Here is a 919,405-nt window from a genome sequence, read left to right as displayed (position 1 = left end):
TCATTCTGTTAATGTAACGTACCACATTGATTGATTTGTGCACATTAAACCAGTCTTGCCTGTCAGAAATAGACCCTACTTGGTTATGACATGTAGTCTTTTTTGTGTGTTCTTGATTTTGGCTTGCTTATATTTTATTAGGATTTTTACATCGATGTTCATTATAGAGATTGGCCTGTAGCTTCATTTTTTTGTGTGGTATCTTTGTCTGGCTTAGGTATTAAGGTGATTCTGGCCTCATAACAAGTGTTTGGAAATATTTCCTCTAGCTCTATTTTTTTGGTAGAGTTTAAGAAGAACTGATAATAATTCTTCGAATGGCTGGCCGAATTCAGCTATGAAGCCATCTGGTCCTAGGCTTTTCTTGGTTGGAAGATTTTAAATTACTTTTTTGATACAGTTTGGATGTTGTCCCCACCCAAATCTCATATTGAAATGTAATCCCCAGTGTTGGAGGTGTGGCCCGGTGGGAGGTGATGGGATCATGAGGGCGGATTTCTCATGAATGGCTTAGTACCATCCCCTTGGTGCTGCCCTCACCATAGTGAGTGAGCTCTCCTGAGATCTTATCATTTTAAACTCTGTGGCACCTCCCCCTCTCTCTCTTGCTCCCGCTCCCACCATGTGAGAGGCCTGGCTCCCCCTTCACCTTCCGCATAATTGTAAGTTTCCTGAGGCCTCCCCAGAAGCAGATGCCAATATTATGCTTCCTGTATGGCCTGCAGAACCATGAGCCAACGGAACCTCTTTTCTTACAAATTACCCAGTCTCAGATATTTCTTCACAGCAATGTGAAAATGGCTTAATACACTTGTTCAATCCCTTTGTTATTAGTGTGTTCAAGCATTCTATTTCCTCCAATTCAATCTTGGTAGGTTACATTTTTCTAGGAATTTATCCGTTTCCTCTAGGTTATCCAAAATGTCCATACCCAAAGCAATGTACAGGTTTAATGCAATGTCTATCATAATTCCAATGGCATTTTCACAGAAATAGAAGAAACAATTTTAAAATTCAGGTGGAACCACAAAAAAACCCTGAATAGACAAAGAAATACTGAGAAAGAAACATAAAGAGACATCGTACTTCCTGATTTTTTTTTTTTTTTTTGAGATGGAGTTTTGCTCTTGTTTGTTGCCCAGGCTGGAGTGCAGTAGCACAATCTTGGCTCACTGCAACCTCTGCCTCCCAGGTTCAAGAGATTCTCCTGCTTCAGCCTCCTGAGTAGCTGGGACTACGGGTGCGCACCACCACGACCAGCTAATTTTTTGTATTTTTAGTAGACAAGGTTTCACCATGTTGGCCAGGCTGGTCTCTAACTCCTGACCTCAGGTGATCCACCCACCTCGGCCTTCCAAAGTGCTGGGATTACAGGTGTGGGCCACTGTACCTGGCCTGATTTAAATTATATTACAAAGTTACAATGATTAAAACAGTATGTTACTAACATAAAAACAGAAACATAGACTGATGGAACAAAACAGAGAGCCCAGAAATAAATCCAAACATATATGGTCAATCAATTATTGATAAGAGCACCAAGAGGACACAATGGGGAACAGATAGTCTCTTCAGTAAATGGAAATCCAAATGGAAATTTGGATTTCCATATGCAAAAGAATGAAATTGGACCCTTATCTTATACCATATGCAAACATCAATCCAAAATGGATCAAAGACCTAAATGTAAGACCTAAAACCATAAAGCTCCCAGACTCTCCTAGACTCTTCCTGAAACCATAAAGTCTCCTAGACACAGGGGAAAAGTTCCTCAGCACTGGCCTTGGCAATAATTTTTTGGACATCACACAAAAATCTCAGGCTATAAGAACAAAAATAAGTAAATAAGACTACATTAAAAAAAACTTCTGCACAACAAAGGAAGCAATCAACAAAATGAAAAGACAACTAATGGATGGGGAAAAAATCATTGTCAACCACATATGTGATAAGGGATTGACATCCAAAACTTATAAAGAACTCTTACCACTCAATAGGAGAAAAACAAATAATCCAATTTTAAAATTGGGCAAATGACCTGAACAGATATTTCTCCAAAGAAGATATAAAAATGGCCAATAGGTATATGAAAAGGTGCTCAAAATCATTATCATAAGGAAACGCAAATTAAAATTACCATGAGATAGCACCTATAGTAAGGATAGCTGTTATCGCAAAGACAAGTGACAGCAAATGTTAGAGTGTGGAAAAAAGGGAACCCCAGTACAATGTTTGTGGAAATATAGATTAGCACAGCCACTATGGAGAACAGTGTGGAGGTTCCTAAAGAAATAAAAAATAGAACTACCACGGGACCAAGCAATCCCTCTTCTGGGTATATACCCAAAGGAGATTGTATTAGTCCATTTTTGCATTGCAATAAAGAAATACCTGAGACTGGGTAATTTATAAGGAAAAGAGGTGTCATTGGATCACAATTCTGTAGTCTGTACAGGAAGCATGGTGGCATCTGCTCCTGGGGAGGCTTAGGGAACTTTTACTCATGGTGGAGGGACAAAGCCAGAGCTGGCATCTTACATGGCAGGAGCAGGAGGAAGAGAGAAAGAGAGAGAGGGAGGAGGTGCCGCACACTTTTAAACAACCAGATCTCGTGAGAACTCACTCACTATACAGTACGAAGGGTGCTAAGCCATTCATGAGAACTCTGCCCCCGTGATCCAATCACCTCCCACCAGGCCCTTCCTCCAACACTGGGGATTACAGTTCGACATGAGATTTAGGTGGGGACACAGATCCAAACCATATCAGAGATGAAGTCACCTTGGAAAGACGTCTGCACTCCCATGTTCATTGCCACATTATTCACAATAGCCAAGATATGGAGACAATCTCAATGCCCATTGATAGATGAATGGATAAAGAAAATGTGATATATATGTACAATGGAATATAATTCAGCTTTAAAAAAGGAGATTCTGTCATTTGCCACAACACGAAGGGACCTGCAGGACGTTACGCAGGTGAAATAAGCCAGACACAGGAGGAAAAATGTTGCATGATCTCGCTGATATGTGGAACATTTTTTCAAAAGATTCTCTGTCTCAATACACAGAGAATGAAGCAGTGGTTACAGGGGTTGGGTGGGAGGAGGAAATGGGGAGATGTGGGTCAAAAGGATACAAAATAGCAGGTATAAAGGATGAAGGAGCCAAGGGATCTAACATGGGCTGTGAAGACTAAAGTTCATAAAATTGTATTGTATTGGGGATTTCCGTTAAACAAGCAGATTTTAGCTGTTCTCATCATGCATTTTAAAGAAGTAACTGTGAGATAATAGGTATGTTCATCTGCCTCGCTGCAGTAACCACTGGACTCTCTCTCTCTATAGCATCATGTTGTCAGCATCACATATACACAGTAAAAATTATGTTTTAAAAAACCAACAGGCTGGCCATGGTGGCTCACACCTGTAATCCCAGCCCTTTGGGAGGCCGAGGTGGGTAGATCACCTAAGATCAGGAGTTCGAGACCAGCCTGACCAATATGGTGAAACGCTGTCTGTACTAAAAAATACAAAAATTAGCCAGGTGTGGCGGCCGGTGCCTGTAATCCCAGCTACTTGGGAAGCTGAGGCAAGAGAATCACTTGAACCTGGGAGGTGGAGTTTGCAGTGAGCCGAGATCGCGCCGCTGCTCTCCAGCCTGGGCCATAGAGCAAGACTCCTTCTCAAAAAGAAAAAAAAAGAAAAGAAAGGAAGAAAAACCAACAGTCTTGACCTGAGACATAGCAGGGGTGGCCCCTGTGATCAGATTTGCCAGGGCTGCCCCACCAGAAACCTCTGAGTCACCCTGGCTCTGTCTCCCACTTCCCTACTTCCCTGATGCCTCCTTCCGCAAGTCCACAGGTTTTGTCCTCACCCATCTCTCCATCTGCCTTCTTTGCAGCCCCCGAGGCCACTGCCCCAGTCCAGGCCTCTCCCCTTTCTCTTGGCCCCTGCTCAGCCTCCTCTCTGTCATCCTGTCCCTAGCCTCAGCTCCTGCAGAGGGGCCTGGCTCACTCATGTGTTCAGCAAATGTAAAAGCAACCCTGCCCAATGCCAGGCCTGCTCCTTGCTGGAACAACATAGTCCATTGGGAAGCCAATGGGTCAGGTCATTAAGAGCAAAACCCACATTCTCACTGTAGCCCACAGGCTCTTCCCAGCCTGGCCAGTCTCTCCAGACTCACTTTCCTGGGAATCCCTGCTTTCCAGCCCCACTGGCTGCCTCCTGCTGCCTCAGGCCCTTGACACATGCTGTGCCCTCTGCCTGAACAGCTCTTCCTGAGACTGGCTCCTTCTCATGCTTCAGGTCCAATTCAGAGAGCCAGCTCTGATTCCTCCTCCAATATCTATATCTATACCTAGATCTAGATAGATTTTTTTTTTTTTGAGATGGAGTCTCGGTCTGTCACCCAGGCTGGAGTGCAATGGCATGATCTGGGCTCACTAAAACCTCTGCCTCCAGGGTTCAAGTGATTCTCCTGCCTCAGCTTCCTGAGTAGCTGGGATTACAGGCACACATCACCAAACCCAGCTAATTTTTTATATTTCTGGTAGAGACGGGGGTTTCACCATGTTGGCCAGGCTGGTCTTGAACTGACCTCAGGTGAACTGCCTGCCTCAGCCTCCAAAAGTGCTGGGATTACAGGCGTGAGCCACTACACCTGGCCTCCTCCTCCAATCTAATGCAAGTCTCCTTTCTTCTACATCTTGGCACCATGTTTATTTCCCTTAGAGAACTTACCATATTTTGTAGTCATTTTTGTTTCTTGACCTGATTTTTGTCTGCCACTAACATCAGACTATAATCTCCATGAGTACAGGGGCCTTGACCGTTTTGTTCACCACCGAATCTCCTGTACCTAGGACAGGGTCTGTGGTGATAAAGAATGAATGAGTGAATGAACAAACGACTGAGGCTCCGCAGCCAGGAGTGGGATGGGGCCGAGAGCAATCCTTGAAGCCTCCAGCTTTAGCTCTGCCCCTGGACACACATAAGCCTCCTCTTGTGATGAAACTGCCCACAAGGGCGACAGCCTTCGTCAGCGTTCTGTGGGTCCCTTTAGTGTCTCTTTGTGCAGCTTATTCATTCCAGAACACAGGAGCTTTGTGCGAGCAAAAGGCCGTCAGTGTGTGTGCAACTGCCCCCTTTCCCAGGACGAGGCTGAGAACTGTTGACCACTTGGAAAGAAGGGTAGAATTTTAAAATTACTGGGGTTGGCTCTTAAAGCTCCTTTTACTTACGTATGTGTGTATGTGGATACACTTTGCTTTTGTTATGAGGGTGGGATGATAATTAAAAATAACCAAGCAATAATAATTACTTATTTTTATTTATTTATTTTTGAGACAGAGTGTCGCTCTTTTTTTTTTTTTGCCCAGGTTGGAGTACATTGGCGTGATCTCAGTTCACTGCAACCTCTGCCTCCCTGGTTCAAGTGATTCTCCTGCCTCAGCCTCCTGAATAGCTGGGATTACAGGCATGTGCCACCACACCCAGCTAATTTTATATTTTTAGTAGAGATGGGGTTTCACCATGTTGGCCAGGCTGGTCTCAAACTCCTGACCGCAGGTGATCCACCTGCCTCGGCCTCCCAAAGTGCTGGGATTACAGGTATGAGCCACCTCGCCCGGCCTCAGCAATTACTTATTAAGTATTAATTCATTTTAATTAAACATTAATTATGAATACAACTATAGTTGACCCTTGAACAAGATGGATTTTGAGCTGTGTGGGTCCCCTTATATGTGGATTCTTTTCTTTTCTCTTTTTTCTTTCTTTTTTTTTTTTTTTTCTGAGACGGAGTCTCGCTCTGTCACCCAGGCTGGAGTGCAGTGGTGCAATCTCGGCTCACTGCCAGCTCCGCCTCCCGGGTTCATGCCATTCTCCTGCCTCAGCCTCCCGAGTAGCTGGGACTACAGGCGCCCATCACCACCCCCGGCTAATTTTTTGTATTTTTAGTAGAGACGGAGTTTCACCGTACTAGCCAGGATGGTCTCGATCTCCTGGCCTCGTGATTTGCCTGCCTTGGCCTCCCAAAGTGTTGGGATTACAGGCGTGAGCCACCGCGCCTGGCCTTTTTTTTTTTTTCTGAGACAGAGTCTCACTCTGTCACCCAGGCTGGAGTGCAGTGGTACGAGATCTGAGCTCACTGCAACCTCTGCCTCCCAGGCTCAAGTGATCCTCCCACTTCAGCCTCCCTAGTAGCTGGGACTACAGGTGTGTGCCTTCATGCCTGGCTAATTTTTTTGGTAATTTTTTGTAGAGATGGGGTTTCACCATGTTGCCCAGGCTGATCTCAACCTCCTGGGCTCAAGCAATCCCCTTACCTTGGCCTCCAAAAGTGCTGGGATTACAGGCATGAGCCACTGTGCCCTGCCAATACGTGAATTTTTTCAAATAAAAGTTACACCAAGTTTACCTGCTCTCCCGCCTCCCCTTCTGCCTCCCCCACCTTTTCCATTTCTTTCACCCAAGTCAGCAAGACCAACCCCTCCTCCTCCTCCCCAGCCTACTCAGCGTGAAGATGATAAGGATGAAGGCCTTTATGATGATCCACTTCGACTTAATGAATAGTACATATATATTCTCTGCTTTATGGTTTCCCTAATAACATTTTCTTTTCTCAAGCTTACTTTATTGTAAGAATTCGGTCTATAACACATAACGTAAAAGATATGCGCTAATCAACTGTTATCAGTAAGGCTTCTGGTCAACAGTAGGCTATCAGTAGTTAAGTTTGAGGACAGTCAAAAGGTATACATGGATTTTCAAGTACGCAGGGGATTAGTGTCCCTAATTCCTGCATTGTTCAGGGGCCAACTGTGTTAAAATAATGGGTAAAATAATCAATAAGCCAATAGTCATACTGTAAAAAGAGAAAGCAAGGTCTCTGGGTGCCAGGCAGTCTGGCTGGGTGGCCCAGAAGGACAGAGAGAGGTAGTATGCACATGTGGCTAGAGCATGGAGAGGCCATGAGAAAAAGGGGTCCCCTGGGTGACATCCACGCCAGAGGTGCAGCTTGACAGTAAGAGCTGGGGAGGTGCCCTAAGAGGTGGGCAGAGGCCAGAAGTGCCCATCTCAAAGATGGTTTCTGAGCTACTTGGGCTGAGGAGGTCTATGGTTGTTCCTTCTGCTAGTCTTCCAGCAGACCAGGCTCTGGGGAAGGCTCATGGTCTTGTCCTTTACCTGCTGTCTGGTGGGTGGGATTGGGGGCCAATGTAACTGGATTCTATCTGAAGGAGAGAAGCCTGGTCATGCTGGGTCCAGAGTAGAGCTGTCAAAGCCCAAGGGGTCTGAACGAGTGTTGGATCTGCAGTCAGAGTGGAACCCAGTGGAGTGCTGGTAGACCAGCTCTTCAACAGCAAGGCCCTAATTTGTAGCATTTGCCAGTTTCCATGGTGTAAATATTCACACGATGGCTGATTTCAAGCCACCAATGGGTTGTCACTGAAAGCAGAGTTGGGAAAACAGCCAGCTCCAGGACAGCCAGCCAGGGCAATGGGGATGGGGAGCTGATCACAATGGCTACACTGGCAGGTGGCCTGGAGGGCCCTGAGGAATGAGGCCACAGCCCCAAAGGATCACTAGAGGGATTGGCACAGGTAGGCAGCTCTCACCAAAGGGACCAGAAGAGACAGCAGGTTTCTTGGCTGCTCATGGGACTGTGTTTATGTCCCTAGCACTATCCCCATGGGTGTGTGGCGGGTGACTACTGTAGTGAGGCCCCAGCCTGGGGAATCAGAGAATGGCCCATTGCTCAGGACTCTGGCCTATGAGCAGAGCTAGAGGAGCAGCAAAGGCTGGGGGGATTCACTCGTTCACTCACTCATTCAACAAAGACTGAATAAGCTCTGACTGTGTCCTAGGAGCAGTGCTAGGGATCAGGGATACAAGTGAACAGGAAAGACATGGCCCTTCCTTTCAGGGAAATTAGAGTCTAGCAGAGGCTATGGGCATGAAAGCAAGTAATCAAAATGCATTGCGTGTGAAAAGTTCTGGGCCCCGCTCGGTGGCTCACACCTGTAATCCCAGCACTTTGAGAGGCTGAGGTGGGCGGATCACTTGAGGTGAGGAGTTCGAGACCAGCCTGGCCAACATGGTGAAACCTTGTCTCTACTAAAAATACAAAAAATTAGCGGAGCGTGGTGGTGTGCACCTGTAATCCTAGCTACTTGGGAGGCTGAGGCAGGAGAATCACTTGAACCTGGGAGGCAGAGGTTGCAGTGAGCCGAGATCATGCCACTGCACTCCAGCAACAGAGTGAAACCCTGTCTCAAAAATAAGAAAATGAAAATAGAAAAGTTCTGGATGGGGATCCCCAGGGCCCAGGGGAGCTCAGGGTACAACCAGCCCCAAGTGGGAAGGGGTGTCAGGGAAGGCTGTCCAGGGGAAGGGCTGTGGGAAGCTTGGAAGTCAGCCCTGTGGGGGATGGAGGGTGTGGATGGGGGAAGGGAGAGTGTTCCAAGCAGGGGAACAGCCTGTGCAAAGACCCCAGAGGAAAGCACCGCAGGACCCTCACTCTAGTTGGAGGGTGGGGTGCAAGAGGAGGGAGTGGTAGGGAGGAACGAGTCAGCAGGGGCTGCAGGGAGGAAGCCATTGGAGGTGTTCACTGAGGAATGCTGAGATCCGACCCCCTCCTCCCCCATTCCCACCAAGGGCCATTCTGGCTGCTCTGGAGGCAAGAGGAGGCAGGGGAACCAGTTGCAAGTGCCCTAGCAAGAGACAAGGAGGGCTTGAGCTGCAGAGGAAGGGGACAGAGTCAAAATGTATTTCAGAGGTTGACGGATACATGTGGAGTTGAGCAAACAGTGATCAAGGATTGTTGGCTTGAAAAGCAGAATATTGGGGGTGCCATTTGCCAAAAAGGGGTAAGCCTGGAAGAGGAATAAGTTGGGGTGGGGGGAGCTCATGGTGGGCATGTTGTGCCCTTTTTTGACTCCAAGCTTCTTTGCTCCTTCAGGGAGCTCCCCACTCCTGGGAGTCTTGTTAGAGCAGAGGTCGGGACAAGCAACATCATTTGCAGGGCAAATTATGCAAATTGCAAATGCAAATCCCAAGCAAAATGGAAATGCACAGCCCCTTGTTCAAAAATACTTGCAAATTTCAAGACGGTGACCACAGAGCATGGAACCAAATGAGGGGCTGCACAGGCCACCTGTCCCTGAAGTCGACCCTGACACAGGTACTTATTTTCCCAACACTACTCATGGCTCAGGAGCCACAAAATGACACTGAAATAGATGGTATCTAAAACCATGGAATCAGGTGAGGACACCCAAGGATGGAACATGACAGCAAAGAAGAGGACCCAACACCGACCTTGGGCATTCAAGCATTTACAGGTCAATAGAGGAGAAGAATCAAGGAAAAAATTGCAAAGGAGCCAGAAATGTATAAAACCAGAAGGGTGTGGTGTCCTGAAAGCCAAGAGAGGAACGTGATCGAAAAATTGCTCGACGCTGGGCACGGTAGCTGATGCCTGTAATCCCAGCACTTTGGGAGGCCGAGGCAGGTGGATCACGAGGTCAGGAGATGGAGACCATCCTGGCTAACATGGTGAAACCTTGTCTCTACTAAAATTACAAAGAAATTAGCTGGGCATGGTGGTACGCGCCTATAATCCCAGCTACTCGGGAGGCTGAGGCAGGAGAATTGCTTGAACCTGGGAGGCCGAGGTTGCAGTGAGCTGAGATCGTGCCACTGCACTCCAGCATGGGCAACAGAGCAAGACTCCGTCTCAAAAAAAAAAAAAAAAAAAAGAGAAAAGAAAAGAAAAGGAAAGAAAAGAGAAAAGAAGAAAAGAGAAAAGAAAAGAAAAACTGCTCGACATGGAGAGCTGCTGAGGCTGAGGAACACAACCACTGGGCATGGGCGGGGGAGGTGGGCTGGGGGTGGGTGATGAGGTGCCCGGGGCAGTGCTGCTAAGATGTTGTTATAATAATTATTATTATTTGGAAGAGTATCCCTCTGTTGCCCAGGCTGGAGTGCAGTGGCGGGATCACAGCTCACTGCAGCCTCGACCTCCTGGGTTCAAGCAATCCTCCTGCCTCAGCCTCCTGAGTAGCTGCAACTACAGGCATGTGCCACCATGCCTGGCTAATTTTATTTTTATTTTTGTAGATATGGGGCCTCCCTATGTTGCCCAGGCTGGCCTCAAACTCCTAGGCTCAAGCAATCCTCCCACCTCAGCTTCCCGAGTAGCTGGGACTACAGGTGCGCACCACCAACCTCTGGCTATTTTTTTTTTCTTGTAGAGACAGGCTTTCACCACGATGCCCCGGGCTCAAGAAATCCACCCACTTTGGCATCACAAAGTGCTGGGATTACAGGCTTGAGCCACCACATTCGGCCATTGCTCAGATTTTAATGTGCACAAAATCACCTAGGGGTCTTGCGAAACTGCAAATTCTAATTCCTCAGGTCCAAGGAGGAGCCTGAGACTATACATTTCTAACAAGCTCCCAGGTGCTGCTGCTGTGGCTGGTGGGAGGACCACACCTTGAGTAGTGAGCTCCAAGGCCATGGGTTTCAAATTTGGCTGCACAGAGGAAACACCTAGAGAACATGACTAGCATGGACCATATCCCAGACTAATTAACTCAGAATCCCAAGGGGTGGGAACAAAGACACTGGGAATTTCTTAAGTTCCACAGGTAATTCCAATGTGTAGCCAAGGTCAAGGACTATTACTAAGGTGTTCAGAGCTTAAATTAGTGTGTGTTTGTTGCTGCAGATAGCTCTTCCTGTTTAATCCTTACATGGATATTACTATTATGATCTATTTCTATTATGCATTTTATTCTGATCATTATTGTAATGTAATATGATGTTCTTAGAGTTTACAATTTATTGCAATGCATTGAGCTGCGCACTTTATACTCATTATCATCATTACTATCGTTGTTATTTTAAAAATAGGAAGAGCTCTTGGAGGGATGGATAGGTAGAGCACAGAGGATTTTTAGGGCAGTAGAAACACTCTGTATGATACCATAATGGTGGATAAATGTCATTATACATTTGTCCAGAGCCATAGAATGTACAACCCCAAGAATGAACCCTGAGCTAAACTATGGACTCTGAGTGATAATGATGTCTCAATACAGGTTCGTCAGTTGTAACAAATGGACCACTCTTGTGGGGATGTGGCTGATGGGAGAGGCTGTGCCCATGTGGGGGCAGAGGGCATATGGGAACTCTTTATACTTTCTGCTCATTTTTTCTGTTAACCTGAAGCAGCTCTTAAAAAATAAGATCTTTTAAAAAATAGAAAGAGCTCATGTTTATGGAAGGCTTGCCTTGTACCAGACACTGTGCTATGTGCTTTGTGTGCATTATCTTATTCCACAAATGAAGAAACTGAGAATCACAGAGATTTTTAAAACTGTCCCATGATTACATAGCTAATATGTGGTGGAGACAGTTTGCAATTTCACATCTATTTCAAAGCCCATTTGCCTATCCACTATTCTCTAAAACCATGTTTTTCAAACGTTTCTAATGATAAAGATGATCTGCCAGGGCACGGTGGCTCACACCTTGTAATCCTAGCAGTTTGGGAGACTGAGGTGGGTGGATCACCTGAGGTCAGGAGTTTGAGACCAGCCTGGCCAACATGGTGAAACTCTGTCTCTACTAAAAACACAAAAATTAGCTGGGCAGGTGGTGGGTTCCTGCAATCCTAGCTATTTGGCTGAGGTGGGAGAATCACTTGAAACTGGGAGGCAGCAGAGAGACTCTGTCTCAAGAAAAAAAAAAAAAGATAATCAGATACTTGTTAAAATATACAGATTCCTAGGACCCTTCCCTGGGGAACCTGACTTAGCAGCTCTGAGGTGAGACTCAGTCTCTATATTTTTCCTCCTCCCTCCCCCTGAGATCCTTATCATCAGGCAAGCTTGGGAAACACTGTTATAATACCTAATGATAGGGTTGTGGTATATGGTTTTATTGTTGACAATAAAATTCATTCTCTTCTTTGTAAGAGGATTATCCAGCCCCAGTCTTGCCCTGCCTCCTGGTAGGCAGGAGTACAGCTCTCTGCACCTTTGCAGTGAGTTCCTCTGACCATTGGGAAGGGAGCGACATGACCTGTGCATGTCTAGCACAAGCTTTAATTGCAGTTGCATGGTCCAGCTTGCTCTCCTGCACTTCTGCTCTCTGTCCTGAGAGTGACGTGTCCCGGAGTGGGGCTGTGCCTTCAGCCTGGGTCCCAGAACAATAAAACACATGGGACGGAGCTAACCTATAGTCCTTGTGAGAAATAAAGTTTTGTTGCTATAAGCCATTGAGATTTGGTGGGGGAGATGTTGTTTGTTACACAGCACAGCTGACTAATACAACATTTAGTTATAATATTATTAACAATGGTAACATCTCTTGAGTACTTATGTATGAAGCACTTTATACATATATATGTATGAAGCACTTTATACATATATATGTATAAAGTCTCTAATCTTAGCAAAAATAAACTGCAAGCTTGGGATTATTATTGCCATTTTGGAGATGAGGAAACTGAGGCTCAAAGAGAGCTTGCCCAAAGTTACCCTGCCAGGAATTGCACAGCCACCGTCTGATCCCAAAGCTCTTAATCTCACAACTGAGCTTTCCTGTCCCCTCCTTCCCTCTTTTTCCCACCTCTCCCCTCCGTTTTCTGCTAGTATCAGTCTCAAGTGCAACCTGTTGGCAGAAACAGACATATGCAATATTTAATTCACTTTAATTAAAATATATTTTAGTGGATTTTTTTTCTGGGACATAACTCATTTTGATGGGAACCCATTGGATTTTAATGGGAAACTTATTAGAGGAACATATTGTGATCTTTAATGAAGCTGGGCTGCGTGGAGAACCACCTACAGGTAATTAGAAGCCCTCCAGGCCCTTGGGGAATAAGGTGAAATGAACTTCGGTTTGTTTAAGACAATTAGTGCAGACAATGATCTAGGAACGAATTAAATGGTCCTTGATTAGGAGCAGCTGTGCAGGTGGCGTCCTCAGGAAAATGGGATGCACAAGTGGGGCTCTTAAGAAAGAGTGATTATTAGTGCTTATCTGTTTATATTGGCAGCCAGCACTTCTGCAGGCTGGAGGTTTGATCAGGTGGCTCCTCCCCGCCTCACCCCTCCCTGCTGCCCTTCCTCATTGATACAGGCTCCTTCTGGGTCTGCCAGGTGTCTCAAGGGGCCTTCTGGGTTCTGATAGCAGATGGGTGTATCTATAATGGCAGAGCTGGAAGCGTCTATACTCCCACTAGTACATGGCTCCATATTGATGGACACTTCTATGCTGGTGGGATTGGCAACCTCTATGTTCTTAAGGATGCGTGGTGTTTTTTTTTTTTTTTTTTTTTCAGACAGTGTTTCACACTTGTTGCCCAGGCTGGAGTGCAATGGCATGGTCTCGGCTCACTGCAACCTCCACCTCCCAAGTTCAAGTGATTCTCCTGCCTCAGCCTCCCAAGTAGCTGGGATTACTGGCGCCCTCCACCACACCCAGCTATTTTTTTGTATTTTTAGCAGAGACGAGGTTTCACCATGTTGGCCAGGCTGGTCTTGAACTCCTGACCTCAGGTGATCTGCCTGCCTTGGCCTCCCAAAGTGCTGGGATTACAGGTGTGAGCCACTGTGCCTGGCCAAGTATGGGTGTTTCTATACTAGTTAAAATGACTACTTCTATGCTTACACATATGCATGTGCTTAGGTTTGCTGCTCTAGGAGCCACTGTACTCCTAAAAGACGCATTGCCCCCATTCTGGCATGGGCTTATTCTATTCGTGCTGGACCACTGGGCGCATTCACACCAGGAGGAATACTAAATAGTGCACCAACCATGCCAGGCGCTTCTATACTGTAGAGATAAGAGTGCTTCTCCTTTGCCCTGAATGAGTCTCTGCATATGCAGGGAATAGGAATCTTCCCCAGAAGATGGGAAGACTGCCTGGGAGAAGGGACATCTAGAGAGAATCCTGGTGGGAGTTAGCAAGGGGGCACTCCTAGAGTGATAGAAATAGACCTCACACGTGTGGCTGCTTCTATACTGATGGGAACAAAGGAATCTACAGTGGTTGAGCTGGGAGTGTCCACAGGGACAGGAATGATTCTTCTGAAGGAACTGGTGAGTCTACACTGGCAGGGAAGTGTGCTCTACGCAGATAGAGATGGGCACTTTTCCACACTCGCATAAATGGAAATCCTGGCATTTGCTAGAATGAGTGTTTCTGTAGATGGGCATGTCCACGTTGGCAAGGATGGGCATATCTATACTGCCAGGGGTAAGTCCTAGAAAAATATGGAGCTTTTGCACCGAAAGGGATGGGCATTCCCTCATCGGTGAAGATGTGTGCTTCCACACCAGTCTCTTTTACTAAGTCTTTTTTTTTTTTTCTTTTTTTTGAGACAGAGTCTTACTGTGTTGCCCAGGCTGGAGTGCAGTGGCATGATCTTGGCTCACTGCAACCTCTGCCTCCTGGGTTCAAGCAATTCTCGTGCCTCAGCCTCCCAAGTAGCTGGGATTACAGGCGTGTGCCACCACGCCTGGCTAATTTTGTATTTTTAGTAGAGACAGTTTTTCACCATGTTGGCCAGGCTGGTCTCAAACTCCTGACCTCAGGTGATCCGCCCGCCTTGGCCTCCCAAAGTGCTGGGATTACAGGCGTGAACCACCGTGCCTGGCACATTTCCTAACTCTTGACCAGTAAACCAGAGTGATCCCACTGACGTGTCCTCTGTTTCAGACCATTCCCTGTGCTCAGGGATGCTTGGCTCAGAGCACAGAGCCATCCTGCCTGTGGATGGAAAAGGCAGCTACTCTGTGGGTGGCGTGGGGGCGGGGAGAGACAATGATGAAAGAAGCAGGACCCCTGGTGACTATACCTGCCCAGGAGGGGACTATACGGGAAGCCCCGATTCTGGGGAGAGCCCAGAGGAACTCAGCTCAGCCCAGAGCCCAGAGTGGATTCCAGGCAAACTTTCTGGTACCTAGAACCAGGGAGGCCAGGGAGGGAGGCATCTGGGACCCCCCATCACCACCCAGCAGCCCAGAGTCCCTTCCCTAATCCCCTCTCAGCTCCAGTTCCTGGCAGGGGCTGCTGCGAGATTCCCCGTGCAACCCTGACACGGGGCTGTAGCTAAAACATTGGTCTGGCAGTTTTCCCTCTTTAAGTTGAAGTGTGATGTTGGCAGGCAGCAAGCTGTGGTGGCAGGCTGCCAGGGGGAGCATGTGTTGGAAATCCTTGTTCCATGTTGCAGCAATCTGGGGCTCCCCCACCCGCAAACTGCTCCAGAGCCAGCCAGCCCTGGGGACCAGAGCCTCACGCTGATGGGGAGCAGCCACCGAGATGAGGAGCCTGATGAGGCAGAGGGACTCAGAGGACCAGGAAGAGGGAGAGAAGCGTGAGTAGAGATCATCAGAACTGAGATGGAGCCACAGAGAGACATGGAAATAGAACAGCCAGAGACAGAGACCCAGAGAGACACACACAGAAAGAGAGAAACCGAGAGACCCACGGTCAGAGACATCCAATGAAGACTGAATTTAAGGAAGATAAGGGCCGAGCACAGTGGCTCACGCCTGTAATCCAAGCATTTTGGGAGGCTGAGGCGGGTGGATCGCTTAAGGTCAGGATTCGAGACCAGCCTGGTGAAACCCCGTCTCTACTAAAAATACAAAACTTAGCTGGGCATGGTGGCACACGCCTGCAATCCCAGATACTCAGGAGGCTGAGGCAGAAGAATCACTTGAACTCGGGAAGCGGAGGTTGCAGTGAGCCGAGATCGCACCACTGCACTCCAGCCTGGGTGACAAGTGCAAGACACTGTCTCAAATAAATAAATAAAATAAGGAAGATAAGAAGCACAGAAGAGTGAGCAAAAGGGACAGAATGGGCATACAGTTCTGTCTCCAAATCTCCTGTTGTCAGAAAAATACATATATATTCAAATAAATGTATACTATCTATAACAGTTGTAGAAAACAAGAAAGAGAATCCTCAGTGGACCGTAACTTTGGAGTTCCTGAAAGATGGAAAGTAGATAGGCTTGGATTGACAGAGGGACTCACAGTGTCTCTGCCACAGGAGGAGAGATCCACTGTGCAAGTCAGGGCTGGCTCCAGGAGTGCTCCAAGCTCAGTCAACAGAACCCAGGAATACTCAGACCAGCGAGACAGCCTGGGGCGGTCATGAGAGTTAGCAGTTGAGGGGTTTAGAGCAGCCAAGCTGGCCAGCCCCTCACTGCCCAACTGCCCCCAGCACCCCCACCCCACCCATCACTCATGCTGAACACCCAGCAGCAGTGGAGTTTGCCCACAAGCCAGAGGTGTGCGAGGGAATATTTAGGTCTCAGAGTCAGAACATGCCCTAAAGCAGCCACCCCGAATCTTTTTGACACCAGGGACCGGTTTCATGGAAGACAGCTTTTCCACGGAGCGGGTCGGGGGACGGAATGGTTTTGGGGTGAAACTGTTCCACCTCAGATTATCAGGCATTAGATTCTCATAAGGAGCATGCAACCTACATCCTTGCATGCTCAGTTCACAATAGGGTTTGTGCTCTTATGGGAATCTAATGCCACCGCTGACCTAACAGGAGGTGGAGCTCAGGTGGTAATGCTTGCTCGCCCGCCACTCACCTCCCGCTGTGCGGGCCAGGTAGGACAGGCCACAAACCAGTACGGGTCCCTTGGCCTGGGGGTTGGGGACCACTGCCCTAGAGTATCTAGTCGCACCCTAGGAAATGGGAAAAACGTCAACTTCCGTGACAGACCACTAGTAGCATGCCTTCATGGTGAGTATCAGAGGAAAACCCTTGTGGTCAACACCGTCCTTCAGAGGCAGGCAGATCAGAATTCCCAAAGCAAAGGTGAGCAGAAAACCAAGAATGCCCAAGTATTTGAGCAAAGTCGACCCCGGAAGAGAGCATCAGACTTAACAAAGAGAAGACCTGAGACCCGAGGGAAAAGACTTCAAGAGCAAACACAAACCAAAGAAGACCTTTTTTTTTTTTTTTGAGACGGAGTCTCGCTCTGTTGCCCAGGCTGGAGTGCAGTGGCGCGATCTCGGCTCACTACAAGCTCCGCCTCCCGGGTTCATGCCATTCTCCTGCCTCAGCCTCCCGAGTAGCTGGGACTACAGGCACCTGCCACCACACCTGGCTAATTTTTTTTGTATTTTTAGTAGAGACGGGGTTTCCCCATGTTAGCCAGGATGGTCTCGATCTCCTGACCTCGTGATCCGCCCGCCTCAGCCTCCCAAAGTGCTGGGATTACAGGCGTGGGCCACCGCGCCCCGCGAAGACCTTAAAGTGTGCAGTTACTATCCCGAGGGAGATGGGAGAAGATAACATATTCATGAATTGAGGACAGGCTGTTACTAAAATAAATCACTAAAAGATCTTGGAAATTTAAAATAATTGTTCAAATTTAAAACTCAGTAGGATGGCTGAATAGTAGCATAAATACAGCTAAAGAGAAAATTGGAATCAATTTAAAGATATGCAGCCCCTATGCCTCTTCTAGGTGTTTGCTTAGAGAAGCTCTTATGTGTATACGGAAATATGTATAAAAGTGTTCACTGCAGAACTGTTTGAAATAGCAAAAAATTGGAAGCAACCTATCATTCAACAGAGAACGGATAAATAAATCATGTTTTGATGCCATTACAGAATCCTATACAACAGGTAAAATGAATTACCTAGAGCAACATGTATCCACAGGGATACATTTTTAAAATATGATGCCTAGTGGAGGAAAATAGGCAATTGCAGAATGACAGATTTTACTTTTTTTTTTTTTTTGGAGACAGAGTCTTGCTCTGTTTTCTGTTGCCCAGGCTGGAGTGCAGTGGCATGCTTTTGGCTCACTGCAACCTCTGCCTCCTGAGTTCAAGCAATTCTCCTGCCTCAGCCTTCTGAGTAGCTGGGACTACAGGCACATGCCACCACACCCGGCTGACTTTTGTATTTTTAATAGAGATGGGGTTTCACCATGTTGGCCAGCCTGGTCTCGAACTCCTGACCTCAGGTGATCTGTCTGCCTTGGGCTCCCAAAATGCTGGGATCACAGGCGTGAGCCACCATGCCCAGCCCACTATATACCTTTTTTGATGCAGTCAGTATAACTTGGATGATTATACTTCAATTAAATTTACATTAAAAAACATATATGGAGCCAGGAGCAGTGATGCACCTCTAGTCCCAGCTACTCAGGAGGCTGAGGCAGGAGGATCACTTAAGGCCAGAAATTCAAAACCAGCCTGGCAACATAGCAAGACCTGTCTCAAAACAAAAGCAAAGGTCGGGCGTGGTGGCTCACGCCTGTAATCCCAGCCCTTTGGTAGGCCAAGGCGGGTGGATCACCTGAGGTCAGGAGTTTGAGACCAGCCTGGCCAATGTGTCGAAACCCCATCTCTACTAAAATACAAAAATTAGCTGGGCGCGATGATGTGCTCCTGTAATCTCAGCTACTTGGGAGGCTGAAGTGGGAGAATTGCTTGAACCTGGGAGGTGGAGGTTGCAGTGAAGATTGTACCACTGCACTCCAGCCTGGGTGATAAAGCAAGATTGCATCTCAAAAACAAAAACAAAAGCATATATGGAGAGTGCATACCCAAAATATATAAAGAATCTTTACAATGTGGTAAGACAAAGATGGGCAAAAGATTTGAACAGAAATTTCACAAAAGAAGATACATGAATGACAATAATTACATGAAAAGATACTTAGAGAAATGAAATTAAAATAATAACGAAGTACCACTACACACTAAACTTAAAAATACTGGCAATACCAAGTGTTGGCAAGGATATGGAGCAACTGGAACTCTCATAGATTGCTGGTGGAAATGCAAAATGGCACAGCCACTTTGGAAAAGAGTATGCTATCATCTTATAAAGTTAAACATAAACTTACCCTGTAACACAGCAATTCTACTTCCAAGTATTTACCCAAGAGAAATTAAAATATATGTCCACACAAAGATTAATACGCAGATATTTGGCCAGGCATGGTGGCTCACGCCTGTTATCCCAGCACTTTGGGAGGCCAAAGCGGGCAGATCACTTGAGGTCAGGAGTTTAAGACCAGCCTGGCCAACATGGCAAAAACCCATCTCTACTAAAAATACAAAAAAATTAGCCAGGTGTGGTGGTGTGAGCCTGTAATCCCAGCTGCTTGGGAGGCTGAGGCAGGGGAATTGCTTGAGCCCAGGAGGCAGAGGTTGTAGTGAGCCGAGATCACACCACTGCACTCCAGCCTGAGTGATAGAGTAAGACTCCATCTCAAAAAAAAAAACAAAAAACAAAAAACAGATATTCATAATTGTATTATTCAGAATAGCCCCAAACTGGAAGCGACTCAAATGTTTGTCAACTAGTACCTGGATAAATTAATCGTATTATCCATGCTTGGGAATACTACTCAGCAATAAAAAGTATGAACCATTCATAACACATGCAAAAACATGGTTGAATCTCAGAAGTATTATGCCAAGTGAAAGAAATCAAACATAAAAGACTGTGCTGCTTGATTCCATTTACAGAAAATGCCAGAAAAGGCAAAACTATAGTGACAGAAAGCAGTTGTTGTCTAAGGCCAGGAAAGGAGCAGGGGATCAACTGCAAAGGGGCAGGAGGAAACTTTTTTGGGTGGCAGAATTGTTTTATATTTTGATTGTGCTGATGGTTACAGAATTTCACACAATGACCATAGTCATCATATGGTACACTTAAAAAATAAGTGAATTCTATCATATACAAATAATACTTAATTTGTAATAAGTGCGTCCTATCCTATACAATGATAGACTCACTTATTTTAAGTGTACCATATGATAAAAAAGGTAATTAGAAATCACAAAGACCAGGTCGGGCATGGTGGCTCACGCCTGTAATCCCAGCACTTTGGGAGGCTGAGGCAGGCAGAACACTTGAGGTCAGGAGTTCAAGACCAGCCTGGCCAACATGGTGAAACCCCGTCTCTAATAAAAAATACAAAAATTGGCCGGGCATGGTGGCATGTGCCTGTAGTCCCAGCTACTCGGGAGGCTGAGGCAGGAGAATCACTTTAACCTAATAGGTTGAGGTTGTAGTGAGCCAAGATTGCACCACTGCACTCCAGCCTGGTGACAGAGCGAGACTCTGTCTCAAAACACACACACAGACACACACACACACTACACACAAAATAAAATAAAATAAAGATAGGAATCAAATATGGGGAAATGTTACAATCTGACAAGGTTGGGTGGTTGGGTGATATGTACTAGTCTGTTTATTATATTACTTATTCTTTATATTTTTCTGAATTGTGGACATATTTCAAAACAGCTCTTGAAAGAATGAATTAATTTAAAATAAGCTGAGGGTTTCTCTCAGACTGTAGTGCAAAAACCCCACACAATTAAATGGCATAGAGACTACACACAGAAGTTTCAATATTTATCTAGTACTTAGTAGAAGTTCCCATAAGGAGAAAATGGAGAAAAGATAATCAATCAGTAGAGGACATTTCCTCAAAGTGAACAAATACAAGAATCTGTAGATTGAGAGGATCAATCAGGTGCTAAGTAAGAGAATTTTGGGGGGCAGGGGTCAGAGGTACAGGGATTCCTAGACATGGGGAAAATTTCAGTGAGAAAATTCTTGAGAGAGAAAGAGCGCGAGATTAGTTATTCTCAGAGAAATAAGAATTAGATGGGCAAGTGACTTCTCTTTAACAACATTGGAAGGCAATGGAAAAAGAGATTCAAATTCTCTAGGAAATGATTTTGATCCTAAGATCATATACCTATCCTAACTAGACTTCAAAAGTGAGAGGAGGCCCCGCACAGTGGCTTACACCTGTAATCCCAGCATTTTGGGAGGCCGAGGCGGGCAGATCACCCGAGGTCAGGAGTTCGAGACCAGCCTCGTCAACATGGCAAAATCCTGTCTCTATTAAAAATACAAAAAAATTAGCCAGGCATGGTGGCGTGCACCTGTAGTCCCAGCTACTGGTGAGGCTGAGGCATGAGAATCGCTTGAACCCGGGTGGCGGAGGCTGCATTGAGCTGAGATGGTGCCACTGCACTCCAGCCTGGGCGACAGAGCCAGACTGTCTCAATTTAAAAAAAAAAAAAAAAGTGAGATGAAAATGAAGATGTTTTGGACAGATTCTCTCTAAACAAATTTATTACTCACAGACTCTAAAGGAACTGCTCGAGAATGTATTCAAGAAAAAGAAAGTGAATACAAGGCCAAAAAAGACATAGAGTACAGGAAACAGTGATTTTAAAAAAAGTAAAACTTTGTAGCTAAGTCTAATATTTGCATAACATAATAGCAGCAACAGCTAGCGCAGCAATAGCAATGATGACAATAGCAATGTAGGAAAAAAACCCCACATGATTTCAATGCGGAATGTATTCAGGAGTAAGGATGGGAAGTGAAAGTGTCACTAACTTCTTCAAGGAGAGGACAGAAACACGGAGGAACTCTAGACATACATAGAAAAATGCAAGTTTAAATAGTCTTAAACATTTATTGGAAGGAGATTTCTGTTTCTCGGTAGGATATGGTAGGTTATGGCTGGCCAATCCTCTCACTTCATTAATTAGGTAAAAAGGAAGTAAATTGCAAAGTCATTAGAGGCATCACTGAGCTATGGTAAGGAGGTCAAGATGAACTAAAATCCAGAGAGGGAAGAATTCTCCCTAGGTAAGTTGGGGATCATGATGAGACCGCCTTTGCAAAATTATGACTGAGAAAGTGAAAGAGATCTAACTTAATCGACTCCCTGTTGCTTCTAACCTCCAAGCTGTCCTTTTTTATTCCTGGGCCTAGGCTGAACTAACTTTGGGAGAAACTTAGTTTAAACTTTATAGTTTAAAACAAAGTTTAAAGTTTAAAACAGCCCTTTCCCAAAGAAGACCTCCTTCTTGCCTGGGGACTAGATTGACCTTGTAGGACTAACATCGGCCACAAGATTAGAAATTATGGTTGAGGAGTCACGCAGCTGGAGGCTTCAAGATTCTGACCCTCCCTAAACTGCCCCTAAGATCAGTGTTTGAGATATTTTGCAGACCCTGCACTTGATGGATCAGCTGGCACCATTCGGATCAATAAACTGGCTCATCTGATCTTTTGACCCCCACCCAGGAACCCACTCAGCACAAGAAGGCAGCTTCTACTTCCGGTGATTTCATCGCTGACCAATCAGCACTCCCGGCTCACTGGCTTCCCCCCACCCACCAAGTTGTCCTTAAAAACCCTGCTCCCCAAATGCTCAGGGAGGCTAATTTAAGTAGTAATAAAAATCCAATCTCCTGCACAGCCGGCTGTGCGTGAATTACTCTCTATTGCAATTCCCCTGTCTTGCTAAATCTGCTCTGTCTAGGCAGCAGGCAAGGTGAGCCCCTTGGGGGGTTACGGTAGCTGTTTTCCTCTCTGGTAGCGTTTCCCACTTCTAGGCTTGGACTGCAGATCTCGCTTGACTCAGGCTGAGAGGCTGTGCTGAAGGAAAGAGAAGCCAAAAAAGCTTTTGGTGGCTTTCTTACAATGCCCACGTGATGGGTGAAAACTAAAGGAACTCCCAATGTGCGGCTGGTGTTCCTCGCAGAGCACTATTTGAGTTTTGGGTCTGCGTGGAGGCTGAGTGGCTGGGCCAAAAACTTCTGGAAAGTGGAGTGAAATCTCCTGTGGTTTCACTGTGCTGAATCCCAACAGAGGGAGGGGACTGCCACCGACACAGGGGATCCCTCCCATCAAGAGACTAAAGAACTAAGCTCAAACCTGCAAAGGGAGGATCTGAATCTCTCACCGTCATTTAGAGTGGACAAGATAGAGATCTTCCAACCTCTCAATCAGAAGCCCAGGAGAACCAGACCCAAAGAACAGGAGTGAATCAGAGATAGTCTGAGACTTACTAAAAGTGCAACTAGGTCTTGATCCACCTCGATTCCTGATTGTACTGAGGTGAGCAGCTTCCCCATCCTATCTGCTTAACAGAGGAATGGGGAAATCTGGAGCCTCTATGATTCTTTTATGCACAATGTGTGGCATAATTTTTTAAATTGTTAGATATGTACAGTGACAGGAAAATGTGACCAAATAATCAATAGAAGAAAAAAACAATAGAAGCAAAGCCATAGATAAACTAGATAAAGGAGTTACTAGACAAGGGCTTTAAAATAACTACAATTAGTGTGTTAAATAAAATTGTGGAAAAGATGGACAAAATGAATGCAAAGATGGAGAATATTAACAGATATTTGAAATGTACAAGCATAATCAAGTGAAAATAAGAATATCAAAACTAAAAAACTCATTAAATGAGCTTAACAGTAGTTTAGATACAGCTGAAAAGGTAATTAGTGAAGAGGGAAATAGGTCCAAAGAAAATATTTAGATAGGTCAGAAACATGGAAGAAGGCAAATGAATGGAAAATATAGAACGAAGACATAGGTGACACAGTGAAAAAAAAAAAAGCCTTCCTCTCTTTCCTCTATTATCACTGTATAATTATAGTTCCAGGAATAGAGAAGAAAGAAAATGGAGTAGAAAAACATTTGAAGAGATAATGACTGAGAATTTTTCAAAACTGCAAAATGGGAGTAAACTGCAAAAAATACAGGAAGTTCAGCAAACCCAGGAGGTTAAAAATAAGGAAAACCACATGAAAGGGCATTATAGATAAATTGTTGAAAACAAAAGATAGAGATTATTTTAAAATAGAAAGAGACACAGGGAGGAAAAAGACACATTACCCATCTTCAAAGACAGTAAGATGTAAAGCTAACTTTTCAGTGGAAATCACAGAAGACAGAACACAGCATAACGAAATTGTTAAAGTATAGAAGGGAAAATTCTGGCAACTTAGAATGCTACACACAACAAAATACTCTTCAAAACTGAAGGTGATGTCTTCTTAATGTTTCTCCAAAAATTTGAAAAAAAATACTGAAGGTGAAACAATAATATTTCAAATAAACAAAGGTTGAAAAATTTATTGCCGGAAGCTTCACAGAGTAAAGAAGTCTTCTTCAGATTAGGAAACTGAGTCCAGAGAGATGTACAGAACTTCAGGAAAGAATGAAGAAAAATAGACAAATACCAGGGCAAATATTTTTAAACTGTTTCTAACAATGATACAAATGTGTTGTGAAGCTTATACATAGATGAAAGTAAAATATATGATAACAATATCATAAAGATCACAAGGAGGTAAATGGAGTTAAATTATTTACTTCAGGAAACTGCATCATCTAGGAAGTGGTAAAAGGACTAAGTTAATACCTACAGATGTGGGACAATGTCAAACGGTCTAATATGCCTATAATTGGAATCCCAGAAGTAGAAGAGAGAGAGAGGAAACAGGTCAGAAGAAATATTTAAAGAGATAATGGCTGAGAATTTCCCTAAAATTAATGAAAGACAACAAATAACAAATCACAGATCCAGGAAGCTCAGAGAATGCCAAGGAGGATAATTTTTTAAAGAGAGAATTACATCATATTCAAACCCCTGAAAATTTATGAGAAAACCTTGAATCTTACAGGCAGCCAGAAATAAAAGGCACATTACATTCAAAAGTACGAGGATGGGAACTACAGCAGATCTCTCAGCAGAAACTACACAAGTTCAGAAGTTCTTAGAGTAACATCATTAAAGTATTGAAAGATAACATACCTGTCAATCTAAAATTTTCTACCTAGTAAGAATATCTTTCAAAAAACTTAGGAGAAATGAGAACTTTTTAGACAAAGACTGAGAACATTTATTACTGGCAGATCTTCACTGAACACATGTTAAAAGAACTTTTTTAGGTAGAAGGAGTAAGATATCTGAGACGGTTTGGATGTTTCTTCCGTCCAGATCTCATGTTGAGATGTAATCCTCAGTGTTGGAGGTGGGCCTGCTGGGAGGTGTTTGGATCATGGGGGAGGATTCCTAATGAATGGCTTAGCACTATCCCCTTGGTGATGAGTGAGTTCTCACTCTGACAGTTCACGTGAGGTCTGGTTGTTTAAAAATGTGGCACCTCGGCCAGGTGTGGTGGCTTACGCCTGTAATCCCAGCACTTTGGGAGGCGGAGGCGGGCAGATCATGAGTTCAGGAGATCAAGACCATCCTGGCTAACATGATGAAACCCCATCTGCACTAAAAAAATACAAAAAATTAGTCAGGCGTGGTGGCACGCACCTGTAATCCCAGCTACTTGGGAGGCTGAGGCAGGAGAATCGCTTGAACCCAGAAGGCGGAGGTTGCAGTGGGCCAAGATGGCACCACTGCACTCCAGTCTGGGCAACAGAGCAAGACTCCATCTCAAAAAAAAAAAAAAAAGGAAAAGTGGCACCTCCCTCTTCTCTCTCTTGCTCCCTCTCTCATCACATGATTTGCCTGCTCCCTCTTTGCCTTCTGCCATGATTGTAAGCTTGCCGAGGGCCTCCCCAGAAGCAGATGCTGGCACTATGCCTCCTGTACAGCCTGCAGCACTGTGAGCCAATTAAATCTCTTTTCTTTATACATTATCCAGTCTCAGATATTCCTTTACAGCAATGCAAAACGGACTAACACAATACCAGATAGCAGCTTGGATCTGTACTAAGAAATGAAGTGATGGAAATAGCCTAAATTAAATTAAATATAAAATTCAATGTATTATGGGTTTATAGTATATGTAAAAGTAAAATGTATGTTAAAATAGCACAAAGGATAGGAGAGAGAAATCAAAAGTATACCATTGTATGTTCCTTACACTACACATGAAACAGTATAATATTATTTGAAAGTAGATTGATATCAATAATATATGTGTATTATAAACCATAGGGCAACTACCAACATATTTTTAAAGCTGTATAAATAATAAGCCACTAGTGAGCATCATAAAAAAAATCAACCCAAAAGAAGGGGGAAAAAAGAAACAGAACAGATGGAACAAATAAAAAACAGCAAGCAAAATGCTATATTTTACTTTGGCCATTTCAATGATTTTATTAAGGCACAGAGTCTAAATACACCAAATAAAGAAAAATATTGTCAGGTTGGATTTAAAAAAATAGCAAGACCCAACTATATTCTGTCTACAAGAAACCCACTTTAAATATAAAAGCATAGACAGGGTAAAAATAAGAGTTAGAAAAGATAGACCTTCCAAACACTAATTAAAAGAAAATTAGAGTGGCTATATTAATATCAGACACAATAGACATCAGAACAAGGAGTATTGCTGTGGATAAAGAAGGAAATTACATAACAGTAAAGAAGTCAATTCACCAAGAAGACATAACAACACGTAACAACAGAGGTTCAAAAATACATGAAGCAAAATTTGATAGAATTGAGAGGAGAAATGGACAAGTCCACAATTATACATGGAGATTTCAACATTTTCCTCTAGTAATAAAAATAATAAGTAGGCAAAAACCAGAAAAATTATAGACAAAATGTCGTGAAACTTCACCTAATTCAATTTTAAAGAATACCCTGCCCAGCAACAGAAGAATATATATTCTGTTCAGGTGCACATGAAACATTAATCAAGATAGACCATATTCTGGGCCAAAAAATAAAAACAAATTTAAAATAATTGAATTTACCCAAAATATGTTATCATACATAATGGAATCGAACTGAAGATCAATAATAGGCTACAAAAAAATAAAATAAAATACAAAAAAGAAAAGATCAGTAACAGAAAGATAATTGGAAAATGGTTGGAAATGAAACCATACATTTATAGATGACCCCTGGGTCAAAGTATAAGTCACAAGGGCAATAAGAAAATATTTTAAAGTGAATAAAAATGAAAATACAATATATCAAAATTTATTGGATACAGCTAAAGCAGTATTTAGAGAAAATGTATAGCATCAAATATTTATATCAGAAAAGAATAAAGTTTCAAATCAATTATCTAAGTTCCTAAGTCAATAAACCAGAAAGACAATCAAATTAAACACAAATCAAATAGAAGAAAAGAAATGATAAAGATATGAGCAGAAATCAATGAAATTGAGAGTAGAAAAGTAATCAAATGAAACTATTAGCTTGTCATTGAAAACATTACCAGCATTCATAGATCTCTAATCAACCTGGCCAAGAATAAAGGGAGAGAAAATATAGGTTACAAATATTAGAAATGAAAGCTAGGATATGACTTTAGATGCTACAGACATTAAAGAAATAAGATAATTTGACAAAAAATTATATCTTCATAAATTTAACCACTTAGATAAAATGGACAAATTCCTTGAAAGGAAAGGTATCAACTATCAAAGCTCACTAAAGAAGAAATAAATAACCTGATTAGTCCGATATCTATTAAGAAAATCGAATTCATAGTTACAATGTTAAAACTTACAGCAAAGATAACTTCAAGCCCAGTTGGCTTTATTGGAGAATTATATCTAATATTTAAGGAAGAACTAACACCAATTATATGCAAACTTTTCCGTAATATATAAGAATATGGGCCTAGGCAATACCATCTTGGACATAGAAAGAGACAAAGATTTCATGACAAAGATGCCAAAAGCAATCGCAACAAAAGCAAAAACTGACAAATGGGATCCAATTAAATGTAAAAGCTTCTGCACATCAAAATAAACTATCAACAGAGTAAACAGACAGTGTACAGAATAGGAGAAAATATTTGCAAACTAAGCATCTGACAAAGTTCTAATATCCAGCATCTGTAAGGAACTTAAACAAATTTACAAGAAAAAGAAAACATTAAAAAGTGGGCAAAGAACATGAATAGACACCTTTCTAAAGAAGACATACATGTAGTCAACAAGAATATGAAAAAAGCTAAATATCACTGATCATTAGAGAAATGCAAATCAAAACAACAGTGAGACACCATCTCACACCAGTCAGAGTGACTATTATTAAAAAGTCAAAAAATAACATGCTGGTGAGGTTGTGGAGAAAAGGGAACGCTTATACACTGTTGGTGGGAGTGTAAATTAGTTCAACCATTGTGGAAAGCAGTGTGGCAATTCCTCAAAGACCTAAAAACAGAACTACCATTCAACCGAGCAATCACATTACTGGGTATATACCCAGAGATATAAGTCATTCTACCATAAAGACACGCACATGAATGTTCATTGCAACACCGTTCACAATAGCAAAGGCATGAAATCAACCTAAATGCCCATCAATGACAGACTGGAGAAAGAAAATGTGGTACATAGGCAACATGGAATACTATGCAGCCATTAAAAAATAACAGGATCTGTCTTTTGTGGGAATATGGATGGAGTTGGAGACCATGATCCTTAGCAAACTAACACAGGAACAGAAAACCAATACAGCGTGTTCTCACTTATAAGTGGGAGCTAAATGACGAGAACTCATGAACACAAGGGAACAACACACACTGCGGTCTACTTAAGGGTGGAGGGTAGGAGGAGGGAGAGGAGCAGAAAAAATAACTACCGGGTACTAGGCTTAGTATCTGGGTGACAAATAATCTGTACAACAAACCCCCTGTGACACCTATATAACATGTACCCCTAAACCTAAAATAAAAGTTAAAAAAAAAAAAAAGGAATAGGGACCAGTTTCCAACTCATTTTGTGAAGACAGCAAGGAAAACTTCAAACTAATATCGTTCATGAACATAGCTGCAAAAATCTTCCATGAAATACTAGAAAATCAAATCCAACAATATATAAACAGAAGTGTGGCTTAGTGGGATTTCTCATGGAAACACAAGGTCAGTTTAACATTTATAAAGCAATCAATTTAATTTACTAAATTAAAAGACAAAGGAAGAAAAAAACACGATGATTTCATTATATGAATAAATGTTTTAAAATAAAATTCAGCATCTATTTAGGATTAAAAAATCTCTCAGCAAACTAACAGAAGTTCCTCAACCTGGCAAACGGCATCAACAAGGCTCTTACAAGTAACATTGTATTTAATGGCGAAAGACTGAATACTTCCAGGCTAAGGTGAAGAACAAGGCAAGGATGTCAACCACTGCCCCCCTACAAGGCAAGGATGTCAACTACTGCTGCTCCTATTCAATGTTGTTTGTGAAGTCCCAGACGGTGCAATGAGGCAAGAAAGAGAAATAAAAGACACACAGTTTGGAAAGTAAGAAATACAACTCCATTCAGAGAGGACATGATTGTCTAGCAGAAAAATCTCAAAGAATCTAACAAAAGATACAAGAACTAAAGTGAATGAAGTTATGAAGTTTTCAGGATACAATGTAATACATTAAAATCAATTGTGTTTCAGTATAATAGCAATGAACAATTGTAAATCAAAATAAAATGTACCAATTACAATGGTATCGGCAAACGTAAAATGCTTTGGTATAAATCTAACAAAATATGTGCAAGATATGTGTTCTGAAAACTACAGAACACTGATGAAAGAAATCAAAGAAAACGTGTATAAATGGAGAGGTATACATTATTCATATATTGAAAAATTCAATATATTTAAGATGTCAATTCTCCTTAAACTGATCTATAGACTCAACACTATTCTAACTGAAATCTCAACAGAATGAGCTGATTGAAAATGTTAAGTGGAAAGGCAACAGAACTTGGATACCCAAAGTAATTTTGGAAAAAAAAGTAAAATTGAAAGACTCATATTACCTGGTTTCAAGACTTGGGATCAGTCATATCCCAAACCTCAGCATCATGCAATATATTCGGGTAACAAACTAACACAAGTACCCCTGAATCTAAAATAAAAGTTGAAATTATTTTTTAAAAAAGATTCATTATAAAACTCCGGTAGTCAAAACAGTTGGTGTTAGAGGAATGATAGATACAAAGAGCAATGGAACAGAGTAGAGTTCTGAAATAGACCTACCTATACATGGTCAGTTGATTTTCAACAAATATGCAAGGCAGTTAAACTCAGAAAGGATAGTCTTTTCAATAAACAGTACTGAAACAATTGCATATCCATATGGAAAAAAATGAACCTCCATCCATACTGTTCACCATACTCAAAATGAATCATAGGTGTAAGTGTAAAACCTAATACTATAAAACTTCTAGAAGAAAACTATGCAGAAATCTTTGTTACCTTGGATGAGCAAAGTTCTCTCAGCTATGACACCAAAAGCATGATCCATGAGAGAAACAAAAAACGAAAAATTGAACTTCACCAAAATTAAGAACTCCTCCTTTTTTAAAGACACTATTGGTTTGTTTGTTTGTTTGTTTGTTTGTTGTTTTTTGAGGCAGGGTCTCACTCTGTAGCCCAGGCTGGAGTGCAGTAGCAAGATCTCGGCTCACTGCGACCTCTGCCTCCCAGGTTCAAGCAGCCCTCCTGCCTCAGCCTCCCTAGTAGCTGGGACTACAGGTGTGTGCCACCACGCCTGGCTAATTTTTGTAGTTTTAGTAGAGACAGGATTTCCACATGTTGGCCAGGCTTGTCTTGAACTCCTGACCTCAGGTAATCCACCCACCTTGGCCTCCCAAAGTGTTGGGATTACAGGCTTGAGCCACCATGCCTGGCCTAAAGACACTATTGAAAGAATGAAAAGACAACCACAGACTGAGAAAAAATATTTTCAGCTTGTATATCTTACAAAGGATTTGTATCCAGGATAAGAAGGAACTCCCAAAGTTTAATAATGAGAAAACACACAACCTAATAAAAATATGGTCTCAAGATTTGAATAAATGGGAGATAATATACCAAACAAATTGTTTCAGCTCTTTATTGCTGAGTACCAAATAACTCCCAAACACGTAGTAGTGGAAAACAGTAACGATTTCTTATTTCTCAGTACTGTATGGGTCAAGATTTCTGTCAGGGCTGGGCTGGGCTGGGCTGTCCTTCTGCTCCATGTGGACTCATCTGGTGACCCTCACATGGTTGTATTCAGTATGTGGCTGGGCTGGAAGGTCCAAGAAGCTTTACTTACATTTGGCACCTGCTCCAATATGAAGGCTCTCTCCACACCATGTCCCATCACTCAGTCTTGCGTGAATGTCTGTACTTCGTGGCAGTAGTGTTGCCAAAGCACGATGTTGAAAACTCCTGGAACTGCTTAAGGGCTAGGCAAGGAATTGGCACCGTGTCACTTCTGCTACATTCTGTAAGCCAAAGCAAGTCACGAGGCCAGCCTGGATTTCAGGTCAAGGGAATTAGACTCCACTTCTGCAGGCAGATGCACTTATAGGGACAAGAAGAATTGTTGGCAACCATATTTGGAAACTCTACCACACAAATGATAACAATCAGAAGGTAGTATTTGTACAAACGTAGAAAAATTAATTTGGGTAAAACTTATTAAAGGAGAAAATATGACAAACCACCAGAAAAATAAAACAACTGAATTATGTAATTTTACCATGACTTAAAAATACACAAAGCAAATACTGATTGAAAAGAAATGAGAAATAAATAAATCCCCAAAATGATGGTATGTTTTAGTATCCACCTCTCTCAGAAATGACATAAAAAATAAATAAATTGAAAATAAGTAAATAAGGATACAGGGAGTTGAATGGCACACTAAACAAGTTTAATTTATAAGACAGATGATAGATGTAATTTTCTACCCATGAAACAGAAAATAGATACTCTTTTCAACCATCCATGAAACAAAATGCTGACTGTATTATCCCTTAAAATAAATCTTAACACATATCATAAATTATATAGGTCACTTCCTCTGAGTTTGATGAGATGGAAGTAGAAATAAACAACATCAAAATTAACTCTTAGTCCAGAAATTTTTTTAAACTGAAACTGTTGAGAAAATAGCAATATTTAGAAATGAGTGGTAGCATTCCACATCCAGCAAAGTCTGAATAGCTTGTTTTGGATCAGCCCTCCCACTGAGAAAAAACAACCAGAAAATCTGGATTAAAAACTACGTTTGAAGGCATTGGAGAGCTACCAAGATAGTGTAAGTTTAGGGCCAAGATCTGGAGTGGGAGAAAATATAAGATAGGTGAGCCCAGTATTTGGCAGCAAATTTCCACTCAAGGGACTTGCTAATTTAAAAATTGAAGTAACAGTTTGGAGGCCAAGAAGCTGAGCAGAAATTTCAGCAGTCTCAGAGGCTAGGGGACAAAAATTGGAGTTGAGGATCTGTGAAAGATGGGGAACCAGGTAAACATTCCCAGCTTCCTTTGAATGAACCCTGGAAATAGATCAGCCCTCACAAGGATGAAGTCCAACTTTGAATCATCTCAATTCCTCCCCAATTGGAATAAGATGAGCTGCCTCTAGCTTATCCGTCTGCCAAAAGCAAAAGAACATCCTCTCTGGAGAAAGATCACATCATCCACAGCTTCAAATTATTTCTATAATTTTTTCATACACAATGCCCAGCACTCAATCAATAAAAACCAGGTCCACAAAAGACAAGCTTTGATTGAAAACCAAGAGAATAAAAAGCAGGTAAAAATAGGTTCGACTTTTGCCAAGAGCTGAGTAGTTTGAATCTCTATCAAACCAATCCTGCCTCAGATGACAACCATAGACTCTTGCAAAATATAGTAAACAAATATCTGAAAGCCACAGAGAGCAACCAACAAGCAGGCAGAAACTGAAGGGAAAAGACATTTGAAAGAAGGGAGAGGCACCGGGTGATCTGCATATTTCAACAGCTCTTTGCACAAAAGAAAAGAAAAGCATAATCTGCCCTCTGTGGAGTTACTAAAACTTGGATAGAAAATCCAGTCTTGGCCGGTTACAGTGGCTCATGCCTGTAATCCCAGCACTTTGGGAGGCCAAGGTGGGCAGATCACTTGAGGTTAGGAGTTCGAGACCAGCCTGGCCAACATGGTGAAACCCTGTCACTAATAAAAATACAAAAATTTAGCCAGGCATGGTGGCACACGCCTGTAATCCCAGCTACTCAGAAGGCTGAGGCAGGAGAACTGCTTGAACCCAGGAGGCAGAGGTTGCAGTAAGCTGAGATCGTGCCATTGTACTCCAGCCTGGGCAACAGAGTAAGACTCCATCTCAAAAAAAAATAAAAAGAAAGAAAAAAAGAAAAAAGAAAATCCAGTCTTATTCACATAAGAATCAAAAGACAGAGTTTCCACTGTAGCTGGAAATTGAGGGAGTAACTCCCAGAAAGGAGAGAACTAGGTAAGGGGAGCCCCAAATTCTATGTGTAAACTATGCCCAAGTCTCTGGATGCCTCCTGAACCAGCATCCACTGGGCAGGTTCCAAACAATGCATCCAAGACTAAAATAACTGAGCTGACATTTCAGCTGCCACCCACCACAGAGGAGACAGAATTTACAGTTTGGGTTCAGCCAAGGCAATTGTTTATTTAAAAAAATACAAAACAACAAAAACAGCACTTTTAAGAGACACATACTAGAATCCAAAGTTTCTACAGCTTATCACTCACAAAGTCCAGGATATAATCCCAAGCTACTTGGTACATAAGAAAAAAGAAAACATGACCCATTCTAGAAGAAAAAATAATTCATGGAGAATGCCCTTAAGATGACCCAGATGTTGGAATCAGCAGAAAAGTGTTTTAAGACAGCTATTTTAACTATGCTCCATATCATAAAGGAAAATACACTTATAATGAATAAAATGTAGGAAATAGGCTGGGTGCAGTGGCTCATGCCTCTAATCCCAACACTTTGGGAGTCCATGGCAGGTGGATGACTTGAGACCAGGGGCTCAAGACCAGCCTTCCAACATGGTGAAACCCCATCTCTACTAAAAATACAAAAATTAGCTGAGTGCGATGGTGCACACCGGTAGCACAGCTACTTGGGAGGCTGAAGCATGAGAATCGCTTGAACCTGGGAGGCAGAGGTTGCAGTGAGCCGAGATCACACCACTGCACTCCACACTCCAGCCTGGGTGATAGAGCAAAACTCAAAAAAAAAAAAAAGAAAAAGAAAAGAAAAAAAGAACGAAATAGAAGTTGTATAACTGAAAAATACAATATCTGAAGTAAAAAATGTACTGGGAACTTATTGAAGATGAGCGAAAAGGAGAAAAGTCAGTGAATTTGAAGATAAATCAATGGGAATTATCCAGGCTGAAGAACAGAGCCTCAGGTACCCAAGACATCATATCAGAAAGATTAACATCCATGTAAATGGAATACCAGAAGGAGAGGGGTAGGATGAGAGCAGAAAACATATGTGAAGAAATAATGGTTCCAGGTGTGGTGGTTCATGCCAATAAGCCCAGCACTTTGGGAGGTCAAGAAAGGAGGATCACTTGAGCCCAGGAATTCAAGACCAGCCTGGGCAACATGGCAAGACCCCATCACCATCAATCAACCAATAAATAAAAATTAGCTGGATGTGGTTGTGCATGCCTGTGGTCCCAGCTACTCAGGAGGCTGAGGCAGGAGGATTGCTTGAGCTCAGGAGGTCAAGGTTGTAATGAGCCTTGTTTGCACCACTGCATTCCATCCTGGGCAACCGAGCAAGACCCTGTCTCAAACAAAAAAAGAAAGAAAGAATGGTTTAAAGTGTACCAAATTTTTTTGAAAAACAAATTTACAGATTCAAGGACCTCAGTAAATACCAAGCAAAATGAATACAATAAACTACTCTCAAGCACATCATTATCAACCTCTTGAGAACCAAAAGTAAAGAGAAAATCTTAAAAGGAGCAAGAAAAACTAATATATTACATATAAGGGAACAATTATTTTAATGACCACTGAATTTTTTTTTTTTTTTTGAGGCGGAGTCTTGCTCTGTCACCCAGGCTGGAGTGCAGTGGTGCAATCTCGGCTCACTGCAAGCTCCGCCTCCCGGGTTCACTCCATTCTCCTGCCTCAGCCTCCCGAGTAGCTGGGATTATAGGCGCCCACCACCACGCCCGGCCAGTTTTTTGTTTGTTTGTTTGTTTTTTGGTATTTTTAGTAGAGACGGGGTTTCACCGTGTTGGCCAGACTGGTCTCAGACTCTTGACCTCATGATCTGCCTGCCTCGACCTCCCAAAGTGCTGGGATTACAGCTGTGAGCCACTGCACCTGGCCACTGAATTCTTATTAAAGACTATGGAGGTCAAAAATGCTTTAAAAATTTGCTTAAAGAAAAAATGTTTTAGGCTGGGCACAGTGGCTCACACCTGTAATCCAAACACTTTGGGGGGCTGAGGTGGGCGGTTCACTTGAGGCTAGGAGTTCGAGACCAGCCTGGCCAACATGGTGAAACCCAGTCTCTACTCGAAATACAAAAATTAGCTGGGCTTGGCAGCGGGCACCTGTAATCCCAGCTACTTGGGAGGCTGAGGCAGAAGAATCACTTGAACCTGGGAGGCAGAGGTTTCAGTGAGCCGAGATCACACCACTTCACTCCAGCCTGGGTGAGAGAGGGAGACTCTGTCTCAAAAAACAAACAAACAAACAAACAAAAAAAGCTTTAAAAAATCCTAGCAACCTAGGATATTATATGTAGTGAAAATATCCTTTGATAATAAAGGCAAAATAAAGGTGTGTTCATATTTTTTTCAAAGGGGAGAAAATATCACAAATAGGTTATGTACTGCATGAAATGTTAAAGGAAACTCCTCAAAAAGAAAAAAAAATCAAGGCATAAAATGCTATCCCCAAGTCTAACTGTATCAATATTTACATTAATGTGAATGCACTAAACACTATAATTAAAAGTCATATTGCCCTAATGAATAAAAAACAAAACCCATAATATGCCATCTGCAAAAGACCCACTTTAAATATAGGTTGAAAGTAAATACAAAAAAAAAAAAGTTATACGTTGTGAAAAGTAAGTATAAGAAAGCTGGTGTGGTTATATTAATATCAAATAGACTTCAAGAAAAAGAATATTTCCAGAGATAAAGGAAGCATTTCATTATTATAGGGGGGTAAAAATCATAAATGTGTATGTTCCTAAGAATAGAGGTCTGAAGTACATCAAGCAAAAATTCATAAAATTAAAGGAAAAAGGAGACAATTTCATAATCATAGTTGAAGATTTTTACACCCCTCTTTCAGCACTTAATAGAACAATCAGACCAAAAATAAACCAATAAAAATGCAGTATATATGCACTATATCTAACAATTGCAGAATAGACATAGAACTTTTCAAACGGCCATAGCATATTCACTAGTACATATCATATGCTAGACCGTGAAGCAAGACTCAATGCATTTTAAAGAAGTGAAGTTACACAGAATATGTTTTCTGACCACAATAGAAATTTTATTGAGAATCAATAAAAATAAGATATCCAGCAATTAAATAATGTACTTCTTTCTCTCTCTCTCTTTTTTTTTTTTTTTTTTTTGAGAAGGAGTTTTGCTCTTGTTGCCCAGGCTGGAGTGCAATGGAGCGATCTTGGCTGACTGCAACCTCTGTCTCCCAAGTTCAAGTGATTCTCCTGCTTCAGCCTCCTGAGTAGCTGGGATTACAGACACCTGCCACCATGCCCAGCTAATTTTTGTATTTTTAGTAGAGATGGGGTTTCACCATGTTGGCCAGGCTGATCTCGAACTCCTGACCTCAGAAGTGGTTGATCCACCCATCTCGGCCTCCCAAAGTGCTGGGATTACAGTCGTGAGCCACTGCCACCGCACCCGGCCCAAACAGTATACTTCTAAATAGTCCACGAGTCAAATAATAAAACCCAAAATAAATTATGTAATATTTTGTATTGAATGATAATAAAAATGTAACATATAAAGATCTGTGAGATGCAGCTAAAGCAGTCATTGGGGGAAAATTATAGTTTAAATACTTATATTAGAAAAGAAGAAAGTTTAAATGTTTGTATTAGAAAAAAAGAAAGATTTAAAATTAATTACTTAAAATCTAAGAGGCTGGGCACAGTAGCTCACGCCTGTAATCCCAGCACTTTGGGAGGCCGAGGCGGGCAGATCACCTGAGGTCAGGAGTTCAAGACCAGCCTGGCCAACATGGTGAAACCCCATCTCTACTAAACATACAAAAATTAGCCAGGCGTGGTGGTGGGCACCTGTAATTCCAGCTACTTGGGAGGCTGAGGCACGAGAATCACTTGAACCCAGATGGAGGTTGCAGTGAGCTGAGATCGCACCACTACACTCCAGACTCCAGCCTCGGTGACAGAGTGAGACTCTGTCTCAAAAACAAACAAACAAACAAACAAGAAAAGTAAACCAAATTAGAGGAAGAAAATAATAAAACTAAAAGTAGAAATCAATGCTACAGAAAACAGACAAACAACAGAGAAAATTAACAAAGTGAAGAGTTAAATCTTTTAAACGATTTTATGTTTTAGAGATAGTGTCTTGCTGTCATTTGGGCTGGAGTGCAATGGTGCAATCATAACAAACTGCAGCCTCAAATTCCTGGGCTCAAGTAACCCTCCTGCCTCAGCCTCCTGAGTAGCTAGGACTATAAGTCCACATCACCACACCTGACTAATTTTTAAATTTTCGTAGCAATGGGATCTCCTTATGTTGTGCAGGCTGGTCTCAAACTCCTGGGCTCAAACTATCCCCCTTGATTGGCTTCCTGCAGTGCTGGAATTACGGGTGTGAGCCATCGTGCTGGCCTTAAAAGATTTTTAAAAATTGATAAACCCCTACTCAGATATCAAGAAAAAAGAAGAAAAACCCCACAAATTATCAAATATCAGGAATGAAAGAGGAGTTAGCATTACAAATGTCACAAACATTGAAAAATAAAGTGATAATATTATGAATAACTTTGTCAATAAATTCAACAATTTAAATAAAATGTATGAATTCCTTGAAAGACTAATAATCAAAAATGACCCGAAGTGAGATAGAAAATATAAATATCCATAAATATTAAAGAAATTGAATTTGTTATTGAAAACCTTTCCACAAGGAAAGTTCCAGGCCCAAATAATTTCATGAGCGAGTCCTAGCTTTCTTTAAGAAAGAAAGAAGAGCAACCTCATGCAACTCTTACAGAAAACAAAGGGGGTAAGAAAACTTTCCAAATTATTTTATGAGCCCATCACAATCCAATTACCAAAACCTGACAAACCCATTATGGAAAAAAAGAGAAAATTACAGAGCCACATCTCCCATGAACATAGACCAAAAAAATAACGAAACATTAGCAAATAAAATTCAATGACATATTTAAAAAGAGTAATGCATCATGACCAATTGTGATTTATCTCAAGAATACAAGGTTGGTTTAGCATTCAAAAATCAGTCAATGTAATTCACTGATTAACAGACTAGAAAGGAAAAAAAAAAACCCATATGATCACTTTCAGTAGATGCAGAAAAAGCATTTGACAAAATCCAGCACCCATTCAGGATTTTTAAAAAGAACACTCAAGCCAGGCATAGTGGCTCATGCCTGTAATCCCAGCACTTTGGGTGGCTGAGGCGGAAGGATTGCTTGAGGCCAAGAGTTCAAGACCAGCCTGGGCAAAATGGCGAGACCCTGTCTCAATTAAAAAAAAAAAAAAAATCAAAATAAAGGAGCACCCTGCAAACTAGGAATAGAAGTAAACTTTCTTAACCTTTAAAGGGCATCTGAGAAAATCATGGAGCTAACATAATACTTAGTGAGGAAAATTAAACACTTTCCCCCTAACGTCAGAAACAAGGCAAGGATGCGGCTATGAACTGAATGTGAATCCTCAACATTCTATGTTGAAGACTAATGCCCAGTACGATGGTATTTAGAGATGGGGCCTTCAGGAGGTAAATAGATCATAAGGGTAGAGCCCTCATGAATGAGATTAGTGCGTTTTTAAGGAAAAACACGACAGAACTTGCTTTCTTTCTCCTCCATAAGAATATAAGGACATATGAAGATATCCAGAGGCCAGGTGCAGTGGCTTATGCCTGCAATCCCAGCACTTTGGGAGGCTGAGGCAGGAGGATTGCTTGAGCCCAGCAGTCTGAGACCAGCCTGGGCTACATAGTAAAACCTTGTCTCTACAAAAAATTAAAAAAAAAAAATTAGCCTGACATTGTGGCACATTCCTGTAGTCCCAGTTGCTCAGGATGCTGAGGTGGGAGGTTCACCTGAGGCTGGGAGATTGAGGCTGCAGTGAGCAATGATCCTGCCTCTATGCTCCAGCTGGGCAAACACAGTGAGGCCCCGTCTTAGAAAAAAGAAGGGCTGGGTGCGATGGCTCACACCTGTAATCCCAGCACTTTGGGAGCCCAGGTGGGTGGATCACCGGAGGTCAGGAGTTCGAGACTAGCCTGACCAACATGGTGAAACCCTGTCTCTACTAAAAATACAAAAAAATTAGCTCGGCATGGTGGTAGGCACCTGTAATCCCAGCTACTTGGGAGGTGAGACAGGAGAATCGCCTGAACCTTTGAGGCAGAGGTTGCAGTGAGCCAAGATCTCGCCATTGCACTCCAGCCCTGGGCGACAGAGCAAAACTCCATCTCAAAATAATAATAATAATAATAGTAATAAATAAAAAAGAAAGAAGAGAAAGAAGAGGAGAAGGAGGAAGAAGAAGAAGAAAGAAGAAGATGAAGAAGAAGAGGAGGAGGAGGAGGAGGGGGAGGAAGTGGGTCCCTCACCACACACTGGATCTGCTGGCACCTGATCTTGGGCTTACCTGCCTTCAGAATTGTGAGAAATAAATGCTTGTTATTTGAGCCACCCAGTCTATGGTATATTTGATATTTAGTCCAAACTGACCAAGATAAGTGCACACTCACCCAATTCTAATCAATAGGGTCCCAAAGATCCTAAGCATTGCAATAAGGCAATAAAAAGAAATACAATCTTCTCTATTTGCAGATGGCATAACATAATTGTTTAGGCAGAAAATCTCAGGGAAGCTATAAAACAACTACTAGAACTAACACCTGAATTTAGTGAGGTCACATACAGAAGGGTAATATACAAAAATTAATTAGATATTTATATACTGTATGAAACAATTGGAAAATAAAGTCTAAAAAACAAGTTGACTTACAAAAGGATTAAAATACATATAATCATAAGAATAAATTTAACAAAAATTACGTGAGATATCTATACTGAAAAGTATAATACATTTCTGAATGAAATTGAAGAAGACCTAAATAAATGGAAATATATAAGATGTTCATGAATTGAAAGACACAAAAATATTAACATATCAATTCTCCCCAAACTGATCTATAAATTTAACTTAATCTCAGTTATAATCCCACAAAGATTATTTGGTAGCAATATGTCAACTAATTCAAAAGTTATTTGGAAATGCAAATGACTTAGAATAGGCAAAGCAGTCCAGAAGATAAATTTGGAAGGCTTTCCTACCTAACCTCAAGTAATTAAGATTATGGTACTGCTACAAGGACTCTATAAGATTTATAAGGACTATAAGGGCAACAATGTATCAATGGAACAAAATAGAGAGCTCTAATACTTAATTTTAAATAAGAGCACCAAAGTAATCCAATGGGGAAAGGTAAGTCTTGTCAACAGATGGAACTGGGACAACTGGATATCCATATGGAAAAATAAACCTTTACCCATTTCACATCATACACAAAAATTGACCTGAAATATATATGTTTTAAAACCTAAGCATAGCTGGGTACAGTGGCTCATACCTGCAATCCCAGCTACTCAGAAGGCTGAAATGGGAAGATTGCTTGAACCCAGGCACTGGAGACTGCAGTGAGCTATAGTGGTGTCACTGCACTCCAGCCTGGGCAACAGAGCAAGATCCCATCTCTAAAACAAAAACAAAAAACCCTAAACATGAAAGTTAAAACTATAAAACTTGCAGAGGAAAACATGCAGAGCAACTGAAATTCTCATATATTGTTGGTAGTAGTGTTAAATATCAAATCAGTTTAGACTTATGGAGGCAGTAAAAAGATCAGAGAGGTGGGAAGGGGAATTTCCCAAGACCCTCAGGAGGAAAAGAGTATTCTTTCTCTCTCTTTTCTTTCTTTTTTTATTGAGACGGAGTCTTGCTCTGTCTTGCCCAGGCTGGAGTGCAGTGGTGCGATCTCGGTTCACTTCAGCAGCCTCGGCCTCCTAGGTTCAAGCGATTCCCCTGGCTCTGCCTCCAGAGTAGCTGGGACTACAGGCATGCATCACCACACGCGGCTAATTTTGTATTTTTAGTTGAGACAGGGGTTTCACCATGTTGGCCAGGCTGGTCTCAAACTCCTGACCTCATGTGATCCACCCGCCTGGGCCTCCGAAAGTGCTGGGATTACAGGCTTGAGCCACTGTGACTGGCAAATGCCTTTTATTCTTTCTCTTGCCTTATTGCTCTAGCTAGGACTTCCAGTACTGTGTTGAGTGGGAGTAGTGAAAATGGGCATCTTTGTCTTATTCCACTTCTTAAGGGGAATGCTTTTAACTTTTTCCCATTCAGTATGACATTGGCTATGGGTTTATCATATGTGGCTTTTACTATTTTGAGGTATATTTACTCTATGCCTACTTTGTTGAGGATTTTTATCGTGAAGTGATGCAGAATTTTATTGAATGCCTTTTCTGCATCTATTGAGATGATCATATGCTTTTTGTTTTTAATTCTATTTATGTGGTGAATCACATTTATTGATTTGCGTATGTTGAACCATCCTTGCATCCTGGAATAAAACCTGCTTGATCTTAGTTTATTATCTTTTTGATGTACTATTGAATTGAGGTCGCTAGTATTTTGCTGAGGATTTTTGCATCTGTGTTCATCAGGGATATTGGCTTGTGGTTTCCTTTTTTGTTATTGTGTTCTTGCCTAGCGTTGTTAGGGTGATACTGGCTTTGTAGAATGAGTTAGGGAAGACTCCCTCCTCCTTGATCTTTTGGAACAGTTTCAGTAGGGTTGGTACCAGTTCTTTGTACATCTGGTAGAATTTGTCTGTGAAAATGGCTGTCATGAGCTTTTTTTTGGTTGGGAAATGTTTTTATTACTGATTTATGATTCTAAAGTTTTTGCAAGAGGAAATGTATAAGAATAGCCAAGAAACTTTAAAAAGAGAACAATAATGAAGACTTTCACTACAAGATACCAAAGTACAACATTACAGTTATTAACACTCTATGGTATTGATGAGAGAAGATATGAATGGACCAATGAAACATATGGAATTTTAAAAATAAATATAAAAATTTAAGAAGAAAAAGTAGAAGAATATTTTTAAAATCTCTTGGCAGAAAAACTTCCGTGAAGAATATTTCATGGCAGGAAAGTCTCCATTAAAAAGACAAGCTTATGTGAAAAAGATGGACAGATATGACAATACATATAAAATTTCTGTATAATGAAATATCACATAAATAATATTAAGAGAAAACCAACAGAATGAGAGAAATATTTGTAATGTATATAACAGATAAAAGATCAATACTCGGACAGGCGCAGTGCTCACGCCTGTAACCCCAGCACTTTGGAAGGCAGAAGCGGGCGGATCACAAGGTCAGGAGATCAAGACCATCCTGGCTAACACTGTGAAACCCTGTCTCTACTAAAAATGCAAAAAGTTAGCCAGGCGTGGTGGTGGGCGCCTGTAGTCCCAGCTACTTGGGAGGCTGAGGCAGGAGAATGGCATGAACCCGGGAGGCGGAGCTTGCAGTGAGCTGAGATTGTGCCACTGCACTCCAGCCTGGGAGACAGAGCAAGACTCCATCTCAAAAAAAAAAAAAAGATCAATACTCAGTATACATGAAGAACTACTACAAATCTGTAGGAAACAACTCAACAAGAAATGCGCAAAAAAACTGAACAGTAAATTCAAAAAGAAGAAATACAAATAATTATGAATAAATGTAAAATTCGCCTAAACTTTAAATAATTATAGAAATTAGAAATTAATATAATATTCAATGACATTTTACCTCCAAATTAATAAACTATAAAATAGTAATATCCAGTGATGGAGATAATGTGAAAAAAACAAGTCCTTTTGTATATGGTTGGCAGATCTGTAAATTTATAAAGCATTTTTGGATGAAAATTTGGCAGTATCTATCCAAAATTTAAATGTACATACTCTTTGAGCAAACTTTTTTCAAGAATCTATTCTGCAGAATCATTGCACAAGGAGTCTGCACTTAAATTTTTATCAGTGGAGGAGTAGTTAAATAAATCGTAATATAAACTGATGAAATGCCAGATGTCAGTTTAAAAGACTAGGAGAGAACTATATATTGTGATATTGAAAAAATTCTCAAGGTAAACTGAAGGCGAAAAAATGAAGTTGAAAATCTATAAATATGATATAATCACATTTATGTAAAAATAAAAAATATACATTGTGACAGAAAGATGTAATTATTTAGCTAGTGTCATTTTCCTTTCTTCCTTAGTAATAGAAGTACAACATAACTAGCTAAATGACCACAGATCCCAGCCTCCCTTGTAGGTAGGGATAGTTGTATGACTAAGTTCTGTCCAATAATATATAAACAGAAGTTATTAGGACAGTCTTCTGGGAAGGCTCTTTAAAAGGAAAACTGACAGCCAAGGCACTCTCTCTTTGTCATTCCATTTTTCCTTCTCCCTCCTTTCTTTTTTTCCTTGAGATAGGGTCTCACTCTGTTGCCCAACCTGGAGGGCAGTGGTATAATCATGGCTCATTGCAGCCTTGAATTCCTGGGCTCAAGCAATCCTCCTGCTTCAGCCTCCCAAGTAGATAGGACTACAGGTGCACACCACCATGCCCAGCTAATTTTTTTTTGGTGGGGGTAGAAATGGGTTCTCTCTATGTTTGTCTTGAACTGGTCTTGAACTCCTGGGCTCAAGCAATCCTCTTGTCTCAGCCTTCCAAAGTGCTGGATTACAGGCAGGAGGCACCACACCTGGCCCTTCCTTCTGTCTTGAATAAGGACATGGTGGCTGGAACCCCCACAAACCTTCTGGACCATGGGGTCATAGAAGCCAAAGCCAAGAACAGAAGAGCAGAAAGTTCAGAGGAGTCCAGGTCCCTTACAACCATGAAGCTGCTGTGGTACCTACCTTCAGAATGCTTTTCCAGGAGAAGACAATACGCTTTTCTGCTTCTGTTTCTACTTCCATCAGTCTCTTTCAAGAGGCTAAACATAATTTCCAACTAATACATAAACATGTAAAACTTAAGTACCCAGAATATATACAACACAAAAGATTGCAGTGGTTACCTCTAAGAAGGAGTTGAAGTTGGAGGAGTATAAAGGGAACACTTCAATTTTACTGTCTGTATTTCTATCGTTGAAATATTTGACAACCAAGATGGGATCGTTTATTGTTGTATTAATAAACAAATTTGAAATCATTCTGTTAAAAAAAAGAAAAAAAGGAAAGAGACTGGAAGAATATGGCAGGTGGTAATAGTGGATGCCTCTGAATGACGGAATTTTCAGTTATTGGTGTTTTACTGTATTTTCCAAATAAAAAGATCACTTTAAAATAAAAACAAGATTAATTAAAAGTTATTTTCAAGGAAGAAAAGCAGAGGGAACAGAGGGAGGAGTAAGAAAAGGAGAAAGGGAAGACACGAAGCCTGGAGTTCTGAGAGAGACAGAAAAAAGATAAAGAGCAAAAGACTGTGGAAGTTGAACCTACAGGCGACAGCCCAGCTCTGTGCTCAGATGCTCCCTCAAGATCCTGCTGATCATTGTACCCAGATTCCCACAGGGCCCAAGTCTCTCCATTCTGACCAACATCCCAGCCTGCCTGTTATAATAGTTATAAACTAAGATAATGTCAGAGTGTCTGATTATATATGAAGGGAATATGATTCCAAGATGGGCAGGAGATCCCAGAGACCCATTTCAGCATGCTCTGTTCCTCCTTTCTATAGGGAAGCATCCCTGGTCTTTGACCCTTGAGAGTCTCTCAGCGAATGGAACTCAGAAGGCTGTGGGGGAGTCCTGAGCATAGATACCCAGAGGGAACAAGAAATGGTGTTGAGACTCATGAGATCAATGTCTTGTTGTGCCAGGCACAGAGGTCTATATTTGTGTTTGCAGTCTGAGCATCCTGCCAGGAGTCCAGATAGGAGATAGGTGAGATGGTGGTCAGGGGTTGGAGCATGCTCTGAATGTAGCCTCTTCTAAACTGGAGCTCCTCAGTATTCAAGGAAAACAGAGAAGATGCAGGAGGATGCTGGCATTCAGCATGGTCAGGACTGGAAAGACAAATGGAAAAGTAAAGCAGGAGGAAAAGAGATCAAATCAAAGAGCCTAAAGGTGCCTAGGTGCTTGCTCCTGGCCTGGGATGGAATTGATATTCCTAGGGTTGATCCCTTGATTAACATAAACAGAGGCATGCAAAGAGGTGTTGCAGTTCTGACTGGGAGAAAAGTCCATCTAGATTGAAATAAGACCACTCTTAGGACACAGACTGTCATAGATAATGGCAGACACCTGGGAGGATATCAAAGCCAAAATGGAAGTCCAAGGTCTCAGCTTGGTGGATTAGGGTTCAGGGAGCCAAAATATTGAACAGAAAAAGCAAGGCAGACGCTCAGTCATCTACTGGAAGATAATAGAGAAAACTGTCAATAAGTGAAGCACAAGTTCAAGCCTGCAGCAAGATATTTGCCAAATAACAAATATGAAGAATTAGTTAGGATTGTTGAAGGATAGGATTGAATTATTCAGCTAAGAATCATGATATTCTAAGGGTTAGACTAGCATTGGCAAATGCCTAGCAACCATTTCATGGCTCACTCATTTTCCACCTATGGAAATTAATTAATTAGTCGTTAATCAATCTTGGAATAATTTCCTGTTAAACATACACAAGATTTCATTTTTCTCCCCAAGAGAGCTCTTTGGGAAGCCACTAGCAGTCACTTATAGTTAACATAGGAAGATGAAATCATTTGATACCCTAGGGATATAGTACACAATTCTTCCCTGTGGATGTGACCTACAGGGTATTTATGAGCTCCCCAGGGTAAAAGGATTCTGTCATGAGGAGATCATCCCAGAGACAGCTTCCTCAGAACTCTCCTTGGTGCTGAAAATTGGTCTGCATTTCCCTACAGAGCCTGCCACTTCCCACCCTGCCACCGTTGTTGACATGGATCAAACTTCCCATAGTAGGTAGAGATACACCTTGTAAATAAAGAGAACCCAGACTTCTGAGGGATGAAAAGGATTTGGCAGTAAATAATTCTGAAAGGGATATGTTGGGAGTTGTTAGGAGGTAGGCTCTAACAAGGTCAGCACCCGGGTAACCGTGGGAGTCCATATCAGAGAAGCAATGGATGAGCACTAGAACATCCTTCAAATCATGAGTGAAGTTGAGAAGAAAATTCAAGGTTAACAACCTATAGTACCACTAGAAGACAGTGAAGATGGGGCAGGTCTCAGAGATAGGAAATCAGAACCAAATTCAGGCACTAGGAAAGGCAAGTGAGACAGAATCACATGGCGCCAAAGACTTAATGTTTGTGTCCCCCAAAATTCATACCTTGAAATTGTAATCCCCAATGTGATGGCATTAAGAGGTGGGGCCCGGCCGGGCACAGTGGCTCACACCTGTAATCCCAGCACTTTGGGAGGCCGAAGTGGGCAGATCATGAGGTCAGGAGATCGAGACCATCCTGGCTAACACGGTGAAACCCCGTCTCTACTAAAAATGCAAAAAATTAGCTGCGCGTGGTGGCGGGCGCCCGTAGTCCCAGCTGCTTGGGAGGCTGAGGCGGGAGAATGGCGTGAACCCAGGGGGTGGAGCTTGCAGTGAGCAGAGATGGTGCCGCTGCACTCCAGCCTGGGCGACAGAGCAAGACTCCGTCTCAAAGAAAAAAAAAAAAAAGAGGTGGGGTCCTTGGTAGATGATTAAGTCATAAGGATGGAGCCTCATGAATGGGATTAATGCTTCTATAAAAAGAAGACTCTAGAGAGCCCCCTCGCCCCTTCCACCATGTGAGGAAACAGCTAGAAGATGCCATCTATGGAACAGTAGGCATGTCCTCACTAGACACCAACTCTGCTGGTGCCTTGATCTTGGACTTCCTAGACCCCAGAACTGTGAGAAATAAATTTCTGTCATTCATAAGCCACCAAGTCTATGGTATTCTTTTATAGCAGCCCAAAGGGACTAAGACACATGGACATTGATGAAATTCTACTGGACAGATTTTTCTTGGTTCATGGATACTTATTTCTTCAAAGATACTTTTTAACGGGACATTTTGTCTTATTTTTAAAAATAATATATAGTTATTGTAGGAACATTGGGAAGAAAACAAAAGTAGAAATAAGGGGAAAGATATTGCCCACAATCCAGAGGCAATCACTGTTGTTATTTTGGCATATTTCATTCGTCTTTTTTCTTTGAATATTGACATACTTGAGATGATACTTTTACATCCCAGTTTTTCATTTAACATTATGTTATTAGCATCTTCTCATATTTAAAGATCTATATAAAAATCATTTGTGGCCAGGTGCAGTGATTTGCCCCTGTAATCCCAGCACATAGGGAGGTCAATATGGGAGGAACGTTTGAGCCCAGGAGTTTGAGACCAGCCTGGACAACATAAAAAGACCCCATCTTTAAACAAATATATATTTAAAAATTATTGGGGAGTGGTTGGTCATGCATGCTTGTAGTTCTAGTTAGTTGGAAGGCTGAGGCAGGAGGATGGCTTGAGACCAGGGATTCATGGTTATGGTGAGCTATGATGGTGCCATTGCATGCCAGCCTGAGCAAGAGTGAAATCTTGTCCCTAAAATAAATGAATAAATGGCCAGGCATGGTGGCTCATGCCTGTAATGCCAGCACTTTGGGAGGCTGAGACAGACGGATCACCTGAGGTCAGGAGTTCGATACCACCCTGGCCAATATGATGAAACCCCATCTCTACTAAAAATACAAGTTAGTCACGTGTGGTGGCATGTGCCTGTAATCCCAGCTACTCAGGAGGCTGAGGCAGGAGAATTGCTTGAACCCAGGAGGCAGAGGTTGCAGTGAGCTGAGATCATACCACTTCACTCCAGCCTGGGTGACAGAGCAAGACTCTGTCTCCAAATAAATAAAGTAAAATAAAATAAAATAAAATAAAAAATAAGAACCATTTGTACTGGTTGTATCACATAGCATCATGTATGGATGAACCATAACCTATTTTTTTTTTTTTGAGACGGAGTCTCACCCTGTCACCTAGGCTGGAGTGCAGTGGCACAATCTCTGCTCACTGCAACCTCTGCTTCCCAGGCTCAAGTGATTCTCGTGCCTTAGTCTCTTGAGTAGCTGGGATTACAGATGTGTGCCACCACGTCTGGCTAATTTTTTTTGGATTTTTTTTTTTTTTGGCAGAGACAGGTTTTGCCATGTTGGCCAGGCTGGACCATAATCTATTAATTGTTCTTTTATTATTGTATGTATTTTAAGGTTGCTTCTATTCCTGATTTTTTTATGAAAATCACATCAATGGTATGTAATTGAATATACTTGTGCCAATATTTCTATTTTCTTAAACTCCAAGAAATAGAATCATGAACTACAGGATCTAAACTTTTAAAGCTCCTGATATATCATGTTCGATTGTGTTTGAGAGATAGTGTACCCATTTACCCTCTCTCCAATGTAGCAGACAGCCTGGATTATCATGTCCATACCAACGACATCAGTTAGGATACAGGCTAAACTGCCATAGCAAAAAGATCAGAAAACACAGTTACTCAAGCAAGCTGGACATTTCTTTCTTTTTCACATAAGAATCTAAAGCTAAGAAGCCCCAAGCTGAGGAGGCATTTCTCACTGAAAACATTCTGGGACTGTAGTTCCTTCATCTTCATCTGCCATCCCCTGGGGGACTGTCTCCAACTCTGTGATCAAAGGCCCTCCAGGTCCTCATTTGATTTTATTCTGCAAGAAAGGAGAGGGAAAGGCGGTAGAGAGAAGATGATTTTGTTTGGGGCAAGTGAACTGGATATTAGCCTCTCCAGATCCATGCTCTGTTCTGCTCTGTGCCTTGGAGCTGACCTCTATAGATTTCCTTGTCCTTTGGCTTCCAGTTTAGTTCAGCCAATGGAAGACATCAGTAAGAGATCAGAGGATGGAGTCAAGAGATCAGGGCACCAAGTGCTCTGGCTCACTCCTTGCTGGGAGTTGCCTGTGTCCCTTTACTGAAAGCCATAGCTCCTGGCCAGACACAGTGGCTCACGCCTGTAATCCTAACACTTTGGGAGACCGAGGTGGGTGAATCACCTGAGGTCAGGAGTTCGAGACCAGCCTGGACAACATGGCGAAACCCTGTCTTTACTAAAAACACAAAAATTAGCCAGTTGTGGTGGCAGGCACCTGTAGTCTCAGCTACTCAGGAGGCTGAGGTAAGAGAATCTCTTGAACCCGGTGGGTGGAGGTTGCAGTGAGCCAAGATCGCACCACTTCACTCCAGCCTGGGTGAAAAAGCGAAACTGTCTCAAAAAAAAAAAAAAAAAAAGAAAAGAAAAGAAAAGAAAAAGCCACAGCTCCTGTCGGATGGTCTGCTCCATGTCATCCTCTCTGAGCTTCTATTTGCTCCTTTCTCCAGTCTCTAAGGCCTGGAGAAGGTAAGAGCTCCCCGTTGATGCTCACCCGGGGGTACTGCATCACCTCCTGTTACTTTTCCTAAACCCTCTGCCTGCAGTGACTTCTGACACCAGCGGCTCATAGTCTGGCCAAATTTCGCAAGGGAAAGAGCACAGTCCTCTAGAAGACTCAGACATCAGCTGCAAGTTTGGGGTTTCCTAGACTACCCCCACTTCTAACCAGCTGACTACAAATCCAGGGATCCTCACTACTCCCTCAGGTTCAAACATTCTAGAATAATGTAACTGTGCAAGGGGTTCACCTTCCCCCTGCCTAGACAGAGCTGATTTCTCAAGACATGGGAATTGTAATAGAGAAAGAATAATTCACACAGAGCCGGCTGTGTAGGAAACTGGAGTTTTCTTATTACTCAAATCAGTCTCCCCGGGCATTTGGGGAGCAGAGTTTTTAAGGACAACTTGGTGGGTGGGGGGAAGCCAGTGAGCCAGGAGTGCTGATTGGTCAGGGAGGAAATTACAGAAAGTCAAAGCTGCCTTATTGTGCTGAGTCAGTTCCTGGGTAGGGATCATAAGATCAGATGAGCCAGTTTATTGTTCTGGGTGATGCCAGCTGATCCATCAAGTGCAGGGTCTGAAAAATATCTCAGCACTGACCTTAGGAGCAGTCTAGGGAGGGTGAGAATCTTGTAACCTCCAGCTGCGTGACTCCTAAACCATAATTTCTAATGTTGTGGCTAATGTTAGTCCTACAAAGGCAATCTAGTCCCCAAGCAAGAAGGTCTGCTTTGGGAAAGGGCTGTTAATGTCTTCGTTTTAAACTATAAACTATAAACTGGGTTTCTCTCAAAGATAGTTCAGCCTACACCCAGGAATGAACAAGGACAGTTTGGAGGTTAGAAGCAAGATGGGGTGCCAGGTGCAGTGGCTCACGCCTGTAATCCCAGCACTTTGGGAGGCCAAGGCAGGTGGATCACCTGAGGTCAGGAGTTCAAGATCAGCCTGGACAACATGGTGAAACCCCGTCTGTACTAAAAATACAAAAAATTAGCCAGGCATGGTGGTGCGCGCCTGTAGTCCCAGCTACTCGGGATGCTGAGGCAGGAGAATCTCTTGAACCTGGGAGGCGGAGGTTGCAGTGAGCCGAGATCGCGCCATTGCACTCCAGCCTGGTGCCAAAGAGATTCTGTCTCAAAAAAAGAAAAAAAGAAAAAAGAAAAAAGAAAAAAAAGAAAAAGAAAAAGAAAGAAACAAGATGGAGTTGGTTAAATTAGGTCTCTTTCACTGTCTCAGTCATAATTTTGCAAAGGCAGTTTCAATAACTCATAGAATTCAGGATAGCATGATACATATGATTAGCAAGAAGATACAAACCAGAATCAGCCAAAGAAAAAGATGCATAGGGCAAGGTCTGGAAGGGTCCCAAACATCAAGCTTCCATCATCCTCGGGGAGCCGTTACCCTCCCAGCACATCAATATGCATAGTATGGACAACCAGGGAAGCTCACTTAAATGACAGTGTCCAGACTTTCTATTGGGGCTTTATTTCATAGGCTGATTAAATCATGGCCATGAGGTTGAACTCAACCTTTACTCCCCTAGCTGTCCCCAGAGGTAGGGCTGATATCAGGTGACTCAAAGCCCCAGCCGTCTTATCAAACGGTTGGACTTTCTGGCATTGTCAGTCTCCACCCTGACCCTACCTTGTCTTCTGATTAGCATAAACTTCCTAGGAAGCATTAGTCACCTAAACCATCACGTGTGGCCCATGGGAGCCATCATGAATATCAAAGATACTTTTTTTACTCAGGAAGTTCCAGGGATTTGAAGATTACCTCCCAGGAACCAGGAGCCGAGGCCAGCAAATTCTTTTTGTTTGTTTTGAGAAAGGATCGAGTGAGGTGACTCATGCCTGTAATCCCAGCACTTTGGGAGGCTGAGGCAGGCAGATCACTTGAAGCCAGGAGTTCGAGACCAGCCTGGCCAACATGGTGAAGCCCATCTCTACTAAAAATACAAAAATTTGGCCGGGTGCAGTGGCTCACGCCTGTGATCCCAGCACTTTGGGAGGCCGAGGTGGGCGGATCACAAGGCCAGGAGATCAAGACCATCCTGGCTAACACAGTGAAACGCCGTCTCTACTAAAAATACAAAAAATTAGCCAGGCGTGGTGGCAGGCGCCTGTGGTCCCAGCTACTCGGGAGGCTGAGGCAGGAGAATGGCGTGATCCTGGGAGGCGGAGCTTGCAGTGAGCCGAGATTGCGCCACTGCACTCCAGCCTGGGCGACAGAGCCAGATTCCGTCTCAAAAAAAAAAAAAAAAAAAAAAGAAAGAAAAAAATATATACAAAAATTTGCCCGGCATGGTGGCACATGCCTGTAATCCCAGCTACTCAGGAGGCTGAGGCAGGAGAATCGCTTCAACCCAGGAGGCAGAGGCTGCAGTGAGCCGAGATCGAGCCACTGCACTCCAGCCTGGGTGACAGAGTGAGACTCAGTCTCAAAAAAAAAAAAAAAAAAAAGAAGAGAGAGAGAGGGAGAAAGGTTCTTGCTTTGTCACTCAGGCTGGAGTACAGTGGTGCAATCATGACTCACTGCAGCCTTGACCTCCTGGGCCAACAAATTATTTATTATATACTGTCCACACTGTCTCATGCGTCCGTGTGAAGAGACCACCGAACGGGCTTTGTGTGAGCAACAAGGCTGTTTATTTCACCTGGGTACAGGCGGTCTGAGTCCAAAAAAAGGAGTCAGCAAAGGTGGTGGGATTATCATTAGTTCTTACAGGTTTTGGGATAGGCGGTGGAGTTAGGAGCAATGTTTTGCGGGCAGGGGTTGGATCTCACAAAGTACATTCTCAAGGGTGGGGAGAATTACAAAGAACCTTCTTAAGGGTGGGGGAGATTACAAAGTACATTGATCAGTTAGGGTGGGGCAGAAACAAATCACAATGGTGGAATGTCATCAGTTAAGGCTATTTTCACTTGTTTTGTGGATCTTCAGTTGCTTCAGGCCGTCTGGATGTCTACATGCAGTTCACAGGGGATATGATGGCTTAGCTTGGGCTCAGAGGCCTGACACACACCTTTGTAAATTTTCCTTTTTTTTTAACTCTCCTCAAATTACTCAGTTTGAGGGTACCATCCCTTTCCTGCTGGGACCCCAACTAGCACAAATGAAACTAAAATGAAACACATCAATGTCTCACGTGTCCGTGTGAAGAGACCACCAAACAGGCTTTGTGTGAGCAACAAGGCTATTTATTTCACCTGGGTGCAGGCGGGCTGAGTCCGAAAAGAGAGTCAGCAAAGTGTGGTGGGATTATCATTAGTTCTTACAGGTTTTGGGATAGGCGGTGGAGTTAGGAGCAATGTTTTGTGGGCAGGGGGTGGATCTCACAAAGTACATTCTCAAGGGTGGGGAGAATCACAAAGAACCTTCTAAAGGGTGGGGGAGATTACAAAGTACATTGATCAGTTAGGTTGGGGCAGAAAGAAATCACAATGGCAGAATGTCATCAGTTAAGGCTGTTTTCACTTGTTTTGTGGATCTTCAGTTGCTTCAGGCCATCTGGATGTCTACGTGCAGGTCACAGGGGATATGATGGCTTAGCTTGGGCTCAGAGGCCTGACAATCACTCCCAGCACATTCCATTGATGAGAGCTTAGTCATATGACCATATCTGCTACAGAGTAGTTTAGGAAATACAGTCTGTATCTGAGCATTCTTATGCCACCAAAATTCTGTTACTACGGAAGATAGAATGTATTTTGAGGGAATAAACAGCAGTGTGAACTGGGTGCTGTGGCACATGCCTGTAGTCCCAGCTACTCAGGAGACTGAGGTGGGAGGACTACTTGAGCCCAGAGTCTAACCTGGGCAATATAGCTAGATCCCATCTCTTAAAACAATAATGATGTTAATAGTAATAGCAATCTGTCACATTGTGCTAGGCACTAACATTTTAAAATCATTGCCAGTTTGATAGGCAAAAGACAGTATTTTGACATATCAATTTGCCTTTTTTTTTTTTTTTTGAGACGGAGTCTCACTCTGTCACCCAGGCTGGAGTGCAGTGGCACCATCTTGGCTCACTGCAACCTCCACCTCCCGGGTTCAAGCAATTCTCCGGCCTCAGCCTCCCGAGTAGCTAGGATTACAGGCAGCTGCCACCACGCCCAGCTAATTCCTGTATTTTTAATAGAGTCAGGGTTTCACCATGTTGGCCAAGTTGGTCTCAAACTCCTGACCTCAGAAGATCCACCTTCCTCAGCCTCCCAAAGTGGTGGGATTACAGGCATGAGCCACCGTACCCGGCCTACTTTGCCTTTTTTGCCTACTAGAAATAATTAAACATCCTTTTGTTACTGGAAAGGGGTTCTAATCTAGACCCCAAGAGAAGGTTTTTGAAACTTGCACAAGAAAGAATTTGGGGTCCATAAAGTGAAAGCAAGTTTATTAAGAAAGTAAAGGAAAGGCCGGATGTGGTGGCTCACACCCATAATCCCAGCACTTTGGGAGGCCGAGATGGGCGGATCACCTGGGGTCAGAAGTTCGAGACCAGCCTTGCCAACATGGCGAAACCCCGTCTCTACTAAAAGTGCAAAAATTAGCTGGGCATGGTGGCAAGTGCCTGTAATCCCAGCTACTCTGGAGGCTGAGGCTGGAAAATCGCTTGAATCCAGGAGGTAGAGGTTGCAGTGAGCCGAAATGGTGCCATTGCACTCCAGCCTGGGCGACAAGAGCAAAACTCCGTCTCAAAAAAAAAAAAGGGCCGGACACCGCGTGGCTCACACCTGTAATTCCAGCACTTTGGGAGGCCAAGGCGGGTAGATCACCTGAGGTATGGAGTTCGAGACCAGCCTGGCCAACATGGGGAAACCTCATCTCTACTAAAAATACAAATATCAGCTGGGTGTGGTCACGGGAGCCTGTAATCCCGGCTACTTGGGAGGCTGAGTAACGAGAATCGCTTGAACCCGGGAGGCAGACGTTGTAGTGAGCCGAGAACGCACCATTGCACTCCTGCCTGGGCGACAAGAGTGAGATTCCATCTCAAAAAAAAAAAAAAAAAGAAAGAAAAGAAAGTAAAGGAATAAAAGGATGGCTATTCCATTGGCAGAGCAGCAGCATGGGCTGCTCAACTGTGTATACTTATAGTTATTTCTTGATTATATGCTAAATAAGGGGTGGATTATTCATGAGTTTTCCAGGAAAGGGGCAGGCAATTCACGGAACTGAGTGTTCCTCCCCCTTTTAGACCATATAGGGTAACTTCCTGATGTCGCCTTGGCATCTGTAAACTGTCATGGCATTGGTGGGAATCTCTCTTAGTTTGCTAATGCATTATAATTAGTGTATAATGAGCGGTGAGGACAACCAGAGGTCATTTTCGTTGCCATCTTTGTTTTAGTGGGTTTTGGCCGGCTTCTTTACCACAACCTGTTTTATCAGCAAGCGCTTTATGACCTTGTGCCAGCTAACTAACCTCCTGGGAATGCAGTCCAGGAGGTCTCAACCTTATTTTACCCAGCCCCTATTCAAGATGGAGTCACTCTGGTTTGAATGCCTTTGACATTTTCATTTTTTTCTCTTGGTCATTTGTCTTTATTTTACTGTGATTTTTTTTTTTTCAGGTTTTTGGTTCACTTTTCCATTAGCTTTCTAAAATGTTTTATTGATCCAATGATCTCTTCTAGGTTTAAAGATAACAAGTGTTTTCTGTCAAAGCAACATTAAAAAAAGAAAAAAAAAAGGCCAGGCGCGGTGGTTCACGCCTGTAATCCCAGCACTTTGGGAGGCCGAGGCGGGCGGATGACCTGAGGCCAGGAGTTCAAGACCAGCTTGGCCAACATGACGAAACCTCGTCTCTACTAAAAATACAAAAAATTAGCCGGGTGTGGTGGTGGACGCCTGTAATCTCAGCTACTTGGGAAGCTGAGGCAGGAGAATTGCTTGAACCTGGGAGGCAGAGGCTGCAGTGAGCCGAGATTGCGCCATTACACTCTATCCTGGGCAGCAAGAGAAAAACTCCATCTCAAAAAAAATAAAATAAAATAAATAGAAAAAAAAAAGGCTCATGCCTGTAATCCCAGCACTTTGGGAGGCTGAGGTGGGTGGATCACTTGAGGCCAGGAGTTTGAGACCAGTCTGGGCAACAGAGTGAAAACACATCCCTACAAAAAACACGTAAATTAGCTGGGCATGGTGGCACACACCTGTAAGTCCCAGCTACTTGGGAGGCTGAGGCCGGAGAATGGCGTGGACCCGGGAGGTGGAGCTTGCAGTGAGCCGAGATCCCGCCACTGCACTCCAGCCTGGGCGACAGAGCGAGACTCCGTCTCAAAAACAAAACAAAACAAAACAAAACACATGGCTGAGTGCGGTGGCTCACGCCTGTAATCCCGGCACTTTGGGAGGCCAAGGCAGACAGATCACTTGAGGTCAGGAGTTCGAGACCAGCCTGGCAAACATGGTGAAACCTGGTCTCTACTAAAAATACAAAAAGCAGTTGGGTTTGGTGGCAGGCACCTCTAATCCGAGCTATTCAGGAGACTGAGGCAGGAGAATTGCTTGAACCCAGGAGGTGGAGGTTTTGTTTTGTTTTGTTTTTTGAGATAGTGTCTCCCTCTATCGCCCAGGCTGGAGTGCAATGGTGCGATCTCAGCTCACTGCAACCTCCGCCTCCTGGGTTCAAGCGATTCTACTGCCTCAGCCTCCTGAGTAGCTGGGATTGCAGGCACGCATCACAACGCCGGGCTAATTTTGGTATTTTTAGTAGAGACACGGCTTCACCATGTTGGTCAGGTTGGTCTCAAACTCCTGACCTCGTGATCCTCCAGCCTTGGCCTCCCTAAGTGCTAGGATTACAGGCGTGAGCCACCGTGCCCAGCCTAACCCGAGGGCAGAGGTTGCAGTGAGCCAAGATTGTATCACTGCACTCCAGCCTGGGCGACAAGAGTGAGACTCCATCTCAAAAACAGAAAAACACAAACAACAAAAACAAACAAACAAACAAACTAGTTCAAAAATGAAACACAAAAACTAAAAAAAAAAAAAAGCACTTAAAAAGACCAACTTCCCTGAGCCTCATGTTGTCAGGCCACTCTCCTCTGCCCACTTACTACAGGTGGACTCACAGGTGATGTTCCTCGGTCTCTTTCCTCTAGTTCTAGGTCTCCCCCAGGCAACTTTATGTGCCATCATCTGGGAGCAGTTAAAGTAAGTATACTTCTATGGTCCCTGACAAATGACAAGTCCCCTTTCTCAGGTTCAAATCCTGTGTTCAGGGGGCAGGAGATGGGCACCTCACTGGCAGCCTATTTTCCAAGAACAGATTCTCCTGACCCTAGATGTCTGGTGAGTTTCGGCCCTTTCTGTTGCAATTTGTCAGCTGCCCACTTCTGGAGGATTCTGGTTAGCTTAGTCAGTAGGCTGTGACTTCACTAGATACCACCCTTCATGTCTTAGTTTGAGCTTTCTCCAAAACAGAGCCTGAGACAAGGACTTGGGGACTGGGAGTTTAGTAACACCAGGAAACTGGAGCAAGGGAGAAGGAGGAATGAGCCAGGGGAGGAGCAGTGCCAGGAAAGGGTGTGTTATTGGACTGGGCAAATGAGGGTTGACCTTAGCTGGGGACTCCCCAAGGAACTTTATTTCATTTTTTTGTCTTTTTTTTTTTTCCTTTTTGTGGAGAATGGGGTCTCACTATATTGCCCAGGCAGGTCTCGAACTCCTGGGCTCAAGCCATCCTCCTACTTCTGCCTCCCTACGAGCTGGGATTACAGGCATGGGCCACCGCACCCAGCCCAAGGAACTTTATAGAATGCACTGAGAACTGTGTCTTGCTAGGATCAGAAAACAAGAGCCCAAAATGAAGGCCTCAGAAGCAAAAGTTTTTCTTTTTTTCTTTTTCTTTTTCTCTTTTTTTTTTTTTTTGAGACAGAGTCTTACTTTATCTCCCAGGCTGGTGTGCAGTGGCGCCATCTTGGCGACTCACTACAACCTCCACCTCCTGGGTTCAAGCAATTCTCGTGCCTCAGCCTCCTGAGTTGCTGGGATTACAGATGTCACCACTACGCCTGGTTATTTTTTGTATTTTTAGTAGAGACGGGGTTTCACCATGTTGGCCAGGCTGGTCTTGAGCTCCTGACCTGAGGTGATCCGCCTGCCTTGGCCTCCCAAAGTGCTGGGATTACAGGCCTAAGCCACCGAGGCAAAATTTTTTTCGCTGGCTTTCTCCTGCCCTTCTGTCTCTAAGTCCCATTGTCCCCCAAGGCTAGCCATAGAAACTAGAATCCTTCTTCCCTAAGGTGGTTCCTAGAAACCAGAACCCCTTTTCCCCGAAGCCAACCATAAAACCTTAAAAATATTACTCCAACTTTCCCTCTGCTTTCTATGTAAAAACTGGCCATAAAGAAATTATCTGACTTACTTTGTTTGGCTTGTAGGTCATAAGATCCCCATTCCAGAGGAGGTCCTGTCCCATACTCAGAAGGAAGGAGCGCTGTTCAGAAAGGGCAAGAAGAATCTAGACAGACAGGCCCTGCTGGCTTTCCCCACTCCATCTGTTAGCATTAGATCATTCCCTTTTTGTCCACTCGTATTTCCACATGACTGTCCATACTTGGTTGAATTTAAACTTAAAAATGGACAATTTCCCCTGTAGACTTGGGTCTTCATTCTGAAGCCTCCATGTACCTGTGAATAATATTTGTGTGCCTTTTCTCCAATTAATCTGACTTTCTGAATTGATTTTTCAGTGAACCTTCAAGGCGGGAAGGGGAAATCTTCCCTTGGTCTCCACGGTCTCTAAAGGACGGCTGACAGAGAGAGACATTTGTCCACTGGTTCCCCAACAACCTCCCAACACCTTTGTTGGCTGAAAGTTGACCCCAAGACAGTCAACTCTCCGGACTTTCCAGCTGCCTTGGAAAAACCCTAAATGTCCGCCCCAGCTGCAGTCGAAATTAGAGGTGGGTTAAGCAGATCTGGTGTGTGCCAGAAATAGCATTGGTTGCATTGTGTTTTTTTAAATATGTAAATACCTCAACCACATACTAACAAAAACATACATGTTGTATTTTGGGTAGATTCATGCCCAAAGCAGTCTGGGACCTCAGAAATACGGTGTGTGGGGAAGGAAGGACTAGAAGCTGGCCCACACGGGAAGAAGTCTCCAGGGGGCAAGAGTGTGTCAGACTCAGATGGGGGTGGGACACAGAGTGTGAGGAAATGGAGTGACTTGGCAGGCAGCGGCCCTGGCTGCGAGGCAGCTGAGGATGCTGACCTAGCTTTAAAGTGCTGGGCAGGCTGACCTGAAGGGGAGACAGCGGTGTTCCCAACCCAGGGGGATCAGGGAAGGGGAGGGCGATGGGCCCCATGAGAACAAGGCGTCCACAAACATACAAAAAATATACACAAGGATGTTCATCTTAGTGGTAACTATTCTAGCGATTCAGAACTGTAAGCTGGGCAATTGTAAGGCACTGGTTACAAATCACGGTGTGACCATTAAAAAGAGTCATTTGCAGGAATTACAGAGGGCATATGGAACTGCACTGGGTGAAATCCAGGCTGTGGGAAATTCTACCGTCAAGTGGCATTGACCAGTGATCCCCTACAGGCTGCCTTTTTTTTTTTTTTGAGACTGTTTCTCACTCTGTTGCCCAGGTTGGAGTGCAATGGCGTGATCTCAGCTCACTGCAACTTCTGCCTCCCGGGTTCAAGCAATTCTCCTGCCTCAGTCTCTTGAGTAGCTGGAATTACAGGCTCCCGCCATCACGCCTGGCTAATTTTTGTATTTTTAGTAGAGATGGGGTTTTACCATTTTGACCAGGCTGGTCTTGAACTCCTGACCTCAGGTGATCCACCCGCCTCGGCCTCCCAAAGTGTTGGGATTACAGGAGTGAGCCACCATGCCTGGCTACAGGCTGCTTTTAAGGAAAAGAACAAGATGGAGGGAGAAACTGTAGACTAAAACAATATAAAAGACACCCCAATTTTTAAAAATGGCCAGAACTAAACTATAGTGTCTAAGTATGTCCACTTGATTGATAAAGCTACAAAGAAATGCCAGGAAGCAATTGCCACAGATGTCAGGATAGTGGGTTATTTTTTGCGGAGTGAGTGGGGAGCCTTGGTGACTAGGCAGGAAACAGGGAAGTCTTCAGGAGGCTGTGGAAGTTCTCAATCTTGAACCAGGTAGTGGTTACAAGGGTGTTTGTTTATTACAGTTCATAAAGCTATACATTTATTTTAGGAGATGAAATAAAAATAGGGAAAGATGTTATAGAAGCATGTTAAATAACATGAAAAATGCTTGCCCATGTCATTATGGGAAAAGGCAGATTGAAAATCATTAAGTATACTATGATGCCACTTTGTGGGTGGATGGATGGATGGATGGATGGATGGATGGATGAACAGACAGACAGGTAGGTAGGTAGATGGATGGATGGATGGATGGATGGATGGATAGTCAGGAAGGTAGGTAGATAAATGGATAGATGAATGGATGAATGGATGAATGGACGGATAGATGGATGGATGGGTAGATGGATGGACAGATAGCCAGGTAGGTAGGTAGGTAGATGGATGGATGAATGGATGATCAAAAGGATGGATGGATAGATGATAAATAGATATAGAGATAGATAGATAGATACAGACAGACAGATAGAAATAGAGAAAGATGATAGATAGATAGATAGATAGATAGATAGATAGATAGATAGATAGATAGATAGATGTAAAAAATAATTATGGAGGAAAATACACCAAGGTGTTACTAGTAATGTTTGGAAGTAGGCTTTTTCTGACTTTTGTTTTCTTTTACCATTCTGTGCCATGTGAATCTTGCACAGTGAATATTTTTGTTTCTCATGAATCACTTAAATAAATGTTACTTTTATTTATTTTAATCTTTAAAAAATGGCATTTGGGGCTGGGCACGGCAGCTCACACCTGTAATCCCAGCACTTTGGGAGGCCAAGGGGGTGGATCACCTGAGGCTAGGAATTTGAGACCAGCCTGGCCAACATGGTGAAACCCATCTCTACGAAAAATACAAAATTAGCCAGGCATTGTGGCACATGCCTGCAATCCGAGCTACTCTATCTGTCCATCTGTCCTGGAGGCTGAGGCAGGAGGATTGCAAGCTCCGTCAAGAGGTTGCAGTGAGCCAAGATCGCCCCACTGTGCTCCAGCCTGGGCGACAGAGTGAGACTCAGTGTCAAAGAAAAAAGAAAAGAAAGAAAGAAAGGAAGGAAGGAAGGAAGGAAAGAAGGAAGGAAGGAAGGAAGGAAAAAAGAAAAGAAAGAAAAAGACACTTGGAGCACTCGGAAGAAAGCAGCAGGTGCACGGCCTTCTTCACTCTTATAGCCATTCTTCCCTAACACACTGAAAAGGCTTTCACACCCCCTAATAATCCCAGAATTATGAACTAAGAGTAGACCCCTCATTTTTAAAAGGTCTGGCTTTTTTGGTAGTGGTATTAATATTGATTCAGGAGAGAACATTGAAATAAATCACGCATGGAAAATACCATGGTACTCTAAGCGTTCCCCTCCCTGGCAGGGTCCAAGGCGAATTCAGCACGGGTTGATGCCAGAATCCAGCAGGCGCCTGGGAATATCCCTGAGGCTGGATCGAGAACCTGGCTGGGTGTGGTGAGACTGCGTCCACCCTTTGACTCTGCCAGGCACACAGGACTCCTTGGGGACTCTGGTCAGAGGAGGCCTTTGCTGGTCAGAGTAGGGGAGGAAGTGGGTGGGTTTCTTCCCTGGCTGAGAAGAGATAGAGATGGGGTGGGGGGGGGAGGGGGGGCGTTGCCTCAGGAGCCACAGCCTTATCACCCCCAGGGCAGCCCACCTGCCTGCCCTGCACCTACCTGCTCATCCTCTGAGGCCCCCGGGCTGAGTGAACAGCATTGCCAGCCCAGGACCCCAGGCCAGAGTTGGGACACATCCTTGACTTGTCCCTCCCCTCTCTTTCTCAGCATCCCATCCATGCCACTCCCATCTCTCAGGGTCTCCCATTTGTCTCCATCCCAAGCTGCTTGTTGTTGTTGTTGTTTGTTTGTTTTTGAGACAGGGTCTCGCTCTGTCACCCAGGCTGGAGTGCAGTGCAGTGATCTCGGCTCATTGAATCCTCTGCCTCCTGGGCTCAAGTGATCCTCCTGTCTTAGCCTCCTGAGTAGCTGGGACCACAGCATGAGCCACCATATCTGGCTAAATTTTTTTTTTTTTTTTGACGGAGTCTCACGTTGTCACCCAGGCTAGAATGCAGTGGCGTGATCTCGGCTCACTGCAAGCTCCGCCTCCCGGGTTCACACCATTCTCCTGCCTCAGCTTCCTGAGTAGCTGGGACTACAGGCACCTGCCACCACGCCCGGCTAATTTTTTGTATTTTTAGTAGACACGGGGTTTCACCATGTTGGCCAGGATGGGCTCAATCTCCTGGACTCGTGATCTGCCCACCTCGGCCTCCCAAAGTGCTAGGATTATAAGCGTGAGCCACCTCACCCGGCCTTTGATTTTTTTTTTTTTTTTTTTTTTGTAGAGATGGGGTCCCACTGTGTTGCCCAGGCTGGTCTCGAACTCCTGGCCTCAGGCAATCCTCCAGCCTCAGCCTCCCAAAGTGCTGAGATTACAGGCATGAACCACTGCACCCAGCCTCCAAGCTACTTTTCCTGTCTAGCTTTCAGCCCTCCGGCCGATGCTGACTGCTGTGGCTGCTCCACAATGGACAATGCATGCCCCCTAGGGATCCTGACAGAATGCATGCTCACCGCCTCCAGGCACAGTGCTGAGCACTTTGCCCATATCAACGCCTTTCATTCTCACAACCACATGAGGTGGATGCTATTAGGACCCCATTTTCCAGAGGAAGACCTTAAGGACCAGGGCTCACCTGTCAATTGCCGGATGTCACAGTGACATTAGTGATGAAGACAGGACTCAAACACAGGCAGCCTGGATCCAGAGCCCAAAGGCTCCACCCCAGGCTTGGAGACAGAAAATGAGAGATCTGGAATCAGACAGATCTCTCACAGCAGCCGTCTGCGAGCTGCATGGCCTTAGGAAATTCACCCCATCTCTCGCTCTCTTCTTTTTTTTTGAGACTGAGTCTCACTCTGTCCCCTAGGCTGGAGTGCAGTGGTGTGATCTCGGCTCACTGCAACCTCTGTCACTCTGGTCCCAGCGATTCTCGTGCCTCAGCCTTTCCAGTAGCTGGGATTACAGTTGTGTGCCTCCATGCCTGGCTAATTTTTGTATTTTTAGTGGAGATGGGGTTTTACCATGTTGGCCAGGCTGGGCTCGAACTCCTAACCTCAAGTGATCCACCTACCTTGGCCTCCCAAAGTGCTGGGATTACAGGCGCGCACCACCATGCTTGGCCTCACTCCATCTCTTGAGTCTCAGTTTCTTCATCTGCATGGTGTGGGTGCTGATCTTGTCTCGGCCTGTGGAGAAGGGAAGAGGAAACTATGCACATAAAGGGCTTCCATCCTGCTTGGCACAGCATGGTACTCAGTGAATGTGAGCTACTATCTCATCGCTGACTGACCCTTCCGCCTCCATCTCCACTCCCATGTACCACCCAGCAGGCTGAGTCATCTTCCTAAAATCCCTTAATTATTCCCTGATAAAAACCTTCCACATCTCTCCAAGGCGCCTCATTGCTTTCAAGATAAAATGCTCTCTCTTGACCCCGGGATTCCGAGCCTTCCTGACATGACCAGCTCATTCCCCACCCTCTCCTTTCATGCCTTACCCCCTCCCCTCCTGCTCCTGGTCCTCACTTGCCTTTCTCTGATGAGCCAGGCCCCTCAACACCCTTGTCTCTGCACATGCTGTTCCCATGCCCCGGGAAGAAATCCTCTACCATGCCCAGTAGGCTATCTCCAGCTCATACCTCCTCAAGTTCAAGGTCACCACCTTTGTGGCTTCTCTTCTCTCCCCGCAGGCGGATCAGCCAACGCGCTCCCCTCCACTCCTGCCTTGTAATGTCTTTACTATTCTTCTTGCCATGTCAGCTGGAGTTGGGGTTTCTATGTCCCCTATTAGAATATAAGCTTCTTGGCCAGGCGTGGTGGCTCACACCTGTAATCCCAGCACTTTGCAGGGCCGAGGCAGGTGGATCACTTGAGGCCAGGAGTTCGAGACCAGCCTGGCCAACATGGTGAAACCCATCTCTACTAAAAATACAAAAATTAGGCCAGGCACGGTGGTGCATGCTTGTAATCCCAGCTACTTGGGAGGCTGAGGTAGGAGAATTGCTTGAACCCGGGAGGTGGAGGTTGCAATGAGCTGAGATCACACCACTGCACTCCAGCCTGGGCAACAGAACAAGACTCTGTCTCAAAAAAAAAAAAAAAAAAAAAAAAGAGAATATAAGCTCTTTGAGGATGAGACCATATGGAAATGAGGCTGGAAGTCCCAAGTAGCTCTAATCCCAGAGTCCCTAGATGCTCTCTAGCATTTCTGTTTGCCTGGAATGCCTGGGGACAGAAAAGCACATGCTCAGGGAGGAAGCTGTGATACCGAGGTTGGGAATGTCCTTCATTGGAAGACACCTCTGAGCAGCATCCATCTAGCTCACAAGGCCCCTTACTCTCAAAACTGCTTTCCCACCCAGATGCAAACTATCTCCCCTGGACACAGCTGATGAGACTATAGCTGGTAGCCCCAAATGACCTGGTCTCAGCATAGAATCACAAAAACACAAAACCCAGCCATTACACAGTAATTTTAAAAGAGTCTCAGGGCAGGTGTGGTGGCTTATGCCCGTAATCTCAGCACTTTGGTAGGCCAAGGCGGGTGGATCACTTGAGGTCAGGGATTTGAGACCAGCCTGGCCAACATGGTGAAACCCTGTCTCCACTAAAAACAAAAAACAAAAAACAAAAAAAATTATCTGGGCATGACAGAGCGTGCCTGGAATCCCAGCTACTCGGGAGGCTGAGATAGGGGAATTGCTTGAACCCAGGGGCGGAGGTTGCAGTGAGCCGAGATCACACCACTGCACTCCAGCCTGGGCGACAGACTGAAACTCTGTCTCAAACAAAACAAAACAAAACAAAACAAAACTGAACTGAACTGAACTAAACTAAACTAAACTAAACTAAACTAAACTAAACTAAACTAAACTAAACTAAACTAAACTCAGCCTTTACTTGAATTTCAAGATCGTTAACAAGGGTCCAGGTTAGAACTCACCACAGTACCTTCCCCCGCTCCCCTCTGCTTCCCCATCTCTCACCCCACACTTGGACTTGGGCCTCTAGAGCCAGGCGGCCACTCCAGAATCTTGATCTGGGCTTTGGGGGTGGGGATTCACACACGGAATCCCCACGTTCCCCGTTTCCCTTATTGTTTTTCTCTTCCTTCTTCTTCCTTTATCTCAGTTCTTCATCGCATTGATCTTAGCCTCTCTCCTCTTGCCCTCCCCTTCCCTCCCTCTCTGGGCTCCTGCCTCTCTATGCCTTTCTTCCAGTTCATCCTAACTCAGGAGGTGGGAGCCCGGGTGGCAAAGGGCGGATGGAGTGGGGGGCGGGGTAGGGAATGTACATGACATTGGCACAAGAATAAATATGGCGCCCAACCTGCACATAGGGGACTGGTCCAGGAGCACCCAGCACTGCCTTCTATTACTCTTATTCCTAAGCCTCACATACAATTTGCATATCATTATCATATTTATCCTCAGCTCTTGCAGCAATCCTGTGTCACCTACATAGACTCCAGCATGCAGAATGACCCCAGAGGTGCGTGTACACACGAGCACATGCACCCAGGCACACGTGTCCACATGGACAGCGTCCGGCAGCACACAGGCGTGAGCCCCATGAGAAAAGCTTCACTAGTGCAGACAAGGGAAAGGAGCACCGCCCTGCAGCTCCCCAATGTGGTCCTCCATGACCCCTGGCCTCCCCTACCCTCCTGCACCACAGCCTGCCCCTGCTGGAGCCCCTTCACCCTCTCCCTCCCGTATATTTTTTCTTTGTGCCCTTTCCTGAACTCAGCTCTGCCACCAGGCTCTGCAGGAACCTTATTTTTACAGCTTCAGGGAGGAAACTCTCGGAGAGAAGGGATGGCTTTGCTAAGAGGGTAGGTGCGTAATGCCCTGAGCCACTGCCAGCCCAGTTCCCAAGGGGCAAGGTTTCCCCGCCTCAGCTGTGATGGTGGCTCTAGTCAGCCAGGACCAGCCCGGGGACTGCCCGAGGGACCTTCCTGGCAAGCTGGCTCAGTGCCACTGCCCAGTCTCCCCTCACGGACGGGAACACCCTGGGCAGGCTCTGGGCTCTGAACCCAGAAAGGTCCACAGACCAGCACCCAGGGGGAGGGATTCTGCATCAGCGATGGGGGCAGATCCCGAAATTCTCCTTGTTTGACATCTCCCTTTAGGGCAGGCAGCTCCAGGGCTTTGTTCATCTGTAAGGATCAGAGGACTTGCAGGGTGGGCTATGGGACCAAGGGGTCTACCCAGGAGGCTGGAGGGAGAGGGACTAGTCCTGGAGCTCTTGGCACCAGAGAGAGGGAGGGAGAGGGAAGACGTGGGGCTTGGGAAACAAAGGAGAGAAGCAGAGCATGTCTTATGATGGTTGAGTTGCCTGTCAGGTGCAGAGGCCAGGGAAGATCACCTCCTAGACCCACGTTCATCTTGCCCTCTTTTTTTTTTTTTTTTTTTTTTTTGAGACAGGGTCTCACTCTGTCTCCCAGGCTGGAGTGCAGTGGCATGATCTCAACGCTCTGCAACCTCTGCCTCCCGGGTTCAAGCGATTCTCCTCCATCGGCCTCCCCAGTAGCTGGGATTACAGGTGCGTGCCACCATGCCCGGCTAATTTTTTCTATTTGTAATAGAGATGGGGTTTCACCATGTTGGCCAGGCTGGTCTCAAACTCCTGACCTCAAGTGATCTGCCTGCTTCGGCCTCCTAAAGTGCTGGGATTACAGGCTTGAGCCACTGCGCCTGGCCCATCTTGCCCTGTTGTTCCTTCCTCCATCATCTCTCACCTATAAACTTGCCAAGAGAGCCAAAGGGTTCCTCCAACGCTTCCCACTAACTTCCATCCACTCAATGCTCTTCCTGGCTGTCTGACATCTGGCTGGAAAGACCCAATGTGACATCAGATGCTCCCCCTCCGGGGTCCCTTTCTTGCTCCCTCACCTCACAGCCTCCTGGGCCCCTGGGCCTCTGCCAAGAGTTGTTGACAAGATTGGGCACCTTGGAGTCCTTGTCTGTGCCAGGAGTGTCTCCTGGGAAAGCCAGGGGGCACCTTTTCTGGCACAGGGCCTGGGGAGCGGCCTCCGAGGGCTCCCCCAACACACCCACCCTCTTTCTGCTGCAGAGCAGGAATGTTGATTTCAGTGCAAATAACTCATTATTTTGCTTCCCAGACCAGAAAGCCCCACATGTGGAGTTAATTCCCCATTCTGACTTAAGGCTAGTGCCAGTCAGAACTGGGAGTTTTGCTTAATACCCACTAGGCACCATTGTTTCCATCACAGGGTTAATTAGTCCCCAAGAGCCTTGAGCCGAGGGAGGCTGCTCTGGGTGGAGAGTCCAGAGACCCAGATTTTGAATCTGCATTTGCCAACGACCATCTGCTTGAGCTTCACTAGACAAGGCCCTTTCTCTCTCCGGACCTCAGTTTTCCCATCTGCAAAATGAGCAGGTGAACCTGGATGATCACCAAAGTCCTTTCCGGCTGTCTCAAAGTTTCCGTGACATTCTGTGGTGCTGACATTCTGTAACACCCGACAACGGTCTAGCATGATGATGTTCTAAGTCATTCCATGACATTTACAGCTATCTGCAGCACTGTCTGATGACGTTGTCTTCGGAAGGTGGTCCTTGACATTCCATGACATTTACAATGATCTGCAGCATTCTATGACATCCGTTGACATTTACAAGAATTCAGAATACCCCGTGACATTCTTTGACATTCCAGAGCATTTTACGACATTCCTGGACATTCTATAGCACTCTGTGGCATTCTAGTCATGATATTCTGTGGCATTCTGTGACATTCTAAGTTTATACTATGTAGATTCATCTCTCTTCCAAGGGTCCTCCCTGGCATCACTGGAGAAGTCACATTCCCACCCAAGGACTTTTCACCCTAAAGCTCCTCCTGCCCATGCTGTGTGACCCCTCTGTGGTCAGAAGTTCTTGAACTTGGGCCTCTAGAGTCAGGCAGCCACTCCAGGATCTTGATCTGGGCTTTGGGGGTGGGGTGGAGGGAATAGCAGTCTCCCCAGGGTGTTTTGCACCTAAAGAAATAGGTTTTCCCCTCCCCCACTGCCACCAGAGTATTCTAGTAAATGGCTCTTACCTTCAGGATAAGGGTTTCCCTTGGCATAGTGTTGAGTTTAAGCATACCAGATATTTGAAAAATTTCGACCTACAGGAACAGCAATTTTATTTTATTTTATTTTTTACTTTTTTTTGAGATGGAGTCTCACTCTGTCACCCAGGCTGGAGTGCAGTGGGGTGGTCTCAGCTCACTGCAGCCTCCCCCTCCCCAGGTTCAAGCGATTCTCCTGCCTCAGCCTCCCAAGTAGCTGGGATTACAGGCACGTGCCACCACGCCTGGCTAATTTTTAGTAGAGCCAGGGTTTCACCATGTTGGCCAGGCTGGTCTTGAACTCCTGACCTCAAGTGATCCACCTGCCTTGGTCTCCCAAAGTGCTGGGATTACAGGCTTGAGCCACCATGCCTGGCCATGGGAACAGCAATTTTATGCAGTTCAACCTAATACAGCAGAAAGAATGTGGGAATTTCTTTCTGCTGTATTAGGTTGAACCATATACAATTTGGGAATCAGATGGCCCTGGGGCAAATACTGGTACTGTTATTTGTTAGCTGTGAAACTTGGGGCAACCTCACCCGGCCTCACTTTCCTCATCCATCAATGGAGATAATCATGGGTTGTTTTTCAAGGGTTTGTAGAGGACTCAGGGAAATGCCGAGGGTGAAGAGGAACGCCTAGGGTCTGGAACAGAATAAGAAGGCTCAGGATCTTTCTTCCTCCTTTTTCCCTTTTCCCTTCCCTTTTTCCCCTTCTCTTCCCTCCTTTTTCCCCATTCTCCCTTTCCCTAGAACAACAGTGAAACAATCCATGAGCAAAATGGCGCCAGCTGAAAAAGAGAGCCTGGGCATGGGTCTTGGCTGCTTCCTCCTTGCTGTTCAGCCTGGAGGATGCAGTTCTGTTCTGTGGGCCTCAGTGTTCCCATCTGTAGAATGGGCTGGAAGACCATGAGATCAACTAGGAAGACCCTTCCGGCTCTGATGGTCTGGGCTTCCCCAGCTGGGGGAACAGAAGGATGACAGAACAAGGAATCTTGAAGTCTGGTCGGGCAAGAATTGGGGAGCAAGGGGGTCACCATAGATAGTCTTTGAGGACAGGGCACTAGAAAGTGGCTTAAAGTCAGTGGAGGAGGCGAGACCTGAAGAAGTGCTTCTTTCTAAGCTTTGAGGGATGATGACTTGGTTGTAATGCTGCTGCTCCATAGAGTTTTAGAACGACCCCGTAGATCTCCGCTAACGAGGGTGGGCAGGTGCCCCACCGGGTGGGCCGCATCCTCTCCAGCCCTCCAGGCCCCCGCGGGAAGGACCCAGGCTGCTGTGGAAACCTTAAGAGACTGCGCCCCCTGGTGTCAGAACGCTGTCATTGCAGCATGGGACTTCCAGCCTGGGGAGGCAGCTTCTCACCTGCAGACGAGGGCTCCACCCTAGCCAGCAAGTTTCTTTCCAAGAGGAGGCTGGGGAGCAGCGCTTGGGAAGAAAGTGGCTTAAGTTGGGTCAAGCCTGTAGGGCTGAAGGCTGGTAAGGACCCTTCATTAACCTCTTGAGCAAATATTTATTGAGAACCTACTATGTGCCCGGCAGTGCGTTGGGCCCTTGGATCCAGCTTTGAACAAGACAAAGCCCTTGCTTGGCAAGGAGCCCACACAATCCAGGGCTCTCGGACTGGCTGAGGACCTGCTATGTGCCCAGGTCTTATCCCCCAGACTCTTCAAAGCAACTGTGGAGGCGAGAATTATCATCTCCATTTTATTTATTTATATTATTTTATTTTTTGAGACTGAGTCTCACTCTATTGCCCAGGCTGGAGAGCAGTGGTGCGATCTTGGCTCACTGCAACCTCTCTCTCCCAGGTTCAAGCAATTCTCCTGCCTTAGCCTCCTGAGTAGCTGGGATTACAGGTGCGCGCCACCATGCCCAGATAATTTTCGTATTTTTAGTAGAGACGGGGTTTCACCATGTTACCCAGGCTGATCTCAAACTCCTGACCTCAGTTGATCCGCCCACCTCGGCCTCCCAAAGTGCTGGGATTACAGGTGTGAGCCACCGTGACTGGCCTCATCTCCATTTTACAGGTGGGGGAACTGAGGCCTGAGGCCACACAAGTGTAAGGGGCAGAGCTGGGATCTGGACCATCAGACTTGGATCTGGGCCATCCAGAGTATCCCATCACACAAGGTTCATGTAGCAGAAATCACCTGCCCCTCCAAGCAAGTCACTTGCCTCCTCTGGGACACGGAGCCAGTGAGGTGCCTGGAGGATTACACAAGGTAGGGGGTGTCCTGATGCCCTTGCCCTGTGTCCAGGGAGACCTCCTTCCAAAGAGTGGGGGTTGCTCTCTGGAAGTGGGCATCCTGGGGCTCCGGGCATTGTTCTCATTGTCTGGCCCTCCTCTTTGTCTCTGGAGTATCCTGGGCTCGCTTCTCCCCCGGCAGAGCCAAGGGCCAGCTGCCTGGAGAGCAGGACCTGCCGGCCGCAGGCTCATTAGAGCCCTCGCAGACGCCCCTCTACCGGGACTCCCCACCCAGGGTCTGAGGGGGAGTTTGACACGAGTCTAAAAATAGCTGCTGTTTTGTTCCTTTGTTGGAGGGGAGGGGCTGGCAGAGGGATTCGGGCTCCTCTTAATGACCGACCCACCAAGAACAAAGGCTTTTCTTTGCGTTGGCTCTGCTTCCAGCAGCAGCAGGCCCCCGGCTCCAGTATCATCCTTGGGGCTCAAGTGGAACCCAAGCTGCTCCTGAAGAGCCAGCTTGAGGGCAAAGGCAGGCCCAGGCCTCTGACCAGGGCAGCCCCAGCCCAGGCTGACCGGCGGGCACATGGTGGGCAGTGGGGTCTGTGGGCAGGGCTCTGCAGGGGAGGGGTCTGCCTGTGACACTGTTTGTGATGTCAGACCCCCTGGCAAGGCTGGGGGCGGCAAGCATGGGACGGCAAATGACTGTGCGTGGCTGGTTGCAGGCAGGTGACTCTGTGGGATTGTGTGTGACTGTGCCTGGGACACTGCGTGGCTGTGTGCAGGCAACACCATGAGGGACTGTGTGGACGCTGCTGTGGAAATTGCATGACTGTGCCTGTGACACTGCGATGGGACTGGGCGTGAGCAGGTGAGGTCGTGAGTGACTGCGTGGCTGTGCAGGTGACAGCATGAGTGAGTGTTGGCTGTGCATAGTGAGACTCGCTAATGGGCAGGTGACGTTGTATGTGTTGGATTGACATGGGGTGATGGGGCTGATGGTACAGGGAACATTCTATGTGACTCTGTGACTGTATTGGTGACACTGGGAGGTGGGGCTAACTGTGCAGGTGACATTGCAAGTGGCCCTGGGACTGTGTGCAGGTGATCATGACTAAACCATTGTCAGGAAACTGGCAGATCTCAGAGCCCATCAGGCGCCTGGAACAGCTTCCGGCCCTCTTCTCACCTCCCCTTCTGTGGGGCAGCTCATGGGGCCCTCCCTTGGATGGCTCCTCCTGCCTCGCCTGCTGCTCACCTGCCACCTGTGTCTCTAGGCGTCCCTCTCTGCATCATCGGGTTCAGGGTATAAGGCCTCCAACCACCCAGCACGGGAGCTGCACTTGGGAGAATGACTGGAGCAAAAGCAAATGCATGACACTCCTGCTGGGACCTGCCCAGGAGAAAGGAGGCCAGAGGGGAGCCCGGGGGTGGCTGGGAGGGCTGCAGCTTGATCTGTAATGTTTGGTTCATTTTTAAAAGGGAGAACACATGCCTGTATATTTGCTGTGAATCTAGGTGGAATGATTATGTGTGATTATTATACTATTCTCTTGATTTTTCTGAATTTCTAATCTTTCAAAATAATGAACAAAAGCAAAACATGCTGATGATAGGATTTGTTATACACAAAAGTTAACATTGACTTCGTGTCAGGTGCTGATCTGAATGCTTTACATGGGTTATTTCACTGAATATTTACCGTTGTCCTAGGAAGGAGGTCCTATTGCCATCCCCCATTGTATAGATGGGGAAACTGAGGCTCAGAGGGATTTATTAACTTGCCCTCCAACACACAGCAGGTAAGTTGTGGATCCAGGATTCCTAACCCAGACCTGCCTACCCAACGATCATTTTCAGACGTATTCCTCCACCACCTGATACTTTCTTCTTCTCTCTCCCCCTTCAATGCTTTTAGCAAAAAAAGAGAGATAAATACATTTTTAAAAATAAAAACAAAACCAATAGAGTAAAAAATCTCTCTCTAGGAGTAATCACTGTTATCAATTGATCATAGATCCTTTCAGATGTTTTCTATTTACATGTGCATGTGTTTGTGTGTGTGTGTGTGTGTGTGTGTGTGTAGCTCGCAAGATCACAAATGTTATTCACATTACAACTTGGAAATGTGGATAAATGTTGTTTCTTTATTTTGTCTTCTTGAGCCCCACAACCATTGGCCAGTGGGAACAATAGGACACTTTCCCCTATGTGTGGATTCCATTTGTCCAGTCCAATCATCTAAACTGGTCCTTCTTGTAGTTCCTGATCTCCCCAGATAGCTCCCTTGTCTCGCTTCTCTCCAGTGGTTGTGCCTGGATGCTTAAGGGGAAGTGTGGCTTAGGTGGCTGTATTAGTCCATTCTTATGCTGCTATGAAGAAATACCCAAGACTGGGTAATTTATAAAGAAAAGAGATTTAATTGACTCACAGTTCTACATGGCTGGGAGGCCTCAGGAAACTTACAATCATGGTGGAAGACACCTCTTCACAGGGTGGCAGGAGAGAGAATGAGAGCTGAGTGAAGAGAGTAAAAGCCATTTATAAACCATCACCACCATGATTCCATTACTTTCCACCGGCTCCCTCCCATGACACTTGGGGATTATGAGAACTATAATTCAAGATGAGATTTGAGTAGGGACACAGCCAAAACATATCAGTGGCCTTGTGTGGGGGAGGGAGAGTTGGGGCCATAGGCTCAGAGTCACCATCTGCCTTCTCTGGCCTCTGGGACTGTGTCCCTCTCCCTGGTTGCCATGTGCCCTACAAGTGTTCAGACTGAAGGCTGAGGCTACTGTAATTTCTCATCCTCCATCCAGGCCATAGCCCAAAAGCCCCACCCAGATTCCCTCTGGCCTGAAGTCACCCTCTCTTGCCTCACAGTGGCCCTGGCTCTTACCACTGCCTCTACACGACACAGGAAAGCTTCAAGTCTCCCAAAGTGCTGGGATTATGGGTGTGAGCCACTGTGACTGGCCTACTTCATTTTTTTTTAATAGTGCTACAGTATACCAGAGTATAGATATACCAAAATTTAGTCATCCATATTTCCTCTGAACAACACAGGAAAGCTTCGAGTCTCCCTCTGCTGGCTGCCACTGCTACTAGGGGGGTGCTGAGCCAAGAGTCCCATGTGTTAATAATCAACCCTCATAATAAATCAACCCAAAATGTAATGGCTTCAAACAGCAGTCATCATGTAATATCTCTCCTGATTCCTCTGAGTTGGGAATTTGGTGAGGGGGAATTGGCTGGGCAGTTCTGGCGGAGTTGCTCCTGAGATTTTAGTAAGATGTCAGCAGGGCTGCAAATGATCTGCAGGTTGGACTGGGCTGGAGGATCCATTTTAAGTTGGCTCCTCATATTTCCGGCAAGCTAGCATGGGCTATCATCTCCTCTCTATGGGGGCCTCTCCATAGAGCAACTTGAGCTTCCTCACAGCATGGTATCTGGGATCCAAGAGTGAGCATCCTAAGAGAACCAGACAGAAGCTACGTTATCCTGATGACATAGTCTTGAGGTTACATAACATCACTTCTGCCATATTCTGGCCACAAGGGTGAACCCTGACTCAGTGCAACAGAGGACTGTCAAGCACTGTCTAGGGTGTGAGATTTTACCCTACTTGCAAGCTAACAAGTTAGCCTGCCACAGCTTCATGGATGCTGGTAGAAGACATGAGGCTCCAGGGTCTGACACAAAGGACAGGTCATGACTCACAGCAATAGCAGCAGCCAGAGTATCAGCATTTTCTCATTGGTTTCCAAGCCTAAATTCCCACATATCAACATGAAGAGCCCCAGAAATCCTGGGAACACACAGTGGACTGTGTCACAGGAGAGGAACCCCGAGTTTAGGAAGCCCAAGCCCTCTCTAATGGGCAGTGAGCATGCCTGCTTTTGGCTCTAGAGGGAGAGACTCTGCCTGTCTTCCAAGGCTGTTTGCATCAGAAAGAAATTATCCAAAGATGCCACAAAACATGGGCTGTGGTAGCCAGACTTCAAGATGGCCATTATTGGTCACCTTCTTGGGTAGTCCCTGTTGCAACACAATTCCCCATGAAGCTTGCTATAGATTTAATTATGTCCCTCCAAATTCATATGTTGGAGTCCTAACCCCCAGTGTGACTGTATTTGAAGGCAGGGCTTTCTGGAGGTAATTAAGGTTAAATGAGATCAGAAGGATGGGGCCCTAATCCAACCAGATTGGCGGCCTTATGAGAAGAAGAAGCAATCTCTCTCTCATTCTCTCTTCCCACCATGTGAGGACACAGTGAGAAGGTGGCCATCTGCAAGCCAGGAAGAGAGCCCTCACCAGCAACCAAATTGTCTGGCACCTTGACCTTGAACTGACAGCCTCCAGCATTGTGAGAAATAAAGTTCTGTTGTTTATGCCCCCCAGTCTATGGCACTTTGCTATGGCAGCTTGAACAGACTAAGAGCTCTCACGTTCTGGCATGACTTGTGAGCAAGGCATGACTGCCCTTTGCTCTGGACTATCTTTTCAAGGCAGATGGCTGGTTCCCTGACCCATTATTGCATACTCAGAAAATATTTTTATAACCACATTAATACTTTTCAAAATATTAAGCCCATTCACACACAGTTTTTTTTTTTTTTTTTCAGAAACAAATATGGGGTTGTCTAACACATTGCTTTCTCTTTTCTTTTCTTTCTTTTTTTTTTTTTTTTTTGAGACAGAGTCTCGCTCTGTTGCCCAAGCTGGAGTGTCTTGGTGTGATCTCAGCTCACTGCAACATCTGCCTCCTGGGTTCAAGCGATTCTCCTGCCTCAGTCTCCCAAGTAGCTGGGATTATAGGCACCCACCACCGCTCCCAGCTAATTGTTGTATTTTTAGTAGAGACGAGGTTTCACCATGTTGGCCAGGCTGGTCTCGAACTCCTGACCTCAGGTGATCCACCTGCCTCGGCCTCCCAAATTGCTGGGATTACAGGCATGAGCCATCATTTGTTTGCATGAGCAAACAAAAGAGTCGGCCTCTTTTGTTTTTTTTTTTAACCTGTTATCTTAAACTATTAAGGGTTAATAATACATTGTTTTCAATTTTTCTTTTTATATTAGAAAAGGTATTATGAATTTTATAGATTCTGTGTCCATACTACAGATCTACTTCATTCTTTTTCTTTTTTCTTTTCTTTTCTTTTTTTTTTTTTTTTTTGAGACAGAGTCTCACTCTGTCACCCAGGCTGGAGAGCAGTGGCACAATCTTGTCCCACTGCAACCTCTGCCTCCCGGGTTCAAGCAATTCTCTTGCCTCAGCCTCCCAAGTAGCTGGGATTGCAGTTATCTGCCACCATGCCCAGCTAATTTTTCTATTTTTAGTAGAGATGGGGTTTCGCCATGTTGGCCAGGCTAGTCACGAACTCCTGACCTCAGGCAATCTACCTGCCTCAGCCTCCCAAAGTGCTGGGATTACAGGCGTGAGCACCACGCCTGGCCTACTTCACTTTTTAAAATAGTGCTATAGTATTCCAGAGTATAGATATACCAACATTTAGTCACCCATATTTCCTCTAAACAACATTTAAGTTGTTTATAAATATTATGTTGGTGCAAAAGTAATTGCGGTTTTTGCCATTACTTTTGCACCAATGTAATACATTTTTTACACTACTGATTCTTTAAGGAATAACCTTACAGACATATCTTTGCATGCATGTGCTAGTGATTGTGCAACACAGATTTTTGCAAGTGAAATTGCTTGGGTATAGGATGTGCACTGTAATCCCCAAATCTATCAATTTTGACAGATACTATTAAATTGTCCCCTCCCCTCCAATATCAATTTATATCCCCTCCCACAGCACGTGAGTGTGCTCAGTTCCCCACACCCCCTTTGTCATTGAATATTACATTTTTTAGTTTAGTAAACCTGTTGGGCAAAAAGTGATTTTATCACACATTTTAATTTTCATTGTTACTCGACAGTTTAAGCTTTCTTCATCTATTTACTGGCTTTTGGTAATATTTCTTTTTGAAATACTTGACAATATGTCAGCCCATTTACTATCAGGTTGTTATTATTTTCTTATTTGTTTGCAGGAACTCTTTGCATGTCATAGATATTACTCTTAGTCTATAATATAAATTATAGATAATTATTTCTAGTAAATTTGTGTGTCTTTTAAATTTATTTGATTCCTTTTGCTGCACAGAAATCTTTCATTTTTATAGAGTTGGTTTATAGAGTTTGAGTTGGATTTTCTTTCTTTTTCTTTTTTTTTGAGACAGACTCTCGCTCTGTCGTCTAGGCTGGAGTACAGTGGCATGATCTCAGCTCACTGCAACCTCTGCCTCTTGGGTTCAAGCGATTCTCCCACCTTAGCCTCCTGAGTAACTGGGATTACAGGTGTGCACCACTGTGCCCAACTACTATTTTGTATTCTTAGTAGAAACGGGGTTTTGCCATGTTGTCCAGTCTGGTCTTGAGCTTCTGTCCTCAAACAATCCACCCCCCTCAGCCTCCCAAAGAGCTGGGATTACAGGCATGAACCACCGTGCCTGGCCGAGTTGGATTTTCTTGATAACTTCTGAGTTCTTGCAAAAGCCTGTTATGGAGCAAAGATAATAACCCTTTCAGTAAAGGTGGGTCTTGCTCTCTGAGCATCATCTGAAGCTGCAAGTGGTTTGAGGTCCTGAGACTGCAGCCGAAGGAGGCTACCTGGCATGGGGAGGGGAGCGCCTCAGAGGGTAATGATGGAGGCAGCAGGGGCCCCAGTGATATTTTTTGAACAAAACAAGCTGAACTCCTGGGAACAGTTCCCTTTGGAGGGGCAAAGCTTCTTAAGAGGCCCCATGGGGGAACCTGAGAGGAGCTGCCCTGTGATACTTGGCTGTCTGGGAGCCTGTAGGAGAAGCCGCCTGTACCTGCAACTATCAGTCTCTGCCCTTATTCTGGCTTTGGCAGCATACACTCATAGCCACGTGCAGCCATTCCCACCCAAAAGCATGCACATGTGAAACACACGAGACAATGCACACACCCACATGGGCATACATGCATACACATGTGCCCATATTCTCAAATGGTTACATAGGCACATTTAAGGATGCCCACATGGACAAAGCACGTGCAGATGTGTGCACAAATACACTCAGATATGTGTGCAGACCCATTCAAGCGATGCACTTTGAACACTTGCACACATACCCACATGTATGCACGGGCTGTCTCAGCCAGGACCCCAGCAGGGAACAATCAGCACAAACAAGGTGAGGAAAATTTTATCAAGGGGCCATTTACAAGGGTGAGGGCAGGGCTAAGGGAGACCCCAAAGCCACAGCGAAGCACCTGGGGGCTGGCCATAGCGGAGAGTGCTAGGCCTGAAGGGTCCAGGGGAGTGAACAATTGCAGGAGCTGGTAAGAGCTGTGGCTTTGGAGAGGATTGTCCAGTGGAAATTGTGGCTGTGGGAGAGAGACAGCACCCGAGCCACAGCCCCATGGGGAAGGAGCCAACCTGTCCCATCCCTCCCTGCCCTCTGATCTCCTGGCCAAGCCTCCCCCTGGTTGAACCCAGACAACAAGGAACCTGGCTGATGTGCTGCACAGCGTCAGCCTCCTTGGGGCACAGAGCAGGGAAGAGGGTAGATTTGGAGGGGCAGACAGAGAAGATACCGCTGCATGTATGGCGATCCCCATCAGTGCACAGTGACGCAGGCACCCCGAGAGAGATGCCCGATGCACACATACCCACGAGTGCACTGAATCGCCTACATGCAATTGAAAGCTGTGTGCACACAACCTCAAAAGCCCAGAGGCCCACGTATACTTAAGACGAAGGCTGAAATCAACACCCTTCACTGGCGGCGGCTGGGCCTGAGATGAGCCCCCTCTCCCTGGCCACCTCCTCCCATGCCCCCCAACACCCCCAGAGCCCTTTGTTAATCTTGGCAAAGACCACATCCCAAAGAAACAACGGGCTGGCCAGGCCTGCACAAATCACTGGCTGTTTGGGGACATTTCAGAGGCCTGCCTGAGTGACAGCTGAATTGAATCCAGATTGGGCGGGGCAGGCACTCCTGGAGGCAGAGCTGGGAGGTCTCCATCTCTGACTGACTCCCACCCCACGCAGGCCCCTCCTGATCCCACTGACTCCCCTAAAGGGGCATCCAGCTTAAGCCAGAGCAGCTGAGTCCCCTTCACTCCATTCAAAGCCTTGCCCCCCACCCCCATCTAGTGCATCCCCAAATTCTATCCATTGTACTTTCTAAGCCCACTGCTGCCAACATCCCAGTCTGGGTCTCCTCTTCTTTGGCCTGGAGGCCTGCGGGAGTTGCAGGGAGCTGCCACTCTCAGCCAGAGGGATCTTTCTGAAATGTAAATCAAATCATTTTCTTCTGCCTAAGAGCTTTCAATGGCTTTCCAAACACTCCTCCAGATAAAGTCCCAGCTTAGCCCCCAGAATCTCGCACCATCTGGTCCCTGACCCCATCCTCAGCCTCCCTGTTCACCAGCCACCCTCTCCATTCCAAGCTCTCAGTCCTCTAGGTGCCCCTAGACATTTGCAAGTGTTGCTGTCTTTGCTGATAAGCCTTTTCCCCAATGCTTCATCTACTGACTCTTTGCAAACTAGAGCTCCTAAAACTTACTGTAGGGTAGGACCAGGTTGCTTTTTAATTCTGATCCATTGTGGATCTATGTTTTTGTAGAACAGCAATAAAAATGAAGTACTAAAAAAAGAAATTAAAAAACAAAATGATATAATCTTGGATAATAGCTGAGCAGTTTCTTATAAAGTTAAATGTTTATTATAAATGTTTCTTATAAAGTTAAACATTCACTTACCATATGACCCGGCAAGAGAAATGAGAACACATGTCCATGCAAAAGCCTGTATGTGAATGTTTTCAGTGGTTTTATTTATAATTGCCAACAACTCAACTGTCCTTCAATGGCAAATGGAGAAGCAAACTGTGGTACATCCATACAAGGGAATACTATTCAGCAATGAAAAGGAAAGAATTATTGATATATGCAACATGGATGGCTCTCGGACACGTTATGCTAGGTGAAGGCAGCGCGACTCAAGAGATTATATTCTGTAGGATGACATTTTGCGAAAAAGAAAAACAAAAAACAATTGGGACAGAAAACAGATCAGTGGTTGCTAGGGGCTAATTTGAGGGGAGGGGGGAAATGATGGCAAAGCAGCATGAGGAACTTTGAGAAGCATGGCGCTGTTCTGTGTCTTGGTTGTGCTGGGGGGGTCACGTGACTGTACAAGGTTGTCAACATTAATAGAACTACACACTCCAAAGGGTGAATTTTACTGCATGTAAATTATATGCCAATAAACCTGGCTTTAAAAAATACAGATGAAATCCCCTTTTTAACTGTGGTAGTATACGCAAACATAAATTTTCCATTTTTTTTAACTTTTATTTTAGGCTCAGGGGTACATGTAAAGATTTATTACATAGGTAAACTCTTGTCACGGAGGTTTGTTGTTCAGATTATTTCATCACCCAGGTATTAAGCTCAGTATCCAATAGTTATCTTTTCTGTTCCTCTCGCTCCTCCCACCCTCCCGCCCAGAGTAGACCCCAGTGCCTGTTGTTCCCTTCTATGTATTCATGTGTTCTCATCATTTAGCTCCCATTTACAAGTGTGAACATGTGGTATTTGGTTTTCTGTTCCTGCGTTAGTTTGCTAAAGATAATGGCCTCCAGCTCCATCCATGTTCTGGTAAAATACATGATCTCATCCTTTTCTATGGCTGCATAGTGTTCCATGGTGTATATGTACCACATTTTCTTTCTCCCATCTGTAGCTGATGGGCATTTAGGCTGACTCCATGTCTTTGCTATTGTGAACAGCGCTTCAGTGAACATATGCATGCATGTGTCTTTATGGTAGAACAATTTATATTCCTCTGGTTATATACCCAGTAATGAGATTCCTGGGCCGAGTGGTAGTTCTACTTTTAGCTCTTTGAGGAATCACCACACTGCTTTCCACGATGGTCTCCTGGGTTCAAGTGATTCTCTTGCCTCAGCCTCCCAAGTAGTTGGGACTACAGGCACGCGCCACCATGCCCAGCTAATTTTTTGTATTTTTAGTAGAGAAGGGGTTTCACCATGTTGGTCAGGCTGGTCTCAAACTCCTGACCTCGTGATCCACCTGCCTGGGCCTCCCAAAGTGTTGGGATTACAGGCGTGAGCCATCGCGCCCGGCCCAACCCCTTTTAAGTGTACAATTCAGTGGCCTTAAGTACATTCACATTGCTGTGCAACCATCACCCATCCTTTTCCATCATCCTAAACTGAAACTCTGTCCCTATTAAACACTAATTCCCCATTGCCCTCTCCCTCCAGCCCCTGATAACCACCCTCTACTTTCTGTCTCCATGGATTTGACTGTTCTAGGTACTTGTAACCATATAGTATGCCCTTTCGTGACTGGCTTCTTTCACTTAGCATCATGTTTTCAAGGTCCATCCCTGTTGTAGCATGTGACAACACTTTGTTCTTTTCTAAGGCTGAATAATATTCCATTGTACACATATGCCACATTTGGTTTATGCATTCACCTGTCAAGGGACATTTGAGTTGTTTCTGCCAGTTGGCTATTGTGAATAATACTGCTATGAATACTGGTGTATGAATGCAGGCCCCATATTTTAAAAATTATTAGATTCAACAAACATAAGATCACCTTGTCAATTTGCTAAGCACTTACTCTTAATTTTGCTGTCCATCTCCCTGGTCTGACTTTTGAGTAACAGCTAGCCCGGTCCCTGGGCTGGCCAGAATCTATCTTTCCTGAGCCCACAGACTGGATTTACTCCCCTCTCCCATCTCACCCTACACTTCCCTGGGCTGCGCCACACCCTGCTGTGTGGCCTGCTTGGAATCTGGAGCTCCCAAGGGTTGGCCTAGCTCAGAGTCTCCTCTGTTTGCAGCCTTGGGGTTGGGATCAGGCCCAGGTAAGGGGCTTAGAGAACATGCAACCAAGTGCAATCCTCCTGTGTCCAAAGGGACAGTCAAGGAGGAGGGCTTGAGCCCACATCTGTGTGACTCCAAATCCCTGCAACCAAGTGCAATCCTCTTGCATCCAATGGGACAGCTGGGGAGGAGGGCTGGAACCCACAACTGGGTGACTCCAAATCCCTGCTCCTTGCTGGAAAGTACGTGCAGTAGCCATAGCCCCCTTGTCACTGGCTTCTGAGCTAGAGGCAGGATGCAGGACCTGCCCCTCTCTAGCCGTCATGCTTGGGATTCTTGCAGAAACTTCCACCTGTTTCCAAGATCAAGATACAGTCACCCAGTCAAGAAGAACTAAGTGTTGCTCACCTTGCGTTGGCTCCTGGGCTGAAGACTGGGGATACACAAGTGAGCCATGGATGATCATGGGTGCCAACATGTGTGTTCACATGTATGTGCATGCATGTGCACCATATATGTTACCTGGGTGGGTGGGGGGCAGTTGGGGTGCGTGTGTCTGTGTTCCAGGTAAGTCCAAATTTGATTTTTTTTAAGAGAATAATTGTCTGTTTTCAAAGACCAAGAATCAGCAGAGGAGGTTTTAAATAGTGTTGGGAGCTTCAATCTCATTTGTCATGGCTGCCCAGGACCCTGAGCTTTCAGAGGATCATGAAAAGTTAAAAAAAAAAAAAGCTGAAATAAAGACATATGCCCATGCTGACACACATGTGCTTATGCATAAATGCACCAGACTATGCACTTAACCCCAGACTGGCTCATAAACACATCTTAGATAGGCATATAAATCCATAGACAACCACATATCCACATACCACAAACACACACAAAACAAATCATAAATGCGGTATTTATTGTTTCTGATAGACCAGCCACTGTGTTAAGTATTCTAAAAACAGTACATTGCTCTATTTAATCCTTTTACAAAAATCAATCAGGATGGGCATTATAATTTTCATTCCCATTTTACAGATGAGGAAAATAAGGCTCAGCGAAGTGAAGTGACTTGCCCAAGGCCAAAGAGCTGGGAAGTAGCTGAGCTGGGATTTGAACCCCAGTGGGTGTAAGTAGAAGGCCAGAGTGCATACACTATTTGTTAACACACAATTGCATACATCACATGCCTGTGAATTTACACAGCAATCACATGTACTGACACATTGATATACACGTGTAGGCACATGGATGCACAGGGACACCCCTGATGGCATACTTGTGCACAGAGACATAAAGACACACATATACACATAAACACATAGTCTGATATTACCAGACTCAGAGACACATGTAGTAATGTAGACCACATGCAGTTGCATACACTGGGTTTACTGATACGAATGTGCAGAGCTAGGTCCTAGACTTAGATCTGAGACTTGGCACAGACTTCCCTCCCCTCTCTGCCTGCCCTGTCCCCTCTTAGCAGGTAAGAGCTTGGGGTTGGGCAGTGCTGTGTTGATCCCTGCCAGCTGATGGCTCAGATCCTCCAGGGACAGGCTGCTGCCTCCTGCTCCCATGCAGCAGTTATGCAGAGCCACCCTCGGGGCTGGCATCACAAAGCGCCACACCTGGGCCCCTTCCAGCAGAGGCTGAGCTCAGGAAACCTCCAGGTGGCCAGCACAGTGGTGCTCCCCAGCCCTGGTTCATGCCTCTTGCTGCTCCTAGCTCCCTCTGCAGCCACAGGTGTGGATTATGGAGGTGGTGCCCCCCACCCCCACCTCTCCTGCCTCATGTTCCTTTTATCCCTCCCCCAAGACATCCCGCACGGCAATGCACGTGGAGCACAGAGCAGCAATCCCTACTTCTCCAGCCTGGGGGTCAAGGAAGGCTTCCTGAGGGTAGGGGTGTCTCCACTGGGCTCTTAACCTAAAGGTTGAACAGGAATTGTTCAGGCAATTCAGACAAGAAGAGAGCTGTAGCCAGAGGGCAGCATGTACAAATTCCCAGAAGTGAGAGACAATAACATCTTCAGGGACTTGCAATTGATTAATTTGGATGGAAGGGGAACAAAAAGGATTGTAGTGATCAAAACTCTTGATTAGGGGCTGCTTTGTGCTCTGCAAGACTGGGCCTTTCTAGGGGGGTAGGGGTGAGCTCAGAACTACAAAGGCCCAGGGCAGCTGCCACAGCAGCCCCCAGAACATGAAGCACAGCCACTGATGCTGTCTCAGACCTCAAGACACTGGCTCACTACTCTGGGGCCCCTGGCAGCCCAGGGCTTGTTTGGCCAACTCACTGGCCATGCTTGCCCTCATGAACCAGGTCAATGGCACTGCTGGGTGGATATTCCTAATCCCATTCTTCAAATGAGGAAATCAAGATTTGCAGAGGTGATTTTTTTTTTTTTTTTTTTTTTTTTTTTTTTTTTTTTTTTTTGATACTGAGTCTCGCTCTGTCGCCCAGGCTGGAGTACAGTGGCGCGATCTCAGCTCACTGCAAGCTCCACCTTTCAGGTTCATGCCATTCTCCTGCCTCAGCCTCCCGAGTAGCTGGGACTACAGGCACTCGCCACCACGCCCGGCTCATTTTTTGTATTTTTAGTAGGGACGGGGTTTCACTGTGTTAGCCAGGATGGTCTCGATCTCCTGACCTCATAATCCACCCGCCTCAGCCTCCCAAAGTGCTGCGATTATAGGTGTGAGCCGCCGTGCTTGGCCTTGCAGAGGTGACTTTTTAAAGCAAGGATATGACTTGTCCAGAGCTGGCCACAAAAAAAGTTCCTCTGGGAGTAACTGGAAAAGTAGCTTGGCAGGATGGTCCCAGGACCTGGGAGAGGCACGGAGAACTAGAGAGACTGAGGGGCCTGGGAAAGGGAGACTCAAAAACTTTGAGGCCAGATTCCCTTCGGTGGGAGTGAATCTCTGCTCCTCTGATCTCCATGGCACTATTGACTTTGCTTCATGCCACTCTCAGCTCCAGCCCCCTTCCTGAGAGTCCAGAGTCTCCCACATCTGTGTAGACAGCTCCAGATAAATCTCAGAATCCCAGAAAATGCCACTGAGTTTTTTAAGTCCCAGATAATTTCTCTGTGAGGCAGGTTTATGGCTGCGAGCATGGTGACTCCACCCTTAATGAAACAGAAGGAACTCCCTGCCGGGCTTCTGCCCAGCCTGCAGCTCAGGCCTTCACCTGAGCCCTAGATCCTTGGCCCTCCAAGGGGCGACAGACTTCTGGTCAGGAGAGAATGAGTGCAGGATCAGGGATTATACAGACCATATTTTCATCCTAGCTCTGCCCCGTTACCAGCTCCGTGGCCTTGGTTAAGTCCTTTCCCCTATCTGGGTCTTCACATGTCAGAATGGGATGATGTAACCACCTCAAGGCAGTAATAAGGTTGTAATAAAGACTAAATGAGAAAATGGGTGGAAATGGCCAAGCACCATGCTTGGCTCTTAGTAAAGGTTCTAAAAATGGATAGTGATTTTTTAGGTAGTTCCATATTTTCTGTGGGAAAAAATATAAATTCTTTAGTTTACAATTCAAGGATCTTCTAAATGGGGCCTCAGCCCCACTCTTCAGATCCATCTTGCCCACAGCAGGGGGTGGGCTCGGCAGTGAGCCCAGGGAGCAGGTGCTGTTAGACATCAATTGGGCTGCTCCCCTGGAGGAGGGGGATGGAGGCCACTGATGCCCCATAACCTGTACTGCTCCGAAAGGGCTCCAGGATGGGTGACCAGAGCCTATGGGTGGAGACCTCTCTGGCTCCATCTTAGGTGGCCTGTGTGACACCTCCTCCTCTTTCTCAGCTAGGGCTGCCACCATCTCCCCCAACCAAAGTCTTGGCCATGCTTTGAAGGCAGGCATGTGGCTGGAAGTGAACAAGACACTCAATTTTCCAGTTTCCCACTCCCAGTACTGACAGAGGCCTACAAATCAGCCCATCACTGGACTTGGCTCAATATCACTTGTGTTTGATTATTGTCCTAGAGTGATCCTGGGTGGATTCCTCACCCTGCTGAGAATGTGAGGTGGGACGACTTTGAAGATGTGTGGAGACAGCATGGAAGAAGAGCTAGATCACTAGCCAGATAATTCCAGATTCAAGTTCCAGCTCTACTGCCACGTGCACTTGGACAAGATGCTCTGTATCACCGATCTTCAGTCTCTGAATCTGCAAAATGGGTGGATTAGTCCACTTTCATGCTGCTAATAAAGACATACCAGATACTGGGTAATTTATAAAAGAAAGCGGTTTAATGGACTCACAGTTCCACATGGGTGCGGAGGCCTCACAATTATGGCGGAAGGCAAGAGAGAGCAAAGCGACGTCTTACGTGGTGGCAGGCAAAGAGAGAGAGCTTGTATAGGGGAACTCCCCTTTATAAAACCGTCAGATCTCGTGAGACTCATTCGCTATCATGAGAACAGCACGAGAAAGACCTGCCACCATGATTCAATTACCTCCCATTGGGTCCCTCCCATGACACATGGGAATTATGGGAGCTACAATTCAAGATGAGATTTGAGTGGGGACACAGCCAAACCATATCAATGGGGTAAAGGATGCCTATGTTGCAAATTCATTGGGCACACTAAATGATATGATATATGCACAGCATTGGAATGGTGCCTGGCATACAGCAGACAAGCTTGATCAGTGTCTGCCTCTACCAGCAGTTAGCACTAGCACCCAGGACAGCTCCCCGGTCCCTGCCTGGATGCTGTCCGCGGTGCTGATAAAGGATTACAATCTCTACCATTCTTCCCCGTGTCTCCAAGTTCATCGGCCTCTGTGACGTTCTCAGACGTCTCCGAGATCAAGGGGGGTGGTGTGCATGCTACTTTCACAATTTTCTCTTAGACATTTGTCAATAAGCTCAAAATACAGTTGTAGAATGAAGGCTATCCTTCCTGTGGTGGTAGATTTGTTCATTTTCCTCCTGTATATTTCATTGAATGCCCTTTGTGTTGGGTCCAAGAGACTGAGCTCAGTAAGTATAGTTATATTAAAAACAAGGACAAAACACAGTGATATTTATTGACCACTGATTGTTAACCAAGCCCTCCCATCACTCCAGTCTCATAAACCATTGTCCAGAAATCTAAGTATTGTCAACAGCACATGAAACATTCTTGCTGCCTCTTCTTCCTCTTCATTTCTGGTAATCTGTAGCAGGAAGGGATGGGATAAGCAGCAGGGTTCCTACATCTCTCAGCTCCTACCCATTACTCCAGGCAGGGAGGTGGTTAGAGCTGCCGTGATTCTCAGCACATCTTCCAGCAGGATGAGTCAGGACGCACACAGAAGAAAACGAGCATGGAACTTAGAGTTGGATTTGAATCCCAGTTGGACTTGAATTCCTGCATTTGTATCCCAGCTCTGTCACTCACTAGTTCAGTGACTTCAGCAACTTCTTTTGAGACAGAGTCTTGCTGTGTCACGCAGGCTGGAGTGCAATGGTGCGATCTCGGCTCACTGCAACCTCCGCCTCCTGGGTTCAAGCAATTCTCCTGCCTCAGCCTCCCAAGTAACTGGGATTACAGGTGCATGCCACCATGCCCAGCTAATTTTCTTGTATTTTAGTAGAGACAGGGTTTCACCGTGTTTCCCAGGCTGGTTTCAAACTCCTGAGCTCAGGCAATCCACCTGCCTCGTCCTCCCGAAATGCTAGGATCACAGGTGTGAGACATCGCGCCTGGCCAAGCCTCAGTTTTCTCACCTACACAGTGAGGTTAATAACTGTACCTCATCTATAGGGCTATCAGGAGAACCAAAGGAGGGGTTGCTCCTACAGTGTCAACAATATCCCAGTAAATCCTTCATAAAGTGGTAGCTATTATCATGTCAAGCATCTGAGCCTCTCAAAAGGGAGACACCAACTATTTTGTGTCTTCCTATGAAGTCAGCTGCAGGCTCCTTAATGCTGGGGGCTCTCCCATGAGGCCTGGCTTCTCTCCCACTCCCATGGACTGCTGTACCTCAGCAACTCCGGTTTGATTTGAGGCCAGCTCTTCTGAATCTCAAACAGTTTGGGTTTGAATGCTGGATCAGTGCTGACTCGTTGCTGCTCTTTCAGCATGTTATTGAACCTGTCTAGCCTCAGTTTTCTCATCAGTAAAATGATGATGATAGTATCCCCATCCTTGTGATGCTGTTGCAAGGAGAAAGGTCTTAGCACAGATGCAATGGCAAATGTCCATCACTGATTAGCCATTATTGTTGTTCTCAGTTTCCTGGTTTTTATTTCCACTGTCCTTTCCTGATTTTTATTTCTGCTGTCCTTTTCTAGGGATGCTCTGCCTCCTCTCTGACAAGCTGGAGATTAGAGGGTCATACCTCAAGCTACTGTCCCCTCTTTGGAAGCAGAGTAAACACCTGCATTTGGAGCCCACCTAGTGTACCTCATGTATAGGGGGAAGACATACAGGGAGCATGTCCTGTTGTTGCTGAGGCCAGGTCTCTGGGAATCTTTATCTCATATCTTAGGTTGGGATTCTCAGTGGAATGTTCAGCCTCTGTGGTTGTCCTTACGTTGTGGGTGTATGTGTGTGTGTGTATGTGTGCGTGTGTATGTGTGCATGCGTAAGATTGTGTGCATGTATTCCTGTGAGTGTGGGAATAGGTGTGTCACATGACTGTGACTTTCATGAAAGTGAACATGTAACTGGGTATGCAACAATTTGTGCAAATGAGAAATGGCGGTGTGTGTACGACTGTGTATGTGTGTGGCGGGGGTGCAGCTGTTGGACAGGATGTCAACTCTTCAGCCATCTGCAGGCGTGGGGCTCCTGGGCAATTCAAGAGGTTGCTGACTGCTAGCACCTGCCACTCTGAGCCGCACCCCCCGCCTGTTGTTTTAGGAATAACCATGCTTCAGTGATTCCAAATCCTGCTTGCTCAGAATTTCCCACAATCTGACTCAGGTGAGGGATTATGGAAAGTTTGGCCAAGCACACCAATAATACTGAAAAGATGATTAGCTTTTAAAAGAAAAAGTTTTCCAGGATTTTAAAAACCACTTGGTTTGAACCCCTTGTTTACAGCGAGTGCCCAGAGTGCCCAATCACCAACGATTCTCTCTCTCTCTCTCTTTTTTTTTTTTTTTGAGATGAGGTTTTGCTCTCATTGCCCAGGCTGGAGTGCAATGGCACAATCTCGGCTCACCGCAACTTCTGCCTCCGGGATTCAAGCGATTCTCCTGCCTCAGCCTCCCGAGTAGCTGGGATTACAGGCATGTGCCACCATGGCCGGCTAATTTTGTATTTTTAGTAGAGACGGGGTTTCTCCATGTTGGTCAGGCAGGTCTCGAACTCCCAACCTCAGGTGATCTGCCCCACTCGGCCTCCCAAAGTGCTGGGATTACAAACGTGAGCCACTGCGCCCGGCCACCAGTGATTCTTATCTGTTCATTAAAGCAACCCTCCTAAGGGACTGTGTCTCAACAATACAGGGCTAGTCATTATTTTGCATTAATTTGAAAGCAATAAAATTTTTGCAATGTCCCATAATTCTGACTTATCACTAATTCACAAACCCCACCCCCCATACCAATCAGGCAAGTTCTATTATTTAGCAGCAATATGTACTATACTCAAGGGAAATAATTTCTATGTCACCATTTAGAATTCTGTAACAATAACATAACATAACATAACATAACATCATATACTCCCTTCGTTAGAACAGAGCAGAGTTTTTTCAAAGCACGTAGCCGCTCATTGTTTTATCTGGTTCCCATAACAGGGCAGGGGCCATGATGTCCATTTGCCTTAGGGAAATGAATGCTTATAGTGAAGCGAGCTGCAAACCAGGCTCACAAAGCCAGCTGGCCAAGGTGGCCAGAATGAACTCCAATGGGTCTCCGTGGCCTGTGTTTCCCAAGACACAGTGAGTTGCCTCTAGAAAAAGCCAGAAGGGTCCAGGCACAGTGGCTCATGCCTGTAATCCTAGTACTTTGGGAGGCCGAGGTGGGTGGATTGCCTGAATTCAGGAGTTCGAGACCAGCCTGGGCAACATGGTGAAACACCATCTCTACTAAAATACAAAAAAAATTAGCCAGGTTTGGTGGCACATGTCTATAGTCCCAACTACTTGGGAGGCTGAGGCAGGAGAATCGCTTGGACCCAGGAGGCGGAGGTTGCAGTGAGCCAAGATCACTCCACTGCACTCCAGTACAAGACTCTGTCAAAAAGAAAGAAAGAAGAAAGAAAGAAAGAAAGAAAGAAAGAAAGAAAGAAAGAAAGAAAGAAAGAAAGAAAGAAAGGGAGAGAGAGAGAAAGGAAGGAAGGAAGGAAGGAAGGAGAAGAAAAGAAAAGAAAAGAAAAAGCCAGAAGGAACTCTCACCCTTGGCTGTGGAGCAGGAAAGATTTCACAGTTCTGGGCAGTTTGTCATTTAATCCACCCCAGGGTGTTGTTTCAGAAGATAGTAAGAGGCAGAGAGGCTTTGGCAACAGGAAGAAATTCATCACCAACCTGTCTCTTCCCTGCCTCCTTTTAGTTCTTTCGCCTCTCCTCAGACATGTCTTAAATGCCTACTGTGTGCCAGGCCTGTGCTGGGCGCACAGAGAGATCCAGGGTGGGTCTGAACTCAAAAACCTCACACTCTAATGAAGGAAGTGGAAACATAAAAAACAGCCCTTCAAACCCAGCTTGACCACTGAGGCAGGGAGGGCGGTGCAGGGGACTGTCAGAGGCCAGGAAAGGTGGCTAGTGCAGCCCCTTCTCTACTAAAAATACAAAAAGTAGCCAGGTGTGGTGACATGTGCCTGTCATCCCAGCTACTCTGGAGGCTGAGGCACAAGAATCATTTGAGCTTGAGAGGTGGACATTGTGGTGAGCCCAGATCGCACCACTGCACTCCAGCCTGGGCAACAGAGTAAGCGAAGCGAAGCAAAGAGGGAGGAGAGGAGAGGTGAGGGGAGGGGAGGGGAGGGGAGGGGAGGAGAGAGGAGAGGAGAGGAGAGGAGGAAAATGTAGGGATCCAAACACGGTGGGCTATGCACGCCAGGCTGAAGATTCTAGATTTTTCCTAAAGGCATCCATGCAGTACCATAAAAAATTTCAAGCAAGAGAGCAACAGGTCTCTAACTACAGGTACCCAAAAGAAAAAACATGCTAACAACATCACATGCAAATCTTAGGGGTGGCTCCCTGTGGCCTCCAGCACATGGAAATGGCTCCAGAGAAGGCCATGCAGCAGAGAGGTACACAGAAGCTGTGCAGTCAAACAGATCTGGGTTTGAATTTTAGCTCCATTATTTTATTCATGCATTCATTGATTCTGTCAGCTAACAAATATTTCCTGAACACCTACTATGTGCCATGTACTGCTCGGGGCACTGGGAATACATCAGTGACCAAAATGTGAAGCCCTTGCTCCCCTAGAGCTTGCATCCTGCCATACCCAGTGAACAAGCTCATAAACGTGTAACATGCCAGACAGTGCTGAGTGCCATGGAGGGAAATAGAGCAGAGAAGGGGACACAGAGGGAAGGAGGGATGCTTTTTTAGACCAGGTGGTCAAGGATTTCTTGAGGTCAGGAGTTTGAGAACAGCCCGGCCACATTTCAGTCACTGATGTATTCCTGGTGCCCTGAAGTGAAGCAGAAACGTGGAGGCAGTGAGGAACTGACCTGTGGCAATGTCCTTGGCAATGGGAACAGCAAGGGCCAAGGCTTGGAGGCATCATGAGCTTGTCATTGCTTGAGGAGTGGATGGAGGCCAGCCAGCCAGAGAGCAAGGGAGGGAGGGTGACAGCAGATGAGGCAGACAGGGGCTGTGTCACAGTGGGCCTTGCCAGCTATGTTGGCGGCAGTGGTGGACAGGCTCAGAGCTGATTTCCAGCCCCTTCCAGAGGGCTGGGGCCAAAGAACCAGAAGCCACAGTTCCCAGACATTGCTGGTGACTTGGACCTAGAATGCCCACAGGAGTGGTGGGGATGAAGGCCTGACCGGGGCAGGCTGAGGAGGAAAGGGGAGAGGAGGAGAAGAAACAGCAATTCCTCGAATTCTTTCAGGAATGTTTGCTGAGGCCAGGCGCGGTGGCTTACACTTGTAATCCCAGCACTTTGGGAGGCTGAGGTGGGTGGATTTCTTGAGGTCAGGAGTTCGAGACCAGCCTGGCCAACATGATGAAACATAATCTCTACTAAAAATAAAAAAAAAAAATTAGCCGAGTGTGGTGGCACATGCCTGTAATTCCACCTACTCAGGAGGCTGAGGAAAGAGAATTGCTTGAACCCCGGGTGGTGGAGGTTGCAGTGAGCCGAGATCATGCCACTGCACTCCAGCCTGGGAGACAGAGCAAGACTCTGTTTGAAAAAAAAAAAAAAAAAAAGGAGAAGAATTTTTGCTGAAAAGGAGATCAAATAAATAGGTGGCCCCTGGAGGGGGATGTGGGGTCACGGGAAGGCTTTCTTCCAGAGGACATCATGGCATGTTTGTATGATGATGGGAGGCATCTAGTGGAGGGAGAAAGTGATGGTTCAGGAAGGAGAGGAGATCATTGCAGACAGCAAATTCTTGCTGGATAAGAGGAGAGTTTTGGGGCATTCCCACGCCTTGAGCAGGAAAGGTAGTGAACAGGTGGATCCACTGATGCAGAAAGGCTTGAGGGCCCAATGGTGTGCACGGGCTGTCTCAGAAGAGCAAATGGCAGCCAGGCACAGTGGCTCATGCCTATAATCCCAGCACTTTGGGAGGCCGAGGCGGGTGGATCATCTGAGGTCAGGAGTTCAAGACCAGCCTGGCCAACATGGTGAAACCGTGTCTCTACTAAAAACACAAAATTAGCTGGGTGCAGTGGCACATGCCTGTAATCCCAGCTACTCAGGAGGCTGAGACAGGAGAATGGCTTGGACCCAGGAAGCGGAAGTTGCAGTGAGCCGAGATCACAACACTGCATTCCAGCCTGGGTCAGACAGAGTGAGACTCCATTTAAAAAAAAAAAAAAAAAAAAAAGAAAGAAAGAAAGAAAGGAAAACAAATGGCCAAATTTTCAGGACTTATGTTAGCTAGTAATGAAACCATTGGCAGCTTGAGTCAGGCTATGGTGGGAACATTTACACCATGGAAAGTGGCAAATGCTACAGATCAGGGCCTTTTAATCCAGTGAGCCTGTTGTTTTGTTTGTTTGTTTGTTTGAGACAGGGTCTCCCTCTGTCACCCAGGCTGGAATGCAGTGGCATGATCATGGCTTACTGCAGCCTTGCCTCCCCAGGCTCAATCAATCCTCCCAATCCACACACTACAGGTGTGTGCCACTATGCCCAGCTAATTTTTGTATTTTTTGTAGAGATGGGGTTTTGCCATGTTGCCTGGGCTGGTCTTAATTTAAACTCCTGGGCTCAAGCGATCCTCCCACCTTGGCCTCCTAAAGTGCTGGGATTGCAGGCGTGAGTCACTGTGCCCAGCCTCAACCAGTTGTTAAACATTTATGTTCTCAGTGAAGTAAGATGAGGCCAGGTGCAGTGGCTCAGGCCTGTAATTCCAGCACTTTGGAAGGCTGAGGCAGGAGAATTGCCTGAGCCCAGGAGGGTGAGACCAGCCTGAGCAACATAGGGAGATCCTGTCTCTACAAAAAAATTTTAAAAAGTAACTGGGCATGGTGGTGTGTGCTTGTAGTCCCAGTTACTCCAGAGGCCAAGGCGGGAGAATAGCTCGAGCCCAAGAGGTCGAGGCTGCAGTGAGCTATGATTGTGTCACCGGACTTCAGCCTGGGTGACAGCATGAGACTCTGCCTCAAAAAAAAAAAAAAAAAAAAAAAGATAAGATTACCACCTGAGCATGAGGAGGAGAAGAGAGAGACATCTGAAGAGAAAAATAAAGGTATACAATAGTCATCTGGGAGTCACAGAAGAGTCATCTTGGCCAGGAAGCTTTCTGAGTAGCTGGGTGGGGTTGAGAACCCACTTCCTAGCCAAAGTACCCTGGGCAAATTTCTTGGCCACTTTGAGCCTCAGTTTGCACATCTGTAAACTTGGAGTCCTAATTCCTATGTTGCGAGTTTATTGGGAGCATAGGGTAGGGCACCTAAAGCACCTGCCCAGTGAAGGAAGCAGGGGCTGGCTCAGCTGTATTCTGGGCCTCTGGGATTTGTGCAGGAAGGAAAACCCCAGGATGGCTCTTGCTTTTGGCCACTGGGGAGCTTGGCTGGGCCCCACCCTTCCCCCAGCCATCCTCCTCTGTGAACTGGAATGAGGGGAGCCCAGCTTCAAGTCCAGGACACATCCTCCCAACTTCCCCCATCTACATATTTATCACAATACAGCAACTGCATAATTTAAAGCAGTGTTAAAAAATATTCCAATGTGTTATGTGATTTTGCATTCCTGGTTGAAGAAAAATTGCTTCAAGAAGGTGGTTAATTATTTCAAAAGACAAATTCCATGAAATAAAATAAAAATAGACTCCTTGTCCAGAGAGAAAGTGAGAAAAAAAGGAGGGGGAGAAATGAGGCATGTTCCCCTTGGAATAGAATGTGGCTGCTTCTTCAAGTGGTGAGTGAGGCAGACCTCCCTGAGCCCCTGTCACCTGCCAGGAGAGCAGGGGACAAGGGGCAGGGATGCAGGAAGCAAGGGGAACAGTGGGGAGGCTGTGTCTGCCTGGAAGCTGGCAGCACCCGGACAAGAGAAGGAGTGTGGCAATGAGGGAAGTGGTTAAAGCTGAGAACAGAGGTGAGGTGGCACTGCCAGGCATTGGTAAACGTGGGCATGGAGGGGAGGGAGGAGGCAAGAGGTCTTATTGAAGGGAAGGGTGGATGGCGGGGCCTTTTGTTGGTGTCCTTGAGAAACTCCAAGAAAAATCACTCTCTTGCCCCTCTGAGTCCTGATCAATTTAAGAAACAAAACCAAGACTTATGAAAGCCAATGTCACCTTAGTTCTTGATCCAGGCCAGGGGTAGGACACAGGTTTGGATGAGAGGCAAGTGGGCCCATTGCTGAACCCCAGCAGGGGACACATGTACCCCCCTGGGATCCTGCCCAGGAAACTCCCATGGCGTAAAGGAGCAAAGGGGAATTCCCTCTCCCCGTGGGCAGTGCCGAGCTCAGTGTATTCTTCCCAAATTCACCAATCAGAGAGTCACTCAGGCATGACCTCCACAACACGTTTTGTGGAAATGGAAGACCCGCAGGACAAGCAGATTTGGGGACGCTGATTAATTCAAAGTTGGCTGTGGGAGGCTGCGGTGCTGTGGCACCAAGGCAGGAAAGGTTCACTTTGCCTTTAGACACATCAGCCTGGAACTTGCAAGCGACCCGGAGACATTTGTGCCAAAGCTTGAGTTTCCCTCCCACTTGTCCTTTCTTGCCCTTTCTGTGATTTCTTTTTCTTTCTTTCTTGTTTCTTTCTTTCTTTCTCTTTCTTTCCTTCTTTCTTCTTCGCCTTCCTTCATTCCTTCCTTCCTCTTTCTTTCTTTTCTTTCTTCCCTTCTTTCTCTCTCTCTCTTTCTTTATTCCTTTCCCTTCCTTCCTTTCTTCCTTTCTCTCTCTCCCTCTCTTCCTTCCTTCCTTCCTTTCTCTCTCTCTCTCCCCCACCTTCCCTTCCCTTCCCTTCCATTCCCTTCCCTTCCCTTCCCTTCCCTTCCCTTCCCTTCCCTTCCCTTCCCTTCCCTTCCTTCTTAGGCAAGGGTCTGGCCCTGTTGCCTGGGCTGGAGTGCAGTAGCATGATCACAGCTCACTGCAGCCTTGAACTGGGCTCAAGCGATTCTCCCTCCTTGGCCCCCTGAGTGGCTAGGACCACACCCTTCCTGGCTTCTATGTGATTTCTTGAGCGGAGCAGGAAGAAAGGCTTTAAGGCAGTGCCAGGCACTTTGCATAAATCTTCTGGATGAACTGTTACTCCCTGCACAGCCTACATGCCTCCCCTGGGGAGCCTTCCTGGCTTTTTCCTCTGTATACATCTGGTGCCCACACCCCCTTCTCTCTCCATCACTGCATGACTCTCACTATGTTATAATGGCCGTGTGTCACTTGCCCACTGGCTCCCTGCTTTGATTCTTCTCTGTCCCCTTTTCCTGGCACAGAGGAGGAGTCTCTGAGAGTTTGTTGAACAAGTGAATGGAGTTGATCATCGGAGGAGATCATCGGAGGAGAGGGAGAGAAGAGCCCTTCTCTTTATGACAGCAGCCGTGATGTAATTGTCAGCATTAATTTTCCTTCTGTAATCAGATGGGTCTCTCACTGGGCGCAGACTTGTTTGCCCTTCCTGTGGGTAGGGGTGTGGGTTCACATCCCAGTTTCTCCCCCACCTCACAGGGATGGCCTCAGGCAGGTGACCTTGATCAGCATTCCTTAACTACATCGTGATCAGTGTGTGGCATGTGGCAGGCCATTTGTAATAATGTAATGAGAGAGGGGAAAGTACCTCTAGGAGAGAAGGCCGCAGCTGGGAGCTGGCTGGCCTGGGAGGGTGCAGACACCCTTCCTGGGGAAACACTGCATCTTTATCAAGGAAAACTCCCCCATGGGCCTGTTTGGTCAGGCAGTGCCTCTGGGCAGGACCGGGAGGAGTTCAGACAGCTAAGAGTCAAATGGCCCTACCCATAATGGGAATTTAGAGCTGCTCATGGGCACTGTGGAAGAGGAGAAAGACCCAGAGGGAGACCCACTGCAGCCAAGGAGGCTACGTAGAGGCAGTGGGTGAGTGCTCCATGGTGAGAGGGTCTGATGTGTGTTCCGGAGGGACCGGGGCTGACTTCCATGCAGAGTTGCTCCCTGCTCGGCTCAGGGGTTCCTCACTGTTTCCTTCTTCGCCTGTTACACTCAGCAGCCTTGAGCGAGTTGTTTAATGGGGCATGAAGGAAGAGAGATGGCCATGCAGGGTGCCAGGCTGTGCCCAGCAGCCTGGGGAGTGGTGGCTTGGGAGGGAGCTGGGTAGTAAGACTTGAAGCCATGGGAGAAATGGGTGCAATTTGGGCTCGAGGCAACCCCCTTCTCTAAATAGAGCGAAGTAAAGTGAGAAGGTGACCTCGAGGGGCAGGGCCAATGTCGGGGCAGAAGCAGAAGGGAGGCTAGGTCCTGCTGTTCATGGGCCAGGGGTGCAGTGTCTTTAGATATTGAGGGTAATGGTGACCCCCAAATCATGAAGGCCTTGAGGGCCTATGGGCAGTACTAATAATGTCACATGCCAGATGATTTAGGGTCACCTCTGTGATGACATCATTACTTACTTGCTATCTGTTTGGTTTCTTGAGTAGAAGAGGAAAAGGGGTGACATTTCAGCCAGGGCCTGCATACGCCAGGTCCCTGTGTCATGCCATGGGTCACGTATGTGACAGTGGAAAAAATGTCCTATCTCACAGGTGTGGACATAGACAATAGACTGGACTGGTGTGGACGATGGACAGGGTTCTGCCGTCTCCTGGGGCCCTGAGAGGCACCTACTCATCCAGCCCTTGCAGACCAGCAGGTGTGAGAGTGACAAAATCTTACTCACTGTGGGTATTGGTGCTGTACACCCCGAGACCACAAAGAAGTAAACTCCCTGCCCTCAGGCGGTGGCTGGCATGGTGTGCAGGTCTGAGAGGTGTAAAGATGGGGGATATGAAGACCTGCGGGGAGTGCAGGTCTGTGTGTGGGTGTGCATTTCTGTGGGGGGTATAGACAGATCTGTGTTGTGAGAAAGGTAAGACTGCCAGCCTGAGAGGGGTTCTGTGATTGCTATTGTGTGTGGGCACCCACGCAACACCATGTTTGTGGTTAGTGAGAGTGCTGGGTGTGTATTGTGAGGTTGTTCAAGGGGGGATGTGATGTGTTTATGGGAGGGTGAGTGGGCCAGGTGTGCTTACACGTGGGTGGTGGATACACCTATGTGCTTGAGGTCACTCATTTGCAGGTGTCATTTTGCGTGTGTGTAGGCTATACTTGGAGGGTGCGGGAGTATACAAGTCTCTGTGTGTGTGTGTGTGTTAGTGCACCTGTGACTATGCATTACTAACTGTGAGACCTTGGACAAGTTACTTAACTCCTCTGTGCCTCAGTTTCCTCATTGGTAAAAGGGGGATCGTGAGTACCCACCTCAGAGAGTGTTGCAAGCATTCAATGCGATGGTGGGTGTGTGTAGAGCACTTGGAACAGTGCCTGACATGGGGTAAGCGCTCCATGAGTATTTGCCATTGTCGTTACTGATGTGTGAGCCTGCATAGATGAGCATGTGTGTGTCGAACCCCCTTGCAGGAGTGCGAGTGCCCAGTCTCAGGGTGGTGATTCCTGGGACAGGGAAGTCAGACACAGAAGGGTGGAAGACCTGAGCCCTGTGGTGAGCATGAAGCCAAAGCCGGAGCAGCTGAGGCTAGACCCAGGCCCAGCAACTCTCCACTGCTTCCCAGGGACACCAAAGTCCATCCTGGTTCCAGGGGCCATCCTGCCTCCTGCCCCTGCCACCTACCCAAAGATCCAACAGGAGGTGGGGGCTCGAGACAGACAAGCCGAGAGACCCATCCCTCCCCCTCTGCAACCTGACAGCTGTGGCCCAATTAAAACCAACAGTTCACAGGTGTTCCTGGTAATGACTCACGCACAAAAAGCTCCACTCCCTTTAGGGCTCTTTAAAAAAAATTTAGAGCTCTTTAAATTTTATTCACCCACAACATCAAACCCAGGGAGGAAGTCATAAAAGAGGATGGGGGAGTAGGGGCACTGCACACACGTGTGTGTGCACACACTTGCTCATGCATAGACGTGTACACTGTACATGTGTCAATAATCGGCACACCCATTCGCACCCCTTGGCCACTCCAACACACACTATCACACACACACATTCCCAAACATCCACACACCCAGACACGTGCTCAAACACACAAACACATTCAGGCACATGCCATCTAAATCCACACCCACTGACATATAACCCCCAGGGTGACCACACACCTAGCACAAGCCCACATATGCCCCGACTGTATTGGCTTCCTATTGCTACATCTCAAATTACCACAACCTTGGTGGCTTCCCATAACACATATTTCTCATCTCGCGGTTTTTGCCGGTCAGGAGTCTGGGTGTGACTAAGTTGAGTCCTCTCCTGGGGGTCTGGTTGGCTGCATTCAAGGAGATGGGTGGGCTGCATTTCATCTGGAGGCTCTACTGGGGAAAACTCCCCTTGCAAACTCACTCAGGCTGTTGGCAGAATTCATCTCTTTGTGGCTGCATGGCTCAGGGCCACAGTTTTTTTTGCTGGCTGGTGGCTGAAAGCTACCTGAATTTCCTGACTCTGTGGGCTTTTTTAATGTGCCCAGTAGCTTCTTCAGTGAGGAGAATTTCTCTAGTTCATGCCAGCAAGACAGTGTCATGTATATACATGTATGTGTGTCTGTACATGGGTATGTGTGCCTGTGTGTGTGTGTGGTATCCTAGTCACCTTTGCCATCTTTTCTTGGTTAGAAGTCAGAGGTCCTTCACACACTCAAAGGCAAGAGTTGATGCAGGTGTGAATCCCGGTGCCACCGTTGGTCTGTCTGCAACACCAGCTTCCATGCTTGGATCACACCTCGGATGCACACGCTTGAAGATCATGTGCCACAGAAGCTCATTTGCCAACCCTTTCACCAACTCTGGTCCATGCACTCGGCAGCCTTCAGGCCACCCTTGAAGGTTCCACAGAGCCTCCACAGACAGGGGAGTCCCTGAAAGTAAAAATACCTCATGGACCAGACACCCCCCAAAACAAAGCAAAGCCACTGCCTCGAGTCCTCTGCCCCTGTTACCACCGCTTGCAGCCTTTTCTGGCTTCCACCTCCAGGTCCGTCCTCATCCCCACCTCTCCTCCACCTTCTGCTCACAGTCCCGGCATCCACTTGGGCTTTGTCCCTCGACTCCACCCCTGTCCTAGACTGAATCTGATGTCCACTCCCACTCCCAGCCCCGGCCCCACAGAGTCCCTGCTGGGTCTCATCACAGCCTGGACGCGACCTAGTGGGACTGGCTATTCCTGTTAAAGTAAAATTCACAACACTTTGTGAATTTCCAGCACTTGCACTATCCCCCATAGCTTCAGCACAGATCAGTGTTTTCCTGTCTTTGACAAGTTTATTCGATTGTTTGAAAATGTTGATTAACAATGTAGGATCAAGGCCGGGCGCGGTGGCTCACACCTGTAATCCCAGCACTTTGAGAGGCCCAGGCGGGCAGATCATGAGGTCAGGAGATCAAGACTATCCTGGCTAACACGGTGAAACCCCATCTCTACTAAAAATACAAAAAATTAGCTGGGCGCAGTGGCGGGCGCCTGTAGTCCCAGCTACTTGGAAGGCTGAGGCAGGAGAATGGCGTGAACCTGGGAGGCAGAGATTGCAGAGCTTGCAGTGAGCCGAAATCGTGCCACTGCACTCCAGCCCAGGCAACAGAGCAAGACTCCGTCTCAAAAAAAAACAAAAAAAGACAAAAAAAAAAAAACAGTGCGGGATCAGTAGGGCATGGTGGCTCACCCTTGTAATCTCAGCACATGCTTTGGGAGGCCAAGGCAGGAGGATCCCTTGAGCCCAGGAGTTCAAGACCAGGCTGGGAAACATACTGAAACCCTGTCTCTACAAAAATATACAAAAATGAGCCAGGTGTGGTGGTGTGTGTTTGTAGTCCCAGCTAGTGGGGATGGAGGATGTTGAGAGGGGAGGACTGCTTGAGCCCGGAGGTTGATGCTGCAGTGAGCTGAGATCACACCACTGCACTCCAGCCTGAACGGCAGAGCAAGACCTTGTCTCAAAACAAAAACAAAAATGAAAAAACAGTGCAGAATCCTGTGGCACATCCCTAGAGACTGCTCCAAAGGCTGATCTCACGGGAGGAAATGGCAGAGGTTTTGGAGCCCCGGGAAGTGGAGTGTTGTTGGGCAAGTCCTTTCCCTTCTCTGAGGCTCGGTCCCCTGGTTTATAAAATGTGAATAAGAATTATGTTTAATCAGTATCAATAAAGCTAAACACAAACATACATCTATCCTGTGACCTGACAGCTTCACTTCCAAGTATCATCACCACAGAAATGCACACATGTGTCCATCAAAGCACAGTTCTAGAATGTTCATGGCAGGACTATTCATAACAGTACCAAATGGAAAACAAAACGCATGCCATCCGAAAAGAACGGAGACACACGTTGTGGAACATTCACTCCATCCAGCAACAACAAAAACACGGACATCCCTGTGCGTCAACATGGGTGATCTCATCATGCTGAGGGTAAAAGTCCTCATACAAAAGGGAACACACACTGTGATTCCATACAGAGGGCGTTCAAAAATAGGCAATGCCAAGCTATGGTGTTAGAAGTCAGGGTGAGGAGCCAGGCACAGTGGCTCACGCCTGTAATCCCAGCACATTGGGAGGCTGAGGCAGGCAGATTGCTAGAGCCCAGGGATTTTAGACCAGCCTGGGCAATATGGCGAAACCCCATCTCTACAAGAAAATAAAAAAATTAGCCAGGCATAGTGGCACACCTGTGGTCCCAGCTACTTGGGAGGCTAAGGTGGGAGGATCACTTGAGCCTGGGATGTTGAGGCTGCAGTGAGCTATTATCACACCACTGCACTCCAGCCTGGATGACAGAATGAGGCCCTGTCTTAAAAAAAAAAAGTCAGGGTAGCAGCCACCCTTGGGGAGATGGTGACTGGGAAGGGGACATACGGATTCAGGTTACAGAGTGTGTTCAGTTCGAGAAAAGCTATTGAGCTATGCACCCAGGATTTGTGCACTTTTCTGTACCTGTGTTTTACTTCAATTAAAAAAAAAAAAAAACCGGCTGGGCACGGTGGCTCATGCCTGCAATCCCAGCACTTTGGGAGGCTGAGGCAGGTGGATCACGAGGTCAAGAGATCAAGACCATCCTGGCTAACACGGTGAAACCCCGTCTCTACTAAAAAAATTAGCCGGGTGTGGTGGCGGGCCCCTGTAGTCCCAGCTATTCAGGAGGATGAGGCAGGAGAATGGCATGAACCCAGGAGGCAGAGCTTGCAGTGAGCCGAGATCGTGCCGCTGCACTCCAGCCTGGGCAACAGAGAGAGACTCTGTCTCAAAAAAAAAAAAAACTCCAAAATACCAAAAGAACGCCTCACGCCTGATTTGCACCTGGTACATCCTAGCCACTCTGTTAAGCCTAGCTTTTTTCTTCTCCTTTCTGAAGAATGTTCTACTTCACGAGGGGGTTGAAAGGAAACCAGAATGTTCCGTCTAGTGTTAGCATTGGCCTTGCACCAAGCAGTGGTCCCCAGGCTGTCTCTCTCCCCAGACATACTGTGAAGCATCTTTGGCTTGGTTCTAAACATTTTCCACAAGTTTTGCCTTTTCTCCGGCCTTTAAACCTTCAAACCCACATTCCAACCCTCCCCTGCTCCTTGGGAATCCTTCCTAATTATGCTCCTCTGTCCGCCGAAAGCTCTGGGCATTCACAGTCTCCGGCTGTCCCTCCTGTCCTCGTCCGTCCGTCACAGTTGGATTGTCAGAATTTCCTCTCTGAGATTCTGCTATCTCATGCATCCTGCAACTTCATCATCAGCCTCCGCTTTCCTGTGGATTCTCTGACATCCACTCTTCCAAAAACTGTGAGAGCAGGCAGACCTGAGCACTGCCGGAGATGAGGGGACACCCAGACACCTGTGTGTCAGTGGGCTCACCAGGCCTCAGGGAATAAAACCCAGTAATGACTTTGGAGCTGACCAGTGGGCCTGATAAATCAGGATTCACACATTTGAATTAAAAGTGGAGATGACGCCGGGCGCAGTGGCTCATGCCTGTAGTCCCAGCATTTTGGGAGGCCAAGGCGGGTGGATCACCTGAGGTGAGGAGTTCAAGTCCAGCCTGGCCAACATGGTGAAACCCTATCTCTACTAAAAATACAAAAATTAGCTGGGCGTGGTGGTGAGCACCTGTAATCCCAGCTACTCGGGAGGCTGAGCCAGGAAAATCACGAGGTGGAGGTTGCAGTGAGCTGAGACTACACTACTGCACTCCAGCTTGGGTCACAGAGCGAGACTCCATCTCAAAAAAAAAAAAAAAAAAAAGGAGATGAAAGCTGTCGGAGTTCCACCTGGTGGAAGAAGAGATTTGCAGTCCCTCAGCTCTGGAGCCAGGTGACAGTGACAACAGGAGCAAAGCTGGGATAAGTTGATGTGGAACAGGGGTTGGCAAATTTTTCTCTGTGAAAGAGCAGATGGTAAATATTTTGGGCTTTGCTAACAAAACAATCTTTACACGAATGGTTGAGGTTGTGTTCTAATAAAACTACAGTGCCATTATTGACAAGACAGGCTTGGTTTGCCGGCCTCTGACATGGAAGATAGCCCAGGCTTTGAGAAGCTCCTTGGGCCTCTTGGTGCTATGAAAACAGCAGGCCCAGAATCCTTTTGTGAGATTAACAAAATCATACCACCTGCTTCCTCCTGGCAATGAGAATTCATCTCAGACTCCCTTCCCTGTTCAGCCACCCTGGCAATGAAGGGATTCAGGTGGACTCCAAATGTGAAAGGTTGGCCTTCTCCAGGGGTCATTCCCATGACCATACAGAGTGATGACTCCAAAAAAATGAATGGGCCCCACACCACCAAGACCACAGATGGAATTCACATGGACTCCTTCCGATCTCTCATGCTGGTCAGTTTCCTGCATCCCTCGCTTCTTCTGCAGCTTCATGATCCTAATGCACGTCCTCATCACTCCTTTCCTGGACAACTGCAGTGGCCGACGCTGGTTCTTCCTGTCACCTCCATTCTTCCTCTATGTCACCACTGGAATAATCTTCCCTAAATCCAGCCATGCCATACCTCCAAAACCTTCCATGGCTCCCCATGGCCTATTTGTAAAGCCCATACTCCTTGGCTTAGTGTAGCAGACCTTACTACTTGGCCACCCAGTCTCCTTCCATTTCTGGGACTCCTGTCCTCCTTCTAGAAGCTTCTCCTTAATCTCCTACTCCCAACACACACACACACACACACACACACACACACAGACACAAACACACACATATACTCACACCCATCATTCCACCCAAGATGGTGGCATGAGCAACCTTGATGGTCAATAGAACCCCATCCTAAGCCACTGTTAATTGGCCCAGGGCTGGACAAGGGCTCAAGCCAGAACAGTCAGAGGCCTTCCCTGGAGCTTTGGATCTGGAACTGAAATGAGAGACCAGGCTCTCTGGATAGCTGGCTCTTAGGACATGACAACTTGAGTGGCCTTGTGGGCCATGTTCTGCCATGTGGACCCAGGAGAAGAAAAAGCCAGGTGTCAGAGAGGAAGGGGAGCAGAGCAGGAGCCCGGAGAGAAGCAGAGCATGGGATAGAGTCCATCAGCTCCAGCACCAGGCATTTCCTCAGTGAGCCAGCTGGGTCCTTCGCCGCACCTCCACTTGGACTGGAGCTTCCCGCAGGTGGTTCCTATGACTTCTGGTAGCAGCCAGGGGTGAGATGTCCAATGTTTAACAGTTGGGCCTGTGGCCCTGATCATCAGTGTCATTGGCCCTGGGTAAGGTCCCAAAGGTCTCCTCATGGTCAGGTCATTAACACTTTAGTTGCTGGAGAGCAGAGAGGTCCAGACATCCCAGGGGAAAGCCACAGTGGCCTGGTGTCAGGGGTGGCAGTGGTGGGCTCTCCAGGGACTTGTGCCAGCAACTTATGTACCAACTGAACTGAAGTGTTATAATATCTTAAGAAGATGCCAACTGAAATGATCCCTGATTGCCAGCAGAACTGACCTATGCAGCCCAGCCCATCACCCTCTCACTCCTCCTGTAGTGGTCTGCTTGGGCTGTCGTAACAAAATACCATAGGCTGAGGGGCTTAAACAACAGAACTTCATTTATCCCTGTTCCGCAGGCTGGGAAGTCCAAACTCAATGTGACAGTCAATTTCGTTCCTGGTGAGGGCTCTCTTCCTGGCTTGCAGACTGTCTCCTTCTTGCTGTGTTCTCACATGGTATATATAAGGAGAAAGACTTTCAATAAGGGCATTAATCCCATCATGAGGGCCCCACCCTCGTGACCTCGTTGAACCCTATTATCTTCCAAAGGCTCCATCTCCATATATCATCATATTGGGGATTAGAACTTCCACATACGAATTTGGGGGGACACAAACATTCAGTCCATAGCATCATCCTACCTTCAACATTCACTCAACAAACATCTATGAGTACCAATTCTGTGCCAGGTGCTGGGGCATCAATGGTGTTGATGACAGCACTGGCCTCTGCCTTCTGCCTCCTTCATGCAGCAGTGCTGGTCTGGTCACCATTTTCTCAGTATGCCCCCAAGTGAGGCCATTCCCTCTGGGATGTCCTTTCCTTTCTTCTCTGACCAGTTAAAGTCACCAGGCCCCAGGCTGGGCACAATGACTCACGCCTGTAATCTCAGCACTTTGGGAGGCTGAGGTGGGTGGATCACTTGAGGACAGGAGTTCCAAACCAGCCTGGCCAACATGGCAAAATCTTATCTCTACTAAAAATGCCAAAAATTAGCCAGGCGTGGTGGCGGGCACCTGTAATCCCAGCTATTGGGGAGGCTGAGGCAGGAGAATCACTTGAACCCAGGAGGAAGAGGTTGCAGTGAACTGAGATCGCACCATCGTACTCCAGCCTGGGTGACAGAGCGAGCTTCTGTCTCAAAAAACAAAACAAAACAACACAGCAACAACGAAAAGACACCAGGCCCCAAAACTCCTCCTCCCATCAGAAACCTCAGACCCCCCCAGTTCATGTGGACCCTCCCTCTGCCACTTTTATTCCTACTGCCACACCCAGATCTTGCTGTCCCAGGATCTACCATGCACCCACAGAACTGTACTGCCAACAGATCTGTGTGTCTGCCTCCCCACTTGAGCACTGCACATAGTAGAGGCTTTAACGGCCCTTCTTATGGGTTGCTAGTGATTCAGTTGTATTCTGCAGGTGTGCTTTGCTGATGGCAGCTTGGTGAGCAGAAGGGATAAATAGAATGATTGGTAATCCTACAAGGCAAAGCTGATTGCATCTCTCCCCCTTTAAACTTTTCACTACTTTTCCCATCCATTTACCCTGAGATAAAGGTCAAGGTCAAGCCCCATAACCTTAAGGGTCAATCAGCTGCTTCCTGACCTGTGCCCTTCCTGCAGTTCCAGCTTCACCTGGAAACTCCAACTACCCCGAATTACCAGCCCTGGCTCCCATCCCTTGCCTCTGAGCCTCTGCACATGCTATTCCTTCTGCCGGCATCATTTCCCCAGCACCCTCCCCTTTCTTCTGGCTAACACTCAGCTTCCTACAGGAAGTTTGTCCTGATTCCCTCCCACCTGCACTCCCAAAGGCAGGTCCATAGGGCCATGCAATTCTCTTGTCAAACATTGATCATTGTCATCATCTGTTTAACTGTCTGCAGTCCTCATAAAGTCTATGTAGGCAGCAACTGCCTCTGGTCAGCCTAACTGGGTACCAGCAGGTCCTACTAGAGTGCCTAGAAGTGGCCTGCGGACCACCAGCCCTAGCAGCATCACAAATGCATCTCCTGGGCCAGGGATGGTGGCTCACGCCTGTAATCCCAGCACTTTGAGAGGCCAAGGCGGGCACATCACGTGAGGTCAGGAGTTCAAGACCAGCCTGACCAACACGGCGAAACCCCGCCTCTACTAAAATTACAAAGTTAGCCGGGCGTGGTGGCGCATGCCTGTAATCCCAGCTACTCGGGAGGCTGAGGCAGGAGAATTGCTGGAACCTGGGACGCGGAGGTTGCAGTGAGCCAAGATCGCACCATTGCACTTCAGCCTGGGCAACAAGAGCGAAACTCCTTCTCAGGAAAGAAAGAAAGAAAGAAACAAAGAAGGAAGGAAGGAAGGAAAGAAAGAAAGAGAGAAAGAGAGAGAGAAAGAAAGAGAGAGAAGGAAGAAAGGAAGGAAGGAGGGAAGGAGAAAGAAAGAAAGGGAAAGCAAGAAAACGAAAGAAGGAAAGAAAGAAAGAAAGGAAGGAAGGGAGGAAGGGAAAGAAAGGGAAAGAATGAATGAAAGATAGAAGAAAGAAAGAGAAACAAAGAAAGAAAGGAAGAAAAGAAAGAAAGAAGGAAAGAAAGAAAGAAAAAGAAAGAAAAAGAAAGAAAAAGAAAGAAAGAAAGAAAGAAAGAAAGGAAGAAAGAAAGAAAGAAAGAAAGAAAGAGAAAGGCAGCTTCTGGCCGGGCGTGGTGACTCACGCCTGTAATCCTGGCACTTTGGGAGGCCAAGGCGGGCAGATCACTTGAGGTCAGGAGTTAAAGACCAGCCTGGCCAACATGACGAAACCCCAACTCTAGTATAAATACCAAAATTAGCTGGGTGTGGTGGTGCGTGCCTGTAATCCCAACTACTCAGGAGGCTGGGGTAGGAGAATCACTTGAACCAGGGAGGTGGAGGTTGCAGTGAGCCAAGATTTTACCATTGCACTCCAGCCTGGGGGACAAAGTGAAACTGTCTCAAAAAAAAAAAAAAAAAAAAGAAAAGAAATGCAGCTCCTAGCAACCCAGCACCCCCTCCCACCTACTCCACTATAAGCTGTTATTTAACAAATCCCAGGGGACTTGTGTACACGTAAATCTGAGAAGCACTTATCTAGGTCAGTGGTTCTCAAACTTGTTTGCACATTGAAATCACCTGGGGAATTTTAAAAACTACTGATGCCTGGGTCCCACCCCTAGAGATTCTGATATATGTGACTTGGGGAAGGGCCTGCATGTCTGGATTATTTTAAAGCTCGCCATGTGATCCTAATGCACAGGAGGGCTTAAAACACACACACACACACACACACACACACACACACACACACACACACACACACCACTACCACCACCTAGTCTTGTGCTTGGTAAATACCCATTGAATAAATGAGCCTATATGTCTTGAGCATTTCATATAATCCCAACCACCACCCTCTGAGTGTGAATTAGTATCATCCCCATTTCACAGACGTGGGAAGGTAAGGCTCGGGTGGAGGAAGAATTGCAGAAAGTAAGCAGCAGAGCGCAAAGCCCGTGTCCTTTGTCCTGCTCTGAGCTGCCTCCCTGGGCAAGGACAGAGTCCCCAGGAATGAGACACAGCTCCATCCTGGCTCCTCCTCCCTGAACAGGCAGAAGCCCCTGTAGGCGCCTGGGAAAACAAGCCCCTTGGGGCACCGGGAGGCAAAACACACATAAATAAAACTTGAACCCCAGTGCCCGCTGTGAAGATTAGGCATATATTTATAAAAATCACCAGAGCTACCGTTCCTCGGTTTCGTGTTTCATTTACGGCGAACACAAATAGCTTTAACACGAATATCTGGAATCAAAACAGAGCCGCAGGTTCCGGAGCATCTGTGCCATAGGAGGTGCAGCGTGCACTGGGATAATTTTAGCCGAATGTGTTATAAACAAGATCTGCAGAACCGCGCGGCGGGCTGAGTTTTGAAAACTTAGGATTCTAAATGTATAAATTGTTTGGAACATTTAACATCTAGTCATTAAGCAGTCACCCCCTTGCCCTCCGTTTTCAGGGAGAAGCTTGCAGCACGGCAGCCTCCAGCTGACACCCCCTTCCCAAGTATTAAATAGGGACCACTAGGCTGTGATACACACACACGCACACGCACACACACACGCAGGCACACACCAGCTGGTCCGGATCGTTCCTTGGAAGGCAGGAGCAGCACCGAGGCAAAACATCCGTTCACCGCTGTGCTGCAGAGAACGTTTCTCGGGGACTGAGGCCTTTTTTTTCCTATCAAATTTTTTAAGCCAGTCTTACACCTCAGGTTCCAAACACCCCCGAGAATGGAGGGAGGGTGGTAGAAAGGCAGGGAGGGAAGAAGGGAGGCACTGGGATGCTTATATATTATCATGTCATCTGTACCGAAACCTACATGGGTAGATACTGTCCCCCTTTTCACAGGGGATAAAATTGAGGCTGAAAAAAGTGACATGCCCAAATCAAAGAGCTGTCAGAAGGCACAGATGAGGCCAGGCAGTGGCTCACACCTGTCGTCCTAGCACTTTGGGAGGCCAAGGTGGGCAGATTACTTGAGGCCAGGAGTTCGAGACCAGCCTGGTCAACATGACAGCCATATGGCAGACAGGGCATCTTGATACTCACCTGAGGTGTTTCTTTGGGATACCTAGAATCCTTCTTTTTCCTGTTAAATAACATCTTTGGGGTCATAGCACTACATGTACATAGTAACAACTCAAATAGTACCCAAAAGGTTGTGATCAAAACACATTGTTCTCATCCTGCCCCACCCTATGCCCATTCAACCTGGAAAAAGCAACTTAAAAAAGAAAAAAGCCAGGCACAGGGGCTCACGACTGTAATCCCAGCACTTTGGGAAGCTGACGCAGGAGGATCACTTGAGTCTGGGAGTTGAAGACCAGCCTGGACAACATGGTGAAACCCCGTATCTACAAAAAAAAAAATATATATATATATATATATATATATATATATAGAAAAATTAGCCGTGTGTGGTGGTGTGCACTTGTGGTCCCAGCTTCTTAGGAGGCTGTGCGGGGCGGATCAACTGAGCCTGGGAGACTGAGGCTGCAGTGACCCATGATCATGCCACTGCACTCCAGCCTGGGCGACAGAGCGAGACTCCGTCTCAAAAAAAAAAAAAAAAAAAAAAAAACAAGGAAAAAAAAAACCACTGCTATTTGCCTGTCTCTCTGGTGGGTAACTATGGCACTAGTTAATTTGCTGTTCTGGTAGGTAACTATTTCTAGTTTATTTGCTGTTCTTATGTAATATCAACCCCATGATCTGAAAGATGGGAATATAGCCAGTCTACCTTTCTTGTTTTCCTCCCAATGTTTGAAATTTAAAAGTTATTTTTATTTATTTATTTATTTATTTATTTATTTATTTATTCATTCATTCATTCATTTTTTGAGGCAGGATCTCACTCTGTTGCCCAGGGTGGAGTGCAGGTGGCATGATCTTGGTTCACCACAGCCTCGACCTCCCGGGCTCAAGCAGTCCTCCCACCTCAGCCTCCTGAGTAAAAAATTATTTTTAAACCTTCTATTTGTTACTTTCGAAATTTTAAGTGATATGTAAATGATTTACTTAAACCATTGTTTCTTGTTCACAACTCCTGAAACCTGGGAGGCAGAAGTTGCAGTGAGCTGAGGTCACACCATTGCATTCCAGCCTGGGCAACAAGAGCAAAACTCCATCTCAAAAAAAAAAAAAAAAAACTTGACTCCTCATTTTGAAAGTGAGGATTTTTGCACCCCTACCCTTTGGTCTTCCTGTCAACTGCATTTATTTTTGCATTGTGCAGGTCACTAGTACTTATGTTCTGATCATCAGCCACAACCAACACCTCTATGCTTTGTCCATAGTTTGACTCCAAAAGTTTATGCTATTATGACTGTTTAAATATTACCATTGCTGAGTCAAGTAATACCTTAGGATTCTATTCCTTCTCTTAAAATCAAATGTCAGGACCCCTGAGTGACTGAAAAGAAACTCTTCCTAGCATTGTGGTCAAATTGAACCTCTTTTCTTATGCTTTATCAAACACTCAAAACATTGCCACACTTTAGTTTGCTTTGTATTTGGACCATGTATTTGGACTTTCTTATACACTTTCGTTTTTCCTGGAGTTTCCAATTGCCTTTCTTTTCCTTCTTACGCTGTTTTATTTTGGAGACTGAGTCTCGCTTGCTCTGTCACCCAGGCTGGAGTGCAGTGGTGTGATCTCGGCTCACCACAACCTCTGCCTCCCAGGTTCAAGCAGTTCTGCCTTAGCCTCCCAAGTAGCTGGGATTACAGGTGTGCACCACCACACCTGGCTAATTTTGATATTTTTTAGTAGAGATGGGATTTCACCATGTTGCCTGGTCTCGAACACCTGACCTCAAGTGATCTGCCTACTTCAGCCTTCCAAAATGCTGGGATTACAGGTGTGAGCCACTGTGCCTGGCCATCTTTTCTTTCTTACACTTTATTGTGTCTTCAAATGTTTCAAATTTTCTGTGACTCTACTACTTAATCATGTCTCCCATTTCCTTGGACACTTCCCTTTCTGACCCATCCATTCTCTTACTCCCTCCTGGACAGGCTGTTTTCTAACCCTGCAATCTCACTGTCATCCTGGGACTTTCCCTCATTGTGGTCTTGGGTTGGACCCAGTATTTCTGAATCCTGTGTCTTCCTCTTTCTTGGTTTATTGCTTTATTTTGCTAGAATACAACTTCAGATAAGCCATTAAAAGGGGGTCATGAAAAGTAAATTTTCTATATCATTGCATGTTTGAAAATATTCTCTCCCTCACCTTTGACTGATGGTGACGGGTAAAGAATCTAAGTTGAAAATCATTTTCCTTAAGAATGTTACAAGTATTCATTCTCCATCTTTTAGAACACAGTGTTGCTGGGATAGCTAGAGCTAGTCTGACTCAATTCCTTCGTTGGTTGATTTCTTTTCTCTTTGAACATTTTTAGAATTTCCTCTTTACCCTGATATTTCATGAAGATGTGTCCAGGTGAAGATGTATTCTCATCCATTGTGCTGGGTACCTGGTGGGTCCTTTCTATGTAAAGACTGTCTTTCAGCTCTGGGGGATTCTCTTGCTGGTTCTTTGACTATTTCCTCCTCTCCATTTTCTGCTTACTCTTTCTAGGGCTCAAGATGGTCCATGTAGAGCTCATCTTTGACATTGTGACCGATATTCTGGAAGACATCTTCAACTTTGTTTCAGGCTTTCCAGCTTTTTTTCCCCACAATCATAGTTTTAATCCTTCAGAATTATCTCTTGTCTTCTGATCACTTTTCATGAAAACCTGTCTTTGTTTTATGGCCATAACATTTTCTAATATAATCTTCTGCTCTCTGAATTAGTTCTATTTCCTCCCAGGTCAATTTTTCTGCTGAGCTTGATCTTTCTCTTTCATGATGTGGATTCCCTTCATATACCTGCAGCTCCTTGAGTGTCTGTTCATATTTACAACAGAACTGGGCATCTGGTGTGGGTTTCTTCTGTTTTGTAAGCAGGGTTAGTTTTCTGCTAGGCCTCTCACCAACTGAAGATTTTGACTGTGTGGTCTGTGTCGGGTGGGATGAGCAGTGCAACTGACAGGCTTCATTTAAGGTAAGTATGCCAAAAGCCAGCTGTATATCAGGTCCCCCAAATGCCAGAAAGAGGAGACCTTCATTTTGAGTCATGAAAATGCATACCAGGAGTCTTAGCTTTCCCAGGCAACTTGCTCAGTCTCTTTAGAGAAGAGCTTTCTGCTTTTTAGCCCTGGGGTAAAAGCTGCAGGATGCTTTCAACACACGGTAATGGATGGGGCTAGAGAGACAGTCCTAACCCCATGTACAGACCTGCAGGTAATGCCCTGTCCTCAGCCCCTCCTTCTCTTCTGCATTCCACCAAAGCTGGCAGTTCTAGGGCAGAATCTCCCCATGGGCCTCTACTCCCACCTCCCCTGTGACCCTCCTGGAGTGAATTCTAGGCTGGGCCCATTCCATCAGCAGCCCACTCCCATCTGTTTTCTACCTTTCACACATTTGCTGAAATCTCTTGTTTCAAGAGAAAGATGGTGAAACCACCATCCCCCACATTTGTTCCTGGGGAATTATTCCTTTTTTAACTTCTCCACTTTTATTTTGGTGGTGCATCAGGAGCAATGGGAGACAAAGGCTGGGCCTGCTGGTCTATCTTGACCTGGGAGTGCTGAATGCCTGGATTCCAATAGCAGTGACTGGTGGGCACCTCATTTCACAGATTTTAAATAGTAATGAGTTTACATGAAAATAAAGTAGTTTTGTATAAGGTAACTTAAAATCATGCAATTTACACAAAGCAAAATGGTACTGCCTTTACAGAATTTAAATAGATTTAAAGTAGGTTCTAAATTCTAATGGCTGCTGGGAACTACATTTAAAAGATGGCTTTGAATTCCTTACCACGGCCACATCTCACAATGACCCAATGAGTCATTGCCGACTCTTTGCAGATGAGAAAACGGAAGATGAGAGAGATCGAATGACTTGTTCAAGGACACACAGTCGGGAAGTAGCATCTCCCAGGTAAGTTGCCAGGATTTAGCAGGGCTGAGGTCAGGGTGGAATCTGGAAGACAAACTTCAATTTAAAAGGGCCTGAACCTATAAACGAGAGAAAATATTTGTAAATCGTATATTTCATAAGAAATTTGTATCCAAAATATATAAAAATCTCTACAACTCAATAGTAAAAACACAAATAACTCAATGAAAAACTGGGCAAAGGGCCAGGTGCAGTGGCTCTCGCCTGTAATCCCAGCAGTTTGGGAGACCAATGCTGGCAGACTGCTTGAGCCCAGGAGTCAAAGACCAGCCTGGGAAACACAGAAAAACCCCACCTCTACAAAAAACATAAAAATTAGTCAGGCAGGGTGGCACGAACGTATAGTCCCAGCTACTCAGGAGGCTGAGGTGAGAGGATCACTTGAGCCTGGGAGGTCGAGGCTGCAGTGAGCCGAGATGGAGCCACTGCACTCCAGCCTGGACAACAGAGTGAGACCCTGTCTCAAAAAAGAAAAAAGAAAAAAACTGGACAAAGGATCCGGATAGACATTTCTTCAAAGAAGGTATACAATGGCCAGTATGTGAATTCTATCTCAATAAAACTGGTTTTTAAAAGAAAAGAAAGAGGAAAGCTAGTTGGGAATAAAAAGAGGTCATGAAACTAGAATATCTTGGTCGTGGTTCAGTGATGGGATGGATGGAGAGGGGAGAACCAGGGCCAGCTGAAGTAGGGGTGGGGACAAGAGAGTCCTTATCAGGAGTAGGGAGGTGGGTGCACAGGAGGAGACAGGACCAAGAGGACAAGTCAGTGAGTCATTTTAACAGTTACCCCTATCCTTTGGGTGGCCATACCTGACTTAGAGTGGCAGTAATCCTTGCTTTATGGTGGCTGCGCCCACCTTCCCCCACGCTGGGGCAGGATGTGGTCCTCTCCTGGGAAAGCTCCTCCCACCCTCACCCACCCCTACCTCCCAAGAACAGGCTCCACTTTTTTTTTGTTGTTGTTGAGATGGAGTCTTGCTCTGTCACGCAGGCTGGAGTGGCATGGTCTCAGATCACTGCAACCTCCATCTCCCAGGTTCAAGTGGTTCTCCTGCCTCAGCCTCCCGAATAGCTGGGATTACATTACAGATGTGAGCCACCATGCCTGGCTAATTTTTGTATTTTTAGTAGAGACGGGGTTTCACCATGCTGGCCAGGCTGGTCTCAAACTCCTGACCTCAAGTGATCTGCTTGCCTCAGCCTCCCAAAGTGATGGAATTATAGGCATGAGCCACTGCACCCAGCCAGGCTCCTCTTGGAATAACAGTTAACATTCATGGCAGGCACTGGGATAAACCCTTACCAAATTGTGTTTGCTTTTGAGACAGGATCTCGTCTGTCATCCAGCCTGGAGTGCAGTGGTGCAATCACAGCTCACTGCAGCCTTGACCTCCTGGGCTCAAGCAATCCTCTCACCTCAGCCTCCCAATTAGGACCAGAGGCATGCACCACCATGCTTGGCTAATTTTTTATTTTTGTGTTTTGTAGAGACGGGGTTTCTTTATGTTGCCCAGACTGGTCTCAGACTCCTGGCCTCAAGGGCTCCTCCCACCCCAGCCTCCCAAAGTTCTGGGATTACAGGTGTGAGCCACTGCGCTAGGCCAATATATATTTTTTATTATAGAACACTTTAAACACCCACAAAAGTAGACAGGATGGTCTAATGACCGCACCATGTACCTATGCCAGCTTCAACTGCTATCAATGTTTTCCTAGTCTTGTTTCATGTATGCAATCCATACCACCACATGCTCAACTCTGTGCTTACCTACGTGATCTTGTGGAATCCTTAGAACAAGCCCATGAAGTAAGTGCTCCACTTAACCCCATTTTTCAGACGAGGACACTGAGGCTCAAAGAGATAATGGTCACTTTCCTAAAGAGGCAGCAATGCTGGAATTCAAACCCAGGACCCTTTGATTCCGGATCCTGAGTGTTGTTGTTGTTTGAGATAGCCTTGCTGTGTCGCCCAGACAGGAGTGCAGTGGTACAGTCTCAGCTCACCACAACCTCCACCTCCCAGGTTCAAGCGATTCTCATGCCTCAGCCTCCCGAGTAGCTGGGATTACATATGCACACCACCACGCCTGGTTAATTTTCGTTTTTTTTTTTTTTTTTTTTTAGTAGAGACAAGATTTCACCATATTGGCCAGGCTGGTCTCGAATTCCTGACCTCAAGTGATCTGCCTGCCTCAACCTCCCAAAGTGCTGGGATTACAGGTGTGAGCCACCATGCCTGGCCCAGATTCTGTGTTTTTATACCATCCTCAGCTGCTTGCCAAAGAAGGATAAAGAAGGATGCTCCCATGTTCCCACCAGCAAACCCCAATCCCAACACTATGCCTCTTGCCATCCTCCTTCGCCAGTAAGTGGGCTGGTTGACTCATCTTGGAATGAGTGTTGAACCAGGGAGGCTAAGAGCTGCCTGTGCCAGGATGGAGAGCCTGAAGCAGGTGTTCTGCTACAGCTGACTGTGACCTTAGGCAGGTCGATGTCTCTCTCTTCAGATTTCTCCTCTGTCAAGTGGGAATAAGACTAACTCATCGAATCATTGTTGGGTTCCAAGAATACAAAAAATGAAAAATGCCTGGCCCATGGTAGGTGCTCTGTAAATGGTAGCCATTACTTCTTTTTTTAACAACAGGAAAGTCATATTGGCTTTTTGGATGAATCTGCAGGCAAATCTAAGTGCAGCAGTTAGGGTGGGGTAGGGGGTAGGCAGAGTAGGGAGAGCCAAACCCATCTGGGAGGAGCTTGTTTGGTTGGGGTGGAGCTCTTTAGAAGTCCAGAGACCTTGTCCTTTTTTTTTTTTTAGACGGAGTATCGCTCTGTCACCCAGGCTGGAGTGCAGTGGTGCAATCTCAGCTCACTGCAACCTCTGCCTCCTGGGTTCAAGTGAATCTCCTGCCTCAGCCTTCCAAGTAGCTGGTATTACAGGCCTATGCCACCACACCAGGCTAATTTTTGCACTTTTAGTAGAGACGGGGTTTCACCATGTTGCCCAGGCTGGTCTCAAACTCCTGACCTTGGCCTCCCAAAGTGCTGGCATTACAGGCGTGAGCCACCGCACCTGGCCTCATATCTTATCCATTCTTTAGTGTCTCAGTGACTGTAAACCCCCAGCACTGGGAATTCAGGATGTCCCTGGTCCAGACTCCATTACAGCGCTGGCTCTGCAGTAATAATGACTATGAATAATGACTGCCATAATCTAGGCCTTCACTACGTGCCTGACCCTGGGGCTTACTCTGACTAATAGAATGCACTGGAAGTGACATTTTGTGATTCCCATGCTAAATCTTAAGAGATCTGCAGCTTCCACCTTCACTTCTTGAAATGCCCCTCCTTGGAATCCCGCCACCATGCTGTGAGGAAGCTCAGGCAGCCATGTGGAGAGGTCCATGTGGAAGAAAACAGAGGTCCCTGGCCTATAGCTCAGGTAAAGATTCCAGGTGCATCAACTGTCAGCTCTGTAAGGGAGGCGATTTTGGATAGCCCACGCCTCCCAGGACCTCAGCTTACACTACTTGGAGCAGGATTATTACCTGGCCAACCCATAGTATAATGAGAAATAGAAAATAGCTGTTTTTTTAAAGCATAAATTTGGGGGCTGGTTGTTATGCAGCAATAGGTATCCAAAACATCCCATTTTAATGATGTGGAAACAGAGGCTCAGAGTGATAAATAACACGCCCAGCGTCATAGCTAGGATTTATGGAATCTGGATTCAATTCAAAGTCTGCCTAACTTCTTTTCCTTTTCCTTTGTTTTTGCTACTGGCAGGATCAACCAGGTAAGGCCTACCTAACTTCAAGACCTGGGGTTGGCTGGGCAAGGTGGCTCATGCCTGTAATCCCAGCACTTCGAGAGGCCAAGGTGGGAGAATTGCTTGAGCCTAGGAGTTTGAGACCAGCCTGGGCAATATAGTGAGACCCCTGTCTCTACCCCACCAAAAAAAAAAATCTGAAAATTAGCCGAACTTGGTGGTGCACACGTGTAGTCCCAGTTACTTGGGAGGCTGAGGTGGGAGGATTGCTTGAGCCCGGAGGCAGAGGTTGCAGTGAGCCAAGATTGTGGCACTGCACTCCATCCTGGGAGACAGAGCAAGACCCTGTCTCAATAAAAATTAAAAAATAAAATTTTTAAAAACCTACTGTCTTCTGAGAGCAAGATATTGCCTCTACTGTTTAGTCTTTGGAACAGCCTAGGGCTGGATGACACAACACCCATTTCAGAGAAGAAACAGACCCAGGGAGAAAGAAGAAAGATCCGATTCTATGCATGGGGTCCCGAAGCTTGTCCTCCACCCCAATAGCTGCACCCCTACCTGAATGCATATGTGACATGCAGCTGTCTGTCTATGTCTCTCTAGGTGTCTGTGTATCTGTGAGCATGTGGTGTATGTGTGCGCTGTCATGGTGGTGTGTATTGATATGTACCTGTGGTGCGATTGTGTGCGGGGGAGGGGGGAGCCTGTATAGCATGTGGCACGTGTTCATCTGTGTTTTCGTGCGTGTGCGAGAGGGTGTGGTATATATGGAGGCCCGTCTGTGTGAGTGGTGTGGGTGTGTGAGCATGTGTGCGTGGAATGTGTGTGAGATGGGTGGCGTATGGCGCAGTGTGTGTTCCAGAAGAGGAGACCCAGTGCCTGGTCTTGGTCCTGTTTTCCCTCCTCAAGCATCCCAGCATCTTGCTGACACTGATCTGGGTCTGGGAACATCTTTCCTGAATAAACATGATGTCATTTCCATTCCATTCAGCCTGCGCCGGGACAGCTGCTGTCAGCATCACTGAGGGAAATGCCACCTCGGCCCTGACAGCTGCCACTTGGCACACTTTGTAGAGAGCTTCTCCGGGAAGGAAAAAACCAGCCAGTCATGCAGATGCTATTTAAAGTATGTTGCATCTTGATGAGAAATGTAGAGGAAGCTAGAGTGTGCTGGGGGTGGGGAGAGTAGCTCAGGACCCTGGGCTGGGTGTAGGGAAGGCTCGGGTGACCAAGATACAGGCTCCATGTATCTCAAGCTAAATCTCTTCCTACCTTCCATTTTACAGATGAGGAAACTGAGGCCAAGACAGGGGCAGGGGCTGGCCCAAGATCACAGAGCAAGTCAGAATTGCAGAATATGAGAGCAGGACATCATGATCAAAATCTTCAAATCTAACACCCATATTGTACCAATGGAGAAACTTCGGCCCAGAAAGGAGAAGCAATTTGCCCACGTCCATGCAGAAAATCAGTGGCAGAGCTGGGATCTGAGCCCAGGTTTGAGGCATGGGTATTTGATCTTTGGCTTGAACACACTGACAACCTCTGTCTTGCATACAGTAGGAGCGAAACAAATATTTGTTAAATGACTCACATTGTTTTGGATAACTTAGAAGTGCACTGAATTGTTCCATCCTTTTCCCTTCCTTTCAGATCCAGGAGCACCATGTGCCTGCCCTATACAGCTGCTCTGGGGGCTTCCCCCATGCTGGAATTGGTTTCTACTCCACCAGGAAGTATGTAAGTTGCTTCTGGTCAGAGAAGGGGACTTCTCACTCTTTCAAGTTGGCGCCTTGAGAGTTCAGCAAACCTAGGCCCAAGTTTGACCCCTGCTCTCTAGCTGATCTCTCTACCCTGTCCAAACTCCAAACAGTGTCATTTAAGGCTGTTCATCATTCTGCCTCTTTATACCTTTTCTTGCTCGTCCCCCATCTTGTTCCATTAACCGCTGATCCTGTAATGTCTCATTCTCCCTGAGTAAGCTATATTCTTTCATACCTCCATATACTTTTGCATGTGCTTTTGCCTAGAAGGACATTTCTCTGCCTGTCAAACTCCTATTCATCCTTCAAGACCCCACTCTGATATCAGTCCCTCTCAGAAACAGAGTCACTAATCTGGGGCTCACAGGCTCTCTTGGACATCCCTTGATCTAGTAAGTTAAAATTAATGATATGATTCTCTTTACAAGTTCAAGAGCTCACTAGTGGCAGGAACAGAGGCTGAGCAATGTCTGTTTTCCCAGCATCCAACTCAGAACCTGAAACAGAACAGGTTCTGAAGGAATGTTTAGTGAATGAATGCCCTGCACGGTGACTCACTAATGGGCCCTGGCCCAGAAGGCCAGGCTGTCCCCAGAGAAGCAAAAGGAAAGAATGACACCAGCATGGCATTGAGTTCCAGGCCTAATTAGAAGCCAACCTCTAGTAATTCATAAAATTCAGCCAAGTTTGTCTTCAAGATCTTACCTCCATCCTTTCTGGGCCACCTCACCTTCCCACTATCACACCCAGTCCTGCTGCCTCTCTGATGCATAAATCACCCACCAGGCTCTCTCTCTCTCTCGGGGGCCCAAGGCTTCAAAATAACTTATTTCTCCCTTAACCTCCAGAGAAATTCTTTTACTCTAATTGAGACCAATTGTCTTGGATGTTGGAAAAGCAACCTGATTAAACATGTTCATAATGACACATGAAGGACTTGTATGCCATCCAACTTTCTTAGAGATGTTGGCAAAAAAGGAAGGAGGAGGGAAGGAAGGAGTTGGGAAATATTGTTAACAATGAGATTTAACAATAAAGCAGAATTGGAAGTAAACTCAGACAAGAAGCACTTTCCTAATGTTTACAAAAGCTTTGAGGCTGGGTGCGGTGGCTCACGCCTGTAACCCCAGTGCTTTGGGAGGCTGAGGTGGGCAGATCACTTGAGGTCATGGGTTCGAGACCAGCCTGGCCAACATGGTGAAACCCTGTCTGTACTAAAAATACAAAAATTCATCGGGTGTGGTGGTGAGCACTGTAATCCCAGCTGCTTGGGAGGCTGAGGGAGGAGAATCACTTGAACCCAGCAGGCAGAGGTTGCAGTGAGCTGTGATCACCCCATTGCACTCCAGCCGGGGCAACAGAGGGAGACTCTGTCTCAAAAAAAAAAAAAAAAAAAAGCTTTGAATGGCCCAAAATATGCATAATGGATTCCCTGTGGTTCCGTTACTCTCTGTCATTCTGTCTGACTTCTTTAGCATATTCCTGCTATTTGATAATCACTCTGATAGAAACCAGCTTTGTGGATATGTAAAATTCAGATGCTTATGTTTAACTTATTAAAAACATACATCGTATTTATTTTACTTTTGATGTATTGAAAGCATAGCATAGGCAAGGCTGGGCACGTTGGCTCACACCTGTAATCCTAGCACTTTGGGAGGCTGAGATGGGTGGATCACCTGAGGTCAGGAGTTCGAGACCAGCCTGGCCAACATGGTGAAACCTTGTCTTTACTAAAAATACAAAAATTAGCCAGGCATGATGGTGCATGCCTGTAATTCCAGCTGCTCGGGAAGCTGAAGCAGGAGAATCACTTGAACTGGGGAGGTGGAGCTTGCAGTGAGCCAAGTTCATGCCATTGCACTCCAGCCTGGTGACAGGGCAGGACTCCATCTCAAAAAAAAAAAAGAAAAAGAAAAAAAAGAAGAAAAAGAAAAAAATTATTTGCTTTTTTCGAAGTCTGACATGTACACTGCTGGTGCACAAACAATGGTAGTTACACAGATCCAGGCAGTGGCACCAAACTGCACTAACAATCATTGCATCCTTCACCACCACACACTTTTAACACTGTGGTTTTTAAAAAATGCCCTGATGAATCGATAAATATTATGACTATTATTAAACCCTAGACACTTCTTTTTACTACACTGTGTGAAAAAATGGGAAGTAGCATATAAAGCCCTTCTGTTGCAAATTTCAATACAATGGTTGTCTCAATAAAAAGCACTTGTATGATTATGTGAATTACAGCTGAACCACCCACTTCTTTCCTACAACAACACTTGTACTTGAAAGCATGATTAAGAGATAAATTTGGGTTAATCAGACTTGGGTGTTTGGCAGACATTTTCTCAAAAGTCAAAGAAGTGAGCCTGTCACTTTAAGGAAATCAACTATTAGTATTCATTGCCAACAATAAAATTTGAAGTTTCAAGAGAAAACTGAGTTTAATAGCTTCTTTATACTTAAAGACTGATGAGATATTGTCAAGTGTGATTTTTTAAATATTGTCTATTGGGATGTGTCAATATTTGGAAAATCTGCATAATTCAGTAAACCAGTATTTTCCAAATGACAATTCATGGTGTTACAAAATCATGCATAAGTAAAAGATTCATTCAGAATGCAAGGTGGATTTCATGGAACATCATGAAAAGTTTATTGATAGGATTCAAAGTCTACATTGCAACTAACGTTGAAAAGGCTACTACTTGTCAAGTTTTGGTGTACTATCAAAGCATAATATCCATAATTTGTCTTAAAAAGCTAGGAAAATACTCCTCCCTTTTCCAACTACATGTTTGCATGAGACCAGATTTTTTTCCATATACTTCAATCCAAACAACACATCACGACAGACTGAACACCACAGCAAATACAAGAATCGAGTTTTCTTCTATTAAGCAAAACATTAGAGAGATTTGCAAAAATGTAAAACAATGCCACGCTTCTCACTAAACTATTGTTTTGGAAAATGTTGTTTTTCATAAGAATTGGGCTTTTTATGTTAGCAGGTAATGGATTGTTCTTTTTCAATGAATAAATACTTTTTTTTCTTTTTTTTGAGACAGAGTCTTGCTCTGTCACCCAGGCTGGAGTGCGGTGGTGAAATCTTGGCTCACTGCAACTCCACTTCCCCGGTTCAAGCAATTCTACTGCCTCAGCCTCCTGAGTAGCTGGGACTACAGGCGCCACCACACCTGGCTAATTTTTGTATTTTTAGTAGAGATGGGGTTTCACCATGTTGGCCAGTCTGGTCTCGAACTGCTGACCTCTAGTGATCCACCCACCTCGGCCTCCTAAATTGTTGAGATTACAGGGGTGAGTCACCACACCCAGTCAATAAATACATATTTTAAAGTTTTTAGTTTTAATTGTTAATATGGTAAATATCAATAAATATATACAACATGAATAAAAACTCTTTGACCTATAATAAATTTTATAAGTATAAAGGGGTTCAGAGACCAAATGTTTGAGATCCACTGAATAGGGTAATTATCTCCATTTTATAAACCGAGAAGCTGAGGTTCAGGGAGGCAAAGTGACTTCTCATCAGCCACCCAACCAGTGGATGGCAAACCCTGATTCCAAAGCCCATGTTCTTCCCCACTGCTCTCTGCTTTTTGGTTTGACTTTCAAGAATCATTGCAACAATTGCAGGAATCCTGCTTTGCAGCTTTCAAAAGGCTTTCACTTCCATTATCTGCTCTGATTATCACAACAGCCTGGAGAGGTTGAAATTATTTACATTCTTTCTGAATAGACAGGGATACTGAGGCTCAGAGAGGTGTAATGTCTTTACCCAAGGCCCCACTGGGAGGAGCAAAACTGGGATTCGAGCCAGGCTGATCTGACTATAGAATTTGCCTTCTCCAGGACATTCTGTGGTGACCCAATGGATGTACCATCTGCACAGGTCTTCATGCAATCACTTGTTGAAAACACTTTGCTTCAAGTCACCCTGTGTTATTTATTTGAAACGTGTTTAGTAATTGGAGTCAGGTTGTGCTTAATAATTGGAGTCAGGTCGGTTTAGAAATCTTATATACAGGGAAATTCTAGTGCGTTTAGAGAGTGTGGAGAGATTACAAATGTCAGGTTAAAACATCATAACTGCCAGGCACGGTGGCTCACGCCTGTAATCCCAGCACTTTGGGAGTCTGAGGTGGGCAGATCACCTGAGGTCAGGAGTTCGAGACCAGCCTCAACATGGAGAAACCCTGTCTGTACTAAAAATACAAAAAATTAGCCGGGTGTGGTGGTGCATGCCTGTAATCCCAGCTACTCGGGAGGCTGAGGCAAGAGAATTGCTTGAACCTGGGAGCCTGAGGTTGCGGTGAGCCGAGATCGTGCCATTGCACTCCAGCCTGGGCGACAAGAGCGAAACTCCATCTCAAAAAAAAAAAAAAAAAAAAAAACCATCATAACTACTTTTTCTCCTAGAACCATGGGTTGATTCTTAACCACTCAAACAAATAAACTTTCCTACATTGAGTGATTCATGTGCTAAAAAACATAACGTTCATGTCATTTGTCTTAGTTTGGACTCCTCAAGAGAGTGATTTGGGTTCAAATGATTTATTTGGGAGATGGTGCCAGGAAGCATGGTGAGAAAGAGAAGTGAGACCGGGAAAGGAACAAAGTTGACAAAGGATATGGTGATTCAGGGTGACCACTGTGGATAACTAGGGCTTAAGACCACTGAGGATCTGCAAGAGACTGCATAGAACATGCCTCGAAAGTGTCCAGCTGACGAGCAAGGCAGCTGGGGTATTTATTCACCAGTTCCTGTTCTTTTTGAGACAGGGTCTCACTTTGTTGCCCAGCAAGTGCAGCGGCACGATCACTGCTCACTGCAGCCTCAACCTCCTGGGCTCAAGCAATCCTCCCACCTCAGCCTCCCAAGTAGCTGGGACTACAGGCACAGGTCACCACACCCAGAATATTTATTTATTTATTTATTTACTTACTTATTTATTGTAGAGATGAGGGTCTCTCTATGTTGCCCAGGCTGGTCTTGAATTTCTGGCCTCAAGTGATCCTACTGCCTTGGCCTCCCAAAGTGCTGGAATTACAAGCATGAGCCACTGCCTCTGGCCTCATCCTTCATTTTTGAGGACTGTTCAGGGGAAATAACCCTCCAGCACTCCCAACTCCTCAAAGGTGGGCCAGCATCCCCAGAGAGCTCCCACAGGTGGGGAGATACAGGAAGCGCTGCTTGCAGGGAAATGTCTACAGGTGATCTCGGGGTTAGCCTAAAGAGAGAAGCAGGGTGCCCACCGCATGTGCTGAAGCCCCATGGCCACACTTTTCACATTCAACAAATCCTTGTAGGAGTCCCTCTGTGCCAGGCCCTGTCTTGGGCACTGAAGCTGCAGAGACAAGAGACCAACACAAGCCTGGCCCTCGTGACATTACACTTGGGCTGACCCCTCTTTCTGCACCCCATTGAGAAAGAAGAACGGATCATGATGTTCTCACAATGGCAACCCATGTTGGTTGAGTGAAGTGACATGAAGCATTTGGAAGCTGAAAGACTCATTTTTTTTTTAGATGAGACTAACATGGACCTATGCCTGGCATTTTATTTAACAGATATGTGTATAAGGTTAAAGGTTCAATTAAAAAAAAAAGATGAAGAAGAGAAGAGGGGCTCCCGGAAAAGGGCAGAAGGAACACAGTAGATGCATAGAAGGCATGCATCATGATAGGAAGTGCAGCTTTTTTTTTTCTTCTTTGCAGACATTGCAAGATTTTGCAAATTGTAAGGAAAGCTGGTGACAACGGTGTTGATAAAAGCAATAGCTACCAGGCGCTTTGAACACATGATGTCATTTGATTCACATGACAACCCTGATGGTTGGGAACTGTTAACTCCATTTTACAGACAGGGAAACTGGGACTCAGAGAGGTGCAGTGACTTGATCAAAGACATGGCTGGCTTAAAGTTCAAGTCTTTCTAAATCCGAAGTCTTGAATCTTTTCACCAAGTCAAATAGTGAAGAAGAGTGAAAAAAGGAAGAGGAGATGGCTAGGAGCAGGAGACAGAGGAAGATGAAGGGAATGAGAGGAATAAGGGCAGAAAGGGAGAAGCTGTAGGGAGGGAGCCACCTATTACCTAACGAGTGTCTTCACCCCATCTAGGAAAAAGCACCCCTCTGGACCCTGGAAGCCCCCTAAGCTCGGCCACAGTTGAATCGTGGATGTAAAGGAAAGGACACTCCTCCCTGGTGATGGCTGAAGCTCTTAGCAGGGTGAGCAGCTTGGCAAGACGAGTGACAGCTGGCTTTCAGGTGTTCTTTCCCTCCTCACTTGGCAACATTGAGAAGGGATGTGAATCAGAAGAGAAAAAAAAAGCACGGTTTGAAGGTTCAACAGGAAGCAGGAGAGTTCCTCATAGGGTCTGTTTTTGGAGCTCCCACAAGCAGAATCATGAAGTCTCTCAGTGTCTGGAAGTGACAGGAGAGCATTTTTGGCGCAAGAATTTGGCAGAGAGGAACCAGACAGCCTCTTACCATTCACACTTCTATCTTCCATCCTTCTTATTCATCTACCCTTCCATCCACCCACTCATTCATGCTTCCCTCTCCTACCACCCATCCAGGCATGTATCCAGTCCATTCATTTATTCAATTACTCAAAATAGTCTTGGAACCCAGTCTGTGCAAGACACTGTTGGATTCTGGAGACCCAGAGGTGACTCAGTTAAGATCCCTGTCCTCTAAGAGCTGACAGTCTGGTGGGGGAGAGAGACATAGTCAAGAATGACTCCAAGAGAAAATGCAAATCATGAGGACCTTCAAAGAGATGCAAACCATAGACAGTAGAAGCAAAGGAGAGGAGTAAGGCGGAGGAGAAAGAAGAGGAGGAGGAGAAAGGGAGGAAGAAAAAGAACAAGGAGAAGGGAGGAAGAAGGAGAAGGAGGGGGAGGAAAGGGAGGAAGAGGAGGAAGAGGGGAGGAAGAAGGAGAAAGAGAGGAAGAAGGAGAATGATCACACATATATATCACACTCTTAGAGGAATCATATGAGGGCAGGAAGATATGGGAGAACTATATGAAGGAGGTAACGTCTGGACTGGGCTTTGAAGAATAAGTAGGATTTATTAGGGAAATTCAAATCAAAACTACAATGGGGCCTGGGTGCGGTGGCTCATGCTTGTAATCCCAACACTTTGGGAGGCCGAGGTGGGCGGATCACTTGAGGTCAGGAGTTCAAGACCAGCCTGTTAAACATAGTGAAACCCTGTCTCTACTAAAAATACAAAAATTAGCCGGGCATGGTGGTAGGCACCAGTAATCCCCGCTACTCAGGAGGCTGAGACAGGAGAATCACTTGAACCCAGGAGGCAGAGGTTGCAGTGAACCGAGGCTGCACCATTGCACTCCAGCCTGGGTGACAAGAGTGAAACTCTGTCAAAACAAAACAAAATAAAACAAAAACCCACAACGACCCACTAGGATGGCTCACACCCATTAGAATGGCTACTATCAAAAAAAAAAAAAAAAACTCAAAATGAAACAAAACAGAAAATAACAAGTGTTGGCAAGGATGTGGCACACTGGTGCACTATTGGTGGGAATGTGAAATGGTGTAGCCATCATGGAAAAGAGTACAGCAGTTCCTCAGAAAACTAATAATAGAATATCATAGGATCCAGCAACTCCACTTCTTGCTATGTACCCAAAAGAATTGAAAGCAGGGTCTCAAAAAGATATCTGTATACTCATGTTCACAGCAGTATTATTCACAAAACGAAAATATGAAAACAACCCAAGCATCCATCAACAGTTGAATGGCTAAACAAAATGTAGCATATACATACAATGGTATATTCTTCAGCCTTAAAAATGAAGGGAGCCAGGCACGGTGCTTCATGCCTGTAGTCCTAGCACTTTGGGAGGCCAAAGTGGTTGGATTGTTTAAGCCCAGGAGTTTGAGACCAGCCTGGCCAACATGGTGAAACCCTTTCTCTAGGAATAATGCAAAAACTAGCCAGGCATGAAGGTGCACACCTGTAGTCCCAGCTACTTGGGAGGCTGAGGTGGGAGGATCACTGGAGCCTAAGATGTCAAGGCTGCAGTGAGCTGTGATCACACCACTGCACTCCAGCTTCGGTGAGACTGAGACCTTGTCTCAAAAAATAACAATAAAAATAAAAATGAAGGAACCCCTGACCCATGCTACAACATGGGTGAACTTGGAGGATATTCTGCTATGGGAAACAGCCAGTCGCAAAAAAACAAATACAGTATGATCCTACTTACATGAGGTTCCTAGAGTACTCGAATTTATAGGGACAGAAAGTAAAATGGCGGCTGCCAGGGACTACGGGAGAGGAGAATGGGGAATTGTTTAGTGTTGACAGAGGGATCACTTTTGCAAAATGAAAACAGGTTCAGTTTTGCAAGACATCGGTTGCACCACAATGTGAACGTACTTAACGCTACTGAACTATACACTTAAAAAATGGTTAAGATGGTAAATTTTATGTTATGTATATTTTACCAAAATAAAAAAAAGAATGGGCAGGATTTAGACATATGGAGATGAGGAAGAAGTAAATTCCAGGCAGAGAGAACGTGTTGAGAAAGTCATGGAGGTGAGCAAGATAAAACCAAGAGGCGGGGAGAGAAAGGCTCCATTTGCCTGCAGCATAGAAAAGAAGAAAGAGGCTTGGATAAGACACAGCTTCCTTAACGACCTGGTGGGCGACAGAAAGAGAACTCAGATGGAATTGAGGAGAATGCATGTATAGGATGGATGACTTAATGAAGAAGACATAGCATCCACCACTTCTCAGAGACCCAGCAAGGCACCACCTGGAGCCCTGATCAAGTCATCTCTATTTTCTAATGTGCAAGATGGAGATGATGAGACCTGCCTTGTGAGGCTATTTGTGAACATCAATGGTGATTATGGCTGGGAAAGGGCTTTTTTTTTTTTTTTTTTTCAGACGGAGTCTTGCTCTGATGCCCAGGCTAGAGTGCAGTGGCGTGATCTCGGCTCACTGCAAGCTCCGCCTCCTGGGTTCACACCATTCTCCTGCCTCAGCCTCCTGAGTAGCTGGGACTACAGGCGCCCGCCACCACGCACGGCTAATTTTTAGTATTTTTAGTAGAGACAGGGTTTCACCGTGTTAGCCAGGATGGTCTCGATCTCGTGACCTCGTGATCCACCTGCCTCGGCCTCCCAAAATGCTGGGATTACAGACGTGAGCCACCGCGCCCGGCCAGGAAAGGGCTTTTTATGCCAGAAAGTCCTCAAGAAGAATAGCCATTGCTATTACTGTGTAGAACAGCTGAGCCCAAAGCAGAAATTAGAATCTGGTTGGTTGTGGAACTGCTAAGCTGGTCATCTTTAGCATGAGTTAGAAATTGTGGAAGTTTTAGTATTGGGTTCATGATTGTCGAAAAGAAGTTATTTTGTTTGTTTTTGGTTTTGTTTTTGTTTTTTGAGACAGTCTTGCTCTGTCACCCAGGCTGGAGAGCAGTGGCGCGATCTTGGCTCACTGGAAACTTCACCTCCCAGGTTCAAGCAATTCTGCCTCAACCTCCCAGGTAGCTGTGATTACAGGCACCCACCACCATGCCTGGTTAATTTTTTGTATTTTTAGTAGAGACGGGGTTTCGCCATATTGACCAGGCTGGTCGCAAACTCCTGACTTCAGGTGATCCACCCACCTCAGTCTCCCAAAGTGCTGGCATTACAGGTGTGAGCCACCATGCCTGGCCAGATGAAGTTATTTTGGATGTAGAAGAGCCTAGAGAAGGGAGTGTGGTGGTACAAAGACCTCATGGTGAAAGCGATGGTTTTGAGTCATGCATTAGTCAGCTATTGACTGCATAACAAACAGTTCCCAAACTCAATGGCAAATAAGAAGTACTTGCTTTTTACTCATGAGCCTGTGGCTGTGCTATGGGATTTTCTGGGGTTGGCTGGGTTTGGCTCCAGGCTTCAGGTCAGGTTCAAGTCAGCTCCACATGACTCTCATTTTGGGGGCAGCAGCTACCCTGAGCATGCTCTTTTCATGACCACTGTAAGATGCCCAAGAGGCCAAGCAAACGACACAAGTACTTTTAAAGCTCTGGGTGCATCATGACTGCTAACCTTTCCTTGGCTGAAGCAGGTCACAGGGCCAAATCCTAAATCAGGTGGCGATGGACACTGCCTGCTCTACTGGGAGGCACTGCAAAGTCATGTGGCAAAGGGTGTGATTGTGTAATCCGATTACACACAGAGGGAGTGAAGAGTTAGGAGCAACCATCCTGTTTTCTACAGATGTCTATGGGAGAGAGATAGGCCCAGAGGCTGAAGGAACTGGAATTGGATAGATCCAGGCCCAAGAGGCTGAAGGAACTGGAATTGGATAGATCCAGGCCCAAGAGGCTGAAGGAACTGGGATTCAGATAGATCCAACGAGGCCCTAGGCCCAGGTAGTGCTGCTTCTGGGCCCATCAGACAAAGAGTAACCCAGGCCCGGGAGTGGTCGCTCACGCCTGTAATCCCAGCACTTTGGGAGGCCAAGGCAGGAGGATCACAAGGTCAGGAGTTCAAGACCAGCCTGACCAACATAGTGAAACCCCGTCTCTACTAAAAATACAAAAGATTAGCCAGGCATGGTGATGGGTACCTGTAATCTCAGCTACTCAGGAGGCTGAGGAAGGAGAATCACTTCAATGTGCGAGGCAGAGGTTGCAGTGAACCGAGACCGCACCACTGCACTCCAGCCTGGGCGACAGTGTGAGACTCTGTCTCAAAAAAAAAAAAAAAAGAGATGGGGAAGGGGGAATCTTACCCCCCTACCTCTGGCTCCCATTTCTCCCCTACAGATTAGAGGGCATTTTGGACATCTTCAGGGGACAGCCAAGGACAATCTTGCTGTGCCTGGCAGCTGAGTGGGCATGACGAGGACCTCTATATTCTGTAATCTCTTGTTTCACCGTCTCGTTTAACCGTCATTATTCCCTGAGATAAATATCATTACTTCCACTTTGCAGAAGAGGAAATGGAGACAGGCAATTATCAAATGGCTTGCCAAAGTCACTGTGCTAGTTAGTGGCACTACAAGGGTACCAGGCAAACTCAATTAGTTGAATCAATCCCCTGTTTCGACCCTCAGCAGGGTTAGGCAAGTCTCTTAAGCTCTCTGTATCTCAGATTCACCGTCCATAAAATAAGGATTAATTTAACTCCCTTACTATAAGTACTTATTAATACAACTACCTTCTAAGCTGTAGCACCTGACATAGGGTAAGTACCCAACATATATTGACTAGTATATGGTCCATGTCGTGTCAGCATTTTTATTATAAATATGCACTTTATCTTTCGAAACGACTTTTTGGGGATATATTTTACATATCATAAAATTCGCACACTTCTAATATGCAATCCAATGGCTTTAGTAACTTTACCTAGCAGTATAACCATCATCATAAATCAGTTTTAGAACATTTTTATCCCTCCTTAAGTTCCCTCTGGCCTGTTGGCTGTTAATCTCCATTCCCACCACCTCCAGCTATGCATGACCACTAATCTGCGTCCGGTCTCTATGGATTTGCCAATTCCGGACATTTCCTAGAAATGGAATCACACAATATGTGGCCTGTTGTATCTGGCATCTTTCTAAAGGCTTGTGCCTGCCATAGCATGAGTCAGTGGTTTGTTCCCATTAATTGCTGAGTAATATTCCATTGTGCGGATATAACAAGTTTTGTCTATCCCCATTCACCAGTTGATGGGCGATTTAGATTGTTTCTGGTTCGGGGCTATTATGAGCAATGCTGCTAAGAATGTTCATGAGTTAGTCTTTTTGTGAACATGTCTTCACTCCTCTTGGGTAGAAGCCACGCCTCAGAGAGGACTTGGTGGGTTGTATGGTAGTTTTATGTTTTTTGAGAAACTGCCAACTTGCTTTCCAAAGTGGCTGCTTCAGTTTATACATTCCCCCGAGTAATGCACAAGGGTCCCTGCCTCTCCACAACCTCCCTAATATTGTGGGTCTTATTTGTTTTTGTTTTTGTTTTTTTTTGAGACGGAGTTTCAATCTTGTCGCCCAGACTGGAGTGCAATGGCACGATCTCGGCTCACTGCAAGCTCTGCCTCCCAGGTTCAAGCGATTCTACTTCCTCAGCCTCCCAAGTAGCTGGGATTACAGGCGCTCGCCACCAGACCCACCTAAATTTTGTATTTTTAGTAGAGACAAGGTTTCACCGTGTTGGCAAGGCTGGTCTCAAACTCCTGACCTCAAGTGATCCGCCTGCCTCGACCTCCCAAAGTGCTGGGATTGCAGGCTTGAGCTACCATGCCTGTTTTATTTATTATACCATTCTAGTGGGTGTGCAATATCTCACAGTGGTTTTTTTGTTGCCGTTGTTTTGTTTTTTGAGACAGAGTCTCGCTCTATTGCCCAGGCCAGAGTGCAGTGGCACGACTCTCGGCTCACTGTAGCCTCCACCCTCTGGGTTCAAGCAATTCTCCTGCCTCAACCTACTGAGTAGCTGGGATTACAGGTGCTCGGCACCATGCCCAACTAATTTTTGTATTTTTAATAGAGAGGGGGTTTCACCATGTTGGCTAGGCTGGTCTCGAATTCCTGGCCTCAAGTGATCTGCCCACCTCAACATCCCAAATTGTTGGGATTACAGGCGTGAGCCACCACGCCCAGCCTCTCATGGTGGTTTTAATTTGCATTTCTCTAATGACAAATGATGTTGAGCATCTTCTCATATACTTAGCAGTTGCATTTTACTTTTATAATGAGGAAAATATACATACATAAAATAAGAGGTCAAATGAGTAACCATCCCTCTCTAATGAGTGACAGCTCTCCTTGCCCTTTCCCCGCCTCCTCCTCCCTACCTCACCGCAAATGGGCAAACACCCCCATCCGTCTGGGGCAGGAGGAGGGAACAATACCAGCACCTGTTCCACAGCAAAGGGACCCTGGAGGCTGGGGCTGCTGAATATAATGGGACCCTCTGCCCTGCCCCAGACCATCTCTTCCTGCTGGGCATCTGCCCAGGGTCACCCAGAGGGGGCCTGGGGCATGTCAACTTGGAAGGTCACAGAAAGGCATGAACCCCAGGGACCACTGTGGGGTGCCAGATGGAGGGTCTGGCCCACCTGCCTCCCTCCCTCCATTCAGGGCTGGCACATGAGGTTGGCTCAGCCCACAGCTGCCTGAACTCCACCTGGGCTGCAGGCCCCAGCATGCAGGCACTCACAGGAGAACTGAATATGGGATGGTGAAGGCAGGGTCTTTCCCCGGTCTCCAAAAGGATGCCTGGCATTGGCCAGTGCCTCACCCCTCCCCTACCTGTGCAGGTGTGTGCAGCCCATGGTGTGTGGTAAAGTACCAGACTCCACAGCAGACCCCAGCACTTGACCCTGAGGACACAGAGAGGAAGGACACCCCATCTCTGTCCTCAAGAAGCCCTCGGCCAGGCACGGTGGTTCATGCCTGTAATCCCAGCACTTTGGGAAGCCAAGGCGGGCAGATCACAAGGTCGGGAGATCGAGACCATCATAGCTAACATGGTGAAACCCCATCTCTACTAAAAATACAAAAAATTAGCCAGGCGTGGTGGTGGTCGCCTGTAGTCCCAGCTACTCAGGAGGCTGAGGCAGGAGAATGGCGTGAACCCGGGAGGCAGAGCTTGCAGTGAGCCGAGATCGCGCCACTGCACTCCAGCCTGGGTGACAGAGCGAGAATCTGTCTCAGAAAAAAAAAAAAACACACACACACACACACACAGAAAAAGAAACCCTCACAGGCCGGAGCGACAAGTGCTATGACAAGATGTGCAAGGGGCCTGGGATGCCTGGCAGTAGCCTGAGCGGCAGGTCATTGCAGGCCCTCACATGCTGGGTGAGAGACCTAAATTGTTTCTGATCCTCCCAGTAGCCTTGTGAGGTGGGTCCGGCAGGTGTTATCTTAACCAGCCTGCACTTAACCAACTCGCTGGACCAATGGCTGCCCTCCATCCCCCTGCCAAGGCACACGGATGCTGCCCAGAAATGCTGATGGCTTAAGCTTCTAGAGCATTCTCGACCCTGCCCAAGCTCTCCTCCCACTGACTCAGCTGTCAGCTGCCAGAATCAGGAAAGTCTGTACTCAAAAAGCTTTGGCTAATTTGTGTCTATTGTCGTAATTATAGTTAGCTAAACAAACAAAAAGTAATGAAATCTGACTGCAAAAGAAAGTAATGTTTTGAGAAAAACTAAATCTAATGCTTTGGAAATATGCAATAAAGACGCATTGCTAAAAATAAATCTGTTGATTTAGTTTTGGGAGAGATTTGGGGTGGGAGGGGGATAATAACAATGTAGAATTCCAGATTCAAACTGCTTTGCCAGTGTCCTCGCATTCCACTTACAAATCATTTTAAAAAGGACTGAAAATCGTCAGCAAGGCCAATGGGTACAGTCAAAACAAACAAGGCAGAACTCCAGCCAGAAGACCTGAACTCAAAGCAGCAGCTTTGGCCTACACAGATTGTTTCATGTTATATCAAACAGTTAAGGTATTTGTGAATCTATTTTTAAGATTCTCTCTTTTTTTTTTTTTTTTTTTGAGATGGACTCTTGCTCTGTCGCCCAGGCTGGAGTGCAGTGGTGCGATCTCTGCTCACTGCAACCTCTGCCTCCTGGGTTCAAGCGATTCTCCCACCTCAGCCTCCCGGGTAGCTAGGATTACAGGCATCTGCCACCAGGCCGGGCTAATTTTTGTATTTTTAGTAGAGATGGGGTTTCACCATGTTGGCCAGGCTGGTCTTGAACTCCTGACCTCAAGTGATCCTCTCACCTCAGCCTCCCAAAGTGATGGGATTACAGGCGTGAGCCATGCACCCTGCTACCTTTTCTGCCAACCTTTTGATTACCTGACCAAGGACTTGGAACCAATCAGGTTCGCTGAGAGGTTTCTAGTGGGTCATTACGCCCTATTTATTTACTTATTTATTTATTTATTTATTTATTCATTTACTTATTTATTTTGATATGGAGTCTCATTCTGTCTCCAAGGCTGGAGTGCAGTGTCACAATCTTGGCTCATTGCAACCTCTGCCTTCCAGATTCAAGTGATTCTCCTGCCTCAGCCTCCTGAGTAGCTGGGATTACAGGCATGGGCCACCACACCCAGCTAATTTTTTTTGTAATTTTTAGTAGAGATGGGGTCATTTCAGCCCAGAAATGACCCCACCTCACCTGCCCTCCTGGCCCAGGAGGGCAAGAGGTGGTCACCCCTGCCAGATCCTAAGGAGGGGCCCATGTTGGCCAGGATGGTCTCAAACTCCTGACCTCAGATGACAGCCACCTTGGCCTCCCAAAGTGCTGGGATTACAGGCGTGAGCCACTGTGCCGGGCCTCATTATTCCCATTTTACAGATGAGAATAAGGCTGAGAGAGACCAAGTGTCTTGGCCAAGGTCACATAGCTGAGAAGTCCTGGTGTCGAACCCCGGCCTGGGTGGCTCCTGAGCCAGGGTCTTCCTGCCCCAGTAGTGGCCACTAATAGTGCATTTATGAGTGTGAGCCTGAGACTGAGTGTGAGGGTGTGCCAGTCATGTGGTGACTGAGAGTGTCTGCGGTGACTGCATGAGAGTATGTATGAGTTTGGGGGTTGGGGGTTGCGTATGAGGCTCCGAAGCCAGTCCTGGTCCCTCCAGCATGGCCGCCATCCCCATGGCCCTATGGCATCTGCTCTGTGTAGAGACAGGTCTAAATAACCCTGTGGGAGGAGCTGCAGAGATCTGGGGTCCAAGGAGGAGGCTTGTGCGTAGACAAGCAGGGGCAGGAAGACCCTGGCTCAGGAGCCACCGAGGCCGGGTTTCAACACCAGGACTTCTTAGCTATGTGATCTTGGACAAGACACTTGGTCTCTCTCAAGTGTGCATAGACAAATAGGGCACAGCCCAGAAATGACCCCACGTCACCTGCCCTCCTGGCCCAAGACAGTAAGAGGTGGTCAGCCTGCCTAAGAGGGGCCCAGCCACATTGGCAATCTCAGACCCTGTTCCCTCCTCAGCCCCCAAAAGGCTGTCCACGTGGGCCCCCCAGACATTTCCATCCTTCCAGGTGGCAGCCTCACCCTTTCCCAGAGGGCAGTGGGTCTGTATTGTGTCTAAGATTCCTGCAATTTGGGGCCCCTGAGTCCTGCAATTCTTCCCTAGAACATGAAGGACCCAGGGCAAATTTGGATGGTGCTTGGGGAAAGGCAGGCAGGCTTGAACTCACCACCGCCCACTTGTGGCCTGGGAGACATGGGCGCTTGTCCTCTCCAAGGCTCAGCCTCCCCATCTGTGAAATGGGAGTGGCAACACTGGCCTTATGAAAGGCAGGAAAGGCTCACACTCAGGGCTACCTGGGTTCAAACCTTCATTCTGACATTTGCTAGCTGTGTGAACTTGTGCAAGTGGCTCACCCTCTCTGTGCTTTAGTTTTTCTCATCCACAAAATGGGGAACTAATAGTATCTACTTCTTAAGGTGCCTATGAGGGTTAAATGAGTTCATATATGTGAAATCCTTAGGAGATGCATGCCCATAGGAGGTGGAAGTGCTCTGTGTGTTTATTACTCTTTCCTTATTATTATTATTTTTTACCTTGCAGGGTTCGAGTGAGCATGACACGGAATGGAATCATCAGTGTCTGATGGAGCCCAGGACATCTTGGCTGCCCCTTCCAGCCTAGGGGAGAAGGGAGGGAAGACACAGTAAGGACAGACCCAGGAACCTCCCAGTCACTGTGCCAGCCTCTACACATGCGTCCCTCCCGCAGGCTCGGTGTCATCGGCTGAGTGTGTGTTTTGCATCTCGTGTCTCCTTTAGTCTAACAGCAGCGTGGGAAGGCAAAGAGGAGCCTCATCCCCATCTTCCAGATGAGGTAACTGAGGGCTTCCAGGGTCTTTCTGCCCCCAGGAGGTTGAAGTGAAAAAGCATTCAAGTCAGAAAGACCCTGAGCGCTCCTCGCTTTGCAGCCCGGGAAGGTTTCCCTCTTCCTTGAGACCGTGGGGTGGGTCTCTGAGCCCTGCTGGAGAAGGGCTTGGAGACTGCATGGAACCTCAGACAGAAAACGTGCTGTGATTGCTGAGCGATGCCTTCCACGGATGCAGGAGCGTGACGTGGCAATGTGTGACTTTGGTCAACCTGTTTCCAGTCATCTGCCTGACCAAGTGCGTGGCTTAGAGACGGGAGCCACTTGCTTATGGTCCCAAAGGAGACAGTGTTCGGCAAGGGAAGACCCTGCCCGGCCCAGCTCTCTCCCCGCCTGACCCTGCATCGTTTCTGCTTTCTTAACTCGGTGCCTCTGCCATCGATGGTCCTGGCTGCTAGGAAGCCAGTCATTCAGAGGGGACTGAGGAGTTGGTCAAGAGGCAGCCCCTGGCCTTGCCTCTGCCCCCATGGCCTCTCACTGTAATATTTGTGTTATCCAGGAAACTCAAGAGCTGCACCAGGAAGAGGTAGGAAGAAAGCAGGCCTTTGGTACACCATCTAGCTGCACTCCTCACCCACGGTCTCCGGGTGCAGACCCAACAAGGCTGCTCCCACCTCGCCCGGGGCAGCACGTGAGTTCATACAGCAGACACCAGCAAGACCGCCAGAGCCAGCAGGAACACGGGAAACACACACAGATGCACACACCCATTGAGCAAATATTGGAAATTCACTTTTGTACACAGATACCTATATGGTCACAGATACATATAGTAACAGAGAATCCAGAGAATAGAGTGTAACAAATGTCCATGCACCCACCACTCGAGTCAATACATGTTAACAATTTGTTAGTTGTGTTTTAGACATTTTTAAATAAAAGAAACAGATGTTGAAGATTTTTTTTTCCTTGAGACAGAACCCCCCGCTGCTGCCCAGGCTGGAGGCTGGCGTGCCATGGTGCAGTCTCAGCTCACTGTAACCTCTGCCTCCCAGGTTCAAGTGATTCTCCTGCCTCAGCCTCCTGAATAGCTGGGACTACAGGCGCACGCCACCACACCTGGCTAATTTTTGTATTTTTAGTAGAGATGGGGTTTCACCATGTTGGCCAGGCTGGTCTCGAACTCCTGACCTCAGGTGATCCGCCCTCCTCAGCCTCCCAAAGTGCTGGAATTACAGACGTGAGCCACCTTGCCCGGCTGAAGATATTTTAATTGAAATCCTTTTCATCCCCCTCCGTTTCATTTCCCTTCTCTACACAGAGGCAGAGCCAGAGGCTGGAGTGCCATAATGCGATCATGGCTCACTGCAGCCTCAATCTCCTGGGCTCAAGAGATCCTTCTGCCTCAGCTTCCCAAATGCTGGGACCACAGGCACATACCACAATGCCTGCTAATTTTTTAATTTTTTGTAGAGACAGGAGTCTCGCTATGTTGCCCAGGCTAAACTTGAACTCCTGGGCTCAAGCAATCCTCCCACCTTCGCCATCCAAAGTGCTGGGATTACAGGCGTGAGCCACTGCACTCAGCCTCTAAGTTCATTAAAACCATAAACAATATATAGTACTGCTATTTGTATGCTTTAAAATTTTAAATAAATAGTGTCTGATATGGTTAGGTTTTGTGTCCTCACCCAAATCTCGGTTTGAAGTGTAATTCCCATAATCCCCACATGTCCAGGGAAAGACCAGGTGGAGATAATTGAATCGTGGGAGTGTTTCCCCCATGTTGTTCTCATGATAGTGAATGAGTGATCATGAGATCCAATGGCTTTATAAGGGGCTCTTCCTGCATCACTCGACACTTCTCCTTCCTGCTGCCTTGTGAAGAAGGTGCCTTGCTTCTCCTGTGCCTTCCGCCATGACTGTAAGTTCCCTGAGGCCTCCCCCAGACATGTGGAACTGTGAGCCAATTAAACCTCTTTCCTTTATAAGTTGCCCAGTCTTGAGTATTTCCTTACAGCAATATGAGAACAGTCAAATACAGTGTCATATTATAACCTTTCAACTTACTTTTGTATTTGTTTCTTAGGGATGCTGTAACAGGTATCACAAACCATGTGGCTTCAAATAACAGAAATTTATCCTGCCCCAGTTCTAGGAGCTAGAAGTCTGAAGGCAAGGTGTCACCAGGGCCATGTGCTCTCTGAGACTCTGGGTAAAATCCTTCCTTGCCTCTTCTGACTTCTGTTGATGGCCAACAATCCTCGTCGTCCCTCGGTCCCTCGGCTTGGAGTTGTGTCACTCCAATTCTTGCCTTTGCCATCACATAGCATTCTCCTCTCTGTGTGTGTCCATGTCTAAACATCTCTCTTCTTATGAGGATATCAGTCATATTGGATTAGGGTCTAATCCAATGACCTCCTCTTCACTTGAATACATCTGACAAGACCCTCTTTCCACATAAGGCCACATTCCTAGGTACCTGGAATTAGGACTTTAACATGCCTTTATAGAGGACACAATTCAACCCATAACACTTTTAAAAATCAAAATTATACTTTTAAATAATTAACCAGATTTCAAATAGGTAACTCAATTACAAAACTCAATATGTAGCTCAATTTAGTTTACTGTATGGTGTTCTACTTTATAAATAGATAACACAAGCCAGGGGCGGTGGCTTACGCCTGTAATCCCAGCACTTTGGGAGGCCAAGGCAAGTGGTTCACCTGAGGTCAGCCTGGCCAACATGGTGAAACCTCCTGTCTACTAAAAATATACAAAAATTAGTTGGGTGTGGTGGTGCATGCCTGTAATCCCAGCTACTTGCGATGCTGAGGCAGGAGAATCACTTGAACCTGGGAGGCAGAGGTTGCTGTGAGCTGAGATGACGCCACTGCACCCTAGCCTGGGCTACAGAGTAAAACTCCATCCCAAAAAAAAAGTAAAAATAAAAATAAATAAATAAATAGGTAACAGATTTATTTAATTCCTCTGCCGACAGACATGTGAGTTATTCCAAGTTTAACGTCCACAATGCTTCCTTGACCAATGTGCTAGGGTTTTAGAGTTCATTCTTAGCAGCAGAACTACTAGTCACATGGTGTGCGTATTTCTGACTTTCATAGGTATCGTCAAATTGTAGTATCTTCGAATGTAGTAGTTCAGCTTTCCCAGCATCTTCACCAACTTAATAGTGTCAAACCTTCCAACTTGTGTGAATCTGAGGGGTATAAAATGGAATCTCTTTGTCGTTTTGTGGGGATTTTTTGTTTGTTTTTTTGAGACAGGGTGTCACTCTATTATCTGGGCTAGAGTGCAGTGGCACGGTCTCGGCTCAGTACAGCCTAAACCTCCTGGGCTCAAGTGATCCTCCCACCTCAGACTCCCAAGCAGCTGAAACTACAGGCATCCACCACCATGTCTGGTTAAAATTTAAAATTTTTTTTTTAATTTTTTTGGAGACAGGGTCTCACTATGTTGCCCAGGCTGGTCTCAAACTCCTGGGCTCAAGTGGTCCTTCCACTTCGGCCTCCCAAAGTGTTGGGCCACCTCGCCTGGCCTCTCTTTGTTGTTTAATCATCAACAAAGAGAGGTTAAGCATCTTTGATTCTTATGCTTATTCACTCTCCCTGTTTCCTTTTTTGTGTTCAGGTCTTCTGCCCATTTTTCTATTGGGTTGTTTGTCTTTTTCTTATCGATTTATAGGCGTTCTTTGTATCTTTTGGATGTTAACCCTATATCTGTAATATATGCTGCAAATGCCTTCCCACAGACTATTGTTGGAATTTTAACTTTGCAGGTAGTTTATCTGTTATACAGAAATATTTGATGCGGCTGAGCTTAAACTTCATATTTTCCTTTATGACGCCTAGCTTTTGTGACTTAAGGGCTCCTTCCCTATCCCAAGACATAGGGAAATTTTCCAACTTTTCTTCTGTAAGCTGTTTTTCACATTTAGGTCATTAATTCATCTCAAGTTTATTTTTGTGTGTGATGTGAGACAGGATCTAAGGTTAATTTTTACATAGGGATAGCTACTTTTCTAAACCCCATTTTTGAATAGTCCATGCTTCCCCTCCACAGATTTGTAATGCCTTTTGATCATACACCAAGGTCCCATATAACTTGGATCAATTTCTGGGTTCCCTTTTCTGTTCCATTATTTGTCTATCGCTGTGTTAACAACCAGGATGTGTTTATTATCAAAGCTTTATCATAAATTAGAACATTGGCTGGGCGTGGTGGTTCATGCCTGTAATCCCCAGCACTTTGGGAGGCTGAGGCGGGTAGATCACCTGAGGTCAGGAGTTCGCAACCAGCCTGGCCAACATGATGAAACCCCCCTCTCTACTAAAAATACAAAAAATTAGCTGGTCTTGGTGGCAGGTGCCTGTAATCCCAGCTACCTGGGAGGCCGAGGCATGAGAATCGCTTGAACCCAGGAGGCGGAGGTTGCAGTGAGCCGGGATCGTGCCATTACACTCCAGCCTGGGCAACAAGAGTGAAAATCTGTCTCAATAAATAAATAAATAAATAACTAAGGATATTGGTTTGGGCAAGACCCCTACCTCATTCTATCTCAGATTGGCCTTCACTATTCTTGCCCTTTTATCCTTCTGTGTTAATTTTAGAATCAGCTTAACAAGTTTGATGACAAATCTTATTGGAATTTTAGTTAATTGCACTGATTTTATGAATCAATCGGGAAAAATTAAAGTACATTTGATGATATTGAGTCTTGTTTTCCATGAATATGATACATACCTTCATTTATTCTTGAGTGTGTGTGTTCTTCAATAATACTTTGTATTTTATCCATAGAGTTGTTACACACATTTTGTTAGTTGATTACTGGGCCCTTACACTTTTCATATCATCTTTCTTTCTGTTACATTTACATTTTCTTTTCTTTTTTTGAGACGGAGTCTTGCTCAGTCGCCCAGGCTGGAGTGCAGTGGCTTGATCTCGGCTCACTGCAACCTCCGCCTCCCAGGCTCACGCCATTCTCTTACCTCAGCCTCCCGAGTAGCTGGGACTACAGGCGCCGGCCACCATGCCTGGCTCCTTTTTTTTTTTTTTTTTTTGTATTTTAGTAGAGACGAGGTTTCACCATGTTAGCCAGGATGGTCTCGATCTCCTGACCTCGTGATCCACCCGCCTCTGCCTCCCAAAGTGCTGGGATTACAGCTGTGAGCCACCGCCCCCAGCTACATTTTCTAATTGGTCATTGCTTGTAGCACACTGTGGATTTTCTAGGTTGATTTCATATCCAGCAACCCTAATTTCTTCACTTTATAGTTCCAGACAGAAGGAGAGGGAGTTTTGAATTTGATGAGTTTGCAGCGTCCCAAGGCAGAATGCAGTGTAGACAAGGGATTTAGAGCATGGACGTTGCCATCTGACAGGTAAACCTGGGTTTGAATCCTGGATCTACCACTTACTAGGTGGATAAGTTACTTAACCTCTCTGAATTAATAAGCATTCCCACCCCCAGGCTATTGTGAGGAGTCAGGGAGACAAAATGCATTCTAGTGCCTAGCATGGTGCATCACACAAAGAAAGTTTAATTGATGCTTGTTCCTGTAATTGCTACTAACTGGCTTCTCCTGCATAGCTGGGGAGATCATTATCCATAGTAAAAGAAATCAATGCCTACTTCTACTCATCATTAAGAAGCTATCTGGAGTTGCCAGTAATCAGCAGCTTGATCATGAATTAACACCCATATTGTCTGCCCATTTGGAGCTCACGTTTAAAACCCATTTGTTTTCTTTGTCTATGCCATTTTAATATACACGGCCTCACAATCAACAAATAAATAGCCTGTCATCAGCCATCGATTTGAGAAACCCTGGAAGACCCCTGCCCATCTATTTGGCCCACTCCCCCTATATCCTGAGCCACCAAGTCAGATCAAACCAAACATACCCTTCAAGTAATTCCTCCAGCTATTTGCTCATGATGTGGAACCAGACAAATGGGCAGACAGAAACTTAACTGTATTTATATTGTCAGTAGATTCACTACACCTTCTAGTGTGTTCTAATCACCTGTTTTCACAGGGCCCAAATCCAATATCTCTGAAGCCCAGTATCCAGAAGAGAACTTGACGGTGGGTGAGGTTGAGAAGGGAGAATGGGAAGGCAGGAGGAATGAATCTGGGCTTTCTAAACCACAGCCAATGGAGGACCAGAGAGAACACTGTAGAAGGATTCTGAGCTGGGCACAGTGGCTCACGCCTGTAATCCCTGCACCTTGGGAGGCCGAGGCAGGCGGATCACCTGAGGTCGGGAGTTCGAGACCAGCCTGGCCAACACGGCAAAACCCCGTCTCTACTAAAAATACAAAAATTAGCTAGGCGTGGTGGCAGTTGCCTGTAATCCCAGCTACTTGGGAGGCTGAGGCAGGGAGAATTACTCGAACCTGTGAGGCGGAGGTTACAGTGAGCCAAGATCACGCCATTGCACTCCAGCCTGGGTGACAGAGCGAGACTCCGTCTCAAAAAAATAAATTAATTAAATAAATAAAAGAATTCTGAAGGCTCACATAATGTTTCAAGCCATGACTAAAGCTCATGCATTTTGTTCATAGAAACTGTCCCTGCCCAAAGCTCCGCCTCCCAGGACTGCCTCCCCAAGGGCCAGAGTAATTGCAACAATAGGATCTGGCTTACAGCAGGCCCTCGGTAAATATTGCTGAAAGCCCACTGCATGCCAACCACTACGAGAAGCCCTTTCTAGACATTAGCGCATTGACTTATCCCAACAAACCACAAAGAGGGTGGACATCCCTACAAGGAAACCACAGCAAAGAAGGGCCAGGGCCAAGATAAGGACTCAGAACCATTCTGTGGTTATTGGTTTAGTTTTTGGGGTTTGTTTTTCCCCCAGATGAATGAATGCTACTGTAGACTGATAAGCATTACTCTAGTTTCAGTGAGTAACTTCACTGGCCCTCTGAGCACTGCCGCTGGGTGGCTGAGTCATTTAAACACACTGCTGAGTGTTTTCACCAGACTGAGAAGTATTTGATTGGGCTGCTAAGTGCTTCTGCTCAGCTGCTAGGCATGGGGGCAAGCCCTGAGCTCATTGGGGGTGATTGGATCACCCGGCTGTGCTCAGGACCCTGGCACTGGTATTTCCCTTGGGGAACCCCACTGGCAGAACAACAGCTTCCCAAACTCTGGGCAGCAGCTGCTCCGGCTTCATGAAAAAAACTGAGCCTGGCTCCCCTTGTCTCCCCCCAGCTCCCAGAGAGCCTGAGGCACAGCTGGGGCAAGGCTGGGGGTGGGAGGAGGCCTCTGGGGCCCTGATCCACAGGGTTCACCCTGGCAGAAGCTTTGGGGCTCAGGGACCATCCCCCCATCCTTAAAACCTTCCAGAGTCGGTATTGCCACAGACCGTAATGTAGGGGCTGAAAGAGGAGGCTCCCAAGCAGATGCCCAAAGACATCAGAGGCTCAGAAGCCACTGAGTCCACCATGCACTAGCCCATTGCACAGGTGGTGAGAGTGAGGTCCCCAGTCAGACTCTTTATAGGAGCACCTATCAGATCTGCCCCTTATGATAGCATCCTGGCAGACCTTACCCTCCCTTCCCTGGGAGGGGCCTGAAAGGGCCCAGGTATAGCCCATTCCCTCCCTGCTCCATGCCCAACTTGACCTTCCCCTCAGGAATCCAAGCCACACACTCCAGAAGCTGCCACTGGGGCCCCAGAGAACTCTGGGCTCACCTCCCAAACAACTTTTTGTATGTACTCCTTTTAAAGTTATAAAAAATCTCTCGTTGATTTTTCCAAGTTTCTCTTATAACAAAAGTACTAAGTACAGGCTTTGTTAAATATACACCTCAGCTATGACCCAGCAATTCCACTCCTGGGTATACACCCAAGATGTGAGTGCCACCAAAAGGCCTGACACACATGTTCATAGCAGACTTGTTCATAATGGCCCAAACTGGCAAACTGGAAACAACCCAAATGCCCATCAATAGGAGACCGGATCAATGTTTCGTGACACATTTCTACAATGGAGAACTACACAGCAGTAAAAAAGGAACAAACCACTGATACGTGCAACACCATGGGTGAATCACACCATTATAATGATGCTATCTTTCTGCTCCTTAGCTCAGCTAGGTCCAGGGTCTTGTCTCATGACCAGGAAGAATTAAGCATGCAGACACCAGAGAGTGAGTGGGGTAGAATTTATTAAGTGAAAGGAAAGCTCTCAGCAAAAAGAGGTGACATGAGGGATGGTTCTCCTACCCGAAGGTGGAAAAGTACCCAGTATGGCTGAGCCCAGGGCTTTTTATGGGATCATAACAGGGAATGCATGCTGACTGGTTTTTGAGTATGCAAAAAAGGTTAAAGCAAAGACACCACTCAAAGGTGGGCATGACATTGTAGAAAACCAATTAGGAAAGGGTAGGTAAAATAGGTGAAGGATTAGGATCAATCAGAGGAAAGCATGCCAAATGGAAGGTGGGTTTTCAATCCGGTCTGAGGATTTACCCAGGACTGTCTGTGGCTGGAAGGTCAGGTGTCACTGGAGACCCACCCCTATCTGCCTAGGCATTTGGCTGCCTCCTGTCACTATCAATAACACGAAGTCAAAACTCCAGGCACAAAAGAGCATTTTACTGTATTATTCCATGTCCACGAAGTTCAAGAACAGGCAAAACTATTTCAAGATGATAAAAGACAGGACCATAGTTACCTCTGAGGGCAGATATAGACCAGGAAAAGGTAAAAAGGGACTTCCTGGGGCACTGGAAATGTCTATACTTTGATGTGGGTGTGATTACATGGGTGTACATACACATGTAAAAAATCATCAAACTATACACTCATAAGTACACTTTGCTGTATGCATGTTATATGCCACTTTCAAACATAATTTTGTAAAGTATATATCAGCCAAAACAAAACAAAACGAAATACAAGCTCGCTGTTAGTCAACAAGTACAGAGGCCTTTAAATAAATTCCAGCTCTCCCCACCCCGAACACCAGCCATTTCTCTCTCTTATTCCTGTGTGTCTATCCCCAGCTGCAACCTGGAGAAACTTCAGGCCCTGAGGAGACACCCTGCTGGGGACCTGCTCCCCCCATCAGCCCTCCCCTGCAAGACTTGCCTATCCTGCTGCTGTGACCCCGCCAGGAGAGTTCCAGGGCCTGTGCCGGGGGCTCTGCTGAGCTTAAAGTCCACTCCGGGTCCTGGGAGATGGACCAGGTGGGTTTTCCTGCCTGGAAGTGGCATCACTCAATTGATGGAGGTGGGTGACTCAAGCTCCTGCTCCCCCGCCCACCCCATCTCCTCATTCACCCCTCTGAGTCCCACTTTTCTGTCCCCCTTTCCTGGGTGGTTTCCTCAGGAGGGCTATTAGGAGGAGGAGCTCCTGGGCTTGGCAGGAGGTTCACGTGACACACGTTGTCAATTCTGCCCATTTACACACCTCCTAGGCCATCCAGAGGAGCATTCAGCCATCAAACAGTGAGCAACTGGGCCTTCAGCCTGTCTCAGTCCTTTCCAGGAACCCTCCAGCTTGGGACAAAGCAGAACCATTCTGGGAGCCCACACCCCAAGTTAAGATCACCCAAGAATCCCAAAGAGATGAGGGGAAAATATGAAAGTGAAAGTGTCCCCTGTCCTGTTTTTATACCTCGCATGACAGGGAGCTCACTCTCTGCTAGGGCTGCCTCCCCGCTCCCTAGTTAGTCCTGACCATGAGAATCCTTTGCTCACACAGAGAGGAAATCCAGAGCTTATGGCTGCACCTCTCGCGTGACCACCTCAGCCAGGTTTGGCCAGGGCTTTTCTGACTTTAGCACTAGAAAGTCCAGTATTCCAGGAAAACCCTCAGTCCTGAGCCAACCAGATCAGGTAGTTCCATTATCCCACCCCTGCACCCACACCTAGCTCCACCCTCTGGGTCACTTAAGAAACATCACCTCGGCCGGGAGCGGTGGCTCACGCCTGTAATCCCAGTGCTTTGGGACGCCGATGCAGGTGGATCACCTGAGGTCAAGAGTTCGAGACCAGCCTGGCAAACATGGTGAAACCCCATCTCTACTAAAATACAAAAATAACCCGGGCATGGTGGCGTGTGCCTGTAGTCCCAGCTACTCAGGAAGGTAAGGCAGGAGAATAGCTTGAACCAGGGAGGCGGAGGCTGCAGTGAGCCGAGATCGCACCACCATCCTCCAGCCTGGCAACAAAACAAGACTCTGTCTAAAAAAAAAAAAAAATCATCATCTCGTCAGGGTTTCGTACACAGCAGAGCAGCTCCCTCGCTGCAATCTATTGAAAGTCAGCCCTTGACACAAGGGTTTGTATTTACCAAAAAAAGAAAAAACATAAAGGAATCACCATCTCAGGGCTCCTCTCCATGGCACTTGGACAGGTGCCATGTCCAAGCCTAGCACCACTTCACTCTCCCAGGCCTCACTGTGTACCATTTGTTCATTCATACATTTACTGTATTTATTTGTTCATTCATACATGTACTGTATTAATGGCTATAAAAGCTAACATTTATAGCCATTCAGAATGGCCTAGAGACTTAAAGTCTCAGCCCTGGAGTCAAACCAACCTGGATTCACTTCCTGGCTGTGTGACCTTGCATATGTTACTTAACCTCTCTGAGATTTCACTTGCTCATCTCAAGTTGGAAACAATACACCTCTACCTCATGGGGGTGTTGTATTAAATGAGACAGTGAGTGGGAAGTGCTTACCCTGGGGCCTGGCACTTACTGAGTACTTGGTAAATGTTAGCTTTTATTTAGTATTCATTCATCCAAAACCACATTGATCATGTATTTACTCTATCGGGGCCCTAGTCCAAGCACACAGAAGTAACCCAGACGTGTCACCCCCATGCCCACACACACACACCAGGATGCTCACAGGCTGGTGTGGAGAGCGGAGGTGAACGCAGGCAATTATATATATATCATCATGAGAAGGGCTTGGAGGAGACAAGGTCAAGGGCAGAACTGCCTGGGAAGCTTCCCAGAGTAGATGCTATTTATCTGGGCCTTGCCTGAGAGAAGCTTGGGGGAAGGGTATTCCATGAAGAGGGACTAGCAAGGGGCAATGGCTAGAATGCCTTATACAACATGGCGCACTCAGGAGGTGAGTGACTAACTCAGTACTGCAGGGTCTGGGTTGCACGTAGAGGAGGCCAGAGAAGGAGATGGCCTAGAAAGTTTAGAAAGAGCTTTTCTTTCTTAATAAAATAGGAAAATGTTTAAACACGATAAAATACTGATTTCAACCCAAAAGCCAGCATCATGCTTAAAGACGAAACACTGAAAGCATTCCCATTATGATCAAGAGTAAGAAAGTGTGTCTGTATTTTTTGTTTTGTTTTGTGGTTGGTTTGTTTGTCTGAGACGGAGTCTCGCTGTCATCGGCCTGAGCTGGAGTGCAATGGCGCGATCTTGGCTCACTGCAAACTCCGCCTCTCGGGTTCCAGCAATTCTCCTGCCTCAGCTTCCCGAGTAGCTGGGATTGCAGGCGCCCACCATCACAACCGGCTAATTTTTGTATTTTTTAGTAGAGATGGGGTTTCACCATGTTGGCCAGGCTGGCCTTGAACTCAAGACCTCAGGTGATCCACCCACCTCGGCCTCCTAAAGTGCTGGGATTACAGGCGTGAGCCACCTTGCCTGGCCATCTGTTATTAACACTATTACTTAACATTGTTCTGACAAAGTACCAGCCTACACAATTAGACAAGGAAAAGAAATGAGAAGTATAAGAATTAGAAAGGAGGGGAAAAATGGGTTATTATTTACAGAATCAACTGAAAAGCCATTATACATAATATAAGAGGCCCGGTATGGTAGCTCATGCCTGTAATCCCGGCACTTTGGGAGGCCAAGATGGAAGGATTGCTTAAGGCCTGGAGTTCAAGACCAGCCTGGGTAGCCGGGTGCAGTGGCTCACACCTGTAATCCCAACACTTTGGGAGGCCAAGGTGGGCGGATCACAAGGAGGATCGAGACCATCCTGGCTAACACAGTGAAACCCCATCTCTACTAAAAATACAAAAAAATTAGCTGGGCGTGGTGGCAGCCGCCTGTAGTCCCAGCTGCTGGGGAGGCTGAGGCAGGAGAATGGCATGAACCCAGGAGGCAGAGCTTGCGGTGAGCCGAGATCACACCACTGAACTCCAGCCTGGGCGACAGAGCGAGACTCCGTCTCAAAAAAAAAAAAAAAAAAAAAAAAGACCAGCCTGGGCAATATAGCAAGACCCTATCTCCACAAACAATTAAAAAATTAGCCAGGCATGGTGGTGTATGCCCGTAGTCCCAGCTACTCAGGAGGCTGAGGCAGGAGGATTGCTTGAGCCCATGAGTTCATGGCTGCGGGGATGACCATGAACATTGCACTGCAGCCTGGGCAACAGAGTGAGACCCTGTCTCAAAATACATAATAATACATAATAATAATACAAAAACTCAGTATGGTGGTTGATTGCAAAATTAATATATTGTAATTAATAGTCCTCATCAAGGTAAAGAACCAGTTAGAAGAGATAGTGAAAGAGAAGTTCCTGTTTATGATAGCAGCCAAAAAGGTAAAATATTTAGAAATCAATGTAACAAAAATAAAATGTATGAGATTTACTGGAAGTGAACATTAATAAATTGCTGAGGGGCACAAATGAAAACTTGAGCATGTAAAATGGTATGCGTGTGTTCTGATAAAAACACCAATCAGATTTTTAAAAATAAGCAAGCCGATAAGTTGATTCTAAACTCCATATAAACAACGAATATGATATAAACAAGGAAAATATAAACAAGAAAATTTTGAAAGAAAAGAGTAATGAGTGGGTACTAGTCTAACACATATTAGAACATAAGATCAATCTATGATATTTTAAACACTGGTATTGGTGCATTTTACACAGATGGATCAATAGAACAGAATAGAAAAACTGAAAGTGGCCAGGTGCAGTGGCTCACTTCTGTAATCCCAGCACTTTGGGAGGCCGAGGCGGGCAGACCACCTGAGGCTGGAAGTTGGAGACCAGCCTGGCCAACATGGTGAAACACTATCTCTGCTAAAAATACAAAAATTAGCCAGACGTGGTAGAGCATGCCTGTAATCCCAGCCACTCAGGAGGCTGAGGCAGGAGAATTGCTTGAACCCAGGAGGCGGAGGTTGCAGTGAGCAGAGACACTGCACTCCAGCCTGGGTGACAGAGTGCGACTCCATCTCAAAAGGAAAAAAAAAAAAAAAAAGAATGCATAGTTGTAATGGGTAGAATTGTGCCCCTCTAATAAAAGATACATTGAAGTCCTAACCCCTGGTACTGCAAACATGCCCTTAACTAGAAACAGTGTCATTGTAGATGTAATTAAATCATGATGAGGCTATACTGGATGAAGGACATATTGGATTAGACCCTAATCCAAAGGTTGGTGTCCTCACAAAATGAGTGAAATTTGGACACAGACATAAACACAGAGAGAAGGCCATGTGAAGACAGAGGCAGAGATTAGAGTGAAGCTGCCACAACCTCAGGAATGCCCGCAACCACCGGCTGCTAGGAGAAATGCGTGGCATGGTCTGTTCACCAGCAACACCAGAAGAAACGTGGCCCTGCGGACACCTTAATTTAAATTTACAGCCTCCTGAACTTTGAGAGAATGAATTTCTGTTGTTTTCAGCTAGCCAGTTTGTGGGAATGTGTTAGGATAGCCCAGGGAAACTGCTAAAGCACTCAAATGCTACATATATTACAGGAATTTAGTATATGATAAAAGTGGCATTGCTAATCAATGACAAAAAGATAGATTATTCAATCAATAGTGTTGGGACAACCAGAGTCACCCAGAGAGAAAGAGCAGAATCCCTACCTCACATCTTCCACAAAAACAAATTCTAGAATGAAGAAAACCTGGGGGTACTTTACATTCATACAGTAAAGAAGGCCTTTTAAAGTATGGATTTTAAAAAACTGAATCCAGCAATAAAATAGCCACAAAAAATTATTTTTAATTCTGCATACAAATAATATAAATAAAGTCAAAAGACACATATAGTATAGACATATCATATGTTATCAACAAAGGGCTGATATTAAGAGCTCCTACATATCAGGAAGAAAAAAAAACCAACCTAATTAAAAGATAGGCGAAGGATATAAACAAACAGTTCCCAGGAAAGGAAATGTAAATGATTCTTAGTCATATGAAAACATGGTCAACCTCTCTTGTAGTAGGAGAAATGAGATTACAGCTACGAGATATTATTTTATATCTAACAGATTGACAAAGATAAAAAGGTTCGATAACACGCTGTGTTGGCAAGAGTGTGGGAAACAGACATTCTCATTCATTGTGAGTGGGAGGGCAGATTGGTGCAACCTCCCTGAAGAGCGATTTGGCAATATCTAAGTAAATTCAAAATCCGCATACCCTTTAACCCAGCATTTCCACTTCTAGGAATTTACCATACAAATACACTCGCGCACATGCAAATTGATGTATGAGTGTGGATATGTGTTGCAGTTTTGCTTATAATAACAATAGATGGGAAACGGCCTAATTTCCTGTCCATAGGGGATGGTGAAATCAATTCTGGAACATCTGTTCAGTGGAACACTATGCACTGGTTTAAAAGAAGGGAGCATTTTATATTTCCAGTATGGAGAAGTCTCTGTTACATGATAGTTAAGGGGCAGGGAGCAGGAAGCAAAGTGCAGAAAAATGTGTCCAATGCAATATCATTTTGTAAGGTTGGCTACAGTGGCTCACACTTGTAATCTCAGCACTTTGTGAGGCTGAGGCAGGAGGATTGCTTGAGCCAAGGAGTTCAAGACCAGCCTGACAAGTATGGCGAAACCCCATTTCTACAAAAAATAGAAAAATTAGCCAGGCATGGTGGTGCACTTTCTGGTCCCAGCTACTAGGGAGGCTGAGGTGGGAGGATCGCTTGGATCCTGGAAGGTGGAGGCTGCAGGGAGCCATGATCGTGTCACTGTACGCCAGCCTGGGAGTACAGTGAGAGACTCTGTCTCAAAACAACAACAACAAAACACACACACACACACACACACACACACACACACAAATACCATTTTGTAAAATATGTTTTATGAACATGTCTTCACAGGCATAGAATGTCTCTGGAAAGATGGGCAAGAAACAGGTAACAGAGCCTGCTTTTAAGTAAGGAACTAGGATGTCGGGCTAGGGAAACTGCATATTTTACACATGCTATGTGTATGTGGTAACCGCTCAGAAAAAAAAAGAGAGAGGGAGAAGGAAATGTATATAACTCAGAAAAATCACCAAGCAAAAGAGTAAAAGTTTTCATCTGAGATCTGAGATTAAATGCCAGCTTCGATACTTTCTTGGACAAGTTATCTCCGCTATCTAAACCTTAGTTTCCCCACCTGTAAAATGGGGATAAAAATATTGTCCACCTCAAGGATATACATGGGGAGGGGATGGGGAGAGACAGCAAGCGTGCAAAAGTGTCAGAAGGTTGACACTTGGTGAATCTAGGAAGGGCACGTACGAGTTCATTGTACTATCGCGCATTTCTGGAATTTTGAAAAAAATTCAAAACAAAAAGTTTCCGCCGTCTCCCCCTCCTCCCTCCTCCCCTGATTCCTGGACCCATTTTTCCAAGCACATTGTACTCCGAGCACCACCAGCCTAGCATAAAGCTGGGGTTGGAAGCCAGGTGACCCTGGTGACGAGGCCACCCCAGCGTCACTACAGGCCCCTTACCCCTCTCTGTGCGCGCGGGTGAAGAGGGTCCTTTTCCTGCCGGACCCCTGCAGGTCGGAGGTTGAGGACCACTGCCCCTGGTTATGTCTTGCAGGGAGAGGACCCAGCTGTCCCCTCTGGGACTGGGAGGACAGACGCCCCCCCGGGGGTGCCATTCCCCGCCCCCCGCCCACCGCGCGGGCTCTCTCCGCGGGGCCTGTGCCGGGACACGCAGGGAACCCCGGCCCTGGCACAGCCCCTATCAGATAAGGCCGCCTCCCCCGCGCTGGCAGCCCAGAGCCGGCGAGGAGTTTACGTAAGCCCGGTTGTTGATGGAAAAACAAAAGCAGCAACAGGCGTTTCCCGGCCTGCTCGCGGGGAGCCGCGGGCCCCAGACGCTGGCTCACCCCAGAGAGGACCCGTCCCGACAGCTCCCCGGGGGCTCGGGCTGAACTCCGGGGGTCCCATGTGTTGGAAGACCAGCTCTCAGGGGGCCACCCAAAGGCTCCCCGCACCCTAAGCCCAGGCCACCCTGCACGTGGGCCCAGCAAGCGGGAGGCAGTTAATGAGTGCTTGTTCTTAACCCTTCTCCTGCCAGCCCCAGCCGCACCGCCTGCGCACCCCCAACCCGCACCCCCTGCGCCCCTCCCCTCCGCGCCCTCCCAACCCCTCCGGGGCCCGGCTCTGGCCCCACCCCCGCCCCGGGCTCAGAGCCCAGGGGACCCGGTCCAGGCATCCATCAGCAGCACTCCATGAATGCCTGCTGCGTGCCCGGCCCTGCTCACGGGCGGCGGTGAGGGAGGGATGGGAACCAGGAAGGAACGGCGGACTGGGCCTGTGCTGAGAGAAAATTAGGGGAGAACTCCTCTATATACGGAGCCTGCTTTCCTCATTTAAAATTGAGGAAAGCTAGCTACTCAGGAGGCTGAGGTGGGAGGATCGCTTGAATCCGGGAGGCGGAGGCTGTAGTGAGCCGAGATCGCGCCTCTGCCCTCCAGCCTGGGAGACAAAGTGAGACTGTTTCAAAAAAAAGAAAAAAAGAAAAAAGAAAAGGAGAGCTAAGGCAGACCTTCACAGAACTGTGGGACGAATGAAAGTGGACAAGTGAGGGTGTGTCTCACCCCCACCCACATCCATCTTTGCCTGGAGGGAGGCGGAGGGCCGGGGTTCAAATCCCAACTCTGCCAGTTGCATAACCTCCACCTTATACCTAAATCTCTTTATCTGTAAAAGGAGACTAATACTTGTACCAACCTCAAGTTTTGAGAATTAAGTACCAACCTCAAGTTTTGAGAATTAAGTGAGACATTTCGAGGATTAAAAGAGATAAATACTACACCCTTAAAATCATAACTCGTGTCTGGCACAAAATATCCCACAGGACCACGTCACCGTGGAATGTAAATATGTCACAGCCACCTGCCCTTTCTGTCTCAGCACAGACATGTGTCTTTCAGGGTGGCCTCATGACCTCCCATCCTGAGTCCACTGGTCCAGTGGTCCAGTTATATTCCCTCACCAGTTCCCATCAACCCCCTCTTTTCTTCTTTTTCCTTTTTAGAGACAGGGCCTCAATCTGCCACCAGGCTAGAGTGCGGTGGTGTAATCACAGCTCCCTGTAGCCTCGAAGATCCTCCTGCCTTGACCTCCTAAAACTCTGGGATTGCAGGTGTGAGCCACCACACCCAGCCTCCCATCAACCCACTTCTCTTGATAACCTCTCTTGCCTGTGGAACCATGTATTCCCTGCCAGCCTGGGCACCTACTTTGTGCCAGGCCCAGTGCTGGCCCTGGGCACTCCATGATAAATCACATTTTGGTCCGGTCCTCTGGGGGTCCAAGTTCAGAGGGGTGGAGATACATGTATACACAGAGCCAGGACCAGTGAAGAAACCCAGTAGAATTTGGAATGACTAGAGGATGTTATAAGAATCACAAAGGATCGGCCGGGCACGGTGGCTCACGCCTGTAATTCCAGCACTTTGGGAGGCCGAGGCGGGCGGATCATGAGGTCAGGAGATAGAGACCATCCTGGCTAACACGGTGAAACCCCGTCTCTAGTGAAAATACAAAAAAAAAAAAATTAGCCGGGCATCATGGTGGGGGGCGCCTGTAGTCCCAGCTACTCGGGAGTCTGAGGCAGGAGAATCGCCTGAAGTAGGGAGATGGAGGTTGCAGTGAGCCAAGATCACACCACTGCAATCCAGCCTGGGCAACAGAGTGAGACTCTATCTCCAAAAAAAAAAAAAAAAAAAAAAAAGAATCACAAAGGATCATGTGGGCACAGCGTTAGCAAGCAAAGGATCATGTGGGCACAGCGTTAGCAAGCAGCCCGACACACAGTAGCACAGGAGGCATACCCCCAAACCATAATTGCCTACAATCATGCTGTTTATTAATAGAGAGACCTAGAATGCTGACTCTGCCATTTACTTGCTGTGTAACCTTGGAAAAAGCACTGTCTCTTTCTGGGCCTCAATTTTCCCCATTCATCCAAGGGAGATGCTAATATTAAATACTCATCTTAAGACTCTGATGAGAGTTGCCGGGCGCAGTGGCTCACGCCTGTAATCCCAGCACTTTGGGAGGCTGAGGTGGGCAGATCACCTGAGGTTGGGAGCTCGAGACCAGCCTGACCAACACGGAGAAACCCGTCTTTGCTAAAAATACAAAAATTAGCCGGGCGTGGGGGCACATGCCTGTAATCCCAGCTACTCGGGAGGCTGAGGCAGGAGAATCACTTGAACCTGGGAGGCAGAGGTTGGGGTGAGCCGAGATTGAGCCACTGCACTCCAGCCTGGGCAACAAGAGAGAAACTCCACCTCAAAAAAAAAAAAAAAAAAAAGACTGATGAGAGTCAAAGAGTCAAAGTCAATGCACATGGAAGCACTTTCTGGACTCTTAGAGGGTTAACACTATCAGCAATGACCTAACCTATCAATGTCAGTGGGAGAATACAGCCTGGGATACAGGACCTGGCATCAGAATCCAGCCCAGACACCCCTTGTTTTGTGACCTATAGCAAATGGCTCAGCCTCAGTTTTCTTGTCTGTAGAGTGGGAATAACAATACCTACCTCCTAGGTCACCACAGGGAGCCAAAAAGATCGCAAAAATAAGGGCAAATACTTGCTGCACGTATTCAATGGCAGGATGGGTTTTAAAGTATATGTGTGTGTGTGTGTGTGTGTGTATATATATATATATATATGTTCACCTCCTGTCATTTTACAGTGGGGAAATTGAAGCAGAGACTTTAAGCAACTTGCCCGAGGTAACACAGCTGGACAACATTGCTGGGAAATAATCCTGGCTCTGGTGAGGTCCAAGGTCCTCACCAGCCTGCATCACTGCCCCCCCAGAACTTAGCAACAGCACATAGTCAGGCCTCAGCAAACAGTAGCAATCATTCTGTTTCTTTTAATATGTTGTGTTGATATCATCATGATCTTAATTACTCATCAATCCCTTCCCAGAGCAGGGCAAGCTGGAGCGCTTTGAGAGCTGGCGCCAGGATCCTAAAATGCAGCCAGAGCTTTGTTTCCTCATCACACCCAACCCGAGCCAGCCCATGGAACGGCGCGGGGGGCAGGTGGGTCCAGTGCTGGGGCTGGGTGCCCTCGTGAGCATGAGTATCACATGCCCCTCTTTGCCCAGTCTGGCATTGGACACCCACCCGGCTCCTGGAGCAGGGCAGGGCCAGGAGGGGGAGGCAGGGGCAGACACTGGGCCTTTTGTGTCCTGCTCCCCACACAGCCCAGCCCAGAAAGTCGTCCTCACCCCAGCCTCGGGCTGGGCGAAGGGTGCACAGGGCCCTCCTGGGAGAAGCAAGAATTAGGCTGGAGTTGGGATTCCAGCCAAGACCCTGGCTCCACTGCTTTCTGGCCGAGTGTTCCTGGGCCAGTGCCCCAGCACTTCAGCCTGGCTTTCTTGTCTCTAAAATGAGGCATAAAGAGCTGGCCTTTGGTGCAGGTGGGGGTCAGGGGAGACAGGAAAGGAAAATATTGGTCCTGATGGGGCTGAGGGAAGCAGACAGGACAGGGGGGCCGCCACCCTTCTGTTAGGTGGAAATTGATTAGGGCTTTCGCTCCCTCCTCAGGCAGGCTCAGCTCACCCCTCAGCCCCAACACACACCCCAACCTGCATCACACGAGCAGAAGCCACCCTGAACAGCTGTGTACACCTGAACAGTCATCACACGGACTCACACAAACCTCTGAACACAGACACACACATCTGAGTACACACACATCTGATTACACACACACACACCGCTGATCACAGACGCACTCACAGTCGGACATACTTGTACACATCCCCCTAAAAATAAACAAAAACACACACGTCTCAACACATACAGACGCTCCCACACTAACACCACGGCACAGCCACACTCAGATTCCCTGACAGCAGCACACATCACAGACCTCCACCCAGCCCCACCGCAGCCCCACCCCCACTCATCACACGCCATACACAGGGTCCAGTCCTGGGAGTGGGGGGCCCGCAGGGAGAGTGAGCCCTGGGGGCACCCAGGATGGCGGTCTGGAGCTGCACAACCCTCACCCCTTCCATACCGGAGGACCCTCTCAGGCTTGAGCCCAACACCCCTGCCCAGAAGCCCGAGGAATGAGGCTAAGGGAGAAGAGGACCCTGGGGGACCCACCGCGTGCCAATGCCTGTGCCGTGAGCTGCCATCTGCCTAATGCAGTACGCGGCACACGTGAGGGCTCAAAAGCGTCACTCCCAGTTTTGGAGCCCAGGAAAGCGTCCGGAGCCCGAAACAGCTCTCCGGAGTCCCCGACACCCCTCCCTGAGGGGAATTTCCTCCGCGAAGACCCCACCCAGCCTGCTGAGGAAGTGAGAGACCCGGGGCGATGCCGCGGTGCCCCGCCAGGGGGCGCCCTCGTCCGGCCCCTGCGGCGGCTCTGCAGCCCCAGACCCGGCGTCCCAGCTCCGATGGCCGCGGTGCCCGGGCCGGCTCCCCCGGGACCGTGCCTCGGTCCGGGCTGGGGGCGCCCCCGCAGGATGTCTGCTCTGCCCACCTCGCCGGATCCGACCTCGGCTCCGGCTTCCGCCCCCCTCTCCCCAGTCCCCAGGGACCTCCTCTTACAGCTCCAGGCCCGCGGCCACCCCCATGCCCGGAACCGCCCCAAGCCCACCCCCACCCCAAGCTCTGAAAACCACTGCGGCCGTCCCAGAGTGGGAGCCCTCCCTCTCCTCTTTTCAAGGGGCAAGCACGCTAGAGGTGCCTGAATGGAAAGACGGAGCTGAATAAATAGCAACAGCTCCCAGGAACTGAGCACTGCGATGAGCCAGGCACTCTGCTAAACGCTATGGCTGCGTGAGTTACACCATTCAACGTTCACGAAACCCTAAGAAGTAGGTGTCATCACTACCCCCGTTATACAGACGACAAATCCTGGAAGCTCAGAGAGGTTCAGTACTTTGCCCAGGATCCCACAGCAGTAAGCGGCAGGACAGAATCCAGCACCGAACCCCTAAGGACTAGACTCTCAACCATAGTGAACGCTTATGCTAACATTTACCCTCTCCAGGACTTAGGAACTATTTAGGAGGGACTCATCCGGGCCAGGAGTAATATGAAGATGGAGAGGCTGAGTCATGGAGCTTACACTAGCAGGAAAGAGAGAGTATAACATACTTTCAAAACAAGAACCCACAGATTCATACTGAACCGGGCAGTCACAGGCCAGCCCCACGTGGCCCTGTTGGCGTTGGGGTAGGGATGCGGGGAGAACAGACAACTACAGTTGGTTTATTCCCTCTTCCTCCACCTAGCCAGATGTCCCATTACCTGGTGGCTTTAGGAGCCCCCTCACATCCACCCCTGCCCCCTCCAGCCCTGCATGGTGAGAAGGGTGGAAGTGACAGCAGAGAAGGTTCCAGAGAGGAGGGGACATTTGAGCAGGAGTTTTTGAGAAGACCCTCAGGCAGAGAGCCCACCCAGTGTGCAAAGCACTGGTGAGTTTGGTGCACCTGGCTGGCTTTAAGCCCAAAGATGGGTAGGTAGGTCCCAAGTCCTGCACCAGAGAAGTGGGCAGGGACTAACTTGTGACCAAGCCTCAAATGCCAGCTTGAGGACACTCTTACTCAGGATAGCTGGGAAATTCAAAGAAGAGAAGCACTGGGTAAGTGTCCCAGGTCCCTTTCATGCCTCCTCCTTCTGACTGGGAGCCCCTTGAGGGGAAAGACCAGGCCAGCACTTGGATGTCTCAAAGCCATCAAAAACTCAGCAAATCTAAACCACAAATCCCCGAGCATCTTCCCCCTTCCTCTTCCTGATGACTTTCCTCATTGCAGTGAAGGGCCACAGCATCCACCTGGTTATGATCCTGATCCCTCCTGGCTCTCCCTCCCCCCATAGCTGGTCCATTCCCTCTGCCTCCACCTAGCCAGATGTCCCATTACCTGGCAGCTTTAAGAGGCCCCTCACATCCACCCCCTGCCTCCTCCTCCCCTGCCTTCATTTCTAGCTTCCTGGTGCTCTTGGAATTGAGGCCCAGACATGCTGCCTGGAAAGCCCCTGGCTGTGTCCTCAGCCCCACCTCCCACCACCTTGGCCCTTGCTCTGAGAGCTCCGGCCACACTGGCCACCTTTTAGTGCTGTGGACCTCTGAGCCTCAGGGCCTTTGCACATTCTATTACTCCTTTCTCCCCTCCTCCCACTTGCGAGTTAATTTCCATACACTTAGCTGGTCTCTTACTGATGATTTTCTCCAAGAAGCTCTCCTTTTCCTTGCCCGTGTATACACTCTCATGGTCTCACATAGGCCTCATCACAAACATCAGTAAGTACTTTTGAGGTTGTTTGGCATTTGTCTCCCTTGGTAGATTCTGAGCTCCATGAAGACAGGGACCATCATATTCGCTCATGACCCCACTGCCCAGCAGAGGGCCTGGCACTCACTAAGTGTCCCTCAGCCAGACAACCCCCTCTCTGCTGCATCCCGGCTAGGTGCCCACATGTAAGCCCCTTCCCCTCTTTGAGCTTACCCTGATCATCCCTAAGATGAAGGATGTGCCTGTCCGAATCCCTGAGGGACTTTTAAAAAATGCACAGGTCATTGTCATCAATCATCATCATCAAGTTGGAACCAGGGAGTGGGTGGAGTATAGAGGTTACAAGAGTGAGTGGATGTTGGCCAGGCACGGTGGCTTACGCCTGTAATCCCAGGACTTTGGGAGGCTGAGGTGGGCGGATCACAAGGTCAGGAGTTTGAGACCAGCCTGGCCAACACAGTGAAACCCTGTCTCTACTAAAAATACAAAAAAAAAATAGCCAGGCATGGTGGCAGGCACCTGTAACCCCAGCTACTCGGGAGGCTGAGGCAGGAAAATCGCTTGAACCCGGGAGGCAGAGCTTGCAGTGAGCCAAGATCGCACCACTGCACTCCAGCCTGGGTGACAGAGCTAGACTAAGTCTCAAAAAAAAAAAGACTGAGTGAATGTTGATAACTGGAAGCTGAGCAGGGAGTACATGGAGGTTCATTGTACCCTTCTGTTTACTTTGTATATGTTTGAAATTTTCCATGATAACAAGTTTTTTATAAGACACACCAGCCTGGGCTCCTCCCCAGGAAGTGGTGGCGAGCCAGTAGGGGAATGTGGAAACGCCGCTGGAGTGGTTCTGACGAGCAGCTCCGGCCAGAGGCTCTTCTAGGCTGCTTCCAGCTCCAAAGAATTAGCAGTGATTCTCTTTCTCCTGTCCACATGGGTGCTGTTCACTAGCGGAAAAATACCACACCCTGAGCATGTGCTTCTGCCCTCTCCCCAAGTCCCTCCCCCCTACTCAAACACTTCTAGGTCAATTGCCTGCTCTTCCAACTCAGAAAGTACCCCCAACCACCAGTCTGTATTGGCAGCCTCTTCTGGACTCCTTGCCTTCTTGAATGCCTAGTCCCAGCTGCCTTCGCACCTGGTCTGCATCTGCCAGCCCCTAGCAAGGATCGCAATTTCCTAGGTACCCCTAGCCACCATGCCTGGCGCCAGGGACGAATTGACTCATGCTGGCTGAATTCAATTGAATTGCCATGGAAATGTCTCTGTGGCCCCTGAACTGTGTGATCCTGGGCAAGTGGCTTCTCCTTGGCTTCCTTCTGTGTGAAACGAAGTGCTCATCCCTGCCTCCTAGAGGCAAGGATTCAATGAGATAATAACTGTAAGAACGCATCACCAGTTGCAGAGTGTTACACAGGACTTTCACCACTTGCAGAATGAGACTCTCCCACCTTGGGCTCCCATAATTCCCAGGCTTCCTTCCTGCTGGACAGTAGCTGGCTATTGTACCTGTCTCCCAGAGAGGCTGGGAGCCAGAGGGAAGGGCTGTTGGCCAAATCATCTCCACATCACCAGTCTCGGGTGCCCAGCACTGGGTTGAGGAGAGAGGGAGGGACAAAGAGTAAAAAGGAAGGTATAAAGGGCCTGCTGGCAGGCTGGGTGCAGTGGCTCAAGCCTGTGATCCCAACATTTTGGGAGGCCGAGGCAGGCAGATCACTTGAGGTCAGGAGTTTGAGACCAGCCCAGCCAAAATGGTGGAACTGCATCTCTACTAAAAATACAGAAATTAGCCAGGTGTGGTGGTACACGCCTGTAATCCCAGCTACTGGGGAGGCTGAGACAGGAGAATTACTTGAACCTGGGAGGAGGAGGTTGCAGTGAGCCGAGGTCACACCACACAGAGTCCCCAGGAGCCAAAGAGCCCACAATGTCCCTCCCTGGGGCAGCGGCTGGCAGGTGTAGCCTGGAGTTGTCCATCCTTGCCAGCAGGTCATGCAGCCCACAGCAACAAACACTGCTCTCCAGGAAGCCAGTGCTGCCACGTGGGACTCCAGCATAACTACAAGGAGGAGAGGGGTCCTGTCACCCAAGGAAGAGCAGGGGAGTCCTGCTGCACCTCCAGGCCCCTGGCCTCATCACGTTCCCCAGCCTTAGATAAGGCCCCCTGTGAGCTGAGTTTCACCAGCCTCTCCAGGACATCCCCACCCGGGAAACTGCCCTCCACTCATGAGCCTGCGGCACATCCTCTTGCCTGTGACCTGGGCTGCTCCTCAGTCAGGAATCCTCCCTGGCTCCCTTCTCCATCTGATCACCTTCTGTTCATTCAAGAGCCCAACCCAACCCATCTCCTCTTTCAACTTTGAGACAATTCCTCACACCATCACTGTGGCCCCCTGGGAGTTAGTCACACCATGAATAAAGCAGGTACATAGACTTTCACTGAATCCCCACAGCACCCTGCAAGTGAACACCATTGGTCCCATTTTACAGATTATGAGACTGAGATTCAGAGTGGCTTAGTATCTTGCCAAAACTTTCAGAGCAGAGAAGAGTGCGAAGGTCTCTTCCCTGTGCTCCAGACCTGCCCACCTTGGAGGAAGGGAGACTTGGCAGGGTGGGGTAGGGCTAGGGTGGAGACCCCAGCCCCTGAAGACCACCTAATGCCAGGCCTGGGTGTGGGTCTCAAGAACAAGGTGTCTCTCCATATTCATAGAGGGTTGGGTGGCCCCCGATCCCCACTGCAGTCAGCATGCGGGGAGGTTTGGATAGGTCCCCAGAGCTGCAGGTGGCTGTGGCGATGGTACTGTCTCCCTCCCTCCCATCATGGTGGACAGAGCTGGCCTACCAGCCTCAGCACCTGCCTCCCCTCACCTGCTGTCACTCAGTCTGAATTGCCGCTGATTTACCTGTCTGGCTTTTATTTATTTATTTTTTTTGAGACCTACTCTTGCTCTGTCACCAGGCCGGAGTGCAGTGGCGCGATCTCGGCTGACTGCAACCTCTGCCTCCTGGGTTCAAGCGATTCTCCTGCCTCAGCCTCCCGAGTAGCTGAGACTACAGGCACATGTCACCACGCCCAGCTAATTTTTGTATTTTTAGTAGAGATGGGGTTTCACCATGTTGGCCAGGATGGTCTCTATCTCTTGACCTCGTGATCCACCCACCTCGGCCTCCCAAAGCGCTGGGATTACAGGCGTGAGCCACCGTGCTCCGCCTCTGTCTGGCTTTTGAGCTCACCTCTCCCTCTCCCTCAGTGTCTCTCCTTACCAGCCTCACAGGAGCCATCTCTGTTTCTTCTGCTGTCTCTCAGTCTTGGTCTCTCTCAGCCTCTGAGTCTGTCCCAGGGTCTCCCTTTACCAAGTCTTCCTTCTCAATCTCAATCTTTCTGTGTCTCACCATCTCTCCCGTGTCTCTGTCTCCATCCCTGTGGGTCTCTGCCTCATCACTCTCTGTGTTGCTGTTTTATTCCCTTCCTCTCTCTCCCTGTCTACTGCCTTTCTGCCTCTCTCTCTGCCTATGTCTCTCTCTCTCTCTCTCTCTGCCTCTGTATCTCTGTCTCTGTCCCTGTCTCTGTTCCTATCTTCCCAAGTCTGTGTGTGTCTTAGTCTCTGAGCCTGGGGAGAGCAACGCCCCATCCAAGGTGTCCCCACCCCTGGCCCAACAGCAGCCCTGGCTCCTCAACGTGCTCTTATGCAGGGGTGGGGGACCCCCGGGCATCATTCCAGGGCCCTCTCCAACTGGGTGCCAGTGCTGACAGACAAGATAGGAATCAGACTCAGCTTTGTTGGTGCCTGAGCAAGGGGCACAGCGGGCTACGCGGGGGCGTCTGGGTGCCTGTGAGCATCTGCATGTGTGCACACCCGGGTTTATGAGCGGGTCTCCCTGTGTGGGGTGGTCTGGGTGTCTGTCTAGGTGGATTGATGAGCATCTGGGCCTGTTTACGTCTGTCTGCGAGCATCTGTGTGTGTGTGTGACGTTGTGTGGTGCTGTCTGGGTGTGAGGACCTTAGCCTGTGGGTCTATCTATCCATGAATGCCTCAAGAACGTGCATGCGTGCATGTGTGTCTGTGGGCACCCGTATGAGTTGCTGGGGGTAACTGGCGTCATGGTGTCTGTCTGTCTGCAGTCCAGGCCCTCTGATTGCATTCCCTCACAGAGTCATCAATGGGAGACAGATTCCATGACCCCATTGGGCAGGTAGAAAAGTTGAGGTTCTTAACCCTCTTGCTTGCGTGGGTAACTATGAACATGTGTCTGCTTGAGGGTAAGAGCCTTGGATCTGAGGGCATAGACCTGGCTCAAAGCTTGGCTCTTCCATCACTAGCTGTAAGTAGGCTAATCTTGCTAAGCCTCCTGAATTCATTCAGCAAAAAATGTATCGATCAAAAACAGATTTTTTTAAATAGGAGCTATCTTGGGAGGGATTGAAGGAAGGGGCCTTAAGGGAGACTTCTGGGTGCTGAAAGTGTCCTATACCTTGATTTGAGTGGTAGTTAAATGGGTGTGTTCATTTGAAAGACATTAATCAGGCTGTTTATTACAGACTTGTGTACACTGTATATGTAATATAAAAGTTTACAAAAATTTTATTGGGCTCCTACTGTTTGCCAGACATTATAGCAATAACAATAGTGTTTTTTTGTTTGTTTGTGTGTGTGTGTGTGTGTGTGCGCGCGCGCGCACGCAATGTGCTTGGGGTTTTCAAAAAACATTTCAGAAAGTGAGTGAGTCTGGGCTTGAAGCACACTCAGCCCGTTCCTGCCCCACTCACTCCCTCCACCCTATCCCAACAATGATGGCAGAGGGAGGAGGAGAGAGAGACCCCAGTCCTGGGCTGGATGGTTCCTCTGCCCACTCTTGCCTGGCTATTTCCTCCTCCAGGTGGCCATGATTTTCCATCTGGATGATCAAGTTGGTGGGCCATTGCAGGGGCATTTGGGTTGGTAACTGCTGACATCCAATGAAACTGGTAGCAGAGTACTCCGAAGCAGGGCTCAGAGTGAGAAATGAGGGGTGTCAGAAGTCTGGGGGACAGACACCACACCTGCTTGGTGCATTCAGCAATGCCAGAGGGTGCCTGGATACACACATTCCTGCTCTCCACCCACAGAGTCCTCACATCACCTGTCTGTCATTCACTACAATGCATCGAGCCCTACTCTGTGTCAGGCCTTCTGCTGGGCTCTTCAACACATCTTACCTTTTGCCCCCACTACAACTGCCATGCAAGGGCCATTCATTATCTTCAGCTCATAGCTGAGGAAACTGACGCCCAATGAAGTGAAATGACTTCCTTCAGCTCACCCTGCTCAACAGTAGGAATTCCAACTTCATTCTGCCTGGCTCCAACCCTCCCTCCTCTCTGGGTGTGTCTTTTCTCTGGGTTTCTGAGGTTCCCTGAAACTTTAGGAAAGGAACAGAATTCATTTGCTTTTGCCCTCTCTAGCGATCTTGAAATTTTGTGTCATTAGGAAAACTGGAGCTTAAGCTGCCCTTTGTTAACTGCGTTCACTCCTCGTAGGGAAAAGCTGCAGGTTTTTCAGGAGGCCTCCCTCATCGCCTGACATGCCTTCTTTCCAGCCCAGCCAGGAGCAGAAAAGGGCCTCTGACCTCTGCATCACAAGCATCTGGCAGGGTGTGCTCATTAAATATTTGAAAGAATGAATGAATGAATAATGAATGAATGAATGAATGGGATGTTGCATATCCTCCACTTGAGCACATATCACACCCTGTTAAGATATCTTTTGTCTGTCCCGTGTCACCATTCTGATTCCTTGAGAGCAGGAATTGGATCTTTGTCTCGGCATCTCTGTAATCCGTCCAAAGCCTGGCACAAGACAGGAGCCCCAGGAATATCTGATGAATATGTGAAGACCTAGAATTGATCTCTGGGCCTCAGTAAAACTCTTAGGTCCTGTCAATTTCACACCCAACCAAATGGCAGCAGCCCCAAGTAGTTTCAATAAGTGGTTTTATTACTGGTTAGATTTTACAAATTCTGATATTCGAACAGACTTCCACCTTAAAATTCTAAAACAACAAAGCGACCGTTGGAGGGGGTTTGATTTTTCCTTTTTTTTTTTTCTTTTTTTCTTTTTAGGACTATTCAAAGTAACAAACTTTTTTTGTTGTTTTTTTTGTTTTTTACATTTTTGCTCTGGTCATAAATATACAGAGAAAAAGAGGGAGAGAAAAATGAACAAGTCATCCAAAGTATGGAGATAAAACAGTATTCCTAAGGCACGTGGCAGTCTTTGAAAATACAGAAGCTCTAGCCAACTTAAATTATTTGTTGTTTTTCCTCGCTCAGTCCACAAAACTGTACAGTGACACAAATGTTGTGTTGCAGGTAGATCTTCCAAGTTGTTCCTCGGTCCACACCGCTGCATTAGCCGGGCGCACACTTCTTTTTTTTACCTCTGTTTCCAGGCGAGATCCTAAAATGTGGTTAGTTAGTTGCTCAAAGCCTCTATTTTAAAATACACTTGGAATTCAACTAAAGATAATTTCTTTTTTAAAGAAATTGTGGGGTGAGGGGTTGCGAGTCATTAGAAAAGGTTGGTAAGAGTCGTTTGTGAGGGGCTGTGAGGCTCATGGCCCTCCAGGTTGCCAGGCACAGAAGTTAAGACGGACGTCACAGTTGGCAGGGTGGGGCTAGTCAAGTCTGTCAGGGTGGTGGGCGTGCTGGAGGGGCTGAGCGAGGCGTTGGAGAGCTCCGAGGCCGGGCCCGATGGCGTCCCTGTCTGCAGCGCCGCGTCTGTCGACTTGTCCACGCCCGTGTTTTCCTGCCGTAAGAGGTTGCGCCTGAACTTGGCTCGGGCGTTCTGGAACCAGACCTGCGGGGGACGACAGGGAAGGGCTGGTGAGCGGAAGGCAGGCAGAGCATCCCCCCGACTGCTTCACTCAGAGCTCTGCTGCCTCTGGGGACGCTGATCTGTGTTTTGCCAAGAGGATCCAAAAAGTCAGGTTGGCAATATTTTGCTTTTTTGGTTTTTTTGTTTTTGTTTTTGTTTGCAGACAGGGTCTGGCTTGGTCCCCCAGGCTGAAGTGCAGTGACACAATCTCGACTCACTGCAGCTTCTAACTCCTGGGATCAAGCGATCCTCCCGCCTCAGCCTCCTGGGTAGCTGGGGCTATAGATAGGTGAGCACCACCGGCCCCGCTAACTTTTTAAGTTATTTTTTGTAGAGACGGGGTCTTGCAATGTTGACCAGGCTGGTCTCAAACTCCAGGCTTCAAGTGATCCCTCCTGCCTCAGCCTCCTAAAGCGTTGGGATTACAGATGTGAGCCACTGCACCTGGCCAATATTTTGCTCTTAATAAAATAAAACAAAAATTTCACTCTATCTAATGGGCTACGGCTGGGCTTCTCTTTCTGATAGGTGGTTCCAGAGCTGAGCTGTACTCCCGAATATCACAGCCACGAGCCACGTATGGCTGCTGAGCACTTAAAATGGCATTAGCCCAAATTCAACCAGTCTGCAGGTGAAAACACACAACCTATCTGAAGGCTGAATATGAAAAAAAAAGCAGGTAGAATATCTCAATAATTTTTATATTGATTACATGTCGAAATGATTAATAGTTTGGCTATACTGAGTTAAGCAAAATACATTATTAAAATTAATTTTACTTTTACTTGTCTCTCTTCATTTCTTCAAGGAGGCTACTAGGACATTTAAAACTTAAAATTAAATGTGTGCCTCATGTTGCATTTCTATCAGACACACCAAACACACACACCAGACAAATCTTGATCCTTTTCCTAATGGTTCTTTGAGACATTCCTTTTTTTTTTTTCTTTTTCCTTTTTTGGCAGTTGCCTTTCAGCAGACAATAAACCCCACAAGTTCTTGTTGGTAAAATGTTTTAAATGTTTTGTGGTCAGTAAGTCTGGGAATGCGATAAAGAACACATGAGAATCAGGCAATAATAATGAGTTACTAAGAGGAAGTGAAAGACACGGAACCTATCCCCATCATCGGTTGGGGGAGCCACCAGGTACCCTGGGCCACTGGGTGTCAGGTCTCAGGGTGGAGGTGGGTGGAGGTAGGCAGCGTGGGAACGGCAGCCAAATTAAAGTGAGGCCAGGGAAGTTGAAACCCGCAGAGTCTCTCTCCCGACCTGCTGCATCCCGTATCGACTTATGAGGGACGTGCGGCGGGGCGCAGAGCTGGGGCTGAGCTCTGTCTGAAAAGAATGTCAGTGAGAGAACATGGGTTTACTTTCATTTTTCCTTGGGCACAGACACACACGCGTCCACTCCCATATCTTTGCACACACGCCTGTAAGCATTCAGGAAGACACACAGAAATTCATCTAAGGACGGGCACAGTGGCTCAAGCCCGTAATCCCAGCACTTTGGGAGGCCGAGGCAGGTGGATCACTTGAGGTCAGCAGTTCGAGACCAGCCTGTCCAACATGGTGAAACCCCATCTCTACTAAAAATATAAAAAATTAGCTGGGTGTGATGGTGCGCTCCTGTAACCTCAGCTACTCGGGAGGCTGAGACAGAAGAACTGCTTGAACCCGGGAGGCGGAGGATACAGTGAGCCAAGATCCCACCACTGCACTCCAGCCTGGGCCACAGAGCAAGACTCCATCTCAAAAAAAAAAAAAAAAAAAAAAGAAAAGAAAAATGAAATTCATCTACACAGCCAGCACCTAAGTACCACCACCCATCTAACAGCACAAACACAGGGACCCGCTGTACCCAGAGGTCCACGAAGTACTTTGGGAGGGGCTTAGGAAATCCAGGCCACTCTGGGGGGGTTGAACCTTCCAAGGAAAAAGTCCTGAAAGGCAGGGCCCCTTCACTTCCCTTTGCGTGAGGAAAACACCCGCCAGAAGCCTCCCCATAAAACAAAGGGCCTCAGGGCACTCTGCAGATTCTGGGGTGTCCAGTTGCGCATTTCCAGATGTCCTGCATCTGCCTGTCTTCCCAGTGTCTCTGGCAGGAGAGGGAGGGCTGACTCCTGGCCCCACGCACCCCTTGGGACCACCCCGGCTGCAGGGGCCTGTGGCCTCAAACCCCCGTTTCTGGTGGCGTAACACAATTTGGGCTCAATTAAAAGCAAATCCACAAGAATCTTGGAGTAAAGTGGGAGATCCAGACCCTGTGAAGTGGAGAAACCAAGCTCCCTCCTCAGTGCTGGATCTTCCCAGGAAGAAGGCACATTTTCCCTGGCTCTCCGCCCAAAGAAAGCCCATCACCCCTTCTGGGGGCTGGCAAATAAGTACAGTGCTTCTCAGACCACCCTTGACATGCTTTCCCTGGGGTGGGGGGGTCCTTCCCTTTCCCGGCCAGCAGAAATCTGTAGGGGAGAGACTGTGTCCTGGTGGCCTAAAGAAAATGGATGGGGAAGCCCCCAGAGGCCCTCAGAGAGAGGAAGTGACTTCCCCAAAGTCATGCAGATTGGGGTGGAGAAGGCCGGAGCCTTGGTGCCGCTGCCTTGCCACTGTCCTGGCCTGTGTGCGTGTGACCCCTGAGCAGCCTGTGCTCTGTGCGTCTGACTCTCAGAGCAGTAGCTGGAGCGGGGAGCCTGGGTCGAGGGTTTGAGGGTGCTTTGCCGGGTGCTCATTTGCTCATCCATCCGGGGCTCCAAGACCTCGGGCAGGGCTGGACCCGGTTAGTTGCCGGCTGTTTGCTATTTCTCAGGCTGTTGCCCCTAACAGTGGGCTTGTAAACAATGACACCATCGTCCACAACTACCTTCTCTGCTTTCCAGAGCTGAGGCACTGGGAATCTGGTAGATGAAAATTCAACAACTTCATTAAAAGCCCGGCTGCTCTGGGGTTGTGTGGGGTTTGTTCTTCATGTTGTCAGGGCTTCACTAGAATTCTCTCCCAGGTATTTCAAAAAGTCCACTCCTGAGAGTTTGATGGGAGCAGGGACCCTTTCTATGCTATCTTCATGTCCCCCGGTGCATGGCAGAGACTGGCAGAGATTAAGAATCAGTAATATGTATTCATAGGAATGGCTGACATGTATGTACCTTTTACTATGTGCCAGGCTCCATGCCACCCTCCAGCATGCACTGCCACAGGTTATTCCCATGAAAAGCCAAGTAGGTGGATTCGACTATTATTATTCCCATTTTATAGATTTATTTATTGACTATTATTATTATTATTATTATTTTTTGAGACAGAGTCTTGCTCTGTCACCCAGGCTGGAGTGCAGTGGCACGATCTCAGCTCATTTCAACCTCTGCCTCCCAGGTTCAAGTGATTCTCTCCTGCCTCAATCTCCTGAGTGGCTGGGATTACAGGCACCCGCCACCATGCCTGGCTAATTTTTTTGTATTTTTAGTACAGACGGAGTTTCACCATGTTGGCCAGGCTGGTCTTGAACTCCTGACCTCAGGTGATCCGCCCACCTTGGCCTCCCAAAGTTCTGGGATTATAGGCATGAGCCACCGTGCCTGCCCTCACTGTATAGATTTAAAAACCAGAGAGGGTCAGAGTGGTAAAACCACTTGCCAAAGGTCACACAGAGGGCAACCTGAGACTGGAATCCAGGACCACTTGCCCTAAAAGAGTCCATGCTCTCCCTGCCACATGGTCCTGAGGGAGGTAGCAAGTCCATGAATGAGTGAATAAATGGATGAAGAAACAGAGAAGCAACTATAGTGCAGTGGAAAGAGCAGCTTCCAGTCCTGGGACTACCACGTGACCTCGGGTTTGTCCCTCACCTCTGGACCGGCCTCAGTTTCTTCACTTGTACAACAAGAGGGTTAGACCACATCATACGATCTCTATGGCTCTCAGGGTTCTGACAGGCTGGGATTCTTAGGCAGCTGCAAGCAACAAGGTGCAGTCTGCCCCACCCACCCATCTTCTGAAACTGACAGGCCTTCTCTTTTCACATGCCTCAAGTTCTCTGGACTGTGTGTCTGGGACAAGAAGGCGAAGTTCAGACAGAGAATCATCAGGACACAACTAACACCAGGCCGGGGTGCCCCAGCCTGGTGCGCGGTAGATCTCCAATAAGCCCTGGGTAGATGAAGAAGCACACGTTGCTTCTTGCCCCTTCCCAGGCACTACCTGACCATGCAAGTTGTGTTTTGCCTCACAAACCTCCTTCCCCAGAATTCTTTCATCAAGAAAGCCAGGAGGGCCAGTGGGAAACCCACTTTGCCCCCAGCAAATCCCCACCTGGGATGCTAAGGAAATCAGCCAAAAGATGAAAGCTTCATGCCCATCATGGCATTTTTAATAACATCAAACTAATGGCTGCATCCAAAGTGTCCACTCAGATGCGGCAAGTGGGAGTCATGACACAGCCACTCCACGATGCCACAGGGGAAATGTCTTGTGATGGCTGTTAGGTGAAAAAAAGGATAAAAAAAAACTATGCCTTCTGGTATTGTACCTTCATAAAGCAAATAATAATGATGAATACTATTCCTCATGAAGTGCCAGGCATCTTTTTTTTTGAGATGAAGTCTCGCTCTGTTGCCCAGGCTGGAGTACAGTAGTGCGATCTCAGCTCACTGCAACCTCTGCCTCCCGGGTTCAAGCAATTCTCCTGCCTCAGCCTCCCAAGTAGCTGGGAATACAAGCATGTGGCACCATGCCCGGCTAATTTTTTATATTTTTTAGTAGAGATGGGTTTCACTGTATTAGCCAGGATGGTCTCCACCTCCTGACCTTGTGATCTGCCCACCTCGGCCTCCCAAAGTGCTGGGATTACAGGCAGGAGACACCACACCCAGCCAGTGCCAGGCATTTTATAAGCAAAGTCCTAAGCACTTTACACATTAACTCATTTGGTCCTTATAATAACCCTATGCGGTAGATGTGAATATTATTGCCAATTTGCAGGAGTAGAAACTGTGTGCCTCTTACTGCACAAACAGAATTGAGATGTGACTTCCAACAGACTGGTTCTATGCCCTTAACCACTACTTAACCTCTAAATCACACACTTTAATTATTGGATTCCTGTGCTCTTAGAAGGGTACGGTTTTTTTTGTTTGTTTTGCTGTTGTTGTTTTCTGTTTTTCCTATTTTTCTAAACTGTTGGTATGGCAGTTCTAGTATTTTGTAAACTTTTAAAGAAGTTTTCTTTAAAGAACCAAAAGTAATAAGCACTGAACTGGAAATCAGAAACCCTTGGTTCTAGCCCCAGGCCTAGAACCACTTTGCTGTGGTTCTTGGGAAAGTCACTCCACCTCTCTGAGTCTTGATTTCCTTTCCTTTGAACTGAGAGGTTTAGGCCAAATTGTCTGTGAAACTCCATACAGCTTAGGCCATCTAGGACTAGATTGGACACTTATCACCCACCTGGGTGGTAGACAGGCAGGAAAAAGACCACTTTACAGGTAGGGAAATGGAGGTTCAAAGTAATGAAGTGACTTGCCCTGATATAAACCACACCTCCTCCTCAGGGAAGCCTTCCCTGACTACCTCCTTCAGCAGGTCAGGTCTCTGTGCTCTAATTGTACCCTTGCATTTTTCCTACCTAGCACGTCTACCATTTTATTTCTTTACAAGAGTTAAATAAGAATTATATGGCCAAATAAAATTTGGGAAATGTTAGATTAGACAAAGTTGAGTCTCTTCCAGATTTCTCAGTGCCTGTATTAATGCTAACATGCTCTGATCTCCAAGAGAAAGACACAGTCAACCTTGAGCCTTTCCCAAACCTATTTGAGCTTAGAATCATTTAAAAGAAAAACACAGAGATTAATCTTGGCACCTTGTCAATTGTTTATCCCACACCTTGCTCCACATGCCCTCTGGGTGGATGTTCCAGTGGGGTCTTGTTCAATGTCTTTTTTTTTTTTTTTTGAGACAGAGTCTTGCTCTGTCACCCTGGCTGGAGTACAGTGGTGCAACCTTGGCTCACTGCAACCTCCACCTCCTGGGCTCAAGCGATCCTCCTCCTGCCTCAGCCTCCCAAGTAGCTGGGATTACAGGCACATGCCACCATGCCCAGCTAATTTTTGTGTTTTTAGTAGAGACGGGTTTCACCATGTTGGTGAGGCTGGTCTTGAACTCCTGACCTCAGGTGATCCACCCGCCTCCGCCTCCCAAAGTGCTGGAATTACAGGCGTGAGCCACCACGCCCAGCCAGTCTTGTTCATTGTCTTGTTCCCCACTGAATCCTCAGTGCCTCCAGCCCTGCCCGGCACATGGCAGGTCAATATATCTGTCAAACAAGTGAGTGGCCAGAGGAAAGCTAGAGTACTCAACTCCTAAATTCTCACACAGGTTAGTAATAACTAACTAGTCACCTGAAAGATGCTATTTATTTATTTATTTTGGAGACAGAGTCTTGCTCTGTTGCCCAGGCTGGAGTGCAGTGGCACAATCTCAGCTCACTGCAACCTCCACCTCCTGGGTTCAAGTGATTCTCCTGCCTCAGCCTCCCGAGTACCTGGGACTACAGGTGTGCGCCACCATGCCTGGCTAATTTTTGTATTTTTAGTAGGGAACGGGTTTTCACCATGTTGGCCAGGCTGGTCTCAAATGCCTGGCCTCAAGTGATCTGCCCACTTCAGCCTCCCAAAGTACTGGGATTATAAGTGTGAGCCACCACACCCAGACTGAAAGATGGTTTTTAAGCTGTTGGTGGTTAAAATGTGTTTTCTTCCAAAGTCACACCAGGGAACCCCTATGGAGACCTTCACCCACCCAAATCAATCAGCTCATCACTCACTTCCCCAAGCTTAGGGCATCTTAATATGCTGCTTCCCTGGCCCTTCCACAGGAAGGAAGGAAAGCAACTCAGAGAGACTTCTATGTGGTGAGAAATGGTCTCCATGCATTTGTAAGGCTTAAAGTCTTTTTTTTTTTTTTTTTTTTTTTGAGACAGAGTCTCACTCTGTCGCCCAGGCTGGAGTGCAGTGGCGCAATCTTGGCTCACTGCAAGCTCCGCCTCCCGGGTTCACGCCATTCTCCTGCCTCAGCCTCCCCAGCAGCTGGGACTACAGGCACATGCCACCACGCCCGGCTAATTTTTGTATTTTTAGTAGAGATGGGGTTTCTCTGTGTTAGCCAGGATGGTTTCGATCTCCTGACCTTGTAATCCGCCCGCCTCGGCCTGCCTCCCAAAGTGCTGGGATTACAGGCGTGAGCCACAGTGCCCGGCCAAGGCTTAAAGTCTTAAAGGACCTCCGTCTAAGGGGCCATTCTGTCTCCTAGTCACCTTGCCCACTGATAGTGAGTATTGTAGTTGCCATGCTGCTGCTGATGGCAAATGTGAGCACCTTTTATGTGACGAGCACTTTACTAGAGGTTTCTGCTTCCCTACCAAGACATGGCATCTGTGACCCACACCTTCCCTCCTCTCCCACTGTACTGCTGCACTCTGCAGCCAGATCCAAGGGAAAAAAGTCAAAATCCCTTCGTGTGCAATATTGGAAAGAGCTTTGGAAATTTCAGACCAATCTGAACTCGACTCCTGGCTTCATCACTTACTAGCTGTGAGACTCAGGGCCAGGGTTCTAGACTCTCAGAATCTCAGTTTCATCATCTGCAAAATGAAGATAATCACATTTTTAAAATGTGTGCAAAGAGGGTTGCAGAATGAACTGTACTGTGTAAATGACTGCAGGAGACTGAACTGTACTGTGTAAATGAGTGCATGAGATCAGCATGCCTGGGTCCTGACTCTACACTCTGTAAATTATACTGTATGTCATCTTATTTACTCCGTGCAACCACCAGTAAGGTATCCTTCTCATCCCCATTTCATAGATAAGGCATCAGGCTCAGAGAGGAGAAATTAAAACATCCAAATCTCACTGCTGGTAAGTCAGACAGGATTAAAACCAGTCTGTTACCTTTCAAAGGCATACTACCAACTGCCTCAAACTGTTCCCATCCCATGTCTGCCAGATTCCCCATCAGCATTCAGGGCACCTGGGGGCAAGCCCCACCCTGCCAATGCCTGGCTCCTGTATCCAGCAGCAAATCACCTCATCTTACTAGGTCTTAAGCTTCTCATCTGTAAAATGGGCAGAAAAATCTTAAGGTAAGGTAGATACGTGGCTGGAAAGATAATGCTTTGTAAACTGCTGCATCACCATGTGCAATAGGAATATTTGGGATTTGTGCAAATGTGGTCTGGGAAAAAGGGAGAACAGTGCTACACGTATGCCCCACCCCCAGTATACAGACCCTAAATGAAACTCACACCCAGACAGTCATTGCCAGATTGGCTCAAAGAAGAAAGAACTATGTCCATTGATCAGGCAGGCCTGGATTTGGATCCAGCTCTGCAGGTAACTATAAAGTGTGATTTGGGGCAAGTGGAGATCATTTGGGCCTCTGCCTTCTCATCTGGATGGTGGGGGAAGAGGGATCATGCTGCCTGGTACACAGCATGGTTGGTCCTTCCTCTGGGCTCCCTCAGTAGGTGCCCCAACGGATCACACCATGAGGAAACTGTACATGGGTCTGTGTCTATACCTAACAGGTGAATTTCCTCAGGGCCAGGACCATGGTTTGTTCATCTCTGTGTCCCCAAGGCCTGGTGCCAATATATGTTTCATCAGATGAAAGAATAAGAGGTAACTCTCCTGGAAATCTGATTTGTTCCTAAGTCAGGTGACCAAGCCTTCTGCCTCCCCAAGGCCAACAGAGACTGGCTCCTCACTGGAAATTCTGATTCAACTATGGGTACTTACTCTTCATTTCATTTAATCTGGATAACTGAGAGAGGTTTGTGCCCTAATGGTGCCCTTTCTACAGATGAGAAATCTATGGCTCAGAGAGGGTAACTAATTTGTCCAAGACACACAGCCAGTGAACCCAGCCCAGGTCTTCCTGAACCCGGTTCCATCCCCAGCTAAAGCATTAATTCATAGAACTGCCCTCCCTCCCCTGACCCCACTCCATAGAGCAAGCCTGTCTATGCCCAGGAGGGCTTTGAATGTGGCCTAACACAAATTCGTAAACTGTCTTAAAACATTATTATTATTATTATTATTTTAGCTCAACAACTATCGTTCGTGTTAGTGTATTTTATGTGTAACCCAAAACAATTCTTCTTCTTCCAATGTGGCCCAGGGAAGCCAAAAGATTGGACATCCCTGCCACAGAGCAACTGGGTTGGGGAAGGACGAAGGGTCCTACTAAGCAGAGAAAAGGCAGCCCAACCCCAAGTCCTCAGTCCGAACTCACCCACGGCTGAAGGGAGGGGACGCCAAAGAGGGTCCTTGACCTAACCCCAAGAAGGCAAACAACGAAGGAAACAGACGAGAGGGACCTGCTACCCCAGCCAGTGTAGTCACGTTCTCCATCCACCAGGAGCTCAGGCCACTGGGACTCCAAAGCAAAACAGACCATGAGGGAGGGGCGGGCCCAGAGGGGCGCATCGGCATCCCATTGGCCGACGCTCCCTCCCTCGGCTACGTCACCCAGTCCTCCCTCTCCCGCAGCCCCTCGCCCGCTCCCCGTGGGCAGCGCTGCTCAAGGGGGCGCCTCGGGAGCCTAGGGGCCCCAACTCCCGGCTCCCCCCGCAGCTGCAGCTGCAGTTGCGCCGCGTCACAGCCTCCACCCGCCCCACAGAGGGCATTTTTTTGTTTGTTTTTTGTTTCTGACAAACTCACAAGAACTTTCTCAGGGCAGCTGCGCAGCCCTCCGTCTCCGTCATCCCTCTGTGTCACCTCCCAGCCCTCAATCCCAGAGACCTGGGGCTGGAGGGTGGGTCAGACTGGCCTGGACTCGAATCCCACCACCTCCCCTCCTGTTGTGAGGCTGTCCGGTTACTTCATCCCTCGGTTTTCTTCCCTCAAAATGTGTGTCGCTGGCACTGTAACCACACGTTCTGAAGAATAAATTGGTTAAACTTGCTATCAAGGGAGGCATTGTCTTGCCTTCTCTTTGTACGAATGGGGAAACTGATGTCCACTACCAGAATAATTGCTCATACTAGTGAATCATGCCAGCTAATGAATCTAGTTAATGCTGTTATTGGCTACCATCCACTGAGCAACGAAGTGTCAGGTCGCACCACAGGCACGTCATTTCAGTGGCTCCTTGGATAACCCGGCAGCATAATTTATTGTATCCATTTCTTGTATGAGGAAACAGGCTACAAAAAGTCAAGTGACTTGCCTAAGACCCTAAAATGAGTAAAAGGAGGAGCTGACCGTTTGAGATGTGGCCCACGACTCTGCCACAACTTTGGGTCATGCAGGAGCCTGGGACCTGCTTCTGTGCCTCCAGACTAGGGTTCTTAACATCTCTAGGGGTGTGAAAATTTGGTGAAAGTTCTGGATCTTCTCTATTAAGAAGTTACTCGCACATGTAAGTGCAGTTCTGCTGAGTTTCACAGGCACCCAGCCGCTCCCCCACCCCACCATGTCCTCTGGGCAGTCCCGCCCCCACCTGCCCACCCAGGGAATCTGCCCACACACATCCCCACCACCAAACCTTGCTTCCAGGAGAGTCTGGGAGGCAGAAGATAAATCTAGAGAGATGCCTGAAGGAAGAGAGAGGGGGGAGTGAGACAGAGGCAGACAGCAAGAGAAGAGAAACTAGAGTGGGTAAGAAGCAAGAAGCAGGAGCTAATGATAGTCACCTTGGGTGTACGTCCTGGGATGGGGTGGGGCGGCCTCTAGATTTATCTGAAATGTTTGAACCTTTTATGATGTGAATGTGTGTAAAATGAGTGTCACTTGAATAATAAACAGAAACTAAGAATTGTTTAGAAGAAAGAAAAGAGACCGAGTGTGGAGACAATGAGGATGGAGCGATACGCAAACAGAAAAACAGAGAGGCAAAAACTGAAAAAGAGAAAAGACAAAGTAAGAAAAAAAAGACTGAAATACAGATGGGGACAGGCTGGAGAGGTGAAGAAAGAGAATGAGAAAGATTAAACACACAGAGAAGCAGACACAGGGTGGAAGGTCCTTCCAAGGCCCACGGCGAGGGGTGCAGGGTTCCACCCCAGTCCCTGGTGGTCGCAGATGCCCTCACCCCTGGCCCTGGCTGACCTGGAGGACCCGCTTGGTGAGGCCCGTCTTTTGCGCGAGCTGCTTCAAGTCCTTGGCGTCGGGGTTGTGGTTAATGGCAAAGTAAGACTTCATGGTCCGAAGCTGGTGGTGCTTGAAGGACGTGCGCATGCGCTTGGTCTTCTGGCTGCTCGGGTATGGCTGGTCACGGTCCAGGTGCTCTGCGTCGTTTTCGTTGCAGCTTAGCGCTAGGGAGGAGACACAGAGCCGGTGGGTGAACTTCCTGACCCGCCCCCCATGCCAAATCCACACTCGCCCCACCCACTGCCAAACATTTCAATCCTTAACCCTGCTGCATGTCTGCGCCACAATGAAAGGGGGACATCATCCCCATTTTATAGATGGAAACACTGAGGCTCAGAGACAGCGATCCACCCAGGATCACACTGCTAAGAACTGCAGCACTGAATCCCGGCTCTGGGAGAATCCAAAAATCATTCTGAGCCATTATGTTACAATAAGAACAATAGTAGCAGCAGCAGCAGCAGCAGCAACAACAGCTACGACTTGTTGATGGCCGATTGAACTCCAGGTGATGTGTTAAAGGGCTTTCCAGGCACATTTTCTTTAGGTACTTAAAACAATCCTAGGAGCACCAGGTATTATTTTTCCCGTTTTTACAGATGTTGAAACTGAGGCTCAGCAAGGGAAGTCACTTGACTTTGGACACAGCAGGACAGGGTCTCTGGGCCTGCCCTCCTCCTGTTTTCCAAGGCACTCTAAGGAGGAGTGCTTTCTGCCGTCTCCCCCTACCGTGTCTGGGACCGGCACCTAGAAACTGCTGAAACAGAGATTCATGTTCATTTTGCCACACCCAAAAGTACTGAGGGACCCCTGGGCCTTGGGCACTGGGCCAAAGGTTGGAAACTGCATTTTGCAGTTTAATCCTCATCGCTACCCTGTAAGATGATTGTTTCTCCGTGAACAAGTGGAGCAAATTAGGCTCGGGGAAGTTCAGAGATCTGCGGCAGTCCACAGAGAGCGGCAGAGTGGACGGGGAAGGAAGTCCGAGGCAGAAATAAACATGTAGTAGACACCTATGGTGTGTGTTTGGCTTTACAAATGTCACTGTACATCATTACCTCTCAGAGAGGTGGCTATGACTATTCCCATTTTAGAGATGTGGAAACTAACGCTAAGGGAAATGAAGCCACTTGCACACTGCCACACCACCGGTAACCAGCTAGATTGATCTTGATCTGTTGAGCCTAGATTTAGCACTGGAGTACTCCTTGTTTTCTTCCACTACACCACGAAGGGAGGAGGGAGCCTGTCCCTAACCACAAGGAGCCTCATGGGGGCCACGCTGCCAATGCCTGGCTGGCATTGGGGGTGGGGAATATGGGTGAAAACCTGGGCCTCAGAAAATTGCTCAGCCACCTGGAAGCTGATGGGGACCTGCAGGACCCCTCCCAAGGTCGCCTCCTCATGGCACCTCCCGAGCCATGCCACACTTAAGGTCTTGCCTTGGGGTAAGCCTCATAAGGGGTGTACATTCGGTCCGCCTAAAGTGAGAACTGAGAAGGTATCTTGTGCCCTCATCACATACCCGTAACAGAGCTCTAGATTTAGCAAATGAAAATACAGGTTGCCCAGTTAAATATAAATTTCAGAAAAATAATAAGTAATTTTTTAGTATAAGCATGTCCTAAATATTGCATGGGACATACCTATACTAAAAATGTATTTGTTGTTTACCTGAAATTCAAATACTACAGGTGACACAGCTATGCTAAAAAATTGTCATTTATCTAAAATTCAAATATTACACGGGACACTTATACTACAAATTTCAAATTTATTCGTTATTTTTCCAAAATGCAAATATTGCCGGGGACACTTACACTAAAAATGTATTTGTTACGTACCCAAAATTCCAATTTAACTGGGGATGCTGCATTTTGCCTGGCCACACTACCTCCAAAGGACTTTTACTCTGCTGGTGACCTCCCCCTTCCCCTGCCCAGATGGGGAAGAGCCCCTTGCAGAGAGAATTTGCAAGATACAAGTCTTGCCCCTGCCTTTGGAGCTGTTAGCTAGGGGCTACACCTCCTAGGGGCCTCTTTCCACCGGCACTCAGGTCCCCTCACCCCCGGGGCTGCATTCCCACAGAGAGCACGCCCAGAGTGAAGAGCGCGGGTCCGGCAATTTAAAGGGGATCAGAGGATGCCTCTGAACCTGATCCACCAGAACTGCTTGGAACCCGCTGAGGTGAGCAACCCTTTTCTTTCCCCCAGTCCCCAGCTCCACTGGGGGTGGGGCAGCCTCCCTACGGGGTATCTTTGGGCCCATCCCTCCACCGAGCCCCCGCCTGGGCCTGGCTGCTGTTAATGAGCTCCGTGGGGACCCCGGCGCCCCCATGGGCCCAAGGGACCTGCCCTGAGTGCCGCCTAGGTGGGGTAGTAGTGCGGGGGAGGGGGACAGAAAGGGCAGAGAAAGGAGAGAAAAAGACAAACACAGAAAGGCAGAATGGAGGGAGAGAAAGAGAGAGGGGGTAGGGACGGAAGATGGACAGAGCCAGGAAAAAGAGAGGACAGACAGAGGAAAAGAAAGCGAAGGAGCCAGGAGAACCACAGAGAGACAGCTACAAAGACAGCAAGAAATAGGGAGAGCGGAGGGGAAAGCGAGTCCCGGAAACAGGCGCAGCTTGTGGCGAGGGTCCGGTGGCCGAGCTGAATCCCGGGGCTCCGGGAGACCCGGTCCCTGCGGGGGAGGCCTTTTCCGAAGCCGTTATTGGCGGGGGAGTAGAGAAAAGGGGAAAGAAGGGGAGTGGAGAAAAAGGGAAAGGAGCCGGCCCTAAGTAGCGAGGCCGAGGCCGGCCAGAGGCAAGGGCAGGGGGCGGCGGCGGGGGAGGCAGCCGTGGGGCCCAGGTTTGGCCGGCGCCCCGAACCCCCTCACTCCCGCCCCCAGTGCCCGGGGGCGGGTCGAGATTCCCCAGGATCGGATCCGGGGAGGAGCGAGGGGCCGAGGGGAGGGGGAGGACCCGGGCTTTCTCTCTCCTTTTTTTTTTTTTTCCTCTCAATTAGGCCGATTCAATGGAGCTAAAGAGCTCGTAAAATCATGAATAATTTACTCGTGATCTGTTATTAACCCATCGGGTTTCGAGCTCTTGTCGCTGGGACTGAACCTGTAATCAAATCTGACTTCGCCTCATTTTACTAAAGACGAGATTGTAGGTTCAATTGTCTAAATAATGGATTGGAATCAAATCAGTAATTACGCCGCCAGGCACACACACACAAAAAGCTGGGGCTGGGGGAGGCCGGGCGTCCGGCCGGTCCGCGCGGGACTCCCGCGGCCGCGGCGCGCAAACCCAGGCGCAAAGTGCGCGGCCCGGGCCCCTCGCCCGCTCCTGCCGCCGTTTTCGCACCCCCAGCCCGCTGGCAGCCCCTCCCGGGGTAGGGGGAGGTTTCCGTTCCACCGGGGCCCGGGCCCGAGGGGCTGCGGGAAGAGGCCGCTGCGGCCCCGCCCCGGAAGGACTTTCCGACCCCGCGGCCCGCGGCTCTGCTGTAAGCCCAGCGCCCGGCGCCCCGACGGCGCCCCCTCCCCACTCGGCCCCCAGCTCGCCGCCCTTCAGTAAGGTGCCGCCGCGCCTCGGAGGGACTGTCCCCAGAGCAAGAGGCTTTGCAAGGGGTCGTCGTGGCTGGGCCACAGGATGTGGGACACTGCCACAAACAAGCTCGTGTCCCCGTGGTCGGAACCCTGCACGCACACGCACACGACCCGCGCCCGCACACCCCGTCCGCGATCGCACCCTCCAGGGTCCCCGCTTTCCAGTCCTAGCTGCCCCGCGGCCCACACTGCGGCCATTTCTCTCCTGCCAGTGCGGGAGGGGAGGGAAGGGCGGACGCCAGATCTAGGAAGACTGGGCTGGGCCCCGAGAGGCCGGGGAGATGCCCTCTTTCCCCAACCTAGTCCCGGGAGCCCCGAAAGAGCCAGCCGCATAGCCACCGCCGGCGCACCGAACGCCGTTTCTCTCAGGACTAGGAGCCCCGGCCAAGGTCGGAGAGGAGGGCACGGGAACAAACACGACACACACAGAGACAGAGATAGAGAGAAAGGACGGAGAGAACGGAAAGGAAAAAAAGAGAGAGGGAGGCCAGAGAGAAAGTGAGATGGCTGAATGGAGGGTGTCTCTTGTAGAGGTTAAACAAGGCTTGAAATTCAGCCTCCAGCCCACCTCGCTGGGGCAAACGGCGGCTGAACAGCAAAAAGCAGAAATAAATCTCTGTACCTTCTACTCTCTTTTTGCACAATCCTAAAACCGGCGCCGAACCTCCGTGCCCAGGAAAACAATACAGCTCCCCAGCCACCAGGTGCCCTGGAGCCGAGCCCCGCGAGGTGCTTCCGAGTGGAAGTTGACCCACTTGATAAATAGAAGCGGCTTGGTGTTGGGGGAGCCGGTCTGAACTCGGTTTTGTCTTTTTTTGGGGGGTGGTAGGAGAGGAGGGATGGAAGTTCCAGAGAGCTACATCTGTGGTAGTGCCTTCAGCAAATCTTAAATCCGCGCCACCGACCGGCCTACCGCTGCTTCACCATTTACCAAACTGGGGGCTGCGTTTTCCTCCCAGTTCCGCACACAGGGACACACGCCCCATGATCCTCCAAGCGATTTCGTTGGAGCGAACACCCGCCCCTCATTTCCCTCTCTATTCAACTCAGATTCTTTAAGATGAAAATAACTGACTTCTTCCCGCCGTAGCACCCTCTGCACAGTCTTGGGTTTGTTTTTGTTTTTGCTTTTTTCTGCTTGTGCATTAGACTAAAGGGAAAAGGAAGAAGAACACAAAATCTCCAAATCTAATTCTGTTGCAAACGAAAGAAAGAAAATAATTGCACATAAACTCTAGTTCGGAAGCCCGGAGAGTCATAAACCTTTCCGGGCCTTGCAGACTTCGGGCAGATGTTGACGGCTCATTTGCCGGAACTCAGAACCTCTGCAGCTGTCCTGAGCAGGGAGGGGCGCGGGAGGGGGCAGAGCTTCTCCGGGAATGGCCTGGGGTTCAAAGATGCCGGAAATCCGAACCAAGCCCCCCACCTCACCCCACCCCACCCCACCCCGGCGCGAGGCCAGGCCTGCTCCGGTCTCGTCCCCGCCCGGGGGGCTCGCTTCCGAGGGTCACGGCCCTCACCCCAGCAGGCGCCAGGAAACTCGGAGGAAAAAGTCCGGGAAAACTGAGACCTGTCTTTAAAGGAGGATCGGGCCGAGCAAAAGGAACCGCAGCCTTTGCTTTCCTGAGTTCCCCAAGCCCGAGTTCCCCAAGCCTGCCGCCCTTGGGACATTTCACGAGGTCAGGCCGCACTCCAGGCCGAGCTCGGCGCCCCGGGCCACAGCCAGCCCTTTCTCTTGGGACCCTCGCCGCCCTGCCTCGTTCCTTCGCTGCCCCAGTTCCCGGCCCTCAGCCGCGCCAACCCAAAACCTGTTTGGCGTCAGCGCCGCCTTGCTTTCTCCATCCCTGCCACTTCCTGCCTAGCAAAGTGGGGCAAAGGCCCAAACCAAAAAGCCATCTCCAAAAAAACAATTTATCAGAGACAAGGCCCTGCACCCGGAGCAGCAAGGGACCACTGCACCCTCTCCTCCCGCTCCAGCCGAGGACGCACAGTCTGGAAGCCCAGGGGGCTAATGTCCCTTCTGCGAGGCCGTCCGGTGCTTAAGGCTCGCTATTTGCCCAGCACACAGAGATTCAATCCAGCTCCCGGCCGTCGAGGCCGCACACTTTCCCCCAACCCTATGGGGGCGCTTCGTGCGCCGCGCACTCACCAGCGTTGTAGGCCGCCAGATCCGCACCGGGGCCCGGGCTCTTACGTTTCCTCGGCCGCCCCTTCTGCACAGTGCCCACGCCATTGTAGTAGGGAAGACCCAGAGGGTTGGCCCCTGCTGCGCCCAGCCCCGCGCTCTTGGCCGCCGCGGCTGCAGCGGCCGCCGCTGCCACGTCGGCATGGTTGAAGTGTGCGGGGTACTCGCCCTGCAGCAGCGCCTCGAAGTGCAAGCGGCAGTAGACCAGGCTGTCCTTCATGCCGAAGTGGTCGCCCGTGGTCAGCATCTTGTTACACGTGGTGCACGTGAAGCAGTTGAGGTGATAAACCAAGTCCCGAGCGCGCATCACCATCTCCGAGGCCGAGATGCCCAGGTGGCAGCGGGCGCAGCGCTGCACAGAGAAGCGCCTGTAGGGACCATGGAGGGAGGGGCTGTGGGAACACACGGTTGGGTACCCCCCTTTTCCTCCTCCAGGTGCCGCTGCTGCTGCGGGGGGCAATCCCCTCCTCAAGACGAACAACCCGGCCTTTATTTGGAGGATGGGGGGGAGAGAGAACTAGATTTTGACCCAGGCCTGGTCCTGTCCTAAAATAGTTTCCCTTAACACACTTATGCCTACAGAGACTTCTACTTCACCCAGAGTCTCCGCAAGCCCTAGGAAAGCCTTTACCTGGGAGTGGAGGGAGACACTTACCACTTACCCCCTCCTCAACCTTTACTCCTCCCTCCAAACCAGCGCCTGGGAATCCTACTGACTTTTATAATTTGGAAGAAACACAGAGACAGGGAAAGAGAGAGAGACACAGACGTAGAGACAGAGACAGAGAGAATATACATAGACCCTAATCCTAAAACTGGGGAGAAGGAGAAACAGAGAACTTGGAGTCTACTAGTGATTCTGGTTCTTTGATCTTGGCCACCTTTCATTCCCATTTTCTCAAAAGACCTGGAAATGCACCCACTCCCACAGCTCTCTTTCCAGCTGTGTTTCACTCCAGCTTGGGCTGCCTAGGTTTGGGGGTGCCTGTTTCTATAACCTCGGATTAACTCAAGAAACTTCAAAGAGAGAGGGGAGCAAGGATCCCAACTCAAGCTTTTTTGTGGTCTAAGCTCCGAGCAGGAGGGCAGCTTCTGCTTTTTTTCTGGTTCTCCTACTTCGTAGACCTTTCCAAGAGCTCCCCAAATTGCTGCTTTAAAAGGTTATCACCCAACTTGTGGTGGCTTGGAGAACTTGGGGGGGGAGCGGGGGAGTCCTGAGTAGTGAACCCTCTCCTGGGACTAAACGGAAAGGAGAGGGCCAAACTGTAAGACTGTGCCTGAGATTGGGGGGAGGGGTCCTGAGGGGCAGTTGGGTGGGGGGGCTACCTGTAGTAGTCTTCCTTGCAGTAGATGCTACCGTCCTTGCTGAAACAGGTGAGCTCCGACTCCAGGTTGAGCTTGCACTCGCAGCACTTGAGGCAGCGCATGTGCCACTGCTTGTCCACCGCCAGCAGGTAGTAGCGGTCCGAGATCTTGCCCCCGCAGCCGGCGCACAGCGCGGCGCGGTCACTGCTGATGGACGGCATGGTCTGCGAAGGGAGGGAGGCGGAAGACAGCAGCGCCTGCGTCAGCCAGCGGCCCCTCCGCCGCCGGGAAACCGGCACCCACAACTCCCTCTGTGGCCTTGGCTACCCTGAACGCGGAGGGGGCTGCCAGGACATGCGGCGCGCTTCCCCCCACCCCAAAAGGCCCATTTCCATTTCTGGGCGGTTCAGAACCCAGGCCTGCCTGCGCAGCCCTCGCCAGCCACGGGCCCAGGCCGGGCTCCTGGCCTAAATGGCTCTGGTGCTTACCTCTCTTCCTTCCAGTCCTCCCTGTCCTTTCCCCCAAAATGCTCGGGCTGTGTTTAGGGACCAGGACAGCTACTCCAGTCAAGCCCTCCAAGAGCTTTCCCTAAACTGCTTCTTAAATGAGCCACCCGGGGGATAAGGTGACCATTAAGTCACCCTCCACACAGAATCCTCTTTGGAGAGACAGCGGAGTTCCTGGGCCCCAGCTCCAGTGATCCCTGGATCCTTAGACCAGAGGTTAAGGCCAGGACAAGTCAGCCAACTTCTGGCTCCTCTGCCACACGGGCTGGGGCCCTCTTGGGTCCGGGGATGAGGTAAGTGGGGTGCAGGGACACCCTCAAAGTCCGTGGGTGAAGGACAGGTTCAACCCAAATACTTCCCTATCCAAACTGACCAGCAGAGAAGGTCTAACCGAAGAAGCGCTCAGAGGCCGGGAGGACACTGGCGCCGCTGCTCCTGCTCCCGGAGCAGAGAAGCTTCTCCCGTGCTCCCCACCTCCGCGGCCTCCTAAAGGTCACTTCTGGGCCCGCTGGTCGGGCAGTGTCTGCTCGTCTGGCCCCCAGGGAGGCCTGAGGCGAGGAACTGGCTATTTGGGGCTGGGCCCGCGGAGCCAGGTGTAGAGATCCAAATGGAGTCTCCTTCGGCGAGGGCCAGGCCGGAGCCTGAACTCCCAGCCCTGGCCTGGCTAAGTCTGACCAGTCAAGGGTCTGGGGACGCGATCAACGACAAATGTTGGCCCCGAAGACTTCGGCCTCTGAAACTGCGCTGGGGGTTGAGGAGGATCCCCGATTGCCGGAAAGCTGGGAGCGGCCCAAGCCGGCTGGAGCCCCAATGCTCCCAGCTGGTTCGCCCTTCCCTGGCGCCGCTCGCGGCGCCGCCAGCAACCGGAGCCGAGAGGTGGAGGAGAGCGCGGGGCTGTCGACCCCGGCACCGGGCAAGGTGAGAAGGGAGCCGCCCCGGGCCGCGGATGGGACTTCGCTTCCAGTTCGGAAGAAACGCTCTCCTCTACCCCCAGGGCCGAGATTTCGGTTTCAACCTTGTTTCCCTTCTGCGTCCCAGCAGCCGGGTTTCCCCCGAACCGGGAGCCACCGGCCTTGCATTCTGACCGAGGATCCCCAGCACCCAGTCCCGTGCGGCACGAAGGACGCTCCCCAAACTTCGGGGAGCAGAGGCGCTGACTGGCCCGGCCCCATCCCAGCTCTCAGCCCCGACCCCACAGCCGCGCGCCTACCGTCTCGGTGTCGCCGCGGTCGATGGCGGAGCTGATGGCGGGAGCCTCGCTCTTGGCCCTGCGGTCCATCTCGTCGATGACCCCGTGCACCTCGGGGCCCGACAGACTGTGGAACAGCATCGCGGCGGGACCGGCGGGGCCGGGGGCGCGGCTCCTCCGAGGGAGGGCTTGCCCCCCGCCTCAGCTGCCTGGCGCTCCTGGCGCTAACGGGCCCGGTGCATCGCCACCGCGGCCCCGGCCCCGCCCGAGCTCGGCTGAGCCCCCAGGCCGGGCTCCGGGCCCCGGGCGCTCGCGGGGCAGGACGCCTCCCGCCGAGGCGCAGGGGCAGCTACATTGCGGGGCGCCTGGGCGACGGCGCCAAAGCCAGGGTCACAAGGGCACGGGACAAGCGGGGCGGGGGGAGCAGGAGACTAGGACAGAGGTCGGCGCCCGCCGCGGGCGCTTTCACGCCGCGGGCATCGCCCGCCCGGCTTCAGCGCCCGGGGCGCAAAGCAAGGGCGCAAACTCTGCCCGAGGCGGCGACGGCTGCGGTCGGGGTTCACCCTGAAGCCGCTAGGTGTCCGCGGCGGCCCAGCTGCCTGGACCCCTCCCCTCCCTGGGGTGCGCCCCCAGCCCAAGGCGACCCTCTTGGGCGCTGAGTCGGCGACTGGAGTAGGGGTTTCTCCGAAGCCTGCGAGCCGAGTCGAGCCACCGGGAGAATTGAAGAGGAGGAGGAAGAGGAGGAGGAGGAGGCGGAGGAGGAGGTGGAGGAGGAGAAAAAAGAGGAGGAGCAGAGTGGGAGGAGGAGCCGCCGGCCGCGGGCCCAGCCGCGCGCAATGCTCTCCAAGCGCGCGCCTAGCCCAGCCCCGGCTCTGCAGTCCGCGCCAGCGCAAGCCTCCGCGCCTTTTCTACAGCCGCGCCTGACATCACGTCCTGCCGCCGTGCCATTGGCCGCTCGGCGCCCCAGGCCCTGGCAGCGCGTGCTCCGGGAAGGCGGGAGACCCAAGAGGGAGGGGAGAGGCAAGAGGAGCAGAGGAGAGTCGAGATGGTGGGAGCTGGTGGGCGAGGCTGGAGGGCGGGGGTGGGGGGGAGGCAGGGAGGAGGGAGAGCGCGGGGTTTGGAGTTTTTAAGATACGAACAGCTTCCTGCGATATCTTCAGAAAGGAAAATTAAACCCTCTATCCTAAGAAGGCGCAGCAAGGGGATGCTCGTCTCACTGCGGTCTCCCCTCGGCCTGGAGCCGCGGCCTCAGGCACCCGCCTGGGAGGCCCGGGAAGGCAGGCCTGTGGCAGAGTTGCAAGAGCCTTCGGCCGGCCGTTTCCCATCGAGCTCCGCCTTCGGCCCGGGCTCTGCACAGCGGGCTGCAGGCGGCCGTGCAAGCCTCCTGGGTACCCGGCAGAGCCTGAGTGGCGAGACCGGCGAGAGCTGTGACTCCCGGGGAGGGGGGCCAGCCAGCATATCCACGCTCCAAGCCCGCTAGGGCCCAATCTGCAGCCCAGCGTGTAGCTTCTCGCTCTTCCCGGTCTCTCCCCAGCCTGGAAGAGTGGGGGCGAGCATGGCTTTAGGAACTCAGAAAGGCCAGGGTTCGAATCCTAGCTCTGCCATTTACATGCACTGTAACCTTAGGCAGTGACTTATCCTCCCTTAGCCTGTTTCTGACCTTTATAATGGGCGACAAGAAGCTCTCCTCCGCATGGACGTGTTGATTGAAAGAGACTGTGGATGTAAAATGCCTGGAACATAGTAGGCACTTAGCAAATTATTTCATTACTCTCTCTTGCTCCTTTTCCATTAAAAACTTTCTCACTCCAAGACACATTCGATATCAGTGAGGTTCTTAAAAACCACAGGCCTATTCTCTGCCCACTGGGCACACCATGTCTCAGACCCCGCTGATGGCGCGAGTCCTCCTTACCCGCCTGGCTGCACCACCTCCCCAGGGGCCAACAAAGTAGCGTGCTGGGTAAATCCCAACTGCTACCCCCAGCCTCCAGGTTTCAGGCTCACCCTAGAGTCTCCTGGGGACTGGAGGGAAATACCCAGGTGTCTGGTGGGGGAGGGATTTAGGAAATAAAATGATTGTAGACAAAAACTGAATAAGCACTTCGGTTACAGAGTCCCATCTGGGTCTGCTTCGGAGGCAGGTTTGGCTCCGTCTAATAGGGACAAGGCGGGTGTCAGTCTGAAATGACTTGTTTGCCAGGACAGGTAAGGGGATAGTCAGGACCTGCGGTTTACCTCACAGGGTACAGAGTTGAGGCATGAAATCATGTTTTTCACGTGTGTAAGTAACTTTCACACACAAATATATGTGTGCACAAATATATGTATGCGTGTAATGCCCAAGCACATGAACTTGTGTTCATGTGTGCAAATACACATGTTCATCTCTGTTGGCAATAACACAGCCAGCACGAATTTTATCTCTGTTGGCAAAATCACAGCCAGCACCACTGAAGAGCTAGGGTCTTACACATGCGCATCAGGTGTAAGTGTCTAGAGCTGGGAAGAAGGATGCAACTGCAAAATGGTAAATTGCACGTTATACCTGCACTTGCGTGCTCAGGCGATTCTACTTAAATCACTGCAAGTGCTCCTACGAGGTCGTTTTGCATAATTGAAAAAACTTGAAGTTACAATCATATGTGTATATTCTGCATGTGTACAGATGCCCCAACGCGAGGGAAGGACCACTAAACCCAAAGACGCGCGTGCCCGTGTGTTCACACAGACGTGTGCTTCGGCGCCTGCACACGGCCGGCGCGCAGGCATGCGGACGCCTACACGAATACATAGGCATGTTTTATTGACGCATCTGGGGCACTTTCTTTCAAAGAAAGTAAGGAATGAAAATCCAATCTGAGAGTCACCAGGGTTCATCTGGAGGTCGCCCAAGGGGCAGAAAAAATTTGTAATGACGCTAGAGTGTTTGTCCTTGGTGCAACTCCACTCTCGGGAGGGCTGGATACAATACGTTTGGAAAGCTCGAGGGGCTGCCTTAGGATCTGGGGGCGGGGGGTGGGGTACTCAGCAACTCTTGCCGCGGGCTGCTCAAGAAACGTGGAAACACACCCTGCGACTTTCCACTCCCCCATACATATAGGCACGCGATTCCGTCGCCACCTCTCGGACCAGCAGCCCACGTCCAACGCTGGGCCGACCCCAGATACACAGGCAGTCGGGATTCCCGCCCGGTGCGCTTGTCTATTCATCCCTCTGCGTCAGGCTGGGACGCGCTCCGTCTGTAAAAGGCTCAAACGCATCTCCCGCCGCGGGGCGGGATCTAGGGGCCCAGGCCCCGGGGTCCAGAGGCGGGTAACTTTGCTAATCTCCCCCAGCGGCGGGGAACGTCGCGCAACCGCTGAGCCCTGTCCGCCGAGACTAAACAAGCAGAGGAACAGGCTGTAAACACACATCCTGACACGTGAGTGACATTTACGCGGTGCGAGAAGCTGCAGCCAAGGGAAAGGCAAGGGGTGGGGGGAGCGGGCACCGACAGGTACGGAACCTTCGCAGGCGCCGGAAACGGCGGCCCCTCGACCTCCCCCTCCCCCAGAAAGTGGCAACGAATGCCTAAGTCCCCCGAACCTGCCTTTTGTGGGAGGTGACAGGTGAACGGAATTCAGGTCTGGCCACTCTCGCCGCTGCCTACCTCCCCACCATCTGCTTCCTCGCAGACAAGCAGACCCGGCGCATAATGAGGTAGCAGCCTCCAGCCGGCCACCGTGACTAACTCAGAACAAAAGCGCTCCCTCCACGCCTCCTCCAACAAAGGGGCCACCAGCCCCGGCGCTCCCCGAAGGCTGCGGGGCTCCCGGCTGCCGGCTGCGGAGCTGCCGCGCGCAAACTTCCCGGGGCTCCCGGGGCTGCCGGCGCCACGGAGCCGGGGCCGCGGAGGGAGGAAGCGCAAGCCGCCCGGAGAAAGTGAGGCCAGACCCGGCGGGGGAGAGGGGAGGGAGCCGGGCGGCCGCGGAAGGAGGGTGATTGATCAGTGCGCGGTGCCCGGCGCTCTGTCCCGTTATTAGAGGCGGCCAAAGCAGGGCCACGCAATAACCTCAGAATCGCCAACTAATTGACGCTGCAGGCAACTACTTCATTGTGCGCGCTGGTTTTATGTCTTCATAGCCGGTGATTGACAAGGTGTAATTAGTCATCTCACTCGGTGATAAACATGGGCACCCTCCTCCCGCGGCATCAGGCCGTGTGTACCAGCAGAGGAAGCGATAGTTGACGCTGATATACCATTAAATCAAAATGAAGACGTTCAGAAGTGTGTGTTTGCTGTGACGCTGTGATGGTTTATTTCTCAAATACGGCACCAACAGATTTACTTGATTTGCAAGTTAACTACAACATTAACTGGTTTTATTTATTTTGCCTCTTCCTTCCTCTTCCTAGGCAGGGATGTTGCTCTTGGAGAATGTGAAGACAGTTTGCTTCTTGACAAGCGAGCGAACGGGCGCCCAGATTTTTGCAGCCTTTCCGAGTCTCCCCCGAGGGAGAGGCGGCAGAGAAAACGCCGGATTTGGGAGCCACCAGGGAAGGATCCGCGCAGGGGAGCCGCCCTCCTTGGCCCCAGACCCGCCTGCCTGGGGCCCCCTTTGCTCACTGTCAATGTATGGTCTGAAGCTCTGAGGATGGTGCTGGGGACTGGGGTCGGGGGAAGCCTCTTGAATAATAACTGCAAAGAAGAAAGAGGCGAGAACGTCTCCCTAACCTTGAAGCAGAAAGGACTGTGTTCTTAAAGCTGTTGGCTGCAGTCACAGGGCCAGTTGCCCGCCTCTGTTCCCTGAGTAAAGTGTAACATCTTCTGTCCTCCTGGCTTGCTTGCACCATTCAGCAAATTATACTCCTTCCTTACCAAAGTGGGAATGCTCAGGGAAGTGTGTGTGTGTGTGTGTGTGTGTGTGTGTCCCCTCTGCACTGAGGCTGCTGTTAGAGATGTTACCAATTTAAACCTTCCAGAATCCTGGAGGTTTACATTTTGTAAAGGGAGGGGACACTCCTGGACTGTCACAATCCCAATTCTGGTTAGAGTGGCAGGGACTGAACAAAGCCACCAACATGCAAAAGTCCATCTCCAGAGTAGCATGCATGCCCCCAGGAAACCCCCAGTGGGATATGCTTCCTGCACTTTCCCCTTCTCTCTAACCTCTGTCTCCTGTTTGTAAGGCAGAGGAAGGGTGATTCCTTGCCACTGCACAGGAATGCAGGGTTAGGGTTATCTCCAAGAAAGGGTGGGGTGAGGCTGAGTCACAGGGAGAGCAGAAAAGCTCTGTATCTTCAATGAGGACCCACACACACACACCTTTCCCAGGCTTGTGGGCCTCATTCAGCAAAGCAGGGAGTGTTTTATATTGATGCGAGAGGCTGTCAGTCAGCAGTAAATCAGTTCAGGCATAGCTATCTCTTTCTTTACGAAATCAGCTCATTGCCTTGGTCACACTACACAGAAAATCTGCTTATCACCGCTATCGACAATAAAAATTAGTGGAGCCTTAGTTGTTTCCGAAGAGGAACCCCGTGTCTGTGACATTAGAATAGATAAGTGGCTTGGCCTGTTGCAGGCAGAGAGAAGCCCAATTCCTCCTCCTCTTCTCCCTGCAGCGATCTGAACAATTCTGAAACCGCCTCCCTGGGCGTCAGCTGAGCAGGTTGGGGAACTAACCAGGGCTCTCTCTCTAGGGCCCTGTTAAATGCACTGAACTTAAAATGAAACACGAAGTGTGAATTTCAGGTTTGAACATGATGCATCAGGAAACGTGGAGGTTGGCAGCCCTTTTCCTCCCTCCTGCTTTTCAGTAGCAGGTATTAATATTGTATTAAATGTTATGAGAAAGTAAAGGCTGCGGAGAGGAATGTGCTCAGATGCAATTTTGTCAAGGTTTTTATCTGTGATTATGATTCCAGATGTAGAAACTCCCGGAGGAGGGAAATGAGGGGCTGCTGGCATGTGACATGTGTTTTAAGGTGTTTGGCAGTGTTTCTCAAAGTGGTGACAAAATGTTCAATTTTATTACAGGGAATTGGTAAAAGAAATATGAATACTAGGTCAGAGATTGTTCACCTCAGCAAAAGGATTTACCATTATTGATTAGGGTGCAGAAAGTATGTATCTAGGTCCTGCTTAAATCACATTGTCAACAATATAAATCTGTCAGATCAGATTTTTCTGAAAGAACAATTATAACAAAATACACTATAGCTAATTGCATCCCCTCACGGCTAATTTCCATGCAATGATGTAAATTTCCCTGGAAGCAAAACCAAAAAAGGTAAATGTTGCAAAAAGATGCCATTTTTTCCCCAACTGGTATAACTACAGTCATTTATTGACAATCATTTCTTTTTAATCTAGCCCAGAATGATATCCAGTACTAGTAGGGCCATTTTGCTAACCTGGTTGCTCTGCCAGCCTTTCAGGTTGAAGCACAAGAAAAACTAGCAACAAATTTCCTCACATAGGAAACCACATTTTGCTTAGAGGAGAATCCAAAAGATTTTGTATGGAAAAAGTGGGGACGGGGGAAGAGGAGGAAGCAGATGAACCCTTGACTGTCTGACAACTCATATTTCCATGCACTTGAGACTAAAAATTTTTCCTATCACAGCCTTCTTCATTCAAAGGCATCTCTGCCATCCTTCTCTGACAGCAGGACACCTCTAAACTCCATTTCTAAGCACAGGTTTCCCCATAAAGCTTTTATGAGCTTCCCATACGCTAACACCAATCGACTGGAGTGCCCAGCCAGCACTGACTGGAGTTGGGTTTGGTAAACATTTCTACATAACAAAAAAGGAGTTTTTAGCTAAAGATGCTGGACTTGGCTCCTCCTTGGGTTCTCAATCAGAGGACGAGGGTCTCTACCCACTTGCTGGAGCCACGCTTTACAGATCACCCCATGTCTAGCACACCCATTCAGCCCCAGCCTCTCTTTAGTCCAGGCTAAAGAATGTTGATTTGAGCTTCCCAGCCACTGGCACTATTTTACCATCACAAAGCATGCTAGGCTCCCAGCACAAAGTGCAACTTCCTAGGAAGTAAGACAATTCCTCTCCTAGAAGATGATGTAGGATGTGTTAGTTTTCCAAGGGGAACACTGAGGTTGCAGGGGAGGAAAAATGCCCAGTGTGACCACCATATCTCCCCCTACACTTTCAACAGGACCCCTCCCACACCCAAGTCCAACTTTCCACTGGTTTGATTAGCAAATCTCTCCTGCTTTTGGGAAGTTGGCATTGTCTCTTTAGGTGAGGAATGAGTCATTTCCCACACATGCTTCAGCTGAAGCCCAGTCCCTTGGCACCCCTCCCCAACATTTTTATTCTTCCATTAATTAAAACAACTAATGTCCCATTGATTATCTTTGCATGAATGAAAATCACTACAAGCCCTTGCAGGTATATGAGAAATTCTGTTTGCTTAAGTATTCACACTTTGATTTCCTATAGGCTAATTTTCTCAAGCATAAAGAAATTCAAACAAAACAAAACAAAAACAAAAACAAAATCTCCTGGCACTTTGCAATAAAATACAAATGCTAGTTGTAAAGAGCTTGTGCCGATCTCTTGCAGGAAGAAATGTTCAGATGGCCCTGTTTTAGTGCTGAGTTTTACTATCTGGTAATGGATTCTAGACAGTGAAGGCAAACATTGATAGGTCATCAGACTCAGGTTTTGAATTTCTGTTTGTGTTGAGTGAGATGAGCTCACCCAAATTTACTTTTAAGCTACCATGTCAGCCCTCGAAAGTAAAAAGGCAGGGGACAATCGACACTATTTAGAATTTCCCAGCTACTTGGCCATTTCAGCTTGCATCTCCATTTCTGGGGGCTGCCATAATTAGAGCGATCTATTTTGCATTTACTTCTCTTTGCAAGCACTACATTATTCACTCTTTCCTGTGCTTATTAAACAGTGCCACCTGCACCAAATTCAACAAAGCTCTTCCATCAGTCGGGCCCAGCGAAGGATCCCAGACCATATATTATCATTAATTGAAGCTCAGTTGAATTGTTGACGATAGAGTCAACAGCAAAAGCAACACATTTTCTAGGAGCTGTTTATAAAAATATTTTAAACAAAAAAAAATGCATTCTCCAAATCGTCATCTTTTACAAACTCATTTCATTCCTTCTGTACAGTAATTCAAGCAGCAATTAGCAAGTCTTTTAATTAATGAACTATTCCCTGTATGTCACCAAGGTGCCTGCAGCACAAATGTCCTCCTTCATAGGTACCAGCAGATGCAGTCGATAGTTTGTCCCCCAAAGCCTTAGAAGCTGACTACCTCGACAGCCCTAACACTAAAAAAAGGATGTGAAGAGCCAAAGGCAAGGCTGGAAAGCAGAGAACAATTTTCAGGAAAGTAGCCATGGAGAGTATGAATCCAGAGAAAGGGAAAGACAGGAGAAAGGGAACCAGCAGCAGAGGGGAGAGGCAGAATATGAATGTCTAAAGACATCCATGGCTAAAGAAAGGCACAGAAAGTTTCTGGCAAAGGTGGGATCATCTCTGAGCTTCAGCTACGTTATAAAGGTACCTTACATCCTAATGCTGATGATTTACACATTTTTAAGAGCCTCAAACCTCACTGTGGCTTGTTCTTTTAAAAGCTTCCTGCTTTGTTCAAAATACTGCTTATCTTTGGTATTGTCAACAGCTCTGCTCTGGGAGAGATTAATTAAGTGATAGGTCAGACACAATGAGGTGAAAGGGCATGTCCACCCAATCAGGACTGATTCATCCGTTTCTAGGTGGATCAACTTTTTTGAGGGATGCCAATTTTGGTTCAATTTCCAGGGGGTTTTATCAATAGGGATGCCTCAGCTCCTCTGGTGAGGGGCACTTAGCTGGTAAAGACTGGTCTGCAGATAGAAAAATCAAAAATCTTCACTTTGTTTTTTTAAGATGTGGAAACAAAACATAACTATCAATTGTCTGTATGCTTAAGTTTTACCGATCTGGGAGAAGGCTGATTTATTGAATCCTTTTACAAAATACAAAATAGCTAATTGGGTGGTTATAATTAAGATTGCTACGCACCACAAAAAAAAAAATAAAAAGTTCGCTTTCTCTCCTCCCCCCACTGTTTTTCATTGCCCTTTTCTTTCAAGTCCACTTTTAATTTCTAGAAGGTAATATCAGAGAAAAATAGAAAAGAGAGAGAGAATGAAAAAGAAACAGAGATTTTCAAGATGTCATCTCTTGATGGTGGAGAGACAGAGAATGAAAAAGAAACAGAGAGATTTTCAAGGTGTCATCAGCTTAATTTTTCCAGACCAATTAGAGGTTACCTTTAAATCTCCATCCTTCACCCCCTCCACACCTTTCTAAATAGATCTTTAGACTAGTGAGAAATTAGTTCATTGGGAAGGGTCATGTGGTTGGCTTACCAGGTTCCTAACCAGAAGGGTTTTAGGGACCTTAGACCCACTCCTAGAAATGGCACCCTCCCCATCTCTCTGGCAGTCTGGATCAAAATTGTGGTTGCAAAATTGTGTGTGTGTGTGTGTGAGAGAGAGAGAGAGAGAGAAAGAGAGAGAAGAAAACTCCCAGCCTGTGAATAAGGCCAGGCTCAGGTAAGGTGACTATTATTGGCAGACCCCAAACAAAACATCTGGAATATTTTTACTCTATTTTTGAACACTCTTGAAAATGAGCCTCACATTTTCCAAGGTATTTTGGGGGCAGGGAGGAAGTATGGGGGTGAACAATGGTTTGGGTTTATGCAACTGACCAGCCATTTCCCCTTCTCCAAAGAAATGTAGAAGGCTAGTTTCTTAACTATCTAGTTGTTTAAATCATCTGGGATCCATCTATATTTATAAAACTGAACAGAAATACTTAACAGCCTGATCAATAGCCATTGACCGTCGGTGCACCTCGCACCCTAACATGCACAGCTTGATCATGTATATTTGATCATTGAAAAATTCAAAGCATCTTGCAGCAGTGTATCAAGCTTCCCATAAAATAGTCTGCCTCTTTCTGTGGTCTTAAAAGAGTGTGTTTTTCTCTCTCCTGCATTTATCTATCTATCCACCTATTTATCTACACACACACACACACACACACATTTCCCTTCCTGGAGAATTTATTGCTCATATATTTGATGAAGAACAAGGTAATTAACTGCCTGCGAGGCTGTACATCTGGGCGGCACTTCATATCCATTGCAATAATAAAACACTTTTTTCACATTTTAGCAAAAGAAAGGCTAGTCCTGCCCACAGATTCAGAGGACCCCAGAGTCTCTGCCTGCAAAGTCTCCTTGTTATAAATCCTGCCTCCCTCTTAAGTGATGGCAAGCACAATTGCACCAAGGGGCACTAAGTTTATCTGTGCAAAAGCATCACTGGAAAAGCTTGTCCCTTCTCAGAGCTTCAGCATCAGCTTGTGGGGGTTTGAAACAGACACAGCTGGCTCCTCCATCCCCAGCCTGCTTGGCAGCAAACCGGGGCAAGAGTCCAAAGGACTGATCCTGTGAGGGGCCACAGGTAGAAGAGATATATTTTGGGATCCCAAGGGTTGTTGTCTTGAGCATGTGTCGCTAAGAACTAATTACTCCCAAAGGACCCGATCCTGCAGATTTTTCTGATATTCTGGGGTCAAAAAATGGATTCCAAGTTTCTCCAGAAGGTATCCCAGATCCATCCAAACTACTCCAAGATCCTGGGCAGAGGAATACAAGCTGGCACAAGCGTGCTCCAAGCCCCCAGCACAGTTCTTATAACTCCAACCTCAGAGACCACCCCTACCCCCCCTACCCCCAGCCAGCAAAACAAATTACCTGCAGAACCTCCCATCTCGGGAGTCCCCTGCTCTGTATTCCCGACCGTGCCCCGCACAAATTATTCGGGGCCCTTCCTTTTAAAAGCAGCAGCATCTGGGCTGAGGCTCCCTCCTTTAAAGGGTGGGGGGAGACTTCATATGATAATATGTGTAATATGATATGGAATGACAGAATGCATGACAGTTGCCCATAATACAGAGAAGTCAGTCAAAGGACAGAGGGGACATTTGGATAATTACCATCTATTGGCTAGTCAATCACGCGAACAGAGAGAAACTGCACAAAACCCACAATGGAGTTGGGAAACAAAAGAGACCCGAGCCAGACTCAGGATTAACCGGTCTAAAGCGATCTAAATGCTTTTGTATCTGAAGAACTGAGGCTCCCGGGTTGCCCCCCCCACACACACACCAACAATCCCAGGGAACTAATTGCGGGGATCAGAGTTAAAGCTCTCTCCCTCCTTTCCCATTTCTCTTTGTAGACTGCTCACCACGCAGAAAAAAAAAAATGATTTCTCTCTCTGTGTTCATTAAACTATTTTAAAGTTAAAGAGGTGGGGGAGGGGGATAGATGTAGCCCCTCAGTCCAGAAGCTGGGATTCCTCTGCCGTCGAAGAGGCTGGGACAGTCTCGGTTGGTCTCAATTCTTTGTTTCAGGGTAAAGTCTTCCTTGCTTGCCCCGTGGAAACAAATGCCCCTTGCACCTGGGCTGCGGCTGGGCAGCTGCCCCTTTCCTGCGGGCTACTACGGATTGCTGGTGCCCTGCTTTGGGTGAGGAGTCCCCACAGCTGGCCCCTGCACTAGAAAAACACAAGGTAGATCCCTCCAGCTGAAGACAAATTGATCTGCACAGCCAGGATTATGGGGGTGAAGGGCAGCATAGGAATGGGTCTAGCCTTGGAAATGGGAAAGTGAGCCACAGAAGGTGGTTCCAAATTGTGGGGAGAGAGAATTTCCTTTTAAACTGGGGAGTGAGAAAGAGGAAGAAAATCCTTCTAAATTGGAGGAGGGAGGGGATGTGCTTAATTGGGGAAGAGGAATGGGAAAAGACTCCTGCTTGAGAAGAAGGGTGGCAAAGAGGTGATTCCTCAAAAGAGACACTGGAAAATAATGTCTATAAAATTTTAGGGATTCGGAGAGGATAGTGACAGAGGAAGAGAATTCCTTAAAAGAGAAAAAGATCTGGACAGAAGATCTCTGTACCTGAGCGTGAGACTCCCCCACGCTCCAGACAGAGCGGCAACTGCCAGCCACTTGCCACCAGGTCCTCCCTTTGACAAGCCCAACTCGCCCAAAGCCCTCCCGGCCCGACGGGGCCCTCCCGTGCTCCCGGCTCAGTGGCAGCGGCGGTTCCCGGTCCGGGTCCGCGGGTGCCTGCCGTGGCCCTCCCCGCACCACGCGCAGCCCTCCAGGCCCCCGGGGCGCGCCGAGGCGCTTCCTTACCTTGGTGAGTCCTCCGCAGCGGGTGTGGCCGGCTCTGCGGGCGGCCCCGGGCCAGGGCCGGGGGGCGGGGGGCGGGGGTGCCGGGCTAGGGGGGAGCGGCAGGGTGAGGGCTGGGGGCGCGGGCACGGTGCCCAGCGGGGGTGAGGGGGCCGTTGGCAGCCCCAGGGCCCTCGGGCGGGCCGGGCCGAGCCGGAGGAGGTGCGCGGCGCGCGGGGCCGGGGAGGGGCGCCGGGGCCCGGGCCGGAGGGCGGAGGGCTCCCTCCTGAGGCGGGCGGGGTGCTCCAGCCTGCGGGGCCGGCCCGGAGCCGGGCTAGGCGCGCGGGAGGGAGGCCCGGCGCCCGGGGAGCCGAGGACTGGGCGCGCGGATCAGAGGGGCCGTTTTTCTTGCCTCGGCTGACAAATCAATCAGGGCCAGCCGGGCGCCGGGAGCGGCCACCCGGGCTGCGGCGCGCGGCTCCCCGCTCGCCCCGCGTTGCCAGCTGCCGGCCGCCTGGAGTGGGCGCGGGCCGCGGCGCGGGCTGGCTGCGGTCATTAGGCTGCGGGCGCGTGCGGCCGGGGGCGGGGGCGGGGGCGGCGGCGAGCGCCGGGAGGGGGCGGCGCGGCGTCCCCCGCGTCCCCCGCGTCCCCGGCCTCCCCACCCCGCCCGCCGCCGTCCCGCGCCCGCTAGCGCTCGGCGTCCCCCGCCCCCCGCTCCGTGGCTGTCACCGGCCGGTCCCCCCGGCCGTCCCCGCCCGCCTCCCCCTGTCTCTTTCCATCTCCCGGTCTCCGCGGCGTTTCTCTGCCTCCTTCCTCGCCTCTCCCGGCCTCTCTGGCTGTCCCCGGCTCTCTTCCTCACTGCCTCTCTCTTTTTCTCTTACCCCTCTCTCCTCGGCTGCTCTCACCACTTCCTCCCTCCCTCTCCGGCTTCCTTCTACCTCCCCTCACTCTCCCCCCTTTCTCGCCTTGCTCAGGGGGACTCGCTATCTCTTTCTCTGTCTCTCCTTGGAACAGCGGCCCCCAAAATGCAACTGAAGCCATTTCCCTGCTCTGAGACCTCGGACAAGTCACTCCCCGCCAGGGCTGCAGTTTCCTGTCTCTAAAAGGAGTTGATGAGCAGCTCTAGGTGGGGTGGCGATGGGGGACGCAGGAGGTGCCCCGTGCCTGTGGTCCCCTGTTGAAGTTCACGCCTCCTCAAATGCAGCGGCCACCCAGCGCTCGCTGGGTGCCATGTGTGCCCCACAAAACACCTTTCCTCAGCCTCGAGGACAAGTACCAGAGGCCAGTTCCGCGGGAAAAGTTAATGGTGGTTTCCTCCAGGGTCCCTAAAGCCCCTCCTGAAAAGTGACTGTGGTTCCCCTCCCCCTGTCCTCAGGTTTTGAGTGGGCACAACCTAAGCTGGATCTGATAGGCCCTGTCACCTGCTGGTTCCTCCCTGGTTGACACCAAGCAGAGGGGCAATGCTCTCTCGCTGTCCTTAGACCCAAGCAGGAGAAAAATCTACCCTCCCTCCTTCCCTCCCCATTCCCCATCACACCATGATTGGCTTTTAAGCTTCAGGGATGTTTCCCGGACCGAGTGTGGCTTCAGAGTCAGAGAGATGTGAGTTCAAGACCACTTGCTTAGGTAAGTCACACTGCTCCAAGTTTCAGTTTCTTCATCTGTGAAATGGGAGCAATAACCACCTCTTTTTCAGGATTGCCATTGAGATCATTCGTGGAATCCATAAAGTGCCCAGCCCACAGGTTATTTATTCTGTCCAGCTTTTATTCAAGCTTTTTGCTTAGCACTGAGGAAACAGCAATTCACGAGGCAGGCATGGTCTCTGCCTTCATGCAACTTGCATTCTAGGAGGCAGACAGACTGTGGACAGCAATTACAGAATTTCATGACAGTTATACAAGTGCCATGGAACATATAGAGTACGATAAGACCAGATATCCAGGGAAACTGACCTGGTCTGGGGCTCAGGAAGGCCTTTCCCAAAGTGTGATGACATCGAAGCTGAGACCTGAAGTCAATTGGGGCACCAGGATTGCAGTTGGTAGGAAGTGGGCAGGGGGTGCTAAAAGAGGTGGTGGAGGGAGAGCGTTCCTGGCACGAGGGAGCAAGGCCAGCGCGAAAGCCGGAGTGGCCGGTGTGGGGTGGGGAGCGGGATGAGGCTGCAGAGGTGGGCGGGGCCAGGCGTGGGCAGGCAGTGTCTTGTAGGCTGTGCTGGGAAGTCCCGGCCTCAGCGCACAGAAACTGCTCTCATGAACCCTCAACCACATGAGTCCCGATTTCCCCTTTTCTGAGCTGGAAGGAAGAAGCCAGGCCAGCATGCAGACTCATTCTTTGCCTTTGGTTATTCCTGGGGGCTGCCATCTCTTGTCCTCTCCTTTGCTATGTCCCAGCACTGTGCACCCAAAGATGTCATTGCCTACTATGACAGCCATGCCCCCACCCGAGGGCCTCCCTGGCAGCACACACTCAGGCTTGGTTTCTGTTTGTGCCCTTAAAGTCAGGCCCACAGGAGGCATCGTCCTTGGCCACTGATCCCCTGTTGTGTGCCAGGCCCTGTGCTGGGCATGGCCCCTGTCCTCACAAAGCACTCCTTTTTCTGGGAAGACACTTTTGAGCACACAGGGATGCAATGACCATGATGAAGGAGTCTCATGGGGGACCTGAGGCATGGGGCTGGAAGCTCTTTGAGGGCAGGTCCATCGTGTGTTTTCTCACCTCGCATCATCATCAGGGTGTGGCACTGTGCCTGGCACCAAGGCAGACACTCAGAAACACGTATTTGGAGGATGAAAAAGAAAAGTGGAGTTTAAACATAGAAGGATGAAGGCTCAGTAGGAGCTCAGAGAGCCACAAGAAAGGGGGAGGAGACCTGCCTCTGAAGCTCTGTAAGGAGGAGGCAAAGGGCTCTGTAGTGGGAGGGAGCTGATGCTTCTGGGGCTCCTCCTCCTGGGGCCAGGCAGGTGCTGGGCACTTTTGTGCAGTTCCCTGGGCCAACCTCCACAGCGCCCCGCCTCGAGGGCACCATTGGCCCCACTTTTCTGTTAAAGCGCTAGGGTCCAGAGGGGTTGCGTCACAGGCTTGAGGTCACACAGCCAGTAAGAGCCTGCGCCCGGATTTGAACCCTGGTCCGCCTGCTCCTCTTTACTAAAAGGAGGAAGCAAAAGAGGAGGAGAAGGCAGAGGAAGGCGACGACTGAGAACAAAAGAAGAGCAGTGGCAAAGGAGTGAGCTCCATGAGTAATTTTTCAACTTAAAAACAATTCCCATTTCCCAGCCCTGCGGAGGCAGGCGCAGCGGATCTGAGGCGAGGCCGGCCCTCTGACTCGCAGGAGCCTGCCAAGGGGCCCCGGCAAGCTGCTTCAAAGTCGGCCTCTTCAGCACAGGCGCTTTTAAACTTCACACGGGAAACTTTCCAGGGCTGACTTTTTGCACTTTGTTTCCAAATCAAGAGATGGGGAAGTCCCTCTCAGCCCAGCGGGGAGGCGATCACACTGCGAGACTTGCCCTAGGGTTTTTGGCTTGGCACTGAGCTCCTCAATAGGGCAAATGGGCTGATCCCCAGATGTAGGGGTGTGGGGCCCTGTCCCCTGCCCGAAATGGGTTCCCAGGAAGAATTCAGGGTGTGGGCTTGGCAGCCAGTGCCCCCCTACCCCCCCTCCGTCCCCAGGGTCCCCAGGGGGGATAAGGCCTCTCTTCCTGTATCCTCCCAAGTCTGTTTCTACCTGGGTTCCAGGTGGCTTTTGTGGACAAGATGCGACCACCTCATGAGGATCAAGATGTACTCCTTGCTCTTCTCTGCACAGCAGTCTCAAAACTAGGCTACACCGTCTGTCTCCTCTGGTCACCATTTTGAGAGGCAGCAAGGGTCTTCCTAACCCTCAGCTCCCTCTGATTTTTGGAATTCAGATTTGGATTTTGGATGTACATCAAGAGGCTGGCTCCACGCATTTTAATTAAGTTGTCTTTTTTCATTTATTACTAATACACTCCTCTTAACTATGATTTATTGGTTAAACAAAGCACCATAAGCCGTCACTTATTCATCTTAATTTCAACAAAATTAAAGTAGTCGCTGTTAGATTGCACCTAATTGCACTTGCAATGAAAAGAACGGAGATGTTAATCAAAATAAATTGAAGATAAACAATAAAATCATTACATCTTTGCGGTGGTAAGTGTAACTAATCAGTTTTGACTCGAAGTGACCGAGCAGGAATAATGAATGTGTCACCGAAGGCACGCTCATTAAGGGAGGCTGCCGGGACCTGGTCCTCAGGGCAGCAAACAGCCACCCTGCCCATGTGGCTCTGAGGGTTCCTGCCTCCTGGGCTGGGCAGAGGGACCCCAAGGAGTAAAGTGATTCAGGAGGAGGCTCAGAGAATGGAAGCGAGTCATGGATGGGGGTCTCTGAGGCTGCCCTGCTACAAAGGGGTCCTCTCACTCTGATGGGAAAGAGGTCCCAGGCTCGTTACTGGACAGCCCAGGAAACCAAGGATGGGGTGAAGGCAGCTGGAAGACAGACAGACAGCCCGATATCCAGGGAATATAAACAGGCAGATGCACTGCAGGGTCACAGTAGAGAAGAGTCAAGCATTAAGAGACAAGGAGAGCTGGGTGCGGTGGCTCACGCCTGTAATCCCAGCACTTAGGGAGGCTGAGGCTGGTAGATAACCTGAGGTCAGGAGTTCAAGACCAGCCTGGCTAACATGGTGAAACGCTGTCTTTATTAAAAATACAAAAGAATTAGGCAGGCATGGTGGCGCACACCTGTAGTCCCAGCTACTCAGGAGGCTGAGGCAGGAGAATTGCTTGAACCTAGGAGACAGAGGTTGCAATGAGCCGAGATTGGTACCACTGCACTCTAGCCTGGGCAACAAAGTGAGACTCCATCTCAAAAAAAAAAAAAGAGAGAGAGAAGGAGAGTTGGGCACAGTGGCTCATGCCTATAATCCCAGCACTTTGGGAGGCCAAGGCAGGTGGATCACTTGAGGTTAGGAGTTTGAGAACAGCCTGGCCAACATGGCTAAACCCTGTGTCTACTAAAAATACAAAATTAGCTGGGCATGGTGGTGCACACCTGTAATCCCAGCTACTCGGGAGGCTGAGGCAGGAGAATTGCTTGAACCTGGGAGTCAGAGGTTGCAGTGAGCCAAGATTGTGCCATTGCACTCCAGCCTGGGTGACAGAGCGAGACTCTGTCTCAAAATAGAAAGAAAGGAAAGAAAGAAAAGAAAAAGAAAGAAAGAAAGAAAAGGAAAAGAAAAGAAAAGAAAGGAGAAAGAGACAGGCAGAAGAGCAGTGAGGGAAAGGAGTCTGGCCAAGGCCAGAGATGGACAATCAGACAGGGACAGACAGAGAAAGGAGCTGCAGAGGGAGGGAAAGCGAGGCAGCTCTGACAGTGATGGAGGAGGGACGGGGAACCAGCTGAGTGAGGAGAGGGAGGCAGAAGAGAGAACCAGGCCGATCTGCAGAGGTGGAGGCTGTGGGTCATCATTCAATCATCGCTCCTGTGAGGACTATACATGCACATTTTCATTTGGAGCCAGTTAAAGCTCGGGAGCTTTCAGGTTAGGATTCTGGGGACACAGCAGTCCTCAGCAGTCTGGGCAGGTAAACGACTGTCAGGATGGAATCCCTGGACTGGGATCAGGAACACAGGGGGAGTGATCATGAGTACTGAGGCAGAGGGCCACCTGGAGGACTCCTGGGCTCATCCTCCCACCACAGGGCTTTCATAGCCCTTAAAGGGTCCAGATGGGGCTCCTTCCTCATGTCACAGGCCTCTGTGCCAGCCTTTGGGTTGCTGGCCTGGACACCAGATGCTGTGCAGAGTTGCTCTGGCTGAGGCTGCCTTAGCAACACCCTCTTTCCAGTCTGGGAAGATCCAGAATGTGGGCAACTTCGGGAAATGGGAAAATCAGAAGATACATCCTGGTAGGACTGGGGGCAGAGACCAGGAGAGACAATCTGAAAGATAAGTATTTTTTGAATACCTACCAGGTGCTTAGCCCTGGGCTGGACCTGGGAAATACAAAGATGACCCTCTAGTCCCAGCTACTGGGGAGGCTGAGGCGAGAGGATCACTCAAGCCCAGGAGTTTGAGGTTACAGTGAGTTGTGATCACACCACTGCGCTCCACTCGAGCCTAGGTGACAGAGCAAGAGACTCTGTCAAAAAAATAAAAAACAAATACACAGATAAATCAGATATGACCTTTCTCTACCTCAGTTTCCCCATCTTTAAAAGTAGGGTTAATAACAGAACCTACTTCACATATTTATGATGAGGATTAAATGAGTTAATGCTTGTCAAGAGCTTAAATGGTGGTTGACCCTTGGAAAGGGCTTTATGTGTTTGTTAAAAATAAAAATAAAGTAAGTCTCTGCCCTTATGAAGTGCAGAGTTCAGTCAAGGAGACAGACTCGTTAGCAGTCAAGTTCTGTCGAAGGGGTGAAGGATGCTCTGGGGCCCAAAGTGGAGCGAAAGCCTCCAGCGAAGCAGGAGGAGTAAAAACTAGTCAGATCAGGGCTCGGGGAGGGGAAAAGAGTGGTCCAGGCAAAGGGGACCATGCAAAGGCACATAGGCAGGAAAAGACAGGATATGCCCGGGGCTGTCAAGCAACTTGGAGTTGAGGCTGAAGACCAGGGACTTAGATCTTGATAAGCCTTGGCAGGGACGATGGAAGAGCATTTGGAGGGACATGCTGGGGTTTTTTTCCTGGCTGCTCTGCATGCCTTTACTATATTTAGGGTGGGACTTTGGGGATTGCGTCCTACTCCTTTCCTCCCCTTCTTTCCTCCCAGTCCAGTGGTTCTGGTAGAAGCAGTTCCACCAGGACTCCAGGGGAAGCGGCATGTGACCCAAACCTAAGCCAATCCGTGCATTCCACTGCTGTGGCCACAGTGATTGGCTGAGGGACTGGCAATCCGGCCCAATGGCAGCCCATCCTGGGCTTTGGCTTGAGGACCTGGGAGAGGTCTTTGATCCCTTCTGCTGGTCTCTAATCTGACAGGATGTAGGGGCTGGGGCCGCTGTCACGACCTCAAAACCATGGGGCTTCTGAGACCGAAGCCAACACAGCAGAAGGCAGCAGCACGGTGGAGCGAAATGAGTTCCAGTGACGTCGTTTGAGCCCCAAATCCAGCCGAGATGAAGCCAGCCCTAGTCCCTGGCCTTTTTGAGTTTATGATCCAATAAATTCCTTTTTGTTTAAGCCAGTTTAGGTTGGGTTTTCTGTTACTTGGAACAGAAAGCGTTCTAGCTGATACAGGTTTCAAACAGGAATGCAACGCCGTCATGTGTTTTAGTAATGTCACTCCGGCAGCCGCGGTGCAGCAGAGGGACTGGAGGGAGTGAGGTTGGAGGCAGCCACGCCAGTGGGGAGGCCGACGTGGTCATCCCAAAGAAGGCTCGTGACCAAGAGGAAGCAGAACTAGCAGCTCTGGTCTCCGCCGCTGGATTCGCTTCCTGAGGATGCCGTAACAAATCGCCATGAATTGGGTGGCTGAAAACAAGAGAAATTTATTTTCTCATGGTTCTGGAGGCCAGGAGTCCAAAATCACGGTGTCAGTAGAGACTTCCTTCTGAAGGCTGTGAAGGATAATTCTTTTTTTTTTTTTTTTCTTTCTGAGACAGAGCCTTACTCTTATTGCCCAGGCTGAAGTGCTGAAGTGCAGTGGTGTGATCTCGGCTCACTGCAACCTCCACCTCCCGGGTTCACGTGATTCTCCTGCCTCAGCCTCCTGAGTAGCTGGGATTATAGGCACCCACCACCACACCCGGATAATTTTTATTTTTATTTTTGTACTTTGAGTAGAGATGTAGTTTTACCATGTTGCCAAGGCTGGTCTCGAACTCCTGAGCTCAGATGATCCTCCCTCCTTGGCCTCCCAAAGTGCTGGGATTACAGGCATGAGCCACCACACCTGGCCTTTTAAGAGAGAATTCTCAACAAAGAATTCTTCCTCCAGCTTCTGGTGGCTCCATGTGTTCACTGGCTTGTAGCTGCAGCCCTCCAATTTCTGCTTCCATCTTCATGTGGCTTTCTTCTCCTCTGTGTCTGTGTCTTCTCCTTGTCTGTCTCTTATAAGACCACTTGTTATTGGATTTTGGGCCTGCCTGTGTAATCTAGGAGGATCTCATCTCAAGATCCTTAATTACTTCTGCAAAGACTCTTTTTTCCAAATGAAGTTACATTCACAGATTCCAGAACACAGACATATCTTTTTGGGGGTCACCATTCAACCCACCACAACTAGCAAGGAAAATGACCACCAGACCAAAAGACTAGAGTGAATATTATGAAAGGGAACAGGAGGCCAGGGGAGGTGAGGCAATGCTCAGAGGGCACTGGGAGGCACAGAAATGGAAACCTCTGGGCTGGGAGGAGTCCATTTTAGGACATCAAAAGAACTTGTGCACAGGATTTCCTAGGGAACCTAGGAGAACCAGAGAGAGCAAGAGCCTAAGGAATGGACAAGGGTGCTTTGCATTTTCAAAATCTGGAAGCCAAGATATTCTGCAAATACATGGGGTTGTGAGCTTAACATCACTCTGGGCAAGGTTCCAGAAAACTCAGGGCTTGGAGAGCACCTAGGAAGGAAAGTAATTCCCAGGACCCCACACTGATTCCTTAAGAACAAGTCATGCCAGATCAGCCTCATTTCTTTCTTTGTTAGGTTCACTGGATGGGTAGACTTAGGGATGGTGTGATGAGTGATCAGAATGAGGCCAGCTTGTGGTGGTCTTCTTGTAAACAGGACAGAGAAAACGTGTGATGGATTCAAAGACGATTAGGAAATTGACTGCCCATAAGGGAAGGGAATTAACCGATAGGTCTCTGTCTCCTGTAGTGAGGTGCCTGAGGTCCTCTGCTAGGTCCTGTTCTGCCCATCCAAGTTACATGAGACAATGGTAAACAGTGGGAGGCCCACTTGTCCAATTGGCAGATGGTTTGAGGGAGGAAGAAGCACACATTATGTTGGGAAATAGAGCTCCTTTTTCTTTGAGCGCCTACTTTGCCAGGCACCGAGTTTGGCTCAGGCAGAATAATGGTGAATAAGACAGAGAGAGAGAGAGGTATAGCTACTCTCATGGAACTTACTGTTCTGTAGGGGACTCAGGCAAGCACATTTAGTGCGATAAGCATCCCAAATGACTGTGGCAGGATGGGTTTCCAAGATGAGAGGAGACATGGAAAAATAGAAACACCTGTCCCTGGTTCTAAAAAACCAGGGAAGCACACTGAAATTACTGCTTCTTATTGACGAGCAGACATGTTACTTAATTTTCTTAGGTAGATGATGTAAGCAAACTTCATTTCTCTGCAGGAAGAGCCAAGAGCAAAATTATTTCTCCTCTTCCAACAATTCCATATGATGCTTCCAGGTCTGGCAAAAGCATTCCCTCTGTTTAGAACCCACCGAGTATTTGCTTTCCAAGAGAATTCTAATGTCGCAGTTCATTTAATCAGCAAACACTCCTATCAGAAAGAGATCATTATGTCTCTCCTACAGGTGAGAAAACAGGCCCACGGACCTACCCAGATCACCAGCCAGAGAATGGCAGAGCTGGGATTAGGCCCACCCCTTCCCAGCGTTGAAGTTCACACTCCATTCACTGCTGGCCTCCAAGAACCCCCTCCGTTCCCTAATTACTGTGATTCTTTCCCGTTTGAGAGTCTAGCCCCTGGTGGAAGAAACTTTGTCTTCAAGAAGGAAGATCTGGCTCTTTGAACAGCCTTGATTCCAGATGGCTGAAGAGTCTCAAAAATAATCAGCATCAGTTTTTCCCCCCAAGTCTGTACTTTTTTCCTTCTCACTAAGGTAATGCATGTCTATTTTTAACAATTCAAACATTATTTGAATGTTGTTAAAATGAGAGTCACAGGTATTTACCTCCCCCAAAATAGCAGCTGTTGACAATATGAGACATATTCTTCCAGTCTTCTCCCATGCAAATATTAATAACACACATAAAAATCATAATAATTGTTAGAATTACTAAATCAAATATGCTATACACCTTTCTAAAAATTTAACACTGGTCAGGCACAGTGGCTCACACCTGTAATCCCAACACTTTGGGAGGCCAAGGAGGGTGGATCGCTTGAACCCAGGAGTTTGAGACCAGCCTGGCCAATATGGTGAAACCCTGCCTCTACAAAAAATGAGGAGGACTTGTTGGTGCATGCCTGTAGTCCTAGCTACTCTGGAGTCTCAGGTAGGGGGATTGCTTGAGCCTGGAAAGTCAAGGCTGCCATGAGCTGTGATTACACCACTGCACTCCAGCCTGGGTGACAGGGCAAGACCCTGTCTCAAAAACAAATACAGATGCAAATAAAAATTTAACACCATACTTAGGATATCTTTCACTGTTGATTCATATAACCTTCCTTCTTTTTTTTCCTCTTCTTCTTCTTTTGAGACAGGATCTCCCTCTGTCACCTAGGCTGGAGTGCAGTGGTGCGAGTTTGGCTCACTGCAACCTCCGCCTCCCAGGCTCAAGCCATCCTCTGACTTCAGCCTCTCAGGTAGCTGGGACTACAGGCACATGCCACCACACCTGGCTACTTTTTTTTTCTTTGAGACGGAGTATCGCTCTGTGGCCCAGGCTGGAGTACAGTGGCGCGATCTCAGTTCACTGCAAGCTCTGTCTCCCGGGTTCACGCCATTCTCCTGCCTCAGCCTCCCGAGTAGCTGGGATTACAGGTGCCTGCCACCACGCCCAGCTAATTTTTTTGTATTTTTAGTAAAGACGGGGTTTCACCATGTTAGCCAGGATGTTTAGCCAGGATGGTCTCGATCTCCTGACCTCGTGATCCGCCTGCCTCTGCCTCCCAAAGTGCTGGGATTACAGGCTTGAGCCACAGCGCCCAGCCACCTGGCTAATTTTTGTATTTTTTTGTAGAGATGGGGTTTTGCCATGTTGCCCAGGCTGGTCTCGAACTCCTGAGCTCGAACAATCTGCCTGCCTCGGCCTCCCAAAGTGCTGAGATTACAGGTGTGAGCCACTGTGCCTGACCTGCCTTCTTTTAAATAAATACATGGTAAATCAAAGTATGGATGCACCACAGTTATCCTTGCTACTCTCCTGGGGATGGATATTTGGGCTGCTGCCTTTTATTCACTTGCAAAAAACATTGCTAGAAGAATTTGTGACCCCTGTCCCACCATACCATGTGCTCCTCACTTGAAGTACTTTGAGTAATTTCAACTAAGGATTTCCGTTAATGCCCATTCAATGTCTCTCTCCTCTGTGAAGTTCTGTCATTTCTAAGGGAACCCAAGGAATCACGTCTGTGTGTCCAGGGAAATATCTCAGGACCTGGTTCAGTCCCTGGCACTCGGAAGATCTCAAGAGATCATTTTGCATGAGCAACTGAAAGAACCAGTTACTGAATGGATGTGTGTGTGCTCATGTTCGTGTCTGCAGGGCATGTGCGTATAATGAGAAACACCGGGCTGAAAGGTATGCATAATTGGAAGTGTTTTTTCCAGCCTGCAAAGTTGCCTCCTGAAAAGAGCGAAGCAACGTGAGGGAATGAGAGGGCAAGGAAGACACTTTTAGGGGACGTGAGAGCACAGAGTCATATTCCATTTGGTGTCATCAAGGTTCTGGGGACCCAGTGGGAAATCTTCCCACCCTGGCCTTGAGGAGCTCTCACTTGCTACAGGAGAAAAGAGAAAAAGGAGAGATGAACTTGCTTTGCCCCAGCAGGGGAGACAGCTCCACCCCAATCCCAGTAGGTGCTGCCTGTTCCCCTCTGGGCCCCACCCTACCTCCAGGCCCTTGGCTTCCCAGCTGCCAGTCTTCTCCCATGCAAGTGTTAATAACGCACATAAAAATCATAATAATTGTTAGAATTACTAAATCGAATATGCTATACACCTTTCCAAAAATTTAACACTGGCCAGGCGCAGCAGCTCACACCTGTAATCCCAACACTTTGGGAGGCCAAGGCGGGTGGATCGCTTGAACCCAGGAGTTTGAGACCAGCCTGGCCAATATGGTGAAACCCTGCCTCTACAAAACATTTTGTAACAGCAAAACAGCAGTCAAAGACAAAGCCTTTGAAGTCTGTGGCTGCCCTGCCAGCCTTCGGATGGCCACTGCATGCCCTCTCCTCAAAGGCAGAACAGAAGCAACACCCAGGCCAGCTTTTAAAACTGGTGATTACACCACAGCTGCCCGGGGCTGGAAGCTCGGGCATTGAACAGGGTTTAGATGCCTGGAGCCAGCAGTCAGCTGAGCAAAGAGATGGCCCTGTAGGTCCCCTCTGCTCTCATAGCGAGTGCTGTCTTCTGACCTAAGGGACGGCTCCGTGTGGTTCCACATGCATGTGTGCACTGAGAACAGGAGTGTCCTAGAGGTACAGCTTTCTCACACCCTGCTCTACAGATGTCCACCCCCAACCTTTAGAGAAGCCATGAGAAGGGCAAGAAGCTTGAGACCTATGGCTTGGTCAGTGGACAGGAAATAGCTGAATCTCCCCTCATTTAGGCTGTACTCCTCTTAGGTGAGAGTCACATCTTACCTTTCACTCATTCATTCAACAGCTATGCACTGAGCATCTGCTATGTGCCAGGGTCGCAGCAGGACAGGTGGGGTCTGTGTATGAAGCTCTCGTGAACTTTACATTTTAGAAGAGGCAGACTATCGGCACATAAGCAAATACATGAGTTAAGTAACGTCAGATGGAAAGTACTTTGAAGAGAATCAGACTGTGCAATAAAGAGGGCAGTACAGAGTTCCTTTTGACTGGAAGGCCTCCCCAAGGAGGTAGCATTTGAGCTGGGGCTAGAATGAGGAGAGGCAGCCAGCCCAGGGATGAACTGGAAACAGAATGTTCCAGGAGGAGGGCATGACAGGTGCAAAGGCCCTGACGCAAGAATGAACTTAGTGCCTTTGATAACTGAACGATGGTCAGAACTGGGACATGGTGGGTAGGGGCCAGATCAGGCAGGGCCATGTAGACTGTGGGAAAGAGTTTGGACTTTTTTTTTTTTTTTTTTTTTTTGAGACAGAGTCTTGCTCTGTCGCATAGGCTGGAGTACAGTGGCACAATCTCGGCTCACTGCAAACTCCGCCTGCCGGGTTCAAGAGATTCTCATGCCTCAGCCTCCCAAGTAGCTGGGATGGCAGGCACGCACCACCATGCCCGGCTAATTTTTTGTACTTTTAGTAGAGACAGGGTTTTGCCATGTTGCTCAGGCTGGTCTCGAACTCCTGACCTCAGGCAATCTGCCTGCCTCGGCCTCTCAAAGTGCTGGGATTACAGGCGTGAGCCACCAGGCCTGACCAAGAGTTTGGACTTTGAAGTACAGCAGGAGACCATTGGCTACACTGTGTGCCAGTTATTGTGAGACATCCATTCATTTATTTGCTCACTCAGTCACTCAGTCAATCAGTCAGCCCATCAGTTAACGATCCTTTTCTGAGCACAAGTGCAGGGACTGGAGACATAGAGATGAATGAGACACAGTCCCCAGCCCTCAAAAGGCTCATAGTCTAGTGGCCAAAGTTAGTGTGGACACACACACTTAAAACCCAAAGTGACAAGCAGAGGGACATCCAAGGTGCTGGGAATCAGAGCAGGGAGCGTTTGTTTCTAAGTGGGAGGACCAGAGAAGGTCTTCAAGAATACGTGATATTTGTGCTGGATCTTGAAACCCCAAGCACTGTGCTGGCACGTCGAGGTGCTTTGTAAATATTTGTTAAATGAAATAAGTAAGAGAGGGAGGAAGAGAAGGAAGAAGGAAAGATGGGAATTTGCCAAGTGCTGAAGAGTTTTGATGACATGAGACAGTGTGGAGAAGGAGTTACTGATCCTGTCCAGAGGCACAGGAGGCTTCTCAGAGGTGGCATGTGAGCAGAACACATCCCACCTCCTGCTCTGGAACTCCTACTATGCGAGGCACATAGTAGCTGCACAGTAAATGTCGACAGGTGTGGTGGTATTTAATGCTATTTGCTCAACGTTTTCACCTCTCTGATTTCCAGGCACTTGCCAGGATTGCACTTCCTCTGCCACCTGTAAAGTTAGGTGTAGTCACACGACTTGCCTTGGCCAGTGACATATGAGCAAAAGTGACATGGGTCACCTCTGAACATGTTTCGAGAGCTAGTGAGCAATTTATCGTGTCCCCTTTGGAGGCTAATATAGAGAAGAGGTCCCCTGCCAGTCTTCAGTGGGCATACAGTAGGAGCCACTGACATTCTGGTGTGGTTGTTACTGCAGTGGAATCTGTCCTATCCTGACTTATGGAACGAATGAGTCAGTGGATCCCAGGGAGGATTTTTGAGTTAAGGCAGGGGCATGAGGCCCCTTTGGAAGTCACAGGTGTGGTGAGGCTGCAAAGGAATGAATCATCCTGAAGCCCACTAAAAACATTTCTTGAGAAAAGAATCTTGGGGCCCCAGTCTTTGTTCAGCCAAAGGGAGCTGGAGTGTGCCTCCAGAATGCTAACCTTTCCCACAGCCCCTCGCCCTCTTCTTTCCTAGGGGCAGCATTTTGAGCCTCCTGTTATCACGTCTGTAACCCTTGTTCATTCCACTGGGTCATTCATTCATTCCCAAACATTTCTCGTAACCTGCTCTGTGCTGGACCTTGTGCTTGGGGCTGGGGAGACCAAGGTGGATGAAACTGGGCACCAAGTCTCAGGAAGCTCAGAGCCTAGACAACAACACAGACATAGAAACAAATGCACTGCAATACAAATGGGTGGACGCATGCACACAGACACGTGCACACACACACACAGAGGTGCCCCAAGTAGGAGAGATTGAGTTGGCTTGTCTGATACTTGAGCTAGCTGCTGAAGAATGGCTGGAGTTCATCAAGTGGGAAAGACAGGAAGGATGTTCCAGGAAGCTGTGTAGGGTTATGAAAGAGAAGTGGGGCCGGGTGCGGTGGCTCAGGCCTGCAATCCCAGCACTTTGGGAGGCCGAGGTGGGTGGATCACTTGAGGGCAGAAGCTTGAGACCAGCCTGGGCAACATGGTGAAACCCCATCTCTACCAAAAAATACAAAAATTAGCCAGGTGTGGTGGCATGCATCTGTAATTCCAGCTACTTGGGAGGCAGAGATTTCAGTGAGCCAAGATTGTACCACTGCACCCCAGCCTGGGTGACAGAGTGAGACCTTGTCTCAAAAAAAATAGAGAAGTGATTCTCTCAGGTAGACTTAGCGGCAAGGGTAGAGCTAGGGGATTAGGTGCAGAGATCTCGTGAAGGACCTAGGGTGCCAGGCTGAGGGATCTGGACTTTGTCCTAATGTCAACAGGGAGCCAGCAAATGTCTTTGGGTAGAGGACGGCCTGGGTGAGAGCTGAGTTTTTGGCTGTGGGAAATACCAGGCTGCCAGTCTCCAGCTGGGTGACTTGGCAAGTGATGTAACTTCTGTGTGCCTCAGTTTCTTCATCTGTAAAGTGAGAATGACAATTGTATATATCTCATAATGTAGGAAAGGGGAATATTCTAAGGAAAGCTTTTGGCAAGGTGCCTAGCACAGCGTAAGGGTCAGCAAATGGTGGCTGTGATTATTACTGGCAAAATGTAACATCATGGGGAACAAGAGTGGTGTTGAAGGGCACTGGGAAGGAGGGGATGTCACATTTATCCAGCCACCTTGCAAACTCTTTGGGCCCTTACAGCTTGCATCCTATATGCCTTGCATCTTCACAAAAGCCAGCATCTCCCTGTGTCCTGGAGGATGGACTAGCCAGGCGGATGGAAGGTTTGCAGCAGGCACATCTCCATGAGCACAAGGTCATAGGTCTGTGTCACTGTGGTGATAAACCCTGGGACCAGGGATGGGCAGCTTTGATGTGCAGCTACAAAGGCCCAGCTGCCCCTGTGGAGATGCCAGGTCTTCACAGGTGATGACACCCCACCCATTTTGAAGCATGTCTTTAATAAGGGCTGTTGGAGAGGCCAGGCTGTGCTCTGGAAGGTCCCAAAGGCCGCTTCTGGAATAGGTCTGGTTAATACGGGCACAGAACAGAGAGAGCACTACTCACACCCAAATCCTTCAGATAATTGGGATAAATTTTCCTTTAGGCCCAAAGAGGAAGGATGTCAGCTTTGGTTGTGTGCCTACTATGTGCTGGGACTTGCGCGTCTAGAATCTCACCAAATCCTCCCAGCTCCCTTGCAAGTTGGTCTTACTGTCCCTGACCTGCAGATGAGCACTCGAGGCTTTGAAGGGCCAGCCACTTGTCACACGGTCAAAGGAGAGGACCCAGGTGGGAAGAAAGTTCTACCTGACCCTGAAACCCAATGACTCTTGTTTCTATGGACTTAGGGGGAAAATGTGTTGTGTGTTTTTTTTTCCTTTATGTTTTCATTAAGAGGCAGCATCTCACTCTGTCCTGCAGGATTCTCCCCTCCACCCAAATCTCTGCCTGGGAAACGCTTACTTTTCTTGCTTGACAGAGCTCAAGCATCACCTGTCTGAGAAGCCACCCTCGGGTCTCCCCACCATTGCCCTGGCCAGTCTCTGTTATGGCCTATTTGGCGCCTTTCTCTCCCATTGGACTGTAAAGTCCTTGAAGACAAAAGTGCTTCTGGGCCTCAAACTTCTAGTTCAGGAGACTCACAGATTTCCTAAGCAGATACTCATCTCTGCACATGGTATTTTCCTCAGTAGGAGGGGCTTGAGGGGTAAGGTCAGGGCACGTGCTTCCAGGCAGTAATAGGACCTGACTAAGGCCCACTAAAGTCCCCATCATGACCCAGGTGCAGTGCCTGGCACGTGACATAGACTCTCTCATGCACTCCAAATACCTTGTGAGGAAGGTTCTTTTTTGATACCCACTTTGCCCAGGAGAAATCTGAGTCCTGGGGAGCCCAAGACCTTTCCAGCTGCTTAATGGCAAATCTCTGATTGCTAACTGAATCTGAATGTATTTTTACAGATTTATTCAATCAATCAACATGTCCTTAGGGTCTGCCCTGTGCCAGGTTCTGTTTTAGGCACTGGGGACACAGCCATGAATAGTAGGTGAGGCCTGTGTGAGCGTGTGGGTGTGAGTGTGTGTGAGTGTGTGTGTGTGAGTGTGGTAGAGGGGGCCGGAGGTGAACAGGCTGAGGATCAGGAAAGGCTTCCAGGAGAAGAAATGAGTTGGGGTTAGGTCAGCAAAGTTGGGCGGGGTTAGAAAGGCCAGAGGAGGGGAGCAGCAGAGACCAAGGCCTGAGTGGGAGTGAGCACAGGGGCTGGGAAGAGTTGGAGGAGGGGATTGGGCAGAGGATGGCAAGAGATGGGGCTGGAGAGGGAGACGCACTCAGATCAGATCCTGAGGGGCTTCCTGAGAAGAGTCACCTACACAGGTTGTTAATGACCCAGCAATCCAGTGCCCTTCGGGGCAGGAAAAAAAGGTTTTCTGCATATTTTATATCATGGAGATTTCCTGTGCCCACACCCCTGCCAAGTGTATCTCCATGAGAAGACAGAGAAGGGGTCCCCCAAGGCAGGGAGGGAGGCGATCCCGGCTCTCAGAGAGCTCTGCAGTGGAGTATCTGCTGGGTCCTCAGCCAGAAGCCAGACACCCTCGGGTTTTTTAGACCTTGGGTGCCAACCTGCTGTGTGGGCCTGGGCAAGCTGCTTTGCCTCTCTGAGCCAAAGATAATTCTGTGTGAAACGAAGAGACAAATCCCTATGTAAGTGTCGTAGAAAAACCTGCCCCTTCATTTCCTCCTGGAAAAAGGAGCTTATTTTGCCCAAGAGGGCCAGCTCAGGGTAGAATAAAACATTTATTGGATATGCTCGGATTCCTTGCAACTCCCAGCAGGCAGTTAAATGCAGGGCGGAGAAGCTGTCCCAGGAACTTTCTAAGATGAAAGGGTGTCCTCTGTAAGGACAGCTCCCCACTGGCCCTCTTTGCCAGCCTCCAGGATGCCTCTCCACTCTGCGTAGAGGTCAAGCATGCCAAGGGCTTTGTTTTTTTCCCACTTCTTCACTCTGCCTCTGTGCCAAGGAGAGTCTAACAAGCCCGATGCTGCCTGCCCATCTCTAGATGTACGTTTCTGAGCCAGTCTCATCCCCGGCTGAGCACAGCGGTTAAGGGCGTGGATTCAAGCTACTTCCTAGCTGTAAGGCTTGCGGGGAGTAGCTGTGAGACTCAGTTTCCTCATCTGGAAAAGGGAGAAATAATGACCACTGTGACTGTTGCAAAAGACTAAACAGATGACAAATGGAACGTGTTCAGTAAGTTGCCTGACACATGGGGAGCACACAAATAAAGATTAAAAAAATAAAGATTAAAAAATGTAGCATGGTTTTTTGTTTTTGTTTTTTTAGTCTAGGAAGAATTTTTATTAGAAGTAGGAAGAAATGTCAGGTTCTTTTATTGTGGGGGAAACACACATAATATGGAACTAACTGGCTTAACCATTTTTTAAATGTACATTTCAGGGACGTTAAGTACATTCATATGTGCAACCATCACCACCATCCATCTCTAAAACTTTTTCATCTTCCCTACTGAACCTCTAAACCCAATAAACAATAACTTCTTGCTCCTCCCTTTCCTCTAGTCTATGTCAACCACCATTCTTTCTTCTGTTTCTATGAATTTGGCTATTCTAGGTATCTCACATAAGTGAAATCATACAGTATCTGCCTTCTTGTGACTAGCTTATTTTACTTAGTGTGATGTCCTCAGGGTTCACCCATGATGTAGCATCTGTCAGAATTTCCTTCCTTTGTATGGCCAAATAATATTCCCTTGTATGTATAGACCACATCATGTTTCTCCATTCATCCATCAATGAATTCCACTTTTGGGCTACTGTGAATAATGCTGCTAAGAACATAAGTGTGCAAATATCTGTTTGAGCCCCTGCTTTCTGTCCTTTTGGATAAATGTCTAAGACTGAAATTGCTGGTTCATATGGTGAATCTGGGTTTAATTTTTATATTACTCATATAGTAAGTTTTAAAGCCTCCATTTCTTCAGCTTAAACAGGGGCCCATGGCAAATGGGGACTTCTCCTCCATCCCTCCCCCCTTGCCCAGCACAGAGTCAATACAGGCTCTGCCCACCTCTAGACTGTGGTGCCTAACCCGAGGCTCCTCTGAGCTATGCTGGCCTCCATGGTGATGAGTGTAGTTGGTGTGTTCCTGGCCCGGTGCAGACACACAGCATCCAGCCATCCCTAGTGGAGCAGCTCCTGCCTCTGTTTCTCCTTCAAAAAAGAATCCAGGTACCACCTCCTGTTTCATGGAGCTGTCTGGATGAAGCATCACTTCCAGGGAGCACTGCTACCTTGGAGTAGCACCACATGGAAGAATTACCTCTGCCTGCTGTCAGCCCGGGGACCCCAGCCCTAGGGCACCATTGTCTTCATGGCCTCACTGGCCCTTCACAGTCTGCACCCAGGCAGGTTGGTGTCCTGGTTACAAGGACTTTGGGATCAGATAGATCCAGGCTTGAGACCAGGCTCTGGCAGTTGCCAGCTCTGTGAGTTTGAGAAAGACACATCTCTCCTCTTTGCCTGTTCCTAATCTACAGAAGGGGATAATAGCTGACTCTGTTAACAGGAAAATTAAGTGAATGCGTGGAAATCCCTGAGCCCTCTGTCTGGCACAGAGCAAACAGTCAGTGATTAGAGTTTTCAAGACCATGTCATTACCTGGTTAGGCACAAGAGTGAAGGAGGCAGAGCTTCCAGGACTGAGGGTGGAGAGGAGGTGAGATAGTGAGGTACTTCTGAGCAGGGTTTTAAGGGTTCTAGCTGAGGACACTTGGGAGAAGATTCTGGGTCAGCCAAGCCAAACCCTTCCCCCCGCCATGGCTCTACCTTCATTGAAATTTCCTTTCCTTACTATGAGTTGAAGGTAGGGAAGGAAGCACACATTTGTGAAATATCATTGTGTGCCTTATGGTGTCTTATGGAAAAAAATGTCAGCCATTACAGCTTAGTTAATCCTTTCATAATTGAACAGAAGAATGTTTATGAGAAAATTCTTTTCTCATAATGTTTTTTTGCCACTAAACTATTACTAAAGGGCATTTCCAGGAAGCAGTAATATGGAGGTTGCTTCTTATATCTTCCTTTAAATCCTTGTATTTGAACAGGGCTTTAATGCTCACACAATTTTTTCACATGGTGCATTGATCATCTTGACCCATTTACAGATGGGGGAACTGAGCCTCTGGGAAGTCAGAAGGGTGCCATAGAAAACTGGAGTTGGAAAAAGCTCTTTCTCTTTTAGGCAGTCCTCACTGAGCACTGGTCATGTGCCAGGCCCTGAGCTAGGGACAGGGTCTGAGAGATGGTGATGATGTGGGCTCACCGTTTTCCTCCTTCCTATGTGATATGGTTTGGCTGTGTGTCCCCACCCAAATCTCATCTTGAATTGTAATAATCCCCATGTGTCGAGGGCAGGACCAGGTGGAGATACCTGAATCATGGGGGCAGTTTCCTCCATGACGTTCTCGTGATAGTGACTGAGTTCTCACGAGAGCTGATGGTTTTATAAGGGGCTTTCCCCCTTTACTCGGCACTTTTCCTTCCTGCCGCCATGTAAAGAAAGACATGTTTACTTCCCCTTCTGCCATGATTGTAAGTTTCCTGAGCCCTCCCCAGCCATGAGGAACTGTGAGTCTTTATAAAACTCTTTCCTTTATAAACTACCCAGTCTCGGGCAGTTCTTTGTGGCAGCATGAGAATGGGCTAATACACTATGCTTGTAGGATTTCTTCTGTCCTTGGCCTAGGAGTAGATAAATTTCCCAGCAAGGTCAGCTGCGCTGCATCCCATACACTCTCTACCTCACGTGCTGCTCTAGAGTGATTCCTAGGGCTCCTAAGTCACAGTCAGCTGCAACTTGGCCTGGGGCGAGGCTGGTAGGCACTTTACTGCCTCCCTCAGAGCCATCCCCTCTGCAACCTTTGGCTTTCTGGTTGTCACCTTGTAAAACAGGATGATTCCAAAACTCTTTCTATTTCTGCCTCTAATTGTCCCTAGCATTGTCATCACCTGCTACCGCACTATCGAATCCTCCCCTTTGCTGCTCTGTATGGCTGAAAGGCTACATGTGAAATTCGAGTGTAGATCAGCTCTCCAAACTTGGCAGGGCCCATGTCCCCTCACACATCGCTGCCCTCTCCACTTCACTCCAACCACTACTGACCCAGGGCTTCCTTCTCCTGAGGTGACACTGTTGGTTTTTTAGAACCAGGGACAGGTGTTTCTATTTTTCCATGTCTCCTCTCATCTTGGAAACCCATCCTGCCACAGTCATTTGGGATGCTTATCGCACTAAATGTGCTTGCCTGAGTCCCCTACAGAACAGTAAGTTCCATGAGAGTAGCTATACCTCTCTCTCTCTCTGTCTTATTCACCATTATTCTGCCTGAGCCAAACTCGGTGCCTGGCAAAGTAGGCGCTCAAAGAAAAAGGAGCTCTATTTCCCAACATAATGTGTGCTTCTTCCTCCCTCAAACCATCTGCCAATTGGACAAGTGGGCCTCCCACTGTTTACCATTGTCTCATGTAACTTGGATGGGCAGAACAGGACCTAGCAGAGGACCTCAGGCACCTCACTACAGGAGACAGAGACCTATCGGTTAATTCCCTTCCCTTATGGGCAGTCAATTTCCTAATCGTCTTTGAATCCATCACACGTTTTCTCTGTCCTGTTTACAAGAAGACCACCACAAGCTGGCCTCATTCTGATCACTCATCACACCATCCCTAAGTCTACCCATCCAGTGAACCTAACAAAGAAAGAAATGAGGCTGATCTGGCATGACTTGTTCTTAAGGAATCAGTGTGGGGTCCTGGGAATTACTTTCCTTCCTAGGTGCTCTCCAAGCCCTGAGTTTTCTGGAACCTTGCCCAGAGTGATGTTAAGCTCACAACCCCATGTATTTGCAGAATATCTTGGCTTCCAGATTTTGAAAATGCAAAGCACCCTTGTCCATTCCTTAGGCTCTTGCTCTCTCTGGTTCTCCTAGGTTCCCTAGGAAATCCTGTGCACAAGTTCTTTTGATGTCCTAAAATGGACTCCTCCCAGCCCAGAGGTTTCCATTTCTGTGCCTCCCAGTGCCCTCTGAGCATTGCCTCACCTCCCCTGGCCTCCTGTTCCCTTTCATAATATTCACTCTAGTCTTTTGGTCTGGTGGTCATTTTCCTTGCTAGTTGTGGTGGGTTGAATGGTGACCCCCAAAAAGATATGTCTGTGTTCTGGAATCTGTGAATGTAACTTCATTTGGAAAAAAGAGTCTTTGCAGAAGTAATTAAGGATCTTGAGATGAGATCCTCCTAGATTACACAGGCAGGCCCAAAATCCAATAACAAGTGGTCTTATAAGAGACAGACAAGGAGAAGACACAGACACAGAGGAGAAGAAAGCCACATGAAGATGGAAGCAGAAATTGGAGGGCTGCAGCTACAAGCCAGTGAACACATGGAGCCACCAGAAGCTGGAGGAAGAATTCTTTGTTGAGAATTCTCTCTTAAAAGGCCAGGTGTGGTGGCTCATGCCTGTAATCCCAGCACTTTGGGAGGCCAAGGAGGGAGGATCATCTGAGCTCAGGAGTTCGAGACCAGCCTTGGCAACATGGTAAAACTACATCTCTACTCAAAGTACAAAAATAAAAATAAAAATTATCCGGGTGTGGTGGTGGGTGCCTATAATCCCAGCTACTCAGGAGGCTGAGGCAGGAGAATCACGTGAACCCGGGAGGTGGAGGTTGCAGTGAGCCGAGATCACACCACTGCACTTCAGCACTTCAGCCTGGGCAATAAGAGTAAGGCTCTGTCTCAGAAAGAAAAAAAAAAAAAAAAGAATTATCCTTCACAGCCTTCAGAAGGAAGTCTCTACTGACACCGTGATTTTGGACTCCTGGCCTCCAGAACCATGAGAAAATAAATTTCTCTTGTTTTCAGCCACCCAATTCATGGCGATTTGTTACGGCATCCTCAGGAAGCGAATCCAGCGGCGGAGACCAGAGCTGCTAGTTCTGCTTCCTCTTGGTCACGAGCCTTCTTTGGGATGACCACGTAGGCCTCCCCACTGGCGTGGCTGCCTCCAACCTCACTCCCTCCAGTCCCTCTGCTGCACCGCGGCTGCCGGAGTGACATTACTAAAACACATGACGGCGTTGCATTCCTGTTTGAAACCTGTATCAGCTAGAACGCTTTCTGTTCCAAGTAACAGAAAACCCAACCTAAACTGGCTTAAACAAAAAGGAATTTATTGGATCATAAACTCAAAAAGGCCAGGGACTAGGGCTGGCTTCATCTCGGCTGGATTTGGGGCTCAAACGACGTCACTGGAACTCATTTCGCTCCACCGTGCTGCTGCCTTCTGCTGTGTTGGCTTCGGTCTCAGAAGCCCCATGGTTTTGAGGTCGTGACAGCGGCCCCAGTCCCTACATCCTGTCAGATTAGAGACCAGCAGAAGGGATCAAAGACCTCTCCCAGGTCCTCAAGCCAAAGCCCAGGATGGGCTGCCATTGGGCCGGATTGCCAGTCCCTCAGCCAATCACTGTGGCCACAGCAGTGGAATGCACGGATTGGCTTAGGTTTGGGTCACATGCCGCTTCCCCTGGAGTCCTGGTGGAACTGCTTCTACCAGAACCACTGGACTGGGAGGAAAGAAGGGGAGGAAAGGAGTAGGACGCAATCCCCAAAGTCCCACCCTAAATATAGTAAAGGCATGCAGAGCAGCCAGGAAAAAAACCCCAGCATGTCCCTCCAAATGCTCTTCCATCGTCCCTGCCAAGGCTTATCAAGATCTAAGTCCCTGGTCTTCAGCCTCAACTCCAAGTTGCTTGACAGCCCCGGGCATATCCTGTCTTTTCCTGCCTATGTGCCTTTGCATGGTCCCCTTTGCCTGGACCACTCTTTTCCCCTCCCCGAGCCCTGATCTGACTAGTTTTTACTCCTCCTCGGCATCCCCCTCCGGCACGGAGAAGGTATCAGAGTTTGGCAACTGAATAAATGAACGGCCTATTCCTACCAAGAAGTGGCTTATGGCTGTCACCAGGTGTGAAGCTCAGCTGAACAATTCACGGAACAAAATCCACATCTCACTTCCCAAATCATCTCGGTATAATTGACTGTGAAATCCACCAGGCACACTTCCCCATCTCATGTCTTGTGGTAAGGGAAAAGGCAGTGAGGCTGGCTTAAGCTATGGACCAGTTAAAACCACTTGAGATAATGTCCAGGGCTCTGGCTTGAAGAAAAGGGTGGGAAGTGAAAGCTGGAGAAAGCCCTGGCCTTGAGGTGCAGAAAGGGAAAAATTCAGTGGGCACAGCTGACCTCATTCCTCAGACACTTTCCAAGACTTTCCAAGACACACTGAGGGTTTGGGTCAAGCCATGCTGGGATCTCAGCCAGGATAGTGGGAAGGCAAGAGGGCTCCCCAGCCCTCCGAGGAGGTATCCTGAGTACCAGTGCCCAGTGCCCAGAGCTGTGTGCTGAATTTCAGCTTGGTTCAAGCTGTCATCAATTTTTGGGAGAGGAAGGGGCAGCAGCATTCATTGAAGTTGGCCAGCAATGGAAGCAGGAAACGACGCGGCCAGTTTATCCATAGCAGAGCCTCAGCTAATCTGTAAAGCTCAGGATCAGTACACAGTAAGTCTTCAACCCATAGTTGCTAGCTTTTTTTTTTTTTTTGCAAGACAGGGTCTCCCTCTGTTGCCCAGGCTGGAGTGCAGGAGCACTACCACAGCTCACTGCAGCCTTGACCTCCCAGGCTCAAGTGATCCTCCCACCTCAGCCTCCTGAGTAGCTGGGACTACAGGCGTGTGCCGCCAGGCCTGGCTAATTTTTTGTAGAGATGGGGTTTTGCCATGTTGCTTGGGCTCATCTCGAGCTCCTGAGCTCAAGCGATCCTCCCACCTCGGCCTCCCAAAGTGCTGGGATTACATGAACCACCACACCTGGCATTTACTAGCACTTTGTATCACTAAAATTGTTGCATTATATGGAGGCTGGGGGTTTCGTGGGCCTAAACTGATTCTCAGGGCACTATTTACGGGGTTCTGGCTTGCGTGGTGAACTCCAAATCAGAGAAAAAACAATTCTTGTGAGAAACTCAAGAATCTATGATTGTGTGTTTACTATAAATCAGGCACTGTTGTAAGCCCTTTACCTGAATTAACTCACAATTCCCCACAATACATGCTGGTGTTATGGTCATTTTACAAGTGAAGAAACTGAGTCCCACTGAGGGTAACTTACCCAAGGTCACACAACTTGTAAGGACTCCAACCAGGGCCACCAGAGAATATGAGGATGACAGTCACAGCCCCATTCACTTAGTGCCCACAGGTGACTGGCTTTGTGCAAAATGCTTAAGTCCTCTCCTGTGAACCTCCCAAGTCTTCAAGGTAAACACTAGAATCTCATTTTACAGAGAAGAAAAGCGGCCCAGAGGTGCAGTGGTTTCCCTAAGCCCACGCCGGAGAGGTTGACGGTGTAAGACAGGAGTCAGGTCCTGCTGTCCGTCTGAATCCTCCCAAGCTCAGTCTCAGCCAGCAGCTCAAGAGTTGAGCACAGCAGGGACCTGGGGCGCTAAAGCTTCCCGCAGACAGGCGGGTACCAGATAGGTGACTGCAAGACTTTCTGGGCCCCACCTGCCGGAGGGGTGGGGCCGCTGCTCATTTCCTGCGCCGCCCACCCTGATCAGGACAGGCCCAGAAACCTAGCAGGTGGAGGCTGCAGTTAGGGGCCAGGAAAGCCCAGCTTGGGGCTACCCCTCTGGGCTTGCTCTGATGGTCTTCAAGGAGAAGGTACCCAGTAATTAGCTGGCCCCGGGCACATCAAGCCTGAGGGCAGGTAGAGGCTGATGGGAGGGGCTCCCATGGTCCCCACTGGAGAGGGCAGGGAGGTTAGAGAGAGACAGGGACTCCTTTCTGGTCCCCTGCCGCTCACCCCTCCCCTTCCCATTCCTCTTTTACCCTGAAGTCATGGGCTTTTTCTGAACACGAATCTGACTCTATCACTCTGGTTAATGGCCTTTAATAGCTCCTCATCACCTTCAGGGATAAAGTCCTGGCTATTTAGCCAGCATTCAAGGTCCTGAGTGTCACCTGGCCCTTGGCTTCCTCTCTGGCCTCATTTCCTATCATATCCTCCACCCCTACTCCAAACACACACTTACACCCACACAACCACACACACTCAACGCACTCATGCATTCACACACTCACACACACATGCACTGGCACTCACACACTCACTTGCACTCACACTCACACACATTGGGGGGTCACACACTCACATGAACTCACATTCACTCGCACTCAGACACACATTCTCACACACTAACACACACTGACACATTCACATTCACACACAGACATGCACTTGCACTCATACACACATACACTCACATTCTTTCACACTCATATTCTCTCACACATTCTCACACACTCACATTCTCACTCAATGCACACTTATATTCTCACACACATTCACACACACATTCTCTCAGACACACTCACTCACATTTTTCTCACACGCACTCACACATTCTTTCATTTGCACTCACACTCACATTCTCTCACACGCACTCACACTCACATTCTCTCACACACTCACATTCTCTCAAACGCACTCACACACATTCACTCACACGGAAGTCACACACTCAAATTCTCTCACACGCACTCACACACATTCTTTCAAACGCACTCACACATTCACTCACGTGCACTCACAATTCACATTCACTCACATGCACTCCCACATTCACTCACACGCACTCACACTCACATTCACTCACACGCACTCACACTCAGTCTCTCAAACACACACATTCTCTCACACGCACTCACACACTCACATTCTCTCAAACGCACTCGCGCATTCTTTCACACGCACTCACACACGCATTCTCTCACATGCACTGACACGCTCACATCACACTCATTCTCTCACTGACATTCACTCACACACATTCTCTCACTCACACACTAACACATTCTCTCAAACGCACTCCCACACATTCTCACACGCACACACTCACATTCTCAAATGCACTCACACACATTCTCTCACACACACTCATTCTCACACACATTCTCTCAAACGCACTCACACAATTTTCTCACATGCACTCACGTTCTCCAATGCACTCACACACATTCTCTCACATGCACTCACACTCATACTCACATTCACACGCACTGACAGACTCACATTATCACACTCATTCTCTCACTGACATTCACTCACACACTCACATTCTCACACGCACTCACATTCTCTCACGCACTCACACACTCACATCTCACTCACACACATTCTCTCAAACGCACTCACATTCTTGCACTCACACACACATTCACTCACACGCACTCACACACTCACATTCACTCACACGCACTCACACACATTCTCTCAAACGCACTCACATTCTCACACACACACTCACATTCTCTCACACACACATTCTCTCAAACGCACTCACACACATTTTCTCACATGCACTCACACACTCACATTCTCCAATGCACTCACACACATTCTCTCACATGCACTCACAGACTCATACTCACATTCTCTCTCACACACTGACACACTCACATTATCACACTCATTCTCTCACTGACATTCACTCACACACTCATTCTCTCACTCGCACTCACACACTCACATTCAAACGCACACACATTCTCACACGCACACACTCACATCTCTCACACATACTCTCAAACGCACTCACATTCTTGCACTCACACACATTCACTCACACGCACTCACACACACATTCTCTCACACACACCTACACAGTCACATTCTCGCACTCACATTCTCTCACACACACATTCTCTCACTCACATGCACTCACACACATTCACTCACAATACTCACATTCACTCACACGCACTCACACACTCACATTCTCTCACATGCACTCAGACTCATTCACTCACATGCACTCACACTCACATTCAAACGCACACATTCACACACACTCACATTCTCTCACACACGCACTCACATTCTCTCACATGCACTCACACACTTACATTCTCTCAAACGCACTCACACACTCATACTCACATTGTCTCACACAGACACACACTCACATTATCACACTCACATTCTCTCACATTCACTCACACACTCACATTCTCTCTCACACACTCATTCTCACACTCACACACTCTCACATTCTCTCACACGCACTCACACACTCACATTCACTCCCACACACTCACACTCACATTCTCACACATGCACTCACATTCTCTCACACACATGCATTCACTCACATGCACTCATGCTCACATATTCTCTCACTCAAATGCACTCACACTCACATTCTCACAGGCAGTCACACGCTCACATTTTCTCACACGCACTCACACACACACTCACATTCTTTCACTTGCACTCACACATTCTCTCACACACACTCACACTCACATTCTCTCACACACATGCAGTTGCACTCACACACTCATATGCATACACACTGCCACAGCCACTTGAATGCGGTGTCCTGGCTACAACAAGCTCTCTTAAGAGTCTTTCCACCTGCTGCTCCCTTTGCCTAGAATGTTCTGGCCCCCTGCTTTGCCCACCTAGCTCCTACCTGACCTTCATGTTTACTTCACAGCTCAGCTCTGGCAACACTTCCTAGCCAAGCCTTGCCTGCCCTGATGCTGGACTAGGTGCCCTCCTTGGTATTCCAGCTCCACCTCCTCCCTCCATCGCTGCTCTATCAGGCTGGATTGGAACTGTGTTGCTGTGCGTCTCCCTCGCTGGACTGTGAGCTTCTCCTCTCAGGCCGACCAAGCCTGCCTCACCTCTACCTCCCCTGCACCCATCCCAGCCCTGTGGAAGACAGGTAAGGGCGCAGTCAATGGTGACTGAGTGACTGGATGAACAAACAATGGGACCCCAAAGCCTCTCCCTTACTCTTCTCCTCCCATCTCTTCCTTCAGGACTGTGCAGCTGGCAGCAAGAGGGTTAAAGCGTTGAGATGCTCCAACATGTTAGCAGCATGAGGACCAGGTGGAAACGAATGGTTACCAGGCTGCCACGCCACATCCGCCTGGCTCCTGCTTATTCCTGGCACCACATATGGTCTGCACGTCCCCCTGACTGCCTGGGAGAGGGACTGAGCCGAGAGGGCTCTGGGGGCTTCAGGACTCAAAGGGTGTGTATAAGTATGTTAGTTACAGGTTCACGGGCATGTGTGTGCATGCATCCGGTGGGGCAGAAAGGGAGGAGAATAGAGGGAAAAGAAGAGAGATGAATGAGGGAGGAAAGAAGGAAGGTGAAAGAGGGGGAGGGAGAATGAAAGAGAGAGGAGTCACGAGAAGAACGTGAGATGGGGATGGAGAGGGAGGGGAGAGGAGTAGAGGGGAAGGGAGGGAAGGGGAGGGGAGGAGAGGAGGTACCATTCATCCAGAGGAGGAATGGAAATGAGGCTGTGACTTTATGCAGCACAGCTATAAGCTAGAAAGCCGATAGACTGAGAATTCAGCCAGACAGTGGGACTTGCAGGTAACACAGAACCTACAGGAAGGAGAGCAGGAGAAGGAGATGAGACAGGAAACTGGAGTGTGAGGCTTGATCAGGGAAGGCCTCGCAGAGCACCCTGATACCCTGATCACACCCTGGGACGACCATAGCCAGAACCACCCTTAGACCCTGCTCCTCAGTGGAGCCCCATGCTTTGGAGTGCCTGGAAATTTCCTAAGCCCCCTCCCATGGCTGGGACTGGCCAGGCTGCCTGTGCCATCTAGGTGGGGCACCCTGAACTCAGGCTTGATCTTCGTGGACTTTAGCATCCATTTATCCCCTTAACCAAATGCCCTGAGGAGCTTCAAGACTTGCATCTATGTGGGCCCTGCACACCCTAGGAGGAGCCCTGACCACTCCCTTGGATAAGCCATGTTGGAGTGGGGATGGGGTGTGCCTTTGAGGAACACCAGCCTTGGGCTCTCCCTTGAGAGGATCCCAGCCCCGAATGGGCTGCACGTGCAGCCAGTACCTCCCCGCTCACTTTGCCTACAATCCTGAGTTCTGAGAGGAAGATGGACTTTCCTCCTCACCAGCTGCACAACATAAGGAAGAAAGGTGATGGGCATCGCAGTGCTTTGCATATGAGAAAGAGTGGGGCTGGGCTCAGGGGGTGTCAGCAAATTCACAGGGGAAGATAATTTACTCAGATCTAGAAGATAAAACAGTGAAACATTGGGCCGGGCATAGTGTCTCACACTTGTAATCCCAGCACTTTGGGAGGCCGAGGTTGGTGGATAACCTGAGGTCAGTTCAAGACCAGCCTGGCCAACATGGGGAAACCCCGTCTCTACTAAAAATACATTGGCACATTTTTCTGTAGGTAAGTGACACTTCAATGAAAAGTTTAGTCAGAAAAGAAAAAAATAACCAAATTGAGAAATGTCAAAGGACTTGAATAGACAATTCTCCAACAAGAAATACAAATGGCCAAGAAGCACAGGAGAAGATGCTCAATGTCACTAGTCATTAGGGAAATATAAATCAAAACCACAATGAAATACCACCTCACACCCATTAGGATCAGTACTTTCAGAAAAACAGAAAATAACAAGTGTTGGTGAGGATGTGGAGAAATTGGAACCCTTGTGCCCTGCTCTTAAGAATGTAAAATGGTGCAGCTGCCATGGAAAATAGTATGGCAGTTCCTCAAAAAATTAATTATAGAATTACCATATGCTCCAGCAATTCCACTTTTGAGTACACCATTTATCCAAAAGAGTTGAAAGCAGGGTCTTGAAAAGACATTTGGGCCAGGAGCGATGGCTCATGCCTGTAATACCAGCACTTTGGGAGGCCGAGGTGGGTAGATCACTTGAGGCCAGGAGTTCAAGACCAACCTGGCCAACATGATGAAACCCCATCTCTACTAAAAATACAAAAACTAGTCAGGCATGGTGGCGTGCATCTGTAGTCCCAGCTACTCAGGAGGCTGAGGCACAAGAATTGCTTGAACCTGGGAGGCGGAGGTTACAATGAGCCAAGATCACACCACTGCACTCCAGCCTGGGCAACAGAGTGAGACTGTCACAAAAAGAAAGAAAGAGAGAAAGAGGAAGGAAGGAAAGGAGGGAGGCAGGAAGGAAGGAAGGAAGGAAAGAAAGAAAGAAAGGAGGGAGGGAGGGAAGAGACTGGCCGCAGTGGCTCAAGTCTGTAATCCCAGCACTTTGGAAGGCCGAGGCTGGCGGATCACCTGAGGTCAGGAGTTCGAGACCAGCCTGGTTAACATGGTAAAACCCCATCTCTACTGAAAATACAAAACTTAGCGGGCATGGTGGCACACACCTGTAATCCCAGCTACTTGGGAGGCTAAGGCAGGAGAATGGCTTGAACCTGGGAGGCAGAGGTTGCAGTGAGCTGAGATTGCGCCACTGCACTCCAGCCTGGGTGACGGAGCAAGACTCCATCTCAAAAAATACATAAATAAAATAAAATAAAGAAAGAGCTATTTGTACACCCACATTTATAACAGCATTATTCACAATAGCCAAAAGGTAGAAATAAACCAAGTGTCCATAGAGTGACGAATGGATAAACAAAATGTGGTCTATACACACAATGGAATATTATTCAGCCCTAAAAAGGAAGGCAATTCTGACAGATGCCTCAACAGCAACAACCCTTGAGGGCATTATGCTAAATGAAATAAGCCAGGCAGAAAAAGACAAATATTGTATTCAAATGCATGAGGTCCCTGGAGTAGTCAAATCCATAGAGAGAAAGCAGAATGGTAGTTGCCAGGAGCTAGAGGGAGGGGGGAATGGGGAGTTATTGTTTAATGGGGACAGAGTTTTAGTTTTGCAAGATGAAAAGAATTCTAGAGAGTCCTGGTTATACAACAATGTGAATGTACTTAATGCCATTGAACTGTACACTTAAAAATTGTTAAACTAGCAAATTTTATGTTATGTGTATTTTATCACAATTTTTTTTAGACAGAGTCTTGCTCTGTCGCCCAGGCTGGAGTGCAGTGGTGTGATCTTGGCTCACTGCAACCGCTACCTCCCGGGTTCAAGCGATTCTCCTGCTTCAGCCTCCTGAGTAGCTGGGACTACAGGCATGCGCCACCATGCCCGACTAATTTTTGTAGTTTTGGTAGAGACGGGGTTTTCACCATGTTAGCAAGCTGATCTCGAACTCCTGACCTCAAGTGATCTGCCCACCTCAACCTCCCAAAGTGCTGGGATTACAAGACATGAGTCACCGCACCTGTCCTTATCACAATTTTTTTAAAAAGGGGGTCTCAACTTTCTTGGACCTTTCCAGTTCCTTATAAACTTTAGAATCACTTTGCCAAGTTCAGCAACAACTTAAACTATTATATTTGTATCATGATTCTATTGAGTCGATAGATGATTAATTTGGAGAAAATTGATATAATATTGAATCTTCTAATCCATACACTTGTTATATTTCTCCAAAAAAGAAAAAAAACCTAACCTCATTGCCAGGGGCTCACAGTGACCCTTATGCCCACTGAGAGTTGATTCTGTCTGTGCCTGACACCCTTCCTACATCAGCTCAGTTAGTCCTCCCAATTGGCCCAAGGAAGGAATTTGGGCCTCAAGGAGCTCTGCATAGTTCTTTAGTCTCTGTTGTTTCCTCCTCCCCTGCTTCTGCCATGTGCATAGTTGGGACTAGCCCACTGGAGGAGAAACCTGTGGAGGACTGCTGAGTTGTCCAGCCAAGGCCATCCTAGACCAGCCAGCCCCAGCCCATCCATGAACTGACCATGGATGCCTGAGTGAACCCAGGAAAGATCAGCCAAGCCTGGCCTGGGTCAGCAGAACTGCCTAGCTAACCTGGAGATTCAGGAGTTAAAGAACTTGTTATTTTAAGCCACTACATGTTGGGATGGTATTCTACAGCAAGAACAAATGCCTGTATCTAGGAAACCTTCTGTGATCCCCTGAAGGATTGGCTCACTTCTCTTCAGTTTCCAAGCATTATGTAGCTAGTTCTTTTGCTTACCTTAGCCTCATGTTACTGTGGTATGGAGATGTCTACTATCTCTCCTCCTAGACCGTAGACCCCTTGAGGACAGGGAATCTGGCTTGATTTCTCTGCCTGCCTTTAGGGTGCTTAGCAGGCAGCTGTGCAATTAATGTTGGTGCATGAACATGTGTTGGTATCAGTCTACTCATTAACACGTGATGCACGGCCGTGACAGTCCTCTTAACCATGCAACGATTCACCATCCTGTGCAAGTGAACTTCATTGATTCATTCACAGGTAGAGATGGATCAGCTCGGGTCCCCACAGTTGAGGAGCTCACCACCAAGTTGGGGAGACAAACTCATAAAGAATGAATCACAGCCAAAGGAGATAAGTGCCCGGATGTATAAAGCGCAGTGAGGGACTGCAGTATAGGGTTGTGGCTACAAGTGTGGACTTTGGCATCAGAAAAGCTGTGAGTTTAAGTCCCATGTCTCCCACTTACTTCGGCAGGTTATCGCTTTGCACCTCACGATGGCATAAGAATGAGATCAGAGGCCGGGTGCGGTGCCTCACGCCTGTAATCCCAGCACTTTGGGAGTCCACGATGGGCATATCTCTTGAGCCCAGGAGTTTGAGACCAGCCTGGGCAACATGGTGAAACCAGCTCTATAGAAAATACAAAAGTTAGTCAGATGTGGTGGGGTGCACCTGTAGTCCCAGCTACTCCGGAGGGCTGAGGCAGGAGCATTGCTTGAGCCCAGGAGGTCGAGGCTACAGTGAGCCATGATCATCCGCTCCACTGCACTCCAGTCTGGGTGACAGAGCAAGATCCTGTCTTAAAAAAAAAAAAGAAAAAGAAAGGATGAGATCATTCATGTCAATTGCTTTGCATAACGCTTAGTGAATGTTAAGTGCTTGCATTAGTCCTAAGAATTATTTTTACATTAGTAGAACAAAGGATGGACTTAATAATATTAATACTATGGGCCCACAATTCCAAAATTCTAAATGCCCTGGAAAACAACACCAACATTTTCTTTCACAAATTCAGTGGCAAACCCCTCCCTGACCTGACTGAAACTATTTATAGTCTTCATCTAGTGTGCGACTGTTCATGCATTTCCTGCAGGAGCGTTAATGAGCTTTGTTATGGAGACGTGCTCCATAGTCTGCTCAAGCTCTTTCACAATATATGGTATATGAACTTTCTATCTTTTATAAAATCTGAAAAATTCTGACTTTCAAGCCACATCTAACCCCAAGCTACTGTCCTAAGCACTTTGCATGTCATAACTTATTCAGTCCATGTGTCAGTTCTTCCTGATTGGGTGGGGCAGAAGAAGGGGAAAGATCTGGGAAGTTTCATGGGGAGGTGACAGTTCAGCTGAGTCTGGAAGCTGAGTAAAGATTAACTGTGGGACCAAGGCAAGGAAGGGCATTCTGGCTGGCAGTGGCAGCCTATGCAGAACTCAGAGGAATAAAAATGGGGACTGTAGGGCTGGGTGTCGTGGTAATCCCAGCACTTTGGGAGGCCAAAGTGGGCAGATCACGAGGTCAGGAGATTGAGACCATCCTGGCCAACGTGGTGAAACCCCGTCTCTACTAAAAATACAAAAATTAGCTGGGGTGGTGGCGCGTGCCTGTAGTCCCAGCTGCTCGGGAGGCTGAGTCAGGAGAATCGGAGAATCACTTGAACCAGGGGGTCGGAGGTTGCAGTGAGCCGAGATTGCGCCGCTGCACTCCAGCCTGGCAACAGATCGAGACTCTGTCTCAAAAAAAAAAAAATAGGGACTGTATTGTGGGTCTGCAGTGGTTCTGCCTAGTTGGCGGAGAGAGGCTGCTGGGAGAGCACCAGGGTGGGGAGCTGGGAGGTTTGGCAGAGACCAAGTACACTGAGGGTCTTGCGTGCACAGCTGAGGAGTTCCCAGTTATCTGGCAGGCAAGATGAAGCTGTTGGTTTTAGCAAGGGGAGGACCAGGTCAGATTCGTGTTTTAGGGAGACCTTAAACAAGAGATGCTCCTGTAAGTGCCTTGCTGAAATCCAGCATTGCTCTGCCTACAGCCTCCCCCAATCCACCCAGACCACACATGGAAATGAGGCTGCTTTGGCATAGTTTGCCTGGCACAACTCAACTTCTAGAAAAATGTATCTGTAATCGATCATGTCATGGCAGGAAACCAACAAAGAAGCAGGCAAGTGTGGCTTTGAGAAGTCGGGAAGCAAGGTTCTGTGGGCAACCTCCAACCACGATTTCCACCACTGCCTTGCGGCCTCTAAGGCATCGTGGCTGACCTGGTCCACGAGGCAGGCCAGGCCACGGAAGGGCTCACAGCTCAGCTGCTCCCGGTCTCTGCTCCACGACGTCTGTCATGCACACTTGACAGCACCCACGTGCAGCCCAAACAGACACTGTTCACTTCTCAAGTTGGTTTCAAATTTTGCTCTTTTTGTTCCTGTTTTTCGTTTAGATTTTTTGGCTGGTTCAAGTTCGACAGGCAATTTCAACACTGAGATTGAAGGGAGAGAATGTAGCCTGTAAAAGAGCAAAGGATGTGTGTGCTTTGTGTTGTTATTAGTTTTAGAGGGGCCCTGGGAAGGCGCATACACGAATTGAGTCCGCCAGCCAGGTTCGTGGCGCCTCACTGTCTTCATCTAGCATGAGCCCCCCATCCCCGCACCAAATTAATGGTCTCCTGCTCTTAATTCATAACCCTGTCTCTACTCACAAGCCATCTACTTTTATGTACCTAATGTGTGGCCTTGCAATCCATCTTCTTATTTTTTTTTTTTTTTTTGAGACAGAGTTTCGCTCCTGTTGCCCAGGCTGCAGTGCAGTGGCGTAATCTCAGCTCACTTCAACCTCTGCCTCCCAGGTTCAAGCAATTCTCTGGCCTCAGCCTCCCAAGTAGCTGGGATTACAGGCATGTGCCACCATGCCTAGCTAATTTTGTAGTTTTAGTAGAGACAGGGTTTCTGTATGTTGGTCAGGCTGGTCTCGAACTCCTGACCTCAGGTGATCTGCCCGCCTTGGCCTCCCAAAGTTCTGGGATTACAGGTGAGAGCCACCGCATCCAGCTCAATCCATCTTCTATATCCTTATATATGTAATTTTTTTTTTTTTTCAAGATGGAGTCTCGCTCTTTCACCCAGGCTGGAGTGCAGTGGCATGATCTTGGCTCACTACAACCTCTGCCTCCCAGATTCAAGCTATTCTCCTGCCTCAGACTCCTGAATAACTGGGATTACAAGCGTGTGCCACCACACCAGACTAATTTTTTGTATTTTCCAAAGAGATGGGGCTTCACCATGATGGTCAGGCTAGTCTTGAACTCCTGATCTCAAGTGATCCACCTGCCTCAGCCTCCCAAAGTGCTGGGATTACAGGCATGAGCCACCATGCCTGGCCAAATATCATTATATATGTAAGTATATAGCATCACTTTGAGTATGCATTTTAAAATCTGTGGAAGTAAGACCATGTTATTCATCTAATTCCACTTTTGGCCTTTGGCATTATCTCTCAGTAGATGTAAGTCATTCCCTTTGACTGGTACAATATTTCATCTCATGCCTTTCCCACGTTTCATTTATCCATGTCCCTACCAATGGATACACTTGGTCATTTTAAATAATATTGCAGTGAACATCTTTTTACTTGGCTAGAACACAAACTTCACAATCAACTGAACCTGGAATTGAGTTCAGCTTCCATCACCTGCTCACTGTGTGACCTTAAACCTCTGTTCTGTCATCTGTTAAAAGAAAGGGGAGACCAGGCACGGTGGCTCACGCCTGTAATCCCAGAATTTTGGGAGACTGAGGCGGGCGGATCACGAGGTCAGGAGATCGAGACCATCCTGGCTAACACGGTGAAACCCCGTCTCTACTAAAAAAATACAAAAAAAATTAGCTGGGCGTGGTGGTGGGCGCCTGTAGTCCCAGCTACTCGGGAGGCTGAGGCAGGAGAATGGCATGAACCCAGGAGGCGGAGCTTGCAGTGAGCAGAGATCACGCCATTGCGCTCCAGCCTGGGTGACACAGAGAGACTCTGTCTCAAAAAAAAAAAAAAAAAAAGAAAGAAACAAAGGGGCGGGGGGTGGGCAGGGAATAAGGACCCTATCTTACAGGTGGAGGCTTCTCACACTAGACTGCATGGCTCACACCTGTAAACCCACCATTTTGCGAGGCCAAGGCAGGCGGATCACTTGAAGTCAGGAGTTCAAAACCAGCCTGGCCAACATGGTGAAACTCTGTCTCTACTAAAAATACAAAAATTAGCCTGGCATAGTGGTGTACGCCTGTAATCCCAGCTACTCAGGAGGCTGAGGCATGAGAATTGCTTGAACCCGAGAGGCAGAGGTTGCAGTGAGCCAAGATTGTGCCACTGCACTCCAGCCTGGATGACAGAGAGAAACTGTGTCTCAAAAATTAAACCAACCAACAAACAAAATATATATGTACATAAAGAGAGAGAGAATAAAATGACTATTGCAAAGAATTACCACACGTAAAAGGGCCTTGAAAATCTAAATATGTGTATGTAAATATGAGTTATTATTAATAGTTATTTAAATAAACTTAATTCATAATTCCAGTAAAATCAAATGCATTAAGTGGCACTAACACCAGGCTTTCTTTACATTTTGCGTGCGTTCCCAGTTCTGCCTCTTCCCCTTCCTACCCATCTTCTTTCACATCAGGAAACATCTATAGAGATTGAGTGGAATTGGGCAATGCAGGAATGGGCCTGCCAGGCTGAGGTGGGGTGGCCTAATCGTTCCTCTTGAGGCTGGTATCCACGAGTCACTCACTGTCCAAAGGCCTCCCCTGGGCCACCTGGGCCTATAAAACCCAGGTAATGATATGCACCCAGCTCACTAAGGTGTTGTGAAGATTAATGATGGCTTGTAGAGGGCTTTGAAGATGAAACATGCTTGTTATGGAAATAAATGGCTTGAGACGCGAAGTCTTTTCTGCCTTCGTGTCTTCTCTCTGGATGTTCTTGTCTTCCAAGGGCCCCAGATGAGTTCAGAGGTGAGGGTGACCTCACCACAACTCTTATGGGAAGCAAAGATTTAGTGCAGACTTCGTCTAACACCACAGAGATGGACTCCTCATTGCTAGTTTTAAAATTTAAACACTAGCTCCATTTCCTAACTCACGGAGCTAAGCTGGTTTAAAACACATTAAACAGATTCAGCAACGGCATGGTGAATGTACTTCCGGTACTGAGCTTTTTGCTGCCAAATTTAATTATTCAAATTGGTTTAAAAAATTGGGTTTCTTCCCCCCATATCTTCTCAGATTTAGAGATATTCAAAGTGGAAGAAGTATGAGCTAAGTGTGTTTAATGGAGAAAGTATTAGCGTTAGTGTCAGACGGACCTGAATTCAGATGCCAGCTGAGCCGCTCTCTGGCTATAGGCAAGTTATGTAACTTCTTTGAGCCTCAGTTTCCCAATCTGTCAACCAAGGATAATCATAACCCCTGTCAGGGTTACTGTCAGGATTAGTTGAGTGGATGCAGGAAATGCCCATTAAAAGTACTCAATAAATGTTAGCTATCAATAATAACACGACCAAACCCAGTGAAAGAGGTGGTATCATTGTCACTTGACAAAGGAGTCCAAGCCTCAGAGGGCTGGCGTGTCCTGCCATGATCTTTCAGAAGGAAAGTAGTGTGCCAGGATTCAAACCTGGATCTGCCTGCCCCCAAATCCCTGGTCACCCACATGTGGCATCCCCCCTGGATAGAAGCTTGTTTTCTTTTTCTTTTTATTTTTCTTTCTTTTTTTTTTTGAGACTGAGTCTCGCTCTATCACCCAGGCTGGAGTGCAGAGTGGTGCAATCTTGGCTCACTGCAAGTCCTGCCTCCTGGGTTCAAGAAATTCTCCTGCCTCAGCCTTCCGAGTATCTAGGATTACAGGTATGCGACACCGACACCATGCCCAGCTGGTCTCGAACTCCTGACCTCAAATGATCCGCCTGCCTCAGCCTCCCAAAGTTCTGGGATTACAGGCGTGAGCCATCACGCCCGACCAGAAGCTTGTTTTCTAAAACCAGAAGTTGCAGTCATACTCAACCTAAGCAGAGAAAGAGGGAGCTCCTTCTAACAGGAGCTGGAAGGTGGAGCTCTCACGCCATGGAGTTGTTTAACCCTACATTTCTGCATGACATTGGCATCTTCTATGTTTGCTTCTCATTTCCTGGTGATGTTAACACTTGCTTGCCCAAATGGGGAATGCTGTCTACAGTGTGTTTTCTTACACATTAGGTGGGGCCGAAAACATCCTGGAAGCTTCAGGTACCCCTGAAACCTGAGTTGTACTTCAACAGTTGGAGAGGCTCAAGGCTGCAGAGCCTTTGGGTCTACGCCCAGGGGCCTCACCTTGGCTCATTTCAAGGTCAGCTTGGCCAGATCCCTCAATGGAAGCCAAGACTTTTGCTCATTCATTTGCAACCTTCCATTTTTTCCTTCACAAACATTCATAGAGCTCCTACTATGTCCTCAAACATAGATTAATTACAATGGCCCTATTTGATGTTCACCACCCATCAGAAACTACACTTCCATGCATCATCTCATTTGAACTTTATAGCAGTGCTTTAAGTAAATATTAACATTGTCACCATTTTGCAGTTGAAGGAAAAAGACTCAGGGCAAGAGCAGTGCTAGAGTAAGAAATGGAACCCAGGTTTTTCCGACTCCACCACCTGTACTCTTAACGATGACAACACACTGCCTCCTTGAGGACATGCACAGAATCTCATTCATTTCTTATCTTTAGCCCCCCCAGTACAACATACAGGAGGTGCTCAATAAATGTTTGCTGTTGAATAAATAAGTAATGTGCTAGATAATCCCCAACCCATGTACGGTGCTCCACAGAAATTGCAAAATGCTTTTCACCGATGCCCATCTTTCACGTTAGACATGGGAGGTAGGTTTTATGAACCCACTTCACAGACAAAGTTTGCAGAGGTGATTAATTTATCTGGGGCCATGGAAAGAGTAAGAGGCTTTGGATAAAATAAACTCACAGTGAAGACACAACACCCAGTGGAGCTGCAGGGCGGAGAAGCATCTGCCTGGTTGAAAAAACAAGGATATTACAAAGCACCCGAGTTTAAACTGAAATCATATGTCCAGCACATGTTTTCTGAAAACATTCACATCACTTCCATGGTCGGTGTGAGGTTTCAGATATTAAAATTATGAAAGAGCAATGCAAGATGTGAGAGGCAGAGATGGAAAGAGAACAAAGTAAAGTTCAACCTTGTCATCACCTCTCTTTACCACAGTTCCCTTCCCAGAAATCTCTCAAGGGTCCAAGTTTCCAACCTACTTCATCTTGAATGGTACAGCTTGTGGCAAGAAACTCTGCTATAAATAGGCAGATTTGAAGAACTGAAGCCAGGTTGAAGTCCAGACCCAGTTTCTTTCCAGCTGTGTGACCTTGGACAAGTGTCTTTGACGTCATGTCTGCATTTGTAAAACGGAGATGAACCACAGGCTTGTTGAGATGATAAAACGTGTTACTTTCTTACCTCCTTTTTAGAGTTCTAGGAAGTAAAAACGATAGTAGTTATTAAATATAACTGTTATATGGGTCAGCATAAGCAAGGTTTTGCTCTAACAATAAGCAACCTATAACTTCAGTGGCTTAACACATAAAAATGTTGACTTCTCACTCCTGTTCCAGGTCCATCACGAGTTAATGAAGAGATGCTTTTCACTGTGGTCATGCAGGCGCCCAGACTGAGGGAACAGCCACCATCTTGTTTCTGATCACTGTGTCCAGTGGGAAAGAGGAATTTGGATGGCTTCCCAGTGATAATTATGTGCTCTGGCTTGGAAGTGATACATGTCACTTTTTGCTTACAATTCATGGGCCAGAACATGACACATGACTCCTCCCAACCACCTGGGGGCCAAGAAGGACACCCTACTGTGAGCCTAGGAGGAGGGAGATTCAGAAATAGGTGTGGTGTCAAATGGTGTCTGCCATTCACTGAGCACTTAGCAGTACAGTGTCAGGGATTGTACGGAGGGCTTTTCAGATAGATTCCTTAATGCCCTCAACAATCCTCTGAAGCAGGGACTTTTATCTTCAGTTTATATTTGAGCAATCCGGCACTCAGAGATGTGAAGCCACTTGCCCAAGGCTGTGAGTAAGTGGCAGGGTCTGATAGCCAGGTGAGAACCCCTCTTCATTTCCCTGAGCTGTGCAAATGAGGTGATCAAATACACTGCTGGAACAGGAACTAGTATTAACTGAGATCCTTCTGTGTATCGGCCCCTTTTCTACCATCTCAGTTATACCTAAGAGTTGATTTCTATGTTGATGATGATGAAGGATCTGGGGCTCAGAGAGGTTAGAGAACTTGCCCACGATTCACAGCAGAGGTAGCTCTTGAACCCAGGTCTTTCTGGGTCTAAACTCTATTTGTTTCAAACCCTGCTGCCCCTCTCCCCCTCATGACTTATCCTCGTTTATTATAATGATAGCACTGCAGAGTGGAAGGCAGAGGGATAACAGCATGGCTGGCAGAACTAGATTGTAGCTGGGTTTGAATCTGGGAGCTGCCACTTCCTAGCTGTGTGAGCTTGGGTAAGCATTTCACCTCTCTGTGCTTCCATTTCTAAATCTGCAACGTAGAGCCTACTTCATAGGGTTGTTTTGAGGAATAAGTGAGATAATCATCACCATGATAATAACTCACATTTTTTAAGAATATACTTGGTCCACATATTGAGCTAAGCTCAGAACTTTAAATGCATCCTTGTCCCCCCAGCCTCTTTCTTTCTTTTTGAGACAGGGTCTCACTTTGTCACCCAGGCTGGAATGCAGTGGCACCATCACAGCTCACTGCAATCTCTGCCTCCCAGATTCAAGCAATCCTCCCACCTCAGCCTCCTGAGTAGCTGTGGCTACAGGTGCACACCACCGCACCCAGCTAATTTTTGTTTGTTTGGTTGGTTGGGTTCTTTTTGTAGAGAAGGGATCTTGCTATGTTGCCCAAGTTGGTCTCGTACTCCTGAGCTCAAACAATTTGCCTGCCTGTGCCTCCCAAAATGCTGGGACTTCAGGCGTGAGCCACCATACCCGGCCTAATTTCATTTTTACTTTTCATTTTGAAATAATTTTAGATCTACAAAAAAATTGGAAAAATAGCACAGAGAGCTCTTGTATAGCTTCCAGCCAGCTTCCCCTAAGGTTAACATCTGGCATAAGCAAAGTACATTGGTCAAAACTAAGAAATTAATATTGGTATGATACTAGTAACTAAACTACAGACTTCATTCATATTTCGTCCCTTTTCTCATCAATGTCCTTTTTCTTTTCCATGATTCACTCCAGGTTGCAGCATTGCATTTAGTCATCGTGTCTCCTTAGCATCTGTTGATCTTTACACCCACTCTTTCATCTTCATTTTCTGTTGAGGAAACTAGGCTAACATGATTAAGGTCACACAGCCAGTAGGTGGTAGAGTTAGAATTCAACTCCAGGTCTATCTGACCCAAAGCCCAAGTCTTCACCCTTCATAAAGCAATCATCAGAAAGAAATCCAGTGTTCTGAATCAGATCAGCATGCAGAGAATAAGGAACTCGGGGGAGAAACGACTAAAGCATGGAGAAGTGGCTTTACAGCTGCAGAATACTAACTCAGAATGATCCACTCGAACCATCGTCAAAGTCCAGGCAATCAGTTCCATGAGGAAGAGAGTCAGGCTGCTGAGCCTGCACCTTGGGAGTCTCGTGAAGGGATCAAGCTAAGCTCTGGCTTAGACGCTGGCAGAGGGGATTCTCCACATGGTCAGACTAGAGTGCCTGCTCCCTGGCAGCAAAGCCCATGGCAGAGCATCCTAAGAGAGGTGGGGAGTCAGCAGGATGGCGGCCAAAGACAGGACCACAGAACTCACCTAACAGGTGTTTCTTGGTGGCTTCCTCTGGCCAGAGAACACAGTGAGGTAGCTGCAACCAAAGCAATCACTCAAATGACTCACCACACACATCATCTCTGCTTGCCTAGCATTTTATGTGTCCAAGCTCCAGGGATGGAGAAACAAGTAGGGGGATCCTGGTGTTCTGTTTCTTTGGGGAAAAAGAAAGGATCTAGATGGATCAGCCAGTTCAGTACATGCAAAACTTAAAGAGGGCCCCTGATCCTGCCTAGATCCTCAAACTCTGGGTGTCAAGTTCAGGTATGGCTGATGCAGCCCACGGCCAGCCACAGAGCAGGCGCTGGTGACTATATGTTGAGTGTGTGACCAAGTGAATTAATGAATTTAACTAATTTGCATGTACTCCAGTAAGAAATTAATTAATTTGGCTTGGCATGGTGGCTCACGCCTATAATCCCAGCACTTTGGAAGGCCGAGGCAGGTGGATCACTTGAGGTCAGGAGTTCGAGACCAGCCTGGGCAACATGGCAGAACCCCATCTCTACTAAAAATACAAAAATTAGCCAGGTGTGGTGGCACACGCCTGTAGTCCCAGCTTCTCAGGAGGCTGAGGCAGGAGAATAGCTTGAACCCAGGAGGCAGAGGTTGCACTGAGCCGAGATCGGTGGCATTGCACTCTAGCCTGGGCGACAAAGTGAGACTCCGTCTAAAAAAAAAAAAGAGAGAGAGAGAGAGACAAGGAGAGTTGGGTGTGGTAGCTCATGCCTGGAATCCCAGCACTTTGGGAGGCCGAGGCGGGTGGATCACATGAGGTCAGGAGTTTGAGACCAGCCTGGTCAACATGGCGAAACACCGTCTCTACTGAAAATAACAAAAATTAGCCAGGCGTGGTGGTGCATGCCGGTAATCCCAGCTACTCGGGAGGCTGAGGCAGGAGAGTCACTTGAACCCGGGAGGTGGAGGTTGCAGTGAGCCAAGGTTGTGCCACTGCACTCTAGCCTGGGTGACAGAGCAAGACCCTGTCTCAAAAATAAATAAAATATTTTAAAAGAAATTATTTATTTATTTATTTAGAGACAGGGTCTCACTCTGTCACCCAGGCTGGAGTGCAGTGGCATGATCATAGCTCACTGCAGCCTTGACCTCGTGAGCTCAAGTGTTCCTCCCACTTCAGCTTCCCGAGTAGCTGAGACTACAGGTATGTGCCACCATGCCTGTCTAATTTTTTTTTTTTGTAGAAACGGGGTCTCCCTATGTTGCCCAGGCTGGTCTCAAACTCCTGAGGCCTCAAGCAATCCTCCTGTTCTGGCCTCCCAGAGTGTTGGGATTACACACTTGAGACACCATGCCTGGCCAGAAATTAATCAATTTATTTAGATCTGGGCCAACATGGAGGACTCTGGCACTTGGAAGCTCTCTAAATGTTTGTTGACCCAACAGACGGGCCATGAGTAGATTCTCTACGGAAAGATTTCTAGTCTGTGGGTTGCAATCTATCAGCAGAGAATCAGTGCACCATAGTGGCTGACAGAACAGAACCTGGGCTGGGGTTCTTAAGTTATATAGTCAAAACTCTGCCACCTACTGACTGTATGACCTTGAGCAGGTCACTTAACTTCCTCTGTAAAATGGGGCTGGAGATGATGATAATTTCTTTCTCTTTTTTTTTTTTTTGAGATGGAGTCTTGCTCAGTCGCCCAGGCTGGAGTGCAGTGGCGCTATATCAGCTCACTGCAAGCTCCACCTCCCGGGTTCACACCATTCTCCTGCCTCAGACTCCCGAGTAGCTGGGACTACAGGCACCTGCCACCATGCCTGGCTAATTTTTTTGTATTTTTAGTAGAGACAGGATTTCACCATGTTAGCCAGGATGGTCTCGATCTCCTGACCTCGTGATCCACCTGCCTTGGCCTCTCAAAGTGCTGGGATTACAGGCGTGAGCCACCGCGCCCAGCCTATAATGATAATTTCTATCTCAGAGAGTTGGTGTGAGGAATAAATGAATCAAATGCACAAATGCATGTGCGTGCGTGTGTGTGCGTGTATCTATTGATCTGGAACTTAGCTTGACTTTATAACTGAGCCCAACTCACAGTGAGCATCTCACAGGGTTAGTTATTACAAGAAATCTTCCCTGCCTCCTTGCTCCCCCAGCCCCAATTCTGATTTAAATGCCTCTCTAAATCTGACTGAGATGCACCCTGTGTGTCATCTATCCCAGAATTTAAGTTAGCCAATCTCACCGAGTTGCGCAATCAATATTTTTAAAGCTAAATAACACAGACAGTCTTAGAGTGTATCTCAGAGACAGGAAAAGTCCTGTTTTATGTTTCCGTTATAACACATAGGCATGTGTGTGTTCAGGGTCGTGATGTAAATCATGTTTCTTCCCGGGGGTTCACAGTAAAGACGTTGAGAGCCACTGCCTCAAGAGACAAATGCTAAACAGTCTTCCTCAGCAGAAGGCTGGCTGGCCCCCAGATGAACTGTGCTGTCCACTTCTTCCCTCAGGCTTCTGTTGCCAAATCACCTCCTCTAAGAAGACCTCTTCTCCCTGAGCCCGGTGGGCTCCTACTGTGCCCTGTAGGTCTGTGGTTTCTAGAGAAAACGTACTGAGCAGAACCCAGGCAGGTGCTGCCTCTGGGCCTTTTACTCACCTTAGCACACAGAGTCCTCCCCATCAGCCTATGAGAGTGGTTCTCGAAGTGTGATCCTCCCACCAGCATCAGCATCTTCTGGGAGCTTGTTTGAAATGCAAATTCTCAGGCCTCAACTCAGACCTACTGAATCCCAGACACTGTTGCTCAGCAACCTGTGTTTTCACAAAGACCTCCAGGTGCTTCTAATGTAATGTAAAGTTTACAAACTATTGCTGTGTGAGGAGACTGATTTTGCTTTGGGGAAACTGAGGCACCAGGAAAGAAGTTGACATCCTCAAGGTCACCCAGGGAGGGAATGACTGAGTTAGAATTCTTTTTTTTTTTTTTTGAGACGGAGTCTCGCTCTGTTGCCTAGTCTGTAGTGCAATGGCATGATCTCGGCTCACTGCAGCCTCCCCTGCCTGGGTTCACGTGATTCTCCTGCCTCAGCCTCCTGAGTAGCTGGGATTACAGCACCTGTCACCACGCCCAGCTAATTTTTGTATTTTTAGTAGAGACAGGGTTTCACTATGTTGGCCAGGCTGGTCTCAAACTCCTGACTTCAGGTGATCCACCCGCCTCGGCCTCCCAAAGTGCTGGGATTACAGGCATAAGCCACCGCACTCAGCCAACTGAGTTAGGATTTCTAATCGCATAGCACTGCAATTGTTTTTGTGCCTGTCCCTCCTACTAGATAGTGAGTCCTTCTCAGCAGGGACTAAGACTGATGCATTTCTATTGTTCAGACTTTAGTATCGAGCCTGACATGCAACAAATGCTCTGTGACCTCTGCTGGCTAAATATAGACCATAAACATCAATTAAAAATGAGCCCAGTGAATACTCTCATCAAATGGGCATTACCACCCCAAGCTGGAAGAGGAGATGCATGCAGTGAGGCAGAGGACTCACTTCTTGCTCAGTAAAACTCCCTAGAGCCCCTGATGTAAGTTGCAGACTACAGCCAAGTCATGCTCAACTTTGATTCTAGTCCGGAAAGTTTTTCAGTTCCACGTGGGTGTGAGGGGGAGGAGCTAGGAAATGGTTAACAGTTTGATAAAGTTAAACAAATCCTTTACTGGTTGTGAGACTTTCCAATAATGAGAAGTCAACACAATTAGACAAGGCACTAAATTTTTGTGCAGAGTGCCAGCTGTCACTCTTCTTGACTAGCTAAGATCAAAGAAACGTATTTTCTCTCTTAAGTTATTAGACATGACAGGACCATTAAATGGAGATATTGTCATAAGAAATATGTTGCTTGCTTTGAAAATAAAAATCTCACCTTTGCTTCTTTTTTCTCTTTGAAAAGCTGAGAGAAATCAAACTATTTAACTTGGGCCTTTCCAACTTGATAGTATTCTGTCATCTTGTCCCCAGTCAGATGTGGGATTTTAGCTGCAGTCATTCTAGCCTTTCCTCTTGCACAGAATGTCTGTGCAAGTTGGAACTGGAGGACCGAGAAACCAGGCTGAGATGTCTGTGAGCTGTGCTCCAGCCCTGCTTTCCCCAGTCATAACAAAATTCACCATCATTCCAAAGCCTTGCTTGCTTTGAAAGGAGCTCATCCTCAGATGTCTTTCCAAGTGCTTATTCTTAGCCTTTCTTCATCTCTAACCTGCTTCCAAAAGCACTCACTCTTCACTTCTGCTAGTAGCAAGGCGGCTTGTCTGGACTGAAAATAGGGCTTGAGTTGATGAGTTGTTTGCTTACAGTCACTGATTGCACAGGAGCTGAGGGGCACCTGGGAACAAACCTTTGTATCAATCAGGGTCCGGGGAAGAGAGACGGAACACGTTCCAAAGAAGACACTTAAAGAGTTTCATGAAGCACAATTTCCAAGAGTGGGCAGGGTTAAGGGATGGCGAAGCACCCCAGAATGAGTAACAGCAGGCAACCGTTACTATTCTTAGATGTGAAAAGGCAAGGAGAGGGGGAGGATACTGGAATTTGATGAGAGTCGTAGCTGAGAACAGGTGCCACCAATGGGGGCTGTGGCCACAGGGAGAAGACAGCCTCTGCCAAGCCACAGTGGGCAGGGATTTATGTCCCCTCTCCCCCACTAACAGCCCTCTGGTCTTCTGGTGGTCCTGTGCGTTGACTGCACTCAGCCAGCAGTCAGGGATCCTGACCCCCTGGGAGTAAATGGGGAACATCCATCTGACACTGAAGCCTGGCCACCACTGAGGTCTGGACACACCCCAGCAAGATAGGCATGGGGGGTGGAGACCCTGCAAGAGCTGCACTGCAGGTTTAAGGAGAAAGGCCCTGAAAGAATTTACCATCAAGTTACTGGCATCATGAGGGAGACTTGACAAGGAGGGTGAGCTGTGGGGGGATCCATGGTTTTAGATCCCACAATGAAGTGCTAGTGAAATTCATCCTGGGACCCCAACACCGTTGCGGGGGGGTGGGTTGTGTGTCCCGGGGAGCAAAGTGCTCTGAAAGAACCTAAGTAGGCCAGGCACGGTGGCTCGTGCCTGTAATCCCAGCACTTTGGGAGGCCAAGGCAGGTGGATCACTTGAGGTCAGGAGTTCCAGACCAGCCTGGACAATATGGTGAAACCTCATCTTTACTAAAAATCCAAAAAAATTAGCCGGGTATGGTGGTGCGCACCTGTAGTCCCAGCTACTCGGGAGGCTGAGGCAGGAGAATTGCTGGAACCCAGGAGGCGGAGGTTGCAGTGAGCTGAGATTGTGCCACTGCACTCCAGCCTGGGCAACAGAAAGAGACTGTCTCAAAAAAATAAAACAACAATGACCAAAAGGAACAACATAAGTACATCACTGAATTATGTGAAATTCAGGGCACAAACTGCCTTGTTGTGGGGACCCATCCCCACCAACCCAGCATAGCACAGGAGAAGTATTTCCACCTCACAAGGGTGACAAGGGGGGCTTCCAGCTTTCCAGGTCCCCTGACGCCTGGACCCCTGGCCCCTAGATGGTGGCCCAAGCTGCAGGCCCAGGGGCCCACCTGAAGTGCCTCTCTATGCAGATGTGGGGCCCTACCTAGCCTGTCCAGAGGAGTCAGCAATGTCCAGGTCTGTGATGGGGACACATGCAAGCACCCCCTGAGAACCCCAGAATTGCTCAGGACTGTGAAAGTCTGGGCTTTTGGAATCAAGAAAGAGAAGACTCAAACCCACCAGATTTTGGGTAGCAATGCACTTGTTCTCACAGGAGGTGAAGTCTGGGAACTTTTCTTATCCTTGCAGCTGACCTTCAAGGTGGAGAGTCTGGTACCATTTTTACAAATGGGGATTCTGTTTAGAGAAGGCGTCCCAGGTGGGCTAGAAGCACTTCCCCCTTCCAGGGCCCCCCTCATTCCCTCTGCTCCCACCACCGTGGCTCCAGCTTCTTTGCTTAGCTAGAACTTGCCAAACTCATCCTTGTGCCAGCACCTTTGTGCCTGCTCTTCCCCCTGCCTGGAACATTCTCCCCACTAGATATCTGCATCATTCCATTTCTCTCCTCATTCAGATCTTTGTTAAATGCCACCTCTTCAGAGAGCCCTCCCCGGAGCACCCAGCCTTTTCTAGTTCCTTACCCTGTGTTATCCTCATCACAAGCTGAAATTATCTTTTTTTTTTTTTATTGTTTGTTTACTTACTTACTGACTGCCTGCCCAGGCTCCATGGAGGCAGAGATTTTGTCTCGCTCTCAGAACATATTCCTAGCACATGGAAATTTTTTACAAACTGAGAAGAGATTCACCTAACGTAAAATTAACCATCTTAAAGTGTACGATGCAGTGACATTTAGTACATTCTCAGTGTTTTTCAATTATCATCTCTATCTGGTTCCAAAACATTTTCATCACCCAAAAGGAAACCCTGTCCCCATTAAGTAGTCACTCCCCATTCCCTCCTCCCTCAACCCCTGGTCATCACCAATGTGCTTTCTCCCTCTATGGATTTACCTTTTCCGGACGTTCCCTATGAATGGAAGCATACACTATGTGAATTTTTGTGTCTGGCTTCTTTCACTTAGCATGCTTTCGGGCTCATCCACTTTGGACCATAGATCGGTACTTCATTCCTTTTTATGGCTGGATAATTTTTTTACGCATCTGTACCACATTTTGTTTATCCATTCATCTGTTTTGTTGTTGTTTTTGTTTTGAGGCAGGGTCTCACTCCGTCGCCCAGGCTGGAGGGCAGTGGTGCCATCTCGGCTCACTGCAGCCTCGACCTCCCAAGCTCAAGTGATCCTCCCACCTCAGCCTCCCAAGTAGCTGGGACTACAGTTGCACACTACCACACCCAGTGAATTTTTGTGTTTTGTGTAGAGATGGGGTTTGTGCCATATTGCCCAGGCTGATCTCCAACTCCTGAGCTCAAGCAATCCACCTGCCTCAGCCCTCCAAAGTACTGGAATTATAGGTGTGAGCCATCGAGCCTAGCCCATTCATCTGTTGATGGATATGATATTTCCACTTTTTGGCTATTATAAATAATGCTGATATGAACATACGTGTATAAGTATTTGGGCCTTTTCCTCTAGAAAGTCCCCTCTCTCTCACTAGAGAGATAACTGTTTTCCTTTCTTTTTCCTTCTCTCTTCTTCTGCCTATTAAACCTCTGCTCCTAAATTAAAAAAAAAAGTGTATAAATATTTGTTTGAATACCTGTTTTGAATTACTTTGGGTATATATCTAGGAGTAGACTTGTGAGGTCATACGGTGATTCTATGTCTACATATAGAACATAGAATAGAACAAATAATGTAATAGTAAAACTTTTTTTTTGAGAACACTTGTTTTATTATTATTATTTTTTGACAGGCAGGTTCTTGCTGTGTCATCCAGGCTGGAATGCAGTGGCACAATCATGGCTCACTGCAACCTTGAATCCTGGGCTCAATCTATTCTCCTGCCTCAGCCTCATGAGTAGCTGGAACTACAGTTGTACAACACCATGTCCAGCTAATTTTTTATTTTTGCAAGGTCTCACTATGTCACCCAGGCTGGTCTCAAGGATTCCTGACCTCAAGGATCCTTCTGCCTCAGCTTCCCAAAGTGTTGGGATTACAGGCATGAGCCATGTTGCCTGACCAATATAGGGGCTTTTAATAAATATTTGTGGAGGTCAGGCACGGTGGCTCACGCCTGTAATTCCAGCATTTTGGGAGGCTGAGGCTGGTGGATCACCTGAGGTCAAGAGTTCAAGACCAGCCTGCCCAAAATGGCAAAACCCTGTCTCTACTAAAAATACAAAAAATTAACCTGGCGTGGTGGTGCATGCCGGTAATTCCAGCTATTCGGGAGGCTGAGGCAGGAGAATTGCTTGAACCCGGGAGGCAAAGGTTACAGTGAGTCGAGATCGTGCCACTGCACTCCAGCCTGGGTGACAAGAGCAAAACTCCATCTCAAAAAAAATAATAATAATTAATTTAAAAAAAATTTGCAAAATAAATGAACAGTGAGTGAGTAAAAGAAAGAATAAATGAATTTAAACATCCAGGTGTTTTCCACTGTTAGGCTTCTTTTATCCTGCCATATCACTTCCCCAAGTAAGAAAAGGAATTGAACAGCCCTGGGCATGCTAAGGCCTAAACTATCTCAGGACAGTACCATGGACCACTGGCTGGCACACAGTAGGTGTTCAAGAAAAAATTGTCATATATAAGTAATGCTGCAGTGGCCATCTCTGTGCATTTATTTTGTTCACATTGTTGATTGTTAACGTCAGACAGATTCTGGAGGGAAAACGGCTATGTCAAAGAGCGTGCACTTTTTAAAGGCTTTTGACACATGTAATAATATATTGCTTTCTGAAAAGGCTGCAAAACGTTTATCATCAGACTTGAGAATGTTTGGGCTTACTTAGCTTGTTCTAACTGGTGGCTGACTGCTTCCTGTTTGAGGAAACTTTCTTCTCAAAATACCTCTGCCATCATCTCTAGCTAGGTAAGGTGTCTCTAGCTAGGTAGTTGGGATGATGATATTGTTGCTTAGTTTTCCTCATCTCTGGGTCTCAGTTTCCCCACCTGTTATGATATGTTCCAGCCAATGCATGCTTCTTGGAGTTGAGGGTCTCCTTTCTCTTGGACATTGACCCCCACTTGAGTCCAGGATAAACCCCAGCCAGTCTGCCCCTCTGTGCTTATAGGCCTCAGGAATGCAGCCTACTGGAAATGAGGCTAAATTAGTTTCTTCTGAAGAAAATACCCATTTGGAAAACGACTTCCCATGTCTGTGCAGCCACAGGCTTGCCTTTCTAGGGAGACATGTCAGAATATGTCATGCTTGGCGGCAAATGAAGGCTGTATAGTTTATTACTGCTATTAGTGATTATTTGTACAAGGCCATAGGTGTACACAGCCCTTTACAATGTCAGGAGATGGCTGGAACAGAGGGCAACGTTTCTGCCTTCCAGGGACATCCTGCATTGACTGCTGGTGGAAATTAGTGCCCATCAAAACCACAAAGACTCACTCACACAAACCAAGAAGGTCTGACTAGCTGGAAAGAATGAGTTGGGAAATGGGAGAGAAGGAGGATTTTCAAAGTGCCTCCATGTGCCCACTATTATACAGACATGATCTCATTTAATCTGCAAAATAATCCTATGATTTTTTTTTTGTAGCAGAGTCTTGCTCTATCACCCAGGCTGGAGTGCAGTGGTGCAATCTCAGCTCACTGTAACCTCCACCTCCCAGGTTCAAGCAATCCTCCCAACTCAGCCTCCCGAGCAGCTAGGATTATAGGCATGCACCACCCCCAGCTAATTGTTTTGTATTTTTAGTACAGACAGGGTTTCACCATGTTGGCCAGGCTGGTCTCAAACTCCTGACCTCAAGCGATCTGCCTGCCTCAGCCTCCCGAAGTGCCGGGATATAGGCATGAGCCACTGTGCCCGGCCTAACCCTGGGATTTGGAGATTTTTATCTCCTTTTTCTAGTGAGGGGATTGAGGCTAGGCTGAATGCTCTTTTGTCCAATTTTCTTAGCTTTTCCAAGCTGTATGGAGGGTGATAATACAACTATAGATATAATATATATGCATATATACCTGGGTAAGGATTGCAAGAGATAGCGGAATGGGCAAATGGGAGGCAAGAAAGAAGGAGCTGGCAATTTTGTTTTCCTGAATTCTGTGTTCTTTGCACTAGAATTTTGTCTGACTTGGCAGCCGGGGTGAGCACATGAGCTTTGGAATCAAGTAGACCTGGGTTCAAAATCTTCTCTAACCCAGAAGCCTGGGATGAGCCACTTCTTTCTCTGAGCCTCAATTTTCTCCTCTGTAAAATGGGTATAAGAACCACTTCCCACCTGGTGCTCCATGTGAGGATTAAGTGAAACAATGTGTATACAGTGCCGGTGCATAGAAGGTAATAACCAGAAAGAATTGAGGAGGGTCAAGAGTGAAAGAGGTTTGATGGGTACTATTGTCCACTAGTCACCTAATATGTTGGTGCCTCAGTTTCCTCATCTGTAAAGGGGAGATGATCAAGTGTCTTCCTCATGGGCTGGGTGTGAAGATTAAATGAGTTAATAAAATCTGACAACTGGGCTGGGTGAGATGGCTCACACCTGTAATCCCAGCACTTTTAGAGGCCAAGGCAGGCGGATCACCTGAGGTCAGGAGTTCAAGACCAGCTTGGCCAACATGGTGAAACCCTGTCTCTACTAAAAAAACAAAAAAATTACACGGGCATGGTGGTGTGTGCCTGTAATCCCAGCTAGTCTGGAGGCTGAGGCACGAGAATCGCTTGAACCTGAGAGACAGAGGTTGCAGTGAGCCAAGATCATGCCACTGCACTCCAGCCTGGGTGACAGAGTGAGACTCCATCTCAAAAAAAAAAAAAAAAAAAAAATCTCACGACTGGCATCACTTATTCTTTTTTTTTTTTTTTTCCCTGATACAGTCTCTCTGTCCCTCAGGCTGGAGTGCAGTGGCACAATCACAGCTCACTGCAGCCTCAACCTCCCTGGGCTCAGGTGATCCTCCCACCTCAGCCTCCTGAGCTACGGGGACTACATGTGTGTGCCATTACACTAGGCTAATTTTTTTTGTATTTTTTGTAGAGACAGGGTTTTTCCATGTTGCTCAGACTGGTCTGGAACTCCTGGCCTCAAGCAGTCCGCCTGCCCTGGCCTCCCAAAGTGCTGGGATTACAGGCATGAGGGACCTTGCCCGGCTCATTCTTGAGATAAGAGCTGTGTTAAGAACCTGGCCTGCCAGGGTAGGGAGTGGGACATGAGCACATTGTGAATTAACATCATGGAACAGCTGAAGAATTCAGAATTTAGTTCTTCCTAGCTGTGAGTCTGAACTCTGAAGAAAAGTATATATGTGTGTGTGTTTGTGTGTGTGTGTGTGTGTGTATTTTATATGTGTGTGTGTGTGTGTGTGTGTGTGTGTGTGTGCAGAGAGAGAGAGAGAACCATTGTAGGTACACGTTAAATAGTATCATTTGTTGGTTGATTGTTAATGTTCAGGCACAGAGGAGGGGAGGGGTGGGTGTGTATTTCATTTTTGCATATGCTGTTCTCTCCATGGAATCCCCACCCCGACTCCTGCTCTTTTCGTTTTCAATGAACAAGTATGTTTATATGTTGAGCATTTACTACACACCGGGCACGTGGTGGTGGCTGGGTCCCTGCCTCCTGGAGAAAACAACAAGGTAGGTGCTATTTTCCAGGTTCCATACAAGCTGCCTCCCAGACAGAGGGACAGACTTTCTCTGATGTCTTTATGAAATTTGAAACCAAACACGTGGATCCATTTTCCTTTGCCGCTCTTCAGCTAGAAAACTTCTCTTCATTAGGGTGTCAGCATAAACCTCACCTTTTCTAGAAGACACTGATGGGGTTTCAGGACACACTACCCCAAACCTTGGCATTTGAGAAAACAGCAAAAGCAGGAAGATCGCTCTGCCCTTCCCCTCGCCCTTTTCCCTGAAGCAGGCCATAAAAACCTCATCCAAGAGTGCCCTCCCTGCAGCGGGAAGAAAGGAACGTGTTTATCTCTAAAGACACAGAGATGCCAAGAAGAATCTGAACAAACAGGCCTTGCTCAGATTCCTCCAGTGACTACCATGAGATCATATGCTTGTTCCCCAACTGTGCTTCTTCTCAAAACTAAGTGTATGGATACTCTGTCGCCAGGCTGGAATGCAGTGGCGCAATCTCCGCTCACTGCAACCTCCGCCTCTCGGGTTCAAGCAATTCTCCTTCCTCAGCCTCCCGAGTAGCTGATATTACAGGCACCCGCCACCACGCCCAGCTAATTTTTTATTATTTATTTATTTATTTATTTATTTTTGAGACGGAGTCTTGCTCTTTCACCCAGGCTGGAGTGCAGTGGCGTGATCTCGGCTCACCGCAAGCTCTGCCTCCCGGGTTCACACCATTCTCCTGCCTCAGCCTCCCAAGTAGCTAGGACTACAGGTGTCTGCCACCATGCCCGGCTGATTGTTTGTATTTTTAGTAGAGACGAGGTTTCACCACGTTAGCCAGGATGGTCTGGATCTCCTGACCTCGTGATCCACCCGCCTGGGCCTCCTAAAGTGCTGACATTACAGGCATGAGCCACCTCGCCCGGCCCACATAAAACATATTAAATACATTTGTGTGCTTTTCTGTAGTTAATCTGTCTTTTGTTATAGATACCTCAGCCATGAACTCGGCAATGGGAAGGAAAGATATTTCTTTTCTCTCCAACACCATTGACAGTCACTGCCAGAAGTCAGGTCCCCGGTTACCAGTTTCCTTCATATCCTGGACTTCTCTCTCCTCTGATTCATCAGGCTTGCAACTGTGATTATTTGTTACGCTATTTATTTTATTTATTTACTTTTTAAATTTTTTTATTATACTTAAAGTTCTAGGGTACATTTGCACAACGTGCAGGTTTGTTACATATGTATACATGTGCCATGTTTGTGTGCTGCACCCATTAACTCGTCATTTACATTAGGTATTCCTCCTAATGCTATCCCTCCCCCCTCCCCTCACCCCACGACAGGCCCTGGGGTGTGCTGTTCCCCACCCTGTGTCCAAGCGTTCTCATTGTTCGGTTCCCACCTATGAGTGAGAACATGCGGTGTTTGGTTTTTTGTCCTTGCGATAGTTTGCTCAGAACGATTGTTTCCAGCTTCTTCCATGTCCCTACAAAGGACATGAACTCATCCTTTTTTATGGCTGCATAGTATTCCATGGTGCATATGTGCCACATTTTCTTAATCCAGTCTATCATTGATGGACATTTGGGTTGGTTCCAAGTCTTTGCTATTGTGAATGTTACGCTATTTAATATCATCCCTTCCGCTAGACTGTAAATGCCATGAGGGGAAGGTGTGTGTTTTTTCACTTTAATATCCCTCAGCTCCCATTGCTGTGCAATTAGCCTTCAATAGAAATGTATTGAATGAGGAAACAGGCAGAAGAGAAAGCATTCTGAGGGCAATAATGTAAAATAAACAAACACATGCATTAAAAACCTTGTCTTTCTCTTTCTTTCTTTCTCTCTCTCTCTCCCTTCCTTCCCTCCTTCCCTTCTTTCTCTCTTTCCTTCCTTCCTTCCTTCTTTCTTTCCTTCTTTCTTTCCTTCCTTCCTTCCTTCCTTCCTTCCTTTCTTTCTTTCTTTCTTTCTTTCTTTCTTTCTTTCTTTCTTTCTTTCTTTCTTTCTTTCTTTCTTTCTTTCTTTCTTTCTTTCCTGACACAGTCTTGCTCTGTTGCCCAGGCTGGAGTGCAGTAGCACAATCATAGCTCGCTGCAGCCTCAAACTCCTGGGCTCAAGCCATCCCCCTACCTTAGCCTCCCCAGTAGCTAGGACTACAGGTATGCAACACCACACCCAGCTAATTAAAACAATGTGTTTTTTTTTCTTTTTTTTTTTTTTTTGGTAGAGACAGGGTCTTGCTATGTTGCCCAGATTGGTCTCGAATTCCTGGCCTCAAGCAATCCTCCCGCCTTGGTCTCCAAGAGCACTGGAACTACAAGTATGAGCCATTGCACCAGGCCTTGTCCTTCTTTTTGAGCAGCTGAGATGAGAGGGCAGGGCTTTGGCAAACCAGATTGAGCTCAATCTTTTGGGGCAAAACCAAGGAAAGGAATAATAATATTATTAATAATAATATTTTATTATCCAGTCACTCAGGCTGGAGTGCAGTAGTGTGATCTCAGTGCATTGGAGCCTTGACCTCCTGGGCTCAAGCAATCCTCCCATTTCAGCATCCTGAGTAGCTGGGACCACAGGTGTGCACCCCTATGCTTGGCTAATTTTTTTGTGTTTTTTTTTTTGTAGAGATGGGGTTTCGCCATTTTGCCCAGCCTGGTCTCAAACTCCTGAGCTCAAGCCATCTGCCTGCCTTGGCCTCCCAAAATGTTGGAATTACAGGCATGAGCCACTGCACCCAGCTGGGATAATTATTTTTCTCATCCACTTCTTGTTGCTTGGGGGTGCTGAAGGCAGCTGAACATAGGGTTTGCCAGGCCCATGAGGGAAGCCCCTCAGGGTCTCTCTGCTGGAGGCTGGGCCCCCCAGGTCTGCACCTCTGTCTAGGGTTTCATCTCTGTCACATCTGTTTCCATCCCCACCCCTATGCCCCACACCTGAAAATCTCCTGTCTGTTTTTGTTTTTTGCCAAGTGTCTTACCTCTCCTGGGAGGGCCCAGGGCCCTGTCCCCATTCAGAGGCTGGAGACCTGGGGCTGGACTTGCCAGCAGACCCCAGCCAGGCCACCATGCTCCTCCCCCAGACCCCAGTGTGGCCTTGATTTCTTTCTTCAAAAGCTATGCTGGCTAGGCCACGCAAGATCCAGCAACAGTTCCCACCAAACTCCCAAGCTGACTGCAGACATTTGTGCTGTCAACAGAATTGCAGAAAATGCAATTCGTGTTGTTAATGAGCAGCTTGTTTGGGTAAACAAACCAGGTGAGGTGAAAAAAGTGATGCTCTCCAGCAGGAAACACAAGCGAACATTAACCAGATGGAGAGCCGCGCGCTTCCACACACTTCCTATTCCGGGAGGCTCTGGGTGGCTGCAGCGGACATTCCTGGCACTGCCTGGGACCTGGGACGCTGCAAGCCTTCTGCCTGGCCTGAATCTCCTCCCAAAGGGGAAGAGCCACTTTGTACCCGGCACCGCCCTGGGCCTGGCACTGTGCCTCACGTCTTGCCTGGCCTGAGCCTGGTTTATCATCAATCCTCATAGCACCATACAAAGTACATGTCACAGCTGGGGAAACTGAGGCTCCAAGATAAGGAAGATGCTTGCCCCAAGTCAGGATGGTGGATTTGAGCCCAGGTCAGTCCAGCCTGATTTCTCAAGTCTATGGTCTCACCAGTGTCCCACACCCCCCTTGCCCTTGTCCCCTGCCTCACCCTCCCCTCTCAGCCTCAAGGAGGCCTCCGTGGCTGCCACTGACTGTCTCCTCCCTCAGACTGTGCAGCTGAGGACATTTTTAGCTTCCCACAGAGGAGATTCCCTGACTATCTGGTCAGGACAGCACAGCTTTCTTTCTTTCTTTCTTTCTGTCTGTCTTTTTTTTTTTTTTTTTTTTTTTGACACAGAGTCTCCCTTTATTGCCCAGGCTGGAGTGCAGTGGTACAATCTTGGCTCACTGCAACCTCCGCCTCCTGGGCTGAAGAGATTCTCATGCCTTAGCCTCCTGAGTATCTGGGGCCACAAGCACACGTCACCACGTCTGGCCAACTTTTTTTGTATTTTTGGTAGAGACAAGGTTTCCCCATGTTGGCCAGGCTGGTCTCAAACTTCTGACCTCAAGTGATCCACATGCCTCGGCCTCCCAGAATGCTGGGATTACAGGTGTGAGCCACTGCGCCTGTATGGCTTTCTAAAAGTTGCACAGGTAGATCTTTGACTAGCTTCCTCATAACAACAAAGTCTGTGTGTGTGTGTGTGTGTGGGTGGGTGCACGTGTGTGTATGTGTGTGTGTGCACAGCCATCCGTTTATTCCAAGAGGAACGGCTTGTCCCTGGAAAATCAATAATTTAGAGGCATTCACAGTCCTCACATAATAAGATGACTACATACTCTGTTTTGTTAGCCTCAGATCATTCAGGAAAACACACACACACACACACATACACACACACACACACGGATGGATGTGGCTATATTTTACAACCATGAATGATATGGGTAATTGCAATGGCTAAATCTGTCTCCTATACAGACAGGGCCAGGAAAAGGGAGGTTCAATTCTACATATGTTTCTGGCTCGCTCTCTGCATTGCTCAAGAAAAAAAACCTACATCACATTCATATGTTATAATGCTGTGAGTTATTTTCCCCTTAGCATTCAAGGGTAAAGAGTCCATTAAGCTGTCATTGGCCACATAACCAGCAGGAGAAGTCAGGGCAGACAGTTTGGCTTTAGCTGCCCTGGAGCACACGTGCTCTGCCTCAAGAAGAACACTCGATGGTGTCTGTGTGCATTTGCCCTAGAAGCAGAAATCAATTACTCCAACGGCTATTAGAGGGATGATCTGGTTGGGCAGGCTTGCTGTGATCGCAGCCACTGTTCATTCTGGAGTTCCTTATATGTATTGTATCTTTTTTACTACCAGAGTCTTAGAGAGAGAAGGAGGCTGTCACAGAACCAGAACATGGTACCTGCTGGGGTTTGAGGTATGAACTTTCCAGCTCCAAACCTTATGCTCTTAACCACTAGGCTATCCTGCCTCAGCTGCAAATGTCAGTGGTTTACTTCATACCCAACATCATGGGAGCTCCCAGCTTTTGAAGGGCCACATATTACATGTCAGGCCCCATGGATGATCTCATTTCATCCTCACCACAACCCTATAAGGCAAGCACTTCTATGATCTCGATGTAATAGCTGAGGAGACTGACGCTTGGGAAACTGGAAGGGACTTGCCCAAAGTCCCCTAGCTCAAATGCAGCAGGTATGTGAACAAAGGGAGTTGGTTTTCCACTCTGCTAAGCTGCCATCCGGCTAGCAGCACAGGCCCAGAAGCAGGGGGAGCTTCCACAGGCAGCTGCCTTTGCTGAATTCAGAACAGCCTTCACGGAGCAACCCAGCTCCTTCCTTCATGGAGGTGGAAGCCTTTCCTTTGAATGAGCCAATTATTTTCAGCAAGGTTGTTTTTATTTTGTTTTGTTTTGTTTTGTTTTTAGACAGAGTCTTGCTCTTGTTACCCAGGCTGGAGTACAATGGCGTGATCTTGGCTCACTGCAACCTCTGCCTCCTGGAGTCAAGTGATTCTCCTGCCTTAGCCTCCTGAGTAGCTGGGATTACAGGCATCTGCCACCATGCCTGGCTAATTTTTTTTTTTTTTTTCAGTAGAGACAGGGTTTCACCATGTTGGCCAGGCTGGTCTCAAACTCCTGACCTCAGGTGATCCACCCACCTCAACTTCCCAAAGTGCTGGGATTACAGGCATGAGCCACCGCGCCTGGCCTAGAATGAGCCAATTATTTTCAAAAAGCAAAAAATAATTTATGCATATTAGCTAATGAGGATGCTGTTCAGGATATTTTTAGCTGAGTGGAGAGAGAGAGAGACGGGAGCTTGGTAGAACTTGTTTTGGAAGAAGAGGAGAGACAGCTTGGGAATCAGGCCTTAGCACAAGCCTCAGCTCTTACCACAAGCCTCAGCTCTTACCACTTTTGGTTGGGTGACATGAAGTGGGGTTGGAAGCAGGGATCATCTCTCTTCTCTGGAAGTGTGTATCATAGTACCAATCTTCCAAGAGCATTGTCAAGATTGAAGATAATGTGAGTAAAACACATAGTCAGTAGTCACCAGCTGTACCTATGATAATTATTCATTTATCAAATATTTATTATTGCTGAGCCTTCAGTGTTTACGGATATAACCATTTTATCCTCACCACCATCCCATGAAGTACTAGGTTGGTGCAAAGGTAATTGCAGTTTTTGCCATTAAAAGTAATGGGCTCTTAATCTCTACTCAGACGCTAAGGTAAGTCAATCACTGTCACTCATTTTGTGTGCCTTGATTTGCGACATAGGAGAAATACTGGGACAAAAGCTTTAGAATTCACTGGGTGCGGTGGCTCATGCCTGTAATCCCAGCACTTGGGGAGGCTGAGGCGGGCGGATCACCTGAGGTCAGGAATTCGAGACCAGCCTGGCCAACATGGCAAAACCGTGTCTCTACTGAAAATACAAAAATTAGTCAGGCTTGGTGGCAGGTGCCTATAATCCCAGCTACTCAGTAGGCTGAGGCAGGAGTATTGCTTGAACCTGGGATACGAAGGTTGCAGTGAGCCAAGACCACACCACTGCACCCCAGACTGGGCGACAAAGCAAGACTCCATCTCAAAAAAAAAAGCTTTAGAATTCAAACAACTAAAATTTCTACTAACAATTAAAACACAAAAATGGTTATGTGAGGTGTCTCTCTAGAAGGGGCAATTAAAATAAATAAGATACACGCACATGTGTGCAAGCGTGCACGCATGAAAAAAAGTATAAAGAAAAACTTTAGCAGAGAGTCCAAGAGTCCAACACACTTTCAAAATGTTAGAGCCGTATGGTGACTATTTTCAAAATGGAAGAGAACTGGGCCTCTGGAGTTTAGGCTTGGGTCTTGCCTAAAAGACTGAGCCAATCAGGTGGAAATGGGAACAGCCCCAGGGGAGGGGGTCCTAGAAGTCCTGACAAGTAGAATTAATATCCAAAGTGAGTTGGGAAGAGTCAAGGTCAGGCCTGGGAAAACAAGGCATGTATCAAATCCTAGAGATGAGGGAGAAGGAATGGCCAGGTAGGAGGTGCGGAAGCAAGTTCAAGCACACAGAGGTCCTTTTACAGGGTGTCCAGCCTGAGCCATAGTAGATAAGCAAGGTGGCTGAAGAGGCTACACCAGGCCAGGTTCTGAACTGTGTCTGAACTGTGTCCCCAACACCAAGCATGAGGCACCAAGTACAGAGTGAGCCCACTGGAAATGTCTGCTGAATGCTCTGCTGCCAGACTGGGGAGAGAAATGTGGAGCAAGAAAGTCCTAATCACAGGACCTGGCACACAGGAGGGACTTGGAAGAAGGGTGAATGGATCGTTCATGACACCTTGCTTGGGTCTTCTAGTTCAGCCAACCAAATGCAACCTAAGTTCCACTGACTGCCCCTTAGGAAGTCAGCCTAAGCCAGTGGGATGCAGGATTCAGAGCTGAAGGCTGGTGACACGTGAGGGAGAAGCAAGCAGGCTGCTGAGGCCCTGTGGGTACTCATGGGAATGCCATTCATACTGGCATCTGGGTCAGGCTTAAGTCAGTGGTTCCACACCTGTTCGTGGATCTGCATCACTTGTGGAATTTGTTAAAACACAGCGCTTCTTATCTCCCTTCTGAAGTAGAATTTCCAAGACTGGACTCTAGACGCCATGTTACAGACAAGCATCACAGGTGATACTGGTACACACAGCTAAATAGGGGAACCAAGGCTTTAAACCATGAATTCTCTCTGGCCGTTCTTAGAATTCAGCTTTTATTGGTCGGTTGGTTGGTTGTTAAGAAGACAAATATATAATAGTTAACATTGAGCCATTGCAATAAGATTAATCATGTACTTCCCATGCATTAACACATTTAACTTTCACAATGATTCTATGAGGAAGGGACTATTCTTTCCATTTTACAAATAAGAAAACTCAGTCTGAGAGAGGTTAATAATTTTCCTAAGGTCTCACACACACAGCCAGGCAGTCTGGCTCCAGAGCCCATTCTCTTAGCTTCCATGAGAAGAGACTTAAGTATATCACTTTAAATCCATGTATAGGTCAAGTGTGGTGGCTCACGCCTGTAATCCCAGCACTTTGGGAGGCTGAGGAGGGCAGATCACCAGAGGTCAGGAGTTCAAGACTAGCCTGGCCAACATGGGGAAACCCTATCTCTACTAAAAATACAAAAATTAGCTGGGCGTGGTGGTATGCACCTGTAATCCCAGCTATCTGGGAGGCTGAGACACAAGAATCGCTTGAGCCTGGGAGGCGGAGGTTGCAGTGAGCTGAGATCATGCCACTGCACTCCAGCCTGGGCGACAGAGTGAGACTTTTTCTCAAAAATAAAATAAAATAAAATAAAATAAAAATAAGTCCATGTATAGTCAGGAGAAGAGGGGACTGCAAAGAAATTACATGTGCTATTTATTCTTGTTTTGTATTTTTTAACAATATAGTACACTATATACAATATACAATATAGTTATACTATATTAGTTATACTAACAATATAGTTATACTAACAATATAGTTATTACTAAGAAAAATAATGTTTGATGAATTAATGAATAAATCAGTGAAGGAAAACCACAGCAAGATAAAACATTGTATCTTAGGGAACTAACCAATGATCCCAGAATCAGGAGTTAGGCCATCTGAGCTAAGTTTTCATGGCTTGCTGGCCATTAGATCTCAGGTAAGTCATTCAAGCCTGCTCTGTATCAGAATCTTTTTATTTTATTTTATTTTATTTTATTTTATTTTATTTTATTTATTTAGCCTGTTGCCCAAGCTGGAGAGCAGTGGCAGAATCATAGCTTACTACAACCTTGAACTCCTGGGCTCAAGCGATCCTTCCACCTCAGCCTTCAGAGTAGCTGGGACGACAGGTGTGGACCACCATGCCCGGCTAATTTTCTTTTTAATTATGTTTTGTAAAAATGAGGTCTTGTTGTGTTGACCAGGCTGGTCTCAAACTCCTGGCCTAGAGCGATCCTTCCACCTTGGCCTCCCAAAGCACTGGGATTATAGGCATGAGCCAGCATTTCTGGCCAGAATTTTCACTTTTAAACCACGGACAATAGCTCTCCCTGATTATTGAGCAGTTGGGAAAATATAAACTATTAAGTATCTGCAAGGTAGTTGATATGGTTTGACTGTGTCCCCACCCAAATCTCATCTTGAATTCCCATGTGTTGTGGCAGGGACCTGGTGGGAGGTAATTGAACCATGGGGGCAGGTCTTTCCCCTGCTGTTCTCATGATAGTGAATAAGTCTCACGAGATCTGATGGTTTTATAAAGGGGAATTTCCCTGCATGAGCTCTCTCTTTTTGCCTGCTGCCATCCATGTAAGATGTGACTTGCTCCTCCTTGCCTTCCACCATGGTTGTGAGGCTTCCCCAGCCATGCGGAACTGTAAGTCCATTAAACCTCTTTCTGTTGTAAATTGACCAGTCTCGGACATGTCTTTATCAGCAGTATAAGAACAGCCTAAGACAATGGTATTATTAACAATAGTAAAATAATGAACATCTATCCAGAGAACAGGTGAATGTCCAGTCTGGGATTACTAATCACAAATGAGGAAAGGCTCAGGCACTCATACTTAGTTCTCAAAAGGAGATAATGAGTCTTACTTATCTCATACACACAAAAAAATTACTCAAAATGGATCAAATACCTAAATGTCTAAGAGTTAAAATGATAAAACTCTTAGGAGAAAAGGAAGAGACTTCATGACATTGGATTTGGCAGTGATTTCTTGGATATGACACCAAAGGCACCAGCAACAAAAGAAAAAATAAGCTGAACTACATCAAAATTAAAAGCCTTTCTGCATCAAAGGACACTATCAACAGAGTGAAAAACCAATACACTGAATGGGAGAAAATATTACAAATCATATATCTGATAAGGAATTAACATCCAAAGTATATCAATAACTCCTACAACTTAACAACGACAAAAAACCCAATCTGATTGCAAAATGGGCAAAAGACTTGAATAGACATTTCCCCAAAGAAGATATACAAGTGGACAACAAGCACTTGAAAGGATGCTCAAATCACTAATCATTAGAGAAATGCAAATTAAAACCACACCACAGTGAGATACCACCTCACATCCATTAGGATAGCTATTAGGAAAAAAGAAAAAAGAAACCCCAAACCCCAAAATAACAAGTGTTGGTGAGGAAGTGGGGAAATTGAAACCCTGGTGCACTGCTGATGGAAATGTAAAATGGGGCAACTGCTATGGAAAACAGTAGAATAGTTCCTCAGAAAATCTTAAAAGAATTACCACATGATCCAGCAATTCCACTTATGGGTATTATCCCAAAGAACTGAAAGCAGGGTCTTGAAGAGATATTTGTACACTCACGTTCATAGCAGCATTATTCACAAGAGCCAAAAGGTAGAAACAACCCAAGTGTCCATTGGCAGATGAATGGAGAAACACAATGTGATCTATACATACCATGAACTACTATTCCTTAAAAAGGAAGGAAATTGTGACATATACTTCAGCTTGAATGGACATTGAAGACATTATGCTAAGTGAAATAAGCCAGTCACAAACAAATAATGTACAATTCCACTTATATGAGGTTATATGAGAGTGGTCAAATTCATAGGCAGAAACTAGAATAGTGGTTGCCAGGAATAAAGTGGAGGGAAGGGAGGATGGGAGGGGGAGTTGTTGTGCCATTTCATGGGTATAAAGTTTCAGTTTGGGAAGATGAAAAAAGTGCTGGAGGAGGATGGTGGTGATGGATGTATAACAATGTGAATGTACTTAATGCCATTGAAATGTACACTTTAAAAATGGTTACAGTGGTCAACTTTCTGTTATGCACATTTTACCACAATTTTTAAAAATGTATAAAAAATAGAAGGTGAGCAAATGCACCAACTGAATATACTAAGTTCAAATTTAAGAAAGCACTTCCCAAATCTTGTTCTGTGGCTTATTATTCTTGAGGAATGTGCCTCAAAATAAGGGTTTTGTGGTTGTTTAGTTATTTTTTCAAAAAATATTTACCGGTCACTGCCTGCGTGCTAGGCTCTGTACTAGATGTTGAGAAGTAGGTATGGACAAACCTGATGTGGTTCCTCTCTTTATCAATTTGACCATTTAGCAGAATAATATTCCCATTCATTGAAAACCAAATATAGAGCAAGAAGCTTAAATTCTTCATTTTGTTTTATCTTTGTAAAGTGGGTATTATCATCCTCTTATTAAAGAAGAAGAAACCAAGGCTCAGAAAATTTAAGTAACATTCTCCAAGTTCACCCAACTAGCAACCTGGGTCCATCTGGCTCCAGAGTCACAATAACCAAAAGAAGAAAGCAATCCAGGATGGGCGCCGTGGCTCACGCCTGTAATCCCAGCACTTTGGGAGGCTGAGGTGGGCGGATCACAAGGTCAAGAGATTGAGACCAGCCTGGCCAACATGGTGAAACCCTGTCTCTACTAAAAATACAAAAATTAGCTGGGCATGGTGGCACACGCCTGTAGTTCCAGCTACTCATGTGGCTGAGGCAAGAGAATACCTTGAACCCGGTAGGTGGAGGTTGCAGTGAGCTGAGAAGTGAGCTGAGATTGCGTCACTGCACTCCAGCCTGGTGACAGAGTGAGACTCAAAAAAAAGAAAACAATCCAAAAGTCCATCAGCTAAAACCATTGAAATGTACACATTTAAAGTGGTAAATTGTATGGTTGGTGAACTACATTTCAATAAAAAATAATATAATCACAATTTAACGTATTAGGAACAACAGACCACTGAATCCTGGCACACAGACCATTTGTTCTGCTATTTCGTATTGTATAATTGGGGGCCAATAGAGCTCCCTGGGGTTGCTGTCTTCCCCTCAATAAACACAGCTCCCTAAATTCCAAGCAGAGAAACCAAACAGGTACAAAAGAGCAAGAGCAAGCTTGGAAACTGAGGAGCATCAAAGTGTCAATGCAGGTGGTATCATCCCTACCGTTGGACTTTTATCTGCTAGATCTGCTTAGCCTATTTTGACAACAGTCAAGAAGGCAAAGTTCCTAAATCCTTTCTCTTCACCAGAAGATTTACATTCCAACAATTGATTATGGCATGTATTTGGCACAGAGGTCTCATTTCATTTGAATGACGTCAGATTCACCTAGGTTTAAAGGAATTATAAAATCAATCAGCCACTGAATTATAGAACTTTAGAACCCAAAAGGACTTTGGAAGGAGGTCACCTGGCCTGATTCTCTTATTTTGGTTAAATCTGTGGCTTGCTCAAAATCACATAGCCAAGCATGGCTGAGCCTGCTGGGTGTCTTGCAATATCTATCCTCCCCTTCTTTCCTGGAAATGCCATTCCCTTCTCCCTACCTTTCAGCTGCGGACCTTATTGTCTGGTTGTCTGGAATAAAGGCTGTATTTTCTAGTGAGGTGTGGTTGCATGACTAAATTCTGGCCACTGGGATGTAAATAGAAGTGGTGTGAGTAATTCCTGGGAAGTACACTTAAAGGTCAGAGTTTGACGTGGACAGATCCTCCTTCCTTCCTGCAGGCTGGGCTGCAGATTAGATAGCTAGAGTTTAAGCAGCCATCCTGGACTATGAGGTGGAAATTCTTCCTGGAGAATCGGAGAGCAATAAGATAGAATTCTGGGTCTCCATTAATTATAGAATTGTCATACCAGCTCTGGAATGTTAATCGCCAGACTTTATGTGAAAGAGAAATAAAATTCTATTTTTTTCAACAATTGTTATTTCACTTCTCTATCATTTACAGTTGAATTGAATTCTAACTGATACAGAACGTGAACAAACAAGTTGGGCTGAGAACTCAGGTCTCCCGAATCCAAGCATGGTACTCTTTATTATTATGTTGATCAGTTTTACAAAATGTATTTATTTATTTCAGAGATGGGGCCTCGCTATGTTGCTCAGGGTGGAGTGCAGTGGCTATTCATGGGCATGATCATAGCGTGCTGCAGCCTCAAAATCCTAGGCTCAGCCTTAAACTCCTGGGCTCAGCCTCCTGAGTAGCTGGCACTACAGGAACAAGCCACGGAGCTGGGTACTTTTTTTTTTTTTTTTTTGAGACGGAGTTTTGCTCTGTCGCCCAGGCTGGAGTGCAGTGGCATGATCTCGGCTCACTGCAAAATCCGCCTCCTGGGTTCACGCCATTCTCCTGCCTCAGGCTCCCATGTAGCTGGGACTACAGGTGCCCACCACCACGCCCAGCTAATTTTTGGTATTTTTTTTTAGTACAGATGGGGTTTCACCATGTTAGCCAGGATGGTCTCCATCTCCTGACCTCATGATCTGCCCGCCTCAGCCTCCCAAAGTCCTGGGATTACAGGCATGAGCCACCATGCCCGGCCTTTGTTTTTCCTTTGAGACAGTCTTGCTCTGTTGCCCAGGCTGGAGTGCAGTGGCGTGATCTCGGCTCACTACAACTTCTGCCTTCTGGGTTCAAGCGATTCTCCTGCCTCAGCCTCTTGAGTAGCTGGGACCACAGGCGCCTGCCACCACACCCGGCTAAATTTTTTCTATTTTTTAGTAGAGATGGGTTTTCACCATGTTGGTGGTCAGGCTGGTCTTGAACTCCTGGCCTCAAGTGATCCACTCGCCTTGGCCTCCCAAAGTGCTGGGATTACAGGTGTGAGCCACCATGCCCAGCCACTGGTTGCCTTATTAATTTTAATAATAAAAGCCAAACGGTGCTAAGTGTTTTGTATATAATAGTTGCTTTTAATTTTTGAGTACTTAATATGTGATAATCACTGTTTAAATACTTTATAAATGTCACTAACTCACTTAATCCTCGTGTCAACTCACTAAAATAGGTCTATTATTATCACCATTTCCATTTTACAGACAGAGAACCTGAGACACACAGAGAAGGAATAATTCACCCAAGGCCATATATTTAGTAAGAGGTAGAGCTGAGATTTAAACCCTGGCAGTCTGGTTCTAGAGCCTGTGCTCTTTGCTCCTATGTTACACTCGCTCTTATGATGGAAGCTTCTCATCACTCTCTCTGCCCATTTTACGGGGGAGGAAACTAAAACATACACTTGTCTAATCATTTGCATAAAATCTGCCAGTCAATGCTGAAGCCAGAATTAGAAGCCACGTTCCTAACTCCCAGTCCAGTGCTCTCTCCTCAGACCACCCTGCTGTCTCTGAGGCCACCTGAGCAGACACATAATCCCCACCTTCTACCTCCCTCTCCAACACACACACACACACACACACACACACACACACACACACACACCCCACCCAGCAGGCACCCAGACATATTTGTGGCCAGGATGGCTACAACCTCCTTTGAAAAGCAGCCAGCTTTGCCCTCCACCAATAACTTTGTTTTATTTATAGTCTCCTGCTCAGAGCTTTTGAACTGGCTCCCATTCCAGGGAAGATCTTGATAGCAACTGTTCCTTGGAGAAGTTTCATAGGTGAATAAACACCACAGAGCTCCTGCCTGTCTAGCAGAGCTTTGCTCCTGGGGGTGTTTACAAGTCGGTATTGGTGTCTGGGTGCATAAGACTTTAAATTCAAAATGACAGTTTGGACATTTTCACTTTTTTTTTGGTTTTCATTTTAAAAAGTTTACCCTTTGACTTCAACAACCTAAAGGCAGAGGCAAAAGGGAGAAACTATCTTTATTCAGAAGGTGACTCCAACAGAAGAAGTCTTCTACGACTTATCTTCTGGCTTTCTTTCCTCCCATCCTGGCCGGGAGCTAGGACGCAGGACCAGTTACGTAGAGGCTATGGGGTGGGGGTAGGGTGGGGAGGCACTCCATGCATTTATAAGAACTAAAATGGCAGAAGTGATGAATGGCATTTCGGGACAGAAAATTGGAAAAAAAAAAAAAAAAAGGAAAAAAAGCCTAATATTAAAAATGTCTTTGGACTTGTGGCCAAAGGTGCCACCTTAAAGCATGACTATGTCACAGGTGTCTGGAATGATTCAGTCTGGACACTAATCTTGGCTTCTTCACTCGTTGCTAGTTATGTGACCTTGGGAATGTGGCTCAGTTTCCTCTTTGTAAATTAGGGAGATGAACACAGGATTATTGTGAGGATTGGCACTAATGATGTACGGAAATACTGTGTCTGATGCAGAAAGGGCACTCACCCGCTCATTAAAGGGTGGCTAATGGTAGCTGTGATTATTGCTTCCTTTATGATCCCTCTGGCCCTAGAGGGGATGAAATTGAGGTGTTCATGGAAGTGAATCCCAAGGGGGAGCAGGGGTAGGTAGCAGGCTGGTGATCTCGGCTCTCAAATCCTTTCATTTGCATTGAGTTAATCTCTATCAGGGACTGTTGTGTTAACAGGAGGCTTCGATGTTGGAGTTCCCAAAACGGCTGATAAAGGGAGGCAGAGGTCCTCAGCGGGAGGGCAGAGCTGAGCCACCACGTGGGTCCACGAAGCCCCCAGGTGGCTTTCCTGTAGGTATGTGGGGTCTCCTTCAAGCTCTAAGGGGAAAGGAAGAGGAAAGGCCTTCAGATGGGGAAGTGGACGGTGTGATGGAGAAGAGGTTCTGCACGGAACTTACTGGAAGGTGCGGGATGTTAAAGGGAAAACGTGTTTTCATGGAGGCCTGGGCGGGGGATTAGCTCTCCGTTAGAGAGGCTGGGTGGGAGGCCTCCAATGGGAGGATTGGTGGCGGTTTCATCGGGAGGGCTTGGGGTCTCCATGAGAGGATTAGGGTCTCTTCAGGGCGGCTGTGAGTGGAGGTTTCCAGCGGGGCGCAGTGGGGTGCAGATGTGTAAGGGCCTGCAACGGAACGCCAGAGTCCTCCGGGGCCCGCGCCCTGGGAGACGTGCGGGTGACCGCGCTCCCGCCCCGCCCCCACCGGCCACGGCCCCGCCCCCGCGAGCGGACTACACTTCCCAGCAGCCCCAGCGGGCAGCGGCGGCGGCAGCGCGGGCGGGAGGGGCGGTGGTGAGAGGCGGAGGGGGCGGCGCGCGCCGGGCACGCGCGCCGGCGACCATGGCGTTCGCCGGGCTGGAGCGAGTACATTAACCCCTGGAGGCGGCGGCGGCGGCGAGGGAGCGAGCCTCGAGCGGGCGGGCCCCAGCCTGAGGGAAGGGAGGAAGGGGCGGGGAGAGCGCCAGAGGGAGGCCGGTCGGCCGCGGGCGGGCGGGCAGCGCAGCGCCGAGCGGGGCCCGCGGGCCCATGAGGAGGCCTGGGGACCATGGGCTCCAGGATCAAGTGAGTGCGGCCGGGCCGGGCGGAGCCGGGCCGGGCGCGGGGCGGCGAGGCCGGGCCAGGGCTGCAGGCCGCGGGCCGCGCGGGGGACTTGTTGCCGAGACCAGAGGGGCGCCCCGCGTGACGCCGGCACGCGGGGAGGGGGACGGTTGCTATGGCGATCCAGGGAGGCGCGGGGGCGGGGTGCGCGCGGGGTGGCAGGGCGCCGGGGGTCAGGTGTCCCCTCCTCACCTGGGGGTCGGAACAGCTGAGATTACAGGGCGGCCCCCTCCCCGGGTTTACGGAGAGCCCCTGAAAATGGTCCTTCAACTGTGGGGAAGGGGAGTGGGAAAGCCCCGGAAGCACCTCCCCATGTTTGGGCATGTTTGGGGCGCCCCTGAAAGTTGGCAGGTCCGGAGAGGTTGCAGCCTGGCCGCTTGAGGCCTGCGGCCCCCACAGAAGTCGCGTGAGGTTCTTAGAGGGAGGGGCCGCTCATGGTGTGGCCACCTAAGGTGTGGATGGCCGGGGAGGAAGGCCTGTCTCTCTATTTCCCCCCTCTTATCTGTGAAAATCTCCACGCAGCAAGGTCCAAAGGCTGTGAAGGAGGATACCTCTGTGTTGTAACCGAGCACCTGCTCTTGATAATCGTTGGAAAGGCTTTGTAACTCAATCTGGCGAATTCCCTCACTCATTCATTCACCTGGAGTTCCCGGTGGAGGGTTAGCTTTCCGGGGAAATTGTTGATACATGTAACTTCAGAATCCACTGAAACATTGTTGCTGTCCTTGTAGACTTAGAAGTTGACTTTGGAAAGTGCAACTCTTAAGCGGTCCAATTTGGGTGTGTGGCTTTCGACTCTATCTCCCCTCCCAGCCAGGTCCTCTTGTGGCCTCTCCCTTCCTCTGCCCCAGAACTGGAGATGTTTTATCTCTAATTACTAACAAATGTTCACTTTTTCCTCTGTGACTAATAGAATTGTTTAAGGGCATTAAAAAGCAAAGTTGACAGCATAGGCTTTTCTGTAAAACAACTTTCCTAGGACACTTTAAACCCTCTTACAAGAAAGTTTGTGGAATGTGTTTATTTCAGCATTTTGAGAATTGTACTAGGGAAGTTTGAAAGGAGAAGGGCCTTAAGGGTGAAACTAATAATTATTCAAACATTGCATCTCATGTCCAGGTGATGCCCGTGCAGTGTGACCCTTGCCCAGCCTTGCAGTCCCCCGTGTGGTTAGGCTTCTCATTTACAAAATATGTATGAGATGCGCTGCAGCAGCCTTGAGACATCTGCTGAATGAAACTAGAAAAGTTTGCTTATGGTAATGAAAATGGAAGAGTCGCATGAACACTCTGTTAAATCTTTATTTTTGTGGAAATGAGAAAAAAGTTAGAAGCATGCTCCAAACAAGAGCTTGAGAGGCTTGGGAGGTAAAAAGATGTCGTTTGTGAAACATTGGGATTAAAGAGGCACTCAAGTTTAGCTCCTGCTTCCAAGTAAGAGTTGTAAACTTGGATTTCAATAGCACTTAGAAACACTTTCCAGAAGCCAACTTAGAGTTGCAGAGTATGCGTGAGGACACTTACCCTTCTTGTTACAGAAAAGTTCAGAAACTTGCCTGACATGAAGCAGTGAGTGTCAGAACCAGTATTAAAATCCAGCAAGTAAAAGTTCAGATGGCTAGCCATCAAATCTCTCTGTTGCTCTCCAAGGTAGCAGGTTGACAAATACATTTCTCAAATGTGTTTTGTGGAACCCATCGCTAATTCTGAGCACTTGGGTTAGGGAATTTACTAAGGCATGGAATTGTATTAAGCGTGAAATGAGTATGAAGAATAGCCTTATTGATCTTGAAACTAGACTACTCTGTGATAAAAACTTAGGCTTGGGAAATATGTTAGCTTGTGGTGAAACCGAAAGAGAATATGAAGAGAGAAGTTATGAAAAGTAGTTGTGATTTATAGTGACTGTTGATTATGCAACTTCTGCCTGTAGCTAGGAATGGGGATGGACAGGAAATTACCCACTTAAGTGCTCCTCTAGTTGTTGGAGAAGACAGAGCTTTGGTTACTACTGGCTGGCTTTCCCTCCTGGCAGGGCATTCAAGATGTTCTCCTGGCTGTGGTGAAATCTAAGTGTGCAGGTTCCATTGAATAGGACAGTCTTGGAGGTAGGGACAAGGGGGAGGGGTTCCTTTTGTTTTCTCTTGCTTATCTCTGATGCAGCAAGTCAGTTGACTAGGTGGAATCAGGTCTAGGTTCAAATTCCAGCTCTTTTTAATGCTAATTATGAAACTTTACACAGACTGCCTTTTCAACCTCAGTTTCCCTGAAGGTAAAATGGGGAGGACTGTGTCCAGGTTGTAGGGTTATTATGAGCATTGAACACAGTATCAATGTAAATGTCAGGTCCATGTTAAAAACTCAGTAATTGTTAGGTTTTTTTCTTTTTTTTCACCTTCTGTATCAAAAGACTAAGAACATTACTGTATATTAGAAATGTCAGAGAAAGGTATGTTTAAGGTAATGGAGAAGAAAATTTTAATGACCAAGGAATTAGGCTGTTAACATGCAGAGTAGGGCTTAACATTGTCTCATTATTAAAAAATAAAAGTTGATTTAAAACAATATTGTGTGTAATTGTGAAGCTGGTGTCTGTTGTGTGATCAGTGGTAAAGCACGTGAGTTGCTAGGCACAGGTGTTGAGATTTCGTGTTTGATCAGACTTCTCTTTTAAGTTTAAGCCTGGTTGAACACAATCTCTGTCAGGTACCGTGGAAATCCTTAATGTGAACCATTTCATGAAACCCTCACTACTGTCCAGTGGTGGCGATGCTATTTATTAACCACATTTTTCAAATGAGAGAATGGGAGTTTATAGGCCTAAGATCAGATGCCATCCCCCAGACGCCTGCCTTGATGCCAGTTTCCTGTTGCCACCCCCACCCCCTCCTGTTCCAGTCTAGGCCAGGTGCCCTTCATCCGTGTTTCTGTGGCCCCTTGTGTTTATTGCAGTCACAATACTGAATCTCGTTTCTTGTCTGTGTCCCGTACCATGCTGGACATAAACTTCTTGAGAGGAAGGACTGTCTTATTTATCTTTGAGTTCCCTGTGTCAGACTCAATGCCTGGCACATGGTTGTTTGAGAAGAGTTCATGGAACGCATTTAAGAAATACATTAGGATCTATATTAAGATTCTAATTAAGACCGAGTTGAGTGTTTATCGAGTTAAAAAAAAAACCCTTGAGGAAGAAAAGTTTTATATTTTATAAATTTCTAAGGCAAATTATATGGTTTACGCAGGCCTTTTACTAGATTATTTAGTTCTTTTTTTTTTTTTTTTTTTTGAGATGGAGTTTTGCTCTTGTTGCCCAGGCTGGAGTGCAATGGCATGATCTTGGCTCATGGCAACCTCCAACCCCCGGGTTCAAGCGATTCTCCTGCCTCAGCTTCCCCAGTAGTTGGGATTACATGCATGAGACACCATGCCTGGCTAATTTTCTTTATTTGGTAGAGACGGGTTTCTCCCGTGTTGGTCAGGCTGGTCTTGAACTCCCAGCCTCAGGTGATCTGCCTGCCTTGGCCTCCCAAAGTGCTGGGATTACAGGTGTGATGTGAGCCACCGTGCCCAGCCTCATGTTTATTTTAATAAAGGAACATTGTCTTGCCTCAAATCAACATTTAATGGACAAAAAAAGAGAAGGTCACCAGTATGCAGGTAGCACCCTGGAAACCTAAATGTTACATCTGTATGGACATTTATCTAGAAGAATAAAAGGAGCAGTGGTAACTGACAATCTTCAACAGGTATTTTTAAATCTTATTTAGTGTTTGAATGATCCCAGTGGACTGGAATGTGGTTAATATGAAGCAATTTAACTGATAATGCAGACACACAGCAGGAAACTATGTGGCAGTTTAATATTGCTTGTGGTGACATCCTAGAAATTGCTTCCAGGCACCAAGTGCAGGAAGTGGGCTGTAAGTAATCGAAGGAAGTTTTCTAAGTGAGTTTGAAGAAACGTGACATTTATGGACTCAGAGAAAAGCATACTCTAAGACTTGAGGCATAGGAACAGGGCAGGGCAACTAATTTGGCCTTGTGGTGGTGATTATTCTACATTAGCCTGTATACCTGTCTTCTGTCCCTGTCAAACTGTGACCTCTGTGAGGTTAGTGACCAAGAAATTTATCCATTTATTCATCCATTTACCTACTGTAGAACTAAGAAGATTAAGCACATATTAAACAATAAATGTTAGCCATTATTATCATAATTAGTGGCAATACTGTGCCTGGCAGTGTGCTAAGTACTGGGGACACAAAGATGAACAAATATTTTTCTTTAAGGCTTTCTAAAGTAGTGGACACAAATGTAAAACAAAAACAATCCCTTCCAGACTCCCTCCCCACCAAAACAAAACAAAACAACAAAAAAAACAAAACACAAGTATAATACAGTATAAGTTAATTGCAATGGTGGAGATGCCGCTGGTGACGAATAGGTGAGTAAGTGAAGGAGAGACTGTCTTCTGGGGAGGAGGGAGGGTCAGGAAAGGAAGCCTTCACCAAGGGGATCATGTTTCAGCTGAGAGATAGGTAGGGGTGGTTAGCAGAGGGAGTAGAGGCAGTAGTGATGGTGGTGGTATCAGCAGAGGGAGCAGTACATATGAGGACGTGGCATATTAGGGAAATAAAAATATTACCATTTATTCCTGGCACTTAAATGCCAGGAATTGTGTTAGACATTGGGAATTACGATGGTGAATAATACAGATTCACTCCTCACGGTGCATACAGTCTTGTGGACCTGACATTAAAAAAACCAGGTGAATTCACATAAAGCTATGTGGATGTTCTATAAAGGAAGCACATGAGTTGCCTCAGAGAAAATGATGGGAGCGACTGTCCTATTTTAGATAGAGTGGCGAGGGAAGGCCTCACTGTGGAGATGACATTTGAGCTGAGACTTAAAGGATGAGGAGGTATTAGTCATCTAAAGAGACTAGGCAAGACTTTTTATTCCAGGCCTTGAGGCAAGAAAACCCTAGGCATATTTCAGGAACGGACAGAAGGCCAGTGGGTTTGAGTAGTGACTGATGGCAGAGAGGCTTGTGGTGAGGTCAGAGGGAGAGACCCTGGACAGGGCCTTGTAGGTTGTGGTAATCTGAAAACTGTTTAAGATACGAAATTTTATAGTATGTGAATCTTATAAGATTACAACATAAGATTCACATACTATAATATTTACTTTTTTTTTTTTTTTGAGACAGTTTCACTCTGTCCCCCAGGCTGGAGTGCAGTGGTGTGATCTTGGCTCACTGCTACCTCCGCCTCCTGGGTTCAGGTGATTCTTATGCCTCAGCCTCCCAAGTAGCTGGGACTGCAGGTGCCCGCCACCATGCCTGACTAGTTTTTGTATTTTTAGTTTCACCATGTTGGCCAGGCTAGTCTCAAACTCCTGATGATCCGACTGCCTTGGCCTCCCAAAGTGCTGGGATTACAGGCATGAGCCACTGTGCCCAGCCCTAAAATTTACTTTTTTAAGTGGTTTTAAGTATATTCACAAGGGTGATTGATTACCACTAATTCCAGAACTTTTTCATCACCCCAGAAAGAAACCCCATGCCTGTTAGACACTCCTCATTCCCCCAAACCCTTCAGTCCTAGGCAATCACTAATCTACTTGCTATAGATTTGCCTTTTATGGGCATTTCATATATTAATAAATAGAATCATATATAACCCGTCCTGCGTGGCTTCTTTCACTTAATGATTTCAAGATTTATCCATGTTGGAGCATGCATGAGTGTTTCATTACTTTTTACTGCTGAATAATATTCCATTGTATGGACATACCACATTTTACTCATCCATTTGTCAGTTGTTAGGTATTTGGGTTGTTTCCCCTTTTCATCATTATGAATGATGTTGCTATGAACATTTTGTGTGGACATATGTTTTTATTTCGCTTGGGTATATACTTAGGAGTGGAATTGCTGGATCTTTTGGTAACTCTATGTAACATTTTGAGAAACTGTTAAAATTGTTTCCTAAAGCAGCTGTACCACTTTGTGTAAAGTGGTATTTTATTGTGGTTTTGATTTGGCCCAAATGAGTTACATAGAAAAGATCAGTGTAGACGGAGATAGGTTTCTAGGAAGAGGTTGGAACTTGAACTGAAAGAAAGGGGAGATTTGGAGAATGGAGGGGGATTACCAAAGGAAGACAAGTGGAAGTTATATGACTTGAAAGTGAGGATAAACCGATCTCATTTCAAGAATAGAGGAGCAGTGTTGGCTTATGATAGCTCTGCTCCAGTTTGTTTAAAGGATCCCATTGCCAAAATACACAAAAAGTTTGCTTTTTCTTGAGGCCTGTTGTATAGCACAACTAACGTATCTCTCTGCTTTGTGATGAGACCAAGAATTGGAATGTGACTTCCTTCCAGGCCTTCTTCCTCTAATGCCTATTCCCCTCTTCCCTTTCTCCGCCACAGTGCTGTCCTCCCTGTCCCCAAAGGAGAATGTAGAGAGACTTGGAGTGGTGGAATAAAAGTCTCTTTGAAGACCAAGCTCTCCATCGTTAGTGCTCAGAGTCAGCCACTTGAATTTTCATGACTTTTCTGGAAAACATGTTGGTGCTACTCCATCACTCTTTTCTTAGCCATTGTAGTCAACTTAGAGGGCATTGTACAGCAGATAGGAAGGTTGAAACAGAAGGTAAGACCTGGAGTATTGCTCTAGGAAAGTATGTTTGCATTGAGTTATTAAATCTGTGTAAGTTCCTGGCTGGAGTTCCGGTTGCAGTTGCAAAGGTCCAGCCTTTTTCCTGGCCCTAGGGAGAGCTAATCTCTGGGTTCGTAACATCCTTTTTGCTTAAAGGGGCTTTGTAGGGACATGGAAAGATAAACAAGGAAGAAAAATAAACAAAATGAAGTTGTTTTGTTCTCTACTTTTATTGGAATCCGTACCCATTCTTTCCGAGTATTCAGGACTTGAAAAGGAGCCAAATAAAGTAAGAAAAGATATGTTAAAATACATATATGTTCCTATAGAAAAGAGAGGTGACATTCCAAAAGTTCATTTGGACGTTGGTTATGACATTTAGAATGTGTTTCCCTCTTCAAGATACTGTTATGTACAAATCAGTAACTGTTGAGGGCAAGGGCATTCCAGATATAGGGAACTGTGTATGCAAAAGTCATGGGGAGATAAAAGGTAAAGCTGAAATACAGGATATAAGGATAAAGATTACAGGAGAGGAAGTTGATGAAGTAGGCATGTGCCAGTGGGATATGATGCCATTGAAGGGTTGAACTGGGGATGTACTATGATCAGATTTGGGTTTTTAGGTAGATTACCCTGGCAGCAGCAGTTTAGAACAGTGATATCTCTGGCTTTTACAAGATGACGCATTGGAACGTGAGAATATGTTAGAAATTGTATTTATTTTTATATCAACCTTCAAAGTTTGTATTTTTTAATGTATGTGTTAGTATAGTAAGGCATTATTATAATTTATGGATATTTATCAGATGTATGCTCACTTTTTTACTGATAGGAAGAATGCATGGAAAAAAATGGGAGGCCACTGGATTGTGGAACTGTGTAAATAGTTTTTACTGCTGAAGATCAAGGTCCAGAGCAAGGTTTTGGCAGTGTAAAGAAAAGGAATGACAGGCCGGGCGTGGTGGCTCATGCCTGTAATGCCAGCACTTTGGGAGGCCAAGGAGGGTGGATGGCTTGAGTCCAGGAAGTTGAGACCAGCATGGGCAACATGATGAAACTCTGTCTTTACAAAAAAATACAACAATTAGCCAGGTGTGGTGGCATGTATCTGTGGTCCCAGCTACTTGGGAGGCTGAGGTGGGAGGATCACTTGAGCTCCCACAGAGCTCAGGAGACGGAGGTTGCAGTGAGTCAAGATCACGCCACTGCATTCCAGCCTGGGTGACAGAGTGAGACCCTGTCTCAAAAAGAAAAAAGAAAAAAAAAAAAAAGGATGGCTTTGAGAGATTTTAAGTAGAAATGACAAGACTTGGTGACAAATTACACGTAAGAGGCAAAAGAAGAATCAAAGATGACTTGCCAAGGTTAGCAGAGTTATGTTACAAATGGAGTATTTGTGAGGTGAGGACTGGTTATATGTTTGCTTTTCTGAGGAAAAGTGAAAAGTTATAATTGGGATAAGGCATTTTAGTCTGCATTGAGAATGGAAGGAATCTTTGAGGGATCCATAGTGAATGTGTGTGCTTTATTGAATGAGTAAGACTTGAAGTGGGCTGGACTAAATTGCTGAAGGCAAATCTGTTCATGGTAGATTTAGAGAGGGGGAAAAGAAAAACCACCTTTTGAATTCACTTTAGCCACAGGAAAGGTTTGAGGGTGTTGCATTGATCTCGCATAGGCTGTATGAATAAATGGAAGGAAGGAAACCAATCTAGAGAAGATACTGTTTGACTCCACGCTGGCAGTTCTTGAACTCCGGGGTGTGAGAGGAGCCAGGGGTATGTGAGCATTGGAGTACTGAGTTCCCAGAACTATACATTCTCCCTCTGAGTTCTAAATTTCTGAGCTTCAGGTTAAAAAAATAATATTTATGGAAGGAAGCTAATAAATTAACCTACAGGGTTGTTGTGATAATTAAAAGAGATATTGTGCCTAGTTCTCAGTGGAGATATGACTGCTTATTAAATGGCAGCTATCATTAATATTGCTTGGAGAGGAGAAAACACAGTTGTCTGAACAACCTGGAGTTAAAAAACAAGTTAAAAAACAGCAAGTATGTTCCTTTTTATAGTATTACAGTTTTTTTTGGTTTTGTTTTTAAAAACCAAAGTATTTGCTTCCTTTCAGTAAGAATGTTAGGATGACGTGTAGTGTATTTCACTGAATTTGTTTGAAAGATTGAGATGCTGATATATACAAAGCACTATTGCTCTTGCTGGTTGGGAAGAAAGGAAGCCTATAGTCTACTAAGACAGGTAAGATGAGCGTGCAAACAATTAGAATTATAACATTTAAGAACACTTATGTCCCCAGCCAGGCCCGGTAGCTCACACCTGTAATCTCATCACTTTGGGAGGCTGAAGCAGGCAGATCATTTGAAGTCAGGAGTTCGAGATCAGTTGGGCCAACATGGCAAAACCCCATCTCTACTAAAAAAAAAAAAAAAAATTACAAAAATTAGCTGGGCATGGTGGCGCATGCCTGTAATCCCAGCTACTTGGGAGGCTGAGGTGTGAGAACTGCTTGAACCCGGGAAGGGGAGGTTGCAGTGAGCTGAGATTGCACCACTGTACTCTAGCTTGGGCAACAGAGCAAGACCCTGTCTTGAAGTAAAAAAACCACTTAATGTTCCCTTTATCATAAATATTGGAAATCTATTCAGTTTTATAAAAGATTTATACAAATAATTTATATTTATCTCTGTTTAACTGGTACTACTTTTCAGTCTTTTTAAAGTGTTTTTTTTGTGTGTGTGTGACAGAGCCTTGCTCTTGTCGCCCAGGCTGGAGTGCAGTGGCACGATCTTGGTTCACTGCAATTACTACCTCCTGGATTCAAGCTTCCTCTGCTTCAGCCTCCTGAGTAGCTGGGATTACAGGCACCTGCCACCATGTCCGGCTAATTTTTCGTACTTTTAGTAGAGACGGATTTCTCCAGTTTGGCCAGGCTGGTCTCAAACTCCTGACCTCAGGTGATCCGCCCGCCTCGGCCTCCCGAAGTGCTGGGATTACAGGCTTGAGCCACCATGCCCGGCCTTAAAGTGATTTTTTATTCTTTTTCTTCTTGGTGCTTGAACCTATTTTTAAACTTTATTTTGGAAAATTTTAAACATCTATAAAAGTAGAATAGTATAATGAGCCCCCAAATTCCCATCAACCAGTTTCAACACTTAATTTATGTTTTACCTAGTTTTATTTATAGATAACTGACTGTAACTCCCTCCCCTGCTCTCTAGTCCTGGATTATTTTGAAGCAAATCCCAGATGTTGTCATATCATCCTTTTTTTTTTTTTTTTTTTTCTGAGACAGAGTCTCACTCTGTCACCCAGGCTGGAGTGCAGTGATGCAATCTCGGCACGCTGCAACCTCCACCTCCCAGGTTCAAGTGATTCTCGTGCCTCAGCCACCCCAGTAGCTGGGATTACAGGTGTGCACCACCATGCCTGGCTAATTTTTGTATTGTTGGTAGAGATGAGATTTCACCATTTTGGCCAGGCTGATCTCAAACACCTGACCTCAAGTGATCTGCCTGCCTCCACCTCCCAAAGTGCTGGGATTACAGGTGTGAGCCACCATTCCAGGCCGCAGATGTCATATCATTCTTAAATACTTCCATATGTGCCTCTAAAAGGTAGATTTTTCTTTTTAAAAAACATAACATTTTCACACCTAAAAAGTTAACCAAAAAATTTAATTTTTAATTTTTTTTTTTTAGTTGAAGTTGTACTTTGTCACCCAAGCTGGAGTGCAGTGGTGTGATCTCGGCTCACTGCAACCTCTGCCTCCTGGGTTCAAGCGATTCTCCTGCCTCAACCTCCCCAGTAGCTGGGATTACAGGTGTGCGCCACCATGCCCAGCTAATTTTTGTGTTTTTAGTAGAGACAGGGTTTCACCATGTTGGTCAGGCTGGTTTCAAACTCCTGACCCCAAGCAGTCCACCCACCTAGGCCTCCCAAAGTGCTGGGATTACAGGCATGAGCCACTGCACCCGGTCAAAAAATTTTAATGTTATTAAATATCCAGTCAGTGTTCAAAGTTTTTCAGTTATGTCAAATTTAAAAAAAACGGTGGATTCGTTTGAATCAGCGAAGTTCATACATTGCAATTGGTTGATATTTGCTGTCTTTTTCCCCCATGCAGTTTATTTTTTGAAGAACTGGGTTATTTGTCCTATATGATTTCCGTTGCATCCTTAAGGTTTGTTTAATGTATTCCTCTGTCCCCTTTATTTCCTACAAATTGGTAGTTGGATTAAGTGACTTGATGAGATTCAAGTTCACTTTCTTGGCAAGAATATTTTAAAAGTGGTGATAGGTACTTCCATCAAGAGGTACATTATGTCTGGTTATCTCTCTTTGATCTGTTCATTAATTAGAGGTTATAAAATGGTGATATTTTGTTTCTATCACTTCTTCTTCATACTAGCTGGGATACTTGTAAAAAGAAACCTTTTCCATATCAACCATTTGGTTGCTCTGAGATACAGTTCATATAGGAAAGGCAGGGTAAATGCTTGATTTTATTAATTTTTTAAACATTTTCAAAAGGTAATTTTTGAGAGAGGGGAGTGTCACTTTAAATGGATGTATTTAAACTTATTGGCTATATTTCAATCTGCTGTAGTTACTGTCCTCACTGATGTTTAATTTGTCCTATCTTTGTCCAGTGGGAATTTCTTCTTTTTTTTTTTTTTTCTGAGACGGAGTCTCCCTCTATTGCCCAGGCTGGAGAGCAGTGGCGTGATCTCAGCTCACTGCAAGCTCCGCCTCCCGGGTTCACGCCATTCTCCTGCTTCAGCCTCCCGAGTAGCTGGGAGTACAGGCGCCCGCCGCCACGCCCGGCTAATTTTTTGTATTTTAAGTAGAGATGGGGTTTCACCGTGTTAGCCAGGATGGTCTCGATCTCCTGACCTCATGATCTGCCCGCCTTGGCCTCCCAAAGTGCTGGAATTACAGGCATGAGCCACCACGCCCGGCCTGTCCAGTGGGAATTTCAAGTGAACTCTGAAGTCCTTTTAACAGGATCCCAGTAGTTTCTTTTCTTTTATTTATTTATTTATTTATTTTTTTTGAGACAGAGTCTCATCCTGTTGACCAGGCTGGAGTGCAGTGACGCGATCTTGGCTCACTGCAAGCTCTGCCTTCCGGGCTCACGCTATTCTCCTGCCTCAGGCTTCCAAGTAGCTGGGACTACAGGTGCCCGCCACCACGCCCGGCTAATTTTTTTTTTGTATTTTTAGTAGAGATGGGGTTTCACCGTGTTAGCCAGGATGGTCTCGATCTCCTGACCTTGTGATCTGCCTGCCTCGGCCTCCCAAAGCGCTGAGATTACAGGCGTGAGCCACTGTTCCCGGCCAGGATCCCAGTAGTTTCTAATAGCTCCCTTGCCTTTTGGTATGACAGAGTGTCCCAGACTCATCATCTGTGTTTCCTCCTCCAGACCCAGTGTTTCTCTAAGGAGTCCTGGTTCCTTTTGGTGGGAAATAGTATTAGAAATCACAGCCTGGGATTTAGGACTTTTGGGGATGGGGTGGGTTTGCTACCAGGTCAGTCATAATTTCTAGGATTCTCCAGGGGTCAGAATTTGGGAATATGTGTGTGTGTTTTTAAAGGTAAATTGCATTATGTGTTCATATTGCTTTTTCCAGTTCTAGACTATAGCAGTTTTATTTAACCTCATCACTTTTACATTGGAATTTTCCATACCTATATCAAAGTCTTGATTTCCAACAACACCAACACCATTACTCTTTTGCTTTATCCCGCAATACCTAGACAGCTCAACAGCAGCACTAACATTACCGTCAACAATGCGATTACTGAAAATAGTTATGTTTTTGGCTTTTTAAAACTTGGCAGTTCTTTTGGTCGTTAGGGTATATTTCACTGGGACTGTAGTCAAATTACTGTTTTAAAGTCAGTAGAATTGGTTTTTTTCTGTGGTTGTGTCTCCAACTCAATACAAAGTTAGTTTTTTGTTGTTGTTGTTGTTTTGTTTTTTGAGACAGGGTCTTGCTCGGTCGCCTGGGCTGGAGTGCAGTGGCACGATTTCGGCTCACTGCAATTTCTGCCTCCTGTGTTCGAGTGATTCTCCTGCTTCAGCCTCTTGAGTACCTGGGACTACGGGTAACTGCCACCATGCCCAGCTGATGTTTGTATTTTTAGTAGAGACAGGGTTTCACTTTTTTGGCCAGGCTGGTCTCCTGACCTCAAGTGATCTGCCCACTTTGGCCTCCCAAAGTGCTGGGATTACAGGCAGGAGCCACCGTGCCTGGCCCATAGTTAGGTTTTTATAATTTTTTCTTTTAATCTGTTGGAATTACTGTTTAAAAATAATTTGATTTTTAAAACAATTACTTAAAATATTTATATTGTTTCAAAGCCAAAGCTACAAAACAGGCATATTCATAAGTCTAACTTCTATCCCTGCCTACCACCGTGTTCCTTCCCTGACATAGGTACCGAGTTTGATTTTAGATTTTCATTTGTCCTTCCATTAAAACAAAAAAGGCAGCCGGGCACAGTGGCTCACGCCTTTAATCCCAGCACTCTGGGTGGCCAAGGCGGGCAGATCACCTGAGGTCGGGAGTTCGAGACCAGCCTGACCCACATGGAGAAACCCCGTCTCTACTAAAAATACAAAAATAAGCTGGGCGTGGTGGCACATGCCTGTAATCCCAGCTACTCGGGAGGCTGAGGCAGGAGAACTGCTTGAACCTGAGAGGCAGAGGTTGCGGTGAGCCGAGATTGTGCCATTGTACTCTAGCCTGGGCAACAAGAGCAAAACTCTGTCTCAAAAAAAAAAAAAAAAAAGCAAATACGTAGATATATTCACATCTCCTCTTGCCAGGCCCTCAGATAAGTGATAGCATTCCATGTATACTTTTCGCCCCTTAACTTTTCTCATTTTATAATATATCCTGTAAAGAGGTCTCTCCTGGAAAAATACAGGGAATGTGGGGCTCTTCCTCATTTCTCTGTAGGACAGCAATAGTACTCTATTGGATGGATGGACTATGGTTTATTCAACCCATCTCATACTGACGGGCACTTAGGTTGCTTCTAGTCTTTTATTATTACAAATGGTGCAGTAATGAATAGTCTTGTGTATGCACCTTTTTGTATTTTTACCATTATACCATTGCGATAGATTTTTCCAAGTGGAATTTGGGTCAAAGGGTAATTTTGTATGTAATTTTGCTAGATATTGTCAAATTCTCCTCCATAGAGATTGTGCCAATTCATATTCCCACACGAGAATGCTTGTTGTCATACAGCTTCATCAACAGAGTGTTTGTCAAACTTTAAAAATTATTTTTATCAGTTACAAGTGCATGCAAAGTTACAAACATATATGGTCACGAATCAAATACTTAATAAGAGCCTGTGATAAGCAACAATCCTCTACCCTATTCTTCCCTAGTCCCACTCTTTGGAGACAAACTCTTATTAACTGACCCTATTTTTAGTTTTTCTGGTTGTTAACTCATAACCATAGATAAATCTCTCTCTGTTAATTAACTTTAGACAGTATCTGTTAACTCCTTGAAATGAAAGACAAGTAACTTTATAGTACTTCTCTCTTCTACTCATCTGATATTTTATCTATTTTGTGTTACTTTAATTTTTATAATGGTTATTAACTTAAACCTCTTTATTGTTCCATTAACCCTCAACACTGTCTTTTGATTTCACACTTTGTAAGGGGAAGGGTATTATCCTAGCTCTTCCTTCTACCTTTTCAAAGTTATGCTTTAACATTATGTGGTCATTGAAATTTTGATCCATGACCAGAATCAAATCTTCTGTGATTTGTCTTTTGGTTAATTCTAAAAGTGGAATGTTATTATGAATATTTAAATATAAGTATTTAACTCCACTAGATCGGGTAGGGTGCTAAAATAACATTTTCAGCCCATTTGAAGGAGAATGTTAATAACATCAGGGTCACAGTAATTTTTTTCTTGCAATCCATCCAGAATTGAAAATTATGCTAAATGTCTTTGGCATCATATATGGATAAGTTTGCATATATTTGTACAAAACAGCAAATTATTTGTACACTAGCCCTGTAGAGAGAGCAGCCCAGGAGATCATGCAAGTGCTTTCATCCTCATGTTGGCAGGATGGAAACCTCTACTTTGCAGCCTTTGTGGGGGCCTTGGCCTGGGTGCTAGCTTTTGGCCAGCAGAACCTGGCAACTGATGATGTTATAATCAGCATGGCTCCTGAGCTTGGGACTCAGGTTGAGATGGTTTGGATGTTTGTCGCCTCCAAATCCCATGTGGAAATGTGATTCCCAGTGTTGGAGGTGGGACCTGGTGGGAGGTGATTGGGATCGTGGGGGTGGGCCCTCATGAATGGCTTGGCATCATCCCCTTGGTGATGACTGAGTTCTTGCTCTAGTAGTTCATGATCTGGTTGTTTAAAAGAGTGTGGCTCCTCCCCCTCCCTCCCTTGTTTCACTCTCACTATGTGACACGCTGGCTCCCTGTCACCTTCAGCCATGATTGTAAACTTCCTGAGGCCTCTCCAGAAGCAGATGCCAGCACTGTGAGCCTACAGAACTATGAGCCAATTAAACCTCTTTTCTTTATCAATTACCCAGTCTTGGGTATTTCTTTTTTTTTTTTTTTTTTTGAGATGGAGTCTTGCTCTGTTGCCCAGGCTGGAGTGCAGTGGCGCGATCTCGGCTTATTGCAAGCTTGGCCTTCCGGGTTCATGCCATTCTCCTGCCTCAGCCTCCAGAGTAGCTGGAACTACATACAGGCGCTCGCCACCATGCTCGGCTAATTTTTTTTTGTATTTTTAGTAGAGACAGGGTTTCACTGTGTTAGCCAGGATAGTCTCGATCTCCTGACCTCGTGATCCACCCACCTCGGCCTCCCAAAGTGCTGGGATTACAGGGGTGAGACACTGCGCCTGGCATTGCTATAAAGAAGTCGCAGGTACTTTATAGCAATGGCAGGAACAGACCAACACAGGTGCCCTTCAAGACCTTGAGCTTGACAAAGGCCTTGATGGTCTTCATTTTATTGGCCTGTGTCTTTTGACCCTTCTTGTGTTTCTTGGCAAAGTGCATGATCCTTAAGAACTAAGGTTCTACCCGCTTAAAATATATCTTTATGATCAGGGCCTATCGATGCCATTTCTGTTTGGAACTGGTTATGTGTGGTATAGTTCTCGGACCTGACCATGTCTGCACTGCTGCCTGCAGTGCAGAAAGTGCCTGAGACTGGAAAATAAAGGTCCATATCTGGCTTTTGATTTTTTTTTTTTTTTTTTGAGATAGGAGTTTCGAGCCCAGGCTGGAGTGCAATGGCGTGATCTCAGCTCACCACAACCTCCGCCTCCCGAGTTCAAGCGATTCTCCTGCCTCAGCCTCCCGAGTAGCTGGGATTACAGGCATGCACCACCATGGCTGGCTAATTTTGTATTTTTAGTAGAGACGGGGTTTCTCTATGTTGGTCAGGCTAGTCTCGAACTCCTGACCTCAGGTGATCCACCCACCTCGTCCTCCCAAAGTGCTGGGATTACAGGCGTGAGCCACCATGCCCGGTCGGATTTTGATATTTTAAAGCAGTATTCTTTCTCTTCTTCTCCCTCTTCCAGAGTTTCTTAAATCTTTTTTTCCCTCTTGCATTATTTGCTTTTATTGTATCCTTAATTTTTTTCCACACTTGAAATTATACTTGCAGTTTTTCCAGGCTTCCCTGTACCCCTGATGGTTCCCTCCCACCTTCCTGTTAAATCCTTATAAAATTGGCTCTATTGTTATAACCCTGGAATGTCCTCTCATCACTTTTCAAGGTTGATTTGACTATTTCCTGGCCCTGTGTGATCATTTTGCTTTAATTTGTTCGCTGGAGTACATATTCAGGTTCTTATAGGAGATAGCCCCAGTAGCACCCCTGCAGAAAGAGTACATAAAAAGTAAACTGTGGGTTCTCGCATGTCTGAAAAATGTCTGCTTTCTCACAGGGGATTAGTAGTTTGTATGGGCATGGAGTTCTAGGTTGACAAAATTTCCTGCTGAACTTTGAAGGTTTTTTTTTTTTTTTTTTTTTTTTTAAACTGTCTTTGGTCTGGCTTTCTCTGACACTGCTCTGGAAGGGAAGGAGGCTGCTCTTCTTTGCTTTTCAAAGTTGGGGTGTACATTCAGGTTCCCTACTCTGCTTCCGTTGACATCCAAGGTGAAGGATTCCGTTACTACACTGTAGGGTGGGAGTTCTGGCTCCCTAGTAGGCCTCCATGGAAACCTCCATGGCTGGGTGGGGTAATGCCTTATTCTTGCTCCCACTGGGGACTCAACAGACACCACGGGGTGGAGGGGAGTGGTCTTGTCCCATTTCATCACTGGGAGGTGATAAAAATCCTTAGTCTCTGGTAGGTCTCCTCCACATGATCCAAGTGGACGTGGGAAAGGGGAACCTCGTTACTGCCAGAGGCGGTGGAAGTCCAGGGTCTCCACTGAAACCACACTGATGGGGTCATTGTTACTGCCTGGTGGGGGATGATGCAATCCCCAGCTCCCTCCTTAGCTTTCTGTAGCACTACTCTGGCGGGGGTGGGCTGGATGGGGTTCCTCATCACAGCCCAGAAACCTAGGCTTTCTCCTTGTCTTTTATGGATTTGGGTGAGGGTGGGACGACAGGGTTTCCTGTGGTGTTTGGTGAGTATTTTCTTAAAAAATTTTTTGACTTATTAGCTGCCCTTTTTGGTCCTTTGGCTAGAAGAAAGCTGGCTTTTGTTTGAGCATTTTTGGGTCTGCATCAATTGGCATTTCCAGGTTGCTGACTTCTCTGGCTCCAACAATGTGATACATGAGGCAAGGAAAAACCCAGGGGACTCATCTCTGCTCACTCCTTGGGTCCTGAGGTCACTAGCTGTTCTGCTTCTCTCTCTGCCTTTCAGAACCATCTTATGTTTGTCTTATATGTAATGTGCAGGGTTTTTTGTTATTTCTAATGTAGATTTTCTTCTGCCATTACACATATTTTTAAACTTAAATTTTTTGCTGTTATATCATTTACATACAGTAAAGTACACAGATTTTAAGGATACCACTTGATTAATTTTTAATGGTTATATACTCGTGTAATCACCATCCAGATCAAGATACAGGCTATCTCCAGCATAGTATAAGGCTTTTCATGCCCCTTCCAGTCAATACCTATTTAAAAATAATCACGGCAGGGCACGGTGGCTCAAGCCTGTAATCCCAGCACTTTGGGAGGCCGAGGTGGGCGGATCATGAGGTCAGGAGATTGAGACCATACTGGCTAACATGGTGAAACCCTGTTCTCTACTAAAAATACAAAAAAAAATTAGCCGGGCATGGTGGCGGGCACCTGTAGTCCCAGCAACTTGGGAGGCTGAGGCAGGGGAATGGCGTGAACCCAGGAGGCGGAGCTTGCAGTGAGCCAAGATCGCACCACTGCACTCCAGCCTAGGCGAGAGCAAGACTCCGCCTCAAAAAAAAAAAGAAAAAAAAAATCACTATTCTGATTTCTGTCACTGTAGCAATTTTGCCCATTCTTGAACTTCATATAAATGGAATCTTGCAGTATATGCTCATGGGTGTGGCTTCTTCTGCTCTACATTGTGTTGGTAGAATTCATCTGTGTTGTTGTATGTAATTGTAGTTCATTGTTTTTCATTGCTGCGTAGTACGATTCCCATTTTTGGCTATTATGAATAAAGTTGTTATGAATATTCTTATAGATGTCTTACAGTTAACAAAAGTGTTCCTTTCTGTTAGGTTTATACCCAGGATTGGAATTGCTTGTTCAAAATTTATAAATATGTTTAGCTTTAGTAGATTCTGACAGTTTTCCAAATTGTGTGCCAATTCATACCTCATCAGCTATATATGACAGTTCCACTTGTTTCATATCCAACACTTTATATTGTTAGTCTTTTTTAGCCATATTATTAGCCATTAATGTCATGTTTTCGTAGCTCATTGTGGTTTTAATCTGCATTTCCCTGATGACTGATTACTCATGTTAAGCACCTTTTCATATGCTTCTTGGCCATTTAGATATCTTCTTTTGTGAGGTACCTATTCAGGTCTTTTCCTGTTTTTCACTATGTTCTCTGTTCTTTTCTTACTGATTGGTAGGCATTCTTTATATTATTGAATGTGAGTACTTTGTCAGACATAAGTATTACAAAAATCTTTCTTCAGTCTGCAGCTTGCCTTTTTACACTTAATAGTGCTTGTTTTTGTTTTTGTTTTTGAGATGGAGTCTTGCTTCATTGCCCAGACTGGAATGCAATGGCTTCATCTAGGCTCACTGCAACCTCTGCCTCCCAGGTTCAAGTGATTCTTATGCCTCAACCTCCTACTGAGTAGCTGGGATTACAGGTGTGTGCCACCACGCCTGGATAATTCTTGTACTTTTAATAGAGACAGGGTTTCACCATGTTGTCCAGCCTGGTCTTGAACTCCTGACCTCAAATGATCTGCCTGCCTCAGCCTCCCAAAGTGCTGGGATTACAGGCGTGAGCCACTGGGCCCAGCCACTTAATAGTGCTTTTTGATTAACAAGAGATCTTAAGTCTATTTTATTGATCCTTTCCTTTCTTTACTTTTTGATGTGTTCTGTTTAAGAAATATTTGCCTAACCAAAGACCATGAATATACTTTTGTTTGTTTTATCCTAGAAGCTTTGTTTTACATTTTAATTTTAGTTCCGTGATGTGATCCATTTCATATGAATTTTTATGTATGATATAAGTTATACATCAAGGTTAATTCCTTTTCTTCCCTCATGTGGTTGTCCATTTGACTTAACATTTATCAAGACGATTCTTTTCCCACTCAATTTCAATGGCATCTTTCTTGTAAATCAGGTATACGTTTGTATTTCTGGACTCTGTTCTTTCCATTGCATTAATACCATGCAATCTTAATTACTGTACCTTTAAAGTAAGTCTCGTTATTTAATAGTGGAATTCTTTCAATTTTGTTATTCAGATTGTTTGGGACTATTCTAGGTCCTTTGCATGACCATATACATTTTATAATCAGCTTGTGAAATTCCACAATTTTGATGGAATTGCATTGCATCCCTAATTTGTAGAGAGTTGATATTAACAATATTGAGTCTTCTAGTTAATGAAGATGACATATCTCTCCTTACATATCTTCAATTTTTTTTCAGCAGCATTTTGTAGTTTTTAGTGCAGGGTCCTGAACATCTTTTGTTAGATTTATTTGTAGTTCTTTGATTTTTTTTCCCATACTATTGTAAATGGCATTGCTTTTTAAATGTCATTTTCTAGTTTTTACTAGCATATAGAAATACAGTAGATTTCTCTTGTATGTTGACATTGTATCCAGCAACCTTGCTAAATGTACTTAATTCTAATGATGTTTTTAGGTTTTTTTTATTTTATATGTATACAGTCAGGTTTTCTGTGAATGACAATTTTACTTCCTAGTTTTTGATCTTTATACTTTTTATTTCTTGCCTTATTTCACTGGGTAAGACCTCTGATATGATGAATAGGTTCATCTGAGTACAGATATAGTGGTCTTATACCTGAATTCAGAGGAAAGTGCTTAATATCTTACCATCTCATCAGTGTCAACCAGTATGTTGATAGCTGTTTTTCTTAGATGCCCTTGATCAGTTTGAGAAGTTTCTGTCCATTTTTACGTTGCTGAGAGTTTTTGTCATGAATGGATGTTGAATTTTACCAAATGCCTTTTCTGCATCTCTTGAGACGATTATAATTTTTCTTTTTTCCAGTTTTTTTATTTATTTTTATTTTTTATTTTATTTTATATTTTATTTTATTTTTTTATTGTTTTTTTTATTTTTATTTTTTATACTTTAAGTTTTAGGGTACATGTGCACATTGTGCGGGTTAGTTACATATGTATACATGTGCCATGCTGGTGCGCTGCACCCACTAACTCATCATCTAGCATTAGGTATATCTGCCAATGCTATCCCTTCCCACTCCCCCCACCCCACCACAGGCCCCATAGTGTGATATTCCCCTTCCTGTGTCCATGTGATCTCATTGTTCATTTCCCACCTATGAGTGAGAATATGCGGTGTTTGGTTTTTTGTTCTTGCGATAGTTTACTGAGAATGATGATTTCCAGTTTCATCCATGTCCCTACAAAGGACATGAACTCATCATTTTTTATGGCTGCATAGTATTCCATGGTGTATATGTGTCACATTTTCTTAATCCAGTCTATCATTGTTGGACATTTGGGTTGGTTCCAAGTCTTTGCTATTGTGAATAATGCCGCAATAAACATACGTGTGCAGGTGTCTTTATAGCAGCATGATTTATAGTCCTTTGGGTATATACCCAGTAATGGGATGGCTGGGTCGAATGGTGTTTCTAGTTCTAGATCCCTGAGGAATCTCCACACTGACTTCCACAATGGTTGAACTAGTTTACAGTCCCACCAACAGTGTAAAAGTGTTCCTATTTCTCCACATCCTCTCCAGCACCTGTTGTTTCCTGACTTTTTAATGATTGCCATTCTAACTGGTGTGAGATGGTATGTCATTGTGGTTTTGATTTGCATTTCTCTGATGGCCAGTGATGATGAGCATTTTTTCATGTGTCTTTTGGCTGCATAAATGTCTTCTTTTGAGAAGTGTCTGTTCATGTCCTTCGCCCACTTTTTGATGGGGTTGTTTGTTTTTTTCTTGTAAATTTGTTTGAGTTCATTGTAGATTCTGGATATTAGCCCTTTGTCAGATGAGTAGGTTGCGAAAATTTTCTCCCATTTTCTAGGTTGCCTGTTCACTCTGATGGTAGTTTCTTTTGCTGTGCAGAAGCTCTTTAGTTTAATTAGATCCCATTTGTCAATTTTGTCTTTTGTTGCCATTGCTTTTGGTGTTTTGGACATGAAGTCCTTGCCCATGCCTATGTCCTGAATGGTAATGCCTAGGTTTTCTTCTAGGGTTTTTATGGTTTTAGGTCTAACATTTAAGTCTTTAATCCATCTTGAATTGATTTTTGTATAAGGTGTAAGGAAGGGATCCAGTTTCAGCTTTCTACATATGGCTAGCCAGTTTTCCCAGCACCATTTATTAAATAGGGAATCCTTTCCCCATTGCTTGTTTTTCTCAGGTTTGTCAAAGATCAGATAGTTGTAGATATGCGGCGTTATTTCTGAGGGCTCTGTTCTGTTCCATTGATCTATATCTCTGTTTTGGTACCAGTACCATGCTGTTTTGGTTACTGTAGCCTTGTAGTATAGTTTGAAGTCAGGTAGTGTGATGCCTCCAGCTTTGTTCTTTTGGCTTAGGATTGCCTTGGCGATGCGGGCTCTTTTTTGGTTCCATATGAACTTTAAAGTAGTTTTTTCCAATTCTGTGAAGAAAGTCATTGGTAGCTTGATGGGGATGGCATTGAATCTGTAAATTACCTTGGGCAGTATGGCCATTTTCACGATATTGATTCTTCCTACCTATGAGCATGGAATGTTCTTCCATTTGTTTGTATCCTCTTTTATTTCCTTGAGCAGTGGTTTGTAATTCTCCTTGAAGAGGTCCTTCACATCCCTTGTAAGTTGGATTCCTAGGTATTTTATTCTCTTTGAAGCAATTGTGAATGGGAGTTCACTCATGATTTGGCTCTCTGTTTGTCTGTTATTGGTGTATAAGAATGCTTGTGATTTTTGTACATTGATTTTGTATCCTGAGACTTTGCTGAAGTTGCTTATCAGCTTAAGGAGATTTTGGGCTGAGACAATGGGGTTTTCTAGATATACAATCATGTCATCTGCAAACAGGGACAATTTGACTTTCTCTTTTCCTTTATTTCCTTCTCCTGCCTAATTGCCCTGGCCAGAACTTCCAACACTATGTTGAATAGGAGTGGTGAGAGAGGGCATCCCTGTCTTGTGCCAGTTTTCAAAGGGAATGCTTCCAGTTTTTGCCCATTCAGTATGATATTGGCTGTGGGTTTGTCATAGATAGCTCTTATTATTTTGAAATACGTCCCATCAATACCTAATTTATTGAGAGTTTTTAGCATGAAGGGTTGTTGAATTTTGTCAAAGGCTTTTTCTGCATCTATTGAGATAATCATGTGGTTTTTGTCTTTGGCTCTGTTTATATGCTGGATTATATTTATTGATTTGCGTATATTGAACCAGCCTTGCATGCCAGGGATGAAGCCCACTTGATCATGGTGGATAAGCTTTTTGATGTGCTGCTGGATTCGTTTTGCCAGTATTTTATTGAGGATTTTTGCGTCAATGTTCATCAAGGATATTGGTCTAAAATTCTCTTTTTTGGTTGTGTCTCTGCCCGGCTTTGGTATCAGAATGATGCTGGCCTCATAAAATGAGTTAGGGAGGATTCCCTCTTTTTCTATTGATTGGAATAGTTTCAGAAGGAATGGTACCAGTTCCTCCTTGTACCTCTGGTAGAATTCGGCTGTGAATCCATCTGGTCCTGGACTCTTTTTGGTTGGTAAACTATTGATTATTGCCACAATTTCAGAGCCTGTTATTGGTCTATTCAGAGATTCAACTTCTTCCTGGTTTAGTCTTGGGAGAGTGTATGTGTCGAGGAATTTATCCATTTCTTCTAGATTTTCTAGTTTATTTGCGTAGAGGTGTTTGTAGTATTCTCTGATGGTAGTTTGTATTTCTGTGGGATCGGTGGTGATATCCCCTTTATCATTTTTTATTGTGTCTATTTGATTCTTCTCTCTTTTTTTCTTTATTAGTCTTGCTAGCGGTCTATCAATTTTGTTGATCCTTTCAAAAAACCAGCTCCTGGATTCATTAATTTTTTGAAGGGTTTTTTGTGTCTCTATTTCCTTCAGTTCTGCTCTGATTTTAGTTATTTCTTGCCTTCTTCTATCTTTTGAATGTGTTTGCTCTTGCTTTTCTAGTTCTTTTAATTGTGATGTTAGGGTGTCAATTTTGGATCTTTCCTGCTTTCTCTTGTGGGCATTTAGTGCTATAAATTTCCCTCTACACACTGCTTTGAATGTGTCCCAGAGATTCTGGTATGTTGTGTCTTTGTTCTCGTTGGTTTCAAAGAACATCTTTATTTCTGCCTTCATTGCGTTATGTATCCAGTAGTCATTCAGGAGCAGGTTGTTCAGTTTCCATGTAGTTGAGCGGTTTTGAGTGAGATTCTTAATCCTGAGTTCTAGTTTGATTGCAGTGTGGTCTGAGAGATAGTTTGTTATAATCTCTGTTCTTTTACATTTGCTGAGGAGAGCTTTACTTCCAAGTATGTGGTCAATTTTGGAATAGGTGTGGTGTGGTGCTGAAAAAAATGTATATTCTGTTGATTTGGGGTGGAGAGTTCTGTAGATGTCTATTAGGTTTGCTTGGTGCAGAGCTGAGTTCAATTCCTGGGTATCCTTGTTGACTTTCTGTCTCATTGATCTGTCTAATGTTGACAGTGGGGTGTTAAAGTCTCCCATTATTAATGTGTGGGAGTCTAAGTCTCTTTGTAGGTCACTCAGGACTTGCTTTATGAATCTTTGTGCTCCTGTATTGGGTGCATATATATTTAGGATAGTTAGCTCTTCTTGTTGAATTGATCCCTTTACCATTATGTAATGGCCTTCTTTGTCTCTTTTGATCTTTGTTGGTTTAAAGTCTGTTTTATCAGAGACTAGGATTGCAACCCCTGCCTTTTTTTGTTTTCCATTTGCTTGGTAGATCTTCCTCCATCCTTTTATTTTGAGCCTATGTGTGTCTCTGCATGTGAGATGGGTTTCCTGAATACAGCACACTGATGGGTCTTGACTCTTTATCCAATTTGCCAGTCTGTGTCTTTTAATTGGAGCATTTAGTCCATTTACATTTAAAGTTAATATTGTTATATGTGAATTTGATCCTGTCATTATGATGTTAGCTGGTTATTTTGCTCATTAGTTGATGCAGTTTCTTCCTAGTCTCGATGGTCTTTACATTTTGGCATGATTTTGCAGCGGCTGGTACCATTGTTCCTTTCCATGTTTAGCACTTCCTTCAGGAGCTCTTTTAGGGCAGGCCTGGTGGTGACAAAATCTCTCAGCATTTGCTTGTCTGTAAAGTATTTTATTTCTCCTTCACTTACGAAGCTTAGTTTGGCTGGATATGAAATTCTGGGTTGAAAATTCTTTTCTTTAAGAATGTTGAATATTGGTCCCCACTCTCTTCTGGCTTGTAGGGTTTCTGCTGAGAGATCTGCTGTTAGTCTGATGGACTTCCCTTTGAGGGTAACCCGACCTTTCTCTCTGGCTGCCCTTAACATTTTTTCCATCATTTCAACTTTGGTGAATCTGACAATTATGTGTCTTGGAGTTGCTCTTCTCAAGGAGTATCTGTGTGGCGTTCTCTGTATTTCCTGAATCTGAACGTTGGCCTGCCTTGCTAGATTGGGGAAGTTCTCCTGGATCATATCCTGCAGTGTTTTCCAACTTGGTTCCATTCTCCCCATCACTTTCAGGTACACCAATCAGGCGTAGATTTGGTCTTTTCACATAGTCCCATATTTCTTGGAGGCTTTGCTCATTTCTTTTTATTCTTTTTTCTCTAAACTTCCCTTCTCGCTTCATTTCATCTTCCATTGCTGATACCCTTTCTTCCAGTTGATTGCATCGGCTCCTGAGGCTTCTGCATTCTTCACGTAGTTCTCGAGCCTTGGTTTTCAGCTCCATCAGCTCCTTTAAGCACTTCTCTGTATTGGTTATTCTAGTTATACATTCTTCTAAATTTTTTTCAAAGTTTTCAACTTCTTTGCCTTTGGTTTGAATGTCCTCCCGTAGCTCAGAGTAATTTGATCGTCTGAAGCCTTCTTCTCTCAGCTTGTCAAAGTCATTCTCCATCCAGCTTTGTTCCGTTGCTGGTGAGGAACTGCGTTCCTTTGGAGGAGGAGAGACGCTCTGCGTTTTAGAGTTTCCAGTTTTTCTGTTCTGTTTTTTCCCCATCTTTGTGGTTTTATCTACTTTTGGTCTTTGATGATGGTGATGTACAGATGGGTTTTTGGTGTGGATGTCCTGTTTGTTAGTTTTCCTTCTAACAGACAGGACCCTCAGCTGCAGGTCTGTTGGAATACCCTGCTGTGTGAGGTGTCAGTGTGCCCCTGCTGGGGGGTGCCTCCCAGTTAGGCTGCTCGGGGGTCAGGGGTCAGGGAACCACTTGAGGAGGCAGTCTGCCCGTTCTCAGATCTCCAGCTGTGTGCTGGGAAAACCACTGCTCTCTTCAAAGCTGTCAGACAGGGACATTTAAGTCTGCAGAGGTTACTGCTGTCTTTTTGTTTGTCTGTGCCCTTCCCCCAGAGGTGGAGCCTACAGAGGCAGGCAGGCCTCCTTGAGCTATGGTGGGCTCCACCCAGTTCGAGCTTCCTGGCTGCTTTGTTTACCTAAGCAAGCCTGGGCAATGGCGGGCGCCCCTCCCCCAGCCTCGCTGCCGCCTTGCTGTTTGATCTCAGACTGCTGTGCTAGCAATCAGCGAGACACCGTGGGTGTAGGACCCTCTGAGCCAGGTGCGGGATATAATATCGTGGTGCGCCGTTTTTTAAGCCGGTCCGAAAAGCGCAATATTCGGGTGGGAGTGACCCAATTTTCCAGGTGCATCCGTCACCTCTTTCTTTGACTCGGAAAGGGAACTCCCTGACCCCTTGCGCTTCCCAAGTGAGGCAATGCCTCACCCTGCTTCAGCTCGTGCACGGTGCCCGCACCCACTGACCTGCGCCCACTGTCTGGCACTCCCTAGTGAGATCAACCCGGTACCTCAGATGGAAATGCAGAAATCACCCATCTTCTGTGTTGCTCACGCTGGGAGCTGTATACCGGGGCTGTTCCTGTTCGGCCATCTTCTTTTTTTCCAGTTTTTTTTTTTTTTTTTTTTTTTTTTTGAGACGGAGTCTCGCTCTGTCGCCCAGGCTGGAGTGCAGTGGCGGGATCTCGGCTCACTGCAAGCTCCGCCTCCCGGGTTCACGCCATTCTCCTGCCTCAGCCTCCCAAGTAGCTGGGACTACAGGCGCCCGCCACTATGCCCGGCTAATTTTTTGTATTTTTAGTAGAGATGGGGTTTCACCGTTTTAGCCGGGATGGTCTCGATCTCCTGACCTCGTGATCCGCCTGCCTCGGCCTCCCAAAGTGCTGGGATTACAGGTGTGAGCCACCGCGCCCGGCCTTTTTCCAGTTTTATGTAGTGAATTACATTTATTTTCAAATGTTAAACCAGCCTTGCATTCCTGGGATAAACCCACTTGGTCATGTTATACTATTCTTTTTTGGATATTATTATATTCCATTTACTAATATTTTGTTTTATGTTTACATCTGTATTCATAAGAGATTTTGGCTACAATTTTTTTTTTGTAATCTTGTCGGATTTTGATATCAAGGTTACATTGGCCTTTTTAAAAAAAAAAAAAACAGCTGTTGTTACTTGTCTTGTTCTCCTCTTCCTTGCAGCTTTTTGTTCCTGTTTTATAGAGGTGGTGTTTTTTTTTTCTCTGTTCTATTTAAGGATGTCAGTTTCCTGAAGCATATTTCTTAATCTTTTTCAGAAATATATTCGTCTTCCAAGAGATGATGATGCTTTTCTCTCATTTGCAATGTTTTTTGACAGATCTTTTATTTTTCACTTGCTTTCTTGAGTAAGGAGAGCTCTATCTAGATTTGCTGTTTTGCCACAGGTGGTTGAATGGGTTACCATGGGCACTGTTCTTTGTGCTTGCGAGTGATGGTCAGATCCCCTTCTCAGATCTGTGGCTGAAGAACTGGTTTATGTTCATTGTTCCTAGTTGAATTCCTAGTAACTAGCAGGCATTTGCACCACGAAGGTAGAACTTTATTGCCTTACAGAATAAGCTGAAATTTCTAGAGTGCATTCTGTTAGAATTATTCCTGTCTCTGCTTTCACTGAACTTTTTGTGTGTAATTATTATAACCAATGTAACTAATTTTAATTCAAGAGATTAGGTAGCTCTGCCTGTTTATTAGTCTCTCTCTGTCTCTACGTGTGTGTGTATGTGTGTGTGTGTGTGTGTGTGTGTGTGTGTGTATGTGTGTGTGTGACCCATGAGTATAACCAGGACTGAAGGGTAAAATGACTGAAGGTGGAAGACAAATGAACCTGTTATTATAGAAGAGAGGTCATGAGGGCCGATATTTGGATATTTTCTTTTGCTTTACATGACATCGCCTTTATTTTTATTTATTTATTTATTTTTGAGACGGAGTCTTGCTCTGTCTCCCAGGCTAGAGTGCAGTGGCGCGATCTGGGCTCACTGCAAGCTCTGTCTCCCGGGTTCACACCATTCTCCTGCCTCAGCCTCTCGAGTAGCTGGGACTACAGGCGCCCACCACCGTGCCCAGCTAATTTTTTTTGTATTTTTAGCAGAGATGAAGTTTCACTGTGTTAGCCAGGATGGTCTCGATCTTCTGACCTCGTGATCCACCCGCCTCAGCCTCCCACAGTGCTGGGATTACAGGCAGACATCACCTTTATTTTAAGAGTCCAGGTGTCAGTGAGAATTATCAAGATGTAGCATCAGAAGATTAGAAGGTCTTCACAACCACATGATGAGGACTCTAGAGTTTGTAGCCTGGGTGATTGAGAGAAAGACGTGGCAGAACTAGGATTAAAAATAGGGAAATTGAGATTTTTCTAGGGAAATAAATGATTGCTTTGATATGGGTTATATTAAGTGTGAGGAGCTTTCCAGGGGCAGGTGACATTTAGACCTGAATGAAGTTCATGACAGTGGAAACTAAAGTTATAGTTTGGGAATCGCAGAGTGTGGTGATAGTGGGAATGAAAGAAACTTCATGAATTTTTAATAGGAGGGTAGAGGGCAGGAGAGAGGGAATAGTCTGTAAGATGTTGGGGACATCTCACATCCTAAATGCAAATATCTAGCCTTGTTGCTTCATGCACTCATCTCTCCGCTGATGTTCCCTTGGTCCAGGGCACCATCTTCTCCTACCTTAATGGCTGTAATTCCTCCTGACTGGGCTCTTTCTACCACTTTGACTCTTCCAGTCCAGTCTCTGTACAGTATCCAGGGTGAGCCTTCCAGAAGACCAATCTGAACATGTCAGTTGACTGCTTAAAATCCTTCAGCTGCTCTCCATGCTTCCAGATTAAAATCCATACACCTAATATGGCTTTAAGGCCCTTTGAGACCTCAACTCTGTCTGTTAGTATAAAAATAACACAAATTGAATAACCAAAATTTATTGAACTCTTTTGAACTTTAGAACTTATTCCAAATAGTTTATATTTGTTGTCTTGTTAAATTTTCATGTTTATTCTTTGAGTTTATCCTTATTAACAATCCTATGGAGAAGGTACTGTTAGATCCCCATTTTACAGATGAGAAAGTCACAGAGAGGTTTCCAGTTGCACAAGGTCACAGAGCTATCAAGTGTGGAATGAATAAATTTACATCATTATGTTATTTAATCCTCTCCATAATCCTATGAAGTAAGTATTTTTATCACTGCCCTTTACAAATGAAGTGACTGAAGTCAGAGATGTTAGGCCGTTTGTGTGGTGGAGCTGCAACTGGAGCCCAGATCGATGTGATTCTAAGTGTATTTTGTCTTCCATGCTAGTCTGACCGCAGCCTCATTGATAGCACCCCTCACCTCTCACCTTAATCACACGTGTAGATTCCCTTGTTTAACTTCTGCTCATTCTTTAGGTTTCAGCTCAATTAGAGCTCTGGCTGAGAACCCTTAAGCGAGCATCCCCTTTACCCTCCTGCCGCACTTGAAGGCACTTTGTTATCATCACTGGCTGTTAGTGTTCTTTGATTGTCTTTCTCATAGTGTGTGGGCTTCATGAAGTCAGGTACTGTGAGCCTCTTGCTCACTGTTAAACCTTGAGTGACTTGCACTGTATGTGGCACATAACGGTACTCAGTTGCTGTATATTGCATAATTACATAAATGTTTAACTCAGTGATGCAGTTTGGTGTTGACTGGGTTTCGTTCTTAAAAGAATATAATCAGTAGTCTATTTATATGTTTAACTCCCAGGATTTATATTTGTGATGGTTCCAGATAACTGATAATCCCCAAATCATGTGGCTTTAGCAATCCGCTTTAGGAGTATAAATATTTATATTTCTGTTATTTTTCTTAGGCTAATGTTGTGCTTTATCTATGGTGTAAATACTGATAATCAGAAGAGAATGGCAATCCAGAACGTGCTGGTTTAACTGGTGAATGTAGCCTAGGCTGTCTCACTTGTGACTAGAATACAAAGTCAGTTATTCTTACAGTGATCATTGAAAGTTATTCCTATTCCACCTATAAGCTGGTTATTCTCTTTGCTACCACAGGATAAGTAGTTATAGCCTGGAATTGAGGAGAAAGAAATTTATAGTGTCCCAATGGCCTACTTTTTAATATTTTCTCAGGCAAATTGGTCTGACCTTTCCTACCTTGGTCTGACTTCCTCATAGGAAAAGTTTCACATTGCACAGGAAAGAACAATTTAGCAGGAATATAAGTTGCAAATTATTAGTTCAGTGGTACTCAAGCATGTTCAGGTGATGAAGTACCTAAAAGTCATGGTATTCTGTGGAATACTATGAAATATTTATATATTAAACTTTACATTTTTTCCCTAAATCAGATATTATTTTATATTACATTCCAGAATAGACAGGGAGTAGCAGGTGATAAAGGTTTAAGAAAAATTTGTGGTAAGAAAACTTAAAATTATATTACCTTATTTTTTCATGCAAATTGGGAAAAGGCCATTTTTGGCACCTTTGTCTAGCTTCCAAACCTCCAGCATTTAAGGTAGTGTAGTTAGAGAACCATTAAATTAATTGAATATGGGGGAGAGAGGAGAAGCTGAAATGAAAGGTGATGATATCAAGGTTTCCAATTTGGGCCTCATAATACCCTTCATAGACACTGGCGAGTCAGGAGGGAGAACTGGCATTGAGGTCGAGAAGGATGAATTTGGTTGATTGTAAACTAATGATAGGCTGAGGAGAGAGATGCAGTAGACAGAAGAGAAGCACAGTGCCTGTCACCTAGCATGGTTCTCAATAATTATTGGCTGCCATTTGTCACCAGGAAGATAGTGTAGAGATTTGGAAATTATGGGCATGAATGAATAAGAACTGTTTTCAGGCTGAATATAGTGAAGTGAGTTTCAAGATTTGAGCCTCGGGGAATAGAAGAGACAAAGTTAAGCCTTGTAGAATGCTGTTGGGAAGTCAGTGGAAGTGGAAATTCAGAAAGGGTGATTTGGTTTAATGGTGGGTTGTGGATGTTCTGTGAGGAGATATAGTCTCAGTAATGTGTTGCCTTTATTCATTCATCTAAAGCAGAAATCTAGGAATTACCTTTGATACCTTCCATGTTATTTTATCCCCCTAATCTAATGATAAGGTGCTGTCAAGTTTACCTTCTTAAGTAGGACACAAAGAGCACACTGTAAAAGAGTAAACTGAACTTTATCAAAATTAAAGTCTTTTGCTCTTCAAAACCTGTCATTAAGAAAATGAAAAGACAAACCACAGACTTCTAAAAAACACATGCATTTGGCCAGTTCTTTCTATTTCCATTTCCACCTTCATGTAAAACATATATCAGCTGGGCATGTTGGCTCACGCCTGTAATTTTGGGAGGCTGAGGCAGGAAGATTGCATGAGCCTAGGAGTTTGAGACTAGCCTGGGCTAATAGGGAGACCCTGTCTTTACAAAAGAAAAAAAAAATAGCTGGATGTGGTGGTGCATGGCTGTAGTCCTGGCTACTTGGGAGGCTGAAGGGGAAGAATTGCTTGAGCCAGGAGGTTGAGGCTGCAGTAAGCTGTGTTCATGTCATTGCACTCCAGTCTGGGCTACAGAGTGAGACCCTGTCTCAAAAAATAAAATAAAAAATAAAATGTATCATATTATATGTACATATGAGACCCTCATAACTCAATAAGACAATCCAATAAAAATGGACAAAAGATTTGAAAAGAGTATTAAAGAAGATATACAAATGGAAAATAAGTGCAAGAAAAAATGCTCAGCATCATTTTAGTCATTAGGAAAATGCAAATTAAAACTACAGTGAGAAAGCTCCTACACCCCCAATAGAATGGCTAAAATTACAAAGTCTGGGCTGGGCACAGGGCTTACACTTAGGTGGGAGGATTGCTCAAGGATACAGGACTTTGAGACCCTACCTTTAAATTAAAAAAAAATTTTTTTTAGTTGTTGACTAGGATGTATGTATGTAGAAGAAGAGGACCTGTGGACCTTTTTTTTTTTTTTTTTCCGCTTGAGACAGGGTCCTACTCTGTTGCCCGGAGTGGAGTGGCAGAACCATGGCTCACTGCAGCCTTGAACTCCTGGGCTCAAGCAGTCCTCTTAAGTAGCTGTGCACACTGCCACATCTGCCTAATTTTTAAATTTTTGGTGGAGACTGGGTCTTGCTATGCTCCCCAGGCTGGTCTTGAACTCCTGGCCTCAAGCGATCCTCTCTCTTGGCCTCTCAAAGTGTTGAGTTTACAGGTGTGAGCCACTGCACTGGGCCAGACCTTTATGCATTGCTGGTAGGCTCCGAGGTGAGCCCTGGAGTTCAAAATCAGCTTTCTGAAGTCATTTTCTTGAACTGCCCTCTCTTGCCATCTCCTCAGTGCCCTGCGGCTCCCTTTATTTAACCCTGCTCTGCTGTGTACTTCCCATGATTGTGTATGTAGTCTGGGCTTCGCAGTGAGAGGACAGAGTAGAAAAGAAAGTAATAGGGGTTTGCCCTATCCTCTTAAGGCCACACTTCCTCTGGTTGTAGGGAAAGGTTCCTTCCCTCACTCAATGCTTTAGGTACCTGTAGGCTGCTGCCTCTTTTCTACTTCTTGAGCCTGAACTAGCCAGCTTCTCTTGGAAGTTATTCATGCTGATGTCCACGTCCAGTATTTGGGCTGCCTTGAGTCTATGCTGAGTGATAATGGAGGAACAAACTCAAACACACCACTGGTTTGGTGGTACTTTTAATTAGAATCTTCTATCCCATTTCATCTGCTACTCTACTTTCTAGGTTCCTCAAATAGCGCTCCATGAATTCTCCCCTGGTTTTATAGAGGTATTTTCTCGTTGTGGAGAGACAGGGTGGAGTGTGCCTGTTACTGGGAGCCAGAACTTCTAGATTTCTTTTTATTTATTTTGCTTTGCGTTCATTGGTCCTTTTAAATGTGTGAATGTGTATCTGTTGTTAGTTCTGGGAAGTTCTCTGTATTTTCAGACCAAGAATGAAGTTAAGGTAGAAATCTTAAGAGATAGCTAGAGTATTAAAAACAGCTGTTGGCTATGTCTCATCCTCTTCTCTTCCAGAGTATTGATTTGTCTTAATGTTTTACTTCTGCGTTTATCTTGTGTAGCTTTTGTTTTCTATTTTCTGTTTTTCTTTTTGAACTCTATTTTGTATCATTTCTTTAAGTTCATGAATTCTCTCCCTGGTTGTATCTTTCCTGCTCTTAAGTCATCCGTTCAGTTATTCATTCTTATTTTGAGAACTATTTTGTTCTTTTTCAGTTTTCCTTGGTCATGTCATAGTTTCTTACTGTTTACTCATTTTTAATCTTTTAAAAATTTATTTAAGCTTATTAAATATTCCATATTCTGTCTCCCATAATTCTAATACCTGAAGTCTGAAGGTCTGACTCTGCCATCTTTTATTTCTGAGGTTCTTATTTATGGGCCTTGTTTCCCCAGGGTTTTCTGATTTTTGCCAGTGAGCTCATATTTCTTGGAGCTTTCTGTGAGAAAAATTTTGAAGCCGAGTTTGAAGTGGATTTTTCCAGAGAAGGTTTACATATTTTGTTAGTGTCCTGAAGCCACTCTTAGTTTGGGACCACTTCGGTTTAAATTCTGGGGTTGAGGGTTTTTTTTTTTTGTTTGTTTGTTTGTTTGTTTTCAGAGAGTCTCACTCTGTTGCCTAGGGTGGAGTGCAGTGGCAGTATCCTGGCTGACTGCAGCCTTGAACTCCTGGGCTCAAGCTAACATCCTGCCTCAGCCTCCCGAGTAGCCAAGACTACAGGCGTGTACCACCATGCCCTGCTGATTTTTTAATTTTTTTTTATTTTTTCCTGATGGAGCTGGGGTCTTGCTCTGCTAACCAGGCTGGTCTCATATTCCTGGGCTCAGCTTACCCAAGTGCTAGAATTACAGATGTGAGCCACCATGCCTGGCCTGTTGAGATTTTTTTGACCACTCAGTAGCAGTCCCTTGTGAGGGCCTGCTTGTGTTTGAACTGGTGGAAAAATTTCCCTTTCTCAGTGCTGAGTTTTGAGGCTAGTGGTTTTTATGACAGTTCCTGAGATGTGTATGTGTGTGGATGGGTTTCTTTCTTCATCACCTTGGTCATCCCACTTTAAATGGTGGGAGAGGGATGTCTGTTACACTTTTCTCCTTAGGCTGAATGTTCGTTTTGTCTTGAATTCCTTGAGCCCCTTAGATTGGGAGAATGGAGCATGCATTGGACTACATAAATATCTTCAAGGAGAAAGTGAGTTTTTGTGTTTTGGTAACCCTGTTAGGTTTCTATCTTCACTTAGTTCTTTGTCTGAATCTTTGTTCTTTTCTTTTTTTCTTTTTTTTTTTTTGAGTCAGAGTCTCACTCTATCGCCCAGGCTGGTGTGCAGTGGCATAATCTCGGCTCAGTGCCACCTCCACCTCCTGGGTTCAAGTGATTCTCCTACCTCAGCCTCCCAAGTAGCTGGGATTACAGGCACATGCTACTATGCCTGGCTAATTTTTTATATTTTTAGTAGAGATGGGGCTTCACTATGTTGGCCAGGCTGGTCTTGAACTCCTGATCTCAAGTGATCCACCCGCCTTGGCCTCTCATAGTGCTGGGATTACAGGTGTGAACCACCATACCCGACCGAATCTTTGTTATTTTCTTGCAAGCTCATCAATGTATTTATCTGAGAAGATGGAAAAAAACCATTATTTATAGTTTTCAGTGGAGGATCTGAAGGGTACTTAGTAGGAATTTGCAAGTGGCATGCAGCTATGGTCCCAGCACCTAGGGAGGCTGAAGTGGGAGGATTGCTTGAGGCTGGCAGTTCAAGGGTGCAGTGTGCTATGATCATGCCTGTGAATAGTCACTGCACCCCAGCCCAGGCAATATGGCAGCACCCTGTCTCTTAAAAAAAAAAAAAAGGAACTTGCAGCTGCAGTGTTTCTGAGTTTCAATCAGGGTGATTCTGCTAGCATTCTCCAGCCTCTGCATGAGCATTCATACCTCTGTACTTTGCTCAGCATGTGTCTCTTGTTTAAAATCCCCCCACTCCTCTCCACCTAGCCAAACCCAGTTCATTCTGCAATGTGAACAATCAAGTTTCACCTCTTCATGGTGCTTCTCTTGAATGCTGTAGCTCACTGGTTCCCAAATGTTTGGAATATTTTAAAGTACAGACTTAAAAACAAATTTTGTGGAGTTACATCAAAATGATCATCTCCTGTCACCATTATTTTTGAAAAGAAATTACATTTTCATATCTGAAAGGCAGGAGGAATATGATGTCCAATTAAGGATAGTTTTTATAATTGAATTAAATATCTTTATATGGAAAGTACACTGTATTGTCCCCGTTTTTCTCATTTTGCTACTGATTAGAAAAAGCCTCATTGCATCCTATCCGCTGATAATCAGGACCACAACCTTAGCTCAGAATGATGTCTTCAATTTGCAAACCCACAGCATTTTGTTTTATCAATTCGTGGCAGCCAGTCATTTATTTCTATTGATTTCAAACAGCCCATGTTTGGCTGTTTACATTTTATGTTTTGTCTCCTTGACTTGGTTGTAAGCTCCTTAGGAGCCATTATCTGTGTGTATTTAGATTACTCATAAATATGTGTTGAATGAGTTAAATTTAGATACCTCGGATGATGGTTGAAACCTAGCAATATTTATAGAGCACACATTTGAGTATATCACAGTTCTGAACGTTGTTTACTTCTGGAGGAAAAAGAAGTTTTAATGTGAATCATGAGTCACTTACTCATCTCTCTCCTCCTCAGGGAATTTCATTCACTTAACAAATTCACCAAGCGCTTGTTTAAAAACCAGGTCTTTTGTTAGGGATCTGGGAATACAGAGGTGAAGTGAAACAAAGTTCCCAGTGTAGTAGGTAATATGTATATATAAGTACAAAGCATAGAATACCACCTGGGAAGCCTTATAACAGGGCTTTGAAACCAGTTTTGTGACGGTGTGGAGAGAGCAACTGAGCTTTGTAAGGGGGTGAGAGAAGCCTCCAGAGAGGAGGAGGCATTTGTTCATTCACTTTCCATTCATTCAGCAAATATCTCTTAAGTGCCTACTACTTGCCAAGCACTGTTCTAGATGCATCTTGAATAAATAGGACATTGTTAGGAGATGGAACACATTTTAGGTGGGGAAATTATGATAAAGAGCATGCCCTTTGAAGTAAGAACAGACCTGGGCTTGAGTTCATACACTGCCACTTACTAGATATTTGTCTTTGGGCAAGCAATTCAATTTCTAGAAGATTCTTACTTTTGTAAAGTGCTGTAGATCCTCCCTCCCTCACAGTATGTCATGTGGGTAAAGTGAGGTGCTGTATATAAAATTAAGCTTAGCACAGTGCCCAGCCCCTCTGAAATAGTGCAATAAGTGACAAATGTATATACAAGGCATGTAAGTGATTGAGGCCTGATGGTAAGATTAACATGACTAAAATGTGGGGGCATGTGGGTTGGTAGGGGGTGGTGGGCAGATGAAGCTGATAAGTCTGGTCTCACTGAGGCTAAATTGCAAATAGTCTTGCATCGCATGTCCTGCTAATGACGGTCTTTTAACTCCTGAATGCATTTGGGAGCCTTTGAGGTTTACATTGTGTTTTTGTCTTTTCTTTTTTAAACTATGCAGTGGCATGCTGAGCTGTAGCATAGTGATTAGGGACATGGACTCTGGAGCCAAATCTGCCTGGGTTCTAGTCCCAGCTGTCTCACTTACTAAATGTTTGACTTTAACTGATCTGTTCGTTAGTTTCTTCATTGGTAAACTGGATGATAATCATATCTATCTTAAATGTTTATCTTGTTTTGTTTGTACAATGCTCTTTGAATCACTTTTTTTTTTTTAAAAACATATAATCCTGTACGTATAGTGGGCCAGTGGGCCATGAGCCACCATGCCCAGACCATTCTTTATTCTTATTCTTTATTCTTTTTTATTCTTATTCTTTATTATTATTATTCTTATTATTTTTGAGACGGCATCTCACTCTGTCACCCAGGCTGGAGTGCAGTGGCGCGATCTCGGCTCCCCGCAACCCCTGCCTCTCAGGTTCAAGCAATTCTCCTGCCTCAGCCACTTGAGTAGCTGGGATTACAGGTGCCCACGACCACACCCGGCTAATTTTTGTATTTTTAGTAGAGACAGGGTTTCACCATGTTGGCCAGGCTGGTCTTCAACTCCTGACCTCAAGTGATCCATCTGCCTTGGCATCTCAAAGTGCTGGGATATTATTTTATTTTACCTTCTGGGATACATGTGTAGGATGTGCAGGTTTGTTACATAGGTAAATGTGTGCCATGGTGGTTTGCTGCACCTGTCAATCCATCACCTAGGTATTAAGCCCCACATGTATTAGCTATTTACCCTGATGCTCTCCCTCTGTTTTTGTATTCTTATAAATATTCTTGGGTTTCCTCAGGGGAGTAATCTGAGGCAGTCATAGGCTCACTTCTTTCTTTTCCATCTTTCAAGGCATTGCTGCACTTTGTTGCCTAATGTCTTGAAAACCATTGTTTCATATGTTTTGTCTATGTTACTTTGAAATAATGTGCTCCTTCCGAGTCTTGCTTTTTAAGGTTTGTTAAGTGGGATTGGAGTTGTGCTCAGTCTAGGGCTAGACTAGGCAACCTAGAATTTTATTCTCCATTTCTAAGGTAATACTCTATTGTGTACTCTATCCAATGCACCATGAACATGAGTTTTCCACTTCGGCTGGGGGGAATAGGCATTATTTCTAACCCTGTGTGAGTACCAGCTACTGCACCTGTAATCTTTTTTGCTGGTTCTTTGTGCAGGCTTAAGTTATTTCCTCACATACACATGCTAATCAGTACTTAGCTATATACTTGAGGGGGCTCTTGCAGATCTCTGGAGTTCTTTCTCTGTGCAGCTCTCTTCACTCCAGCACTCTGTGCTGCAAACTCAACTGCCTTGGTTTCCCTGGACGCTTAGCTCTGTCTCTCAGCTCCAGGTGTTTGCTGGGCTTTGCTTAGGTCCCCCCTCCTTGCACCATAATCTGGAAACTCTCAAAGTGGTGAGCTGGGGCATCAGAGGGCTCAGCTCACTTGTTTACTTCTCTCAGGGATCACTGTGCTTTGTTGTCTGTTCTCCAGTCTCTTGAAAAACATTGTTCGAGAGAAGGATGGATGGATCGATGGAATTTTGGTTGTTTCAGATGGAAGGGTAAATGTGGTCCATGTTACTCCATCTCTGCTGGATTTGAGATTCCAGTAAATTTGTTATATACTTATTTAAATTTTTGATAGCCTGCTACTGCCGGTATAAGATGGTATCTGATTTAGTACGATTTTATTTATTATTATTAAAGTGTATATTTCAAGGTCTTCTAAAGAGTCTCACGATTTCTAGGTTGTGTGCCATCTTGGCACATTGAGAAGAACTACTGTTCTTTTATAGTAGTTCCAAAATCCAACTGATCAGAATCACTTAGGAAAATAGGTTCATAGATCAATAGATTATCAAAATCACTTTTCAGAAAATAGATACCTGGGCTTTATTTCCCACCTAATGAATCAGTCTTCAGTGGTAGAACCTGGGAATCTGATTTAAAAAACTTCTAGGTGATTTGAGACTGAGTCAGTATAGTGTACGTTACGTTGTTAAGAGCACGAGTTCCATGGTGACTGTGATCTATGATGACAACTCACTAAGGTCCAAATGGAGCAGTGGCAGAGGGAGAGGCAAGTTCTTCTCAGAAAAGGGAACTTGGGACCATGAAGGAGAGAGGAGCTCAGTGCTTCTGGGAGACATGGGGAAGGCACCACTCTGTAATTCTGGATCTCCCTGAAGTCAGGTTGTGAGCTCTCTGGATGGCTCAAAGGACTACTCAAGGAGTGCTGAGAACCTGAGCTCACTGTTCTGAAGGCCTTTTCAGTTGCCCTTAGGTGCTAACACAACAGCCAGACACTATGGTTTTTGAAGGGTGTGTGGAGGAGAAAAACAATTGGGCCTATAATAAGGTTCATTAAAAAAAAATTAGTGGAATAGGGGTTACATGGGTATATGCAGTTGCCCAAGTTCCTTGAACTAGACACTTACAATGAGTGCATTTTAGTGTATGTATATTAGCATACATGTAATTGTGAGGATACAATTATATGTTGGAGGTATAAAGTTGATTTTAAAAATTCAAGAATATAGACTCTAGAGCCACACTCTCTGGGTTCAAATTCCAGCTCTATCTCTTACAAACTGTGTGAACTTGGACAAGCTTCTGAACTTGTATTTCAGTTTCCTCATCTGTAAAATGAGAATGATGGTAATAGTAGTTCTTTCATAGAGTTGTTGGGAAGGTTAAGTGAAATAATAGATGAAAAGTGCTTAGAAAAATATCTGACACATATTTAAGTGTTTAGTACATATTAACAAGATTTAGAAGTGACTTGGTCTTCTGCAGAATATCTGCTCTTCTTAGATGGGGTAATGGAAATAACCTTCCCCTCACAGGCTTGGCGGGAGGGTTAAATAAGAAAGAACATAAAAGCAAGTCATCAATGAAACAAGGGGTTCTTGTTGCATATTCCTCCATAAATAGCTTCATGAACGCCTTGACATTTTTATGTAAAAAATATTCCATTTAAGCACATTTTTCTGGGGAGATGGTGAAGCTTTTCATGGCCTCCTCAGAGAAGTCTGTGGCCCACCATTCCCCCAGCCACTCTAAACAGGTGTGAGTAATTTTTGGACAGGCAACGTGGTGTGGTGGAAAAGGCATGGGTTTTGGAATCTTAAAACCAGGGTTCAGTTGGAGTTCTACCACTTCCTGGCCTCAGTTTCCCTTACTGTAAAACAAGGAAAATACCACCATCTTATTACCTGACACGGTTTTGACAATCAGCTTCAGAAACATATGTGAGTTCTAAGGTAACCATAAAGTATTTTACAGATGTTCACTTTATTACTGACTGAGGGGCATAAGTTGCACATCCATGGACTCTTTTGAATTTTTTTTTTTTCCCGAAGATGGAGTTTCACTCTTGTTGCCCAGGCTGGAGTGCAATGGTGCCGTCTTGGCTGACTGCAGCCTCTGCCTTCCAGGTTCAAGCGATTCTCCTGATTCAGCCTCCCAAGTAGCTGGGGTTACAGCTGTGTGCCACCAGGCCTGGCTAATTTTTGTATTTTTAGTAGAGACGGGGTTTCACCATGTTGGCCAGGCTGGTCTTGAACTCCTGACCTCAGGTGATCTACCTGCCTCGGCCTCCCAAAGTGCTGGAATTACAGGTATGAGCCACCACGCCCGGCCTCTTTTGATTTTTATACATTGCATTTATTCAGTATTTTTTTTCCTCTGTAGAGGAGAGACTTTTTCTTCAGTTTTGGTAAAATGAGAATTTCTTTCTGACTGCACAATCCATCCCTTGTTCTTAAAATCCCTTTATTTATTGCCTAGACTAATGTTTCTATTCGGATAGTTCCCTATTTTCTGGATTGCTTTTAGTGACGGTATTTGAAAGCCTAATGGTTTTGAGTCTTTGAAATACACAGTAATATGTGGATTACTTATAAAGCCTATTATTGGTAAGGTGAAGCCATTTTATTTTTATATGATACGTGATAATACCCTTTACATTAGTTTAACATCTTTTAGTTTACAAAGCACTTTCTCATTTTTCTCTCATTTGATCCCTGAAACAACTTTTGAGATGAGCAGGGCAGGTATATATCTTGACAGAGGAGGAAGCCGAAAGGTTAAATGGCTTGTCCTAATCCCATAACAAGTAAGGGATCTACCTGGGATTTGAACCCAAGCCTCCTGATGTTTAGTTTGGGGTTCTTTCCATAGAACCACATGTCATTCCTGTGAGAAAGTCTTGGTAAAAGGAAGGTCAGAGAAATTGGTATTTAATGAATGATTTTAAAAAAATATTTTTCCAGGAACTAGAATCTTATAGAAAAGTTGGCAGTACAGTGTAAAGAACTTAAAATACACACACACACACACACACACACACACACACACACACACACACACACACAGTTTAAAGCACGGTATTGACCTGATGCATCATCACCCTTGAATGTTTCAGTGTGCTTCTCCTACAAACAAGGTTATTCTCCCCTCTAACGCAATGCAAACATCAAAATCAGCAAGTTAATGGCAATTTGTTACTACGTCTAATCCTAAGACTGCATTCAGGTTTCACTAGTGGTCCCAATAACATCCTTTACAGCAAAAGAATCACACATTGCATTTAGTTGTCATTTCTCTTTAGTTTCCTTTAGTCTGGAAGAGATTTTCAGCCTTTCCTTGATTTTCATGACGTTGACACTTTTGAAGATTAAGGCCAGATATTTTCTAGAAGGTCCTTCCACTTGGTTTTGTCTGATGTTTCTTCAGGTGTAGCATCTCCGACAGGAATATCGCAGCAGTGATGGTGTGCCCTGCTCTTTGCGGTCCAGCAGTTTCTTCCATTACTGATGGTGATCACTTTGACTTGACTAGGTTTTTGCCAAACTTCTGCATTGAAAGTTACTCTCTTCTCCCTTGTATTCAGTATTTTGTGGGGGAGGTACTTTGAAACTGTGTAAATATACCATTTCTCATTAAACTTTTCAATTTATTCCCTTATTTAGATGCGTATGAACTCATGGCTTCTTGTTTTATTTGATGGATCCAAATCTGTTAATATCCTTACTGATTTGGATGCTCAGACTGCCCCAGATTTGGCCAGTGGAAGCCCTTTCAGGCTTGCTCCCGTGTCCCTTCAATGTATCCCCATCATTCTTTGAGCACTTCTTTGCTTCCTGGCACAAAAAATGTTCCAAGTTCATCTAGCACGTTCCCTGTCTTAGTGCTAGAATCAGCTATTTCTCCTAGGAGCCCTGGTTCCTTTTAGAGGAGAATTGTATTTAGAAGCCAAGGCCTGGGAATTAGGTGTGCTCATTGCTGTTGGGGTGTTGCTGCTCCCAGGCCCTCCCAGTAGCCAGAGCTGGGAAATATGTGTGCATGTGAAAAGTCAGGTTACATTTATGCTTTATTTTTCTATCAAGTTATATATATACATATAAACCTTGAGCACATTCTAATATCTGCATTTCAAATCCAACTTTGTATAAGTCATGTTGGTTTTCTGTTAACTTCAACTGTAAGAAACCAGCCTTCCCCATGTCTTCCAAGTAGCCTTGGGTTCAGATTAGGCACACGGCCCCTTCACCTCCACCCTGTGTGCATGCTCGCCTCCTTCTTCACCTTGCTTTCTTGGCATCACAAGGACTTGATGGTGGTTCTCCACACCTCCTGCCCCACTGCCCTGCTTGGACTCTGACTCCCACTCACTCTGGGAAGCCTCCTCCTACCCAACATGGACGATCTCCTCATGCCTGCTTGGGCACTGGCCTCCATTCTCGGGGGCCCTAATGCTTAGACATGCTCCTCACCCTCTGCAGCTCTGACACCCTGTGTTGGGATGCCCTCACATGGGTACCCCCTCATTCTGCCTGTGCTTCAACACCCCAGGCCCAGCTGTGCTGTGCGTGAATACCCTTCCACCCCACTCAGGTTCTGACTTCCCACACCAGGTTGTTCCCTGAGTAGATGTCTTCCTCATCAGTTGGATTGTGCATCTTATGCCAGGACATCCCTCAGCATGGATGTTGCCCCTTCATAGGGACACCTTCCTTGCCCCGCCCAGGCTCTGACATCTCACACTGGGCTGTCACCAGCATGAACGTCTACCTCACTCTGCCTACCTAACAGGTTTAGGACTAAACTGTTCAGAAAGGGAAGGGGAGGTTTTTACATTTTTGTAAGGTCAAAAATGTTTATTGATAATGAGATAAATATCACCTTTGCAAATGCCCTTAATGGGTAAAGCCTAGATTTTACACTGCAGCTCAGCATATGAGACAACTTATTAACACTGTGTGTTGTACTGCACATTGCTGAGGGGTGTTCAGGCTTTGTCTCTCTGCTTGGAATGCAGCTAACCCTCCTCCAGTTACCTTGCTTGCACTTAGAGGCTTAAGAATCTTCCCGTAGGGATATATGGAAGGTAAACCTTTGTGACTCTTTTCGTAGCAATATCTGCGTATCTTCATTAATCTGATCCTGAGAACATTATTAGAAATGAAGTTAAGTGTAGTCTTGAAACGACTTGTTTGTGTAATTACACAACTAAGTTAATTTTCTAACAAGTCTCAACAATGACTGCATTCTCCTATGGAGGTGTTAACTTGTTATGGGCTAGAAAGCACTCTTTGATACAATGTTTTCAGCCTGGAAAAAAAGGCTTTAATTTCAGAGTCCAGTGAAACAAATGGAGACTTGTTGGAAATTTTAACACTACCTTTTTGCTTGTTTTTCTAGCTTAAAGGACTCAATGTTTATTAGGTGGTGTTTGCTAGTGCGTTCTGAAGTGTATACAGTTTCTTTTGACCATGTTGTCAAGTTTAAGAGAGTTCAATTGGTATGAATTTTTAAACGGTACACCTCAGCCCCTTCAGCATGTAAGTTTGTAACTAAGGAAACACTGCGCTGAAGCTGGTTTGAAGTTTTGAAGACCGTGAAATGAGTAAGGGGTCCTAATAACTATTTCGTTTCAGGTCTGTAGCTCTAAATTACCCTTAAAAGGACTAGGGCCTACCATTGTGGCATGGTTACCATATGCAACACAGATTCATTTTATGAGGAGTTAATGTTACATTTTTCTCCTAATCTCATATATTCTAATTGAGGAAAAGTAGATCCTAATTAAAAGCTGATGATCCAGCAGAGTGATCAATAGCATGATGCCTTGAAAAAAAAAACAAAACAAAAAACGCCATTAAGCTTTGCTGCTGCCTAAATACTGTCAAAGCCTTTGTCTATTTCATGGCTTCAAGCTGAGTGTACTTAATCTTTTTGAGAACATGGTCCTGGCTGGGTGTGGTGGCTCACGCCTGTAATCCCAGAACTTTGGGAGGCTGAGACGGGCAGATAAGTTGAGGTCAAGAGTTCAGGACCAGCCTGGGCAACATGGTGAAACCCCATCTCTCCTAAAATTACAAAAATCCCGGACATGGTGGCAGGTGCCTGTAATCCCAGCTACTTGGGAGGATGAGGCAGGATAATCACTTGAACCCGGGAGGCGGAGGTTGCAGTGAGCTGAGATCATGCCACTGCACTCCAGCCTGGGCAACAGAGTGAGACTATCTCGAAAAGAAAAAAAAAGAACATGGTCCTGAGCACTGAGCATGACCCTTCCGGTGCACTGAGAACTGTGTTCAGCAGAGAGATCTTGAATAGAAATGCTCTATTGGCTTACCCTCAGCCTTCATTCTCCCAGAAGCAAAAACTGAGCAGACCTCCCTTCTTTCAAAAACGTTTTAGCTGTTTGTATTTGCCATTTTTCAGTGTTTAAGAGCTGAGGCTGTTGTCAGCAGGTGTGACTTATTGAGAACTTTTACTCCAAAGGAAAACATCTTTACAGAGTAATAGGTGTAAGCAGTGTGTATTCTGTAAATTACCTCTTGTCAGAGAAAGAGAAGTGATTAGTGGGAGCTGGAAACGTGTCAGATGTTGGAGGAAAACTCATTCATGAAACATTTATTGAGCCAGGTGTCAGACTAGGGTTATGAGAAGACACAGTTGGTACCCTCAAGGAGCTGCCAGTCTAGTGGGGAAGAATGTATTATATTTTATCTGAGACACACCAGTGGTTCTCAACCTTGACTGTACTTTGGAATAAGTTTAGGAATTAAAAAGTATCAGTGCCTGGAGATTCTGATTTAATTGGTCTGCGATATAGACTGGGCATCAGGATTTTTAAAAGCCCCCCAGGTAATTGTAATTGTACCAGGGTTGGATATGGTGAGAGCCTGGAGAGTGGGAAGTACAGGGTGCTTGGGAGCATAAAGGTGGGGCACTTAACCCAGTCTAGGCTGTGTGCGTGCGTCTGTGTGTGTGTGTGTGAGAGAGAGAGTGAGTGTGTGTGTGTGTGTGTGTGTGTGTGTGTGTGCGCGCGCGCTCGCAGGTCAGGTGGGAGATGGGAGGGTTGTTGAACAATAATACTTCCTAGAGAAGAGGAAGTGCCTGAGTTTGTCAAGTGAAAAAGCCTGGAAAGACTGTTCTTGGCAAAAAAGCAATTGAATAATGTAGAATAGTGAAGTGGTTATTGTCTTTGGAGTTAGTTCCATGCTGATTCTGCTGCTTGGTCATTTTGTCTTTGGCCAATTTATTCTCTGTGAGCTTCAGTGTCCTCATCTCTAAACCGGGAGTAGTATTACCTGTGGGGTTGTTGAGGACTAATTGAGGTAATGCATGTGAAGTGCTTAGGATCATGGCTGGCACATAGGAAGCAGTAAGTGGTGTTAGCTGTATGGAAATGGTATAATTGTCCTAGAATTAGGGCATGCATGCATGGTTTGCTTAGAGAGCTACAAGTAGATCTATATGGCTGGATTGTAGGGTACAAGACTGAAGAAGATGGGGGGTGGGAGGCAAAAAAAATGCTTGGCAGGTGGGCAGGGTTAGGAGTCTATAGGAGAATGAAACAATTAATAATGGGATATCATGGCAGAGCCAGGACATTTCCATGGTAATATCTTAAGATGTATCATGAAGTGTTCTGGGAAAACTTGGGTCCATATTGGAAAATTGGCTCTGAATGTGGCATTCTCAGCATCATTACATGTACCAAATTAGCAGTGAGTGTTAATAGGACAGAAATAGGATTTTCAGTTCCTTTAGCCAAAAAGTTAAAAATATTAAACATCTTGAAGAGTAATGGAGGGATAAGCAATCTCAAGGTGGTCGCAGAGAGCCTCTGGAAATTGTTATAGTCTTAATTGTTTACAGGCTTAATGAAAATACCAACTAAGGGGGTTGCTTGGCTATTTGCATTTAGAGGAGGCACTTTTTTATTTTTGATTTGCAGAGAAATAGAGAATGCTTCTATCTGCGTTGGCTTCCCTGGCCCTTAAAATAACTGATGTATATTTGTTGGTATGTTACATAACTTGTCACAACATTACTCACCACTTCTTCCATAAGGCAACATGGAAATGATCATGGATAAGCATGACCATAACTTATAATTATAGACCAATTTGTTCTTAGCATTTTAGCTCTTTTTTTTTTTTTTTTTTGAGACTGTCATAATCCTTGGCTCCATGTAATGGAATAGAACTCTACCAGCTGTTTGAACTGAGTAAGAATCTTAGGTGGCTTTATTATGACTCATTAGAGTGAGGCAGTAACTACAGATAGTGGTAGAAGAAGAGGAATAACCTTCCTTGTTTCCACAAATGCCTTTTTTCTTTGAAATTTATCTTTTATTGCAAACGCACTATTGAAATAATGGATTACTGTGGTATCCCCTATGTTTATGATGTATATTCTAAATTATCTGGAAGAATTCTACTTAACTGGTAGTTCTTAAAGTATGGTCACGGGTCCAGCAGCATCAGGATGACTTGGAGACTTGTTAGAAATACAATTCTTGGGTCCTACCTGAGACACTCTGGGGATGGGAACTGAAATCTTTTAGTTAAGCCCTCCAGGTGACTATAGTACTTGCTAAAGTTTGAGAATCGTGGAACTGGATGATCACACCCATCATTTATTGAAATCTTTTAGACCTCAGGAAGGCAACTCTATTCTTTATGCCTTCTACCCAGTATTTAGGTGGCACTGGCTGTGTGCCAGTCACTTCCCAGGCACCAGGGAAACACTCCTTGACATGATAGACAAGATCCCTGCTCTCCAGCAGCTTACATTTAGAGAAAGGAGACTGACTGTAAACCAAGATTATGGCAGGTATAATGTGGAGAATTACAGTTAGGTGATAGAGTGTGTGTTGGGGAAGGTCTTTCTGAGGAGGCCAAATATAAGCTGAGTTTTCAATGCCAAGAAGGACCACCTGTGTGAAGATCAATATAAAGGACTGTAAGATGGGACTTCTCTTTGGTGTGTTTGAGGAGCAGAAAGAAGGTCATTGTGGCTGGAGTTCAGTGGGCAAGGGGAGAGAGGTATAAAATGAAGTTGGACAGGTAGGCAGAGGCCAGATCATGTAGGACTTTGTAGGCATTGCTAAGGACTGCCACCTTCTTTTTCTGTTTTGTTTGTTTAAATTGTGGTAAATTTCACATAAGACTTCCCATCTTAACCACGTTCAAGTGTACAGTTCAAAGGTATTATGTGTATTCATATTGTGGGGCAACAATTGTCAATGTGCAGCTCCAGGACTACAACTTTGACTTGACTTTGAGTGGTGTGGGGAGCTTTTAGGAGATTTGAGCAAAGAAGTGACATAACCTGAACTTCAGAATAAAAGGATTACTGTCTGTTAATGTTGTGATCTGACTCTATAGAGGGGCAAGGAAGAAAGCAGGGAGACCCATCAGGAGGGTGCTGCAGTAATCGAGGTGATATGATAGTGATCTATCAAGGATGGTTGTATTTGGGGGTGCTGAGAAACGTTGAGATTCTGGATGTATTTTGATGGTAGAATCAGTAGAATTTTCTGATTGGTTGACTGTGGCATATGAAACGGGAGTCGAGGATGACATTAAGTTTTGTTAGTCTCAGCAACTAGTAGAGTTCAGGAGATGCAGGTTTGAGGGAGAAAAATATGATATGTTAAATTAGAAATGCTTCTTAGATGCCCAAATGGGATTTTTTTTTTTTTTTTTTGAAACAAGGTTTTGCTATGTTGCTCAGGCTGGTCTCAAACTCCTGGCCTCAAACAATCCTCCTGCGTTGGCCTCTCCAGTAGCTGGGCATCCCCCACCATGCCTGGCCCAGTGGGGATGTTGAGTAGGCAGCTGGGTAAGGGAGTCTGGAGTCAGGGAAGAAGTAGTCAGGTTGGAGATGTGACTGGGGCTTGTATGCATGGTAATGAAAGCCCAGAGACTGAATGAGATCATCTAAGCAATGAGTGGAGACAGGGACAGTAGGAGAGCTAACCTGAGAAGGAATTCGCAAAGGAGTAGCCAGTGAGGTAGGAAGAGGATCAACAGAGAGCAACGTCCTGGAAGCCAAGAAAAGAAAGACATTCAAGGAGGAGGGCAGATGGATGAACTATCAAATGCTATTGACAGGCCGAGTAAGATGAGCACTGAGAATTGAGCATTTAAATACATTTTAGCAATGCAGAGGTCTGTGGTTACCTTGACCAAGTTGTTTCAGTGGTGTCGTGGGTTCAGAAGCCTGGTTGGAGTATGTTAGAGAAAGGAAGAAGCAGCAGAAACAATGAGTATATACATTAGGCCATTTTTCACTTAGATAGCAGGGCTGTACAAAACACCCTGTGGTACAGGATAATGTGTTGGTGTCCCCGTGTTTTAAAGTTTGGATATAACACCTTTGCATGCTCATTTTATTTCAATTTTTAAAATGCATAAAAATAAATTAAAAATGGAAACTTGAGTAAAAATGTGGGAAGCTCTAAAGAACCTCCATGAAGTCCTAGGGTCCTGAAGAACACACTTTGAAGGCTGTTATATTAATCCAAAGGAATGAAATTCTGAGATGAAATTCAGCCATTTGCAAACTAGGCTTAAGAAAGACATTTTGAGGTTTCAGAGAGAATCTTCCTGATGCTCTTCAGATTATACTACCTATTACTCATGAAAGAACCTTTGAACTTCCCTTTCTTTCATCAAATGTTCTACCTTAAGATCTTTTGAATGAAAGGGGTGTTTGCATATGGTATTTTCCACAAATATTTGGTCCCATATGCCAAAGATGCCAAGATCATTTTGTACCCTCTTGCAGGGAAAAAAGAGCACAACAATTTTTTAAGGTCCTCTTGAAACTTCAGTTTACTTAATTTTTTTAAGTAAGATACTGTGACTTAATGTCTGATTTTAAAAATAACTCAGTTTGACAAGGTATATTTAAATACCTTGAATTTTAGAGCAGCCAGGTCTTTGCTACAGACGCTTGAAAGCAAAAGCCCATGTTTCTCTCTGGGGGAGAAATGACGATTTTACACCCCCGAAATAAGTAGATTCCTGATTCACAAAACACTTATTTTTCTTTCCCCTCCTAAGGAAGTAGAGGGAGTATTACCATTTTTTAGTGAGTGTAAAATGCCATTATTTATAATATAAGCCTTTATTTAAGGTATTACTAGGAAAAAATGCCGGCTCTTAGAATTGTAAAATGCTGTCGGTTGTAAGAGATATGAAAACGTGGGGGGAAACAGTTCATTCTAGAATCGAGTGAAATAGGATTTGATAAACAGGAGGCATGAGTTCTGGTCCTGGCCATGTTTCTAGACAAGTCACTTTAGAATCCCTTTGCATGAGGTTGCTCATTTGTATGGTTGTAGTAATCCTGACACACCTATCTCTCAGGATTATGATGACGATGAAATGAGATAACTGAGATTGCTATTTTGAAAAGTAGATGCCGCTGGGCATATTAAAAGTATTTATTTGATGTAAATAAATCCTTAGAGATGATTAGGCAACTCAGAAGGTTTCTTACCTCATGTTTGTTGTCAGATTTAAAATAGAATTAAGTTACAGATATTTGAAAGTACAACATTTTCTTCTGCTACATGATTTTTATTTCATCTGGAAACATCTTTTTATGGTAGTTTTGAAATTAAAGAGAAAATGTAAAAATAATATAACCACAGTATTCTTATTATCTAGAATTAACCATAAACATTCTGTTCTGTGATCTTTTAAAAATTTATGAACTATTGGCTGGGTGCAGTGGCTCCCAGCACTTTGGGAGGCCAAGGCGGGTGGATTACTTGAGGTCAGGAATTCGAGACCAGCCTGGCCAACATGGTGAAACCCCATCTCTACTAAAATACAAAAGATTAGCTGGGCGTGGTGGTGTGTTCCTGTAATCCAAGCTACTTGGGAGGCTGAGGCAGGAGAATCGCTTGAACCTGGGAAGCAGAGGTTGCAGTGAGCTGAGATTGTGCCACTGCACTTCAGCCTGGATGACAGAGTGAGACTCTGTCTCAAAATAAATACGTAAATAAACAAATTTATGAACTGTTATGAAATAAACAAGTAAGAGTATAATAATAAAAATTCATACAGTTACCATTGCCAATACAGGTGAAGGCCCATTGAATCCTGAAGATCGTGAACTTATCAAGGTTATATAGCTATGTGGGAACAGTGTCTTACGTTTAGATTGGCATCTTGTCTTCACAGTAGTCTAGTGAGATACACTGTTCCTCTTGTTTAAGTCTTGAAAACCTGTACATAAGCAAGTTAATCTTGTCACATTCGTGTTTTATTCTGGAATATACTGAGGAGAGGGCTAATTTGTGCTGGTGTTGCCTTGGTCTGAGTTTCCTCAAATTTCTACCTCTGGGTTTGGTGATCCAGCTGTGGAAATTGGAAATGTGACATCTGTAAAACCATAGTAATGGCTAGCCTATTATGTGCCAGACATCATGCCTAGACAATTTGTGTGTGTGTGTGTGTGTGTATAATTTTATTATTCATTTTTGAGACAGCATCTCACTCTGTTACCCAGGCTGGAGTGCAGTAGCGTGATCTTAGCTCACTGCAACCTCTGCCTCCTGGGCTCAAGTGATCCTCCCACCTTAGCCTCCCAAGTAGCTTGCATTATAGGTGTGCACCACCATGTCTGGCTGATTTTTGCATTTTTAGTAGAGACAGGGTTTTGCTATATTGCCCAGGCTGGTTTTGAACTCCTGGCCTCAAGTGATCCTCCCACCTTGGCCTCCCAAAGTGCTGGGATTACAGGTGTGAGCCACCACACCTGACCTGTATATATATATATTTCAAGTTTTACAGTAATTCTTTGGCTAAGTGTTTTCATTTTGTAGTTTAGGAAGGCATGGTCTCAGAGAAATAGTGTAGCTTGTCCAAAGTTCCACGGCCATTAAGTTGTGAGCTAATGATTTCAAGGAAGATCTGTTTAATACCATAGCCCACATGTTCTATACCATGCTGCCTCAATCTTTGTCAGTAATCATGATCTGTTTCTTTTGTAGGCAGAATCCAGAGACCACATTTGAAGTATATGTTGAAGTGGCCTATCCCAGGACAGGTGGCACTCTTTCAGGTACTTTGCATGTTTGATTATGATATGGTGTGTTACTTATTGTTTGAGATAGCTATGCACGTGAGATAATATGTGAATATGAGTAAATTGTTATTTGTCTTTAAGTATGTTTAAGTGCCTTTTTCCTTTTATTCATGCTCACATTATCCTAGGAAGAATGGAGAATGAAAACACAGTGAATAGTCTGAATTAAGAGTTCAAGCATAATAGGCTTGAAGTATGGCTTTATTCATTGTAATCATTGGGTCTTGGTTTGCATCTTTCACAGATGCCTGGAAGTCAACTATTTAGTGTGAAATATTGTCACCTTGCTAATGAGCAGGGCTTCACCTCTAGTCTACCAATCTAATGGTAGAATTAGATTATAGGATACAAAATAATATAAAGGAAATTCTCTGCCACTAATCTAGAAGGAGATGCTTGGACTTAATTTAGTAAATTTTATGTCTGCTGGCAAAAGAAGGTTGAAAATTAGTTGAAGGAAACACCTCCTCTGGCTTTAGCTTTTGGGCTAATTTGAATATGTGTTCCTGGACAAGAGGGTCCTAGGAAGGACCAGGGTATCTTGTGCAGGCAGCATATATTTCTTCTTAAAATCTTTCTTGGTTAATGAGAAAAATAACCTTATGATCTAGTGTTCTTTTTCTTGGTGCCTAAGAGGTGATACATTTTGCCAAAGGTATGTTTAGGACTCTTGGTCCACCCACAAAAACACCTGCATATAATAATATTATTTTTTTTTTTTTTGAGATGGAGTTTTGCTCTTGTTGCCCAGGCTGGAGTGCAATGGCGTGATCTTGGCTCACCGCAACCTCTGCCTCCCGGGTTCAAGTGATTCTCCTGTCTCAGCCTCCCGAGTAGCTGGGATTATAGGCATGTGCCACCACGCCCAGCTAATTTTGTATTTTTAATAGAGACAGGGCTTCTCCGTGTTGGTCAGGCACGGAGAAGGCATTTGTTAATATGAACAAAATCTGAAAGGTACAGATGAAATGGAAGAATGAACAAAGTGAATAGCATTTATACTACTTCCTATTTCAGCCATCTAATTCCTCTCCCCATAGACAACACCTTTGTTTAACTCTACAGTTTATTTTTTAAACTTTTATTTTATGTATTTATTTTCATGAGATGGAATTGCTCTCTTGTCACCCAGGCTGGAGTGCAATGGCACAATCTCGGCTCACTGCAGCTTCCGCCTCCTGGGTCAAGTAGTTCTCCTGCCTCAGCCTCCCAAGTAGCTGGGATTACAGGCGCCCGCCACCACTCCCAGCTAACTTTTATATTTTTAGTAAAGACAGGTTTCACCATGTTGGCCAGGCTGGTCTTGAGCTCCTGACCTCAGGTGATCTACCCACCTCGGCCTCCCAAAGTGCTGGGATTACAGGTATGAGCCACCATGCCCGGCCTGTTTTTTTAACTTTTTGTTTTGCAAGTATTTTATTTTATTATTATTATTTTTGAGACGGCATCTTGCACTGTCGCCCAGGCTGGAGTGCAATGGCATGATCTCGGCTCACTGCAACCTCCGCCTCCTGGATTCAAGCAATTCTTCTGCCTCAGCCTTCCAAGTAGCTGGGATTACAGGTGCCCACCACCACGTCCGGCTAATTTTTTGTATTTTTAGTAGAGACGGGGTTTCACTATGTTGGCCAGGCTGTCTCGAACTCTTGACCTCGTTATCCGCCTGCCTCAGCCTCCCAAAGTGTTGGGATTACTTACAGGCGTGAGCCACCGCGCCTGGCCCTTATTTTTTAATTAGTATAAGTTTAGGGGTTACAAGAGCAGTTGTGTTACATGCATATATTGCATAGTGGTGAAGTCTGGGCTTTTAGTGTACCCATCACCTGAATAGTGTACATTGTACCCATTAAGTAATTTCTTATCCCTCAGCCCCTCCCACCCTTCTGAGTCTCCAGTGCCTATTATTCCACACTCTATGACCACGTGTACACATCATTTAGTTCCCACTTATAGGTGAGAACATGCTGTATTTGACTTTCTATTTCACTTAAAAGAATGGCCTCCAGTTCCATCCATGGAACTGCAAAAGACATTATTTCATTCTTTTTTATGGCTGAGTAGTATTCCACATTTTCTTTATCCAATTGCCCATTGGTGGACACTTATATTGATTCTGTATCTTTGCTATTGTAAATAGTGCTTCTATAAAAATATGAATGCAGTTATCTTTTTAATATGATTTATTTTCCTTTGGGTATATACTCGGTAATGGGATTGCTGGATCGAATGAATTGTTTTGAGACTATTTTAAGAGTTACAAGGACAGTCCAGTGCGTATGCTCTTTCCTTAGATTTGTCAATTGTTATTATTTTGCTGCATTTGCTTTATCACCCCCCCAATACATACACAGCACATATGTGTGCATGTGAGTATACACACACAGAATTATTGCTGGATCATTTAAGAGTGAGTTGCAGACATTATGACCCTTCACCCCTGCATATCCAGGAGATATTCTGGATATATCTCCTAAGAATAAAGACATATTCTTATATACCCCTAGTATAATGGTTGAAATCAGAAAATTTAATATTGATATAATGTCAGTTGTCCATATTTAAATTTAATCAATTGTTATATCATGTCCTTTACAGCATTTTCCCTATGACCCAGAATCCAATCCGGAATCATGCAGTCCATTTAGTTTTCATGTCAGTTTACTTCCTTTCAGCCTAGAATAATTTTTACAGCCTTTCTTTGTCTTTTTTGACATGTTTTTGAAGAATTTGGGTCTGTTGTTTTGTAGAAAGTTCCTGGATTTGTATCTGTCTGATTGGATCTTCATGATTAGATGCAGGTTATTGGTTTTTGGTAAAAGTATCTCAAAAGTGTTATGTATTTTTCAGTGCATCCAGTAAGCAGACCATGATATCTGTCCTGTTATTTGTGAAAAAGTACATAAAACATATGTATAGTTTAACAAATAAGTATAAATTGAGTAACCATGTTATTATGATCCAGGTTAAGAAATATAATGTTATCCAGTTCTTCAGAAATACTGGTCCTGGCAAGAGGGACCCCTGCCTTGGCCTGATGCTTTAGAAGGATCTGCTTTGTCCCTCCTCTACCAGTGCCCTTTCCACAGGGCAAGGAGTCTCTGGGGCCTACGGAACATGGTCACTTGGAGACTAAACCCTTCCATCCTAGACCATGCTTTGAGCACCCAGCATCTCAGAACTTCTTGCCCAAATGGCCTTGAGCTTGTTTCTGGAGCCTGTGTGAGTCTCTCCCCTGGGGTCTGTCCTCCTGGGAGTGGACTATGCTACTGGTGTATACATCCCTAGGTCTAAGGGTGGCCTAAGGATAGCTGTCAGTGGGGAATAGGGTATGGGATAGAGCTTGCAGTACAGGATGGAGAGGGGGCTGTGGGCAGTGAGCCAATGGCCAATTTGCCCTGCACCACTGCTTTTCTCCATGGAATGCAAAATACAAAAACACAATATGAACCTGGCCTTCTAGTCAGTTGTAAAGGTATATTTATTATGGCAGGAGGATAGAAAATATTTAATAGTTTGTATGCTTGTTTTAAAACTTTTAAATATTTAAATATTCAGATGTATGGTCTGTAGGTCTCTATTTGAACCCTTGCCTAAGCCCTGTAAATGTTACAGGTGGGTTTGCCCAGCACCCCAGAGGCCCCTCCCTCCCTGCCTTCAGAGGTAACTACTATCCTGACTTTTATGATAATCATCTCTTTGTTTTTCTTCATAGTTTTGCTACATAAGTATACCTCATTGAAAAAATATAATTGAATTGTGCCGCCTTCTGAATTTTATAGAAATGGAATTATTCTGTATGTAGCTCTGCTGCTTTTTTGCTCAATTATGTTTGAAAGGGTCTTCCGTGTTGTGTGTAACTGCAGTCATAGATTTTCATTGCTGTGTAGTGTACTATAGAATTATTTCAGAATTTAGTTATCCATTCTACTGTTGACCTTTGAAGTTGTTCGCAGTTTTTGGCTACTATAAGCCATGCTACTGTGACCTTTCCTACGTATGAATCCTGGCACATGTAAACATACATTTCCATATAGAACATACTTGATTACTGAATCATGCCATACTTTTACAAAATGGATTGTGCCAGTCTGTACTCCCACCTGCAGTGTTTGGTAGTCTACACTTACTGCTCTACAACTTCATCAGCCCTTGGTACAGTTAGATTTGACTTTTGCCAACCTGATGGTTATATAGTAGTATCTCCTTGTTGTTTTTTATTTGCTTTTTGTTGAAGACTAATGAGATTGAACCCCTTCTTATATGCTTACTGGCTTCTTACTTATTTGTTTGTTTATTAGTTAGAGACAAAGTCTTGCTCCTTTGCCCAGCTGAAGTGCAGTGGCGTGATCATAGTTCATTGCAGCCTCGAACTCCTGGGCTCAAGTGTTCCTCCCACCTTAGCCTCCTTAGTAGATGGTACTAGCCTCCTTAGTAGCTGGTATAGGCTTATTGGCCTCGTGAATATCTTTTATAAAGTACTCATTCAGGCTACTTGCTCATTTTTAAAATTGAGTTTTCTACCTTTTCCTCATTGGTTTATAAGAAATTGTTTATATACTATAGATATTAATTATCTGGTTATATGTGTTATAGATATCTTCTATGGTTTGTCTTTGTATCTTTGACCAAAACTTCTTGGTTTTAATATGGTATAATTTATCAATATTTTCCTACTCTACAAAGATATTTTCCAATATTTCCTTTTTTTCGTTTTTTTTTTTTTTTTACTTTTTAAATTTTATGTAGAGATGGGCTCTTACTTTGTTGCCCAGGCTGATATCAAACTCCTGGATCAAGCGATCCTCCCACTTCAGACTCCAAAGTGTTGGGATTATGGATGTGAGCCACCTCTCCAGGCCCAATATTTTCTTTTAAGGGATAGATAGGGCCGGGTGCAGTGGCTTACGCCTGTAATCCCAGCACTTTGAGAGGTCAAGGTGGGCGGATCACAAGGTCAAGAGTTCGAGACCAGCCTAGTCAACATGGTAAAACCCCGTCTCTATTAAAAATACAAAAACTAGCCAGGCATGGTGGTGCATGCCTGTAGTCCCAGCTGCTCGGGTGGCTGAGGCAGGAGGATCGCTTGAACCTGGGAGGCGGAGCTTGCAGTGAGCTGAGATTGTGCCACTGCACTCCAGCCTGGGTGACAGAGTGAGACTCCGTCTCAAAAAAAAAAAAAGAGAGATAGATAATTTTGCCTTTTACATCTAAGTCTTTACTAAGGATATTAGTTTTCTATTGGATGATTAATATTCAGAAAAGTTAACCTCTAAATTTGATTCCTCATCGGTGATTTTTAAAAATTGGGAAACTAAATAAAACTTATTTACTACAATATGCTATGTCTGTACTTAAAACATTTTATAAAGTGATCAGGTACTTCAAACCATACCTAAAACATTACCTAATGATAAAAAGATGTGAGGTGATAAAGGGTAAACTTTGAGGACAGTTCTTTTTTCCATTGATTGCTTTTAATGTCTACACTAGTGAAGTCATGTATTGTAAACTGTCCCTCATGTGTTCTGTGCTCTGAAGAGCATCTCATGACATCTGTGGAAGGGCATGTGATCTGTCAGTTCTACTTAGAAATTGCATTAAGACCCCTAACACTGAATTGGAACACTTTCCAAAGATTGTACAAATAAAATTTGAGTACACAAGCTGAACTCCATATTTTAGGAATTCATAAGATTTTCTAGTTACTAGTTACCAGTGAATAAACTGTCACTTAATATTTGATTTCAGGTACCTTTGTCGGTTTCTACAGCTTTATTTGTTTTTAATACAACTTATGTTTGCCTTTTTCTAATATTTAATGCATTATTTTTGCCATTTTAGATGATTACAAAGAATCTGCTTTAAGATTAGTCTTTGTTCCTAGGATCTGCATCTCTGATCTGTGCCAAAGTATCTGAAAAACTTAGATATAAACCTTACGCTGTACAGTACTAGTGTCTGGGCATAATCTTCCCTTTGAAGTTTGTTTGCATCCCCCTAGAGGGATTAATTCCCTGCTGTGAGAAGGTGGGTTAGAAAGCACTGAAACTACTTTATGGGTCTTTAATTGGAGGATTTAGTATACATTTTGTTCTATAAACTTCTGTGGGAGTTTCATTCTTACAATTTTTCTTATACTGTGGTATGTTATATTTTCATTGTAAATTAAAGTACATATACTCAAATTTTTCTTGTTATTTAGTGCATACTGACAGATTATCCTGGTGTGTGTGTTTTTTTCCATTTGTCTTTAAATTTTTAATAGCTTGTTTTCTGATTAGTTCTTGAGTATGTAAAATTTTAAACTTCTTGGAAAATGATGAACAAGAGAAAAATTATCACTCAATAACTACTGTTAATGTTTCAGTATATTTACTTCCTTATTGTCTTCTTTTGTGTGTGTGAATGTGTGTGTAAATAAAATATAAAAACTTTTTTTCTGAACTCTCAGCTATATGTGTTTTCCTCACTCTCTCCAATTATTCATTAAGCTTTCCCTAAAATTATTAATGTTGATTTGCAGAAATCATTTTAGTTGCTATGAATTATTACATCATGTTTATGTTCTACATTTACTTATAACGGAATCTTCAGGTTGTTTCCAAAGTTCTCTTGTTATAAATGATGTAGTGAACATCTTTGTGTATAATGCTTGTCAGTTTATGTATGTAATTTAAATGCTTAAAAAAAGTCATATCATTTTGAGGAGATCTTTGATCTACTTTGTTCTTAATTTTTGTATGCTTATTTTTTTTTGCCACACTTCATTTTGTGACTCCAATTGGTGTATTGGTTTAAGAACCTACCTTTACATAGGGATCCCAGAAAATCAAGACAGTTAGCTCAAATTGCAAAAACTCTGAAGTCTGAATTCAGTCTGTGCGACCAAAGGTCTCGGAAGAGGGTGCTCTTGTAAGAGAGATCAGCCTGCAAGGTCCCATGATCAGATGACACTGGCCACACAAAAACTCTGGAATGCATTTCAAACACAAGTGTCTCATTACAGCTGGCATCTTAGCCTGCAGCGGGCACTCTTCTTGGGCAGATGCTTAGCACTGGGAGACTGGCAGCATCAGGTTCTTCAGAAATGCTTGGCAGACCAGCTTCCTCCTGTGTCTACCCCACATCCCCCTACCCCAACCCCCAGCATTTTCAGTGCATTAGCCCAATGGCCACTTTTTAAAAAGAATGGGGTGGTTAGGTTGAGAAACTGTCGGGGAACTCTGAAAGGCATGCCTAAGACATGGTGCTTTGGTTGCTGAGTTTCTCAGATACGTGGGTGTTAAGCAGCAACATAAAAAAAAATCTTTGCTTAGAATCTCTTAACTAACTATACACATTTCTATATTAGCAGTATCATGAAGAAAACTGAGTTTTTGCTGACTTAAAATATTGAGAGCCAGATTTGTTATTCTGAAGTTTAACTTTCATTTTACAGGACTGTAAATTGTGGTCTAGGAGCTTCACCTGAATATCTGTGATCACAATGGATACTCAAAATTATTAGACATTTTTAAAAAGCTGATTTAAAAAACATGATGCTGGCTGGGTGTAGTGTCTCACGCCTGTAATCCTAGCACTTTGGGAGGCTGAGGCAGGTGGATTGCTGGAGCTCAGGAGTTTAAGACCAGCCTGGGCAACATGATGAAACCCTGTCTTTACTAAACATACAAAAACATAGCTGGGTATGGTGGTGCATGCCTGTGGTCCTAGCTACTCAGAAGGCTGAGGTGTGAGATCACTTGAGTCCAGGAGGTAGATGTTGCAGTGAACCAAGATTGTGCCACTGCACTATAGCCCAGGCAACAGACCTAGACCCTGTCTCAATAATAATAATAAGATTAAAAACAACTTGTTGTCTCCTGAGAAGTGGTATGGCGGGGGGAGCTCTTTTGAGAGTCAAATTTTATTCCAGATTAAAATGTTCTAGAGAGATATTAATTAAATTCATCTTATTTTTTTTCAGTAATAATGACAGTGAATGACAGCAAGCTTGAAGAATGGCAATAGAATAGCTAACTTTCCTTGAGTCCTTATTATGCCCCAGGCACTTTTCTTAATATTACTTTCTTAAAGCTCGAACAATTCTCTAAAGATGGCTCTTATGTTTGAGGAAACTGAGACTCAAAGAGGTTTACTTGCCCAGGTTGGACAACCACAAAGTCGTAGAACCATGAAAAAATAGCTGGTGAGGCCAGCCACGGTGGTTCACACCTATAATCCCAGCACTTTGGGAGGCTGAGGTGGGCGGATCACGAGGTCAGGAGATCGAGACCATCCTGGTCAACATGGTGAAACCCCGTCTCTACTAAAAATACAAAAATCAGCTGGGTGTGGTGGCATGCACCTGTAATTCAAGCTACTCAGGAGGCTGAGGCAGGAGAATCGCTTGAACCTGGGAGGCAGAGATTGCAGTGAACCCAGATCACGCCACTGCACTCCAGCCTGGCAACAAAGCAAGACTCCGTCTCAAAAAAAAAAAAAAAAAAATTAGCCGGGCATGGTGGCGGGCACTTGTAATCTCAGCTACTTAGGAGGCTGAGGCAGGAAAATGGCTTGAACCTGGGAGGTGGAGGTTGCAGTGAGCCGCGATCACATCACTGTATTCCAGCCGGGGCGGCAGAGTGAGACTCCATCTCAGAAAAAAAAAAAAAAAGCTGATTAATATTACCTGTATGTGCAGTGGTTAGAACAGTCAGATAAGGTTAATGTGGGGGCAGATAAATCAGGATTGTACAGAAAATCAGGGGATATGTGGTTTTATTCATGAACTATACAAGGGATTCTTATATTTGTCTGTTAAGTCAGCACGATTACTTCAGCTATTCTATATTTTTTTTATCTTGCATTTTCCAGTGAAAGTGAATCCATCTTATGGAGTGTTAGGGCTGGGCCCTGATTCTTTTTTTTTTTTTTTTTTTTTGAGACAGGGTCTTGCTCTCATCACCCAGGCACTCTTACATAACAGTTTCAATGGCGTGATCATGGTTCACTGCAGCTTTGACCTTCCAGACTTAGGTGATCCTCCCACCTCAGCCTCCCCAGTAGCTGGGACTACAGGTGCACACCACCACACTCAGCTAATTTTTGTAGAGATAGGGTCTTGCCATGTTGCCCAGGCTGGTCACGAACTCCTGGGCTCAAGAGATCCTCCCACCTCAGCCTCCCAAAGTGTTGGGATTATAGGCATGAGCCACCGCACCTGGCCTGGACCCTGATTCTTGATACTATAGTTGGGACAAATTGCCACTCACTCAAAAGACATGGATTGTTAAAAACATTTTTGTAAATTTTCCTGGCTCTGAGTACTTGACATGCTAGTTAGAAAAAGTCTTGTTTGGGATAGAGATGTGGAAATTCATCTAACTGTGCTTTTTTCAACTGATTTTAAAGTCAGGGATAGCTGACTTGTTTAGAAAAAGAAAGCTTTACTCAAGATATCACTATGAGCTTGTAATATGCTTTGTCTCTTTTTCTCAAGATTGCTGTAATAATGATTATTTCTTTAAACTGGAGGTGAGCCTAATGAGAGCTCATTATAATAAAATTCTTGCCCACCACCTAATGAAGTAAGAAATATTATTCTAATTATATAGGTAAGAAAAAGAGGGCTCCATGAGCGCAGAGATTATGTCTTGCTTGCACTTGTATGCTTTGGTAGCTAGAAGAGTGCCTGGCATACATTAGGCCCTCAAGTATTTAATGATTAAATCTTAGAGCTAGGAAGCAACTTGTCCAAAGAACAGAGTGACAGAGTTGGGATTTGAATTCTAGTGTGACTGTATTCTTTAAAGAAATTTATGAAAGCTATCACACAAATTATATAATGCATATGTATGTATACAGTTTAAAGAATAAATGAAAATGCACATATCCACCACTCAACTTAGAAAACAGAACATTTTGTATCTTTGAGTACTCCATTTATGCCTCTCTCAATTTGCCTTTCTCTACTGAGATCACATTTTGAATTTTACGTTAATTGTATATCCCTGCTTGAAGCTTGTGCTTTTTATATACTATGGTGATGCTCTAAATTGGTTATATAGAATGAGTTTGAATTGCTGTTCTTAGGAAGTAACAAAGTGAGCCATATATTTTCTTTTCTTAATGCTTAGTTATTTGAAGCAGATCCCAGATTTCTTCTTTTTCCTAAAGTGCGCAATTTAGGGGCCATCTGGGTATAAATTATGATATAGGGGAGCCTTAGAATTTTTGCTTTATTCATGACACTGTGGTTCTTCTTGCTGTGTTAGTGGTTCACAGTATTAGGCCTCAGGCCTTCTATGGTGGACCGGGAATTCATTGATTTACTAAACTTTGAAATCCTTTTGAGCAGTGAGTTTGTTGAATTTTTAAAATTCCCTCCACATGCCAATCTCAGAGCCTCATTTTCTCAACTCTAAAATGGGGCACTAATAGTACCTGTTTTAGTTGAAAGATTAAATGGGAGTGCACCATGCATGGGACATGGAAAGTTCTTTATAAATGGGAGCTGTTATTTTAACTTACTTTTGTTTAAAGCAAGAGTTTATATCTGTGTGGAACTCTGCTACTCAGCAACTGTTATCAAATTGACATAACTGAAAAACAGAAAGTAAAAGTAACTAGACAAAGTAGATTTCTCAGAGTCTATCCATTAAAACTTAAGTTCTTTAATCACAGAAAAGCCCTCAGCTTATGCCCTGAGTGCTTCAGTATGCCGGGAAGATTTCTCTGTGCAATATTGCTCAGCAGTTACTGATCGTGTCAATGACATCAATCATTGCATCAGTCAGGATCCTTTTCACTGGAAGTGACAGAAACCCAGTGAAATCCGACTTGAACAACAAAGGGAATTTACTGGCTCTTAACACTGAGAAGTCCAGTGGTAAAACTGGCTTTAGGTTTTGCTGAATCTAGGTTTTCTACTCATATTTTCAGAAATTTTCCCTATCTCTTGATTCTCTGTCTTCTGTGTTGGGTTCATTTCTGGGCAGGTGCTCCCTATAAAGTGGCAAAGATGGTTATGAATAAATCCAAGCTTATGTTCCATCAGTTTAACACCCAAATAGAAAAAGAGTGTCTTACAGTATCTTGAGCCATAGTCCCAAGGCTGACTCTAGTAGGCCCTGTTTGGATCACGTACCCATTCATGAACCAATAACCATGACTTTTGAGTTGTTGATTGGAGGATAAGGGAGTGTGTTGGGGGAGCAGGGGGAGAACTGGGGGAGCTGTTCAGGACCACCTGGATCCTATAGCCTGAGAATGGGGCAGGGTGGTTCCTCAGAGGAAAATCTGGTGCTATTACTGGAGGAAGGGAGAACGGATGCTGGGCCGCCAAAACAGATGTCTACTGCAGCCATCAAGAAAATGTTTGATTCAAAATATTCTTTCCAAAAAAGCAGTGAGATAATAATGAAGCTTGGAAACATTTATAACTAAAATGATTTAAATCAAGTTTTAATGCTTAAAAATACCGATCTTCAGGTTTCTTGAAAACTGCCATGTAAGACTGATTTCCCCAGGAGTCTACATGCCCGAGGTCTTATTATCACACTTCTAAATCATTAATCACCTATTCTTTGAGTGTTCACTTTAGACTGTGCTAGACTCTGTAGAGAGTGGAACGTTCACCCTATAAAACAGGAACTAGACCTCATGTTTTAAATGCTTAGAAGACTTTTTTTAAAAAAACCTTTAGGAAGTTACATTCTAGCTTTTGAACTTCTGTTGGTATTATTTCACAACACATTTTGCATTTCCTTCTTTATGTTACATTGAAAACATGCAGTCCGCTCAAAGGCTTTCTTTAGAAAAAGAAAGCTTTACTGAAGATATCACTGTGAGCTTGCTTTGCCCAGCAGAAGACTTTAATAAGTTGCTCAATTTAAAGACAGTTTTCTTACCTTTAATATGTTCTTAGACATTAGAATTTTCTGCTATCACGAAGCCTTATTTGAGGAGAAGATAGATGCAGATAAATTGCTGTCTAGATTATAACAATGTCCTTAATTATCTTTGAATAATTTGTAATAAAAACAGTATAATGGCCAGTCTGTAGACTTTGAAATCAAACAGACTTAGGTTCAGATTTCTTTTGCCACTCATTAATTGTTTGACTTTGGGAAAGCTATTTAAACTAAATTCTGGTTTGCCCATTGTTTAAGTGGGACTTCTATCTACTTGGCAGGTTGTTTTGTAAATTAGAGATAATATGTACTAAAATGCTCAGCACAGGAAGTGGTACAAACCAGCATTCTTGTGGTGATGTAATTTAACGTCACCCTTAAATTAAAAACATAAAAACCCTAAACTCCAAACCAAAATCAAACAACACAACTTCCGGAAATTGTGCTATCATTAAGAAATGAAATTTTTGTGATAGAATTTATGTAAATTCCTTTTTGAAGGGATTCAAATATTAGAATGATAGTCATTATTACTATATGAAAGATATGACAACTTGATAAAAAGAACACTGCCTGAACTGACTAATTTTCTTTTTCAGAAAATGTAGAATTAATTCTGAGTTGTTCCCAGAAAAACACACTTTGGGCACATGAATAATTCAACCTATATATTTTTTTCTTCCACTTATGTGTCACAGTTTAACAAGAACCCAGTGATCAATCCTCAGCTACCAGAGTTTTTATTTAAACTGTCTACTTGTGAGAAAGAGCCAGATGCTGAGAAAATAAGCTAGGATTAGAAATGTATTAAAACAACCCATTTCTGGAATATGGTCTAAAGTTTGTGTGTATTTAGCCCAGTTTTCTGTCCTCGCAGTAATGATCCTGATACTCAGAATGATAGAATTGACTTCTTGAACATAAAGCACATTTTCCATTGGTTTGTTAGGTTGTGCTTACCATGAAAGGAAAAGTGACAAAAGTATTTGGGAAAGATTTTATACACAGACCAAAATGAAAAATATTTTCATCATGGCCGTCCAGGAAGTAGAAAATCAGCTAAGTGCTAAGTGGAACATTCATTTCCTCTTTCTAGTATTTTGGTTAACGGAAATACATCCCCCCAAAATGCCCCCAAAATATAGTTAGAGAAATTTGGTTTAGAGGATGGTTTCTAGAGTCAGGTCATGTGGGTCAAAATTCTGGCTCCCCTACTTAGGACATATCCCTGTGTAATTTTGGGCAAATTACTTAATTTCCTTCCTTGTTTTAGTTCCCTATGCTGTAAAATGGGGATAAATGGGGATGATGATAATATCTCATATTATCATCACATTTGAGGATTCAGAAACACAGTATTTAAAGAATTAAGCACAGGGCATGGCACAGAGTTTCTCTCAGTTTGAACTATCATGAAGAAAAACATGAAATTTGTTTTGATCCTTCAAACTGGAAATTGAGGATCATCAGGAGTCTGCCCTGGGGGGACATCCCCTGATCCTGTCCTCCTCATTCTGAGCCTTCTCATTCTGCACACATGGTGGAGGGGCCCTGGGACCAGTCCTAAGGCAGTTCCAGGCCCAGGGCCTTGGGAATGCTGCTTTAGGTTTCTTTCTTACCTCTAACAGCCCCAGCAAGTCCAGTTTAGGCTTTAAAAAAGTTCTTAATCCCTGGGGTGGACCCTGGAACAAGCTGACCTAATTTCTCTTGTTTTTGCTGAATGGAAATTGAGTTGACTTGGGTTTTATTTAGGCTTCGTGGGGCCTGCTGCAGGATCAAAGCTCAGGTCTAGACCCAATTGAAGTTGAGATTTAGATTTAGAGCTGACCACTGCTACATTTTTCACTTCTTGTTTTGAAAGCTTTTTTTTAATTACACAGTTTATTCAGCAATATTTATTATAAATGCGAAAGGTGCTGGGGATGGGTGAGGACATTCCAGCAGAAGGAAGAGCATCTGCAAAGCTATGGAGGGATATTTAATTTTCTTTTTATTAATCAAAAATATGACTCAGGTTCTGATTAGTATGTAGGGACCCTGTACAGTCATGCTCAGTCTAAGAATATCAGCTCCAAGAGGGCAAGGATCATTTACTTGGTTCACTGATGTGTCCCCAGCACCTAGAACAGTGACTGGAATGTAGTAGGCACTCAGTGTGTATTTGTTGGACCAATAAATGAGTTGACACAATTCCAACTGATTGCAGAGAACCTAGATATTTTGATTCATCTCCACAGTTTTATTGTTGATAAATATCTCATTTCCAGTAGGTTGAATGGCTACTCCATTTGCTGTATTGTTTTTTTAATGGAAATTCATGGGTAGGTCTAGGGGGAGGGCATTTATATTAGCGGCAGGAGTTCTGCTGCAGTTTTCTCTCCCGCGATTTTTCTGGAAGATGTTATTCTGCCTTTTCTATGAGCAGACGTGCTTAGGACGAAAAGTTTAAAGGAAGGCGCTCTCACATTCGTCTCCCTGGGCGAGGAATGCCTTTTCCTCCCCATTTACCAAGTGTCCATCAGACTTCCCACAGTACAATGAGGCATTTACCCCGGGCCTCGGCGTCAGCCTGTACTTTTTACATTTTAGGCTTTTTCTGCCACCCCTGGGAAACTGCCCTGTGGTCTGGAATCATGGGAATTTGTGTCACTAAAAGCTGTTTCCCCACCCTCTCCTCTAGCAGAAGCAGTGTGTGTATACAGCAGGAAGAGCTTTGGACTTGGGTTTTAATTATGGCTCTGCAACTAATAGTGATCTGACCTTGGGGAAATTATTCATCTTTTTTTGGTTGAATTTTCTCATTTGCAAATAAAACTTGGATAATGCTTATCTTTTAGAATTGCCATGAGGATTAAATAAAATACTAATCATAAAATAATTAACAGTGCCTGGTTAGTTTTCTTTCTTCTGTCACATCAAATCATTGTTTTCCACTCTTTTAGCTTCTTGGCACAAAAGGACAGCTATATTATTTTTCATAGTGTAGAGGACTATAGAGTCTTTGAAACTCTCGATAATGATTTTCTGTGTGTTTTTTTTTTTTGAGTGAAGCAATATGGAGTTTTGTTAATATATTTTCAATGACATGGAAACAGTCCTTTAAAAAAAAAATCTCATATATTTAATTTAAAACTTTTCCAGACTATGAACCTAAAGTCAGGATCTTCGGATATAGTTCTTGTGCCCATACTCAGCTTCCTATAGAGGACATAGCATGTTTAAGCTTTGGGGAGAGAGAGAAAAATATATGTGTGGTGAAAGAGATATTTTAGCCTGCTTTTGTAACTTTAGCTTTGCTATGCAATGTGCCAAAAGTTATTTCTCCCTAGGGAGTGCCTCTTTCAACAGTTTGCGAAGGCAGCATAAATTCTCACTTGGTGTTCAAGGAAGATGGTAATACAATTTAGTACAACCAAAGTTGTTTTTTTTTTTTTTAACTTGTTAGAAACCAAAATGTGATTGCAGTGGCAAATTTGTCAGCACACTCGAGTTTAACAAGTGTTCGAAGGATTAGTAAAGGAAATGTAGTTTACTCTGCAGCTTTTATGACAAAGAATTTAAAAGGTTTTGCTCTAAGCCCCACCATGTGTTTCTTCCTTTTCTCCAAAACATACCTTTAAGTTGAAAAGAGAGATGAATCTCTTAGGGAGAAACTATTAACTCTGAGGGAGTTTATCATTGTTTGAGAGGAAGCAGAGCATTTACATTTGAATCAACTCTGAGTGTAGCTTGTGCCCTAATCTCATTCCTTCTAGAAGTTGGTGAGGAGTTTAAGTACTTCCTACTTTGTGTTCTGGTCCTCATAGTGCCATCCTAATTTTCCTGGGGATCATACATTTCGTAATTCAAAGTAAGCAAACTGGACACGGTGCCTTGGTTATGCATGGAAATATTTTCTGTAGTTGTCAAAGTTCTCTAAGTAGGGCCATTGGCCAGAATTGTCTCATTGTCATCGCACTTATTACCATGCTAAAAATGCTATAAAAAAGACCAAATACTACAGAAAGTTTGAAAAAGAGATAAAATATAAGCACCTCCATCACAATCCTATTTTCAAGTTTTGAAGATTCCCATTTGATGTATTTGCAGTTGAGGTACAGTTTAAATGAGAGAAAGCAAGATCTTAATGTTGACCACAAACATTTTCATCAGTTTTTCATGGCTGCATCAGAGTTTTATAGTTTGATCAACTAGCTCCTGATTGTTATACATATAAATCAGCTCCTTTAAAATAAGACCAGTTAATACTACTCTCTTATTTGTGGACTTCTGTGGCCAAATCTTTGGTACTGCCTTTTTTCGGGGGTGAGGGGTGGTGGATGGGAAGGAAGGTAGAGGAACAGAGAGAGGCTGACTGTGCCAAAGATAAACTATGTTACAGATGGAAATGTTTTTTTCTAAGTCCAAAATCTATAAGAAACCTTAAAGTGAGCCATTTTCTGAGATCAAAAATGTGTAAACTTGTGTTAGTGTTTTGCTCTGTGGTGAATGAAAGCACCACTACTTTTTAAAAAGCCACATTTATGGATCTTTAGGTTCTTTTAATACTTGCTTCTATGTTTTACTTTTTAATTTTACTTGAAGAACATTCTTCTGATGGAGGATTTAGGTCATGTTAGCTCAAAGAAAATAGAAACCATCTACCTAAAGACTTGGTGGGAGAAATTCTTTGTATTTGCTCTCATATCTTGTTAGACAGCTGTGTTCCGGACTCAGGACTGGATTTTGCTTTTGTAGCAGCTGTGAGATCCTCACCTTACAAACATAAAATGTTCCTGCTAAAAGTTTATTTATGTGACTAGGGACCATCATTGAAACCCATCCCAAAGAAATGGAATGTATATAATATACTTTATGGGTGTCAGATGAAGAACTCTTGTTGGAGCTAGTGTTTAATTAAACCCAATGGCCTTTAAGAATTAAAAAAAAATTTTTTTTTATTAGGAATTAGTACGTTAGAGCTTGGAAGTAGCTTATGTTCATTCCTTAGCGGTTGGGACAAGAATTTTGCTTTTGCTGAAAGAGCCTGTGTAGTATGGTACTAGCTTAAAATGATTTGCCTGGCATTTGCACTGGGCATATTTGGAAAGGAAAGCCTCTTTGTGTTGTGCATTTAAAAAAAGTGTCTGTAAGTGTGCTTAGAAAATGGCAGCATTTGCTGGTCTTGGCTGTCAATGTCTTGCTGCTCCTAACTGTGTTTAACCAGAAAGGGAAACTCAGAGTAGAAAAAGTCTCACTCCCAAGACTTTACAAGAAAACCCCTCTTTGTTGATTTATATATATATTTTTTAAAGGAGCTTGACATCTTCATCAAGTTCACAGTGGGCTTGCTTTGTTTGCTTTCTCTTGAATGCTTGATAAGATTTTTCTTCTATTGTTTTGTGCAGCAAGAACAGATCTTTCCATGGCTGGGGTGGGTTTTTTGTAAATCCACAATATGGTCATTGTCTGGTGGTGAATAATTGTGGCTGCTTTTTGTACAACCAGAACTAAGGCTTTGGCTGTGAACAGATTCCTTCTTAGCGTGAAAAGGGACTAATCCATGTAAATACAGCCCCAAAATAAAGCTTTACAGAAAAAGGGGAAGGCCGCTAAGCAGGAGGGCACAGGTCAGCAATTTAACCTTTAACCTAACAAATAAGAAGCATGAAAGTTCCAGAATTGGTTTACAAAAGAAAGCTCCTGTGATCTGTCAGTTTTTCTTTTCAGGAGGGAACTGGGTGAGAGATCTGACTGACAGCTAGTGCCTTTTAACTGCAGACTGAAATTAACTGCCAAATTGAAACTTGAATATTTGAAGGAGAATTTTTCTTAAATAAATTGAGATGGCAGAATAGGCCTTATAAGCACTGGTCAGGGTCTTACATGGGATTTTTATCCTGGAAGGGGGTTGGGGGAGGAATAGGCATTGGACTGGACTACCTTAAGATCCCTTCCAAGTTTGATAAAGAGAATGTGGTCTGACTCTTACTAGTCAAATTAGACATGAACTTTGCAGTTTAAGGCCAGATGAAACTCCCCTTCCGTAGTATTATCACTGATTACCCTTTGTAGACTTTTCATGGCTTCATAAATTAATTGCAGCCTTTACTAAAGATTTAAGAGCTTTTTGTAAATGTTATTGATGTTTTCCACAAAACATTAATTACGAAAAGATAGCCATCTTGAGATTTCACAATATGCACAACTTTTATGGCCCAGTGCATTATGAGAAACTCTATTGTGTGGTGCCGAGCACTGTAAAGCGGAGGACATAGGCTTTCTTTCATGTACTGCTGTTTTGTTCCGCATGCTTAGGCATTATTAGCAGATACAACTGAGTAAGCTAAAGCAGCAGAGATGAAGTATAGGTGTTTATTAGGCAATGCACTGGGGAAATGGGAAGCTGTGAAAAATGAGGGACTGCCTTGTCTGTTCCATGGGCTTGAAGAGTTAAGAAAATAAGGTTTGTGTAGAGTGGTAAGTCTTACTTTTGTGCTGTTGTACTCATTTACAAACTTTGCAAACAGTTTGTATTTATTTAATCACAATAGGTAATCTTGTTAATGAGTGTTAGTTTTTGCTTAAAGCATAAGAGATCTGATGTCAGCTGTTCTATCTCACTATGGAGAATTCTGTAACTGATAGAAACTTTAATTACTGGGAATCATTCAGATTAAAAACAAACAATGAACGAATGACTAGAGTAGGCTCCCTGTAGAATAATAGAATAATATAAGAATAGTCATTATACTATGTAACAAAACAAAATGTCAGGGGTGATTCTGTTTTAGTTTTTCAGTTGTCCATGGTATATTTGTCTAGGTTGTCTAAAATTTGTTCTAAGGGCTTATTGACCTACCTCAGTTTCCCTAAAGTATTTAGAGACCAGAGACAACGTAACGTTGCAGATTAAAATGAGCATAAAGTTAAGTGGCCACCCTCACTTAGCTCAGGCGTGCACCTTCTCTTTCCTAGCTGATTACCATGGCCTCCTAACTGGCCTTTATGCTTTCCTTCACATCCATATTTAATGCTGTCATCTCAGCAATCTTTTAAAAACACAGCTGAGACCACAATATTCCCTTTGTAACACCTTTCTGTGGTCCTCTGTCACCCCAAGCTAAAGTCAAGCTCATTAGCAGGGCAAATGAGGTCTTCCATGCTCCATCCTTTCCCTATCCAGCTTCATCTTAGTCCACTCCTCTCCTCTCCTTTTAAATATGCATTTCCCAATATGTCTCAACCAAATTTCATACATTTTTTAAAATTTCCATATTATATTTGGCTTCCCCCAAATGTAAGAAGGTCTAATATCTTTAAAATGGGGAATCTAATGATGATGGCTTTGCAAATGGCTAGCATTTGTATAGGCTTCACACTTTGTAAGCATTCCCATGTTCTTTTATTTAATCTTCACAGCAACGATGCAGAATGGGCAATGTTTTCTGGGAGATGCTTGATGAATATTTGGATGGATGGATGAATAAATGAATGAGTGGTGCATGGAGTCAGAAAACTGGAGTTACAGTCCAAATTCTTATTAACCATGTAATTTTAAATAGGTAATTTAACCTCTCTGAACCTATTTGCTAATCTGTAAAATTAGGTCTATACCTGCATTGTCTGTCACACTAGATGGCAAAATAATGAAATAATGTGTAGTAAATAGAAATACCATTCAAAATGTAAACCCCATGCAAATGTTAGTTCCTGTTATTAATATTCTTAATTTATTCCAGGTCCTGTAAATGAAGAGAAAGTGTTCATGGATATAGATAGATTTGTGTTTTAATGACTAAAAGGACATCAGAACTGTTTTTATTTATGTAGAAAAGTGTAAGCCTATTTTGTTAGCATACAGAAAACTGTATACTATTGTTTCCTTTTATAAAGAAAATGTCAGGTTTATACTGTTAGTAAGTGCTAACAAAGGTGCACATACTGTATGGTAGGTGGATGTTCAGATACAGTATCTAGAGGTTCCTTTTTGCTATGCATTCTTCCTGGATTGGTTCTCAAGAACCTTAGGGCTATGTTTGCCTTCTAGCTCTGTGAACTACACATGACTATTTTAGTATGTTATTATTTTTGTATGGATTTTTTTGGTATGCATTTTTGTATGCTATTATAATCCCTGGCATAATCTTTCCTCCTTTTATTTTCCCTTTGTCCTTACACCCTCGGTTTACATGTGTATTTTTAATCTTTTAACTATAAGTATTTTTGTAAGTCATTTCAAATTGTTTATGGAATGTGGTGGATGATAAATTCTCCAAGTAAGATCTCAGTCACACTTGGTTTCTCCTATTGCCTACAGACTGATCATTTCTCAGCTTGTGTCTTTGGCCCTGACTTCCGAGTGCCAGACCTGGGTCCTCAGCTCTCTGTCCGTAGCTGTTTCTCCATCCTACATGGGCATCTCAAATTGAATTTAACCTCCTCCCCTCGACCAACCTTTTACCCCCACTGCCAGTCACCTAGCAAAACAAAATGGAAACGCCGATCCTAATCCTAAACTGTTCCTTCTATCCACGGTCTTGTTGAAGGGCATTTGTACCCACTCACTTACTAATGCTAGAAGCCTGAAAGTCACCCTAGACTCTCACCCTACATCCAATTAAATCTGAGTATTTTTTAAAGATTTAAAAAAAGCTTTAGAAAGATTTTAAACAATATCAAAGTTACAGAAAAGTTGTAATTGCACTGCAAATAATTTTTTCTTCTGCACAATTTGGGAATAAGTTACTGATCTCAACCTCGACTACGTCAGTCGACTATGTCGACTACTGCAAACAAGGTGATTCTCCTGCACAACCACAATGTGGTATCAAAGTGAGGAAATTAACATTGATACCGTACTACCATCTAATTCTCAGTTTTGGCACTTGTCCCAGTAATGTTCTTTAAAGCAAAAGGATTCTGTTCAGAATCACAAATTGCGTTTAGTTTATTTAATGTTTCTTTCTTTCTTTTCTTTTTTTTTTTTTTTTTTGAGACGGAGTCTCGCTCTGTCGCCCAGGCTGGAGTGCAGTGGCAAGATCTCTGCTCACTGCAAGCTCCGCCTCCCGGGTTCACGCCATTCTCCTGCCTCAGCTTCCTGAGTAGCTGGGACTACAGGCGTCCGCCACCACGCCCAGCTAATTTTTTGTATTTTTAGTAGAGATGGGGTTTCACTGTGTTAGCCAGGATGGTCTCGATCTCCTGACCTCGTGATCCACCCGCCTCGGCCTCCCGAAGTGCTGGGATTACAGGTGTGAGCCACTGCCCCTGGCCAGTTTAATGTTTCTTTAGTCTCCCTTAGGAAAGGTTCTCAGTCTTTCCTTGACTTTGATGACCTTGACATTTGAAGGTTACAAGCCTCAATTTGGGTTTGTCTGGTGTTTCCTTATGATTAGGTTTAGGTTGAGCATCTTGAGTGGAAATATTATAGAAGTGATGCTGTGCTTTTCTTGTTATATCACATAATACACAATTTTGATTTGGCCCTTTACTGGTGATGATCTTTTGATCACTTGATTAAAGTAGTCTTTGCCAGGCTTGTCTACTGAAAAGTTCCTCCTTACTTACTCCTTTTTAATTAACAATTGTTTTGGGGGAAAGTACTTTGAAATTATGTAAATATTCCATTTCTCATTAAACTTTCAGTTTATTTGTTTATTTGACTTTGGACTTACTCCTTTCTTATTCAAGGTTGTTACTGAATTGTTCAAATTATTTGAGTGAATTGAATTATTCAATTTGTTCCAGCTTTGATCATTAGGAGCCAACTTGAAGGGCTCTTGTGTTCTTTTGACTGGTCCTCATCATTCTCTGGGTTCTCCTTTGCTTTCTGGTGCAAGATGTTCTGTGCTCATCTTTTAGTTTCTTTTCCTTAGCCATGAAATCTGCCATTTTCCCAAGGTTCCTTTTGGTGGAGAATGCTATTTAAAAGCCAAAATTTTGATTCTATGTGTGTTCATTGCTATGGTGGTGTTGCTGCTTCTAGGCCTTCTTGGTGGTCAGGGTCAGAGAGTACATCTATATGTATTTCTGCATCTATCTGTGTATATTGAAAAGTGTGAGTCCACACCAGTACTTCCGATTTCAACCAATACCACCGATTCATTCAAGTTTTCTCCCTTTCCATATTTGTAACTTCTCTCTTCAACTGTGAGAAGCCTGGTTCCCATTATCCTTAATATATTTACTTATTAATCCCTTGTACATGACTACTCTGTCATCATGGCTGCCACCAATGCCTACCCAGTGTGGATGTCTTCCTTAACTCAATTGGGGCTCTGATACCCTGTGTCGCTCTGCCTCTTCTGCCTGAATGCCCACCTCATCCACCTTGGTCTTTGACAAGCCCTGCCAGGCTGGTCCTTCTGTGTGGGTGCTCTCTTCACTTTGAATTTTGACACCCCGTGCATGGCTGCCATGTCCTTCCATGTTGTTCCCTGCATAATCCTCCTCAGGATCTGACACCCTATCAGGTGGCCCCTGCATGGAAAGTTCCTTACCCTGCTCAGGTGCTCTGACACCTCACACCAGATCATCTTTTAACATGGACACGCTTCTCAAACTGCGTTGACACTGACACCCCCTGCCATGCAGCTGTTCCCTGTGGATGACTGTGTATCCCTGCTTGGGCTTTTTCTCCCCACACTAGTTCACTCTCCTCTGTGGGCACCCTTGTCACAATTGGGTTCTGACACCCTATGTTAGATTACTCTAGACAGTGTGGGCGCTCTTCTCGCACTGGTTGCACTTTGAGTCCCCATATTGTGCAAGCCCTCCTATGTGGATGCCATCCTTACCTACTCTGGACTACTGTGGCTACTTCTCACCAAGTATGGACGTGTACCTCGACTTAAGGATTAAATTGTCAATTAGGAAGAGAAAGTAAAGTCTAATTTCTTGATCTTTTCCTATGTTTTTTTCTCCCTTGTTATCCAATTCATTGCCATTGACTTAGTTCTGGCCTTCCTTATTCTTTCTTGGATTACTGCCACTTAATTGGTTTTCTTTATTTTTGAGACGGAGTTTTGCTCTTGTTGCCCAGGCTGGAGTGCAATGGCGCGATCTCGGCTCAATGCAACCTCCGCCTCCCGGGTTCAAGCGATTTTCCTGCCTCAGCCTCCCGAGTAGCTGGGATTACAGGCATGTGCCACCATGCCTGACTAATTTTCTATTTTTAGCAGAGGTGGGGTTTCTCCATGTTGGTCAGGCTGGTCTTGAACTCCCGACCTCAGGTGATCCGCCTGCCTCAGCCTCACAAAGTGCTGGGATTACAGGTGTGAGCCGCCGCACCTGGACACTTAATTGGTTTCCTTAGCTGGAGTCTTATCCCTTCCAACCCCTTTTCTTCTGTCCTGCTGTCATAATGTGTGTTTTAAACAAATATAATCATGCCAGTCTTCTGCTTAAACCTTATAATGCCTCTTCATTACCTACAGGGTAATACTCAAATCTTAGCGTGGCACAGAAGGCTCCTCATCACTTGGCTGACCTCTCCTCCTTTGTCGCTCACTACTGCCTGTCATTGACCTTCTGCACTAGCTGAGCCACTTTAGTCTATTTTCTTTCATACCTTAGGATCTGGTCTTTCTCTTTTCTGTACAATACTCTTTCTCCCTATTTTCCTGGTTTATTTCCATTGTCCTTTATAACTTAGACAAGGTGCCACCTCTTTTAGGAGGCCTTCTCTAATCCTCCATTTTTTTCTGTCTACCCTTGCTTCCCCCTCTCTGCCATCCTTCACAGACTTGGTTAGATACCCTCCCTCTTGGCACCCTGCATATCGTATTATAATTGTCTTTTCTGTTTTTCTTGAGGGCAGGAACCTTCTTGCTTGAATTCTCCCTTGAAGAATAATCGTATTCAGTAGGTAGCTAGCTAAATGAAGAGATATTTAAAAATATCTCATTCAGTGGAATTTGTTATGTCCAAATAAGCAAGGCAATGTTAGTATCAGTTGTTTGTGAGGCTTTTGAAATAGCTCCATTTACATAGAACTGGACATTATAATTGTGTTTTTTAGAGTGGAGTTTTACCTATGGTTACATTTACTTCTAGAGTATCTCCAGGGACTTATCTTGTTTTTCTTAGCAAGGTAGAAAAGAGATTTAGAGTATATGAAGGATCGGTTCATTATCTTCTATTTCCCTTCCACTGCATTTATTACCACTTTGCATGCAGTAGGTTGTGGCAATGTCTGGTACTATCTCGGTAGCTGATAAGATGAAGATATATTCGACCAAGAGACAGAAGAGGAGAGAGAAACTTCATGTGAACTGGTAACCATTTGCTTAAATTGATTAAATCAGTTGCTTCATTTTTTATTTCATTTTACTTATTTTTATTTTTATTTTTTTTTTGAGACAGAGTATCACTCTGTCACCCAGGCTGGAGTGCAATGGCATGATCTCAGCTCACTGCACCCTCTGCGTCCTGGGTTCAAGTGATTCTCCTGCCTCAGCCTCCTGAGTAGCTGGGACTACAGGTGCATGCCACCATACCCGGCTAATTTTTGTATTTTTAGTAGAGCTAGGTTTTACTATGTTGGCCAGGCTGGTCTCAAACTCCTGACCTCAGGTGATCCACCCACCTCGGCCTCCCAAAGTGCTGGGATTACAGGTGTGAACCACCGTGCCCAGCTTCATTTTTTATTTTTTTGTTTTACTTTGCTTTCTGGGTCATTTTGAATTTTATTTTTAAATCTGAGACAAAATATTAAACATCTGGGTCCTATTACATGTAGACGTTCTTTACAAATGTTGTGATTGGGATCAAGGAACAGTCTGAAGTTCCCGGGCAGGAGAATCAGCTGAGGGCTAGGATGAATGTTGCCATTTGTGTTGAGAGACCAGCAAGGTTGATTTTTGCCAGCAGAAATGTAGAAAGAATGATCTTGCTCAAAATGAGTTAATGCAGTGGGTTAAAAATGAATTTGTAAATACTTTCATCTGCCTCAGTTATTGCTGCCTAATATTTGTTTCACCCACGGTTTCTCTTTTCCTGCAAATTATGTGTACAGTGTGATTGACTTTCTAAAGGTGTTGATATATACTAATATATCCTAATATTCTAAAGGTGATGATACATATATTTTTTTTCCCATGAAAATATCTTAGAAGTAGGTGTATTGTAATAGTTACCTAAAGGAAATGCTTCTTAATCTGAGACATTTTCCGGCCCATTGAGAGGAACAGTAGCTTTTTTGAGAGGCTGGCATCTCAAGATAGAAAGATGTCTCTAAGTATTGCCCTGGAGTGCTACTGAATGATTTCTTTACTCTGTCATTGAGCCCTTATTGTGTCAAAAAACAAATCTCTTGGAGACCCTCACAGAAAGATTTGTTTCCTAAAACCTGAGTGCTAGCTAGAGCTCATAATTTTTGTGTTTTTTTGAGACAGAGTCTCACTCTGTCACCCAGGCTGGAGTACAGTGGTGTGATCTCGGCTCACTGCAACCTCTGTCTCCCAGGTTCAAGTGATTCTCATGCCTCAGCCTCCCATGTAGCTGGGATTACAGGCGCCTGCCACCATGCCTGGCTAATTTCTGTATTTTTAGTAGAGATGGGGTTTTACCAGGTTGGCCAGGCTGGTCTCGAACTCCTGAACTCAAGTCATCCGCCTACCTCACCCTCCCAAAGTGCTGGGATTACAGGTGTGAGCCACCACGCCCGGCCTAGAGCTCATAATTTCAGTCTCCTCAATTTAAGGGGTTTTTACAAAAGTGTTCCAAATGAAATATTTTCTCCCCCGCTTCTATTCTTTTGTACAACAGTTGAGGAGTCAACCTATACTTGCCTTATTGATAACTGATCACTGGTTATTTATAATAAAATTTAAAGGCTGGGCGTGGTGGCTCATGCCTGTAATCCCAGCACTTTGGGAGGCTGAGACCGGCGGATCATGAGGTCAGAAGTTCGAGACCAGCCTGGCCAACATGGTGAAACCTCGTGTCTACTAAAAATAATAAAATTAGCTGGATGTGGTGGTGTTCACCTGTAATCCCAGTTACTTGGGGAGGCTGAGGCAGGAGAATGGCTTTAACCCAGGCGGTGGAGGTTGCAGTGAGCCAAGATTATGCCACTGCATTCTAGCCTGGGTGACAGAGCAGGATTCCATCTCAAAACCAAAAAAGAAAAAAAGAAAAAAAAAAGAAAGAAAAACAATTTAAAATGAAACATCTTTGGAAGGTTTTTTCTTTCTTTTTAAAAACTAGTTGCACTCTTATCAGCCAATGTTTTTGAGCTGTGTCAGGCTATTAAAATGCAGGTTTATAGGGTGGTGTTTTCAGGATGTTCCTGAGAATCAGTCCTGAGTTTCAGTATTCCCTCTGCTGCTGTGGTGGATAAGGTGAACATTCTTATTTTTAATTGCTTAGCTTTCCTAAATGTTTAACTGAGGCCCGTCGCATAAGTGCACTGGGAGTGTGCTGTTATATTCATTAGTGTGGCTTTGGATGGCCTGAGTCCATGACAGACTGGCTTTCTTCATATACTTATTCATAAATTCAAACAAGTCTTTGAAGGACTTAATGCTATGGATATAAATAAAACACTTTCTTTTTGAGGAGTTTACATCTGATGAGGGAAATAAATAGTCAACCAGTAGCCATACATTATTTGGGATAAATAGAGACAGGCACAAAGTGCTGTGGCAGCTCAGCAGAGGCAGCAGGGAGCAAACAGTTTTATACCCAGTTGCTATGGAAATCTGTGTATCCTCAGCCTCCCCAAGGTCCCCAAAAGTGCCATCCTTACATCAGCAGCTCAGACCCCTCAATCTCCGGAACTAAATCAGGCTTAGGTGAGGATGAGAAACTTAGATATGACTTCTTAAGTATAGCTTCTCAAGTACAGGCCCTCTCAATTTGTAAACTAAAGAGAGAAGTTAACTGTTCCCCGTCCCTACCACCACCACTCTTCCCCAGAGTGTAATGGCGGGACAGGCAGAAGATAACTGCCGAAGACACTGATTGTTTAAAAGGGGGCCAGCAGGAGGCACGTTGGAGCACATAGCACTCAATAGCGGTCCCCAAATACGCTGGGCAAATGTTGGAAGTTTCCTGATGGAGACTCAGTCCTGCTCTAGCCTGAGAGTGGCTCACCATGGCTCTTAGTTCTACCTTCTGGGCTTTTGGATTCTGAATCGTCCTTCTTTAAATAAAAGAGAACCTGTGTTTGCAACTGAGTGGTTTCTCAGCCTGCTTCTGGTCTGTAAAGTTTAGTGAGTCAACAGCCTATTGTTTTTTCATTTGTATTTTCTTTGTTCCTTTCAGTCCAGGCTAGCTGTGTTTCTCCCCGTAGGAGCCTCTTAAAAACTCCTTTGTTGTCCTGTGAATCTGCTGGAGTTTACTCCTTGACATAATATTCATACCCACAAATGTCTTTGAGATAAGCCCGCCTTTTCTACTTTGGTTTTCTAGTGAGACCACTGAGGAACAACAGTTGTAAGCTTCTTAGAAGCCCTGTTGTTTAACTGAATGGTTCTCTATGATGGTGCCACCTTAGGTCTTTTGGAGGTCTTGCAAAGAATTTTAAAATCACCCCCTTAGCTTTTTCTTATCCTAAGAGTACCCTGGATTTGATCTTTACCCAGAGGCCATTTCGTAATTTTAACATCATTTATTGTCTGGAGAGGCTAGAAAGGAGTAAACAAATTGAGTTCTATACATAGAATAGTAGTAATAAAAAGGAACAAGGTATTGCTATATTCAACAACATGGATGGATCTCAACATAATTATCTTGAGTGAAAGAAGCCAGACAAAAAGAGTACATACTTTCTGATTCCATTTATATAAAAGCCTAGAAAGTACAAACTAATGTATAGTGACAGAAAGCACACCAGTGGTTCCCTAGGGATGGGTGGTGGGGAGTGCAGCAGGAGGGATAGATTACGGAGGAGCACAAAGAAACTTTTGGGGTTGATTGATTGTGGTGATGGTTTAATGGATGTACACATATGTCAAAACTCATCAAATTATACACTTCCATGCTTGTGTTTTCTTATTTTTTTTTCATTCTTGTGTTGAAGACGTGTCTCTTGAAAGCAATATATAGTTGGATCTTTTAAAATCCAGTCATCTTACCTGTATTTTTTACTGGAAATGCTTTTTATGCTTCATTTTTTTATTCCTTTCTTTTGGATTATTTAAGCATTTTAATCATTCAATTTTTTCCCTTTTATCATTTGGGACTTAAATACTATTTCTGTGCCTTTAACTGATACACTGAAAATAATGGTGGCTATGACTTAGTAGTGCTTATTTTATACCAGTCATTGTTTTATATGCTTTACCTATATTAACTCTTTTAATCATCACAAAAACCCTATGGGATAGATACTGTTACTGTCTCAATTTTACAGATGGGGAAACCATGGCATGGCGAGCTTATGTAATCTGTCCAAGGCCACAGAGCTATCAAGTAGTAGGGCTGGGATTTGAACCCAGGTCGTGTGCTTTCAGTGTCCATAATGTTAACTAATACAGGCATACCTCAGAGATATTGCAGGTTCAGTTTAGTTGCAGACCACAATAAAGTGAATAGCGCAATAAAGTGAGTCACAAATTTATTTGGTGTCCCAATGCATGTAAAGTTATGTTTATACTCTACTATTGTCTATTAATTGTATAATAGCATTATGTTTAAAAAGGTACATATCATGATTTAAAAATATTTTATTGCTAAAAATTGCTAACAATCAACTTGTAATCTTTTTGATCGCAAACGATCTTGTCTAAATGTTGATGGCTACCGGCTGGTCAGGATGGTGGCTGCTGAAGGCTGGGATGGCTGTGGCAATTTTTTAAAGTAAGACAGCAATGAAGTTTGCTGCATTGATTGACTCTTCCTTTCACGAAAGATTACTCTGTAGGATGTGATGCTCTTTAATAGCATTTTACCCCCAGTCGAACTCCTTTTAGAATCGGAAACCTCTCAAACGCTGCTACTGGTTTATCAACCAGGTTTGTGTAATATTATAAATGCTTTCTTGTCATTTCAACAATGTTTACAATGTTTTCACCAAAAGTAGTTTCCATCTCAAGAAAGGACATTCTTTGCTCATTTGTAAGAAGCAACTTCTCATCCATTCAAATTTTATCATGAGATCGCAGCAATTCAGTCCCATTTTCAGGTTCTGCTTTTAGTTCTGGTTCTCTTGTAGCTTCTATCACATCTGCATTACTTCCTCCACTGAAGTCTTAAATACCTCAATGTCATCCAGGAGGGCTGGAATCAGCTTCTTCCAAACTCTTGTTAATGTTGGTATTTTGACCTCCCACAAATCACAATTGTTCTTAATGGCATCTAGAATGGTGAATTCTTTCCAGAAGGTTTTCAATTTATTTTGCCCAAACCCATCAGAGGAATAACTATATATTGCAGCTATAGCCTTATGTATTTCTTAGACTTCAAAGTCAAAATTACTCCTTGATCCAGGGGCTGCAGAATGGATGTTGTGTTAGCAGGCCTGGCAACAGCCTTCATCTCCTTGTATATCTCCATCAGAGCTGTTGGATGACCAGGTGCATTGTCTTTTTTTCTGAGTAGTAGGTTTCAACAGTGGGTTTAGACTATTTATTATGTTGGTGCAAAAGTAATTGTGGTTTGTGTCATTACTCAATGGCAAAAACCAGAATAATTTTTGCACCAACCTAAATAGTAATACATGCTATAAAATGATGTGCTGGCATCCAGGCTTTGTTCCATTTATAGAGCACAGGCAAAGTAGATTTAGCGTAATATTATACTTAAGAACCTTAGGATTTTCAGAATGGTCGATGAGCATTGGTTTGAATTTAAAGTCACCAGCTGCATTAGCTCCTAACAAAAGATTCATCCTGTCCTTTGAAGCTGGTTTTGACATCTCCTCTCTAGCTATGAAAGTCCTAGATGGCATTTTCTTCTAATATAAGGTGGTTTCATCTACATTGAAAATCTTTTGTTAGTGTAGCCACCTTTATCAATGATCTTAGCTTGAACTTCTGGATAACTTGTTGCAGCTTCTGCACCAGGATTTGCAGCTTCACCTTGCACTTTTTTATGTTATGGAGATGGCATTTTCCCTTAAACCTCATGAACCAACCTCTGCTAGTTTCAAACTCTCCTGCAGCTTCCTCACCTCTCTCAGCCTTCATAGAATTGAAGAGAGTCAGGGCCTTGATGTGGATCAGGCTTTTGTGTAAGGGAATGTTGTGGCTGGTTTGATCTGTCCAGACCACTAAAACTTTCATGTATCAGCAATCAGGCTGTTTCACTTTATTATCATTCATGTGTTACTGAAGTAGTACTTTTCTTTTTCTTCAAGAACATTTCCTTTGGATTCGCAGTTGGGCTGTTTGGTACAAGAAGACTAACTTTGAGCCTATCTTGACTTTCAATATGCCTTCGTCACTGCTAAGCTTAATTATGTTTAGCTTTTGATTTAAAGACATGCAACTCCTCCTTTCAGTTGAATACTCAGAGGCCATTGTAGGGTGAATTATGGGCTTAATGTCAATATTATTGTGTCTCAAGGAATAAGGAGGCCCAAGGAAGAGAAAGATGGGAGAATGGCTGGTTGGTGGAACAGTCAGAACACACACACATTTATTGACGAAGTTTGCCATCTTATATGGGCATGGTTTATGGCACCCCAAAACAATTACAACAGCAACATCAAAGATCATTGATCACTGATCATCATAACAGATATAATAATAATTTAAAGAGTTTGAAATATTGCAAAAAATTCCCAAAATGTGACACAGAGACAGGAAATGACTTGCTCTATCCAGGGTTGTCATATACTTTCAATTTGTTTTTTTTTTTTTTTTTTTTTTTTTTTTTAAAGCAGTATCTTTGAAGTGCAATAAAACAAACTATGCCCATACAAATCAACAGTTTCTGAGAAATTTTTGCATGTTTATTTAACTTTAATTGGCATCTTTACCCTCCTCCTGGACAATACAAGATTGTATATTGTTTTGACTTTAATCATTCCCCTCCTTGTTTATATGGTTTTTATTGTTGTGTATTTTACTTTAAACATGTAAGATATTATTGATTTTTTTATATAACCAATGCTTGTTTAGATTTATCTGTGTATTTTCTATTTTCTTTGTTCTTTGTTTTTTATTTTTTTGAGATGAAGTCTCGCTCTGTCGCCCAAGCTGGAGTACAGTGGGGCTATCTCGGCTCACTGCAACCTCCGCCTCCTGGTTCAAACAATTCTCCTGCCTCAGCTTCCTGAGTAGCTGGGATTACAGGTGCATGCCACCACGCCCAGCTAATTTCTGTATTTTCGGTAGAGACAAGGTTTTGCCATATTGGCCAGGCAGGTCTCAAACTCCTGCCCTCAAGTGATCTGGCCGCCTTGGCCTCCCAAAGTGCTGGGATTACAAGTGTGAGCCACTGTGCCTGGCCATTTTCTTTGTTCTTTATGTCTTCTTGCATCTCAGAGTTTTTTCATCTGGGCTAATCTTCTTGCTTGAATAATATTCTTTGTTAGTGGCAAATATCTTAGTTTTGTTTATCTGAAGATGTCCTTATTCTAACCTCATATTGGAGATGTCATTTTGTTGTCTTCTGGCTTCCTATATTGCTGTTGAAGTCCCTTTCCATTATAATTAATATTTTTGTGTCTTGTTTTCTAGTTTAGCAATGATATATGTCTAGCAGTGGAGTTTTCTTCTTATATATCTTGGTTAGGACCAGCTTTTTGAATCTGAGGACTTAGAACTTCTTTTTTTTTTGGAGCTTTGATTACACATATGTCTGACATTCTCTTTTTGTCCTTTACAGTTTTAAACCATTTTTTTTGTGTGTTTTCAATCTGTTTCTCTCTGATATATTCAATAACTTCTTCAAGTCTTTCTTCCAGTTTACTAGTTCTCTCTTCAGCTGTGTCTAATTGCTTTTAAAACCATCCATTTATGGCCAGGCACAGTGGCACACACCAGTAACCTAGCACTTTGGGAGGCCAATGTGAAAGGATTGCTTGAGGCCAGGAATTCAAGATCAGTCTGGGCAAATAGTGAGACCCTGTCTCTACAAAAATGAAAACAAACAAAAAACCCATTGATTTAGTGTTTAATTTTAATTATTTTTAATAAGTTTCTTGAGATATTCACAAACCATACAATTTGCCCATTAATAAAAGATATAATTAATGGTTTTGGTATATTATTTAAATTGTGGAGTAATATGTGTATATATAAAACAAAATTTGCCATTTTAAATATTTTTAAGTGTAAATTTAGTGGTATTAATTATGTTTAACACTGTTGTGCAGCCATCACCACTATCTGTTATTAAAATCTTTTCAACACCTCAAATAAAAACTTTGTAATCATTAACAATAATTTCCCATTTTCCCTTCCTTCCTAACCTCTGGTATCCTCTATCCTATTTTCTGTCTCTATGAATTTGCCTATTCTAGTTTCCTCATATAAGTGGAATCATATATTATTTGTCCTTTTCTGTCTGGTTTATTTCACTTACCCTAATGTTTTCAAGCTTTATTCATGTTGTAGTATGTACAGAACTTCATTCCTCTTTATGGCTGAATATTTATCCATTAGATGTATATACTGCATGTTGTTTATCCATTCATCTGTTGATGGACAATTTGGTTATCTCCACTTTTCAGCAATTGTGAATAATGCTGCAATCAACAATGTCATTCATTGTTGGTATATGTTTGCATTTCTGCTTTCAATTCCTTTGGGTATATACCTAGGAATGGCATTGCTGGATCATATGGTAATTCTATTTTTTAGCTTTTTGAGTAACTGCCAAGCTGTTTTCCATAACAGCTGCACCATTTTATATAGCCACCAGCAATGTGTAAGGTTCCAGTTTCTCTACATTCTTGTCAGTGGATACTGTTGTCTGTCTCTTTTATTATAGCCATTCTAGTGGGGATGAAGTGACATATCATTGTTATTTTGATTTGCCTTTCTCTAATGCCTAATTATATTGAGCATCTTTTAGTGTGCTTCTTGTATATTTTCTGTGGAGAAATACCTATCCAGTGACTGGGTCGTTTAAAAAATTACCAGGTTATAAGGGTCCTTTATATATTCTAGATACAAACCTGTTATCAGATATGTGACTTGCAAGTACTTTCTCCCACTTTGTAGGTTAACTTTTCTCTTTCTTGATTGTGTCACCTGAAACAGAAGTTTTCATTTCAGTGAAGTCCTATTTATCTAATATTTCTTTTGTTGTTTGTTCTTTAGTATGGTACCTAAGAAACCATTGCCCATCCTAAAGTTACAATGATTTATTTCTGTGTTTTCTTCTAAGTTTGTTTGTTTGTTTGTTTATTAGGTTTTAGCTCTTACATTTGGGTCTATAATCCATTCCTTTTTTATTCCTCTTTTTTTTTTTTTTTTTTTTTTTTTGGAGACAGGTTCTCACTTGGTCACCCAGGCTGGAATACAGTGGCATGAACTTAGCTCACTGCAACCTCAACTTCCCAGGCTCAAACAATCTTCCCACCTCCGCTTTGCAAGTAGCTGGGACTACAGGTGTATGCCACCACACCCACTTAATTTTTTGGGGGGTGGGTAGGGAGAGATGAGGTTTTGCTATTTTGGCCAGGCTGGTCTTGAACTCCTGGCCTCAAGTGATTCTTCTGCCTCAGCTTCCCAAAGTGTTGGGATTAAAGGCATGAACCAGTATCCCCAGCCTACAATCCAAATCAAGTTGATTTTTATATATGCTTATAAGGAAGGAGTCTAACTTTATTCTTTCAAACGTAGATAGTCAATTGCCCCTGCACCTTCTGTTGAAAAGTATTAATTCTCCATTGAGTTGTTTTGGTTTCCTTGTTGATTTTTTTTTTGTTTTTTGGAGACACAGCCTTGCTCTCTTGCCCAGGCTGGAGTGTAGTGGCACAACCTTGACTCACTGCAACCTCTGCCTCCCGGGTTCAAGAGATTCTTGTGTCTCAGCCTCCTGAGTAGCTGGGACTACAGGTGCGTGCCAGCATGCCCAGCTAATTTTTTGTATTTTTGGTAGAGATGGTGTTTCGCCATGTTGGCCAGCCTGGTCTTGAACTACTGGCTTCAAGTGATCTGTCCACCTCAGCCTCCCAAAGTGCTGGGATTACAGGCATAAGCCACCGTGCCTGGCCCCTTGTTGAAAATTAATTGACAATTGTAATTGACAATTGCAAATATTTATTTCTGGACTCTGAATCCTGTTCATATCCTAATGCTGTACTATACTGTCTTGATTACTGTAGATTTGTAGTAAATTTTAAAATTGAGAAGTATGAGTCCTCCAATTTTGTTCTTTTTAAAGATTGTTTGACTATTCTGGGTCCCTTGCATCTCCATATGAATTTTAGTATTAGCTTATCAATTTCTGCAAAAAGCCCAGCTGGGATTTTGGTAGGGATTTAATTGAATCTGTAGATTCATTTGGGGAGGATTGTCAGCTTAACAATATTGTGTTGCAATCCATGAATATAGGATATCTTTCCATTTATTAAGGTAATGTTTAGGGTTTTTTTCCCCATAATGTTTTGTAGTTTTCAGAGTATAAGTTTTGCAATTCCCTTGTTAAATTTATTCCTATTTTTCTTAATCTTTTTGATGTTATTGTAAATGGAAATTTTGAATTTCATTTTTGTATTGTTCTTTGTTAGTGTATAGAAATAGAATTGATTTTTAAAAATATTGATCTATTATCCTGCAGATTTGATGAACTAGTTTATTAGTTCTAATAGGTTTTTAGTGAATTTCTTAGGATTTTCTTTGTGTAAGAGTATGTAATGTACAAATCAAGATAGTACTACTTCTTTCTTTCTATTCTTGATGACTTTTATTTCTTTTTCATACCTAATTACCCTGGCTAGAACCTCCAATACAGTGTTGAATAGAAGTGGCAGAAATGAATATTCTTTTCTTCATCCGCATCTTAAAGAGAAACATTTAGTCTTTTGGCATAATTATGATATTAATTATATCATTTTTTTAGATGCCCTTTATCAGCTTGATGAAGTTCTGTTTTGTTTCTAGTTTGTTTAATTTTTTTTATTATGAAAGGATATTGGATTTTGTCAGATGCTTTTTCTGTGTCTTTTGAGATGATTGTGTGATTTTTGTTCATCATTCTCTAGATACGGCTTATTACATTAATCTATTTTTGGACGTTAAACCAACCTTGCATTCTTGTTTTTAAAAATTCTATCGTAAGTACTTTATTTTAACTAGAAGATACAATCTCCAAGGAGTTTCATGGTTTAAAAAGCTACAATTACATCATGTTGTAATTACGTAAAACACAGTGCTGTAATGGAACTACTTGACTTTGATTATATACATTTTTGCACAGCCCTATGGAATATATGCAAAGGAATATTTTCTCCCTTTGCTCCAATTAATTGTTCTTGTATAGAAATTGCTTTATATTCCAGTATATCCAGAATGGTAAAATAACAAGTCCATCCATGTTGCTAAAGGTCACTCCAAGCATATAGGAGATGGGCCATACCTGCCATAGTCTTTCTCCACTCAGTGGTATTGGCAGTGCTTCAAGTTATGCTCCTACAAAACTAGAAATTGTAATGATCTGGAGACTATTCTCCCAAATGGCTGTAACACCATTTCTACTGAAAACTCTAAGCTATGCTTTTGAGATTTGGTTCTAACAAACATAAGGTACAGTGGTAAAAGTAGACAAAATGACTGCAAATAAAAATGTTTCCAACACCAACTCTTTTAGCTCCATATAGAACAAAAATTACATGGAAGGAGAAACAGGACAAAAGAAGGTAGATACAGCATTTCAAAAATCAAGTTACCTTGTGTGATAATGAACTTTTTTAGGGGATGCATTTGGTTTCACTACTAAATATAATACTAGATTGACAGCAGCTACAAAACCAGAACATATGCACAACCATGTCAAGTGTGTTTACAATATTGAGAAGTTCTCCAAGAAGAATGATGGAATGAAGACACTTAGGATAATTGAAAATATGCATAAAATATGGGTATAAAGTAGTTTTTTGATGTCAGTATCTTTCATGGTATTTTCTTGAGTGGCTATCTCTCTCGCTTGGGGAAGGGACTTGGGGAACTACTGCATCCTACTATCATGTGGGAAGGGCTGTCCTGGCCCTAATGCAGGCACCCAACCTTGCATTCTTAGGATAAATCTCACTTGGTCATGGTGTGTATTCCTTTTTTTGTGTTGCTGGATTTGGTTTGCTAGTATTAATATATTGAGTATTTTTGCATTTTTAGTTTTCTTATATTTGTTTGCTTTTGGTATCAGCATAATACTGGCCTTATAGAATGAATTGGAAAGTTTTTCTTCATATTTTAGTTTTTGAAAGAGTTTATGAAGAATTGGTATTCATTCTTCTTTAAATGTTTGGTAGAATTCTCCAGTAAAGTCATCTGAGTTCATCTGTTTTGGTGGGAAGTTTTCAAATTAGTAATTCAATCTCTTGCTATAGGTCTATTCAGATTTTCTGTTTCTTCTTAAATCAGTTTTGGTAGTTTGTATTTTTCTAGAGATTTGTCCATTTCATATATCTAATTCATTGGCACACATTTGTTCATAGCATTCTCTCTCTCTCTTTTTTTTTTCTGCTAAACCAGAAAACCTAGACAAATTCTGAAAGAGCTGTAACATTAATATTTTCTTGCTCCTCTGTATTTCTGCAAATATGGTCCTCATGGTTTTTTCTTTTACTTCTCACCTCTCATACATTGTACTTGCAGCCACTGCAAAGTAATTGTCATTTTCAGATGCTGTTTCTTTGTCTGAAATGTCTTTTCTCTTGCCTCATTGGAGGAATTGGCATTTATCTTCAAGATAATTTTCTTCATGCTGCCTTCCCTGATTGTCCAGACAGACTCAGTCTTTCCTTCCTTTGAATTCTGGTGTACTTCTACACATCTGTCAACATACTTGTTTCTTTCAAAGGGCAGCTGAGCATCCTGTTCACCTTCTTTTCCCTAATGAGAAACATGGGACTTAATACAAATTGTTTCTTGGGAATTGCATGTTGAATAAATGAATGAGGTATGAAACATTTCTTCTGAGCTCTCAACCTGTTTGGATGCCTGAAAAGTATCTGAAATTCAAAATGTCTGAATTCTAACTCATGATCTGCTCATTAAACTGAATGAAGCTCTGGTCCCCTTCCACTGAGCAGCACATTTAAAAAATCAGGTATGCAAACTAAAAACCTACTGCCTTCATCCTGGTCACCTGCCTTCCTGCTCACCCTCTATATTCAATATATCAGAAAAATTTGATTGATTTACCTAAATATCTTTAAAAACTAGGTATTTCTTCTCAACTATCATTGTCCTAAACCTCTTTCTCACCTTCCCCCACCCACCCTGCACCAATTCCTTCAGGTCTCACTTCAGACATTAAATCATCCTTAGGGGGGAACCTTTTCAGATCCCTAAAGTAAGCTTGTTCTTACACTGTATAGTCTTGTGGCAGTTATCATAGCTTATAGTTACATTACTTGTGCAGTTGTTAGTTTGCCTGAGCTTCTGTACTGGACCTTAAACTCTGTGAGGGTAGTGATCACCCAGTATTTTCTTCACCACTGTATGACCAGATCTCAATATTAAGAAGATTTAGTGAATATTTATGGAATGAACAAACACTGAAAATTAGGTAATTTATGTGGAAATGCCTTTAAAATGAAAATTACTGGAGAAACATTATTTTGATGATCTCTTAACATTTAAAATAACTGTGATTAGTTTATTGAATTTATAATTTTTTGTTTGAGTGAAGAGAAATTCTAAATTCTCATGGTATTTAAGGGTGCATCATCTTGGATAGATCCACTTATTGCTGATTAGTCTTTGTTTACTGGAATTATGGAATTGGTATAACAATAACAAAGTGTACGGTAGGGTCTCTCTGGAAAGCACTATACTACTTTCTAAATGACATCACCTTGGTAATTATCACATTTGGTTTAAGATTTCACTTAGCACAAAATGGGTTGCAGAAAGTCAAACTCTCGTATATATTTAAGTAAAGGTGATGACTTTCTTCACAATAGGGCAGAGATGAAATAGCTTCCACATTTGTTATTCTGAATGGAGCCTTGGGATGAAATTCCAAGCAGCAGAATGCCACTTAACATTCTGCATGCTATTTTGCTCTTTAGTAGCATAATTGTAAAATGAGGCAATAAAACCAGAAAAGATATAATATTTATACCTGTGTAGGCACTTCACATGATAAAATGTCACACGAGACTGTTTACTCCATGCTGGTTATTTGGATAACGCCCCACCTGCCTAGTAACAGGCGGTGCTGAGTCTTGCATAAATCTTGGAAAGAAGGTTAGGGTTAATATAGTGAGTTCTTCAGTAGGAAAAAAAATACAGCATATGTGATAATAATAATGGCGACTCTTTGATTACTATTTTTGTACCGGCACTGTGCTAGGCCCTTGGGGACAGAGTGTGACAAAGAGGGAGATAATATAAGTGAGTACCTTTCATGTGTCAGCTATTCTGCTATACATTTTACTTACAATATTTGTAAAACTTATAATAACTCTGCCAGGTAGGTGGTGTTATCTCCATGTATATATGACTGATTCTTGTTTATCTCATAAAAAATTCTAACGACCTCATTGGAGTTCTGTTATAATTATCATGTTTAAACTTTGGTGCTTTTTTTTAAGTTTAAATAGTCTTTTTTTTTTGAGACAAAAAAAATTAATGAGAAGAGACAAAGAAACATCAAAGAGCTTTTTCCTCTGATTGCTGTGTTAGAACTTTTGCCTGAAAATAGGTTACATTCCTTCTGTTTTCAGCTGAATCCTCATTAACTTTACATTTTAATGATGTCCAGGGCAAATTACACCATTTATGGTCAGTACCTTAAAGGGATGCTTAAAGGGGACTTAAAAAAATTTTTTTTGAGTGGTGGATGTATTTACTCCAGGAATATAAATTGATCCAGAATTCTTGAAAAAAAAAAAAAATAGACAAAAACACTTGAAACATGGGGTCGATGTTCCATTTCTAACTATTATAACAATTTAATTCAAAAGAAATTATTTTCACCTTAAAGTAAATTAATCATTAAAGAACATTTATAATATTTGGGAGTATGCAACTGGAACCAGTGTCCTACATTTATTTTTGAAAATAGTTTCGGTTTCTCATTTACTTGGATTTAAATTCAATTCTACTGCTTAGCTTCAGAAATAATTCATAGGTGGTAGATGCTCAATAGGAATAAATGAAGACAGCTTCTCCCAGTTATGAAAAAAACAAGGGTGATTGAAATGCTAATATGTTGATAGACAGATTGTATTTGCACAAGAATGAGGGAATCTGCTGTAAGGTGGAACTCTTCACAGGATTCCAAATTATTCAATTTAAAAGAACAATATGAACTGTGGAGCTGTGCTTTCATTGTAAGCTTTGAATGCTTAATTATTATTAGATGATAAATTGGAATAAAGTGTCGTGTTGTGTCAAATACTGTTTATTTCCTTAACAATTATTGGATAAGTGGATTAAGGGAAATTGGCCTGTCTGTCGCGGAAACTGTAATTATGAGAATGCCCCATCTAACATCATGTATTTTATAAGGTTTGTACTCCTGTTTTTTAAATGTGTTTAATTGAATCCCTTCTGTGTGCCAGGCAGTGGGCTAATGTCCTTGTTAAGGCGTTTTTGAATACAAGGGGTGGAATTTCACTAAAACTAGCTCAGGAAGGGCAGGGATAGAGGTGGAGAGGTCTGTTGTACAGTGAAGGACAGGAAGCAAAACCAGCTGGGCTTCATGAGGACCAATTGGAACCGGAAAGTCATGCACCAGGGTGGCTTCATCTCTTTCATCATGGCTTTGCCTCTGCTGGCTTCCTTCGTTCACCACTTATCTTGGTAATGGTTCAAAGTGGTCTATATGATCTTTCAAGCTTGGCTTCCCACCGTTAACAGACACTTTTTGTCTGTACCCAAGGTCGATTCGAGCGTGTGGCTCAGCCCAGACCTGGATGGTCCCCGTGGCCTCCAGGTGCTCTGCTGCACTGCCCCTTCCGCGTGAGCAGAGTGAAACATGTCTGCATGGAAAAAGATATGGCTCTTGCCCATGTGTGGCTTTTTGTGGAGATGATAATACACCTAAAAAGATTATTTCTACTTAAATGTGCTATGGACTTCCCTATAAATAAAATATTTCCGTTATCTGCTGTATTTGCAAACTGAGGAAACAGTGGGAGGGTTTGGGCACTGCCACTGAGTGAGGGTGAAGTGATTTTCTTTCAGAATGAGGTTTTCCTAGGTAGGGCTTCCTGAGGGTCTAAATCCATAATTGGATCCTACTTGCCACTGTACAAGGAAACTGAATGTAGAAGGAAAAAGAAATTTTCTTTGTTAGGTTTTCTTTCCAGGTACCGCCTTGAATGATTGATTGGCCAACATATCTAATGCAATTTAAGGACATTTGGGAAATCTTTGGGTCTGATCTATTGTTACTAATGATTCTTGATATGGCTATTTTTTTTAAGTTGTCCAAATTTCAGTTTTCTAAGGATTCAGTTAAAGCACTAGCAGATTCTGCAATTGCTCCTCAAGTATCATCATTTTTCTTATAACTGAGTATTGAAATGGAGCAAAGCTCGTGGCTGTAACTTAACGTTTGTTAAGCTTCTATTTGCTTTATATATATGTATATACATATTATATATATACACGCACATATACACATACACAGACATATACATATATACACAGATGAACAAGTATGTGTGTATTTTTTCTTATTCTTCCTGGAGCCCATAAGAGATTAATTATTGTCCTCATTTTATAAGTGTTACAAACCAACGCACAGAAAGATGAAGTAACTTGCCTTAAGGTAATACAGCTAGTAAGTAGTGGATTGTTGATTCGATTCTAGGTCTGTACTGTGCTGCCTGTGTCTATAATAGCTCTGCTTAAGGTTAATGGTTAGGTTGTGTTTCTGGAATGCTCAACTTCTCTGTTGGAACAAGGTTTTGCATCAGTATGGGTTGGTTAAAAGCGTAAATTCTGGTTCTGGTACAGCCAGTTTATAAGCTGTGTGACGATAGGATGTACAAGTTGTTTCGTATTTTTAATTTATAAAATGGGATTATTAATGGGTCCCATCATAGAGGTTTCATAGGAGGAATGAAAGAAATAGTACAGTCTTTTTGCCACAACATGTGCAGGAGCAGTGTCAGAATAGTGTAGAAATTGCATTGGTTTATATGTTTTATGCCATCAGGTTGGATTAGCTGAAGTCAAAGTAGACTAGCACTGTTTTTCTTGGTCTTTACATTTGGGCAGGTTCTCCACTTTCTCAGTTTTTTTCCTTTTCTTTAGGAAAAGAGGTGCTGACCTTGAGGTTTAGGTTGAGATTGCCATGATAGAGTCAGGGCTCCCAAATTGTGCTTTTAGCCTTCTTTATATAGTGTTGAACAATAATTTTAAAATAGTTTGGTGTCTCAGTTTTCAGAAAAACTACATATGTATAACGTTTTTATTCATACCTTATCCCTGGATAGTAGTATCTGGTTGAACAGTAATTTTAAAATAGTTTGGTTTTTCAGTTTTCAGAAAAACTACATATATATAATGTTTGTATCCATACCTTACCCCTGGATAGGTATCTGATTGTTTCTGGGTTATGCTAATGCAACAGGACTATTTTGAAGTTGTGTTTTCTCCTTTAACTTGACCTGGTTTGTTGAAAGATGGTCGATCCTCTTGGGGGCAGGCAAGGGGGTGCTAATTGTGAAGTATCTTTGTTGAGTGATGAGACACTGGTGTCTGTGAATGTAGTGGAATGGTGGGATCGTTTGATTATTCTAATTGCAGACAATCTAGGAACATAGGAAAGCAGCATGCAAAACATAAGATGCACAGGCTTTATCCTCGGTTGGGAGGAGTTTAAATCCTGACCCTTTCTTGGCCAGTAAACTGACTTGGACAAGGCACTTGACCTTTTTGGATCTCAGTTTTCTCATCAGTAATATGGAATTACTATCCCCTTCCTATTTTATTATCTTGAGAATTTAATGGCATAAGAAATGTAATAATATGAGGTATTCAGAGTACTTTCCTCGTAGTAGGTATTCAATATATGTTTAGTAAGGGAACTATAGAAGATAACAAATGTAGTTGTATTGTAGCCTATTTTATGCAATAAATATTCCAAAACGTTTTATATTACTATTTTTGTAAATTATCTGTTAAATGAAACAGAAAGGGAATGAACTTCTTTTGAAAAAGTCTGGGAAATTTTGTAATGTGAATAAACAACTTTTATTTGTAAGATAACATTAAAAATTATTTATAAAAATGTATACCTGTATACATTTTTCTGTATAGAAATTTGTTATATGCAGTAACATTTTAGTATTTCCTCAAATTTGAAATGAATATCATGTGATATTAAGTCACTTAAAAATTCTCTAATATGAGATATGAAAAACTTAGACTCAAACTATAATATATTTTACTTAACCACCTTTTTGGCTACCTTTCTTTTGGTATTTTATTATATATCCTTTTTATTTTTGTAAAAAAGTATATTAGCTTTTTTCTTCTTAACCGTATTTTTCCCCTCTATAATTTGACTGAAGAAATGAACTTGTGTTACTTTTTCTCTCATATTAAGCCAAGTCTGGTGAATAAAATACCCATAGTCAAGAAATTTGTGTGAGCTTGGCTGCACTGTGAACTCCCTGATTTCCTTCAGTCTTGTTAATTCATATGTGAGCCCAGGGGTATTATTGCCCATTAGCCTTTCCTCATAGTTATTTTATGAAAGTGCACAATTAATGTGAGAGTGTCGTGAAACCTTTGGAGACAGTGCCCTGGACATACTGAGGTAAATTTTGTTCAAAATCAACAGATAGCACCCTACTGTAATCTGCTAACAGCTTGTTTATCTAATTGTCAATAAAATTTCTGGTTCAGGAAAGAATTTATGTTATCCTGAAACTTAACATACCATGTCCCCGGAACCAAGGAGAAATAATAATAGTAACTGCCAAACACCTACTGTGTGTCAGACACCCTGCTGGATACTTTACACACAGATCTCTCATTCTCAAATTCTGAGATAGCCCTTCTTCCTCATTTTATTGAGGGAGGTTGAGAAAACAACCCCTAACCATCTCACTTTTGCCAGGCTTCATAGCTGAAGCTCTCCCCACTTTTATATAGCATATATACCATATACCACTTTTTACCATATCCTCAGGAAGCCCAAAGGACCTAACAGAAGTCAGAATGTATTTTGATGGAAAGTTAGTGATTCTTTTCTACTAATTTTTTTCTATCGGAGTGAACGAAGTGTGTGGTGGAGGAGTGTGTTTTGAGAGTTTTTGCAGTAGAAAGGTACTCAGGTTTTTTCTTTTTTTTTTTTTTTTCCTGGAAATCAAGAGGAAAATGCAGATATCCAAGATAAAGAGTTAGGTAAACGAATAGTAGTTTGTGGATAGGGTCTAGATGAACTAGACTTCTGGAAGGATCCTTTGATTTTTGAAATGTATTATTATGATTGGATAGTTGTGTGTGTGGCAGTGGTGAGGGCTGTGATGAGTGTGCTTGACCATTATAAAACTACCTTCATTACTAGAGGGACACAGATTCCCCCCACCTCTACCATGATTGTATTGTTGAAAGCCGCCTTTTATCATTTTGCTGCCATATGTGTTTGTGAAAATCAGCTGCGTTGTAAAAATTCTTACTTCCTGGAAACCAGAAACCCATTCAGCTAGTGTCCCTACCCTGACCACTTCCTCTTCGTTATTTCTAAATGACAGTGCTATTCTGGTAGCATTCCAGGCGTTCATCTAGCTAGGATTCCTTTTTCACGTTTGCTATTTGGTGCATTTTCTCCTGTTTTATTTGGTTTCATTGTCCTGATTAGTTCACCGAGTATAATAGAAGAGACATTTGCTTTTTTTTTTTTTTTTCCCCTCTAAAGCAAGTTATTTTAGAGGGAGAGTTTACCAGTGATAAGAGCTGTTTATGTCCTGAGCGATTGATTTGTAATTAATGTTGCCTGGGCTCTTGCCTGTTGGCAGAATTGGTAACAGCTTGCAGTATTTTTTAAATTCTCTTTTCTTTTTGGTATTTTGACAATGTCATTCATATCTCATGAAAAACTACCTCAGACAGGTTAAATGTGTTAAAACATGGAACGAAAAGGATGGAAGGAGACCCAGTGCTGCCTAGAAACCTTGATCTTTTGCCAAAGTATTTAAACAATTTAGTGTTTTGGTTTCCTAGCTCCAAGCTGCTTCTCAAATCCCTTGCTAATTAATCCAGTTAATGCTTTGTAGACTTACTATATGCGGTGCTTTGGCTTGCTCGTCTATCATTGAGAAGTCCGTTTTGTTTCTTGGAGAAAACCTAAGCTCTGTTCTGGTGCAGAGCTATATACAGGGCTTATGACGTGTGAGTAGTTTGGGGCCTTTAAAACCCGTATGCATGTGTATCTATGTAAGCATATATATACGTGTTCTCTGCATTTCATAGTCCTTAGGCTTAAAATTTTAAAATAAAGACACAAAGTAGAAAATAGAAATCAGGTATTTCACACCAAACCAATGAACTGATTGAAAGCTCCCTCTGCTACTTGCTTTGTTAATTGTGCAAATTATTTGATGTCTCTAAGCCTCAATTTCCTTATCTGTAAAATGGGGGAAGATAATTTATTCCTCCTCATAGTATTGTTGTGAGGATGAAGTGAGTTTCTTATATACTTAGCAAGTGTCCAGAACACAGTAAAGCTCAGTAAATGATGACTGCTTTTATGATTCTGTTGTGACCCTTATGTGTTGAATAAATTAACTTCTTTTGGTGCTTGCTGAATTGTGGAGGAGGTAGATTCCTTTTATCTATTTTCTTTTGGCAAAGGTATCAAATGTCTCAATTTGTATCAAGGATTTAAAAATCAAGCATTTGTTCATTTAACAGTAGTGATAATAAAAAATAGACAACTGTATTCTATTTGAGCCTGTTTTTTTTGAGACAGAGTCTTGCTCTTTCGCCAGGCTGGAGTGCAGCGGCGTGATCTCAGCTTCCTGCAACCCCCGCCTCCCAGGTTCAAGCAATTCTCCTGCCTCAGCCTCCCGAGTAGCTGGGACTACAAGCATGTGCCACCATGCCCAGCTAATTTTTGTATTTTTAGAGAGGGGGTTTCACCGTGTTGGCCAGGATGGTCTCGATCTCTTGACCTTGTGATCTGCCCATGTTGGCCTCCCAAAGTGCTGGGATTACAGTCATGAGCCTCTGTGCCCGGCCTGAAGCTGGTTTTAAGACCCATTGATGTGAGTTATCAATACAAAAGATCTTTCTAAAGTCTGAAAGGTGAATATCTCTCATTTGCTTACTAGAAAGCTTAGGTGCAGAAAAATATATAGGCTATTTCTTTTTCCCAGTTAAATAATTACATCAAACATGGAGGCACATTCAGGACTATTTACTGCTAGTGAAGCTCATGATGACTTTTTTTTACTAACCATTTCTGAAATTCATGTATTATGCCTAAAAAAGCTCAGAGTAGGTCTTGGGAATTAGGAATTGGCAGGGTTCTCACTTGATCATTATAGGAAATTTCACATTTCTCCCCCCTAAGGAATTTGTGGAGAAAAAAATTGTCTGCCAAAAAGTGTAAAATTCTGATTTTTTTTCCAGCTATTTGTTTTTGTTTTTATGTTTAGAAAAACTTTTTTATAACATGAAAAACAGGAACAAACAGGAAAATGCAGAAATACAAGTTAACAGTTTGATGGATTATCACAAAGTTAAAACATCCAGGTCAAGACATAGAACATTAGTAAGCATCTTGCCAGCCATCCTTATGTGTCTTTCCAAACACCATTCCCTCAATTAGAGAACCATTACCTTTTTGTTTTTTTTTCTTTCGTTTCCTTTTTTTTTTTTTTTTTTTTTTTTTTGAGATGAGGTCTCACCATCGTTCAGACCGGAGCGCAGTGGCGCAATCATAGCACACTGTAGCCTCAAACTCCTGGGCTCAGAGGACCCTCCTACTTCAGCTTCCTGAGTAGTCGTGACTACAGGCATGGACCGCTCCCCCGGACCCCCAACCTGGCTAATTTCCTGCTGTGCTGCCCAGGCTGGTCTTGAACACCTGGGTTCAAATGGTCTTCCCACCTCAATCTTCTGAGTAGCTATGATTACAGTGTGAGCAAATGTGCCCAGCTAAAACCATTATCTTAACTTCTAATAGCATTGATCATTTTTACCTGTTGTTCAACATATATACATGGAGTTATATAGATGGAGTCATGAGTGTATTTAATATTTTACTTGGTTTCTTTTGCTCAACAATTGTATTTGTGAGATTATCCTTGTGTGCACCTGTAGTTTGCTCCTTTTCATTGCTATACACTATTCTGTAATATGAATATGCCACAATCGATCCATTCTACTGTCTGTAGAGATTTATGTTTCCCCTTTGGTTTTGGTTATTTCAAATAATGGAGCTATGACATTATAGTAAATATATCTGGTGTTTGTATACTCCCACTTTTGTTTGGTATGTACATAGGAGTGAAATTTCTGGGTCATATTGTTTGTGTATGTTTAGCATAAAATGCCAAGTTTTCCAATGTGGTGGAACTGATTTGCATCCTCATCTGCTGTGTGAGCTCCTCTTGCTCTATATCATCACCAACACTTACTATTAAAGGTCTTTTTAATTTTAGCCATTCTGAATGAATGGGTAGTGTATTTTGCTTTGGTTTTAATTTGCATTTTCCTGATTACCCATGAAGTTGAACATCTTTTAATGTACCTGCTGGTTATTTGGCTATGTTGTTTTGTTGTTATTTTTAAGGAATTCTTTGTATACTCTAGATACAGTTTCTTTGGTTATGTGTTATAATTTACCTTGTACTCTGTGCCTTATCTTTCCACTCTTTTAAAAGTTAATATTATTTTTAATTGACATCATAATTTTATATATTTATAGAGTACAAAGTGATGTTTTGATATATGTGTACAATGTGGAATGATTAAATCAAGTGAATCAACATGTCCATCACCTCACTTATTATTGTTATTGTTTTTTTTTGGAGATGGAGTCTCACTCTGTTGCCCAGGCTGGAGTGCAGTGGCATGATCTCAGCTCACTGCAACCTCCGCCTCCAGGGTTCAAGAGATTCTCCTGCCTCAGCCTCCCGAGTAGCTGGGATTACAGGCACTCACCACCATGCCTGTCTCATTTTTGTACTTTTAGTACGGACAGGGTTTCACCATGTTGGCCAGGCTGGTCTTGAACACCTGACCTCAAGTGATCTGCCCACCTCAGCCTCCCAGAGTGCTGAGATTATTATTTTGCCATATGAATCTTCAGTAGGCATAGCACTATTTATTGCAAAGATCATCCTTTCTCTACTTTTCCACATTGCCACTTTCATTAATCAAATGTCCATGTATGCAGGGGTCTCTTCCTGGTCTCTTTATCTATTTTACCACTACCAGCTGAATGAATTATTGAAGCTTTATAATAAGTTCTAATACCTAGTAGACTAAGTCTTCCCATTTTGTTATTGTTAAAAGTTTTTTCTTGGTTATTATTGGTCTTTGTAGTTTCATATAATTTTTGAATTGGTTTGTTAATTTCCCTTAAAGTGCCTTGCTAAGATTTGTATTGGGATTTCATTGAATTGATATAAATGTGAGGAGATTTGATTATTTACATATTTAGTCTTCACATGAAGACTATATAATGAACATGACAGATTCCTTTATGTAATGTAGGTCCTTTTGTCATTTCTTTCAGTTATTATAGATATTCGTGTATAAGTCTTGCTTATTTTCATTATATTTATTTCTGGGTATTTAGTGTTCTCTGCTATTGTAAATGGTATCTTTGAATTTCATACTCTAAATATTTGTGGATGTGTTGAAATACAGTTAAATTTTGAAACCTGACGTAGTATCCAGCACATTTGCTAAGCTGTTTTATTGATTCCAATAATTTATCTGTAGATATTGTATTTTTTTAAACACAATCATGTTGCCTGCAAATAATAGTTTTATTTCCTCTTCTAATCCTTATGCCTTCCTTTCTTGTTCTTATTACGTGGGCTTAAGACCAGCAGTATAATGTTTAATGAGATTGATGATGGCAGGATTTCCTATTCTTTTCTGGTTTTTTTTTTTTTTTTTTTTTTTTTTTCATTTTTGAGATGAAATTTCACTCTTGTCACCCAGGCTGGAGTGCAGTGGGATGATCTCGGCTCGCTGCAACCTCTGCCTCCCGGGTTCAAGTGATTCTCCTGTCTCAGCCTCCCGAGTAGCTGGGATTACAGGCGTCTGCCACCACACCCAACTAATTGTTTTGTATTTTTAGTAGAGATGGGGTTTCACCATGTTGGCCAGGCTGGTCTCAAACCCTGACCTCAGGTGGTCCGCCCCCCTCGGCCTCCCAAAGTGCTGGGATTACACTTGTGAGCCACTGTGCCCGGCCCTCTTTTCCCTGTTTTGAAGGGAAAACTTTCCACATTTCACCTTTCAGTACCACGGTGGCTATAGGTTTTTTTAATTGAGTTTTTTGATTGATTTATAACTCACATATAGTAAAATGAACAAATCTTAAGCATACAGTTTGAATTTTGAAACATGTATACACCTGCGTAATTAACACCTCAGTCAAGATGTAGCTCAGTTTCCCATATACTCTTCTCTTTATTTCCAATTCCTTTACCCCACCAGAGACAACAACTGTTCTGATTTATGTTACCATAGATTAGTTTTGCTTTTCTTAAACCTTATAGAAATGGTATTCTATAGCATTTCCTTACAGAAATGGAATTCTCTTGGTTCTGGCTTCTTTCACTCAACATAAAGATTTTTTGAGAATCATCCATATTGCTTCACCTATCAGCAGTTTATTCTTTTTACTGGTAAGTAGTATTCCATTGTATAAATATTATAATTTGCTTATCCATTTGGATGAACATTCAGGTGAGACACAGTTTTTAAAAATAGATAACCTTTATCAGATTAAGACATCTCCTTTGTGTTATTGGAATAAATTCAAGTAGGTTGTCATGTATTATTATTTAATATATTGCTGCATTCCTTTTGCTAAAATTTTGTTTAGAATTTTCACATCAATGTTTAAATGAGGGATAAATTTCCTTTCTTGCATTGTCTTTAGATTTTAGTATCAAGGTTTTACTGGCCTCAAAACGAGTGTTTCCTCTTTCTCTATTCTCTGGAAAATTTGGTGTGATATTGATATGTGTTGTTCCTTAAAAGGTTGGAAGAACTTACTAATGAAGCCATAAGAGCTTGTAGTTTTCTCCATTAAACATGTCTTAATTATGTGTTCCCTGTATTTAATAGTTATTATACCTATTCAGGTTTTCTATTTCTTCTTGTATCAGTTCTTTTTTTGTACCTGTTTCCTTGTTTTTTATTTCTTCTTTTGCCTTTTATTATCCATCTGTTTGATTTTCTTTTCCTATCTTCAATATTTGTCACTTTACTTTGAATCCCTTTTAGCTATTTCCTCAGGATTTTTTGAATTTATCTCCTTTTACCTTCTGTTTCTCTTAAGGCATTATCTGTTGTGGTTTGTTGTTGTTGTTGTTGTTACTGTGTTTTCTCTAATTGGTTTTCATATTGGAGATGATTTTTTTCTTTTAAGTCTGAATTTTTTTTGTGAGTTCATCACCTCATTTTTACATTTTTGTAATTCTGATTTGTGTATTATTTCATGTCATGTGTAATTTTCTTAAAGTATTTTAACTAATTTGAAAGGAAGGTTATGGTTTTTATTTTGTGTTGATGTTTGTCTATCATGCCTTCATTGTCTCTAGGGACATTAGTCTGAATCTTACTCTGCTTTTTCTAATCATAACTTCCTATAGGATCTTACATTAACACTCATTTATTGCTCATTTATATGTGAAATTAGTTTTTCTGAACCTTTAGGAGGAGAAGTAGGTAGCTGTTATACTTCACTGAGCTATCTCTTGTAAAGTTTTCCTGTGATGCTTAAAAGCATATGATTTGTGGCCTAATCTTGCCTGGCTCCGTTCCCTTCTCCTGCCTTTTCCTGAACTTTTTCTTTATTTCAGTTCTGTGGTCTCTATACTGTTCAATTTTGATTTTACTTCCAGAAGCTTCACTTTGCTGTAGGTCCTTGTCCTAGAAGAGATCCCTATCTTTGGGAACTCAGAGTTTTAGAAACTGTATGACAGTTCTGCAACCTTCTTGTCAGAATCTCAGTTTGGTTTTTGATATTTTCATTGGGTATAGAAATCTAGCTTGGCATTTATTTTCTTTCAGGATCTTTAAAATATCATCTCATTGTCTTCTGGCTTACATTGTTTCTGCTGGAAAGTCATCTGTAAGTCTTATGGGTGTTCCTTTAATGGCAATTTTTTTTTCTTTTTTTTTTTTGGCTACTTTTAAGTTTTTCCTTTTCATTTTTAATTTTTAGCAGTTGCACTATGATTAGTGTAGGTGTTAATGTCTTTGCATTTGTCCTGCTTGAGGTTTAGAGTGTTTCTTAAATCTGGGATCTGATTTTTTGGTATGAATTTTGGGTATTTCTTAACATTACTTATTATTTCTTGTAAGCCAATTCTCTTTCTATCTTTTTTCTGGGACTCCCAATGACATACAAGTTAGGCCTAGTCACAGTAGTTCATATATAACTTACTCTCCCTTCTCTTTTTCAGTGTTATCCATTTGGGCTTAATCTGGATATTTTTTTCTGACCTATCTGTTCACTTGTTTTTTTCTTCAACTAATCTATTGTCCACTGAGTTATTAATTCATTTTTTTGTTCTAAAATCTAATTTATCAGTTTTAATTTTATGCAAAACTCTCAATCTTTTTAAACTTTCTTCCCCTCCCTGTCTTCCATCTTATCTCCCTCTCTCTCTCCCTTCCACGTCTTTCTTTCTTTCTCATATTGAGCAAAGTTATTTCAGTCTGTGAAATAACTGTGTCTGAGGCCAGTATTATTTGAATCCCTTCTGGGTCTGTTTCTATTGCTTTGAATCTCTGTTGTCACCTTTCTTTTGTCCCTGTTTACTTCGTAATTTTTTATTGAGTGCCAATTGTTGTATATTCAAAACCAGGTATATTTTAAGGTCTAGGGTAATATTATCCTCCTCCAGAGAGGATTTATATTAATTTTGTTTTTTAAGGCTAGTCATGCTAGCAATTGTCTCATCCCCTTGCTCCATCCTTCCTTCCTTCCCAATTAGGGGTTTAGGTGATTTGAAGATGGGCTTAGTCTCTGAGGATTCATCTATTTCCTTTTTACCCATCTCATGAGGTATAATTATTTGAGGTCCAACCCAAAGCCTAAAGCACTTACTGGGACCTCTTCTATTCTGTGGGCCCTACAAAAAATTACAGTTTTGTCTTCTTCATCCTGTTGGGGATTTGAAACCTCTGATCACCTTTGAGCCCCTTAGTTGCCTCTTCAGTAATCAGCCCATATCCTTGGGAGAAACATGTTCTTAAATGCTAGAATTTTGTGTCTGTGTGTACATGTACATGTGTGTGTGACAAGGTCTCACTCTGGTTGCCCAGGCTGGAGTGCAGTGGCATGATCATGGCTCACTGCATCACCAGCCTCGACCTCCCAGGGTCAGGTGTTCCTCCCACCTATATATATATATATATATATATATTATATATCCATTAATGAAATTATTCAAGGTCACAACAAAATCTTTTTCCTGAGGCCACTAAATAATCTTATTCTAGTTCTTCTTTTCTTTCAGACTTAGGACTTTAGGCTAACAAGTACCCTGACATTATAAGGCAGGTATACAGGAACTATAAGTGAAAGAGAAAAGAGGCCAAATAGGATGCATGTGATGTGGGTGTATATGTGTAATATAGACTGCAGAAAACCTATAATTAATTTTTTATATGCATGAATAACTACATATGAATCCTCCCACATAATTAGTTGAGTTGTGTTGAGTTCTTTTTCAATGGAAAAATATTTTTTCAGGAATTTGTCATACATTACAAGCTTTGATTTTTTTTAAGCTCTCTACATGTAGATGTATACTTTTAAATCCACACTGTATAATTAATCATGGGTTTGTTGGAATTACAGAAGTTATTTTCTAGCTTTAAGTTAGGTTTACATTATTGCTTATTTCTAGAGTCATACTTTGTATTTCCTCGTCTGTTTCTATAGTGCTTTGTACCATCATCAGTTTAAAAGAAGAGTTTAAAGAATGCTTTTTGATAGGCCTCCCACTAAGAGAATCTAGTTGGTGCTTAATCCTCACACCTGATAAATGGGTGAGATGCTTGTCCACAGGGCTGTGCAGAAGTTGCAGGTTTTGGGAACATGGCAGATGGGACAGAGTGGAGAATAGGTTTAATTAGAGGGGAAGCCAAGGGGTATCTTGAACCAAGTCTGAGAGGCAAGGTGAAAAGGGGAGAGCTAATACTGAGAACCTCAGCCAAGAGAATCAAGGGTATCATGGAATGTGGTGTGAGGAATGGTTTGATACAAGTATTCTGGAAGTAAGGTGGAGGAAAGGAAATGTGTATTGCAGCAGTGGCTTGAGGGGCATGGGGGAGAACATGGTGGCTTATAGGAGTCTTTCTGGCCCAGGACATTAGGAAATACTTTTTATTTATTTTATTTTTATTTTTATAGAGACAGGGTCTCGCTCTGTCATTGTGCTGTAGTGCAGTGGAGTGATCACAGTTCATTGCATCCTCCACCTCCCAGGCTCAAGCAATCATCTGACTCCAGCCTCCTGAGAAGTTGGGACTACAGGTGCAAACCACTGCACCTGGCTAATATTTGTATTTTTTGTAGAGATAGGGGTCTCACTTTGTTGCCCAGGCTGTGGAAATAATTTTTAGAGTCCATAGTTCACATCAAGGATCTTTTGTATTAGTTAACTTCCCCTAGCTTATGCTGCCTGAAGAAATTAACAAAAAGGACCCCAGAAATCTCAGGGGACTGAGAAAAACAAAAGTTCATTACATTCCTACAGTACCTTTTGGTTATAGCTCTGCTCTAGGGTCAGCTTTGACTCTCACTCAGGTATCCAAGCTGAAAGAGCAGCCCTCATCTGGGACATCCTTTTCTCATGGCAGCAGAAAAAGAAAACTGATGGAACCATGTGATAGCTCGTAAAGCTTTAGCTGCAAATTGGCACAGGCCACTTGCATTCACATTTCTTTGGCCACTGCTTTCACAGAGAAGGGCACTGTAAGTCACATGCCAACAGGCAAGGATGTATAATTTTCTCCAGGAAAGAGGGGTGAAAAATCGGATACAAAATTACAGTCAACCACATCTTCCTTTCTGGATGAAACTTTACATGTGATAAATATACACTCTTACAGAATTAGATACAATTTACCATTTTATATTGGCTTTTAAGATATGCATTTTCTCCCAAGTTAAGGTCTGAAATCGTGATGCATCTTACGGTAGATGGGGTCTTATAATCACTGCAAGCCAGGCAGCTGTTGTGATGTCATTGCCTAGGCATGAGAGAACTTGGCTGCTAGTCCTGGTGGTAGGATTGGACACCTGCAACCATTGACATTTCAGGATCATTTGAGAAAGGAATATGAGTCCTGACTTTCATTTGAAAATTTTCTGTTGACACCCCCTAGTAAGATCAGCATCCATTACAGAATGGGTGTCACCAGCTTGAGAAAAAAAATCTCAGAGGCAGTAGTTGCGCTTTTCTTCTTTTTTCTTTTCTTTCTTTTTTTTTTTTTAAAAGAAGAGCTGTGTCATCAGTGTTCCCAGGAGCATTGGGAACACGAATACTTTCACTAATTGATTGTGCTTATGTTTTACTTTTTATGTATGTATAGTAGTATTATATAAAAAATCTAGAGAACTGTATCAATAAGTGTAAGTTAATTTTACGTGATAAGAAACCATGGTACCAAACTTTAATTGCTCTCTCTTCTTTTTTGTTTTGGTGTTTCATGACTAATGGTGCATTTTATTCTCAGTGGCACTTAGACTCTGAAATATGGTAACTTGCTTCTTGCCCACTTAAAAATATTCATTATTTATTGGGTAAATGGAGCCAAGCTTTCTTTCTTAGAAGGCCTTCTTATAGGACATATTTTAAAATGAACTTTGAACTAATTTTACTCATTCTAGCTTTAAATAAAATTTATAAGAGATAGGTAAAACCTATGTTCTTGAAATGAAATTTTATTCTATTGTTTGGTACCACATAATGAAGTTAATCTTTTTCTCCAAAACAGTAAACTTTTAGTAAGGAGATAGGTTTTATTTTATTTTCTAATCATTTAATCTTACACTAGAATCGATAGCTAAAGCTTTTTTCCCCAATAAATTAACAGTTTACAGTAGTACCTTAGATATAGATTGGGAGGTATGCTGGTGTTATTAAAAAATCAGATGAACTCTATAAACACCCATTTGGAAAAATAGCTATTTTGACATCTTTCTTTTCTTTACTTTTTGGCTTTCTCAGTTTTGAAGCTACCCAATGTATTTTGAGTTTAAATTACATATATTGGTGAAAAAAAAAAGTTAACAGTATGTAGTCCATTGGTGATTTTCCAAATCCAAAAATTGATTTACCAGCAGGTACTATACAAAATTTCTTCACATCGCATTCAGCAAACAACTACTGAGATATTATGTTAGAATTTACAAAGATGAATAGAACACCACTGTCCCGCCTTCAGAGAACTTTCAATCTATTGTTGGCAAGTGATTGCGAGTTAAAGGTCTTGTTACCCCACTCTGGATTTGAGTGGTACTGGGGTTTAGAGTGTAAGAGCTTAAGTTTTGGGGTGTTTCTAGATCTGAGATTAAGTCCTGGTTCTGCTCCTTTGTCAGATTCTCCCTACTTTACCTCTCTGAGCCTGTTTCTTCTGTAGGGTTACTGTGAATACCTAGCACATTGTAGATGTTCAGTAAATGTTAGCTGGTGATAATGAGAATTATCACCTTGATAATTCTCATCTTCATTTCAGTGTTATGAAAGAACTTTGATTTTCATGTCAAATAGACCTGGCCAGATTTCAGTTCTGATGTTTATTAGGTGTGCGATACCACAGTGCCTACTGAATGGCTCTTCTTGACTTTCTTCTCATAGACATCTCAAATTGAACTTAGGATCATTCTCCTAATTTTGCTTATTCAACAGGGTTCCCCTCTTAGAGTTTCTTGTGCCAGAAACCTGGGAATTGTTCTCTTTTCCCTCCGTCTCTCTTGGTGTTTCTTCTGTCTTACATACTCACTCACCTTTCCCATTCAGTTCTATCATCTTATCTCAAGCCGGCTGACTTCCTTCTGCTCCCACGCTATCACCTGCATCAAGTCCTGCACCACTTCCCACTCAGGCTACTGTGGTTACCCAGCTAATCTTATATTTCATTTTGCCTAATTCCAGTCCATTCTCCACAGAACAGCTAGAGTTATGTTTGGAAGACACATGGGATCTTTTCGCTACCTTTTACTCCTTTTTGCTTAAAGCTTCTCAGGGGCTTCCTTTTATACCCGAATGAAGTCCTCAGTCCTTAGTGTGCCCCATGAGACCCTGTGTGACTTGGCACAAGCTTCCTTCTCTGGCCTTATTTCTTACCTCTGGCTCCCTTGTGCTCAGTGATCAACATATTGGGCTTCTGTTCTTTCTTCTTTTGACCCGCATTCCTTCCTGCCTCAAGTCTGCCTATAGTCAGTGCTGTTCCATCTGCCCAGACCACTTTCCTTTTCCCTACTTTTGCCTATCCAATTCCTTTGCATCCATCAAGGCTACTCGTGGGATAATTCCTGGGGAAGCCTTTTAATTCTTCTCAAAGTTGAATCTCTTTGTTAAGTATTTTTATAAAGCATGCTGTGCTTTTTCTTTTTTGCGTTTACCTCCCATTTAATGTTTTCCTTCCATACACTCTAGTTTTTTGACGGTATAGACTGTGTTTTATTCACTGCTCAGTTGTTCCCGAGTTTAGCACAGTACCTGAGACATAGTAAGTACACAATAAGTATCTGTTGAAAGGATGAGTAAATAAATGAGCATTACTTGCCTCATAGAGTTGATGTGAGACTTAAATTGGGACACAAAAGGTGTCTTACTGTATATTAGATAGCACACAGTGGGTTTGTAATATTCTCTTCTTTTCTTTTCTCCCTGCCCCCTGTATCGTAAGCGTTAAGAAAGGCCCACAAGTAGTTGCCAAACAATAGATTGTGACCTGCTGGTGGGTAATAAAACCAGTTTAATGGGTCTTGAAGTGAATTTTTAAAAATGAAATGGAATAAAATAGCAATTATCAGAGAAAATAACATATAGTAAGGACAGGTATAGTTTTCTGAAACTTTCTGTGTGTGAATGTGTTTATGTAGTAGGTGTCATATGTATCTTAATGTGGGCAATGGTTAAAAATTTTGAAAGCCACCATTGTAACAAATAGCTCAGTGTCATGTAGCCTTTAGGCAATCCTGTGTTTGAGTTAGTGCAGCTAAATGAGGATATATCCCATTTTTAAAGAAATGTAATTCTGCCTTTGCTGACTTAGTACAAGGTTCAGGGTCCTAGAATCCTCCTTAGTCGTAAATGCATCTACAAAAGCTCCTGTGATTACTAATTTCCCCCCTTCTATAGAGGCTGTATCCATTTCTAACCTGTGTATTTTCAAAGTAATTTTTACTTCTATATGTTGTATACCATGGCCTTTTCCACTATGTTGAAAAGATATCTTCAATATTGTTAATATTTAGTGTTGGGACACCTGTCTCATATAAAGTTTATAGTGATGGTAGTAACATTATATTGTGTTTATCATAAAGAAATTCTCTGATAGCTCAAATTATTGCTCTTATTAAATTTTATTGCTTTAGTGACTTTATAGGCTTTAGTATTATCAGTTTGATAGAAAGCCAGTGCTATACAGATATATAAAAACTCAGATTATATATGGGGACATAGAAAGCCAGACCCAGACAAAAGGAAGCCAAAGCGTCTAAGGATTAAGACAATAATAGTTATGATTGTGGTAGCTTGGTAAGTGATTTCATTTTTCAGTTAATTCTTTACATCAGGTTGGTAAACATTTGTGTTACTGAACTATGATTTTCTTCTTTAAGGCCAGTGGTCAGTTGAAAACCTTTGATGCTGTTGATTTTCTCAGCATTAATCATTGTTTTATACTCCAGTCTCCAAGGATGCATAAATTATAATAGCAACAAGGGGAGGGCTGGAGCCGGGTGGTTGCTGCTGCATTATTGTGTCCACAGGGATGGTATTTGTGTGCTTGTCCTCTGCATATTGTTGGACTGAGGAACTAGATCCTGTCCTCCGCAAAGCTGGAGACAACAATGAATTATAAACAGCATCAGAAAGCAGTGCTGTTAAGTGGTCTGTTTGAAACTGTTAGAGTTGATGGAGTAACATTATTCTGGGACTCTTATGAAATCTCATGAAAGCTTAGGTTGTCTCCTTTCTTATAGTTAATCTGTTTTGTAGACATTAATGGCAAATGTTCAAATAATACAGATTGTTACCTCTAATCCACCATAAGGAAAGATTGTGGTCAAGTCACATAATTCAGTTTTCACATTTTCTTACAACTGGTTTCTGTTAGCCATGACAGACTAGTAAGCTAGATGCTGTCGTATTCTTAGAACAGAAGCTACACAATGGTTTCTTGTTTATTCTTCACATAATTTTTTTTCATTTTGAAAATGACATTTATTTTGGAAAATTTAGAAAATAAAAAATGTAAGAGATATATATATAATTTTCCAACACTCAGATATTTCCTGTTACTTTATTATATTTCAGTCTATTGTCTATTTATATGTAAGAGAATACTGCATATTTTTTTCTGATGAATTTGAGATGAAATGAATATTTTTAGGGAAAATACACATTAGTCAAGTTAACTCAAAAAGAGATTTTAAAAAACTTACCTGGAACAATATTCATGGAAGAATTTGATAAAGTTGTCAAAACAGTATTCCTAAAAAGTTGCCAGTTCCAGATGGTTTAGCTTGTCAGTATTCACATCTTTGCAGATAATGCCTGTGCTATTCAAACTGTTCTAAAATATTTTTTCAATGGTATGCTTCTTCATTTTACTAAGTTGTAACCCAAATATGAAAATGTTAAGGCAAAAGGTAAGACAGAAAAGAAAGTGCAGGCTAGTCTTAATTATGACAAGGGAACTGACATGGATAAGCAGTGATTGCGCTATTGCTCCAATGATTTTTTGAAGCTCCACAAGAAAATCAATTTTGTGATATGAACAATTGCTATTACATTATTTGCTATGGATAAAAATGACATAAATTAAAACTTTAATCCTACAAAAGATGATCACATATAAGATATGGGAAATAACAATAAAAAAATTTAATTTTTAGTTGTCAGTACCAAAAAGAAAAAAAGTACCCCAAAACTCAGTGACTTAACACAACAATGATTTATTATCTCTCATGCTTCTGTGGATTGGCTGGGCTACCTTGGGTGGTTCTGCTCCATGAGATGTAAGCTGGGGTCAGTCATTCAGCAGGGAGCTCGCCATGTCCAAGATGAATTCAGCTCACACGTCTCATACTTCACCTGGGTGCCTGGAACAGTAGGACTCTGGTCTGGGCCTTTCATTGTCCATGTGGCCTCTCTGCATTCAGAAGTCCAGCCTGAGACACACAGCAGCCAGACCCTAAAAGGATGAAAGCAGAAGTTGCCAAGTCTCTAAAGGCCTATACCCAATAATGACTCGGCATAATTCCTGCTGTATTCCATGGTTCAAAGCAAGTCACGAAGTCAGCCCCCTTGAAGGATCCTGGAAACAGACTCCATGGCTTGATGGGAGAATTGGCATGTGCCATAGGGATGGGACTAAAGTTGGTGACATTTTTGAAGGCAACCTATCATACTGGCTTACATAGAACATTACTAAGCCTAAAGCCCTCTATGTGCCTCTTTCTGCCCTCTTTTTGTCCCTCACTTTTACCCCCAGATCATCACTGTCCCCTCTCAATATGTTTTTCCCTCCCAATATTGTTTCATCATTTTCTTGCTTTCCATTATTTCTTTTTTACCATATATGTAGGTATCTCCAAATAGTGTCATTTAGTTTTACATGATTGATATGCATTTATTTCTTAAAATTTTAAGTTTCAATTTAGAATAATTATTTATTTGAAGATTATTTATAAAATTCAGAAAAGTAAAAGAGAAAAATTAAAATATCTTCTAATCCCAGCTGGGCATGGTGGCTCACACCTGTAAGCCTAGCACTCTAGGATCCGAGGCTGGCTGATCACCTGAGGCCAGGAGTTTGAGACCAGCGTGGACAACATGGTGAAACCGTGTCTCTACTAAAAATACAAAACTTAGCCAGTCATGGTGGCATGCACCTGTAGTCCTAGCTACTTGCGAGGCCGAGGCAGGAGAATTGCTTGAACCCAGGAGGCAGAGGTTGCAGTGAGCCAAGATCGTGCCACTGAACTCTAGCCACTGAACCCCCACCTGGGCAACAGAGTGAGACCCTGTCTCAAAAATAAAAAAATAAAATATTTTTTAATCCCAGTCTTTAAGATATAATCATTGGTAATATTCTGGGATATGTTAATACCTGTGTACCCACCCCAGATTCATATCATGTATCTGTTGTTCTCTGAATCTCTTTCAGTGGCAAGGGCTATCACATTATCTGGATCTATAGTATTCAGTTTCTGAATTTTGGATTATACATAGCAAGAATTCCGATTTGTGAGGGATTCAGCCAAACATTTGACTCTGTTAGGATGGTGAGAGTTTGGATAGTGAAGGATACTTTTGTGTGTGTGCATGTGTTTGTATGGTGTGTAATGTTAAGAAAAGGAGGTAGAGTATTATATAGTAACATTCCTTTTAAAAATTTAGAAGGGAAAACAGTCTCAGTGGATTGTTGTTAAATACTCTGCAGTGTTCCAAAACTTTACTGTGCATGATAATCACCTGAAGAGCTTGTTGAAGCCCAGCTTCCTGGACCCCATGCCCAGAGATGGATTAAGTAGGTCTTGTGTGGGCCTAAGAATTTGTATTTTTAACAAGTTTGTAGGTGATGCTGACTTGCTGGCCTACGGATGACACTTTGAGAGCTTCTGTTCTATGATATGACTTTTAATGGATATATTGTGGTTTATCACATAAATGCATCATAATTCGTTTAATCAGTCCCTTATAAGACACTTAGTAGTCTAAATAGTTTTGTTATTACAGGTTGAACATCCCTAATCTAAAAATTTGAAATCCAAAATGCTCCAAAATGCTGCAGAATCTGAAGCCTTGTGGTGCTGACATGATGCCACAAATGGACGATTCCACACATGAGTACTTAACACAAACTTTGTTTCATGTGCAAAATTATTAAAAATATATGAAATTACCTTCAGGCTATGTGTGTAAGGTATGTACGAAATGTAAATGAATTTTGTGTTTAGACTTGGGTGCCATTCCAAGATCTCATTTTATATATATATATATATGTGTGTGTGTGTGTGTGTGTGTGTGTGTGTGTGTGTGTGTGTGTGTGTATATGTATGTATATATATGCCAATATTCCAAAATCCAAAAAAATCTGAAATCTGAATCACTTCTGATCTCAAGTGTTTCGGATAAGGGATACTCAACCTGTATTAACAATACTATAGGCCAGGTGCGGTGGCTCACGCCTGTAATCCCAGCACTTTGAGAGGCCTAGGCGGGCGGATCATAAGGTCAGGAGATCAAGACCATCCCTGCTAAAACGGTGAAACCCCGTCTGTACTAAAAATACAAAAAATTAGCCGGGTGTGGTGGCAGGCGCCTGTAGTCCCAGCTACTCGGGAGGCTGAGGCAGGAGAATGGTGTGAACCTGGGAGGCGGAGCTTGCAGTGAGCCGAGATCGCGCCACTGCATGCACTCCAGCCTGGGCGACAGCGAGACTCTGTCTCAAAACAAAACAAAACGAAAAACAATACTATAATGACCAATAAATTATACACATTTATTTGCATTTTCTTATAGTATATTTCTTTTCTTTTTTTTTTAACGGAGTCTCACTCTGTTGGTCAGGCTGGAGTGCAGTGGTGTGATGTCGGCTCACCGCAACTTCCGCCTCCCAGGTTTAAGCGATTCTCCTGCCTCAGCCTCCCAAGTAGCTGGGATTACAGGCGCCTGCCACCAAGCCTGGCTAATTTTTGTATTTTTAGTATAGAGGAGGTTTCACCTTGTTGGCCAGGCTGGTCTCGAATTCCTGACCTCAGGTGATCCACCCACCTCGGCCTCCCAAAGTACTGGGATTACAGGCATGAGCCACCACGCCCAGCCAGCATTTTCTATAGTATATTTCTAAAAGTTGAGTTACCTGGTCAAAGGGTTAGTACACATTTTTAAGATGTTTATAATGTAATACCTAATCATATTCCAGAGAGCTGTATCCTTTATATTCCAACTAGGAAAACATGAGAAATTTAAGTTAACGTTCTGAGGTCTCTGAGGGAAGTTTTCAAAAGGGGACTCCCAAAATAATTTAACATGTGCATTGGCTCATTAAGGTTATTATCTTGTGAGGGCAATACTCATTTGCATGTAAAAATTCTAATATATTAAAATGTTGGTTGCCTTATCTTACAGTTATACCTTGCACGTGGATGATTAACATTTTTAAGTGTTCAGATAAAAGTGTCTATTGTTTCCTTAAACCCCCCGGCGTGTGGACCAACACATTTATCTTTTTTAACCTCCTACAGTGAAATCCCACTGAAATTTTACATTGCCTATTGTAATTTGGTATAAAGATGAGTCATCTTTCATAGGGCTCAAAGCAGTTCTAGGGAAGGTAATAATCTCTGATCTTGAGGGACAAAGACTGGGTACAAATCTTTGTCCCTTTTCACTTATATTTTGACCATGGAGATCATCTAGGCTTTAAACCTCAATGTTACCATTGGGTAACATTACCATCGGGGTTACCATTGAGGTTATTATAGAGAGGTTGGGTATTACTGGAACAGAGTGTTATTTCCTTTTTGGAGCCCATGGAATTCTGCCAGGAAGTAACCTGCTTCCTCTGGCCTTGAGGAGGGACTGCAGATAAGAGACTAGTTAGCTGTCTACAGGTCCTTACCTTCTAGTGGCTGTATTTTTGCCCCTGAGAAGGTATAGGAATGGAGTTCGCCCTGGGACTGACAGGTACTACTGTCTGCATTTACAGTGCCTCTCTATTTTCCTCTTTTATGTATCTACTATGTTCCTTTAACCCTTTCAATGTAGTTTTTGGAGGACTTTATGAATTCTAAAGAATGTGAAAGAGCTTGGAAAGTTGTACAGAGTTTTGTGAATTCAAAATAACATTGCATTTGGTCCTATTCAAGGCACTATTGAAATGACTTACTCATTGGCCCTCAAGGGTAGTGTGAGAGGACCAGGTAATTATTTTTCCAAATTGATTTCTAATATTTGTTAGTGATCTCACAGATTTGTGTTCTTTCAAACATTCCCAATTTAAGAAAGGATCATATTATATTATAATAAGTTTGTAAAACACTATTTGGAAGTTGATTTATAAACCTCCCTTAAAACTTCATCCGCAGCATTTAACCTTTCTGGCTAGACCAGGAAGCCTATATCACCCATTTTATTGTGGGGAGAGCTTGGTGCAGATGAAAGTTTGAAATTTGGAATCATACAAACCTGAGATTAAATCCTCACTCTGACACTGAATAGATGTGTGACCTTGGGGAAATTAGTGAACTTGTAAGATTTGGTTTCAGCTGGGCGTGGTGGCTCATACCTATAACCCCAGGACTTTGGGATGCCAAGGCTGGCAGATCACTTGAACCCAGGAGTTCGAGACCAGCCTGACAAACATGGTGAAACCCCATCTCTACAAAAAAATACAAAAATTAGTTGGGTGTGGTGGCGCAAGCCTTTGGCCCCAGCTACTCAGGAGGCTAAAGTGGGAGGACCGCTTGAGCCCAGGAGGTCGAGGTTACAGTGAGCCAGGATTGTGCCACCGCACTCCAGCCTGGGTGACACAGTGAGACACTGTCTCAAAAAAAAAAAAAAAAAAAAAAAAAGTACAGTCACTTTGAGGGCCCAGTGCCAAATAGGTTCTTGATAATTGTTGTTTCTTTTTCTGCTTACTCTCTTTGAACATGTAGCTGTAAGTTTTCTGTTCTTTTTGAGTTATTATAGCAGTTGGGTTATGTTTTGCACAGACTTCTAGATTGTCCTGAAATACAAAATTACGGACACGTTTTAGCCTCCTCACATTGTAGAATGTTATACAATAAAGGAGAATACGGTCAGTTTGGAAAATTACATAGATCATAATGTGTATCTTCGGGAATTTTCTTAGAAAACGTGATTTTAATACGCTAAAACTATTTAGTTTTAAGTAATAAAGTAAATATTAAATTAATATTTTTACCCCTTCCTTTCTCAGCTATTAGAACTTAACTTATTGAGAATATCATTTTAAACAGTATTTCTTTGCAAATGTTATACTGCAAGTGCTATATAATTATCTTTCAGGCTGCAAATTTTTTGAAGGGGGCTTATTAGAAGTTATTTCTGGTCTGTAGCACAGTGGCTGTTTGCAGTGACTGACCTTCTGATCATTTTTGAGTAGAATTTGTTTAGTGTGTTAAAGTTGTTTCTAGTCATGTGAATTTACTGAGACAGTTATATGGTCAGATGTGTATTTTGCAGGGGGATGTCAGACTTTACACATTTGCTGATTAGTTAGGAATATTTCGTCTGCTGGTCAGTGGTTCCTGCTGATTTAAAAACAAAAGGTGCATCTGTAGACAGTGCTTAGATTGTATAAATTCAGTTGCATTAGCATCTGACACTGCAGGAGAGCAAATTATATCTTGAGCAAATAACTGTAAAGAATACAGCTGTTTGTGATATCTTTATTATGAAGGTACTGTTTTATTTCCACCCACAGTTTGAGTAAGATTTAATTTCCCGCCTAACCACATCGCTTTCTTTTCTAGTGAGATTTTGTCTTTGTAGGCTGAATTGTTTTTAGTTTTATATTTTAATGAAGAAGATTGTCAGCATTAGGAATTCCTTTAATTTCATTTGCTTTCAGCAAACATTGGAATTATTGTTAAACTCTCAAAACTATCATTCAATGAATAATATCTAATTATCAGTTGTAAAAACATTTTATTAATATTGATGCTATTCCAATGATTGCATCTTTAGCTTTCCTTGTTTAAGTATTTTTTAGGTAGCGTCACTTGGACACAGGAAACTAGAGTGCATTTTTCCATTAATAAAGAAGTGGTTGTTCTCTGATTTGATTGTTTGGATTGTGTGAATTGGAGAGTAATGTTTTTTTAGCATGACACTTTGAGAACTGCTACTTGGTTAGGATACTTTTGTTCCAAGGTCTCTTTGAGTCAGTTCCTATTAAAAGTGAAATGTGACAACCTATATAACAATGAGAATATTTGAACAATACAATACTTGTATTATTATTGTATGGCTTTGAGGAAAACCTCATACTGTGTCTAATTGAATTTATTATGCTTAATGAATTTTTTGAACCAAAGAGTACCTTTTTTGTTTACTTGACCATTGAGTTTGTTTTTAAGTATATATAAAATATGCTATAAAACATGTACAATGCTGAAAATTTGCAGCCTGAAAGATAATTATACAGCAGCTGCAGTATAACATTTGCAAAGAAATGCTGTTAAAAATGATATTCTCAATAAGTTAGGTTCCAATAGATGGCTGGATGAAGAAGGGGTAAAAATATTAAATTAACATTTGCTTTTATTAAGAGTTCCTGTGAATTTTTATAATAGAATTGATCACAATGAATTTATTTGGTAAATTATTAATGTCCGTGTTACATACCCTCTTAAGAATACCTTACAGTGTCATATTCAGAAACATATTATTAACTTAAAATGGTGTTCTTTTTCAAGAGAACAAAGAATTCAAATTTAGCTGGTTGATACTAGTTACATTATGTAAATTATGGTAAATGTAACATTATGTAAAAATCTGTAAGTAGTTATACAGGATTTATATCAGTAAAATAATTTTGGTTAGCTTATGCAAGAATATCACAATCAAATTTAGTGATGATTGCAGTAGTATCAGTTAGGCATTTCTCTTCTTAATGCTGTAACTATTGAGATAAGCGTCTTCCTAAGTGGCCCTTTTCTAAATCTAAGTTTTGGAAAGGAGTGGAAAACTGATGTGAGATTGTGAATTTTGAGGGCTAGGTAAAAAGTTTGTTTGTGAGTCTGCACGAAACTCTCTTAAAACTTGGTATCTTATGAGTATTAAAAAAGCTGGTAGAAATGTCTGTTTTACTTTTGCCTAATTTTTTTTACTTATTAGACAATCCAGTATCTGTTTGGATTCTTTGTGCTTTTCTTTGGATAATTGTGAACGCAGATCTTTTTTTTCGGGTCTAAGTAAAGCCGACTCAGTATATTCTGGTATGTTCTGTCCTACCAAATGTCATTAGTTATGACTTGTCATATTTAAGTATTAAATAGTACACCTTTTCCCTAATTTTTTTTTTTAGATGAGAAGGGCTTTGCCAGCTGCCCTTAGGAATTAGAAATAAAAAGGTTATCACCAGGCAATTCCTCTATTTGAGAGAGAATTTACTGGTCCTTTGGAAAAAAAAAAAGTCCTACTCACAGCCTTGATAAAAATAAATTACAAGTAGATTAAAGATGTACATTAAAAAGCAGAAGTTCATAGAAAATGTGAAAATATTTTTAGAAGTCTTACGAAAGGATTTCTTGACTAAGATGTAAAAAAGCACAAACAAAGCCAGATACAGTGGCTCACACCTGTAATCCCACATATTGGGAGGCTGAGACAGGAAGATTGCTTGAGTTCAGGAGTTCGAGACCAGCCTGGACAACATAGTGAGATCCCTGTCTCTACAGAAAACCAAAAAATTAGCTGAGACCACAGGTGCCTGTGGTGGTGTGCGCCTGTGGTCCCAGCTACTGGAGAGGCTGAGGTGGGAGGATCCCTTGAGTCTGGAGGTCAAGGCTGCAGTGAGCCATGATCATGCCACTGCCCTCCAGCCTGGAAGATAGAGTGAGACCCTTTCCAAAAACCACAAAGAAACATCACAAACCATGTTGAAAAAGACTTGACTCTTGATTTGAGTACACTAAAATCTGAAACTTTGGTATGGCAAAAAAGAACTATTAACAAAATAAAAAGACAATTATTAGATTGAAAATTTTTACAAGGCTTAGGATCCAGAATACATAAGGTACTCGAAAGAAAGAAATTTTTTAGATAGGCAAAAAATATTAGATGAAATAATAAAATAATAAATCCAAGTAGTTAAGAGTCATTTAAAAAGATTATGATTCTATCACTAAAATGAAGGAAATATAAATTAAAATCCTAAGAGAGTATTTTATACATGAGAGTGGCAGAAAATGTCAAAAATCAACCAGTACCAGTATTAATAAGAATGTGGAAGGGCAAAAACTCTTATGTGCTTTGATAATATCTAGTGAAGTGGAAGGTGCTCACGTTCTAGCAACCACTCATTCCACTCACTGTATATTGCAGTGAAATTCTCATTTGTGTACAAAGTGTCATATCAAGAATGTTCATAGCATCTTTTTTTTTTTGTAACTGAAAAATCCTTAAAACCTAAATGATCATCAACAGGGAAAAAATGGATAAATTGTGACTTATTAATATAGAATAAAGAATTATATAGCTGAATAGAAGAATTTTATAGCAATTAAAAGGAATGGATCCAATCTGCTTGAAGCAACATGAGTAATTCTCAAAAACATAATTTTGAATTAGAAAAACAGGCTAAAAGTACTATCTGCAAAATATCAGATATATAAATGTTAAAAATACAAAACAACTCTATTTTATCATGGGTGCATTTATATATATTAAACGTACAACAGTATGGATGGAAAGACTGCATGCCAACCTTAAAAAATGGTTACTTCTGGAAAGGGAAGGAGGAGGATAATGGGATAAGGGGTGGAAGGTGGTGCTTTAGCTATACCATATAGTGTAGATGTGTAGTAGACTGTATCATTCTAAGCTTGTTAAGTACACTCTATGATATTCACATAATGACAACATTGCCTAATGATGCATTTCTCAGGGTGCATTCTCATTGTTAAGTGACACATCACTGTATTTCAGAGGTCCAATTACAAATTATTAAAAAGGGCAACTTTCCATGTCATTTATAGTTCTAAATCACTTTATTTTAAAAATATATTGATGGATGTTTGGCAAAGAGGCAAACCCACAAACCTTTTTTATTTTTATTTTTGAGTTGGAGTCTTGCTCTGTCGCCCTGGCTGGAATGCAGTGGTGCGATCTCCGCTCACTGCAAGCTCCGCCTTCCAGGTTCACGCCGTTCTCCTGCCTCAGCCTCCCAAGTAGCTAGGACTACAGGCGCCCACCACCACGCCTGGCTAATTTTTTGTATGTTTAGTAGAGACGGGGTTTCACCATGTTAGCCACAATGGTCTTGATCTCCTGACCTTGTGATCTGCCCGCCTCAGCCTCCCAAAGTGCTGGGATTACAGGCATGAGCCACCATGCCCAGCCGTGGATGCTTTCTTGTAAGTGAAATTGGTGGATTATAAGGCATGGAAATTTAAAATTCATTCTATTTGTGCTGCAGAAAATTGTACCAAATTACTTTCCATCCAGCCATACTCTTAGTTATCAATTATAGGAGACTGCTTATTTCCCCAGATCCTTCAGTCTCCAGATGTTTCCCACACTTCTAACCTTTGCCAGTCTTATGGGGAAAAATGACATGAGTTATAAGATTATAAAACTTGAGCACCTATTTGCATCCCTTTTTTGGCATCTTTCAAGATGGTAAAGTGGTGGATCTGGCATTCCATCATTTTGAGAAATGTGTTCAACTTTGGAGGCTGTGAGTAGAAGAGAGCAGATTGAATGCATAACAGGGTCTAGTCCAGGCTTCAAGCAAGATGGATGAAAAGGTTCAGGGATTTGGCCGGGCGTGGTGGCTCACACCTGTAATCCCGGCACTTTGGGAGGCCGAGGTGGGTGCATCACCTGAGGTCAGGGGATCAAGACCAGCCTGGCCAACATGGTGAAACCCTGTCTCTACTAAATGTACAAAAATTAGCCGGGCGTGGTGGTAGGTGCCTGTAATTCTAGCTACTCAGGAGGCTGAGGCAGGAGAATCACTTGAACCCGGGAGGCAGAGGTTGCAGTGAGCCAAGATTGCACCACTGCACTCCAGCCTGGGTGACAAGAGCGAGACTTCATCTCAAAAAAAAAAAAAAAAAGGGATTTAAGTTCAAATTGAAATGTTGGCTTCCTAGGTAATTCTAGATCAAGTTTGTCCAACCCATGGCCTGGGGCTGTATGTGGCCCAGGATGGCTTTCAATGTGGCTTAACACAAATTTGTAAACTTTCTTAAAATATTAATAGTTTTTTTTTTCCTTTAGTTTATCAGCTTTCGTTAGTATGTTTGTTTTTTTTTTTTTTTTTTTTGTAGAGACATGGTTTTCACCATGTTGCTCAGGCTGGTCTCGATCTCTTGAGCTCAAGTGATCCTCCCTCCTCGGCCTCCCAAAATGCTGGGATTACAGGTGTGAGCCACCATTCCTGGCCTTTTCTTTCTCTTTTTAAAAACTTTGTTTGTGTACCTGCCTTCCCCAATACTGCACATTTCCTGTGTGCTCTGCTTCTCAAGCCCTGGCATCTCACCTGTCAGTCAGCATGGATGCAGAGTTCAGGCGCAAGAGACAGCCTGAGGAGTTCCACCCAGAAAAGAGTTGCCTTGCGACATGAAAGAGAGACATGATGGCCAACACCATGAGGCCAAAACATGAGATGATGGAGGAAATGCAAATTGAGGAGGAGAGATCTTTTAAGATAGAATTACCCCAGGCCAGTAATCTTTGTTATTCCATATAGGTTTTACTGGTCCTCAAAAAGGAGGTCTTTACAGAAATGCAGATTTTACATTAATAGCAAGAGGGAGGAAACCCCTCCAGATAATGAAGCGAAAATCATGAAGCAAAGTCAGGCAGACAGGACAAAAGGAGCCTTTAAAATTCTCATTGTTGACCAGACCGGTGGCTCCTGCCTAAATCCCAGCACTTTGGGAGGCTGAGGTAGGCGGATCACTTGATCAAGTTCAGGAGTTCGAGACCAGCCTGGCCGACGTGGTGAAACCCTGTCTCTAGTAAAAATACAGAAATTAGCTGGGCAGGGTGGTGCATGCCTGTAATCCCAGCTACTCTGGAGGCTGAGGCGCGAGAATTGCTGGAACTCAGGGGGTGGAGGTTGCAGTGATCCGAGATCATGCCACTGCACTACAGCCTGGGTGACAGAGCAAGAAGGCATAAATAGAATGACATTTAAGTAGCCACTGCTGCTTAAATTTAGAATTTTTCTCCATTGAAAAATCTTTAATAATTGTTTTCTTTCTTTTGTGAGAGGCTTGTTAATTCTACAGAGTGGTTAGCCACACAGAAAACCAGAAAGAAGTACTTTTCCTCAGGGCCATTTTCCTTTATAGGATACTTATAGGCATTGATGTTTTACCAAAGCAATGAGTTGTCTCAGGCTTTTAGATCATAGAATGATAGAATTTTAGAGTCAAAAAAACTCAGTAAACATTTTTAGTTTATATGTGAGAGAATTCAGGTTTAGAGATGTATTTAAGATCAGATAGTGGCAGAATCTAGGTCTGCTGATTTCCAGTCCAACATTTTAAGATTCATGCCAAATCTTTTAAATATTATAATGGCTATTGTGATTTTCTGAAAGCTTACTAAAAATGATTGTGTGCTATGAGTCTAATATTGTTCTAGGCATAGCAGATAGGAAGATAAATAAGTACTCGGAGGAACATGCAGGGGGCAGTGCATCAGTCATGGTCCAGCTGAAGATAATAGAAACCATCGTGCCGTTCCTTCTAGGTTTGTATCAGAAAAATGGGTTCCTCCTGTTGCCTCCTGTCTCCCCACATCCCTGAGCTTTCAGGTCTCACTAGGTGGATCTGACTGGCAGAACCTAAATCATACCCAGGATCTTAGTTGCAGGGGCTTTTTGGAAAATAGTTTGTAGCTTTCCAGCTTCTGTGATACTGGAGGGCCCACAGAATGTTGTGAGAGAGATAGAGTGAGCCAGTCTGCAGAATGCTTAGGGTTAACACATAGGACGGGCACTGAACCTGCCAGTGTGGGGTTGTTGGCTTGAGAGCTTTCACTGGGAAGTATTATAGAACCTGAGCTGAGACTAGAAGGATGGAGTTGAAGATGTCTCACCTTTTCTAAGGAACTTTGATGAGTGGATTCCTGTTGCTAGTTTTTTTATCAAGTCTGTATAACAGTAATTCTCAAAGTGTAGTCCCCCAGACCAGGGGCGTCAACATCACCTGGGAACTTAGAAATGAAAATTAGGCAGGGGGATTGCTTGATCTCAGGTGTTTGAGACCAGCCTGGGCAACATGGCAAAACCCTGCCTCTACAAAAAAATACAAATATTAGTCAGGCATAGTGGCGTTTGCCTGTAGGTCCAGCTACTTGGGAGGCTGAGGCGGGAGGATCATTTGAGCCCAGGAGTTTGAGGCTGCAGTGAACTGTGATCCTGCCACTGCATTGCAGCTTGGGTGACAGAGTGAGACTGTCTTAAAAAAAAAAAAAAAAGCAAATTATTGGATACTATTTTAGACTTACTGAAACAGAAACTGATCAAGCCCATCAGGTGACTTTGATGCATGCTAAAGGCTGATAACCTCTGCCATGTAAGCATAATGATTAAGATGATAGGTTTTTTGGTGTTTTTTTTGGTTTGTTTTTTGTTGGAGACGGAGTTTTGCTCTTGTCACCTAGGCTGGGGTACAATGGCATGATCTCAGCTCACTGCAACCTCTGACCCCCGAGTTCAAGCAATTCTCCTGCCTCAGCCTCCTGAGTAGTTGGGATTACAGGTGCCCACCACCACACCCGGCTAATTTTTGTATTTTTAGTAGAGACGTGGTTTCACCATGTTGGGCAGGCTGGTCTCGAACTCCTGACCTCAAGGGATCCTCCTGCCTTGGCCTCCCAAAGTGCTGGGCTTGCAGGTGTGAGCTACTGTGCCCGGCCAAGAATATAGGTTTTAAAGTTAAATCTGAGTTTGAATCTTAGCTTTTGCATTTACCATTGGTGTGATTATGAGCCAGGAATTTCATCTCTCCTGATCTTCTGGGGATAGCAACACTTACCTTGTAGAGTTACAGAGTTGTGAAGCTTAAGTGGCATGACATGGACTATGCTTATCACAGTGTGTGACACAGAATAGGCATTCCATGAAGTCTGTTGAAGGAGAGTTGGCTGGAGTGCCCCTGAATTAATCTATCCCAGGAAATTTAATAAGGGCAATTCAGATAGAATTCAATTCAGCAAACATGTATGGAAGGCAGCCTACTCTGTGCTGTGCACTGTGCTTGAAGTCTGTGGTGCCTTTATCTGTGGCAAGAGCACAGATGGTAAGGAGACATGGGTTCTGGTCATTGGAGTGGCTTATTTTACTTACTGGGGAGACAAGTACTTAAATGAAAGAATTAACAGTCGAAGACGAGAAATGATTAGGTGCATAATCAGGTGCTTAGTCATTTATTATGCTGCCAAAGTAGCGAATATTACAGAAGCTTAGGGAGGAGACCAGTCAAATGTGGGCTGACGTAGTCAGGGATGGATTCCTGGAAGAGGCAGATGGGGACATTATAAACTGTTGTAATGTAAATCTAATTTCCCAGGAACATATTTATTTGCAAAGTTCATTTAAAAAATTATGAATCTTATTAAAAATATAGAAAATTCAGAATATAAGGCCAAAAAAAATCACCAATAATCCTACAACTCACTCATGGCTAGATATTTTGATGAGTTAAATTTTAGTCTGGATTTAGAACATTAAAAAATGATAACTGCTATTACAGTATGATAAATCTTTGTATTTTGAGTTAATTCTTCATAATGCAATGATGTATTTCCACATGTTATGGTGATGTAAATATTGCATCACTTGAACTTATTAACACTCTTTCAATTTTTGCAATGATGCTTGAAAAAATTTTTAAAAAGTACCTACATTTCAGACTATTTCCTTCAGATAGATTTTAAGGTTTGGAATTACTAGGGTATAGAGTGAGGACATTGATAATGCTTTTGGTACATGTTGCCAAAAGAGGTATTTGAGAAGAAAGGGTATTACTCCCTTTATTCCTTCATTCCTTCTTTTTTTCATTCAGTATTTATATGCTAGGCCTTTTTCCAGGCGCTGGGGATACAGTAGTGAACAAAATAAGCGAAGATCCTTGCCTTTATAAAGTGTATAATTTAGGAGGGGAAAACAGATAATAAGTACAGGTTAAGCATTCCTAATCTGAAAATCCAAAATGCTCCAAAATCCAAAACTTCCTGAGTGCTGATGTGATGTCACAAGTTACTCTGAACATGTTATTTTTTCACTCTATTAACAGTATGTCAGGGCTGGGCACGGTGGCTCACACCTGTAATCCCAGCACTTTGGGAGACCGAGGCGGGCAGATCACCTGAGGTCAGGAGTTCGAGACCAACCTGGCCAATGTGGTGAAACCCCGTCTCTACTAAAAATGCAAATATTAGCTGGGCGTAGTGGCGGGCACCTGTAATCCCAACTACTCGGGGAGGCTGAGGCGGGAGAATCGCTTGAACCCAGGAGGCAGAGGTTGCGGTGAGCCAAGATCACGCCACTGCACTCCAGCCTCGGTGACAGAGCGAGACTCTGTCTCAATAAAACAACAAACAAACAGTATGTTGGCCGGGCATGGTGGCCATAATCCCAGCACTTTGGGAGGCTGAGGCGGGTGGATCCCTTGAGGTCAGGAGTTCAAGACCAGCCTGCCCAACATGGCAAAACCCCATCTCTACTGAAAATACAAAAATTAGCCAGGCATGGTGGCGGGTGCTTGTAATCCCAGCTACTTGGGAGGCTGAGGCAGGAGAATCACTTGAACCTGGAAGGTGGAGGTTGCAGTGAGGAGAGATAGTGCCACTGCACTCCAGCCTGGGTGATAGAGCGAGACTCCATCTGAAAACAAAAAACAACCCCCCAAAACCAGTATGTCATATTTTTTACTGTTAGGTACTTATATGTAAATAGGTACAAGAAAATAATTGCTTATTGGTAGCATATAAATTCACAGTTGGGAATGATGGTGATGCCAAACCACAGATTGTCCACATGGGTGGCTAAGACAGTGACATCTTTGCTTTCTGATGGTTAATTGTACAAACTTTGTTTAATGCACAAAATTATTAAAATAATATATAGGATGGTGCAGTGGCTCCCACCTGTAATCCCAGTGCTTTCGGAGGTCAAGGTGGGCAGGTCACTTGAGGTCAGGAGTTTGAGACCAGCCTGGCCAACACGATGAAACCCCGACTCTAATAATAATTCAAAAATTAGCTGGGCATGGTGGCAGGCGCCTGTAATCCCAACTACTCGGGAGGCTAAGGCAGGATAATCGCTTGAACCCAGGAGGCAGAAGTTGCAGTGAGCTGAGATCATGCCATTACAGTCCATCTTGGGTGACAGAGTGAGACTCTGTCTCAAAAAAAAAAAAAATTGTATAAATTACCTTCAGGCTATGTGTATATGGTATATATGAAATATAAATTTTGCATTTAGACTTGGGGCCCATCCTCAAGATATCTCATTATGTATATGAAATATTACAAAATCTGAAAAAACACTTCTAGTCCCAAGCATTTTGAAAAAGAGAAGCTACTCTACCTGTATATAATATGTTGCATGGTGAAATGCACTAAAGAGAAACATAACCCAGGAAAATGGAATGAGGAATGGTGGGGATAGGAAAATTATAAATTTAAATAAGGTGATTAGGGAAGGCCACATTGGGAAACTACCTTGTGAATAAAATCTGATAGCACATGCCTTATTCCTTGATATTTTATCAGACAGAGTGAATTGTGTGGGTATAAGCCATGAAGTGGAAGCATGGCATGCATGTTTGAGAAGCAGCAAGCAGACCAGCAAGGCGGGAACAAAGTTAGGAGAGGAGAGTTAGGAAGTGAGTGCAGAGGTATGCTGGTGAAGGGAGGACGTTGTAGAGGAGGCCCTGTATTGAGTTTTACAGGATTCCTCTAGATGCTATTTGAGAACAGACTACAGGAAATTGGAACCAGAAGCAGGAAAACCTGTTAGGAAGCTATTGGTAGTTAATCCAGGTGGAAAATGATGGTGGCTTAAATCAGGGTGTTAGTGGTGGAGATAGAGTGAAATGGTCAGAATTTGAATATATTTTGAAGATTTAGTTGGCAGGAGTGGCTGATACATTGGCTCTGGGATGTGAGAGAAAGATCAGGAGTTCCATTTTGGATATGTTAAATTTGAGACGTCAAGTGGAGATGTTGAGTAGACAGTTAGATAAATGAGTCTAGAATTGGAAGAGATAGGAGCTGGAGAAATAAATTTAAAATTGATAGTGCATATTTGAAGTGATGGGACTGAAAGAGGACCAGCAAAGGAAAGAAAGTCAAGTCCAAGGACTGAGTTCTGGAGCTCTTCAATAGGGAGAGATCAGCAAGGAGCCTGCAGAAGCCAGTGAGGCAGGAGAGTGGGATGCTTTGGAAGCCGCCTGAAGAAAGAAAGTGACTCCAGGAGTGTATTGGTCCATTTTCATGCTGCTATAAAGACATACCCGAGACTGGGCAATTTATAAAAGAAAGAGGTTTAATGAGACTTACAGTTCCACATGCCTGGGGAGGCCTCACAATCATGGTAGAAGGCAAGGAGGAACAAGTCACGTATTACATGGATGGCAGCAGGCAAAGACAGAGCTTGTGCATGGAAATTCCCATTTTTAAAACCATCAGATCTCATGAGACTCATTCACTATCACGAGAACATTGCAGGAAAGACCCACCCTTATAATTCAATCACCTTCCACGGGTTCCTCCCATAACATGTGGGAATTGCGGGAGTTACAATTCAAGATGAGATTTGGTTGGGGACACAGCCAAACTGTATCAAGGAAGAAGCAATCATGGGTGTGAAATTGTGCTTGTAGATCAAGACTAAAGATTGATAATTGATGTTAGCAGTAAAAGAAGGTCATTGGTGTGGCTGTTGGTATGTGAGTAGTTTCAGAGAAGCGGTGAGGTGAAAGCTTGGTTGTCATGGGTCCAAGAGAGTAGGAGGCGACAAAGTGGTGACTGTGGGTATAGACACTGTTTCAAAGAATATAGCTACAAAGAAAAGGAGAGAAATGGGGTGGTAGCTGTTGGAAAGTGGGCTTGACCTTTTAAGAAATATCTGTAGAAATAACAGCATGTTTCTATGCTGATGGGAAAGATCCTATAGAGAGGTAAAATGAATAAAACAGGAGGATTGGTGGAGCTCTGTCTGAGTTGGCAAGAGGGGATGGAGTCCTCTTTCACAAGTGGACAAAGGACCTTTGCAAGGGTCACGTAATAAGACGAAGGCAGAGTCTGTGGGGCAGAGGTGGTGGGAGAATAGAGGTGGTGGTGGGGCTTGTGGGAGTTCTCTTCTGATTCCTCTGTTTTCTCAGGGAAGTGGCCAGTAAGGGAATCAGTGGCAATTGAGGTTGGAGAAGATTTGAGGGAAGAGAAGAAAGTATAAAATAGTCACCAAGGAGAGAGAGAAAAAGAAAGTGAATGAATGAAGGAAAATGTGTTATAATTACTGAGTTGCATTAAAGCTCACTTACAGTTACTAACCACAGATTTAAGGTGAGATTAATCGGCATAGCTGTGTGTTTTTGTCCAGCCACATACCTTAAACTATAAGGTGTCAGGAGTTTCCAAGTATACATGAAACAGCTATGAAAATGGACCCCCTGTTAGCTATATGGGTGCAGGCGGGTAGTTGGATTTAACAATGACTGGAGTTTGCCAAGAGAGGATGACAAAGAGGCACAAGGCAGATGAGAATGTGTATAAAGGAACAGTTATAACAATAGAATTTAAGCTATGTAAGGAGAATCATGTAGACCTGAGGTGGATCAAAGGCAGTGAAAAGGGCTGAGTGTGGTGGCTCACGCCTATAATCCCAGCACTTTGGGAGGCTGAGGAGGGCAGATCACCTGAGGTTGGGAGTTAGAGACCAGCCTGACCAACACAGAGAAACCCCGACTCTACTAAAAGTACAAAATTAGCTGGGTGTGGTGGTGCCTGCCTGTAATCCCAGCTACTTGGGAGGCTGAGGCAGGAGAATCGCTTGAACCCGGGAGGCGAAGGTTGCGGTGAGCCGAGATCGCGCCATTGAACTCCAGCCTGGGCAACAAGCGTGAAACTCTGTGTCAAAAAAAAAAAAAAGGCAGTAGTGAAAAGATGGATAGAGTATATGCCCCTGTGGAATAGAAGAAGGAAGAGTGCTACAGGGGTTGAATGGAAAGAGAGAAGGTGGATCATGGTTGGAGACTGAGATGCTTGAAATTTGCAATTACTAAGGGGATTTCAATTATTGGTAGTGGTAGAGTTTAGGGTGTGACCGTAGGAGTAGAGGGTGAGATTGTTGTGGGAGTGGTGTTAGAGTGAGTGGCAATGCAGTATGATCCCCAAGAGTCAAGGATGAGGAATAACCCTGGAATTAGTAGGTGACAACAAAGCAGAATGGTGGTGGTGGTGTTGGTGTGGTAGGGAGGAGGGCATGGTCTGGTGACCAGAGGTTAAAATCTAGGGTTTTGGAGAGTAAGGAAGGTGAATGGCCTGTAAGTGGCTCTAATGAACAGAGGCCATCTATCCCACCTCCAGGCCAGTGGGCGGAGAGGTAGGGAAGAAACATCCAACTCTTGAAAGGACCCCAGAGGAAGTGAGCATTCGGTTGCAGTAAGAAGGTAAGGATGTAAAGGGAGCTTAGAAGAGGTTGCAAGTTTTGCTTCTGGCTGACCAGGAGTGCCAAAAGCAAGTTAGTTTTGTGAGTTGGGGAGCCATAGACGTGAGTGTGCCAGTTTTGCTGTTCCTGTGGCAACCTCATTAAAAATTCAGTGTACTTTTGATGGAAGACATAGTTCTTTGTCTTTTGAATTTTTAAAAAGTGTTGGTATGATTGACTGTTAATTCATGTAAGAATATACAATTGGTCACATTTATGAGTGATGCCTAAGTGCATCTTTTGAAAGATTTGGATAGTGGGAAGATGAGAAAGGTGAATAGAGCATGTCAAGTTTTGTGGGAAAGTTAAATGATTAAGCTGGCCAGGTTTAGGGATTTATATTTAAGACACAGATATGAAATTGGCTGGGTTGGTCTTAATGTCTGCACTAAGGATTGTAGGCTGTTAGGATAGCTTTACTACATAAAGTTCTTAAAACATTAAAAATGGTAAAGGTCCTCAAAAAATTAATGTAGAATTATTATATGATCCAGTAATTTGACTTGTGGATATATATGCAAAAGAAGTGAAAGCAGGGACCTGAATAGACATTTGCACATGCATGTTCATAGCAGCATTATTCACAATAGCCAAAAGGTGGAAATAACCCATATGTCCATTGATGGAATAATAAGCAATGTGGTATCTACATACAATGGAATGTTACTCATCTGTGAAAAGGAAGGGAATTGTGACACATGCGACATCATGAATGAACCCTGAAGACATCATGCTAAGTGATTCCACTTATATCATGTAACTAGACTATTCAAATTCATAGAGACAGAAAGTAGATTGGTGGTTGCCAGGGGCTGGGAGAAGGAGATAATGAAGAGTTGGTGTTTAATGGGTTCAAGGTTTCAGTTGGGGAAGATGAGAAATTTCTGGAGATGGATAGTGGTGATTGTGGCACAACAATGTGAATGTACTCAATGTCACAACATGGTACTTAAAGATGGTCAAAATAGTAAATTGTATGTATATTTTACTACAACAACAAAAGTCTCAAAGGACATAGGCACTGCTTCTCTAATGGTACAGATAAGGGCTAGGCAGCAGTGGCTTGTTCCCTGGAAGCAGGGTGGAGTGGGGAAGACAGGATTTTGGTATAAGGAAGGCTCTGTTTGATGGGCATGTGCTTCCCCTGCAGAGATGTCCGCATTGTCTCTCCTGTATGAATGGGAACTCCAGCATTGGGGTTCTCATTGTGGTTTAGAACACACGATGAGAACATGTTTTCTTAAGTAGGAAGACATTTTCTCTGTGTTTTTATTTACTCTATTTGTTTAGCAATTTTTTTTCATAGATGAGATAAGGATAACTCTAGCCTTCAAAATTATTCTAAGTTTTTAATATGAATTCATCTTTTAAATATTGTATTTACTAGTTGAATAGAGTGCCAGTTACTTTGGAGTCATTTTATTTATATCCTGAACTTGGCAGAGGACTATAAATAAAGAAATTGGAAAGCTGTCATTCATAATCCGCTAAGGCCTGTTTCATGAAAACATGTTGTAGTTATTTGTCCAGATGTATTCTTATTGTTGAGTCACAGTAATGACTAGAAGACAGATCAACAGGAGGATGTAAATAAATAAAGCCAAAAAGAAAAGCCAGTGTTGGATTCTTTGGGGCCTGATGGATTCAGGCTGAATCCCAGCTCTGTTACTTAACTCTGAATTTGTTCATTGTGAGCCTCACTCTTCTTATTTATTAAATAGAGAGCTTCTACTTACCTGGAAGAGTCATTTTGATGAAATAGGATAAAAATTAAGCCACCTATGGCAATGGTATACCTAAGAGGTAGCTGGTAGTATTATAATTGTTACTGCAAAAATGTTTAGTGGGACTCTTCCTGAAACCCAGTATGCAAACTTAGAAAGCAAAGGAATTAGCAGAAGGGTCCTTCAATTTATACAGATTCACCTCAGGGTTTCTGTAAATCTGGGGGAGTCCCTTGTGTATTTGATGTTTACAGATCATTAGCAAAACAGATGCCAGGAGGCGAATAAACTGTAGCTTAAAGATTTTGGAACTACTGACAATGTAGAGAAAATCAGTTTCTGATAAAGTTATAGTGTTTCTAAGTAAGCAGTAGAAGGCAATGGGAAAATTTTAATTGGGTTTATAAAAGTTTATTTCAGGAACACATGTATTTCCAATTTGAGGCACACCTATACATCTGTAGTCATTGAATTTATAGTGCTTGCTTATTTCTCCATTGGGGTTAATAATATAACAACAACTAATATTTATTGTGTGCTTACGACATGTCAGTGTGATCTTTAGGAAGTCTGTAGCATTCAAAGGCTTGTTTTCATTTGGATATTTGGAAATTGGCCTTTTATCCACTTGGAGACACAGGGTGTTTAATGAGTTCATTTTGTTCTATTAATTCTATTACACTCCAAATATTTGTTCGGTATTTATAACAGTTAAGACATTTTGTAGGAGACAAAGTTAAGTAAGACATGGAACTTGGCCTCATAACAGACCTATTCACTATATTGTATATGCTTCAGAAGTGGGCGTGCCGTGTTATGGGATGAGCCCTGATCTAGTCCTGGACTCTACCCCTGGCTCTACTACTTCTTCGTGGAACCTTTTTCTGCCCCCTTAGGACAAGGCCAGATGCCCCTGTGCTGATTAACTCCTAGTATCACACTTACCAAGCCCCATGGTACCTGCTTGTTTAATTCTGTGTGTTCTCCATTAGGGCTAGACTGTAAACTCCTGGAGGGTGAGGACTGTGTCTTATTTATCAACAGGGCCAGCCACAGCAGAGCATTTGTTCCACGAGTGACTACTAATTTTCTAACTTTGGACAAGTGATAACCTATTGCTTTAACTATGATAAAATTGATTTGATAGTCTCTATAGCATAGCTTTGTCAGGAAGGTAAAATCAGAAAATTTCTCTAAAATGCCTGTCACAGTGCCTGGCAAATAGTGGGTGTTCCATCAAATAGTTTTTTTATATTTGAATAAATAAGTTATCTCTTTTCACCAAATTTGACACATATGATACATCTATTTATGAAGACCATATGGAGTGATGTCATATTTGTAATACATAAAGGGCACAGCTGTCGTTTAGGCAAAGTATAAAGTAATTATTCATATTGGCATAAAAATGTGACACTTCAGGTTACTCATTCAAAAAAGTGGGATAAAATGAATCCTAACTCATAGAGAAATTACATGGAAGCCTGAGATTATAATCATAAAAAAACTCATCTATAATTATCTATCAATTTGATAGATTTTAGGAATTGTTTCCAATAATTTTGAAGTAATTTTAAAAAATTCCAAATATTTAAATTTAAGTAATAATGAAAGTTGAAAACTAAGATATTCAGTAGAGAAAAAGGTAAATGTAAGTGAACATATCCTTTTGATTTTTTTTTTTTTTTTTTTTTTTTGCCTCCAGCACACCCTACCCTTCCTTTTGCATTTTAAAGCTCCCTTTGGAATTTCACTTATGTTTGATTTTTGGATTCACATAGCATAAATTTGTTTAAGGATCAGACTTATATTCCTTTTGTAGATGAAGTTATAAAAAATATTTCAAACTATCAGTAAGTAGTGGCATTTGCTGGTTAAAATCCTTCCATATTCTCCAGAAAGAAAGATGAAACTCCCTAGATTTTACTGTATAATGTCAATGGACTCATTATTTGTACAACAGCTGATGTATTTAGGACTTGTTGATTCACTTAATTGGTAACTGTACTACATTCATAACTTCAACAACTGAAAACAATAGGTCAGTGTCTGCTGTTTATGCATAAATAGTCACATCGGAGCAGGATATGTCTGAATGGCAGAATATGTTAGTCTGAGGAGGAATCTGGCATGTGAATGGCTCCATTGCTTGCCATACTGAGGTGGGTTTTTGCTGTCTTTCCTTGAATAATGTTATTTGTGTTTTTATTATGGGTGTTGATGGTTAACTGTTCCTATGTTATCAGGCTGGCTGCTGTGAAATTGCATTTGATTATACTTTAAATGCCAGTGTTGGGGGAAAATGGTAGACTAGACTCATGGTTAAAAATTGGGATGATTTAAAGTTTTTATGTCTTACAGCCTTCATGTGCTAAAGCAAAAAGTTACACCTAGAATAGATTTTTTTTAAATAACAAATTTCATTTGTACGTGGAATCCAAATAAATGTTCATTTATAGTCCTTCAAAATGATTTTTTTTCTAATTTATGAATTAGACGTCTTTCAAATTTTAGAGTCAAATCTGCATTTTAGAATCAGTATTTTTTGAAAAGAGTAATTTTTAATTAAAAAAATTCAAAAGGAAAAACAACCTAAACCTTTTTGTTTCATTGTCAAAAAAAGGAAAACATGCTGGTGATTTTTAAACTCTGTAAAACATTTCAAACATTCTTTTCAAAAATATATTATTTGTAACAAGTAAATTTTAACAATCGAACAATATAATTTACTAGAATAATTGTGTTTAGTTATTACAAAATGCTAACCTAATGAGTCAGGTATTTTACAATGTAAAATAAATGAAGCTGAGTTTTTATAGCTATAGTAAGTTTACTAGTGTCCTTGAAACGCTATATTTAATGCAGTCCAGTTTGCGGTCATCTTATCAAGAAACTTTAATTTTGCATAATACAAAAAAATTTTCTTCTTGAGGATTAAAAGAAAGCTTATTTCTGGGTGTATTTTGGGGAAAATTTGAGCTTGTTCTCAAACTATACAACTTCTTAGACTATTTTCTGAAAGTCTGCATTTTTAGTGTATAAAATTTGGAAATGTCATTAGTGAAAGAGCAGTGTAGTGGACTGTTATCCTGTTTGCAGCATATTCCCATCTTCTCATCTGGAAAATTAAATCTGATTACAGCTTGGATTAACATTTATGGTTGTGGGGAGAGGAAGATAGTATCTCAAACTCCATGAAATTGAACAATGAGATTATATGGTGTATAGCTAATGTTAAAGTCCTGCTTCTTAAAGGGCAGAATTTGTAATTGTAAGCTTTAAATATGTTCAATATTTTGTCTCTTATTGATTGAAATATCCTAGAGATAATGATTGGGTAAATTCAGCGGGCATTAAATGTAATGTTTTCTGCCTTGAATACCTAACATGTTAAAAGTGAAAGCAGTGTAGATTCCCGTGTTAACTGCTACATTTGCAGTTTCTCTTAAATTTCCTAAAAGAGGTCCTATTATAGGAGATGATGGCGTTTGGTTAGTATGCAGTTGTTAACGTGTTTTGTACAAAGTGAAGTCGGTGTATTTTTTAATCAGTTTAAAAATATGTCATGCCTTGACTCTTTAAATGAAGTCATTGGTATGACAGAGGGAAACAGGAAAATAATTTGGTAAGATGTGTGTGTGTGTGTGTGTGTGTGTGTGTGTGTGTATGTACACATAGGAGTTACCAATGTACAAATGAGCCCTCATACGTAACCACAGCACTTTTATGAATTATTTTGCATTTCTGTTGTAAAAGATCTGTCTACCACGTTTTCTAGGAACTTTAAGCCTAAGGCAGAACTCAGGGTTTTTGGAGCCTGTGTAAAATAATTTATAGCACCTTTCCAGTAAGTCTTGCACACACTCTTATTCTATTAATTAAACATTCTGTAGCAATCTGGTATATCTTAAAGATTTAAAAGTATGTATAGTAGAAGACTGGAAAACATAGACTGTTGAGATGGAAGAAGATTAGCCTTTCTTAAAAGAAAAAATGTTAGACATGTTTGTTTAGGAGATCAGTTTTTTCCTGCTGTGAAGACATAGCTTTTTAAGCATGGTCATGTTCTGTGCCTGAGTGAGATTGTGCTTTTGGGAGTCCTATACTGTGAAATGTGTGTGTTCAAATATGGAAATGCTTCTTGTGGCCTTCAGTGAAAGTGATACACACTTTTCTGTGGGGACAGCCTCTTTGATGGCCATGGTGCTGTGACATCACAATGACATGATACGAAACCTTGTCTGAGAGCTACCTGCCTCTTTGGTTAAGAGATGCATGGACTCTATTAGGGCGTACATATTATTAGCAAGATATTTTAAATACAATATTTTTTTCCTGTTGAAAAGTATTTTCCTGGGAGTTGATGACATTGATTTTTAAGTTTGTGAGTTATCTATTGTCTGAAGTAGGAGAAAGTTGTTGAGAGAAAAGGATAAGGAAAGAAGGGTGTGCTATGTACCACTAGATTCTTAATTTTCTGTCAGCAGGACAATTCTTGGGTAAAAGCTTGACATACGCTGATTATTCTTACTGCCAATCGCCTAAGCAAATTATGTTACTTTCTTCCATGGTAGTACTCTTCCCTGCAGATTTTTGTGTTGAAAGTTAGCTGTTTGATAACACTGCATTTGATGATGAACTTATGAATGTGAGAAGGTGTTTTGGAACGTTAGCAATTATAGCATTGAGTGGTGGATAAAGAAATAGATATATAAATATTAGACCGATGCACAGTTTTCCAGTGTATGTTATTTTCCATATAAAGATATAGAACATTTCATAAAATGTTCCCAGACCATTTAAAACTCAAAGAAATGCAGCTGACGCAATGAAATACATAGAGTACTTGTAAAAACATACAGACACGCAAGTGGATTGCTGCCAGACAGAAAATTTAAAGGCGGTTTGCTTAACTGCAGGGTGCTAGGTTTTGTACATGTGCCATGCTGAAACTGTTAGTAAGGCGGGTGTTGTGTTGCTTGAGAAAAGCAGATTGTATTTGGACCTTTTTAACTCAGATGTTTCCAATGTCGATATTTTGGTGACATTATGGCATTGCGATTGACTCAATGTGAAAAAAGATTTCAGCCTCCTGTGTTAGACATTTTAAGAAAATTCAAATAAATTATTTGCAGTTTTTGTGTTAATCTTTCCAAAATGGCTTTCGTAGTTTTATGAACTATCGGACTGAATCTTTGAGCTAATTGAATGGAACTTGATAGGTTGACTTGGTTTTAAAAAGCATTGCTTTTCTTTCTTTTTAAAAATGTATTATATTGCTTTGGTGAATGTTAAAGACCTATGAAGTTTGTTTTTTGTAAATGTTAGTGGCCTTAATGAAAAGAAACCAAGAGTTGTATACTTGAATCATAGTAACTAATAATGCATGTATTCTCTTGGAACGTTATTGTGTTAAAACCTGGTAATTTCATTGTAGAGAGTCTTAGGACAATTGAAGGAATCTAATTGATGGCGTTTATATTGCTTTCCATTGAGGCAGTATTGGGAATGATACAGTTTGAATGGCCTCCTTCTTGGCATTCCATGGTCATCTTTATCTTCAATGTGTTAAGATAGGTTGATTTTTTTTCTTTTCATTAATTTTCCCATGCTTTTTTCAATGCTATGTTGTATATATTAATCAAAAATATTTTTTAAATGAGTTTATTATGGTTTCTTATTAATATAGTTGACTGAAAAGATTTAAGAAGCATCTGCCACCTAGGAATAAGAATGGTATTTTTAAAAATTGAAGAATATACTACAAATTTTGGTTTCGGACATATAGTCTTTCACAAAATGGTGATAGAAAAGTAGTCTTTGGTTTTGTTTTCATGGGTATTTTGTAGTTCCCAAGAAGCACAAATTACTGCAAGAAAGAGGGCATGATAGTAACGATTGGCATGAAAGTAATTTTTGTATGAAGTTTGGTAGCTGAAGAATAAGTGTTAAACCACATGTCAATTGGAAGAAAAAGAATAAGCCTTAGATGATTTAGTGGCTTTCCCAGCCTCTGTTTTATTATGTCCCTCAGTGGCTTAGAGCTACATTTTTTGGGTCTCTGGACCAAATTTTAAGTTCTGTATGTATGTTTTAGGGATTATAGCCACTGCTCTTTTTTAGGCCCCTTGTTCCCCGTTGTTCACCCCCTTTCCCCTCACTGTACACTGGTAGAGGATTCTTGGGCAACAGGCTGCCCCTTTGTCTCCTGCTGGCGAATTCTTCTCCGCCAGCCTAGTCCTTTTCCTGCCACACTCTTGGTGCCCGCTGGCCTCCTCTCTCACGAGGGCTGAGTCCTTGGGCAGTTTCAGTCCTTCAGGCCAAAGACAGGTCAAGTGAAGAAACTGCTGCCTATCAGGGAAGCCCTGAGTTGGTACTGCAGGGGCATTACTCCAGAGTTCTCTAGTCGGTCTAGGCACATCATTGATTCCTTCCCAGTAGTTGAAGACGAGGGTGAAGAAAGAAATTGATTCCCAGCTTTTAAGTCAAGCAAAATACACGTCAAGAGTTGAAATCACTTGCAGATAGTTTCAACTTTTTTGCACCACTCATTTCGAGAGGCTCTACTTTTGGCATAACCTTTTGAATATTCCTGCTTTTATTATTAGTCTTGTGTTTTAAAAAATAATACACATTGGTTTTAATGACTTGAAAACTGGTATTTCTAGGATCCTAGTAGTTTGTGAATAGGCCCTTAGTTTTTTCCCTTCTTGATTATTCACTGAAGAAATGGACTGCAGTGAACTTTTACGTGGATTCATTTTCACAAGGATGTAAATTAGTGTTTTAGTATGGTGTTTAAAGGTAGCCATGGGTAGCATATATTGTGACCACTGTTAGACGGGAGACCCTCAAATCTATGATTTTCCATAAGCCTTTGAATTGATACATGATTTCTCAAATAGATATTATTCTGACCTCTGATCACTTCCCTTAACATGTCTCAAAGGAATCAAATCTTTTCCTTATTAGAAATGATTGAATGTTTTCCTAATCGATAGTAAATGGAATGCTAATAGCTTTTAATTTGTTCACTTCTGTATTGACTTACAGAAGATGGCATTGGATCATCTTGCTTATGATTTAAGAATAAAGTGATCCCTTTAGTAACTCCATTTTAAATAGGTGATCATGAAAGGTATTTTCTGCCATGTATTTGTATAGTTTCTGAGCAAGTTTAATTATGTCAGCTGGAACATAATTTTTTCATATTTTGTTTACACTGACAAGCCAAAAGCGTTGGTCCTCTTTTGAAGAAAACTTCCATCCAGTTTTATCTGCATTTTCATAAGAGTGTACAAGCATTTTGAGAAGGATATATTTCATTTATTAAAGCGATGAGTTTTGCATTTATTCCTTGAAAGAATTCTCTCACTCCCCCTTTCTCCCCAGTCTGAAACCAGTGCTTAAGGTGGTTTATCAAGCCCACATCTGTAACTATGCAAAGGAGGCTTCTGATTAGAGAAGAAAAGTCAAGCAGATTTAAGACTCATTTTCTCTGGAAAAATATATTGAGGGCAATTTGCAGCTGGCAAGATTTTTGCATTAGGTAATAGTCTAAAGTTAACAGTAGCATCAGGTCTTTAAAATTTTTCTTTTTTATATTTCTGGAGGAGGGTAATGGGAGTGCCTTGCCGAGTCCTTCCTTGTGCTCATCAACATAGCAGCCTCAGCTGCCCCCCTTGGATCCCCTGCCAGGGCTGCTATCATCTTCTGATCAAATATTAATGTGTGATCCTCTGCTTGCTCACTAATCCAAAGCCAATTAATATTATCTGTCAATTATTTACAGATCCTGAGGTGCAGAGGCAATTCCCGGAGGACTACAGTGACCAGGTTCGGAATGCGTAATTAATTTTTTACATGACAAAATTTATTTCAGAGTTGTTCAACATATTATTACTGTTCTTTTTACTGAAAGAGATAAATGAATTTTTAGAAGGGAAGAAAAGCAGTAATTAGGAACCAAAGACAAAAAGTAAAACGTATTGAAGTAGGACTGAAAATATTGGTGCTAGATTTGGGGTGTTTCCTTCAGGGAGAAAATGAACACAAAATAAGGAAGAAAACCTATCACAAATTTTACTCTTCACTTTGAGGTTTGCTACAGTCTACACTTCATTAGGAAATCCTTTTTGCATTGCCTGTGAACTTTTTAAAAAAATGCTATTTCAGGAGTCAAGAAGCAGTGTAACAAAAAAGAGGGAAGAGGGAAGTTTATAACATTTCCTGGAATTTGAAATAGATGATGAAATTATGTGTTATGGTAGTATTGGAAGGAGAAGATGCACGTGCAGAAATGGACTTAAGGGTGAGGGTGGTGCTGATGAGGATAGTGAGTTAAGGTTGGCCAGTTGGCTCTACCATCTTGAATTGACAGCATTCTGCAAGCATAGAATGGGGTAGAAGGAACGATTTTACTCACAAGATAGTGCTGAAGTTCTGATGTTGCTGTATTTTTTATAATTAGTTCTAGGTTATACATTCAGGATTCTAGTTTCTATCTTGAGAGATATTGAAGATGTTTTGTAGCTTTTTTGGGGCACCTTACATTTTTAGTTCAAATATGCAATTTGGTATACTTTTTAAAGCAGCTTTGAAATAAAAGCATTCTTGATTACACTGAATAAGACAACTTTATAAAACCTTTCACATGTGAAATACCATATACAGTAAAAGCATCTTCCTTAAGCACATCTATTTAATTTTTTTATTAAAAGTCTTTGAATGAGGATAAGTACAATAGAATAGAAATACCCAGTACAGTGATAGTAACACCTTTGCAGTGTGTCTTGTTGTATAGAGAGCAAGGTATCTGATACATCTTTATGAATAAAGGGGACATAATGTGACCAGGAATAGAACTGGATAATCAGTATAATGAGATGCTTTGTAATGAGATCTTATAGTACAAGAACCCAAGAGAACTGGTATGGTTTGCTTTGTGTTTGATCTCAAGACTTTTAAATAAGATTTTAAAAAATATTAAAATCTTCTGACTCTGTCTCTTGCTTCATCTTCTACTAGGAGAGTTAAATTTTTATTTTATCTTAAATTTCTATGAGATTGGGCTCTTTAGATTCAAACTACGCAATCCAAGGATTATAGGACCTTTTCATTAATGAATTTCCTTTCTTTAGACAATATATAAAGGCTGGAAAATCTTAACGTATTATTTAGAATACACTTGAGTCCACAGATTTTAACAAAATTATTGTTCTAAAGTCTTGTGTCTAGGTAAATAACCTTTGTAGTTCCATGATCTGAATTCTCAGTGAGAGGGAATTTTATAGGAGAAACTTAAAATAGCATAGTTACCATCTGGGTCTATTCCGTTCAACATAGTTTCTTACTATATCTGAAAGTTTTTGAACAACATGATTTCTTTTTTAGTATAACTTTAAAAAACTGCATGGGTAATATGTTCATGACAAAACATGTAGAAACTATAGATAAAGCAAAAATAAATTTACAAAAGAATGAAAAGAAAGAAAATACAAATCATCAGTTATTATACTGCACAGAGATAACCACTGTAACAATTTGGTGTTTAGCTTTCCATGTTTATTTCCCTGAGTACACATAGAAGTTTGTGCGTTTAAGGAGAGTGTATGTGTACGTATATGCATACACATGTACTATTCTTGCATATGTGTGTACTGAGAGAAATATAGGCTATTATCAATTCCATCATTGTATACAGAGCTCAGTTGACTGATTAGATATTATCTTATGAACGTAATTCTCTTTGCTTTAGTTAATGGATGGTCTTACAAGTATTTCATATATTGAAGTTGGAATTATTAGAATTATAGTAGGAACCTAAATAATAATGATAGCTTTAGTTATTTTAAAGGTGCGCATAGTATAGTAGTATTTGTTTTCTTTGTTGAAATCATTGACATCGTTTTGAAATTTGGAGAATGGTCCTCATGGACCAGAGGTAGACTTATAAGAGTGCACACAACTCAGCCTCACTTAGCAGAGATTTATTTATCTCTTCCAACTTGACACATACGATTTCCTTTTTTTTTTCGCCTCCTATAACCCAAGAAATGATTAATGAAGGATCTACTTTGTTTTGTAGACATTATCTTCAAATTCCCAGAAATATGTTTGAGAGTTGTATCTACTGGGAAAGAAAGTGAGAACTGTGTGTTTTTTAATTTATCTTTTTATCATTTAGGTTGTAATCTTAGTTTTTTCTCCTTCACATTTGTTAAATTATCTTTTCCTACAGTAAAACTATTATAAAGGAATTCTTAGAAATATTTCTATTACATACAAACCTTAAATGCTGAATATGCACTTAATCTCGACAACATTTCTAGTATTAAAACATTTATGATGTAATCCTTAAGGAATATTTGAGATAATTCACCACAAAGTATAGCACTTATTACCACACAGACACACAGACACACACACACACACACACAAATTCCCCCTCCCCCAGTTTTTCTCATTCGCCTAAACTACCAGTGCTTGTTTTTACATATAGTGTATTTCCCATGTACCAGCACATTGATCAGAGACGCTTGCTGCTGCTAGATGTTTTATTCTGTGTGTTCTTTGTACCTTACAGTAAAAGAATCTGTCACAAATTATTGTGGCTCACTGCTTTAGAAACTGAGAAAAAAGGGAGGTTAGATTGACATCTGTGACTGAATAATGATGACCAGCCTTTTGGCTCTCCTTGAGCCACAAAGCTAGCACTGCCTTTAGAGTGGAAAAAGAAGTAAGAAGAAAGGGGAGGGATAAAAGAGAGTTACAAATCTGTGGTCCCGGAGATGTATTACTGTTGGGCCAGTTGTCTGCGTGGGATGATAATCCATTTTGATCTTCTCTGTCTTAATTGTCTGCTAAAGACAAATGGGCAGTAAAAGTTCATCAGTTTCATCTTTTTGCTTCTCGTTTAGAAGCAGAATAAATGATCCATCACTACAGAAGAAGCCTTTCTTTCTGTCACGGAAGTAATGCAGACCCAACACGTTTTATTAAAATGTTTTCCCCTCATTATTTCAGTCCTCTCAGCTCTGATAGATCTTACTGTTTCATAAAAAATGTAATCTGAAATGTAAATAAGGGTCTCGATACAGAAGGAAGAAGTAATGAGCAGCCTGATTGTAATTACTGACAAAGTGATTTCTCTGTGCCCCATTTTTTTTCCTCCTTAAGTTGTCTGTGACACCCTCAGACCACAATGACATCTATGGTTTAAAACCATTAAATCACTGTAGCACTCAATATTTCATTTAAAATCTGGTAAGCCTGCTATCTTTAAACCTGGAAATACAGGCTTTGTTAATTCCTGAAAGTCATGCGTTGCCTATATTTTTTTTAAAAGAAAAAAAAAAAAACAAGGCAAAAGCAGGGGTTTTTCAGAGTTCATATTATTTATTCATCTGCTTTTGTTTAATGCTTAGCTAGTTTAAATACTAAAACATCAACATTGGTAGGATCCTGACTTGAAAAGAATCCTGTATTTTTGAAAAATTTTAATAACAGCTTACTTATGAAATTTTCTTAAATTCTATCTCCCTTAACTGTAATATGACGTAGTCTAAAATGTCTTTTTAGGGTTAAGATTACTAAATTACAGTGTAAGTTTTCAGTTACTTTGGATTTGCATAGCTTGGACTAGATTCTTTTCAGTCTCTTACTGTAACTTTAGGTAATGTGGCTCTTAATAAAAGCCAATTGGAAAATTTTGTTAAAGGACTGAAGCACAATAATAATGTATTTCTTTCATTTCTAGAAATTGGTTTCTCAAATATATCATGTCAATCAGACATTAAAAGTAAGAAAAAAATGAATAGCTTTCCCTGCTGAAAATAGTCTTGTAGTTAATTAAGTGGGTTTATAATTATTCTATTATGTTTACTGTGTTCATTCATAGTTATGGAAATAATTGGTAAAACTTTACTTATTGTGATTAGTTCAGTTTTAATGAATACTAATTGAATTAAAGGAGAAAAGAATGGTTAAATTAACATGTTAGCAAATTATGGTCACCACTCTCATCAAAATCCCATCTTTGGTCTCAAAACATTATATGATTTTTTCAGATTAAAAAACATGAGCCTTTATTAATTACAATATTTAGTATGGGATGGTTTGAAATTAAGAGATAATAACCTATCGGAGAGATTTCCATAAATAGTCTTGTAATGTGTCAAGTATAATAGGTATTACACATACCGTTTTGAAATGTATTAGTTATAATATGATTACTTCTTATACGAAAACACGTAGAATTAATAATTTGTCCTCACAATTGTACTTTCATAGCCTGTTTTTTCTAAGAGTGGCAATTAGAGTTGAGTGTGCTAAAAGTTGCTTCTCCAGTGTGCTCATCCACACTTTGATGGAATACAGTGAGCCTCTTAGAGCCCTTTAAAGAGTGGTCCAGGCACAGTTACCTACCCCTGTATATGTAGATTGCTGTTTAGAGTTGCAGGTAATTTTTCTTTCCACTGGCACTGAAACAGAGTGTTATAATGAAACCAACAATCTTTATGCGTTTATAGAAACTATAACAATTTTATGGAAATCTTTATATAGAAACTAACAGTGTTTCTTGTACAAGCTCTATAAGCAATGTAGAAACATGGCACATTGGGAAAAATTAAAAGGTGCCCTTTCTCTTAAGGTTTTATATTGCCTATGTGATTTCAAAATTTCACTATAGGCAGTTAAACAAATTATAAAAACATATACCAACTATATACTAAAAAGGAACAAAAATATGTTGCATAACTCAGGCTAATTGTGATGGAAATTGGCATTTCTGAGTTGCATGTAATTGCTTAAATATGGAGTTTTCATCTGTTCATGCTTGAGGTATGCTCCATGCAAAACATTTCTTAAGCTTATAGTTATTCACAATATAACCAATGTAAATCAGCTGGAAGATTCTGATTAGAGAGACGGTAGAGATAATATTTAAACAAGACTTGCAACTTGTATGTTGAAGATTGCCTTGTTCTTTTGGTGAGAGCTCCTGTGTATGAAAACTTTCATGTTACTTTCTTCAAAATTTTGATAAGCCAGAGATAAAACATTTCTATTGTAAAACTTACTCATGCCCTGATTCATTGAAAGAATACTATTTCATAAGAAAATTATAGATATAATCTAGTTCCTAAATTTTTGTTACTATGAAAAGAAGCCACATTATACCAACATTGTATGACACAAATGTATAATATTTACAGGAAGTATAAAACAAATGATAAATTTTGATTTTTTTTGCATCATTATTAGGCAGAGAAACATAAGAAGCAGTGTGGTGTATAAAATGTGACTTTGATTCCACAAAGGTTCTGCCAGTCTTTCGACAGTGGCTTGTTTAAACCATGGGTCTTCACATTGGAATTGAGATTTTGGGTTTGTGGTCCTTGGGGCCTTGTATTCACCAAGCTCACAAAGAATGGAATTGAACTTGGGTGTATCCCATTTCTCTTGGAAACTTTTGAGCTTTCTTGTTTTTTTTTTAATTCTTTTCCAAAGTGGGTGTTGTCATGCTTCCAGTACTCGCAGGTTCTCTTCAAACTAGATCCACTTTAAATGGTGAGGTCACCTTTGATCTTGGAAACTTTTTATAGCACTATATACCATGGAACAGAATTTGTAAATTCATTTGACTCTCATCCAAAGGACTTATATAAGGGTCAAATGGATCACATTTTAAAATGGTTCTATAATCTGGTCTTAAAAAGAGCAACTTATGGTTACAAGTGATGATATGTTCTGATTCTTTTTTCATCATATCTGTGTTTGGCAGCAGAAACAGTCTAGGAGACTAGGTCTGATTTTGTATATTAATTGAGAGATTGCTGAGTGTACTATCTGCAGACTTTGAGCCAGACAACGTAGCAGGTAAAGAGGAGGAGAGAAGTAGATTCCGTCTCTCCCTTGAAGGAACTTACTGCCTAGTAGGCTATAGAGTAATGCATGTCTAGGATGTTTTGTGGAATAATGGCATGGCCACAACACTTGAAAGTGGGAATGTCTCTGAAAACTAGAACCCTTGGGTGGTGCTGCCATGATCACATTCCTGCAATTTCTTGTTCTCTGTCACATGAAGCCGTAGAAGTTAGTAGAGTTAAGTGGTATAGAGAAGCAAGTGGAAAGTCTTGGAGCTGCCCTTAAAGGTCACCTTTTAGGTTGTTTTAGATATGTGCATTTCTTTCTTTCTTTTTTTTTTTTGAGACAGTCTTGCTCTGTTGCCTAGACTGGAGTACAATGGCACAATCTCAGATCACTGCCAACCTCCACCTCCTAGGTTCAAGCAATTCTTATGTCTCAGCCTCCCGAGTAGCTGGAATTACAAGTGTGTGCCAACATACTCTGCTAATTTTTGTGTTTTTAGTAGAGATGGGGTTTCATCATGTTGACCAGGCTGGTCTCCATCTCCTGACCTCAGGTGATCCTCACACCTTGGCCTCCTGAAGTGCTAAGATTTCAGGTGTAAGCCGCAGTGCCTGGCCAGATGTGTGCTTTTCTAAGAGTCACTGTTGATTCTTGGGTTTTTCAACCTCTTGCCCAAAAGGCTCACTTTCCGTATTTCTTAGTAACTTGGCAGTCTGGAAACGTAGGTGGAAATGTAATTTTTTCATCTGCAGGTATAAACTCTCAATCTCTTTAGACTATTCGGCCTAAGAGCTGATTGTTAGCATGATAGCCACAGGGTGCTCTGCTGAAGCGGGTTTCTTGAAGTGGATATCAGTATTTGTGAATGCCACCAAATGTAGCTGTTCTGAAGGACTGCATTACAGATTTCTAAGGTTCATTGATAGATTACAGATGTAGAAATACATCCCAGCTTAAATATCTGCTTCTTTTGTATATGTTTAAAAGTGTCCCATTGTTGACAATTAGCTAGTTTAAATGTTTTCTAAGTATAGGTTCATAGATAGGTAAAAAAAAATAGTCTATCACAGGTTGCCTCTTATTTTTCCCCGTGTTGTTACTAGTAAAATATATCACCTTGGACAAATGTCAAGGTGCTTTTTAAAGTGTTTGCTGAAGAAAAAACACTTTTTTGTTTGGTTTTGTGTTTTAGAGTTGGGGTCTCATCTCAGTCTGTCACCCAGGCTGGAGTGCAGTGGTGCAATCATAGCTCACTGTATCCTCAAACATCTGGACTGGTCTCAGGCAATTCTCCTACCTCAGCCTCCCGAGTAGCTGGGACTTCGGGGTGTGTACCACCATGCTGCCTAATTTAAAAAAAAAATCTTTTTTTAGAGACGGGGGTCTTACTATGTTGCCCAGGATGACCTTCAACTCCTGGCCTCAAGCAATCCTCTTCCCTCAGCCTCCCAAAGTGCTGGGATTCCATGCTCAGCCTCAGAAAAACTACTTTGTATATAAGAGGTACTATTCAGTAATGTCCATATGCTGAGTTTTTGTCCATTTCCAGAGAAGGGTGAATTTAAGAATGGGATGGGGTTGAACTGACATCTTAACGAAAGTATATTTCAACCTTAAACATTTAGCCAAACTCAATTGAAAAATTGAGACATTTTCTGACTTAAGGCTCTTCTTTTAAGTTGAAGATTTCTTCCCAATTTGGTCACTCCCCAGCTGTTACAGTTATGTAGAAGGAACTCATTAAAAAGACAAATTCTTTTTGAGCCATTCTTTCTGAAAGCACGCCAAGCTATACAGCTATGTTGTACTACTACTTATTTGAATCTGACTCCAGGAAATGGTAATTATGCAATCCTTACTTACACATTCTTATGAGAATGTTCTCTTGGGTTTATTCTGGATCCCAAAAAGCCCCACTAAATTTTTGTCTGTTGAGTACTATTGGATGGTCTTGTTTCTAGTAAGTTATGCTATGATTAAAACTAAATGGACCAAGTCTGCTTTTGAGAGAGGCAGTCTCTGTTTTCTCTTAGCCTCATAGAATCAGTCCCGGTTGCTCCTTGGACACACCTACAAGTCCTGTTCATTATTTTTCCTAAACTGCTCTCTAGTCTGTCCTATTCTTCTGTTTCCCTCTGCATTCACACTCAAAGCTTCTCTCACATGGACTCTTCCTAATGGTCTACAAGCCAGTGACGCTACAATCACCACCCTCTCTAAGATGGCCGGAGATGACTTTCTAAAACCTAAATCAAATCACATAACTTCTCTTTAGTCAAAACTCTTGATGGTTCCCTGGTACCTTAAAGATCAACTCCAAATCTCTTAACTTGGATTTAAGGCTGGTCACAGTCTGACTTTGACCCAGCCTCTAGTCTTGTCTCCTGCCGCCTCCCCTTACAGCCCAGACATAGGATGCCTCATCATTTCCCAGCTTGCTTGGCTTTTCCTCTCCTGTATATTTTTTGTCCAAACTGGCTTTTGGTTGAAATATTTTTCTCCTTGCTGTCCTGCAACTCCTACCTCAGTATACTTCTGTTTATACACCTTGTCTCACCTTCTCTGTGAAACTTGCCCTGATGAAATTAGTCACTTCAGCCTTAGCTTTTAGGCAGCAATGGGAGGATCCACGCCTATGTCGTCTTGCTTGTATATCTGTGTCTTCATCAATCTGTGAACGCTTCAAATGTAGAAATGGCTATGGCCAATGTTACAGACCCCTTTGAGCAGCTAGGACAGATTGGGGGCTCAGTGAACAACATGAGGTATGTGATACACAGATGTAATTGCTCAAGAGTTAAGATTCCAGAAAGAGTGCAGAGGAATGATTGTGGTGATTAAGAGCTTGGACTTTGGAGTGAGACTGCTAGGGTCTGAATCCTGGCTCTGCCATTTACAGGGGTTTACCACTTGGGGATTTGATTTCCTCATCTAGAAAGTAGAGATAGTCATAGTAACTACCTTGTAGGATAGCTATGAGGGTGTCATGATTTAAAATGTGTGAAGTGCTTAGAATAACACCTGACACCAAATCATAACCAATAATTATGTCGTGTCTCCTATTACTGGGCATAGATTTAAGTAAGGCAGCAAAGTAACCTGGTTTTGGTGCCTTTGTCAGGTGTTAGGGTTGTGTATGATAACCTTTGCCTCTAGAATTTCAGACTGATCCAGGAAGGATTCTGGAAATGCCTCCCTTTCTAAACCCACACTGTTTCAGAACAAAATTTAGAGAAGTCACAAAGGTAAAAGTGAATATTTTGTCAAGTAAGGATGAAGAGACATAATCAGAAACAATTCCTGAATATTTATGTTCTAAAATGTACTGAAAATATAAAAACCCTTTAAATGGTGATGAAGGGGTTTCAGATAATTACTTTTTATTTATTTTATTCCAGTTGTGAAATCTATATGTTGAGATTCCCATGTTCAAAACTTCAGAAATTTAGTAATGGGACCACTGTCCTTGTAAATGAGCCCTTTTGGTTGTGTGTAGTATTTTGTATTACTGCGGTAGCTTTCATTTTTCAAATATTTATATACAGTACAGTAAAGATTCCTCTGACTATTATAATTTTCAACTGTGTAACTTCAGTCAGTTTCAGATTTCAGAAGTGGTATAACATGAAGCCCAGACTGTGGGCCTGAATATATGTATGTATGTGTATGTGAGCGGGGGGAGCTGGGGGTTGGTAGGTAGAAATGAAAAGGTGTTTGTAAAATGAGAATCTCTTAAAATTGATTTATCAAAGATTATTTACATAAATTGTGTGATATAATGTTGTTTCACAGTGCTTTTATCCCTGGAATATTCTTATCTAGGTTGTTTGTCTAGAAGATACTAATTGGTTTTTCAAAAGTTAGTTCAAATGCCACCTCCTTTGAGGAATCTTTTACATCCCCCAGGTAGATTTCTATCAGAAAACCTAAACCACTTTATACTTGTTTACCTGTCCTCTCCCTTTCCCAGGCAGGAAGTCAGAGATTCTTGCCGGCTTCGTGTCCAGATCTCTAGGACCTGGTAACTAACTGTGCATGGCTGTTAGGAGGCCAAGTATTTAATATATAATAAGTGACTGAATAGTCTTCACACTGTAATCTTTGGGCTCAGAATTTAAGCTAGGTAGGACAAACCAAGACATACCTTTATTAAATCCCATTTTACCTAGAGAGGCTTAACCAGATGTGTTTATGATTCTCATATTTGAGTGTATATCAGACATGATGCCTCTTTGTGTAGTATCTAGTTTTAGCGGTATAACTTGTAAAGCGTTGAGAACATTTTTTATCAGAGCACTCTTCCAACCTGCCAGATACTTATCATTTCTGGAGATCTAAACCCCTGGCAAATTGAGAAATAGCTTTCAGATTTAATGGCAGCTAGAAATACTTTTTATTATTCATGTATTATTTATGTCTTAAGAAATATCCCCTACCCCTTAAAATATTACATTTTTATTTTTATTATTATTTTTTTTTAGACAGAGTCTTACCCAGTCACCCAGGCTAATGTACAGTGGTGTGATCTTGGCTCACTGCAACCTCTGTCTCCCAGGTTCAAGCGATTCTTCTTCCTCATCCTCCTGAGTAGCTGGGACTACAGGCATGTGTCACCACGCCTGGCTAATTTTTGAATTTTTAGTAGAGACAGGGTTTTGCCATGTTGCCCAGACAGGTCTTGAACTCCTGACCTCAGGTGATCCACCCACCTTGGCCTCCCAAAGTGCTGGGATTATAGGCATGAGTCACCGTGCTCGGCCTTTTTTTAAATAAAATGTTTAACTCAAAGAAAAGTTAGGAGGCAAATATCCCCATGTTATATGAGATTTGACTTTTGATATGACACTTTGGGCAAAGACTACATTTTTTGGCTTCATCTTTTTCATCTGTAAAATGAAAAAGTATTAATAATACTAACTTTGTAGAATTGGCAGGAAAAGTAGCCATAATGTTTACATAATACCTGAATTCATCTAGTTTAATAAATGTTTTCTGATGTAGTATGAGGAAGAAGAAGTTTGATGCTTCTGTGTAATTGATGATGTCTGATATTGTATCTACATCCCAGAATGTAGACAAGTCCTTCCTGTAGATAAAGAGCCTGAAGTCCAGTGATAAAACCTCACTATTTTAGCACCACTCTCCAGTTTCTCATCACAAGGCAGATGAAACAACTGTTTATTATTTTATTGCCCTCCAGACAAGCCATGGTTTCCCCTCTAAGATTCTGGTGGCCATAGCATCCAATCCAGGATACTTTTGAGACTGAAAGGGAGCACTGTGACTACACAGAAATCGTGGGCATAACTGGGATGTCCTGGGCAAACTGGCAGGTGAGGTTACCCTACCCTAAGGCCCTTCAACAGAACAGCACAAACATTTCACTCTATTCCTGCAAGTTGGAAGTGAGGTTGGAGAAAGGCTTTATCTGCATTCAACATGGAGGGCTAGTACTGCACAAAATCTTAGCTGTGTGAATGCCTGTGACCCTGGAGACAGAATGCTAATCAAGATTCTCAATCTCCATCCTTTAGTAGAGAGGTAGGCAAGTTACTTCACCAGTCTACCTGAAACTAATTTAACTTAGTTTTCAAGGTGCATTCCATCGATAGGAGGATAATATCTGCATAAAATTAGTGGTAGGATCACTGGGTATGTAACACTTCTAGCAAGACCTGACACATAGTAGTTGCTTTATCAGTCCCTTTCCACTTGTTACTTAACCCCCTCACCCACAGCCGCCCCAAGAAAAGATAACCATTGGTAGATGAGGAACCAAATAAAGTCTAAATAGGTTAGTTCCACAATCAGAAGAAACTCCTATAGGTCAATTTAGATACTTTATATATATAATTCATGTTATTAGGCAAAAATGGTAAACCTTTGACAAAAATGTGATATTACATTTATACAAACTTTAATAGTCTTCCCCATTCCTTTCATTTTCAATGTCAAGAATAAATATTTAAAGTTTGATTCTCTGATCAATTCAAGTCTGTGCTTTGGCCCATGTGGTCTCACTGCTTCCTATGAGGATTAAACAAGGAGGCATGTAGACTTTAGCACAGTGCATGGCAATAGTAAGTGCTCAGTCAATGCTATTTCTTCCCTTCTTAATCCGATCTATCATCCAATCATTTTTTTCAGCACCATCATTCACTGGATGTTTCCTCTGTGCCAGATACTCTGGGGAACACTGGTAATGAGTGTAACCCCCATCATTCTTAACTCATTCTAGAGATAATGGTCAATTTGATGATAGGAATTATAGACACAGGACAGGATTCTGGGGTGTCAACTTGGGAGAGGCGAGAAGCTCACTGAGAATAGCCTCTAAGTCCTCCTGGGGTCCGGAACATGTGGGGTGGACGGAGGGTTAGAAAGTCTTGTGCAAGACTGGGCATGGTGGCTCACGCCTGTAATCCCAGTACTTTGGGACGCTGAGGCAGGCAGATCACTTGACGTCAGGAGTTCGAGACTAGCCTGGCCAACATGGCGAAACCCTGTCTCTACTAAAAATACAAAAATTAGCTGGCGTGGTGGGGGGGCGCCTGTAATCCCAGCTACTCAGGAGGCTGAGCAGGAAAATCGGTTGAACCCTGGGTTGCAGTGAGCCGAGATCTCGCCACTGCACTCCAGCCTGGGTGACAGAGCGAGACTCCGTCTCAAAAAAAAGTCTCATGCAAGTGGAATGTGAAAGGATCTAATCCATGATCTGGCCCCTGCCACCCTGTCTAGTCTCCTCTGTTCCAGAATACCAGGCTGCTTTTCAGTTCCTTGAATGTGCCAAGGAGCAGAAGTGGGTGAATCGCTTGAGTTCAGGAGTTCTAGGTCAGCCTGAGCAACATGGCAAAACCCCACCTCTACCAAAAATACAAAAATTAGCCAAGCGTGGTAGTCCGCGCCTATGGTCTCAGGTACTCAGGAGGCTGAGGTGAGAGGACTGCTTGAGCCCAGGAGGCAGAGATTGCAGTGAGCCAAGATTGCACCACTTCCCTCCAGCATGGGCAACACAGTGAGACCCTGTTTTGTTTTGTATTTTACAAAACAGAACAAAAAAGAATAGGAACCCGGAGCTGGAGAGGTAGTTCAGAAGTGAACACTTGAATTTGAGAGTCATTTACCTTGTGCTGTTAATTGAAACTAAGGTATAGGTAAACTGCTAATAGAGGAGGACGCAGAGAGAGAAGGAGAAAGATAAAGTCCTGGAAAGGAGTTGAGAAGGGGCCCAGAAATAGAGCAGTGAGAGAGGCAGGAGGAGGCCCTTCTGTAGTCTTCATCTAATGGAACGTCATTGGACAAGCAATGTGTTTTGAGTGAGTGGGGAGTAGAGCACCAGAAAAGGCTTTCTGCTCTTTCAATATTGCTTTAAAAATATTCTAAGCCAAACAAACCCCAAATTGAAGAGCTCTCCATTATCCATAGAGCATGAATTCATTTATCTGTCAAGAAAACCCATGGACCTTACCTATAGAAATGAACTATATTGATCTAAGAATTGTCTCTATGAAGAGTCCATGCCACAAAACAGTTGTGAGTTTTGGATGGTGGAAACATGTTTTATTTTTAATTATTTATACTTTAAACATTTTTTTAAAAATAGCATATTTGTATGCGGTAGGCATTTGGTCATTTGGCAACAATCACATTTGAATCGTTGAATTACCAGAGAACCAACATGACTGGCATTGGCATTTTACCTTTTAGGATTTCTGAATTTGGGTTTTTGGGTGTTGGTGAGTTTGTTTGGGTTATGCGGTGTGGCCAGGCTCCTTAACACTCTAGATCGGGTTTGGCAGACTATAGCCTGAAGCCAGCTGGTCACATCCTGCCCGGGGCTGGATTTTGTATGGCCTATGAGGTAAGAAGGTTTTTTACCCTTGTTAAGGATTGTTAAAAAAACAAACAAGAACATGTGACAGAGACCATAAGTGGCCCGCAAAGCCTAAAATATTTACAATCTGGCCCTTTTGAGAAAAGTTTGCCGGCTCCTTCCTTAGGTTATAAGTTACACATGAAAGGAATCCAAAATTTCATAGGATAAGCTCAAACTGATGACTTCAATTCCAGAATGTCTTAACACTTTGAAAGAGTGACTTACCTGTTGAATCAGGAGAACACATTTTTGGTGGTGAAATGAAGACTTGATCGAAAGACTGCCTTGTATGATTTGACAGTACAGTCAGATGGTAAAAGAACTTCTGTACTGTATGATGTTTCAGAATAGTTCTGTAAAGTGTCTGAATGTACTCTGGTACCACTGTTGTGTTTAATTTGTCCGAGGCAGCCTCAGGTAAACACTAGAATCTGTTGCAGCAAGATATGCAAAGTAAAATGAAATATGTATGTGAGATTGTATTATTTTATTGTATTTTGCTGGACTTCTGAAGGGACTTTTTTTTCTACTTGCAAAAAATTAAAACCCTTGAGTGTTAGATGTTAGAAAACTTTTTGAATTATATAATTTCTTTATTTCAGTAGTGTTTCATATCACCTCCTTCTGTCTTTGTAATGAAATGTCATCAATCTGTTCTGAGCATAATTTTTTTCAGTTCTGAATCCTCCTTATCCTCCTTATATCTTCCTATTCTTTCTATCAGAATCTGCAAGTTGTAGGAAATAAAAGTTGATTTGAAACAGTTCTGTAACACTAAACAGATGACTGTTTAGTGAGACGTTCTAATCAATTGCTAAATAATTCTCTCTCAAAAGCAGATTTGATATTTACATTTTGATTTTCATATTCTGCTCACAGTGTTTGTTGACGGTGGCTAACATTCCCTGCCACTGGATAAATAAAGCCTATTATTTCCTTTTCAACATTTTAGGCTATTATTCTCATACAAGAGCTAATAAGCAGAAGGTTAGGTATATTACCAAACTATGATCCTGTCTATCAGAAGAAACCAGGAACCTTGATTAATATGCCTTGTTAACTGATGATTTCAGTTCCATATTGGTAGTGCTAGAATAATTTGTATAAACCAAGCAGTACAGATTCCTTATTTTAGCACTAAGACTTACAAAAGCTTCTTTTAGCAGCCTTTAATTTTGTACTTATGTATGTGACATAGCCTGTGGCTGTGATAGCTACTGTGAAGCTGCAGTTGTTTTGGGATGAAAGGAAGAGGCAGCTGGAAACTCGGTAGCTACATCTAGCTGTCTACCTAGAGAAGGCCTTGATTTCAAGTTTATCTAAACAAGCTCGACTAATCCCAACTATCTAGGGGGATCCACTGTCAAAACAAGCAGCGTGGCCCTGAGGCAAACACAGCTATACAGAAATGAAGGCTGGGGCTTCCAATACTCCAATGACTGCATACTGGAGGCCTTTTTCCCCCCTGAAAGAGGGTAAGAGAGGTAGAATTTGCATAATGCCTTTTCATTGGAAACTTTTGGAAAGCTGACAGACCTTCAGCTTATAGATCTGTAGCCACAATACAGAGTCTATAGGAGAATCCTTGAATGACCTAACCATATTGAAAGAAAATATAAAAGCGTCCAAGTATAGCCAAGTGAGAGAGGAAAAGAGGCTGATGCATTGTCTAACATCTGCTGTACTTCTCGTTAGTTTTGTTCTTTGCTATTCTGTGTGGACTTTGGAGAAGCCTAAGACAGCCTAACATGAATCCTATAATCTTCCTTCTGAATATTTATGTAGCGTGCCAGCTTCTAAGCTGTCCTTTGCGTTTTCCTACTTCCCCCTCATTTTCATGCTCTCAAATGAGGCCAACATTTCAAAAGCTAAATAAATGTTTGTGAATGTTTATAAAAGATTTGCATAAATTTGTCCTTGTCTGACAAAGATCACTTTTTTCTTATGCCAGTTCTGAAAAAAAATTTTTTTAAGGTTTTGGTGCTTGTCTTGACAACAGAGTCCTGCATCCCAGAACAATGATTGCTGATTAAGTGGGTATGCAATTGTGACTGAATAGGCTTTCAAGATTCTGAGTAAAAAGACCTATCATCTGAAGGCTGAATTATAGAATTTAGAAAATGTTATCAGAAGTACACATTTGAATCTATTTTTTGGTACCATATCATTAGGTAAGACAAAGCATTCTTACAAGTTAAAAGTATAGCCACCCATGATTTAAAAAATTATCCTGTATAAATTTTAATAATTAGAATGTTTCAATAACTCAGTATATCACTTTTCTTCCCTATGTTTGAACATATTTAAAAATAATTTTTAGACCTTTAGGTACTTTTTGGAAACTGTAACTCTACCAGTTGTATGCGTTAATACGGTTACTGGGGTGGTGATCAGAGGGAATTTACCAGGCAGTCCTTTAAGATATCTGAATGCTCAATCATACCTTGAGAAAATATAAACTACATGAAGTATGTGTTAGGGCTTAATTATAGGACACACATACACAGCGCCCAGACACTTATGCCACCGACGGGTGTTTGCTGAATTCATTTATCTTTTACAATTAGAATGGATTTTGTGGGGTGGCAGGGGAAGTTGTGGGTAGAGGTGCTAATTTAGTTCAGAGATATTTGAAGATTGGCAGGAGAGAGAGGTAACAGCCAGTTCTGTTAGTCCTTTGGTTGTATTGGTTTAGAGGTTTAAGTTGTCATTAAGGCACAAACTAGAGCCACTTCTCTGACACAGTTTTTATCACATCTGCTAGGCTTGTGTCCCAAGAGGAGACGTGGAGAGCAGCGAATTCAGCATGGGCCCATTATCGACTGCTTTTTCGTGTGTTGTAAAAGGAGTGAGACCTCAGGGAGGCTTGGAGCCTCCTCCCGTGTAATGTCCAAGTCAGATTTGAAGGACTGGTGGCAGGAAAGCTTTGGCCTTGGGGTGTGAATTCTAAGAAATAGAGGCACAATTAAGTTTAAAAAATTCAAGGACTTTGAGCTTGATAATGAAAGATTTTTCTCTAGACTAATGTGAGCAGAAAAGTTGCCCATCTGTGCACATTTTTGTGTGCATTTAAAATATTTAAAAGCTGACAGCTTTTAATATGCTTACAAAATAGTATTTCTATCAGTGCTCTTTTTTTTTTCCCCTTTTCTTTTAAAATAGTATCTTCCTAAGGGCAAGTTGCCTCTTCAATGAAATCATGTTTGCAGTTTTACTGTTGGGACCCCTATTCCTTTGGTATGTTCTGACTTGTGTCCCCTCCTCCCCCCTTCCTTTCAGAAATATTGATAACATAAATGTGCAGATAACAGGAATTTAAATGCTTAAGGAAATGAGCAAGAGAAACTATTTTAGAGTAATCATATTAAGTCCAAGGAATTACCACTGAATTCTGATTAGCCACTGAATGCTAATTGTAAGAGATCATAACCAAATCATTTGTTCATCTTGGAAGTACAGTATTTGAAGCATGTGTGAAGAATTTTATTGGCATTTCATGCTGACCTTATAAATATAGCTCTCATTTTCAACCACTTTGTGTAAGATTTAAAATTAATAAAAGGAATCTTGGAATAGAGGATGTTATATAATATCATGATTATGGAACAACTTTGTTTTAGCTAAGTTTGAGAAAGAGGAGGATGCAAAAGGATAAAGTTAATTTTGTTAAAAAGTTTTAAAAATAAGATGGAGTATTTTTGCTTCAGACTTCAAAGGTCATGAAGGTGTATAAAGTGGTTTCAGAGGGGTCTCTTTCACTGTTGAAAGCCTTCTTCTTCTGCACTTAATGTCCTTGATAATTTAGATACACAGTTTATATGAAACATGTTTATAGAGTATGATGAATTTATTATATTTATCTTTGAATTACAACATTAATACTGCATATTAGGTATTACATATAAAATTGCATAATTATAACATGTATATGACTCAATTAACTGAAGTTTATAAAAAGTAAACTAGGGGTAAATATTGAAATGTACCAAAGAAAGGAAGCAGACTCTGTAGCATTTGAGCAGCATGTTAGAAATTTGACCCGGCTTTTATGTTTGGGTGTTGAAAGGCCTTTCTGTAAAACCCCTTATTCCAGGCTTCTTTTTCCCACTGAAAAAAAATAAAAATTTGGTTGTAATTATACTATGGATCTTAGATTTAATTTGACACTTATAGTGAAGGAGAAAAATTTTATTTCCTGTGTTCACATTTAGGAAACTTCTGATCAACATTCTTGAACTTGGTGCTAATTAAGCTTCCAGGAACAACTGCTTTACCCTTCTTAATCATAAGCATTTAAAACCTTTGTGAGCTTTCACTGGAAGCCCCTGGTTTTAACTTGAAATGGCTTAAGGTAGAAATTTTGTTAGCTTTTTTGTATGTTTGGATTTTGTGTGTGTTCTGTTTTTAACTTTCAACTTGAGTTTTAAGATCGTCAATCAGGCTTTTCTTTCAAGTCAGTGGCACTGCTTGCAATTGCAGGACTTAGAGGGTCAGCATTTCCCTTATGGTATTAAAAAAAATTAAACATAGGGAGTATTTTAGGAATTTGAGCTCCACTGATCTTTTCATCACACACCTACATTTTGAAATGAACAAATAAATTAGATATAAGAAACCCAGGAAATGTTCTCCCATGGTTTCCCTTCCCCTTCCTCTTTCACTGTCGTTTTTGGACAAAGGTAAATTATCAACTGCTATATCGGCTTTCAGCAAGCCACAAAGAGGCTAATTGTGGCTTTACATATTTTAAAATACATTCATTTATTCAAGCTATCTCTTCTCTTTATTTAAATGTTTTCCTGCACCATGTTTTTCCCTTTGAACTATTGCAAATATGCCTCATCTCCCTGCATTCTGTAACTCCAGTGGACACTATAATCACTCTGCACTTTTATCTTTCAGATGGCATTTATTTATGGGGTGTGTATGTCTGTGTCTGACTGTCAGTTGTTTTCATCTGCCAAATAAAGCTAATTTTTGTTTATAAGTTTCAATGAAGCAATGAAAACAAAGTATTTGACATCTGGAATGTTGGTCGTTGCAGGATTTCCTATAGCCCCCTACCTAGCACCCCAAGGTCAGGGTGAATTAGTCTAGCCTTCTCATTAATAATCCCAGTTAACTTCATTGAATTTGGTCTTCGAGATTTTGCTTCCAGATAGGATTCTATAATGGATAATATTATACATTTAAAACTTTACTGGGTTCTTAGGCTCAGTATCAACAGAATGTAATCTAATTTCTCCAGATTGGAGTAAATTCGGGCCTTCTGACCGGATGAGAATTAGAATTGGATGAAGTGAATCCAAAGTAGACTGAAATGAATCTTGAGTTCATTTCTGAATTTCATTTGCAAGTGTATCCAGCGTTAGGTGTGTTAATTTCATATTTTGGTTCATACTCTGAGGCTTGGTGTCTCTTGTGGGCAGAGCTTTGTAGATGTTACTTTTCTATTACACTATGCAATCTGCTGCTTCATGTATGCATAACTGAAAGATTTGTGCAACTGCCTCTCTAACACACTTCCTCCCTGCCCCCTCTGCTCTTATTTCTTCCTACATGAAGTATCATATATTTTGTTAGGAAGAAAAACCCTTTTGGAAATTGCCTATTTCATAAATTGTCTGGTGACACAAAGGGGTTGAATGCTGTATTCTTGTCTCATTTATTTTGAAAACTTTGCTACTGAACTCACCTTAATCAATGAGCTCAGTGTTGTCTCCAATAAGTTATGTGTTGGATATATTGATTGGGAGGGATTTTAGAAAACCCGTCTGGGGTTTATAATGTCAGCAGTGTTTTGATTATGAAAAGAGTTGGAACCAGGGGACATGGAACCAGGTGGCGAATGTCCTAAAGCCAGTGGTGACATGGTGGACTGGTTTCCTCCTGGGATCTAGTTCATGCCCTGCACTTTAACTGTGGTGACTGGCTACTATAGATTCACTTTTTTGCTCATTAAAATGTTAAAAAATCAAACTGTACATAAAAAGATTTGTGAAAATATAAACTTGGGAATTGATCTGGAGAGCTGGCACACAGTCCTCCCCACCCCCTGCCTTAGCAATGAGGTCATTTACATTTCATCAGCTGTGCAGCATCCCCAAGATCCGATTTATGTGGCAGTAGTTGAAGTTGCACCGAGGCTGGTTGTCTAAAAGAGCTTGTGTAGGCAAGAGAAACGGGAAAGAGAACAAGAAAATTACCTTCTACAAAGAAAGTGCCCTAGCCAAAGACACAAGTTCTAGAGAGAAAAAGGGGTTGGTAACTGGTTAATGACTGTTGTCCCAATAAAGTTAATATTGAAAGACTGTGGGACACTGCCATGAATGTGGTACTCAAAATATATTTAAATCAGGATTTTAAAGCCCCCACTCTTGGAGAGTGGTACTTTTCATATTCGAATAATTTTATTTTTCTTTGGGAAAAGATGATAAGACATGAATGTTTATGTGTAAGGAAAACATCAGTATTAAGAAAATGGGTTTATTTAATTGATTTATTAAATTGGTTTATTGCAGTTTTTATTTACAGAGAACATTGCTTGTTTTTCCCTCCCTCTTCCTGTCCTCCCCTTCTCAAATTAAGAAGTAGATACCTCAGTTCCAATTGCGATAATATGTGAATATGCAGAACACAGAGTAGATGCTCATTTTTGTTTTTTCTTCTGACAGCACACCACCATCTTGTTTGACTTAAATTGGAATATCAAGCTCTTGTAATATCACAAACATGAAGGAACATATTGTAATGTACCAACATGTGCCTACATTGCCTATATTCCCTTTCCCCCTCCCCTCCCCCCATCCTATTGCTTAATTAGATTTACTGCTGTTTGCTTAGATAAAAAGGAAAGCTGGTGGGTGGTTACACTCAGCCTACATTGGGTATTTTGATATTTGTTCTAATATTATCTGACAGACAAGTTCAAGGTTGGTTATTACTCTTGACATTAGAGAGTGGTAAGAAGTTTCTATATTGTAGTGAGTAATAAGTTGGGCATATTAGATTCCTTTGACTCTGCTGTAAAGCACAATGCCTTCTCGTAGCCAAGGGGGTCCTTTCTTTCAAAAATCTTTGAGGCCTTTTGCCAGTACAACTCCAGCATAGAGTAGAGAAGTGCTTTCTGCACCTATAACTTTTGAGGGGTAAAAGATAGCTTTCTTTGTAGCTGATATTGGCAATGAGTGAGCACTGAATACTGAGTTTTAAAGAATGGCTGTTTCATATACTGAAGTTAAGAGATGCTTTCTGTTACTATTCAAAACTTGAAGTGGAAGGAAATTTGTAAGGAATTTGTGTGTGTGTAAATCATAAGGGTTTTGTGTATGTGAATTGTAGTATACTTTATAATTAGCACAGCAGGCATTAAATGTTTTATGTGATCTGTTTTCCTATCTTTGCCTGATAATAACATTATGCACTGAAAAATTGCCTTTGTTCTGATTCTGTATTACCTATTGCAGTTTATCTAAGCATGATTAGTTTATAAACAATATATATGCCTGAATGCCACATTATAAAGTTAACTAATATATAAGTAATGTTTCTTAGGATATGCTGAGGTGTTCTCATCCACTCTTTTTCACTTCTTAGTTTCCTATTCATTAATTACATTATTTCATGACATTTCTTAGCAGTGCTGTGATATACATAGTACCAGTCCAAGATGATATTAAAAAATAGGATATGCTCAATTGAATTATGTAGGCGGAACATGCTCTGGCAGAGCAAGTCAATGTGCTTTCTGCTTCATTGAGTGGGTTATTAGATTGATGTGGTTTATTTCTTGAATGATAGAACTGGTTTTAAAAATAAATGAAGCGAGAAGCATCAATTCAGTTAGCATTGATAATTCATTATTATTGGTTAGAAAAGTGCTACATTTGTAAGCTGATCTTTAATTTATCACTTGGATTAGGGTTTGCAATGGGCAGGTTTGTTTTAATTTGAACCAGCTTTTCAATGACTGAAAAATGTGTTCTTCATTTTGTCTTGAAGTTGGGATTTTAAATAGTTAAAAAGCAAATCAAGTGCATGAAAGGAATACTTTTTTAAAATTTATAACATTGGTCTATGAACTTATGATAAGCACCAACCGTGGGCTGTCCAAGTCTGAAGTTAAATTAAGTTAAGCTAAGGAAAATTCTGTGAAGGAAATAATAACTAACTACCTGTCTATGTGGTTAGCTGTGTGTATATGTGCTATATATATGAAATGTGTCTTTTAGGGAAAGTTATACACCACTGTTTATTGTGTGTCATGTACTGTTTTTTTCTGTGGTAATGTAAGAAGATTGTCTTCTATGAATAAGTTGTTAAAATGTCACCTTACTTTGTGTACCCTAATCCTGAATAATGTGCTTGGCTTTATGTACCTATATATGTATTTTTTTAGAAAGACATTTAAACTGGTAGTTTGCTTTAGATTTTAATACATTAAAATTAGGTGAGTATGTTCAAATATGGTGATATTTCAATAAGAATAGTATATACTTAAAACTGTTACAGTTTGGTTCCAAAATAAATATATGCCCAAAATGGCAACTTCTTTGTAAAGTAAGTAAATGAAGTTTTAAACTCTAAAAAATGTAGCTGACAGTGTTCAGGGACAATTATCTTCAAGTTGGCTTTCGATTCTGCTGTGATTTGGCCTATTGATGTTGGGAAGCGTTGTCTAATCCTGGCCCCCTCTGTTCCTAGGTAACAGGCAAAAACGGTGCCAGCAACAGCGGCCCTGCCAGGCCAAACCCATGTGGCTCGGTGTTATTCACTCTGATCCATATGGTCAGGCTGGAGATGTTCCCTGGAGGGGTGTTAACACTCAGCAACCCAACCGCCTCCCTCCCTTCAGAGCTTTCCTGCATGGCTCCTGCTGCTTGCCCATGTGTGATTCTTGATTAATTTTTCATTTTTAATGAAGTTTGATCATGTTTATTATTTCTCATGATTGACTGCCTGGTACTCCTCCCATGTAATTGATAAAGCCCATATTTCTTCATCTGTCTCCTCTTTCTTTAGGGTAAAGTTGCTAGATTGTGTGCTGTGGTTAATGTTAGATTTACTGGTCCCATTAGATGTATAAATTATCTCTCTTTCTCTCCACAGGAAGTTCTACAGACTTTGACCAAGTTTTGTTTCCCCTTCTATGTGGACAGGTAGTGTCAGATTTTCAAACTTTACTAGAAAAAAAGTATCAATAAACCTGCTATAGAAAATAAAAACCATACCATTCTTAACATTCTGTCTGTTTAACCATGATTTAAGATACCTGTGTTCCAAGGAGAGTTGCAATATTCTCCCTTCCTGGGGTTTTTATTGACACTGTCAAAAAGTTTAAAGCTTAGAGCTTTGCATTGGTTAGTTTGTGAGATGTATTTTGTATGGCATTAAAGTTTTGATTTTGTTATCAGACTTAAACTGTGATTAAGAATGGTTGGTATTTAATCTCTTGCTATTTAATTGTTATTTAAATATGAATATATTTGGCTTAAACAAGTAATATTACTTGATTCCAACGTTTTGTATTATATAGACTTTGTTTTTCCTAGACTTCAACTTATAATTTAAATCAGCCTAGCCCTATCTTGTTTAAAAGTATTCAGCAGGGAATATTGCTAAATAGTATTTTATATTTTGTTTAAGTGGCTAAGAATGGTATCTCTGGGAAAAAGAGAATTTTCTATAGATTTTGAGATTAAAAGTACAAAACCACCTAAACATTTCCTTAGTATTTACATTGTGATAAACTGTTTCTTAGATAGGTACAAATATGAGAACTCTAAGACAATTAAAATAGTCTGAGGTTTTTTTTTTTTCTTTTTAACGAGCCACTGGTTAATGATAAGAATTTTAGAGGAGTTTTTTTTTTTTACTTTATAAAACTAATGTATTAACTATATTAATAAAATAACAATTATTTTATTTTCAAAAAATGTCTACTCTTTTTCATTACAGTTGAATCATTAGTTTTTTACATTCATTTATTTGCCCATTTGATTGTTGTCTCTTCAGTTTTCTCTTAATGGAAATTTGAACTATGAAACTGTACATACATTACATCTTAACAAACCCACTTTTATTGACAGAAAGGTTATAGAAAATAACATTGTAAGTAAGAAATGCCATAATATGGTCCAAGAAAGCTATAAAATTTGTGCTTATCTTCAGGAAGATTCTATCATGTATTTTAGTGTACCCAAACAAGGCAAAGCCTGTAAGATTTCAGTGATTTAGAGTATATGTGGGTAGTATGCTGTTTGCATCTTTTCTACACATTGTAATACCACTGTCGTGGTTTATTTGGCATAAACCTAAAAATGGTATGAGATGAGAATTGGTAGCCAAAGGAGTTTAAAAGGTACTAAAAAGCAACTCTGGAATGTTGCCAGCCACTTCTAATCACTGCTCTCCCTGGTTCTAACATTTTATTTTTTCTTAAGCCAATCAACCATTATAGTATTTCCAGACTCAGACCTTGTAAATCCTGGTACCAGGAATATTTCAGTAGCAGGTTGATGCTCAAAAAAGAATAGCCTTAATTCTAAGAGGGTCAGTCTTTGTAATGGGAGTCGTCTTGTCTCTTCTTTAGCCTATTCCTCCTAAAAATGCAAGGAAGTAAGGTTTTGTTTAGAGATATTTAATGCAAACTTCACATTTATATGTATGAATTAGCTATGCATGAAATCTCCTCCAGCCACTTATAAAATGTATGACAAATTATGGCAAAGACATATTTATAAAAAGTAATAAAACTGAAATGTTTTATAAATGCAGTTAGGTGTTTAATAAAGAAAAATAAGAGAATACATTTTTACATGACTTCTTGTTAGAGTGGTGATTTGTTTTGGATAGGTGTTTCTTAATTGACTTTGTTAACTGCTTAAGGAAGTGAGCAAGAGAAAATATTTTAGAGTAATCCTATTAATGTTTACTAATGTTAGAAGAAATGCATAGAGATTAAACCTCTGTCTTCCCCACCAACACACATGTGCAGGTGTGTGTGTGCATACACACATACACACACTGATTCATATTTCTTTTTCTTAGATGTATACCATACACACACTTCTACTTACCTACCTGTCTGGGTGATTACATTCTGAAATGGAAGAAAAGCAGAGTCCTTAAGTGATAATTCTAAAATCTTTTTTGTTACCAAAAATATCTGATGCCTTTTTGTTGTTGTTAGAAATATGTTTTTCTTCCAGAATCCTTCTCTCCAAATTATGTTCCCCTAATCATGTTCCTTTTTTTTTTCTTTTTTACAAAAGGATTTGAGGACAGAAATGTTTCTTTTTGAATATTTCATTCCTTACCATGTACAATAGTTCTTTCTTACATTGTATTATATTACATACCCTATGGGTGTTGATAACTTTTATTGATACCAAAAAATCATTTTATGTGGGGACTATATATTTTCTTTCTGTTCCCCCACCTCTAACCTTGGTATACTTTAATACAGAAGAGATAATAATAATGAATAAAGTTCATTTGTAAGAAATATAAAGGTTTCAATGTCTTAATTTTTTTATTAGTTTGCAGTTAGCACTGTCAAATGGATATCCCCAGATTCTGAGGCCCATAAAGTCCCCTAGATGGGTTTATGATATTGTTTGACTTAGAAAATATGCCAGCCTGGGAGACAAGTAATGCCCCAGGTGATTGCGTTCAAAAAAGAAAGCTTCCTGATCTTTTCAGTATCTGTGCTTTTCTACCCCAAGGAACAGTCATAAAACTTTCTGACATTTCTAGTCTATATCAAGAGGTGGATTTTCACAGTCATCATCAAATCACCCGTTAACATTGACATCTTGCTGTCTCGTGTGTTGTTTTAAGATTTTTCTTTTTCAAACTAGGACTTAGGAAAAATAATAAAGCCAGTAGCTTTTCAAAAGAATGTGCTTCCTCATATATTATCTCATTTTATCCTCCTATCATAAGAGATAAGAGCAGGTGCCATTATCTTCATTTGAACAAAATTCTAAGCTGCAGAGAAATTGGGACTTGCCCAAGGTTCTCTGAGCACAACCTAGATTTCCATCTCCCAGACAAATACGTTTCAGTAGACCACCTTGCAGGGAAGACCAGTCACCAAATATATAGAGAAGAAGGAAAGGAAGGAAACGAGGTTTGATTTCCTTATCGATTCTAGTCAAAGTGCTGGATGCTGCCACATCACTGTCTCATTTATTCTTCCTAGAAGCTCTAGGAGATAGATGGTGGTATCTTTTTTACAAAAGAGCAAAGGAAGGTTCAGGATGTAGAGCATTGTGTTGGGTAATATGGGGGATAACGGAAATGGTCTCAGACTTGGAGCCCTGCCCTCCCAGTCTAGTCCAGGAATTATAAAGACATATTAAACAGGATCGACCCAAAGGATAGTGAGGTTAGAGAAGACCAAAATGGTCAGAGAAAACTTCTTATGGTGGGGGAGACTTGTATTGAGTCTGCCAGGACAGCAAGAAGTGGGCAAGTGGGAGGGAGAGCCTAACACCCCATCAGCACTGAAAAGCAAAGCAGAGGAGAAGCCCCGAGTGAGCCTAGAGCTTGTTCAGCCAGAGCAGATGGAGCTCGCTGGGGAGAGGGTGACTGTGAGAACCTGGGCTCTGGCCACAGGAGGCCTTGAAAATGTGTGGAAACAAGACCACAGGATTTTAAAACTGAAATTCATCTGGTTCAAACTCCCCATTTTATAGAAGGAAAACCATGATCCACAGAGGTGAAATGACTTGCTTATGGTCACAACTATATAATTTACAGGGCCAGGAAAGGCACTGGTACTCTATTCCTAATCCAGAGTTATTTCTACCCTACAGTGTACGTGAAGCTGTTGGTGAGAGGGAGTAGTGAAGTGTCAGTGTTGAGATTCCTGTATCAATCTCAAAAACTCATTATTACTAATAAAAATAGTCTCTTAAAAAAAGACTTGTACCATTCCATATCATGTTTGCTACTTGCTTGCCCTTGATAGCTGACAACCAGCTTCAGTTACTCAAAGCACTTGAGACATGCATTGGATGATGGAAAAGCTATTCTCTTCCATTTTTGTGTTTATCCTCTTTCAGAACCCTGAAAGTCAGCTACCATTCCATTTTCCTGTAAATTATACTGGCACACACAACTGACAGGATAGTCAAATGCAATGAAATAATCTTTTCAGGGCCAGAGGCATCATTTAATGGTCAGGATGTAACCCCAGATGCAAATGTGGCTCAAATGCTACTTACCATTTTATTGGGCATCTGTTTTGTGCCAGGCATTGCCCTATGTTCTTTTCCTGTAATAAAAGATTACAAATTTGTAAGGTTACCATTATCCTCATGCCACACAGGAGGAAACAGAGGCTCAGATAGGCTTGATAACTACCCAAGGTCTCACTACCAGTTAGTGGTATAGCTGCTTGCAGAACCCTCATTTGTCTGACCTCCAACTCCACCATACTTTCCCTGTTTTACCATACTGCCTCCATAAGATCCATCACAGCATAAGTAGCCTAACAAACGGTTTTATTTCAAAAGCAATAAAGCAATATATATTTATTGTAGAGAAGTAGGAAACTGAGAGAAAGAAAAAAATGAAACCCACACAGACATAGGACCAGTGTATTAACATCTTATCTTCCCAGACCTCTCCTCTGCAGATTCACCCTGCTCTCCTTTCTAAACCTGAACCCACTGGGCCCTTGAAGTCCCTTGGTTTAGCATACAATATAGGTTCAGCTGTGCCCCATGATTATTTTCTACAGTGTTGATGACAACGAAGCAGCTGGGCCTTAGTGGACAGACTATTGTAGGCAGCAAGCAGGAGATCTGGGTTTTGGTTTTGGTTTTACCACTGCCCTGCTCTGTGCTGTGAGGCAAGTGACTTCTCCCCTGAGGTTCTTCATTTTTTCATGGATAAAATGAGGGAATTGGATTCCATCAATCTCTGCTGTTCCTTCTGCTTTTGATACTTTTAAATTCTGCAGTTATGCTTCATGTTGACTTTGTCAGGCTCATGTAGAGGGAATGGACAGAGCTCTGCTCTTAGAATTGTCTGGTGAGTTTCTCCAGCAGGTAGGCATTGCGTTCTGTCTCGAAGTGTGTCACTTACTGTTGGTCCCCTCATATTTTGGGTCCATGTCATTCTCACCACTTGGATCTTTGAGCAGGGAAGGTGAGAAACTTGAGGCCTAGGCAGATGTAAGGTGTGTTTGTGGAAGGAAGCTTTGAGGCTTACGGAACTAAAGGCTGGGAGATGTGGTAGTTTGATGAAGCTTCATTCCTGCCTCATGCCTCATACGCACTGAAGGAAAGGAAAAGTGTCTGTTAGGTGCCCTGCCATGGACAACAGATAATTGTCGGTAAGCTATAATACATAGAGGGGGACAAAATGCTTCAGTTCTATCTCTTGAATTTTATAATTGCATAACAGTAGTGATGATCATTTTTGTCAGGTACCTACTATATGCTAGTTATCTTGTATACATTATCTCTAATCTGCAACCACTCTGCAAAGTGATGTGATTATTCTGATGATTTACAGATGAGATCAGAGAAGTATAATAACTTGTCTATGCCCACATAACTGCTGAGTAACATGTCTGGGATTCTGATGTAAGGTCCAGGCCTTAATGTTTTCTCTTCTGTCCTGCATCATAAATCTCTGCCTCTGCTGAATCATTTCCAACAGCTTAAAAACAAGTTCTGGTATTCATCCTAAAAATAATAACCACCACTCAGTTGCTTTCTGATTCTCTATTTTTTGAACGAGTTATCTACACACTTCAACTTATCCTTCAGCCTTCTTCAGCTTGTCTTCTGCTTCTGTCATTCAACTAGAGCTGTTTTTATCGAGGTCATCTAAAACCTCCATATTGCTTAATTCAGTAGACATTGTTTTTTCTTCTTCTCATCTTTGATGCATCAATACAGTTGACCACTCCCTCTTGTTTGTTCTGCTGGCTATTCTCCTTTCTTTGGTCTCTTCTCCACCCATCTTCTAAATTGGTGTTTCTATAAATTAGTCCTGGATCCTCTTTTGTTTCTCTGAACTCCCTCCCTAAGTGATCCCAGTCTTTACCATGGTGTTAAATACCATCTGTTTGTAGATGACTTCCAAATTTGTAGTTTCAATCCAAACGTTTCCTCTGATTTCCTAACTAGTGTATTCAACTCTGTACTTGACATTTCTATTTAGATGTTTTACAGGCTTCTCAGACTTAACATATCCCAAATGGAACTCTTGGATCTTCCCCCAAACTTGTTAGTCTTTCCTATCTTCAAATGGTAATATTCTGCCTTTTTGCTCCCCAATTCCCAGTCCATCTGCAAGCCTGTCATTCATATCTGCTAACTATAACTTGAACTATCCATCCCTCTCCATCTCTACTCTCCCTACATGAGTTAAGCCACCATCCAGTCTCACCTGGACTACTGCAATCACTTCCAGATTATTTTCTCTACTCCTACTTACACCTTCTTCCAAACTGCTCTCTGTATAAGTCAGTTGAAATATTTGAAGCTATAAACCAGACTGTGTTTTTCTCTTGATCAAAATCATTCAGTGGCATTCTATTGCCTCCCCCCACCGCCAAAAAAAAAAAAAAAATCTGAATTCTTTACCATGACCTGTGGGACTCTCTGTGTGATCTGGAGCTTGCTTTATCTAGCAGCTTAATGTGATGCCACTTTCCCCTTTATCTCCTGTGCATTAGCAGGACTCCTGTCCTTTTGGTTCCTTGATCATAACTAGTTCTTTCCAGTCCCCAGAATCTCTGCCTAGTTCTTTTCTCTGCCTGAAACAACCCAGTGCCCTGTTTCTTGAGTGGCTGCTCCATTTCATCCTTTGGTCAATATTGTTGCCATCCCTGAGAAGCTACCTCTGACCACATTATCTCAGTAGGGCCTTTCCTTCCCTTCCATTTTCCTCTATCTTCGTTTCTTCTTTGGTTTTGTAATACCACTATTACAAGCTGTATGTTTTGTGGTATACTTGTTTATTACTTGTCTCTATCTAGACAGAAAGCCTGCAAAGGCAGGGGCCCTGCCTATATTGTTCAGTGTTGTATATCCAGCACTTGTTACAGTGCCCAGTGTAGTTGTAGCTCAATTTGCAAAATGGATAATGAAACTTAAAGTGAAGCTCACATGTAAAAGTTTGTTTCTCACTGGGAGACTAGAATCAAACTGTCCATCCTCATGCTTCATACCATTCATGCACTGGCCCTGTAAACAACTTCAAGATTAAGCAAAATGCTACTGGAGAGGCCCTGAATGGCTGATAGGCATTTAAAAGGAAGCATGAAGGTTTAGGTCTGTGGCTTGAATAGCTATTGCTTTTCTCCCTTGTTTTTCATATTCACCTAGGCACGGGAAGCTACAAGAAGCACAGCTAAGGCTGGTCTTGGCCCTGGTCTCCTGGGTTTATTTCTGGAGAACTTCAAATGTGGTCTCCCTAGCTTAGTGAAAAATATGGTTTTTTGTTAAGACAACTATCTGAATTCCTCGCATACCTTAGTTCCTTAAACCGAGTTGAAAGCTTCCCAGGGAGGATTTTCATTGTGTTTAGTGCAGCGTGGCAGAATGGAAAGGACTTTGAACCAGAAGTTGGCTTGGATTTTTGTCCTAGTCCTGATAACCTTGGAAAACAAAATGAAAGTAAACCCTAAATATCAGTTTTCTCATCTGTGAAACATGAGAATTGGGTGAGATGGTTTCTCCTAGCTTCCATCATCCTGAAATCTCTGGTTCCTTTGGAAATTATGGATGCTGAGGTAAACTCAAACTGCAGACTTTAAGGAAGCAGACCCTTTCCCCAAGGTCATTTTTATGGAGAAATAGTGAACACTCCCATAGACTACCCCAGCAAGTAGGAGAGAGAGAATGATAAATTCCTTGGAGATTCAGAACCCTTTTAAGTTAACCTCTTTGACTTCCCTTGCCAGACCTTTAGTTTATTGGAAATTGTCCAAGGAAACAATCTTTTAGAGCCTACTGGTTTTGGGCTTTTGTCGACTTCTACTTCACCCTACCAGGAATTAAAAAAGGGAATCAATTGAGAATAAGTACCTCCTGGTAAGCTGTGGCACCCCAAAAAGAATCTTTTTCACTGTAAGGCAAGCATCAGTCACTTGGTCACCCAGAGGACTAGCCTTTCCTGAAAAATATGCAACAGGCAAGAGAGAAAAGAAAGCAGACTTCTTCCTCTACTCACAGATATTATAAAGCTGAATCAGGAAGATTCTAAGCAAAGGCCTAGTTTTTAATGTGAGTTTTAGTTTTCACAGTTGGCAACAGCTTGCGTCCCTCTTTTTAATTGTTCCTACTCTGGACTGACCTTTATACTAAATTCTTTTCCATTTATTCTCAAAACATCCTTTGGGTTGGATGGTAGTGTCTCATTGTTATTCCAGGTGAAGAAACTCAGGTGCTTAAAGGTTTTAAGTAACTTGCTAAATTTAGTCAGTGATTGAGTTGGGATTTGAACCAGGTAAATGAGTAATGATTCTTTCTCTGAGCCTGTAGGGTAGCTAAACACATTTCCAGCATTTTTAATAGGAATAAAAAGAGAGTAGGAAATTAATGACACACAATTCACAAGTCAGGTGCATTCATTCTCTGTCTTTTTCCTGGAGAATCCTGGGTGTTTTCTTTTCATCGAGTCCTATCGATACCCTTCCTTTCTAGGATGATACTTAGTATTCATTTTAAACATTCTAGAAGTGAAATCAAAACCTGAGTTAAAACACTGAACAATCATATTTTGTATGATCACGTAGTAGTGTTTCTTAAAAGCACAACCTTATTTGTAACTTGGAATCATCCAGACCTGTTGCTTTAAATATTTTAATAAAACAGGATTTCCCCTCCCCCATTGAGGCCCACTTTTCTCCCCAATCACTTTAATTATGTGAGCTAGAATGCTGTTTCTCACACATCTTCAGTTCTCAACCTTGTTAAAATTAATCATATAATCCCCCTTTAAAACATAGTATTAAATCACCATAGTAACACAGTATCCAAGCTTTATGGATAAAACATAACAGGCATAGGAAGGTAGCGTTTGGTGTCCCCTTGACGGCCCTATAACTTTTATAGAAATGTGTTTCTTCTCCTGGCTGTGTAAGGTGGAGGGATAGCATTACTTACACCTGCTTTATGACCACGTTGCTTTTAAATTGCCACCTTGTTTTTGTTCACCTTCCTAGTTAAATAAGGAGAGTGGAACACTTTTTCTTTCTGAATTATTTTCTTGTACTCTCTAACCACTCTCTAAGAGATGGAGTTGTCTCCTTAAATATGACCAGGCAGAGTCCATTGACCTTTGTATTGGAATACCTTGAAAATTCCTTTAATTTTAATTATTTATGTGGCTGTATAAGGGAGTTTTAGAAAGTCTACCCTATCTTTGAAAACTTTATTCATATCATATCCAAAGACTCAATAAGAATTCTACCTTTGGAAAAAGCTTGGTAAACCATGATTTTTAAATTTCTTCTGATAATTTATAAAGTAATAATTGATAGCATAGATTTGACTATTTTACCAATTTGAATACACTTTGTAAAATACAATATGAGTTGATGAGTTCCTTTGAATAACTCAGTGTTGAATTCTAGCATATTACGTTAATATAAATTCATGTATTAGAATTTGGATTTTTTAACCAAAAATACCTTTATTTTAATCTTCAGAGAAAAAACTCTTTTCTTCTTTTTCTGAGATAATTACTGTAACTTACAAAAATGGATATACATCTTCAAAGGATTTCCCTTGAATGCGAAATTTAGCTTTATGGGATCTAAGCATTTAAAGGTAAAAAGCAAATTCTATTTTGTTGCCATTATAAGACAAAACTGAATCTAGCATAAGGTAGGGAAACCCATTCACTCTTCAGGTTCTTCTCTGACAGGAACTAGCATTGTTATATTATTTCCACTTAGCAAAATCTGCTCTAATTTAATTATACTTCTTCCTGGCCAGGCGGTAATCCCAGCACTTTGAGAGGCTGAGGCAAGCGGATCACTTAAGGCCAGGAGTTTGAGACCAGCCTGGCCAACATGGCAAAACCTTCTGTCTACTAAAAATGCAAAAATTAGCTGGGCGTGTTGGTGCACGCTTGAAATTCCAGCTACTCAGGAGGCTGAGACATGAGAATCACTTGAACCCGGGAGGCAGAGGTTGCAGTGAGCCAATATTGTGCCACTGTACCCCAGCCTGGGTGACAGAACAAGACTGTGTCTCAAAGTAATAGTAATAATAATAACAACAATAGTACTTCTTCCTTCTGGTGTGATTTCAAACTCAGTGACCTCTTCTAGTCCATCTTGACAAAGTCATCAACTCCTAGAAGAGTACCCACGATTTCTTAATGACTCTTCACCACAATGTGAATTCTTGAGCCTATACATTTGTCTACAAGCTCTAGCAGCAACAGCTGGGCAAGTAGGTGGTAGCCTTAGCCGCCATAACTGTGACGGAAGCGGGATGTTTAAATTTTTAAAATGGAATGAAATCCAAGCTAACTGGTAAACTGATTTTAAAAACTGGATTTTTAGACATTTTACAACTTTAAAAAAAGAGTTTGGCCGGGCGCGGTGGCTCACGCCTGTAATCCCAGCACTTTGGGAGGCCGAGGCAGGTGGATCACGAGGTCAGGAGATCAAGACCATCCTGGCTAACATGGAGAAACCCCGTCTCTACTAAAAATATAAAAAAATTAGCTGGGCATGGTGGCGGGCACCTGTAGTTCCAGGTACTCGGGAGGCTGAGGCAGGAGAATTGTGTGAACCAGGGAGGTGGAGGTTGCAGTGAGCTGAGATCACACCACTGCACTCCAGCCTGGCAACAGAGCGAGACTACATCTCAAAACAGAAAAACAAAACAAAGAGTTTCTGTAATCTGATTAGTATTGTTTTTAAAATTTTTAAAAATAGATATTTTAATGTTGCGTTTATGTGTGGTTTTTAAATTTTTGTATTGATATATTTTTAGCTTTTTTCCTTTAACGTCTTTCTTTAAAATGTTGTTTCCATTTCTTAGAAAACACCATGCAATGCTAGACATTTTGGTTATTTCTGTCCTCTAAAATAGGAAATATGTTTCTCATAAATTCAGAAATTATGAAAGATATAGGAATTTAGGAAAGTAACACCTAAGCTTGCCCTGTTTTCTTTCCAGTTTCAATTTCAGCTCCTCCTCTTTGTAGCTGTGTGAACGTGATTCAGTTACTAAGGATGTATTCTGGTCCTTAGTTTCCTTTTCTGTAAAATGGGAACATCCTCTAAATTCCATGGTTGTCCTGAGAGTCAGGGAGATGGTCTACGCATATATGATGTCTAACTTTGTGGCTGGCACATAGTAACATTTACCTTTTGCTCTGGCAAGCACTCTTATTTTCTGAACTAGGGAAGTTCTCAGGTGAGGATTGTTAGCAGCAAGCTGGTAGAGTGGCCTGTGGAATCAGCGCGAGGGTTAAAATCCAGCTTTTTGCCACTGATCAGCTGACCTTAGGCAATGCCTCTCTAGACTATTTCTTCATCAGCAAAATGAGGTTAATAGAGGGCACCTTTCGGAATTGATGGGCTGACTAACAGAGCTGCCTCAGAGACTGAACTCAGTAAGGAGAAGGTATGATAGCTCTGATTATTTGATTTCTGAGGTGGTCACTAGAATAGGCTGCTGGCTGTCTTTTTTTTTTTTTTTTTTTTAACTAGCTTACAGTCTGTTCCCTTGAAATGTGTAAATTTTAAGAGTTCCACTGAGAGAGGAAATGTTATAAGTTCAACGACTCATTGTGATTAGATACTTTATCAAGAAACTTACTGCACATTCATTTTCCCCTTTGTTCTGCCTTTGCTGCAGCCTCACAGTTAGCCAAGTTGGCCAGAACTTCACATTCGTGCTCACTGACATTGACAGCAAACAGAGATTCGGGTTCTGCCGCTTATCTTCAGGAGCGAAGAGCTGCTTCTGTATCTTAAGGTAAGGGAGAAGGCTTGGGCTGTTGGCTTGTTCTCTGAAGCAATGTCAGCTTCTGCATTGCTCTTCCGTAATTAAATCTTCCAGCTGTTCATTTCATTTTCCTATCTGTTTCCCACAAGTCACTGCATTTGGGGAGAAGGACTTCACAGTGTTGTTCTTGCACTGTAAGTTCTGCAGATAATTGTATTTATTTATTTGTATCACATCCCTTGGGTGGGAAAGGGGACCATCTCTTCTGAGTAGTTTGTGGAAGCCAGAGAGTCAGTGTGGCTTCAGTGCCTTCTGCTGTTATCTGGAGCTGTCAGAAATTAGCCTGTTAGACTTTCTCTTGGACATTTTGTGTATGTAAGATTATTAATAAAGTATGTGTCTGTAGCTCAGGACATCTTGCAGACACAGACTGTGTCCGCCTTAAAGTAACACCCTTGCCCCCTTTGGGTCGGTGAATGAAGAACTGTGTCCCATTTTGGCTACCTCTGTAGAGGTTTGAAAAAATTAAGAATCGTGTAAGAAGGCTTCTTCAGGTCTTCTAAAAGCCCCTCATACACCAGAGCCACACTTGCTTAAGGCTCTGTTTCCTCCTGCCAGAGGGGTAAGGCATGTTCTGAGGTGGGAGGATGTGTGGAAATCCGATTTTGGAGCTGCTGGCTCTGTGGACTCCTGCTGGGCTCCTCCTGAGGGGGAAGTAAAGGCATCCCCCATGCTCCCCTCTCCATCTGCCTTGGTTAAGTAGGTGTCAGAGGGGCCTGCCTCCTGTCTCTCTCTGCTCATGTGGAACAGCCAGGGCACAGCAGCAGGAGGTGCCCATGACAAAACCCGGGCCCCCAGGCTTGGGTTGGGCCTGGGCCTGGGAATAAAAGGCCAGACCCTCTATGGATTCCAGAAAGGGTAGCTCTCTGCGGCACTAGTCTCTGCACTTTCTTCTTCTCATCAAGAAAAGACTCCCCCACTGACTTCTGTTCCCCAAACCCACACACCCTCACACCACAGGGGAGGAGGGGCTGACTTTGGAAGTTCCCAAGCTCACTAACTGTCAATCTGGACTGCTATACATTTGCATTTCTCTACACAAATCTTAGTATCATTAGTGCTTTTAATCAGTGAAGTCGACTCTCTTCTGCACCAAGCATAGCATTTGTAACCTGGGCACAGGAGGATGACTGCTGGGGAGGCTTTAGGAAGGAGGCTGCTTTGGGAGATTCTGTGTGTTCTGTTGTTCTCAAGCACGCCTTAGTAGCCCAGGCCCAAGAATTACCTGCCCAGAGCATTAGAATTTGATGTAAATGATTATTTACATTTGGATTGAACAGTGCAGTCTTTTTCTTTTTAAAGAAAAATTTCTCTTTCAGTTTTGTCTGTTATATTTCAGCCCTGGCCAGGCCACTGCATATTTATACAGTTGACCCTTGAACAATATGGGTTTAAGGGTACTGGTACCCTCACACAGTTGAAAATCCACATATAACTTTGACTCCTCAAAAACTCAACTATGGCCGGGCACGGTAGCTCACGACTGTAATCCTAGCACTTTGGGACGCTGAGGTGGGTGGATCACCTGTGGTCAGGAGTTTGAGACCAGCCTGAGCAACATGGAGAAACCTGTCTCTAACTAAAAAATACAAAAATTAGCTGGGTGTGATGGCACATGCCTGTAATCCCAGCTACTTGGGAGGCTGAGGCAGGAGAATTGCTTGAATCCGAGACATGGAGGTTGCAGTGAGCCAAGATCGTGCCACTGTACTCCAGCTTGAGTGACAAGAGCGAAACTCCATCTCAAAAACAAAACAACACAAAACCCACAAAAACTTAACTACTATTCCATAGCCTACTGTTTACTGGTAGCCTTACCTGTAACATAAACAGTTGACTAACACATATTTGTATGTTGCATGTCTTATATACTGTATTCTTACAATAATTAAGGAAGGGAAAAGTTATTAAGAAAATCATAAGGAAGAGAAAATATATGTACTGTTCATTAAGTGGAAGTGGATCATCATAAAGGCCTTCATCCTCAGCATCTTCACACCGAGGAAGAAGAGGAGGGGTTGGTCTTGCTGTCTCAGGGATAGCAGAGGTGGAAGAGGTGGAAGGGAGGCAGGAGAGGAAGGTATAACTTTTACTTTAAAAAATCCACATATTGGCCAGGCACGTGGGCTCACTCCTGTAATCCTAGCAGTTTGGGAGGCTGAGGTGGAAGAGGAGGAAGGGAGGCAGGAGAGGAAGGTATAACTTTTACTTTAAAAAAATCCACATATTGGCCAGGCATGTGGGCTCACTCCTGTAATCCTAGCAGTTTGGGAGGCTGAGGTGGGCAGATCACCTGAGGTCAGGAGTTCAAGAACAGCCTGGCCCACATGGCAAAACCCCATCTCTACTGAAAAAAAAAAAAAGAAAGAAAGAAAATACAAAAATTAGCCGGAGTGGTGGCAGGTGCCTGTAATCCCAACTACTTGGGTGGCTGAGGCATGAGAATCGCTTGAACCCAGGAGGTGGAGGTTGCAGTGAGCTGAGATCATGCCACTTCACTCCAGTCTGGGCGACAGAGCAAGACTCTGTCTCAAAAAAAAAAAAAAAAAAATCTGTGTATAACTGGACCTCAGCAGCTCAAGCCTGTGTTGTCCAAGGTGAACTATGTATTCATTTGGAGGTGGTGAGGCTTAAACTGAGTTCTTAGAGTTTTGCAAAAAGGTTTTTCTCTATAATATGTTTGGGTTACAGTGTTTCTTTCTAAGCTGTGTGTGTGTATGTATATGTATATTCTAAACTGGCACTATCACTCAGCAAATTTTGATAAAAGTATTCATTTAAAAATTTACATTTGAATTTGCTTGTCTCTGATTCTGATGTGTGACTTTGTGTGCCTATACAAGTAGGGTCCTGGATTTCATATTTGTGAGAAGCCAGTTGAATAGTCTTCGTGCTTTCATCCTTTAGAATGAAAAATGGCAGCAATTGATGTGTTTTTTAAATCTGTTATAGTAGGTTAGAACTATGGAGAAAAATTCGGTGGGTTAATTCATTCATTTGTGTGTCAGTTCTTAATTGAATTCCTACTATTAGCTAGTCACTGTCCTTGAGTAGTTCCCAGACTAGCTGGGGAGATGGATGATCACAATACAGTATGCTGTATCTAATACACAGAATGATCCCAAGGCATAGTGTCGTCTTGCTGTTGCTTTTCTAGTGCCAGAGGATAGTGACTGTGGCTAAAAATAAAAGAGTCCTAGATGAATTGTGGAACATGAATTTTATGAGTATTTAATATGAGGGTAGAGAAGCTATCTTTTCCAGCTTGTGTGGAAATAAAGGGCACACCCACTGACACTTTCCCTCTGTTGGGTTTGGGAACATTGCTAGGCTGAGACTAGCATGTAAATGGAAGGGTTTACTGTTAAAGCTGGATGACTGGTTGACGGTGTATCCACTGGGGAGTGGAGAGGTCTGCCAAGAGAATGAGAGCTCAGTTTGGGTCTAGGTTACATTGTTGTATTGTCCTCTTCTGCTGCTCAGTCTCCTTGCTTCCTTTAGATACTTTCTCTTTAGTTAACCTGTGCCTTGAGGTCCAATCACCCTTCACAGTGTGCCCAGGGCTGTGGCTCAAGTCTGCTCATAAACTACCTCTACTTTTGCTTTCCATTTCTTCTCAAGGGATGTAGCTCTCAGTTATGGCATCTGTGCAGACGTAGCCCCTGTGGTTCCAGGATTTAGCTTCACTTCCTCCTTGTCTGACATTCCAAACTTCTATGCTTTCTGGTCCATGTGAACCACTCAACAGTCTCTGCTTTCACATGTTTACCCATCCTCCCAGACTCAGCCTAGGCACCTCTGCAGAGTAGCCTTCCCCATGTAGAGGTAATCATTCCCTCTCTGGCACACCCAGCGTGCTTTGCATTCTTTAGTTACACACTCATAACCTTGGTCCTCCTTTGTTTTCCTCCTATTGGAAGGTCAACTCTTCAGGGGTAAAGGCTGGATCTTAATTAACTATGCATGCATCTCCAGCAGTTAGTGTAGTGCTTATCCAAGATATTGTGTGCATTGGGATCAGAGACAGGGAAATGCATCAAGAATGGGAGGGCAGGGCACCAAAGACTTTGAATGAGAGGACAGGTGTCATGGGACGTAAATTCAGAGAGGAAATAAGAAATAGTTGTTGGAAGAAGTGTAGTTCACATTACCAAACTCATTTCATGCTAGTTGTAAGAGATGCACCTTTTAATCTCACAATGGAGGTTCAATATTGAGTGATAGACATTTTGTCCATGAAGGGTTAAGCCATCTGTATTTTAAAATTTAAACTTAATTTCACAATGAAAGGTTTTTAGACACCCTTTGTGCAACATAACCTACTTATTAGGTTCCTTTTTATTTTCTGTTCCTCCCCACTAGGGCATGAGCTCCATGAAGGCTGGGAATTTTTATGTTTTTTTCTCCTCCCACAAATACATCCAAAGTTTATTGAAGAATATTCTGGCACATAGCTGACATTCCCAGCTAGTCTGGGAACTCTTCAAGGACAAGGACTTAGCTAGTACTTGTTTTATGAAGGAATGAATGGGGAAATAAGCCCATGTTTATTAAAAAACATTAGAAACTTTGGTATGAACTCTTATTACCAGCTAACCTTGGCAGAAACCTAGTCGTACCAAACAAGTCCTATTAACACAAATGCCACTATAAATCAAATGCATTATTTCCTCCCATGGTTGACTAGTTCCTGCCACTGAAGAATTTTACTCCTCCTTGAGATTTGCCACATTATTTAATGAGTTCCTGGATGGGAGTTGATACTAAATTAAAAACACCAGCTAGGAGAACAGTAGTTACGGATTAGTTAGTCTCCATCATAAACACAGGGATGTGAGAGCATTTTAGCATTTTCATATTGTACCATCTGAGTCTGATGCAATATATGCATTTACCTCTGAAATCTTTAAATATTATAAAACAAAGTGACCTAGAATTGAAATTTGTTATGGCACTTGATATTTGATTTGCCCCAATGGCACATACTCCATCAAGGCCAAAACTGTAATGAAAGATGCGATTTCTAGCCAACTTCTAGTTCTGGATCAACAGAAGGAACACAGGAGTTCAAAGGTTTAAATTTGTGTTTGAGGGTTATGGGGAGATATGTCATACAATAATTAAATACCTTTTGTCTTTTATAAAGGAACTACACAAATATTTGCCCTACAGTTTTCTCCTGCTTCCATTGGGATCTTATTGAAGCTCTTAAGAAAGATTGAGTAACTGTCCTTACACCCAAATAAAACTAATTTTATTATACATTTTGGAAAGAAAAAACTTTTTTCCTCAAGATGCTGTCTAAATTTTTTTAGTTTAACTTTTTAAATTTTTATTCAATTAAAAAGTATCTGAGTACCTAGTATATACCCAGAATGGGCAATACATAACACTTGGTCTCTGGCCTTCACTTGTTTCAAGGTCCCTTAACATGAACACAGAGATCTAGCCCCAGATCTCCATTTGAAAACTCTTCAGATATCACACTCATCCAAGATTTTGATGAGCTGAACTTTCTGAACTTGGTAGTACAAAATGAAAAAAAAAAGTATTTCTTGTCATTTACCAAATATAAAATCTAATGTGCTTCTAGGTGCACTGTTCATGGACCACCTCTGATTTTGATATCCATCTCCCACTGCACTTCTGCTACCCTCACTCTTTTAGGAACTGCTCAATCTTTGGGGTGGGAAAATGTAAACAAGTAATGAAAACATAATGCGATCAGTGTTGTTTTAAGAAAACATATTTATGTGTAAGGTTCTTCAAAGTCACAGATTAGACAGTGCCCATCTCTAACTTGAGAATAAGGGAAAGTGTTGCTGATGAGTTCCAGTTAAACTGAGTCTTGCAGAATGAGTGGGGGCTTGGCTGGAGGAAAATGGGAGAACAGCTCTCTAGGCAGTGAGAACTGATACACAAAGTCCCCAAGAAATGAAAGGTATAGCAAGATGAAAGGATGCTGAGAATGCAGTGAGGGAGCAATAGCAAGAGATGATACCATCGAAGTCTGGGGTCCAATTGTGAGTGCTTCTGGGGCGTGCTCAAGATTTTAGATTTATCCGGTAGCAAATGGAATACTGTCAGCTGGTTTCGGGTAGACATTAGAGATGATGATGTTTTTAGACCAAGGCAAAAGTGATTTTTTGAATGTGAAATGTGCTTGGGTTTTTCTGGTTATTGTTTGAAGGGATGTTGCGTGTCACTTTGGAGGTAGCACCCAGATTTAGACTGGATTTTTCAAACCTCAACTGCAGGGGGTTTTTTTGTTTTCTTTTAAAAACAAGGATAGTGATTATCCCTTCTTCCATGCTAGTTGGCATATGGACTTGATTCTAAACCTGAGTGGTGTTCAGTGACAACCTTCTTCCTTCTGGAGCACTTTCTGATCTCAAGACTGGAATGACCATTGCATCCATTCTCAGCTGTGTTACATTCATTTTCACTCGAAACACAGAAAAGCTCCATTTCCACGGAGCAAAAAAGAAGCTAGAAGTAATAAAGGAGTCTGGCTTTAAGAACTTTGGCTTTCCTTGCTGACTGTTCCAGTGTTTTTAAACAACACATACAGTTCAGGAATAAAATCAAAGGACTCTGTTTCCTCAGGCAGGTGCGGTGGCAGAAGCCCTTTTGGGTTGTGTGTTAGCTGCTTTAGTTTAAAATAAGTGTTTGGGAGGTGGGGGAGGGAGTCGGGGAGGAAGGCTGTGGGGACAGCTCCCAGATTTTTACCTTGAAAGCAGGTGCTGCTGAAATATTCCAGAAACAGATGGAATCTCCTATTCTTGTTTTAAGCTGTTTATGGTTGTCTCGCCCGAGGGTACCCTGCTATACAAAAATGCACAGCCTGATGTTTGAGGGCAGTTGGGCATCAAAGCCGGGGCCCCTCTGGGAGAAATCAGCCTTTCTTCCCAGTGCCTTAAATGCCATTCTGGAAACCTGGGTCTTTCATACCGTTTAACAGAGGACTTTCCTTTGCCTTTTGAGTGTTTCTGTCTCTCTGGAACTGTTTGATTTCTTTTTAATTCTTCTCCTTAAAAGTAAGCTGGATACTGTGTTGTTCTTGTTATTCTCTGGATGGTCAGTTGGCAGAAGGCCCCACTGCTAAGGCAGATTGATAATTTCACCGACTGTGGGTCTCAGAACATGGCATCTGTCAGAAGCTGAACATAGAGGATGGGCCAGGGAGTCTGCTCTTTCCTAGGCCCAGGGCCCTTCTGAGTTCCTCAGTATTTTGAAAGGCTTGTGTGGGTGCAGGGCATGGGGTGCTCTTCAGAACATCAGTTTGTGGGAGTTTATAACTAGTTTTTCTGAATTAAAAAATGAAGTGGTTGGGGAATGTTGCATGTTTTATTGCCATACAGATGCCTTCATACTTAGAAACATATATAATCCTCTGGGGAGCCACAACTCAACAATAGTAACAAGCTGTACAGTTTAAAGAAAATCACCTTTGAAGAGAAGAAAGAGAAATAGCCGAAACTGCCCTTGCACTCCCAGTGGCCTGCTGTTGGAGGTTGATTTGAGGGCTGGGAAGCTGCGCAGTTGGAAGGACAGGTGTGTCTTCTGCAGTGGCCATGGGGGCTGGAACAAGCAGCCAGCCTCAGGCTGTCCACTGCAGGAGGAAGCTCCCTTTCTCCTCCTGATTCTTTTCAGAGGACACCAGCCTGGCACAGCCTTCCCTCAAGCAACCTGACCCTAGGGTTGTAGGGTATTTGTAACTCTAAGACTTTGGCTAAAAGGGATTTTTTATTTTTGAGACGGAGTGAATTCTAAACCTTACAAGAGATGTGATACTTTCTCTGTTTTGGAAACAGAACACTTCCTTGTCATTAATCCTCATGAAGCTTAGTACAGGGCAGGAAGTGAAACCACCTCAAGAACTCCAGGAGTGTAGTTCTGCCTTGTTTTTTGCTCTCTACCCACCCCCGCATTCTTCAATCATCTTGCTACCTCTAGTGACTGCTGCTGATGGCTCATGTTACTTCATCATTTTGAACATGGATAGACTAACTCTGGATAACTCACTACAGAGGATTTGGAGTGGAAGGCAGGAATTAACATTTATCAGCATTTATTTAATATGCCAGCTGGTTTATGTAATTTTCATTTATTTTTATAGCAATCTTATGAAATTATCTCCATTGTAGAGATAAAGGGATTGAGACTGAGAGAGATACAGTGACTTGCCCAAGATCTCAAGGAGAAAGTTAAGGAATCTGGTTTGGAAGCTAAAATCCAACCCAAAATTTATACTCTCAACTGCAAATTCTGTCTTCCTGCCACCAAAGCAACTTTTACTGCTTTCAAAAGGTTATTTGTCCTCTCTTTCTATATGTATATACTTAGTTTAAAAAGACATAATGGGTAGTTTGCCCTTGCAGAATGAACTCAGAGGTGAGCTTAAAGAGCTTTCAGAAATAATGTTCTACAGCTCACCCTCATCTTATAAATGATGAAAATGAAACATGAATGAGACAGGAAGATTTTTGTTCCAAGCTCTTTGGCTGGTGAATGACAGTCTTCTGACCTCCAACCCAGGGTTTTGCCCGTGATATGGCAATGATTCTTCCAACTCAGGAGAATGAGCCCAAGGCCAGCTGGAACTAATGTTTTTTCAAGACTCAGTAGCCCCTGGTTAGTGTCAAGGAGTCACATTCCCTTTTGGTTAGCATCATTATGAGCAATGTGAATAATCCAACTATGTGATTATAGAGTGAACAAGATGATCAGTTCTGTTTAAATCCGATGCAAGGTATGTTTGAATGGAAAACCAGTGAAATAGAGCCTGTCTTTTGAAAGGATCTCAGAATTCGACATGAGGGACCCTTTTTGGGAGATGAAAAAGCATTCTACAGGAGAGGCTCCTCGGTGCTTTTTGATTGAGTTTGAGTGTCAACAATTTTTCTTGGACCTCCCTGCAAGCCAGCCACTTTCCTTCAACAGCAATAAGCAGAAGGCATTTATCTGAGCCTGATCTTTGCTTTTCACTGGGTGGGAGGTAGAAAAGAAAATGGCTCAAAATACACCTCACTCCTAAAATTGCCCTTTGCTTCTAAGCTACACTCTTAAGAGCAAGATGGATTTGTGAATACAGGAGTCTGAATTTAAGTTGTCTGGCCCTTTCAGGGATCAGTTTTAGAAGCAGTAGGAAGCCTAACATTCTCTCCATCATGGAGAGGCCCCATAAGACTGCAATAATAGGTACTTCTTTACAGAAAAATCGTAGTACCATGATTGAAGTTTGAAGAAGTTTGAAGACTCTACAATTCTAGCAATCAATTATGAGCCACTTATTTTTAGGATGTTATTTTTTAAGATTATAAAGATACACTTTCTCATTAGAGAAATTTAGAAAACTGCAGAAAAGAAAAGAAATCTCTCATCCCACCATGCTGATAATGACTAAGGGTGTTTCCTTCCCTGAATTGGGATGGTGCTGTAGGTATAACTTTGTATCTAGCTTTTTCACTTATTAAATTGTAACCATCTTTACATGTCATTAAATATTCTTTCCTGAGAGTGTTTTTAACTACATAATTTATTTGTGTGAGATTGATTTATAATACAAGGAAAGAAGCTCTTAGTAATGTGAAAGAATATTTCTTGCTAAGGCTTATCTTCTTTTTAAAAATGCATTTGCTATAATGTTGTCATTCAGCTAACTACTTGGTATTTTTTTAAAAGAAACACTCAACTTTTTTTTTTATCTTAACATGTGAGCTATTACCTGATTCTTGACAATGAAGAATAGTTACTAGCTTCTGAAACAATGAACAGAAGAGTATGGAAATAGTATCAAAAGTCTTGGTTAAAATCAAGTGGCAAATAATGTGTTGAGTTTACGTTTCCGTATTTTATTTTGTATATTTACATCTTCAGAGTAAGTAATTTTATTAGCATGAGTTGTAAAATGCAAATTGTAACATTAAGGGAACTCTTTTGAAGTTAGATAGCAGTATAATTTTGAAATTAGAATATATTGCATTCTAAGTGAAAGCAAATTACATGTATCTTAAAACTTTACGTAAACTTATGGAATTTTTAAACATTGTGGAGAAAATTAAATTCTATATATTGTAGTATGCAGTGGAAATTAAGTAGGTTTTTATTTTCTACTCATGGACTTGAATCTACCAGTGATCTTATGCAAAACCAAGGGCAATTGTTGTGCTTTAGCTCAATCCACAAGTCTTAAACTACCACATAGAGATTTTAAATCCCTTATCTATAATACAAAGCAATATTTATTACAGAATTAATTCTGAGAGGCATCATTTATGGTTTCTAATCCATTCTATTTCAGATGCCTTTGAAGTAAAGTGGTGGAGTTTTGCATGTGAGGTTAATTGTCCTATTGTTCATTTATGCAGTCTGGTATTTTAACTACCTCTTTATGTGAATTAATGGACCCAAAATACAGCAAAAATGCTTGACTTGAAAAATTTTACATTTTTTAAAAACCGATTTAAGAGTGTGGTGGGAGAAGAAGTTGGGTGAAATTCAGTGTCCTGCAGTTTGTTGTCTAAGCTCCTTGGGATGACTGACTGATTTTTTTTTTATTTTAAGTTTTTAATTTTAAAATTCTGGTCCCATCAGAAAACAAGTTTTTAAGTGGTTAAAAAACAAAAAAACACTGCAAACAAAAACAACCCCAAGCCAAAACAGACTCTAAAGAATGTATGTTTGCTAGTATACTGTTTTCTGCTGAGCTAGGATTTTTACTGTCACTTTTGTAAATTTTGTAATTTTGGATACCAACTTTGGAGAAAATTTAATTTGTGCTTTTTCTTTTTTATTAGTATATGAAAAATATAGCCAATATTGATTATCCTTATTGAGTAAAGATAACTGTTGTCCCGTGACCACTGAAAACAAAACTTTTATAAATATCTTTTCATTGTACTCTTTGTTAACATTCTCCAGAGATTGCAATTCTAGGTCTTTTTGTTTGAAGGGACAGTTTAACTTTCAAGGACTCCCATGAACTTGTGCGTTCCTCAGATTTAGTGTACTCAAGTATCCCTAATCTGAACATCCAAAATTCAAAATGCTCTAAAAGCTTTTTGAGCACCAACATGATGCTCAAATGAAATGTCCATCGGAGCATTTTGGATTTCCAAATTAGCGGTGCTCAACTGGTATATATTCTGCAAATATTCCAAAATCCAAACAAATCTAAAATCTGAAACATTTCTGGTCCCATATGTTTTGGATAAGGGATATTCAAACTGTTTTTGTGTTGTAATGAAACAAACATTGGTGCTATACTTTGATTTTTTTTCAATCTTTTTAAAACATGGATTTATAATAAAAATATTTTTACTTGGCTGTCATTTGGTTTTTGTCTCAGTTATTTCAGTGGCAAATTGTGGACAATACTAATGCAGAATATTGTTCTAAAGATTAAATAAAACAGTAAATACTTGATAAAGTCCCTGTATGCTATATCTATTGTGTAAATGTTTGATCACAACCCTGTGTTTTTCCCTTTTGTAAATTGTGAAATATAACCTGCAAACAGAAAAGGGCGTCAAATGTACATATACACATTATACACACATAAGTAAACATAAATATACAGCAAATACCCATGTAATCACCATTGAAGTTCAGAAATTACTAGCACCCTGATATTAATTTTTTCACCTATGTATACATCCCTAAATAGTATAGTATAGCTTTGTTTGGTTTTGAACTCTGTGAGTTGCATTATGCAATTTAGAATTGTTATTTTCAGTCTTACTTCTTTTGCTTAACCTTGAGATTCACCCATGCTGTTGCTTATGGTTATAGTCTGTCTTCTTTGCTATCTAGTGTTCTGTGTTGTATGATGATATACCACAGCTGGTTTATGTAATTTTCATTTATTTTTATAGCAATCTTATGAAATTATCTCCATTGTAGAGATAAAGGGGTTGAGTTGTTTATGCATGTAACTGTAGGTGGCCATTTGGACTGTTTCTAGCGTGTGACTTTTATGAACATTCTTGAAGAGCTATACTGGTGCACATAGACTTAACTTCTGTGTACTGTATGTACCTAAGGAGTTGAATAGTTGTGTCATAGGACATGTATATCGTTGACTTCATTGGGATAAATGCCAAATTGGGCAATTTTATTCTATTAAGCTCAATCAACTTTATTGAGATAATGCCAAATTGTTTCCTTCAGTGGTTTCACCATTTTCTGCTTCTGCAAGCTGTGCATGAGCATTCCATGCACCACACTGCTGCCACTAGCTCCTTGCTTTTTAAAGAAGACTCGCCAGCATACACTTCACTTTTCTCAAAGCCCATGAGATCTAGGTATTATTGCCCTTATTTACTTCTCCAAACATTAATCTGGTCTCATCGTTTGCAGAGGTGTTGCTAGAGAAAGAGGCAGTCCCTGGAGTTGTGAGAGAAAGTTGATCATTATCTGAAAGGTAAAATGAGTTACACGGTGGCATGGCATAAGAGTGTGGTCTAGTGTCAGAGTAGGGCCTGCATTCCAGTCCTCCTGATTTGGAAATGAGCTTCTGATTACTCCATTTACTCTGTCTGAGCCTTAATTTCCTCATATCTATTTTTTTGGTGAGGATTAGAGATAATATAAGTAGGCCAGGCACGGTGGCTCACGCCTGTAATCCCTGCACTTTGGGAGGCCGAGGCGGGTCGATCACCTGAGGTCGGGAATTCGAGACCAGCCTGGCCAACATGGTGAAACCCTGTCTCTCCTAAAAATACAAAAATTAGCTGGGCATGGTGGTGTGCGCCTGTAATCCCAGCTACTCGGGAGACTGAGGCAGAAGAATTGCTTGAACCTGGGAGGCGGAGGTTGCAGTGAGCTGAGATTGCACCATTGCACTCCAGCCTGGGCAATAGGAGCAAGACTCTGTGTCAAAAAAAAAAAAAAAAAAAAAAGAGCTAATATAAGTAAAGAATATTGGTAAGGTGGTCGTGGACATCTCACCACATCACATAGTATAGTAGATATTGAAAGGTAGACCAATTGTCATAGGTGAGATGTATGTGGGCATACATGTGACAAAGTGTACATGAGCCTAGGTTATGCTAGCTTGCAGATGACACTTGGTAATGAGGTAGGCACTTACACACTGTTGATCAGGTTGTAAAATGGTCCAACATTCTTGGAAAACAATTGGCAATATATATTCAAAACCTTTAACATTTTTTCCACTTTGGGGAATCTGTTTTATGAAAAACTCAGAAATATAAGTACGGATATATGGACAAGGACATTTAGCATATAGAGTGAAAAGTTAGAAACAATTTTAAGGCCTAGAAATAGAGGATAGTTAAATTTAATTAGATACCATGTAGCCATTAAAATTGGTTTTGGTGATTATTTGATGACATGGAAAATATCCAGTACTTATAGAAGAAAAGCAAGAGACAAATTTTTATATGTGATGTGATCTCCATTTTGTAAAAAGTATGTAGAAAAAAATGACGTGGGGGATCGGATCCCAAAGTATTAATGAGAATAGTTAAGTAATGTTATCATGGGTGTTTTTAATTCTCTTTAATGAAGTAGTTATCCTGGCTGTTCTATCAAGCCCAATCCAAATATTCACTGCACAATAATTTACATATTTTTTAGTTTGGAAAAATTATAACCACCTTCATATATCTATCTCATGATTTCAAATATAGAATGCCACAAACGGCAGTACTTTAGCTACCAAAATAGTAACTGATACTCTAATGTGTGTTTCCCCACTAAGTTTGTGAAACGGACTTACGCTCTGAAATCAGAACTGTGTTCAAATTTTGATTCTACCCCTTACTAGATCTAAGGCCAAAACATGTCATGTCACCTTTCTGAGCCTGTTTCCTTAACTGTAAAACAGAAAGTACATCTCATGGTAGCCTTAAAGATTACGAGGTATATATATTTTTAATTTAAATTTAAATTTTTTTATTTTTTATTTTTTTTTTGAGATGCAGTTTCACTTTTGTTGCCCAGGTTGAAGTGCAATTGCGTGGTCTCAGCTCACTGCAACCTCTGCCTTCCAGGTTCAAGTGATTCTCCTGCCTCAGCCTCCCAAGTAGCTGAGCTTACAGGCACCCACGACCATGCTCAGCTAAGTTTTGTAGTTTTAGTAGAGACAGGGTTTCACCATATTGGTCAGGCTGGTCTCAAACCCCTGACCTCAGGTGATGCACCCACCCCAGCCTCCCAAAGTGCTGGGATTACAGGAGTGAGCCACCGCGCCCGGCCTATGTTTTTATTTTTATTATTTATTTATTTATTTATTTATTTATCTTTTGGGACTGAGTCTTACTCCATCGCTCAGGCTGGAGTGCAGTGGCACGATCTCGGCTCACTGCAGCCTCTGCCTCCTGAGTTCAAGTGATTCTCCCACCTCAGCCTCCCAAGTAGCTGGGATTACAGGTGCACGACACCATATCCAGCTAATTTATTTTTAGTAGAGACAGGGTTTTGTCATGTTGGCCAGGCTGACCTTGAACTCCTGACCTCAAGTGATCTGCCTGTCTCAACCTCCCAAAGTGCTGGGATTACAGGTGTGAGCCACCATGCCTCGCTCAGGAGAGATTTTTTTTTAATGGACATACCACGCACAGTGCATAGCACATCTTTGGTACTCAGTCCAAGGCAGTTATTCCCATGTTGTCTGCCAAGACTTAAAAATACCATTAGTTATACACTGCACCATTGATGTAAAAATATTTTTTCAGGGGGAGAAATGACTGTGTTAAATTTTTAGTTTGTTCCCAAAATGCATTTTGATTTCAGAGATGTTAAAGGAGTTCCTCTTAATTGAGAAATGTTAGTATTAATTTCCAAGTGGGATATTTAGCATCTGTCCTATGCATTATCACCATTCTCTACTCACCTAGTTGACCTGTTAATTTTCTCAGAAATTTTTATCTTATTTCTGTAAAATGACTAGGAACCTATTCCCAATGTGTGTCTCAAACCTGCTTTTTATGGCCTCAGGATCTCTGTCATAACCTGTTTTATGCTTTCACAAACTGAGCCCCTGGGGAGCTGTCTGCACTTTTCAGTGTGATCCAGCTGAATTCCTTCCCTTCCCCACTCAAGCCCTTTGATTTGCCAGGTTTTTGTTCGTCTACCCTAAGGATGAACTGAGATTGCTGAGCATGGCCTCTCTTGTGGTGCAAAGTGAGAATTGTTTTTAATTGAGCAGAAACATGTGGAAGGATCAGGAATATCTCAAGGGATTACAGAAAAATTCCAAATTTGTACTACTTACAGCTTGTGTTTAGAACAGGGTCTGCTGGGAATAAATGTTAGTTAGTGTGGCCTGTGACCTTAAAAACTGTTGACATGGACTTCAGCCAGAAACTAGCCACAGACCTCCTTTGTTAAACTCATTCATAGCTCCTTGAAAACTCTAGTCAGTGAAAGTTGCCAGCTCCAATCTAAGCATAGCCTTTTTTTTTTTTTTCCCATGCTTTGGAAACAGAGGACGCCCCTTAACCAGCAGGCCTTCTTTAATAGGACTACATGGCCTAAACGCAATTGGAATTGACAACTTCCTGGCTTGGGTTTGCCAACTGGCAGAGCTGTGAGGCCGAGGGGACAAACAGCGTTGGGGCGCTATGCACTTGTGTTTATGTATGTGCAGAGGAGACTGAACTCTAGAGCATGGTGATACCCTTCGCTCTGAGAGCAACGCTCTGGCCTGAATTGGACACGTCTTTCAAATGTTCTGCTGGAATAGACACATCAGAATTATCCCTCAGTACTTTCTTTTTAAAGGAAAGAAAAGAGAAAATAACTGCCCTTTCTTTTTTGATAGGAATGATCATGGCCTTTCCCCTCTCTGCTCAGAATCCTTGATTTAATCCTCTTTTTGTCAGCGTTGTGCTATGTTGCTCAAATATAAAATGAGAACTTGAAACTCGGATTGGGGAATTATCATTTGTTGAATGACACTCAGCACCCACTCACTCTGGAGCTTTATTTAACAAAGTTTAGTTTCATATCAAGGTGAAGGGATAACCAGGATATCTGTCTATTTTACTCATTGAGGAGACTGAGCAATGAGGAAGTTAAGCAATTTCTTCTCCTTTCCTATCAAAAGAACCCTAAGGAAGGGCCTTAAACAATTATGATGCTGCCTCTGTAAACCAGCATAGTAACTGAGTTAGAAATTAATATTTTCCTTAGTTCTTGTCTTTAATCCAAAAGACTACATTGTCTGAAATACCTGAAATTTTGAAAAATGGATAAATGGATCAGGCTAAAAAGAGGAAGTAGTTATTCTGCTTACAGAGTTTCCTTTGACATTGTTGACATTGATGGTGGGTAGGGAAGCTAGCTTAGTTATGGATTGTCATTCTGAGATATCCGATCATATCCGTTCATATCTCTTTCCACTTTAATCACTTGTAAAATTTTGGTTGTTGGAGTAGAATATTTATTTCCAGGTATGCCGTTGAAATTGTTTTTAACATAAATACTCTAGCAGACTTATCACTTTTAAAAGTTGCTGAGGTTTGGCATGATTTCAGCCAGGCATGTGTGAGGAGAAAAAAGGAATGTCACATTGGCCTAGGAATATGGAAACTTTGAAAGAAGAAATTATATAATTTCCTTGAGAGGGTACAAGAATTTAGATGCCATTGAGAGAACCCTTGAGAGTAGCTGACCCCTAGTAGATTCTACATAAGTACTTATTGAATGAATAAAAGTTGCTGAAATAACTATTTCCTAGTCCTGGTACTTGCCTGTCCATACTCTCTCTCTCTCTCTCTCTCTCTCTCTCTCTCTCTCTCTCTCACTTTCCCTTCCTCAGCATCTTTCTTTACCTTAGAACATTTATTTCTTCCGCAGAAAGTAGGTGATGCCATCATGTTTAATTACCTAACATTCTAAAGCACAGCTTGTAGATTGAGACCTAGATTCAAATTCTGACTTACGAGCCATGTGACAAATCATATAACCTGTCTCATCTGATCCTTGTTTCCCACATCTGTAAAAGAAAGATAATGAGGCCTACTTTGTAAAGTTGTTAACATATGTGTAAATATGTTATATAAGATACCTAATTTAGGAGTTAGCAACAGAGAATTTTTTTTTTCTAAGAAGGAATTTCATATGTTTTTCCACATATGCTTTTTCTCCTGCTCTCTATCAAAGGGAATAATAAGAAAAGGTCTCAAAGACTTTGCTACCTCTACAGATCTCCTTGCTCATTCAGGGAAAGTAGTTACTGGGTAGACCAGCTAAGAGTAATTGAAAGTGTCCCAGACTCTAAATGGGAGATTTATAATAGCCTATGGGAGTTGTTTAATGCTTATCTTCTGTACCTGTGCTCTATACTGAGAGTAGATTAGATAGTTAGAAAATATATTTAGACAGGTTATTAAGAAAACCAGATTTCTATTTTTGCTGCTTTTTTGACAAAAAGATAATCTCAGAACATTAAGCAGCATAGAGAATTGTGGAGAATTATCTGAACTTAAGTTCTGTTTTGCACAGGATTTTTTTTTTATTTCCAACTTTTACGTAGAGGGGCATATGCACAGGACATGCAGGGTTGTTACATAGGTAAACATGTTGCGCAAGATTGCACTGTAAGTGCTCCCCTTCTTAAACACACTTAAAGGTGGTTTTGTAAGAATTAATTCTAAAACTCTCCCCAATGTAAGCTGATACATCCATGTGGTCTTATAACCTCTGTGTACATTATGTGACTCTAACCCTTGGTGTTTTGTGTGAATAGCAAATTATATGAAGCCTTTTTTTTTTTTTTTCTCCTATGTACCAGGGAATTAAGAACACACTCTGGAAAAGGATGAAGAACTCTGGTGTGTAGAAGAGGGAAGAACTTTTTTGTCAGATTTTATTTTACTGGAATATATTCCCTTAAGATTTCATAAGATGAGAGTATGTCATCTTTTTTTCTAAAGATTTTCCCCCTAATGCTACCTCATTTTCTAAACTTTCATTAATAGTTCTTTGCAGCTGAAGCAAATATTTTAGATCTTTCTTGTACTCTCCTCCAGCTGGGAGTGTCTTTCACACATCAAAGGCAGATATGAGCCTCTCATTAAAAGATAGTATGAGTTCATCATCTTAGAAGAGTAGGACCTGAAAACCTGAGATAACTTTCAGCTGCAAGTCATATCTAAGCTGGACTGAGATTTTTCTGTTGGTTACCGCATTTCTTTTCTCAATTCATCACTCCCAGGTGCTCTAAAATCTGACTTTCTCTCTTAGTTTTGTTTATAACTGAAAGTTATCTTTATTCAGAATACAAAGTTAGTTGTAGAGGTTAGGAAAGATAAATATTTTAACACTTATTTTTAATAAGAAAATCAGGACTCTGGAAACTTAGGAAGAAAGCCCGGGGTCTGCTTGTTATTTTCCCTCTCTGTCTTTCTGCACACTTTTTGTGCGAGGCCTTATTAATACCCTCTCACTGCACTGCCTGCTCCAGTGTCTATAAGGTAATTATTTGAAACTCATAAGTCAGCCCTGAAAACTCCACAAATCCTCCTCTTCCTAACTTTTGCTAATGAAAAGCAACCCTGAAATCAGAGTGGTTGAACAGATTTCTTGAGAGTATGGAGAACAATGATTATGTCCTTCAGATTTTATTTTTGAAAAAAAATTCTAGATCCCTATGAAGGCTGGAATGTGACATTCTATCTAAAAGCCACACGAAAGGTTTTTAGCTCCTTTTTTGTGTATATGTACATATGCATGCTTGTGAACAAGTTATTGCAAAATGTTGCAGGTTCCATCGTTTGAGTAATAGCCACATCAAATCCCAATTCTTTTCCATAGTATTTACTTTTCTTACTTTGCTCAATTTCAAGCTCTGTGTTAGTATTTTCTAGCCAAAGGTGAAAGTTGTCCCCAGATAAATATTAGGATGGCCTGCCAGCCAAATCCCAGGCAACCCAGTGAATTACTCTCTTTGATAGTAGACAGGTCCAGTTCAAGTTGCTCTGAATGGCATTTAACTATAAAACAATAGCCTTAACAAAAGTTGCTGGTATCCTTGAAATGGTTTCATACCAGTAGCCAATTCTTTCAGCACTTTAGGATATGAGGCTTGTTCCATCAGAGTGCCAGCTTTTGGAGCTTTACATAGCCAATGAATGGTGAAAGAGGGAAGAGAAAAGTATGTAGATGTATTGAAAATGCATAAAATAAAAAATGAAAAGCAAACAAACAAAAACATCACTACACACACACACACACACACACACACACACACACACACAGAAGCTGTTGACACGGCAGTTTTTCATTCTTTATGGCTCTAGGGACAAGTTTAAATTGGGAAAAATTTTTTTATTCTCTTGTGCTGTGTTGAACAGGAAGGCAATGTTTGATGTAATCTGGCCCAGATGTCAGCAGTGTGCAGCCTTGTGATGATTATTTATCTTCAGGTTTTTATTTTGTAAAAGGAGAATCCACAAACAATTGTTTAGAGTCATAAGCTGTATTTAATGACTGTTTTTGACATTTTGTGTATGCAACGAACAAACATATTAGTTTAAATATGTTTTACATTTAATTTCATTTTAGCTATTATCTTAAAATCCTCTTTAACAAATACTGGTTATGAGTCCCTTGATAGATGTTAACATGTTCAGTGCTTTACATTCAGGATAGCGTTTCTCTTATTTCAATTTCTTACTCTTCTAGGAAGTTTTCTCAGCTAAGACTGTCAAACTAGTGGGCTCTTTTAAATGGTGTTTGAAAGAATTTTCTCATATAAATTTCCCAGAAGGATATCAGTATTTTGGGGTTAGAAAATGGCTTAGAATGTAAGTGGCAAAACTTCAATAACAGCTCCCAAATGGCAGTCCATTTACTCACATTTGAGGGGATTAATTATCTTGGAATTCAGGTGTCTTTGTTTTAACAGTATTGTTTTCAAAATATTTTGAAAGATGAGCATTGCTTATGATTTATACCTGTCTCTTGTCTACCCCCTTTGAAGTGCTGCTGATGGCTGCTAAGACCCCTGGAAAGAGTGGATTTTGAAATTTCATTTTGGGGATGGGAGGAGCGGGGAGTACTTTTGCCACATAATACTCTTTTAAAGATCGAGGAATGTGTACAAAAATCTTAGCTTCTGCTACGTTTTTTCCAAACACAACTAAGCTTTCTCAGTAAATTTAATTTGGACTACTCAGTTGTATAGTGGGTTGCCCTTTAAAAACTGAGTTCAGGCTGGGTGTGGTGGCTCACATCTGTAATCCTAGTGCTTTGGGAGGTCAAGGCAGGAGGATTACCTGAACCCAGGAGTTCGAGAACAGCCTGAGCAACATAATGAGACCCCATGTTTACAAAAAATTAGCCAGGCATGGTAGTGCACACCTGTAGTTCCAGCTACTTGGGAGGCTGAGGAAGGAAGATTGCTTGAGCCCCAGGAGTTCAAGGATGCAGTGAGCTATGATTGCACCACTGCACTCCAGTGTGGGCGACAGAGTGAGACCCTGTCTCTTAAACAAGTACAACAACAACAACCAAAACTGAGTTGAATTAAAGGTTAAATTAAACATTTTAAATATATTCCATATGAGATGCCAATATTAATTCTAACCTAGCACAATAATAATTTTAACCCAGGCAGGATTAACTCCTATTCTCCATTAGCTCACCTCATTGACTTCAATGGAATTTTTGTCTTAAAAAATACCGAATAAATTATATTGACATTTTATAACTTCTAGATCAGTAACCTCACAGCATTGGTAGTTAGTCCATTAAGGTAATCTTCATTGGCATCAGTGTAGGATAGCAGAAAGATGAGTAGTTTTAGGACCTGGATTCAAGTCCTGTATGTACTGCCAATAGGCCCAGTGACATTGGGCAAGACGTCTGACCTGTATCTACCTCATCTGAAAAATGAGGGTTGTCAGTGTCCCTTAAGACTGAGATATTCTGTGATTCAAAAAAATTCAAATCAAAATAATGTTATTAAATTCCAATGAGCTCATTAGGGCTTTATTGCCATAATTCATTTTTTTGACAATTGTTTTCTTATTCCCATGAATGTGTTTGAGATGCATGATCAGAGGGATTACAGAAGTTTTAGTGCAGTCTTGCTAATGCATGGCAGTATTTCTAAAAAAAATGTAATTGTATCTTATTATCAGCATTGTCATCACTTTTAGATAGGACATTAAATATGAGGCCTCATTTATTCCTTAAAATATAGGAACAGTGACTCTATGCTGTTCTCTTACCTTCCCTAACAGCTCTCCTGAGGAAGCTAAGACACAGGGCAAGGGACTTTTTCCTTGTGACATCATAGCATGACCTGGCCTGGAATTCTGATGTAGTAAGGAAAGAACCACTAAGTTGGCAGAGAGACCCTCAATCTAGACTCCGCCCGGAGCCTGTTGGACTCTGACTTTGGGTATGATTCTGGGCTTCTCTCCTTCCAGAAAATGGAAATGATAACATTAGCCCTTCTGAGCTTACAACATAGCTCTTACAGGTCATGTGTTCTCATACACTGACTTGAAGACCTTCTTTTGTTTATTTGTACCTTTAGCCTTGATAAAGACAAAACTGCTATTGGTGTGTATAGTTACTATAAGGATTTTTAGTTCTCATTAGAACTACTTATCCAGCTATGAGTACATTGGTAGAGAAGGTGCAGTCTAACTAGCTAGCTTCAGTGATTTTTCTTTTTTCTTTTTTTGGAGACAGGGCCTTACTCTGTCACCCAGGATGGAGTGCAGTGGCAGTGGCACAATCTCGGCTCACTGCAACCTCTGCCTCCCAGGTTCAAGCAATTCTCCCACCACAGCCTCCCGAGTAGCTGGGACTACAGGTGTACACCATCATGCCCGGCTAATTTTTGTATTTTTGGAAGAGACAGGGTTTCACCATGTTGGCCAGGCTGGTCTTGAACTCCTGACTTCAAGTGATCCACCCATCTTGGCCTCCCAAAGTGCTGGGATTATAGGTGTGAGCCACCACGCCCAGCCAAGCTTCAGTATTTTTTTCTAAAAGGTGACTGTTGTTTTGGGAATTCAGAATTCTTGATTAACAATAAAAACTTTTAAAAAAGGAAACATCTCACCACTTACTGTTTTGTTACTCATGAGAGGACAATTTCTAGAATATCAGGCAAATACTGAGTGTGGTATGTGTCACGGACGACCTGAGGAAATCATGATGCTGGCTTTTTTGACTAGGACTTCAGAGATCATGGGAGCATCGGGAAGTCTCTGCAAGTGAGTGCAGAGAGTGTGAGCTGTGGAGTCAGAGGGGTTTGCATTTGCTTACCAGCTCTTGCCCACTTATGATCTTCTTACCTAACATCTTGCAACTTATTTTTGTCATCTTTGACATTCAGAGATAAGGACTCACCTCAAAGGGTTGCGAGAGAGAGAGAGTGTACAAATTATTCAGCAGAGTGTCTGATATATAGTGGGGACTCCATGAACTCGTTCCTTCCTGGATGAGCTGGTTTAGAACATCTAGAAATGGTCATAGTGGAAATAGGGGTATTTTAATTTTTATCACCTGGTTAATATTGGGAAGTTCACTGAGCCTTTAGATAGATGTGCCCTTTGATATCTTCCTTGATTTTCTTGGGGGGAGAAAAGCTTAGAATATAAACTCAGAAGGTTCAAATCCCATCTCCTCTTTTCCCAGCAACATCTCCATGAGCATCTCCAACTTTTCTGGCTTCTCCTTCTCCATCTACGTAATGAGAGCAATCATAAGTCCTTGGAGGATTGTAGCGAGGATCAAATCATAACGTATGATGCTGCCTGGTAGTAGTAACTGGTTCCTACACAAGTTTTACCTAGTGACAACTTGAAAGCTAACACGGCTTTTTTTAAAAAATAAAAAAAATTATTTTCCCAAGCCCTCTCTTGGGATGTGCTCATGTGAGAGGATGAGGCAGAAACTTGCTGTAATACACACCCATCATATGTCTAGAACCAAGTGCCCTGAACATTCACGTGCATTCTCTCCTCCACTCTTCACAGCAGTCCCGCAGAGGAAGAATTATCCTCGTCTTACAGAAGAGGAAAAGGAACCTTAGAGAATCATTATTAGCTGATATTGTCAGTATTTGAACCTAGCTCTGTTTGACTCTGAAGTCCATGTTCCTCCCATTCTTTTGTCTTGCCCCCATCCCAAACTTGGTGCCTTATTTGACTTAGGCTAAGGAAACGTGTATTGTTATTTGGTGTCTGTAGGTGTCCTATACTCCACTGCAGACACTGAGGATGCAGTGATCCCCGAGACATGCACTTTCCCCACTTTCACATGGCCCAGGATCTGAAGGCAGACATATAATTAAACAATTAGTTGCAATATTGAACTCTGATAAAGAAAGTTAAATTATTATGTAAATGAGTAGTCATCTGTGTATTTTAAACAGGCAATTTCCTCTGAATAGGTGACTTCTGTTGGTTTCAGGGTATCACATAATCTTAAAGTAGTTCTCCTTTTGGGGTGAATGTAACATCCTGTATTTCCATAACTTATCTTGCTAAAATATGAATAAAAACTTAATAATGACTCTGCCTCTACATAAAAAAATAAAAATGTTACCTGGGCTTGGTGGCAGACATCTGTAGTCTCAGCTACTTGGGAGACTGAGGTGGGAGGATCACTTGAGTCCAGGAGTTCGAGGCTACAGTGAACTATGAACTATGTGCCTCTCTGTACTCTAGCCTGGGCAGCAGAGTGAGACTGTCTTGAAAAGAAGCAAACAAGAGGCCTGGCACGGTGGCTCATGCCTGTAATACCAGCACTTTGGGAAGCTGAGGCAGGTGGATTACGAGGTCAGGACTTCGAGACCAGCCTGGCCAACATGGTGAAACCCTGTCTCTGCTAAAAAGTACAAAAAATTAGCTGGTCATGGTGGCATGTGCCTGTAGTCTCAGCTGCTTGGGAGGCTGAGGCAGGAGAATTGCTTGAAACCAGGAGATGGAGGTTGCAGTGAGCCAAGACTGTGCCATTGCACTCCAGCCTGGGCAACAGAGCAAGACTCTGTCTCAAAAAAAAAAAAATAACCAACAAGAATATGATTCTATAAAAAGTAACATTCAGGAATAAAAAAAGGAAGTTCTTAAAAATTAAGAAAGTGAAAGCAAGGCTGGATGTGATGGCTCCTGCCTGTAATCTCAGTGCTTTGGAAGGCCAAGGTGGGAGGATCGCTTGAGGCCAGGAGTTTGAGACCAGCCTGGCCAACATAGTGAGACCCTGTTTCTACTAAAAATAAAAAATATAAAAATTAGCTGGGTGTGGTGGCACATACCTGTAGTCCCAATTACTTAGGAGGCTGAGATGGGAGGATCACTTGAGCCCAGGAGTTTGAGGCTACAGAAACCTATGATCACACCACTGCACTCCAGCCTGGGCAACAGAGTCAGATCCTGTCTTTAAAAAACAAACAAACTGGCCGGGTGCGGTGGCTCACACCTGTAATCCCAGCACTTTGGGAGGCTGAGGCGGGCAGGTCACCTGAGGTTGGGAGTTTGAGACCCGCCTGACCTACATGGAGAAACCCCGTCTCTACTAAAAATACAAAATTAGCCGAGTGTGGTGGCGTGTGCCTATAATCCCAGCTACTTGGGAGGCTGAGTCAGGAGAATTGCTTGAACCCAGGAGGCAGAGGTTGCGGTGAGCCGAGATCGCGCCATTGCACTCCAGCCTGGGCAACAAGAGCAAAACTCCCATCTCAAAACAACAACAATAAACTTAGTAGCCACTCATTTATTGAATGCTTACTATTTGCTTAGTGCTGTCCATGCGCTCTCTCATTTAATCCTCATTAAAAACTCTTTGAGAAAGCACTATGGCCCCCATTATACAGATGAAGAAACCTAGGTTTGGACAGATTAAGTAACTTGCCAAAAGTGATACAGCAAAACCTTGGCAGGATTCTCATTCCAGAGCCTCTATTCCTAACTAAATTCAATCAGATAAGTGTATTACAAGAGTTGCAATGTATTCATTTTTCAAAATTAATAGATTTGGTGAGACTTTTCTATTTTTATTTTTAATTTGTGTACAGTAAAATTTCCTCATTTTGTATAATTTACTGAGTTTTGACAAATATGTAGTCATATATCTGCCACCATAACCACCATACGAGCACTTCTGTCCTCTCCCACTCCAGTTCTCTTGTGTTGCCCCTGTGTGGTCAAACCCTTCTCCTACTCTTAACCCCTCTTCTCCGTCTCTATAGTTTTACCTTTTCCACAGTGTCACAAAAATGTAATCATATGGTATTACCTTTTGGAGACTGTCTTCTTTCACATAGTAAAATGCATTTGAGATCCATCCATGTTGGTGTGTGTATCTGTGATTTATTCCCTTTTATTATTGAGTAGGTATTCCACTGTAGAATGTGTTCATAGTTTGTTTATTCGCTATTGAAGGACATTTAGGTTGTTTGGGGGTTTTATGATTATGAATAAAACTGTTACAAACATTTGCACACAGATTTTGGTGTGAACACAAGTTTTTGTTTCTTTTGGACGAATACCTAAGAGTGGAATTGCTGGGTGTATGTTGCCAAGCGTATGTTCAACTTTGTAAGAAACTGCCTGCTTTCCAAAGTGGTTGTTGTATCATTTTGCATTCCCACAAGCAAGGTGTCAGAGTTCCAGTTGTCCCACGTACTCACAAGCATTTTAGCTATTCTATGTGTGTAGTAGGAGCTATTGTGATTTTTTAATTTGCGTTTTCCTAATAATCAGTGATTGGGGCATATCGTGCTTATTTGTCATTTGTATATCTTCTTTGGTAAAGTATTCAAATCTTTTGCCCATTTAAAAAAATTGATTTGTTTCCTTATTGTTGAGTTTCAAGTGTTCTTTAAGTTTCTTGACATAAATCTTTTTTCAGATATATGATTTGCAAATCACATATTGTCCCAGCCTGTGATTTCTCTTTTTATTCTCTTAACAGTGATTTTCTACAGAACAAATGATTTTAATTTTGATAAAATCATAACACATCAATCTTACCTTTTATGGATCATGTTTTTGGTGTCATATCTAGGAACTCTTTGCCTATCCCAAGGTCACAAAGATTTTCTCCTATCTTTTCTTCTCAAAGTTTTATAGTTTTATGTTTTACCTGTAGGTCTGTGATCCATTTAGAGTTAATTATTTTTAAGGTATAAAGTATAGGTTGAATTTTTTTGTAGATTGTTTTTGTTTTGCATATGAGCATCTAGTTGTTCCAGCACCATTTGTTGAAAAGACCATCTTTTCTCGATTGAGTCATCCTTGTGCCTTCGCAAAAATTAATGGACTACGCAGTGTTTGTGTGGATCTGTTTCTGGACTCTATTCTGTTCCATTGTTCTGCGTATCCATCAGTATTATACTGTCTTGATTGTGGCTTCACAGTAAGTCTTGAAATCAGATAGCATTAATCTTCCAGCTGTGTTTTTCATTAAAAATTTTTTTTTAAATTATACTTTAAGTTCTGGGATACATGTGCAGAACGTGCAGGTTTGTTACATAGGTATACACGTGCCATGGTGGTTTGCTGCACCCATCAACCCGTCATCTACATTAGGTATTTCTCCTAATGCTATTCCTCCCCTAGCTCCCCACCCCCACAACAGACCCCGGTGTGTGATGTTCCCCTCCGTGTCCATGTGTTCTCACTGTTCAACCCCCACTTATGAGTGAAAACATGCAGTGTTTGGTTTTCTGTTTGTGTGTTAGTTTGCCGAGAATGATGGTTTCCAGCTTCATCCATGTCGCTGCAAAGAACATGAACTCATCTTTTTTTTATGGCTGCATAGTATTCCATGGTGTTTATGTGCCACATTTTCTTTATCCAGTCTATCATTCATGGGCATTTGGGTTGGTTCCAAGTCTTTGCTGTTGTGAGCAGTGCCGCAATAAATATATGTGTGCATGTGTCTTTATAGTAGAATGATTTATAATCCTTTGGGTATATAACCAGTAATGGGATTGCTGGGTCAAATGGTATTTCTGGTTCTAGATCCTTGAGGAATCGCCACACTGTCTTCCACAATGGTTGAACTCATTTACACTCCCACCAACAGAGTAAAAGCGTTCCTACTTCTACACATCCTCTCCTGCATCTGTTGTTTCCTGACTTTTTAATGATTGCCATTCTAACTGGGGTGAGATGGTATCTCATTGTCGTTTTGATTTGCATTTCTCTGATGGCCAGTGATGTTGAGCTTTTTTTCATATGTTTGTTGGCTGTATAAATGTCTTCTTTTGAAAAGTGTCTGTTCATATCCTTTGCCCTCTTTTTGATGGGGTTGTTTGTTTTTTTTCTTGTAAATTTAAGTTCTCTATATATTCTGGATATTAGCCCTTTGTCAGATGGATAGATTGCAAAAATTTTCTCCCATTCTGTAGGTTGCCTGTTCACTCTGATGATAGTCTCTTTTGCTGTGCAGAAGCTCTTTAGTTTAATTAGATCCCATTTGCCAATTTTGGCTTTTGTTGCCATTGCTTTTGTTGTTTTAGTCATGAAGTCTTTGCCCATGCCTATGTCCTGAATGGTATTGTCTAGACTTTATTCTAGGATTTTTGTGGTTTTAGGTCTTACATTTAAGTCTTTAATCCATCTCGAGTTAATTTTTGTTTAAGGTGTAAGGAAGGGGTCCAGTTTTAGTTTCCTCATATGGCTAGCCAGTTTTCACAACACCATTTATTAAATAGGGAATCCTTTTCCCATTGCTTGTTTTTCTCAGGTTTTTCAAAGATCAGTTGGTTGTAGATGTGTGGCATGATTTCTAAGGCCTCTGTTCTGTTCCCTTGGTCTATATATCTGTTTTGGTATCAGTACCATGCTGTTTTGGTTACTGCAGCCTTATAGTATAGTTTGAAGTCAGGTAGTGCGATCCCTCCAGCTTTGTTCTTTTTGCTTAGGATTGTCTTGGCTATGCAGGCTCTTTTTTGGTTCCATGTGAAATTTAAAGTAGTTTTTTCTAATTCTGTGAAAAAAGTCAGTGGTAGCTTGATAGGGATAGCATTAAATCTATACATTACTCTGGGCAGTATGGCTATTTTCATGATACTGATTCTTCTATCCATGAGGATGGAATGTTCTTCCATTTGTTTGTGTCCTCTCTTATTTCCTTGAGCAGTGGTTTGTAGTTCTCCTTGAAGAGGTCCTTCACATCCCTTGTAAGTTGTATTCCTAGGTATTTTATTCTCTTTGTAGCAATTGTGAATGGGAGTTCACTCATGATTTGGCTCTCTGTTTGTCCATTATTGGTATATAGGAATGCTTGTTTTTGCATGTGGATTTTGTATCCTGAGACTTTGCTGAAGTTGCTTATCAGCTTAAGGAGATTTTGAGCTGAGACGATGTGATTTTCTAAATATACAATCATGTCATCTGCAAACAGAGATAATTTGATTTCCTCTCTTCCTATTTGAATGCCCTTTATTTCTTTCTTTTGCCTGATTGCCCTGGCCGGAACTTCCAATACTGTGTTGAATAGGAGTGGTGAGGGGGGCATCATTGTCCTTGTGCTGGTTTTCAAAGGGAATGCTTCCAGTTTTTGCCCATTCAGCATGATAGTGGCTGTGGGTTTGTAATAGCTCTTATTATTTTGAGATACATTCCATCAATATCTAGTTTATTGAGTGTTTTTAGCATGTAGGGGGGTTGAATTTGTTGAAGGCCTTTTCTGCATCTGTTAAGATAATCATGTGGATTTTGTCATTGGTTCTGTTTATGTGATGGATTACGTTTATTGATTTGTGTATGTTGAACCAGCCTTGCATCCCAGGGATGAAGCTGACTTGATCGTGGTGGATAAGCTTTTTAATGTGCTGCTGGATTTGGTTTGCCAGTATTTTATTGAGGATTTTCGCATCGATGTTCATCAGCGATATTGGCCTGAAATTTCCTTTTTTTGTTGTGTCTCTGCCAGGTTTTGGTATCAGGATTATGCTGATGTAGCATCTATGTATCTATCAATACTATACTGTCTTAATCGTGGCATCATAGTAATTCTTCAAATCAGATAGCATTAATCTTCCAGCTGTGTTTTTCATTTTTAAAATAGTCTTAGCTATTCTAGTTTCTTTGCTTTTCCACATAAATTTTGCTCTTCTAGTTTCTTGACCTTTAATAGCTATAGAAAATCCCACTGTGATTTGGTTTGACATTGGATTGAATGTATAAAATGACTTGGGTAAAGATGACTGATGCCTGTTTTTTTTTTTTTTTTTTTTTTTTTTTTTTTGGGAGACAGAGTTTTGCAATTGTTGCCCAGGCAGGAGTGCAATGGCACGATCTCGGCTCACTGTAACCTCTGCCTCCTGGGTTCAAGCAGTTCTCCTGCCTCAGCCTCCTGAGTAGCTGGGATTACAGGCATGTGCCACCACGCCTGGCTAATTTTGTATTTTTAGTAGAGACAGGGTTTCTCCATGTTGGTCAGACTAGTCTCTCACTCCTGACCTCAGGTTGTCTGCCCGCCTTGGCCTCCCAAAGTGCTGGGATTACAGGTGTGAGCCACTGCGCCCAGCTGCAAAGATAACCTTTTTACAATATTTGGGTCTTTCAGTCCATGAACATAGTACATCTCTCCATCTACTTAGGGATTCTTTTTTTTTTTTTGAGACAGAGTCTCACTCTGTTGCCCAGGCTGGAGTGCAGTGGTGCGATCTTGGCTCACTGCAAGCTCCGCCTTCTGGGTTCATGCCATTCTCCTGCCTCAGCCTCCCGAGTAACTGGGACTACAGGAGCCTGCCACAATGCCTGGCTAATATTTTGTATTTTTAGTAGAGATGGGGTTTCACTGTGTTAGCCAGGATGGTCTCGATCTCCTGACCTCATGATCTGCCTGCCTCAGCCTCCCAAAGTGCTGGGATTACAGGCATGAGCCACCACGCCTGGCCTATTTAGGGATTCTTTGATTTCTTTCTTTGGTGTTTTGTGGTTTTTGGCATACAGTTCCTACACCTGTATTGTTAGATTTATACCTAAATATTTATTCCCTTTTTTTTTTCTTTCCCTTATTGGTGCTAATATGAATGGTACAGCTAATAATTAAATACTAAGTTTTTATTACTTTCATTCTTGGCTTTCTGAAGGTGTTTTCCTATCATTTAAGGTCTTTAGCAAGTAAAAGATTGTTTCTTGATGTTTGTCCTTTGAGTCATCATCTGTTTATGATTTCACAGCCCTTGCACCATTTTGTAATTATGATGTCAAAGCAAGTAGCTTCAAAGGATACATCTGGAGGATCGGAAAAGTGCTGTTCTCTGGATAGGTGGGTTAGATTTGAGACAGAATCCATGTTTCTTTCCTTGAGTGTCATAGGTGTTTTAGAATTTCTTTTGTTTTGCCTATGAGAATATCATTTAATTTCTTTTACTTCAGAAAATCTAGTTTGAAGTATGGATATTAACTTTTAGCTTGATATAAATGAGGCTCTGTAGTAGGCATTCCAGGAAAAGTGGATGTTTTCTGGCTCTTTTCTCTTAGATGACTAAACAAGAAAACATTTTCTGGGAAAAGAAGAGCAGCTGGTACTCTCATTATATTTCCTTCAGTGGTTCTGTACCATCTCCTGTTCATGTTTTATTGTTGTATACCTTACACACTAGCCAAGTAGAGAGAAGGTATTGTGTTGAATACTTTAATGCTGATCATCCCGTTTAGATCTTGTGACAACTGGGTAAATTACACGTGACAACACTGAGCTTCAGAGTCACCTGACCAAGGTTCTATGACTGCCTGGAGGACATGACTTGAACATAAGCCCTCTACCACAGAGTCCCTGGCCTTTCCCACTCAGCCCCATGACAATAAAATTGGAGAAGACTCTTAGAAGGCAAACTTTTTGGGAGGATAGGATACCTTTGCAAGTCTGCTGAAAGCTCCAGGAACTGTCTCCAAAAAAATGTTTATGTGGGTTTCCTTAAAAAGTTCTATAGACATTATAGGTTTTCACAGAACCCCTTCTGTGGTCTCTGGATCATAGGCTAAAAATCCATATTTAAGATCTTTTCTTCACTTGCTGTTTTTTTCACCATTATTAAGAATTACCCAAGTACTGTATACCTCTTCTATGATACCAGGGAGCAAATTTCACACTACCTATTGTGGGTGCTTGTGTGTGAGCAACTGGTAAAAGCCAGAGGCTCCTCCCTCTATTCTCTTCATTCATTTTTTAATGCTCTGTGCTGTGTACTGGGGATTCAGCTGTGAATAAAGCACTATCCCTGTCCTCAAGGACTTCATGGTCTGGTGCATTTCGGAAATGGTCATTTTTGGAATGGCTAAAGTATGTTCGTGTGATAGGGAGAGGCAGCATGGAGTGTGGTGGAAGAATCTGGATTCATAGTCAGGCTTGGATTCAATGTGAGACACGTTATTATTGAATTATCTGAGGGGCTTTTGTGTCAAGGGAATAATGATGCTAATGCCTACCTTACATCCTTTACAAATGAGAGCTTTTCTTCGTAAAAATGACTTCTTCTGAAAATGAAATACATGTAAAGTCCTGAGAAGAACACTTGTTGCAGACTAGGCCATTAATAAAGGTTGCCCATTATTAAAAATTAACACATTTTATTCAACAAATATTTGAGAGGGAAATCAATGCTGTGAGTCAGGTCCCATTAATAGAGATGGATGTATAAAGTCGTATCATAGTGCAACACAAACTTTGATATTTAAGGTCTGCATTCACTAATGCCCAGTAAGATTTTACTAAAAACTGGTTTAAGTCGTGAGTAGAAATTATATTAGGTTGTGCAGTTTTTCTTACTTACTAAAAGCTGAACGTGTTTTTCTTTTGTTGTTTGTTGTTTACCTGTTAGAATTTAGTTTATAAGGGGCCACGTAGGTATTTCCTCAGGAAGATATCTTCCTCAAGATTTCCATGGCATAATTTGTGACAGAATTAAGTTATGCCACCTTTGAAGTCGGTCACAGCCCGAAAGCACAAGAAGTTGTTTACAAAGGAACCCATCGATTCTCCTTCTTTCTCTGGAAGCATCCGAGCAGTGAGGCCCGTACAGTCTGTTTGGCACAGTGACTGCTCTCAGCTGGCCAGGGGCCCTCCTGCTGCTGGGCAGAGGATGCGCCAGAGCTTTGCTTGCAGCTAAGCAAAGCCTGCCTGCAGTTCTGCTCGTGGTTAACTGCGGCCTTGCAACTGTGTACCACAGCCTACTGGTTTAGTTGCAATCTCTTTTCCTTAATATTTTCCATCTGGCCAACAATGACCTATAAAGACAGACACAAAACAGGGTTTGAATTATAGGGAGTGTGATGCTGAAATGTTTCCAAATCACACTCTAGAACCTGTAGTCCCGGGCAGCTGCCTTTGCATGCGGGACAGAAGGAAACTTTTCTCAAGTTGGTTTGCAAAGCACTGAGTCACATCAAAGACCTGAGCCATTCAGCTTTTAAGTGTTTTAAAAGGCTTCATAAATTCCTTCTCTGTCACTGAATTTTAGCATTTAACTCACAGTTCTGCTACTGATATTGAACATTTTTGAGAAAAATATAATGAGGGTCACAAGAGTGTTTCATATCCAACTTCTAAATTTTTAGCTTTATCTAAAGCTTTAACAATTAGTGAAGCTTGGGCATAATTGGTGTCATTGTGCTCTGAATGGCGTTACAATTGCAGAGATGTTTTACTATAAATTTAGAACTCATTGAAACAGATTTCAAAAATGAGTAAGAGTTGCTTTTGAATTTCTCTTGCTAAGAATTTTCCTGAAGATGCATTTGTTAATGGTTTTGAGCCAGATTGAAATGGTATGCAATAAAGTCATCTCATATTTTTGTATCATTAGAAGCCAATTTAGAATATTTGTCAAAATTAGAATGGAAGTTCAGATTTGGAAAATTTTTTTATCAGCTATCAAAGCACTTGGGGATGATTTGTGTTTTTTACAGCTTGAATCGTTTGAGAATTGCTATTCTTCTTAGTCTTTATTTTCAGAATATCTCTTAGTCTAAGAAAGGCGAGTTGCTTCTCCCTTTTTGGAAGATGACCTGTGCTCAGAGAGGTTATGGTTTGGCTTCTGTGGCACAGCCTTGAAGAGAAAGCTGGGGAGGCCTGGCCAGACATTTTGATGCTCAGACCTCAAGTCCATGCTGCCACCTCCTGTCTGCATCCTAGCTTTCATTTTAAATCAACCAAGCTTTTCTTCAGAAGTCTGCTCAATGACTTTTTTTTTTTTTTTAATTTTATGCTTCTCTGTCCTGTCTTTTATTTCTCTCTTCTCCTCCCCTCTCCTTCCCCTCACTCCAGGTGGTTAACTCTTTGTGCCAAAGTTGAAGTCAGATTTGGCCTGGAGCCAACATTGAGAATTCAGTGTGTCTATTTTTCAGTACCTCTAAAGGTTGAGATTCATGCTGAAGTCTCATTAGGAAATTTAGGTATGTGTGGTTTTAGAAGCTGATTAGATGCTCCACAGATTTGATCTCCTGGATGCTCCCTCCCTTCAGCCTCCCTCAACGAGTTGTGCTTCTTTTCTATTGTGGCTCTCAATTTCCAAGTCTGGGGTTAGGATGAGAAATGCAGGTTAATTAGAGCAACCCAGTTGACTCTAAGAATGGGAGTGAGCACCAAGCATTATGACTACAAAGGTTAGACTAGTTCAGTGTCTTTGAGAAGGGAAGGGAAGAAGGGAGGGAAATTTGGATGTTCTTCTTTAACAAGCTGAGCAGCAAATAAAGATCACACTAGAATATGGTGGGTGTTAGGTATCACCTATTCATTCCTTCAATAAATATTGGTTTAGTCAACATCTACTGCATTATACTATGAACCAAGCAATGTAGTTGACACTGGAGTCAGAGAGATGACATGTCCTTGCAGGAGAGATGGTCAGACTAAAAACCTTGATGTGATAAGGGTATAAAAGCATGAAGCCCTGAGGGAGGTGTATTAGTCTGTTTTCATACTGCTGATAAAGATATACCTGAGACTGGGAAGTAAAAGAGGTTTAATGGATTTACAGTTCTGCGTGGCTGGGGAGGCCTCACAATCATGGCGGAAGGCAAGGGGGAGCAAATCACATCTTACATGGATGGCAGCAAGCAAATAGAGCTGGTGCAGGGAAACTCCCATTTTTAAGGCCATCAGATTTCATGAGACTTATTCATTGTCACGAGAACAGCATGGGAAAGACCACCCCCATGAATAAGTTACCTCCCACAGGGTTGCTCCCATGACACATGGGAACTGTGGGAGTTACAGTTAAAGATGAGATTTGGGTGGGAATGCAGCCAAACCATATCATTCCACCCCAGCCCCTCCCAAATCTCATGTATTCACATTTCAAAACTAATCATGCCTTCCCAACAGTCCCCCAAAGTCTTAACTGATTTCATCATTAACTCGAAAGTCCACAGTCCAAAGTCTCATGTGAGACAAGGCAAGTCCCTTCTGCCTATGAACCTGTAAAATCAAAAGCAAGTTAGTTACTTCCTGGATACACTGGGGGTACAGAAATTGGGTAAATACAGCCATTCTGAATGGGAGAAATTGGCCAAAACAGAGGGGCTGTAGGCCCCATGCAAGTCTACAATCCAGCAGGGCAGTCAAATCCTAAAGTTCCAAAATTATCTCCATTGACTCCGTGTCTCACATCCAGGTCATGCTGATGCAAGAGGTGGGTTCCCATGGTCTTGGGCAGCTCTGCCCCTGTGGCTTTGCAGGGTACAGCCACCCTCCTGGCTGCTTTCATGGGCTGGTATTGAGTATCTTCAGCTTTTTCTAGGCACACAGTGCAAGCTGTCAGTGGATCTGCCATTCTGGGGTCTGGAGGATGGTGGCCCTTTTCTCACAGCTCCACTAGGCAGTGCCTCAGTAGGGACTCTGTGTGGGAGCTCCAACCCACATTTCCCTTCTGCACTGCCCTAGCAGAAGTTCTCCATGAGGGCCCCCACTCCTGCAGCAAACTTCTGCCTGGGCATCCAGGTATTTCCATACATACTCTGAAATCTAGGCAGAGGTTTCCAAACCTCAATTCTTGACTTCTCTGCACCTGCAGGCTTAATACCATGTGGAAGCTGCCAAGGCTTGGGGCTTCCACCCTATGAAGCAACAGCCTGAGCTGTACTTTGGACCCTTGTAGTCACAGCTGGAGTGACTGGGACACAGGTCACCAAGTCCCTAGACTGCACCCAGTAGAGGGACCCAGGGCTCAGCCCATGAAACCATTTTTTCCTCCTAAACCTCCGGGCCTGTGATGGAAGGAGCTGTCGCAAAGGTCTCTGACATGCCTTGGAGACATTTTCCCCATTGTCTTGGTGATTAACGTTCAGCTCCTCGTTTATGCAAATTTCTGCAGCTGGCTTGAATTTCTCCTCAGCAAAATGGGATTTTCTTTTCTATTGTATTGTCAGGCTGCAAATTTTTCAAACTTTTATGTTTTATTTCCCTTTTAAAACTGAATGCCTTTAACAGCACCCAAGTCACCTCTTGAATGCTTTGCTGCTTAGAAATTTCTTCTGCCGGATACCCTAAATCATCTTTCTCAAGTACAAAGTTCCACAAATCTCTAAAGCAGGAGCAAAATGCTGCCAGTCTCTTTGCTAAAACATAACAAGAGTCACTTTTGCTCCAGTTCCCAGCAGGTTCCTCATCTCCTTTTGAGACCACCTCATCCTGGACCTTATTGTTCATATCATGATCAGCATTTTTGTCAAAGCCATTCAACAAGTCTCTAGGAAGTTCCAAACTTTTCCACATTTTCCTGTCTTCTTCTGAGCCCTCCAAACTGTTCCAGTCTCTGCCTGTTACCCAGTTCCAAAGTCACTTCCACATTTTTGGGTATCTTTTCAGCAATGCCCCACTCTACTGGTACCAATTTACTGTATTAGTCTGTTTTCACACTGCTGATAAAGACATACCCAAGAATGGGAAGAAAAAGAGGTTTAATGGACTTACAGTTCCATATGGCTGGGGAGGCCTCACAATCATGGTGGAAGGCAAGAAGGAGTAAGTCATGTCTTACATGGATGGAAGCAGGTAAAGACAGCTGGTACAGGGAAACTCCCATTTTTATAGCCATTAGATCTCATGAGACTGATTCATTATCATCAGAACAGCATGGGAAAGACCTGCCCCCATGATTTGATCACCTCCCACAGGGTTGCTCCCACGACATATGGGAATTGTGGGAGTTAAAATTAAAAATGAGATTTGGGTGGGGACACAGCCAAACCATATCATGAGGTAGCTCACTTTTGTTGGTGGAGATGGGAAATGGGATGAAACCTGAAGAGCAACTAAGAATGTTACCCAGGTGGATGGGGAGGTGGGACAGGAATGGGAGAGAAGGCAGAGCATGATAGGCAGGTTGGACAGCACGGGCAGAGGCCCAGGACCAAGGGAGCACAGTGCTTCTGCAGAGTGGTGGAGCATTCAGTATGCCTGGAGCAGAGGAGAATGGCAGGAAATGAGGCTGGAAGGACCAGAGAGCAAGGACCTCACAGGTCATGTGGTGGCTTTTGGACTTGATCCTGAAGTCAGTGAAGAATGACTTGGAGAATCTTAAGTAAAGGGATGACATAATCAGATTTGTGTGTTAGAAAATCATTTTGGCTCTAGCATAGAGGAACCACTTACAGGTGAAGTGAGAAGTTGTGGGGATCTGCATTGGGGCAGAGAGGGAGGGGAAGAGTGGGTGTGGAGAGTAAGTGAGCAAGCAGGTGAGCTTGCACTCTAAGGCTGAAGACAGTTCTGGGTCAGACACTTGGAGTATCATTTATAATCTGAAAGTTCTGCTTTTCATACCTAATTCCCTAGCATTCTGCTTTTTAAATGATCATGGGATGTTTGATAAATGAATGCATGAATGCCATTTCTTTTAGGTAAAGACTGGTTTACTCTTCTAATTCCATTTTGCCTAAACTAGCCTTGAGTTGTTTGTGTTCCCCAAGTGTTTACTCCCAGCAAGATGGAGGCAGCCCACGCATGCTGGATGGCAGCAGGAAGTCAATCTTGGATTTCAGAAATTGCCATAGATAAGAATCAGCTGCAAATAATCATGGCCCAACCCATAAGAGACAGTGTTGGCAATGATAAAGTTAACTCTGCTAAGATTAGTCTGAAAAGAGTTTGCATGTATTTTGAATAGCCCTGATAGAAGGGTGAACATGTGTCTGTACCAGTTGCTGGGCCTAGTAAAGAGATTGTATTTTGGTGAATGAAAGGATCAGAGGGGCAAATCTCCTGATCCTTTGCTAGGCTGAGCTGGGTCCTCCACTTTGATTACATTTGAAGTCGCAGGCCTATTAATGAGAACACTTTAACTGGTCTCGGACCAATCTTTCTTCCTCTTCTCTTTACCTTTGTTCATTTGGGGCCCCCCTTTTGCCCCCCAGCATGCACAGACCCTCCTCCATTAAAGAATAAGAGCATTTTCCCTCGGAGCCCTGGCTGAGGCAGCTGCCTCTTCTGTCATCCCTCACTCCCGCTGCCCTGTTGTTATCTTCAAGACTTAGCTGGTGGTTGCCAATCTGTTACACCTGCTCTCAGGGGCCCTCCCTGTTTGAATACGTGGTGATGTTGAGCTACATTCAGATGTAGAAGGTTCACTCTTGAAAGAAAAGCTCATGTATTTAATTGCTTATTGTGGCATGGAGGGAACTGGGTAATTGAGTATATTTTCCATTTTCAGTATGGAAATTAAATCAAAGCAAGCCTTTATGATTTGTGGTCGGTACTTAGGCAGCATGGCATGGTGAAAGGAGAGCAGGCTTTGAAGCCACAGACTTGAGTTCAAGTATTGCTATCTTCATTTGCTACAGGTTGAGCATCCCTTATCTGAAAATTCAAAATCCGAAATGTTCTAGAGTTGGAAACTTTTTGAGGGACATGACTCCACAAGTGGGAAATTCCACACCTGACATTATGTGATGGGTTGCCATCAAAATTTAGTCAAAACTTTGTTTCTTGCACAAAATGATTAAAAAATATTCTATAGAAGTACCTTCAGGCTATGTGTTATGAGGTGTATATGAAACATAAATGAATTTGATGTTTAGACTTGGGTCCCATCCTCAGGATTATCTTGCTCTATATATGCAAATACTTCAAAATTAAAAAAAAAAAATCTGAAAACCTTTAACACTTCTGGTCCCAGGCATTTCAGATAAGACAACTCAGTCTGCGATTTAACTGAGCCTGGTATTCACTCTCTTTAAAACGAGGATTAATAATAGCAGCAGAGTCTCAGTCGTTGCAAGGATGATGATTAAACAAGATAATAGATGTCTAAGTGCCAGCTCTGTGTGTGATACCTAGAGAGCACTCCCAGGCGGACAGTTCAGTTCTCTTCGTGATTGTCATCCACGGCAGTGGCAGCCATAATGCAATGGGGAGAGGATAGTCTCAGGTGTCAGAACAGGGTTTGAATCCTGGCTCAGCTGCACATTAGCAGTGTTTGTGATACTGAGCAAGGTACCTCTGAGCCTTAGCTTATCAAATGGGAGTCGTAATTCCTACCTTACAGGGCTACGAAAACTTGGGATAACGTTAACCACTGTGTTAGTCTATTTTCACACTGCCTATAAGGACATACCTGAGACTGGGTAATTTTTAAAGAAAAAGAGGTTTAATGGACTCACAGTTCCTCATGCCTGGGGAGGCCTCACAATCATGGTGGAAGGTCAAAGGCACTTCTTACATGGCGGCAGGCAAGAGAGAGAATGAGAACCAAGCAAAAGGGGTTTCCCCTTATAAAACTGTCAGATCTCGTGAGACTTATTCACTACCACGAGAACAGTATGGGGGAAACTGCCCCTGTGATTCAGTTATCTCCCACCGGGTCCATCCCACAACATGTGGGAATTATGGGAGCTACATTTCAAAATGAGATTTGGGTGAGGACACAGCCAAACCATATTACCACTTGTACAGAGCTTAGCAAGTTGTGGACACTCTGGGTGTAGTCCTTTGTTACTGTTGTCTGGGCTTGCCTTTGAAAAGAACATTGTCCCAACAGAGTCTGTAGTTCCAATGGCAGTTCAGTTTGAGTCCCAAATTTTGATGAGTCTTAATGTTCCTGCAGCCAAGAGAGTCCAGAAGAGAATCGTTCCAGTGTTCTTCTGGACCTGGATCTCATATGAGTAACAAAATGCAAGCATACAATCCTCACTGTGAATCTACAGGAGGCTGTTGTTTCAACTGACTTAAGAAATTTCACTGAGTATGGAAAGGATGTCAGAACTTTAGCCAGAGCTGCAACTATAATCACATTATTTTGCTGCTGCTCAGTGGAGCTAAGAAAGCTTAAGAGTATTACCATCTGGGCAAAGCTAGGCAATGGTGAACTGTGAACTGCTTACCAACTTAACAGAAACTCTTGCTACCTCATTCATTAATTAGGCCTTTATGGCACACCTTCTTTTGGTTGCTTGGCAACCATAATAGCAGTCATTAAATTCTGTCATTTTGTATTAACCCTTTGGCCCTGGGTGGATTGGGAGCCCCCACCTTAACACTAATGCATTTTACATTAGTACGTCTACCTGGGAAATCCCATTCCCTTGACACTTCAGCTATAAAGAGCAAATAGCCAGAGTCCAAAATAGAAAAAGTTCTTTTTTTCTTCACATTAGTGTATGTGCTTTTAAGGCTTTACAAAATGTATCTGTCAGGATGGAGGCCATTTCCCAATTTGCTGACAGACAGACATAACATACACCCAGCAAGATGAAAAGACAGCTAGTTTCCCAGAAAACAGGAGCTGACTGTGACTTCTGTGGGCTTATGGAGGAAGGAGGTGGTGTGAAAACCAGATGGGAGAGTTGTTAAGAGTTGTATGTTTCCAAAATTGCCTTTGTAGCTCCTTTGCAAAAATTTGGACCATGCATGCTGGAGGGATAGGGGGCTATTCCAACTACACACTGTTTAGCATTTCAGCAACTGATTAGAGTGGTAGGGAACAAACTGTGTACTCTGGCAAAGTCTGTGAGGAAATGCAGTGGACACAGGGCAACCTCTGGGAGACTGTCAAGGGCTCCTATGATGCTCTGCCCACTAGGTTACATAAATGTGAACAAGATATAAAAGCCTTACATTAAAATAGGGCTTAGGAATTTAAACTGGAGGTATATCCTCTTTTCTATAATGAGCTAAAATGATTTGAGACTTGTGTAGTATAATTAGAATAATTCCATTTCTCAGAAATATTAATTTTTCTCTTAGTGGAAGAAAACAGGAAGTACGTTAGGTTTTGGCATCAGACAAACCTAGGTTGGAATCCTTACTCTACCCAGTAACTGTGTAATCTTGTACAGTTGCCTTTCTTTTTTATCTCTCTTTCCTTATCTGTAAAGTGGGGATAATCATTCCCCTTCAGAGTATTGTTATAAGGATTAAATGAGTCACATACATTATACGTATCTCCTAGTTAAGGCATGGCCCATGGTATAGACCCCATTCATTCTTTCAACAAACAGGACTGCAGTGGTGATCAAGAACCTCTCCACTCTCATGATTTTACAGTCAAGCTTAGTGTCAGATCCTCTTTGTCCCTCAGTTTACTAATGACGCCCAGAGAGGCTGTCACTTGCCAACTATCTGACCAGATCTGATAGTAGTATCTGGGTTGCCTGGCCACCGGGTCTCTCAAATAAATTTTATATGTAATACTGCTAAGTTTCCTAGGCGCGGTGTGACTATGTATTTACTATTTCTCAGTATATTTTGGGTGGTAACTTTAGAAGGCAAAAGGAAAAGTAAAAAGTAACCACAATTAACTAGTCCAAGTTATTAGTATCAAACTTAAAAACTAGATTAGTCATTTGCACTTAACGGTTCATGTGGTTATAGTAAGGTGGGCCCTGCTAAAAATGTTGGCATTGTTTATTGAGGAGTTTAAATAAAAATTTACTCCCCTTGCCTCTGCCCCGTCAAGCATGTACGTGATACTCACAGCATCTGGGATTTAAAGTGGCTACTGTTTGTTAAAAAAGCAGTAACTTCCCTGAAGGAGTTTTGTGAGTTAGGAGAAGTCACAAAGGCAATTAATTTTGTTCTTCAGAGCAGTACCTCCACTGCATTCGTTTGTACTTTTTGCAAGCTTAAATTATAACCCAGGAGCCAGCCGTACCATGATCCGATTTGATATTTAGTTTTATTTTATTAGTAGTTGTCTTTAATGGATGTCTTGTCATGTAGGTTTCCTGATTATTAGTAATTTAAATTGACTCTGAGAATGAAAGGAAACCACAGGCATGAAACTGATGGACTGTGACTACAGCGGTCTTCCAGCTTTCAAGGCAGCTGTGATGGCTCTGCAGGCTCCCTTGGTTCCCCCCTCCTTCGTCCTTTTAAAGCTTTGAACACTCTTTTAGCTAATGCTGAAAATGAGAGCTTAATACTGTTACTATATGGGAACTTTTAAAAGCAAATGGGCATCCTAAGTGTTCTTTCCTCTTTGAAGGTAAGTGTTATGCATGGGTCTACTCTCTACTTGATCAGATCTAATTTGACCCAGGAGTAGAGATCTGTGAAGATGCTAACTGAAAAACAATGATTGCAGGGAAAATAATTTCCCTTGTTCTTATGCTGTGCCTTTCTACCACTCCCTAGAATTGCTTACAGTATCTTTGTGAAAGGAACAGGTGAAAATTTACTTTTCTTGCCATCTTTTGGTAGTAGCCAAGATCACATGTATCCTAAAAGAGGCTGCTCCCTGGAGTGCTCCAGAGCAGCACAAGTCATGCTGTTAAAGGGCATTTGTTGTGGCTTTAAGATCCAGTGCCTACCCGGGTGTGGTGGCTCATACCTGTAATCCCAGCACTTTGGGAGGCTGAGGTGGGGGGATCGCTTGAGGCCAGGAGTTTGAGACCACCCTGGGCAACATGGCAAAACCCCATCTCTATTAAAAATACAAAAATTAGTTGGGCATGGTGGCGCCGCCTCTCGTCCCAGCTACTCAGTAGGCTGAGTTGAGAGGATCACTGGAGTCAAGGCTGCAGTGAGCGGAGGTTGTACCACCACACTCCATGCTGGGCCATGGGAGTGATATCCTGTCTCAAAAACAAAAAAACAAAAAGCAACAATAAAAAACAGATCCAGTGCCTATAGCATTAATTTCTCTGAGCTCTAGACATATAGTTGATGATCCTGGAGTCTGAGTACTTTAGGTTAGATTTAGTTTAGTTGCTGCTTAACAGCTGCAAACTAGCTCTAGGTAGTTTGCTAAATAACTTTACTCACTCATTCATTAATGAAGCCTGTGTTAAGTGTCTCCTTTGTTCAGTCATTGATGTGGGTGAATGAATGAAGAAAGGAAGTTTTATATGAGTCAGTGAATGAATGAGAGTTGTACTTTCTGTCTTCAGGCAGCTCACAGTCTCTGATAAGATGATCTGACCAAGGCTCTTTTTATGTGAGTGAATTTTAGAACCTCGTGCCAGTGGGATATACTGCCAACCCAGAGTCTATAAATCACAGTTATTTTTTGCAAGAATTGAGTATTCTCATTTGTCTTGCTAATCCAGAAAAGTTAAGTTGTAAACAAAACATTTATTTTTTATTATTATTATTATTTTTTTTGGAGACAGAGTCTCTGTCACCCAGGCTGAAGTGCAGTGGCGCGATCTTGGCTCACTGCAACCTCCACCTCCCAGGTTCAAGCAATTCTCCCTCTCTCAGCCTCCTAAGTAGCTGGGATTACAGGTGCCCGCCACCATGCCTGGCTAATTTTTTTATTTTTTAGTAGAGATGGGGTTTCGCCATGTTGGCCAGGCTGGTCTCGAACTCCTGACCTCAGGTGATTTGCCTGCCTCAGCCTCCCAAAGTGCTGGGATTACAGGCATGAGCCACTGTGCCTGGACGTAAACAAAACATATTTTAGAAGTTACTGAAAAATAATTTTTAAGAAGCCAATGAAACCTGACTGTGGAGAAATATATTCCTAGCAACCAACCTGTGGACTCAGAGAAAGAACCTAGGATGGAATCAATTTTCAATTTGTCTGTTCCCCCACTTCCTCCATTGTTTTATAGTTATGATCATTTAAAGGCACGTGAATGTATGTGAAACTGTGCTGTTTTTCTCATGCTAGAGCACTTCTGGTTCTCTTACAGTAGGGCTGACTCTGAGAGTAGGTTTTTGTTTTTGTTTTTGTATTTTGAGATGAAGTCTCACCCTGTCCCCTAGGCTGGAGTGCAGTGGCATGTTCTTGGCTCACTGCAATCTCTGCCTCCTGGGTTCAAGCAATTCTCCTTCTTCAGCCTCCCTGGTAGCTGGGATTACAGGCATGCACCACCACACCCGGCTAATTTTTGTATTTTTAGTGGAGATGGGGTTTCACCATGTTGGCCAGGCCGGTCTCGAACTCCTGACCTTAAGTGATCCACCCAACTCAGCCTCTCAAAGTGCTGGGATTACAGGTGTGAGCCATTGCACCCGGCCAATGCTGAGAGTTTTTGTCCCTGCAACATGATGGTAGACAAGGTCGCCTGGCAGGAGCTACCTGCACAGACAGCATTCCCCACTGCTGGGGCTGGTATCTGTGGCTGAAACAGGGTTAGCTGCAATGTGAGAGGACGCTAGTCCCAGCCCACCAGAGTGATTTCTTTGGAGTGTTCTGATAAAACTGCCGATCCTTTCTCGAGCATAAAATGCCACTGCTTTGTCTTTCCTTTACTCAATCAATTCTAATATACTTGCTAGGCAAGCATGCTTCTAACTGTACACACTAATTTTTAAGTACTGTTAAAAGTAAATTCCAATTTTTAGATGGCTCTTATAAGGGGCATCATGGCATAATTTGTGATTTTTTTTTAACTCTTCTCTCCATATGTAAAGGTATAGTGGCAAAGTCAGACAGATCTAGAGTCAAATCTCAGCCCCGTCTTTCATAAACTATATGACCTTGGGAAAGATATTTCACCTCTGAATTTCAGTGTTTCTGTTGATGGAATAGTGACAATAATGTTATTAGTAATAATATTCTTATTGTCAAAATTAAATATGATAATGTATCTAAGAATTATCAACATAGTGTGAATTTCAGGAGAGTCTAGTTTTTTTTTTCTAATTGTCTTTATTTTAAAATGTATTCATTGTTATTTACCCCAACTTGTGGAAAACTGTGTAGGTTTCAGTGCCATCATAAGGAGTATGTGGAAAGGTATGATGAAAAGCCCAAAGTCCCGTGGTCCCACTCCTATGAGCAGTTGCTGTGGAGACATGGAAATGCTATTCTGAATTGACCTAACCAGTGGTCCTGTGCTCTAATCTCTGATTCCCAGATGATAACAGATGTCTCTTAAGTGATTCCAGGTGTTCTGAACATAGTGAAATCTCTTATCTGCCACATCCACAGTTACTCCTTAAAGTTCTTTTATATTACCTCTTTAATAGTATTTGAAGGATCGAGATTCCTTGACAGCTGTTGGAACTCTAACTCCCTACTTGAAGGGACTCTGCTTTTAGTCCTCAGGTGATCTCCAGACTTTCATGCTGTACCGTTTGATTTGGGCCCACATGCCAAATAGTTTTAATATGTTCTCCTTTTTTATTAAACAGTTTTTGTCATGTCCAAGAGATTTCCTGCTGGTAGCAGCTATAACTTTTTCTCACCATCAAGGCATTCTCTGCCCCTTGTTAACTCTCGGTCAGGGATTTTCTGCATACTTCTCTTCAAAATATTCTCGTTGGCATCGTATAGGCGGTGAAGTTTTCCCTGACTACCTTAGGAGTTCAGTACTCCCTTTTCCATCATTTAGAGTGTTTTATGCATACTTGTAGTTTCAGACCTTTAAAGGCCCATTTGTACTTTGGGGGACATTCGCCTTTGTCCAACCTGAGCTTTGCTTCTGTAGCAGGAGCTGAGGTATTTAGGTAGAACTTTCTGCCAGATTAAATCTGTTGGAAATATCGAAGGCAGAATGTTGTAGTTACAGAGTTGAACTTGATTTCTAATGCCAGCTCTACATTTTAATATCCTTTTCACCTTGGGCTAGTTACTTAAGTCTTTTCACATTAGCCTGTTTTGTTAATTAATTAATTTCTCTCCTAAACCCAGTTAAAAGAAGCCAACATTTCCACTGTTATAACAGAAGCAGGGAGGAGGAACCAGTGGCTACAGATTTCCATATGTACATCTGGTGCCTGGTCTATGTCATTGTCGTCATGGTGGTGGTAACAACTAATGCTTATGGCATGTTTACTCTGTGCCAGGCACTATTCTAAATGCTCCATATACTTGTCTTTTTAAATCTCCATCACAACCCTGTGAAGTTGGTACTACTGTTATCTCCAGTTTAGAAATGAATGAACAGGAGCACAAAGAGGTTAAATAATTTACCCAAGGGACAGAGCTAGAGTAAGAACACTGGTGATCTGGTTCCAGAGCCCAGACTTCCAAAAGTGTTTAATGAATATGTAAATATGTATTGAATGAATGAATGTGTTGTTGGAAAGTTGAGGTAACTCCTGTCTAAACTTCTGTTTTCTTGATGAAGTAGGTGGTAAGATCAGATACTGAGGGTGAGGAAGAGAGAGTATGAAGATTAAAGATTTGAGTAGATATGGAATAGTCATGTAGGCCAACTAGTGGAAAAGGCTGGACAGTGTTGAAGACTTAGTTGATGTTGTAGATTTTATAAATGTAGAATTCCTAGAGGTATAATATGTTTGTGTGGAATTTTTCCCTAGCTATGCATATTAGCCTAATGGAGGCACAGAGAAGGTAAATAGTTGCATTCATTCAAGAATAAGGCATTTCCATGCATCAGGGATGAAAGGAAAAGAGACACATGCCTTTATGGTCTGGATATGATGGACCATAGAACTGAGCTGGATAAGCCAGTGGTGAAGAAAGGAGAGTCTCATACTTGAGGAAAATGAAGAGACCATTAGTGATAAGGGTTAAGAACAGGTAGAAAAGGAGCCGTAAGATGAATGAACACCAAGGATAAGAAACTAGTTTCAGATTTGGGAAGTCTTAATTAGTGATTTTAGAGGCAGGGCGGGTTTGGTAATGGGAAGGTTAAGGGGAGACTAAAGAATGTGGCTGGGATACAGTAAAGAAGGAGGTCAGAATGATGAGGTCATTGAAGCCCCTGAGAGCCAGGGTGTTGAATGACTGCCCCCATCAACTGTGCACATGGTAGTTATGCTTTAGGTTTGCAGTAGGTAGGATGTCACAGTAGCAGTGGACTTGAAAGACATTGCTTTGTTGAATTTATATATATATATATATATATATATACATATATACATATATATATATATATATTTTTTAATTTATTATTATTTTGAGATGGAGCCTCCTTCTGTCCTCCAGGCTGGAGTGCAGTGGCGTGATCTTGGCTCACTGCAACATCTGCCTCCTGGGTTCAAGCTATTCTCCTGCCTCAGCCTCTCTGAGTAGCTGTGATTATAGGCACCCGCCACCACGCCTGGCTAATTTTTGTATTTTTAGTACAAACAAGGTTTCACCATGTTGGCCAGGCTGGTTTTGAACTCCTGACCTCAGGTGATCCACTCGCCTCAGCCTCCCAAAGTGCTGGGATTACAGGTGTGAGCCACCGCACCTGGCCTCTATATATTTTTTAATTGACAAAAACTGTATATATTTATACTGTGTAGCATGAGGTTTTGATACATGTATATATTGTAGAATAGCTAAATCAAGCTATTTAACTTATCAATATAATGCGTATTTGTTTACTCCTTTTTGTGTAAATATTCTCAAATATACATTACTCATCCAAGATAGATAGGGGAAATACATTAAAAAGATCTCTTCCGGCTGGGCATGGTGGCTCACGCCTGTAATCCCAGCACATTGAGAGGCCGAGGCAGGTGGATCATGTGAGATCAGGGGTTTGAGCCCAGCCTGGCCAACATGGTGAAACCCTGTCTCTACTAAAAATACAAAAATTAGCCTGGCATGGTGGCACACACCTGTAATCCCAGCTACTTGGGAGGCTGAGGCAGCAGAATTGCTTGAAGCCGGGAGATGGAGGTTGCAGTGAGTCAAGATCATGCTACTGCACTCCAGCCTGGGCAACAAGAGTGAACCTCTGTCTCAAAAAAAAAAAAAAAACCTCCAAGATTTTTCATTAAATTATAATCTTTAGGGAGTACAGCTTGTCCCTAACAACATTTAAAAATTATCAGAATTTCTTAAAAAGCTCAAAGCAAATTTGTATGATGCCAGTGTGTGTGTGTGTGTGTGTGTGTGTTTAATGAGGCTTTATAGATGACTCAGCAGCGTAGCTGCACTCAAGTTATCTTTTCTTGGTTGGTGAGTGACTAGAAAGGATTCTCTAGAGTGGTAGCCTTGTTGAACTTAGCCTTCAGAATTCAGCATTCAAACTCCAGTGGGGATTTCCCAGTTGATTGTTGCCTGTAACTAAACAAAAGGCCTTCAAAACTCTTATTACATGGTGTGTTTTTGCAAAATTTTGTTGGTGACATAAAAAGACAAAACAGGACATGCAAAAGCCCTTATATCACAATACCCTAGTATTACCTTTTCTTAGATTTTGTATCTTTAGACGCACACACTTTTTAAATTAGTGAAAAACATTTGTATGTATGCAAGGATTATTTAGAGCTAGGTAAAGATTTGGAAGTGCTTTCGTAGTTCTTAGGTATGTTGGAAATTTGGACGTCATCATGATGTGAGGAAAAGAGTATTAACTTTGAAAGCAGAAAGACCTGGTTCAAATACTAGTTCTACCACTTGCTACCACTTGGCTATTGTGAGAAAGTTATTAAACTTTCCTGAGTGTTGGATTCTTTATCTCTAGTGATAATTCTTAATTCATTGAGTTGTGACTAGGGTAGGTAAATATATGGCACACAGTGGTTGCCGAACCAATATTAACTTTTCCTTTCCAATACCCCTCTTCCCATTATTCAAGTGAATTTTGGATCCTTTGTCTTGAAGAAATCTTGGTTTTCCAAGTTCCTTAGAAATTCCAAATGGAAACTGTCATATATTTTGCAGCTTTCATGAGTGTGGCTAGTTTTTAGGAGAAATTTCAGTAGGGACCATCAGCAGTGCAGTTTACAATGCAGGCACATGATGTCTGCTGAAATTGGCCCCTGCAGACGTTAGGGTGTATAGGTGGGCCATCACTGAGCAGCAGGCCATATAGCAAGGCAGTAGCAAGCTAGGATGCAGGAGGAAGGCAAGATCTACGGAAAACTTAAAGGGACATGGGGAAGTAAGAGATCAGGGGTGGAGGGTAAGAGGCCTCTGACATTGTTCTCTGAGGTCAAGTTCAGACTGTGCCAAAGCAGAATCAGTGCCAAGCCAAGTATAGAGACTCAAGGGGAATTCAGAATGGGGAAAATGAGGCAAGAGAATGTGTTAGAGCAGAGTTGATCCCAGTATAAGAATCAGTGCTTGATCATTACGAGAATTCTATCCAAAAGGCACAAGAACAAAGAACATACCTTCTCACCTAGAAACTGGGGCACTGGTGCTCAGAGGGGGGCCTGGGTCGGGAGTAGGATTGGGAAAGAGAAGTCCTGGGAACAGAGGAGGCCTTAGTTACAGAGTCTGCTAAACTGGCAGGGGATCTGTCTGCTCCATTTAGGCCTTCTTCCTGATAGGGTTGCAGAAATGCTAGCATCTCCACTTTTTAGACATAGAACAGACTTGACCACTTTCAGTCCTGCTGGGTTGTAGAGTGACAGCCCTTGATATGCTGACCAGCTGGCTCAAAGTCGATTCCAGGGGAATGGTAGGCAGCCTACTGATAGCCAAAAAGGGCTGAGGCGGGGGAGTTATCCCAATACTGTAAATGAAATTCAAGTATGTTTAACCCATGGTCATCTATTTAGTGTATCATACATAACAGTAAAGTCAAAGCCAATGACCTCCTGAAGAAATCAAGTGGTGTTTTCTTAAGAGGTTAGAATTCAGTTAAAAGCAAAATTCAAGTCTTAGGTACTGAGAATGCTAAAACAGAAGGCTCCGGTAGTCTTTTCTTTTTTTGTTTTTAAAAATTCCCAATTATGTAATCAATACATGCTCATTGCTCATCCTACTCCCCCTGCCAAACTGAAGGTGCTATAAGAAACTAGAAGAAGAAAAAACCCCACATAACCCTACCATCTGCATGCAACAATGATGACATATTCTTTTATTTTTTATATACTTGTAATATTTTATATGTTGTTACTTAAAATTTATTTTTCTGGTCATGAATATACTTAGACTCTGAAGTAAATGTGCAACATGCTAAAAAACTGAAGAAAATGGCCCCAAATTCCATCTACCCAGAGAATTTAGGCTTCCAAAAATATTGTGCAAGCAATGCATCAATATTTTTCTTGTAAATAGTTAAAATAACATATAAATATGTAATTAATATAGGTATAATGCAGGTTTCCTTTGATCACCTCTCAATTCCAGTCCTCTATCCAGAATAGAACTCTTATACATAATTATTACATATATTCTTTCCTATGCATCTAATTATATAGAATATATGTAAGGTAATGATAAAATAAACACTGGAGAGTCTATTGCCCAACTAAAGAATATGACCATTCGCATTCAAACCACTCCTGTTGGTGGACCACATGGGTTGTTCCCAATTTTTTCTTCTCTTTTTTTTTGTTTTTGCTATAACAAACACTGCTATTATGAAGCCTCAGAGAAGAAATTCTGCAATCTGCTATCACCACATCTCACCCACCTACAACTTCACCCGTATACGCTACCTTCTCCCCTGTTATCATGGGTGCATTTTCCAGATTCCTAGCAAGAACAAAACCATGCATCCATGCACTAGATTCCATCCCCTTTCGTCTACTCAAGACACGATTCCATCAGTTTTCTTCTTCCCATTCTGAATTATTTCCCCCTCTCTACTTGATCTTCCCCTTATTGTGGAAGCATGTAGCTATTTCTCCTATCTTAGTGGATGGGAGTAGGAAAACATCCTCTTGAACTAATACTGTTCTCCCATTAGGTCTCTATTTCCTCTTCCCTTTACAGCAAAATTCCTTTAAAAAGTTGCTGAATTTGTTGTCGTCAGTTCTCCACTGAAGTCATTCCAATCAGGCTTCCACTCCCACCACCCCTCTGAATCTGCTCTTGTCATGGTTATCAGTGACCAAAAATGTGATTAATTCTCAGTTCTCCTCTTTCTTGATCTGTTTGACACAATCACTGCCTTCTCTTTGATATATTTTCCTCATATGACTTCCAGGGAAGGGAACCCTGTTTTCCTGATTTCCTGCTACTTCCTTGGCTTTTCTTTCTGTCTCCTTTGCCAGTTATTCCATACCTCCCCAAAGTGTTAAATGGTGCTCCCTTCCAGGGCTCAGTCCTTGGGCTTCTTTTTTTTTTTTTTCCTTTTTGAGATGGAGTTAACGCTCTTGTTCCCCAGGCTGGAGTGCAATGGCGGGATCTTGGCTCACTGCAACCTCCGCCTCCCAGGTTCAAGTGATTCTCCTGCCTCAGCCTCGCGAGTAGCTGGGATTACAGGCATGCGCCACCATGCCTGGCTAATTTTGTATTTTTAGTAGAGACGAGGTTTCTCGATGTTGATCAGGCTGGTCTCAAACTCCTGATATCAGGTGATCCGCCTGCCTTGGCCTCCCAAAGTGCTGGGATTACAGGCGTGAGCCACCGCGCCCGGCCCTGAGCTTCTTTTCTTTAAATATATTTACTCCCTTCATTGCACCCAGTGTCATGTCATGTCTATTAACACCTTCTGACAACTCCCAGAATTAAATAGCAATCTCAGACATGGACTTTTCCCTTGAACTCCAGCTGCTTACACCTTCTCTTGGCTATCTGATAGGCATTTTTATATAACACATCCAAAATTCAGCTTCTAATTTTTCTCCTCAACTCTATTCTTAGTCTTCCCCATCTCAGTTAAGGGCAGGACAATACTATTTTTTTCCATTTGATAATGCCAAAAACCTTGGAGTTGTTTTTGACCCTTCTCTATTTTTTTTTTTTTTTTTTTTTTTTTTTGAGACGGAGTCTCGCTCTGTCACCCAGACTGGAGGGCAGTGGCGTGATCTCGGCTCACTGCAAGCTCCCCCTCCTGGGTTCACGCCATTCTCCTGCCTCAGCCTCCCGAGTAGCTGGGACGACAGGCGCCCGCCACCACGCCTGGCTAATTTTTTGTATTTTTAGTAGAGACCGGGTTTCGCTGTGTTAGCCAGGATGGTCTCGATTTCCTGACCTCGTGATCCGCCCGTCTCGGCCTCCCAAAGTGCTGGGATTACAGGCGTGAGCCACCGCGCCCAGCCGACCCTTCTCTTTTTTGTCCACATACTCTATATCCAAGCCATCCACAAATTCAGCCATATCTTATGTTGAAAAATATCCTGGGAGGCCAAAATGGGCAGATCATGAGGTCAGGAATTTGAGACCAGCCTGGCCAACATAGTGAAACCTCGTCTCTACTAAAAATACAAAAAATTAGCTGGGCATGGTGGCGGACGCCTGTAATCCCAGCTATTTGGAAGGCTGAGGCAGGAGACTAGCTTGAACCAGGGAGGTGGAGGTTGCAGTGAGCCGAGATTGCGCCACTGCAGTCCGCAGTCCGGCCTGGGCTACAGAGCAAGACTCCGTCTCAAAAAAAAAAAAAAAAGAAAAAATATCTAGTATCTGTTGATGTAGCTCCACCTCCACCACTACCACCCTGGTCCAAGCCAACACCATTTCTTGCTGCATTGTTAGAACTGGTTTCCCTGTTTCTAATCTTAACCTCCTAGATGCAGCTTTTCTCATACTGCATTTCTCATCTGATCCCAGAACACAAAACAGAATTTGAATGACACTGTTTTCTCAGTTCTCCCAAGGATGGTACATATTATTTTTGCTGTGTCAATTACTATGGTCTTAATATCTATCTAGTTCTCTACGTCTTCTTTTCTTCTTGGATGTTCTGCTTTTCTTGGTATTGTGCCTTTCCATGTAAATTTTAGATTCAGTAATATTATCAAGTCTCATAAAAACCAGGTTGAAATTTTCACTGAATACAGATAAGTCTGGAATGAATTGACACCTTTATGTTAGTGAGTTTTCCTGCCCAATTCCTGAACATGGTGTCAGTTTATTTAGATTTTATTTTAATATCTTTTAAAAACACTTCAAAATTTCTTCCATAATGGTCCTACATATCTTTGCTTCATTTTTTTCCCCTAAGGACCTATGTTTTTACGGGTTCTATAAATGGCATATATTTTTAATTACATTTTTCTGTTCTCGTGTTGTTTAGAAACTCAATTGATTTCTGAATATTGATCTTTTGCCCAGCTACCTAATTCTAGTAGTTTATTATATATCCTTTTGGATTTCAGATATAAAATTATGTAATTTATAAATAACCACTTTACCTTTTTTCCCCTTTCCTATTCTTTGTACCCTTTATTTCCTTTTCTTGTCCAGCTGTGCTGCTTAATATCTTCAGTACAACGTTGAGCAGAAGTAAAGATAATGAATATACTCTTATTGTTCTTCATTTTAAAGAAAGTATATTAGCATTTCTCCAATAAGTCGTAAATAGATATTCTGTCTTAGATTAAGGAGATTCTTTTTTGCTCTTGTTTTATTTACGTGCCACAAATGAGTATGTCTAATTGTTACTCTTAAACTAATTCACTTATTTGTTCTTGCTGTCTTCACAGTGCTTTGTCTCTCATGTGTTTGTTTGTTTTTTTTTTTTAAATTCATCTTGCGTGGGATTTCAGCAATTCTGGAACAATCTCAACCATTATTTCTTTGACTTTTGATGCTTCTTTTTCTTATTATATCCTTCTGGAAATTTGATTAGAATACATTAGGCTTTTTCACTCTCTTTCATGTTGCTTGTTTTCCTTTTTCAGTTATTTCTTCTTCTTGTCTATTTAGATCCATTATGAATAACGTATCTGGGTTTATCTTCCGGCTCACTAATGCCACTTTTACTCGTGTCTAATCTTTTCATTTTGTGATATTCCATTTGGTTCTTTTATAGATCTGCTTGGCTGTTGGTAGTCTTTTTTTCCCCACCATTGTCAATCATTCCTTTAAAAAATGAGAAACTAAGTTTTTTACATGCATTAAACACTGTTTTATTCTGTTTCTGATTATTTTAGTTGTCCACAAAGCTTTATTTGTAGGAATTGGGGGAGTGGGGCTTGGCTCAATTTGAATCCCTCTAGAGTATATTTATATTTCAACTATGCTTCTGGCTATTACCTAGGAATACTAATAATTTGGGTTCTCTATAAATATGTTTGCCATTTTATGAGACCACGATGGGTGAATTTGGATTGCAACTCCATGTGAAAGCATACTTTTAGTTAGACGTGTCACTGGAGATATTTGCTTGTACCCTGCAACAGCATCAAGAATGAAGAATTTTCTGCTGATAGAATTTAATCAGAATATTTTATCCTTACACTAAAGATGTAGCCCTTGACTACCTAAGTATTAGGCTGTTGTGTACTTAAGAGATTTCTAGGCTTTATCTCCTTTCACCTCTGACCTGTGTCTCCATCATTTTGGGAGCTCAAAGTGTTCATGGTTTGGCAAAGAGCTTCAGGGGTAAAAACTAGCTTTATTGCTTGTTTACTTTTCTGAGTTCCATTTTTTTTTTTCATTTTATTTTTCGGGCCTCTAGAGTGTTTACTTTTTACCAGATTAGCAATATTTTTAAAGATGGTACATGAAAATATATAGTCTGGCATTTAATTGTATCAGTTGGGAGGGTTTTAAAAATATCTAATCTTCCATAGGCCAAAATGGATGAACTAAAGAAATGAAAACATATATAAATATAAAATATATATTTACATACACTAAAATTCACCAATTTTAAGTGTACAATTTAATGAGTTTGACAAATGTATACAGATGTATAACCACTACCATGGTCAAGATACAGAACGTTTCTGTCACTCCCAAAAGTTCTCTGTGCCCCTTTTTAGTCACCCCAACCTCCCCTGGCCCTAGGCAAGCACAAATCTGTTTTCTTTCATTGTCAATTAACTTTATCTTTCCTAGAATTTTATTTAAATGGAAAGGAGTACAATATGTACTCCTTTGTGTCTAGCTTCTTTTGCTCAGCGTAGCATTTTTGAGATTCATTCAAGTTATTTATATATGAGTAGCTTGTTCTTTTTGGTAAGGACTTATTACTGCCATTTTCATTGTTTTCTAGGTCCTTTCTTTCTTCCTCTCTTACTGTTTCCTTTGTGGTTGAGTGATTTTTCTATAGTAGTGTGTTTTGATTCTTTGCTTTTTATTTTTAGTGTATCTATTATAGTTTTTTGCTTTGTAGTTACCATGAAGCATATAAAAAACATAACTATAACAGGTTATTTTAAGCTGATAATAACAACTTAACTTTGATCACATGGAGACCAAAAAACTCTGTAGTTTAACTGTACATCCTCCCCTGACATTTTGAAATTTGATGTCATAATTTACATCTTTTTATAACGTATATCCCTTAACAAATTATCGTAGTTATTTTTTAGGCTGGGTGCAGTGGCTCACACCTGTAATCCTAGGTGGATGGATCACTTGAGTCCAGGAGTTCGAGACCAACCTGGGTAACATAGTGAAACCCCATCTCTACTACAAATACAAAACAAAGAAATTAGCCATGTGTGGTGGTGTGTGCCTGTGGTCCCAGCTACTTGGGTGGCTGAGCCAGGAGAATCACTTGAACCCAGGAGGCAGAAGTTGCAGTGAGCCGAGATCGCGCCACTACACTCCAGCCTGGGCTACAGGGAAAGACTCTGTATCAAAAGAAAAGAAAATCATTGTAGTTATTTTTAAAATAGTTTTGTCTTTTAACCTATATACTTGATATAAGGGACTTACATACCACCATTATGGCATTAGAGTATTATAAATTTGACTGTATACTTACTTTTACTTTCAGATGTTTTATGTTATTTATTAGCATCCTTTTCTTTCAGCTTAAGGAACTCCCTTTGGCACTGCTTGTAAGACAGGTCTGGTGATAGTGAACTCCCTTATCTTTTGTTTGTCTGGAAAAATCTTTCTCTCTCCTTCATTTCTGTAGGACAGATTTGCTGGGTACAGTATTCTTGGTTGACAGTATTTTTCCTTCAGCACTATAAATATATCATCGCAGTCTTTCCTGGCTTATAATGTTTATTCTCAGAAGTTTGCTGCTGGGTGTCTTGGAACTCTCTTATATATTATTTGCTTCTTTTGTCTTGCTGCTTTCAGGATTTTCTCTTTGTCTTTGATCTTTGACAGTTTGATTAGATTCTATCTTGGGGTAGTCTTATTTGAATTGAATCTGATTGGAGGCTTTTGACCTTTCTGTACCTGGATATTTGTATCTTTCTGTAGGTTTGGTATATTTTTTGCTATTATTTATTTAAATAAGCTTTCCTACCTCTTTATCTTTCTCTACCCCTTCTTGAATACCAGCAACTCATACATTTGCTCTTTTGATGCCATTCCGTAAATCTCATAAGCTTTCTTCGTTCCTTTTTTTTCCTTTTTTATCCTCTGATTGTATATTTTCAAATAACCTGTCTTTGACTTCACAGATTTTTTTCCTTCTGCTTAATCAGGTCTGCTATTGATTTTCTCTATTGCGTTTTTATTTATTTATTTATTTTTGTATTTTTCAACTCCTGAAAAATGTTTTTAAAAATTATTTTAGGCTCTGTTAAATTTCTAATTCTGGTCACTTATTATGTTTCTCATTTCATTGAATTGTTTATTGAGCACCTTTAAAATAGCTATTTTGGATTCTCTATCAGGCAGTACATACATCTTTGTCTCTTTATGGTCAGTCACTAGTACCTCATTTTGTCTGTTTAGTGACAACGTGTTTCCCTGATCCTTGTAGTCATGCATTGACCTTCTGTACATTGAAGAAGTAGGTACTTATTCCAGTCTTTGTAAGCTTTTGTGGCTTTGTTTTGGAACCTCCTTCAAAAGTAAGCCTGTTCAGAGTTTCTAGGCAGGTTGTCTGGTCTGGTCCCTAATCCTCAGATTGCTGTAGCTGTGGTAGCTTAGCATGCTAAGCCCATGGCTACCAAGGCTGGTACAGCACTGGGATATACCTGAAGCTCTTGGCTGCTGAGAGCCTGCCTGTTGCTGTGGGTTATTCATAGCCTAAGGCCACTGTAGTCAGCTGGCAGTGATGCAGGCCAGAACTCAAATCTGTGTTATAGGGGCTGCAGGTCTCTGGTGCTGGGGTGGGTCTAGAAGCTCAGTTCACAGGTGTCGGCCTGGAGTTAGAGGCCCTAGAGGTCTGCCTGATGCTGGGTTTTATGGTGGCAGGCTCAGTATTGGGGACCTAGACAAAGTCTTAGACTTATTTCTCTTTCCCCCAGGCAGATGATATCTCTTTCCACTGCCTGAGGTAAGGGGAGGGATGACATGGGTAATGCAAAATTGTCCTTTCTACCCTCTTTGATGTGTCTTTCTTATTATTGTGCTATAACCAGGCACTATGATCTGTTACATGGTTTCTTTAGCTCTTGTGAGGGTATTTTGAACTGTTTAAATTGATGTTTCTGTGTGGGGATAATCCCTGGAGAGTTCATTTCTGCCATTTTGCTCTACCTTCTATCAATTTTTACTTCTGAGTTCATGCTTTTTGTGTTCTGTGAAATCTCTGCATAACTTAAGAGCACAGAGATTTTCCCCTATATTGTCTTATAGACATTTTGTAGGTTTATCTCTTATACTTAGGTCTTCAGTCCATTTCTATAAATTTTTGTATGTAGTGTGAGGTAAGGAAATTGGTATTAAAATTGTAAGTTCAAATTAATAAAACAGAAGCTTTTATAATAGCATCAAAATATGAAATACCAAGGGATACATTGAACAAAATATTTGCCTGACCTGTGCACTGAAAATACAAAACATTGCTGAGATACATTTTTTTAAAAAGATCTAAATAGATATACCAGGCTGATGGATTCAAGGATTCCATGTTGTCAAGATGTTATGATGGTTAATCTTGTGTGTCAGCTTGTCTAGGCTATGGTACCTAATTATTTGGTCAAACACTAGTATAGATGGTACTGTGAAGGTATTTTAAATCTAACTAACATTTATAATCATTGACTTTTAGTAAAGGAGATCACCCTCCATAATGTTGGTGGTCCTCATCCAATCAGTTTAAAGCCTTCAGAGCAGAAACTGAGGTTTTCCAGAGAAGAAGGAATTCTGCTTCAAGACTGTAATTTAAAAATCCTTCCTGAGTTCCCAGCTTGCTGGCCTGCCCTACAAATTTTGGACTCAGGACTGCAACATCAGTTGTTACCTGAGTTTCCAGCCCACTGGCCTGTCCTATAGATTTCAAACTTGCCTCAACCAGTTACTTAACATAAATCTCTTTATACACACACACACGCATGCATACAATAGTCTATTCTGTTTCTCTGGAGGACTGTTACTGATACAGATGTCAGTTCTCCCCAAATTGATCTATAGAGTCAATGCAATAATACCACCAGGCCTTTTTTTCCTTCAGAATTGGGCAAGCTGATTCTAAAATCTGTATGAAGATTTTTGTGGCAAAGAACTTAGGCAAAATAACTTTTTAAAAGAAGAATAAAGTTGGAGGACACATATTACCTGATCTCCAGTTTTATTGTAGAGCTACAGTAATTGAGACATTGTGGTATTGGCACAAGGGTAGACCATACGGATTAGTAGAACAGAATAGAGAATCAACTGATATCTAGATATATTTTTTAGAAAGGTGCCAAGGTAATTCAAAGGGTAGTCTGTTAAAAAATGAAAGGGTAGGGCAGGCATAGTGGCTCACACCTGTAATCCCAGCACTTTGGGAGGCTGAGGTGGGTGGATCACCTGAGGTTGGGAGTTTGAGACCAGCCTGGCCAACATGGCGAAACTCCGTCTCTTCTGAAAATACAAAAATTAGCTGGGTGTGTTGGCACATGCCTGTAATCCCAGCTACTTGGGAGGCTGAGGCAGGAGAATTGCTTGAACCTGGGAGGCAAAGGTTGCAGTAAGCTGAGATCACGCCACTGCACTCCAGCCTGGGTGACAGAGCGAGACTCTGTCTCCAATAAAAAAAAAAAAAAAAAAAAAAAGAAAGAAAGAATGAAAGGGTAGTCTATTAAAAAATGTCGATGGAGCAGTTGGGTATCCGCAGGGAAAAAAAAGGAACTGAGTTTTGGATGAAATCACTTTTTCCAATACAGAAGAAGAAAATAATTATCTTATTATTTCAGAGATGGGCACAGGGAGCCAGGGTGAGGGGGGAACCTGGAAGATGGGGACGGGGTGAGCTTGAGGGAGAGGTCGAAAATAATTACCTTTAATTTCATCATCCAAAGATAGATATTGTGGTGTTTTCTGTTAGATGTTGTCTTATAATATATGTAATATACAGATAACTTAAATGTATATATTTTTAAATTTACATGTTTGAAAACCTTTTTACTGGATTTGCTTTTTACATATTTTTATAACATCACAGCTTTCCATCTGAAGGACATTTGAATGACCATATGATACTAAGTCATGAAGGTGTTCCATATTTTACCTAATGATTCTCAACTGTTGGAATTAATAATAGTGATAGTAATAGCAGCTGCCATTTATTGATTACTTTCTACCTGGAAACTATGCTAAGCAGGTTTTATGAATTGTATTATTTAATCCTTATGACAGCTCTTTAGTTGGCTCCATTAAAAAAAAAGTAGGGGGAACCACGGGTTAAGTCACATGCCTGTCTCTAATGTGTGAAGCTTAGATTTATAATTAATTGTCTTTTATTCCAATACCTGAGAAAAATATACTGCCATTCTTTAGGCTTTTTATAGTTTTTTGCCACCGTAAATTCTGAGGCAGATATCTTTGTGTAGAAATTACTGTCTACATTTCAGACATCTGAACTTCTTCTCTTCTGCTAGTCCTTTATATGTTTGATCCATCTTCACTGAATGAAATATTTTCAAAGCCTGTGTAGGTGTGCAACGTAGTACGCAGGGCAAAGCAGTGCACAAACTGCCAAGCTGTTCTTTTGGTTGCCAGTGGCTTGAGCCAAACAGCACCAGACCATGATGGGCATTTCTATAGGAATGCATATCTTCTGGGGAACGAATCTAAGGGATCCGTAGAGCTGACTATTTGGTGGTTAGACTCATGTTGTAAAACGAAGGAGAAACAACTTTAGTAGTCTGTACCCTAGGACATTTTTAAATGAAATTATATAATGTTGGTCCAGTGACTTAACCCTCTGCCTTGGCTTTTCCATCTGAGAGAAGAGCATTAAGTTAGAGCTTTGTCTCCAAGTAAGATGCCCTAAAGAGGTAGTATTGCCTAATGAGCAAAATCATATCTGTTGATGATTTGGATGTCACTAAGGGGGCAGTACTACTACACTTGTGGTATAGCCTTGAAGCTAGAGAGATTTAGGTTCAGATATAGCTCTAAACCATTTATAGCTTACCAAATGATTTCAGACAAATTTCCTGAGCCTTTTTGAGCTCCGGTTTTCTAATTACTTGGAATATAAAACAAGCACACACTGATCTTTAAGCAAGGGATCTCTTCTCACGACTCCTTGGTTTGTTCTTTGGACTTTTCCTCACCTTATTTGGGCTGTGATTTTGTAGAAGAATCAGGGTCCTCTACCCCTCCACAACCCCCATATGATCTAAGGCTTCTTTTCTCTAATGAGCAACTTATTTCTGCTTATTCTGTATGATATGATAAGGATAGAGTTAAATCTTCTCGGTCCTTAACTTCTATTATCTGCAGGTCTGCCTATCTTTTGCATTCTCTTAACCTGTTGTTGACAGCAAAAGTGGCCTAAGTAAGACAGGAGGCCATGTCTAAATTTGTGAAGAGTTGTTTTTAAACAGCCTAAAGGTTGTGTTTATATTTAGAATGTCTTTTCACTTTCATTTCCATGTTAAAGGCTTATGTACCATTAGTGTTAGGGTAAAAACAAAAAAGCACAGCAGCTCTAATAGTCTCTCCAGTACACCTTGTGTCACTCCATGACTACTCCTGGGGTTCCTGGTTTTTCGCATTGAGGCTCCAAGAACCCTGGAAACTCACTGCAGAAGTGGGGGAAGGGGGAGGAAGGAAGGAGGAGGGAGACTGTGAAGTAACTCAGGAATGGAAAACCAAACACCGTATGTTCTCACTGATATGTGGGAGCTAAGCTATGAGGATGCAAAGGCATAAGAATGATACAATGGACTTCGGGGACTTGAGGGGAAGAATGGGACGGGGCAAGAGATAAAAGACTACAAATAGGGTGCAGTGTATACTGCTCGAGTGATGGGTGCACCAAAATCTCACAAATAACCACTAAAGAACTTACTCATGTAACCAAGTACCACCTGTACCCCAATAACTTATGGAAAAATAAAAATAGAATAAAATTCTATAACAACAACAAAAAAGTTGGAGAAAGATAGCTGGTGGGTAGAATAATATGGGAAGTTGTACTTTTAAATTAATTTTGTCTTGTATGACTAAAGACACACTGATTTTTGCCTAGAGAAACCTTTGTTTAAAATGGTTGTTTTTTAATCCAAGAAAAAAGTGGAATATGGAACCTAGGTGGGGATTAAATAAATGTGCATGTGTGCATAATTTTTTCCCTTTTCTCCTGTTAAAATGGCAAGCAAAATATCTGGGGAACAGATATATTCTGCAAGCGGATCTTCACCATGTTAGAATTTGGGGATTACTCTTAATGCAAAAGAAATGCCCCTTTTATGGTTTGTATAGCTCCAAATTGCCGGTTAAATTTAACCGGCACAGTGGCAGGTATTTTGTAAGATGTGGCTGATACGTAGCACCTTACAAAGTTTATTTTGAGTGATCAACAAAGAATACTGGTGAATAGAGACCTTTTTAGTTGTGTTCTTATTTCTTTATTTTCCTATGCCCTGTCCAACTAAGCTGGAGAGGACATGATCAGATCACTATAGTAATTTAGAAAGGAACACGCTCTATCCCTGCCCCTTCGCTGTCTAATGAGTTCATGTAAAAAATATATCAAAAGAAATTCTCATCGCAGAATCCTCACATTTCAAAGGGGAGTATATTTATTATAAGAACTGCTGATTCATTAGGAATGCTTCCTAATTCGCACAGCAGCAGCTGCTTCTGGTTAGAATAAACTCTGTCTCCTCCTTTGTGCCCTGTCTCTCCAAAGGGATGTTAAATTTTGGTTTAAGATTTTCTCTTGCTTTAGCTTTTTCTCTCCCACTCTTCCTCTTTCCCCAGTTGTAATGCTTTATTCTATTCAGTGTTCATAGGATTTGAACAACCTACTGTACCCACTCTCCACCTTTAAAAATGACTTTCCTTAAGATTACAAATGCTAACAAAACTCTTCCGATAATGTGTTTTGTTTGCATTCACAGTGGCAGTGGAGTATATTGTACAGCAGTAAAGAAAAAAGTTGAGACACCTTGTAGTCATGAATTCTAAGTGCAATAATTTAAAGTACAGGAACTGCCATTGTCTGTTAAATGAAACCACTGTATTAACGTATCATAGCATGCTGTTCTAATCACTTTTCTCCAAATACCAGCTTTTGAAAGAAACATGGCTGTATTTTTTTATACAAAATCTGAAATCGTGTAATTGAATGGCTTGGCAGAATAGGTAAATGAATGTAGCAACATGCATTCAAATATGTCTCTTGGGTTTGTAATGAGCTGATTTTGAAGTTCACAGTTGTAAGACTTGCCATTTTATTTCCTGATTTTATACTCCGGACCCAGACAAAGGTGCCAGTTTTTTGGTGTGGGTTTTTTTTTTTTTTTTGTATTAACAGAAAAAGGAAGAAGAAAATTGTTCATAAAAATCAGTTTGCCTTTTTTGGGCATCACTATTGGATTCTGTGTTCCAGTAACCTTTATTCAACTGTCCTTCTATAAAATTATCTTCTAATGTGACCATTTCTACTTAATTTTAGAATTATTAACTGCCTCTGTTAGAGCTGAAAGAAATTCTGTCATGTTGGCCGGGGTTGGTAGTCTGCCACGGGTGTGTGCCCACACTAGTATGAGAGAGAGTTGTTGCCTGTGCATACTTCTCTCATAGCATTAATCTTAGTAATTACACTTGTTGATTTACAAGTCTGAATCCCCCACTAGACACTGAGCTCCTTGAAACTAGAGATTGTATCAGAATCGCCTGTTAGCCCCAGGACCCAGCAAAGGACCTCACAGTCAGTCAATGGTTTATGACCAATGAGCTATAGAATGCTGTATTAGTCAGAGTTCTCTAGAGGGACACACTAATAGGATATATATATATATAAAACTCAATGACATCATATTCTTTAGAATCTATAGTGTTCTTATCTCTAATAGTGTTTTGAAAATTGGTATCCTTGTTAGCTTGAATCCTCCAAGAAGCTGACATCAAGACAGGATTAACAGATTCTGTGTTGAAATAGAATGATTTATAATTTCAATAATATTTAGCGTATGGACTTTTAACAGTAATGTGCTGACAACAATCTTATTTGAATTTCTTTTGAAGTTAAGGCTTATATTCTTAGAGAACTTTTGTTTCTCCATATATATATATATGGAGAGTTATTAAGTATTAACTTACACAATCACAAGGTCTCACAATAGTCTATCTGCAAGCTGAGGAGCAAGGAGAGCCAGTCCGAGTCCCAAAACTGAAGAACTTGGAGTCTGACGTTTGAGGCCAGGAAACAATCCAGCATGAGAGTAAGTTGTAGGCTGGGAGGCTAGGCCAGTCTCTCTCTCCTTTTCATGTTTTTCTGCCTGCTTTATATTCACTGGCAGCTTATTAGATGGTGCCCACCAGATTAAGGGTGGATCTGCCTTCCCCAGCCCACTGATTCAAATGTTAATCTCTTTTGGCAATACCCTCACAGACACACCCAGGATCAATACTTTGTATCCTTCAATTCAATCAAGTTGACACTCAGTATTAACCATCACAACTGGTAAGCCAAATGGGTGTCCGAGTAGATACCAAAGTGTGCAGTAGACAAAAAGATCATCAGCTTTGGAGCTAAAGAGACATCATTTCGAATCCTGGTTAATTAAGAGATTGGGAATTGCTTATGGAATCCAATTGAGATTTTGATGTTTTAGGACAATTCTAGATATTGAAAACAGCGACTGCACTACTATACATTCAGACAAGAGAAACCATGTACTTTTGGTGGGAGATAGGGCAAAAGAGGAAAGGACAGAGTAATATTGGGAGATTGCCATTCAATGGGCACAGAAAGATCTACTTTTGGGTTTGTCAGGATGTCCTTTAGGCTATGCAGATGTGTGACTCTAGGTAAGTCCCTTATATTCTCTCAGCTCATCTTTCTTTTGCTACAAAATGAGAGAGTTAAACAGTTTAGAGCAACTGGCTGATCTCCCACTTTCTTTGCCTCACCTGGTTGGGCTTGATGACACAGAGCTTGGGTTTTACCTTTTCTTTTCAAGGAGCAAACCCTTGGCACCACTCATGGTATTACGGCCAGACCTCTGGGATGGGCATGATTTCTTAGCTAGGAGAGAGCTTGGTATAATAAGGAGGTTCTCAACCCCAGCATACATAGACAGACTTGGTTTATTTCACTCACTTGTGAGATGTTTCACAAATAATTTGTTAGTGTTAAATAATATAGCTAGGCCAGGTGCAGTGGCTCACGCCTGTAATTGCAGCACTTTGGGAGGCCAAGGCAGGCATATCACAAGGTCAAGAGATCGAGACCATCCTGGCCAACATGATGAAACCCTGTCTCTACTAAAAAAAAAAAAATACAAAATTTAGCCGGGTGCGGTGGCACACGCCTGAAGTCCCAGCTACTCGGGAGGCTAAGGCAGGAGGATTGCTGGAACCTGGGAGGCAGATGTTGCAGTGAGCTGAGATTGTGCCACTGCACTCCCGCCTGGTGAAAGAGAGAGATTCTGTCTCAAAATAATAATAATAATAATAATAATAATAATAATAATAATATAGCTAATGAAACTTGTGGATGATATACTGTTTTAATACATTAGGTGGACTGAAGACATTCCTATACTACCCTTCACTTGAGGTGGAGTGGCAGCTAGCACCATGGGGTTGTGATACATGGGCATGTCCATGGAACTCTATTGCCATGAAAACTTGTCCTTCATTGGTCAGCAGTCAGGGAAAAAAGCTAAAATATACAGTGTAGCTTAAAAGATCATGATAGAAGCCAGACTTAAAAGGCTATGTACTGTATTATTCCATTTCTATGATGTTCTGAAAAAAAAAGCGAAATTATAGGAATAGGAAAGAGATCAGTGGTTGCCAGGGCTGAGATTTGGGGAGGCAAGGTTGGCCACAAAGGAGCAACACAAGCAGGCTGGATGGGGTGTGATGGAAGTGTTCTATATCTTGATTGTCTGTGGTTGTTACACCGATGTGGGCATTTGTCAAAAGAGTGACTTTTACTGCATGTTTAAAAGAAGTGAATTTTTAAAAGAGAGATGGTGGGAAGGACAGGTGGAAAACAGATGATCTCAGTGCTGTGTGCTAAGAGCTATGACACATAAATAGACAGTGAGGGAGATTCTGTTGGATGGTGCACAAGCAAACATTTAGGGGTCCTGGAAATGTTGTATGGATTCATTGCGGGTGGTGGTTACATAGCTGTATCCAGTTGCCAAAATTCATCTATATATACACATAGAATGGGTGGAGTTTATTTGATATAAATTAAAATTCAAAGTTGATTTTTAAAAAAGAAAAAGGATCATGAGCTTTGGAACCAGAGACCATACTTCAAATCTTGACCATTTCTTTACTTGCTTGGTGATCTTGAGCAAGTCACTTCATGTCTCTGAGCCTCAGTTTCTTCATCTCTACATTATAGCTAAAAATACCCATCTCACATAGTTGAGGTGAGGAATAGAAATAATGCCTGATGGAGCTAAGGTACCAGATATTTTCATTTTCATCCCCAAAATGGCCCAGAGCACAGAACTGGTCTTTAAATTAACTGAAGCTGCCCTATTTTAGAGTCATAATAAAAGTTAAGTTCAAACATTTGTGAAAGGTAAAAATGTTACCATCCATATGTTTGTTTAATAGTAGCTCTTAGAATCTTATTAGCTTTGCTATCTTTTATATCACTATAGCATGCTAAATCTTCTAGGGTTAAGTCATATTTAATTAGTTAACTAAGAATAATATACGCTGTTCCTTCAGTCAGGAAAGCACAGGGAATTACTTATAGTGTTAGCTCGGAAAGAGTCATTCATTGAGGAATGATTGAAAAAGTACTAGTGACCCATTTATAATCCCCATCTTTTTTTAATTTGCTTTCATTCTGTCTTTGAAATGAAATCTTTATCTTGGGTTAGGGGAATAAATATTAATTTTAGAAATCCCTATTGGCCCAGCCCACTCTTTTGTGATTGACGCAATCTTAAAAGTAATTGGAAAGAACATCTGTGTGCTTGTGGCACTCAACATTTTAAAATCATTCAAAATGTGGTTGAGAACCATTCTTTCTCCTAAGAGAGTAGACATCTACCTAACAGTCATAACAGAAGCTACCTATTTTTGAGTCTCTGGTTTGTTTTGTGAACTGTGATAGGTACTTTGTGTTATTTTGCTTAATTTGTTCCATACCACCACTTTGTTAGGTAAACAGGAAGTGTTGCCCTTTTGCAGAGGAAAGTAGCCTTGGAGAGACGAAGGAACAGCTCTTGGGGGAGCCTGCTTGTCAATGGGAGGACCGCACCTGCTGCTCTGGATGGTCCAGCTCCCCTCCTCTCCTGCCATGTCTCACAATGGACACTGCTTCTGAAGGAAGCAGGCAACCCTCTGCCTAACAAATTCAGGTCAATCTTCTACATGACAGGAGCTCCTTTGTTAGCTCTCTTCTCCCAGAGTCAAATCTGTTTTTAAAATTTTATTCAGTAAGTAAAAGAGCACTGACGGAGGCCCTCATTTTTGGAACCTCCTTCTTCCTTGAGGACTTTCACCAGCCACATTGGTCTTAAAATTGTTGAGTTTATCTGATTCCAGACTATCCTCCTTCTAAAGCAGTCTTTTTACAAAGACAAAACCCATCAGATCTGTCCACTGCTTGAAACCCTTCTTTGATTTCAGGAAAAGAGTTAAACTCCATGGTCCAGCATGTAAATTTCTTACAAGCTGGGCTCTTTGGACTGCTCTAGTTTCATCTCTACTATTGCCAAAGATCCTCTCTCCACCCATCCCCACCCTCCAAAAAAAAAAAAAAATCACACAAAGAGACACCCCGCTCTACCCTTACTCTGGGATCCAGTAACCCCGAGCCATTTGTAATTCTTTGTTTCTTTGCCTCTGTAATTTTTGGTTTCCTCCAGACAGAATGTGCTTCTGTTTCATCCAGTTCGCCTTCCTCACTTAGCTGATACTACAGTCTAGTGGAGATGCCCTTCCTTGGTGCTGCCACAGCCCTTTGCCCACCTGTGTTGCAGCATCATCACGTAGCATTGTGATCCATCCTTTGCAGGTCTCTTCCCCAAGAGACTTAATAGTTCCTTGAGGACAGACAGCACTGTGTCTTGTTCATTGATTTATCCTAGCTGTCTAGGACAGGGCTGGCACACATTTATGCTTACTAAATGTTTGTATGAATGATCCAGCCTTGCAGATTTGGCCTGAAAATCTAACAGGGAAAAAATAGCTTCTGACCCCCCCATTTATTCCCTCTCAACTAAGAGTGACCTTAGATAAGGGAGGGTTGCTGTCTTCCTGAGCCTGCCAGGGTTTATTGAGGCTGACTGTACCCACATTAAGGAAAGGTCACTGAAAACCTTATTAGCACACCATCCTTGCCCTGAACTGAGATCCATGATAAGCATGGCACAGGAGGAAGAGCATGAGGCTCTCGTGTGACCAGTTTGTTAGAGAGTACAAACTTCCGCTTCATCCAGAAAGCCCATTTTGGAACTGGGTCATCACAGTTACTAAGCTCACTCACAGAAGCAGGAGGGCTGTTGCATCTTCATTCTATTCTCTCTGACCAATCCACCTCCCTAGCCCTTCGGCAAGACCACTTGGAAGTTGGTAGCCAGCGGGGAATCATACCTGTGGCTGTTTGTTTGTTTTTTAAAGAAAGAAAAGGAGGGGGGATATTTTGTTAACAGTTAATAAAATAATACATGTAGACTGTAGAAAGTTTGGAGAATATAGGAAAACACAAAAACTAAAATGAAAAAATCCTTCGTATATATTATAGAGCCTGCTTTTATATCTAAATATATTGTAAATGTTTTTCCATGTTAAGTATTCTTCTATAGTCTGATTTTAATGAATATATAATATTCCATCATTTTGATAGTTCATAATATATTGTAATCATTCTATTATTATACATTTAGGTTGCTTTCAAGTATTTTCAATTATGAATAACAGTACTTAACAGGCAACTTTTTTTTCTTAAATTTTAAGGCACTGCATGCTCAATACATAAGCTGTAGAAGACACAGAAAAGAATGCAGAAGAAAAAGATTTTCTACAATCCCATAATCTAGAAAAACCACTATTAGTTTGTCTTTTCTTCTGGTCTTTCTAGGAGCATATATGATGGCATGTGACACATAGTGGTGTATACCCCTTGTTTTCCCTCCTCCTTCCTCCCTCCCTCCCTCCCTCCTTTCCTTCTTCCCCCCTCCCTCCTTTTTCTTCCTCCCTCCCTCCCTCCCTCCCTCCTTTCCTTCTTCCCTCCCTCCCTCCCTCCCTCCTTTCCTTCTTCCCTCCTTTTCTTCCCTCCCTCCTTCCCTCCTTTCCCTTTCCCTTTTCTTTTTTGGTACAGACTCTTGCTGTGTCACTCAGGCTGGAGTACAGTGGCGCGATCTTGGCTCACTGGAACCTCCAACTCTTGGACTCAAGCCATCTTCCCACCTCAGCCTCCTGAGTAGCTGAGGCATACAGGATTACAGTGACTACAGGCAGGCGCCACCACACCCAGCTAACTTTTGTATTTTTTTGTAGAGACAGGGTTTCCCCATGTTGCCCAGGCTGGTCTTGAATTCCTGGGCTCAAGTGACCCACCCGCCTTGGCTTCTGAAAGTGCTGGGTTTATAGGCGTGAGCCACCACACCTGGCCATTCTTTTCAACCACTATTATTTTATGGACATTTTCCCATATGATTAAAAATAATCTAAAATATAATTTTCTGTTGCCTGGATTTGCTGTAATCTCTCTAGCCATTCTCTTAGCACATGTTTAGAGAAGTGTGTGTGTGCATGTGTGTGTTGTGCTGTTATAAGTAATAAAAGAACTATCATTTAAAATATATTACCAAAAAAATTGTCACAATATTTAAGGCCGGTAAAAACATAGTAAAAATGATTCATGCGTACATTTTTCTGCCCTTCGTTTTAATTTTCTACTTTTTGTAGTAACTCATTAAAAGGCAACTTTCCTGCATTCATTCAATCCTATATGAGTTTATGAATTTACATCAGAGGCCAGGTGCAGTGGCTCACACCTTTAATCTCAGTACTTTGGGAGGCCAAGGCAGGTGGATCACTTGAGGTCAAAAGTTCGAGACCAGCCTGGCCAATATGATGAAACCCCGTCTTTACTAAAAATACACAATTTAGCCGGGCATGGTGGCATGCACCTGTAATCCCAGCTACTTGGGAGGCTGAGGTGGGAGGATCGCTTGAAGCTGGAAGGTGGAGGTTGCAGTGAGCCGAGATCACGCCACTGCACTCCAGCCTAGGCAACAGAGCAAGACTCTGTCTCGGAAAAAACAAAAAAGAATTTACATCAGAGAAACATATTTCTGCCAGGAGGTTTGCTGACTGAGCATCTTTTCTCTAAAATTTAGTTTTTAGGGTTTCTGTTTTGAAAATTATAAATACAGCCTTAATTTGAGGGAGTTTTTTTAACAACAAATTAGGGTTTTGTAACATTATGGACTGCTTTTCATGGCTTATAATAAAGCAGTGCCATCTGTACAAAGGTTATTTTAAAAATCGGGAGTGGCTGAGGGTAAGAATTCCATCAGGGTCTCAACAGAGAGTGACCAGTGGCATTTTATGTTGTAGCTTTGGGTGCCTTGTCGTGGATTCCCAGCTCTTCAGCCTCCTCGTGTTTGGGGCCCTCTGTTCTGTTGAAAGGTTCATTTGAGAAACCTGCCTATTTCATGCTGTGGCTGCTGTGTGATTTGGGTACAGAAGGAATGCGCATCATACCTCTTTTCAGGGCGGCCCAACCATTACTTACCACATTTTCCAAGCTCTGCGCCTGTTGCCTCTATCAGATCATTCCTAATGCCATGATGACTTCTCGCACAAATCTAAACCAGGGACCAACTTTAGTGGAAGTTATGCCATATTCCACTCTCTACTCAGTGCCTGACTTATATATATTAGGCAATGAATGAGTGAATGAATGCTGTCTATAACACAAATGAGCTTAATTATTATCTCATTTTGACAACAGCTAATCAAATGTAAAGTATAATCACTGTGTAACATACACTTTACTGAAACCATTCCCAGGGATTTTTTTCCAGAAAAGTACTTACTAGTATAGGAAGTCACACAGAACTGGATTCGACCCTCATCTACTTTGTGGCTGTGTGACTGTGAGCAAGTTAGCTTTTCTGGGTGTCAGTTTTGCCATTCGGTATCTGGGGATATGATGGTACCCTATCTAGAATTACAATGAGTAAATAAGCAAAGGCATGTAATGCTCCTGGCATTTGGTAAATTCCTGAATAAATGGTCTCCACTACTATTAAAATATTTACCACTCTACTTCTAATACTTTGATCGGTTTGGTGCACAGCAGTCAATGTGCTTGCACCTAGGTGGATCTTGTAGTTGTAGTTGAATAGATTCAGTCCTCTTCAGGATTGCTGGGCTTCCATGTAATTAATTGTGTACAAATAATTTTGCTTCCCTCAGCCTGACCCAGGTCTGCTGCAAAATTAGATAGCCGTGAAGCTTTTCCACAGAATAGGAGAATCTGGTGGGCCAGACAGAATCCCATGGCAGAGTGAAGCAAGAAGAAGGGCTGCTTGCCTTGCACAAATTCTTGCTTTACTCTCTCTAAAAACCCCTCGGTTTCATTTTCAGAAACATTTTGGGAAAAACTTCTCAGTGAAAGAGTTGCTTCGTCACTAAAGGTAACTTGAGAGCAGACCAGTTTCCCGTCTGTCTTTGTTGCCAGCTCTCTAGTTGAAAGGTTCTGCTTTGTACCCGAAGGAGGCTTTGAACATCAGCTGTCTGGAACAATCTCTGGCCTTATCGCTTATTTTAATGTTCCTTGCACAGGGTCATTCTTGGATGTGGTGCTCTGGGCAATCTCACCCCAGAATGCTTCCCTTCCTTTATTTAACCTCTGACCTGTGGAAACAAGAGTTAATCAAGAGTTCTAAGGTAGCTAAGAGGAAGGGGAAGTGTTTGGTTACAAATTAAATATGAACAAGTCATAAGTCATAAATCCCCAGTAGTGCCACCAGTTGTGTGTCTCAAGTTGCATATGGTACAGAGTGTTTGGGTTATAAATTCAAGTTCAGAGCTCTCTGATCGCTGGGGGGGTAGGTGCGAGGTTCATTTTATTTTGGGCTAAAACTCTGCCTCCTAAAACATTACTTTTATTGGACTAGCTTCATTCATATCCTACTTTCTCTGTGTGCCCGTCTCTCCTTCTTCCTTTCTTTACCTGCCTGCCTGCTTGTGTTGATTGGTGTGCTGTTCTGTGAATTGAGACAGAACTGCTTCCCTGAAAGAAGTTAAGCATATGGAAAAAGTTGCCAAGGAAAGGCATTGAAGCATAGAGCGTAAATGGGTTTAAGAGACAGCCAGACACTTTTATAGAGAGATTTGCGATTGAATGATATAACATTCAAGCAGAGATCTGGGGTGGAAATGAACTTAAATGAGTACTATTTGTGGAAAGCTGATGCCCTGTCTAATCTAGCATTTCCTTAATTGTCACCATAAGCATACATTTAAAGCTTTATACTTTAAATTAAAAAAGGCAACACAGTCTGTTTAAGAATCTAAGACATAGGCCATAGTTTTTCTAGAAAAAGTTCTTAAAAATATGCATTTAGGGTATAGCAGAGGCACTGGGTCTTGACACGAAACACTGGAAACTTAAAATACTCTTCTGCTGTGTTTGATTAAAACATTTTAAATTGAGCTATTTATATTTGTGTTTCTGAATATAACATGTACACTAATTCCTGAAGCAATAAAGAGCTGACACATGACTAGTGTCCCTGGAGCTGGCAAAGTAAGAAAACACGCTGAATTGTTGGGAGGCAGCCAGAGTTAGATTGCTCAGAACACTTGGAGCCGAGGGGCTTTTGGAGGCAAGCTTTCCTTTATCTTATCAAGCACTACAGTGAGAACCACAAGGTAAGGATTTTATATCCTAATCTCAGGATTTATCATTGTACGTGATCATACTACTATTGTACTGTTTAGAGCAGGTCAGACTGAGAAATCATGCTGGACTGGTTTTGTGTCTGATCTGTGGTTTTAGTAGCTGTGTCATCTTAGGGAAATTACTTCATTTCTCTACGACTCAATTTTCTCATCTGTAAAATGGGATAATTCATCTCACAGAGTTATGAAGAGTAATATTTCAAAGCACCTAACACTTGATACCTAGTTTCCCCCCTTACTGCATTAGCTTCTACTCTCTAGCCCTAAAATGAGGTTAATATCAAATGGCATCTGACTGGGATCATTGATTTTTTTGTTTATTACTGCAAGTAGGACACGGATCCTCATGTAGCCATTTCTTCCTTTTGTTGTGTTTTTTTTTTTTCTAGTAGAGACAGTGTATTTCCTAGGCTATGAAAGCTCCAGTAGGGTGGGCCTTAGTTAGAACCTCACTAACCCATTACATTATATTACAGTAGTAATTTAAACCATAAAATAAGATACTCTGAATGGGGAAAGTCTTGCAGGTGTGTGAATACAGGAGTAGGCAGCATCATAAACTCTCCTAGGAAAATGATGAAAGGCCTATGTGCTCACCCTGCCTGGGCTCAATGGAAAATATTGAGAATTACACTGAATTGTCAGTGCAGGTGCCATTATTCCAAAGATCTCATGTTACCAACACTTCACCGGTGATAACAGAAAAGTGCCTCTGTGCTTTCCTCCTGAGCAATCTCCTTCAATCAAAGTAATACTCTCATAGAAATAAGATGACAAAGCCACTCTCTAAAAGCAACAATTATTGAATGCCCATCAAGAAAGAAAAGAGCCTTGTTTCCAAAATCAAATCCAAGTGTATGTTTGGGTAGATTTATATAAGCACAGATGTTTTATGGGAGTTTTTGGTGTTTCTTCATAATGCAAATTAATATTTCTACTCATTCAGTACATATATTTTCCTGCATAGATATAATAGGTATCACAATGGGACATTAATTATGGACATAAATCAGAGATTCTTGAGCTTAACTAAATATCGTAATCAATTTACAGTTTGAGATTAGCAGCTGTGAGCAAAGCAGAATGCCCAGACTGGGTGAGACTGGCTTAGAGCTCCCAAAGAGGATTGTGTTTTTCTCTTATTGAGGTTGCTTTGACTTTTGATGTTATCAAAGAGTACGGTATTATCAGGGTGAAACAAATTGTACTCAGTTTCAGGCACTGTGATAGGTGCATTTACATATGTTTCAGCCTCAAAAGAACCATGTGAGGGTAGATATTCCCATTTCACATGTAGGGAAGGAAGAGCATGGCTCAGGCCACAGCCAGTAAGTAACAGAGCTGGTACTCAAACCCAGGTGGGTCTCCTGACTTTGCAATCAGTGTCAAGCTGATCAGTGAGGTGTCACTTCCTCTTGGAAGACTTTCTAGAATCTCTTCTGTGTTCCCTTTGTGAACCTCTATCAAAGCACTGACCCAGTGCTGCTGACATTATCTGCCAGTGTGTCTGCTTTCCTCTTTAGACTGTGAGCTCCCCAGATACTGAGACATGGGCCTTATTCCCCCATGTACCTAGCAGAGGGCCAGGCATATACTGGTGGGTCTTAATAAGCATGGGAAAATATGTGGGTAGATGCCATTGATGGAACATTTGAAAAATGAATCATCTAGAAATGTGTGATGTTTGGACTGGAAACGTCTCAGTTTTAAATTCTGTAAAAATGTTCATTGAAGCTAAATGTGGTTATCTCAGGAAGATGAGGTGTGCTTTTCCCTTAGGGAGGAACCACATATAACCTTGGTGCTAAGGTTGTGGTTTGAGAATCATAGACCAGCACACATGAGTGATTTCTGTTGTGCTTAAAGGTGGGAATGCTTGCTGGCTGAGTATAATAGGGGAGAAGATGTGTCTTACAGAAGGCAGTGCAGTTGGGCTCTGGGGTCTTTCCTCCTTCTCACCTCGAGTTAGGAGGGAGAGGGAAAGGAATGAGAAGTATAGGAGTGGAAGAGCTCATGTGAAAGCTTTTCTCTTTGGTGCGTTTGGAGAGAAGAGTATCTTCTGAAGAGAGGGACAGAAGAGGAAAAATGTTTGGAGCAGACTGGAGGGGGTGGGCAACAGGAGGCCTGTGGCACTGCAGATTAGAGGATTCTTGAACAATTTTAAGGGTTCACGTGTGCTTGAAAAATTAGGTTTTCAGATGATTGTCATCAGCCTGGTTTTGTGAACTTTTTACATAGCAATTGAAATGGGAACAAAAAGAGTAGATGGTGGGGTTTACTTGTGTTGAGGAGATGGGCAAAGGGCAAGAAATCTTGTTTGTAAGTATTCCTTGATCTACTTTGAATAATCACTTGCTCTATACTCATTATTTATCCCAGACTCCAGCAGGACATTTGCAGGAATTGTTTTTTAAAAACCAGGTCATTTTCCAAACCCAAATGCTGCCTGCTAAATTTGGATCCCCACGTCCCGACTAGAGTTGGTTGACTGTTACTCTGTAGCTCTAGTGGTAATTAATGGCCTTAATAGAACCTATAGAGATGAGTTACGTCTGTCAAGGTAAGCTATGATTTATTGAATGTCTCACATGTGCCAGGAATAATTAGGGGTTAAATAGTCAATACACAGTCACCGTCCTTGATCTCATGGAGTTGACACCAATGGAGAAGACAGGCAAACAAGCACGTATTATAAACGATGGGGAGTTTTAATGTCTAGTAAGCCCAGGAGGTCTTCATATTCTGGGAATAAAATGCATCAATTTAAATGGGGACCAAAAGCTCATAGTAAAAATGAGGAAAAGGTTAGGATTTTATCTAGAAAAAGTATAAAAAAGTATAAATTTACCTCAACAAACTCTGTCTCTTAATTCCAACAATGCAGTAATTCTTAGAAAGAATAATGCATCAAGTATTGTGGGGAGAGGAGGTTATAATTTTTCTGACTTAATAACAGTTCATAGTTGACTTTCACAGCATAATCATAAAAGGAGTCATTTTTTTCCAAAAGTATTTGAGGACTTCAGTTTCCCGAAGGTCTCTTTTATCCTTTCATATTGAAATCATTTTCTTTTGATGTGACTGTTGTGTTACTATCCTTGTTTTTCTTGATTTTTCTCTTCATGTCTTGTTAAGTGGTCTAATACAGCCAGGTCTTCATTTGTCAGTGACTTTGCCTCAACTCTGTGCAGGTATCCAGCATGTCCAACATGGGCTTCATAAAATCCAGTCTCCTTTGCAAGAGTTGTAGTTTTAGTTCATGGCAAATTTGCATTTTATTATAGATGTTTGGCTGAGATACAGACAGAGGAGCAGGGATAGATGCTAGGTGAAACTTGAAAGGGTGGATAGGGGACGTATTGTCTGGAAACTGGAAGGGTGGAGAAGGGTCATGTTGTTTGAAGCAGTCACATTGTTGGTGAGTATTTTCCTCTTATAAGAGCTTCTGTTTTCCTGCCCATTCTGGTTGACCACATGGTATGAGGAATTTCTGTAGAATTCTGGAGGAGCCTCTGACCCAGACACCAGGAATCAAAGAGAGATTCCCAAAGCTGAGATTGCCAAGGGGGACAGGAAGCGTGTTCTGGATTGGTGGCTGTCATGTCCATCAGGTACATTAGCAGGTGGTGTATATCTTTTCATAGAGGAGGAAACTGAGTTTTGGGAAGACCGCTTTCTCGAGGTGTCACATCTAGAAAGGAGCAGAACTAAGATTCAAACTCGGGGTTACCAGACTCAAGCCAGTGTTCTCCCCAGCATGTGCCATGCTGCTCTGCTTTTTAACATTGGGGAGGAGGTTTTTTTGTTTTGTTCTGTTTTGTTTTAATAGGAAGGCTTTAAATATTGAGTGCTGAATGGTCTTAACCAAGGGATGCTTTGCCATTGGAAACACGTTGGCAAAATCTGCTGACAGAAAGAAAGGGATACCTCTCCTCAGGTATTCAACATGGAATGTCAGGAGCTCCTCAGACAGTAGCAAGTCACCAAAAGCAACTGAAAGACCCTGTGTCATGTTACTTTTAAACTCATCAGTCCCGACATGAACACAAGCAGCTCTGCCGCAAGTCTTCCCCCGGGAGGCACTGCTTCATTGTATCATCTATTCTAATGGTGCCTGAGTGTTACATCCTAAAATTTTATTGCAAATTACTTTTATTTTTATTTCTCTTTTATAGGAGAGCCAGAGCATTATTTTGGTTTTGTGAATGACTAGATTACATTAAGATTTTGTTTTTAGGATAGCAAAGTAGATGCTGGTTCTGATAAGGCTGAAATCCACTGGGCTCTGCTGAGGTCAAGATGAGGGGAAAGAATTACTTCCCACCTGGTTCTAAAGCCATCGCTCATGCGCTTTCTTCTGCCTGTCATGCAGATTTTGTCAGTGGAAGCCCCTCCTCACTGGCTTTCGTGTCCTGTTGATATGTCCTGATCATGTGTTGAGCACTGCTATTTTTTTTTTTTTTTCCTAACCCAACACAGCATTTCCCAGCCCCAGCCCTGGAATCAGACATTTTTTTTCAAGGAGCCCAGGTTCCTATTACTGGAGAATAGTATTTAGAAACCAATATCTGGGCACTAAGTGTGCTCATTATAATTGGGATATCTCTGCTTCCAGGCCTTCTCAGTGACTAAAACTAGGGAAGGTATGTATGTACATAGATTTGTATTTCTATTTATTTTATCTGTCTCTACTTTCCTACCTGTCTACTGAACATCATGATGCCCCACAGTTACATTCAGTTCCAGTTTGACACCGTGGGGTTCATTCTCATTCTTTCCCTAACTGGATTTGTAACTCTCTTCTGATAGTAAGATACCTGGTTCCCATTATATATTTACCAGCTTGGTCAGTCTTGATCTGTTCCTTGTTTGTAACCAGTGGCCCTCTGCTGCAGCCCCCTTCCTACACAGCGCCACCCTCCTCACCCTGTTTTTACAGTAGCATGTGCTACTGTTTGAACTGTGGCACCTTAGGCAGAGCTGCTGCTGCCCCTTCCTATCACGGACAGCATTCTCAACCACATGGACTCTGCCTCGCCTCCCTCCCCTCCCCCGACCCCCACTTTGGTGGAAGCCCTCCCACCCCTCAGGCTCTGACATCCCACATTGAACTGCCTTCCAGATGTTCTTTGTACTCTTCTGGGTTCTAATACCATTGCTGGTCAGGCCCTCCACTCCACATAGATGCTGTCTTTATCCCATGCCAGGTCTAACCCCTCCTTGCCCCCTTGAGTCATGAAACTCCAAGTCAGGCCTCCCCCATGAGACTCCCTCCTCATCCTGCTCAGACGCTGACTTTCCCTTACTAGGCCCCTCACTCTGCTTGGGCCCCAGCACACTATGCCCAATGACCCCTCAGTGGGACACCCTTCTCCTCCCACTTGGACTCTAACACCAGGTTGCCCCTTCGGGAGGACAGCTTCCTCCCCTCACCTGAGTCTGATGTCCTGCTGTGGACCAGCATTCTCCCAGGTGGTTGCTGCCTTCCTCGACTTGGTCAGCCTCTCCCACCATCCCTGTCCCCTGCTCTCTTCCATACCTACCTTGCCTGGTCCCATCTCATAGCTTTGAACTGAACTAGTAGAAAGAGGTGTCGGAGAGCTCTTAAAATTTTTTAATGGTTTTCTGTTTTAATACTTAAAGAAGTGGAATCCCTTTATATTCACGCTGAACTTACACAAGGCCAGTCATCCACGTGTACACAAACTCACCAGTTGGAGTGATTATCATCCCAAGTGGAGTGAGATTAGAAAAGGCAGTCCTCTGCTCTCAGTTCAGCTCAAGAGCCAGCAGCTCACCCGGTCGACAGATTTAGATGCAGGATGCTGTCATTCAGCCTGACCCCACAACTCAGGTTAACTACTTTGTGTTTACACAGACCATGTCCGCCATATTTGGAGGTAATTTAAGGGCTTTTTCAGGGTGATTTTGACTATGGGCTGTTGCTGCCATAAGTGCTGTCTTTAGAACCTGCCCTTGCCCTCCTTACAAGGGCCGGTGGGACCCCGGATCGGGAAGGCAGTGGGTGGAGGAAACTTCTCAAGTTTAAAACTTATTACCTCATATGAAACACAAGCCTCTCCATTTGACTCTCAGGCCTGGGAGTGAGGGTAGAGCCTGGGACAGAGTTACCTGAGCCACAGTGGGTGAGAAGGGAGAGAAGCCTGGATCCAGGCAGGTGCCTGGGGAGCAGGCTGTTCCTTTTCGCTTTTCTCTGTCTTCTGATTGGGTCATGATGATGCTCCATGATCATCTTCTACATCAGTCCGAAAGCCTAAACTAAATAAAGCACTTGGGAAGGACTTCCAGCTCCTTCCACCCAAACTGTTACTCTGTTGTGGGTGTGTCTCTTTCTGATGAGGACCATAGCTTTCTTGAGTGCAGGAGGACCCTTTGTGCCACAGCCTTGGACAGAGCCCACCATAGTCCCAACTGTGGTACTCCGCAGTGGGGACTCAAGCCGTCACACAAAGGCAGCAGGCAGAGGCGGACCACGGATGGTCGCACCCCGTTAGATGTCCAAGGTGGTGCAGTGTACTAGAGTGTTTGTTTCTGTCTTTGGACTGGGAAGGATTGTTTATTCAATGATGACAGACACACGCAGACTGGAGTGCAGGGTCCCTGCAGCCTCACCTGCAGCCTAGCAGGCCGCGCAAGCTGTTGTGGCGGCTCTAATGAAGCAGGACAGGAAACGCCGCTGGATAGAGCTCCGCTGTGAACCCTGGCCTCCCAACAGGGGAAAACAGGGGCCCTTTGAAGAAGAAGACAGCTGGGTTTCGGTTTCAAAACCTTAACACTGCCATCACTAGATATTCATCTGTGAGTGTACAGGGGACAACATGTGGGGAACAGTTGTGTCCGGTCAGGCCAAAGGGAGAAAGAAATGGCTGATTTCCAGGGTAACTGCAAAACTTCTTGTGGCCAGTGGTTCTGCTTAGCATAGCCAAAAAGAATTGACTTGGTGAGGCTGAGGCTGAGGCTGAGGCTGAGTGTGAGAACCAGGGTGCCATCTATAGTAGGCTAGGAGCTCCTTCCCACGTCACCTCCTTCATCCTCACAGCAGGTGACAACTTGGAGGCTGGAGCTTCTGTGCCCAAGCCACATTGGTCAGTTGAACCTACTCATCCAAAACTACTTCGATGGATTCTGTAGTCCTAAACTGTCAGAGCACCCAGCCTGCCCCATATCACTTCACCAAATATTTCTAAAATGATTCAGTTTTTCTCTTGTTTACTTGAAGTCACAGTTTTCTTGCAAGATTCTACTTCCCCTTCTTGCCTTTTCCCCCCTGCCTCCTGACTTTCAGTGGCTGGATTTAACTAGTGGTATTTTGCTTTCAGGAAAAAAAAAATTTGTAATCCTTGGTCAAATTTGTTTACTGAGTCGTCTAATCTGTGCAAGAGTTTTCTTCTGAGGGGATTTCTCGTTCATACTATAATGGCTTTTAACTCGGCCGAGGTTTATTTAACAGAATAGGAAAGGAGAAACTTATCTGCTCCCTAATCCCTCTTGAATGTTTACATTACTCTGCCAAAGTAAATGCTGTGCAAAGTGGCAGCAGTCATTTGCTATGTAATAGTCAATATGCAGCTGCCAGGGCTGATTGAAACATATTAACATAAGTGATAATACTGTCATAGAAGTGAAAAGTTAAGTTGCTTATCAGTATATTTTGATAAGCTACTTAAATTTTACAGTAGCATGTGCTGGCTTTAGACAGACGTTAATGACAGAGGACTGTGCACTTTATCTGTTCTCTTTGTTGCCTCTCACTTCATTTATTACCCTCAGTGGCGCAGCCGGTAATCTGTACAGGGTGCTGATTCCCCTCTCCCTGGCAGGATATCACATCTGTGCGCTACCTCGTGTCCATATCTGTCGGTATTGGACTCTGTTAGCACAGCAGGGCAGACATGACCAGGCCGGCAAGCGCTTGGTACAACCTTCTTCTCGCTTGCTGTTAGATGTAGCTTTGGAAAATTTCCTTCTAGAGAACAAAGCCGTTGAAAGTAAGTGGCAAAACTGCTTGGGGGTGTGGATACTTTTCAACAATTCCATAGGATGCGTGCACCCTTGCCGTCAGTCTTTGTCTGGCTTTATTTGCTCAGTAAACGCTGAGCACTGACGGTGTGCCAGGTGCCATTCTTGGCACCGGAAAGACAAAGTGAAGAAAGATAGGCCCCTTCCTCTCTGTTTGCATGTGGTCTGTTGAGAAAACAGACATGCCATTGAGGACTGCATCATGTGGGGAATGTTCTGAGAGCAGCATTCTCATGACCAGGGCAGCACAGAAAAGAGAGAATTAGGGCACATGAAGTGGGGATGGGGAGGGGGTGAGGGACAGTTAGGAGGATGAGTAGAAATCAGCTAGACTAGACCCACAGAGGTCTGGGAGAAAAGGGCCCAGTGTATGTAAGCCCAGGCAGGCTCAAAGATACCAGGACGTTCCGGAGTGAGAGGAGTGAGGGGAGCATATCTATGAGGAAGTAGACAGAGGACAACCAGAAAAGTGGGCAAGGGCCTGGCAGTGAAGAGCCCCAGAAGTCCATCCTAACAAATGTGGACTGGATCCTGGAGTGACGGACATCATTGCAGCAATTAAGTACAATGTGCGATGGAGATTTGCATTTTAGAAAAACCATTCTAAGAGCCGTGGCCAGGTGGCTCACGCCTATAATCCCAGCAGTTTGGGAGGCCGAGGCAGGCAGATAACCTGAGTTCAGGAGTTCGAGACCAGCCTGGCCAGTATGGTGAAACCCCGTCTCTATTAAAAATACAAAAATTAGCCAGGCATGGTGGCGCACACCTGTAGTCCCAGCTACTCAGAAGGCTGAGGCAGGAGAATCACTTGAACCAGGGAGGCAGGGGTTGCAGTGAGCCGAGATCATGCCACTGCACTCCGGCCTGGGTGACAGAGTGAGACTCCATCTCAAAACAAACAAACAAACAAACAAAAAACAAGCCACACAGAGTGGACCACAGGACTGAGGTCAGCAGCCAGTCTGCTCTGAGTGAAGGGGAGCAATGGCCAGGACCTGGTGGAGGGCAGTGGGGATGGGGAAGTGGAACTCATCTTGAAGTAGATAGAGAGATGGTGTGTGATGGGTAGAATGTCTGTTGCAGCAACATGGATGGCTTTGGGCTCATGGGGGCATTGGGACCCTTTGCAGATGCCTGCAGTGGGAATGCTGTGTGTGTGTCAGTGTGTGTGTCTGTGTCTGTGTCTGTCCCATCATGAGAAACTGAATAGAAGCTTTCCTGGAAAGGGTGGGTGTGCTGGGAGAGGCCAGGGGACTTCTCAGAGATGGTGCCTGATTGTGGAGTCGGCTTTGAATTTCTTCTCTGTGAACTGTTCTAGCTCTGAGGCATGGGAATAATTTATAATGGACATTTAATCCTCTGCCTTGCACAGGCAATTTTTTAAACTCTCAGAAATAATTAGCATTTCGCCAGTTTGTGTTTCCACCAGTCTGTGACAGGAAGACTCTTCAGGATGTAGAGCAAAACTGAAATGTATCAGTCTTGAATTAGATCCTGGTTAAAGTTTTTGACCTGCATACTAATATTTCATGTGTTTCCTCTTCTTCCTCCAGCTATCTCCCCTGGTTCGAGGTATTTTATAAGCTGCTTAACATCCTGGCAGATTACACGACAAAAAGACAGGTATTTACCTTTTTAAAATAATTCTTTTAAACAAATAAGCTTTAATTTTTATGATGAAAAAGTAAAACATGCCTTATATTTTACCAAAAAAGTGATGCATGCCCATTATAGGAATTTTGGGAAATTCAGAAAATAATAGGAAGGAAAAGAAAATCACTTTTAATTTGCCCCACTCCCTTCCCTAAAATAAATATTCCTAGCATTTTGGGTTGTTTTCTTTTTTAAGTTTTTCTTTGCATTAAAGAAATGATAAATAGACCCTTAACGTTCACAGAGTTAATGTTCAATTTCTAATATTCCCAAGCAGCCCGGAAAGTTTGTGACATGTATTAAATTATAATTTTGCTGAGGCACATATCTGAATTGCTCATGTCATGCTGCAGATCTGGGGTTTGCAAGTAAAACACTTAACCAGCAAGTGACCTACCCAGCTGTCCTGAGTTCCCATTTCAATAAAGCTTTGTGGTGCTTTTACAGTAACTTTTGTAGGGGTCTGAAAATGACGTTAAAAATTCATCTGTACCTTGCTGTACTTTTGGAAGAAGTGGTAAGGTAAGGTATCTTCCATGGATGTCAAAGGCCAGTTGGACCTTTATGTAGATTTTTGTAGCCCACATTTTCAGATACCATTATAATGAGCATGCCTCCCACACTATTAAAAATGTTATAAATATTTTTCATGGCTGCATAGCATTTTGTCATGTACCTTGATTTACCAAAGCATTTTCCTATTATTGGAAATTGTTAATTGTTTGGGATTTTTCTACTGTTATGAGAAGTGTAACCATTCGCATCTATGAGGGTAAAGCATTTTCTTCATTTTGGATTGTTTCCTTAAAAGGAGAATCCCAGATGGGCCACTGTAAGATCAGTGGACATAAACATTTTTAAAACATTTGTCAAACTGCTTTCCAAAATAATTCTGCTGTTTTCTTAAAGGATACCCTTTACCAGCAATGTAAGAGAGTGCCTGGGTCACGATACTCTCATCAGGATCATTTGTTGAATTTGTTGTTTGACAAGTAAAAAAGTCTCATTGTTTTAATTGCATTTCTTTGATTATTAATGAGTTGGATATTTGTCTATATATCTAATGTCTTATATTTTTCTTTTTGTAAATGGCCTAAGATTTTTAATTAAAGTGATCCATTATTATTAAACGTTAAGGAAAAATTTCCCTTAATTTTTTTCTGTTGAACGTTCTGAGCAATTTGAGTGTTAGTTCTGAGAAATGGTCCATGAAAAGGGTGCCAGTTCAGCCACACTGGGGTCCAGGGAAGGGAAAGCTGTGTTTCATTTTCATCTCCTTAAGATTCATTTAATGTAAGCTCTACGAAGTCTTGCATTGGAGAAACCTGGGTCGCCTGTGCTTCCCATCTTGTTTTGCCCCAAACCCCTTTAATTCTGTGATAAATCTTAGCATTCTGAGATAGCAGTGTTTCCTGGAACACACTTTGGGAAATGCTGTTTTGGAGGAAAGGGGGAAATTGTGTGTATAATGACTAAATCATTTTTTTAGAGATAGATTTACTCACTGGCAAATGTATTCCAGAGGTCACAGTAAATGGAAGGAATAACTAATAGAAACGGCTTCCTTGATCACTACACTCACTGTGAAAAGAAGCTTAGATGTCAGGGGATTCTGTCGTAAAAGAAGTGGATTACTCTTTGATGAATGAGTTAGGAGGTCACCTTGGGTCTGTTCATCTATTTCTGATTCACAGTTACCTTTAGTCAAACATTCAGGTTTTCACTCAAATTTGAAAGGTGTCTTTAATAAACAGAATTGTATAATATGTAGGCTCTTAACAGGTTTGAATTGGAGATTGACTCACATTTTTTCCCTCCATATGTTCCAGTCCAAAAAAAAAAAAAAAAGAGAAAAAAACTCAGCAAAACAAAGAACTTAGTACACTTTTTAAAACATGTGATTTGGGAAAGATTATAAAAGGGTAGGTACAACCTACACATATGGGAGATTGGATTATTACCGTGTAAAACTGGTGAACCTTTCCTCTGGGCGATTGCTTCAGCAGGACTCTGCCTCTTGGGATGTCGGACTGAGATCAGTAACATGTTTTAGTTGGAGTCTGTTTCTCTTGAACCCAGGACTCTTTTCTTCCCCCTTTGGTTAAAAGAATTATGACACAGATGATAGGAAATCTGCCTGTAATTGGCTTAATTGTTTGCAAGGTTTTAGTCACCAGATTAGAACAGGAAGAGATTTTTTATTTAAAGAAATAGAATCTACCTCCTGCCCCAGGGCTGAAACCTTCTCTCATCCAAAAGTCATTGGGAAGGTTGGGAAGCAAGATAGGCTTCTATTGTGTGTGTGTGTGTGTGTGTGTGTGTGTGTGTGTGTGTGTGTGTGTGTGTGAGAGAGAGACAGAGACAGAGACAGAGAGATTGTGATGGCTAAGCATGGGGTGTGGGAGACCAAGGTGTGAGTAACTGGGATATCTGTTTGGGCCATGGACCCATCATGCTCATCAGACCTTGAATGGGCACCCTTGTGGAAGGGATGGCAGGGCAAGGCAGGCATCTGAGCCAGGGAGCAGCCTGCCTCAGGGTGTCGGAGCCTGAGGGAGAGAAGGATGTTTATGTGGGAGCATGGTGGTAGAGGCTCAGCATGGGATGTCAGAACTCAAATAGGATCTAGAAGAATCCATGTGAGAAGGGAGGCAGCAGCTGTGGCCCAGTGCTGGTGTGTTGGATCCTGAGGTAAGGAAGGCATTTGTGTGAGGGGTTGGGCAGTAGAGGCCCAGCCCTGGATGTCAGTGTTGGGGAGGGAAGGGAGGGCATCTGGACAGGGAAGGAGGCAGGGATGGCAATAGAAGAGTGGTTCCATACAAATAACCAAATATAAAAAGAAAATACAGGCAAGGTTTTTCACTTTCGTAGGATGAAGTCACAGATATGTAGAGGGAGAAAACTAGAATAATTTCTATATTGGATTGGAATAGGAGCCATTGGTGTGAACCCATGGTTTTCAATATGGGAAGATGAATATAGAAATAAATAGAGATGTGAAGTGCCTATTGTGATTCCATGTGTGTGTTATATATTCCCTGGCTCAATTGACTGAAAGGGCCTGGCATGAGCAATACTAAGGAGCAGTGAGCACACATGGTGCCCAGATCTTGGTTTCTAAATACCATTGCCCACTAAAAGGAACCCAGTCTCATTGAAGAAATAACCTGATTCTGGGGCTGAGGCAGGGAAAGTATAAGATGAACCTGAAATATCTTTTCTGCCAAAAAGTAAGGAATTGCTAAAAACATGATCATGATGGGAACATGTCAGAAGGACACAAAAGCAGTAAGAGTGCTCCCTCTAGTCATATCTGGAACAATTTGAGCATCAAAACAAATTAGGATAGTAAAGGATTATGTCACACTGAATAAAACAGGAAACTATGGACCCATGGTAAAATAAATAAGTAAATGAATACATTGAAAGTTTGAGGAATGGGATATTTACACAAAGTGTGAATCCACAAAATGGTTATTTACTGCAAAGAGAAAGAATAATGTTACTGTAGAGATATCAAGTGAATTAATCAATTGATGAAAGCAAACATCATGAGTGAAGGGACATTGACATCAGACATTAGACAAAACATTAGACAATTGAAAGTTATTCTACAAAATGGGTGGTCTCATCGTCAAGGCCATACAAATCTAGAAAAGACTGAGGAGCTGTTCCAGACTGAGGATGAGTAGAGGGTTATAACTACTAACTGCAACATGTGATTCTGAAGTGGATTGTTTGCTGCCAAGGATATTATTGGCACAGTTGGCAAAACTTGAGGATAAGGTGGTAATTCTGCATCAGTGTTAATTTCCAGATTATTATGATTCTCTTAGTTTGTTTTCTGCTGCTATAACAGAATACCACAGACTGGGTAATTTATAAAGAAAAAAGATGTATTTGGCTCACAGTTCTGGAGGCTGGGAAGTCCAAGAGCCTGGTGCTGGCATCTGGTGAGGACCTTCTTGCTGGGTCATACCATGCGGTACTCAAGACAAGAGACACAAGTTAGGGGCCAAATTTATCCTTTATCAGAAGCCCACTCTCACAATAATGGCATTAATTCATGATGTACTCACTCTTAAAGGTCCTGCCTCTTAATACTGTTACAATGATATTTAAATTGTCAACACATGAACTTTTGGGGGAACCATTTAAACCACAGCAATAATTAATTGTGGTGATTTAGGAGAATGTCCTTGTTTGTATCTGTGGATGATGGGGCGTAATCTTGGCAGCTCATTCTCAAATAGGTCAGGAAATAATAAAAACTTTTTTTTTTCAACAATTTCTACAACTGTTCAGTAAGTTTGAGATTGTTTCAGAGCAAAACCAAACACATGCACACACACCCACAAGTTCATCTCTCTCCTCTCTGAGAAGCTTGTTTGATTTGTCAGAGCTCAGATTGAAACAAGCTTGTAGTCTGGGTGCATCTTCTTTTTCCTTTCGTTAAATTCACTACTTAAAGACAGCTGTAGTGAAGCCAGGAGGGCTCTGGAGCTTGCATTTCACCCTTTAGCTGTGCAACTTACTAAAGGGCTGATTTGAGACAAGTTGCTTCACCTTTTGGAGCCTCAGTTTTCACATTGTTGAAGTGGGTAGTTGGGAGGATCAAATAGAGGGTGAATAGATACAAATATACACTTATCAGTATTAGCACAAAGAATTCCACATGGTGGGAGAAATAGCATTTGGATAATTCTGTGAGCAGTGTTCTTTTGAGCATTTTAGAGGTGAATCCATTTTCAATCAAATAATTTGCATTGCTTTGTATGTCATCATGTTGCTCAATTTCACAAATTAGAATGCATAGCCACCATCCTATATTGCATGCTGTTGTACTTAGTTCATTTCTAACTTTCTATAATTGGAGGCTGCCATGTGTATCCGGTGAACACTCAATAAAATTAATTGAGGGTAATGATGATGAAGACAAGATCTATAGTGTCATCGTTATTTCTCCTAACCACCCCCGCCCTGTAAGCTAGGATTGTTTGCATTTAAAAGTTGTTGCTATGGAGTTTAGGGGATAGATTTGCTGAGAGCTTATGGTATATGATCCATAAAAGGCGGTCATGGTAGGTGTCTCACTGAGTAGAAAATGTCAAACTTGGTGTAGGAGGATCTATTTGGCTCTTTATGTTTGAGGCATACGTGGTGTCTTTTGTCAAACCCTACATGAATATCAAACCTATTTCTGTACTGGGGCCAGCATCTCCCCAGCCCCCTCAGTCATGTGTGCCCAGACCTCCCTGCAGGTATCTTACTAAGGGCTCAGCCTTGCTTTTGTTACTTAGGCCTTTTATTTCTTTCAGGAAAATCAGTGGAATGAGCTTCTTGAAACTCTGCACAAACTTCCCATCCCTGACCCAGGAGTGTCTGTCCATCTCAGCGTGGTAAGTGGGGCGGAGTATTAGCCATCACTGAAAACGCATTTCATTATTGACAGTAAGAGGGAGCTAGCTGAACAGGATTGTATTTTGTCAGCCATACCTCCCCTAACCCTACCCCCAAATACTCTGAGACCTCTGAGTTCAAGATAGGCCAGAGAGTAGAATTTCTTCCTTTCTCTGAGATTCTATAAGAAACAGACATGTCCTGAATGTCCCCACCCTCCTCTGTGGCCATCATCCCATCACCAGCATCTCTTGGATCACAGATGCTGGGCTGAAATAGGACAGCTGGCTCCGCCTGCTTCTTCAGTCCCTGTCCCAGCCTGCCTGTATCACCCTCGTCCCCCAGCACTGCTGTACATGTCCCTTTGCTGAAGCCCATCCTGTACCCTCAGCTTTCAACATTGCCTCTCCCCTGTTTGCCAGGGTAACACATATTCATCCTTCAGAACTCAACTCTGATTTTATTTCCAGAGAAATCCTCCCTTGATACCTCGTAGGTTTTGCTAAGATTACCTCCTTTGCTCGAAGCATCTTGCACACTTTGTGGTACTTAGTTACACCCTATTGGAATGATTCCTTTTCCTGTCCCCCTCACTGGACTGTGTGTCCCTTGAGGACAGAGCAGGAGAGTGCTTAATGTTGTTCCTGGCCTATAGTAATAGTTTCTTTGAATGCCTATAAATATATACTGCTATTACATGTTCTGCACTGTGCTCTGAAATACCAATTGGGAGATTTCCATCCTAGTCATTGTCTTGCCAATGACCTGAGTGATCTTAATCAGGACCTTTAACCTCGTGGGCTTCAATTTCCTCATCTGTCAGATAAGGCATCAGAAGAGGTGTGGGAGATCTTTTCCATATTTTGGTTCCAGGAATTCTCTAATTCCCTAGGTCAAACCCTCAAGCCCTTGTCACCACCTTCATCAGAATTCTCAGATGGACATACTTTGACCAAGTATTGATTATTATCCAGGAGCTATTTCCCTTATGTCATGGGGCCTGAAAATTTTAAGAGTTTTGTCTTTCATCTTCATTAGAACCAGGTACAGTGTTGGTATTCAGTGGTAGAAAGGTATCTCCCCTCCTAAAGAAAATTGATATTCCTTGTAGGTTTTTTCAAAATGATGATAAAATTGAAAGCAGTGTTACTACCAGTAATTAATAATAGATCTACTATTTTAATAAATTCCTAATTTATACTAAATATGTATCTCTAATATTCAAAACAAGTTTACAAAATAGATATTAACATTCCCATTTCATGGATGAGGTTTCAAGAGGAAAAGATACCTGCCCTTCCAAGGTCGTGTAGTTAATAAGAGATAAGACTTGAGTTTTCAAAGCCAGGGCTAACTTCAAGCCTATGGTCTTTCCACTGTGCCATTCGTGTGGAAGGAGAGGGAGAGAAGGAAGGAAGGAAGAAAAAATGAATTTACAGAGACTTTTGCCCATTTTAATAGAGCATAGGAAAGAAAGAAAGAAACCTTGTTACAAAAATTCTCATACGGCAGGGGAGACCATCTGGAAAAGATGAAAAAATGAGCTTTAAACCTGCCCCAGTCCTTGCTGTATAGCTAAGCAACCCTGCCTTTGTCTCTGTCCTTTTTCCTAAGCAGCTTGATCTCACCACTTCAGTCCGTAATGACATCCGACAGGTAGCTGTGGAGTAGCCTGGCTGGGTCACCAGCTGCTAGGGAGGAAGGTCCACTCCTTCCTTCAAATGGCTGCTCAGGCAGCATGCATGCCAGGCCTCAAGGACAAGCCATCTCAGGGGCAGCAGGAACTGCTGGGGTGGCGCAGCTGTTTCATGCCAGTGGTTTCTAGGAATGTTTCTGACCTCCCCTGGTCCCCAGCATTTCATGGGCAATGGAGCAAGACAGAATCTCAAAGGACAGCCTGGGGACTACTTGGTTTTGGAATTGTGTTGGCTCACTATTTACTATCAATTGCATCTGTAAAGGCAGATTTTTTTTTCTTTCCTTTTCACTGGGAATTCCTCTCTCCATATTGCATTTCTGATTGTGAAGGGCTACTCTCATCTAGGTTATACATCCTGAAATGTTGATAAAATGGTAATCCTGGACTTTTTGTCTCTAGTCACTCTCTGCAAGAGTATATTTCTGTGTGTCTGATATGAGTGATGGTAAAAATAGTAATATGAACTAGCAGTTCACAGCAATAATAATTTTGTATTAAAATACCATTTATTGAATGGTAAGCATTTCATATATATAACATTTATTCTTCATAACAGTTTTGAAGTAGATAATATGATTCCCATTTATAGATTCAAAAACAGGTTCTGTGCTATTAAGTGAATTTGCTGAGCTACATAATCACCACATGGCCATTTGTTACTCAACTAAACTTCTAGCCCTTTGGTATAGAAGTTGGTATCTCATGGAGTCATACTGGAACCTTGCATATTACTTTTCCTGTTTTAATCCTCACTGTTGAATTAATCACTAGTTCCCACGCTACACCGTCTCTACTGTAATACTTCATAGGTAGTATTTTGATATACACACAGATTTTGGAATAATGCATCGAAGAAGGCTTTTTTAAGTTATCTTTTTTATACTTTTTATTTTTTACTTTTTTATTTGTTCAAGCCCCTTTAGCTGTCATTTGCCATAAAAAGCACAGGTATAACAGTCTGTCATGGTGGAAAGAGCACAGCTCTAGTTACACAGATTTAGTTTTGGTCCATATTCTGCCACGTACTAGCTGTGTGACCTTTGACTGACTACTTGACCTCTGTGAGCATTAATTTACCCATTTGTAATATGGAGATAATATCTATCTCAAAATTTGTTGTGGGAATTAGAGATAACATTTACAGAGTACTAGACATAATGCCTTTCATGTAGCAGGTATTCAACAAATATCTGTTGATTATTAGACAAGTACCTTATACTATTATTGTTGTCACCATCATCATTACGATTGTCCCCAGGGCCTTTCATTTCAGAAAGCCTATACAACTCATTCTTCTACACACCTACCTATTTTGCAATCACCCAAGAGTGGGGGTTGGGGTGGATAACTTCCTGAAATGTCACTTGGGGGTCCAGATTTGAACTTAGGCCATGGCTACGCTGACCTTCTCTGCATGTGACCTTTCCTGGCCTTTGCACAATCCCATCTTTAATTGGCCGGCACCAAGCTCTTTCCGTTCCTGCTTGCCATTGTCTTCTGAGTCTTTAATAGCAGCAAAGGAGGTGCCATCAGTTCAGCCTGTTGTCATTTAATTCAGGGATGCATGCTTGTTGCATATGGAGATGCCTCATTGGACGTTCTTTGAAGAGGTCAATTTTTCAACTCCGCTGAGTCTCCAGTCAGGAGGCTTATGGTGGAGTGGGCTTCGGGGGCAGAATTTCTCCACTCTTAGTCATCGGCAATGGTCTCAGCTCCAGTGCTCCAGCAACTGGAACTCTTCCTAACATCACTTAGGCCTTTGGGGCAGATTTTGGCCACATTTTATAGATGAATATAATCTCAGATGCTGAAATGAGATGACAGGTTTGGTTGGTAAAAATAATCACTGAGTGAATCTGGTGATATTTTGTTCCTAGAATACACTTGCCTCACTGAACAATAAATTATGAAACCAACGCCTTTTTCATGTGTTTAGCCATTTAACTTCTTTGAACTATTTATGTATTTATTTAGAGACAGAGTTTCATTCTTGTCGCCCAGGCTGGAGTGCAGTGGCACAATCTCAGCTCACTGCAACCTCCACCTCCCGGGTTCAAACGATTCTCCTGCTTTAGCTTCCCGAGTGTCTGGGATTACAGGTGCCCGCCACCACACCTGGCTAATTTTTTTGTATTTTCAGTATAAACGGGGTTTCACCATGTTGGCCAGGCTGGTCTCGAACTCCTGACCTCATGTGATCTACCTGCCTTGGCCTCCCGAAATGCTGAGATTACAGGTGTGAGCCAACACTCCTGGCCTGAACTCTTCATTTATATCTCCTAAAGAAGTTCTCCTCTCATAGAAAAGAACTCCATCTACCAAAGTGATGATTTAATGCATCTGGTTCAATCTGACATTATCCAAAGAAAATATTCCATGGGTGTTTCTTCTGAGTGAAACCGTTTCCTTTTCTGAGTAAGGAAATATTTTCCAATCATTTACCTGAATTCTGAGTAATGCAATTGTTACACATTTTAGCAGAAATAAATCACTTTTGCTTTTCTTTTCTAGCATTCTTATTTTACTGTGCCTGATACCAGAGAACTTCCCAGCATACCTGAGAATGTAAGTACTTGGGAAGAAGAAAAAATTAAATTTTTATTCTTCTCTGTTTTCTGCCTATTTGTTTGAATAAATAAAGGATGTGATTTAAAAGTATCATTATAAAAATTATGGTTTTTAAAAAACACATTATAAAAACAAAAGTATAAGAACTGAAGTGTATTATAAAAACAAAAACAAATAGAGAATATTTGCAAAGTATAGAAAGTATAAAGACAAGGAAGGATTTTTATTCCTTTTTCTCAAAGGTAATTATGTATTAATATGATATTTGATTCCCTCTTTTTAGAATGTATTTTTACATAGTTAAATCACCTATTATAAAAACATCTTTTCCATTTTCATTCATATGACTTATTTTTGTCAACTATCTAATATTCCATTTACTCTGTAGTTTAGCCATTCTCTCACTGTAGAACATTTAGATTGTTTCTCATTTCTGCTTTTATAAGTGAAATGTTTCCATATAAAGAATTTTCCAAATAGAGGTTTATTAGGGTAGATCTACTCAAGCAGAATTACACTTCTACTTTTTACCTTTGTATATTTACCTTTCAGAGAATAAAATAAAGTATTTGTGGGTGAAGCATGAGGGCCTCCATCCCTACCTCCAAAGGATGTAGGAGCAGTGAACTAGAGTGTGAGAGAGCAGAAGGTTGATGTTTGCCTTCTGAACAAGCTGAATGACATATCTAGTCTAGCTGCATGACATGTTTTCAAAATGTTTTACTATGATTATAAATAGTACTATGTAGAATCAGATAAAGAATGTCTACCACTTAGACACTTGATTACTTTTTTAAAATTGTGGTAACAAATACATAACATAAAATTTACCATGTTAATCATTTTTAAGTGTACAGCTCAGTGGTTTTGAATGCATTCATATTTTGTACAGTCAATGTCCAGAACTTTTTGTATCTTACAAAACTGAAACTCTGTACTCATTAAGCAATTCCCCATTACCCTGTCTCCCCAACCCCTGGCAACCATCAATCTGCTTTCTGTCTCTGTGAATTTGACTGCTCTCCATATAGTACTTCACATAAGTGAAATCATACAATATTTGTCCTTTTGTTCTGAGTTATTTCACTTAGCATAATACCTTCAAAGTTCATCTGCATTGAAGCATGTGTCACAATTGCCTGCCTTTTTGAGGCTGAATGATATTCCATTGTAGGTGTAGACCACATTTTGCGTATCTGTTCATCCAGTGATAGATGCTGAGATCAATAGATATTGTTTTTACCCTTTGGCTATTATCAATATTACTGCTTTGAACATTGGCGTACAAATGCCTGTTTGAGTCTCTGCTTTCAATTCTTTTGGGGATATACTTGAATACTTGATAAGAAAAGTACTGGAATATGTGGTATACCTTTTCATAACTATTGTAGATTCACAGAAAGGAAATTTTTCCAAGTGTCGTCTATAGAACAGGTTACAAATGTCAGGTGATCAAATGTAATGAATGAAGTTAGGCTGTAGTATTGTGATTAGATAACAGTCTTGATAAGTTGGGATTATCAAGCATATCCATGTAGTATATTATCTGTATGATCAGACTGTGGTAGAAAATGTTGCATCCTTTTTTTTGACATTAACTAATAAAAAATTCAGACCAGAGTTCCCATTTCAACAACAATAGCTAATGTTGATTGAGTACTACTACTCGAAATATTATATATTTGGTGCTTTTCTCCATTTTCTCATTTAGCTCTCTCAACAAGCTTACATGGTAACTACCATAATTATTTAATATAAGGAAACAGAAGCCCTGAAAATTTAAGTCACATATTCAATATCCTACAGGAAATAAATGGTAAAATCAGAATTCAAATATTGGTCTTTCTGGATTCTTGAGACTGAGCTCTTACATAACATGCTATACTTTGAGCCTGTGATTTTTTACCTTTCATCTCTCAGAAAATTCCATTGAAATGATGAACGAAAGGAGAAAAATATTTCCCTAATGACAGAGGAAGCTACCATGAGCCAGAAAGTTTGGGAATTTACATAATATAAAGGAGATGATTACTGATAGTTGCAGTCAATTCAGTATAGACAGTGGAGAAATCCAAAAAGAAGTGGGAAAGTAATGCAGGAAGAGCAGAAGCAGAGGCATACTCTGGCTATGAAGGAGGCTACTGAAGGATTATTTTAAAATGCCATGGGACATTTATAAGAACTGATCATGTACTAAATCACACCAAAAATTTCAAAATAGAGCATACTAAACTCTTACAGGTCACTGTCTTTTATGGTGGTGAACGAAAACTATAATAATAAATTAATTAAAGGTTTAAAAATATTCATCTATTTGAAATAGCAGTTGGATCAAAGATGATACAAATTGAAATTAGTTATTATTTAGAAATTAATGACAATGAGGACACTAAACAAGTGCCTTAGGGATGTGGCCAAAACCACACTCTGGGGAAAATTCATAGCTTTGAATGCTTTTATATAAATAAAAAATTTAGAAAACAATGAACTTGACTTTCAAGAAGCTAAAAAAAAAGAATAGTAATAAATAACCAAAACTAGAAAAAGAAATTATAATTTAATTTATTAGGGAATATTGTTAAAGTAAAATTGAAAAATAGTAGTTTTTAAAAACTGAATTTGTGAAAAGAATAAAATTTTAAACTTATTCAATAAATTTAAAGATTGTGAAAAGAGAAAATTTTCTAGAAAAAGACAAATGATAGTTGGCCTGAGAAATAGGCAATATGAATATAGAATTATAACTTGAAAAGATTAATAAAGCTCTATTTCAATCTCCATCCTTCAAAAAAATCTATCAGGTTTAGGTGGTTAAGGTGTTTCAGGAACAGATAATTATTACTTAAACAGTACCAAATCATAGGAAAGGTATGTATGTATGTGTATCACACAACAGCAAAAGAAAAATCAGGCATAATCTCCCATCTCAGAGATCTGTTTCTGAGTTTTTTCATCCTTCCTTTTTATGACATGTAGTTTTCAAAGTGTGCAACCGGGAACCCCAGTGTTGCTTTGGCAGCCCTGGAAGGCCTCACAGAGGTAGATGGCTAACTGATCAGAGCACTAGATCCCTGCTCCTATTTTATTCAGAGCAGGTTAGTTTCCACTGCTTACACTGGGGGTTGAGTAATACTTTGTTTGAGACAGAAGTATTCTTTTGGTTTTTTTTTTTTGTTGTTAAGTTTCAAAACTTACATTTTTAAAAGCACACAAAATGTACACACTTTATATCTGTTTTTCTTGTAACAATGTACGCTGAACATTTACCTGTGTCATTAAAAATTCTTTACAAATATTTTGTTGTAAAAGATTAATACTGATACATAGAGAAAAAAATGAAAGGCCCCCATTACCACCACCCCCTCCAACCCCAATCCCACTCTCCCTCCAACCCCAATCCCACTCTCCCTCCAGTGTTTGATGAAACCTTTCTCTAGGAATTTAGTGTTATGTGTAGCTATGAAGGAGGCTACTGAAGGATTATTTTAAAATGCCATGGGACATTTATAAGAATTGATCATGTACTAAATCACACCAAAAATTTCAAAATAGAGCATACTAAACTCTCACAGGTCACTCTTTTATGGCGGTGAACGAAAACTATAATAATAAATTAATTAAAGGTTTAAAAATATTCATCTATTTGAAATAGCAGTTGGATCAAAGATGATACAAATTGAAATTAGTTATTATTTAGAAATTAATGACAATGAGGACACTAAACAAGTACCTTAGGGATGTGGCCTGTGTGTGTTGTAGATGGTTTTTAAACATAAATATGATTCTATTCATACTTGTTTAGCAACTCATTTTTTAGTTTAATGTATTCTAAAAAGTGTTCATATCTACCTACTTCTTCCTTTTTAATGACATACTTATTTAGTGGTATTTTTACTCTTATGAAAGTAATGCATATTAATGGCTTAAAAACATGTAGTACTACATAGTTGTTGATGAAAACCAGCAATTTTCAAGTTGCCCAGCTACTTTCAAGTTTTTAGCAGCTGTGTTTCCCTCTGTATTTTTGAGTAACTTATTCATATTGCTAAATCTTATTTTTTTTCTGTTACAGATATCACTTATTGATTTTCCTATAGAAGATGAGAGTTTTGGTCTTTTACCACCTATAACACTCCCCACCCCGAAACACACAGAATAACGTTCTCTCAGTCACATATTTCCCCTCTCCCATTCTTTCTATACCTTTAGAAAATTTTTACATTAAATCAGAAGTTAATGTTTACATTTTAATGAGCATACTGAAGTAGTTAGTAGATTACCTTTCCTTTCTTATACAACTTTTTGTCACGTAAGCATTCTTGGGTTTCACATCTTCCTCATTCTTGATTTCACTCCCTCATTTTGGTGAGACATGCGCCAGTAGTTTTCTTGAGAAAGTGCTTGTTAGAGGCAACATTTTTAGACCTAGCATGACTAAAAATAACTCTCTTCTTCTTTTTTTGAGACAGTCTCGCTCTGTCATTCAGGCTGGAGTGCAGTGGCACAATCTCGGCTCACTGCAAACTCCACCTCCTGGGCTCAAGCGATTGTCCTGTCTCAGCCTCCCAAATAGTTGTGGCTACAGGTACACACCACCACACCTGGCTAATTTTTGTACATTTTAGTACAGATGGGGTTTCACCATGTTGGCCAGGCTGGTCTTGAACTCCTGACCTCAATTGATCCACCTGCCTTGGCCTCCCAAAGTGCTGGAATTACAAGTGTGAGTCCAGCCTCTTTATTCTTCTTTTGATAGTTTGACTGGGTATAGAACTCTAGGTTGGAAATTACTCTATCTTCCCAACTTTGAAGATGTTTCTCCACTGACTTCTAGCTTTGCTGTTGCAACTAAGAAGTCTCAGCCATTCCGATTCCTGTGATTTACTTATTGTAACCATCCTTTGGTGGTCCCTCCTGGTATCCTGAAATTGCAGTGATGCGCCTTGCTACGGGCCTGTTTTCATCTATTGTGCTGGGCACTTGGTGGTTCCATTTAATATGGAAACTCATGTCCTTTAGAGCTGAGAACTTTTCTTACATTATTTCTTTGAAAAAATATTCTTCATTTTTCTTTCTTTCTCTGGGGCCTCTATGATAGAATGTTAAAATATCCTGTGCTGATCCTCTAATTTTCTTGTTTTTTCTCTCCTATTTTCCATCTCTCTCTTTTCGTTTTCTCTCTACTTTCTTCAGCAAATCTTTCCATCTTTGGAAATTTACTTCTGCCATTATATTAATATTTTCACTCATCTGTGAGACTGTTATTTATAGATTTTAAAAAGTGTTCTTCTCCTCGTATTATTTTCCTGCTCAACATTCCTATCTTCTGTTTGTTTTATTCCTTAACTTTCACTGTAGAGCCTTTCCTCAAATGGCTGCCCCGTCACATTTAAGAGTGAGGCACTAAAAAGCTGGCTGAATGCTCTGTCAGTCATTTCTGGAGCTTGGAACTAGTGTGGCTATTTTGGGGGCAGTGGCCTCTCAAATATCAGTATCAGAATCTTTTTCTTTGGAGTTGGTCTGTTTTCTTTGCCTAGGTAGTGTATGCTTTATTATCAGTGTTCTGGAAGCTGAGTAGGAATGGTAGGTTATGACATGTCAGCATCTAATATGTATACCTTCGTTTAGTACTCATTTTCAGTGTAAGCCTTTATTGCCTGTCAAAGGCTTTATTGCCCGTCCTCAACTGTACCTGGTGTCACCAGGCCTTTCTGGTTCAGTTCTTCTAGAAAGTAAACACATATTCCTCTGGAGAGGTGTGGGAAAGTCTGTTAACTAGCTCATTGAGCTGGGAGAGGAGATCCTTGGGATTGAATTACTCCTATTTTTATTTGCACCCCGTCTCCTAGCCTTCAGAGATTCTGGGTGTCTCCAGTTCCTTTTTGGAATTCTTTTTGTGCTATGAGTTGGGCTGAATGCTCGGTGCTGTGCCTGCCCACCTTATCCGTAGCTTTAAGCTTTCCTTCTCAACCTCAGTCGCATGCTTGTCAGCTTGGGCCAGATCATTCTTTGTTGAATGGGGCTGTTTTATACATCGTAGGATATTTAGCAAGCATCTCTGGGCTCTACTCACTATATGATGGTAGCACATTCCCCTCCAGCTGTGACAACCAAAAATGTCCCCAGGCATTGCCAAATATCCCCTGGGGGACTAATGGCCCCAGCTTGAAAACCACTTCGTTAGTCACATCTGCTTTTTGGCTTTCAAAAATTTGATCTCTTTGTTCCATTACTAATTCTTCTCCTGTTTTTTGGCGTTTGTGCCTTTTAAAATTCTTTTACTTTGACTTTTTCTGGGAGGCTGGTATCAGGAGAGAGAAAAGATAAATGTATGTTTAATTCACTGTATTTAACTGTTTTAACTGTGCTTTTCCTACTAATAGACATTTACATTTTCTATAAATAATGTTATGATAAAAATGATTGCCTAGGTTAGGTTCATTAAAAAATTTTTTTTTTCTTTTAAGAATAAATAATTTCTTAAGAACTTCATTTTAAGGTACTTGGAAATTCTGATCATTTCTAATTTTTCAAAACCACAATTGAGATTAGGAAGTTTTTTTTTTTAAGTCTTCTCATAGCCTTACCTCCAAAGCCTGTCTGCACTGTATGCTACCTCTCCTGCCCCCACTATTTTAAAAATTTACATTCCTTCTGCTGGTTTTGCTACTAATGAACCAATTCCCTGTGCATGACCCATTGTCCCTAAATCCTCCTTTGCAAACCAGTAAAAGGCTAGCGTTGTTTGTTTCTAAGCAGAATGGTGATACCAATCTGCCAGACTCCTACCGTACATGCTTCCACTTTAATCCTTAGAGCTACTCCGAAAGGGGTAGACCTGAGCCCCGTTTTAGACAGGGAGCCCAGAGCTCACAGAGCTGAGGTGGCAAGGTCTGCTCGTAAGCACAGTGTAGCGACCCAGGTTTGTAAGCTTTTGTTCCTGTTGTACCCCACTGCCTCCCTGGAATTGATGTGTTCTATTCATGAGGAAAAAAAGAAAAGAAATGTTTTTTTAAATATATAGCAAATTACAAAATGAAGCAGGAAAGCCTTTCCTCTAAGGAGAATCTGAACTTTTGTAGGACCAATTTATGTGGTTTTTGACACAGAATCACTGTTGAGCTCTAGCAGTGTTGAAATTTGCATATTAATCTCTTGATGATTTTTCAAGGATTAATTTAAAATTACTAAATTGCTGCATTGCAAATTGAAACAAGCAGTAACTGTGGGGTTGTTAATCCTTTATGATCTGGTGTAGTGGAAAGAACATGAATTTTAGAGACAACCAGACTCTGGGCTTTGCTACCCTGGGACTTTGGGGCAATGTACTTATACTCTTGGAGCCTCTAGGTCCTTATCTACAAAAGGAAAATGTGAGAAACTCATGAAGTATTAAATGTAGCGTTCCAAGGACAATGTCTGGTTTGATGGAGATGCTGCTTTCAATGGTCTGTTTCTTTTTCTCCTTTTCTTGGCTCTCCCAGAATTCTAGTCTTAACCTCCCTTGAGATCTGAGTTGTGGCTGAGGGCTGAAGAACATTATTCTTGGAGCACATCTTTTCTAGATTTTTTTCATATTCATGGTTATGGAGATTAATTCTCTTCCTTTTATGGGGCATATATTTCATGGGGCCTTGAAAGTGTCTTAGCAGGCCCTTTTCACACCAGAATGTCTGAAGCTTGGAACTGGTGTGGCAGATGGAGCCCAGGGCTCCGCTGCCTGTAATATAGATGGTTTGTAAATATTTATTGATTATCTCCTCTAAGGAACATAAGCAACAAAAAGGATAAATAGGCTTTGGGATGTGGAACTTAATAATGTTCTATCACCAGATAATCCTGTTCTCCTGGACAGCTTCAGAGAAGTGTTAGTGTGCAAAAAGAGAGGAAGGAGCTGGTATTTATTGAGCATCCACTGTGGATCAGATCGGGCACTGTTTGTTATGTTATGAAATCTTCACAACAGCCTTATAGTATGGTTGTTATCTCTGTTCTGGAGAGGAAATGAAGCCCAGAGAAGTGAGGTAACTTGCCAAACCAGGAAGTGCTAAAACCAGGATTCACCCTTCAGTGGGTATGATCTGAGCATTGAGATGCTGCCTGGTCTGGGCCCTGGCTCCGTGGCTCTCTCTGCCCATCTAAGAAATTGCTCATCATATGTGTAAGTTATATAATTAATTGAATGAACGTTTGGTAAAATGTCCTCTCTCCTTCTCTAAGGACAGGGATCAGTATTTTTTTTCACAGTAGCACTGTACCCAGAACAGAATAGATGCCCAATATGTATTTATTGACTGAACGAATGACTGAATGAATGAATGAACATGTAGCCACCCCCAGGAGAAGAAAAAAGAACAATTCCTTTCAGTTGGCTTTTGGGCCAATTTGTCTGCAAGACATTAATGAAAAGCAAACTTAAAAAATTAATTCTTTTCCCTTTCAGATCCCCATTGAAGTTAATTCTCATTATTTCTACAATTTCTTTGTAAAAATATTTTCTTTCTTTTCACTGAAAAACTATCACTCTGTAATTGCTCATCAGGGTTTTCTCTGTCTATCAAGATAACACATGTAGGAGTGAATTTTATGCAGGCAATAATTAAATGAGCATAAATCTTTATAAATTTTAAACAGTTGACCTGCATTTAAAAAAAAGTCACAGATCATGAACAGTTATGTAGTAATAATTACATTGTAAACCAGCTATATAAAGGATTTTTTTTTAGTGTCCAGGTTTTGAAGTTTACTTTTGATTAATGGATAATCATATAGACCTTCATTTGGAATATTAAACAAACCTGTCTTAATTATCTCGTTGGTGTCATACCAAGTGGTTAATGATGCGAGGAAAGCAGTTAGAATGGACAGTTACATATAACATTGCCCAGACTCCACTTTGTCAAAAGATGCGCCATGATATAGAAAAGATTTATGAACTCATCATGACTTTCAAACATAAACAAAGTTGAAGTGGTAGTAGAAGACCTATTATCAAGAACTGCGATTATAGAGAATTCCATTGTTGCTCTTAAGAGTTGTCAGGTAATTGTTTATTCTAATGGTTTTTCTATTCACATGGAGGGATGAAAGTTGACCTCTGAGTAAACTCTGCTTTCCTTTCTAGAATACTCTTCTCTGATTTGATTGCTTATGTGAATTTCTGGGATTCTTTCTTAAGCAGATTGTTTTATAATCCAAATTTATAATTCCCTTTAAAGAATCCCTCCCAACTAAGGTTACCTAAATTCTTAAAAAAAAAAAATCAGTTGAGGGTTTTAAAAATTTTTATTATGGTAAAATAATTTGAATAGGAGTTATTTCAGTAAACAAGACCCACTGACAAAACCAAGCCTCTTGCCTTGGAAGCTGCCTTCAGACACAAGACAGTAGGTCTTTATCATGTGTACCATGTATGAAGTGGAAAGTCACAAAGACTAATAAAATGACAGACAGTGGGGCGGACTAGCATCTGTTTCGAAGGCTCCAAGGAGTACCCAGCTTAGAGTCAGTTCTTTGGTTTGAGGATTATCTCATTTCCCTAAGGTATTGAACCTAAGACGCTTTCTCTCTAAGCCCCACTATATCCCCTCCCATCCCCACCCCACTCCAACTCCCCCCATCGCCACCACCCCCACCTGCTTCGTAACCTCAGGCATGGATCACAGTGAGCCTCAAGTCCCCAGCCACCTGGATTGGTGCAGGAGCCAGCAGGGACAGCTAGAAGGGAGCAGCCATTATAAGGCTTCTCCTGGGAGGATGGGGGTTTTGCCAGGTGCCATTCCCTTTCTCTTTGTCTGGATTTAGAGCCACAGGGGGTTCGCACTTGACCTGACGCTTACCAACGTTTCTTTGCAGAGATGAGAAGTGGGAGCCAAGAGTCTAAGGAGCTTGTGCGTTGCAGGCTTCTTCTGAAGTGCACCTTGCAGGCTGCTCTGTCCAGAGACCTTCCTCAGATTTGAGCCCTTTCCAGCCTGGGTGGGGGATAGCTTTGTAGCTGTGCTACCCAGCCCTAGAGAGTGTGGCCAGAAGAGATGCTAGGTGGAGAGGCACATGCTCATGGGGACATAAATGTATGTGTAACTGAAATAATGTTTAAACTCCATGAGTAGGAAAGGAATATCCTCAAGCCTAAAAACTTACTGGCACTAAGAAAACCGAGACCTTTTGAGCACAGAAACTGGGAACTAGTCCTTGAAGCAAGGTTTTCCTTTCCAAGTAGGTGAGTCACACAGAGAAGTAATTGGCAGAGAATGAAGAAAGTGGTTACTTAGGCTCAGCCATGGTGGCATTACAGCCCAGGACACTAAGCCTAGGAAGAGGTGGCCAGGGACACCATGTTTGACAGAAATTATGGTGCTTTAGAAGGAGGATTTATCCTTTATTAAAAGAATGGACTCTCCCTTTAAAAACCTATTTGGGCAAGTAGACTAGTATGGTGCATAGTAATCTAGAAGTCCAGGGGTCACTTGAGATTTTTTTCTCCTTCCCTCCCCAAGTCTAATTCATCGTCAAGTCCTGTGATTCTACTTTATGGATATCCCTGACATCTACACCCAAAGCTTTTGTCTGAATTGGTTTTCTAATGTATATTTTAATCATTTCTTTCCCAGAATATGGCAGCAGCCTGTTAGTTGACTGTCCTGCCTCCTGTTTGCCCTCTTATCTGTCCTCCACAGAGTCTCTAGGAAGATTTTTCTGAAACACAAATAGGGTCATGTCAGGATCCTTCAGCACTGCCCTGTCCCTAGCTCCCCTGCCCCCTGCTCTCCCTCCCCGCCCTGCCTCTCACTCTCTTCCCTGCGTGTGCGCTCCTCTCCCCACCCTGTCTTTGCCTCTGCCTGGAATATGCTTCTTCCCTGGTCCACTGAGTGAACCCCTGTTTGGAGGCCCAGACCAAATGTCTTCTCTGTCACACTTTCTCCAGCCTTCCCCTGCATATCCGTCAAGGGGAGTGAGGCTTCTCAGCCATGCCTGGAGTGTAGCCTCAACCACGGTATGTTGCATACTGGATTTCTGAGTCTAATGTCCCTCCCACCCCAGAGTAAGCAGGAAGATGGAGATCACAGTTAGTTTATCTCTGCAGGCCTAGCTCCCAGGAGGGTGCTAGGCACATAGTAGGAGTTAAATAAGTGTGTGTTGATTGCCTGATTATAGGAGATAGAAATGAGAGGATGAGGATTTAGTCTGCAGGAGAAGCAAAGTGCTGGGAGAGTGGCTTATCTTGTGTCTTTTATCAGCAGAAGCTCATAACGTGTTCTGGCTGTAGTCTTGACTGAGGACAGCCTGCCGCGGAAGTCCTCCCTTCTATCCTCTGATCTTACCCATCGGAGAAATATGCTTGGCCTGGCTGTGAAATGAACACATGCTTCTGTGTACAGCCCTCACCCCAGTTACCTGATAAACCACTAATTTATTTACATTTTTAATACATGTAGCCACAGCTACCATGAAAAGTCACCCCTCCCTCCCTCCGCCATTCCCAGTTACTTACCGGTCTTTGTGTAGCTTCCAGTGGCAGTTCTTTTTCTGCGGGTTCTTCACCATTACTGAGTAATCAATTGCTTCATCTGGCTCAGAGCCAGGTTTTCTGGAGTCACATGCTACGTTCTTCCTAATGTCCCACCTGGTCCATCTTCTGGGCTGGTGCATTCCTCACTGCACTGTTCTCGCCTGAGTGAGGGACCAGCACCCTCAGCCATTGCTTCCTCCGTGCACCGAGCTTGCTGTCATCAAACTGCTGGATGATGGGAGAAGCAGCTTCACCTAACAGGACCCCGTCTCGTGGCAAAAACATACTTAAAACTGAGTTACTGTAAGATGGGGACAATGGAAGCATACAGGAGAACTTGACAAATGAATTGAGGAAGTCTCCCGGGAGGAGGTGACATTGGAGCTGGGCCTTGAAAAGTAAGCGGGTGTCCTCAAGGAAGAGTGGGGCATTCGAGGCAGAGGACACAGCAGGAGTAATTACAATTTCCAGGTATTTCACTCAATTGTCTCTCAGGACATGGCAGGCCTGAGAGAGTAAGGATTGGTGTGGCTGGGGGAGGGAGATTCCTGACTCCATGGGGCGTGCTTCTGAACTGAGGCTTGATGGGAACTGCGAGTGCTCCCTGCAGCTGCTCCTGGGGCCCCGCTCTGCCCCACAGGTGCTCCCACGGCTGAGCGAGGTTCCCAGGGCTGTTGGCACTCCCACCCACTCCCACCCGCTCAGGCGGGTGGCATCCCAGAAGGAAAGAGGCAGGGGAGGAAGCAGATAAGAAAGACAGCTTCTGTTTAGACACAAATATCTTGGTAATCAGCACAGATGGGATGAGAAATACCAAAAAAAGTACATGACAGTTTAGAGAGAATTTGGCTAAATGTTACGTATTTTTAACATACCTGTGTAGAGTTTTTGGAACAAGCACCTGAGTCCCTCAGAATCTGATTGGAGATGGGGGACATGCCTCAATCAAATGGTGTTTTTATTTCAGAAATGTTTCCTTCCCATCCACAAAAGTATCCTTGTGATTTTTTTTTCTCCCACCAAAATAAGGCGCAGGATTTGTCTCTGACGCTGTGTCTCCCTATTTGGACGGCAAGCTGTGTAACATATTTCTCCCCAGCGTGAAGCTTCTTGGCAGACTCTTGAGGCCACGTTTTGGTGGCTTCAGAGTTATCTTTGGATCTGTCAAAAGTGCTAATGGGCTTTCTGGCCTTCTTTAAGCTCCTCATTTCTATTTTCTTTTTACTTCCATCCTCTCCTAAAAGAAAAATTCATGTAATTCATCAGCAGTTAAGCTTTTTACTGAAATGCTCAGTGAAGGGCCTCATATTTTTGTTTGTGAGGAGAGCTGTGCCATGTCACCGTCTTCAGAGCAAACCCCACCCTTACATCATTAGCTCTGTGTTCCTCCGTCCAGTGGAGGAACCAAGATACACTGGTTGACTCCTTCCGACTGCCTTTGGTGTTTGCTGTTTTGTTTTTCACTGAGTTTGTTAAGAGGCAAGTTGGTGTGGTGGTTAGGGTATGAGTTTTGGATTGAGGAGATCTAGTTTTGAAACATGGCTCTCCCCTTTCTAGCTGGGTGACCTTTAGAAGTCTACTGAGACTTCCTGAGCCTCCAGTTTTTTTTTTTTTATTTCTCATCTATATAATGGAGATGATAATGCCTGTCTCAAGCTTGTTGGGAAGATTGGAAAGAACACAGGAAAAGCACCTGTTGCCTGCCACATACAGATCACTCCGTGAATGGGGTAACGGTAATTTTTAACAGAAGCATTTTCCTTTCTTTAGGCATACTTGATCTTGTTGCGTTTCTTTTTCCAAATATGAGTTTTACCTACAATTTTGTGTGGAATAAAAAGAGCATGGATTTAGAGACAGACCCACTCAGGACTGAATCATGTCACATCCACTTACTGCGTGACCTTTGTCAAATTACACAACTTCTCTGTGCCACTGTTTTCTCATCTTCGTAGAGGGATAATAATACTTAGTTCAAGGAACAGTTTGAAGATTAAGTGACATGTTTAATAATAGATGTGAATCTTTCAAACAATAGATGTGCATAAGAGGGACAGTGTTGTGTACGGGAAAGCGTATAGGCCATGGAGTCAGATCTGACTTTGCCAGTTGCTGACCTCTCCCAGACTTTATATTGGAAAGAATAACGCCTCACTGGATTTTTGTGAAGACTGCACAATTACACATCCACAGTGTCTGGTACAGTGGCTGGCACTTGATAGGTAGTTAGTATATAGAGCTGTTAATTCACTTGCTCTGTATTTATAAAGGTTGATGGTTAACTTGGTACTTCAGTCAAACAATAATAAATTATAAGATAAGTGCCCATTTTTACTCCCAGCCCATAATATTGTTGAAAAGCACTTTGTGCTATTTTGCATGTAAAATCCACCTGGTTTACTTCAATTTATGGGTTATAGATCTTTAATCATTATAAACTGCAACGCCTGGCAATAGCATTCCTTCCCTCCCAAACCCCTTTCATTTTCAGAGGATTATATTGTATGGCATTGAAAACCTGTAACATTGAAGAAATTAGCATATTCATGTGTATTATTAAAGTCAGGTGGGTATAGAAAGCGTTGTATAAATGAAACACATTCCATTTTTTTTCTGAAATCTGAAGAGTACCAATCTATAGTACTAATTAAAAGACTGAAGCCCAGGCTACAGGGGTGGAAAAAAGCTAGTTAAAACACTGCTTTGTCACAACTTGCTGCTGTTTGTCTTCAATTTTTTTTCCCCTTTTGAGTGAAATACCTGGAAATTGTAAATGTTCGAAATTGCCTTAATTCCAGCTGAGCCGTTTTAGCAAATGTAAACTGTGAAGGAGGGGATACCAGCAGTGATGACGGGAGAGGAGCTCGCCTGGCCTTCGTGGGTGGCATCTCCTGCACAGAAACAGGCTCAGTGCCAGAAGCATTTTGGTCCCTGGGTACTTTCTTTTGCTTAGGCGTATGGCACAGCACATCGGGAAGGTTCTAGGATCTGGGGCCCAAAGATTTGAGCAGCAGTCCTGTCTTCATTGCTTATTAGACTGTTCCATCTTGGAGAATCTCTTTGAGTCTTGGTTTCCTCATTTGTAAGATATGTAGAATTCCTGTTCTGCTCACCTTTAGGAACTGACCTAAGTGCTGGATGCGACCTCATGTTGTAATCACCACACAAAGATGTAATTGCTCAGGCTCCTTCCTCTGTAAGGTGTCTTCCAACTTTACCCTTCATGATTTTACACATGTGGGGATTTGGCCTCCCAGGTAGAAAGAAAAGGACAGGGAAAGAACAGAGTATACTTTCTGATTATTTTATGTTTCTTATGCTCTTATTAGATACAGTTATAATAAGAACAAAGAAAATCAGCCACAAACCGTGCCTTCTTCTTTCTCCTAGAGAAATCTGACAGAATATTTTGTGGCTGTGGATGTTAACAACATGTTGCATCTGTACGCCAGTATGCTGTACGAACGCCGGATACTCATCATTTGCAGCAAACTCAGCACTGTGAGTAGACAGTCTTAAGACTGGCTTTTTAATGATCTAATTTTAATTGAAAGATACACCAGCAAGATGAAAGAAAATTTTAGAAAAAGGAGTCAGCTACAGTCCCCTTATATGGCAGCATGTCATTTTCATTAATTGTTCATTTTTTTTTTTTTACAGTGCCAATGCACATTTCATTTATTCCTGTAGTCGCACAGTCAATTATAAATAGCTTTCCATTTGATTGTGTGTTATGAACATTTTGCAGGTTTCTACATGAGCTTCAATTGTCATTTTTTAATGTCTACACCATATTTCATGATACGGGTGTGTCATTATTTACTAAATCCTTCTCTTGATGGCCATTTAGGTTGTTCATTATGATTTAATCCTTTTAGTAGATAATACTGCAATGAACATCTTTTGGCTTCTTTTGACTGTTACAGTTATATTCTAAGGAGTGGGACACTAGGTCAAAGGGCTTGATAAGCGCTATGACTTAGGGACTGCCAAATTGCTTTGCAAACAGGCGGTGCTTGTTTACAGTGAAGGCTGCCAGCTGTAGATGAGTGCACCATTTTCACCGCAGCTTTGCCAGGAAAGAGAGAGAGTGTGTGTGTGCGCGCATGTGCGCACGTGTGTACGTGCATGTGCTCAGGTGTTTTAATTCTGCTAAGAAAGTAGATGTGCTATGGTATTTCAGGCTTGCTTTAATTTTAGAATTACCTCTTTGGTTAGAGGTAACTGAATATTTTCCATGGGTTTATTTTTTTATTTGTATTTTGTTAATATCCTTTCACATTTATTTTATAGGTGTCTTGATTTTTTTATTAATTATAATGAACTTTCTATATAACTTTTGCTGTGTGTATAATATAAATATTTTTATATTCCTTTTATTTTAGTTTTTCACTTGCTAAGTATGAGTTCACATTTTCCCCAATATTTTTTATGAAAATTCTTAAGCCATTATAGAAAGCTGAAATAATTTTACAGTGAATGCTGATATACTTCCATCTAAATTCTACTAGTGACATTGTATCAGTTGCTTTATCATGTATTTATTCAACTATTTATCATCCATAGCATCCATTAATCCATCTTTTTTTTTTTTTTTTTTTTTTTTTGAGACAGAGTCTTACTCTGTCACCCAGGCTGGAGTTCAGTGGCACTATCTCGGCTCACTGCAACCTCCACCTCCCAGGTACAAGTAATTCTCTTGCTTCAGTCACCCAAGTAGTTGGGGTTACAGGCACATACCACCTCACCCAGCTAATTTTTGTATTTTTAGTAGAGATGGGGTTTTGCCATGTTGACCAGGCTGGTCTCGAACTCTTGACCTCAAGTGATCCACCCACCTCAGCCTCCCAAAGTGCTGGGATTACAGGTGATCCATCTTATTTTTTATGCATTTCAAAGTAAATCACAGGCGTCACTTTACTTTCCCCTAAATAATTCAATATCTGTTTGCTGAGTTTGTTGTTGTTTTTGTTTGTAGACAAAACTTATATACAGAAATTGACTGGGAGTAGAATGCCTAATAGGCATCCCTCTGTTAGAGAGAGTAGAAAAATATTTTTATAAGTGGAGAGTTCCCTAATGAAGGGCCTATGGATAAAATCAAGTTATGTGTTTACTTATGAATAAAAGGCACCTAATAATGAAAACTCTCTGAGACTACTAGAGTTTTCCTTACAGTTTTTATTATACCTTCATTATTTTATTATTTCTTTGGTTATTGATTGCTCATCAAGAACTCAGTTTTTTTTAATTGCCTAGTATGTGTTAAGAATAGCCTATAGTAGACCTCTTGCTTTGTTTTACATTTTATTTTACACCATACGTGCAGTTCATAATTTCAGGGCACAAACACCCAGACTGAGTTTCAGAATGAGAATATTGTCAACCACATCTATCATCACCTCTTTGAAAGAGTCTAGTCCATAACCAGTTACTGTTGCTTTAGATTATTAAATTTCAGTCAACAAAAACATGACATCGTCTCAGTGGAAATGAATTCCTTATCATTTAATCATGATGTTTTTGATCCCTTACTGTGTGCCATGCACTGTCCTAAGCACTTTTCATGTATGAACTCATTTAATCCTTACTACGACAGCCTTAGTGGGTTCTGTAATTACTTCCATCTTATAGATAAGGAAGAATGAACCTTCTGTGTGATTTTGCTCTCATAAATGTGGTGGATTAAACACACAAAATTATTTCTGCTTCCTCCCAAAACTAAAATGAAATAAAGGAATAAATCTACAAACACAAAAAACAGATGCAGCAGGAATTTTTAAAATAGTAAGAAAATACTGTTAGCAACTTTATGCCAGCATTTGAAAACTAAGGCAAAATAGAAGAAAATAGCTTAGCAAAGTTGACTCCCGAAGAAATATAAAAATTAAATAGGTTATTTAACTTACAGAAATTGAATCAATATCTTTACATATTTTTCCAGATAAAACACTCATCCCAGGGGGTTTTACAAGTGTGTTTTATCAAACATCTCAAGGAAAAGATTATTTCAGTCTTAGACAAACTCCTTAAGAGTCTAGAACAAGAGGAAATGAAACCCAACTTTTCCTGCGACACTTGTATAACCTTGACATTCAACACAAAGACTGCACAAGAAAGAAAAATTAGCAGCCAGTGTCACTCATTAATGTAGGGGTAAAAATCCTCAATTAGGAAGCAAATGATTGATGATACTAGAAAATCTATTAATATAACTTACATATTGACATATTAAATGGGAAAACTTTTATGGTCCTCAATAGAGGGATGGAAAGCACTACCATGTTTATGAATAAGAAGACCTGATATCTTGAAGATGTTATTTCATTTCAAAATGATGTATAGATTGTATACAATTATATTCAAAACCCCCATAGGGTTTTACATAGTACCTGACGAGCTAATTCTAAAATTAATATGGAAAAGCCAGAGAAAGAGCCACAACATACTTGACAAAAAAGAATGGGTTGCGGAAGCTTGCTTTACCAGATATCAAAACTTTCTATAAAGCTGTAGTAATTACGATGCTAGTAATGGGATGAGGATACACATATGGGCTGATGGAACAGAATAGAGAGCCCAAAAACAGATCACATGTATATGGGCTCTTTATTTTATAAAAGGTGGCATTGTAGCATCTCTGGGGAATCAATAATTGGCTGTCCACATAGGAAAAAAAAGGAAGACCGTTTCTATTGTACACACACAAAAATAAATTCCAAATGGATCAAGAACTTAAATGTGAAAGGCAAAATTTAAAAACATTTAGAAGACAAAATAGAATAATACTTGATGATCTTTGGAGTAGAGAAAGGCTTATTTAAAGGTGGTCCAAAATATACATTGTATAAAAGAAAATATTAAAATCGTGAACTTTTATTCATTAAAAGATACTTTTCTCTGACTGAAAAGTCACAAGCTGAGATTTGCCATATAAAAAAACTGACAGAAAATTAGTATCGGAAATAAGTACAGAACTATGACAATTAAAAAGAAGACAAGCCTGTCAATGGAAAAATTGGCAAAAGGCATGAATTAGCATTTCACAGAAGAAATACAAATGGCCAACATCTGTATGGAAAGATACTCAACCACATTAGTAATAATCAAAAAGCACATTAAAACTACAGTGATTATGGCTGGGCACAATGACTTACACCTATAATCCCAACATTTTGGGAGGCCAAAGTGGGAGGATTGCTTAAGGCCAGGAGTTCAAGAACAGCCTGGGCAACACAGTGAGAGCCCTGTCTCTACAAAGAAAATTAAAAATGAGCGTGGTAGAACGCGCCTGTACTCCTAGCTACTAGGGATGCTGAGGCGGGAAGATCACTTGAGCCCAGGATCATGGCTTTGCAGTAAGGTATGATCATACCACTTCACTCCAGCGTGGACAACAGAGTGAGACCTTGTCTCTGAAAAAACAAACAAAACCAGCAGTGAAACACTAGGTTTACAAAAAATTTCGTGGCTGACAAAGCCAGGTGTTATATTGGAAATGTATTAGAGAATGTCATTTACTACTATTTGAAGGGTATGTGCTACAAAACTATTTACGTATGCCCATCACTCAGCAATTCTACTCCTAGGTGGAATTTTGTGGGTATACACACACCCCTTGGTCATGTATGGTAGGATATATGTATAAAAATGTTCACAGTGGCTTTTTTTAGGTTTTATTTAAATCCTGGAAATAGTTCTCATGACTACCAACAGAGAACTGATAGGCCGTGGTGTAGTCACACAGTAGAATATCGATCGGATCAATGAAAATGAACTGCACTATCAATATGATTATGTCTCTAATGTAGAAGCTGAGTGAGGAACTGGGTTGCACAAGGATATACTGTTCAGTATGATTTCATTAATATAAAGTTCAAGCTAGAAAAACTAAATGGTATCTTGTTTAGGGATTCACACAAACTACAAAGGTAAAAAGAAATAATTAACACAAAATTTAGGTAATGGTTTCCTCACAGGGAGAGAAAAGACTGGTTTGGGAAGAGTCATACAAGGGACATCAAAAGTTTTGCTTTCTGTCTTAAGCCAGGTGAGGAACTAACACATTTTGCTATAAAGGGTCAAATAATAAATACGCCTTTGCAGGTCATATGGTCCTTGTTGCCACTGCTGGGCTCCAACCTTGTAATCGAACAGAGGTAAACTAAGTGTATGATTGTGTGCCAACAAAGCTTTATTGCCAAATACAGGCAGCAGGCCAGGCTTAGCCTTTTCACTGTGGTTTGCTGGCCCCTGAGCCAAGGTGGTAGGTTTGGGGTTCTTACATTTTTTTTTTCTTTGAAAGTTGTTTATATGACATACATACTTAATATAATTCAAAATTTTTTAGAGGCCTAAAAAGAAGGTACAAAGCTCCTTTATCATGAGATTTTAGAGTATCAGGGATAGAGACAAAGCAGTTCTTGTACAAAGATTAAGAATCAACATTGCCTGAGATTTGGCAGTGGCAGTTCTGGAAACCAGAAGACAGTGAAGCAGTGTCTTGACCTTCTAAGGGAAAATGATTTCTAACCTAGAATTCTATACCCATCTAATGGAAGCCCTCAGGAGAGAGTGCCAAGATCCCACACCACTTTGCTCAGCTTCCTGGGCCTGTACTCCTGGACTCTGCATTCCCTTTGTGGATGAACCGTCTGTCCTCTCTGAGGCCAGTCACTCTGCTTGTCCAACTTACTTCATTCTGCAATATTTATCGTGACATTGCCATAGGCACTGGGGATTACGGCAGTGAACAAAACAGGCAACAATCCCTGTCCTCATGAAGCTTGCATTCTAGTATCATAGGTCCTCGATAAGTCAGAGGAGTTAAATATCTCGTACGGTAGGAAATGGAAAGTACTAAGGAGTAAAATAAAGCCGAAGAGAGCGGATGGGGAGTGGAGAGTGGCAGGGATTGCAGTTTTAGGTAGATGGCCTCAGAATGCCAACAGGAAAGGCGACACTGTGGTTTCCTTCAAGGAAATTACTCCAGCAGTAAGCAAGCTCTTCTCTCCTGCATCTATTATTATTTTCTCTTCTCTCCTGGCACATTCTTATGAGCATGCCAACATGCTATAGAAGCTCCCAGACTTCAAAACAAAACTTTCTTGACCCGTATCCCCTTTATCCCATTTCTAGTCTCCCTTTCAGAACAGAATTCCTCAAGAGAGTTACCTATTTACTAATTCCTCTGGTCTCATTCTCTCCTCAGTCTTCCATTAGGATTCAGTCCCCACCTGTCCACTAAAACAGGTGGACTTGTTTTAGTGTCTTTTTCCAGTCACCAGTGACCTCCTTTGAAGTAAAATTAAAATGAGTTAATACTTGCATAGCTCTCAGAACACAGCCTGGTACGTAGCTTTTGCAGACGTTTATAATAAATTAATAAATTCTATAATGGGAAATCAAATTTTATTGTCCAGTTTATTAAGGGCCTACCCTACTGGAATGTAAACGTCATGAAGACAGGGATTGTTGCCCGTTTCCTTCACTGCTGTGCCCCCAGTGCCTGTGGTAACACCACGATAAATATTTGTGGAATGAAGACAACCGGATAAGCGGGGTGACTGGCCTCTGAGAGGATAACAGTTCATTTGCAAAGGGAAGGCAGAATCCAAGTCTTAATGTGGAAAATGTGAAACCAAGAATTCGTGATTTAGAAATAAGGAGATAAATCCTGTGTTGAATGTGATTACTTCGAGTGAAGGGTGTAAGAAGAATGGTGAAGTGGACTGTTCCTTTTCATGATAAGCCTTGACTACTTTTTGTTTTGTTTTGAAATCTATGAATATGTATTACTATGACTTTTAAAAGGCTTTTCTTAACAAAGAGTTGATTCTTAACTGGGTTCGAAGTTTCATGGATTGCTGGTAGAAGCTTCTCTGGAGGAGGTGGGGTTCTCCTTGTATGTCACGTGCAGTTGGCAGCATCCTGAGAGGTTCTGCGGAGTTTGGGGATGACGTAGCTGAGCAGACTTCTGTTGTATTCACACCTTTGGACCTCTTCAAATTCAGAATTTGAAAGTTTCCCAATTGTTGCCTTTTATTTCCTTAAGAGTGGCTTTTTATTATCTTTTAGATGGGGGCTGGTGCGGAGGGGGATATGCAAAGGCCATCTCAGCCTGAGATTTTTTGAGGAACCTCTCTTGACAGATCCTGATGTGGCCTGCAATACTTGACAAACCACATTCTTCTCAATTGTGTTTGATAAGATGGAGGCTTAATGCTCCTCAGAGCCACCAAGCACATGAAAGATAAAAGCTGTCTAGCACTCGAGTGCTGTCTTCTATAAAAATGGCTGTGTCAATAGAGACAAACTCAACAATATTTAGTTCAGAGGCAGGTAATATGCATTTCGGGGTTTCTCGGTCAATAACATTGTGATATTCTGTATAAGAAAAATGTAAGTTTTTGTTCTCTTTGCTCAGTTAATGTATATTGATTGTTTTCCTTTATAAATGATAAATAGGGAAGGCTTAACTAAATCTTGTTCTCTAATGTAAATACTTCAGTGTGATTCCCTGTAGCACAAAGGCCCCATTTTTCTTCCATATTTTCATATCTGAGCTTAATTCATACTGCTTTTTGGAACTCTATGGAGAGCAAGTAGGTCAAAGATCTTAATAGAGATAATACAATTCCATCAGCATTCCTAGAAGATAGATATTATTCCCATTTTACAGAACAGCCAGTCCATTTGGAAAGGCGGAATAACTTGCCCAAGGTCATGTCCTAGTCAATAGGAGAGGTGGCCATGAATATAGGTCGTTATGATGCAGTGTCAGGGGAAGGAGGCTTTGGCTTCTGGAAAGGGAGAAACATCAAGGGATTACACACAAACTAATCGTAGCCCCTTCGAAGTGCATGCCTGGGAACCAGGTTATGTCTATTGGGTGCCATTACTTAACACCATTTTCCAGTCCCTTGTGCGGGAACTGTCACAGGAGCCAGAGGCATGTTGTTAGGAATAGCCACCCCACTAAAGGAATTTGAAAATTCTTGTAAAGAGCCAAAAAGATACCCTGAGCCAAATCTGGTGGATAAGGTAACTAGTGGAGCTAGGTGCTGTTGGTTTGGGTGAAAAATAAGACCTGATTGTATAGTACTTAGAGGTTTTTTTTTTTTTTTTTTTTTTTTGTAGCTTGTAAAGCTCCAAGACCACTAAAGAGCATTCACAGAATAAATGTGTAAGAATATCCTTAAGTAGATTCGTCCTCAGTACTTTATATGGGAGCCCCGCCGTTCTCCCCCACCCTTTTAAAGTTCTTTTAAGTTAACCTTTTGAGCCATCCATTTCCTATATGACAGGCACTATGCTAATCATGTATGTGATCATTTTTTTCATTCGTTCTTGCAGCAACCCTAGGAGCTTGTGGGTTTTCTTCTCCCTTTGCAGATGGGAATGTTAGCACCCCCGAAAGTTGATGTGCCTTGTCTAAGATGAGCAGCAGAGATGGAATTAAAACCAGGCCAGCATCCTTGCTGCCTCATACTTCCTTCTTGGTAACTCTTCATTGTCATGAATTCCCTGTGACACTTGTACTTAGAGAAATATTCTTAGCATGACCCTGTTGGCCATGGATCTAAAATAATATAAAGAACCTCTGCCTGGTCGTCGTCACCTTTGAACGCACACCTAAGCTTTTTACTTCAGATTCGGCAAGCCCTGTCTGTGCGCCTGACACTACTCTAGGCACCAGGAAACAGGAGGCAGATCTGTGAATTCCCATTGACACACCCAGTCTGTTAGCCACAGCTCCATTTCCTTAAACACTTCAGATTCCATTCCGTCTGCCCATGCCTTCTTAGACTTGGCTGTCTCCCAGCAGCTCCTGCACCCTATTCCTACCATGAGTGCGGCCTTGGTGGAGCCCTGGGGCGTATCTTCTGTAACTCACTGTGGTTTCAGGGTTCATATATTGCAGCTATGTATCTTTGTCCTATATAATAAAGAATAAAGAACCTTCCAGGGTTCATATGTTGCAGTTCCTTCGAGCAGTGTATCTTGGTCCTAATCACCCCCTTTATAATTTAGGGATACTGAAAGAAATTTGGACAACTAAGAATATCCAGTTAAATAATGACAAAGGCATATTTACTTTCCTGAGAAACATCTATTTGTTTTACCCAGCGGATGCTTTTCAGAAGGAAATATTGTATGGTGGCAAGACCACGACCTAATTAGCCTCTACACCCATAACCGAAAACCATTATTACTTTTCTGATGGTATCTCATTGAAGGAAGACAAAAAAAATAAACTGGCACCCTCTCTCTGTCAGTTTCTTCCTAACTGCGTCAACAAAAATTAGTCCCCAGGCATGTGGGAGCTGGGCAGGACCGGGTACCCTGTGGCCTGAGGAGTGGTGGGTGATACTTCCATCTCCCCACCAGCACACAGTCTGGTCCTTAGGAGATGTTTCAGTATTCGAGTGGAACATGGAGACTTTTCCAGCCTTGCCCCAGTCCTGTTCCACCACTCCCACCGACAGCATCCATTGTCTGAGTACCATCTGGTCTTGAGCCCTAAGAAAGGGCCAGTTTGTGGACTGGGCAGCTTTTCAGATTTGGCTTCGTTTTTGCTACTTTCCTGACGAACGCCACCTTGTCATGTTGACGCCAGCCTGTGTGATGAGCTGAGCACCTGAATGATGTGTGCAAAGCTTTCCTAGCTCTTCTGGACTAGAAAACACTAATCCTGTTTGCTTATCTGCCGCCCTTGAAGCAGAGATGAGAGTGGCAGTTGAAGGAGCTTTGAAATCCTGGAGCAGAGCCAAGGCCTCTTTGCCTGCACACTCCACTCTGCATGTTCCAGCCGTAGGAACAAACTGCATTATTTTGTTTCAAACTGTGCTCAAGGGAAGCCAAGACCTTGTAACTGGAAACTTACCAAACAGAGAATTCTAAGACTAAATTTAGTGTTCTATTTAAAAAATAAAATAAATCGAACATTGTGTTTATCTTTTATATGTTAAAAAGGAGAGAGAGTAACCTAGTTCACACTAACAACCTGAGAAGAGTATTCAAAGAAGTGAGAAGAAAACTAATCCTTTTGGTGAAGAGGGAAATCCTTAAGAAATTATAATGAAGTGGCATGGAATAGAGGCTTTGCAGCCAAACTTCCAAGCAGCACAGCCTCTCTAATCTCCGTTATATACAATTTTATTGTGGTCCAGAGAATATTTAAAACTGTTAAAAAATAAAGGAACTTCCATGGACAGAAAGTAGGAGAGAAGATTGGTGGGTTTTACTTATACGGGCATTCTCTGGCTTTAAAATGTATAGATAATTAATTGCTTGTTGAACTATATTCTTCATTTAATTATGTGTGAATTGGTTTTCTCTTATTCATGTTAAACTCTAATTGGAATGAAGAACCTTGAGATACCATAGAGACTCTGTAATACAGAGTATCAACAGGTTCATTTGTGACACTTTGATGTGACTTCAACCAGCCATGGTCTCTCTGCTAGCTCTTACCTTCCTCTCCTGCCTCTTCTCCCATTGCTTCAACAAACATCAAGCACTTTGGATGAGGCACAGGATTCAGATTGTCAGTGATTCCCCAGTTCTGATCCATGGATTAGCATTATGTTAGAACCACCCAGAAAACTTGTTAAAATGCAGGTTCTTGGGCACCATCTCCAGACATTCTGGTTCACAAAGTCTAGTATGGAACCATGGAATGTGTATTTTTTGAGGTTCCCCGGATGATTGATACACAGCCTGATTTGGAACCAGTGAATAGACAGTTCTCTAAGACAAAAACAATATTTATTCTTTGGTGGCTGTTATTTTGCATCGTTAGACTCATTTTCATGTTGAGACGACATAATAGAGACTGATCAAGTTCATTTAGAAGATGTTTATGCGTACCGACTGGCACTTAAAAAGCTCTTTGTTTCCATATTCTCTTTGGGAGAGCTTTGACTGGGGCCTTGGCTAGTCTAGAAAAGGACCATAGCTGAGTATAATCTGTTCAGGCTCTCAGTAATTTTACGGAATACCAGTGCAGTCCACCGGTGTAATTTGGGGTGCATGTGTGTAAACAGGTGATGTTTCTTTTTTTTTTTTTTTTTTTGCCATTTCATTAAATTCATCCGATTTCTGCCATGGCAGAAAATTTTATTATTTTAGTAATGCGGTCAAGTCATGAAATAAATTGTGTCTTCCTTAGATTGCAGGACTGATAGCTTCTCATATGACTCTTATGAATCAGAATTTTAAAGAATCAGAATTTTAAAGGATAATATTTAAGTCATTGACATCTTAATCTACTTAAAAAGCCCTGCACCCACTTTGGCAGACATGGCTGTCATAAAAGAAATTTTGAGCGCCTACTAGGTGCTTATGACACTGGGAGCAAGGACTCATAATTTCCTGTGTTGTTTCTGCAGACTGAAAGTGTGGTCACTTTGGTGAACCAAGGTAGTGTGATATGAGGTTAGACCATGAAATCATCGGTAAGTGCAGACACGGAGCACATTCACATTTGTTCTTTTCTGCTACCTTGATAGCTTCAGAGTCTACCAGCTAGATGTGTCAGACAGCCCTGCTGGAGGTATCTTTTCCCAAGAAAAAAGACAGCAGGAGTGGAGGAGAGAGTATCAGACTGCAAGTCAGGATGGCTTTGTTCCACTTCTGCCTCCGCCTTGTACTTAATCCACCATGTGCCACTTTCTAGCCATATGGCCTTGGGCAAGTTACTTGACCTCTTGGAGTCCCTCTGTCCTCTTCTGTGAAAATGGGGATAGTATTCACACCTACCTCAAGGTGGTTAAAAAGATCCGGTGACCATCCAGATATGAAAGCACAGAGCCCAGCACTGGGCGCACTATTCACTCTGTAAATGTTACCTGAGGCTGAATCTCATCCTTGCAGGCCATAAACCCCGATTTGACTCTCAGAAACAAGGAGAGCGATAAAGATCCTAGGAGACTTCTGAATATTAGGATCGTCGTAATAGCAGATAGGGAGTGAATCCAAGCAAAACAGAATAGTCACGGCAACTCCCAAGAGGTTTTGCGTACGGACCACTTCTCCCTAGTCATTTAGTCATTGAATAAATGGTCATTTCTCATTCAAGTCCTCACAGAGCTTGAGTGGCCTAAGAAGCTGCTGTGTTCTCTTGACCCACCCTTACCCCCTGACTGGCCTGTAGCTGGGAGGAGGACTAGCAGCTTCTCTGTCTTCAACCTTCAGGGCTCTGATGTCTCTGTCTCTGTGAAGCAGGCCTGATTCTTGCCCCAGGCAGAATTAATGATTCTTTCTTTATATGCTAACACACTTGAACCTCTATTATAGCATCTCTTTCATAATGCTTTTGTGTGGAAGTTGATTGTTTGCATTTTGATCTTTCTCTCTCTATTTTAAATTGCTTGAGGGCATGGTGTGTGCACATAGTGGATACTCAGTAATTGTGGGATTAATATAGATCAGAGCACAGAAGCAGTTTCATGGGGGCTAAGAGCACAGAATCCAGAGCTCAACTTCCCTAGGTTCATATCCTAGTTCTGCCAATAGCTGTGACCTTATACAGGTTCCTCAACACCCAGGAGCCTCAGTTTCCTCATCTATAAAATGGGGACAATAATGCTACCTACCTTATAGGGCTGTTGTGAAAATTAAGTGAGTTAAATATATGTGAAGCACTGTTCTCAGTGATTGGCAGATAGTAATGTGAATTCAGTGGTCATGGTGGTGGCTGTTTTTTGTTTTTGTTTTTTTTTTTTTTTTTTTTGAGATGGAGTTTCGTTCTTGTTGCCCAGGCTAGAGTGCAGTGGCGAGATCTTGGCTCACCACAACCTCTACCTCCCGGGTTCAAGTGATTCTTCTGCCTCAGCCTCCCGAGTAGCCGAGATTACAGGCATGTGGCACCATGCCTGGCTAATTTTGTATTTTTAGTAGAGACGGGGTTTTTCCATGTTGGTCAGGCTAGTCTTGAACTCCCAACCTCAGGTGATCTGCCCACCTCAGCCTCCCAAAGTGCTGGGGATTACAGGCGTGAGTGTGGCTGTTTTATAGCTTGAATCTTTCTTCTGAGGTTTTTTTTTTTTTTTTTTTGGTAGGGGGTTGGGGGGATACGGAGGCTCATTCTGTTGCCCAGGCTGGAGTATAGTGGGGTTATCTTTGCTCACTGCAACATCTGCCTCTCGGGTTCAACTGATACTCGTGCCTCAGCCTCCCAAGTAGCTGGGACTACAGGCGCCTGTCACCACACCCAGCTAATTTTTGTATTTTTTGGTAGAGAAAAGGTTTCACTCTGTTGGCCAGGCTGGTCTCGAACTCCTGACCTGAAGTGATCCGCCTGCCTTGGCCTCCGTAAGTGCTGGTATTACAGGCATGAGCTACCACCTGCGGCCTACAGTCACTTTCTAAGGTTAAATTTGCCAAAGAAAACTACAGGGAACAGTCCTTTTTCTTTTTCTTTTTCTTTTTTTTTCTTTCTTTCTTTTTTTTTTTTTTTTTTTTTTTTTTTACTACTCATGCAAATTTAGTAACTCACCACCTGAAGGTTCCTTAGTTTCTTCATGTGTGGGTACCTGACAGATAGGTACTCACGATTCCATGTTCAGTTATGCTTTCTTTTTAAAAGTATGATTCTTTATTAAAGCAATAGTATAGATCCATTAGCTAAACATAAATTATGATTTATATTGTCAAAGAAATAGAAATATCCACTTAGACTAGATTTGAGGTGGCAAATCGATTTCTTCTTGAGTGCCCACTTTGATCCATTGATCAAAGGTGCATGTGAGGCTGGGCATGGTAGCTCACACCTGTAATCTCAGCACTGTGGGAGGCTGAGGTGACCTCAAGTGTGAGGTCAGGAGATCGAGACCAGCCTGGCCAACATGGTGAAACTCCGTCTCTACTAAAAACACAAAAATTAGCTGGGCGTGGTGGCATTCACCCAGCTACTCGGGAGGCTGAGGCAGGAGAATCACTTGAACCCAGGAGGCAGAGGTTGCAGTGAGCCAAGATTGCACCACTGCAACGCCAGCCTGGGTGGCAGAACGAGATTCTGTATAACAACAACAACAAAAGTGCATGTGAGGAAGGATTGTGGGCCACATCCCGACTCTGTGATCAGTTAGTAATGTCTGTCACAGATATGGCTTGGAGGAGTGGTGGCACATTGGCTGTCCCTGTATTGAATACATTGTTATCAGTCCCCCATGTAACCCTGCCTTTTTCTTTTTCATCTTAAAGAGGAAAGAAAGCTCTTTCCTCACTCATGGTGCTGTGGGCTTATTTACAGTGTGGTTTACCACACCATGGTTTTCTGCTTCTGCTTTGGTAGCTAAAGCTTTTCTCTGGCAGTTTTAGTTGCTTTGATGTTTTAAAGTGTCAAATCTTGGCATGAAAGCTTGTTGCCCCGGTTAATAACTTACTCTAATTACTCTAGTAGATAGCTTTAAAAAAAAATGGAGAGAAGTGATTAAGCAGGCGGTTGATTGCCTGTGTAAGCTTCCTCCTGACTAGGTGATATTGCTGTTGGGGGAAGACGCTTTCCTTCACTCCTTGTTGGGTGGTTTTTTTGGTGTGTGTGTGTGTGTGTGTGCGCGTGTGTGTGTGTGTGTGCGTGTGTGTGTGTGTGTGTGTGTTTATTCCTTCCCTTTCCCAAAAGATAATGGAGAAGGAAAAAAGTAAGATGAGTTCCACCCAGCTGAAAATGAAACTACTGGAAGAACGATTGTTGCCATTACCCCCTGAAAAGCAGCCCTGCATTTCAGCTGCTAAGAAAAGCAAGACACTGTTTGCTCTTTCCTTCTACTCACATGTCCGGCATCTGTCTAGAGTAGCTGAAGGTTCTTTGATTTCTGAGATGTTCTAAGTTGCCTTTCTGCTAGAGTATCTTTGATAGTTTCTTGAAAGCCTATTCATCCCCCACTAAATACAGTAACTACAATTTGAACATAGCTGAACCCTTTATAATTAAAGGTTTTTCTCACAGCCATGGAAGGGTTGAAATAGGTTGACTTCACAGAGTCCCTGCAGATTTTGCTTAAAACGTTTTGATGATTTTAGAGAGGATTTGTCATTTAAGAATAAATTATAATCAAAACAAAAACCACAGCAGTGTTTGAATCATGGCACCATGATACTACGAAGATGGTTTATAATTAAATAAAAGAATCAAGTTCTCAAACTGAGAAAGGGAACAACTTCCCAAGACACACAGCATTTTCTACAGCTGCTCTAAATAAGATGATCCCTGGTCAAAATGAACAAACTTAAGAATGACCTCCCTTTAAAGTCAGTAATCTGGTATCCTTTCTGTATTTATCATTTTATTCATTTCTTTGCGTTTATGTTCAGAGGGGAAATCCAAATGCCTCTAACCCTGTGAAGCAGGTGTTGGTTTGATTATTTAACATTCTGAATTCTAGGATGGAAAGAATGACTGTGACCATCTGATTGTCTTCCTCTGCCAGCTTTTAGAGCTTGGAATCTTAATACTTTTTCAAAACTGTACAGCCTCTAGTTGTGATCTATTAGGCAATTGCAATTTGTTAAATGTCTGGGGCCGGGCGCGGTGGCTCACGCCTATAATCCAGGCACTTTTGGAGGCGGGCGGATCACATGAGGTCAGGAGTTCGAGACCAGCCTGACCAACATGGAGAAACCCCATCTCTATTAAAAATACAAAATTAGCTGGGCATGGTGGCGCATGCCTGTAATCCCAGCGACTCGGGAGGCTGAGGCAGGAGAGTTGAACCTGGCAGGCAGAGGTTGTGGTGAGCTGAGATTGCGCCATTGCACTCCAGCCTGGGCAACAAGAGTGAAACTCTGTCTCAAAAAAAAAAAAAAAAAAAAGTCTGGTAATCTTGCCTATTCTTCCTCATGGTGTGAATCTGGAGGCATTCTCCATTCCCCAAACATTTACTCAGCACCGACTCTGTGTCAAACATAGTAGGAGGTAAGAAGAGGAATATTTGGGAGGCCGAGGAGGGCGGATCACCTGAGCTCGGGAGTTCGAGACCAGCCTGGCCAATTTGGCGAAACCCTGTCTTTGCTAAAAATACAAACATTAATTGGGCGTGGTAGCAGGTGCCTGTAATCCCAGCTACTCAGGAGGCTGAGGCAGGAGAATCACTTGAACGTGGGAGGCAGAGGTTGCAGTGAGCCGAGGTCCCACCACTGCACTCCAGTCTGGGTGACAGAGCGAGACTCCATCTCAAAAAAAAAAAAAGAGGAATCAGATGTGGTCTTGGTCCTTGAACAGCTCAAATCCATAGCCGTCGTGTTCCTGGTCACCTGGGGTCATCTACATCTGAGTTCTTCAGAGTATCAGGGGCCAAGTAAGGAAGACAGCTGTGCCCTGGTCAGGTGATGGAGATGGGGTGACCTAAAAGTGGTGGTTCCTACATAGCTCATGAATTCCAGCTGGGCCCTGGAGCTGCAGAGCTGAGAAAGCAAGACCAGCTTAAAGACAGACCCTGATTTGCTTCGGCTTAGTACAGGTGAAGAAGGTAAACTGGGGTAGAGGAGGAGCCTTCTTCACTTCAAAGGATAGCAATTCCTCTAGAATTGTGAGTTGTCAAAGCTGGAAAGGAACACAGAAATCTTGTAGCCTAGTCTCTTATTTTACATACAGGACAAATTGAGACCTAGGAAAGGAAGTGGCTTGCCCAGGTCAAAAAGTTAGCAGAAGACTCGGAGCAAGTATGTGAAAGGGAACACGACAAAAAGCAAGACTTTCCAACACTTTCAAGCCAGCCTGTCAGATGTATGTACTCAAAAAGGAATGTAAACCTTTCTCTTTGACTAATAATAATTACTTCATTGTCTAGAATTTCCTGTGGGTTAAAGACACTACAACACCTTAGTTAAATGTAACTAATCCCCAGGAAATGATCAGATCTGTGTTTGTTTTAAAAATGATTATTTTCTGTCATTGGTATTTTGTCCGAGACATTTGGACATCTAGCAGCAAGGCAAATGCATATCTGTGTCATTTAACAATGTCAGCAGGTATTGTTACCTCATCTATTTCAGAGTCCTCCACACTGTGGAAGGCACAGGGTATACACTCGAATACTTTTTGAGTTTATTATGCATTGTGGAAACACAGTGGCCATTATATTCTGACAGACCTGGATGTGAGTCCCAGTTCTGTCACTTACTGTCGATGTGGCCTTGGGCAAGTTATTTCACCTCTGAAACTGTTTCCTAATCTGTGAAATGTGGTGATGAGTGTATATGTGTATCAACACACACGCACTCTTTCCTTTAAAACAATACTTTGCAAGGGTCTAAACCCCAACATGGTACCTACACATATTGTGGTTTTGTCTTTGGAGGGGGCATTCTTATTTTTATTTCACGTCAAGTTGCAGAGCTGCTATTAGGATTCAGCGGAGGCATTGGTATCTAAGATTGTGACAATCTGGGCTTTATCTCTGAGAAATGACTGAAAAAAAAAATGTGTCCTTGTGATTTTTCCCACTCCGTCATTGATCACTCTCCGTTCATGTCCTACTCCCACTGCCTTCTCCTCGTCTCCCTTTGCCTCAGAGAAAACTAATGGAGCCATAGAGAAAGCTCTGAGATATAAATGACCTTGTGCACCTTTAATTGAGGACAGAATTTGCTAAAGTGCATCCAAAAATCCACCAGTGGTTTACTGTACAGTCTGTGTCCTGGCTAGACTGGCTGTTGGCTGTATAATTTGTCTAGTTTTGTCTGGAGTCTTAGGCTATTCAGCTGCTTCAGGGCAAAATCTTTTGGGGTGTCATTAAATGAGATTGATAATTGGCTTCTGATGAATATTCATTGTGACTAATGACTTTGGGCAAATTTTACACATACTATCTTTCCATTCTCTCACTGAGTGAGATTTTGATAGAATCATTTCCTTCAACTTGCACTTCAATTATATATTTACAATATCCCTTTGTTGACTACACTCCAAATTACATACTTTCATTACTTTTAAAGTTTGTATTCTGTAAGGAATGAACATAGGCCTTTAGGACTTTTATTTTTAGAAACAGAGTTTAGAGTTATTTTAAAAATAAGTGGCAAGTGATACTTTATAGAACAGAGTGCATTATTTCTGATTGAGTATAGATATATAGTAAGTCTTGTAATCAACTGACTGTCCTTAAGTAATGATGCACATAGTTTATGTCATTTAGTATTTTGGAAAAGAGCCAAATAATTCCGTTTTGTTTGTTTGTTTTCTTAATCAAATGAGTAATGCATTTTACCCCGATTGCAGAAATTTGGCCCTTAGAAAACCCACTAATGAAATGAGCAAACACCTTAAAAGCTTGATTTTTTGTTTTTTTGTGAAGGATAAGTAATTTTAAAATCTTGGCATTGAGGTTGGTGGGTTTGCTTTTGAGGTTAAAAAGACATGAAAAGAACATTATCTGAAGATGAGATCTCTGCTACTTTATGTTTAAATAGGCTTTTGACCCAAACCAGTTTAACCTAAAAAGAGTCACATAATCAAGTTCTGTCTTAACCAGGTTCATTCTATTAAATGACTTTTTCAAAGAGAATCACAAATTAATTCATGTGATGATGTTACCTTCATTTGTATGGGACCTTGTAGATTTTGAAGTGCTTTTATTTATTTATTTATATGTTGTGGAGTTAGAGAGTAGGCATATGATTGAATGAATGGGCGAATGGATGAATGAATGACTTGGTTTTCCAAAAGTGCCATGCTTGTGTGTCTAAGCTTGCTGTTTTTGTTTTAGACATTTTTTCCTTTCTTTCTTTTTTGGGGGGACAGAGTCTTGCTCTGTTGCCTAGGCTGGAGTGTAGTGGTGTGATCTCAGCCCACTGCAACCTCTGCCTCCTGGGTTCAAGCAATTCTCCTGCCTCAGCCTCCCGAGTAGCTGGGACTACAGGCATGTGCCACCATGCCTGGCTATTTTTCTGTATTTTTAGTAGAGATGGGGTTTTGCCATGTTGGCCAGGCTGGTCTTGAACTCCTGATCTCAAGTGATCCGCCCACCTCAGCCTCCCAAAGAGCTGGGATCACAGGCGTGAGCCACCGCACCCAAACTGTTTTAGACTTTGAGTCATGTACCTTACTCTGTGAGACTCATGGGAATGTTGATACACTTCTGTTAAAAGCCAAGTTACTAAACTGTCTTTGTACTGTGAGTATATTCTAAGTAAAAATCATATTTTATTTATTCAGGACACATCCCATTAACTAGTGCACGTGTGTGTGTTGTGTGTTCTGGGCCACTGAGAACATGGAGGTGAGGACAGGATCTTCCTGTACTTTACAGTCAGGAAACAAACATGCAGCCAGTTATGGTCCAGTTAATAATGGGTGCCTATGGGCTGGGTGCAGTGGCTCACGCCTGTAATCCCAAGACTTTGGGAGGCCGAGGTGGGTGGGTCACTTGAGGTCAGGAGTTTGAGACCAGCCTGGCCAACATGGCGAAACCCCGTCTCTACAAAATATACAAAAATTAGCCGGGCATGGTGGCACACACCTGTAGTCACAGCTACTCAGAAGGCTGAGGCAGGAGAATTGCTTGAACCTGGGAGGCAGACGTTGTAGTGAGCCGAGATCGTGCCACTGCACTCCAGCCTGGGTGACAGAGTGAGACCCTGTCTCAATAATAATAATAATATTATTATTATTATAATAGGTGCCTATGCACAGGGAACCAGGGAAGACTTTGAAGAGGAAGTACTTACACAGAGACCTGAGGGAGGAGTTTGCTAGAGGCACAAATCCAGGCCAGTTTGGGGGACGGGTGGAAAGGGATGGGAGGAAAAGGAGTACATGACTCTATCTAAGTGATGTATTCCAAGGACAGACTTGGAGAAGATGGTACAGAGTGTGGCTACAGATGGCTGCTGTAAAGCTAGACCGTGGGCTGGTGGAGCCATCCGGGCCAGGCTTGTCCCCAAAGACTTCTGAGTAGGAAGTGATGGGCCGGAACCTGCACTTGAGGAGGAGCGCTCTGGCAGCTAGTTAAAGATGAGCAGAAAGAGCTGAGACCCAGGGCCAGTGGAACCCTCCAGCCTGACTTCAGGGTGGAATCAGGTCAGAGTTGGTTCATTCTCCACTCACTCAACACCAGCAAGGACTTTTCATCTCTAAGAAGCCCTGAAGGGATTAGTTTTATATATGTGTATTTTTGTATGTGAGATATATATATCTATATCACCCTCCTTTATATGGGTACCTATGGAAATAGAATGTGAAGGGATGGGTTAAACCTGCGAGCCTTGACGGGGTCACTGGGAACTGTTCTTGGGTGCCTGCTGAATCAGTTCCAGTTCATGGCATGGACCTGGCTCAAGAACAGGGTCTGGAGGAAAGAGTCAGGGCAGGTGGGGGTGGGGAGTAGCAGCCCTGGCTTTAACACACAGCTCTCACAACTGTGAAACATCAGCAGAATATCCAATTTAAAGCTGTTCATGTTACACTAACCTCTGGGATTCTTTTAACTGGGCCTTGGCACGTCACTCTTTCGCCACGTAAATGTTCTTCTGTCAGCAAAGGCCAGTTAACAGCTTCCAAAAGAAGCAAAGTCCTCATGGGAACAGGCTTCCCTGAAACCAAAGAAACATTAAAGAAAAAAAGACAGAAAGAAATATGTGTTGTTGGCTTTTGTCACTTCATACCTATATCTCCAAAAGTTGTTTTTTTTCCCTTTCTTTTCACTATATTGAATTTTGTAGCAATTGTATCCCTTTGTAGTATCTTTGTTTCCTAAATTTTTAATTGCATCAAATACTGATTGTATGATGTCTCTAGCTCTCAAGAAAAAAAAGGAATACAAAATAGGGGCAAGTCAAAAGACTGTGGAGAGGAAGGATTAGTCAGTAAACAGTGCCAGAGCAATTGATTACCTATGTGGAAAAAATAAATTCTCACCTCAGTCCTTAAACCTAAAGTAATTCCAGATGGACTGAAGAGTTAAATGCTAGGGGAAAATTTGGAGGACTTTCTTGGGATAAAAGCAGTAGAAACCATCATGGAAGAAAATATTTGTCTACGTAATTATTTAGACCTTCTCTTTGCCCAGAAATTCAAAGAAAATTAAGGATAAATTATTTTCAAAACATTACAAAGGCTGGGTATTCTTTGCATTTCATCAGTGATTGCTTATAAACCAGTAAAAATTACTAATACTCATTTTTAAAGTGGGCTAAGAATATGAATAGACCATTTGTCTATTATATAAATATAGTGAAGAAACATATGACAAAATGTTCAACCTTAGTCCTGATCAGAATAAAAATAAAAGTAAAATAGGTACAATTTTAAAGCTACTAACTTGACTACAAGGAGTAGTGCTGGTGAGGGGCAGGGAGGCCAGAATCGTGGTGTATGGCTGGGGGTCGGGGGTGTAAAGAGCCTCCATCCTTCATCTATTCATTATACTAACATACTTATGAGATATGTATTTATTAAGTGCCTTCAAATGTTTATAACCTTTGTCTCTGAATTCTACATTTAGGAACTATAGATACAAATTATTGACCTGTATGATGATATTACTTAATGGTAGTAGAGTAGCTAAATATATTAATAGCATGGGAAATTCATCGAGTATCATTAAAAGATATTTTTTCTAAGAATATTTAAAGAATATTCTGGATTTGTGCCTTTAAAGCATCATTAAGAGATATCTTTTTCTAAGAATATTTAAAGGAAAATGGCATCAAATAATGTTCACTTTTAAGAAACACAGAAGAATACTGTATAGTCATCCTAATTGTATTTAAAAGGGGAATATATGTGCTTGTGTGTGTAATAACCTACAATGTTAAATCTTCTGATGGTGTGGCATTTATTTTAATCCCTTTCACCATTTTAAAAATTTTCTATTTCGTATATTAGCTTTATCATCAGAAAAAAAGATTTTTTGAAAAGAAAGCTCTTACTAAATTTGAATTAGGGTGATTGAGTTAACTTAGAATGATTTCTCCAGGTTTTTCAGCTTATCATGTAAACATATTGAAGAATTATAGAATTGTATTGCTGAAATCAAATGGCGGTGTCTCCTCCCTTGGATTTGTTCATTGATCTCTGCTTTGCTCTGTTCCAGCTGACTGCCTGCATCCACGGGTCTGCGGCGATGCTCTACCCCATGTACTGGCAGCACGTGTACATCCCCGTGCTGCCGCCGCATCTGCTGGACTACTGCTGGTAAGGTGGCTGGCCCTGTCCTCTGCTTCTCCTTTGCCCTGATCTGACTGGGCGTGTTAGGTGTGTCACTTGTTAATGCAGTTGGTGACTCTACATTAAAAATATTAACTTCATCCAGCCTGGACAAAATAGTGAGAATCCATCTGTACAAAAAAAAAAAAAAAAAAAAAAGCCAGTCATGGTGGCACATATCTGTAGTCCCAGCTACTCAGGAGGCTGAGTTGGTAGGATCATTTGAGCCAGAGAGGTTGAGGCTATAGTGAGCTATAATTGTGCCACTGCACTCCATCCCGGGCAACAGAGTGAGACTCTGTCTCAATAATAATAATAATAGAAATACTAACTTCTAAGTGGCATGGATTTAAGACCACCTGATTGCACGGCCCTTTCATTTCCAGTTTTCTTATATGTCATGACACTCTGAAGAGTACAAGAGAATAGGTAGTAACTTTTCACATTTCTCAGTTTGGGGGAAGCAATGCACCAAAAGGTTGCGTGTTTGTTTGTTTGTTTTTTCCTAAGACAAATTGTAAACTGGGGACAAAAACAATTGAGATCTCCAAGGTCTTCAAGTTTCAGCCATGCCCTGGCACATTCCTTAAGACTTGTGCTCACTGTGGTTTGGGAGCACAAGCCAGGCAGCGCTAAACTGTCTGAAGTTCTTTGAGGAGAATTTCACTGTTCAGTGAAACAGACTTTAGTAGAAGGAAGAAACAAAGGTTTTGGCGACAGCCCTACCATCTTGGGCAAGTCACTTGGCTTTAAGACTTTGTTTACTCATCTGTAAAAGGAAGTTGTTCAATACATAATCATACAAAGATGAAACAAGATAACATATGAAAGGACCCCATGTAGAAAAGCTGGCTCATGGTAGCTCAGAAAATGTTTCCGCAGACACATCATCGTCCTCACTATCTGTCTTCAATAGATTACCAAAACAGACTGTCTTTGTGACCGATTTGGATCCCTTTTCCTCATGAATAATTTCTTTCTCTAGTGTAATGCAGTTAAAGACATTGTCTCCAAACAGTTCAAGTCAACAGAAGTCCGTAAGGGAGCATGGTACACAGACAGGGAAAGGCACTAACTGCGTGCCGGATATTGAGAGCTTCAGGAGAAGGGAAGCCATTTGAGGGTCATAGCCCTGTTGCTTAAGGACAGATGACACGGGACACTGACCACTGGTTCGGAGTGATTGAGTCCAGGTCAGTCATACTTTTGCTGGGATCTCCATTCCATTTTGCAATCATCTCACTGGAAAGGTCCACCCAAGTAGCCAGATTGTCCAAGGAGCTTGAAGGCATTCCACAGTCACTCCTAATTGGAACGTGCTGGGCTCACCCTCTTCCCAAGAGGCCATGGAGATAACAAGGACATAACTCAGGGACATCATGTGAAAATCAGTGGCCCTCTCTCATGCATAGCAGTAAGTGAATGGGCCTGATTCTCTCTTTATTATATGTCTTTCTTATCAAGGTGAGTTATCTTATTTGTGCCTTTCTCCCACCTCTTATGAGATTAAGGGGCAATATGTTTTCTACCATGTGGAGTATAGAATCCTGGCTAATTTTGAATTTCTTCTTGATTCATCAATGGCTGAACCCCACATTTTTTTCACTGTGTCTCTTCATACTTTGGTTTATTTTGGAAACTATTTTCAGTTAATGGTGACGTCCAGGTACTGCTGGTCTAGATTTTGGTGTTCATCCCTTCTTGAGTGGGTAGGAGATAAAGTAATGTTTGCAGATAGGAAAGGATAAGGATGTAAACCCCTTATAACAGATTCACCATGTGACATTAAATGTTTGCGTTTGCTCTGTTCCTCAGGGAGTGTTTTCAAACCCCTGGGCCCATTCCAGACCCCTCCCCTGTACCCAGGTCTCCAGCCTCTCTCCTTCCATTGGAGACTCTAGGGAGTGCTGGACTCTGCCCTAGTGAGGCTGCTCCTTCTGCTCCCAGATTGTTAGACTCCTGTCCCCGCTGCCATGGTCTGGTGTGAGCTCTACCCTGTCATCTGGCTTCTAGCACAGCCCCTAGGAACCTTCCTCCCTCCCATGTCACTGTCATCTGCTTGTCTCTGGGATCTTCATCACCTGTTTGTTGAGATGTCCACATCTCCTTCCCATCTTATTCCCTGCTGTCTTCAGTGGCTTCAGAATCCACACTACTGGCCTCCCCTTATTCCCACTGAGCTCACATTTGCACTGTTTTGCCATCTATAGTGAGATTAATTTACTCCCTCAGAGAGGCCATGGAGTAGCACACACAAGGATAGGACGGGGCTAAGAGGAGGACGCCTGAGTCCCTGTCTCTGCTCCATTACTGCCTGGCTGTGTAGCTTAGAGCAAGTGCCTTTGCCTCTCTGAATCTCTTCTCTGTTGAGGGCTGAAAATACTGCAACCTGTTCTTTAAACTGTTTCTAGGATGAAATAAAATAACGTATGTGCTAATGCACTTTATAGACCGAAAAGCACTATCAGCCACCCAGCAGGGTGACACCTGTGTCATTAACCGTCTGAAGCTCACTCAGCCCCCTCTGGTTTCCTGCTGGCCTCCTTGCTTCAAGTCTTTGTGAGCTTGCTCTCTCTCTCTCTCTCACTCGCTCGCTCTCTCTCTCTTTTTTTTTTTTTTTTTTTGAGACAGAGTTTTGCTCTGTTGCCCAGCCTGGAGTGCAGTGGCACAATCTGGGCTCACTGCAACCTCTGCCTCCCAGGTTCAAGCGATTCTCCTGCCTCAGCCTCCTGAGTAGCTGGGATTACAGGCGCGTACCATCACACTCGGCTAATTATTTGTAATTTTAGTAGAGACGGAGTTTCCCTTGTTAGCCAGGATGGTCTCGATCTCCTGACCTCATGATCCACCCACCTCGGCCTCCCGAAGGGCTGCGATTACAGACGTGAGCCACCGTGCCTGTTGTTGTGAGCTTTTTCAGTAGAGCAGATGTTTCCCGATGCTGGCCATGTCTTAGGCACTGCACTAAGTGCTGGGAAGACAGGGATGAGAGTCAATTTCCAGCAGAAGGAACTCAAACAATTGGGTGTCGAAGACACAGGCCCATAGACAGGCCAGAACTGCTCCTGGGTTTTTCACCAGTTCCCTGCAGGCTGTTGCTTCCCTGGCCTTGCCACTGACCCTGGGCACCCCTACCATTTTCTTATCTGCTCCTTGTCTGGAAGATACTGCTGGTGAAAGTCTGAGAGCCTTTGCAGAGAGGACCTGCTAGAGAGTGGTGCTGCCTAACCTTGGCTTGCCCTCCTTCTCTGCAGTCACCCCTGAGCCCTCACTCTCCCCACCATGCACAGGCTCAGGGATGGGGATGCATTGTCACATCTGGCAAGAAGAGGGGGACATAGGGTCTGTGTTCCCACAACTGCCCTCCTTCTCACCCAAGGCTGGTGCTGGTTAATTGCTGCCTGTCTGCCTCTTCCTCTCCTGCCATTCCTGAGGGAGGAAGAGCAGTCTGTCCAAAGCCATTGACTTCACCTGGGCCTGGGTGCTGTCTCCTGAGGGTTCTCTGGGACCCATCTAGAACTCTGTTTTCTTGGGTATCATTAAACACCCCTTTCTGCTGCCTCCCGCCTCTCCTGCACATGTGCTTAGGTGCCCCATTCCTCAGATTCAACCTTTCCTTAAACTCCCTGTGCTTGAGCTTCTGAGCCAACTCTCTTGGTTTCTTCTCACTGCCATATATCTCCAAGGAAAGGACCAAAAGGACCCTGTTTACTATCCAGTAGTGTTTGTTGTTGTTCAAATGAAAGCTTGAGGGCTGGGCAGAGGCAGACACTGACACTCAGAGAGGAGGAAGGAGATGAGGGGAACTAGAGGGGAGGACAAGGAACAAAACACACACCCAAGGAAGATGGAAGGGAGAGAGAGAGTGAGAAAAAGCAGGAGAAGGGAGAGAGAGAGTGAGAAAAAGCAGGAGAAGGTAGAAAGGAGACACACATCACCCGAGACAGAGTCCTGGAGTGACATCCAGCCCCCTTAGCATGTAGAACCTGCTGCCATCCCCTCTCCCCCCAGACACACAGTACGCTCACAGGAATAGACCCCACACAGACGCGCCCACCTTCATAGACATAGGTCCTTTCCCCATAGACATGTCTCAGGGTCTTCCACAGGGAGAGACACCCCCCGCCCATACACACCACACGCCAGATGTGTGCTCTAAAAGGTAGCCTCAGGTCAAATGCGGTAGCTTATGCCTGTAATCTCAGCACTTTGGGAGGCCAAGGCAGGAGGATCACTTGAGCCTAGGAGTTTGAGACCAGCCTGGGCAAATTGTGAGATCGCCATCTCCACAGAAAAAAAAAAACAAAACCCAGCCATAGTGGCACACAATTGTAGTCCCAGCTACGCAGGAGGTTGAGGTGGGAGGATTGCTTGAGCCCAGGAGGTCAAGGCTACAGTGAGCCGCAATTGAGCCACTGCCCTCCAGTCTGGGTGACAGAATGAGACCCTGTCGCACGGTTCCCCCTGGAAGAGATTCACCAGTGGGTTTTCATGCCGTGCTTCAGGGAGGAATACCCGGGGCTTCTGCAGGGATTGGTAGAGCTGGAAAAATCAATATAGTTCCTCTGCCAAGTGGTAGTATAATTTTATTTTTTAAATATTTGTCTTATTTTATTTTATGAGACAAGGTCTTGCTTTGTCACCCAGGCTGGAATGCAGTGGCACGATCTTGGCTCACTGCAACCTCAGCCTCCTGGGTTCAAGCGATTCTCCTGCCTCTGCCTGCCTAGTAGCTGGAATCACAGGTGCATACCACCATGCCTGGCTAATTTTTGTATTTTTAGTAGAGACAGGGTTTCGCCATGTTGGCCAGGCTGGTCTCTAACTCCTGACTTCAGGTGATCCACCTGCCTCAGCCTCCCAAAGTACTGGGATTACAGGCATGAGCTACCATGTGTGGCCCAACTTCAGCTTTCTATTATTTGAAAAGTTTTGGTTGCTAAATTGTTAGCTAGTTTAAAACAGGCAGCTTACATTCCTGGAACTGTGGAGGGGAAAATGCTCTGTCAGTAACATAAGTGATGAAGATAGCTGCCACTGTTGAACACTGGTCCATCTCCTTTACATCTGTGATGGCGTTGAATTCTTCCAACAACCCTGCAAGGCAGATACTATTAACCCCATTTCGCAGATGATTGGTAGACCAAGGCCCCAAGAGCTTTAGTAACTTTTCCTGATACAGACGTTATGTATTATACTCTATGATCAAATTTTTATTAAGAGAATTATATGGACACATAATACACAAAAAATCGGATGTATATATGTATACATATAGAGAGGCAGAAATCTGGAAAGAAATACACCAAAATGTTTAACAGAGACCCGTGATGGGGAGGCGGGAGAGGATTTCTGCATGCTTTTTATTTTCCATATTTTCCAATATTTCTACACTGAAAAAGTATGGTTTTTATAATTAAAAGCTTTATTTTCACAAATCAGTGTTTTTTCTAGCCAATTGTTCTTCCCAGCTGCCATTCATTTCTCCTTTCATGTTTTCTTGGAGATACATTAGATGTTTTATTTTCCTGTGAAAGCTGATCCAAGATCATTTTTTCAACCTTCTCTAACTCTAGCACTCTGAAAAACTGTTACCAGCCTGACCAAGGGCATTGATGTTGGAAGGTCTAACTTAGAAGAGAAGACTTGGCAAGGAAGGCTGCTAAGTCCTTGTCATCCTAAATTTCCACTCCAGAAAATTAAGGTTGAGTTTTGTATTTACTGGTGCCTGAGTGAGTTTTGAGAGGAGGCACCATCTTGGAAGTTTCTGTTTCTGTAATAGCAGTCTTTCTCCTGGTCTCTTGTTTCCGTGAAAGAACTTTCTGACATATGACCAAAGGATGATTACAGGCCGGTGGGGATTGGTGTCTGTTTGTTAACTGTAAGATGTAAGAATGATGAAATGAAAGACTCCAAGAGAAAAAACACAGCTTCCATAATGAAGGGTTGATTTGACCACCTTCAGCCACTACCACTGCTTTGGTCAGATACTACAAATGTCATGAAATTTGAGTCAATGCTAATAACTTCATTCTATTATGCCCAGTAACTTTCACCACCATTGAGTTTAATCCTTGGTGGTAAGAGCCAGCAGGGATAACTAGCATTTTAAGTAAAGTGCTAGGAGCCTGAAACATGTAAATTTGAAGGAGGTTTGCTACTCTGCAGATGATTTAAATGTTAAGTATGTCCCCATGCAGGGGATACACAAAAAGGAATCTGAAAACTATTATCTCCTGTAGAAATGAACTCTCAATTTACTCACTGCACAGGAAGGGCGGTTTCTAGTCATTTTCACTGCCAGCAGGTGCCCTTTCTATGCATAATAGACTTCACAAGTGTAATTAACACATGAGGACCACTGCTGCCAGTTTTTCTTCAGGTACATGCTGCTAGGAGTTTTCAGGACAACAGTGTAGGCCATAAGAGCTTTTTACATGGCGCCTGAAGATGAAGTCTTCGTTGACTTCTGGACAAAGACATGTTAAATGGAGCTGAGCCCAGACCCTGCTGTTGGTATCACAGGTCACAGTCATTGAGTCCAGAAACCCCAGAAGCTGTATTGCAGCTTTCTGTGGACCAGAGGCCATGACAGCAAAGCTCTAGTTTGCATGCAGTTAATAAATGAAAAGTAGGATACTGAAAACCCTACCATTATGTGGAGGACCAATTGCGCATTCACAAATACGACATACAATCATCTGAGTTAACTTTAATTAGAGCTATAATCACAGATTTTAATTATCTGGAAAAAATCAGTTTAGTACAAATGGGCTGCCCTAAATATTTCTCAAATTATTTTTTTTTGTGTCCCTTCCTATTTTTGGAGTGGACAATAGTGTGGAAAGTGCCTAGGTTTTGGATTCAGGCAGACCTGGATTCAAATCTTAGTCTTATCTCTTATTAACTATGTAACCATTAAAAATCTGTTTTAACTCTGTGATCTGCAATATCTTTCTGTAAAATGGGTATAACTTACCTACTTTGAAAAGTGGCTATAGCAATTAGAGTTATTAGTCAAGTGGCACCTAGGGGCCATTAGTAAATGATGATTGCTTTTTTCACCATTATTATAAACATGGGACATGGATTTTGGTTTCCAGAAGGTTTAACTCACATTAAGCATTATTCTTACTTCTGTTGCCTTGAGAGCTCAGGGGAAAACTTTATAATTCATCTTCTCTTTTTATCCCTCAGATTGTTTTTATTTTGATTTTTTTTTTATTTAACTTGAGTTATTGTATGGTTGTTTTCATTTGCAGCTGTGGCATAAGAATGAAAAGAAAAGAAACAAAAGCAGATGGCAGAGAAAACGAAAGGAGTAAGACATTTCCAGGCCTTATGAATATTTAAAAACATGTGCTGCTGGTTCCTTTCTACTTTAGATCTGTGCCATTCCTTTGACTTTGAAAGTGAAAACGAGAATGTTCCCTACCTTAGCTGATGGTGGCCTTGACCTTGGCCAGTGTTGGGAAAGCCTTCCTGTTTCTGGGAGAAAAGCATTAACTTGCTAATGAGAATCAGCATTCCCTTTCATAATAATCACCATCTATTGAGTACTGTGTGTGTGACAAGCTCTTTATAAACATTATTGCAAATCTTCAAAATCAAGCTGCAAGGTAAATATAGCTCCATTGTATATATTAGGAAATTGAAGCTCAGAGAGGTTTAATAACTTACCTACTGTCACACAGCCAAGAAATAGTGGAGCCTGCACTTGAAATCCAAGGCCATCTGATATTAAAGCTTTCCTTACTAATATCCTCTGAAGTGTTAGAGAATAAATTGTGCCCATCACCGAGATTTTATGAAAAAATTCTTCATGTCAGCTTCTTGATGACTTGCTAATTGTAGACGTATGTTGTCATTCATTAATTATGCATTTATTCAGCAAATATTTATAGAGCACTTATTATGTACCAGGCACTATGCTAATTAAATTTTGCTAATAAAAGGTCCCAGTAGAAACCATATGGTATTTCCCATGTAAATTTCTTTTTCCCCCTTCCTCCTTCAGAAGTAGTCCTAAATAGGGACCACAAATCAATTCTCAACTTGAATTGTATATTTGGTTTATTCTAGGCACTTATTAACACACATTTGTGATAAAATATTTTCAAAGCAGATCAAGACAAGCTCATGCTTTTCCCCCAAAGGACAGTCAGGTCAAAAGCCAAGTTAGTAGCTAGCTCCTGATGCTTTTTGAGGGCATTGTTGAACTGAGAAGTCAAATAGGATATGTACAGTGAAGGTTTCGATTTTACATTTGACTTTGTAAAATGCCTCATATTTCTTGGCATTTCCAGATGACTCTGGAAGCCGTTCTTCCTCTCAGAGTGGGGATGCTCAGATCTCTCTGAGAGATGCTAGTTTCAGGCCCTTTGTGTGCTGTATGTAGGGTTCTGAATCAGCCCCCACATGGTGCATCACATATTCCATGTAGGATTTTCAACAAAAGATGCACAGTCCACATAGGCGATGGGGCATCAATCTGGACACAATTCTGAAGTAACATCCAGTTAATCAGATCTGCGTCGATTCCAATCACTGTCTTCATCGGTGCCATGAAATTTTGCATAGGAAATAGATCAATGCTAGATTAAGTGGAATTGTTGATATTCTTGATGGCAGGGACAGAACTCAAATGAAAGTGTGGTGCGGCGGAAGCAGAAATGTCTGGCCCTCACCTGGCTTCCCCATTTACTAGATTGGAGGTCACTGAGCCAATGTTTTCAGGTGGAGGTGAATAGTGATTACTACTGACACAAAGCAGGTGCTCTGTAAATAGTAAATACTATCTTTGTGTTATTCATAGCTATATAGCTGTATATATAGTCAATATATATTAATGTATCTCTGGTGCTAAGAATTTCAACTGAGGCCAGGTATGGTGGCTCACACCTATATCCCAGCACTTTGGGAGGCCAAGGGGGTGGATCACTTGGGGCCAAGAGTTCAAGACCAGCCTGGGCAACATAGTGAAACCCCATCTCTACTAAAAATAGAAAAAATTAGCTGGGTGTGGTGGTACATGCCTGTAATCCCAGCTACTCAGGAGGCTGAAGCACGAGAATTGCTTGAACCTGGGGGGTGATGGTTACAGTGAGCCAAGATCGTGCCACTGCACTCCAGCCTGGGCAGTAGAGCAAGACCCTGTCTTGGAAAAAAAAAAAAAAAAAGAATTTCAACTGAATTTTTTTTTTGCATCAACTAAATATATAGACTTAACACACAGAATGGAAGTGGATTAGATGGATAGTTGTGGCCAAAATTCTCTTATGTATGCCAAACTCTGGGCTTTCTAGCTTTTGTTAAAGATTGGGTTCCAGTAAGTAAGCAAAAGTTGTATGTCATTGCCATTTTGCAGCAAGTGCTTATGAATACTTACTATATTCCTGGCAGTGGGCATAGGAAGATAGGTGGACATAGATGGTTCTGGATCTGAGGAAACACTACTTCACCAACGAACTCAAGCATCCAGTCAAGATATGGAGAATAGAGATATTTTTTTTTAAGCTAAGAAGCAGCAAGACGCCAAGAGTGGAATGGTGCCACTGTGACAGAGCTCATCTGGGAGGGGTGGGAGGGGATAAGGACCAGGAATTTAGTTTCAGACAGAAGAGGAAGGGAAGCTGGGCTGTGGTGGGACTGATGATTAGGAAATGCACACACACATACACAAATGTGTGTTGATTTAATGATCAGAAATCATAGATTACTAGTTAGGTAATTCCTCAACTGAGATTTGGCTAAACTTGACCCTGAGGCTTGAACAGAGAGGCCAAGTGAGAGAAAACAGTTCAGATTTGGAAGTCAAAGTCTTGGGTCCAAATCCTAGACTCTGGTCCTACTAAAGATGTGACTTTGAGTGAGTCACATCTCCTGCCTGAGCCTCAGTGTCTTTTGCTAAGTCATTGCCAGGGAGATAGCTAAAAACATTGCTGTACATGAGGAGCCTGGCACCAAGTAGGCAGCTGGAAAAATGTTTTGAGGTGATAACAGTCACTGAGCCCTACACTGAGATGCACCTTCATTTCCTTGAGCAGCACCCAAGACTGAATGTGCCAAGAGCCTTGTAGGGAAGCTTTGGATGATTTCTTTTTTCCTTTTTTTCTTTTTCTTTTCTTTTTTTTTTTTTTTTTTTTTTTTTGAGATGGAGTCTTACTCTCTCACCCAGGCTGGAGTGCAGTGGTGCGATCTCAGCTCACTGCAACCTTCGCCTCCTGGGTTCAAGCAATTCTTCTGCCTCAGCCTCCCAAGTAGCTGAGATTACAGATATGCGCCACCACACCCAGCTAATTTTTTGTATTTTTAGTAGAGAAGGGGTTTCACTATGTTGGTCAGGCTGGTCTCAAACTCCTGACCTCAAATGATCCGCCCACCTTGGCCTCCCAAAGTGCTGTGATTACAGGTGTAAGCCACCATGCCCAGACTGGACAATTTCAATGTGAACTGTTTTCCAGGTGGAAAAATTAGGTAAAGAAGAGACTGGGCCCTTTGTATTATCTATGTTACAGATTCTGTGCTGATCTCTATACTGAAGACTCTATAGGAAAACTGTCTTTTCAATTTCTCTGCTACATTTTTTAAGTTGAAATTTAATCCACATACCACAAAATTCACCCTTTTAAAAGTATACAGTTCTGGCCCGAACTGCAGTGGCTCACACCTGTAATGCCAGCACTTTGGGAGGTGGGCAGATTGCTTGAGCCTAGGAGTTCGAGACCAATCCTGGGCAACATGGCAAAATCATGTCCCTGTAAAACAAATACAAAAATTAGCCAGGTGTGATGGTGTGTACCCGTAGTCCCAGCTCTCTGTGAGGCTGAAGTAGAAGAATCACCTGAACGTGGAGAGTTGAGGCTGCAACGAGCTGTGATCACGCCATTGCACTCCAACCTGGTCAAGGAGAGTGAGACTCTGTCTCAATCAATCAATCAATCAATCAGTCAATCAATGTATGTATACAGATCAGTGGTTTGTAGTCTATTCCAACTATCTAATCCACTATCCATCTAATAGATATATCACCACCACTAATTCCAGACACATTAGATTTTTAATACAGTCTATATTGTTAGTAAAGTAATACATTCTTATTATAAAAAACTTTTTTAGGCTGGGTGCGGTGGCTCATGCCTGTAATCCCAGCGCTTTGGGAGGCCCAGGTGGGTGGATCACCTGAGATCAGGAGTTCAAGACCAGCTTGGCTAACATGGTGAGACCCCGTCTCTACTAAAAATGCAAAAATTAGCTGGGCGTGGTGGCGTGTGCCTGTAATCCCAGCTACTCTGAGGCTGAGGCAGGAGAATCACTTGAACCTGAGAGGTGGAGGTTGCAGTGAGCTGAGATCGCGTCACTGCACTCCAGCCTGGGTGACAGAACGAGACTCTGTCTCAAAAATAATAATAAGAAGAAATAAAAAACTTTTTTAGCCTTTTAAAGTACATATAGCAAAAAGCGAAAGGTCTATAAAAATGGGTTAGTCTGTGTAGATGGTTGCCATTCAGCCTTTAGCCCTGTCCCTCTAGAGGCACCCCGGAAGGCACCGATGTCAGGAGTATAGCGGGACAGCTCTCACTGGCCTCAGCAGTGTCACTCCCAGCGTTACTGAGACTTTCAGGGTTAAAGAAGACAAGGTGTCCCTTTAACACAGGAGTGACCTTCCCACATAGGGGAATGGTGCTTGTTGGCTCAGCCACCCACCCTTTGGGGAGCTGTCTGGACCACAGCCTAACCACCTCCTGGCTACTGTATCTGCCTCTGAGCCTCTGGACCTGCCCTGCCGCTCCCACCTTCCCCAGCCCCCTCCTTCTGCCTAATGTCGGGAGGGGCAACAGCCCGCCTCCCCTGCCCTAGTTTCTGCTGGCCTCCATGCAACGTTGCTGGCCCCGACTCCTGCCTACCTGCCTGAGCATTGGCCTGGTTTTCCATTTCTCATGACACATTCTGTACGTGAGTGACACATTCCTCATTCCTCCCTGATTTGGAGCCTGGCTTGAACCCAACACTTAGAAAACTCTGGACATTCTGGGGCACAGTATAGGGGGCTCTATAGCAACGACACTCTAGATATGTTCCTGGGAGCCATAGTTCACCCATAAGGCAGAGGCCACAGACCAAGTAACATCAGGGTCACAGGAAGTTTCAGCAGTGCAGCAAGTGACCTCATGGCAGGGCTTCTGGAGATAGTGTGCCTGCCTTTTTCAGGTGCTGGCACCAGGGACAGTATGTGCAGCACCAGCATAGTGATAGGCTCTGAGTGACCTCTCAGCAAGTGCGGGTTCGTCTTCCCTTTAAAACGTGATGAATGGAAAGGCGAGGCTGCAAAGGTAATTGGATGCTATGCATCTTGGCACATGGGATGAGTCCTGGAAAAACAGCAAGAGAAAATCTCCTTTTATTATCAGTTGCGCTATTTTTTTATCCTTTTTTTCTGTTACTTTCTCTTCATTTATTTCTCCATAAGCCTCTTTCTCTTTTTCTCTTATTTATTTTGTGGCTCATTCATTCATGTGTTTCCACAGGCTCTCATGGGCTGCTTGTGGCTCACAACTTGAGACTTCCTTTCCGTGTCTGGCTTTAGCTATTACGGTTCTCATTGAATTCTCTGTGGCAGCAGAGAGCCCTGTCTCCTGACCTTTGCTCTGTGATTAACTTCTCCTGCCGCAGTGGTCTTAGCCACGGAGCCCTTCCTGATGTTTTCCGAGTCTGTCGCCTTCCGGTAGGCCAAGGAGGCTCAAAAGGGCGGGCTACCCCAGGCTTTGATGTTGACCTCTCCAGAATTTTGTCCAGGTGTTATCTTTGTAACTCATGTGTTCATTTCTGTTGGGTCCAGTGGCTTGGGGCTCTAGAAGGCATCTCCACCACCCCCACCTGCATAGGTTACCCCAGGAAGCCACAAAGCCACACTCAGAAGGGCATTGTCCTCCCTTTCCCAGTCACTGATCAGCTCCAGTGATACACGTGTCTTGCATTAGCAAACCATCTCCAGTGCCCACTGGACATCAGTGCACGCTGAGCTCACCTCTGCTGTGGCAGGGCCCCGTGCTCTTGCTGTCGAAACCACAAATGGAAACTAGGCCATCTCTGCCTTCTCCCCTAATCTAGAATTATTCCTGGTCTCCTCATGGATCGTCATCCTCTGTTGTTGCTCATAAATCGGAGAGGGCTGGGTTGGAAACCAGGAAAGACATTAAATACTTTTTCCCCTAAAAAGAAAAAAGCTTGCCTACCTCATGGCAGTTACCCCATACTTTCTACTTCTCACCAGCTGTGACCTTTGTCGAGTCACTTAACCTCTTTGAGCCATGGGTTCCTCTGTGAATTATGGGGACCCACCTTTCAAGATTGCTGCAGAGATGAAATGAGGTCATCTCAGGCCCTTCCGTTGTGTACCCGACAACACCCTGTGCGTCTCCTTGTAGCGGTTTGCGCATATGCAATAATGCGCTTATTTGATCTGCCATTAACTGTGAGCTTCACATGGGGACCAGATCTATTCTATCCTCTTGCCCCAGGCCAGCATGGTGCCTGATATTAGTGATACCTGTTGACTGACTGACTAACCGGCCTGTGGAAAACACTTTTCCCTCCCCAGGAGCCTTTTGAAAATTCAAGCTCCTGGGTGGCTGGTTTATTTTTCTCCTGTGGACACCACAAAACACCTCACAGTCTTGTTTCCCTTTTGGGTTGGTGGCCAGAGTGCTCAGAGCCAAACCTGTGACCATCCCAGCAGGTGTCCCAGCATGAAATAGAAACACTAACCTTGCCACAGCTTCCTTTTTTTTTCCCCTTAGCTCCTATTTCTTTTCATACTTTTGTTGCTATGTTGCAAATATTCATATAAATTGCCTTAAATCCCGCTTAGAACAGAAAAGAGTATCAGTCAATTCCAGCTAGTAAGGCAAATATAGTTTTATTCTGACTATGAACCCACTAGCTATTTTACTTTTTTAGCTATAATTATCCAGTAACCATTTTTTGTCGACAGTAGCATAATGGTTAAGAGAAGTCACTAGCAAGTAAGAGTAGCGTAAGAGACTTGGAAGTAGAAGGATTTGGGCTGGGATCACCATTAACTGGGTGATCCCATAGGCACGTTTTTGAGAATACCTTTTTAAGTCTATAAAATGGCCAGGCACAGTGGCTCACGCCCATAATCCCAGTACTTTGGAAGGCCGAGGCAGGTGGATCACCTGAGGTCAGGAGTTCGAGACCAAGCTGGGCAACATGGTGAAACCCTGTCTCCACTAAAAATACAAAAACCAGCCAGGCGTGGTAGTACGCACCTGTAATCCTAGCAACTCGAGGGACTGAGGCAGGAGAATCACTTGAACCCAGGAGACAGAGGTTGCAGTGGGCCAAGATCGCACCACTGCACTCTAGCCTGGGCAACAGAGCAAGACTCTGTCTCAAAAAAAAGCTATAAAATGGATGGTGTAAATTGGATTATTTGAGGATTAAATGAGATAAGGTGGCTGGAGCCTCCCATGCAGCCCTTGAAATGTGGTGTGTGCTCAGTAAATAGCTCGACTGTTTTACCCTTCCTGCTCTGCACATGGCACCATGGGAGGCTCTGGGAAACAGGATTCTGTGCTTTTGTGACTGACAATCTAGAGTCACCCTTCAAATCAGCACATGCTTTATGCCAAATGGGTAACCCGGACAAAAGCCCCTACCAAGAGAGGTGTTAGCCACCACTGGGCAATCTGAGAGGCAGGCAGCATGGCTTCAGTAGGACTTGAAGAAATAGTGAAGCTGAGGCCTGTGGGGCCACCATGTGACTGAGATGAGCTCAGAGGCACTTCAGGGACCAGAAGCTTCCTGTGATGGAAAAGGTAGCAGGGGAGGAGGAGCTCAGACAGAATGTAGAAGCTCCTAGGTCTTGTCACAGCTGCAGGCCAGCCCTTAGGGAGCAGGTTAGAGAAAACCACCTAACCTCCTTCCTCTGCAGGCTGTGGGAATGCTGGTCTCCAGGAAATAAGAAGCTTGCTTGATCCCCGTATCATGGGCTTGGGTTCTAGTCCCAGTTCTGCCACTTACTAGCTGTGTGACGTCAGATGAATGATTTAGCTTTTCCAATCTTAGTTTTTCCATCTGTGAAATGGTAGTTCTGATAGCACCCTCCTTATGCTGCTATGGTGAGAATCTAATGAGGAAAATGCCTTAGCCTATGCTGGCTCTTGGCAAATTTGCAGTCAGTGGTGGCTGCTCTTACTGGCTTCCTCTCCTACACTGGCAGTTACATTAGCCTGAAGAGCAGCTGTCTCATCGCTCTCACTAAGCCCAAAACCATGATCATTCGCATTCTCCAGCAAGATATGTTCTCTGGTGTCTGTTCTTTTTCTTTTTCCCGTTCTCTTGTCCTTTAACCTCTCTAATAAAGCCAGGCTCATTATTTCGAGCAGAATTTAAAACCACAAGACAATCTGTGTTTACACGTTTGTGTCTTTTACAAAAAAAGAAAGAAAAGCTCACATAAGACCTCCTTCAGAGTTTTTCTTTCTGACTGTGGGATCCCCTTTGCCTGATCAGGGTATTTAATTAAGAAGGTGGTGGCCCTCTGAGAGGTAAGGTGACACTGTGATGTGTATATTGTAACGTGGATACCTATGTGTAAACAGTGATCTTTCCAAATCCCTGGGCTGCCCTAAGCTGTGTTCCTTCATGATAGCAGAGGTGTTGCCCACCTGGAGGTGGAGGGACCGCCTCTCCCTTGTTTCCTCTCCCCTCCCACTTTGTCTTGGGAAGCTGTATTTTTTTTTTTTTTAAGCAGCCAGTGTTCCTTTATTTCACTGGACTCATTTCCAATTAGTAGCTGCTCACCTCAGGGGAACATGATTAACAGAGCCCTGGTTATCTGGGGGAAAGGAATTAAACAAATTGTGAAAGTGCGGTAATAATGAACAAGGACTACAGGATCGTTAGTAAGTCTGCAGTTTCCATATTCTTGCTTCTTCCTTGCTGGGAATAAGCTCATGCCATAGGACTTACCTGTCAGAGAAGCGCTCAGCATCACAGGCCTGGAACCAAGAGGACTGGCGAATAGCCCTTTTGGTACCCCAGCGCTCTTTTCCTTTCAGCTTAAGTACTGAGTATGTGCTGTGTGACCTCATGTGCAGAGCTTGGGCTGTCTGTTCAGCAGCCTTGCGTCTGAAGTACGGCTTCACCACTGACCAGCTGTGCGATCTTGGCAAATTTTATCTTTCTGAGCGTGTTTCCTAACCTGAAAATATGGATGATCGCACCACCTTGCAGAGTTCCCTTGAGCATTATGTGTGTAATGCATAAAGGTGACTGAATTATAGTAGCTCAATAAAAGTTCCTTTTCCTCTTAAGAGGATTCAAACTAAAGATATCTTCCAGGTAAAGGTTATTCTGTTGTGTCTGCCTCAACACCAGCAACAGAGCCCTTTTCCTTTTCAGGGGAGAAGGAAAAAAGAGTCACTTTTACTCTCACGTTTGTAACTGATGAAATCAGATAGTGCAGTAATTCCCAGAGAACAAAAGCTTCATACAGATATACCCCATTCTGCTATTCCAGGATGTACAATAGCATCCTACAATCACTGTCAGTCATACAGCAGTTGTGACATGGTTGTCATGACCTGCCTATGCATAAGTTTGGTTATAACTGTTAATATTATCACCACTTTAATTTAATTATGTGCATTGTTGGTTCTGCACATGTTGTTTAATTGCCGTTTAAAATGTCTTCAAAATTGCACTATGATTCAATATTGAAAGGTAAAGTCACTGTGAATGCTAAAAGGCTCTGGAGAAGAGAAGCAGAGTATATACATTTGCTATTACTGAAGCAGATATTTCCATTCATGTTTTCTAGAACAGCAACAAATAAGTTCTTTCTTGAACCTAAACAGGAAGATCACTTCTAGTAGATGGATTTTGGTTTGGTTTTGTAACTGAGATACCCTTGGAAAAACATGGACGTTTATGCCTCTGAATTAGAAAAGGATTCAGATGTGTTGGATTCTGAATATGAAGAAGTTTTTTTTTTTTAAATAGCTTACCCAATTTATTTTGCTGTTTTATTTTTAATGTATGCTCAAGAGTGATAAGAGGTTTTTAAAAATGTGTCCAAGTGATCAGAAAGTCATGAACCATTGTTTCATTGATAGTTTTTCCGTTATTGGTGGTACATTAGAAAGGAAAGGCACCCTCCTGACGAGAGTGATGAGCAACCCTCCTGAACTCAGTGGAGTATCCGGGAGACAAGAGTGTGCTTGGGAGTCAGAAATCCATGTGTAGAGATGGTGTGTGCCTGTCAAGCACCTCCCATTCCTCATGGCATCTTGACCATTCTTACCAGCAGTTTACCAGGTATCCTAGAGCGGGTATGCTACAGAACCAGGGCTGGAACAAGAAACCATTCTGTGGGTAATAGGAGAGTGGGTCCAATGGTGCCAGCCATGCCAGGGGCTCAGAGAAAACCCTACCATGTGCTGCTGCTGTGCCAGGTACGTCAGAGGTTGTCTCTAATCTCTACAACAATCCTGAAAGATTTCTACTAGGCCAGGTACTGCCTTATTGGAGAATGCTTTGCTAGGATATAACAAAAGATAAGAAACAGCCCTGTCCTTTAATTTTTAGTAATTCGGTGTCTAGGAATTCATGCAACATGAAGGTGTTCATTTTTATCACAGTGATACTTATAGAAAATTGGAAGCAACTTAATGTCTACTCTAGGGATAGCATTCGATAAATTATGATACATCCATATTTGGTGGAATATTATGCAGTCTTTAATAATCACAAAAATTATAGAACAATCTGGGAAATGTTCATGTAGCCAATGAGAAAATAAAACAATGTATGCACTTTATAATTTCAAAGATATAAAGCTGTTAATGTGAGCCAGTATTAGAAAGGAATGCAAAAGAAAAAGTAATTGTGTTAGGATAATATAATCATGGGTAGGTGTTTTTCTCCCCAAACATTTCTTTTAAAAATAAAAAGACAAAGAAGAGGTTCCAAGAAACTGAGTCAGTAGCTACAATAATTATTGAGATACAGTGAGAATAGAAATTGTTTTCAGACTGTACCTAGAATTACCCAATTGGATAAGTACCACATTGAGATGTTCAGGAAATTCTGGGTTTCTTTTTCTTCCCTCTCCCTCTCACCACTTGGAATTCGTAATTATATATTTGCAGAGCAAACATGCAGTAGATTCAGGGAAGTATCTGAGGCTTGATACGTAAATGATGACAATGTAAAAGGTATTTGTCCAAATTTGCATTCATACAAAACATGGAGCTGCTATGATTTCAGAATAAATGTGTTTTAAATATTTTCTAAATACAGAGCTGTTGCAGTTCTAACAATACTTGGCTAAGAAAACTACATTTCTGCGATAGGCCATAATTACTCTTTGGATAATTATTGGGCTTTAAAAAATGCCTATCTAAAGATACTTGAAGAATGAGTTCCATTTTGCCCTTTCTTGCCTCTTCAGTCTCTTCCATGAGGTCCCTTTTTCCTTTCAGGGTATCATTGATTTTTATTGTAGGACAAAAGGGTGTAGCATTAAAGTCTACATACATAAGATCCTATGGTTAAGTTATACAGAGGGGTTTTGCTATACATATTTATTTTCAACCGTTTGAATGTCTTTTTCTGTATATTAACTCATTTGTTGGAATTTCAGTTCTACAATTCTGGTTAAAACCCATGGTCACTGGTCAATTGCATGATTAAATGTAGGAGATGGGAAGGGTGATAAGATTTAGTTAAATATTATGGATTTGTGCTTTCTCCCTTCTATGTGTTAGGCTGTGCTTCTGGTCACATTAATAAGTGGCCATTTTTCTGGAATTTGTACTCTTCCTGCTTCCTTTCATTACATTAGGCAAGGTTCCACTAGATGAGACATTTGCAGTCTTAAGACTTCCTGCCAGGGTTCAGACTTTGTATTTTTGACATTGAAGCTGTCGTGTTCCTGAAGCTACTTAATTAGAAACACATTCATTTCAGTGTACACTGGAAAAAGCTTGGACAGCAGAGCCAGGCACACTGGGAAGTTTGAGCATTTGTGTAGCTGGCAGCTAAACTAATGGTTTACAGTTTAAGGGGAAAAAAAATATCACAGGGCATTTCCTTGCCCCTAGAAGCAAAGAGAAGCTGAATACACACAGCAGATACCTAAAAAAAAGAAGAAGAAGAAGAAGAAAAGACAACTCCACTTTCACTGCAATTGTGTGTATAGTTCTTTCTTTAGCTATTATCAAATACAAAAGTCTTCTAGAATAGTTAGCAAACTGAGCTGCTAATATTCAAGTCTGTTTTACATGTTCCCAAGACATATTATATTACTGCTGAGATCTGTAGTAAGGAGGACATTTTATATTCTGGGGAAAGAAAGGATTTTTGCTTGAATTTTATTTGTTGAATGGTAATGAGGGAATTGTGTCCTTTCTTATTTTTAAATGTTTGAGCAATTTAAAAATATACATGTGATGTTTAGAAACCTCCCTTGCCTATCCATTGCTTTCAGGATAAAGCCTAAACTCCTTAGTATTCAGTTGGAAGCAAACCTCTCCTGTCTCATTACTTACCACTCCTTGTTTCTCCAACTTTGTCCCCAAAGAGCCATTCTTGTCCATCCACCTCTACTCTACCAGCTGCCCCAGAAGAAAAGTACCTGTTCACCCCAGTCTGAGTCAGGTGTCTTTTCTCTAGGTTCACAAAATACCATCTGCACATTTCATAGACTATATCCCATACTACAGAGACAGATGGAAAAGTTGCCAATCACACCCTTCCTCGCTATCCCTTGACCTCCTTCCCCTAACCCAAAGGAAAGCATTGCATGGGGAGTGAGCTTGGGGATTTCAGGTTCTATATTACAAAGTCAGTGTGGCACAAAGGAAGAAATGCATACTTGGGAATCAAATCCCAGGTCTACCACTGACTTTGTTTTGTGGTATTAGGTAAGTGATTTAACTAACCTCTTTAGGCCTAGTCCCTTCTCTGTAAAATGGGTATTGTATCTATGGGTATTGCAAAGTTGTTATGTGGATTAGAATAGATGAATTTAAAGTTCCTCATATAATGTCTAGCACATTTGTTATTGGTAGGTAACATAAATGATAATGTATACACACACACACATACACACCGACCCCTGAAATCAACGGCAGGACCGGTGTATCCAAAATGCCCAGGTTTTAAACCCATTGGAGTTTAGTTCTCATGCCTTTGCTCAGTCACTGACTTAGGCAACCCGTGGCTCCGTGAATGAAGCAGTTGGCAGAGGCTTTCTGAATTATAGTGTCATGGGATGGCATGTGTGCAACTGGGGAGGAGATGCTTGCTGGCAGCTCTCCAAGTACTTTGTCCAATCAGAATGGACAGTTAGATCACATCTCTTGATGACAGAGGAAGCAGCAAATACAAAATATTCTTCTTTGAAACACATTATGCCCTTCATCCAACCTTAACTGCTTTTTCTGTTGTAATCATGGCAATAATCGTTCCCATCTGTATTAGAACTCTGCTGATCATTTAACGTATATTTTCTTTGATTCTAGTAACAACGTGCTGGCTGGAATCCAGGATTCCATTTTAAAGATAAGGCAACTGAGGCTGTGCAGTTGCAGAGCCGCTCTTTAGGGGCTAATATCAAGGTTGATGCTCTTCCTGCTACCCATGCTGTTTCCAATGCTGCCCACGTTTTGAAATTCTTCTGAAGTTTCTAGGCTTGGGAACAAAATGTCATATTAGGATTTTTGTTGTGAAAGGAAATGTAACTATGCATACGTTTATTAAAACAGTTTTTCTCCAAATAGTGAACCATCTGTAATTTTCTGTCAGAAGCAACAGACATTAAAGCAGCTGTGTGTCTCTGTTTCTCTTCACAGTGCTCCCATGCCCTACCTCATAGGAATCCATTTAAGTTTAATGGAGGTAAGTTGGCTTCTTTCCTCCCCAGATGGCTCTACCTGGGGCTTTGTTTCATTGTGTGGCGGTGGAGAGACCCAGTCTCAGCAGTCACAGCTCTGCACGTGGGAGCATGCTGAAGCAGCACCTCCCAGCGTACAGAGCTGAGCGTTCGGTTTGGACGCCGTGCACTGGGCTCTGTTTTCAGGGTTTTCCCACTTTGCCGAGAGACTGTGGATTTTCATGGGTTGAGGGAATGAGAGTCAAGGAGGCAGGAGGAAAGGGTTCTTTAAGGGTTTGAACGAGGGAAGGGAAATGATTTGCTTTTCAAAATGTTTGTTCTAATCGCTATAGCAATATTGCATTCTTCATTGTAGTAAATGTGATATAAAATGTATATAGAATCATGAAGAAGGAAATTAAAATTATGCACAATGCCATTATTCCAGATTGAACCATTGTTAGCATTTTACTAATCTCCCTCTTGGTCTTTAGTCTCTAAATATATGTTTTGTATAAATATGTATAATTGATATACTTTATAATTTTGTGTCTTTATTTTAATTAACATGGCTTGGGAATCTCTACATGTTTTTATCTACTCTCAGTAATAATTTTTAATTTGCCACCTATCATTCCCACTATTTGGATATACCACAACGTAACTGTTTTCCTACTGTTGGACACTGAGGTTGTTTATAATTTTTCACTATTATAAATAGCATTTCAGTGAACATCTTTATGCATAAGGCTTTATCTGCATTTTGCCTCATTTCCCTAGCATAGAACCCCTAAAGTAGAAATGCTTGGTCAAAGCTATGCATCGGATGCCAGATTGCTTTCTGTATGGCTGTACCAATTAGATAGCAATTCTTTTAAAGGACTTTTCTGTGCTTTTGTAAGTGTCATTAGTTTGTAGACATGTACCCTAAGCCCTTTCCTCCTCAGGAGAGAGTTTTAATTTGTACTAGAGCAAAATGAGGCGTGGGGAGGGTGCTTGCCTGTGTTGCACAGGAGATAAGCTCTCAGAGGGAAAATCTACAGCCATGTCCGTCTGCGGTGGTGCTTTGCATGTCTTGAAGGAAGTGCTACTTCTCTTCTTCTGTTCCCTTCATTTCACGTCGACGAGGACCACCTGCTTCACTAACTGTTGCACACTGTGCTATTGTGCTTACGAAAATGAAAGAAGTTGGTTATCGAAAAACCTGTTTGTTTGACATTGAGAATCTTGATCAAAATAGACCACAGAAATCTGCTCAAATTTCTAATTTGACAGGCCGGCCATGTGGCTCCTACATTCTGTTAACAGTTCCTCCTTGTCATCACCCAGCCCTAAGCACATACAGTACACAGTTTATGGACTATCTGGGATGATGTATTTAGATCAGATTGAAGAGATTTCTTCTGTGTTTTACCTTTGTTTGTCAAGTTTGGGGGTCTATTCAAAGCTCCCGTATGAAAAATTGAAATTCAAAGTAAATACTTACCAATGGACCGTTAGTGCCAATTGCTGTAGAGTTTGAAACACTAATATAACGACTATTTGGTCTATCGGAGTCCACAGTTCCCTCCCGCTTGCCTCTCCTCCTGCCTTCCAGACTGCTCCAGCACAGGCTTTTTCAGATTCCTTTTTATGTCCCAGCGCCTCAGCATTCTCCAAGTTTCTAGTTTTGTCTTTCTCTTCTTTTCTATGTGCCCTCTAGTCACCTTGTTTAAGGCCTCTTGCTTCAGCTACCAGGTCAATGTCAATGACTCAGCTGGGGTTCTAATGCTGGTCTGCCTCTCTCTGAGCTTCAGGTCCAAAGTTTAAAGTGCCAGTTGGATTTCACCTGGATGTACTACGGATGTCTCCCCCAGTCTTCCCCAAACAATTTATTGTCTGCACACACACACACACACACACACACACACACACTCTCTCTCTCTCTCTCTCTCTCTCTCTGTGTGTGTGTGTGTGTGTGTGTGTGTGTGTGTCTCTCTCTCTGTGTCTCTCTCTCTCTCTCTAAGCCACTCCACTCCCCTTCCACTGTTCCTGGTCCCTGTGAATGGCACTACTGCCTTCAATGGCACCTAAGTGGAACACACTGATCATGGCTGAATGCTCTTCTTCCTCATCCTCTCTAAATACTCACAAAGCTCCAAAACGTCTCTCGCCCTGTTCTTTCCTCACTGCCTTCATTGACACTTTGCTTTCTTGGATTCTTGCAAAAGCCTTATTCATTTGATAAACAACATGAGGGTCTCTTATGTTCCAAGCATTTTGCTAGGTCCTGGAGGTATGGAGATGAATATAAAGTTCAGTGCATAGTCACAACATTGCATGGGTTGCCCTCCAGCTGGTCACTTGATAACCATGGGCTACATAATACTTGAGGAGGAGCCTTCCAGCCTCCCCTACACAGTCCCTGGGTTCTGCACAGTCTCTCCACTACTGTCAAGCCTTCTGGCTGGTCACTGACCCATGTTAGCTTGTGCTCCTGCTGATCCCTAAACATATCCACATTCCCAACCCTCTGCATGCATCAGCCCTGCCCTTCTCCACCTCTTCCAAGAAGTCCTCCTGCTCTGTTTTCTTCTTTCACTTATGGTGCCTCTTGCTCTGAATAATAGCTGTTTGCTTCCTTGTTCCTCTCCATCATCCCCTGGAGCATGACTTCTTTGGGAACAAGGACTGTTCCCATTCACTGTGGTGTCCTCAGCACCTAACAGGATGCCACACAGGTGATATTCTCTGAGCAAATGCTTTGTGAAAAGAAGCGTTGAGTGAATGCTTGGAAAGCTGTAATTGGGAGCACATTTAGAAGCCCTCTAATAGGCATCACTGTTTTCAGGCAACCCAATGCCATAATTTTACTTACAGGTGCGGGAAGTGAATTTTTTACTTTTTATATAATTGTAAGTAATTTAAAATAAGGCCTTTTGTAGTAAAACATGCAGTGTAAAATATGCGTACATTTTGCAGCTGAAACTTGAGACAGAGTTTTGCACTTACATGAATGGGTGCAGGTCTCTTCTGCTCAGCCTTTGAAGGGCGTTAAGGGAGAAGGCTTAGGAAGCACTGGCCCAGATAGATCTTAGCCCTGCTGATTGACGGAGGCTGGGGAGGAGTTTGCTGTGCTGAACTCCTGTGTAGTCAGCACAAAAATAAAAACAAAAATGGGAGTTGTCCCACTCTTGAAACCAGCCAAGACACTTTATGAACAAAGAAGTGTTTCCTGAGTGTGTAGGGCAGCCGTGAACTACTGAATCTTAGAATTCAGTCTCCTGACCTCCTCCCTGGAATTTCAGCTCAGATTCCGAGTGCTCTAGTTGTGCTTTCTGATGGGGCTTATCTAGTTCGATTGTACCCTTCAGGTGAAAGGGATACTCCTTCTGCGGTTTCTTGCAGGAACCTGTAGCTCAGACCTGGGGCCAAAGGAAAGCCGTTTACGGAAGGTGCTCAGGAAGGCCCATCTCCTCTCGCTACACTAGTTTTCTTACTGGCAATTCAGCAAAAGGCTTATTTTTGACTGTCTTGTTATTTTTTCTTGAAAGCTATAGGCACCTTATTATGCCTTTGCATATGTGCCAGAATTTTTTAAACTTCAAATGAATGTGGCAGATGTTCATAAAAGTTTAGAAAAAGCTACCATAGGAAGACTTTTTAACCATTTTTATGACACTCAAATTTGTTGCACAAAAAGAAATATAAATTACAAACTTGCATTGTTATTTTTAAAAAGGTTATTTTGGGGAAAGACCTAATTCTGGTTCATGCTCTTACAGGATGCCATTAAATGATAACCTAGTCACCTTACAGAGTCCGCCTTCCTCCCAAAGTGACAAGTGTATACCTGATCGCCATTCTTCTCTCTCCTTCTGCCTGTTTATAGTTTCTCTCTCATTTAAGCAATCTGAGGCTAGTGGCATGTTAGCAGAATAGCCAAGGGTATTGGCATAGACCTAGTTTCTTCTTGGAGAGAATGATCATGCTAGCTGGCAGCTAGGAAATCCCAAAACACGGCCAGATTCCACAGTGACTGTCCTTTCATTCAAGCGATCTCAATTTAGCTCAAGAGACATTTATGCAGCCCCTCTTCTGTGCCATCTCTGGTAGCAGGTGCCAGGTCATGTCTGGTCGATGGTGCTTCTCCTGTTTGATAAATGAAGACCTTCCTCCTCAAGCCTCACAAACAATGCTTTGTGTACAGACCTCAGAGTGACATGAGGGATGCATCCAGAAGGTATTTTCTATCCTTCTTGGTGGTGGGATGGTCAGGAAGGAGAAGGGAAAGGTGACAGCAATGACAGTTCCAGACAGAGGATCCGGTGGCTTGTAAATGAAGTTCCACCCATACACAGGGGCAGTGAAGTAGAGCAGTTAGAATGTGACACCTCTACTTCCTGCTTACTTGATCGTGGGCAAGGTAATTGACCTCTGAGTCTCTATTTTCTCACCTGTAAACTGAGGATAATGGCTGTGTCTCCCTTATGGGATCACTGGGAGGATCCAGTGAGATAATGCCTATCAGATGCCCAGCACAGTTCCTGCACATAAAGAGCTCAACAAAGGTCAGCAATCCTTGCTGGTTTTACTTCTTTAGTGGCCTTCAAGCCGTTTCCATTGTTAAGCTGATGGCTTTGAAACTGTGTTTTAGGAGCTCTTGGGTTCCCAGGATCATCATCCTCATGTCCTAGGGAAAGACAGTTTCAACACAATTGGTTTGTGCCTGCCTCGTTTTCTCCTGGTCTGCAATGCAGAGGCACGGTACCAGGCTTGGGAGTGACACTTCTGTAGAATTTGACAAATGTACTTCCAAACCCCTGCTTGACCACTTCCCTGCTGTGCTAACTCCAGCCATGATACTACATCTTTCTGTATCTTGCTTTCTTCCTAAGAGCTGAGTCCTGTATATGGACAGCATATCCCAGTGTCTGGCATGTGGTGGGGACACAATATACATTCCTTTCTGCAACAGAGTTTTGAGAGCTTTCTGTGTACGGGGCACCATGTTTATACTAGGGGCTCTGTATAAAAATGGCAAATGTGATATAATATCCACCTTCACAGGATTGTGTGTAGACCAGATGCAGAAAAATATAAAGTAATTGTAGTGAATTTGGGATGCTGTAGGCTCTGGGAGGAGAGATGCTGACCCTAGCCTTGAGAATAATGCTTCTCAGAGGAAGAGAATGCCCACACTGAAACCTAGTAGATAAATAGAAGAATTAGATAAACCAGGGAGCAGAGAGCAGCATCTGCAAAGACTTAGGTGTAGGCAAAGGGGGCTTTCCAGGAGATATGAGTAGTTCAGCCTCCGATAGGAGCATGAGCTGAGGTAAGCAGGCCAGGCCCAGCCCATCCAGGGCCTTGGAGGCTGCAGTAAAGAGTTTGAACTTTATAGGGCAATGGAGAGCCATTGAAGGGTGTAAATAGAGGAGGGACATGGTCAGGCCTTCTCCTTCTGGGCCATTAGAAACACAGTCCTTCCGTATAAAATGCTTGGAAACCACTTAACCATGTTAATAAAGTAAATTGATATTTGCAAAGATCAAGGTAATTCTTTAGGAAATTACACATCAAAAACATGTACATAAAATTCAGATGGGTCAGTGTCCCAAACCTGAGCTTCTTTGCTACCAAGCTGTGACAGAGGTGTTTGTAGTGATGGCTTTCTTCGAAGTATTAGCACCACTTTTACTAGATTGTGTCTTTTCTTCTATGTTTTCAAGTACTTTTTATGAATTAGTTACTTTTTCTACACCTCAGTTTAAGGGTATGAATGTATTTTATGTACTATGTGGTAGTTCAAGGCAGTAGGTGCAGGGGGAGTGAGACCCAGGGACCAGTTGGGGGGCCCCCAGCTGCTTCTCCCCTCTAATGCAGTTTCAAGAGGCGTGTGATGGGTGCATGGGGAGCTCCTGGCATTCTGCTGCTTTCACCATCTTTTACCTAGGAATGCTTAGCCATGGGTCCCTAGAAGCCTGGTTTTTCAAACATACAAGTGCTTAAAACAGCACTGAGCCGCCATTCAGAGGACAGCATCCAGGTGCCAAATCAAAGCTCATCTTGGTCTCGGGATCCAGAGGCCACATTTGTCTATGTCTACAACAAGGTTCCCAATTTAACTATGGAGCTTTTACACAAAATAATATAGGATTCATTTATTTACAGGCAAGGGGAAAGTAATGGGATTTTTTTTCCTTTGCATTTCAAAGAACTGGAATTTCTGTCAATTGAGTTGGCACTATTTTAACTAGTTTTTTCTTTTCATTTTTCCCCTGGCATAGAAAGTCTTTCATGCTTTGTTCCTTTCTCTTTTTTTGATATTTATTTTTTAACAGAGTAAAGAAGAGTGTTTCTTGTTTACCATTGTACCATTTTGCTTCTTTGTATGACTCCACATGTAGACAGAAGTAAGATGTAGTTCACATTTGTTAATGCTGCAATTGATGCAAAATTCTGAGCCATAGTTACATCCAGGTATAAATGGTGACTTGTATATGTGTCCTCACAAGAACAGAGATGTTCCATGTGACATTTATTAGTGCCAAGTGATCCTATTCTTGCTTTATTAAAAAACAGCCTGGGCAACACAGTGAGACCTCATCTCTACGTAAAATTAAAAACAACAACAACAACAAAACTAGCCAGGTGTGGTGACACACAGCTATAGTTCCAGCTACTCAGAAGGCTGAGGCAAGAGGATCACTCAAGCCAAGCCCAGGAGTTCGAGGCTGCAGTGAGCCATAATTGTGCCACCGCACTCCAGCCTGGGTGACAAAGACCCTGTCTCAAAATAAAATGAAATAAAAAGTGATATTTGCATGAAAAATCTCACCTGATAGTTTCATTCATAGGCTCATGGCAAGAAAGGGAAAGGGTTGGAGGAGACTTTAACATCTTTTGAGTACTTGCCAACCACTGTGCTGAGGACTTGACCTGTTTTCATGTTTGAGCGTTCCTCAGACACTCTCTGCGAAGTAGGAGATATTCACACTTGCAGATAGGGAAGCTGAGGCTCTGAGAGGTAACATACAATTGGCGCTCTGCATCCACAGGTTCCATGTCCACAGATTCATCCAACCACAGATCAAAAATATTTGGAAAAAAATATATGAAAGAATATAAATTAAAAAGCCAATATGGTATTGGCTATTTTTGTATAATATTTGTATAATTGTTGTATAATAGTTGTTATATACAGTATCACAACTATTTAACATTTACATTGTATTAGGTATTGTAAGTAATCTAGAGACAATTTAAAGCATACAGGAGTATGTGCATTGGTTATATGCAAACATTATACCCTTTGGTATCAGAGACTTGAGCATCTGCAGATGTTGGTATTCACAGGGGCCCTGGAACCAATCCCCCTCAGATACTGAGAGACGACTGTAATTTGTACCCAGGCCTTCAGCTGCAAGGGGTTTATCAGAGCCTCTGATCTGCGTACCCTCCCATCAGGCCATGTGGATTATGCCTGTGCCATCCCAGTCCTGGGCAGAGTCCCCACCTGTCCTGGGCTCTTCCTTCTCAGTGCTGTGTGCTGGGGATTGTGGTGAGGAGGGGAAAGGAGGGCTTACAGCTGGTGGCCCCATATTCCTCCAGAGACAAGCTCTGAGTATACTTTGACTGGGACCTGGTTAACTTATCTGGTCCACTCTTACCTGGTCCACTCTTATCTGTAAAATTAAATTGATATTATCCACATAAAAGACTTGTGAGAATTAACTGATATAGTTTATTCAATTAAATCAAATATGAAGAGCTTTTTAAAAATACTATGCCAAACATTCATTTTCCTAGTTAGTAGTATAAAAATAAGAGGCAAAGTTTATATCAGTGAAACCCTGGGTGGAGATTGCTTTATTTTGTAAAGAAAAAGGTAATTGAACGGTGGCTTGGTCCTGGAATTTCCTTAGCATGCTATGTGTTCTCATGCACAGTCATCACTTATGAGTCTCGTACCATCCAGAAGCTTCCTACTGCAAACGCAGCAGGCTCTGCTCACCTTAGGCCTCGAGGAAGGCCCTGGATTGAGTGGATAGATTTCCCTTAGAAGCTGTCTCCTCTTCACAGTAAGCATTTGCTTTTAAAATGAATATGAATCTCAAATGCCACTTATCCTAATGTTGGAATTAGTTAATATAAAACAATTTAAAGCTCTAGCAGTAATTTATGTAATCAAAGGGAACAAGTACTTCTGGCTGAGTTAAGTATCTCTTGCAGTCAGTACGTTTTCAGTCTAACTAGTCATGATGGAAATATTCTCACGTGAGATGGAATAGCCCTCTGTTACAGATGAGAAAAACTCAGTAATGATGAGGAGAATCCCAGTAAAAAAATGTGAAACCATCATTGATGCTTTTGTTTTCGTATTTTCCTATCATCATTTATGTCATTATATATAGGTTGCATTTAGCAATGTTAAAACTGGCTTCAGAGAAAACTTAAAAGTTTATAAATTGTTACCAAGAGAAGCCTGAATGAGTCAAATTCCTGCCAGATTGAGGTAAGGAGCAGTGGGCAGTGAGCAGGGGGACTGTGTAACAGAGAGCTCGTGGGCACTGGAGTCATATGGACCTGAGTTCATATTCTAGTTTCACCACTACTAGATCACTTTAAACAAGCACCTTTTTTTTTTTTATGATGGAGTCTTGCTTTGTTGCCCAGGCTAGAGTGCAGTGGTGCCATCTCAGCTCACTGCATCCTCCGCCTCCTGGGTTCAAGCGATTCTCCTGCCTCAGCGTCCCAAGTAGCTGGGACTACAGGTGTGCACCACCACACCCGGCCTAAGCAAACTCCTTTGTTTAAATCAGAAATCAGTTTCTCAGAGGAAAAGGGTATGGTTACTACATCACACAGTTTGACCACTTTGCACAAAACTATTCTTTTGCTATCCTCTTAAAAGATTCCTGCTGGAAATACCTATACATAATAATCTTGACCATTGAATGAGGGTCTACTAATGTGCATGCCACTTTGGCCGTGTAATTTCTAATTGCCACCACTCTGAGAGAGGTGCCCCTGTTTTGCAGATGGGTACGTTAAGGTGCCTCTTTGAGCCCCAGACTCCTCACTGGTAAAATAGGTAGTTGCCCCATTTCATAGGAGTTTTCAATGAGGAGTAAATAAGAAGGTACATGAAAACACTCAGATTGGTGTCTGACACATGGTGAGTGCCAAATAAATGGAAGTGATTATCAATATTATTTAGGTGTAGAATTGATATCCTTCCCTTACAAAGAAACTAAAAGACTTATCTACCTAAGATTGACTCTGCCCTCCTTTTTCAACCTGTTTTTATTTTTCTAATGAGTGACTTTTTCTAAACTGACATTAACTTAAACTTACTTTTTAACTGAGCCCGGCCACGTGAGACTGTTGACTTCATAAACTCCTTGCAAGTGATTAGGGGCGGGGCCATTGTGGGAGCTCAGAGACCAGCAGTGTGATGATTGAAGAGCCGTACCCTTGGCCTAGACAAATCCCACTTGAAATCTGGGCGCATGTGGTTTTGTTTAACACCATGCTCAGCCGACTCATGGTATGGGTTTGTGACCATCAGGCATTTGTTGTTGATATGTGAGGTCACCACAGTAGGGGTGTTTGTCAACCAAATTAAACTTCCTCTTAATGACCTAAAATAATTGATTTGGAAGGCCGTTAAATGGGCCAGGGCAATGTGTAAGCAAGCCGAAATCCGGCATTTTCTGCACAAATTAATGCATGTTCTTGTTCTGTTTGTTCGTGTTTTGCTTTTGTTGGGGAAAATGTGGCTGGACCATGGGCTTTTTGAGCAGTCAGTGAACCTGAGTTTGAATCCCAGCTCTGCCATTTATCTATCTGTAATTTGGGCAAGTCGCTGAGCTTCTGTGGGTGTGTGCCTTAATATCCCCATCAGCAAAATGAGGACACCTGCCATAAAGTGATGACAATTAGAAATAATATGACCGAAGTGCCATGAACATTACTAGGCCATCACCCTCTGGTAGCTATTATTATGAATAAAATATTTCCAATAGGCATCTCTAGAAGATAGCTCAACAGTCGTTTTGTACAAAGAGGTCAAACTGTGATGTAGTAACCATGCCTTTTTTCCCCCCTGCTAAACTAATTTCTCCACACACTACTCTCTGTACTAAAGTTAAACATCCAGAGAGAAAAGTGTGTTTAAAAATGGAGTCTATAGATCTCTCTTTACATATTGTTTGATTCTCAGCTGATTTCAAGATGAAATTAAAGTTGGACACTTAAGAGATATGCCGTTTAGGCTACAAAAGAAGTAGGTTTTTTCTTTGGCTATTGGATTCAAACATTTATGATCTAAGTTCAGGCCTTTGCAGGTAAAGCTTGGGACCACCATTCTATGTTTGTTTAGAAACAAAGGCATTGACTGGGGGCTTTTCTGAAGTATGATGAACAGTGGCACTGAAGTTTTGTTTTGTGGTTGGAAGTTATCAACATCCCTGAGAGTGGTTTATGTGTCTTGCCTAAAATCCTTCCCTCCATAAACCCAAATATTGACAAAAGCTAAAAGGTGCAGATTGGAGCTGTGCCTAGACTCCTGGACACTTCCTTAGCCAAATATAATGTCTGCTAAACCTTGGTGCCTAGGAGTCCGTTGTTTCCAAAGATCCAGTGGTAATAAATTTATATCCTCCCTCTTCAGCATTTAACTGCAAATATTTTGTACTGACCGAATGGGTTAAATTATGAAGCTTGATAAGTACATATGCACACTACCCATCCCTAGCTTTAGAAGAAGGGGGAAAAAAAAGAAAGAAAAAGATAGCTATGATTTTTGGATGTCATCCCAATTTTTAAAAATAAGAGAATTTGGACATTTTGGCATATGGGGTTTTTTAAATGAAATTTCATGGAACTGAAAACAGTCAATTTTAGGTTTCCAAAAATTGTTTAGATTTTCGCTGGTATAAATTTGCTGCACATGGTTTTGGGGAAGTTCTGAGAGATGCATTTGGGACTTTGGGGTTGGTTTTTTTTTTTTTTTTTTTTTGAGATTTGTGATTGAGTTTTAAAAGGTGATTTTCCCCCCTCCCCCAACCTCAAAGTGTAAATCAGGGGAGATCAGAGTTCCATTTTCTAAGGACACTTTTGGGTAATGACATCATTATGCACTGCTGCACAACTGGACTTGGGGCTGAGTTATTGAGCCTTGTTTCAGCACCATTTGGACACTGCACAGTATATTCCCCTTCCCTGCCTCGGAGTGATTTTGGCCGTGCCATTAGCAGCAGCTGCTGGTGATAAGCACCGGGAGAGTCACCTGTGTAGGGTCAGGCTTATTGCACATCAAGGTTTGGCAGTGTCAGAAGAGAGGGAAGATGCCCAGGAGGGGGCTCCAGGCCACCTGCCGAGTGAAGATCAAAGGGTTGAAAGGTCAGAGGGCTCAGCTCCCTTAACTGTATCTGTCTGTGCAATAGCTATTTCAGATTGTAAATCTTGGCGATTTCATTAAGTCCTCCTGGCTGCTACTGGGGCATTGAAATAATAAAATTTTATATCTATTGCCTTTCCTGCCTCTGGCAGCCAGGCTGATACGTTGTCTGCAAGATGGGGTCGTCTTTATGAAAACCTTCCCTGGAATGATCTGAGTAGCATTAATGAAGCCTCAGATTGGGAAGTTGGGGTTCATAGGACGTCATCCTCAGCAGGAGGGAGGGGGTTTATAAATAAAGAAGACCCACACAAACCATTTAGCAGCCTTTTAGATTTGTGTAGCACCTCTCTTCTGAAAAGCAGGTCAGCAAAATATTACCTATTGCTAAATGTTTAATCTTAGGAGGAGGGGTGCACTTTCTCACTGCTGCTGCTTATTAAATAGCCCCTGTTCTAATGACCCTAGGGCCCATCCTTTTGAATAACCCCAAGAGCAGCTATACAGGTCTCACTTCTCACTCTGCAGACCTTTTGGGTGCTTTTAGAGACATGTCTCCTGAATATGATTTTCCAAGTATTTTTCCTAGATCTTAAAGTTGTTAAGGACTGTGAGGGCTCCTAGGCTCGTGGGTAGGACAAATCAAAGTAATAGCTGCCCCTTTACTGCCCATATGTTTAAGACCCCCTGTAGTTTGTTTGAAAAGTTAAGAGATTTTCACAGTGAAGGTGCCATTTCTGAAATTTAAAGTGTTCCTTTTCACCGCAAGATAAGTTCACTCTGATTAAGTCCGTAATTCTCACTAAGCCATGTTTATGGGGGCAATAAACAATGTTTCAGCGTGCTTGTTAAATTGGGTTTCCAACCTCTCCACTCTTTAAAAATTGACATTTCAAATAAAAGGCAGGTGGAGATGGGAGTCGGGCTTTGCAGTGCTTAGTGATGAATGAATGATGGCAAGTGGCAGTTGTGTGGGAGGAATGAGGTCCTATTTTATGATAGGGTGACCCCAAACCATTTGGGGACTAGGGAATCAACATCCCCCACACTCCCAGTGAAACTCTTAAATTCAAGTTCTATTGTTTCACTTTGGATGGATGCTATTTTGAACTACTGCCAGACACGTTATGCTCATTATTTAATTTTCATAATGCATCTGTGCTCTGGTAGTGGGGCCCCTATTTTACAGATGATGAAATATAGGCACAGAGAGGTTAAGTAACTTGTCCAAAGTCACACACATAATTAGGAGGAGCAGGATTCAAACACAGTTATTTCATTGCATGAAGCAGTTTAGTGTGTACAAAAGAAAACTATTATACTGGCCCTACTTTTAGGGCTTGCTTGCCACTGTGTTTCAGCACTCTGGTAAGTCTATACATGGAGGTCACAAGAGACGTGTGGAAGTGGCCACTGTCCTCAGTATTTGCTTAGCACCAGCTCTGTGCCTGGAAAGTGGAGGAGGCTGCACAGCGAGGAGAAAGGCACCAGGCTTTGGGGTCAAATCCCAAGCTCAAATCTTAACTCTGATACTCTATGATCTGGGGCAAATTACTGTACCTCTTGGAGCTTCAGGTTGTTCTTCTGTAAAATGTGAATAATAAAGCTCATTTCAAGAGGTTGCTTTGAGGATATTTTAAAATAATACATTCTAAAATATAGGTAAATATAAAATATGGTATGTTCAAAAATTCAACACTGCTTTACAGGTACCAGTGGTAAACATTACCACAGTGTATGTGAATAGCGTAAGGTTTAAAGCAGTTATTTTAAGGGGAAAGTGATAGCGCACAGGAAACATCACTAAACAAGTTTTAACTGCAGGCCAAAGAATCTGTTGTTCACTGTGCTTGGCATGGGGTTTAGAGATGACAACCTGAGGCGGGGATAGGAGTAGTCAGGAGGGTTTTCTAGAAGAGCAGGATCTGCTGGGTGGCAGTAACGTGGCGAGCTATCTCTGGGCCATGCTTCTCATCTTATGGAGTGCTCTGCCATATCATCGCATGTTTGTGCTTTGCAGCTGTGGGGAAAGGTGTTGACACCTTTCTTGTCCTCTTTTTACACATGAGGAAACTGAGTCTGCAGCAGTGGGAAGCCTGCTTCAGTTTGAGACAAAACACCAGCAGAGTCAGAGTGTGAGTAGGCTCCCCACTCCGTTCTGGATGGCAGAGTGGAGGCCAGGCTGGATGGAGGTTCTGTGTTGGGGTGGATTTCTAGAGTGGATTGCTAGGAGGACTGGCAGAACCCAGCTCCCAGAGGGGGGCCAGCTGGCACTGACCGAGCGTCTGCTTGATGGTGGACTCTGTATGAAACATGTGTTCCCAGTGTCTCCCCCAATCTTTTCAACAACCCTGAAGGTAAGGAGCATGACCTCGGCTCACAGCAAGGGAAACTGGTGCTAGAGAAGGCTGAGTGCCTTGCCTGAAGCTGCCTAGCTGGTAAGTGAAAAGGCCAGGACCCCAGCCTGGAGACTTTCTGGCCCTGGGCCCAGGACCATGTCGGGGAGAGAATGGGGCTGGTGGGTGAGTGGGAATGGTCCACTGGTCTGCTGCATACTACTGTGCCCTTTCTCAGATCTACCCACAGCCCATCCACAAGGAGAGGCGGGGAGCCCCTTGAGTTCAGAGATCATGGTTTAATCGTCTCTGTGTCCCTAAGACCTAGCGTAAAGTTGACATGAATGACGGCTCCATACGTGATGTACCAAATGAGTGAGTGAATGAACACCCAGTGGATCGATGGCCAGGAAAGGGGCCATTAGAGGAAGAGCCCCTTTGCTGACCTGGCTTGAGAATCCCTGGACTTGTTAATGAGAGTCAGTGCCTGTTACCTTGTGAGGGGTGGATTTGGCCTGACCTGGGAGGTGCTTACACCACTTCCCTCCTCTGCCAAGCTTCTGTTTCTGTTTAAAGCACACTGGGAAATTCCAGCGGTGTTTTCAGGGCTCCTCTGAACTGTCAGGCTTAGATTTTTAATTTTGTGGAGCAGGAAGGAGCAAATCAGCGACTCTTGGCTCCAAAGAAAAGCCACTGCGTTCATCAACTGCTTGGCAGCTTGGTGACCTTTGGGGCCTGAGGAAGGGAAGGAAAATGTCACTCTTCCCTCTTTGTGTATCTGAGATTTCAGGAGGAAATAAAGAGTTTAGAATACCTGAATGTTTGCCTTTCCTTTCCTGTCCTATCCACTTTCCCTCTTATTTCTCTTTCCTTTCCTCCTAGGAGGCCACCAGCTTCCCATGCTGTTCTTTGTTATGTACTCATATATATGCACATGCATTTGGGCACATTTTGTGCATGCTGTGTAGTGGAAGGAACACTGGCTCATGGAACCCAGATTCAAATCCTTTCTCTGATGCATCCAGTTGTAAGAACACGGGCAAATTATTTAATCTCTAGCATTGTTTCCTCATCCATCAAATGGGTATGATTCTGTAGGAAAGTCTCCCCTCCCTGGGAATTTTAGTGGAGTCTGGGTCAGGCATCAAAATACTTAAGGGCTTGATTAATCTGGTATGCCTAACAAAGGTCCGTTATATTAGTTGCTCAGTATGTTTGTTGATTGAAACAATGTGTCAGAGCAAATAATGCCATGCCTTGGGTAGAATAAAGGTATTGCTGTTCATCTCAATGCCTACAGCCAGTGTTTCTTAGCCATGTGATTTCCGACGAGTTATTTTACCTCTCTGACCCTCAGTTTCCATCTCTCTCCACAGGGACTTCATGGGAATTACATTAAATGATACTTGTAAGGAGTTGGGCTGTGGGAGAAACACAACAGCTAGTGGCTGTAATTTTGTTGTTGTGTGTGTCAGTAAGATGATGGATGCAGAGCATGTCACACAGTTCCTGATACACACAGGCCTCTGTAACATTGGCTGTGGCTTGGACTGATACGTAGCCATAGGAGTGCAGTTGGAGAAGAGAGGCATGTATTAGTCCATTCTCACACGACTATAAAGAACTACTTGAGACTGGGCAATTTATAAAGAGGTTTAATTGGCTCAGGGTTCTGCAGGCTGTACAGGAAGCATGGCTGGGGAGGCCCCAGGAAACTTGCAATCATGGTAGAAGGCGATGGGGGAAGCTGGCACATCCCACATGGCCAGCAGGAGAAAGAGAGAGAGAGGGGAATGCTACACACTTTCAAACAACCAGATCTTGGGAGAACTCACTCACCATCACAAGAACAGCAAGGGGGAAATTAGCCCCCACGATCCAGTCACCTCCCACCAGGCCCCTCCTCCAACACTGGGAATTACAAGAGGGCGTGAGATCTGGGTGGGAACACAGAGCCACACTGTATCAAGGCACCTGCTTGGAACCCAGCAACAGTCATTTAGAATAAAATTTTGATTAACAAGCTACTAAGATGTAATTTTTGGTTTAATTTTAGCCATATTCTCTCCCTTTAAAAAAAAGAAAAAGAAAAGCTCCCAAGAAGTCATACTTACAGGGGACATATAGTATAATGTCAGGAGCCACATCAAGTGTGCCCCTCTCACAGAGGGATCAACTTAGACTTAGTTTGAACAAATGCAAAGCATGTTGTGGGCATGATAATAACACATGACACTGTGCCCTCTCAGAGCAAAGTGTCTTTGCAGGAAGCCAGCCTAGACCCTTCCCCTTTGCTTGGAGGTCCCATTACTGCTCTCAGAGGTGCTGCCTTGGGTGCTGTCTTGGCCATGAGAGTAGATGATGCTTACTGGCTTTAGGCGTCACCCAGAAGAGAATTTTTTACTTAATCCTCTCACAACCCTATGTAACAAGTTGTTATAGACCCATTTTATGGATAAAGAAATTGAGGTTCAGCTAGGATTAAATCATTTACCCTTGGTCCTGTAACTAGGAATTGAGGAAGATAAAATCCCAAGCCCAATCTACCTGACTCCTGCTCCTCCTCAGGACTGCAAAGACGTCTCAGAAGGACCCCAACAATGTTGCAGCTTTGCCCTTCCCTGGAGGGAGGCAGTGCAGACTGAGAAGCAGTGTGTGTCCTGGAGCTGTCTGCCTTCACAAACACATTTTCTAACAGTGAAATAGAATCTCAATTGAGTCACTTCTATTATAGAATTATTGCTATCTTGATTTTTTATAATAATAACTAATACCTAGTGCTTCTGATACACCAGACACTATCCTAGGTATTACACATATATTAACTCATTTAATTGCCAAAATAACCTGGTGAAGTCCGTATTTTTTTGTGTGTGTGGTAAACATTTTCTTGAAGTGTGAGGGAAAGATGCACCCATCCTAAATGTACAGTTAAAGCTGGGCACAGTGGCATGCACCTGGAGTGCCAGCTGCTCAGGAGGCTGAGGCGGGAGGATCACTTGAGCCCAGGAGTTCAAGTCCAGCCTGGACAACACAGCAAGACCTCATCTCTCAAAATAAAATAAAATAAATCCAAACCAACACAGAAACCCACTAAATGTACAGCTAGCTGAGTTTTTACAAGGTGGACATATACATGTAACCACCACCCAGATATTGAAACAAAATATTACCAGCCCCCCAGAAACTCCTCTTGTACCCTATTCTAGTCAGTTTCCCCCCAGCCCAAGGATGACCACTGTCCTGGATGTCAGTGCTGTTTTTATCTCATTATACAGATAGGGAAACTGAGGCACAGGAAGTCTAAATAATTTGCCCAAGGTAGCACAGTTTTAATTGGCAGAGTTAGGATTCAGACTCAGGCAGTCTGGCTCCAGAGAATGCACTTTTATATGAGACATAGCCAAGAAAAGAACAATCGCTTGGTGGTAGTTTAATTTTTAATAGCATGAGAGTATAATAATAGAGACTTATTCGCATTTTCCTTTGTTCTGAAAATCAGCTGTTTAATTCCTTAGTCTTAGAACTCTAATCCATTTTATTGACATAACTTGCAAATTGCAAGGATAGAAACTTGCCTTTAATAGCCCCACATTTATTGATCACTAATTGCAATCAGACATTGTGTTAAAATCTTCATACCTAGTATCTCACTAAATCCTCGCAACACAGCTGTGCAGTATTATCCCTATTTTATTGATAAGAACACTGAGGCTCAGAAGTAAAGAACTTGCTGATGTTTACACAGTACAGAAGCAGGGCTTGAATCTGGCTGTCTTGTTCCAGACCCACAGTCTTAATCGCTGTGTTAACTCCTATCTGGCTTTCTGTGTCCACTGTGAATTAATTCTACACTAATTAATCATGCTAATTTTACATGATTGTTATCATTGCCATCGTTATTATTATTATTCCCATTGCACTTCCTTGAGCAAACTCCGATTTGCTTTCGTTGAGCTGACATTGTCCATTCGGGCTTACATTGACATCTGCTGCCAGGCAGACCTCCCAGTAGAGTGGATCTAGCCACAGTCGTTTCTCATTCCCCAGTTAATGAGCACTTGCCTTGTGTCAGGCACTGTGCTGGACACTGGAGACAAATAAGACACAGCTCTGCCCTGGAGATGGTCCTGGTCTGAGGACAGCAGAAAAGATTCACTCAGTGCTGGCCTGTTTACTCTATGCATGTCACCTCCCTGAACCACACAACCTCCATCCTAGAGAGGGTGTCCTGTCTTGCTGCACAGCTGTTGGACGAGCAGAGGCAGAACTGAGCCCCTGCTCCTCAATGTCCAGCCCCACGCTCCCAACCCGGCTGAGTGCTGCATGCTCCTGGCCACTCTTCAGATCCCCCGGCTGACATTGCCAGTGCACACCCTTGCCTTTCATCTTGTGGCTTGCTTTTAAGTACTACCTTTTGTCACTAGCTGCCCAATTCCCTCCTTGGACAGGTAGGACACTCCCCCGCACCAATCTGTGTGGGCAGCTGGTGTGGTTTTAATTAGTGTAGCTGATATTATTTTATATTTTAGGGAGGAAATCCCATTGTTTTCATACAACCAACTCTAGAAAGTAAGGCTCAATACCATCTTGGCTACAGAAAAGACACCAAAGATAGAGTGTTTATCAAACAGACCCCCTCCTTTGTATAGGGAAGTCTATCAGAATCTCTAGGGACATTGGCTTTTTATATTTATCCTAAGAGGGCTTGAATTGAAAAAGTTAAAAATCCTGGACTAGATGAAAAAGTTAGGGGACAGGGAGCCAAACACAGCCACAGATCAGAATGTACACTGGGTGGTGGCCCTGGGGAGAGTCACCTTGTAGCGTGGCATTCATTCACCATTGTTCGCACACTCTTACCTTGTATGGTTGGCTATGATTTTATTCTGTGTTCTGGAGAGAGTGCTAATATGTTTATCAACTTCATTGAGGTATAACTGATCACAACCCATCCACTTAAAGTATATGGTTCAATGAATACCTTCATTGGGGTATATTTATCACAACCCATCCATTTAAAGTATATGGTTCAATGCATTTTGACAGTTTTATACGATCATGAAACCACCACAATAAAGATACAGAATATTTTCATCACCCACAAAAGATCATTTGTTTTTATTTAACAAACACTTATCTTGCACTTCCCATGTGCCAGGCACTACTCCAAGTACTTTAAAATATTAACCCATTGAATCCTCACAAATCTGTGAGGTAGGTACGGTTATCATCCCCCATTTATCAAGGAGGAAACTGAGGCACAGAAAGATTAAGTGACATACCCAAGTTGGCACAGCTGGTGGATGGTAGAGATTAATTAGAACCCAGACTGGCTTTGGATCTATGTTCTTCACCTCTGGGCTCTGCTGCCTCTCATTCATTCATTCACGAATTGTCTGCTCTTGGGCAAATATTGGAGTAGGAGCTGAGAGTAGAGAAATCTGATTCCCAACCCCCAAAAGCCTGTAGACTAGGGAAGGAATCAGATACCTACCTAAGTAAGTCACAGTCAACGTGTTATTCTAATTGTGCAGATAAACCTTAGGGGAGCACAGGTCATGGGAGGCTTGCCGCTGCCTCAGTCTCTCTAGCCAGGCATGGCTGAGGTCTAGGAACCATCCAAGGAGAGGGGACGGGCAGGCAAGAGAACTGATGAGTGCCTGTTAGGGCTATTCTGGGAATTATGCTGAATCTTTTACATACATTAGCTTATCAAAGCCTCACACAACTCTGTGAGATAGGTGGTGTTATGATCTCCATTCTACAGATGAAAACCTGGAGGATTTATGCAGTCAAGCCAGTTGCCTACAGTAAGCCCCCTGGTCGGGGACAAGCCAGAGGTGAAATACTAGAGCTGGTGTCCTCTCAGCTGCCCCTGACCACTCCCCATACTACGGGTTTTCCCTTCCCTGGCCTGAAAGGCAGGGGTCAAGTTCAGACTGTCTGTGACAAAGCAGAAAGAGGAAGACATTCTTCATTAACAATATATATGGGAAAGTGCCATTTTGTGTGTGTGTTTCTCTATGTAAGAAATGCCATTTGGAAAGCCAGTGTGCATGTCAGTTTTTTTTTTTTTTTTTTTTTTTTTTCATTCTGAGAAAAAGCCTATAGAGTCTGGTGGGGGGAAGGGTTTGCAGCTGGCAGGAGCTTTGGCATATGCTGTAACTAAAAAGAGAGGGAATGTGTTGGTGGGACAAGCTACCGGAGAGCTGTCTCGGTGTGCCGCAGTACTAGTAAGTGTTTTAATTGGGTAGGGTTTTTGGAGGACTATTTTGACATCTGCTCATGTCTTTGCTGATTTTTCTTCACTTATAGTAGGAAACACAAGCTGTGGATAAAATGACTTTAAAATAATTGGAAGTAAAGATATCTCTCTCAAAGTCGAATTTGAGAGGGACACTTTTTAAGAAGTGGAAACTAAATTCCACTTCTAGGAATGCATCCTAAAGCACAAAGCTTTATGCCTACAGATTTCATGACGATATTATATACAGTAATTTCTTCAAAACTGGAAATAACATCCCACAAAAGGGGCTTGGTTGAGTTTGTTTCCATGTAGTAGGGCACTCTGTCGCAGTTAGTAATGATCCACGCAAAGTTCTTAATTAAGTGGATCACTGCTTATATCAGAATCAGTGAGAAAATCAGAAGTGTTAAGAATTATTTCAACTGGCCAAACGCAGTGGCTCACACCTGTCATCCGAGCACTTTGGGAGGCCGAGGTGGGTGGATCACGAGATCAGGAGATCAAGACCACTTTGGCCAACATGGTGAAACCCCATCTCTAGTAAAAATAAAAAAATTAGCTGGGTATGGTGGCATGCGCCTGTAATCCCAGCTACTCAGGAGGCGGAGGCATAAGAACAGCTTGAACCCAGGAGGCAGAGGTTGCAGTGAGCCAAGATCATGCCACTGCACTCCAGCCTGGCAACAGAGCGAGACTCCCATCTCAAAAAAAAAAAACAAAATAGAATTATTTCAACTTTGCTTTAACACGTAGGAAGGGAGAATATGGAAGGAAATAGACCAAAACATTGTCTCCAAATGGAGGGACTGGGATAACTGTAATTTTCTTCTTTAAACTTTTCTCTTCCCCCCCCCCCTTTTTTTTTTTTTGAGATGGAGTTTCACTCTTGTCACCTAGGCTGGAGTGCAATGGTGCAATCTCAGCTCTCTGCAACCTCCGCCTCCCAGGTCCAAGCAATTCTCCTTCCTCAGCCTCCCAAGTAGCTGGGATTACAGGCACCCGCCACCACACCCGGCTAATTTTTTGTATTTTTAGTAGAGACAGGGTTTCGCCATGTTGTCCAGGCTGGTCTTGAACTCCTGACCTCAGGTGATCCACCCGCCTCAGCCTCCCAAAGTGCTGAGATTACAAGCGTGAGCCATCGTGCCCAGCCTTTCCCATTTTTTAATAGTAGGCATCTATAATTTTTTTTTTTTTTTTTTTTTTGAGACAGAGTTTCACTCTTATTGTCCAAGCTGGAGTGCTGGAGTGCAATGGCTGAATCTCGGCTCACTGCAACCTCCACCTCCCAGGTTCAAGTAATTCTCCTACCTCAGCCTCCCGAGTAGCTGGGATTACAGGCATGTACCACCATGCCTGGCTAATTTTGTATTTTTAGTAGAGATGGGGTTTCTCCATTGGTCAGGCTGGTCTCGAACTCCTGACCTCTGGTGATCTGCTCACTTCGGCCTCCCAAAGTGCTGGGATTACAGGTGTGAGCCACCATGCCCATCCTATTTTTTATGATAAAAAGGAAAGTAGTATTTTATGTAAGAGAAAGCAGTCTCTGAGCATGTTGATATAACTGTGTGTCCTGAACAGTTAGGTACTCATTCTGATGTCTGAGCGATCGGATTAGGGGTATCTTCAGAAGAAAGTCAGCTTTGGGGTCAGACTGTTTAGGGAGACCCCCTGAAACTATTGCTACAGAATAAAAGATGAAATGCTCCTGATTATTGTAAATACAAAATTGCATGCAGGATTGTGTAAAGACAATGCCAGGTTGGACTGCCAAAATGAGCCAACAGTGTGTGATGTGCTTCCCCATGCAGAGAACCTATGAATGGACGTGCAGTCAGGGAGGTTTCACATCACCAAGATGTTCATAGCTCTGGGAATGGAATACGACCCTTGTGGAGAGCCTATAAACGGACGCATGGGGGGACGCCTGTCCATATGGATAAGATAGGGCTATAAATGCCCTCATCTTGCCACGGCTCTTCTAGGCCTCTTTAGGGTTAGGGCATACTCCCTTCTGAGAATTTCTGGTCTAACTGGTTGTCTAGCTTCACGTCCTGTTTCCATGGATTGTTTGTAACCAGCTTTTGTTGCAATTGTTACTGCTGATTAATAGCTTGCTAATCATAGGTTACGGAAAGATTGTGTTTCTGTTTTAAGGCTCTGTTAGAAATTACTGACGCACACACTATATTGTAAATTCTTATCTCTGTGTACTCTATATACTGAGCCACTCAGTTATGCTCTGTACTTCTACATACAAATGCTATGTTAAAGAATTACTTCATCCCCATGTGACCATCTCACCGCATAATCAAATGACCCTAAATCCCTCACTAACCTACCCCCGCCTTCACTAAACTTAATAATAAATGCTGGTATATCCAGTGCATTGTTGGCACCGCAGGACCAGAAGCTGGTGACCCCCCTGGACCCAGCTTTCACTATCTCGTGTGTGTCTATTATTTCTCAACCTGCCGATCCACCTGGGAACAAAGAGAGAGCCCCGTTGCATTGCGGGCTGCTGGCCAGATCCCGCAATAAGACTGTGTTCAAAAGTTGACTGCTGCTTCCTAGCTCTGACTTTGGGCAGCTTGTTTGACCTCTCTGCGCCCCCACTTGGTTCCCATGCAGAGATGCTAGTGTCCCTGACTGATGGCATGGTTAAGATGAGAGGCACCGGCACCTGGCGACGGTCTGGCTTTCTTCTCATCCGCGCTTCCTGTCCCCACCCCCAGTTTGAGTTTTTCTTGCCTTTCTTCATTCCCCTAGTTGCCTTGATCCTTTGGGGGACCGGGCACTGTCCAGCGAGCTGGGCTCCAATTCTTTCCTTGGGAACAGTGAGCTTCAGGAAGGCCCTTGAGTCCACGCCAGCCCTTTTGGAAGAGGCCTTGCCACCAGGAGGGCAGCATTGTCCTTCAAGAGGAAACTGTGCCGTCCCAGCTCCTGCCTGGAGCCTGGTGCTCGGGGCATTTTGGTTACTAAGGGGACCCTGGCCTGCTAAGTTAGAAAAAGGGGCCAGGTTTTTTCCTATTCTTCAGCCTGCTGCCATTGTTGAAAAAGTAAACACTCCACAGAGCTTAACCGGCAAGTCCTCCAGCCAGGAGTGGGAAGAAATCAAAAGCCTATTCCAGCCCAGCCGTGGAGAGCCTACAAGGGCTGGTCTGTGCCACTGGGGCCCAATGGGAGCACAGAAACAAGGCCTGATTCTGGTCCAGAATCAACATCCCATTCATGGGGCCATTCAGCCCTGGAGGCTTCTCTCCAATGGCCATCATCTCCTGCTCCCTTCTGTTTGGGACTATTTGGAAGGTCAGATGAGGCAAAGTAGTTGATTCTGGGGTGCACGGTCCTCTGTTGTGTCCTGGAGGCATCACGTCCTCCAGGATGTTGTGAGTCCTTCTCTGATTCTGTTTCCTGTGACTGACTGTGCATAGCCTTTGAAGTGAGAGACCAAGCAAGAAGGGGCCCCAAGGATTTTTGCCCTCGGGCCATTGCCACTACAGCCTTCCAGACTGGCTGTGGCTATTGTGTGTATTAAAAAGTAGTAATAATAGCCACGATTTATTACATCCTACTGTGTGGCCAGCATTGTGGGTGTGTTTGCTCTCATCACAGCAGCCCTAGGGGGAGTGAGAGAAGCAGGGTGGCCACAGTTAGCATTTTAATTTTACAGACGCAGCCATTTAATAGACACATAACCTTGGGCAAGCTACTTCTTGGAGCCTCAGTTACTCATCTCTGAAATGGGGATAATGGTATCTCACCTCCAGCCCCATTGATGGAATGAAGGCATCTGTGTGGCAGTGCTGTGTGAGCCTGAAGTGTGACATCAGTGAAAAAGAGGGCCATTGATGCTGTTTTTGTACCTTCCTGCTAGCACACTGCTGGGCATTTAACCTGTTGGGTTGCAGAGTGAGCCAGCTAGAGAGTCCTGGACAATCCCCTGTGAATCTCAGCATTCTCATGTGTAAAATGGAGATTGTGCTTCATATAACAAAAGCGCTGTAAAATATGAACTCGTTTTTTGTATCATTAGGTTGGTGCAAAAGTACATTCTTTGCCATTACTTTGGTAAAAACTGCAATTACTTTTGCACTAACCTAATACAATCAAAGTTGTCCATTCGCTGATATCTTTTTACCCTATAAATAAGGCAGCAGGTAATAATGGGTGTTGGGGTTTGGAGGAAAGAATAAACTCCTACATCGGCAATTGTGTCCCTCCTCTGTGGTTCTCAGCCCATAGTAAGCACTTAGTAAACTATGTTTAGGAATTGATGGATAGGTTTATGGACAAGCCCCAGAGGCGTGGAGAAGTTAGTGGATAGCAGAAGGAGTTGGAGGCTCTGATGGTGTTAAGTGGAAAGGTTCCGGGATTCTGCTGCCTGGGAGTGTTTTTTCAATCCTAGTGAGGCTTGTGACCAGTGTGGCTCCACCCTCCTGCTGGGAAGAATCTTGAAATATTTACTTAGGTACCATGTTCTGCCCTAGAGGCTGTGGTTTAAGAGAGTGAATGTCAACCAGTATTAGTGTACACTTACCGGGTGCCAGTCATGTTGTCAGGGACTGGTTGTTTTGCAGTGGTGAGCCACAGATGAGCCCCTGAAGGAGCCCACACCCCAGCAGGGGAGGCAGGCAGGCAGAGAGGTGCTGGGGCTCAGAGTGACAAGGGCTGTGCGGAGGTCAGTCTCCCTGCGGGTGTCTGACGATGAGGAGGTGGATGGTGCAGTACACAGAGCATGGCCTGGGGAGGCAGCCAGGCCTGTGGTTGCCTCTGCCTCTTACCTCAGCACTCTGAACCTCATCTTCCTCAAGTTTCAAACATTGAGGGCAATAACATCCACTTCACAGGGGTTGATAAGAATTAAATGAAATAAGGTGAGTAAAGCACAGAGCAAGAGCTAGGAAGCTTCTAGTATATGCTACTTGTCCATTTCCAGGGCATTGGAAACTGGAGCTTGAGCAGCCATTGGATGTCTGCCTCTGTTGCCAGCCTACACCATGCTCTGGGGTGAATTAGGAAAAGGCATCTGCCCCCATTCCCCGACTGGTGCCACTCGGCAGGCACGTGAGTTGGCAGATTTCAGTCCTAGCTTAGGTGGTTGGCATCTGAGGAATGCATACCTGCGCAGCCACATGCAGCATGCTCAGAGGTTGACCAGTAATGGAATTGATCCTTTATATGCAGTGACCACAGGTCCCATCGTGTGCCTGTTGCCCTGGTGTAAGATGAGGTCTTTCACATCCAAATGTATCCCAGTTTAGACAGCAAATGATAGGCTCTTTCTACGCAAAATAAAATAAAGACAATAGTTCTAATGCCTCTGACTCAAAAGGAATACGCTTGATACGTGATGGGGAAGGAGGATTGAATGGGACCTGGAGTGGAGAGTAGGCAGGAGAAACACAAAGATGGATCTTAGTAGCGGATAAATAGTGTGATTAAAAATTTAAAACTCAGGCTACACCCTGTCTTGGACTCACATAGGCTATGGGGAATTGCTGCCAGATTGGGGGCAGGATTCTTTTTTTCTCCATATTGTCCGTTCATCCCTTCTCCTGTCACCAAGCATGAAAACCTTGTAGGCATGAGTTTCCCTCATCTTTTCTATTACTGTGCCAGTAGAATAATGGCTTATGGCCAGAGCTTCTGAGCCATTACTAACTGGATATCTGTGGAAAATGGAACCAAATTGAAAGTGTGACCTTCCTACTTGGCGTTTAAGGGAAGTGTTAACAGTAGGCCACACACAATATTCCATACCCAAGAATGACAGGATCCAAAAGAGAGATGGGCAAGTAGCCTTTGTTAAATTAGGGGGCTGGATTGAATGGGGATATCATAAGAACACAGCCGTATATCAGCATTCCTGGGGACAGAGCTTTTGACCTCAGCGTCTGTTAAATATATAGGGGAAAAATGATGATGGGGTGTAATGATTCCTCTTACTTTCTGGCTATGTGACCTGGGGCATGTTACTGAGCCTCTGTGAACCCTTTTCACTCCTGGGACTTGGGGATAGTCATGCAAGCTCACAGAGATTTTATGAGAGTTCAGTGAGCTAACAAATGTGAACCTCCTACCATTGGGCCTGCTGCAGAGTAAGACTTTGTCAAATGTCACTTTCCTTCTCTATGCCTCTTCCCCAGAGAAGGCAGGGGAAGTGTGTCTTGATGGCACCTCAATGACCTTCTCTTGTGGATTTTTTTCTCCTTGCAGAAAGTCAGAAACATGGCCCTGGATGATGTCGTGATCCTGAATGTGGACACCAACACCCTGGAAACCCCCTTCGATGACCTCCAGAGCCTCCCAAACGACGTGGTAGGTAATGAGCTTGCGAGGATCTCACTTCTGTGAGCTCCTGCAAAGGAAATGAACGTGACTTTGGGGAATGGGGAAGGAGGGGAAATAGCGAGGGTTTTCCTGTGACCTGAGAACTGCAGTTTGTTTCTGCATTGAAACCTTTGTCTCAGTGTAGAAAGTTGGAAGGTGGCCAGGCATGGTGGCTCACACCTGTAATCCCAGCACTTTGGGAGGCCGAGGCGGGTGGATCACCTGAGGTCAGGAGTTCGAGACCAGCCTGGGCAACATGGTGAAACCCTGTTTCTACTAAAAATACAAAAATTAGCCAGGCATGGTGGTGCATGCGTGTAATCCCAGCTACTCGGGAGCTGAGGCAGGAGAATCACTTGAACCCGGGAGGTGGAGGTTGCATTGAGCTGAGATTGCGCCACTGCACTCCAGCCTGGGTGACAGAGCGAGACTCCATCTCAAAAAAATAAAAAAGAAATGGCCGGGCACAGTGGCTCACACCTGTAATCCCAGCACTTTGGGAGGCCAAGGCGGGCAGATCATGAGGTCAGGAAAGTGAGACCATCCTGGCTAACATGGTGAAACACAGTCTCTACTAAAAATACAAAAAATTAACTGAGCATGGTGGCATGTGCCTGTAGTCCCAGCTACTCAGGAGGCTGAGGCAGGAGAATTGCTTGAACCCAGGAGGCAGAGGTTGCAGTGAGCTGAGATCGTGCCACTGCACTCCAGTCTGGGCGACAGAGCAAGACTCCATCTCAAAAAAAAAAAAAAGAAAGTTAGAAGAAGGTTTATTTCTTGAGTCTATTTTGACTTGAACTTTCATCAGAAAGACTGTGAAGTGACCTTAGTGTCCAGACCTCTCCTCTTCCTGTGGGAGTCTGAGAGTCTCGCCAGCTCTCCCCAGCACGCTGCCACCTCTAGAGATCAGGGCAGCTCCCTCCAAGTAACAGCACAGAAGGCAGCTGGCGGGGTTTTCAGTGTGAACAATTTGGGGTACTTCAAACCTACATTTTTTTCCTAGACCATCTAGAACATGGTAGAGTATCGGGTGGCAGTGCTGTCAGTGTAGCTGTGCACCCTCCGCATTGCACTTTGTTGCCTCAGGTCTACACAGAATGTGGGTTCTATTGAGCAAAAAGTAGCTGGCTGCCACATTTGCCATGCTAACATCTGCCTATACACCTGTCTTCTGTTGCTACTTGGAGCTGCCCTGTAGGCAGCTGTGTGAGGTAGACCCATTCTCCCCTTGTCCATGCCAGTGAGGATTGGGCCTCACCGGCAAGTGTGGTTTTGCTGTTTCTGCTTTGGCCTCCGTAGCTCTGCCTGCAAGAAGATCTATAGAGTTATCCTGACTTCCAGAGTGAAACGGGTTGTTGTTCCTGGCCATGTGGTGCTCATATGTGTCCTGGTCGGGGAAGTGTTTTACCTGGTGGGCATTGGTGCACCATCACTGCCAGAAGGCCCAGTGGCACCCTGTGGGTAGCTGTTCTGAAAGGATTGCTATTAGTTGATGAAGTCTTGCAGGAGAATTTCTTTCTTTTTTTTTTTTTGAAACAGTGTCTGGCTCTGTCACCCAGGCTGGAGTGCAGTGGCACTATCTTAGCTCACTGCAGCCTCTGCCTCCTGGGCTCAACTGATCCTCCTACCTCAGCCTCCCAAGTAGCTGGGACCGTAGGCACATGCCACCACACCCAGCTACGTTTTGTAGAGATGGAGTCTTGCTGTGTTGCCCAGACTGGTCTCATACTCCTGGGCTCAAGCAATCTGCCCATCTCAGCCTCCCTAAGTGCTGGGATTACAAGCATGAGCCACTGTGCCCAGCCGTAACAGGATTTCAAACTTCTCTCCACCTAACTCACTGTGAGATTTTGGGGGAGTCATTTGTGCCCTACAGCAGTGCTCCACTTATAATTCAACAATGGCTGCCATTCACTGGCTCACTGCACTGAGCTCCCATCATTGACCTCTCATTTACTCTTCATGCCACTCTGAGGATGGTCTTTTCCTTACTCCCGCTTGACCCACAGAGCTAGAGAGAGGAGGAGCCAAGGCATGAACTCAACCCCGTGGGTCTGCAGAGCCCACATGGCCCCTCTGCCCTACTAGGTGTCTTCTGCGTTTAGGATGTCATTCATCCTGAATGACAGTTAGTGTTGTAGCCCTTTGGAACAGGTGATCTCTCCTTTCTACAGAGAGGAGAGAACCTCAGAGAGCACGTGCCTTGCCTGAAATCCTGTAGGTGATTAGGGGCACAGCTGAGATTGGACCCCCAGTCTGTGCTGCTTCTACTCTATGTATCCCGCCTCCCTCTGAGGCAGCAAGAGATGACAGAACTTAGGAAAATTTAAAGTGTCAGACAGGAATGAGGACCTGTGAGGTGTGAGAATCATGTCAGGACAGGGTAGTACATGGTTGGTACCTTAGGGCCTACTAGCTATAATTTGAGTTCTTTTGGTCCAAGGAATCTGAGGCTCCCATCCCTGTTTCCTTTCAGTGGACAAGCACCTCTTGAAGCCATGGATATCTCAGGCATGGACCAGGCAAATGCCTAGTGAATGTGGGAAGTGAACCTGAGGTCTGTTAGGTGCAGGAAATGGCCAAGGGCCCTGGGGCAGCATGAGATGAGTGACTGGCAGCTCAGAAACCATGGAGTGGACTGACTGGTCCCACCTGCACTGCTCTGACCCTGTGCTGGCACTGAGCAGCAAAGAGAAAGCAGATCTTCAAAGATTGTATGTCAGTAAAGGAAACAGATATGTCAATTACATATCTATTACAGTATAGCATAATAGAGACCACAGGGAAATAGGAGTCGGGCACAGAAGGGCCCAGGAGAGAGAGTAACAAAATTTTGGGGAGGATAATGGAGTCTTTCTGAAGATGGCAAATTCCAAGATGCCTTTTAAATGACAAAATGAGGTAGCCTCAGGGAACCAAAGTAACTTGGGTGAGTTATTTTCCCTCTTTGAGCCTCAGTTTTCCACATTAAAAGAGGAGTACCAGGCTTGCTCTGAGGATTATTATGGCAAACAGCTATGGTAATGATTATCAAATGCTTGGCACAGTGCTTGCATGTTGTCAGCATTCAAGAAATGGTACCTGCATTTGTTTTTAATAAAATTGTTGCTGATAATTATAGGCAAGATTGGAGGACAGTTAATAACCTCTATGTCCTGACAGTCTCAGCGTGCACAAATGGGACCTCCTATATGCAAGCTGGTTTGTAACAGGGTTGAGAATGTTCTACAGCAGTGGTTTCCAGCTTGGGCCTCTATACTCATTAAGGATTCTGAAGATTGTAATGGGGGGAGATGTGGTCTGTAAGGTATTTATTGTATTTCAATGGAATTCACAGCTTTGATTCTGTGATGCTACATGAGCTATCAAGAGGAGAAATCGTGCCCTGCCTGTCTTTGTGTCCCCTGCATTTGGCATAGGACCTGGTAATTTTAGTGTATCAGCCTATCCATCGTTGACCTTAAAATCTCCCCTTTGGCCAAAGTTGTGTGTTTACTCTGACAGATTCTGCTTCTTAAACATTTGGTAAATCCACATCCTCTTCCTCATCCCTCCTAAACACCACCTAATCTAAGCTTTTATTTTCCCCCTGCATTATTACCAGCAGACTCAAGACTGGCTCATCTGACTCCAGCCTCATCCCTCCAATCTTTCCGCCTCATGCCCCAGAGTGACCTTTCTAAAAACATAAACTCCATTTCCCACCTAACTAAAACTATTCCATCAGTGAATGTAATTTTTCAAAAAAACATTTAAGGACAAAAAAATTCTCCTATAACTTCCCATTACCTAGAGATTCAAGGCAACTTCCCTTTGTTGGCTTTGAAATCAAACAGACCTGTTTTCACATCCTGGCTTCCTCACTTCATGTCCGTGTGATCTTGGGCAAAATTACTTAAGCTCTCTAAGACTTAATTTCCACATAAGGTTGTTTGAGAATTAAATGTAATATATATAATATATTTAAAACATATATCCTATCAGCACAATCGACAGTAGCTGATGATGATGAATTATGGATGTGAATTATGATCCGCAGGGCATTCAGCCCTCCTTCATGATACCCCCCTGTTTTTGTTTCTCCATAGCTGTAGTTCTCTCTCCTCCCTGCTTTAAACTCTGTACTGTAGGTTTTTAGAACTGTTAATGGTTGTCCCAAATTTACATGTTGTTTCATAACTTCATACTTTGTATGCAGCATTTCTTTTGTCCCAGTGTCTTACCTCATCTATTAATCTCTCACTCATTCTTCAAGACCTGCTCTCAAGTATTTAATCACACACACACACAAACACATGCACACACACACACACAAACACACACTGAATCTTTTCTGACCTTCACGTAGATTTGACCATATCTTTCTCTATGTCCCCACAGCCCCTTGTGTACCTTGTGTAATTGTACTGATTTATTGCCCATTTCCCTTTTACTTGTCAGTTTTTTGGAGTAGCAGTAATTGAGTTTTATTCATCTTTGTTTTCCAAGAATCTAGCAGCCACTGAATAGATAGATGGAAGGATGGAAGGCACATATGGATTGGGTTATTATGGTAGATGAAATCTTGTAAAACATGGCATCTACGCTGGAAACTTTATTAAAAGAGGCTTGGGGCCAGACATGGTGGCTCATGCCTATAATCCCAGCATTTTGGGAGTCTGAGGCAGAAGAATTGCTTGAGGCCAAGAATTCAAGTTTGCAGTGAGCTGTGATTGCGCCACTGCTCTCCAGCCATGATAGAATAATTGGAACTGGATTAATCCTCCCACAATTTAAAACTCTGGACAAATATGAAAACAGCTGTTTTCACATGTTGGACAACAGACAAGACAAGATTGTTATCCCTGAGTGAAAGGAAGCCAGTGAGGTGAGGCCTACTATCCCACTGGCTTTCTGCCTTGAGGCATTTTCTGGATATTGGTACTAGAAGGGGAATCCCCAGCAAAGCACAACAGTCTTGGGGAGCTGAAAGATTAAAGAACAGTTTGAAGGGGAGATGGTTTACATTTGCAAGTGAGAGTATCAGACAGGAGGGAGCTACTCAGCTGAAGAGCTCCAGAAACCTGAATTGACAAACCTGCTGAAGACTAATCTGCCCATATGTAGGGTAAAACTCCTGACAGGAAACTATAAGATGAACAGTTCTCAGAGCTCACACAAGTCTAGGAATCCTGCAGGTTCTGACCAACCAGAGTCAGAGATCTTGTTGGTCATTCAGGACAATGATAAGAGACACCAGTAGGGCATGACTTGATAGTACATCTAAATTAGCTATAAAGATCATTTTAGCCCTGCCCTGAAAGAGCTTAAAATTAAGCTTTGAGAGGCACAAGAGAGGGCTTTAGGGGTCCTAAAATGTGCTGGATTTTAATCTGAGTGCCAGTTACATGGGGGTGAATTCGTCAAGCTGAGCACCAATGGTGTGTGCATTTTTATGTGTGTATGTTAAACTTCGATGAAAAGTTTTAAACAAACCTATTTCTTTTTAAAGAAGTCTTTAAAAGATCAATCTGATGTGCAAGAAATCTAACCTTGTGTCAAAATAAACTTCAACCCTCTTTAAAAGAAGGCAACACAATCCAATATTCGATAACATAACATTCACAGTATCTAACATCTTATTTTAAAAGTGCAAGACATGTTGAGAATGAGGAAAATGTCACCCCTAACAAGAGGAAAATTAGTCAATAGAAACAGACTCAGAAGTGACAGATATGATAGAACTAGCAGATAAAGACTTTAAAGTAGATTTTATGAAGACTATAAATATGTTCATGAATTTAAAGGAAGACCTGATTAAATGAAGGGAGAAATGGAAGATATTTAAAAATGAAAGGGAACATCTATAAGCAACAAATACACCTAGAATGAAAAAAAAATCACTTATGGGATTAAGAGGATATGAGATACCACTGAATAAAACATCAGTGAATTTGAAGATATAGCAATAAAAACTCCTCAATATGAAGCCAAGAAAGAAAAAAGACTGGAAAAAGTTAACAAAACTCAGTGATCCTATAGCATAATATCAAGAGGGCTAACATACTTGCAACTGGAGTCCCAGAAGGTAAGGAAGGTGAGGAAAGACAGAAAAAATATTTTAACAGATTATAGCTGATTTTTTTTTCAATTTTGATGAAATTATACTCAGAGCTCCAAGAAGCTCAATAAACCTGAAACACAATGGACCCAAACAAAACCACACAAAGATACATTTTGATTAATTGCTCAAAACCAAGAAAAGCTTAAATTAGCCAGAGAGAAAAAGGTATGAGAAGTAATTCTAGCAGACTTATTGCCAGAGACCATTTAAGGCAGAAGACAATGGAATGACATTTTTAAAGTAATGAAAGATAATTTTTATCAACCCAGAATTCTATATCCAGTGAAAATATCCTTCAAAAATGAAAGCACTGAGGCAGGTGGATCACCTGAGGTCAGGAGTTCAAGACCAGCCTGGCCAACATGGTGAAACCCCGTCTCTACAAAAATTAGCCAGTCATGATGGCGGGTGCCTGTAATCCCAGCTACTCAGGAGGCTGAGGTGGCAGAATCGCTTGAACCCAGGAGGCAGAGATTTCAGTGAGCCGAGGCTGCCCCACTGCACTCCAGCCTGGGAAACAGAGCTAGAATCCATCTCAAAAAAAAAGGCAAAACTAGGACTTTTTAAAACAGATACAAAATTGGAGAAATCATTGTCAGCAGACCTGCACTACAAAAGAAGTTCTTCAGCGGGGAAAAATGATATTATAGGGAAATCTGAATTGTAAGGAAGTGAAGAGAACCACAGATAGTAAATATATGGATACATGTAAGAAATTTACTTTCTCATTTGTAATTTCTAAAAAAGTTAATTGAGTATTTCAAGTAAAAATAATACCAGTGGAGGTATTCTGCTGGTAATAATACCAGTAGGGGGTGGAGAATAGAAGTATTCTGTTTAAAGGTTGTTACGTTACCTGTATACAAAAACTGGCATAATATTATTTGAAGGTAGACTGTATTAAGTTAGAGATTTATGTTGTAAACCTTACAAGGGCCACTAAGGGAGGAAAAAATAAGACAGAGATATATAGCTAATAAGCCAGTATTGAAGGTCCAAAACATTTTGTGGGGAAAGAGTAAACATGACAACAGATGGAACAAATAGAAAAGTTAGCAAGATGATAGATTTATTCAACTATGTTGGTTTTTACATTAAACATACATTGTCTAGACACTCCAATTTACAGAGGTTATTATATAAAAAAGCAAGACCCAATTGTATAATTTCTGTAAGAATTCTACTTTAAATATGAAGAGTCAAATAGATGAAAAGTAAAAGGATAAAAAAGATATACCAGCCAAATGCTGATCAAAAGAGAGTTGGGGGGCAGAGAAACAAATCATCCTTATACAAGTATACCAAATAATATTTGTAAAGACTGTCCTGTCCAGAAGGGGCTTAATCGCCCCTTGCCCCTACTTGGGTGTGGGCTAGAATGTATTTATTCCTAAAAAACTGTGTGTGTAAAGAGAAAAAGAGTAACTTTAGTGGAGAAACTGGCAGACACTACCTTAACCAAACGATCAATTTTAACATCACCAGTGATGTCATGTGGATATCATATAACCACTGATGTGATGTAATGAGGATATTTCACTTCTGTGGTATTCTTTCCAAAAATCCACTCTAATCATGCAGAGACTTCTGAGAAATTCAAATTTGGGAACATTCTGCAACAGGGGTCTCCAACCCCTGGGCTGTGGATTGGTGCCAGTTCATGGCCTGTTCGGAACCCAGCCATACAGTAGGAGGTGAGCAGCGAGTGAGCATGACCACCTGAGCACTCTACCTCCTGTCAGATCAGCAGCGGCATTAGATTCTCAAAGGACCATGAACCCTGTTGTGAACTTTGTATGCAAGGGATGTAGGTTGTGTGCTCCTTATGAGAATCTAATGCCTGATGATCTGAGGTGGAAGAGTTTCATCCCAAAACCATCCTCCCTTGCACCTCTCCACCACCCCCAGCAGTCCATGAAAAGATTGTCTTCCATGAAACTGGTCCCTGGTGCCAAAAAGGTCGTGGGACTGCTGTTCTACAAAATATCTGACCAGCATTTCTCACAACTGTCAAGGTCATAACAAAGGAAAGACAAACTGTTCTAAACCAGAGGAGACTAAGGAGACATGACAACTAAATGCAATGTAGGATCCTGGATTGGATCTTGGGATAGAAAAATGGCATGAATGGAAAACTGATGAAATCACAATAAAGTCTGGAGTTTAGTTAATACTAATGTGCTATTGTTAGTTTCTTAGTTTTGACAAATGTGTGGTGGTAATCTAAGATATGCAAGCTTGTCCAACCCACCCCACTTTGTTGTTGTGGCTGTTCTGTTTTGTTTTAGGCTTTTAGCAGCCCAAAGCCATAGCTTTTAGTTTCTCTCTCTAGTGATAAGTGGAAAAGAGGGATGAGGAAGAGGCTTTGCCGGCCCAACCAGAAACAAACTAAGAACCCATGACTGCATTCTCTCCCTTTAACACCCCTGTTTAGGGGAAACTGAAACTGGGTAAGGAGAATATGGGTCCTCTTTGTACTATCTTTGTAACTTTTCTGTAAATCTAAAAATATTTCAAAATGAAAGTTCATTTTAGAAAAAGAAGGGAGTATTATGAATAACTTTACAATTTTGACAAATTAGGTAAAATGAACAAATTCCTTGAATTACAGAAAGTGACTCAAGAAGAAATAGAAAAATGGCACTATTTCTATTAAAGAATTTTAAATCTGTAAAACTTTCCCACAAAGAAAACCCTAGGCCCAGAGAGCCTCCCTGGTGAATTCTATCATATATTTAAGAAGAACTAACACAATCTTATCACCAACTTTTTCAAAAAACAGAAGTAAAAGGAAGATGTCTCATCTTATTTTATGAGGTCAGCTTTACCCCAACTTGAAAACCAGATAAATAATTTACAAACAAAAAAAAAAAAAAAAAAGGCAACTACAGACCAATATAGATGCAAAAATCTTTAACAATATATTATCAAATTGAATCCAGCAATATATAAAAAAGGATAATAACCTTTTTTAAAAGATGTGAATACAGGTTGGCTAAATATTTGAAAAACCATGTAATCTATTATATCAGTAAACTGAAAAGGAAAATAATAACAAGATATATGAAAAAAAAAATTTAGGAAAAATTCGGCAATATTCATGATAAGAACTCCTAGAAAATGAAGTATTCTCACTGTGATAGAGAGCATCTAGAAAAGACCTACAGCTCACATCATACTTAATGGTGAAAGACTGATTTCTTTCCCCCGAGAATGAAAGAAAGGTATCTGCTCTTCTTATTTCTATTCAACATTGTACTGGAGGTTCCCACCAGTTCACTAAGACAGGGAAAAGAGGTAAAGCCTTAATGATTAGAAAGAAGTGAAATTCTCTTTATTCAGACAACTTGATCGTGTATATGGAAAATTCTAAGGAGTCTCATAAATGAATTTAGTAAGGGTGCAGGATAAAGTCAGTATACAAAAATCAAATGTATTTCTATATACTAGTAACAAGCAATTGAAAATGAGATTTTTTAAAGTACCATTTAAAATAGCATACAAAACACAAAATACTTAGGAATAAATTTAAGAAAATATGTTGAAAATTTGTATCCTGAAAGCTATGAAACATTTCTGAAAAAAAATTTAAAAGACCTAAATAAATGGAGAGCTATTCCATGTTTTGGATTGGAAGACTCAATATTTTTTTACTCAATATTTTTAAGATGTTAATTTTCCCTAAATTGATCTATAGATTCAATATAATCCCAACCCAAATTCCAGATGGCTTTCTTTTTGGTAAACTTCACAAGCTGATTCTAAAATGTATATGAATATGCAAAAGATCTAGAATAGCCAAAACAATGTTGAAAGAGAAGAACAAAGTTGTAGGACTTATATTACCTGTTTGCAAGACTCACTATAAAGTTACAGTAATCAAGACAGTGTAGAAACACATATAAATCAATAGAACAAAATTAAGAGTCCAGAATTAGACCTACACATAAGTGGTCAATTGATTTTTCAACAAATATGCCAAAGTAATTCAAAAGGGAAAGAAGAGGGATCTTTTATTCCAACAAACGTGCTGGAACAACTGGATATCTATATGGAAAAAAAAGAAGCCTTGACTTTTACCTCATGCAAATATTAGCTCAAAATAGACTATAGACCTAAAAATAGAAGCAAAAACAATCAAATGACTAGAAAAAAAATATGAGAGGGAATCCTCATGAATTGGGGGTAGGCAAAAATTTCTTAGGACATAAAAAGCACACATCATAAATAAAAAAGTGATAAATTGGATGTCATGAAAGGTAAAAACTTATGCTCCCCAAAAGCATCATTTAAAAAATGAAGAGGCAAGCCACAGACAAAATGAGATAAAATATTCTTAACACTTATACCTAAAAAAGGACTTTTATCCAAAATATATTTAAAAATTCCAAAACTCAATAGCAAGAAGATAGCTCAATTAAAATGGGTAAAATATTTGAAGAAACACATCACAACATGCACATGAAAAGATACTCCGCATCGTTAGTCATGAGGGTACAAATTAATGTCACAACAAGGTTCTACTGCATACCCACTGGTACGGCTAAAATAAAAAGGCTGAATTTCTTATAGATGTATATTTTAAACATATGTTTACTGTATGACCAGGCGATCCCACACCTAGGTATTTGCCCAAGAAAAGGAAAACGTATGTATGTGTATGTTTTTAGCAACCCAAACCAGAAACAATACAGACGTCCCCCAACTGGTTAATATAAAAACAATCAGTGGTATACCCATAAAATAGAAGGCTACTCCACAATCAAGAAGAAGAAACTAACTACTGATCTATTCCACAAAATGGATGAATCTCAAATACATTAGAAGTGACAGAATCCATTTATTTTGTATTCTGGAACAGGCAAAACTATAAAGCTAGAAACAGCTGAGTGGTTGCCAGGACTAAAAGTGGAACAAGGGAAATTTGGGGGATGATGGACCGTCTGTATCTTGATTGTGGTGATAGATATATGACTGCATGTATCTTTCAAAATTCTTAGAACTATTCACTAAAGATGGTGAATCTTAAGGTATGTAAATCATACCTCAATAAACCTGACTTTAAAATTATTTAAACACTGGCAACACCAAGTATTGTCAAAGATGTGGAAGCATTTATGTGGAGCTTTCATCACGGCTGATGGGAGTACAATACGGTACAACCACTTTGGAAAACAGTTTGTCAATATCTCATGAAGTTAAACTTACGCCTACCATACAACCCAACAATCCCACACCTGGCTATTCACCCAAGAGAAATGAAACTATATCCAAACAGGCTTGTACATGAATGTTTATGGCAGCTGTATTCATAGAGAACAATAACTGAAAGTAACCGAAATGTCTATCAAATGGTAGATGGATAAATAAACAATGTATTATATCCCTTATGTTTATGTATTTACTCAGTATTCTGTAGTAACAAACGTTTGATACACCAAGCAACATGAATGAATCTTAATTCACACTGAGCAAAAGAAACCAGACACACAGCACTGTAGGATTTCATGTATGTAAAAATAGAAGAGAGAAAGCTAGTCTATAGTGGCTGAAAGCAGATCAGTGGTTGCCTTGGGCTGGGATGGAGGAGGCAGGGCCTGACTGCCAAGGGGCACCAACCAACCTTCTGTGGTGAAGGAACTGTTCTGTTTCTTGATTGTGGAGGTGGTTACACACGTGTAGACATTGGTCAAAACTCACTGGACTGTGCTTTTTAAGTGTATGCATTCTATTATATATCAGTTATGACTTAGTTAATTTTTAAAAGTAGCAGCCTTGGAAATTAATTTTAAAGGTGGAGTTCCAATATTAAGTAGCTTTCAGAACAACTCTGCTGATTTTTAGATGATTTATGTACATGAGCAAAGGGTTACTTTGGAGGCAGGATGGCTCGGCTTTGTGCTAGATGCCTAGACAATTTAGTCTCAAATGTATAATCTTGTCTGAGTTAGCTTTGTTTTACCCTAAAAAAAAAAATGAGGTTGGCAAGGTTAATGCCTTATACCTTGCTATGTTCCATGAAAGTTGCCAAAGTAGTGTTTTCACTGACAATATTGCATTGTTCCCTAGCTATGGATTTTGGAGGAAAAATATGGCAAGAATACTCCTTCTTTTAGATCTAAAGGCGTGTTTACAGACTTCATGTTTATCTCAAGCCCTGGCCTTCTCCACGCCATATTTCTTTAAAGGCCCAGAACCCTCAGACTCTCGAGATATTCTACAGGGCTTGTAGGAACTGGTGTGTGATCTTTCCCTGTGAGTCAACAATGCATTTGATTCCAGAAGCGAGGGACTAGGCCTTTTTATGGACTTGATACTTCTACCCTGTTAATGCATTTTTGTTAGTATTTTCTGATAGAGTGTTTATTCATTCAGCAGGCATTTCCTGAGCACCTACTATGTGCTAGGCTTTATATTGGGTATAATGAGTATGGAGGTGATTAAGACATAACCTTTATTCTCAGTGAGGTCCCAGGCTGGTTAGTAGAAAAGCTAATGCAGGCTGGACTGCCAGTCTTGCCCCCACTTCTCCAGTCCCCATCCATCCTCCAGGCTATAAACAAAGGTGTATTACAGAGCATGGAGACCACTCCCCAACTGAAAACCTTTAGTGGTGCCTCATTTTTCTCTTGGTGAAATTCAGGCTCCATAATATGGGCCTTTGTAATCCACTTTCTGCCCATCTCTCCTACCTCATCTCTTGCCATTGCTCTTCTACCCATTTATACTTTTTACTGACAGCTTTGCTTCCATACACAGGAGACTCTGGATGTTTCTAGTTCAGAGTCTTCCAGATGGGCAGATCTATAGCCACTTCAGGTATGGAGATTATTTGTTCATTATTCATTTAGCCAAAGTTTTTTGGGTGTATGCTCAGTGTATTGAGCCATGGGGACATGGAAACACTTGAGAAACAGTCATCCTTCCTGGAAAGGAGCGATGAGCACACTGGGGGATGAGAACTGAATGCATGGAGGTTGGAGGTGTGAACCAGGAATTAACAGTTTATTACGGCTAGAACATAGGGTGTGTGGTTGGGAGGGACAAAAGATGAGACCCAAATAGACAGGAGGGACCAGATTGGGAATGGTCACAAAAACAAGTTTGGACTTCAAGTTTGGGGCAGTGGGGCATCTACTAAGGTGATTAAGCCAGGGAATGATGTGATAAAATTCATGCTACCAGGAGTCCCAGACTAAGGGTCGAGTGTTGGATCCCACCTCTTGCTGCTTTGCTGGTTGCTAGAATCTGACCAAAGCTTTCCCCCACCCCACGTCTACTGATATTGGACTTGGGGTCAGGGGACAGTGTGCTAGAGAGAATTCTTAGTAGCACCTGTGACCAGCATCCAGTCATTCATCCCTTGTGCTTTTCAGGAGTTGTTTGTCCATCCCTGTTCTGTCTTGGGCCACTTGGCGACACTGTCCATGCTGTGACTTGTAAATTTCATTCATTCAGGAAGAGAGCATCGTGATCCAGTGAGCCTTGCCCTAAGCGTGTGTGTATGATTTGTCAACGATCGAGGATTTTATGGGAGTTTATGGGACTTCATTAAAGATGCTGGAGCAGGAGCACTGTGGGACATCAGAAGAGACCTCAGCAATAAACCACAATTCCAAGCTTTGGAATGCAGTAAATGTTTAAGAGACTTCCTTCCTTTCATTACTGAATTTTACTTTACTTTCATACCAGTAAAGAGTTGTGTTTTATTGGTTGAAATTTCTTGATTCTGTTTTTCCCAGGTCTGTTTAAAAGCTACATTTTATCTTTGAGGATGTTTGGCTCGTGGTGGAGGAAGTGCTGCCAGCGAATTCAATTAACTGGCAGAGCTCACAGATATTGTACACGGATTTCTTTTTTTCTTCTTTTTCACAACTGCTACATAAACACAGCTGGGTTTAATATTTGTCGTAACAAAGATTTAACTTGAATCATTTTACCCCGGGTAATTAATGCTTGGAATCTTGGCTACTTTTTCGTTCGTTTGTAATCCTCTGCATTTCTTTACTCTAGCTATCTAGATAATGAAGTGTGCTCCTCTAGGTCTTTGCCCTGCCTTAAAACTGCTTAATATTTGGCCGTTCCCACTAGAGAGCAGATGCTTTTCTTTGCAAGAATTGAATTTCTGTCAGCTCTTTTATGCATCATGTGTTTGGAACTGTAAGTGGATCAAGTTGTTCATCACAGCGGGGACACTGTGAAACACATCTATTATACACACTTCCCACCCCCCTTCCTGTTTTGTTTTTTTTTCCTCCCCTGAGGAGGTGGAGATGCCCGGATCCCCTTGGGAGATATCTCGCTCTGTGTGGATGTATCCATGTGATCCACCATGAATCCGGCCTGGCCACATCCCTAAGCAGGGAAATCTGTATCCATTCAGCCCAGGATTGTGGCTGAGACAAACCCCACTTTTATCTTTGTAAACACCAAGCTCTTCATTAACTCCCAAATACACACCAAGTTTGGGTCACTAAGTAAATCCACTAGGCTCAGCATAATGAGTGACATTTCAGTAATTGATGCCCTAGAATATGTTCATTGTGAACCCATGATTCTTTTCGATGCTAAAATAAAGGCTTGGGTAGTTTTGGCTTTGGAGTTGAGCTAGCGCAGAAGAATAGTCACCATCGATTAGGCCCCTACAGTGTGCCAGGCACTGTGCTAGGGGATTTGAAAATCTTGACATTTAATCTACATAAGAATCCTGCAAAAAAAAGAAGGGGAGGGTACTTTATCCCCTTTTTATAGATGAAGAAAAGGGGCCAAGTAACTTGCCTAGAGGCATCCAGATAATTGCCAGGAGGAGAGCCAGAATTTGAACTCAGGTCGGGCTGAGCCCAGAGTAAATCCATGTACTGTAAAGTGTGGTCCCCTCATGCCTAGAGGTCACTAGAATATATTCATCCATTGATCAATCAAGACATTGATTTATTATGCATGTTTATGACATGCTGCCATTGCTCCATCTGAGTTGTCTCATTCCATGTCAGGTCTGAAGTTTGGTTGGCATTTGTGAACACCTTTGTACTCATCTAAATCTGAACTCCTGGTGGTGACTGGAATAGTTTTAGTTTTGCTTTTCTCTCAAAGCTCAGTGCAAATACAACCCAAGTGCCCCAAGCAACCTACTGTTTTCTTAGAGTTTTGTGAATTTCAATTTCTAGCTGTGAACTGATGGTTAAAATTTCTACACCTCTATGGTTTAGTTTGTTAACACGGCTTTAGGGAAGCAGGCATCTTGGTGGCATTCCTGCTGTGATATGCTCATCTTTTGGGCCTCAGATAGTGGCTCTGAGGGCAGAAGTGCATTTTGGTTCATTTTTAATATATGTCATTCAATTTGCCAGAGTCATTGTGAGACATTCACATGTCTGACTGAGATACTGCTGATCTGTAGAATTAATTATAGTTAAATGGAAAGGTGGCTTTTGCTCATGAAGAAAGTCGTTAGTCTCTTGATAAACATTTTTAATTATGATTAACTTTAGTCTTCCTCCAAATACTTTCCATTAGAAAAGGCATTAATGTTCTGGTTCATTAGAAATAGAGCAATCCTTTTATTTTTGGTTTGCAGTCCATTTTGTTCTTGAAAGATATTGGTCCACTTTTTTAAAAAAAAATTGGTGGATGTTGTGTTGTAAAAAACATATAAGTTTCCTTTTGCAAGTGCATATCAGTTTTTTCAAAGGTAACTTACACTTTAATTTTGTGTGTTGTGTTTGCAAGAGAATGCTTCTTGGTTTATTCATGTTGACAACTGAAAAGCCTTAGACCTAATTAAAAGAATTTCCATGAGCACCTTTACTGAACCATTTCATTACGCGGCACTGCACAGATTGCATTGTGAAACATGGTGATAGTTTAAATCTGACCTTTAAACCTGAACTGCCAGAAGTATGGGGGGAAAACCCTTCTTTGAAAACACTCCCCGGATAAATATATGTGTGTGTATGTGTATGCATACATGCATGCACATATTTGGTTAGAAGCAATCTTTTTATGGAATGACCACCTAATAATATAAATACACATTTACTTTGAGCTCAGATCTTGTAGTCTCCTGTAGCTTGGGTAGGATTTTCTAGCTACATTAATTGTGTGTGTGTGTTTGTGTGTGTGTGTGTGTGTGTGTGTGTGGTGTGTTAAAGCTAAATTGTTGTATAAGGAAAACAAAGATAATTTCACTTACTCTGGGCCAACAAAAAAAAGTATTTGGAGGAAGGTAAGGTTTACAAATAGAAAAACACAAAAGTCTTCACTACTGTGTGTTTCAGTTTCAAATGGTGAGATACTCAGATTAATCTCATGGGGAGAGGGCTGGAGTGTATATGTGTGGGCAAGACTCCTCCTGAGCTTTATTTGGCAGATAGTGGAAACAGGCCTTTTTTGGTTTTGTTTTAAAATTGCACTTTTTTACTCCAAGGATGTCATTCTAAGGATTTGATAGCTTATTCCTGGGATGCTCAGCAGAGCCACTATAGCACATAACGAAGTAGCCATTCACATAATGATAATTGATGCTTTTGTCTGACAAAAAGCTGCCTGGAATTCTAACTCTTGCCACTAACTTTCTGACATATACACAGCCCACAAGTTGTCAGGGGAGAGGGAGGGAGCAGAGACCCGGGCTCGTAGGGTCATAGCCAGCTCCAGCATGGAACTCCACATAAATAGCACAGCCCTCACTCCCCCATGGAGAACCAGGATCTTTGAGGGGAGAATGGGATGCAGAAGAAGCAATTAAAGCCAACTGAGGTCAAGGTACAACCATGTTCTCAAGAAAGAAGCAGGAAAGCAAGGAATGAGAGGAAACAATAATGGAGATATATTAAATCAGGGAAAAAATAAACCAGTATCATGGACATATCTAATTTGGTGGTCTAAGAAACCCTGGCAGCAGTGAGAATCAATGGACTAGCACAGACTCTGGAGTAAGACAGACTTGGACTTGACTTTGGCTTCCACCCTTGCCTTACTGTCAGTGTGATGTGGAACTGGGTCTTACTTTCCTCATCTGTGTAGTGGGGATAGCTGTGCCTACCTAGGCCATTTGTTCTGAAATTTTAATACAATACTGGATATGAAAATACTTGTCATTGTCATTTGGGAACTAGTAGGGTGCTTGATAAATACTGGTTTCTGTTCCTTTCTCCTGATAAATTTCTTGTTCTTACAGAAACTATTCCTGGGAAAGAGACTAGGGTGTTATTGCTTTGACATATTAAGACTTTTTGTTTTGAATTTGAGGCAAGAACTAAGGAAGGCATAGGTAGATATGCTTATGTAATGGAAGTGACAGTTTGCCATTTCTCATTGCCAGTGTGAAAGTGGCAGAGGGAGCCAATGTTTTTGTGCCCCTGAGGATGGGAAAACAAGTCACTAATCCTTTCTCCCCTCTCCAGACGCACACATTCCCTATGGGACTTTAGAAAAAAGCCTTGATGCCTACTTTATCCAGGTAAGGAAGAATTAATCAACTTGCCTTAGTCCTTAAAGGGGGGAGGAAAATGTGACTCTGTTGCCCCTCCACACCTGCTGCTGTGTGTCTAATTTGTAATAATAATAATAAAAAATCTTTCAACTCCAACTGTGACACCCAGCAGTTAATGCAACTCCCAGGAAAGAGAAGCAGTACCTGCACAGACTAACTTGAGCCGGGCTTTTAGAACTGTACCTCTCAATGAGGTGCGCCAGCACTGAGGGTGGACATGGTTCCTCCCTTCCTAGACTGGTCAGTCTAATAGAAGAGACAGACATTAGGCCGGGTGCGGTGGCTCACGCCTGTAATCCCAGCACTTTGGGAGGCCAATGGGGGTGGATCACTTCAGGTCAGGAGTTTGAGACCAGCCTGGCCAACATGGTGAAACTCCATCTCCACTAAAAATACAAAAATTAGCTGGGCGTGGTGGCACATGCCTGTAATCCCAGCTACTCAGGAGGCTGAGGCAGGAGAATTGCTTGAACCCAGGAAGCGGAGGTTGCAGTGAGCCAAGATGGTGCCACTGCACTCCAGCCTGGGCAACAGAGTAAGTGAGACTCCATCTGAAAAAAAAAAAAAAAAAAAAAAAAAGAAGGGACAGACATTAATTGGATTCTTGCAGAATGCATCATTATACATTGTTGTGTGTCCCTAAATGAAAGACACAGTGAGAATGTATAATAGGGGAACCTTCGTCTAGCCTCAGCAGTTCAACAGAGGAAGTGATATTTGAACTGAGACCTGAAGGATGAGTAGTAGTCAACCTAGGGCCCTGTGTTGTCCAATATGGTAGCCACTATTCACATATGGCTATTTAAATTTAAATGGATTGAAATGAAATAGAATAAAAGTTTCAGCTTCTCAGTCACACCAGCCACATTTCAAGTGCTCAGTAGTAGCTAGCATATTGGATGGCATTGGATAGAAGACAGATTATTTCCATCACTGCAGAAAGTTCTGTTGGACAATGCAGAATTCTAGGCAGGGGGGCAATGGTGGGTGAGAGCACTCCACACCGGAAATAACCTATGCAAAGGTCCTGGGGTAAGGGGGAGGCCAGTGGGACTGGAGCCCAGTGTGGGTGGCTAAAGCCACAAAGGAGGATGCAAGAGCCTCTCATCTCAGAGACTGGCCAAATCAAACGGGGCCTTCCAGGCCAGGCTAGGGCTTTAGTCTTTTTCTCCAGAGCAGTGGAGAAGAGCTGAGAAATCTTAAGGTGCCAGCATTGATGGAAAGAGATAGATAGGATTGTCTTAGAGGTGAACACTCAATAGTCTGCCATCCACTCCCAGGCCCCAGAAGTTGCAACCAAGTGATAAAGGAAAAACACTCTACTTGTTGAGCACTAATGTGTATTAAAAGGGTATTTTCATTCTCCTGGGGAGAAAGACATGTAAACTGCTGGTATATAAAGGGCTAAAGAATAGGATGATGGTTTATACAACATGAGAACCCCTTCTGAAGTAGCAGTAAGCTAACTTGTAGCCGATTTGTAGGGGCTAAACTGGAAGTCCTTGGGAGACAGGCCCTCCCTCCTCTGCAGTTCCGTTTCCAGCACATCTCCAGCATGGGACCTGCAAAGATTAGGAATCAACAAAGGAATAGGCCATCATGCCCTGAGAAAGAGCTATTTGTTCTGACAGAAAGTTGGAGGCTTGTATTTTTTAATAAAAAGTTTGTTAGAGAATACGATAAAGAATATCCCAGGTTTGCGAATGGGTTTTGAGGCCTTTGAAATCAAGTAGAAGACAAAGGTGCAAATGGAGCTTGAGCCAAGCCCATAACAGGCCTTAAATATTGTGCTAAGGAATTTAGACTTTATTATATTCACAGTAGGGAGCCACTAAAAATTTTAGAGGGAATGACATGATATAACCTCTTGTTTTAGGAAGGTAATTCAATGCGAAGGATGAATTAGACTAGGAAGAGAATAGAGGAAGAGATACGAGCTCAAAGACTGTTGTAATAGTACTGGTAAAAGATGAATCTAAACTAAAAAAAGCCAGGCACTCTACTACATCCATTCTTCATTTTATATCCATTATATTTTACTCCTCACAATGTATACATGTTGTACATACTTCATTTTACAGCCAAAGAACTAAAGCTCAGAAAGGTTAAGAAAGTAGGGAAGCCAGGTCCAGCGAAGCCAATCTTAGACCTAGGCTTCTGTGATTCAAACTCTATGTTTTACTGCCTGAGGAGTGCAGTGGGGACAGAGGAGTAGATGAAGCCAGGGGACCTGAGAGGTTGAGAACAGTGACCAGTGAAAGGAGGAACAGGGGTACACGGTCGGGTGAAGGCAGGGCCGGGGCAATACTGTGTGTGTTACTGGATGTGGTAAGTTTGTGGTTGTATAAGACCAGTCTCCTTGTTCCCTCTGACTCATTCAGCATGCAGATAGATGTTCATTTCTCCTGCCATTGTGGTTGTGTCTTAGCAATGGCATTCTACAGAAGAGGAATGAATATCACTTTCTCTTCCCATCCTTTCCAACAGAGACCAGTTTCTTCTAATGATCCGTCACTAAAGAATGTGATCCTAGACTTTCCTCCAAGCAGAGAGGCTCAGCCACTGAAAATGCCTTTCACAATGTCAAGCACTTGCTCATTCGTTCTTTCATTTGGCAGAAAGTACTGCATGAGTACACTGAGTCAAGAACTGTGCTGGCTGCTGGCCCTGCGGGGAACTCAGTCCATCAGGAAAGGAGGTAGAAACTGCAGCTCACCATGGAACCACCTGCTCAGTCCAAGGAGGCCCAGACTTAGTGGTCAGGGCAGGCTTCACAGATGGGGGGACATCTGGATTCCCTCTTTCCCTTAACCCAAGGCAATGGGTAATTTGACTATTAAAGAAAAATACCTCATTTTAATTCTTTATTATAAAAGTAACATATGCTTTTTTATAAAGGATAATCAAAACAATCAAGTGTGTAAAATAGAAAGTGAAAGCATCCTTGCATGGTTAAAGTTTGGTAATGTAGCATTTTAGATTTTTACTGCATATATATTTATATATAATTTTTAAATGGTTCATGCTGTACATGTTACTCTGCAACCTGCATGTTTTTCCTCACTCGACAGTATTTGACAGACATCTTTTTGTGTCAGTTCATAGAGTACCGCCATGTCCTTTTTGGCAGCTATGTGATATTTCCTGGTGAGGATGCGGGATAATGTATTTCAGAGGCCCCCATTGATGGAGACTTGGATGGTCTTTCAGAGGCTGAATAGATGTTCACAAGCAGGACAGGAAGGGACAAGAGACAGCCAGGACTGAGCTAGTGACATGGAAATGGGCTGAAGAGTAGCCTGTGCTTCTGGACATCCAAGTTTAACATTAAGTGGGGCAGGTGGAAGTGAGGCTGATGGAGGACAGCCTGCACAGTCTGCTCGTGGAAGTTTGGATGTTTTTCTGAAGGTGATGATGGTGAAGGGCGGGGGCACCGAAGGGTTTTGATGGAGGATCAAAGTGATTGGATTTGGATTTTTCCAAGATTACTAGGACAGATATGGGTGAATGGCATTGAGGAGAAACTGAAGGCAGAAGAAGGCCCACTGAGGAAACCGCTCCACTAGTCTGGGCCAGAGAGGGTGATGGAGCTGAATTTGCAGGGCCAATGTCATGGGCACTGAGAGGAGAGGATGGATTCAGGGCATATCTGGGTTGGTGTTGAGGAGATGTGGAGAATGTTTGTGGGAAGGAGGGAGAAGTAGGGAATCTGACATCTGACGCCTGGCCCAGGAGACTGGCCGGATGATGCTGCGGTAACCAAGATGGCACACAGAGGGGAAAGGGCGTCTTAGACAGAAGCTGGCAAGTTCAGTTTTGCCCCCTCTTTCCTTTGCCTTGTCTTCCTCCTATAACACCCGATTAAAGGAGGAAGCCATCCTCACCAGCACTTACAACACACCCAAATTACCCCTGATGAATCCCGATGTTAATGATTTGACCAGCACCCCTCGGGGTACTGAGGGCAAGTTCAGCTTTAGATATATGACTCTGTGTTGTTTAAACCTGAAATTGTCTTCCCTTACTTTTATTTAAAGGACAAATGCTACTCCCCAGCGATCAGATGCACAGATACTTGCAGTTTCAAAGTTTGAGGTGCTGGCAGGTCAAGACAAAAGCTTCTCCATGTTTCAGGGTGACAAGAGGTCTTCAGAAGTCCTGGCCTAAGTGGTCACAGGGGCATCAGGAGCCCAGGACCACTTGGCTAGTTTCAGACCAGCTGGGGCAGGCAGGAAGGGACACACTCGTATTTGCTCAGTTACAATCAACGACTCCTTCTTTGTGTAAAATGGTAATGAGGCCATTAGGAGAGGCTCACCTGAAGTGCAGCGTTGTGAATCCAAGGTAATTAAACACCTCCCGAATGAAAGAGAAAGGCCAGGGAAGGTTAAGTGAGGAATAATCTGCGGCACAGGTGGCCCAAGGCCCTTGAGGAGCCAGAAGGAGAGCGACAGTGGCTTGCACCATTTCAAAGGATGGAAATGTCACTGTAGTCCCTGGGAGGGGAAGGATTTTTATTTTTATTTTGGGGGCAGGGGCAGGGAGTGGGTAGTATTTTTAGCATGTTAATAGAGCATGCTGCTTTTTCATACTTCTCTTTGTAGGTGGAAGTCCATGGCAGAGTCAGCCTGGGTGCTGAGTGGCCTGCATTGCTCCTCAGGGGCTCTCATCACTGTGGGGCTGGGGCTTATGTGTCCTTGATAAGGGGAGGTCATAATAAATCAGTTATAGATACCCGGATGTTGAGGTAGACTTCAAACTGCTTCCAAAGGAATTGTTTTCCATGGTCCCCTCTTGGAGTAGAGGTGGGATAACTACCCCCTCAGTGTATGTTCCCAGGGCTTTTTACTTTTCCTTTTTTTTTTTTTTTGAGACAGGGTCTCACTCTGTCACCCAGGCTGGAGTGCCACGGTGCAATCATAGCTCATTGCAACCTCAAACTCCTGGGCTCAAGCAGTCCTCCCACCTCAGCCTTCTAAGTAGCTGAGACTACAGGCAGGTGCCACCATGGCTGGCTAAATCTTTTTATATTTTTTATAGAGATGGGATCTCACTGTGTTGCCCAGGCTGGTTTTGAACTCCTGGCCTCAAACGATCCTCCTGCCTTGGCTTCCCAAAGCGCTGGGCACGTCCCCATGGCTTCTAACTTATCAGAGGAGGGTATCAGTCCCATCTTCACTCAGTTTAGTGTCCAAACATGAGGCACGCCCTTTATCAACAGCAAAGGATTGTTTTCCTGTACACAGTTCACATTTATGAATGGCTTCCTAGGCACTGAGCACTGTGCTTGGTGACTTCATGTATCCTTCCAGCTTGTCTTCATTGCATAAGGTCTGGCAGAGGATTTTTGCTTTTCAGATTGTCACCTCAAAATTTCCATTGTCTCCACACAAAAGCTTGCACATGAATCTTCGTAGCAGCATTATTCATAACAGCCAAGAAGTAGAAACAGCCCAAATGTCCATCTGCAGATGAACAGATCGATAAAATGTGGTCTATCCATACAGTGGAATATTATTTAGCCATAAAAAGTATGAAGTCTTGACACAATGCTACAACATGGACGAACCTTGTTCATAAAAGCACTGTGCTAAGGGAAATAATCTGATGGCAAAAGACTACCTATTGTTAATTCCATTTATATGAAATGTCCAGAGTAGGCCAACCTGTAGAGACAGAAGGAAGGTGAGTGGTTGCTTGGGTCTGGTGTGGGGGAAAAATTGATAGGTAATGGGGAGTGACAGCTAATGAGTATGAGGTTTCTTTCGGGGGTAATAAAAATGTTCTGGAGTTAGTAGTGATGGTTGTACAGTCTTGTGACTACACTAAAAACCACCGAACTGTGTACTTTAAATGAATGAATTTTATATGTGAAATATGTCTCAATAAGCTATTAAAAGTTTTTCTTATCAGAAGCTTGGGTACAAGACCTAATGTGCGTGGATCATTTCTAAAGTATGATCTAGTCCTTCCCAGGTCGGATTTTTTTTTCCCCAGACTTCTCAGCAAGTGATTCTTAATATTTCTAGGGTCACAGGCACCTTTAGGAATCTGAGGAAAGCTGTGGATCCTGCGCCCAGAAAAATAATCTTCACTCATTCATACTAAAAATCTGTAAAGGATTCATGGACCACCTAAATCTAATTTTCTATTTTATCCTAAGTTTTGTCTTTAAATGATGTCATACCAGTAGCTGGTCTCTTACAGAATTAGTTTCTGTGAAACGTGCTCTTGATATGTTACCTGCATGCTTAAAACCAATCATTAGTTTTCTGTTTCTCTCTCAAGATGAAGGAAAAAAATCCCTTCAGGCCCCTGCCTTTCTCTCCAGCCTCATTTCAAGCCATATTCCCCTCATTTTCGCCACCGAAGCCAGGGTTCTTTCTGTTCCCTGAACTCTTCTTCGCTGCAGGGCCTTTGCACACCACTCCCCGTACTTAGCACGCGGTGCTCACCCCTCTTTGCTGAGTTAACCACCCTCACCCATCCTTCAGATCTTAGTGCAAGCTTGTTGCCCTCCAGGAAGCCTTCCTTGACCTTCTTGACAAGCTCTGTTACAGGCTCGTCACAGTAGCAATGGCACATGCATTCCTGTTTTTCTCACTAGAATGTCAGCTGAATGAGGGCAAGACCCACGTGTGGTTTCATTGTATCCCTTGCATTCTCAACACCTAACATAGTCCTCGGTACATAGGAAATAATAAATATTTGCTGAGTGAATGGATAACTCGAGGTCACCACGTCGCACAATTCCTCTTATGGGGAACGCAGCGTGAAAGGTGTGCTCTGAAGCGTGGCATCTTGAGATGAATGAAGGGCATGTTAGAAATAGTCCGGGAAGCTTGATGTTGAGGGCAACAGCCACCATGTCACACAGTCTTTCCTACATTGTTTTTTATGTCTCACTTTTCAGGAAAATCTTTATTCCATTTGGCCAACGGGTTTGTTTGTAGTACGTGGACCTGTGGAGTCTCACAACCTTCATCTTTCCCTCCTTGCTTTGGCTACTAGGAGGCTTTTAAGTCAAATTTAAGCTCATTTCTAGCCACCATGTAAGACCTGGTGGCTTACATTTATATACCAAATGTATTACGTGCTTCTTTGCCCATTACCATCACTTCCGAGTTTTTTGTTTTAACCTCTTGAGTACATGTCTATTAGTATAAGCTGCCACACTTCCTTTAGAGTATGATGTGTGAGAAATATAAATAAGCCTTTATTCTAACATTTGTAAGTAGCTTTAAGAGGGGATAGAATGGGAACTGAAAGTCTGAGTTTGGGCCCAGACTACAAGACTTTGATTGGAATGTGGCCCATGTCTTGAGTTTGTTGCTAGGTATGTAGCCTAACCTCCCTGAGGCTGTTTTACCCTTGTAAGATGGGAACATTAATCCCTTCCTCACCGGATTGTTAAAATAACTAAATTGTAAAATGTATGCAAAAGTGCTTACCTGGCATGGAGTAAGTCATTAAAAATTGTTTTTGTTTTTATTAGACATGTTCTAATAGGAACAACATTCATTTAAATTTCAAAAACATGCCCTAATTCTGAACACTTTTTTTTTTTTGAGACTGAGTTTCTCTCTGTCGCCCAGGCTGGAGTGCAATGGCGCAATCTCGGCTCACTGTAGCCTCTGCCTCCCGGGTTCCAGTGATTCTCGTGCCTCAGCTTCCCAAGTAGCTGGGACTACAGGTGTGTGCCACTGCACCCAGCCTGAACACGTTTTTGTCCTCCCAGTAACTGAGGTATCAAATGGATCCTGCCATCCGTAGGATCTTCCAGGGCTCCATATGTAGTGGGCTTAGTCAGCCACCCTACTTTGACCCTGTCCTCAACCTGTGTTTTCCTTCTCTCCATCACCAGATCTCTTCCCTGAAGAACAGGCTGAAAAAGGTCTCCACAACCACTGGGGATGGTGTGGCCAGAGCGTTCCTCAAGGCCCAGGCTGCTTTCTTCGGTAGCTACCGAAACGCTCTGAAAATCGAGCCGGTGAGTAGCCTTGGCATGTCACAGAGCCTGTGTTTGGTCAGGGCTGAGAAGCATACCTCAGGGGCCACAAGAAATGCCATGATTCTTCTGGTTTCCAGATTCATCTAGAAGAGCTTGTGTGTGTTTGTGGTGGGGGACAGTGTACTCCCCTTGCCATACCTCTCAACACAAGGAGGCTGTGCTATCATGTGTGAGACCCTCACTGCTCTGGGGGCTGTTATGCCCTGTGCACCACCCTAGACAGTAAGCCCCAACCGCGTGTCAGATGCAGCGCCAGGCCCCTCACACTCACCTGCTCTCCCTGGGGCTTCACAGTGCACCTGTGCAGTAGCGGTGATCAGCTCCACTTTACAAATGAGGAAACCAAGACTCAGGGAAGAGAAACAACTTAGCCCGGAAAAGCCAGATGGCCCCGGAGCCCCTGCTTTCCCACTGGGCCTCGCCACCCCTGTTCTTTCACGGGACCGCTCCTCCACGCTTGAGAAAGCAGAGCCTCCTGGGTCTCACGCCTCATGGCTCCTGAGAGTGGTTTTGGTGTAAGTGACCACAATGAAGACCGGGAAGTGACCTTGCCCACCTCTGGCCCTTCCCCCTTTCTGGGCCTCGTTGACTTATCTATGTCCCCTGCCTGCCTCAGGAAGTGACTCGTGATTGCAAGGATGTGAAGACAGCAGGTCTTCTCTGAAACCAAGGGCAGTAGCAGTCCTCTTAGCTTCAGAGAGAAGTTCTTCTTTGCTGTTTCTCTCCTCGGCCTACTCTTGGCTTTCTGGTTGAGGAGAATGCAGGAACTGGCCTAGGGACCTGGGTCACCCTGCAGAGGGGAGAATGTTGGAGGGAAACCTTGCCGACAGGCCTGTTCTCCCAGGAGCACAGGGCTGCCTTCGTCTTGAACGGGTGAGTGACGCTGTCACACCCAGCCTAGTCGGAGTCAGAATCAGAGTTGGGTGTAAGGGACCAGCACTGGCTTCACTGCCTATAGGCCGGGGCTGTTTGTTTCTATTTTTACTTTAACCTATAGCATTTAATTAGATCAAATCACAAAAGATGAGGGGATGTGAGACAATGCATTCTTTATAGAAATTCTGATTGTGAGCAGGGGTCACGCTTCCTTGTAAGCCGCAATTATACATTGGTAAGTATCTTTACTGCTCTGACTCCGTCGTGTATTCAAGTAAAACACAAAGAGTAACAGCAAACACCTTGTTTCCCCATCACCCAGGACCTGCTCTCTGTGAAGTGGCCGGGGCAGTGGGTGCTCAGGGAGCAGCGTCCTAACCCCACCCTCCTACTCCTTTTTATCCATCTAGCACTTAGGCCTTACTCTCTAGGCTGCCTGAGCTTTGGGCAGTGCCATCGTCACTGTGTGCTCACATAGCAGAAGGGATACACTCTCTTTTTGCTTCCTGAGACATATTTCCCTTAGGTTTCTCGAAAGCCCTTCAGCTTAAAGCCAGTTCTTGATAGTGTCCTGCTAGTCTCAAAGTGACATGGCTCTGATTACTTGTCACGATCTTGGGTCCAGCCAAACCAATCAGGTTCAAAGCAGTGACAGCTGGCACAATTCAAGGAAAATACAGTTGTCTTCCCCCCTTTAAAATGGGAATGAATAGGACAACTGGCCCAATCCTTTGCTTGGGTTGCTGGGAATGGACAGACTTGAAGTATTTTCACTCTTGCAGTGATCTCATTGTTGGCCTGTGTGCATCTGGAATCCAAAGGCAGCTGAAGTTCGGGACATATTGCTGCTGCAGGATCTGGGCACAGGCTCCTCCACGGGAGGAGTTTATCGTTGTACTTGCACAAGGTGCTGGAAGGCACTGGATTTAAGGACAGAAGCCCTGGAGTTTCAAGCCTGGCTCTGCACTTCTTAGCTGTCTAAAAGTTGAGCAAGCCATTTAATCCATTTAAACTTCAGTTTCTTCATCTGTGAAATGAGGATAAGCCTGCCTGTCCTTCCTGAGGATCAATTGAGCCATAACACATTTCATCAGGAAGGTGAAACTTGAACTGGGTCTGATGAGTAAGGTTTGGGAAAAGAAAGAAGGGAGCATCCCTTCCTAGAGTGAGGGTGGAGGTAACTGAGGAAGCAAAGGCTTGGAGACAGGGCCCCTCATAGCCAGTGAGTGCGCCATTTTCTTTGGAGCAATTGGGTGGGGAGATGGGGCTGCAGGAGAGGATAGAGCCAAATTTGGCGGAGCCTTGGATGCTACGCTAAGAGAGTGAACTTTACCCTGTGAGGAGTGTAAGTTTTTGAGCAGAAATGTGACATGACTGAAGTTGCCTTTGAGCAGTAGTACAGTGATGGACTAAAAGGAGAGCTGGAGGCAGAGAAACCAGTTAGAGGAGTGTTATGGGAACTCAGAAGAGAGCCCCGGGTGGCTCCACCAGGAACAGGGACCATGAAGGAGGAAGTAGCAAGACTCCGCAATAGATCAAATATGGGAGATGAACAGCAAGAAGTGTCAAAATGTCTCCCAAGATTTGGAGCCTAGGAGAGGATGAAGACACCCCTAGTTGCAAAAGGAAATGCTTAATGCCAAGGTGTTCACAGTAGCAGCATTTCTAATGGTAAAACACTGGAGTATACTGAGTATCCATGTTAGGTAACTGGTGAAATAAATTAAAGTCTGTCTTATGATAGTTTTAATGGCTATGTAATATTCTATCAGCTTAGAGATAACATGATGGATTTAGATGGAGACATGGCACTTGTCCTTGAATGTAAGATGCTGTTCAGTCATAAGATGTACTATTAGTTTATGTACCATTAAGAAAGGGAAAAGAGTGGTGCCAATTATAATCGAAGGATGCCACCAATTATAAGACACATCCAGATTTCAGAAATGTTACAATGGGAAGTAATTTTCATCTTAGAATCAATGAAATATGGCAGACCTGTCAGCCTTTCAATCCTGTTCATCTGAACCACAATGGCTTTCTTCCATAAGGTGGAGAAGGAAACCAGAAGGCCTGGAATTTTCCAACCAAGCTTCAAGTCGTGGTCATCACCATGTCACCTAGATGGTTTTTAAACTATAGATTTAATTTTGGCAAATTCCCCTCTTCTAAAATATGATGTAACAACATTCCCCATGTAAGATTGCTTGGGGCAGCCAGGCATGGTGGCACATTTAAGACCAGCCTGGGCAACATAGAGAGACCCCATCTCTACAAAAAATAAATTAGCTGGATGTAGTATCACATGCCTGTGGTCCCAGCTACTTGGGAGGCTGACAGGAGGACCACTTCAGCCCAGGAGTTTGAGGCTGCAGTAGGCCAAGATGGTGCCACTGCATTCCAGCCTGGGCAACAGGGTGAGACCCTGTCTTTTAAAAATGTTGAGCGGATTAGTTTAAAATAATGACTGCAAAGTACATATGAGCCCAAGAAATAGGGAGGAGGCGTTGGCTGCATCGGGGGGAGGATGGTGCCTTGAGTGAGCCTGCCAGGGTGTGCTGAGGCCCTCCCCAAGGCCACTTGTCTTTTTGTTGTTTCTCTGGTTATAAAAATAGCACCTGCTCTTCATTGGCTCACGCCTATAATCCCAGCACTTTGGGAAGCCGAGAGAGGTGGATCACAAGGTCAAGAGATTGAGACCATCCTGGCCAACGTGGTGACATCCTGTCTCTACTAAAAATACAAAAATTAGTTGGGCGTGGTGGCACGCACCTGTAGTCCCAGCTACTCAGGAGGCTGAGGCAGGAGAATCACTTGAACCCAGGAGGCAGAGGTTGCAGTGAGCCAAGATTGTGCCACTGTACTCCAGCCTGGTGACAGAGCAAGACTAACTCTTAAAAAAAAAGGTTTGAAGTAACAGGACTAGAAATGAGAAAGCACCACCCATAATCCTATCGTCGCAAGGTGAGATACAGTGGTGGCAGGTTTCCATCCAGCTTCTAGGATTTTTCGTTTCTTTTGTTTTTACATTTTTGGGTTTTGGTTTTTTAACTTCCTTCTAGGCAGATGAGATATGCCTGAGAAAGCAATCCAGTATCCTAGTTATTAATATTTTTTTTGCCTTTTAGTTTGTGTAAGCATTTTCCACACCACATAAAAACTCTTCTTAGACATCATTGACAGTGGCTGAGCAGAGCCTATCAGGTGACCCTTGTGGTTCCCAACCCTGGCCGCGGATCAGAATCACGGAGGGATGAGGAGCGGGGGGGGGGCGGCTTTTAAAAAGGCAAATGTCCAGGCCCCCCTCAGAGATTTCTGTCAAGTTCCTGTGATCTGAAATCAGAGCCAAGGCCCACCATCTTTTCCTAGTGCTGGTCTTTAAAAAAAAATTATTTTACTATTGTATTATTATTATTATTTTGAGACGGGGTCTCGCTCTATTGCCTAGGCTGGAGTGGCATGATCATGGCTCATGGCAGCCTCAACCTCCTAGGCTGAAGTGATCCTCCCACATCAGCCTCCCAGCTAGCTGGGACTACAGGTGCATGCCACTGAACTCAGCTAATTTATTTTTAATTTTTGTAGAGATAAGGTCTTGCTATGTTGCCCAGCTGGTTTCAACTCCTGGGCTCGAGTGATCCTTCAGCCCCAGACTCCCAAATCTCGTGCTGAGATTACAGGCATGAGCCACCGTGCCCGGCATGCTGGTCTTTTTGATTGTCAGTAATGTTTCATGATACCACACTGTGCTAAACATCTTTATATAAATCTTTATGCATGGTTTGAATTATTTTCTTAGGCGGATTCCTTGACATGGATTTACTGGGTAAACGGATGTGAGTCCATTTAAGGCCTTTGGCACATAAGGTGTGAGAGAAAGCTGGTGAGCAGACACAGGGGGATGTCTGCAGGGAATGGCCCCTGAGGCGGGTGCCAGGGCAGGGCCTGAGAACAGTAGGTCACTGGGGGCAGAATGAGCCTGCAGGGTAGAAGGCCAGGTATGTGAACGCCACGCAGGGCAGCCCAGCTGCAGTGCTACCAGCCCTCTGGCTCACCTGTGCTCCCTGCTTCACAGTGCCTCCACAACAGTGCCCACCATGCAGGGTCCTGGGGTACTGCCCATACAGGTGGGGGAGGTGGAGGTGGGGTCATGGCTGTCAGGTTACTGCAGTCACAGTGCTGTGTTTTGTTGGAAACAGAAACATGAGGGACCTAAGCGGGCTCCTGTCTGCTCTGCTTCTGCCTCCCTGGACCCTGAGCAGTTATTCACCTCTCCAATCCTCAGTTCCCCTTCCATAAGGTGGATGTGTAATCCCCTCCTTGCAGGAGTGTAGTGAGGCTTAAATAAGCCCAGCACGGTGCCTGTCCTGACGGCCCTGGGAAGATGGGCAGAACCCTGCCCTCGCCCACCTCCTCCCTCTGAGGAGGACCCTGCCAGTCTGGAGCCCGTTGGGGGACAGCTCCAGTCCGTGGCCTGCCTGGCTCTGTAAGGAGGGGTCGAGCTCTGGCCTGAGAAGCAGAGGTGGGCATCTCCTCCTCTGCAGTCACGTCTGAAGAACTTTTCCCTGGCTCAGAGCTCCCTTGAGATTTTTACCACCTTGGCCTCTCTCTCTCTCTCTCTCTCTCTCTCTCTGTCTCTCTCTCTCTCTCTCTCGCTCTCGCTCTCTCTCGCTCTCTCTCGCTCTCTCTCTCTTTCCTAATGAAAAAATTCAGAATGCAGCTGGCTGGGGGACTCCTGAGCTTTGTTTTCTTTACCAGATCCAGAAGGAAGAAGGAAGGGGACCGCTTGCTGAGGCCCAGCCCTGTGCCAGGAGCTAGGCTTCTCCTCCCCATCTGTGCTTTCTGCGGGTTTGTTGGGGAGGCTGGGTGCCCGGCTCAGGGCGGGGAGGGCCAGTGTTGGCTCCCTGGTGATGTGTGTCTTCAGGGCCGGGTGAATTATTCCAAAGGACTCTCTCAGGGTCAGAAACTGAGATGCCAGGGGTGTCCAGTCACTGCCAAGTTCACCTCAGTGGCCTCCCACAGGGTCAGCACTCAGTTCAACTCCGAGTTGCTTCCCATCCGTGCTCTCAGTAATTCTCCATCCCAGCCCCTCACTAGCCCTTTACACACAGGGGATGGAGCGAAGGCTGCAGTGATTCCTAGGAAGCAGCAGAGCCAGCAGACAGCCTCCAAACCCAGGTTCCCTCCAACACATCCTCCCGCCTGTCTTTGTTCTAGTTTCCACATGTTCCGTGTTAGTAACTCTCTGCATTTCCAATACCAGGCACAGGTCGTGGCACCGTGTGTAGGTATCAGTGAATATATTTTGGAATAATAGACGGGAGAATGGGTGAAGGAAATTAGGGAATAGGGAAGCATTTGAGGCAGAGGGGCTCCACTTGGCCTCTGGTGCATACACATTGCATCCTGTCCTATCTATGGGCTTCAGAGGTTGCTGCTTCCTGATAGAGGGGAAGGTGTCTGCAAATCACAAGGGCATGTGGCCCATTTTTCGGTCACCTGGAGAAAATCAGATGCAAAGCCCAAGATATTTAACAATATCAGTCAAACCAACTTGTCCTTCTCGACTTAAATGACAGAGCTACCAGCAGCCAGGCAGCCCCATCCAGAGAAACCCCCTTTATCCATGTCAAGCGGCAGCCCAGGCTCCAGCTCATTTATTTAGGCCTTTCTTGCTCTCTGACACGCCTCCTAGCAGTTGCCAGGCAACTCTGGGAGTAGCAGTGTGTGTTAGGGATTAACTAGTTAGGGCTGGGGTCCTTTTTGGCAAGAAGGGGATAAAAGACAAATGAGTTTAATTGCTAGGCCGAGGGTCCTTTCTCTGCATGGTAGAAGATTGCAACTTTTGGAGGATATGTGTAGCAGTATGGTTCTAAAATTTGCCTTGAATATTCCTCCTTCCTAGAGAGAACGAAAGAATTTTTTAAACAATCTTTTACCTCACTCCTTTGTTTAAAATTATATCATCATGAAATCTGAATAAGGCTAATACACCCCCCTCGAAACACATTTCACACACGCTGGTCTCAGTTTTAAAGAACTTTTGCAGATAGATTTGTGTGCTTTCAATTCATCCCCTTTTCTGCTTAGAGTTTCTTATTTCATAACCCATGCTGCATGACGGTGCATGTGAGGGTTCCTCTCCCCATGTCTGGCCCACCGCAGGTCCTTGGTATATGTTAGGTTAAAGAGCAAAACCCATGGGTATTGGTGTTTGAAGACGCGTCCTCTTCTGTGCCAGTGTCTGTGGAAAGGCCAGTGTAGATGGAGCACTATGGGAGCTGTTTATTCAGCTAGCTTGTGTGGCCCTCTCTGGGCCAACCTGCTAGCTGGGCTTCCCTAAGATAAAGGGAACAGAGCTACTGCCCACAGGGAGCGAATGCTGGGTGGGGGCAGTAAGCAAACTGTTTAAACAGGCAGCAGCCAGCTCACTCTGGTCCCACTTGCTTAGTTCATCCCAAGAGGCCAGCTTCCAGATTCAGCTGTGGGTACACTGGTATCATCCACCTTATAGCCCATGATTTTGCATGTGATTCTGCTGAGTCATATTTATCCACCTAAAACCCCTGGAGGACGCAGAAGTTGAGATAAAAGCAGATTGATAGCCTGGCTTTCAAGGATGAATGCACGAGGTTGTGTTGGAGCAGGTTGGAAAAACACCACATATATCTGTGTCCTGATTGAGTAACCCTGTTGATCTCAAGTTGTTTATGAAAAAACAATAAAAACTGTTTTCGGATTTGTTTTTGGTGTAGTGGAAAGCAGAAAAATATTTTTAAAGTAGTAAAATCAAAACAGCACCATAGTCCCACTGATTTTTACTACATATGCCTTTTGTATTTACTCTTTATTTTTTCATTATGCAAAGGGTTTACATAGGTACAAGCAAATCTCAGTTAAAAGTTAGTTCCCCGCCCCCATTTAACAAGATTTCATATGCATTTTTACATAACTGCAGAATATTCCATCAAGTATAACTACCATAATTTCCATAACCACCCTCCCTTGTTGGACATTTAGGTTATTTCCAGTCTTTTGATATTATAAGTAATACTCCACTAAACATCTTTGTGAATAAAGCTTTGAAATGCTGTATTTCAAAGCCTTCTGAGTGGAAGAACTGAGTCTGTGAGCAGGAGCCTGACTGTGGGGGCCAACTTGTCACAGCATCGCAAGAAAGCAGATTTCGGTTGACTCAGCCTCGCGGTGGCTCAAGATGGAAAAAGAATCAAGAACCCTTGATGGGTGGGAGGGTGCGCACTCCCTGCCCTCCACACAGACAAGCAGAGGATTCCCAGAACACACATAAGGGATGTGACTAATTTGTCTGTGCCCCCATCTTGTGCTGAAAATAGGTTTGAGGAACCTTAAGACACTATGTACAGTACAGCAAGATGAGAGATAAGGAAGCAAGGAAACCGGGAGAAAGAGGAAACTGCATGACGCCTGGAAGGGACTGATGTGTGTGTGCAGCTGTGTGTCTGTGTGAGGCTCTGTGACCCTCCACACAGGTTGGGAGTGGTGGAGCTGGGACTCACCCCATCACACCCAGGTCTGTCTAAAGAGCCCATGCTTTAAGGAAAAAAAATGTAAAAAATACATATAACATAAGATGTGCTATTTTAACCATTGTTAAGTATACAGTTCATTGGCATGAATGGCATTCACAATGTGCAACCATCACTACTGTCTATTTGCAACATTTTTCATCACTCCCAACAGAACCTCTGTATCCAGTGAGCAAGAACTTCTCATTTCCCTTTCCCCCAGCCCTTAGTAACCTCTAGTCTACTTTCTGTCTCTATGAATTTGCCTATTCTAGATAGTTCATAGAAGCGGAATCATTCAATATTTGTCCCTTTGCCTGGCTTATTTTGGTAGCATCATGTTCACCAGGTTCATCCGTGTTATAGCATGCATCAGAACTTCAGCCCTCTTTAAGACTGAATAATATTCCACTATCTGTATATACCATATTTTGTTTATCCACTCACTTGTTAATGGACACCTGGGTTGTTTCTATGTTTTGGCTGTTATGAGTAGTGCTGCTGTGAATGTGTGTGTATAATTAATAGTTGAACACCTGCTTGCAAGTCATTTGGCTATATACCTAAAAGCGCAGTTGTGGGTCATCTGGTAATTCTACGTTTAACTTTTTGAGGAACCTCCAAAATGTTTTTCACAGAGTCCGTGCTTTTGTTAAGTGGGTAGCAGTGTCTGTGGGAAGCACGAATATGGACCCAAGAATATCTGTAGGAAAAGTTCATGAAACATTTGTTTTATTTTCCGGTATATTTTAGGCAAGTGGATAAGGAATTATAGCCAAAACCTACAGGCCGGAGCTAAGCAGATTCATTGATGGGGGAGTGTAAAGGGGACTGCAGAAGGGGCTGGTAACTTGCTAATTAACATTTTTTCCCATTTTAGTGGTCATCTGAAGTCAAGATCATGTCCTGGGAATGAAGCAAGGATAAGGGGAGGTGCTTCTGCCCCAGGACTTCAGGGACCATCACTATAGCTCTGTGGCTCTAAGTGGCTAAGGAGGCCACCGAATGTGATGGAAGGAGTATGGCCTTTGGAATCACCTGGGTTTTAATTCTAGTTCTGTCATCTACTAGAAGATGACTCTGGAAGTTACTTCACCATCCTGAGACTCACTTTTCTCATGTGTAAGATGTAAATAATGCCTAGCTAGCAGGACTCTTGAGAAAAATAGCAATAATATGCACCAAACACCAGCATAGTGCCTTGCTGATAGTAGATGTTAACTAAATGATAGTGACCATCCCTGGGTGACAAAGTAAAGGAGGAAGGGAAAGATGAGACTGCGACATTCTAGAATAGTGGTGTCCATACTTGTTCAACAAGTGCCCAAGAACCTGGAGCCATGCAAAACACCCTGAAATTATTCTGGCCCATTTAATTCTTTCTTTTGAACTAATTGTGAAAGTATGGCTTTTATCTCAAATGATACATAAAGGATTTGAAATAAATCACATATTTAATTATTTCCTTTAATATTTATTTATTTATTTATTCATTTTATTGCCCACCAGCAATTATGGACAAATAGGGGTGGAAGGTACCAAGAGTTGAAAATCAGAGTCATTTAAAAAATTACAGTCAGGTTTTGTTTTTGTTTTGAGACAGAGCTTCACTCTTGTTGCCCAGGCTGGAGTGCAATGGCGACATCTCAGCTCACCACAACCTCCGCCTCCCAAGTTCAAGTGATTCTCCTGCCTCAGCCTCCTGAGTAGCTGAGATTACAGGCATGCGCCACCATGCCCAGCTAATTTTGTATTTTTAGTAGAAACAGGGTTTCTCCCTGTTGATCAGGCTGGTCCCAAACTCCCAACCTCAGGTGATCTGCCTGCCTTGGCCTCCCAAAGTGCTGGGATTACAGGCGTGAGCCACCACACCCGGCCCTACAGTCAGTTTTTTAAATGCATATGAGAAAATATAATTGAGGCTTAATTCATCAAAACATTTGTTGCCTATTGAGAAAAAATGACCATTGTTCAATATTGGCACCAAATCTCCACTGCCCACGTCACAGGGACACTGATGTTGTTCAGAACCCAGTTTGAGAGTCTTGTTACCTTGGAGTCACACAATAAATGATCAATGAACTGGGAACCATTGTTCTAGAAGTAGACTGCCCAAGTAAAAAGTAGCTCTCTAAGTGAGAGAAGATGGGAACTAGCAGGAAATCCACTTAAACACTATGATCAATCTCAACTGAATGATTTCAAAGAGCATAACTGAATATGATCAAAATGAAATTTCCCATATGTTCAAATGAAATTCATATGAAATACTTGAAAAATAAAACATAGCTAGTATATCTTGCACCATCCTGGAGGAATTCTAGGCTTTAACTTGATCTCATTTAATAATCCTGGCTCCTTTCTTACTTTGCTCCTTTAAAGCATGGGGCCATGTTTTATACACATTGATGTCCCTCACATAGTCTGGTATTAGTAGGTGCTCATTAAATGTTGACTGACTGGATGAACAAATGAATGACTGATACCTGTTTCCCCATGCTATACATCAGAAAGGCTGGTGGTCATATTTCAGTGTTGCACAATAGAGATACTTAGTTGTTGTTTTTTTTTTTTGAGATGGAGTCTCGCTCTGTCACCCAGGCTGGAGTGCAGTGGTGCGATCTAGGCTCACTGCAAGCTCCGCCTCCCAGGTTCACACCATTCTCCTGCCTCAGCCTCCCAAGTAGCTGGGACTACAGGCGCCTACCACCACGCCCGGCTACTTTTTTTTTTGTATTTTTAGTAGAGACGGGGTTTCACTGTGTTAGCCAGGATGGTCTTGATCTCCTGACCTGGTGATCTGCCCACCTTGGCCTCCCAAAGTGCTGGGATTACAGGCGTGAGCCACCTCGCCCGGCCAATACTTAGTTTTAAAACGTATCAGCTGCAGCTTCATCTTAGAACCTGAGAGGAATAAGCCACACAAACACCACATCACGAATGTGTAAATGTAAAGCGAAGGCACAGCCCAGCAGCTGCATGGTGGCTAACCACAGGCATTTAGAGTTAGGGAGGATCATCTCCTGCAGAATTGTCATGACCAGTAAATATTCTCTTCTAGTTAGAAATACACAAGAGAGGACTATAGTCATGGATTAAGCTGAAGCCACCACGGCAGTTTTAAATACTCTATCTTTGTGGAAGCAGTGGCAAAGAGAAACGGTTGCTGCTACTGGTGTTTTAAAATCAGATGTTCTCACTTTAGGGTCTCTCACTTTTTCAGTGAGACTCTGAAAAGGAAATCTTTCTGATCCATTTTCAAGCAATGATAACATTTGACAATTTGCAGCCTGAAATGGTGCTAAGTGACTTCATATGCATAGCTAGACTATGAACTTCTTAAGAACAGGAGATCTTGGGAATGGGCGTGGTGTCTCACACCTGTAATCCCAGCACTTTGGGAGGCTGAGGTGGGCGGATCATGAGGTCAGGAGATCAAGACCATCCTGGCTAACACAGTGAAACCCCGTCTCTACTAAAAATACAAAAAAATTAGCCAGGTGTGGTGGCGGGCGCCTGTAGTCCCAGCTACTCAGGAGGCTGAGGCAGGAGAATGGTGTGAACCCGGGAGGCGGAGCTTGCAGTGAGCTGAGATCGTGCCACTGCACTCCAGCCTGGGCGACAGAGCGAGACTCTGTCTCAAAAAAAAAAAGAACAGGAGACAGGAGATCTTATTCCTATGCCCCCAGCACACAGTTGATGGAGGGATGGTGGATTTGTTCTGTATAGGACATTATGATATCTGTGATGATTAGAGGATACAGTTGTGTTGATTTCATCCCCACCCTCAGTTCTTGGATATATATCTTCACTGATTTTCTGTGGGGTGCGGTTGCATTCTCTGAAATATATGACTACATGACATTCAGGCTTAGGCTACCCTTCCACAAGAAAATTGAAGCCTTCTCCAGAAGACAGTGGAATGTCATGTTTACTCATGTATCCTTGGCACAGAACCTGATACATAGAAGGTGCTCAGTAGGATGTGAATGAATGAAGTTGTCATAGTTCTTTTTTTTTTTCTTTTTGAGACGGAGTCTTGCTCTGTCGCCCAGGCTGGAGTACAGTGGCGCGATCTCAGCTCACTGCAAGCTCCACCTCCCGGGTTCACGCCATTCTCCTGCCTCAGCCTCCCAAGTAGCTAGGACTACAGGCGCCCGCCACCACGACCGGCTAATTTTTTGTGTTTTTAGTAGAGACGGGGTTTCACCGTGTTAGCCAGGATGGTCTTGATCTCCTGACCTGGTGATCCGCCCACCTTGGCTTCCCAAAGTGCTGGGATTACAGGCGTGAGCCACCACGCCTGGCACATAGTTCTTATTTATAATGTCCTTAGTTGTTTGGAAGCTATAAAACAGCTTCGTTAAATAAATCATTAAGACCTGAAGTCTTAAGGAAAAGAAAAGAACAGCATTTGTTATATGCTAGGCTCTTTATATATATTCCCCTTTTTACAGCCCCCCTGTGGAGAGCATGCACAGCCCCATTTTACTGATGAGAAACTGAGGCTAGGAAAGATTGTCACTTTTTAAGAAGTGGCAGAGACAGGATTGGCCCCTCCATCTGCCTGGTTCTGGTGACCATGCTCTTTTCTCTGACTGCACTCCACAATGGTGATTACCATGTGGTTCATATTACATGTGATTTGAGGGCATTTCAGAAGAAAACTGAGTTGGTTCCCTCTTAGGAGTCAATTTCTCTAATCTATACAAGTGTTTCTTGACAAATACAGGTTAAACTAACAACCTTTATAAACTATTTTGCAAGGGGTAATGTCAAAATTTTATATATCTTTTTTAAAACATTCCTTTAATAGATAATTTTAATTGGCTAATATTTTGTTGTTTAAATATTTGATATTTGTAGTGATAATTGGATGAAAACTTAAAACGCTGGGAAGTGTAGCCCTTCCTCCTCTTTTCCTGGGCTGACACCTAGTGGCTAGCTTTCTCACAGCAGTGTTAATCCATATTTCTTGTTGGTTGTTTTTCAGTTGATGTTAGGATTTTACAAAAGCAAATTATTGACAATCATGATAAAAGCCACATTCATATAAGGTTTATTTATTAGGGATTGTATTAACAATGGAATTTTGATTTATAGTGAATTTGAAGTCTATTATAGTCAAGCCTTGTTAGCACAACATGGAACAAGCATTTGAAATCTTACAATAGTGGTCCCCACCGCAGACCTGACCAGGGCACTGACTTGCACACACACTGACAAATAAGACCTGGTCACTGTTAAAGACAGTGAGAGGCAGAGAAGGAAAGGAAGCAGAGAGTTGCAGTAAGGGGTGGGAACTGCTATAGTAGAATGTGCAAGCTGGGAGACATTTCAGCACAGGGCTAATCACTGCAGATTGGGTGCTGCGGGGAAGCTTCCCAGGGACGGATGTGTCTGGAATAAGGCCTTACCGGAGGAATAGGAGCTCCCCAGGAGCAGGGGGCAGGAAGTAGCACATGCAGAGGCAAGCGGCCTTGACAGCATGTGGCACGGTCGGGTACTGTGAGTGCCCCTGTGGCTGGAGCAGGGACAGAAGGAGCGTGGCTGAGGACGAAGCAGAGGAGTGGTCAGTTTCCAGGCCATAAGAGACTGTGTTGGCCTCTACAGGATTCAGCACTAATGTCATAAGCCAGCATTTCCAGAACCCTGTTCCTTGAACTATTAGACCCAAAGATATTGATATATTTTCTGATCCCATAGAATTTGGAATTGTTACACTTTACATCTACTGTAACTTTTTAAATACATTAACAATGTACACTACTGAAGCCCAGCTGTAGAGAAATCTGGATCACTTTGTTTAACCCAGCATTTTTCAGACCTTTTCCACAAAATACATATCAGCATTCCATGCATCTAGTACTCCTCACAGCAGTTTACGAAGCACTGCTAGAGCTAATGGCTGATGGTTAATTTTTCTTGCTCTGAGACCATGGAATTAGGATACCAGCTGGGTTCATTTTTACCCGTTCCATGACTGGGAATCTCAAAAACAGGAAAGCACATTGTTTTTCCAAAGCATTTCTTGTCTGGCCAGACAGAGGTTTGGGGCCAACAGGTGGTCCTGAGACGCAGAGCTGAGCCGCCATTCGGCTTTCCCAGCTCAGGACGGCAGGCTGCTCTACTTGGTCCTCTAGGTCCAGCAGCTTAATCAGTGTGTCAGTCAGGATCTAAGGACAACAGAGACTACTTTCATTGTTTACAACAGAGGGGAAATAATGCAAGGAAGTGGTTACACAAGTGATGGAGGAGCTGAAATTCAAAAGAAGACAGGGAGGCAATCCAGAGATTAGTAACAGCAGAGGTGGTGTTCGTGAGGCCAGAGGCCAGGGTCACTTGACCACAGCTGGTCCCTGCGGGTCTGTGCAGTGGGTGCTTGAGTCAGGGAGGAGGTGAACCATTGCTAGACAGCCCACCCAAGCAGAGAGAGCGTGAAGAGATACTCAAACTTTTCCCTTCCACTTTCCTCCTCCTAATCTCTCGCTGGTGCCTTGCATGGGCCAAACCAAGCGGAAACCAGCTGATCTGGGAGCCCAGGGAACTCAGTGTGCAAAGGTCACCCTCCTGTCTGTAGAGAGCAGAGCAGAAAAGTGGGGTGAGTCTGAGGTCAAGCAGGCTGAGAACCAGCACTGCCAGATCCCAGAGAATAAGGCTATTTGGTGATCGCTCCCCCTCATCCCTTCCCCAGGCAAATGAATAGCATAATGAAGTGAAAGACCCCTTGACTTGAAGTTAGACTTGATGCTAACCTGGACTCTGCCTTTTCTAAGCTGTGTGACTCTACACAAGTTACTATACCTTTCTGAACCCTATTACCTCAACTGTACAATAGGTAAGGGAATCTCGACTTAAACGATACCTTCATAGAGCTTCCTTGACATGTGTCTGGCTGGTTTCTATTTTATAATGAAATAAGAATGAGGTATTTAAAACTTTATGGGCTTAGCCTGGAGCTAACAGGAATGTCAAAAATTCACATATGTTGATTGACTACCCCCCAAACTTCAGTGAATTTGCTGACGTTTTATTAGCTACCAATTACTATCTAACAGATGTCTAATTTCTTAATGTATTCTCTTTCTGGAGGCACACAGGTAGAGGAAAGCTTGCAAAGTGTTCGATGGAATATTTGAGTGTTGGAGAGGCACTGTGTGTGCACTGTAGTTTGGTACTGGCTAAGGAAGGTTGAGATTCCAGGAGAGCTACTTTTTCAGAGCTATGAAACTTTGGGAAGCCCTCCCTCCTCCCTGAACCGCAGGTTTTTCATTTGTTAAGTGGGGATAAAAATGCCACCCTCGTAAAATTGTTTTCAGAATTAAATGCGATGGCAGATGGGAAGTACTCGTCCTCTGTGCATCTTTCCTGCCCTCCACAGCAAACTTTTTATCCAGTGAATGCCCAATTCACCAGCAGTCACATTCCATGGAGGCGTGGCAGGATTTTTGGAAACCCTTTAACTGGAGATTATTTATGTTTGGCTTGCTGGTCCCTGTTAGTGATGTGACCTGGCAGGTCTCCACTCAACCCTGTTTCCATCAGTCACAGCTCACTGGCATTATTCATAAGCTAGTTGCTTGGGACTTTTCTTTGCTCATATTCCTACTGCGAGGAATGTTCACTCTCGTCTTCACAATAAAATGGTCTGGAGGTTTTGAGGTTGTCTTGAGCAAGTCAGCTGCCAGCTTAAAAGGTCATTATCTGTTCTCTGAAGGGAAACTTTTATCCCGGGTTGATTAGTTTTATCCTGGGTTGATAAGTGTTTATGCAAAAGAAGTAGGGGTAGGAAAAACCTGGTACTCACTGAACTCCTACTTCTTGCCCTTTATGTATATTTTCTTGGTTAAATGTACACAGTATTATCCCCAACTTGCTAAATAAGAAACATAAAGCAGAGAGAATTGAAATTACTTAATGCAACAACTTTGCTCAAACATTTACCAAGACCCTACTAAACCAGGGGACTATTCTAGATGCTTGGAATTGCAGCAGTGAACAAAATGAAGTCCTAGTCCTCAAATCTCTTCTACCTTAGGAAGACACAGAGAGTAAACAAAGATGAAAATCAACATATAATATGTCTGATGGTAATAAGTGTTATGCAGAAAAAGAAAGCTAAGGAAGAAGATAGAGAAAGCTCCTGGGTGAGGTGAGGTAGGTGCCAAGAAGAAAGAGTCGGACTAGAGCCAGGTCTGTCTGCCTCTAGAACTCACGGTTTTTCCACTGGTCCCATGCTGCTTCCGATCCTCTTTGGTGATGGTTTCCAGCATCTAGGGAGGAAACATGAACTCCTCTAGCATCTTGCTTCTTAGTCTAAAGCTGATAATTCAATGTGTCAGGGTGGTGACTTTGCATTCCTGGGGTACAGAAAACATTTTTGCCGTACTCCCTGCTGTCAGCAGCATGTAGCTGTTTCTTTCGTCTCTCTGGTTTCACAGACACATTTAGTCTTGATGCAGAAAGCATCTTGCCAGCTTGGACTCGAGCCCTAGTGCTGAGGAGACCAGTCTGTCCTAAAGGAGGGTCTCTGTGACTGCTGGGCTCAAAGGAACTCATCACTTCTTTTTTCTCTTCTTCCAAAAAGTGATGCTCCAGGGAGTGGCTTATGTCATCTTAATACCTGTTTCCTGATCTTTAGGACTCACCAAGACAGTCTAATTCTATTTTTAAAAATGCTGCCACCTCCTCTGTACCAGGCCCAGTGGCAGGCACTGAAGAAAAGAGATGGAACCTACTTAACAGGAGTCAGCCAGACCTGGGTTCCAAGTACCACTTTTCTATTTCTGTAATTTTGGGCATGCTACTTAACTCCTTAGCTTCAGTTTTGTCATCTGTAAAATGGGAAGAATAAATGTAATCTGCCTCACAGGATTGGTGTGAAGATTAAGTTAGATAATACAGCATGGTACCTGGCTCTTCGTAAGAGCTTAATATTAGTTTTTAAAATATACCACAGTAACCATTTAATTTATAGCTGAGTTTACATTTTGTCCTATGAGGAAACAGTTGGGTAGATACAAGATTTTCTTTCTCAAAGTGTATGTATTTTAGTGGAAAATACAGTAATAATCCTCATCATGCTGACACTGTTTACAAAGAAGTGTTGGCATTCAATCTTTATAGTGTATTTCCCACTAGGTAGGTACCGCTATACCTTTAAAAATCTATTTATTATAAAATAAAACATAAAACTGCCTTAATCAAGTGGATGATGTAATGAATTTTTTTTTTTTTTTTTTTGAGACGGAGTCTCACTTTTTCACCCAGGCTGGAGTGCAGTGGCGCGATCTCGGCTCACTGCAAGCTCTGCCTCCCGGGTTCACGCCGTTCTCCTGCCTCAGCCTCCTGAGTAGCTGGGACTACAGGCGCCCGCCACCGTGCCCGGCTAATTTTTTGTATTTTTAGTGGAGATGGGGTTTCACCGTGTTAGCCAGGATGGTCTCGCTCTCCTGACCTCATGATCCACCTGCCTCGGCCTCCCAAAGTGCATGAATTTTTATAAGACCAACACTTTCCAAAACAAGAAACAGAACTTTCCTGCCCACCCTAGAATCCCCTTTCATCCCAACTCTTTCCTTTTCTCCATAAGTAACCACTATCTTGATTTCATGCCACTATCTTGATTTCATGGTAATCACTTCCTTGCATTAAAAAAAAATAGTTTTATTACCCAAATGTTTATGCCTGGAAACTATAGGTGACTTTTTCTGTTTTAAAAATATATGACTTTTAATTCTCTTTCAACTTATAGGTTCCTCCTCCACCCCTTTCATTTACTTACAATTTATTTGTGTATGAACTCAAGCCTGTGGTGATTTCCCACTGTGTGAGTTTTGCTGATGGCATACCATGTTCCTCTGTCCCCTGTATTTCCTGCTAATTGACAGTTGATCCAGAGATTGGATAGACTGAGGTTCAGTCCCTTTTGCAAGACTGTAGGAGGCATACCAGGTCTTGTTTTGTCTGTTTTAGTGATCTTAGTAGCCAATGTGTTTAATATCTATATCTGTTTATTCACTGGGAGTTGAAAAATGGTGATATTCTAAGCTTATAATTTGTTTTTCATTTATTGGTTGGAATATTTTTATAAAGAGACAGTTTCCCTCATTTAATATTTACTCAGTGTTAGCGTTCATACAAGCCAAAGCAAAATAAATGTTTGACTCTTTCTCTTTATTTACCACTTTTTAATATAATGAATTGTTGGTTCCCTATCATCCTCCAAAGGTGACAATTGATACATACATAAATATGTATGAATTCATATATATATATATATATATATATATATATATATATATATATATATATATGTATGAGTTGTCACCTTTGGATTCATACACACACACACACACACACACACACACACACACTCACACACATAATTGCCTGGTGGATTTCAACATATTTGATGGATTTTGGTTCATTGCGATTGTCATTTTTTATTTAATTACTTTTAATTTTTAATTATTAAAATAATTATTTTATTAAACTCAAACCCTCCCATCTTTGGTCAGTGAGAAATACTTCAGGTTGACACCTGAGTACTTTTTTTCTACATGAACCTAGTAGTCTTTGATAGCTCTCTTGCTATCTGATATTACAAGAGGTTCCAGGCTTATCTTGTACATCCTACCCCCAAACCTGGAATCAGACATTTCTTCAGGAAGCACTGGTTTCTTTTTAGTGAGAAATTATATCTCAAGACCAAAACCTGGCTTAGGATACTCATTGCTACTGAGTTGGCCATTGTTTCTAGGCCTTTTCATTGAACAGAGCTAGGAAACATATGCTTATGTACGTAAATCTCTTGTCGTTCATATTGATACTTCCAATTAAAATTCAAGACTACAGAGCTTTTACTTAACCTCTTCTCTATTACATTTGTATTTCCTCTCTCCCATATGAAAATTCTGATTCTCAAGGGCAGAAGGAATAATAAAATACTCCAGAATTACTAATTTAGTTTCATAATCTCCAAAAATAATACACATACTACCATGAGCATAATTACAGAAAACCTTTTAACTATTTTTTGGTATGTTCTTTCCTCCCATTTTTGACTAGTTCCGCTGTATTTACATTGCTAGAGCATGCAGCCATTACGCAAGACACTGTCTCCCTCTCAGTCTTCAGGGGACTCTGTCTGTTACTGCCAGTCCTAATGGTGATGCCTCTGCAGTCATTTTTTATTGCCTGACACTTGCTCCCTGGTAAATCCCCTAGGAAAGTTCCTGGGAACAATATTCTGTCCGTTGTTAAAAGTTGATAATCACTTTTCTATGTCCTTTAAACATGTAAGTCAGTTTTGCTGGATGGAAGATCCTTGGCTCATACATTCTATTTTGAGTATCTTGAATGTGTTACTTCATTTTCTTCTCGCAAAGTGTTGCTGTCAAAGTTAATGATAATCTCAATTTTATTTTGTTAATAAGTCACTTTTTTTTTTTTAACTACATGCCCAAGAGTTTTTTCTTTGTTTTTTTGTTTTTAAGTTCAGCAATTTTATTAGATTGACTTTGGTAGTTGTTCTGGTTCTGTAGACCAGGAATACAATTTCATACATCCTTTTTTTTTAATTTCAGGAAACTTTTCTTGAATTAACTTTGGTTCTGATTATTACTTTTTCTTCTTCAGGCACTCCAGTTAGCCGTATATTCAATCTTCTTTGCCTATTTTCAATATTTTTCACCTTCTTTAAAATCTCTTTTATCTCTTTATTTCTTTTTAAATATATTATTGAGATGTTATTCCTTTTGCTGTATTTTTGAATTTTGAAGTTTTCTGGTTTTCTTTTGTTTTTATTAAGGCATTGTCTGTTGAGTTGATTTGTTCTTATATTCCTTTATTCTGAATATAATAATCTAGTTCTTTTTTTCTTATATAGTTCTTATTTCTGAAAAGAGTTTTCATTTCTAATATTTTCCTGAGTTCTATCCCCTCATTTTTAGGTTTTTGTAATTCAGATTTATGTTGGTTTTTCATGCTTTATGCCATTTTCTTAGTGTCTTTAGCTCATTTTGACACAGTAGGTTGTAGTTTTAATCTGTTTTGTGGGCATACCTCTCAGGCATGCTGTCATTGTGTACAAGGCTGTTATTCTGTCTCTTTTTATTTTTCTTATAATAACCTTATGTGGGATTTGATCTCAGTGTTTTGTTGTTGTTGTTCATTTTTATGTGAAATTAGGTTTCCTGACTTTAGAATGAGAAGAAGTTCCAGAAAGCTTTTCTAACTTCACTGAGTTAACAGCTCTTCTGTTGTTTTTGGTGGTGGTCAATAATGTGACAGCTGCTTTCTGGTGTTTTGTGGGTTCCCTTCCCCTACTTTGATCTAGACCTCCATTTCCTGTCCTCTCTCTCTCTCGTATCTGTCCTGCTCAATCTTGGTTCCATTCCCAGCAGTTTCTCCCCATTGTGGACCCCTGTCCTGGAAGGAGGTCCTCATGCATTTTCTCGGGAGTTCCTAGGAACTCCTAGCATTTGCGGAGGCTGGACGGCTCGGTCTCCTTCAGTCCTTCTTACCATGGGCCCCTCACACTGACCTGCTGTTGCAGAGGCCAAAACACTTCCACTTGTAGAAGCTGTTCTCAGATTGACTCACTGAGCTTTCTGCAAGTCGCTGACAGCTTTTCTTTTTCTTTTTTTTTTTTTTTTGGAGACAGAGTTTTGTTCTTGTTGCCCAGGCTGGAGTGATATAATCTTAGCTCACTGCAACTTCTGCCTCCCGGGTTCAAGCAATTCTCCTGCCTCAGCCTCCCGAATAGCTGGGACTACAGGCATGTGCCACCACGCCCGGCTAATTTTTGTATTTTTAGTAGAGACGAGGTTTCACAATGTTGGCCAGGCTGGTCTTGAACTCCTGACCTCAAGTGAGCCACCTGCCTCGGCCTCCCAAAGTGCCGGGATGTGAGCTACTATGCCTGTCCAATGTTTTGAGGTCTACTTGTGCTGAGGTCTGTCAGTGCAAATACCAACATGAAGCCAGTTTGGTGGTGGTTTGTACTTGCCTGCTTGCATTTGGGGGTTCATTGTTCACCTGGTTTTGTTGTAACTATTGCACATATTTGAGGTTTTGCTATATAGTCAGTTTGCCTTTTTTATGTGGAGGTTTGAAGAGGTTGAACAATTATACTACCACTGCTGCTACCACTGCCAGATTCCCAGAATCCCCCTTTTCTGTTTTCCCAATTTTTCCTTAGAAATCCTAGGAAAGGTAAAATATCTTTCATGAGTGTAGTAAGTGCCCTCTTGGAATTTACATTCTAGTGGAGGAAGACAGAGAATAAACATGAACAAAAAATAAAAGAAGATGAGTTCAGATAGTGATGCGTGCCATGAAGAAAAACCACTGTAAAGGGGTAGCAAAGCCAGGGGAGGTGTTTTTCTGGTACTGTTCTCCAAAGAGGTGGTATCTGAGCTGAAACCTGAGTGATGAGAAGTCACCGGCATTCAAATAGCTGGGATCTGAGCATTCTAGGCAGAACAGACAGCAAGTACAGAAACCTGAGGTAGACACAAGTTTGGCCTGTTTCAGAGATGGAAAACAAGGCAGCATGGCTAAAGCAGAGTGAACACAGAGAGAAACATAGGAGACAGAGGCCGAGAGAGGCAGGGGCCAGATTGTGAAGGGTCTTGTGGGCTGGGGAAGAGAGTTTCAATCGTTGGGGGCTTTTTTAGAGACAGGGTTTCTTGTGTCACCCAGGCTGGAGTGCAGTGGCACGATCATAGCTCACCACAGCCTCAAACTCCTGGACTCAAGCGATCCTCCCACCCTGGCCTCCTGAGTACCTGGGACTACAGATGCACACCACCATGCCCAGCTGTGAGAGTCTGGATTTTAATCTAAGTACCGTGGAAACCATTGGAGTGACTTTAAGCAGAAGGGTAGAATGATCCAGCTTAAGTTTTACGACACTTATTTTGGCTGTTGTGTGGGAAAAGGGCTGTAGGGACAACAGAGTGAACGTCAGGTAATAGTCAAGGGTCTAGGGAGAGACCACTGTGGTCAGTGGAAATGGTGAGAAGTGGTCAGATTTGGGGTGTTATTTGGGTAGAGGTGACAGGATTTGCTGATGTGTTCGATGAGGGAAAGAGAAGAATTAAGGATGTCTTCTGGGTTCTTGGTCTGCCTCCAACTTTTTGTCCTTTTGAATCTTAAGAGAAGGCCAGGTAGCACCTTGGTCCTAAATAGTCACTATAAAGCAAGTGAAGGGGGGGAAAAAAGCCACAGACAGGAAGATAATACTTGCAACTTTAGCTGACAAAAAAGGCTTGGCGTCCAAGATCATGTAAAGTATTTCTATAAATCAATGAAGACTAAAACAGGGGAAAGATATGATCAGACGTTTCACAGGAGAGTTAACATGAATGGTTTATAAACTTAGGAAAATACACTCAACTGATAATCAAGGAAACAAGACCAAGACAGTGTTTTGTTTTGCACACATTCAATTAGCAAAAATCGGGAAGGCAGATACTTATATTGCTGAGGTAGGTGTGTGGAGCAACAAGAACTCTCATTTTGCTGACAGCAGTGTAAATTGGTACCAGAATTTTGGAAAACAATTTGGCATTATCTTATAAAGTTGAAACTCTTGCACATTTAGGCTAGGAAACATACACAAAAAATGTTCTTATCAGCAAAAAACTGGAAGCAATTCAAATATATGTTGAAAGATAGTAGATGAATAATATTTACGTGATGAAATATTATACAGCCATGAAAACTAGTTACTTTAAGCTATAAACAACAACATGAATGTATCTTAGAAGCATACAGCATGATACTGATTTTTAAGGCCCAACAGTAAGCAAAACTAAACATTATTTGAGCTACATACATGTGTGGTAAAACTTTGAAATTCTCAGAAACAGAATTGAGAAAAAGTCTTAGTAGGGTCAGCAGGAAGAGGCAAGAGGAGGCAGTGGAAAAACTCTTAAGACAATGTGAGGAAGACGAAAATGTCTGTTTCTTTAGGAGGGTAGGTTCGCAGATGCTCATTGTGTTATGCTATGTTGCTTAATATAAGTTCCATATAGTCTTTCACATATAAATTGTGTGATAAATGACATTCAATGGAATTACAAAATAGATGAAGTATTAATAATTTCCAAATCTTGTCTTTCATAATATCATGTTTAAAATCCAGCTCAAAAATTCTGAGGTCCAGACCCCTCTAGTGTAACACATTTCAAACTTTCCAAGGATCTTGAAATATGACTTGACCCCATATATTGAGGTTCTGGGTTTCCACAGTGGCCGTGGAGGAGAGGGAGTGGTTCAGCTTGAATGTACGTAAACATTCTTTCCCACATTTTTAGTAACTAAACACAGGAAATCCCACTCACAGCCCTTACCCTTTACTGACCTTTCTAGAAAGAATTCAGAAACTCTATTGGACAAGTAAATTCCTTCCTGCAGCTTTGAACAGAGCATCTCCAATGGGTCCCCCTCTGTAGTGGCAGCATCCAGCACTCTCCACCTACCTGACTGGTTGGAAGACTCTCTCCCTCCAGTTCGCAGTGCTTGAGACATTGTACAAGTACACAGACACCAGACACCAACCTCCAAAATCCAAGAGGTCTGTCTTTCTGCAGTCCATGGATGTGCAGCAAATGGCAGGTGAGCTCTGGGCTCTGAGAAAGCCAGGCTTGAGTGCAGTACCATTTCTTCCTCTCCTGTTCTAAAACTCAGAATGCCCAAAGATATTGGAATAGTCCCATGGATTCCATAGCCATGTTTTTCTTGTGCTAAAGAGAGTGGGCGAATGAATTTGTGCCTTTTTATTTTTAATCAAGATAAAAATCCAGGTGGGAGAAAGAAGCCCACCATGAAAATAGAGTAAAAGCATTCTCAAAATGTGTACCGAAACATATCTTGAGCACCTTCTATGTGCTTGGCACAGAGCTAGGCACTCTCTGACCACGTGGCTAGTAAGTGGTAGAATTAGGATTCAGAGATAGGACTTGATTCTGTAGAAAATGTGAGTTTCCTTTTGCAGGAGAATTCAACAGCAGAGATAGAGAAAGCCAGAATGAGATCTTTCTTTCTCATTTTGATATACATTAAGCTGTAACCCTGCATTTCCTACATAAAATGTCCTATGTGTACTTGTGTGCATGATTGTTGTTTGTGAGTGCCAACTCCTGGTGAAGCTACCATCTGCATTATTTATCCAGGTTTAAGATGCAGCTTCTTTGATTCATGCTGAGCTCTGGCCTGCAGCCTTATTAGTTTCTTTTTGTTGATTAATACACATTGCAGCTCTTAGAAGATATAGTGAGACCTCTAAAAACAACTGTCTGGTGAGTGATAGGTACTTCCTATACTTTGGGCTATAGGAAGCCAGTTTACTTTCTGTGGCAGATGGGTTTTCTGTGCATCTTTTAGTTTTTAATTCTCTTAAAAGAAGGGACTTTTATTTTAAGGGCAGTTGGGTAACTGCCATTTTCTAGGTTTCCCAATGTAGATTTCACTTGATTTTTCAAAGGGGTGCTATGATAAAAGACATAGAGCCTACCTTCATACTTGAATCACTTTCAGGAAGATTTCAGTCATTAACAGTGCTTTCACTAACAATGACAGATTGAGGTAAGACTAGAGGGTTTGACCTGAATTGAGGGACATTCTACAAAATAGCTGGCCTGTACTCTTCAAAATGTTAATGTCTTGCAACAAAGGACAACCCAAGAACTATTCTAGATTAAAGGAGGCTAAAGGACAGGACAACGGAACGTGGTGTGTGATCCAGGATTTTCTTTTGGTATAAAAAGTCATTATTGGGACAGTTGGTGAATTCTGAATCAAGTCCAAATTTTAGATTTGTATTGTATCAATGTTAATTTTCTAATTTTGATCATCGCACTATGGTTATGTAAGAGGACATTCTTGATTTTAGGAAATATAGTCAGTTTGTTATAATGCCTGTTTTGACAACACAATGTTCCAATGCCATCAGTATGTCAGGGAGCAATTTGAGCATAATGTGAATTTCATTTCATTTGATTCATTTGATTGTACAGGGTTTCACCTATGAAAAATTCTAAGTGAATGAAGAAAATTGCCCCCAGCTTAGCCAAGATGCACATGCACAGAACACACATGCACACCCTTCAGGTATTTGCCAATTACCTCCATTCATCACATGTTATAAGCCACATCTGTCCTGCCCATGTCTGGTGCTATGATTTTCTGTCCTCTTCTCGCCACTTCACCATATACTCACAAGCTGCAACCCTCTGCCCCTTCCACAAACAAACTGTAGATCTTTTTCAAGGTAAAATGACATATTTATTATGGGGTTTATATATTTCTTAACCATTTGCTATGTGTAAAAGTAGGCTACCATTTTTAAGTTTCTTATTTCTAGCATGTCACTGAAGTTTTTGAGTGTGGTGAAAATGTGATGATTTTTAGGAATGCTTAAGTATTTGAGGGTAAAAGGATATCATGTCTGCAATTTTTTCTTAAATGTTTTAGGAAGACATTTTATATGTAAAACACATATAATTGCCTTCTGTGTGTGTGTGTGTGTGTGTGTGTGTGTGTGTGTGTGTGTGTGTGTGTAGAGAGAGAGGGGGGAAGAGAAGGATAAAGCCAATGTGGTAAACTGTTAACATTTTGGGTAATCTGGGTGAAAGGTCGGTGGTAATTCTTTCTATTATTCTTGCAACTTTTTCATAAATATGAAACTATGTCATAATAAAAAGGTGAAAGGAAGAAAAAGACTCAGGGAATGGAAAAGATTTTTTAAAAATGAAGTCCAAATGTAAAAAACTAAGGAAGGCAAAAGGAAAGGGAAAATGATTCAGCTGGGAAAATAATGAAAGCAGAGTGGGAGAGAGGATCTTAAACAAACCTTCTACGAAGTGGATTAGAACATGAGTTTAGTTTGATGCAAGCTGTTTGTAAAATATCATAGGAATACTACGGCTACAAAATGGGAAAGAAACATTTGCTTTCCCAGAAAGATTTTTTTGGAAGTCTAACCCAGAATAGTAAAAAACAGAATAGACCCACATATATGGAAATCATATAAATTAACAATTCTAAATGTATTTAATATCTTTATCTCTTCCTAACAATACAAAGACTTTGATATACAGTAGTCTCCACTTATCTGCAGTTTCACTTTCCATGACTTCAGTTATCAAGGTCAACCATAAAAATATTATGTACAATAAGAAATTTGGAAAGAGAGAAAAAGACCACATTTACATAACTTTTATTACCATATATTGTTATAATGGTTCTATTTATTTTATTAATTATTGTTAATCTCTTAATGTGGCTAATTTGTAAATTAAACTTTATCATAGGTATGTATGTTTAGGAAAAACATAGTATGTTTAGGGTTCGATACTATCTGCAGTTTCAGGTATACACTGAGGGTCGTGGAACACATCCCCTGCAGATAAAGAGGGGACTACTGTGCTTTACTAATTGGACACTCACATGTACAAATCTTAGTGTTATTGCAATTTTATCTTCACTTTTAAAAAAACTAACAAAATATTGACAGTAGTTAGTTGTACAGTCAACATCCATGTTCACTATTATTTTCCCATGAGTTTACTTTTCTTCTTGCTGAATTATATCTTTTAATATTTCTTTCAGTGAGAGTCTACAAACTAAAATGTCTTTATTTTGCTATGACGCCTGAAGGATAGTTTATCTGGGTATGAAACGGTACATTGACAATTATTTTCCTTTTGCCCCTTGAAGATTTGTCTTCTCTCATCTGTTTCTATTGGCAAACAGTCTGTTATCAATCCAGTCATCATTCTTTTATGAAAAATCCATCTTTTCTCTCCGGGAACTCTGAAGATGTTCTCTTTCGCCTTATATTCTGTGATTTTACCCTGCTGCATCTAAGTAGATTTATTTATCATACTTGATACCTAGGGCTCATGTCTTTCTTCAATTCTAGAATATTCTCAGGCATTATCTCTTCAAATACTACTTCTCTGCCAAGGCTAGTTTTTTGTTTTTTTATTCTGGAAACTCCTATATAAACATGTCGGCATTTCCCAATTTATTAGCCATGCTCTTACCTGCTCTTTCATCTTCCTTTACCCTTGATCTCTCTGTTATTTGTTCTGGCGAACTCTTTAGTATTATCTTTCAGAATAGGTGATAGTGTCCTAATTTTCTGGATTAAAAACAAGCAAACAAGAAAAATTTCAGATTGGATTTTTCCCGAGGTAAAATAGCTAGTAAGAGGTAGAGCCTGGATCTGAATCCATGTCTGCCTAACACCTGACCTGTATTCTGTCCTTTGTGAATTCATGAGTTCATCCTTAAAGTTAAAACCCTAGCATAGTGAAGTAGCTTCACATCACTGCATTATTCTATCATGTGGGTGGATGAATTGGGAAGATGAATGTGACTTCAGACCCAGACTGTGGGATGTCATGTGCCAGAAGACCTGAGAAGTGTCAAGAGTTATATCTGGCCTCTTTTCCATTTTCATTCTAACTTGTTTCTGAGAAAGAAAACTTTAGTTCCTTTTTATCTTTTATGATGCGCAGAATTTCCATCTTTCACGTTCTTTTGGCTGTCTAAATAGACTGTTTACTGAGGTTTGTTTGTATACCACTTGTCTCTTCTCGGTAGCAGAATTTTGGTTTTATTTTATTGGGCAGATGTTGTTAAACTTAGAATTTTTCAGCAACAGGGAAGTGATGAAATGTTTACAATGCTAGTCTATAAATATAAAAAAAGTCTATTGTTGTTATTCAACATTTGTTAAGCGCCCACAGAGTGCTGAGTGCTGAGTATCACTACAGTCGGGGGAGAAGGGGTCTAAGCTCACACAGATTGTTTCTTTGTAAATCACATTTCTTATAATTTGTTTTTAATGTATCTATTACTTGTCTCAAATAGTTCAGTAACATTTTTTAGGTCCTCATACCACCCAGCTTGGGCAATATAGACAAAGATGAGGGTGACACATACATTACTTTGTCATTCATTCATTTGTTTAAAAAAATATTGCATTGGTCATATGTTATTTGACAGGGGAACTCACAGGCCTATAAGGAAAACAAACATGAAACACAGTTGCAATGCAATATGATGAAGACTATAATGAAAGAAGCTGCTAAATAAGAGAGTGACACAACGAGGATGTGATTAACTCTGCCAGAGTAAGTCAAGGGCAGAGGAGGAGATACTCACTCGAAATGGGTCTTGAAGGAGAAGTTTTCCAGAAAGCAAACAGTTACTTCAAATAGAGGGAATGGCATGGGTAAACATTTAGGAAAAACTGAAGTTGTTCTCCGTGGCTGGACTATGAAGTGTGTCTTTGAAAGACGACACTAAGAGGGGCTAGTTTGGAATTGTTTGAATGCCTTACCAGCTGCCACCCAAAAGCTTGGGTGTCCTTGTGGTTAGTAAAGCCACTTAAGGGTTTAAAACAGGGAGCATTTCCCTTTCTGGAGGCAGGGAGGAAGCTGGTTGGAAGATGACAGCATGGCAGAGGCCAGTGAGAAGGGCATTATATTAGCTCTGGGAAGCAAAACCAGCTCAAAACTCTGATCAGTGGAAATGAGTGAGAAGAACACATCTGAGGGAGATTGAAGAGAATCAGTCAGTCAAAAAATGTGCAGCTGGAGGGAAAGGGAATGGTCTAGGATAACTTCTAAAATTCTAGCTAGGGATCCATGTGGAGATTTTTTTCACACCATAAGCCTCCAGCAATAAATATATGGCAAATATTTCTGTTTTTATCTCAGTTTCTGCCAAGCAACTCCCAGTCCTGGAGGAAATAAAGAATATTGGTTTCCCCCAAGAACAGTATACTGGAGAAGCTGCCCAAGAAGAAAATGGCTTCACTTTCTCAGTAGCTTGCTAGGAAAGTAATGAGAATAAGGTTTCAAAACTTAGTTCCTCTAATTTAATGTCTTTGGAGGAATCGGCTCCTTTGCAGAGAATAGCTTTGATATTGAGTTCATGACTCCTGCCTTTAGCTTTCTTTCATCATTGCAGATGGAGTGCTGGTCATGTGTGTCTTACTAGCCAGCTCTATTCTCATGTTCCCCAAAATGTTCTCTTTGAATAATTAGACTTTTTCACTTAATTTTTAAAACATGTCTGATGCCTATTATGAGCCATGTGTGATGGCAGGTGCGTTCACATGTCATCTCATTTAATACAGCAACCTGAGAGATAGATAGCAACATCAGTTTTACAGATGAGGAACAGATTCTGAGACATTAAACAATCAGTCGCAGAGCACAACACAAGTTAGTTGCAGAATCAAGGTTAGAAGCTGATTCAAACTCTTTTCTAGCATTCATCTTTCTTTGAGATTTTTGTTCATTCATCCATTCATTGTTTTAATCATATGTAGCTCCTCTTGTGTGTTAGTATAGTAACCACATTGGGCACTGGGTTGATGGCAGGGAATGGGTCAGACCAGTGCAGAAAATGACAAGCATAGAGGCAGTTATAATACAGCTTAATGAGTCCTCCAGATGGGTGCGGGAGATCCAAGGGGGGTACCCAACTAGGAATTGGGGCTCAGCAAAGTGCCCTGGAGGAAGTGATACCCAAGCTGAGAGATGAAGAATAAATGAGTGGGGTAGCCAGGGATAGGTGAGAGGGAACATCCTCCAGGCAGAAGGAGAAGCAGACACAAGGGAGGGTGTGGCAAGAGATGAACCTGAAAGGCAGTCTTGGACCAGATCAGAGAGGACCTTATAAGCTACATCATGAAGCTTAAAATGAATCCTTAGGTCATTGGACAGCTGTGGAGAAAGAGTTTGTAAGGGAGGGAAGTTATATGAATACACAGGAATTTTTTAAGGTGGCTATGGTAGTAGTGTGAAAAGAGAAATGATTAACAGTAGGCAAGCTCAGAGAAAGAAGCCGCCAAGGAGGCTGTCACCATAATCCAGCAGAAAGAAGATGGTGGCCTGGACTGGGGAAGTGACTGTAGGGATGGAGAGAAATGGATGGGCTTGGGAAATGAGAAGGGATAGGATCCACAGGGCTTAGGATTTGAGTGAATAGAAAAGAGAGAGAAAAGTAAAACAAGACCAACCCAGGTAACTGGGTGAGGCTATTCCCACCCACTAGGATGAAGGGAGAAGAACCAGTTTGGGAGGGAAGATGACTTCAAGCTTATTCATGTTGAGTTTGATATGTCAGTGGACAGCCAAGAGATGTCCACTTGGGCAGCTTTGAATGAGAATCCAGGAGACCAGAGGGGAAGAGTGAGATGAAGATACGGATTTGAGTTGTATCAACATATAGATGGTAATTAGCTAGAGAAAAGGTACAAAGTAAGAAGAAAAGAGCATAGACCAGAGAACAGCTAATGTATATTTAAGAGACTACCAAAGAAAGAGGGGCTGGCAAAGAAGTCAGAAAAGGAATCTTCAGAAAGGTGAGGATAAATCCAGGATAACATGCCAACGCCAAGGGATGCGAATGTCTAGGGCCACCAAAGAGAGGTTAATCAGATAAAGACAGAAAGTCCCCTGTGTGTTTTAGCCATTAGAAAGTCTTGGGGATCTTGGGTGAGACCAGTTTCAATGTCGAGGTGGCGGAGGTAGAGTCCAGACAAGCCCTCGGGGCATTGTGGCTGGGGGAGAGGGAAAATGATGACAACCAGATGGTCATGTAGGGCTGAGGGAAGACATGGGAGTTCCAGTGTTTGTTGGTTGTATTAACATTGGAAGAGACTTGAGTACATGGAAATGCTGATGAGAGAGCACCTGGGGAGATAAGCGTATTCGGTAGGACCAGGGCCCTGGGATGGAAGGGGTATGGCGAAGCCAGGTGAGTGGATTGGCCGTGGGACTGAGAATGCAGGCTCTCTTGAGTATCAATGGGAAAGGAAGCCAGAAGAGACCAGATCCAGGGAAAGGATGAGGAGTCAGAGGGAATTTCCATCTAACAGCAGGCATGGGGGTGTGTGTACGCATATGTGTGTGTGTGTGTGCACATGTGCAGGTGTGTGCATGTGTGTGCATGTGTTGGGCAGTGATACTGGCATAGAGGGAGAAGGGTCAGTGGTATGGGGAGACTGGAGAAGGTTTGAATAAAGAATGGTGGAGTGGCTGAGTGCAGCAGCTCACACCTGTAATCCCAGCATTTTGGGAGGCCAATGTGGGAGGATCACTTGAGCCCAGGAGTTTGAGACCAGCCTGGGTGACATAGACCCTGTCTCTACAAAAAAATTTTTTTTAATTAGCTGGTATGGTGGTGTGCACCTGTAGTCCCAGTGACTAAGGGGCTGAGGTGGGAGAATCACTGGAGCCTGGGAGGTTGAGGCTGCAGTGAATCATAATCACACCACTGCACTCCAGCCTACGTCACAGAGCGAGACCCTGTCTCAAAAAAAAAAAAAAAAAAGGTAGACTGCACTAGCTGGGTGAACCTAAGTTTATTGTTTTCTTTGGCCCTAATGCTGGGGGATTTACCCATTTGTGAGGAGAAAGTGGACTTTCCACCAGCTGCCTTGTTTTGTACTGTGTTTGGAGTGTGTTCTTATTTTCCCCTTTAGCTCCTGTAGAGCAGGGTCATAGTGCCAGCCGGTATTGTTCAGTGAGTTATTGATCAGTGAGAAACGGATCCGGTTAAAGCTGTCTTCTCTCTGTCCTTCTGGCTTGTGGCATTTATCTGCTACCTACACGAGTATACAGGTGATTGAGGCTAACTCAAACAGTGTCTTCTCTCTTGGAGTTTTGATGGTTAGCATGTTTTTCAGAGATGCCCTCGAAAAAAGAGGCTGGGATTCTTGCTGTGTTCCTTCCTTGTAGTCATCTTCCCACTTACCCCCAACAAGAGTAAATTTAACCGAGCAGGCCAGAATCTACCTAATAGCAGGCCCTAAAAGTTAGCATAGAACTTTCTCTCTGAAGAGGGCTGCTCCCTGGGTCCTGGTTCCCATGCAGCCTTTCCATAGAAATAGAAGGTGTGCTTAGAAGGACAGCTTGCCTGGTTTCAGATCTTGGCTCTGCTGCTCACTTGCAGTGTGACCTCGAACACGTCTCCTCCTTTTTCGGAGCCTCAGCATTCTTATCTATCAAGTAGAGTGACTATGCCTGTTTCCCAAGGTAGTCAGAGAAGCTAGTGAGCCAAGGGCTATGGAACGCCTTAGCGATAAGAGGTATGCAGTGCCTATCTACTCCCTGTCCTTCCCTCATTTTTCAGTTATTAAAATGCAATTCTCTAGCTTTCCAGGTGTGAAACAGTCTGGGTTGAAATTCTTCCCATCTCCTCCTGCAAGGTAGCTAAGTCGGAGGTAGGCGTTTGGTTATATTCCCCAGTTGCTGTAACAAGAGCACATACCACTGTCTGCTCACCAATCAGTAAAGAGCACAAAGGTACAAATGTTGAGTACGTGGGACAGTGACCCCCTCTTGAAAGACAGCCTCAACTGTTACTGCCCAGCCTCCATCAGAGGGCAGCCTGAGACATTGTCATTGAAGAGATTCCAGTCGGGAAGACCGCCCTGGTTCATCTGCCACTTTACCAGAGGTCAAACTGGCAGCCTGCAGGCCAGATTCAGCAAATTCAGCCCTTAAATGTGTTTTGTTTGTCAAGTGCTGTGTTTGTAACCTTTTTTTAATTGGATGCTTCTAAATATTTGGAGACAGGGCATGGCTCATCTGTGTTGGCCACCACTCACTGTTGTCTTACACCCTGCCGCCTTCACTCAGTTCTATTCCTTGTGGACCCATGAAGGCTTTTGCGTTTGCAGCCTTTCTTTCTAGATCCACCCTGGACTTATTCCTATCATAAGCCCGACCATCCAACCCGCAGATATCATTGAAAGAGGTTTTGAATCCTTTTATTGTGTTTGCTGAAGCATATTGTTGACAGCATGATTCGTTTATTATCCAAAGACTATTTACTGAGTGCCTACTCTGTGCAGTGTAGGATGCCCTATTCTCAGTATCTCTGAGCATCCAGAGGAAGCCCCATCAAGTGGCCTCTTCTCCACAGACATCAGGAAGGAGTAAGGTTTCCCCCTGGGTAATTATAATAAAGACCTGGCATTCAGTACCAAGGCAGCACCCTGGGTTACGTGTATTTTTCATCCCTGACATGCCAGCAGATTCTTCACTCTTTTTCTCTAATACCACATGCTCCAGTCATCCCTTCTGTCATCACGCTGTTTCAGCAGGCACAAAAGGGCCTGCTCTCTTGTTTCCTTAATTGTTAGAGAGATTCTAGTTGTTGAGGGAGTTTCAGGTCCTCTGCCCATGATCACCTCATAGAAACTCAAGCTTCTGGACTAGAAGAGTTTTCATGCTTATCAACTATAATATTGATTCAAAGAGCAGACCGAGGTGCTTTCTGCATATAGCCCATACATTGAATACTTTTCAGGCCAGTTGATTCTAAAGCCTGACCTTGGAATCATATTCTCATTTCCAAGTCAAAGTAGATGGAGGAGCAGAGCCCTTTGCACTGAGCCACCAACATTTCTGGCCTTCGCTCTTCCACAAGCTGCCACTGTAAGTTTTTGGCTAGTTTTCCTTTTCATGAGAAATAGGTTAACTTTACAGTATGAAAGTACAGTTTTTCAATTTCAACTCTAATATTCCAAGAACAAGCTGTGAACTTTTTCACCTGGTGACCCATCGATCTGAATCTGTAGCCTAACACACAAATACTACAGGTTCCTTAATTGGGATGACTTGAGTTCAGATCTCTAACTCTGTAACGTATTATCTGTGTAGCAGTAAAAGCAAGTCAACGATTTGAGCTTTGGTTCTGTATCTTCTTATACACATGGAATAAGAGTTACCGCCTCGCACGGTTCTTGTGGGGCAGGCCTCCACAAGATGAGGAATGTGGAGCGCTGAGCAGAGCACATGGCATGCTGTTGGGGATTAGCCTAAGTGGCCTCCATCCTGTTGCTGTCACACGTAAGGGGGTTAGAGTATTGTTCATCCACAACACAGCTAACAGACCTAGCCCATGGACTGATCGGAGGCAACACTCTCTAAACATTTAACCCTCCCTCCTTTACCCCTCCTGAAATCTGTTTTGGTTTGTTAAGTATGTTACCAATTGTGGTCTCCTAACTCCCATATGTTAGCAATTAGATGTGGCCTCACATTAATGCTTTACCTCCATGTTTCTCTGCCCCACTAGACTGTGAGCTTTTGGAAGGAAAAGAGAGCTCAGTTCTTATTCACGTCTGTATTCCTAGCACATAGTGGGGCCTCTTAAAGTGTTTGTTCAAGACTTGGCTCAGATGCTGCCACTTATCAAAAGCAAATCTGCTTGTGGCTCCATCTCTCTAGACTTCAAGCTTCTTGCAGGCTGTGACAGCATCCGGGACGTCTCATGTTTCCAATGCAGATATAGTATGCTCCCAGTCAGTGTCAGCTGAAGGAATTAAGTGATATTTTCATCAGCCCGGAGCCCAGGACATAGTAGGAGCTCATTAAAAGGTAGCTGAGCTGCAGTTGTAATCATTAACACCAAGAAGAAGAAGAAAATAAAAATGGGCATCTGGTCACCCACTTTGGTGTGAAGTATGGACATTGATTGGAAGACTATTTCAGAGAAACAAAATGGCCCTTTATTCATTTTGGGGAAGGGAGGAGGGTTAGTAAAAGAGGGTCTTTTTCAAGTGTTTGCTCCATCTTGCTGCCACTTTACTATGTGTGGCTGCTGTTGCTATGGCAATTCTTTAAGCAATTGAATAGAACAGCACTAGTTGTTGCAAACCAGCTCTAATTGCTCCCATGCACCAGGCCTGCCCACACGACCACTCTCTGCACAGCATTCCCTTTTTCAGATACGTATTTTCATAAACCTCTGGGCATTGTGCAGCTCCCTTGCTCCTGTGACATTGCCATCCTCTGGCAGAGGGCACAAGAAGCAGCTCTGGGTGGGAGAGAGGGCTCCGCCAATTTTCCCTGTGTGAATGAGCAACACAGACCCCATGTCCAAGGGGGTAGCAGGATGCAGGCTCAGCAGGGCCTTGAAACCAAATAAAACATTTGTGGGGTAGGTTTATTATATATATTTGCCATTGTTGGGCAATTTAGTCATCTTTTTAAAGCCAACCATACCATTCCTGTGCCCTCCTGCCATGAGGGCCCCATTCATTGTGTACTGAGAACTTCTGGTTTTAACCTGAATGTAATTGGGGAGAACTGATATTAGAAGAAATGGAAGGGAGCCGGCATGGGTGGTGTCCCTCCTGTGTGCCAGGCAGCGTACTAGACACTTCCCATGCGTTGTCATTTCTTACACAGATTCACTGGGCAGTGGGTCGGGATAGGTCGGGGGATGGTAGCATCCCTGTTACAGATGAGGGAGCTGAAGGGCAGAGATTTAGTATGGAACCCATGGTAACAGCCAGTGAGTATATGGCTGGGATTAGATCCCAGTCTGATCCCAGTCTTACAATCACTGTGACGGATTCTGAGACCTGTGTTCTTTTCATTGGGCCACACTTCCTCTAGGAAGGAGGCCAGCCTTTGGTGACACAGAGAAGCCAGATTTCAGTGGACTGGCATTTAGCCAGCTCCCCTGTCCTTCCGCATGGAAGGCCCTTCTTTAAGGAATCATGAAACTTAAGGATTATCTTATGAACAATTTTATTGTAATTATAGCTTGTTTGGAACACTGATGCTATACCAAGCTCCAAGCTAAATGTCATATGGGTATCTCACTTAATCTTATTTTTTACAAATGGGGAAGTCGATGCCCAAAGAAGGTAAGTGACTTGCCCAAAGTTGTAACAATAGGGGTGGCAGAGCCAAGATAAAAATCCAAATTGGACTCTCAAGCCCCTTAACCACGAGGCTGCCTCCCACGGGCTTATTTGAGCATGGGTGTTGCATATGTATTTGAAACCTTTCATGATAATACTCCAAGAATCCTGATAACCAACAGAAAAATTGTCTTCCTATTCCTGAGATATTTGTAAAAATTAAACTTACCCGGTGCACTGGCCCCTAAAGGCAGAAGCGTAGCATGGGCACACAGGGGAGCTGGATGAAATTTCATCTGGGGAACCGCGTCTTGGTAATGTGTCTCGGCGTGAGGATCTGTGTTTACAATAAGAACCTGTACTCCAGCAGCTCAGTCCTGTCATACATGGTAGAACCGTGTTTGAAATTTCTTCTTTCTCCCTCTTTTCTTCCTTTTTATTTGAATGTAGTTTGTACAGTAAAAAGGTGAGAGGGAAAAGAAACAAAAACCAGACACTGTTCTCATAGAAGTGAACCTACACTAACAGCAAGGTTTTTCTCTTAATAATCTACATTAAACCCTGATGAATTCATTTGAACAAGGGTTTCTAAATGCCTACTGCGTGCCAGACACCACTTTAGGTAGTGGGAACAGAGTCAGGTACCAGGAAGCATTCAGTTGTGGGTAACAGAAATCTGGCTGAAATGATTATGAACTTGATTATCGAGCATTGGAAGGTCAGAGGCAGGCAGTTCAGTGATTGGCTGATTGAGAAACTCACTGATTATATCGCAATATCAGAGCCAGGATTCACATCCAAATCTGACTCTCAAGAAATCTGACTTTCCTATCCTTTCATTCTTGAGTCTGCAGGCATCAGCCTACATGCCATCAGGCAGGCTTTGCTCATGAGCTCAGGGTGGCTGCTATTTCACCTGTGGACCTTACACCCTCACCACAATTTCCAAAGGCAGCAAAAATTTTTGTTGTTGTTGAGATGGAGTCTCGCTGTTGTTGGCCAGGCTGTAGTGCAATGACACGATCTCGGCTCACTGCAACCTCGCAGGTTCCAGCAGTTCTCCTGCCTCAGCCTCCCGAGTAGCTGAGATTACAGGCACCTGTCACCATGCCCGGCTAATTTTTTTGTACTTTTAGTAGAGACAGGGTTTCACCATGTTGGCCAGGCTGGTCTTGAACTCCTGAACTCAGGTGATCCACCCACCTCAGCCTCTGAAAATGCTGGGATTACAGGCATAAGCCACCACAGGTGGCCTTTTTTTTTTTTTTTTTTTTTTTTTTTGAGACAGGATCTTGCTCTGTTTCCCAGGCTAGAGTACGGTGGTAGTCAAAACTGCAGCCTCATGAGCTCAGGCAGTCCTCCTGCCTCTGCCTCCCATGTAATTGGGACCACAGGCGTGCACCATCACACCCAGCTAATTTTTTAATTTTTTGTAGAAACAAGGTCTCACTTTGTCACCCAGGCTGGTTTCAAACTCCAGGGCTCAAGTAATCCACACACCTCAGCCTCCCAAAGTGCTGAGATGACAGGTGTGAGCCACCGCGCCCAGCCTGGGTATTTCTTAAGATTCAGAAGGGCTTTCCCAGATGCTCTCCTGGTGACTTCTCCTCCAGTGCCATTGACCAGAATTGAGTCACATGCCATGCCTCTGCTCCAGCCCATCACTGGCAAGGAAGTGAGGCCACCAGGTTAACTTAGATATGAGGACCCAGGCCAGGTGTGGTGGCTCACATCTGTAATCAAAGCACTTTGGGAGGTCAGGCAGGCAAATCACTTAAGACCAAGAGTTCAAGACCGGCCTGGCCAACATGACAGAAACCTTTCTCTACTAAAAATATAAAAATTAGCCTGTAATCCTAGTTATTCAGGAGGCTGAGACGCAAGGATCACTTGAACCTGGCAGGTGGAGGTTGCAGTGAACCAAGATCGTGCCACCACATTCCAGCCTGGGCAGCAGGGTGAGACTCTGCCTCAAAAAAAAAAAATTTAAAAAGATATGAGGACCCAGCCCAGCTCTGGGGATGGAATCTGAAAGAGTCAGCCTCATGGAGGAGGAGGGAGGCATGAACAAATTGGGGGTTCTGTTAGGCTAGAGAGAGGAGGGAATGAGGGCTGGGTGGGCAGCCAACAATAGTGACTGGAGACAGATGATCCCCTCCTTCAAGGAGCTTACACTGTAGGGAAATACAATAGTAAACAAGGAGACAGACCGATGTACCATTTACAGTTCCATCCGCGCTGTACAGGAGGTGAGCAGAGTTTGGTGCTTCTCCTTCAGATGGTGCATCAGGGAAGTCCTCTTGGAGCTGACATCAGCCATCCGTGTTGGGTGGAGGGGAGAAAATGTTCCAGGCAGAGAAGGGAGGCAACACGGCCCCTAGGAGGGACCGAAGGGAACGGGGGAGCCCAGGATGTAGCAAGCAAGGTGAGTGGCTTGAGTTGAAGTTACAGATTTAGGCAGGTTCACGTCATGCAAGGTTTTAGAGGCCATAGAAAGGAGTTTGGGTTTTATTCAAAATCAGTGGAAGGCCAGTGTAGGGCTTTTTAAAATGGGTGTGACACAGTTAATTTTATATTTGTTAAAAGTCCTGCTGGCTGCTCAGAGGATGGCTTTATGAAAGCACAGAGAACAATTGGAAGGTCCCTGTGATGATCACCTAGACCACCTAGACAGGTGGGGGTGGCATGGACTGTGGTGTCAGTGGAAATGGAGAGGAAAGAGCTTTTTTGGAGATGGGATCAGTAGGACTTGCCAGGTACTGTGCTAGCTCCATTCCCATGGGCTCTCTTGTCCAGTCTTCTCTGTATGCCTAGACAGTCATTTTTTAAAATAAATTATTATATCCCCTTTGCAAATAAGAAAGTTCTGAGGAGTGGCCTGCCCTGGGTCACAGCATTTAGCTGAGCCAGAGTAGGGAGGAGTAGGACAGCTGGATTCTGGGGTAGGTGGGCAGGACCAACTCAATTAGCATTTTACTGGGATTGTTTTCCTAGATGAAGCTTTTGTTTTTGAGGGTGATATTTTGAGAACTGCTGTCTCCGTGGGAATATCTTAGTTGTGTACAGCAAAGCCATCTCTGCATCTACATTTTCTTGTTCAACACATGGCTGTCTTTATAATGAGTGCCTTCTTTATATGGGGTTATCAGAGTAACTCTGAGTCTATTTTACAACTAAATTAATGATGTCGAGGAAACATTTATTTGGCTCCCTTTCTATTATAATATTGTTACCAGCTAATTGCCTTTGAATATTCCTACTTATAAGGTCCTTTGTGCCAGTTTAAATCTACCCCGTGTAGGTGAATCCCTAATGCCGCTCAGGGCTACTCAGTCACTTGGAAAGTTTCTCTTCTTGTAATAACAAGAGCAATCATGAAAATTTATGCCAGGAAAAAAGGGTCAGCTTGAGACAACACCTAAAAAATAATAATATATATTTTTTTCTGATTATAAAAGTAACATTTTTAATGCAGAAAATTTGGAAAAGACAGAAAAGCATAGAGAAAGAAAGGTCACTCACATTTCCACCACCCAGAGGCGTTCCGCATTCAATTTTGCTACTTCTCTTTACAAGTGTTTTTTATGCCTTTTTAAATAATTGAGTTCAGTCAATATCATTTTTCTTCCTTTTTCATGCAATTATATGGATTTTCCTCACACTATGAGATATTGTGTGTAAATAATCAGTTGTAAATGGTTGCGCAATTCCTCTGCTTGAATTTGCCTCACTGTGCCACAGTTTATTTAACTGTGCCCCTCTTGTTTTTTTTGTTTGTTTTGTTTTGTTTTGTTTTGCTGTTGTTTTTTTGAGACAGGGTCTTGCTCTGTTGCCCAGGCTGGAGTGCAGTGGTACGGTCTCAGCTGACTGCAACCTCCCCCTCCTGGGTTCAAGCAATTCTCCTGTCTCAGCCTCCCAAATAACTGGGAATTCAGGCGCACCACCATGCTCAGCTAATTTTTTGTATTTTTAGCAGAGACAGGATTTCACCATGTTAGCCAGGCTGGTCTCAAACTCCTGGCCTCAAGTGATCCACCCACCTTGGCCTCCCGAGTGCTGGGATTACAGGCATGAGCCACCATGCCCGGCCCTCCCTTCCTGTTTAAATTTTTGTTGTTGTGATATGAATGGGTTTTTTGGGGGGGGTTTTGTGGGTTTTTTGTTTTTTTTTTTTCTGAGACGGAGTCTTGCTCTGTTGCCCAGGCTGGAGTGCAGTGGTGCGATCTCGGCTCACTGCAAGCTCCACATCCCGGGTTCACACCATTCTCCTGCCTCAGCCTCCCGAGTAGCTGGGACTACAGGTGCCCGCCACCACGCCTGGCTAACTTTTTTGTGTTTTTAGTAGAGACAGGGTTTCACCTTATATATAAAGATTCATTGAATTTTAGAGTTTTTCCTTAAACTAAATTCCCAGCAATTCCAGTTCTGGATTAAAGGATATGATTATTTTTAAGGTCCTTGAGACACTTGACAAGTTTCATTTCATAAATGTTTTACTATTGTCCGTTCTTTTTTTTTTTTTTTTTTTTTTTTTTTTTTTTTTTGAGACAGAGTCTCACTCTGTCACCAGGCTGGAGTGCAGTGGTGTGTGATCTCAACTCACTGCAACTTCTGCCTCCCGGGTTCAAGTGATTCTCCTGCCTCAGCCTCCCAAGTAGCTAGGATTACAGGCACACACCACTGCCCAGCTAATTTTTGTATTTTTAGTAGAGATGGGATTTCACCATGTTGGCCAGGATAGTCTCGATCTCCTGACCTCGTGATCTGCCCACCTTGGCCTCTCAAAGTGCTGGGATTCCAGGCATGAGCCACCGTGCCTGGCCTACTATTGTCCATTCTTATTAACATTCCATAGATGGCCACTCTTGACTACAACTAGGAGTTTTTATTTTTTATATTTGCCAATTTAATAGGCAAAGAGAAATGAATTGTTTTAATTTTTGTTTCCTTGATTACTAGTGACATTGAACTGTTATTCATGTTTATTTGCCAGGTGTTTGTTTTTTCATTATGAACCTGACACTTCTCTACTGGGCTCTCAGTGTTGTCTTATTTTTATTTACATAAGCTCCTTTTATATTTTTTAGTATTAACCTTCTTATAAAATTGTAACAAATACATCTTTCTGGACTGGGATTCCCCACCCCAGCCCAAATACACGCAAAAGTACAGAGTACACACCCCCCATGTACCCATCACACAGCTTCAACCACCATTGACATTTTGTCATATTTGTTTCATTTGTTTTCTACCCTACTCTCCCCCCAACCTTTGTGTGTGTGTGTGTGTGTGTGTGTGTGTGTGTGTGTGTGTGTGTGTGTATGTGTGTGTATATATATCTATATATATATAATTGAGACAGGGTCTCACTCTGTCTGCCAGGCTGGAGTGCAGTGGCACAATCATGGCTCACTGCAACCTCAACCTCCCAGGCTCAGGTGATCCTCCCACCTCCCAAGTAGCTGGGACAACAGGTGTGCACCACCATGCCTGGCTGATTTTTGGGTTTTTATTTTTTATTTTTTGTAAAGACAGGGTTTCCCCGTGTTGCCCAGACTGGCCTCAAACTCCTGGGCTCAAGGGATCTACCCACCTCCTTCCTGGGCTCAAGGGATCCGCCCACCTCAGCCTCCCAAAGTGCTGTTACTATAGGTGTGAGCCACCACACCTGCCACTCCTCACTTTTTTTGCTGGAATATTTTAAGAACAATTTAAGTACTTCATTTCATCTTTAAGTTATATTAATTAGTAAGCATCTCTAAAAAATAAAAATTTGACATTTTCTTTTTCCTTCAACTTTTCATTTAAAAAAATTCAAACCTATGGAAAAGTTGAAAGAATAGTACAGTGAATACCCATTTACCCTTCACCTATGTTCACTGATAATTAATGTTTTACAAATGTGCGTTGTATTTCTAAATATATGCACACTGTGCCTTTTGTTTTGTTTTTGTTTTCATTTTGTTTGCTTTATTTTTGCGGAACCATTTTAAAGTAAGTTATTATGACGCTTCACTCCTAAGTATTTCAGCCTGTATTTTCTAAGAAGATAGGACATTCTCTATCCTAATCATAAAGCCATTATCGTTCTCAAGATATTTGAAATTGTTACAATAATATTATGTAATGGAAATATCACTTTTAATAGCAAAAATCGCAGTTACTTTTGCACCAACCTAATAGACAATCTGTAATCTACATACAGTTTTCCCAGTTGACTCCAAAATATCTTTTCTAATCATCTTTCTTGCTTAATGTACTTGGGCTCAAATCGAGGATCACACATTGCCTATGGTTGTTATGTCTCTTTAGTACCGTTTCATGTAGGATAGTCTCTCTTGCTTTTTGTTATGTTTTGGTCTTCCAAGGCATTTACATTTTTGAAGAGTCCAGACCAGTTGTCTTGTAGCCTACCCCACAATGTGATTATGTGACTGTTAACACATGACCGTATTCCACCCTGCCAAACTGCCTGAGGTTCATCTTGTGCATTTCCTGTCTCAGATCTGGAGTCAGCCCTTTCCTCCGTGAGTCCTGGTTCCTTTTAGTAGGGAGTGATACTTAGAAACCAAGATCTAGGCACCAGGTATACTCATTCCTACTTGGTATTACTGATGCTAGGCCCTTCTAGTTGATACAGCCAAGGAATGTGTAACACACCCAGACCCACGATAGGCACTTTATGTCTCTGTTTCTGTATCCATCTTCCCATACTGAAGGCCGTGGGTTCACACCAATGGTTCCTATTCCAGTCCAACATAGGAATTATTCTAGTTTTCTCCCTTTACATATCTGTGACTACTTTCTACAAAAGTGAAAAACCTGGCCTATATTTTCCTAATATATTTGGTTATTTGTGTGGAACCACGCTTCTGTCGCTGCCCCTGCCTCCATCCCCACCCAGATGCTCTCCTTGCCCTCCCTGACTCTGACATCCGAGGTTAGGCCTCCTCTGTCTACTTCCTCACCTCAGGCTCTAACACCCCAGCGCTAGACCACTGCCACTGCCTCCCTTCTCACATGGATTCTTCTAGATCCTACTTAAGTTCCAACATCCCATGCCAACCCACCACCTCCACTCTCTCACATAAACATCCTCCTCATCTCCCTCAGGCTCTGACACCCTGAGCCAGGCTGCCCCCTGGCTCAGGCCCTCCTTGCCCTGCCATCCCTTCCACGTGGACCATTCCATGTGGTGCATTCCTCATTGCACCATTCAAGGTCTGATAAGCATGTTGGGTCCATGACCCAAACAGATACCTTAGTCACCCACCTTAGGCTGAGACACCCCATGCTGGGTGTCATGGACACACACACAGACACACACACATACACACACACACACACACACACACACACACACCTCAAAATAGAACCCTACCTTGCCCAACCTTTCCAGTGACTTTTGGACTTGGGGAGGGAATTCTGTTTTTAATAAAAACTCTTCCCTCATGTTCTAATCTGGTGACCAGCACTTTGCAAACAGTTAAGCCTTTGGGGATCCATGTTGGGCAGGCTCCAGTTAGGAGGGGAGAAAGCTTTTAAGTTCTCATTTAAGATCTACCTGAAGCAGACATCATAGTGGGCAGTGCAGGACATGATCAAAAGGGTATGTGACACTGTTCTGCACAGTCATTTTTCTGTTAGTTGCAGTAAATCCATCTGGATTGACCAGCCCAGCCTGTCTGTCAAGTGCCTGGCTAGCTGCTTCCTGTCAGTCATCAAGAGCAAGTCTTGGTATGATGCTGTCTTTGGGCCCAGAACAGGGCAGCATCAACCCAAAGCAGTTCTTCCAATCCCTCTTTTGGTCCTCAGTGCTTCCAGCAGTGAAAGGAAGAGATGGATTGTATGACACCCAGCGGCTCTTCCCGCTCTGGCGTCCTCAGACCCTGGGCCTTGGTGTGTCCTCTTAGCAACCAGGGAAAGATGTGCCGATCTCAACTGAGAAAATTAAAGGATAGCACTCAAGTCTGTAGAGAAAATTCCAGTGCCTCGGTTCTGTAGGATCTCACCTGTCCTCTGGGACCCACCCTAAAAAGTGTTTCTTACTTGAAAGTTTGAGTAACATGCATCCGACGTATAAAGAGGACTTAGAAACAGACCTTTTATCACAGTGAGTCAGTGGGAGGCTGGGGCTTCCAATCTCAGTCTCTGGCTCTGAAGCCTGAGCTCCATTCAGTGTGCCAGGCTGATTCTCGTGTGGGTGTGGGGTGAACAAGGAGGACCGGGCTGCCCTGAGAATCACAGTCAACAGAGGAGCCCTTCCACCCAGAGGTCAGGCCATGGCCACCTCACCGGACTCCGGAGAAGAAGGGCCAACAGGTAAACAGGCCTTGAATGACATTTCGGTAGTAATCAACTTGAACGATCCACATTCCTATAGCATATTCAGAGAAGAGCTACAGGTTATGTATCTCTTTTTCTGGCTTCCAGAATTCTGAGACTGTTTTAAGATATGGTAGCATGTCTTTTACCTGAGTTGCACATCTGTGAGGCAGACACGCTTTCAGACACCCTCACATCTCATTTAATTTAATCCTCACAGCAGCCCTTAAGGGCACGTATTATTATCCCCATTTTCCAGCTTAGGAAACTGAGACTCAGAGAGGTAGAGGAATTTCAACCATTACCAGCAAAGCTGGTATTTGAACCAGTGTCTGCTGACTCCAAATCTGCCCCTCCTTCCACTGTCCCAAGTCACCTTCAGTTCTTTAAGGCGGCCAGCCAAACTTATGCACATGCCCACCCCACATATTCGAGAAGCTTCCAGTTGCATCCATGCCACTAGGCTTCTGGCTCCTGCTTTGGGGAGGTCTGTGACGCTCTGTCAGTGCTGGCTGCAGAATAGCCAGTGGGACCGTGCAGCAGGAAGGAGCACTGAAAAGTGCCGCGAAGGAACTCTAGTCCCCACGATGCTGAGGAGGACACTCACCTCTCCTCATTTGAATCTCCAAGTCCAAGTCCCAGGATGCTGTTCTTGCCCGAGACCTGCATCTATAGAGGCCTCGGAGCTTTCAAGTGAAGTGAGCCGAGTGCCAGCCCATTCAGTCGCACCCCACTCCCATGGCCAGGGGCCACGCTCCCCCTCGAAGCCAGCACAAGGCGAGGTCCTCATGGGGCCTGGCCCTCTGCATTCACGGAGGAAAAATGAAAGTTGCTTTATTCCCCGGCCTCTTCATATCTCCTATTATGAGGAGAGGGCTCCACAGTGAGGAGCCGGGGCTGTGATATTTCCGCTGCAGCATGAGAGATTCATATGTTTGACTAATCAATTCTTTGGCACTGACTTCCTGGCCTGCATTTTGTTCTTTTGCCTTTGATCACCTGTTTGCCTTTTTGCCATTCTGCTGGTTCTTGTTTGGAGCTTTTAGTTTCCAGGAACACGGTGACCTACTCGATCCTCTGTATTCTTCTCCTCTCTCCCTTTGTCATTTTCCTCTCTGATTTTGGTTCCCCTTGTGATTGACTGCACACGGCTTCCACATGTAAGCAGAGTGGAGACCCTCAAGTCACGAGACCCTGATAACTGCTGGGTTTTGTTTTGGGAGCCAAGGGACACTGGACCACAGACAATCCCTGCAACCCCCAGCCAAGCTGGGCTGCAGCTCTTCTGTCTCTCCTGTCCCCATTCCCGCCTGGCGCTGCAACATTCAGTAGCTGTTGTTGGCTTGGCACTCTGTGGTTCACAAAGCCTTCTGTAATGCTCACGGCAAACTGGAAGTGGGTGGGGGTGCAAATACTAGCATCAGTCACGTTTTTCAATGGGAGAAACTGAGTAGTGGAAATATGAGATGATTTTTTCTGGCATTCAGAGCTCATAAGTGTCCAGCCCTGAAGCCAGGCCTTGTGCTGCTGCTATGGTGGTCAGTTGATTGCTAACTTCACCATCCTCAGCCAACAGTGACCGAGCAGCTGCTGTCCTCAGCCCTGTGCTGGGGATGAGACAGGGATTCTGAGTTAAATCGGACATGCTTCTTGTTCCCAGCACAGTCTAGTCCCGTGCAACAGGCAACTGCACTGTGCACTGTGGCAGCAGGTGCTTCCTGAGCACTGACTCTGTGCCTGACATGGCACCTAGCACCCCCGCTGTGTTAGCCCTCAGATCCTCACCATAGCCTAGGCTCAGGACAGTGAAGTAGCTTCCCCAAAGCCACCCTTCTGATGCCAGAGCCAGGACTGGAGCCCAAGTTCGAAGGCCTCAGACATCTGAGCCCTTAACTGAAGAGTTACCTGCATAGGACTGTGGAAGCATGGCAGAAGTCCCTACCCAGAGAGGGACTCTGGGAAGTCTTCCTAGGAGTGGGGATATCTGGGGCCTTGAGGGATGCATGGAGGTTTGGGAATCAGAAGAAGGAGGGGAATGTAGCTGGCCTCTGCACAGCCTGCTTCTGGGCCTGTTCTGAGGTCACAGTGTTTTCCTAAGCAACATTTTGCATCTGAGAATCCCAAGACTGGAAGGATTGTGTGGCCTTATTGCCTATTCCATGCTCGAGTCTCCCCTACAACATCCTCCCATGAGGCTTTCCAGCTTCTCTTGCATACCTCTGGTGCCAGGGAACTTACTTCCTTCTGAAGCAACCTTTCCATCTTTGAAATGCTCCTGTTTTTAGGAATGTTTTCTTATTTTAGTGTAAAGCATCCCCTTTCTGCTCCTCCACCTTCTGTGTTAAGAAAGCCTCAAGGCCACATCTCCTATCCTTGGAAGCAGTGGGTACCTTTGGCTGAACTGTGAGCAGGAACTGAGGCTTCTGCATTTCTAGTTGCAGAGAGTGACATGGCAGGGGATGGCCTGTGGTATGGAGTCTAAAAGGCCTGGGTCACATCTCACTCTACCACCTGTGCTGTGTGCCCCCATACAGGTCACTTTCCTCCTCCAAACTTCCTCACCTGTAGAATGGGAACACCAGTCCCTTCTCTGCCCATCTCATGTGGCTGCTATTCACAAAAAATGGCAGGTGCATACATGCTGCTTAAAATGGAAAGTGCCACACAAATGTTTCCCCTCTGTATCCTGTTGTGATGGGACACAGTTGGGGATGTGTCCTTGTGTGCTCACACTGATCATTCTATTGTGTATTTCCCTTTATCAGATGAGTTCATATGACCGCATAACATGTATAAAGATGTAATCAACAGGTTCAACCCACTTGCCTAGACACCCACTCTGGGTCCAGCTCTGGGGTAATACAAGGAGCACAAGGATCAATAAGAGGTCATCTCTGCCTTTGAGGAACTCCACGGTGGTGAGAGATGAGGAGGAGGTTGTGTAGCGACTGTGTTTTCCTGGGCTACAGCAGAGAAGTGGGAAGGCGCGACTCACAGGGCAGGCCGCACTGCTGGGGCCATGGCGGGCAGTGCAGTCATAGGACATTACTCTGTATTTTTGAGCCAAGTCTTTGAAGGGGACAGCTTTCTCGTCCAGGAGAGGAATGACAAGGCATGAGGAGGCAGAGATGTCTTGTCGACACCTTACAGGTAGGTTCATCTGAGGTAGGCAACTTCTCAGAAATAAGGAGAAGGAGATAGAGGCATTGGAGATGACCCTGGTCATAGAATCCAATGAGTCAGTCAGTGGAGATTTCCTTGCCTGAGGTCAAGAATGCAGCAGGCCAAAGGGTGGGGGAAAGAAGTGTTCAGGATTGGAGTGTGGAGTTTGAGAAACATGTGGGTCCTCCAAGTGTAAGCATCCAGCATACAATGGATAGAACAGGTCTTGCAGTTCAGGAGGAAAGTCTGGCCTGGAGCTGGAGAATTGGAAAGCTCTCATCTCATGTTCAGGCTCTTCTATAATTTGAGGGGCTTGCTTGGTGCCACCCAAGAGTAGTAAAGGACTGAAAATGCAAGTGACCTTTCTTGCATGTTCACTGGGGATGTGCCATCCATCTGTGACCCAGAGAGAAGGCTCAAAAACGAGGCCATAAAGGAAGATGGTGCAAGAGCACCTCTCCTGTGTAAGACGCTATGCTACGTGACCCCTAATGCTCCCAGCAGCCCTTCCCAGTATTTCTCCTCGCTCTTTACAGAACCTGAGGTTCAGACAGGCTTAGTCAGCTAGCAAGTGGCAATTTAGAAGACAGACCTGTCTGACTCTCCAACTCCATGTACTGTCCAGGAAAGCCAGGTGTCCCATCTCGTGCTTTCTGTTGGTGAGAACGTCTTCTGCGAAGTCTTGTTTGCCTCGCTTCTTTTCCCTCAGAGCCAAAATTTGTCCACAGTACATTCAGTATCCATGAGCCATCTTAATTTTGCAGCTGCTCTGTGTGTACGGGCTTGTGTTTGAGTGTGAGGATGATCATGTGAGCCATCCCCTACTCACCTTTAAGACAGTGCCCCTAGTATATCAGATCAAGCAGAGGCACAGGGCCTCTTCCTCTCTCTTTCTTTCCTTCTTCGTTTCATGTTCCATTCCTTCACGGTGCCTTCTAGAGGCTGATTTTGTATGGTGACGTACATGTGCATTTTGTAAGTCATAATTTTATTTTGTATTTAAATAAACTGTGTGCACACAGAGTGTGAGATATTTGGAGGACACAGCCGGGGGTACTCTGCTCTGAATTCCTCTGGCTTCAGTGTTCTTTTCAAGTTTGAAAATGTGTTAGGAAAAAGACAACATTATGATAATTGGGAATTCAGTATATCTGTCTTTTCCCTCTATTCTTTTATACTTTTTTTTAGATACAATTAACACTTCACACTTCACCTGATCTCTCCTCAGTTACCTTTGACACTTCCTTGATATTTATTTAGATGTTCATGCCACGTTCACTTTGAACTCTGTGGTTAAGAGAATAACTTTTAAAACAAGCATTTTTCCTCACTGAAGATGTGCAATTAGCGAATTACACACATGTGGATGTCCACTTGTCTTTTTTTATTTGTCAAAAGATCATGGCACAATTACAAGAAAATTGTAAAGAAAAGTGATTATCATCAAATCAAAATACCTGCTGTGAAGTTGCAGAAACAGCTCATTTTATTACAGTTTCTAGAACAGCACATTTCACAGAAGATGGGAAAATGCTTAGAGATATCTTCATGGGTGTCGTCTTAGAATTTACGAACCATGAATAATGCATTTAATTTAAAATGGCTGTATTTTCTGTAAGCATGTATGAATGCAAATGGCAAAGACACAGTGGAATTTGACTCTGTCCTATCAGGTCCGGACAATATGATCCCGTTGTCATCACCAAAAACGAAAGTTAAAAATGTGCTTTTTGCCAAAACTTTTGCTACTTTTCCAGTTTCATTTTAGGAGCCTTGTCTTGTATAACACTGGCTCTGGACTTACTAAGTCTAGCTGAGGCGGTGTTTCTTGATGAGTCCCATCTCTCTTTGCCTGTGTTATCTGGGAGCTGTCAGATAATGTCACCATTAACCCATCGCCGATGTGCTTGAAAAAGAATACTGAAACTCTAGATGGATTTTGATGCTAGAACTTGAAAGATAAAAAGCAAGTTGTTTTCTGAGTCAATGCATTTTAAGAGGAACTGAATAAAGTCAAAGCTTCACAGTAGCAATGGAAACTGTCTTTTAACTCTCTGAACACTAGTAATTTTAAGACAAAAAATATTTATTTATTTATTTATTTATTTATTTATTTTGAGATAGGTTCTCACTCCCATTGCCCAGGCTGCAGTGCAGTGGCCTGATCATGGCTCACTACAGCCTCAGCCCCCCAAGTAGCTGAGGGCTGCAGGAGTCTGCAACCACGCCTGGCTAATTTTCTTTTTTTTTTTTTTTAAGAGATGAGGGTCCCGCTATGTTGCCCAGACTGGTCTCAAACTCCTGGGTTTAAGCGAGCTGCCCCCCTCGGCCTCCCAAAGTGCTGGGATTACAGGCGTGAGCCACTGTGCCCAGCAAAAAGTAATTCTTATGTTAAAATTTTCTGCTTTAGTCTACTTGGGAGGGAGAACTTGTAATCTCACATATCTGGAAGGGCTCTCAGCCTAGAACCTTGCACATAACTGCCTAATGAATGAGTTGGTCTGCTAATTATAACTATTGTTAGCCTCAGTGATTATAAAGATGCAAACTTTAAAATTCAGATCATTTACTACATCAGATGACTTAGGTCATCCTTTTGTATATAATAAGATCTATTTAGAATTCCTTTTTGGCCAGAAGTTCTAGATCTCATAAGAAAAACAGTAGTGGTTACAACAACCTTGTTCCTCTTAGCACAGTTACCCGTGTAAAAATATTATGTTTCTTTTCTTTCTTTCTTTCTTTGTCTTTTTGAGACGGAGTCTCACTCTGTCGCCCAGGCTGGAGTGCAATGGTACAATCTTAGCTCACTGCAACCCCCATCTCCCAGGTTCAAGCTATTCTCGTGCCTCAGCCTCCCAAGTAGCTGGGATTACAGGCACGTGCCACCATGCCCAGCTAATTTTTGTATTGTTTTTAGTAGAGACTGAGTTTCACCATGTTGGCCAGGCTGGTCTCAAACTCCTGACCTCAAGTTATCTGCCTGCCTCAGCATCCCAAAGTGCTGTGATTATAGGCGTTAAGCCACTGTGCCCAGCCTTTTTTTGAAAGAGCATAAGGAAATTTTGAGCCATCTCTGGGTTCTGAAGCTTGAATATGTGTTTATTCTGTTTGCCCTCAAAGCAACATCTTTTGGTGGGAAGAACCCTGGACTGAAGACAAACCTGGGTTCAACCCCACTCCTGTGACTTTCTGGCTATGTGACCCTGTACAGGTAATTTAATCTCTCTGAGCCTATTTCCTCGTTTGTGAAACAGTCATAATTACCCTAATCTCTGTAAGTTGTTATGAGGATAAATGTGGATACACTTATTAATAATCATCATAGTAATAATTCTTTTTTTTTTTTTTTTTTTTTTTTGAGACAGAGTCTCACTCTGTCACCAGGCTGGAGTGCAATGGCACGATCTCGGCTCACTGCAACCTCCGCCTCCCTGGTTCAATTGATTTTCCTGCCTCAGCCTCCCAAGTAGCTGGGACTACAGGTGCACGCCACCATGCCCAGCTAATGTTTGTATTTTTAGTAGAGACAAGGTTTCACCATGTTGCCCAGGATGGTCTCGATCTCTTGACCTAGTGATCCGCCCACTTCGGCCACCCAAAGTTCTGGGATTACAGGCGTGAGCCACTGCCTGGCCAATAATTCTTAAATAGTGCTTACTCCGTGCGGGGCACTAATTAAAGCACTTTATACATATTACTCATTTAATCCTCACAACCACCCTGTGAGGTAAATAATATTATTTTTTCTGTTGTGCAGATGAAAAAACTAAAGCACAGAAAAGTTAATTGATTTGCCCAAGGTAACACAGCTAGGAAGCATTAAGGTCAGAATTGTAATGCAAAATGTCTAGCTCCAAAGTCCTTGCTCTTAATCACCATACTGTGTGGGCTCTCGGAGGTGTTTGGTGAATGCTTATCATTTCTGGAAACTTTCGGCTCAGGCGCATGAAGGGGGCACACTCACTCACGTTGAGGAGCAGCGGCACAGAGGATGGCATTGCTAGCCTGCTCCTCTTGATCACAGGGCACTTGTCTAAGGGAGGCCACGTTGTTGAAGAGAAGAAATAGCATCTCTGACCCAAGGCCATCCGAGAGCCTCGTGTCGCTGGGGGACCTTTAAATATTCTATTTCTAAATTTCAAAGCTAGTTTGGGCTATATTTACAGCATTTAACATATGAAAAATCATTGGGAAAGTGGGCTTTTAAGTGGAACGGTTGTGTAATGGAATATTTCACGTTCCGGTTCAGCCATAAAGCTCAGGGCTGATAAACAAAGCATCTGAAGCCAAATGGCTCCTCATCTGACCCCAATTAAAATAAAGATTTCATTCCATTCTGTCCTGACAGAGAGGAACATATTGTTGCCTTTAAGGGAGTTTGGTTTAGTTAATGAAATAATTTTATTTCATTTTTCCCCCCAAATACAATATCTAATTAAATAAGATTCAATTTGTTAGGACTTCTGGTAGGGATATGTTAACTCTTTTAAAGCTATGTTGCCTACATGCCTCAAAATGTGGAGGGTGCTTGTGAATCCCACTTCGCAATCCATTGTTTAAAGAAGAAATAAGCCCAAGTCACTTTAAAGACAAACATTATCTTCTCCAAGGTATATCTGTTTACATCTCCACTATAGCAACCTGTGTATGTAAGTAAGTAGCATGGATTCTGTACAAAATATCACATATTTACATAAAGCCCCATTTCCTAGAAGCATTTGTACTTGTACATATTGTAATTTACCAATCACCATAGATCTGTCCATATAGAATATCTCACGCAGGGAGTTGTAGCTGCTAAAATATGTTAGGTAACATAAGTTGGGTATTGATGCCAAATTATCACGGAGTTCCTTCAGAGTTATCTTGCAGAAATATGTGACTGTCTAAAGACTTCATTATTTAACATTAAGAGTGAACACCAGCAAAACTCTTCTTTTACAAGGGGGGTGGGTTCTTGTGTCATGCTGTCGCCGCTTTCTTGTAGTCTTTTCTGTATGTGCTGTGGTTCATCGTGACTGTTGGGTCCATAATTACCAAGCAGAACATGTTGGTGTCATTATGGAGAAGTTCTCTTCAGCTTAGCTAGGCATGGGGAGGCATTTGGATTGTGAGGCCCTGATTGGTCACCTCCATGCCCCTGAAGAACTGCCTTGGTAGTCCACAGAGCTGTAGGGAACTGCTGGCCTGGGCATCAGGAGTGCCGGCCCTGCCTGAGCGCCTCTCTTCTCTGGGCTTCAGTTTCTTCGTCTTTAAAATGACAGCACGGGGTCAGCAGGTCTCCAAAGACCCATGGCTCTGCCTCCCTCAGATTCTGTATTCAGTAGAGCAGAAAGTACATGATGTTCTGAAATCCACTAAGAATTTGTAGTCAGATGCTAAGGATTTATATTCTGAGAAATGAAAAATTTTTTAACTGTATAAAACCTAAGACATTTAAATCAGACTTAAAAACACTCTGTCATTTTCCAGTGGCTCCTTCTGATGTTCTGTGAGCATTTGGTCAATGTTATAAGCATGCATCCCGTGCAGGCCTAGTGTCAGGTATACAAAGACAAACCATTCATGGTCCTGCCTTCCAGGAGCTTACCTCCCAGTGGGGGTGAAAAGAGAGTCAAGAAGTCATCCCTTGTTAAAGTACAACAGGGTAGGGTAGGTGAGATGAGGTGAGGGGCAGGTGTCCCAGAGGAGGGGATATTTTGGCGGGACCTCGAAGGGCGAGTGCAGTTTCACCAGATGGCGAAGGGCAACTCATTCCAGGCTGAAATGCTCAAGAATAGACGGCACAGCCTACTGGGGCAAAATGATCATTTCTGTGTGCTTGCAGCATGGAAGTGGGCTGAGAAAGAAGCAAAGAGAACGATAAAACCAGAAAGGAAGGCTTGTGAAAAACCTCAGAATCATAGAAGTTCCTTTCAAAGGAGTATGGCCAATGTTTTTCAAACTGGTAGAAATGGGTATTCTTTGAATAAAAAGAGCCAAGACCCTGGGAGTACAGATGACTCAGTTCCCCTGTCAGAAGCACACAGGGAACGATAAAGACCCGACAGGACCCTCAGCCATTGCCCAGACTGAACTTGGCTTAACCCAGTGTGTCTCAGACTCATTGACCATCAAGCCCTCCTGAGGCAGAAGACCTGTTGGTGATGGGGAGATGCACTGGAGCTCTAGTCATTAGAAACACAGAATCCAATCAGCATTTTAGAAAGACTATGCTGGCCTACAGGGGTGGGAAAAGGGAAGGGAGGATGTCATAGTATCAGAAAGTATCAGGCATTAGACAGCTAGTTGCACTTGAAGTTTTTCAGGGTACATTTCAAGGAGAATCTCCTCTGAATGTAATCTATACCTTCTCAATGCTGATATGTGAGTTTTACGTGAGTCCGATGAGCTCAAGACTGGCCAGATGCTGCTATTTAAAGTCATCTGCCTGGCAGCCTTTCAAGAGCTCATAGATAACATTGGTGGCTGTTACAGAAATGGGCTGAGTGTTAAGAGGTTGCAGGCAGAAGATGAAGACTGATGTTAAAGATTTCCATGGCTCTTTGAAGCCATTTGTTGAGGGCATACCAGTGCCAGGGGCTGTGCGAAGTACTCTTAAATACACTCCCAGCTATTCCTTGAAACCATCTAAAAAGATATTGCTGTTGTTCCACTTTGATGAATAAGGAGACAGAGGCATAAAGAGAGTAGTTGACTATGCCAAGGTCACATGGCTGATATTCAGGTCTCAAATCCATCTGACTAACTCCTAAGTCCATCATCTTAACACTGCGCTTCTGTAGATAGCATGCCGTAGATAACCTCCATCTCAAAGCACTGACCACCTGCCAGGTATTATGTGAAGCACCTGACATAATGATATTTAATGTACTCTCCCCAAAAAGCCTAAGAGGTGAGTGGTATTATCCCTGCTAAATCAATGAGCAAACTAAGGCTTCATCATAGCAGCCATGGTCACGGCTAGATCTTGCAAAGCTGGGAACTGAGCTTCAGTCTGTCTGCTCACTACTCCCCCTAAATAATTTTTAGAAAGTTATTCATGTTGCTCAGAAATGTTTCTCTGTAGCCATGTTAGAAAGTTAGTGGGCTCAAAATAGATCAAGACCTAAATTTAAGACCTAAAACTATGAAAACCTGTGGAAGAAAACATTGGGCAAAAGCTTCACGACACTGGTTTTAGCAATGGCTTCTTGGCTATGACACCAAAGGCACAGGCTACGAAAGAAAAACTAGACAAATTGGACTTCATGAAAACTTAAAAATTTTGTCTATCAAAAAGACAATGTCAACAGCTTAAAAAGGTAACCCACAGAATGGGTGAAAATGTTTTTAAAGCATATATCTAGTAAGGGATTAACATCCAGACTATATAGAGAATTCCTAAAACTCAACAACAGAAGAACAAACAACTGATTCAAACATAGGCAAAAGACCTGACTCGATATTTCTCCAAAGAAAATGTACAAATGGCCAATAAGCATATGTTCATCACTAATCATTCAGGAAATCAAATCAGAATGACAATGAGATACCACCTCACACCCATTAAGATGGCTACTGTTAAAAAAGCAGAAAATAACAAGTGTTAAAAAGGACTCAGAAATTAGAACCTGTATTAGGGTTCTCTAGAGGGACAGAACTAACAGGACATACATATGTAGATATAGATGTAGATATAGATATAGATATATGGAGCCTGTATTATAGTCAGGGTTCTCTAGAGGGACAGAACTAACAGGAGATAGAGATATGGAGCCTGTATTAGTCAGGGTTCTCTAGAGGGACAGAACTAACAGGAGATATATATGTAGATATAGATATATAGATATGGAGCCTGTATTATAGTCAGGGTTCTCTAAAGGGACAGAACTAATAGGAGATAGAGATAGAGATATGGAGCCTGTATTAGGGTTATCTAGAGGGACAGAACCAATAGGAGAGATATATATATATAAAGGGGAGTTTATTAAGTATTAACTTACACTATCACAAGGTCCCACGATAGGCTGTTTGCAAGCTGAGGAGCAAGGAGAGCCAGTCTGAGTCCCAAAACTGAAGAACTTGGAGTCTGATCTTCAAGGCTAGGAAACAATCTAGCACGAGAGAAAGATGTAGGCTGGGAGGCTAGGCCCATCTCTCCTTTTCACGTTTTCCTGCCTGCTTTATATTCACTGGCAGCTGATTAGATGGTGCCCACCAGATTAAGGGTGGATCTGCCTTCCCCAGCCCACTGACTCAAATGTTAATGGTTTTTGACAACACCCTCACAGACACACCCAGGATCAATACTTTGCATCTTTCAATTCAATCAAGTTGACACTCAGTATTAACCGTCACAGAACCTTTGGGTACTGTTGATGGGAATGTAAAATTGTATGGCTGCTGTGGAAAACAGTATGATGGTTCCTCAAAAAACTAAAAATACAGTCGCCATATGATCCTGCAGTTTCACTACTGAATATATACCCAAAGGAATTGAAAGCAAGGAGGGTCTCAAAGAGATATCTGTATACCCATGTTATATTTGGTACCCATGTTCAGAGCAGCACTATTCACAATAGCTAAAATGTGGAAGCAACCCAGGTGTCCATCCACAGATGAGTGGATAACAAAATGTGGTATATACAAATAATGGAATATTACACAGCCTTAAAAAGAGAGGAAATTCTGACACATGCTACACCATGGATGAACCTGGAGGACATTATGCTACATACATTTAGCCAGTCACAGAAGAACGAATAGTATATGATTCTACTTGTACGAGGAACGTAGTCAAAATCATAGAGACAGACAGTGGACAGGTGGTTGCCAGGTGCTGGGAGGAGAGGGAAATGGGGAGTTATTATTTCAGGCCTACAGAATTTCAGTTTTACAAGATGAAAAGAGTTCTGGAGATAGATGGTGATAATGGTTACACAATAGTATGAATGCATGTAATATCACTGAACTAACCGTACACTTAAAAATAATCGGCAGTAAATTTTATGCTATATGTATCTTAACACAGTTTAAAAATTGGACAAAAAAGAAAGTTAGTAGACATTATTTTTGATGCAGCAACCCTCTAGCACTCTGAGCTAAGTTGAGCCCACTGGTTAGATCCTGCCCTTGATACTGGAGATGAAACACCCAGATTTGAGTATGGTTCTGTCTTTGTGTGACAGCGTTTTTGCATTCAATTCATTGTGTGTTACTGAGCTCCTACCCTCATCCTGGCACTGAGCTAGAAACATGAGTGAACAGAACACTGTCTTTGCCCTTCATGCTAAGAGGGAGAGGCGTGCGGAGAACTCTCAGTGCAGGTGTTAAGTGCAAATAGAAGCCTGTTCAAGTGACCCAGAAGGGGGAGAGATTAACTCCATTTGAGAGAGCAGGATAGGCTTCACAGGTGTTATGTCAACAGTGGGTTTTAAGGGATGAGTAGGAGTTCATAGACCAGACAGTGAAGGGGGGAAATGCCTGACAAGTTCATTTTTCTTTCTTGGACTGAATATTGAAGATTCACTTCAGAACAATAGCAGAACACATTGACAGCTTGAAATCGGTACCCTTGTTGCCTCAGTTTCCTTTTAAGAAAAATCTAATTCCACCCTATCTGCCAAGCTGATGTGATTGGAATCCTGAGACGTGGTGGCCTATGAAGGGCTTTTGTATCTGTCTTCTCTGAATGACATTTACAAGTGTTTGTTCATTTTGAGACAAAGATCATGGCATATCCAGGTGGCCTGCTTCATTTAAAATAGTTCAAACGATGGAACCTGGGAAAAAATAAGTGACTTTTAGACTTTTCTTAACTTTTATTTTAGGTTGAGGGGTACATGTGAAAGTTTGTTGCACAGATCATTTCATCACCTAGGTATTAAGGCCAGTACTCACTAGTTATCTTTAGATAGTAATTAAACCCCTATGTAGACTGGCCCAAAGGGGTATAGGGCTTTCCTTTGCCCAGTGTGAAGGGAGCCCATGCTTCCTTGCTCATCGATTCATTCGGCAGTGGCAGGATGCTCGCTCTGTGCTGGGTGCCAAGCGTACAGAGAGGAGAGGACCAGATCCTGCTTGCCAGGTGCGCATAGACAGGTAGAGGAGTCAGGAGCGTTTGCTGTGAGCCGGAAGAGCTGTGGGAGCAGCCAGCTCAGCCAGCAGAGAGGTTGCTCGGCAGCACTTCCCTGAAAGATGCCTGAGCTGAGCCTTGAAGGATGAATTTCCAACATCAACACCACTGTCATAACCATCTGCCGTAAGCAGGAGAAGATGGTGGTGAAGTGTGTGGGTTTGGCGGTAAATTGCAGGCTCCAACTGCCAGCCCTTAGTGTCCTTGGTAAGTTTTTAATATCTTTGTGCTTTGTCTCGTCATACAAAATGGGAATTGTAATCATCTCTACCTCTTGGGGTTGTTGTGAGGGTTGAGTTAATATATATAAAGTGATGAGAGCGCTGCCTGGTGCTCAGCAAGGGCTGGGGGAAAAGTAAGCAATACTGCCGTGTACCATATGCCATTTGCTAAGTACATTAGCTCCTCCCCACAACCCTTTATGATATTCTGGTCTTTTTCCTATAATTCAGATGAGGAAATCAAGTATTGAGAGAATGGCTAAGTGAGGCCGAGCGTGCTGGCTCACGCCTGTAATCCCAGCACTTTGGGAGGCCGAGGCGGGTGGATCGCCTGAGGTCAGGAGTTCAAGACCAGTCTGGCCAACGTGGTGAAACCCCCTCTCTACTAAAAATACAAAAAGTAGCCAGGCGTGGTGGCGTGTGCCTGTAATCCCAGCTACTCGGGAGGCTGAGGCGGGAGAATAGCTTGAACCTGGGAGGTGGAGCTTGCAGTGAGCCAAGATCACGACACTGCACTCCAGTCTGGGCAACAGAGTGAAACTCAGTCTCAAACAAAAAAGAAAAGATTTTTTTAAAAAGGCGGGGCACAGTGGCTCATGCCTGTAATCCCAGCACTTTAGGAGGCCAAGGTGGGCAGATCACTTGAGGTCAGGAGTTCAAGACCAGCCTGGCCAACATGGTGAAACCCTGTCTCTACTAAAAATACAAAAACTAGCCAGGCATGGGGGTGTGTGCCTGTAATCCCAGCTACTGGAGAGGCTGAGGTGGGAGAATCACTTTAACCCAGGAAGTGGAGATTGCAATGAGCCGAGATCACGCCACTGTACTCCAGCTTGGGAGACAGAGCGAGACTTTGTCTCAAGAAAAAAAAAAAAGAGAGAGAGAGACTGGTTAAGTGATTTGCCCAAAATTGCATCTAATAAGGGACTACACTTGCCCATTGGACCCCAAAGCCCTGGCCCCCATCTTTACTGTGCCCCTTCTTCCAAGCTCCCAGATATTTTGAATAGTGTTTGGCTTTAATGGTAGTTGAAACTCTTTTCATAAGAAAAAAATTGTTGACCTTTGGTAAGACATGGTACAGAGTAAAAGAATGGGCTTAGAGATAAGAGAGACCTGGATTGAAATCCCAGCTCTGATCTTGACCAGCGCTCTGCTGATGTTGGACAAGCTCAGCTGTTGACCAGCACGCTGGTGATCTTGGACAAGCTCTGCTGTTGACCAGCACGCTGGTGATCTTGGACAAGTTCTGCTCTTTATACAAGTTACTTCCCTGAGCCTCCTCAGTAAGACAGAAATAAGAATTCCTTCCCCACAGGGATGGTCTTAAAGACTAAATGAGAGAATGTGTAGAAAGCTAGTCTGTACCAAGTGCACATAATAGGGACCCTATAAATGTGAAGTGTTCCTCCATTTTTCCCACCCTCCTATGTTGTACAGAACTCTTCTTTATAATTAGAATTCCCCAGTGGCTATTTCACCCAAGGCTTTACATATTTAAGCTATCTCTTAGTTGTCAGCATGGAAATTCTTCTATTACAAGTGTCTTTCTGACATGAGCCCTAAAATTGCGCATATCTTTCTTCATCCCTGTGCATCTCCACACACATTCTTAAGGCTCCTTGCACAGTAATTACAACCTTTCTCTCTGCTAGCATGGGGTCTGGGTTGATGAAGTAACTGCTCCTTTTGTGGCTTTGCTTATAAAATCAGTGTCCCATTTCCTAAGATTTGAGCCTTACTTGAGGAGTAGAATGATAGATTTTTTCTTTTTTTTTTTTTTTTTTGGATGGAAGAGAGATTGGACTGTGGAAATAAAACTAGAAATAGCCTGTATTTCTATATGGTGAAACAGAAGATAGATGAGGATAGTGCTAACGTAGTTTTTTGGGTTGAAATAATGCTCATAAGGCTCTTCTGTGCTACTGATAGGAGTGTTGAAGTCACTTAGCAGTTTATATCAACAGTCTTAGAAATGGCCAGGCACAGTGACTCATGCCCTTCTATCCCAGCACTTTGGGAAGCTGAGGCAGGAGGATCACTTGAGACCAGGAGTTCGATACCAGCGTGGTCAATATAGTGAGACCCCATCTCTATAAAAATTAAAAAGAAAGATTTAGCTGGACATGGTGTTGTGCATCTGTAGTCCCAGCTACTTGGGGAGCTGAGCTGAGAGGATCCCTTGAGCCCAGGAGTTTGAGGCTACAGCAACTCATGATCATGCCCACTACTCTCCAGCAGCCTGGGTGACAAAGTGGGACCTCATCTCTTAAAAAATAAGTAAATAAAAGAGCCTTACAATTGTTCGTGCTCTGTCAGCTTCAGGAAACGTTTTCTGAGTCACTGCACTGTGCCTGGCCCTGTGTTGGGCAGTCATCCCTAAGTTCTAAATGTGCACACTTGAGTAAAGGAAGTCGGCTGTAGATGCAAACACTTCCAACACCACGTGGTCCGTGCTGCCCTGATGGGGACTGTGGAGCCCCACAGAAGACATCAAACTCAGCCTGGAACAGGGATGCCTGGGTTCATGTTAAAAGTTGTCACTCAAAGGAAATTTGTGTAGGGACCCAGTCACGGAGGTAAGCAGCAGTGGTGTTGTGTGGCTGGAACATACCAGGGGAGATAGGGAGTGGTGGGAACAGACAGGGTCCAGATTTGGGGAAGCCCAGAAATGCACATTCTGGTCCTCAACCCAAAATGACAGTGGGCAGTATGACCAGTGAGTTTGATTTCAGCACTATGTGAGCAGCCCCGTGAAGACAGCTCCCACCAAGGGCACCGGCAGCACACAGGCTGCGGTTTTCCCCCTACGTGTACCAGCGCATCAATAACGGTGTCCCAATAGCAGCTTCTAATTAAATTTTATCACAGTCCTGAATGCACCGCTGACCCACACACTCTTCCAAGTGGGTCCGATTCACAGGATATTTGCGCAGTTCCGCAGATCTGCAGATTTGAAGAGGTATTTATTCTCATTTCTGCCTTCCCAGTCCAGCAGAAGTTCTAATTTGTGGACGGCAGCTTTGGTAATTAACAAAGTGTGTTCTGTGAAGTGAAGCAGGAAAACTCAGGACTGGGGAGTCTCGCTTTGGGTATTTATATGCTTAGTTGTAAATACCAGTGAAATCTTTGAAATGAAGACCTGTCTGTCTTAAAAATAAAAATAAAAACCCTTACCATGCATGTCCTCTTCAAAATCACTTGCCAGAACTGAGTTATTTGAACTCTGACTAGTACTTAATTTTAGCTACTTTTTTGTTAAAAGCACCAGGAAAAGCAGTGAGACTTTCAGATCTTTAAATCTCCTTTTTTGGAAGCAATGACAATGCTCCTCCAAAGTTTGTTTCTTACCTTTGCACCTTTGAACAATTGATTTTGATTAGAAACATTACACCGAGCATTTACTTTGACATCCCTGAGTACAAACAGTCATTTTAATGGTTTTTTTAAAAACAAAATCATGACAGGAACATCAATCCTTTGCCTGGTGTATGAAGGCCGGGTATATTAATTGGCTGTCAGATTCTGAAGAAATAATGGATTAATGTGCTTGATCGTAATGCTCTGTTCAGAGACTGAAGTTTGATCCTGATGTCCCCAGCCTCTCTGCTTAACGCAATTACAGATATGCATTCAGGACATTTGAGTGGATTGCATTTCATTAATATGATTTGAGCGGACAACATTAAGCTGCTGTCGGGTCCTCTCTGACAGCTAATTACTAGAATGAAGCATGTATACCGCTAAGGAACAATGGTGCCCTTATTGGGGCCATTATAACAATAGGAAAATAGTGCTTTAAAATACTTGGATAGTTACTTTCCATACGTGTCATGGGCCATGAAGATAGCTTAGTGTGGGGAGTTAGAAGAAAAAGGATGGACAAGAACTGGAGGAGTCTGTAACAGCAGGATTCTTGCTTGTCTTTAAAAGAATCTAACAGTCTAACCTACGGTCCTTCTAAAGGAATTGAGAAATCACTTGCTTCATATTGATCGGTGGGTTCTCTCAAGATGTAGAAGTATCATGGGCTGTGACCACACAGACCTGATATTTTGCTCTCTCCTCTTTGCCTCCTCCCCCAGATGTCTTTCATCCTGGAGAAAGTGGCCATTTGTAACACCCGTGGTTTTTTAAATGTTTCCTTTGAGAAGGAAAGTGGGCCTTTGACTCGTGGTGTTGTGACTTAGCCACATGGGCCATTTGAATGTCCACCCAAGGCGGGAAGAGCTGCATGTGTTAATGAAAGCTCATCCTCTCAGAGCTATTCCCAGCTCTCAGAATTCCTGGATTTACTGAGACCATGCACTCAACACATTCGTTTGGCTCCCAGTGTCCAGCACTGCTGGCTACTGGTGATAAAGAGGTGAATAAGGCATGGCCCCTTGTCCCCAAACTCCTCAAGCCCTGTGAGGGAAACAGACATTATAAGAGAGAGAGAGAGAGAGAGAGAGAGAGAAAGAGACAATGATGGGTCATAATAGATAGACATACAAGAGAAGTACAAAAGGCCAGGTGCAGTGGCTCGTGCCTGTAATCCCAGCACTTTGAGAGGCCAAGATGGGCAGATCACCTGAGGTCAGGAGTTCAAGACCAGCCTGGGCAACATGGCAAAACCCCGTCTCTACTAAAAATACAAAAATTATCCTGGCGTGGTGGCACACACCTGTAATTCCAGCTACTCAGGAGGCTGAGGCATGAGAATCGCTTCAACCCGGGAGGCAGAGGTTGCAGTGAGCTGAGATTGCACCACTGCACTCCAACCTGGGCAACAGAGTAAGACTCTGTCTCAAAAAAAAAAGTACAAAAAAAGGGCCTGAAGGCTTCTCAGTGGAAGAGGTAATAAGTGAGGCAGGTCCTAAAAGATGATTAGGAGCTTATTGAATAGTTAGAAGGTGGGGTAAGGCTTCTAGGCAGAGTAGGCACTTGTGCATAGGCCAGGAAATGGGATCATCAGACTGTGTTTCCTTTAATAGGGATGATCTGGCTTAAAGATCCATCTGAGGACCAGAAGGAAATCGTATTCTTAGCTGCACTTTTAAGGGTGTGTTCTGTAACCTTGAGCCACCCCTGACCAAGGCTCCTAAGAGGCTCTGGAAAATCTTGAACTCAGTATCAGGAGTCCTGGTTTCTAGTCCTAGGTCTATCCCTTAAAAGTCATTTGGCCTCAGTTGTCTCATCTATGAAACTGACGTACCCCCACCATGCCAGCTTCATAGATGGCCCAGGTTTGATCCAAGAGGGTGCGGGTGTATTCCCAGGACCTCCAGACTTCCGGGGAATGGCAAAACCAGGAGTTAAACTCAGATTAGGCCAACTCCAGGCCCATATGCTTCGCACTGCTCCAGGTTCCTTTGGACAGCCAGTGTAAAAAAGTCAGTTTTATTAGCAAGTAGGAAGCTCTAGGCCATCCAGCCTCATCTTTGGAGCCTCTTCCAGCAGTACAAGGTGACATGAAAACGCCTGACAGTGAAGCAGCTGTCATTTGAGAGACCCTGAGCCCTGCCCACTCAAAGCAATTTCCTAGGGGAATGTGCCATTCTTCTAGGAAATGTGGGGGGCCTCTGGCTACTTGCCCAGACCCCTGTTTTCCTGGGATGTAGCATCCCTGGTGCAGAGAAGTTCCCCCCAGAAACCTCAGAGTCTTTTTAGAGTCCTAGAGACAGATCATCCCAGCTTCTCCCAAGATGTTTGCTTTTCTTTCAAATTGCTCTCAGGAAAGAGAGCCAGAAGCTATTGGTGAAGCAATGGAGGGGGCGGTCCAAGCAATGGTCGCCTGGTGCTTCAGCGTGCATGCCTTCCCCTCCGCCCTGGCAGCCTCCACTCGTAGTCCCTGAGTGACAATTCATCACCCGCAGCTGGGCTTCTCGGGCTATTCTTCGGTACCACTAGGGGCAAAGTGTCTAAATTTGACCCCCAGAAATCAGATCCCTGATCCAAGCCAAATTCCTCTGGGGACTAGAGATTCTTCACCACACTGGATGGAAGAGCATAGGGCAGGGACTCCCTGTAACGGACACTCTGTGGATGTCTTCTGGATGAAGGAGTGTCTGACATCTGAGAGAAGTGGCAATGGAGCAGGCATTTCTGGTGTGATGGCCCCGCTCTCTGGGCACTGTCAGTTGACATCATAGCAGTTCCCACCCCTCCAAGTTTTCATCCGGACCCGCTGCACCGCCCATCCTCTTTCACCCTCTCAGTATTCTGAGTGATTGCCATGACAAGAGGAACTTGATGCTAAGCAAAGTAGCAAAGAATCGATTCACAAAGAAACCAAGTCTCCCCCCAACCTCCCTGGTTGCCCACAGATGTGGAATGGGGGTGATGAGGTCTGTCCTGCCTCCCTCAAGGCTCCAGTGCCACCATGTCAGGGAGTGTGAGCTTCCTGAGGATGAAGCCGTGTCTTAGTCATGGCCCCATCCCTAGTACCTGACACAGTGCCTGGGGAGTGGTTCAGACTTGAGGATCAGCTCTTGCAAGGAGCCTGAGCATCCCAGCCCTGCCTGAGCATCACTGCCCCTCCTGGGAAGGACCCTCCTACTCACCTGAGCCTGTAGTAGACCACTGGGCAAGTCAGCTGCCTCAGCAGGGGTTCCTCAGGTGGTAACCATGTGTCATTATTCCCCAAGAGCCTCAATGGGTAAGCACAGAAGCCCCTGCTTTCTTCCCTGAATGTTTTTTGCTAATTTCTCAATGGGTAACACAGCCCTGCCAAGATCCATTTCCCTCCTATTACCAGGCTAGCGTTTTTCTAATGGCTCCTTTCCTAGTGATCCTCAAACAAAGAGACGATGTTGGAGGGTGACACTCCAGCGCTGCCTCTCACTCCCTGGTCATTCCTGCTAACGGGCTTAGCTGCGCTTCACAGTCATTATCACATGTCGCACTGTCTTTGGGATGCAGAGATGATTTGCCAGCTCCATGATGCTTCGTTTTTACTAAAATGAAGGCAGAACAAGAAAAATTCTTGTATTTAAAAAAGTGTACAATTACTCCTGACAGATCTCATCCTAAAACTCTCCTATGTCCCCTAGTCCCTATATGATGGTGTCTCACTCCTTGGCCTGGCATCCAAGACCTTCACAACCTGGCCCATGATCTCCACTTTCAATTCCCTTCACATTCTCCTCCCATCACTCCAAGTCCCCTGGTGCAGCTATGTTCCTGAGTGCCTTGGGCTGTTCCCACCTGCATTCTCTTTGCCTAGAACACCCTCTGTGGTCTGCCCAGCCAGGCTGTCAAGGCTCAGCACACGCTTCCCTCCCTCTCTGGTCCTCTGTGAAGCTCTTCCTGACTGTGTGCCTGGGAGTGACCCCCTCTCTTCCTTTGTGCCTCCTTTATACCCAGCAAGCCTCTGTCCTGACACCTGGGCCAGGCAGTGCCCTCATGTGCCTGTCTGTCTCTCCCATGAGGCTGAAAGCACCTCAGTAACAGAAGCCACGCTGGAGTCCTTGGTGGCCCCTAGTGCCCAGCACAGAGCCTAACTCACAGTTAACCCTGTGAACATCTGGGGAGGGCAAGGAAGCCATCTCTGAGAGGCCTTCTCAGGCTTTCTATGTAGAATTCATCTCTGTCTTCCTCTCTTGCTCTGAAGGAGTCCCTCGGAAATCTTCTCTTCCAGCTGTTTCTTTAGAGTTACGTGTCCCTCTCCCGTAAGGTAGTAAGATCCAGCACCCAGTGGTCAAAGACAAAGCCAACTGGCCCAATAGCAAACTCCCCTCCCACTCCACCCAAGTCTAGGGTTACAGAGGAGTATGTTGGAGGGTGAGGACAGAAGGAGTTTGGTTTGGGACACGTTGATGTTGACACAGCACATTCAGGTAGAGATGATTAGTAGATAGACATTCAAAGGAGAGTGCTGGAGAGATCTAGGGCTCCCAGGGTCCTGGATGGGCTGGAGGACCTCTAGCCTTGAAGTCCGTGAGAACAACTGGAAATGTTCTTTTTCTGTGAGATGCAGGAAGAGCAGTCACACAGGATCTGTAAGTGGGGAGGAGCTCAGAGACCCTTCTTCTTCTTTCTGTTGACTAGTCAGCTGAGACCCAGCAAGCTAACATTATACTAGAGCGTTCATGGCAGACCCTCACTTATAAGCTCCTTGAAGGCAGCAGCTGTGCAAGGTAAGGCCCCACAATGCGGGTATCCAGCCACTGGAATTACCTGTGAGGCTGGCCAGAACAAGCCTTGACCTCCCAGAAGACTACCTGAAGGAGGAAATGTCTCTGGGTGTGTACATTCTGGTTTGTTGGCTAGGCAGCCAGTCATTTTCCTTCATGTTGTTACTTAGCATCTCAGAGCCTCAGATCAGAGAGGACATCAGCTTTCTATCCACACAGATAGCCTCTTTTGCAGGCTGTCTGGCCTTGGCCTACACCGTTCCTTCTGGTGTCAGGGAACCTCATTCTAAAAAGGGCCCAAATGCCATCATCACAGTTTTCATGCCCTAGTCCTAGTTCTGCACTCTGCAGCCACATAACACCGGATCATTGCTGGTGATTTCCCCACTAGTGCTAGAAGGATCCAGTTCTTTTCCACTAACCGTTCTCACTCCCAGTCCTTCAGATAGTCTTAGCCAGGCTCTGGTTTATCATTGTCCCTCCTAAAAGGCCTGAAATACCAGATATTCTGGATGTGGTTCTGTTGAGAACACAGTGCAGTGGACTTATCTCCACCCCTACTCCAGCCTTGTCGCATTCAGTACAGTGGCCTCTGGCTACATGTGGCTGCAGAGCACTTGCAATGTGCCTCGCCCAAAGGGAGATGTGCCGCAAAGGCGGAATACACAGCAGTTTCCTGTGGCCTAGGATGAAAAAAACAACGTAACTCTCATTAATAATTTTCTATATTGATTAAGTATTGAAATTATAGCATATATTGTATAAAATAAAATACATTATGAAGATTAATTTACCTTGTTTTTTTTTTAATGTGCTACTAGACAATTGAAAATTATGTATGTGACTCACATTATATTCCTGGTTTGTTTTTGTTTTTGTTTTTTTGTTTTATTTTTAGATGGAGTCTTGCTATGTCACCCAGGCTGGAGTGCAGTGGCATGATCTTGGCTCACTATAACCTCTGTCCCCTGGGTTCAAGCGATTCTCCTGCCTCACCCTCCCCAGTAGCTGGGATTACAGGTGCCCCCCACCACGCCTGGCTAATTTTTTTGGTATTTTTAGTAGAGATGGGGTTTTACCATGTTGGCCAGGCTGGTCTCTAACTCCTGACCTCAGGTGATTTGCCCACCTCCGCCTCCGACTGTGCTGGGATTACAGGCGTGAGCCACCTTGCCTGGCTGATATATTCCTGTTTCTAATGGACTCCACCACACTTGAGTACAGCTCAGGATTTTCTACTTCTGTGAATGTAGTGGGTCGCATTATTCTTTTGTTTGAACTATATCCTACACTGGCCATTGCTGAACCATGTATTAAACATAAAACTTTGCACCTTGTACACCTACCATGGAAATTGTTTTCAAAACAGGCCGGCCTTAACTAGTACTTCTAAAGGTGATTTTTTTTAACCAAAGTGTAGGAATTCACAATTGTCCCAAATACACCTCAACTTGTTAGTTTCAGCCTATTGTTCCAGTCTCCTGAGAATTTTTCTGGTCCTTTTTGTCACCAGCTTCTTTACAGATTTTATCAGCGTTTTCTGTGTTTTAACCTAGGTGACTACTGATGATGTCGGTTGGGATCAGAACATGCAGGGAGCGTACAAAGCACCTTCACCAGCAGTGTTGACAACAGCTACTAACCCACTGTCTAGCTGTGGCTGTTCAGCCCGTGTTTTTCCATTTTGCCCATAAGGAGACTGAGTTTCTCCAGTTATCTCACTGACACCAGCTTGTGCTGTGTCTAAAGTAGCCTCGTCCCACTGAACCCAAGCCCCACTCCCAAGCCACCTGACCACCTATTAATAAAAGAAACTTGCCCTTCACTGCTTTTAGACACCAAATGGATGAACTAATTTTCACTAGTGTTAGTGACTGATAAGAGCCAAACTTGACTTTTATGTGAAACAACAACAAGCTGTAACTGGGGCCTTCGGTACCACAGGCAGAGGAAGAAATTTATTTGGAGCTTATGCCACTGAGGCAGAGTTAATAGAGAAAAAGTTGGGGGACTTAGGCGAGGAAAAAGTTCAGTGCCCTTCAGGCCATTTCTCATTGCTCTTGCCGAAGGATGAGGCTTCCTGCAGCTAGTGGTGGAGACCTGGTCAGGATCATCTACTCAGTGCCAGGATTCATGGATGGAAGCATTTCCTGTGTGTGCCACTGCTGTGCTAGCGGCTCACACGGAGTGCCTCCACCTAAACTCTCTCTCCCTTACTCTCCTTTCATCATAGTAAGTTTTGGGAATAGGACTAGAACTTCTAACTTCAGATCACTTGCTTTTGGCATGACCTTTATCTGTGGTCTCAAACATAGTCCCCTCCATTCGAGCTAGGTCTGTGGTTTTGGTTCTCGCCTGCAGCTGTATGTGTGCGTGTCTGAGGTGTGTGGATGTGTGTGTGTGTGTGTGTGTAACAGAGGGAAGAGGAAGATATTCTCTCAGCTGGCATAGGGCAGAGGGGAAATCTTTATTCGCTTCTCTACCTTTGAAGCCTTCGCTATAGGAAATGTTTTGAGTGTGGGAGGCCAGAGGGGAGCATTTGCAGACCTCCTGCCTGGCCGAATTGTAAGCATTAGCTGTCTTTCCCGGGTGGCTCGGCAGGCCCTCTCTCCCTTTCTTTGGGGATGATAGATGAAGGCAGGCACCACGCAAAGGTGCCTGTTTTCAAGCGCACCGCATGAGGGATACTCACTTTATCTCGGTTTGTGGAGCATCTCTCCCCCAGAGGACAGAGTTTACTTTATGTAATGTTAACGTCTCGCTTTAATGCTGTCTCCTTAAGAGAACTACATCCTCTGCTTTGGAGATTTGAGGTTCATGTCCAGAGGGTCTCTAGTCCAGGGACGTGGAGTGGGGAGGCCCCCTAAGGACCTCACAGAGGGTCTCTTACAGAACTAAAACTGAGGCAGGCTGGGGGATAAGCCCTTGAGCCCCAAATTAGTAGAGGTTGTGTATTTACTAATCTTGCCCATCAAGAAGAGAATGATTTCATGATTTAGACCAAACAATTCTGGTCCACTTTTCAAATTGTCAGTTACAAATCAGACTCCCTCATTGGGATCTGTCTCAGAGGCTGTGGTGTCTTTTGCATTTGGAATTAGCTGGATGTAATGAATTCTGGATTTTACATATTTATTACCATTGTCCATGCTCCCTCTGGTCTTGTAACCACTTCTGCTACCCAGCCTGACTCCCTCCAGGGAGAACAAGAGGGAGGCTCGGAGGCAGCTGGGGGAGGGGGAAGCACTGTCTCACAATTGAACAAGCAGGGTTCACATCATGACTCCATTGTCCATGTGTTTACTCCAGCAAGCATTCATTGCAGCCCTGTCCAGGCTAAGCCTTGTGCTGGCGGATAGGATCTAGAGGTGAATGAGTAATGGTGTCTGCCTTGAGATCCCATCTAGTGGCAGAGGCTGCCCCGTACCCAGCAGGAGGACACCCTGTGGGAGCTGCTGGCTGGATGTCTGTGGGTGCTCTGCCGCTGGTTCCGGGAAGGAGGCTTCAGGTCACATGGGAGGCAACACTGGCTGGGCCTTGAAGGAAGAGGAGGAGGCATTTGCCCAGCTCTGTGTTGGAAAGCAAATTAACCTCTGAGCCTCAGTTTCTTCATCTGTTCTTCACCTGTAAAATAGGGATAGTACATCAAACATAAGGGCTCCAGAAATATCAGCAGTCCCCTTTCAGCATGCTTGGTACTTACATTTAATGGGAACAAGTCTTTTGTTCCCCCAGCCCCCCTCTTTTTTTCAATTCTTTTAAAGCTGTTGATTCTGCAGGACATTGTGTATGTTTATATTTCTGTGGTCTCTGTTGTCCAGACTGGGAAAATGGTAGAAAAGATTCAAAGGGATCTCAGGAAAGACCTTTGAGAAACAGGGGTCTTTATAAGGAGCATGTGGGACAAGAAAGTGTCCACAGGACAATCGCATCCAGGAAAGCCATTTGGGGGCCATGCGCATTGGTCTGAGAGTAGCCTCAGGTTCTGCCGTATCTTTGCTCATGGTTCAGGGAGAAAACCAAGAACTGTGACCTTGGCTCGTAACTAAAAGACACAAGAGAGAAAACATTCTGAAGACCCTGCTCTAGTTACCAGCAATAATATTGGTGTGGAGGGGGCAGGTAAACAAACCTGCCAGCTGACTTGGGCCCTAGACTTGGTTAAACCCTGGCTTGCCTTCCCTTGATTGTAGATGGTAGAAGCCCAACTTAAACGAACTTGAGCAAAGAGGATAGGAGGGAGAATTTCTTGGCTTATATAACTGAGACATCCCGGACTTGTCTTGCTACCAGCATGGCTGGATCCAGGAGCTCAAATGATGTCTAGACTCTCAGTGACCTCTGTTTGGCTTTGCTTTTCATTATCTGTTTTATTTTCAAACATTCTCTTGCTTTGCTATAGAAATATGGGGGCCTCTATGGTCCTTCTAGCTTGAAGTGAGTCCCTCTCAACTCCAGTGTCTGTGCAGCAACTCTCAGTGGAGACTGCTCAAGTTAGTGTCGATCACTTCTGGGCTACCCTAAACTCATTGGTGTGACCAGAGGATGGAGTCCTCCAGTCGGCTCCCAGGGTCGCATGCCCACCCCTGTGGCTGGGCAGGGGGTTGGCAGGATCAGTCCCAATGGGAAAAGAGAGTTTTATTACCTATTCCCAGAGGAGTGTAAGAGGCAAATGTGTGGTCAATAGGAGGGTGGAGGGTGCCCAGAAGGTTGGGGGACCATGGAAGGTATGGGAACTAACATATGAGGTGGGGGTGAGGAGTTGGATATCAGGGATGGTTTCACCAAGGTGCTTGCACCAGCACTGGGCTCTAAGGACAAGGAAGATGATGCCAGCACACTCATGCTCAAGGCTTGCTGGCTGGACACATGCCATTTAGTTGGTGCCAACTTTCCAAGAGGCTCCTGTTGGCCATGGCTACAGGTTAGAAGATCAAAGGGGTGCTTTAGGGAGTGGGACTCATGGGGGATGCAGGAGCCAGCTGCTTCCTTCCTGGCCTCCCAGAAGTCTCGGTGTGTATCAAGCTGAGGCAGAAAGATTCCAGGGCTGGGCTAGCAGCTCTGGGGCTGGCGGCAGAGCCCAGAGCCAAGGTGACGCTGTCTGTGAACAGTGCAGAGATGCCCCACAGCGCTGGCATCTAAGAGCACAGTGTTCCGGGGGCGAGTCTCTGTTCCTGTAGCCTTGACCTGGGACACGTTGCCCTCTGACTAGCTCAAGTTCAGGGTGGGGCCTTCATTGGATTTACCTGCCCACTTGCCTGACATTCAGCCTCTCCCCATTTTTACTGAAATTTTAAACGTATTTATGATTGAGCTTCTTTTACAGAGGAGGAAATTAGGGCTCAGAGAGGTTGTGACTTGGCCAAAGCCACAGAACTGAGAAAAGTGACAATGCCAAAATCCATCGATCTCTTCTCTTCCCACCTGCTCCCATGCACCCCACCATGCAGCCAGTGATCTATGGCACCCGGGGTATGCCAGCCACTGAAGATCCAGGGGAATCAACCCCTTGTTCCCAAGTCACAGAGCCCATGGGCCAGGGAGATGGATTCAGAAAATGAAATCTGCTGCAGTGCTAGCTAAATGTTAGCAATGGCTAGAAAATCCAGAAGCCTAGGCATGAGAGTTTAGCCTCCGCATGTGGAGGCCAAAAACAGAGTCTTTGATCCATTCCTTATATCCAGGAAACTTTGTAAAACCAGCACATGCTCCTCAAAGGTGAGTGCAAACTGAGAGCAAAGCGTCTTCTTGGATGCTCAGGCTTCTTTCCCCGGCAGCTGACCCCACACTGCGTGTGTGTGTGTGTGTGTGTGTGTGTGTGTGTGTGCGCGCGCGCGCGTGTGTGTACGCGCACACACACACACGGTGTCCCCTGGTGGAACCTGGCAGGGGGAGAGGTAAGGTCTTTCAGCCTCTCCAAAGCCCATGGTCAGGTACTCAGGTGGGGGAGCCCTGCTCGCAGCCCCGAACCTGATCTGCTGGTGTTCAGCGGAGGAGATTACAGAGCTTAATGATTAGCTCCTCCAAGCTGCAGCTGATGCCAGCCCCTACCCCCTTTACACCTAATTACTCTCATTAATGAGCTCCTCTGCTCTCCATAGAGAGAGTTTCCTCTTTGGAATAAGAGGCAAAAATACCTTGCCCAGGTAGATTGCTGAAGCCTTTAATTATTGCCCACACCTGCTAAGCCTTGTGACTCACACCTAGTGATAGTGCGGAGCTGAAATGGAGCTTGTTTATAATCACGAGCAGATTTTAACTCTTTCAAAGCCAAAAAGCCTTCTGATTTCAAGAGACATGTTTCCCCAAGACCTCACACATGCTCATTTCATGCATGCACGCCAGGCTCTGCTCCCCCAACACTGGGGATCCTGAGGCAGCAGAAGTGCAGCTCCTGCCCTGAGGGAGTGCACAGTCTAGGAAGAGTGACAGGCTAGAAACTACACAGACAATTATAGTGGCTACCACTCACCACTTCCCTACATCAGGTCGCCTGTAGCCCTCGAAATAAAACTTTGAGGCAGATGTTACTACCTCCATGTTACAGAAGAGGGGAGGGGGCGCAGAGGGAGGATGTCACTTGCCCCAGGTGCCACAGCTAGGGAGGGTGTGAGGAGAGTGGGATCAGGTCTGCTGGGCTCCATGGCCAGTGTGCACCCCACTGTTGCCCAGAAGCTCCCTTGCATGCCAGACTGTACTGAGGGCCACAGTGAAGTCACTGCAGGACACGGTGAGGTTAGGAGGAAACAGGACTATGTGAGTAACAACAGAAGGAACAGGAGCAGAGGCTCAGGGGAGAACTGAATGCCTTGTGCATTCGTAGACCTGCAAGCACTCAGTGTGGCTAGAAGGTGCACTATGGGGTGCGGAGCAAGGGGCAACAAGGCAGGAAGGACAGGCAGGGGCCGGGGCAGGGTCCTAAATGCAGGGGAAAGACCCTGGACTTCCTATCCGCTGCACCCTCCCCAGTACCTCACAAAGCACCCAGTACATAGCAGGTCAGTACATGTTGATGAATGGAGGGACAGCCATGCTAAAGGCATGATAACCATTGAAGGATTTAAGCAGGGGAGGGACAGTACCAGAGGGCTGTCTGGAAGAATCTCTGGGCGGCTTACTCTCTGAACACTGAGATTCAAGGGCAAAGTCCTCACCACAGCCCTTTGCCCCAATCGAGAGGTCTGCGCTAGGCTGTCTAGTTGCTCAGTGTTAGAGGTGCGATTAAACCCAGATCTTTGTGTCTGCAAAAACCCAGCTCTGTCTCCTTCACCTTGTGTCCTGCTAGATAGAAGATAATATACTAAATGGCTTAGAACAGAAAGACAAGAGTTTCCCACCATGGCTGCTAGGATTCTGAATGAGAAACTTTCAGGATAGGAGCACAGGTTTCTAAAACACCAGAGCTGCTCAGACATAACCAAGTCCCTCTGACCAGATTTAGACAGATTGTTAGATGAATTGATGTAATATTTAATAGCATGTATGGCATGGCTCCGATGACCAGGAGACACTAACCCGTTTGCTACAAGTCCTAGGAGACTAAAAATCATTTTTAAAAAAACACAAAAAAAACTAAGCTGTGTCTCAAACAAAGAACAACAACCCACAACTGAGTCTCTCTTACACATCTGGCCTTGGGGCAGGTACTTTATGTGAAATCTGTCTGTGCCTCGCAGCAACTCTGGGAGGTAGATGGAATTATCCCCATCTTACAAACGAACTGACCTGTGACTTGGGGAGCTAAAGACTTCCCCACAGTCACATGGATAATGAGCGACAGAGCCAGGAGTCTCAGCCCAGCCTGTCCCACTGCAGAGCCGGAGCCACCCCAGGACACACTGTCCCTCAGAAGCTATCCATCACAAGACATCAGTCACCACACATGGAACCCGGAACAGACCCTGGCAGACTTGGTGTGTGCATGCGTCTGGTCAGCCCAGAGCTGGGGAACCCAGCAAGTGCTAGGCCTGGGAAGCCTGTGTGTTCTGGATAGAGACTGTCTGCACACAGAGGCTGGCCTGCAAGACCCAGGCTTTGCTCTGCTTGGGATTTGTCTCCTGAGTTCCTGGAGGCTGCCATGGTGGGGGTCATCTGGCAGCCAAGGGAGGACTGGAGCAGCAGCGGCGGCATGGCCCCCCAGCATCTCTGGACCACCATCGGCATGCCAGCCCCTGCTCTTGGGGTAGGGATTCCAAGGTACTGAAAACATAGTCCCTGCATGGGGCCTCTGCTGGACTCTTAGGAAGGAGGAGACCCTGGCGAGTACTACCTGGTCCTACTTGCCTCTCCAAAGCACTCAGTGTAGTAGGGGGAGGTGGTCAGTCGGCTAGATCCATCAACTCTTGCATCCAAGTCAACTCTTGTCTCCTAAAGCCTCTCTTGAATTCCTCCCTTTCCATTCCTGCCTGGCAGCTGCCTCAGTGGACACAGTGCTTCCTTGGCAGATCACTGGCCTCACTGAGATCAGAATGATCCTCTTGAAGTGCAAATATCTACACTCCCTTCCCCCAGCCACCCAAATTTTAGGGTTCCCTGTTGCTTTAGGACAACATGACCTAAAAAGACCTGCATGATCCATGCCCAGGCTTGGTTGGAGCCCCTCCCCCTCTGCTGTCCTGTTCCAGCCTCTCTCATTTCCCCTGGCACTCCTCCATCCCACAGAGGCCTGGGGCTTCTGCCCACCTTCCCCTCTGAGCACACAGGTTACTTTCCCAGGAATGCTTTCTGCAGCCTCCAGGTGTCTTCTTGGGACCTTGTTCTTTGTTCTCTGCACAGCAGGAACCTCTGCTTCAAGGCCATTGTCCCAGGGGGTAATTGTTCCTTTATGGGGCTGCTTGACTATCCTCAGGTAGCTGACTGTGATAGCTCCAGGGGCTGATACCCAGTAGGCTCTCAACAACTACTCACTGAATCAGTGAATGAAAGGCAAAAACAGCCACCCTTCCTCACAAATTTGGGAAAGGCTTCCCATAGGCAGAGACCTTTGAGTTGGGTCCTGAGTCCATGTTTGCCAGGCCAAGGGAATGATAGGCAAGAGGTATTTGATTTGACCATGTGTGTGTTTGTGTTAAAAAATAAAGATAATGGGCCGGGTGCGGTGGTTCACGCCTGTAATCCCAACACTTTGGGAGGCTGAGGTAGGCAGATCACTTGAGACTAGGAGTTCAAGACCAGCCTGGCCAACATCACAAAACCCTGACTCTACTAAAAATACAAAAGTTAGCCATTCATGGTGGTGCACACCTGTAATCCTAGCTACTTGGGAGGCTGAGGCACAAGAATCACTTGAACCTGGGAGGCAGAGGTTGCAGTGAACCAAGATCGCGCCACTGCGCTCCAGCCTGGGCAACAGAGCGAGACTCTGTCTGAAAAAGAATAAAGGCCGAGCACTGCCACTCATGCCTGTAATCCCAGCTCTTTGAGAGGCCGAGGCAGGTGGATCACTTGGTGCCAGGAGTTCGAGACCAGCCTGACCAACATGGCCAAATCCCATCTCTACTAAAAATACAAAAGAAAAAAAAATAGCCAGACATGGTGGCACACATCTGTAATCCCAGCTACTCAGGTAGCTGAGGCATGAGAATTGCCTGAACCTGGAAGGCAGAGGTTGCAGTGAGCAGAGATCACGCCACTGCACTCCAGCCTGGGCAACAGAGCAAGTCTCTGTCTCAAAAAAAAAAAAAAAAGAAAGAAAGAAAAAAGACAATATGCATATTGAATTACAGCTTTCCTAAAAGCTGACACCCCTTTTCTGAATAGGCATAAAGAAGCATAATCAAATTCAGCTCAAGTGTTCCCCCTCCAGGAAGTCTTCCCTGATCACCCCACCTGTAAATAGCAGGGGCAATGATGCCTACTGCAGACCTCTACTTAGTGACTAGCTGATGGCAGGTGGCTGGTAGGACCTGACCCCACCACTCCTTATTTGGGTTTCTTAATCTCTCAGAACCTCAGTTTCCTCACCTTTAAAATAGGAATAATGATAGCTGCTGGGCAAAGGCTGAGTGAAGGACGGCCTCTTCGGCAGCACCTGGCACAGGAGGGCCGTCTGTAAATGCACGCGTCCTTCCTGGTGCCTGGGCTTCCCTCACTGTTTCTTCCTCCCGCTCCCGCTTCCTTGTTTCCACGTGTTGCTATGCAGCCTCACTGTCCTGGTAGGTTTCTAGGTAGTTGCCATCCCCACCATTGCCACCTCCACCAACTAATAGCTGCTGTTTAGCTCACACATGCATATTTTAGCCTCATAATTTTTCTTCCTGAGTCGGCCTCTGCAGATTCTAATCACCTCACTTTCTCTTCCCTGAATTCCCTCCAATTTGGAGATTCAAAAGAGGCGCTTCTCTGCATGAACATGCTGTGATTCAAGTTGAAAATAAATTTCTGCTGGCAGCAGCCAGCTTTCTGAAAAGTGACATTTAAGACTGACAGTGGACAAGATTGTAAACAGGTTTCCAATAAGAAAAAAAAAGTCAGTGTGAAGTGCATTCTATGAATTTTTTTAAACAATGTGTGCGCATGTCTATAATTGCAGCCTTGCTGTGACGCCGTCTGCTTCAGGAAGAATTCTGGGACAGTGTATGTCTGTTTGAAACTATCTTGGTATCCTTTTACTTTTCGGAAAGCAGCTTCATTTCATGGGACTCACTCCCATACAAGAGTGTAGCGTATTCATTCATTCGACACACGTGTGTTCAGTGTGCCATTGTGTGCCAGGCTGTATGCTTGGTAAGGTCATGAAGACAGTTCCCTCCCTATCTGTAGAGAGTTCACATCCTCAAGGGGGAGGCTGGCGGATAAGCAGGTGACTTTTATTTAATAGGATAGAGGTAAGCTTAGAGTGCTATGGGACCCCAGAGGAAGACCCCAAGAGGGATGGCTATGGGGGCAGGGACAGCTTCCTGGAACTATGGCACCTGAGCATGGCTTGTAAGATGAGATGTTAGCCTAACAAAGAATGGAGGAAGAGGCATTCTATTCTAAGCAGAGGGAATACCGTGAGCAAAAGCAAAGAGGTTTGAAAGCACAGCGTATGGGAAGCTCCAGGCCTGTAGCAATGATTGAGACTTCTGGTTTGCAGGGCTAATGTCAAGAGGTGTGGCTGGAGGGGCCTTGGGGGGCTGGCACGCTAAGCTAAGAAGAGCCTTGAAGCCTCTCACAAGGGCAGTGCCGGGCTTCCGCAGGTGTGGCGTGAGCACATGTCCAGAGTGGTGCCTTGAGGAGGTCTCTCGGGAGTGTCGAGACACAGGGTTGGGTGGAGAGAGTCTGGAAGCAGGGGCCCTGGGAGGAGGCAATTGCCGCTGTCCAGGCAGAAGATGGGGAGGCCTGGGAACCCTCACAGAGTCAGATGGAGGGCTCAGGGGATAAGAACATTTAGAAAGTAAAATAGCCCATTGGCAGAAGGTCTGTTATTTTGTATTTCTCCCAAAACAACCTTGTTCATGAGTACCTCAGATTATCAGCTCCTACTTCGGTAGGGGAGTCTGCCCTGACACTAGGGAATATGTTGCTAGTTAAATGAATTCAGCTGACATTTGCCTTCCCCATTCATCATGACTAAATGAAAGCTCTTTTCTGAGTTTCTTGGAATGGTCTTTTGACAGTCCCCTGGCCAGAACCACAAATCACCCTGCAGTTAGCGTCTAAAGGAAGCAAGAAGCAAGAGGCTCCCAATGTGTAATACCACCAAAGCAAGTGGAAGATTCGTTTGATCCTTGTAGGGGGTTTTTGCCAAAAGGCGTTTGGGGTCCTGCAGGGGCAGACAGGCCAAGTGGGCAGACAGGGAAAGGCATGGCACTATCTAGTCAAAACTCTGGCATCCAGATGCTCTCTTGGGGCCACTTCTCTTTCCGCCCAACTAACCAGTCCCTACGTGTTTCAGTAGCCGTGGGACAGAGGGGAGCAGAGGGCTGGGCAAACAACCTGTCACTTCAGACCTCACAGGTCAAACGGGCTGAAAACTACAGGAATTCCAGGCTATCTTTCAGGGCTGTGTGCAGGTTAAATGAGGTAGTGATTGGGAAGCCACCTGAAAAGCCGAAAGGTTTCCCAAATGAAAAGAATTTCAACAGCAGCCATCCATTTCCCAGCTTTCTAAGACAGTCTGATGAGAAGCAGGGCTGAAAAGCATGGCTATAATGGAGTTCAGGAGTGATCCTGGGATGTCAGTTTCCTTGTAGCTCCTCTCATCAAGAGCAAATGAGAGGCGATCATGTTGGTGACCTTTTGAAAGGTGGCAGGTGACAGAGGAAAGAACCCAGACTTTAGACTCAGACATGTCTCACGTGAACCTGGCCCCAACTGCTTGTCATGAGGACTTGGGCAAGTTGCCTGGCTTTTCAGAGCATTATTTCCAGATCTGTGAAAAGATGGTAGATGCCTTACCATGCCTGTCACATATTTATTTCCTTGTTTATGTGACCTCCCCACCCTCTCTGAGAGGAGAGACCTTGGCTGGTTTATTCATTACCATTCTGGTGCTTAAGCAGTGCCTAGCCTGTAATAGGTGTACAATAAATAGTTTGGTTTTCATTTATCACTCACTTTTAATACCTCCCTGTCACTGCATCAGCAGTAAACTGGATTAACACGAAGTCTCATTTGGTGTCAGTTGTGGAATAACACAGTCAGCTACCACTCGCATCCCTTGAGGTTCTGGCTCTTCATGTCCCCTTGTGGATCTTCCCCAACATTTTATTATAAAAATTTACAAACATACCGAAAAGTGGAAAGAATTTTATGGTGAATACCTGCATACCTACCATCTAGGTTGTACCATTAACATTTTACTAGACTTCCTTTATCCCATATCTGTCCATCTGTGCATCTATCAATGCATCTCATTTTTCTTGCATTTCTGAGTAAGTCACAGACATCAGTACACTTTACCGTAAACCATTCAGCATGTCTATCAGTAACTAGAGTAAATACTGTTTGAACGTGAGTAGCAGGCACTCAGTAAATGTTCACTGCTATTTTGGTTATTGGAAAGGAGGGAGGGAAACTCATGGCAATTCAGTCTTCCCAAAATGAGACACCTGCTAGCCAGTGTTGGGAATGGCCACCATTTCCCAGGAACCAGACTGCTGTTATTTCACAGGCTAGCCTCGGGCAGGGAAATGGCTGGGAGTGACAGCTACCATGGTGCCCCCAGGCACAGACTTCGGCCCTATGCCCTGGACGCTTATTCCCCTAACAACCGCCAAAAGCCTTTTGAAGACTTAATAATGTGACTGGAACAAGGGAGGTTGGGATTCTCATGGTGGATTTCTGCAGAGCACAGTTGAGTTTGGTTATCTGGGTTCAGTCCGTGTCAGGTCCTACTTGTCCAGATGCAGTCCCAACCCTCTTTTCTCGGCATTGCCTATCTCAGAAGGGACACGGGGATTAGGAGATCATAAATCCAGGTTCTAGAAACTCAGAATCTGGGACCCTGACCAGCAAATGCCTTGGCCTTGCCTAGGACTGGTATTTTCCACATGTCCCAGTGAAGAGCCCAGGGATGAACAGACCCCTCTGAGAACTTGCACTTTTCCAAGAACCACGTGGAGCCATCATCTCAATTCATGTGTTCACGTTCTATCAACAAATACCATTGAGCACCCTTGCCTTTGAAGTTAACAACCTTGGGAGAAACTGAGGCAGTCCCCGAGCAGGATTTGGAAAGCAATTTCATTTAAAAGGGGCTGGAGGGAGGGGGGAGGCACTCGTGTTCATTTAATCTTTTTTTTTTTAATTATTTTTTTTTAAGTTCCACGGTACATGTACAGGATGTGTTTGTTACATAGGTAAACGTGTGCCATGGTGGTTTGCTGCACCTTTCAACACATCACCTAGGTATTAAGCCCAGCATGCATTGGCTCTTTTCCCTAATGCTATCCCCCAGCCACCACCCTCCCCCGACAGGCCCCAGAGTGTGTTGTTCCCCTCACTGTGTCCATGTTACGTCACCCAGGCTGGTGGAGTGCAGTGGCATGATCACAGCTCACTGCAGCCTTAACCTCACGGGCTCAAGTGATACCCTGCCTCAGCCTCCCAAGTAGCTGGAACTACAGGGGCATGCTATCACACCCAGCTAATTAAAAAAAAAAAAAAAATTTATAGAGATGGGATCTCACTCTGTTGCCCAGGTTGGTCTCAAACTCCTGGCTTAAAGCAATTCTCCCGCCTTGGCCCAAAGCAATCTTGCCTTGGCCTCCCAACGCACTGGGATCACAGGCGTGAGCCACTGTACCTGGCATATTTAATCTACACCCATCTTCTGGAGCAGGAATTTGCTCTCACGTCCCATTAGGTTGCAGCAGGAGATAAAGGAGCAAGCCAGGCTTGGCCTCAAATTCCAGTCTCTTCACTCACTATTGAAATGACCTTCAGCTGCTCATGGAATACCCTGCCCTCAGTTTCTTCATCTGAAAATGGAGAGTAGTGAGACCAGCTTCCTTGGGATGTAGTAAGATAGAGCCTGTGCCAAGGGGCCTAATGGTTTCATTGACATATTGACCACCTACCCTGGAAGGTTCTATCTGGGGCATTGGGGATGCAGCCATGAGGAAGAGAAGTAGAGCCACCGCCCTCTTATGCTACCGTCTGGGTCAGGCACGGAACCAAGCATGACCACCTCGGTTTAAATCCTGCCCATGTGAATCTAGAGAAGTTATGTGGCTCAGTTTCCCAATTGTAAAGTGGACACAGCAACAATATCTAACTCATGGGTGGTTACGAGAATTAAATGAGTGAATACATGTAAAACACCTAGAAGGGTACCTGGCACATGGTAAGAGCATACAAGTGTCTGTTACCCTTGTACTACTAGACCACCACCACTACCGCCTCCCACACCTCGTTCCCAAATGCGTTAGAATCATCTGAGCAACTTTGTGAAGGTCTAACCCATGGCCCAGGAACGGGCATTGAAAAGAACCTCCTAGGGGAATCTCTATGTGCTGCTGGCTGTAGGAACCACTGATCAGGTGACCAACAAATGTTGGGTTCCAAAACACAGGTACAGAAGCTGAAACTCACAGGGAAGGAGCATGCTCAGGAAGACACAGCTAGGAAGTGCTAGAACTAGAACACCATGGAAGGCTGGAGACTCCCACATCCAGGCTCTTGGGTAGACACTTGCCCAAGATCAGTCAGCCCAGCCTGCTGGGCCTTAAACCAAATCTGGGTTCTCCACACCATCGTGACCCCTTTATCAGCTGGAGGAGATCATCTCTCATATACGGAAATCCCTGTATCTCAATATTAAGACACTTACCAAATATTGTAACCAGGAATCTCCCGAACATTTTTTTTTTTTTTGAGATGTGGTCCCTCTCTGTCACCCAGGCTGTAGTGCAATCGTGCGATCTCAGCTCACTGTAGCCTCCACCTCCCAAGTTCAAGCATTCTTCTGCCTCAGCCTCCAAAGTAGCTGGGATTACAGGAGTACACCACCACGCCCAGCTAATTTTTGTACTTCTGGTAGGGGACAGGGTTTCACCATATTGGCCAGGCTGGTCTTGAACTCCTGACCTCAAGTGATCTGCCCGCCTTGGCCTCCCAAAGTGCTGGGATTCCAGGCATGAGCCACCATGCCCAGCCCACCCAAACATTTAAACTCCCTGAAGGAGGCGTATAAGAAGCTGTCCCCCCAGATGATCACCTCACCTACATACGTATATGGAGGAGTATGCATGCCACTCTGGCATTCTATCTGGGCAACTCTTATAATTAATATTTACTTAAAACAATCATTAGTCTCTGTTGGGCGACACGAAGCCCACGTTAGCAATATTTTTAGCCAGGCCTTCCCCACACCTGCGATGGCAGGCGAGTGTGCAGCAGCGGGAACCCCCACAGTGCTTTATAAATAAGCCTCTGCCTGCACCTGGACCACTCAGGCAGCAGGCCAGGGGGGCCTCGGATGGGGTCCCAATGTGCACTCAGAGCAGCCCGCGCTTCAGTGGGTGTCCACACTTTGCTTTTCTTTCCAAACACTAAAAATGCAACTCTGTCCCTCGACACAGTGTGGCATCTACCCCAGGCTAGACCTGCCGAAAAGGTATGATTTTTCCTGAAGTGGTTGAGGATTTCTTCAGTAAGGGAGAGGGGGATCATAATAACCGTTTATCGGATGCTATTAATAACTTATTTATGTTCGTTGTTTCTTTTAAACCACGCAACAGGCCAGATGCGGTGGTTCATGCCTGTAACCCCAGCACTTTGGGAGGCCGAGGTGGGCGGATCACTTGAGGCCAGGAGTTCGAGGCCAGCTTGGCCAACATGACAAAACCCTGTCTCTACTAAAAATACAAAAATTAGCCGGGCGTGTTGGCGGGCGCCTGTAATTCCAGCTACTCAGGAGACTGAGGCAGGAGAACCACTTGAACCCAGGAGGCAGAGGCTGCAGTGAGCTGAGATCGGGCCACTGCACTCCACCTGGGCAACAGAGCAAGACTCTGTCTCAAAAAAAAATAAATTAATTAAAAAACCCACACAGCGGTGTGACAAAGTAGGTCCTATTTTTATCCTGCTTTCCCAGAAAAGGAAACTGAGGCTCGGAAAAGATGAGTGCCTCCCCAAGGTCATGCAGTGAGCAAGTGAGATTCTAACCTAGGCTGGCTGAACCCATGCTTTTCACTGTCCTCTTCCTCAGCCTCAGCCTTTTTTTATTCCATTAAAGGAACAGGGTGAAGGTATATGCTAGGCAGTTTACATACATTGCCCCAGTTACTTCTCACAACTGGAATAAGCTCATGGGAGCTAAGAACAATGATTCCCATTTTACAGAGGAAGAAACCAAGGCTCTAGAGAGTTTGAAGTCACTTGCTCACCATCACACTGCTATTAAGCTTAACAGCCAGAATTCAAAACCAGCCTGATCCTCCAACACCAGACAGTTTCCCACCTTATCAAAGGCATTAATGAGAGACATTTGCCATACATGTGGGTAACAAAGCATCACTTTATATAGACCCTAGGATTTTCTCATTTTCCTACTGCGCTGCATGAGCTTTTTGCTTAAAATATTTGAGCTTTTTGCTTAAAAATTTTTGCTTAAAATTTTAAACTTTTTGCTTAAAAATTTTTATCCCAGTCAAAAACTGCCACGGTAATAACAGCTGATGTTTATAGAGAGTTTTATAATTGTCAGGGTTCTTCTGTAATTATTTGATCCTTAAAATAATGCTGTGAAAGTAAATGTTACAGGCTGGGCAAGGTGGCTCACGCCTGTAATCCCAACACTTTGGGAGGCCGAGGCGGGTGGATCACTTGATGTCAGGAATTCGAGACCAGCCTGACTAACATTGTGAAACCCCATCTCTACTAAAAATACAAAAATTAGCTCGGCATGGTGGTGCATGCCTGTAATCCCAGCTACTCAGGAGGCTGAGGCAGGAGAATTACTTGAACCCAGGAGGCAGAGGTTGCGGTCAGCCAAGATTACACCATTGCACTCCAGCCTGGGAGACAGAGCGAGACTCCATCTCAAAAAAAAAAAAAAAAAAAAAAAAAAGAAAGAAAGTAAACGTTACCCCATTTTACAGAGCGGAACCCTGAGCTTGGAGAGGCTGAGTGCAAACCCATGGCCAATACCAGCAGAGCAGAAGCTCAGCCACCGAAGCCTGCGTCCTCCCCATACTGGGCGCAGTGTTGCTCCAAGGCCTGGATCTCTTAGATGGGGCCTAAACGGAGATTTAGGGACTTTTAGTGGAGAAAGAGACTGGGATGGGAAGCCAGCAGGGGAGCCTGGCCCTGGAGGACCCCCTCATTATAGGTGGTGACATCTCACCAGAGGAACAGGCCGAAAGTTGTGGTGGTCAGAGAACTACAAAAATAGCAGCCCTCATACTGCTTCCTACACAAGAGGAACGGGTGGTTCCAGGGCAGATAAGAATGACTTTACAAGATGAAAATGATCAGTGAGGGCACACAGGTCTGGAGAGGAGCGGAGTTGGCATTTTTTGGCCCTGCAAATAGCTGCCCATCTGCTCTCTGTCAGAATATGTTAGGGGTGCATCTGGATTGCTGCCCCTGAGTCTCGGCTCCAGGCTGGTCATGTGGTTGTCTCCACGACAACTCCAGGAGCGGTGTAAACGGCTGCGCTTGGAGCCAGATGCTGCTCTGCACATGTGGTCTAATTAAACGGTGTTCCCTGTCTCCCTCCGCCCTCCCCTGCCCCTCCCAGCACACACATACATTCTCTCTTTTCCATCCCTCCCTGCACCCCTCCTCCTTACATCCTCAGTCAGCCTGTCTGGCTCTCCACCCTGTGTGCCTCTTCTTCAGAAATGTTCCTGTTGCCTGATTTGCAGTAGAATAATTCATGCAACAAGCATCAGAGCGCTTGCTCTGACCCAGGCATGGGGCTAGAAGCTGGAGGTGCAGAGGCGAGTCAGACACGGCCTGCCCCTGAGGAGGTCACCATCTAGTAAGGATCTGACCGGCAGCCAGGCAATGTAATGCATGGCAATAAATGCTACAGCAGAGGTGAGCGTAGGGCTGCAGAGCCCAGAGGAGGGACACTGACCCAGCCCCGGGCAAGGAGGAAGCATCCCAGGGCAGCTTGCCCTGGGTTAATCCTCCAAGGGTGAAGGGCAAGGGGGACTCCCCAGCCTGAGTGGCCTCCCCACAGAGGGCCCAGCACACACAAAGGCAGGAGACTTACAGACCTACCTGGAGAACCGTGGCTGGCCCCGTGTTATGGGAATGCAGGAAGTTTGGGGAATGAGGAGCCGCGGTGGGCGGGGTGGGCAGGGTCACACCTTGGGGGGCTTCTCCCCAACTCCATACTCTGCTTGCTTCTGCAGGCACTGAAAGCCAAGGAAATGGGAGCAACTCAGTGGCTGCCTGAGGGGGACAAGGGGCCCTGAGTGAATGAAGCCTCCTGGGCATGTTTCCCTCGATGCAGTCCTGCCCTGGACACTCGAGGCACTGTTCAGGGCTGGGCGGGGTGTACCGGACATGCTGAGGAGCTATATTTTTGTGTGTATTTTGAGGGTCTGGCACCCACCACATCTCAGATCTCTGGCTCTCAAGAAAGATGCCCCCAAATGAGGAAGAGGGGAACCAGCAACTCCCTTGCTCACCCTGTCCATGACGTGCCCGCCAGCCCCAGTGACACAGCTCCTCGCTGTGAACCGCCGGCTGGCTGCCCCACCAGGCCCTCCACCTGCTTCCCAGTTAGGGAGCACTTGCTTCTTCCTGGTCCTTGGTTTTTATGCCTCCCCCTCCCCCAGTGGCCTTTCTTGGACCCCACCCCACCTGGACAGAGTCACCTCAGTCACCCATATTTGTGGAATGACAGGTACAGAAGGCCCCATCCAAGACATGATGCCCAGCTCACAAAGGGCATCTCAAAAGAGCCACAAAGGACGTTGATCTCCCCTGAGCACCTGCTGTGTGCTCCAAAGTACGGGCAGCTTGACACACACCATATCACCTTAAACCTCACAATAGGAAGTAGGTAGTTTCCCCAATTTATAGCTGAGGCAACTGAGCTCAGGGAAATTCACTTGCTTCCCCATTTCTTCAGAGCCCCTGGGCGGTACAGAATCCCCATCCAGAGATTCTGGATTCCTCGGTCTGGGACTGCAGCTGCAGAACATGGAAAAGGACATTTTTGTGTAGAAAATCGTCTGACATATCTTGGATTTCCTAGAAGCCCAGGGGAAAACTGTGTTTGGGTAACTGAGCGTGCTCAGAGCTCGGGGGTGTCGTGGGAGGAGCCTGGACTTTGGGGTCAGAGAACTGACTTCAAGTGCGACTATGGTTCTTCAGCTCTGTGGCCTTGGTCAAGTCACAGCTCCTTCCTCTCTAAGATGAGGCTCAAGAGCCTGTCTTTGTAGGGTTCTTACGAGAAGTCAACGTGCAGCCACAGAGAGTTGCCATGTCCTGCGGCGTCCCAGCCCTAGCAGGCAGCTTCGTGGAGGTTCCTTTTCTTCTTGCTGTACGTTGCGGTCTCGCCTCCACTGCCCTGTCACATGTCCTGCACAGGTAGCGCGTGTCACATGCACTGAAATGGGGCTGCTTGAGTACAATCACTTGCCATCTGCTTTGGGCAGGAAACCATCCTAATTTGGGGTGGAAAACAGATCCTTTCTTAGCCCCTCCGCTAAGAGTCAAGCCCCCCACTAGGCACTTTCCATGCCTCGATTGTCAATCCCCACACAGCCCTGTGAAGTAGGAAGTAGCTCCCCCATTCGGCAGATGAGAAGGTGGTCTCTGAGGGGTTAGGGACTTGCCCCACGTTCCAGACATGTTAAGTGGCAGAGCCTGCATTCCCACGCAGTGTCTTTCACTGTTCCCGACTCTCCCATCATGCACTGTGCATCGTGACACATTTCTCTATGAGAGGTTGTGGCAGACCTCGTAAAGAAAAGCCTTTTCTATATCTAGAAACAACACATTCACATTAGAAAGCACCTTGGAGACTTTCCAAGCTTCCCATTTTACGGAGGAAGAAACCGAGGCCTAGGCAAGGAAAAGGAATCCAGACCAAGTCAGGCATTTGACTCCCCTGGCGCTCTTTCCAGTTCCTGATGCTGCCACGTGCTCACGACTAGAAACTTCCTACCGAAGTCTCCTGTGTACCAGGCCCGTTTCAACACCAGAGACTCAGCCCTGCATGAGTGACGTTCGGAGGAGGAGTGATAATAAATAAGGGAGTCATGGGGCTAATAAATAATTCTGACAATTAATCATGTGGACAGTGCCACAGAGCACCCCCCAGAGGACTGTGTCACCAAGCGATGGGTGGGCAGCACACCTTCAGGGGGGCCTGTCTCCTCAGTTAGGGGGTTAGGGCTTTTCATTTGTGGAGACGAATTTGTGCCTCTTCTGTTTTATCACCATGTCCTTTTTTACCTTGAGATCCATGAGTCTCATATTCCCATTGCTGCAGCTACATGGGTTCTGCGGCTGATTGCGTTTCAGATAGATTCTGTTGCTCTAGGGGCCTATCAGGTCCCTGACACGTGTCCTCTCTCCAGTGCACTTCCTCAAACCGTGTTCTCCTCACTAGGGAAACAGAAATCTCTAATCAGCTTGGCGCTTCCTTTCTTGGGACTTTGGATGCAAGTGTCATTGTGTTGAAACCGGGAATCTGGCCCCTGGTGAGAGTGAGGCAACCCCTGGCGCTGGCCACGTGGTTGAGCCAGCAGGTGTTTGAGGTTGAGATTTCAGTGGGCCCCCATTTGGTTTCTGTGCTAGGGAGAGAGCTGTAGCTCTGCGGCAGCACAGGGGTCGTCACCGTCTCACTCATGTCAGCTCTCACCTTGCGCCACCGCTGCACTGTGGACTCACCCTATGTAATGGGGTTGAATGCCTAGAGCATGACATAGCTATTACCTCTATTGTATCTGTAAGAAACAGAGGCTCCAAGAGCCGAGATGGCTACAGCAGGCATAGAGTGCAGCCAAAACCCACTTCATTTCTCCAAAGCCCTTTCTGTTCAACATCACCTTAGAATCCCTGTCTGAATTGCTACTAGGGCAGCCCTGAGTGGCCATTGATATGTCAAATACAATCTTGTGATTACCTCTCTTAATCAAACATAAATAATATTGTGCTGCATGAGCCCCAGGGCCAGACAGACTTCGTTTCAAACTCTGGCCCTGTCATTGCCCAGTTCTTCACCCTCAGGCAAGTGACGTCCCCTTTCAGAGCCTTGATTTCCTTATCTGTAAAATGGAGATCATCATCCTACCTACCTCACGCGATGCTGTGAGGAGTAAGTGAGCTAATGCATGTAAAACCACCCAGTGCTGGTTTAGGGCTCAGCAAGCGGTAGCTGTTTTTAATCACTGCACCTGCTTTCCTCTTAGAGCCGATTCCCATCTGCATTTCTTATGGGAAGAAAATCTTACGCTAGTATGCATGAATACCACCTTCATTGTGTCTCCTTAGCTTCCACAGGCCTCCCAGCTCATCTGCCGTTCCTGCACTAATCAGAATTTCCTGACTTCTCCCTGTTTGTCTCGGTTAATGCAGAAGGAAGGGGCTGCTGGCACAGAGGAGCCGAGGCGTGGGCCGACACGCCTGTGATTTGAATGTCTTTACTGTAATCTAGCAAGCGCGTGTGGGGGCTTCTGTCAATACCAGAGCGGCCGGCCAGAATGGGCAAATACTGGCAGCCCGGCCATGCCTGCCCCTGCAAATCATCAGAGTAGCTCTGGGCTGACACCCACATTTCCCCTAACTTAAATCATCTGAACAGTGAGCTGGCTTCACGATGAGACATTGATTCTTTGTTTAGGGCTTGTTATAGTGACAGGGGCCCAGACTGGGAGTCTATTTCTGACATGCCTCGGCCACCGTGCAAATGGTTCAGAAAGCTGCCTTGGTCCTGTCACCCCAAAATGTGGCATGTCCCCACCCAGCCCAGCCAGAGTCATCTGACTATAGCCATGCAGTGACCCACCTTCCCAAGTCCACCTGATGGTCCTGGGATCCCTGGTAACCCAGGCCCTCTGAGGGCAGGGAAGGAGTGTGTGTGGGCTCAGGGGTCATTAGACCATGAGCCCTGGGACCTTAGGCAATGTGCTTCACCTGTATGGGCATCCCTTCCTTATCCATGAAGTGGAAATCATTTCAGAAGATCTCCCTTCTGGCGAGGATTTGGTGAGTGAAGGATGCAGGTCATCTGGTCCCAAACAGGAGCTCAGCAGACCTTGGCTGCCTTCTCCTCACACTCACGCCAGTGTCTGGCTAACCTGAAGTCATTGTCATCTAAGCCTGCTGTCCCCACTCTCTCAGCTTTCTGGTAAACAAGGTCTTGGCATTCTTTAGGCCAGACACCACACTAGCTTTTTCCATGTTGGCCGGGACCTCACCCTGGCTCCTTGGCAGCTGCCACAGCTGACCCTGTAAGAAGAAGCCGTCAGACCAGCACAGCGTTCTCCTCCCAGCTCTGGGAGGGATGCTGAGGCCCCAGCAGGGAATTTGGAGGCATTTAAACAAAATGCAACTGAGATGGGACTGCTGGTGAGAAATAGGGCCAAATTCCCCAGCTTGCTTTATTCTTAAGTTTTTAAAAAGGACTGTCAAGTGGGTCCAGGCTCTGTGCTGGTCACTTTCACCTGTACCAGGGGTTGTCCGCCTTAGCTGCACTGGAGTCAGTTGGGGAATTTCAAAATCTGTGACTCTGGCATTGGGGATTAAAATAACCCAGGTAATTCTGGTGAATAGCCAAGGATGAGATCTGTGAACCTCCACCATCTCATTCATCCCTGCTTAATCCCCCAGCAGTCCCCGGAGGCAGGTAGCTCTACCCACATTACATGTGACAAGAATGAGGATCTAAGAGGTGTAGTCACTTCCCCAGGGTGGCACCAAGAGCAGCAAGGAGCAGAGCTGAGAGTGGAACCCCCCAATCTGCCACTTCTCAGAGTGACCATGAATCAGAGCCTGCCTTCTAGGAACTTGCAGTGTGCTGGGGACAGTCCACCTGGGTACAGGTGGTGGTTGGTGGAGACATTTAGTGGGAAATGAGGTCCTCTTCATCTGAATGATTCAAGTAAGGTTTCCCCAAGGAAGTACCATGAAGAAGGCAGCCAGGAGTGAGAGTGCACAAAATGCTCAGGGTGTGGTGGACAGCCCAGAACCTCTGCAGGAGGAGATGTGTGTGTGAGTGAGGTGGACAGGGTGTCATAAGCAAGAAAGGCAGCTGGAGAAGGTCACTTAGAGCCTTGAGTGTCATGCTCAGGAACCAGGCTGGCCCCACCTGCATGGACCTGTGCAGTCACACAGGGCCCCAGGCTTGGCTTAATGCTCTGCTGTCACCGTCCTGAAATTCCTAACATTTTTACCTTTGAACTGGTGTGGGGATGTTTTGTTTGTTTTGTTTCAAGACGGAGTTTCTCTCTTGTTGCCCACGCTGGAGTGCAGTGGCGCGATCTCGGCTCACTGCAACCTCTGCCTTCTGATTTCAAGCGATTCTCCTGCCTCAGCCTCCTGAGTAGCTGGGATTACAGGCGCCCGCCAATATGCCTGGCTAATTTTTTGTATTTTTAGTAGAGATGGGGCTTCACCATGTTGGCCAGGATGGTCTCCATCTCTTGACCTCGTGAGCCACCCACCTCAGCCTCCCAAAGTGCTGGGATTACAGGCGTGAGCCACCACACCAGGCCTGAACTGGTGTTTTATAAATGGGACAGTAGAGTAAGGACATTGGCAAAGGAGACACGCACAGAACATGTGTCTCCATGGGGCCTCGCCATCCCAACCCCATACAATTTTCTAGTGCCTGCAGCACCAAATTCCAGTGGACCCAGGATGTGGGGACATTCAGCAGGACTCTACGTGCTCACAAAGTAAACATGTCCATGTCTGACAGCCCCAAGAGGCCACACTTTCCATTAGAACCAGAACTTGCTTCAAATACAGAAAGAAGGCAATAATGTTTTTTTGTTTTGTTTTGTTTTGTTTTGTTTTTGTTTTTTTGGGTTTTTTTCCTGAGACGTCTTGCTCTGTCACCCAGGCTGAAGTGCAGTGGTGTGATCACGGCTCACTGCAGGCTTGACGCCCTGGGCTCGAGACTTCTTCCTGCCTCAGCGTCCTGAGTAGCTGGCATGACAGACTTGAGCCACTAGCCAAGCCCGGCTAGTTTTTTTTTTTTTTTTAAGAGATGGGGTCTAGACGGGGTCTCTCTGTGTTGCCCAGGCTGGTCTCAAACTCCTGGGCTCAAGAGATCCTCCCCACTCAGCCTGTGATGTTCTAAGAAACATGAATGACCAAGGAAACCTATCATATTTCTTATTTATGTTACTTTGTACTTAGCCAACCATTTATCCTGAAAATGATGACATAGAAGGAAAGGCAAAGATAAAACAACCATGGTTCCTTTACCTTTCTCATCAGTAAGCTGGAGATAGATAGAGAATGTGCAGATAGCAAGAAGTGAAATAGGCCAGGTGCAGTGGCTCACGCCTGTCATCCCAGCACTTTGGGAGGCCGAGGCAGGTGGATCACTTGAGGTCAGTTTGAGACCAGCCTGACCAACATGGTGAAAACCTATCTCTATGAAAAATGCAAAAATTAGCTGGGTGTGGTGGCAGGTGCCTGTAATCCCAGCTACTCAGGAGGCTGAGGCAGGATAATCACTTGAACCCAGGAGGCAGAGGTTGCAGTGAGCAGAGATCACATCGCTGCTCTCTTGCCTGGGAGAAAGAGGTAGACTCTGTCTCAAAAAAAATAAATAAATAAAAAGGCAGGCACGGTGGCTCATGCTTGTAATCCCAGCATTTTGGGAGGCTGAGGCAAGAGGATCATGAGGTTAGGAGATGGAGACCATCCTGGCTAACATGGTGAAACCTCACCTCTACTGAAAATACAAAAATTAGCCGGGTGTGGTGGCTGGCGCCTGTAGTCCCAGCTACTCAGGAGGCTGAGGCAGGAGAATGGTGTGAACCTGAGGTGGAGCTTGTAGTGAGCCGAGATCGCGCCACTGCACTCCAGCCTGGGTGACAGAGCGAGACTCCATCTCTAAAAAAATTAAAAAAGAAAAAAAGAAATAAAAACAATGGCGTTAGTTTTGTGCAGTGTTTCCACTGTCTGATGAGAACAAAATACAAATGTATAAATGCATGTACAAGCTATAAAATACAATTGTACATATGAGTTAGCATTTAAAACTGGCATTGCACAAGGCCAAGCTAAATGACAAAGTTCATGCCAATATAATTTACATTTTTATTTTTTCTTATAATGACATTAAATAGTACATTTAAAAGCATCATGATAGGTCTAAAAAGACACCATAAAAGAAAAAAGGTTTATATTTTAGTTCGGCACTTCTATATTTTAACAGCACTTTTTTCCTGCATATTTATTTTATATTTGGTCTTGCATATTATGTTGCCAGCCCTGGTAAGACCCAATCTCCACCCTCAGGGGAAACAGTTATTTGTTGAAAGTCTATTGTGAAAGAATCTATTTGTTTATCATCTGTTTTACTCTTCAAAGCAACCCTGTGAGGTAGGTTGGCATTGTATAATTGTCACAGACGAGGAGGGACAAGTTAGTCACCTAAGAGCACATAGCTAGTACAGTCAGGGTCAAGGTTCAAATGCAGGTCTTTCCACCCAAGCCACATTCTCACTCCACCATGTTGTGTCATCTAAATTGATCAAATAGAAACAGAGTTTTAAGTTTCCATACAGATGCCTCTACCAAAAAAAAAAAAAAAAAAAAAAATCAAAGACAAAAACCAGCCCTCTGGTGTGCTAGCTGTCACACTGTACTGTTGTTATTTGCTCCCTGAACTAGACAGGATTCTTTGATACAGGAGCTTTTCTTTTTAATGTTTTTTTTTTCTTTTTTTTGAGACGTAGTCTTGCTCTGTTGCCCAGGCTGGAGTGCAGTGCCACAATGTTGGCTCACTGCAACCTCCACCTCCCGGGTTCAAGCGATTCTCCTGCCTCAGCCTCTCGAGTAGCTGGCTGAGTAGCTGGGACTACAGGTTTGCACCACCACGCCTGGCTAATTTTTTTTTTTTTTTTTTTTTTTTTGTATTTTTAGTAGAAATGGGTTTTTGTCATGTTGGCCAGGCTGGTCTCAAACTCCTGACCTCAGACAATTCGCCTGCCTCGGCCTCCCACAGTGCTGGGATTACAGGCATGAGCCATTGTGCCCGGCCTTTTTAACTTTTTATTATGGAAAATTTCAAACTTATACAAAGTCAGTGAACCCATCTCCCAGCTTCCACTGCTATAAATATTCCATTATTCTATTTTTTAAGTTAAAAAAAAAGTTTTAATTAAAAATTTTGATTGTCCTTAAATATACATAAAATTTGCCATCTTAACTATTTTTAAGTGCACAGTTTAGTGGCATTAAGTATATTCACATTGTTCCATCTCCAGAAGTTTTTTTGTCTGGCGAAACCGAAACTCAGTACCCATTAAAAAACTCACCCTTCCCCCTGCCCCAGCTACTGGCAAGCACCATTCTTTCTGTCTCTGTGAGTTTGACTACCCTAGGTACCTCATACAAGTGGAACCATGCAGCGTTGATCTATTTGCGACTGGCTTATTTCACTTCACGTAATGTCTTCAAGATTCCTTTATGTTACAGCATGTATCAGATCTCTTACTTTTTAGGGCTGAATAATATTCCCTTGTGTGTATATGCCACACTTTGTTTATCCGCTCCTCCACAGATGAACCCTTGGGTTGCTTCCATCTTTTGGCTGATGTGAGTAGAGCTGCTATGAACATAATGTTCTGCCATTCTTACATTATCTATATTTTCATCCACTTCTCATCCCTCATTTAGTTATTACTGTTTGTACCAACTCTATTTTATTCGTGTTTGCATTCCCCTAACACAGAGCCTAGACCATAGTAAGTGCTTTAAAAATGTTTGGGTGTGTGGATGGATCTTCCAAAAGTATGTGTTTTCTTAATTTTAATTTGTATTTTATTGTTTTTAAGTTATGGGGTACATGTGCAAGATGTACAGGTTTATTACACAGGTAAACATGTGCCATGGTGGTTTGCTATACCTATCAACCCATCACCTAGGTATGAAGCCCAGCAGGCATCAGCTCTTTTTATTATTATTTGTTTTTTTATTTTTAATTTTTTTTTTTTTTTGAGCTGGAGTCTCGCTCTGTCTCCCAGGCTGGAGTGCAATGGTGTGATCTGGGCTCACTGCAACCTCTGCCTCCCGAGTTCAAGTGATTCTCCTGCCTCAGCCTCCCAAGTATTTGGGATTACAGGCACCTGCCATTATGCCTGGCTAATTTTTGTATTTTTGTAGAGATGGGGTTTCACCATGTTGGCCAGGCTGGTCTTGAACTCCTGACATCAGTTGATCCGCCCACCTCAGCCTCCCAAAGTGCCAGGATTACAGGCGTGAACCACTACTCCTGGCCGACATTAACTCTTTTAAATGTTAAGCAAGGTCCATAAAGAGGTCTGAGATTCTTTCCATTTCTCATAAGAATCTCATAAATGTGCACATAGAATTTTGATAAAAATTAAATCAGTAAAAGAAGAATGTAATACTCTATGGGTCTTCAGAACAAGGAAACTTGCTGAAAAATCTGATGAGAGATTTTATTTTTATGCCAATAAAAATATCAGCAATGCTGTGGATAGAGTCATTTATTTCTGGAAGTATCAAAAACCTTTGAAATCACCAATTTTACCTGTTAACAAGGATTCAACTTATTAATGATAGTGTTTCCGATGGATTCCATATGTCAAGAAGATAATCCAGGAGTAAAACTTGTCTTTTTGTAACAAAGTTCTCGACAGGGTTAAGCAGCTGTGTTTTACTGTCCTTCAGGTCATACTTGGAAAACTCTGCTAATGTGATCTAAGCTTGAACACTCACGGCCTGAATTCCCTGAATTAACACTGCTATCAGCCAGTAGCCCCAGCACCTAGAATGTCACCTAAGAAGACAAAGGGCTTAATCAGCCTCGTAGAACTAAATCAGCACTTCAGGGGAGAATAATGAGACACCTTGCCTTACTCTTCTCCATGCACAATGGAGTGGGGGCCGCCATTTTTACTTGCAGGACGCAGGTGGACGAGCTGGTGGGAGTGGCTTGGCACCTCACCTTGGGCCTGTGGCAGAAAGAGCCTTGACAGCGGTTTGTTTACTCCCAGGAGCTGTTTGTCACTGAAGGGCTGGTGCTTTGTGTGCAGGAGAACCTAAAGGGTTCCAATTTTATTTTTTTTGTTGTTTTTATTTTTTGAGATGGAGTTTCACTCTTGTTGCCCAGGCTGGAGTGCAATGGTGTGATCTTGGCTGACTGCAACCTCCGCCTCCCGGGTTCAAGTGATTCTCCTGCCTCAGCCTCCCAAGTAGCTGGGGTTACAGGCGTGCGCCAACACGCCCAGCTAATTTTTGTATTTTTAGTAGAGACAGGGTTTCACCATGTTGATCAAGCTGGTCTCGAACTCCTGACCACAGGTGATCCGCCCACCTCAGCCTCCCAAATTGCTGAGATTACAGACGTGAGCCACCGTGCCTGGCCAGGGTTCCAATTTTAAAGAGAACTCTCCTGTCCAGGGAGGTCTCAGGGCAAGCATTTAGGACTGAGGCTGCAGGGAGAAGCCAGGCCTGCAGTAGACCACATGCATGCTGCACACCTGGGTTTGGGAAGCCACCAGCTGTTAACCCTGACTCTGCAATGTCTGAATCCTGTCACCTGGGCAGATGTCTTTACCTCAGTTATTCCTCTGTAAAATTTGAGTGTAATTTCGACTTCATGAAAGTTTCCAGAATGTTAAAAAGAGTTGTGAAGTGCGTAGCACTGTGCCTCACAGAGAGTTAAACTATGATTATTGCCTTTGTCTTACAAGGTGAGTTGCTCCAGGGAAAAGAGCCCTCTGTGCCTGGTGCCATTCAGACCTTTATGCATGGTTCTGGGTGACAACGTCACTGCCTTGCAGCAGGATTAAGATAGAAGAGTTGGGCCCTGAACAGACAGGATTTGCTCACCTAAGTCCTATTCACCCTTCCAGGCGCAGCCGAAGTGTCCACTTATCATGTTTTCTGACCTGCCGCCCTGGAGAATTTGCCGTTTCCTCTTTGGACTCCTGTGGACACTTTACCCCCCACCCCACCCCACCCTGGTAACACTACACCATGTGATAGACTTTCTTCCCATGTCTAATTCACACATCTGATGCTGTTCTTTAAGCTCTTTTCAGAAAAAGCCCCTTGTCACATTTCCCCTGACTCTTTCCCTTCCATGCCCATGTCCTGTTGCATTTTTAGGGCGCAGACATCTTGTCCGGGGGATATCACCTCCCGTGAGCACACAACAGGCCCAAAATGTTTATGTCTCCCCAAAGGCGAGATTCTTTCTGCTCTCCTGCAGCTAAATTCTGCCTCAGACTACCTCATCTACGAATCTGGTTGCAAACTCTCTTGAATGTATCGGGCCCTCAGCAGACTTCTTCCTGGCAACCCTGAGCCAAAGCTCCAGGAGTGACTGCCAGCCACTTCAGTGAGCATTTCCTTGGAGCAGCTCAACTCCCTGTGCATGGGTGCCACTTGCCTGGCATCGAGCTCTGAGACCTCTTTACCATCAGGCCAAACAGTGTCAGAGACACACTGAGACCACACAAGGCTCCTGTGGCTGGAAGCAGGGTTCAACTCATTTCGTGGTTCTTTAACCAGCATCCCTGAGCTTCTGATTAGGGGCTGGGCTCTTCCTGGGGCGTACAGAGATGAGTTCAGCCTCTGGCCCCTTGAGCTCCTGGTGAGAGGGGATACCAGTGAAGACTATCCCAGCACCCAGGAGTGCACACGGCACTGGGATGAGTGACTGCCACTCAGAGGCCTGCATGTGTCAGGAGGACAGTCCAGGCAGAAGGAATAGAACTGGCAAAAGCAATGAAGAAGGTGAGGAAGGAAGGATGTGGTGTGTGATCATGGGATGCGTTTGGAGCATGAGGTATGTGGAAGAGCAGAGGCAAAGTGACACAGAAGGACTCTAGGAAAGGAAGCCAGGGTCAGCTTTGGGAGGGTGCGTTTGCTGGTTAAGGAGCTCTCCCTTTCCTCACCCCTATTGGGCCCTTGTGTGTGCCACATATGTTGCCAGGTGCACAATGTTGAACAAAACAGACACCATTCCGGCCTGCGTGAAGCATATAGTCTAGTGGGAAAAAGAGACATTAGTCAAATAATCGCACAAAGGTAACATCTATGCAGAGTTCCTGAGTAGGATAGTGATGTGGTCTAATTTGCATTTTAGAAAGCACTCTAGCCAGAAGAGCTGGAGTAGAAGAGGGACGAAACAGGAGAGGAGTGTGGAGTTAAACCTCCACCGTGGTTTAAGCCTGTCCAGGCCTACGCCAAGGTAGGCGTAGATGGAGAGCCGGGGGTGAGCGTGAGACAATTCACAGGTAAAATAGGAAGGAGTTAGAAAGTCTGATAGGTCCACTGTGGGTAACTGTGGATAATGACAGTTAAGAAAAAAATAGATTTGGGGCGCAGTCTTGATGGGATAGTAATTGGAAGTTTCAGGCTATTTTGAGTTTGAGACGCCAGCAGGCCATCAGGTGGAGGTTGAGATGGATGGGTATAGAGCTTCGGAAAGGTGTCTGAGCTGCCAGGATTTGTCAGGAGTCATCAGTGGATGAGTGATGCTGTGTGCATGGATGAGATCACCTGGAGAGAGAATTAATTGCCCTGCTCTGGTCCCAAGAGTGAGAACAAAACTTCCAAGCCACAGGAATGGAATTCTAGCTGAGCTTGTGTTAGTTATCACTAGCTGGTTTCTCAGCTGTTGAGCAAGGAAGATGTAAACCCATGCCAAAGTAATAAATGGCACATAAAGCTATTTTTCCCAAGGAACTAGTGTGGGGTTTTTTTCTCGTACACAAAATAAAGTTTGCATTGTTTTCCTTCTTGCTCCAGCAGCCAGGAAGCTCAGAGCTAATTTTGTAACTTAACTTAGATGCCACATAGGACATACATACCCAGCTACTTTTTTCCCAAACAAATACTTTTTATATATCTATGTATTTGGCAGCCCTGATGTTTTTCTTTGTTGTTTTAGATGCTCATATAAGCTGCCTCAGATCCTTTGTAAAATTAGGTAGGGTGTAACTGTATAAAAATAAATATTCTCCTTACCCTAATATTTTTGGGTCATCCTCACAGCCCTTGTGCAATAAGTCTGCCCAGCTTCTGAGTTAATATTGGCTAGATTTAAGCAGGAAGAACTCTTAGAACTTACGGAAGCTCGACAGTAAATTTAACACTCATGCAACTCATTAAAATAGTATAAAAGTGGAGCTTCAAACATCTCTGTGTTTGCTACCAGGGCTGGGGGGTGGGGTGTTACCCTTAATTCAGCTCAAGATCTGAAAGTCTGATCTTTCAGAATTGAGAATACACCGCTGAAATTAAAGACTTGTCTGTGTAGATAAGCACTCCAAACATGTTCAAAGAAAAAGTGAGGTGTTAGCTCTATACGGATAGGATTTTTTTTTTTTTAACTCAGGGTATCGTCTTCTTGACTCATAAAACATGGTTTGGTAAAAGCAAACTTGCTTATCAAACAGCATAAGCATAAAATCGATTGGATAGTATATTTTATTTTTGATCATCCCCGTTCTTTAATTATTTTAAAATTTCAGTTTGCTATTGTTTAAGGTCACTGTGTAAATGGTTTTCAAAGTATGTCCCACAGCCAGTGGCCTAGGGACTGCAAAGATGCCTGGGATGTTGGGGGATGAGGAGGTGGCCAAGCCTGGAGAACCCAGCCAGCACCCCTGCTCTACCCCCAGGTCCTCCAGAGCAGCTGATCTCTGCATTATGGAACTCAGGTAACAGGGTTCCTTCTGTATAAAATCTTATTTTTTTCTGAGATGGAGTCTCACTCTGTTGCCCAGGCTGGAGTGCAATGGCGCCATCTCAGTTCACTGCAACCTCTGCCTCCCAGGTTCAAGCAATTCTCTCCTCAGCCTCCCAAGTAGCTGGGCTTACAGGCACCTGCCAACACACTTGGCTCAGCTCATTTTTGGGTTTTTGTTTTTTTGTTTTGTTTTTTTGTTTGTTTGTTTGTTTGTTTTGAGACGGAGTTTTGCTCTTATTGCCTAGGCTGGAGTGCAGTGGCATGATCTTGGCTCACCGCAACCTCTGCCTCCAGGTTCAAGCGATTCTCCTGCCTCAGCTTTCCTAAGTAACTGGGATTACAGACATGCACCACCACACCCGGCTAATTTTGTATTTTCAGTAGAGACGGGGTTTCTGCAGGTTGGTCAGCCTGGTCTTATACTCCCAACCTCAGGTGATCCACCTGCCTTGGCCTCCCAAAATGCTGGGATTACAGGCATGAGCCACCGCGCCTGGCCTAGCAGGGCTGCTTCTGCATAAAATCCTATCTGAATAAAGGGTTCCGCTGCTAAAAGTGAAAAAAGTGAAAAGTTTAGAAATCTTCACATTGGAGGGCATGTCTCCCTAAATAGCCCTTGGGGTACGGAAGGGGATGTGGGGTGTAGAATCTGACTGTTGGTTCCTGCTCTGCCTTCTACCCTCTCTGTGACTTTGCGGGATGACTCTTCCTCTCTGAAACAGCTTCCTCATCCATAAAAGAAAATGAATTTCTTGATAATAGCTACTTCACTATTAGCTAGTTAGAAATAGTTAGATATTTCTATTATTAGATAATAGATAGTTAGAAATAGTTAGCTATTTCTAACTATCAGAGGGTTAGAAAAGTTAGCAGATGGGGGCCAGGCACGGTGGCTCACACCTGTAATCCCAGCACTTTGGAAGGCCAAGATGGGTGGATCACTTGAGTTCAGGAGTTCGAGACCAGCCTGACCAACATGGTGAAACCTCATCTCTACTAAAACTACAAAAATTAGCCACTTGTGGTGGGGGGCAGCTGTAATCCCAGCTACCCGGGAGGCTGAGGCAGGAGAATCGCTTGAACTCGGGAGGCAGAGGTTGCACTGAGCCAAGATGGCACCACTGTACTCCAGCCTGGGTGACAGAGTGAGACTCCATCTCAAAAAAAAAAAAAAGGAAAAGAAAAAAAATAGCAGATGGAGAAACTCTGCAAATAGGAATTTCAAAACTGATGGCTCTTGCTCCGTGCCACTGACCCACCTCTCCCCTCTGCACTTCCCAGGAGGAGCCGATCACTTTCTGTGAGGAAGCCTTCGTGTCCCACTACCGCTCCGGAGCCATGAGGCAGTTCCTGCAGAACGCCACACAGCTGCAGCTCTTCAAGCAGGTGCCTCCCTCCCTGGTCTGGCCTGGGTCTGGCTCCCTGGCGGGGATTTCTGCAGCTGTCTCCACTCTAAGTACTGAGGCCGCAGGCATGGATGGGACTCAGGCCCCAGGCAAAAGAGGCTCAGGGGAGGGGGATTGGATGAAGAGAGCAGTCACTGACCAGACAGACCCTTTGCAAATCTGCCGTGTGGTTTTCCAAGTTATCATAAATATGCAGCCGGTATTTTAGAAAGAAACTTGCCTGTTGAACCTTACTTTTTGAAAACTCCTACCTTGGATACAGTAAGGTGCCCAGCTGAATGGTTTTTCCCCCTTTTCTTTGTACGAGCTGTTGTGCTTTTGTTCCTTCTTTCTATAGTTTATTGATGGTCGATTAGATCTTCTCAATTCCGGCGAAGGTTTCAGTGATGTTTTTGAAGAGGAAATCAACATGGGCGAGTACGCTGGTGAGAAGCAACTCATTTTCCTTCCGGGGCTGCAGGCTGCTATCATTTAGGGCATATTTGACAAGGAGTGGCAGTGACTTGCTTTTCCTTTATTGGGGCTTAGGAAGAGACTGCTTTCAAGCTTGGCCTTGAAATGTTTGAAGAATTCCTCTTTGTTTTCTGACAAAATGCACCCTGGCCCATATGAAGTCGCCCAGCCTAGGATCAGTTGCTTCCCCTGTGTAGACAAAGTCTAGTTAAAGTAGTAGCCAGCGTGGTCCACTGGGAAGCACATGCAGTATTCAGTTAGGAGGCCTGGATTCAAGTTAGGACTCTGCCTCCTCACAAGCTGCAAGACCCTGGTTGAGTCATTTCCCCTTCTGTAGCTAAAGTTCCTATCCATGTCCTGAGAGTACGTACCGTGTCCCACCTCACAGGATTCCTGTTGAGATTAAATCAGAGTACATGAGGAAAGGTTTGTGCAGTCATCCAGGACAGTTCCTGGCATGGGGACTGTGTGCAGTAAGTTTTTTTTGTTGTTATTGTTGTTGTTTTTGAGACAGAGTCTTGTTCTGTTGTCCAGGCTGGGGTGCAGTGGCACGATCTCGGCTCACTGCTGCAACCTCTGCCTCTCAGGTTCAAGTGATTCTCCCACCTCAGACTCCTGAGTAGCTGGGATTACAGGCACGTGTCACCACGCCCAGCTAATTTTTGTATTTTAGTAGAGACAGGGTTTCGCCATGTTGGTCAGGCTGGTCTCAAACTCCTGACCTCAGGTGATCCACCTGCCTCAGCCTCTCAAAGTGCTGGGATTACAGGTGTGTGAGCCACCATACCCAGCCCTGTTTCTTTAAAATATGACAAATTATTGTTGAGTGCCTGGTCCCTGCAGATCTGAAGAACTGAAGGTCTTGTCTTCTCATTTTTCAGAGGAGGCATCTAAGGCCCAGAGAGGTGTTGGTGGCTGAGTCTACCTCCTGAATCCCAGTCTGACCTTCTTTCCAAATCCCATCGCCTCAGTCTTTGGCAGCGAAGGCAAAACCAGATGCAAAATAATACCCATGCTGCTGGCCCCCTTTTATTGCTGGGTGTGTGCCCATGCTGCTGGCCCCCTTTTATTGCTGGGTGTGTGTCTATTCTGGACTACTGTGATAATCCAATTGGCAGTTTGTAAGCTCACAGAGCAAGGCACAGTATACACCTATAAACATTGCAGGCCCTCCCAGCCTGTGCTGCATGGAGAGCACAGTTAAGAAAATCACCATGAAGTCTACAAACAGCAATAGCCAGTCACTGATAAGCATTTCCTGAACACCTGCTAGGTCCAGAGCCCCATAGAGTAAAAAGCGGAGGACCCAGTTCTGCCCTCAAGGAGTGTTAGGTAGGAGAGAGAAATGCATGACTAAAGACAATCAGAAATTAAACCAATTCAGGAAAAGGAGTAGAAACGCATTTCGCTGCGGTTAGACTAGGGCTGTGTTAATCCTCGCTGTGTAATGTGAGGGCTTGACAAAGGAGGCTGGGCTGGAGTTGTGTTCTAACGGTTGCATGTGAGTTCCAGGAAGAAAGGCTTTAGGTGTTGTTAAACTGAGCTCACTTATTCAGTAGGTTAAGACCCACCATTTAAAATGAACAGAGTTTACCAACAGCACATCCATTTTCTTTCTGTCTCACTCTCCGAGGGTTCAATGTGTGTCCAGCAGGGTCCTTTCAATGGGACACACAGCCCTGGGGGTTCCTGTTCTGGTGCCCCTCACAGTACTTCCCAGAGTACGGATGTCTCAGTGGCTGTTACCTATTCCCGAGGGCTGTTCAGAGGAAGGAGAAGCCTCCAGAGGACATCACATCTGAGCTGTCAAGTTTACTAAGCAGAGAGAGTAGGGCGTGGTGACTAGGCAAGGGAGCGGCATTTGCAAGGGCCTGCAGGCCTGCGAGGATGCTGGTTTATGGACCCCGTGGTCCCTTAAGTAGTTCCCCGTGGTGGGACATAAGGTGGTGCAGCATCACAGCAGCACAGGATGGAGAGGCCGTGAGGCGCGACTGGAGGAGAGTGGCACGGCTGCCTCGGAGCCTGACCTCCAGCCAGCAGGCAGTGAGGTGGCTGCTGAGTTTGCAGTCAGGGTACTGCATGATCAGCTCTGTTTGAGAAGGAAACCCTCTGGCAGTGACTCGCTGCCGCCTCCTTTAAGAACAGGACATGGGACCCTCCACCGGGTTCTCCAAGTCCTGAATGCTGAAAGCAATTTCGGCCAAGCGTGGTGGCTCACGACTGTAATCCCAGCACTTTGGGAGGCCAAGGCGGGTGGATCACTTGAGGTCAGGAGTTCGAGACCAGCCTGGCCAACATGGTGAAACCCCGTCTCTAGTAAAAATACAAAAATTAGCCAGGTGTGGTGGCGGGCACCTGTAATCCGGGAGACTGAGGCAGGAGAATTGCTTGAACCCAGGAGCTGAGATCGCACCACTGCACTCCAGTCTGGGAGACAGCGTGAGACTCCATCTCAAAAAAAAAAAAAAAAGCAATTTTAAGGACTCCCAAGGACAAATCACCTCTTTAAGTGACAGCTTCTCTGAATTCTCTTTCCCCAGGCAGTGACAAACTGTACCATCAGTGGCTCTCCACTGTCCGGGTAAGCATGCACCCAATTCAGAGCCCCCTGGACTCCCTCCTTAGCTTCCTGGCAGCCTTCCGCTTCCCTGTGCTTCCCCTTCCATCCTGGAGCACTCCATTCTCTCTGCTGGAGATGCCTTTGTTTGTAAAGCCAGGCTCTTCTCATGCCAGATGGAGACTAGAAGGGTGGGATTGTCCAAAGCCATCACTTGGTGGGGGCTGAAAAAGGCATGAGAGGCTTCCTCCTCTGCAGGAAACCAGCCAAGGAGAGCTGAATGGAATGTTGCTGTCTTAGAGCATTCGGGGGGTTCTCCTTCTAGGGCCAGAGCAATTGTCATGATCATGGGCAAACCAAAAATTGCTGCTGTGTAACCTCTTTCACAGCAAAGCTCCTGGGAAGATGGGGAACACATCACTGGGAGGTTGACTGTTGTTGTGAGGTGTCTTGATGTGTCAGGAGCCAGGGGCATAGGGCTTCCAACGTCTCTAAAGAATTCGAAATCTTGCCTTTCCCTTCCATCAGTTTATAATTGAGGTGTCCTGAAGGCCTACTGTGTGCCAGGCACCCTGCTGGGTACTGGGGATGCAGCAGGGAGCAGGGTACAGGCCCTGCCCTGGGGGAGCTCCCTGTCTTGCTGGGGAGGCGGGCACGAAGCAGGCAACTCCAGCATCAAGTGATAAGTGTTCCCTCCTGCTAATGCGTCAGTGCACTGCTGCCAGGCGAGTCCCTTGGAAGTGGCTGCAGTTGGCGGAGAGTAAGCAATTCCTTCATGAAAGACTTCCTTTGTTCCTCTTGTATGGCCAAACACAGCACTTGGCAAATCAGAGAGGAGTAATAAGGACTTGTTGATTGATTGATAAAGGGAGTTTCAATACTCCAAAGGACCATTTAAATGGGATACTGAGTAATTTTGGAAAGCAGTATGGAATAAATGAGTGGGTGAAAATTTCCCATTGTCCTACAACATAGAATGCTTTCTAGGTCAAATTGTAATGTTTTTAATTAAAGCTCAAAATTTCTAATGTGGGCAGTTACCAAAAATTGTGCTAAAAGTTAAGACCGATAATTACATTACTGTATCTTATTCTCTTAGGTACCCACTGGTTCCAGCCTCTCTCCATACGAATCAGTTTTTTTAAACCACCACAGACCTGATTCTGTGATGAATTTGATTAAAAACGCTCTGTAGTGTAGACCCCTTAGCCTGGCATTCCGGGCCCTTCACGAGCTGGCCCCATCTGGCCTCCCAGCCTCAGTTAATGCTTCTCTGATGATACACTCATGGGAGTGTGTCATGGCGCAGTACAGCAGCCACTTGTTACAGCATACGCCATGGCTTTTCAGCTTCTGCACTTTCTTTTTTGTGCTATTTCCTGTCCCTAGAATGTTCTCCTCCCGTCTCCTACATCAACTCCTATTTATCCTTCATGGACCAGGTCCAGTGTTTCATCCTCCAAGGCCTTCCCTGATCTTCCAAGTCTCCACGCTCCCTGTGCACACAGCCATTACAGCCGTCATCACACGCTGTTGTAATTATTTACTGTGCTGTCCTGCCTCTCCAGCTGGAGGTTTTGGAAGGCAGAGATCAGGCCTCCCTTGGCCTGGTGTCTTCAGAACCCTCACGACGTGTCTGCAGGGATGAGACTGAGAAATGGATTCACGGACAGCTATGAAAACGTGCCCTGTGCACTTCAGGTCCCTCCACTGCCTCTTTTAGGAGCGGGAAGGCCTTCCCTCCTCCTTCCTCCCACTTTTGCTCCTAAAGAAAGTGAGCGAGAAATTGCTGTGTTGGATTTAACTAAAGCCATGGTGAACATTTGTGGCTATTCATTCTTTCCTTTTTTCAAGATTTAGATGTTAAGGAAGGCAGCCTACCAGAGAGATTTAAAAAAACACCACAGAAAACCAAGGAAAGAAAAGGAAGTTGCACGGTGAGGGCAATGTATTTCCCAACGATCCTGGCTGATCAGGGCCCCACTTTCTGCCCCGGCTTGGTGTCAGCTATGGAGTCCACGGTTATTAAACTTACCTGAGTGTCATCCGTGGTAACTAGAATATCTTGAAAAGCCACAGATGCCCATAGGGAAGCCCTTGCCTTAGGCAGCCTGTGATGCAGTTCCCTCCAGCCAGGGAACAGGTGCCAAGCAGAGCACTGAGTCTAGAGTCTCCTTCCATCAATTCACACTCCTCATCCCCAGTCCATACACACCCACCCACAGCTCCCACCGAGAGTCCTTCTGTCATGACCATAACTGACTGGCAGGGACCAGTTATCATCCAGGCCTATTTCTCGATGTGCATTTACATACCTTTGAAATGTTGCTTAACTCGATTGAAGAGAAGCAGTCTTTGTTGGTGTTGGATGACTCTGTCTTCAGCCCAAATTGCTAATTGACATTTTTATTATAGAAAGGAAGTGGAGCAATTCTGAATACTGTAAAGACCAAAGCAAATCCGGCCATGAAGACTGTCTACAAGTTCGTAAGTACTGGTCTTGCTGTCAGGAGCCAAAACAGATCAGTCCCTTAGCATGATGAGACTCTTTATTTATTTACTTACTTTTGAAACTGGGTCTTGCTCTGTTGCCCAGGCTGGAGTGCAGTGGTGCAATCACAGCTCACTGAGGCCTTGACCTCCAGGGCTCAAGCAATCCTCCCACCTCAGCCTCCCCAGTAGCTAGGACTACAGGTGTGCACCACCACGCCTGGCTTTTTTTTTTTTTTGGAGAGACAGGTCTCAGTATGTTACCCAGGCTGGTCTTGAACTCCTGGGCTCAAGCAATCCTCCTGCCTCGGCCTCCCAAAGTGCTGGGATTACCAGCATGAGCTGCTGCACCCAGCCAAGCGATGAGACTCTTAAGTATACCTTGTCCTCTATTGCAGAGATGACTCAGGCTGCTGAGCTCTTTCCTGAAGGTCTCAATGTTCTTCAAATTATTTAGCAGATTATTATAACTGGTTCAGTGACATTTTTAATTTATAGTGTTGGTGCTCACATTTGCCACAGTAGAGAAATGGGAGGCTACTGGTTTTAGCTTTTAAAATGTAGACTAGGTGGCTGCACCCTGCCTCTGTTTCTGAGACCCGGAAGCATGGTCTATCTGGTGTCTGGCAAAGCCTTCCTGCAGGAATCCCCATTATTGGGTCAAAATAAAGCAGCTCCTTTGCAGTTTCCTGAAGCGTGTTCGTGGTGGCATACACCACTTAATTTTTGTCCCAAATTCTTCATCATCTCTCTGATCACTGCCCTATAGGAAATGCATTATTTGTAAGACTCGTGTCCACAGCGGAGTGAAAATAGGAGAGCACATCTGTTCCCGGTGCTTCATCTTTCACAAGCATCAAGTATTTTTTCTTGTGACTTCTCTTGCTTGCTAATTTGACCGTGAGCCACTGAAGCGGGGTGGTTTTATTTTATTTCCATTTTTAATTTTGTTAGTCCTCTCTGTGCTTAAGCTGTAGTTATTTTAGCAGGATGGGTGGCTGCCAGCAGAACCACACAGGTCTAAAATGACCTGAAATCAAAGCCAGGGTGTCTGCCAAAATGAGATTTAGGAAATGGCACTGTAGAAACCCAGCAATGTGTCTGTTCCGGCCATTCAGCCTGGGCAGAAAATTGGTCCTGGGGCCCTGCCCTGGTGAAATAGAATGGATATTCTGAATCTTCCAGCCAGAAATACGGCTGCCGTACTCTTACTGGTAGCTGTCACCAGGCTGCTGAGATAAATAATTATAGAGAGCAGAAGAAGGGCTTTGGAACGGAAAGAAAAAAAAAATCTGTGCCATCAAAATGCAGAAAATAAAATCTCTGCAGCCTCTTTAAGGGTTTTTTTTTAACCTTTTACCGTTGTATTTGTTTTCATAGCCATTATGTTTTCGACTTGATGATCCCATTTTTCCTTCCTTTTTCTAGTAATCAGAGAAGGTGATTCTCGATGGACTGAAATCAAGCATAGTCCCTGCTGGAAACAGAAAGGGAATCTTAACTTAAATTAATTTTTCATGCAGGCAAAAGATCATGCAAAAATGGGAATAAAAGAGGTGAAAAACCGCTTGAAGCAAAAGGTACTTGAAGTTCTTATTCAAAATGTATAAGCACCATGTATGAAATGCATGGCCACAAAAAAGTATGAGGGGATCAATAGAGGGCTGTTTGATACAGTGTTGTTAACACACTTCAAAATGCATTACCAGCTGTCCGGGAGTTTTCACACTGTTATAAATATTCACAGACAAAAAACTGTCTTCAAATAACATTAAGACTCTGGCTTAAACCCACAAAGGCAAGCAAGTTCAGAGTTGCCACTGTCGGGCTGTCCCTTGCCCACCCCACCAGGCCTGAGTTCACAGGCGTCTGTAGAAATTGGCTTGGTGTTCCCATCTGGCACCTGCCCACCCGCTATGGCTGACCTCTGCCCCAGGGCCGGTTGTAACCAAAACCAAGGAGCATCTCTAGGGAATGATTGCCATGGTCCAGCATGCACGTGGCCACCGCCCAGACACAGCATAGGGGGTGGGGCTGAGCAGAATGCCGTGGGCTTACCTCGCCCTGGGGGACCAAGTGAGCAGAACCCAGTGGGCGCTGTTGAGACTCTGAGTGGGGAGGGGAGGGCTCTGATTGTCTTCACCAGCCGTCAGTAAAAGTGGGATATCATCCCAGCTATGTCCTGGCTAAGATTCCCCCAGCCTGAATCTCCCTTTTTTTTTTTTTTTTCTTTTTTTATCTGACTTCTTTTGTATTTTATTTTATTTTAATTTTTTTATTGCCATAGCCTTTGGGGGAAACAGGTGGTATTTGGATACATGAGTAAGTTCTTTAGCTGTGATTTGTGAGATTTTGGTGCACCCATCACCTGAGCAGCGTACACTGAACCCAATTTGTAGTCTTTTATCCCTCACCCCCTTCCCAGCCTTTCCCCGAGTCCGCAAAGTCTATTGTCTCATTCTTATGCCTTTGCATCCTCATAGCTTGGTTCCCACTTGTGAGTGATAACATACAATGTTTGGTTTTCCATTCCTGAGTTATTTCACTTAGAATAAGAGTCTCCAATCCCATCCAGGCTGCTGCAAGTGCCATTGATTCATTCCTTTTTATGCCCCCAGATTGAATTTCTGGACTTAGACAGTGAGGTTACTGTAAGAGGGAGGGCTTTTTTATATTATTATGAATGCCATCATCATAATTACATCATAATTATTGTTGCCACCTTTTTTTTTTTTTTTTGAGACGGAGTCTCACTGTGTTGCCATGCTGGAGTGCAATGGCGCGATCTCGGCTCACTGCAACCTCCACCTCCCGGGTTCAAGTGATTCTCCTGCCTCAGCCTCCCAAGTAGCTGGGACTACAGGCACGTGCTACCACATCTGGCTAATTTTTGTATTTTTATTAGAGACGGGGTTTCGCCATGTTGGCCAGGATGGTCTCGATCTCCTGACCTCGTGATCCGCCTGCCTTGGCCTCCCAAAATGCTGGGATTACAGGTGTGAGCCACCGCGTCTGGCCTGTTGCCACCCTTCTTTAAGCTCCTCTTAAGGGTGGGCCAGACTAGGAGCTTTCACACTTAATCCTCAGAACAGCCCTGTGGAGTATTGTTCCCATTTCATGAGTAAACAGACCACAGTTCAGAGGTGAAGTCATTTGCCCAGGGCCACCTTGAGCCTAGCAGAGCCAGAATTGGATCCCAGCTCCATCGACTTCTGGTGGCTGTGTGTTCTTACCACTACTGCATTGCACACTGCCTTCCTCAAACAAGTGTTTTGTTTTCCAAAAGATGTTTGGGATCACCTACTTCATTATCCCTATGCCCCCAAACGTACCACTCTAATAAGGCCCTTTGTCTAGCTCTGCAGTTTTTAAAAAATTGAAAGCAGTTTTAATTTTCTGAAGTCAGAAAGGACCTCTAATTAACTTGAAAGGGTCGAAGGAATTGATTCCTTTCTTTTAATTGGAAAATAATTTGCTCTGACTAAGCATTTAAATTCTTAGTTTCAGCTGAGAGTGGATTTTTAACAGCTGAGATTCACATCCTGAAATAAAAGCTCTGTAATGTAAATCCAGATAGACCTTAAACTGTAGTCTGTTTGCACCCTGCCAGAGACTGGCAGGTGGCATTCTTTACTTGGATGTTATTTAAGTCCCTAAATATACCTTTTTATCTCCCATCCCAGTTGCATGTAGCTGAAATGGATTGCAGATATAAAATGGAGTGGCAGGGAGCGGAGAGTTTTCCCTCCTTGATGCCTGGATCGTAGGCTCGTTGGTATCAGAATATCCCCTGAAGTAAGCAAAGAAAGGGGTCCCTCCTCAGGCAAAGGCCCCATGCGCCCTCATTGGTCAGATCCACTCTCTGCAGACCGTTAAGCTACAGACATCACCTTACCTCCCTACTTGTATGTGCAAGCCTCTGGCCTTAGGAAAATCCCCTTCTTATGATAAGTAACATTTCTGCAAATAACCAGTTAAGCTCAGATTTTTTAATGTGGTTGTTCAAAGATTTGTTTAAACAATCTAGATCACTTTCCTTCCACTCTCTCTCCCTTTCTGTTCCTTGATAGTATCTAAAGCAGATGTCTCCCTCCCCTTCCCTTCCCCCTGCCAGTCTTTTCAAGAATAGCTTCAGGAGATAATGTTCTATAGAGAGCGTCAGTACATTTCAGGTGACACAAATGGTGAAGGCATTTTATAGAAATGTGGCTTGTCACCATCGGACTGTTGACAGATCTATTAGTGCACCCTTTTCAATTTTCACTTTTCCCCCCTTCGGTCGTACAGATTTCCACAGACTTGATATTTTGCAGTTGTTCTTGGAAGAGAGCTATTTTGTAATTGAAACTCTAGCATTGTTCGCATCTACGGGACTTGGGGCTCCAGCACTCTCCAGCGCCCTTTCTTGAGCTAATTTAGGATTTGGCTGCACCTGACCTCTCACATAGCAGTAGAAAATATTTCCTTGGTTTTTTTTTTTTTGTCCTTCTCCCCTTTCCCTCCTCCCCTTTATCTGGCAACGAATGTACCTCGTGACTCCCCAGATGCCTCTAATATAGACATCTCAAGTTTGGTTTCTGCCATGAAATCGAGGCAGTTTCCAACAAAGATCCAATTTTCAAATGTGCTGGGTTGCCACCTGGCCTCCTCTAACTCTGCATAGCAATGGTGACCTTGCAGATATAATCAAGAACCCAAGCTTGCCCTCTTCACCCTCGCCTTGGGTTTGAATTGCAAATAGAAAATGTGGGGCCGACCTGTGGAGAGGTCACCATGATGTATGGAGGGTCCATCTCTAATATGACTGAGCTGGGCCCCTTCTCCAACGCTTGTTCATTTGTGCTGCAGATTTTCAAAGCATTTGAAATCGGAGCTTTCAGGATATCTGTGTGACCATTGGCAAATAATTGTTAATAGATCCGATGGTGTGACTTTATTCCATACCTGCTCTGCTTCAACCCAACAACAAAAAAAGAAGGATGGATAACATATTTCTCTAGATAAATGGAGCAAGGTGGTCAGGTTCTTCTGTAGCTTGGCCTCCTTTGAAGTCTGACTTGCTCAAAATTGGGAAAAAGAAGAAATGGCAAAGATGCTACCCAGCCATTGCTTTCTAAGGAAGAGTGTAGTGCTTTCATCTGGAGTGTCTCCCTGCCAGAAGAATGCCTCCTGGATGGGCTCATGACTGTCAACAAATTGCATCCCACTGCAGCACCATGCAGGGCTGGCATGAGAATGCCCTGCTTTAAAAGCAGTGGCCACAAATCCATTTCTCCTCACCTGCAGGCAACGTTAAGATAGGCACGTAGGGATGTCCTCTTTTGCCTATTGAGGAACCCCTGAAATTTTTCTCTTTTTTCTTCGGTATCAAAATGATTTAGCCAAATGGGCCCATTTCACAGCCCTTTGTAAAGTTTCTGAATCTTTGATCTTCTTCTTTTCTTTTTTTTATTTTGTTTTTCTTTGTTTTGAAACAGGGTCTCACTCTGTCTCCCAGTGCAGTGGCACAATCACTGCAGCCTTGACTTCCCAGGCTCAAGGGATCCTCCCGCCTCAACCTCCAGAGTAGCTAGGACGACAGGCATGCACCACCATGCCTGGCTAATTTTTTTTAGGGACAGAGTTTTGCTGTGTTGCCCATACTGGTCTCAAACTCCTGGGCTCAAGTGATCCTCCCTCCTAGGCCTCTCAAAGTGCTGGGATTACAAATCTTTGATCTTTAAAAGACAAATCGAGCTTGTTGATTTAGAGTCTCTGTGATTGAAAGGAGCAAATTCACAGTTGGTTTCACAGAGGCTTGAATTTCTGGCCAAACTGTTCCCATTGAAGGGAGTGAGTAAGCATGCGTGGGGCCGGGAGAGCTAGGTAGACTTGTAGAACAGACATTTTCACACCTTATCACACAACTGTCAGCTCCCTGTCTCCCGACACATTAAAATACGCTGCAGCCTCAATCACAGAAATTCCAACTTTGGTTACTATTTTGATATCAATATTCATATTTTAATTTGCATTTGCTGTGCTGTGAGGTGGCCTGGGAAAAGAAGGGTGCGGCACGAGTCTGTAAATGGAGACGGGAGTTCTCACACCCGCAGCATGAGTCAGACGGGAAGGCCTCTGCCCATAGGGGCCTTTCAACTCCCCCACATGGAGATGTGGTGTTTGGGCTTCTGAGGCAGGCAAGTGGGACTCAGTGCTGGTTGTGTAGGATGTTAACTATGTGACCTTGGATAAGTTACAAGACCTCACTGAACCTAGTTTTTCTCATCTGTAAACTAGGGGAAATACAGGTTTTTGCTGGATCGTTGGAAGGAGTAGAAGAGATAATGTGTTGAGACAGCAACACTTAGTAGGCACTGAATAATTGAGAGTTTCCCTTTTGTCTGTCTTTTGTTTGTTTGTTTTTGAGATGGCGTCTCACTCTGTTGCCCAGGCTGGAGTGCAGTGGTGTGATCTCAGCTCACCGCAAACTCCACCTCCCAGGTTCAAGTGATTCTCCTGCTTCAGCCACCCAAGTAGCTGGGATTACAGGCACCCATCACACCTGGCTAATTTTTGTATTTTTGTAGAGACGGGGTTTTGCCATGTTGGCCAGGCTGGTCTCGAACTCCTGACCTTAGGTGATCTGCCCGCCTCGGCCTCCCAACATGCTGGGATTACAGGCATGAGCCACTGCATGTGGCCCTCTCTGTCTTCTTATGTCCCACATCTGGAACAGCCAGTCTGCCCACATACCCATGTGCACACACCTGGAGACCATGTCCAGCGTGAATGAATCACCTCCCTTGAGGTTGTCCATACAACCACCAGGGGAATCTTTGTAGGACCCAGCACTGACCAAGTCACTCCCTTGGTTAAAACATTTCAGACCTTTCAAACCTTCCACCTCCTTGCCTGGGGGCAGCCCAGGGGTGGAATGCCCTGGCCGCTGGGCCGCAGCAGGCCCTGCTGTCTGCCTCCCTGGGCCTGGGGCTCTACTCTTTCATCACTGGGTCATAAGTCCTTTCCTCAGCTCCCACCCCAACCCCTACCCAAGGCCACCCAGAACCCTCTTTGTCCTCTAGTCTCCCGAGACCCTGGGTCCTTACCTCCCCGATTTCTCATGGAGACTCATGTCCAGAGACTTACCGTATGCCGTGCCTGCCTTCTTCTCAGAGGGCTGGAGGTTAGAGCATAGTCATGGCTTCTGATTCCAGTAAACACTCAAGGAAAATAATAGGAATACAATGACTTTCTGACTGCCTTGCTTTACCGAGGGACGGGAACTGGCAGGACCCCCGTAACTCTCTGAGCTGAGCCTCGGGGCTCCAGGAAGAGATTTGCCACCCTGTGGTGGCCCCTGATATGTAGCTCTGTCTGGCGTCTTCCTCCTGTGTGACCCTTCGGGAAGAAGCAGGTTTAACCCTCCTGCTAGCTTCTTGTTTCTGCTTTTTAAAAATGACATTTAGAAGGTCAGGTTTTTTCCTGTTTCAAACAAAATTCATGTTTATTGAGGAAAACTCAGCAAATCAGAGGAACAAAAAATAATCTCATTTTATAACCTGCATTTTCATGTACTATATCCTGGGCATTTCCCAGACCACTAAATACTTCTTCCCCATGTCTTTATTTTATTTTGTTTTGTTTTATTTTTTGAGATGGAGTCTTACTCTGTTGCCTGGCGCAGTCTCGGCTCACTGCAACCTCTGCCTCCCTGGTTCATGCAATTTTCTTGCCTCAGCCTCCCAAATAGCTGGGATTACAGGCGTCCGCCACCATGCCTGGCTAATTTTTGTATTTTTGGTAGAGACGGGGTTTCACCACGTTGGCCAGGCTGGTCTCAAACTCCTGACCTCAAGCGATCTGCCCACCTTGGCCTCCCAAAGTGCTAGGATTACTGCACCAGGCCCACATGTCATTATTTTAAATGACTACATCAGATTTTATCTGATGGACATATATACATTATTTAATATTCCCATTGTTGGACCCTTACATGAGTTCCAATTTTTTCTAGACAAATATCCACATAGGTAAGACTTAGAAGAAATTCATATTATTTCATTAGGATAAATTTCTAAAAATGGGAGCAGTGGGCCAAAGGGCATATACATCTTTTAGGTTTTTCATATAAATTGCCAATTTATATTCCCATGAGAAGGGTATGAGAGTACCTGTTTTCTCAAGCCCTTTGCTGACAGCTACGTTAGTGCTTAGGCCACAGTTTCTTTAATCATGGGTATCAAAAGTTGCTGTTATTAGCTCCCTACTACGTATAAGATCTCTACCAGGAGATAGAACAGAGAATTTGAATGCCCCCCACCTTATTTTTTTCTTGAGACAGGGTCTCACTCTGTTGCCCAGGCTGGAGTGCAGTGGCCTGATCACGGCTCACTACAGCCTCAACCTCCCCAAGCTCTGGTGATCCTCCCATTTCAGCCTCCCAAGCAGCTGGGAATTCAGGCATACACTGCCGCATCCAGCTAATTTTTATATTTTTTTGTAGATATGGGGTTTCCCCATGTTGCTCAAGCTGGTCTCAAACTCCTGGGCTCAAGTGATCCTTCCACCTCGACCCCCTAAAGTGCTGGGATTACCGGCGTGAGCCTCCACACCCAGCCTCTTATTTCTTCCTTGACGTGGGCTCCTCCTCTTGTGCTGCCTGTGGCATCCTGAGAGGAAGCTGTTGTCCTTCTTCAGGTGGAGGGAATAGTAAAGAGGCTAATAAATTGGTGGCCTGCACCACAGGACTTTATAAGAAACCTTTTGCATCTTTGGATCTTCTAATAAATGAAGGTGCAGCACTGCTTTTTGACACGCAGGTACATCTGTGTATTGGACACATTTCCCTTCCAAATGTTTAACTCCACTTTACAAAGGTTTATTTGACAGCATGTGCTAGATTCAAGGCTCTAGGTTAGAGAACCCAGACCCCAACGAACTTACAGTTGATAGAGATACAAAAATAAGATAGTGCTAAGCATGGCAGCCTATGATCAGTGTAGCCAGGAGCTTCCGAGGAGAAGATTACATCTGAGCACTTTTTGAGCAGCTCCTTAATTCAGAATACCTTCACTTGTGCTGTCGTTATGGGATGATATGGCATAAAAGCACCAGGACTCCCATAGCTCTGGGTTATTCCACCTTCTAACTATGTGGCTTTGGGTAAGTTACCCCTTCTGAGCCCTATTTCCTCACCTATAAAAGCAGGATAATCCCATTTACCTTGTGATCATTGTGGGAACTAAGTGTGAGAATGAAGGTCAAGGGTCTGGAAAAGCACAGGGGTAGGCCGTCCACACAGGGAAACTCTTCTTTTTAGCAGGTGCTCTCTCCGTTTTGCAAATTGAGGTTCAATTTGCACAGTGCTGTGACATTTTTCAAAGCTTCCTCCTATCTCATTTCACCCATTCTCCCAGTAGCTTTGATGTTTGCCAAGCAGGTGGTAGTCTCCCATTGCAAAAATAAGGCAATAGGTGCAGAGAGGTTGAGTGATTTGGAAAGATTAGACAACTAGTTAATGGGAAAAACAAAACTAGACGATAGTATTTTTACTTATAAGCGTGAACTAAGATGCTTTTTCCAAAACTACTACATGAATTGTTCTTTTTTTCTAAATAACTATTACCTTAGAGTTTTCTATTAATACCCAGATTTTCTTACCATATTACCTTGCAGCTTCATTTTTTTTTCAGCCAAACACAAACAGGCACACACACCCACGCACAAAATTTTACCTGAACCAAAAGTGAATTTGTTCATGTTTGACCTTATTCATTCTCTCATATCTATCTTGTAGGATCTTCACCTGGATCCAAAATGCCCCTTTTGCCCATTGTTGTTTTCTAGCACAGATGGAACCCCTCCCCATCTTTTTCCACTTGACCTGAGCACCTTTGGACAGCCCCTTTCCAAAAGAGCTGTTTCTGTTTGGCCATCGACAGCCTCTTTCATCACTGAGCCTCAGCCTGGCTGAGACTGGTTGATCAAACGTGGGCCACCTGATCCAAGCCCTCCCAGTAAAGCCAGGAGGTCATCATCTCCCTTTGTTGTTTACCAAGCAGTACAGACTTCTCAGGTCTGGCCTCTACAGGCAGCCTTGATTCCTTAGGAAAGGAGGCCAGCTGGTAGGCAGCTGGATGTGTGAGGTCAAATATTGGTAGTAATGGTAGTAATTGGTAGTAATATGGTAATTCCTATAATTTACTGAATAGCTAATAATATTCTTGACACTCAGTTGTATTATCTGTCTCCTTTAATCTTCATGCTACCATATGCCCATTTCACAGATGAGGAAACTGAGTCTTAGAGATGTATATATGTTTCTTCCTTAATGCATAATTTTTCAATAAGGAATTACTTTCCTCCATGTCCCACCATTCTCTCTTAGCTGAGAAGTTAGGAGCAACCAAGTATCAAGTTTCTCATGTGCAGAATTTAATGAGTACTAAGGGGATATATTTTGTTGATCAAAGTGTATATTTGTTTTGCAATGAAAATAATTGGAACTTGTGTTCATTATATAATTCTGGCTGAGTTATTTTTATTTGGTAAGAAACATGATTATTTAAATATTTATTTGTACATGTATTCTCTGCCTTGTTCCAATGAAGGTTTAAGCAACTTCCTTGACTTGAATAAAACACGGGACCCTTATTGCATGAGTGGCCCCATCCATGTTCCAAATGACCCACGTGTATAGTCAGCTGCCAGCTTCAGCCACCGGAGCCATGGCCTGCCTTTTGCACATTGTGGTTTTTCTTTTCCTGATAATTTGACTTCAGTCATCAGAAGCACAAATTAAATGTAAATTTCTGGATTTAAAAAGATTTCTTTGGTCCCTAAATGTTTCCCAAGTCATAGAGTCCTGAGTCAGACTTCAATCTTTTTATTTTCTGCCAGAAAGATGAGGGGTAAGAAGGGGTAGGAACAAACACATCTTATTCACAAACAACAACATCATCAGTAAACAAATGTGGAAAAACTGTCCATACTCATAATTAAAGTAATGCAAATTAAAGCAACAAGTCAAATTTTTCACCTATTAAATTAGCGATACATTTTTAAAATGATACAGCTCACAAGTATCGTGAAACTGGTAATGCATCCATTGTTGGTAGTTGGTGTAAATTGGAAAGCAATTTGATAGGATGAATAAAAACCCTTGAAAATGTTTATATCTGTTGTCCTAGTAATTTCATTCCTGGGGATTTCCATAAAAAGAGATAATATGAAAGAAAGAAAAACTGCAGTATATATCACTGGCATTTTGAATGTTTAAAAAAAAATTAGAATCCTAAATGCCCAATAGTAGTAGAATATTGAATCGTGGTATATTAAATTATTGTATATCCGCTCAATGAAATATGCATTCAGTAAAATTATTTTTGTAATGACTTTGTAACAACATGAAAATGCTTATAATATAGTGGGGAAAAGCAGGATATAAAATTATGCATGAGCTGTGATTGCAAGTAATTTTTAAACGTCTGCATGTGGACAAAGTAAATACATAAAAATGAAAATGGCTGTGTAAGAGAGTAGGATGAACAATAATAATTGTTTTCCCCACTGTTGTGAATTATGATGTTATCTTTATAACTTCACATGGATGGTTTGGGTTTCTCTAGTTCTTAAAAGTCAAAGAGCCAAGTTAGCCCTCCATTCCCTCCATCTTCATCAAGAGGTCAGGCTCAGAATGTCACGGAGAGAGTCGCCTGGCAGGCCTCTTCGTTGTGGGGTGAGAGGGAACATGGGTGCCAGAACCCCAGTGCCAACCGCTGACTATCCTTCTCCCTACAGGACATTGCCGAGAATGGCTGCGCCCCCACCCCAGAAGAGCAGCTGCCAAAGACTGCACCGTCCCCACTGGTGGAGGCCAAGGACCCCAAGCTCCGAGAAGACCGGCGGCCAATCACAGTCCACTTTGGACAGGTGTGTACCCTGGCCCTCCTACCTGTCTGTTTTGTTTTTTTTTTATTTTTGTTTTTAGCAGCAGTAGCACATGCAGCAGACGGTTTTTCATTTCAGTTCTCTTTGGCAGTGCAGCTCCATGGAGGTTTTCACATCTTTAAATGTTTATTTGGTGCAAACATGTTTTGCAGGCAAATTTTCAAAAATTTTGAGGAGACAGCACGGCTGAGGTCATAAATGAGCGGGACTGTTGAATGAAGTCATTAAATGCACTGCTGCCTCCCGTACTCCAAGGCACTCTGCTTAAGGTGCCTCTGTTAGCTAAGCATCTCATTAGAACACTTTAGCATCCCGGGCCCTTCTTTGCACCTTCAAATAAAAGGCAACAAGCGAAGTCTTAAAAAAAAAATCAATTAGGAGTTCTTTATTAATGTACTTCCTGAAAATCAATATCAGGAGTCGTGCTTCTGAGAGTAAACACCCGTGCTACAATTCTAGAGATTCAATTTTTTAAGCAACTGTTTTCAACTACCTGAGCATTAGAAAAATTGTCTATTTAATTTTTTTTCCCTTAAGTAAAACATTCCACTCTGTATAGAAACTAAAATTTTGTATCCCCTTCCTACTTGTAATTATATTTTTGGTTAAAAAAGATTATGTACCCTTTCCTACCTGTCCTGAATTGACTTTTGGTTAGCGAAAGTCATCATTTGGAGAGATTTATGAGAAATGGCTCTTTTAGCAAGATATGGCTGTAACAAGAATTTGCAAGGTTATTTATTTTTAAATCACCTGATTCTGTAGCCATTTATTAGATGATGCATGATTAAGAGTCTTCATGATTTTTATCTTAAATGTGATTGCTATTTCACCACATGTAAAGGACCTAGAAGCCTACATTCCTGTTTTAAACAGACCTTTATCAGGTGCCTACTATGCACCAGGCATTGAGCTATTCAGAAATGAACGAAACTCACAAAATTCTTGCTCCAGGTTACTACTGTAAGGGGTGAGTTGGTTGGAACATAAAAGTCACTCTTCTCTAATCAATATTTTCAGATAATATATGTTTATACATCTTTAACTTGGGGAGGTTCATCCCCTTTTCTGATTTTATACTTAAAAGGATGTTATAAAAATTGAAACGCAAGAAAGAAGAATCCACAGGGTGATACTCATTTAGTTAATAAGTATTTTCAAATTGCACTGGTGTCTGCTCCCCTGAAGAGCTGCCTCCCCCCAGCTCCAGGCTCAGGCCCTGTTGGAGCAATCTGCACCCCAGTTCCCTGGCTGTGTTTGCTGAAAGCACAGCCCCTGGTTGTCGCCAGCGTGGCATTCCAGAGTCAGCTTCCTGCTTTCCTTTGTCCTCATTCCTGCACACACTAACCTTCCCATGAAAGGAGCCCCTCACTGGAGTTTGGAGCCCATTACAGAGAAAGAGGGGGCGGGGGAGAGGGATTTCATGGTGTTAAACATTCCATTTTCGAAACACAAAAAAAGGAGGCCCTATTTGAAATGGAGAAAGACCTTCTTTCCATTTCAGCCAGAAGTAGAGATTCTTTAATGTCATTCCCAGCTAAATGCAGAATAAGAGTATGTGTGTGTGCACGGGTGGGGGATAAACAATTAAAAAAGCCACCCCAAACTCTGTTGAAATAAGAGCTGTCTGTGCCTTCACAGGTCTGCAAACTGGAGAGGATGAAAGTGGCTTTTTTTCCCTGTTTGTCACTTCCCTCACGTGGCTGCCAGCATTATGCAAGTGTACAGGAAGGCAGGATTTTTTTTTTTAATGCATGCATGCGGATTAAGGTCAAGCCCCTAGTATCAGCCATGCAGCGGGCTCTCCCTTCCAGCTGCAGCCGCAGAGCCTACCCACAGCCGCGAGATGCCTTAATTGAGACGTGCTGTCAAAGTGACAAACACATTTGCATACAGTCTACACTCTATTTATTTTCTCTGGAAAGGTCTACAGTCTGCTGTTGGTTGAACATTCTTAATCAGTTTGCTGTAAGTGAACTGCCAGCTAGCTCACTTATGCCGGCCCCTTCTTCATTAGGTGACAGATTAGCTGCAGAGGGAGGGGGGCTTGAGCCAGGGAAACCACAGACCCCTTTCTTTTAACTCTTTCCAGCTTTGCCCTTATGGTAGGTTGTCCTTGAGTCTTTTCCCGGGTCCCTGGTTTGATGGGCTGTTGACCGTAAGAAGTACGGTTTCTAGAGCACCTACTACCGGCAGGCATGAGTTTTAAGGACTTGATATTCTTCCCAAAGAACAGTCTCTTGAGTTTCATTTCAGAAGTTTTTACCACACTCTCTTACCATCTATACTATTTTCTTTACTTGATAGTTTTCTTTAAATAAGACTCAGACCTGACATCTATAGCATCTTAGCCTCATCTTCAGAGATGCCATTGGTAAAATTATAGGCTTGATATACTAGTCCCAGTTTTTTCTAACATATAAAACAATTTTAAGTGTTCATCTATGAATCACCTAATGCACTCACGTAGCCCTAATGGTATATATTCTCTTTTTTTGGAAACCAACAGACTCCTTGGTATCTTTTTTGTTGTCTCCACCACATCCCTTTGAGGAAGGGACCATTAGCCCCATTTTATTGACCCAGAGCTGGAGCTCAGAGACGTGAGAGAACCTGCCCAGGGCCACTTCACCAGCTTGGAAACCCAAGCCCAGACACCTCCTCTCGAGCCCACACCAGCTCTCAAAACAAGCAGGGACTGCAGCCATGTGATATGTCTGTTAAAGCTACTGTACCCTGCCCTGGCAAAATCATCTTAACCAGCCAGAGAGAGCACCTATTTTAACCTCAAAAAAATCCTCGCCTTGGGTCTGTGTTTCTGTGGATTTCGTTATTTAAGAAGATTTAGCTTGCCAGTGGGGATGGAGACCGTTGAGACGGTTGCCTTCATCTCACCACCTGGCAAAGCCGGTGCCTGTGCAGCTAGCCAGGGCAGCTCCATGGAGACCTCTGACGGCAGCTCTGCAGCGGGGGCTGGCAAGAGGGGAGCTTAGTGTCGAGGCAAGAGCTGCTACTGCCAGGGGAGAGAAGGTGCTGCCTTGCCCTCTGCCTCAGTGGAGTTCCTCTTTCCAAGCTGTGATCATTCCTCCATTTAAGTATCATCTATTCATCTGTCTGTTGAGACCTACCATGTGTAAGATAAATAAGTTCTCAGTCCCTACCATTGTGGGGCATAATGATGAGACAGACCAGCAGATGGACAGGCCCAATCAGAGGGATAAAGACAATGAGGGAAGTAGGCTCCAAGCACTCCCAGGGCCCCCCAGAGGCTCCCTCTTCATCTCCAGGCCCACTTCATAGTCATAGTCACTTCATAGTCAGTCATAGTCCACCTCATAGTCCCAAGTTGGACACTTTAATTAAAAGATGCTTTTGTCAGTAGCCTGACCAACATGGTGAAACCCTGTCTCTACTAAAAATACAAAAATTGGCCGGGTGTCATGGCAGGCACCTGTAATCCCAGCTGCTCGGAAGGGTGAGGCATGAGAATTGCTTGAACCCAGGATGCAGAGGCTGCAGTGAGCTGAGATCGCACCACTGCACTCCAGCCTGAGTGACAGAGCGAGACCCTGTCTCAAAAAAAAAAAAAAGATATTTTGTCAACAAACTGAACTCGCTAATAATTTGTTTTCTAAAGCAGACATATGTTAGGCCACTCAGCTTATAAGAGCAAAGTAAATAGGTTTCTAGTTAGCCTCTGCCTCCTGATCACGTAGTTTCTTTAAGAATTCAAAAGTGTCAACTTGAGAATGCCTATTCCTGCCTTGGAAGATGTCGCAGTTTAGAGAGGCTTTAAATTACTGTTTTCCCCTTCTCAAGTTTAGTATCATTTGGGAAACAAAGCCCAGGGGACAGTCAAATGAGATAAAAGTGCCAGCTGTGTTTATTGATAAGCCTGAAAGGAGAATATTGCATTAGACCTGAAGGCAAATGTTGCAAACACTTCACCTGAGAATGTGAAGACCGCGTTTCTCCACTCGAGATAAGTGGACAATGGCAGGTCTCTCCAGGTTGGAGCTGCCCATAGACTCCTAGCAAGGAGGAGCTGCGGGAGGGCGTTGCCCTGGCTGCTCCCCAGGAGGGAGCTGGAAGGGGTGATGGAGCTCAGTTCCTTCTCCCAGACTCCCCGGGAAGGCATTCTTCCTCTTCCTCTGGGAGGGGTTGAACAAGAGGGTGCCTGGCCAAGCCAAGGATTCCCCCCTGGTTTTCTCTCCTAGGGTAGGAAATGGAAGCTCCTCCTTCCCACAGCTATAGAAGGAGTGAGTGAGTGGTGTCCTCCCCGGCAGCCCTGGGCACCCCTTGGTTAGAATGGCTGGCCTTGACTGGCTTCCCTCCCGAGGACCCCTGTGGAAACTGCTCTGCTCCCTACATTTAATAAGATGGGTGAGCCATAGATGCTTTCACATCCGTGAGCACTGACTTGAGACTTTGCCATCAGCGGGTGAGGAAGAAATCATTTTACCCATCGTACACATGAGGAGGCACACTGGAACGGCGTTGCTGGAATGAGTAGCTAATTCCTACTCCAAATCCAGCAGCAGCAGCACCTCTGCTTCTCTTGGCTGTGTGCAGCTCTCCCTCCTTGCCAGGAGAATGGCCTGATTGTGTGAGTTCAGTGACACTGGACCCTAGTCCTAGGTGCAGATAGCCAAGGCTAGAGACTGAGGCTTCCCTGAGAATATCACAGCAAACCCCTTCCAGGGCCCCCTTCTTTGTATTTCCTCCAAATGACTGATCTGCAAACAAAGTAGTTGCCTGCCTTCCAATCTGATAGATTGCAAAAAGCATGTATTGAAAGGTGCTGCCTCTGTTCTTCTCCCATCTGAACAAAGGTTTCTAAACCTCTTTAATGTAAAGTTTGAAAAGCTGGTTAAACCAAAACCAAAACCAAGCACCACCGTGGCTTCCAGAGAACTGTGGCAGGGAGGTCTGGATAGCAGCCCCAGGAACAGCTCTTGGGATGTGGTTGCCGGCTTGTCTCTGCGTATGGAGAATTCTGGCATCAGGGTCATCAGCCAGGTCATTTAGTGCCAATCCCATGCTAGGCTGGAGAAGATGCCGAGCTAGCAAATGCCTTCTCAGCACCCTTGGCTCTGAGTGCCCTGAGAGAGTCCTCTTGCCCCACTGAGCTTGGAAGCCACATGCAATTCCCTTCACTTCAGCCATTGCCTCCTCACCACCTCCAGCAGGTGCTCCCATGTTCTCAGGATACTGCACACCCCAGGCCTCTGGTCTGAACATACACTCCCCACCAAACTCACTCCTCCATCTTCCACCCCAGTGAATGACACAGGCTGGCCATCCAGAGCCAGGCTCCGCCCTCCTTCTCCCCAGATCCTCTCCTTCCACCCCTGAACACTACTTCATCCTCTCCTCTCCATCACCTTTGCCACAGCTGTGGTGCAGGCAGCATAATCATTCACCTGGACTGTTTCACAGGCTCCTAACTGGTACTCCCTGTAGTCCCCATGTGGCCTTGCCGGGTCCACTGTAAGCCGGGTCCACTGTAAGCATGCACTTACTGTAAGCATGCACTAGTGGCCGCCTCACCCCCGCTCCCAGCCTCTCCTAAAGACTCCATCTTCCTCCTTGGCCCCTTTGTGACCTGCCTGTCCAATCCCAGAGCAGGCCTCCTGGTAAATTCTCCCAACTCCCCTAGGAAGAGTGAGTTGCTTCTGTCCTCGTGCTACCCCAGGACTATGCACACGCCGCTTGTCACGCAGCCCTGCAATTTTTCTTTAATGCTTGCCTTCCCACCAGAAAGTCCACTGCAGGGCCTGGCACTGAGCTGGCAGTCAGTGCACATCCTGGGGTTTTATTATTGGTGTGGATGTTTAAATTAAGGAATAATTGATTGTTGTTGAAGCACTTGCTGTGCATTCAGCAAGTTATTTGGTTTCATTTCTGTTGCTATGCTTGTAATTCTAATTCATTTGAAGAAGAAAAATGAACATTCCCTTAGTGGTCACAAACTATTTCCAAATTCACTTTCCATAAAGAAGGATTTTGAAGTGAGGCCGGGCATGGTGGCTCACGCCTGTAATCCCAGCACTGTGGGAGGCCAAGGCAGGTGGATCACCTGAGGTCAGGAGTTCAAGACCAGCCTGGCCAACATGGTGAAACCCTGTCTCTACTAAAAATACAAAAATTAGCCAGGCATGATGGCATGCGCCTGTAGTCCCAGCTTCTCAGGAGGCTGAGGCAGGAGAATTGCTTGAACCCGGGAGGCAGAGGTTGCAGTGAGCCGAGATTGTGCCACCGCACGCCAGCCTGGGTGACAGAGTGAGACTCCATCTCAAAAAAAAGGATTTTGTTTCCAAATAGAAACAGCTTTGTGTTATAGCAATTTAGATCCCGTCTCATTTTATTTTGTGTGTTTTTCCTAGTTCCTAAGGTCAGTCATAGGTGTCCCCGGAAGGGAATGGAGAGGAATGAGGCAGGGAACTGGGACCCCCCTTCTCCTGTGCCCAAGGATGGGCAGAGCTGTGCAGGAGCAGCACAGTGGGGAAAGCAGTCAGGGGAAGGGAGGGGCCCATCATCCCTTGAGTCACATCAAGCGAAGCAAGCAACAGGATAAATTAGGCGTAAAGGTTTTATCTGTGAAAGAGACTAGGATACATGACCAAGTGCAAAGTGTGAACCTAACTTGGATTATGTGTTGTTGTTTTTTTAAAAAAAAGAAAAAAGAAAAAAGCTTTAAAGACATTCTTGGGAAAGTTGGAAAATTTGAAGATGGACTGGAATGTTAGATGATGATGTGGGATTAATGTTAATATGATAGTTTTGTAGGGGTTTATCTTTATTCCTAGGAGAGGCAGGCTGAAGTCTGTGGGGTGAAGTAACACAATGCTTGCAACTTACTTTCAAATGGTATTTGAAAAAACATTACACATCATGTACACACACAGGCTCACACATATATAAGATCCATGTGTAGAGAAGAGAGAGAAAGCAAATATAATCTCCTGTTTCCCCAAGATGTACCTGCTGAAAGGCAAATGTGGATCAGTTCCTGGAGACAATGAGTTAGAGTGGATGAAGCACAGGTTTTAGAATCGGGCAGTTCTGGACTTAAGTTTCAGCTGTGCCACTCACTAGCTGGTGACCTTCAGTAAGTTACTTAGCCTCAGTGAAATTCCGTTTCCACATCTCTAGAGGGGTCCACGTCATAGGTTGCTATAAGGATTAAATGAGATATTGCCTTTAAGTACCGAGCTCAGCGCTGGCACACAGGCCCCTGGTAAATATCAGTCTCTTTCCCCAATGTGCAAGAGTGGAGCTGGCTGTCAATCATTTGCTGACACTGCCTCCTACCCAACCCTGTCTTCCCAGTGCTTGGCCTTCACCGAGGCTCTCAGAGCGCGCAGTCCCTCAGGGGCGGCCCTATGCATGCACACATGGCAACTGACCTGTGTCCCTACACCTCTGGGTGGGAAAGGCAAAACCCAAGCCCAGAGGAGGCCCAGTGCCACCAGGCAGAGGGAGCAGGCCAGGAGCTGGTACCAGCAAGAGTGGATAATGCTGCCCAAGCCTGAGTCAAACATGTGGAAAGAAGGGGCTATGGGGCAGGTTGGGGCAGAAGGTACCTAGTGGTGGGCATTGCGGTCTACAATCCAGTCATTTTTTCTGCCCATCCCAGTCACGCGCCCACAGTCCATGAGGCGGTATACCCTGCACACCTCTCTTTCAACCCCTGTTGTTTCCAAAGCATATTTCTCCTTTTCCGTTGCCCCCGTTTCTTCCCCTCTCATCCATGTCTTTGTGTGAGTGAGCAGAGGTACGGTGGTGATCTCCCCACTCCGCTCCCTCCAGCTCCTCCTGCTCTGATCCGGCCTCTGTGCCCACTGTAGGGTGACCGTGACAGTGCCCTCCCTTCGGTCCCCATGGGGTGGCTGTCCAGAGTTGTTTGGACTCATTCGCTGCCATGACCAAGAGCAGCGTGGCCCCTAATTGGTGGTGCATTTCTCAGGTCTCCCTGATGAGGGTGGCTGGCTAGGCCTGTCTTTCCACGTGCACTCACCTTTTCAGAGCCCAGGCTAGCCCAGAGACAGCTTTCTGATGAAAGGTTAACAAGGCTGGGGTTTGCTCCTTTGAGCAGACATATTTGATTTCGGGAGGAAAAACTTGCCAATCAAAAAAGAGAAATCAGATTCTGGACATTCATAACGATTGAGTTGAACATTCGGGAGCTATGTGATTAGGCATTCAGCGTGTCCTCCTCGGGTGGTATTCCTCTCGTTATAGAGAGCTGGAGAAGGCCAGAGAGCTCCACGGTGAGGCCAGGGCTCCTGATGTACCATGGAAGAACTGAGAAATGTCAGCAGCTGAGTGAAAATCCAGGTGCAAAACAGTAGTTTGCTCTCTAAGCTGTACCACCTCTGTTCAGCCCAAGTTCATGTTGGCTGCAGAAGGGCTAGGGACCAAGCTTAGTCCACCCCTCCAGACCGTCCAGACCATCCCTCCTTCTAGGACTTGAGCACTATAAGGTCAATTTAAGCATCCCGTATGTGCTAGGTGTTGGGATGGCCTAAGAGTAGTGTGGGAGGGGCATGGAGATGAATTGCTCACTGCCCACCAAGCTCCACACTGAGACCTGGAGGGAATGGGTCTCTGTTCCAGCTCCAGGGAGCATGCTAGGCCATTCCAGTAGGTTAGCCTACTGAATCCCTCCAGCCAACCTGTAAGGGGCTCAGGTGGTATCCTCTCTTGGAGAGGAGGAGACAGGCTCACAGAGAATGGGCCTTAGTCAAGATTACACAAGTCAGAAGCAACAGGATTCAAAGCTACATTGTTTATTCTAAAGCTTGGGTTCTTGCCCAACTCTGTGCTGAGAACATGGCAGTTTCCTGGGTTGTAGTGAGAGGGCCAGTGCAGCCACCTGGGCAGGTGGCTCAGGATCCCAGGAGGGTGGACCACAAGTGAGACTGTTCTGGTATTCTTACAGATCTTAGGCCCTCCTTAATGTTTCTGGGCCTCAGTTGGAACCAAGACAAGTAAGCTGGTATCCTGTACCTGGTGTAGGCTCAAACTTAGCCCTAGACCCCAAAGGCATGTTGGATGATTTTCTGGTGTGTGTGAGAGAGTAGAATGCAGGGTAAAAACTGAGCATGTGTGGGAGCTAGCACTGGAGGTACCAGAGGGCAGTCCAACCCCATACCCACAATTACTTTGGCATCAACCTAATACATTTAGCAGTGTCTACATTTAGTTAGGGTACATGAGACATAAAATCCAAAAGAGAAATTGTTGGCTTATGCTAGCTTCAGGTATGGCTTGGTATCCAGTCATGTTCATCAGACCCCAGTTTTTTGGTTTTTGTTTTTTGCTTTTGTTTTGCTTGAGACAGGGCCTCACTCTGTCACCCAGGCTAGAGTGCAGTGGCATGATCTCGGCTCACCGCAGCCTCAACCTTCCAGGCTCAAGCCATCCTCCTGCCTCAGCCCCCAAGTTGCTGGGACTATATAGGTGCACACCACCGCACCTGGCTAATTTTTTCTTCTTCAATATTTACTTTAAGTTCCAGGGTACACATGCAGGATGTGCGGGCTTGTTACATAGGTAAACATGTGCCATGGTGGTTTGCTGCACAGATGAACCCATCACCTAGGTATTAAGCCCAGCATCCCTTAGCTATTCTTCCTGATGCTCTGGCTCGCCTCCCCACCCACCACTGACAGGCTCCAGTATGTGTTATTCCCCCAGTGTGTCCATGTGTTCTCATCATTCAGCTCCCACTTGTAAGTGAGAATGTGCGGTGTTTGGTTTTGTATTCCTGCACTAGTTTGCTGAGGATAATGGTTTCCAACTCCATCCATGTCCCTGCGAAGGACATGACCTCATTTCTTTTTATGGCTGCATAGTATTCCATGGTGTACATTTTCTTTTTTCAGTCTATCATTGATGAGCATTTGGGTTGACTCCATGTCTTTGCTATTGTGAATAGTGCTACAGTGACATGTGCATGTATCTTTATAGTAGAATAATTGATATTCCTTTGGGCATATAACCAGTAATGGATTGCTGGGTCAAATGGTATTTATGCTTTAGATCTTTATGGAATCACCACACTGTCTTCCACAATGGTTGAACTAATTTACACTCCCACCAACCATATAAAAGTGTTCCTTTTTCTCTACAACCTCTCCAGCATCTGTTGTTTCTTGACTTTTTAATAATCGCTATTCTGACTGGTGTGAGATGGTATCTCATTGTGGTTTTGACTTGCATTTCTCTAATGACTACTGATGTTGAGCTTTTTTTCATATGTTCATTGGCCACGTGAATGTCTTCTTTTGAGAAGTGTCCATGTCCTTTGCTCACTTTTTAATGGAATTTTTTTTTCTTGTAAATTTGTTCAAGTCCCTTGTAGACTCTGGATATTAGGCCTTTGTCAATGGATCGATTGCAAAAATTTTCTCCCATTCTGTAGGTTGTCTGTTCACTCTGATGATAATTTATTTTGCTGTGCAGAAGCTCTTTAATTTAATTAGATCCCATTTGTCAATTTTTGCTTTTGTTGCACATTGCTTTTGGCATTTTCGTCATGAAATTTTTGCCCATACCTATGTCCTGAATGGTATTGCCCAGATTTTCTTCTAGGATTTTTGTAGTTTTGCATTATACAATTAGGTCTTTAATCCATCTTGGGTTAATTTTTGTATATGTAGTGTAAGGAAGGGGTCTACTTTCAATTTTCTGCATATCGCTAGCCACTTCTCCCAGCACCATTTGTTAAATAGGGAATCCTTTCCCCATTGCTTTTTGGGTTTTTGTTTGTTTGTTTTTTTGAGACAGAGCCTTGCTGTGTCACCCAGGCTGGGGGGCAGTGATGCAATCTCGGCTCACTGCAACCTCCACATCCCAGGTTCAAGCGATTCTCATACCTCAGCCTCCCAAGTATCGGATTATAGGTGTGTGCCACCATACTCAGCTAATTTTTGTATTTTTTAGTAGAGATGGGGTTTCACCATGTTAGCCAGGCTGGTCTTGAACTCCCAGCCTCAACTGGTCCACCCTCCCCGGCCTCCAAAAGTGCTGGGATTACAGGCACAAGCCACTGCACCTGGCCCCTATTGCTTGTTTGTTGAAGATCAGATGGTTGTAGGTGTGCAGTTTTATTTCTGAGGTTATATTCTGTTCCATTGGTCTATATCTGTTTTTGTACAAGTACCATGCTGTTTTGGTTACTGTAGCCTTGTAGTATAGTTTGAAGTCAAGTAGCATGATGCCTCCAGCTTTGTCCTTTTGCTTATGATTGTCTTGGCTATTCGGGCTCTTTTTTGGTTCTATATGAATTTTAAAATAGTTTTTTCTAATGCTGTGAAGAATGTCAATGGTAGTTTAATGGGATTAGCATTGAATCTATAAAGTACTTTGGGTAGTATGGCCATTTTCATGATATTGATTCTTTCTATCCATGAGCATGAGTGTTTTTCCATGTGCTTGTGTCCTCTCTTATTTCCTTGAGCAGTGGTTTGTGGTTCTCCTTGAAGAGGTCCTTCACTTCCCTTGATAGCTGTCTTCCTATATATTTTATTCTTTTGTAGCAATTGTGAATGGGAGTTCATTCATGATTTGGCTCTCTGCTTTGTGTATAGGAATGCTAGCTATTTTTGCACATTGATTTTGTATCCTGAGACTTTGCTGAAGTTGCTTATCAGCTTAAGAAGCTTTTGGGCTGAGACGATGGGGTTTTCTATATATAGGATCATGTCATCTGCAAATAAAGATAATTTGACTTCCTGTCTTTCTATTTGAATGCCCTTTATTTCTTTCTCTTGCCTGATTGCCCTGGCCAGAACTTCCAATACTGTGTTGAATAGGAGTGGTGAGAGAGGGCATCCCTGTCTTGTGCTGGTTTTCAAGGGGAATGTTACCAGTGTTTGCCCATTCAGTATGATATTGGCTGTGGGTTTGTCATATATGGCTCTTACTATTTTGAGGTATATTTTTTCAATACCTAGTTTATTGGGAGTTTTTAACATGAAGGAATGTTGAACTTCATCAAAGCCCTTTTCTGCATCTATTGAGATAATCATGTGGTTTTTGTCTTTAGTTCTGTTTATGTGATGAATTACATTTATTGATTTGTGTATGTTGAACCACCCTTGCTTCCTGGGGATGAAGCCAACTTGATCATGGTGGATAAGTTTTTGATGTGCTGCTGGATTCGTTTTGGCTTGTTTAATTTTTGTATTTTTTGTAGAGACAGGGTTTCATCATGTTGCCCAGGCTGGTCTCGAACTCCTGAGCTCAAGCGATCTACCTGCCTCAGCCTCCCAAAGTGTTGGGATTACAGGCGTGAGCCACTGCGCCCAACCTAGACCCCATTTTTTTATTTTGCCTCATTTATTGGCCTTGCCTCTTCTGCTACGGCCATTCTCAGGCAGGCTTTCCCCTCCTGGTGGCAAGATGCCTGCAATCCTTCCAGGTGCAAGACCAACAGGAAAGTGACTGTCACTTCCTAGTAACTCCCACGCAAGGCACGGCATTGACTCGCTGGACTGACTGATTATATGCCCATCGGAACCAATTATTGAGGCCAAGGGTTTTTTGTGTGCTGCAGGTAGGGCCCCACCTGAAGCATATACCTAAGGGGTCATTCCTGAAAGGGAAATTGGGGCCATTATCAAAAGAAGGGAGAGAAGATCAAGTTGACAATGTGCACAGAAGCCAAACAGGAGACACTGTCTCAGCTCTTTGTCCACTTGTCTCACAGCAGAGAACGGTTCATACCAGACCTGTGGGGATCCTAAAACCGAGAGAGCATGCAGGGCTGAGAGTCAAGGTCAGACATTAACCAGGGCACCAGATAGAGGAGGGACAGAAGAGAAATGGCAGGTTAGCGCATGGCAGACCAGGGAGGTAGGAGGCAGGGTGTAGAGATGGGCACAGCTGTCTGCCGTTGCCTGCGATAGCTTCTGGAGACTCAAGTGTGACAAAGTCCACTGCAGTCCCGGGGCTAGGAGAGGAGAAGGGTAGAAGCTAAGAACCTAGGTCATTCGTTCAGCAAATCATCACTGATGCCTACTCTGTGCCACATCTGTGAAAACAGAGATGGCAATGACACGGTTCCTGACTTCAGGGGTCTAACATTCTCGTGGTGAGTGGTTCAACGTAATCCTGATGGACAGAATCCATCTGGTAGTTTTGAAAGGCCCAGATTTGTGCTTGTGTGATCATGCCATAGGGCATCTCTAAGTGCCCTTTTTGTTTGTTCTAAACCCCAACAAGTTTGGTCCTCAGGGTGGTCTCCCCACCAGCATTCTCATGAGGTGCCCATCAGCTCCTCACGGCCAGCTTGCTAGAGATCACTGTGAAATAGATGGAATGTTTTGTTAACACCCTTGCTTTTTATCTGCTTCAAGGACTAGGCAGAGAGCTTGTCTTTCTAAGATGGGAGTGTGCATCTTCTTCAGGCTGTGTCTGAGATGCATGGGGAGGGTTCCAAACCAGAGAAACTAAACACAGTGGCTGTTCCAGGCTGTTCTGCGATGAGGTGGCAACTGATTTCATGTTAAGTATCTGCCCCTGGTCCAGGCGTCCCCACTTGCTTTCCACAGCCAGTTGCAATGGACATTTCTCACCTTTTAAATAATTTCTTTGGTGCAAGTTATGGTCTCCAGAAAAGCTCAACTAAAATACACAAAGAGGAACAGAAACTAGGCTGGCTGCAGAATGGCTGACTGATTGCCCTGTAGAGTCCAGCCAGAGAGGGAGGTCTGAGCTGGGCTTTGCACCTAGGACCTGTGTTTGGTCCTCCCTTCCCTTAGATGGAGCTCCTCCCTGGCTCCATTCTGCCTCTAACTCTACTCCCTTAGCAGCCACGAGGAGCTCTACCTGTGGTTTCTAGCACCACCTTTGTTCTGGGAGCTCCAGGTTTCTGTTTCTAGCTCATTCCTGTTTCACAAGCTTCAGCTACTAGAATGTCTTAGTCAGACTTCCCAAACCAGCTGTACCCCAGTTCCACCAAGGTGTCAGCCCCTCTGTACCCATACATTCCTCATATCCCTGGGGTCCTGTGTCTCTCTCCTCGACTGGTCTGTGAGGCACAATGGGTATCAGAAAGCATCAGCACACGTTGAGATAGGCAGGGCCTGCAGCCTCCCGAATGTGGCACCTCTCCAGGATTGTCTCCCTGACCACTGGTTTGCCTGCATGGTCAAGAGGACGTACCCAGCCTCCAGGACCCTCCCTGCCAGAAATCACCACCACCCCTACCAAGCCCACCCTGACCACAGCTAGGCCTTCTAGTCTGGAGCTCCCTGCCATCCTCCACTCCTGGCAGTTCCTGCCCACCCTCCAGGACTCTGTGAAGTGCCCCTGCCCTGGGCAGAGTCCCTTCTTCTCTAGTCCCTAGCGCCTCGTATTTATTTGTTCACCAGCTCTTCATGGGCATCTGCACTGGGGGACCCAGGGATGAATCAGCCCCTACCATCTCTGCTGCCAGGAATGATTTTCCTCTTCTGTTCCACCTGAACAGAAAATCCTCCCAACCCTTCAAGGCCCTGCTCAGGCATCGCCTTCCCTTGACAAGCCCCCACCTCCACCGACTTCTCCAAGCCCAGTCATTCCCTTGCTGCTCTGAGCCGGCACTGTCCCTATGCTGGCTTGCTGGGGATGCATTTATACCCTGTCCCACAGAAAAGGACAGAATTGGCCTTCTCTGTATCCTTGGCACCCTCACAGGGCCTGGCACAGACGAGCTGCCCATGAGAGTTTGGGGAATGACCAAGTGGTGAATGAGTGCGGGCAGGAAAGGCAGTGACGTGGGGAAGAGGCGAGGCCAGGTCCACTCACTCCTTGTGCCCTTGAGTAGTCAGTCGGTTCAGCAGAGCAAGAGAAATCCAGCAAAAGGCAGTGACTTGTTCTGCGGCGCCTGCACGCGCTTTAGAATCCCCGCACGCGGCGCCAGGTTGTGAGAGACAGGATCCTGAGTCCCCCAAGGCTCCACCTTCAGCGGTGTGACAGCGGGGCTTCTCTGCCAAAGGACTGGCCAGAGCCTACAAACGGCATTTCTTTAAAGGTCTGTGTCGGAGCTGCTCAGAATCCAGCTCCCTGCCGGGGAGATATTGAGCCCAACAGGACAAGAGCAGGAAATCTGATTCAGCGAGACCAGAGGAGACATTTTCTCAGATTAGAATTCTCTGTGCCAGAGGTGGGGAGTTTATCACAGCAGGGAAGGGGAAATAAAACATAAAATATTGAAAATAAATTATATACCACATGCGAGATCACCTTAGAGAGTCAGCTCTGTATCTGTGGCTGTGCAGGGAGTCCCCGCCCCATGGTCACAGGAGTGCTGTGCCAGAGGCTGCTTGTCGCACATCCACCATCAGTCCCTAGCCCTGGCAGAGCCAGGTAGTGCCTGCGGGCTAAGGAAATTATTAACCTGGCTGTGCCCAGAGGAAGGGATGGCAAGGACTAACCAAGAGATGGAGAGTAAAAAGGGGTTAGGTGGACCTAGGGGTTTTCATTACAATGTAGACCTCCTGTGTCTCAGCCAAGCCCCTTCACAAACTTCGTCTCACTTAATGTTCTCAACAGCCCTCTAAGACTGATGCAGTTATGATGATCCCCAGATAGCTGATGCTCAGAGAGGTTAAGCACCTTGACCAAGGTCACACAGTAAGTGGCAGAGCAAGAATTAAAATCCAGGCCTATCTGATGCTGGAACCTGGGCTCTCCCCACCCCAGGTGGGGGAGCTTGAATTTTATCCCATAGGTGCCTAGGAGCCAACGAGGGTTGTATTCAGAGAAATAGCAGCTGGGAATATGTATGCTGGGCCACTGTGGAAGGGGATGGAAGTAGTTGAGGCAGAGAGACCACTGATGATCCCACGGACATTGCTCAGGCCAGGGCTGGTGGGAGCCTAATCTAGGACACTGCTTCTGGGGGTAAAGATGAGAAAATCATCCTAGAGACATTTAGGAGACCCAAAGGACACAACTTGGCGGGCAGCCGGATGTCCTGCGTGGGAACTGTTGAAGCTGATCATAGAATAGCACAGGGCTGGACACAGGCTGTGTTCCTCTTCATCCAGCCAGCATGCCCCAGTGAGGCTTGAAGTACAGTCCGTGAGGAAGGGATGTCCCTTGGGGTGTGCAGGATTGATGGACACCCTCCCTCAGCAACCCAGACTAGAAGTTTCTGCTCAGGGGCAGAATAGCCTGCTTGGAGGAAAGAGGGTACAGCTCCCCCAACCCTCACTGTCCCTGCATTTTCCCCAGGGCTGTCTACCAACCACCTTCCTTTTTATACTCTCCCAGAGTGCTGTAAGCACCAGGATACCCGTAACTTACTCCACCCCCTCTCCCCAGCCTAGGGTGTGGAATGTTATGGCTCCTTCCCTCCAGGTTGCCAGCTCTTCAGCCCCCAGGCCATTTCCACCAAGGATGATGTACAGTATTATGCTAAACCAACTTTACGGGTAGCCCCTTAAAATGCAGGCCTGTACCTGTGATGGATGGAGAACATCCAGTTGTTTAGCCAACCACTTACAGTTTGTTGCAAACTTGCAAGAACCACACACGGGCCTCTTGTTAGGCCTGTTATGCCAAGGACCCCATAAATAAACAGTAGCGTGTATCTTGGTGCATCAGGGCTGGAGTATGGAAATAGAAGTACTGTATAAATAATGCATATTTACAAAATAAATATATCCCATACATGAGCGTGTGCAGCCATAACCAAAGCACCTAGTTTAACAACCACGGAAAGCTTTGAGGGCCTGCCAAGTGATCAGCTTCCATCCATCAGTGTGCACCAGCATTAGAAATGACCGCCGAAGGGAGGGGGTCCTCCTGCACGCTGACCTTGAGGCCTTTGCATTGAGGCAAGTGGTGAGATTGCAGGTGGGCACCCTGACACACAGCTTCTCTGCCAAGGTGTGAAACCTACCACAGCCATGTGTTCCTGCAGATGTCTTAAGGTCTACCGCCAAGCAGAAGGCTGATGAGCGCCGAGTTGCAGGACGTAATGGGTTGTACCTACAGGAAGAGGGCTGGCTGGGGGAGGGAGAGATTTCCTAATTATGCAGATTCACTTTGGCTTGCAAAAGGGGCCGGTGAGTTGCCTTTCCAGGGGACTCTTACCGGAGCCCTGTAACTTTCAGCCATTCACCCTGAAGGCAGGGCTGAGCTTTCGGGAAGTCAGTGTCCCGTCTCTGCCGCCCCATTTTGAGCTCTGAACCCCACCGGGCATCCGGCTCTAGCATCTGGAGCTTGGAAGAAGCAGCTGACAGAATGGCCGCTGGAGTGGGCGCCCCTCCCCTTGGTTGTAATGGCACAATGCTGGATTTCAGTATTTTAAATGAAAAATATATGCAGTTAGCTGTGCGCTGACAATGTCCTTGAGGATTTGACAGTGAGATTTTCCAGCAGTTGGTCTTCGTTAGGATCCTGGCGGTGTTTAATAAGGCAGTCGAACTGCTGGCACCTTGGGTTCCTGTTTGTTCTCCGAGGGCTCAGGGGCTGCTGCGGTAAGCACATCGACCAGAGCTGATCATTACAAGGGCGTACGCCACCATGAATAAAAATGTCACACGTTTTCCCATCTCACAGCAGTACAAAATGTCAGTCCTGTCAAACACACATTGCAGGGAGCTGTGTGCAGTCCGTACAAATTGGAGAGCCGCATATTCCCCCAGCCTTCTGATATTCTTCATTTGAAGCTGAAGAAAAACAGTTGTTAACCTATTAGCTAGGATTTTAAACTCTGCTGAGGCGGTGGATGGGTAGACTTTGACACAGATAGAAATGTATTCCAAGGTCCAGGAATTTTAAAACCAGGTTCTCCGTCCATTTGTTCTGAGGGAAGGAAAAAAAAAAAAAACCTTCTGTCTGGTGAACCTGACTATCTTTCTTTAACAGACACACTAGGGAAATTTTGGGATATTTCATATCTAAGCTTCCCATTGCTTCCACGTTTGCATTCCACTCAAAAAGTCTATTGCTTTGGGGGATGGCCCTGGGGCTCAACCTGTTAGGCTAGGAAACCTGTAGGTAGAGGGTTTTTCCTGATCAGAAGCATGCCAGGAATGTTGCCAGTCTTGCAGACAAAGTAACTCAAATCATGGGGACAATGACTGGCGGGTCTGGCATTATTCAGATGCTGGGTGATGGCTTCACTGATAATTTGATGCTAGTTCCCCACTCTTGGGCAGCCATTTACTTTAACTTGACCGCGTGCCAGGCCTTGTGCCAGGAGCCAGATGTGAACCCTCAAGGACTCACCTTCTTAGGGGAAGGACAGAGGTAGGAGTGCCCGACTTTTGTGGGCCAGGAATAGAGAGAGAACTTCTGGGGGAAGGGAACAGAGTCGTGAGGGATGCAGGGATCCATCAGGTGGGTGAGTGAGGGAAGGGCTTATAGGACCAGCATGTGTGTTGTGAAGGGCCATGGCCCGTGAGGGGGCTGGCTGGAAAGAAGGGGCTTCTTGTGGTGGGGTTTATCGGGGGCAGGGCCAGGTCTTGAATGGCATGCTGGGGACAGGGATGTGAGCAACTCTCCTGGGCTGCCAGTGGCAGGGAAAGCAGTTGGAGGCTCGTGGTGGCCTGGCCAAGGAGTCCTGGACTCCCTTTCTAGATAGAGGGTGCTATGCACTCCTCTCTGGACCTCTGCAAAATGAGGAGAATTCTTCTCATTTCCTAGTTGCATCCTGTTAGGGTGGACATCATTCCAGAGATGATAAATGAGCCTGGTTTTGCTGAGCTGGCCCTGGTCCTTAAATGTACTGAGCAAATTCTCACTGAGTAGGGACACGGGCCTGGTGAAATGCAGGCGGCTGCAAAGACAAACCTTTCTGTGTGGTCAGAACAGACTTAGCAGGACAAAAGTCTCAAAGGATGTCAGAGGGAGGACTTTCTGGGGAGAGAGAGGAGCGGACCCGAGGAGATACGTTTTAACATCTTCTTCTGCTGTTGGTATGTCGGGTCTCCTGGGAGCAGCGTGGGCTTCTTTGGAGTCAGGCGTACTTGGGCTTGGATCCTGGCTCTGCCACCCGTTAGCTGTCAGGCCGGGCCTGGGCAAGTCACTGAGTGACATGGCCTCGGTTTCTTCATCTTTCACATTCTTGGAGGGTTGCTGAGATGAATAGAGACCTCGCATGTAGATCTCCTAGCACGGGGCCTGGTACCTAGCAAGTGTCAGAAAATAGTAGCCCCAGAGAGGAGATCATTTCCCCCAACATCTGGAAGCCCCTCTAACCTCACCTCGTGTCCCCCTCCTCCTGGGAATGTCACCCAGGCACCCTCGACAGCATCCTAGATGCATCCCAGCAGCAAGGCGCCTGCCTCCTGCTTCTGTCTGGGCAAAGAATGGCATACGTCAGCGAGGTCCCTGCCCCTGCCCAGGCACCAGCCGCATCTGGTGCCCGACCTCCGGCCACCAATGGGATGCCACCTATTCAGACTGTGCACCTGCACCCGACTAAAAACAAAGGGCTCCCCTCCCCCTGCCCCACTGCTGGCCCTCCTCCCTCCCCCGCCTCTGTCCCCCAAGCGGCTAGGGTCACCCGGCCCCCACGCAGCCTTCCCTCACAGCTGCCTCGCTGCTTTTGTTCAGCATGTGAACTTCCCCGTCAGCCGAGCTCTTTGCACGGGAAGTAATCAGGGATCTTGACAAGGCTTCAAACCACAAATGCCACTACAAATTAACCAGCACCACTACAAAATACTACTCCTGTCAACATCGGGGAAGAATGCACTGCTCTTCAGGACCAGTCTGAGATGTCTTTCAGCTCAGCACTCACTCACGGCAAAGAGAGTGCCCGGACCCAGCCGGAGAGAGTCGTTGACAGGACTGGCGAGCCCCTGAATCCTGAGCGCGCTCTCTCCGGAGATCATCTCTGTGAGACCCCGCGGCAGGTGCTGCGGCTTTTCTTCCCGGACCCCCTTCGATCCTGAGCACCCCCTCATCCCCCTCGCAGGTGGCGCCTCTGGAGGGCAAGTTGTGGGGCACCCAGAAACCTCACTGTGGAGTCTGCCGTTCAGAGTGAAGCCCAGCCCGACCTCTCTGCGTCCTACCTATGTGCTGTGCCTTTGGGCAAGGGGCTTCCCTTTCCCTGTCTACAGAGCGGCAATCATAATAGAGCCTCTGTCTCAGAGTCGCCAGGACCACTGGGATATCCTGAGTAATACCTGGCCCCTCCCAGCCTCCCTTCCTTTCCCTGAAGAAACAGGTCCTTGTTGCCCTGTGTGAGTGGACTCTCAGCAAGTGGAAACCTCTTCCTCAGCGTGACGTGGAAGTCCTTCCTGTACAGCATCTTGCAAGGAATATCCCTCTAGAGTGACAGCTTGTTATCTCTGCAAATGCTTCAGGCCTCAGGATCCCCACATTTCCTCTGGGTGCCCCGCTGAGTGGCTCAGGCAAGGAGCATGCTGTACGCTACGTGACACCAGGGCCTGGTCTTCTCCAGCTGCCCTGGCTGAAGCTCTGAAGTGGAGGCAAGTATTTGATCCTCCCCCGCAAGCAGCACAGCCCTCATCCAGGGCGGACAGAGAGGATCGGAGACAGCGATGGGCGCTGGGGGCTAGGTGAGAGCTGTGCCTGCAAGAGAGCTTCTTGGGCATCTCAAAGGAGACACTCCACAAAAATATCGCTTCAATGCACTCCTTTTTGGAGGCATATCAAAAGCAGCCCTCTTTTATTTCCATGCCTTGCATAATAGCAGATTTCCAGTCCCAAAGTGTAGAGGAGCCTTGCTCTCGGCGCAGAGGCCCTTTGTAAAACTACAGAAGGCTTTGTCTTCCCTCCCAACCGGGTCTGTTTCATGCATAGGTCAGAGCATTGATGTGGCTACTAGCCAGGAAAAATTAACCAGGTGAACACTCTCCTCATTAAACAGCGACAGAGTTTAATTGTGAATTTGCTCTCTTCCCCATCTCCATTCCTGGCCACGTATTTGACTGGGGCATGTGCCTGGGACAAACTGAGAAATGGCAGGGCCTATCCAGCTTCCCCCTCTGGGGCCAGGCCTCCTCCATTTGAGGCAGGTAGGCACCTGGCAGGGAAGGGACAATTCAGAGTACACAATGCACACAGAGGATCTGAGACCCCCTTTGGGGCCAGCTTCAGAGGCTAGCTCTGTCATGCGCCAGCTGCCATCAGGCACACCCCACCTTCTTGGCCTCCCCTCACCAGCCACCCCAATCTTTGCATGCACAGTCCTCAGCCTTTAGTGAACCTGGTTGGTCCCTGTGGCCTCCAGCATCTGTACTATTCTATTTTCTCACCTATACCGCTCCTCGGTTGGGGTCTGGCCTGTCTCCTGCCAACTTTGACATTTCACCTTCTGTGTGGCCCTGCTGTCCCAGCAGTGAAGTGCAGATGCTCATTCTGACGGCACAAGGATATTGAAGGGATGGTCCCAGATGTCCCCTTCACTGGGGACTGAGTGAATCCACGGGTCCATCCCTAAACAGCTGTCTGCCCTCTGCCCCATGCACAAACATCATAGCACCCCTGCCCCAGCCCATAATTAACTCAGGATGAGCTCACTGGCCCTCTTCTCAGGGCCTGTTACGCACTTGCTCTGGGCAACCCTGGGCAAGTCCTTGCTTGCCCTCATCTGTGAAATGGGTAGCAGCCCTCGTTCCCTGCAGAGGAGCCTTGCGCTGGTGAGTGTGCAGCGGCTGCTTAGGCCCTGGAAGCACCGGCAGCAGAAAGTGCCTTGGCTCTGCCCACAGCACAGGCAGGCTGGCTCCCAGGCAGCAGGGACACCACCTCTCCTCCCCTACACACTGCGCTCTCTGCCCCCAAGTCACCACCTGGCCGTCGAGCGTTTTCCACCCTGCAGCCCTGTGCGGGGTGCCCACTCATCCATGCCACCCAGGTAATTAAGTTGCTATTCCAACGCGCCTTCCCCTCCTGACCTTTTGGAAACAATGTGTTTTGCTGCATCAACAAATGAACTGCAAATCAGATGCTGTCCTCATAAATGCCGGTTTCATATCCAATGAGCATACTCACCTGGCCCACACAGCTGACAGATAGAGATGCCGAGGGCCAGGCAGAGACCAACAAAGGCCAAAGAGGTCCCCTCTTCTCAGGGACTTCTGTGTCAATCATGCCTTCGGTCTTACCCTCTCTTGTGTTCACATCTCCCAGCAGTGGTGTGGCCAGGGCCGGTGGGTTGGCAATATGGAGGCCTGGGCAGGCTCCTGTGATTGGAGGGGAGTGTCTGTTCCTAGGAGCATACCCCATCCTCCTCCAATGCATTTTCTATACCAAGGACGTCAAGGTTCCTCTTATTGTGTCTCTGATTATATCCCTCCCACTGAGCTCAGAAGAAAATCCGCAAATTCTCAGCCTGACATTCAAGGCCCTCTTTTTATCTGACCTCCCCCAGCCCCTCCCAGGTCCTGGCCTGCCCTGTCCTCATATTCAGCCTCACTCTTGTCTGATTGGACCACTGTGGGTCCCCTGTCCCTGCACTCCCTACCACTGCCCCCCCCCCAATCTATGGCAGAGACCTTCCTGTGTACCCCATGCATGACAGCGCCCTCTACCAGAGTCTTGGTGAGACATGTGCCCCTGTGCCTGGGATGCCACGCACTGTTTGTTGAATGAATGGACAAATGAATCAGGTGCCTCCTTTGGAAAGCACCACAAAAAGATGCTCAAATAAGGAAAGAAGGAGAAGGTGACAGTTACTCTCTCATCAGCCTTTTCTCTGAGGCACAGATCTCTAACAACAGATTCTAACTTCAGAAGGGACAAGGATTAGAAGAACCGTGTCAGAAAGGATTCCAGGTGACTTTGGAAATTTTAGTTGACAAGGATAGCACAATGGGCTAAGAATACCTGCTTGTTTTAGTTTTCGCTACTAGCTGTGTGACCTCATACTAGTCCCTTAACCTCTCTGGGCCTCCTGTTTCCTGTCTCTGTAACAGGGAAATAATCCTTCTCTAACTTGCCTCACCAGGGACTGTGAGGTTCAAAAGAAAGAACAGAAGTTAAAATGCTTTGAAAGGAAAACACATCATATAAATAGAAGAGATTATTATTAAAATCCAGTGTCCTTCAACAGAACCTTGCTGATAGCACACAGCTTTGGAAAACCAGGGTCCTCACGTCCATAGGACTTTTCTGGAAAGACCTGTGGGTACCATGGGGAGATGGAAGATGGAGTGGTCCCATTTCATCTTCAGGATATCAAACCAGAACCTCGTGCGGCTGTAACTGTACTCTCATCCTCACACCGATGCTTGTAACCTGGGAGTTTTGCCATTTTACAGAAGAGTTCACTGAGACTTAAGAGAGATTAAATAACTCGCCTAAGTGGCAGAACCAATACTGAAGTCAACTAGAAAATGACAGAACCAACTCGTGAACCCATGGGTTTCTAACCCGAAGTCTATTTCTTGGGGTTTACCCCACCAATATTTCTTTCACTTTAAGAAGTTATTTTCCCATGGTGTAGGTCAAATCCCACCAGACTCTGCAGTCCTCAAGGACAAGGACTGTGTCTTATTCTCTGAATCCCCCTGGTCCTGGCCCCCAAATACTTAGTTGTTCCATAAAGACACACAGGAGGAATCCTTCCACTCTGTGACAGTCCATCTGCTTCCCCTCCAGATGTGTTTTTCAGGAAAGCAGGCACTTTGCGTTGACCATCGAAGAAAACTCCGGCCTTCTCCCCGCTTCGCCGGCCCTCTCTCCCCTCCTGCCCTGGCCCAGCTCGGGAAGTGCTGGAGGAACTGTCGAATTGAACTCTCCTTAGCAAAAGATCGCCAAAGGCCCAGTCTTTTTGAACTGACTTAAGAAGCAGCAGTCTGTGTAGCCACATTTCAACCCGGCCAGGGGACAGAGGATCACATATAACATGACCTCAATGCAAAGATGCCCAGACTGCTTCGATTCTCTGCTGCATCTACTTTAAAGCTCTTCCAGTTTTACCTTCCTTTCCTTCAGCGGTGGAAAGAGCACTCAAGCGGTCAGCGGTCAAGAGGCCTTCCCGATGACAACCAACACTCCCAGCTCTGCCCATTACCAGCTGGGGGTGTTGAGCAGCTCGCTTTACCTCCCTCCAATCTGTTCCCTTTTCCATGGCCACTAGGACACTTAGCAAGGGCAGGAGCACCAGCGTGAAAGAGGAGCAGGCTCAGGGGCCCAGCCCTGGGCTGTGGGCTGGGGATGCAGACAACCAGAGCTGAGTCAGATGGGAGAGGAACCACTCCAGGTTCAGAATAACTTTCACTGAGTCCTGGCCAGCTCTGCCGTCCTCTCGGGCCTCACACCAACCACACTGTTGTAGTCCCTACATTCAGCTAGTGCTGGCTTCAGCTTCTAGAGCACCGGGGCCACTCTCTGGAAGAGAGCATGCTTTTCTGAGTTGATCCTTTCCTAGCTCATCCCCTTACCCCCTCTTCCCACCCAAATCACTACTACTCACCTCCTACAGTGTTTAATGGTCTCCAGACTACTCTTCCCCATCTGTGTCCCCAGCTGGGGACACCCCAGCTTATTTGGGAAACTGCAACCACCATGGCCGATGGCCCCACCACGCCCTGTCTAGGAAGCAGAGGCCTCCCCAGCAGCGTGTCCACTGTGCCCCTGGCCCTGCGTGAAGTGCCATCAGATGCCCCGCATCCCTGCAGCAGGGCCCTCGTGACTGGCCTCACAGATGAGGACACAGAGGCCCAGGGAAGTCACTTGCTTGCCAAAGTCACTCAGCAAACCAGCTAGGCCTGGAGACCCTGCGGTGGGAGCAGGAGGGCCCTGCACACAATCAGATGTTCTAGTGTCCGAAATCTGAGACTGCTTCCCACGGGATTACTGTCTAATCCGCTGGTGACAATCCAGCTGCTCACCTGTCCCCAGCCTCAGCTCTGGTCCCCAGGGCCTGCACACTCCTGGCAGGGCATCCTGATAATTAGTGCAGCCCTCCCCTTCTTCCTCTCCCCAGCCCCAGGGTGGAGGGTCTTCAATGCGCACCCCCTGGGAGTTCACCTTTCTCTTCCTGGCGGCCACCCCACAGGAGGTGTCCCCATCATATGCTCCAGCATCATAACAAGCCCAGGGTCGGTGAGTGCAGCCCCCGTCCCTGTGTGTTTCCTCTGGTGACAGGATCCCCTCGTGCCGACAACCCGCAGGGAAAACTCCCCGAGTGTCAGAAGGGGCAATGTGGCTTCCTGTTCTTGGTTGCCGTTGTTGGGTTTTATCTGACTGGGTGCGCCAGGACATCTGTACCACGTTACTCTTTCTTGGCATCTTTATATCCCGCTGGCTCACTCTGCTAACTTTTAGAATGGGTGTGGTCAAGAGGCTGCTTTCTTCCCACCATTTATCAATTCAGTTGCAAAACAGCCAGCACTTCCCGAGGACAAGCAAAAGAAAATGAGTTAATTGAAGAATCTGGAGAATTGACATTTGGTGTGTTTTTACATGTGCCAGGAAGTTTAAGCCAAAAGTAATTTGCTGAGCACCTATTAGGTATCAAGTACTCTACTAGACCCTATGGTAAACAGAGAAGTGAGTGAGCTGATAACGACAGCCGGTGTGCTGTGGATGTGAGGCGGGGTTTTACCAGAGATGAGATTGCGGAGGTGGATGGCGGGGCCCTGAATCTGGAGGGCTTTGAACACTTCAGACAGCATTTTCCAGGGGATATTCATGGGTGGTATAGGGAAAGCAAGTCTATGTTCAAATAAACTTGGGAAATAGGACTTTTTAAAAAAGAGTTAATAGGTTTTTGCCTGGTTTGGGTGGGTTTTTTTCTTGCAAGACTCACCAGCCTTTGCTATGCTAACAGGCGTTGTGAATCCCCAAAAGGAGCAAGACAGAAGACAGCATTTCTCAGATTTGCCTGGCTGGGGAACCTCCTTTTTTCCCTTCACACAATGCGTCTCCCAGGATGGTGTTTCTCAGCAGACACCCTGTGAGATGCCGGCCTTCCACTGAGATGATTTCATCTGCCAAGTGCCAAGACTGGGTGGACATTTTTTTAAGTCCTCTCTGGAAACAAATGTAGGCGATGGACTGGGAGGGGGAGAGGCTGGAGGCAGGGAAACCTGCTGATGGTAATGGTTGCTAATGTCTGTTGGTGGCACTGTGCAAAGAACCTGACGTCCATCATCTCGTTGAATCTTCCTAACAGGACACTCGGGTAGGCAGTGCTGTTACCTGTACTTCACAGATGAGGACAGTAAGGCTTGGAATGGTCAAATCGTGGGCCTGGAGTAACCCAGGGAGTAAATGGGAGAACTGGGGTTCTCTCCAAAACTGTCTGACCCCTAGAGGCTGCCTCCCGAGCGCTCTGGTGCACTGCCACCCAGCAGGAATGGAAATAGCCCAAGCCAGAGGTGACAAGCAGTGAAGACAGTGGGGCTGGAGAAGATGGTTCCCCCGAAGTAGAAAGGCCAAGCATAAGAGAAGCAGTATTGTGGGGAGTGGTGTAGGAGAGCTGGGTGTCTAGACAGGGTAGCAGCCTGTGCACCGGTGGAGGGGGTGGGCTCCCCTCTCCCTGATCACCTCTTCCTCTTGATGAATGGTGTGAATTGAGGGGTGGGGGGGCTGTTCCCCTTTCCCCCACACACTTCCTGTAAGCCAGGAAGGGGAAAAAACATGGTGGCCTTGCCCATCCCTAGGCAGCACCCCCAACTCCCGGGTAGCTGTCAGCTGAAGGGTCACCAAGCATGGGTCAGCCCTCACGCCCAGCTAATGGCATAGGATCTGGGAAGCCACGGTGTCATTCTATCCCATCGTGTTCTCCATGTGCCGCCAGGGAACCCTCCACCAAGTCCCTGGACCCGCTTTCCCCTCAGGCTGCCCCGACAGGTTCCATGCAGAGCACCAGGGACCCAGGGACAACTGGGACACAGGCCCTGCCCTCCAGGAGTAGTGGGGCAGGTTCAGAAAACAAATTCTAAGGCAGATTTGAGATCTGAAGTGTCACTCCCACTCAGTAGAGCCCTATATCAGCACTGTCCAAGAAAAACATAATGGGAGCTTCATACGGGAGTCACATGTGGAATTCTGAATGTGAAACATAAACAGGTGAAATTGATTTTAATATAATGAACCCAATATATCCAAAATATTATTTCAACATGTAATCAATCTAAAAATTATTACTGAGGCGTCTGACATTCTTTCCTCGTGCCGAGTCTCTGAAGTCCAGTGTTTTGCACTTATAGCACGTGTTTTTTGGTTTTGTTTTGAGACAGTCTCACTCTGTCGCCCAGGCTGGATTGCAATGGCACGATCTTGGCTCACTGCAACCTCCGCCTTCCGGGTTCAAGCAATTCTTCTGTCCTAGCCTCCCGAGTACGTGGGATTACAGGCATGTGCCATCATGCCCGGCTAATTTTTGTATTTTTGTATAGATGGGGGTTTCACCATGTTGGCCAGGCTGGTCTCGAACTCCTGACCTCAGGTGGTCCGCCCACCTTGGCCTCCCAAAGTGCTGGGATTTAGAGCACATCTTAACGTGGACCAGACACATGGGACATTGGCTCCCCTTTTGGCTGGGGCAAGTCTGGATTTGGTCCAGTTAGATGTATCTTTGTGACCTGAGTGACGGAATGGGCAGGAAACAACCGGAAGCCTCCCGGGGATTGCTGTGGGTCCGCGGCCTGGGTCTCGCGTGAATTTTTACTTTCCTTACTCAGCCTCCCTGTCTCCCATGCCTGCGAGAGCATCAAGACAGGCAGGCTGTTGAAAGGACACTGCTGGGCGTTCAAGATAAAGGGTTTGAGGGGAGAGCTGAGAAGTCTGTGCTCTACTGGTTTTGATTCAAATCCTGATTTCAAAAGCCAATCATTTTGGACAAATTTTATTTGTTCATCAGACGCTTGTTGAGCAGATTTTTTCCCCAGGTCTCACAGAGCCTGCAGGCATAGGGATGAACCCCCTTGGAGATAGACCTGTAAGAGGTCCCGTGGGGGCAGGGGTGAGGGATCCCACGCTGAGTCCCACATAGCAGGAGGCACGAGGCAGCATCCGAGCCGACAGAGCTCTTGAAGGACAGGCACACGTTTGGCAGGCCAGTCCAGCCGGAGCAGCCCATTCCACCCGGAGGGTGGGTGGCAAACAAGGCATGAGAGCCCAGTGCTACTTAAAGGATCTGCCCAGGGCAGGCATGGGTGAAGGTTGAGAAAGGTCTGTGTGGGGCACAGTGGAGTCCCGGTCTTGGGGGACATGCAGTGCCAGCCTCTAGCCTTGAGCAGGCGCCCAAGGACAGGAGGGGGCATGAGAGGTCTGGAGAGGGGGTGGGCTCGCCCTATTGCACCTGGGAAGGGCCCCCAGCCTGTGTGGAGCATGGTGGAGGGCGGAGCTGGGAGCCCTGTTGGGAGATGATTGCAGTAACCCAGGCTGGAGACAAGGTTAGAAGGAAAGAATGAGCAGAGGAGACGGCCTCAAAAGGTGGACAGTGGGGGCGAGGCAGGAGGCGTCGAGGTTGGCCCTCTGGCTCTGGCTTAGGTGACTGGGTGCCTTCCTCCAGGCCGTGTGTGGAAATGCATTGAGCCTTCTCAGTGTGTCCTGATGTTGTAAGTTTCCACTTTAATGCAGCTGCAGAGACTGCGTCCCACCCGACCGCCTCCCAAGATACAGCGCTCGAGGCCCGTGAGTAGCTGGTGGTTCTGCCCTCCCCACCTAACACTGCCTGAGCCATTCTCCCTCAGCCTGACTAAACCTCCAGAGTTTGGACCCTCCTGCCTGGCAAAAGAAAACTGGGAATTGGGTTTTTCAGCTTCCCTCTCTGTGTGGCATGAACTTGAGCTTGCATTCTCTGGGCTTCTCTTGCTTTTTCGTGAATAAGTTTGGTGACTTGCAGATCAGAGCCATAGGTAGCAAGGGGGCCACTGTGTGCTGCGTGTGCTGCGTGTGCATTATTTGAGCAAGTCTCCTAGGGTGAGCAATGGGTTGGAAGCCTTCCTCCAGACGCCTGTTCCTCACAAACGAAGCAGAAGTCCGGGGGCAAGGGTCTCGTTCCCGCCAGATCTTGGTCTGGAGATGCATTTGTACCTTCCCAGGGGTGGAGGCTATGTCCAGGGAGTATGGAGCCAGCTCATATGGATACAGGTACCGCTGCCCTGCCAGGCCTTCCTTGGAGATCCACTTTCCCATGTTAAGTGCCAAGTAAGGGGCGTGGTGGTGCATGCCTGTAGTCCTAGCTACTCAGGAGGCTAAGATGGGAGGATCACTTGAGCCCAGGAGGCTGAGGCTACAGTGAGCTATGATTGCACCACTGCACTCCAGCCTGGGTGACAGAGCAAGACCCTGTCTCTTAAAAGAAAAAAAAAAAAAAACCAAGTAAGGATGGAGAAGCAGGACAAAATGTGATAAACCCACCACCACCTGGGAATGGGGTGGGAGGGCGAGAGAGATCCGTCCATGGAAAAATATGGGGTCTGGGTCCCGTGTTAAGCATCAGTGGAGTCGTTTTCCTTGGTAGGTCAGACTCCGGCCATGCTGAGGCATGCGAACTTTAGCAGGTGCTTTGAAAGTGGGAAACCATCCAGGACCTTTCGATGGGGGCTGTTTACCAAGGGAAAAGTTTCTCCATCTACCATTCAGTGTGGCCACCACTCTGTGGCCAACCAAAGAGTACCCCACAACCCAGTGTCCTAGTCCTCCCGCCCTCTGCAACACACGTGTCCAAATCCATCTTGTGAAGGCAAAGAGGCCGGGGCCTGCAGGTGACCAGGTGAACTGTGTCTGTTCACCTGGGGAGATGCACCCAGCATCCACTGGGTAGCTGCTCTCTGGGTGGGTGTTGGCCATTCTGTGGCACAGTTTTCCTTCCCTTCCCTTCCCCGCTGTGGGTGGGAATTAGAGGGCTAGATGGGAGGCTGGGAGGACTTAGATGCCTTCCCCTGTGACCGTCGCGAGTCCACACTCCCAGCCACACGTGACCGTGGATCCATCCCGTATCTCCATCAAACTGTGGTTGGCCCAAACCCCCCATCGACACAGCTGGCAAGGAGCTAGAATATGTCTGCTCACTGTCACTGGAAAGAAGACACAAGCAGCAAAAAGAAACTGCTTTGGGGGACAGGAGGCCCCTTCTAGGCTGAACCTTGTGTGACTAGTGAGAGTTTCAGTACAGATTTGGGGGGCCGACAGAGCTAGGCTTGAATGCTGAAGTCATGTCACTCTGGCAAGCACTGAAGCTCTCTGAGTCTGATTTCACCTCCGGGGCTGTGCCCTCATTCCTAGAGGGGTTTTGTGAGAAGGAAAGTGGATGACATTTGTCATTTGCAGAACACACACAGTAAGAGTTTTTTTTTGTTTGTTTGTTTGTTTTGAGATGGAGTCTTACTCTGTCATTCAGGCTGGAGTGCAGTGGTGCAATCTCAGCTCACTGCAGGCTCCGCCTCCTGGATTCACACCATTTTCCTGCCTCAGCCTCCTGAGTAGCTGGGACAACAGGTGCCCGCCACCATGCACGGCTAATTTTTTTCTATTTTTAATAGAGACGGGGTTTCACTGTGTTAGCCAGAATGGTCTCGATCTCCTGACCTTGTGATCCGCCCGCCTCAGCCTCCCAAAGTGCTGGGATTACAGACGTGAGCCACCGCACCCGGCCAACGGTTCTTATTCTTAACAGGTTTTTGCATATTACAGCTTCTAAGGAATGGCCCAGTTTATTAATAACCATCACTTGCCTAGGATTTTATAGTCAGCAAATCATTCTTAGGTACCTCATCCCAGCTGCGCCTCACAGTCGCTCAGTGAAGTAGGCATTGTCACCAGTTTAGCAATGAGAAAACTGATGCTTGGTAACTTAACCCAGGTTCCTCAACTGCAAATAAGGTCATCTGGACTCTAGAACCTGTGGTCTTGCCAGTATTCCAAGCTCTCTGGACCCTCCGTCTTCTGCTTGGGACCAGAATAGTTTCAGCTTTCAGTTTGTTTCGGATTTTAGAATATTTGCGTGATACTTCCTGGTTGTGTGCCCCTAATCCAAAATCCAGAATACTCCAGTGAGCATTTCCTTTAGCATCATGTTGGGGCTCAAAAAGTCTTGGATTTTGGGGTGTTTCAGATCTCGGATTTTCAGATTAGGGATGCTCAACCTATATAAAATGCTGCGGGAAGAAAAAAAATTCAGTCAAGAAAAAAATGAATCAGTAGCAGCTGAACTGTCTGTGGAATCTCCAGTGCCATGTTAGGTCTGGCAGAGACACAGAGGAGAAGAGAATTAATATTCATTGAGCACCTTTTATGGTGCCTAGGACTGTGCTAGGCACTTGTGTAATTATTGTCTCATTTGTCCAGCCCAGAGCAGGCAGATGCCATCTCCCTAATTTGTAGCCAACACCACAGGGATGATGACAGGCCTGATGATAAGTCCTGCCTTTGAGCCCAGCTTGCCTCTCTCCACTGTCTCTCTTTGTTTTCTACCAAACAGCCTCCCCTTAAGCCAAAGTCAGCAGCAGGTAGCTCTCAGAATTCCCCTTCGAGGCTTGGGATCCAAGGCGGGCAGGGAATCTTGGAAGCCATGATTCAGGGAAGGATCATTCCCCTTGGAAAAATTCAAGTATTGGAGACAGCTACAGTGGACTCTGTGTTGTCTCACTGGTGTGGGGATCTGTGCAGATTGCGGGGTGGGCTGCCACATCCATTGGCAACTGAGGACTCGGGAGACAGACGCTGTGAGAGACACGGAGTAGCAGCTGCCTCAGGCGCTGAGCTAATGCAGGAGGTGACTAGCCTGGCGCTAGCTTTGGCTGGACCTCCTGGGTTGATGGCATGCTGAAGAGGCAGGATGCCTAGGAGAACCAGCTCTCCTAGGCTTGGAAGTCAGAGAGGCCTGCCCTGGTTTGAATTACAGCTTGGCCACTTCCTGGCTGTGCGACCTTAGGCAGGATCCTCACCTCTGAGCATTAGTTTCATCATCTGTAAAATGGGTTTAACAATACCACCTGGTAAAGGTAATGAGGTTGTGTATGTATAGCACCTAGCACAGTCCCTGGCATGTCCCCCGAACTTACACTGCCAAGCATCACCACTAAGAGGCCAATTTGGGAGTCATAGAAGATTTGTGCTTTCTGGGCCCCTAAGGACCATTTATTCTAAATGCATTTATGCAAGCATTTCCAGTGGACACTGCTACAGACTAGGTGGGAACCGGGGAGACTCGGCATATGGAACCCACAAGGGCCTCGAAGAGAACAGCCTACCAAGCTCCCATGTCAGGAGCCATCAGCCTCCAGTGTGGCTTTGCTGGGTCACGTAGCCACAAACTTTCCAGACAGAAGTGCAGCCGTTGGCCCAGGGTAGCAGGGGCTGGGGAGGGTCTAGCCATTCAGCCTTTCTGGAAGGAGCTTTGTAGCCTGGCACCTGTGGCTGGAGTTCAGATGTTACCCGAAGATTTGGGTTTTCTTTTTAAAAAGAAGAAAAAAGAAAGAGCAGAAGAAAACCATGCCAGTGTCTCCTGGACGAAGGGGCATGGGTTGGGGCCTGCCAGGGAAAGGCAGGCTGCCGTCGGCCTGCGTGTGAAGCACTTTATAAGCTCTGTATTTATTATTTCTTGCTCACCATTAAAATCAAATGTACTCAGTGCTTTTGTATTCAATACACATTTAACCCTGCCGACTTAGATTTCTCAGGTTTTAAATCCAGTGGGGAATTGGCTGGCTTCCCAAGTTTCCCCTCCAGTCCCCCTTGAACAGAGCTGGAAATCTCTGTTTAGCATTTTCTCCCCGGACGCGGCTGGGATCCTCACACCGGTGGGGCCAGTCACTGTTGTGTGTGCCTGTGGGTTTCTTCCTTCATCACCAGTACCCACCCTTCCTAAGCACCCCCGAAACATGGGTGTGATCGCTGAAATATGACAAGACTTGTCTGCATCGTCTGTGATTCGGGCTTCATTAAACCGTTTTGTCTGTGTGTGTCTGTGCCTGGTTGTGGTCTGCCACCGTGTGTGTGTGAGGGGGTGTGTGTGTGAGTGTGTGAGTCATACGTGTGCCTTCACCTCTTGCGCGTGCCTCTGTGAGTGTGTATTTGTGAGATAGTGTGTACACGGAAGTCTGGAGGCCTCGATGTATCTCGGGATGGTCAGGTCTGTGAGTGTAATTTTGTGTCTGGCTTTGTCCACACTAGTCAGGTGTGTGTGACTCTGGGTGGGTCGGCAGCCATGCTGGTGACCAACCGCCTCTGGGTCTGGCGTGTCTTTCTCTCCCTCCCCAGCCTCCGAGGCTCCAGCTCCGTGCTCCCCACCCCCCCGCCCCTCCCCCCCTGCTCTGTCTGTTTTATCATCCCTAATGAAGCAGTCTCCTCCACCGATCCCGCTGATTGCCAACCCATTCCTTTTGTTTGTTGGCGCTGAGCCATTCAGCGGCACTCTGACAGCTCAGCTCGTCTAATTAGCTCTGTTGTTCTTTTTCCCCATGTTTCACCACGTTGCAAGTTCAGTTGAAGTTGCCACAAACTTAATCCCCCCATTTCAGCCACAAGTTCACATTCTTAACCCGCCTTTATTGTAGCAAGGAGCAGCCCTGTGCAAGGATGAGCTGACAGGCCTTAAAGTCTGACCTTTCCTGAAAGCTCTGCCCCGGGGCCCCGCGGGGCAGGGGCAGAACTGCTCCTTCACCCTACCCACACTCCTGCTTTTGTGGGCAGAAGTTGGGGGTGGGGATCATTCCAGCCAGGTGACCCTGTTGACCAGCTGCCAGAGCTGGGGAAACCAGTGCAGAGTCAGAAGGGGTGCAGGGATACCCACTTGTTTATTCAGCACGTGTTGACTGAATGTGAGCTGTGTGGCAGGCCCAGCTCTAATCACGATGATACTCGCAGCGTCATTATGCACTTCTCAGATTCCGAGCAGCAACATTCATTCGTTTCTAAAAATCTTGCTGAGCAACCATGACATACCAGGCAGTCCACAGAATGCGAGGCAGGGGTAAGAGAATCCTAAAACTCATCTTCTAATTCAGAGACACCCACTCATCGTCTTCCTTTTGTTGTTGACAAGAAGGGACATCCAGGTCACAGAGGAGCAGGATGAGCATTTATTGAGCCCCCATTGTGTACCAGACCCCTTGGGGGGACTTTCCCTGTATCCGGGCTTCACAATCACCCCACAGATGAAGACAGCCAGTTTGGTGGAATGCCTTTGGTGTTTACCACATCCCTGATATGCCAAACCTGTCTGAGATCAGACTGGCCACTCCACAGGAAAAACTTTGGTTAGATCAGACGTGCGCAGACCTGAGGGCTTGACAAGACTCTGTAAAGACTTGTCTTTTATGCAGCCAGCTTCTATCATCTGTGTCCCTAAGCCACCGTGCCGTGTCACCCACAAGCTTCTGGGGGGTGGGGGGTACGATGTTCAGGAAAAAGGGTGGGCAGGAAGTGGAGTGTGTGCCTGCTTCCCTTCCCTGTCTTGTCCTGGAAACTCAAAGGGTGGGCAGGAAGTGGAGTGTGTGCCTGCTTCCCTTCCCTGTCTTGTCCTGGAAACTCAAAGGGTGGGCAGGAGGTGGAGTGTGTGCCTGCTTCCCTTCCCTGTCTTGTCCTGGAAACTCAAAGGGTGGGCAGGAAGTGGAGTGTGTGCCTGCTTCCCTTCCCTGTCTTGTCCTGGAAACTCAAAGGGTGGGCAGGAAGTGGAGTGTGTGCCTGCTTCCCTTCCCTGTCTTGTCCTGGAAACTCAAAGGGTGGGCAGGAAGTGGAGTGTGTGCCTGCTTCCCTTCCCTGTCTTGTCCTGGAAACTCAAAGGGTGGGCAGGAGGTGGAGTGTGTGCCTGCTCCCTTCCCTGTCTTGTCCTGGAAACTCAAAGGGTGGGCAGGAGGTGGAGTGTGTGCCTGCTTCCCTTCCCTGTCTTGTCCTGGAAACTCAAAGGGTGGGCAGGAAGTGCAGTGTGTGCCTGCTTCCCTTCCCTGTCTTGTCCTGGAAACTCAAAGGGTGGGCAGGAAGTGGAGTGTGTGCCTGCTTCCCTTCCCTGTCTTGTCCTGGAAACTCAAAGGGTGGGCAGGAAGTGGAGTGTGTGCCTGCTTCCCTTCCCTGTCTTGTCCTGGAAACTCAAAGGGTGGGCAGGAAGTGGAGTGTGTGCCTGCTTCCCTTCCCTGTCTTGTCCTGGAAACTCAAAGGGTGGGCAGGAAGTGGAGTGTGTGCCTGCTTCCCTTCCCTGTCTTGTCCTGGAAACTCAAAGGGTGGGCAGGAGGTGGAGTGTGTGCCTGCTTCCCTTCCCTGTCTTGTCCTGGAAACTCAAAGGGTGGGCAGGAGGTGGAGTGTGTGCCTGCTTCCCTTCCCTGTCTTGTCCTGGAAACTCAAAGGGTGGGCAGGAAGTGGAGTGTGTGCCTGCTTCCCTTCCCTGTCTTGTCCTGGAAACTCAAAGGGTGGGCAGGAAGTGGAGTGTGTGCCTGCTTCCCTTCCCTGTCTTGTCCTGGAAACTCAAAGGGTGGGCAGGAAGTGGAGTGTGTGCCTGCTTCCCTTCCCTGTCTTGTCCTGGAAACTCAAAGGGTAGGCAGGAAGTGGAGTGTGTGCCTGCTTCCCTTCCCTGTCTTGTCCTGGAAACTCAAAGGGTGGGCAGGAAGTGGAGTGTGTGCCTGCTTCCCTTCCCTGTCTTGTCCTGGAAACTCAAAGGGTGGGCAGGAAGTGGAGTGTGTGCCTGCTTCCCTTCCCTGTCTTGTCCTGGAAACTCAAAGGGTGGGCAGGAAGTGGAGTGTGTGCCTGCTTCCCTTCCCTGTCTTGTCCTGGAAACTCAAAGGGTGGGCAGGAAGTGGAGTGTGTGCCTGCTTCCCTTCCCTGTCTTGTCCTGGAAACTCAAAGGGTGGGCAGGAGGTGGAGTGTGTGCCTGCTTCCCTTCCCTGTCTTGTCCTGGAAACTCAAAGGGTGGGCAGGAGGTGGAGTGTGTGCCTGCTTCCCTTCCCTGTCTTGTCCTGGAAACTCAGCAGTTGTGGCATCCCATCCGTGGAGAAAGCAAGCCCCCTGCCCCGGCAGGCTCGGTTGTTTTTATCAGCAATGAAATTCAGAGATAGACTTTCTCAGCTTAGCTCTCAACCCATCCCTCTCGGGCACTGGGAGTGTACAGAGATGGCCATGCCAAATTTAAAGCCATGTAATGTCGACTGGACCAAATGAGTATCCTTCTAAGGGCACCTAGAAATTCTCAGCCTAACATCCATCACGAACTCTGGCAGGGGATGAGGGTGTCTTTCTCTGTGGGCCCTCATGTTCGCTTTCAGAGACAGCGGGTCAGAAAAACCCATCCCGCTGCTGCAGCAGCTGTGGGGTTAGGAAGTTGGGTCCTTCCTGATGTGCCCACTGCAGACCCTCCCACTAGGTCTGCTCAGTGCATGTAGCTACACAAGATGGGCAGCATCCAGGCTGAACCCTGCTGGGAGGACTAGCACAGGGATGCTCTGGGAAGCAGAAAGACGATTTGTAGTGGCACTCTCTCATGCCTCTCTTATTTAGAGAGGAAAATAAGCACCCTGTGATTCTGTTGTAAAAAGAGCAAACTAAGCATGTTCACCCTAAAAACAAGTGTAAGCGCAACCTTTTCTTTCTACAAAACCAGCTTCTGGGCATCAGAGGAAGATGAGAGGGAATTGTCATTGATAAGGGCCTCTTTGTTCCGGGTCCTATGTAGACATCATCTCATTGGACCCTCACCACAGCCCTGCAAGGAGGCCAATGGAACTATCCTCATCTTGCAGATGAAGAAACCGAGCTTTCCAGGAGCACCCTTCTGATTTGAATAGGCCACAGAATTCCAGTTAATGTGTCTGTCTGCTGCCTATTAGATGGTGATGTTTCTGTGATAGGCTGGGCTTTTGTAGCCTGTAGCTTTGAAAATCCCTAAACGTTTTTTGGGGGGGCCGTTTATCCAAATGTTCAGAATGTACCTGTATGGCTTTTCCAACTCACTCCTTCTTGGGGCTCTCCCCCTGTACCTCCTCTAGGTGCGCCCACCTCGTCCACATGTTGTTAAGAGACCAAAGAGCAACATCGCAGTGGAAGGCCGGAGGACGTCTGTGCCGAGCCCTGAGCAGTGAGTATTGTGCCTCTCCCCTCTGTCTGTAAGAACCCTGTGTCTGCGGAGCCAGCACTTTGCGAAGCCCAAGCGTGTAGCCCCGGCCTTTGTGAGGCTTCCCCGGGGCTCCCAGCGGGTGTTTCACAAAGGGGTCATTCAGGGAACAGGACTTGATCTTTTACTCGGTCTGGTTGTCACACCAGTGGGAGGCCCCAGAGGCCAGGGAGCCGGGCACTTGGGCTGGATTTCGAGGGGTGGGGTCCAAAGCATACTTTGCTGGGTTCAGAAGAAGGTCCTAGGCCTCTTGTGCTGAAGATGCCGAGTCAGTAGGTGAGGGTTAGAACCTGGTGAAGGAGGCCAAGTGTTGAACTGGATCCACCCACCTTCCTAGGCCTCCATGGCCGAGAACCTATATACAGGACTGCCCTCATCCACTGCCCCAGACCCACCAGGACCCTTTGCCCACCTGTGCCGGAGGATTTATGTTACTGTGGTTTTTCTTACCCATCTCCCTGAGACGCGGAGCTCCCTGGGTGTTATGCCCAGCACCTCCCGTAGGACTGGCCTAGAGTCACCTGCTCAGGAGGCGTGGGGTAGATGAAGTGAATGAGGGGGGCAGAAAGACAAGCAGTGGACTGAAGTGGACCTGCCTGTGGTGGGGTGAGGCAGAAGGCTGCAGATAGCCCCGAGTCCAGACCAGAGCCATCTGCAGAAGGTAGCACTGCTTCCCTTTGTCCGCAAAAGGAGCACAGCCCTCAGTCTCTATCCAGACAACTCAGCGGCTACACGCTGACTTCCTGTGATGCCTTGAAAAAGTGCATGAGTTCGTCTTGGTCTAGGATTGTTGGAGGAGTCAGAAAAACTACCCCAGGGATCCTGAAGTCCTTTGGGTGGAAAGGGGGAGGCCCCCATGTCTGTCTGGCTCTCAGAAAATGGGAAAGAAGGTAAGGGACATGGCAGGTCCCAGTCAGAGTTGGAGCAAGAAGGAAAAAAAATGATTTCGAGCTGTCAAGCTGGGGCCTAACCCAAGTTGCAGTTCACTTCAGCTCTCCAGGATTTTCTGGTTGATAGCGAGGGTACGGTCTTTAAGGAACCAGCCCACCCAGACAGCCCTCAGACTTTGCCCAGAAAGTTCCAGAATTATATGTGTGCGTGCGTGTGTGTGTGTGTGTGTGTGCACGTGTGCGCTTGCACACAAGGATGCTCAGTTATTAGACATTTGGAAGAGAGGACTCCTGAAGCTGGGTTAAGTTTAACTTTTGCTCTGCACAATAGCCTGGTGGGAACATGAGGGATGGATTATGATTGCCCCCTTATGGAGAGAACGCTGCATGGCACCTGAGTGCCTCGGACTAAAGATTCCTCCTTAAGGGGATGAAATTTGTCACATTTCTTTGAAGTCCCCTCTTTAAAACTGGACTAAACCTTTTAGACACTGTACCAGGATACAGGGTCACAGGCCTGTTGATATTGAGATGTAAACCCAGAATATTCTTGCATTACACAGAAACACCATTGCAACACCAGCTACACTCCACATCCTACAGAAAAGCATTACCCATTTTGCGGCCAAGTTCCCGACGAGAGGCTGGACCTCTTCATCACATTGACTTACGCCGTTGCTTTTCCAGACTGGGCAGAGGGGCTGACTTCGCAGTGTGTGCCAAAGAGCCGGTGTCTGATAATCCCATTTTCCTGCTTATCACCTGAACTGTGTCAGTATCACTTTTAGTTTTGTTGGTTGGTTGGTTTGTTGTTTGTTTAATATGCCCTGTTTTCTACTTCTGTTGGAAAATATTTGGGGTTGAAATAAACCAGTGGGAGCATGGGAGCCAGTTTGGTGGTTGGCAAACTACCAGTGATAGAAAACAAATGACAGGTTTTCTGTGAGCGTACGTCACAGTGGCTCGGGCCCACAAGGAGACAGAGGGGTACGTTTCAGGACATCATTCCAAGGGTTTCTGTTCACGTTTGTTTAACGAGGAAGGGGAAGTTGTTCTCCCATAATACCAGTGGTATTTCTAGTGCAACCCGGGTGTTTTTCTACGCCTCTTCCCATGCTGCTTCCCCACCCCCCCACTGTGCTCCGCCCCTTCCAAATGCCATGTCACAACAGCACTTGGATGTGTTTTTCTCAACTGTCATCAGCTCCAGCTGGCAGGACCAACTTCTTGAAACACAGGAAGCATCCAGCGGAAAATATTTTAATAAAACAGACTCCTCATAAAATATTGTTCGGGGGAGGGGGAAGAAACCGGCTCCACCAATCTGTCGGCATTGTATTGGGAGATGTGAGAAGCCAGGCTGGCAGCAGGGGCCCGATCCTAATGGGCCTTTGTCAGGTGGTGGTTCCGTGTTGGGCACACGGACTTGGTGCCTGGCCCTTTAATCTGGCCTGGGTTTTCTTGAATCACAGATCTTCATCTCCACTGGGAATATCAAAGTGCTTGGGAAACTTAGAAGACTGGGGCAGCAGAAGGGGATGCAGGATCTTTGAAGTGGAGAGGAGAGATTCATTCCTCCTGACTTCTTGCCCCAACTCTCACTTCCAATTGCACATTAAATAATCCCAGCACTTTGGGAGGCCAAGGCGAGCGGATCACCTGAGGTCAGGGGTTCGAGACCAGCCTGGGCAACATGGCGAAACCCCGTCTCTACTAAAAATACAAAAATTAGCCGAGTGTGGTGGCGCACCCCTGTAATTCCAGCTACTCGGGAGGCTGAGGCATGAGAATCACTTGAACCCAGGAGGCGGAGGCTGCCGTGAGCTGAGATCACACCACCACACTCCAGCCTGTGCAACAGAGTGAGACTCTGTCTCAAAAATAAAATAACCAGCTTTGTGGACAGCAAGATGGGGCTGATTAAGAGTAAGACTGTCTCCTGGAGTAGCTGAGCATCCTGGGACTCATCAGGGCCCAGAAACACTAGCCAGCCACTCTCTGGCCAGTCCACCCCTGAAGTTCATTTCTTCCTTCCCAGCTGATGTCCATCCCTCCATCATTCCATCTGTCCATTCGTGCATTCATTCATTCAGCAAGTATCTTTGAAAACCTACTAGGCGCAAGCACGGACGATTTTTTTAAAGGAGGCCTTAAAAGGGAGTCCCCATGCTGACTCTTGGTTGACTTGCATTTTCCCAAAATGAAATTTTCCTGTGTCAAATTTTCTTTCTGAATCAATGATAGGTTTCCTAGTCCCTTAAAACTGGCCGTTGGCAATTGGAAGAAGACTTTTTTGAAGATTTGTGGGGGAAACATTCCCTTTACTTTTCAGGTAACATTACTTGGTTAATATTCAGTTACTAAATCTCTTCAAGAAGTACTGGCTACTTCCATTACTATTCAGAGCACAGCTGATGTGACGCCCAGGGGCTTCCGTGGGGCAGGGATCGGGGTAGGAGGGATCCTGCATGAGAGGCTGTGGGTCAGACACCAGTCAGCAGGGGGCGCGGTGGAGCACCCATTGATTTCTAGGCCCTCTTGGGCTAGCATCGTTTCTTCCCGAGTGGGAGCTCAGGCCCAGAATGTGGATTTGACCAGTCTTCCCAAGGTCACCCAGTTGAAAAGTGGCCAGGCCAGCATTCAGAATTCTTGATTTCATTCTCTCCATGACATTCTGATGCTGTCCTTGGAACGGGGCCCTTCAGGGTTCATCTTTAGTCTGGCTTTGCCCAGAGAGACAGCTCCACATCCTAAAATGAGATGATGGCCTGCCCAGCAGGCCACCCTTCCTCTCTGGCTCCCTGAAGGCTGGAGTTGGGAACCGGATCTGTTCAGTCTTCTCACCGCCAAAGAAACCATGTGCACTGGTGCCTGAGTGTTTCTTCTTGGGGAAGGAAAGAGGAATGACATTCACCAACATCCCTTAAGGTTGTCAGAGGTATTAGCCGGGCATGGTGGCGTGTACCTGTAGTCCCAGCTAGTCGGGAGGCTGAGGCATGAGAATTGCATGAGCCCTGGGGAGTTGAAGGTTGCAGTGAGCTGAGATCATGACACTGCACACCACCCTGGGCCTCAGAGCGAGACCCTATCTCAAAAAATAAAATAAAAAAGATTGTCAAAGGTAGGTGGTAGCTTTCCCATTGAACAGACAGAAAAACTGAGGCTCAGAGAGACTTTCATAACTTGCCCAAGGTTTCTCAGGGCCAGAAAATGGTAGGATCGGCTGTCTGATGACAGAAGCCTGGTCCATTCTTCTCTACTCTCCAGGCTTTTTGTTAAGACCTAATTATCCTCACGTGCTTCTCTGACTGGTGGGGACGACGGCTACGGCAGTGAGCACAGTGAGGTTCACAGCTCCCCTCCTATTAAAAGCAGGCCACGGCCGGGCGCGGTGGCTCACACCTGTAATCCCAGCACCTTGGGAGGCCGAGGCGGGCGGGTCACTTGAGGTCAGGAGTTCAAGACCAGCCTGGCTAACATGGCGAAACCCCGTCTCTACTAAAAACACAAAAAATTAGCTGGGTGTGGTGATACATGCTTGTAATCCCAGTTACTAGGGAGGCTGAGGCAGGAGAATCGCTTGAACCTAGGAGGTGGAGCTTGCAGTGAGCCGAGATCACACCATTGCACTCCAGCCTGAGTAACAGAACGAGACTCTGTCTCCAAAAAAAAAAAAAAATGCTGTGTGGTGGTTTCCATGGGGTGCGCACAGCTGCGAGGCCCCAAGTTATCTTCCTTTTGGTCTGCCAGGTATAGGTAAATTGCCCATCCAACTGGGTGCTTAGAAAGAGCCAATGGTGGCCGGGCGCGGTGGCTCACGCCTGTTATCCCAGCACTTTGGGAGGCCGAGGCGGGCGGATCACGAGGTCAGGAGATCAAGACCATCCTGGCTAACACAGTGAAACCCCGTCTCTACTAAAAAAAATACAAAAAATTAGCCGGGCATGGTGGTGGATCCCTGTAGTCCCAGCTACTCAGGAGGCTGAGGCAGGAGAATGGCGTGAACCCGGGAGGTGGAGCTGGCAGTGAGCCGAGATCGCACCACTGCACTCTAGCCTGGGTGACAGAGTGAGACGCCGTCTCAAATAAAAAAGAAAAAGAAAAAAAAAAGCCAATGGCAGGCTCTGAAAGGCAGCACTGTGGTCTGAGCCGCCGGGCCCCTCATGATGGCACACTGTGTGCAGACTAAGGCCAAGGCAGGGAGTGACACACTGATCCCGGGGTGCATCTCTCTGCCAGGCAGCTAGTCATTTGTTCCCTGCTGGGAAGTGGCAGTAGGGGCTGGGGCACTGGCCCTCACAGAGTTGCTGAGAGTATGGAGGGAGATAATTACAGGCATCTGCCACCTGTTTAATCTTCACAGCCCAGATGTAGGGCTGTCTTCTGAGTCTTAAGGGTTAAGGGGCTTGCAGCTGGTTGTGGATCTGAGGTGCCCCTCCTGACAACCTGCATGCAGAGCCAAGTGCTTTCGACTGCACACCTTGTCTCCTAATGGGTGAGACACTGAACACTCTCCAGTCACACGAGGGTCTTGACTGGCTGCATCCTGGTTATTTGAAGTTCCACTGTACTAAGTAAGAAGGGTCCAAACTCAGCCACCAGGGCCCAGGGCTGCTGCCCAGCTCACTTCTCTGGCCAGATCCGTGCAAAATCTGCTCTTTTCAGGTAATTTTTGGTTTGTAAAAATTACCCGGTAGCCTGATAGACAATCTGGAATGTTAGGGAAAAGAGACAAATTCATTCTGAATCCCATTACTTTCATTCCACTACATATTAGCATTCCTGGAGATCCATGCCCAGTCTTTATCCTGCATGTCTTTTATAGAGCTGCAACTTCCTTGCAATATGCCAGCATGTGGACTTGTTCCGTGTGTCTCTGTAACCCCTATTGTCTGTGACTGCAGAGGATCTCATTGTGTGTATGCTCATGGTCTGCCTAACTATTGCCCTCATACTGGATCTTTAGATCCTTTCCAGGTTTTCATTAATATAAAAAATGCCAGGGTAAATATCCTTATTCTAGGCTGGGCACGGTGGCTCATGCTTGTATCCCAGTACTTTGGGAGGCCAAGGTGGGTGGATCACTTGAGGTCAGGAGTTCGACACCAGCCTGGCCAACATGGCAAAACTCCGTCTCTACTAAACATACAAAAATCAGCCGGTCTTGGTTGCACACACTTATAATCTCAGCTACTCGGAAGCCTGAGGCAGGAGAATCATTTGAACCCAGGAGGCAGAGTTTGCAGGGAACAGAGATCATGCCACTGCCCTCCAGCCTGGGCAACAGAGTGAGACTCTAAAAAAAAAGAAAAAGGAAACGGAATTATTGACAACTCCCATTAACTGGGAATGTGCTAAGCACTTTACATACACCATTTCATTGAATCCTCACAAGAAATATGTAGGGGGAGGTCTTATGAGATCTATTTTATAGAAATAGCTGAGACTTCAAGAGATTGTCACTGCCCTTGGTCACACAGCTAGTTAGTAGCAGACCTGAGCCTCAAACATGCCTTGTTAAGACCAAAAGCCTTTACCCTTAACCAGTTGTAAGAAGATTTCTGCTCCATATTGCTGTATAACTTTCTGAAGAATTGTACCACCTTATACCCTCACCAGAACTGGACTCCCGGACATCTGATTCTGAGGGACCCAGAGAAACATGTGACTGGCATTCAAACATGTGTCCGAATCCTTCTGGACAAGGAAAACTTCTGTAGGCCATGCTAGCTAGGTAGACAGTCTCTACCCCAAATGCCTGACCCTTGCTGCCTAGGAATTGGAGTGTCTGATCCTCTGAATTGCACTGCGTGACCCCAGCACCAAAGCCCCAGAAGATTAAAATAAGATCAGAAGAAGCTGCCAGAAGCATTTAGTGAGAAAACCCCGCCCGAAGCCCAGGTCTCAGAACACTTTGCAAGGGACTCTGGACACTCACACACATGCTCTGGCAAAAGCTGGCGTGCCGCTTGTGCACGTTCAACGGCCTTGCCCTCCTCGAGCCTAGACTCAGCATAGCCTCAGCAGATCAGTTGCTCCCAGCTGTGGATCACACAGGGGTAGAGCACTTTCCCTCCTGCACAGCCCCACTGCTGCCCTGGGGGCGTGGGCCCATCATTTGGATGGCGGCCTGGTGCATGGGCAGAGCTCTGGCATCCAACAGGCCTGAGTCAGCCTCCTGGCCCACCAGGCACCAGCCTGGAGGCTATGGGCATGTCTCCTGGTCCTCCTTTCTTAACATGATGCCTATTAACATCTCCAGGAGCGTGGCTGGGGAAAAGGCCCACAGTAGGCACTGGCATCCTGAGTGAGCAGAGCGCGTGGCCTCCCTCCTGGCCTTATCTCAGCACTCCGACACCCCAACACCTCCCCCACGAACCACCCACTCTCCTCCCTCCCACGCCCACAATCCCCTGTGCGTCTCCTGATCTGGCGGTGACCGGCCATGTTGTAGCTTTCTCTTTGTCTCACACGCGTGCACACACACACACACACACCAGGCACACCAGTAGTCTGTGAGCTCTTCCTCAGCTTTGACTCTCCAACTCCTGGACCACATCCGAGCCCAGACCTCTGCTCTGAGATGTTTCCTGGGTGAATGAACAAAGGAATCTGAAGGCAGAGTGCGGCTTGCAGTCAAGCACCTGGGAGGCGGGGTAGGGGCGTCCGGTAACAACCACAAACAGGTAAAGAGCACCTACTGTGTGCCAGGTGTGATTAGGACGTGCGTATGAAGCTGCCAGTGCATCCCCAGCCCTCTAAGAGCCAGGAACTGTGCTCAGCCCCAGGAGCAAGTCTCCAAGATGCCAGCTGGGCCCTCGGCCCCAGGGGGTAGGGGCAGCTGTCTGGGCTCTACCCCCTGGCAGGCTGCCAGGGCCCACTCCCTTAGCAGCCAGCTATCCAAACACATGAGCAGAAGGTCACAGACCCAATTAGCAGGGCTAGAGGCCTCTCACTCTCACTCTCTCTCTCTCTCTCTGTCACACACACACACACACACACACACAGAGAGAGAGAGTAGATTCTGGGCCCTGGAGACAAAACCAAGCCTAAAGCCAGCCGTGGAGCCTGAGCCTAAACTGGAAGAGCAGGAAGTGCCAAGAATACCTCACTTCTGCCCACCCAGGATCCCCCCAAGGATCTGCAGCAGCCCCGGAAGACACGGGACCCATTTGTCTGTCGCCTCTTCTGCCTGGCAAATCAGAGGGAAGGACTTTTCCCAGGAGCTGTCACCACAGGGAGTTAACTGGAAACCAAGCCTTGGGGATGCTTTAGGAACAGGGGCCTCATCCTCAAGACATGACTGATTTCAGTCACCCCTGAAAGGCTTTGCCTTCCCACCTAGCCCTCTGCCTCTTCCAGATGCCACATCGCCATTTCTCAACTGCCTGTTTTGTGCCCAGCAATTTCACACGTGTTGTCTTGGCTAAGCTCCCTGCTCCCCAAAAAATCTTCGCAGCCTGGGCATTCAGCCATGAGGGAGCCACGGCTGTAGCCAGTGGAATGACGTACCCTCAGTCCAGGATGTGCACCCGGGCAGCCAGGTCCCACAGCCACTACTTTCTTGCCCCCACCACTGCTCCCACAGTTCCCAGAACTCAGTCTCCAGATCTGGGCTCCAGGATGCAGAGGCTGTCCTCAGGGTGAGGGGCAGGTGTTCTGCACAGTGCCTCTTCCCTGCAGAGGAAAGTGCCCCCAAGGCATTCCCAGCCCCATCTTCCCTCCACCGCAGAGCCTGAAGCCCACATCCTGTGCTGGGGCCACTGCCTATGTGAGTGTCCAGCCAGTGGTCGTGGAAGGGCTTCTCGGGCATGCTGGGGCACGGGTATGGATGTGTGAAATTGGCATTCATGATTTTTGTTGAAAGAAGGAAGGAGTGAACCTACAGACTGAGAAGTAATCAAATAAATGCCCGAATAAAGGCTGAAGAAGCCAAGGGCATAACCCAAGAGAGGGGGATGGGCAGCCAGGCATGCTTCCTGCTTGACTGCAGCCACCCCAAGGCCTTGCACCACCCCCAGACTTGCACGTCACCTCTCATCCTTGCGCTGGCTCCAGGCCCTCCACGACCTGGTCCCTGCCAACCTCCAGCCTCTTCTCTTGAACTCCCCACCCGGACATGGAGTTCCCTGTGCCTGCCCCTCTCGGAGATGCCTCCAGGTCATTATGATCCTCTCCCATGCTCAGGATTAAAAGTCCAGCTCTGGCCAGGCGCTTTGGGAGGCCGAGGCGGATGGATTGCCTAAGTTTAGGAGTTCAAGACCAGCCTAGGCAACATGGTGAAACCCCATCTCTACTAAAATAAAAAATAAAAAAAATAGCCAGGCATGGTAGCACATGCCTATAGTCCCAGCTACTCTGGAGGCTGAGGCAGGAGAATCGCTTGAACACATGAGGCGGAGGTTGCAGTGAGCCGAGATTGTGCCACTGCACTCCAGCCTGGGCAACAGAGTGAGACTCCGTCTCAAAAAAAAAAAAAGTCTGGCTCCCACATCACCTCCCAAATGGAGCCTTGTCCAAGAGCCCTTGAGCCAGGCACGCCCCCACCATTGTCCTCCGGCAAAGCAAGTCCCCAGTGGGGCGGGAAGGACCTGGTATCTCACACTCACCCATCTCTCCCACCTCCCCTAAACCAGTTCACTGGACAGGCAGAACAGGCAGAGCATGCTGGTGATCGTGACTTGTGGCAACAAGAATTCTTATCGTCGTTGCTTTTAAGTAGATATTCACCTGCAACTGAGTTTACAGGTTCCTATGTACAGTAGCTTCCTCTGTCTCCATTGCTTCCTCCCTGAGAACAGTCCTAGCCCTTATCCTGGGTCGCACAGAGAACAGCTCCAGTCTAATTCCAGAGTTTCTTCTATGGGGCGTGTGCCACTGTGTACCCCCAGAGACCCTGCAGTCTTGGTTCAGAGCCACCTTCTTTTTTTTTTTTTTATTTTTTTAAGATGCGGTCTAGCTGTGTTGCCCAGGCTGGCCTGGAACTCCTGGGCTGAAGCAATCCTCCCACCTCAGCCTCTTGAGTAGCTGGAACTTCAGAGATTCCTTTGCTGTGGAATCTCTGGCAGGAGACGGGGGTTCCCAGATGATTCTGATGTGCTGACATACATTCAGCTGAGGACCACTAACCATGCCTGGAAAGTTCTGGGAAGGCAGGGACTGCCTTACTCATCCTTGAACACCTAGGAAAGACCCTGCACAGGATACAGATGCCCAGAATCTACTTGTTGGCAGGTGAATGTGGCATGTGGACAGTAGTGGATTAGTCACTGTGTGCTCAGCACCATGCAAAGCCCTTTACGAATACGTGCATTTAAGTTTTCCCATAAGACTCTCAGGAGGGCTACAGAATCTCCATTTTACAGATAAGAAAATAAGGTTGCAAAGATGTGGAACCAGCCCAAAGGCCCATCAATCAGCAAGTGGATAAAGAAACTGTGGTATATCTATGATGGAATACTACTCAGTCATAAAAAGGAATGAATTAATGGCATCCACAGCAACCTGGATGGGATTGGAGACTCTTATTCTCAGTGAAGTAACTCAGGAATGGAAAACCAAACATCATATGTTCTCACTCATAAGTGGGAACTAAGCTTTGAGGATGCAAAGGCGTAAGAATGACATAAGGGACTCTGGGGCCTCGGCAGGGAAAGGGTAGGAAGGGGGTGAGGGATAAAAGATTACAAATTGGGTTCAGTGTACACTGCTCGGGCGATGGGTGCACCAAAATCTCACAAATCACAGCTGAAGAAATTACTCATGTATCCGAATACCACCTGTTCCCCAAAAACCTATGGAAATAGAAAATTAAACAAGAAAGTTAGGTTCAGGGAGATGAAGTGACTTTTCCAAGGTAGCCTGACTAGGAAGGGGAGGGTAGTGGATGGTTAGACAGACTGGCACCCACCGGACAGGCAGGACCTAGCCTCACCCTGGGGGCTGTCCCTGCTCGTCAGCACCTGCCCACTGGAGCCACGTGACAGAGGGACACAGCGTAGCCAAGACATTTACAAAGCGAGGATCCTTTGTGCCTGAGTGAAGTGATCCTTTCAAAAATGATCACCAGCTCCCCTTCACCACCTCCGGAGACCAAGTCCTGGCTGATTTTTCCCCGTCTTTATCTCAAGTACATTTAAATGTCAATTAAATTTGAAATATCTACATTTGTCAGCATTTCATTTTGGGCCAGCGTGACGTGCTGCTGATTTGTCCACGCGATGTGACACATGAAAAAAACTCCCGAGATGCAGATCTTCCTCATTAAAAAATAAGCCGGTGCGATCCCGGCGCGGCAGAGAGCATGGAGCACGTCCCTGCTTCCTGACGCCGTGTCTCTGACATGGTATTTAAAAAGGAACAGCCTCGCCTGTCACCACTGTCACACGCGCGCGCTAACCGGCGACACGTTAAACCAAACATTAGAAGGGGTTCGGGAAGTCATCTGCATGGGAACTCCACGCGGAGACAAGGTGGGCAGAGGCGGGAGCAGCCGTGGGGGATGATGGGGTCTGATCCATGACGGACGGCCAGCCTTTCTTCTGCACCAAGACTCTGGCAGCCCTCGCTGGGCAGCCAAGTTTGCCGCAACCTGCCTTTTCACAGACAGCTCTTTGTGTGTAATAAAATCCAGGCAAGTGGTGGGTGGCAGACCGCAGGGGAGTAGCTGAATTGGGTTAATGAGGGAAAAGGTGCTTTTTTTTTTTTTTTTTTTCATATTCTGCCTTAAGCTAATAAAAAGTTTAAGCCTGGACGTTTTCGATGGTTCATCCTTTATCTCTGACAAATATCTGACTGTATGTTTCATGGGAGAACATGGGCAGCTGAATTTAAGTAAGTTTATTTTGAAACCTCACCTTTCATTAAAAGTAAAAGAGGAAACACCCTATCTCTTATTTCGTTGTTTCTGACCCAGAAAACTGAAGAGGCAAGATCCCGTAGTGGTTGAAAGTTGGCAAATCCACATTCAGTTCCTAGCTCTACCTTTAGCTGCTGTGTGACCCTGGGCAAGTGACTCCCCCTCTCTGAGCCTTGGCTACTTTGTCTGCAAAATGGGGTTGCAGTAAAGAATTCATGAGAAATTGTATGGACAGCATTTCGCCCAAGGCTTGTAAGTATCGCCATCCATGTGGCCTGGACTCGACAAAGCTCTGATCTGACCACATCAGATGACAAACTTCTCACCTGGATGTACCCTGCCACTTTCAAGAGACAGGTGGTGTATTCTGGAGACAGCTAGGCCTCCTGTGGAAATCACTGCCCAACCAGCCTGGCTCAGCCAGTACATCCAACTGGAGAAGGAAAGTGGCTCCTGAACTGGAAACTGCGGTTCCCTCTCTTCCCCCGCCCACCACAGTCACACCAGTGTGGAAGCCCCCAGCCCCCTCCACCATCACAGCAGTGTGGGCAGCGCTGGATTGTGACAGTGGCCTGAACTGCGGCAGTTGGATTTAGCAAAGCCAGGGCACAGCCCAGCGCAGAGGTTCCTCGCTCCTGGGTGAAGCCGGAAATTCCTGGCAGGTTCAGTGGCGTTGCACCAACGTGTCAAGCTGTGATCTGTGCTCTCTTGTCAGAGCCAGAGGTGGGGGCCCGTGCTTGGATAGGTGTCGGAAAGGCAACCAAGGTGGACGTGAGGGCGACTGGAGAGCCTCCCTCCATTTGGCCCGAGCCGGGGCTGGTGTCCCCTCGTGTGCATCTACTCCGAGCCCCGCTCACAGGAGAGGGTGAGGCCCCTGGGGGTGGACCATCCGGGCTGCAGTCCCTGTTCTCCACTTCTTGGCCACGTGGTCACCTCTTCACCAGTGATGCCCCAGTGCACAGCTAGCCTGGGTCTGCTCACACCAAGTAGGCTCAAAGCGCCTCTTGGTTGGGTGCACAGATGGACAGATGGATGGGTGGACTCATGAAGCCCTCACCCTCTAGAAAATCAGTATTGCGACACCTTCTTGTTAGGCTCTTGTGAGGGGTAGAAGTGGCCTCTATAAAGCACGGTACCTGCTTGTTGATATCATTTTAAACACTTTCTGCCTGCCCCTACCTACCTGACACCCTCACCTTCAAACATCGTCCCATTCTTCACATCTTAGCATCTCAGAACAGATGGGAGCCCAGAGGGGGAGCACTTTTGTACCACAGCCACAGTCTGGGGAAAGGGGACAGTGTGGTGCAGCTCCAGGAAGATGGTAAAGTGGGGGTTCCCCCAGCAGGCTGGCTTTCATTCATTCGCAAACTTCCACAGCATTCATGCTGTACCCCAGCTGGGGAGAAAGAGAAGAACAAGGCAGGCCCTGCCCTTGAGGAACTTGACTCAGAAACAGAGTGACAAGAGGTTAAATGGTATCTATGAAGTGCGAAGAGGCACAGCCAGGGAGCTCTCCTAGCCTCCAGTGGGCTTCGTAGAAGTCCCGCTGAGCTGAGTCTTCAAGACGGCAGAGCAGTCAGTGCTCCAAGCAAAGGTGACAGGGAGGGGGAATATCCAGGGCCCAGTGTGGTCAAAGACGGTAAGCATGGCCGCAGGGGAGGCCAGGAGAGGGCCACAGAGGTAGGTAGAGCCAACACACAGCATGGAGACTGCCCTGCTCGGAGCTCGGCACGGCCGCTCAGCAGTGCATCCCACGAGCTCCCCAGAGTGCAGCAGAAGCCCACGGCCTGCGCACCCTCTGCCCCTCACCTGCTCAGGAGAGCAGTCAGTGCTGCAGAGTGAGAGTGGGCTCCCCCTCACTTTGAAACAAGTCCCTGCAAATGTCTGAACATTATTATTCCTAACCCTTTGCTCCACAGATTTATTTACTCACCATACCACCAACTGCAGCAAGATCACAATTCAGAATGGCAGATTTATAGGTTTTAGCAGGAGAGTGACAAGTGTGGGTTTGTGATTGAAAGAGACTCTGGTGGCTGTATGGAGGGTAGCCTTTCTGCTCTGTCTTCTTTGCTGTGGAAGTGGCAGGAGCCAGGTGGTGCCCTGGCCCCGAGATTCCTGCAAGTCAGGTCTTCCTGACCTGTCCACTGAGGCGGGAAAATGCCCCCTGGACCAGAGCCCCCTCGAGTCCAGGAAGGGCTGAGTTGTGTCTTGCCCCGACAGCCAGCAAGGCAGCCTGGGAGCAGAGAAAAGCCCAGCACTGGGACTCGCTGCCTCCTGTTGTGTAACCCTGGGCTACTGGCTTCCCCTCCTGAGCCTCAACCTCCACTGCAGTTCGAGGACAAAACTCTTTGCCTGGCCAGCCTCTGGGAGGAAGTGAGCGTTCTGATGTGCAAGTGCTGGGATGGGCACCAGCCCTGGCGGATTGCAGCAAAGTGCAGGCACAGGCCACCTGCCCCGTCCCCCTGCGCAGCCACTGTCTCTCACTCACCCTCCAGCTGTGGTTCTCATGTCCTTTTTTTGGACACGTTGCCCTTTCCTGAAATAAACCCTCAAAAGAATTCTAGCATACAGAGCAGAGAAGGGAGACGGCTTTAGCTGGGGGCTGGGGGGTGAGGGGAGAGGAGGTAGCCCATGCCAGCCCCCGTGCCCCACATTCTCCCCAGACTTCACTCGCCTCAGAGCAAGCCAGCCCACAGAATGGGGCAGGGGTGTGGAACACCCCGGGTCTGCTCACACCAAGCAGGCTCAAAGTGCCTCTTGGTGGGGTGCACAGAGACACCTACTCCCCAGCACAAGGGCCGGGATTTGAACCCAGATCTGCCTGGTCCAGCTCGCCCCTGCTGAGCACATGGCCTCTGGTGGGCCCTGGTCAGTATATAATTCATGGGAGCCGGGCGTGGAGTTTCTCCAGGCTGTGTATGTGTTGGTGTTTATAGAGGTAGAGCTCACAGGTGGCTGACAAGGGAGATGCATTTTTTATAACAATGAATATTTAATTTCCACATCACAGATGAAAAAGACTCTCTGAAGAGGCATCTGAGGGAAGCTCCAGAGAGCAGCCGCTAATCAGAAAAGGGCCTTCTCGCGAGAGCTCTTCCGCACGGCTCACTTTTTTCTTGAACTTTTTTATTTTTTATTTCTTCCTGCTTATTGGAATAGATATGCTCATTGTAGAAAATGTATAAGACACAGAAAAATAAAAAGCAGCAGAGGGGAAAGAAATCACCCATGATTCCACTGGCTGTTATTGACGTTTAGCCATGAACCTTTCCAGTCTTTTTTCTATGAATTTTTCCATAAGCAGATGACAGCGAATGTGGTGTGATTGCAGTTCTGCATCCTGATCTTTAAATTTGTCTTCATAAACATTACGTTTCATGGGAGGACAAGATTCAGCCACTGCACCAGCTAGTTGTTGCTGACAGTGTAGGTTGTTCCATGTTTTAATATTATAAACAGCAGTGATGACAATCTTCCAGTGTGATTCTTTGCCAACTTTGAGGGTTAACCAAATGGAAGTGGAATTACTAGGTCCTATGTGATGGATCATGAGTTTAAGGCTCTGGACACGTGGCAAATTTAGTTTCTTTTCTATCTGGAACGAGCTTCCTCTCCTGAGAGCCCCCACCCCAGGCTGGCACACAGAGGCAGGGCCAGGCGTGGAGCCCAGAGGCCTGCTTCCCGCCTGCACGTGAAGTTCTGAGGGCGCCCCTAACTGCCTGTTCTCTTCTCTTTTGTCTTCCTCTGCCCCAGCCTGGTAAAGCCCTTGCGACACTATGCGGTCTTCCTCTCCGAAGACTCCTCTGATGATGAATGCCAGCGGGAAGAGGGCCCGAGCTCTGGCTTCACCGAGAGCTTTTTCTTCTCCGCTCCCTTTGAATGGTCTCTCCTTCCTTCTTCCATTTCCCTGAGCTCGGCTTGGTGACTCTGCGGGGCTGCATGGCGAAAGCGGGGGGCTGGTGCTGCTTGCCTTTGTGTCGGGGGGAGGGTGTCTGGAGCTGCTGCCTGCCGGTGCCCCAGTGCCAACATGCAGGGTGGACACCACCTCTGCGTGCCACCTCTCAGGGCATCCGTTTTGCCAGCTCCACAGAGGCTGTGACAATAGAGAGGTGACAGGGTGATACGCGAGCATTGGTCCCCTTAGAGATGAAATGTGCTTGATTGCTAGTGGAACTGGTGACTACAATTAGCCTGGTTGTTGATCTCCAAGTCCTTCTTTATCTCAGCACATCTTGGAAAGCCATGGAGATGGGAATCAGAGTTTAAGTTAAAAAAGAAAACGTTCCTCATATGAAATGTGTATATTAAATGCCAGCCTATCCAAGTGTTCTGATCTGCCTGACTTTTTAAAGATAATTTAATCATTATTATTTATAGCCTAAGCCTCATACCAATTACAAGTAGCGATTTTTAAAAGTTTCACCCACCATCCAGCCACCCCTAAGATTAAGCTGCTGTCGCCCTCCTTCCTTTACCCGTTCTTGCCCCTCCACCCACAAGTGTTTCAGAGCTGGCATTGAGCAGAGAGACAGCTTTTGTCTGTCTGCCCTTGTTAACACGGTTATGTGTTTTTAATGGGAGCCTTTAAGGGAATGGAAACTGCCCTTTGCGGGATGCCCGTGGTGCCCACAGCAACCTTCCAGGGGGCACGTTAATCGTTTTGGTCATTGCACAGAAGAGAGATGCCTTTCCCTCCCTCTCCCTCATGTCCCCTGCACCCTCTCCCTGTTCCCAAACCCCAGCATCAGGTCCCTCCCCCTGGGATGGCCTGTGGGTTCCTCTGGGGACCTTATAAACCCCAGGCTGCTTGGCCCTCTGTCATTGACCCCACAGGGTCAGAGGGTCCTGATCCTTTCCTGCCAGCAGGTCACTGGGGACCCAGACAAGTCACTCCCCTCCCAGTGTCCTCACTTAGAAAGTAGTGGCCTTGCCAAGCGCAGTGGCTCACACCTGTAATCCCAGCACTTTGGGAGGCCAAAGCGGGCGGATCACTTGAAGCCAGGAGTTCGAGACCAGCCTGGCCAACATGGTGAAACCCCATCATTACTTAAAAACTACAAAAATTAGCTGGGCATGGTGGCTCACACCTGTAATCCCAGCTACTCAGGAGGCTGAGGCACGAGAATCACTTGAACCCGGGAGGCGGAGGTTGCAGTGAGCCGAGATCACACTGCTGTACTCCAACCTGGGTGACAGAACGAGACTCTGCCTTTAAAAAAAAAAAAAAAAAGAAAGAAAAGAAAGTAGTGGCCTAAGCTGGTGTCATCCAAGCATCACACGTCACTTTTGCTGTATGTCAAATCTTTGTTTCGATTTTTTTTCAAAAGATTTTAAAATTAGCCTTCTCCTAAGCAATAATATCTATGATGTCATAGGCGTAATGTATTAGTTATTATTTCTGTTGCTAATTAGAACAAAAAGAGAACCTTTAGCATAAGAAATGTTCATCTATGTGTCAATTTAAAACACCTTTTGGGAAAAGGCACCCTGCTCCCAGCCAGGAGTCCACCAGGTCATGTCCAAGGCCCAGCTCCATCATATCGTCTCTGAACTAACTGGCGCCTTAATTATTTAAATAACGGCGAGGGCTCGCTTCCTTAGCCCATGACCTTAGAAGTCAGTACAGGCCTTTGTGTGTGTGTTTGAAAAGAAACTAGCCCATCCTAACTCAAAATGGGCTCAAAAGAACACTATTTCCTGAAGTTCCAGAAGCACACTGACTGACTTTAACCCTTTCATTGTGCTCATCTTTATTAAAGGGTCTCTAATTCCTTGGTCAGGGTGAGTGAGGGACGTTTGAAGCCTCTCAAGCTTGGCTTCCATTTCCACCTCTTGCGGGTGCTGTGTGACATAGGTGAGTTATTTAACATCTCTGAGCTTCATTCCTCATCCATAAGGTGGGGGTGTAAGTCCGACTTCCTGGCCTGCTTGCATTGCTTCAGCGAGAGAGTACATGATGGAGTCCCTGCCCATCACTGGGACTGTTTGATGAGCCCTCCCATGTCCCCCACCCTGGTGCCTTCACTGTGATCCTACCCTTGACCGCCAGGTGGTGCCCTTCCCCCACTTTACCAGTGCCACGGGCACCATCTCCGCCTGACGTAGGGCCACCACCAGCCCCAGACTTGGGGTTAGAAGAGGTGAGATGTGGCCAGGCGCAATGGCTCACACCTGTAATCTCAGCACTTTGGGAGGCTGAGGCGGGCAGATCACGAGGTCAGGAGTTCGAGACCAGCCTGGCCAACATAGTGAAACCCCGTCTCTACTAAAAATACAAAAAATTAGCCAGGCAAAAGGCAGGAGCCTGTAATTCCAGCTACTCAGGAGGCTAAGGCAAGAGAATTGCTTGAACCTGGGAGGCAGAGGTTGCAGTGAGCCGAGACTGCGCCATTGCACTCCAGCCTGGGAGACAAGAGTGAAACTCCGTCTGAAAAATAAAAATATAAAAAAGGCTAGATGCACTTCCCACTGGGGCTCCACTAGAGGTAAGGGTTGACCCAGGCGCTGCCTCTCCATCTACCCAGTGGTGCCCTGGGACTCAGGTCCATGGGAAGGGAAGGCAAGTGGAACCCTTTGTTAACTATACTTGGATCAGCTGCAAAGTAGTGGTGTGGGGTTTTTTGTTTGTTTTTTTGTTTTGTTTTGTTTTTTGCTTTTTTGTTTTGAGACAGGGTCTCGCTCTGTCGCCTAGGCTGGAGTGCAGTGTTGTGATCTTGGCTCACTGCAACCTCCACCTCCCAGGTTCAAGCAATTCCCATGCCTCAGCCACCCGAGTAGCTGAGACTACAGGCACGCACCACCACACCCCGCAAATTTTTGTGTTTTTAATAGAGACAGGGTTTCACCATGTTGGTCAGGCTGGTCTCGAACTCCTGAACTCAAGTGATCCGCCCGCCTCGGCCTCCCAAAGTGCTGGGATTACAGGCGTGAGCCACCGTGCCCAGCCAATGACTGCAAGGTTTTGAATGTGTAAAAGTACAGAAAGCTGCTAGCAGAAGAGCCTGTGTGACAGCCGTGCTCACTGGTGGGCGATGGATGCTGTAACCAACCCGTGCGTGTCTGCTGTGTGCCGGGCACCGCATTTGCTCATGTAACCACCACCACCACCTGAGCACCTGAGGCTCAGAGAGTTAAGTGACCTGCCAAAGGTCCCACAGCAAGAAATAGCATGACCAGAGGTGGAACCAAGGTTAGCAGGGCAAGCTTAGGCCCAGACAGCTCCCCTGGAGAGCTTCCCCAGCCCAGTTCCCCATGGGCTGTTCACAGAACCTGACTGTGGCTGTGCCTAGGCCACCAAACAAACAGCAGAGCAGGGCGGGAGCAAGAGGAGCATGACTGCTGGCCTGTGAGCCCCCTTCCAGTCCTGTCTGTTCCTCACACCTTGTCTGAATGGCTCACAAGCCCAGTAGCCAGTTTTATGAAAGGACCTGTAGTTTGGGGGGCACTAAATGGGTCCCCTGAGTGCAAGTGAGAGCCAAAGCGAGTTGCCCTGGTTCACAGCCCCAGGCCCATCGGCATGCCCAGCTTGCACCCTCGCAGCCTCCCAGACTCCTGCCCTCACGGAGACCCCGGGACACTCTCCTGTCCCGCAGGCCCCTGCGTGCACCCCTCAAGCCCTCAATGTGCTTGGGCTGGAGTCCGCTTGCTCCTCCCCTGAAGGCCTGGGTGGGAGAGTGCAGCCTGCTCTGTCCCCGACAGGCCGCAGCCGTATCGGACACTCAGGGAGTCAGACAGCGCGGAAGGCGACGAGGCAGAGAGTCCAGAGCAGCAAGTGCGGAAGTCCACAGGCCCTGTCCCAGCTCCCCCTGACCGGGCTGCCAGCATCGACCTTCTGGAAGACGTCTTCAGCAACCTGGACATGGAGGCCGCACTGCAGCCACTGGGCCAGGCCAAGAGCTTAGAGGACCTTCGTGCCCCCAAAGACCTGAGGGAGCAGCCAGGGACCTTTGACTATCAGGTATGGCATGGGCAAGGGAGGGTATCGGCCGGGGGCCGGCACTGTCCGCACACGAGGTGGGATCCCCATGTGACAGTGGAAGAGACTAAGGGAGAAACAGTGACTTTCCAAGACCCTCAGCCAATGCTCAGGGTCAGTGTGACTGTAAACACCTCCCAGGGTGCCGGGGCCCACACCACCCTAACAGTGACGGTAGGAGAAGATGCTAGAGCCCGATGGAAACTTGCCCCACTCTGTGTGTGCATCAGACGGGGGGGCGGGTGCTGCCAGCCACTCTCCTCGCACCCCCAGGCAGGGCTGCAGCCCCTGCTGGAACCGGGATTGCGTCCATCCCTGCCAGGGCTCCTTGGCAGAGCCTGTGGATGCAAGTTCTTGGCTCTGCATTATGAATGCAAATCAGTGTGTAATTCCCACTGTGACGTCTAATCCATCACATCCCCGCTCGGTGCCTCAGTTTCCTCACTTGCAAGTGGGGTCTTCTGACTTTGCATCACTGGGTCACACCGTGGGGTTCACAGAGCTCCAGTCATTCATGAGTGTTCCCTGCTGGGAACGAGGACCTGGGCCAGGAGAAAGGGACTGGCACCCGGGCCGTGTGGCTTGCAAGTGGCAGAGCCAGGACTCCAACTTGGCCTCCTCCTTCCTCCCCAGCCAAGGTGCCTCCTACCAGGCCCTGAGTCTCACTCGCGCCCCCGGGCTTACAGGTGATTGCGGGTGCCTGCGATCTAAAAAGTAAAAAGGGCCAGCCGGTAGCTGGAGTCACTTTCCTAAAACTCCTTGGCAACCGCCACTGGCATAAAGGGACGAGAGCTTTGTCTTGAGTTCCCGGAGCACAGGCTTGGAGTCCCAGCACACGTGGGTCCTCTGCTGGTAACCTGGGGGAGCCCTCAGCTGTTCCAAGTCCGAGGAGCTGATCAGCCACACAACTAGGCCCAGCACACATTCAGCACACAGAAGTGGTGTGGGAATGGGCACACATATGTCCCAACTCAGCCCGTGGTCACTGCCGCCCTCCTTCCCTCCCAACAGAGGCTGGATCTGGGCGGGAGTGAGAGGAGCCGCGGGGTGACAGTGGCCTTGAAGCTTACCCACCCGTACAACAAGCTCTGGAGCCTGGGCCAGGACGACATGGCCATCCCCAGCAAGCCCCCAGCTGCCTCCCCTGAGAAGCCCTCAGCCCTGCTCGGAAACTCCCTGGCCCTGCCTCGAAGGCCCCAGAACCGGGACAGCATCCTGAACCCCAGTGACAAGGAGGAGGTGCCCACCCCTACTCTGGGCAGCATCACCATCCCCCGGCCCCAAGGCAGGAAGACCCCAGAGCTGGGCATCGTGCCTCCACCGCCCATTCCCCGCCCGGCCAAGCTCCAGGCTGCCGGCGCCGCACTTGGTGACGTCTCAGAGCGGCTGCAGACGGATCGGGACAGGCGAGCTGCCCTGAGTCCAGGGCTCCTGCCTGGTGTTGTCCCCCAAGGCCCCACTGAACTGCTCCAGCCGCTCAGCCCTGGCCCCGGGGCTGCAGGCACGAGCAGTGACGCCCTGCTCGCCCTCCTGGACCCGCTCAGCACAGCCTGGTCAGGCAGCACCCTCCCGTCACGCCCCGCCACCCCGAATGTAGCCACCCCATTCACCCCCCAATTCAGCTTCCCCCCTGCAGGGACACCCACCCCATTCCCACAGCCACCACTCAACCCCTTTGTCCCATCCATGCCAGCAGCCCCACCCACCCTGCCCCTGGTCTCCACACCAGCCGGGCCTTTCGGGGCCCCTCCAGCTTCCCTGGGGCCGGCTTTTGCGTCCGGCCTCCTGCTGTCCAGTGCTGGCTTCTGTGCCCCTCACAGGTCTCAGCCCAACCTCTCCGCCCTCTCCATGCCCAACCTCTTTGGCCAGATGCCCATGGGCACCCACACGAGCCCCCTACAGCCGCTGGGTCCCCCAGCAGTTGCCCCGTCGAGGATCCGAACGTTGCCCCTGGCCCGCTCAAGTGCCAGGGCTGCTGAGACCAAGCAGGGGCTGGCCCTGAGGCCTGGAGACCCCCCGCTTCTGCCTCCCAGGCCCCCTCAAGGCCTGGAGCCAACACTGCAGCCCTCTGCTCCTCAACAGGCCAGAGACCCCTTTGAGGATTTGTTACAGAAAACCAAGCAAGACGTGAGCCCGAGTCCGGCCCTGGCCCCGGCCCCAGACTCGGTGGAGCAGCTCAGGAAGCAGTGGGAGACCTTCGAGTGAGCCGGGCCCTGAGGGTGGGGGATGCACCGAGGCCCGAGGGTCCGTCCACTGCTGCGGTTCCGAGGCTCCCCCGCCACTCTCTCTCTGCCCAGGTTCTGCTGGTGGGAAGGGATGGGACCCCTCTCTGCTGCCCCCTCCTCCCCTCCACACTGCCCATCTCTGATGTCTGGCCCTGGGGAATGGCACCAGTTCCAGCCTGGGAATCAACCCAGTTCCTGAGTGCCCATCCCACCCCGCGGTTGCCTCTCCTCGGCACCCTTGATTGGGTTTTGCACTAAAGAGGTCAGCTGGGCCAATGATATTGCTCCAGACCGAGTCCTACCCACCTTCCCCCGGAAGTGTCCCAAGAGGCTCCGAAGGCCTCCCCTCCGAGCCCAGCTCTCCTGTCTCCTCCACAGCCAGGCCCTGCACGCCCACCTCCTCGGACACAGGTGACAGGGTTACCCTCCAGTTTGAGCTCATCTGCACGAGACACAGGTAGCTTGGGGTTGAAGTTAGGACTCCTCCTGGGCTGGAGGATTTACCTGGTGGGGCACTTCCAGACTGTTTCTAGCAATATACACACACGTTCTTTCCTGTGTCTTCACCCCAAAACTTCAGTTGATTCTGACCTGGGAGGATCTGGGGACCAGGGGGTCTTGGGCTGCCTTGTGATACACAGCCCCAGCCACCCTGCACGGGGGCTGCGAGCACCAGCAACTTTGATTTATAGAAGGAAAATGGAAACCCCCATCTGAGTATTTTGGGAGGAGCCCCCAGCCCTCATCCAGCTCTGGCACGCTGATACCTCCAGGTACTCCCCTCACTGTCAAAGCTGGGGCTCAGCCTCTTGTCATCTGGAGCTTTGTGGGCAAAGCTGAGAAGCTGCAACCCAGATTTCAACCCAAAAAGGTCAAGCTGAATGCCTCAGACTGATGTGGAAGGCAGCTGGCCTTCCTGGGTTGGAACGAGGCAGTGGCCCTGAGCCCCTTCTCCAGGGCCAGGTAGAAAGGACAAACTTGGTCTCTGCCTCGGGGAAGCAGGAGGAGGGCTAGAAGCCAGTCCCTCCCCACCTGCCCAGAGCTCCAGGCCAGCACAGAAATTCCTGAGGCCAACGTCACCAAAGTTAGATTGAATGTTTATTATCTTTCTTTTTCCTTTTTACCTTATTGATTTGATGAATCTTGAAATGGATTCATTTCCATAAACCAAGTTAAAGTATGGCCCGACCATTTAAGAAAACAACCATCTGAGACACGCAGGAAATTGTGAGCATTTCGACCCGAGCTCTCATTTCCTATTTGTGAAGGGTCAGACACAGTCTACCCAGGGGTGTCTGGGGGACAAGGGGGTCTCTGGAGATGTCACCCAGGGAGCCCCCTCTATGTCTGAGAGGCTGCCACTGCTGCACATGCTCAGTGAGGCTTGGCGGCCATCCTGGCACATGGCTCTTCCTGGGTCAACCGTGACCTGTCTGGCTCAGGAATGGGCTCTGGCTGCTGGGGGAGCCGTGTCACTCCTGGGCCATGGGGGCACCTCCTGGGCACTTAGGTGTTTCAGCATAGATTCCAGTTTCGCACCCTGGGCAGACCCCCAGGCCCCATCCGGGATAGGGCAGAGGAGGTGCTGGCGGCCCCAGGGAAGGAGGGTGTGTACCCCAAGGCCCCCTGGCTGTGCTGAGGGGCTGGGGTGAGCGCTCCATGTTCACATGAGCACTGCTGCCTCTTCACTTGTGGGACTTTTTGCAAACCCAAGGATGAACTTTGTGTGCATTCAATAAAATCATCTTGGGGAAGAGGCTGGCATCCCCGTGTCCTTGAAGCTTTTGGGTCGGGGAGGCCCCACACGGGCCCGGAGCCATCCTCACCACCTGCTCCTGTAGAGGCAGGGGCCAGGCGCAGAGCAGTTAGGGAAGGAGTCAACTCCCCGCACCCTCCCAAGCCGGTGCCCACTCAGGGCTCTAAGCCAGCTCATGCTCTGCCCCTCACAGACCAGGCACGGGGTTGGGCTGGCAACAGGCCTGCTCAGCCCTGCGGGGGCCATGGGGCAGACTGCAGGCCTCCAACGACGTTGAGGGCACCCAGGAGCCAGGAAAGAGTTCAAGGGGACACCTGGCAAGTCGCCCCCACAGGTCTCTCATTAGCAAGAACAGAGCCTGGGACTCTGCCTCTGTTGGACGCTGGTGTTTGCGGGGAGGCGGGCGGGGGAATGCAGACCAATCGACCACCCCATAGTGAGCGTGGAACATGCCCAGTCACACCACCCACCCCCTCCGACTCGCCCATCATCTGACCATGCCCCCACTTGCAGGACTGACTGACTGACAGGCTGAAAACGACAGGCACGCGGGCCGGGCGCGGTGGCTCACACCTGTCATCCCACACCTATAATCCCAACATTTTGGGAGGCCGGGGCAGGTGGATCACGAGGTCGGTCAGGAGTTCAAGACCAGCCTGGCCAAGATGGTGAAGCCCCGTCTCTACTAAAAGCAGGCACCTGTAATCCCAGCTACTCCAGAGGCTGAGGCAGGGAATTGCTTGAACCTGGGAGGCGGAGGTTGCAGTGAGCCGAGATCTCGCCACTGCACTCCAGCCTGGGTGACAGAACTAGACTCCATCTCAAAAAAAAAAAAAAAAAAAAAAAAAAACAAAAAACAGGCACCCGAACCCACAGGAGCCAGGAAGAGGACAGGGGACAGCCAGCTTTCATCTGCATGTTAGGTTCCACATAAAATATCCTAGGAGTTACAGCTGACACAGGTTTTCCAAATCTCTAACTTAGTAAACTGACCCTGGAACCAGCCGCCTCCTCCCCACGCTCCCAAGGGTTGTAGAGAAAGTTCAGGGAAAGGTGGTCCCACCTCCTACAGGATAAGGACCAAGCAAGCCCCTGAGCCTGGTGTTCAGGGCCCTCTCTATCCCAGCGTCTGCTGACTTCCCAGTCCCATGTCCCAGTCCCCCACGTTGTCACGTGGCTCCCCACATTGGACTGGACACCCATGCCTCTGGGACCCGCCAAAACCAAAAGGAAAAGCTGACTGTCGACCCAAAAGTGTAAACGGATCTACTGGCCTGGGAAGCAGGAAGGATGAAAGGGCACATCTCCAGGTCCATGAAGCTGGAAGGAGGCCAGGCCCTCAGGCAGGTGCCCTTCAGGGATGGGAGGTCACAGTGTGATGGGCATCGCCGGGGAAGGGGCTGGGAGCAAGCAGCAGAGTCTCCTCTGAGTCGGCCTCTGCAGGCCCAGCCCCGACTCAGAGGCAGCGCCAGTGTTCACTGAGCCCCTGTACTCAGCAGACAACCCAGAGGGCTTCCTTCAAGTCCTCTCGCCGAGTCTGTGTAGAGGCAGCCAGTCATCAGGGGAAGGAGTGAGCTCACCAGGCTGCTAGGAAGGACCGGAGCTGGAGAACCAGAGGTGGTCAGGTGAGCTGGGGGGGTTCAGGGCAGGAGAAGGGTTGCTCTGTCATCCTCATCCCAGAAGGACACCCAGACGGTCCTTCCCATCAGACGGCAGTTGAAGACTTCCAGATTCTTTCCCCACTGTCGTCCTCTCTGATCCTCACAACAGCCCTGTGAGGTAGGCAGTGGGTGCCTTCCCCCTTTGACAAATGACCACAGCAGGGTGGGAAGCTCCAGGCAGCCCCTCCTCTGCTCCCTCGGGCTGCTCCGGCTGAGGGGGCGGGTGGGTCTGTGGTTCCCTCGCATGACTGGCTCTGGCTTCTGGCAGACAGACCTGCCTGAAGGGACATTTGTTCTAGGAGCCAGAAGCCCACTCAGCCTCTGCTAGTGGCCTTCCCTGACTTCCCAGCTGCCTCCACAGCAGGAGCAGCCCCCAGAGGCGGGGAAGGAGGTGCCTGGGCAACCCCGGCCTGGCCTCCTGGAGAACATGCAGCCTTGGGCCGCCCCTGCCCTAGGACTGTAATGGTTGACCCCATGGCGCAGCCGCCACCTCCTGGGATCAGCTACACCCATCACAGTCATAGACACACAGTAAACACGGCAGACACGCCCTGGAGCCATGTCAGGACACACTCACACTAGCATCTGCAGACTAACACAGGCCCAGGTACACACTCACACACACACTCCTCCAGATACACACACTCCTGAACACACTGTGAACCCACGTGTGCCCTCCCACGCACAGCCGTACACCTGCCAAGGCGGAACCCCGAGGGTGGGATGGAGAAGTCCGCAGCCTCTCTAGGCCTCTGTTTCCCTGAGTTGCTCCCCTCGTCCTCCATCCAGGATGGGGCAGAGGCAGAGGCAGAGGCTGCCAGCCAAGGGGACACTTCCGTAGCAATGTCCCGAGCCCTGGAAGCAGCTTCCTTGGGTCTCCAGGTAGAAACCATTCAGGACCTCCAGGTGCTGGTGCCAGCAGCCAGGCTGGCCTAGATGAGTCTCTCCTCCGGTGGCACCTTGAGGACACTGTCCATCTCCAGCCGGGCCCCAGCCACCTCCTGCTGGCTTGGGCTGTAGGTGCCCTCAGACTGGCGGCGCTTTCGGGCTGCCAGGATCCCTGAAAGGAGGCCCAGGAGGAGGAGGAGGAGGCAGGCACAGGCTGCAGGTACGGCCACCTCCAGCAGTGGGAATGGCAGCGGCAGGGGCAGGCCCTTCTGCAAGAGACACGACACCGAGGCCTAAGACCGCAGAGAAGGGGAGGACGCCGGGGCCCTCAGAGAGCAGAGAGCGCAGCACAAGGACCTACTCAGAGAAAATCAGAGCTGGGAGCAGGCTGCCCTGGGAGCAGTGAAGACCCAGCCCCAGGGGTATGCAGGCAAGTGCCAGGAAACCACCTGTCACAGCCACTGCTCGGGGAGGCCTATACAACAAAGGAGTTCTGGCTAGAAGGACAGAGATGGGCGTTTATTGAACACCCGGCAGGAGCTAAGCAGGGTGCATGGGTTTCACAGAAGCCTACGAGGGTCTCATGAGGCAGAGCAGGAGCAGGGGCAGGCTGAGCGGCCCCCTGCCACAATAGCAAGGTCAGAATCCACTGGGGCCCACCTGCGGGGGCAGGGTGGCAGGGGGGCCGAGGGGCTGTTATGACAGCTTGTCCCTGCGAGCCTCGGCCCAGGCTTCGGGGAGCCCAGCAAACCTCCCTGGTGTCTCCAGTCACAGGCTCCCAGGATTCCCCATCAAAGCCTCTACATGCCTGGGACTCTGTAGTCCCAGGATGCGAGGATTCCAGAGGCATGGGCTCTGGGACTCACCAGCCTCCCTCTGTACCTCCAGGCTTCCCAGCCCACTGTGACCTGGGTCCTAAAACTTGACAGGAAAGTTCCTCTGGTCCTGAGAGGGTCCTGCCAGCCTCCACCGTTGGACATTTTGAGGGAGGAGCTGTAAAGCCATTTCCTCCCCCTGCCCTGGGGAGGTGGCTGGGTAGGGAAGCCAGAGGCTGTAAAAGTTCAACTTGAAAGGAAACATTCCCCGTAAGCGGAGGGGATTTGTGGTTTATGACCCAGGCTGCCAGAAGCCTGTAGAGATCAAGGCTGCTCCCCAGACTTCCCTTCCAAGCCTCTCCTCGCCAGCACCCACTCCCCCCACCCCGCCCCAGGAAGGGGTGTGGCGGGGAGGTTCACAGCTCCAGCGCCTGCTGCCTTCGTCTGTCCAGGCTCCTCCTGGGCTGAGCCACCCGGGGTTGGGGCCAGCCTGCACAGCGGGCCGAGCCTGCTCCAGTGCGGACTCCCAGGCCCCCTGCCCCTCCGTGTCTTCCTACTCAGGACACTGGCTCAGAAACCCCTGGAGATGAGTCTCCTGGATTCACCAACCTAAATCCCAGAACACCAACATGGCCCTGAGTCCTGGTTGGATTGGCAGAGACCATCTGTCCTCACTGCCACTGCCCTGGGCACTCTGAGGAAGCCGCTGACCCAGCTAGGAGCTTTGTGCTCTTGTCAATAGACGGTGACAGCCCCCAAAGCTCTCCCTGCAGTGGAAATACCTCTTGTGTGGGGGGTGTGGAAGGGACCTGAGGCTCCTCTCACTGCCCCACCCCATGACAGAGTGGCCCAGGAACAGCCCCATGGTGCTGCGCTCTCTCCCCAGCAGCATCTCGCCAAGGGCCCAGCAGGCCACGTCCACGGCCCCTCACCCCTGACAACACTCACCGCCACTTCACAGAACTGGCCGGAGAATCTGGCATTGCAGATACATTCAGACACCCCTCCAGCTGCCCGGCAGGTGCCCCCATTCAAGCAGGGGTTGGCTTCACAGGGGAGAGTGGGGACCTGACACCTGGAGAGGGAGGGGGGCTGAGAAAGCGGCTTCCCCCATGGCTGCCTCTTGTGCTCCCAGCTGCTCTGCTGCCCATCCCCACTTCAGCAAGCATCAGAGCTTATCCATCCACTGTCCCCATGCGCTGCTCCTGCCCAGCTGGGCCCTGCCAGGTGACCACCTGAGCAGCCGTCACTGAGAAGGACTCTCATCCCATTAGGGTGACGGGAGCCTGTGTGAAGGCAGGTGCCCCAGACGCTGACGCCACTGTCTGCAGGGCCCAGAATCTGCACTTTTATGGTCTCCCACAGGCGGGCTGAGGCTGGGTTTCCAGAACTGCCACCAGGCAACCACTGCCCAGCAGCAGTCTGTATCACAGAGGATGGTCTTGCGAGTCATGGAAGGAAACTCAAGTGACAATGGTGACTGTGATACCAGGGAGGGGTGAGAAGGTGGGCGAGGACCCCCGCCCCACCCTGGCTGGAGGAACAGCCCTCCACATTCATTGGACCTCCTCACAGTTCCCAGGCCCCCAGACCCACCTCTGGCCAGCAAGACCCTCCAGGCAGCTGCAGTTGGCAGCGGGAGAGCCACCCTCACATGGGCTGCCATCGAGGCAGGTGACATTCAGGCTGCACTCCTTGGATGGGACAGGCAACCTGGGGAGAGAGCAGAGGCTGGAGTGGGTGCAGGACACCTGGGACCTGCCCTCCCCAGCGCTGTGACCGTGGGCCACCTGAGCTTGTGTTCTCATGTATGGAACTCAGGGCCTTCCTCTATTGGGCATGGGATTGAGGTCCCTGATGGGAGGGAAGGGACACAGGGTTGCACTCGCTTTCCAGAGTCTCAGAGGACTCAGGACAACAAAGTGTAAGGACTCTGAACAAAAGCAGCTCCTAAACACAACGCCTGGACATTCCTTGAGGGGAGAGGGAGGGGTCAGGCCACAGCCAGATCCCCTTCCACACGCTGGGCTCCCGGGAGAGCCACTGCCAGATGAATAAGGGAAGCGCCAAAGCCTGACCCCCTCCCTCCACCCCAACCAGCCACCAATAGGGATGAACCTCCGTGTAAGCGGCAGGCGGCTCCCAGCCCCAGACCACAGCGCTGTTTATCTGAAATTCCAGGCTAACTGGTTGTGTTTTGATCTGTATTTTATCAGGAAATTTATCAAATTAAACTGTCCTCCTCATGTCACAGATAAGGACATGAGGACCAGGGAAGGGAAGCGACTCATCCACAGACCTGGCAGACTTCTCTGCCCCACCATAGCCCCAGGGGGCATTCGCAGCCCACCCCCCTGCCCAGCCATCCCACCTGCAGCGCGGGCCCCCGAAGCCAGGCGGGCAGCGGCACTCGAAGCGGCCGTCGGGGTGCGTGTGACAGCGGCCACGGGCGCAGGGGGCGGAGTGACAGGGGTCGACGTGGGCTTCGCAGCGCGGGCCTTCCCACCCCGGGCCGCAGGCGCAGGCAAAGGCGTCGAAGAGGTCACGGCAGGCACCGTCGTGCAGACAGGGCGAGGGCGCACACACGGGCGCGCCGCGGCAGCCGAGGATCGGGGCCGGCGTCCCAGGCCAAGACGCGAAGTGCTCTCGGGCGCCAGGGGCCGCGCCGGGCCGGGGCCGCGCCAAGGGCAGGGGCAGGCCGCCCAGCGCCACGCGGCCCAAGCAGCCGGTGAAGTTCTCAGCCAGCAGGATGCGCACAGCACCCGGGCCCTGCAGGAAGCCCAGGTCACTGGCCAGGCCGCGCAGCGCCACCGGGGTGGCGGCACCATCCAGCCACAGCAGCCAGCGCGAGGTGGTGGCCGCCGGGCGCTCCATGGCCAGACGCACGCGGTGCCAGGCACCATCGGCCACGCGCGGCCCCGGTATGGGCAGCACAGCGCCGGGCAGGCCATGGCCTCCGCGCACGCCCCCCGCCAGCGAGCCATTGCGCACCGCCAGCCACACGCCTTCCAGGGCGCCCGCCGCGGCACGCAGCAGCCAGGCCTCGGAGTCGCGCGTGCGAAAGGCCAGCGACAGGCCGCCGAGCAAGCGCCCTGACGACGCGTTGTGCCCGCTGAACGCGGCGGGGGGACCCTCGCGGAACGTGGCCTCCGCCACACCTGCGGAGAGAAGGAGCCTCAGGGAATAGCCCACGGAGCCTTCTCCAGAAATGCCACCTCCCCACTTCCCCCAGCGAGTGGCAGACAGCCACTTACTTGGGGTGGGGCACACGCACCCACCTATCATCTAATCCTGGAAACTGCAGCCGCCCCCACCACCCTCACTTCTACTCCCAATGTATTTCCTACCCATGGAGGAGCAGTTCCCGGCCAGTGCTGGGGGGTGGGGCGTGATGCCTAGGCGACCCTCCAGGTCACAAGCCAGGCAACAGCAACTCCTGGCAGAATCTGGCCCCTTCCCTTCTCCGTGAAGCTGCCCCACCTCATGGCCGAGGCTTGCCCTTCACTGCAGCCAGTCATCTTTGTAAAATGCAGATCTGGTCATGCCCCTCTCCTGTTTAAAACCCTCCAGAGGCTCCCCACTGTCCTTGGGATAAAGTCAGAGCCGCCTAGCTGGGTGTCCTCAAAGCCCCTACCAACTTTCCCACCCCATTCCTGCTCACCCCCTTGCACTTCCACTGTCCTTGCAGACCTCAGGGACTTGGCACATGCTATGCCACTCCATAAAATATCCTTCCCCCTGTGGCTCTCAGAGTCTGGCCCTGAAGCCCAGTACAGGCTCACCTTCTCCAGAAACTCTGTCCCTCTACATGCGGTGGCCCCGCCACACTGCCCTAGGGCTTGGCATGCCTGGTCCACCAGTATCCTACAAGCCCTGAGAGTGCAGATGGGATCTAACCAGCTTAGGTGTCCAGCACCCAGCACGGGAGCTGCCCAGGACACACACTCACACACAAAGCCATCAGGGACCTCCTCACACGTGGCAGGTGGGAGACAGGGCTGGCCGGGACACCACAGCTGCTGGGCACACGTAGGCCCCGTGAAATTGGCAGGGCAGGTACAGTGGAAGTCATTCCAGGTGACGAGGCAAGTCCCACCATTGAAACAGGGGTCAGGCTGTGGGAGAGGCAGGGCAGGGGTTGGCTCAGGACTGCAGTGAGCATCACCCACCATAACTGGCATTGCAGTGCTTCTTCGCTGAGCACCTACTACAGACACAGTATCTCCTCACAAACGAGGGGAGAGGAAGTCGCTAAGATCCCCATTTTACAGATGAGAAAACTGAGGCTCAGTGATGCAAAGCCACTTGCCTGAGTCACCCAGCCAGTAAAGAGAGGAACCAGAATTCATGCCCAAGCTGTTCTAACTCCAGGGTTGGTGGAATTCTGTTCATGATCAAAAGCGTGTCCCGCTCCCCAAGTAGCTCCTGCAGAAAGGCTCAGGCAGCTCTCTATCTCGGTCAGGGTGTCTCTCTCACACCAGGACTAGCTCGGGGAGACACGGGGACCGCCAGAGGGTAGGAGCAGCTGGGCTGAAGAGACAGATGTAAATCTGCCCTGCCACCCTCCTGTAGTGGGACCCTGGGCAGGTCACTTCACCTCCTGAGCCTCAGTTTCCTCATCAGCAAAAGGACACACTAAGCCCCGGTGACACAGGACAGATCCTGGGAAAAGGACTCCCCACCCCACCACCACCACCGCCACCAGACACTTACACTGCACATGTCCTCGGAGACGCAGCCCGCAGTGAGGTTCCAGGACTGCCTGCCGCCGAGCTCGCTGGGCTGGCTTGAGTTATCCAGTGGCAGAGGAAAGAAGGGGAGGTGGCAGCCATCGAGTCGCAGGTCCTGGAGGCAGCCTCGGAAGGGCCCACCCCAGGGCTGGCTGTCGGCAGCAAGGAGCCTCCCACCCACGTGCACGTGCTGCCCCAGGTCCTGCAGCTGGTCAGGCCCGAAGCTGAGCATCACCAGGTGACGGAGCCCATCATCCCAGCGCCCAGGGAGCACTACAGCAGGACTGCCCGGCACCTCAGCCCGGATCCGACCCTCACTCAGGAATACTGTTAGGCCAGCTGCGGAGTCATTGGCAAACTGGAGCAACAGGCCAGCGGACTCCCGAGTGCGGAGAAGGAAAGACACTGTGAGGTTGGGACCTGGCAGCTCTTGGAGCAGAAAGGAGGCAGAGCTTGGGGCGCCTCCCAAGCCAAAGGTGGCAGCAGGAATCTCTGCAGGGAGAGAAGGTGCCAGGTGTGAGGCCTGCAGGCTGAGGGAGGCAGATCTCAGGTGCTGCCTTCCCACCTGGCTTATTCCTCACCATCAGCGCACGTGGGACCTCTATGGGGCCGGGCACAGTCGCAACGGAAATGAGTCCACAGATCCACACAGGACCCTCCGTGGACACAAGGCAGAGGCCGGCACTGCTCTCGGCGCTCACAGCCCAGGAGGACGTTCTCACCGAGATCCTCAGGCAGCAGGAGGTGGCCATCCACACGCACGTCCTGGAGGCAGCCTGCAAAGGTCGCGTCCCCCAGCTGGGCAGAGGAGATCCCGGCAGGCAGCGGAGTTGCCGAAGCCGTGGAAGCCAGGGCCACAGGACCAGAGGCCACACAGAGCCGGGCAGGGCAGCCCTCATGCCAGAGCCGTAGCTCCAGGGTCGCTAGATGGAGCACAACCTCCACCTGGTGCCAATGGCCATCGTTTAGGGCCAGGTCCGGCAGTCTCAGGACAAGCACAGTGGTGCTGTAGCTCCAGAGTGTGGCCTGAAGTGTGGCTGCCACCAATGCCAGCTCCAAGCTTTCCTTGGTGTCATTGCGAGTGGCCAAGGTCCCAGCGGGCAGTGTGGTGCGAAACCTCAGTGCCAGACCCAGGGGGCCACCAGCTGGCACTGATGCCTGAATGGGGCTCCCAGCCATCACAGAGAAGGTGGTATTCTGGCCACAGAACGGTCCATGGGTACCAGGTGGGCAGTGGCAGACGTAACTGTGGACCCCAGACTCGAAGATAGGGATGCAGGTGGCAGCCAGCGGGCAGGTGTGGCCCTGGCAGCCAGTGAGCTGCACAGAACAGTCGCGCCCACCCCAGGTCTCTGGGCACCTGCAGATATAGCCTGCCACAGTGTCACTGCAGGTTCCGCCGTGCAGGCAGGGATCCGACAGGCATTCATCCACATCTTCCTCACATGTCGGCCCTTTGGGAGAGACAAAGCCAAGGTTCAGTAATGTCTGGGGCCAGAATCACAGTACTGACCCAGAACTTACATGCCTCTTATGATGGGGACCTCAGTACCTATCAGCCAAACCAATTCCCAGAGGATTTCTCATGGTCCCCTCAAGTCCCCCCGTAGGCCAGAAGCCAAGATGCCCCTTCCCTTCTCATGTCTGGTGAGTGTCCAGGCCCTGTAGATTTAATCTCCTAAACATTCTCCAATGCCCCTTTCTCCTACCCCCCATCTCCTGCCTTACCAGCTGTCTGGGCTACCATCCCGCATCCCCCAGTTCGCCAGCCTTCAGAAGCCCTTTCCCATCCATCTCCACCAGTAGCCAGAGGTCCATTTCTAAAGCATCGCCAGGCTGGGTTCCTCTGCCGCCTGAAGTCCAATCACTCACCCTGACATTTAAGACACCCTCATGGGCTGGGTCCTACCAGGCTCTCAAGCCTCAATCCTGCTTCCCACAAATCTTGAACGTCCCATTCCTCCGAGCATTTCCTGGAAAGTCGTGACTCTGGGGCTTTGCTCATACTGTTCTGTCTGCTTGGAATGCCTCATTCACCCTTACCCTTCCTTTCAAACTCCTACTCATCCTGCAAAGCCCAAACTCAAAGGGCCCAGAGGCTTTCCCTAACTCCCAACCTCAAACTACTGTGTCACTCTGCAGTCCCAGGCACAGCTCCCCAGAACCCTGTATTAAAAGTATTTGTTTACTCAGCTGAGATCTTCAGGGACCTGAATATGTCCTTGGTGCCCAGCAAAGGGCCTGACATGGCTTTTATGGACAGAGTGATGGCATGGAGGAGCTAGTGGGGTAGTGCAAGTACCCAAGGCACTCTGAGTGGCCTCCCAGGCTCTAACCCCTCAGTCCCTCTGCCCCAGGGCCCCCACACTGGCTGTGAAGGGGCTGCCTCATCCTCCCTCTAGGGATCCCTTCAGGTGCTCAGGCCCCAGCTTGGGTCCAGAAGCCATAGCCCACTGTAGCTCAGCCAGAGCCACATCCCAGCTGGAGGAACCCAGGCCCAGAGAAGTCACCAGGGTTTGAAGCCCAGCCTCGATCAGCTCACAAACACCACAGCCTCTTCCTAGGAACCACCACCCACCAACCTCCCCCTGCCCAGGGCCCACATTCCTCCATACCTGCCAGGAGCCACAGGTGGCCCAGGAAGGTCCACAGAGCCCCCGGCTCCATTGCCATGCCCTCCAGACAGGTTGAGAGTGGTGGGCGGGCACTGAGGCTGGGGAAGTGGGGAGGAGGCAGAGCTCCCTGCCTGGCCCAGCTGCCTCCTTCGGAGCCTGCTCAGGAATGCCAGGCACTGGCCTCCCCCATGCCCAGCATGGCCTAAAGGGAGGGAGGATGGGCAAAGAGCCCAGCCCTGCAGCTGGGGTCCCCCCTCCCTGGCTCTGACCTCAGAGGTCTGCCCTCCCTGTCACCCAACAGTGAGCTCAACTGGGAGAGGAGCCGGGTTCCCGCTGATAGTGGTGAACCTGGGGGATGACACCCCCTCATCCTCTCAGCTGTAAGATGGGGTTTTAAACCCCTGCCTCATGGGGCTGTGGCAAGGAAAAAACAAAATGCAGAGCAAATGCTTCCCAGAGGCCAGACGTGCTGTGTGGGCCCACTGTGTGCCAGGTACCCAGGAGGCCATGGCTCTTGGAGCAGGACTTGGGGAACCTCGGCCCATGGAGGCAGTGGATGGGCCTTCGGGACCCCCAGGAGTGTCAGCCATCCAGGGCTGGGGGACACTGAGTCCCACCATCTTCAGGCGAGTGAGAGAGGGGAAGAGGTGACCACCATCTCTTTCCCCTGGTGGAGGAGCCTGTGCCCAGGAGCCTGCCAGGGGGAGGAGGCAGTGTGCCCCAGCAGGAATGCGGGCGGGTGTGAGGGAGGTGTCGCAGGCATTCCAGAGGGGGCAGGGACGTTCAGTGTTGGCGGTGGAGCTCCCTGGGCTCACCGGGGTCCTGTGTCTGTGCATCTGCGTGTACCCAAGGCAGGGGCAGACTTCTGAACCCCCAACTCCTGCCTGACAGGCCCCAGCTCCCCAAAGGTCAGAGTCATCCTTCTACAGATGCTGCCCCCTAACTCTCTGCAATAGCCCCCCTTTCCTTCTCTGTCCTGGCTGAACCACCTCCGTCTTCCCTGAAGACCATCCCTCCACACGTTCTCCCAGACAACCTCAGCCCACTATGGCCCCAGCTGCCAGGACTACACTCCTGAGCCCCAGTCTCACCTCCAAAGCGAGTCCCAGTTCAGCCACCCTCAGCGGTCACCTGGGCCACCATACCCACCTCCTCCCTGATCTCCTTGACCCCATCAATCCACACATCCAGACAGAAGGGACCTTCTCACCTGAGGACCACCAATTCTGATGGTCCCAGGGCCCACCCCACCCCAGACACCTGCGTAGCCATCTGGGCAGTGACACTGGAAGCCATTGGGCAGGTCCTGGCAGTGGCCTCCGTTGAGGCATGGCCGTGAGGCACACTCGTCCACCTCCACACCGCAGTCGGCTCCTGTAAGAGGCCCAGCTGTGGGTCCCACCTGCACCCTCAGAGCCAGGCAGGGGCTGAGAGGGTCCATTCTATAGCTAGAGAGACTGAGTCCAAGAGAGAGGGCAGACTCGGGTGTGGGGTGTGGGGTGGGGGGGTGGGGGGGGTGGGGGGGTGGGCACAAGATCCCTCCCTGGGCATCTGGACATGGGCTGACCGCTTCCCCAGCAGGGGCTCACCCTCAAAGCCAGGAGGGCAGTGGCACAGGAAACCCGCAGCATGGCGGAAGCTGAAGGCGCCAGGGAAGGCGGCCTGGACACCCCCGTAGAGGGCCGGGTCAGAGCGCTGCAGGCATCGGCCCCCATGCTGGCAGGGGCTCGATGCACACTCGTCCTCGTCCACCTCGCACAGCTCGCCGCTGTAGCCTGGGGGCACACACACGCGGACATCAGGTCTCACGGGGTTGCCGGGCAGCACCTCTTCACTATGACCAGGCTAGCGAGGGCCAGCAAGGGACCGCAGCTCGGAATAAGCCACGAATGGCGAGGGAGGGACACACTAAGGGCCGCAGGAATGACCACGGCAGCCTTCAGCAGCAGTGGCCTATTACTGCTATTACTAGTCTTACTACTAATTTTTTTTTTTTTTTTTTGAGATAGAATCTCACTCTGTTGCCCAGGCTGGAGTGCAGCGGCATGATCTCTGCTCACCTCCACCTCCCAGGTTCAAGCGATTCTCCTGCCTCAGCTTCCTGAGTAGCTAGGACTACAGGTACATGCCACCATGCTTGGCTAATTTTTGTATTTTTAGTAGAGATGGGGTTTCACAATGTTGGCCAGGCTGGTCTTGAACTCCTGACCTCGTGATCCGCCCGCCTCAGCCTCCCAAAGTGCTGGGATTACAGGCTTGAGCCACCGCGCCCGGCCTAGTCTTACTACTATTACTAGCATTAATTACTGAGCCCTTTGCAGCTGTCAGGCCCTCCCCAAGGGCTTCCCAGGCGTCGCACCTTCGAGCTCCCCGCAGCAACCCCAGGAGCAGGCGCTACGATCAGCCCTATTTTGTAGATCAGGAAACTGAGGCTCCGACAGGTTGCAATCACACACACACTCTGGTCCCGAGGACCCAGCGGGCACTCGCGTGCAGCCACACACCTGCCCCACCGCCCCAGGCCGCACAGGCGCACACCTACCCCTCCCCCCGCCAGGCCGCGCACCTGCACGCACACACCTGGCCAACAGAGGCAGCGGAAGCTCCCGAGGCCCTCGAGGCAGGACGCGTTGTGCTCGCAGGGCGCCGATGCGCACTCCAGCACCTCCCGCTCGCAGTGCGTGCCCTCGTAGCCGGTGCCCGCGCAGTCGCACCGGAACCTGGGGAGGGCGCACCGGCGGAGCTGAGCGCGCGCCTGCCCCTTCTGCCCCGCGCCTGGCCTCCCCGCCCTCGGGCACCCGGCGCCCCTGCCGCCTGCCCCGCCGCTCGCTCACCCGTTGACCAGGTCGTGGCACGTGCCCCCATGTGCGCACGGCTGGCTCTGGCACTCGTCGAGGTCCAGCTGGCAACGGGTGCCCCCGTAGCCTGGCGCGCACACACAGCGGAAGGAGCCCACGCCGTCCAGGCACGAGCCCCCGTGCAGGCAGGGCGCTGAGGCGCACTCGTCCACCTCCATCTCGCAGGTCACGCCTGGACAGGGCAGGGGACACACAGGGTGCAGGATGGACACCCAGAGCAGGGCGGAAGAGGTCGCGCCAGGCCTGCTCCAGAGTTAGAGACTCGTGGATTCATTCATTCAGAGCCGGATGGTGGTGGTGGTGGTTGGGGGGTGGGGGACGGGTCATGCCAGCAACCGCAGGGAGAGAAACGAGACAGACAGCCCTGCCTTCATGGGGCTCACAGCAGTCTAGGCCAGGACATGGTGGGGGGTGATTCAGCCAGTAATTACCTAAATGAGCTAGGTGATGTTGCCAAGTTCAACAAGGAAAGGGGTTGGGTCTTGGGAAAGCAATAGCCGGGGTCTGCTCTGTTCAGGGAAGGCTTCCTAGAAGAAGAGGCTTTTGAAGGATTCAGATAGGGGACTGTGGGCAGCAGTTGGATTCCAAAGAGACTGCAGCAAGAGGCAAGTTCCACTAGGGGCAGGGCCATGATGCCCTAGGCGGGGTTATTGGAGGGTTGGAAGCAAGGGAGAGGGTGGCGGAGGTGAGTCGGGTGGGAGGTGTCAGTGCCTTGGGGACCAGGTAACCTCTGGGTCCATCCTGAAAGTTTCAGACAGGTAAGTGACTTGGTCCCACCTACATTTTAGTTAGTTGTTTTGGGTTTGTTTTTGTTTTTTATTTTTTTGAGACAGAGTCTCACTCTGTCGCCCAGGCTGGAGTGCAGTGCTGCAATCTTAGCCCACTGCAATCTCTGCCCACTGGGTTCAAGTGATTCTTGTGCCTCAGATTGCAGAGTAGCTGGGATTACAGGTGCATGCCACCTCACCCGGCTAATTTTTGTATTTTTTTGTAGAAAAGGCGTTTCACCATGTTGGCCAGGTTGGTCTCCAACTCCTGGCCTCAAGTGATCCACCCACCTCAGCCTCCCGAAGTGCTGGGATTACAGGCGTGAGCCACCACACCTGGCCCTACCTACTTTTTAGAAGGTCCACTCTGGTGGCTTTCAGATCCCAGAGAGGCAGGAGATGCTTGAGTAGGGTAATCACTCCTCCCAGTGTCCCTGCACTGTCCTGGTTTTAGAACTGAAAGTACCAAGTCCCCAGAACCCTCGCAGTCCTGGGCGAATCACGACAGCTGAGTGGCTCTCCCAGGGTGATGGTGAAGAGGAAGGGAGATGGGGAGTCCCAGGGTTTCAGATACGCTGCCTGAGATCATCCTGGACTCACGTGTCACTGTAGACTCCAGCAGGCCCTGCCCCCTAAGTGGGTTTGGTCAAGCGGGGGCCAGAGGCCCAGCTGACTCCAGCTGGAACCCTCCCCCTTCTCAGTTCATTGAGCACAAAACATGGCCCCACCTTCCCATGACCCTTCCCTCCTCCCTCCCCATCCCCACTCCCACCCTCTGTGCCAGGGGGAGCCAGGCCTTGTCTGGAAATCCCAAACTCCCCCACCCGGCTTGGAATGGAAAGAGGAGAGAATGAGTCACGGCAGATGCTGCCCCCACTCACATCCACAGCTTACCCAGGAAGAGTCACCCGAAGTGTGTGAGTGCTACACATCCGGATGCACAACCCACTGCCCGCACAACCCACTGCCCGCACAACCCACTGCCCACACAACCCACTGCCCGAACAACCCACTGCCCACACATGCACTCAGACTGCAGACACCCCCAGGTACTGGCAGATCTTTACAGATGCAAAACAGAACTTGGAACTAGGAGACACATGGACGAATGTGACCTGCACTGGCATGTACACTAATACACCCAGACGCTGAGACACTGGAACGATGAGAAAGATGCATGGAACCAGCTTCCCAAATCTCTCTTCATCAGCTGCCATCTCTTCGCTGTAGGCCCCCTGCCCTGGAACCCAGCCCCCCAATCTGTACCTCTTGCTCTGAAGTGACTTCAAACTGCCCTCTGCCCTCAGAGTACAGTTGTCTGAATTCAGGATTGAAGTAGGATCCAGAGCATCTACACTGCAGACTCAGACTCTGCCCTGGACTCAGCTTCGCTCCCAGACTGCGCCCCTTCTGTCCCCAGCTGCGCCCTCCTTCCCGACTTCAGGCCTCTCTGGGAAGCCGCTCCAGGATGTTCTCGGCTCAGACCATGGGTGGGCCTGGGACGGGCCACACTCTGGAGAAGGTACCCTTAGTGCCAGTCACTTTTCTGAGCACTTACGTATATATTATCCCACTCCAGACAGCAGCGATCCCTGGGGTATGTCAACACTACAGTTTGAACGAGACCTTGTATGTCTATGCTAGAACTCTGGGGGAGACCCAGAGGCCAGGGGTCCACATTGCACTCCAGACCACATCAGGAGTGTTCAAATGAGCTGATGGTGACTGTCGTGTAGACAGTGTCTACATGACAGCTTGGCACAGGCCTGAAGTGCTAGAAAGACTATCTGGGCATCCTCACTAAAGTCACGCCAGGCAGGTTCACACTGCCAGAGATGAATGAGGGGTATTCCACCCCCGCAGCCAAACTGAACTCTAGGCTGGACTGAAATCACATTTACCGAGTGCCTGAGATGCGCCACACACCACGCCAGCACCCGCACATACATACTCTCACCCAGAGCTGCCAGGCATCAGTTCTGTAGTCAGACCAAGTGGATATACCCTAGAGCTGCCCGGATGCCTGGGGGCGTCCCTACACGAAAGGCAAAGCTGAAGCCATGATGCTTACACTCTGAGCAGCTGATGCGATCTGCATTACAGACCTCCTCCCAGGGCGGCCCAGGCTGTTACCTGCATAGCCAAGGGGGCAATGGCACTCGTAGCGATCGGCCAGGTTGCGGCAGGTGGCCCCATGGTGGCACGGCCGGGATGCACACTCATCGATGTCCAGCTCGCAGCGTGGGCCCTGGAAACCCGGCACGCAGTAGCAGCGGAAGCCGGTGGGATCTGGACCCTGGGGCACACACAGAGCGCCGTGGTGGCATGGCTGGGTGGCACAGCCCCGGGGCTCCATGGGCCCACAGGTATAGCCACCACTCTCGGTAGCCTGGCACTCGGTCCCTGGAGCGCACGGGTCTGAGGCACAGGCACTGGGGGGCTCTGAAGGCACCGTCCCTGTAGAAAGAAGAAACTGGCTGGGCAGGGTGGGCAGAGGTTACAAGGACAATCTCCTCCCCACCCTCTCAGGCCCACCCCAGACCCCAAAAGCAACGTGGGTCTCTGCATGCACAGTATGGACAGAGGGCCAGGGGTCTGCAAGCCAGGTCCCAGTAAGCTGCACACATCTGCACCCAGAACTGGGAACGGTTTTAGGAGAGCCTATATAGCAGAGAAACAGCACCAAGGATGTCTGGCTTCTGGGCAGGATTAGTGAGCAGAGGTTCCCTGAGCCCCGTGAGCTTCCCTCCACTGTCTTGTCCCTGCAGTCCCCCTTTGAGGCAGTATCCGTCATGCCCATTGCACCAGACAGCAAAAGGAGGCCCAGGAAAGAAAGTGAAGGCTTGCTGAGCCTGCCCAGCCCTGTCCACTTCACACAGCAAGTTAGTGTTCGCTGGGACAGGCTTCAAGGTCTATCTGGATTATTTCAGCTCCACCTGGGGAGGGGTCTCCCTCCTGCAGGCCCCATCCATCCAAGGAGGCCCCAGAGGGTGAGGCTCCTCCCACTGCCCCCTCCACCTCTTCTGCCAGGGGTCTGGTAACTCCATCCCTGGGTGAAACTGGAGATGGGCCCGACCTCAACCTCTGGAGGATGGGTGGACAACTTCAAAAGCAGGGATCGTGTGCTCCGCTGGTCTCATTCCTACCCCTTCTCCACATCACTACCCACCCCCTGCCAGCCACTGGCCTAGGAACTTCTAGAGGGTCCCTGGCCCTAATTTCATCCCCCATCAGCAAACACCTGAGTGGCCGGCCTGGCCAAGGTCGCATGGTACAGAGCAGGTATTGAGATGGCTCACGGACACCTGCCCCTGGCCACCATGATGCTTCCAGCACCGGGGCTCTAACAGAGGGTCACCAACCGGCTTGGAAGCCACGCCCAGAGATCCTCATCCCCCTTCCTCTCCTCCTGCCTTCCTGAGAGCCTTGTCACCACAATGCCCAGGTGAGAACTTGAGCTTTGAAGTGAAACAGACCTGGGTTCAATTTCAGCTCAGAAAGTTCCTAGCTATGAGACCCTGGGTAAGTCATTTCTCCTACAGAGCCTCCGTTTCCCAGTCTGAAAATTAGATCATAAAAGAATCCCCTCATCAAATGCTGAACTATTCAGCTCCCCAGCACCGCAGTCAAGGGCTGCTTTTGGTAACAACTCGGTAAGGGATGGGGGAGGAGAGCCTCCAGAAGACACAGCCTCCATTCCTCCCCCCACCCCCATCCGGAGCTCCCAAAGGTGCCCCTCCCCCACCCAGGTTGTCATCTAGACACTCACCAGACCCCAGAACAGCTCAGACCCTGCACCCTTCCCTCCCCCACTCTGGTGAAGCCCCCCAGATAAGGCTGGCAGCCTCTCAGGCGTCATCCGCATTCCAGGCAGGGCTGTCCTGTGGCCTGACCCGCATCCTTCCAGCTCCCCCAGGAAAGGGCACAGGTTTGGGGCATCGGGCAGTCCTGGTTTGTATCTGGGGTGCAAAAAGTGCCCATCTCATGGAGGTGTTGAAAGGATTCACCAAGGTGATGCAGGGCACAGCCCTGGGACTGGGTGTGGCCAGCACTGCTCAGGAGGGTGCAGCACTCATAACCCATGGTAAAGGGCCCCGGCTGCCAGCGCCTGTGCCAACAGGTCCCTCACTTAATTCCCACAGAGCACTGTCCCTCACCTGTGCAGTGCAAGGAACCCCCCCCCCTCCCCGCCCATCCAATCTGAAGCTTTGCCCCCTATCTCAGAGCAGCTGGGACCACGCTGGGGAGGCAGCACCGGGGAAAGGATCCTGGGGGGCGGGGGAGGTGCCTTGTCACAAGGGATCTTCCCAGGACCATGGGAGCAGATGGGCTCTAAATGACAGAGCCCGGGAGACAGAGTCCAACCCCATGGGAGGAAGGAATTTCTCCAGTCAGAGCCAGGCAGGAAGGGAAGGAGCTGCCCGTCCTGGGAGGCATGCAATAGTGCCACAGTCCTGCCTGGGAGGGACAGCCATCTTTCATGTGTCATCTCAGTTGATCTTGGCATTTACCTCCGAGGTGGATAGGATTATGATGCCTGTTTTACAGCTCAGGAAAGGGAGACTCGAAGCAGCCTCACAGTCCACAGCCCAAGGGAGGCTGGAATCCAAACCCAGGGCCTCACTCCAAGCTTCCCGGAATCACGGGCCCACATTAAGAATACAGATTCCTGGAACCCACTCCAGACCCCAAATTTAGAACCACTGGGCCCTGAGCCTGAGAATCTGCATCGCAACCTGCTCCTGGGGGATTCCTTTCACTTTTAGGTGTGGGAACCGCTGACCTCAGGTTGTCTCTGTCTTCCAGGAGTGAGCCTAGGAGGCCACGATAGCCCAGGCCAGACAGGAGAGGCAAGGAGGGGCGGGGTGTGGAGGGCAGCAGGGCGGAGGAGGGGCTGTCCCCCCTTCCCGGGCCAGGCTGGAGGGGCGGGGCCTGTTGCCAGGGCAACGAGGGGCCTGTGCTTATCTTTACAAATCCCTCCTGACCTCAGGCTGCCTGGGCCGACCTGGCAGGGAGGGATTAACCGACGCCCGCCCCTCCCCTTCGACCTGCTGCCCTGTCCTGGGGAGGGGCAGGAGGACCCAGCTGTTTACTGAGTGTGTACTATGTGCTTGGGCCTGTGCATCTATTATTACATTGTTATACTTGATTCAGACCAGAAAAGGTGGGTGCCATTAAGAAAATTTCTGTTTTTGTAACTCAGAGAGGTTGATAATTTTGCCCAGGTTGAGACGAAGAATCAGATCAGCTCCTGATTTCCCAGAGGTCCACATCTCCCAATGCATGTGAAATTTTCACTTTACAAACCCTAAATTGCCACTCACATATTGTTGCTTTAGTACATTACAGCTGCCTCACCCAGGAAAAAAAAAAAATCTCTAAAGGTTTTCACAGGAATACAGCTTCCAATATCAGCCTGGGCAGAGCAGGCAATCTTCCCCGTCTATCCAGAACCCAGCTGTCAGTAATCCCACTGTGTCTCAGGCCTCACTCATTAGTAACTCCTACTTTTCATGCACTTAGAATGGGCCTGTTTATAACAGCCAACAACTGATGAGAAGTGTTTTACTGAAGCCAGGTGCAGTGGCTCACACCTGTAATCCCAGCACTTTGGGAAGCTGAGGTGGGAGGATCACTTCAGGCCAGGAGCTCAAGACCAGCCTGTGCAAACATAGTGAGACGCTGGCTCTATGAAAACAAAACGAAATAAGCCAAGCATGGGGTGGGTCCCTGTAGTCCCAGCTGCTTGGGAGGCTGAGGTGGGAGGATGGCTTGAGCCCAGGGTGTCGAGGCTACAGTGGGCTATGATTTTGCCACTGCACTGCAGCCAGGGCAACAGGGTGAGACCCTTTCTTAAAAAAAAAAAAAAAAAAAAAAAAACAAAACAAAAACGAAAAACCACAAACAAAAAAAGAAGCATTTACTGGGGAAGCTTCCTGTCCCAACAAATCAAGAGACAGAATATTTCTAAGAAGCGACCTAAGATCTCATAAGGTGTGGGAACTTCTAGCATAGGGGAAGAAATTGTTCATCTAATATCCCTGGGCCCCAAGGCTCTACCCTACAAGGGTAGGGCTGAATAACCATGGAGGCTTGCAGACACTCACTCAGTCATCAGGAAAGGGTGAAATTCTCTTTTGGGCAGAATAATTTGGCATACTCTTTTTCAAAAATGTTTACCTTCTGAGGTTAAAAGACATAATTTTGATAACAGTAATTGCAACAATAGCTGTCAGGGACGGAGCACCTACCCTGTGCCTGGCACTGACCAACCCTTGAGAGTTTGGGCTCAGAGCACAGTTCCAGGGAGTTACCTCCTGAAGTGAGGGGGAGACAGAGCAGGTGGGGTTCCCCACCTGCCACCCAAACAGGCCACTTTTAACAATTTTACTATTAACTATTCATGGGCTTCCATCTAAAATTTCCCTTGAAATTGGGGGTTCCATGCCAAAACCTGGGGTGGGGAACCGCTCACTGCATTCTCTTCCAATCCTTATACCAGCGCTCGGAGTAAGCCAGTCTGTCCTCGTTTTGTAGAGACAGAGAAGAGACGTGACTTTGCCTAGGCAAGTAGCACAGTGTACTGTGAAATCCCAGCACTGGCTCTGGGGCTTCCTGGCTCTGGGACTGGCCATCTCTGGGCCTCGTTTACCTCCTCTGTAAACTAGGGGTATCAGAGCTGACTTCATAGGCTGTTGGGAGAATTAAATTAGACCTCGTTAATAATAGCACAGTGCCTGCCATGGAGTGGCTGATCTTACTCATTAACAATTCTTTACTTGAGGCAGACACCCACTGTCCAAAGGATCCTGACATTGGGTTGAATGTGTGTGGCTTTCTGCTCCATCTCTGCTTCTGTCCTGCAGGCCCCCACCCCCTTCTGGCTGGAGGAGGGGCCGGACTTGGGGCCTGGACTCACTGCCCCTTTGTCTGCTGGGCTCCCTGGGTGTTTGGGGAAGGGAGGGTGGATATGAGAGCCCAACGTGCCCCATTGTACTCCAAGATGCTTGGTCCTCTCCATGGCAACCAGCCGGGCCTTTGTGGCAAATTGGGCCCAGGATGGAGAGGCCCAGCTCAGGGCCTGGCAGGGGTGGGGAGAAAAGCCAGGGGCCCATGGCCTCCAGAAGCCCCCATCCCCTCCAGGATGGAAATTGGTTTTCAAGTGACAAAATCCCCAATCCCTCCCCTCCCGGCAGGCAGTCTAGGGTACCAGCATGCAGAAATGGTCATGCCTGCAGTGTACCCCACCAACTTTTAGGGATCCCCAGGGATGGCGCTCCCAGCACAGAAATGGCAGAGGAAAGGCTGCCCCTGGGCAACCCAGCAGGCCTGATGGGTTGAGTGTACACACCAGTGTCCAGACCCCCCACAGCCTCCATCCACTCTGTGCCTCCAGGTCCCCTGTGAGTGCACACTGAGTGTGAATGCACACATGTCCACATGTGCGTGTTGGGGTGTGCACATTGGTGTGCAGGCACATGCCATGTGTGTAGGTAGGTGCATGTGCTGGTAGATCCACATGTGTCTGTAGCACCTGTCCCTGTGGTGCTGTGTGCCCTTGGGCATGCCACACAGGTGTGCGGAGTGTGGGTGTGTGAGCATCACAGGGCAGGGGACAGAGCACCGATCCACAGACCGGGATCTCACGTGCTTTGTATGCAGAGAACAGAGAGGAGCAGCCACCCCGCCCCCCGCCACCATGCCCCACCCCTCTATGGAGCCCAAGTCGCCTGCCAGCAGAGCCCAGCTCATAAGTCCCCGTCCCTCTCTGAGCCTTGGTTTCCTTCACTGCAAAATGGGGTCCTCATCCTCCCTAGGGCCCCATAGAGAGGATAGGAAATGAAAGCTTTGTGAGTGCGGGAAACATGAGGGTCCCCAGGTGGGACTGGGAGACACTTGGCCCCCACACCCTACAGCCTGTGGAGCTCTGGGGCAGGGAGGGCTCCCCCAGCCTCAGGAGAGCCCAGGCCCTCCTTGGCTCCCTCCCCAGCCTGTGGTGGTGGGGGCAGGGGACTTCCCAGGCCCGGCCCCTGTAACTATAGTAACTAACACCAAGCGTTCCCTTGGACCCCCCAGGAGGAATTCCAGGCTCCGAGAGCTTGGACAAAAGCAAAAAGGGCTTGGCAAATGTGGTCTGGCTTCAGGGAGCCCTTTCAGATTGGCCTTGGAATGCTGGGGAGGGGGCAGCAGGGGACACACACATGTTCCCAAATCCCCAGCCACCCCACAGGGACCCAGAGCATCCCCAGCAGCCCTCAGCACAGGCAGGGCTACCGCACAAATGGAGGGGTGCGGGCAGGCACCCAGCTCCCTGAGTCTCCCTCACGCTTCTCCACTCAGTCCCGAGTTGGGGTCGGCTGTGCACATCCCACACCCCTCATGTTGAGAGCAAAGACCTAGTTCAACCCTGGACAACCTACACCCCACAGCGTGTGCTAGGACACAGCTCACCACACCCAACTCCTCGGACACAACTCACGGCTCACCCCAGACAGCTCATCCACCTCCCAACTCTAACACACCCACAACCTGTGCCCCACAACCCAGCATGCGACACAGAACAAGCTCTGGGGTGAGGCTTATGCCACCTGCAACTCCCCAAACTCAGCCCCTAGAAACCCAGAAGTCCCCCAGCCCTTTACAGGATGCAACACAGCACCTCCCAAAACACGCACCCCATCCCTCACCCGCATCAGCTCCCCCAAATCATGCCCAGCCCCCGATCCCCCAACCCCGAAACTTACAACCCCCCTCAACATGAAACAGCCCCGAGCCTCAGAACACACTCACCTCCGTGGAGCCCCACAGAGTCTGGGGGCCACAGCCGCGCACTCCTGTGCACCCCACAGCTCAGGCCTGCACCCACGCGGACCAGCCCACCCACCACCCCAGCAGCCAAGGCTTGGGGTATCTGTCTTGGGGGACAGACCCTCTCCCAGGCCCCTCCAGACATGGGCCCCAACTCACCAGCCAGGAGGGAAAGGGCAGGGGCCCAGAGCAGCAGTAGCAGGACAGAGGCCAGGGCCTGGGGGTCCGGGGTCCCAGGCCTGGCCAGCGCCATGGCAGCCCGCTCTGCGCTCTGCTCGGCTGCTGTGAGAACGGGAGGGCGGCCTGGCTGGCTCCGCACCCCCCTCGTCCCTCCAACCAGCACTAATGCTGTGGACAGAGGCCCAGCCCCTCCCTCCCCTCCCCGCCACCGCCTCCTCCTCCCACCCAGGCCTCCTGGGCTGCTCCACCTCGTGGACGTCCCTAGACATCAGCCCCAAGTCCTCAAGCCCCCTAGCCTGTGGGGCTGACCTGGTCTTGGCACCCACTGGTTTCTCCCTCCTGACCCTCTGCCCCACTCTCCTCCCACCTCTCAGGTCAGCCTCCTTGGAGAAATTTCTGTCCTTGGAGAGGGGGCTGTTCAGGACTCTCGTCTCACCAGGTGATGCCAGCTACTCCCAAGTCCTTAGTTATCCCCTCTCCTGGATCCCCCTCCCCACCTCTCCAGCCCGGGCCTCTCTCCCAAGCCCAGGCCTTCGAGTCCAGTCGCCTCCCAGACCCTGTCTCTGCTGGGAAGCTGCAGCCCCTCCCACCCAGCTCGTCCCCCCACCTGCTGCTCCCCAGTGCTCCCATCGGAGCCAAGGCACCTCCCATCGGGCAGCCCAACGCCCCCTCCCCACTCCCCCCTCCCCACACTCGGTCAGCCCCTAGCTCCTGGCCATGCCACCTTCTCAGTGTCTCCTGCTGTCCCCACCCCGTCCCACCCGACCACACACAGCTCCTCCCACCATCGGCCTCAGGATCAGCTCCCTGCAGGGCACCTCACCCCTGCACCACGGTGGTCCCTGCCTCCCTTTACCCTCTCCACCCTTCACCAGCCAAACTGAACCTTTCCCAGCTTTCTTCCACTTGACCTTGATCTCTGGCTCTGCTGTTTGCAACTCCAGCGACCTCACTGCAATCCAAAGCAGCCCATTCTACTGAAAGGCAGCTCTAACCAAGCAAGCATTGCTCTCCCCTGCCAGGAAGTCCTTCTTGTTGTCTAACCTTATAGTCTCCTGCTGCACTCGATGTTTGCTTGCTCTCCAGCTGGCCTCTTGTTGGGGTGGACAGGAGGAGCTCTTCAGGGGGACCTGGTTCAGGAAGCCAGGTCATCTCAGAGACACTACAACATAGAACAACATTCCTTTCTTCTACCACCCTCAGCCCCAGTGGGGAGAGAATCCTCTTGCTGAAGGGACTTTCCTGAAATGAGCCACCGGCCCCTGCCAATACATGCCTGTTTGTCCCTATTCAGTAACCGTGGATACAGCCCACGCAGGCCCTGGGCTCTGGGATGTGTCCCTGACACGGGAGGACACAGCCTGGAAAGACAGCAGGAGCCATTGAGGGAGGTCCAGATGAGCTAGAGGGATGGGCAAGGGTCCCCTGCAGTGCAGGGGAGGGAGCAGTGGGCACCACACAGGCCCTGGCCGACCCTCTAGCCCGGGGCAAGTGCCACAGCCCTGGGTCCCCAGGGACCAAAGGAGGGAACCCAAAAAGGCCTGGGTAGACTCCTTATCCACTGCCCCTGCCCCATCCCTGCCCTTGAGGCCTGTTCTCTCCAGGGCAGGGATTGCCCCTTGGTTTCTGGGACACTAACCTCTCTCAGTCCATCTTTAATCCCCTGCCTCTCCAATACAACAGGATCCCTCTCCCCAGGTGGGAGAAGCCCCTCTCCATGCCACAGGAAAAGCAGAGGCCTCACAGCGTAAGAGATCTGGGTTCGAGCCCAGCTCAGCCACTGATTAGCCGGTGACCTCAGCACGTGACTTCCTTCTCTGGGCCTCAGTCTCCTCACCTGTAAAATGGTGGCGTTAGTGAGCCAAGGCGACAGTGCCAGCTCTCTTTATCCAGCTTCTCAGTGATCCCCCAGAGACCCAGGCAATCCCAATGGGGGGCTGGGGGGAGCACGGCAAGTCAACCACCACCCTCTGGTTCTCTGGATGCACAGACACAAACTCCCACACTTTCACAGAGCGGGGAGGTCACCCGGCGCAGGTCCAGTCTCCTCTGCAGCCCGGCCCCCAGCACTGTCCTGCAGCCGCCACACTCCACCTTGTGGCCAGACCTGGAAGTGTCTTGTGAGGTCTGGAGGGTATGGAGGGGGGCTCCCCCGACAGCACCGGGTACAGGAGTCCCACGTGACGGGGAGGAAGCCAGGGAGTCGCTGGACAGCAGGCAGGACGGAGGTCAGACAAGGGCACACCATCTTGACCGCTCCCTGGTCCGGATCTGGAGAAGGCAGTAAGAGTGGGCCAGCTCCTCTGAGATGGTCCCCCAGGTGCATCCACTTCCCCTGTCCTCCCCACCTGGGAAGGGAATCGACATAACCTCAGTTTACCCCCCCCCCACCCACCAGCAGCACTGCAAAGTCAGCATTGGCCCCATTCTATGGATGAGGAAACCGAGGCACAGAGAGGTGAGCAGCCCAGCACCAGTGCCTGGCAGGATTCGAGTTGGGTCTGCCCGACTCCAGCCTTTCCACTGGTGAACCTCCGACTGCAGGTTACTAACTGCCCCTCCACTAGCCTGAGCATGACTTGCTGCCACCTCCCTGGCTGAGGGGACGCTGTCCTGGGCCGGGATTCCCACCAACTCTCAAGCTGATGGGCACATGCGACAGCAAGGTTCAGTGGTTGGGAGTCCCAGCTTTGGCATCAGGCAGACCTGGGTTTGAATCCGGTTCCTGCTCTCTGCCCTTAGGTGAGCTTTTGTTGGTCTGTTCCTTTTCTGCGTCTTAGTTCTCCCATCTGTAAATGGGATCATCACAGCATCTGCCTGAGAACATTGCAAGGACTGGGCGGCTGCTGTCAGAGCCTCGTCGTGGGAGGATAGTGACCCTCCCCACTGAGGAGCCCACCAGAAGGAACCCCTTCAGACCCTTCCAGGTGACTCCTGCTCTGGATCATTCCCCAGGGTCTCACATCTCCCTTCTCAGGGTCTCACTGGTTGTTCTGTTTGTCCCTACTCCCCACCCAGAGCCGCCCTTGCCCTGCTGGCACCTGTGGGCTGTGTCATGCTGGCTTCCTTCCATCTGCTTCCTGGAAAGGTGAGCCAGTGGGAGGCACAGGCCGGAGATGCCAGGGAGAGAGGAGATGGAGGTTGGGGTGTTTCTTCCCCTCCTTCTCCCTACATTGGGTATTGGGGTGAGAGTGACTGCAGCTCCAGCTGAGGCCCCTTCGGCTCTCACGGCCCAGGTCCCCCTGCTCCCTCTGTGTCTGAGTCTGGGGCCACCATCAGCCCTGACCTCACTGGGTTTCTCTAAGGCCTTCTCCATTGTCACCCATGCCCTCCTTCTTGGAACTCTGTCCCTGTGGGCTCCCCAACCCCTGCTACCCTGGTCTCTCTACCTTGTTAACCGTTCCTCACTCCTCCTCCCAGAATGTTGTGACCTGTCCGGGTCTGTCTCCAGCCCCCTGCCCTCCTCACTCCACATTCCTCCCTGGACAAGCGTGTCCATGCCCCAGCTTCAGTGACCAGACCTCCACTCCCTCCCAGCCCAGCTCTCACAGGCTCTCCACCAGTGGCACTTAACCTTGTCTCAACATATGTATGCTTGTAACTTCCAAAAGAAAACCAACCCAATGCCCTAACTGAAACATCAGAGGCAGACACTATAGGCCAGTGGTGAGGTGCACAGATGCTGATTCAAATCCCGGCTTCTCCACTTCCCAGCAGCACTGCAAGGTCAGCACTGGCCCCATTCTATGGATGAGGAAACCAAGGCACAGAGAAGTGAGGTTGGCCCAGCACCAGTGCCTGGCAGGATTCGAGTTGGGTCTGCCCGACTCCAGCCTTGGGTAAGTCACCTCTCTGTGCCTCAGTTAGCTCCCTGGTAAAAAAAAGAGACAGCAACTGCACCTTACTGCATAGACTTGTCTTGAGGATTAAATAATTACTCATCAAGCATTTAGAAAAGTGTCTGGCAATGTCAAGAGTTAAATGAGTGTTGGTTAAATTAATACATAAAGGGCCGGGCGCTGTGTCTCATGCCTGTAATCCCAGCACTTTGGGAGCCGAGGTGGGCGGATCACCTGAGATCAGGAGTTCGAGACCAGCCTGGCCAACATGGCAAAACCCCGTCTCTACTAAAAATACAAAACTTATTCAGGCATGGTGGCGGGCACCTGTAATCCCAGCTACTCAGGAGGCTGAGGCAGGAGAATCGCTTGAACCCGGGAGGTGGAGGTTGCACTGAGCTGAGATTGTGCCACTGCCTTCCAGCCTGGGAGACAGAGTGAGACTCTGTCTCAGAAAAAAAAAAAAAAAAGAATACATAACGAAGGTAATTTAAGGTGATCCATTATTTCAAATTGTAAATGCTCCTGTTGAGTACACTATGCTAGCAGACACAATAAAGCAATGAGAAGTGTGTGCCTACACAGAACTCCACTGAAGGTGACAGCCACAGATGCACACCAATGTGGGGAAGGTCCCGTTGGCCGCTCAAATCCCATGAGAAGATCTGCCATGAAGTATGTAGTTTTTCAAAATGGTGGCGAATCTGGGTAAGGCTCCAAACAAGATAAGGCGCAATCTTCCTAAAATGTGCATGGAAGGCATAGTTCTGGCAAATCAGTCTTCGCTAAAAACCACGCAAAGATGCTCTCCGTTTCTATGCAAGCCAGACATGTGCTCTAATCTTAGACAATTACAGACAGGTGTTTTCCCTCTGCACGCGTGCCTGGTGGGAAATGCAAAATCAAATGGCACATGGGCCAACCCTTCATGATGTGGACTGTTCCCAACATCACAGGGTGTTTGGCATCCCAGGCCCCATCCACTAACTCACAGTAGTACCCCCCAGTCATCATGATAACTGAAAGCACCCCACAAATGCCCAAAACGATGCCCAGGAGGCCCCTGGGTTCTACACCAATTGCCAGAGGGATTTTTTTCAAATCTCAACTGTGTCTCTTGCCTGGTGACCCCCAGTTGCACGAAGGCCAAGTCTAAATTCCTGAGACTCATGCCCAGAACGCTTCATAACTCAGTCCCTGGCACAAACACAGATCAATATCCTCAGCCCCCAGCTCCTCTGCCCACCTCTCTACCGTTCAGCGTCTCTCCCTCTGCCCCTACTAAAATCTCTCTCTCTCTCTCTCACACATACACACACACATGCACACACACCCCTGGGCCAGTGGCCAGGTTTTGCCCACAAGTCTTTGATGCCAGGGTCTGCTCCCTGGAATGCCCACCCCGCCCCCACCTGACTGAGTGCCTCTTGACACTGCACTGATCCTTGAAGACTCCAACTCTGGCATCATCTCCTCAGAGAAGACTTCTCTGCTCCTCCCCCAACCCCCAGGCTTCGTCGGGGCCTCTTCTAGGCTCCGACAGACCCCTGGGCTTCCCGTAAGGCCCCCAGCACTGATCCTGCCCTGTTCTCCTCACCAGTGTAGGCATCCGTACCCATCCTAAGGCAGGCATGTGGTAGGATGATGAATACACAGATGAGACTCACTCAGCCCTCACCACTGGGGAGCTCATGTCTAGAGGAACAGACTCAAGGACAAGGCAGAGAGGGGCTGGCTTAGAGCCCAGTGGGAAGCCCAAGAGAAGGCCAGCTGCAAAAGGGCAATTCCCCAGGGGAGGTACCACCATGGAGTAAGAACAGGAGTTTCCAAGTGGAGAAGAGGCAGAAGGCATACCTGGCTGAAAACCAAGGATGGTCCAAGGTCAGGTGTGAGAGAGGGCATTGTACCTTCAGGAACTGCAGACAGGTCATTATTACCCGGGGTCAGGATGCAAAATGGCAATGATTAGAAGTGAGGCTGGTGGGTCGGCAGAGGACAGATGGCACAGTCTTTGTAAGGTGCTAAGGATTTGGACTGTGTCCTGAGGGCACTGGGGAGCCATAGAAGAGGTGAAAGAAGGGGAACGACGTGGCCAGGTTTGCATGTGGCAGAGTTCCCTCTGGGAAGAGTGAAAGCTGCACTGAAGGAGTGCATGCGTTGAAATCACCCAGGGAAAGGCCACGAAGCTTGAATCAGGACGGGGTTGGGTGGAGTCACAGAGAGCAGGAGTGGGCATTTGGGCATCAGGAACAATAGAATTTGGTGTCCGCTGGGGTTGAAACAAGGGAAATAGCCCTAGTGTATCCCCAGGATCTCAGCTTGGTGAACCCCCAGGAGTGAGGGTAGAGACTGGGGGCTGGCAAAACAGCTTGGGGAGGGTGGCCAGGACAAACAACCCCCAGTCCTCCCCTGGATGAAGGTTAGACTGTAGGCCCCTTTTCAGACACTAGAGGGAGCTCCAGGATAGGCCCAGGCTCCCCTCTCCAACCAGCTTAGCTTCCACCCGCTCTGGGAGGGGGATAGAACCCAGCTCACCGTTCAGATGTAGGTCCTGGGGGTCCTATCGGAGCCTCGCCCAAGTCCAGTGGCCTCACTGTCTCTGGGCCACCTCCTCCTTCAGGCACCGAATTGGCAGTGGAGAGGGGTCTTTTTGAGGCGGGAGCAGGCGGAGGCAGACTTTAGGAACTGCAGACAAGTACAGCCAGGCTGGGCCCTTCTAACCCTGTTCCCGCCCCCTGCCCCTACGGGAGAAGGGGAGTGACTCACCCAAGGTCGCATGGACAGAGCACCCCAGGTGGGATGGAATGGACTCTTGAGCGGAAAGAGCACAGCAGCCCTTCCAAACCCCTTCCTGAGCCTTCCTACAAAAACCGAGGTAAGGGGGGATTCCCGTGAGCCACCCCCCGCCCCAGAATCCTGGGACACCTTTACCCCGCAGGAATGTTCTGGGGTTGGGATTAACAGCAGCTTCGTGGGTGGGGCCCGAGCGTGAATGGCTGCCACATTTTTTAAAATTTATTTTTCTTTTATTTAGAAACAGGGTCTCTGCTGCCACCCAAGCTGGAATGCGGTGGCATGATCTTGGCTCACTGCAGGTTCAACTTCCCAGGCTCAAGGGATCCTCCTGCCTCAGCCTCCCAGGCAGTTGGGACTACAGGTGTGTGCCACCATGCCCAGCTAATTTTTTCATTTTTATTTTTTTAGAGATGGGGTCTTGCTGTGTTGTCCAGGTCAGTCTCAAACCCCTGGATTCAAGTGATCCTCCTACCTTGGCCTCCCAGTGTTGGGATTACAGGAAGGGGCCACCACCCTCGGACTGGCTGCCATATTTCAATGGTGTTCTGTACTTTCTGGAGATGCACCTATTTTGCTGTGATGCTGAGGTACAGGGGGATAGGACCTTCTGGGGTCACCCAGAGAACCGTGGCAGAGCTAAGGCTCAAACTGAGACCTCTAACTCCCAGCCCAGGACTCTCCCCAGCAATGATTTCATGGAAGGGGTTAAACTCGGTCTGTGTCTGGAGTCAAAGCTAAATGTCTCAGGTCAGGACTCAGTCTGCAGCTGAAGTCAGGGCTTAGTCTGAGTCCAGGATCAGGGCTCAGTCAGCCCAGGGTCAGGGCTCAGGACAGTTTGAAGCTGGAGGCAGTTGCTTCTGATGGAGATGCCATCTGAGTCCTCACCCTGGGTTCGGGTCTTCCGGCCACTGAAGCTAAAGCTGGACAGGACATCATCCATTCATTCATAATGCATTAATTCACTCGCCAAGTGTTTATTAAACACCTCCTGTGTGCTGGGCAACATGGTAGGTGCTGAGATTACTAGGGAGAACCAGATTGCCCGTCCTTGGGGAGCTCACAGTCAGACCTGATCCTCCTCAGAGCATCCAGAGGGGGAAGGATGGAGAGGAGTTAGCCAGAGGAAATGAGGGGAGAGATGGGAGTCAGGAGAGCAGCATTCCAGGACAAGGGAATATCCCTGGACAGAGGCTGGAGGCAGGGGAGGCTGGCAGAGACACGGATAGAAGGGGACAGAGGGTGGCAAGGCTGCGGTGCAGAGAGCAGGGAGGCAGCTGGAGAGGAGGGGGCCACTGGGAGTCCACGGCCACCAGAGAGGAGGGGATCCTGGGAAGAATCTCCGCAGGGCAGTGTCATGGCAGCTTGGCATTTGGGAAGGATCACCCCAGCTGCAGAGCAGGGAGTGACAGGATGACAATTTTAGGGAAAGTGACTGGCATCTCTACTTGTCTAAATGGCACAGTCTTTTAACATTTTATGAAAACAAGAAATGAATAACAAACGGAGACACCGAAACAGGAAACCCTTTTCCTATTAAATCTGATGGAAAGAGCAAGCCCAAGCCCAAATCCTGCCAAAAGGATTTTACAACCTGCAAGGAGACATGCCCGCGACGTGGCAGAGCTCCCCGGAAGCTGCCTTCTCTGTGCGGCTGAGCACCCCGAAATGCAGTCCCCCTTGAACAACATGGCGCTCACTGCCCAGACAGGGAAACCGAGGCTTGATAGGGGCAGGGGCTGACCCACGTCACATGCCAAAGTTGGAACAAAGACTCCTGATCTTCATGCTTGGACCTCTCTCTGTACACGTCATGCCCGTCCACACCCCCACACGTCACACACATACATCACAACGCACACACACTACATGCATACAACCCCACACATCACACGCCACACACACAACACACACACCTGCACATATCACACACACCCACGCACGCATCACACACCCACATACATCACAACACACACTACACATATATAACCCCCAGACATCACACACCACACAAACACACACACATTTCACATCCACATACATCACAACACATACAACCCCCACACTTCACACACACCATACACATAACACACAACACACACCTGCAGACATCACACACCATACACCTGTACACAACACACACACATCACACAACACACACATCATATACACATACCCACACACACCACACACTCATACACCAACACATACATAATATGCAACACACACTCCCACACATATCACACAACACACACATCATACACAACATACATTACATACATCACTACACAACATACAACCCACACACCACACCCTCCACACACATCACACACACACACCAGCATACACATAACACACATACTACACATATGCAACCCACACACATCACACACAATATACACCTGCACACATAACACACCCACACAGGTGCATCACACACCACACACCTGCACACATCACAACACACACACCACACACCCTCATACACACACCAACACACACATCAACACACTACAAACAACCCACACACAGCATACACTACACACCTGCACACATCACAACCCCCACACATCACACAGTGTACACATACATCACAACACATACATCACACACAATACCCACACATCACACACCACCTATACACACCACACAACCCCCACACATCACACACCATATATATCGCATAAGCACACACATCACATGCCACACACATTCATCACATGCCACACACATCACAGCATGCACACACACACACATATCATAACCCCTACACATCACAGACCACATACACACCATACACACAGCACTCCACACCTTACAAACCACACATATGACACATACACCCCCACAGACATCCGACATCACACACGCATCACGTAGCGCGCGCGCGCACACACACACACACACACACGCGCGCGCACACACCCTCCCACATGCCGGAAATGCTCTCCAAATTCAGATACGCAAATATCTGTATACATACAAGATTCTACAAACACACATAGACTGGCTAACACAGACATGCACTAGTCTGGATAGACGTGTGTGTACATCCACACAATGCCCCCCAGAGCACCCAAATACACACAAACATATTCACATCCACACACACACACACGCACACACCTATCCCAACACTCGAAATCGAAATACCCAGATACAGAACCCTCACAGAACACACCCCCCACACAAATGCAAATATGTGCAGAGATACACAACACACCTACAAGATTCAAAAATATCCTCAGTACACATCTACAAACACACCAGTCCCACATCCACAGACACACAGACCCCTATGCAATCATAAAAGCCCAAACACCTGTGTACCCAGCGCACTGCACAGCCCGGGAGGCCCGCCAGCAGCCGGTGGACAGGGCAGAGCTGCCGTGTCCCTGTGCTCACATCCAGGGACAGGCCTGGAGACCCCGCCACCCTCTGCAAGGGTCTGGCAAAGTGCCACCTCCTGTGGGAGGCCAAGGACACCTGGCCCCTCAGAAGTGCCTGGGTCGATTTCACAGCCACGTGCCAGGCAGCCTGGCTCAGGGGCCACACTGACCTCACCCTGGACAGGAGCGTGTGAGCATGTGTTCCAGTGTATGTTTTACTGGGTGGGGGGGTGTGTGGGGAGCTATGGCAGGAGCAGCATAAAGATGACAAGAGACAGTTTACCTACTATATCAGCCTGCTTACCTCCCTCCCTTGCTCCCTCCTTCCCTTCCTGCCTCTCTCCCTCTCTTCCTTCCTTCCTCTGCTATTCAATAAGGACCTTTAGTGAATCCGGCAAAACCAAGACACAGCCTCTGCCTTCCAGGAGTGCAGTCTTGGCGTAAGCAGACATGCCTGGGGTTGAGCTGTTATAAGACACATTGTGATCATTGCTAGGAGGCCTCAGGGAGGCCTGGCTTTCATCTGGGGCTGTGGGACATTGAACGATTCACGTCCTTCTCTGAGCCTCAGCTTCCTCAGCTGAGAGAGACCACATGCTCCCTGACCACCTGTCGGGTTTGTTAATAGAATCAAATGTCATGATGAAAGTGGCAATGCTTAGCGGGGACAGGGACATTTTTCTTAAAATAAGAGCCAGGTCTGTGCTAGGCTGTGCATCAGATCTGTGATATGGGAATGTGGTTAACTGCATGGGCCCTGCAGTCAGGGAGTCTTGGCTGGGTTCAGATCCCTGCTTTGCCAGGACTAGCTGTCTGAGCTCCAGCTTGAGCTTCTATTTTCTCATCTCTAATATAGATGCAATAATAATAATATCCAATTTACATGAGTGCTATGAGATAACGCATGTTAAGCTCTTAGAACAGGGCCTGCCGGCCAGGCGCCATGGCTCACGCCTGTAATCCCAGCACTTTGGGAGCCCGAGGCGGGTGGATCACGAGGTCAGGAGATCGAGATCATCCTGGCTAACACGGTCTCTACTAAAAATACAAAAAATTAGCCAGGCGTGGTGGCGGGTGCCTGTAGTCCCAGCTACTCGGAAGGCTGAGGCAACAGCGTGAACCCTGGAGGCAGAGTTTGCAGTGAGCCGAGATTACACCACCGCACTCCAGCCTTGGCGTCAGAGCGAGACTCCGTCTCAAAAAAAAAAAAAAAAAAGAACTGGGCCTGTCACAAAGTACATGCTCAATTAAGCTCCTATTCTATATAGGCTGTCATGTATTCATACAACAAACACTGAGCACTTACTATGAACCAGGCATGATTCTAAGTGCTCTCCAAATTCTAACTCATTCAATCCTTTTAACAACTCTATTATTATCCCCTTTTTGCAACAAAGAAAACTGAGGCACAGAGAGGTCCAGTCACTTATTCAAGGTCACACAGCTGGTAGAAGGCAGACCTGGACTGAAACCCAGGTCTGTGGGACTCTCTGAATCTATCTACAAGGTATGTACTTCCCTTTTATAGTTCAAAATCCTCCTCCCCTCTCCCCAGCAGCAGCCCCTGTTAAATAAATCATCCAGTAACGGTTTCTAATTCCCAGACTTGGTTGCAAATGAATTATTCACATGGTAAGGCCTGCAAACTGCCGGCTGGGCCTCATTACCCAAGAAAGGCTGCCCGCCCGCAAGATGCTGCTCCCTCCCCTGGGCATGGGTCCTGGCAGGTTGGCCAGAGGTGGCCAGAGTTGGTGGGCCCCGCTCCAGTGCCCTGCTCCGGGAACTGGGAAGAGCAGCTCTTTTCCTTTCCCCCGGCCCTTGCTTTCTAATAAGCTCACAGTCTGATGTGGCTGAGAGACCATAAGCTCTGGACTCAGCCAGTCCTGGGTTCCAATCCTGGCTCTGCCCTTAGCAGCTGTGTGACCTTAGGCAGGTGGCCAGCCCTCTCTGAACCTCTGGGGGAGGCTGAGCAGCTGGCCCACACAATGCGGCACAGGGCACCACTTCACACTTCCTCTTCTTCCTCCATTTGCAGGCTGAGGCTTGTGCTGCCCCTCCAGGCCCTGTGCTAGATGCTGGGGACAAAGATCCTGTCCTGTGGGGACATCCAGCGTCTGACTGAAACACTGGTGTGAGCCTGAGCTTTGGGGTGGGTTGTGGGGACTACTCTGTGCTCCAGAGCCCCTCTTCAGGGCCAAGCTGCTGGGACTGCTGTTACCTCACTGGGTTATACCCCATGCCAGGGACAGCCTGTGGCCAGTGCCTGACCCATGTGTGGCTGCAGAGGCACGGCTCCTTCTCAACTAGGAAACCCTAGGGGATCGTCAGCTCCAGGGGTCCTCGTAGGGACCTCAGTTGCAACCTCACGGTGGGTCAGTCTCCTTCTGCCCAGTCAGCCTTGCTCCTTCCTTCCAGGTGGATCTCCCAAGGACATGCCCCAAGAAACACACGTGCAGTCCAGAATCTGTTTCCAGGAACGCAGGCTGAAATACTTGTCACAGACAATCCTGGCATTGAATGAGACCCAACCCAGGTCATCCGCAGACTCATCGTTCCCAGGCAGACTGAACCTCAATACTGCTTACAGACGGAGCCTAGTTTCCACCCCAGTCTAAGCTCAGATCCTAGTCCCAGACTGAGCCCAGGCCTCCCATGGAAAGCAGAGGGCCATTTGAGACAAAATGAAGAGAGGCTGCGTGGGAGGTAGAAGACTGGGGTGTGGCTTACACTGAGAACTGAGCCAGACTCACCCGGTCAGCCAGGAAGTCAGAGTCACGGAATCTCAATTCAGAGAGGTATTTCTAAAAAACACCTAAATGGGTTCCTCTTTATGGAAGAACCAAAATCTACCACGACTGACAAGAAAAATCCTAATAGCTGTGGGCACCAAGCCATGGGATCTACTTCCAGGTCCCTCTGCTTCCTCGGGACAACCCGTAGAGTTCTATTATCACCCATTTCATTTTATTTCAGTGCTTTATTATTGTGTTATATTGTATTTATTTTGAGACAGGGTCTTGCTCTGTCACCCAGGCTGGAGTGCAGTGGTGCAATCACAGCTCACTGCAACTTCTAACTCCCAGGCTCAAGCGACCCTCCTGCCTCAGCCTCCCAAGTATCTGGGACCACAGGCATGTGCCACCACACATCATCAGTTTTATTATTTTTTGTAGAGACACAGTCTCCCTCTGTGGCCCAGGCTGTTCTCAAACTCCTGGGCTCAAGCGATCCTCCCACCTTGGCCTCCCAGAGTGCTAGGATTACAGGCATAAGCCACCACACTCATCCTATATTATGGTGCCTTTTATAGACAAAGTGGCCAAGGCTCAGAGACATGCATGACTTGGCCTCTGGCCCACACTGTATTTCTATAGGATCTAGGCTCAATCAGGGGCTCATCTCCCAAAGGGAGACTCATAAGGAGCATCCAGGCCCCTCTGTCACCTGAACTAGCTAGTCACCAAGTTCCTAAGTCTTGCCCAGGGCAGCAGGGGTGTCAGGGAAGGGTAGTGAGTGGCACATGAATCTGTGCAACTGATCCAGCCCCAAATTCTGGCAGGCCATCATTCCCTTCTGGGTGTCCCAGTTCCTATCATTGGATGCTCAGAGTCATCTCCATAAGGTAGGCACTATTATGCAGACATGGCACAGGTAAGGAAACCGAGTCCCCCAAAAGGGGATCCCACTTGTCTGGGCTCACAGAGCTGAAACTCACCTCTGGAATTTCTGATCCTTGGTCTTCCAGCCTCTGCCGTTCTATATGGAAGAACAAAGGCCACTTCCCCGTGTGCTCCACACCACGGATTCTTCATGCATCTGTCCATCCACCCACACAGCATCTCTGTGACAAGCATCTTCTATGCACCAGGTCTGGGCTGGGTGCTGGGGACTGAGTGGGGAACCAGAGGCAGAGCCTGACCTTGCGGAGTGTTCAGGCTGGCAGGGGAGCCACACAGTCAATAAACGTGCTCACAAGAAATGAATGCATCTCCATGTGCTAAGCACTGGGGAGAAGCAGCCTGGGAGATCATGAGTGGTGTGACAAGGACTGTCTCTCTTGGGAGTGTTCTCTGGATTCCAGGGAACTCGTGGGCAGAAAATCTGCAGAGATGGACCATGTAGGCTTGGCCTCGGGGGACAGAGGCTAAGAGAAAGTGTGAATTATGCCCCAAAGGAGTCAGCTCACTTGCAGAGGCTGCAGCCACCCTACTTGGCTCCTCCAAGGAGATGGGGTCCTGGGGGCTTGGCTGCAGCAGGATATAAGTGAGGAGTTTATTGAAAATCTACCCCAGATTCACTTTGTGAGACGTCCCAGCTGGGGCCTGAAGCCTCCAAGAACTATATTAGAGCTTTAGGAGAAATAACGAGAAAGATTATTTCAGGAAGAGGGAACGGCATGAGCATACGGCTGGAGGTGGAAAACAGTAGGCAGACCCAGAAAGGTGGAGCAAAGAGAGAAAAAGGAGGAGAAACTGGGTCCCGGCCCTCAGAGACTTCACGGCACCCTGGGGAGACCCGGTTCCCACCGTGCACCAATAACAATAATTGCTGCCCTGTTGCAAGCTGACCCAGTGCCCAGAAAGGGTCACACATGATCTCATTGCATCCTCTCTAGATCCAGGAAGATGTTTACTGCCAGGTCCCACTTTGCAGATGGAAAACCAAGGTCAGAGGGGTTAAATCTGTCACCCAAGAGTGCAGCATTAGTAAGTAAAGGGTCAGCCTACAATTCCATGGTGCAGGGCTCCACAGCCCCTGCCCTTAACACTCCCCTATGTGCCCACAAAACAATCGGAGGAAATCTGGAGGTGATGGGCAAGGCCCATGCCAGCTCCACCTGTGGTCTTATCTGTCTCTCCCACTGAGCTGAGAGCTCATTTACCTCCGTCACCGCAGAGCCCCGCGTGACGCTAGGCACAGATCTGGTGCTTAGGAAGTATTGTGAATAACTCATCATCATAAGAACAAACATTTATAATGTGCTCACCATGGGCGGTGTAAACACAACCCTATGAAATCTATACAGTCATTATTCCCATTTCACAGATGGGGTAACGAAGTCGCAGCAAGTAGTGAAGCCGTGATTCACCAGACAGCAAGTAAATAAATTAACAAGCTAATTAACGAGTGAGTGTAATGATGAATGAATGAATGAGAGTAGAGATGAGTAAATAAGTGAGGGGTTGAGGCCGGGCAAAGTGGCTCACGCCTGTAATCCCAGCACTTTGGGAGGCCAAGACGGGTGGATCACCTGAGGTCAGGAGTTCAAGACCAGCCTGACCAACATGGTGAAACCCTGTCTCTACCACATACCAAAAAATTAGCCAGGCGTGGTGCCTGTAATCTCAGCTACTTGGGAGGCTGAGGCAGGAGAATTGCTTGAACCTAGGAGGCGGAGGTTGCAGTGAGCCGAGATTGCACCACTGCACTCCAGCCTGGGCAACAAGAATGAAACTCCATCTCAAAAAATAATAAGTGAGAGGTTGAAGTGGGGATGGAGAGGGTGAAGATGAGGTATAGGTCTTGGCAGCATGGAGAAGAGGTGGAGGCCCTTCTTCTTTCCATCCCCACCTTGTTCCCCTCCAGCCCCCAAGGAAAGGCCCCTTTTCATTTCCTCTCAGGGCGCCTGATACTCTTTGCCAGACTGTTGCCTAGCAACAGTGCCCTCTACGGCCAGCTCCACCCACTTCAGACGCCAAGGCTAGGGGTACACAGCCAGCTCTGAGGGCCTGGCCTTTGGCAGGCAGGGAGTGGGGGGCCCTGGGCTCCCAAGTTGTGAGAAGGAGGTCAGAGAGCAGAGAGGAGCCTGGGTGGGCTCTGAGACTGGAGGCAGTGACCTGCGAGGAAAGGGAGTGTGTCCTGGGCACCAAGCCATGGCATCTAGTTCAGGGCCCCTCTGCTTCCTCAGAACACCCCGTGGGGTCGCATGATCACCCACGTGACAGATTCTGAAGACAACTCTGCCTTGTGTAGGGGAGGGAGGCCATGTCAGGCTGCGCGTAGCAAGAACCACGGGGCCTTGAGTCTGAAGTCTGAGTTTGAGTAGAGCTGGGATGAGTCACTTCCCTTCCCGAATCCACTTCCCACACCTGAAGAATGGAGACATGGTACCCACTTCCCGGGGAAGTGTGTGAGGATAGAGCAGGAACACGGGAAGGCTTGGTACTGGGAGGGTACGGATTATTTTTATAAGCAAGGAGTGTGACATCTATTTTTAGAGGAGAAAGAATTTCGTTACAAAGAACTCTCCTAGTCCCCTCCCAGAGTGGATGGGCTGAGGTGCGGGGGAGCAGTAGGCCCGGAGGACTCCCTGAAGAGGTGGCCTGGGGATTCCTGGCAGAGGGAACGGCCTGTGCAAAGGCCTGGAGACACGCGACTGAAGCGCGCCTAACAATGGCTACCATGGATTCGTGGGCAGGCGCCTGTACACTCAATCCTCACGGCAGCTCCAGGACACTGGAGTTAGTGCTCCTGTCTCACAGGAAAGGAAACGTTGGCTCAGAAAGGTAAAGAAACTTGCTTGAGGTCACGCAGCTGGTGAGTAGCAGAGCTACGTCCGGTTCGCTTTCCCCTGGTTATGCACTCGGGGAAGAAAGTGGCTCAGACGCGGGGAGTGGAGAGAGCCAGTGGTGAGAAACGCAGCTGCGGTGCGCAGTATCATTCCTACATGTAATCCTTCTCGGGAGGGCCTGGACCCATGGCGAAGGAGCCCGGGCTGCGGGCAGAGGGTAATAGGGAACCATCGATGGCTTCTGAGCTGAGACAGAAGTGACCGAGGCCGTCCCTCGGTGCTGTCCTGGGCCATCCGGCTCCGCCTCCTACACTCTCCACTCTCTGCATCCACCACCCTCCACCCCCGCTGCTTCTCAACCGCACTGAGAAACCATGTGTGACGGTGGAAAATGTAAAAATATATATGCAACCGAAAAACAACATCGGGCTGACAGCACACAGCTATAAATACTCTGACGGGTGCAGAAACGCTCCTCCGATCCTGCTTCCTGCCGCCTGAGGAGCGGGGGCATGGTGTTTGACAGGTGGGGTGGGGGGACTCAGGAAGGGAAAAGGAAAAGGGACAACTATTCGTGGACCTACTCTGTGCCAAGCACTTCGCAAGCGTTACGTCACCAAGTCTTCGCAGAACCCTCGAGTGACTCACCACCGTTATTCCTGTTTTACAGATAAGGAAACCGAAGCACAGAGAGGCAGGTCATCTGGCTGAGGTCACACAGCCACACGGCGAGAGAGCAGTGAAGCTGGAGTTCCAGCAAGCTCCACCTGGCGAGAATTCAAGCCCTGCCATGGGCCACCTCTCTGGAGGAAGAGAAAGCCAGCTTCAGACTCTGCCTCTCTCAATCCTTATACAAGGCCAGAGAGCGCTTGAGGCTTCCAGGCACTCCTATGCTTACACACCTTCCATGGCTCCCAGCTGCCCTCCAGATAAAGAACAATCTCCTCAGTGTGGCCCTTGAGGTCCTGTGATCTGGCCTCTGTCCACCACCAGGGCCCCCCTCCTGGCCAGATCTCTGAGCCTCGGCCAAGCTGACCTGCTTCTCTCAGGGCCTCAACAGGGCCGATCTCCATCCCTGCTGTTCCCTTGGTCCAGCATGCTGTTCCCCTCTAGTTGCTTCTCCTTACCCTGGGGGCCTCCACTCAAATGCCACCTCCTCCACTGGCCGGACGCTGCCATTAACCTGCTCGAGTGCTCTCCCTGCAAAACTCAGCACAGGCTGGGCACAGTGGCTCATGCCTGTAATCCCAGCACTTTGGGAGGCCGAGGTAGGATGACTGTTCGAGCCCAGGAGTTCAAAACCAGCCTGGGCAACAAAGTGAGATCCTGTCTCTATTTTTTAAAAAATTAGCCGGGCGCAGTGGAGCACAACTGTAGTCCCAGCTACTCAGGAGCTTAAGGCTAGGGGGTAGCTTGAGCCCAGGAGTTCGAGGCTGCAGTGAGCTGTGATCACATCACTGCACTCCCACCTGGGTAACAGAGCAAGACCCTGTCTCAAAAAAAAAAAAAAAAAAAAAAGACCCATAGCACAATTGTAATCATGTGGGTCATTGTGGGGTGGTGAGTCACAGCTGGTGAGTGGCAGAATCAAGACCAGGTCCAGGTGGTACAGCCACAGAGCTGGTGCCCCCAAGTACTCGGCTGCTCACACGGGCCCCAAGAGACCTCCTCACTGGCAAGAGGAAGCCACCTCCTCTCAGAAGAATGAGCAGGGCTAGAGTACAGTGGCACAATCACTTCTCACTGCAGTCTCGAACTCTCTGGCTCAAGCAATCCTCCCACCTCAGCCTCCTGAGTAGCTGGGACTACAGTCGTGTGCCACCACACCTAGCTAATTTTTTCTATTTCTTGTAGAGGTGGAGTCTTCCTATATAGCTCAGGCTGGTCTCAAAATCCTGGACTCAAGCAATCCTCCTGCCTCAGCCTTCCAAAGTGCTGGGATTACAGACATGAACCACCGTCCCCTGTAACTACTGTTTAAGAAAGTAAAAAGATGCAGAAGAAGTTAATCTAATATTTTGTTTAACCCACTATACTCCAAATATCATTCCTACATGTAATCAAGATAAAAAAAATTATTAATGGCTGGGTGCCATGGCTCACGCCTGTAATCCCAGCATTTTGAGAGGCCGAGGCAGGCGGATCACCTAGGGTCAGGAGTTCAAGACCAGCCTGACCAACGTGGTGAAACCCTGTCTCTACTAAAAATGCAAAAATTAGCCAGGATTGGTGGCGTGTGCCTGTAGTCCCAGCTACTCAAAAGGCTAAGACAGGAGAATTGCTTGATCTTAGGAGGCAGAGTCTACAGTGAGCCAAGATTGCGCTGCTGCACTCTAGCCTGGGCAACAGAGCAAGACTCTGTCTAAAAAAAAAAATAATAATAAATAAATAATCATTGAGATATCTTACTTTCTTCCATACTAAGTCTTCAAAATCCAGTGTGTATTTCACACTTGTAACACATCTCAGTTTGGAACAGCTGCATTTCAACTGCTCAACAGCCACATGTGGCCAGAGGCTACTGCACTGGGCAGCACAGTGCTAGACTATAAACTCCATGAGGGCAGGGACCAAGCCATACCCACAATTATTAAATCTAGCATCTGACACAGAGTGGACACTCAAGAAATGTTTGTTGACTGACTAGCTGAATGAAAGAATGAATGAACAAATGAATGAAGGAATGAACAAATGATCTAAGGCCTTCTCAGATCTGAAGCCACACTCCCAGCACAGGCCATGGGAAGGGCATGGAGATGAATTCCAGCCCCACCTCTGCACCCACTTCTCTGAGTGACTGTAAGTACCTCCACTTTTGGGGCCTCAGTTTCTCCAGCTGGTCAATGGCTGGGGGGCTGGACTCTTGTGATTTTTCTGGGCTCTCACTAGAGGACTTTACCCAGAAGATGGGAGTTGGGCCCTCGGTGAAGTTCCCTCCTCCATGCCACCCCATCACCCTACTCTCCCTCCACCTGTAAGATAGGAGATCTCAGGAAAGGCCTCCAGGTGGCCTTCTGTACAGAGTGGAGCCACACCCAAGAGGGGAAAGCTGAGGCAAGGCTTGGTACCTTGGCACAGGCAGCAAGGCCAGGGTGGGGGTGCTGAGGCTTGGCCTCCTCCCTCCAGCATCATCACCCCCACACCTCACATTTGTTCAGAGTTGAGAAGAGAGCAGGGCGGGGCTTATCCTTTCAGTTCTGCAGAGAAGGATAAAAGAGACCGAGAGACATGCCAAGACCAGTCTGAGGTCACATGGGGGGCATGACAGAACTGGCTACTGCCCTAGACCTCTGTTTTTCTCATATGAAAAATGGATACAAAATGTGTCGTCATCCTATCAAACATCAATGCCTCAAATCCAAGCTCCACTACTTAACAGCCCTGTGATCTTGGGCAAGGTTTACCTGGCTGTGCCTCAACATCCTTATTTGTAAATGGGTATCATAATAGTGGCAACCTTGCGGGGTTGTTGAACCATTAATGTGTGAACGTATGTAAAGCGCTCATAAGAATATCTAGGACACTGTGAACGCCATATGAGTGATAGATATTATTATCAGCCTTTATCACAGAGCTGTACTGCAGTTTAAATAAAGGAAGAGGTGTGACCAGGGTTTGCAAACTCTGAAGTCCCCTCTGGAGAGGTAAGCACCTTTTGGCTGCAAAGAATGTTGCAAACTATAAAATGCCGTGTGACTTGCAAAGCACTTTGTAAATGTTGCCGCAGTGAGGAGGCTATTGTAGGTTAGCCTTTCATAATCCAAAAAGCACTTCAAAATCATAAATCACTTTGGGGACCGAAGAGCTCTTTGTAGGGGCTTTCTAGACTGTTGAGTGCTGTGCAAGTCAGAGACAAGTGGCCTTTCAAAGACATGAGCAAGAAGCCGGGGGGGAGTGGGGAGAGAAAGAAACCAGCCCCAGAGAATAAAAACAGCAGTCGTTTTCCTCTGCTCTCGTCACCTCCCGTGCCAGCCAGTGCAGAGAAATTCCAGCAGATCTGCAGATTCCTGCGATTCTGTGCTGAGGCCAGGGAGGCCTCCCTGCATCGCTGACTCAGCCAAACGAGAGGGTGTGAGTTAAGCAGGAATCAGCTCCATCTTCCTTGCTTCTGTGCCTCTTCTTTTTTCTTCCTTCTGCCACAAAGGCAATGAACCTGACACCATTTAAAGATTTCCCTCTTTGGCCTCCTGATGACCTTGCCCTGAGGCCCAGACTTGGGCCTGCTCTGGAGACCCAGCCTGGGATGTCTGCCACCCCCATCATGGAAGGAGTAATAGGGCTGTGAGGGCAGAGGGCAGGTGGGGCCAGGCAAAGACCCTGGGCTCCAATCCCAGTTCTGCTATTTCTCATCTATGACCTCGGGCAAGTTCATTTACTTCTCTGAGGCTGAGTCCCTCAGCCATAACATGGGGTTGACAATGCTCATCTTGTGTGTCATCGTTAGGTGGCCTGGTGTGCATGCAAGTTCTGTCCCTTCCTCTAACTGTAGGCATGAGGGCCTTCTGATAAGGGAGAAATAGATACCAAGGCAGCTTCTACAGTGTAGGGGCTTTGAGCATGAGTTTTCAAATCATAAAAACTTGGGTTCAAATCCTGGCTCTGGCCAGGCCCGGTGGTTCACGCCTGTAATCTCAGCATTTGGGGAGGCTGAGGCAGTCAGATCAGATCACTTAAGCCCAGGAGTTCCAGACTAGCCTGGACAACATGGCAAAACCTAGTCTCTATAAAAAATTTAAAAATTAGTTGGGCATGGTGGCACACTCCTACAGTCCCAGCTACTCTGGAGGTTAAGGATTAATGCCTACAATCCCAGAGTAGCAGGGAGGATCGCTTGAGCCCAGGAGACGAAGTTTGCCATGAGCCAAGATCACACCACTGCACTCCAGCCTGAGTGACAGAGTGAGACCCTGTCTCAAAACAAAAAACAAAACAAACAAACAAAACTTCTGGCTGTGCAACAAACCAGCTGTGTGTCTTTAGGCAGGTCATATTACCTTTCTGAGCCTCTATTTCCTTGACCCATAGGATGAGCATAATAGTCTATCTTGTAAAGTGTTTACAAGGACTTGAGACATGATGCATATGGCATGTGTGGCACAAAACCTGGCACACAATCACAGCTCAATGAATGGTCACGATGATTCCCCCACCTCCCCAGGCTAGTTTGACAGTCTCATTGTATTCCATCATATCACACACGTCTCCTTCAGGTGTTTCCTCATGCTTTCAAGTAATAGATTAAAAGCTTCTGGACCCAGCCAGAACCTGCCACCCCTGCTATTTCTGCAAACCCCCCTGAGATCCCTTTTCCACAGCTCACTCTCCTCTACTCATATCTCTATCTGCAATATGTCAACCTCAATGTGAAACTCAACTCCTTCTTGAGCCTGTCACAAGCCAGGCATGAACAATACATCCTCTGCTATAGATTTCATTAACGGGAGAGGGGTCTACACTGCAGCCTCTCTTCCCAGGAATTGTGGTGAACATAGTCATCTTCGTCCAGTTACAACCATGGGTCTGTATACCCCTTGAGGGATGTGGCTACGTGCCTTGTTCGCTGTTGCTTCCCCAACACCCAGTGCAATATCTGGCCCCCAAGAGGCAGATCTAAAACACGCGGTGAGTAAATTAATATACGACAGGGAAAGACGCTCTTGAGCTGGGGGAGAATCATGTGGTTGTCCAGTGCCCTCAGCTCTCAGGTCAGTTTTGTGGCAAGGGGACAGATTTGGTCCCCGCTGCAGTCAGGAAGAGGCTGATACTGATGTGTGTCCATTTCAGACCTCAGAAATAACCACCTGCCCAATACAGTCTTGGCCTTTTCAAGGTTCATGTGCCTATTAACACTTGGGGATCCTTCTTCACCCTCAGGTCTGATGCTTTCCCATCAGCAATTGTCACCAAGAGTGACTAAGACACAGGACAGTGGTTCCCCAAACCAGCTGCACATCAGAAGCCCCTGGGAAGCTTTGGAACACCAGAGCCACTTGGAGGTCAGGTTCCCCCGAGATCCTGATTCAAATGGTCTGGTGTGGGGCCTGATAATTGATTTGTTTAAAAATCATAGCTGATTCAAAATTATATCACTGACGGCCAGGCGTGGTGGCTCATGCCTATAATCCCAGCACTTTGGGAGGCTGAGGCAGGTGGATCACCTGAGGTCAGGAGTTTGAGACCAGCCTGGCCAACATGGTGAAACCCTGCCTCTACTAAAAACACAAAAATTAGCTGGGTGTGGTGGTACGTGCCTGTAATCCCAGCTACACAGGAGGCTGAGGCAGGAGAATTGCTTGAAGCCAGGAGGCGGAGGTTGCAGTGAGCCGAGATTGTGCCATTGCACTCCAGCCTGGATGACAAAGCAAGATTCCATCTCAAAAAAGAAAGAATAAAGAAAAAGAAAAAAAATCACTGAGGCAGAGAAAGGTACTTTTTGTTTTGTTTTGTTTTGTTTTTTAACAAATGGGTCTATGAATGCCTGCGGGCTTTCCATCTAAAGCCCTCCATGAGTCAGGCAGTCTGTGGGCTGGATGAGGGCCCGGCTGAATGCTGGAGAGGAAAGCATGTGGGCTTTGGAGTGACTGTAGATGTGGTTTTGAATTTTACAACGTCCTGGCTCTGTAGCCTTGGGAAAGTCACTTCACCAATCTGAGCCTGGGCTTCCTCCTCCATCAATTAGCAATCAGAATTCCTGCCTCACAGGTCGGCTGGGAATAATCAATGAGAGAATGTCGTATGTAATTATCTGGCACAGGGCCCAGCCTAGGGTTGGCGCTTTGTAAAGTGAGGTTCTGTTGCCTTCCTGAGCAAGCTTGGGGTAGGAGGGGAGGGCAAGTGTGGCCCCCACATTGGCCTGAGCCCTTGATGGGAAGAACACTGGACTGGGAGAAAGGAGGTGTGGCCCTGTCCTAGTTCTAGACCATCATGAGGTGTGACCTTGGCCAAGTCACTCCCATCTCTGAGGCTCGGCGACCCCATTTGACTCAACCCTAGGAGGTAGTTAAGTGGTGAGATTTAGGGGGAGATTGACCTGGTTCAGCCAATTATCTGGGGCAAGGCACTCAACCTATTTCTTTGGACCTCAGTTTCCTCCTCTGTAAGACAGAGATCCATTGGTGCAGATTCTTCCCAATTCTGTGTTCAGTGATATCATATTGGTAGCTTGAAATCAACCATAGTGGGAGTATTTACACCAAGGAAATTGGCAAACATTACACATCAGGGATCCCCCCTCACCTTCCCCCAGCAGTTTACCAGCACACCACTGGAACTCAGATAACGATACCTTCCGCCATGCATGTTGGGAGTTTCAGAAAGCTATTGCCTGTTTTTTTAAGCACTTAGCACAACACCTGGGACATAGTGGGCACTCACACATGCTAATTAAACACACTTAACATTTGTCAGCCATCACTTTGCTTGGTATAAAGTGTTCACACATCTGTCATCTTATATAACTTGATCAGCCCCAGGAAGTTTCCAGAGGAGGAAATCCAGGCTCAGACAGGCTTGCTGACTTCAAATGCAATTACATTTTGCAGGCCCACTCTATACTGAGTTATTCTTACATATCCATCCCATTTCAGCCTCACAACTCCCTTTCATTACAGATGAGGGATCAATGGCCCAGAAAGGGCGAGCGACCTGCCCAAGGTCACAACGCACTGAGTCTGAGGCCTTGGTATCCATCTTGAACCTGCTTCTGCCAGTGCCCATCTCTGCCAGGCACCCTCCCCACCCCATCTAGCTGCCTAGTCTCCAGTGAGGGCAAACTCTGCCGATATGATCTCTCTGGCCCTTTCCAGCTCTGACATCCTCAGTATTTAAATCAGCACATGAATATTTCACAAGTATCCCGGGCGAAAATAACCCCCTGCCTGGTTATGTCAGGCTGCGGCCCCAGTCGCTAGGCCACGGCTCTCTTGCTATTTGCGAGACATGCAATTCTGCGAGGCCTCCCAGCAGCAGCCCAAGGAATCGATAGTCTTTAAATAAGTAATTAGAGGAGCGGAAGACGTCGGCAGAGCTAGAAGGGAGCAGGGGAATATAAACTCATAACTCTCCCAAGTTCACTGTTAAGAGCTTGGTTCTGTTTTTTGGTCAAGAAATGTGGCAGGGCCTGGGGCAGGGTGAGAGATGGCGACGGTCAGGGGAGAATCAGAGGAAAACAGTCATTGTTGTTATTTATTGGGTACTTCCTATGTGTCAGGCTTTGTCTCATGATTGCCTTACCCAAAGTTCTCCTAAAGTCATTGAGGTTCAGAGAGGGGAAGTCAGTTGCCCAGGGCCACACAGCTGGAGAGTGGCAGAGGCTGCAGCCCGTCTGACCTCTGAGCAGGGTTTCTCAGTCTTGGGTTATTGACATTTGGGGCTGGAGCATTCTTTGTGTTGGGAACTGTTGTGTGCAGTGCAGGGTGTTTTGTAGCATCCCTGGCCTCTATGTACCAGATGCCAGTAGCACCTCATCCCCACTTGTGACAACCAAACATGTCTCAAGATGTCGCCCAATGTCACCTGTGGGGCAGAATCACAGACCACAGTATACAGTCTGTGTTCACTTTGCTGCTCTCTTCCTCTGCTTTTAGGATATGGATTAAAACCCTTCTCTTAGGCCAGGCATGGTGGCTCACACCTGTAATCCCAACACTTTGGGAGGCTGAGGTGGGCAGATCACCTGACGTCCGGAGTCTGCCCAACATAGAGAAACCCCATCTCTACTAAAAATATTTTAAAAATTAGCTGGGCGTGGTGGCATGTGCCTGTAATCCTAGCTACTTAGGAGATTGAGACATGAGAATCACTTGAACCCAGGAGACAGAGATTGTGGTCTCTGCAACAGAGATTGCACCACTGCACTCCAGCCTTGGTGACAGAGTGAGACTCTGTCTCAAAAAAACAAACAAACAAACAAACAAAAACCCTTAGCCTTAGCCTAGAGAGGCAGATCTGGAGACAAAGCTGGCTGCGTGGGAATACCAACTTCTCTACTCACTGGCTGTGTGACCTTGGCCAAGTTGTCAACCTCCTTATGCCTCAGTTTCCCTCTCTGTAAAATGAGGGCCTACACAAAGGTTATCATGAAGTTTAGACTAGTCAATATACCCATGTAACAAACCTGCACATGTACCTACTGTATCTAAAATAAAAGCTGAAGTTATTTTTTTAACGTTAGTATTATATATCCAAAGCATTTAGAACAGTGCCTGGCACGTATGTGTGAACCCCCGTCGTGATCCCAGAGCCTACCTGACCAAGCCCCAGCCCATCTCTGCAGCAACCCTGGTACCTCTCTCCCCATGAGAATAAAAAGAGAAACTGTCCTAGAAGCTAGGGAAGAAGCATCTTTGACAACTTCTGCTGTTCCTACCTTCCCTGATGCACGCTGCTTCCCACCATTCCTGGAGGAGTTGGGAAAACAGCAATAAGGATGGCCTTTGGTCCCAAAGGTTCCCAAGGTAATGACAAAAGCTGCTACTTCCTGTCTCCCTGCAGCTCTCTCTGTGCATGAAGAGGAGGGTAGAGGCACTGCACACTGATTTAACAAACGCATCCGATTAGAACACGGTTCCTTTTATTATCCGGAAAGCTATAAAAATACATAGAAACGAACATATTTTATCACTGGAGTTGGTCTTCACATTTTATGGGTCTGTAGCGGGTGTTTTTGTTTTACCGACATTTGTTAGAAACAAGGTTCTGGAACGTTGTCCTTGTTTGGGTGCTCGTGAGAAATTGTATCCAGAAAGGCATTTCAGGACCTGTCCCTATGGAAACAGCCCCACTGCAGGAGTGTGCGTGACAGGGTGAGTGTGAGTGCGTGTGTGTGTGTGTGTGTGTGTGTGTGTGTGTGTGTGTGTGTGTAGCTAAAGTCCTCCTTTTTCCCAGGAGCAAGGGTGCCTAGGGATTACCTGGTCCAGCCTTCTCATATAGTTGAGGAAACTGAGGCCCAGACAGGGCAGTGCTTTATCCAGGATCACAGAACAACTCGGTTCAGCAACTATTTTCTGAGCGTATTAGTATCACCTTAGCTGCTCTAATAAACACCCCCACCCCAGTAACACAATAGACTTTTCTTGCTCACAGGACAGAGTTCCTGGTTGGTCAATGAGCCTTCCACTACGTGATTCAGGGACCCAGCCTCCCTCCTTATTGTGGTGACACCTTTTCCTAGAACTCAGAATCATCTGCTTTCGTCTGGATGAGGGAAGAATTTGGAGGATTACACATTGAAGGTTTTTATGGTCCAGGCCAGAAGTGGCCCATGTCACTTCCGTCCATGTCCCACTAGTCAAGGCTCAGTCACATGTCATGCCTAACCACAGGGAAGCCGGGAGGTGTCACCTGGCTCTGTGCCCAGGAGGAAGAGAAAGGCTGGTGAACAACTGTCCAGGTCTTGGTGCCTGGGCTGGAAGATGCATGAGCAGAGGAATGAGACAGCAGACCTGCCCTGCCAGAGCTCACAGTCCAGTGTTGTGAGATGGGGATGGGGGAGCAACAGCAAACACAGGTCACTTATGTCCCATGTCCCCAGCTTGAGGTTCAGAATAAGGACCATCTTTTTGCACCCTCGTCCCATTGATCACCAGAAGTCCATTTACTTCTCACAAGAGAGAAGTCCCATGCCAGGGTAAGTTCAAGACTCCCAGTGTCCTTCCTAAGTCAGTCCAAAAGAAGTCAGCAGTCCTGGTTTTTTTTTGTTTGTTTGTTTTCTTTCAGACAGAGTCTCGCACTGTCACCCAGGCTAGAGTGCAGTGGTGCAATCTCTGCTCACTGCAACCTCTGCCTCCTGGGTTCAAGCTATTCTCTTGCCTCAGCCTCCCGAGTAGCTGGGATTACAGGCACCCACCACCACGCCTGGCTAATTTTGTATTTTTAGTAGAGATGGGGTTTCACCAAGTTGGCCAGGCTGGTCTTGAACTCCTGACCTCCTGATCTGTCCACCTCAGCCTCCCAAAGTGTTGGGATTACAGGCATGAGCCACCACGCCCAGCCAGCAGTCCTGGTTTCTAAAAGATTGCAGAGAAGAAGCTGGAAGGTCTGGTTTATTTCCTGAAAGGTCCTATTCATCCTATTCTCTGTCTCAAGCCCAGCAGTATTTCCTTTTTGAGGGGAAAGTTAGGAGCCTGTATCCTGAGTTTCACGTCATTAGATAATGCCACAGGCCTGAAATCCCAACAAAACAGCACTTAAGAGGGGACATAGCTTAGTTCACGTACGCTTTTTTTTTTTTTTTTTTTTAAAGACATTCTCACTCTGTCCCCCAGGCTGGCTGGAGTGCAGTGGCACAATCTTGGCTCACTGCAACCTCCACCTCCCAGGTTCAAGCAATTCTCATGCCTCAGCACCCAAGTAGCTGGGATTACAAGCATGTACCACCACACCTAATTTTTGTATTTTTAGTAGAAATGGGATTTCACCATATTGCCCAGGCTGGTCTTGAACTCCTGGCTTGGATTATAGGCGTGAGCCATGACACATGGCCCGATGTACACATACACACATATTCTCTGTGTATACATACACACACACCTCAGAACCAGCCATCAGACATTCACCCCTTTGGTTGACCAGCATCTATTAGGAGAATCCCAAGATAGTGGAAGGACCCCCCCCCGCCTCTCCCCACAGAAGCTGCCTGGGACAGATCTTCTGTGCTTCCAGTGACTAGAATATGGACGTGCAGCCTAGAGTGTGGCCAGCTGGACATGCCCTCCCAGGACTCTGTAGAGTGACATTGAGGCACAGAGTCAGTCTGCCATTTAAAGGGTGCCGCCATAGAAGGACATCTCGTGCTGTGTGGGCGTCATCTCCATGGCTGGAGGTGTCAGATGGGGCCACAGTGACCAGCTGGCCGGCAGTCAGCTCCCAGGTGGCAGCTTGGCAGATCTTAACTCTCTGGGTTCTCGTCAAGCCTGTTTCTCTAGTTTCTCCGTCAATTGCATGAGCTACCCGATACTTTTACAAACCACTCCTTCAGGTTAGCTGGAGTCCGATACTTTTACAAACCACTCCTTCAGGTTAGCTGGAGTCTGTGCTTGCCACCAGCAGCCAAGCTCCCTGACTGGTGTCACCTTTGTCTTAGCAGTCAACCCACTCCCATTTCCCTTCACTACCAGCTTCCCCAGGGCCACCCCAGACCCAGACGGGTCCACCAACTTCCACCCTCAAGGGAAAGGCCACGGCTCCCACCACCTTCCTCCAGGAGATGTCTGAGCAAATCTCTAATTAACCTGTCTTTTCACACTCCTTCAATATTGAGTCCTCAAGGGGGCTGTGGACAGAACCAATGTAATTGGTTTACTCTGCGATGCTAGATATTTTATTTGATGCATTTGAAAATATGATCCTGAGAGGCTTGGTGTGGTGGCTCATGCCTATAATCCCAGCACTTTGGGAGGCCAAGGCAGGTGGATCACCTGAGGTCAGGAACTCAAGACCAGACTGGCCAACATGGCGAAACCCAGTCTCTACTAAAAACACAAAAATTAGCTGGGCATGGTGGTGCTTGCCTGTAATCCCAGCTACTCAGGAGGCTGAGGCAGGAGAATTGCTTGAACCTGGGAGGCAGAGATTGCAGTGAGCTAAGATCGTGCTACTGCACTCCAGCCTGGGCAGCAAGAGCAAAACTCTGTCTCAAAAACAAAACAAACAAACAAACAAAAAATCCTGAGAAAGGGTCCACAGGCTTCACTCGATGCCAAAGGGGTCGAGGGCACCAAAAAGGTAAGGATCGCTTGGGACTGCAGCCTCCCAAAGGCTCCACAACAAGCACCCCGCTGGCCTTGTGAGATCCCTACTGGTTTGAGGGCCAACCCACCCTCCCCACACCATTCCTTCTCAAAAGCACTTCCTCCTTTTTGAGACCAGCTCCTCTCCCCACCCTGTCTAGGCAGGTGGGCCCTGCAGTTGTCACGTGACCTCATGTTGCCATATGACCTCATGTTACAGGAGCTGGCACATGACCTCACCCTCCAGCCATAGCTACTGGCTCAGAAGGAGTGGGCTGCTGGCCCAAGCCAGGCCAACCAGGTCCTTCCCCGCAGTTGTTTTTGGTTTCATTTTAAACTGGAACTTGGGGGGAAACAGTTATACTCTCCCCGGTGAGGCCTTTGGAGCTGAGAGCTCTCTTGTTTTCCACAAAGTAGGGGAAGCCAAATGAGTAGCAGAAGGACGCTGATGCTGACAGGGAGAGGAGAGGTGGGGAGGAGAGAGGAGAGTGGGGAGGGGAGGGAGCTGGCTGCATTCGCAGTCCGTCCATCCGTCCGGGGTCTGGCCGTGGCCCTGCCCTCCTGGCAGTATGGTTATTTATTGCCTCCTTAATTTCCCCTCTTCTTGCCCCAGTTAGAGATGGAGTTTGCCACTGCCTGTCTTGTTCTGCTGAATCGCAGAGTCTGCACAGAGCCAGACACATAGTAGGTGTACAGCTAACATCTGTGAACAAGTGACTGTACAAACACAGGCATTGGAAAAAGTGTACAAGGTCCAGAGAAGAGAGGAATTAAGTCTCCATGGGGGGATGTCAGGAACTGCTGGGGTGGGAGGTGACATTCAAAGGTGAGAGGAGGTTTCTGGATGGCTATGGTGGGGGAAGATGGGGAGGGATGGTAATTGAGGCTAAAGAAAACAGCTGAGACTAGGTTGAAAAAAGGCTTAACTATCAGACTGGAAATGACTTTACAACTTGTGGCTGAGCTAGGTCTAAAGCCTGGGTGTTCCTAAAAATGGCCAGAGCTCGGGTTGGGCACGGTGGCTCATGCCTGTAATCCCAGCACTTTGGGAGGTGGGCAGATCACCTGAGGTCAGGAGTTTGAGACCAGCCTGACCAACATGGTGAAACTCCATTGCTACTTAAAAAAGCCAGGTGTGGTGGCAGGTGCCTGTAATCTGAGCTACTCGGGAGACTGAGGTAGAATTGCTTGAACCCGGGAGGCAGACGTTGCAGTGAGCTGAGATCAGACAGCTGCACTCCAGCCTGGGCAACAGAGCAAGACTCTGTTTCAAAAACAAAAACAAAAACACAAAATGGCCAGAGGTCCATGCAGAACGTCATCCATGGAAGTGAAGACGTGGGTGTCTGTATGCTCCCCGTGTCTCCTCACCCCTAGAAATCCTGCTATTGAGAAAACCTGGTTCTCCTCCCACAGTCCCAACAACTCTCCTGAAATTGCCCTCACAGAGTGCACTGCGAAGCCTCCCTGTGACTGGGTCCAGCCAACCCTTTTCAGTCTTGATTCTTCCTGACCTTTCTGCCGCCTTCCACATTCTGACTTGACCCACATTGTTCCTTCCCAGTGGCTCCTCTGTCCCTCTGTGTGTCTCCCCTTCCTGGGGCCACAACTGTACCTTAGAAGTGGGTGGCCTCCCAGTGTCTGTGCTGGGTCCTCTCCTGGCTCTATGTCCATGCTGTACAACTTCATCCATTCTTGTGGCTGCAGAGACCACTTAGAGATGGGACTTCTAACCTTCTGCTTCCCGCCAGCTCCAGACCCAGTTATCCAGTGGCTGAACCTTCACCTCCAGGCTTCCCCACGGGCCCTTAGACTCAGACACATCCCAAACCAGATTTATCCTCTTCCCCTCATTACGATGCACACAGCTCTTTCCCATTCAGTCTCCCCGTGAGGACCGGATTCCTAGCCACATTGAAGGCAGAAGGAAACAGGCTCAGAGAAGGGCAGCTCGCAGTCACACAGGTGAGTCCACCTAACTCCAACTCCACACCGTTTGATTAGGACTCAGGATGGGGCAATACTTTTCACCTCCGACCCCCAGGCCTCCCAGGGCCAGGGCAGTAAATGTTGACCAGATCGATTTCCACCATGCCTGAAAGTCAGCGGTCAGCTGCTGACCACACTGTCAATTATTCAGGCTCCCTGGGATTTCACCAAGAGCTACGGTTTAACTAAAACACAGCTCCATTGTCCTCACACCCCCAGCTTGCCCTCAGAGGCCTGGGTGCGGGTGGACAGCCAGGGCACCTCCCCGGGCGGCCAAGCACATATCTGCCCCAGCCCCTCACTCCCCTTCCCAGCTCACAGATCAGACTGGAGCTTCCTGGTCCTCAAATCCCTTGGAGGAGGTCCTGGGCTGAAAGGGCTGAAGCCCTGAGGGCAGAACTGGGACCGGCCACCAGAAGTTACCTGAGGCAGGTTTAGGTTCCGTTCTGCTGTTCTGCAAGACCCAGACTTTTCTTTCCTCTTTTTTTTTTTTTTTTTTTTTTTTTTTTTGAGATAGAGTCTCTGTTGCCCAGGCTGTGATGCAGTGTTACAACCTCCCAGGTTCAAGCGATTCTCCTGCGTCAGCCTCATGAGCAGTTGAGACCCAGACTTTTCTTATCACCAGACAAAAACAGACACTCTGGGAGGCAGGGAGCTAGTCAACCACACAGGTGTGTGACACTCCGGGCAGACTGTCATTAGGAAGACTATCCATGGGGAGAGTCAAGGGCTATTGATGGTAACAACTAGATTTTTGAATGTGCTTTACAATTCACAGTGCTAGTGGGGCATTGTGGCTCACGCCTGTAATCCCAACAATTTGGGAGGCTGAGGTGGGTGGATGGCTTGAGCCCAAGAGTTCAAGACCAGCGTGGGCAACATAGCGGGACCCCATCTCTATAAAAATATTTAAAAACTAGCTGGATGTGGTGGCGCATGGCTGTGGTCCCGGCTACCTAGGAGGCTGAGGTGGGAGGATAGCTTGAACCCAGGAGGTTGAGGCTGAAGTAAGCTATGATCATGCCACTGTACTCCAGCCTGGGTGACAGAGTGAGACCCTGTCTAAAAAAAAAAATCACAATGCTCTCAATGACATATGTCATCTTACAGCCTCAAGTCTTTTTTGGAACAAGGTGGTGCATAAATAAAGACACATTCATTCGGCAGTCATTACTGAGCTTGCCAGGCACTTTGCTAGGTGCTGCAAAGTGAGGTAAGAATACAGATTTGACCCTGGCCTCGGGTGATAACAATACTGAACGCCACTAGTAAAGGGGCCTGCCATGTGTCAGGGATGGCAGGTTCTAAATACCCCATGTGCTTCAACACACATTATCCTTACAACAATGCTGACAAGCAGTTGCTGGCATTGTCTCCATTTTTATTTTATTTTATTTTTTTTTTTGACACTAGGTCTCACTCTGTCGCCTAGGCTAGAGTGAAGTGATGCAATCATGGCTCACTGCAGTGCTGACCTCCCAGGCTCAAGTGATCCTCCAGCCTCAGCCTCCTGAGTAGCTGGGACCACAGGTATGTGCCATCATGTCTGGCTCGTTTTTGTATATTTCGTAGACATGGGGTTTGACCAGGTTGCCCAGGCTGGTCTTGAACTCCTGGGCTCAAGTGATCTGTCCGCCTCGGCCTCCCAAAGTGTGCTGGGATTACAGGTATGAGCCACCATGCCCAGAGTGTTATCTCCATTTTAGACAAGGAAAGATTTTACAGATGAGGCACAGAGAGGTACAAAGAGATGCCCAAGGTCACACAGCCTGTGTAAACAGAGCAGAATTTGAGCCCAGGCATCGGATTTCAAGCCCCTGCTCTCAGCCTCTGCTCAAAGTCGTGTGAAGGAGTTCGGTAGACGTTAGGTAGATGATCACGTAAGTAAGATCTAATGACAGAACCATGGAGGAAAGATCGCGGGGAGTATAACAGGGAGGACTGATCTATCCAGGATGTGGGTTGCGGGAGGGGGTGAGAGTCAGAGAATGATTATTAAGGGTCCTTTAAGCTGAAGTCTTCAGGAAGAGGAGTTTGCTGGGGGAAGGGCTCAGGAAAGGCACATTCCAAGCAGTGAGAACTGCATGTGTAGAGACCCTGAGGCTTCAGCCCTGTCACCAGGACCCCCTCGGAGCCTGGCCACAGGGAGCCGGCAGCCAGAGGCACAGGGCTGCACCTCAGCTGGGCCCACTTCCTCTCTGTCTGCCAGCTTTATTTTTAGATCTCTCACTTTCCGATGCCATGAGTGAGCCAGCAAGGTCTGGGCCTTCCTCATCAGATTGTTTATGTTCTACCCCATCGGTGTCTCCATCACGGCCCCTCCCCTCCCAGGAGTGATCTGCAGGCCTGATTGGAAGCCCTGGTTTCTTCTCTGATGTTGTTATTGACTATTCCACTCCTCTGACTGGGGCCACTGGGTCTCCCCACCTCACCCTTCTGCCTGCTTTCTCTCCTTCTTCCCATTAGCTCAATTCCACTCCACTCCAACGATCCTATCTGTGCCAGACACTGGGATGAGTGTTGACAAGACAGACCTAAATGACACAAGGGTCTTTGGCATCACATGTGCTAGAATCCAGGTAAGCATGGATGATTCATAGTGCAAACTGAGACAGGTGTGAAAGTGAAAGGGGTGCTATTAATAATGATTGGTTATTAATAATGCCAGCACCACAGTGCAAGCCCAGGCAACTGAGAAACATGGTCACCCGAGTTCATTAGGACAGAAAAATGAGGAGAGATTTGTCCAATGGAGGACAAATGGAAGGGAGTCTCAGCAGCGGGGAACAGCATGTGTAAATATTTGGCAAGTTTGGGGGAGAATGGTGAGTTCATGGTGGCAATAACCTGAGACATGGGTCTTCATACCCCAATCCTGAGCCATGGAGAAAGGAAAGAAGGAGAGTCCAGCTGGATTCCAGGTGAGAAAATGTGGACAGTTTAATATGACTAGCACAGGGTGGCAAAAACCTTGCAGTTCTGCCGCCCCTGCGTCCATGGCAGGCATCACTAATTGATCACCGCACTCTCCTTCCCACTGAACCCTGATTCAACCCTCACAGCCCTCAACACAGTGCTCTGGGGCCAGTCATTACCAACTGTCACACTGTGTGTACCTGGCTGGAGATGAGGGTGGAGATCACATCAAGAGAAGCCTAGAATTTGAAAGTAAGAAGTTGAAATATGATTCTCTGGGTAATAGGGAGCCATCAGATGTGAAGGGAAGTGATGAAACTAAGATTAAGGCTTAGGAAGGTCACTGCCAGTGGAGGGGAGGAACTTGGGCAGGGAAACTAGTGAGACCCGTGCTGACGTCCAGGCCATGAACCTGAACCTGAACCAGGAGCAGAGAAGTAGGTCTGGTGACCGAGGAGATGTTGTGGGGCAGGAAAGAGGAGAGGGCAGTTAGGATGATGCCCTGACTTCCGGATGTCTAGCCCTGTGTCTGGGAAGATGCTGTGGGCAAGGCTGGTGTAAAGGCACCATGGGAGGTCCTGATAGGAATCTTCTGTTCCAGAGGTCACCAGTGAGAGCCACCCTGAGACTCTGTCCCCCAGGGGGAGAGAGGCCAAATCGGTCTGGTTGAGCTTTACCTTGAGAGACACCAGAATTTGCACATATACACCTTTTCAGACATAAAAATGTCTTCTCTACCCCTCAGAACTCTGCAGAGGAGGGGAGACTTGATCTGCTGATCAAGTCTGGGGGTGACTGTAAGAAGCGGGGGGACTCACGTGTCATTCCCTGGCCAGACATCTGCTCAGCCCCAGGGCCATCAGATGGGGTTGTGGAGAGCAGTGCCAGGGAAAGGCCCCTGGGCTTCCGGTTCCTGGGAGACACGGGGGTCTGGGAGCAGAGGCTATGGAAGGTAAGACTCGGGGGCTGCAGATTCTTGAACCCATGCTTGGACCCTCTCAGCACGGGTCCAAGAATCTCAACATAAGGGAGGGGTGTGGCACAGGGGCCGGCCAAAGATTAACTGGAAGGTGTCACTTCTCTGGGGAGAAACCACCAGTGCCTGAGGAAGGGGCCTGGAATTGAGTCCCTGATCAGTGGGGCCTATAGGGGCCTTCACCTACAACCGCCAGGTGTCAGGCTTTGAGCTCAGCCCACCACAGCCATGGGTTACAGGAGGGGCACCACACAATCTTCTAGCCAAGGGTCAGTCCAGAGACAGCTGTGTCCTTCTTTCTTCTCCTCAAGCCCCAACCCTAGGGGTGAGCCCAGAGAAGGGGTGTGAGTGTGTGTGCGTGTGACCTCTGAACTCCCCAAAACACACACACACTCACACTTCAAGCCCTTAGAGCTCCCAGCCCAGCTTGCCTTGCAGAGGAAGAACTAAATTTTGAAACAGATCTGAGCCTGAAGGTTTTTCGTTGTTGTTTGTTTTGTTTTGTTTATTTGTTTTTGAGGCAGAGTTTCGCTCTTGTTGCCCAGGCTGGAGTGCAATGGCATGATCTCGGCTCATTGCAACCTCTGCCTCCTGGGTCTGCGATTCTCCTGCCTCAGCCTCCCGAGTAGCTGGGATTACAGGAGCCCGCCACCACGCCCAGCTAATTTTTGTATTTTTAGTAGAGACGGGGTTTCACCATGTTGACCAAGCTGGTCTCAAACTCCTGACCTCAGGTGATTTGCCCGCCTCGGCCTCCCAAAGTGCTGAGATTGCAGGTGTGAGCCACCATGCCCGGCCTGAGCCTGAAGTTTTAAAATTACCAGGTCTTAACTAGAATAAGACTGTTCTTATAGCCAAAACCATCTGAAAGAAATGGAACCCAGGTGTGGTCAAAGACACATAACTCCCAGCCAGGCAGAGGGCTTCATGGAGTCCTGTTGGTGGCAGTTACTAGAAAAATAAAATTGTGTCATAATTGGAAACCTAAGAGCTGAAGGTCCTCAGCTGTTTACAAAGTAAATACAAAAGCAAGAGTGGATTTGAAGGGGGAAAGATTGTTGGAGATAAGGGTGGAATGAGGTTTTATTGAGAGGTTTTAGACAGAGGGACCCAGGAAGTTCTGACACCATCTTTCCCTTCACTCTTCTCTGCGCAGTCCCCAAGGAGCCATCTCTGCAGGGAACAGAGAATTGAAGGAAACAGGTCCCTGTGCTGTCAGTTGGGTTTCTGTCCTCTGTCCCATGCCCTTCCTAGGTTGACTTAAAGCTCAGGATGGCCTCTCCCTCCAAGGCCAAACCAAATCTCAGGATCCCCTCACCTTGCGTTTTCCCGGGGAGCGGGGGCCATGGCTTCCACAGCACGGTGCGAAGGCAGCCGAGAGGGAGAGCCCAGATTGGATGGAAAGGAAGAAGAGCACCAGCATGAGGCAGAGAGGCGCGAGGCCAAGGGTGGGGTCGGATTCCTGGGAAGCTGGCTCCGCCAGGGGGCTTGAGGTCTGGCGCATAGCTCTCCCCTTTGCGGGTGAGGGTTGGGGGACGAAGAAAAGAGCACTTGTCACCTTTTGCTCCCTATCCCCAGGGAGGCAGAAGAATTCAATTTGGGACCCCCTGAATGTGAGGGTCTGTGGCACAGCATGGGGTGAAGGATGCCAGATCAGGGGCTCCCAGGAGAGAACTCAGGGAAGAAGCTGGAACTCTGGTAGTTGTCAGGATGCAGGTGACACTGCAAACCTCGGAGGGAGAGCATAGAGGGAGAGAAGCGGCAGCAAGAAGAACAAACGGAGCCTGGGAGAAGCCGACACCGAGGGAAGGGAGCAAAGCTAGGAACTCACCTAAGAGCTCTGCAGCTGGGAGATCTGACTCCTGGCTGTCTTCCTGGCCAGACCTCCCCTCTGGCAGCAGACAAGATGCATCTCTCACCAAGCCTGCTGCTCTGGGAAACCTAATGGCTTTTGAGTCTGCCCAGGTGGGCAGCGGGACAAGTTTACCTCCCTGCTTCCTGCCATCTCCCTCTCGCCGGCTCTGGCTGCTGCTTCGGCTGCTTCTGAGGCAGCCCCTCCAGGCCCAGGCTGCCCTCCCATTCCAGGCCCAGTGCTCCAGACTTTCTCCTCATCAGAGTTTACCAGCCTGGTCTCATTCCCTCCTCCCTGTCCCTTGCCAAGTTCTGCCTGGCTCCCTGCCCCTCTCTTCCCTTCTCCTTAGAACAGGAGCCAATTGAGGCCTGCCTTCAGAGTCAGCTCCACGCCAAGCCCTGGGACCCTTCCATTAATGGCAGCAAAGTCAGCCCAGGATCTGGGAGCCAGCATCAAGGACCCTCCCCTTAGAAGTTCATTTGACTGTCCTTATGCCCCAGTACCAAAAAGAAGGTTTTTGCCTCCAGAAACTGAGACCCAAGGACTCCAAGCCGCTCTCTGGCCTTTTTCTTGCATATATCATCAGCCCACCCCATGCCAAACATACCCCAGAGTCTTCATCCTCCAACTCCAGCCCAAGGGGAGGCATGGGGGCGTAGAGAGGTAGCTGATGTTCCCAGGGTTTGGGGCATCAGTTTACCACCTTTGTGTAATCCATTTGTCAGCTGGGGCCTCCCTTCCTCTTGACTATTTCAAAAATATCAGTTCAAATGCATATTTCACACCCTATGGAAGTGTAACACTGTCCCCAATATTTCGGAGAGTTCTGGAATGGCTTGCCTTTTCATACTCCCCTCTGCATCAGAGCTGCAGCTTCTGCTAAATTCGTTTAGTGTCTGGCTTGGGCCGCTGACCCAGGCCTGCTGTTTCATTTTGACACAGCTCTGACTGAGACGTGGAACTCAGCCAGCACCTTCCTCTGTTTCACCAGAAACCCATCTCAGAAGGTATTTGTGTACAAAGCAGGCAGAGGGAGATTTAGGGAGGTCAGAAGGATGGTTTTAAGAAGCGCTGCAATTCATATACCTTCCAACGAACACTGGACAATCCTGTTCTTAAAAGTTCTTTTGTGGCCGGGCGCGGTGGCTCACGCCTATAATCCCAACACTTTGGGAGGCCAAGGTGGGCAGATCACCTGAGGTCAGGAGTTCGAGACCAGCCAGGCCAACATGGCGAAACCCCATCTCCACTAAAAATACAAAAATTAGCTGGGTGTGGTGGCAGGTGCCTGTAATCCCAGCTACTCAGGAGGTGGAGGCAGGAGGTTGCAGTGATCTGAGATCAAGCCACTGCACTCCAGCCTGGGCAACAGAGCGAGACTCCATCTCAGAAAGAATAAAAATAAAAAATAAATAAAAGTTCTTTTGTTAACTCCCCCTTCAGGAAGTTTTCCCTGGCACCTTTACCTCCCATGGCACCACAACTCCCAGCCTCCTCAGGCTTTTTCCTTCATCCTTTGTGCATCTCTCTCCCTTGAGAGGCAAGACAGTGCCGTGGTTAAATGCAAGCGTTCTGCTCCCACATGGCCCGACTGTGAACCTGGCTCTGCTTTTTTTTTTTGAGACAGAGTCTCACTGTCGCCCAGGCTGGAGTGCGGTGACGCAATCTCCGCTCACTGCAACCCCCGCTCCTCCTAGGTTCAAGTGATTCTCCTGCCTCAGCCTCCTGAGTAGCTGGCATTACAGTCACCCGCCACCACGCCCGGCTAATTTTTTGTATTTTTAGTAGAGACGGGGTTTCACTATGTTGGCCAGGCTGGTCTTGAACTCCTGACCTCGTGATCCGCCCATCTCAGCCTCCCAAAGTGTTGAGATTACAGGCACGAGCCATCGCGCCCGGCCTGGCTCTGCATTTTATCAGCTGTGTGATCATAGCAGAGTTACCTAACCTCTCTGAACCTTAATCACATCTGCAAGTGAGGATAATAAAAGTTGAAGATAGTAGGTTGGTGGTGAGGATTTCATCAAACAGTTATGGGAAACACTTAGCACAGCGCCAGCTCCACCATGTTAGCTGTTGCTGCTGTTGTTCACCCCTTCAAATTCTTCCCATACCCTTTCCCAAATCCTGCCCGTCTTTGCCTATTCGAACCCATGAAGAGGCAGGGTGTGGTGGCTCACACTTGTAATCCCAGCACTTTGCGAGGCCAAGGCAAGAGGATCATTTAAGGCCAGAAGTTCAAGACCAGCCTAGGCAACATTGCGAGACCTGCCTCTCTCTGTCTCTCTCAAATTATATATGTAATATATAATTATATATAATATATGATATGTATATTATATTTATATTATAATATATTATATATAATATTTATATTATAATTATATTATATATAATGTTTATATTTTATAGTTTATATAATATTTATATAATTATAATATATAATTATATATTAATAATTATTAATATGATAAAATTATATTAAATATGTTATATATTATCTATATTATATTATATTAATATGTTATCTATATAAAACATATTTAATATAATTTTATAATATATAAATATATATATTATTTTAAAATACAAGCCCATGAAGAGCTCAGAAACAGGAGGTTTCAATGCACAAGACTGGCCCTCCTTGTTGAGGTTGTAAATGGGCTCTGTCACTGTCACATGTAAATGGGCTTGAGAGGGACTTCACATTCGTGGACACTAAAAACATGTCATGCCCTTCCTTCCTCTTTCTCTGCACCTTCCAACCCCCATCCCCACAGCGTTGAAAGCAAACAGCCATGACCAACAGCAGGGGAGTCGGCCTGGACTTTGCCAAACTATTAGGAAAGAGGTGTTGTCTTTCAGGGGTTTTTATGTAAGCCTGGAGTTACTGGGGGCCATCTTTTCTACCTCATGGGAAAAACCTAACAAATAATGAAGCCAACGCAAAGAAAAAGAAAAAGAAGTGCCTTTTGTTTTGTTTTGTTTTGTTTTTTTTGAGATGGGGTCTCATTCTGTCACTCACACTGGAGTGCAGTGGCAAGATCATAGCTCTTTGCAGCCTCGAACTCCTGGGCTCAAGTGACCCTCCTGCCTCAGCCTCCCAAGTACCTGGAACTACAGTCATGAGTCACCACCGCATTCAGCTAAAAGACAGTATCTTGGTGATATCATTTGAAGCCCTAGATCCAGCCATACCTGAATTCATACCTTGAGTTTTCCAATTATATGAACCAATACATTCCCGTTTTCTTGTTTAAACTAATTTAATCTGAGTTCCTGTAGTGTAAAAATTGAATGAATCTTGACTAATAGAGAATTTCAACTAAAAATGGAGGTCATTAGAAAGCAAAGGGGAAAGTCACATGGACTCCTGCTATAGAAAGAATAACCAGAAATCACAGGAATGAGAAGGTTGCTTCTGCCTCCATTTCTCTCTCTCTCTCTCTCTCTCTCTCTCGTTCTTCCTCCACACAATATCCCATTTCTGCTTTTCTCTGCATATCTGGTCCTTTTACTCTGCAGACCAGGGTTTCTGCTGACCCATTGGCTCATCTGGAAAAGGTCACAGGGCTGACTGTCTTTGGCCCAGACTGGGTCACACGACCCCCTTGACCTATTGCAATCCATGTACTTACCTCTGTATCTGAGGATTGGGGTCAGGCCCACCTAAGCCAAACAGACTAAGATAGGGTGAAGAATCCTTTAAAAAAAGAAATCACAGGGCCCGTTTTCAGAATAATGGGAAAAGAATCCAAATAGGCAAAAGCAACAGGTGATCACTCCCAGGAGTTCAGTGAATTTCTGTTTTATGACTAACCAAGCCCTGACTAAGCACAGGCCCAGCACCTGGAACCAGGGGAGTGGCTCCGGTGGCAACAGGTCCTGGGAGCTGGTTTTGCTTAGGCTTTCTTTAATATCATCGTCAATCGGCCGGGCGCGGTGGTTCACGCCTGTAATCCCAGCACTTTGGGAGGCCGAGGCAGGTGGATCACGACGAGGTCAACAGATCGAGACCAATATGGTGAAACCCCATCTCTACTAAAAATACAAAAAATAGCCAGGTGTGGTGGTGCACGCCTGTAGACCCAGCTACTCGGGAGGCTGAGGCAGGAGAGTCGCTTGAACCAGGAGGCGGAGGTCGCAGTGAGCCAAGATTGTGCCACTGCACTCCAGGAGGCGGAGGTTGCGGTGAGCCGAGATTGTGCCACTGCAATCCAGGAGACGGAGGTTGCAGTGAGCTGAGATTGTGCCACTGCACTCCAGCCTGGCGACAGAGCGAGACTCTGTCTCAAAAATAAATAAATACATAAAATAAAAATTAAAAATAATCTTCACCAATCACACCACATTGCCAGAGGGAAACCGGTTTTGACTTTGACCATAACATGCAACCCTTCTGTGGCATCATTTGAGTTGTAAATGCCACATTACATGAATTTTTTTGTGGGGAATTCCATTACACGGAATACTGTCTCCTACACAGTAGAGCTCCACAGTAGAGAAAACCCAAGGCGCTAGGAGAGATCTAGTGGCAGCGTGTTACTGCGACAGGCTCCAAGCCCTCTGATGTACGCCAGCTTCCTTGGTGTAAAGGACCTCATCAGGGGTATCTGCTTGGCCCTGAATGACTCCCTCAACCATTGCCCACTCCCTGTCTCAGAGGTGGGCTCCTGGCAGCTATGTTTGTACAACATGGCCCTTGGTTGTAGCTGATTACCCAGTGTGGACCTCTGACTCAAGCTCAATCAGCCATTGTCATGTATTTGGAATTTAAGACTTCGATAGAGGAAGAGTCCTTCTCTCCATGGGGCTGGAGTATGTGGACTAGGGGTTGTGGGCAGCCATGACCCTCTTGCCCATCCCCTGGGCAGGGCTGAGAAGAAGAGCAAGCTGGTCCCAGCCCTTTGGAAGGTTGTGGGTCCTTGGTGGAAGTAGCTCTGAAATGAAAGCACCTGGGAATCTTTGGGGCCTGAAGATCTGTGTACTTTGGGATGGGGGGAGCCCTGAGCCACCAGAGGAGCAACAGTGAGATGGGGAGGCAGGTTCAGAGGATTCTAGATGAAGCAGCTTTAATGCAGGGTGGCAGAGGGAGGCTGGTGTCCCAGCAACTTTCCTGGCAAGAGTTTGGGAATCAAAGACCATGGCCATTGGTAACCACTGCCCTTGGTCCACAAGTTCCAGGGAAGCAAAACTTTCATTAGTAGCCACAATAATGGCTACGTTAATTATCAATAATTATCAACAATTAATATTATTTTGTACCAATACAGCATGTTATACCTTCCAAAGCATATCCACCTCCACAATCTCATTTGCTCCTTTGCCATCTATATTGGGAAAAGATGTATTTTTTTTAATTTTTAAATTTTGTTTAGAGACAGAGTCTCGCTCTGTCACCCAGGCTGGAATGCAGTGGTGCGATCACAGTTCACTGCAGCCTCAACCTCTCAGGCTCAAGTGATCTTCCTGCCTAAGCCTCCCAAGTAGCTGGGACCACAGACACACACCACCACACCTAGCTAATTTTGTATTTTTTGTGGAGATGGGGGTCTCCCTATGTTGCCCAGGCTGGGCTCGAACTTCTGGGCTCAAGCTATCCTCCCACCTTGGCCTCCTGAAGTACTGGGATTGCAGGCATGAGCCGCAGCAGCTGGCTGTGAGAAAGACGTATTATGTTCTAAGAGTTGCCATGGGGGCCAGGTGCGGTGGCTCAGGTCTGTAATCCCAGCACTTTGGGAGGCTGAGGCGGGCGGATCACCTGAGGTTGGGAGTTCGAGACCAGCCTGACGAACATGGAGAAACCCTGTCTTTACTAAAAATACAAAATTAGCCGGGCATGGTGACACCTGCCTGTAATTCCAGCTACTCGGGAGGCTGAGGCAGGAGAATTGCTTGAACCCGGGAGGCAGAGGTTGCAGTGAGACGAGATCATGCCATTGCACTCCAGCCTGGGCAACAAGAGCAAAACTCCGTCTCAAAAAAAAAAAGGAATTGCCATGCCCAAAGCCCCTTCTAGAAAAAAGCTACCCATGTACCCACCCCTTGCACACTGGATTAAGGTAGGGGCTTGTTGCAAAGGCAGCCACCCCACGAACAGGGTAGTGACTTCTGGGGCAGCACTGCAGGTGTACGGGTGACCAGCTGAGCCCACACAGCCTCTGTGGCAGAGTTTGAGAGTGAGCCTCTGGAGAGAGGCAGGACTCTGGTTTCCCAAAGGCAGAAGCCAAATGACACATACAGAAGGTAGCAAGAGGAAGCTAAGAATAAATGAGAAGTAGAAGCAGAAGTCAGGAGGTGGGATGAAGGTAGGAGAGAGACATTAGTGGACAGGGGAAGGACCCATGGCCCCATCTGGGCCATGGAGGTGGAGGAGCTGATGGAGGGGCCTTAGAGCAGAGAATGCCTCTGGCAGGTGGCACCCCAAAGCCTGGAGGACACTAGAACGGCACTGGCCCCTGAAGGATGTTCCTGGTCCTGAACACCATTCTGAGCTCCAGAGAGAGTAGCCAGGTGGCTTAGCTTCCTGTCCTCTGATGATCTTGGCCATCCTCAACAGCAGCCACCAGAGTGGTCTCTATTCCTTAATGCAGCCACACATACCCCATACAATGACTCAGCAGAGCGAGGCCACTCCTGGCCAGTGTCAGCACAACTCAGCAAGGTGCTTCCTCTCGTCTGTCCCTGGACCCACTCTTCCCCAGAGGGGGCACTGTCAGGGGCTGACTGCAGGAAGGACCCTTCTGCAATGCAATGGCATCAGTCGAGGCGTCATCTGCCTTCAGCCTGGACAGTTCAGGGATATGTCCCAGGAGAGATGAGCAACACCTTGATTAGTAGCTGAGCAAATTAAATCAAAGCATGGTGAAAAAATCCTCCCTCCCTCTCCCCTCCCTCCCTCCCTCCCTCCCTCCCTCCCTTCCTTCCTTCCTTCCTTCCTTCCTTCCTTCCTTCCTTCCTTCTCACCCAAGGGAGTATGCTGAAATCAGGGGAGAGTAGCCCTGAGAGGTGAGAGCTCCTGGAAAAATGTCAAATGCCCTAAGCCAGAGATGGGGGTCAAAAAGTGTTTTCATCTGGAACCTCCTGATGTCAGGTAGCCAAGAATGGGGAGCCCAGGCCCCTTTCAGCATGCAACCTCAAGGTCCCACAGGCCAGGGGACACCCTGAAGACTTTTAGCAGGGAAATGACAAGCCTGGTTTCAGGAAAATGGATTGGAAAGAGGTCAAAGGAGCCAGGGGGGTGAATTAGGAAATTGGAACCAACATCTGGAAGTGAGGTGAGTAAGAAGAAACAGGTTTCTGTCCTAGAACTTTTAGTTCCTGCCTGGGAGATAAACAATAAGCAAGTCAACAATACACTTATACAATGTGTCCAGGGAACAATAAACCTGTACAAAATACTACTGTAAGAAAGAAAAAATAAAGCAGAGCCGGGGGCTAGAGAACAGTGGGGACAGAGTGACTGGTGCAGAGACTGTCAAAAATAAAGATATGTTCAACGAATGGCTGAGTCTCGCACTTTGATAAACACTGCTTTTCTCTTTACATCCTGAATTATGTTGTCTCGGTTTAGGTTTTAACTCTAGAGGCTTCTCTTGTTCCCTGGGACTAAGGTATTTTCTACTTTTTCCTTTTTTAAGAATCAGCAGCTTGAAAGATAGCATGTTCCCATATTCTTCAGGAATGTCACATTTGATATGGCCACTGGATGCGCTTGACTTCTTTATTTATGATTTCTGGCACATTTCCTTTGAGGACGCTCAGAATAGCTTCTGATCCGGCTCACTCACAGAAACAGTGAAATCAAATCTTCCTGTACTAACCCTGAGAGTAAGCAACTTTCCTGATGTAAGCTGCCCCCGCTCTCCGGGAGTAAATAACTGGGTGGTCACAGCCTTCCATGAGCAGGGCCATGTCCTGATTTCCAGTGCGGCTCTCTCCACAGCAACATCTTTGACTTGCATACTATTTTTCTGGTAAAGTGCGTTCACTTCCAGAAATCTCATCACAATCAATATGAGTGGTGTGCATGCTCCTAAGGCCAAATTTGGGCCATTCGCTCTTCACTAACCTCTTTATAATCCGTTAAATGTTTCTGGTCTATCCCTTGGTAATATTCAAATCAATGTTCTGACTTATTTATTCTTTGGAAGCCTCATTTATCTCTCTCAGCATCGTGCCACTTCTGTTTGCCTCTCTTGAACTTTTGCACTCTGGACAAAGCAAAGGGCTCAAAGGAGCGTTTGTTGACTGGTGCTGGTGTGTGTATGTGTGAATGAATTTACATGCATGTGAGTGCGTGTGTGTGTGTGTGTGTGTGTGTGTGTGATATAGTTGAAAGAGCTCTGAGTTGGAAATCAAACACATTTAGGTTAAAGGGACAGTCCGTTTGAGTTCTAGCTGGTAACTTTGAGTAAGTGACCTCTTGGGGCCTCAGTTTCCACACCCATAAAGCAAAAATATAGGTATATATCCAAGAGACATGTAAACATATGTGTACATACAGCAAAAACTTGTACATGGGCCAAGTGCAGTGGCTCTCACCTATAATCCCAGCACTTCAGGGGACTGAGGCTGAGGCAGGGGGATCACTTGAGCACAGGAGTTTGAGACCAGCCTGGGCAACATAGCAAGACCCTGTCTCTAATAATAATTTAATAAAACTTGTACATGAATATTCATGGCAGTTTTTTTTTTTTTTTTTAGGAGTGGGGTCTCTCTCTGTCACCCAGGCTGGAGTGCAGTGATGTAATAATAGCTCACTGTAGCCTTGAACTCCTGGGCTTAAGTGATCCTCCTGCCTCGGCCTCCCAAAGTGTTGGGATTACAGGCATGAGCCACCATGCGCAACCGGCTTTTAAAATTATAAACCAAAGCTGGAAACCAATTAAATGTTCATTGACTGATGAATGGATAAATAAAAGGTGTTGCATCCATACTGTGGAATGTTATTAATTCATAAAAAGGGATGAAGTACTAATATAGGCTACAACATTATGCTAAGTGAAAAAAGCCTTGTAAATATTATGCTAGCTGGGCACGGTGTTCGCGCCTGTAATCCCAGTGCTTTGGGAGGCTGAGGTGGGTGGATCGCCTGAGGTCATGAGTTCGAGACCAGCCTGGCCAACATGGCAAAACCCCATCTCTACTAAAAATACAAGGATTTGCCAGGCATGCTGGTGCACGCCTGTAGTCCCAGCTACTCAGGAGGCTGAGGCAGGAGAATCGCTTGAACCCAGGAGGTGGAGGTTGCAGTAAGCAGAGATCGCGCCACTGCACTCCAGTCTGGGCCATGGAGCAAGACTCCATCTCAAAAAAAAAAAAAAAAAAAAGAAAGAAAAGAAAAGTAAAGAAAAAAAAAACATTATGCTAAGTGAAAAAAGCCAGACACAAAAGACCATTATGTGTTAGTTTCCCAGGGCTGCCATAACAAAGTAGCACAAACTGGCTGGCTTAAGCAACAGAAATTTATTGTGTCACAGTCCTGGAGGCTGGAAGTCTAAGATCAAGGTATCCAGAGTTGCTTCCCCCTGAGGACTGTGAAGGAGACATGTTCTGTGACTCATGCCTAGTTTCTGGTGTTTGCTGGCAATCTTTGGTGTTCCTTGGTGTAGAGAAACATCACCTCAATCTCTGCTTTCATCTTCACGTGATGTTCTCCCTGTGTGTATCTTCATATCTAAATTTCCCCTTTTTATAAGGACACCAGACATACTGGATTAAGGCCCATTCTAATGACCCTTTCTTAAACTAATTGCATCTGCAATGACCCTGTTTTCAAATAAGGCCACATTCCGAGATACTGGTGTTAAGACTTCAATTTATGAATTTGGTAGGGGTGGGGGAGACACGATTCAACCCATAATACCACATGTTGTAAGATTCCATTTATGTAAAATGTCTAGAATAGGTAAATCCAGAGAGACAGAAAGAAGATTAGTGCTTGCCAGTGGCTGGGAAAAAAAGGAAATTGGGAATGACTGCTAATGGATACAGAGTTCATTTTTTAAAAATGTTCCGAAATTAGAACAACTATGTGAATACAGTCTGGCAAGTAAACAATACACTCATAAAATATGTTCAGGGAGGCTGGGCGTGGGGCTCACGTCTGTAATCTCAGCACTTTGGGAGGCTGAGGTGGGAGGATCACTTGAGCCCAGGAGTTTGAGACCAGCCTGGGCAACAAAGTGATACCCTGTCTCTATTTAAAGCATTTAAATATTAGCTGAGTGTGATGGTGCACGCCTGTAGTCCCAGCTACTCAGGAGGCTGAGGTAGGAGGAACACTTGACCCTGGGAGGTTGACGCTGCAGTAAGTCATGACTGCGCCACTGCACTCCAGCCTGGGTGAAAGAGGGAGATCCTGCCTCAAAAAAAAAAAAAAAAAAACCTCAGGGAGCAATAAGAGTGTAAGCAAACACAAAACAGGGCAAGTGGCTTTATTTTCTGTGGTTTCAGTTACCCATAGTCAACTGTGGCCCAAAAATATTAAATAGAAAATTCCAGGCCAGGCGTGGTGGCTCACACCTGTAATCCCAGCACTTTGGGAGGCTGAGGTGGGCAGATCACCTGAGGTGAGGAGTTCGAGACCAGCCTGGCCAACATGGTGAAAGCCCATCTCTACTAATAATACAAAAATTAGCCAGGCATGGTGGCGGGCGCCTGTAGTCCCAGCTATTCGGGAGACTGAGGCAGGAGAATCCCTTGAACCCAGGAGGTGGAGGTTGCAGTGAGCCAAGATCGCGCCACTGCCCTCCAGCCTGGGTGACAGAGAGAGACTCCATCTGAAAAAAAAAAAAGTTCCAGAAAGAAACAATTCATAAGTTTTACATTGTATTCCGTTCTGAGTGGTGTGATGAAATCCTGTGTCGTCTCGGCCCATCCCACTTGGCATGCAAATCATTCCTTTGTCCAGCATCTCCATGCTGTATGAACACCCACCTGTAAGTCACTTAATAGCCGCCTTGGTTATCAGTGCCAGTATTGATACTGTAGTGCTTGTGTTTAAGTAACCCCTTATTTTACTTAATAATGCCCGCAGAATGCAAGAGTAGTGATGCTGGCTTATTGTTAAAATTGTTCTATTTTATTATTAGTTACTGTTGTTAACCTCTTGCCATTCCTCATTTATAAATTAAACTTTTTCTAGGTATGTACAAAGAGGAAAAAACAGAACAAGCAAGTCTACTGGTATCTATAGTTTCAGTCATCCACTGAGGGTCTTGGAACATATTCTCTACAGATAAGGGGGACTACGATACTAAAATTCAATGAATTACACCCTGTTTTTGTTTTTGTTTCTGTTTTGAGATAGAGTCTTGCTCTGTTGCCCAAACTAGTGTGCAGTGGCCCAATCTCGACTCACTGCAATTTCCGCCTCTTGGACTCAAGCCATTCTCCTGCCTCAGCCTCCAGAGTAGCTGGGATTACAGGCACCCACTGCCACGCCCGACTAATTTTTGTATTTTTAGTAGAGACGGGGTTTCACCATGTTGGCCAGGCTGGTCTCAAACTCCTAACCTCAAGTGATCCTCCTGCCTTGGCCTCCCAAAGTACTGGGATTACAGGTGGGAGCCACTGCGCCCGGCAAATTACACACTTTAAATGGTTGAACTGTATGGTCTGTGAATTACATCTCATTGAAGCTGCTTTTTTTTTTTAAGGGTGCAATGTTTACTATTCTTTTGCCATAATAAGGTCATGCAGATCACATGATACCAGGGAAATGAATGTGTTTGGACAACTCTGCAAAGACAAAAACAATTGTAGCTTTTGGTTTTTAATTTTTCAATACTTTTGGTATTTCCTATGTGCCTTCCACCCTAACTGCATGGAGGATTCTCTATTCATTCCAAATCTTCCTAATGTAATAAGCAAAATTCCACCTCTCCTTAAAAGCTAACTTCAACAGTCCCTGCAAGCTTAGTCTCATATTACTTACAAAAACATCTTTCCTAAACCTGCCCTGTGATTCTTGCAAAATTTTTATCCGTTCTGAACGGATGTCTCTTTTACCATTGAATTATCTCACTGCAATCTTCAGAAAGCACCTTCAAGCTTTTGCATTTTAAGAGACAAGCTTTTTCCCCCCCGGCATCTGTGCTTTTGCCCTTGTTGGATCACAGCTAGTTTTTCCCCAGAGGCCAAATCAAATTTCATAAAACAGTCGGGATCTAGATAGAGGCTAACAAAATCCTTGCTCACCCTCTGAGGCACTGCCGTGCACCTCTGTCCATCCCTGGGCCTCAGAGGAAGCAGACAGAGGACCCCTAGCTCCTGAGGTGTAACCCTTAGTGACCACTGTGTTTGTGGCTAGTCCACTCAGTTGCCTGTGGCCACAGAAGAAATGAGTACCCGCCTCTTACTTGTGACCTTGGCTGGGTGTCTCATGCCTGCTCTTGGGTGAACTGTGAGTTGCAGGTCTCTCAGGGAGTCTGTCTCCTGTTCTGCAGGGTGAGGGATCTCTAGGTATAAACTCCATCAAGGTGAGTAGATTGTAGGTAAACTGTGCAGTTGCCAAACCCAGCTGGAAAAATCCTAATTTATGAATCCTTCCAATGCCCTCTTCTCCCATCTGCCTGTTAGACCCTATGCTCTGGGGCCTGTTCAAACTGGGTCCCCATCCTAGCCCTCTAATCGCTTGCTGTGTCTTTGGCTGAGTTGCTGAACCTCTCTGGGCCTCAGGTTCTCCAACTGTGAAAAGGAGATAATGATCCTTTTCTCATAAGGTGTGATAAGGATGGAATTAATTTTTTTTTTTTTTGAGACAGAGTCTCACTCACTCTGTTGCCCAGGCTGGAGTGCAGTGGCATCATCTTAGCTCACTGCAACCTCCACCTCCCAGGTTCAAGAGATTCTCCTGCCTCAGCCACCCAAGTAGCTGGGATTGCAGGCGTGCACCACCATGCCCAGCTAGTTTTTGTATTTGTAGTAGAGACAGGGTTTCACTATTTTGGCCAGATTGGTCTTCAACTCCTGGCCTCTAGTGATCCACCCACGTTGGCCTCCCAAAGTGCTGGGATTAGGTGTGAGCCACCGCTCCTGGCAAGGATGGAATGAAATTTGTCTGGTATGCACTAATGTTGGCTCTCTCTCCCCATGATCCCAAATGTCCCTCCAGGAAAGCAAGATCTGACCCACAAGGTCCATCCTGGCTGGACTGAGAGCTACGAGGCAGTGGAAAGAATACTGCACTTGGGGTCAGACCAAGTGACCTAATTTGAAGTCCCAGCTCTGGCTCGTGATCTTGTGCAGACTCATCTAACCCACACCTTCCCATGCCACCCAGGCTGGGGTGAAGTGAGGAGCACATGGGATTATGGGTAAGAAACTGCTTAGAAATCTGGAAGGCAGCCAGGTGCAGTGGCTCACGCCTGTAATCCCAACATTTTGGGAGGCCGAGGCAGGTGGATCACCTGAGGTCAGGAGTTCAAGACCAGCCTGGCCAATGTGGTGAAACCCTGTCTCTACTAAAAATACAAAAATTAGCCAGGCATGGTGATGGGTGCCTGTAATCCCAGCTACTCAGGAGGCTGAGTCAGGAGCATCATTTGAACCTGGGAGGCAGAGTTTATTACAACAACAGAGTGAGTGAGACTCTGCCTCAAAAAAAAAAAATTCATTCTATCCTTATCACACCTTATAAGAAAAGGATAGTTATCTCCTTTTCTCGGTTGCAGTGAGCCGAGATCACACCATTGCACTCCAGCCTGGGCGACAGAGTGGAACTCCGTCTCAAAAAAGAAAGGAAAGGAAAAGAAGGGAAGGGGAAGGGGAAAGGGAAAGGAAAAGGAAGGAAAGGAAAGGAAGAAAGAAATCTGGAAGGGGCTGTGTGGCTGGGAGTGTCTACTGTCACGCCTGCCCTCCCAGTGACTGTGTGGCCCAACAACCCTCATCCAGCACTTCACCCCCGGCTGCTCCTACAGCACCCCCCACCCAGCTCCTCAAACTCACTGCTCACAGGTGGGCAGGCTCCAGGACCCTCCCTCTCTGCTGCCCCATTTATCTTCCTTTCTCTACATCCTCCCAGCAGACTCAGCAGATCCTTTCCTAGCCCAAAGCAGCTTTGAAGAGCCATCGTGAGCCAATGGGCGGAGCTAATAGTCTCCTATCCTCGACTTGCAGGGGGTGAGTACAGCTCTCCCAAGGGACTGGGAGGGGCCTCTCCATCATTCCTCACTCAGCTTCTTGTTTTTTTGGTGGGGCGGGGGCCCTGGGGCAAGTTCCTTTTGCCCTCTGTGCTTCTGCTGCCTCATCTGTAGGTCAACAGTGACAGTAGCACCTACCTTGTAAGTGTCTGGGTAGATTAAACAAGCGTCACGTGTAAGGAAGTTAGCTCAGAGTCGGGCACATAGTTAGTTATTATTGTTGCTTATTCATTCAGCTGTTCTCATGCAGTCACTCACAGGACACCTTCTCTCTGCTGCTGCTAGGGGCACAATGAATCAGACAGAGACCTCACCCTTGCAGAGTTCGCAGTCCGGGAGGCAGGCAGACAAGACCACAGTTGCAAGGTGATAACAGCGGGTGGCTGTTGTGGGAGCCACTGCACAAAGTGATAAGAGAAGAAGGGTGAAGTGGGAGGATCGCTTGAGCCCAGGAAGTCAAGGCTGCAGTGAGCCAAGATCGTGCCACTGCACTCCAGCCTGACAACAGAATGAGACCCCGTCTCAAAAAAAATAATAATGATGATAAAATAAAATTTAAAAAGAGAGAGGAAGGGTGCTGGTGGGAGTCCATGGGAGAGAGGCCCTAACTCTTCTGGGGTGGTCAGGCGAAGCCTCCCAGAGGGAGAACGTTTAGCTGGGCCTCGAAGGAGGTGTAGGAGCTCACTGCTAGTGGAGAAGAGACCTGGAAGAGGGCAGTTCAGGGATGGAATAGCACAGCAAAGGCACAGAGGCTGGGAGAGTGGGGGCCTGTCTGATCCCCTCCCACTCATCTGGAGCCTGCCTATGGGGTCCTGCTGCAAGCATCTGTGACTCTCACACCACAGGTGTCCTTCAGCCTGAGCCAGGAGCAGGCCACAGGTGTAAACACCCCAGGAACTGCCCTGAGCCAGGTGAGTGGGAGACGGGAGGTAAATACTTCAGCATCCTTTACTTTCCAGGTGGGACAACTAGAAGTTGTGCTTTCTCCCATTTCCTAGAGGACCTCAGCAGGATGGAGCCGGAGGTGCTCAGAAAGGTGGCTACCCTCAAACGTACTCTGTGTTAGCGTCCACCTCCCAGATATGCCGTTTAGACCCCACCCTTTCCCCAGGGTCTGTTTCCTGGCAAACCTGTGAACCCGGCCTAACACGTCAAGCTCTATAAGCGTGAACTAGGCAGGTCAGTTGCCCAGAATCCTTCTGTGTTCCATCCTTCTGGCTACTGGATTCGTTTTTCTGGTAGTTACTGAGCATGCGTCCATGGCCAGCCCCAGATTAGACATTGAGGGAGATTCAAAGAAGTGGAGAAAATAGTCCCACAAGGGGCTATTGGAGGAGATGAGACATATCTGGGAAAAAGAGAAAATACGGAAAAAGCAAGAAAGGCGGAGTTCACTTGGGGAAGAATAAGAAGGTTGGTGCATGAGATCCTAGGGGATTGCCACAGAGAGAAGTGGGGAAGGGAAGCTGAAAGGACAAAGGGAGGGTCTCGCTCTGTCACCCTGGCTGGAGTGCAATGGCATGATCTCGGCCCACTGCAACCTCTGCCTCCCGGGTTCAAGTGATTCTCGTGCCTCAGCCTCCTGAGTAGCTGGGATTATAGGTGTGCGCCACCACGCCAGGCTAATTTTTGTATTTTTAGTAGAGATGGGGTTTCACCATATTGGCCAGGCTGGTCTCAAACTCCTGGACTCAAGTAATTCTCCTGCCTTGGCCTCCCAAAGTGCTGGGATTACAGGCATGAGCCACCGCACCTGGCCTGCGACTTCATTTGGACCCTGAGGCCTGGAGTGCCTCGTCTGAATGCTTCTCAGTGGGGAGCCGTGGAAGGGTTTTGGGACAGGAACAATCTGTGTGTTGAAAGGACACTTTGGGTTCAAATGGAGGATGACAGGACAGGGAGAGGCCCAAGTCAGGGAGGCCCAGGAGCAGACTGTTGGAGGAGTCTTGGCCAGGCCAGCTGTGACTCCAGCTCAGCCAGCCCAGGTTCCTCCAAGACCTCCCCCTCAGACTCTGGAGGGCCATCTTCTCATAAGTGCTCGGGACGCTTCCTGCCTTCCCACCCTTCCTTTCAGACCTGCTTCCTGCTTGGCCTCCAAGCCTATTCTTCCTCTTACCTTCTCCCATTATCTCTGACTTCAGAATGTTTGCTTTGGCTCCCACTGTCTCCCCTCTGCTCTCTCCTGCGGTTAGTGTTGGATACTCAGCAAAATCTCTCCTTCCTACAAGCCAGCGCAGACCCATCGGGGCAGGGATTGTCTTCTTTCTACTTTAAGTAAACGGAATTGGAGCAACCTTGGCCTTGGAAGACAGACTTTGTCTTCTAACGACTTTCCTTCAAAACCACAAATGCATTTTGTCTCGACTTGAGGTGGTTCTTGCCTCTCATCTCAGCAACCTCAGGGTGAGCGTGAAGCAGCCTCTGGCAGCCTGAAGATTTCACAGCGGATGCTGTGCTTTTGTGAAAAGTCGATTTCTCTGCAAACCAGCCGAGAGGGCAAAGATAGTGCAGTGCTCCTTCCATTCAACAGACGTCTATGAGCCAGGCCTTGAGCTGTGTTGTGGGGAGTCGCTGAATAAGGTGTCTGCTCTCCAGGCCCGCATGGGCTGATAGGGAAGATGAACAAGGAGACTGTCCACAGGAAAAGCTTGTACAAAGTACCCTGTGGTCTCAGTGGAGGTGCAATGCCGTCCACACTGACCTTGCATTTGCATGTGGCACCAGAGCTGTGCCACCTTGGGGAAGCTATTGAACCGCTCCCTGCCTCAGTTTCCTCACCTATGAAATAAGCATAATGAGGGTTCTTCTCTTCTAGGTTTGATGTGGGGATTACACAAGGCACATGGGAAGTGCTTAGCATGGAATCTGGAGAAGGAAATGCTCGCTATTCTCTCTTTTAAAAACATTCTCCCAGCACTTTGGAGGCGGAGGCGGGCAGATCGCTTGAGGTCAGGAGTTCAAGATCAGCCTGGCCAACATGGTGAAACCCTGTCTCTACTAAAATACAAAAATTAGCCGGGCGTGTTGGTGGGTGCCTGTAGTCCCAGCTACGCAGGAAACTAAGGCAGGAGAATCGCTTGAACCCGGGAGGCGGAAGTTGCAGTGAGCTGAGATCGCACCACTGCACGACAGCCCGGGTGACAGAGCAAGACTTTGTCTCAAAAACAAAAACAAACCATTCTCCTATCATTTAAATTCTTCCTTAAAGTGTACAATTCAGTGGTTTTTATTCTATTCATAAGGTTGTGCACCCATCATCACTATTTCCAGATCATTTTCAATACCCCAAAAGAAACCTTGTACCCATTAGCTGTCCCTTCCCCCAATTTCCCCTGCTCCTACTTTCTGTCTCTGTGGATTGGCCTATTCTGGCCAATCATAAAAATGGAATCATACAGTATGTGACCTTTCGTGCCTAGCTTCTGTTTTCAAGATTCTTCCATGTCATAACACTCATCAGTACTTCATTCTTTTTTATGGCTGAATAATATTCTATTATGTGGAAATACTGCATTTTGGTATCCGTTCATTGGTTGGTGGCTTTGGGTTATTTCCACTTTTTGACTACTGTGGATAACGCTGCTATGAACAGTCGTGTAAAAGTTTTTGTGTGAACATGTGTTTTCATTTCTGTTGGGTGTATACCTAGGAGTGCATCCGCTGGGCCATACAGGGATGCTATGTTTAACTTTTAGATGAACTGCCAGACTGTTTTCCAAAGTCACATACCTGCTTTTTTTTTTTTTTTTTTTTTTTTTTTTTTTTTTTTTTTTTGACAGGGTCTCACTCTGTTACCCAGGCTGGAGTGTGCAGTGGCACAATCACAGCTTACTGCAGCCTCAACTTCTTGGGTTCAAGCAATCCTCCAGCCTCAGTCTCCAGAGTGGCTGGGACTATAGGCGCACACCAACATGCCTGGCTAATTTTTGGTATTTTCTGTAGAGACAGGGTTTTGCCATGTTGTTCCAGCTGGTCTTGAACTTCTGAGTTCAAGAGATTCACCTGCCTTGGCCTCCCAAAGTGCTAGGATCGCAGCTACCGTGGCAGCTGACACCAGCTACTCTTGACTCTACTTCTCACAACACTTACCCACACACCAGTGCTCCACAGCCCCAACAGGAGCTGTTACAATGCCAAGACAGAAAGTGATGTACCTGAAGTCCCAGGCAAGTCAGTGGTAGACCAGGACTTGAGCCGAGAACTTTGGGGCCCAGATTCACCTTGCTGCCTTAGGCACCTGGATCTTTTTATTACACTCCAGATAGAGGAGATGTGGTATGAGCCATTGCCCCTGAGCATAGCAGCCCAGTGTCCAGCAGGTGAACAGAGAACACCCTGGCCTATCTGAGCCTCCCAGACACCAGAGGCCCTGAGTCCCCCTCCTCCACCTCTGTCAGCACACACAACCCCACATGGTCCCTGAGCCCCGGGACAAAGGACAATGGCAGATATGATCGAGAAATGGCTATGCTGTCCCAGATGGGTGGGTAGTGTTTCCGGGGTGGAGGGGAGCCCTGGGAAGCTGCCTTCCCAGCCTGCACTTCTCCTGCCAGGATTAGAGCCCAGCCTTGGATCCCTGCCTCCCTGGTGGAGGACCTAGCCCCATTCCTCACCCACACCAGACTCTCACCTTCTGTGACCTTCCTATTCACCCAGTTCCTTACCCAGACCAGCATCTTCTCACTGCAAGCTCTCAGGTCCCTCTGACGCTGTGTTAAAATGACCCTGAACTGAGATTTAACCTTGCTGAAACCCAGTTTTCTCATCTTTCCTGCCTATCCCACAGGGTGGTTATAAGAGCAGCACAGGGTAGGGATTAGGGGCATGAGGCTGGCAGTCAGACAAGGGTTGGTTTGAAACGAGGCACCACCACTTCCTTACTAGCTCTGTGACCTTGGACAACTCACTTTACTCCTCTGAGCCTCTCTTTCATACTCTGGGAAATGCAGATGCATATAAAGAGTACAGTAGCTGGCACAGAAAAAGGACTCAATGATAGCTACGGTTGTTATTTTTACAGAGTAAAGGAGATAGGCATGTAAAGTGCCAAGCATATAGCAGGTGCTTAGCACACAAGAACTATGGTTTTTATCATCCCCTGTCTTTGTGTGGGTGAGTGGCGCAGGGTTTGAGGGCCTGGGGGAGATGGCTTTGATTATTATCTGGAGCATCAATGCAACCGGAAGGTGAACTCCAAAGCACATGTAGACCAGTGGCCGGGGCAAGGGGAGCCACAGGGTGCGGGAAGCATTGAGACCGAGCCAAGGCTTCTGTAAGCTGAGCATGAAGAACAGAGTGACACCAGTTGAGTGGGAAAGTCTCCAGCGAATGCCAGAGGCAGGGGCTTCTGAAGGCCGCTGGGCTTTTAGGCACTCCAATACCTGCTTTGTAAGCAGCCAGATCTATTTAAAGAAACAGGGACTGAGCAGCCGCTTTGGGGATGCCTTAAGCTTCCTGGGCTGATAAGCCATATCCCAGCAGGCTTTGGCAGTAAGTGTCACACTACCGTGCAAGCAGACAGAAAGCTGAATGTAAGCTAGGAAGCCCAGCAGCCAGCAGAGATCATGGCAGACTTCCTGGAGGAGCTGGCTTTATAGAATGCCGGGGTAGCTATGGATAGGTCATTGATCTAGGAGGAAAGGAGGCACATAGGCAAGACTACAAAACTTGCTTCGGGGGAGGAATAAGAAGATGCATCTTCTTGAAAACAAATCAATACAATTTTTGTCTTATTCAAAGCGATGCATTTTCATTGTAAGAAATTTAGCCGGAGGGAGTCGTGAAAATACAGCTAAGAAAAGGAGAAAATGAAAAAAAAATCTCCTGTATTCTCAGTCGCTAGGGGTAATTAGTATGAACATTTTGGTGTGTTTTTCTTCCATTTTTAAAAAAAGCATATTACATATGTTTTTGTTTTTGTTTTTTGTTTTTGAGACAGGATCTCTCTGTCATCCAGGCTAGAGTGCAGTGGTGTGATCTTGGCTCACTGCAACCCCTGCCTCCTGGGTTCAAGCAATTCTCCTGCCTCAGCCTCCCAAGTAGGTGGGACTACAGGCACGTGTCACCACGCCCGGCTAATTTTTGTGTTTTTAGTAGAGACGGGGTTTCGCCATGTTGGCCAGGCTGGTCTTGAACTCCCAACCTCAAGTGATCTGCCTGCCTTGGCCTCCCAAAGTGCTGGGATTGCAGGTGTGAGCCACTGCAACCCGGCCTAAATATGTTAAAAAACAAAAACAAAAATGGACTCATGTAATATGGACTGTTTGTGACCTACTTTTTTTTTTTTTCCCCAGAGACAGAGTTTTACTCTGTCACCCAGGCCAGAGTGCAGTGCCGTAATAATAGCTCACTGCAGCCTCGAATGCCTAGGCTCAAGTGATCCTCCTGCCTCGGCCTCCCAAAGTACTGGGATTATAGGCATGTGCCACTGCACTAGGCCTGTTTGTGACCTACTTTTAAAAATGTATCATGAATTGTGTTCCCTGCCATTAAATATGCCTTTTCACTGCTACTTAATGACTTTATAGTATTCTCTTGTATGAATGGAACATAATTTATTTAAGTAATTTTCTATTCTTGGATACTTCAGTGGTTTCCAATTTTTTAGTATCGTAAGCATCTTCTTAAATGAATATCCTTGTAGCTGAAACTCTGTGCACATCCTTAATTATGTCCTTGGGATAAATTTCCAGAAAAGGAATTGCTAGGATAAAGGATATGCAGATTTTAAAGAATGTTGATATGTTATTGTCAAATTGCTCCCTAGAAGGCTTGTATGGATTTATTCTCTCACTAGCAGAATAGAGGGTGCTATTTTCTTAGCATTTGTACTACCATTGGCTATGGTCTTTTCTCATCGTGAATTTGATGCATTGAAGACCAGAATTCATGAATTCAAGTTTCCTGATGTGTAAAATGGAAATGATAATAATGATATGTACCATGGGTCTGTTGTGACAATCAAACCACATAATAGATAGGATATGCTTAAAAAGAAAACACGATTCGGAAGCCATGTGAGTCAGAATTGAAAAGATAGTTGGGAACCAGCTTTATAAAGTGCTTTATTTTCTCTTTAACTTCAAAATTAATAAATGCTTGTAAAAATTGAAACAATACATATTTGTGAGAATAAACAATGAAAGTATTCCTTTGATTCTTCCATAATGTGCTCCCTAGAAGTTAGATGTGTATCCTACTAGATCTTTCTTAATAGCTTGGCAAACTCTGTGTGTATGTGTATGTGTGTGTGTGTGTTCATGTACAAAGTTTTGTTGTTATTTTGCAAAATGGAATCCTGTATCTGCTGTCACTTTCATCTCAGAGCATACAAATCTACCTTATTCTTTATAACATTTCCGTGGATTCTGTAGTTGGATAAAGCTTAGATTGCTTATTCTTTTTTTCTTTTTCTTTTTCTTTTCTTTTCTTTTTTTTTTTTTTTTTTTTTTTTTTTGAGACGGAGTCTTGCTCTGTCATCCCGGCTGGAGTGCAGTGGCGCGATCTCGGCTCACTGCCAGCTCCGCCTCCCAGGTCCACGCCATTCTCCTGCCTCAGCCTCCCGAGTAGCTGGGACTACAGGCGCCCGCCGCCACGCCTGGCAAATTTTTTTGTATTTTTAGTAGAGACAGGGCTTCACCGTGTTAGCCAGGATGGTCTTGATCTCCTGACCTCGTGATCCACCCGCCTCAGCCTCCCAAAGTGCTGGGATTACAGGCATGAACCACCGCACCCGGCCTTAGATTGCTTATTCTTACCCCAAGCAATGAAATAACAACACATCATCACACCCATTTCCTTTCATATTTGAGCTGTTATTTCTGTAGCTTGGATTCCTAGCAGTAGAATGCTAGGTCAAAGTGGGTACACATTGTCATACTATCACATTGCTCTTCAAAGAGATTGCACTAATTTATTCTCCCAGCATCAGGGAAACAAGAGTGTGTGGCGGACTGGGAACTGCAGACTCAGGGGAATTAGGGCAACCCTTCAGTAGCTTGGCCTGGGTCAAAAACAGCTCCTATCTCCCCTTTACTCTTCTATCCCTAAAATTTCTGAAAGAAACCTGAAATGAAACCCAGACCTGTCTCCAGCATAAGCTTCTTGCTGTCCTCCGCCGTGAAGCAAACCACAAAGGAATCTTTTTCTTGTTAATTAACTGGGGTTTTATTAAACACCTTAGCAGCTAGCCAACTGCTCTGACCCAGCCATTCCTGGGAGACATTTTGATGAGGAATTTTGTGTTTTAATTTATATGTCTTCAATGACAGCTTTTGTGCCAGAGTGTGAGCTTTATAATCAAATATTAAATTATCTGAGAGACACAGTTCTCCAACAACAAACATTTCCAAGGCCCTTACTCTCTGCCAGGCGCTAGTCTATGCACCGGGGAGGTAAATGTGTGTGCTAAGTTCCTGCCCTTAAGGACTCAAAGTGTAGTGGAGGAGCTGGGAACACGCACAAATAATGACGAGATGTGAACATTGTGTTATGAGACACAGGGACAGGACCAAAGTGCTCTCTCTTCGGGGAAGCGGGGAAGCAGGAAAGCAGACATTGAGCTAAATCTCAAAGGCTCAGAAAGCCTTTGCCAGGTGAAAAAGAGAGAAGGTATTTCAGGCAAGGGGAACAGTGTGAACAAAGGCCTTACATCTGAAATAAAAACAGCAAGTAGGAGTAATGTGGGTAACACATTAGTCATGGCATCAGGAAGGGGAGGTCTGGGGCATCTATAGGAGATGAGGCTGGAAAGGAATGTTGAGGTAAAACCATGAAGGCTTCAAATGTCAGGACAAGGAGCTTGAACTCTATCCTGTAGGTAATAGTGAGCCACTGAAGGTTGTAGGCAGAGGGGGTGAAACAATCAGGTCTGTGTTTTGGAAAGACCACTCTGATGATATGTGGAGAGTGACTTATAAGAGGGTAAGGCTGAAGGCTGAAAAGAATGGTAGGTTTTTAGTGAAAGCTATTAACATTACTAAAATTATTTTAAAATTCTAATTAACAAACATGGTTTAAAAACATTTTGCCCAACTCTGTAACAAGTGGTGGAGGAAAAAGCCAAGCATAGAAAACCCACTTTCTCCACTCCCCGCTGCGGCCTGTTAGATTGGAAACAGAAGACACATGGTCAGGCTCATTGTAAGCAAAGAAACAAACATGAAAATGACAATGAGGTGCCAAATTTCACCTAACATTTTAATACCCAGTTTGGCAAGAGTGCCGCAAAACAGACACTTTTCCACTTGGTGGTGACTGTGTACGCTGGAATAGGGTTTGACGATATATATCAAAAGCCTCAAAACAAAAACCTCTTCATGACTTTTTATATAGAAACATTTCCTCCAGGAATTTATCCTGAGGATAATAGTAAAAGATGAAAAAACTTGAGGATAAAGATGTTTATTACTCTGTTATTTATGAAAGCAAAACTTGGAAGAAACCTATGTGTCCAAGTTAGGACGATTATCAAGTAAATTAAGATATAAATACATTTGTGCATATATAAAAATCATGTTTTAAAAACAATACCTAATAACATAGGAAAATAACTGTTCTATAATTCAAAAGCAGTCTATAAAGCTACAAAGGGCATAATATTATTTGGTATATGTGGTAAGTATGTGATTTCTGTTTCTAAATCTCTCTTTCTAAAAAAAATCTACAATATGGCTGAGTATCTGACTAAGTTTTGTTTTATTTCTTATATTGTTATTTTCTAAATTTTCTGCAATTAACATGTAGTGTTAAAAAGCTAAACAAAGCAATGAGATTATATTTTAAATTTAAAAAAGCAAAGGAAATCCATGAATGTAGAAATGATACAAATGGGTATTAAACATAAAAAAGTACAACCTTGTTAATTATTACAATGTAAATTAAATCAGATTGTGATGATATGTTTTAGTCCGTGAACTTTAGAATAATAAAACCTGCTAATACGCAATATGTACTAGCAACAATATGGTAAGAGAAACATTTGTATACTGCAAATGTGAGTACAATTCTGTTAAGACTTTCTGAAGAGCATTTTGGCAATATATATCAAAATGCTTTAAAATGTGTAATTTCTCAATGAAGTTTATTTTAAAGATATATAATTCTATTCTTCAGATATTTTAAGGAAAATACTAAAGAATTGTGTACAGGTATATGAGCAAGAAAGCCTATCACTGCATTTTCTTAACACACTGGAAAAAAGTTGTTTGATATTATGGAATTACATTTATGGATGTGTAAACATGTGTTTAATATATTACTAAATTTTAAAATACAGATAACAACTTGCATTTGGTAATCCCTTTAAAATTTATTCATTTTTTATATATACCAAATGCAGGTACATATATAAATATATGTGAATAGAGTCAGAGAGAGAGAGAATAATTAGCTATACAAAACAGATTTCCAAGATACATCTAAGTGCTAATATTGGTCATATCTGATTAGATGGGATTATTGCTATTTTAAAATACCTCCAAAATAATCATCTCAAAACCAATTTAAGGCCAGACAAGGTGATTCACACCTGTAATCTCAGCACTTTGGGAGGCTGAGGTGGGAAGATTGCTTGAGCCCAGGAGTTTGAGACCAGCCTGGGCAACATAGGGAGCCCCTATTGCTACAAAAAAATTTTAAAGTTAGCCGGGCGTAGTGGTGCCCATCTGTGGTCCCAGCTACTCGGGAGGCTAAGGTGGGGAGGATCTCTTGAGCCCTGGAAGTTGAGGCTGCAGTGAGCTGTGATCATGCCACTGCACCTCAGCCTACATGACAGAGTGAGACCCTGTCTCAAAAAAAAAAAAAAAAAAAAGGCAATAAAAAAATTTAAATAGAGGTATTTTTTTTTTTTTTTTTTTTTAGACAGAATCTCACTCTGTCACCCAGGCTGGAGTGCAGTGGAGCGATCTCGGCTCACTGCAGTCTCCGCCTCCTGGGTTCAAGCAATTCTCCTGCCTCAGAAGGGGACCAGTCTGTAGGGAATCTGGAGATGGCATCTGAACAAGTTTAGGGAAGGAGTCAAAAGTTGGAAGTCAAGCTTGAATCTGGGTGTCTCATCTTTTGGAGAGGCCAGGTACCCTGACTCAGTTTCCCCAGTCTGAAAATTGAAAGAAAAAAACTACCTTATTATTGTTGAGGATTAAATAAGTTAATACGTGTAAAGGGCTTCAAACAGTGCTTGACCTATCAGAGGTGCTACGTGTTCATAATTGAGCCTTATTTGGCTGTGACTAGTATGGTGATCAATTGGTTGGGGGACTCTGGCATAAACCTTTGGTTAATTTGGGTTCAGGTTGATAGTGGATGCCTTGGGTTATCCCCTCCCCCTAATAGACCCACCTTATCCTCTGTACCCTTTCTTTTTTTTTTTTTCTTTTTTTTAATTATTATTATACTTTAAGTTTTAGGGTACATGTGCACAATGTGCAGGTTAGTTACATATGTATACATGTGCCATGCTGCTGTGCTGCACCCATTAACTCGTCATTTAGCATTAGGTATATCTCCTAATGCTATCCCTCCCCCCTCCCCCCACCCCACAACAGTCCCCAGAGTGTGATGGTCCCCTTCCTGTGTCCATGTGTTCTCATTGTTCAATTCCCACCTATGAGTGAGAACATGCGGTGTTTGGTTTTTTGTCCTTGCGATAGTTTACTGAGAATGATGATTTCCAATTTCATCCATGTCCCTACAAAGGACATGAACTCATCATTTTTTATGGCTGCATAGTATTCCATGGTGTATATGTGCCACATTTTCTTAATCCAGTCTATCATTGTTGGACATTTGGGTTGGTTCCAAGTCTTTGCTATTGTGAATAGTGCCGCAATAAACATATGTGTGCATGTGTCTTTATAGCAGCATGATTTATAGTCCTTTGGGTATATACCCAGTAATGGGATGTCTGGGTCAAATGGTATTTCTAGTTCTAGATCCCTGAGGAATCGCCACACTGACTTCCACATTGGTTGAACTAGTTTCCTCTGTACCCTTTCATCCAGCTATTGCTATTGGACACCCTCCACCTCTTAACCTTTCCTGAAATGCATGGAATCCCTGTCAATTTCTCTACATTCTTTTGCAAAGCTGTCTTTCTAAAGCCTCCTCTCTCTCAACGACAGAGAGGCACAAATGTTGCACCTTATGCTTCTATTTTGAGTTGGGGATTTGAAAAGGGAGTGTGCACACATGTGGACAAGCATTTATGCATGCCTGTGTGGACTAGTGGTTGTGAACATGTGTGTGTGTATATGTGCTTGCATGAACACACAAGATTGTGCATTTACACATGTTCATGAGCACATGAGCTTCTGAACAATTGCCTGAACACGTAGATAAATTTGTGTTCAGAGTGCATACACACACTTGTGAGCATGCATATGTGTGTTTGTGTGTGTTGTGGTGGGGTTTATTTTCATGTGCATTTAGGTTCATGTGTATGTTTGTCCCTGTGTACTTTTGTGTATCTGTGTGCATATGATGTGAGCTTGTCTTTCCTCACACCCCAGGAGGCACCAAAGCAAGTGCAAACTACAAGGAACAAAGGAATAATCTGCATAATTTAGGCTTTGATCTCTGCCACCCCTGAATCCTCCCTTGCTCTCACTCCAGCTGCCAAGCTATTTCCTAGCCTAGTGGACTCCATCTTTGAGCTTTGTCTTCCAGAAGCCTCCACCTCTCCTTGCCACCCCACAAGGGGAACAGGGCTATAAAAGGGTAATGAGCATTTATTGAGCACCCACATTGCATCAGGTACCTGAACCAGATACTTTCCATACACTCTCACATCTTCGCAGCAATCCTGCGAAGTATAACAATTGTCCTCACTTGACCTTTGAGGAAGCTGGTGATCAGGGGGATTAGCTATTTGCCTGAGTGATGGAGTCAGAATTTGAACTGGAAGTCTCTGCTCTCTCCATTCCACCAGTGTCTTCCTGGAGTAAGCCCAGCTGCTAGGTACTGAAAGTTGAAGCTGCAGCTGGAGCTCCTGGGAGATGTGGGAGTTCTGTCCTGGGAGATGCAGACAGTCTGATGTGGAGGGAAAGGGGATGTGAGCAGGGAATCAGTAGAGACCCCAGAGGGTTGTACTCGCTCGATGTTCATAAGAAGAATAGGGTAGAGAAATCCCAGGTGTTTTGTGTTGTCCACAAATGGAATGGGCAGAACAAGGGATGAACCAGGAGCAGAAACAGCAGAGATGAAAAAGCGTCATCATTGGCACCTCTGTCTTCAGGACCATGGACAGATCATATCAACGGCCAAGCCTCAGTTTTCTCATCTGTAAAATGTGCAGGGAGGTAGTGTTTTTTTACAAGCTTATTGTTAAAAGTAGTATTTGTGGATTTCTTATGGTGCTGACTCATGTAGGCTTATGATAACTCTATAAGATAGTTAATATTGTTGTCCCCACATGAGGACAGTGAGACTCAGAGTGGTTACATTCCTTGCCCAAGTGGCAGAGCAGGACACAAACCTGGAGGCTGTCTAACTCCAAAGCCCCCCGAGCCTTCCCTGTTTTAAGGTTTAGAGTGTGTAAAATACTAGGCACATAGCAGACATCCAACAAATAATAGCTAATAATAATAATAAGGTAATAAAAATGAAAACGTTTTAATTTTAATTAAATTGTTTTACTGAGGGTTATGGTAGCATTAATTCTTCAGGTGTCAAAATTGCTGGTAAATCCCACACTGTTAGTGACTGTTTTTAGAACAAGTGTTGCTTTCCTCAGGAAGGATGGTGTTGTCTGTTTTTGATCTCCTGAGACAGCCAACCAGACTCAAAGCCCAGCAACCACTTTTTTCTTTCTTTCTTTTTTTTTTTTGAGACAGAGTCTCACTCTGTCGCCCAGGCTGGAGTGCAGTGGCGTGATCTCGGCTCACTGCAAGCTCCACCTCCCGGGTTCACGCCATTCTCTGGCCTCAGCCTCCCGAGTAGCTGGGACTACAGGTGCCCACGACCATGCCCAGCTAATTTTTTGTATTTTTGGTAGAGACGGGGTTTCACTGTGTTAGCCAGGATGGTCTTGATCTCCTGACCTTGTGATCCACCCGCCTTGGCCCCCCAAAGTGCTGGGATTACAGGCATGAGCCACTGTGCCCGGCCAGCAACCACTTTTTAGTTGTATGGCTCTGGGCAACCTAACTTCTCAGGGCCTCATTTCTTTATGTATAACATGAGGATAAAAATGGTTCTACCCAGTTCCTCAAAAGGTTAAACACGGAGTTACCACATGACCTGGCAATCCTACTTCTAGTTACAGTCTCTAGAAAATTGAAAACACAGGCCCCCACAAAAACTTGCCCTCAAATGCATCATTCATAATAGCAGCATCATTCATAACAGCCAAAAAGTGGGAACAGTCCAAATCTCTACCAACTGATGAATGAATAAGAAAATGTGGCATGTCCATACAATGAAATATTATCCAGCCATTAAAAGGAATGAAGTCTGTCAAACCCACAATGAGATACCACCTTATACCTATTGATATGGCTATAATTTTTTTTTAATGGAAAAATAATGGTGAGCATGTAGAGAAATCAGAATGCTCATGCGGGCTGGGCACATTGGCTCATACCTGAAATCCCAGCACTTTGGGAGGCTGAGGTGGGCAGATCTCTTGAGATCAGGAGTTTGAGATCAGCCTGGTCAACATAGTAAAACCCCATCTCTATCAAAAAATACAAAAATTAGCCAGGAGTGGTGGCACATGCCCGTGGTCTCAGTTACTCAGAGGGCTGAGGCACAAGAATCGCTGGCTGGAGGCAGTGGCTCATGCCTGTAATCCTAGCTCTTTGGGAGGCTGAGGTAGGTGGGTCACCTGAGGTCAGGAGTTCGAGACCAGCCTGGCCATCATGGTGAAACCCTGTCTCTACTAAAAATACAAAAAATTAGCTGGGCGTGGTGGCAGGTACCTGTAATCCCAGCTACTCAGGAGGCTGAGGCAGGAGAATTGCTTGAACCCAGGAGGCGGAGGTTGAAGTGAGCCGAGATTGCACCACTGCACTCCAGCCTGGGTGACAGAGCGAGACTCAGTCTTGAAAAGACAGAAAACAGAACCCCCATGTGTTGCTGGTGGGAATGTAAACTGGTGCAGCCACTGTGGAAGACAGTGTGGCAGCTCCTCCAGAAGTTAAGGATAGAACTACCATATGACCCAGCAGTTCCACTCCTAGACGTACATCCAGAAGAATTAAAATCAGGGACTTGAACAGATAAGTGTCACTGATGTTCACAGTAGCATTACTCACAGGAGCCAAAATATGGAAATGACCAAAGCATCCATCAGCAGGTGAGTAGATAAAACAAAATGTGTCACAGGCATGCAAGGGAATATTATTCAGGCACAAAAACAAATGACATTTTGACACTTGCTACAATGTGGATAGGCCTTGAAAACATTATATGAAGTGAAATAAACTAAACCCAAAGAACATGCAAGTGTGGTATGATTTCACTTGTATGAAGTACTTAGAATAGGCAACTTCTGGCCAGGCACGGTGGCTCATGCCTGTAATCCCAGCACTTTGGGAGGCTGAGGCAGGTGGATCACCTGAGATCAGGAGTTTGAGACCAGCCTGACCAACATGGTGAAACCCCGTCTTTACTAAAAATACAAAATTAGCCAGGCATGGTGGTGCCTGCCTGTAATCCCAGCTACTTGGGAGGCTGAGGCAGGAGAATCATTTGAACCTGGGAGGTGGAGGTTGCAGTGAGCCAAGATTTTGCCATTGTACTCCAGCCTGGGCAACAAGAGCAAAACTCCATCTCGGGAAAAAAAGAAAAGAAAAGAAGAAAAAAGAATAGGCAACTTCCTAGGGACAGAAAATAGTACAGATGTTACCAGGGGCAGTGGGGAGAGAGGGATGGGGAGTTATTTGTTTAATTGTTACTGAGTTTATGTTAGAGATTCTGAAAAAGTTTGGGGTATGAATAGTGGTGATGGTTACATAACATTGTAAATGTGTTTAATGCTGCTGAATTCTATATTTACAAATGATTAAAATGATGAATACTTTGTATAATTTACCACAATTTAAAAAAAAAATGGGCTGGGCACGGTGGCTCACGCCTGTAATCACAACATTTTGGGAGGCCGAGGCGGGTGGGTTGCCTGAGGTCAGGAGTTCAAGACCAGTCTGGCCAACATGGTGAAACCCTGTCTCTACTAAAAATACAAAAAAAAAAATTAGCCAGGTGTGGTGGTGTGCGCCTATAATCCCAGCTACTCAGGAGGCTGAGTCAAGGGAATTGCTAGAACCAGGTAGGTGGAGGTTGCAGTAAGCCAAGATCATGCCACTGCACTCCAGCCTGGGCGACAGAGTGAGACTCCGTCTCAAAAAAAAAAAAAAAAAAAAAAAAAAAAAAAAAAAACAACGACATATTACAACATGGATGAACCTTGAAAACATTGTTCTGAGTGAAAAAAGGACAGTCATAAAATACCACATATTTTATAATTCCATTTATATAAAATGTCTGGAATAGGCAAATCCATAGAAACAGAAAGTAGATTCACGGTTGCCAAGGGGTTGGGGGTAGGGGAGAATGGAGAATGAAGGCTAATTTTTTTTTTTTTTTTGAGATGGAGGAGTCTCGTTCTGTCGCCCAGGCTGGAGTGCAGTGGCACAACATCGGCTCACTGCAAGCTCCACCTCCCGGGTTCACGCCATTCTTCTGCCTCAGCCTCCCGAGTAGCTGGGACTACAGGCGCCCGCCACCATGCCCGGCTAATTTTTTTTTATTTAAAAAAATTTTTTTTAGTAGAGTCGGGGTTTCACCATGTTAGCCAGGATGGTCTCGATCTCCTGATCTCGTGATCCACCCGCCTCGGCCTCCCAGAGTGCTGGGATTACAGGTGTGAGCCACCGCGCCCAGCTGATTGAAGGCTAATTAACGGGCACAGGATTTCTATATGGGGTGATGAAAATATTCTGGAATTAAATAGTGGTGATAGTTGCTCAATCCTGTGAATACTCTAAAATCCACTGAAGTGTACACTTTCACGGAGTGAATTTTGTGGTAAGTGAATTATATCTCAATTTAAAAAGTTTTACCTTTTAGGGTTATTGGGAAGTTTAAGTGAGATAATTTATATAAATTCCCTAGCACAGAGACTGCCTTGTAGTAAGAACTCATTAAATGCTAAGTAACTCAAATAAATGTTATCTGTTACTATCATTATTACCGTTGCTATTATTATTATTACTATTAGTAGCTAGTGATTTTCATCTGTTCACCTCTCCAGAGCATCAGACCTCTCACCTGCAAGCAGGCATAACAAGACTTTAATTATTTAGGGTTTTGTAGTCACCAGCAACAGAAACCTACTCAGCCTCATGAGTCAAAAAGGGGATTAATAGCAAGCCTGTGGTGTAGATGACTGAATTAAAGGGACAGACTAAGAACTAGACTCAGAAAGAAAAGGCCCAAGGGACAGAATCTACAGAAAAGACCAGCTGAGAAGCCATGGAGTGACTGCAGAAGCAAGAGGTTCTGCATCGGGCTGTCTATGTTCAAATCTAGCTCTACCCATAAACCTGCACGACCTTGTTTTGTTGCCTTGGTTTGTCCATCTGTTAGGGAAGACAGGGAGTATATCAGGGACTCCTTGAAAGAACTGTTTGCAGGATGAAATGAATTAATATATGTACAACTCTTATTGTGCTCACACTTGTAAATTCCCAATAAATACTATTATTACCATCAACAGGACTTTGTCCCTGGGATAATTCAACTCTGCCCATTTTTTTTTCTGATGATGTATAGCTGTGTTCAAGGTTCAAATTCCTAAAGAGTGTGATGAACACCTCTTGCCCAGAGAAGGGTGAAGCATCCTGATTGACAGCCCTGACAAGACCGAAAATACAGGGGCCTGTAGGATGATACCCAGAAGACAATCCAGAAGAAAGGGGAGGGGTGCCTAACAGCAAAACCGACCCAGGCCCCTGCAAATCCCCTCACACAATGTTGTTAGGAGGATTAGAGATAATATGTGCAAAGTGCCTGGCATTCAGTCGCCCTTAATTACTGGGATCCTTATTCTCAGCTTTCTTTATTAGGGGGTTGTGGATTTTCTTTTTTTTTTTTTTTTGAGATGGAGTCTCACTCTGTCACCCAGGCTGGAGTTTAGTGATGCGATCTCGGCTCACTGCAACCTCTGCCTCCCGGGTTCAAGCGATTCTCATGCCTCAGCCTCCCTAGTAGCTGGGACTACAGGCACGTGCCATCACGCCTAGCTAATTTTTTGTATTTTTAGCAGAGACAAGGTTTCACCATGTTAACCAGGATGGTCTCAATCTCCTGACCTCATGATCTGACTGCCTTGGCCTCTCAAAGTGCTGGGATTCAGGTATGAGCCACTGTGCCCGGCTGGATTTTTTATTACCATTGCAATAAACATTTGGGAAGAATTGCAAAAGGCTTCAAATGCCATATTAAGACATCTGCACTTTATTCTGAGAAACAAGCAGAAGGACCATCTCCTGAAAACCGCATGGCATGCTCAGAGTCCCTGAGGACTGTAGTATCCTTTCCTCATGGTCACACAGCCCTGTCCTCTCTCAGCTGTGTGATCATGACCCTAGGCAACTGACCTAACATCTCTGCCTCAGCTTCCCAGTGCATAAAATATGGTCACATTACTGGTTGCTGTAGGGCTTAAATGAGATAGTATTTGCAAAGTACTTAGAACAGTGGTAAGTGCTCAATAAGTTGTAGCAGTTATGGCACATAAAATGAAGTTAAAAATCTCCACCTCACCAGGTTGATGGAAAGATCAATTGGGATCAAAGAAGTTACAGCACTTTGCACATGGAAAAATGCCATGTCCCAGAAAGATGTTTCTTTGATTGTGATCACTGCTGGCAATAAGAAACACCTTTAGTGAAATTACTAGTTTTCCGTAAAATAAAGAAGCATTAAATGCATACATTCAATAATAAGGTGGAATTTGATCAGAAACATTAGACTATGAAAAGGGTGAGTCTAACACTGAGGAAATAAAATATTGATAAATTGATGTTTCAAATAATTAAAGAATGTTCTCATAGCGTCTATTACCAATTTCCCAAAACTTAAAACACAATATCGCTTACTTAATGCTAAAAGGGCACACAGCATAGTTTAGTCTTTCCTTGAAGCTTTTGAATTTCCTTGAAGGCAAGATCAGCAATTTTAAAATACACTTTTGGATCCTCTAGCTGAATGGTTCTCAACCCTGGGTATATATTAGCATCCACTGGGGAGCTTTTAAAAAATACTGTTGCCCGGGTCCCATTTCAGACCAATTAAATCTGAGTGTCTGGTGCTGGAGCCCGAGCACTGGAATTTTTCGAAGCTCCACAGGTAAACTGTTCCTCCTAGCAGTGGCCTAACTCACAGAGGGTGCCATGGTACTTGGAGATGAGACCAAAGAGGTCTGCAGAGGCTGGGCCACAGAAGGTTTCATACACTACAATTCGGAGGCTCAGTGTTATCTCATAAAATGTGGAGCCACTTCCTGTAATCCCAGTGACTCAGGAGGCTGAGGTGGGAGAATCACTTGAGGCCAGGAGTTCGAGATCAGCTTGGGCAACATAGTGAGACATCCATTTCAACAAAAAAGATTTCTTGAGTCCAGTTGATCCAGCCACTGCACTCTAGCCTGGGGGACAGAGTGAAACCCTGTCTCTAAACAAAAGGAAAAAAAGAAGGAGAGCCACTGAAGACTTCTTTTTCTTTTCTTTTTTCTTTTTTTTTTTTTTTTTTTTTTGAGATGGAGCCTCGCTCTGTCACCCAGGCTTGAGTGCAGTGGCACGATCTTGGCTCACTGCAAGCTCCGCCTCCCAGGTTCATGCCATTCTCCTGCCTCAGCCTCCCGAGTAGCTGGGACTACAGGCGCCCGCTGCCACGTCCGGCTACTTTTTTGTATTTTTAGTAGAGACGGGGTTTCACGGTGTTAGCCAGGATGGTCTCCATCTCCTGACCTCGTGATCCGCCCGCCTCGGCCTCCCAGAGTGCTGGGATTACAGGCGTGAGCCACCGCGCCAGGCTGAGCCACTAAAGACTTTTAACAAAATTTTTAATCCAGTGAGAGTTCAAGTTAGAATGACCATTCTGGTGACACGTGGTGGTGCACTGGAGTTGCAAGACTGGAGAAAAAAAAACCTAGAATGGAGGCCACTGGAACTATCTAGATTGTATCAGTTATTTTTACGGTGAAACAAAAGAGCCCCAAAGCTTAATTGCTTTAAAAAACGATTCATCATTTCTCATGATTCTGTGGAATGCCTGGGCAGCTCTTCTGCAGGTCTCTCCTGTGCACCTCATACAGCTGCTTTCAGCTGGCGGGGTGGCTGGGGGCTGGGCTCACCGGCAACAGCTGTGTCTCTCTCTCCAGCGCAGTCTTTCATCTTTGACTTCTCAGCGTGGAGGACTCAGAGCAGTGTTCTAAGAGAGAGGAGGTAGAAATTGCAAGGATTCTTATTTATTTATTTATTTATTTGTTATTTTTATTTTATTTATTTATATTTTTTTGAGATGGAGTCTCGCTCTGTCATCCGGGCTGGAGTGCAGTGGCACGATCTCAGTTCACTGCAACCTCTGTCTCCTGAGTTCAAGCGATTCTCCTGCCTCAGCCTCCTGAGTAGCTGGGATTACAGGTGCACACCACCACGCCTAGCTATTTTTTGTATTTTTAGTAGAGATGGAGTTTCACCATGTTGGTCAGGCTGGTCTCGAACTCCTGACCTCGTGATCCGCCTGCCTCGGCCTCTCAAAGTGCTGGGATTACAGGCGTGAGCCACTGACCGCCCCTGGCCCTATTTTTTATTTTTTTAATTGAGATAGAGTCTCACTCTGTTGCTCAAGCTGGAGTGCAGTGGCACGATCTCCACTTACTGCAACCTCCCAGGTTCAAGCCTCCTGGGTTCAAGTGATTCTCATGCCCCAGCCTCCCCCCAGTAGCTGGGATTACAGGCATGAGCCACCATGCCCAGCTAATTTTTGTATTTTTAGTGGAGACAGGGTTTTACCATGTTGGCCAGGCTGGTCTCAAACTCCTGACCTCAAGTGATGCACCCGCCTCGGCCTCCCAAAGTGCTGGGATTACAGGCATGAGCCACCGTACCCGGCCTCTTACTTATTTTTGAGACAGGGTCTTGCTCTGTTGCCCAGGCTGCAGTGCAGTGGTGTGATCACGGCTCACTGCAGCCTTGAACTCCTGGGCTCAAGCAGTCTCAAGTACCTGGGACCACAGATGCATGACGTGGCACCTGGCTAATTTTTAAATATTTTTTGTAGGGTTGAGGTCTCCCTATGTTGCCCAGGCTGGGCACTCCAGCCTGGGCGACGGAGTGAGACTCTATTTCAAAAAAAAAAAAAAAAAAAGATTAAAGAGAATTTCAAAGCTTTTGGCATGAGCAACTGGGTGAACTGTGGTGACCTTTATGGAGATATTGGGGACCCTGGTGAAGAAGTAGTGAATCACAAGTTTGGTTTTGAGTATGTTAAGTTTGAGATGCCTTTTAGATCTCCAAGTCCAGATGCTGAGTAGGCACTTAGCCACTGAGCCTGGAGTTCAGAGTGGGGCAGCAGATAGAAATTTGAGTATTGTCGATCGTTCTATCAAATCATGAGACTGGATGGATCACAGAGAGTTTGATAGTGGGGCTGTCGGGAGACTGAGCCTTGGGGTACTCCAACATTAGAGGAAGGGATGACAGGAAGGATCATCCAACTCCTTCACAGCCACAGAGACTGAGAAGCAGTGGCTGGTGAGGTGGAGAGATGAGGAGGGGCTGTAGAGTCCTGGTTACCCCGGAAGAAAGTGTTTGCAGCAAAGAGTGGGATTAATGGTGCTGAATGCTACTGAGTCAGGTAAGCTGAGGCCAAAACCGAATTGACCATTTTGATGTGGCAACATGGAAATTACTGGTGACCTTGACAAGATTAAGTGAGTGGGCAGAGTAGAGTGGGTTGAGCAGAGAATAGAATAAATGCAGAGAAATGGGACTGTGCGTGTGTATGCATGTGTGTGTGTTTGTCCTTAATTGGGAGAAGCACAGAGTATTTGTACATCGGTGGAAATAGAAAGGGTAAATTATCAATGACGCAGGAGAAAGGAGGATAATTGCAGTAATAAAGGGCATGGGATCTGGTGGACACAGGGAGCAGCTGGCCTTAGGTAGCATGAGGACAGTTCTTCCGTTGTAAAGGAGTGAAGGCAGAGCATATGAGTTCAGAGGCAGGTAGACTGAAAGATTTGGCAGTAGAAGGGTGTGGAGAGAGTCAGGAACCTTTTGCAAAGTAGAACGAGGGATGAAAGCAGTCATCTCAGGATTTAAGGCATCTCCCGCTGAGCCTGGAGACCATCTCTTATCAACAACCTTTGCCAACACTCTCCCTGTGCCAGGCCCAATGCCAGGCGGAGGGGTTCACAGATGACTCACCCAGTGTCCCTGCTGCTGAGAAGCTCACAGCCTAGGAAGAGAGACAGACCTGTAAACTGACAACTTCAATACGATGTGCTAATAATAAAGACATGTACAAAGTGTTTTGAGAACAAAGAGGGAGTGAGAAACTCTGCCTGGAGGGGTCAGAGAAGGCTCCACAGAGGTGACATTTAAATTAGGCTTCAAGGAAGGCAAGAACATTATCAAGCTCGCTAGAGGAGGAAGGTCGTTCAAGGTGGAAAGAATAGCGTGTGAAAGCCACAGAGATGAGAAAGAGCCTCCATGCTTTCTCTCTGCTCCACCTGCCTCTTTTCTTCTTTCTGCTCCCCCCGCCTCCCGTTTCCCAAGCTGTCATCTCTCAAGCTCCCATGGTTCAAGAGAAGAATTTTCTTTTTGGGAAGTTTAATAAATTTCCGTTTAGCCCGTACTGAGTCATGACAAAGGTGTGTTTCACACTTAAACAAACATCTCAGATGTTATTTTTTGCACTTGAAGAACAAGCTATTTTTAAAGAAATTCAAACTCACTGGGACCTAGCAAGGACAATTTCTGTGACCTGGTTTTAAGAAGTGAGCTTTGCAAAGGAACATAGTGACCAGCGGCGGCAGAATCAGAGGACCTGGCAATTCTTTCCTTTCAATGTTCAGTGAGCCTGTGAGCAGTTTCACCTTACTAGGTTGCTTGTTTTATCTGGGCTATCTGGCCTTCTGGAAAACTCTCAGGGAGTTTGCAAAAATTAGCCAATAACAGAATGAGGGGAGATGAGGACATCACTCTCCCGGAGTTGGACTAAGATAATGATGGGAGGGATGACGACAAGAGAATAGATTTGAGAGAGGTTTAAAAGGTGGAATGAACAAAGGGGGAAAAGCATCTCCCCATGCTTCAGAATTGTCACTGCGTGTCTGTGGAGCTTGTCTCCTCTCTGGAAGAACCATTGATTCCTTCCTTTTCTGTACATGCATAGAACTCCCCCACTGAGTCTGTTTCTCTATCCCCTTGAATCTGGGCTGAGTCTGTGACTACTTCGACCAACTGAACTTAGGAAAAGTGACACTGCGCTAGTCCTAAGTATTAGTCTAAGCAGCTTGTCAGCTATTGCTGTAAGAAGCTCAAGATATATGAAGAAACTGCATGTGGGTGGTCCAGTGGGGATGTTTTAACTATATTACCTTGAAATACAGTTTATGATGGAAGGCAGGATAAATCCTTAACTTTTTTTTTCTTTTAGAAAACCCTCCAGGTTTTATTAAATTTCCAAGAGAGAATTAAATGCCCTTTCCTAGGGTAATTCCTTGCTTCTTTTTTTTTTTTTTTTTTTTTTTTCTGACACAGAGTTTTGCTCTTTTTGCCCAGGCTGGAGTGCAATGGCCTGATCTCAGCTCACTGTCACCTCCGCCTCCCAGGTTCAAGTGATTCTCCTGCCTCAGCCTCCCAAGAAGCTGGGATTACAGGCGTCCACCACCACACCTGGCTAGTTTTTTGTATTTTTAGTAGAGATGGAGTTTCGCCATGTTGGCCAGGCTGGTTCTCAAACTCCTAACCTCAGGTGATCCACCTGCCTCGGCCTCCCAAAGTGCTGGGATTACAGGCTTGAGCCACCACGCCTGGCCACTTCCCCATTTCTTTAGTGAATCTCAAAGTAGAAGCAGTTTCCTTGCTCTTGCTGGTCTGAAGAGGCTTCTGTATTTCTCAGAGATGCTGAGAACATCCAGATACAAGCTGTGGTGGACTTCAATGAAAAAAGGTATAGGAAAACGCTCTGTAAACTTCAGAGCACTGATTAAATGTCCACTATTAGTATTAGGATTCTTCTTCATGATAAATGCTTAACTCTTTAATGATCAATTTTTAGATAACAAGTTGTTGCCTTAGAAACACCCAGTGGCGGCCGTGCATGGTGGCTCACACCTGTAATCCCAGCACTTTGAGAGGCCGAGGTGGGTGGATCATGAGGTCAAGAGATTGAGACCATCCTGGCCAACATGGTGAAACCCCATCTCTACTAAAAAGACAAAAAATTAGCTGGGCGTGGTGGCATGTGGCTGTAATCCCAGCTACTTGGGAGGCTGAGGCAGGAGGATCGCTTGAACCCAGGAGGCGGAGGTTGCAGTGAGCCGAGATCTCGCCACTGCACTCCAGCCTGTTGACAGAGTGAGACTCTGTCTCAAAAAACAACAACAACAGAAAAGAAACATCCCGTAGTAAATTATTTTGTTTCTTCTTGCCACTAAAAAAAAAAAAAGAGAATCAGCATGACCTCATGGCTTTGTCTATATTCAAAGTCTTTTCATTGTTTGTTATAATTATTCTTCCTGAAGGCCTCGTTGTCCAGTCTTTGCTGGCTTAGGGCCCCCTTAAGCTGGCTCTGATAGCCTTTTGGTGTGACCTCCTTGGCCTTTGAGAACTTCCATGCTTTCTTACATGACAAGACATCCCAGGCTCATCTTATACATTTTCTGTATAAGAGAATGTGGAAAGCCCCGGCCCATTTTTGTGTGGAATGGCATTTAGAGATTTCACTCTGTGCCTGCTGGGGGTACATGTTGCTACTGGGTTGCTATTGCTTCCAGGCCTTTAAAGTATAAAGAGCTAGAGATATGTATTTTTTTTAACTAAGGGGAAAATTACTAAGTGGTGCTGATATTTCCAACTCAAATTTAAGATGATACATTTTTTGCTTAACTGCTTTGATGTCACATTTGTATCTCTTTTGTCCTGACACTCTTGGATCCTAGCAACATTCATATAATTACTAATTTATTTTTTCCCACAATAGACATACTTCAGAATAGTGGTATCAATATTATTACTAGCTGTCTTAGTCCATTTTCTATTGCTATCACTGAATACCTGAGACTGAGTAACTTATAAAGAAAATAAATTTATTTCTTACAGTTCTGGAGGCTGGGAAGTCTGAGGTCAGAGAGCTGCATCTGGTGAAGTCCTTCTTGCTAGTGGGGACTCTGAAGATTCCCAAGGTGGTGAAGGGCATCACGTGGCCAGGGGACTCACGAGGGACAGCAAAACTGGTTTTATAACAGAGCCACTTTTGTGATAATTAACTCACTTCCTCAACAAGATTCCTCAGCAAGAATCAATTTCTTGCTGACCCTTGAACATTTGGCCTCCAATCTAAGATATCTGCATCTGTTAAACTCTGTCACTTTAGGCGATCACTTTGCACAAACGTCATCACTAAATTTTGGGGTGCCAGGGATTGTTTACGAGATGGTTGTCTTAGTGATTCCTACTCATATTATTAATTCATTAATCTATGAATGGGTTAATCCATTTGTATTAGTCCATTTTCATGCTGCTGATAAAGACATACCCAAGACTGGGTAATTTATACAGGAAAAAAGGGTTTAATGGACTTCAGTTCCATGTAGCTGAGGAAGACTCACAATCATGGCAGAAAGCAAGGAGGAGCAAGTCATGTCTTACATGGATGGCAGCAAAGAGAGAGAACTTGTGCAGAGAAACTCCCCCTTACAGAACCATCAGATCTTGTGAGATTTATTCACTATCATGAGAACAGCACGGGAAAGACCTGCCCCCATGATTCAATTACCTCCCACCGGGTCCCTCCCACAACACATGGGAATTCAAGATGAGATTTATGTGGGGACACAGCCAAACCATATTACCATTCACGAAGGCAGAGCCACCACGACCCAATCACCTCCCAGAAGTTCCACCACTCAACACTGTTGCATTGAGGACCAAGTTTCTAACACATGAACTTTTGGTGGGGCACATTTAAACCACAGCACTAGCAATAAGACCACTGAAAGTAGTTTAAGATTTCTTTGTTGTTTTTTTCCCTTTATCTTTAGAACATATCCCACTGAAGATCTATGACCCAAAATACTTTGTTTAAAAGTCACCTAGAGTAATTCTTTGTTTCTGTATGGTCATATTATCAACCTGATATAAATATATGTCTGTGTTTTGGCTTTTCATTTTAGGGATTATTTAAAAATTTATATGACTTAATGATTTAAACATTTTCATGAATCATTTACACTATTTCAAAGTGAAAGCTATCTAACAAGTTTCATTCGGAGAAGCCTTATTTTCAGTCCTTTCCCCTCCACTCTGTTCTTTTTCTCCTCACAGACACGCTTTTAAAGTTTGGGTTTTTCAACTTCACCCACAGTATTGACATTTCAGGTCGGATGAGTCTTTGTTGTGGGGAGCTGTCCTGTGTATTGTAGGATGATTAGAACCATCTCTGGCCCCTACCCCCAGCTGCCAGTTGTTACAACTAAAAATGTCTGGAGATTGCCAAATATGCTGGGGAGAGGAGGTCAAAATCACACCTTGTGGAGAATCACTGTTTTAAAGGAATCAACTTCTTGCTGACCCTTGAAAATTTGGCCTCCAATCTAAGATATCTGCCTCTGTTAAACTCTGTCACTTTAGGCAATCACTTTGCACAAACATCATCACTAAATTTTGGGGTGCCAGAGATTGTTTACAAGATGGTTGTCTTAGTGATTCCTACTCATATTATTATTATTTGTAGATTATAATTGAAACCAAGACATCCATTTAGAAACTTATCTTAGCACTTGTGGACCCCTGAAAATATGTCCACCAAGAAATCCACAGACACCTCAGAACTTTGCCTGGTCTGTGAAATACTGGGGCTGGATGATTTCTTAGGGCTTTCCTGCTGCCTTAAGCCCGTCTTGTTCTAGAAGTCTAGGACCTTGCTGTTCAAACTGGAATGGGCAGCACAGTAATTGAGAACACTGAGCTGAATCCCACGTCTTCCACTTATTGGCTCAGTGATATAGTGCAAATTACTTACCTTCTTGGAGCCTTAGTCTCCTCATCTATAAATTAAGATAAAAATTGTACCTACTTCATAGGACTGTTGCAAGGTTTAAAGACATAATGCATGTTAAGTGCTTAATATATTGCCTGGCACATAATAAGTGCTTAATAAATGTTGGCTGTTAGTATAATTACCACCAGAGCTAGGCGGTGGTATGCCAGGAATTACTCAGAGCCACAGCATGAACAAGAAATGTCTTCCTGGAGTGTGAATTTCTACTTAAAGAGTTGGGAAAACAGGCTTTGAATTTTTCTCCTAAAGGGTGGTAATTAAAAACATTATTTTAATGTTAAAACAAACATGGGAATAAAACATAAAATTTGCATGAATTTTAAAGATAAAATGTGAGACTTCAAAGAATTTTTTTTTTTTTTTTTTTTTTTTTTTTTTTTGAGACAAAGACTCGCTCTGTCACCCAGGCTGGAGTGCAGTGGCGCAAGCTTGGCTCACTGCAACCTCTGCCTCCCGGGTTCAAGCAATTCTCCCTGCTTCAGCCTCCCACGTAGCTGGGATTACAGGTGCCCGCCACCATGCCCAGCTAATTTTTGTATTTTTAGTAGAGATGGTGTTTCGCTATGTTGGCCAGGTCTGGTCTTGAACTCCTGGACTAAAGTGATCTGCTTGCCTCAGCCTCCCAAAGTGCTGGGATTACAGGCATGAGCCACCCCGCCCGGCCAGACTTCAGAGAAATTTTATGCTTGAGGTTGGTGAATCTGGGCCTCTTTTCCAGACCTCCAGTGGGGCTGACTCAATCTTCCCAGCCAGGCGCAAGTACTTTGGTGGGAAAGTTTAAGCAGTAGTTCTGGGCTTTTTTGCATCTTGGGCCAATAGAATTATCAAGGGTATTAGCAGAGATTCTGTAGGAAGCAGGGGCTTCTGACCAAGAGTCTATGCTCTCTTCTTGCAGGTTTCTCCCCTTCCAAATTGTTTTGGGGTTTGTTACTCAAGGTAGGGGAATGGGAAATTTTGCTAGGTATTCATTCAACAAATATTTAATAGTTGACTACTGTATGCCCAGCACTATTCTAAGGGATACAAAAAGAACAAATCAAAAAAAAATTCTACACACATAAGTCCTATACTATCAGTAGCTATAATAGTCTCAATAAGGGAATTGAAAATGGGGAACAGTAGGAGAGATGGTTTTGGAGTTTAGGAGAAAGATTAGGTAATTATGGACAGTTGAGTAGCATGTGACATCCAAGTAGATCCTGAGTTGGCTGTTGAATGAGATTCTAGAGCCATGGTTTTCATTGGGAGCTTTTAGACATTTGTGGTGGAGTTGGGTAATCATAATGGTATTGATTGA

The 919,405-nt window shown here is 44.9% G+C and overlaps 3 protein-coding genes, 6 long non-coding RNA genes, 2 other non-coding genes and 2 pseudogenes across 64 annotated transcripts, besides 90 other annotated features; 8 read left to right on the top strand and 5 right to left on the bottom strand.

Annotated features, from left to right (window-relative positions):
• Window positions 21,310–21,379: an enhancer, noted in NCBI's record as "active region_28961". NCBI's record gives its function as "activates an Ori minimal core promoter by ATAC-STARR-seq in GM12878 lymphoblastoid cells {active_cell/tissue: GM12878}" and the evidence as "EXISTENCE:reporter gene assay evidence [ECO:0000049][PMID:35858748]".
• Window positions 21,400–21,579: an enhancer, noted in NCBI's record as "active region_28960". NCBI's record gives its function as "activates an Ori minimal core promoter by ATAC-STARR-seq in GM12878 lymphoblastoid cells {active_cell/tissue: GM12878}" and the evidence as "EXISTENCE:reporter gene assay evidence [ECO:0000049][PMID:35858748]".
• Window positions 50,818–51,391: an enhancer, noted in NCBI's record as "NANOG-H3K27ac-H3K4me1 hESC enhancer chr9:126906899-126907472 (GRCh37/hg19 assembly coordinates)". NCBI's record gives its function as "activates a minimal SCP1, AML or CMV promoter by ChIP-STARR-seq in naive and primed H9 embryonic stem cells {active_cell/tissue: H9 hESC(naive and primed)}" and the evidence as "EXISTENCE:reporter gene assay evidence [ECO:0000049][PMID:30033119]".
• Window positions 51,392–51,967: an enhancer, noted in NCBI's record as "H3K27ac-H3K4me1 hESC enhancer chr9:126906323-126906898 (GRCh37/hg19 assembly coordinates)". NCBI's record gives its function as "activates a minimal SCP1, AML or CMV promoter by ChIP-STARR-seq in primed H9 embryonic stem cells {active_cell/tissue: H9 hESC(primed)}" and the evidence as "EXISTENCE:reporter gene assay evidence [ECO:0000049][PMID:30033119]".
• Window positions 51,968–52,541: an enhancer, noted in NCBI's record as "H3K27ac-H3K4me1 hESC enhancer chr9:126905749-126906322 (GRCh37/hg19 assembly coordinates)". NCBI's record gives its function as "activates a minimal SCP1, AML or CMV promoter by ChIP-STARR-seq in naive H9 embryonic stem cells {active_cell/tissue: H9 hESC(naive)}" and the evidence as "EXISTENCE:reporter gene assay evidence [ECO:0000049][PMID:30033119]".
• Window positions 52,927–53,221: a silencer, noted in NCBI's record as "tiled region #10969; K562 Repressive non-DNase unmatched - State 8:EnhW". NCBI's record gives its function as "represses a minimal TATA promoter and a strong SV40 promoter by Sharpr-MPRA in K562 cells {active_cell/tissue: K562}" and the evidence as "EXISTENCE:reporter gene assay evidence [ECO:0000049][PMID:27701403]".
• Window positions 58,030–58,079: an enhancer, noted in NCBI's record as "active region_28959". NCBI's record gives its function as "activates an Ori minimal core promoter by ATAC-STARR-seq in GM12878 lymphoblastoid cells {active_cell/tissue: GM12878}" and the evidence as "EXISTENCE:reporter gene assay evidence [ECO:0000049][PMID:35858748]".
• Window positions 58,170–58,399: an enhancer, noted in NCBI's record as "active region_28958". NCBI's record gives its function as "activates an Ori minimal core promoter by ATAC-STARR-seq in GM12878 lymphoblastoid cells {active_cell/tissue: GM12878}" and the evidence as "EXISTENCE:reporter gene assay evidence [ECO:0000049][PMID:35858748]".
• Window positions 64,219–64,431: a silencer, noted in NCBI's record as "fragment chr9:126893859-126894071 (GRCh37/hg19 assembly coordinates)". NCBI's record gives its function as "represses an EF-1alpha promoter that drives an FKBP-Casp9 reporter gene in an ReSE screen in K562 erythroleukemia cells {active_cell/tissue: K562}" and the evidence as "EXISTENCE:reporter gene assay evidence [ECO:0000049][PMID:32094911]".
• Window positions 72,893–73,052: an enhancer, noted in NCBI's record as "active region_28957". NCBI's record gives its function as "activates an Ori minimal core promoter by ATAC-STARR-seq in GM12878 lymphoblastoid cells {active_cell/tissue: GM12878}" and the evidence as "EXISTENCE:reporter gene assay evidence [ECO:0000049][PMID:35858748]".
• On the bottom strand, window positions 111,649–160,363 carry LOC107987037 (uncharacterized). The gene is made up of 3 exons (XR_001746580.2): window positions 160,020–160,363; window positions 133,948–134,031; window positions 111,649–111,827 (listed from the first exon to the last, which is right to left on the bottom strand). It is a non-coding gene; the product is annotated as an uncharacterized LOC107987037 (long non-coding RNA).
• Window positions 116,328–117,527: an enhancer, noted in NCBI's record as "P300/CBP strongly-dependent group 1 enhancer chr9:126840763-126841962 (GRCh37/hg19 assembly coordinates)". NCBI's record gives its function as "activates an origin of replication core promoter dependent on BRD2, BRD4, P300/CBP, MED14 and CDK7 cofactors, with strong dependence on P300/CBP, by STARR-seq in HCT116 cells {active_cell/tissue: HCT116}" and the evidence as "EXISTENCE:reporter gene assay evidence [ECO:0000049][PMID:35650434]".
• Window positions 117,027–117,321: a silencer, noted in NCBI's record as "tiled region #10835; K562 Repressive non-DNase unmatched - State 21:Repr". NCBI's record gives its function as "represses a minimal TATA promoter and a strong SV40 promoter by Sharpr-MPRA in K562 cells {active_cell/tissue: K562}" and the evidence as "EXISTENCE:reporter gene assay evidence [ECO:0000049][PMID:27701403]".
• Window positions 117,027–117,321: an enhancer, noted in NCBI's record as "tiled region #10835; HepG2 Activating DNase matched - State 8:EnhW". NCBI's record gives its function as "activates a minimal TATA promoter and a strong SV40 promoter by Sharpr-MPRA in HepG2 cells {active_cell/tissue: HepG2}" and the evidence as "EXISTENCE:reporter gene assay evidence [ECO:0000049][PMID:27701403]".
• Window positions 149,681–150,476: an enhancer, noted in NCBI's record as "H3K27ac-H3K4me1 hESC enhancer chr9:126807814-126808609 (GRCh37/hg19 assembly coordinates)". NCBI's record gives its function as "activates a minimal SCP1, AML or CMV promoter by ChIP-STARR-seq in naive H9 embryonic stem cells {active_cell/tissue: H9 hESC(naive)}" and the evidence as "EXISTENCE:reporter gene assay evidence [ECO:0000049][PMID:30033119]".
• Window positions 154,037–154,569: an enhancer, noted in NCBI's record as "H3K4me1 hESC enhancer chr9:126803721-126804253 (GRCh37/hg19 assembly coordinates)". NCBI's record gives its function as "activates a minimal SCP1, AML or CMV promoter by ChIP-STARR-seq in primed H9 embryonic stem cells {active_cell/tissue: H9 hESC(primed)}" and the evidence as "EXISTENCE:reporter gene assay evidence [ECO:0000049][PMID:30033119]".
• Window positions 154,570–155,104: an enhancer, noted in NCBI's record as "H3K4me1 hESC enhancer chr9:126803186-126803720 (GRCh37/hg19 assembly coordinates)". NCBI's record gives its function as "activates a minimal SCP1, AML or CMV promoter by ChIP-STARR-seq in primed H9 embryonic stem cells {active_cell/tissue: H9 hESC(primed)}" and the evidence as "EXISTENCE:reporter gene assay evidence [ECO:0000049][PMID:30033119]".
• Window positions 154,648–154,707: a silencer, noted in NCBI's record as "silent region_20257". NCBI's record gives its function as "represses an Ori minimal core promoter by ATAC-STARR-seq in GM12878 lymphoblastoid cells {active_cell/tissue: GM12878}" and the evidence as "EXISTENCE:reporter gene assay evidence [ECO:0000049][PMID:35858748]".
• Window positions 154,748–154,957: a silencer, noted in NCBI's record as "silent region_20256". NCBI's record gives its function as "represses an Ori minimal core promoter by ATAC-STARR-seq in GM12878 lymphoblastoid cells {active_cell/tissue: GM12878}" and the evidence as "EXISTENCE:reporter gene assay evidence [ECO:0000049][PMID:35858748]".
• A 2,346-nt stretch (window positions 160,364–162,709) lies between the features above and the next one.
• Window positions 162,710–184,243, bottom strand: LHX2 (LIM homeobox 2). Of its 3 annotated transcripts, none has more exons than XM_006717323.4 (6): window positions 183,543–184,243; window positions 181,848–182,050; window positions 180,486–180,889; window positions 174,707–174,912; window positions 174,144–174,192; window positions 162,710–163,591 (listed from the first exon to the last, which is right to left on the bottom strand). In XM_006717323.4, exons 1-5 carry the CDS (start codon window positions 183,660–183,662, stop codon window positions 174,181–174,183), a joined length of 945 nt encoding a protein of 314 aa, XP_006717386.1. In that variant the 5' UTR covers window positions 183,663–184,243; the 3' UTR covers window positions 162,710–163,591; window positions 174,144–174,180. The 3 variants fall into 3 exon arrangements, with proteins under 3 accessions (XP_006717386.1, NP_004780.3, XP_047280038.1); XM_047424082.1 differs by lacking the exon at window positions 162,710–163,591 and adding an exon at window positions 173,187–173,535; NM_004789.4 differs by lacking the exon at window positions 174,144–174,192.
• Window positions 165,194–165,981: an enhancer, noted in NCBI's record as "H3K4me1 hESC enhancer chr9:126792309-126793096 (GRCh37/hg19 assembly coordinates)". NCBI's record gives its function as "activates a minimal SCP1, AML or CMV promoter by ChIP-STARR-seq in naive H9 embryonic stem cells {active_cell/tissue: H9 hESC(naive)}" and the evidence as "EXISTENCE:reporter gene assay evidence [ECO:0000049][PMID:30033119]".
• Window positions 182,186–182,758: an enhancer, noted in NCBI's record as "H3K27ac-H3K4me1 hESC enhancer chr9:126775532-126776104 (GRCh37/hg19 assembly coordinates)". NCBI's record gives its function as "activates a minimal SCP1, AML or CMV promoter by ChIP-STARR-seq in naive H9 embryonic stem cells {active_cell/tissue: H9 hESC(naive)}" and the evidence as "EXISTENCE:reporter gene assay evidence [ECO:0000049][PMID:30033119]".
• Window positions 182,759–183,331: an enhancer, noted in NCBI's record as "H3K27ac-H3K4me1 hESC enhancer chr9:126774959-126775531 (GRCh37/hg19 assembly coordinates)". NCBI's record gives its function as "activates a minimal SCP1, AML or CMV promoter by ChIP-STARR-seq in naive H9 embryonic stem cells {active_cell/tissue: H9 hESC(naive)}" and the evidence as "EXISTENCE:reporter gene assay evidence [ECO:0000049][PMID:30033119]".
• Window positions 184,270–184,319: a silencer, noted in NCBI's record as "silent region_20255". NCBI's record gives its function as "represses an Ori minimal core promoter by ATAC-STARR-seq in GM12878 lymphoblastoid cells {active_cell/tissue: GM12878}" and the evidence as "EXISTENCE:reporter gene assay evidence [ECO:0000049][PMID:35858748]".
• LHX2-AS1 (LHX2 antisense RNA 1) lies at window positions 186,615–189,734 on the top strand. Its single transcript, NR_135129.1, has 2 exons — window positions 186,615–186,945; window positions 187,920–189,734. It is a non-coding gene; the product is annotated as an LHX2 antisense RNA 1 (long non-coding RNA).
• Window positions 187,186–187,896: an enhancer, noted in NCBI's record as "H3K4me1 hESC enhancer chr9:126770394-126771104 (GRCh37/hg19 assembly coordinates)". NCBI's record gives its function as "activates a minimal SCP1, AML or CMV promoter by ChIP-STARR-seq in naive H9 embryonic stem cells {active_cell/tissue: H9 hESC(naive)}" and the evidence as "EXISTENCE:reporter gene assay evidence [ECO:0000049][PMID:30033119]".
• Window positions 187,897–188,608: an enhancer, noted in NCBI's record as "H3K4me1 hESC enhancer chr9:126769682-126770393 (GRCh37/hg19 assembly coordinates)". NCBI's record gives its function as "activates a minimal SCP1, AML or CMV promoter by ChIP-STARR-seq in naive H9 embryonic stem cells {active_cell/tissue: H9 hESC(naive)}" and the evidence as "EXISTENCE:reporter gene assay evidence [ECO:0000049][PMID:30033119]".
• Window positions 190,428–191,185: an enhancer, noted in NCBI's record as "OCT4-NANOG-H3K27ac hESC enhancer chr9:126767105-126767862 (GRCh37/hg19 assembly coordinates)". NCBI's record gives its function as "activates a minimal SCP1, AML or CMV promoter by ChIP-STARR-seq in naive H9 embryonic stem cells {active_cell/tissue: H9 hESC(naive)}" and the evidence as "EXISTENCE:reporter gene assay evidence [ECO:0000049][PMID:30033119]".
• Window positions 194,555–195,055: an enhancer, noted in NCBI's record as "H3K4me1 hESC enhancer chr9:126763235-126763735 (GRCh37/hg19 assembly coordinates)". NCBI's record gives its function as "activates a minimal SCP1, AML or CMV promoter by ChIP-STARR-seq in primed H9 embryonic stem cells {active_cell/tissue: H9 hESC(primed)}" and the evidence as "EXISTENCE:reporter gene assay evidence [ECO:0000049][PMID:30033119]".
• Window positions 195,716–195,785: a silencer, noted in NCBI's record as "silent region_20254". NCBI's record gives its function as "represses an Ori minimal core promoter by ATAC-STARR-seq in GM12878 lymphoblastoid cells {active_cell/tissue: GM12878}" and the evidence as "EXISTENCE:reporter gene assay evidence [ECO:0000049][PMID:35858748]".
• Window positions 195,976–196,135: a silencer, noted in NCBI's record as "silent region_20253". NCBI's record gives its function as "represses an Ori minimal core promoter by ATAC-STARR-seq in GM12878 lymphoblastoid cells {active_cell/tissue: GM12878}" and the evidence as "EXISTENCE:reporter gene assay evidence [ECO:0000049][PMID:35858748]".
• Window positions 196,624–199,903, top strand: LOC105376267 (uncharacterized). Of its 4 annotated transcripts, XR_930333.4 has the most exons (3): window positions 196,624–196,863; window positions 197,292–197,363; window positions 198,892–199,903. It is a non-coding gene; the product is annotated as an uncharacterized LOC105376267 (long non-coding RNA). The 4 variants fall into 4 exon arrangements; XR_007061762.1 differs by having other exon boundaries at window positions 196,624–197,363; window positions 199,473–199,903; XR_007061761.1 differs by having other exon boundaries at window positions 196,624–198,963; window positions 199,473–199,903.
• Window positions 197,179–197,933: an enhancer, noted in NCBI's record as "H3K4me1 hESC enhancer chr9:126760357-126761111 (GRCh37/hg19 assembly coordinates)". NCBI's record gives its function as "activates a minimal SCP1, AML or CMV promoter by ChIP-STARR-seq in naive H9 embryonic stem cells {active_cell/tissue: H9 hESC(naive)}" and the evidence as "EXISTENCE:reporter gene assay evidence [ECO:0000049][PMID:30033119]".
• Window positions 198,013–198,122: an enhancer, noted in NCBI's record as "active region_28956". NCBI's record gives its function as "activates an Ori minimal core promoter by ATAC-STARR-seq in GM12878 lymphoblastoid cells {active_cell/tissue: GM12878}" and the evidence as "EXISTENCE:reporter gene assay evidence [ECO:0000049][PMID:35858748]".
• Window positions 202,379–202,879: an enhancer, noted in NCBI's record as "H3K4me1 hESC enhancer chr9:126755411-126755911 (GRCh37/hg19 assembly coordinates)". NCBI's record gives its function as "activates a minimal SCP1, AML or CMV promoter by ChIP-STARR-seq in primed H9 embryonic stem cells {active_cell/tissue: H9 hESC(primed)}" and the evidence as "EXISTENCE:reporter gene assay evidence [ECO:0000049][PMID:30033119]".
• Window positions 265,659–266,148: a silencer, noted in NCBI's record as "silent region_20252". NCBI's record gives its function as "represses an Ori minimal core promoter by ATAC-STARR-seq in GM12878 lymphoblastoid cells {active_cell/tissue: GM12878}" and the evidence as "EXISTENCE:reporter gene assay evidence [ECO:0000049][PMID:35858748]".
• DENND1A (DENN domain containing 1A) lies at window positions 265,885–816,353 on the top strand. Of its 42 annotated transcripts, none has more exons than NM_001352964.2 (24): window positions 265,885–266,122; window positions 316,990–317,060; window positions 403,381–403,424; window positions 426,448–426,497; window positions 438,189–438,308; window positions 519,222–519,291; window positions 524,640–524,720; window positions 528,932–528,985; window positions 543,888–543,998; window positions 565,535–565,635; window positions 586,530–586,575; window positions 612,741–612,842; window positions 638,316–638,441; window positions 738,114–738,218; window positions 738,576–738,663; window positions 741,232–741,272; window positions 743,664–743,735; window positions 745,262–745,318; window positions 755,520–755,651; window positions 784,182–784,235; window positions 792,521–792,609; window positions 808,153–808,281; window positions 812,098–812,356; window positions 813,386–816,353. In NM_001352964.2, the coding sequence occupies exons 1-24, from the start codon at window positions 266,106–266,108 to the stop codon at window positions 814,577–814,579; spliced, it is 3,213 nt and encodes a 1,070-aa protein (NP_001339893.1). In that variant the 5' UTR covers window positions 265,885–266,105; the 3' UTR covers window positions 814,580–816,353. The 42 variants fall into 42 exon arrangements, 39 of the variants coding, with proteins under 39 accessions (NP_001339893.1, XP_024303390.1, XP_024303389.1 ...); XM_011518882.4 differs by lacking the exon at window positions 265,885–266,122 and adding an exon at window positions 266,346–267,416; XM_024447622.2 differs by lacking the exon at window positions 403,381–403,424.
• Window positions 266,328–267,013: an enhancer, noted in NCBI's record as "H3K27ac-H3K4me1 hESC enhancer chr9:126691277-126691962 (GRCh37/hg19 assembly coordinates)". NCBI's record gives its function as "activates a minimal SCP1, AML or CMV promoter by ChIP-STARR-seq in naive H9 embryonic stem cells {active_cell/tissue: H9 hESC(naive)}" and the evidence as "EXISTENCE:reporter gene assay evidence [ECO:0000049][PMID:30033119]".
• Window positions 266,328–267,028: a biological region, named in NCBI's record as "H3K27ac-H3K4me1 hESC enhancer GRCh37_chr9:126691277-126691962".
• Window positions 266,499–266,698: an enhancer, noted in NCBI's record as "active region_28955". NCBI's record gives its function as "activates an Ori minimal core promoter by ATAC-STARR-seq in GM12878 lymphoblastoid cells {active_cell/tissue: GM12878}" and the evidence as "EXISTENCE:reporter gene assay evidence [ECO:0000049][PMID:35858748]".
• Window positions 266,949–267,028: an enhancer, noted in NCBI's record as "active region_28954". NCBI's record gives its function as "activates an Ori minimal core promoter by ATAC-STARR-seq in GM12878 lymphoblastoid cells {active_cell/tissue: GM12878}" and the evidence as "EXISTENCE:reporter gene assay evidence [ECO:0000049][PMID:35858748]".
• Window positions 268,079–268,128: an enhancer, noted in NCBI's record as "active region_28953". NCBI's record gives its function as "activates an Ori minimal core promoter by ATAC-STARR-seq in GM12878 lymphoblastoid cells {active_cell/tissue: GM12878}" and the evidence as "EXISTENCE:reporter gene assay evidence [ECO:0000049][PMID:35858748]".
• Window positions 281,295–281,384: an enhancer, noted in NCBI's record as "active region_28952". NCBI's record gives its function as "activates an Ori minimal core promoter by ATAC-STARR-seq in GM12878 lymphoblastoid cells {active_cell/tissue: GM12878}" and the evidence as "EXISTENCE:reporter gene assay evidence [ECO:0000049][PMID:35858748]".
• Window positions 291,697–292,197: an enhancer, noted in NCBI's record as "NANOG-H3K4me1 hESC enhancer chr9:126666093-126666593 (GRCh37/hg19 assembly coordinates)". NCBI's record gives its function as "activates a minimal SCP1, AML or CMV promoter by ChIP-STARR-seq in naive H9 embryonic stem cells {active_cell/tissue: H9 hESC(naive)}" and the evidence as "EXISTENCE:reporter gene assay evidence [ECO:0000049][PMID:30033119]".
• Window positions 292,198–292,698: an enhancer, noted in NCBI's record as "NANOG-H3K4me1 hESC enhancer chr9:126665592-126666092 (GRCh37/hg19 assembly coordinates)". NCBI's record gives its function as "activates a minimal SCP1, AML or CMV promoter by ChIP-STARR-seq in naive H9 embryonic stem cells {active_cell/tissue: H9 hESC(naive)}" and the evidence as "EXISTENCE:reporter gene assay evidence [ECO:0000049][PMID:30033119]".
• Window positions 300,728–301,328: an enhancer, noted in NCBI's record as "OCT4-NANOG hESC enhancer chr9:126656962-126657562 (GRCh37/hg19 assembly coordinates)". NCBI's record gives its function as "activates a minimal SCP1, AML or CMV promoter by ChIP-STARR-seq in naive H9 embryonic stem cells {active_cell/tissue: H9 hESC(naive)}" and the evidence as "EXISTENCE:reporter gene assay evidence [ECO:0000049][PMID:30033119]".
• Window positions 300,782–300,831: an enhancer, noted in NCBI's record as "active region_28951". NCBI's record gives its function as "activates an Ori minimal core promoter by ATAC-STARR-seq in GM12878 lymphoblastoid cells {active_cell/tissue: GM12878}" and the evidence as "EXISTENCE:reporter gene assay evidence [ECO:0000049][PMID:35858748]".
• Window positions 332,058–332,599: an enhancer, noted in NCBI's record as "OCT4-NANOG-H3K27ac hESC enhancer chr9:126625691-126626232 (GRCh37/hg19 assembly coordinates)". NCBI's record gives its function as "activates a minimal SCP1, AML or CMV promoter by ChIP-STARR-seq in primed H9 embryonic stem cells {active_cell/tissue: H9 hESC(primed)}" and the evidence as "EXISTENCE:reporter gene assay evidence [ECO:0000049][PMID:30033119]".
• Window positions 332,600–333,142: an enhancer, noted in NCBI's record as "OCT4-NANOG-H3K27ac hESC enhancer chr9:126625148-126625690 (GRCh37/hg19 assembly coordinates)". NCBI's record gives its function as "activates a minimal SCP1, AML or CMV promoter by ChIP-STARR-seq in naive and primed H9 embryonic stem cells {active_cell/tissue: H9 hESC(naive and primed)}" and the evidence as "EXISTENCE:reporter gene assay evidence [ECO:0000049][PMID:30033119]".
• On the bottom strand, window positions 352,131–353,062 carry PIGFP2 (phosphatidylinositol glycan anchor biosynthesis class F pseudogene 2; annotated as a pseudogene).
• LOC124902336 (uncharacterized) lies at window positions 353,533–353,589 on the bottom strand (annotated as a pseudogene).
• Window positions 418,361–420,572: an enhancer, noted in NCBI's record as "VISTA enhancer hs314". NCBI's record gives its function as "enhancer in: midbrain (mesencephalon)[6/8]" and the evidence as "EXISTENCE:transgenic organism evidence [ECO:0001131][PMID:17130149]".
• Window positions 441,912–441,961: an enhancer, noted in NCBI's record as "active region_28950". NCBI's record gives its function as "activates an Ori minimal core promoter by ATAC-STARR-seq in GM12878 lymphoblastoid cells {active_cell/tissue: GM12878}" and the evidence as "EXISTENCE:reporter gene assay evidence [ECO:0000049][PMID:35858748]".
• Window positions 445,946–446,075: an enhancer, noted in NCBI's record as "active region_28949". NCBI's record gives its function as "activates an Ori minimal core promoter by ATAC-STARR-seq in GM12878 lymphoblastoid cells {active_cell/tissue: GM12878}" and the evidence as "EXISTENCE:reporter gene assay evidence [ECO:0000049][PMID:35858748]".
• Window positions 456,341–456,390: an enhancer, noted in NCBI's record as "active region_28948". NCBI's record gives its function as "activates an Ori minimal core promoter by ATAC-STARR-seq in GM12878 lymphoblastoid cells {active_cell/tissue: GM12878}" and the evidence as "EXISTENCE:reporter gene assay evidence [ECO:0000049][PMID:35858748]".
• Window positions 470,227–470,521: a silencer, noted in NCBI's record as "tiled region #1336; HepG2 Repressive non-DNase unmatched - State 23:Low, and K562 Repressive non-DNase unmatched - State 24:Quies". NCBI's record gives its function as "represses a minimal TATA promoter and a strong SV40 promoter by Sharpr-MPRA in HepG2 and K562 cells {active_cell/tissue: HepG2 | K562}" and the evidence as "EXISTENCE:reporter gene assay evidence [ECO:0000049][PMID:27701403]".
• Window positions 498,114–498,163: an enhancer, noted in NCBI's record as "active region_28947". NCBI's record gives its function as "activates an Ori minimal core promoter by ATAC-STARR-seq in GM12878 lymphoblastoid cells {active_cell/tissue: GM12878}" and the evidence as "EXISTENCE:reporter gene assay evidence [ECO:0000049][PMID:35858748]".
• Window positions 511,120–511,169: an enhancer, noted in NCBI's record as "active region_28946". NCBI's record gives its function as "activates an Ori minimal core promoter by ATAC-STARR-seq in GM12878 lymphoblastoid cells {active_cell/tissue: GM12878}" and the evidence as "EXISTENCE:reporter gene assay evidence [ECO:0000049][PMID:35858748]".
• Window positions 516,411–516,490: an enhancer, noted in NCBI's record as "active region_28945". NCBI's record gives its function as "activates an Ori minimal core promoter by ATAC-STARR-seq in GM12878 lymphoblastoid cells {active_cell/tissue: GM12878}" and the evidence as "EXISTENCE:reporter gene assay evidence [ECO:0000049][PMID:35858748]".
• Window positions 540,643–541,143: an enhancer, noted in NCBI's record as "H3K4me1 hESC enhancer chr9:126417147-126417647 (GRCh37/hg19 assembly coordinates)". NCBI's record gives its function as "activates a minimal SCP1, AML or CMV promoter by ChIP-STARR-seq in naive H9 embryonic stem cells {active_cell/tissue: H9 hESC(naive)}" and the evidence as "EXISTENCE:reporter gene assay evidence [ECO:0000049][PMID:30033119]".
• Window positions 587,502–587,551: an enhancer, noted in NCBI's record as "active region_28944". NCBI's record gives its function as "activates an Ori minimal core promoter by ATAC-STARR-seq in GM12878 lymphoblastoid cells {active_cell/tissue: GM12878}" and the evidence as "EXISTENCE:reporter gene assay evidence [ECO:0000049][PMID:35858748]".
• Window positions 587,612–587,741: an enhancer, noted in NCBI's record as "active region_28943". NCBI's record gives its function as "activates an Ori minimal core promoter by ATAC-STARR-seq in GM12878 lymphoblastoid cells {active_cell/tissue: GM12878}" and the evidence as "EXISTENCE:reporter gene assay evidence [ECO:0000049][PMID:35858748]".
• Window positions 613,578–628,755, top strand: LOC105376266 (uncharacterized). Its single transcript, XR_930332.3, has 2 exons — window positions 613,578–625,776; window positions 626,416–628,755. It is a non-coding gene; the product is annotated as an uncharacterized LOC105376266 (long non-coding RNA).
• Window positions 624,606–624,685: a silencer, noted in NCBI's record as "silent region_20251". NCBI's record gives its function as "represses an Ori minimal core promoter by ATAC-STARR-seq in GM12878 lymphoblastoid cells {active_cell/tissue: GM12878}" and the evidence as "EXISTENCE:reporter gene assay evidence [ECO:0000049][PMID:35858748]".
• Window positions 634,502–635,063: an enhancer, noted in NCBI's record as "OCT4-NANOG hESC enhancer chr9:126323227-126323788 (GRCh37/hg19 assembly coordinates)". NCBI's record gives its function as "activates a minimal SCP1, AML or CMV promoter by ChIP-STARR-seq in primed H9 embryonic stem cells {active_cell/tissue: H9 hESC(primed)}" and the evidence as "EXISTENCE:reporter gene assay evidence [ECO:0000049][PMID:30033119]".
• MIR7150 (microRNA 7150) lies at window positions 710,389–710,482 on the top strand. Its single transcript, NR_106972.1, has one exon. It is a non-coding gene; the product is annotated as a microRNA 7150 (primary transcript).
• Window positions 712,828–713,693: an enhancer, noted in NCBI's record as "OCT4-NANOG-H3K27ac-H3K4me1 hESC enhancer chr9:126244597-126245462 (GRCh37/hg19 assembly coordinates)". NCBI's record gives its function as "activates a minimal SCP1, AML or CMV promoter by ChIP-STARR-seq in naive H9 embryonic stem cells {active_cell/tissue: H9 hESC(naive)}" and the evidence as "EXISTENCE:reporter gene assay evidence [ECO:0000049][PMID:30033119]".
• Window positions 725,447–725,741: an enhancer, noted in NCBI's record as "tiled region #10302; K562 Activating non-DNase unmatched - State 8:EnhW". NCBI's record gives its function as "activates a minimal TATA promoter and a strong SV40 promoter by Sharpr-MPRA in K562 cells {active_cell/tissue: K562}" and the evidence as "EXISTENCE:reporter gene assay evidence [ECO:0000049][PMID:27701403]".
• Window positions 769,419–769,468: an enhancer, noted in NCBI's record as "active region_28942". NCBI's record gives its function as "activates an Ori minimal core promoter by ATAC-STARR-seq in GM12878 lymphoblastoid cells {active_cell/tissue: GM12878}" and the evidence as "EXISTENCE:reporter gene assay evidence [ECO:0000049][PMID:35858748]".
• Window positions 769,577–769,789: a silencer, noted in NCBI's record as "fragment chr9:126188501-126188713 (GRCh37/hg19 assembly coordinates)". NCBI's record gives its function as "represses an EF-1alpha promoter that drives an FKBP-Casp9 reporter gene in an ReSE screen in HepG2 liver carcinoma cells {active_cell/tissue: HepG2}" and the evidence as "EXISTENCE:reporter gene assay evidence [ECO:0000049][PMID:32094911]".
• Window positions 772,290–772,891: an enhancer, noted in NCBI's record as "H3K27ac-H3K4me1 hESC enhancer chr9:126185399-126186000 (GRCh37/hg19 assembly coordinates)". NCBI's record gives its function as "activates a minimal SCP1, AML or CMV promoter by ChIP-STARR-seq in naive H9 embryonic stem cells {active_cell/tissue: H9 hESC(naive)}" and the evidence as "EXISTENCE:reporter gene assay evidence [ECO:0000049][PMID:30033119]".
• Window positions 775,609–776,109: an enhancer, noted in NCBI's record as "H3K4me1 hESC enhancer chr9:126182181-126182681 (GRCh37/hg19 assembly coordinates)". NCBI's record gives its function as "activates a minimal SCP1, AML or CMV promoter by ChIP-STARR-seq in naive H9 embryonic stem cells {active_cell/tissue: H9 hESC(naive)}" and the evidence as "EXISTENCE:reporter gene assay evidence [ECO:0000049][PMID:30033119]".
• Window positions 776,110–776,610: an enhancer, noted in NCBI's record as "H3K4me1 hESC enhancer chr9:126181680-126182180 (GRCh37/hg19 assembly coordinates)". NCBI's record gives its function as "activates a minimal SCP1, AML or CMV promoter by ChIP-STARR-seq in naive H9 embryonic stem cells {active_cell/tissue: H9 hESC(naive)}" and the evidence as "EXISTENCE:reporter gene assay evidence [ECO:0000049][PMID:30033119]".
• Window positions 792,784–793,405: an enhancer, noted in NCBI's record as "H3K4me1 hESC enhancer chr9:126164885-126165506 (GRCh37/hg19 assembly coordinates)". NCBI's record gives its function as "activates a minimal SCP1, AML or CMV promoter by ChIP-STARR-seq in primed H9 embryonic stem cells {active_cell/tissue: H9 hESC(primed)}" and the evidence as "EXISTENCE:reporter gene assay evidence [ECO:0000049][PMID:30033119]".
• On the top strand, window positions 793,408–793,486 carry MIR601 (microRNA 601). The gene has a single exon (NR_030332.1). It is a non-coding gene; the product is annotated as a microRNA 601 (primary transcript).
• Window positions 797,586–798,086: an enhancer, noted in NCBI's record as "H3K4me1 hESC enhancer chr9:126160204-126160704 (GRCh37/hg19 assembly coordinates)". NCBI's record gives its function as "activates a minimal SCP1, AML or CMV promoter by ChIP-STARR-seq in primed H9 embryonic stem cells {active_cell/tissue: H9 hESC(primed)}" and the evidence as "EXISTENCE:reporter gene assay evidence [ECO:0000049][PMID:30033119]".
• Window positions 808,742–808,937: a silencer, noted in NCBI's record as "fragment chr9:126149353-126149548 (GRCh37/hg19 assembly coordinates)". NCBI's record gives its function as "represses an EF-1alpha promoter that drives an FKBP-Casp9 reporter gene in an ReSE screen in phorbol 12-myristate 13-acetate-treated (for megakaryocytic differentiation) K562 erythroleukemia cells {active_cell/tissue: K562(+PMA)}" and the evidence as "EXISTENCE:reporter gene assay evidence [ECO:0000049][PMID:32094911]".
• Window positions 810,291–810,360: an enhancer, noted in NCBI's record as "active region_28941". NCBI's record gives its function as "activates an Ori minimal core promoter by ATAC-STARR-seq in GM12878 lymphoblastoid cells {active_cell/tissue: GM12878}" and the evidence as "EXISTENCE:reporter gene assay evidence [ECO:0000049][PMID:35858748]".
• CRB2 (crumbs cell polarity complex component 2) lies at window positions 815,685–841,946 on the bottom strand. Of its 8 annotated transcripts, XM_011518558.4 has the most exons (14): window positions 841,515–841,946; window positions 840,722–840,839; window positions 832,823–833,146; window positions 829,899–830,094; window positions 829,645–829,784; window positions 828,654–828,839; window positions 828,325–828,438; window positions 825,031–825,903; window positions 824,433–824,941; window positions 823,669–823,834; window positions 822,091–822,877; window positions 821,316–821,432; window positions 820,668–820,794; window positions 817,258–819,173 (listed from the first exon to the last, which is right to left on the bottom strand). In XM_011518558.4, exons 3-14 carry the CDS (start codon window positions 833,043–833,045, stop codon window positions 818,949–818,951), a joined length of 3,663 nt encoding a protein of 1,220 aa, XP_011516860.1. In that variant the 5' UTR covers window positions 833,046–833,146; window positions 840,722–840,839; window positions 841,515–841,946; the 3' UTR covers window positions 817,258–818,948. The 8 variants fall into 8 exon arrangements, 7 of the variants coding, with proteins under 7 accessions (XP_011516860.1, XP_011516859.1, NP_775960.4 ...); XM_011518557.4 differs by lacking the exon at window positions 841,515–841,946 and having other exon boundaries at window positions 840,722–840,880; NM_173689.7 differs by lacking the exons at window positions 840,722–840,839; window positions 841,515–841,946 and adding an exon at window positions 839,657–839,814.
• Window positions 816,074–816,573: an enhancer, noted in NCBI's record as "H3K4me1 hESC enhancer chr9:126141717-126142216 (GRCh37/hg19 assembly coordinates)". NCBI's record gives its function as "activates a minimal SCP1, AML or CMV promoter by ChIP-STARR-seq in naive H9 embryonic stem cells {active_cell/tissue: H9 hESC(naive)}" and the evidence as "EXISTENCE:reporter gene assay evidence [ECO:0000049][PMID:30033119]".
• Window positions 816,574–817,075: an enhancer, noted in NCBI's record as "H3K4me1 hESC enhancer chr9:126141215-126141716 (GRCh37/hg19 assembly coordinates)". NCBI's record gives its function as "activates a minimal SCP1, AML or CMV promoter by ChIP-STARR-seq in naive H9 embryonic stem cells {active_cell/tissue: H9 hESC(naive)}" and the evidence as "EXISTENCE:reporter gene assay evidence [ECO:0000049][PMID:30033119]".
• Window positions 819,071–819,688: an enhancer, noted in NCBI's record as "H3K4me1 hESC enhancer chr9:126138602-126139219 (GRCh37/hg19 assembly coordinates)". NCBI's record gives its function as "activates a minimal SCP1, AML or CMV promoter by ChIP-STARR-seq in naive H9 embryonic stem cells {active_cell/tissue: H9 hESC(naive)}" and the evidence as "EXISTENCE:reporter gene assay evidence [ECO:0000049][PMID:30033119]".
• Window positions 819,689–820,307: an enhancer, noted in NCBI's record as "H3K4me1 hESC enhancer chr9:126137983-126138601 (GRCh37/hg19 assembly coordinates)". NCBI's record gives its function as "activates a minimal SCP1, AML or CMV promoter by ChIP-STARR-seq in naive H9 embryonic stem cells {active_cell/tissue: H9 hESC(naive)}" and the evidence as "EXISTENCE:reporter gene assay evidence [ECO:0000049][PMID:30033119]".
• Window positions 827,362–828,011: an enhancer, noted in NCBI's record as "H3K4me1 hESC enhancer chr9:126130279-126130928 (GRCh37/hg19 assembly coordinates)". NCBI's record gives its function as "activates a minimal SCP1, AML or CMV promoter by ChIP-STARR-seq in primed H9 embryonic stem cells {active_cell/tissue: H9 hESC(primed)}" and the evidence as "EXISTENCE:reporter gene assay evidence [ECO:0000049][PMID:30033119]".
• Window positions 829,420–829,983: an enhancer, noted in NCBI's record as "H3K4me1 hESC enhancer chr9:126128307-126128870 (GRCh37/hg19 assembly coordinates)". NCBI's record gives its function as "activates a minimal SCP1, AML or CMV promoter by ChIP-STARR-seq in naive H9 embryonic stem cells {active_cell/tissue: H9 hESC(naive)}" and the evidence as "EXISTENCE:reporter gene assay evidence [ECO:0000049][PMID:30033119]".
• Window positions 832,457–833,319: an enhancer, noted in NCBI's record as "H3K27ac-H3K4me1 hESC enhancer chr9:126124971-126125833 (GRCh37/hg19 assembly coordinates)". NCBI's record gives its function as "activates a minimal SCP1, AML or CMV promoter by ChIP-STARR-seq in naive H9 embryonic stem cells {active_cell/tissue: H9 hESC(naive)}" and the evidence as "EXISTENCE:reporter gene assay evidence [ECO:0000049][PMID:30033119]".
• Window positions 837,466–838,133: an enhancer, noted in NCBI's record as "H3K4me1 hESC enhancer chr9:126120157-126120824 (GRCh37/hg19 assembly coordinates)". NCBI's record gives its function as "activates a minimal SCP1, AML or CMV promoter by ChIP-STARR-seq in naive H9 embryonic stem cells {active_cell/tissue: H9 hESC(naive)}" and the evidence as "EXISTENCE:reporter gene assay evidence [ECO:0000049][PMID:30033119]".
• Window positions 841,352–841,851: an enhancer, noted in NCBI's record as "H3K4me1 hESC enhancer chr9:126116439-126116938 (GRCh37/hg19 assembly coordinates)". NCBI's record gives its function as "activates a minimal SCP1, AML or CMV promoter by ChIP-STARR-seq in naive H9 embryonic stem cells {active_cell/tissue: H9 hESC(naive)}" and the evidence as "EXISTENCE:reporter gene assay evidence [ECO:0000049][PMID:30033119]".
• Window positions 841,352–841,863: a biological region, named in NCBI's record as "H3K4me1 hESC enhancer GRCh37_chr9:126116439-126116938".
• Window positions 841,514–841,683: an enhancer, noted in NCBI's record as "active region_28940". NCBI's record gives its function as "activates an Ori minimal core promoter by ATAC-STARR-seq in GM12878 lymphoblastoid cells {active_cell/tissue: GM12878}" and the evidence as "EXISTENCE:reporter gene assay evidence [ECO:0000049][PMID:35858748]".
• Window positions 841,814–841,863: a silencer, noted in NCBI's record as "silent region_20250". NCBI's record gives its function as "represses an Ori minimal core promoter by ATAC-STARR-seq in GM12878 lymphoblastoid cells {active_cell/tissue: GM12878}" and the evidence as "EXISTENCE:reporter gene assay evidence [ECO:0000049][PMID:35858748]".
• Window positions 841,884–841,993: a silencer, noted in NCBI's record as "silent region_20249". NCBI's record gives its function as "represses an Ori minimal core promoter by ATAC-STARR-seq in GM12878 lymphoblastoid cells {active_cell/tissue: GM12878}" and the evidence as "EXISTENCE:reporter gene assay evidence [ECO:0000049][PMID:35858748]".
• Window positions 845,784–846,283: an enhancer, noted in NCBI's record as "H3K4me1 hESC enhancer chr9:126112007-126112506 (GRCh37/hg19 assembly coordinates)". NCBI's record gives its function as "activates a minimal SCP1, AML or CMV promoter by ChIP-STARR-seq in primed H9 embryonic stem cells {active_cell/tissue: H9 hESC(primed)}" and the evidence as "EXISTENCE:reporter gene assay evidence [ECO:0000049][PMID:30033119]".
• Window positions 846,284–846,785: an enhancer, noted in NCBI's record as "H3K4me1 hESC enhancer chr9:126111505-126112006 (GRCh37/hg19 assembly coordinates)". NCBI's record gives its function as "activates a minimal SCP1, AML or CMV promoter by ChIP-STARR-seq in naive H9 embryonic stem cells {active_cell/tissue: H9 hESC(naive)}" and the evidence as "EXISTENCE:reporter gene assay evidence [ECO:0000049][PMID:30033119]".
• Window positions 852,260–852,319: an enhancer, noted in NCBI's record as "active region_28939". NCBI's record gives its function as "activates an Ori minimal core promoter by ATAC-STARR-seq in GM12878 lymphoblastoid cells {active_cell/tissue: GM12878}" and the evidence as "EXISTENCE:reporter gene assay evidence [ECO:0000049][PMID:35858748]".
• Window positions 855,917–856,926: an enhancer, noted in NCBI's record as "active region_28938". NCBI's record gives its function as "activates an Ori minimal core promoter by ATAC-STARR-seq in GM12878 lymphoblastoid cells {active_cell/tissue: GM12878}" and the evidence as "EXISTENCE:reporter gene assay evidence [ECO:0000049][PMID:35858748]".
• Window positions 855,961–858,610, top strand: LOC124902266 (uncharacterized). Its single transcript, XR_007061760.1, has 2 exons — window positions 855,961–856,204; window positions 856,880–858,610. It is a non-coding gene; the product is annotated as an uncharacterized LOC124902266 (long non-coding RNA).
• Window positions 857,787–857,946: an enhancer, noted in NCBI's record as "active region_28937". NCBI's record gives its function as "activates an Ori minimal core promoter by ATAC-STARR-seq in GM12878 lymphoblastoid cells {active_cell/tissue: GM12878}" and the evidence as "EXISTENCE:reporter gene assay evidence [ECO:0000049][PMID:35858748]".
• Window positions 868,752–869,251: an enhancer, noted in NCBI's record as "H3K4me1 hESC enhancer chr9:126089039-126089538 (GRCh37/hg19 assembly coordinates)". NCBI's record gives its function as "activates a minimal SCP1, AML or CMV promoter by ChIP-STARR-seq in primed H9 embryonic stem cells {active_cell/tissue: H9 hESC(primed)}" and the evidence as "EXISTENCE:reporter gene assay evidence [ECO:0000049][PMID:30033119]".
• Window positions 869,252–869,753: an enhancer, noted in NCBI's record as "H3K4me1 hESC enhancer chr9:126088537-126089038 (GRCh37/hg19 assembly coordinates)". NCBI's record gives its function as "activates a minimal SCP1, AML or CMV promoter by ChIP-STARR-seq in naive H9 embryonic stem cells {active_cell/tissue: H9 hESC(naive)}" and the evidence as "EXISTENCE:reporter gene assay evidence [ECO:0000049][PMID:30033119]".
• LOC105376265 (uncharacterized) lies at window positions 874,017–891,186 on the top strand. The gene is made up of 4 exons (XR_930331.3): window positions 874,017–874,094; window positions 889,791–889,992; window positions 890,700–890,797; window positions 891,103–891,186. It is a non-coding gene; the product is annotated as an uncharacterized LOC105376265 (long non-coding RNA).
• Window positions 877,752–877,861: an enhancer, noted in NCBI's record as "active region_28936". NCBI's record gives its function as "activates an Ori minimal core promoter by ATAC-STARR-seq in GM12878 lymphoblastoid cells {active_cell/tissue: GM12878}" and the evidence as "EXISTENCE:reporter gene assay evidence [ECO:0000049][PMID:35858748]".
• Window positions 891,006–891,055: an enhancer, noted in NCBI's record as "active region_28935". NCBI's record gives its function as "activates an Ori minimal core promoter by ATAC-STARR-seq in GM12878 lymphoblastoid cells {active_cell/tissue: GM12878}" and the evidence as "EXISTENCE:reporter gene assay evidence [ECO:0000049][PMID:35858748]".
• Window positions 891,187–919,405: the final 28,219 nt, after the last annotated feature.

This window comes from Homo sapiens, chromosome 9 (genome assembly GCF_000001405.40).
Source record: "Homo sapiens chromosome 9, GRCh38.p14 Primary Assembly".
NCBI classification, from domain to species: Eukaryota; Metazoa; Chordata; class Mammalia; order Primates; family Hominidae; genus Homo; species Homo sapiens.
This window is presented reverse-complemented; position numbering and strand designations above follow the sequence as displayed.

What these genes read in the sequence shown, in the direction of transcription:
- LHX2 (NM_004789.4), bottom strand. Translation starts at nt 183,662, where the DNA reads ATGCTGTTCCACAGTCTGTCGGGCCCCGAGGTGCACGGGGTCATCGAC. An exon ending in TGCAAGGAAGACTACTACAG is followed by an intron (nt 180,890 to 181,847) that starts GTAGCCCCCCCA and finishes TGGTCCCTACAG; the next exon opens with GCGCTTCTCTGTGCAGCGCT. An exon ending in TCACCAAGCGGGTCCTCCAG is followed by an intron (nt 163,592 to 174,706) that starts GTCAGCCAGGGC and finishes CGTCCCCCGCAG; the next exon opens with GTCTGGTTCCAGAACGCCCG.
- DENND1A (XM_047423613.1), top strand. Translation starts at nt 386,756, where the DNA reads ATGATTGTGTGCTATGAGTCTAATATTGTTCTAGGCATAGCAGATAGG. An exon ending in CATCTGCTGGACTACTGCTG is followed by an intron (nt 565,636 to 586,529) that starts GTAAGGTGGCTG and finishes TTCTCTTCACAG; the next exon opens with TGCTCCCATGCCCTACCTCA. An exon ending in CAGGGACCTTTGACTATCAG is followed by an intron (nt 812,357 to 813,385) that starts GTATGGCATGGG and finishes CCCTCCCAACAG; the next exon opens with AGGCTGGATCTGGGCGGGAG.
- CRB2 (NM_173689.7), bottom strand. Translation starts at nt 839,750, where the DNA reads ATGGCGCTGGCCAGGCCTGGGACCCCGGACCCCCAGGCCCTGGCCTCT. An exon ending in CTGCCCAGATGGCTACGCAG is followed by an intron (nt 825,904 to 828,324) that starts GTGTCTGGGGTG and finishes TCTCTCCCAAAG; the next exon opens with GGCCGACATGTGAGGAAGAT. An exon ending in GGTCCCTGATGGCTTTGTGT is followed by an intron (nt 822,878 to 823,668) that starts GTGAGTGTGTGT and finishes TTCTCTCCGCAG; the next exon opens with GTGTGGCGGAGGCCACGTTC.